Below are 1,153,433 nucleotides of genomic sequence, written 5' to 3' on the forward strand. Positions count from 1 at the left end.
CCCCACCTTGGGCATTTCTAGAATCTCCCAGAATAAAAGTTCATATTCTCACTTCTCCTAATAAATTCTTCACAAAAGGTATATTTGTCCTGTGCTCCCCATCCATTACCAACTGGTGTCAACAGTTTAGCATTGTCAAAACCGCTGAAAGATTGTCATTAAAGAGAATCCATCAGGTCTCCTGACATGTCGGAGTTACTTATTTTCTAGAAAGAATTGAAGAAGTTCCTGATTTGATGCTTCAGAAACTTTATTTTATGGGGAAGATAAATATGTATAAAAACAGATAAGTCAGGAGAACAGATAGATTCTCTTAGGGTCCATTCACACGTCCGTTTTTTCTTTCCTGATCTGTTCCGTTTTTTCAGGAACAGATCAGGACCAGATCTGGACCCATTCATTTTCAATGGGTCCTGGAAAAAATCGGACAGCACAATGTGTGCTGTCCGTTTCCGTTGTTCCGTTCCGCATGTCCGTTTAAATATAAAACATGTCCTATTCTTTTCCTGAAAAATCGGATCCTGGTACAATACAAAGTCAATGGATCCGCAAAAAACGGATGACATACGGATGTCATTCCATAGGTCATCCGTTTTATACGGAATCCGTTCCTGGAAATTACATTTTAATTTTTTATTTTTTTTTAAAGAAATCCAAACAACTTTATTTGCTTATTGAAATTTATACATGTTTCCGTTTTTTGCGGATCCGCAAAAAACGGATGACATACGGATGACATACGGAAACATTTTCAGGAACAACGGATCCGCAAAAAACGGACAGAAAATCGGATTATAGAAAAATACTGACGTGTGAATGTAGCCTTAGAAGGGTTTTCTGAGACTCTTTTTCATATCACCAGGCAGGGTGCTGGGGTTAAAAAGTAATAAAAAGAGAAAGAAAAAAGAAAAAAAGAAATGCACCATCTCTGTTCCCTAGGAAGTGTCATATGCCGTCTAAGTGCCAGATAATGAATGGCTTCAGTGGTGGTGGCAGTTACATGCCTGCACACGTCACCAAATACCAATGGTCGACTGGCAGAGGTGACGTATTTCTATGTCACACTTACAGTCCAGTGGGAAGCAGGACATGAGCTGGAGTGCCAGTGACAGGGGAGTCTTTTTTTTTTTAACCCCAGTACCTTGTCTGGCCATAGGAAAAAGGGGTCTTAGTCTTGGAGAAACCCTTTAAAGGGACACTGACAGGCGAAATCAGCATATATAGTTAGATATATCACATTACAGGTCTTATAGAGTCTTTTAAAAGCATATAACTATCCCCCCTGTCCACCTTATAAAGAGCGAAATATAAAGTTTTATACCCTGCTTCTGCGGTCAGCAATCTGCCCAAGGGGCGGCGTTTCATGTGAAAATGCGCCCAGCCAGCCTTCCCAACTGCCATTCTTAAGCCCCGCCCAGCTCATCATTATTCACTTCGCTGGGCGGGTCTAGAACTCTCCCCAGTCCCGATCCTGCGCCTGCGCAATTCAATCCTCCGGGCATCGTTCATGCCCAATCTTCTGCGCCTGCGCCCCGCCGTGCCGTCGGACGCACTATAATTAACCCCTTATATGATGTGAGTGAGCAGCGCTCTGAAGCGCTGCTCTGAACAGTGCATGGCTGAGGCTGCAGCTGCCTCAGTCATGCACTGTTCAGAGCAGCGCTTCAGAGCGCTGCTCACTCACATCATATAAGGGGTTAATTATAGTGCGTCCGACGGCACGGCGGGGCGCAGGCGCAGAAGATTGGGCATGAGCGATGCTGGGAGGATTGAATTGCGCAGGCGCAGGATCGGGACTGGGGAGAGTTCTAGCCCCGCCCAGCGAAGTGAATAATGATGAGCTGGGCGGGGCTTAAGAACGGCAGTTGGGAAGGCTGGCTGGGCGCATTTTCACATGAAACGCCGCCCCTTGGGCAGATTGCTGAACGGAGAAGCAGGTTATAAAACTTTATATTTCGCTCTTTATAAGGTGGACAGGGGGGATACTTATATGCTTTTAAAAGACTCTATAAGACCTGTAATGTGATATATCTAACTATATATGCTGATTTCGCCTGTCAGTGTCCCTTTAAATCATGTTCATATTAATGCAAAATTAGCATCTATGTCTGCTCTGCTTTATGCATTCCCTCTTAAAGAGCCTCTGCTATTGACAGCGTGTCATGGCAGGAGGGATCAGAAGGTTCTGATACTTTGAATTTTTCATTAGAATTTCTCCATAAATGTGCCGTGTAGATCGCAGGGTATTTTGCAACAGGCTCCTCGTGTCTTGTGCAGAACTAAGCTCAGTACATCAGATCAATTGCTCCAGAACTTGCATCAAGCTCCTTTGATTTTGAGAAAGGAAAATCAAAACCAGCTAATCGAATTAGAAAGATATTTGAAAAATGTACCAGAGTGCAAACCAGGACAATCCAAAATGAAGTCTCAAAGTGTTCCGTCTGAGTCTTAAATAAGAAACCTCCTTCTTTGTAATTAGCTATCTTCTCTGATAAATGATGCATCTTCACTTCAGAGGAGAAGAGGATTAGGACAAGACAGCCGCAGGAACCTGTAATACAAGAGCATATGTGTAGCAGTGCTAGTAGTCACACAGTAAAGGCTCATTCACACGACCGTTGCCGTATTGCGGCCAGAATACAGCGGATCTGCAATACACGGGTCACTGGCCATGTGCATTCCGCATCACGGATGCGGACCCATTCACTTGAATGGGTCCACAAATCCGAAGATGCGGTGCGGAACGGAAAAGAAGCACGAAACGGAACCCTACGGAAGCACTATGGAGTGCTTCCGTGGGTTCCGTTACATGCCTCCGCACCGCAAAAAGATAGAACTTGCTCTATCTTTTTGCAGAACGGATGGATCGCGGACCCCATTCAAGTGAACGGGGTCGTGATCCGCATGCGTCAATCCCACGGCCGGTGCCCGTGGATTGCGGACCACAGTTTGCGGTCCACAGCACAGGCACGGAGGGGCAACGGTCGTGTGAACAAGCCCTAAGTGTTAACATATTGTACCTGAACAATACTGATGTGTGAATGTATATACAGGTGCAATAAAAAGTAAGTGAACCCTTTGGAATTACATACCTGGACTACCTGCATTGATTGCTAATAAATGTGGTCCGACTGTTCTCTAAAGCGCCCTTTACACAGGTTGAGAATCCGCAAGATAATCGCTAACGAGTGCTCATAAAAATGCTCGTTAGCTATTATCTGGCGGTGTAAAGGTGCTGCCGATTACTCGATGTGCAGGCACCTAAATCGAAGATGTTCCCCCTGATGCTTAATTGACTGAGTTGTCCAGCCCTGACAATCTCACACCTGCGTGGCATCTCCAAGTAGTGGCACGAGCCCATAGACTCTGCTTATGCTTCAGAAAGTGTAGCAGAATGGCCAGTCGCTGCTCCAGTAGCAAAAGCAGAACTTTTGTGTTTGCACCACTTCTCAGACAAACGGCACAGGCACAAGGTTGTCCGGGCTGGCAAAGATGTCAATCAATCTACAGCGGGAGCATCGTCAGCTTTGGGCCTGCAACGGTGACTTCAGCATTGCAGCGACACACCTCAATAATTACAGGTACCTCATTCAGAGAAATACTTCTTCAGTTTTATTTATGGGTGACATCATTGATTTCAGTGTATTGTGACCTGCAGTGCCATTCCGTTAGCTTCATTTGCCAAAATGTGCTTACTTGTTCGCTTTAAAGGGAGTCTGTCACCAGGAAACTCACTGATAGACCAGACACAGTGTCTTGTAGGACTAGCTCAGCTGAATGTAATGATAACTTTCATTTAGTGATTTGCTGCCTTATTCTGCAGAATAAAGTACTTTTAATCCATATGCAAATGAGCAGTTAAGTGCACTGAGGGTGGACCCAAGCCTCTCTTTGAACCTGTGCCCCTCCTTCTTCCTCTGTCAGCCCCTCCCTCTCCTTAATTGACAGGTCCAGGTTCCTGCACAGTCATCTTGCCTACCCCTACAAGGCATTGTGCCTGGTCTACCTGTGAATTTCCTGGGGACAGATTTCCTTTAGGATGGGGATTCCCTTTTAAATGACTTCCAATTTGTATAGTAGAATGATAAAGATAAATTCCTAAAGGCATGTCAGGTAGAAGGTAAGGGTGCATTAGTAACAGATTTTCTGTATCTATATTCCATGTACGTATGAATAAGGCTACATTCACATGACCATATGAATGAGTACGCATCCGTTCTGTAATTTTGCGGAGCGGGTGCGGACCCAATTATTTCTATGGGGGCCGCCAAAGATGTGGGCAGCACACAGCGTGCTGTCCGCATCCGTTGCTCCGTGCCACAGCCCGCAAAAAAAATAGAACATGTCCTATTCTTGTCCACAATTACTCATGCATGTGAACATATTTTCTTTCCCTGTCCGTTCCGTTTTTCTAGCGGACCATATGCGGAACCATTTATTTAAATGGGTCCGCAAAAAAATAGGAACTTACTCCGTGTGCATTCCGTTTCTGTATGTCCGTACGTCCGCTCCGTAAAAAAACAGTTTGAGCCATTTTCATCTGAGATCCGTTTTTTTAAACAGAAAAAAAAGTACTGCATGCAGGACTTTTTTCCCGTATAAAAAAACAAAACGATCTCAGACGGAAATGGCTCAAATGGATGACAACTGATGCAACAGGGTCTGTTTTTTTCCCCTCTTCTTCTGACGGATCAGAAGAACGGAAAGCTAAACGGTGATGTGAACTCAGCCTAAGGCCTCATGCACACGACCATATGGCTTTTTCAGTATTTTGCAGTCCGGATGACATCCGTGTGCATTCCGTTTTTTGCGGAATGGAACAGCTGGCCCCTGATAGAACAGTACTATCCTTGTCCGTTATGCGGACAATAATAGGACATATGCTATCTTTGAACGGAATGCAAGGCATATGGAGTACCTTCCGTTTTTTTTGCTGATCTATTGAAATGAATTGTTCCGTATACGGTCCGTATACGGAACGCAAAAAACGGAATGTAAACGGAAAGAGGCCTAACTAAATGAATCTGTCTGTAAATATCTTTTCTCAATACTTGCACCTAAGGCGACTTTCACACTGCCGTTTCTGGGTCCTCCTGTGAGATCCGTTTCAAGGCTCTCACAAGCGACCCAAAATGGATCAGTTTAGCCCCAATGCATTCTGAATGGATAAGGATCCGTTCAGAATGCATCAGTTTGCCTCCGTTCAGCCTCCATTCCGCTCTGGAGGCGGACACCAAAACGCTGCAAGCAGCGTTTTGGTGTCCGCATGGCGATGCGGAGCCAAACGGATCCGTCCTGACTTACAATGAAAAGTCAATGGGGACGGATCCGTTTACATTGACACAATATGGTGCAATTGTAAACGGATCCGTCCCCCATTGACTTTCAATGTAAGTCAGGACGGATCCGTTTGACTTACACTTAGACTTAGATTTTTTTTTGGAGAGAATAATGCAGACGGATCCGTTCTGAACAGATACCAGCGTTTGCATTTATAGGTGCGGATCCGTCTGTGCAGATACCAGACGGATCCGCACCTAAACGCAGGTGTGAAAGTAGCCTAACTTAGGCTGGGTTCACACGAGCGTGTCCGGATTAGGTCCGGATGCGTCCCGGTGTGTTGCTGCAAACCTGCGCGAGTAGGAATGCAATTGCAGTCAGTTTTGACTGCGATTGCGTTCCGATGTTCAGTTTTTATCGCGCGGGTGCAATGTATTCTGCACGCGCGTGATAAAAAAACGACTGTGGTACCCAGACCCGAACTTCTTCACAGAAGTTCAGGTTTGGGTTAGTTGTAGTGTAGATTGTATTATTTTCCCTTATAACATGGTTATAAGGGAAAGTAATAGCATTCTGAATACAGAATGCTTAGTAAAATAGCGCTGGAGGGGTTAAAAAAATAAAAAAATTAACTCACCTTCTCCTCTTGTTCGCGAAGTTCCCGGTATGATGAGTTGTGGGCTAAAGGACCTTTGGTGACGTCAGATCACATGCTCCAATCACATGGTACATCACCACGGCTATTTTACTATGCATTCTGTATTCAGAATGCTATTATTTTCCCTTATAACCATGTTATAAGGGAAAATAATACAGTGAATAGACTGTCACCTAGCAACCATGCGTGAAAATCGCACCGCATCCGCACTTGCTTGCGGATGCTTGCGATTTTCACGCAACCCCATTCACTTCTATGGGGCTTGCGTTGCGTGAAAAACGCAGAATATAGAGCATGCTGCGATTTTCACGCAACGCACAAGTGATGCGTGAAAATCATCGCTCATCTGAACAGCCCCATAGAAATGAATGGGTCCGGATTCAGTGCGGGTGCAATGCGTTCACCTACCGCATTGCACCCGCGCGGAAATCTCGCCCGTGTGAACGCAGCCTTAAGGGAATTGTGAATTAACTCTGTATAAGGCTCCTTTCACATGAGCGAGTTTTCCGCGCGGGTGCAATGCGTGAGCTGAACGCATAGCACCCGCACTGAATCCTAACCCATTCATTTCAATGGGTCTCTGTACATGAGCGTTGTTTTTCACGCATCACTTGTGCGTTGTTCTATATTCTGCGTCTTTTTTTCACGCAGCCCTGGCCCCATAGAAGTGAATGGGGCTGTGTGAAAAACGCATTGCATCCGCAAGCAAGTGCGGGTGCGATGCTTTTTTAACTGTTGGTTGCTAGGAGATGTTGTTTGTAAACCTTCAGTTTTTTATCACGCGCGTGAAAAGCACATCAAAGCGCATTGCACCCGCAAGGAAAAAAGTGAACAACTGAACGCATTCGCAGACAAAACTGACTGAACTTACTTGCAAAATGGTGCGAGTTTCATTGAATGCATCCTGAACGCATTCGGACCTAATCCGTCACGCTCGTGTGAAAGAGGCCTAAGGCCCCTTTCACACGGGCGAGTATTCCGCGCGCGGATGCGATGCGTGAGTTGAACGCATTGCACCCGCACTGAATACCGACCCATTCACTTCTATGGGGCTGTTCACATGAGCGGTGATTTTCACACATCACTTGTGCGTTGCATGAAAATCGCAGCATGCTCTATTTTGTGCGTTTTTCACGCAACGCAGGCCCCATAGAAGTGAATGGGGTTGCGTGAAAATCGCAAGCATCCGCAAGCAGTTGCGGATGCGGTGCGATTTTCACGCACGGTTGCTAGGAGACGATCGGGATGCAGACCCGATCATTATTATTTTCCCTTATAACATGGTTATAAGGGAAAATAATAGCATTCTGAATACAGAATGCGTAGTAAACTAGCGCTGGAGGGGTTAAAAAAAATAAATAAATTTTTTAACTCACCTTATCCACTTGTTCGCGCAGCCAGGCATCTGTTCTGTCTTTAACTGTGAGCAATAGGACCTTTGATGACGTCACTACGCTCATCACATGATCCATCACCATGGTGATGGATCATGTGATGAACGCAGTGACATCATCAAAGGTCCTATTGCTCACAGTTAAAGACAGAACAGATGCCGGGCTGCGCGAACAAGTGGATTAAAGTGAGTTAAATTTTTTTTTATTTTTTTTTAACCCCTCCAGCGCTAGTTTACTATGCATTCTGTATTCAGAATGCTATTATTTTCCCTTATAACCATGTTATAAGGGAAAATAATACAATCTACAGAACACCGATCCCAAGCCCGAACTTCTGTGAAGAATTTCGGGTAAGGGTACCAAACATGCGTGATTTTTCTCACGCGAGTGCAAAACGCATTACAATGTTTTGCACTCTCTCGGAAAAATCGCGGGTGTTCCCGTAACGCACCCGCACCTTTTCCCGCAACGCCCGTCTGAAAGAGGCCTAAAGGTCCATTCAGACATCCGCAAATGTTTTGTGGTCTTCAAATTGCGCATACGCAAAACACGGATACAGGCCGTGTACGTTACGCATTTTGCGGACCGCACATGGCCGGCCCTGTGATAGAAATGCCTATTCTATATAGACTGCGGGCAGGAAAAGGACATGCTATATCTTTTTTGCAGGGCTGCAGAATGGAACTACGGATGCGGACAGCACACGTTGTGCTGTCCGCATCTTTTGCGGCCCCTTTGAAATGAATGGGTCTGCGCCCGTTCTGTAAAATTGCAGATGTCTGAATGGACCCTAAATTGGAATTATCTAACCAATACCGCATATAAACTGTAATATTTATCCGGTAGGACACACCTTAACCATACCCCTGAATTCTGGTATATTGTAGGTCTATAGTCTATGTGCTCTCTTGACAGCTGGAACATACAAGAGCAGATGAATTACTTACATGAAATGAAACACCAGAGGTATAGTCCCACTGGACCATGTAGAGTTTCATATGGTTTTCCGAAGGCGTTGAACATGAAGAAGCCAGTCCCCACCAGAGCAAAGACGATCAGTGCCGTAGTGAATATAACCACGCTGACATGCACGCTGGCAGGAATAACATTCAGCATGTCTGGAAAAACTAAGAAAGAAAAATACATGTGACGTGTTACTTGGAAAGACAAATATGTTATTACTTCTATATGTGGAGATTATGCATATCTGTTCAAGACACATCACAATTATAGATGTCAGAAGGGGCGTAACTATACGGGTGCAGACGCTGCGGATGTACCCGGGCCCATGAGATCTCTTTTCCCTATATGAGGAGACCAGTACTATAGATCAGGCTCATTCACATGTCCATGTCCATTTGACATCAATGAAAAAATCTATCCATGTTTCATCTGTGAATCTGTGTGTCCATTTTTTGCTCTCCATGTTTCATCCGAATTCCACGGACACTGCTCAGCTGAAAATTTATTTCCAGAGCATCTCCTACGAGTGGTCAGTGAAGAACAAATCATACATGGATGCCATCCGTGTTGTGTCAGTGATTTTTCACTGACCCCTAGACTTCAATAGGTGTGTTTGTTCCGCATCACAGTGGTCTCCATAATTTTACCTCTGATCTGCGGTCAGTAATAAAATGCTGCAATGTGAGCAGACACAGTAAAATCAATGAGCATGTGTGCTGTCCATGGAACATTTGGACAGCACGTGTTAGTGAAAATGTGAATGTGAATAAGGCCTAAAACATGCTTGCTGGGGGCCCTGTTATTGAAGCCCTGGAGCTACAGATACACTTCTGGATGTCAGTGAATGGACACCTCCAAGAACAACAAAATCATTATTGGAAATCAGATTGTGGAACCATTTCACCCTAGAAAAATTAGATGAAAAGTATATAGAAACATAGAAACATGGAATGTGTCGGCAGATAAGAACCATTTGGCCCATCTAGTCTGCCCAATATATCTGAATACTATGAATAGCCCCTGGCCCTATCTTATATGAAGGATAGCCTTATGCCTATCCCATGCATGCTTAAACTCCTTCACTGTATTTGCAGCTACCACTTCTGCAGGAAGGCTATTCCATGCATCCACTACTCTCTCAGTAAAGTAATACCTCCGGATATTACTTTTAAACCTTTGCCCCTCTAATTTAAAACCATGTCCTCTTGTAGCAGTTTTTCTTCTTTTAAATATTCTCTCCTCTTTTACCTTGTTGATTCCCTTTATGTATTTAAAAGTTTCTATCATATCTCCTCTGTCTCGTCTTTCTTCCAAGGTATCCATGTTAAGGTCCTTTAATCTTTCCTGGTAAGTTTTATCCTGCAATCCATGTACTAGTTTAGTAGCTCTTCTCTGAACTCTCTCCAAAGTATCAATATCCTTCTGGAGATATGGTCTCCAGTACTGCGCACAATACTCCAAATGAGGTCTCACTAGTGCTGTGTAGAGCGGCATGAGCACCTCCCTCTTTCTACTGGTAATGCCTCTCCCTATACACCCAAGCATTCTGCTAGCATTTCCTGCTGCTCTGTGACATTGTCTGCCTACCTTTAAGTCTTCTGAAATAATGACCCCTAAATCCCTTTCCTCAGATACTGAGGTTAGGACTGTATCACTGATTTTATATTCTGCTCTTGGGTTTTTACGCCCCAGTTGCATTATCTTGCACTTATCAACATTACATTTTAGTTGACAGATTTTTGACCATTCCTCTAGTTTTCCTAAATCCGTTTCCATTTGGTGTATTCCTCCAGGAACATCAACCCTGTTACAAATCTTTGTGTCATCAGCAAAAAGACACACCTTACCATCGTGGCCTTCTACAATTTCGCTGATAAAGATATTAAACAATATGGCTCCCAGAACAGATCCCTGAGGTACCCCACTGGTAACAAGACCATGGTCTGAATATACTCCATGACTACAACCCTCTGTTGTCTCCCCCCCTATCATTGGTGGCAGCGGAGAGTACCGATTGGAGTCACAGCTGGGGCTCGATCGGTAACCATGGCAACCAGGACGCTACTGCAGCAATTTTTAGAAGCATTATACTTACCTGCGAGCTGCGGTCTGTGACCGGCCGGGCGCTCCTCCTACTGATAAGTGAAAGGTCTGTGCGGCGCATTGCTTATAGCACAGACCTGTCACTTACCAGTAGGAGGAGCGCCCAGCCGGTCACAGACATCGCAGCTCACAGGTAAGTATAATGCTTCTAAAAATTGCTAAATAACTATGGCAACCAGGACTGCAGTGGCGTCCTGGTTGCCATGGTTAACGATCGGAGCCCCAGCGATTAAACTGGGACTCCGATCGGTACTCTCCGCTGCCACCAATGATAGGGGGGGAGATTTTAATTAGGAGGGGGAGGGAAGGGGGGGCCCACTGGCCACCAATGAATCTACAGAACTACAGGGGAGGGAGGGGGGGCCGGCCGCACTGGCCACCAATGTGTTAACTACAGGGGAGGGAGGGGGGGGCCGGCCGCACTGGCCACCAATGTGTTAACTACAGGGGAGGGAGGGGGGGCCGGCCGCACTGGCCACCAATAAGTTAAAAACAGGGGGGGAGGGAGGGGGGCCGGCCGCACTGGCCACCAATGAGTTAAAAACAGGGGGGAGGGAGGGGGGGCCGGCCGCACTGGCCACCAATGAGTTAAAAACAGGGGGGGGGCGGCCGCCCTGGCCACCAATGAGTTAAATATAGGGGAGGGAGGGGGGGCCGGCCGCACTGGCCACCAATGAGTTAAATACAGGGGAGGGAGGGGGCCGCACTGGCCACCAATGAGTTAAATACAGGGGGGGCAGTCATGTACACAGTTCTTTTAGTATATTCTAACTTGAAGCGTCCCCATCACCATGGGAACGCCTCTGTGTTAGTGAAAATGGGAATGTGAATAAGGCCTAAAGCATGCTTAGTGGTGGCCCTGTTATTGAAGCCCTTGAGCTACAGTTACACTTCTGGATGTCAGTAAATGGACACCTCCAAGAACAACAAAATCATTGGAAATCAGACTATGGGACCATTTCACCCTAGAAAGATTTGATGAAAGGTTTAGTCCCCATGCAGCATACCCATAAACAATTTACTATTATTTACTGTACCACAGGTTTTTCATGCATTCTTTGTTTTCTAGAAGTAAAACGTGTTTTCAGAGCATTTCACATACAATTACCATGCAGACAAAAGACACACCAAAAAAATGTTAAGGCGCTGTTAACATTCTGTATTTTCCTTCCATTAGGGTTGTTGGGTGTATTCCCTAATGTATACTTCCTATGGACGGCTGAGATATATACCACTGTATAGGCAGCATACTCCATCCATTGACTCCCATTCTAAAAAAAAAATGTATACTATGCAGTATACAGTTATTTCCTGTAAGTGTAGAAATTATTTAAACGGGTTGCCCGGGGGTTGGGATGGGGAAGGGGAGGGGGAATAATTTAAAAACAGCTCAGAGTGGTATAAAAATAAGTGATCTTCACCCTCAAAGATCCCTGCTGCTTCTGCCCTGATGCCTACTGGGTTCCCGCTGGTCTCTGCTTCCTGCTCTGCTCTTGACACACAGGAAATGTCTGTACATACTGCTCAGCCAATCACTGGCTGGGACAGCTCATCCTGGACACAGATCAGTTATTTTTGACTGGAGAAAAAAATACTGCATGCAAAAATAACTGATCTCTAACGGAAGTGACAAAAACTGATGCAAACTGAACATAACTGATGCTCAAAATATCAGACACATTTTTCTTCTATTCTGACAGAAAGCTAAACGGTCATGTGAACCCAACATAAGGGCTCATTCACACGGCCGTAGTCTTAGGCCTCTTGCACACAAACCTTTTTTTTTCCCCGTTTATGTTCCGTTTTTTGCATTCCGTATACGGACCGTATATGGAACCATTCATTTCAATGGATCCGCAAAAAATAAACAGAAGGTACTCCGTGTATATTTTCCATTTCCGTATTTCCGTTTTTACGTTCTAAGATAGAATGCGGAATGGAACCATGGACAACGGACGCGGAAAACAAACTGTTGACTATCCACATTTTTTAACAGCTCCATAGAAATGAATGCCTCCGCATCCTATCCACAAAAAAAATGGAATGGACGCGGAAACAAAATACGTTTGTGTGCATGTAGCCTTAGGGCTCATGCACACGACCGTATGCCCTCCTAGACATACGGTCCGTGAGCGGGCCATATGTCCCAGAGCGGCATACATCGTGCTCACGGGAGCACACAGCAGCATAGGTTACTATGATGCTGTGCGCATCGGGCCGCCCGCGGAGCTATTGTCCTGCACTCATAATATAATATGAGTGCAGGACAATAGCCCCGTGGGTGGCCCGATGCGCACAGCATCATAGTAACCTTTGACACTGTGCGCTCCTGTGCGCACGATGTATGCCGCTCCGGGACATATGTCTAGGAGGGCATACGGTCGTGTGCATGAGCCCTTAGTCTGCAAATCGCGGGTCTGCAAAACACAGATGTTGGGTGAGAGCCTGCTGCCATTTTTTTTCACTCCCTCACAAATGTCCTATCCTTCTCCACAAAACTGACAAGAGTAGGACATGTTCATTTTTTTTTAGGGGCTGTGGAATGGACATGTGGAAGTGGACAGCACACGGTGTGCTGTCCACGTCTTTTACGGCCCTATTTAGATGAATGGGGTCCGCATCTGATCCGCAAAAAATGCAGATCGGACGTGGACCACAACCACGGTTGTGTGCATGAGGCCTAAGGCCTCTTTCACACGAACGATATGGATTGGCTCAGGACGCGTTCGGGGTGCATTCAATGAAACAAGTTCAGTCAGTTTTGTCCGCGATTGGGTTCTTTCAGCACAAGTGCAATCCGTTTTGATGCGTTTTTCAAGCACGTTAAAAAGAACTGAAGGTTTACAAACAACATGTCCTAGCAACCACCATCAGTGAAAAACGCATTGCAGCCGTACTGCATCTAGATGCAATGCGTTTTTCACTTCTACGGGACCAGGGCTACCTGAAAAACGCAGAATATAGAACATGCTGTGATTCTCACGCAATGCAGAACTGATGCGTAAAAAAAAAAAAAGCTCATGTACACAGACCCATTGAAATGAATGGGTCAGGATTCAGTGCGGGTGCTAATGCGTTCACTTCACGTATCACACCCACGCGGGAAAACTCGCTCGTGTGAAAGAGGCCTAAGTGTGAGAAACACTTCTAAATCCACCCTAATACTGTATGTTACTTTTTCATATTACCCTACTAGCAGATATCTCTGCCTGTTAGTGTGCAGTACTCAGCTGCTTGGTGCAGGATTGCAAATTGGAGTCCTTTATTTATGTGGTCCAATGTGACATTTTATTGGCAGGTCAGCAAACACATCATAAAAATTTTACATTCGACTTCAATATTCAACTAGGAAAAAAATATAGGCACCAGAGAAAATAATGAATGATTCTCTTATGTGTGCGGATGTCAATGACCTTTGTGAAAATAAGCCGATGACCCAGAAATTGATGGGAATTGGCAGGAGGAGACGAGGCAGATGGGTTTTCCCACAACAATCAAGCTTACAGGACAAGCAAATTCCTGTATAATTAAAAGAGATAGATTGGTTAGCAGGGGAAATGTCTCTCCGCTCTGGAATTATGCTGTGCAGCCTCAGTGTACTATATGGAAATGTATCTGTACAATGCAGCATAAATAGACAGCATATAGTATACGTCTACAATACAAATCAAGGCATCATTCACAACTGTCGCTCATCTAGTTACAAGATGTCCAACAAATATCTTCCTCCGCATGTGTACCATGAAATATAAAGTGACTCTCCACAGCTTAGCAACAAGGAGGCAAGTCTCTGACATTAACCCCTTAAAGACCGGGCACATTTTTTTTCTGTGCTTTCGTTTTTTTTCCTTTTTGCATTCCAAGAGCATTATGAAGGCTTATATTTTGCAGGGCAAGTTGCATTTTTTTTAAAGCACCCTTTAGTTTATTATTGCTTGTATTGGAAAATAGAAAAAAAAAATCCTTGTGGCATAATAGAAAAAAACAAAAAAACATATTCGCTGTGCTTTTTACATTTGCAACATGACCAGAAAATAGGAGTTCACTGTGCACAATGAATATTTTTATATTTAAAAAGTTTGGACATTTGTATAAGCAGAGACACCAATGATGTTTTAATACATTTGCTTTTACTTTTTTTTTTATTGTACTTTTTAATGGGGTTTGAATATGCAAGCTTGTGAACGCTTGCATCCATACACTGTTGCAGTCAAATTTTTACTGGCTTCACAAAACCCCAGGCTAGCATACCAACCGATCATAGCCGCACAATATCACAGGCCAGCATGTGTCTGCTGTAGTTTATACAGTCGGCACCTGCCATATACGGTGTGGGCTTAACTTGTGAACCCACTCAATATGTCCCCCTAAAGGGATTTTCCAGGATAACTATGTTTTTAACAGATACACTGATGAGCAAAAGGGTAACAGTGTTTTAAGATTTCGATTTTCAGGCTCTCTATCTCACCATCCACTACAGCTTTGAATGTGAGACAATCATCTTGGCTATCTCATACATAAACTGGACTTGCAACTATTTAGCATATGATTAGTTATGCATATCTTGTCATGTAACTGCATTGTTACAGTTTTGCTCCTGGTGTTGGAACAATCTTTTTCTTCTTGTATACTACAAATTACAACCTGTTCTCACATTCCCTAATAGCTCACTCAGCTCCCAATGTCACTGGTTCGAATCCAGGAGCAGTCACAAAGAAGATTTCCCATAAAAAAGAGAAACAGCCTATGGACCACAGCCCTTAATTGGAAATAGGGGCAATAAAGATAAAATAAATACTTTATAAAATTACAGCCATGGCCGCTTCTGTCATGAGGCAAGAAGAGAATCTTACAAGCTATGGAGGAAGGACACAGTAGGTGAAGGTCATGGCGGTATGGCAGCAGCAGGGTCATTGGTTGTAGGCTTGTCAGAAGAGGTGGGTTTTCAGGTTTCTTTTGAATGATTCCACTGCAGGTGAGAGTCTGATATGTTGGGGTAGAGAATTTCAGAGTATGGGGGTTGCACAGAAGAAATCTTGGAGGAGATTGTGGGAAGAGGTGAGGAGAGGACAGGTCATAAGAGGAAAAGAAAGTCTTGTGAGGATCGGAGATTACGTGTGGGCATATCGGGAAAGTAGCTCAGATATTTATGCAGGGGACAGGTTGTGGATGGCCTTACATGTATTTTTTAGTATTTTGAACTGAATTCACTGGGCAATGGGGAGCCAGTGAAGGGACTGGCAGAGGAGTAATGGGGTGAGAGGTGGATTAGACAAACAGCAGAGTTTAGGATAAACTGGAGAGGTGTGAGGGTGCTAGATGGAAGGCCACATAGGAGGATGTTACAGTAGTCTAGGCGGTAAATGATGAGGGCATATACAAGCATTTTGCAGACTCCTGGTTGAGGAATGCGCAGATGTGGGAGATATTTTTGAGTTAGAGGTTGCAGGTGGTAGAGCTTGGATGTGCGGTTTGAAGTACAGGGCAAAATCCAAAGTTACTCCAAGGCAGCAGACTTGGTTGACCGGGGAGAGTGTGTAGCCATTAATTGTGATAGATTTATTGGAGGGGGTTGAGCGAGATGGGGGGGGGGGGGGGGGGGGAAAGATGATAGATTCTGTTTTAACCATGTTAAGTTTTAGAAAGCGAAAGGAGAAGAACGAGGTTATAGAAGATATGCATTGTGGGATTTTGAATACTAAGGTGGTGATGTCTGGACAAGAGAGGTACATTTGTAGATTGTAGGTGTAGATTGAGAAGAGTGGGTCAGAGCCTTGTGGAACACCAACAGAGAGGGAATGAGATGAGGAGGTGGTATGAGAGTGGGAGACACTAAATCTCCAGTCAGTGAGGTATGATGTGATCCAGCAGAGGGCCAGGTCCGTGATGCTAAGAGATGAGAGAGTTTGTAATAGAAGGAAGTGGTCGACGGTGTCAAAGGCAGAGGACAGGTCAAAGAGGGGGAGGACAGAGTAATTTTTTGGGCTTTGGCTGTCAGCAGGTCGTTGGTGACTTTGGTAAGGGCAGTTTCAGTTGAGTGGTGGGGTCGGAAACCAGATTGTAGCCGGTCAAAGAGGGAGCAGGAAGAGAGCTGAGAGGACAATTCAGAGTGCTCAAGTACCTTTGAGGCATATTAGAGAAGTGATATGGGGCGATAACTGGACAAAGAAGATGGGTCAAGGAAAGTTTTTTGAGTGTGTAATGGTAGCATGTTTAAAACCAGAGGGGAAGTCACCTGTGGATATATCGATAGGTTGAAGAGATAGTTTAGGGCTGGGATAAACACTGTGGTGAGGTTGGGGATGAGGTAGAATGGGATTGGGTCAAGTGCACAGGTGGTGAGATGTGATCTGGAGAGTAGGATGGAAAGTTTTTCTTCTGTAATGGTGGAGAAGCAAGTTTTGGGAGAAGAGGACTGAGTAGTGGTGTAGAGGGTAGTAAGGTGAGTTAGAAAGTTTAGATAGGAAGCAGAGGTAGGTAAAGATCAGATCCAGAGTGTGACCATCTCTGTGGGTGGGAGTGGAGGACCACTGCGAGAGGCCAAAGGAGGAAGAGAGTGCTAGAAGCTTAGAGACGGCTGAGTGGCAAGTGTCAATGGGGATGTTGAAGTCACCCATGATGATAGTGGGGATGTCAGTAGAAAGAAAGTGTAGGAGCCAGGTGTTGAAGTGGTCAAGGAAAATGGTGGCTGGGCCAGGGGGGTGGTAAATGACAGATACTTGGAGGTTTGAAGGAGAGTAGATGCGAACAAAGTGTACTTAAAATGAAGGGAGTGTAATGGAGGGTGGCAGTGGAGTGGGGCTATAGCAGCAGTTGTCTGATAGGAAAAGACCAACTCCTCCACCTTGTTTGCTGCCGGGGCGGGTGGTGTGAGTGAAATGAAATCCGCTATAAGAGAGTGCAGAAGGGGAGGCAGTGTCAGAGGGTGTCAGCCATGTTTCTGTTAGACCCAGAAAGGAAAGTTTGTGAGAGATGAAGAGGTCATGAATGTAGGAGAGTTTGTTGCAGACAGAGTGAGCATTCCATAATGCTCCTGCAACAGGGACCAAGGGAGCCGGGGTCAGGGGAATGTTTTTTTTATGTTTAAGGTGTTGCAGAAATTTGTAGAAGGATATAGGTAGTGGAAGGTAGATATGAAAGTGGGGATTTGCTGAGGGGGGCCTGGATTTTGAGAGATATCGCCAGCAATAAGGAGAAGCAGAGAAATTGTTGGTAGGTGGGAGTAGGAGAGGACATGAGGAGTCTGTGAGTGTTTGGGAAGGAAGTGTTTTATGTTGCCAAACAGGTTTGTGCAAGCCGTCAGATGAGAAAGTATCATGGAGGGAGAGATAAATACTTCCTTGCTGGGGTAAGGGATGCAGGGGTATTTCAGTAGGATTTGGGAAAGTGGGAAAAGTACAATGAACAATTGAAACACTGTTTGCATTAACTATTTCTGTAGTTCCCTTTAGTTCCCTTCTGGTTCAGTTATAATTCAATTATAATTCAATATTAAATCTGTCATGTGCTCCCCACCCCCCATGGCTACCCTCAACTGATTCGGAGACTGAATTTCTAATTCCCTTCATGACATGTCCAGCCATCTACAGAAATGGGAAATGTAATGTGTGTACATGTGTCTATTATGTGTGTCACGTGTATGAATGTGTATGTATATACCTGTAATAACTATGTCCTGTGTATATTTGTGGTATAGGCTGAGGTGTACATGACGTGGAGTTGGGAGGGATGCCTACCAGCCCTCCATGATCTAACTGGCAGAACTGTGCCCGGAGCCAGCGCGGGGTAGGCCTGAATATGTGGGCCACCCAGGAGAGTGAAAAGAAAGAAAGAAGGGTCGGGAGGGTGGGGCACGAAGCGACCGTCCTCAGGGTGAGGCCGCTAGGGATTTATATAGAGGGCAGCCCCACCCACAAATCCAGGCTGTAACCAGCCTTACTATTTGTAGTATAGGCTGAGGTGTACATGACGTGGAGTTGGGAGGGATGCCTACCAGCCCTCCATGATCTAAGTGGCTGAACTGTGCCCGGAGCCAGCGCGGGGTAGGCCTGAATATGTGGGCAAAAAGACTACCCACACTGCTAGGTGTGAAATATTTATTTGAAACCGAACAGGACAAGTCACAATGCCAACGAACAAAAAGCCCTGGAAATCTCGACCTGCGGGTTGGGAATAAACCTAGCAAAGCACGAGGACCTCCAGCGCCCCATCTTCCGGATAACATGTGCGGGCACCTGGTGCTTGGAGGCCGAGGAGGCGGCTCCTATGCGGAATGAGTGCCCTGAAATTGTATCTGGATTATACCCCAAACCTGCTGCTAACGTGCGAATGTGAGAAATGAACTGAGCCGCGGTGAGAGGCCTACCCTGGAGGGGAAGGAGCGGGTCCTCTGGAGAAAGAGGAAGGAGAAACTCGGCAAGGTTTCCCAGCACCTTGACAGGACACCAACTGTTTGACGTGGGGAAGAACTTGATCTCGACGGTAGGACCTACTTGACTAGTTTTGGAAGATGGGAGAAATAAAGAAAATCGGCCACCCTGCCGAACGAGATGGCGTTTAAGGAGGGTGGAGCGCGTTATAGCACTACAAGTAAATTCCCCCGGCCTTAGGAACCCATAAAACCCAAGATATATTGCAGCCTTGATGATGAGGCTTGCTGGGTGCCCAAAGGGGGAACCATCTAGAGCTAGGGACAAACCCCGAAATAACTCACCAGAAATGGCTGTCTGCGCGCCACTGGGCTTGCACAGTTTTTTTGTATGCCCCTAAGGGTGGCCCTGACAGCTTGGTTGGACATGATGGATAGGCAGGAAGGATCATCAAGTAATCTGTGATGCTGAATCCCTGCTAAATACCCCTTAATAGTGTTATATGACAGGTGCAAGTGGAAATGTCAGTGGGAGATGAACGCCATGAGAAAGGTAACATCGTCTTGGCCGTTCTGCGGGTGACTGAGCATAAAGCGCCGGAACGCCTCGTATCCCGTAAGATAGTTCCTGGAGGTGTTCTTAACTAAAGATCCTTGTACCAATTTCTTCGCGGATGCCACCAGCTGCCCTAGTCCATGGTCAGGAGGCTGAAAGGGGGAACGGGCTTACCCACCGGGTCTGCGTCTGGCATTGCCTGGAAGAAGATGGTGAAGTTAAAACGGGACAAGGCGTCAGCCGCCACGTTCTCAGCCCCTGCAATGTGGGAAGGGAAGATATGGAAGTTGTGCCGAAGAGAAAGCCAAACCAACCTGCGAAGGAGGGACATAATCCTTGGTGATTTGGCCCTGCCATTGGAGAGCACCTCCACCAAAACTAGACTATCCGTAACAAACACTACGGGTTTATTGGCCCAGAGGGGGCCCCAAACCTGGCCGGCTGCCACCAGAGGATACAGTTCCAGGAGAGGGGAAGATTTGAGGGACTCGTTATCAAGGAAGAATTCCACCGGCCAATCGCCAACCAGCCAGTGCGGATGAAAGATGGCCGCAAGAGCTTGGTTGTCAAGATGGACGGAGGAATCTTGGTCTTGAGCCGAGGGGGGAAGATTGAGGAGCCTAGACATGAAGGATCTACCCTGGGGCATAATCCGGGAGGCAAAATTTAAAGAACCCAGGAGGAACTGCAACTCCAGTTTGGTAAGAACCCTGGATGAAGCAGCGGCGGAGACTGCAGTCCTGATCCTGGATAACTTCGCCTCCGGCAGGCTTGCCTCCATGTGGACGGTATCTAACACGATACCTAGGAAGGTGACCCTTGTGCTAGGGCCCTCAGTCTTGGAGGTAGCGACTGGGACCTGGAGACTGGAAAACAGCTGGAGCAGGATGTCCAGCCCGGAGTAATCACCCCGGGGGCTTTGGATGATTAAGTAGTGGTCAAGATAGTGAATGACCATATCCAAACCCCCGTGATGACCCAAGATCCAGTGCAGGGCTCCCGCGAACTGGTCGAACAACCAAGGGCTGCTCTTGGAGCCAAAGGTGAGTCTATTGGCGAAATAATACCTATGAGCCCACTTGATGCCATAAAATCTCCAGAGTTGAGGTGCAATGGGAAGTAGGGCCCCTCTCCCTGACTTAGGGGTTCACTTACTTCAGCAAATGGCATTTATCATATATAGAAAGTTAATACAAGACACTTACAAATGTATTGTAGCCATATTACCTCTTCTGATAGCTGGATTCATTTCACCATCACATTATACACGGTTTCCATGGTTACCACCACCCTGCGATCAATCAGTGGTGGTCGTAGTTGTATACAACAGTGGAAAAGGTGACAGCCTATGTGTGCTCCCACAGTCCCAGCAACCCAAAAAGTTGGCGCTTTTCGGTATAGTGTGCAAGCATGACCAACACTGCTGGATTGCAGGGTGGTCGTAACCATGGATACAGGCTGTGTAGAATGTGATGGAAGAATTGATGCAGCCATCAAAGAAAGCAATATGAATAATTACAATACATTAGTAAGTGCCATGTAGTAACTTCCTCTACATGATAAATGTTATTTGCTGATGTGAGACAACCCATAGGACAGGGCCTATTTTAATTTTAGCATTTTAGATTTTTCCTCCACACTGTGACAGTGTAGTTCACTGTGACACAGGATTCCATCTAGGCTGCTATGGCCTACGTGTAGTTGTGGCAGCCTGTGTGTAAACTGCTCCTAGTGTGTGCTTGCTCCCCTCCCTGTTGTCTCGGTTCTGGTAGTGTCACAGTGTGGTCACTGTGACACGGGTTGTTTGTGCTCTGGCGTAGTGGCTGCAGTGGATCTCCGTGTATCCTGGTTGCCAGGGGCAACGTCCAGTACTTAAGCCTGTGTGTTCACTTCTGTGATCATGCAGACCCCCTCCCTGTTTGGTTCTGATGGGGCTAATGGTCTGGGTGTGGTCACGAGGTGCTCTATATATACCTGTGTGCCGGGGATTAGGGGCAGTCTGTCTCCAGCCTTGCTGGGTGCAGGAGCCATGCAACTCACCTGGGTGATGCTATCTGCCCTGTTTGTGTCGCCACATAATATGTCATCGAGGTCACCGGGGTCCGGGTCTTCCTGCCTTGCCTGGTTATCTGAGTCGTGTCTGTGTACTAGGTCTCCTAGCCTAGTTCTATGTCTTCTTAGTTTTGTTCTGTTTCTGGTCTGCGGCTTCCATGTGTCTTCCTGCATGGAGTCTAGATATTTGCTTCTGTTCCTGTCTGATTTTTCTGGCCCTTGTGTGCAGCTCTATCTGTTCTCCCATGGGACTGAGTGCTGGTGCTTTTCCAGCATTTTCTGCAGATAAGTGGCCAAGTGCACCAGGACAGTCCTGGGGGTGCAACCAGTGAGCCTCGGGTAAGTTCATCCCTACCATCTGGGGCTCTGTGAAGAACGGTCTCACTGTGTCTCTGCCCTCTGGGTCTTGCCCCAAGTAAAACCTGTGCACTTGGTCCAGTGGTATTCCTTGCCACTAATCCCTTACCTGCTGTTCCAGTTTCTGCTTACTGTCATGTCTCTGCTTGCCTGTGTGTTTGCTTAGTAATGTTCTAGCAGTGGTGGTTCCTCGTTACAACATGACACGCGCATTCTAATAACCATGACCATTTTATTTCTCCGTTCATTTGACTACCACCTAGGTTTTTGGGTGTTTGACATCATGGAGTTCACTGTGCACTAAAAATGACCTGAAGTCCTTATTCTGCAGCTCAATACAAATGCTAAGTAAGTGAATGCATGGACACACATGCTTGGTTGATAGCGAGCGAGGCTGCATTTGATAGATGCCTTCCTGTGTCCTACCAGATCTTGCCATTTGGAGACCAACGTGGTAAACAAAAAGGAGAAGCTCCTTTCCCAGCTTAACTATAACATCACTGCTACCAGGAGAAAGAAGGACTTAACATCATCACAAAGACACAAGGTAAGTGAATGCATGGACACACATGCTTGGTTGATAGCGAGCGAGGCTGCATTTGATAGATGCCTTCCTGTGTCCTACCAGATCTTGCCATTTGGAGGCCAACGTGGTCAACAAAAAGGAGAAGCTCCTTTCCCAGCTTAACTATAACATCACTGCTACCAGGAGAAAGACACAAGGTAAGTGAATGCATGGACACACATGCCACCCTGACCATGATCTTGTCATGTGTATGCAGTGTCCCACTCAAGTAACCGTGGGCCCCGCAAACGTGATTTTATCATGTATTAATGTCATGTGATATGCCTGTATTTTGTATTTTATCTCCTGTCATATTCTCCATGTCACAATGTGATTTTTCATGCAAATATCCTTTAGACAGGCCTAGTCAGGGTGCACTACACTCGATTCTCCACAGGATGGAGCAGTGTCAGTGTGTATAAATAGCTTAGCTCAGACCTAAGTTAGGCTGTGCAGTGCAGTGCAGTCATGTGCCGCGTGTGCTGTTCTGTGCAGTGCTGTGCAGAGCAGTTCAGTTCATGGTTTAGGTGAATCCAGACCAGTGCAGAAGAGCTCAGGTAAATCCAAGTGAGAGTTCAGTTCAATGCAGTTCTCTCATGTGCCTACAAGAAAGCAACAGCCATGTAGCTGAATATCTGGAGGGAGGCATATTCCTAGCCTCTCTAGTCTGTCGGCTCCAAAACCCAGGGATAAGGCCTGCAAGTATTCTACCTAGAGGTGAGCAATCCACTACTATAGATCACTCTTCCAGTGTGACCAATGTCTAAACTGTATGCAGCCAAGTATATAAGGAAATATCACGTTTATGCAAGACAAAGGATTAGCAAGATAGTCATAACCTGAGGACTTATTAGGCACCTTTGTACTAGGTGTAGGAGATAGCTTGAAGCATCCACACTTCCAGTTCAAATCCTGAGGACAGTCAGGCCAACTGTCAGAACAACATTGGAATAGAAGTTTCAGGATTCAGAAAAGCACCTTTAATCAAGGATTAGGATCAGGAGTTGTTACCAGTGTAAGACTTTCATTATTACCAGCCTAGTCTGAGCAGTAGCTTTCTTATGTATTACAAGAGCCTGTACTTCATTAAGGATTTGCATTTCCCTTTCCCCATATGCATGGGAGATTGTGCTTAATGCCGGATTGTATCAAGAGACTGTTTAATGCCTATGGATGTATTGTAATCAAGAGTCATCATCAGTAAAGTGCCATTTGGAGTTGCATCCTGTTTGCCTCAGACTCAGTTCCTCTATTAACACTATAGTAAATGGTTGTACCTCCATATAAAAGGTACTGGCGTCACGATTACAAGGGACATTGCCACTGGCACATTAATACAGACCACCAAGGGCACCTCAAACCAACATCTGGCCAGTGTCCCTTGCACCAGAGTGTGCCCCAGAGAATCCTTGTGCCGTTCTCCTCTTCACTTATGCGAGTCTGCCCAGGGACGACATAACTGTGAGTAACCAGAACTGTATTTACCTCGGCCCACCTATTGCTCACACCGTGACCTCACACATAATTCCCCTGCAAGGTCTGGCATACCGCATGTATACTGTCTCATTGAGTGGCCGTGAATTAAATATTTATGTTAGGTTTTTTTTTATTTATTTTTTTGGCAGAAGACTACACCTCTGCTGTTAGCCATAATGCCAAACAAAAAATAAACAGTTGCACAAGGCAGAAAGAGGAGGAGGATATTGCAGAAGCAGCAAGCTAAACTACCCGGAAGCCTTGATGGGTTTCTTGTGAAACAGCTGAAAGTACATTAGGATCACAATCACCAGTAGCATCACAAGAGCCTCACGTGCCTATTGACATTCCTTTTGTTACTTTAGAAACAGAAGAGACAGCTTTGTGTGAAGATGCTTCTACTTCTGCTCAGCCAAATATTATGCTAGAGAGAATTGACCTCAAAGTCTTCACCGATATTGGCTATTGGCCTGAAATTGTGGATGAAACTTTGAAAACTGAACTTGTCAAGAGAGGAACAGTGGAACTGCAGAATAAGGATGCATAGTTTCCAAAAGATAGTGATGGCAGGTCATTTTCTAAAGACTGGTTCTACATGAATTTGGAGAATGGCGAGACTATGTTAAGGACATGGTTAGTGTTTTCACCCATAAAATGTGCTGCATATTGCTTTCCTTGTATGCTTTTCCAGAAGGCCAAAGGGAAAAGTTATTTTGGAAAGTCAAATGGATTTAATGCATGGAGAAAACTAAACCCCCAGGTTGCTAGAACATGAGCGCAGTTCTTACCACCTTTGTGCATTTACAATGTGGAAAGAATTTGAAATGCGGCTACAAAAACAAGAGACTATTGATGTTGCTGCCCAGCTTGCACAACAGAGGTCATTTGAAAAGTGGAAGGCAATCCTAGCCAGAATAGTTGACTGTGTGCTGTATCTAGCAAGGCAATCCTTACCCTTACGTGGTCACTCATAAAATCTAAGCACTGATGATAATTGTAGAAACGTCCTAGAAACTTTCAAGTTACCAGCAAAATATGACCCAGTTGCCAATCAGCATCTTCACAAAGTTCAGCAGGCACATGGGTACTCGGTACTCAGCTTGCTTGGTGATCATGTTAGAACAGCCATCTTTCAAAGAATTAGGCCAAGTATTTTGCGATCATGTTTGATAGCACTCCAGATATTTCTCACACTGACCAAATGTCGCAAGTGATTCGATATGTTCACATTGAAGATACTGAAGTCAACGTGGTGGAATCTTTCATTGATTTTATTCAGTTATATGGGAAATCAGCTGATATCATTACAAAACAGATTTGTGACAAGTTACAAGCAGATGGCCTTAAACTGGAGCACTGCTATGGCCAAGGATACGACAACGCAGCAACTATGGCTGGACATACTAGTGGTGTACAGAAACGCATTTTGGATCTCAATCCAAAAGCAGTGTTTGTGCCATGTAACAATCACTCACTCAATCTTGCCGGTGTGCATGCAGTTGGTGTTGGAACAAAGTTTACAACTTTCTTTAGCACTGTAGAAAAATTGTATACTTTCTTCTCAAGCTCCACCCATAGATGGGATGTTCTTAAGCAACATGTACCAATTCACTTAAAGCGATCATGAGACACAAGATGGAGTTCAAAGCATGAAGCTGTATGTGTACTTGCTAAACACACTGAGAAAATAATAGATGCTTTAGAAGTGTTGCGAGATGGGCCAGAAGAAACCTCTGAAACCAAAGGGGATGCAGGAAGTCTATTAGTTTGCATCATGACTTATTATTTTTATTTTTTTTTTCATTTTTGGAGCCCAGTACTAAACGAAATGAACGATGCTCAGATCTACCTGCAGCAAAGAGGACTTGCACTTGATCAATGTGTGCAAAAGCTGAAAGCCCTGGTTCTATTTTGCCAGGAAAAAACGAGACTATAATACAAGAAACAAAAAGAGAACAACTAGAAGCAGTTGATCGGCTTGAGGCAGAAATCACAAAACGTACAACACAGATGAATATGCTTCACCAGTGATTTGCATTCCTGCAAATCCAGACTTTCTGGATATTGAAAAAGATGATTTTATCAATGAACAAATTCAGCACACATGTGCTAAGTACACAGAGTTAAATGCTGCAGCTATGTTCAAAGAAATAAATCGCCTTCAGAAATATTGTCTTGTATAAGGAAGTCAACCCCGATGAGCAGCCTGCTAACTGGACCGCTTTAGACTTGCTTCGGTGGGTGTACAAGTGGAAGACGCAGGAGAGTTTGAATAACTTTGTTGTGGCATTAAGAATCTTTTTAACTATCACTGTTTCAACTGCCAGTTATGAAAGAAGTTTCTCAAAACTGAAATTTATCAAAATATATCTAAGATCTACAATGAGCCAGGAAAGACTGACTAACCTAGCAATGCTTTCAATTGAGCGAGATGTCAAAATAGAGTTCAATACCGTTATTGAAAATTTAGCAAAAATCAAAAGCAGGCGATTTTAAATGGAGGTAAGTGGATTTAGAATTGACTGAACATTAACTTTAATGTTGTCTACTAGATATCAAGTAAGATTTTGTTTTTTGTAGGTTCTGGCCTGCTTCTTGTTTTACTACAAACCAATTCGGCGGCAGATCAGAGTTCATCTGTTATCAGTATGTTGCACAGTAGAGCAGTGCCATGGCAGTAACTGGCAGTAAGAATCGAAGCACAGAAGCTTTCTACGCTGCAGTTGGGGATTGTGCAGAGCTGTGTTCTGGGAACAGATTAAGATGAAACTGGATATCAATGTCCATTATTCAGAGCTTAGCAAAAGATGGTATGTAAAGCCATCGAGAACCCTGTATGTTATGAGATCCTGTAATGTGTCCTAGTTACGAAGCAATGTTATAAAAGATTGTCTCACTTCAACAAATGGTATAAGTGTCAGTATCCATTGTAGCTTTGGGCCTTCTAGGTTCATATCATGGTAACGAGCACAGTGTCTAGTTATGTCCTTCTGTTGTCTCCATTATTCTGTCTGCGTTTGACACAGTGTCCTGCTTTTAGCTTATCCAACACAATTTAAGATCAAGAATAGTTCATGCTAATAAGTCCTGCAACTAATTTCTGGTGAGGTAAATATTACATATTCAAGTGACTGTTCTGAAAAGGATTTTTCACTCCTTTTCACATATTGTTATAGTCAACTGAACAGTGCATTTACCTGCATTGTACTGATTGTGTATTCACTTGTGTAGGACCTGTATCTACCACTACATAGTAACTGTATGGTGGTAATATTGGTCTTATATTGTCATTAAGAACTGGTCATACATGTTAATTATATTTGCAGTATTTGTCTCTAGTATAGTAGCATTGGTAATATTGGTCTTGGTATGCTGTGGGGCGCCGTTCTATAAAAAGGCTCATGCGTGCCCAAAAGTTAGGGGGCGCAATAATAGGTTTTCCCCTGGTGCTGGCAACCCACGCTATGCCACTGCAGTGGAGTCTACATGAACTCCTATTATCATTGCTATGTGGCCTAATTTCATTTGTAAATCAGCTAATTATAGTATATTGTAATGGTAGGGTCCCATAGACAATGAGGTAGGCAGAAAGGTCCCCTAGACATTGAAGAAGACAGAAAAGCCTATTTCTGTAAGGTTTACTGTAAATCAGAAATAAAATAAAAACCTGGCATGCTTCATCAGATGCTACATTACAAATAATATCTTTGTATTAATATTTCATACATAAAATGGAGCCACTGGCCAGTGCACATGGAGCGTTTAGTTGATTAGGTACACTAAAACTATGGTAAATATTCAGAAATAAATAAATCTAAGTAAAGTAAAAAATTATTATAACTTATTATCATCAACATATTACAGTGTAAAGGGCTGTATTTCCAGTTAGGCACTAAAGAGCATGCACCTAGGGCAGCAGCCAGCAGGGGCACGACCACAGAGGGCTTTTTGATTTTTTTTTCTTCTATTTTTTTTGTTGTTGTTTTAAATCTCTACAACAGCAGCATATCTTTTTTGCCTGCAGTGAAGCTGCTCACTGCATCTCTATGGCAGAGGACAAGGAGAGAGTGAAGAGTTTCTCCTCCCTCTCCTCTGCACTGCAGTGATAGCTGTTCGCTGATTGGTGGAGCAGCAGAACTCACTATATACACATCATATATGGTAGATCTTCTTCATATAGTGCACATATAGTAGTATATATTACATATACACTTGTACTATATGCAGGGGATCTACTATATATACATTTTATGCAGATGACCTACTATATACAGTCAGGTCCATAAATATTGGGACATCGACACAATTCTAACATTTTTGCCTCTATACTCCACCACAATGGATTTGAAATGAAACGAACAAAATGTGCTTTAACTGCAGACTGTCAGCTTTAATTTGAGGGTATTTACATCCAAATCAGGTAAACGGTGTAGGAATTACAACAGTTTGCATATGTGCCTCCAACTTGTTAACCCCTTAAGGACACAGCCCTATTTCACCTTAAGGACCAGGCCATTTTTTGCAAATCTGACCAGTGTCACTTTAAGTGCTGATAACTTTAAAACGCTTTGACTTACCCAGGCCGTTCTGAGATTGTTTTTTTTGTCACATATTGTACTTCATGACACTGCTAAAATTGGGTCAAAAAGTTAATTTTTTTTGCATAAAAAAATACCATATTTACCAAAAATTTTGAAAAATTTGCAAATTTCAAAGTTTCAGTTTCTCTACTTCTGTAATACATAGTAATACCCCCAAAAATTGTGATGACTTTACATTCCCCATATGTCTACTTCATGTTTGTAGCATTTTGGGAATGATATTTTATTTTTTGGGGATGTTACAAGGCTTAGAAGTTTAGAAGCAAATCTTGAAATTTTTCAGAAATTTACTAAAAAACAATTTTTAGGGACCACTACAGGTCTGAAGTCACTTTGCGAGGCTTACATAATAGAAACCGCCCAAAAATGACCCCATTCTATAAACTACACCCCTCAAGGTATTCAAAACTGATTTTACAAACTTCATTAACCCTTTAAGTGTTGCACAAGAGTTATTGGCAAATGGGGATGAAATTTGAGAATTTCATTTTTTTGCCTAATTTTCCATTTTAACCCATTTTTTCCACTAGCAAAGCAAGGGTTAACAGCCAAACAAGACTGTATTTTTATTGCCCTGACTCTGCCGTTTACAGAAACACCCCAAATGTGGCCGTAAACTTTGCGGTTTGCGGACCGCAAAAAACAGCACGGTCGTGTGCATGTAGCCTAAAGACGATCCAGGCTAGCTCTTACTGGGAACAGCCAAAGTGCTGGGTGGGTGGCTTCTCCCCACGTTCCAGGCCGGGTCTTTACTGGCCTATGTCAAACCTGTCCAGCAGTCTCAGCTGGTTGTGGATTACTCCTCTCTAACAGTGGAGCGCTGTCAGTCTTTGTGTGTTGAACTGAGAACTTGTGCCGTGCTTAAGGGCTGAGAGATGCCTGCTGGGAAACAGGCCCTAAGGCCTGCTGTGGACCGCGGGTGGAAAAACTGCTAAGCAGGTGAAGGCTTTTTTTCCTGTGGACTTTTTATGGTGTGAACAAACACCAAGACTGCAAACCGTTACTTTTTGTTTTCTCTTATGTGTGAATAAAACCCTGAACTGTTTAAGTTAAAGACTTTGTGGTTGCCTCTGTACTGCGTCCGCTAGCCTGTCTACCAGAGAAAATCCCCACAATTGGTTGAGGATGCGGGCAAACGCAGTGAGGCAGGCCTGAAGGCCAAAAAGTTTTTTTTTTCCCAGGCACAAGTGCATGTCGTCCTATATTAAGCCGGCAAGGTTACGACCCGTGTCCCCTAACAAAATGAAGGCGGTCATGAAAGCCCTCGTGGAGGCTAACTTGCAGCAGCAGGAGGCTATCGAGCAGTAGCAGGTAACCAACCAGGTGCTATCACAACATGTGATGGCATTGCAAGCGGCAGGATCGTCCCAGAACGTCCACGATGCCCGAAAAGCTGTCCGTGTGGCGATCCCTAAGATGACGCCCTCTGAAGTCGAGACCTATCTGGCAGTGTTTGAAAAGGTGGCCGTGAGGGAGAAGTTACCCCGAGACCAGTGGGCTGAGGTCGTTGCTCCTTTCCTGGCATCTGGACCCCAGCAAGTGTTTTCCGATCTCCCCGATGATCAAGTGGCCGACTACCTGACCATAAAAGGTGAGATCCTGGCGAGTCTGGGGGTGAATGTATTCATCCGGGCCCAGGGGGTGCATCAGTGGGAATTTAACCCGGTTGAACCCACCAGACCATAATATTATGACCTGCTACACCGGTTGCAAAAAATGGCTGCAGCCTGACATACTGACTCCCACTGCTATGCTGGACCGTCTGTTGGCGGATGTGTTCTAGAGGGCTTAGCCGTACCCTCTCCAGCACTGAATCAGCCAGGTGTCTCCTGGTAATGCTTTAGAGATGGTCGACCTGGTGGAGCGCTACAAGGCCACCAGAAATCTGCAGGTTTTTTTTTTGGGAGGGGGCCAGTCAAACCCTGGAAATCTCCACCCCAAACCCGGCGGCTGGTGCTAGCCAAACCCGCCCGGGCTGTACCCCCTGCAGACCTAGCCCCGGTGGTCTGCTGGCGGTGTCACAAGCCTGGACACATAAGGGCTGACTGTCCCAATCGGGGTGAACCCATGGATACCAACTATGGCTACCGCCACTCATTGTATGCCAGGAAGCTATGTGCCACAGGAACCTCCGAGACTATAGACAATAGCCACCTGTGCCAGGTGGAAGTGGGGGACACTCTGGTGGTGGCACTGCTGGATTCAGGGAGCCTGGTATCTCTGGTAAGAGCTGCCCTGGTGTGGCACGCCGAGTATACTGGCCGAAAGGTGGGCGTTGTGTGCATTCATGGAGACTTAAAGGACTATCCCACCGCCCTGGTCTCTCTATCAATGGTGGCTGGCAGGTGGACTCATGAGGTGGCCGTCGCCACAAACTTACAGTATGAACTAATAATTGGGAGAGACTTCCCCGGTTTCCCGGCACTATAGCCGGATACGAAAGTTACCGATACCCGTTAGACAGATGTAACCCTAGCAGAGTGGCCTGGCTCAGGGGGGAGACCAGAACCCTGGGAACCTGAGTCCGAGGGGTCAGCAGTATGGGTGACCGCTACTTCGGTGGAAGTGTGATGGTGGGAGACATGGAGGACTTGCCGCCGGGTCTTGAGCTGGCAGACCTCAATGTCTCCGGGGATAATTTTGGTACTGCACAACACCGGGTCCCGAGCATGGGAAAATGTATTAATAATAGATGGGGAATCACAACAATTGGGGGAAGAGTCAGTGTTTCCCTGTTTTGTGGTTCATCAAGATATGTTGTATCAGGTAAACCAGCTGCGAGGTGAATCCATTGAACAGTTGGTGGTGCCCCAGGCTTATCGCAAACTCGTGTTAGAGTTAGCCCACCAGCATGTTCTAGGGGGTCATCTGGGAATGCAGAAAACACAGGACCGGATACTTCAACGGTTTTACTGGCCAAGTGTGTTCAGAGAGGTAGATGAATATTGTAAGTCTTGTCCAACCTGCCAGATAACGAGCCCCAGCCACATTTCCATAGTCCCCTGGTACTCCCATTTGAGCGAATCGCTATGGATCTCATAGGCCCGGTACCGAAGTCCGCTAGAGGGCACCAACACATCTTGGTCATCCTCGACTACGCCACTCGGTACCCGGAGGCGGTGCCACTGCGTCATACATTAGCCAAACTCATAGCTAAGGAGTTAATGGAGATTTTTTCTCGAGTGGGTCTGCCTAAGGAGGTTCTGACTGACCAAGGGACCCCATTTATGTCCAAGGTCATGAGGGAACTCTGTAAGTTGCTCCACATAAAACAGCTACGGATGTCCGAGTATCATCCGCAAACGGATGGCCTGGTAGAGAGGTTTAATCAAACATTAAATTTTTTTTTAAAAAGTGGTGTCTAAGGATGGGAGGGACTGGGACCTTCTTCTGCCCTATCTCATGTTCGCAGTGCGAGAGGTGCCCCAGGCCTCTACTGGGTTCTCGCCCTTTGAACTGCTATATGGCAGACACCCTTCCTGTTGGACGTGGCCAAAGAGGCGTGGGAACAACAACCCACACCGCACAAAAGTGTGGTTGAATACATCACCCAGATGCAAGGACGATAGAAACAGTTTTACCTCTGGTTAGGGAGCATATTGAGGCAGCGCAAAGAGCCCAGAGTAGGGTATATAATCGCCAGGTGCTGGTCCGGAACTTTAACCCGGGTGATCTGGTATTGTTTCTGGTACCAACCGTAGACAGTAAGTTCCTAGCTAGGTGGCAGGGGCCCTACGAGGTACTTGGAGAGGTAGATTTAGAGATTACAAGGTACACCAGCCAGAGAGGCAAAAGCTGGATCAGGTGTACCATGTGAATCTGCTCAAACCATGGAAAGATAGGGAAACCTGTACTGAAGACAGCCCATGACCAGGGTTTCTAGGGGAAGCGGTTTCGGCCCCTCTGTCTGAAGCAAGGGAAGCGGCTGCCACAGTGAAAATTGCTGACAGCCTCTCCTCTAAACAGGCTCAGGAAGCCAGGGAGCTCATTAGTCTGAACAGTGACTTTATCACTGAGCCTCAGGCAAAAGCCATCGCGGAGGAAGTACAGCTAATGCGGCAGCTAGACGTTATTGAGGAGTCCAAAAGTGAATGGCCCTGTCCGATAGTCTAAATACCCAAGCCAGATGTGACATTACGGTTCTGTAACGATATTTCGCAAACTAAACGAAATCTCTAAGTATGCTGCATATCCCATGCCAAGCTTAGGCCAAGCTCTGTATTTTTCTGTTTTGGACCTCACCAAAGGGTACTGGCAGGTACCTTTGACGGAGGTTGCCAAAGAGAAAACTGCCTTCATTACACCAGAAGGGCTATACAAATATAAGGTGTTACCCTTTGTTCTGCATGGCGCCCCTGCCACCTTTAAACGGCTCATGGACGTTGTACTTCGTCCACATCGTCGGTACGCTTCGGCTTACCTGGACGATATGGTCGTTCATAGTACTGACTGGGAAAGTCATCTACCAAAAGTGCAGGCTGTAGTGGACTCCCTTAGGAAGGCTGGACTGACCGCTAACCCAAAAAAGTATGCGATTGGGTAAGGGTACTTTCACACTAGCGTTTTTCTTTTCCGGCATACAGTTCCGTCCTAGGGGCTCTATACCGGAAAAGAACGGATCAGTTTTATCCCCATGCATTCTGAATGGAGAGCAATCCATTCAGGATGTCTTCAGTTCAGTCTTTTTGACTGTTCAGGACGGAGATACCGCAGCATTCTACGGTTTTATCTCCGGCCAAAAAAACTGAACGCTTGCCTGAATGCAGGATCCGGCATTTTTTTCCATAGGAATGTATTAGTGCCGCATTTAAAATAGCGCAATGCCGGATCCGTCCATCCGGTCTGCGCATGCGCAGACCTTTAAAAATGTGAAAAAAAAAGAAAAGAAACTGATCAGTTTGTCCGTATGACAAATGGACAGACGGATCATTCTTCCAATGCATTTGTGAGACAGATCCGCATCCGGATCCGTCTACAAATGCTGTCCGGTTGCATGCAGATTGCCTGATCCAGCAGGCAGTTCCGGCAATGGAGCTGCTTGCCGGATCACTCTGCCGCAACAATGAAAGTACCCTTAGAAGAGAACTTATACCTGGGGTATGTAATTGGGCGCGGAATTATCAAACCTCAGCTAAACAATTCGGAATTGGCCCCAACCTGTCACTACTCGGCAAGTAAAGTCGTTCCTGGGAATGGTGGGATACTATATGAGGTTTGTCCCCCACTTTGCTACAGTCGCCGCACCATTGACAGGCCTTTTGAAAGGACGCAAGTCAGTGACGGTCCACTGGAATGAACAGGCGGAAAAGGCTTTCTCCGCTTTGAAGTCGGCCCTGTGTGGGTCCCCGATTTTGGTGACGCCTGACTTCAAAAGGGAGTTTATAGTGCAGACCGATGCCTCCGAGGTAGGTCTCAGTGCTGTACTGTCTCAGGAGGAGCATCCTATTCTCTTCCTCAGCCGTAAGCTCACCCCAGCCGAGACCTGGTACAGTATAGTGGAGAGAGAGTGCCTGGCCATCAAATGGGCACTTGAGTCTCTCCGCTATTATCTGTTGGGGAGAAAGTTCCGTCTAGTGACCGACCACTCCCCTCTCAAGTGGATGTGCCAGGCCAAAGAGGAATGCTCGGGTCACCAGGTGGTTCTTGTCGTTACAAAACTTAAAATTTTCCGTGGAACATAGGGCAGGCAGGCTACAGGGAACCGCAGATGCCCTGTCCCAGGTACACAGGTGGGTGTTCACCCCCTCAGGGTTGAACAAAGGGGGAGGTATGTAAGAAGGCGCAAGGGGCCGTCATTGACGGAAGGTATGTGTCACCGAGGTTCCTGGGCTTGGTGAGGTAAGAGCCAGTAATTTCAAGGGTCAGCGGCAGCTAGTGCTGATTGACACTGTTTGCTGTTAGTGTGGCTGTAAAGCCGTTCCGGGCCAGCTCTCACTGGGAGTAGCCAAAGTGCTGGGTGGGTGGCTTCTCCCCACGTTCCAGGCAGGCCCTTTACTGGCCTATATCAAACCCGTCCATCAGTCTCAGCTGGGTGTGGATTACTCCTCTCTGACAGTGGAGCGCTGTCAGTCTCTGTGTGTCTGCTCCTCCTGGTGTATTGTCTGTATCTGGTCACTATAATACAGGAGGAGCTGACTCTGGTGTATTGTTTGTATCTGGTCACTATAATACAGGAGGAGCAGACTCTGGCGTATTGTCTGTGTCTGGTCACTATAATACAGGAGGAGCAGACTCTGGTGTATTGTCTGGTCGCTATAATACAGGAGGAGCAGACTCTGGTTTATTGTCTGTGTCTGGTCATTATAATACAGGAGGAGCAGACTCTGGTGTATTGTCTGTATCTGGTCACTATAATACAGGAGGAGCAGAGTCTGGTGTATTGTCTGTATCTGGTCACTATAATACAGGAGGAGCAGAGTCTGGTGTATTGTCTGTATCTGGTCGCTATAATACAGGAGGAGCAGACTCTGGTGTATTGTCTGTATCTGGTCACTATAATACAGGCTTTTCCTTCATGTGAGTCTTCAGGTAGGGGAACCTCTGTTATTTGTGTCCTCTTGATACTGTTGATTAACCCCTTCAGGACCCTGCCATTTTTCAGCTTAATGACCAGGCCATTTTTAGCAAATCTGACGTGTCACTTTATGTGGTGATAACTTTAAAATGCTTTTACTTATCCAGGCCATTCTGAGATTGTTTTCTCGTCACATATTGTATTTCATGACAATTTGAGTCAAAATATTTAATTTTGTTTATAAAACAAATAGCAAATTTACAAAAAATTTAGAAAAATTAGCAAATTTTAATTTCTCTACCTTTAAAATAGATAGTAATACCTCCAAAAATAGTTATTACTTTACATTTCCCATGTCTACTTCATGTTTGGATCATTTTGAAAATTGACATTGTTTGGGACGTTAGAAGGCTTAGAAGTCTAGAAGCAAATCTTAAAATTTTTAAGAAAATTTCCAAAACCCAATTTTTTTAAGGACCAGTTCAGTTATGAAGTCACTTTGTGGGGCTTACATATTAGAAACCACCCATAAATCACCCCATTTTACAAACTACACCCCTCAAGCTATTCAAAACTGATTTTACAAACTTTGTTAACCCTTTAGGTGTCCTACGAGAATTAAAGGAAAATGGAAATTAAATTTCAAAATTTCATTTTTATTTTTTTTAGCAGATTTTAAATTTTAATCTAATTTTTTCTGCAACACATCAAGGGTTAACAGCCAAAGAGAACTCAAAATCTATTACCCTGATTCTGGAGTTTACAGAAACACCCCATATGTGCTCAAAAACTGATGTATGGGCGCACAGCAGGCTTCAGAGTGGAAGGAGCACAATATGGCTTTAAGAGAGCAGAATTAGCTGGAATGGTAATTGGGAGCTATGTCGCATATGAAGACACCCTGAGGTGGCCCTACAGTGGAAACCCCCGAATAGTTACCCCATTTTGGAAACTACACCCCTCAATGAATCTTTCAAGGTGTGTAGTGAGCACTTTGACCTCAAAAGTGTTTCCTAGAATTAGGAAACACTTGGCAGTGAAAATGAAAAATTGCATTTTTTTCACAAAAAAAGTTGCTTTACACCCACATTTTGTACTTGCCCAAAGGGTAACAGGACAAAATTCACCACACATTTTGTTCCCCATTTTCCCCCTTGAATAAAGCAACAACCCAAATGTGCTCAAAAATGTATGAGTGCACAGCAGGGCTCTAGAGCTAAACAGCAAAATATGGATTTTGCTGACCTGAATAAACAGACATGTATTTTAGGTGCCATGTCGCATTTAAAAAATTCCTGAGGTCCCCAGAAATTAAAACCCCCAAGAAGTGACCCCATTTTGGAAAGAGAACCCATATACGAACATTTTAAGTGTGGAAAGGGTACTTTTCAGCAAACAGGTGTCTCACAGAAGGCAGAAACACTTGTTAAAGCACACATTTGTGAAAATGAAAAATTACTAGCAGACCCCAATTTTTCACTTTCACAATGGGTTAAAAGAGAAAATGCACCCTAGTATGTGTTCCCCATTTTCTCCCCATTCAGGAAACGCCCCATATGTGCTTGTAGCCTGCTGTACGGGCGCACAGCAGGCAAACAGCAAAATATGGATTTTCCTGGCAAGCTTAAATTGGCACACATGGATTTTAGCTGCCATGTCACATTAAAAAAATTCCTGAGGTCCCCAGAAATTAAAAACCCCAAGAAGTGACCCCATTTTGGAAAGTGTCCGGGAATCTTTCCCTTCATAAATGCTGAACTTGTGGGTGTACCAGGAGCAACTCTTTATGCCATACCTTGCCTATTTGCTAAGCAGGTACTGGTAGAATCTAATCCTCCCTTTGAAAAGTAATAGAGATTAATCTACACTGACATTTTTATCAGGGTTGTACACCTCAGCAAACTCTGTGTTAATGTGGTCAAGGCCTAACCTTGAACAGGCGGTCAAATGTTGGGTCGTTTTGGGGTGGGCACTAGTGATGAGCGAGCATGCTCGGCTGAATACCTGTTCGGCTCGAGCATCGATATGCTCGGTACATGGGGGTACTCGGCCGAGTACCGCATGTGCTCGAGCGCCATGCTTGAGTCTCCTCCCCGCACGTTTTGCGGCTGCTAAGCAGCTAATAAACGTGCAGGTGAGTACTGCCATCACTGTAATGCCAGTAGCCATGTTGGCATTACAGTGATTGGCTGGCCGGAACGCGTCATCGGGTGCTATATAGCACCCAATGACACGTGCTCGGATCAGTCATAGTCAGGGAGAGCAGAGCGTAGGAAGGGTAAGGCAGTGTAGGGAGCGAAATTCTGTTATTATTTGCAGAAAGCTTTTCAAAGACCCAAAAGTCCTTTTTAAGGACTACTGTGTGTGTGTTTTTGAGCAGCAATATATTTTTACCTGCGCTAAATTGATCAGTCTCAGGGACATCCCTACTGAGGAAGGGACAGATAGTGCAGGGAGAGAAATTTGCTGTTTTTACTACCAAAAACTTTTCAAAGACCCCAAAGTCCTTTTAAGGACTACTGTGCGTGTGTTTGACAGCAGCAAGATATTTTTCTTTAATACCTATTAGTGACATATACTGTACATCATCCGCAGACTGTCCTTTTGTGTAAATTCAAATAATCAGCGCCACATTTATTGTCTAAAGTGTGCGTTTAATACACCTCCCTGTCATATACAGTACGCCATCCGAAAACTTTCTTTAGCGTAAATTTAAATAATCAAGGGTCAGTCCTCATCTACTGTCTCTGTAGTGTGTGCATGTAATACACATCCGTGACATATACAGTACTCCATCCAAAAACTGTTTCTTTAGGGCAAATTCCAATAAACTGGGCCTAATCTAGTGTCCATAGTGTGTGGCTTGCTGTGACATATACAGTACGCCATCCGAAAACAGTTTCTTTAGGGCAAATTCCATTAATCTGGGCCTAATCTAGTGTCCATATTCTGTGGGTTTCTGTGACATATACTGTCCTGCATCAGAAAACTGTGTCTTTAGCAGACTGTAAACCAATCTGCGCCACATCTAGTGACAAAACCATTAAAATTAAGAAGGCGAGTACTAAGGGACGGGAAAGTGGGCGTGATGCTGATGGTGCACGCAGAGGCCGTGGGCCTGGGCGCAATGAAACTGTGCCTGCTGCCAGTGCACCAGAAAAAAAATTAATCTACCGTACCCAGCTTCATGTCCAACTTAGCTGGGCAGCGCAGGACAACACTGTCCAAGTCGGACCAGTGCGAACAGTTGGTCGGCTGGATTGCTGAAGATAATGCTTCCAGTCGGTTAAGTACCACCCTCTCTTCCACCAAGTCCAGTCTCTGTAGCCAAGAGTCTGGTCAACCGAATCCTCACTCTGATCATCCTTCCTCTCACCATGGAGAGTCTTGCCAAACGAGTGATCCCACACTCGGATATTCAGAGGAGCTTTTTCCAGCGCCACTATTACATTTGGCCCTCGCGCCCAGCATGCTTGAAGAGGGACCTGAGATATTGTGCCCTGATTCCCAACCTCTTGAACCTTCACAATCTTAAGAAGATGACGGTGGTGAACGGCAAACATTCAATCACGAGGTGGATAATGATGAGACACAGTTGTCAACATGGGAAGCTGACCCAACATGGGAAGCTGAAAAGCCGAGCGAGGACAGCAGTACAGAGGGAGAGGGATCCACAGCACCGCAACAGGCTGGAAGAGGCAGTGGGGTTGCAAAAGGGAGAAGTCGGCCCACACCAAACAGGCCCGCAACCGTTAAACCGAGCACCCCCATGCGTAAATCTACCTTGCCAAGGGGTAGGTGTTCGCTGTATGGCGCTTTTTTGAGGAAAGTGCAGACGACAAAAGAGTGGTAGTTTGCAACCTGTGCCGAACCAAAATGAGCCGGGGCGTGAACACTAGCAACCTCACCACCACCAGCAAGATCCTCACATGGCATCCAAGCCCCCTAAAAAGTGGGCCGAACGTCTGGGTCCACAATCTGGGTCTGCGGGTCACACCACTGCCTCCTCTTCCCCTGTGTTACGCACTGCTGGCCAATCCCCTGTCAAAGGGTCAAGCCCGGAAGCCCCTCGCCCTGCACCTGGACCTTTGCATGAACCATCAGCAACAACATTCACTTCCCTGTCCCAGCGCAGCGTCCAAATGTCCATAACACTGTCATTTGAACGCAAGCGCAAATACCCACCCACAGGCCATAGCACTAAATGCGCAACTTCCGAAATTACTGGCCCTTGAAATATTGCTATTTAGGCTTGTGGACACTGAGGCCTTCCGCAGCCTGATGTCGGCGGCCGTCCCTCGGTACACAGTCCCCAGCCGCCACTATTTTTCACGGTGTGCCGTGCCCGCCTTACACCAGCGTGTGTCCCAGAACATCACCAGTGCCCTGACCAACGCAGTTACTGGGAAGGTCCACTTAACCACGGACACATGTACAAGTGCTACCCACTCCCAGGATTGTGGGCCCTACATCCATCAGGGTCTCCGCCAGCAGCTATGTTACTGGCTCCAACCCCCACTTCTCCTCCTCCTCCACTTCCACCTCCAGAAGCAATCAGCCATCAGTCGCTAGCTGGAAGCAGTGTAGCACTGCTGTGGGTAAACGTTAACAGGCCGTGCTGAAGTTGATCTGTTTAGGGGACAAACAGCACACCACCGCAGAGCTGTGGCAGGGTACAAGGGACCAGACCGAGCTGTGGCTCTCGCCACTCAACCTACAACCAGGCATGGTTGTGTCTGACAATGGCCGTAACTTGGTGGTGGTTTTGGAGCTCGGCAACCTGACACACATCCCATGCCTAGCCCACGTCTTAAACTTAGTGGTTCAGCGGTTTATCAAAACCTACCCCAATTTGCCAGAGCTACTAGTGAAGGCGCGCTGCGTGTGTGCCCATTTCCGCAAGTCGTCCACAGCTTCAGCCGGTCTGTCAACGCTGCAGCAGCGCTTGTGGCTTCTAGCTCGCCAACTGTTGTGCAACGTGAGCATGTGCTGGAACTCTACGTTCTAAATGTTGGCCAGGCTTTGTGAGCAGCAGAGGGAAGTTGTGGATTACCATCTGCAACATGGTCATCGCCCAACTGCCACTATTCACAAGCGAGGAGTGGGCATTGATGTCAGACCTCTGTGAGGTTTTAAAAAACTTTGATGAATCCACACAGAAGGTTAGTGGCGATAACGCTATTATCAGCGTAACCATCCCACTGCTGTCTACTCAAACGATCGCTGCTCACAATTACGGACGACGCTCTGAATGTGGCAGACCAGGAAATGGGGGAGGACATTACACAGAGTGATAGCCAGACCACCCACAGTTTGTCTTCTCAGCGCGAATTGGACCATGAGGAGGAGGAGCTGGAGACAGTTGCCTCTGCTACAGAGGGTAGTACCCATGGAATTTTAATTCCATCTGTTCAGCGTGGATGGGCAGAAGAGGAGGAGGAGGATGGGGAAATAGAGAGTCATCCTGATGTCGACATTGACGTCTTGCCTGTTGGTACTCTGGCACACATGGCTGACTTCATGTTAGGCTGCCTTTCCAGGGACCCTCGCGTTATACGCATTTTAGATAACACGGATTACGAGTGTTCACCCTTCTCAACCCCCGCTACAAAGAGATTTTCTGATCTCTTATTCCTGTGGTGGAGAGGACGAGTAAAACGGTGCAATACCAGAAGGTATTTGAGAGATTGCTCCAAAAGTTTCCATCTCACAACACGGCCGGCAGAGTCCGTACTTCCTTAGGCAACCGAGGAAGGGAGACAAAGGGAACACACAGCAGTTCCAACAAAGGCAGGGCAACACTCTCCAAGGCATAGGACACTTTCACGACACTCCACCAGCAACCACAACCTGAAGCGCGGCGTAGTTGTACAAGGAGGGAAAAGTTTTGGAAGATGGTGAAGGAATAAATAGCAGACCGTGTCAGCGTCCTAAATGATCCCTCAGTGCCTTAGAACTACTGGGTGTCCAAGCTGGAGAGGTGCGCTCTATGCCTTGGAGGTGCTGGCCTGCTCTACCGCCAGCGTTTTGTCTGAGCGTGTATTTAGTGCTGCTGGTGGCATTATAACAGATAAGCGTATCCGCTTGTCCACTGGCAATGCTGACAGGTTGACTCAGATAAAAATGAACAAGGCCTGGATTGCCCCTGACTTCTCAACACCACCAGAGGAGAGCTGAGCTGATGATGAACATAAAGGCAATTTCAATCTATCATTTATAATGTACCCAATCTACTGTAGTGTATTCCCATGCACCTTTTCCACCACAAAAAAAGAGTATATGGTTGAATGTTTTCTCCTCATCCAGATTGTATATATTCCCTCCACTTTAATTTTTTATAGGGTCAGCTGAACAGCATGCACTTGCATATAATGTTTTACAGCATCTGCTCACCTCCAGGCACTAGCATATAATGTTTTAGAGCGTCAGCTCACCAGCAGGCCCTCGCCCCTAATGTTTTAGAGGGTCAGCTCAGCAGCAGGCCCTCGCATATAATGTTTTACAGGGTGAGCTCACCAGCAGGCCCTCGCTCCTAATGTTTTACAGGGTCAGCTCACCTGCAGGCCCTCGCATATAATGTTTTACAGGGCCATCTCAACTGCACGCTCTCGCATATAATGTTTTACAGGGTGAGCTCACCAGCAGGCCCTCGCTCCTAATGTTTTACTGGGCCAGCTCAACTGCAGGCCCTCGCATATAATGTTTTACAGGGCCAGTTCAACTGCAGGCCCTCGCATATAATGTTTTACAGGGTCAGCTCAACTGCAGGCCCTCACATATAATGTTTTACAGGGTCAGCTCCCCTTCTGATGACGACAGCAAAGTCTTGCCTGTTGGTACTCTGGCACACATGGCTGACTTCATGTTAGGCTGCCTTTCCCCCGACCCGCGCGTTATATGCATTTTAGACAACACGGATTACTGGTTGTTCACCCTTCTCGACCCCCGCTACAAAGAGAACTTCTCATCTCTAATTCCTCTGGAGGAGAGGACAAGAAAAACGGTGCTATACCAGAAGGTCCTTGTTGAAAAATTGCTCCAAAGTTGATAGAGCAGACATCCAAATGGATTGTCACCATCACGGGGACGTGTGGTCACCTGGAAGTTATCTAGAGTCAACAAAGCGTCAGCAGGCCCTCACCTACAAGTCCAGTCTCAGAAGCCAAGAGTCTGGTCAACACAATCCTCACCATGATGGCACACTGGGTGAACGTTGTGAAGGCCGGGAGCAAGTTGGCTGCTGGCACCAGACTTTCCCTCCAATAGAACCTTGTTAACGGAAAGTGTACTCATTCCAATAACAGGGCCGCTTAGGAGTGCTGTATTGTTATTTATTATCACTACCTCCCTGAGTCGGGAGTGGGTAATTTCCGCACGCCTGCTGCCTTCCTTGGATGCTTCAGCTTTAATAACTTGTCCCACCCTCTCTGGGTGGTTCACAATTAGGGGAAAAAAGGGGCAAGGCAACAACAGGCAATCCGATTTTAGCCATTGACCTCCCTTGGATTTGGTATCCCTTTCTCAAGCTCCCTCTCCGGCATCGAACCCTGATTCCCCGTTACCCGTTATCACCATGGTAGGCTCAGAAAAGAACATCAAAAGTTGATAGGGCAGACATCCAAATGGATCGTCCCCGTCACGTGCAATCGCCCAGAGGTTATCTAGAGTCACCAATGTGGCAGCAGGCCCTCGCCCCTAAGGTTTTAGATGGTAAGATCAGTAGGCCCTTGCTTCAAATGTTTTTGAGGGTCACCAGCAGGCCATCAATCATAATTTTTCAAGGGTGTGTATGATGCCCTCCTTTATGTGATATACAGGCTGTTTCGTAGTGCCTCTTGCTTGTAATTTTTTGCAGCACTTGCACTTTATATACAAATTAATATACAGAAAAGAATGTTTCCTAACAATTTTTGTGCATATTTTTGTCAGTCTGTAAAAGTGGCGTACAACTCGGACAATATGGTTCCCAGCAGCGACCTGGGAGCCAAAGATGCATCCAGACATCATCCCCATGCTGTTCCCGATCCATTTCGGTGGTGTTTCTATTCACTTTCTGACTTTTTCCAATGGACCAGACACCCTCCCCTCTTCAGAGCAGTGGGTGCCTGGTTGTCTCCCATTGACTTCCATTATACTCGGGTGCTCGGCCGAGAACACGAATATAGCAATATGTTTGGGCCGTACACCCGAATACTTTGGCTCAATCTTCACTAGTGGGCACTGTGCATTGTTGTTGTAGTGTAGGAATTTCCAAATTGACTCAAATCGCTTCCGGGTCATGGTCTTACTGTAAATTGGAGTCTGGTAGAAAATGTCTGAACTCCAATATTGTCTAACGTTTCCCTTCTTTACAACGCCCATATGCAGCACAAGTCCCCAAAACTTCATCTCTGCTGCACTTACTGGGGTCCAACCTAGGGGTCTAGCGTATGCCAATGTAGGATTCTGAGAAATGAATTGTTGGGCGTATAAAATGGTTTGGGCCAAAAAATCTAGTTCAATGAAGCCTGCACCGTTTATCTGTATTCCGGAGCAGCCCTCAAAATCCGGACAGGGATAGAGGGTGGTTTAGGGATCTAGAACAGCTGCAAATGAAAAAATAAATAAATCAGTGTAGCAATTCCAGATGTTCTTCTTCTTTTTCTCTTTCTTCTTTCAGCAGGAAAAGCTTAAATTGAGGTGGTGGTGCACCACAAGTACCAGCATGCTAACAAGCAGCATAGAGAAGCACAGAACCTCTCTGCATGCAGTCAACAGCTAGAATGGGTGCCTGCAGAGAGGTTCTGCCCTTTCCTGTGCTACTATAGCACTGCCATTGGCTGGAGTGTTCCAGCCAATTGCAGCGCTGGCAGGGGACACTAAACACTAGAGTCCCCTGTCTGACCTCGGAGGAGACCGGTGCTGACCCCACCCCCTGCCCCGCAGCTTCCTACTGCTTCTGGCGCTGCGATGTGCCGGTCTTCATTGATCAGCCAATCTTAGCGCTTGGAGCTGCAGGGGGGGCGAAAAGACACCATACTGCCCTTACCCGGCATGGATGCCTGCCCGTAAGAGCAGCCAGAGCTTTTAGTAGTTTCCTGCCGCTGTCTGGTGCTGGAAGGGTTAACTCCATGACTGGGTGTGGTCACTTGGGTTTCATTACCTGTGGCTTCCTGGCTGGAGTCATTGGTACTCCAGCCATCGTTGGTGCTGGAGCTCTGCTCCAGTCCAGGGTGTTCTGTCTGCCTAGTCCTTGAGGGCCACCTTGTAGGACATCGATGTCATCCCGAGTTCTCCAGCTATGTCATCCCTCCCTTACATGTGGTGTATGTTTGGTGTGGGGTTAGGTATGTGGTGTGTTGTTATGTCTAGCTTTGTTCCATGCTTGGTGTGTTTAGTGTTGTCATCCAGCATGTATGCTAGACATTTACTTGTCTACCTCCGTGAGGGGGCTGGTTTCCCGGAGGGGTGAACCATAAGTCTGTATGCAGTGCTGCCTGGGGCTGCCGTGCACCTTGCTGTATGGGGCCCAGGCAGTATCAGGTGTGCTAGATACCTGTGTGGTGTTGTTTGTACAGAGTCTTGTTTGGTGTGTGGGCTCCTGTACGTATGCACGGGTTCCAGTCATGGTGGCAGCGGCAGGTAAGCGTGTTGTCTGGTGTTCTTACCTGCCGACTCTGTTGCTGTATTCAGTCTTCCACTTTTCCCTGCAGCTAGGCCATTTGAGACTCCTGTTCCTCTGTGTCTGGGAAGAACAGGTTGTCTCTCCCCTGCTCCTATGTGAGGGATTCTCAGGGCGACTCAGGGCCAAAGGTGTCCAGGGTATGAGCCGTCCTACTATCAAGGTCCGCTCTTACGGTTAGGAGTTAGGGCGAGGATTAGGGTCGCAATGATCCTGGCGTAGCTGCTTCCCCGTTATACCTGACATTGTACGGTGGGGATTTCCCCCACTCCCCACTGTGACAGCATGGCTCTGGCAGCATGAAGTCTAAATGCAGCTCTGACAGTGTTAGATAATAATCTCACTATCCTATTACAGCACGCCAGGCTCTCAGTATATAGTTACCTAGCGTTGCATAACTTCTGGAATTTGCTGATACTTAATAAGTAATACGTAAAGGCAAATGGCACAAAGCTTATATATCTTCCACAGAAATATATTATATATATATATATATATATATATATATATATGTATACAGTAGAAACTACAGACAATATGAGGAAATAACTGATCTCAGGGGTTAGGACAGATAATTGCTCTCAGCAAATTGTCAATGACCAATTTAGCAGCAGTATTCAATACCTATTTCAATCAATACTGCTCGGCAGGTAATTGCTTTTACTGTTCTACTTCTCTACTTAGAAAACAGTCTATTCTGAGGAGGGGATTTATTGAACTACTTAAGACAGCTTTCTGCCAGCAAAAACTCACACATTTTGTGCCATAAAGACAGAGATAAGGGGGTAATTTTTTTAAGATTGGCGTTTTAGACAGCAGTCTTAATAACCCCTATATCTGGCAGTGGATCCGCTGAAGTTATGAAGAGGTGCAGGCCTCTACATAACTTTGGCGCATCCAGCTCCAGTTCTAAATGGAAGACAGCCTCCTTGTTTTACATTTAGACCATTTTCTATGCCTAAACCAGGTGTAGAAAATTATGAATGAGACGGGCCTACCAGCCTGTCCCCTTCCCCACCCACGCCATGCCCACTCTTTTAGACCTGGCGACAGTGGGAAAAAAAGTTGCATATTTCGGTACAAATAACCTTTGCGCCGCAATCTGCGCCAGAAATACACCTATTATAGGCGTATTTCTGTATAATAAAGAACATATAAAACATTAGCCTTAAATCAGCCTCATATGTGCCTTGATTGGGATTCAGTTATGGTCCGCATCCGAGCCGCAGTTCTTGCGGATCGGATCCGGACCCATTCCCTTCCATGTGCTGTCCGCATCCGTTGCTTCGTTCCGAGGCCCCGCAAAAAAAATATAGCATGTCCTATTCTTGTCCGTTTTGCGGACAAGAATAGGCATTTCTACAATGGGCCGCCCGTTTCGCAAATTGCGGAAAGCACACGGGCGGCCTCAGTTTTTTGGGGGATCCGCGGTTTGCGGACTGCATAAAACGGCACGGTCGTGTGCATGAGGCCTTACACTTAGAGCAGCACGTGGGAGGCAAATAAAAAAAAAAAAAGACTTTCTATTATAGTGTACCTATAGTAAATCAGGCAAGGTATGAAGTGTAAATGTATCTATACGCATTTGCTTGTTCATTTCACTTCACTTTTGAAGTACAGTTTAGGGCTCATGCACACGAACGTATTTTCTTTCCGTGTCTGTTCTGTTTTTTTTTTGGACCTTATGCGGAACCATTCATTCCAGTGGGTCCGCAAAAAAAATGGAAGTTACTCTGTGTGCATTCTGTTTCCGTATGTCCGTATTTCCATTCTGCAAAAAAATAGAACATGTCCTATTATTATCCGCATAACGGACAAGGATAGGACTGTTCTATTAGGGGCCAGCTGTTCCGTTCCGCAAAATACGGAATGCACACGGACGTCATCCGTATTTTTTGCAGACTGCAAAATACATATGGTCGTGTGCATGAGCCCTTAGAAAGTGAAATCTTAGTTTTTTTGTTTTTTTTTACGCAAACCGTGACACTAGTTGACCCTGGAGTTATGTTGTTTGTCTCTCAGAAGCATTTTTTTTTAAACGCATTGTGATCTGTTTGTGGTGTCGTGTTTTTGTTCCATAGACATCCATTGATTTTCTTATCCTGCATGAAAAAACACGTGTGTTGCGGTTTTTAATGGCTTATAGGCAAACATTTTTTTTAAATTTTAGTTTTTTTTTACTAATGCATTTTTTTCTTACTGCTCTACAGAAGTGACAATACAGGAGGAACACCCTTTCCTATACGAAAGTGCAAGACATAAAAAAAGAAGGCCATTAAAAAAATTCAGCTGTGATCAAACACTATTTGGCCAAAAACTGAAAAAAAAACCAAAAAAAAAAAAACACTGCATACGCGAGACTTTTTGAATATATATTTGAGTACCAGAGTTGCCATATCTGGCGTAGCATAAGGATAGGTCTACACGACGACATTTGTCGCACCAATGTCGCGCGACAATTTTTATAATGGTAGTCTATGGTGTCGCACTGCATCATGCGACATCCTGCGACTGCAATGCGAGATGGATTTTTCTGCGACTGTCGTGTCGCAGTAGCAGCATGTTGCATGTTGCAGTGCGACACCATAGACTGCCATTATAAAAATTGGCGCGTGACATTGGTGCAACAAAATGTCGCGCGACAAATGTCGTTGTGTAGTCCTAGCCTAAATGCCGGCTTTCCGATGGTTACAGTAACTCCGTTAGTTTGCTCCTCTGCCAAAAAAAGACTACTCGAGGTACTGTGCTATTTTTCCAGCAGAAAGCCGGCATTTATGCTGGAAAACCACAGGTTCCCCTCCAGGTCCCAATTCACTATAATGGCTGGCTATGCTGGATACGGTAACTCCGGTAGTCTGCGTCTCTGCTGGAACAGACTACCAGAGTTACTGATCGCAGACATGAGCCTACCCCAAGGAATTATTTCATCGTAATGTACTGTGCAATTTATACAGGAAAATCCCATGACACAAACACCCATAGACTTTAATATTCAAATGTATGACAAAAAATCCTTTCTTTTGAAATATTTTTGCCAATTAGACATTGGAATCCCACAGCCTGGACTGGACTGAAAATACAAATGAATACTTTTGAATACCAATGCATTGGGGATTATTGAGAATCCAGTGGAACTGTATAAGCATACTGTGGTGTGTGGGTGTATATTCAGCTTGCCAGCTGTAATTACAGAACACAATATGTACCTAGTTTTAGATTTATATAGAAAATATGCCATTTTTTGCAAAGAGTACCCTGCTTCTTATTGCGTTGCTTTATGTGATATACGTCAAGGATTGTAGCTGGTTTTTGGGAACAATTAGTCAAATATATAGTAAACAAACATATACACATTTGTCACATTTCAGTGAATTTGTCCCATAAATCTTCTCCAGACAACTCAAATATTATATTTGAGAAAGCATTAGAAAAAATAGAATACCGGTAGTACTCAGAAACTGTGTCAGCTATAGAAGCATATTTTACTTTACATATATAACTGTGACAATTTATAATATAATGGACAGAGCCCTAAACTTATTGATTGTTCCTCATGGGATGTGCGAATTGCAGTCAGAAGGCGACTCTCATGATTATGGAGGAAAAGTCTTCAGTGACCTTGTGTCTATCCCAAATATTTCACCTGTCTTCTAAAATTTGCAACATTCACACATTTAGGCTACATTCACACGTCAGTATTTTTCTAAATCCCGATTTTCGGTCCGTTTTTTGCGGATCCGTCGTTCCTGAAAATGTTTCCGTATGTCATCCGTTTTCTGCGGATCCGCAAAAAACGGAAACATGTATAAATTTCAATAAGCAAATAAAGTTGTTTGGATTTCTTTGAAAAAAAATTGAAAAAAAAAAGTGAATAAAAGTTTATAAAATAAAAATTTTATTTCCAGGAGCGGAATCCGCATAAAACGGATGACATACGTAATGACATACGAATGTCTTCCGTTTTTTGCGGATCCATTGACTTTGTATTGTACCAGGATCCGATTTTTGCGGAAAAGAATAGGACAAGTTTTATATTTTTTCGGACATGCGGAACGGAACAACGGAAACGGACAGCACACATTGTGCTGTCCGATTTTTTCCAGGACCCATTGAAAATGAATGGGTACAGAACTGGTCCAGATCTGTTCCGCATAAAACGGAACAGATCAGGAAAGAAAAAACGGACGTGTGAATGGACCCTTACATGATTTTTTCCTTTAAGGAACAAGTGAAGTCACATTGCGACTACATTTTTACCATGATTTATGCGCCACGTTTAGCCATCGTGTAGTCCGAGCCTAAACGAAAGCCCAATACTTAGAATAAAGTATATAGGTTCAAGAAATGACCCAACTGTCCAGGCCTCATCACACCCAGCCACATAAACAGAAACTCACACACAGACACATACGTAGATGTATATTTCCTAGTAGACTTATTGGTGCAATGTTCAGATTTGGGGACATTTATGGAGAGTGATACATATAACCCTATAGCCATAGACAAAAACTAGATTTCCATTTGGGAGATGAATTATAACAGAGTGCCATGCTCATTTTCTCAGCTATATTAAGGTTTTGCATGTAAAACTGCACAGTGCTTATTTCGTCCAATAATATCAAATAAGACACAAAGACACAACACCAAGGGTGCTACTTACATGAAAATGTAGTAGGTCTCCCACCAAGTCCACACTGCTTCACCCGCTGTCCATAGAACAGGCCGTACTCGATCTCCCCAGTAAACATGTGCAGTTCATCTCCTGTAGCATTAACTAAGAGGGCTCCTGTCTTACACAATACTGTTCCTTTTACCCATAGCTGAATGCCTAATGCAGCTGCAATTGCCAGGGCACAGGCGAAGCTTAGTGTGCCAGCCAGACAGAAGAGAACTTTCTTCGGCAGTTTAGGCATGACTGCACCAAAAGTCTGCAGCTATCTTAAATCCAATTATCAGTGGAGTGCATAGAGGAGACTTGAATTTACCCAAGATATAGGCAAGCCATAGGAGCTCCTAATATGAGCCGGCATAAAGAACAAAGTGCTATTCCTTATTTCTTCCCTTTGACTTGATGACTCGGGCAGCAGATGGCACCTTTGTGTAACCTGATAGATGCTTCTTCTCTAAGTAAATGCCTTCTGCCTCACTGGTGGAGATGAAATTCCAGAAACGGGCAACATTCCCATTTTAATTCACTGTCTATTGGAAAATGCACAGCTCATCCTGTAATGTCCCGGGAGACCCATACACACTCATCTCAGGCTTTCAATATCTGCATCCTCGACTGAACCTAGTGTCTGTGCTGATCCTTGTGCTACACTACACAATATATCCAGACTTAATAGAGTTTTCATATGGACATCAATCATCTCTTCAGTCTACAGTTGGCTGCATTCAGGCATTTCTTGTCAGTAGATATAACTTTTAACTTCTTCCTGCTCCTTGACATCAGTAGTGTAGCATGGTTTGCCAGTGCCCAGGGTAAGCCAAGTATTGTGCTCCCCTAAGCTATGGACATGGCCTGTTTTACACAGACAGTGCTAATGATGGTCTGCTAAGACCCTGCAGCTCTGCCCTGCCTTCAATACACCCAACAATAACGTGATGGTAGCCGCTTCCTTTATTCACTACAGAGCAATCATTGAGTGCTATTCACCAAGTAAAGGAGAAGGCAGAGGTGCTAATAAAGAGATTCTGTCTTCTCTTCTCTTTTTGCACCAACTTTCCTCTATGTGTCCTGCGGCTGCTAATCAGTACAGTACATTACTGATTGTATCTGTGGTCAATGTTCGGCGCAGGGATTTTTTATTTTGTGTAAAAAAAAAAAAAAATTGTGGTAGATAGTTTTTGGGGTAGATAGAAGTGTTGGTTCAGATTTTTTACAGTAGTATATTTTTATACTACAGGTTTTTGCATGCACACAAACCATCTGCCTGCGTGTGTCCTGCACCCGTTGAGCACTAATCAGTGACCTCCATCTCTGATCGTATCTATGCTCAGTTTGTGGTGCAGTTTTTTTTTTTTTTACTGTGTAAAATACAACTTTTTTCTGTTAGTAAATTTGCCGATCAATTTATTTTTCATTTTTTTCCTTTCTTCTAAATTGTATTTCAAATTTATTACCAGCCCCTTCACGTGTGTGACACACTACACATGTGAATACTGTGAATAAATAAAATTAATGCACAATTTACACCAGGGCCCTACACAGATCCCATAGGGCCCCATAGCAAAACTTAGCATGGCCCCCCTCTGTGCCACCAATATCCCAGAACACATGTGTCAAACACTCCCAAGCAATGAGGAACACAAAGCCCAGGGCTCCAGATTTCTAATGAATTTATGATTTTTACTATTACGCAAAATAAATGTTAATTTAAAAAAATTTTATTTAAAAAAGTCATCCTCTGCCTAACCCACCGTATCCAACTTCGGAAAAAATGGAACATGTTTAAAAAAATATGAAAGTAGTCCTGAACAGCATCTTTCTTAATGTATTTACACCAGACAACTGGTATAAATACATTGATAACAGCTTCACTTCACATACTACAAAGCTGTCTGCCTTGCAGCTACCACTAGGGGGAGCACAGTGCATAGGAGTTTACAGTGCAATGGAAGCTATAATAATGTCTTTGTCCTGAGCTCCTCATAGTGGCGGAAGATCAGCGCCGAGCCTCGCTCCCCCAGGCCATGTAGCAATGCCTTTATTGAAGGTATGCCACTGATTTACATGTGTTAAATCATACACATTTACAAAACCCTATAGAAATAGATATGTCCCAATCATCCCAAAGACAGTATTCAGCTGAGGACACATATTCCATCGCTGCCTCTGATACAGTCAGCGAGAGAGAAGAGGATCCTACATTCCCCTTGTCCTATTCCTTCTTGTCATCATCCAATGCTGAGGGACCCTCAGGATGGCTCCCCAGGATAACAGCTATGGCAGCTACCCAGAGTGATCCCATATGGACCCCACCCCCTAAGGATTATCAGCCTCAAAGACCTGAGTTTCTGAGCAGCTCAGGTTGACACTGTGGGCTTCACAGAAATAGTTTTTTTCAAAATCTTTTATTTTTTTCTGTGAATTTAGAAAATTTAATGGTGGGCCAAACGAATGTATGTCAATCAAGTCTGAATTTTTTGCATTACAATGAAAATGCACCCACCCATACTCATCCAGAAATGAACTGAGATTTGACCATCTATTTAAAATTAGGTCATTCCTTGTCCACTTAGCTAAGGTGTACACACCGAAAAAAAATTCTGTATAGATGAGTCCCTTATATATTTTAAAGGGAGGGTAAAATTCAATACCTGCACAGCAAGGTATGGCATTAAATGTATAAGCTGTGTGAGAGTACCTCTGGGTAGATCCTCAGGTTCCCAGTTTATTAAGGGAAGCATGGGCTGACTGGCTGTAGACCCTACAGGGAAATTTCCCAGTGAGCCAATACCAAGAGGGCAACCCAGGCCCTCCTCGGCCACCAGCCAGATGTATAAAGATCTGATGCTCTCAGCATTAATTAATGTAGGAGCATCAGGCACTTATGCACCTTGCCACTGGCTGCAGCTGTCCTCCCGAATTCAACTGTATTGTCGTCCTCAGGACGAGATCTAGTTTCATACTGTGGCTTTTTTGCTGCACTGTAGTATTTGGTTCTGCTTGGTCAGTATTTTGGGCTACCTTGTGGTATTTGGTTCTGCTGGGGCAGTATATTGTACTGCACTGTGGTATTTGGTTCTGCTGATGCAGTGTATTGTGCAGCACTGTGGTAATTGGTCCTGCTGAGGCAGTATATTGTGCTGCACTGTGGTATTTGGTGCTGCTGAGGCAGTATATTGTGCTGCACTGTGGTAATTGGTTCTGCTGAGGCAGTATATTGTGCTGCACTGTGGTATTTGGTGCTGCTGAGGCAGTGTATTGTGCTGCACTGTGGTAATTGGTTCTGCTGGGGCAGTATATTGTGCTACACTGTGGTATTTGGTTCTGCTGAGGTAGTGTATTGTGCGGCACTATGATATTTGGTTCTGCTGAGGCAGTATATTGTGCTACACTGTGGTATTTGGTTCTGCTTGGCCAGTATTTTGGGCTACCTTGTGGTATTTGGTTCTGCTGGGCAGTATATTGTACTGCACTGTGGTATTTGGTTCTGCTGGGGCAGTGTATTGTGCAGCACTGTGGTAATTGGTCCTGCTGAGGCAGTATATTGTGCTGCACTGTGGTATTTGGTGCTGCTGAGGCAGTGTATTGTGCTGCACTGTGGTAATTTGTTCTGCTGAGGCGGTATATTGTGCTGCACTGTGGTATTTGGTGCTGCTGAGGCAGTGTATTGTGCTGCACTGTGGTAATTGGTTCTGCTGAGGCAGTATATTGTGCTGCACTGTGGTAATTGGTTCTGCTGAGGCAGTGTATTGTGCTGCACTGTGGTATTTAGTTCTGCTGAGGCAGTATATTGTGCTGCACTGTGGTAATTGGTTCTGCTGAGGCAGTATATTGTGCTGCACTGTGGTAATTGGTTCTGCTGAGGCAGTGTATTGTGCTGCACTGTGGTAATTGGTTCTGCTGGGGCAGTGTATTGTGCTGCACTGTGGTAATTTGTTCTGCTGAGGCAGTATATTGTGCTGCACTGTGGTAATTGGTTCTGCTGAGGCAGTATATTGTGCTGCACTGTGGTAATTTGTTCTGCTGAGGCGGTATATTGTGCTGCACTGTGGTATTTGGTGCTGCTGAGGCAGTGTATTGTGCTGCACTGTGGTAATTGGTTCTGCTGAGGCAGTGTATTGTGCTGCACTGTGGTAATTGGTTCTGCTGAGGCAGTGTATTGTGCTGCACTGTGGTAATTGGTTCTGCTGAGGCAGTATATTGTGCTGCACTGTGGTAATTAGTTCTGCTGGGAGGTATTTTGTTCTGTACTGTTAAAACGACTTATGTACCCCAAAATGCTACCAATAAAAACTACAGCTTGTTCTGCGAAAAAATGAAGCCCCATGCCATTTGGTATCAATGTAATCACAATACCCTAAATAATAATAATAATAATAATAATAATAATAATAATCTTTATTTATATAGCGCCACCATATGCCACTGCAGCGCTTTACAATTCAGAGGGTTCATGTACAAATCAAAAGGCATCACAACATTACAGGATAATAATCAACTAGAACTCTAGGAGTGAGGACCCTGCTCGCAAGAGCTTACAATCTATAAGGAAATGGGGGTGACACAGAAGGTAAAATAATAATATAATAAAGATAATACATTATGTATGCCTCATGGTGAATACAAAAATATTTATAATGCAAAAATCAATAGCAGAATTTTAGTTTTTTCCCCATTCCCCCAGAAAGGTTAATCAATAAGCTATATGTACCTCAAAATAATGCCGTTGAAGAATGCAGCTCATCCTGTAAAAAACATGAAAGTGTTATAGTTCTTGGAATGCAACAATGGCAAAATAGAAAATGCCCAAAATAGGCTTGTCCTGAGGGGTTAATGGCTAACAAGAATAAGGCTACTTTTACACTAGCATTTTTTGCGGATCCGTCATAGATCTGGAAAAACGCTTCCCTTACTATAATACAAACTCATGCATCCGTCATAAACGGATCCAGTTGTATTATGTCTTCTATAGCCATGACGGATCCATCTTGAACACCATTGAAAGTCAATGGAGGACGGATCCGATTTCTATTGTGTCAGAGAAAAAGGATCCGTTCCCATTGACTTACATTGCGTGCCAGGACGGATCCGTTTGGCTCAGTTTCATTAGACAGACACCAAAAAGCAGCGTTTTGGTGTCCGTCTCCAAAGCGGAATGGAGAGTGAACTGATGCAAACTGAGCGGATCTTTTTCCATTCCGAATGCCTTCGAATGCAAACTGATCCGTTTTCGACTGCTTTTGAGAGCCCTGAACGGACCTCACAAACGGAAAGCCAAAACGCCAGAGTGAAAGTAACCTAAAAAAAAAAGATGTTAAATACACAAACACTGATGCAAAATATTAATGAAAATAAACTGTACACTAACCAGTTACAGTAAACACCAAAAATCTTCAAATTGATCATCAGCAGCCAAACTACACTGTTAATGAAGTGGTTAAGTTTTTCTCACTCTTTTCAATAACTCTGAAAGGGAAAATACAACATTGTAGGACTTCACAGAGCCACCTGCTGGCTGCCTTCAGCATTACATCATTTGGAGTATTTTCCTTAGACTGGGACTACACAATGGTTTAAAAGGGTTGTACAGTAGCAGAATATTGGTGACCTATGCGTAGGATAGGTCATTAAAATCAGATCGGCGGGGGTCCAACTCCCAGCATTCCTGTCGATCAGCTGTTTGAAGGGGTTGCAGCGCTGGTGCGTGCTCTGCTTCCTCTTCAAAGCATGTGTTCCTATCTGCAGGTTTACAGGCTGGGGACCAAAAAAAATCGCTGAATGGAGACCAGGAGATGGAACAGAGCGGGGAGCAAGTAAGTGAGGGGACAGGCAAAAAATGCCCTAATGATTGATAAGCACTTTGATGATGTCATTATTCTATCTTTAGCAGCAATATCTACCCTGAAAAATACTCAAGGTCCCTAAGGACCTGTAGACACTCCATAAGTCATTGTATGGTACCTTTGTGAGGTGCTGTATTCTCTCCCCTAGAAGCAATCCTTCTAGGGGGTTCCGTTATACAAAATGCATTGCAGCATGACAATCTGTGTTAAAATGGTTTTCTTAAACTCTACTAATGACCTATCAGTCAGGCACCAGGGGCTCCCAGTGGCACCGTGGCCTTCTCACAGCTCACCAAACACAGCACCGTACATTGTATAGAGGCGGTGTGTGGTATTGCAGATCAGCCCCATTCATCGCAATGGGGCTGAGCTGTGCCTACTGTAGGCCATGTGACCTACAGTAGGCCATGTGACCTACTGCGAGCGCCGGTGCCTTATCAACCAATCAGATACTGATTACCTATCCAGAGGATAGTTCATCAGTAGTAAATTCTTCTAGAACCCCTGCTACCCCTTCTCGACCGCCCCATGTAAATTTAGATTCAGTGTGAAGCAGAAAAATAGTCTGCAGATGCAGTGAAACAGAAGTCTGTAGAAGAAAAACTGTTACATTTTTTTTTTACTGGTCTCTTTAAAGGGCTTCTGTCAGCCCACTAAACCTTTTTTTTTTTTGCTTACTTATAATCCCCACACTGCGATTTATGCCTACATAATCAAATTAATCATTTTGGTCCTGTAGATTTTGTTTAAAACATGCTTTTAAAATATGCAAATGACCTTGCTACCAGCAAGTAGGGCGGCTACTTGCTGGTAGCAGCCGCATCCTCCGATCCTAAAGACTCCCCCTGCGCATTGTGATTGACAGGGCCAGGGAACGGAATCGTTCTCTGCTGGCCCTGCCTGTTAGCATTCAAAATCTGGCGCCTGCGCCACGGCCGTACCGGTCTTCAATCGGCGCAGGCGCACTGAGAGGCGGCCGCTCGCTCGGCCGCTCCATCCTCAATGCGCCTGCGCAGATGACGTCACATCTACACCCGGCGCAGGCGCATTGAGGATGGAGCGGCCGAGCGAGCGGCCGCCTCTCAGTGCGCCTGCGCCGATTGAAGACCGGTACGGCCGCGGCGCAGGCGCCAGATTTTGAATGCTAACAGGCAGGGCCAGCAGAGAACGATTCCGTTCCCTGGCCCTGTCAATCACAATGCGCAGGGGGAGTCTTTAGGATCGGAGGATGCGGCTGCTACCAGCAAGTAGCCGCCCTACTTGCTGGTAGCAAGGTAATTTGCATATTTTAAAAGCATGTTTTAAACAAAATCTACAGGACCAAAATGATTAATTTGATTATGTAGGCATAAATCGCAGTGTGGGGATTATAAGTAAGCAAAAAAAAAAAAAAAAGGTTTAGTGGGCTGACAGAAGCCCTTTAAGAAAATGTGAGTAAAAATGCAATTATAAAAAATTGCCCCCAAAGGTGCCCATTAACTTTAATCTACAGTCTTTATTTTTTAAATGTAATATATACCAGTACATTGGCCTCTGTACTAGAGATGAGCGAACCAGTCGAGAATGATTTTGGGTCCGGTTTGTTGAATTTTGTAAAAAGTTTGGTTCAGAACTGAATAGGTTAGGGCCAAACTGAAGTTGCTCCGTTTGCCCTGAAAGTTGGTATTTAGCCCCCTCTAGTCTCATAGTACTCATAGGGGCACATTTATTAAGACTGGCACATTTATTATGACGCCGGTCTTAATATCCCCTATAGCTGGAGGTGGACCCACCTAAATGTAAGACCGCTTCCTAGTGGTCTTACATTTAGACCATTTTCTATGCCTAAGACAGGCGTAGAAAATGGTAAATGAGATGGGCCTGCTGGCCTGTCTCCTCCCCTGCCCACATCACGTCCCCTTTTTTAGACCTGGAGTGAGTGGGGACAAGTTGCAGATTGCGGCGCAAAGGACCTTTGTGCCACAACCTGCGCGCAAAATACACCTAATTTAGGCGTATTTCTGTTTAATAACTGACCCCAATAATTTTTAGGAAAACTTGTTATCCCTTTTCGGTTATTTATTAATTATTTATAATAGGTGGCATTAGTGGCATGTCGCAGGCCGTAGCAGCAGCTGTACAGAACATGATGGCAGGTAGGCAGACAGACAGCAAGAGTGGCAAGATCGGGCACCGGCAGCAAGGAGAGCTCTATTGATCGCATATAGCCTGCCTGGACTGTGAGAAAATGTCTGTATTAATACAGTAATCACGTATATTTATGCTGCTCCAATTTAAACCCTCCCCAAGAAAATGTTAAAATTTCAACCGTGTGGAAAGTGAGTACATGGAAAGTGATGATTGTGGCATGATGCACCTTAAATGAATACACCCCCACTCCCAAAGAATTTTAAAATTTAAACCCTGTGGAAACTGAGTACACGTAGCATGATGCAGGCTGCAACAGCTGTACAGAATGTGATAATAGGCAGACAGACAGCAACAGAGGCAAGATGGGGCACCGCCAGCAAGACGAGGTGGGCAAGGTCTATACATCGTAATCAGTCGGAGGAATGTGAAAATTCCCCTCAATCCAGGCTTGGTTCATTTTGACAAAAGTGATGTTTGGACACTGGCGAAGGGACAACTTGGTCCATTTGGGTAAACCATGCCCCAAGACCCCAAATGGAGATGAAAATCCTCTCTGAGATGACACGAGAGGCAGGGCAAGAAAGAGGATAAAGAGTGTGCTGTGCCAGTTTGGGCCACTTTTCCAGTTTGCCTGCCCAGAAGTTCATGGGGTCAGGGAACAGAGTATGCAAAAGAGACTGGGTATAGTTTAGGCGGGCCTGAACCTGAGCCCTGAGGCGGGAGCTGTCGGCTTGCTGACTGGCCTCAGCCAGGTGTGGCACGTGAAAAAACTGCTCCACCATGTTTCAGAAACTGAAATGTCTGCTGCTGCGGCTTCTGCTGTTTGTGGAGGGGGGGTTTAACTCTGCGGGGAGTGGCTTCCCTTTCAGATATGCTGGCAGCAGGCGTCTGCTTTCGTTAAGCTATGGTAAGCTGCGTACACAGTGTTTCTTTGGTAGTAGTAGTAATTTGTCCTCCCTTTCTGCCAGAGTAAAACATTCCCCCATTTTGCCTTGGTAGCGAGGGTCTAAAAGCATGGCTATCCAGTAATAATCAGACAGCTTGCAGTGATAGCTCCTCATCTTCATGATCCTCCTCCTCCATGGCAGATTCCCTTTGTTTGCTATACAGCTATAGGGCAGACAGGAAGGTGCGTCAGCTGCTCTTCTTCCACTGTTGTCTCCTGCTGCATGAGCATCAGCGTCTGTTCTAAGATAAATATGAGAGGGATGACATTGTTTATGCCACAGTTGTTCCTGCTGACAAAATTTGTGGCCTCTTCGAAGGGCTTTAGCACCCGATAGGCGTCTCAGATGAGCTACCACTGCCTGTCCTCGAAGCAACACATGCTCCCTACTGCTGAGGCTGTCTGGTGCATGACAAAATAGTTCACGGCTTTCTGTTGCTCGTACAGATGTTTGAGCATGTGCAATGTCAAATTCTAGCCAGTTGGCACGTTGCGGATTAAACAGTTTAGCAGCAGTCCGCTCTGTCGCTGCAGGTGCAGGATAGCGTAAGAGTGGCTGAAATGCTTGGACAGTCTCCTGGACTATGCCAGCACCTTCCACAAGCCAGTGTACTTATTTAGAAAGCGCTGCACCACTTGGTTGATGACATGTGCGATGCAGGAAGCATGTGTTATTTCACTCAGGTTCAGTGCGGCCACAATGTTGCACCCATTGTCGCTGACCACCTTGCCCAGTTGGAGTCGGCGAAGTGACAGCCAGCGCAATGTTTGCTGCTTGGTGTACATGAGCAACTTCTCGCCAGTGGGGCTACTCTCTCAGGCCGATCAGCTCCAACACAGCGTGCCAACACTTGACCTGACACAGCTGCTGTTGGGGACTGGAATGTGTCCATGGAGGAGGAGGAGCCGGATAAGTGCCTGGTGTGGGAGCCAGGTTGACACAAGTGTGGGGATGTTCAAAAGACCTTGCCTCGTTGCTGGAGTGCTGCCTCACCACTGCCAGGAAAAAACATTGACCCAGTGCGCCTTGAAAGACATGTACTGTCCCTGCCCGTAAGAGCTGCTCCAGGTGTCCACTGTGGCGTGAACCTTGCCGCACAGCGAGAATCGCAGGGAGCACCCCATGTTGTCCGCCATATGAGAGTACAGGGCAAAGATGTCTTTGGAGAACTAATGATGGCTAGGAATCTTTCAGCAAGGCTGAGTGCATGCCATTAGCTCCCTAAAGGCAGCAGACTCGACCAAATCGTATGGCAGCAACTTGGTCAGGTGGGAATTAAGCTTGCGCACTGTCAGATTGCTGAGCACGTAGAGTAGTAGGAAAGGGATGATGATGATGTGAAAGACAACGCTAATAACGGCTACAGGGACCACTAATACTACAACCACCAACATGACTATGCCTGGGGTCTGCAGCCTCCTCCACCTCCGCCTCAGGGCAGTACAAATGCTGACTGCTCTCACACAAGTCGTCAACAGGGAGATCCTCTTGACTATCTGCTGTTGGATGTGGTGGGATTTTCTTGCCATTTCTTAGGAAAAAGGAAGGCGCCCCTCAAGGAAGGGGCAGTGAAGACTTAGAGGACTCCATTAAAAGACTTCATTGGGGCAGTAAGGAGGAGGAATGCTGTGACCCCTGTCTCCACAGCATGTTGTCGGACTCTGAAGTCACCTCCACATCATCCTCCTACGAGTGAGAGGAGGAGTGAGCCATCCAATCTACTATCTCATCCTCTTTCTTCTCAACTATAATGTGCTTTTCCAAAGTCAGCAGGGACAACTGCTTACTACTACTACTACTACTACTACCACTACCACTACCACTACCACTACCACTACTACTACTACTACTACTACTACTACTACTACTACTACTACTACCACTACTACTACCACTACACCTACCCCTACCCGTATTCTGGCTCTGGGTCTTTTGTTTGGAACCCTTGGTTAAGTAATTATGTATACATTCTGCTACTTTGAATATTATCAGTCCCCTATAAAAAAATAAAAAAAAGATTGGAAATGTGTTTGTGAACACAGAAATAAAGGGAAACTGATTGAGGCCTAAATTCGTTGTCCTTCACAGATACTTTTGAATGCTGGCCTGTGTATAGGTGTTGATCACCTATACACTGGTTTAATTAAAATGAACAAGTGCCAAAAAACATTTAAATTCCAACTGTGTGGAAACAGAAAATATGTAAACGGACGACTGAGGCTTGAGGCTCAATTTCTCCTTAATACACACAGGTAGATTGCTGCTATACCTTGTCCCTTGTAGTAATCACATATATATTCTGGTTTAATTACATTTAACAATGCCCAAAAATTTTTTATTGCGACCATGTGGAAACAGAAAATACATAAAAGGATGACTGAGGCTTAACACTGATTTTCTCGATAATACATACGGGTAGATTGCTGCTATACCTTGTGTCTTGTAGTAATCACCTATCTATGCTAGTTTAATTACATTTAACATTCCCAAAAAAGATTTAAATTCCAACCATGTGGAAACTGAAAAGATGTAAACAGGCGATTGAGGCATGATGCTCAATTTCAGCTTAACACACAGGTAATTGAAACCACCCCCCAAAAAAAATGTAAATTGCGATGTGTGAAAACTGAAAATACGTAAATGGATGGTTGAGGCTTTATTTCAATTTCAACTTAACACACACCGGTAGATTGTTGTCACACTGAGTATTGCTACAGTAATCACGTATTTATGCTCTTAGTTAAATTGAAAGCACCCTCCAAAAAATATTTAAAAAATAGGGAACGTGTGGAAACTAAAATACATAAATGGATGATTGAGGTGTGATGCTCAAGTTCAACTTAACACACATGTAGATTGGTGCCACACTGTGGGTATTTCTGCAGTAATTTTGTATATCTGCTGCTTAATTAAATTGAAAGCACCCCCAGAAATACAATAAAATTGCGACAGTGTGGAAACTGAAAATATGTAAATAGAGGACTGAGGCATGACACTCAATTTCAACTTAACACACACAGGTAGATAGCTGCCACACCATGGGTATTGCTGCAGTAATCATGCAAATATGCTACTTAATTAAATTGAAAGCACCCCTCAAAAAAAAAAAAATTATTACATTGGAAACTGAAAATACGCAAATGGATGACTGAGACTTGATGCTCAGTTTTAACTTAATACACAGGTATATTGCTGCCACGCTGTGGGTATTGCTGCAGTAATCATGTGTTATATATATATATATATATATATATATATATAGTACAGACCAAAAGTTTGGACACACCTTCTCATTCAAAGAGTTTTCTTTATTTTCATGACTATGAAAATTGTAGATTCACACTGAAGGCATCAAAACTATGAATTAACACATGTGGAATTATATAAATAACAAACAAGTGTGAAACAACTGAAAATATGTAATATTCTAGGTTCTTCAAAGTAGCCACCTTTTGCTTTGATTACTGCTTTGCACACTCTTGGCACTCTCTTGATGAGCTTCAAGAGGTAGTCGCCTGAAATGATTTTCACTTCACAGGTGTGCCCTGTCAGGTTTAATAAGTGGGATTTCTTGCCTTATAAATGGGGTTGGGACAATCAGTTGCGTTGAGGAGAAGTCAGGTGGATACACAGCTGATAGTCCTACTGAATAGACTGTTAGAATTTGTATTATGGCAAGAAAAAAGCAGCTAAGTAAAGAAAAACGAGTGGCCATCATTACTTTAAGAAATGAATGTCAGTCAGCCGAAAAATTGGGAAAACTTTGAAAGTAAGGGCTATTTGACCATGAAGGAGAGTGATGGGGTGCTGCGCCAGATGACCTGGCCTCCACAGTCACCGAACCTGAACCCAATCGAGATGGTTTGGGGTGAGCTGGACCGCAGGGTGAAGGCAAAAGGGCCAACAAGTGCTAAGCATCTCTGGGAACTCCTTTAAGACTGTTGGAAGACCATTTCAGGGGACTACCTCTTGAAGCTCATCAAGAGAATGCCAAGAGTGTGCAAAGCAGTAATCAAAGCAAAAGGTGGCTACTTTGAAGAACCTAGAATATGACATATTTTCAGTTGTTTCACACTTGTTTGTTATGTATATAATTCCACATGTGTTAATTCATAGTTTTGATGCCTTCATAAACATGAAAATAAAGAAAACTCTTTGAATGAGAAGGTGTGTCCAAACTTTTGGTCTGTACTGTATATAAAGGATCTGGCTTCGCACGGGTATAATTCATCTATTTCATTTAAAGTTTGTGTATGTCATTAAAAGATAGACAGTATCCACTATAACAGTGATTTCCACAATAACCCGCCCCCTTAACAGTGACTTCCACAGAGCTCCATTCCCTTAAAATGGGACCTCCACAACACCCTTCCCCCTTAACAATGACCTCTACAGCATCCCGCCCCTTAACAGTGACCTCCATAGCGGACCATGCCCTTAACTGTGACCTCCACCGTTCCATGCCCTCTTAAGAGACCTCCACAGTGCCCACCACTTTAACAGTGGCCTCCACAGCATCCCTCCCCCTTATCAGTGATCTCCACAGCAGCCTGCCCCTTTAACAGTGACCTCCACAGTGGCCGCCCCTTTATTTGTGACCTTCACAGTACCCCATCTCCTTAACAGTGATTTCCACAACAACCCGTCTCCTTAACAGTGGCCTCTACAGCAATCTGCCCCTTAACACTGACCCTCATAGTGGACCGTCCCCTTAGCTGTGAGCTCCACAGCAGCCTGCCCCTAGGGTGGCCAGAGGTCCGGTTTTAGGCCAGAAAGTTTGTCTTTAAGACTCCCTGTCCTTCGTCCGGCTCAGGGTCTGTACAGACACAGGGATGTCCTTTTGAACAGTCCACTCTCAGACAGCAGCAGTGTGCTCTCTGAGCGTGAGCTACAGGGAGAAAGTCACCCTCCCTCTCACCCCTGCAGCTGACAGAGGTTGATTTTTACATTCATTTTTTCAATCCCCGTCGGCTGCGGAGTAAGAGGGGGAATGGCCTAATCGGGTCAGGGGCATGGCTTATAAGAGCCTGGGGGTGAGGTTTTTAAGTCTGTCTTCTGAGGGTGGACTAATGGCCACCCTACCTGCCCCCTGAACTGAGACCTCCACAGCACTCTGCTCCCTTAACAGTGTCATCCACAGCACCCTGCCCCTTTAAAGCTGACCTAAAGCAGTGAAGAAAAATGGCTGGGTTGTTATGGAAACCTGATGTAAAACTGTGTGTATGTGGAGACTAAGGGCCTGCGAGCTTCTATTGGCTGATAACGGTCATGTGACCAGGCTTCTATTGGCTAATGAATTTTTTGGGAATATCTCAGGAACAGTACGTGCTAGAGAGCTGAGACCCGGTCTAAAACCTTAACGGACACCTGATGTACCTGTGTGACACATTTCGTGATTGTAAATGTGACGGTGCAAATTCCTTTAGCGGACATACATACACACATACACTCAGCTTTATATATTACATATATACTACTTAATTATATTTTGAACTCCACCAATAAAAATAATTTCTGTGAAAATGGAGAAACAAAATGAAAGTATTTGCTTGCAGGTAGCTACTTTTGAGGAGCACCTGCACTTCTGATAGCAGGCACAGCCATAGGTCCTGTCTCCTCTTTCCCTGTATGTCAGCTACTCTGCTTCTCTCTATTGTGCACAACAAACACAATTCTTCTTTGGAATCCTAGACTTTCCATTCACTTTCCCTGTCAATAAGGTTGATTGATTGACTTCTGTCTGTCCCTGATTGATTTTTCACTCTCTCTGACTCCCTAAGATAATTTTTCTGGCAGACACGACCACCCTCTTTCACAGCTCAGCACAGAATGGCATTCTGCTCATTCTGCTGGGGCACCTCCCTGCCTGCTGTAGCACTGATTGGCTCATACAGTGTCACGGTCATTTTAGTGTTTGACCGTGACGCGGTTGCCGTGCAGACTCGTTGCTTGTGGCAACGTGTAGTTTGTTGTTTGCACGTGCACTTTCCTTTTTATATGGTGTTTTCCCTGTTTTGGTTGGCACGGGGTTAATTACTAGTGGTGTGGTGGGTGTGACCTCAGGCCTCCTTATATATTGGTGTGTTGGAGCCTGAGGTCATAGTTTGTTGGTTGTCAGTCTGTGTAGGAGCTTTGCTCCCTGGCTGAATGTGGTGTCCGTGTGAGTCACCCTTATTTATTATATTGCTTACCTTGCCCTGGCTGTGTGTCCCCTCCGGTGTGTCTCTGTTATTCCTCCCCCACCTGGTGTATGTTGTTTTGGTGTGGTCTGTGTTTGGAGGTTTATATGTTGGTGTGCCTGCTCCGAAAGGGGCTTGCTTTCCCGGAGGGGTTTAAGCAATAGCAAGACTGTGGGCTTCCCAGCATGGAGCCGTCCTTCCATCTCGGCTGCGGCAGGTAAGTGTGGATAGCATTTGTTTTGTTGCTGTGTTACTTACCTGCCGTATTGCTTATCCCATAGTCTTGCATCCTGCCAGCTACTGGGCCTCTGGGGACACCATTCATCCATGGTGAGGGATGAATGGGTGGTCTCTGCCCTGTCATCAGGCTTAGGGCATAGCAGGGATACCTAGGGTTCTAGGTTGGTGAGCATGAGCCCCCTTACCTTCAGAGGCGGCTCATGCTCTAAAAGTCTAGGAAGATTTCAGGGTTGCATTAGGAGGTGACCTGCTCCCTGCTATCTGGCGTTGCAGCCACTGTCATTGCACGGTGGGGGGTTTTCCCGACTCCCCGCCATGACATCCAGGCTGTCTGTCATCCTGGGATCCAATCATGGCAAGCCCCCCACTTCCTCTAAGGGTCATGTGACATTGAGAACCCTTCTTCTTCCCGTCCTAGTGCTTTTTTCCCACTGACATGTGCAATAAAATGGTGCTACGCGCCGTTTTAGTAGACAGTGATGGCCAGTTCGCAGTGTTCGCCAGTGATCGAAGGTTCCATTCTCTGCAAATGTAGCTCTGCCATGCTTGCTGCCACCTTTTGGTGAACCAGGTGCATTACATGAACATTAACAGTTACATAGGAATAGCAATTCACATTGTATAGGACTTGCAATAAATGCATAAGATGACACTGTGTTAACCCATAGGAGACAGTAGCGGGGTGCAGAGTGGTAATGCCACTCTGGGGTGTTACACCTGTAACTTCTGACTGTCCTCTTAAAGCTCATCCTCGCTGAAAAGCGAAGCAGAGCTGGTGGCTATCATTACTTGGCAGTAAAAGCAATAGGCCGGTTCGGGACAGCTGAGGGCACAGAGGCAGTTCCTGGGCCATGCCAACTAAGCGTGGTGTCAGAGGAACCCACCGTTTCCTGGCTGTGGGTATCTGTTGTCACTTGAGATGATGTTGAAGAGCAAGTCAACCATCGCCAGTACAGCTGGATTGTTGGTCAAAACACAACCGCTGGATGACAGTTGCAGCTCTGGCCTGTTGCTGCAGCTGCTGCTACCACTCCCCTTCTTCTGCTGATACTTGTGCCGGATACAATATTTTTGCAACTGCCTTTTCCTTTGGTGCATCCAGGCAACTGTCTGTTGGCCATAATGTATAGTAACTGTATCAGTAAAGTAACGGATTAACTATCAATGTCGCAGCAGTTGAAACAGATGCACGCAACGATATATTAGACCATCCTTTAATACCGAGTCTGACACACAATAAGTTTATGATCAAAATAACAGATTAACTAAGAATGTGGCAGGAGTGAAACAAGATGCAAATGGCGATATATCAGACCTCCCTTTAATACTGAGTCTGATGCACAGTAAATCTATGTAAAAAAAGAACAGATTAACTATGAATATTACAGTAGTTGAACAAGATGCACACAGAGATATATTAGACTGCCCTGTAATACTGAGCCTGATGCAAAATAAGTCTATGTGTAAAATAACAGATTAACTATGAATGCTGCAGCAGTTGAACAGGATGCAGGCGATATAGTTGACCGCCATTTGATACTGAGTCTGACATACAGTAAGTCTATGTATAAAATATAAGATTAACCATGAATGTTGCAACAGTTGAACAAGATGCACACGACGATTACACTCAACCTTCAGTGTCCCTGCAGTCTCCCTATGCTCTCCCTACAGTCTCAAAAAACTCTCCCTTCGATCTCCCTGCACTGTCCCTGCACTCTCTCTATCCAATATTCTTTTTTAAACTGTTTTCTGCAACACTGTCCCTAGCGCATAAGGGCTTCTCATGTCTCTTCCTAAGCTCACAGTGACCGAGCTAGATGAGGCTTTTATAGGGCTGTGACATCACAAGGGATGCCTATCTGCGGATTGGCTGGCTGCGCATCATTATGGGTGATCTTGTGTTGCCAGACTTCTTACTTTAACTTTGTAACACGTGCAGCTGCCATTTTAGAAAAAAAAAAAAAAACGGTTCGTTACCATGAAGTGCGAGGAAATTTGGATTCGTGACTAATCAAATTTTTTCTAAACTTCAGATCAAATTCCACTTTGGGTGCTTTGATTTGCTCAACACTAATATGAACCACAAGTAGGCTAAAACATGGAGGTTACAGACAATTCAACACAAAGCATGTTAGGTATTTGAATTTTTATGATAATCAGTCATTTTAACCATTTTAAAGGGTTTTACTCCTTTTGTGTGTGTGTGTGTGTGTGTGGGGGGGGGGGGATTGTCAAATGCAGTCCAAAATTTGTCACTGGTCCCATTTTCTGGTATACAACCTTCATACATTGTGCCAGATCTAGTAATATATTGAGGGAAATTTACTAAACCTGTGTAACATTTAGACAGTGCAAACTAGACAAAATTTATCAAAGTAGTTCAGCAGGCACCGCTTATTGTGAGAGGGTGATGATATACCCTTAAGTGGACCTACATGTTACCTAGAATTATTTGCAGGTTGCTCCTATGAAACACACAGGTTGCATCAGTTCATTGTTAGGAACTTATAGACTGTTATTGCCAGAAGTACTAACTCCAGCCACTAGATGCCGCTGTGTCCCTTGTGAGCTGGACTGGATGCTCGAAGTTTACAGGAAGTAAGAAACTCTGTGCAGCAGGGGAGAGAAAAGGGTGTTCGGTGAAGGGAACAGAAAAGACAAGGACCAGTGGCGCAGGAGTCAGAAAGATTATTCAGTGTAAAGGATTGTTTCTCTGAGGAGCTGTGCTGGAGTTCTGGATCTGTACAGCAACCGATACCAGTAGCAGGAGCTTCCCTGTGACGACTTCAGGAAGTAAGCCGCGAGCCCTAGCAGATCTGGATCTGGTGAGTCGTGAACAGCATGCACGCTAAAGGTAGAGGATTAACTTGTTTCTGTTCAGCTGCCTGAAAGATGGTAGTCCCGAAAAAGTGTTCAAGTCCGCGCGCACGCGCAAGTACATAGATATACCACGTGATCGCAATCTGGAGTAGAAGTCCGCACGCATGCGTGAGTATATACAAGATATCGCGGGACCTTGAATTGGGAGGAAAAAGAAAACCTCTACAAGTCTGCGCACATACGCGAGGCTATATGATGCATTGCGAGAAGATGACTTAGCTAGCCCCGATAATTAGAAACCAATTAGAAGAAAGAAGGTGTAGTAATAGTAAGAAGGACATGACCGATCTAGTATCCCATTGGTAGTTGTAATCATGTGACAAAATACGAACCGTTAAGAGATGGTCTCCGCCCCCAACACTCATACCTGCACGATCCCCTGAAGACGCTGGGTGTCCAGCGAAACATGTTGGGATGCAGGGTGTATGAGTGTGAACTTTTTTAACTCGTGGTAGTAAGGGAGCTCCACAATAGGAGTGAATATACAGTTAAAATAGGTATAAATCGAATACAGTTATAAGCAAATATAGGCTATTATAAGTAGCTGTGAAATAACAGTGACAGTTTTGTCCAACAAGACGGAGCAGCACGCACCACTGGTAGTTTTAATGTGTCTATGTATGGTTAGTGACAATGTAGGAAGATTTTAAAGTAAATAAATGAAAGTAAAGTTTTAGCTACTATAAGCAGCACATGATCCAAAGACGTACATAGGTTCAGTGGGGTTTCGTCCCGTACTTCCGTTCCGCAAAAAGATAGAACATGCCCTATCTTTTTGCGTAACGGCGGGATTGCGGACCTATTAAAGTGAATGGGTCCGCGATCCGCTACAGCTGCACCACGGACGGTGTTCGTGCATTGCGGCCTGCAATTTGCGGGCCTTAGCACGACCACGGGGCGCACATGTTCGTGTGCAGGAGGCCTAAGGTAGATAGTGATACATCATAAAAGAGTTATTACTTTACATTTCCGATATGTCCACTTTCATGTTTGCATCATTTTATAAATTAAATTTTATTTTTTAAGGATCTTATAAGGCTTAAAATTTTAGAAGCAAATTTGTAAGAACATTTCAGAAACTCACTTTTTTAGGGATCACTTCAGTTATGAAGTCACTTTGTGGGGCTTGCATAGTGGACACCACCCATAAATGACCCCATTGTAGAAACTACACCCCTCAAGTTATTCAAAACAGATTTTACAAACTTTGTTAACCCTATAGGTGTTCCATAAGAATTAAACGAAAAAGGAGATGACATTTTTAAATTTAACTTTTTTGTCAGATTCTCCATTTTAATAAAATTTTTCCTGTAACACATCAAGGGTTACCAGCCAAATAAAACTCTATTTATTATCCTGATTCTGCAGTTTACATAAACACACCATATTTGGTCGTAAACTACTGTACGGGCACACCGCAGGGTGCAGAAGAAAAGGAGCGCCATATGGATTTTGGAGGGCAGATTTCACTGGGATAATTTTAAGTTGCCATATGACATTTAAAGACCCCCTGATGCACCCCAAGAGTAGAAACTCCAAAAAAGTGACCCTATTTTGGCAATTATAGGATATGGTGACACTTTTATTGGTACTATTTTGTGATATATAGGACTTTTGATTGCCCTATATTATGCTTTTTGTTCTGGCTCAGTTTTTTTATTTTTTGTCTTTTACGGTGTTCACTTGACAGGTTAGATCATGTGCTACTTATATAGTGTATGTTGTTATGGAAGCAACGATATCAATTATGTCTACTTTTATTTTTCTTTTGTTTCAGTTTTACATAACAAAGCATTTTTAATAAAAATCCATGTTTTTATGTCTCCTTTTTCTGAAAGCCATATTATTTATATTTTTCCGGTGATTATCTTATGTAGGGGCTCATTTTTTGTGGCATGAGGTGACGGTTTGATTGGTACTATTTCGGGTTACATACTATTTTTTGTTCGTTTGGTATTACACTTTTTGTGATTATGGGGACAAAAAAATAGATTTTTTGGCACGTTTTTTTTTTTTTTACAGTTTTCACCTGACAAGTCAAATAATGTGATAGTTTTATAGAGCAGGTTGCTACGGATGCGGCGATACCTTATTTGTTTATTTTTTAATACTTATTTTGGTTTTACACAATAAAAGCATTTTGGAAAGAAAAACAATCATGTTTTTATGTCTCCATTTTCTGAAAGCCATATCTTTTTTATTTTTTGGCTGATTGTCTTATGTAGGCTCTCATTTTTTGTGGGATGAGATGATGGTTTGGTTGGTATTATATTTGGGTACATGTGACTTTTTGATCGCTTGATATTACACTTTATGTGATGAAAGGTGACAAAAAATTGCTTTTTTTAGCACAGTTTTTATTTTTTTGCGGTGTTGACCAGATGGGTGGATCATGTTATATTTTTATAGAGCAGGTTGTTACGGATGCGGCGATACCGAATATGTCTGCTTTTATTTTTACATTTTTTTTTATTTTTGTTCTGCCCATATTGTTCATGGTAAATGTGTGCTATGTGCGGTTACAGATTATACTGCAATGTTAGTTTGATGTTGCTGCCATCTAGTGGTCAATATTAGTTATTATCTTGCCAGAACTTTTTTTCTCAGAGTGAGAGGCAGTAACCTTTAACCTGGAACTGTATTTCCTCCATTTCATGACTGCTCCTGGATCTAGCAGACTGCATGCAGAGGAGCTCTTGATCTATTCCTGGACTTATGATGGAATTGTCTGTGAGTACTCTCACTGATGTGTGGTGAGGCTGCTGTATTATGTTTAATATTCTGACACATATGTTTTGTTTTATGCTTATGTTGTAGTTGCCCTAGCACAAGAGAGAGCTAATGAAGCAGCTAGGGAAGCTGCCATAGCACAAGAGAAAGCAGCTAGGCAAGCTGTCATGGCACAAGAAAAAGTGGAATTAGAATCAAAATTGCTCATCCTGCAGAGGCAGAATGCCGCTGCAGTTGCTGAAGCAGAGGCCGCTGCCTACATAGGAACAAGTCAGTCAGGAAGCAAAAAATCAGAGGTTCCAGAAAAAGCTCTATTCTCTGCAGATCGTACAAGTGAGTACATCCAGAACCTTACTGATGCGCATACAAAGGAACAGTCTCTTAAACCTGAAGCAAAGGAATTCAGGCCGAGATCAACATACCCCCTGAGCAGACCCAATACACCACATGAGGTCAGCGGCTGCCAGCAAACCAAGAATGAAGCACCAGAAACCCCTAAGAACAAAAAGCTAGTGTTCCCATCACCTCAACCTATAGATTACATGTGATTTGTCAAATATTAAGTCGCACTACTGTGTGGGGTGGCGCAGGATGGGTGCTCTCAGCCAACAGATTCACCCAATCTATAAGCTAAAAACAATATTAAAAAGAAAGGGCTGGGCACTCTCTATATCTGGAGTCAATGGTACTTTTATTCAATAATAAAATATAATATATATAGTAATCACAGTGTTAAAAGTTAAATTAAATAATATATAAATAATATATAAATAATGCACAAGTCTGGCCAGACTAAAAATAATACCTACAAACACTTGTACAACCACAAAGTTCCTAAACACAATGGTTTTCTTGTAGACCAATCTGCATATAAATTTTCGAATGAGATTTCGGATGAACAAAAGATTCAAATATATAATCACAAGGAAAAAATTCGGATGCATAATCACAAGGAAAAAATTTCAGATATTCGATCCGAATATTCAATCCAATGTCCAACACCTTTTATAGATGAACTTATCCAATTTTTGCTGTAAGCTTGGTTGGTCTCTTTAGTCAATATAGTATGGCATCAAAATATATCTGTCGATTATATGCCGATTATATTTTTCATCACTAAGTGCTTATTCCATTTATAATTGTTTTGTTTAATTACATAACAGGTACACGTAGGCGGCTCCGATCAGTAATCCGCGGCGTCCCGCGTGGTAATCAGAATAAGGTTTTCCGCTATTGCTTGTACGTGTGAGTATCGACTTTGGTATTGAGCAAAATTGTGTGATGTATCCAAAGATTTGGGAAAGTTTTCGACAGATTGTTCTTTGTTATAACAATATAAAGTTTGACTTACTGGCGCCAGCAATTTCCTTCTAGTCCACAGCTTTGCAAATGCATACGGTGCAATCTCAATGGATTTCCTTCAAACAGGTTCAAAGCTGCAAAGGTTAGAAAGGTTGATGCTCCTTATGTTGAATCGGGGGGTCCAGTACCAGACGCGTTTCGGGGCTCTTAGTGGCCCCTTCCTCAGTGGTTGACCTCCCCTCCATAGTGTCTCATTTTATAGTGGGTTCCAGTGATTTACAAAATAGGAAATGGATCAGGTTTTCCTCAAACTCAGTACTGGATTTTAATTGTGGGATCTCTAAGTAAAACAGTATTATTTTCTCCAATGAAAATAGCACATTTCACAGTATTTTTCACTCTGCAGGCTTACTCCATGGTCTACATCATATAGCAACATAAAACACACCAAAAACAAAAAAAACGCATGCGGTATTGATGCGTTTTTGTTGCGTTTTCTTTGAAAATCATGTTTTTGGTTGTATTAATGTATGCATGTCTCAAATAAATATATTCATAAGTATAATAATGGTGTAAACATCAAACATCAAATGCTTAGTATCTTCATATTGATCCTCATTATATAGGCTTATACACATCCGTAAATGCTTATGCAGCAAGAAACGCACAATTTCGAAAAAAAACGCAAATGCAGTATTAATGCATTTCTAATGCGTTTTCATTGGTAAACCATTGTTTGGGTTATGTGGTACATAAATACTTCATAATATGCATGATACATGGGAATATACATATACAAAGAACATCTAAAAATATCTGAATATATAAACAATATATAAATATATAAAAATACTATAAAAAGTTTTATAAACAATATTAAAAAAAAGGCCTTCATGTCAGATATAACGATATGGAGCGATCTGTGTTCTCAAAAGCAATAGCTTATAAAAATGTCTCAAAACTATTTAAAAATATCACAAGTTTTGCAGACCTCTGTGTTAAAAGACCTAGTGTTAAAATACATGTAATATATTGGTCCTCTGCAGCTGGAACTCAAAAGTCATTAGTCATTGTTGTAAGTTGTATGTCAAGGGTGGGTGCCAACGGCAGAGAGGGACCGGCCACCTTAAATATGGTACGGTCCCTAGTCGGCCGATGACATCCACCCCAGGTCCAGTCTACAGAAAGCCAAATAATTCAAACTCGGAGTTCAACCCCATTGGAAGGAGTGTGTCAAATTCGAAAATCTTTTGTGTCTCCGCTCTTGACATCCTGCCTATGTGGTTCCCTCCCCTCCAATCTCTATGTACCTTTTCAAGGTCTACAAACTTGAGACCCGAAGGATCCTGGTTTTGCATATCTTTAAAATGACTAGAGAGGGAGTGGTTCTCGAAGCCCTTTTTAATCTTAGCAATATGCTCCGATATTCTCTTTTTTAATAATCTTTTTGTTCTCCCAATATATTGTAGTCTACAGGGACATTCGATAATGTAAATAACGTCACTTGTATCACAGGATAGGAATTCTTTGATCGTGTGTCTATGTCCATTTGAAGTCGATATTATTTCCATTGTCTTTTTTGGGAAGGACGTGGACTTGCAGTTATTGCACTGTCCACACCTAAAAAAACGTTTATCGGCCCATTTTTGTATAGTTTGTACTTTTTCCATTCTCGGTTTAATAGATGGGGCTACCTTAAGTCCCAGACTTGTGCATTATTTATATATTATTTAATTTAACTTTTAACACTGTGATTACTATATATATTATATTTTATTATTGAATAAAAGTACCATTGACTCCAGATATAGAGAGTGCCCAGCCTTTTCTTTTTAATATTATAGATTACATGTGTGAACAACAATGTGCAGTGGATGTCACCAAATAGCTCATCCGCAAAGAAATGGTTAGCTCAGGCCAGGGGTGGGATTCAAATTTTTAACAACAGGTTCCCTACTCAGCGGTGGATACGCAGCGCGTCACGAGTCACGACACATATTTACATACACCATATATATGCAACACAGTCACGACATATTTACATACACCATATATATGCTACACACAAATACACTATATATACACTACACACATACCACTCAACTTTTAAAAAGCCTTAGGAGCTAAACTCTGGAATTGAAGCGCTCATCTCCTGCTGCCGCTGTAATTTTAACAACCGAATCTGGAGCACTCTCCCCACAGATTCATGGCCCCTCCATGTTCTCACATTGCTTCTCCCCACATGGCCCCCTCCATGTTCTCTCATTGCTTCTCCCCACATGGCCCCCTCCATGTTCTCACATTGCTTCTCCCCACATGGCCCCCTCCATGTTCTCACATTGCTTCTCCCCACAGATTCATGGCCCCCTCCATGTTCTCACATTGCTTCTCCCCACTTGGCCCCCTCCATGTTCTCACATTGCTTCTCCCCACAGATTCATGGCCCCCTCCATGTTCTCACATTGCTTCTCCCCACATGGCCCCCTCCATGTTCTCACATTGCTTCTCCCCACATGGCCCCCTCCATATTCTCACATAGCTTCTCCCCACAGATTCATGGCTCCCTCCATGTTCTCAAACTTCTCATATAGCTTCTCCCCACAGATTCATGGCCCCCTCCATTTTTGTTATGTTGTCACATTTCAATTTCAGCCCCTGGTCGGTGGTCCCCTCCTTAATGCCAACTTGTCAGTGTCACACAAATCACACTCAACCAACCAGGCTGTCCTGAGTCCTGACCTGTCCAGACTCCTTTCTGTTAGGCTAGGGGCCGGCTCTTCAATCTTTCATGGCTGTGTGTGGGGTGTGGACTGTCAGCAACTAGGGCACTCTGCAGACAGTGAGAGGACTCCTCTCTCCTTCTCTGTTCTGGGCTGGCAGCTTCGCGGCGCTGCTCACTCTCAAGACACTCCCCTTTGTTGCCATGACTGCGAGGCTGGGGGCGGGGGGAGGGCGGCAGCACTGTGGAAGACTGGCTGACACACACACAGCCACGCTCACGCTGACTGACTGTAAGTAACGGCCGCAGGCTGAAAAATACAGGGGTGCAGGCGCAGCTGCAGGACCGGGTCGGGATCCCTGCTTCTCACCGGTCCTGCGAACCGCCTGTAATTTTAACAAACGGTTCGGCAGAACCGGAGAGAACCGGCTGGATCCCATGCCTGGCTCAGGCTTTCTCCAATTTGATGACTGTCCTGAAAACTATTGGGCATGGAAATCTTCCTTTCTGAATGCCACTGGTCTGAACTTATCACCATCAGAAATGCTTAATTTAATGATAAAATGGCTTGGTACCGAGTCAGCTGAGAAGGATGAGAAGAGCAAACCTGTTCAACCCTGCAGCAGGACTCAACATGACCTGGAGAAGACTAGAATAAACGTATGGATCCCCAGAGGTAATAGAAGGAGCACTGTTGAAAAAACTTGGAGTATTTCCCAAGGTGGGCTACAGAGACAACGTGTGGCTACAAGAACTAAGTGATCTTCTACTAGAGATAGAATATGCCAAAGAGGATGGCTACTTGCAAGTACTTTCGTATCTAGATACAGCTAGAGGCACTAATCCCATAGTAGAGAAACTACCCTCAAATCTGCAAGACAAGTGGATGTCTGTGGGAGGTAAATTTAAAGAAGATTATGGAGTCGCTTTTCCCCCTTTCTCTGTGTTTTCTAGATTTGTCCGACAGCAAGCGAAAATCCAAAGTGATCCCAGTTTCGCCTTCACCACCAGCGGCAATCAATCACACAGACCTGAGAGACCCCACAGACCTCATGGTAGGACCTCTGTATCCACACACAAAACAGCTGTACCTTCAGAAGTCACAGACTACCAAACCACCCACAAGGTACACACCATAGAAAACCCTGATAGACATTGCCTAATACATAAAAAAACACATCCACTAAAGAAATGCAAAGGCTTTAGAAGCAAACCCATTGCAGAGCGGATGTCCTTCCTTAAACAAAACGGCATCTGTTTCAAGTGCTGCGGATCTACTTATCACATTGCCAAAGACTGCAAAATACCAGTAGAATGTACAGAATGTGGCAGTGAGAGACACATTGCAGCTTTGCGCCCTGGCCCTGCTCCTCCACCACTAGAGACTGTAGAACTCATGAAAGATCAGGGCAGGGAGCAACAAGAGACCCCACTCTCCTCAGTAATGTCAAATTGCACTGAAGTATGTGGACAAGGCAAGAGTGCACGATCATGCTCTAAAATCTGTTTTTGTTGTGTATCCCACTGGAGAGAGAGAAAGGACAGTGAAAATGTATGCAGTGCTAGATGAACAGAGCAAAAGATCCCTTGCAAAGTCAGATTTCTTTGATATCTTTAACCTTAAGGCAAGTGCAGTTCCATACACTCTAAGGACATGTGCGGGGACAATTGAAACCACAGGGAGAATAGCTACTGTCTTTACCATTGAATCCTTCAATAAGAAAGTGCAGTTCCCACTTCCTACCCTAATAGAGTGTGGCATGATACCTGACGACAAAACTGAGATTCCCTCTCCAGAAGTAGCCCATCACCACACTCACCTCCGCTCAATTACTCACCTTATCCCAGCTGTTGAGCCAGATGTTTCTATCCTTCTCATTGTAGGAGAAATTTGCCTGGGGACAGTGCACCAGCCTAACAACATTAGCACTTTGAAGACGTCTGTGTTAACAAATGGACGCACATCCCTTTTCAGTCCCTGTCACAACAGCTTCGTTGTCAAGGAAAGCTTTGGCAGGTCAACACAACACTGTGACTCTTCTACACTATATAGTAAAGAAGAAGTAAATTCCAACATTGAGATAGACAATCTAGGGATAACAGTGTTCCAGAAAACTAAAGATGATGATAAACAGGCCCTCTCTATAGGGGATCAGACCTTCCCTGCAGATTATGCCACTAGACCTACTCAAGCAGCATGCCTTCAGAACTCTATATGGTTCTCAGACCCATCCTTTCTGTACCAACCACACTGTGAGAAGAGAGACACTGCTAATGTTTATCCACTCATAGAGCCCGAAACTGACCCTGAAATCAGATCGGAAATTACAAGTTTCAGTACCAAAGCTTCTGAAGCCACACTTCACTCACATTGCTTTAATAGATTTTCTTGCTGGAAGATATTAGTTAAGACCCTAGCCAGACTCATCCATGTCACTAAAACCTTCCGGAGGGAAACCAGCAGCAATCAGGTCAGAAGGTGGTAAAGTTTCCATGAACAGGTCAATCTAGAAGAACTTGCTCAGGCAAAGTCTGTTATCATTTCTTCTGTTCCAAACAAACATTTCCAGAAGGAAATTGACTGCATCAAAAAACAAAAAGACATTCCCAAAACAAAGCCGTCTTAGGAGGCTTAGCCCCTTTTTAGACATGAATGGGTTGTTGAGAGTAGGTGGACGTTTGTCTCTTGCTGAACTTTCAGAGGAAGAGAAATAGCCTATCATTATACCTTATGATCACCACATTGCGACACTGCTTGGTAGGTACTATCATGAACAAGTAGTTCACCAAGGGCGACACATCACAGAGAGTGCAATTTGATCCGCAGGTTTCTGGATTCTTGGTGGCAAACGCTTGGTATCAGCTGTTATACACAAAGGTGTCATCTGTCGCAAGCCGCGAAGAAGATTACAAAGTCAAAAGATGGCAGAGCTACCAGAGGACAGAGTAATTGCTCAACCACCTTTCACCAATGTGGGCTTAGATGTATTTGGTCCATGGTCTGTTTTAACCCGTCGCCCTAGAGGAGGCAGCGTGGACAGTAAATGATGGGCAGTCCTTTTCACTTGTTTGTCCACCCGAGCTGTACACATAGAGCTACTTGAAGCCATGTCAACATCAAGCTTTATTAATGCCTTGAGGAGATTCTTCTCAATTCGTGGCCCAGCAAAACTGCTCCATTCTGATAGAGGAACAAACTTTGTAGGAGCCTGCAAGGAACTTAACATTTGTGCCAGCGAATCACAATTGCAAGACTTTCTCCAAGACAGAGGATGTACATGGGTCTTTAATCCTCCACACTCCTCACACATGGGTGGTGTCTGGGAGAGACTTATAGGTATTGCCAGGCGAATATTGGACGCTATGTTGCTACAAACCAAACCTGCTCACTTGACCCATGAGACTTTAAGCATCTTTATGGCAGAGGTTACAGCTATTATGAATGCCAGGAGATATTGGAAGTCACTTACAAAGATCAGCTTTTACGCCAGTCTTTGTCTCCTATCTGCACTGCCGTAACTTGCACCTAATTTATGATGAGACATGTGCGTCGTCATAAATCAGGTGCATCTCCGCCATCATTTGCCTGTCCAGTAAAAATAATCCACTCCCTGAGTGGAGTAGTTTTACACCAACATTTACGCCTGTTTTCAGGCATAAATATTAGTAAATTTGCCGGGTCTGCTATTCCGGCCCTCATCATTCTCATTTCACTTTCTTACCACGCCTAAATGTCGAACATGGTGTAAAAACACCAGTGTGACAAAATATAGCCACATGGGCATTAAAAAAAATTGCAATGGGGGGGGGGGGTCCTGTGGCTTTTTCTTCTTTTACACCTGAGTTGTACCGTGCTACGTAAATGACCCCCATTAGGTCTGTACAGGTCTTCACCTCTGGGTATAAACAGTAAGGGCTCTTTCATGCGAAAGTGTGCAGCCTGTGCCGTATTGTGGACGGCAAACAGCAGGTCCACAATATACTGGCATCGGCACTCCATATCACAGATGCGGACCCATTCACTTGAAATGGGTCCGCAACCTGCAAGATATGAAGCGGTGCGGAGCAGAGGCATGGAGCGGAAGCACCACCGAGCGATTCCATGGGATTTCCGTCCGTGTCTCCACACTGCAAAAAACTAAAACATTCTATTCTATTTTTTTTGCGGTGTGGACTGAATGTTGCGGATTGCGGACCCATTCAAGTCAATAGGTCCGCATCCGGAAACGGCGGAAACATGGTGCCCGTGCGTTATACGTTTGTTTACATGAGCCCTAAACCTGACAGCAGAGGTTGAAGATGATGAGGAATTATGTTAGAAAGTTGCAGATCCTTTCATTGTACAATGATGAAGATGTACTGTATTTTCTGAAAACTCCAAAGGTCTGTGTAGGGAATTGGTTTACCTGGCATCTACGGGACTTCACCACAAAGAAACAACATAATAATAATCACAGATTCCCATGAGCACCGCTGATTGAGCTTAGCCGACACAAACGAGCGTCCTTTCCCTTTAATTTCCCTGTGACGTGGCCAGCTGTGAAGTGGGTTGGAAGCCGGCAGCCTGACAGACGTCAGCCTGTGCAGCTGGAAGAACAAGTGCATGGTGGTGCTTTGATTTTGTGAGGAGCCAGGACTCTGCAAGCACTGCAGCACTCACTGGATCCCTCCCAGAGCCTGCAGCACAGAACAGCTCTGTTCATTGACCCGTTCTGAATATCGGCTGCAAGCCTTGTCATCCCTCTCCCAACCCCCTCATGCACTAAATAAGGGATGAAAGCAATAGCAGTCCTGGAGCGCCAGCATCCTCGACATGTACCATATTACTGGTGACACCTACAAGTAACCTGACTAGGAGGTCTTCCCACCACCAAGAGGCCGGATACCGGTTCTACATAGCCTGAGGCCAAGGCAAGTAAAAGTGCACACACCATTCAGTAGCCGGTAGCATAAATAGTTCACTGCTGTTGTGTAGGAGTTAAAATTGTGCTTAGCAACGGCAGTCAAAAACTACTACAATAGTGTCGCTGAATTATAATGGCATGTAGGCGCTTTCTACTATTAACCCTTTCATTGCTTTAGTAGAGCAGAAATAGTTCACCCAGAACGGATTAAATTGTTGTAGCTTGCATAGTCAGTGAGGATCAAAAGCTTCAATCACGCTGTTGTGTGGGACATTGTTTGCCAAGATCCTTTTCTTTCAGGATTAAAAGATTCTTTCATGGTACAAAGCCTACAAGTTTCAATGATGAAGGCGGTGGCATTTTTTGTTAAAATGAATATCTCTTGTGAGTTTATTTAATTTTTTTGGAATTTCATTATTTTTAATATATTGGAAAGTTTATGGACTCATAGCACTGAAGCTGGAGATTAAAGTTCATCTAACCATAGTTTGAGAAATTAGTGTTTCTCAATCGTTTGTTATGGTTGACGACCAGGTTGGAAAAAAACTGACAAGAATAGGACACGTTATATTTTTATTGCGGGGCCACGGAACTCCGTGTGCTGTCCGCATCTTTTTGCGGCCCCATTGAAGTGAATGGGTCCGCACCCGAGTCGCAAAAACCGAGGATCGGATGCGGACCAGAACAACTGTCGTGTGCATAAGGCCTTAGCATGTAAGCCGGCCTGTAAACCAACCACGAGTCAGTGGAAAACCAGTGGAGACATGCACTGATTTGGTCCATGATACGGATCAAACACGCCAATTGATGTCTGTCAGTGGTTTTCACTGACCATTGGTAGGAGATGCACTGGAAATCCTTTTTCAGCCTAGCAGTGTCCGTGGAATGTATATGACACACAGAAGGCAAAAATGAATACATGGACCAACATTTAACTCTTCACAGATATCATCACGGAGAGACACTCAGATTTATTAAACTGGTGTAATGGAAAACTGGCTTAGTTGTTCATAACAACCAATCAGATTCCACCATTCATTTTCCAGAGGAAAGCTGATTGGTTGCTATGGGCAGCTAAGTCAGTTTTCCTTTACACCAGTTTGATAAATCTAGCCCACTGACTGTCTTGTCATGGACATTATCACTGACCCAGACTTGTGAAAGAGGCTTTAGTCTAGCATGTTGCTGGTGGGATTGGTTATATGAATGATCCCAACAAACAACGGATTGGTTGCATTGCATCTTATGTACGGCCAACTTAAACTAGGCCTACATGTACCCCTACCTGCCAAGCTTGCACCATTAGAACATTTGCGCATTTCTAAAATTTTATGTATATCCAGCTTGAGTTTTCTGTCATTAGCTAAATTCACATAATATTATCAAGTTCTAAATCAGATTAGGCCCATACAAATGTTCTAGAGGTCTTTGGTAACATTTCAGTAACACAAATACAATCCTAAATATTAGCATCTCCTGAAATGACAGTGCTAGAGATCTCTCATAAATAGGTGTTGAATGCGAAATTGTATTATGACCACTGAATATATGATACGAAGGAGAAATAGTCAGATGTTTGCACATTATTTGATCCAAGATTTCCATCAGTGATGGTGAGCCAAAACCAGGTGTGATTCAAAAACACAGAACAGGTGCAAATCTGTCCATTATACCTGATCTCTGTGTAGCCTTCACTTCTGGTTTTAGCTCAGAATTGCTGATGGGAATCACTGACCACACTGGGGGTCTGGCTGCGCATGGCCGTTCCCAGCTACGCCAGATCTGCTGGAACAGCCTGCTGGATCAGTGAAACGCATATGTGCATCAGCCCTTAGGGTACAGCATCGTGGTCAGGTTTCCTGATGCAGTTTTTGAAACAAAAACCAGTATGGAATTAAAAAGAGGATAAATTATATCTGTCCTGAGTCCTGATTTTGGCATCCATAACTGCATCAGGAAACCTGACTGTGTGGCTGTACTCAAAGGGTACTTCCACACCATGAAATTCATAAAGCTATGGCAAAATGTCTGAAAAACACCACAGTGTTGTGGTTTGATTTAAAAAAAAAAAAAAACAACATAAAACGAAAATAAAACCTCATGAAACTGTCTTAAAACACCCACGGTATACAAAAACGCTGTGCAGATTTTAAAACTATGCCGATTATTTTTTTTTCTATGAAAAGAGAGTAAGATTTGGAAAAAATATTCCATACAGATAAATGGGTGTATATTTTAGATCCAGAAATTTTACTCACCAAAAATACATTTTTGATTGTGTTATCTTACCCATATGTTAAAGGGAGTCTGTCAGCACATTTACCCCTTTTTAACAGTTCCCATAGCGCTGTAGCCGCAACACAGATGATTAAAACGGTACCTTTATATGCTTTTGTGGACTTGTAAAATTGCCAAAAACGAACTTTGATGCATATGTAAATGAGGGCTCGCAAGTGCCCAGGGGCGGCGTCCACCGCGTTGGTGCCCAGGCATCTCTGCCTCTTCGGCTCTTATCCCCGCCCAGCCTCTTCCTCTGCCCGCCCATCTGTTTTCTCTCCCCCTCAGCGAGATCCCGCGCCTGTGCGCAGACTTCCTTGGCCGGGGCATGCGCACTGCGATGCCCATTGCTGGCACGGCATCGCAGTAGCTTATGCGCATGCGCAGGCTAACGGATCATACAGAGAGGTAAATTTATCTGTATGATCCGTTAGCCGGCGCATGCGCATAAGCTACTGCGATGACGTACCTGCAATGGGCATCGCAGTGAGCATGCCCCGGCCAAGGAAGTCAGCGCGTAGGCGCGGAATCTCGCTGAGGGGGAGAGAAAACAGATGGGCGGGCAGAGGAAGAGGCTGGGCGGGGATAAGAGCCGAAGAGGCAGAGATGCCTGGGCACCAACGCGGTGGACGCCGCCCCTGGGCACTTGCGAGCCCTCATTTACATATGCATCAAAGTTCATTTTTGGCAGTTTTACAAGTCCACAAAAGCATATAAAGGTACAGTTTTAATCATCTGTGTTGCGGCTACAGCGCTATGGGAACTGTTAAAAAAGGGAAAATGTGCTGACAGACTCCCTTTAACTATGCTGAAAAGAAAATGATTCAACTTTAAAAAAAAAGCATTTTATTTTTGCCCAAAGAGCCATTATAATTCAATGCCTTCTAAACTGATGAACACCATTTGGATCAGATATAGAAGTATCTCACAAAAGTGAGTACCCCCCCCCCCTCACATTTTTGTAAATATTTTATTATATCTTTTCCTGGGACAACACTGAAGATATGACACTTTGATACAATGTAAAGTAGTCAGTATACAGCTTGTATAACAGTGTAAATTTGGTGTACCCTGAAAATAACTCAACACAGCTATTAATGTCTAAACCGCTGGCAACAAAAGTGATTACACCCCTAAGTGAAAACGGGCACATTGTGGCCAATTTGACTGTTTCCCTCCCAGGTGTCATGTGACTTGTTAGTGTTACAAGGTTTCAGGTGTGAATGGGGAGCAGGTGTGTTAAATTTGGTGTTATCGCTCTCACACTCTCTCAGACTGGTCACTGGAAGTTCAACATGCACCTCATGGCAAAGAACTTTCTGAGGATCTTAAAAAAAGAATTGTTTCTCTACATAAAGATGGCCTAGGCTATAAGAAGATTGCCCACACCCTGAAACTAAGCTGCAGCATAGTGGCCAAGACCATACAGCGGTTTAACAAGACAGGTTCCAGTCAGAAAGGCCGCGTCATGGTTGACCACAGAAGTTGAGTGCACATGCTCAGTGTCATATCCAGAGGTTGTCTTTTCAAAATAGACAAATGAGTGCTACCAGCATTGTTGCAGAGGTTAAAGGCCTGTCAGTCCTCAGACCATATGTCACACACTGCATCAAATTGGTCTGCATGGCTGTCATTCCAGAAGGAAGCCTCTTCTAAAGATGATGCACAAGAAAGCCTGCAAACAGAAGGTGAAGGAGTGCAAGGTCTCTAACATCCACCAGCTCCGTGATGTAATCATGGAGGAGTGGAAGAGGATTCCAGTGGCAACCTGTGAAGCTCTAGTGAACTCCAAGATAAACTTATTAGGTCAGGTGGTGTCAAGCATGTGTGGCGGCAACCAGATGAGGAGTACAAAGACTAGTGTGTCTTGCCTACAGTCAAGCATGGTGGTGGGAGTGTCATGGTTTGGGGCTGCATGAGTGCTGCCGGCTGAAGGGAACTACAGTTAATTGAGGGAACCGTGAATTTCAACATGTACTGTGACATACTGAAGCACAGCACGATCCCCTCCCTTCGGAAACTGGGCCGCAGAGCAATATTCTCACATGATTGTGACCACAAACATACTGTTCTTCCAAGATGACCACTGCCTTGCTAAAGAAACTGAGGGTAAAGGTGCTGGACAGACCAAGCATGTCTCCAGACCTAAACCCTATTGAGCATCTGTGGGGCATCCTCAAACAGAAGGTGAAGGAGTGCAAGGTCTCTAACATCCACCAGCTCTGTGATGTAATCATGGAGGAGTGGAAGAGGATTCCAGTGGCAACCTGTGAAGCTCTAGTGAACTCCATACCCAAGAGAGTTAAGGCAGTGCTGGAAAATAATGGTGGCCCCACCAAATATTGACACTTTGAGCACAATTTGGCCATTTTCACTAAGGCCCCATTCACACGTCCGCAAAAGGGTCCGCACCTGTTCCGCAATTTTTGCGGAACGGGTGCAGAGCCATTCATTCTCTATGGGCCCGGACGTAAAGTGGAGAGCACACTATGTGCTCTCCGCATTTGCGGAGCGCGGCCCCGAACTTCCGGTCCGCAGCGCTGCAAAAGATAGAACATGTCCTATTCTTGTCCGCAGCTGCGGACAAGAATAGGCATTTTTATAGGGGGTGCCGGTCGGGTGTGTTGCAGATCCGCAATTTGCGGGTCCGCAACACACCACGGACGTGTGAATGGACCCTTAGGGGTGTACTCACTTTTGTTGCCAGCGGTTTAGACATTAATAGCTGTGTTGAGTTATTTTGAGGGTACACCAAATTTACTGTTATACAAGCTGTACACTGACTAGTTTACATTGTATCAAAGGGTCATATCTTCAGTGTGGTCCCAGGAAAAGATATAAAATATATCTCACTTTTGTGAGATACTGTATATACTTGAATATACACTTGGAATCATTTTGTGAAATCCATCATTTTGTGGGTGGATCCAGTATTGTAATTCATTCACTCCAAGTACTGGGTACCTCTTGCGTACACAAAAATCTGTTAGTAGTGCTTCAGTTGCCCCTTAGAAATTAAGAGATCTATAGCCATATGTCAAATATAGGTAGGAAAGGTGCCAAAAACCACATGAAGAACATGTGTGCAGTGTGACCATTATTTTGGACTGCATAACATGAAAACTGAGGTCATAGTGAATATATGGAGCTAGAAAGTATTTTCTCCCTTCCATATGTCCACTGTTACAGTTCATGCACTATAGATGGAACAGTAATATGGCTTCCATAGAGATGAGCCATACTGTACCTCCATGTGCCTCTGGTTTCATATACAAGCATATGGAAGTGACTTATGTCAGACTGCATTCTGCCTTACCAGCTCCAACTACCAAATACATGAGCTCTTAGTTCACTTTTTTTTTTTTATAGTGAACAGTTTCTAGTTCATAAACACAATTTTATGATACGAAACCCAAAAGTTTAACACAGTTTTGATTTGTGTGGAAAAAGTTATTCATGTATCAGCCTGATAAAGGTTACAAAGTTGTTTCTAAGACTCACTGAGACTCCACTGAACCACAATGAAAGCCATTATGTGGTAGAAGTTGTAACCATTACAAATCTTCATGGCCTGCATGCCAAAATTACGGTACTTCAAGGACAAGGTAAAAGCTCATACAAGAAATCAGAAGACGTCACATAAGAACAACCAAAAAATCTGCAGAATACAGCTTATGTCATAATCCATGACCCTACAATAAGAAAGGACTGGTTGAAAACTTCTTCTCTCTACTTTTGGCCGAACACTTTATCATTGCAGGTGGTAACTTGTGTTTGTCTTTTCAGATTTAGTAAAGAACTATCCAGTCGACTGAGTGTCTGTTTGTCTTATTCCACCTCATTATCATGAAAGATCATGGCTGCTTTGGGAATTCTTAGCTATGAACAAAGACCTCTGAAAAGACCTCGCCTTGGACCACCTGATGTCTACCCACAGGACCCTAAGCAGAAAGAGGTACATGTTTTTTGTATACTAATGAGATCCTGGGGATTACAATCTTGAATGTGAAAATGTATCATGAATGGCAATGGGTGTAAAGGAAAAGTGGATAGATACCCATGACCAACAAAGAGCCTCTGCAAAAATTAGAGGTAAATTCTGATTGGATGTCATGGATAACAGATCTGTTTTTTTTGCACTAGTTGTTATAAATCTTCCTCATTGTTCTTAAAAATAATCATGCTGGTGTAAAAGTTATTTATTACAGCTTCAACCAAGTCCCAAACTTCAAGAGGAAATGTCATTCTTGTGAGGATACTTGATACTATAGAACAATATGGAGGAAATGTGCATTTCTTCAGAATACTCTTGTGATACTATCTGGGTAATAGAAAAATGGTCTTGATATCACAGACAGTATAATGGTCTTTTCACACGGTGTCTGGATCGTCCATTTCCCATATGCGCTGAGAAAGCTCTGTTAAATGAACCCATAGAATAATGCCACTGAGTGACATCTGTCCCACATATGCGTCCATTTAAAAAAAAGACGTATACTGCATGGTATACATTTTTTACTGGAACTCTTTGCATGGGGTAGTGCAGTCTCCTGCACTTTTTTAGATGCCACTGAATGGAGGCCAAAAGAAAACATTTTGGCATCCATTGGTGTTATGGGTTTCTATGGGTCCATTTAACCTCTTCACTATGAGCCACTTTTCACCTTAAATCCCAGGCCTATTTTTGCAAATCTTACATGTGTCACTTTAAGCGGTAATAACTTTGAAACACTTTTACTTATCCAGGCCAGTCTGAGATTGTTTTCTCGTCATATATTGTACTTCATGACAGTGGTAAAATTTAGTCAAAAAATGTCATTTTTATTTATTAAAAAAATGCCAAAATTTACCAAAAATTTCTGCAAATTAGCAAATTTTAATTTCTCTACTTTTATAGTAGATAGTAATAACTCCAAATATAGTTATTACTTTACATTCCCCATATGTCTACTTCATGTTTGGATCATTTTAAAAATGACATTTTATTTATTGGGGACGTTAGAAGGCTTAGAAGCAAATCTCGAAATTTTGAAGAACATTTCCAAACCCCAATTTTTTCAGAACCAGTTCAGTTATGAAGTCACTTTCTGAGGCTTACATATTAGAAACCACCCATAAATCACCACATTTTAGAAACTACACCCCTCAAGCTATTCGAAACTGATTTTACAAACTTTGTTAACCCTTTAGGTGCCCCACGAGAAGTAAATAAAAAAGTGGAATGAAATTGAAAAATTTTCATATTTTTTAGCAGATTTAAAATTTGTATCTATTTTTTCTACAATAAGAGTTAACAGCCAAACAAAACCCCAAATCTATTATCCTGAATCTGGAGTTTACAGAAACACCCCATGTGTGCTCAAAAACTGATGTATGGGCGCACAGCATGCTTCAGAGTGGAAGGAGCACCATATGGCTTTTGGAGGACAGATTTTGCAGGAGTGGCTTTTGGGAGCTATGTCGCATATGAAGACACCCTGAGGTACCCCTAGAGTGGAAACCCCCAAACAGTGACCCCATCCTGGAAACTACACCCCTTAAGGAATATTTCAAGAAGTGTAGTGAGAACTTTGTCCTCACATGGGATTCATGGAATTGGCTGTGGAAATGAAAAATTAATTTTTTTTTCCAGAAAAAGTTGCTTTACACCCACATTTTCACTTTCACAACGGGTAACAGGACATAATGCACCCCACATTTTGTTCTTCATTTCCCCCGAATACGCTAACACCTCATATGTGCTCAAAAAATTATGTATGGGCGCACAGCAGGCTTCAGAGTGGAAGAAGCACCATATGGGCGCACAGCAGGGTCAAACAGCTAAATATGGATTTTGCTGAAATTATTGGCAGACATTTATTTTAGGTGCCATGTTGCATTCAATTAATTCCTGAGGTCCTGAGGTCCCCAGAAAAGAAAAACCCCAAGAAGTGACCCCATTTCGGAAAGAGCACCCCCTACGAACATTTTAAGTGGTGGAAGGAGTACTTTTCAGCAAACAAATGACTCACAGAAGGCAGAAATAGTAGAGGAAGCATTTCAAAGCACACATTTGTAAAAATGAAAAAACTACTAGCACACCCCAATTTTTCACTTTCACAAGGGGCTAAAGGAGAAAATGCCCCCCCAGTATATGTTCCCCATTTTCTCCCCTTTTTGAAAACACCCCATATGTGCTTGTAGACTGTTGTATTGGCGCACAGCAGGTCTCTAGAGGCAAAGTGCAAAAAATGGTTTCCTAAATAAACAGACATGTATTTTTGGTGCCATGTCGCATTAAGTACATTTCCTGAGGTCCCCAGAAATGAAAAACCCCAAGAAGTGACCCAATTTTGGAAAGAGCACCCCCGTACGAACATTTTAAGTGGTGAAAAGGGTACTGCAAACAGGTGACTCGCAGAAATACTAGAGAAAGCATTTCAAAACACACATTTGTAAAAATGAAAAATTACTAGCAGACCCCAATTTTTCACTTAAAGGGGTTAAACAAAAAAATGCACCCCAGTATATGTTCCCCATTTTCTCCCCTTTTTGCAAACAACCCATATGTGCTTGTATCCTGTTGTATTGGTGCATAGCAGGTCTCTAGAGGCAAAGGACAAAAAATGTTTTTTGTAGGCCTGAATTGGCAGACATGTATTTTAGGTGCCATGTCGCATTAAATAAATTTCCTGAGGTCCCCAGAAATGATAAACTACAAGAAGTGACCGCATTTCGGAAAGAGCCCCCCTATACGAACATTTGCAATGGTGGAAAGGGTACTTTTCAGAAAACAGTTGACTCACAGAAGGCAGAAATACTAGAGAAAGCATTTCAAAGCACACATTTGTAAGAATGAAAAATTCCTAGCACACCCAAGTTTTTAACTTTCACAAGGGGTCAAAGGAGAAAATGCACCCCAGTATATGTTCCCCATTTTCTCCCTTTTTTGCAAACACCCCATATGTGCTTGTAGCCTTTTGTATGGGCGCATAGCAGGCAAACTGCGAAATATGAATTTTGCTGACAGACCTGAATTGCTGTTCTATTTCCCGACTCCCCCCCCTTACTTTACAAATCACTGGTCAGACCACACATGGAGTACTGTGTACAGTTCTGGGCTCCTGTGAACAAGGCAGACATAGCAGAGCTGGAGAGGGTCCAGAGGAGGGCAACTAAAGTAATAACTGGAATGGGGCAACTACAGTACCCTGAAAGATTATCAAAATTAGGGTTATTCACGTTAGAAAAAAGACGACTGAGGGGAGATCTAATTACTATGTATAAATATATCAGGGGTCAGTACAGAGATCTATCCCATCATCTATTTATCCCCAGGACTGTGACTGTGACGAGGGGACATCCTCTGCGTTTGGAGGAAAGAAGGTTTGTACACAAACATAGAAAAGGATTCTTTACGGTAAGAGCAGTGAGACTATGGAACTCTCTGCCTGAGGAGGTGGTGATGGTGAGTACAATAAAGGAATTCAAGAGGGGCCTGGATGTATTTCTGGAGTGTAATAATATTACAGGCTATAGCTACTAGAGAGGGGTCGTTGATCCAGGGAGATATTCTGATTGCCTGATTGGAGTCGGGAAGGAATTTTTTATTCCCCTAAAGTGAGGAAAATTGGCTTCTACCTCACAGGGTTTTTTTGCCTTCCTCTGGATCAACTTGTAGGATGACAGGCCGAACTGGATGGACAAATGTCTTTTTTCGGCCTTATGTACTATGTTACTATGTTACCTGTATTTTAGGTGCCATGTCGCATTAAACAAACTTCCTGGGGTCCCCAGAAATAAAAAACCCCAACAAGTGACTATTTCAGAAAGAGCACCCTCGTACGAACATTTTAAGTGGTGGCAAGTACAGCGCTGGGTTGCCCAAGGAGATCCTGAGAATGTGGACTAGCTGGTAAACCTTGTGGAGAGGTATACAACAGCGGAGAACCTCCTTGCTGGTGCAGAGAAAGTAAAGGTGGCACCCAGTAACCCCAAAGTCTATGCAGAGCCCAGTAAGAGGTGGTTTAAACTTGGGGGAGAGCGGGAGCAAGTGCCAGTGGGCAAGAACCCCTTGAAACTGGTTCTAAAGCCCAACCCTGCCAGCTGATTTATTGGAGGTGCCAGAACCCGTTGCACATTGCCACGCACTGTCCCGAGACGACTGACCCTATGGAATGTGATATGGCATGACGGTGCTCCTTGTTTGCACATCTCACCTGCAGTGCCATACCCTACCAGGCAACAGGGCCTCAGATGTGCCAGGTGACTGTCAATGGTAGCCCCCTGACTGCACTACTAGACTCCGGAAGCATGGTAACGCTTCACAGAGAGAATCTTTCCCCTGTGTTGCCGAACCCTCGATGGGTCATGGGGGGGTGTGTGTACATGGGGATGTGAAAGACTATGCTATTGCTCAAGTCACCATAACCACGGAATGTGGGACAGTATCACCTAAGGTTGGCGTGGTGAAGGACTTAGTGCATGCAATGATAATAGGGCGTGATCTACCATTGTTTTGGGAACTGTGGGGTAAAGTGTCACTTAAGCAGGGAAATGCTACACCTGCTTATGATGTGTCTCCATACCCTCAAACCAGGGTTTGCCCAGTGAACCCACAAAGGTAGATGGGCAGTTTCCGCTTTCTGTTTTGGTAGGAGATGGAGGGTGAGACAGGAGAGTCTGAGCAGACCATACCCGTTGTGGATATCCCGCAAGGTAATTTTGGGATGGCCCAGTTGCAAGACCCCACTCTAAAAGGTGCTCTGGCAAATGTAATGGTTTTAAATGGTGTTTCCCAAGAGCCAGATGCTGATAAAAGGTATCCGCATTTTGAAATGCAAAACAATCTTTTATATTGGGTTGCCAAAGCTCACAATGAGGTGACAGAACAGTTTATGGTTCCAGGGCCCTATAGGAAAATGGTGCTAGACATGGCTCATTCTCATATATTGGGGGGTCACTTAGGTACAGACAAACCCGGGAGCGGATATTCCAGAGGCTCTATAGGCCGGGGTGTTATAAGGAAATAGATGAGAACTGTAAATCCTTCCCTACATGCCAGTTAAAGGCCCCGGTGTCTCATTTTAAAAGTCCATTGGTGCCCCTTCCCATTATTGAGGAACCATTTGAACAGATCGCCATGGACTTAGTGGGATCGGTAGACTAATCTGCTCGGGGACACCGGTATATTTTAGTAGTACTTGATTATGCTACCTGATACCCAGAGGCAGTGCCTTTAAGAAACTCCTCCGCTAAGTCTATTGCTCGGGACTTGTTTCATATATGCACTAGAGTGGGACTCCCCAAAGAAATCTTGACTGACCAGGGGACCCCATTTATGTCCAGGGTTATGAACAAGCTGTGCAAAATACTGAAGATTAAACAGTTAAAAACTTTAGTATATCATCCACAAACCGATGGCCTTGTAGAAAGGTCTAATAAAACCCTGAAAGCAATGCTGAAAAAGGCCATTGAAAAAGATGGTAAGGATTGGGATTGTTTGTTGCCATATTTGTTGTTCTCAGTCTGGGAAGTTTTTCAAGCTTCTACAGGGTTCTCACCTTTTGAGTTGCTCTATGGTAGACACCACCGGGGGTTGCTTGATATAGCTAAGGAAACATGGGAGATTGAAGCTACTCTGTATAGAAGTGTAATTGATCATGTGGTACAAATGCAGGAGAGAATTGATAAGGTGATGCCCATAGTCAAGGAACATCTCCAGAGGGCCCAAGAAGCTCAGAGAAGTGTTTACAACCGTTCTGCCTAAACTAGAGAGTTCAAGCCAGGGGATCGTGTATTAATTTTGGTGCCTACTGTGGAAAGCAAGTTCTTGGCTAAGTGGCAAGGACCTTTCGAGGTGATGGAAAAGTTTGGGGAAGTAAATTACCGAGTACACCAGCTAGGTAAAAGGAAACCAGTGCAGATATATCATGTAAACCTGATGAAGCCTTGGAAAGAACGGGAGTCATTGTCGGTTACGCTCATCTCTCCCACTGTTAATCCTAAGGTTGAGAAAGTGACAATTGCTAACTCCTTATCTTGTTCCCAAAAACATTAAACTAAAGAGTTGTTGCAACAAGGATATATTCTCCAGCTCACCAGGTTGCATTAATGTTGTGGAACATGATCATTACTGGCCCCAAGTAAGGGTTAAAGTAAAACCATACTGCATACCCGAAGCCTGTAGACAGTCGGTCTCAGAGGAGGTTCAGAGGATGTTAACATTGAGAGTAATTAAAAGGTCAAAAAGTGAATGGTCCAGCCCATTTGTATTGGTCCCAAAACCAAATGTAAGTTGGTTTCAGAAACTTAATGAGGTTTCCAAGATGGACGCCTACTCTATGCCCAGGGTGGATGAACTGGTTGAAAGGTTGGGTGCCAGGTACATAACTACGTTAGACCTTACAAAAGGGTATTGGCAAATACCGTTTTCAAAAGAAGCCTGAGAGAAAACAGCATTTTCTACTTCAGAAGGGTGTTTTCACTATGTTAGAATGCCATTTGGGTTGAAAGGAGCCCCTGCTACATTTCAAAGGGCAATGGATGACATTTTGGTTCCCCACAGAGAATATGCAGCCGCCTACTCATCTAAGTAAAGTCCAGGCTGTCCTAGACTCCCTCAGAAAAGCGGGGTTTACAGCCAACCCAGAGAAGTGTGGCATAGGTTTGGAGCAGGCTAAATACTTGGGTTACATAGTGGGAAGGGGCATGATTAAACCCCAAGCCAATAAGGTAGATGCCATACAGAGTTGGCCACTGCCTCTTAAAAAAAAAAAAAAAAGTGAGGGCTTTCTTAGGTATGGTGGGTAGTGATGAGCGGCATAGGTAATATTAGTTTTTGCGATATTTCGGGAATTTTCGCATAATATTCGTAATAAATTCGCGAATTCTAGAATTCGTGATCTCCAGTCATTATTTTCACGATTGCACAAATTGGCACTAATGATGCGCATATTTTTTGCGCAATACATGCAATTTCACATTTAATCAGGTCTGAGTAGATATTACTGATTAGTGCACTAAGTATTGTTGTGACATCACAGCACTATGTCTGTAGCATGTATGTATGGACAGCAGAGAAACTATCTAATTTAATAACACAGCAAAGCACAGAGCACAGCAATAACACTGCTATCTCTCTCAGAACTGCAAAATACTGCATACAACGGTTGCTGGGGAGGTTCCTATATAGTAAGGGGTAGGCAACTTTCCTATTGGTTGCTAGGCATGTTGCTAAGCTCAGACAAAGATATTGCAGCCTTCTTATTGGCCCACAAGCAAGAAGGGAGGTAACTGAAAAAAAAAAAATCTAGAATATTCGCGATTACTAATATATAGCACTATATTCTACATCTTCGCAAATTCTCGAAGTGCCGATATTCGCGATAAAAATTTGCGATCAGAATATTCGCGATCAACACTAAGGGATATTACCAGTGATTTGTGCCCAACTTTGCTGGTATTGCAGCCCATTTGACTGACCTCACAAAAGGGAAAAAGTCGGTTATGGTTTGGTGGTCCCCTGAGGCAGAAAAGGCATTTGTGGAACAGATCTCCGTCTTGTGTAGACAGCCAGTGCTGATAGTGCCAGATTTTCCTAAAGAATTTGTAGTGCAGACAGATGCATCAGAGGTGGGGCTAGGGGCTGTTTTGTCCCAGGAAGTTAATGGAGAAGAGCATCCAGTCATGTATTTAAGTAGAAAACGGAACTCCTGTGATAGAAATTACTCAATTGTGGAACGAGAGTGTCTGGCAATAAAATGGGCTCTAGAGTCCCTAAGGTATTACCTGCTGGGCAGAAAGTTCAGACTGGTCTCAGACCATGCCCCAGTGAAGTGGATTAGTCAAAATATGGGAAATATACTAGGGTAACAAGGTGGTTCCTGGCATTACAGGATTTTGACTATGTGGTAGGACACAGGTCAGGTAAATTGCATATCCATGCAGATGCCCTTTCAAAGAGTCCACTGTATTGTTGCGTAAGGTGCCAAGCCCCCTGGCTTTAGGCAGGGGGGGGGGGGGGGGATATGTAGACATTCAATGGGTGAAGTCATAGATGGCAGGTATGTATCACTAAGGCTGCTACTCTCAGTGATATAAATCTCGGAGGTAAGTTGTGACCAGTTTGTGGTAGCTGAAGTTTGGGTCCGGGATTTAGGAGTGACTGGAGAGTTTGGGTGGGAAGGTCACTCCCATACTCCATCCCGGGTGTTCCTACCTCATGCAGGTGGAAAATAAACAAATTAAGAGACACGCTGCCAGAGAGTAGTTGGTGTGTGTTGGTCTGAGAGAGAGAGACCCCTGGACAAAACCACTTTGCAGAGTGGAATCCCTAGCTGAAAACCTACAAGCTGGTGAGAAGTCTGTATCACCGTTTCTTTATTAATTCCATGAACTGTTATTTTGATTACGGAAGCAAGCCTCTACCGTTTTCCTGTGTGTGTCCCAATAAAACCTGGGAAAAGAGACTGAATGCTCCCGTTTTCACAAAATGAGCCAACACTTCCTGCACTGGACTGGAACAAGAGGATCGTTTTAGATGGGGAAAATAAATTACAATGGAAATTAAAATGTCATCCATTAGAAACAAAAAAGATTAATCTTCAGTTGTGTGCACATAGCCTACAGTATATTTTCTGGAGTAGACATTTATCAGTGATGGCGCTGTACGACATAAAATCTCATCTGTGCTCTAGAATATCTAATTACAGGGCTTGATGTATAATTGTCATACACTACAAGTGACAAGGGATCTGATTATTTTTTCATCACCTGCTCTCAAATGTCACCACCTATACAACTGAACCTTCTAGGTAGACTTATAGACTTAAAGGGGAAGCCCCCAGGAGGCAACGGGGCCAAGGTAGCTCTCTGTAAACTAACCTATAATTATAAGCTCTTGCGAACCTTCAGATTCCTCAGGTAATATAATGTTTTGTTAATACCATCACCACAGGCAGGTCTCATGAGTGTTTAAGCATCTGTTCTGTAGCTTGTGCGATTTGGTATTCCCTTCTGCTTTGTGAACACTGGCCTGACAAGATTAACATTTCTCTGCGGGTATGCGGGAGATAAACAACCTCGGTCTCTGTGACAAACCCTGCAATTTTTACTCTAAAAAAAATAGCATAGCCATTAACCAGATAGAGGGAGGAAAAAATGAATACTCAGAACTTGTCACCTACAGTAGTAGGACCAGTATGATTAATGACTTCAAAGTAAATATTTTCTTTGACATAATTAAAGAGGTTTTCCAGTTTGCATCAACATCCTTTAAAATAATTATAGGGGGCAGAGTTTGGCAGTGGACCTAAAAGCACATGTCTGAGTGACCTCTGTTTTGGGCCGAGTGGACACCCCAAGACCCCAGAAATTGGGTTCCAGCCAAGGAGAGATGGACAAATTCATTAAAGAAAGCAGGTCCCCCTGCAAAGTTGAGGTAAGGGATCACCTTCTCTGACTCTGACAGAGACCGTGATAGCGATACTGGAGACCAGCACCTACAAGAGAACTTACCCGTATGCAGACCTTTTAAAAGAGGCATCCTGATGGAGGCCCTTGCTTCTTTGAAACGAGATTTGCAAGATATCAAGCGAAATCTCAAGTTGTTTTAGGAATTAGTTGAGGTACTGAGGCAGGTCAGGAAGTCCTAGTGGATTTTAATAGTGCAGTTTCTCACAGCTTGGATCATATGCAAGCCCATTTGAACCTACTGTATAATATGATCAAAGACCAGGATAATCGACGGCAGCGCAACAACCTGGAACTAAATGGCCTTCCAGAAACCATTTTTGCAGACTCTCTCATGGCATCTGTCACTGAGCTTTTCTCTGTGTTGCTGGGTCCTGCAGCGTTTGATGACTTAACCATGCTCACAGGGCTCTGTGTCCACTGCCTAAACATAAGACACCTAGAGATGTGGTTTGCCGTTTGGTCAGCTCATAGACCAAGGAGAAGTTGCTTAAAGCCTCCAGGGACAAGCAACCTATTACCTTTGGTGCAGCAACTGTTTCACTGTTCCATGAGTTTTCGCCTATGACTCTGAAGCCTCTTCTGGATGTTTTGAGAGAAAAATCCCTGTCATATAGCTGGCTGCATCCATACAGATTGTTGTTCAATACTCCTGGACACAAGCATGTGGTCTGGGCCCCAACTAACCTGGGATTAGTATATGATACCCTAGGCACTTTGGCTCTGGATATTGGAACACAAAGATCCTACAGACTTACCTGCTCTCCCGGTCATTATCGCTTGGACACCTACAAATACTGAAGCTGCAACGTCAGAAGGGGATGTTTGAGGAAGCTGCAGATTGACAGACTACCTAGTCTAATATTCTCCTCCTTTATACTAGCTGGTTGTCTTTTCTATTTAATTTGACCGCTATTGGCTATGTTTAGAGATGAGCGAATCAAAGTTGATGAAGTGGAATTCGATCTGAATTTCAGGAGAAATTCGATTCGCAGCGAATCCGAATTTCCTCACGCCTCATGGTAAGGAATCAATTTTTTTCCTAAAATGGCTGCTGCACATGTGAGGACAAGGATCAAGGAACTCTGGGAACGAGGGATCACCCATAATGCCAAGCATGCAGCCAATCAGCAGCCAGCCAGCCCTGTGATGTCACAGTCCTATAAACAGTCTCAGCCATCTCGGATTCAGCCATTTTCCAGTGTACTTAGTGCAGGGAGAGACGTCAGAAGGCACTAGGGACATTAGTAGAAAAGACTTGAAAACTTTTATTTTGCTGAATAGAAGATCAGGGAAAGAGCATTAGAAGTGTATGGAAAGGATAGGGAGGAATTATTCTACAGTATTGAAGCAGAAAAGGGTACAGTAGGGGAGTTTACAGCCTGGGTAATAGGAACAATACTACTACACCTTGCTACACTGACTGCGTATCCAAATTGCCATTATACATCTCTGTAATTCCAGCAAACCGGTCTTGTTATTGGGGTGCAAGTACTGATTGATACAGGTGTTATTACAAGGAAATATTTCTGTGTCTTTTTTGCCCTTGTAGGGTGCAGTTATATGTTCTAAAGCATTGGCTTGTATTAGTGGGAAAAAAAATGGCTTATTAGCTGTTGTGTGGTGAAGTGCGAAAATGACAGCCCTTTTTGTGTATTAGTGGCTAAAAATATATATATTTGCTGTTCAGCGGTGCAGTTATATGTTCTAAAGCCCTTTTTGGCGTGTATTAGTGGCAAAAATATATATATTATTTGCTGTTCACGGCCGCAGTTATATGTTCTAAAGCCTTTTGTGGCGTGTATAAGTGGAAAAAAGTAAGGTCCTATTTGCCATTCAGCGGTAAAGTTATATGTTCTAAAGCCTTCTTTGGCGTGTATGCAGCGTCCAGGTCGCAGGGGCAACACGCGAGGCACAGTGGGCCAATGGGGGTAGTAGTTTTTACTCACGATTAGCAGAGCCTCCCTGGGCCGGTGCGCAGTGATGGGGAAGACAGCACTAAATACTCCGGGGCACTCTCCAGTATAGGAATCACCAGCCAGATGTAGTTGAGGTGCCCTTGATGGTATAGGCGCTTAGGTTGCTTTTGAGGCTGGGACCCCGGTTGATTCGTGATGCCAGCACTGTTAGGTGCAAAGCTTGGTGGTGGAAAAGATGAGGAGTCGGTTGTAGTAAAACAGTTGAACTTTTACTTAAATCACTTGTCTTCAGGTAGTCAGTACAGTTCAATTATATGGCATAAAGATATGACTCAGATATTGGTTTAGCTGTAATCCTTGTAACAGGCTTGGCAATTGTAACTTGAGGAGTTTTCCTTCTCTCTATATCTGTCTATACTTTGTCCACACTCTAGCACTCAGGTACTGCATATAATATGTGCTTACTGGTCAGTAGCAATCCACAGGGCGGTCTCCCTAATGGCAGGCATCAGTCTTCTGCTCCATTCTTTAGTAAGGATGCTCACAGAAGAATTACGGTCCATAGAGGCATGCGATAAAGGATAATTTTGCGCCTTAATCATCTGTTTGTGTCCAGGTACTTTTAGGTTCCTCCTGGTCACTGTTGCTTGTGAAGTCCATTGGCCAATTTAGCTCTAATCTCCACTAGACTTTCTCTATATCCAGGACGTAAACTTGCTAGTCTGTGCTTTGCTGCTGTGATGCTGTTCTTTATACTCCCTTAGCTTGATCAGGGCCAAGAAGCTAAAATAGCAGCTACATTGTAAACTAGGCCTGTTCTGCTCCTCCATTAGCTTATTTCTCACTACCAACTAACAACCACTTAGTGGCGAATAAATGTAACAACACTTCTATTAACCTGTTATAAGGAATTACAGATTACACAGAAATACATTAGATAGGAATATACAAAAGTTTGAAGTGGGACACTGCATATATTAGTGGAAAAAAAGGGCTTATTAGCCCCAAGTTGCTGGTGCTGCAGTCCCTCCCTTTCCAAGTGATGGACTCTGCACCTTTCAGAGAACTGATGGCTTGTGCCAAGCCTAGGTGGAGAGTCCCAAGCGATAATTTCTTTGCTGCCAAAAAGGCAGTACCAGCCCCTGCACACGTATGTAGAACAGAAGGTGGGCCAGTCCTTGACCCTGTCTGTGTCTACCAAAGTGCACGGCAGCACCGATGTGTGGAGCTGTAACTACGGTCAGGGACAATACATGTCCATTACGGTCCACTGGGTGAATGTGGTTCCTGCACAGCCACACCAGCAACTTGGTCAGGTTACTCCGCTTCTGCCTCCACGTTCTCTCGCCGTTGGTCCGGCGACAATGTTTGCCTCTGCCTCCTCATCCTCCACCGTGTCCTCAGCCTCCACTGCAGGGACAATTCACAGTGTCTCTCCAGCATACCACATGTGCAGGGCACGGTGTCACGCTGTTCTGCACCTCGTTTGCCTGGGCGAACTGAGTCACACAGGGGAGGAACTGCTCAGTGTCCATCAAGAAATCGAATCCTGGCTTTCTCTGCGACAACTCAAAATCGGAACCATGGTGACCGACAACTGGAAGAACATGGTGTCAGCGCTGCGTCAAGGAGGGCTGAGCCATATGCCCTGCATGGCACACGTGTTCAATCTGGTTGTCAAGCAGTTCCTGAAGTCTTCCACCCATCTGCAAGACATCTTAAAAATGGGCAGGAAACTTTGCATGCACTTCAGCCACTCGTACACCGCAATGCACTCCCTCTTTGAGCTGCAGCAGCAGAACGGCATCCCCCAACATAGGCTGATATGCGACGTTTTCACCTTTGGATTTGCACCCTCCATATGTTGGACAGACTATACGAACAGAGAAAGGCCATAAACGATTTCTTGATGATCCAAGCTGACAGGAGTACTCCCCTGTGTAACTTCGATGTGAGCCAGTGTCAGCTCATGCGTGACACCTGGCGTTTGCTCAGGCCCTTTGAGGATGCCACGTTATTTGTCATTCGCCAGGACTACGGGATGAACAACGTCATTCCATTGCTTCATGTCCTGGAACAGATGCTGGAAAATCTGGCTGGTCAGGGACTGGAGACATGGCGCCTAGATCTCACGGCCACATGAGCCCTGTGGGGGCTGAACTGGAGGAGGAGGACATTGGAGCACAAGCAATGTCTAGTAAAATGGGTGGTTTTTCTACACAGGTGACAGGAGAGGAGGAGCAGCAAGAGGAGCTACAGGGCGATGAGGAAGACAAGGCAGAGGACCCAGACACAACGTGGCAGTATGCAGTGGAGATAGAGGCAGTGAGTCCCTCCGAGTCACTTGCACAAATGGCCCGATGCATGCTCACTTGCTTGCGTAGTGACAGCCGAATTGTCAGCATTCAGCAGAGGGATGACTTCTGGCTCTTCACCTTGTTGGACCCTCGCTACCGGTTCAAAATGGGGGCCTTTTTTACACCCACTGAGAGGGAGGACAAACTGAACTACTATAGAGACATCCTATGTAGTGAGTTGGCCGCTGCCTATCTGTTCCATCGTCTATCCTCTCGCAGGTCTGACCGGGGAGGCCCTTTGTGCTCACATTCCTCTACCATGGCTGCTGTGGCAGGGTGGGTGTGGGGGGGGGGGGGGTAGGAGCAGTTTCAGCTCCATCAACAGCAACTTGAGTCTAGAGTCGCTGATGAGCAGCTTTCTTACCCTGCCTAGTGAAGAAAATACTCAGCAGCAGTAGCTAGACCTGGAGCAGGACCTGAACCAGCAGCTGGTGGCATACTTGGACAGCACCCTGCCACCCCACATTGAAGATCCGCTGGACTACTGGGCAGCTAAACTGGATTTGTGGCCGCAACTGGCAGAGTTTGCCCTGGAAAAGCTGTCCTGCCCGGCCAGTAGTGTGGCATCAGAGCGAGTGTTTAGTGCGGCCCGGGCCATAGTTACCCAAAGAAGAACTTGCCTGTCCACCCAAAATGTGGAGAGACTGACCTTTGTGAAGATGAATCAGGCGTGGATCAGTCAGGATTTTCAAACACCAGTGCCTGATGCATCAGACTAGTGTCATGGTGGGTAGGATACAAGATACAATAAACACACAGAAAACCTCAAAACAAGCGCCTAGGCCAGAAGCTGGGGATAAAGGTCACCTCCTGACAATTCCCTACCAGCTCTCCCTGGACTTCTGTGCCCACGTTCAGACCCTAAAGGTGGGAATAAACGTGCCTAAGGCTGAAGATTCCCTAAAGTCCCTGAGATGGTGGAAAGGGAGAAAGAGGCAGCCTGCTTCCTCAGGTCCTGGAGGAGGCAGGTGTCTCTCTAACAGGCTAGACAGAACACAAAAAGGAAACCAAAACCAACTTATCTTGTAGCAGAGCAGAAACAGCAAATCCACCTTTCCTCAGAGCAAGATAGAAGCTATAACCCGCACAGGACACTGGGAAGCTGCGTAATTTAAACTCACACAAACGACCCCACCCAGTGCACCTGAAGGGAGGTGGATACAGCTCAACTCCAAACCCAAAACAAACAAAAAACTACACACGTGCTGCTAACCTGGCAGACCTCCGCACATAACCTGAGCAGGGCATGATAGTACCCCCCCTTCTACGGGTCACCTCCGGACACCCCGGCCCAACTTTATCCGGGTGGGCCCTGTGAAAGGCCCTCACCAGTCGGCTGGCACTAACATCCACAGCCGGAACCCACATCCTCTCCTTCGGGGCCGTATCCCCTCCAGTGTACCAGGTACTGAAGGGAACCCTGAAGAAAACGTGAGTCGAGAACCCTAGCGATCTCAAACTCTAATTTGCCATCAACCAGAACAGGGGGAGGAGGCAATGGCGATCTTTCCACCGGTTTCACATATTTCTTCAGTAAACACATCATGGATCCTCCAGATCTTCGGAAGATCCAGATGAAACGCCACTGGATTGACAACTGCAGATATTTTGTAAGGTCCAATAAATCTTGGACCCAGTTTCCAAGATGGTACTCTCAGTTTAATATTTTTAGTAGATAACCACACCAGATCACCCACACACAGGTCCGGACCAGTCATACGTCTCCTGTCAGCCATTCGCTGATACCTCTCACCCATCTTCTCCAAATTAACTTGGATCTTCCGCCAGATAGAAGACAAGGCAGAAGAAAATCTCTCCTCCTCTGGAATCCCAGAGGAACCAGTCCCAGAAAAGGTACCAAACTGAGGATGAAAACCTTATGCGCCAAAACATGGCGACTTACCCGTGGACTCCTGCCTAAGGTTATTCAAAGCAAACTCTGCTAGAGATAAAAATGAGGACCAGTCCTCCTGGTTCTCAGCCACAAAACACCTCAAGTAGGTCTCCAGGTTTTGGTTAGTACTCTCTGTCTGCCCATTCGACTGCGGATGGAAAAGCCAAAGAGAACGAAGTTTGAACACCAAGACGAGAGCAGAACGCCCTCCAAAACCTGAAAACAAACTGCGTGCCCCTACCAGAAACCACATCCGAGGGAATGCCATGTAATTTCACGATGTTATCAACAAAAACTTGAGCAAGAGTCTTAGCATTGGGCAGACTAGCTAACGATACAAAGTGAGCCATTTTACTAAAACGGTCCACAACCACCAAAATCACAGTTTTCCCGGAGGAACTCGGCAGATCAGTAATAAAGTCCATAGACAAGTGCGTCCAAGGACGAGATGGAATAGACAATGGAAGAAGTGAACCAGAAGGTAGAGTGTGAGCAACCTTTGACAGTGCACAGGTCTCGCAAGCTGCTACGTAATCCTCAACACTCTTACGTAACCCCGGCCACCAGAACCTCACGTCATCCATGCGCATGGGGCGCTCTGACGTCATTCTGGAGCGCCCCGGGAGCCGCACGGACTGTAAGTATACTGCTCCCCCGCTCCCCACTACTACTATGGCAACCAGGACTTTAATAGCGTCCTGGCTGCCATAGTAACACTGAAAGCATTTGAAGACGGATCTGTCTTCAAATGCTTTCAGTTCACTTGCGTTGTTACGGATCCGGCGGGCACCTCCGGCAAATGGAGTACACGACGGATCCGGACAACGCAAGTGTGAAAGAGGCCTAAGATATTCAAGCTGAATCTACCATGTCTTTAAGTACCTTTTAAAGACCCTCTTCCTGTTTCAGTTAAAGGGACAACCTACTCTTCCTACTACCCCAATCTAGTGACTTGCAAGAAGTTAAAAGAAATGGAGGGCAAGGCTCTTCCTCATCTTACTGACTTCCCCATCTCCTCTATGATACAGGTTCGAGATGTGCTATGAGATTCCTCTCCTCTTTTCAGATCCACTCTTAGGCCTATTGCACACGACCGTATGGCTTTTCAGTGTTTTGCGGTCCGTTTTTCCTGGGTCCGTTGTTCCGTTTTTTGTTTCCGTTGTGTTTCCGTTTCTGTTCCGTTTTTCCGTATGGCATATACAGTATACAGTAATTACATGGATAAAATTGGGCTGGGCATAACATTTTCAATAGATGGTTCAGCAAAAAACAAAACGGAAGACATACGGATGCATTTCCGTATGTGTTCCGTTTTTTCTGCGGACCCATTGACTTTAATGGAGCCACGGACCGTGATTTGTGGGCAATAATAGGACATGTTCTATGTTAAAATGGAAATACGGAAACGGAATGCATACGGAGTACATTCCGTTTTTTTTGCGGAACCATTGAAATGAATGGTTCCGTATACGGAACGCAAAAAACGGCCCGCAAAACGGTCGTGTGAAAGAGGCCTTATGGAGGTGAGCAAAAACCTATTACTCCATTTAAGCCCTCAGTGACCACCAAGACGCCTTTTTATGGGTGCCACTAAGGGGCCTTTGGCTGGGCCGCCGTGAAAAGGCCGCCAGGTCTTAGCACTGCACTGGTGCTCTGTGCAGCAGGGAGCGGGGGCTCTGCTCTCACATGAAAGCAGTGCTCCTGCTCTAACGGCCCGGACCGGCAGGAGTGCCTGTCCGGGCTGTTTAACCCCTTGAATGCCTTGGGCAATGGCTTACTACCGCATGTAAGCGTGACAAAGGGAGCAAACTCTGTCCCCCATACACACCCCGCAAATACGATAGAGGGGTGCCGATGTGTGTGAGTGTTTTCAAGCAGGCTGCGTCTCTCTGGCACAGCCTGCTGGTCAATGTCAGTATAGCACTGACATTAAAATGCAATGCACTAAAATGCAATCAGAATATTGTCTGTTAAGAGTCCCACAAGGGGACTATAAGTGGTAAAAAAATAATAATATAAAATTAAATTTTAAAAAATCCAATTAAAAAAATGCTTTTTTTCCATTGAAAATACACTATTTAATGAAAAAAAATAGCAAAAATAAAATGAGCCCCCACATTAGACCATAGACAGAAAAATGAAAAAATGTAGCTTTCAGAAAATGGCGACAAACATTTTTTCTTTTCCAAAATGCTTATTGTGAAAAGCTGAAAAAAAAAAATAGACATATTAGGTATCGCTGCATCCATAACATCCTGTACTATAAAAATATCACATGATCTACCACGTTAGATGAACACTGTAAGAAATGAAATAAAAACAGTGCCAGAACAGTACAAATTGTGGTGTGCTTTTTCTCCTGTTACACTCTGTAAAAATGAAAAAAAAAAAAAAAGAAATAAAAAATGGGCCTAAATCTGAATTCTCACGGTCAAGTGTTTCTAAATTTATCAAACACATGCACAAAATACCCCTTTAAAAATACTGGGGGGGGGGGGGGGGGATTGTATTATGAAATGGAGTTACTTTTTGGGAGTTTCCATTTTCAGAAGAAAATAGGTTACAAATTGTGGGGTGCCTTTTTCCTGTTACCCTTTTTTTTTTCATTTTCACAGCCACATTTCCAATTCTATGAAAAGCCTTTTGGGGTCAAATCACTCACTATACCCCTCAAAAAATTACATGAGGGGAGTAGATTCCAAAATGGGATAACTTATTGGGGGTTTCCACTGTAGGGGTATCCCAGTGTCTTTTCAAACGTGATATGGTGCTCAAAAAGCATTCCAGCCAAATGTGTCCTCCAAAAATCATATTCCACTCCTCTTCTAACCTCTGTCATGTGCCCATACAACAGTTTACAACCACATATAGAGTGTTTCTATAAATTGTGGAATCAGGGTGATAAATATTGAGGTTTGTTTGGCTGTTAGCGCTTGTTGTGTCACATGAAAATGGATTAAAATGTAATATCTGCAAAACACCTAAACAGTTAGGCCCCTTTCACACGAGAGAGTATTCCGCACGGATGCGATGCGGGAGGTGAACGCATTGCACCCGCACTGAATACTGACCCATTCATTTCTATGGGGCTGTGCACACGAGCGGTGATTTTCGCGCATCACTTGTGCGTTGCGTGAAAATTGCAGCATGCTCCTCTTTGTGCGTTTTTCACGCAACGCAGGCCCCATAGAAGTGAATGGGGTTGCGTGAAAATCGCAAGCATCCGCAAGCAAGTGCGGATGCGGTGCGATTTTCACGCATGGTTGCTAGGTGACAGTCTATAAACTGTATTATTTTCCCTTATAACATGGTTATAAGGGAAAATAAAAGCATTCTGAATACAGAATGCATAGTAGGTGATCAATTGAGGGTTAAAAAAAAATAAAAAAATTAACTCACCTTCTCCTCTTGTTCGCATAGCTCCCGGTCTCTTCTTTACTTCTCAAAAGATGAACTATCGGCTAAAGGAACTTTGGTGACGTCAGATCACATGCTCCAATCACATGGTCCATCACCGTGGTGATGGACCATGTGATTGGAGCATGTGATCTGACGTCACCACAGGTCCTAGCCGATAGTTCATTATTACCACATAAAGTTATTACCACATAAAGTGACACGTCACATTTCCAAAAAGAAGGCCTGGTCCTTCTGGTGAAAATTGGCCTGGTCCTTCTGGTGAAAAATGTTTTGATCCTGAAGTAGTTCACGGTGCTTCTACTCTATTTTATTCGGCATTTTTTTTTTTTGCCTGTAAAAAAACGCTTTAAAATAAATGAATTTTTTCAGTTGTTTTATTGGCACACAATTTAAACAGACAACAGGGGGCACACCTATAAGTATAATGAAAGAGTGCAGGCCATGGTATAAAAAAACAGACATGAACACAACCAGAGAAAGAAATACCACAGCTAGGCCGCACCTCTGAAGATAAAAAGTAATTTATTGAAACACAATAATTAAAAACAACAATTCATGGAAAAAATCCCACTAGTGGGTAAGATCATATGCATAATGCATCCAGTACCACCACCTAGCAATAAATATGAATGAGTATCAAAAATATGACATACATATGCAAGAATCCATCTAGTAGTATACTTATCAGAAAGACAGTGGTGGCACACGGAGAATAAAAACCCACAGAGGGGAAACCCTCACACGTATCGCTAGAACATGTACTAGCTTCCTCAGAGGTCCATGTGAGTATTCATTTGCGTTACAACATTATATATCCTATCGAATTAATCATCTATCAATTACAGCTGTGGTCAAAGACATAATACAATAGAGAAGGGGAGGGGGTAGGGAAGGCGTGCGTAGGTAATACCTGGTTTCTCCCCGGTGCATGGTCCGTGCGCGAGTGATGGCGCCGGTGAAGACCGGCGTGTTAGAAATGCAAATGCGCATGCGCAAGATGGCCGAAGTTGACACCGCGATGCGCTCCAAAGAGCGGAAACACATCCTGGCCTCACAAACGCTGCAGAGCGCTAGCGCACAAATGCATCCCTGGTTGGATCGCCGCTACCTAGCAAAGCAGTATAGGTTCCGGTATGTAGGCATGATGTAGATACAATGCAAATCAAAAGCCCATAGTTCCGCTATATTAACATAATGTGTGAATAGTATAATTCATAAACTCACAATAATGTAGTGCTGTAGATGTAATTCCAAAACATGATTCAATACTTAAATAATAACAAAAATAAAATAAAAAATCTAAACAGTTGGAACAAGTCCATAGTCCTTTATGGAGTAGAAAAATACATAAGTAAAATAATATACAATTCATGAATAGAGAAAACAATACACGATTGAATACATAAGTAAATAAATAAGTAAACAAAAATGAAGAACTGACAAAAATTCACTATCATGATTTCATCAATAAAACAAGTCAAAAATTTATTTCCTCCATTTTATTTTTATTATTACTCCTTACTGTTATGACTTTTGAAGCTTATTATTTTGTGTCTATTTCTCATTCTTTTCTTCATAAACCGTTCCTATACTTAATTTATTGCCTAATTATTAGTCTTTTTATCATTATTTTTAAATTTTAAAAATAGAAAAGTAGCAGGGCACACCTTCACTCAGCTGCACATGGAGAGTTTGTAAAGGCAATATATTTATTCAGACTAAATTGTATACAAAATTACATAAAATACTCATGTAGAGAAAAATAGACATATACTAAAATATACTAATAATAAAAAGTATTAATAAAATCATAAAAAGTATGGTCCTGGTGGATCCCTGATGTGTTTGAATAGCAATCCCTATAAAGTGGTTCTGTATAAATAGCGTTATTCGTCCGGTAACTTCACTGCCCGAACTGATATCACGATGGGGCGTAAAAACGATAGTCAGATGGAATCCTCAGTATAATCGCTTGTATTTACTTGGTTAGATTGCTTTATATATTTGGTATAGTACCTCAGATATCGCTACCTGCACATACATTCACTGGGCGCTGGTTTACTCACTGTTCTGCTGAGTTTGCCGGTTATGCTGCGTCTATCGTGGCGTCCCACGTGTAGCTCGGTTGTTGCAAGCAGTAATCTGACTTCCAGGAGACTTGTCTGCGGGTTTAGGGATCTTCGGTAGCTGTTTGTGGGTGTGCTGTACTAGTGATTTCCTGATGATATTCTTGTGCAGGTGATTAGTTAAGCGCAAGGTCAGGTTCACTGGAATTGTAGATTTTTCGGCATTTCCTTTACAAATCGCGTTACCGATCCCTCTCCCTGTGTATTACTTGAAGCGCTTCAGTGTTCCGGTCTTGTACTTTATTTCATGAAATTGTTGATCACCAATCTCATGAAATAAAGGATCCACCAGGACCATACCTTTTATGATTTTATTAATACTTTTTATTATTAGTATATTTTAGTATATGTAGTAATAGAGTAATGAGCGAGCACTCATACACTTGGCAACCAAATTGACATGTGCAGAAAATATTTATTATATCCCCATAAAATACAAGTAATAAAATTTATAAGAACAATGTAGCAATAATATACAACATTACAGTCACATATATTGTGGTAGATATGATCAACACTATATTCATATGACTCAATAGTGTCGATAAATTCAATAATATATATCTCACCAAGAAACTTCAAGTATATGCTGTTATTTGGGAAAGAGGGGGTATTATCTTCTAGCGCTCTATCCCAATTTGGGAAACTGAATGTCACTGAAAATGTTGTAGGTGTATTCACTGGGAGCGCAATATGTTCGTAAAGTGTCCACAGGAATCCTGATAATGTGAAAAGTCTCTTATAGCATATCCTTTTAAGCTCGATATGAGCTTTGGATTGGAGAAAACTTTAAATCGATGTTTGGCTTACCGTCTAGCGTCTGCTGTCTCCCTATTGCTTCAATGGAGCTTTAAATATTTGCCGGCTTATTCAGTCGCTCCATACAGCAAGCTGGTTTAAATTTCGCAGGAGTTCCAAAGATCGCAGGAGTTGCCACTCTGTTCCGCAATTTCCTTTGGTGCAGCTTTCGACGATAAGAATAGTTAATCCTTTACTGTAGAGATTTTCTTCTGTATGGCCATACAGTATTATCGGAGGCTTTTCAATGCAGGTACATCACTTGTTTCACCATACGCGTTACGGGTAGATTCACTCTCCCTTCCTCAGTGGAATATATTTTAGTATATGTCTATATTTCTCTACATGTGTATTTTATGTAATTTTGTATACAATTTAGTCTGAATAAATATATTGCCTTTACAAACTTTCCATGTGCAGCTGAGTGAAGGTGTGCCCTGCTACTTTTCTATTTTTACAATTACCTTCTAGAAGATCGGGAGAATTCTTCTTTGTAGGTGCACCCATTCCATATTTTGATCAGTAGGTGAGCCTTCTCTAATATCTATTTGCTACTATTTTTTATTTTTAGTCTACTTGTAACTTTTTTGATTAATAAAAAGGTACAAAATATTCAATCCAGCACCAAACATGAATATAGCAAAAATTGCAACGAGCCAAGGGGATGACGGACCATGCACCAGGGAGAAAGGACAAGGAAGACCAGAGAGCAAGCACAGGGTGGGAGGAAAGCAAATCAGTATGTATATAAGGATCATATGGATAATATACAATATATAGGGGGGACAAACATTACATCATAATAATATATATTAATGCATATTAGTGAAACATCAAATGTACAAACGAAGGTATAGCCTAAAAAATATGTGTATATATATATATATATATATATAAATAAAAAATAAATAAAAAATTCCTGCCATCCTGTGCAAAAAAGTGCAAAAAGTGAGAAGGTCAAATCAGACGTGTAGGTCCTCCAGCCATGTGCCTCCAGGCTTTTAAAAATAAAACAAAAACAAACACAAATAAAATTTAGTAATTAGTGATTCCTAGGCCTAATCTGTTACTTTCCCTTGGGTTAGTCACAGAGTAGGAGTCTACGTATAGAAACCAGTTAAAGTAAGTTCCTCATTGAGGCCCCGTGGTACCTGTGAACCCAAATTAAATATCCACTTCGATTCAGATCGGAGCAGTCGGAGCAGAGACTTGTGTGCCCCTAATGTTGCCGTGGATTAAATCCAGTCCTACAACCCTCAGATCATCATACCTACCTTCAGGGCAGTCCAAAAAGTGAGCCGCCACCGATGTTAGAGGTTTGTCCCCTTTGCTTCTGTCTCGTGCTGCCAACCGAATGTTGGATGTGTGCTGTTGTACTCTCCTCTTCAACTCCTGCATGGTCTGACCCACGTGTATCCTGTTACAGGGGCACAATAAAGCATAAACTATATTCCTGGAGCGACAGTTGACATAATGTTTCAATTCGATTCTGCGATTGTCCCAATGGATAAAGTTGTCCGAATTCAACATAAATTGGCAAATATTACAATGGCCACAAGGATATGTGACTTTCAAGGTGCCACCACTCCCCGTGGTCCCTCCTGGGTGTTGGAAATGACTGCGCACTAATGTATCTTTTAGATTGGGGGCCCTCCGCGCTATAATCCTTGGTTCATTGTCGACATACCAAGCAAGTTTCCCATCTGATGCGAGTAAAAACCAGTGGGTCATTCACCCTCTATATGGACTACAGTATGCCCCATGTGAGCAGAATATATACTATACCATGATATTGTGTCCAGTCCTGATTCAACCCCAGCACCATTAGATCTTATTTTAAGTTGGGTCATATTTTTCAGCCCGTTATCTAGGTTGTTAATCTGGGCTATGTGAATCTATGATGTCTTCTATTTTTTAGTGGTCCCCCTCCCTCCTTCGTCTCGCCTTCTTTCTCTGCTCTCTCTCTATGTGCCTTGACACCTTATGTGGGGTGTTCATAAACATCGTTTGGTATGCATCATTCCCACAACTTTGATATATACCTATCCAGGATGTTGTCCCTTTAATCTGCCATTAAATATCCTAGGTAGCGCCTCCTGTGACTATACGGAGTGACGCACCTCCATTAGGCTATTTTAGCCGTGATACAAGGTTGCTAATGACGAGTGGAACTAGCCCATCCCCACATCGCTAGGAGCATACCTTGGCATCCGCCCCCCCCAACCCTCCCCTATACTGTTTGACCTATCAGATACCCAGGAAATACGGCAACAATAGAAGGGATGGCTTCACCGCCGCACCCGATCATGTGACTTCTGAGAGTGACGCGATGGTACACGTCACGTGATTGATCATGTGCGGCAGGGGCCTATGCGACGCGCGAGGCTTAAAAAGGACGCCAGCGCTAGTTACCCGCTCCCACTGCCATACGCAGGAGAGGTGCGGACCGAGGACGCAGGTTAACTACTCTGGCAAGCTAAGTATATCCGGATGTACTTTATGGATTGTCTTATTAACTGCCACAACCTATGACTTAGGCTACAACAGGCATACACTGTCTTGTTGTTGTTTGCCTGCGTTCCTGGCACTATTTTGGTCCCCTGATGATCTGACATCTGTCAGTGAAAGGCGTAGGGACGTTTTTCCATTTATTTATTTTATTTTCTTCTCTTGTCTGCCTGCCCTAGCGAGTGACTGGTCTTTTTTGCTTCTGACGAAGCTGGGCAGTCAATAGATAGGTCTGAGGGCCATCTAGGGGCAGTCAGAGAGGGTTAAGACTGTAGTTAGGATACAGGGACGTATTGAGGGGAAGAGACCCAGCATCTGTCTCCCTCCCATATTCTATCCCTGTTTTTTCCTAACTCACCCTCTGAGTGAGCCAGTGTACACACCGCCTGGCTTATTTATATATTTTTTCTCCCTACCAGTTCATCTTTGGTTGGCAGATGTTTTGTTACCTCCTAGTGAGGCATTGTACTTATCCTTCACTGTTGGGCCTATTATTTTAAATGGTATTTATTAAAAAATATACATTTTAAGTTACTCCAATACTCAATTAATCTGAATCTTTATTTTGGGCGCCATATATATTCATTTCGTTTGACCAGCTTTCACCTAGGTTGTGTTCATCCATAAAAACCAGTGGGTATTTAAGATTCTATAAAGGTCCGTCCACTGGTAATTGTATTTAGTAATCACTTGTATTTTGTTATCCCGTGATTTGATCCTTGGTTTAAACAAGTCCTCACGGTTAGATTCCTTGGCTCTTTCAAAAGCCTGGGATATAACCTTTTTGGGATACCCCCTCTCCTGTAGGCCTCCCTAAAATCAGCAAAATTAGTACAATTGCGTCGTAGGCGCAGGAACTGGCCCCTAGGTATACCTTTCTTCAAATTAGTCGAGTGGAAGCTTGCAAAGTGAAGTAGGTTATTGGTTGCAGTATTCAACCCAATTCAGAGATCCAAAAAATCAACCTCCAATTCAGAGATTTTATGTGTCAGGAATATAGTGAGCGGGTTCTTGTTAAAGGGGTTGTCCGAGTTATGAAAAGAAAATATATAGCACTGAAAATCTGATGGGCAGCAATATACAACTAATTTAAGCAAATTTTATGCAAAAAATAAAAATATATATTTCCTCATTTCCCTGGTTCTCTTCTGGCCCTTTGTTTACATGCAATAAAAACGATCTCTGCCCCTCCCCCTGCACTGCTAAGGGAGTGGCTACAAGAGCTGCCCTGAGTGACATGTCTGCCTGCTGGGAGACTCTGCAGCATGTTGTATGTGTAGGACTACAAGTCCCAGCTGTATAATGACACTGCTAAGGGAGTGAATACAAGAGCTGCCCTGAGTGACATGTCTGCCTGCTGGGAGACTCTGCAGCATGTTGTATGTGTAGAACAGCAAGTCCCACCTGTATAATGACACTGCTAATACACACAGGATCTTCGCCCCTACCTTCTTGTGCAATGCTCTCTCTAGTCCTTCAGCTCCTGTGCCCAGAATTGTCACTGCTGCAGATACCCAGTGTGTGCAGCTGAAGGGGTTAAGAATACTAGGATAGAGCAGACGGCAGTGAAGGGGGGCGTGGCCAGCACAGTGACGTCTCGTTTACAGGCTTGTAAACGAAGTTTATCAGAGCAGGGAGAGAAGCTGACATCAAGGTCATGTGACCCTCAGTGAAATCTGAGAAACCAGCCACTGGAGATAAAGTGAGTTAATTGGAAAGCTGTTATATTTGCCCAGTTAGGAACATAGAAAGAACAAAAAAATAACTCGGACAACCCCTTTAAGATAGCCGATGAATAGCTCACAATCCTCCCTTGATCCCTGCCAAAAGAAAAGAATGTCGTCAATAAAACGATACCAGCCCACCACATGACATTTGAACTGGTCCAATGGGTATACACGTGTGGCCTCCCACCAGCCTAAAAATAGGTTGGCATAGGAGGGCGCACACCGTGCCCGCATGGCTGTGCCAGAGACTTGTCTGTAGAATGTGCGATCAAAAAAAAAGTAATTGTGAGTCAACACAAATTCCAGTAGACTCACCAGGAAAGTGTGGTGGGCTGGATCGCCAGTGACAGAGTTGGACAAGAAGAACTTAGCGGCAGCTATCCCATCGCTATGGGAAATATTGGAGTAAAGTAATTCAACATCACATGTAACCATCAAGGTGCCAGGCGGCAGAACGATGTCCTTTAATTCCTGTAAAAGATGCATGGAGTCACGGATATATGATTTCAGGCCGAAAACAAAAGACTGTAGAAAAAAAATCAAGATATATACAAGCCTGTTCACATAGGCCCGGGGGATTAGCTACGTTTTTGTGGACCTTTGGTAGCATGTAGAACGTAGGTGTAATAGGGCAACTAACCTCCAAAAAGCCGGAATTAGCCTTACCGGTAATTCATTTTCCACGAATCCACCATGACGGCCCAGAGAGAGAGATTGACCCCTGACCTCTGTAGGGGCAGGAACAGAGATAGGTTAAAAGGACCCCTCCCACCACCATTCACCAGTGAGTTCCAGATTATAGTGCCACAACCACTGGTTAAGAAGTGAAACAACTCAAAGTTTTTTTGTTTTTTTTGTATTAACACATACCAAGTCATTGTAATATTTTTTGGGAGGGATATCATGCAGTCATGGTGGATTTGTAGAAAATGAATTACCGGTAAGTCTAATTCCGGCTTTCCACTTCAGCACCATGACGGCCCAGAGAGACCTAACAGATTATATACGTCTTAGGGTGGGGCAACGGCCTGTAGGACCTTGCGACCAAAGGCCAGGTCGGAAGACCTGGATAAGTCGAGTCTATAATGTTTGATGAAAGTGATTACACACGACCAGGTTGCGGCCCGGCATATCTGATCTAGGGAAGCTCCTGCCTTTTCAGCGAATGAGGCAGATATGGCTCTCGTGGAGTGAGCCCAAATGACGTCTGGACAACTGATGCCTTCGATCTTGTAGCAGTCTGTAATAGCCTGTTTTACCCATCGGGCAATGGTAGATCTGGAAGCTGCCTTCCCCTTATTTTTTACCACAGAAGAGTACTAGTAAATTGTATTTTAGTACTGTTCGTTTGACGTCCAGGGTATGGAATCGTTCCTCCCCAGAATTTTTGGGATTCTCACAAAAAGAGGGAAGAACGATCTCCTGGTTTCTATGGAAGTCTGTTTCTACTTTTGGCAAAAACGTCGGGTCTAGCCTCAAGGTAATTTGATACTCCTGGATTGTGAGGTATGGTTGTCTTATTGACAATGCCTGGATCTCGCACAGTCTTTTTGCTGATGTTATAGCTATAAGAAAAGCCACCTTCTGAGAAAGATGCTTTAGGGAACTCGAGTCCAAGGGTTTGTAAGGCGGAACTGTGAGTCCCCTAAGGACAATGTTTAAGTCCCAGGTAGGCACCCTTGATTTGAGAGATGGTCTTAGTCTGGCTGCAGACCTCAGGAATCTTTGGATCCATCTATGGCTGGCTGATTCAGAATCGAAATAGGTGCTAAGCGCTGAGACCTGGACTCTAATGGTAGAAGGACTTAACCCTGACTCTAGTCCTTTTTGCAGAAAGTCCAGGATCCTCTGTATATTTGGTTTAGTCTGGTCTGGGGCTTCGTCACCTGACCAGGTGCAGAATCTTCTCCAGATTTTTAAATAGATGGAGTTAGTCACCTTCTTTCTGCTGGCCTTCAAGGTAGATATCACACCCTCTGAGAGACCTCTGCGTCATAGAAGGTCGGACTCAGGATCCAAGCCGAGAGGTTGAAGATTTCCGGATGAGGATGGAGAACCGGCCCCTGGATCAGGATATCCTTCCTCCTTGGGAGAATAAATGCTTCCTGTGGGGAGAGGTTAGTTAGAATCAAGAACCAGCTCCTCTTGGGCCAGTACGGGGTGACCAGGATTATTCTGGCCTTGTCCCTGAAGATTTTTTGGAGAACCCTTGGGATTAACGGGAAATGGAGGGAAGGCATATGCAAGATCCTAGTTCCAGTGCAGGGAGAAGGCGTCGATCGCTAGAGGCCTGTCCCTCGGGTTTAGGGAGCAAAAGATTGATACCTTTGTGTTTTTCCTTGTAGCAAATAGATCTACCAGTGGGAGGCCCCATCTCTGGAATATTAGATTGAAGATGTCGATGCTTAGAGACCATTCCCCCTGGTCTATAGTGGTCCTGCTGAGGAAGTCCGCAGCGCTGTTTAGGCTTCCTTTTAAATGAATTGCAGATATTGACTTTACATTTTTTTCCCCCCAAAGGAAGATTCTTCTGGACAGACTTTCTAGTTTTTGAGACCGTGTGCCCCCCTGATGCTTGAGGTAGGACACGGTCGTTACATTGTCTGAATAGATTTTTATATGTTGGTTCTTTAGTTTTGGAGCGGCTGCTCGTATTGTCTCCCAAACTGCCCTGAGCTCCCTGTAGTTTGAGGACTGAGCTGCAATTTTCGGAGATCAGTCTCCCTGGTAGAGGTCGGAGTATATTTTTGCGCCCCATCCTTTTACGCTGGCATCTGTCTGAACATGCACTGCTGGGGTTTTGAGCCAGACCATGCCCTTCTTTAGATTTTTTTTTGAAGCCACCACTGGACTGAAGATTTTATGTGGCCCGGGATCAGGATCTTCCTGTCGAAAGAGGACAGATGTTTGTCCAATCTTCTTAGAAGCCAGGACTGCAGGGCCCTGTAATGGGCCTGGCACCAAGGGACTGCTACCATACAGGCTGTCATTTGACCTAAAAGGCTCATTGTTTCTCTGAAAGAGAAGGAGCGACGTCCTAGGAAGGCCCTGATTGATGACTGAAGGTTCTGAATTCTTTCTGCTGGAAGGAAAGTTGTCTGTTTTACTGAATCCAGCAATACTCCTAGGAATTTTACCCTGGTATCTGGAACTAGGGATGACTTTTTTAGGTTTATCACCCAACCTAGAGCTGTCAGAAGGGAACAGAAGATCTCTCGATCCACTATAGCCTGATCCACCATGTCTGAAATCAACAAAAAGTCGTCTAGGTAAGGAACGACCGTCACCCCCTGAGACCTCAGTGAGGCGACCATCTCTACCACCAGCTTCATGAAAATCTTTGGGGCTGAGGCCAGCCCGAAGGGGAGAGCCACGAACTGGAAATGGTGAACAGACCCTCTGTGATCCCTCAATGCAAAACGCAGGAGCCTCTGAAACTGGATGTGAATAGGAACATGATAATATGCGTCCTTCAGGTCGATTGTACAAAGGAACGCGTATTTTTGAATTAAAGGAATGGTAGAGTTTAGGGATTCCATCTTGAACTTTTTGTAAATTACGAATTTGTTTAGCCTCTTGAGGTTTATAATCATGCGGAAGGAACCCCCGGGCTTCTTTACTAAGAAAAGGTTGGAGTAGAATCCCTGCCCCCGTTGAAGCTCGGGAACAGGAACCACTACTCCTAAGTCCAGGAGATTCTGGACCTCCTTCCAAATTTGGCTCTGCTGAAAAGGGGAAGAGTGGTGAGATATCAGAAATACATTCGGAGGGGGGGAAGATATCTCTATCCTGTAACCGTTCTTGATAAGTTTTTGCGCCCAGGGGTTGGGAGAAGTCTGCTGCCACTGTGCAAAAAATTGGGATAGTCTACCCCCTATCCTGGCATCACTGTTTCTCACCGCCCTTGTTCTGGGGATTAAGGAGGTACCCTCTACCTTTCCCCCCTCTTGGGTAACTCCAATGTCCGGATTTACCTTTTCCACGAAAGGAGCTATTTTGGGAGTATTGACTATGAAAGGAGGGTTTCTTTTTAGGGGTTTTCTCTTCAGGGAACCCTTTCTTTTTATCAGTAGCCTTCTCGAGAATCTTGTCCAATACAGCACCGAACACGTATTCGCCCGAGAAGGCTATAGAACACAACTTCATTTTGGAAGAGATGTCGCCTGACCAAGATTTCATCCAAAGTGCCCTCCGGGCAGCATTGGACAAAGCTGCGTCCTTGGCCGAGAATCTAATTGTCTCGGCGGAGGCGTCCGCTAGGAACCCCGTGGCAGATTTTAACAATGGAATAGAGTCTAGTATCTGTTCCCTGGATGTCTTGTTAATTAGATGATTTTCTAACTCCTTCAGCCACAGATACATAGACCTGGCGACTGAAGTAGCGGCTATGTTGGTCTTAACACTAAACATAGCTGCCTCCCAGGATTTTTTTTATAGACTGTCTGCCTTCCTTTCCATGGTGTCCTTTAACTGACAGGAGTCCTCGAATGGTAGCGATGTTTTTTTATTAACTTTGGCCACCTGGATGTCAATTCTGGGGACTTCGTCAAAGATCTTAGAGTCTGACGGGTCAAATACAAGGCGGTTCCTGAATTCCTTGGAAATCCCTAGTTTATTTTCTGGATGGGCCCATTCATCCATCACCATCTCCTTAATGTTTTCATTTATGGGGAATACACGGAGCGTCTGACCTTCAATCCCCCAAACATCTCTTCGTGAACTGTATTGGGTCGCTGGATGTCCTCCACCCCCATTGTATCCCTGACCGCCTTTAGAAGGTCACTCATCTTGCTAGGAGTGAAGAATCTTTTTTTAGAGTCCTCGACGATCTCGCCCTCTGATAGGGGGTACTCGTCGTCCTCCTTTTTGGAGGATGAGGCCTCGCCCTCCAAATCCTCGGAGTCTAAGGAGGAGATGTCCGCCATTCTGGGCCGTTTGGGTGGGCGAGCCCCCAGGGTATCTTCACGGAGGGAGGCTAGAGAAGATTTAACTTCCTCCAGAATCATAGTTCTAAATTCCTGCATAATTGAGGGTTGTTCTTCTCTTACCAACTTGGCAATACAATCTTTGCAAAGTTTCTTAGCATAATCATCGGGAAGCCTGACGGAGCACTGGATGCATCTGGCGGTCTTCCTGGGCGGTGATGCGGAGAGCGATGCAGAGAGCGCAGCAGGAAAGTGCTTGTGAGCATTTTTGTAAAAGACATCTGTAACGGATCGCCTGGAACCCCGACTGGGTACCTCCATTGAAGAATGCTCCTAGCGCTTCCCGAGCACTCCAAGCACTCTAGCCCAGCGGTCCCCAACCGCCGGGCCGCGGCCCAGGACCGGGCCGTGGAGGATTGTTAGCCGGGCCGCGGCGATCAGGGCAGTCTTTAACTCTGTACTAATGAAGCGCTTCATTAGTACAGAAGGACCAGGGAGCGGTGAAGGATCTGTACTCACCACTTCCTGGTCCTCGGCTCGGCTATCGGCTGTGCAGGGCTGCGCACAGCGTGAGGTCTCTCTGACATCACACTGTGCGCCGCTATACACAGCCAGCCGACAGCAGAATGAAGAATGAAGAGGATCGCGATGGTGACCAGGAGCAGGAGAGGTAAGTGTTTTTTTTTATTTTATTTTTATTTGCGCTAGGGGCTGATGGCTGACCTGGGGGACATGGGGCTGACATGAGGGGCTAATGGGGGGCTTATGGCTGACATAAGGGGCTAATGGGGGGCTTATGGCTGACATGAGGGGCTAATGGGGGCTTATGGCTGATCTGGGGGACATGGGGCTGACCTGGGGGACATGGGGCTGACATGAGGGGCTAATGGCTGACATGAGGGGCTAATGGGGGCTTATGGCTGACATGAGGGGCTAATGGGGGGCTTATGGCTGACATGAGGGGCTAATGGGGGGCTTATGGTTGACATGAGGGGCTAATGGGGGGCTTATGGCTGACATGAGGGGCTAATGGGGGGCTTATGGCTGACATGAGGGGCTAATGGGGGGCTTATGGCTGACATGAGGGGCTAATGGGGGGCTTATGGCTGACATGAGGGGCTAATGGGGGGCTTATGGCTGACATGAGGGGCTAATGGGGGGCTTATGGCTGACATGAGGGGCTAATGGGGGGCTTATGGCTGATATTGGGGGGCTTATGGCTGACATTGGGGGGCTTAAGTAATGGTGGGATCTGATGGAATATGGGTGTGTTGTTCGTCAATTTACGGACCTCTTGTAGGACTGCTTGAAAGAAGAAGTTGATATTGGGGAACATACTCAATGATGGCATAATGGTGGAAGGTTTGGATAGATTAAAAGGTCTCCTACCTGTGCCAGTCTCATTTTCTCTAAGCAAGTCCACGAGGTCCAGGAAGACTCCACGTTCATCCTCCGCAAGTTCCTGTAGTAGTGTAGGTTGAGCGTAAAGTAATTTGGAGCACAATTGCCTACAAAATAAATATACATCTTTTACAAACTCAAATTTGTCCAAAGTGCTCATCGTGGAGAAGGACAATCCTTTCTGCAAAACCAATTTTTCTTTCTCTGATAACACATAGGGGGAAAGATTTATAACCTTAAGCGATAACCTGGCACACAATATTTCGCTTGCGCTCTTTGAGACTTTCTTTCCCTCCATAAAAATGGGAAAATGCCTGTAAAATAACATACCAAGAGTATGCTGTAATTTTGAAAAAAATAAAAATAAAAATAATACAGGAAACTGTCCTGTGCTCACAAAAATATAGTTATATTTCTGGAGAAACAGGAGATTTGGGATAAGGCCGGCACTTAGGATAAAAGCCTCTTTCAATTTATTTCAATCTAAACTAATAAAATCACATTGCGGGCATAAATTTTAATAAATAGTCTGCTATGGCATACTATTCTGCCTATGGTTGCTGCTTAAAAACGGTCAATTTAATTTCTGCATCTCTACAGTTCAGTTTATTGTCAACTAGTTTGAGGGCATTCCTTATTTTAATATGATTATTATACTGTATATATTGGCCCGGGCTAAACCCTCCATTTCCAGCAGGATGTGCTGACAATCTGTTTGAGGAGCTCCACACTCCCACGAAGATAATGTCAGAGGAGAAAATGATCGGGCTCTTTATGATTGAAAGCCTGATCGTTTAGTTCTCCAGGGAAACACCAGAGTGGTCCATCAGTGGCTTACTCCTCTCTCCCCATTGAGAATTCAGCTGACAGCTATTGAAGGAGTAGGGGTACCTTAAAGAGGTTGGGTGAGATCATGAAAATGGAATGGTTTAAAATAAAAACTGATGTAATACTTTCTCTACCACCGTTCTTTGTTTTTTTATTTTATTTTAGACCATTCATGGGCTTGTCCAAAATTTGGTTTTATCTCAGACAACTTCTTTCAGACTGGTGTTTTTATGCCAGAGATCATAAATGATGGCAGCATAGTGCCCCCTAATAAACAGTGGCAGATTTAGGCTACTTTCACACTCACGTTTTGGCTTTCCGTTTGTAAGATCCGTTCAGGGCTCTCTCAAGCGGTCCAAAACGGATCAGTTTGCATTCTAATGCATTCTGAATGGAAAAGGATCCGCTCAGAATGCATCAGTTTACATCCGTTCTGTCTCCATTCCGCTTTGGGGGCGGACACCAAAACGCTGCTTGCAGCTTTTGTGTCTGTCTGATGAAACTGAGCCAAACGGATCCGTCCCCGTTGATTTACAGTACAGACCAAAAGTTTGGACACACCTTCTCATTCAAAGAGTTTTCTTTATTTTCATGACTATGAAAATTGTAGGTTCACACTGAAGGCATCAAAACTATGAATTAACACATGTGGAATTATATACATAACAAACAAGTGTGAAACAACTGAAAATATGTCCTATTCTAGGTTCTTCAAAGTAGCCACCTTTTGCTTTGATTACTGCTTTGCACACTCTTGGCATTCTCTTGATGAGCTTCAAGAGGTAGTGGAGGAGAAGGACCTCCACTAGAAAGGATGACTAATAAATCGTTTGATGCATGTATCTTTACAGAGGAAGATGTTCTAAGTTTGCTGTCTAAGGTGAAGACAAATAAGTCACAGGGGCCTGATGAGATACACCCAAAATTATTAAAAGAGCTTAGTGGTGAGCTGGCAAAACTGTTAACAGATTTATTTAACCAATCATTAGTAACAGGAGTCGTCCCGGAAGATTGGAAATTGGCAAATGTCGTGCCCATTCACAAGAAAGGTAGTAGGGAGGAATCGAGCAACTATAGACCAGTGAGTCTGACATCAATAGTAGGCAAATTAATGGAAACCCTATTAAAGGATAGGATTGTGGAACATCTAAAATCCCATGGATTGCAAGATGAAAAACAACATGGGTTTACTTCAGGGAGATCATGTCAAACAAATCTTATAGATTTTTTTGACTGGGTGACTAAAATAATAGACGGTGGAGGTGCAGTAGACATCGCATATCTAGATTTTAGTAAGGCTTTTGACACTGTCCCACATAGAAGACTTATCAATAAACTGCAGTCATTGAGCATGGACTCATATATTGTTGAGTAGATTAGGCAGTGGCTGAGTGACAGACAACAGAGGGTTGTAGTCAATGGAGAACATTCAAAACAAGGTCATGTTACCAGTGGGGTTCCACAGGGATCTGTACTGGGACCAATTTTGTTTAATATCTTCATAAGTGATATTGCAAAAGGCCTCGATGGTAAGGTTTGTCTTTTTGCTGATGACACAAAGATATGTAACAGGGTTGATGTTCCTGGAGGGAAACGCCAAATGGAAAAGGATTTAGGAAAACTAGAAGAATGGTCAGAACTCTGGCAACTGAAATTTAATGTGGATAAGTGCAAGATAATGCACCTGGGGCGTAAAAACCCAAGGGCAGAATATAGAATATTTGACACAGTCCTGACCTCAGTATCTGAGGAGAGGGATTTAGTAGTAATTATTTCAGAAGACTTAAAGGTGGGAAGACAATGTAATAGAGCAGCACGAAATGCCAGCAGAATGCTTGGATGTATAGGGAGAGGTATAAGCAGTAGAAAGAGTGAAGTGCTTATGCCGCTGTACAGAACACTGGTGAGACCTCACTTGGAGTATTGTGCGCAGTACTGGAGGCCATATCTCCAGAAGGATATAGATACTCTAGAGAGAGTTCAGAGAAGAGCTACTAAACTAGTACATGGATTGCAGGATAAAACTTTGAAGTAGAAAAAAGGGGGGTCAGTCAGCACATACCATAGCACCGCAATATTGCAAATGCTATACCAGCCAGTTAGAGATATTTGGCAAATCATTTTGTACAAAATTATCTGAGCCCGTCTGCCGAACGTCAAGGCAATCTCTAGTTAGACGGGTTCCTAACACTATATACCTGTTATGTGCCATGGCGGCTAACATACAATTCAGAAGGTGTAGGTTCCACTCACATGCTGGGCCCACCTGAATTTCTGTCATTTTCGGTGCCAAAATGGCCTCCATTGAATCCAGGGAAGACATGAACCAGCATGCACGCTGGGCCCACTCCACACCACCCCCGGCGCCACACGGTCACCAAGGACTGCAATGAGAGTCCACACACTATCTCTCTCCTGGTGCCATATGGTTTCAGTGAGTAAGGGGGAGTGGGCCAAGCTATATACTAACACTAATCAAAATCAACCTGTGAGACAAACGAGCTGGTCAGGAGTGCACGACTGGAGAGGCAGCCACGCCTCCAGCAAACTGTGAAGTAGAAAAAAGGGGGGTCAGTCAGCACATCCCATAGCACCGCAATATTGCAAATGCTATACCAGCCAGTTAGAGATATTTGGCAAATCATTTTGTACAAAATTATCTGAGCCCGTCTGCCGAACGTCAAGGCAATCTCTAGTTAGACGGGTTCCTAACACTATATACCTGTTATGTGCCATGGCGGCTAACATACAATTCAGAAGGTGTAGGTTCCACTCACATGCTGGGCCCACCTGAATTTCTGTCATTTTCGGTGCCAAAATGGCCTCCATTGAATCCAGGGAAGACATGAACCAGCATGCACGCTGGGCCCACTCCACACCACCCCCGGCGCCACACGGTCACCAAGGACTGCAATGAGAGTCCACACACTATCTCTCTCCTGGTGCCATATGGTTTCAGTGAGTGAGGGGGAGTGGGCCAAGCTATATACTAACACTAATTAAAATCAACCTGTGAGACAAACGGCCATTTTGGCACCGAAAATGACAGAAATTCAGGTGGGCCCAGCATGTGAGTGGAACCTACACCTTCTGAATTGTATGTTAGCCGCCATGGCACATAACAGGTATATAGTGTTAGGAACCCGTCTAACTAGAGATTGCCTTGACGTTCGGCAGACGGGCTCAGATAATTTTGTACAAAATGATTTGCCAAATATCTCTAACTGGCTGGTATAGCATTTGCAATATTGCGGTGCTATGGGATGTGCTGACTGACCCCCCCTTTATTCTACTTCACAGTTTGCTGGAGGCGTGGCTGCCTCTCCAGTCGTGCACTCCTGACCAGCTCGTTTGTCTCACAGGTTGATTTTAATTAGTGTTAGTATATAGCTTGGCCCACTCCCCCTCACTCACTGAAACCATATGGCACCAGGAGAGAGATAGTGTGTGGACTCTCATTGCAGTCCTTGGTGACCGTGTGGCGCCGGGGGTGGTGTGGAGTGGGCCCAGCGTGCATGCTGGTTCATGTCTTCCCTGGATTCAATGGAGGCCATTTTGGCACCGAAAATGACAGAAATTCAGGTGGGCCCAGCATGTGAGTGGAACCTACACCTTCTGAATTGTATGTTAGCCGCCATGGCACATAACAGGTATATAGTGTTAGGAACCCGTCTAACTAGAGATTGCCTTGACGTTCGGCAGACGGGCTCAGATAATTTTGTACAAAATGATTTGCCAAATATCTCTAACTGGCTGGTATAGCATTTGCAATATTGCGGTGCTATGGGATGTGCTGACTGACCCCCCTTTTTTTCTACTTCAGGATAAAACTTACCAGGAAAGGTTAAAGGACCTTAATATGTATAGCTTGGAAGAAAGAAGAGACAGAGGGGATATGATAGAAACTTTTAAATACATAAAGGGAATCAACTCGGTAAAGGAAGAGAGCATATTTAAAAGAAGAAAAACTACCACAAGAGGACACAGTTTTAAATTAGAGGGGCAAAGGTTTAAAAGTAATATAAGGAAGTATTACTTTACTGAGAGAGTAGTGGATGCATGGAATAGCCTTCCTGCAGAAGTGGTAGCTGCAAATACAGTGAAGGGGTTTAAGCATGCATGGGATAGGCATAAGGCTATCCTTCATATAAGATAGGGCCAGGGACTATTCATAGGATTCAGATATATTGGGCAGACTAGATGGGCCAAATGGTTCTTATCTGCCGACACATTCTATGTTTCTATGTTTCTAGTCCCCTGAAATGGTTTTCACTTCACAGGTCTGCCCTGTCAGGTTTAATAAGTGGGATTTCTTGCCTTATAAATGGGGTTGGGACCATCAGTTGCGTTGAGGAGAAGTCAGGTGGATACACAGCTGATAGTCCTACTGAATAGACTGTTAGAATTTGTATTATGGCAAGAAAAAAGCAGCTAAGTAAAGAAAAACGAGTGGCCATCATTATTTTAAGAAATGAATGTCAGTCAGCTGAAAAATTGGGAAAACTTTGAAAGTAAGGGCTATTTAACCATGAAGGAGAGTGATGGGGTGCTGCGCCAGATGACCTGGCTTCCACAGTCACCGGACCTGAACCCAATCGAGATGGTTTGGGGTGAGCTGGACCGCAGAGTGAAGGCAAAAGGTCCAACAAGTGCTAAGCATCTCTGGGAACTCCTTCAAGACTGTTGGAAGACCATTTCAGGGGACTACCTCTTGAAGCTCATCAAGAGAATGCCAAGAGTGTGCAAAGCAGTAATCAAACAAAAGGTGGCTACTTTGAAGAACCTAGAATATGACATATTTTCAGTTGTTTCACACTTGTTTGTTATGTATATAATTCCACATGTGTTAATTCATAGTTTTGATGCCTTCATAGTCATGAAAATAAAGAAAACTCTTTGAATGAGAAGGTGTGTCCAAACTTTTGGTCTGTACTGTACATTGTGTGCCAGGACGGATCCGTTCGGCTCAGTTTCGTCAGACGGACACAATCTGGCACAATAGAAAACTGATCCGTCCTCCATTGACTTTCAATGGAGTTCATGACGGATCCGTCTTGGCTATGTTAAAGATAATACAAATGGATCCGTTCTGAACGGATGCGGACGGTTGTATTATCTGAAAGGATCCGTCCATGACAGATCTGCCCAAAACGTGAGTGTGAAAGTAGCCTTAAAGGAAACCTGTCACACAGGGAATGAACATGATGCCGACACTGCGCATGCGCTAGCTCACGCATCGAGAGATTTCGGCGCTCCAGCTCTGTGACATCAGCCAGCAAGGAGGAGATTCGGAGGACGCGGGGCGGTGCTGGGCTCCTTTCCGCTTGACTCATCTCCGGACACAGGACTCATATCAGGTCATTTGCATATTGATCAAAAAGGTTTTTTTAACACAATAAAAGAGCAGAGAGCTGTGGGGACTGTGTATTGCAGATGTGCTAGCGGCCATCTAGCAGCCCATGTCCCCAGCTCTATGCACAAAATCCTGGTGACAGGTTCCCTTTAAATGTATAAATTAATTGAATCATTCCCCATAAAACTCTGTATCAATCTGCTCTGCTCCTCCTGCGCCATAACCTTCCACCACCTTTTGTAGTAACAAGTCTTCCTCAACTTATTACAGGATGAACTAACTGCAGTGAATGTGAAACAAGGCTTCAGTAACCAGCCGGCCTTTTCTGGAGACGAGTATGGATCGGCCAGGAACATTGTCATTAACCCATCTAAGGTAATAGCCTTCAATGCTTTTATTCTTTCTGTGCCATACTTAGAAACAATTGTCTAGCTCAAGAATCAGTAACCTCAGGCACTCCCAGAATCCTCCTTTCAATTGTGTGTGAGAACAGCCAAGTAAGTTTGCATGCTGGGAGTTGTAGTTTCACAGCAGCTGGAGTGCCAGAGGTTGTTGATCCCTGCTCTAGCTAGTGCTGGTCTTGTGCAATCTGTGCATTTCCTGCCACAAGAGGGCGCCATCACCTTCCCAAGTGTTCATTTTGCAACAGTGTGGCTACTAATATTCCATGCAATAAATAGCAGATATGAATTTGTCCTGTTAAATATGCATATCTACAATGTTTATTCCTTCAGGGCAAATTTTTTGTGCCATTTGTATGCTACTTTTATATGAGCATTACTTCACTAAGGAAAAAAAAAAGAATAAAATGGACAGGGAAAAAAAAAAAATGTAAATCAGTTATAAGAAATACCTTCCACTGTAAGCTCTGCCCAGCAACCAACCATTGTCATTGACTGACTAAACAACTGATGTAACTGCTGAGGGCACGTGACATTTTTGCAACTCTTCCCTAACATACGAAACACTTTTTTTTTTTAAAGAACATACAGGGGGTGAGTAGATAGGATGATACGGGCCTCTGTGGCTGGGGATATCTATGCCAGCTTTGAGGTATTGAAGATTTCAGAGTCAGGCACAATTTAGGATTGGAGATGCACCAAAAGTATAACAAGGACGAGGCATGCATATCTGTCTAATTTGGGCACATCTTGAACAAGCTAACCTGATTAAAAATACTATTGTATGATATGCCAGTCTTAGTAAAGAAGATGCTTAGTGCCTCACAGCTAGTTATGTAATTCATAATTTAGGAAATAAATAACTGTATTTTTCACCTTTATAAGACACACCTAACCATAAAATGCACCTAGGTTTTAGAGGAGGAAAATAAGAAAAAATATATATTTTTCATCGGACCTCAGCTCCGAGCCCCAATCAGACCCCCAATGTTAATCAGACCTCGATCAGACCCCATTTTAACCTGTTCCGGACACATGACGTACCGGTAGGTCATGTGTAGTTCCGATCACCGCCGCCCAGCGGGCGGTGATCGGAACAAGGTGCCTGCTCAAATCATTGAGCAGGCACCCGGGGACAATGCGCGGGGAAGGGGGGGGTCCTGTGACCCCCCGTGTCGTAGATCGCCGCAAACCACAGGTCAATTCAGACCTACGGTTTGCGGCTTTTACATGTTACGGCGGCGCCATCGGGTCCCAGTGCGGCTGTAGGGGGGACCCGATGACATGGAAGGCAGCGCGATGCCTTCCGGTGACGAGCCTGTGAGATCCAGCCCCCTGGATCTCACAGGCCGGAAGTTGTATGAGTAATACACACAGTATTACTCATACAGCTAATGCATTGCAATACAGAAGTATTGGAATGCATTGTAAAGGGGATTAGACCCCAAAAGTTGAAGTCCCAAAGTGGGACAAAAAATTAAGTGAAAAAAAAAGTTGAAAAAATAAAGTTTCCCCCCCCCAAAAATTTAAGTTTCAAGTAAAAATAAACAAAAACATAATTTCCCCCAAATAAAGTTAAAAAAAGGTAAAAATTAGAAAGAAAAAGTAGACATATTAGGTATCGCCGCATCCGTATCGACCGGCTCTATAAACATATCACATGACCTAACCTCTCAGATGAACATCGAAAAAATGTCTGCAACCAGTCTGCATAAAACTGCAATTTCACTATTCAGTTAAGATGGCCGCCACTGCCCTCACCCTTCGGCTAATCCCGCCTGCCCTCACTAGCCAGTAACAATAGCCCCCCAAAAGTGTCAGTAACCAGAGCCCTCCCCCTAAAGGGTTAATCTCCTGCTGCACAAAGGGGTCCTCTTACCACATGTTGCTTTCATTTATACACTGAGCAGATGGCAGATCTCCCTTCACTGGTCTGCGCTGCTCCAACTCTGCATTCTCCAGCTCTGCTGAGTGAGGGAGCGTCTGCCAAGCGCAGGGACAGGGAGAAGTGCACACAGCCCAGGCACTGTTATCAGCTGCTGGGGAGGACCTGGCTTTAATCATTTATTTACAGTCCCTGGCTGTCAGTAATCTGACCTTGCACGCTGCGTGCTTCTGCGTCCTCCGTCCTTCAACAGATAGATGGACCATGCCTAGCAACCCTATTTTAAGCACAGGTAAAAGTAGGCTGTACAGGGAACAAAACTGTGGAATTAAGGGTTAATTGAATACACAGTGAAAAGTGGAAATACGGCCACCAAGGTGATATTAATCACCACAATCCAATACTCCAAAAAATATATATATATACGACAGTTATCCTTTAAAAGCAGAGAAATGTAAATTTTGAAAATTGCAACTGTTTCCAAATTAAATAAAAATAAATTTAGGATTTAAAAATAAAATAAACGTAAAACATATTGATTACATTTAAATCATGAAGTACGATGTGTCACAAGAAAACAGTCTCAGAATGGCTTGGAGAAGTAAAAGTGTTCCAAAGTTATTGCCACATAAAGTGACACGTCACCTTTCCAAAAAAATGGCCTGGTCCTTCGGGTGAAAAATGTCTTGGTCCTCAAGGAGTTAAGGGTGCGTCTACTCTTTATCTTATTGAGCTTTTTTTTTTGCTTGTAAAAAATGCCTCAAAATGAATGCATTTTTTTACAGTTGTTTTGTTGGTACACAATGTTTTGCTTTCATTCTTTTTGAGACTTTTTTTTCCCCCCATAAAAATGTCTATGGGAAAATGCCTGAAAAATGCCACACCAAGAGCATGCTGTAATTTGGAAAAAAAAACTAACAAAAATACAGAAAACTGTCCTGTGCTCACAAAAAAATTGTTCCATTTCTGGAGAAAGCACTGTGAATGCCTCTTTAAATTTATTTCAATCTAAATAAATAAAATCACATTGCAGCAGCCATAAATTGTAATGAATAGTCAGGCCTACTATGACACTACTATCCTGCCTATGGTTGCTGCTCAAAAACGCTTGTTCCGATTTCTGCATCTCTACAGTTCAGTTTATTGTCAACTAGTTGGAGGGCATTCCTTATTTTTCTATTATTATTAGGGTCCATTCACACGGCCGTATGTGTTTTGCAGATCTGCAAAACACAGACACTGGCAAAGTGCGTTTGACATTTTGCGGACCGCATATCGCTGGCACTCTCATAGAAAATGCCAATTGCGGACAAGAATAGGACATGTTCTATTTTTTTTGTGGAACGGAAGTGCAGATCCGAAAGTGCGGATGCGGACAGCACATTCCGTCCCCATTGAAAATGAATGGGTCTGCACCTGTTTCACAAAATTGCAGAACGGATGCGGACCCATTTTGCAGATGTGTGACTGGATCCTTTATACTGTATATATTGGCCCGGGCTTACTAATACCGGCAATTTTATGCCAGGCATTTACTAAAAGGCCCTCATACACAGCAGGTCAAACCCTCCATTTCCAGTAGGATGTGCTGAAGACACAAATAAACTTTCTGTGTGATACCAGGAACAGTTAAGCAGCAGTCCCAAAAAGTTGGAGTGAGTCCCTTTGCCAATAAAATCCAAAAGAGTACATACATATGGGTCCGCGCTAGACTTGAATGGCGAGTGTTTCACAAACAAGAAGTCTTCATGGAGATTTCTCAGCTTCACAGATGCATCCCCAGTATAAGGTCTCGATACCCACCAGCAAAGCGACCTCCTTCAAGAGGAACAGATCATAGTGCAATACCCGAATTATTTGTTAAAAGGTATAATTTATTGTACTTACAATAAAACAACTTGCATAAAGCGTGTAAATTAGCCCGACCCGGGTTTCGCCTTCGTTTAGTCTGGGGCGTCACCTAGGATGTGCTGACAATCTAATATGTTTGAGGTGCTCCCCACACTCCCACACAGATAATGTCAGAGGAGAAAATGATCGGAGTCAGGTGTTTGAGAAGGTATCGTGCTCGTTCACAGCTTTGCCTAAGCCATGCAACGTCACATTTATCGGTCACATGGCCTAGGGACAGCTCAACCCCATTGAAGTGAATGGGGCTAAGCTGCGGTACCAAGCACAGATGCTATACAATGTATAGAGCTGTGCTTGGTGAGCTGAAAGAAGGCAGCGGCGCTACTGCAAGCTCCGGTGCCTTCTCAAACAGCTGATTGGCTGGGGTCCCGGGTTTTGGACCCCCACTGATCAGATACTGATGACCCATTATTAAGAGGGTAGGTCATCAATTTAAAAGTCTCAGAAACACCTTTAACTAATGTTGTTGTGTCAGTAATCTAGTGTTAGTTGCCCCATACTTTTGGAGCAAATCAATCTTAGGTTAATTTATTATTGATTTGTGCCAAAAAGAACAGATGTCTGCCCCTTGCAGGACACTTTTAAAATTGTTCTAGTAAAGTAGGTGCAACTTTGTGAAGTTTTCACGTGCTAGATTTATTACTTTTGTGCACCAAAATACTGGTCTAAAGTATAGTACCGAAGAGTTGATATAAAGAAGGTGAAAGTCTAATACATACTAAAGACACACAAAATTTATTACGCAACTTGCTCAACTATGATAATAGACAGCATTACTAAATGGGCACCACTAAGTCCACTTTTGGTGATCACACATGCTTAGTAGCCCAGTCCCATTACCTATATCCTCTTATACACAGAGAGCAGCAGAGTAATTCCTTTTATTGTGCAGCTCAGCCATAAGTATTAGAACGTATTCACACATGTGTACAATGGGCTGCACACAGACAGCACACGGACCTATAGAAGTGGTGCTATTTACATCACAACTAGAGCATGTCCTACTTTGGTCTACACTTTACAGTACACTGCTGTATCAAAAATCATCTCAAAGACAATTTTTAATATGCATGTATGAGTAAGTGCTAAAAGCAGCTTTTTCGCTCCACCACTGGACAAATTAGGTTGATGTTCTTAGAGTGAATAAAGAGAACTTTGTGGGAAGCTATAACAAGTAGGCAACTGCAATATCTGGACACAAGCATTATTTACTGCATATCTAAAAAAAAAAATGCTTTGACAGCCGATTCTGTAACCCTTATCTCTGAACACCTGACAGCTCGTAAACACTCATTGTAGCTAAACTCTTAAAATGTAATACAAAGTTATCTTAAATGAGAAGTTAGGAGTTCACAGATAAGGGCTACAGATTAAGGGAAAAGTTTTAATAAAGACGAATTGAAAAAATTTGTTTTAGCTTAAAATTAGTAGAATGCAATAATAAAAAAAATTGCACCCAAACGGTGTAGCCTTTTATCTTGAGACAACCCTTTTAATCTAGTAACCATAGCATGATTACATATTAAAAAGGATTGTGCAACTTTGGAAAGGGTTTTTGAGAAACTCCACTCCTGGACAAAGCTGTGAAGGAAAGAATTGTCAACTGCTTCCCGACTCTTTCACTCCCCAGCGTTGGATGCTCTGCTGGGCTCCATGGATGTAAACTTCCTGTTTGATGCTGCTGAAGCTAATCGTTGGCAACAGAAGTGTCCTGTTTCAATGACAGAAGGGAAGCAGGTAACCGCTGCCACCAGCGATTGGCTGCAGCACTGTCACACAGAAGGTTTACATTCATGGAGCCCAGCAGAGCAGCAGAGGCTGCAGCGCAAAGATGCTGGGAGACAGCACCAGGAAGTATACAGCCTCCACTCTTCTTGGGTATGATGCCACAAGGTTTGCACACCTGGATTTGAGGAGTTTCTGCTACTCTAACCTGCAGATCCTCTCAAGCTCTCATAGGGTGGATGGGGACCTATGAGGCTTGGGGGACAGCAATTTTCAAGTCTCTCCGGAGATGTTCAATTAGGTTCATGTCACAATTGTGGCTGGACCACTCAAGGACATTCACAGAGTTGTCTCTAAACCACTTCTGTGTTCTCTTGGCTATGTGCTTAGGGTCATTGTCTTGTTGGAAAGTAAATCTTCAGCTCAATGTGTGGTCCAGAGCACTCTGGATCAGGTTTTTAATAAAAATTTCTCTGTGCTCCATTCAGCTTTCCTTCAACTCAAAGGAGTCTCCCTGTCCCTGCTGCTGAAAAACACCTCCACAGCATGATGCTGCCACCATGCATCACTGTAGGGATAGTATTGGGCAGTGCTTGGTTTTCTCCAAACATGATGCCTAAAATTCAGTCCAAAAAGTTAAATCATTGTTTCATCAGACCAAAGTATCTTGTTTCTTATAGTCAGAATCATTTAGGTGCTTCTCTTTTACTTAGGAGAGGCTTCTTTCTGGCCACTCAGCCATAAAGCCCAGATTGATGCAGTGCTGCAGACATGGTTGACCTGGAAGTTTCTCTAATCTGCACACAGCATCGTCAGAGCTCAGCCAGAGTGACCATTGGGTTCTTGGTTATCTATCTTACCAAAGCCCTTCTCTTCCGATTACTTAGTTTGGCGGGGTGGCTAGCCTTAGGGAGAGTCCTGGTTGCTCCAAACTTCTTCCATTTAATAATTATGCTCTTGGGGACTTGTATTGCAGCAAAATTGTTTTATACCCTCCTCCACATAAATCTGTCTCTAAGCTCTACAGGCAGTTCTTTCCTCCTTATGGCTTGGTTTTTGCTATGATATGCATTGTCAACTGTGAGACCTCTCATAGATGAACAAGAGAAATGTGTTTCCCCCAGAGCAAAATTTCAAGTCTCATGGCAATGGGTCTGAATACTTATGTCCATGAGAAATTTTCGATTTTCCTTTTTAATACATTTTCTTTGAGTGTAATTTGATAAGGGAATTATTTTTAAATTTTAACACAAGGCCAAGACATAACAAAATGTGAAAAAAGTGAAAGGGTCTAAAGACTTTCCATTTGCATTTTACAGTTTATAGTGAATGTGTCTTCTTTTTTTTTAGATTGGAGCATACTTCAGTAGTATTCTTGCTGAAAAGTTGAAACTAAACACGTTTCAAGATACCGGAAAGAAAAAGCCACAAATTAATGCCAAAGACAACTATTGGTTGGTGACGGCGCGTTCTCAGGGTGCTATCCACAGCTGGTTTACTGAGCTTGCTGGTAACAAACACCTGACTGTTTTAGCTAAGACGGTAAGAATTTTTTTTGTGTTGTCAGTGTAGATACACAAGCTGAGTTCACTGTGCCAATGACTTCAAAATCATGACAAAAATGTATGCCAGTGAGGCTATTGACCACATCATATCCACTCAATTGTTGCTGCATGTGTAGTTATCCTCAGCAAAGATACTGAAAACATGGCAATCACCAATAAAACAGTCAAATATCACCGCTCAACACTAGTGTGCAAATATTAAAAACAACAAATGCAATGAATGGGAGTGGCAGTGGCCCTGATGATGATGTACGATATAGCAGACTTGGTTTATACTGTAATTAAACAGATGTGCGCACCATAGGGTAATTCTGTGAGAACCAATAAATAACAGAATAAAAAATTACAAGGCTCACCTTGTGGGGTTGTGCAAATGTAGGCACAACACTAGTAAAAGCTCATCAGAGGGACCTGAACACCTGGGAATGGCGGTCTGCGGCCACGGGATCAAGAGAAATCTTCTTGTCAGAGATGCCTGGAATCCCCAAGAAGACAAGTAGTATGTAGAGGAATACGTCCCACAAAAAAACCGTCAGCAGGTCACCAGGGTCAGGAGTAAGATCTTTTATTGAAGCGATACAACGCGTTTCAGGGAATCACTCCCCTTCATCAGGTACAAATGTGTCATGGTGTACTCCTTCAGGCCATTGCTACCTTGGGTTCAGTGAAGCATAAGCACACTATATTCCCTCAGGACACTCCTTGTACCTATGGCTCCTGCCTAATGGTAGCTTGGGGTGCCCTTGATGTTAAATATTTGTGTGGGTGCAAGACAGGCCTTGAAATGATGCATTGGCTGCGTATAATTTTAGGAGAGTCAGTAGCCAGGCCAGATTGAACTTCACAAAAGTCTCTCTTTACTGTGCACCAAATAGGAGCTGTAAGACATCCAGCAATTATCTGTACACAGTGCAAATTCCTCCCAGATGTCCAGGCGTGAGCTAGGCAGTTTGTTGCAGCAATGGCCCTCTAGTTACTCTTCCTCTTACTACAGTCTCTAGCACTGAAATCTTTGGATAGCAACTGCCATCTATCACATTGTCCACAATTCACATGGCGGCATGCAGTTCCAGAAATAAGACTGGCCAAATCGTACCTGAAGTGTGAAGGTTGTCTGAATGCATTATCCTTCCGCTGCAGCAGGGTCTGAGAATGGTGTACGCCAATTACCTTGCTGACCAAAATGTTGCAGTTCTTGAATCCATGAATCTGGGGTGCACAGGGTGTTTTAACTTGTTTTCCTGATGCAGCAGCAAAGTCTGTAATGCTTTACGCTGGTTACCTTGATGACTTGTAGGCTGTAGACAAAAATCTTCTCTCTCTCCTTCTCTGATGGTAGTGGAGGACACACAGGAATCTGTTTAGTTACCGGAAGCATTGAATGTGTGAGAAGAGGAGCACATACTGTTTGCTCCCTGCCTCCTCCAGATCCGTCCTCACATTGCCTGCTCCTAGTGCAACTAGAATCTTCATGTGGAACTAGGAGGTGGGGCAGCCCACACATTAAGCTCCAGAGAAGGCTGGTTTCATGCTTAAACACACCGGATGTGTCACATTACATAGCTGGGTATAACATACAACAGTTGTGCTCATAAGTTTACATACTCTTGCAGAACTTATGAATTCTTAAAGGGGTTGTCCGGGATTGGGGACATGGTTTCAATAGTACTATAGTGACATACATATTACATACATACATGTCCTACCCTTGACAGATATTTGTGAAGCCCAGTTTTCATATATGAAATTATTAGCCGGAAGTGATTGTTTTCTTAGACCCGGTGACGTACCGGGTCCCTTGCAGGCGATCGCAGCCTCTTCTTCCGGCTGCTCAGGGAGCCCGGTGACGTCACCGGCAGCCTAAGTAATTATGCAGAGTTGAAGAAGGGGCAGTAACAAGGCTGGCCGACATAGCGCTAAGCCACGCCCCTCCAGTCCGGTGACGTCACCGGCAGCCTAAGTAATTATGCAGAGTTGAAGAAGGGGCGGTAACAAGGCTGGCCGACATAGCGCTAAGCCACGCCCCTCCAGTCCGGTGACGTCACCGGTCATGCAGCTTTCTATAAGGGGGGCGGATAGATGGAGGAGTGGACGATATGAGGGGGGCGGGTGCAGGGACAAGATGTTAGACTGTAGAAAGTGGGAGATGCCGTGCTGCGCTGGGACCCACAGCACAGTGTGGCAGGAAGTCATCAGACAGATAAACAACTATGTCAACAATCTGTTGGGGACCGTAGGAGCCATGCAGCAGTGTAAAAACGACCTAAATACATCTGGGGAACCTTGACTCGGCTAGTAATAGTGAGTAAACTGTTTTTAAAAAATAATTTTGATCTCGGGCAACCCCTTTAACCATTGTTCAGAGAATATAAATGATAACACAAAAACTTTTTTCACTCATGGTTAGTGGTTGTCTGAAGCCAATTATTGTCAAACAACTGTGTTTACTCTTTTTAAATCCTAATTACAACACAAACTACCCAAATGACTCTGATCAAAAGTACCATGTATTGCCCTCTTTAACATCAATGACAGCTTGAAGACTTTTGTGGTAGTTGTGGTTGTGGATGAGGCTCTTTATCTTCTCAGATGGTAAAGCTGCCCATTCTTCCTGGCAAAAAGCCTCCAGTTCCCCTAAATTCTTGGGCTGTTTTGCATGAACTGCACGTTTGAGGTCTCCCCAGAGTGGCTCAATGATATTGAGGTCTGGAGACTGAGATGGCCACTCCAGAACCTTCACGTTATTTTGCTGTAGCCAATGACAGGTCGACTTGGCCTTGTGTTTTGGATCATTGTCATGTTGGAATGTCCAAGTACGTCCCATGCGCAGCTTCTGAGATGATGAGTGCAAATTTTCCTCTAGTATTTGTTAATACGTTATTGCATTCATATTGCCATCAATTCTGACCACATTTCCTGTGCCTTTGTAGCTCACACATCCCCAAAACATCAGCGATCCACCACCATGTTTCTCAGTAGGAATGGTGTACCCTTCATCATAGGCCTTGTTGACACCTCTCCAAATGTAGCTTTTATGGTTCTGTCCAAACAGTTAAATTTTAGTCTCATCACTCCAAATGACTTTGTGCCAGAAGGTTTGAGGCTTGTCTCTGTGCTGTTAGGCATATTGTAGGTGGGATACTTTGTGGCATTTGCGTAGTAATGGCTTTCTTCTGGCAACTCGACCATGCAGCTCATCTTTCTTCAAGTGCCTCCTTATTGTGCATCTTGAAACAGCCACACCACATTCTTTCAGAGAGTCCTGTATTTCACCTGAAGTTCACCTGGGTTTTTCCTTGCATCCCGAACAATTTTTCTGGAAGTTGTGGCTGAAGGTTTAGTTGGTCTACCTGACCGTGGTTTGGTTTCAACAGAACCCCTACTTTTCCACTTCTTAATTAGAGTTTGAACATTGCTGATTGGCATACTTGAGTTCAACTACCTTTTTCCGCCGATCCTTTGACAATTCTTTTACTTTCCCCATGACTTAGAATTCAAACAACATCAGTGCAGCACTGGATGAAAGATGCAAGAGTCTGTCAGGAGTCAAGAAAGTCATTGACCTTTTATACACACCCACTAATTACAAGCAAACAGATCACAGGTGAAGATGGTTACCTTTAATAGCCATTGTAACCCTTTTGTGTCAAGTTGTGTGCATGTTATCAAGCCAAATCACCAAGGTATGTAAACTTTTGATCAGGGTCATTTGGGTAGTTTATGTTGCGATTATGATTTAAAAAGAGTAAACACAGTTGTTTGACAATAAATGGCTTCAGCCAACCACTAACCATGAGTGAAGGAAATGTTTTTGTGTTATCATTCATATTCTCCGAACAATGGTTAAGAATTCATAAATTCTGCAAGGGTACGGTATGTAAACTTAAGGACACAACTGGTAACATTACGGCCCAATATATTACCAAACAGTTGCATATACCTCTTTCCACTGAAGTACTACTCAAACAGTCCAAAAAAATTAATAAAAAGTCATTGGCTCATTTAGACAGCCGTATGTGTTTTGCTGTCCACAAATTGCGCATTCGCAAAACACGGATACCGGCAAATTGCGGAACTCACACGACTGCCGCTCTAATAGAAAATGCCTATTCTTGTCCACAATTGCTCTATATTTTTTGCGGGGCTGTGGAATGGAACGGAACTACGGATGCGGACAGCACACGATGTTCTGTCCGCATCTTTTCCGGCCCCATTGAAATGAATGGGTCCGCACCCGTTTCGCCGTGTGAATGGGCCCTAACTGTTGAGAAAGTCACCTATCTTCCGTTGAGGTAAATGCAAGTAGCACATCTTAGGCCTCTTGCCCACGAACGTAAGGGCTCCGTGCCTGTGCAGCAGACCGCAAATTGCGGTCCACAATGCACGGGCACGACCGTGGGGAAGCCGCATGTGGATTGCAGACCCATTCACTTGAATGGGGTCCGCGATCCGTCCGTTCCGCTAAAAGATAGAACAAGTTCTTTTTGGTAAAGGGACACCACAGAAGCACTCCGTAGTGCTTCCGTGGGGTTCCGTTCCATGCTTCCATTCCGCACCGCATCTCTGGATGGGTCCGCATCAGTGATGTAGAATGCACAAGACTGGTGACTCGTGTATTGCAGTACCGCCGTATGCAGCCTGCAGCACGGGCACAGAGCCCTTACATTCGTGTGAAAGAGGCCTTAATTGCATCCTGGTGTGAAGTACTTACTGGGACCTGTAGCTCCACGGAATCTCCCTCCTGTTTCCAGCTGCTAGAGGTGGGAGCTGGTACCAGGAGGGAGAGTTTGTGGAACTATGGGTCCCAGGGGGATCAGGACTCAGCAGACTCCCCCGATCAAAACTTTTGATATGCCACTATGACTATAACATATCCTTTACGGTTCATTGTGGAAAAGTTCATATTCTCTAAAATGTCTTCTTTTACAAATTACTACAAAAATTATCTCTGTGCAACACAATCATGAGGCATGCAGAACATTCTCAAATTTAATATTGCAGGTACCTATACTTAGTAAAAAAGAAGATATATTCGGCTACCTGGCCAAATATTCAGTGCCACTTTTACGGGCTGCCTGGCTGGTGAAGATGACCTGTGCATACTATGCTGCTATTTCAGAAGCTAAAATAAAGAAACGTCAGTCAACTGATCCAAATATAGGTAACATTCATTTTCTTGTGATTTATGGTGGCTATTCCTTTTTCACCTTTAAATTATCATACTTTTGTTTAACCCCTTAGTGACCATCCTGTTTTGCACCTTTTTTTCATTATCGCATTCCACTTTTTTATTTTTCTGTCAATGTAGCCGTTGTAGTTTTTAATACACTATTTTTTTTGTATAGATAACTTATTGATGAACTTTTCTTAAATCTTTCTGGGGCAGATTAAAAAAATAATAGTAAGGGTACTTTTACACTAGCGTTAGAAGAATCCGGCAGGCAGTTCCGTTCTGTTTATAAAAAAAATACCAAATTTACCAAAAATTTGCAAATTTCCAAGTTTCAATTTCTCTACTTCTATAATAGATAGTAATACCTCCAAAAATAGTTATTACTTTACATTTCCCATATGTCTACTTCATGTTTGGATCATTTTGGGAATTACATTTTACTTTTTGGGGACGTTACAAGGCTTAGAAGTTTAGAAGCAAATCTTGAAATTTTTCCGAAATTTTCAAAAACCCACTTTTTAAGGACCAGTTCAGGTCTGACGTCACTTTGTGAGGCTTACATAATAGAAACCACCCAAAAATGACCCTATTCTATAAACTACACCCCTCAAGGTATTCAAAACTGATTTTACAAATGTTGTTAACCCTTTAGGTGTTCCACAAGAGTTAATGGCAAATGGAGATAAAATTTCATAATTTAGATTTTTTTGAAAATTTTCCATTTTAATCAATTTTTTCCAGTAACAAAGCAAGAGTTAATAGCCAAACAAAACTCAATATTTATTGCCCTGATTCTGTAGTTTGCAGAAACACCCCATATGTGGCCGTAAACTACTGTACGGGCACACGGTAGGGCGCAGAGGGAAAGGTGCACTGTGTGGTTTTTGGAAGGCAGATTTTGCTGGACTGGTTTTTTTGACACATCTCCCATTTGAAGCCCCCCTGATGCACCCCTAGAGTATAAACTCCATAAAAGTGACCCCCTCTAAGAAACTACACCCCTCAAGGTATTCAAAACTGATTTTACAAACTTTGTTAACCCTTTTGCCGTTCCACAAGAGATGAAATTTAAGAATTTAAATTTTTTCAATTTCCCGGTCAGAAAAGATGAGGGCCTTGAGGACTGCCTCATAGAACTGGAGGAATTTCCCTGTGTTTCCAGCGCTCCGGGACAGCACAAAAGAGTTGTACACGGCAACCTGTACCAAAAAAAAAACACAACTTTTTTTTACCATGCCTGGGTTTTGCGCATGGCGTTATATGGCTTGAGGACTTGATCAGAGAGATCAACTCCTCCCATATACCGATTGTAGTCGACAATACAATCGGGCTTGAGGACTGTTGCTGCAGTACCTCGCACAGGGACAGGGGTGATGCCGTTACCATGAATTGTGGACAGTACAAGGACATCCTTCTTGTCCTTATATCTGACCAGCCACAGGTTTCCACTGGTAAGGGTACGGGTCTCACCCCTGGGGATAGGTACCTGGAGGGGGTGGGTAGGGAGGCTGCATTGTTTTTTCCGCACGGTCCCACAAGCAAGTGTGGATCTGGCGGCGAGGAACTGGAACAAGGGGATACTAGTATAAAAGTTATCCACGTACAGGTGGTAACCTTTATATAGCAGTGGGTGCATAAGGTCCCACACAAGTTTCCCGCTAACACCCAGAGTGGGGGGACATTCTGGGGGTTCAATATGGGAATCTCGCCCCTCGTACACACAAAACTTGTAAGTGTACCCTGAGGTACTCTCACAAAGTTTGTACAGCTTCACGCCATAACTCACCCGCTTAGAGGGAACATACTGGCGGAAAATGAGTCTCCCCTTGAAAGCAATGAGAGACTCATCAACCGCTACCTCCCTTCCAGGTACATAGGCCTCCAACATTTTTTTTGGGGGGGGGGACATGCTGCATTATCTGCATAATGCAGGCATTTCCGGATGGCCTCAAACCGGGTACGTGTCATGGCCATACTGTAAAGTGGGGTCTGGTGGAGGACGTCCCCACTCCAGTAATGCCTGATACAATTTTTTCTTTTTACTAGGCCCATGTGCAGCACGAGGCCCCAAAACGTCCTAATCTCAGCTGCACTGACCGGAGTCCAGCCACCAGACCTAGCCAAAAAGGAGCCTGGGTGTTGAGCAATGAACTGTTGGTAGTACAAGTTTGTTTGTTCCACCATCAGATTCACAAAGTGGTCACTGAAAAAAAGACTAAAATAGTCATATTCAGTGAATCCCACTGTGGGAATCTGGATTCCTGCTTGGCCAACAAAGTCAGGAATCACGGGCTCAAAATGCTCTGGGGTACACCAGACAAGTTCACCGGTAGGGGGTTCAGGTGGACTTATCTGGTGGGCCGGAAAACTAGTACGAGCCCCAGAGCTGCTCGTACTAGTGTGGGCCACAGGGTCCCTGGCATGGCTGTCCCCTTGCTCCGCCTGGCGGAATCTCCGCCGCCTTGGGGGATCATCATCATCGCTAGATGATGAGGAGGACGCAGATGACAAGAGGAAAGTGGGGTCATCCTCGTCCTCACTGGGACTCTCGGATTCAGAGGCAAGCAGGGCATATGGGAGTGTGTGTGTGCGTGCGTGTGTGGAAAACTTTATTCAGTGTGCGTGTGTGTGGGGGATGGGTGTTCACGTGCTTTGCCCTACACCTAACAGGAAAAAAAAAAAAGATTCAAACGCTCTGATCAGCGGTACGAAGCTGATCAGCGATGGGGTGGGCAATGCACTAACAGTAGCCGGACGCTAAGAGTGCTGGCCACAGTCAGCGCATGCAAAAAAAAAAAAAAAACACTTGCGCCCCAAAAAATGTGTGTGTGGGCAAGCTGCAGCACCCCTGGTGGGGGGGTCTAGGGTCACACAGCTGAGTGCTGTGGACCCCAGACACCCGATCCGGTGCTATAACACAATAAAAAAAAAATTCCCCTCTAACTCTCCTTCACTATCCCTGCCTAATCTACCTCACCCTACCTCACCCAAATATGCTGATTTGTGCCTGATGGCGCAAAAAAAAACTAAAAACGTACACTGTAGCCGAGCTCCTCTCTCTCCCTGCTCCACGGACGTGTATGAGTGGGAAGAGGAGCTTCGGCAATTCAAATTTACCGCTGCGCCCGCCCACCTGCCCAGCCAGCCAATCAGAAGCGATCAGGATCGCAGGACAGTGATTGGTGGTGTATTATAACACCACCGATCACTGTCCTATTCTGGGTTATTGGGTCACCAGAGACCCGAGAAACCCGGAAACGCAGCAAACTGCAGGTCTGAATTGACCTGCGGTTTGCTGCGATCGCCGACATGGGGGGGGGGGGGGTCATTGTACCAAGGTGCCTGCTCAATGATTTGAGCAGGCACCTTGTTCCAATCGCTGCCCGCCGCATGGCGGTGATCGGAACTACACAGGGCGTATCTGTATGCCCTGTGTCCTTAAGTACCAGGACATCGGGGCATACAGGTACGCCCTGTGTCTGTAAGAGGTTAAATAGGCAGCTGGGCTCAGCAGAGATGTCTGTTTTTGGGATCAAAACTTTGTGCCGTGCTGGAGCTCTGAGAGCCGCATGCTGCGGAAACAGGCTGTGGACTACTGGAGGCAGAACTGCCAGCAAGGTGACTTGTGTTATATGAACTTTCCATTGTGGTGTGAATTAACACCAAGACTGCAAAGTTACGTGCTGTTTTGTGTAATTGCTTTGTGTGAATAAACACTGACGTTTTGAGTGAGGAACTTGTATTTTGGCTCTGTACTGCGCCCGCTTACCCTATCTACCAGAGCGAAACCCCACAAATATATGTCTCTCAAAGTTTTACTACTTTTGCACAATGAAATAAAAAATATTAAATGTTTTTGCATAACTGAGAAGAGAAATACAATGACACCCAATATTATGCTTCAGAGAATAGTGTTTATCTATGTGCATTAATAAAGCTATTCACTAAAGCATAATATTGAGCGTGCCATGGTATTTTCCAAAGTATCGCTCAAGACATCCACTGACACTGGTACTTGCTTCTACAGAGTTCAAGTATCAGTTCCTCTTCAAAGTCCCATAACTGTATTTTTTTTCCAACACTGGGAGATGTCGCGCTCATCCACAGGAAGCCAGGAGCCCGGACCTCGCCCTGAACCTTAGGCGCACAGCAGATTCCAATAAAAAGAAAGACGGTCCAGCTTCACTGAAAAATACTTGAGGCTTTATTTAATCCCGTGCAGATAAAAACCAACATACAGCAATGCAGAAAATAATTTTTTTTAAATAAGTATTTTTTTTCCTTCTACAGAGCTGTATGAGGGCTTTATTTTGTGGGACGACTTGTACTTTTCATTGGTATCATTTTGGGGTACATAAAGTTTTTTTATTGCTTTTTATTCATTATATTTGGTGGTGGATAGGCAAAAACAAAAATTCGGGCAATTTTATTTTTTATGGCATTCACCGTGCAGGATAAATTACATAATAATTGCATAGTGTGGGACGGCATGGATGCCGCGAGGTGGAGGGGTTATTTTTATTTTTTTTAAGCTTTGACATTTTTAAAACAAAGCTTTATTTCATTCTTTATTGTGCGAGACATTAGGCTTAGGGCTCGTTCACATGACCATTGGTGTCCCGTTCCCGTATTGCGGACCGCATTTGCGAATCCGCAGTACACGGGCACTGTTCCGTTGTCATTCCGCATCACGGATGCAGACCCATTCATTTCAATGGGTCCGCAAATCCAGAACGGAAGCACGGAATGGAACACTACGGAAGCGCTACGGAGTGCTTTCTGGGGTTTCCGTTCCGTGCCTCCGCACCGCAAAAAGATAGAACATGCTCTATCTTTTTGTGGAACGGAGGGATCGCGGACCCATTCAAGTGAATGGGTCTGCGATCCCCATGCGCCTGCCCAACGGAAGGTGCCCGTGCATTGCGGACCACAATTTGCGGTCCACAGCATGGGCACAGGCTTCACACGTTCTTGTGAATGAGCCCTTACAGAGATCCTGCTTTGCTCTGGTAGGCTAGTCCTCATAATATGGTAATGTCCGTAATTAGGATACTCAGAATCAGACATCAAAATAATGTTACTTTGACGCTGATCCTGATGCTGACCCTGACTGATGTGGACCGCGATGCTTACATTAATGCTGACACCAACCCTGATGCTGACTCTCCTGCTGATGCTGACTCTGCTATGTGACCATTACATTTTTTGGGTTCCCCAAAGATATGTTTGCTATTATTTTTTTTATTTGGTACGTTACTGTATGTATATTCTAATTCCGATTGGATAACAGATGAGATTAGGTTCAGCCCACTGTACAACTGTATTCACAGAGACTAAAATGTCTTGATTAATGGAGACTCTGCACGTAATAGGAAGATTAATTTATTACATATTTATGTAATTCTAGTTACAATATTGTATTGTATTGCTGTTTAGATAAATGGTTTACTCATATTGTATTGCCATCACAGAATTTTATCTTTGACAGTGTCCTCAAACTCTCTAACCTGAAAAGCTTTACAACTAGCTAGGTTTCAGGTAACAAACTCAAACGATACCTAATCTGACATCACTGGTCAGCCTCAGGGGTCATGCATGCGGCCGTGGCTGTCTTTGCGGTCTGCAAATTACATCCGGACCATAATAGAACAGTCTTATCCTTGTCCGTAATGCGGACAATAATAGGAAATGTTGTATATTTTTGCGGGTGCCACAGAACACAGTGTGCTGTTCGCATCTTTTGTGGCCCCGTTGAAGTGAATTGATCCTCATCCGAAAAAATGCAGACAAAAAATACGTTTGTGTGCATAATCTCTCAGTGTCAGCATCAGACTCTGCTCTGTGAGCAGCAGTTACCCCTCCCTTCTATGACAGTACAACACTACACAAGATACAGTAGGAGGAGCTGGAGATGACCAGTGTAGACAATTGGATGTGAAAATCACACGTAGTTACAATTTGTAATCTGAAACCTAGATATCTATAAAACTTTTCTTGTTAGGGAGTTAAAGGGGTTAACCAATATTATATCAGACCTTACAGAGTGGCCAACCCATGGTACTTACCAGTTTTGAATTAATTCGGTATCGGGTTTGGTACCGAATTAATTCACCAAAGTCTTGCGCGACTTCGAGTGAAACGAAGTTTGGCTCCAATGTGCCAATACATTTTAATGCTGTATGATTCGCTCAAGACTAGTACTTACCTGGTCCCCGCTGGGATCGGTCTCTATCGCTCCCGGGCTGGCTCCTCATCTTCATGGTGATCTTATATCAACATTCTGTTCATGGGGGGTGGGGGGCATGGGACCGCTGCAGCTAATCACTGGCCATAGTGGTGACCTGCTGCCCTTGCGTCAAGTGACCCCCCCCTTCCCGTTAACTACAGGGGTTTTGTGCTCCCACCCGTCAACAGGATGTTAATGTCAGCACACCAGGGAGATGAAGAGCCAGCTTGGAACAATAGAGAACTAACTCAGCAAAGATTCCTGGAGTCTGAGAACACTGTCAAATTTTAAATTCTGTGAAGGGAACATAATATAAGAAAACTATTTCATTATCTATTGAGGGAGCAATAACACAATATTTTATAGCTAGAATTAAGACAAATATGTACTTTACATCTGCTGTAAACAAATGAATTTTCCCCTAAAAGGTTACCCTAAAAACTGAATGGTCACATATCAGATTCAACGTTAGGTTAGAGCAGACCTGGGCAAACTACGGCCCGCGGGCCGTATACGGCCCGGCGGACCTTTTAATCCGGCCCCCGGGCGGAGCCAGAGGCGTGCCAAGCAACGATACCCCTCCTCCGCGAATGAAGAGGACTTCCGACTCGGCGTGCTGCGTGTGGCATGGCGCGGTGGCAGGGAGGCAGCGTCAGCGGCAGTACTGTCTAGGTAAGACACAGCAGGGGGGGGGTGCCTCGTGCGAGCCGTACCCGGGACCCGGCCGGCCGCAATTATTCCCTTCTCTGTAACAGCGCAGCGCCCGCGGCTCTCATAGTATCGGCTGTGACTGTCTGACACTGACAGTCACAGAGCCGACAAGCATGAAGCTGCGGCCGCCTCCCCCTGTGCTGTGTGTAGTCAGTGTGACTAACACATGGCTGATCATCTCTGAGCATTACGTTTCTAAAGGCAAGGGGGGGGGGGCGGGGTGTGTACTATTGTAAGGGGGGGGGGGGTGTTCTGTATATGATGGGGGGGCCGGGGGGGTGTTCTGTACACAAGGGGACAATGGCTGGATTCACAGGGGACAATGGCTGGATTCACAGGGGACAATGGCTGGATTCACAGGGGACAATGGCTGGATTCACATGGGGACAATGGCTGGATTCACAGTGGGACAATTGCTGGATTCACAGGGGGACAATGGCTGGATTCACAGGGGGACAATGGCTGGATTCACAGGGGGACAATGGCTGGATTCACAGGGGGACAATGGCTGGATTCACAGGGGGACAATGGCTGGATTCACAGGGGACAATGGCTGGATTCACAGGGGGACAATGGCTGGATTCACAGGGGGACAATGGCTGGATTCACAGGGGACAATGGCTGGATTCACATGGGGACAATGGCTGGATTCACAGGGGACAATGGCTGGATTCACAGGGGACAATGGCTGGATTCACAGGGGACAATGGCTGGATTCACAGGGGGACAATGGCTGGATTCACAGGGGGACAATGGCTGGATTCACAGGGGGACAATGGCTGGATTCACAGGGGACAATGGCTGGATTCACAGGGGACAATGGCTGGATTCACAGGGGACAATAGCTGGATTCACAGGGGGACAATGGCTTTCACTAATATGAGTCACAAATAGTGAAAAATGTTCATTGTTTTGGGAAATTTTGTTTAATAAATTTAAATTTTTTTCTTGTAAGGCAACCTCACTTTTTCATTGTTTAACTATAACAAGTACTCGTACCAGTTGTCCAACAATGATATTTACTGCTTTTTATAAAGAAATACAATTGATTTTATGCAGTATTGAGTTTAGCCTTTTGGCCCGGCCCTCCAAAATATTTTCAGTTTCTCATGTGGCCCCATCGAAAAAATAATTGCCCACCCCTGGGTTAGAGTCATTCAGAGATGGTGTTACCAGTAGTATCAACAAGTAGTGTACTACTGGGGTTCATTGGGCCTACCACGGGAAATGATTCTGAGGGCTCACCATCTATCTATATAGATCATGAGCATGTCCTCTTGTAACTGCATCATAATCTTAATTGTCATTATTGCACACACAGGACATAACATTAATTAAAGACTAAAAGGTTATCTGAAAATCAAACTAGTAGTAGACCCTAGTAGCAAATGTTTAGCTCCAAAGCAGACACAAATGCCCTGTCAAGTCAGACAGAAAATATCACCCATATGTGAAATGTTCTTACACTGTCCTTTTTATGTTTTTTTGCAGAATGGACTCAGATATTAACTAAATATCTTCGGGATCAATTGGTAAAGATTGCTGATTTTTATCATGCAAGCTCCAGCCAACAGTCTCAATCCAACAATCCCTTAGTGGTAACACAGGATATGGAACAGGCCTTAAAGCAATGGGAATACAATGAGAAATTGGCATTTTACATGTTTCAGGTTGGTGTCATGAAACTGCATTGCTATTTGTTGCTACAAAAAGATATAGTAATATTCTAGTTAGAGGACTTTTACTAGTCAAAATTAGCCAGATGTCTGGTATAATTTGTGTCAAAGAACTGGGGTACATGCTTTTCACCACATTTACTAAGTGTTTCAGACTTCTTTTTTTGACTCGCCTGAGAAGGGGTGAGGCTTAGTGAGAAGGGAGTGGTCTAACAGAAGGGGGTGTGGTTTACACAATTGTAGCAATTTGTGCCAAAAAAATGCACCAATTTTGGCGCATCATTCTGGTCTCCACTAGGCCAGAAAAATAGGTGAAAAACCGTAATTAGATTTACCGGTAATTCTGTTTCCTTGAATCCACCATGACTGCTACGTATGAGATTGACCTCTATAGGGGCAGGAAATACACAGAGAGAGAGTTTAAGAAGCCCCCACCCACTCTCACCCTCAGTGTGTACCAGATACCAAGTGGGTATATTCCTTTATTTTTTTTACAAAACTGTTAAGGGAGGGAATATATGAGCCGTCATGGAAACAGAATTACCGGAATGTTCAAGGAAACAGAATTACCGGTAAGTGTAATTACGTTTTTTCCGTTTCATCCACCATGACGGCTACGGATGAAAACTACCAGATTACTAAGTAGGGGGGGGGGGGCAACTGCTTTTAACACTTTTTGGCCAAACGCCAAATCTGCTGCAGCAGACAAAATTTAGGTGGTAATGTCTAATGAAAGTATTTATACTAGACCAGGTTGCAGCCTTGCCTATTTGGTCAAGAGATACGCCTGCCTTTTTCGCCCAGGAGGCCATAGCTCTAGTTGAGTGTGCTTTAATACCCATAGGGCATGTATGACCTACTAACCTATAGCAGAGAACAATAGTTGTTTTTATCCAACGTGCTATTGATGTTTTTGAGAGTTTTTTTTACCCTTATTTTTTCCAGAAAATTGAATTAATAAATTATAATCCTTCCTAAAAGGCGCTGTCACATCTAGGTATTAGATAATTGTCTACTTTACATCGAGGAGATGCCATTTTTCTTCTGAGGGATTTTTTGGATCCCTACAGAAGGAAGGTAAGATAATCTCCTGGTCCCTATGGAAGTTTGAAACTACTTTCGGGAGAAAACCTGGATCTAGTTTTAGTATGATCTTATTGGGAAAAACTAATTCTAAGTATGGTTTCTTACATGACAAGGCCTGGATTTCTCCTACGTGTCTAGCGGATGTAAATCGCTATTAGGAAGGCTGTTTTGAAGGAGAGATGTTTTAGGGAGATTTCCGATAATGGGGAAAAAGGAGGATTTGTTAACCCATTAATGACTAAATTTAGGTCCCATGGCGGTGTATTTGGCTTTAAGGATGGTCTGAGTCTAGACGCAGCTTTAATAAATCTTCTAACCCATCTAGGATTTGAAAGGTTAGTGTCATAGAAGGCCCCCAAGGCTGAGATTTGTACTTTTAAGGTACTAGGCCTAAGGCCCAAGTCTAGGCCCCTTTGTAAAAATTCTAAGATTTTTTGTATGGAGAGAGATGATATATCAGTACAATCTTTCCCCAGCCATGAGCAATATCTTCTCCATATCTTTAAATAGATTGCATTTGTGACTTTCTTCCTACTGGCTTTTAGGGTACTAATTGCAGAATTTGAGAGGCCCCTGCTCCTTAGGATCTCGCTTTCAGGATCCAAGTCGTCAGCTTGAAGAGTCCCGGATTTTGATGTAAAATTGGACCCTGTGAAAGAATGTCGTTCTGTAACGGAATCAGCCATGGATCTTCCAAGGATAGATTTCTCAGGATGGGAAACCAGGTTCTCTTGGGCCAATAGGGGGTGATTAGAATCACTGTAACTGGATCCATGATTTTCTGAATAACCTTGGGTATTAACTCCCATGGAGGAAATGCGTAGGCTAGGTTCCAGTTCCATTTTATTGAAAATGCGTCCACTGCCCATGGACTTTCCTTGGGATTGAGTAAGCAGAATCTGTTGACCTTTGCATTCCTTTTGGATGCGAATAGGTCTATTTGTGGTTGGCCCCACTTGTTTATACATTTTTGAAATATGGCTGGATTTACCATTCCCCTGGGTCTAGAGTTTGTCTGCTTAGAAAGTCTGCCTCAGCATTTTCTGAACCTTTCAAGTGAATGGCTGTGATGGATAAGATGTTTCTTTCTGTCCAAGAAAAGATTTTCCTTGTTAAGGATTTTAGTTTTTCGGACTTTGTACCTCCTTGATGTTTCAGATAGGCGACTGTTGTTGTATTGTCTGAGGATATTTTTAGGTGTTTGTCGCTTAATAAAACTGGGTCCCAGACCGCTCTTAACTCCCTGTAGTTTGATGATTCGTTTATTTGTTCTGGCCATTTTCCTTGCCAGTTTGAGGAGCCCACTATTGCACCCCATCCTATTGCGCCTGCGTCGGTTACCACCTGTACTCCTGGCTCTTTTTGCCAGAAGACCCCCCTGGTAAGATTGGACTCTATTTTCCACCAATTTAGGTCTATTTTTACTTTCCAGGGGATTTTTATTATCCTGTCCAAGGATGATGGATGTTTGTTCCAGATGCTTAGTATCCAGGATTGGATGGTCCTTGTGTGGGCTTGTCTCCAGGCAACCGCTGGTATACAGGAGGTCATAGGACCCAGGATACTGATGGCGCTTCTGATCCAGGTATTGTTTTGGGTTTGGAATCTTCCAATCTTTTCTATTATGGCCTTTATTTGAATCTAGGATTAACCCCAGAAATTTCCTGTTGCATGACGGAATTAGGGAAGATTTTTTTATATTTATCAGCCAACCTAGGCTGGAAACTTTCTGTAAGAAGGTCTCCATGTTTGTGACTGCCTCTACTACTGAATTTCCCAATAGAAGAAAGTCGTCTAGATATGGGAAAATTACAAGTCCCGCTTCCCTTAGGGAGGGCAGCATTTCTACTACGAGTTTTGTAAAGATCCTTGGTGCAGATGAAATGCCGAACGGAAGAGCGCAGAATTGGAAATGATGAATTTGATGATCTGGGCCAGGCAGGGCAAACCGCAGAAATTTTTGCAAATTTTGATGTATAGGGACATGATAGTATGCTTCTTTGAGGTCTATGGACGTCATACATGCCCCTTTTTTTTTTATTAAAAGGTACGATTGAGGAGAATTTTTTGTACACTATGAATTTGTTTAAATCTTTTAGGTTTATGATGGTTCTGGACGATCCATCCGGTTTCTGAATTAAGAAGAGTCTTGAGTAAAAACCTAGTTCTTCTTCTGGTATTGGGACCTGTTTTATTACCTTCGACTTTTTTAATTCTATTATGCCCTGCCAGATTTTTTAAAGGGTATTTGGATCGTGGGACGTTACCTGAAAACTTTTGGGTGGGTTAGAGGTAAATTCTATTTTGTATCCGTTCTTTACAATGTCTAGTGCCCTAGGGTTTGATGTTGTAATATTCCACTGGGATATAAAAAAATTTATCCTCCCTCCTACTATGGTGTCATTGTTTGTCGCTTGGCTTGTTTTGGGGATTAAGGAGGAAGCCCCGGCCCTTGCCTCCCTTCTGGTAGCTCCAGCGACCAGATTTGCCTTTGCTTCTGTAGGATTTGGATTGTTGACTGAAAGGGCGAAAAAAATTTCCTTTTTTGTTCTTCCGGGAAGCCCTTCTTCTTGTTGGCGGCTTTTTCTAATATTTTATCAAGTACCGGTTCGAAAACGTATTCCCCCGAGAATGCTATGGAACACAGCTTAGATTTAGAAATGTTATCGCCTTCTCCCCAGGATTTCATCCAAAGTGCACGCCTTGCAGAGTTAGAGAAGGCAGCATCTTTTGTGGGAAAACCTAACCGATTCAGCAGAAGCGTCTGCTAAAAACGCTGTGGCAGATTTTAAGAGGGGAATAGACTGAAGGATCTCTTCCCTATGGGTCTTATTTTTTATATGACCTTCTAATTCGTTGAGCCAGAAATACATGGCTCTAGCCACCGAAGTAACCGCGATATTTGTTTTAATTCCAAACATCGAGGCTTCCCAACATTTTCTTAGAAGAGAATCCGCTTTCCGTTCCATGGGGTCACGTAGTTGGGACGCATCTTCAAATGGTAAGAAGTCTTTTTTACTACCTTTGCCACTTGAACATCAATTTTAGGGGTCTCGTCAAAGACTTTTGATTCGGTTGGGTCAAAAAGTAACTTGTTCCTAAATTCTTTAGAGACCCCTAGTCTTTTTTCAGGATCCGACCATTCGTCAACAATCATTTCTTTAATATTTTCATTAATGGGAAAGACCATAGCTTTTTTGGTACGTAATCCCCTGAACATTTGATCCTGAACAGATCTGTTTTTTTGGATGTTTTCAATGCCCATAGTATCCCTGACGGCTTTAATAAGCTCGTCCATATCTTCAGAGGAGAAAATATATTTTTTCCCTTCCTCTTCCTCTATTATCTCCCCCTCCAACAACTGATCCTCATCAAGATCGTGTTTAAAAGCTGACCCTCCTTCTTCCATGTCCTCAGAATCTGAGGAGGATGGAACAGATAACCTCGGTTTTTTCGTAGGAGGCGCATTTTGAGGGGGTTGGAGAGAGGCTAATGATGATCTGATTTCGTCCTGAATCATGGTCTTAATTTCTGTCATGATGGACGGTTGCTCTTCCTTCAAAAATTTTGCAGAGCTTTTTCTTATGTCCTTCCGGTAACCTTTTGGAGCAATTAATGCACTTAAGATACTTAGTTTTTTATTTCATTTCTTTAGCCTAGGCAGAAAGAAGAGCAACCCTGGGTCTGGGTCTGTGCATTCGCCACGGGTCCCAGGTGCTTCCGGAAGGAGTATGTCTCATCATAAATTAAGTGGCTGTCTGTGCTTCTAGAATGAGATCTACAACAGCTCATAGTTGGTATAGATTTCATCATGATAAAGACGCTAGGGACATTGGCCCTTCCAACACCACCCCCCCCCCCCCATTTTGGAAAGTGGTGGTGTAATAAAGTCATTTGTATTCAAAAAGCTGCAAAACCGAGGTTTTCACATTTTTTATGTCAGTTTTCTGGTATTGGGCCTTGGTACATGACCCTCAATGTGTTTAAAGGTAACCTTGTAGCCAAGTGTATATGGTCACAAGAGATGAGCGAATTTCTCAAAAGATTTGATTCGATCCGAATTTATTCGTAGCGAATCGTGTTAAAAAACAGCTATTTCCTGGCTGAAGAGAGCCTGTATAGTGGTATAGAACACTGTGCCTTGCAGTAACATGCATAGTCTGCTGTGGTACTGAAAAAATACTGTGAGTCAGTATGACACGCAGATGACAGGAGTCGCTCTAAGAATCACTGTACACTTCACTTATTTGGGCAGTTATGGGGTCTAAACTGACCAAATAACTCAGGTGTAAACTCAGACTTTACAGGTCAATGTTCGTGTCAAGAAGAAGCGCACTCCTTTTACACCGTTGTCAGCCGATTCCACATTGATGTCTACAGAACCTGTTCTATTACACTAATACACCCCAAAAGAAACTGTAGAACAATTTGAATGCACCGCAGAACGGTTAATATGACTTACGTATATTTCCTATAAATACACCCTGCAACACAGCACTTGCATGCCAATAACAAACAAGGTTTGCTGGAATTACAGAGGTATCATCTAGTGCAAACCTAAAAGCAGCAGTATAATAGCAATTTGGATCCCCAGTCAGTGCAGCAAGGTGTAATAGAATCGTTCCTATTGCACCCTGTTCTCCTTTTATAGTGTAGATAATGCCTCCCTATCCTTTCCCTACAGCTTGAATAATCTTTCCCTGAACTTGTAAAAAAAAAATTCTGCATAATAAAGTCTTTCCTAGCAATGTCCCTAGCGCCTGCTGACGTCTCTCCCTGCACTAAGCACACTGGAAAAAGTCTAAATCAAAGATGGCTGAGGGTATTTATAGGGCTGTGACATCACAGGGGCTGGCTGCTAATTGGCTGCATGCATGGCATTGTGGGTGATCCCTCGTTCCCAGAGTTCCTTGCTCCATGTCCTAACACGTGCAGCAGCCATTTTAGGAAAAAATGTGATTCATTACCACGAAGCATGAGGAAATTCGGATTCGGTGCGAATCAAATTTTTCCTGAAATTCGGATTAAATTCCACTTCGTCAACTTCGATTCGCTCATCTCTAATGGTCACCTACAACTTGCGGTTTAACTGCTGAGAGAATCTATGGCTGCCTGTACATAGGTTTCTATGAGGATTTCAGATACAGTTCTGAAGCAAAAACCAGGAGTGGATCATAAAGAGGAAGAGAGTATATTGGAAAGATTCTACTTCTTTAATCCCTTCCTGGTTTTCTGGGCTTAAAAACTGTATCAGAAAACCTGAGCAAAATGTGATCAAAACCTGTATACGGGCAGTGAAGAGAGCCTGTACATGTTCAGGTGTTGATCAGGTTTTCAGAAGCTGTTTTGAAGCTAAGACCAGGAATGGATTCAAAAAAGGAGACAAGTAGAATCTTTCCTACATGCTTTCTTTCCCTTTACTTGCTTTGGCTCAAAATCACTGATGGAAATCACTGACCGAACTCTGAAGTGTGAATGAGGCATAAAAGAAAGAAGAGAAAATAAGGGAGAGTAAGAATCTATTAAGACTGATCTTTATACCATGTGCCAGTTTAAGGCTACTTTCACACTAGCGGTAATATTTTCCAGTATTGAGATCCGTCATAGGGTCTCAATACCGGAAAAAAACGCTTTCGTTTTGTCCCCATTCATTATAAATGGGGACAAAGCGCAACTGAAGAGAATGGAATACTCCAAAATGCATTCCGTTTCGTTCTCATACCGGAGAGCAAACTGCAGCATGCTGCGGTCTGCTTTCTGTCCTGGGATGCAGAGCAAGACGGATCCGTCCCCTATTGACTTTCAATGGAGTTCATGACGGATCCCTCTTGGCTATGTTAAAGATAATAATACAACCAGATCCGTCCATAACGGATGCAGATGGTTGTATTATCAGTAACGGAAGCGTTTTTGCTGAACCCTGCCGGATCCAGCAAAAATGCTAGTGTGAAAGTAGCCTTAGGCTACTTTCACATCTGCGTTTTTCATTCAGATTTTGAGATCCGGTAGTTGATCTCAAAATCTGAAGTAAACTAATCAGTTTTGTCCCCATTCATACTGATCAGGGTGCATCAGTATGCATCAAATCAATTGCGTTTTGGGGCCGGACACAAAACCATTGCAAGCAGCATTTCTGTGTCCCGTTTGCAAAACTGAACAAACCTGATCAGGCATAAAAATTTATGTAAAGCTACTTTCACACTAGTGTTTTTGGTGGATCCGGCAGCAAAATTGCTTCCATTACTGATAATACAACCATCTGCATCCATTATGAACGGATCCATTTGTATTATCTTTAACATGCTGTGTTTTTTTTTTACTCGGTCACTGTTCACACACACAGGCGTCAGTTTAGTCTTCACCACAGGCAGAGTTTATTCCAGCAAACAATAATAATCATGTCCAAGCTTTAGCTTTAAGCTTTCTTCAGCCCACACATATTTGATAACATAAAGTCCCACACCCTGGGTTCAGTCCAGGCAGGGTAACAAAACAGTAGGATCTCACCATTCTTTGGGATCTTTCAGAGACCAACTCCCCACCCAGCTTGTTCCGCTTTCTGTCCACACTTGATCCTCATAGCTGAGATCTCCCCAGCCTTTTGGAAAACCCTGGATGGAGTACGGGAGTGACCTGTCCCACCCAATCTCTCTGGTCAGACCCAAAATCCACTTTAATAAAAGACCTTCCAGCAACCTAATGTTACTGGCGTACTACTTCCCGGGAATTATATCACTGAGGAATACATTCTCAGTGAGACGTACCAACCATCCACGATTCTCCCCTCTGGGTTACTACAATACCCAAGATGGAACCGTCATGAGCTCCATTGACAGTCAACAGGGGACGATCCATTTTCTATTGTGTCAGAGAAAACGGATCTGTCTCCATTGACTTGCATTGTGGGTCATGTAGGTCTTGCTCCGCATCCCAGGACGAAAAGCAAACTGCAGCATGCTGCGGTTTGCTCTCCGGTATGAGAATGGAATGGAACGCATTTTGGAGCATTCTGTTCAATTATGTTTTGTCCCCATTGACAATGAATGGGGACAAAACGGAAGTGTTTTTTTTCCGGTATTGAGACCATATGACGGATCTCAATACCGTAAAATATTAATGCTAGTGTGAAAGTAGCCTAAGTCAATGGTGCCTGATCCTTTTTTTTTTTTGTTACAGAAAAAAACGGATCAGGTGCCCATTGACTTAGAATGATTTTCATGCCTGATCAGCTTTGTTCAGTCTTGATTTTATTACAACCGGATCTGGACAAAACGGAGCCATCAGGATGTGTTAGGCTACTTTCACACTTGCAGTAGTAGGTTCCTGCAGGCGGTTCCAGCGGGCGGTTCCGTGCCGCTGGAAGCCTGCTCCGGCCCCATTTACTGCAATGGGGGCGGGCCAGAGGTCTGGCTGCAGCACGGCAAACATGCACGCCCATGCTGTGGTTTTTGTCCGGCCACCTCTCGGCTTGTTTAGTAAATGGGACTGGAGCGGACTTCCGGCTGCGTGATGGACTAGTCTTAGCATGGATCCAGCAGGCTATTCCCCCACCGGAACAGCCTGCTGGATCTTGCTACCGCAAGTGTGAAAGCAGCCTTAAATGGAACGGATCCTTTTAATTCAGGTTTTGAGATCCTCTGCCGGATCTCAAAACCTGAATTAAAAACACAGATGTGAAAGTAGCCTTAGAGTGTATTCACACGACCATATGTATTTTGTGGTTCGCAAAGCGCCGATCCGCAAAAAATACTGGTGACGTCTGTGTGACATAGTTTTTTGTTTTTTTTGCCGACCCATTGTAAGAATGCTATTCTTGTCCGCAATATTTTCCCCCAATATTTATATCTGGCTCATGTCTGAGGAATATGCCTCTATTCTACATAATAAATATTTAGCATTTTGGTCAAATATGGCCGTGGCCAGTAATACAAACTTAGTACAGCTGTCATTTTAAGTGTGGGAAAAGTGATTTTTGTGATTTCGTAATACACTGTCTTACGGAGTTATAGAAAATTTCATTAGAAAACTGCATGTAAAGTGTTGCATGACAAAAGTCAAAAGCCGTGCGTAAACCCGTAACATAAACTGACATGCAGTGGACTGAAAACCTGCAGCGCAGTTCAGTTTACACTGCGGGTTTTCGCAGCACTTGTACTGTAAATTCTGCAGATTTTCTGCACAAATTCTGCTGTGTAGACTCCACAGCATTTACACCACACGTGCCTCATACCCTAAACCAGGCTAATCAAAAAATACAGTCTCCTAATTAGCATTTTCCGTCAAGCTATCACAAACATGTACCACAAGGGGGCACTGTACATTAGGAAAGGGACTGAACAATTGCTGTTTTGCTGATTTTTTTTTTTTACAGGAAGGTTTGTTAGAAAGACATCAATACTTAACATGGATGCTGGAAGTTTTGGAAAAAGTCCATCCATTGGATGATGAACTTCTGAAAATCCTATTACCGCTTGTTTTGCAGGTATGTGTAACATTACTGACATGTTGTTATCTACTACTAGATTATACGTGAAAAAGACTTTAAATGTGGAGTAGATTTAGAATTATTTGGAGTAACCTGCGGTACAGAATATACGTTTATCACATATTAACAGGCTATATGTGAACGAGTGGATGGTTTTCTGGATATAATATTCTTTTTCCTGTTCTGGCGCTTTAACTTCCTTTTTTGTGCGGACTCTTAGCACTGCAAACAGATTCACTTGACTTTTTTTGTCAGACCATCAATGCAACCAAGGGGACAAGTGACCCAATTAGAGCATCACACATTACACTGATAAGTCCTATGCTTTTCTGTCTCTTTATCTAGGCCTTTCAGGAGAAGAACAGAGCTGTCATTTTGATATCCCAATTCTATAACTACTATCATCACGAGGATAACCCTTGAGATGATCCTTGATCTCACAGCTGATTACCTATAAGAGGTCTTATCATTTGTGTTGAGATAAAGAAGGACAATATTGTGTATTTCATTTTCAATGGCATAGGGCATAGTACTGTCGAAATGTAAATAGGAAACAGACAACATTTAAAAAAATAAAAAGAATGAATATTGGCCCAGATTTACTAATGTCTCTGTGCATAGAATCTAAACAGGGGCACAACTAGGTGATCTACCCTTCTTTTTTTTTTTACTTGCCTTTCACGGGGATCAGGCTTATTGGGCTAATAGGAAAACAATTCTGTCCTAAAATTCTGTCTCAATGTGAACTAACCAATAGTTGGTATAGAGGTAGATGAAAGTGTATATTCCTGCACCACAGTCATCATCCATCTTGAGCCTCTGTGGTAGATCTGGTGGAGGTCTAGGCAGCCTGTCAAAGCTTACAGCATCTATAGTGAAATCCAAGCACCCCCAACAGACATTGTGACCATAAAAGAAGTAGAAATCCCCGGTCTGACCAATCAGTATGGTGTCAGTTATAGTACCTTGGCTACTCCTAGCTTGTGTTCCTGCACTTGACCTTTTGATTTGTATTCTCAGCCTTCCTTTCTAGTCATCTGCCCCATTCTAGGGAGCTTCATATAACAACAAAGGTCGAGTTCACATCACGGTTTAGTTTTCTGTTCTCCTGATCTCCTGATCTGTCAGACGAACAGAGAAAAAACAGATCCTTTATTTTGAGCATCTGTTGTGATAATTTTGCATCTGTTTTCGTCAGTTCCCTCAGAGCTCCACTATTTTAGAAGGAAAGTACTTTTTCTAAAATAATGGATCTCTGGCAGAAGTGACCAAAATGGGCACAAAATGAGCACAACGGATGCTCAAAATAAAGGATCTGTTTTTCTATTTATTTTTCAGATCAGAAGTGCAGAAAACCAAATGGTGTTGTGAACCCGGCCTAAATTGTTGACCCTTAATTTTGGTATGCTTGCACCTGATGATTTTATACCCGTCTTCACAGCAATCCTACCTGCCGACTCCATACCAGGTACAGATGTTCTATCTTTTTTTGCAGGGCCACGGAATGCACATATGGATGTGCACTGTACACAGAGTGCTGTCCACATCTTTTGCTGCCCCATTAAAAATGAATGGGTCTACATCCGATCTGCAAAAAATACGGATCGGATGGAGACCCAACATATGGTCGGTTGGATTTAGCCTTACAGGAAAGTCTATGTTGCTGATATTGATGTATTAAAAAGGAATAAAAGATACCCAGCAGTTCATTATTACCCCAGTGAGGTTGATGCAAGTATAAAGAAATTGCCACAGTTCTGCTATTTATAACAAATCTAGTTTGGATAAACTGTTTTTAGTGGGGTGTGCATTAAATATATACCAGTAAGTTGATTTAAACAATAGGTAATCCATTACTTTCAACAACTTTAGGACACACGCTGTACATGTACGGCACAGCAAGCATTGCGTTTTTTCACTGTGTCGTACTTGTACATTGCACTGATCAGGCGAGTACAGGAGCTGTGCTCATTTGATCAAGGGAGGGGCCTGGCTGCTACTGTAAATCACCCCACAAAAAAATGAGCCCTCACACGATGCCTTCACCAGAAAAAATAAAATAAAATCTATCTATCTATATATGTATATATATATATATATATATATATATATATATATATATATATATATTTATAAATATGGCTGCCAGAAAGTGACAACACAAAACTTAAAAAAAACTGTATAAAATGAATATCTCTGTAATCATCTCCAATCATCTCAATGAAGCGTCCACAATGCGTAAGTCCCACATCCTCTTACTGTTTACCAAACACAAGCAGTGTATAATGCGATGGAAAAATCATTCAGGCCAGCAAAGAAAGCAATATGGATAATCACAATACATTAGTAAGTGCCTGATATTAACTTTCTCTACAGAAATGTCTTTTTCTGAAGTGAGACAACCCCTTTAAGTATTGTGGTGTACAGTGCATATCTCTGTTTATGCATTTATATGGTCTTCAAAGCTTCCTTTTTGGCTAGTTTTACACTAGCGGCAGGAGACTCCGGCAGGCTGTTCCGGCCGGGTGAACAGCCTGTCGGATCCGTCCTGCCACTAGTTCACGTGTGCCCCTGGACTGCCGCTCCATCCCCATTGACTATAATGGGGGCGGGGGCAGAGTTCCGGTGGTGGCACGCCATGCACGGCAACAGCCAGCCGGACTAAAAGTACTGCAAAAGCCCCCTGCCGCTAATGTGAAAGTACCCTTAAAATTCATTGGCTGGAGTTGATGGATGTCTACAGAGGGTGTTGGGATTTCTCATGTTTTTCTCTTATTTGTTGCTTGGTAGGAATGCCTATCTTTATTACTGGAAGTGATGTTCTTTCTTCAGTTTCCAAGTTCTTTGTAATTACTCAGTTAAGGGGAATGAATCTAATAATAACCATGACCCTCATGACTCATGACTCATGACTGACCATTATGAAAAGTCACTGACTGACAATAATTTTAATATCGTTCTAGTTGTTGTCCTCCAAAGGGCCAGTGCAGGTTCTTAGTAAATCCCTAGAAGGGGCTGAAACTTACATTAAACCTATAGACCAACATTTAATATTGTGACTGCACCTGAATTAGGGCTTGTGATGCACCAACATCTGGCAAATTTTTGGCATGAAACAATAATAATCTAATAGGTCTTGCGTAGTGGGGACATGGCTTAACTGGAAAGAGGCATGGCTTAGCTTGAAAAATGCATGACTTGAGGTGCAGCATTTCTCTTTAAAATTTTGGTCCTAAGTTCTGTTACAAAGTGAGGCAACTAACAGGTGGTATAAAGTTAGAGAAAAATGTCTAACCATGCAAGAAAACATATCTTCCAGACTGAGCCAACATGATAAATATGGTGGATCTTTTGACTGCTCATCTGAGTTTGTCATCTACATTTTAGACAGGATTAGTAAATCCACCCTATAGTGTACGTGATAACTTGATATTGTCAGCCTCCTGGAACACTATAACTTATTAATCTTTTGGATTCTTAGAAAACCTGGCACACATATTGGTATCCTACATTATTTCTTGTCTGCCCATCTATTTTATGAATTTACTATCTTGATCTGTGCCAAGAGTCTACAAACAGTTGTGAAGATTTATTGCTGAACAGATGAGTTTCTCACTTCTTGGCTTCAAAACATGTTCTGTAGATCAAATAAGGGAAGACATGTGTTTCCTATCATATAACTGCATATTTTATTTTCTGTTTAAAAGGAGATTTTACTATTTCATTATTTATTGTATTATTGTAAAATATTGCACATTAGAGACTTTGTTATTTTTTAGGTAGCAAGTTTCTTATATATTATACTCCAGTTATAGTCAGGATTATTGATACAAATGCCAAGATACACAAAAAATGGTAATAATAAAAACCTGTCCCAGAAAAATACAAAACACCCGTGTGTACATGCTGCCATAAAGCTATTGTGAATAGCATTTTGATGCATGAGTGAAAATGAGCAGAAATACGCAGAGGGTGGACAAGCAATAGAGATGTATGCTGACAAAGGGGCATACATACATCTCTATGTATACACCCACTACCTGGACGGGCCCATGCAAAAGGGCCAATATATATATGCATATATGTAAGGGCATATATACATATATATATTTAAATCCAACACTCCCCTCAACACCTGGAACCTAACCTTCAGGCTTCCAATATTGATGACCTATCCTCAAAATAGGTCTTTGATATCTGTGAGAGTCCGACATCCAGCACCCCCATCGATTGACTTTAGTGGGAGCTGAGGCGCAGTAACCCAGCGTGGGCACTACACTTTGAATGGAAACGTGGTTCATTCTCCATTTACGGTCTGTTCCTGAACCAGAGGCTGATTGGTGGAGGTGCGGAGGGTTTGTACTCTCACCGATAGGATATTAAAGGGGTTGTCTTTTTTTTCTACTGATGACCTATCCTCAGGATAGGTCATCTATATAAGGTTGGTGGGGGCCCGACTCCCGACACCCCCGCCAATCAGCTGTTTGAAAAGAAGGCAGTGCTCGTACGAGCGCTGCCTTCTCTTCACTGTTTGACTGCTCGCCGCAGCAATTTCAGCAGTGGGTAGGTGTAATTAGAACTATGGCGTCCCCATTCACTTCTATGGGGCGTTTCCATCCCATTCACTTGAACAGGACAGAGCCGTCCCCTAGAAGTGAATGGGGATGTGATGGGAGTTGTAATTATATCTGGAGGATAGGTCATCAATAGAAAAAAGCAGACAACTCCTTTAATGACCTCTCTGAGGATAGGTCATCAATATTGAGAGCCTGGAAAACCACTTTATTGTCTGCTGATTAAGTGTGCCAGATCATGTTTTCCAGTGCTTTGGGATCCTAGGCCTAACTTCTCCTTGGTTTAGTGTCCTTTTGGTGCCCAGTCATTTGTTACCCATGTCTGCAACATTAAGTAATTCCTTGTAATGTAGTTGGTTAGTGGTACCTGGCCACCTGGCATTCCTGAAGTCTGAAGTAACGGTACATGTGTACTGCACACTGAAGATCTTTGGGAGGGACTACGAGGCTTGAAAACATCTAGCTATGTAACAAAGAGCTTGGCTCCATTCAGGACATCAGGGTAAGATGTGTCTTGCTACCCCTACCTCTCTTTGTATCATCAGCGTCGGCTGGGTGCCATGCTGGGAACTGGTCGATGTTTTTTGTTTTATGGCTTTGGGGACTGTTACTTACTTTACTCTGCATGTTACCTTTTGTATATATCTATTATCATAGTCTAGTAAACTTTTAAGTCGTGTTAAGTCTGTTTTTTCCTGAATCTCAGAATTTATGGTAATGCAGCTGTCGTTCAATAGGGATAGGTGCCTATACGGTACAAAAAGATCTAACTGTTTCTACAAATGCAGCAAATAAATATTTTGTTGTTGAAATGTGGCTTGAGGTTTTGAGTACCTTCTAACGGTGTTAAGAAAAAGTTTACTGGCAGTGCCCTCAGACCCTAAATTCGACTTTTTCAAATATTTCTGCAGCAAACAACTACTGACAATAAAACACATTAACATTAATGTTTTTCTCTATTCTTTCAGCACTCTGAAGAATTTGTACAATCTGCGTACTTGTCACGGCGCCTTGCCTATTTCTGCTCCAGGCGCCTTTCTGCTCTGCTGAGTGATTGTGCAAGTTCTGCCAATGCGCATGCCTCCATTGCAATGATGGGCACAAACAATCCTCCAATATCTGCTCCGAGTCCTAGTACTACGGGACCAGTCGTCAATTCTGCCCATCTGCCCTGTGCTGATTTTCAGACATGTCCCCAACACCGCCCATTAGTATATGGTCTTAGCTGCATGCTACAAGTAGGTGAAACTTTCTTAAATGCTAAGTGTTGTCATGTTGTGTATATCAATGATGAGACTACATGAATCAGTCGATGTGCAGAGGTATTCCATTCACATGCGTCTTGCAGTGGAGTGTCATGCTGTTTGTCATCCACAGATGTTGCTTCTGTAAACGCAAGATCCTAAATTAGCAGAACTGGCTGTTAGAAAGTCCTTGGGGAATACTATACTTTATTTCCAGAAAGAAAGCGGCATAAAGAATAGTAATAGTGTTTATTTTTTGTTTTCAGTAAAAATATGTGAATGCTTACAGACCTACAGCTATGTAAATATGTACAGACGTAACCTGCGCTGTCTTTATTTATCTACCTCATTTTTGGGGAATTAATATGAACATTTCTATATAAAAACCTTACGGGAAGAAACAAGAAGCTTATTTTTTTTAAATGGAAATCTCAAAATGTCATGTTATGTTCATAGGGGCATGTTCACACACCGCCGAGTTGTTGCAAAAATGGAAAATTCATACACATATCGTTGTGGTCGATTCTGCATGGATTTTGCAAACCCTATTAGGATATGAAACAGTCACAAAAGTTTCTGCAACAAATCCGCCACATGTGAACACCCTGGGACTACACTGCAACTTCAGTAGCTCTACACAAAGATAGCATGGCAGCATTGCAAGTAATGTGGATGTGCTACGCAGTGCATCTGCATTATAATCGTCACTAAAAAAATCCAAATCCTGCAACTCATTAGTGACAAGTCAGAATTTCTTTTTTTCAGTCCCAAATTGCACCCTAATGCTATGGCAAGCCACACAAATTGCAAATTATTTTCACTCTTGACTTGTATGTGGCCTCATGATGCTTGAAGTCACCTAGCCTTAGGCCCCTTTCACACGAGCGAGTTTTCTGCGCGGGTGCGATGTGTGAGGTGAACACATTGCACCCGCACTGAATCCGGACCCATTCATTTCTATGGGTCTTTGTACTGTACATGAGCGATGTTTTTCACTATCACTTGTGCGTTGCGTGAAAATCGCAGCATTTTCTATATTCTGCGTTTTTCACGCAACACAGGCCCCATAGAAGTGATGGTTGCTAAGGAGGTGATGTTATTAAATAGGGATGAGGCCCATTCACTTTATTATTTTCCATTATAACATGGTTATAATGGAAAATAATAGCATTCTTTAATACAGAATGCTAAGTAAAATGAAGTTAAAAAAATAATAAAAAAATTACTCACCTCATCCACTTGATTGCACAGCCGTTATCGTCTTCTTTCTTTCTTCTTGCAGGACCTGCGCTAACGTCACCGCACTCACCATGTGGTGAGCGCGATGACGTCAGCGCAGGTCCTTTTGCAGGCCCTGCAAGAAGAAGAAAGAAGACTATAATGGCTGCGCGATCAAGTGGATGAGGTGAGTAATTTTTTATTTATTTTTTAACTTCAAGGGACATTTTACTAATCATTCTGTATTCAGAATGCTATTATTTTCCCTTATAACCATGTTATAATGGAAAATAATAAAATCTACAGAACACCTAACCCGAACTTCAGTGAAGAAATCCAGGTTCGGGTCTGGGTACCACATTCAGTTTTTTATCACACGCGTGCAAACCGCATTAAAGCGCTTTGCACTCGCGCGGAACAATGCAATCGCAGACAAAACTGACTGAAATTGCGTGCGCACTCGCGCGGGTTTCCCGCAATGCGCGCGCAATGCATCCGGACCAAATCCGTGACGCCCGGGTGCAAGGGGCCTTAGTGTTCCTACTTTGTGAATACTCCTACTAAAGAGTGTGGGTAATCACAAAAAGAACAATTTGTACGTACGTTTGTGAAGCTACTGATATCTCACATCAAGGTCAGAACATAAGAATATTTTCCTCTAAAACATTAGTTAGTTTGGCCTCGTTTATGAGTTTAACCTGTGTCTTGAGGCTGTTTTCTCATTGACTTTGCACTTTCATGAACGTGTAAAAGAAATTTGAAAACCAATCCCAGCAATCATATAAGTAATAGATTATCTCTCCAGAACCTCTGAGTAGGTGGGTAAGTGAAGGTTCATTTTGGAATGGAAAAAATCCAATTCTCACAATCCTGGAAAACATCTGTGACTGCTCTGTAAACGACACCAATTCGCATCTAAACACATTTCTGTTTTCTTCTATGTATATTTTTAGAGAGGAGTGGAATGACTGAGGTGGTTATAGAATAAAGTACAACTTCCTAGGAAAGTGTGTAGAACCACAAAAGTCACAGTGTGGCTTGGGAGCTGCCTGTGCTTATGAGCCTCTTGATCATGGCGAATGACTATCAAATCCCATGACTCTTACTTAGGCCTCATGTACATGGCCGTTGTGTGCCCGTGACCGTACTGCGGCCCACAATACACGGGCAGCAGCTCACTTGAATGGTTCCGCAATCATGCATAACGGAAGCATGGTTTGGAACCCCACGGAAGCACTACGGAGTGCTTCCGTGGTGTTTCTGGCCGTGCCTCCACACTTGTTCAGTTTTTTTGCGGTGCGGATGGATCACGGACCCATTCAAGTTGAAAGGGTCTCGATCCGTCCCGGCTGCCGCACGGACGTTGCCCGCGCATTGGGGACCACAAATTGCGGTCCCCAATGCACATAAGAGACGCACAATGGCCGTGTGCATGAGGCCTTAACCCAGATTCACTGCAATTTCCACTTCTATTGTGCTGATGATAGATATATTCAATGATGACTTTAGGCTGCATAGATTGAAATTTTCCTGAAAATCAAGTCCATTCATCTAAAGTCAATAGAGGAATAATAATAATAATAAACATTTATGAAGGTAGTTGCAATTTTATAATGTATTTCTTTTACCTTTATTATTCCTATCTTGCATTCTGGGCTGTGTTAAAGTCCATGCAGCTCTTTCTTATTTCCTGTCATATTATGTCCATGGGGATGTCAAATCAGCAACAGGGGCAGTGATGAGGGAGTGTTTATGTAACTTGATGGGTGGGAGGGGCTATAAACTAGCTGGGTGTTGTTAGGGGCGGTGCTGGAGGCGTGGCAGAGGAAGGAGAAGGATTTGGTTGGATACAGCCACAGGAAGTGGTACATACAGGATGTAATGAATCCAGAGTAATTTGTTATATATAAAAAAAACATGGGGAAAATGTAATGCACATGAGTTAACCGAATACATGAGCATATCTGGTAAAGCTACAGTAATCATGGAAAATCCCTTTAAAGGGGTTCTCTAGGAACAATTTAAAATGGCCACCAGTGGCCTGTCCTGAATCAAGACTGGTTACCTCTACTTGCAGAGCTGCCATGGAGGGGAGGGGGATCTCGCTACACATTACGCATATACCACACATTGGTGAGAGTTCATCTCAGGCTGCTCAGCTATGATGGCATATCATTACCATCTATTATAGATAAATGTAATGAGGCCCCACCTCCTCACCCCCCAAAGGCAAGTGGAGGTAACCAGTCCTATTCACATTCTAGGGCAGGTTTTTTGCGGCAATTTTAAACAATTCTTGGAGAACCCCTTTATAATCTACGTGTTTTAAATATTTTCTGCTTAAGGCCTTTTACATGGACTGATTATTGGCCAGAAGGAAGTTAATTCATGACCACTATGTAAAAGGTCCACCAGCTAACAAACAAATGGATCTTTTATGCCACCATAGAAATTATGTCTTGTCAACCTGTCAACAGATAATGTAAATGAACATCTGCATAAATGAACTGATTGTTCGTGCAGTTGTTCATTTGGGCAATTATCTGCCTTTCTGAAGGTTGACTTGCTATTTAATCAATCTTGTTAAACCCCATGTTCAAGGGCCCCTAACTGTAAATATTTATGTGGGTAAAAGGGACTGTACTTCTTGGATATGATCAATGCTTTCACTGCTTTTTATACAATGTAAACAACAAAACTATAATGTATGGTAAATCATCAGTTACAAGGTATTTAATTGCTACATTACTTTCTGCAGACTATCACTCTCTGCTGTCCAAGTGCCTTGGTGTGGAACTATTCCACAAATGAAAGTAAAAATACAAATCCAGGTTCTCCACTGGATCTTCTTCAGGTTGCCCCATCCAGCCTGCCTATGCCTGGTGGAAACTCACTGTTTAATCAACAGGTATGCCTCACTGTTAGAAATTGAATAATTTCCTAGGGTTGCCTTCTAGACACTTTTTTCACACTACTAAACAGAATGCCTCCTTGCTTTATAAAGTGGTGAGTGGTTCAGCAGTACTAACCGATTTTCCTGTACAGAACAATTCTCTAAGCAGACTGATTTAGAAAAAATAATTATTTTTCTGTATATTGAATTAATGATAATTTGCACTATTGTTTGAGGGATTACGGAGGTTCTCCAAGACTAGAAAAAGATAGATGCTTTCTGCTAAAAACAGCCCCAAACCTGTTCACTTCAAGGAAGTTTAGTGTCAATACCAGGAACAACCCATGGACAGGTTTTGGATTGTCTAGACATGTTTTTCTAATCCTGGACACACCCTTTAAATTTCTCTAAAACTTAGTACCATACCCATAATTAACCGTTTTTGCCACTCAGGATCACATAACAATCTGATTGAGGGATATCCCTTTGCTGGAGCCCATTGGAATATCCAGAATTCTTCCAAATCACATATTAACATCTCATATGTGTGTGTGTGTGTGTGTGTGTGGTGTATATGTATATACAGGGTGGGCCATTTATATGGATACACCTTAATAAAATGGGAATGGTTGGTGATATTAACTTCCTGTTTGTGGCACATTAGTATATGTGGGGGGGGGGGAAACTTTTCAAGATGGGTGGTGACCATGGCGGCCATTTTGAAGTCAGCCATTTTGAATCCAACTTTTGTTTTTTCAATAGGAAGAGGGTCATGTGACACATCAAACTTATTGGGAATTTCACAAGAAAAACAATGGTGTGCTTGGTTTTAATGTAACTTTATTCTTTCATGAGTTATTTACAAGTTTCTGACCACTTATAAAATGTGTTCAATGTGCTGCCCATTGTGTTGGAGTGTCAATGCAACCCTCTTCTCCCACTCTTCACACACTGATAGCAACACTGCAGGAGAAATGCTAGCTAGCCATGGGTCAATAGCTTTTGAAAATTATTTTTTTCACATCACTCCATGTATTCTGCTTCCTGTCCTGGCTCTTTACTTCTTCTTTGTTTGGGATTATATCTATAGGGATTATATTTTATAGGGAATGTTCACACGTAGTCTTTTGCCTTGGAATACATTATTTTCTTGCTGGTTTGTGCTTCCCGTACATTTCAAATGGAGGCAGTGCTGAGGATCGAGGAGCAGTGGCTTTAAACTGCGGCCTCGGGGACCTTGGAAAAAAATGGCCCCTTAGCACAGCAAACTGACTCATTTGACTTTCTCACTCAGACCTTTCACTGTGGCCAGAGAGGATAAGGGATAAGTAACTGAATTATAGCATCACACATTATACTGATAAGCGCAACGCTCTTCTGTGGACATATTTAGCTAGCCTATCAAGAGAACAATAGAACTGTTGTCATACTCTTAATAATTCAATAATCTACTATTATACAAACCGATAACCTCTTCCCATCACAGCACTAGTAAACTTACAGTGGGTTAACTATCTGTATAGGAGTTTTACCTTTGTGCTGACTGCTCCAGAAGGACAATATCTTGTATTTAATTTTCAATGTTTTAACACTGCTGAATGTTTCTATTAATATTTTGTTAAATCTTTCTGATTGAATTGACCCTTTAAATTACCAAGATAGAAGCTGAATACATAATTGTATTACCTTTCCATTGTGAAGAAGTGATCAATTTATATAAGGTCATGAAACAATCCAGTAATTATGAACAGAACATAATTATTTTTCAGGTTCGAGCTAAGGTTTATGAAGTTGAACAGCAGATTAAAGTAAGAGGTCAGGCTGTGGAAGTCCGGTGGTCATTTGATAAGTGCCAAGAATCAGCTGCAGGTAAGATGGGGCCTAAATGACAATATGAATAGCATCTTTCTTTTCTCCATAGATTTGTAGATTTAAGACATTTTAGCAACACCATGTCAGATAGTAGACTCGCCCAAACATAAGCAGATCAAGGGGTTAACGTGTCTGCTGTTTGACAGGATCAGCTTCTATTGCTGTGGGAACCTCTATGTAAGTACTAATTTTCTCTACAGGGAAAATAAAGAATTACATAGCAATAAATGTCCTCCTGCCAAAATGCACATAAAACTGATTAGGGTAACACCCGCTATTAGACAATCCTATAATAACCTCTATTTTCTGCTGGTTTTCCACAATGTTATAGAGGTTTCCAGTGAGCAACATCTGGCATATCGTCTGGAGTGGAAAGAATACCCGTGTGCCTTTAGAGAAGACATTAGTTGCCATAGGTTCAGATTCAAACATAATATCACAAATTGATCATAAAAATGTGCATAATATGCTAAATTCATAGCATTGAAGTTTGAGTCAATCACCCAACCTATATATATTGAATAAGACATTGACCTTCTTCCAGTGCCTTGTATGTTAATGTAGTGGTTATGATGTACAGTTCAGAAACATACTAGTCTGAACTACAGTGTTACTAGTATGCAGGGCAAGCATCCCTAAAAATATATGTTTCAAGTGTGCCTTAAGGACCAGGCCAATTTTTTATAATAATCTTGATTTATTGAAAGTTACTGACTAATATACAACTAAAACACTAGGAGTGAAGACCCTGCCTGCAAGAGCTTACAATCTATAAGGAAGTGGGGGTTGATTGTGATATGAAGTAGTCCAAGCCATCTTTGTACTGAAAGGAGTGGTGTAGGCCAATCTGCATGTGCTAGTGCTTTGGGTGTAGGACTGTCAGAAGAGTGTGTGTGTGTGTGTGGGGGGGGGCGCTACTAAGGGAATAGTCAGTTTATAAAGCATGTTAAGTAGTGTTAAAGCATCCAAAGTGGAATTTGATTAAAAGTTTAGGAAAAATTTGATTCACAATAATTCTGAATTTCCTGACACTTTGTGGTAATGTCTTTTTCCTAAAATGGTGGCTACACGTGTTAAAGTGAAAATAAGAAGCCCCGAAACGCAAGATGACCCATTAAAGCCTGCAGCCATCCAATCCGCAGATAGCCAGCCCCTGTGTTCTCACTGCCCTTTAACCACCTCCGGACCGCCTAACGCAGGATCGCGTTCCGGAGGTGGCAGCCCTGCGCAGAGTCACGCATATATGCGTCATCTCGCGATGGCCGAGATTTCCTGTGAACGCGCGCACACAGGCGCGCGCGCTCACAGGAACGGAAGGTAAGAGAGTTGATCTCCAGCCTGCCAGCGGCGATCGTTCGCTGGCAGGCTGGAGATGTGTTTTATTTAACCCCTAACAGGTATATTAGACGCTGTTTTGATAACAGCGTCTAATATACCTGCTACCTGGTCCTCTGGTGGTCCCCTTTGTTTGGATCGACCACCAGAGGACACAGGTAGCTCAGTAAAGTAGCACCAAGCACCACTACACTACACTACACCCCCCCCCCCGTCACTTATTAACCCCTTATTAGCCCCTGATCACCCCTGATCACCCCATATAGACTCCCTGATCACCCCCCTGTCATTGATTACCCCCCTGTCATTGATCAACCCCCTGTAAAGCTCCATTCAGACGTCCGCATGATTTTTACGGATCCACTGATAGATGGATCGGATCCGCAAAACGCATCCGGACGTCTGAATGAAGCCTTACAGGGGCGTGATCAATGACTGTGGTGATCACCCCATATAGACTCCCTGATCACCCCCCTGTCATTGATTACCCCCCTGTAAAGCTCCATTCAGACGTCCGCATGATTTTTACGGATGCACTGATAGATGGATCGGATCCGCAAAACGCATCCGGACGTCTGAATGAAGCCTTACAGGGGCATGATCAATGACTGTGGTGATCACCCCATATAGACTCCCTGATCACCCCCTGTCATTGATTACCCCCCTGTAAAGCTCCATTCAGATGTCCGCATGATTTTTACGGATGCACTGATAGATGGATCCGATCCGCAAAACGCATCCGGACGTCTGAATGAAGCCTTACAGGGGCATGATCAATGACTGTGGTGATCACCCCATATAGACTCCCTGATCACCCCCCTGTAAAGCTCCATTCAGATGTCCGCATGATTTTTACGGATGCACTGATAGATGGATCCGATCCGCAAAACGCACACGGACGTCTGAATGAAGCCTTACAGGGGCATGATCAATGACTGTGGTGATCACCCCATATAGACTCCCTGATCACCCCCCTGTAAAGCTCCATTCAGATGTCCGCATGATTTTTACGGATGCACTGATAGATGGATCCGATCCGCAAAACGCATCCGGACGTCTGAATGAAGCCTTACAGGGGAGTGATCAATGACTGTGGTGATCACCCCATGTAGACTCCCTGATCACCCCCCTGTCATTGATTACCCCCCTGTAAAGCTCCATTCAGATGTCCGCATGATTTTTACGGATGCACTGATAGATGGATCGGATCCGCAAAACGCATCCGGACGTCTGAATGAAGCCTTACAGGGGCATGATCAATGACTGTGGTGATCACCCCATATAGACTCCCTGATCACCCCCCTGTAAAGCTCCATTCAGATGTACGCATGATTTTTACGGATGCACTGATAGATGGATCCGATCCGCAAAACGCATCCGGACGTCTGAATAAAGCCTTACAGGGGCATGATCAATGACTGTGGTGATCACCCCATATAGACTCCCTGATCACCCCCCTGTAAAGCTCCATTCAGATGTCCGCATGATTTTTACGGATGCACTGATAGATGGATCCGATCCGCAAAACGCATCCGGACGTCTGAATGAAGCCTTACAGGGGCATGATCAATGACTGTGGTGATCACCCCATATAGACTCCCTGATCAACCCCCTGTCATTGATCACCACCCCTGTCATTGATCACCCCCCTGTCATTGATCACCCCTCTGTAAGGCTCCATTCAGACATTTTTTTGGCCCAAGTTAGCGGAATTATTTTTTTTTTTTCTTACAAAGTCTCATATTCCACTAACTTGTGTCAAAAAATAAAATCTCACATGAACTCACCATACCCCTCACGGAATCCAAATGCGTAAAATTTTTTAGACATTTATATTCCAGACTTCTTCTCACGCTTTAGGGCCCCTAGAATGCCAGGGCAGTATAAATACCCCACATGTGACCCCATTTCGGAAAGAAGACACCCCCAGGTATTCCGTGAGGGGCATATTGAGTCCATGAAAGATTGAAATTTTTGTCCCAAGTTAGCGGAACGGGAGACTTTGTGAGAAAAAAATAAAAAATATCAATTTCCGCTAACTTGTGCCAAAAAAAAAAAATTTCTATGAACTCGCCATGCCCCTCATTGAATACCTTGGGGTGTCTTATTTCCAAAATGGGGTCACATGTGGGGTATTTATACTGCCCTGGCATTCTAGGGGCCCCAAAGCGTGAGAAGAAGTCTGGTATCCAAATGTCTAAAAATGCCCTCCTAAAAGGAATTTGGGCACCTTTGCGCATCTAGGCTGCAAAAAAGTGTCACACATCTGGTATCGCCATACTCAGGAGAAGTTGGGGAATGTGTTTTGGGGTGTCATTTTACATATACCCATGCTGGGTGAGAGAAATATCTTGGTCAAATGCCAACTTTGTATAAAAAAATGGGAAAAGTTGTCTTTTGCCAAGATATTTCTCTCACCCAGCAAGGGTATATGTAAAATGACACCCCAAAACACATTCCCCAACTTCTCCCGAGTACGGAGATACCACATGTGTGACACTTTTTTGCAGCCTAGGTGGGCAAAGGGGCCCATATTCCAAAGAGCACCTTTAGGATTTCACAGGTCATTTACCTACTTACCACACATTAGGGCCCCTGGAAAATGCCAGGGCAGTATAACTACCCCACAAGTGACCCCATTTTGGAAAGAAGACACCCCAAGGTATTCCGTGAGGGGCATGGCGAGTTCCTAGAATTTTTTATTTTTTGTCACAAGTTAGTGGAAAATGATGATTTTTTTTTTTTTTTTTTCATACAAAGTCTCATATTCCACTAACTTGTGACAAAAAATAAAAACTTCCATGAACTCACTATGCCCATCAGCGAATACCTTGGGGTCTCTTCTTTCCAAAATGGGGTCACTTGTGGGGTAGTTATACTGCCCTGGCATTCTAGGGGCCCAAATGTGTGGTAAGGAGTTTGAAATCAAATTCTGTAAAAAATGACCTGTGAAATCCGAAAGGTGCTCTTTGGAATATGGGCCCCTTTGCCCACCTAGGCTGCAAAAAAGTGTCACACATCTGGTATCGCCATACTCAGGAGAAGTTGGGGAATGTGTTTTGGGGTGTCATTTTACATATACCCATGCTGGGTGAGAGAAATATCTTGGAAAAAGACAACCTTTCCCATTTTTTTATACAAAGTTGGCATTTGACCAAGATATTTATCTCACCCAGCATGGGTATATGTAAAATGACACCCCAAAACACATTCCCCACCTTCTCCTGAGTACGGCAATACCAGATGTGTGACACTTTTTTGCAGCCTAGGTGGGCAAAGGGGCCCATATTCCAAAGAGCACCTTTCGGATTTCACAGGTCATTTTTTACAGAATTTGATTTCAAACTCCTTACCACACATTTGGGCCCCTAGAATGCCAGGGCAGTATAACTACCCCACAAGTGACCCCATTTTGGAAAGAAGAGACCCCAAGGTATTCGCTGATGGGCATAGTGAGTTCATGGAAGTTTTTATTTTTTGTCACAAGATCCATAGGAGACAGCACAGTTTGCATCAATCCCTGTGTAGGACAAAGAGCTATTGAATTGAACGGTGTCCACCTTGTTCAATAGATAAGCAATTCCATTAGGCCTTGATTCTTAAATTAGTGTGAATAACATGTCTAATTCTAATGTTATTGGGGTTCCACGTTCTTTAATAGATAAAGAATTCCATTAGGCCTTTATCCTCAAATTGGGGTGAATAACCTGTCTCCTTCAACTGGTATTGGGGTGTCCACCTTGTGTAATACATAAGCATTTCTATTACACCTTAATTCTCTAATTTCGGTGAATAACCTTTCTAATTCTACTGTTATTGGGGTATCCACCTTGTTTAATAAATAAACAATTCTATTAGGTCTTGATTCTCAATTTGGGGTGGATAACCTGTCTTGTTCCACTGTTATTGGGGTGTCCACCATGTTTAATAGATAAAATAATTCTATTGGGCCTTGATTCTTAAATAGGGGTGAATAACTTGTTTAGTTCTACTGTTATTGGGGCGTCTAGTAGATAAACAATTATAGTTGAGCGAACCCGAACTGTAAAGGTCGGGTTCGTACCGAACTTTAGGGTTTTTGGTACCCGGACCTGAACCCGAACATTTCTGTAAAAGATCAGGTTTGAGTTCGGTGTTCGGTGATTTTAATGGCGTGTTTTGAAAAGCTGCGGGGAAGCCAATCAACAAGCGTTTAACTATTGTGCCCTTGGAAGCCATCACAGCCATGCCTACTAATGTCATGGCTGTGATTGGCCGGTGCAGCATGTGACCCAGCCTCTATATAAGCTGGAGTCACGTAGCGCTGCAAGTCACTCTGCTGTGCTTAGTGTAGGGAGAGGATGCTGCTGCTGTAAGGGAGAGAATAGAAAATAATCTGATATCAGAACTTGGTGTTAACTCTGCGATCTACAGCGATTTTTTATATTTTTTTGTGGGTGCAATGCAACATTTTTGTACCCTGCCCTGAGCCCAGTGACACAGAAGTTTTAATCCATCTGTTAGTTAGGTGCGCGTCGGCGGCCATTTTGTGCAAGTGCAGTGCACCAGTGCCAGGGACAATAATTTAATCCTGTTCTTGTAGTTCACTGCATATGTGTCTGGGGAAGGGAAAATAATATAGGTAATCCGTCAGTTCAGGGGCCCAGGGGGGGACATATTCAAATTTTTTCCTGTAAAGTACCCCTGTGCTGCATATGTGACAGTGAAAATCTATTCAGTCAATCCATCTGTTTGATTCTAAGGGGACAAATTCCCTTTTTTTGGCGTTTAAGTACCCCTGCGGCCAGCACTGCATACCTGACAGTGAAAATCAATTCAGTAAATCCATCGGTTAGATTCTGGGGGGGACAAATTCACTTTTTTTGCCATTCAAGTACCGCCAGTGCATACCTGACAGTGAAAATAATTCAATTAAATTAGTCTGTCACATATTTGTGTGACCTAAAGCAATTTTTTCTCTTTCTGACTCTGGCACTGCATTTCTTATAAAACCAGTAAATACTGCAGTTACATAGTTTAGTGACAAATTCCCATTTTTGTGATAGAAAGTACATTTGCGGCCTGCGCTGCATTTCTGACAGTCCAATAAAACCGTTAAATACTGCTGTTACATTGTTGGTTGAAAAAAAATCACACTTTTTGTGCTAGATAGTACATTTTCAGCCTGCGCTGCATTTCTTGCAGTCCAATAAAACCGTTAAATACTGCTGTTACATTGTCGGTTGAAAAAAAACTCACTTTTTGTGCTAGATAGTACATCTGCGGCCTGCACTGCATTTCTGACAGTCAAAAAAAACCCAGTAAATACTGGCGTTACATTGTCGGTTGACAAATTCCCATTTTTGTGCTAGATAGTAGTTACATAGTTACAAACGTCCATCAAGTTCAACCAAGGGATAGGTGGGGACGCGAATCCCAGAAGGAATTGAGACTCAGATTTCTACACGTTTTCATAAGCATTTATGTTTTTTACTTTTAAGAATTCATCGAAACCCTATCCACTGTTCCTGCTGTGACCACCTCCTGAGGAAGTCTATTCGACAGATTCACAGTTCTTACAGTGAAAAAGTTTTGACGCTTCTGGAGACTGAACTTTTTCTTCTTCAGTCGGAGGCAGTGCCCCCCTGTCTTTTGAGCATGTTTTACATGGAACAGTTTTTCTCCGTATTTTTTGTATGCCACAATTATATACTTGTACAGGTTAATCATGTCCCCCCTTAGACGTCTCTTCTCAAGACTAAATAAATTCAATTCTTTTAATCTTTCTTCATAACTAAGACCCTCCATGTCCCTTATCAGTTTAGTCGCTCTCCTCTGTACTTTTTCCAGCTGTAGTGCGTCCTTTCTATGTACTGGTGCCCAGAACTGAACTGCGTATTCCAGATGAGGCCGCACCAACGCTTTGTAAAGTGGTAATATTACATCCCTGACCTGCGAGTACATGCCTCGTTTAATGCATGACAATATCCTGGTGGCCTTAGAAGCAGCTGATTGACATTGTATGCTATAATTTAATCTACCATTCACAAGGACACCCAAATCCTTCTCTATAAGTGACTCTCCCAGTGCTACATCCCCTAGGACATATGAAGCACAGATATTATTACTACCAAGATGCATAACTTTATATTTGTCCACATTGAACCTCATTTGCCAAGTCAGCTTGTATTTTATGGACATCTTCCATAGACCGTACAGTTCTACACAGCTTAGTGTCATCTGCAAAAATAGATATGGTGCTATTAATCCCAGCCTGCACTGCATTGCTGACAGTCAAATAAAACCAGTAAATACAGCTGTTAGATTGTAAGGGGGGGCGGGGGACATTTCCACAGTTATCAGGCCAGTCATTCACAAATGGCTTGGAGGGTGTGTTCCAGCACTGCATACCTGACAGTGAAGTAATTTTAAAACATTCGTCTGTTACATTGTTGGGTGAAATAAACCCATTTCTTGCTGTCAAGTACCCCTGCACTGCATAACTGACAGGGAACTTAATTCATTAAAATTGGCGGTTACAAAGCATTTTTTGGCTGTGAAGCCATAGATAGTCGCCAACAACACTGTTTTTTATTTTATTTATTTTTTTACATTTTTTTAAAAAATAAATTAGGGTAGGGCCCAAAACATTGGGAAATATAAAAAAGAAAACAAAGAGTAAGTGCGCTGCAGTATAACAATGGCTGGGTAAGGCCGGTATACATGTCTATTCTGCACAAGGTACGGACAAGTTCTGTGGGATCCATGCCTGGTTCTTTTTAATGAACGTGAGCTTGTCCACATTGGCTGTGGACAGGCGGCTGCGCTTGTCTGTGATTACACCCCCTGCCGTGCTAAACAAACGTTCAGATAATACACTGGCTGCAGGACAGGCCAGCACCTCCAAGGCGTAAAGGGCAAGCTCAGGCCATGTGCCCAATTTGAAGACCCAGAAGTTGAATGGGGCAGACCCAGTGGCGTAGCTAGAAATGACTGGGCCCCACAGCAAATTTTTTTAATGGGGCCCCCCTCCCCCAGTCATTTTTTTGCAAACCCTTCCTTTCATGCCGCCCCCATTCCTGTGGCTACTAAAGATCGCTCTCTCAGACCAGGCCCGGCAGCTGTTCCATCCGTTTTCTACACTGTCTATACTGCCACTGTATATAATTTAATTGTGTAATACTGTTGAGGGAGCCCTGACGAAGTCTTTTAGTCCTCCTCCTCTAGGATGGGCCCCATCTAGGTCAGGGCCCCAAATCAGCCGCTTCCCCTGCTTCCCCTGTAGCTATGCCCCTTGGCAGACCCATCAGTCAGTACGTGTAGGCGTGTGCACACATACTGTTTCACCATGTTGCTGAAATGCTGCCTCCTGCTAAGACGTTCCATATCAGCTGGTGGTGCTGGTTGTTGTGGCTTGCTGACAAAGCTTTTCCACATTTCGGCCATGCTAACCCTGCCTTCTGAGGTGGTGACGGTGCCCCAGCTGCGTTGGCGACTTCTTCCTCCTCCTCCTCTGCCCTCGCCTTGTGCTTCCACTGAGCCCCCGGTGTCAGGTGTGAATGCCATCAGCAGCGCATCTACCATCGTTCGCATCTTACGATCACGCTCCAGTGATGGAATTAAGGATGGCACGTTGTCCTTGTAACGGGGATCCAGCAGGGTGGCCACCCAGTAATCAGCACTGGTTAGAATGTGGGCAACTCAGCGGTCATTGCGCAGGCACTGCAGCATGTAGTCGCTCATGTGTGCCAGGCTGCCCAGAGGCAATGACAAGCTGTCCTCTGTGGGAGGTGTATCGTCTGTGTCCTCTGTATCCCCCCAGCCACGCTCCAGTGATGCCCATGAGCAGCTTTGGGTGCCACCTTGCTGTGAACACGGTTCCTCCTCCTCCTTCTCATCCTCCAGAACTGTGCCCTGGCTGGACAATTGTGTACCTGGCCTATGTTGGTGCAGGAACCCACCGTCCGAGCCACTTGTACAGTATATGACTGGACACAATTCACAGTAATGATTTGAGATACAAATGTTGTAAGAACAATTAACTGTATCACTGATTTGTTATCCTACTAAAACTTAACTTTTATCAGATAATTTATAAAAAATATGTCCCAAATTTGTAGTAATAGATGACTGCATATGAAAAAAGGTCTGACTACGCACATATATCAACAATACAATACACTGGGTGTGGATGAGAATGTAGTTTGACCACTTATTATGATCACCACTCACGGTTTGTTGTGTATGAGATGCGTGATGGCTTGGAATCCAGGCAGCTAGGTGGTCCAGTTGGATCCGCGGTGATCCCTTTATCTGCTGAGAAAGTGGATCCAGTAATGTTTAGTTACTGATAATCTTGGATAATAGGTCAGGCAGGTAGGAATATATCCCTGGTGAACTGTTTTTTCCCTGCCTGAAAGCGGAGAGGTCTCCCGCCTATATGCGGGAGAATCACCCCCTAAGGAGTGACCCCACTTCTCGGTGGCTGGCCCTATTATTCTCACCCTATACGTTGTCTCCAGGTGCCGGCCTAGTCAGATATCTTTTTCAATAGTCGTTCCCGACGCGTTTCCTCTGACAGGCAATGCTGTCAGATTCATCAGGGGTTATACAGAAGATGCAAGTACGGTATAATAACCGTTAGCTCAATCGCTCATTGTGGTGTCCCAGCTGAATAGATGCAGTCCACGATAAGTCCATAATAAGTGGTCAAACTACATTCTCATCCACACCCAGTGTATTGTATTGTTGATATATGTGCGTAGTCAGACCTTTTTTCATATGCAGTCATCTATTACTACAAATTTGGGACATATTTTTTATAAATTATCTGATAAAAGTTAAGTTTTAGTAGGATAACAAATCAGTGATACAGTATATGACTGGCCTTAAAAGTCATATATATAGTTGTGTTTGTTTATTTAGTTTATCTGCCTTTATAGTTATGTAAATATGTTTAAGTAAATTTGTAAATAGTGTGTGAATGGGCATGAATGAGTGGTTTGAGTGAAAGGGGGGAGTTGTAGGGTGGGAGGCTGGTCGGGTTAATTTTCTCTTGTGGAAATGTTCCTTGTATGGTTTTTGTTACGATTTATAATGAAAATTCCTGATAACCGTGGAAATGTTACCCAACAATCTAACCAACAAATTTAAGAAAATTATTTGCTTGTCACATCTGAAGCTCAGGCAGCAGGGGTCCTTGACCGCCAATAAAAGTGAATTTGTCCCCCCAGGATCTAAGAGCTGGATTTACTGAATTGATTTTCACTGTCAGGTGTTCAGGAATTTCTGCACCACCAAATTCAGCACATGCGCCAGGCAAGGGATGTGGATCAAACAGGCTAGGCCCAGAGCTGCTACGAGATTTTGCCCATTATCGCACACCACCAGGCCGGGCTTGAGGCTCAGTGGCACCAACCGCTCAACGGTCTGTTGTTCCATGGCCGTCCACAGCTCCTGCGCTGTGTGGGGTTTTTCCCCCAAACAGATGTGTTTCAAAACAGTTTACTGTCGTTTTCCCCTGGCTGTGCTGAAGTTGGTGGTGAAGGTGTTATGCTGAGCAGATGATGAGGTGGTAGATGAGGAAGCGGAGTAGGAAGAGGAGGCAACAGGAGGCAAAGAGAAATGCCTCGCAATCCTCGGAGGCGGAAAGACATGCGCCAAACTGCTATCCGCCTCAGGCCCAGTCGCCACTACATTTACCCAGTGTGCTGTTAGGGAGATATAACGTCCCTGCCCGTGCTTACTGGTCCACGTATCGGTGGTTATGTGGACTTTGCCACAGATGGCGTTGTGCAGTGCACACCTGATTTTGTCCCCCACTTGGTTGTGCAGGGAAGGGATGGCTTGCCTGGAAAAGTTGTGGCGGCTGGGAACCACTTACTGTGGGACAGCCACCGCCATAAGTTTTTTGTTTTTTATAAGTCTCCATCTCCACCAGACGGAATGACAGCATTTCAAAAGCCAGGAATTTTGAAATCCTGGCATTCAGGGCCAGAGATCGCCGGTGGGTATGGGGGTACTTCCTCTTTCTCTTTCTCTCCAGTGTTTGGGAGATGGAGAGCTGAACACTTCCATGGGACAGTGTGGAGATGCTTGGTGACGGTGAAAGACGTGGTGGCGTTGCTGCCACATCCTCTGTTTGCGGGGTGGCAGGTGCCACTGTCACTCACTTTTGCTCAGGTTTAGAACGTTTATTTTAATTTTTTATGTATTTTATGTTATTTTAAGTCATTTCCCTATCCACATTTGTTTGCAGGGCACTTGTCCTACTCTAACCCCCATTTTGCTTCCTCTTGCAGCCCTCTAGCTCTTTCCAGGACTTTTTTAGAGCCATTTTTGTGCCCAAAAGTTCGGGTTCCCATTGACTTCAATGGGGTTCGGGTTCAGGGTCAAGTTCGGGTCAAGTTCGGGTCCCGAACTCAAACTTCTTTGTGAAGTTTGGCCGAACCCGGCGAACTCGAACATCCAGGTGTCCGCTCAACTCTATAAACAATTTATTTAGGCCTTGATTCTTAAATTTGGGTAAATAACCTCTCTAATTCTACTGTTTTTGGGGTGTCCACATTGTTTGATAGATAATTCAACTAGGCTTTGATTCTCAGATTGGAGTGAATAACCTGCCTCCTTCAACTGTTATTGGGGTGTCCATCTTGTCTAATAGATAAAGAATTCCATAGTGACCATATTAAAATACATGCCACAAAAATAAATGAAATTTCTCATTTAGTTCTATTCAGAATTGCTGAAGAAAAGGTTTGTGTTTCTTAGCTGTACTTATACAGAGTATTATACTGTCATATAAGGCCATCTGTCAGCAGATTTGTACCTATGGACCTGTCTGACCTGTTACATGTGCACTTGGCAGCTGAAGGCATCTGTGTTGGTCCCATGTTCGTATGTGCCTGCATTGCTGAGAAAAATTGCTGAGTTCACTTGTGTTGTTGTCCATTATTAGGGGCACCTAAACTGATCCGAACAGATCAAATTATGTTTTGTTCGAATTACGCATGCAGGGCTAATCTCTCTGCTGTTTTTGATGGAATCTGCGATGGAGGCAGATGTGAACAAGAATAAGCCCTTACCGAAAAAAAGCTGTCAATCCCTGTATGTGGGCGAGAGAATCCAGGACTGGGGCAGGCCTTGCAGAAATTCTATCATACAAAAGCTATATATCACCATGATCAGCATCATATGCCAGCATTATTTTACACATACTGTAAAACAACAGCTTTAACTGACTCTCCTTTATTTTTCAGGTGGTACTATTAACAGAGTTTTGCACACATTGGAAGTTTTAGATCGGCATTGTTTTGACAGACTGGATTCCACTAACTCTTTGGATACCTTGTACTATAAGATATTTTGCATAAATCAAAATAAGGACAGCCAGGAGGTAAAATAATATCTTAAAAGATTGTTTCCATATCTAAAAATAAATGAAATTATGGCAAACTGAAAATCATGAAACTAGTACACTGTGCTCAGGGGCGTAACTACCATAGCGGCACACTATGCGACTGCTATGGGGCCCAGGGCAAGAGGAGGCCCAGTCTTAGTTTGGACTATCCCCTCTTTTACTAGAGGTGAAAACCTGGTCAGGACTCTACCCTCTAAAGGAACAACTTTAAGCAAATGAGGCAGTGGAAAAATGGCCCAAGGCTCAACGGTTTAGGCAGAAACCCTTTTGTCCTGTGTCGGGGGCCCGGTTTGATCCTTGCTATGGGACCCTTACTTCTCTATGTATACCACTGACTGTGCTGAATTGTTCCCATATCTCTGCAGGCCCTTGCTGTTGTAGTGACCATATGACTGGGGGGATTTAACTTAAGCTAGCCTAGCATGCTATACCGTACTGTAACTTTCAGCAATCTGATACTGTTTAGCCAAACATACAGTAACAGCAAAGACATGTTTGCTAAAGATAATTCATACTGCAGGAGAGTGGCCTGTGAAATGCATCCCAGGACGCTTGTGCAAAGGGGTTAGGAAAGGGAATTTGGCAGTGGCTACAATCTGTAATTAGATGACTTGTATAAGCCCTCCCATCTTTATACTGATGCAAAAAGGTTACCATAAGCTTTAAAGGATTAAACCCACCTCAGATATTGATGGCATATAGCTAGGGTATGCTACCAATGTCAAATAGGGGCAGGTCCCACCTCTGGGACCTGCTCCGATTTCCAGAACAGGGCCCCTGAAGTGAAAGAGCACACGCGATGTGCAGTGTGCTCCCTATTCACTGCTATGGGAGTTTTGCCAAGCAAACGCACTTGACTGTTTTCGAATACCCATACCAATGAATAGAGAGAGCACTGCGCATGCGTGGCCACGTCCCCATTCACCTCTATGAAACTGCTGGAAATCTGAGCCTTCACTAGGCTGTTTTCAGAACTCCCATAGTGGGGATTTGGTGCCCGCACTTGCATGGTACATTCGCCTTCACTATGGGAGGCCTATCCTGGAGATAGGAGTGAGTCCCAAAGGTGGTGCCTGCACTTATTTGACATTGGTGGCATATTCTGCTGCAAAGTTCCTATAGATTACAAAAGGAGTTGTAGAGTGAGGCTTGCTGCTGGATTTGGGTGCCAAGAAGACACAGCACATGGCTCTACGGACACTACGCTCAGCTAAACACTTGTCTTAGTTTCAGTGAACATTGGGATTCTCGCTGACTCCTACCAATCCAAACATTTGGCCAGCCATGGTGACACGTCAGACATTTTCTCAAAGTGCACTTCTTTAAATATGAGATTCATATGTTGTAATCTGGGAGTTAGATTTTGCTTCTTTCTCTTAGCGGAGTGTACGATTGTGTCATTTACTGTCTATGGGGAACTACGTATACAGTCATGTCCTTAATGTTAGTAGTATAATAAAATTAACAGCAGCCTTGGATATCGATGCTTGGCTACATTTATTGATGTTAGTTTCACATGCGACAATATTTATAACGTTTCGGCATACAATTGCCTTCGTCAGATACTACAGAAAAAGAAAATTTGAAATCATATTAGACATAAAGAACATAGCACATGACCAGTGATCATACAGAATTATACAAAATCAAGATAATTGTGGCATATGCATCATATATTGCGAAAATATCAAAGAAACAGATAAATAATGTTGGTATAGGTAATCAGGGTATCGAATACTGTACAGTAAGCAAAACCAAGAAATCCAGACAGGCAAGATGGTCATACACTGTAAGAGCGAGCCAATGGAGCGTGCTAAATTTTATCTGTCAACAATGCATTAAGGAATTTGAGGAATATGGAATAGGATCATAGGTGGTAATTTATACATACTACTGAGGTTATGATGTAATTTACCTATGCCGCAGGGAGAAGAGAGGAACAAAGTAGACAGATGCTAGATAGGGTATGCATGTACTCTGCATGCTTTGCTGGAAGTGGCGTCTGAAGAGGTGAGAGGTCTACTGGCTTATAAAGGCATGTGTGTAAAGTTTGTGGCGACATTTTCGCCAGGTTAAGAGGAGGGGATACGGAGAAGTTCAGGCCAGAGCGCACCCGTACCGGAAGTGGATGCGTTCCAGCCTGAGACGCATCTGGAGCATGCGCAACAGCAGCAAGCGCTCACCAACCGGAAGTGACGCGCTCAAGCCTCCGCCGCATCAAAGAGACACGGAACAGTAGGCAGAGCTCCTCACCCGGAAGTCAATGCGCTCCAGCGTGGAACGCACCACATCCAGCACTATAAAAAAGTCATGATGGTGACTAACTGTGCTAACCAATATACTATACCACTATAGAATAGTGTGGATAGAATGAAAAGAATAGTATATATAAGGTTTACAAGAAAGATGGCATAATAGCCAAATAGTCCAAAGAATGAACAGACACTAAAATAGGGATACATTTATAATTAGAGATAAAGTTAAATGTATAGAATAAAAGTCATACCATTATTACATAAAGAAGATGGAGATATACCAGTACAGTGAAAAGGTCAATGTTAAGTGGATAAGAAAAAGGATACCCATCTGCGGCACAGAAGTATTCTAGTGGGCCTAAAAGGAATGAAAGAAATAGAGGCATCATGATGACATGGTTATATAATATTCACATAGATACATATTATACAAATCATACAAAGCACTGGATCTCGTATTCCCGGTTAAGACCATTTGGTGAAAGACTATCCAGTCGATGGATCCAGTATGCTTCCCTCATTTTTAGCAGTCGAATTTGATCGCCGCCTCTTTGTGGTAACGAGACGTGTTCTAATACCTGGAATTTCAGCTGTGCAATGTTATGGCGCATTTGATGGAAGTGCGCCATAACATTGCACAGCTGAAATTCCAGGTATTAGAACACGTCTCGTTACCACGAAGAGGCGGCGATCGAATTCGACTGCTAAAAATGAGGGAAGCATACTGGATCCATCGACTGGATAGTCTTTCACCAAATGGTCTTAACCGTGAATACGAGATCCAGTGCTTTGTATAATATGTATCTATGTGATTTCAAATTTTCTTTTTCTGTAGTATCTGACAAAGGCAATTGTATGCCGAAACGTTATAAATATTGTCACATGTGAAACTAACATCAATAAATGTACCCAAGGATCAATATCCAAGGCTGCTGTTAATTTTATTATATCTATTGGGGTGGAACCCTACAGTCAGTCTCTATACAAAGTGCGCTGAATACAGATTTCATAATGTTAGTAGGACATGTAGATATGAGAAAATGCATTTTGACTTGCTAGGTTATTATCTCAATGAACATCTAATATGAATCCCTCAATGTGTGTGATTCCCTTAAAGGGGGTTTGAGGTTTGGGCAATGTTTCTGAAAAGGTTCTTCTTATCATAAGCTGATAGCTGTGACCTCCAGCTATCTGGTGTAGTTTATAGGGAAACATGGCAGCACAACACAGTTTCCATTGAAATCAGTCAGCTGTGTATATAATGAATATACATAATGCTGGGTCCTCTAAAGCAAGTGATTCTTGTGGTTGCTCTTTTCCCATGTGTGGGAAGTCTTAATGTATCCATGAAGTTCAGGCTTCCTCAGAATTATCTATTTCATCAAAAGGAAGCTGAAACAACCCCCAACTACTACATGAGCTGCTGATGAGTCTTTAATCTTGATTTCATTTACATCAGTGGAAACTATAGATTAATCTTAACGGCAAGGAATATTTCACAGGTCTCCATTTTTTTTCTAGTTAAAGACAACCTTTTTCTTAAGAAATATTCCCCATCATCTCAACTGTTTGGTTAGAAAACTATTCCCACCAGATGATTGCAGCAGACAGGTCATATGTTTGCTTATATTTTTAGGAAAATAAGTGACCCATGCAATTTTTGTAAACTAATCTCTAGAAAAGTGAAATAGAAAGAATATGGATCATCCCATACTCTTGTGAAGGGTTCTTATTTCATGCTTTTATATCTGCTATTTAAATGGGACATGCATTTCTTTATGCTTTTATATACAATGAATATGGTATTTCAAATTAAGAATCGTTGCAATATAAACACATAAACATATTGTTGTGATTTTTACATGTACATTACATTTTCCTCTCTAATTGTGCCCCCTGATATTTCTTTTGTGACCAAAATTCTGGTTCACCTTCTCCAGCATTCAGTGGTGGACTGAAATCTTCAGTAGCTTCCTCTTCCTTGTCTGCATAGTGATCATGTAGAGATGCAGGCGATGCCTTTCATTCATTCGTCCCCACTTCTAAATTCATAGAAATATATAATTAAATTTCTCTCTTGACAGTGAAGAAGGAAGTTTGGGAGAGGGGTGCTATATACCATAGTACTATTTATTAGTGGAACTGTTGGAGCTGTATGTGAGGGACCATTTTCTATGCAGGGGAGGAAGACAGGAGAACAGAGCATCAGTGACTGGGTCAATGCAAGGCACTCCTGGGAAATGCAGGTACTCGATGGTCACATGGCATGAGCTGATGTCCGAACACAGCTTGTTGGTGGGGGGGGGGCAAGATTAACGGCTAAAGTGAAGTGACTCTTAGCGGCTAAAGTGAAGTGACTCTTGAGGCAGGACGAGGGAAACTCCTTTGCTCATGACTTCTCAACAGAGAGAAGTTTTCTATGTGTCGTGCAGTATCAGAACTAGATGACTTCTGGTCTACAAGAACTGGGGTGGCGATATCTTTATGTCCCCATTTTCAGTATTTTTCAGTTGTGGTCGTGGCCACCAGGTACGTACCTGACCCTACCAGGGATACCTAACCCTAAGCGGTCAGAGTTGTGCCGCAACCGCGTCGTGGAGGGACACCTGAAAGAGGGCATCCCCTTTGAGAGTAGCAGGAAAAGGGGGCTGGGTGGGAGGGAGAACTCTGTACGCCGTACACGTGTGGGAGGGCGCCGGCCGCTGATGTAGGCAGCCAAGCCCCTCCCACAAATACAGGCCAATGAATCGGCCTTACACTTGTGGTCGTGGCCACCAGGTACGTACCTGACCCTACCAGGGATACCTAACCCTAAGCGGTCAGAGTTGTGCCGCAACCGCGTCGTGGAGGGACAGCTGAAAGAGGGCAAAAGACATACTGATAGGCAAAAGTAATTTATTGCGAGGTTATTACAAAGCCAGGTTCTGAAAAGCTGTTGACATTTCAGTATCGGGGTGAGGTATGTAACGGGTGAAACATGCCGAGTGCCAACGCCCTAATTTCTGAATGACATGTGCTGGTACTTGATGCTTGGACGCTGCTGATGCAGCGCCTATGCGGAACGAATGCCCTGAAATAGTGGAGGGGTCACAGCCCAGGCTGGCCACCAGTGACCTGACGTGGGATACGAACTGATGGGTGGTGAGTGGAACCACCCCGAAGGGCAATAGTGGACTGTTAGGCCCAGACCCCGACAAGGCGGACCGTAGCTGACGGAGCACCGTGACGGGGCACCATTGGTGTGAAGTGGGAAAGAAGGACACCGGGACAGGGGGGCCCACCTGGGAGGTCTTGGACGTCCTGAGCAGTAACGTGAACCCTTCGGTGTTCTGGACCAGCTGGCTGACCGTGAGGAACTTGCTACTGCCGGAAGAACAAGTGAACTCCCCAGGCCTCAGAAAGCCGTAAAAGGCTAAATAGATGGCAGATTTGAGTACCAGGCTGGGCAAAACCCCGAAAGGATTACTGTCCAGGACGTCGGATAGACTGCGGAAAAGGGGCCCGGTGACCGCCTGCCTACGCCCTTGGCCTTGATGTCCGCATTTGCTTAAGCCCTTGAGTGCGGCTTTGACAGCGTGCATGGCGAACACTGATGGTCGTTCGGGATGACTAACGGAGAGGAAATGTTGTACACCCGCTAGGTACGACCTCACCGTACTGTGGGAGAGCTTGTGCACTGAATGGCAATAGCCAATGAACGCCAGGATGTGATCTGGAAAACTGGATTCCCCCTGAGGACATTCCCCCTGGAACCTGCGGAACATCTTCCACCCGGTGTGGTACGCTCTGGTCGTGTTGGGCGAGAGGGAATTGTGAATCAGAGCGTGGGCCGTCTCAAGGTGGTCGATTACGCTAACATTAAGGACTCGTGAGGAGGAACGGTGGCGCCTGTCGCGTCTGCCTCTGGCATGACCTGAAAGAAACGGGAAAAGTTAGCTCTCGATAAGGCGTCGGCAGCCAAGTTTCGATCACCTGGCATATGCGCGCTATGAACGTGGAAATGGTGGTGTAGGGAGAGCTGTACTAACCGTCTAAGGAAGCACATGACATGACTTGACTTTGATGACCCACTGTCTATGATGTCTACCACGGCTGCGTTGTCGGTCACGAACAGGACGGACTGATTCGCCCAAAGACTGCCCCATATGTGAGCAGCTACCACAATGGGGTACAGCTCGAACAGTGCCGAGGTTTGAAGGAACCCTGGGATTAGTTCCACCTCGGCAGGCCATCCGTCTGCAACCCAGTGAGTGCCAAATATAGCGGCAAACCCTGTGCCGGCCGCCGCGTCTGAAAAGACTAAGGGGGACTGACACGACAGCTCGGGAACGAATAGGGACACCCCATTCCACCGGTCCAGAAAATGGTCCCACATACAGAGATCCGCTAAGGCCTGACTGTCCAGACGCACTGGGCTGTCCTGTTCTGGGGCGGAGCTTAAGAGCGCCAGTAGGCGGGATATGAACGTTCTGCCCTGCGGAATGATGCGCATGGCAAAATTTAACATGCCCAGTAGCGACTGAAGATCAGTCTTAGTGACCACTGACGTGACTGAAAACCTGTGGATCACTTCTCTGACTCTCGTTAGCTTGTCCGCAGGCAACCTGGCTAACATGCGTTGGGAGTCTAACTCGATGCCCAGAAAGGTGATGACGGTGGACGGGCCCTCCACTTTCTTGGAAGAAACTGGTACCCCCAACTGGGAGAAACACCTTAGCAGCTTCCCTAGCCCCAGAGGAGCAGCCCCTGGCCTCTCAATCAGTAGGAAGTCATCTAAGTAATGGATGACGAATTCGCAGCGAACCTTGTGTACCAGAACCCAGTGAAGGGCTTGAGCCAGCTGATCGAAGAGCCAGGGGCTGCTCTTGGAACCGAAGGTGAGTTTTGTGGCGAAGTAATACAGGCCCCTCCACCTGATACCGTGCCATTGCCAGAGTGCTGGCATGATGGGGAGCAATTTAAAGGCGTCCGATATATCTGCTTTGGACAACACGGACCCGGGACCTGTCTTCATGATGATGGCGATGGCCTGGTCTATAGAAGAATACCTCATACCAACTTCTTCCTGAAGGAATGAGGGAGTTGAGGCTGGGGACCTGGGAACCATGTGGGGCAGACAAGTCAATGATGAGTCTCTCCTTCTTACTGAACTTGCCTGTGACGACCCCCACGGGACTGACTCTCCACCGTTGAAATGGGGGCACTTCGAAAGGACCAATTAAGAACCCTTTGTCTAACTCGGACTCTATGAGTGTGTCTACTGAGCCAGGATTCCTTTCGGCTGACTGAAGGTTCCTACACTCGTGTGTGACCTCTGGGGTCGTGATTAACCCCGTGTGGAAACCCTCATGAAACCCTGATACCAGAAACTGCACAAACCCTGGATTATGATGACCTTGCAATTGTAGCTGTAGACGACTAGTATTGACCACGCTCATGTAATTCTTCACCGATTTTAATGAGCAAGCTACTCGGGGGTGGGCCCTGAAGCAGTTGGTACAGATATGCAACAAACGGCATTGCCCGAAATTACAAGACGCGTAATTAAAATTGTTGCATATCTGGGCCCTACCTAACTGGACAATGGGTCGTCCTAGTTTATCTACCGAATTGGGGGGTCTGAAGATGTCGAGTGGTCCTGCTGTAGAGCCGGAGGGGTATGATGTCGTGCTGACAGCCGACTTATGGCACCACTCTACTGAGTGAAAGATAGACTGACAGGCAGAACAGGAGGGAGCTTTCAGGCCTGCAAAGTGTCTGCAGAACAACTCTGTGTCCAGGACGGACCAGTCTGTGACATGTTGAAACTGGGACAGGGCCGCAGCTGCTTTGGCTGAGAACGAACAGTGGTAATCATAGAACGCGTTCCCACCATACCTATGACCCAATTCTGTGACCCGAAAGAGGTACAGGTCTAGTTCCTCCCTCCTGTCCGGCCTGGCAGTACAAATGACGTCCCTGAAAAGGCTGAAAGCCATGACGAACTCTGGAATGTTCAATTTGCGATTGAGCCGGTGGTCGCGGCTTCTCAGGACCACCGACACTTCCCCGCAAGCTATGACCTTGTTGTCAGAAAGGTCCCTGGAGGCTATTAGTAGAGAAGCGAGATTGACGTCCCTACCCTCTAGGATGTCCTTTCTGATGCTGATGGGGACAAAATGAGACGGAGTCACGTTGGGGACTGGCTGGGCAGTGCGAATGTCTGCCGCGGCAGAGGTGGAGGCGACCGGAGGCTCGGGTGAAGAGACCGATACTGCTGAGTTGTGAGCCTCGACTGACTCTAGTCTAGCCTGTATGGACGTGACGGCCGACGTCAAATTGTTCAGCATGAGGTGTAATTGGGCCAGCGATGTTTGTATCGTGGTTGCGGGGGGATCACCGCTGCTGGGCACCAGGGAGTCTTTCCATAGCCGGTATAGCTCCGCTTTTCTGGCAGACGCCGGGAACGGAACGCCCCGCCTCGTCAGCTCCGCCATCAGCTTGGGAATAGTCCATGCACGCAGGGATAGCGTACTGCCCCCTTCGGACGACCCTGCAGCGTTTTCATGCACTGATGCTTCCATAATGTCAGACGCGTGCGACATCGCAGCTGTGGAAACAATAATGCAAGGTGACCGACTACCCTGGGCGACCACCCGTGTCCGTGAAGCTGTTTGACAACGTGGTAGAAAAGGTGCACTGTTCCTGTGAAGCACGCACACTAACCCCAGAACGGCCGTGAAAGAGTGGCCAGGACCGCCACCCGGAAGAACACGCTAGAAGACCTAACTTACTTACCAACTGAGGAACTCTGCGCTCTGAAACCCTGCGGATGTTTTTTTTTTTTTTTTTGAAATGGAACAACCTGAACGTAAAACAGTGCATGAGACCACTCCCTTGCTAACAATCAATACCTCCCGCCACTGGTGTGAACCCCCACTACCTCGTTCCAAAGAAAACTCGAGTGAAATCCTAGGCTGACTTCTCTTGTGTTTTTTTTTTTTTTTCTTTCAGACCTGGGAAACAAACAATACGAAGAAACCAGTCAATGCACGGGGTACAACTGATGGAGCACGAGCTATGGGCTGTGGATTTGATCAATGGATGAGGGTGGCATTTATTGACGTTGTCCACCCCCCGTCTCTGTCTGTCGTTTGTGTCGAACCCCTACCTACCTAAGCAGCACGGCGGCCCGTGCCAGACTTTAGGTGTGCGCGAGGCGCGGGCCATTGCGTCCCCCACCGTGCTCCACCGTGAACCGCGTGGGGAGCGCGGAGCTCCCTGGCACCGAGGACCAAGTAGGGGGGGTACCTTTGAGCAACGGCTCGCGCCTCACGCAACACAATTTTTTGTGCCACGTGGAGAGCTAACGCGAGTCCCTGGCAGGGTGCGCAGTGCGGGGGGGCCCCTTGCGTTCGATGGCTGGCCCGCCCGCCGGCTGAGCACTCCTGCCGCATGGGGAGCCGCGCAGCCCTCAGGCATGAACCGACACAGGGAGGGCCCCCGGTGGTGAGGGCCTATCCCTGCCGATAACGGAATGCCGCGTGGGGGGCCTCACCGGTCCCTGGTGGAGTGCTCAGTGCGAGGGCGCCCTCCTGCCGTCTGAGGGTCGACCCTCCGCCGGCTGAGCGCCTCCACCGCGTGGGGAAACGGCGTTGCCCCCTGGCATGATTTGGAACGGGGGAAGCTTAACCTGACGCAGCCTCCCCCCTTTACCAATTAGCAACGTGCCGCGTGGGAGGCCCACCGCTCCCTGGTGGAGTGCTCAGTGCGGTGGTGCCCCCCTTTTTTAGAGGGGCCGACCCACCGCCGGCTGGGCATCTCCGCCGCGTGGGGACACGGTGGTGCCTCCTGGCTTGGACAGAGACGGGAGGGGGGGGCCTGTGTGGCCTTGCCCCACCCCGATTGTGGCAAGGAAGGGCCACATGGAGCCGCCCCGCTCCCCGACAGAGCGCTCATGGCACGGGCGCCTCCCCCCAACTGGGGGGCCGGCCCGCCGCTGAGGGCACGCCCACCACGTGGGGGAGCGGGCAGAACCGGCTGAACATGGAGCGTGGGAGGTGGCCTGAAGAGGTGGACGGGGGCGGTCTCTCCTGGCCATGGCCCCGCCCCCCGCCGGCGAGCGACCACCATGCCCGACCTAAGCGGCGGAGGGGGGAGCGCCGCGTCGGCTCCACTACCTCCGTCGGACGAACGAGGGCATGTGAAGTGGTCCGGAGCGTGTGACCCGCTTACCAACGGGGCCGACCGCACCACCGGACATCGACTTACCTGACCTGTTCGGCAGGACTGTCAGGTACAACGCACGCTCCGGAAGTCTCGAACTCTGTACGCCGTACACGTGTGGGAGGGCGCCGGCCGCTGATGTAGGCAGCCAAGCCCCTCCCACAAATACAGGCCAATGAATCGGCCTTACACTTGGCAGAGCAACTTCAGGGCTTTTCCTTGCAAGATCAGTGGGTTCTTTTATCTGTGGCACTTTTGGGTGCATATCACTTTTTGATAGATTTTTCTTCAGTTTTCAGATTTTTTGGGAAGCATAACTAACAAGACTGGCAATTATGGCATTTTCTTTTACTGTGTTCACCTTTTGGGTTAAATAACATGACAATTTTATCCAATTTTTTGTATTCTATTAATTTTTTTTTACATGTTATTTCATGCTGACAGGCAGCCAGATATTAGTCCCTGGGCCTAATAAGCTTTCATAGATGGCAGACCTGGAGGTCATTTCTAGGTCCCCGACTGCCATGACAACCCCTCAGTAACAGATGATTACGATCTGAGAGGGTTGAGGGGCCGCTATTGACCGTGACATCTATTGGTTAAACTGCTGGGATTGGAGTAATCGTGGCAGTCTCAGCAATGTCTTATACTCTAAATGTAGACAGGCACACTTTACTTAGAATATGTCAATCGCCGTTATCTGTATTTACATTTATTTGTCAATAAAATAATATTAAAGATAAAACTACAACATGCATGTGCATAAATAGTAAAAACCATAAAATAAATGAACAATGTCCCCTTTTTTCTTTCTGCATATGAGGTGACATTTTGTGGGATCCTCCTCACCTCCCATGGAGCAACAAAAATAAAAAAAATAGATAAAACAGCGGAATTATTCCATGCACACCACCTGTCTAAAGCCTCATGCACACGGCCGCTGTGTGTTTTGCGGTCCGCAAATTGCAGATCCGCAAAACACGGATGGCGTCCGAATGCGTTCCGCAATTTGCGGAATGGCACGGACAGCCATTGATATAACTGCCTATTCTTGTCCACAAAACGGACAAGAATAAGACAGGTTATATTTTTTGGCGGACCACGGAACGGAGCAATGGATGCGGATAGCACACGGAGTGCTGTCCGTATCTTTTGCGGTCCCATTGAAGTGAATGGGTCCGCATCAAAGCCGCAAAAACTGCGGCTCGGATGCGGACCAAAACAACGGTCGTGTGCATGAGGCTTAATACATATAATTATAATGAATTCCTCTTGAGTCTAATATTAGGGTGATATAATGTAGTTCATCCTAATTTCAATCCATTTTTGACCAATATTATACTGATGGTAAAACATTGCCTCTGTAATCCCAGAATTTATAGAGTAGAACTGATGTTATAATATTATAATTATGGTCAGGGCTAGGACAACGTCGGCGTACGCAGAGAAACCTGCCCTGAACATAGTGGCTGAATTGTGCCGGAAGCCACGGGCGCGGGTACACCAGTGAGGGAAAAAGGGGGCATACCTGATGGAACCCTGAAAAAAAAAAGGGTCGGGAGGGAGGGGCGTGAGACTCGGGCGCCCGGCTGAACGGAGGGGAGGTGACTAAATAGCCAGACGCCCCTCCCACAAATGCAGGCTGGTAACAGCCTTACAACTTATGGTCAGGGCTAGGACAACGTCGGCGTACGCAGAGAAACCTGCCCTGAACATAGTGGCTGAATTGTGCCGGAAGCCACGGGCGCGGGTACACCAGTGAGGGAAAAAGGGGGCAAAAAACAACCGGTAGGTACAACACTTTATTTACAAATTACAAAGCCAGAGAACGAAAGGCATGGGATATCTCCGTTTGGGGATTGGGTATGTACCTGGTAAAGCAGTAGGATCGCCACCGCCCCATAGACCGGATGACGTGGGCCGGCACCCGATGACGGGAAGCAGCGGAGGCTGCCCCTATACGGAATGAGTGCCCTGAGATTACCTTGGGGTCATAGCCTAAACCCTGGGCGAGAGCACGGATATAAGCGATGAATTGCGAGGTGCTGAGAGGCTTGCCTGCATGCGCCCAGAGTGGACTGTCGGGCAATGAACCTTGGATGAGTGCTGTCAGTTGATGCAGCACTTGAACTGGGCACCAATTGTTCAAGGTCGGGTAGAACTTGACTTCAGAGGGAGGACCCGTCTGATTGGTTTTGGAGGAGGGTAGAAGCAGAGTGTAATGGTCCTGGCCCCAGGACAGATGTTGCTTCAGAGGATGGTTTTTCCGATTTGGACCAGCCAGAACCTCTCCGGGCCGGAGGAACCCATAAAAAGCGAGATACATAGCCGCTTTCAGAATCAGGCTAGTGGAGGGCCCAAAAGGATTACCATCCAATGACGAGGAAAGATCCCTGAACAACTGGCCGGAGATTGGCTGCCTATGGCTCACGGATCCCTTCCCTTCCTTTTGAATGCCCCGAAGGGTGGCTTTAATAGCTTGGATGGAAAAATAGGACCTGTGAAGAGGATTGGCCAGCATAGCGTGATGTTGAAGTCCGGCCAAATAAAGTCTGATGGTACCATACGACAGGGAGAGATGCGAATGACAATAGGCCAGGAAGGCCATGATGTAGGAGATCTCGGAGTGTTGACCCCTCGGATGATTCCTAGAGAATTTATCAAACGCCCTTAGACCAGCCTGATAGTTCCTCGCCGTATTACGTGACAAGGATTTGGCGACCAGGCCCTTGGCCTCCTCTAAGAGCGAACCTAACCCAGAGTGAGGGTGCTGAATTGAGGCACCGGCGTGCCTGACCGATCCGCGTCGGGCATTTCCTGAAAGAAAATTGCAAAGTTAGCACGGGAAAGCGCGTCCGCAGCCCTATTCTTCTCGCCTGAGATGTGTACGCAGCGCATGTGAAAATTATGGTGGAGGGATAACCACACTAATTTGCGTAATAACGCCATGATCCTGAGGGACTGGGCTCTGCCCTTGTTGACGATGTCCACCAAGGTCTGGCTATCCGTAACGAAAGTCACAGAAGAGTTAGACCAGAGGTGACCCCAGGCCTGAGCAGCCGCCAGTATGGGATATAGTTCCAAAAGGGGGGAAGATTTTAGAGCTGCAGAGTCCGAGGCTAATTCTGGCGGCCATCCGGCAGCCAGCCAATGAGATCTGAAAATGGCAGCGAACCCAGAGGAACCGGCGGCGTCGGAGAAAACCATGGGGGAAGAGGAATCCCACTGCGGAACGAACAAGGAAATGCCGTTCCAGTTAGCGAGAAAACTGCTCCACATGTCGAGATCTGCAATGGCCTGGCTGTCCAAATGGACGACAGAATCTTGTTCCGGGGCCGAGGGCAGGAGACATAGCAACCTGGAAAGGAAGGCCCTACCTTGAGGCATGATTCTGGTGGCGAAATTAAGCATCCCCAGCAAGGATTGGAGCTCCGTCCTGGTCAGCGAGTGAGACTGGACTGCCCGGGAGATGGCTGAGCGAATCCTGAGCAACTTCTCGCTGGGGAGGCTAGCTTCCATTCTAACGGTATCAAGAATGATGCCCAGGAAGGTGACTGTAGTGGCCGGACCCTCAGTCTTGGCCGTGGCCACGGGAACCTGGAGTCGGGAAAAAATGTCCAGAAGTGAATGGGGAATGGAAGGGACCTGACTGGGCCTTTCAATGAGGAAATAATCGTCCAGATAGTGAACGACCATGGATAAGCCACCGTGATGATTGAGAATCCAATGCAAGGCTTTAGCAAGCTGTTCAAAAAGCCAGGGGCTGCTCTTGGAGCCAAAAGTAAGCCGGTTGGCAAAATAAAATTTACCTGCCCACTGGATGCCGTAGTACTTCCAAAGCTGCGGGTGTATTGGAAGCAGCTTAAAGGCATCGGCAATATCTACCTTGGCCAACCAAGCCCCGACACCTGCTTGAAGAATGTACTGGATGGCCTCGTCAACTGAGGAATATTGCATGGAATATTCCTCAGACGGAATGAGTGAATTAAGACTGGGGATGGAGGACATATGAGGCGCGGAGAGATCATAAATGAGACGTTTTTTATTTGAAGATGACTTCGTGACCAGACCGATAGGGTTGATGCGCCACGACCGGAATGGAATCTGAAGGAAAGGACCAATGACGAACCCTTTGTCGACCTCTGCCTGAATGAGAGTGGACACCGCCTCAGGGTCACTGGAGGCGGATAGCAGATTGGGGCCCAACCAGCAGCCCTGAGGGGGCGTGATAATGCCGGTGTGAAACCCGTCTCTGCACCCATCCAATAAGAAGGCGACAAAGGAACGATCAGGGTGGTCCTGCAGAAGTGCAGCCAGTAACTCCAAGTTGAGGTCGGCTAGTCAGGAGTCCCTGGCTGACTTCCTGGGACAGGAGGAACGAGGGTGGGCCCGAAAACAAAGGGAGCAGATGTGCAGTGCCCGGCACGCATTGAAAGCACAGCCCTTAGCATTAAAATTATTGCACACCTGGCTACTGCCAAGGTACACAATGGGCCTACCCAGTTTATCTAAAGGTGAGGAAGACCTGGAGGACCCGGACGGACCTGGAGTGGGCGCCGACTGAGGATCTTGCACCGGATTAGGGCACCATTCCGTGGAATGAAAGATGGACTGGCAGATGGCACACAGGGGAGCCTTCAGACCTGCGAAGTGCCGGCAGAATAACTCCATGTCCAAGTCTGCCCAGTTGGACATGAACTGGAATTGATTCAGGGCTGCGGCGGCTTTGGCAGAAAACGAAAGATGATAATCGTAAAATGCTGAGCCGCCGTACTTGTGCCCCAAATCCGCAATCCGGTACAAGTAAGTGTCTAATTCCTCCCTACGATTGGGATGGGCGGAGCATATTACATCCCTGTAGAGACTGAAGGCCAGGACAAACTCGGAAACCGACAACTTCCTATTTAACCGAGCATCCTTGGCCTTCAAGACCACGGAAACCTCTCCGCAATTAATCACCCGGTTTTCGGAGATATCCTGGGAGGCAATCAAAATGGATGCTAAATTAACGTCCTTGCCTGCCAGGATATCCTTCTTAATATGCTCCGGAACGAAGTGGGAAGGAACAATTTGGGGGGTGGCAGAAGGCCTACCTGCAACGTCCGGAGGAATGGCAGAAATGACTGCCGAACCTGGAGATTGCGGTGAGGCTGCTGGCCTGGATTCTAAAACCGCGACCCTGTTCTGAATGTCCGTGACTGAGCTAACAAGTCCGGTGATGGATGACTGGATCTGGGCTAGAGCCAGCCGGATGGAGTCGCTGTTGGACTGCTCAGCTGACGGACCCGGAGTGGTCATCAGGAGCCGGTATAATTCGGCCTTGCGAGCCGTCGCGGGATGCCGAATCCCCCTGCGATTGAGTTCGGCGATTAACTTCGGCACGGTCCAACTCCTCAGAGATGTGTTGCTAAGATGCCCCGAGACGGATGATCCTGGCATGGAGAGATTGTCCTCCATATCGGACATGTGAGACATGACGACCTGGGAAAAAAGGGGAACTTATGTCTACCGGAAAACGAAAAAAGAAGCACAGACGGAAGAGGTGGTAGCGGCCGAAAGAAGGTGAGAGACTGAATCGTGTGAAAAGTGACCAACGAAAAACCTACCTGACGGGAATGTGAACGGTTTAGAATGATGATTTCCAAAAACCCCAAACGACTAAGTGGAAACTAATAAAAAGAACGGACTTGAGTATCAAACTGAGAGTTAACCCTACCCCAGTGACCGTCTCTGAGCCGACTTACCTGGAATTGCCTCGAGATTCCTAGATGAAACGAAGGAGAGGAAGGAAAAATAACAACTGCCCAATCTAAAGGAAGGAACAATCGACATAGATGTAAAAACCTAAGAAAATGCAGACGAAAACCTGGGCGAACCAGGAACATTGACAACCTGGGCGATCCAGGAACATTGACAACCTGGGCGATCCAGGAACATTGACAACCTGGGCGATCCAGGAACACTGACAACCTGGGCGATCCAGGAACATTGACAACCTGGGTGATCCAGGAACACTGACAACCTGGGCGATCCAGGAACACTGACAACCTGGGCGATCCAGGAACACTGAAAACCTGGGTGATCCAGGAACACTGACAACCTGGGCGATCCAGGAACACTGACAACCTGGGCGATCCAGGAACACTGACAACCTGGGCATTCCAGGAACACTGACAACCTGGGCGATCCAGGAACACTGACAACCTGGGCGATCCAGGAACACTGACAACCTGGGCGATCCAGGAACATTGACAACCTGGGCGATCCAGGAACATTGACAACCTGGGCGATCCAGGAACATTGACAACCTGGGCGATCCAGGAACACTGACAACCTGGGCGATCCAGGAACATTGACAACCTGGGCGATCCAGGAACATTGACAACCTGGGCGAACCAGGAACACTGACGACCTGGGCGATCCAGGAACATTGACAACCTGGGCGATCCAGGAACATTGACAACCTGGGCGATCCAGGAACATTGACAACCTGGGCGATCCAGGAACACTGACAACCTGGGCGATCCAGGAACATTGACAACCTGGGCGATCCAGGAACACTGACAACCTGGGCGATCCAGGAACATTGACAACCTGGGCGATCCAGGAACACTGACAACCTGGGCGATCCAGGAACACTGACGACCTGGGCGATCCAGGAACACTGACAACCTGGGCGATCCAGGAACATTGATAACCTGGGCGATCCAGGAACATTGATAACCTGGGCGATCCAGGAACATTGACAACCTGGGCGATCCAGGAACATTGAACAAACCTGGGCGATCCAGGAACATTGACAACCTGGGTGACCCAGGAATGTGACCACCTGGGCGAACCAGACAATTGACGAACCGGGCGAAACCAGTGACGTGACACCCTGGGAAGACCGCAAGGCACGGGAAGACCCCGGATGATCCACCGGACCCCAAAAGTGGAAGGATCTAGGGACGGAAGCAACGTGACGTAGCAGAACCGTAGAATCGGACAGTAATGTACCACCAACTTCACGGCGCAATTTTCTGGCAATGTGATGCAGAGGCAGCGACGAGGATGGACTGACTGTAGGGAAGCGTTCCCCCCTGATAAATGGCATTTTATGGCAAAAATAAAATAAAATTCCCCCTCTCTTTTTTTTTTTTTTGTGCCCTGCCTAATAGAGGGCATATGGTTGAAAACTGCGTCTCCCCCCCCCCCCCCCCCCCCAAAATGAAAAAGCTGCCTGCATCACATAGCCTGAAAAACCGAATTACTTGTGCTTAGGAGAGTGCATGGGTGGTGAACAGAGGAACAAACTAACAGCCCAAGACAAAACAACTTGGTACCCCCAGAAGCGCGGCACGTGACCGGCAAGATAGTGACCCAGGACGCCGGGTGCCGGCGCGCAGCCGGAATCGGAACTAGGCAGGAGGAGAGCGGCACTTAACCAATACCACCAGGGGGCGCGAGCCCCGACGCGAGGCTCAGCTGGTGCGACGTGAACCGCACCTCGATTACCTGGAGAGGAGGGCGATGGAGAGGATGATTCGGACGCCGGCGGTGCCTGTATGCTGGAACCGGAAGAAGGTCACGAAGCAGAGAGGAAGGAGCGCGATACCACGGGATGCGTGAGACTCGGGCGCCCGGCTGAACGGAGGGGAGGTGACTAAATAGCCAGACGCCCCTCCCACAAATGCAGGCTGGTAACAGCCTTACAACTAGTCTTTCCTTCTTTCAAAGACAATAAGAAACTTAATGTCAATATATAAACAATATCAGTTCCAATGGGTACTTTGTATTACTGTAGAAATATAGGGTTGCTCTGCTCCTCCAGTATGTTGATGACTGGTTCTCCTTTGTATTGATAACAATTAACAGTATGTATTTGGTGGCAATTAAGAATGTGTACTTACTGTTGGAGATTGTGCGCTACTATCCACTGTGACGTTCCACGTGGTAGCTACTGTACAGCGCTCAAACTTGGCTCGGCGTCCCTAATGTGGGGTGTCTACAATACGGGCAGCGGTACCTGTTGTATAGTAGCTAGTTCCCGACGTTCCACGTGGTAATCAGAATGCCGGGACATACAAGTTCCGCAATGTGCCTTGCTATGTCTATTAGCTGTGCTCCTGGCGCAGATCTTGGTACAGTGGCAGTACCCATGATCACAATGATGTATATATCTTTCATGGACCACAATTGGAAAGGTTTTATAGGATTTGAAAACTGTGGCTAGTTTCTTCCAGAAACTGCTCCTCACTTGTCTATGAATTGTCATTGAAGTGAGTGTGGCAATGCCACGTGCAACCAGTGGACAAGTGTGGTGCTGTTTTTGGAATAAAGTAGCAATAATATTCTACTTCTGTACAACCCCTTTAGTAATACTAGAAGGTTCTAGGTCAGTTAGAATGTGTATAAACAATATAAAATAATGTGACGCACAGGATGAGCCTGAGATCAAAAGAGGTGCTCTCAGTAGAGTAGATTCACCCAATCTATTTAATGAAGTGACAGTATGAACAAAAAGTACACCGGGCACTCTCAGATATCGCGACCAATATTGAATTTATTATATATAATAATGAAAATAGGTGCTACCCTATAGTGAAGGGTACTGGGCACAATTAAAAATCACAAGAAAAGCCGAGGACATAAACAATCATCACAATAACAATAAAATCAATAAATATTCGATAAAAAAATCGCTAAATAAAATGCCTATATTAATTTTCGAACTGTATCAGCATTCAATAGCAGCATTCATAGGTGTAAAATATGTAACATTCGAATCGGAAAGATCGATAGTATTCGATCCAAACTTTGGAATATAAAGATAAAAGTCTAAATCCCATATGAATCCCTTTGGAAGAACAAGATTAATCACTTGGAACTCAAATACAGCTTATGATAAGCTATTCGCCCAAAGATTGTCCTAGCGGCGTCCCGCTATACTGGATTCTCAGCGGCGTCCCGCTGAAACACTTAGCTGTGTGTTCCCAACACACATAAGCCGGCATACAAAAATCGAACAGTCTTACCATTCGATGAAACAAATGCCCATACATTGCTCTAGACGTTGGTCTTTCGATGCAGTCGACCGTAGTCTTACGGGTTATACGAATTTCTTCCGTCTAAATCCCAACGCCGGCGGCTTGCTTGCACGTGGACTTCGATAGTTGTGCACGATCTTTACTTCGACAAGCTTTAAATCACCTACTGCGCGGCAGACTGTATTGGACGGGCAAATTCTTATATTAATATTCAATTACACTTGGCAAGTGATCCTTTGGGGGGTTTGAACCAGACGCGTTTCGGGGTATTAAATAACCCCTTCCTCAATGGAAGGGGTTATTTAAGGGAGAAAGGGGTTATTTAATACCCCGAAACGCGTCTGGTTCAAACCCCCCAAAGGATCACTTGCCAAGTGTAATGGAATATTAATATAAGAAATTGCCCGTCTAATACCGTCTGCCGCGCAGTAGGTGATTTAAAGCTTGTCGAAGTAAAGATCGTGCACAACTATCGAAGTCCACGTGCAAACAAGCCGCCGGCGTGGGGATTTAGACGGAAGAAATTCGTATAACCCGTAAGACTACGGTCGACTGTATCGAAGGACCAACGTCTAGAGCAACGTATGGGCATTTGTTTCATCGAATGGTAAGACTGTTCGATTTTTGTATGCCGGCTTATGTGTGTTGGGAACACACAGCTAAGTGTTTCAGCGGGTCGCCGCTGAGAATCCAGTATAGCGGGACGCCGCTAGGACAATCTTTGGGCGAATAGCTTATCATAAGCTGTATTTGAGTTCCAAGTGATTAATCTTGTTCTTCCAAAGGGATTCATATGGGATTTAGACTTTTATCTTCATATTCAAAAGTTTGGATCGAATACTATCGATCTTTCCGATTCGAATGTCACATATTTTACACCTATGAATGCTGCTATTGAATGCTGATACAGCTCGAAAATTAATATAGGCATTTTATTTAGCGATTTTATTTAGCGATTTTTTTATCGAATATTTATCGATTTTATTGTTATTGTGATGATTGTTTATGTCCTCGACTTTTCTTGTGATTTTTAATTGTGCCCAGTACCCTTCACTATAGGGTAGCACCTATTTTCATTATTATTTATAATAAATTCAATATTGGTCGCGATATCTGAGAGTGCCCGGTGTACTTTTTGTTCAGAATGTGTATAAAAGTAGAGTAGTCAGAGCCCCTAGTTGTCTGACCAGAAGAAGACGTTGAAATGGGGATGTTGAGTCACTGACCCTGGGTCGCCAGCTATTTGACCAGAGGACCAGCCAGACTACTGGTCCACAGACTGTGGGCCTCCAGCCTTTTGATTAGTGGAGCTCAGTGCCTTGTCTGTATTATTTTGAGTTTCTCCAGTAAAGAACCACACTGCTTTACTGCAAACTCTAACTCTCTTGACTTATTTCCTATTGGGTTGCACCATGTCTTGCCATTCCTTTCCAGGAAAGCAGCAACACGTGGTGACACCTTGACAGTGTTTGGGGAACCCAGCATAGTTTTGGGGCCACCTCATACCTGGTTACTGTATTGATATAACTGTTACAGGCATTTTGTAGGCAGCAGATAGCAGGATTTGGGTCAAAAAAGGGACTGTCCCTTTAAGGACTCAAACCTGAGAGGGATGATGTAGAAAGTGTTCAGAAGATGAAGCAGACCTGACTTTCTCTTCTGTTTGGCCTACTCGTGTCAGTTAGCTATGAGTCATTGCAGTGACTGAATTTCTGATATACAGAGTAGAGAAATGTCATAGACAGGGAATTTCCTTCACCCAGTTACCTCGTCATTTGCAGAAAATATAGAGAGATCTGAAACTCACAGAAAACATCAAGATTACTTTTTAAAATATATATATTTTTCACTGATTTCACAGAGTTTTGCATCTGAACTTGTTTAAACATTAAAGGGACACTGATAGGCCAAATCAGCATATTTAGTTATATATATGACATTACAGGTCTTATACAGTCTATTAAAAGCATCTAAGTATCCCCCCTGTCCACCTTATAAATACCGAAAAATAAAGTTTTATAACCTGCCTGTCTCGTCACCAATCTGCCCAAGGGGCGGCGTTTCATCTCAAAATGCGCCCAGCCAGCCGCTCCCAACTGCCGTTCTGAAGCTCCGCCCAGCTCATCAATATTCACTTCGCTGGGCGGCGGTTACAACTCTCCCAGACTCAAGTGCCCGGTGCATGCGCATAAAGCAGAGGCTGCAGCGGCCTCGAAGACGCAGGCTGGGTGTGTACGCAGGCCCGATGTAACCACGGCGGGGCGCAGGCGCAGAAGATTAGACATGAACGATGCCAGGAGGATTCAATTGCCCATGCGCAGGATCGTGACTGGGGAGAGTTGTAGCCGCTGCCCAGTGAAGTGAAAATTGATGAGCTGGGCGGGGCTTCAGAACGGCAGTTGGGAGCGGGTGGCTGGGCGCATTTTGAGATGAAACGCCGCCCCTTGGGCAGATTGGTGACGAGACAGGCAGGTTATAAAACTTTATTTTTCGGTATTTATAAGGTGGACAGGGGGGATACTTAGATGCTTTTAATAGACTGTATAAGACCTGTAATGTCATATATATGTAACGGGGTTTTGAGGGCGCCCCCTAGTGTTTTTGGGGTCCCTAAACCTAGTTAACTCACTATGCCTGACAGGCGGATCCTGAGCCTCCGCTATCTGGGAGCTGGGGTACATGTCTGCGGCAGTGCCTCCACCCAGTGGAGCATCCGGGGTAGGGATGTGGGGTCCCACTGGGAACATACTTGGTGCAATGAGACTGACACAGCCTAACTGGAATTAACTTTATATAGTACGTAGCAAATGAACCCACATACATAGGAAAATACAGTAGAGTAACACAGATAACAATGCAATGTGGATTTTTCCTCACCCACCCACCAGCACACCTGCATCCCACCCCCTTATCTTCGCCCTAGTGGCCGTTGGTGCACATAGGAGAGTTGGGGCTCCTATAAGTCCTGCTTCGCAGGGTCACTGAAGCAGCCTGAGCTGTGTAATGTCCGTCACTGGACCTCAGAGTCTTTACTGTGAGTGAGGAGACAGGTGCCCTGTGGTGATACAGGGAGAGGTTTGACTTACCCTCACAACACAATTAACCAGGTCAGTCAGCAGCAATCTCCTCTCACTGGATTCACCAGACGTCTGGACTCAATGCTTGTTTTTGCCAGCGGGTCCCTCTCTCAGCAGGTGTGATCTTGGGTGAAGCAAGTTCTCTCAGCAAGGTTCTATCTCTGTGCTGCAGTCTCTCACAACTAGACACATGTCCTCTCTCTGGCTGAGCATGTCGTAACTTCTAGAAATCTTCCAGGACCTCCCTCCTCAGAGCTGTGCAGGAAGTATCCTAACAGGACCTGCGATGATGCCACAATCCATGTGACTGATTTCAGCAGGTCATGTGATCAATGCTCAATGTTTTATTACCAGCATACTGAGTCCATCTGCCATCTACTGGGAATTTTAAGATAATGCAGCCTGTGTCACTTCGCAGGGTTACATGCTCCCCCTTGAAAATACTTGCCTTCCACTGGCAAGTCCTAGCCAAGGGGCTTAACAAAAATTCAACAGAAAAAGGTTTAGCATACATACAGTACAGTTAGCACAGTAATATCCTAGCTAGCTAGTTATCTAGGGTAAAGAGTCACTAACATTTACCACTTCAGCTAGTGCATGTAGGAAAGTGGCCATTTTAGATGCTGCTTGTGTCAGCGGGGCATAACTGGGCTCTCCTATATTATCATAAACTAGGGCCCTAGGGGGTTGCCGCACTCTGGTGCTGTGTCTCAGTTCTCGCTGTGGGAGAGGATCTTAGGACATCAACTGTGGAACTTCGACTCCTGCCCTCGAAGTAGAGTCTCTAAGGGAAGTTCCAGGCACAAAACATGGACTTTCTGGATTCAACCTTGGAGAACTTTGTGATCCAGGAGAGGTTCCGGGACTTTGTGAAACCACAGGAGTTAAAGGAGGCAATTGCTGTGTTTCTTCTGCGGGTGATGACCACCACTGATCCTCTGCACTGGGAGTTCCCGGGGTCTCCTCTGCCCCATTTCCAGGACTCTCTGCTGGGTTTTCCTCCAGTTCTTCACTACTCTCTTCCTCTTCATCAGCATACACAACTGGAAGCAGATGGTTTCTATGCCAAGCCTTTATTCGACCCTCCGGGCCCCTAATGTTGTACACTGGCAGTCCTTCCAGTTTGGACACAACCTCAAACAGGGCATTTTTCCATCTGTCAGCCAGTTTGTGTTTTCCGGGCACACCTAGATTCCGGAGAAGAACTTTATCCCCTGCTTGAATCTCCCGATATCTCACCTTAGAATCATACCTTCTTTTGTTCCGTTCTTCCATTTTTGCTGCAGCTTGGGTGGCCAACTCATAGGCCCGATGAAGGTTTTGTTTGAGGTTCCTCACATATTGAAAGTGTGAAGTTGAATCTGTTCCATCAGGAGACACTCCCAAACGGACATCTATCGGCAATCAAGCTTCTCTCCCGAACATTAGGAAATAGCGTGAGAACCCTGTAGATTCATGCCTTGTACAGTTGTATGCGTGGACCATGGCTTCCACATGTTTACTCCAAGACCGCTTCTCGACTTGCTTGAGAGTCCCTAGCATATCTAGGAGGGTCCTATTGAACCGTTCTGGCTGTGCATCACCCTCCGGATGATAAGGTGTGGTCCTGGACTTCTGCACCTGCAACATGTCCAACAGCTCCTTGATCAACTTACTCTCAAAGTCTCTACCTTGATCAGAGTGTATCCGATTGGGTAGTCCATAGTGAATAAAATACTTCTGCCAAAGGACTTTGGCTACAGTCACAGCCTTTTGATCTTTAGTGGGGAAGGCTTGAGCATATCTGGTGAAATGGTCCGTTACCACCAGCACATTTCCAATTCCCGCTGTATCGCTCTCAATGCAGAGATAGTCCATGCACACAAGATCCATGGGTCCCGTACTTTTCAGATGACCCATAGGGGCAGCTCTCACAGGCAGGGTCTTCCTCTGGATACACCTCCTGCATGTCTTTACATGTTGCTCGACATGTTCCCTCATGCGAGGCCAATAGAACCGATCTTGTACTAGGCCATAGGTCTTGTCCACCCCGAGATGCCCATGTTGATCGTGGAGAGCTCTCAGGACCATGCCACGGTATCTGTGCGGTAGTACCAATTGTTTTCTGTCAGGGTGATCATGATACTTCACGACCCTATAGAGTACTCCATCTTCGAGATGTAGTCGGCTCCATTCTCTTCGGTATAATTCTCTTTGACTCACAGGTAGAGAAGTCAGCAATTTAGGATTCTTAGTCTTTATTGCTCTGATAACTATCCCAATATACCAGTCCTGCGCTTGAGCCTTCTTCTTGTCTTCTGTGGTTATACTGGACCACTGTTGAAGCATGACTGGAGCATGGAACACCTCAGGCACGGCTTCTGGAGAGTGGCTAATGGAGTCTATCCCTCTTAGCTCGGCAAATTCTTCTTGACTCTCGGCCACCACATACATCTGACAAAAGGCTCCTACCCCCGGTCCAGGGATCTCTTCCCACTCCTCTTCTTCTTGGTGAGGAGGGAGTCTAGGTCTGCGGGACAGGGCATCTGCGCTGACATTCTTGGGCCCAGGCTTGTACATTAGGCTGAAACTGTAGCTTGACAAGGCAGCCAACCACCTATGCCCTGTGGCATCCAGCTTAGCTGTAGTCTGGATGTAGGTAAGTGGATTGTTGTCAGTCCTTACTTCGAATGTCGCTCCATACAAATAGTCATGCAGCTTATCCACGATGGCCCACTTGAGTGCCAGAAATTCCAATTTATGGACTGGATAGTTCTTCTCTTCAACCTGTAAGACTTCTACTTATGTAAGCCACCGGCCTCAATCCTTCTGGATAACTTTGGTGCAGTACACCCCCTAGGCCTTCCATACTGGCATCCACATGGAGGATATATGGTTTCTCAGGGTCTGCATAGGCTAAGACAGGAGCTTCTGTAAGTCTCTTCTTCAATGTCAGAAAGGCATCTTCACATCCTGAAGTCCATTTCTCTCCAAAGGGGTCTTTAGGATATGGTGCTTTAGCACCCTTTATGTCAGAGGTAATCTTCAGTAGGTCATGTAACTCTCGAGCAATCTTTGAGTAGTCTTTCACGAACCTTCGGTAGTAACCACAGAATCCGAGAAAGGACCGCAACTCACTGATGTTATTTGGTCTTGGCCAATTCAACACTGCTTCAATTTTAGCAGGATCTGTGGCTACTCCTTCAGCGGAGACTATGTGCCCCACATAAGTGACAGAGTTCTGGGCAAATCGGCATTTGTCCACTGATAGCTTCAGGCCTTCAGCTTGAAGTCGATCCAACACCTTTAGCAATCTTTGTTTATGCTCCTCTGGTGTCTTCCCGAAAACAATTAGGTCATCTAGATACACTACACACTCTTTGGGATTCATATCCCCCACAGTTTTCTCCATCAGCCTCTGAAAAGTAGCAGGAGCTCCTGTGACTCCCTGTGGCATTCTGGTAAACTGGAAGAACCCCAAAGGGCAGATGAAAGCTGTCTTTTCCTGATCCTCCTTCTTCATGGGTACCTGATAATATCCAGACCTCAAGTCAAGCACTCTGAACCACTGGCTGCCAGATAGGGCGTTCAGAAGATCCTCTATCCGGGGCAAAGTGTACTGATCTGGCACAGTCCTCTTGTTCAGAGTACGGTAGTCCACACATAGCCGAACTGAACCATTCTTTTTCCTCACTACCACAATGGGTGAGGCATAGGGGCTCCGGGACTCTGTGATGATGCCTGCTCCTTCCATCTGCTGGAGTATGTCCCGAACATCTTCCACATCTCGAGGGGGTATTCTTCTTGACCTTTCCCTGAAAGGAGTAGGATCAGCAAGTCTTATAGCATGGGTGGCACTCTTAGAACACCCCACGTCCATCTCTGCTCTGGAGAACACTCTCTCTCGGGTGGCTAGTTTTGAACGAAGGCTGTCTTTCCACTCCTGTGGTAGAGGAGAATCTTCTAGATCAAAATCTAAAGGTGCTTTCACATGATCCTTCTGTTCTGCACTCACAGACATGATGGACGAAACTTGATCTAAAAGGTGTATCACACCAATCTTCTGATGACGATCAATCCGGATTTCTGTGGGGGTTAAATTCTGTACCATCACAGGAAAGCTTCGACACCACCTTTTTCGCCAATCTTTTACCTCAGGTATGAGAGTCCACCCCTTCTTCTGATCCTCTTCAGGCAGAGACTCAATAAGGTATTGTCCAGTTCCCCCCAACATTTCATGGTGCATTGAGGCTATGGCTCGTAAGGTTTTGGTCTCACCAGGCTTCACAAATGCAGGTTCTGTTCCTGAATAGTGGCACGACCCTGGTTTTGTTTCAAGGGCTAGTCGTCTACACTCTTTTCCTAGGACAGGGCTGACCTCCATCAGTCGGTCTAAGGAGACATCTCCCACTTCTGTCAGATAGGCCTTGAATACATCCTGTACCATCTTTGCATTAGTACTCAATATTATTGGGGCACACACTTTCTTGGCTGCAGGGCATATCAAAGCTTCCAGCTCCATAGGACATATCATCCCGGTGTTTAACTGGGGAATAGTTATGGTCACTTTTATGCATCCCTCCACAGGTTGAGCTTGAGACCCAACGCCCCATAGCTGAAACTCTCCTGCAGGTTCCATAGGAATGTGTTTCAAATGACGTTCATAGAAGTCTCTGTAGATAATGGTGACTTGAGAACCTGTATCTAGCAATGCTGAAGCATGAATTCCTTCTACTTGCACGTGTATCAAAGATTTAGGCCCAATCTTGGCCCCTACATATAAACTATATGTAGGCCGGGTCTTCCTTCGCTTGTAAGACCTGGTCATTTGAGTCTCCTCGAGCTCGGTTGCCAGCACCTCCACATCCACCTCCATGGAGTTCGCAGGGCACTCCCGCTGAAAATGCCCTGACTTTCCACATTTAAAGCAGTCCCCTCGGCGGGGTGAATCCTCAGGAAACAGTTTTTTCTGAGTCTTCCTGTGTTGTCCCCCACTTCCAGGGGGAGGATCTGCTCTCTCTGGTGGTGATTTGCATAAGAGCTCCAATTCAGCCACCTTCTTCCTAAGAGCTGACAGTTCTGTATCCTCTTTCTCCTTCTGTAGGGGTGGACACGTCTGGTCTTCCAATCTCCTGGCTGTATTTATTAATGTGGAATAAGGCAGAACTTTATCATCCAACTTGGCTCTCAGCAGAATCATAACTGGATTATTGGTCAAACCACCTCTCTGAATTTGCTTAGATAGCCGAGCATCCAACTCAGAGGCAGTGACTGCTCCTTTATGGAATAACTTTCCAAGCGATAGCTGTAACCGGTTGATATAGTCAGTGGCTTTTTCATGCTCCCTATGCTTAGTGGCTAGGAACTTAACCAACAGATCATCCAAATCTTCTGATTTCCCATAAGTATCCTGTAAAACTTGTAGATAGTCGTGCACAGTAGCTTGCCCATTTACTCCCTTGTACAGTCTTATCATGTCTGTAGCGGGAAAACGAAGACTCTCCACCAACCGCTGTTTCTTTATGGTATCCGTACAAGACCATTCCTCCAACAACTGCATAGCATTATCCTTCCAGACCTCAAAAGGCTCTTCTCCTGAAGGAACAGGCTGATTCCCAGAAAACACCTTTAGTTTGCGGTAACTATGGGTGTGGTTTGCCGTCACTATGGCTTCTGAGAGTTTCTGTAGTATGTCCGATACATCACTACCTCCTGTAGGCAGGGTGCGTACTTCAGGGTTGTCTGGTTTCAGTAATGCTGTAGATGGATGAGATTCTGCTTTAGGAGTAATCATCCCCTGTCCTCTAGGAGGATGGGCAGCTTGTTTAGGAATGGCTCCGGCCTTTCCGGAGATGGGAGTCAGGAGCTTAGAATAATTTTCTGTGACATAATCTCTCTGTTCTAATTTAAAGGGTTGTTGCAGTGAGACCCTTTCTTTCTTATCAAGGAGAGCGTACACTAAGGAGCATCCTTCATCCGGGGCTCCATATAAATGAATGTTGGTAGGCATCTCATGGTCTCCCAAGTCCGTATGACAATATATTAACATGTAAGTTTGGCCTTCAGAATCCTGCAGGATATCCCTGACGGTCGCCATTTCTATTCCCAGTCGAATTTCTATACACAAGATGACGTGATTCATCTCACAGCAGGATGGGACTTTGCATAACATCACAGCTTGCTGTAATGGTACATTTCTTTGCTGGGCCCACTCTTTTGCAAAGGAGGGAGTGGCCTGAGGATTTAACCTATTCTCACTGGTTGTACCCCAATGAATCTCAGCAGTGCCTCCATATGTAACGGGGTTTTGAGGGCGCCCCCTAGTGTCTTTGGGGTCCCTAAACCTAGTTAACTCACTATGCCTGACAGGCGGATCCTGAGCCTCCGCTATCTGGGAGCTGGGGTACATGTCTGCGGCAGTGCCTCCACCCAGTGGAGCATCCGGGGTAGGGATGTGGGGTCCCACTGGGAACATACTTGGTGCAATGAGACTGACACAGCCTAACTGGAATTAACTTTATATAGTACGTAGCAAATGAACCCACATACATAGGAAAATACAGTAGAGTAACACAGATAACAATGCAATGTGGATTTTTCCTCACCCACCCACTAGTACACCTGCGTCCCACCCCCTTATCTTCGCCCTAGTGGCCGTTGGTGCACATAGGAGAGTTGGGGCCCTTATAAGTCCTGCTCCGCAGGGTCACTGAAGCAGCCTGAGCTGTGTAATGTCCGTCACTGGACCTCAGAGTCTTTACTGTGAGTGAGGAGACAGGTGCCCTGTGGTGATACAGGGAGAGGTTTGACTTACCCTCACAACACAATTAACCAGGTCAGTCAGCAGCAATCTCCTCTCACTGGATTCACCAGACGTCTGGACTCAATGCTTGTCTTTGCCAGCGGTCCCTCTCTCAGCAGGTGTGATCTTGGGTGAAGCAAGTTCTCTCCGCCAGGTTCTATCTCTGTGCTGCAGTCTCTCACAACTAGACACATGTCCTCTCTCTGGCTGAGCAAGTCGTAACTTCCAGAAAACTTCCAGGACCTCCCTCCTCAGAGCTGTGCAGGAAGTATCCTAACAGGACCTGAGATGATGCCACAATCCATGTGACTGATTTCAGCAGGTCATGTGATCAATGCTCAATGTTTTATTAACAGCATACTGAGTCCATCTGCCATCTACTGGGCATTTCAGATAATGCAGCCTGTGTCACTTCGCAGGGTTACATATATAACTAAATATGCTGATTTGGCCTGTCAGTGTCCCTTTAAGCCATGACTTAAATCAGTTCTTTTGCCTGAGATTTCCTTACTGAAAGTGAATTGTCAGATAATGTCCAGTGCAACCTGTGGTGATTATCGTATGATGCAGGGGCATAACTAGGAAAGGCTGGGTCCCATAGCAAACTGTCTGGCAAAGTACTTTTGCCACCCAGCCGGTATCTCACCAGCCAAGCCAGTATTTTAGTGCCTCTGCCGGTGGCGGTAATTTATTTCTACTGGCAATAATAATTGCCTGTATTTTCCTATAAGGACTGTCAGTACTAATGAGTGCTTCCATTGTGGAGCGCTCACTAATATAGCCTTTAACTCCCGCCCCCATCCATCCCTTTTGTGTTAAGAAGAAAAAAACAAAAACAACTCACCTCCATTCGCTCGCACTGTGGTGAACACTTACTGCTCAATGGATGGTCAGGAAAAGACCTGAGTTGTTTTTTTCACAGAGAAGAAATTACTTTTACTAATGGGGGCCTTACTATTACCGGAGGGCACTAATGGAGTATTACTATTACTGAGGGGCACTACTGGGGGCACGAATGGGGACACTACGATTACTGGGGGGCACTAATGGGGGCATTACTATTACTGAAAGGCACTGCTGGGGGCACTAATGGGGGCATTACTATTACTGTGGGGCACTAGTGAGGGTATTCCTCTTTCTGGGGGGCACTAATGGGGGCATTACTATTACTTTACTGGGGACACAACTGGGGGAACTAATGGGGGCATTACTATTACTGGGGGGCACTAATGGGGACATTACTATTACTGTGAGGTGCTACTGGGGTCACTAATGAGGACATTACTATTACTGGGGGACACTAATAAGGCATTTTTATTACTGGGGGGCACTAATGGGGGCATTAATATTATTGGGGGGCACAAATGGGGGCATTACTACTACTGGGGGCACTAAAGGGGCACTAAAGGGGTACTATTAATTCTGGGGGGATCTAATGGGGGCATTATTAATTCTGGAGGGCACTAATTGGTAGGAGTAAAAAGAAAATGGGAGGAAGTTACTTCAAACCTAGAGAGATCAACAAATACCACCAAAGGATGAAATAAAACTGGGCGACGACAGGGGTGTGGGCTGGATAGTGAGGAGATGGAAGAAGGTGGATTTCCGGAAGGCGGCTCTAAAGGAAGTGTTCTGAAGTATCTAGAACACTCTCAAATAGCAATGTCAGGAGTGCGGGAATTGGGTGGTGTCAGTGTGAGGGATTTCACAGTAAAACGTCACTCACCGCTAAGTAAACAGGGAAAACTGAACGAAGGAAGGGAGGGGGAGGAAGTGAGTGCCACTCCAACAATAATACGGATATCTGAAATGGGTGACGGTCCAGTTAGGCAGGTATAAAAAACAATCACATTAGTAATAAGGATATCACTGAGGAGTGCGTGGATATCACTGAGTAAGTATTATCACCCAGTGCCGAGGAGTGAATGTAGTGCTGGGCATCGGTGATCGCACTGGTGTAAGACTGTAAAATGGTTAAGTGGAATATAACATCATATATAAAACATTATTGTAGTAAGACTTAAAGGGTTTCTATCACTTCGTATGACATAATTAGCTGTCAGACACTAGCGATCTGCTAGTGTCTGCTCTGGCCAACCATCCTACTATAATCGCTTGTGGGGCAGCGGTTTTGCTAAAAAACGAACTTTTATAAATATGCTAATGAGCCTCTAGGTGCTATGTGGGCGTCATTAGCACCTAGAGGCTCTGTCTACCTTCATAAACAGCCGCCGCCCAGCGCGTCCCTCCAGCCCGCCCATGTCCTCCTCCGTGTGACGCAGCGGCCGAATTCTCGCACATGCGCCGTGCGCGGCTGTATTCGGCGCATGCGCATTGAATGTCTGACGGCTCCCAGCTCAGACATCTCAAATGCGCCGAATACAGCCGCGCACGCGAGAATTCTTGCATGTGCGAGAATTCGTCCGCTGCGACACACGGAGGAGGAGATGGGCGGGCTCGAGAGACGCGCTGGGCGGCGGCTGTTTATGAAGGTAGACGGAGCCTCTAGGTGCTAATGACGCCCACATAGCACCTAGAGGCTCATTAGCATATTTATAAAAGTTCGTTTTTTAGCAAAACCGCTGCCCCACAAGCGATTGTAGTAGGATGGTTGGCCAGAGCAGACACTAGCAGATCGCTAGTGTCTGACAGCTAATTATGTCATACGAAGTGATAGAAACCCTTTAATAAAATATAAAGTCCAAAAAAGTTAATAAAAGTTAATAAAATATTCATGCACTCACTCACTAGGGGGGTGGTCATCAGGATAAACACATAACACCTGTGACCCAACCCCCCCCCCCCCCCCCCGGCCAGGATCGCATGTAGAGTGGTGGTGACAGATGGCAGCACAGCATGAAGGCTTCAGATCAATCACTTTATTCAGCAAAGATATTGGGGCATTCTTAATTCTGGGGGGCATTAATGTAGGCATTACTACTACTGGAGACACTAATACGGACATTATTAATTCTGTGGGGCAATAATGGAGGCGTTAATATTACTGGGGACACCAATTAGGTCATTATTAATTCTTGGGGGCACTAATGGTGGCATTAATAATTCTTAGGGGCACTAATAGAGGCATTAATATTACTAGGGGCACTAACAGGGGCATTATTAATACTGGGAGCCACCTACCGACTTAAGACCCTGTGTTAAGCCATGCCTCCACAACCACACCTCTTTGGGGTGTGGCTTAACTTGGCCTGTACTACTTGTTGGGAAAGGTGGCAACCTTACCCCCAAGCCATGATTAACTTTATGTGAAGTCAGGGTCAGGCGTGATCAAGTTTTTATTGCCTGGCCCTGTCAAAGTGCAGAAGACGTGGCATTGCAGAGAGAGCTGAGCCTCTAGGTGTAACGACAACGCCCCCATTGCTCCTAGAGGCTTATCTGCATATATTAAAACTTAATTTTTCTCAGCAATGCGGGTACATATAAACATGGGACCACAGATGTCTTCAGCTGCCAAGTGCACATGTACAGTACAGACCAAAAGTTTGGACACACCTTCTCATTCAAAGAGTTTTCTTTATTTTCATGACTATGAAGGCATCAAAACTATGAATTAACACATGTGGAATTATATACATAACAAACAAGTGTGAAACAACTGAAAATATGTCATATTCTAGGTTCTTCAAAGTAGCCACCTTTTGCTTTGATTACTGCTTTGCACACTCTTGGCATTCTCTTGATGAGCTTCAAGAGGTTGTCCCCTGAAATGGTCTTCCAACAGTCTTGAAGGAGTTCCCAGAGATGTTTAGCACTTGTTGGCCCTTTTGCCTTCACTCTGCGGTCCAGCTCACACCAAACCATCTCGATTGGGTTCAGGTCCGGTGACTGTGGAGGCCAGGTCATCTGGCGCAGCACCCCATCACTCTCCTTCATGGTCAAATAGCCCTTTCTTAAAGTAATGATGACCACTCGTTTTTCTTTACTTAGCTGCTTTTTTCTTGCCATAATACCAATTCTAACAGTCTATTCAGTAGGACTATCAGCTCTGTATCCACCTGACTTCTCCTCAACGCCACTGATGGTCCCAACCCCATTTATAAGGCAAGAAATCCCACTTATTAAACCTGACAGGGCACACCTGTGAAGTGAAAACCATTTCAGGGGACAACCTCTTGAAGCTCATCAAGAGAATGCCAAGATTGTGCAAAGCAGTAATCAAAGCAAAAGGTGGCTACTTTGAAGAACCTAGAATATGACATATTTTCAGTTGTTTCACACTTGTTTGTTATGTATATAATTCCACATGTGTTAATTCATAGTTTTGATGCCTTCAGTGTGAATCTACAATTTTCAGAGTCATGAAAATAAAGAAAACTCTTTGAATGAGAAGGTGTGTCCAAACTTTTGGTCTGTACTGTAACTGGTCACCCAGTTTCATAGATACAAATCTGTAGACAGATGCCCTGACCTGGGAAATAAATTTGCATTAATAAATGTATTAAACTGCTTTAGAAACTCTCTGGTTCCTACCTGCATATTAGACTTCACCATTTTGACTTTAAAATGTCAGATGATTTTGTGCTAAGATTTAAAAGTGTATTCCAGGGCAAGAAAAAAAGCTGTCATGTACAAAAAAAACACGAAAATAGTACTTATACCTACCTTACCGAACCCCCACTGCTGCCATTCTGGTGGTGCCAGGTTCCAGCTGCACCCCACTTCCTGCTACTGTCATAACATGGCAGTAAATGGCTGTGAATGCTCACCCAATCACTGTCTGCAGCCATGACCTGCCTGAGGCCAAAACTGCCTTCTGTCCTTCTTTGACTGTTACAAAAATTGGGTGGTATGGCTATAGCCGTAGTTATGCCCCTGCTCTGTTGTATGAGAGCTCAGGTAAAAACATCAATCTATTTGGTGTCTGTTCATTCTTTCTTTCATTCATTAATTATATTTCAGTATGCTGTCCATGAAGCCACCTAAACATCTATGTATGTAACCCCTAAATATAAAGGATGAGGAGCTATTAATTTGTATGTATATGAGCAAAACCCTAGGGTCTGGCCACAAAGTCAAAGCCAAAATTAGGAGTGGATCATAAAAGGAGAGAAAGTATAAAGGACAAATACGATTTCTCCTCTATTTCTGAATTCTCTCCTGGTTTTGGCTTCCAAAACTGCATCGTGTAACCAGTTGTACCCTTAGAGTGCCTGCACACGGTGTGGCTTACGTGCGGTTTCTCTGCACAGATTTTGTGCAGCAAAAACACAGAGAGTTACAGTACCAGCAAAGTGGATGAGATTAGACACATCTCATGTACACTTTGCTTTTTGATGCTTGGTGGATTTTGAAATCTGCTGCATGTCCAATGTTGTTGCGTTTTTCTTGTGCAGATTTCACCCTTTTCAATAGAAGGGTGAGATCTGCAGAAAATCAGCATAAAAAAACACAGAAAAACTGCACCAAAAACACAATAAATAGTGCAGATTTATGTGCATTTTTTGTGCAGTTTTGGTTTGGATTTAATGCGGATTTTCTGCACATAAACCTGCACAATGTGCAGCCACCCTTAGGCCTCATGCACATGAACGCATTTTCTTTCCGTGTTCGTTCCGTTTTTGTTGCTGACCGTATCCAAAACCATTCATTTCAATGGGTCCGCAAAAAAAAACGGAAGTCACTCCGTGTGCATTCCGTTTCTGTATGTCCGTATTTCCGTTCCGCAAAAAAATAGAACATGTCCTATTATTGTCCACATTACGGACAAGGATAGTACTGTTCTATTAGGGGCCAGCTGTTCCGTTCCGCAAAATACGCAATGCACACGGATGCCATCCGTATTTTTTGCGGATCCATTTTTTGTGGACCGCAAAATACATACGGTCGTGTGCATGAGGCCTTAGTGTAAGTTAAGCAGATTTTAGACTGTTTTTCACTTTGAATGCCAATTGACAGCTGACACTGAACTACTAGCAGCTTGCATCTGCATCTTTAAAACACTGGCTGCGTGAATGTTCCTTTGAGGAAGGCAGACAACACGCATACCTGTCGCTGGAATTTTGTTTTAGAATATGTGCTGAAGTTCCGGTAAGAACATACCCGTTATGAAGACAAAACCTTTTAAATTAAAGCTGGCCCAGTCAATTACCTGATTGGCATAGACCCAGATACTCTAAATCCTGACAAGCTGTTGTTGCCTGGGATATCACCAGCATCATTTTCGGTCCCCAGTGGACCAAAAATGATGACGTCCCATCGGTGGTCACGTTGGACACTGTAGCCTCATTTTCTTTCAGTAATTAGCATTTTGTATATGGACTGCTGATTGTAAACTGCTGCACAATACTGTATGTTAGAGCTATACATGTATACTGTAGTCTGTTTTTGTCTTTGAAAAAGGTGCCTCCTAGTGATGAAGCAGTGATCACTTTACTTTGCGAGTGGGCTGTGAGCTGCAAGCGGTCTGGAAAACACCGAGCAATGGTGGTGGCTAAGCTTCTTGAAAAGAGGCAGCTGGAAATAGAAACTGAAGTAAGTGGTTTGATGGAACTTCCTAGTTGTATTCATCATGTTTATACTTCTGGTGGCTTCATTTCTGTTTCTTCTCATAAGACATAGAGCTGTTGCAAAACTACAACTTCCCCAACATCAAAAGATTACATAAGTATGATGGGAATTGTAATTACCCTGCAGTTAGAGAACCACAGGCATACAAAGCACACCAAATGTGGAAACACACAAAGCAATGAGAATTTTCCGCTAAGGACTGCATCAGTTAAAGAGGTTCTGCTGGATTTACAGATTGATGACCTATCCACCGGATAGGTGATCAATATGAGATTGGTGAGCACTGCAGCCTCCTCCCAGGTTACCAAGCACAGCACCCAGCTGTGTTTGGTCATGTGACTGAGGAATGTGACGTTACTTGGCCTAGGAAGAGGCCTGAGTACTCATGGAATGCCGCAGCCTCTTCATACAGCTGATCGGCGGGGGTCTGACCCAGTGAATCATTGAAAACCCGGTGATAGACGGTGTAAACGTAGTGTGATGCCAACATTTAAAATATTAATACAAAAATCTATGTATTGCTTGTGTTTATACATTTCTGCCAAAAATCTTCATATATTGTTATAGATACAGTCAGGTCCATAAATATTGGGACGTCTACACAATTCTAACATTTTTGGCTCTATACATCACCACAATGGATTTGAAATGAAACAAACAAGATGTGCTTTAACTGCAGACTGTCAGCTTTAATTTGAGGGTATTTGCATCCAAATCAGGTGCCTCCCACTTGTTAAGGGACCAAGAGTAATGGGACAATTGGCTTCTCAGCTGTTCCATGGCCAGGTGTGTGTTATTCCCTCATTATCCCAATTACAATGAGCAAATAAAAGGTCCAGAGTTCATTTCAAGTGTGATATTTGCATTTGGAATCTGTTGCTGTCAACTCTCAAGATGAGATCCAAAGAGCTGTCACTATCAGTGAAGCAAGTCATCATTAGGCTGAAAAAACAAAGCAAACACATCAGAGAGATAGCAAAAACATTAGGCATGGGCAAAACAACTGTTTGGAACATTCTTAAAAAGAAGGAACGCAGCGGTGAGCTCAGCAACACCAAAAGACCCGGAAGACCACGGAAAACAACTGTGGTGGATGACCGAAGAATTCTTTCCCTGGTGAAGAAAACACCCTTCACAACAGTTGGCCAGATCAAGAACACTCTCCAGGAGGTAAGTGTATGTGTGTCAAAGTCAACAATCAAGAGAAGACTTCACCAGAGTGAATACAGAGGGTTCACCACAAGATGTAAACCATTGGTGAGCCTCAAAAACAGGAAGGCCAGATTAGAGTTTGCCAAACGACATCTAAAAAAGCCTTCACAGTTCTGGAACAACATCCTATAGACAGATGAGACCAAGATCAACTTGTACCAGAGTGATGGGAAGAGAAGAGTATGGAGAAGGAAAGGAACTTATCATGATCCTAAGCATACCACCTCATCAGTGAAGCATGGTGGTGGTAGTGTCATGGCGTGGGCATGTATGGCTGCCAATGGAACTGGTTCTCTTGTGTTTATTGATGATGTGACTGCTGACAAAAGCAGCAGGGTGAATTCTGAAGTGTTTCGGGCAATATTATCTGCTCATATTCAGCCAAATGCTTCAGAACTCATTGGACGGCTCTTCACAGTGCAGATGGACAATGACCCAAAGCATACTGCAAAAGCAACCAAAGAGTTTTTAAGGGAAAGAAGTGGAATGTTATGCAATGGCCAAGTCAATCCGCTGACCGGAATCTGATTGAGCATGCATTTCACTTGCTGAAGACAAAACTGAAGGGAAAATGCCCCAAGAACAAGCAGGAACTGAAGACAGTTGCAGTAGAGACCTGGCAGAGCATCACCAGGGATGAAACCCAGCGTCTGGTGATGTCTATGCATTCCAGACTTCAGGCTGTAATTGACTGCAAAGGATTTGCAACCAAGTATTAAAAAGTGAAAGTTTGATTTATGATTATTATTCTGTTCCATTACTTTTGGCCCCTTAACAAGTGGGAGGCACATATGCAAACTGTTGTAATTCCTACACCGTTCACCTGATTTGGATGTAAATACCCTCAAATTAAAGCTGACAGTCTGCAGTTAAAGCACATCTTGTTTGTTTCATTTTAAATCCATTGTGGGGGTGTATAGAGGCAAAAATTTTAGAATTTTGTCGATGTTCCGATATTTATGGACCTGACTGTATATACTCTATAATTACCTATTGCATATTTGTCACACTAAATGATTTCTGACCTCTTAAGGTAATGTCCACCATTTCATACCATGTTAAGTTCCAAAAAACGGTGCTGATTAATTTCTTGTTTTTTTATTACTGCAATTTGGGCTAAAAATAATTATTTCAATTGCCCTTTATTTAAAAAGTTTTAGCAGTTTTTGAGATACAGGGGTTAAAATCAGTCTGTTTGCAGAGTATCACTTCTTAGTCCTCATTGCTGATGGGTCCTGTGAAGCCTTATCTCTGATCTCCTTGTGTCATAAACACTAATTTTATCAATTTTCTTATCAGTTTTAGAAGAGTTTAGCTACAAGTAGTGTTTATGAGGTTAGGAGGTCAGAGATAAGGCCAGTGCACATACTTCCAAATCCTTTCCCAGCCAATGGCTAGGGGTCCCTGGGTATGCAAAGGGTGCCTGATCTTTAAGATTCCTAGTGACCAGCAAATGTGTTGAAATCTAGTGCTTCTGCGATTCTTCTGCATTTTGCCTGTGCTTATCATGCATTTGTTTCTGCCTGTGCTCTAGCCCTATATCCGCCCTACCTGTGTGCTCCTATAGTTCCAGTTTCAGTTCTGTTCATGTTTAAGTTAACCCTGTCCATCTGCCTTGTTCGTGTGCCTTCCATGCCTGTGTCTTCACTATCACTCAGCCTGTCAGCTTGTCCCGTGTCTTCTTTTATCTAAACTGTGAGTGTGCAGTCCCGATCTAGTAACCTGCACTTAAGCCTTAGTAACTGTTCATACTGCATCTGCAGTTTTCCTGCAGTTTTGATGTGTTTTCTGTATCCTGAGCTCCCAGTGCCTGCACCAGAGTCCTTGACCATAGTGGATCATCTGCCATCTATGCCAGGACTATCCCAGGAGGTAGCGGTCTAGTTCCTTCCCATCAGCGAAGGCCAGATCCCTGTGTAGAGGTTAAAGGAGGAATACCAGCGGAGCACTAGAAAAAAGCCCTTAGGGTTAGCCCTACGCCAAAACGGTTAGTTGGAACAGTAGGTCCACAATCTATCAATTACACAGCATATACAAGCTAGCCATTGTGCCTGGGTTAACAACAATGGGACTTTTATACCCACTGGAGTGCCATGGCCCCTTTATTCTACTAAGGATAAGCCATCAATGCATATTTCCAGAATACATCTTTAACCACTTCCAGACCGGGCCATTTACCCCCTTCCTGACCAGGCCTAATTTTGCAAATCTGACATGTCACTTTATGTGGTAATAACTTTAGAACACTTTTACTTATCCAAGCCATTCAGAGATTGTTTTCTCATGATACATTGTACTTCATGTTAATGGTAGATTTGAGTCAATATGTTTTACCTTTATTTATAAAAAAATTCAAAAGTTAACAAAAATTTGAAAGAATTCACTGTTTTCTAAATTTTTATCTCTCTGCTTTTAAGACAGATAGTGATGCCTCATAAAATATGTATTAATTAACATTCACCATATGTCTACTTTATGTTGGCATCATTTTAGTAATGTAATTTAATTTTTTTAGGACGCTAGAAAATTAAAAATTTTAAAAGCAATTTTTACAATTTTAAAGAAAATTTCCAAATTCTTTTTTAAGGACCAATTCAGTTCTGAAGTCACTTTGTGGGGCTTACATAATAGAACCAACCCAAAAATGACCCCTTTTTAGAAATAAGACCCTTCAAACAATTCAAAACTGGTTTTCAAAATGTTGTTAACCCTTTAGGTATTCCACAGAATTAAAGCAAAATAGAGGTGAAATTTCAAAATGTCACTTTTTTTGCAGATTTTCTATTTTAATCATTTTTTTTCCTGGAACACGTCAAGGGTTAACAACAAAACAAACCTCAATATTTATTACCTTGATTCTGCAGTTTGCAGAAACACCCCATATGTGGTCGTGTACCGCTGTTTGGGCACAGAAGGCAAGGAGTACCATATGGTTTTTGGAGTGCAGATTTAGCTGGAGTGGTCTTTGAGGACCATGTTGCATTTGAAAAGGCCCTGAGGTAACCCCACAGTAAAAAAAAAATAAAATAAAAAAAGTGACCACATTTTGTAAACTACACCACCCAAGGAATTTTTAAGAGGTGTAGCGAGCACTTCACTCAACAGCTGTTTCATAGAATTTTTAATACTTGGTTGTGAAAATGAAAAATATTTTTTTTTTACAGGAAAAACTTTTTTTTACAAAAGATAACAAGAGTATATCCCCCCACAATTTGCAACCCACTTTCTCCTGAATACAGTAACACCCCTATTGTGGTCGTAAAATGTTATTTGGGGATACGCTAGGGCTCAGAAGGGAAGGAGCGGCATCTGGATTTTCTAACATGGAATTTTCTGTCATGGGTTTTAAGAGCAATAACATTTAGCTTTCTGGTTGCTTTTTATCTCATTTTTGGGAGGTGAAGTCACAAAAAAATCTGTTTGGTGTCATTTTTCTATTATATTTTTTTTACACCGTTCACTTGATGGGATAGATCATAGATATTTTTATAGATCCAGTCATTATGGACGCAACGATACCAAATATGTCTAGTTTTTTTTATTTTTACGTTTTACACAATAAAAACATTTTTAGAAAAAAAAAATCATGTTTTTGTGTTGCCATTTTCTTAGAGCCATATTTTTTTTCATTTTTCTGGCTATAGTCTTGTATGAGGACTTGTTTTTTGTGGGACGAGGTTACATTTTTATTGCTACTACATTAGGGTACATATGACTTTTTGATTGATAGATATTATGTTTTTGTGAGGTGAGGTGACTAAAAATAACAGTTTTGGTATAATTTTTATTAGTTTTTTTTTACACCATTCACTTGATGTGGTAGATCATGTGATATTTTTGTAGAGCCAATTGTTACGGATGCAGCGATACCAAATATGTCTATTTTTACATTTTACACAATAAGAGCATTTTTAGAAAACAAAATCATGTTTTTGTGTTGCAATTTTCATAGAGCCAATTTTTCTGTCTAAGGTCTTGTGTGGGGGCTTATTTTTGTGGGATGAGGTGATGTTTTTATTGTTACCATTTTGGGGTACATACGACTTTTTGATTGATTAACATTGTTTTTTGGGAGGTAAGCTCGCTAAAAAATCTGTTTTGGCGCAATGTTTATTTATTTTTTACGGAGTTCACCTGATAGGGTAGATCCTGATATTATTATAGAGCCGGTCGTTGCGGACGCGGTGATACCAAATATGTCTATTTTGTTTTCTTCTATTTTTAAAAAAAATGTAAATGACTGATTTGGTGGGAATTTTTTTTTATGTGAAACTTTTTTTTATTTTTATTTTTTCACTTTATTTTTTCATTTTCAAAATGTTTTATTTTACACTTTATGTCCCTATAAGGTCATACAAGATCTCTGGGGGATATTTTAACCAGAGAGGCTGTACAGCACTATACTGTGTTGTACAGCCTCAGTGCAGGGCTGATCGAGATCTATGGAAGACCCGACAGCTCATGCACTCCCCCGGCCCTGGCGGTCACATGATCACCAGGCCGGGACAGGAAGCAGTAGATCGCTTCCTCAGCTGTATACACAGCATTCGTTGAGTGCTGTGTATACAGCGATCTAGAAGGCAGGGACACCCGGGAATGGTCCCTTTTCTCTGGGGTGCCCTGCTGTCACTGACGATTAGCGTGCAGCTGCCATCTCTGAATAGACGTTCCGGAACATCCATTCAGAGATAAACTGACCGCCCACTTCAGCAAATGGCATTTATTATGTTGAGAAAATTAATACAAGGCACTTACTAATGTATTGGGATTGTCCATATTGCTTCCTTTGCTGGCTGGATCCATTTTTACATCAAATTATATACTGCTTGTTTCCATGGTTACAACCACCCTGCAAACCATCAGTGGTGCTCGTGCTTGCACACTATAGGAAAAAATGCCGGCCTCTCTGGTGACCAGAACCATCAGAGCCCACATAGGCTGGTGCTTTTTCCTATAGTGTGCAAGCATGACCACCACTGCTGAATTGCAGAGTGGTCGTAACCATGGAAACAAGCAGTGTATAATGTGATAGAAAAATTAATCCAGCCAGCAAAAGGACAATACATTAGTAAGTGCCTTGTATTCTCTTTGTCTACATAATAAATGCCATTTGCTGAAGTGACACAACCCCTTTAACTCTACTATACCCATAAAGTTAAAGAGTAACTAAACCTCTGTAACAATTTTAACGTGATGTCCCTAATGCCCAAATAAATCTATTTGTAATGTACTTTATTTATCAATTATGTATTTTTCTTATGTCTTTTATGTCCCTAAAGCACACCATTTACTGGTGCGCTTAAGGGTCCACTCACACGTCCGCAAAAGTTTGTGGAACTGGTGCGGACCCATTCACTTTCAATGGGGCTGCAAAAGATGCGGACAGCACACAGTGTGCTGTCCGCATCCGCACTTCCGTTCAGCGGCCCCGCAAAAAAATAGAACATGTCCTATTCTTGTCCTATTCTTCACAAAACATGGACACCGGCCATGTGCGGTCCACAAAATGCGGAATGCACATGGCCGGTGTCTGTGTTTTGCTGATCCGCCATTAGCGTAATGCAAAACAGTTGCGGATGTGAGAATGGACCTTTAAACTCAGTTTTCAGTACACCGCTAACAGCTAAGTGGTGTACAGAGCACGGAGTGTGAAATTTTACTTTAGTATGGGCTCGTTCACACAAACGTTTTTTGCATTCCGTATACGGGCCGTTCATTTTAATGGTTCCGCAAAAAAAAAGGAATGCACTCTGTATGCATTCCGTTTCCGTATTTCCGTTTTTCCGTTCCGTTTAAAGATAGAACATGTCCTATTATTGCCCGCAAATCACTTTCCGTGGCTCCATTCAAGTCAATGGGTCCGCAAAAAAAACGGAACACATAACAGAATGTACTCCTTATGTCTTCCGTATCTGTTCCGTTTTTTTTGCGGAACCGTCTATTGAAAATGTTATGCCCAGCCCAATTCTTTCTATGTAATTACTGTATACTGTATATGCCATACGGAAAAACGGAATGGAACCGGAAACACTACTGAATCAAAAAACAGAAAAACGGATTAGTTAAAAACGGCCTGCAAAACACTGAAAAAGCCATACGGTCGTGTGAACAAGCCCTAAGGGACAGAGAGACACATGCTAAACGCATTCCTGCATATCCGTAAAACAAGCCGAGGTCAGGGCAGGCAGCAAAAGGTCAATACAGAGGTCTGCGTTTGAGATAGTTAGTAAGCAGTGATAGATTCTGGTGGGAAATACTGGAGTTTGGTGACATCTCTGAAATCAGACGGGGTGAGGTACACAGCAGACGTCAAGGCAGAGAGCAGAGAATCAGAATCGATAAATGGGCAGAGCTCACTTCTTTTCTTTGCATTTTCTGCAGTGGTGAGTGCAAAATCATGGTAAAATGCCTTAGTGTTGCTGCAAAAAACTGTTGCAGGGTGCAGGGACCTTGTTTCAGAACATGTTGGTTCACAGAACAGAATATTGTTTGAAACTGAGACAAATTATTCTTTGAGATTCCGTTTGCACTTCCTAAACTGATCAGATACCAATGTGGGGTTCTGTAGTTGAGCTGTTAGTAGGAGTTTACTTTTTACTGTTTAATGCGAGTGAAGAATACAATTTATCACTGTATTCCCAAACGACTTTGTTGGGGTGACTTTGGGACCTCATAGAAACCACAGCCTAAAATAAGCACACTTTAATCTGCTGCCAGAGCTCTGTAGTCAATACTTATAATGCAAAGCTTTAGGGAGTATTTTGGGCAGAGGAGTTACTGTTTAACCTATTTATCTGATTTTGAGTTTGGTCACTAAAAATACAGAACATTATAATACTATTAATAATGTTTTATTCCAGTGTGTAATGATAAACACGGAGAAACTTATTTTAAATGTGGACATCCCTTCTAACTAAGGCCACTTTCACACTCGCGTTGTGGTTTCCGTTTGTGATCCGTTCAGGGCTCTCACAAGCGGTCCAAAACGGATCAGTTTGGCCCTAATGCATTCTGAATGGAAAAGGATCCGCTCAGAATGCATCAGTTTGGCTCCGATCAGTCACCATTCCGCTCTAGAGGCGGACATCAGAACGCTGCTTGCAGTGTTTGGCTGTCCGCCTGACGAAACTGAGCCAAACGGATCCGTCCTGACACACAATGTAAGTCAATGGGGACAGATCCATCTTGGCTATGTTAAAGATAATACAAACGGATCTGTTCTGAACGGATGCATGCGGATGTATTATCGGTGCGGATCCCTCTGTGCAGATCCATGACAGATCCGCACCAAACGCGAGTGTGAAAGTAGCCTAACATTACTAATAGATGTGTGAAATCAAGCATAGAGCTAGGCAGTCTTTATACAGTAGATAAACATGACATTATTTTCATATGTCTACTGTTGTATATATTACGTGAATCAAATGTGCTATTCCAATATTAGTCTTGCTGTCTGATTTGGTCTTGGATGTTCTGTTTCTGTTGTCACAATATACACTCATTGACAAAAACAATATAACACCCAGACAGAAATGTTAGGTTGCTGCAAAACTCATCATGCAGTTATGTTTCAGACAGATATGTAAATTATTACAGGTGAGCTGTGATTAGAAAGATATTGTAAAAGTGTTTCCTCTGCTACCCAATAAAAAGGGTCTCAGAGGCTACTTTTGGGTAGTGTACGTTGGTGAGAGATTGCTGACTGCAAGACACGCCTCTACGACGCACTTGAAGACATTTTGCCCAGTTGACAGACCTTGAGAGGGGGCGCATAATTGGATTGAGAAAAGCAGGATGGTCATTTTGATGAATTGCCCACAATCGAGGCTGTTCTGACCTAGCTGTTAGAAGACGTTGGGAGCAGGGGTTATGTGAGAGCATGCCTACAGCCTCTGGACGGCCCAGCTAGACCACCAGAAGAGAAGATTGTTGCCAGCCACCATTGCCTTTGTTTGCAGTGATTTTCATGAATGAGAAACCTGGACTGCAATGGACTGGAACCATATCGGTCAGTAGCTTTTTGGCCACCAGAGGCTGCCAAAATCGAGCACATAACAAATTTGTGCTGGAACTACTTAACTTTACCTTGACTTCCAACTTCTTTGTGTTTGGAGGGTCCTACTACCACCAGCTCAGGGGCGTCGCAATGGGGAGTTTATGTGCCCCGTCGTATGCTAACTTGTTCCTGGGCTGGTGGGAGAGGACCCTAGTGTTCTGTGACTCCCCCAAAATACTGACAGAAAGTGTCATTAGTTGAAATAGATTCATTGATGACATTTTCCTGATTTGGGATGGTGAGAAATGCAACTTTGAGAGGTTTGTGCAAGAATTGAATTGTAATAACATTGGCATGCGCTTCACGTTTGAATTTAGGAGGGATGTCCTTCCATTCTTAGACGTTGAAATCACCAGAAATGGTATAGGTCCATTAGAAACTAAGACCATCAGGAAACCAACTTCCACTAATTCACTTCTGAACTGAAATAGCCATCATCCGTTGTCATTGAAAAGGGGCATCCCAACAGGTCAATACTTAAGAATGAGAAGAAATTGCTCCAATGACACAGTATTCCAGGAACAGGCGGATGACCTCCGCAGACGTTTTCTGGAAAAAGGCTATCCAGACTCTACACTTCGTGTAGCGTATCATAGGGCATGCAGTAGTAACCGTTCTGCTCTATTGCACCCGAAACGCAGACAGACTACACCAGGCCTAATTCGACTAGTAGGCACATATGATATAGCGGTGAACGAAGTGAGACAGGTGCTGGGTAAATATTGGGATATCCTTAAAATGAACCCTGACATCAGCAAAGTTGTTGTAGGGACACCCCAAATCACATACAGACGTGGTCGAAATTTGCAGGACCGCCTGATACATAGCCACTTTCGGGAGCCACTCATTGATAATAAGAACTGGCATCCACGAGTGGTGGGGTGTTTCCGCTGTAGTGGATGTGTTGCCAGTAAAAACATTACTCAAGGTCGCAGTTTCACAGATGCTCTTACAAGTAAAACGTATGCCATAAAACACTTCATAAATAGCGTTGAGCGAACTTCTGTTTTAAGTTCGGCGTCTAAAGTTCGGCTTCCGGTTAGCGGAGAATCCCGATATGGATTCCGAATTCCGTTGTGGTCCGTGGTAGCGGAATCAATAATCGGCCATTATTGATTCCGCTACCACGGACCACAGCGGAATTCGGAATCCATATCGGGATTCTTCGCTAACCGGAAGCCGAACTTTAGACGCCGAACTTAAAACAGAAGTTCGCTCAACACTATTCATAAACTGTCGCAGCAAAGGGGTAATTTACAAAGCCACCTGTGAATGTGGCCTAAAATATGTAGGCAAGACCACTCGTGAGCTACGGAGGAGGGAGGGGGAACATCTGGGTGACATTAAGCACCAGAGAGAAAGTCCCCTAGCTACCCATATGAGAGTGATGCACAATGGGGACTCCTCCAAGGTACGGTTTATGGGCATTGAACAAGTACCCCCCCTAGTTAGAGGGGGTGACTGGGAGAGAAAAGTGTTGCAGCATAAAGTGTGGTGGATCTATGAATTGAGAACATTTGTCCCTAATGGCCTGAATAAACAAATGCTATTTGGGTGTTACATCTAGACTTTTTCCTTTATTCTGCTTCCTCTTCCTATTTGCGTTATACTTATATTTACTCCTGCCATTTACCCATCTAATTATGTTCGGGTAGTGATTATACATTTTTTGCCCTGATATTTAAAAAAAAATGTTTTTGATACATAGGGTGGGTGGGTCTTGAGGTCTTTAGGTCCGGACCTCTTTCCCTCCACTTATGTCTGAATACCGCCCACTGATCTTTAATGCGGATCCTGTACTTTGTTCCACTTTGTGCAGGACCTCCGATCAGGGCCGTTTGAAGGAATTTGGGGGCCCCAAGCAAAATAGACAGTGCCATCCACAGATCCCCCTCCCCTAAACAGTGCCATCCACAGATCCCCCTCCCCTAAACAGTGCCATCCACAGATCCCCCCTAAACAGTGCCATCCACAGATCCCCCCTAAACAGTGCCATCCACAGATCCCCCCTAAACAGTGCCATCCACAGATCCCCCCTAAACAGTGCCATCCACAGATCCCCCTCCCCTAAACAGTGCCATGATGGCACTGTTTAGGGGAGGGGGGATCTGTGGATGGCACTGTTTAGGGGGGATCTGTGGATGGCACTGTTTAGGGGGGATCTGTGGATGGCACTGTTTAGGGGGGAGATCTGTGGATGGCACTGTTTAGGGGAGGGGGGATCTGTGGATGGCACTGTAGGGGGATCTGTGGATGGCACTGTTTAGGGGGGAGATCTGTGGATGGCACTGTTTAGGGGAGGGGGGATCTGTGGATGGCACTGTAGGGGGATCTGTGGATGGCACTGCCATCCACAGATCCCCCTACAGTGCCATCCACAGATCCCCCTCCACGCCGCTCACAGCAGTATATTTATAAACTAATCAGTAACTACTTTAACTTTAATCATTGCTCATTGCTGAGCTCTTTACTTGGATTATTTGGATATCTTACTTTGTCTTAGCTCCGGTAATAGCAGGCAGTGCGGGGGGCGGCGCTCACTCACTGACGTCACGCGCCTGCGCCGCCTAGTGGGAGGAGCAGGCGCGTGACGTCAGTGAGTGAGCGCCGCCCCCGCACTGCCTGCTATTACCGGAGGAGCTAAGACAGAGTAAGAATGTAAGATATCCAAAAAATCCAAGTAAAGAGCTCAGCAATGAGCAATGATTAAAGTTAAAGTAGTTACTGATTAGTTTATAAATATACTGCTGTGAGCGGCGTGGCCCTGTATATTCTAACCCCCAGGCAAGCGTCCCTGTCACCATGGGAACGCCTGGGGGTTAGAATATACCATCGGATTTAAGTTTTTACGATCTCACTGAGCTAGTAAAACTCAGATCCGATGGTATATTCTAACCCCCAGGCAAGCGTCCCCGTCACCATGGGAACGCCTGGGGGTTAGAATATACCATCGGATCTTCTGAGTTACTCAGCCTTAAAGGAAGCAAAACAAGCACCGGCTCTACTTGGCCCCGGGCCAGCTCGGGGCCCCAACCAGCTCGGGGCTCCAAGCAATTGCTTGTTTTGCCTGTCTGTTAGCGACGGGCCTGCCTCCGATCATGTGATCCCTCACATCATTGGTGTAATCACATGATTCCTGAGTATCACATGAGGGATCAAATGATCACTCACATCATGGGTGTGATCACATGACTCCTGAGTATCTCATGAGGGATCACATGATTGATCAGGTGATTACATGGGCGGATCTCCCTTCACTGTGTGCTCCTATTTAAACTCAGGTAAGCGCAGTCAGGCATGGGATCCAGCCGGTTCTCTCCGGTTCTGCCGAACCGTTGGTTAAAATTACAGGCGGTTCGCAGGAACGGTGAGAAGCAGGGATCCCGACCCGGTCCTGCAGCTGCACCTGCACCCCTGTATTTTTCAGCCTGCGGCCGTTACTTACAGTCAGTCAGCGTGAGCGTGGCTGTGTGTGTGTCAGCCAGTCTTCCACAGTGCTGCCCCCCGCCCCCAGCCTCGCAGTCATGGCAACAAAGGGGAGTGTCTTGAGAGTGAGCAGCGCCGCGAAGCTGCCAGCCCAGAACAGAGAAGGAGAGAGGAGTCCTCTCACTGTCTGCAGAGTGCCCTAGTTGCTGACAGTCCACACCCCACACACAGCCATGAAAGATTGAAGAGCCGGCCCCTAGCCTAACAGAAAGGAGTCTGGACAGGTCAGGACTCAGGACAGCCTGGTTGGTTGAGTGTGATTTGTGTGACACTGACAAGTTGGCATTAAGGAGGGGACCACCGACCAGGGGCTGAAATTGAAATGTGACAACATAACAAAAATGGAGGGGGCCATGAATCTGTGGGGAGAAGCTATATGAGAAGTTTGAGAACATGGAGGGAGCCATGAATCTGTGGGGAGAAGCTATGTGAGAATATGGAGGGGGCCATGTGGGGAGAAGCAATGTGAGAACATGGAGGGGGCCATGTGGGGAGAAACAATGTGAGAACATGGAGGGGGCCATGTGGGGAGAAGCAATGTGAGAACATGGAGGGGGCCATGAATCTGTGGGGAGAAGCAATGTGAGAACATGGAGGGGGCCATGTGGGGAGAAGCAATGTGAGAACATGGAGGGGGCCATGAATCTGTGGGGAGAAGCAATGTGAGAACATGGAGGGGGCCATGTGGGGAGAAGCTATGTGAGAACATGGAGGGGGCCATGAATCTGTGGGGAGAAGCAATGTGAGAACATGGAGGGGGCCATGTGGGGAGAAGCAATGTGAGAACATGGAGGGGGCCATGTGGGGAGAAGCAATGTGAGAACATGGAGGGGGCCATGTGGGGAGAAACAATGTGAGAACATGGAGGGGGCCATGTGGGGAGAAGCAATGTGAGCACATGGAGGGGGCCATGAATCTGTGGGGAGAAGCAATGTGAGAACATGGAGGGGGCCATGTGGGGAGAAGCAATGTGAGAACATGGAGGGGGCCATGAATCTGTGGGGAGAAGCAATGTGAGAACATGGAGGGGGCCATGTGGGGAGAAGCTATGTGAGAACATGGAGGGGGCCATGAATCTGTGGGGAGAAGCAATGTGAGAACATGGAGGGGGCCATGTGGGGAGAAGCAATGTGAGAACATGGAGGGGGCCATGTGGGGAGAAGCAATGTGAGAACATGGAGGGGGCCATGTGGGGAGAAACAATGTGAGAACATGGAGGGGGCCATGTGGGGAGAAGCAATGTGAGAACATGGAGGGGGCCATGAATCTGTGGGGAGAAGCAATGTGAGAACATGGAGGGGGCCATGGGGGGAGAAGCAATGTGAGAACATGGAGGGGGCCATGTGGGGAGAAGCAATGTGAGAACATGGAGGGGGCCATGTGGGGAGAAGCAATGTGAGAACACGGAGGGGCCATGAATCTGTGGGGAGAGTGCTCCAGATTCGGTTGTTAAAATTACAGCGGCAGCAGGAGATGAGCGCTTCAATTCCAGAGTTTAGCTCCTAAGGCTTTTTAAAAGTTGAGTGGTATGTGTGTAGTGTATATATAGTGTATTTGTGTGTAGCATATATATGGTGTATGTAAATATGTCGTGACTGTGTTGCATATATATGGTGTATGTAAATATGTGTCGTGACTCGTGACGCGCTGCGTATCCACCGCTGAGTAGGGAACCTGTTGTTAAAAATTTGAATCCCACCCCTGAGCGCAGTGACTATTGGTTGCCGTATGCAGCACAACAGGCGTCTCCGGTGTACTACTGTTGAGGCGCCGTGAGCGCATTTCATCTGGACATTGCTTCCCTGTTGCGCACCACATGAGAGCTCGGCCTGGGATTTACTGATAAGTATTTAAGAGAGACTTAACCTCTGACTGTTCTCTACTTATCTTTCCTTTACAGGCGCGCTCTATTTAAGTGTTTACTGTATTGTCTCTATGGTCCCCTGATGAATAGGCTTACAGCTTAAGAAACGCGCTGGGACGTAACTTGTTCATTGTTTAGTGTACATAAGCGTCAAGGCCTTGATGGCTCAGTGTTGTTACCATCTTTCTGTCCCTCTTTTTGCTTTGGGCGAATGATCGGGCAGCCCACCTTGGCGCCGCACGCAGGGACAGTCTGAGGGTGAGATTGAGGGGGTTGTTTATGAGGTAGATGCAGAGCAACTATAGGTCTGAGAGACCTGATCCTGTATCTTTTCCATTTTCACCTCTTATGCCTCCCTTAATCTCTAATTAACAGTGTATACGCACCTTGTATGCTACTGGTATTCATATTCACCATTCACAGTGGTGGGGCTTATTTTATTGATTGATTGAATAAACGTTATGTTTTAAAGGGTTACCACATATATATTTTTTTTGGATCTATCCCAGGTACCTCTCTTTGCAAGGTTAGATCCCCTTACACGGGGTCAATTCTCTTCCTTGCGTGCTATACATATATTTTTTCTAGATCCTGATATAGTGTAGATGTTGCAGTGCAGTGTGTTAGGTAGTGTGATAGGTTCTTCTGTCCATACATACATGCTACAGACATAGTGCTGTGATGTCACAACAATACATAGTGCACCAATCAGTAATATGTAATCAGACCTGCTAAAATGTGGTTTCACGTATTGCGCCAAAATATGCGCATCATTAATTGCCGATTAGCGCAATCGCGAATATATTGAAGCACTCTATCTGCATATAAAGCTATTAGAATGTTCTGCCGGGCCAACCATTTTCTCCAGTCTCAGGAAACTTCTAGCAGCTTGGAAAATGTTGCGAAAGTGACCCACGCCTGTATTGTGCACGCTTTACGCGAATATTACATTGCCGATTTTCACAATCAAGAAAATAATAGCAAATTCTACAAAATATTCGCGAAATATTGCGAATTTGAATATTGCCCCTGCTGCTCATCACTAGGCAGGACTTCAAACTGGACCTTTTTCAGCAGAATAATGGTCACCCACACACAGCAAGGGTTTCCCAGGAGTGTTTCCACCAGATAGCAACACTTCCTTGCCCTTCCCAGTCACCAGATTTATTGCCAACTGAACATTTATGGCACCAGCTGGAAGGTCAGCTTCAGCAAACTATGAGTGTGCAGGATCTACAGGCCCAGCTGCAACATCTCTGGGCAAATCGGTTGCAAGATGCCATATGGAACCTGGTGGGGTCAAAAAGGATACTAGAGCCGCCTTTCAATCGCATAGTTTTTGATATAATATTGTAAACTACACACACACGTGGACAAAATTGTTGGTGGTACCTTTCTGTTAAAGAAAGAAGAACCCACAATGTTCACTGAATTAACATCAAACTGACAAAAAAAAAATACAAAATTACTGCAAATCAGCTAATAAAAATTAGACATTGCTTTTGAATTGTGGTTCAACAGAATAATTAAAAAAACAACAACTAATTTAACAAAAAATGTTACCCCTAAAAAAGATTGAAAATAATTTGACCATATGGACATGTTAAACTAAGGCGTGTACTGTAATTAGCATTAGAGGCGTCTTTAAACTGGTAATCATTCAGTCTGCCTATTTACAGGGTGAAAAGTCACTGTGCTGTTTGGTATAACGGTGTGTACCACACTGAACAGGGACCAAGGAAAGCTAAGGAGAGAGTTTTCTCAAGAGATTAGAAAGCAAATTCTTGATAGACGAACATGTTAAAGGTAAATGCTATAAGACAAGCTCAAAACCCCTTGATGTTCTTGTTACTACAGTTCCACATATTATTCAGAAGTTTAAGGTCTACGGGAATATAGCCAACCTCCCTGGACATGGCCACAAGAGAAAAATTGATGACAAATTGAAGAGACATACAGTATAATACAAATGGTAACCAAAGAGCCCAGAATAACTTCCAAATATATTAGATTTGAACTCCCAGGTCAAGGTACATCAGTGTCAGACTGTACCATTGGTCACTGTCTTAGCCAAAGTGGACTTGATATAAATATTTCAGCCACAGCACTCACATCCAGCTTGGGGCTTTTGTAGGGTGTTCATCCGATTCTGGTCCTACTCCACCTAAGGGCCTAGTAACTTAGATTCAGAAAGACGACTTCAGACAGCACTCCAATTGCAATTAATCATTTCTTTATTACTCCAGACGAAGATAATGCATTACAGTAGCAATATTTCGGGCTATAACGCCAGCACGATTCTAAACAGGGTGCAAACACAAACTGCCTTGATAAAGGGCCGGATCATGTTATGGCCCGAAATGTTGCTACTGTAATGCCCTATGTTTGGCTAGAGTCATAAAGAATTGATTAATTGCAAATTGGACTTAATGGAGGAGGAAACTACTGTTGAAAGCAAATCATAAAAAAATCGAGACTGGAATTTGAACAAATGCATTTTGACAAGCCATAAAGCTTCTGGGAGAATGTGCTTTGGATAGATGAGACAAAACTGGAGCTTTTTGGCAAGTCACGTCAGTTCTATGTTCACAGATGCAGAAATGAAGCATACATTATTTCTGCATCTGGCACAGGGTGTCTTGAATCTGTGCAGGGTACATTGAAATCTCAAAATTATAAAGGCATTCTGGAGCAAAATGTGCTACCGAGTTTCAGAAAGTTTGGTCTTAGTCACAGGTCATGGGTCCTCCAACAGCATAATGACCCAAAACACAAAGCTAAAAGCATTCAAGAATGGCTAAGAGCAAAGCATTGGACTATTCTGAAGGCCCTGATCTAAATCCTATTGAACATCTGTGGAAGGAGCTAAAACATGCAGTCTGAAAAAGACTAAAGCAGTTTGCTCATAAGGAGTGGGCCACAATACTTGCGGACAAGTGCAGGATTCTTAAGTGGTATTGTTATTTAAAGCACATTTACAAGTCAGTAGTATTTTATATTGTCCTTCTTCTGCTATACCTGTAATTGATGTTGTAAATCTGCAAGCCATATACAGTAAGTGCTCAGTACTAGGTCCATGTTTGTTTCCCATGTTTGTTGTAGAAGAACTTCACTGTCCTGACCTCCACTCCACTGATCATCTTTGGTAAATATTGGAATGCTGTTTGCTCCCCAGACCACATTGTCTAATATAATTACCAAACCTCAGTTATACTCAGCATATCTTCAATCCCTATCACTATGTTACAAAATCTAGTGGATGGCCTTCCCTTAATAGTGGTGTCAGTGTTTTGAAATAAAGGGTATGTCTAATTTTGCAACCATTTTTATTTTTAAAATGAAGCAAAGTCTTGACTAAATGTATCCTTCCATTTTATGTACTGTTCGGAGTATATGTCGCAAGTTTATATACTTTGGACCATGTGGTGTTTGTAAATTCACAGCACACAGAGCCTTATGGTGTCTGTAACATGAATGTGCATATGTTTTTATGAGCTGGGGTATGTATGTATCCGTGTCATTGGGGTATATATGTATCCATGTCCAAAAAGACAGGTCAGTAAAGACCAGTTTATAAAGCAATACTGCATTGTGTAATGCTAATTCAATGCAAATGAGCAATTGCAGTTTACCGGCCATCGACCCTACTGGGTAGATTTCTGGTGAATCAGTGCCCCAGGTGCCTAAGAACCTCCTCACATTGCTGGCTGGAGACATAATGATCTGATGCTCCCAGTGTTAACAGTCAACATTTGCTTACTTTATCTATGTCAGTTGGGTCGGAAGAATTTGGATAAATCTGTACAGCAGTTTTCACATGTTTCCTAAGCATTGGGTCATTATATTGCAATTTATTTTTATTTTATTTTGCACAGCGATGCAGTGACTCAGAAGTCTTGGATGAGAAGGAATCTATCTCTTCTACATCTCTTGCTGGATCCAGCTTGCCAATCTTCCAGCATATCTTACTCCGATATTTAGATTCTCAAGCTCCAACTCTCAGTGAGTTCCTTTTGTCCTTCATACTATTATGTTGTGTCAATTGTTCTAGATAAAATAATATAAACTTTATTCATCTCTGAGAGGGAAATTGCAGTGTCACAACAGCAGCTCACTGTACACATAGACATAAGTCACAAGTGGGGGTATTCACAAAAAATACATATACAGCAAGAACACAAATTCCACAATAAAGTTAGTTTTTTAATTTACTTGCCTATTGTAATCATAGTAACATAGTATATAAGGCTGAAAAAAGACATTTGTCCATCCAGTTCGCCCTGTTATCCTGCAAGTTGATCCAGAGGAAGGCAAAAAAAACCCTGTGAGGTATGGTCCACATCCAGTTTCAGTCCATACCTCCCCGTAGTTCCTTCTTACAGAGCGTGATAGCTCCTAAACCTATCTGTACTACTCTTCAGCTGGATAAAGTCTTCGCTGAACCTGCTCTGCTGCTTCAGTACTAGGGAATGTAGTGTATGGGACATTGAAGGATCTTAAAGGGGTTCTCCAGGAATTTAAAAAAAATGAAAATACTTGAATATGACTTTATTCTAAATATATTCCCAAATACCTTTCATTAGTTATAATGGCTCGTTTTGTCGGGGGAGCAATCATTAGGGGAAATAAAATGGCTGCCGTCCTATTAGTGATACAAAGTAGTAAGCAGCACTACAAATCCCATCATGGGATAAAACATACCAGTGGTCCCGGTACCTAAGAATCAGGTCCAGACAGTGGTGCCCGCGGAGAAAAGGTCCAGGCTAGGGATCCCTTCAGATAGCAAATTAATAAGGATATCCACAGCACAAAAAATCGGTTCTTTTTATTCCATCAGCAGCATACAATGCAACGTTTCGACTTCAGCTTGATAAATACTTCTTTAAGCAGAAACATTGCATTGTATGCTGCTGATGGAATAAAAAGAACCGACTTTTTCGCATAAACTGAAGAGTGCTGTGGATATACTTATTAATTTGCCGTCCTATTAGTACACACAAAACCTGTCCAAATCATACAGGAGGACAAGTTACTTCACAACACTGAGCTAAAGAGCTGCCTCATCCTCCTCTCTGCTCTACTTATCAGGGATCCTGAATACAGATGAAAGATCTTCAGCTGAATCTCCGTAGGAATGGAGTTCATGAGGAGACATGAAGTACACTACAGGCCTGGGTATCCAAGATACAGTGTCCCAACTAAACATACTGTGGTCTATATCACAAGAAAAACAAAATAAACATGATTTTAAAGAAAACGGGTACAATAAAAATAATATACTGTTCTGTGTAAGCCATGATGAAAATAATTATAAATTAAAGAGGTTGTTCCTGCTACAGATGTTGATGACCTATAATCAGGATAGGTCATCAATATGAGATTGTGGGGGTTTGACACCTTACACCCCCACGATCAGCTGTGTGGGGCATCCACTGGCCCCAGAAACTATGCAGTGTACGGAGCAGAGCCAGACAGCACTGTACACTGTGTAGTTTCTAACGTCGGCATACTGCAGCTCAGGTCCCATTGCGTTGTATGGTTGCTCATCTGCAATTTCCCCAGCATAGACACTACACAGTGTATAGAGCTCTTTACTTCTGCTCAGTACCCTGCATAGTTTTTGCTACTAGCAGCTGCCTGAGCTGATTGGTGGGGTGCGGGGTCTCCGACCCCTCACCGATATGATGAGCTATCCTGAGGATAGATCATCAATATCTAAGTCATGTAAAACCAGGGCATCTGTCAGCAAATTTGTAGCTGTGAAACTGGCTGACCTGTTACATGTGTGCTTGGCAGCTGAAGGCATCTGTGTTGGTCCCATGTTGATACAGTCAGATCCATAAATATTGGGACATCGACACAATTCTAACATTTTTGGCTCTATACACCACCACAATGGATTTGAAATGAAACGAACAAGATGGGCTTTAACTGCAGACTGTCAGCTTTAATTTGAGTGTATTTACATCCAAATCAGGTGAACGGTGTAGGAATTACAACAGTTTGCATAAATCACACTTTCACTTTTTAATACTAAGTTGCAAATCCTTTGCAGTCAATTACAGCCTGAAGTCTGGAACGCATAGACATCACCAGACGCTGGGTTTCATCCCTGGTGATGCTCTGCCAGGCCTCTACTGCAACTGTCTTCAGTTCCTGCTTGTTCTTGGGGCATTTTCCCTTCAGTTTTGTCTTCAGCAAGTGAAATGCATGCTCAATCGGATTCAGGTCAGGTGATTGACTTGGCCATTGCATAACATTCCACCACTTTCCCTTAAAAACTCTTTGGTTGCTTTTGCAGTATGCTTTGGGTCATTGTCCATCTGCACAGTGAAGCGCCGTCCAATGAGTTCTGAAGCATTTGGCTGAATATAAGCAGATAATATTGCCCGAAACACTTCAGAATTCATCCTGCTGCTTTTGTCAGCAGTCACATCATCAATAAATACAAGAGAACCAGTTCCATTGGCAGCCATACATGCCCACACCATGACACTACCACCACCATGCTTCACTAATGAGGTGGTATGCTTAGGATCATGAGCAGTTCCTTTCCTTCTCCATGCTCTTCTCTTCCCATCACTCTGGTACAAGTTGATCTTGGTCTCATCTGTCCATAGAATGTTGTTCCAGAACTGTGAAGGCATTTTTAGATGTCGTTTGGCAAACTCTAATCTGGGATTTGATTAAAACCAAAATTAGGCCGCACCGCTGCGTGAGGTTCCCCGGATGGGTGCTCTCAGCCAAAAGATTCACCCAATCTATAAGCTAAAACAATATTTCAAAAAAGGGGCTGGGCACTCTCTATATCTGGAGTATGTGGTACTTTATTACATAAAATCCAATGTTAATAGTTAATACCCCTAAAATAACACTACAATCAATAACAGGTCTGGCCAGACTAAAACAATACCTATTAGACAATGCTAATATTATTAAAACAATCCTAGATTAAGAACAAGGTGCTCCTAGAAAACTCATTGGTAAGTCATAGATCCAATGTCCAGATTTCACATAAATAATCGCAGGATTAAAAATTATGTTAAATATTCGAGATTCTCCTATAGAGCTGATTTGTTAATATTCAATCCAATTGTGCACAAATAGTCGTGAAATATTCGAGAAATATTCGAAATTGCTCCGAATTATTTCAATAGTTGATAGTCTGTTAGTGAACAAGTCGAAAAATGTCTTACAGTATATTCGAATAGGACTATGTGTCGATTATATTTTTATCGCAAATACTTATTCCATCTCTAATTGTGTTGTCTACTCACGAAACAGATGTACGTAGGCGGTTCCAATGGACGGTCCGCGGCGTCCCGCGTGGCCTTCCTGTTTTTGAGGCTCACCAATGGTTTATATTTTGTGGTGAACCCTCTGTATTCACTCTGGTGAAGTCTTTTCTTGATTGTTGACTTTGACACACATACACCTACCTCCTAGAGAGTGTTCTTGATCTGGCCAACTGTTGTAAAGGGTGTTTTCTTCACCAGGGAAAGAATTCTTCGGTCATCCACCACAGTTGTTTTCCGTGGTCTTCCGGGTCTTTTGGTGTTGCTGAGCTCACCGGTGTGTTCCTTCTTTTTAAGAATGTTCCAAACAGTTATTTTGGCCACGCCTAATGTTTTTGCTATCTCTCTGATGGGTTTGTTGTGTTTTTTCAGCCTAATGATGGCTTGCTTCACTGATAGTGACAGCTCTTTGGAGCTTATCTTGAGAGTTGACAACAACAGATTCCAAATGCAAATAGCACACTTTGAAATGAACTCTCATTGTAATTGGGATAATGAGGGAATTACACACACCTGGCCATGGAACAGCTGATAAGCCAATTGTCCTATTACTTTTGGTCCCTTAACAAGTGGGAGGCACATATGCAAACTGTTGTAATTCCTACACCGTTCACCTGATTTTCAAATCCATTGTGGTGGTGTATAGAGCCAAAAATGTTAGAATTGTGTTGATGTCCCAATATTTATAGATCTGACTGTATGTGCCTACATTGCTAAGAAAAATGAACTAGGCACTGTAAACATGATCACGCCTGTCCCTGACTTCTCCTAAAGCCAATCAAAGTGGAGGGGGCGCTACAGTTGCAGAGAATGTGAATAGAGATTTGGATACAAAAACATACTCCTATGGTAAGACTGAACTCATGGTGCACCAGGCAGGGAGTGTTGACATGGGTACAGAAGCTCTTATCGTTCTCTCTAATAAATGAACACAGGGAAAAGATATTAATTGTTTTCACATTTTATTTATTTATTTTAAGACTAAAGGATCTATACTATGAAACGTGTGGCTGGTTTCCTCTGACTGTAAGGCAACTGATAATAGAGTGTTACCTATCTTAATATGGCCATTATATGTTTGCATTTCAGTCATAATGATTGGCACACTAATTTATAATAGTCTTCTTTTGTAGGTGACCCAAATGATGAACACGAGAAAACAGAGTTTATAAATTTGGTTTTACTCTTTTGTGAGTTTATCCGCCATGATATATTTTCTCATGATGCATATATGTGTACTCTGATATCACGTGGGGACTTGTCAGTCAGCAACCGATCTCATTCACCAAATCTGGAACATTTAGATGACCATTACACTAAAGATCTCAGTGTCAAGCTGGAGGTAAGTGTTAATGCAAAAATAAGCACTTACTGTATGTGCCTTGTGTAGTGCAAAATAATTTTCTTTCACTTCATGGGCAAATCTATTTGTATATTGTATATGACAATACACATTAAGGCTAAAGTTTATTTTGTAGACACTTGCTGTGAGCATAAATCCAGTCTATTGTCCTATATAAGAAGCCATTCAGACTAGAGAGATGTACTGTATACAGTGTTCTTCCATGGGATTATAAGCAGGAAGGTCAAATGTCTGCCTGAGCGAGGACATAAGGCATCAGTTAAAGGACGCCATAACAATACTGGGAATAGGGACGCACTTGTGATTTTAGAACATGAACGTTTATGATAATTTCTACTCTACCCACTTGTCTCTCCATAATGCATAGGGATTATGCACACCGTTTTGTCACAGCAAAAGATGTTGTCAGAGTAATTTTTTAAACAGCCAGTAGTGTTTGGCGAGCATGCTCAGCCAAACACTAGTTCGACTCGAGCATCGCGATGCTCGGCATATCGCGGTGTTCGGCCGAATACCGCGTGTGCTCAAGCGCGATGCTCGAGTCTCCTCCCCGAACATTTGTTGGCTGCTACACAGTCAATAAACGTGCAGGTAAGTACTGCCATTCACTGCAATGCTGTAGCCATGTTGGCTGCTGGCATTACAGTGATTGGCTGGCTGGAACGCGTCATCGGGTGCTATATAGCACCCGATGACATGTGTTCGGATCACTATTAGTCAGGGAGAGCTGGAGAGCAGAAGGCAGAGATAGTGTAGGGATTGAAATAGCAATATTTTAGTTTTTATACTTGTTATAGACCCAAAAGTCCTTTTAAGGACTATAGTTGTTTCTGGCAGCAATATATATTTTTAGCGCAACCTGCCCTAAATACCTTGCAATTGTTTGGCTGCTGCAGACAGCGACATTATCTGCGCTACATCTCCTGTGTAATGTGTGCGCAGCCTAAAAATATCTGTGACATCCAGTGTACTTTTTCTGTAGACGGTGTCCGCTGTGGACAGCGACATTACCTGCGCTACATCTCCTGTATAACGTTTGCCCATCCTAAATATCAGTGACATTAATTCGGTGTAATTTTTTATTAGCCTCTAGTGACAGCAACATTACCTGTGCTACATCTCCTGTATAACGTTTGTGCATCCTAAATATTAGTGACATTCATTCAGTGTCATTTTTTTATTAGGCAGTGGTGACAGCGACATTACTTGTGCTATACCTCCTGTTTAACGTGTGCGCATCCTAAATATCAGTGACATTAATTCAGTGTCATTTTTTATTAGGCGGTGGTGACAGCGACATTACTTGCGCTATACCTCCTGTTTAACGTGTGCGCATCCTAAAAATATCTGTGACATTCTGTGTACTTTATTTGCGCATACACTTACAAAACCTGCGCTACTGTACGTGTGACATACTTGCTAGCATATATACCATTTAATATGCGCAAGGCGAGCAGTAATGGACGGGGAAGTAGCCGTGATGGTGCACGCAGAGGCCGTGGCCCTGGGCGCGGTGAAACTGTGCCTGCTGCCAGAGCACAAGAAACACCCTCATCCACGATACCTAGCTTCATGTCCCAGTTTGCAGGGCGGTGCAGGACACCACTCTCCAACTCAGACTAGTGCGACTAGGTGGTTGGTTGCATTGCAGCAGATAATGCTTCCAGTCGGTTAAGCACCACCCTGTCTTCCACCAAGTCCAGTCTCAGTAGCCAAGAGTTAGGTCAATTAGTGTCTCAAGAGGTTCATGATGAGGATGAGACACAGTTGTCAATAACTGAGGTTGTTGTTAGGTCAACAAGTCAGGAGGATCACCCAACCTGGGAAGCTGGCAAGCCGAGCGAGGACAGCTCTACAGAGGCGGAGGTATCCGCAGCACCGCAACAAGCTGGAAGAGGCAGTGGGGTGGCAAAAGGGAGAAGGCGGGCCACACCAAACAGGCCCGCAACTGTTCCCCGGAGCACCCCTTTGCGGCAATCTCCCTTGCCAATGGGTAGGTGTTCCGCAGTCTGTCGCTTTTTTGAGGAAAGTGCGGATAATAAAAGAATTGTCATTTGCAACCTGTGCCGTACCAAAATGAGCAGGGACGTGAACACTAGCAACCTCACCACCACCAGCATGATCTGCGACATGGCATCAAAGCACCCTAATAGGTGGGCCAAACGCCTGGGTCCACAACCAATGTCTGCGGGTCACACCTTTGCCTCCTCTTCCCCTGTGTTACGTGCTAGCCAATCCCCTGTCCAAGACGCAGGCCCGGATGCCTCCCGCCATGCACCTGGACCTTCGCAAGCACCATCAGCTAGCACATCCACGCCTTTGAACAAAAGTGCAAATACCCAGCCACCCACCCACAGACAATAGCGCTAAATGCGCACCTTTCCAAATTGCTGGCTCTGGAAATGTTGCCATTTAGGCTTGTGGACACTGAGGCTTTCCACAGCCTGATGGCAGCAGCCGTCCTGCGGTACTCTGTCCCAGCCACCAATATTTTTCACGGTGTGCATTCCCAGCCTTACACCAGCATGTGTCCTGTAACATCACCCGTGCCCTGACCAAGGCAGTTATTGGCAAGGTCCACTTAACGACTGACACATGGACAAGTGCTTTTGGCCAGGGACAATACATTTCCCTGACGGCACACTGGGTGAACTTTGTGGAGGCCGGGAGCGAGTAGTACCCTGGAATGCCACAGGTACTACCGACGCCAAGGATTGCGGGCTCTACTTCCATCAGGGTTTCCGCCAGAACCTATGTTAGTGGCTGCAACCCCCCTTCTCCTCCTCCGCCTCCTCTTCCACTTCAACCTCGGAATTATCATCTTGCAGCACCAGTCAGCCATCAGTCAGTAGCTGGAAGCAGCAACAGGCCGTGCTTAAACTGATCTGCTTAGGTGACAAACAGCACACCGCCGCAGAGCTGTGGCAGGGAATAAGGGACCAGACTGAGCTGTGGCTCTCGCCACTCGACCTACAACCAGGCATGGTTGTGTCTGATAATGGCCGTAACTTGTTGGTGGATTTGGAGCTAGGCAACTCCACATTCCACATGTTGGCCAGGCTTTGTGAGCAGCAGAGGGCAGTTGTGGAATACCAGCTGCAGCATGGTTGTCGCCTTTCCAGTCAGCTACCGCTCTTCACAAGCGACGAGTGGGCATTTTTGTCTGACCTCTGTGAGGTTTTACGCAACTTTGAGGAATTAACACAGATGGTGAGCGGCGATAACGCTATTATCAGCGTAACCATCCTACTGTGTATACTCAAACGCTCGCTGCTCACAATTAAGGCAGACGCTTTGCATGTGGAAGAGGTGGAAATGTGGGAAGACAGTACACAGGATGATAGCCAGACCACCCTCAGTTCGTCTTCTCAGCGCAAATTGGATGATGAGGAGGAGCAGGAGACGGTTGCCTCCGCTACAGAGGGTAGTACCCATGGAAGTTTTATTCCATCTGTTCAGCATGGATAGGTAGAAGAGGAGGAAGAGGATGAGGAGATTGAGAGTCGGCCTCCTGATGAGGACAGCAAAGTCTTGTCTGTTGGGACTCTGGCACACATGGCTGGCTTTATGTTAGGTTGCCTTTCCCGTGACCCTCGCGTTGTACGCATTTTGGCCAACACAAATTACTGGTTGTTCACCCTTCTCAACCCCCGCTACAAAGAGAACTTCTTATCTCTCATTTCTCTGGTGGAGAGGACGAGCAAAATGGTGCAATACCAGAAGGTCCTTGTGGAAAAATTGCTCCAATAATTTCCAGCTGACAATGCTGGCTGCAGAGTAGGTAGTTTCTTGGCCAACCGATAAGTGGAGATGAGGGGAACACACCACAGTTCCAACAGAGGCAGGGCAACACTCTCCAAGGCCTGGCACAGTTTTATGACACCCTGCCAGCACCCTCAACCTGATGCGTGGCCTAGTGTCACAAAGAGGGAAAAACTTTGGAAGATGGAAGAAAGAGTACGTAACAGACCGTGTCAGCGTCCTCAGTGATCCCTGTGTGCCTTTCAACTATCGGGTGTCCAAGCTGTACACGTGGCAAGATCTGGCACTCTATGCCTTGGAGGTGGTGGCATGCCCCGCCGCCAGCGTTTTGTCAGAGCATGTATTTAGTGCTGCTAGGGGGCATAATAACTGATAAGCGCATCCGCCTGTCAACTAAAAATGCTGACTGGTTGACTCTTATAAAAACGAACAAGGCCTGGATTGACCATAACTTCTTTACTCCACCAGAGGAAAGCGGCTGAACATAAAGGCACTTTAAATGTGGCTTTTATGGTGTATTGAATACACTGTATTCCCATGCACCCCTTCCACCACTAAAAAGGGTATATGGTTCAATCTCCATTTTTTTTTCCTACTCCTCCTCCTCCATCATATCAACATGCTTATTAGGCCGCCGTCGCTCCTAATGTTTGAGGGTCAGCTCAGCAGCGGGCCCTCAACCATAATGTTTTTGAGGGTCACCAGCAGGACCTCAACCATGATGTTTTAGAGGGTCAGCTCAGCAGCAGACCCTCACCCCTAAATAAATGGTCGGCTCGGCAGCAGGCCCTCGCCCACAACATTTTTTAGATGGTCAGCTCGGCAGCAGGCCCTCACCCACAAAATGTTTTAGATAGTCAGTTCAGCAGCAGGCCCTCACCCCCAATGTTTTAGATGGTCAGATCAGCAGCAGGCCCTCGCCCCTAATGTTTTATAGGGTCACCAGCAGGCCATCAATCATAATTTTTCAAGGGTGTGCACGATGCCCTCCTTTATAGGTAATAAAGGGTGTATTGGAGTGCCGGTTCCTTGTAATTTTTGGCAGCCCTTTCACTTAGTGCGTAGGCTTTATGAGTGTAGGAGTCCCACTACAGGAACAATTGTATCACAGTGTGAATGAGGCCCTCCTGTATGTGATATACAGGTTGTACCAGAGTGCCTCTTCCTTGTAATTTTTGGCAGCACTTGCACTTTATATACAAGTAAATATACAGGAAAGAATGTTTCCTAACAATTTTTCCCCTAAAATCAATTTTATCTTTGGTGTTCTGCGTATTATTGTCAGTCTGTAAAAGTGGTGTACTACTCGGACAACATTGTTTACAGCAGCGACCTGGGAGTCCAGGATGCATCCAGACATCCTCCCCATGCTGTTCCCGAACCATTTCAGTGGTGTTTCCATCAATTTCTGACCTTATACTATGAACCAGACACCCTCCCCTCTTCAGAGCAGGGGGTGCCTGGTTTAATGCTCGGGTTCTCCCATTGACTTTCATTGTGCTCGGGTGCTCGGTAGAGCACCCGAGCATCCCAAAGTGTTCTACTCGAGCACCCGAGCACTTTGGTGCTCGACCAATACTAACAGCAAGGACACTGTCAGAATAATAAAAAGTTATGTTCACTCCTGAACCCCCTCTATCTCAGCACTGTTGCCCCTATCCTGTCTGCCCTATACATTCTCAATCATATACCACAAATAAAGGCTGCAGTCAGTCGCTGTCCTCAGCAGTATATGGCACAAAACTTCTGAAGCCAAAACTTGCCAAAAACTTGTTTAGCTTATGTACACTATACAGTATATTGCTGACCATCAGATTTAGAGTGATTTTTTTTTTTATATAACTCAGACAACCCCTTTAAATATTATATGAAGACAATTATCAGTTTGTTTGTTTTTTCCCCAGTTTTTTTGTAACATTGTTAGTTTTATATCGACTAATGTTCAGTTAAACAATTTGATGTTATCCCTAGGAACAAGGCTTGGGAGACCAAATGGGGATGGACTCGGGCGCAGCCCACCTCTTTGACGACATTGAGAAAAATAACTTCAAAACAGACTTTGGCTCAGAATTTCCAGTACGTTTATCTGTAAGATCACAAATGTTAATTTAATCTATGTGAACATTATTGTGTGTACAGTGTGTCTGTTTAGGTCCACTTTTTCAGTCTTGGTAATTGCACTTAAATGGTTCTTATAATATATAAATTTAGAGAAGCACTACATAAAGGCCTCCATGCACATTAGGGCTCATGCACACGAACGTTGTTTTCACTTCACGGGGCCGTAAAAGATGCGGACAGCATTCCGTGTGCTGTTTGCCTCCGCTGCTCCGTTTCGTGGGCCCGCAATTTTTTTTTTTAAAATAGAACATATACTGTGCCTATTAGTAAATTTGGTTTATTCTGCACTGAAGTCCGTTTTGCGGACAAGAATAGTTTTTTTAAGGGCGGCTTGTTACGCAAGTTGCGAAACGCCCACAGGCGGCATCCTTGTTTTTCAGATCCGAAATTTGTGTACTGCAAAACATGGCGTGGTCGTGTGCATGAGCCCTTACAGTATTGTCCGCCAAAGTTGCAATTTTCAGTGGGACAATCAGCAGACAATCTAATGTGTGTGAGTAGCTTCTGATTCTTCTATGACAGATGATATTAGGAAACATTGGGCATGTTGAATTTCTATACCAGATCGTTTTGATCTCATGGAAGATAATTTACCTTTTGGAGGTTTCTGCTTGTGGCTTTCTCCTCTTTCCACGCTGAATAGCCGTACAAACATGGCCAAGCTTGTATGTGTATGGGGGAGTCAGGAGTGAGCACTCAGTCAATGGCTATTGAAAGTGTATCGGCACCAATAGCTAGAGCCTTGTGTTTTAACCCCTACCCATCCACCATACAGCTATTTACATCAGCGTTCAAACCCAGATGTGTGCGCTTCTGGGTGTGCTTCGTCCCCCCCCCTTCCTGGCAGGGATCGGGGGAGCTGGGGTGTGTTAGCAGCCCCTGTCCAGTGAGAGAGAGTAATTTGTATGGAGGTACAGTAAAATCCTCATAGACGCCAATGCTCATGCATTGGAGACTATGAGAAAAGCAATCCAATAGGAACTATAAAAAAAGTGTATAAAAAAAGTATTAATAAAAAGTATTAATTAAAAAAAAATATATATATATAAAAATTCGAATCACCCCCCTTTCCTCAAAACGGGATTATTATTTTTTTAAACCCACACATCATAGGTATCTCGTGTGCAAAAATGCCTGTACTATTAAAATATAATTTTTTTTATCACATACGGTAAACGGAAAAACGGAAAAAAGTCAAAACGGCCTAATCATCGTTTTTCGGTTGCTTCTCCTCCCAAAAAAAACATTGAACATTGAAACACCTTATCATATCATCAAAGAGAGCATGTGCACTTGCATAGGTTTATTACAGTATTAAAACAAACCTTACTCTACAGATAAAGTAACAGAACCAAATTTACTACCTAGATATGGTACCAGAACCACGTTTACTGCTCAGACATTGTACCAGAACCAAAGTTACTACACAGATAGGACAACATAACCAAGCTCACGGCATAGATTCGGTAACAAAATTAAATTTTTTTTTGACTTATGACTAGTGATGAGTGGCAGGGGCAATATTTAAATTCGCGATATTTCGTGAATATTTGGGCAAATATTCATCATATATTCGCAAATTCGAGAATTTGCGATTAATTTTTTGAATGCGAAAATCGGCAATGTAATATGCGCGTATTGCGCGTGCAATACAGGCGTGGGTCACTTTTGCTAGATTTTTAAAGTTGCTAGAAGTTTCCTGAGACTGAAAATGGTTGGCATGGCAGAACATTACAATAGCTTTATATGCAGATAGAGTTCTCCAATATATTCGCGATAGCGCTAATTGGCAATTAATGATGCGCATATTTTTGCGCAATACGTGCAACTTCACATTTTAGTAGGTCTGACTACATATTACTGATTGGTGCACTAAGTATTGTTATGACATCACAGCACTATGTATGTAGCATGTATGTATGGACAGCAGAACCTATCAGCTCCACTATATCACGATCTAACCTACACTGACTATCTCCCACTAACTATCTGTATTCTATAGATAAGCTATCTAACAATCTAATGTAATGACACAGCAAAGCACAGAGCACAGCAATAACACTGCTGTCTCTCTCAGATCAGCAAAAAACTGCAGAAAATGGCTGCTAGGGAGGTTCCTATATAGTAAAGGGTAGGCAACTTTCCTATTGTTTGCTAGGGATGTTGCTAAGCTCAGACAAAGACATTGCAGCCTTCTCATTGGTCCACAAGCAAAAGGGAGGTTACTGATGAAATAAAAATCTAGAATATTCGAGAATACGAATATATAGCACTATATTCGAAGTGCCGACATTCGCGACCAACACTACTGAGGACATACGGTATCCTCTGGATAGGTCATCAGTATCTGATCGGTGGGGGTCCGACACTTGGGACCCTGCAGATCAGCTGTTTGAGAAGGCAGCGGCACTCACAGTGGCCTAGGAGCAGCTCAGCCCCATTCAAGTGAGTGCGAAACCAAGCACAGGTGCTATACAAAGAATGGCTCTGTGCTCCCGTGCTCATAGCAGCACCACTGCCTTCTTAAAATAGCTGATCGGCAGGGTTCCAGGTGTTGGAACCCACTGATCAGATACTGATGTCCTATCCAGAGGCCATTCTCATGGCATACTCTGGTTCCTGTTGGGACTGTAGTGAAGTGATGTCAGGTTCATAGTTCAGCCAAACACTGGACTATTGTCTGAATGGCACGTGACTAACAGGGTTGTGGCCCAATTATTATAATCTATTTAGACAAAGTATTAAAACAGATAAAAAATAGCACCAACTTAATTTCAGCACTGGATATAGGAAAACCGAACTCCTATGGCCCTCCTAAAAATGACAATAACAATCAGCAACACGTGAATCAATATTAACATAATCACATGATAATAAAGTTCATCCAGCTGGCCTGTAAAAGTTTGCATGAACAAGAAATAGAAAAAAGTATAACAAACAAGGTAGATGAATAATTATTCTGTTCTCAGACACTGCAAGCCTTTCGACGTACATTTCACCTATGGAGGACAATCTGATGGCCAGTGTCAAACTCTGGTTTTTACTGCAGTCTCATTATAGCATTTATCATGCCTACTAACTAGCTTTTAACTTATATGTGAATTCTAGATATTTTCGCCGGTGTCTGGAGACCGCCATAATTACGACTCTCCATCACTTCAAAGAAGAGTTTCAGCTTCAAGTGAAAAATCAGTAAAACAAGAAATGATTTTCCCTTCTACTTACGAGCTTCTACGCCATTTCCAGTATGCAACTCACTTTCCCATTCCTCTGGTAAGTGCTTTTTTTGTTTTTTCAGTGGGAGGACGTTTCAGTGCAACAGGCAATTTAATGCTTTGTGAATGTATTGTAAAGCAAAGTGGTTTTCATGAAATGTCACAAGTCCTATCTCATCTTCTCAGCTTTCAGATAAGCTCATTGCTTAGTAATACTCCGACTTTATTTTATCTCTGCATCTTTGCCCCTTGTCTTTTTTTTTACTTGTTTTAAACTGTTTTCTGCTTATAAAATACAGAACCAAAGATTTTATTGAATAATGTCCAAAGCTCTGCCTGAGAACACTTCAAAAATACTAGTGCCTAGGGTAGATTCTTAACCGAGGGTTCATTTATGTTACATAAGGTCAGTGGATAGATTTCAGGGCAGTGTCTATACATATAGTAGGTGAAAAGACTACATATTGATTTATTCATTTATTTACATTGCTTATATAGTACCAACATATTATCTTACAGGCTTTGTCTGTCCTAGGAGCCGACAGCTGCAATTCTCCTAACCTGTGCCCATTAAAAAATAAAACAAAACACTGCACTCACCTGCCTGTGGTCCTACCATGCCCGTGCTCCTGCCTCGTTCCCAGCTGCATCCTGTCCCCGCAAGACCAGGAAGAAACTTGGTTCCATGACTGATGCGGCTAATCACTGGCAATGACATGCTGTTCAACCACACGTGACTGCTGAGGCCATTGATTGGCTTCAGTGGTCATGGGACTTGGTCCTATGGGAACAGAAGCCGCTAAGAACAGAGCAGCAGCGAAGGCATGGCAGAACCACAGACAGGTATCCTTTTTTTTTTTATGGGACACAGGTCAGGAACATTGGGGTTGTGGACTTCTAGGTTAGACAGCCTCTTTAAGTTTTACTAAACTCTCACAATATTAGTATTTTGGTTCCACAGGGGTCGTATTGTGTGCTGCACTGTGGTATTTTGTTCTACTGAGGTGGTACTGTGTGCTGCACTGTGGTATTTGGTTCTGCTGAGGTGATATTGTGTGCTGCACTATGGTATTTTTGACCCCAACTGTTTGAGTTGTCCCTGTTTACTTGTGTTAGCCTTGCCTTCTTTCAATTTGGACCAAACTACAACATGGGGCCACTTTTATTTTTTCCAGGACCACTTTAAGTTCCCAGTTTGCCCCGGCTGCACTTTTCAGCTCTATCCACTGCACAATGGACGGAGCTGTGTAGTTCTGGTGCTACAATAAACAGCTGAACGGCAAAGGTGTTGGATGTCAGATATTCAGAAAAGGTCACCAATATCAAAATACTGGAAACCCGTTTAAAGAGTTTGTCTAACTTTGTAATGCGTTTTTGGCCTCCCCTCCATACCAGACCTCTGATGGGAAGAATACTTACCTGCTCCCCTCCTTTTCCAGCTACTTTGATCCACGACTGTGTTGGCTGGGCTAACTGTGCTCTGGTCCCTGCTTGTAAACTTCTGAAAGTTGCACGTCACGTGCCACTTGGGGGACACATCACCATTGCCATCAGTCATTGGCTGCAGCAGCACATGTTGCCCCTGTCCATTCCAAAAGTTTACAAGTGGAGACCAGAGTGCAGTGAATACAGAGGTAGACTGAAAGAGCCGGAACCAAGCAGCAGTGAGTGAGTAAGTATGCTGTCCTCCACAGGTTCGGCAGTGGAAGGGTGACTGTTTTAATTTCGCAGAAAATGTAAATTAATGTATATTAGCTACTTATGTGTCCCATTAACATAGGGCTAAGGATACATTCACATGTGGCAGATTTGCTGCTAGAATTTTTGTAAGATCTTTCAATTGTCTGAATGGAGATTGCAGAAATCCACGCGCACATCACCAAAAGAACTGAATTGTCCAACCACGTGTTGCTGCTGAGAAACATAAAGGTCTCAGAAATAAAACTATACTGAGAAGCACAGTGGTCTCAGCTTTTCAATACAGCGGTATGAAAAATCGGATACTTTGTGCAACACATGTTCTTCGCCTCAACCATTTTAAAGGGTCATGCTAAATGTAACCATTGAACCGGGGAAGGGGGGTGGTGGTTACACAAGGCTCCTAAAACCTTGATGTAGGCCTCCCAGGTAAAATACTGTGACATCACCCTGTCTGTACCGTGCCGCTAATAGAACAGGCTGCAGGCTGGAAGAGCCCAGTAGTTTGAGCTGCTCTGTGCCTTGTGAGAATGGGGAATGAGTAGTTTTTGGGGGGGATAGTGGTGGTGGTTCTTTTACTATGTGGGGGGCACATTATTTGTGTATGGTACAGAAGAGGGGCATTATAACTGTATACGTTTTTTTTTGTGATTGGGGCACTAAGGAGGCATATTTGTGTAGGAGAAACAAGAGGCACTTGAAGGGGCACTCAGAGGCATTTTTAATGTGTGAGGGTCATGAAGAGGTGCGTTAAATGTGGGGGGGGGGGGAACTAGGGAAAGACATGTTATCTGTATATAGTGTATTAAGGGGCACTTTACCTGTGTGGGTGAACTAAGAGGGAACTTTACTTGTTTAAAGGGCACTAAGAGGGCACATTTTCTGTGTTGTGGGCACTAAGGGGAAACATTAAAAGGTCACAACATTTTCACAAAAATTTTGATATGTCATAGAGACATATGTCACTGACACTGTCAGACAAAACTGGTGGTGACTTCTCTTCTTGAGAACAAAGGGACTCACAAAGCGCCCTATCCTGAGTGGGCACACTCCTATTCACATAAGTCAATAGCTGAAATCTGTGGGTTCACATTATTTTAGGGCCCATTTACATGGACCTGTGCACAGGATAATAATCAGAAATAAACTATTCGTGATCATTGCCCAATCGTTCAGCCATAGGAGAGCTTCATTTATATGTAGCAGTCACTTCTCTGCATGGGGATGAATGATTGCTAATGGGATCATTCATCCCCATGCAGATTCATTGTTTGTCGGCAGCACATCTCTGTTTACACAAGGCAATTTGCTGCCAACAAACAGTGACTTCAAATGCCCCGATGAATGATGTTTGCTTGTTTCTTGGGTGATCGGAGGCAGCTTTACAGAGGCCAATTATCAGGAATGAGTGCCTGTATGTAAGTGTGTCTTCAATAATTGTCCATGTTCTCGGTCAGTGTAAAAGTGGCCTTACTCTTATATGTGTAGCACCTTTATTATCAAATCATTGACTTGTCTTTATTCATATACACAATACAATCTTTAATTTACAATTATAGACTATAAATAGAATTCTTCACCTGTTTTTTCGACCGGCAATGTAGTTCTGGCTGTTGGTGGATAACTCCCAGTCTTGTAAAATTGTATTTATGTCATTTTTCTACCCAACTGTCTCAATAGCAGTCTCTCTCTCAATCACAACTCTTTCCTGTCTCTTTAAGGAGAACGTTTTGCTTACTTTAGACCTAAAGTTATTTGAAAAGCAGTAATACACAATAGGGTCAAAGCAAAGATTTGACACTGAGAGCAAAAAGGTTGACTCCTTTGCATGGAACAGCACTTGCTTTATGCTGCAGTCTGTGATCACATCATTTTGACTCAAGGTGTATGGGATTCGAACAATGTGGTATGGAAGGAAACATATGATATATCCTGCTGTTACCAAAAAGATCTTTATCAACGCTGCTTTGATGTTGTTAGCTTCTTCACCATCCTTATTGCTGTAAAGTTTCTTAATAGTAATGCAATTGGAGATCAAAATAATAGCAGAGCAGTTCAGAAATATAGCAATACTGATGAAGTTGCTGAGTACGTGCCAATTTCTTCCGACTTCCGTTTTAAAGTCAATGCACCCAACAGTTTCCCTCTCTGGGATGTCTTTTATAGGTATCAACATGTTTGGTAACATGATGGACAGTACGAGAGCCCAAACTACTGTCGACAACATTTTAGCAAATCCTTGTTTCTGTATTTGGTACAGTTTAGCGCTCTGTATAGTCTGTAGACAGCGGTCCATACTGACAAATCCCAAGAATATAATTGAAAGGTACATATTGATATAAATGATACAAGCTGTTACCTGACAGTGGAAGATCCTCAATTTCCAAGATGCAGATCCCCTGTCTACGACTATCTTAAATGGTAAGGCCAATGTCAGCAGAAAATCGGCTATTAGTAGGTTAATGAGGTAGATACTTAAACATTTCTGGTTGTTGTCTCTCCAAATGAATGCCCACAATGCAAAGCAACTTCCAAAAAATCCAACCATAAATATGAACCAATAAACATAGGTGAAAGGTTCCAAGTCTTTGTTCACTTCACACGTGAAATGAGTACTGTTGGTGGTGTCTGTCATTGTGAAATAATCCTGTTGACAACTGTAAGAAAAGCCTGAAATAGCAACTGAAAAACAGAAGCAAAAAGATATTTTATTGTATTATTCACATTTAATACAATTGTAAAGATAATATTCAAACTAACATAGGCTTTCCCATTAGGATGTTTCTAATGATGGGGTTAACTCTATTTGTATCTATAAGTACTTATATATGACTATGAATTGATATCCTGTTCTAATTTACAGATGTTTTTTCCTTAAAGGGGACCTTTACCTTTCACAATAAGTGGCATGTAATGGTGCTCTCTTTGGCTGAATTTCAGTCATTGAACCTTGGACTTCTATTAAGGGAAGGTTGGAGAAGTGATAATTAATTGACTTACCTCCTCTCAGCAGTCTACTTGGATACTATGCTCATACAGAGTGTGTTCATGTAGGTTGTTGTGTGAACGTACAGTAGTAAGCTGACACATTCATTGGCTGCCTGACATTCATACTGAAAGGCTGAATTTTAACATGCAATACAGTGTATTTGGAAAGTCTGCAGACCCTTTCACTTTTGTCCCTGAGCTGCCACCACCTTGCTTCACTACAGAGATATTAGGCAGCGCCGGTTTTGTTCAAACATGATCCTTAGAATTGAAGCCAAAATGTTCACTCTTGGTTTCATCAGACCAGAGAATCTTGTTTTGCACAGTCTTAGAGCCCTTTAGGTGCAATCTTTTATGTGTCTTTTACTGAGGAGAGACTATTTTCTGGCCACTCATATATCCCAAATTGGTGAAGTGCTGCAGTGATGGTTGACCTTCTGGAATTTTCTTCTATGTGCACACAGGATCTATGGAGCTCAGCCAAAAGTGGCTGTTGTGTTCTTGGTTATATCTCTTACCAAGGCCGTTTCTGCTGACTATTAGTTTAGAGGTGTGGATAGCTTATGGAGGCCAATGTGCTCTTGGTAACTTTTGGTGTAGCAGAAATTTTTTTTGTACTCTTCTCCAGATCTGTGCCTCCACACAATCCTGTCTCTGGGTTCTACAGGTAGTTTTTTCTTCCCCATGTCTTGGATTTTGGTCTGATATGCATTGTCAGCTGTGAGACCTTATATATACAGGGCTGTGCCTTTCCAAATCATGTCGAAATAACTGAATTTACCATAGGTGGATTCTAATCAAGGTTTAGAAACATCTCAAGGATGAGAAATAGGAGGCTCCCAGAGATAAATTTCAAGTATCAGAGCAAAGGGTCCAAAATATAGTCAATGCCAGCTCACCCACTCCAATCATAGCCATGATTAAGGATGTTTTCTATCTAAAACATGTAAGCGAGTTCTAGTTCACTTTATTTTGTACTGAACCTTTGTGAATATGCTGCAATAAAGAAGATTTCCTGAGATCACCCTGCAGTGCTATAGCAAAGGGTCTACAGCAAATACTTATGTCCATGAAAATTTTTAGTTTTTCCTTTTTAATAAATTAGCAAAAATTTCTAAAATTCTGTTTTCATTTATTTTTAATTTTTTTTTACTAAGGGGGATTGATTGCAGATTAATGGTTGAAAACCTGAAATTGCAGCACAAAAGGCTGCAACATAATACATGACAAAAGTGAAAGGGTCTGAAGGCTTTCCGAATACATTGTATATAACACATTATTTTGTCTATTATTTTGTATAAAATCTAAAATTGTCTTCAGTGATATAAAATAAGAATCACATAAATAGGAAAATATATACGGTACATTTGTATCTGTCCCAGCCCTCTGTTATGAGGGCAGAAATAATAAGTGAAAATACCTGGGTGACTGTCCTACTTAGGAGTCAGGTTGGACTCCCCTGTAGTTGTCATCATATTTTCTCCATCTGATGTACACTACTTCCTTCCCCTTTCCTTTGCTGTAAACACGCAGCATTGCGGTCTCGGTGGTTTAACTTTAACATGTCTATTGACGTAGTTGAAACTGATTTTTTTTTATTTCCATTTTTGCTCTGGTGAGTGTGAAAAACAATACCCAGCCGTTAGCTCTGTAAAATTTTTAGGTGTAATGTTCTCTTTAATTTAATATTTGTAGTAAGTTTGTAGTAATGTTCTGCAAAGCATGGTAAAAGTTTCGGGAGACATGTCAGTAATATTTAATATTTAGTATTATTCATAGGATAATATTGTACATATTATACTTATAGACCAAATATAACCCTTGTATTGATATGTTTATTAATGGGCTTGTATATTGATAGGAACAAAACTTTTAAGCTATATTATGTAAATATGTACAGTATATATAGTACTAAAGTTCCTCTACAATATAGAACTATTTATAAATTGAGGTTGGAAATCGAAATGAATGATGGCTCCACTGGCCTTTTTGTTTTAACCCCTTAACCAGTGACCAGTGTCACTTTAAGTGCTGATAACTTTAAAACGCTTTGACTAAACCATGCCATTCTGAGACTGTTTTTTCGTCAAATATTGTACTTCATGACACTGGTAAAATGAAGTAAAAAAAAAGAATTTTTATTTGTAAAAAAATACCAAATTTACCAAAAATTTGTAAAAAATGGCAAATTTCCAAGTTTCAATTTCTCTATTTCTATAATACATAGTAATACCTAAAAAAATAGTTATTACTTTACATTCCCCATATGTCTACTTCATGTTTGGATCATTTTGGGAATGATATTTTATTTTTTGGGGATGTTACAAGGCTTAGAAGTTTATAAGCAAATCTTGAAATTTTTCAGAAATTTTCAAAAACCAAATTTTTAGGGACCAGTTCAGGTCTGAAGTCACTTTGCGAGGCTTACATAATAGAAACCACCCCAAAATGACCCCATTCTATAAACTACACCCATCAAGGTATTCAAAACTGGTTTTACAAACTTTGTTAACCCTTTAGGTGTTCCACAAGAACTAATGGAAAATAGAGATACAATTTCAAAATTTCACATTTTTGGCAGATTTTCCATTTTAATAATTTTTTTTCCAGTTACAAAGCAAGGGTTAACAGCCAAACCAAACTCAATATTTATGGCCCTGATTCTGTAGTTTACAGAAACACCCCATATGTGGTCGTAAACTGCTGTACGGGCACACGGCAGGGCGCAGAAGGAAAGGAATGCCATACGGTTTTTGGAAGGCAGGTTTTGCTGGACTGTTTTTTTTGACACCATGTCCCATTTGAAGCCCCCCTGATGCACCCCTAGAGTAGAAACTCCCAAAAAGTGACCCCATTTTAGAAACTACGGGATAGGGTGGCAGTATTGCTGGTACTAGTTTAGGGTACATATGATTTTAAGGTAACAAGAAATATGCTGTTTTGGCACCGTTTAAATTTTTTATTTACAACATTCATCTGACAGGTTAGATCATGTGATATTTTTATAGACCAGGTTGTCACGGACGTTGCGATACCTAATATGTATACTTTTTATTTATTTATGTAAGTTTTACACAATGATTTCATTTTTGAAGCAAAAAAAATCATGTTTTAGTGTTTCCATAGTCTGAGAGCCATGATTTTTTCAGTTTTTGGGCGATTACCTTGGCTAGGGTATGATTTTTGTGTGATAAGATGACGGTTTTATTGGCACTATTTTGGGGTGCGTGTGCCTTTTTGATCGCTTCACTTTTTGTGATGTAAGGTGACAAAAAATGGTTTATTTAGCACAGTTTTTATTTTTTATTTTTTACGGTGTTCATCTGAGGGGTTAGGTCATGGGATATTTTTATAGAGCCGGTCGATACGGACGCGGCGATACCTAATATGTATACTTTTTTTTTATTTATGTAAGTTTTACACAATAATATCATTTTTGAAACAAAAAAAGAATCATGTTTTAGTGTCTCCATATTCTGAGAGCCATAGTTTTTTCAGTTTTTGGGCGATTATCTTAGGTAGGGTCTCATTTTTTGCGGGATGAGGTTACGGTTAGATTGGTACTATTTTGGTGGGCAAACGCCTTTTTGATCGCTTGCTGTTGTACTTTTTGTGATGTAAGGTGACAATTTTTTTTTTATTTAGCACAGTTTTTATTTTTTATTTTTTACGGTGTTCATCTGAGAGCTTAGGTCATGTGATATGTTTATAGAGCCGGTCGATACGGACACGGCGATACCTAATATGTATACTTTTTTTTTTTCCCTATTTTTTACCAATTTATTTTAACTTTATTTGGGGAAAATGACGTTTTTGTTTATTTTTACTTGAATCTTTTAATTTTTTGGGGGGAAAACTTTATTTTTTCAACTTTTCTTTCACTTTATTTTTTGTCCCACTTTGGGACTTGAACTTTTTGGGGTCTAATCCCCTTTACAATGCATTTCAATACTTCTGTATTGGAATGCATTGGCTGTATGAGTAATACTGTGTGTATTACTCATACAGCTTCCGGCCTGTGAGATCCAGGGGGCTGGATCTCACAGGCACGTCACAGGAAGACAGCAGCGATGCCTCAGGAAGGCATCGCGCTGCCTTCCATGCCATCGGGTCCCCCCTACAGGCACCGCCGCCCGCCGGATAAGGTAAAACCGCAAACCGCAGGTCTGAATTGACCTGCGGTTTGCGGCGATCGCCGATGCGCGGGGGGTCACATGACCCCCCCCCGGCGTTGTGACAGGATGCCCGCTGAATGATTTCAGCGGACATCCTTTTGCGATTAACCCCCGCCACGCCGCAATGCCGTTTTAAAGCTAGGACGTACCGGTACGCCATGGGTCCTTAAGGACTCGGCAAACATGACGTACCGGTACGTCCTAAGTCCCTAAGGGGTTAAAGGCCTCCTGAGATATAATATACAAACAATTCAGCAGATTTACTAACAGTCAAATTTTTTGACTTAAAGGTAACCTGTCACCGGGATTTTGGGTATAGAGCTGAGGACATGGGTTGCTAGATGGCCGCTAGCACATCCGCAATACCCAGTCCCCATAGCTCTGTGTGCTTTTATTGTGTCAAAAAAACGATTTGATACATATGCAAATTAACATAAAGGAGTCATATCTTGTGTGACCAGAGAAGAGTCATATTTTCAAGCTCTGACTCATCTCAGGTTAATTTTCATATGTATCAAATCGGTTTTTATACACAATAAAAGCACACAGAGCTATGGGGACTGGGTATTGCGGATGTGCTAGCGGCCATCTAGAAACCCATGTCCTCAGCTCTATACACAAAATCCAGGTGACAGGTTCCCTTTAAGGTCCTTTTTAGAGCTTAGCTAAGTTTTAAAAAATATGAATTCGGCAGCTTCGCCGAAGTTCGACAAGAAATTTGATTCATTACAAATTAATTCGCTATAAATTAGGTATTCTTAGGCCTATCTACCTAAAAGCAACATTTTCATATGTGACATAAAAACTGATCTCCGACGGAATTGGAGCAAACTCTACAGCTAACCGAACGGATTAGCTATGAATCTTGGTACATTGCACACTAATGTACACTGCAATAAATTAGACTTGCTGGTAACAGTGGCCTGTAATACTGATGCACAGTAACTCTACAGCTAACAGAACAGATTAACTATGAATATTGGTGAACTGCACATTTATGTATATGGCGATAAATTAAATTAGACCTGCCTGTAATACTGACGCACATTAACTCTACAGCTAACAGAACGGATTAGCTATGACTTTTGGTGCACTGCACAGTTATATATACGGCGATAAATTGTAGCAGAGTCTGTAGTTCAGGAGTCTCCTATGCTCACCTTGCATTCTCCCTCTCCAATATTGTCCTACATTCTCTGTTAAAAGTTTGCAGCAACACTGTCCCTAGTGCATGAGCATCTTGTCACGTCTCTCCCTATGCTCAGCTCAAAGGAAAATGGCGATGACCACGATTGATCAGGGTTTTATAGGGCTCTGTCTAGCTGTGACATCACAGGGGAAGCTACCTGCGAATTGGTGGGCTGCACGGAATTATGGGGGATCTTGCGATCCCGAGCTTGTCTCCTCTACACTTGCTTTCACTTTCTAACATGTGCAGCTGCCATTTTAGGAAAACTGATTGGTTACCATGAAGTGCGAGGAAATTTGGATTAGTTTAGAATCAAACTTTTCCTAAACTTTGGACCAAATTCCACTTTGGATGTTTCACTTCACTCAACACTAGTCGTTTTAGGCTACTTTCACACTAGCGTTCGGATCGGATCCGTCTGATGTTTCATCAGACGGATCCGCTCCGATAATGCAGACGTTTGCATCCGTTCAGAACGGATCCGTCTGCATTATAACTTAGAAAATTTTCTAAGTCTGAAAGTAGCCTGAGCGGATCCGTTCAGACTTTACATTGAAAGTCAATGGGGAACGGATCCGCTTGAAGATTGAGCCATATAGTGTCATCTTCAAGCGGATCCGTCCCCATTGACTTCCATTATAAGTCTGGACGGATCAGCTCGCCTCCGCACGGCCAGGCGGACACCCGAACGCTGCAAGCAGCGTTCAGGTGTCCGCTCACTGAGCGGAGCGGAGGCTGAGCGCTGGCAGGCGGATGCATTCTGAGCAGATCCGCCTCCACTGAGAATGCATTAGGGCCAGACGGATGCGTTCGGGGCCGCTCGTGAGCCCCTTCAAACGGAGCTCACGAGCGGACACCCGAACGCTAGTGTGAAAGTAGCCTTAGGCTGCGTTCACACGGGCGAGATTTCCGCGCGGGTGCAATGCGGTAGGTGAACGCATTGCACCCGCACTGAATCTGGACCCATTCATTTCCATGGGGCTGTTCAGATGAGCGATGATTTTCACGCATCACTTATGCGTTGCGTGAAAATCGCAGCATGCTCTATATTCTGCGTTTTTCACGCAACGCAGGCCCCATAGAAGTGAATGGGGTTGCGTGAAAATCGCATGCATCCGCAAGCAAGTGCGGATGCGGTGCGATTTTCACGCACGGTTGCTAGGTGACTGTCTATACACTGTATTATTTTCCCTTATAACATGGTTATAAGGGAAAATAATAGCATTCTGAAAACAGAATGCTTAGTAGGTGATCAGTTGAGGGTTAAAAAAAAAAAAAAAAATTAACTCACCTTCTCCGTTTGTTCGCGTAAGTCCCGGTCTCTTCTTTACTTCTCAAAAGATGAACTATGGGCTAAAGGACCTTTGGTGACGTCAGATCACATGCTCCAATCACATGGTCCATCACCGCGGTTATAAGGGAAAATAATAACATCTACACAACACCGAACCCAAACCTGAACTTCTGTGAAGAATTTCGGGTCTGGGTACCACAGTCGGTTTTTTATCACGCGCGTGCAGAACACATTGCACACGCACGATAAAAACTGAACATCGGAACGCAATCGCAGTCAAAACTGACTGCAATTGCATTCCTACTCGCGCGGGTTTGCCGCAACACACCAGGACGCATCCGGAACTAATCCGGACACGCTCGTGTGAACCCAGCCTTACACAGGCCAATTTTTGGGAGCAAAGGTTCGTAACACTCGTTCCCAATAATTGTCCAGGTTAATGGTGCCACTGATCACCTGCTTTCATCAGGTGAAAGCATCACTGATGCGGCTCTCAAAGTCATAATTTCTGGGCAGAAGATCGTTCTGGGGTAAACAAGCTATTTTCAGGAAAGGTTCATTCCTGATAAATGTCTGGTCCACTGGCCTGTAAAAAATGGCATTAGACTAGACAAGTGACTGATGCTGGATAATAAATCTGGTGCACCTTAAGGCTCAGTTCACACCTGAGCGTTTTACAGCGCGTTCCTACGCGCTGTAAAACGCTCAACAAGGAGAAACCAATGCTTCCCTATGGGAATGGTTCTCACCTGGGCGTTTTACAGCGCGTACGATCGCGCTGTAAAACGCCCGACGCTCAAACAAGTACAGGAGCATTTTTTAGGCGCTTGTCGCGCGTTCCCGTACATAGACTTTCGGGAACGCGCGACACTGTGTGTACGCTTGTCTCTGTATGCGCGCTTGTAAACTCCCGTACAATCGCGCATACAGAGCGCTCCTTTCAGAACGCTCAGGTGTGAACTGAGCCTTAGGCTGGGTTCACACTTGAGCGTTTTACAGCGCGTTCAAACGCGCTGTAAAACGCTCAACACATGAAAACCAATGCTTCCCTATGGCCCTGGTTCTCACTTGAGCGTTTTACAGCGCTGAAAAACGCGCTGTAAAACGCCCTACGCTCAAACAAGTACTTGAGCTTCTTTGGGGCGTTTTACAGCGCGTTTGTGGCCATAGGATATTGCAGTCAATCACACAAACGCGCGTCAAACGCGCGTTTACTATTGCAAAAAACGCTCGTCAAAAACGCGCGTCTTAAACGCGCATATCAAAGACGCTCAGGTCTGAACCCAGCCTTAGGGTTTAGATTCGTATGCAGAAAATCTGGAAGAAATCTGCCCAAAAACCGCACAAAAAATGCGCATAAATCCAATTTATCGTGGTTTTGGTGTGTTTTTTGGAGCAGATTTTCAGTTTATGTTAAAGGGTTATTCTTTACTCAGACAATGGGAGCATATAGCTAGGATATGCCCCCATTGTCTGATAGATGCGGATCCCACCACTGGGAACCGCACCTATATGGAGAACGGAGCCCCGAAAGTGGTGGAGGGAGCACTGTGCATGCACAGCCGCCCTCCATTCATTTCTTTGGGGGGCATCAAAAATAGCCAAGCGCTGGCTTGGCAATTTCCGTTGGGCCCATAGAAATGAATGGAAGCGGCTGCCTGTTATGCGCGGTGCAAGCAGTGTTTTGGTATCCGCCTCCAAAGCGGAATGGAGGCGGAACGGAGCCAAACTAAGCCAAACTAATGCATTCTGAGCGGATCCTTATCCAGTCAGAATGCATTAGGGCAAAACTGTCCTGAGACGGATCTCACAAATGGAAACCAAAACGGCAGTGTGAATGTTGCATATATGATGTGTATGTACCAAATTTAGTTGCAGTTACAATTCGAACAACTTTTGGATCAACTTTTTGTCTACTCCGGTTTTGCACCTTGTTTTGGATAAAAGTTAAAGCTCTATGGCGCATTGTGTTGCAGATAGGGACATATGTGGACCATTGTGTCACATCTTCCTTTCAGACTGCCTTAACCCCTTAGTGACCATAATATGCCTTTTACAATGGTCCCTAATGGACCCTAGGCTGGGCCACCGCCTTTTTTCATCAGCCCAGACAAAATGCTGCACGGGGCTCAGCTTTACATAAAGACTGGTCGCCTGCTCTAACGCCTGGATCGGCACCATTATGGGCATAAAACCCTTAGGCTGGGTTCACACCTGAGCGTATTAGTTAAGCGCTTTTTACAGGCGTTTTTATCGGGTGTTTTTTAAAAGCGGAAACAAGCAAACGCTTATTTAGGCGCGTTCCCGCTGAAGTCTATGGGCGGGAACGTGCGACAATACGCCCCAAAGAAGCTCCTGCACTTCTTGTGGCGTAGGGCATTTTACAGAGAGTAGGAACGCACTGTAAAACGCTCAGGTGTGAACCTAGCCTTAGATGACGCGGTCAATAGTGCCCACAGCATGTAATAGGTTACAGAGGGAGTGGACTTCTTCTGTCTCCCATCAGCACCCCATGAATGAGATTGTAGGGTACAGGTGTCTGTACACACAGGCTGCTGCCTAATTAAGGCCCCAGACCTGACTCCAGCATGTCCTAGCCGGCCAAACCTCACAGCCTACTGGTGGATAGCAGTATAGCACTGACAGTAAAATACATTGCATTGCAGGAACAGTGCAATTTTTTTTCTAAACAATAAAAAGATCGCCTATTATAGTCCCTTTGTGGGACTATTAAATAGATAAAAAAGTGAAAGAAATAGCTTTATTAAAAAAAAAATCCAATTAAAAATACACCCTTTTTCCCTTGGAAAAAAAAAGCTTTTCCATGGAAAGAATTGCACAGACATATTTTGTATCACCACATCTGTAAAGACCCACATTACACTAAGAAAACAAAAAAAACTGACAAAGAACAAATGACAGAATTGCTGCATTTTTCTTATTCACCACCAAAACATGTCTTGTATCCCAAAATGATACAAATAAAAACTACACATCCTCCCGCAAAAATCAAGCCCCCACATAGCTCTATAGAAAGAAAAATAAAAAAGTTATGGGTCTTAGGATGCGGCGAAGCAAAAACATTTTCTTATTTTTTTTAAAAAAAAGAGTGTTTATTGTGCAGCAATAGTCAAGCGTAAAAAAAACTGTATGTATTTTGTATCCTTGTAATCGTAGTGACCCAGAGAGTAAAGCTAACCTGTTATTTATGCCAAAAATCTATGCTGCAAAATTCATATTGTCAAAACTCAGTGGCAGTATTGCTGTTTTTTCCCACCTCCCAGAAAGAGTTAATAAAAGTTAATCAGTAAGTTATGTGTACCCCAAAATGGCACCATTAAAAACTACAACTTGTCCCACAAAAAATAAGTCTTCATAAGGCTACATTGATGGAAAAATAAAAACGTTATAGCTTTTGGGAGACGACAATGAAAAAAAAAAGGTCATTAAGGCCCAAAACAGGCTGGTCAATAAGAGTTTAAGAGTAAATGACAGACGTAGACACTTTTAACAATATTGGTCATACATTTGAACCTTAATAAAAATGGCACAAGCATTGTATTCTCAGAGCAATACATATAAAGTAGCACATAACCAGCAAATAAGTTAGACCTAATATACTGTATCTTTCTCTAAAAAAAGGGAAAGATAATGTAACTTTACAATACCTGTTTCCTTCAGTCTTGTTTAGAGGTAGTGGGGTAAGACAAACTTTATAAGAACTTTACTGAATGCGTAGCACATCCCAGCTTGTACTACAGACAATATATTTGCAGATAGGCTGTTAGGAACTTTACCACTGCAGGAGGAACTGAAAACCTCTGCATTAGTTGGAAACCACATAAAATGTTTTACTGCCGGAAACTAAACAAAGAGCAGACCACTTCGATTTTCTTTCTGTAACAACATCACTCTACGTGCATCATTTGTATATTATCTTATTACAGTTCCCATTGTTTACCCGTGCAGTTATTATCATTCCTTTCTTCTGTGGCCTAAAGTTACAGTTTCCTTAAAGAGGACCTTTCACTAGAATAGAAAATCTAAACTAAGTATACAGACATGGAGAGCGGCACCCAGGGATCTCCCTGCACTTACTGTTATACCTGGGCGCCGCTCCAGTCTCCCGGTATAGGCTCCGGTATCTTCATATGTTCGGCTCCACCCAGTTGAGCCTGCCGGCGTCTCCGGGAGAATGGATCGGCGCCCAGGTATACCAGTAAGTGCAGGGAGATCCCTGGGTGCCGCTCTCCATGTCTGTATACTTAGTTTAGATTTTCTATTCTTGTGAAAGGTCCTCTTTAAAGAAGCACTCCCACAAAATGTTTTAATTCTATTGCCCATTAGAAAGGTACATGGTGTAAATTGTAGTGAAGGTAATCTTCTTAACGGTGGCTGTATTTGTGAGTTATCTGCTCGGTCATGTGACCAACACTCTGACTCTCCAACTGACCCAGCATCTTCTGTGTGGACAGGAAAGTCATTTTCTCCATTCATTTCTATGAGACTGATACTGTATCAAGGCTCCCATAGAAATGGAGAAACTGACTCCCTGTTCACACATAATATGCTGTGTCAATTGGCGAGTGTTGGTCAAATGGCACAGCAGATAAATCATAAATACAGCCACCGGTAAGAAGATTACCTTCACTACAATTTATGTAACTTCTAATGGTCCAGAGAATGAAAAGAAAACTGTGGGAGTGCTTCTTCAACAGCTTAAAGGGACTCTGTCACCACTTTCTAACCCCCCCTTTTAAAAGTATTGTTCTCTCCATGGCGCCCTTGTGATTACAAAGGTGTTGTTATAACATAAATTCGCCGTCTCGTTTTGATAAAAATACCTTTTATCTAACCTGTCAATCTTGTGGATAAGGTGCCCAGGGCGTTTCTGAAGGTCTGAAGCTGCCGCCCGCCGCCGCCGCCGTTGGTGCCCAGCTCCTCCCCTGATCCTTTCAGCGCCGCCTGAATGTAAAGAAATCCGCCTCCGGCTCTCGCTCAGTGCCGCCTCCTCTTTTTCAAAGATCCCGCGCGTGCGCACAGGCCTGTGCCTGATGCGCCCGTGCGGACATTTCGAATCAGCCTCATTGAGCGAAGTGCGCATGCGCGCACTTCGCTCAACCTCCTCATAAGACGAGCACTGCAGCCAGCCACTCAGAGCCTGCGGCTCCATACAGCGCTTGGCAGGCTCTGAGTGGCTGGCTGCAGTGCTCGTCTTATGAGGAGGTTGAGCGAAGTGCGCGCATGCGCACTTCGCTCAATGAGGCTGATTCTAAATGTCCGCACGGGCGCATCAGGCACAGGCCTGTGCGCACGCGCGGGATCTTTGAAAAAGAGGAGGCGGCACTGAGCGAGAGCCGGAGGTGGATTTCTTTACATTCAGGCGGCGCTGAAAGGATCAGGGGAGGAGCTGGGCACCAACGGCGGCGGCGGCGGGCGGCAGCTTCAGACCTTCAGAAACGCCCTGGGCACCTTATCCACAAGATTGACAGGTTAGATAAAAGGTATTTTTATCAAAACGAGACGGCGAATTTATGTTATAACAACACCTTTGTAATCACAAGGGCGCCATGGAGAGAACAATACTTTTAAAAGGGGGGGTTAGAAAGTGGTGACAGAGTCCCTTTAAGGAACAACTGTTAAGTGTAGAGCATATGAAAAGATAGCAAACAAAAAGACCATATAGATCAATGAAATTATTAGATGTTGAGGTCAAATTATCGAACCTCAAGCACTCCGAATGGAGACCGAGGAGCCCAGATCATATCCACCATTTTTAAAACTGCTTACTCTCATCCACGATCATACATTTCACCTTCATACTGTGGATAAGGGGATCATCCTGTTGAGCCCCCATAGGCAGTTTCAGTGACTTCCATAGCTGGGAGATACCCAATCCCAGAGAGGTATGAGACACCGATCAATAATTATGCTGCGTGCAGCAGTTTTCTTCCGGCCAACTCTCTGCATATTTGCCGCTGTATCTCTGCCGGTCCCCGTTATAGTTAATAGGGCCAGACAGAGCCTTACAAACTTCTGGCAATGCCGGAATGCAGAGAGACCCTGCCGGCTGTTCCCTGCCGGAACAGCCGCCCAGATCTCAAGCGCTAATGTGAAACTAGCATTAAGGTAATGAATACTGAATTTATTTCTTTTTTATCACTTGTGTTTCAAAAAGAGGATTACAATTGAAAATCTGCAAAAAATGATAAACTTTTAAAATTTACCTCTGTTTTAAGCAAAACAGCTAAAGGGTTAAGAAACTTCCCAAATTCCATTTCTGAGGGGTGCATTTTTTTAATGGGATGATTTTTGGGGTAGGGGTGTTTCTAATATATATAAAAAAACCTGCTGCTAAACTTTTCCAAAATATAGTTTGTTGGAAAAATGATGCCAATATAATGTGGACACATGGTAAATATTAATAAATAACTATTTTGTGAGTTATAACTATTTGTCTAAGATCTGAGAGTCAAACTTGGAAAGTTGCAAAAGTTTAATAATTTTCTTTCCATTTCTTTCCACTATTTACCACTTTTTGCCACCAAATTTACTACTAACTTAAAGTACTGTACAATGTGTCACCACTAAACAAGCTCATGCTCGTTTGGATAGGTAACTTAACGTGGAGAAAGTGTCATTTATCACCTTCCCCCATCTCACTCAGCTTCCCCCTCCCACAGACCTATCTATCACAGCCAATGCCTGAACACTGTACCCCATCAACCAAAGTCTGCTGTGCTGCCTTGGGGTAACCTTTGAAACTACCATTCTGTCACTCAAAATGCACAGCCAAGCCCTTTCCACCTCCTGCTGAATCCAACTCAAAAATATCTCTCAGATATGCACAGTCCTTAACCCATAGTCTGCAAACATGCTTGTACATGCACTCATCATCTCCCACCTAGACTACTGTAACAATAGCATCCTCCTCTGTGGCCTCCCATCTAGCACTCTTGCACCCCTCCAATCTATCAACTCTGCTGCCCGACTAATCCACCTCTTCCTTCCGTTACTCTTCTGTCTCTTTCCTCCAAGATTTCCCCCATGCAGCCCCCATACTCTGGAACTCTCTACCCCACCATATCACTCTTCTACAGTGGAAACCTTCAAAAGAAACCTGAAAACCCAACTGTTCAGACATGTTTGCAACCTACAGTAACTCTGCTGCTGCTATTCCGCCGTATGACCAGCCTACTTCACCTAGTGTAGCTTTCCCCCATCCCTAATACATTGTAAGCCCTCATGGGCAGGGTCCTCTCTCCTTCTGTACCATCTTTTTTATGCTTATTGTACTTGTTTTATATTATGTATGTGCACCCATTTTTATATGTACAGTGCCATGGAATGAATGGTGCTTTAATAATAAATAATAATAATTAGGTAAAAGCATTTCAAAGTTATAACTAAATGAAGTGATACATCAGAATTTAAAAATGAGCCTTCATCCTTATAGTTTAAAGATGAGCGAACCTTTTGAAATTTGGTTAGTTTCTGATTTGCCAAATTTTTGACAAAGTTCAGTTCGGGCCCGAATCGATTCTACCTTAACCAAAGTGTCTCCGGTTGCCCTGGAAATTAGCATATAACACCCTCTAGTGTCCTATGAAAACATGTAATCTCTTATTGTTAATTTTTTAAGGAATTTTTTCTCCCCCCAGCTCTAGAACAAAATGACAGCAATAATAAATAATGTCAGAGTGACACTGACATGCATAGCTATGGGTAAACACATGTTTGGCGTTAACAAATACATGGTGTTTAAACACAGACAGCGTTAAGGGAAAAAAAGATTGCTGGGGGACCAAGCCTCCAAAAATTATGACTTGACAGGGTCATAATGCCTGCCCATATGACATGCACAAGTGCTACTTGTCAGAAGAAAGAGTGGCTTGTTGGAACCAAGCCAACAAAAATTCTTCCTTAACAGGAGCAGAATGAACGCATAAGTGTTACTTGTCAGAAGAAAATGTTTTGTTCTGAACGAGCCTAGAAAATTGATCCCTTTTAATTAAGAGAAGCTGCAGGACAATGTGGATGTGGAAAGAGTAGGGTAATTGAGGTACATGGCCACAATAGTAGCGGCAGCAGAAGCAGCATAGCATGAAACATACAAGGCAGCAAATCAGCTCTCTATGGGTAGTAGTAGTCGCAGTAGTAGTGGCAGATGCGTTGCATTAATAGGGGTTTAGCAATGAGGAGTAGCAGCGGCGGCATTGGCAGCAACAGCAGCAGCCATGTGGTTCATGTTGACAGGCAGACAGCAGTAGTGACATGATGGCAGCAGTGGCATGATGGTGGCAGCAGCAAAAGCTGTACAGAACATGGTAGGCAGGCAACATGATTTTAGGCAGGCAGACAGAGATGGGGCACTGTCAGCAAGGCAAGATCTATTCATTGGCTTTAGCCGAAGGAGTGTGAAAATCCTCCCCTTCAGGCTTGGTTCATTTTGACAAAAGTGATGTTTTGGACACTGGCGGGGGACAACTTGGTCCATTTAGGTGTCACCACGCCCCTCTGTGGTGATGATAACTTTCTCCGAGATTACACTGGAGGTTGGACAAGAAATAAGACAGAGAATACTGTGCCATTTCAGGCCACTTTTCCAGTCTGCCTGCTCAGAAGTCCTTGGGGTCAGGGAGCAGAGTATGAGCTGCAGACAGGCCAGAGTGTAGGTAGGTCTGAACTCGGGCATTGAGGTGGGATATCTCGGCTTGCTGATTTGCGTCAGCCTGGCCTGGTGTGTAACTTTAAAAAACAGTTGCATCATGTTGGGGACACTGAACTGACTGATGTGGCTTCTGCTGCTTGAAGCTGCAGGAGGTGGGTGACTCTGCAGGGGGAAGAGGGGGCCTCCCTTTCAGACCAGCTGGTGGCAGGCATCTGCTCGCCGAAAGCTGCAGCAAAAGCATGCTTATCCAGTACACTATCTTTAGACTGCTTGATGTAAATGATACTCCTGTCAGTGCATAAGCAAGCAGAGAGCTTGCCATTCTGGCCAGAGTGCCTGAAGAGCCAGTTCTTTCCGGTTCTGCCCCCACTGAGACAATTGGGTGTCATGGCTGGTGGCACTGTTATCATCCTCCACCTCCTCCTCCAGTGGCAGCTCCTCATCCTCCTCCATGGGAATTTCTTCTTGTGGGTCCCCAACAGCTATGGGGCAACAAGATGTGTTAGCTGTTCTTCCACAGGGGTTCAGTGTGGCTGCTATGTTGCGGCCATTGTCGCTAACCACCTTGCCCATTTGGAGTTATGTTGACAGCCAGCAAGATGTTTGCGGCTTGATGTACTATCAACTGCTCGCCTGTTGCCTAGGCCGATCAGCTCCAACACTACATGGCAACGCTTGACATGTGATAGGAAGGAGGAGGAGTGGAAGTGATGCTGTGCCCTGCTGCTGTTGGGGACTGGAACATGTCCATGGAGAAGGAGGTGGAAGAGGCGGATAAGTGCCTATTGTGGGAGTCAGACTGAAACAATCGTGGAGAGGTCTAAAGGACCTGGCCTTGTTGCTGGGGTGCTACCTCTCTGCAAAAAAAATTTTTTTTTACCAAGCAAGCCATGAAAGACATGTACTGTCTCTGCCTGTAACAGCTGCTACAGGTGTCCACTGTGGCTTGCACTTTGACGCACAACGATAATAGCAAGGAGCGGCCCACGTTCTCTGCCACGTGAGAGTACAAAGCAGGGATGGCTTTTTGGCAGAAATAATGCCGGCTATTTATCTTCCAGCAAGGCTGAGTGCATGCCATCAGCTCCCTAAAGTCAGCAGACTCTCCTAAATGGTACAGCAGTGACTGCACCACCGGCAACTTGGCTAGGTAGGATTAAAGAATTAAACTTTTTTACCATTTTATTGATGGGCATGTAAAATTGTTTCCTGGCTACACATTCCGTTATTGATGGCTGACGATGAAGCTAAGGATGAGTCTGAGCGGGCGAAGCAAAAATTGATGACAACAATGTGAAAGACACCATACTGCCCATTGATGCGGTGAGGCTGCTGCAAGGGAGATTGGGAGAAGGACGAAACTCTTGTTGCAGTAGCTGGTGGCCAAAACTGTTTGCCCATGGGATGGGGTGATGTTGCTTCATGTGATTCAATAAAGCTGTGGTGCATATGTGTTTGACTGCCCATGGCTTTTATTATTCTTGAAGAGCTTGCACAGGGCACTGCTTCTGTCTTCCGTCAGTGCTTATAAAAACTGCCAGACTGGAGATACTCGCGCAGAGCTTGGCTTAGCTCTTGCATATTTTGGGCCTAATGCATACACACAGTGTTAGCGGCATCCCAAGTTTCTGAAGCATATTTGGTCCTGGCAGTTCTTTGGGAGGTTCTGTCCTTATGTCGCCTCTGCTGTTTATTGCTGCCGCTGTCACCACCCTCCTCCTCTGATGTTATCTTCTCCTCAGTACCCTGATCTGGCTCCCAGATCCAGTCCAACACACAATCATCATCAGAGTCCTCACCCTTCCTGCCACTTTTATTCGACTGTGATATATCATAGTGGGCTCCTTAGTCTCCCTCCCAATTCCCTGCTCTGTATTTGCCTTAAAGGGACACTGACAGGGCCAAAAAGCATATTAAGGTATATATATGACCGTACAGGTCTTATAAAGTGTATAAGAATCATGTAAGTATCCCCCCTGTCCATCTTATAACTACAGTAATGTGAAGTTTTATAACCTGCTGGAATCGGGTTCAATCTGCCTAAGGGGCGGTGTTTCACCTCAGCTTGCGCCCAGCCAGCCTCGCCACAACTGCCGTTTGAAGCGCCGCCCAGCTCATCAATATTCACTTCGCTGGGCGGCTACTAGTGTCCCCGGCCATCTTCAGCGCATGCGCCCGGCACCCTCACTGGCCGGGATCGCATCGCGCCTGCGCACATGCGTCTCATTCTCAGAGGCTGCCAGATTGAACCCGATTCCAGCAGGTTATAAAACTTCACATTACTGTAGTTATAAGGTGGACAGGGGGGATACTTACATGATTCTTATACACTTTATAAGACCTGTACGGTCATATATATACCTTAATATGCTTTTTGGCCCTGTCAGTGTCCCTTTAAGTTCCACCGTCACTGCCCCAACGCCAATACTGTGGATATGGGTGCAACTACTACCACCATAACTATGCATTGGGTCCCTCGGCTTGTTACAAACTGATTTGCTCATCTCTAATATAGTTACTTACCTCATGTTCATCTTCCTCATGGATTTTTTTTTATTTATTTGGACTGTCCTCTATGTAGAACTTCCTGTTTTGTTTTTTCCAACCAAGCCCATGATGCACTTCTTCCTCTGCCACAGCTCCAGCACTAGTTTATAGCTTCTCCCACCCACCTAGTTATGTAGACATTCCCCTGTCACTGTCCCTGTTGCTATTTTGACATGTCCATTGACATGGTCATGTGACCACAGCCCAGAATGAAAGATAGGAGCAATAAAGGTAAAAGAAATACATTACAAAATAACAGCTAACTTCATAGATGATTATTTTAAAGGATCTTGATGCAAACTGGAAAACCCCTTTAAGGGGTTATAGAGCTAATCGGCAGTATAGTACAATGCCATAATCATGCTATTGGTCCATACGGCTGGTCAGCTCCTTAAAGGAGTTCTGCACTTTGTTTAAACTGATGATCTATCCTCCCACACCCGACACCCCCGTCTTCTCACTGTTTACCACTGGCCGAGTGACGTCACGACTTGTATCAACTGGCCTGGGCGGGGCTAAGCTCCATTCAAGGGAACGGAACTTAGCCGCGTCCAGGCCAGTGATATTAGTCGTGACGTCACTGGGCCTGCGGTAAACAGTGAGAAGGCCGCTGTGCTGCTGGAGCGCCGCTGGACCCCCGCCGATCAGATGCTGATGATCTATCCATAGGATAGATCATCAGTTTAAACAAAGTGCAGAACCCCTTTAATTGTTTCTGAATGATTTTCTGACTTTAAGATGGCATTGCATACATTTTAGAAATTTCCCATAGACTTGTTTATAGAAAAGAATGCTAAAAAAAAATGCTTGACAAAAGTGTGTGACCAAATTATTCCAGATAGTAACTTCCTCACTCATTCTGATTCAAATGCATTGCACAACTAACCTGCTAATAGACTCCGGTCAACCATATTGCAAGCACAATTCAGCAGTTGTGTTCTGGTTACTGTATTTCAATTTCTCTGCAACAATAAATGAATTGATATACTGTATTTCTTAGCATCAGAAAGAGAAGTGCATAAAATAAATGGGGGTTTTAATTCTTAAAGGAGCAATCACTTAGCAGTATTTTCAGCCCATTAGATCAATTCATTTCCAGATCAACATGTGAGTGGATCCATTGAGAGAAAAATAGAAACAATAGCAAGAAATTGAAAGGTAAGAGCCTATCACACAAAAACAGTATTTATACTTTTTTTTCGTATTTTGTTACATGACAGCCTTAAGTTAAATGTTTTGTTAATCTCAATTTTATGTGATGGATCAGAACACAATAGTCTAAGTTGGTGAAGTGAAATGAGAAAAATATCTACATAAAACTATTGTTTAGAAATAGAAAACAGAAAATTGGCATGTGCGTATGTATTCACCCCCTTTGTAAGGAAGCCCATAAAAAGCTCTGGTGCAACCAATTACCTTCAGAAGTCACATAATTACTGAAATGATGTCCACCTGTGTGCAATCTTAGTGTCACATGATCTGTCATTACATATACACACCTTTTTTGAAAGGCCCCAGAGGCTGCAACACCTAAGCAAGAGGCATCACTAACCAAACACTGCCATGAAGACCAAGGAACTCTCCAAACAAGTAAGGGACAATAATGTTGAGAAGTCAGGGTTAGGTTATAAAAAATATCCAAATCTTTGATGATCCCCAGGATCACCATCAAATCTATCATAACCAAATGGAAAGAACATGGCACAACAGCAAACCTGCCAAGAGATGGCCGCCCACCAAAACTCACGGACCGGGCAAGGAGGGCATAAATCAGAGAGGCAGCACAGAGACCTAAGGTAACCATGGAGGAGCTGCAGAGTACAGCAGAGACTGGAGTATCTGTACATAGGACGATAATCAGCCGTACGCTCCATAGAGTTGGACTTTATGGTACAGTGGCCAGAAGAAAGCCATTACTTTCAGCTAAAAATAAAAGGCACGTTGTGAGTTTGTGAAAAGGCAGAGGGAGACTCCCAAAATGTATGGAGGAAGGTGCTCTGCTCTGATGAGACAAAAATTTTACTTTTCAGCCATCAAAGAAAACGCTATTTCTGGCGCAAACCCAACACATCATATCACCCAAAGAACCCCATCCCCACAGTGAAACATGGTGGTGGCAGCATCATGCTGTGGGGATGTTTTTCAGCAGTCGGGACTGGGAAACTGGTCAGAGTTGAGGCAAAGATGGATGGTGCTAAATACAGGGATGTTCTTGAGCAAAACCTGTACCACTCTGTGCGTGATTTGAGGCTAGGACGGAGGTTCACCTTCCAGCAGGACAATGACCCCAAACATACTGCTAAAGCAATACTTGAGTGATTTAAGAGGAAACATGTAAATGAGTTGGAATGGCCTAGTCAAAGCCCAGATCTCAATCCAATAGAAAATCTGAGGTCAGACTTAAAGATTGCTGTTCACAAGCGCAAACCATCCAACTTGAAGGAGCTGGAGCAGTTTTGCAAGGAGAAATGGGCAAAAATCCCACTGGTAAGATGTGGCAAGCTCATAGAGACTTATCCAAAGCGACTTAGAGATGTGATTGCCGCAAAAGGTGGCTCTACAAAGTATTGACTTTAGGGGGGTGAATAGTTGTGCACATTGACTTTTTCTATTATTTTGTCCTATTTTTTGTTTGCTTCACAATAAATAAAAAAAAACATCTTCAAAGTTGTGGGCATGTTCTGTAAGTTAAATGATGCAAATCCCCAAACAATCAATGTTAATTCCAGGTTGTGAGGCACGAAAATACGAAACAATTCAAGGGGGTGAATACTTTTGCAAGGCGCTGTATGTATTTTATTTCAAAATTTTTGGTACTTTTTTTTTTTTTTTAAGACCACTCATTCCTAGAATTGCTGTAAATGTTTCTGTGCGCCATCTAGTGGACATTTTTAGGTATTTATTTATAACGTTATGTGTACAGTACATCTTTACAAGTGTACAGTTTGGCTGTTTTTATAACTGATATAAAGAAGAGAGATGTACATGTCCACTCTCCATTACTTCTTCATAGAAATAACCAGTTTACAAAAATGATTCTGCCATAGACAGGGATGACAGTGCATCATGACGCATCTTTATAGTAGTTTGAAAAGCGTACATTATTTAGATTTCAGGTAGGCACGTAGGATAGAATCGGCTCACCTCCATGAGTGGTGCGGTGCATGAACACAGGGCTGGGTCCCAGGATAAACACGTTGTCTGAAGTCTAGTCTGCTCAGCACTCGCAGGATAAGAATTAAGGGGGGTCATTTATTAACCTGAAATGCGCCTATATTAGTTAGTTGCGCTGCAATCTGTGACTTCTCTCAGCTCACGCCAGGTCTATAAAATTGGGCGTGGATGGGGAAGGGGACAGGTCTGTAGAAAATGGTCTAAATGTAAGCTAGCTAGGAAGCTGGCTTACATTTAGAAGCGGCGCTGGACACATCGAAGTTATGTAGAGGCCAACGCTTTATTGACTGGACTATTTTTTACGTCATGTATAATGGAAACAAACGGAACCGTTATGTGCCCCCCATAGACATGTATTAGGACGGAACAAAACAGAATGCCTCTTAAAGGCTTCCGTTTTGCATTCCTTCCTAGAATTTCGTTATGTTCCGTTAGAACTCTACAGATGTAGCACTCAGGCTCTTAACTCAAATTTCTTAACTCATCGCGTTATCTTGAGACAAAAGCCATTAAAAAGCAATTGAAGGTGTTTGCTTAACGCATTTAATTTAGATAGGACGTCTCATAAAGCATGAGTGTTAACTCTACTCTATCCGTATAACGGAATTTAATAACTCCGGTGTGAACCCGGCCTAATATTGTTAAATTCTAGAGAACCTTTTTAAAGGCTATGGACACCTTTGGAGCTAAATATTTTAATATTTGTTTAGATGTATTCTGGACTAAAATTGTTTTTGTAAGAGTTTGTATTGCCTTCTGTGAAAAATCCATCCACCCTTCTTTCTCCTCTTCTGAATGAACTTCTGGGCTGATTTATGACCAAATCAAAGTTCAATTGGAGACCGAGCCATCAAGCAAGCTCTCTGATAGATTTATCACAGAAGGCATTATGCAGCTTGCAGAGTATAGACGCTGCAGACAACAAACAGAGCAACATTTTTAATAAAAACCTAAATTATTTTTAGCCCAAAATGCAAGTAAATGAATAAAACATGGCTCCGAAGGTGTCCATAGCCTTTAGTTGTGTTGTATTTAATGATCTTGAATAGGCGGGCAAGTATATGTCAGCAGATACTGATGCAACAAGACCATCAATTCAGAATTGTAACTTTATACAGACATTTTTACATGACATTTGAACATTTATATATCTGTATATACACATGTCTATATAACATCTTTGTTATTATAAAAAATAATAAGCTCAGCTTTTAGATGACTTTAATAGCATCTCTACATTGTATTAATAAGTTAGCATCAGTCTCTGTGTACAATATAACATACAATATTTACACTCAACATCAGTGGTACATCAGTTATATCAATGATAAAGATGAAACATATTATAAACCATCATTGCTGTAATGCTGTGAAAGGACAGCGATGTACAAAGATCAGACACAGCATGATGCCATGGTTACTTTGAAGGGAATGTGTCCTCAGAAAATGACCTATTGTTTAAATCATGTTTTATGTTAAATATGTTTTTAGAATGGTGATTTATGTTTCAATTTTCCATGTCTCTACCTGTATTAAAAAAACTATCTAAAGTCATGCAGTTTTCGCACTGGTCGCAGTGGTGGAGGTATAATAATGTTTAAAATTTTTGGTTTTTCTGTTCAGGTAACTTTTAAGTAACCATCGCATTATCATCACAGCCAGGATTACAATGACAGATATCCCCTTTGTATAGATAACACAGGATCTACCATTTTCTGTTGATGAGATCACAGTTTATCTACTCCCTCCTGACCACTGCACAGGTCACAGTACATGCCTAGAAAAATCTCCCATGGAAGTCGATGAGGTCCCCTCCTGTCCTTTGTGTCTACGCCCCATGTGTCTGCTCTCAAAGAACAGGAAGTCTTGACATTTTAGGCCCGCTGGCCTGTGTAAAAATGGCACGATTTTAGGATTATTTTTCGGATATAGTTAAGGACATGGAAAATAAAAAAAAATCTGCCTAAATTGTAAAAAAATACAATAAAAATGTAACTTGATTTAACCAGACTTTAAGACCAGCCTGTTTTGGGCCTTAGGGAGCAAGTCATTTTTTTTCCTTGCTACATTCCAAGAGCTATATCTTGTTTATTTTTCTGTTGATGTAGTCGTATGAGGACTTTTTGCTAGATAACTTATAGTTTTTAATGGCAGCATTTCGGGGTACACATAACTTACTGATGAACTTTCATTAACTCTTTTCTGGTGGGAATGGGAAAAAAATAGCAATACTGCCCCTGAGTTTTTAAGTTATGAATTTAGTAGCATTCATTTTTCGGCATTAATAACATTATAACTTTATTCTCTGGGTCAGTACAATTATAGCGATACCAAATACATATAGTTTTTAATGTTTTACTACTTTTGCAGAATAAACCCCCAATAAGGGCCATTGTAGCAGGAGCCCTGTAAAAAAAGGCATCTGCTTAGCCTAAAGCCCATTAATGATCACCATAAAAAGGTGTATTCGCGGTCACTAATGGGTTAAACCACAGGTCATTTTCTGATAACACATTCCCTTTAAAGTTCACATGAAAAGTTGAGTAATGTTGTAAATAAATTACAGAGTAAAGCCTCATTCACACATCAGTGTTTTGGTCAGTGATTTCCATCAGTGATTGGATGGAAGCCTCCACAGACATAAGGTATAAGGGAAAGATCTGCCCCTGTTCTGTGTTTAGAGCCGCACATGGTTTTGGCTCAAAATCACTGATGTCAAACACTGACCGAACACTGACGTGTGAATGAGGTATTAACTTGTGTTAAAGAGGTTGTATAGGATTAGAAAAACACGGTTGATTTCTTCCAGATAATGCACTACAACTGACCATGGGATGTGACCATTAATGTGAATGTACCTGAGGTGCAATACCACTAGTGTTGATCGCGAATATTCTAATCGCGAATTTTTATCGCGAATATTGGCACATATCTAGAATATAGTGCTATATCTTCGTAAATTGCAAATATTCTAGATTTTTTTTATCAGTACCCATGATATCTCACTGCTTCTTGCTTGTGGGCCAATGAGAAGGCTGCAATGTCTTTGACTTTAGGAGTAGTGTTGATCGCAAATTTTAGTATCGCAAATTTTCGTATCGCCAATTTTCACAATCAAGAAAATAATGACTGAAGATCACGAATTTTCTAATATATGACGAATATTTGCCCAAATATTCGCAAAATGTTGCGAATTCGAATATTGCCCCTGCCGCTTATCACTGAATACCACACTCAACCTATTTTCTACAACTCTACAACCCCTTTAGGGTACTTTCACACTTGCGGCAGAGGAATCCGTCAAAACGTATGCCAACTGATGGCATTTGTAAGACGGATCAGGATCCTGATCAGTCTTACAAATGCATTAAAATGCCGGATCCGTCTTTCCGGTGTCATCATTTTGTGCATAACGTGTTAATACAGACCGAAGGTGAAGCCCGGAGCAGCAGTGCTGGAGACCGCGGTGGATTAAGTGGTCAGTATATAATGTTTTATTATTTTAAACACTTTTATGGGCTTTGGAGAGTTTTTTAAATAAGTTGTGCAGCCCCTATAAGGACAATAATTATGGACAACATTAGGGGGATATTGCTGACATTGTCTATGCTAAACTAAAGAACTGCTCTATAACCATTCACAGTAAAGGCAAAAGAAAAATGCATTGTGTAAATTGACTTTTTAGCAGATTCCAGTAAGAAAAATAACATTGTCAGCTAAGACCAACACATACTGAGACAAGTGAGCCTGAGTAAGGGCCCCCGGAGATTCCCTATAAAGTGGGACTTTGGAGCATATATTAGGGAATGGCTTGGTTACACGTGTTCTGATTACCAAAGGAAAGGTTATGTTGTTTCATCAGATCTGCAGCGGAGCCATGGGGATTTTTACATTCCTTGCAGCCCTGCCTGTTATTATCCTAAAACATCTTCAGTTGAAGAGGTGAATATGTTACTAACGTTAAATTACAGAATTGTTATTTGAGCAATTCCCCATGGTATCCCATGCTGAATACTGAACTGAAATTGGTTACGCTAAAGAAAATAAATATATAGGCTCTTCAGCCGTCTCTCAGGGCGGACAATAGAATTAATATCCAGTTTGTCCATGGATGAACATTTCATGGGCTAGTTACCCATCCCCCTAAATCCCCTTTCTCCCAATCCAAGATACACCCGGCTATTCATCTGGAATTCTACAGTTCAATGTGAGTACATATTTAATATCCCTTCTTGTGTGGTTGGAGGATGACCATCAGCACATCTGGACAGTTGCTGTTGGTGGTCTTCTACTGATTATATTTTCTAGCTGTCAGCTAATAATTATGTGGATCTTACTACTGTTTTAACCCAAATGTTGCTGTAATAGCAGGCAATGGTATAAGAATCAGTGTATCTAGAGAACTCTCTTCTAACAACACCTTTAAGTAGCTGTTTTTTAAGGTTCAGAATGACATAACAAAATGAGAAAAAAAGATGCTCACCGTTTACCAGGTCTGCCGTGGTCCCTATTTCCTGTTGCCTCTTGATATACAGGAAGTGCCCACCAAGGCAATCACTGTGATTGGCGGAGCAAGCATTTCCTGTTTGTTTAGGGGGACCAGGAAGCAGAAACCAGCATCTGAACAATAGTATTAGGCGACTGGTGAGTTACCTTTTTATTTTGTCACTGGACTTTGACTCTTTTTATTTGAAAAATATAAATATACCGTATTTTTCACCCCATAAGACTCATTTTCCCCCCCAAAGTGTGTGTGTGGGGGGGAAATGCTCCTACCTCTAATGGGGCGAATTCTAATGAGCGCTTCCATTATGGATGCGCTCATTAGTACCGGAGGAGCGAGAAGCGGTGAAGGCTCTGTACTCACTGCTTCATACAGCCGACAGCAGGATGAAGAGGATCGCAATGTAGGTGAGGAGTGGCGGCTTCCAGGAGCAGGAGAGGTAAGTGTTTTATTTTTATTTTATAAAACATGAGGCAATATGGAGATGCTGGGCACTGATGCTGGGGGCCATATGGTGATGCTAGGGACTGATCTGGGGGCAATAGGGAGATGCAGGGGGCAATATGGAGATGATGGGGACTGATTTGGTAGCAATATGGAGATACTGTGGGCAATATGGAGATGCTGGGGCAATATGGTGATGTAGGGGGCACTATGGAGATGCTGGGGACTGATGCTGGGGGCAATATGGTGATGCTGGGGGCAATATGGAGATGCTGGGGACTGATCTGGTGGCAATATGGAGATACTGGGGGCAAAATGGAGATGCTGGGGTAATATGGAGATGATGGAGGCTGATGTGGGTCAATATGGGGCTGCTGGGGGATAATCTGAGACAATATGGGGCTACTGGGAGTTGATCTGAGGCAATGGGGCTAACATGAGAGGAAATGGGGGCTACTGGGGCTGATATGAGGCAATGTAGGCTGATATGAGGCAATGGGGGCTGATTAGAGGCATGGGACTCTTATTGGGGGTCTGATCTGAGGTCTTGTTGGGGTCTTATTAACATTGGGGGTCTGATTGCTGGTCTGACCTGAGTTCTAATGAAAAAACATTTTTTTTCTTATTGTCCTCCTCTAAAACCTAGGTGCGTCTTATGGGCTGGTGCGTCTTATAGGGCGATAAATACGGTATATTGTCTAAACAACTGATTTAAGGCTAGGGCTACATGGCGACATGTGTCGTGTGACAAAAAGAGTACAACTACATTGAGACGTGTCGCACCAATGTCGCACAACTTTTATTGTAATGATAGTCTATGGTGTTGCACTGTGACATGTGACTTTCTATGACTGCGACTCGACAGTTGCAAAAAATCCAACTTGGATGGATTTTTGCGACTGTGGTGTCGCAGTTGCAGTATGCCGCATGTTGCATCGTTACAATAAATGTCAAGTGACATTGGTGCAATGTGAATGTCGCGCGACCCATGTTGACATGTAGCCCTAGCCTAAATAGAGCCTGTCACCACAAAAAGCAGCAGGTTATGGAGCAGGAAGAGCTGAGCAGATTGATATACAGAATTTCCCCACAAAATTATATAATTCCGATTCAGATCTCCTCCTGAACTTAAGGCCACCCCTGTGTATAACTATCAGTGATTGACAGCTATCTATGTATATAAACGTACACAGGATATGCTATCAATCACTGATAAATTGGCTCCCACGTAGAAGTGAGCTCAGAAACAGCAGAGAGTTACATAAAGTTTTTCTGAATCTTTTCCAACAAAAATATAAATCAATCTGCTCAGCTCCTCCTGCTCTATTGGTATCTGTACATAGTGCAGATTTATGTTAAAAAATTAACATAAATCCACACTATTTATTGAACTTTTGGTGCATTATTGGAGCAGATTTGATGTGATTTTGTTGCAGATCTGACCCTTCCATTGAAAAGGGTGACATTCGCTCAAGCAAAATGCTTAAACAATTGACATGCTGCAGATTTCAAAATCCGAACAGCACGTCGACTTCCACACCTAAGAAAAAACAAAGTATACATAAGATTTGCTGTTACTGTATTACGCTGCAGTTTATCTTCAGGAAAATCTGCACCGAAAAAACACGTAATGCACATTGTGTGTAGGTAGCCTAAAACCTGCAGATTGCATTACCGTACATTTCCTAGTCCCTTTTTAAGTCATGAGTTTCTTGCCCTCCAGTGTAACTATCTATTGTCATTGTTGTATATGCGTTCCATAGCATTGTCAGCCAGAGATTAACCATTAATGCTTATCTTGCTGCCTTTACTATTTAATCAAAACTTCTTTGTCACCGGAGGTCTCAAAATTCTATCAAAAGTAGAAAACCGTAACTTCTAGCAATCTTCTCCCTACAATGAGCGCGCAGCTAGCTTTGTGTCTTCCACAGCTGTGTTTGTTCTGGACCTGTTTCCTTTTATATGACGGTAAAGACCAAAGAAGCACAAGAGCCTTGCAAAACAAAGCACTCCTAGCTGCTACTAGCAAAGCCTTTCTGTTCAGCGGGTGTTTACCCTTAAATTGCTCTGCTCATTTACACTGTAAACAATGGAAGATTGACTCCGTGATCCCTCCACCTCACTTCATGCTTCATATCTTCATTTTCTAAAGTAGAGAACTAAAATGCTGGATGTGTAGAAAACATGTAGTTCATTTTGGCATTAAGACTCCGCTATCACTTCTCTAATAGCAGTGTCCTCAATGTTTATGTGTAGACAACCTCTGCTGTAAATGCAATTTTCCTTCACATGACTAACGACAGGTTTCTGAAAGCTATAAAACCTATGACCCTTGGATACTCTTCTAACCATTGATTGTCACCAGTTTTTTTTTGCCGTAGCATAAACAGGAGAAAGAGAGCCTGATAAAAACGTTGGGTCACGTACTTAAATCGACCCAGTTGTCTTCTTAAAGGGAACTTGTCACCTTGTTTGGGGCCACCAAACCAACCGCTAAACCATCAGCATCCCTTTATGCAGATGAGGTTTTAGATCCTGGTGCACATGTTCAGTAAAGTGAGGTACACCATCCTCAGTTTCATTGATGCAGTGTCCATGCTGGAGAAGAGTCCTGTGCTATTTGCCCAGTTTGAACTTCATTTACTTTCTTTTGCTGGGCTGGATGGGTTTGCTATGAGCAGGTTTGGGACTTTAAACCCCTAATTCTTGGCTTCACAATGACCACAAACCAGGTGACCGATTCCCTTAAGCATCTCCAGGAAGAACCAAGTGCTGCAGTCCGCTCAATACAGTGCACAAGCTCAGTCTCTATATTTTTGAGCTCCTGGCTGTTTTAATTCATCATCAATATTTTCACCAATTCTCCAATTAAGTATATCATGTCCAGACATTGCGAAGTAAAAGAGCTTAGTCCACCAGTGACCATTTTATAAGTGATTTACTGAAAGGCCCAGCCTATGAAGGAAACATTTGGAAAATAAAGAATCTTATGAAATAGCATACTTTGGTGCAAATATACCTAGATTTGAACTTATCCCCTCCTCACAGGATAGTAGATAAATGTATGAGCCATGAGGGAGTCTTACTGCCGTGACCTCCACCAGTCGGGAGGATGGGGTCCAGTGTCCCCTGGAATGACTCAAGCAGCTGTTGAGCATGCCTGCTGCTAATCCATTCATCTCTGTGGGTCTGCTAGAGATAGCTGAACGCTGTTTCCCATAGGGGGAAATGCTGAACAGCTGCTTGATTCATGCAAGAGGCATAAGACCCCCATCCCCATCACTGGTAGTGCTTGTAGAGGTCAGACCACCATGGATCAGACACTTATCTGCTATCCTGGGATAGTGGATAGATTTACATTTTTGGACGACCCTTTGAAGTAATTAACAATGTCCAAACATCTATCCTTGAAAACTACTTGATGGATAAAGACAACAAAGGACACAATTTAGGGGCATAACATTGTACACACTAGTACATGAGGTTACAGCAAACAGTATGAAGCAGTACTACTATAACACAAATAGCCCTATAAAATGATAACTGTAGCTTTAAACATTTCCGTTACATCACAGACTTGCACCACTTTTGAGGGACACGGCTTAGAAATTGCATCTGGTGTGGCCAGTTTATCCTTAAAAGTGAATTACTTCATGGTTCCCTCCAAGATAATGTTCCCCACATTTTGCAAAACTACAACTTCCATCATGCCCTGGGCTGATGGGAGTTTTAGATTTGCAACATCTGGAGAGCCATAGGTTGGAGATCACTACTCTAAAAACTCATACACATGGCTGAGGATCTGTAATAAGGAACCTTTGGGTGCCTCTGATTTCATACAGATGTGTCTGGCCTTAGCTTTTCCACAAATTCTACTATGGACTCCAATTTCTCACGATAAAAATTCAGTGCATTATCGTAACATGATAGCAAAACCTTCAACAGGCTGCAACGCACAATATACGGTAAATAATAAATATGAAATGATTCAATCCTTGCTACTGAATGTCTTCATCTTCCATTGGGTTGCACCTTATATTAATGCTGGTTGTGAGGATGAAACTTTACATGACGCTTTTTCTGTCTCCTGAAGTCTGTTTATAATACCCATCTTCTTAAATAGCATCTGTCGGAAGGGTTGACACATGAAGAAATAAATGACAGGGTCAAGACAGACATTTGCAGACGACAGAAGCAAAGTCACCTCTTTGACATAATACAAGTTTTTTTTGGCTTGACAAGAATAACTATTTCCTGTCTGGCTTATTGTATATGGAATTCGACATAGGTGATACGGAACAAAGCAGATAAAGAATACGACCAAGATGCTATATATATTGCGTGTGGACTTTCTGCCAGCATTAGAACCTCTTCTAAACTTCTGATGGGATTGGTATATCTTCCTTGAGATTGAAACATAAACTATAAGCAGCAGTGAAAAAACCAGCACGAATATACCAATGCAGATATAATTTGAAGCCTTATGCCATTTTATGCCGAGCTCGCTCTTGAGCTTGGCACAATTGACTTTTTTTGTCATGTCATATTCTTGGTTGGTTAGGATCATATTGGGGACTGTAATAAACGCCATAAATGTCCACACGAGTGCTGATATAAACTTGCTATAGAAAACACTCTGAAGAGATGAAGAGGTGTTGAATGGTCTCACAATTTTGAAATATCTGTCAAATCCCAAAATGCCCAAGAATATGATTCCAATGTACATGTTGAGATAAAAAACAACTGCGGAGTAGCGGCAGACGAACACGCGCAACTGCTCATTCCCAAATCCTGCATCGCTGATTACTTTCATTGGAAATGTGAGGATCATTAGAAGATCGGCAATCACAATGTTTTTCAGGTAGACAATGAAACTTCTGTTGCTGGGAATGTAGCAGAATATCCATAGATTGAGTCCATTAAGCAGTAGTCCCACAATGAAGACAATTGTGTACATGGTGGGCAGAACTTTGGTGACTACCTCTGCATTAGGGACACATTCAGAATGATTTTCCTTCAGCTCTTCAGTGAGATTACTCATTTTTAATGTTTGGGATGAGCGTGTTTTATAATTGACTATTTTATTACAGCAATTACAAGGTATGAGATAAGATTAGGGATGGCAATGTTTCCTGTAAATGGATTGCAACCTAATTTGTGAGCTTTCACTTAAAAAGATGCAGCTATCAGGCAAACGCAAAAGCAAAGCTGCTGCAATTTAACAAATGCCTTGTTTTGGTTCATTTTTTTTCTTCAGGGCAAAACTCCTCAGGAAATTCATTTTCGTTGTTATTGTGGCAGTTATCCATTACTAAATGGATGAGGAAGTTTCTTCCTTGTGTTTAAAATTGCTTAGATAACTTTTTTGTTAACCATTGTAGATAAAGGTATTGTCGTGAAAGGTGTGTCTTCCTCACTCTTATGTAGCTCCTCTATTTTGCCAGAAATGTCAGCTGTAGATAGAAATTCAGATAATCTAGTTATTTTATGCGATATGCACTTTATTATTAAACATTATTCTTTTGTCAACTTTATCATTAGAATATAAGTGTCATTAGTATCATTAGAATAACCGTTAGCCATCATATATGGTATGTTTTGATATTATTATAATGATATTACACCGGTATGTATGTAAGTGAATGTCTAAACCATTTGGTTGCACTTAAAGAGGTTATCCCATGATTATTGTAAAAAATGAAAATCAGACACCATGTAGGACATGATAACCTCTTTCTAACAAAGCTAGGACCAGCCCTGTACCTCACATGGATCCAGAGATCTCCACATTCATTTCTCTGCTAGATTTATATCAGGTTGGCAGCTCAAGGGGAGTGTCTATTCTGCTGTAGCTAAGGGGGCGTGTCCAAGCTCTCCCTATCACAGCTCAGGAGACAGCTGAAGGATGAAACTGAGCATGTGCGCCCTTCTCAGTGAGCAGGACAAAGAAATAAGGAAAACAAACAGCAGGTGGCGCTATACAGATACATTTTATTGAATAACTCAGTGGCTATACAAATTTTTTTATTACATGCAATTACAGAAGTGTTCAGAACCAAGTGCTGGTTTGAAAACTGTAGAATATTTTTCACGGGACAATCCATTTCAGGTAGATTTACACCAAAAAATGTAAGGGCAGATTATTGGGAGCGAACAATACTGTGAATCCTGCTATGTTCCTGCTAATCTGCCCCTGTAGAATGTGCTGCCGATCACCCGATGACCAAGCAAACTGCTTGTTCACCATACTTAAGAAGAGGATTGTGGAACATCTAAAATCCCATGGATTGAAAGATGAAAAACAGCATGGGTTTACTTCAGGGAGATCAAGTCAAACTAATCTTATTGATTTTTTTGATTGGGTGACTAAAATAATAGATGGAGGAGGTGCAGTAGACATCGCTTATCTAGACTTTAGTAAGGCTTTTGATACTGTCTCACATAGAAGGCTTATCAATAAATTGCAGTCTTTGTGCGTGGACTCCCATATTGTTGAATGGAATAGGCAGTGGCTGAGGGACAGACAACAGAGGGTTGTAGTCAATGGAGTATATTCAGACCATGGTCTTGTTACCAGTGGGGTACCTCAGGGATCTGTTCTGGGACCCATATTGTTTAATATCTTTATCAGCGAAATTGCAGAAGGCCTCGATGATAAGGTGTGTCTTTTTGCTGATGACACAAAGATTTGTAACAGGGTTGATGTTCCTGGAGGAATACACCAAATGGAAAAAGATTTAGGAAAACTAGAGGAATGGTCAAAAATCTGGCAACTAAAATTTAATTTTGATAAGTACAAGATAATGCACCTGGGGCGTAAAAACCCAAGAGCAGAATATAAAATCAGTGATACAGTCCTAACCTCAGTATCTGAGGAAAGGGATTTAGGGGTCATTATTTCAGAAGACTTAAAGGTAAGCAGACAATGTCAGAGCAGCAGGAAATGCTAGCAGAATGCTGGGGTGTATAGGGAGAGGCATTACTAGTAGAAAGAGGGAGGTGCTCATGCCGCTGTACAGAGCACTAGTGAGACCTCATTTGGAGTATTGTGCTCAGTACTGGAGACCATATCTCCAGAAGGATATCGATACTTTGGAGAGAGTTCAGAGAAGAGCTACTAAACTAGTACATGGATTGCAGGATAAAACTTACCAGGAAAGATTAAAGGACCTTAACATGTATAGCTTGGAAGAAAGACGAGACAGAGGGGATATGATAGAAACTTTTAAATACATAAAGGGAATCAACAAGGTAAAAGAGGACAGAATATATAAAAGAAGAAAAACTGCTACAAGAGGACATCATTTTAAATTAGAGGGGCAAAGGTTTAAAAGTAACATCAGGAAGTATTACTTTACTGAGAGAGTAGTGGATGCATGGAATAGCCTTCCTGCAGAAGTGGTAGCTGCAAATACAGTGAAGGAGTTTAAGCATGCATGGGATAGGCATAAGGCCATCCTTCATATAAGATAGGGCCAAGGGCTATTCATAGTATTCAGTATATTGGGCAGACTAGATGGGCCAAATGGTTCTTATCTGCCGACACATTCTATGTTTCTATGTTTCTTCGGGTGAAATGATCTTTCATGCAGCATATTAAATCATTGTTTTTGGACCGCAGATTGTGTTGTGTGAACAGTAGTCTGCTGCTTAGAAAAAGTGATTCTACATGAGACTACTGCCATCGCTCCTCCCCATACAGTGGAGGTGATGCTGAATGTAAATGATGCCCTTCACTTTCGCTGATGAGCAGGCAGTTATTGAGAAGGAGCAGTTCCTTCCTGATAATTGCCTGCTCCATCAGCGCATGTAAGTGCACCTTTGGAGATTCCTTTAATGAAAGCTTTCTATAGCCCTCTGTCCTCTCGTAAACAAAACTAGTGGTGGCCGCAGACCATAGATCTCACCAGTGTCATTTCTTGAGCTTTTGATATGTTGTGCTAAAATGTGAATATTGTACAGTACATGATTTCTCTACAGAGAGCTCTTAGTATTATGTGCAGAGTGTCCAGGCAGGCAGAGCAGGAAGTCCATGAAATACATCTTCAGCCAATAGCCACAGAGCAGGAAGTGATGTCATGGAAGGGGCATTATTTTCGTCAATGTTTCCTGAGCAGCCCAGTATCTTGTATCAACAGGCATCTGTCAGCAGATTTGTAGCTATGACACTGTCTGACCTGTTACATGTGCACTTTGCAGCTGAAGGCATCTGTGTTGGTCCCATGTTCATATTTGTCCACATGGCTGAGAAAAATGATGCCTTAATATATGCAAATGAGCCTCTAGGTGTAACAAGGGGGGTTGCCATTACACCTAGAGGCTCCGTTCTCTCTGCAACTGTCAGGCCCTCTGCACTTTGATTGACAGGACCAGGCGTGATGATGTTTTCACTGCCTGGCCCATGAATAAAAGTGCAGAGGGTGCGGCAGTTGCAGAGAAAACAGAGCCTCTAGGTGTAATGGCAATGCCCTCATTGGTCTTAGATGTCCATTTGCATACATTAACCACTTCACATCTGGGCCATTTCCCCCTTCCTGACAGAGCCATTTTTTGAAAATCTGACATGTGTCACTTTATGTGGTGATAACTTTAAAACGCTTTTACTTATCCAGGCCATTCTGAGATTGTTTTCTTGTCACATATTGTACATTGTACTTCATGACAGTGGTAAAATTGAGTAAAAAAATTCCTTTTTAATTATAAAAAAAAAACGAATTTACCAAAAATTTCAGAAAATTTGCAAATTTGCAAATTTCTATTTCTCTACTTTTATAACAAATAGTAATACCTCCAAAAATAGTTATTACTTTACATTCCCCATATGTCTACTTCATGTTTGGATCATTTTGTGAATGCCATTTCATTTTTTGTGGACGTTAGAAGGCTTAGAAGTAAATCTTGAAATATTTCTGAAAATTTCCAAAACCCACTTTTTAAGGACCAGTTCAGGTCTGAAGTCACTTTGTGAGGCTTACATAATAGAAACCACCTAAAAATGGCCCCATTTTAGAAACTATACCCCTCAAAGTATTCAAAACAGATTTTACAAACGTTGTTAACCCTTTAGGTGTTTCACAAGAATTAATGGAAAATGGAGATGAAATTTCAGAATTTCACTTTTCTGGCAGATTTTCCATTTAATAATTTTTTTTCACTAACAAAGCAAGGGTTAACAGCCAAATACACCATGTCACATTTGAAAACCTCTGCTGCACCCTAGAGTAGAAACTCCAAAAAAAGTGACCCGATTTTGGAAACTACCGGATAAGGTGACTATTTTAGGGTACATATGATTTTTGGTTGCTCTATATACACTTTTTGTGAGCAAGGTAACAAAAAATAGTTGTTTTGGCACCGTTTTTATTTTTTGTTATTTACAATGTTCATCTGACAGGTTAGATTATGTGCTATTTTTATAGAGCAGCTTGGTACGGACGCGGCAGTAGGATTTATAATTTTTAAACTACAACCGTTGTAAGATGGCAACCGCCAGTGAAGTGAGCAAGTTGGAACAGTTTGTTTTTAACCGCTCTTCTCTGCCCTTGCTGTAGAGTGAGTTGCCATAGGAACCCAGGTGTGTGAGCAGCCAGCAGAGTGACAAAAGCTAGAGTGTGAGCTGAAAAAACGGTACGTCCTAAGTCCTTAAGGGGTTAAAAGGTGAAACTAACATATGAGATAGACTCATTACATGCAAAGTGAGATATTTCAGGCCTTTATTTGTTATAATTTGGATGATTATGGCTTACAGCTTATAAAACCCCAAAGTCACAATCTCAGGTTCCCTTTGCTGAGGGGGTATGGATTAATTAGCTGACTAGAGTGTGAACCTTTTCACAAAATTCTAATTTTAAGCTGCATTAATGCAATTCCTTTTAATTTGCATTACTGAAATAAATGGACTTTTGCACAATATTCAAATTTTTCGAGTTTCACCTGTATATTAGACTAGTGGATTTTGGTATAAATGTGCTTCTGTTCTCTGTTAGTTTACTATCTTTCTTTTGTACAGAATAAACAGCAGCATTTGTTCTACTCTAATTAGTGGGAAATTATATACTAGTTCTGATTAGCACTGAAGCAAATATGTGAAATACCAGGATGAGACTAAGATTGCAAGAACTGGACTTTGGGAATTACCTGATGTAAACATTGAATTAACTCTATTTTTGCTTCATCCATTCTTCAAATTGTACTAATGCTACAGAATATTTACAGTACAATAGTAACACTGTTATGTACAAAATATATCTCCTACATGCTATTATAGTACACACTGTATGACTTATGTCTAGTATAAAGGGGTTTCCCAGCTTAACAATTTCATACCATCTTAAATGTCACATTGATGAGTATCTGGCAGTGGGGCCTCCGCTTTTCTTGAGTTTAATCACTTGGAGGCTCCATTACATGTTTACCCTCTTATCCATTCCTTGTAGCCAATGCATTTCCTTATCTTTTAATGTGGCAGATTATATTGACAGATATGCACCAAATTTCTGTAGGTTTGTTAGATGTAGAGAATCTTTGAGCAGCGCTAAAAGTAGCCGCGGTAAAATGTTAAAAAATTATAGTTAGCCTAAACTAGTAGCTCGACTTATAAGCACTGACTACTACTTTTTACAGAATCTCGTGAAATTTCTCATCACAATATGTCTCTTTGTTGAAATGGTTACAATGTGTTTCATACGATGTTCTTTACAAATTCTCAGAGGAACATTGTTAATGAAATTTTAACATCCAGTTTCAATGCCATACATTCTTTTAAATATAAAATACCACAAAATATTTCAGCAATAAGGAATCATTTTCTTTGGCTTACACTGCTAGTCTGCTACAATAGATATTGCGTAAAGTCTATTGCTATGTGTTTTTGTTTGTCTTCATTTTTGCCTTCTAATTTTTTTGAATAATTACTATATAAAAAAAAAGGCACCAGAAAGCAAATACTACAAGTCATCAGTCAATGGCTTAACTAGAAATGACTGGGCCGCACAGCAATTTTTGAAGATCACCCCCCCCCCCCCCCCCCCCCCTGTAAATTCTTTTCAACCCCTTCCTTTTGTGTAACCCCTACTCCTGTGGCTAGTCAAGATCACGCTCTCAGACGAGGCCCGGCAACTGCTCTGTCCATTTTCTACAGTGTCACTGTATATAATGTAATTGTATAATACTGTTGAGGGGTCTCTAATAATAAGATCTTTTAGAACTCATCCTAGGTGGGCCCCTTCTGAGTATGGGCCCCAAAGCAGCCTCTTTCCCTATAGCTACGCCTCTGTCATCAGTATAACCTGCATATGTTATTTTCTTTCCATTTAGTAAGTAGTCAAGCATATTTTTACATAAAAATGTAGCATAAGCTGGTGACTTCTCAGCTTACCCGGTGCTCAGTGTGCTGCAGCCCCCCTTACTGTTGGTGCTGTTGATGTCACCATTGTGTCCATCCTGTCTATGTCTTTCTCGGCAGGTCTCATGGCCATGGTAATCATCAGAGTGAAGTGTCTCAAACTACCGTAGCACATGGTTCATAGGGTAGTCTGAGAAGCTGGTGACCATTGTAGATAAATCCAGAGGGGACTGGGAAATGGTGGATCTGCAGCACAATGGTTCAAAAGATGCCCACAGGTGCATTTACTAGACATTCTGGGAAGAAAAGGGATGCAAATACCCCCCAGATCTAGACATTTTACAGCTTATGTTAACTTTTTTTTATGTAAAATCAAGGCTCTCGTATATTCACACAGCCTATATATGCATCAGAGAAATCTAATGTGTATTTGAGATGGAATGGTTGACCCCTGGACTTCCTCCCGGTTTTGGATCAGCAACAAGCAAGTTGCTGATCCACTGGCAGATTTAACACTGAAGAGGACAGTATACTACTACAGAGGGATCTGGATAGATTGGAGGCTTGGGCAGATAAGTGGCAGATGAGGTTTAACACTGACAAATGTAAGGTTATGCACATGGTAAGGAATAATGCAAGTCACCCGTACATACTAAATGGTAAAACACTGGGTAACACTGACATGGAAAAGGATTTAGGAATTTTAATAAGCAGCAAACTAAGCTGCACAAACCAGTGTCAGGCAGACATAGCAGAGCTGGAGAGGGTCCAGATGAGGGCAACTAAAGTAATAACTGGAATGGGGCAACTACAGTACCCTGAAAGATGATCAAAATTAGGGTTATTTACTTTAGAAAAAAGACGACTGAGGGGAGATCTAATAATATGTATAAATATATCAGGGGTCAGTATAGAGATCTATCCCATCATCTATTTATCCCCAGGACTGTAACTGTGATGAGGGGACATCCTCTGCGTCTGGAGGAAAGAAGGTTTGTACACAAACATAGAAGAGGATTCTTTACGGTAAGAGCAGTGAGACTATGGAACTCTCTGCCTGAGGAGGTGGTGATGGTGAGTACAATAAAGGAATTCAAGAGGGGCCTGGATGTATTTCTGGAGTGTAATAATATTACAGGCTATAGCTACTAGAGAGGGGTCGTTGATCCAGGGAGTTATTCTGATTGCATGATTGGGGTCAGGAAGGAATTTTTTATTCCCCTAAAGTGGGGAAAATTGGCTTTTACCTCACAGGGTTTTTCTTTGCCTTCCTCTGGATCAACTTGCAGGATAACAGGCCGAACTGGATGGACAAATGTCTTTTTTCGGCCTTATGTACTATGTTACTATGTTACTATTTAGCCTCCTTCAGTGGGGCTAATCTGCATGTAGACAACTCCTTGGTTTCCTGAATGGAAATTGCACCAAGAATGAGCATGCTAGGAACTACAGTGTGAATTCCCAATTCAATGAATGGGAAGCTTCATTCTTTTCTGTTCTGGCTATGTGATTTGGTGCATCTTATCTTATTCAAGTGCCAGAAATTGAAATCTGTAGGTTTAGATTTGTGCTAAAATGTATGCCAATATCTGGAGAGTAAATTATCTGGATAGAAGTAAAACAACATGAACCAAAATTTTTGACTTTTATATACCAGGAAACTTTTGTAAATTGAGCACTAAATACCCTGCAATGTATAGAACAGCATAGCTATAGGGGAAGCAGCTGCTTTGGGGCCTGAACTCAGAAGAAGCCCACCCAGGATGAGGATTAAAAGATTTTATTGTCAGCGGCCTTTCAACAGTATTATACAGTGACATTATATACAGTGACAGTGTAGGAAATGGACAGAGAGACTGATCTTAACTAGCCACAGGAGTGGGGGTGGCACGGGAGGAGGGGGTTGCAAAGAAGCTTTGGGGGGCCCATTCACAAATTAGCTGTGGAGCCCGGTCATTTCTAGTTATGCCACTGGTCTAGAAGCAGAGTCATTAAAATCATGAAGAACTGATACCAAATGTGGATTAGAAAATGCAATCTGCTGAAACCAAAACTTCAAGGGGTTGTAATACAATGGAAAGTCCCCTATCCATAGCGGTTGGCTGTCTTCAGCAGTCCAATAGAGAATAATAGCAACAACAGGATGCATGCTTGATGTACTGCTCCATCAGGGTACGGGTACTGGACCTCAATTCTTTGATAAGTGCAGGTCAATAATTGGGGATCAAAGCTGTTGGATCCTCGTTGATAATTTTATCTGTAGCTTGTTACTTTCAAACTTGGGGTAATCTGGTTTTTACAAGTTATCCCCTATCCACAGGGCATAAGGCCCACACCGATTGCAAGAATGGGAGCCCGTACCCCCTGCAGCCCCCTTGAAAAGAATGGAGTGGCTGGTCGCACATGTGCACGGCAGGTCCATTCATTTCTAAGGCAGTTCCGGAAATACCGAAGTGCTGTACTCAACTATCTCCAGAACTCCCAAAGAAATGAATGGAGCGGCTGCATGCATGTGTGACCAGCAGTAGGACCCCCACCAAATGCGGATTATAATAGGGGCGTTTGGGTCGGCAGCCCCGGGCCTGACATCAGTGAGGGTCCCATTGCTGCCCCAAACGCCCAGATGCCATTACATATTCATATTTTTGCTTGTCAGTACAGCGATAGTACAACAAGCCAGGCTCCGAGTGGAAGCAGCGAGGGGGAGGCACTCGCTTCACTGCTTCTCCTCCAATCACATTGCAGCTGAGTCCCTGCCATACCCGCTCCTCTCTGAAGTCCTCAGTGGAAGTTCTCATCCCAGCCAGGGTTGCCAGCACCAACTTAGCCAGTATTTTCTCTCAAGATCCATGATGAACGGCCTCCACTCCTGGGCACACTGCCTGGTTCACACACAGCCAGTGAGAGTCCTCCCCTGCAAAACGGAAATGGGACGGATCCGTTATGCAGGCCAAAGACTTCTATTATGACGGAATGAATAACGGAATGCCTCTAAAGGCATTCCGTTATGCATTCTGTCATAGAATTGTGTTATGGTCCGTGGTAACGGAATCCATAACGCAATTCTGCTTTTACCATCAAACGAAGTGTGAACAAATTTCATAATCTGAAATTCGTTCATCTCTAGTTATATACTACTGACTGTAGGTGTTATGTACTGTAGACTATGAGTTGTATAACGTGTACTGTGGAGTGTTGTATACCATGCACTCTTAGGGGATGGGGGTGTTATACTGTAAATGTGGCATAGTTTTCTTTAATATATACAAAAAAAATAAAAATATGGGGCGGAACATGAACAGGGGATGGTGGTGGTGGTGGTGGGGTTAATGGAGGGAGGGGGCCCAGGATGGGTAAACAACCTCAGGCCTATTATACACTTAATCCGCCTCTGACCCCCACCAATCTAATAGTTATCCCCTATCCTGTGGATAGGGGATAACTTCAAACAGCCAGAATACCCCCTTTCATTTGCTATACCTAAAAGGGCTGCATATTATACTGACAAATACGGTTTAATAATTTGACCACCACTTATCCTTAGAAGGAGGGGTTTGTTATAAGGTATATTGGGAAACATTCCACAGTACAGTCCTTTCCTATGGTTCTTTTAAGAATTTGTACAATAACCCAGAGGAGCTTCACAGAAAGATCTCATCCATTTAGACATCTGTGACATTAGTCTTAAAGGAAACCTGTCATCACTTTCTACGCTTATTTATCCACTCACTTTTCTAAAAATACTTTTTAATACATTAATAATGATATTAAAATCAATTCTGAATGAACTATCAGTTCAGAGAAAAACCTAAAATTAATGTTCCTACCATATATGTAAATGAACCTTAGATGAATTCTGTCTCCTCCATGCTTCAGAGATGAGTCCAGCGTTCTCTGACTCTTAGCCCAGCACCGCTCCGCATCCTCTGAATCCCCTCCTTGCTCCCCGTCACAAAGTTAGAGCGCTGTAATCTTGCGATGCACAAGCTAGCGCATGCGCAGTTCGTTCCCTGAGACTGATGCCAGCACAGGGAAGGAACACTATGCCGACACTGCTCATGCGCTAGCTTGCGCATCGCGAGATTACAGCGCTCTAGCTTTGTGACATCGGGAAGCAAGGAGGAGATTCGGAGGATGCGGGGCGGTGCTGGGCTCCTTCACAGTGGGCGTGGCTGGGCTCCGGAAACGTTAGTAACAGCTCCTTGGGCTTCTTACTTGCCTCCTTTACATATGCATCAAATTGGTTTTTATACACAATAAAAGCACACAGAGCTATGGGGACTGGGTATTGCGGATGTGCTAGCGGCCATCTAGCAGCCCATGTCCTCAGCTCTATACACAAAATCCCGGTGACAGGTTCCCTTTAAAGGACTGTATATAGAGCCCCTAGTATAGAATGTGGTCAGGATGTGGTCATTATGTGATAACTAGTTGTGATAACTAACCAAGTGGGCGTGTAAACTCTGCTACATCAGTAGCTTCTCCATCTTACAAAAATAAGTAAAAACCAAAAAAGAAAAAAGGAAGAAAAAGGTGATGAAACACCTTTTTTACATTGACAAATGGTGCAAAACAAATGTACGAATGCATCATGCAAAAGAGCAAACTCCACTGGACCTATCCTACCTGTGAGTGTATTGGGTATGGATGTAACTGGCATTGTGATACCATGACACGGTATCGCTTTACATAGGACTGCATGCCTGTTTATGGCATAATCTTAACTCGTAAAGTTATCACGATGACAAGTTGTCAATCCCATATCACAATCATTGTATGTACATTCTGGATACCAACACACAGCAGCCCTTCACCTTTATGAGCAGTGATGCATGAGCTTGAGTTCTTTGCTTTCTCTGCCTGTTATTTTGGAAATATGAATTTACTGTACACTAAATAGCTGGCATGATTTAGCAATATGATAAAAATAAGTATGGAACAGAGAGGTGGACGGCGCCAGTCACCTCATAACTACTGCAGTAATAAAGTTACTACTTTGCTACTAACCTGAATCCAGAGATCCATGAAGCTGCGTCTTCCGTCTCAGCAGCACGTAGCAGCATTCAGCATCATCTCTTCAAAATACAGTTATTTATCTGAGCAATTAAGAAAAAGAGGGTTTTTGAAATGTCTGCCAACTAGCTGCTGAAATATCAACTACTACAGATGTGCAGAAGGAGTTAGATACAAGGGAGTGGGTCGTGTTTGGGGTTTAAAATAAGGAAATGACCAAGGGTTCAGCCCACAAGCCTCTAAAAAAGCTAAAAGAAGAATATCTTTCCCATGTCTGCTCTTGACCTCTACACTTCTGTGGAATTAACTTCCGAGCTAACCACAGAACACATAGTAGGAGTTCTCCTTCACTTCCCAGCTATTAGAGCATCTGACAACACTGTATGAATGCGGGTTATCCCATGAAAAGTATTACTATGCAATGAGTAGGGCATTTGAAAGTAAAGGGGTTATCGCATGGGGGAGCCGGCGGCGTGCCCTTCATTCGCCAGAGTCATGTGACGCTGGCCACGTCATGTGACTCACCTGTAGGGGTTATTTAAGCAGGCATCCTGCTGGCCACAGGTTGCCTGTGATTGGTCTTGTTACCCTCATCAGCATTTTGTATTGTGCCTTTATGTGTGTGTTTGGACCATGGCTCTGTTTTTGACCTCGACCGTGTGACCTCCCTGGAATTGACGTGACCTCTTGGTTATTGTATTGCTCCCTGTGTACCTGCGTGACCTCCTGACTTTGGCTTTGGCTTGCCTGATTCTGTTATGGTACTTCTCTATCTTCTTAGGCCCCTGCATGTATCTAAGCGAGGGACTGCCGCCAAGTTGTACACCGTCGGTTAGGACGGGCCGTGCAAGTAGGCAGGGACAGAGGTGGGGTGGAGTTTAGGGCTGCACTTATACCTACCCTCTGTCGTGACAGAAGTGGTACAAACAGCTTTCATTCATTCGTTCTTTAGCCTAAGCTAAAAAAAAGTTTCGACATTCATGGGACAACCCCTTTAACATCAGTATGTGATGCATTTCTTGTTCACATAGGGGATAGGAAGTGATAATGTTTCAGTAAAATGAAAGCAGGCTCCACGCTTGGCGGACCTGATTGCTTTGCTTCATTCACTGATGGTTCTGATTTTGTCATGGGAAGTATTTGCTTGTTGCAATGCCAAATTAACCAAATGGATTCCTTATATGGGCAGGTGTTTGTTTGCCCATATTTCATTTACTCTCCAGTTAAAGCTAAGGGTGCATTCACACGACTGTAAGTGTTTTGCGGCCTGCAAATTGCGGATCCGCAAAACACGGATACCGGCCGTGTGTGTTCCGCATTTTACGGACCGCACATGGCCGGCGCTATATAGAGAATGCCTATCCTTGTCCACGATTGTGGACAAGAAAAGGACATGTTCTATATTTTTTGCTGTCCCCATCTTTTGTGGCACCATTGAAATTAATGGGTCCACACCCGTTTCTCAAAATTGCAGAATGGATGCGGATTTATACGGTCGTGTGAATGCACCCTAAACCTAAGTTATGACAATGGATCATATCTTCTTATTGGTGTATGACTTTGTATATGATCACTGGTCACCTGTCACGGCCTATGGTGTACGCTGTGACACTGCTGCCACACTTGCGGTTGCCCGCAGCAACGTGTTGCTGGGAGAGCATACGGTGGCAGTGTCTCGGCCTTCTGGATGATTGCCGTGACATGGGTGCCACGCATGTTGTTGCCCGCGGCAACGTGTAGCTTTCTATGCTTGTGTGTGCACTTCCCCTTTAAGTGGCTTCCTTCCCTTGTCTGGTGTTGGAAGGGTTAACACCCTTCCTAGTGTTTTGTGAACACTGGGTTTATGTGTGTGTGTGGGTGTGGCTGCTTGGGCTATTTAGCATCCGCTAGAGGCCAGGAGTCAGTGGTACTCCAGCCATGGTGTGTGCTGGAGCTATGCTCCTGGTCTTCATATTCCATCTGTCCAGTGAGGGCCACCCTTGTGGTCATCAATGTTATTCCGGTGTCTCCTTCCCTTTCTGTCCCTTTGTGTATGGAGTGGGTTTTGATCAGGGTGTTGGTATGTCTATTTTTGGTGTTACTTGTCTGGTAGTGTTTGGTGTGCAGCATGTTTTTAAGACATTCCCCTGTCTCACATTTATTGCAGCTATGAGTGTCCTGGGTCCCTGTGTGGTTCGTGGTGTGTGCTGTGTCCTTTAATGTTGGTGTGGACACTAGCACTTGTGCACGGGTTCCAGTCAGTGTGTCTGTGGCAGGTAAGTGTGTTACTGGTTTCGCTTATCTGCCATCTCCATACGCTGAATGTGTTCCCCTCTCCTTGCAGCCTCAGATAGAGACTCCTGTTCCTCCATGACTGGGATGAACAGGTCGTCTCTCCCCTGTGAGGGATTTCCAGGGCGACTCAGGATATTAGGTATCCAGGGTATGAGCCGTCCCACCATCGGGGTCCGCTCATACGGTGAGGAGTCAGGGACAGGATTAGGGATGTTGTAGGAGGTGACCTGCTCCCTTATTACTCCTTTTGGCCAGGCTGATCCCCTTTTACACCGCATGGTGGGGGGTTTCCCCCACTCCCCGCCGTGACATCACCATGTCGTGGGGTGTCTTGCTTTATTGTACTGCTGTGTGGGGGCAGCTAATACTGAAGGAGAACAATGCTGTGTGGGATCACTGGGGTAGAATGACTATTAAAAATGCACCAGTTTATTAGTGGCATAGAGCTTTGCCATGCATTTATCAAGTATTTTACAAACTTTTCTAACCTGTTTACGCTGACAAATCTGGCAAAGGGGTGTGGCTTAACAAACGGCAGTGTTGCATGGAGGGAAAAGGGGCATGGCTTAAATACGCCTCTGTGCACCAAAAATGCACCAAAATGTTGATACATTTTTGGAGTAAAATGAAGCTAACTTATAGGTGATGTAAACCTAGACTTGGCAGTCTAAAGATCCATCATTCGTCCCTGTCTGCAGTTTAAGACTGTCTAAGTTTACACTGTCTTACTTTTTGACAGTATTAGTATATCTACATCACTGCGTCTCCCTTGTGCATTAACTGTAGTATCCAATTTTAGTATTGTTGGTGATTTATGTAACAGCTTTTCTGCTAACTGTACAATGGGCCCTTGTCAGTGTATCTCCTCGTTTAGCATCCGAATTACTATAGTTCATTGTTTATCTAAGCATACTAGTTTTTTCCAGTGGTTAAAATATTGTACTGTATCCATTCCCACCATTCTTGCTATTAAAGCTGTCAGCAGGGGTAAGGGCAGTAGATAGGGGCTGTATAAACATATATTTTGTGAAGCTTTTATCATCAGAATAGTATGAACATGATCTTTTATTCTGCTCCTGCAAGTGCACAGGCCGGGGCTTCACTGTGAACAGGGGCGTAGCTAAAGGCTACTTTCACACTCGCGTTTTGGCTTTCCGTTTGTGATCCGTTCAGGGCTCTCACAAGCGGTCCAAAATGGATACGTTTTTCCCTAATGCATTCTGAATAGAAAAGGATCCGCTCAGAATGCATGAGTTTGCCTCAGTTCAGTCACCATTATCCGCCTGACGAAGCGGAGCCGTTTTCTCTGACACAATCTGTCAAAATAGAAAACGGATCCGTCCCCCATTGACTTTCAATGGTGTTCAAGAGGGATCCGTCAGGGCTATAGAAGAGATAATACAACTGGATCCGTGCATGACGGATCCGCAATAAACGCTAGTGTGAATGTAGCCTAAAGGCTCATGGGCCCTGGTGCAAAAGTTCTCATGGGCTCTCAGTGGTTTGTGGCCAGGGGCAGGGAAGCACATAGCCTTTGTGCTGCCTGAGGTAAAAATTGAAACGGTACCCCCCCCCCCCCCCCCCCCCCCCCCCCCCCCCCCCCCCCCCCCCCCCCCCCCCCCCCCCATGCCAAATTCTTGACCTAACTCCTTCCCTTGAGCCAGAGGTGTAACTTGACTAGCATGCACTTTCTATAATACTGGTGTCTTCTTATGCACCACAAGGGTCTTTGGGCCCCCTCAGGCTCCTGGGCCCGATAGTGACTGCTACCTCTGCACCCCCTATAGCTACGCCCCTGATCCTCTGCATGACCAGGAGACCACTACAAGCTGTCACTGTAAATGCAGAGAGCAACCTACTGTGAAGCCCTGCTTCCTGTGCACTTGAGGAGAAGAACCTGGCAAAATAAAAGTTCAGATACCTGTTACTCTGGGGAAACAAAAATACCACAAAATGCATGTGGCTCTCCTCTCAAAGCTCCTTCCTAGTGCTGTCAATAATTTAGCATTGACAACACTGTTGACAAATGTCCTTTAAGAAGGCTGCAGAATTTCTACGTAACATCTGAATAATTGTTGTCACCTCACCATCGGGTGACATTGACAAATATCAGTGATCCTGTAGCACTTTAACATTTTTGGTGGGGTCTGATCACTCTGACCTCTCAAGAGTTGAAGTAGTATGACCCTAGGAAAATGCCATGCTACTTGAGCTAGGACTCTTGCTAGTGGTCATTCAGTTTCTAAGGAATGCTGGCATTTTATTCTGGCAACATGGGCACCGCACTGGGACCCTGGTTGTCTACGATGAGACAACCCCTTTAAAATATTATATACATACATTCCTCATAAATAAAATTGGACTGCTGCTGATTTCTCATTGTTAAAATCCTAGAATCTAGCGGTCCCAAAAGATTACCCTTCTAATAGGATAAATGGCACAAAGTCAGGATATTTTGTTTCCATGACTAATGAAATATATTTTTAGAACTGCAGAACTACTATATAATGAAGGAAAATCAGCGGTGACTGACATTACTCTGCGATCTAGACCCGTCCGTGTGACCATGTGTCAGTTTTTTGCCCTCCGTATATCATTCGTATTCCATTGGCACTGCTAGGCTGAAAATGAATTTCCAGAGAATCTGTTATCACAGACAAAATAGGGCATTATGCTGTGTTTTCACCACAGTCCGTGGAAAACCACTGATGTGTCAATTAAAGTCAACGGGTATGTGTACCGTCCATGGAGACCATAAATAGCACAAGTCCGTGATTCACTGATGTGTCAAAAAGGCCTATGTGTGAGGGCGACAGGTGTAGGATCCTGGGTTTGTTTCAGTAGAAGGAAGTTTTAAAAGATTTTTTTTTTTTTTACCACATTGCACATTCCAGTGAATGCGAAATGTTCTCGTTGCCTTCATGCAATGTTTGTTGTGACATTTTCTTTCTCCATCAAATCTGTACAAATCACTTTATTGTCGAGATTCCAGATGAAACCTTTAACGCCCTATAAACAGATCCATTTGTCAGTAGACTGTGACTGTAGGCTGAGGAAGTGGTAACATTGCTGTGTCTCCACTAAAATAACCCACAGGATTTTTTTCCTTCATGCAACTTCTTCGTTCTGCGTACTCGTGTGTTTCTACCTTGTACTGATGTGGTCACCTCTCTTCATGCCCTGACACTCGCAATACTGCAAGCATGGTCATTCATACAGAAGTTCTGTTTTCCGTAGAAGTTTTATTTTCACTCAGTCTAATTATCCCCTTTCCACCAATTCTAGTATACAAAAAGTCATCAGGGGAGATTTATTATAGGGTTTACGGAAGATAACTGGCCTAATAAAATCACACATTTTGGTGCACATCTAATTTGTGGAAAAAAAATGCCACTTTTGTCAATTTTATGCTGAATTCACCACTTTTCCAAAGTGTGAGAGGCTTATCGAGGGGGGTATGGTCTCCCATGGCCTGGCAAATTTACTAGAGTTTATGCCCATAATTGGTGTACTTTATAGTTCAGCTCCCAGCTGCCGAAAATGTGACTTTCTGGCTTATGGATAGCCAGAGATGCTCCTAATTTATTAAGAACCATGTTGGCGCCTCTTACTCTAGCACAAAGGGAATCAAGACTGCAGGGGTGGACTGGGAACTTAAAGTGGCAGTGGCCCTGGAAAATATACTAAAAGTGTCCCCATTTTGTACTCGGGTCCAAATTGATGGAAGCCAGAGCCAGCAATACCATATTGTAGCACATTATACCACCCCAACAGAGCCAAATACCACAGTCCATCACAAAATACATCTCCAAAAACTTCCCCGGCACCTCTGTGGACCCTGGCGGCCCCCTGGGCATTGTCCCACCGGGAAATTTCCCTGTAAGGTCTATGGCCAATCCGCCCCTGCAAGACTGGCATTGAAATGCGAGTCTTGATAAATCATTATCACTCACTGTTTTGTAAGTAGTAGATGTATAATAGTATGTAACATATATATATATATATATATATATATATATATATATATATATATATCTTAGTAGTTCACAAGAGTAGCTTTATGCTAGTCTTAAAATAAAGCTTAATAAAAAACTGAATATATTCTCATACAGACTGAGTGGTAATATAGCAGCCATATGTAGCTGATGCAGCTCTGTAATACAGAATAAGGGACTCTGTGTGCTGTCATACTGCCTACAGCAAAAAGCCTTGGATCAAATATGGGTGATTGGGACACAGCTGACCCAATTTCATCCAGATAAAAACCATGGGGGATTTATTACGCCCTGCACTCCAGAATTCGGTCTTTAAAAAGATGCATAATAGTGTTTCACAACCTTTTGTCTTAGGCTTTTTTTGTGAAAACATTTGTAAATTTTTGCAATTTTACACCACTGACGGCAGTTTTCAAAAGGGAAAACCTAAAAGTAATCAAAGCCACACATAGATAAATACATAGAAACATAGAATGTGTCGGCAGATAAGAACCATTTGGCCCATCTAGTCTGCCCAATATACTGAATACTATGGATAGCCCCCGGCCCTATCTTATATGAAGGATGGCCTTATGCCTATCCCATGCATGCTTAAACTCCTCCACTGTATTTGCAGCTACCACTTCTGCAGGAAGGCTATTCCATGCATCCACTACTCTCTCAGTAAAGTAATACTTCCTGATATTACTTTTAAACCTTTGCCCCTCTAATTTAAAACTATGTCCTCTTGTAGCAGTTTTTCTTCTTTTAAATATTCTCTCCTCTTTTACCTTGTTGATTCCCTTTATGTATTTAAAAGTTTCTATCATATCCCCTCTGTCTCGTCTTTCTTCCAAGCTATACATGTTAAGGTCCTTTAATATTTCCTGGTAAGTTTTATCCTGCAATCCATGTACCAGTTTAGTAGCTCTTCTCTGAACTCTCTCCAAAGTATCAATATCCTTCTGGAGATATCGTCTCCAGTACTGCGCACAATACTCCAAATGAGGTCTCACTAGTGCTCTGTAGAGCGGCATGAGCACCTCCCTCTTTCTACTGGTAATTCCTCTCCCTATACACCCAAGCATTCTGCTAGCATTTCCTGCTGCTCTATGACATTGTCTGCCTACCTTTAAGTCTTCTGGAATAATGACCCCTAAATCCCTTTCCTCAGATACTGAGGTTAGGACTGTATCACTGATTTTATATTCTGCTCTTGGGTTTTTACGCCCCAGGTGCATTATCTTGCACTTATCAACATTACATTTTTAGTTGCCATATTTTTGACCATTCCTCTAGTTTTCCTAAGTCCTTTTCCATTTGGTGTATCCCTCCAGGAACATCAATCAAATACAAAAATAACATCTTTATTAATCAATACAACAATGAGTAAAAAAAAGCAGGGAGTGTTAAGTGGAAAAAACAGGCAAACCCCAAAGCAGAGGTAATATGTGGTGATAAATATTTCATGGGTAATATCCATAACTTGAGACATATTGGATCACCAGTTGATCCAACAGAAAGTACTGATCAATGAGGTAAAGTACAGTAGCAGTAGCATGGGGATACCAGGTATTGATAGTAGGGTGACAATGAACATGGATCATCAAGCCCGACGTACGTTTTGCAAAGTGCTCTTCTTCCACTTTGCAAAACGTACGTCGGGCTTTTGGCTCTCCCCAAACTGGTTGGTATTTATTATTACAGGTATTTTGACTCTTGTATTTATGCTCAGGGTGTGGTTAGTTGTTGGGTGTCGGCCATGCCACCACATATACCCTGCTATACCCAGTTTTTCACACCGTGAATTTGCTGTTCATATTGAGCTGCAGAGGGAAATTTTTCCTGGAGAAAGGGATGATCCATTTATGGGGTAGATGATTTATGTTCATTGTCACCCCACTACCAATACCTGGTATCCCCCTGCTACTGTACTTTACCTCATTGATCAGTACTTTCTGTGTTGGATCAACTGGTGATACAATTGTAGTGTCCCACTAAGTAATGGTGGGCACTACTCAAGGGTCAATTGGATCACGTTGTTCTCCACCTCTTGGGGAACATGGTCATGGTATTTTATATTGCATTTTAATGTATATTGTTATATTGTCTCCTGTGTACCAGGCCTGTTAGGGGTGTAGTTCCTCCTCCTAGGCAGTAGAGGGAGCTAGGGAACCCCCTAGTATATATAGACAGGTCTAGTCCAGAGAAGGGGAGTGTGTGGTTAGATGCTAAGTGTGTGCACCTTAGCCAGAGAGTAGCTGAAGCGCAGCTTCTAACATGCAGCTAGATAGCCCAGGCTCCTAGCTTGCCACCAGGGGAAGAAGTTACCTCCTCAAGATATATAGCACCTTGAAAAGTACAGTGCAGAGCCACTTTTATCCAGCCAAATAGACAGCTAAAAGGCAGAAGGATATTTACAGCAAGATGATTTATACCAGAGGAAGTTTTCCCTACCCAAGGATAAAGCCATCTATAGGGCATACGGGCCTTGGAGGAAGACAGACAGGATCTGAGGAGAAGCGCAGCCTGATCTGTAAGTGTTATTCCCTCTGAGTATCTTGCAAAGACTTTGCCTGCCAATTGTATGCAGCCTGCCTGTATTCAACATTATACATATGGAACTAACTGAAGACTGTATATAGTTGGACTGTTCAGTAAAAAGAAGTTCTGGTTCACTGCAACTTTGTGTACCTCAATTATTCCTACAACAAATCGGTGTGCCACCGGCACTGGCGTCACAAACTTTAAGGGATCTTGCCACAGGCACACTAAACCCACAACACCCAGGGCACCTCACCTACCACCTGGCCTGGTCCCTATACACAGAGAGTGCCCCAGAGGATCCATGTGCCAGCCTCTCCATCACTGCTGTACGCCTGCCCAGGGTATATAAAAACTGTGTACAAAGAGCAACCCTCGGTTTGTTAACTACCCCTGTGACCTCACATTCGCTCACCCTGCAGGGCTGCGTACTGCATATTATGTCTCAAGTTATAGTTATATACCTATGAAATATTTATCACCACATATTACCTCTGCTTTGGGGTTTGCCTGTTTTTTCCACTTTTCAACACTCCCTGCATTTTTTTTACTCATTGTTGTATTGATTAAAGCCTCGTGCACACAACTGTGGTGTGTTTTGCGGTCCGCAAAACACGGATGGCGTCCGCGCGCGTTCCGCAATTTGTGGAACGGCACGGACAGCCTTCAATAAGAATGCCTATTCTTGTCCGCAAAGCACAGACAAGAATAGGAAATGTTATATTTTTTTAGCGGGGCAACGGAACGGAGCCACGGATTCAGACTGCACACGGAGTGCTGTCCACATCTTTTGCGGCCCCATTGAAGTGAATGGGTCCGCATCCGAGCCGCCAAAACGGCGGCTCGGATGTGGACCCAAACAGCCGTGTGCATGAAGCCTAATAAAGATTTAATTTTTGTATTTATCTATGTGTGGCTTTGATTACTTTTAGGTTTTCTGATATGATCCCACTCATGTTTTGTTATATTGTGTATCTATGGATAATTATGTTTTCAAAAGGGGTTGGGAAAGTGGGTGTGGTTTGCTATGTTAGTTTCACATCAGATTTATCACTGGAACTTTTTTTTAAAGTCAAGAAATAAGACACAAAAGTTAACAAACAACAAGCAAAAGTTGATAAATTTTGTGCAAAGTACACCAACAGAGACCAACAGAGAAAAAGTGACTTCAACTATTAATTTCATGATCTGTTCTCCCAAATGACTTGAAACTTCAAACAAGGATGGGGAGAACCTACAACTTCAGGAGCCCAGCGCTGCAAGGCAATATTTCGAACAATGAGCCACTAGGCTACAAATGCGCCAGAGGTTTCTGCTATTTCTATTATCAAGAGCATAATTTTTTATGACCTTTTATTCTAATGTGTTTAAAATTACGATACATTTCATTAAATTAGTTGTAGTTATATGTTGATGTTACTGGATTTTGTTCTTTTCCATTCAGTCTGAATGCATTGATATGGTTTTTTTTATAGAGGCCAAGAGACTGTGATTTGAGCAAAGCTCATAATCTGTTTAGTGTCATGAGAATCAACTTTACTCATAAACTGTTCTTGTTTTTCCTTATTGGCTAATAAAGAAAAGTTTATCCTTGAAATTCTGAAAAATGTATCCTTAAAAGTCCGGGTTAAAAAAAAATAAAAAGTCCCATGCATATGGATTTTGGTGGAATAGTGGAGTGTTCTTAAAGGGTTTCTGTCACCTGAAAAATGGGTATTGAGCTGGCTGACATTATCGATGTGCTAATGTCAGCTGAACATAACTATATTAGTGCCATCTAACTGCCTGCCGCCGTTATTGAGAAAAACAAAGTTGTATAATATGCTAATTATCCTCTAGGAGCGGGGGAGGCGGGGCATTGCTCCTGCTCCTAGAGCAGTGGTTCTCAACCTTTCTAAAGCCGTGACCCCTTAATACAGTTCCTCATGTTGTGGTGACCCCCAACCATTACATTTTTTTCCTTGCTACGTCATAACTAATTTTGCTACTGTTATGAATTGTAATGTAAATATCTGATATGCAGGATGTATTTTTATTGCTACAAATTGAACATAATTAAAGCAGAGTAATTAATCACAGACATCCACAGATCCCCCCCCCTAAACAGTGCCATCCACAGATCCCCCCTCCCCTAAACAGTGCCATCCACAGATCCCTCCTCCCCTAAACAGTGCCATCCACAGATCCCTCCTCCCCTAAACAGTGCCATCCACAGATCCCTCCTCCCCTAAACAGTGCCATCCACAGATCCCCCTCCCCTAAACAGTGCCATCTACAGATCTCCCCCTAAACAGTGCCATCCACAGATCCCTCCTCCCCTAAACAGTGCCATCCACAGATCCCCCCTCCCCTAAACAGTGCCATCCACAGATCCCCCCTCCCCTAAACAGTGCCATCCACAGATCCCCCCTCCCCTAAACAGTGCCATCCACAGATCCCCCTCCCCTAAACAGTGCCATCCACAGATCCCCCTCCCCTAAACAGTGCCATCCACAGATCCCTCCTCCCCTAAACAGTGCCATCCACAGATCCCTCCTCCCCTAAACAGTGCCATCCACAGATCTCCCCCCTAAACAGTGCCATCCACAGATCCCCCTCCCCTAAACAGTGCCATCCACAGATCCCCCTCCCCTAAACAGTGCCATCCACAGATCTCCCCCCTAAACAGTGCCATCCACAGATCCCCCTCCCCTAAACAGTGCCATCCACAGATCCCTCCTCCCCGAAACAGTGCCATCCACAGATCCCTCCTCCCCTAAACAGTGCCATCCACAGATCCCCCCTAAACAGTGCCATCCACAGATCCCCCCTAAACAGTGCCATCCACAGATCCCCCCTAAACAGTGCCATCCACAGATCCCCCCTAAACAGTGCCATCCACAGATCCCCCCTAAACAGTGCCATCCACAGATCCCCCCTAAACAGTGCCATCCACAGATCCCCCCTAAACAGTGCCATCCACAGATCCCCCCTAAACAGTGCCATCCACAGATCCCCCCTAAACAGTGCCATCCACAGATCCCCCCTAAACAGTGCCATCCACAGATCCCCCTAAACAGTGCCATCCACAGATCCCCCTCCCCTAAACAGTGCCATCCACAGATCCCCCCTAAACAGTGCCATCCACAGATCCCCCCTAAACAGTGCCATGATGGCACTGTTTAGGGGAGGGGGGATCTGTGGATGGCACTGTTTAGGGGGGGATCTGTGGATGGCACTGTTTAGGGGGGGATCTGTGGATGGCACTGTTTTAGGGGAGGGGGGATCTGTGGATGGCACTGTAGGAAGATCTGTGGATGGCACTGCCATCCACAGATCCCCCTACAGTGCCATCCACAGATCTCCCTCCCCGACGCTCACAGCAGTATATTTATAAACTAATCAGTAACTACTTTATGATTAAAGTTAAAGTAGTTACTGATTAGTTTATAAATATACTGCTGTGAGCGTCGTGGCCCTGTATATTCTAACCCCCAGGCAAGCGTCCCTGTCACCATGGGAACGCCTGGGGGTTAGAATATACCATCGGATTTGAGTTTTTACGATCTCACTGAGCTCGTAAAACTCAGATCCGATGGTATATTCTAACCCCCAGGCAAGCGTCCCCGTCACCATGGGAACGCCTGGGGGTTAGAATATACCATCGGATCTTCTGAGTTACTCAGCCGCAAAACAAGCACCTGCTCTGCTTGGCCCCGGGCCAGCTCGGGGCCCCAACCAGCTCGGGGGCCCCAAGCAATTGCTTGTTTTGCCTGTCTGTTAGCGACGGGCCTGGACCCACAATAGGAAGCCTCAGGCGACCCCCCGGAAAGGGCCGATCGACCCCAAAAGGGGTCGCGACCCCTAGGTTGAGAACCACTGTCCTAGAGGCTCCGATCTCCCGCCTCTGGCCACTCCCTGCTACACTAGATTGACAGGCAGCGTTTACCTCCTACTTCCGGCCCTGTGCACTGGGGAGATCTCGCGCCGTTCAGTATTTGGCGCAGGCTCAGTGAGAAAGCTGGCAGCCGGCGAGCACCCTTCACTCACTGCGCCTGTGCTGTATACTGAACCAATGCTGCCTGGCCCTGTCAATCTAGTGTAGCAGGACGTGGCCAGAGGTGGGAGAACGGAGCCTCTAGGAGCAGGAGCAACGCCTCCCCGCATCTAGAGGATAATTAGCATATTATAAAAGTTTGTTTTTCTCAATAACGGCGGCAGGCAGTGAGATGGCACTAATATAGTTATGTTCAGCTGACATTAGCACATCGCTATTTTTCAGGTGACAGAAACCCTTTAAAAAAAGAAAATATATGAAAACTGTTACCTTCCAGAAATGTTTCCATATTTAGCTAATGAAGTCATTGGGAAAAAAGTCATCACAAAAACATCAGGCGAACTTCACCATGAGATTCCAAACTGTACAGTACATGCAGTATGTAGTGAAATCTGGCTGGTGCTGGTGCATTTACTGTCAGATTACAATGGTCTCAAGACAATATTTTCAATTTACAATGTCTTTTCCCGGACTACAACAAAAGCGCAACCAGATTCAAGGTCTAGAAGATCCAACCAAATAGTGTGGTCGTTGACCCTTTCAGGACACAGCCTGTTTTTTAAATGTATTTCTTTTTCTCTTCTCCTTTTTTTGGGCTTGTATTCTGTGGGACAAGTTGTATTTTTAATGGCACTATTTAATTTGCCATCTCTTGTATGGGAAAACAGGTTCTGTGAAGGGTGAAATTAGGTATAAAAAGCAATTCCACCACTGTTTTTGGGTTTCATTTTTACGGCACTCATTGTTTGCTAAAAATGACATGATGGCAGGTGTGAGTACAGGAATATCAAATTTATTAGAAAACAGGAAGAAAAAAAACTTTATTTTTTTCTTTGCATCACCATATTCTGACACCCATTACTTTTTATATTTCCATCTACAGAGCTGTGTGAGGGCTTTTTTGTGGGGCGAGCAATTGTTTTTTTTACGGTACCATGATGGATATTATGTTTTAGCAGTTTTGACATTTTCAGACCCAGCAATGCCAATTATTGTTTTTATATTGCTTAACTATTTTCTAAGTAAAACTGTGAAAGAGAGAGCTTTAAATTCTAATATTTATGTTATTTTTAAACTTTTTTAAAAATTTACTGTAATTTCTAGTTCCTATAGGGAACTTAAATATACAATCCTCTGATATACCATATTATGCAATAATATACTATTGCAGTCTATGGAATTTTGCTGGTTGTAGGCAGTTTGCTATGGCAGGACTGAAAACCATCACAAGGCCCTAGGCTGCCACAGCAGCAGATTGCCCCTGATTTTACTGGAGGATTAGATGACAGAGTGCCCATTCCCTCTGCCTAGCTTCTCACATGCCACAGTCACTAGTGATTGTGGCATCTGAGGGGTTAAACGACCAGGATCAGAGTCATCGCCAGTCACTGTTATTGTGGTCGAGGGTCAACTGTATTACATAGCTGCCAACTGCCACATATGGAACGGGCTTAGCTTGTGAGCCTGCTCCATGCATTCAAAGCACACCAACGACATACAGTTGCTTTGTGGTTGCCCAATTTTAAGCTATGTAGACCTTTAGGGGCAATTTTTTTATTATTGCATTGTCCTCATTGTGAGCTAAAAATAATTTTTTAAATTGACCTTTATTAAAAATTGTGAACCACTGTCTTTGTGCAGCCTTGAATTTATCTAGTAGCAGGATCTGAATTTTCACTCTGTTCATCAGGCAGCTCAGCTGATGGACTCCTTATCTTTGATCTCTTATAAACACTCATTATAGCTCAATTCTTATCTTACTGATAAGAATGTGGCTTAAACAAGTGTTTATGACCTTTTGTAATTTTGAAATAAGTGGGGTCATCTATCAAACTGGTATAAAGTAGAACTGGCTTAGTTGCCCATTGCAACCAATCAGATTTCACCTGTCATTTTCAAAAGAGCAGTCAAAAATCAAAGATGGAATCTGGTTTGTTGCTACGGGCAACTAAGCCAGTTCTACTTTACAGCAGTTTGATAAATACCCCCAAAGGGTTATTAGATGACCGACAAAAAGTAAAAAGTACAAGTCACACAGCTTAAAAACAGTTAACTCTTTGTGACAGAAGGGCTAAATATTTCTAATAAAGACCAATTGAAAAAAAGATTTTTAGCCCAAAATGAGTAAAATGAAATCATAAAAAATTGTCCTCAAAGGTGTACATAGGCTTTTAAGTATTGAACCCTAAGTCAGCTGTAGGCATGTTTTATTAGGAGCAGCCTAATAGATAGCTTGTCAGTGTTGTACTGACAAGCAATAATGCTTAGGATAAGCTAGCAATTGATACTGCTTCTAGTTCCGTAAATAATAAAGTATTTCCGAAAAAAATATATACATTTTTATGGTGCATTTTATGGCCTTTTTACACACTTTTCTTGTGGTGTTTTTTTTTCTCAAGGTTTTTTTGCACAAGTGTTTATTTTATTATGAAGTTACATGAAAAAGCCTATTGAAGTGGAAAAAAACTATATAGTCTTAGAATGCTGCATTTCGAAAATTATGCCACTGATAACAAACCCAGCCTAATAGTACCAAAATTGTTTCATATCTGCTGTAGTACACAACGATTCACCATTTGCACATTGGTTTGTAAAAGTGGAGTGAAAAGTGTGCATGTCTTGCTGCATGGACAGGATTTTTAACTGGTTTATGAATAACGACTTTTAACATTTTACAGAATTTTTACACATTCTCACTCCAGTAGGTAGTGTAAATTTTTTTACAAATATATATCTCTTTTCATATTTGAACAATTTATCCGAATCTAGCGGCATTTTCAGAATGTTTTTATAATTTCATATAGACTGTCAACAAACCTTTTGATGTGGAATGTGCCAAAATGAAGGGAGAAACCAACCTAAAGGCATTGTGCATCATAGGTCATCCATATTTCATCTGCGAGGGACATCCGGCACCCCCATCTGTTTGAAGTGGAGGCGACACTCAATGCGATCACTACTTCCTCTTCATTACACTGCCCGTCATCTCAGAAACAAGTTTAATTACAAGTACTCGCTCTATTACACTACGCCGCAGCTGCAAGGGAGACGACTGGCAGTGAAAGGAAGAGGAAGCAGCGTTTGCATGGCACACTGCCTCCTCTTCAAACAGCTGATCAATGGGCGTTCCGGGTATCAGAACCCCACAGATCACATTTTGATGACCTACGGATGGAGTACAGTTAACACTCCTGTTTTCTGAGATTTCTGAGATGTGTTATCTAATCTAAGCAAACAGCTTCAATTGCTTTTCAATGGCTTTTGTTTCAAGATAATGCGATGAGTTAAGAAATTTGAGTTAAGAGCTGGAGTTCTAACCCTGCTACATCTGTATCCTGAGGATAGGTCATCAATATAAAACCCCTACACAACCCCTTAAGATTAGAACATACAATTTTATTATTCTTGATTTCATAATTACGGAAAATAGAAATATATATGTGCAACAGACTCACATGTGTGCCTAAGACTATGTCATATGCTATTAAACTAGACACCCTGAAAGCAAAAGAGCTTCCTTGCCCTGGTAAGTCATTGTAAGAATACAGATTTACATATACTTCCCTAATTATAAAATTTAGTAATTCTTGAAAATACATGATGAGCCTATGACTATGCTGCATTTCATTTATAAACTCTGAAATAAAATTCTTATAAAGAGATCTCATGTGTTGCCCATACATAGCAAGCCTTCCGTTCATGGATTTACATTGCTAACAAAAGCATTTTTGTACAATTTCCAACTGCTAACCAAAACACAAACAAATAGCACTTAGTACAAAATACAAGACAAGTGTTGGACTTATCTATACTTAAATACATTTAAAATAATCCTTAAGGGGACATCTATAGTTAAAAGTTATCTTCCCAGCGCTAAACAGAGACACACCGGAAAGATAGAGAGTAGCGGAACTGCAGTGATTAATGCTGACAGTAAGGACATATGGAGACAGTATACTTACCATCAGTGCTGATTGCTGCAATGCCTTTCTCCTCTCTCTTTTCTGTGTCTCTTTTTAATACTGGGAAGATGGGGAGAGGATAGGGGCTGCAGCAATCATCGCGGACACTAACTACATATGAATAGTCCAATAAACGATGACGGAGGCAGCATGTCCGGTGAATAGCCCTTTATTGGGAACTGCTTACATGCATTACGTGGTTACAAAAAGTTGCTGCGTTTCGGCTATAGCATAGCCTTTACCATGCTTGATAAAGGCTATGCTATAGCCGAAACATAGCAACTTTTTGTAACCACGTATTGCATGTAAGCACTTCCCAATAAAGGGATATTCACCGGACATGCTGCCTCCGTCATCGTTTATTGGACTGTTCATTCAGGAGTCTCTGTGGATCTAGGGCTCCAGGTGGGCTGCTGCATTCCGGACGACCGTAAGATCTGGCGAGTGCGACTTCCTATTGATGTGTTTTACTAACTACATATGGACACAGTACACTCACTATCAGCACTGATTTCTAAAATGCCATTCACCTTTCTGTCTTTCTATTATCTCTTTTTATCACTGGGAAGATAGGGAGAGAAGTGAGTCTGCAGCAATCAGTACTGGCAGTTAGTGAAATATCTTCCTGTATACCTACTGTGCTGATTGCTGTAGTCCGGTTCTCCTTTCTCTTCCCTGCAACTAAGGAGGACAGGGAAGATAGAAATGAGCATGGCACCCAGTGAGGTCAGATATTGTTATGGTGCATGCAGTGAGGCACAGGCTGGGTAGAGAGATAAGAGACAGGCTGAGAAACCTCTGTATATTACACACAGCTGTCGTCACTGTACAGGATACACTGAAAATGGGTTGCTCTTAGCAGCACCCAGTTAGTGTTACTTTACGTGCGGTTTTCTAATTTAAAAAATGCACACAGTTCCCTAATAAAGTATGTTACAAAAATGAATAAAATCACTACCCTGCAATATTGAAAAACATTAAAAGGACAGTTACACTAAATGACTTACTAAGGCTTGTATTTCACTTTTTGAAGCTAAGGCCAGAAATGAATTATAGACAGAGGACACTCTTTTAGAAACCACTTCTGACTTTGACTTCAAAAACTGCATCAAATAACCAGAATGTGGAAACTATTTAATCACCTAATAGCTGGTAGTATTCAGAAATGCTCATAAAGCTGCATGTATTACTGGTTAACAGTTGTTTTCATGTTGGCATTAGCGTTTTTTTCTGTTTATCAGTGTTAAAAAAGTTAAAGTACAAAATACAACACAGCTGAACAATAAAACGGAAGGGTTCTGGCGGTGAATATTTTTGGGCTTATATGCAAGTATTTTTTAGGGTTGGTGCACATGAAAAGTACAGCATAAAGACAGTGCAGGCACCCTCTAAAGACACGGCATGTATCCACTGGGTTACAAGTTCTGTACCATAGGTTTCAAGCCTAGAATATACTGTATTCAGAACTCCTACAATTGTCATATATTGTTATATTTCAGATCTTTACACGTAGTCCATAGAAATGTGAAAATCCCTTTGTTTACATTACCATACAATATTTCTACTACATTCGAGGAATGGAAACCATCATTCCATGTAATAAACATAATCTCCAGATGCCATAAGGAAATTAATAGCTTTTCACTTGTAATGCAAGCTTTGGAATTTATAGGGCATTAAGTCAAAAGTCTTTCTGAAATCTGTTCATTTTCCGAAAAAGTACAATTTAGGTTTCCCTTTCACTCTAGGCATTCTTGAGAATACATCTGGCAACAGCACAGAGATGGTGTCATCTGCCTTCAGCAGCTGAGTTGTGTTTGTCGGCTTGTATTTGTTTTCAAAGGAAATTGTTTGATTAGGGTCATCATGTTTAATGGTATTTTGAGCCCAGTGTTTGTTGGAAAAGGCTTTTACTTACTAAATTTGGTAATGATGTCTCCCTTTTCATATGAATACAACAATACTTCATAAAGGCCAAGAATCCAATATGAGCCATTTCGGGCACTGTTTAAAATCATTTAACCTAATTCATAGTCTATCCATTATGGTTAGTAATTGAAATGAATTGTCAAAATATGGGTCCCCATGGCTTCTGTGTATGCCCCTGATGGCTGATGTTGGATTATGACAAGCATTAGTTCTACTTCTACAAACTATAGATGTGGGAACTTAATATAACACATTTTTGTAAAAAGTCCTTTTTTTTTTTAAAGATTTTATGCAGAACTTCATTTTTGAATGGGAGCTGAAGCTTTATATTTTTGAGGATGGGGCCTCATGCCAATTCAATTAGTATTACCTGGATTGAAGTTATGGTTCTTTCCATAGTACCATTCTTGTTTATATATTTAACAAGCTCCGCTATAGATAGGGCAGTAGCTCAAAATAACTCCAGTGACATAAGTAAATATCCTTGATTAGTGATTTTTAATTATTATGCGGCTTAGATGTGACGTTTCGGCCAACACGGCCTTTTTCAAAGCAGCCATCCTCCTGTAGTGCAGCAGCACATTTGGTGAGACCAAGCCATCGCCTTCCAAGTTCCTTACAGAGTGGCACTAGTTTGAAAAAGGCTGTGTTGGCCGAAAAGTCACATCTAAGCCGCATAATTAAAAATCACTAATCAAGAATATTTACTTATGTCACTGGAGTTATTTTGAGATACATTTAACGGGGTAGGAACCCTACTTCCAGGGACGAGACTCAGCAACTGCTGACTGCATCCAAGCTACTGTTTACATAGATAGGGCAGTGACACTTTTTGAGTTTTTAAAAGGTTTGTCTCACCTCGGCAAATGGCATTTATCATGTAGATAAAGTTAAAGCAAGGCACTTTTTAATGTATTGTTATTGTCCATATTGCTTTTTTTGCTGGCTGGATTCATTTTTCCATCACATTATACACTGCTCGTTTCCATGGTTATGACCACCCTACAGTCCAGCAGCGGTGGTCGTGCTTACACAGATAGAAAAAACGGTGTATTTGCTGAAATTAATGTATGAAACATAATTCTATCACTGGGAAGATTTGCTATTTCTAAATATAATAAGGCCAAAGGTATATTTCACTCAATCTGTTTTTCTAAAATTTCTCTAAGAAGGGCTTCTATTTCACTCCAATATAAAAGTCACGGACGTACCGAGACATACGGACGTTCCTACGACAGGTGGCAGGAGATCTACGAGACTGGCAACACGAGGTTTGATCTGACATGTTTTCCTTTTGGATCAAATGACGTCTGTGTTGTTTCTGGTGCTTGCCACACCTTCTTTCCCCAGGTGTGGCTATTGTGGTCATTTAACCCCTTCAGGACCTTGCCATTTTTCACCTTAAGGACCAGGCCATTTAATTGCAAATCTGACATATGTCATTTTATGTGGTGATAACTTTAAAACGCTTTTACTTATCCAGGCCATTCTGAGATTGTTTTCTCGTCACATATTGTACAATAAAAAAAATTCACTCAATTTTACCACTGTCATGAAGACAGTGGTAAAATTGAGTGAATTTTTTTTATTGTTATTTATAAAAAAAATTAAAAGTTTACCAAAAATTTGGAAAAATTAGCAAATTTCCAAATTTCAATTTCTCTACTTTTATAATAGATAGTAATACCTCCAAAAATAGTTATTACTTTACATTCCCCATATGTCTACTACATGTTTGGATCATTTTGTGAATGCATTTTTTTTGGGGGGGGGGACGGGACGTTAGAAGGCTTAGAAATTTAGAAGCAAATCTTGAAATTTTTCAGAAAATTTCCAAATCCCACTATTTTTGGACCAGTTCAGGTCTGAAGTCACTTTGTGAGGCTTGCATAATAGAAACCACCCAAAAATGACCCCATTTTAGAAACTACACTCATCAAGGTATTCAAAACTGATTTTACCAACTTAGTTAACCCTTTAGGTGTTCCACAAGAATTAATGGAAAATGGAGATGAAATTTCAGAATTTCACTTTTTTGGCAGATTTTTCATTAACAAAGCAAGGGTTAACAGCCAAACAAAACTCTATATTTATTGCCCTGATTCTGTAGTTTACAGAAACACCCCATATGTGGTCGTAAACTGCTGTATGGGCACACAGCAGGGCGCAGAAGGAAAGGAACGCCATATGTTTTTTGGAAAGCAGATTTCCCTGGGATAATTTTAAGCTGCTATGTCACATTTGAAGACCTCCTGATGCACCCCTAGAGTAGAAACTCCAAAAAAGTGACCCCATTTTAGAAACTACACCCTTCAAGGTATACAAAACTGATTTTACAAACTTTGTTAACCCTTTCGGTGTTCCACAAGAATTGATGGAAAATAGAAATAACATTTCAGAATTTCACTTTTTTGGCAGATTTTTCATTTTAATCCTTTTTTCCACTAGCAAAGCAAGGGTTAACAGCCAAACAAAACTCTATTTATTGCCCTGATGCTGTAGTTTATAGAAACACCCTATATGTGGTCGTAAACTGCTGTACGGGCACACAGTATTGCGCAGAAGGAAAGGAACGCCATATGGTCTTTGAAAAGCAGATTTTACTGGGATAATTATAAGCTGCCATGTCACATTTGAAGACCTCCTAATGCACCCCTAGAGTAGAAACTCCAAAAAAGTGACCCCATTTTAGAAACTACACCCTTCAAGGTATACAAAACTGATTTTACAAACTTTGTTAACCCTTTCGGTGTTCCACAAGAATTGATGGAAAATAGAAATAACATTTCAGAATTTCACTTTTTTGGCAGATTTTTCATTTTAATCCTTTTTTCCACTAGCAAAGCAAGGGTTAACAGCCAAACAAAACTCTATTTATTGCCCTGATGCTGTAGTTTATAGAAACACCCTATATGTGGTCGTAAACTGCTGTACGGGCACACAGTATTGCGCAGAAGGAAAGGAACGCCATATGGTCTTTGAAAAGCAGATTTTACTGGGATAATTATAAGTTGCCATGTCACATTTGAAGACCCCCTGATGCACCCCTAGAGTAGAAACTCCAAAAAAGTGACCCCATTTTAGAAACTACACCCTTCAAGGTATACAAAACTGATTTTACAAACTTTGTTAACCCTTTAGGTGTTCCACAAGAATTAATGGAAAATAGAGATAACATTTCACTTTTTTGGGAGATTTTAAATTTTAATCCATTTTTTCCAGTTACAAAGCAAGGGTTAACAGACAAACAAAACTCAATATTTATTGCCCTGATTCTGTAGTTTACAGAAATACCCCATATGTGGTCGTAAACTGCTGTACGGGCACACCTCATTGCGCAGAAGGAAAGGAATGCCATATGGTTTTTGGGAAGCAGATTTCCCTGGGATAATTTTAAGCTGCTATGTCACATTTGAAGACCTCCTGATGCACCCCTAGAGTAGAAACTCCAAAAAAGTGACCCCATTTTAGAAACTACACCCTTCAAGGTATACAAAACTGATTTTACAAACTTTGTTAACCCTTTCGGTGTTCCACAAGAATTGATGGAAAATAGAAATAACATTTCAGAATTTCACTTTTTTGGCAGATTTTTCATTTTAATCCTTTTTTCCACTAGCAAAGCAAGGGTTAACAGCCAAACAAAACTCTATTTATTGCCCTGATGCTGTAGTTTATAGAAACTAGTGTTGAGCGCGAATATTCGAATATCGAATTTTTTTTGCGAATATCGGCACTTCGCTAATTCGCGAATATTTCGAATATAGTGATATAAATTCGATATTTCGAATATTCGTTATTTTTTTTTTTTTTTTTTTTTTTTTTTTTTTTTTTTTTTTTTTTTTTTCCACTTCCCTAAAGTTGTTCTTACCTGTCCTTTGGATTCCTGGCTGCTCCAGTCAGTGCCCGTTGCCGCTTCTGCCGACTTCCGTGCTCATGGAGCGTCCCCATCACCATGGGAACGTCTCCATATACTAGAATGTACTGTCGGATTTGAGAATTACGTGAAAAATCGCAATTCGATTATTTCAAGTTATAATAATCGAATTTCGATTTTAACTTAGCACTGCTATATTCCATATTAGGCTATAGAATATAGCAGTGCTAAGTTAAAATCGAAATTCGATTATTATAACTTGAATATTATTTTTTTTTTTTTTATTGTTATATTTTTTTCTTTTCCACTTCCCTAAAGTAGTTCTTACCTGTCCTTTGGATTCCTGGCTTCCTGGCTGCTCCAGTCAGTGCCCGTTGCCGCTTCTGCCGACTTCCGTGCTCATGGAGCGTCCCCATCACCATGGGAACGTCTCCATATACTAGAATGTACTGTCGGATTTGAGAATTACGTGAAAAATCGCAATTCGATTATTTCAAGTTATAATAATCGAATTTCGATTTTAACTTAGCACTGCTATATTCCATATTAGGCTATGGAATATAGCAGTGCTAAGTTAAAATCGAAATTCGATTACTATAACTTGAATATTATTATTTTTTTTTTTATTGTTATATTTTTTTCTTTTCCACTTCCCTAAAGTTGTTCTTACCTGTCCTTTGGATTCCTGGCTTCCTGGCTGCTCCAGTCAGTGCCCGTTGCCGCTTCTGCCGACTTCCGTGCTCATGGAGCGTCCCCATCACCATGGGAACGTCTCCATATACTAGAATGTACTGTCGGATTTGAGAATTACGTGAAAAATCGCAATTCGATTATTTCAAGTTATAATAATCGAATTTCGATTTTAACTTAGCACTGCTATATTCCATATTAGGCTATGGAATATAGCAGTGCTAAGTTAGAATCGAAATTCGATTATTATAACTTGAATTAATCGAATTGCGATTTCAACTTGGACCTAGTTTACTATGGTTGGCTTGGTAGAATTAGCGAATATGACGAATATATTCGTTATATTCCACAAAACGAATATAACTAATGTATTCGTCATATTCCACAAAACGAAGATAACGAAGTATTCTGCATCTTCGTTTTAGCTACCTATTCATCAACTTCGCTAATTCTAGCAATCATATAGGAAACTTTACTATAGAGACAGCTAAGTTTAATTCGCTATGCGATTATATTACTTTGCTTTTTTTTATAAATAGAATAATTATAATAATTATCAGGTATTATAATTATTCTATTTTTTTATTTAAAAAAAGCAGTCATATAATCGCATAGCGAATTAAACTTAGCTGTCTCTATAGTAAACTTTCCTATATGATTGCTAGAATTAGCGAAGTTGACGAATAGGTAGCTAAAACGAAGATGCAGAATACTTTGTTATCTTCGTTTTGTGGAATATGACGAATACATTCGTTATATTCGTTTTGTGGAATATGTTGAATACATTCGTCATATTCGCTAATTCTACCAAGCCAACCATAGTAAACCAGGTCCAAGTTCAAATCGCAATTCGATTAATTCAAGTTATAATAATCGAATTTCGATTTTAACTTAGCACTGCTATATTCCATAGCCTAATATGGAATATAGCAGTGCTAAGTTAAAATCGAAATTTGATTATTATAACTTGAAATAATCGAATTGCGATTTTTCACGTAATTCTCAAATCCGACAGTACATTCTAGTATATGGAGACGTTCCCATGGTGATGGGGACGCTCCATGAGCACGGAAGTCGGCAGAAGCGGCAACGGGCACTGACTGGAGCAGCCAGGAAGCCAGGAATCCAAAGGACAGGTAAGAACAACTTTAGGGAAGTGAGAAAGAAAAAAATATAACAATAAAAAAAAAAAAAAAAAAAAAATTATTTTTATAATAATCGAATTTCGATTTTAACTTAGCACTGCTATATTCCATATTAAGCTAGAATTAACGAATATGGAATATAGCAGTGCTAAGTTAAAATCGAAATTCGATTATTATAACTTGAATTAATCGCATTGCTATTTCAATAGGAGAGTAGCCTTTTAAGTTAAAATCGCAATACGCGATTATTTAAATCGCATATTAATCGTGACAACAAGAATAATGACGAATATTCGATTTCGACGAATATTCTATCGAATATTCGCGAATTTCGTCGAAATCGAATATGGCACCTGCCGCTCATCACTGATAGAAACACCCTATATGTGGTCGTAAACTGCTGTACGGGCACACAGTATTGCGCAGAAGGAAAGGAACGCCATATGGTCTTTGAAAAGCAGATTTTACTGGGATAATTATAAGCTGCCATGTCACATTTGAAGACCTCCTAATGCACCCCTAGAGTAGAAACTCCAAAAAAGTGACCCCATTTTAGAAACTACACCCTTCAAGGTATACAAAACTGATTTTACAAACTTTGTTAACCCTTTCGGTGTTCCACAAGAATTGATGGAAAATAGAAATAACATTTCAGAATTTCACTTTTTTGGCAGATTTTTCATTTTAATCCTTTTTTCCACTAGCAAAGCAAGGGTTAACAGCCAAACAAAACTCTATTTATTGCCCTGATGCTGTAGTTTATAGAAACACCCTATATGTGGTCGTAAACTGCTGTACGGGCACACAGTATTGCGCAGAAGGAAAGGAACGCCATATGGTCTTTGAAAAGCAGATTTTACTGGGATAATTATAAGTTGCCATGTCACATTTGAAGACCCCCTGATGCACCCCTAGAGTAGAAACTCCAAAAAAGTGACCCCATTTTAGAAACTACACCCTTCAAGGTATACAAAACTGATTTTACAAACTTTGTTAACCCTTTAGGTGTTCCACAAGAATTAATGGAAAATAGAGATAACATTTCACTTTTTTGGGAGATTTTAAATTTTAATCCATTTTTTCCAGTTACAAAGCAAGGGTTAACAGACAAACAAAACTCAATATTTATTGCCCTGATTCTGTAGTTTACAGAAATACCCCATATGTGGTCGTAAACTGCTGTACGGGCACACCTCATTGCGCAGAAGGAAAGGAATGCCATATGGTTTTTGGGAAGCAGATTTTGCTTGACTTTTTTTGACCCCATGTCCCAATTGAAGCCTCCATGATGCACCCCTAGAGTGGAAACTCCAAAAAAGTGGCCCCAGTTTGGAAACAATGGGATAAGGTGTCATTTTGGGACTTCAACTTTTGAGGGTCTGGTCCCCTTTACAATGCATCACAATACTTCTGTATTGTGATGCATTGGCTGTAAGTGTATTACAGGCTGTAATACACTTACAGCCTGTTTGCCTGTGAGATCCAGGGGGCTGTTCGAGGGGTGGCCCATGATATGACATAAAAAGGAAGGGGCCCATATACTTGGGCCCTCTGCTTTATCTGTCCATCCCTGGAACCTTATGTGGTACTTGTAATACCCCTTCATCCAAAAGTAGATATATTTGCTTTGAGAAGTGGCTGAGAAAAGTGCACTGTGAGACACACTTTGACTTGAGCAAATAGACTGTCCTGCTACACATTGATGGAGTATATAGACTGTCCTGTCACGAGTGACAAATGTCTGTCTGACAAAGAGACTGCTCTGTTACTGTTGTCAGGGGCCCATAGAATTATTTAGCAAACCACATCTAGAAACTGTTCCTTTGTTATTAGCAACCACCAAGCCCCATGCCTCACAATTCTGTGTCTGTAACCACCAAGCCCCATGCCTCACAATTCTGTGTCTGTAACCACCAAGCACCGTGTCTCACAATTCTGGCGCTGCTTCAAGATTACCTACGCATCGTTTTGCTTGTGTGGGCAGTGCAGCATAATTACTACTGCTTGTCCCATTCAATTGATGGGAACAAACAGTTGTAATTACATGGTGCTGCCGCTGGAAATGAGACCGTGCACAGGCTACTTTGAAGCAACACTCTCACGAGTGCTGCTACCTCTCCAAGGAGAGGGTGGAAGGCGGTAGTCAGACCCCTGCCGCTCTGATATTAATGTCCCATACTGTGTATAGGTCACTCAATATTTTTGCAATGTACAACCCCTTTAATACTTTATCTCCTTTTGTGATTCACTCCTGATTTTGGCTTCAAAAACTGCATAAAAAACCTGTGAGTGTGACTGCCCGTGTACCGGGTAGAGGTCATTACTCATTGGCCATACCCATACGTTTCTGACTTTCTTAAACTACAGTGCACTTTTATATTTGAAACTTCCATAATCATTAATTCATCAGGCCATGCCAGTTAGGATTCGCAAAAAACGGATCCGCAAAAAATACGGATGACGTCCGTGTACAATATGTATTTTGCGGAACGGAAAAGCTGAGCGCTAATAGAACAGTACTATCCTTGTCCGTAATGCGGATAATAATAGGACATGTTCTATTTTTTTGTGGAACGGAAATACGGACATACGGAAACGAAATGCACATGGATTAACTTCCGTTTTTTTTTTGCGGACCCATTGAAATGAATGGTTCTACAAAAAATAAAAACGGAACGGACATGGAAAGAAAATACGTTCGTGTGCATGAGCCCTTAGCAGGATTACAGGAAAACTACTTGATGCATCCTAGTTAGTTCTTAGGAGATATACAGTATTTTTTTTACCAACTTCCAGAATATACTGCCCTGCTAATGGCAGTGTTCTCCACACACTGTGAGGGATATTATTGGAGAATTGGAATGATCTCATTTTTAAGTGAATAATTCCAATAGGTGTTTCTTAGCAAATAGCTCTATATATACTAAATCCTGCAAGAAGCTGGTCATATTTTTTAATTTAATTTAAAAAAAAAAATGTTTTGAAAACACTTAAAATCGACTGAAAGAGTACCCCAGTGTTTTCTCTCACATATTATGGCAATCCAGCATTCATTATTGGCTGCATACTGCACAGCAGCCAGAGATGGAACTTGCAGCACTTAGACCCCAATGCAGAGTTTTTAATAGTGTCGGCCCCTTCCCAATTATCACAGCAAATAGAGCAGAGACACCATTTGTGCCCCCTCTGCTTCCAGGACCCAGGTGCCTCTGCTATGTCTGTACCTATGAAAGCTACTAATCAAGGACTCTCTTATGTACTTCAGAGGCACACTATTGGGGACCTTCTGCACCTATGGACTAAAGGACAGATGGACATTTTAAAAGGCTTGGCTGTACTCGGACACTGGTGCCATATTGCTAGAATATGCCATCAATGTCAGATAGGTGTAGGTCCCACCTCTGGGAACCATTCCTATTTCCAGAACGGGACCCTCAAAGTGAACAGAGAGCATCGGCGAATACACAGCCATCCTCTGTTCACTGCTATGGAAGTTCCGAAAATTACCAAGCACCGACATTGCAGTGAATCGAGTGGTGGCCGTGCGTGCACAGTGCCCTCTCCATTTACCAAAAGAAGCCAAGTGGGCTCTCTCAGCTATTTTCAGAACTCCCATAGAGATGAATAGACAGCACACCGTACACTTTGGGGGCCCCGTTCTGGAGATTGGAGCGGGTCCCAGCGGTTAGATCTGCACCTAACTGACACCGATGGCTTATCCTAGGAATATGCAAACAATGTCTGAGAAGAGCCAAACCCTTTAATAAAATTCAGTTAATTGAATTAAAGGGATTTTCCCACAATGAACATTAGAATTTCCCAAACTGATCCCGATTTTAGCTGCTGCTCTCGTTCTGGTGTAGAGTCAGCTGTGCACGGTCACTCTCCATTGAATTCTATGAGATATGGAGACAGACAGACACATTTTCCTTTCAGCCTAAGATGGTTTCTGTGTAATATTGTGGACCCATTAGCCCTTGAGACTGTAACCAGTTGCATGCATACCTACAGTATACCAGTCAAGACAAAATACCGCATGCTAACTTCCGCTTTGGTTTATCACGGTCATTTTCAGGATGTGGGGGCAGACTGCTTCTTATCTTTGTAAAACACTGTCCTGCATGCCTGCCCATGTTCAGGTTTTGATGTTTAAACCTTAAAGGGGTTGTACCACAAATAATATTCTACATTTTTCAAACTAGACCTGGATCTGAATACTTTTGTATTTGCATGTAATTAAACATTTAGTATAACCACTGAGCTATTCAATAAAATGTATCTGCATAGCGCCACCTGCTGTTTGTTCTTTTTCTTGTCCACCTCACTTTGGTGGTCGCACATACCCAGTTTAGATCTTCAGTTGTCACTAGTCATAGAAGTTGTGGCAATTACTGGGAGAGAGCTACAGCAGAAAGGACATGCCCCCCTGAGCTGCCAACTTGAAATAAATGTAGCAGAGCAACTAATGCAATAAATGGGGAGATCGTCCTGACCCATGACAGGTACAGGTCTGGTTCTAGCTTTGTTAGAAAGAGATTGTCCTGTACTGTGTGATCATCATTGTTTTACATCAATCATGGCATGACCCTTGAAGAAGCATTTGGCACACACGATGCATTATTTTGGTAATGCTGCTTGCTATTTTTACTATACTTTTCGCTAAACCCAAATGGGCAGCTGTTAGTGAATCTGATGCGTTAGTCTAGATTGTTCATTTTGGGGACAGTCCAAGCTTCTATATTTGCGGATTCACAGATTAACAGCGCCCTACGTACCTGGCTTTTAAATCAGGAAATGGGCTTTCAGGTCTAACCAGTTTACTGTGCTGTAGGCTTAGCTGGATGGTTCTAATTAGTTATTCTTGTGACATTTAGCTTGCTATTACTAGGAGCAATACATATTATCCGCACATCACCGAAATGAGGATGCCTGCTTTTCCCTCTCATCCAAAACTTGCTATAATTCTTCCTGCACCTCTTGTTTCCTTCTCGTCTTATTTTTAGTGCATTTTGACCCATTTATATTTTCTAGATTACACCACTAGGTGGCACACAGTTAATTGAAATTGTTCACATTTGCATCTTATTCGGAGTCTATGACTTAAATTCACCGGTTAAATAGTGTTTTTTCCTAAGAAACGGAAAACAGATGTATTGTGCTGATGTTTGACATAACGATTTAGAATCTAATTAACTAGTAGAAAAATCCGAGCAGCAAAAATTCCTGAAATGATCATGGATAGCTTTCCTGACATTTCTAACATCAGCTAGCAATTCTATAGAGCGACGATGAGCTGATAGATGAGAGAAAGGTAGAGGAGGTTACCTGTTCTAGCATGATGCTGTAAGGCACTGTGTCATCCTTTATGCTGAGGTTTTTGCCAACCCTTTCATGATCACAAGAAGGAAAGCTCAGCGCAGCAGTCCAGCCACAGGACTCCGACAGACTGAAGCCTGGGTCCTCCCCTTTTGCTGTTGTGACTACATTATACCAATCTACTTCCACAGCCCTGGTGTTTACCTACCAGTCCAATAAAAATCTTTTGTAGAGGATCCAATATCTGAAGTCGTGAGAACTCGGCTTGGCAATGAGCTACGATGGATGAAAATCAAGTTACATTTTTTTTATTTATTGGCCATGTATATACCTAGACTTACAGATGTAGCAGCTGGGTCTGGTTTTAACTCTTTGGGGCTTGTACGTTTGTGCATTTGGATAAGAGTTAAAGGGGTTGTCTCACTTCAGAAAGTGGCATTTATCATGTAGAGAAAGTTATGACTAGGCACTTACTAATGTATTCTGATTGTCCATGTTGCCTCCTTTGCTGGCTGGATTCATTTTTCTATCACATTATACACTGCTCGTATCCAGCAGTTATGACTAGAGATGAGCGAATTTCATAATTTATAATTTGTTCACACTTCGTTTGTTGGTAAAAGGTGAATTGCGTTATGGATTCCGTTACCAAGGGCCATAACGCGATTCCATGACGGAATGCATAACGGAATGCCTTTGGAGGCAAGAGTGGAGTCCTCCCCTGCATAACGGAAACGGGACGGATCCGTTATGCAGGCCATACATAGACTTCTATTATGATGGAATGAATAACGGAATGCCTCTAAAGGCATTCCGTTATGCATTCCGTCATAGAATTGCGTTATGGTCCGTGGTAACGGAATCCATAACGCAATTCACCTTTTGCCAACAAACGAAGCGTGAATGAATTTCATAAGGGGAAATTTGCTCATCTCTAGTTATGACTAGTGTCAAAGAAATTGAATTTGATCCAAATTTCAGGAAAACTTTAATTTGCTGCAAAGCCGAAATCCTCACGCTTCGTGGCAATGAATCAATTTTCTCTGAAACGGCGGTAAAAAGAAAACATACTCACATCATCCATTTGCAAAGAGGTCGTCATGGCCATCCTGATTGCAGAATTCATTGCAGTCATACAAAGAAATGCGCTTGAAGACGAAGAAATTATTTTCTGCCCTCAGTGTGTCATCCGTATTCCACCAACACTGGTTGGCTGAAAATGATTTCCCAGAGCATCTCGTAACAGCGATCCGTGAAAAAAATTGATCAAACACGGGTGGCACTCATGTTGTGTCCATGGTTTTCATGGACCCATAGACTATAATGAGTATGAGAGATCTGTAATCGCGGACCAAAACTGGGCATGATTCTGTGGTGTCTTCACTGACCTACGGTCCGATGTCTGAATACACACATTAATGACAGTACACGTCCATGATTCACAGATGTGTGAAAAAGGCCTTAGCAGGAAAGGAGGTGTGGCTTGATTGGAATGGGCGTGGCTTATAATGTGACAATTTGCACCTAAATTTTGGCCAAAAATCTGCAGCAAATTCAGCCAACTATTAGGTGTTATAAGCTTAGATTAGACAGTGTAACGATTACTAGATGTATCATCTACAAAAGAAAGATGAGCAGCACTCCAAGCCCCTTAGTGGGATAAATCCATATTCGATGTTCAAGTCACCTGATTGCATCCAGGGCAATACGATGCACCCGGAGAGGGGTACTGGCTCGGGATCCCAGTAGAAACAGCAATGTAGAGAAATTCACAGCACTCGTCCAATTCAGTCAGTGGCGTTTTATTTAGTAGTTAGGCAGCATACATAGCGACGTTTCGCCCCCCAGGTCTTTATGAAGCCATGAGACCTGAGGATAGAAACGTCGCTATTAGGGATGAGCGAACCCGAACTGTATAGTTCGGGTTCGTACCGAATTTTGGGGTGTCCGTGACACGGACCCGAACCCGAACATTTTCGTAAAAGTCCGGGTTCGGGTTCGGTGTTCGGCGCTTTCTTGGCGCTTTTTGAAAGGCTGCAAAGCAGCCAATCAACAAGCGTCATACTACTTGGCCCAAGAGGCCATCACAGCCATGCCTACTATTGGCATGGCTGTGATTGGCCAGTGCACCATGTGACCCAGCCTCTATTTAAGCTGGAGTCACGTAGCGCCGCACGTCACTCTGCTATGATCAGTATAGGGAGAGGTTGCAGCTGCGACGTTAGGGCGAGATTAGGCAGATTAACTCCTCCAAAAGACTTCATTCTGTGATCGATCTGCAGCTGTGGATCATTGAAGTGCTATTATTGACTTGCTCACTTTTTTGAGGCTGCCCAGAGCGTTTTTAGATCACTTTTTTTCTGGGGTGATCGGCGGCCATTTTGTGACTTGTGGTGCGCCAGCACGAGCTATCACCAAGTGTATTTAACCATCGATAGTGTGGTTATTTTGTGCTATATCCTACATCAGCTGCAGGCTGAGCCTGTGTCACCGAAGTGCATTTAACCATCAACAGTCTGGTTATTTTTTGGCCATATACTACATCAGCTGCAGGCTGAGCCTGTGTCACCCAAGTGCATTTAACCATCAACTGTCTGATTATTTTTTGGCCATATACTACATCAGCTGCAGGCTGAGCCTGTGTCACCCAAGTGTATTTAACCATCGATAGTGTGGTTATTTTGTGCTATATCCTACATCAGCTGCAGGCTGAGCCTGTGTCACCCAAGTGCATTTAACCATCAACAGTCTGGTTATTTTTTGGCCATATACTACATCAGCTGCAGGCTGAGCCTGTGTCACCCAAGTGCATTTAACCATCAACTGTCTGATTATTTTTTGGCCATATACTACATCAGCTGCAGGCTGAGCCTGTGTCACCCAAGTGTATTTAACCATCGATAGTGTGGTTATTTTGTGCTATATCCTACATCAGCTGCAGGCTGAGCCTGTGTCACCCAAGTGCATTTAACCATCAACAGTCTGATTATTTTTTGGCCATATACTACATCTGGTGCAGGCTGAGCCTGTGTCACCCAAGTGCATTTAACCATCAACAGTGTGGTTATTTTTTGGCCATATATTACATCAGGGGCAAGTTGAGCCTGTCACCCAGCGCCTAAAAAATAGACCTGACATTTCTATTCAACCAAATCTGTACTGTTTTAGCTGGTCAAGTTATTTGTATTGACCGTAAAAGCACACTTTTTTTCTGGGTTGAAAAAGCATTCCCAAATTTGCCATTCTCAAAATAACTAGTTTCTGGTATTTGAGGCCTACTTGAAATCTATCCCAAAAAGAAAATCTTACATTGAAGGTATTGATAGTGTCATTCAGAAAAACCTAAGACACACGCTAGCGTGCTGATAGAAGTGTGATTCTGTGATTAAACCTATACCTGTCACACAGCGCAAAAAAAAACAGGTCTCACATCTCTATTCAACCAAATCTGCACTGTTTTAGCTGGTCAAGTTATTTGTAGTGACCGTAAAAGCAGACTTTTTGTTCTGGGTTGAAAAAGCATTCCCAAATTTGCCATTCTCAAAATAACTAGTTTCTGGTATTTGAGGCCTACTTGAAATCTATCCCAAAAAGAAAATCTTACATTGAAGGTATTGATAGTGTCATTCAGAAAAACCTAAGACACACGCTAGCGTGCTGATAGAAGTGTGATTCTGTGATTAAACCTATACCTGTCACACAGCGCAAAAAAAAACAGGTCTCACATCTCTATTCAACCAAATCTGCACTGTTTTAGCTGGTCAAGTTATTTGTAGTGACCGTAAAAGCAGACTTTTTGTTCTGGGTTGAAAAAGCATTCCCAAATTTACCATTCTCAAAATAACTAGTTTCTGGTATTTGAGGCCTACTTGAAATCTATCCCAAAAAGAAAATCTTACATTGAAGGTATTGATAGTGTCATTCAGAAAAACCTAAGACACACGCTAGCGTGCTGATAGAAGTGTGATTCTGTGATTAAACCTATACCTGTCACACAGCGCAAAAAAAAACAGGTCTCACATCTCTATTCAACCAAATCTGCACTGTTTTAGCTGGTCAAGTTATTTGTAGTGACCGTAAAAGCAGACTTTTTGTTCTGGGTTGAAAAAGCATTCCCAAATTTGCCATTCTCAAAATAACTAGTTTCTGGTATTTGAGGCCTACTTGAAATCTATCCCAAAAAGAAAATCTTACATTGAAGGTATTGATAGTGTCATTCAGAAAAACCTAAGACACACGCTAGCGTGCTGATAGAAGTGTGATTCTGTGATTAAACCTATACCTGTCACACAGCGCAAAAAAAAACAGGTCTCACATCTCTATTCAACCAAATCTGCACTGTTTTAGCTGGTCAAGTTATTTGTAGTGACCGTAAAAGCACACTTTTTGTTCTGGGTTGAAAAAGCATTCCCAAATTTGCCATTCTCAAAATTGTGGTGAACGGGAACAATGAGGAAAACATCTAATAAGGGACGCGGACGTGGACATGGTCGTGGTGGTGTTAGTGGACCCTCTGGTGCTGGGAGAGGACGTGGCCGTTCTGCCACAGCCACACGTCCTAGTGAACCAACTACCTCAGGTCCCAGTAGCCAGCAGAATTTACAGCGATATTTGGTGGGGCCCAATGCCGTTTTAAGGATGGTAAGGCCTGAGCAGGTACAGGCATTAGTCAATTGGGTGGCCGACAGTGAATCCAGCACGTTCACATTATCTCCCACCCAGTCTTCTGCAGAAAGCGCACAGATGGCGCATGAAAACCAAGCCCATCGGTCTGTCACATCACCTCCATGCATATCAGGGAAACTGTCTGAGCCTCAAGTTATGCAGCAGTCTCTTATGCTGTTTGAAGACTCTGCTGCCAGGGTTTCCCAAGGCCATCCACCTAGCCCTTCCCCAGGGGTGGAAGAGATAGAATGCACTAACGCACAACCACTTATTTTTCCTGATGATGAGGACATGGGAATACCACCTCAGCACGTCTCTGATGATGACGAAACACAGGTGCCAACTGCTGCATCTTTCTGCAGTGTGCAGACTGAACAGGAGGTCAGGGATCAAGACTGGGTGGAAGACGATGCAGGGGACGATGAGGTCCTAGACCCCACATGGAATGAAGGTCGTGCCACTGACTTTCACAGTTCGGAGGAAGAGGCAGTGGTGAGACCGAGCCAACAGCGTAGCAAAAGAGGGAGCAGTGGGCAAAATCAGAACACCCGCCGCCAAGAGACTCCGCCTGCTACTGACCGCCGCCATCTGGGACCGAGCACCCCAAAGGCAGCTTCAAGGAGTTCCCTGGCATGGCACTTCTTCAAACAATGTGCTGACGACAAGACCCGAGTGGTTTGCACGCTGTGCCATCAGAGCCTGAAGCGAGGCATTAACGTTCTGAACCTTAGCACAACCTGCATGACCAGGCACCTGCATGCAAAGCATGAACTGCAGTGGAGTAAACACCTTAAAAACAAGGAAGTCACTCAGGCTCCCCCTGCTACCTCTTCTGCTGCTGCCGCCTCGGCCTCTTCTGCTGCTGCCGCCGCCTCGGCCTCTTCTGCTGGTGCAGCCGCCGCCTCGGCCTCTTTTGCTGCTGCAGCCGCCGCCTCGGCCTCTTCCTCCGCCTCTGGAGGAACGTTGGCACCTGCCGCCCAGCAAACATGGGATGTACCACCAACACCACCACCTGCGTCACCAAGCATCTCAACCATGTCACACGGCAGCGTTCAGCTCTCCATCTCACAAACATTTGAGAGAAAGCGTAAATTCCCACCTAGCCACCCTCGTTCCCTGGCCCTGAATGCCAGCATTTCTAAACTACTGGCCTATGAAATGCTGTCATTTAGGCTGGTGGACACACACAGCTTCAAACAGCTCATGTCACTTGCTGTCCCACAGTATGTTGTTCCCAGCCGCCACTACTTCTCCAAGAGAGCCGTGCCTTCCCTGCACAAACAAGTGTCCGATAAAATCAAGTGTGCACTGCGCAACGCCATCTGTGGCAAGGTCCACCTAACCACAGATACGTGGACCAGTAAGCACGGCCAGGGACGCTATATCTCCCTAACTGCACACTGGGTAAATGTAGTGGCGGCTGGGCCCCAGGCGGAAAGCTGTTTGGCGCACGTCCTTCCGCCGCCAAGGATCGCAGGGCAACATTCTTTGCCTCCTGTCTCCTCCTCCTCCTACTCAGCTTCCTCCTCCTCTTCTTCCACCTGCTCATCCAGTCAGCCACACACCTTCACCACCAACTTCAGCACAGCACGGGGTAAACGTCAGCAGGCCATTCTGAAACTCATATGTTTGGGGGACAGGCCCCACACCGCACAGGAGTTGTGGCGGGGTATAGAACAACAGACCGACGAGTGGTTGCTGCCGGTGAGCCTCAAGCCCGGCCTGGTGGTGTGCGATAATGGGCGAAATCTCGTTGCAGCTCTGGGACTAGCCGGTTTGACGCACATCCCTTGCCTGGCGCATGTGCTGAATTTGGTGGTGCAGAAGTTCATTCGCAACTACCCCGACATGTCAGAGCTGCTGCATAAAGTGCGGGCCGTCTGTTCGCGCTTCCGGCGTTCACACCCTGCCGCTGCTCGCCTGTCTGCGCTACAGCGTAACTTCGGCCTTCCCGCTCACCGCCTCATATGCGATGTGCCCACCAGGTGGAACTCCACCTTGCATATGCTGGACAGACTGTGCGAGCAGCAGCAGGCCATAGTGGAGTTTCAGCTGCAGCACGCACGGGTCAGTCGCACTGCGGATCAGACACACTTCACCACCAATGACTGGGCCTCCATGCGAGACCTGTGTGCCCTGTTGCGCTGTTTCGAGTACTCCACCAACATGGCCAGTGGCGATGACGCCGTTATCAGCGTTACAATACCACTTCTATGTCTCCTTGAGAAAACACTTAGGGCGATGATGGAAGAGGAGGTGGCCCAGGAGGAAGAGGAGGAAGAGGGGTCATTTTTAGCACTTTCAGGCCAGTCTCTTCGAAGTGACTCAGAGGGAGGTTTTTTGCAACACCAGAGGCCAGGTACAAATGTGGCCAGACAGGGCCCACTACTGGAGGACGAGGAGGATGAGGATGAAGCATGTTCACAGCGGGGTGGCACCCAAAGCAGCTCGGGCCCATCACTGGTGCGTGGCTGGGGGGAAACACAGGACGATGACGATACGCCTCCCACAGAGGACAGCTTGTCCTTACCTCTGGGCAGCCTGGCACACATGAGCGACTACATGCTGCAGTGCCTGTGCAACGACAGCAGAGTTGCCCACATTTTAACGTGTGCAGACTACTGGGTTGCCACCCTGCTGGATCCCCGGTACAAAGACAATGTGCCCACCTTACTTCCTACACTGGAGCGTGATAGGAAGATGCGCGAGTACAAGCGCACGTTGGTAGACGCGCTACTGAGAGCATTCCCAAATGTCACAGGGGAACCAGTGGAAGCCCAAGGCGAAGGAAGAGGAGGAGCAAGAGGTCGCCAACGCAGCTGTGTCACGCCCAGCTCCTCTGAGGGCAGGGTTAGCATGGCAGAGATGTGGAAAAGTTTTGTCAACACGCCACAGCTAAGTGCACCACCACCTGATACGGAACGTGTTAGCAGGAGGCAACATTTCACTAACATGGTGGAACAGTACCTGTGCACACCCCTCCACGTACTGACTGATGGTTCGGCCCCATTCAACTTCTGGGTCTCCAAATTGTCCACGTGGCCAGAGCTAGCCTTTTATGCCTTGGAGGTGCTGGCCTGCCCGGCGGCCAGTGTTTTGTCTGAACGTGTATTCAGCACGGCAGGGGGCGTCATTACAGACAAACGCAGCCGCCTGTCTACAGCCAATGTGGACAAGCTGACGTTCATAAAAATGAACCAGGCATGGATCCCACAGGACCTGTCCATCCCTTGTGCAGATTAGATATTAACTACCTCCCCTTAACAATATATTATTCTACTCCAGGGCACTTCCTCATTCAATACTATTTTTAATTTCATTTTACCATTATATTGCGGGGCAACCCAAAGTTGAATGAACCTCTCCTCTGTCTGGGTGCCGGGGCCTAAATGTGTGACAGTGGCCTGTTCCAGTGGTGGGTGACGTGAAGCCTGATTCTCTGCTATGACATGAATACAGATTCTGCGCTGACATAAGGCCAGATTCTCTGTTACGGGACCGCACTCCTCTGTCTGGGTGCCGGGGCCTAAATGTGTGACAGTGGCCTGTTCCAGTGGTGGGTGACGTGAAGCCTGATTCTCTGCTATGACATGAAGACAGATTCTGCGCTGACATAAGGCCAGATTCTCTGTTACGGGACCGCTCTCCTCTGTCTGGGTGCCGGGGCCTAAATGTGTGACAGTGGCCTGTTCCAGTGGTGGGTGACGTGAAGCCTGATTCTCTGCTATGACATGAATACAGATTCTGCGCTGACATAAGGCCAGATTCTCTGTTACGGGACCTCTCTCCTCTGCCTGGGTGCCTGGGCCTAAATGTGTGACAGTGGTCTGTTCCAGTGGTGGGTGACGTGAAGCCTGATTCTCTGCTATGACATGAAGACAGATTCTGCGCTGACATAAGGCCAGAGTCTCTGTTACGGGACCGCTCTCCTCTGTCTGGGTGCCGGGGCCTAAATGTGTGACAGTGGCCTGTTCCAGTGGTGGGTGACGTGAAGCCTGATTCTCTGCTATGACATGAATACAGATTCTGCGCTGACATAAGGCCAGATTCTCTGTTACGGGACCTCTCTCCTCTGCCTGGGTGCCTGGGCCTAAATGTGTGACAGTGGCCTGTTCCAGTGGTGGGTGACGTGAAGCCTGATTCTCTGCTATGACATTAAGACAGATTCTGCGCTGACATAAGGCCAGATTCTCTGTTACGGGACCTCTCTCCTCTGCCTGGGTGCCTGGGCCTAAATGTGTGACAGTGGCCTGTTCCAGTGGTGGGTGACGTGAAGCCTGATTCTCTGCTATGACATGAATACAGATTCTGCGCTGACATAAGGCCAGATTCTCTGTTACGGGACCTCTCTCCTCTGCCTGGGTGCCTGGGCCTAAATGTGTGACAGTGGCCTGTTCCAGTGGTGGGTGACGTGAAGCCTGATTCTCTGCTATGACATGAATACAGATTCTGCGCTGACATAAGGCCAGATTCTCTGTTATGGGACCTCTCTCCTCTGCCTGGGTGCCTGGGCCTAAATGTGTGACAGTGGCCTGTTCCAGTGGTGGGTGACGTGAAGCCTGATTCTCTGCTATGACATGAATACAGATTCTGCGCTGACATAAGGCCAGATTCTCTGTTACGGGACCTCTCTCCTCTGCCTGGGTGCCTGGGCCTAAATGTGTGACAGTGGCCTGTTCCAGTGGTGGGTGACGTGAAGCCTGATTCTCTGCTATGACATGAAGACAGATTCTGCGCTGACATAAGGCCAGATTCTCTGTTACGGGACCGCTCTCCTCTGTCTGGGTGCCGGGGCCTAAATGTGTGACAGTGGCCTGTTCCAGTGGTGGGTGACGTGAAGCCTGATTCTCTGCTATGACATGAAGACAGATTCTGCGCTGACATAAGGCCAGATTCTCTGTTACGGGACCTCTCCTCTGCCTGGGTGCCTGGGCCTAAATGTGTGACAGTGGCCTGTTCCAGTGGTGGGTGATGTGAAGCCTGATTCTCTGCTATGACATGAATACAGATTCTGCGCTGACATAAGGCCAGATTCTCTGTTACGGGACCTCTCTCCTCTGCCTGGGTGCCTGGGCCTAAATGTGTGACAGTGGCCTGTTCCAGTGGTGGGTGACGTGAAGCCTGATTCTCTGCTATGACATGAAGACAGATTCTGCGCTGACATAAGGCCAGATTCTCTGTTACGGGACCGCTCTCCTCTGTCTGGGTGCCGGGGCCTAAATGTGTGACAGTGGCCTGTTCCAGTGGTGGGTGATGTGAAGCCTGATTCTCTGCTATGACATGAATACAGATTCTGCGCTGACATAAGGCCAGATTCTCTGTTACGGGACCTCTCTCCTCTGCCTGGGTGCCTGGGCCTAAATGTGCGACAGTGGCCTCTTCCAGTGGTGGGTGACGTAAAGCCTGATTCTCTGCTATGACATGAAGACAGATTCTGCGCTGACATAAGGCCAGATTCTCTGTTACGGGACCGCTCTCCTCTGTCTGGGTGCCGGGGCCTAAATGTGTGACAGTGGCCTGTTCCAGTGGTGGGTGACGTGAAGCCTGATTCTCTGCTATGACATGAATACAGATTCTGCGCTGACATAAGGCCAGATTCTCTGTTACGGGACCTCTCTCCTCTGCCTGGGTGCCTGGGCCTTAATGTGTGACAGTGGCCTGTTCCAGTGGTGGGTGACGTGAAGCCTGATTCTCTGCTATGACATGAAGACAGATTCTGCGCTGACATAAGGCCAGATTCTCTGTTACGGGACCTCTCTCCTCTGCCTGGGTGCCTGGGCCTAAATGTGTGACAGTGGCCTGTTCCAGTGGTGGGTGACGTGAAGCCTGATTCTCTGCTATGACATGAAGACAGATTCTGCGCTGACATAAGGCCAGATTCTCTGTTACGGGACCTCTCCTCTGCCTGGGTGCCTGGGCCTAAATGTGTGACAGTGGCCGGTTCCAGTGGTGGGTGACGTAAAGCCTGATTCTCTGCTATGACATGAAGACTGATTCTGCGCTGACATGAAGCCAGATTCTCTGCTATGGCATGAAGAGACTGATTCTCTGCTGACATGAAGCCAGATTCTTTGCTATGGCATGAAGAGACTGATTCTCTGCTGACGTGAAGCCAGATTCTCTGCTATGGGACCTCTGTCCAATTGATATTGGTTCATTTTTATTTTTTTAATTTTAATTTTAATTCATTTCCCTATCCACATTTGTTTGCAGGGGATTTACCTACATGTTGCTGCCTTTTGCAGCCCTCTAGCTCTTTCCTGGGCTGTTTTACAGCCTTTTTAGTGCCCAAAAGTTCGGGTCCCCATTGACTTCAATGGGGTTCGGGTTCGGGATCCGAACCCGAACATTTCCGGGAAGTTCGGCCGAACTTCTCGAACCCGAACATCCAGGTGTTCGCTCAACTCTAGTCGCTATGTATGCTGCCAAACTACTAAATAAAACACCACTGACTGAATTGGACGAGTGCTGCGGATTTCTCTACATTAGAGATTTATCATCTGGCATCAGACATTGTGATAAATATGATGCATTTTTAGGACCCCCAGACACATTAAACTAGTCTTGGCTGAACCTGTCAATTTTGTTGGGAGCAGACAACAATCTAATGTGTATGGAGGCCTCCTAACTCTCCCCTGCAAGATGATGTCAGAGAAGAGAGAGATCTAGGACCTTCAGGTGTCCAATCCTTTTCTTCTGCTGGAAGATAAGTTGATGCCAGGGGTGTTGGGCAGCGACTTTCTCCTCTCTGCCCATTGAAAACTCATGCATGCTCAGCCAAGCCCAGCAGATATGAGGGAGTTGGGAGAAATTGCAGTCCACCAAATAAGCTTGGCACCTTTTGAAGATGTATAAGCTTCTTTAGACTGTCTAGGGTAGGGATGGGCAAACTGCGGCTCTCCAGCTGTTGAAAAACTACAACTCCCAGTATGCATACAGCTATCAGCCTACAGCAGGGCATGATGGGATTTGTAGTTTTACAACAGCTGTAGAGCCGCCGTTTGCCCATCACTGGTCTAGGGCAATGATTAGGAACTAATTGGGTAATTTATCAAACTAGTGTAAAGTAGAACAGGCTTTGTTGCCCATAGCAACCAATCAGATTCCACCTTTTATTTTCCAAAGGAGCTGTCCAAAATGAAAGGTGCAATCAGATTGGTTGCTATGGGCAACAAAGCCAGTTCTACTTTACGCCAGTTTGATAAATGACCCCATAACTGTTTATTCCTGATCATTGCCTGCTCGTTCAGGTGTTTTTACGTGCAGCAATCATTTAGACCTGTCTGCATTGGGATGGAACGATTGCTGCTGCGATTGTTCATCCAAGTACAGGTTCATTGTTTGTCGGCAGCACATCTCTGTTTACACAGGAAGATGTGCTACCTACAAATGAGGTTTTAGTGCCGCACTAGGTTATCACCTGGCAAATGAAGGAACAAACGTTTGCTCATTATTTGGGTGATTGACTTTACACTGAGCAATTATCGGGATCAAGCATTCATATGAACGTTTGTTCCTGGTAATTTTTCACTGTGTGGGGGGGGCCTTAGGTTAGACAGGATTAGTAAATCTGCCCCATTGTGTGTAAAGGCAGTTTGGACTATATAGCATTCTGCTAGTGCACTGATCACAGTAACAGCTTGGCCATATTACTATAATAGGGAACTGAAATTGATTACTTCAGGATTACTCCAGTTTCATAAATAACACTAAACACGTCTTCATCTAAGCACTGTGCCACTGAATGTCAATGGACTTGTTACCCCAATTGGGGAACTCCACAATATTGTAATAATATAGCTATTTCCCAGTGTCACAGGGGTCGTTTCTTCCCTCTCTATCTCCAATATGTATATTACTGACAATGGTGTCAAGAAGTCTTATGTGTACAGGGCAAAGCGATGGAAGATGTAAAGTACAAGTCAAGGCTGAATAAGAGGATTTGTTGGGGGAAGGGGGGTAAATTTCAATTGCAAGATGAATTGGTTGAGGAAAAATATGTTTTCCTATTTCGGCCATTTTTGTCATCTGCTCAAAAAAATAAAAAAACATATTTGGGTAGTCTAAGAAATTATATTCATCTTTAAAGTACAGTAGTCCAAAACAGGAGATTTTGTCCTGGATACAGATCTATTAGTGGTAACATGAATCCATGCACTAGGACAGGGATGGGCAAACTGCGGCTCTCCAGCTGTTGTAAAACTACAACTCCCAGTATGCCCAGTCTGCCTACAGCTATCAGCCTACAGCAGTCCTTTCAACTGTTAGGGAGCTATTGGTCCGTGAAAATGGAAAAAATACAACGCGGAACATTTTCCTCATCCATTATTTACTATCCATAAAAAAACAGCTGTGGGAATAACCCCATAGACTACCATTGTTCTTAAAATGGACGTGTGATGGCCATTAAAAAAGGGGACTATTTTTAGGGGACTATCTGTTTCTTAGAAAGTCATCATTGGAAAAAACGGCAGTTAAAAATTGACCATTTTGCCATTTTTAACAGATTTTTATTTCACCGTTATGTGACCTTCAAAAATAGGATGGACCCCATTGAAATCAATGGGACTGTTTTTAACAGCCACTTAGACAAGAGTGCACCAGTTTAACGACTGCTAAAAATGGGTATACTAGTGAAAAATGTCCTTTCAAGGGTTAAAATAACAAAATTATAATACTCACATTATCCACTTCCACGGCTTGGGACACTCACACACTCAGGCCTCTTGCACACGGGAATGTGTGCCCCGTGGTCGTGCTGCGGGCCGCAATGCACGAGCACAGTCTGTGGGGCAGCCGCAGCAGATCGCGGACCCATTCACTTGAATGGGTCCGCGATCTGACCGTTCCGCAAAAAGATAGGACATGTTCTATCTTTTTGCGGAACGGAAGTACGGGACGAAACCCCACGGAAGCACTCCGTAGTGCTTCCGTAGGGTTCAGTTCCGTGCTTCCGTTCCGCACCATTCCGCATCTCCGGATTTGAGGCCTTACTCCTTACAGGATGCAGATGGACCTAACGCTCTGTACAAGTGGTTGAGGTGAGTATTATTTTTCCCAACATAAAAAAATGCTAGACATTATTAACCCCTTAAGGACTGGACATATTTTCATTTTTGCATTTTTTATTTTTACTCCCCACATTCTAATAGCCATCATTTTTTAATTTTCCTTTCATTAAGGCCTCATGCACACGACCGTTGTGTGCATCCACGGCCGTTGTTCCGTTTTTTTTCACGGACCCATTGACTTTCAATGGGTCCGTAGAAAAATCGGAAAATGCACCGTTTTGCAGCCGCATCCGTGATCCCTGTTTCCTGTCCGTCAAAAAAATGTCCAAAAAAACACGGATGCACACAAGATTGCCATCCGCGTCCGTCATCCTTGTCCGTAGGCTACTTTCACACAGACTGATCCGCTGATCCGTCTGCATAAAAGCTTTTTAGATCTGATTTTTCACTTCGTGAAAACTCAGATCCGACAGTATATTCTAACACAGAGGCGTTCCCATGGTGATGGGGACACTTCAGGTTAGAATATACTAAAAGAACTGTGTACATGACTGCCCCCTGCTGCCTGGCAGGTGCTGCCAGGCAGCAGTGGGCAGACCCCCCCTCCCTCCCCCCCTGTATTTAACTCATTGGTGGTCAGTGCGGCCGCCCCCCCCTCCCTCCCTCCCTTGTATTTAACACATTGGTGGCCAGTGCGGCCCCCCTCCCCCCCTCCCTTGTATTTAACACATTGGTGGCCAGTGCGGCCGGCCCCCCTCCCTTGTATTTAACACATTGGTGGCCAGTGCGGCTGGCCCCTCCCTCCCTCCCTCCCTTGCATTTAACACATTGGTGGCCAGTGCGGCTGGCCCCCCCTCCCTCCCTTGTATTTAACACATTGGTGGCCAGTGCGGCCGGCCCCCGCTCCCTCCCTTGTATTTAACACATTGGTGGCCAGTGCGGCCGCCCCCCCTCCCTCCCTCCCTTGTATTTAACACATTGGTGGCCAGTGCGGCCGCCCCAATGCAGTAGCGTCTTGGCTGCCATGGTAACCGATCTGAGCCCCAGCGATTAAACTGGGACTCCGATCGGAACTCTCCGCTGCCACCAATGATGGGGGGTCGGTCATTTTAATTAGGGGGGGGAGGGAGGGGGGGCCAGCCGCACTGGCCACCAATGTGTTAAATACAAGGGAGGGAGGGGGGGCCGGCCGCACTGGCCACCAATGTGTTAAATACAAGGGAGGGAGGGGGGCCGGCCGCACTGGCCACCAATGTGTTAAATACAAGGGAGGGAGGGGGGGCCAGCCGCACTGGACACCAATGTGTTAAATACAAGGGAGGCAGGGGGGGCGGTCGCAATGGCCACCAATGTGTTAAATACAAGGGAGGGAGGGAGGGGGGAAGGGCCGGCCGCACTTGCCACCAATGTGTTAAATACAAGGGAGGGAGGGGGGCCGGCCGCACTGGCCACCAATGTGTTAAATACAAGGGAGGGAGGGGGGGCGGCCGCACTTGCGGATGCGATGCGTTTTTCACGCAGCCTCATTCACTTCTATGGGTCCAGGGCTGCGTTAAAATAGAATATAGAACATGCTGCGTTTTCACACAACGCAGAACTGATGCGTGAAAAAAAACGCTCATGTACACAGACCCATTGAAATGAATGGGTCAGGATTCAGCGTGGGTGCTATGCGTTCACGTCACGAATTGCACCCGTACGGAAAACCCTCCAAAGGAACAGGCAGTGACAAAATTTGGTTGTAATTGGCATAAGTAGCAGCAGAAGAAGAGGGGGGTGGTAGTAGCCACAGCAACAGGTAATGTTCTGACCAACAATTCAGCTGTACTGGGATGGTTGACTCACTCTTCAACACCATCTCAAGTGACGACAGATACACACAGCCATAGACTCAGGTTGGTTCCTCTGTGATCTCACCTGTTCTGAACCTGCCTCATGCTTTTTCTGCTCCTTCTGCTCCGTAGCAGTGAATGTGTTCAAAAAAGGAGCCACAGACAGGCATCATGCAATGGTGGAAGGAAAATTTAATACTCTGCATTGTAGGAATTTTTCACAAAGTCACTGGGGGACAGGACGTTAGCGTGACGCTTTGCAAGATGTGTGGGCAGAAGGTGAGGTGAGGCTAGGGTGCTAATATTGGCACGACGGCACGAGCATCACCATAAAGTGTTGTAGGAAAACTGTGCCACTCATTAAGTCTTACAGCCTGATGCAGCAACCTCTGCATCTCCCACCAGCCCGCACCCCCTCTCATGCAGTCAGGGCTCTACAATGTTACCAGAAGGAAGCTGTCGTTCCTTCCCATTGACTTTAATTTTGTCTATTGATCCTGATGCTCCTCCTCCTCCTTGTCACTTGTTTCGACAGCAATCCATCACCGAGGCGATTGCAAAAAGAAAACAGCATGTGTGCACTCATCCAATAGCGCAGAAGCTGAACCTGCACCTGGCCAAGTATCTGGTGCTATAGTCCCTCCCTTTCCATGTAGTTGACTCTGCACATTTCAGAGAACGGATGGCTTGTGCCAACCCAAGGTGGAGAGTCCCAATCTGACATTACTTTTACAAAAAAGCTTTACCAGCCCTGAACACGTACTTTGAGTAGAAGGTGGGCCATTCCTTGAGCCTCTTGGGGTCAGGTAGAGTTCACGCCAGCACTGACGTATGGAATTGCAACTATGGTCAAGGATAATATATGTCGTTCGCAGCCCACTGGGTAAATGTGGTTTTGGGCCAGGCACACCAGCAACTTGGCCAGGTGATGGCAATAGTTAGAGAATCTAAATTGGGCCCCCATGCCCCATTCATAGCCCCTCCCACTACCCGTTACTGGCCAGCAGTGTACTGATATGAGGTATAAATTACAGCTTGTACCTCACATATCAGCACACTGCTGTATATACTATATGTACATGAGGTATTAGTGGTTGTAACTGTCTGCAGTAATATATATATATATATATATATATATATATAAAAAATCTGCAGAACTCCTCTGTAGAAAGGTGAAAAAATGTGCCTTTATTCACACATGTCACAGCAGCGACGATTCGGTCCCCTGTCGGAACCTTTTTTGAGCCAAAAAGGTTCAGAGGGGGGACCGAAACATTGCTGCTGTGACATGTGTGAATAAAGGCACATTTTTTCACATTTCTACAGAGGAGTGCTGTCGATTTTTCTTTGAATATTGTATACCCATGATCAAGGGTTGATGCTGGCACCCGTATTACAAATTGAGAGGAGTGCTGCCCTATTTTGGAATGATTATATATATACTGTATATATATATATATATATATATACACATACACATAGAGTTGGGAAAATAAGTGTCACAGTACACTTCACTGTGACAGTTGTGTATGTGTAGGCGGGCTGCATGCCCTCTCGCGTACTGGCTGCAGGCTGACACCTGTGTATGCTGGTTGCGTGAGACTGCATGCTGGCTGCGGTGTAGTGTGTGAACTGTGTGCTGTTTGTCTCTGTGATACGGGTTGTTTTGCTCTGGTGTACTGGCTGCAGTGGACTTCGTGTATGCTGGTTGCCAGGGGCAACATCCTGTGCTGCAGCCTGTGTGTTTTGTGGTTCTGTGCTCCTGTTCTGATGCGGTTAACTTCCCCTGATCTGTGCCTGGGTGTGGCTTATCTGGTGCTCTCGTTATCCAGCTATATCCATCTGTGAGCTGTGGGACAGGAGGTCAGTCTCTTGTGTATTGCTGGGTGTAGCACCTCGCTGCTCGCCCAGGAGGTCAGTCTATCTTCTGTCTTGTCTTGCTAGGTGTAGCCCCTTGCTGCTGACCCAGGTTTTTTTTACCATCTACCCTTCTGTGTGGTGTCACCTGGTTTTGCATTGGTGTTTGTTGCTGCTTTGTCTGATGTTGTTGGTATCTGTTCTGTGATGGTGTTTGAGGTTATGTCCTTGTCTGATCTGTACCTGTCCTGTATGATGTTATGTTATCCTTGTCTGTTCCTTGTTTCGCCTAGCAGTGCGCAACTGCATCTGATAGCCTGGCAGTGCTAAACTGCTTCTGATTGGATACTGTCCATTGTCCTGCCTGGCAGTGCCTTTGTCTGTTCATGTCTGCCTTTTGTGCCTTTTTGCATTTGTTCCTTTCCCGTGTACGTCCTGCCTTCATGAGAGGGTCCTTGGCTTCCCCGGAAGGGGAATCTCTAGACTGTGTGAATCTCTAGTCTGTGTGCAGCTCTGCCTGAGACTGCCATGCTTCCATTCCACTTGGGGTCCAGGCATCTGCTTCTGTGCTGGTTCCCATTCATCTTGTTGTCTGTTCCATGTCCTGTTTTTGTATGGGTTCCAGTTCTGTTGCTGTCTGTTCCGCTGATGCTTGCACCTGTGTGGTTCTCCGCAGGTAGGGGCCAAGTGTATCGGGACCTTCCTGGAGGTGCGACCAGTGAGCCCTCGGCCCAGTTCATCCCCACCACCAGGGGCTCTATGAAGAATGGGGCTGGCTCTCCGCTCTCTGGGTTTTGCCTCTGGTCTGCTGGTGCACTTGGTTCTGTGGTAGTGTTACCACTATTCCCTACCTGCCTACTGTCATGTGCTTTTATTTCACTTGTAATAAAGTTCTCTGTGGGTCCTTGGTCTGTTTTGCCTGTGTCCTGTTTGCTTGACATCCCGGAGGTCTGCCTTGGGCCTACGGCACGTGACAATAAGTATTTGATAAAGTTTTCCCACCTACAAAAAAATGGAGAGGTCTGTAATTTTTATTGTGGGTACACTTCAACTGTGAGAGACAGAATCTAAAAATGTTTTAAATAATTAATTTGCATTTTATTGCATGAAATAAGTATCTGATTATCTATTAACCAGCAAGAATTCTGGCTCTCGCAGACCTGTTAGTTTTTCTTTAAGAAGCCCTCCTACTCTGCACTCCTTAGGCTACTTTCACACTAGCGTTCGGGTGTCCGCTCGTGCGCTCCGTTTGAAGGGGCTCACGAGCGGCCCCGAACGCATCCGTCTGGCCCCAATGCATTCTCAGTGGAGGCGGATCCACTGAGAATGCATCCGCCTGCCAGCGCTCAGCCTCCGCTCCGCTCAGTGAGCGGACACCTGAACGCTGCTTGCAGCGTTCGGGTGTCCGCCTGGCCGTGCGGAGGCGAACGGATCCGTCCACACTTACAATGGAAGTCAATGGGGACGGATCCGCTTGAAGATGACACTATATGGCTCAATCTTCAAGCGGATCCGTTCCCCATTGACTTTCAATGTAAAGTCTGAACGGATCCGCTCAGGCTACTTTCTGACTTAGAAAATTTTCTAAGTAATAATGCAGACGGATCCGTTCTGAACGGATGCAAACGTCTGCATTATCGGAGCGGATCCGTCTGATGAAACATCAGACGGATCCGCTCCGAACGCTAGTGTGAAAGTAGCCTTACCTGTATTAATTGCACCTGTTTGAACTCGTTACCTGTATAAAAGACACTTGTCCACACACTCAATCAATCACACTCCAACCTCTCCACCATGGCCAAGACCAAAGAGCTATCTGAGGACACCAGGGACAAAATTGTAGACCTGCACAAGGCTGGGATGGGCTACAGGACAAAAAAAAAAAAAAAAAAAAAATATATATATATATATATATATATATATATATATATACAGTACAGACCAAAAGTTTGGACACACCTTCTCATTCAAAGAGTTTTCTTTATTTTCATGACTATGAAGGTATCAAAACTATGAATTAACACATGTGGAATTATATACATAACAAACAAGTGTTTAACAACTGAAAATATGTCATATTCTAGGTTCTTCAAAGTAGCCACCTTTTGCTTTGATTACTGCTTTGCACACTCTTGGCATTCTCTTGATGAGCTTCAAGAGGTAGTCCCCTGAAATGGTTTTCACTTCACAGGTGTGCCCTGTAAGGTTTAATAAGTGGGATTTCTTGCCTTATAAATGGGGTTGGGACCATCAGTTGCGTTGAGGAGAAGTCAGGTGGATACACAGCTGATAGTCCTACTGAATCAAATTTATCAAAACTTTCCTCATCTCTAACAGCGATACCAAACTTGTATAGCTTTTATTTTGTTTTATTACTGACAGCTATAACTTTGATATTTCGATCTAGAGAGATATATGAGGGCTTGTTTTTTTGTGAGACGAACCCGGGCAACCTCTTTAATGTTTGAATGTTCACACATGGCAGATTGGCTGCAAAAACTTCCACGACTGTCCTAGTGATTTGAATCTTGCATAAGTTTCAGAAACCACGCCATTCACATGTATGAGACTGATTTTCAGTCACAGAAATTTCTGCACCAAATATGCTATGTGTGAACACGTGCTTGTAATAAGGACTGTCATATTTCATGCATCCAGTGATTAGATTTTCTTTACCTAAATTTAATGTAAAAAAACTAGAATTGGTATCCCTAGCTTTAGATAACTAATATCAAACCATGGCTGCTGGCACCATAATACCAATCCATTCCAGTCTCAAATGAGACCGACTTATTCCAGGGGATGAACTGCATAATAACCACAGTTTCTTCAATGAGGTGGTCGAGTGGCATGTCCCTGGCAGCCAAGCTCAGATGACTATGGCGTACATGGCCATCTCTTCCTGTAGCCACCATCTATATGTGTCACCGCCCCCTAGGTTTGCGGGTAGGAGTGCATCTTGTGGATGTGCCATTATTATCTGAAGTGGGAGAGCTGGGAAGAGTTTTATCTGTGTGTAGATTTCTAACGCATTGACTCTAACACTTACAAATAATAAAATATTTAATAGCAGGTGCTAGACATTAAGATTACACTGAAAAGGTTATCTGAGAATAATGAATGCAACTTATGTGTCTCGCTTAAGGCTACATGCACACGAACATTGTGTGTTTTGCGGTCCGCAAATTGCGGATCCGCAAAACGTTGATTGGCGTCCGTGTTCGTTGCGGAACGGCACGGACAGCCTTTAATATACTTGCCTATTCTTGTCTGCAAAACGGACAAGAATAGGACAGGTTATATTCTCTTTGCGGACCACGGAACGAAGCAACGGATGCGGACAGCACTCAGAGTGCTGTCCGCATCTTTTGCAGCCCCATTGAAGTGAATGTGTCCGCATCCAAGCCGCATAATCCGCAGCTCGGATGTGGACCAAAACAGCGGTCGTGTGCATGAGGCCTTAGTCTAGTCCACACTATTATTCTTCTCTATTTCTTTTTAGACTGTATAGTTTTGTTCTTATTAAGGCCTCATGCACACGACCGTTGTGTGCACCCGTGGCCGTTGTGCCGTTTTCCGTTTTTTTTCGCGGACCTATAGACTTTCAATGGGTCCGTGTAAAAATCGGAAAATGCACCGTTTTGCAGCCGCATCCGTGATCCGTGTTTCCTGGCCGTGAAAAAAATATGACCTGTCCTATTTTTTTCACGGCCAACGGTTCACGGACCCATTCAAGTCAATGGGTCCGTGAAAGAACACGGATGCACACAAGATTGGCATCCGTGTCCGTGATCCGTGGCCGTAGGTTAGTTTTTATACAGACGGATCCGAAGATCCGTCTGCATAAAGCTTTTTCAAAGCTGAGTTTTCACTTCGTGAAAACTCAGAACCGACAGTATATTCTAACACAGAAGCGTTCCCATGGTGATGGGGACGCTTCTAGTTAGAATACACTACAAACTGTGTACAAGACTGCCCCCTGCTGCCTGGCAGCACCCGATCTCTTACAGGGGGCCGTGATCAGCACAATTAACCCCTTCAGGTGCGGCACCTGAAAGGGTTAATTGTACTATCATATCCCCCTGTAAGAGATCAGGGCTGCCAGGCAGCAGGGGGCAGACCCCCCCCCCTCCCCAGTTTGAATATCATTGGTGGCCAGTGCGGCCCCCCCCCCCTCCCTCTATTGTAATAATTCGTTGGTGGCACAGTGTGCGCCCCCCCCCCTTCCTCCCTCTATTGTAATAAATCGTTGGTGGCACAGTGTGCGCCCCCCATTGCCCCCCCCCCCTCTATAGCATTAACAACGTTGGTGGCCAGTGGGAAGCCTCCCATCTCCCCCCCCCCCTCCCCCCCATCATCATTGGTGGCAGCGGAGTTCTGATCGGAGTCCCAGTTTAATCGCTGGGGCTCCGATCGGTAACCATGGCAACCAGGACGCTACTACAGTCCTCGTTGCCATGGTTACTTAGCAATAGTACAATAGTAGAAGATTAATACTTACCTGCTGCTGCGATGTTCGTGTCCGGCCGGGAGCTCCACCTACTGGTAAGTGACAGCCTCAGGTCTGTGCGGCGCATTGCTAAATGAACCGTCACTTACCAGTAGGAGGAGCTCCCGGCCGGACACGAACATCACAGCTCCCAGGTAAGTATGAATCTTGTACTATTGCTAGTAACCCGCTGCCACCAATGATCGGGGGGGGGGGGGGCGCAAGATGGGAGGCCGCACACTGGCCACCAATGTTGTTAATGCTATAGAGGGAGGGGGGCCAATGATTGCCACCAACAATTTATTACAATAGAGGGAGGAAGGGGGGGGGGGGGGCGCACACTGTGCCACCAACGAATTATTACAATAGAGGGAGGAAGGGGGGGGGGAGGCGGGGGGGGCACACTGTGCCACCAACGAATTATTACAATAGAGGGAGGAAGGGGGGGGCGCACACTGTGCCACCAACGATTTATTACAATGGAGGAAGGGGGGGGGGGGGGGCCGCACTGGCCACCAATGATATTCAAACTGGGGAGGGGGGGGGGTCTGCCCCCTGCTGCCTGGCAGCCCTGATCTCTTACAGGGGGATATGATAGTACAATTAACCCCTTCAGGTGCGGCACCTGAGGGGTTAATTGTGCTGATCACGGCCCCCTGTAAGAGATCGGATGGCAGTCATGTACACAGTTTGTAGTATATTCTAACTAGAAGCGTCCCCATCACCATGGGAACGCCTCTGTGTTAGAATATACTGTCGGAAATGAGGTTTCACGATCTAACTCATATCCGACAGTATATTCTAACATAGAGGCATTCCCATGGTGATGGGGACGCTTCAAGTTAAAATATACCATCGGATTGGAGAAAACTCCGATCTGATGGTATAAAAGGGACTCCGGACTTTACATTGAAAGTCAATGGGGACGGATCCGTTTGAAATGGCACCATATTGTGTCAACGTCAAACGGATCCGTCCCCATTGACTTGCATTGTAATTCAGGACGGATCCGTTTGGCTCCGCACGGCCAGGCGGACACCAAAATGACTTTTTTTTCATGTCCGTGGATCCGCCAAAAATCAAGGAAGACCCACGGACGAAAAAACGGTCACGGATCACGGACCTACGGACCCTGTTTTTGCGGACCGTGAAAAAAAACGTTCGTGTGCATGAGGCCTAAGACCTAGGTCACACTTCAGTGATTTCCATCAGTGACTCTTAGCCCAAACTAGGTGCAGGTCAAAAACACACACCAGGTGCACATCTTTCCATTATATCTTATCTCTGTGTAGTCTCTACTCCTGGCTCACAATCATTGATGGAAATCACTGACCAAACACTGAAGTGTGAGCTAGGACTTAATGAAAACAAAGCTATACAGTGTGAAAGAAATAGAGAAGAAAAGTGTAAGAAAACTTCATAGTGAAACTTACCTGGGATTAAATGAGTTTTCAGAACTTCTTTTAAATACAAAAGAAGTATCTATGTGTATCTGAATGTTCACCAGATGATGTCACCTTAGGGTTGTTTCGATACCAAAATTTTGATTTGGTTTCGATACCATTAAAAGTATTGCGATACTCGATACCATTCGATACCACACGAAAAAAAAAAAACACCAAAAAAAGCTGCATGCCTTCCGCATTTTATGGAACGTCCGGCCCATAATAGAACAGTCCGATCCTATTTTTTGGGGGGACAAGGTGACAAAAAAAATGGCGAATCGCAATTTTTTTTTTTTTTTTTTCTGTTTATGGCGTTCACCCCATAGGACATTGTTTGTTTTATATTTTAATAGTTTGGACTTTTTGGACGTGGCAATATTTAATATGTTTATTTATTGTTTGTATATTTTATACGTAAAATTGGGAAAGGGGTTATTTATGCTTAATATTTTGGTGTTTTTTTTTACTTTTTTTTTTTTCTCACTTTTTATTTAATAACTATTTCTCCCCTTAGGGGCTAGAACCTGGGATCTTTTAATTCCTTGTCCTATTTACCCTGATAGAACTCTATTAGGGTGAATAGGACTTCACACTCTCCCTGCTGCCCAGTGCATACAGCAGCAGGGAGCTTACCATGGCAGCCAGGGCTGCAGTAGCCTCCTGGCTGCCATGGTAACCGATCGGAGCCCCGGTATTACACTGCTGGGGCTCCGATCAGAAGCTGCCACTGCACCACCAATAAGTAGGAGGGGAGGGGACCAATGATTTTAATACTGGGGGGTTGAGGGGAGGGGGCGAACTGCGCCACCAATGATTTTAATACTGGGGAGGAGGGGGGAGGGCGCACTGCGCCACCAATGATAATTAACATTTATTACAGGAGGCGCGTGCGGCACCTGAGGGGTTAACTGCAGCTGATCGCAGCTCCCCGGCAGCACCTGCCTACTGGATTTGTATTAAACGTTTACTTTCATTGGTGGCGCAGTGTGCCCGCCCCTCTCTCCTCATTGGTGGCAGCGGCAGCAGCCGCACAGGGGGGAGGAAGAGAGTGCTTCCTTCTCCCCTGTGCTGCTGAGGGTCACACGGAGTGCGCTGAGAGCAGCGTGCTCTATGTTCTCTGATAATAGACTGTGCAATAGCGAAGCCTAGTATCGAAAAAAGACAAATCCCGGTATCGAGGTCGATACCAGACAAAAGTATCGATTGGGTATCGAAAATTCAATACCTGAAATAACCCTAGTCACCATTGATCCAAAGTGTTTCATTATCTTGCCCAGCCAACTCTGTACTGCACCTTTGTTTTGATTCTGCTAAGGCTTGCTGTGGTTGAAATTGCCTATATGCAGGATTACAGTTCCTATGATTCATATGGCTGAGATGGAAATACACATTCAAAGGGGTTTTCTTCTTTTTTATATTGATGACCTCAGGGGCGGACACAGACAGCAGAAGGCCCCTGTGCAAGGAATGTACCTGCCACCCCCCCAAAACCACACATATAAATATAAACAAAAACATATACGTGCAAATAAAAAACATCTTGTTAATATGGGCCAATATGTTTACAGTATGTATATATATATGTTTTTCATACTATGCCACTACTCTAACCCCAAAGCATAACTATACACACCCAGTCCCCTTAATGCCCCCACATAGTAATTATTCCCCCTTTGTATCTGCACATAGTAGTAATGGCTACACTGTGCCCCATTCACAGTAGCTATGCCCAGATGTGCCCACTTCACAGCAGTTATGCCCAGATATGCGCCCACTTCACAGCACTTATGCCCAGATATGTGACCCCTTCACAGCACTTATGCCCAGATATGTGACCCCTTCACAGCACTTATGCCCAGATATGTGACCCCTTCACAGCACTTATGCCCAGATATGTGCCCCTTCACTGTAGCTATGCCCAGATATGTGCCCCCTTCACAGTAGTTATTAGAGATGGCCTTGCGGTTCGCCTGGCGGTCGTTTCCCGGCGAACTTTGTGTGTTTGCGATTCGCCGAACATGCGAACATATGGAGAAATTTGCGCCCGCCATATTCTTTTACATTGTTAAGAACTTTGACACATCCATCAGGTGGTACAGGACAGCCAATTGAGACATTTCAGCACATGGACATACCCCCTATCTTATAAATAAACCTGATCTGGCCGCCATTTTACATTCAGCGTTTTGCCAGTGTGGGGAGAGGTTGCTGTGTGGAGCAGGGACAGGCTGTTAGGGACACCAAATGCTAGCAAATAGAGCCACAAAAGTCCTTTTAAGGACTGGTATAGGTTTGCTATCGATAGGTGTGATACACAGAGGGGTGCAATATACTAATAATATACTTTTATAATGAGTCAAAAACACATAGATCTATATAGTGATCACCTGGAAGTCAGGGGCCTAGGGGCATTTTTATATAGGGTAAGGTTCCGGACGGGGTCGCTCTTATCATGGCAGGTGGTCTGTGGTTAGGCTATCAGGGCCAGAATAGCAACCCCTGTAGGGCAATATCAGGGACAGTTCTTTACCCACCCTGTCCTTCAATACCACATCATCATCTAGCCCAGGGATAGATGATTTTTGCTTTCCCTCCGGGATTCATGGATGTGCACTGGAACCCCCCGGATTGTGGTAGGACAATTAGATTTGGTGCCGCCGAGTCCCTGATTTAGTGCCGCCGAGCACTTGTTATTGCCTACCACATCTATGCTTTTTGCTTAACTTTAATTTAATTTATTTTCATTTTGAGGGATATCTATTCCATTCACACGTCCACAAAATTGGTCCGCATTGGTGGACCCATTTATTTTCAATCGGGCCGGAATGTGCTGTCTGCATCCGCATTTGCGGATCCACACTTCCGCATCCGTGCTTCCGTTTCCGCAAAAAAATAGAACATGTCCTATTCTTGTCCGCAATTGCAGGCAAGATTAGGCATTTTCTATTATAGTGCGGGCGATGTGCGGTCCGCAAATTGCGGAATGCACATTGCTGGTGTCCGTGTTTTGCGGATCCGCAAAACACTTATGGACGTGTGAATGGGCCCTCATAGTAACATTATTAAAGGTTACGTTTTATCTTCATGTATATTCTAATGGATTGCCTTCCTTATACGATGTTATAATATACTTTCTATGTTAGAAAGTATATTATAGTGCATTTGTATTGTGCGGCAGTTGTGTGCGGTTCTGCTGCGATACCGCAGGTATATAGAGGGACAAGCGTTATTGGAACAAATAATTTCTACTGGTGTGATATATACCAGTCGCCCCTCCAAAAAACTGATTGAAGCGGGGTGTTATATACTAATATACTTTCTTTATAGTGCATTTGGGTACTGTATAGTGCATTTGCGCATGCGCGAAAATTATATTGCCGATATTTTGCATTGAAAAAAATTATGAATGGAGATCGCAAATTCGAATAATACATCTGGTATGTCACTGTCCATGTTGTGGGACTATTTGTGCACTTCTAGTAATTATTTCTTGGCTGCAAAAATGAGCTGAAGGTTTTTCAGGTTCGCCTGCCATTAAACTCAATGGGACCCGCCGTGAACTTGCGGTTTGCGAACATTTGATCGTGTTCGCGCGATCGCTTTCGCAAACCGTCTTGGCAGATGTTCGTCCATCACTAGTAGTTATGTCTAGATATGTGCCCCCTTCACAGTAGCAGTGTGATGTCTGACACTACATTGTGCTGCTGCTGTGGGCCAGGGCCATAGATTTTTTGCTGCCCTAGGCACTTTAGTGCTGGCTTCCTCCCTCCACTAAAGTCCATATTTTTAGATATCTGATGGTAAAATGCTCCCTAGGCCTTCAGCTATCCCTCAGGATTCCCTCATACGCTTGCACAATTGAAGGGCTAACCTGTTGCATGTGCGCTTGGCAGCTGGAGGCATCTGTGGTGGTCCCATGTTCATATGTGCCCGCATTGCTGAGAAAAAAATTATGTTTTATTATATGCAAAGGGGGGCATTATAATTACTCCTACAGGCTCTGCTCTCTCTGTAACTGCTGTGCCCTCTGCACTTTGACATGGTCAGTTGTGATGACATTTTCACAGGGAGTGGTAGTTGCAAAGAAACCAGAGCCTCTAGGTGTAATGGCCCCCGTTGCTCCTAGAGGCTCGTTTGCATAAGTTAAAACAATTTTTCTCAGCAATGCGGGCACATATGAACATGGGACCAACACAGATGCCTTCAGCTGCCAAGTGCACATGTAACAGGTCCGCCAGTGTCATAAGTACAGATCTGCTGACAGATGCTCTTTAAACCTGGAGCTAAACCTGGCCATATCCCCTTCTCCCCCCACTCAACCCCTCTGACATTTCATATTCCGATGCTCTCCCTTAGCCTGCGCTGTAAAGCATAGGGCAAGGGCTGTTTTGTTTACAGCACTAGCAGTGTTCCCGGTGACGTCACCGGCAGTGATGGGTGGCTTTACAGGCTAGGGCAGGGCTAAAGCCCGTCCATTAGTGCCGGTGACGTCACTGGCATCACTGCTAGGTGGAAGCCCCACCCACCCACCATAGTACCCCTACAGTGCCTTCATTACTAATAAGGCACCCCTAATAGAAATATGGCCAATCTATAAGGCACTCCTATGGAGTAGTAATGCCCGCCACCACTGCTCACAGTATTTATAATGTTCCCTGCAGTGCCCCCTGTAATTATACCTCCAGCCGTACCCCCTGGAGTTCTAATCTTCTCTGTAGTGCCCCTATAAATTATAATGCCTGTGCTCTCCCTACAATCTTCTATACCATGCAGTCCCATGTAACTAACATCCCTCTCCTCCTTTCAGCCCCTCTAACATACAGTCCCAGTTAAATAACTTAAATCCCCTCCTTCAGCCCCTCGAACACATAGTCCCATGTAAATAACATTACTCAGGGGCGTAGTTATAGGGGAAGCAGTGGAAGCGGCTGCTTTGGGGCCCTGACCTAGAAGGGGCCCATCCAGGAGGAGGAGGACTAAAAGATTTGGTCAGGGCCCCCTCAATAGTATTACACAATTAAATTATATACAGTGACAGTATAGACAGTGTAGAAAATGGATGGAATAGCTGCCGGGCCTGGTCTGAGAGAGCGATCTTTAGTAGCCACAAGAATGGGGGTGGCATGAAAGGAAGGGGTTGTGAAAAAATTACCGGGGGAGGGGGGGCCCCATTCAAAAATTTGCTGTGGGGCCCAGTCACTTCTAGCTACGCCACTGACATTAATCCTTACCCTCCAGTCCTCTATAATATCCAGTCCCATGTAAATAACACCAGTCATCTCCCCCCAATTTTCTGTAACATACAGTCCCATGTAACTAACACCCATCCCCTCTCTTCAGCCCCTCTAACATATGGTCCCAGTTAAATAACATATTTCCCTCCCACTAAGCAGGGAGAAGGTTTAATAACGGAGAACTACATCTCCTGGCATTTCTCTGGCACTTACAGGTCTCCACTGCTGAGCGCTGCCTTTTTCTGCTGATCACATGATGGTGACCTCATCACAGGTCCTACCACCACTTCCAGTGTTGAAAAGATCACATGACTATGATGTCATCGCAGATCCTTCAGCTGTGGAGTATAGACAGAATGGACAGCAGATACACAGTAAGTCCTAATCAGGACCCCCAAGCACCCATTTCCCTCCTCCACCCCAAGGTGACCAGGTTACCCTGGCAGAGGAAGGGAGGGGAAAAATAATAAAATAAATAAAAAGACACCTCAGCTGGCATTAGGAAGGGCCCCCCTCCCTCTCTGGGCCCCTGTGCAGCTGAACCAGCTGCACAGGTGATATGTCCTTAGGATAGGTCATCATATCAGATCGCCGATCAGCTGTTTTAAGAGAAAGCACCACTTGTACAGACGCTGCCTTCCCTTCACTGTTTACCTGCCCGCCATCGCAACTGCATTGGTGAGTAGGTTAAATTATATCTGAGTCTTCCCATTTACTTTAATCGGAGAGCTCCCTTCTATTCAAATGAATAGGACGGAGCCGCCCCATTGAAGTGAATGGGGACGGCATAGTTGTAACTACACTGCTCACTGCCACAGTTGTGACGAGCGCTGCCTTCTCTTCAAACAGCTGATCGGTGGGGGTGCCGGGAGTCAGACCCCCAGTGATCCTGATGGTAAGTCATCAATATAAAAAAAGCAGACAAACCCTTTAACTTTAATATTTAGTTTAGCTTCTCCTACTGGGTTATAAGTTGCCATATTGCCTTAGGTCACTTGCTGATAAAAGAGCCATAATGTTATTATAGGCAATGAAGTTCATGTTTAATTGATGTTAACTATTAGCTATTTATTGGAGCAAACAGCTCTTCACATTATATTCTGCAGCTGTAAATGTACAGAGTACATAGAGATGGAGGAGCCTTCAGTGCCTGACAGCATATGATGATGGGTGACTGGCAATAAAACGTATTGCTTTGCTGCTTAAAGCGATATATATATACCTCTTATATAGATAAAGTTTCTGTCTGTCTGTCTGGACGTTCTTTATGCGCAACCAAACGACTGGAGCGATCTTCACTAAATTTGGCACACAGCTACATCAGGTGTCCGGGAAGGTTTTAGACTGGGTCTCAGCTCTCTAGGACTTACCTGTCCTGAGATATTCCCAAAAAATGATCTGCATTAGCCAATAGAAGCCAGCAAGTCTTTCACTTAAATCCGAACTGCAATTTACACGGTCACATGTCCCTTATTAGCCAATAGAAGCTCACAGGTCCTACTCCAGGTTGCCATAACAACTGATCACAGGTTTTAGCAGTTTGCAGGTCCTTAAATATTCAGTCATATGACGTATGACGGCACAACTACACTGCTACATGCATGGGGGGAAGGGGCTACTATTAAACGGACAGCCGCAGTGGAGTTCACTGTTAAAGGGGTGGGTACTGTGGAGGTCACTGTTAACCACCTCCGGACCGCTGTACGCACAGACGCGTCCTGGAGGTGGTTGATTCATTCCTCCTGGACGCGCCGGCGCGTCCTCTCGCGATGGCCGAGATTTCCTGTGAACGCGCGCACACAGGCGCGCGCGCTCACAGGAACGGAAGGTAAGAAAGTGGATCTCCAGCCTGCCAGCGGCGATCGTTCGCTGGCAGGCTGGAGATGTGATTTTTTTAACCCCTAACAGGTATATTAGACGCTGTTTTGATAACAGCGTTTAATATACCTGCTACCTGGTCCTCTGGTGGTCCCCTTTGTTTGGATCGACCACCAGAGGACACAGGTAGCTCAGTAATATGTTGCACCAAGCACCACACTACACTACACCCCCCCCGTCACTTATTAACCCCTTATTCACCCTTGATCACTCCTTATCACCCCATATAGACTCCCTGATCACCCCCCTGTCATTGATTACCCCCCTGTCATTGATCACCCCCCTGTAAAGCTCCATTTAGACATCCGCATGATTTTTACGGATCCACTGATAGATGGATCGGATCCGCAAAACGCACACGGACGTCTGAATGGAGCCTTACAGGGGCGTGATCAATGACTGTGGTGATCACCCCATATAGACTCCCTGATCACCCCCCTGTCATTGATTACCCCCCTGTCATTGATCACCGCCCTGTAAAGCTCCATTTAGACGTCCGCATGATTTTTACGGATTCACTGATAGATGGATCAGATCCGCAAAACGCACACGGACGTCTGAATGGAGCCTTACAGGGGCGTGATCAATGACTGTGGTGATCACCCCATATAGACTCCCTGATCACCCCCCTGTCATTGATCACACCCCTGTAAAGCTCCATTCAGACGTCCGCATGATTTTTACGGATCCACTGATAGATGGATCGGATCCGCAAAACGCATACGGACATCTGAATGGAGCCTTACAGGGGCGTGATCAATGACTGTGGTGATCACCCCATATAGACTCCCTGATCACCACCCTGTCATTGATTACCCCCCTGTCATTGATCACACCCCTGTAAAGCTTCATTCAGACGTCCGCATGATTTTTACGGATCCACTGATAGATGGATCGGATCCGCAAAACGCACACGGACGTCTGAATGGAGCCTTACAGGGGCATGATCAATGACTGTGGTGATCACCCCATATAGACTCCCTGATCACACCCCTGTCATTGATTACCCCCCCTGTCATTGATTACCCCCCCTGTCATTGATTACCCCCCCTGTCATTGATTACCCCCCCCTGTCATTGATTACCCCCCCCTGTCATTGATTACCCCCCCCTGTCATTGATCACCCCCCCTGTCATTGATCACCCCTCCTGTCATTGATCACACTCCTGTAAAGCTCCATTCAGATGTCCGCATGATTTTTACGGATCCACTGATAGATGGATCGGATCCGCAAATGCATACGGACGTCTGAATGGAGCCTTACAGGGGCGTGATCAATGACTGTGGTGATCACCCCATATAGACTCCCTGATCACCCCCCTGTCATTGATTACCCCCCCTGTCATTGATCACCCCCCCTGTCATTGATCACCCCCCCTGTCAGGCTGCATTCAGATGTCCGTATGATTTTTACGGATCCACGGATACATGGATCGGATCCGCAAAACACATATGGACATCTGAATGGAGCCTTATAGGGGGGTGATCAATGACAGGGGGGTGATCACCCCATCTAGACTCCCTGATCACCCCCTGTCATTGATCACCCCCCTGTCATTGATCACCCCTCTGTAAGGCTCCATTCAGACATTTTTTTGGCCCAAGTTAGCGGAAATTATATATATTTTTTTTCTTACAAAGTCTCATATTCCACTAACTTGTGTCAAAAAATTAAATCTCACATGAACTCACCATACCCCTCACGGAATCCAAATGCGTAAAAATTTTTAGACATTTATATTCCAGACTTCTTCTCACGCTTTAGGGCCCCTAGAATGCCAGGGCAGTATAAATACCCCACATGTGACCCCATTTCGGAAAGAAGACACCCCAAGGTATTCCGTGAGGGGCATATTGAGTCCATGAAAGATTGAAATTTTTGTCCCAAGTTAGCGGAAAGGGAGACTTTGTGAGAATAAAATAAATAAAATCAATTTCCGCTAACTTGTGCCAAAAATTTTTTTTTAGATGAACTCGCCATGCCCCTCATTAAATACCTTGGGGTGTCTTCTTTCCAAAATGGGGTCACATGTGGGGTATTTATACTGCCCTGGCATTCTAGGGGCCCTAAAGCGTGAGAAGAAGTCTGGGATCCAAATGTCTAAAAATGCCCTCATAAAAGGAATGTGGGCCCCTTTGCGCATCTAGGCTGCAAAAAAGTGTCACACATCTGGTATCTCCGTACTCAGGAGAAGTTGAAGAATGTGTTTTGGGGTGTCATTTTACATATACCCATGCTGGGTGAGAGAAATATCTTGGCAAAAGACAACTTTTCCCATTTTTTTATACAAAGTTGGCATTTGACCAAGATATTTATCTCACCCAGCATGGGTATATGTAAAATGACACCCCAAAACACATTCCCCAACTTCTCCCGAATACGGCAATACCACATGTGTGGCACTTTTTTGCAGCCTAGGTGGGCAAAGGGGCCCACATTCCAAAGAGCACCTTTCGGATTTCACAGGTCATTTACCTACTTACAACACATTAGGGCCCCTGGAAAATGCCAGGGCAGTATAACTACCCCACAAGTGACCCCATTTTGGAAAGAAGACACCCCAAGGTACTCCGTGAGGGGCATGGCAAGTTCCTAGAATTTTTTATTTTTTGTCACAAGTTAGTGGAAAATGATGATTTTTTTTTTTTCTTACAAAGTCTCATATTCCACTAACTTGGGACAAAAATAAAAACTTCCATGAACTCATTATGCCCATCATAGAATACCTTGGGGTGTCTTCTTTCCAAAATGGGGTCACTTGTGGGGTAGTTATACTGCCCTGGCATTCTAGGGGCCCAAATGTGTGGTAAGGAGTTTGAAATCAAATTCTGTAAAAAATGACCAGTGAAATCCGAAAGGTGCTCTTTGGAATATGGGCCCCTTTGCCCACCTAGGCTGCAAAAAAGTGTCACACATCTGGTATCTCCGTATTCAGGAGAAGTTGGGGAATGTGTTTTGGGGTGTCATTTTACATATACCCATGCTGGGTGAGATAAATATCTTGGTCAAATGCCAACTTTGTATAAAAAAATGGGAAAAGTTGTCTTTTGCCAAGATATTTCTCTCACCCAGCATGGGTATATGTAAAATGACACCCCAAAACACATTCCCCAACTTCTCCTGAATACAGAGATACCAGATGTTTGACACTTTTTTGCAGCCTAGGTGGGCAAAGGGGCCCATATTCCAAAGAGCACCTTTCGGATTTCACTGGTCATTTTTTACAGAATTTGATTTCAAACTCCTTACCACACATTTGGGCCCCTAGAATGCCAGGGCAGTATAACTACCCCACAAGTGACCCCATTTTGGAAAGAAGACACCCCAAGGTATTCGCTGATGGGCATAGTGAGTTCATGGAAGTTTTTATTTTTTGTCACAAGTTAGTGGAATATGAGACTTTGTAAGAAAAAAAAAATAAATCATCATTTTCCGCTAACTTGTGACAAAAAATAAAAAGTTCTATGAACTCACTATGCCCATCAGCGAATACCTTAGGGTGTCTACTTTCAGAAATGGGGTCATTTGTGGGGTGTTTGTACTGTCTGGGCATTGTAGAACCTCAGGAAACATTACAGGTGCTCAGAAAGCGGAAATTCACATTTTTGTACTATAGTTTGTAAACGCTATAACTTTTACCCAAACCATTTTTTTTTTTACCCAAACATTTTTTTTTTTATCAAAGACATGTAGAACAATAAATTTAGAGCAAAATTTATATATGGATCTCGTTTTTTTTGCAAAATTTTACAACTGAAAGTGAAAAATGTCATTTTTTTGCAAAAAAATCGTTAAATTTCGATTAATAACAAAAAAAGTAAAAATGTCAGCAGCAATGAAATACCACCAAATGAAAGCTCTATTAGTGAGAAGAAAAGGAGGTAAAATTCATTTGGGTGGTAAGTTGCATGACCGAGCAATAAACGGTGAAAGTAGTGTAGGTCAGAAGTGTAAAAAGTAGCCTGGTCTTTCAGGGTGTTTAAGCACTGGGGGCTGAGGTGGTTAAAGGGACGAGCACTGTGGAGGTCACTGTTAAAGGGGCGGGCATTGTGGAGGTCACTGTCAAAGGGGCGGATACTGTGGAGGTCACTATTAAAGGGGTGGGCACTGTGGAGGTCACTGTTAAAGAGGCAGTCACTGTTAAAGGGGCAGGCACTGTGGAGGTCACTGTTAAAGGGGCGGGAACTGTGGAGGTCGCTGTTAAAGGGCAGACACTGCAGGTCACTGTTAAAGTCACTGTTAAAGGGGCAGGCACTGCGGAGGTCCCTGAAAGGGGCGGTCACTGTTAAAGGGGCGGGCAATGTGGAAGTCACTATTAAAGGGGCGGGCACTGTGTAAGTCACTGTTAAAGGGGTGGGCACTGGAGGTCTCTGTTAAAGGGGGGGCACTGGAGGTCTCTGTTAAAGGGGTGGGCACTGTAAAAGTCACTGTTAAAGGGGCGGCCACTATGAAGGTCACTGTTAAAGGGGCGGGCACTGTGGAAGTCACTGTTAAAAGGGCGGGCACTGTGAAGGTCACTGTTAAAGGGGTGGGCATTGTGGAGGTCACTGTGGAAGTCACTGCTAAAGGGGGGGCACTGTGACGGTCACTGTTAAAGGGGCAGGCATTGTGGAGGTCACTGAGGAGGTCACTATTAAAGGGGCGGGCACAGTGGAGGTCACTGTTAAAGAGGCAGGCACTGTGGAAGTCACTATTAAAGAGGTGGTCACTGTTAAAGGGGCGGGCTCTGTGGAGGTCACTGTTAAAGGGGTGGGCACTGGAGGTCTCTGGTAAAGTGGTGGGCACTGTAGAAGTCACTGTTAAAGGGGCGGCCACTATGAAGGTCACTGTTAAAGGGGTGGTCAATGTTAAAGGGGCGGGCACTGGAGGTCACTATAAAAGGGGCGGGCACTGTGGAAGTCACTGTTAAAGGGGCGGCCACTATGCATGGCTACCCATGTTCGTGTGCACAGCCCCATAGAAATGAATGGGTCAGGATTCAGTGCGGGTGCAATGCGTTCAACTCACGCATCGCATCCACGCGGAATACTCGCCAGTGTGAAAGGGGCTTTAGAGAAACAATCATGGTGAAATTGCATTCAGCAGTATTTGTTGCATAAAATTAATCCAGTTCCATACACATAGTACGGAAACAGTGGCGCACATAGAGAAGTAAAGTCTCCATAGCAAGGATCAAACCAGGCCCCCCACACAGGACAGTAGGGTTTCTGCCTAAACCCCTTTCAATGACCATTGGGCCATTTTTCCACTGCCTCATTTGCTAAAAGTTGTTCCATTAGAGGGTAGAGTCCTGACCAGGTTTTCTAGTAGAAGTGGAGATGATCCCAACTAAAGCCTCATTCACATATCAGTGTTCGGTCAGTGATTTGCATCAGTGATTTTGAGCCAAAACCAGGTGCGGCTCTAAACACAGAACAGGGGCAGATCTTCCCTTATACCTTATGTCTGTGGAGGCTCCAATCCTGGTTTTGGCTCACAGTCACTGATGGAAATCACTGACCAAACACTGACGTGTGAATGAGGCTTAAGTCTAGGCCCCTCTTGCCCTGGGCCCTATAGCAGTCACATGATAGTTACGCCCCTGTACAGAAACCACGTCTTAAAGATGAATGGAGTTGATTTTTAGTCACAATAGATTTGCTGTGTGAACATACACTTACAATAGAGTTTACTTTTGAAGAACGACTGTGGTTATTTTTATTTTGTGGATATTTAATATATTTAATCAATATATAATAATGCTAACCTTTCACATTTTTGATCTGCTGAAGCGGAGTTACTTTATCTAGTCACGTCCGGAGCTCTCGTCAGATTCTTCTTGCTTCCTGTTTCTTAGCTCTCAGGCTGCACCCTCCAATTTTCTCAGTGTATTTTGTCTGTCAACATTCAGCATTTTGAAAGCAGCTTTGGCTGTGAATGGAGAAACTGGTTCAAAATGATGTGCTGATTATTTTTTTTAACTAGTTTATATAGTGGTTTGAGCTCCATTTTTCTGACACTGAGCTCCAAATACCCTGCTCAGATACAGGGTAAGATACGATGCTGACTGCCTGTAGTCCCCACTAGGGGGCACATGTGAACCTACTGAATGTCTTACACATTGAACTGAACAGTAAGGGATTTTTCCATTAGAAAAATCCTTGGCCGCCCTGACTGACCTTTGTATTAATTGTACATGCTGATTCCCATGCGGAGTTAGCCTGATTCAGTGGTGGTAATCTACATGTCACTATCCTTCAGTGGTTTCCATGCCAATAAATAACATAGATTTTTATTATTTTCCCACTACATGAATTTCAAATCCACAAACAGGAAAAAAACATAACATATAAACTATGACGCAGGTTTCTTATTGACGAGGTTGGGAGGGGGATTTTAAGCAGATTTCATGCGGATTTCGGTGTGATGTCTGCGCTGATCTCCACTGAGTGAACCTACACAAGGGGAGGTTCCCCTCCTGAGCAACGTCCTGCAGATCTCCCAAGTGTCCCTCTTTTGGAAAGACAGTCCTTCTCTTTGACCCAAGTCCCTCAGTCCCTCTTTGCTCCTCAAGGGTCCATTTACACATCAGTATTTTTCTTTTCCAGATTTCTGTTTTTTTGCGGATCCGTGTTTCCAATTGTACATCCGTTCCGGTTTTCTGCCAAAAAATGGAAGGAGGAATATATGTTGCTAGGGTACTAAAAGATTTATTTTTTTCAATTTCCTGGAAACGGATCCGCAATTGCGGATGACATATTGATGCATTCCGCATGTCATCCGCATTTTTGCCGACCCATTGACTACAATGGGACCACGGACCACATTTTGCGAACAATAGTAGGACAAGCTCTATTTTTTTTGCGGATCCACATAATGGAACGGAACACACTGAGTGCTGTTTGCATTTTTTGTGGGGCCATTGAAATGAATGGGTTCGCATGCGGATTACAGAATACTGATGTGTTAATGGACCCTAAAAGGTATAGATTAGGCCTCTTTCACACTTGCGTTGTTGGGATCCGGCGTGCACTTCCGTTGCCGGAGGTGCCCGCCGGATCCGGAAAAACGCAAGTGTACTGAAAGCATTTGAAGACTGAGCCGTCTTCAAAATGCTTTCAGTGTTACTATGGCAGCCAAGACCTATTAAAGTCCTGGCTGCCATAGTAGGAGCGGGGAGCGGGGGAGCAGTATACTTACAGTCCGTGCGGCTTCCCGGGCGCTCCAGAATGACGTCAGAGCGCCCCATGCGCATGGATGACATGATCCATGTGATCACGTGATCCATGCGCTTGGGGCGCCCTGACGTCACTCTGGAGCACCCGGGAAGCCGCACGGACGGTAAGTATGCTGCTCCCCCGCTCCCCGCTACACTTTACCATGGCTGCCAGGACTTTAGCGTCCCGGCAGCCATGGTAACCACTCTGAAAAAGCTAAATGTCGGGTCCGGTAATGCGCCGAAACGACGTTTAGCTTAAGGCCGGATCCGGATCAATGCCTTTCAATGGGCATTAATTCCGGATCCGGCCTTGCGGCAAGTCTTCAGGATTTTTGGCCGGAGCAAAAAGCGCAGCATGCTGCAGTATTTTCTCCGGCCAAAAAACGTTCCGTTCCGGAACTGAAGACATCCTGATGCATCCTGAGAGGATTTCTCTCCATTCAGAATGCATTAGGATAAAACTGATCAGGATTCTTCCGGCATAGAGCCCCGACGACGGAACTCTATGCCGGAAGAAAAGAACGCAGGTGTGAAAGAGCCCTTAGCATTATTACATTCATAATATTGACCCAGAAAGTGTTTGCAATAATCCCTTGGTAAGTCCTATAAGGAATGTCCATTGAAGAGGGGATGGATCCAGCACAGCGTCTTGCTTCTACTCAATTCTCTAAACCGAATGCTATTTTAACAACAGGTTTGGGAGAACCGGCCAGATCCCACTCCAGAACATACCCTAAGGCCTCATGCACATGGCCGGGCAATATGCGGGCACCGGCTGTGTGCTCCCCGCATCACGGATGCGGACCCATTTACTTGAATTGGTCCGCAATGCGGAACAGAGGCACTCTGTAGTGCTTCCGTGCCTCCGTTCCGCATCGCAGCTCCGGATTTCGGACCCATTCAAGTGAATGGGTCCGCATCTGTGATGCGGGGAGTTTCTGTCCGTGCCTCTGCATCGCAAAAAAATAGAACATGGTCTTTTTTTTTGCGGTGCCGACGGATTACGGACCCATTCAACCTGTGATATTATTACACTCCAGAAATACATCCAGGCTCCTCTTGAATTCCTTTATTGTACTCACCATCACCACCTCCTCAGGCAGAGAGTTCCATAGTCTCACTGCTCTTACCGTAAAGAATCCTCTTCTATGTTTGTGTACAAACCTTCTTTCCTCCAGACGCAGAGGATGTCCCCTCGTCACAGTCACAGTCCTGGGGATAAATAGATGATGGGAGAGATCTCTGTACTGACCCCTGATATATTTATACATAGCTATTAGATCTCCCCTCAGTCGTCTTTTTTCTAACGTGAATAACCCTAATATTGATCATCTTTCTGGGTACTGTAGTTAGGGTTGCCACCTTTCCCAACAAAAAATACTTGCCAAGTTAAGCCACACCTCTTATCTCTGAAAATGAAAAAATTGCAAAAACCTCTTATACATATTAGAGCTGGAGAGGGTTCGGGGGAGGGCAACTAAAGTACTAACTGGAATAGGTGGGTGGACGACAGTTAGGGTAACTTACCGACCAAGCAGGTAATTTAGTAATAATAATTGTGGGTATTTTCCTATAAGGACTGTTACTAAGGAGCACCCCACAGCCTTTAACTTCTGCCCCCTCTCCCCCCGGGGGCGCTAATGGGGGCATTAATATTACTGGGGGCACTAATGGAGGCATTATTTACTCATTAACCACTTCCCATCCGGGCCATTTGCCCCCTTCCTGACCAGGCCAAATTTTGCAAAACTGACATATCTCACTTTATGTGGTAATAACTTTGGAACGCCTTTATTTATCCAGGTCATTCAGAGATTGTTTTCTCGTGACACATTGTACTTCATGATAATCATAAATTTGAGTCAAAATATTTCACCTTTATTTATGAAAAAATCCCAAATTTACCCAAAAATTTGAAAAATTTGCAATTTTCTAAATGTCAATTTCTCTGCTTTTAAAACAGAAAGTGATACCTCATAAAATATTTATTATTTAACATTCCCCATATGTCTACTTTATGTTGGCATCATTTTGGAAATGTCATTTTATTTTTTTAGGACGTTAGAAGGCTTAGAAGTTTAGAAGCAATTCTTCAAATTTATAAGAAAATTGCCAAAACCCACTTTATAAGGACCAGTTCAGGTCTGAAGTCACTTTGTGGGGCTTACATAGTGGATACCCCCATAAATGACCCCATTGTAGAAACTACACCCCTCAAGGTATTCAAAACCGATTTTACAAACTTTGTTAACCCTTTAGGCGTTCCACAAGAATTAAAGGAAAATGGAGATCAAATTTTTAAATTTCACTTTTTTGGCAGATTTTCCATTTTAATCAATTTTTTTCTTTAACACATTGAGGGTTAACAGCCAAACAAAACTCAATATTTATTACCCAGATTCTGCGGTTTACAGAAACACCCCACATGTGGTCATAAACTGCTGTATGGGCACACGGCAGGGCGCAGAAGAAAAGGAACTCCACATGGTTTTTAGATGCCATGTCCCATTTGAAGCCCCCTGATGCACCCTTACAGTAGAAACTCCCAAGAAGTGACCCCATTTTGGAAACTAGGGGATAAGGTGCCAGTTTTATTAGTACTATTTTTGGGTACATATGATTTTTTGATCATTCATTATAACACTTTATGGGGCAAGGTGCCCAAAAAATTGGTTGTTTTAGCACAGTTTCTATTTATTTATTTTTACAGCGTTCACCTGAGGGGTTCAGTCAAGTGACATTTTTATAGAGCAGATCGTTACGGACGTGGCGATACCTAATATGTATACTTTTTCTCATTTATTAAAGTTTTACACAATAATAGCATTTTTGAAACAAAAAAATTATGTTTTAATGTGTCCATGTTCAGAGAGCTATAGTTTTTTTATTTTTTGAGAGATTTTCTTATGTAGGGGCTCATTTTTTGCGGGATGGGGTGACGGTTTTATTGGTACTATTTTGTGGGACATATGCGTTTTTGATCACTTGGTGTTGCACTTTTTGTGATGCAAGGTGACAAAAATTGCTTGTTTTGACAGTTTTTTTTTTTTTTTTTTTACGGTGTTCATCCGAGGGGTTAGGTCATGTGATATTTTTATAGAGCTGTTTTTTACGGACGCGGCAATACCTAATATGTATACTTTTTTTATTTTTTCTATTTTTAATTTTTTTTTTTCATTCCTTACTTGGGGACTTTTTTTTTTTTACATGTGAAACTTTTTTTTATTTTTTTATTTTCAACCTTTTATTTTTTTTTTTTTTATTTTACACTTTTTGTTCCCCATAAGGTCATACAAGACCTCTGGGGACATTTACTTCACTTTTTTTTTTTTCACAGTTGATTTCTCCTGTAACTGGGGCTGACATAGTAGCCCCAGTTACAGGACAAATGTAGCCCCAGTTACAGGACATAGTAGCCCCAGTTACAGGACAAATGTACAGCCTCACAGCAGGGCTGATCGAGGTCTCTGAGAGACCTCACACAGCCCCTGCACATTCCGGTCACGGCGGTCACATGACCGCCGGGCCGGAACAGGAAGCGCACAGCGCTTCCTTCTCTGCAGACACAGCGCTCGGTGAGCGCTGTGTCTGCAGCGATCTACAAGGCAGGGACACCTGGGCACTGTCCCTGCCTTATCTTAGGGTTGCCCTGCTGTCACTGACAGCAGGCAACCCGATCAGCAGCTGCACGATTAGCGTGCAGCTGCACTTTCTGAAAAGACGTTCTGGAACGTCCGTTCAGAAATAGACTTCCACCCATAGGACGTTTATATCCTATGGGCGGACGTGAAGCGGTTAATTCTGGGGGACACTAATGGAGGCATTACTTTTACTGGGGGCACTAATGGGGGGCATTATCAATTCTGCGGGGGGCACTAATGAAGGCATTAATATTAATGGGGGGAACTAATGGGGGCATTATTAATACTGGGAGCCATATTATGACATAGTGACTTAACTGTGTTAAGCCACACCCCACAACCACACCCCCTGTGAGGTGTGGCTTAACTTGGCCAGTTTTTTTTGTTGGGAAAGGTGGCAACCCTAAGTACAGGACCCTGAAAGATTATCAAAACTAGGGTTATTCACTTTAGAAAAAAGACGACTGAAGGGAGATCTAATTAATATGTATAAATATATCGGGGGTCAGTACAGAGATCTATCCCATCATCTATTTATCCCCAGGACTGTGACTGACGAGGGGACATCCTCTGCGTCTGGAGGAAAGAAGGTTTGTACACAAACATAGAAAAGGATTCTTTACGGTAAGAGCAGTGAGACTATGGAACTCTCTGCCTGAGGAGGTGGTGATGGTGAGTACAATAAAGGAATTCAAGAGGGGCCTGGATGTATTTCTAGAGCGTAATAATATTACAGGCTATAGCTACTAGAGAGGGGTCGTTGATCCAGGGAGTTATTCTGATTAGTGATGAGCGGCAGGGGCAATATTCAAATTTGCTATATTTCGCGAATATTTGGTAGAAAATTCGTCATATATTCGTGAATTCAAGATTATTTTCTTGATCGCAAAAAATCGGAAATGTAATATTCGCAAAATACAGGCGTGGGTCACTATAGCTACATTTTTTAAGCTGCTAGAAGTTTCCTGAGACTGGAGAAAATGGTTGGCACGGCAGAACATTACAATAGCTTTATATGTAGATAGAGTTCTCCAATATATTCACAATTGCGAAATCGGCAATTCATGATGTGAATATAAAACATATAAAACAAGTACCTATAAAACAAATCTATTAATTGCTTCCTGAAATAACTTAGCGACATATTAATACACTTTAAATGGGCTGTCCATCTTTCAAACACTTTAGGGCAGCCTCCCTCCCTGAAGGATCTGTGGAGGGAAGGATATTTAGCTTCTCCCTGATGCTTGGTTCCAGCTCCTTCAGTCCACTACTGCATTAACTGTGCTCTAGTCTAAGCTTGTAGACTTCTGTAATGGACGGGGTTCACGTGTGCTGCTGCAGCCAACGACTGGCCCCAACGGTGACATGACCCCATGTATTAAGGAAGTTTAGAAGCTGGAACTTGAGTACGGTGGACTGAAGGAGCCGAAACCAAGCGTTGGCAGCCCAAAGATGTTTGAAAGCTGAAGAACTCCTTTCAAAGGGTTCTTCAGGAATTAATTAATTATTTATTTAATTATTTATTGGTGAGTTTTTGTCAGGCTGCTCAGCGACGATGGCATATCGTAGGCAGAATCGCATCATTACCATCTATTGTAGAGCAATGTAATGTGCAGTGAGGCCCGTCCCCTCACCCCCTTAGGAAGCTCTGCAAGTGGTGACAACCAGTCCTGCTCATATTCTAAGACAGGATGCTGGCAGCCATTTTGAATCATTCCCAGAGAACCCCTTTAAGAATGGCTGCTACTTTTGCAAGTAACAATGACATTTTAAATAGATAATGGACTTGGTTCTCAAAAGTGGAAATATGAAGAAAGGGATAGTCAGTGTTATTCCACAACCACCCCACTTGTCATTGGTGCACTGTACACAATATATATGTCACCAGCTATCTTTTATGAGAGTGCTTATTTTACTTATTTTAAACAAAGCAGCATTTTACAATCTCTAGACATCGACAATGAAATCCCTGCCTCAGCATGTACCGGCAGACACATTTATGGAACGAAAAGGAAATGAAAGCAAATGTTGACAGATTCTGTGCCCACAAAGTGGCAACTCTGTCAAAGTTCAAGAATCACATGAGTGACCAGAGGACTGCGAAAGAGCAAAACTAAAATTGGTTAGTTTTTCAGAGAAATTGTGTGTATGACATAAATGGTAGGAATCTGTTTACAGGACAGTAGGAAAGATTTTGGTGCCGTGATGAACAGGGGGTTAGAGGGTCTTGAGTTGTGTGTGCCATATTTATCAGTTGCATGATGTTTTACTTACAGAGACCCTTATGAATGAACATTACTGTTTAGTGTTTGGGGCATGGGGTTGGTGTCTACAGATGGAGCTTACAGTATATCCATTAAATACACTTCTAAAGAATCATGGGAGTATACCTAGTAAAAAAGTAATTGTTTGGCCCACCTCAGTTATATATATGGGTCCCCGTAAGTACCCGAAACCCAAAGTCAAGACCAGCACCATCTTACATTCTTTATTGTACCAGTGTGGCAGTATAAATAGCAGGAAAGACATCATATATTATACAGCATATGGAATGGAGAAACTTAGCTATGAGACTATTAGTAAAGACCATTGGTCTGAAACCCATTAGCCAACAAGTGGTTCTCCATTTATTCTGCTTTACCTCCTGGTTGCAATTTCACACTGTTTTTAATGTAGACTACAATAACAGTAGAAGTTATAATCTTGGATGGTGCTGATCTTGAGTTTGAAATCATGGCTTTTTTTGTTTCTGTATGAGGGCAGCATGGAGTAGTGACAGAGGTCCTGATTCCAGCCTTTGGTCACTTAGTTTGAACGTCTTGATGTAGTTTCCATAGCTTCAAACTTTATCACCAGCAGCCAACCCCAGTGCTGAGTCCTCCTGAGCTGAGGCTGTCCAGGCCCTCCCGATGCGGTGCACAGGGAGAAAGTGGAAAATCAGAGGTGGATGGGTTAAGCTCCCAGCTCATGAAATTCAAGCTTCCACATCATTGAAAGGACACCAGCAGTAGGTTCAGCTGCAGCTTACAGAAACTAGGGCAAAACACCCTGTAAGTGATACACCCCTGTGATCTGGGTCTCTTTAACTACTTTGTGCAACCAGCAGATGGGGCAGCATACACTGATATTAGCAGTAGGGTGTTTGAAAAAGTATTTTCTAAACTGAACAGCTTAATTAAAAACATTAGGTGGAATCTATCATTCCACGGACACCAGTTTTCTGGTGTAAAAAAGTTTTAAACCCCATATTTGCAACTTTTTAAACGCCACTGTTTCAAAAAGGGGGTGTGGTGAAGAAGGGGAGGGCAGCGGTCCTGGCTCATTTTATTCACGCCAGTTTTCTGGCATTATTGAAGACAGAAATCCGCGACAGCTATCGTGCATGGTGCACGGCATGCTGGAGGAAGCACCAAATCTATGATACGGCCTATGTCTTGGCATTAATAAGGCTGGCTTCTCAGAGGAAATTGAGACCGGCGAAGAAAAGGTGGTCTTGATAAATTTTCCCCTTTATTTTTTGTTTAATAAACTATATTTTACTTATTCTTTTAGTCCCAGTAGCGGACTTTACATTGATCATGTTCATAATGCTTTAGAATACCTAGTATTCCAAACCATTAATGCCAGCCAGTAATAAATTATTAGACCATGCTCTATGCTGTGCGGACTGGACATATTATTACATCCTAATGTAGTCAGTCCAACGCAATAAGGGCATTATAGTATGTCTAAATGCAGAAAAGTGTCATGTAACGGAACGCCTAGCACCCCGACCGAGTACCTCCGTTGATAGATGCTCCTACTGCTTTCCGAGGACTCCAAGCACTCCACTTGACACCGTACGCACTGCAGACCCCATGAACCGCCAAAGCTTGGTTGAGGTCTCACCGTCTCCTACCCACCCTGGACCTACGACAAGGCTCCAGGCTCCAGTGGGTGAACCTCTCCTAAAACCAGAGAGCAGGAACAGCTCTTAAAAGAGCTAGTAGTTAAAGCCAGGGGAGTATAGCAAATCTCCCAGCGTATAGCAATCCCCCGCGTCGATCAGTTACCCAAACATCAGCCTCAACATGATAAAGGGTAAAACAGGAACACTTTATTGAGGCCTACCCGCCCGTATTTATGCAGGTCCCCATCTGGTGTACACGCCCCTAGGGGACCAGAAGGAAGACTGTGACACAGGACAGATACGTAGCACCCAGGATACACAGACACAACACAACCCCACAATGCATCATGGTTTCCTCTTCTCTGCCCTGGAGACACCCGAGGAGTAATTCAATTATCTCTCAGGACAAAGGGAAATTGCCAATACACATGTGGATACAACAGGACAGAAATCACCACCCAAACACACAATGTCACACCCCCACAGCAAACACAGACATTTAACATATTCCCAGATAGCTCAAGTCTGAGTGCATATCATTAGGTGAATGGCACTCAGAATACACAAATACAATAAAATTAGCTATCTGGGTACCCTCACATAACAAAATACAATTGCAAAGACAGATTTAAGCTGTGCGGCCGGTCTGTCTGCTCCTTTAAAGTTAGTATGGGCCATAATCCTGAGGCAAGAGGCTGGTAGCCAGGCCCCTTTGAAACCCAGTGGCGAGGTTGGTTTCGCCACATATCTCCCCCTCCCAGGGAAGACTAACCAGATACCTGACCTCATGCCGGTCGGTATCTGAGTTAGTCTGGCAGTCCACCCACAACCCAATACTGGACCTGTTGAATTTTGGGGCCTGGCTCTGTTCTGTATGTCCCCAGCTGTTGAGGGGGCATCTGCTACTCCTTGCTTCCTTGTTGCTCTCTAGCTTGGAGCTGTAGGTACTTTGTAAGCAGAGGCCGACTGCGCTCTGCCCCGATGCCAGCTCTTCCGCTGGAGTAGCCTGTGGGAAGTCCGGCTCTGGAAAAGAGGATAGGGGAGGGCAGAGGCCGACTGCGCTCTGCCCAGATGCCAGCGCTTCCGCTGGGGTAGCCTGTGGAAAGTCAGCCTCTGGAGAAGAGTATAGAGGAGGGCAGAGGCCAACTGCGCTCTGCCCAGATGCCAGCTCTTCTGCTGGGGTAGCCTGTGGGGAGTCAGGCTCTGGATAAGAGGATAGAGGAGGGCAGAGGCCAACTGTGCTCTGCCCAGATGCCAGCTCTTCCGCTGGGGTAGCCTGTGGGATGTCCGGCTCTGGAGAAGAGGATAGGGGAGGGCAGAGGCTGACTGCGCTCTGCCCAAATGCCAGCTCTTCTGCTGGGGTAGCCTGTGGGGAGTCAGGCTCTGGATAAGAGGATAGGGGAGGGCAGAGGCCAACTGCACTCTGCCCAGATGCCAGCTCTTCCGCTGGGGTAGCCTGTGGGATGTCCGGCTCTGTAAAGAGGATAGGGGAGGGCAGAGGCTTACTGTGCTCTGCCCAGATGCCAGCTCTTCTACTAGGATGTGGTCAGGGAATCCTATCCCCAGGACCTTGTTGCAGATCGGCTGTGGAGAGGAGGAATCGCTTACCTCCTCCTCCTGGCATTCCTGCAGGGTTGGTGGGGGATCTGAACCGGCCGTCCAGCATCTCTGTAGGGCCGGTGGAGAGACCTCGGTCCCATCTCCACCTGCCATCGGGAGGTCTTCCCAGAACCAGTTGATGAAGTTCCCTACTTTGGGAGTTGGTAGGGAAGCAGGGGGTATCGCCGGCAAGTCTTCCCAGTTGCAGGAGGGCAGATCTGGCTCTGCTTGTCGAGTAGGTTGGGGATGAATGGAGCTGAGCAGGTGTTGGTAGGTCTGCTCCAGCTCCCACTCCCTTGTTACCAGGTGGGTTATGTCTTTGCTCACCTCCCTTCCGTCAGCATAAACATGCATGCCCATCCGGTAGTCGTAGATATCCCAAAACCTAGACTCCTCCGTGCTGCCAAGATCAATGTCCTCCTCCAAGGCATCCCATAGTAACCCCGGTCCATCAAACTCCTCACCCTCAGGTCTGTCGTGCTCAGCCATCCAGGGGGAATGTTGAATGACATGCCACCTTAGGGCCTGGTAAGCGTCCTCTAGCCAAAGCTCCTTACATACCAGGTTCTGGAGCTCTGTTACCCAGTCATCCAGGGGCTGCTCTCCCAAGAGACCCATCCGCATCGCCACACGCTTCTGTAGCCGCTGCTCATAACTGGGGAGACTCTCACCTCACCGCCGCTGGGCATTTTCCAGGGCATCATACCAGACTTCCTTTCTGTCTGCATCCCTGTAGTCTGCGGCTGCCTCTTCCTCCTCGTCATAGAACACTGTCCGAAGACTAGCCGATTCCATCTTGCTGTAGCCAGGGGCGCTGTACGGATACTAGCGTTGCCCTCAATTTAGTAAATCCACGAACGGTGTCTCCGAGCTGCTTTTCCTCACACTAGGACGCCATCCCACTGCTTGCCACCAAATGTAACGGAACGCCTAGCACCCCGACCGAGTACCTCCGTTGATAGATGCTCCTACTGCTTTCCGAGGACTCCAAGCACTCCACTTGACACCGTACGCACTGCAGACCCCATGAACCGCCAAAGCTTGGTTGAGGTCTCACCATCTCCTACCCACCCTGGACCTACGACAAGGCTCCAGGCTCCAGTGGGTGAACCTCTCCTAAAACCAGAGAGCAGGAACAGCTCTTAAAAGAGCTAGTAGTTATAGCCAGGGGAGTATAGCAAATCTCCCAGCGTATAGCAATCCCCCGCGTCGATCAGTTACCCAAACATCAGCCTCAACATGATAAAGGGTAAAACAGGAACACTTTATTGAGGCCTACCCGCCCGTATTTATGCAGGTCCCCATCTGGTGTACACGCCCCTAGGGGACCAGAAGGAAGACTGTGACACAGGACAGATACGTAGCACTCAGGATACACAGACACAACACATCCCCACAATGCATCATGGTTTCCTCCTCTCTGCCCTGGAGACACCCGAGGAGTAATTCAATTATCTCTCAGGACAAAGGGAAATCGCCAATACACATGTGGATACAACAGGACAGAAATCACCACCCAAACACACAATGTCACACCCCCACAGCAAACACAGACATTTAACATATTCCCAGATAGCTCAAGTCTGAGTGCATATCATTAGGTGAATGGCACTCAGAATACACAAATACAATAAAATTAGCTATCTGGGTACCCTCACATAACAAAATACAATTGCAAAGACAGATTTAGGCTGTGCGGCCGGTCTGTCTGCTCCTTTAAAGTTAGTATGGGCCATAATCCTGAGGCAAGAGGCTGGTAGCCAGGCCCCTCCGAAACCCAGTGGCGAGGTTGGTTTCGCCACATGTCATATATTAGATATAAGGCTGTATTCACACTATGCAGATGGTCAAATAGGTAGCATAGATTTATTGGACCATCATGGATTTTTAAAAGTATTTTTCCAGCATTGATTTCATTCAGGTAGTCTGATTTCTATCTTAGGTACATATGTGCCTAAATGATACACTGTGTAAGGACTGACATTGGATGCATGACACACAATGTCGGACTGGGATTCCTTGGGTCCAGCAGAGGAAATTATTCTCAGAGCCTAACCCCCATATCATTGATAAAGAGTAATTGATTCAAAACCTAAGACCTAGTGGCCAGTGATTAACTCCAAAAACAGACCCAAATGCGGCCTATTATTGCTTCATAGACTTGGCCCACCAGAGAATACTCCAGTAGTATGGTGGGCCAGTCCGACCCTCATATTCTTTCCTTGGTGTCCTTGTGTTTAGTCCTCATAGACACAGTATTTCAGATGCCTGATGGTACACAGCACTGCATAGACTCTACGAAAGGTCCACAGCATGGATCAGTAGTGCACTCCATATGCTGCCATGTAGAAGCAGATACTCATCTAGGAGTGATGTTTCTAGTGGAGACTACATCTGTAAAATGGCAAACATTCGAACACTCCACCTTTTTTTTCATGGATTCTCAAACTATGTGTAAGATCAGAAACACATAAAAGTACATTATGGGCAATAAAAAATGGGCACTATATTTGTGAACCACATTATACAAATCTTAGGCCCCTTGCAGACGAGCATGTCTGGATTAGGTCCGGATGTGTTGCAGATGCGTTCAGTGAAAACTGCGCGATTTCGCACGCAAAGTCATTCAGTTGTGCCTGCAATCACGTTCAGTTCTTCAGTTTTTATCGCGTGGGTGCGATGTGATTTAATGTGTTTTGCACGCGCGTGATAAAAAACTGAATGTATACAAACATCATCCCTTAGCAACCATGCGTGAAAAACTCATCGCATCCGCACTTGCTTGCGGATGCGATGCGATTTTCACGCAGCTCCATTCACTTCTATGGGGCCAGCAGAATATAGAACATGCTGCGATTTTCACACAACGCAAGAGTGATGCGTGAAAACCAACGCACATGTACACGGCCCTATTGAAATGAATGGGTCCGGATTACGTGCGGGCGCAATGCGTTCGCATCACGCATCTCACCCGCGGGGAATACTCGCTCATGTGAAAGGGGCCTTAGGGTCCATTCACACGTCCGTTGTTTCTTTCCTGATCTGTTCCGTTTTTTTGCGGAACAGATCTGGACCAGATCTGTACCCATTCATTTTCAATGGGTCCTGAAAAAAATCGGACAGCTCAATGTCTGATTTTTTTTCAGGACCCATTGAAAATGAATGGGTACAGATCTGGTCCAGATCTGTTCCGCAAAAAACGGAACAGATCAGGAAAGAAACAACGGACGTGTGAATGGACCCTTATAGACAGTCATGCACACAAGGTCTAAGCAAACAGTTTGCCTGTAAGAGGGTCGATGAAGAGAAAAGTGAGGCGTGTTCTTCTTAACAAAACTTTATTCCAGTTGGTAATATGTCCATGCCAAGTTGCGGTAACACTATAACCTGTAGAGCTACTTTTTTGGGGACTGGGGATTTCAACCCTGCAAAGTTCTCACTTGAGTTTTCCTGTGCCTGGTCAACTGTTCCTTGAAGGGCGTAGTACTGTACCTCTACAGGTCAAGAATTATACAGCAGTGGGCTGTGATTGCACAAGTTCCCAGGAAGCCTTTGGCATGGGTTTGGCAGTGACTAGCTGCTACCTAGCATTCTGGTGAACTCAGCATCTAGTGGAGACAGCCCCACCACTGGCTTTCCATTCAGAAAGGCGACTTTGACAGTCCCGCATGTCCTTAACGTTGTATCTTGCACTTTGCAGGCTTAGTGGGTGTCACTGCTTCAAGGTCCCTAGGGTGGTGCTCCAATTTGCGAGTGTCACTCATTCCCACTGACTCGCTAGTGCCAGTACAAGAAGCTGGTCCTTCCTATGCCAGCAGATGAGGAGTTCCTTCAGATGTTCTCTCACTGTGCACTGCAGGGTCTGAACTATCGGTTCTCTGAGACACCACCATGTGTAATCACAAGAAAGTCCTCACCAGCCTCGGTGTGACTCCTCAATAGAGACCTGTTCTGCTCTTAATACATAGAGCTGCCACTAAATGTCCAAAGTGAACGTTCAGAGAGTGCAGCATGGTTCCTTCTGTATGGGAAAAGCACACAAAATGGTTTGAACATTGTAAGAAGGCAGAATTAAACTGCAAGGTGAATGCTGCCATGCCTCCTATGCAACTGTAGTAATAAATTATGTATAATGCTGTTAATACATATTTTTCCCTCACCCAATTTCTTCTTCTTTTTTGCTAATTTGTTGCATGTCAATTTTTCATAATTTTAATATACGATAAAGATAACAAGAGTAAACATAAAAAGCAGCTTTTAAAGGATCATACCATTTATTGAAGATAAAGATTTATTCAAAACCTTTATCGCTTTTGTGAAAAAGTATGTGACCCACTGTGCAAGAACCACCCATTTAAAGTGGACCTGTCACCTCTCCTAAAATGTGTGTTTTAGTAACTACTTTTATCCCCCATGTAATTACAGTTCTGGGGAATCTGTTCTTATGACTCTATGTTGTGCCATTCCTTTATTATTTCTGCAAGAAGTTTATGAATGAATTGTCAGCAGCTTGCAATAAAGGTACAGAGGGGTGTCACCATTTGAAGGGGGGCGGTGTCCCTGCACAGTCTGACACTAGCAGCACTGATTAGACAGACACACCCGCTACTGGTACACCCAGCAGTACCTTTACTGCAGACTGCTGGCAATTTATTTGTAAGCTTCTAGCAGGAATAATACAGGAATGGCACACCATAGAGCCATAAGAATAGATGCTCTGGACTCTGGAATTGTTATTACATGGGGAATACGAGTAGTTACTAAAACAGACATGTAGGAGAGGTGCCAGGTCCTCTTTAAGTTCTTCCAACAACATCTCAATGAGATTCAAGTCAGGATACGGCCATTCCAAAAAAATTCATTTTGAGCTGCTCAGATGGGGTGGTGCATAATCCTATTGCACATAACTGTTAGATCATGAATTCACGGTAGGACATTCTCCTTCAGGGTTTTCTGATAGAGGGCATAATTCAAGGTTTTGGCAATTATGAAAAGCCATCCAGATCCTGCAGAAGCAAAGCAGCCTCAGACCCACATCACCGTGTTTGACTTTTGGGATGATGTTCTTATGTAGTGGGGCCCATGTCTTCCAAAAAACTTCTACCTTCCACCCATCAGTCCACTGACAATTATCTCTAAAGTCTTGGTGATCATTTAGATGTTTCTGGCAAATACAAAGCAAGCCTTCATTTTTTGTCAGCAGTGGGCTATGGCCTGCAACTCACCCACGGATGCTGTTTTTGCCAATTCTTCTTATTAATGTGAACTGTTCCACTGCTCTAAGTTCTCTCCATTTATGGATAATGGCTGTCACTGTGGAGCCCCAGAGCCTTAGCATGGCTTTGTAACCCTTTGTGGACTGGTAGATTTTAACAATCTTTGTTTTGCATCTGTATTTGAATCTCTGTAGAATGTGTGCTGCTCTTTGTGTTATTCTAGCGGCTTCGCATGGCCATACAGGTTTTATTTAGGTGGCATACCTGCGTGAAATTAAACTCAATTGTCAATTGGATTTGTGTAAAGGGAATCTGTCACCAGCAACCGCCCTATCAGTAGCTGGGGTTCACCTGACTAAAACACTGCTTTTCTTTTGTTGATCTGAGGCTCCGTTCCTAAATTTTTGGTAATATACAAATTACGCACACTGAAGGTGTCACTGGTTCTCTAGTCTCATTTCTGTGGCCACAGAAAGGAGTGCAGCCTGGGTGTAACAAGAGCAATGGTGATGCCCTCATTGCACCAAAGGCTTAATTTGCACTGTAAGAAAACATACCACAACTGGGGAACAGAACCTCGGATTAACAAAAGAGAAACAGCATTTTAATTAGGTGAACTACAGCTATGTGTTTATGCAAACAGTTTGAAAGGGAGGTGGCTGGTGACGGGTTCCCTTTAGCTGGCTGATCTGTTTTCACATAGGACCAGGCAGGGCTGAGCAGAACTTCTCCTTCAATAAATATAATAATCATTTAAAAGCAGCATTGTGTGTTTACTTGGGTGATCTTTTTCTAAGGCCCCTTTCACACAGGCGAGTTCCTGTCCTGACCTCCCAGCACTGACCGGGTCGCATAGCATTATACTGATTTATGATGCTATGTAACCCTTACAGTTCTGGAATGTATTGGACATAACATGCACAGACATAATCCTGTCAGTGTTATCCAGTACTTTCCAGAACTGTAAGGGTTACATAGCATCATAACTCAATCTAATGCTATGCAACCTGGTCAGGACGGGAGCCGCCGCATACTCACGCTGCGAGTCCGATGCGTGGAACTCGCTCGTCTGAAAGGGGCCTAATACTAAAAGCAGCCTAACAACATTCAAATGTGAAAAATATGCCAAAACAGCAGAAATGGAGAAGGGCCAAATACTTTTGCACACGCTGTATATTAGCAAAGCAATGAAGCGAAGCACATAGTTTTAGTATTTTATTCTTATTTACATATGACACTTCAGTGATCTTGTATATCGGTTTCATACCTCGGTATAATCACAGTATATCCGCACTTCAGACTTCTTCACACTTTGCAGGGATCTTATGCTTTCGCTCCTAGATCTAATACTGGATCTGTTGAACAGTCTGTGAGAAAATGATCTGCACATGAAGAAATAGATAATGGGATCCAAGCAAACATTGCAGGCAGCGAGAATCAGCGTGCCTTCCTTGCAGTAGAGCAGAATGGTATAGATTTGTTGCTCCGGGATTGAGTCCAGTTGGCCGAACAGGAAAGGCAACTCACATAGATGATAGGGCAAAAAACAGGTGAAAAATACGGCCACAACTACACGTATACTCTGGTTATGTCTTCTTGTCCGACTGGAGCAACTGACAAAGGGTTTGCTAGATTTCTGTATATGTCGGGATATTGAAATGTAACATGCGATCAGCATAATCATCACAGTAAAAAATATGAACATATCAATGTAAGAAATAGCTGTATGCCACTGAACTCCAAAAGGGGTCTTGAGTTTCATGCAGTCATTGACATTGTCTCTAGTTGGTTTGCCATTTGTCAAGATGACATTCGGCAAGGCAAGCGCGGACATGACTAGCCAAACGCCCGTAGACACCATCTTTGTGAACTTAATGCTGTACATTTTTGAACTACCAAAAGGCTTCACCACTTTCAGATATCTATCAATGCTAATTAGTCCGAGAAAGGCAATACTAATGTACATGCTGGTGTAGAACAAGACACTGGTGTACCGACAGAGGTAGACGTTGAAATTCCAATGCGCAATCCCAGAAGTCTGGATGATTTTAAATGGGTAGGATGCTGTCATGAGGAGGTCGGCACCCATAATGTTCTTGAGATACACAATGAAACTTGTTTTGCTTCTGATTTGGAAGAAAATCCAGACAGCAAGACCATTGAGCATGACGCTTCCAAGAAAAATGATGAGATATACCACAGGAAAGATGATCCTGAGTAGTTCTGTGAGAGTTGTGGCATTTCCTCCATGGCTTGTGATGTTACTGTGAAAGCCATCCTTTATGAATTCTGCACAGAGGAAAAGAAAAATAATTGAAATCCTGGGAACTTAGCATTTTCTGCACATTACAATTGGAAATAACCAGCTTCCAATGCTATCAACAACTGGAATTAAAACTCAGGATACTTTCACACTAGCGTTTTGGCTGGATCCGGCAGGGTTAAAAAAAAACGCTTCCATTACTGATAATACAGCCGTCTGCATCCGTTATGAACGGATCCGGTTATATTATCTTTAACATAGCCAAGAGGGATCCGTCATGAACTTCATTGAAAGTCAATGGGGGACGGATCTGTTTTCTATTGTGTCAGATTGTAACAGGAAACGGATCGTCCCCATTGACTTGCGTTGTGGGTCATGACGGATCCGCATGCTGCGGTTTGCTCTCCGGTATGAGATCGGAACGGAATGCATTTTTGAGCATTCTGTTCTGTTCAGTTATGTTTTGTCCCCATTGACAATGAATGGGGACAAAACGGAAGCGTTTTTTTTTCCGGTATTGAGACCATGTGACAGATCTCAATACTGGAAAACATTAACGCTAGTGTGAAAGTAGCCTAACATAAGCCCAGTTCACTCACTGATCCACATAGGTGATATACAAGAACACTGATATGTCCACACACCTTAGACTTCATGGTAGCAGCAGTCAGATTCTGATCACATGTCCCGGTCACTGGACTAATTTGGCAGCTACTGTGTACTCTACGATATTAAGCCACCAATTTAACATTACTAGCTCAGTAGTCAAGATCATGGAAACTCCAAGCTGATAAATAGTTGTGGTGCAACCAGGGAATAGGAAAGCACTAGAGATACCTGGCTGAACAGGTTTTTTTTAATGCAAGAATATCATATGCTTCCTGGAAAATGAATGTTATGGGATAATTAATCTCCTAATATAACAGGTGGGAGGAACTTCCTGATATAAATCTTGAAATCCCCTGCATAGATATAGAGCAAAATTCTACAATTCTGCCAGCCTGCAGTCACCACTAGGGGGAGCTTTTAAGCTTATAGGGGGACAGATTTACTAATACTTAGGCTAAAAAGGTGAAGGTCAGACTCCTGGCACTGCCTTGATTAGCTGTTTGAGGAGGTGGCGGTTGATTGTTCGAGTGCTGCTTTCTCTTCAAAATTACCGGTGTGCCATCATCTCCTTTGTAGAGGCAGCACAGTTTAATTACAACTACTCATCCCATTCACTTGCACAAGCGCCGCCACCTCTTCAAACAGCTTATTAACAGGCATACCAGGATCTGATATTCAGATCTGACCTTGATGACCTGTTCTCAGGATCAGTCATCAATATCGTTGCACTGCACAACCCCTTTAATTGCAGTCAGCTGAATTTTTAGGTTTTGGGTGAAATAAAAACCCTATTCCTGATGCATAGTTCTTTAACTCAATTTATTCTTTGAAAGGATCCACTTTCAGAAGGAAATTGACTATACTGGATATCTTATGAATATTTAAATGATTATGCTTAGGGTATTGCATATGACTTGCTAATGCTAAAACTTTTAATCTGATCCCATAAAAGTGCTCTGTGTATATTATGTAGAAGTTCCAAACGCTTCTCTCAAAGCATCAAAAGTACAATATAACATAATAATGATTGTTTTATGATGATTTGCTTCAAACAGCCATGTTTTATATTGTGCATTATGTGATTCAATAATTAAAGGGACTTTGTCAGCTTGGAAACACCCCCAAATGAAAGTAATAAGGGAAGAGTGTAAGAGACGCTCATTTTGATTCTATAATTCTTAATGTTTGCCTACAAACTGACAATGCAGAGAGAGGAATCCTGAGCACGCACACATAATAGAGAGGACTCCTGAGCACGCACACATTATAGAGAGGACTCCTGAGCACGCACACATTATAGAGAGGACTCCTGAGCATGCACACATTATAGAGAGGACTCCTGAGCACGCACACATTATAGAGAGGACTCCTGAGCACGCACACATAATAGAGAGGATTCCTGAGCACGCACACATAATAGAGAGGACTCCTGAGCACGCACACATAATAGAGAGGACTCCTGAGCACGCACACATTATAGAGAGGATTCCTGAGCACGCACACATTATAGAGAGGACTCCTGAGCATGCACACATAATAGAGAGGATTCCTGAGCACGCACACATAATAGAGAGGACTCCTGAGCACGCACACATTATAGAGAGGACTCCTGAGCATGCACACATTATAGAGAGGACTCCTGAGCACGCACACATAATAAAGAGGACTCCTGAGCACGCACACATAATAGAGAGGACTCCTGAGCACGCACACATAATAGAGAGGACTCCTGAGCACGCACATATAATAGAGAGGACTTCAGGACTAGACCTTTTTATGTATTGCACAGCCAGTTTGTGGGCATACATTGATGATATTTCTTGGGGGGAATCTCTCTGTCTTCCATTGGAACTGCAGTGAATGATATTGCAGGGTGCCGATGGTCCAATAAATGCCCCCAGGTCTGCCATATGTGTATGCCTATTAAGCCATGCCAGAGGCGCAGCCTGATATATTGCTTGTCAGTTTCCTACTGACAGCATAATACACTGTACTACATAATTATTACAGTGTATTATGTGAGCCACAAAGTGATTTTTGTAAAATACAATGGTAGTAATGCTGTAATGCTGTCACCTCCAACAAACATACCAAGCTGGCAGCAGTACCTTAGAGTAGCCAGCAGTGTGTTTGTAACGATCACTTTCTTACTGCAGGCAGAGAAGCAGAAGCTGTAAAAACGGTCTTTAATCCCCTGCCGCCGCGCTTCTCTAGTCCGGCTTGAAGTCACGGAGGCAGTGGCCTCCTTGCTTTAAGTCACGGTAACCACGCACCCTTCCCTGCCCCTTCGCCGTGACTGACAGCCAGCAGTTCGGCAAAGCCAGCCGAACTGTCGTGCATAAGCGATGTCAATCACAGCGAAGGGGCAGGGAAGGGGGCGTGGTTACCGTGACTTGAAGCAAGGAGGCCACTGCCTCCGTGACTTCAAGCCGGAATAGAGAAGCGCGGCGGCAGGGGATTAAAGACCGTTTTTACAGCTTCTGCTTCTCTGCCTGCAGGAAGAAAGTGATCGTTACAAACACACTGCTGGCTACTGTCAGGTACTCATGCCACGGAACGGAGTGCTGTCCGCATCTTTTGCGGCCCCATTGAAGTGAACGGCGGCTCGGATGTGGACCCAAACAACGGCCGCGTGCATGAGGCCTTATCCTACAATACAATGACTGCAAGTAGAGACTATAAAAGCCATGATACTAACGTGTATAAGAAACATGATATAACTTTTCCATGAATGAGCTTTATTTGCTGATGTTGGTTTGTAATACAATATCTGATCACCTAAGGTACAACCTCATGGTCAGGTTTTTGCATGCAGTTTTATAAGCCATACTAGGAGTGAATTTACTGTAAAAAATAAAAATAAAAGTGATCTCTCCTTTTATGACCCACTCAAGATTTTGGCTTCCAAAACTGCATGCGGAATCCTGATTGTGTGGTCATACCCTAATACCCTTGTCAGGAACTGTATTTTATATGTCCTGTTTTCAATCTTAAAGGGATTGCACACCTGTAAAGGGGGAGGTTGGCAAACCCCCCTCTCTTGCGCATACCTGTGAAGGGAAGCATACTTACCTGCTTCCCAGCGCTGGCTACTTGTCCATCTCTCCCCGGACTGTGCTGCTTCGCGGAGGTAAACTTCCATTTTGACACCACTCTAGCCATTAACTAGCTTCAACAGTGATATGATCTCCGTGGGTCATGTCACATGGTCAAGTGATGCAAGGGAAACAGGCAACCGCTGAGGTCAGCAGTTGGCTGCAGCAGCATCAAAATGGAAATTTACACCCTGGGAGTGGAGCAGCCAAGACCGGGGAGAGAAGGAGCGGGGAACCAGTGCCGGGAAGCAGGTAAGTATGCTTCTCTTCTCAGGTCTGTGCAAAAGGAAGGATTTGCCCAAAATCCCTCCAAAGGTGCACAACCCAGTTAAGAATACAAAATATGAATGTCGAAAAGTTTCCAACTATATTTCTCAAATCGAGAAATGCGTTGAACGTGATGAAATTTACTTAGAGTTCTACTGATCTTAAGCAACAACAGCAACAACTTTTTGCAATGCACTTTTCTCACACAAGCAATAGAAAGCACAGCTCGGAAACTCCTTTAGTTATGGGGAGAGTTGTGGAGAAGAGAAGAATGTGGCTGTCATCTAACTGCAAAGTGCAAGTGCTGCCAAATATTACAAGGAAGAGGCACTCCGGTACAACCTGTATATCACATAATGGAGGGCCTCACTCACATTGTGGTACAATTGTTCAGGTAGTGGGACTCCTACACTCATAAAGCCTATGCACTAAGTGAAAGGGCTGCCAAAAATTACAAAGAACCGATACTCCAAAACACCCTTTGTTACACTTAAAGGAGGGTATCATACACAGCCTTGAAAAATTACGATTGATTACCTGCTGGTGACATTTGGAGCAAGCGCCTGCTGATCTGACCATCTAAAACATTATGGGTGAGGGCCTGCTGCCGCTTTGGTGACTCTAGATAACCTGGGGACGATCGCACGTCCCCGTGACAGCGACGATCCATTTGAATGTCTGCCCTATCAACTTTCGATGTTATTTTCAGCGCCAACCACGGTGACCACGGGTAACGGGGAATCAGTGTTCAATTCAGGAGAGGGAGCCTGAGAAACGGCTACGGCTACCACATCCAAGCAAGGCAGCATGCGCACAAATTTCCTATTAGGTATACACCCTGTACAGAATTATTAGGCAAATGAGTATTTTGACCACATCATCCTCTTTATGCATGTTGTCTTACTCCAAGCTGTATAGGCTCGAAAGCCTACTACCAATTAAGCATATTAGGTGATGTGCATCTCTGTAATGAGAAGGGGTGTGGTCTAATGACATCAACACCCTATATCAGGTGTGCATAATTATTAGGCAACTTCCTTTCCTTTGGCAAAATGGGTCAAAAGAAGGACTTGACAGGCTCAGAAAAGTCAAAAATAGTGAGATATCTTGCAGAGGGATGCAGCACTCTTAAAATTGCAAAGCTTCTGAAGCGTGATCCTCGAACAATCAAGCGTTTCATTCAAAATAGTCAACAGGGTCGCAAGAAGCGTGTGGAAAAACCAAGGCGCAAAATAACTGCCCATGAACTGAGAAAAGTCAAGCGTGCAGCTGCCAATATGCCACTTGCCACCAGTTTGGCCATATTTCAGAGCTGCAACATCACTGGAGTGCCCAAAAGCACAAGAGACATGGCCAAGGTAAGAAAGGCTGAAAGACGACCACCACTGAACAAGACACACAAGCTGAAACGTCAAGACTGGGCCAAGAAATATCTCAACACTGAGTTTTCTAAGGTTTTATGGACTGATGAAATGAGAGTGAGTCTTGATGGGCCAGATGGATGGGCCCGTGGCTGTATTGGTAAAGGGCAGAGAGCTCCAGTCCGACTCAGACTCCAGCAAGGTGGAGGTGGAGTACTGGTTTGGGCTGGTATCATCAAAGATGAGCTTGTGGGGCCTTTTCGGGTTGAGGATGGAGTCAAGCTCAACTCCCAGTCCTACTGCCAGTTTCTGGAAGACACCTTCTTCAAGCAGTGGTACAGGAAGAAGTCTGCATCCTTCAAGAAAAACATGATTTTCATGCAGGACAATGCTCCATCACATGCATCCAAGTACTCCACAGCGTGGCTGGCAAGAAAGGGTATAAAAGAAGAAAATCTAATGACATGGCCTCCTTGTTCACCTGATCTGAACCCCATTGAGAACCTGTGGTCCATCATCAAATGTGAGATTTACAAGGAGGGAAAACAGTACACCTCTCTGAACAGTGTCTGGGAGGCTGTGGTTGCTGCTGAACGCAATGTTGATGGTGAACAGATCAAAACACTGACAGAATCCATGGATGACAGGCTTTTGAGTGTCCTTGCAAAGAAAGGTGGCTATATTGGTCACTGATTTGTTTTTGTTTTGTTTTTGAATGTCAGAAATGTATATTTGTGAATGTTGAGATGTTATATTGGTTTCACAGGTAAAAATAAATAATTGAAATGGGTATATATTTGTTTTTTTGTTAAGTTGCCTAATAATTATGCACAGTAATAGTCACCTGCACACACAGATATCCCCCTAAAATAGCTAAAACTAAAAACAAACTAAAAACTACTTCCAAAAATATTCAGCTTTGATATTAACCCCTTAAGGACCTAGGACGTACCGGTACGCCCTATTTCCCGAGTCCTTAAGGACCTAGGACGTACCGGTACGCCCTATTTCCCGAGTCCTTAAGGACCGAGGACGTACCGGTACGTCCTGACTTAAAATCGGAACTCCGGCGCCGCAGGGGTTAATCGGAACGGGATTTCGGCTGAAATCATTCAGCCGGCATCCCGTAACAATGCAGGGGGGGGTCATTTGACCCCCCCGTATCGGCGATCGCAGAAAACCGCAGGTCAATTCAGACCTGCGGTTTTCTGCGTTTCCGGTCCATTCGGGTGTCCTGTGACCCGATGAACCGGAAAAAGACTGCGATCGGTGGCGTAATTATACACCACCTATCGCAGTCCGAGGATTTGGAGAGGCGGTGCTGGCCCTGGTGCTGAATGCCGCTGTCCAGGGTGCTGATTGGTGCAGGGGAGAGAGGCGCGAGATTCAAACTTCCTGCGCTCCTCTCTCCCCTCCTCTTCCTGTCCAGCACCCTGACCGTGCAGCACCGTCCAATACGAGCTCCTGTGTCCCCCTAATCGGCATCCATCACCCTCCTGCACCCATCGCCACCCAGGTAGGTTAGGGTCAGTGAGGGAGAGGCACCGTTAGGCAGGGAAAGAAGGGAAAAGTAAGTTAGAAAAAAAAAAAAAAAAAGTACTTTTATTCCAAACTTCCAAACTTCCATCTAACCCTAACCCAGACCCCTCCTGCCACTTGCCCCCCCACCCACCCCCCACCAGCCACTTCCCCCCCCCCCCCACCTGCCTCCCCCCCCCACCTACCCCCCACCAGCACCCCCCACCCCCCACTCACCACCACTTTTTTTTTTCTGCGTGCGCTGACTGGCCGGCACTTTTTAGCGTCCGTCCACTGTTAGCGCATCGCCCGCCCCACCACCCCACCGACCGCTGATCAGCGTTGTACCGCTGATCAGCAAGTTTTAACTTTTTTTTTTTCTAACACTTGCCCATTTTTTTGCCTGGACTTTTTAGTACGCGAACACCCGTTGCCCCCACACACACGCACATATAATAAAGTTTGCCACACACGCACACCTACACGCACACACACCCATGGCCCACCGGATGTTCTCGGCCGAGGAGGCATACGCCCAGATTGCCTCCGACTCTGAGAGCCCCAGTGAGGATGAGGATGACCCCACATTCCTTTTGTCATCCGCATCCTCCTCATCATCATCTGATGACGATGAGCCACCAAGGCGGCGGAGACGCCGCCAGGCGGAGCCAGGGGCCCCACATGCTAGGGATCCTGTGGCCCACCCTAGTACGAGCCGCCCTGGGGTTCGTACTGGTTTCCCGGCCCACCAAATAAGTCCACCGGAGCCCCCTGCCGATGAACTTAGCTGGTGTCCCCCAGTGGACTTTGAGCCTGAGATTCCGGATTTTGCTGGCAATCCTGGAATCCAGATTCCCACAGTGGGGTTTACTGAAATAGACTATTTTAGTTTTTTTTTCAGTAACTCACTGGTGAATTTGATGGTGGAGCAGACGAATCTGTACGCCCAACAGTTCGTCGCTCAAAACCCAGGCTCAGTTTTGGCTAGACCCGGTGGCTGGACGCCGGTCAGTGCAGCCGAAATGAGGACATTTTGGGGCCTCGTGCTGCATATGGGTCTAGTCCAAAAACCCAGTGTCAGGCAATACTGGAGTGGGGACATACTCTACCAGACCCCACTGTACAGTATGGTCATGATACGTCACCGGTTTGAGGCCATCCGGAAATGTCTGCATTATTCCGATAATGCAGCATGTCCCCCCCGAAGTGATCCTGCCTATGACCGGCTGTATAAGATACGGCCGGTCATCGATCACTTTGGGGCCACATTTCAGCAGGCCTACGTACCTGGAAGGGAGGTCGCGGTTGATGAGTCTCTCGTTGCGTTCAAGGGGAGACTCAGTTTCCGCCAATACATTCCCACAAAGCGGGCGAGGTATGGCGTGAAGCTATACAAAATTTGTGAGAGTGCCTCAGGGTACACTTACAAATTTCGTGTGTACGAGGGGCGAGATTCCCGTATTGAACCCCCAGAATGTCCCCCCACTCTGGGTGTTAGCGGGAAACTCGTGTGGGACCTTATGTACCCACTGCTGGATAATGGTTACCACTTGTACGTGGATAACTTTTATACCAGCATTCCCTTGTTCAGGTCCCTTGCCGCCAGATCCACGTTCGCTTGTGGGACCGTGCGGAAAAATCAACGCGGCCTCCCTGCCTACCCCCTCCAGGTACCTATCCCCAGGGGTGAGACCCGTGCCCTTACCAGTGGAAACCTGTTGCTGGTCAGGTATAAGGACAAGAGGGATGTCCTTATGCTGTCCACAATCCACGGTAACGGCACCACCCCTGTCCCTGTGCGAGGTACCGCGGCAACGGTCCTCAAGCCCGATTGTATCGTCGACTACAATCGGTATATGGGAGGAGTTGATCTCTCTGATCAAGTCCTCACGCCATATAACGCCATGCGCAAAACCCGGGCATGGTACAAAAAAGTTGCGGTCTACTTGGTACAGGTTGCCATGTACAACTCTTTTGTACTATCCCGAAGCGCTGGCAGCACAGGGACATTCCTCCAGTTCTATGAGGCAGTCCTCAAAGACCTGATCTTTTCGGACCGGGAAAGAGCAGGCCGGAGTACCTCGGGAATTGGAGGCGCCCGGATCGTCCCTGGCCAACACTTTCCAGGTGTGGTCCCCCATACTGGAAAGAAGGGACGAACCCAAAAAAAGTGCAGAGTGTGTCACAAGAGGGGGATACGGAAGGACACCACTACTCAATGTGACACTTGCCCCGATCATCCGGGCCTCTGCATTATCAATTGCTTCAGGGAGTATCACACTTCCATGGAGTACTAAATTTTTATAATCCTCAACAGTCCACTAGAGAACATAAAACACTATGGCTCTCAGACTTTGGAGACACGGAAACAATTTTTCTTTCCCCAAAAAATATTAGTTTTAGAGCAGGCATCCTCAAACTGCGGCCCTCCAGATGTTGTAAAACTATAACTCCCAGCATGCCCAGACAACCTACAGCCATCAGCAGGGCATGGTGGGAATTGTAGTTTTACAATATCTGGAGGGCCGCAGTTTTAGGATGCCTGCTTAGTGTCTCCAAAGTCTGAGAGCCATACATATTGGGCATCGTCGCGTGCGTAAAAGTCGTCGCTATAAAAATAACTTTTGACCAAACGCCTCGGATGAACGGTGTTAAAAATATAAAATAAAAACTGTGCCAAAACACCAATTTTTGGGCAAAATTTCAATTTGAATCCATTTTGCCGGTAATAAAGCAAGGGTTAACAGCCAAACAAAACTAAATATTTATTGCCCCGATTCTGTAGTTTGCAGAAACACCCCATATGTGGTCGTAAATGGCTATATAGCCGCACGGCAGGGCATAGAACGAAGGGAACTCCATATGGTTTCTGGAAGGCAGATTTTGATGGACAGTTTTTTTTTTGACACCATGTCCCATTAGAAGCCCCCCCTGATGTAGCCTAGACTAGAAACTCCAAAAAAGTGACCCCATCTAAGAAACTACACCCCTCAAGGTATTCAAAAGTTACTTTACAAACTATGTTAACCCTTTAGGTGTTCCACAAAACCAAATAGTGAATGTAGAAACAATTTTAGAATTACATTTTTTTGTTACATTGCCTCAAAAAAGACTAATATAGAGCAACCAAAAATCAAATTTACCCCAAAAATAGTCCCAAAACAACAACCACCTTATCCCGTAGTTTCCTAGATGGGGTCACTTTTATGGAGTTTCTACTCTAGGGGTGCATCAGGGGGCTTGAAAGGGTACATGGTGTCAATAAACCAGTCCAGCAAAATCTGCCTTCCAAAAATGACGTTCCCCTTCTTCTATGTCCTGCCGTTTAGCCAAATAGTAGTTTACGACCACATATGGGGTGTTTTTGCAAACTACAGAATCAGGGCAACCCATTTTGAGTGTTGTTTGGCAGTTAACCCTTGTTTTACTCCTGGAAAAAATTGATTATATTGGAAAATTCTCCAAAAAATAGAAATTTCAAAATTGTTTCTCCATCTGCCATTAACTCTTGTGGAACACCTAAAGGGTTAACAAAGTTTGTAAACCCAGTTTTGAATACCTTGAGGGGTGTACTTTCTTAGATGGAGTCACTTTTTTGAAATTTCTATTCTAGGGGTGCAACAGGGGGCTTCAAATGGGACATGGTATAAACAAAACCAGTCCTACCAAATCTGCCTTCCAAAACCCATATGGTGTTCCCCTCCTTCTATGTGCTACCGTTCGGCCAAACAGTAGTTTACGACCACATATGGGGTGTTTTTGCAAACTACAGAATCAGGGCAACCCATTTTGAGTGTTGTTTGGCAGTTAACCCTTGTTTTACTCCTGGAAAAAATTGATTATATTGGAAAATTTTCCAAAAAATAGAAATTTCAAAATTGTTTCTCCATCTGCCATTAACTCTTGTGGAACACCTAAAGGGTTAACAAAGTTTGTAAACCCAGTTTTGAATACCTTGAGGGGTGTACTTTCTTAGATGGAGTCACTTTTTTGAAATTTCTATTCTAGGGGTGCAACAGGGGGCTTCAAATGGGACATGGTATAAACAAAACCAGTCCTGCCAAATCTGCCTTCCAAAACCCATATGGTGTTCCCCTCCTTCTATGTGCTACCGTTCGGCCAAACAGTAGTTTACGACCACATATGGGGTGTTTTTGCAAACTACAGAATCAGGGCAACCCATTTTGAGTGTTGTTTGGCAGTTAACCCTTGTTTTACTCCTGGAAAAAATTGATTATATTGGAAAATTTTCCAAAAAATAGAAATTTAAAAATTGTTTCTCCATCTGCCATTAACTCTTGTGGAACACCTAAAGGGTTAACAAAGTTTGTAAACCCAGTTTTGAATACCTTGAGGGGTGTACTTTCTTAGATGGAGTCACTTTTTTGAAATTTCTATTCTAGGGGTGCAACAGGGGGCTTCAAATGGGACATGGTATAAACAAAACCAGTCCTGCCAAATCTGCCTTCCAAAACCCATATGGTGTTCCCCTCCTTCTATGTGCTACCGTTCGGCCAAACAGTAGTTTACGACCACATATGGGGTGTTTTTGCAAACTACAGAATCAGGGCAACCCATTTTGAGTGTTGTTTGGCAGTTAACCCTTGTTTTACTCCTGGAAAAAATTGATTATATTGGAAAATTTTCCAAAAAATAGAAATTTCAAAATTGTTTCTCCATCTGCCATTAACTCTTGTGGAACACCTAAAGGGTTAACAAAGTTTGTAAACCCAGTTTTGAATACCTTGAGGGGTGTACTTTCTTAGATGGAGTCACTTTTTTGAAATTTCTATTCTAGGGGTGCAACAGGGGGCTTCAAATGGGACATGGTATAAACAAAACCAGTCCTGCCAAATCTGCCTTCCAAAACCCATATGGTGTTCCCCTCCTTCTATGTGCTACCGTTCGGCCAAACAGTAGTTTACGACCACATATGGGGTGTTTTTGCAAACTACAGAATCAGGGCAACCCATTTTGAGTGTTGTTTGGCAGTTAACCCTTGTTTTACTCCTGGAAAAAATTGATTATATTGGAAAATTTTCCAAAAAATAGAAATTTCAAAATTGTTTCTCCATCTGCCATTAACTCTTGTGGAACACCTAAAGGGTTAACAAAGTTTGTAAACCCAGTTTTGAATACCTTGAGGGGTGTACTTTCTTAGATGGAGTCACTTTTTTGAAATTTCTATTCTAGGGGTGCAACAGGGGGCTTCAAATGGGACATGGTATAAACAAAACCAGTCCTGCCAAATCTGCCTTCCAAAACCCATATGGTGTTCCCCTCCTTCTATGTGCTACCGTTCGGCCAAACAGTAGTTTACGACCACATATGGGGTGTTTTTGCAAACTACAGAATCAGGGCAACCCATTTTGAGTGTTGTTTGGCAGTTAACCCTTGTTTTACTCCTGGAAAAAATTGATTATATTGGAAAATTTTCCAAAAAATAGAAATTTCAAAATTGTTTCTCCATCTGCCATTAACTCTTGTGGAACACCTAAAGGGTTAACAAAGTTTGTAAACCCAGTTTTGAATACCTTGAGGGGTGTACTTTCTTAGATGGAGTCACTTTTTTGAAATTTCTATTCTAGGGGTGCAACAGGGGGCTTCAAATGGGACATGGTATAAACAAAACCAGTCCTGCCAAATCTGCCTTCCAAAACCCATATGGTGTTCCCCTCCTTCTATGTGCTACCGTTCGGCCAAACAGTAGTTTACGACCACATATGGGGTGTTTTTGCAAACTACAGAATCAGGGCAACCCATTTTGAGTGTTGTTTGGCAGTTAACCCTTGTTTTACTCCTGGAAAAAATTGATTATATTGGAAAATTTTCCAAAAAATATAAATTTCAAAATTGTTTCTCCATCTGCCATTAACTCTTGTGGAACACCTAAAGGGTTAACAAAGTTTGAAAAAACAGTTTTGAATACCTTGAGGGGTGTAGTTTCTAGAATGGGGTCATTTTTGGGAGGTTTCTATTATCTAAGCCTCACAATATGACTTCAAACCTGAACTGGTCCATAAAAAGTGGGATTTTGAAGATTTCTGAAAATTTCAAAATTTGCTTCTAAACTTCTAAGCCTTGTAACATCCCCAAAAAATAAAATATCATTCCCAAAACAATTCAAGCATGAAGTAGACATATGGGGAATGTAAAGTCATCACAATTTTTGGGGGTATTACTATGTATTACAGAGGTAGAGAAACTGAAAATTTGAAATTTGCTAATTTTTCAAAATTTACGGTAAAAATTGTATTTTTTTATGCAAAAAAATTAACTTTTTTGACCCAATTTTAGCAGTGTCATGAAGTACAATATGTGACGAAAAAACAATCTCAGAACGGCCTGGGTAAGTCAAAGCGTTTTAAAGTTATGAGCACTTAAAGTGACACTGGTCAGATTTGCAAAAAATGGCCTGGTCCTTAAGGTGAAAATGAGCCTGGTCCTTAAGGTGAAAATGAGCCCGGTCCTTAAGGGGTTAATGAGTTTTTTGGGTTCATTGAGAACATGGTTGTTGTTCAATAATAAAATTAATCCTCAAAAATACAACTTGCCTAATAATTCTGCACTCCCTGTAATTAGGTGAGGGCCTGCAGGTGAGCTGACCCTGTAAAAGATTGTAGGTGAGGGCCTGCTGGTGAGCTGACCCTGTAAAACATTATGGTTGAGTGCCTGCTGCTTAGCTGACCATTGAAAAAATTTACAGTGTTCAAAGCAGGCCAGGTCGTCTGAATTCTTTAGCTAGGAATAATGGAATAGGACTCCGGTTCTATTTTGTTGGTTTTCGGAATTGGGGCCATGATTAAGAGGGACGGCCGGGGGCATCCATATTGCGCCGCTAGAGGTGAAATTCTTGGACCGACACAAGACAAACCAAAGCAAAAGCATTTGCCAAGAATGTTTTCATTAATCAAAAATGAAAGTCGGAGGTTCGAAGACGATCAGATACTGTCGTAGTTCCGACCATAAACGATGACGACCAGCGATCTGGTGGCGTTATTCCCGTGACCCGCCGAGCTGCTTCTGGGAAACCAAAGTCTTTGGGTTCTGGGGGGGGGTATGGTTTGAAAGCTGACAAAGTACACTGTATGTCACAGATAATGGTTTAAAGCGCACACGTTACACTGCAGATGTGGCCGTGGTAAGGTCACTGTCAGAAGCGGACACCATCTACGGAAAAAGTACAATGTATGTCACAGATTAAATTTTGAAGCGCACACGTTATGCTGCAGATGTGGCCCTGGTATAATCACTGTCAGAAGCGGACACCATCTACGGAAAAATTACACTGTACACCACAGATTAAATTTTGAAGCGCACACGTTATGCTGCAGATGTGGCCCTGGTAAGGTCACTGTCAGAAGCGGACACCGTCTATGGAAAAATTACATTGTATGTCACAGATACATTTTTGAAGCGCACACGTTACGCTGCAGATGTGGCCCTGGTATGGTCACTGTCAGAAGCAGACACCATCTACGGAAAAAGTACAATGTATGTCACAGATTAAATTTTGAAGCGCACACGTTACGCTGCAGATGTGGCCCTGGTAAGGTCACTGTCAGAAGCGGACACCGTCTATGGAAAAATTACATTGTATGTCACAGATACATCTTTGAAGCGCACACGTTACGCTGCAGATGTGGCCATGGTATGGTCACTGTCAGAAGCGGACACCATCTACGGAAAAAGTACAATGTATGTCACAGATTAAATTTTGAAGCGCACACGTTATGCTGCAGATGTGGCCCTGGTATAATCACTGTCCGAAGCGGACACCATCTACGGAAAAATTACACTGTACGCCACAGATTAAATTTTGAAGCGCACACGTTACGCTGCAGATGTGGCCCTGGTAAGGTCACTGTCAGAAGCGGACAACGTCTATGGAAAAATTACATTGTATGTCACAGATACATTTTTGAAGCGCACACGTTACGCTGCAGATGTGGCCCTGGTATGGTCACTGTCAGAAGCGGACACCGTCTATGGAAAAATTACATTGTATGTCACAGATACATTTTTGAAGCGCACACGTTACGCTGCAGATGTGGCCCTGGTAAGGTCACTGTCAGAAGCGGACACCGTCTACAGAAAAATTACATTGTACGTCACAGATTAAATTTTGAAGCGCACACGTTACACTGCAGATGTTGCCCTGGTAAGGTCACTGTCAGAAGCGGACAACGTCTATGGAAAAAGTGTACTGGATGTCACTGATATTTTAGGGATGTGCACACGTTACACTGGAGATGTGGCGCAAATAATTTAAATGTCCGCAGCGGCCTATAACACGGTATTTAGCGCAGGATGCGCTAAAAATATATATTACTGCTGTCACACGCAGTAAGAACTTAAAAGGACTTTTGGGTCTCTGAAAAGTTTTTTTGTATAAAAATCTTCCTATTACACTTCCTACACTGTCTGTCCCTTCCTATGCACAGCTCTCCCTAACACTGAGCAATTTAGCGCAGGTTGCGCTACAAACATATATTGCTGCTGTCACACACAATAGTCCAATTACACTCTCCGTCCCTGACTACGAATGAGTCGAACATGTCTCATCTGGTGCTATATAGCACCCGATAACGCGTTCCGGCCAACATGGCTACTGGCATTACAGTGAGGGCAGTTCTTACCAGCATGCTTATTGGCTGCGTAGCAGCCAAGAAACATGCGAGGAGGAGACTCGAGCACATGAGGTACTCTGCCGATCATCACTACTAATGAAATATATGATAAATATTATTTTTTTAGGGCATTTGTAACTGTTTAAAAAAATGTTTAAAGGGAACCTGTCAAAACAAAAATGCAATGTACGCTGCAGGCAGCAGGTTATAGAGCAGGAGGATCTGAGCAGATTATATAGTTTTATGGGAAAAGATTCAGTATAAGGGCTCATTCACATGAACATAAGGGCTTGGTGCCCATAATGTGGACTGCAAATAGCCGGTCAGCAATATAGGGGCACTGGCCATTGACTCGATTGGGTCTGCAATCCGCAAGATACGGCAAAAGATAGGACATGTCCTGTCTTTTGCACTGCGGAGACACGGATCAGGCCAGTGCCCATATATTGGGGGCCGCTATTTGCAGTCTGCAGCATGGGCATGGAGCCCTTACGTTCATGTGAATGAGCCCTTACTTGTATTTTATACATTTAAATTCCTACTCCTTCTGGGCTTTGAAGTTCCTATCAGTGATTGACAGTCTTCCCTCTATGACTGTGTATACAGAGATAGCTGTCAATCACTGATAGGATTGCCTCCGCCGCCCAGAAGGAGCAGGAATCGAAATAAATCTATATGTCAATCTGCTCACCTCCTTCAGCTCAAACACCTTGCTTGACGTGACAGGTTCCCTTTATATGTTTAGGTGTACTTTAATAGGTATGTGCTTTCCCCATGAAACAAAGTGATTTCTTTTTAAACAGCATGGACCAACTGAGTAGGCAATTACAGTAATATCTGGGACAAACCGTTCTTTCCCAATAATTGCCTGCTCAGCATTTGCACACAGCAATCATCTCTGCTGTATGGGGATGAGCAATTGCTACTGTGTCGACTCACCCTCATACAGATTAATTGTTTCTGGACCGCACATTCTGCTGTCCAGAAATAATTCATTAGACTACTTTCACACTAGCATTTTTACTGGATCCGGCAGGGTTCAGCAAAAGCGCTTCCGTTACTGATAATACAACCATCTGCATACGTTATGAACGGATCCGTTTGTATTATCTTTAACATAGCCAAGACGGCTCCGTCATGAACTCAATTGAAAGTCAATGGGGACGGATCCGTTTTCTCTGCCACAAACATGTTGCAGTTTGCTCTCTGGTATGGGAACGGAACGGAATGCATTCTGTTCTGTTCATTTCAGTTTTGTCCCCATTGACAATGAATGGGGACAAACTAAAGTGTTTTTTTTTTAGGTAGTGAGACCCTATGATGGATCTTAATACCGGAAAACTAAAACTCTAGTGTGAAAGTAGCCTTAGATGTCTACATCAATGATGATTCCACTCAGTGTCCAAGCGTTTGCTTGTTTATCAAGTGATGGGTTGATTATGGGGAACAAGTGTTCATACAAATGTTCATTCCCAATAATTGACCCAATAATCAGCCTGTGTAAACAGAACTTTAGACATTCTACAGGAATAAGAAATTTAAAACTCTCTTTGAATGAATAGGTTTACATTGTTTTCTTCAAATTCCAAATAATATTTCACTGATGATGATCTAATCTCAGGATAGGTCCGCAATATCAGATTGGCGGTGGTCTGACTCCTGGATCCCTACTAATCAGCTGTTTGAAAGGGCCACAGCAATTGTTCAAGTTCTGCATCCTCTTCAGCATTTAGTGTCTGCTTAGCATTTATATTGTAGCCCTGGTGGGGTGTAATTATAGCTTCTTCTCCAATTCAATTGAGTGGGATGAGCAGTTGTATATAGCACCGCCACTACAATGTCAACGGCTTGTACCTAAACATTGAAAAGGACAAAGTGCTTGCAGGAAATACTGCAGCCCCTCAAACAGCTGACAGTTGGACCCCCACAGATCTGATATTGATGACCTATTTTGAGGATATATCATTGATATTAGAAAATCAGACAACCCCTTAAAATAACTCAGAATCCCCTTTAGCCATTGCAGTTCATAAAAATACTGCCATAAGTATTTCCATAATGTTCTGCCAATGCCATACACAACTACTTCTACTCAGTAGAGGCTGCTGTGTTGGGTATTGCAGCTTTTTCCCATTTACATGAACCTGCACAATACCTAAGTAGATGGCACGAAGCTTGCCTGAGCTTCGCCACCCCTTCAAACAACTGATATTAATGGCCTATTTTAAGGAAAACCCCTTTAACTAAAAGATAAGCTTTTGTATATATGTCAATTTTAAATAGAGTGAAAGATTTTCATGTCCTGACAAGTTGTGCTTAGTCCATCAGAGTTTCATTAGATGTTTCCTACATATTAAACCACATCCTCATAACTGCTTGAGAAAAATATCTAGACACAAGTAAACTTTATCTGAAAGCTAAACTTCAGGTTTCAACATGACAACCTATTTGTAATATTGAAAAGTCATTACTATACTTCTGCAGTTGGCGGAATATGTTGCCACTGCATAAAGATTATTATTTATTTCTTATTTATACAGCACCAACATATTCTACAGCACCTTACTGACTTTTTCATCACTCACTGTCCCTATCAGGATGTCTTTGGAGTATAGGAAGAAAACAGAGTACCCAGAGGAAACCCACGTAAATGCTGGGAGAATATAAAAACTCCACCCAGGGGTTGCCCTTTGTTGGATTTGACCCTGGAGGAAACCCATGCATACACAAGAACATGGATACTCCATGCAGATGTTGCCCTTGGTTGGATTTGATCCTGGAGGAAACCCATGCATGCACAAGAACATACATACTCCATGCAGATGTTGCCCTTGGTTGGATTTGATCCTGGAGGAGACCCATGCTTGCACAAGAACATACATACTCCATGCAGATGTTGCCCTTGGTTGGATTTGATCCTGGAGGAAACCCATGCATGCACAAGAACATACATACTCCATGCAGATGTTGCCCTTGGTTGGATTTGATCCTGTAGGAGACCCATGCATGCACAAGAACATACATACTCCATGCAGATGTTGCCCTTGGTTGGATTTGATCCTGGAGGAGACCCATGCATGCACAAGAACATACATACTCCATGCAGATGTTGCCCTTGGTTGGATTTGATCCTGGAGGAGACCCATGCATGCAAAAGAACATACATACTCCATGCAGATGTTGCCCTTGGTTGGATTTGATTCTGGAGGAGACCCATGCATGCACAAGAACATACATACTCCATGCAGATGTTGCCCTTGGTTGGATTTGAACCTAGGACCCTACTGCTGCAAAATACCAGTACTAGCCACTGTGCTGCCCGTCTGGCCGTCACTTAATGTTACATAATGAAAAATCTTAGTGTTGCCACACCAACTACCAAATTCTGACTGTGGTAGAAGCCTACAAAAAACCAAGCTGTGAGCATTCATTGCGATTAAAGGGATTGTCCGAGATGTTTTTTTTTTTTTTTTTGAGTAGGTGGGGATAATGTTACAATAATAAAATATATACTTACCCTCCCAAGCCCCCTCTGTTCCAACACCACCACTACTCTCCTCCCTGCTGCTGGCATAATTATGCTATGAATGAATGAATGAATGAATAACTTATATAGCGCTACAATTGCGAACTAAATCGCCTCAAGGCGCTTTTGCAGCCCTTGACCGCCTGAGCTTTCAGAAGAGGTGGGTCTTGAGCTTCTTCCTGAAGGCTAGATGTATGCCCCCGCCCCCCTCCATCCTTTGGTGGAGGCCGCTATGTCTTGGTTAATGTTGGAGGCCCCAGGAAGCCCACCCTGTAATCCAGCTCTGCCTAGTAGGCTCCCTTTTTTGGAGTGCGCTATACTGTTTATAATAACTATCATTTCTTACAGGTTGTGATATAGTATCATAGTATCAGTTCTGAGGCTATTTTACTTTTACTTTGGTGCCTTTACCCCTTTGACTTGTCCAGACATTGAGCTGTAAGGAAGCCATTTATCTTTGCCACAGAAGTTCTTTGTTAATGATGAAATAATATTTTTATAATAATATTTCCCATTCTTGTCGTATGGATATGAGTCTATATTAATATTTGTGTAGGTTTTTATCATTTGCACTAGGTTCAGCTATTTGAAAGGTAGTTAAGCCACAATGCCTTGAAGTAATTTCTTCTGTGAGGGAAATCACTCAGGTCATGTTGCAACCCATCTGGGCGTTCCTCTTTTACATTACTAAAGAGTGTAGGTGGATTTTGCTGAAGTAGGATATTGTTGCAATATTGTCTGCTTAAGGCCTCTTTCACACTTGCGTTGTTGGGATCCGGCATGCACTTCCGTTGCCGGAGGTGCCTGCCGGATCCGGAAAAACGCAAGTGTACTGAAAGCATTTGAAGACGGAACCGTCTTCCAAATGCGTTCAGTGTTACTATGGCACCCAGGACGCTATTAAAGTCCTGGTTGCCATAGTAGGAGCGGGGAGCGGGGGAGCGGTATACTTACAGTCCGTGCGGCTCCCGGGGCGCTCCAGAATGACGTCAGAGCGCCCCATGCGCATGGATGACGTGATCCATGCGATCACGTGATCCATGCGCTTGGGGCGCCCTGACGTCACTCTGGAGCGCCCGGGGAGCCGCACGGACGGTAAGTACACTGCTCCCCCGCTCCCCGCTACACTTACCATGGCTGCCAGGACTTTAGCGTCCCGGCAGCCATGGTAACCACTCTGAAAAAGCTAAATGTCGGCTCCGGCAATGCGCCGAAACGACGTTTAGCTTAAGGCCGGATCCGGATCAATGCCTTTCAATGGGCATTAATTCCGGATCCGGCCTTGCGGCAAGTGTTCCGGATTTTTGGCCGGAGCAAAAAGCGCAGCATGCTGCGGTATTTTCTCCGGCCAACAAACGTTCCGTACCGGAACTGAAGACATCCTGATGCATCCTGAACGGATTACTCTCCATTCAGAATGCATTAGGATAATCCTGATCAGGATTCTTCCGGCATAGAGCCCCGACGACGGAACTCTATGCCGGAAGACAATAACGCAGGTGTGAAAGAGCCCTAAATCCTTTCTAACTGAACACAGGGTGAGTGCCAGGACCACCGTTTTTGAATTTGCCAGTTTATATTCAAAGACAAATAAATCAGCCCAGAGGTCTGTCTAATACATACATGCTAATAGTCTGGATTTTCACAGGACAGTCCCATGAACCAGCCTGCAAAAGGGGCAGGTTTTAAATTAATTTACGTTAAGAGTCATTTCAGGAACATTTGATATGTTCAATAATTTTAAGAGTGATCTCGGTGTCTTTCTGTTATGGGTGTCTTGAGCTGGGTTATTCTGAAAGTCATTACATTTTAGTTTTTTTTCCTAATTGACCACTACCTTCTGGACTCCATTGAAAAATCAGTAACAGCTTCCCCCACCACTCACCGTGTGCTGTTTATAACAATGGTGTCTTCTTATGTGACAGAGGAGTCTTTGGACCTCCTCAAGTGCCAGGCCCTGATATTGACTGCTACCTCTGCCCATATCTACACTGGGTTGGACTGTTTCATTTCTTTTTTTACGGCCACACTGTTATCACCTAACTTTCAACAAAGAGATGGGAGAGAATATGAATAAAGAGAAAGGACCTTGGAAACTAGAATTATAGAATTATTCTATTCTATGAAATTGTCTAAATTGTTTTAAGCCGTTAACAATTCCTGCTGTGACCCCCTCATGAAGTGACAGATTCACAGCTCTTATGGTGAAGAAGCCTTGTCGCCTCTGGAAACTTAACTTTTTCTCCTCCAGGAAAAGGTAGTGAATGCCCCCTTCGTCTTTTGAGGAGATTTTATATAAAACAGTTTTTCACCATATTCTTTTTATGGACCATATATATAATTAATCCCCATAATGACTGTCCATGGCACTTTTAGAAGAATACATACAGTCAGGTCCATAAATATTGGGATATGGACACAATTGTAAAATTTTTGGCTCTATACACCACCACAATGGATTTGAAATGAAACTAACAAGATGTGCTTTAACTGCAGACTGTCAGCTTTAATTTGAGGGTATTTACATCAAAATCTGGTGAACGGTGTAGGAATTACAACAGTTTGCATATGTGCCTCCCACTTGTTAAGGGACCAAAAGTAATGGGACAATTGTCTTCTCAGCTGTTCCATGGCCAGGGGTGTGTTATTCCCTCATTATCCCAATTACAATGAGCAGATAAAAGGTCCAGAGTTCATTTCAAGTGTGCTATTTGCATTTGGAATCTGTTGCTGTCAACTCTCAAGATGAAATCCAAAGACCTGTCACTATCAGTGAAGCAAGCCATCATTAGGCTGAAAAAACAAAACAAACCCATCAGAGATAGCAAAAACATTAGGCCTGGCCAAAACAACAGTTTGGAACATTCTTAAAAAGAAGGAACGTAGCCTTCACAGTTCTGGAACAACATCCTATGGACAGATGAGACCAAGATCAACTTGTACCAGAGTGATGGGAAGAGAAGAGTATGGAGAAGGAAACAGCTGCTCATGATCCTAAGCATACCACCTCATTAGTGAAGCATGGTGGTGGTAGTGTCATGGTGTGGGCATGTATGGCTTCCAATGGAACTGCTTCTCTTGTATTTATTGATAATGTGACTGCTGACAAACAGTAGGATGAATTCTCTAGTGTTTCGGGCAATATTATCTGCTCATATTCAGCCAAATGCTTCAGAACTCATTGGACGGTGCTTCACAGTGCAGATGGACAATGACCCAAAGCATACTGCAAAAGCAACCAAAGAGTTTTTTAAAGGGTTTCTACCACCAGAAATACTGTTATGTAGCTGACTGACTTTAGCGATGCGCTAATGTCAGCACTACATAACAGTATGTTTCTGACATTTGTCCCTGCAGCCGTTTTTGTTAACCCTTTCATGACCAAAGGTCATTGATGCCCCAGTGTCCAGGTCAAAATTTACAAATCTGACATGCGTCACTTTAAGTGGTAATAGCTTTGGAACACTTTTACTTATCCACGCCATTCTGAGATTGTTTTCTCGTGACACATTGTACTTCATGACAGTCATAAATTTGAGTCAATATATATCTCCTTTTTTAAAAAAAAAATCCCAAATTTACCAAAAAAAAGTAAAAATTTGCAATTTTCTAAATTTCAATTTCTCTTCTTCTAAAACAGAAAGTGATACCTCATAAAATATTTATTACATAACATTCCCCATATGTCTACTTTATGTTGGCATCATTTTGGAAATGTTATTTTATTTTTTTAGGACGTTAGAAGGCTTAGAAGTTTAGAAGCAATTCTTAAAATTTTTAAGAAAATTTCCAAAACCCACTTTTTAAGAACTAGTTCAGGTCTGAAGTCACTTTGTGGGGCCTACATAGTGGATAACCCCATAAATGACCCCATTGTAGAAACTACACCCCTCAAGGTATTCAAAACCAATTTTACAAACATTATTAACCCTTTAGGTGTTCCACAAGAATTAAAGGAAAATGGAGATGAAATTTCTAAATTTCACTTTTTTAGCAGATTTTCTATTTTATTACATTTTTTTCTTTAACACATTAAGGGTTAACAGCCAAACAAAACTCAATATTTATTACTCTGATTCTGCGGTTTACAGAAACACCCCACATGTGGTCGTAAACTGATGTAAGGGCGCACGGCAGGGCGCAGAATGGAAGGAGCGCCGCATGGTTTTTGGAAGGCAGATTTTGCTGGATTGGTTTTCTGAACGCCATATGTTTTTTATTTTTCTACCGATCGTCTTGTGCAGGGGCTCATTTTTTGCAGAAAGAGTTGAGGTTTTTATTGGTACCATTTTTGGGTACATAGGATTTTTTGATCATTCATTATTACACTTTATGGGACAAGGTGGCCAAAAAATTGGCTGTTTTGGAACATTTTTTTTTTTTTTTTTTTACAGCGTTCATCTGAGGGGTTAGGTCATGTGACAGTTTTATAGAGCAGATCGTTACGGATGTGGCAATACCTAATATGTATACTTTTTCTTATTTATTTAAGTTTTACACAATAATAGCATTTCTGAAACAAAAAAAATGATGTTTTAGTGTCTCCATAGTCTGAGAGCCATAGCTTATTTATTTTTTGGGCGATTGTCTTAAATATGGGCTCATTTTTTGCGGGATGAGGTAACGGTTTGATTGGTACTATTTTGGGGTATATTCGCCTTTTTTGATCGCTTGGTGTTGCACTTTTGTGATGTAAGGTGACAAAAATGGCTTATTTTTTTACACCGTTTTTATTTTTTATTTTTTATGGTGTTTATTGGACGGGGTTGATGATGTGATATATTTATAGAGATGGTCGTTACGGACGCGGTGACACCTAATATGTGTGGTTTTCTGTTTGTTTGGTTTTTTTTTTATAGGAAAAGGAAATTTATTTTTTACATTTTTATTTATTTATTTTTACTTTTATTATTTTCACATTTTTTTTTATCAGTTCCCTCTTGGATCTTGAAGATCCAGTGGGGCTGATGGTTGTACTATACTTTGCAATGCTCTTGCATTGCAAAGTATAATACAATCAGATGCCTGTAGGTGGCAGCACTGGACGCCTATACCATGGCAACCGGACGCCTTTGCAAAGCGTCCGGTTGCCATGGCAACCATCGGGCGCTGCGATCGCAGCAGCCCTGATGGTTGAGAGAGAGGGGGCCCCCTCCCTCTATTACCCCCATGGATGCCGCTACTGCGGCATCTATGGGGTTACAGCAGTGTCAGCATAGAGCTGACACACGCTGCTGATGGCGGCGGCTCAGGAATGGAGCCGTCGCCATCACACACACACAAGGGGGACCGCATCGGGGGCAGCGCTGGAAACGGGGGAGGGGGGGCAGCATTTTACTTACAGATCGGGGCAGGAGGGGGCGGACCGCTTCGGGGGGGGGCAGGATAAGATGATCGACACGAAGGAGGCACAGATCGGTGCAGGAGGGGGCGGACCGCATCGGGGGCAGGACAAGAACAAGGAGGGGGCACAGATCGGGGCAGGACCGCATCGGGGGCAGGACATGAACAAGGAGGGGGCACAGAGGGGGCTTCAGGACACATTACCGATTTCAGGCTGTGATCTGGAGAGCGCAGATCAGAGCCTGAAACCGGCATTTTAACACTGCCGCGATCCGATTGGTTAGTCTGCACAGACTAACCAATCGGATCGATTGCCGGCAAGGGGCCACTCTGATTGGCCCCTTGCCGGCATTACCGCACTGTATGCTGTCCGTGACAGCAGCAGGACAGGGGCAGAAGCTTAAATCCAAGCGCTTTGCAGCGCTTGGATTAAAGAGCTGCCAGAACGTGTATATACGTGGTAGCTGCACGGGGCATGTGCAGCTATCACGTATATATACAGATTGCAGTCGTGAAAGGGTTAAAAAAGCACTTTTATTATATGCTAATGAGCCTCTAGATGCTATGTGGGCGTAAAATCAGCACCTAGAGGCTCCGTCCACTCACCCATTATGCCGCCCAGGTCCAGTGTTCTGCCCGCCCAGCTCCTCTTGATTGATGGCACGGTCCGCCGCATCGCAGCCTCTAGGTACTGATTTTACGCCCACATAGCACCTAGAGGCTCATTAGCATATAATAAAAGTGCTTTTTTAACAAAAACGGCTGCAGGGACAAATGTCAGAAACATACTGTTATGTAGTGCTGACATTAGCGCATCGCTAATGTCAGTCAGCTACATAACAGTATTTCTGGTGGTAGAAACCCTTTAAGGGAAAGAAGCGGAATGTTATGCAATGGCCAAGTCAATCACCGGACCTGAATCCGATTGAGCATGCATTTCACTTGCTGAAGACAAAACTGAAGGGAAAATGCCCCAAGAACAAGCAGGAACTGAAGACAGTTGCAGTAGAGGCCTGGCAGAGCATCACCAGGGATGAAACCCAGCGTCTGGTGATGTCTATGCGTTCCAGACTTCAGGCTGTAATTGACTGCAAAGGATTTGCAACCAAGTCTTAAAAAGTGAAAGTTTGATTTATGATTATTATGTCCCATTACTTTTGGTCCGTTAACAAGTGGGAGGCACATATGCAAACTGTTGTAATTCCTACACCGTTCACCTGATTTGGATGTAAATACCCTCAAATTAAGGCCTAATGCACACGACAGCATTTTTTCACGGTCCGCAAAACGGGGTTCCGTTGGTCCGTGATTCGTGACCGTTTTTTCGTCCGTGGGTCTTCCTTGATTTTTGGAGGATCCACGGACATAAATTACAAACGAATCCGTCCTGAATTACAATGCAAGTCAATGTGGACGGATCCGTTTGACATTGACACAATATGGTGCAATTGCAAACGGATCCGTCCCCCATTGACTTTCAATGTAAAGTCAGGAGTTAATATACCATAGGATCAGAGTTTTCTCCAATCCGATGGTATATTTTAACTTGAAGCGTCCCCATCACCATGGGAACGCCTCAATGTTAGAATATACCATCGGATTTGAGTTAGATCGTGAAACTCATATCCGACAGTATATTCTAACACAGAGGCGTTCCCATAGTGATGGGGACGCTTCTAGTTAGAATATCCTACGAACTGTGTACATGACTGCCCCCTGCTGCCTGGCAGCACCCAATCTTTTACAGGGGGCTGTGATCCGCACAATTAACCCCTCAGGTGCCGCACCTAAAGGGTTAATTGTGTGTATCATATCCCCCTGTAAGAGATCAGGTTCTGCCAGGCAGGAGGGGGCAGACCCTCTCCCTCCCCAATATTATATATTTATTGGTGGCCAGTGCGGCCTCCCCTCTCCCCCCCCCAGTTAAAATCACATTCCGAATCCCCCATCATTGGTGGCCAGTGCGGCCTCACATCCCCCCCCCTTTCCCTAGTTAAAATCACATTCCCCCATCATTGGTGGCAGTGGAGAGTTCCGATCGGATTCCCAGTTTAATCACTGGGGCTCCGATCGGTAACCATGGCAACCAGGACACTACTGCAGTCCTGCTTGCCATGGTTACTTAGCAATTTTTAGAAGCATTATACTTACCTGCGAGCTGCGATGTCTGTGACCGGCCGGGCGCTCCTCCTACTGGTAAGTGAAAGGTCTGTGCGGCGCATTGCTTATAGCACAGACCTTTAACTTACCAGTAGGAGGGGCGCCCGGCCGGATGCCAATCTTGTGTGCATCCGTGTTTTTTCACGGACCCATTGACTTGAATGGGTCTGTGAACCGTTGTCCATCAAAAAAATAGGACAGGTCTTATTTTTTTGACGGACAGGAAACACGGGTCACGGCCGCGGATGAACAACGGTGCATTTTCCGAGTTTTCAACGGACCCATTGAAAGTCAATGGGTCCGCAGAAAATCATGTAAAACGGAACAACGGCCACGGATGCACACAACGGTCGTGTGCATGAGGCCTAAAGCTGACAGTCTGGAGTTATAGCACATCTTGTTCGTTTCATTTCAAATCCATTGTGGTGGTGTATAGAGTCAAAAATGTTAGAATTGTGTCGATGTCCCAATATATATGGACCTGACTGTATGCCAATTACCTGACCTGGAGAAGGCCTACCCCAGATTTATCACAGCGGTGCAGGCTGGATGATAAATAGACACTTTTCACTGACTTTATACAAACTATTAGTTGGCTTACTTTGAGACAGATTTTTCTGCCAGAACTGTGTCAAAATTTTGTTGCAAAATGGTGCCTGGTCCCTTTCCCATGAAGCTCTGCCCACTTTCTGCTAAGCTCCACCATCTTGTGGAGCATGTCAGAAAAAAAGTTAACAAACCCTAGATGTTTACGCCAAAATACTGGTTGCCTAAATGCTGTCTGTGGACTAATCCAAACACGGGTAGTTGAATTTCAAATTAGTTGCTCTACTTAGTCCCCAAATGTATTCCACCTGTGGGGGATTGATTCAAGTTTTTTGAGCAGTGAGTGCAATTTTAAATATCTAAGCAAAAATTTCCATTGTCCTTCTCTGTTCTGATATAGAAGAAGAATGTTAATAAAAGAAGTTGCCATATCCGACACATAACTGAAACTAATGGCACCAGACGGACCCCCTTTACTATAACGGGGGTCCATCAGGTATCAGTTAAGGAGTCTGCAGGACTTTTTCGGCTGATATTTTTGACAAAGTCTGTGATAGGGACCTCGAAGTGAGCCTTCAACGCAGTTGTGATCTTAGCCAAAGTAGGAAGGATGTTCCTGGTGTCATGCTTGTGCAGTACTTACTCTCTCCTCACAGAGAAAGCAGTCTCACAGACACAGAAAAATGGCAGTCGGATATTGCATCATTAAAAATCATATACTGTAGCTTACTACAGATACATAGTCTTATGGTATGAAGAGACGCATAGTCTCACATGATGAAGAGATGCATAGTCTCACGTGATGAAGAGATGCATAGTCTTATGTATTGAAGAGATGCATAGTCTTATGAATTGAAGAGATGCATAGTCTTATGCAGTGAAAAGATGCATAGTCTTACATAGTGAAGAGATGCATAGTCTCATGTGATGAATAGATGCATAGTCTCATGTGATGAAGAGATGTATAGTCTTATGTAGTAAAGAGATGCATAGTCTTGTGGTATGAAGAGTAGCATAGTCTTATGCAGTGAAGAGATGCATAGTCTTATGTATTGAAGAGATGCATAGTCTTATGTATTGAAGAGATGCATAGTCTTATGCAGTGAAAAGATGCATAGTCTTACATAGTGAAGAGATGCTTAGTCTCATCTGATGAATAGATGCATAGTCTCATGTGATGAAGAGATGCATAGTCTTATGTATTGAAGAGATGCATAGTCTTATGCAGTGAAAAGATGCATAGTCTTACATAGTGAAGAGATGCATAGTCTCATGTGATGAATAGATGCATAGTCTCATGTGATGAAGAGATGTATAGTCTTATGTAGTAAAGAGATGCATAGTCTTGTGGTATGAAGAGTAGCATAGTCTTATGCAGTGAAGAGATGCATAGTCTTATGTATTGAAGAGATGCATAGTCTTATGTATTGAAGAGATGCATAGTCTTATGCAGTGAAAAGATGCATAGTCTTACATAGTGAAGAGATGCTTAGTCTCATCTGATGAATAGATGCATAGTCTCATGTGATGAAGAGATGCATAGTCTTATGTATTGAAGAGATGCATAGTCTTATGCAGTGAAAAGATGCATAGTCTTACATAGTGAAGAGATGCATAGTCTCATGTGATGAATAGATGCATAGTCTCATGTGATGAAGAGATGCATAGTCTTATGTATTGAAGAGATGCATAGTCTTATGCAGTGAAAAGATGCATAGTCTTACATAGTGAAGAGATGCATAGTCTCATGTGATGAATAGATGCATAGTCTCATGTGATGAAGAGATGTATAGTCTTATGTAGTAAAGAGATGCATAGTCTTGTGGTATGAAGAGTAGCATAGTCTTATGCAGTGAAGAGATGCATAGTCTTATGTATTGAAGAGATGCATAGTCTTATGTAGTGAAGAGATGCATATTCTTACATGATGAAGAGGTGCATAGTCTTATGTAGTGAAGAGATGCATATTCTTACATGATGAAGAGGTGCATAGTCTTATGTACTGAAGAGATGCATAGTCTCACGTGATGAAGAGATGTATAGTCTTATATAGTGAAGAGATGCATAGTCTTACCTGGAGAAATAACATGCAGGTCTGCATCCATATTTGTACTTGCAGTATTCCAGGACACACTTGAAACATTTAACACCATTTGCTTTCTGTCAACTCTAGGGTGAGATGTATTAATAACGATTAGTGTAGAACAGCACATTTTATGAAGCTATAATTTTATAAAAGGGCATACTGGTATTTCCTCATTATATATCAATTGTCAGAGGCACCCTTCCCCTCCCCTATTTGCATGTCATAGCAATATTAGCAATTAAGGAGAGAACCAAGTTTCCCTATAAAACTGGTGTCACGCACAGGTTTTTTTGACATCTTTGGCCAGATTCGTAGTTTCTGGTGAATTTTTTGCTTCAGTTTTTTGCCATATTTTTTAGACAATAAACACCACCTCCAGATGTTGCATGGAAGTCTATTGGAAATATTAAATGCAAGACACATGTGTGTTTTCTTGTAGTAGCATTTGTTTTACTCTAGTGTGTTTTGTGTCAGTGCCTTTTCTTTTTTTGTTTTTAAATGATGCATGGTCTCGGTCTGGCAATTTTGTCTTGAGTTTTTCTGCCATAGACCTCTTTTGTTTTTGTTTTTGTTTTTTATTTGCACCTTAAAAAATGCACGTGCAATGTGTGTTGACTTTATTAATGATGTTTTTCCTTCTTTTTTTTATGTTTTTTCTTTACAGCTCTATAGAAAAAGTGACATTACAGGCAACTTGCCATGCAAAAAAATACCATTTACAAATGGCAGGTGCTAAAACACCTCACAACCCCTCATAAAATGTCCATTAGCATTTTTGGGGCTTTTTTTCTCTCCCTCCCGAAAATACACTAAGAATAAGAAACCCTAAAAATCAAGTAAACAAGAATGTTTATTTGGACTTTCACAGATTATCACACACATTTCACACAATAAAGACTTATGGGGGAAATGTGGAAACCTATGTAAAGTAGCCTTATTATGGCTGGATCACAACTTATTTCGACTCATGTCTTTTACATTGATATGTTTGATATGTAGCATGAAAAACTCTTGAAAGTTCATCACTATATCATCTGTTTCCATACAAAAAGTCTGTGGGGGTCATTTACAAAGACTGTCTCTTAACACCTGTCTTTGTTTTTCCCCAGTCCAGTTAGTGTTGAGCGAATCGAGTTTGGATTGTTGCATTCGAACCTGATTCATTTGAAAACTTTGTTAACAATATAGCCTCTGTCCTACCGTTAAATGCATGGGCTCCACGAAAGGTGTTTGCGAACTTGTGGCAAGTATTGCTTCGTCTTGCGTCTATGACGTGACACTTCGTTTATTCGTGTAAATTACAGTGTCAAAATCTGAAGCTGAACTCGGCTGCATTGATAAATAAAGTGTCACGTCATAGACACGAGACGAAGCAAGTCTCGCGATATTCACCACAAGTTCTTAAAAGACCTCCGTGGAGCCCATACATTTTACAGTAAGACGGAGGCCATATTGTTAACAAACTTTACGAACGAATTGGGTTCAGATATAGCAATTCAAACCCGATTCACTTAACACTAACTCCAGTCGCTGATTGCAGTAGTTTTTACTCCTGTTTTCAGGTGTAAAAGAAAGTAAATTTTTGGAGCCAAAGTCCTGGCCCCGGGTCTGTCCCTCTCCCAAGTGGTGAGGATGATGTAAAAATGTCTGTGAGATGAAATATTGTTGGACAAGTGTTTTTAAAAGTTTCAAAACAGGGTCTTGTAACATTTTTGATGCCAAAAATTGGTGTGAAAATGCTAGTCAATGACCTCCAAGTGTATGGTGTTAGCCTTTCTGGAACACATACAGTAGAATACATACAATGAATCCACCCTTATCTGATACACATCTGCATTATAAGTAGAAGATACAAGGCAAGATAGACAGGTTCATACTGTAGATGACTCAGTAGTCGTCATTCAGATGTTCACTTTCATTTTAATGCTGTATATAATTTATACCAGCATAGGAACATCAATAATTGTCTTTCTGCATAAGTGCTGCTTAAACCTTAAGTATAGTGCTGCATAGTGAAATGATATTATTACTGTTTCAGTTCCTATAAATGACTGTCCATTACTGTCATTATAATCTATATTCAATGTGAAGGCATTTCACTGCTATCACCAGCTACTTTATATCGAATAGTATAAGAGTACGGCCACATGGTCAGGTTTCCTGATGTAGTTTTGGAAGCCAAAACCAGGAGTGAATTAAAAAAAAAGAGGAGAAGTCTTATCCGTCCTTTATACTTTCTTTCCATTTATGATCCAATCCTAATTTTGGCTTCCAAAACTACATCTAGAAACCTAATCATGTGGATACAGAAAATCAAAAACGTCAAAAATAATAATCAAAGATCGATGGCATGAGTCATATGCTAAACAAAACCGTAGCACAGAAGGCATGAATCATGTAGCTATACCCTAAGAGATAACACGTGTGCAACTGTGGGACCTGGCGCAAGGTTATAAAATGCAAACATGAACAAGATTCTATATGTAAATCTAAAACGTACGTAACCCTAATTTCCAATATGTCTGTGGAGTGGAGAGTTACAACATTCAGAATGTAGTGTATCAAGAATGAGTATATAGAAGAAGATACGAAGAAACACCTACCTTTACCTTCTACATGGATTCTCTTTGCAGCAGTGCCTGATATGTGAAACATACTGTGTATTTACATGAGGTAGCAGCAATTACATGCATAGAGATGTAGCAGAGCAGAGCGCAGGAATCGCTCCCGATTGTTTGTACATCTTTTGTATTCCCAACAAGTCTAAAGCTACAGGTTTGGGCATGAAGGCGGCAGCAGGATACGTCTGAATTAAATGCTTAACTATTGTCATGTGTAGATAAATAGCAAATTATATGTGCTGCTAAATTAAAGAATGAGGTCATGAAGATATTCTGTTATTACAGTAGACTAGAAGACAACAGACATTCAGTCTACATTGTGGATAAGTTGAAGCTGACAAAACTTGTCTAGAAGCAAAATTGTCTATAACCATCAAATCTAGGAGAAAGGCTAAATGTGAGGCATTTAAAGGGGTATTCTCATCTTAAGCTCACATCTGAATTATGGTATAATGGAACTGACTACCGGAATTACGGGATCTAGCCAGACACCTCAGGGGCCTGCTGGATGCAAGCAGTGGTATTTTTCAGCAGAAAACCAACTTTCATGCCAGAAACCTGCTGGAAACCCAATGGATCCCCTGATAATGAATGGGGATCTCCAGTAGTTTCCAGATCTACCAGATACAGTAATTCTGGTGGTCTGTTTCTCTGCCAGAACACACTACTGGAATACCATAACATCAGATGTTGACGTGGACAGATGTGGCAAATGTGGTTGAGCCATAAATGTTCAAGATTAGATACCCTTTTAATAGGGCCACTTGGTGTTCCTGCTATGGAATGATAAAATATGTAGCCTGGTCATAGCCAGAAGACAGGGTCGGACTGGGATTCTTTGGGCCCAGCAGAGAAAATTTTCATTATTATCAGAGCTTAACCCCATATCATAAATGGAGTCTAGAAGGTTTTGATTCAAAGAAACAGACCCTAGTGGCAATTTATTGTCTCTGAAGGCAGCTCCAAATGTATTTCTCTTTCTCTGGACCTTTGGAGCCCACTATGGTTCCAGAACTTAGGCCCACCGAAGGATCCTCTGATACTGGTGGAAAAGTGCAATGCTGGCAGTAGATGCCTGATTATAGACATTTATAATTCATATAAAATCTCACATACACATACAGAGAAGTTTAGTACAGGTTAGAATAAGCATATTACCGTTTGTAAGTTCTACTGTATCTTCCTTGGCATAACTACTAATCATGGCACTATAGTACAAGTCAAGGGCTCTTGCACATGAGTGTAGGGTTACACCAAATGACTTTTGATTTGTACAGAGCGATAAGTCAACCATACACTTCCATGCGTTCTACTGTGCTCAGTATGCAATCAATTTTATACATGGTCTGAAGGGGTTTTCATACAGAAATAAAATTGTAATGTGCACTATTAGTAAAATTGTGATGTGCACTCATAGTATTGCAGAGCTATTCTCTGATTACAGTTTGGCTTCTAGGGAAGAAACACCTAGTCAATAGTCATACGCAAGTCACGCACATGCAAAGTGCCTCTAGCTTTATAATATGAAGCTGCAGATTCAGCAGCTATGGAACCTTACAGCATCCTGCACATACTAAGTAGTGTGTGTGAGGGTTAGGTTTTTAATATATTGACTTGGCAATAAGGTTTGTATAGTCTGCCATCACCTCAGCCCCTATGGCTGTGGTTCCCTAGCAGTATTGGTGGACAGTACAGAAGCATGGTGATATTAATGCAACAATAATGTAATCATATTAGTAAACTACTAAGATTTATAAATAATATAAGACTCGTTTAACTGTATGACATCATCTATGGCTGCAAGTGACACCATTGGAGGAGTGTCTAGATGTTAGACCCAGGTATAGATTTTTCACTGTGGCCCAGAAACCACTTACGGTAAACTATCTCTAAACACAGATTTGATAATACATGAGAATTCATACTGGAAAGTAAATATAATAAAATCATAATATAAAATGACTATACTAACATGTAGCACACAATGTATCACACAACTACCCCACACAATAGAGCTTTACCTTGCTTTGAGGAACACATGTCTGGTTGTTCCATGTGGGAAGATGCTGGGGTAAATCCAAGACCATAATGTTGGTTGATGGCATATGATTAAAAGAGACAAATCCTTAACATCTGAAGCAGAACCAAGTGCATGAGATTAAACCACCTTGGGCACCTGCTGGGAAAGTCTACAATCTTTTTTATCCGTAAAGAACCTGCTTCTCTCATTAATGACAATGACTCACTGGGAAGTGTCAAGGTGACAAGTCTGAACTTCTCCTCTTAAACTAAACAGCCTCTAGAAAGGTGTGTTTCACATTTAATGGATCATGGGGCGGATGTGTATAGAATAATTGTCTTTGGAAAGGTTTTGTAACTTATTATTACGTTTTCTTCTTTTCAAATCCTTCAAATCCTTCTGAAAACCAACATTAGATCATTATCTTCTGCCAACGTACAGTACATATTAAATACATGAAACTTCAGTATTTACCACATATGGAGCTTGAGAACATTCATTTCTATACTTTAAATCATGATGATATTAATTTCTGGCCTCAAAACATCCTTTGTATGGCATCCATAGAAACATAGAAACATAGAATGTGTCGGCAGATAAGAACCATTTGGCCCATCTAGTCTGCCCAATATACTATCCATGTGGAAAGGGTCATTAATATTGTAAGGGGTAGTGAACTAGGAACATTTTAGGGGCTCCAGTTTAGTGTTGGAAGGGAATCTTGATTTCTTCTGACTCATACTCACTAACCATACCTGCAGCTTCCACTGATGGACTATGATACCATGATTAAAGGTATGTTCACAGGTGGCACATTTGCTGTAGGAATATTTTTTCCAGAAATCTGTGCTGTGAAAATAACCTCAATCATTTGTACAGAGCAGATTTTCAGCTGCAAAACATTTGTGCAACAAATTAGCCATGTGAATACACCCATACTATTGTAAGTGCAGTAGTCATGAGTTTCTAAGCTTGGATCTCAGTGTCACGGTAAAGAGCAGTGAACCCTGAACTTCCCGTCCCACTATCCCTACCTACTTGCACGATTCGCTCTAGCCAGCGGCCCACAACTGGATGACAGTCTCTTCCTAGATAAGTGCGGAGGCCTACAAGAAAGGAAAAACATCTAGTGACAGATTAAAACCACAGAGAAATTGCTGGAACAAACTAGCCGGGTCAAACCAGGAGAGACTAATATAAGCCAAATCAGAACCAGATGCAGAAGCAAAACCAGAATAGCAATTAGGGCAAATCAGAATCAAAACCATTACCAAGTCAGAAGGTCAGAACTAGGAGGATGAGTCAGGATCCAAATTGTCAACCAATAATCAGAGGTCAAGGTCCAAGCAGGGTCAGAATACCAGGAAAGTCAGAATAATATCCAATAGAAACACTAGTGAGGAATCCGAAGACACTTATTACAGGCAATCTGTGGGCAGCAGGTTGCCTGTTTAAATATCCCGCACTTCCTGATCATGGGACATGTCCGGCATCACATGAACAATGACATCAGCTCGCAAGATGTGTTACCGCCACATCTGATTGGCTGGCAATTTCTGCACCAGGAAGCCCAGCATGTCCTATTTTAAAAGGTTTGGCGCATGAACAAGGTATAAAGTGGTTGTCCAAAAAATAAGTTAAAAGTGTATTATCGCAGGAGATTCTAAATGCGGGGACCGACACCAATCAAAAGAACAGAAGACTTGAGCCCACTTTTTGACTGGACCATTGGTCATAAATGTGCACTTCTGCCTCATACACTGTCTATGGAACTGAGTAGGTCGGTCCCATAGAGATTGAGTGGGGCCGTAGTACACATATGTGACCACTGCTTCAAGTCGCTTCAAGTCATACAGGACACTCAAGGCTCGAGTTCTTGTGATTGGAGTGGGTCCCAGGCAGCATTTGGCCTCCCCAGCAACTATACATTGGTTACCCTAATTTGGCTTTATATCTGGAGTGAATCTACTGTAAAGTAGCACATACATACTAGGGATCGACAGGTATTGATTTTTTTTTAGAGCCGACACCGATACCAATAACCTGTGAACTTTCAGGCCGATAGCCGATAACTTATACCAATATTCTGTGCATTTTCATAAAAACAAAACAAAAAAAAAAACATTTTTCTGTTACAGCGTTCACCACATAGGAGATTTTCCTAAATCTTTTAATAGTTTGGACTTTTCGGACATGGCAATATGTGATATGTTTATTTATTTATTGTTTATATATTTTATATATAAAATTGGGAAAGGGGGTGATTTATACTCAATATATTTTTTTTATTTTTTCTTACTTTTTAAAAAAACTTTTTATTTAATAACTATTTCCCCCCTTAGGGGCTAGAACCCTTGTCCTATTCACCCTAATAGAGCTCTATTAGGGTGAATAGGATTTCCCTAGTGATGATCGAGCACCCCGATGCTCGGGTGCTCTGCCCGAGCACACCGGGATGTTCGGGTGCTCTACCGAGCACCCGAGCCCGATAGAAGTCAATGGGAGGGCCCGAGCATTAGACCAGGCACCCGCCGGCTCTGAAGAGGGGAGGGTGCCTGGTTCATAGGAAAAGGTCAGAAATTGATGGAAACACCACCGAAATGGGTCGGGGACAGCATGGGGTGGATGATCAAACTGAACTCATTGGAAGAGGAACAGACGGTGGCATTGTATTGTACCTGTAGAGGTGAAATTCTTGTACCGGCGCAAGCCGAACCACAGCCGAAACCTTTGTTGCCACGAACGTTTTCATTAATCATCAACTTAAGTTGGAGGTTCGAAGACGATCCCCGGCAGCGTTATTCCCATTTCCCGCTGAGCATTTTCTGGGAAACTAAAGTCTTTGGGTTCCGGGGGGAGTATGGTTGCAAAGCTGAAACTTAAACTAATTGATGGAAGGGCACCACCAGGAGTGGAGCCTGCGGCTTAATTTGACTACGCACGGGAAGCCTCACCCGGCCCGGACACAGAAAGGATTGACAGATTGATACCTATTTCACGATTCTGTGGGTGGTGGTGCATGGCCGTTTTGAGCGTGTGGATCGAGTCAATTTGTGTGGTTCATTCCGATAACCAAAGACACTCCTCCGTGCTAATTAGTTACGTGACCCCCGGTGATTACGATGGTGTTGACCAGACTATCATCTGATGATAATGAACTTGGAAGAGGAACAGACGTTGAGCTGACTGTGTAAAAAAATGTAGGTGAGGGCCTGCTGCCGCTTTGTTAACTCTAGATAACTTCTAAGCTGATCGCACATCCCTGTGATGTTGACGACCTATTCGGATGTCTGCTCTATCAACTTTCGATGTTCTTTTTTGCGCCTATCATGGTGACCTCGGGTAATGGGGAATCAGGGTTCGCTTCCGGAGAGGGAGCCTGAGGGATGGCCACGGCTACCACTTCCAAGAAAGGCAGGTGGGAGCGCGCAAATTTCCCAGTACCGACTCAGGGAGGTACTGCCGATAAATAACAATACAGGACTCTTAAGAGAGCCTGTCATTGGAACGAGTACAAAATAATTACAGGGAATGTCATAGGTATTTAGGATGAGGAAACATTATACAGAAGAGGTAAAGTATGATTGATGGCCTGCTGGTGACCCACTAAAACATTAGGGGTGAGGGTCTTCAGCTGAGCTGACCTTCTAAAACATTATGGGTGAGGGCCTGCTGGTGAGCTCACCATCTAAAACATTACGGGTGAGGGCCTGCTGGTGAGCTGACCATCTAAAACATTATGGGTGAGGGCCTGCTGGTGAGCTGACCATCTAAAACATTATGGGCGAGGGCCTGCTGGTGAGCTGACCATCTAAAACATTATGGGCGAGGGCCTGCTGGTGAGCTGACCATCTAAAACATTATGGGCTAGGGCCTGCTGGTGAGATGACCATCTAAAACATTATGGGTGAGGGCCTGCTGGTGAGCTGACCATCCGAAAAATTATATGAGAAGGCATATACGTGATGGATGAGGAGGAGGAGGATGAGAAAAGAAAGATTTAACCATATACCATTTTTGTGGCGGAAGGGGTGCATGGGAATACAGAGTATTCAGTACATTCTAAACAACACATTTAAAGTGCCTTTATGTTCAGTCGTGACTTTCCTCTGGTGGAGTGGAGAAGTCAGGGGCAATCCAGGCCTTGTTCATTTTTATAAGAGTCAACCTGTCAGCATTTTCAGTTGACAGCCGTATACGCTTATCTGTTATAATGCCACCAGCAGCACTAAATACCCGCTCAGACAAAACGCTGGCGGCAGGGCAGGCCAGCACCTCCAAGGCGTAGAGCGCCAGTTCGTGCCACGTGTCCTGCTTGGACACCCAGTAGTTGTAAGGCACAGAGAGATCACTGAGGACGCTGACACGGTCTGCTACGTACTCCTTTACCATCTTCCAAAACTTTTCCCTCCTTGTGACACCAGGACGTGCATCATGTTGAGGGTGCTGGCGGGGTGTCATAAAACTGTCCCAGGCCTTGGAGAGTGTTGCCCTGCCTTTGTTGGAAGTGCTGTGTGTTCCCCTTGTCTCCCACCTCTGTTGCCCAAGGAAGTACGGTCTCTGCTGCCAGTGCTGTCAGATGGAAATTTTTGCAGCAATCTGTCAACAAAGAAATTCTGGTATAGCACCATTTTGCTCGTCCACTCCACCGGAGGAATGAGAGATGAGAAGTTCTCTTTGTAGCGGGCATCCGGAAGGGTGAACACCCAGTAATCCCTGTTATCTAAAATGCGTATAACACGGGGGTCACGGGAAAGGCAGCCTAACATGAAGTCAGCCATGTGTGCCAGAGTACCAGTGGGCAAGACTTCGCTGTCGTCATCAGGAGGATGACTGTCCATCTCCTCATCCTCTTCCTCCTCTTCTGTCCACCCACGCTGAACAGATGGAATTAAAGTTCCATGGCTACTACCCTGTGTAGCGGAGGCAACCGTTCCCTGCTCCTCCTCCTCCTCCTCCTCCAATACGTGCTGAGAAGACAAACTGAGGGTGTTCTGGCTATCAAAGAGAACTTCTCATCTCTCATTCCTCCGGTGGAGTGGACGAGCAAAATTATGCTATACCAGAAGTTCCTTTTTGACGAATTGCTGCAAAAATTTCCAACTGACAGCGCTGGCAGCAGAGTCCGTACATCCTCCTGATGTTGCAGCTGGTATTCCAATACTGCCCTCTGCTGCTCACAAAGCCTGGCCAACATGTGTAACGTGGAGTTCCAGCGTGTGCTCATGTCGCACAACCGCCGGTGAGCTGGCAATTTCAAGCGCTGCTGCAGCGTCAACAGACCGGCTGAAGCTGTTGATGACTTGCGGAAATGTGCACACACGCGGCGCACCTTCGCCAGTAGCTCGGGCAAATTGGGGTAGGTTTTCAGAAACCGCTGAACCACTAAGTTAAAGACTAGGCATGGGATGTGTGTGAGCTTGCCGAGCTCCAAAGCCGTCACCAAGTTACGCCCATTATCACACACAACCATGCCTGGTTGCAGGTTGAGTGGCAAGAGCCACAGCTCAGTCTGGTCTCTTATCCCCTGCCACAGCTCTGCGGCGGTGTGCTGTTTATCCCCTAAGCATATCATCTTCAGCACGGCCTGTTGACGCATCCCCACAGCAGTGCTACACTGCTTCCAGCTACCAGCTGATGGCTGACTGGTGCTGCACGCAGAGAATTTGGAGGTGGAAGTGGAGGAGGAGGCGGAGGAGGAGGAGCCACTTACATATGTGCTGGTGGTAACCCTGATGGAAGTAGGGCCCGCAATCCTGGGCGTCGGTAGCACCTGTGCCATCCCAGGGTACAAGTCGCTCCCAGCCTCCACTACGTTCACCCAATGTGCCGTCAGGGAAATGTAGCGTCCGTGGCCATAAGCACTTGTCCATGTGTCAGTCGTTAGGTGGACCTTAGCAGTAACTGCGTTGGTCAGGGCACGGGTGATGTTAGCAGACACATGCTGGTGTAAGGCGGAGAAGGCACACCGGGAAAAATAGTGGCGGCTGGGGACTGAGTACCGAGGGACGGCCGCCGACATCAGGCCGCGAAAGGCCTAGGTGTCCACAAGCCTAAATGGCAACATTTCAACCGCCAGTAACTTAGAAAGTTGGGCGGTTAGTGCCATGGCCTGTGGGTGGGTGGCTGGGTATTTGCGCTTGCTTTCAAATGCCTGGGGTAAAGACATTTGGACGCTGCGCTGGGACAGGGAAGTGGATGTGGTCGCTGATGGTGCTTGCGACGGTACAGGTGCAGCGCGGGAGGCATCTGGGCCTGCGCCTTCGACAGGCAATTGGTCGTCACCCAACATGGGGGAAGAGGAGGCAGTGGTGTGACCCGCGGACACAGATTGTGGACCCAGGCATTCCTCCTACTTATTGCGGTGCTTGGCTGCCATGTGGCGGATCATGCTGGTGGTGGTGAGGTTGCTACTGTTCACACCTCGGCTCATTTTGGTGTGGCACAGGTTGCAAACTACTATTCTTTTGTTGTCTGCACTTTCCGCAAAAAAGCGCCATACCGTGGAACACCTACCCCTTGGCAAGGGAGATTTCTGCAAGGGGGTGCTCCGTGGAACACTTGCGGGCCTGTTTGGCGTGGCCTGCCTTCTCCCTGTTGCCACCCCACTGCCTCTTCCAGCCTGTTGCTGTGCTGCAGATTGCTCCCCCTCGGGACTGCTGTCCTCGCTCGCGTTTCCGCCTTCCCATGTTGGGTCAGTGACCTCATCGTCCACCAAGTCCTCTTCAACTTCCCCACTCCGATCATCCTCCTCATTTGCTGACCCCAACACAACTTCAGTGATTGACAACTGTATATCATCCTTTTCATCAACCTCTGCAGACAGTAATTGTGGTTGACTTGGTGGCAACTGTGTCTCGTCATCATCCACCTCCTTAAACACATCATCTTGTGAGTGTAAAGGCTTTAGAGGTTGAGAATCAGGGCACAAGATCTCTTGTCCCTCTTCAAGAGTGCTTGGGGAGAGGGCCAAATTAAGTGATGGGGGTGAAAATAGCTCCTCGGAACATCCGAGTACCGGATCGCTTGTTTGGCCAGACTCTACATGGTGGGAGGAAGGATTGTCAGGGTGAGGATTGTGTTGTTGACCAGACTGTTATCTGCTGCAATCCAACCGACCACCTGGTCGCACTGGTCTGACTTCAAGAGTGTTGTCTTGCAACGCCCTGCAAACTGGGACATGAAGCTAGGTATCGTGGATGACTGTTTTCCTTGTGCTCTGGCAGCAGGCACAGTTGCAACGCGCCCTGAGCCACGGCCACTGCGTGAACCATCAGAATCACGTCCACTTCCCCATCCCTTAATACTCGCCTTCTTCATATTGACACTGGATGTCACTGATATTTGGATTAAATATAGGCCTCACACACTGTCTAGAAATAAGTGTATATTTGCTTCTCACTGGTCACCGCAAGCAGAGTTTGAACAATACAGAAACTGACTGTAACTGCTATTTAGATTAAATATAGGCCTCACACACTGTCTCTAAATAAGTGAATATTTGCTTCTCACTGGTCACAGCAAGCAGAGTTTGAACAATACAGAAACTGACTGTAACTTCTATTTGGATTAAATATAGGCGTCACACACGGCCTAGATATCAGTGCTGATTTGCTTCTCACTGGTCACAGCAAGCAGCGTTTGTTTAATACAGAAACTGACTGTAACTGCAATTTGGATTAAATATAGGCGTCACACACGGCCTAGATATCAGTGCTGATTTGCTTCTCACTGGTCACAGCAAGCAGAGTTTTTAGAATGCAGAAAATGAATGTCACTAACGGTCGCCCTGACACAAAAAAATAATTCCCCCATAATAAATTTTGCTGCCACCTCTAACAATAGTCCTTAAAAGGACTTTTGGGTCTCTGAAAGGTTTGAGATCAAATTCGCTCTACACTCACTCTGTCCCTTCCTAACAGCAGCTCTCCCTGACTCGCAATGAGCCGAACCCGCGTGACCGGGTGCTATATAGCACCCGATGACGTGTGCCGGCCAGCCAATCACTGTAATGCCAGTAGAAAACATGTCTAATGGCATTACAGTGATGGCAATACTTACAGCATGTTTATTGGCTGCTTAGAAGGCGCCAAACGTCCGGGGAGGAGACTCGAGCATGGCGCTCGGATCTGGTACTGTGGTACTCGGCAGAGCGCTCGGATCAGAATCACGTCCACTTCCCCATCCCTTAATACTCGCCTTCTTCATATTGACACTGGATGTCACTGATATTTGGATTAAATATAGGCCTCACACACTGTCTAGAAATAAGTGTATATTTGCTTCTCACTGGTCACCGCAAGCAGAGTTTGAACAATACAGAAACTGACTGTAACTTCTATTTGGATTAAATATAGGCGTCACACACGGCCTAGATATCAGTGCTGATTTGCTTCTCACTGGTCACAGCAAGCAGAGTTTGTTTAATACAGAAACTGACTGTAACTGCAATTTGGATTAAATATAGGCGTCACACACGGCCTAGATATCAGTGCTGATTTGCTTCTCACTGGTCACAGCAAGCAGAGTTTGTTTAATACAGAAACTGACTGTAACTGCAATTTGGATTAAATATAGGCGTCACACACGGCCTAGATATCAGTGCTGATTTGCTTCTCACTGGTCACAGCAAGCAGAGTTTGTTTAATACAGAAACTGACTGTAACTGCAATTTGGATTAAATATAGGCGTCACACACGGCCTAGATATCAGTGCTGATTTGCTTCTCACTGGTCACAGCAAGCAGAGTTTGTTTAATACAGAAACTGACTGTTACTGCAATTTGGATTAAATATAGGCGTCACACACGGCCTAGATATCAGTGCTGATTTGCTTCTCACTGGTCACAGCAAGCAGAGTTTTTAGAATGCAGAAAATGAATGTCACTAACGGTCGCCCTGACACAAAAAAATAATTCCCCCATAATAAATTTTGCTGCCACCTCTAACAATAGTCCTTAAAAGGACTTTTGGGTCTCTGAAAGGTTTGAGATCAAATTCGCTCTACACTCGCTCTGTCCCTTCCTAACAGCAGCTCTCCCTGACTCGCAATGAGCCGAACCCGCGTGACCGGGTGCTATATAGCACCCGATGACGTGTGCCGGCCAGCCAATCACTGTAATGCCAGTAGAAAACATGTCTAATGGCATTACAGTGATGGCAATACTTACAGCATGTTTATTGGCTGCTTAGAAGGCGCCAAACGTCCGGGGAGGAGACTCGAGCATGGCGCTCGGATCTGGTACTGTGGTACTCGGCAGAGCGCTCGGATCAGAATCACGTCCACTTCCCCATCCCTTAATACTCGCCTTCTTCATATTGACACTGGATGTCACTGATATTTGGATTAAATATAGGCCTCACACACTGTCTAGAAATAAGTGTATATTTGCTTCTCACTGGTCACCGCAAGCAGAGTTTGAACAATACAGAAACTGACTGTAACTGCTATTTAGATTAAATATAGGCCTCACACACTGTCTCTAAATAAGTGAATATTTGCTTCTCACTGGTCACAGCAAGCAGAGTTTGAACAATACAGAAACTGACTGTAACTGCTATTTAGATTAAATATAGGCCTCACACACTGTCTCTAAATAAGTGAATATTTGCTTCTCACTGGTCACAGCAAGCAGAGTTTGAACAATACAGAAACTGACTGTAACTTCTATTTGGATTAAATATAGGCGTCACACACGGCCTAGATATCAGTGCTGATTTGCTTCTCACTGGTCACAGCAAGCAGCGTTTGTTTAATACAGAAACTGACTGTAACTGCAATTTGGATTAAATATAGGCGTCACACACGGCCTAGATATCAGTGCTGATTTGCTTCTCACTGGTCACAGCAAGCAGAGTTTTTAGAATGCAGAAAATGAATGTCACTAACGGTCGCCCTGACATAAAAAAATAATTCCCCCATAATAAATTTTGCTGCCACCTCTAACAATAGTCCTTAAAAGGACTTTTGGGTCTCTGAAAGGTTTGAGATCAAATTCGCTCTACACTCGCTCTGTCCCTTCCTAACAGCAGCTCTCCCTGACTCGCAATGAGCCGAACCCGCGTGACCGGGTGCTATATAGCACCCGATGACGTGTTCCGGCCAGCCAATCACTGTAATGCCAGTAGAAAACATGTCTAATGGCATTACAGTGATGGCAATACTTACAGCATGTTTATTGGCTGCTTAGAAGGCGCCAAACGTCCGGGGAGGAGACTCGAGCATGGCGCTCGGATCTGGTACTGTGGTACTCGGCAGAGCGCTCGGATCAGAATCACGTCCACTTCCCCATCCCTTAATACTCGCCTTCTTCATATTGACACTGGATGTCACTGATATTTGGATTAAATATAGGCCTCACACACTGTCTAGAAATAAGTGTATATTTGCTTCTCACTGGTCACCGCAAGCAGAGTTTGAACAATACAGAAACTGACTGTAACTGCTATTTAGATTAAATATAGGCCTCACACACTGTCTCTAAATAAGTGAATATTTGCTTCTCACTGGTCACAGCAAGCAGAGTTTGAACAATACAGAAACTGACTGTAACTGCTATTTAGATTAAATATAGGCCTCACACACTGTCTCTAAATAAGTGAATATTTGCTTCTCACTGGTCACAGCAAGCAGAGTTTGAACAATACAGAAACTGACTGTAACTTCTATTTGGATTAAATATAGGCGTCACACACGGCCTAGATATCAGTGCTGATTTGCTTCTCACTGGTCACAGCAAGCAGCGTTTGTTTAATACAGAAACTGACTGTAACTGCAATTTGGATTAAATATAGGCGTCACACACGGCCTAGATATCAGTGCTGATTTGCTTCTCACTGGTCACAGCAAGCAGAGTTTTTAGAATGCAGAAAATGAATGTCACTAACGGTCGCCCTGACATAAAAAAATAATTCCCCCATAATAAATTTTGCTGCCACCTCTAACAATAGTCCTTAAAAGGACTTTTGGGTCTCTGAAAGGTTTGAGATCAAATTCGCTCTACACTCGCTCTGTCCCTTCCTAACAGCAGCTCTCCCTGACTCGCAATGAGCCGAACCCGCGTGACCGGGTGCTATATAGCACCCGATGACGTGTTCCGGCCAGCCAATCACTGTAATGCCAGTAGAAAACATGTCTAATGGCATTACAGTGATGGCAATACTTACAGCATGTTTATTGGCTGCTTAGAAGGCGCCAAACGTCCGGGGAGGAGACTCGAGCATGGCGCTCGGATCTGGTACTGTGGTACTCGGCAGAGCGCTCGGATCTGCCGAGCATAGCGATGCTCGAGCCAAACCGGTATTCGGCCCCCTCCATAGTAGAAATCCTCATTGTGCCCCCTTCACAGTAATAATGCCCATTGTGCCTCCTTCACAGTAATAATGCCCACTGTGCTAGTAATGTCCACTGTGCCTTCTCCATATTAGAAATCCTCATTGTGCCCCCTTCACAGTAATAATGCCCATTGTGCCCCCTTCACAGTAATAATGCTGTCTGTGCCCCCTCCATAGTAGAAATCCCCATTGTGCCCCCTTCACAGTAATAATGCCCACTGTGCCCCCTTCACAGTAATAGTGCCCACTGTGCCCCCTTCATTGTAGTAATGCCCTCTCACTCTGTGCCCCCTCCATAGTAAAAATGCCCATTGTGTCCCCTTCACATTAGTAATGCCCTCTGTGTCCCCTCCATAGTAGTAATGCCCTCTGTGCCCCCAACTGTTTGAAGAGAGGGCAGTGCTCATATGAAAGCTGCTTTCTCTGCTCTGTTCATCTGCTCGTCGTAGCATTGGCAGCGATGAGCAGGTAAACAGAGCAGAGAAGGCAGGGCTCATACAAAAAAAAAAGCGGACAACCCCTTTAAAGACATACTTGGAAAACATTCCATACAGCGTTACAGAACATACAGGGTCACACAGCGCCACATATGTACCTCTTACATCCAGTGACTTCTCTTCTCTGATGTAGATATTCTCTTTCCTCTTCTTCTCCTGTCAGACCAGACCACCCCACCATGGTGACTTCTTTCAGCAGCGCCTCGTCTCTGCAGAGTTTAACAAACAGACATCTTACTATCTTACTTTCCCATCATCCTCCCACCTTCTCAACACCCCATCCTGCCACCGCCAATACTGTGTCCACTGTGCTCCCCAAAACTTTCCTGCAGAAACAGTCCGCCTGAAAATACTGGTACCACACAGATAGTGCGTCAGTACAAAAACAAACACAAATACACCTTTATCATAAGGACTGTGCACAAACTTGGGTATAATGCCAAATAGATACACTAACTCATTATTTTGTGGCACAGCAACATATAGCTTAGTTTGCTTCAATGACATTCATTCAAAAGAATAATTTTTTTGTTAAATTAAACATATAAATAGAGATGAGTGAACTTTTGAAAAATTCGATTCGGCAACTTTTCCGAAGTTTGCCACCAAATTCGATTTGTTACTAATTATTTTGTCACGAATCGCTATAAATCAGGTATACCCAGGCTACTCTGCCTTAGGATACCACCACACGTGGTTGCGGCCACGCAGCAGTGAAGAACTGTGCAACCAATTAACCCACAGTTGCCTTTCATTCAATAATGAATACAGCACTGTATAGTCGGTCTTCATTTTTTATGGCTGCGTGGCACCTTTAATGCACCTCTAAACAGGTGTTGTTGCTTGTATGGGGTTTGGCAAAATATTACTGTTCTGGCCTGCCTGAAAGAAGTAATGCCAGCAAAAGATGAGAATTTGCATCATTAAGACCTGGCCCGCCTAATGTTTGCAGACTGGATGGTAATGGTTGGGATGCTGGGCACTGAAATATTAAAGGCTTCCGTCTTATTAATATTGAATTACATTTACGGCTGATGTATGGATAAGTAAATGTAGGAATAGATACATAAAACTGATGCAGAATAAGTCTCTCTGCACTCTCCCTGCACTCTCCCTACACTCTCCCTGCAGTCTCCCTACACTCTCCCTGCACACTCCCTACACTCTCCCTGCAGTCTCCCTACACTCTCCCTGCACTCTCCCTCTCCAATATTTTTCTACTAATCCTTTTCAGCAACACTGTCCCTAGCACATGAGCACTTGCCACGTCTCTCCCTATGCTGAGCTCAAAGGACTAGTGATCTGTAGTTTGTGATCGAGCATTCCAAAATGAACTGATCTTCTAAGTGAACTAAATGATTTAGTCCACCTTCCTGACAAATATTAGTTCACCAGGAACTAAAGCAAGTTGGAGGAGATAGACACTAGACAGGGGTGATTCAGCAGCTCCAGCAGGATCATTGTCATTGTCACTGTCACTACCACTTGCTTTATAGTCCTACTGCTAGAAAATTAGGAAAACACAATATAGACCAGCAAATGCAAATGAAATAAAACAAAGTATTAAAATCACACTGCTTATGTGTGTGAGTGTACAGTGTGTGTGTACAGTGTGTGTGTAGGCTTATAAAACTCACCTGTTTTGTGATAAAATCCCCATCTCGGTCTAGAGGTCCAGTCTTGATGCTGGCTCTGGTTAGTGAATCTGAACTACTATGGGGCGCTGCTGCGCTCAGTCTTGTACATCTCATTGTACTAGACTGACTGACTGCACCTTGGTGTATAGATAGGACAGGATCCTCCATTCACAATAGGTGATGGTCAAAGCTTATCTACAATGACCTCTGCACAGATCACAGAGCATGCCTAGAAAACGCTCCCATAGAAGTCAATGAGGTCCTCTCCTGACCATTGTGTCTATGAACCATGGGGCTGCTGGAAAGCTAATTTCTTAATGCTTTCTGTTATGAACAGTTCAGGCAAGATGGCCGCCCCCATAATTATGTTCAGGGAAGAGAATAAATAAATCTGCAATCAGAAAACAAAAACAGATTAGAAAAAAGGAAATGTGTCGCTATCTGGTTTGAACTGGTATAAAAGAAAATTTGGAGAGACATTTCCTTTAAACAACTCTTTCAGTATCTGTGAAGGATTCACATCCAAATAGCAGTCTGTATGGATGCTCAAAGTGTGCTGTGTAAAAATAGAAAGTGTATGCATATTAATATGCCATGTGCTAACCATTAGGCCACACGAGTGCTCTAAAGTGTACATATTTTTATTTTTGTAACTGAGGATGTGTTTTTTCCTGAGACCACTTCCTCCATGAATAAACTGGTTACATATGGTTCTATTGCTAGGACTCCTTGCAATTAAAGGCTATGGACATCATTATTAAATTATTTTACATGTGTTAGTGTTTAACTTAAAGGGGTTATCCAAACCTGAAAAACCCACACCCAATGCCCGGGCCCCTCATGCCGAGAATACTTACCTGGTGTCCGGTGCCCGTCTCCTTCCGGATCCCTCACATATGAGGTCACATCTGACGCAAGGAGGCAGGTCACTGTCACGGCCTGATATTGGCAGCACCCCCCATCAACGGATGTTGTGATCTGCATACCAAGGAGATACAGCAATGGCTGTGGAGGGATCCGGGAAGGACATAGCTGAGGTGTGTGTAATGTTATCCTCATCCCCCACCCAGAGTATACCAGGTACTTTCCTCTCTCTCTCTACTCGCCTGTACTACTAAGTGATTGACCACCTTTCCTGCAGACTGCCCTGTGTGCTCTATTTACTATATACACTGACTCCATGAATACTTGGATGCTTCTCCCCTCTCCCCCCTCTGATATACTGTGTAAAACCTTCTTCCTCTCACTGCTGGTATCTTTGATGCTAAAAAGAGGAAGGTGGAGGGCGGAAAGTGTGCTTTTGGATCTATATCAGAAACAGCAGGACAGCCAGTTAAGTACAGGAAATGCATAGACTTACAACAGGTAGGAAATTGGTAATAAACACTCTTTAGAAAATTGCTTAATATTGCATTTAAGAAGCAAATTAAAACAAATGTAAAAAAAAGTATTTGCAACTTTGAATATCAGACACCTGGTGTACAGCTTTAATAATCCCCGCTTCCGTAACCGCTTTTTAATGTGGGAGTTTGTCAGAATTCCATGCTTCACATGGTTAGAACAGTATCAATCTACGGACTGGCTCCCTTCATTTCATGGTGAATCTTCCAATGATTTATCTGGCTGTGAATCGTGTAACCTCTACTATCATTTAAATCTTTGCACTCAGTCACTGCCAACATAACATATCTTATGTATGGGAGTGTCAGCTATAATAATGCCAGAGATCTGTGGGTGGCAATGTTGTTAGAAAAGCAAGCAGTAACAGTGTACGGCCTCCTGCACACGAATGTGTGCTGCCCGTTGCCGTATTGTGGATCCGCAATGCACGGGCATTCAGCATCACGGATGCGGATCTATTAACTTGAAAGGGTCCGCAAATCCGGAGATGCGGAATGGTACGGAAACAGAACGCTACGGAAGCACTACGGAGTGCATCTGGTTAACACATGGATGGCGTTTTCATTTCTAGTGCACAGATTAAATCGAGGGGCTGTTTTATTCTAATCTTCTGCTTCTCTCTAGCTCCACCAATTCCTAAAATGACAGGGAAATCGTTTAGTTTTTGTAAATGTTATATTATTCATTATATGCTCTGGGATATTCCTATAGATTTGCTTTATGTGTAGGGATGACAGATTGCTCTAGTTCATTCTTCAGTACTTTTCTCGGTCCATAGGTTGCTTTCTAAGACTGGGTTCACACCTGAGCGTATTCGATAAGCGCTGTTTACAGGTGTTTTTATCGGGCGTTTTTGAGGCGCATTTTGGGGCGTTTTTGTATTTTGGAAACGCGCGTCGTACGCGCATTCTAGCTATTGACCACAGAGGCGTACAATGAAAAACAGAGGTGTTATGCACGACAATACGCCCCAAAGAAGCTCCTGTACTTCTTGGGGCGTAGGGCGTTTTACAGCGCGTTCGTACGCGCTGTAAAACTCTCAGGTGAGAACCATGCCCATAGGGAAACATTGGTTTTTGCCTGTTGAGCGTTTTACAGCGCGTAGGAACGCGCTGTAAAACGCTCAGGTGTAAACCTAGCCTAAGGGTACGGTTAAAAAAAATCACAAGAAAAAAGCAAAACAGCAATGCTTGACCTTTTAAACAAGTGGTTAGTCATAACTTGCATAAGAGCTAAGCCAGTATCTCATCTGCAACTAGCTTAACTGGATGAGAAGCCTTTGTCAGGATTCGTGGGTACTATGAAGGATATGGTCACTGCCGTATACTCACACATGTGCTAGAAAAAGCACATAAAGTCACAGTCACTTAGTCACAAAGTCACTTAGTGATATTGTGTGCTTATTAGCATAACGCTACACTCTTTTTCACCGCAACTGGCTTTTCCAATTGTACAGCTCTATCCTTATTATGGCCACTGCTGGAGAGGCACATCACCAGACTCGTCTATTAGCAGCCTCCACTTTGGACAGACTACTCATCTGCTAGTTCCCCAGCCTGTCTGTGGTGTTATTTAAAGGGAGGCCTCTGGCTTACTGTAGACTATTAAAGTGCACCTAAAAACTGGTGCACAGCAATTATAAATATTATGCAACTTACAACTCCTTTTAGCCTCATCCACTTTTGATAAGTGAAAAAATGGTGAGCGTGTCGTACAGTGTGCAAAATGCTAATACATAATAAATGTGTCTCGAATGTTCTGCTCGAAAAAATGAGACAACAACACCAGAAAACTGACACACTCAGTTTAGTAAATACGGGCCATAATTCATAGTTTATAACCATGGAGACTGAAATCCATATACAACACAAAATAGTAGGAATTTTTGTAATCTAGTCTGCTGTATCTGCAGAGTTTTATATGCATTGGAGTAATGTAAAAATGAGCAGTGCAAATATTTTTTGAAAAACATTCACAGCTTGAAAAGCAGACACATTACTGTACTATAGCGACATTTCTTCTTCCTATTTTCCTATCTTTGCAATAATAATCAACATATTCATTAATAGTAGAGATGAGCGAATTTTAAAAAAATGTGATTCGGCCGGTTCACCGATTTTTTTATTTGATCCAAATTTATTTGCGGCAAATCGCGTTAAAAAACAGCTATTTCCTGACTGCAGAGTGCCTTTATAGTGGTGTAGAACACTGTGCCTTGCAGTAACACGCATAGGGAGTCTGCTGTGGTAGTGAAACAATACTGTGAGTCAGTATGACATGCAGATGACAGGCATCGCTCTTAGAATCACTGCACACATCACTTATTTGGGCAGTTACGGGGCCAAAACTGACCAAATAACTCAAGTGTGAACTCAGACTTACAGGTCAATGTTAGCATCAAGAAGAAGCGTACTCCCTTTATACCGTCGACAGCTGATTTCACATACTGTAGATGTCTACAGAACCTGTTCTATTAAACGCTTATACAAGTAGAGCCCCCCCAACAGAGTTGAGAGGGTGTCAGCAGTAAGTTTGTGTTGACATCACTGATTATTTTGCCCTTCCTCTGATCCGTCAGAGTAATAACCCCCAAAAAACTGATCCTCTCTGTGGAGCATCCGCCTTCACTCGGTCAGCATTTGGTCAGTAATAGAGATGTCGCGAACATAAAATTTTCCGTTCGCGGACGGCGAACGTGAATTTCCGCAAGTGTTCGCGGACGGGCGAACCGGGCGAACCGCCATAGACTTCAATAGGCAGGCGAATTTTAAGACCCACAGGGACTCTTTCTGGCCACAATAGTGATGGAAAAGTTGTTTCAAGGGGACTAACACCTGGACTGTGGCATGCCGGACAGGGATCCATGGCAAAACTCCCATGGAAAATTACGTAGTTGACGCAGAGTCGGGTTTTAATCCATAAAGGGCATAAATCACCTAACAATCCTAAATTTTTTTGAACAACGTGGTTTAAAACATCCAGTGTGTGTATACGATCAGGTATGATGTTGTATCGATCAGGTAGTCTAAGGGTTACGCCCGCTTCACAGACATTGACAGACCAAACTCCTCTTTTAATGCACCGCAAACAACCGCAAACAGTCCATTTGCCCAACCGCAAACTCCCCATTTGCACAAGGTTGGATACCAAGCTAGCCATGTCCCGTTGATGTCATTGAAGGTTTCTTCCTCCACCCAGCCATGTACAACACCAAGGGTCCCCGAAAGGTGAATTGAATTGATTTTTTGAACGGGGAGATGGTTAAAAAAACGCTGGCTCCCTCCCCTTTGTTTGAATCCACGGTCACTGCTTCTGTGCCGTGCAATTTACTGTCACACCCGATATGAGTGGTATTTTCTGTAGTACTATTCTCATTAGTTTAATCCCTGTTACGTCCCCAATCTGGGGTCCATTTATTAAATGGATTTTTCGAACGGGGAGATGGTTAAAAAAACACTGGCTCCCTCCCCTTTGTTTGAATCCACGCCACGGTCACTGCGTCTGCACCGTGCAATTTACTCTCACACCCGATATGAGTGGTATTTTCTGCAGTACTCTCTTCTCATCAGTTTAAATAGAATTTTTTTTATCTGCGAGGTATTTGTGAGTGAGTGACACCCTTTAACGGTATAAGTGGAGGCCTAGCCACTAGCCAGTGGCCACAATACAGTCTGTGTGGGCCTGACACACACGGGCTTGCAAATGGGATTATATCACAGAAAAAGATTAAATAGAATTTTTTTTTATCTGCGAGGTATTTTCTGTCACACCTGTATGAATGGTGTGCACACAGTACTGTCTGTGACTGAGCCTGCAGCCTCTCACACACGGGTAGGCAACTGCAATATATATATGTATATAAATAAAAAAAAAGGCAGACTGATTTACCAGCCCTGAAAAGGGCTTTTTGGGGTGCTGTCAGGACGCTGTCCTTACAGCAGATGAGTCTGTGGACACAGAGCACTGCCCTAGCTAACGCTTTCCCTATTGAATCAGCAGCAGCAGCACGGTCCCTCCTCTCACTGAGAAGGCAGCTTCCGAATGAATCTAAAATGGATGCTGTTCAGGAGGTGGGAGGGTCTGCTGCTGATTGGCTGGAATGTGTCTGCTGACTGTGAGGTACAGGGTCAAAGTTTACTCAATGATGATGTATAGGGGGCGGACCGAACATCGCATATGTTCGCCTGCCGCGGCGAACGTGAACAAGCTATGTTCGCCGGGAACTATTCGCCGGCGAACTATTTGGGATATCTCTAGTCAGTAATCCATCAGTATTGCTAAAGCCAAAAAAAAACAGGAGTGGATCCAAAACGGAGATGACATGTGAATGGAATATTTGCATGTCTTCTGTGTTTTGTACCCACTCCTGCTTTTGGTTACCAAATCATAAGCCAATTCTGATGCAAAATAGGGACCATGTCATGCAGGCCTTACAGCTGTTACATAGACAGGATCCGTTGTGCCTCTCATTTTTCCTTCCTTCTGACAGATCAGAAGAATGGTCAAATAAATGATGATGCCAGCCAGGCTGAAAGGCAAAATAGGGGCCTACTCATGAAGTGGGGAGGGTGGGAACAGCATGAGAAGTCCACAGAGTGGCCCTATGACATAGTGGTGAGGTGGAAGCAGCATGAAGAGACCACAGAGTGGCCCAATGGCAGAGTGTGGAGTTGGAAGCCGCATCAGGAGGAGGCCACAGAGTGGCACAATGACATTGTGGAGGCGGCGGCAGCACCAGGAGGCTACAGAGTGGCACAATGACAGTGTGGAGGTGACAGCAGCAACAGGAGGAGGCCACAAGGTGGCACAATTACAGAGTGGAGGTGGTAGCAGCATCAGGAGGCCACAGGGTGGCACAATGACAGAGTGTGGAGGTGGCAGCAGCAGCATCAGAAGGCCACAAATTGGCAAGGTGACATAGTGTTGAGGTGGCAGCAGCATCAGGAGACCACAGAGTGGCAAGGTGACATAGTGTTGAGGTGGCAGCAGGATCAGGAGACCACAGAGTGGCAAGGTGACATAGTGTGGAGGTGGCAGCAGCATCAGGAGACCACAGAGTGGCAAGGTGACATAGTGTGGAGGTGGCAGCAGCATCAGGAGACCACAGAGTGACCCGGGGACAGAGTGGGGAGGTGGGTGGCAATACCAGTACCAGCTGAAGATGGTGGGTGAAAGAAGGAGCACTTGGCATCAGATGTGTGGAATCAGGCGGGTGGCAGCATCAGAATAGTAGCTGTGGCAGGTAGCCAGAAGAAACCGGTCTTTTTTGTCAAAGTGTTGGTGTGGCACCATGGATGATCTAGTCTGATGCATCAGGCATTGGTGGGTGGAAATCCTGGCTGATCCACGCCTGATTCATCTTGACAGGCGAGTTCTTCTTAGGGTAACTATGGCCACAGCCACACTAAACACCCGCTCTGATGACACACTACTGGCCGGGCAGGACAGCTTTTCCAGGGCAAACTCTGCCAGTTGAGGCGACAAATCCAGATTGGCTGCCCAGTAGTCCAGCGGATCTTCAATGTGGGGTGGCAGGATGCTTCCCAAGTATGCCTCCACCTGCTGGTTCAGGTCCTGCTCCAGGTCTAGCTGCTGCTGGTGAGTAGATTCTTCACTAGGTGGGTGAGGAAAGTTGCTCATCAGCGACTCTAGACTCAAGTTGCTGTTGATGGAGCTGGAATTGCTCCTACCCCCCCCCACCCTGCCACAGCAGCCATGGCAGAGGAACGTGAGCGCAGAGGGCCCCGCCGTTCAGACCTGCGAGAGGATGAATGATGGCGCAGATAGGCACCGGACAACTGACTACATAGGATGTCTCTATAGTAGTTCAGTTTGTCCTCCCTCTCCGCGGGTGTAAAAAAAGGCCCCCATTTTGGACCGGTAGAAAGGGTCCAACAAGGTGGAGAGCCAGAAGTCATCCCTCTGCCGAATGGTGACAATTTGGCTGTTACTACCAAAGCAAGTGTGCATGTATTGGGTCATTTGTGCAAGTGACTCGGAGGAACTCCCTACCTCCATCTCCACTGCATACTGCCACGGTGTGTCTGTGTCATCTGCCTCGTCTTCCTCATCGCCCCGTAGCTACTCTGGCAGCTCCTGCTCCTCCTCCTGTGTAGAAAAACCATCCATTTCTCGACACATTGCTTGTGCTCGAATGTCCTCTTCCTCTGGTTCAGCCCCCACAGGGCTCATGTGGCCTTGAAATGTAGTCGCCACGTCTCCAGTCCTGTCATATGTGTAGAAAAACCACCCATTTCGCTACACATTGCTTGTGCTCCAGTGTACTCCTCCTCCAGTTCAGCCCCCACAGGGCTCATGTGGCCTAGAGATCTAGGCGCCGCGTCTCTAGTCCACTGACCAGTGGATTTACCAGCATCTGTTCCAGGACATGAAGAAATGAAATTACGTTGTTCATCCCGTAGTCCTGGCGACTGACAAATAACGTGGCCTCCTTAAAGGGCCTGAGAAAACGGCAGGTGTCACGCATGAGCTGCTACTGGCTGACATCAAAGTTACACAGCAGAGTACTCCTGTCCGCTTGGATCATCAAGAAATCGTTTATGGCCTTTCTCTGTTCGTATATTCGGTCAAACATATGGAGGGGGGAATTCCAATGGGTGGAAACGTCACATATCAGCCTATGTTGGAGCGTGCCGTTTTGCCGCTGCTGCTCAAGGAGGTGTGCTTGAGGTGTATGAGTGGCTAAAGTGCATGCAAAGTTTCCTGGCCATTTTTAGGATGTCTTGCAGGTGGGTGGAAGACTCAAGGAACCGCTTGACAACCAGATTGAACACATGTTTCATGCAGGGCACATGGCTCAGCCCTCCTTGATGCAGCGCCGACACCATGTTCTTCCCGTTGTCGGTCACCATGGTTCCGATTTTGAGTTGTCGCAGAGAAAGCCAGGATTTAATTTCTTGATGAGGAAGGACACGGAGCAGTTTCTCCCCTGTGTGACTCCATTCGCCCAGGCAAAAGAGGTGCAGAACAACGTGACACCGCCATGCCCTGCACATTTCGTATGCTGTAGGGGCACTGTGAATTGTCCCTGCCGTAGAGGCTGAAGACACGGTGGTGGATGAGGAGGTAGAGGCGGACATTGTCGCAGGACCAACGGCATGAGAAAGTGGAGGCAGAAGCAGCGTCACCTAGCCAAGTTGCTGGTGTGGCTATGCAGGAACCACATTCACCCAGTGGGCCGTAAAGGACATGTATTGTCCCTGACCGTAGTCAAAGCTCCACACTTCGGCTCTGCCATGCACTTTGGCAGACACCGACAGGCTCAAGGACTGGCCAATCTTCTGTTCTACATACGTGTGCTGGTACTGCCTTTTTGGCAAAGAAATGACGGCTTGGGACTCTCCCCCTCGGCTCGGCACAGGCCATCAGTTCTCTGAAAGGTGCAGAGTCCACCACTTGGAATGGGAGGGACTGCAGCACCAGCAACTTGGCCAGGAGCACATTCAGCTTCTGCGCCATTGGATGAGTGCACGCATACTGTTGTCTCTTGGCAATCACTTCGGTGATCGATTGCTGACGGAATGACTGACGAGGAGTAGGAGGAGGAGCAGGAGCATCAGGACCAGCAGATGATAGGAAGGACAAACAGCTCCCTTCGGCTGAGGTGGTGGAGCCTTGACTGCCTGAAATCGGATGTGTGCCACATGGTGATGCAGCGGTTGCTGCGGCAGGCTGGACCACCACATCAGAGCCACAGTTCTCCCAGGCCACTTTATGGTGATGCTGCATATGTTGACGCAGGGCCGTGGTGCCAAAATTGGCACCCTGGCCACGCTTCACCTTCTGCTCACAGATTCTACAAATGGCCATGTTCACCTCCTCCGGTGGTTTAACAACAAACTGCCACACTGCCGAGTAGGTGATTTTACCCCTAACACTCAGTACTGACTGACTGCTACCGCCACTGCTTCCGTGAACCCCTGCACGACTACTTTCCGGGCAGGTAGGCTCCTGCTGACTCCCGGCCATGCTATCGACTTGCTGGCTCCAACGCTGCCTCACGGGCAAGCTGCCACCCTCTTCTCCCGATGATGATGAAGTCCCTTCATCACCCGGCTCCCAAGTGTGATCAGCTACATCATGATCAGCAAATACTGCATGTCACTGATGTCCTCCTCAACGGTCTCTGGGTCAGGAGCCTGACCGCTTGCAACACCAGCTCCCATGCCACTATCCTCATCACTACTTGCCCGCCTACCGGAGGAAGCAGCGGATGTCTCCTCCACATCTTGGCTGGCCAGTAGCTGCTGACTGTCCTCTAGTAGCTCGTACTCGCTGCATAGTGGAGCTGAGCCAACAGCATTTAATACTTCTCTGGTTGAGGGAACAGAAAAGGACAGAAGCAGGTTGAGGACAGGTGAGGGCACAGCGCCTGCTCCCCGGGCATGGCGAACCCACCAACTCTTGGCTGGGGGTGTCTGATGTCACTCGGGACAAAGTGAGACGAAGTAAATGACCGAGTCAACCATTCAAGGACCGCTGCGACTCCTGCTGCCACGCCCCCTAACTCTGCTGCGACCTGTGCCTGCACCAGAAAAATGTAGGCCTCTGCCACTCCCCTGTGCAGGGCCTGGCACTTCTCTGTCTGACATACTGTTTGATCAAATAAATAAATAAAAAGAAAATTGAAACACCACAAAAAAGTCTTTAGAACATATAACTGCACTGCTGAACGACAAATAGGCCCTTATTTTTTTCCACTTATATACGCCACAAAAGGCTTTAGAACATATAACTGCACCGCTGAACTGCAAATATGCACTCACCTAAAGAATTATTAGGAACACCATACTAATACGGTGTTGGACCCCCTTTTGCCTTCAGAACTGCCTTAATTCTACGTGGCATTGATTCCACAAGGTGCTGATAGCATTCTTTAGAAATGTTGGCCCATATTGATAGGATAGCATCTTGCAGTTGATGGAGATTTGAGGGATGCACATCCAGGGCACGAAGCTCCCGTTCCACCACATCCCAAAGATGCTCTATTGGGTTGAGATCTGGTGACTGTGGGGGCCATTTTAGTACAGTGAACTCATTGTCATGTTCAAGAAACCAATTTGAAATGATTCGAGCTTTGTGACATGGTGCATTATCCTGCTGGAAGTAGCCATCAGAGGATGGATACATGTTCTCATTCTGTTTACGCCAAATTCAGACTCTACCATTTGAATGTCTCAACAGAAATCGAGACTCATCAGACCAGGCAACATTTTTCCAGTCTTCAACAGTCCAATTTTGGTGAGCTCGTGCAAATTGTAGCCTCTTTTTCCTATTTGTAGTGGAGATGAGTGGTACCCGGTGGGGTCTTCTGCTGTTGTAGCCCATCTGCCTCAAAGTTGTGCGTGTTGTGGTTTCACAAATGCTTTGCTGCATACCTCGGTTGTAACGAGTGGTTATTTCAGTCAACGTTGCTCTTCTATCAGCTTGAATCAGTCGGCCCATTCTCCTCTGACCTCTAGCATCCACAAGGCATTTTTGTCCACAGGACTGCCGCATACTGGATGTTTTTCCCTTTTCACACCACTCTTTGTAAACCCTAGAAATGGTTGTGCGTGAAAATCCCAGTAACTGAGCAGATTGTGAAATACTCAGACCGGCCCGTCTGGCACCAACAACCATGCCACGCTCAAAATTGCTTAAATCACCTTTCTTTCCCATTCTGACATTCAGTTTGGAGTTCAGGAGATTGTCTTGACCAGGACCACATCCCTAAATGCATTGAAGCAACTGCCATGTGATTGGTTGACTAGATAATTGCATTAATGAAAAATAGAACAGGTGTTCCTAATAATTCTTTAGGTGAGTGTATTTTTTTTGCCACTAAAACACACCAAAAAGGGCTTTAGAACATATAACTGCACCGCTAAACTGCAAATAATATATACCGTATTTTTCGCCCTATAAGACGCACCGGCCCATAAGATGCACCTAGGTTTTTAAGGCGGAAAAAAAAAAATATATATTTTGAACCAATAGGTGTGCTTTTGGTGGGTTTTGAACTAATTGTGGTCTGTGGATGGTGCACTGTTATGGGGGATCTGTGGATGGCGAACTGTTATGGGGGATCTGTGGGTGACGCACTGTTATGGGGGATCTGTGGGTGACGCACTGTTATGGGGGATCTGTGGGTGACACACTGTTATGGGGGATCTGTGGGTGACGCACTGTTATGGGGGATCTGTGGGTGACACTTATGGGGGATCTGTGGGTGACACTTATGAGGGATCTGTGGGTGACACTTATGGGGGATCTGTGGGTGGCTCTTATTGGGGTCTCTGGATGGCACTGTTATGGGGATCTGTGTATGACAGTTATGGGGGGGATCTGTGGATGACACATATATAGCATCTTATGCTATGTGTCATCCACAGATCCCCTCCATAACAGCGTCCCTGTAGTGAATGACCCTCAATACAGGGGGTGGGGGTCGCATCTGCTTTGATAATGACAGCGGGGCCCGTGCAGTGACTGTATTCTACTACACGGGCCCCGCTCACTGTTTAATCATATCTGTAATAGTTAATTATGTATATACCGGTAATCGCATAATCAGCGCCTGTATTACTTACAACTACAAGCACTTGGTAGGTAGCAGAGAGGAGGGAGGGGGCAGGCCGGGAGGACGGGCGCTGGCAGCGTGAGTCACTACGTCATGCGCCCACGCCGCCTGCTTCATTCATAAAGTGGGCGGCGCAGGCGCGTGAAGTAGTGACTCACGCTGCCAGCGCCCGTCCTCCCGGCCTGCCTCCTCCCTCCTCTCTGCTACCTACCGAGCGCTTGTAGTTGTAAGTAATACAGGCGCTGATTATGCGATTACCGGTATATACATAATTAACTATTACAGATACGATTATACAGTGAGCGGGGCCCGTGTAGTAGAATACAGTCACTGCACGGGCCCCGCTGTCATTATAAAAGCAGATGCCGGCCCCCAGCCCCTCCTCCCTCACAGCTGATACACCTGCCCTGCGGCATCGCGGCAGGTGTATCATTGAAAATTCAGCAAAATCAGCAGCATTTGCCCCATAAGACGCACTGCTATTTTCTCCCCACTTTTGGGGGGGGAAAGTGCGTCTTATAGGACGAAAAATACGGTATTTTTTTTGCCACTAATACACACCAAAAAGGGCTTATATAACTGCACCACTGAACGGCAAATATATATATTTTTTGCCACTAATAAATGCCAAAAGGGCTGTAATTTTCTCACTTCACCACACAACGGCAAATACTTTTTTGTGCCACTAATACACTCTAAAAAGGGCTTTAGAACATATAACTGCACCTCTGAACGGCAAATAATATATATTGTTTTTCCACTAATACACACCAAAAAGGGCTTTAGAACATATAACTGCACCACTGAACGGCAAATATATATTTTTTTGCCACTAATACACTCCAAAAAGGGCTGTAATTTTCTCACTTCACCACACAACGGCTAATAAGCCCTTTTTTCCCACTAATACATGCCAAAAAGGGCTTTAGAACATATAACTGCACCGCTAAATGGCAAATAATATATATTTTTTTGACACTAATACATGCCAAAAAGGGCTTTAGAACATATAACTACATCGCTGAATGGCAAATAGGCCCTTACTTTTTCCACTTATGCACTCCACAAAAGGCTTTAGAAAATATAACTGCACCGCTAAATGGCAAATAATATATATTTTTTTGCCACTAATACACGCCAAAAAGGGCTGTAATTTTCTCACTTCACCACATAACGGCTAATAAGCCCTTTTTTCCCCCACTAATACACGCCAAAAAATACTTTAGGATATATAACTGCACCGCAAAAGGTCAAATGAGACGTAGAAATATTTCCTTGTAATAAACCCTGTTAATGCCTGTATCAAACAGCACTTGCACCCCAATAACAAGAACGGTTAGCTGGAACTACAGAGCTGTATAATGGCAATTTGGATCCGCAGACAGTGCAGCAAGGTGTAGTAGGATTGTTCCTATTACCCAGGCTGTAAACTTCCTTACTGAACCCTGTTCTACATAAATGCTGTGGAATGATTCCTCCCTATCCTTTCCCTACACTTCTATACAGCAAAATAAAAGTTTTCCAATTTTTTTCAAGCTTTTCTACCACTGTCCCTAGCGCCTGCTGACCTCTCTCCCTGTACTAAGTACACTGGAAAATGGCAGAATCCAAATTGGCTTAGGCTATTTATAGGACTGTGACATCACAGGGACTGGCTGCTGATTGGCTGCATGCATGGCATTGTGGGTGATCCCTCGTTCCCAGTTCCTTGCTCCATGTCCTAACACGTGCAGCAGCCATTTTAGGAAAAAATGTGACGAAGCGTAAGGAAATTCGGATTCTGTGCGTATCGAATTTTTCCTGAAATTTGGATCGAGTTCCACTTCGTCAACTTTGATTTGCTCATCTCTAATTATAGTAATAGATCTTCCTTTGCGATGTATAAGATGTTTTTTAATCACAGCAATTTCTATTACTATGTACCTGTTCTATGGAGAATCTTTGCAGTGCATGCTACCATACTACCACACATACTATTGGTAAAAGAAAAAAAAAGTTCTAGAATTGATAACACACCCCACTGACACATAATATAATCTTCATTTCCACGTCCTGTTTACTTCAATTGCTAGTTTTTCCTGATAAACCAGTATACAAAATACTATGAAATCTACATTGCACCACAGGCTTTTTTCTCCCTGGCTGTGACGCTCTGCACTGCGATTGGACAGTGCTACAGCTAGGGGAGAAGGAAATGCCCACAGACAAAGACTGCGTCTCCTTCCCATTGCTCCGATGCTCAGTATTAACATACTGAGCGGGGAAAATACCAGTGGGCACAGCGTGGCGTAGGAGCGCTATTTTAACAAAACAGGCAGGGTACCCCACAAGTACAGGTACTTATCTCAATTAATAAAATACGGTGAAAGGTCCTCTTTAACCCATTGTGCTTCATATGTTATCCCACTGGATAACCCCTTTTAATAAAAAAAAAACAGGGAAAGATGAGAATGGTAGGAGATAACAACTGGAGAGTTATCTTCATAACGGAGGACACCAAAAAAAATATTAAAGGGGTTGTCCCACGAAAATTATTCTACAGTTTTCAAACCTGCAGTTGGATCGGAATACTTTTTTAATTACATGTAATTGAAAATTTTGCATAGTCACTTAGATATTCAATAAAATGTATCTGTATAACACCACCTGCTGTTTGTTTTCTTATTTCTTTGTCCCGCTCACTGAGAAGGCCGTACATGCTCAGTTCCATCCTTCAACTGCCTCCTGAGCTGTGATACGGAGAGCATGGACACGCCTCCTGAGCTGTGATAGGGAGAGCTTGGACACGCCCCCTTAGCTGCAGCAGAAAATACACTCCCCTTGAGCTGCCAGCCTGATATAAATCTAGCAGAGAAATGAGTGGGGAGATCTCTGGATCCATGTGAGGTACAGGGCCGGTTCTAGCTTTATTAGAAAGAGACTGTCATGTACTATATGATGTCTGATTTTCATTTTTTACATTAGTCATGGGATAACCCCTTTAATTGGAAAGTGATCTGTCTTCCATATGTAACTCACCCATGGTTGTAGGGTTGTGGATGTTGGTGGACATACAATAACACATGTAACCATGTTGTAGTGTAGATAAACTCTAATAATAAAATAGGGAACTCTTTTACAGACACAATACTAAATATTCTCATAAGATACCCGACAAGAAGGCTTTAACGGGGTTAATCAAGAATCTGACAGACCTCCCAGAGTAGCTGACCTGCTGGATTCGATGTGTAATGTCTCTTCCTCTCCACATGCGTCGATGGCGGAAGACACATGACAGCTGCAGCCAATCACAGGATGCAGTGGTGATCTGCTCACCTTGTGTCACTTGACCAGTTGTCATGACACAAGGGGAGCAGGTCAATGCTGTGGTCTGGGACCAGACGAAGCACTGAGGTGCGAAACGGCCGTCGCCTAAACTCAGCTGGAGCACGTTTTGTATATTGTCTGCTCTCTACCAGGAATAAAAGAATCTGTTTCAGCTCATCAGCGGTGAGTGCCGTCCTTTTGTCTATTATTTGTGCAATGCTGTGGTCTGTGATTGGCTGCAGTGATCATGTGTTCCACTGTTGAAAGATTTTGATCTCAGCGCAGCAGGAAGACGAAGACCCGGCCTGTGAGCGTTAGACATTGAACCCAGTGGCAGGGACCAGGTAAGTTTTATCTCCACTGAGGGTCAGCCAGTCTGGGAAGTCTCTCTGACTCTTGGTTAATCCCTTGAAGTAGTCTTGGTTTCGGTTATTTTGGAAAACTGTATGTAGAGCCTAAGTACCAAACACCCACAGGCAGAGATACCAAAAGTAGTGCCACGAAGCAGATTTCAGATTTAATTTCCAATGGACTTATAGAATTTGGAGACAAAATCTGATGTGGGCCACAACTCCACATTTTCCTTTGCACTACTTTAGACAAATCTCTTCCATAGCTTTTAGGTCAGGTTTACATAGTGCTCCCCCACCCCCACACACTTTTGGCAACTAACGATGCAGTAGGAAGATCATTCCTGGACGAAAGAAACGGCAGAATAAACACATCTAAAGTTTTAAAGGTGCATTTTTGCTGTCACCCTCCTGGTGAAGGAACCTTTCTATGTTAGAATATAACATTTGCAGTAATTTAAGTTATTTTAGACTTATGAAAAAACAGCTATGGCTGTACAGTCAGATAGTTTTAACCACTTCAGCCCCCATAGCTTAAACCCCCTTAATGACCAGACCACTTTTTACAATTCTGCACTACACTATTTTCACGGTTTATTGCTCGGTCATACAACTTACCACCCAAATGAATTTTACCTCCTTTTCTTCTCACTAATAGAGCTTTCATTTGGTGGTATTTCATTGCTGCTGACATTTTTAGTTTTTCTGATATTAATCAAAATAGATTGCAATTTTCTCAAAAAAGTGTATTTTTAACTATTTCTGGTAAAATTGGTCAAATATAATTACATTTCTATACAAGTTTGTGTCAGAATTTATTGTGCTACATGTCTTTGATTAAAAAAAAATCCAATAAGTGTATATTTATTGGTTTGCGCAAAAGTTATAGCGTTTACAAACTATGGTACAAAAATGTGAATTTCCGCATTTTGAATCAGCTCTGACTTTCTGAGCACCTGTCATGTTTCTTGAGGTGCTAGAATGCCAGGATAGTATAAATACCCCACAAATGACCCCATTTTAGAAAGAAGACACCCCAAAGTATTCGCGGAGGGGCATGGTGAGTTCATGTATGATTTAATTTTTTTTCACAAGTTAGCGGAAAATGACACTTTCTGAGGAAAAAAATAAATAAATAAAGTTTCCATGTCTGCTAACTTCTGGCAAAAAAAATTTAAATCTCCCACGGACTCACTATGCCCCTCAGTGAATACCTTGGGGTGTCTACTTTCCGAAATGGGGTCATTTGTGGGGTGTGTTTACTGTTCTGGCATTTTTGGCGGGGCTAAATTGTGAGCAACCCTGTAAAGCCTAAAGGTACTCGTTGGACTTTCGGCCCCTTTACGCACCTAGGTTGCAAAAAAGTGTCACACATGTGGTATCGCCGTACTCAATCTTAAAGGTACTCATTGGAATTTGGGCCCCTTTTTTTATACAAAGTTGTCAATTTACAGAGATATTTCTCTCACCCAGCATGGGTATATGTAAAAATACACCCCAAACCACATTGCCCTACTTCTCCTGAGTACGGCGATACCACATGTGTGACACTTTTTTGCAGCCTAGGTGCGCAAAGGGGCCCAAATTCCAATGAGTACCTTTTAGGAGGGCATTTTTAGGCATTTGGATTCCAGACTTCTTCTCACGCTTTAGGGCCCCTAAAATACCAGGGCAGTATAAATACCCCCCAAATGACCCCATTTTAGAACAGTGTTTACTGTTCTGGCATTTTGGGCGGGGCTCAATTGTGAGCAACCCTGTAAAGCCTAAAGGTACTCATTGGACTTTCAGCCCCTTTATGCACCTAGGCTGCAAAAAAGTGTCACACATGTGGTATCGCCGTACTCAGAAGAAGTAGGGCAATGTGTTTTGGGGTGTATTTGTACATATACCCATGCTGGGTGAGAGAAATATCTCTGTAAATTGACAACTTTGTATAAAAAAATTGAAAAAGTACGGTGTTACCACATGTGTGACACTTTTTTGCAGCCTAGGTGCGCAAAGGGGCCCTGGTTGGCTTCATTCTTTTATCTATTGGGTGCCACTCTATTTAGGGCAGTGAAGGGGCCAGGTTGAGGTCCTGAGGGATGCACTTTGACACATTAATGACTAGGATAGTTGAGTAACATCTTTCAATGCCAAGTGGTGGAAGGTCATAGTGAATATGGAGTAGAAGGAACAGAGGTTGTTCATGGGGTTGTGAAGGACAAAACTGTGGTAAAAAGAGATGAAAAGTGAAACCTAAGAACAGTTTCATTCATTCCAGAAAGGGAAAGAAACGTAGCTGTTGGTGAAGAATCCCATATTACGATGATGTCACAATCTCACCCTCATCACTATATCCGGTAATCCGGCAGTGCAGAACTTCTCTGCATACAATACTACTAAGCAATAAAAGGGCAATTGTGAGGTTGTTTAAAGCCTTATAAAACCTAGAATTGACTGGAGAACAGAAGTGTAAAGTGAAACCACCATCATCCTTGCCTTGTTTGTATAAACTTCATTTACATTTAGTGATATCTGCCACCATTTAAGGCTGTTATTACACAGCTTGATGCGGCAGACAATTGTCAGGTGGTAAGCGTTCCCTCCCGGCAATCACCTGCTCGCTAGCGGAGGAGACTGTCACTATGTCATCGCTCCTCCCCATGCTGTGTAGTGGTTTGCCGGTGGCAGATCGTGATTAGACACCAAGATCTGCCGCCGGTAAACAATAATTTTTTAACGTGTCAACTCGTTCATCAGGCAATAGGCGGCAGTATTACACTGGCAGATGAGCATGAATGCTCGTTAGCGATTATCTGCCGAAAAAGTGGTCAGTGTAATACAGATTTTACAGTATTTTTATGTATGTTCCTTATATATGTTCCTTATAAATCTAAATGATTAACTATGAAAAGCATTAGTGCAAGATAACCAAAATGGTATTTACAAGTCACATTTGCATAACTGGGTAGACTTGCTTAGTTGAAAATGCTACAACATATCCTCATACTTCTTTGTGGTGGAGGGGCGATGTCTGTTGTCCATGAATATTTGATTTTTAATTATATCACTTTTTATATTTGCTTTTGAGCTGGAATTGTTCGAGCTGTTAAATCCAGGTACCAGCTTTCTAAAAGGCTCGCAAAGCATGACGTAGATAATTGGGTCCATTAACACATTGGTGGCTGTAATCCACAGAGTGGTTTCTTTAGCTACATACAGCAAGTTTTCCATCCTGCAGTCTTATATGATTCCAACTGACTGAATGTATATGGCAACTTCAGGAAGTGGAAGGGGGCAAAACACAGGAAAAATACAGCAACCACAACAAAAACTTTAAATCCTGCCTTCTTTCTTGATGCTTTGCCTTTACTCTTGGATTTAATGTAGGAATCAAAGACCTTCTGCTAATTATTGCATAACAAAGGGTGATGGAAATGAAGACAAACCAAAAAAATGATCATACAGATGTAGTTTACAGCTTCATGCCACTTAATCCCGAGTGGTGTCTTTAGATAGGTACAACTTAGAGTACTTTGTGGGGTTACTTTTTTACTTCTCAGAATTGTATTTGGTAGTGATAGTAAGAAGATGACTATCCAGACTGCAGCTGAAATGTTCTTTGCTTGGGTCACATTGTCCATCCAGTTCTGGCCAAATGGTCTTACAATCTTTAGAAAACGGTCCAGTCCAATGAGCCCAAGTAGTATTATATTTATGTACATAGTTATATAAAATATGACTGCAGAAAAGCGACAAACAAAAACTTTCAGCTGCCATGGTCCTATGCCAGAATCTGTGATAATCTTGAAAGGTAACATCAGGGTCATTATGATGTCCGCCACTACAGTGTTTTTAAGATAAACAATAAAAACACTTTTGCTTGGCACTTGAAAGAAAACCCAGGCAGACAGGGAATTCATTATTAGTCCTAGAAAGAATAGTGTATAGAATAAGGAAGACAATATGTGTGACTGAGACATCGAGAGGACAGTTTACAGACTTTGAGTCATTGTTGGTGTTGAGTGCTTCTGTGTTCATGGCTGTAAAATAAAGAAAATATATTATTGTAGACTTTACTGTGTACATACATCCCAACACCTGAATCCCTATTTGTGGGACAATATTAAATTAGAAGCAATTTTTACCTAGTCACTAGGTTGATTATAATGAGTAGCTTGGTGGGGTCCAACCACTGGGACACTCGTAGATTACCAGAATGAGGCATCTCTGTCCCGACAGCAAGACCATGGGTAGGAGGAGTTTGAATGGAGTGGCAGATGACAATTACCCTGCTGCTCCACTCAAAGTTTATGGTTATGTCAAATATAGCTAAACTCCTTTCTGGGCCCAGGAATGTTCTATCCCATTTGAGGTCCATTTCAATGTAACTATTATATATTTACATGTAGTGTAACTAGTGCTATCGTGTGGCTTTCAATGCCAGTGGACATCATGATGCTGCTGTCTCTTACCAATGTACTGTATTTGACTTGGATCTGACTTTTATTCTATACATTCATACATGTTCTATACTTTCAAGATAGTTATGTAGTTAATACGGTTGAAAGAAGTCATAAGTCCATCAAGTTCAGGCAAGCGATAGGTGGGGACACGAATTTTAGAAAAAGAGGAGTGAGACCCAGATTTCTACACATTTTCATAAGCATTAATGTCATTTACTTTTAAGAATTCATCTAAGCTGTATTTGAAACTGCCCACTGGTCCTGCTGTGACCACATTCTGAGGTAGACTATTCCACAGATTCACAGTTATTACAGTAAAGAAGCCTTGACGCCTTTGTAGACTGAACTTTTTCTTCTCTAAATGGAGGCAGCGCCCCCTTTTTTTTAAGGGATTTTACATGAAACCGCTTTTCACCATATTTTTTGTATGGCCCATTTCTGTATGGCCCATTTCTGTATTTGTATAGGTTAATCATGTCCCACTGAGACTAAAAAATGTAATTGTTTTTAATCTTTCCTCATAAATAATACCCTCCATGCCCCTTATTAGTTTAGTTGCTCTCCTTTGTACTTTTTTCAGCTCCAGGACATCCTTTCTGTGGACTGGTGCCCAGAACTGAACTGCATATTCCAGATTATACCACACCAAAGCTTTATAACAGTATGCTGGTAGCCTTAGAAGCAGTGGATTGACATTGTATGCTGTTATTTAATCTATGATCTACAAGTACACCCAAGTACTTCTCTACAAGTGACTCTCCCAGTATTACATCCCCTTGGACACATAATGCACATAGATTACTACTACCCAGATGCATCACTTTACATTTATCCATATTGAACCTCATTTGCCAAGTTGATGTCAAAACACTCAGAGTGTCCAAGTCAGCTTTGAGTTTTTGGACATCTTCCATTGACGGCACAGTACTACAAAGCTTGGTGTCAACTGCAAAAATAGAAATGGTGCTATTAATCCCATCATCAATATTATTAATAAATAAATTTAATAATAGGCGACCCAGCAATGAACCTTGGGGTACACCACTTATAACCCGGGACCATTCTGAATAGGAATCATTGACCACAACTCCTTGGACAAAGTCCTTCAGCCAGTTTTAAATACAATTACAGATTATACTTTCTAAGCCTATAGACTTTATTTTACCTATTAAACGTCTATGAGGGACAGTATCAAAAGTCTTTGTAAAATCCAAGAACACAACATCCATAGCTGTCCCTCTGTCCAGGCTACTACTCACCTCCTCATAAAAATAAATCAGGTTAGTCAGACAACTTCTGTCCTTGGTAAACCCGTGCTGGTTCTAACTTATGAAATTATTAATAGTCACATACTTCTGTATATAGTAACTTAAGAGTCCTTCAAATATTTTCCCCATAACATAAGTTAAGCTTACTGTGTATATAATTACCTGTGGAGGACCTAGAGATTTTTTTTTAATATGGGCACCACATTTGCCTTGTGCCAGTCACTTATGGCACTGTACCATTCCCTAGAGAATCTCTAAAAATTATGAACAGGGGCACAGCAATAACTGAATTGAGTTCTTTAATAACTCTAAGGTGTAATCAATTTGGACCTGGAGCCTTGTTCACATTTACATTTTTTATCGTAGCTTGGACCATATATACAGTTAGCCAGTTGAGTATATTACTGGATGTAGTAACAGCCCTGGCACCACTGATATCAGCTCCATTCTCTTCTTATTTTTTAGTTGTCTTCCTTTTCCTTATCGTCAGTGACCCCTCTTTACTGTTATTTAGGGGAGCTACCTGCTCTGACCTTTGTTTTTTAGCATTTATATATCGAAGTAATTTTTGGGGATTTGTTTTGCTCTCTTTCAGCACCTGCTAATTATTTTGTATTTTTACAGAGTTTATTTCTTTTTGTACAGATCTCTGTAAATTTCAAAGGCTACAGCTGACCCCTCAGATTCATATTTTTCAAAGCATCGCCCCTAGTGGGAGCTTCTACAAACTGGCCCATAGAGTAGTCCTGCAGCAAGTTGACGAATCTTCTCCCCTTTGCAGTTGAGGCAGAACCAAGACACCAGTCAATATCTGGGAAGTTAAAACCTCTCATGACCACCATACCATCCTGTGCAGCCCGCTCTATTTGGTTTTACAACCTACTGTAACTTCTGTCTCCTCTGTGATGTTAGGGGTCTATAGATTTCACCAAGTATTATTTTTTTTAGAGTTTATTTCCCTTTGTTATTCCAACCATAAGGTTTCATCATCCTCACCCAGATCATGTTGCTCTTCCTGTACGTAATATTATTATATTTTCATATCTTACTGTTAATACCTCTTGATTTCATGCTTTTATCCTTTTCCTGCCTTCACTAGTATATGTTTGTTACAGTAATTGTGTCTTGTCAGATCCATTAGCACACCACAGGGTTTGTTTAATGCATCCTGTAGTCAGTCTATGGACATCAGCAATATTTAGGAGAGAATTATAGAAATAAGGTCTCAAGTAAACCAGACGCAGGGGAGATAGTCAATAATCCCATAAAAAAAATGTTGTTATGGAATAAAATCACGATAGCACAGCAAAGTAAGAGACCCAAGGGACTTTGATGAATTGTATGTGCACGGAGAATGGGCATTGTGCCCAGTTATATGTCTGTTACTTTGCTGTGCCATTTTGGTGTGATATAGGAAGTCATAAACAAGTTCCCTAATTTACCCTAAGGAATGCCTTACTTGCTTATAGCCAAATATAATTGTGTTGTTACATTGTTTTATATGGCAGCACCATTTAAATGTTCAGGTCACATGTTGATACAATCAGTTTAGCAATACAAAAAATATTCAGTCTGTGTGTGTGGCACTACACCAAATTATATACACTCATTGACAAAAAAATAATGCACCAAGAGGGAGTTGCTGGAATTGAATCAAACATTGTATGTATGAATGTAATTATGATATATGTAAATGATTACAATATTAGACCAAAAGGATAGGTTTCTCAGGCTGTTTCTCTCTGGAATTTGGTGCAGTGAAAAGGCAGGCGTAGAACATCAAACATTTTTGTATACTGAGTGCAAAGGATGAGTTACAGTATATCCAGCTGTTGTCTACAAAGGGCAATGTCTCTATCCCCAGATGATGAGGTATTGTGGCAGGCAAGGTGGCAGACAATAGCACTCTAGAGTAGTCCTTCTCTTTCTCCTGATTTCCTTTCACTAAAAGCAATAAGATGACACTTGTGGCCATAGGTGTCCACTTGTGAACTGCATTTTGAGTATGCCTGTCTTGAACTGTGATGATGGGTGTGTTAACTTGTAAACCCCTCACCTGCAGTGGAGTCTCTATATCTGTAGTGCTGATCACTATGCTGTCTGCAAACGCTGTAGCTTACAGAACTTCTGTGACCTGGGACCGTGCAGTCTCCCTGGAGAAGTGGTCCTCACAGACAAGTTGGATCTCTGGTTCTGAAGGCCCTTGGTGCTGGAGCAGATGGATGTTCTCTCTCACTCAAGGCTTTCCAAGCTCTGGAACTCTCTAGAACTCCCCTTCCTGGCAGGAAGCAGGACCAGCCCACTCCCACTAAGAGGGGAGGAATTAAATTCCTAATGCCAACCATACCTTATTATTCCAGAAGCATATGACAGATACATAAAACGTAATATGAATATTAATACATAAACAATTTGCAGATACCTCAGGTCTGGGGTACTGCAGAAGGATAAGGCAGGCCATGGATCACACATCAGACAGAATAAAGGTGGAGATTTATTAAAACTAGTGTAAAGGAAAACTGGCTTAGTTGCCCCTAGCAACCAATTGTTTTCCACCTTTCATTTTCCAAAGGAGCTCTGAACAATGAAAGGTGGAATCTGATTGGTTGCTATGGGCAACTAAGCCAGTTTTCCTTTGCACCAGTTCTCATAAATCTCCCTCAGAGTTCTTCCTACCAGCAGTTTAGCACTTTAGTAAGTTCTTCTTTGTCTTCTCTCTGCGTCTGTGGTGTGTTTTCAGAGAGGCGGAATAACATTATAACATTTCCCATCCTATAGTTGGTATTTCTCAGTTTCCCTTTAAATCTGATGAGGCCAAGTACAGGTCAGGCTATGGATGCTGTTGTCCTGTCTGTGCTCTCTGAATGCTTCTTCACCTTTCCAGGGATCTCAAGTCTCCCGGACGTTCAGGGAGTCTCCCGCTATTAGATAGCGGCTCCCTGACACCCGCATGTGAAACAAAATATCCCGGAAAGGTTTACGGATAGCAGAGCAGAGAGATAAGAGAAGTGACAGGACACACAGCTTAGATTACAGGTTGAATTAACCCTATAGGGTCAAATTGGCTTCTCAAGGAGATATATATGTTAAAGGCATCCCTTCTTCTGTCTCATTCAGTAGCTATATAACTATTGAGAGAGATGTATTTTTTTTAAATACATTTACACATTTAACCCTCCATTTTAATTATATTATTTACCCCAGTGTTAAATTCACACCCCCTGCATGCTTGTTTTTTTCCTACCAGTGGGGTAGATAATTACACACAGGGTTATAAAGAATAAACTTCCTGACTCAGCGAGTCAGCAAGTGAATCGAAGCATCCGCGCATGCGCATTGCGCAACCTAAGCTTCGGTTCACTTGCTTCTTGTCAGCTCAGCGAATGAACCGATTCATGTGAAAGATCCGAACTTCCCATCTCTAGTTTACTCGCAGTAAACCTTTCTGGCAACCTGTAGCAGTGTCCCCTTCTCGGCGCGTGCGCACAGTGCAAGAAGAAGCCGATGCCAGCAGTCCGCAACGGCGCATCAGGCTGAGCCTGTGCGCACGCGCGGGATCTCAAAGTGGGAGGAGGGGGAGGGAGGGAGAGGGGGCACTGAGGAGTAGAAGGCGGCGCTGGGCACGAACGGCGATGCGTGTGGCCGGGCACCATGCATCCACAGACCTCCCCTGCTTGGGCACCTTAATTCAGTGATTGACAGGTTAGTAAAACCTGTTTTTCCGCAGAATAAAGCCACAAATAGCTTTTATAAGGCCACCTTAGAAATCAGAATGCTACCCTGGACATGAGCAGATGTTTAGCTCACAGGGCTTATAGGTGGTGACAGAATCCCTTTAATCATATATATAAATATGATAATTTGGGGCAGGGTAATGAGCCCAGTCCTCCACACCATAGAGCAAAGTGTGCAGATACTGCATATGTCTGGAAAATGTAATAAAAAGTTTGTGAAAGAAAAAAAAAGAAAACCTCCCTGAAATGAGAAGTGTACCTCCCTAAAATGAGTTTTTGCAGGTTGGGATGTCTTCCTTTCACAGCTCTACATGTGTAACAGGGAGGATTTTTCTCATTGAATCCTTTAAAAGCCTCTTAACTGAACCAAAGACACCTTAAAAACATATACTGTACATAATTGCCTGTGTTACAAGATGATCCGGTGCTTGCTTAAAAGCTAATGCTTCTTGCTTAGGGTACTTTCACACTAGCGTTTTTCTTTTCCAGCGCTGAGTTCCGTCCTAGGGGCTCAAATCCGGAAAAGAACTGATCAGTTTTATCCCCATGCATTCTGAATGGAGAGTAATCCGTTCAGGATGCATCAGGTTGTCTTCAGTTCAGTCTTTTTGACTGATCAGGCTTTTCAGAAAACCGTAGCATGTTGTATTTTTACCTCCGGCCAAAAATCCTGAACACTTTGACTGAACGCCGGATCCGGTCTTTTTCCCATTGACTTGCATTAACGCCGTGTGTTCAGTCAAACCGGATCCGGCTTTTGCATGTTAAACCCGAAAAATGTGAAAAAAAAGTTAAAGTACATAAATGGCGGATCCGTTTTTTTGTGATCAAAATCCTGATCAGGATTCAAATGTAATCCGTTTTCACACGTTTTTCCGGATCCGGTGGGCAGTTCCGGTGTCGGAATTGAACGCCGGATTAAAACAACGCTAGTGTGAAAGTAGCCTTAGGGTACTTTCTCACTTGCGTTGTTTGATTCCGGCAGGCAGTTCAGTTGCCTGAACTGCCTGCCTGATCAGGCAAACTGTATGCAAACGCATGTCATTTTTTCTTACTGATCAGGCATTTTTCAGACTAATCAGGATCCTAATCAATCTGAAAAATGCCTGATCAGTCTGAAACATGCATTGCAATACGGGATCCGTTTTTCCGGTGTCATCCGGGAAAACGGATCCGGTATTTATTTTTTTCTCATTTTTAGGACGGATCCGGCATTCCGGTATTTTGAATGCCGGATCCGGCACTAATACATTCCTATGGAAAAAAATGCTGGATCCGGCATTCAGGCAAGTCTTCCGTTTTTTTCGCCGGAGATAAAACCGTAGCATGCTGCGGTTTTCTCTTTTGCCTGATAAGTCAAAATGACTGAACTGAAGACATCCTGATGCACCCTGAACGGATTACTCTCTATTCAGAATGCATGGGGATAAAACTGATCAGTTATTTTCCGGTATAGAGCCCCTAGGACGGAACTCAATACCGGAAAAGAAAAACGCTAATGTGAAAGTAGCCTTACCTGGATATGGTTTGTGGTGTTTTGGGTTTATTTGCATCAACAAAATGGAAGTCATTGATCAGATATGCATACACTTTCCATACAGTAAATATTTCCAGAAAATAACACTTTTCTGCAAGGAAGAAACTAAGACATTTATGAAGATCCATCTTGCGCAATCATTTTTATTTCTTTTTTTAGTTTCCTAGTTGTAGTTTCCTCCAGTCCATATCACTCAATCGGGACAATCATCTTCTGTGTGTCCCCCATGCAGCAGTGGCTCAGCAAAAAGGAAAGTGACAATGGTGGCCGCGTACAGTAAATATAAAAAAAGTTTGGTAAATGTCCGCAATATAGAAGAGTTAAATGTTTGCATGAAAAGCTTGTGTCATACTGAAGATATCCCCCTCACAGTGCTGCTTTATATGATACAGTACAGTATACTCCTGCATATTGGGGCATATGCTGCACAACTCATAGAGACGGTAGGGGGTATGAAGCAGTATGAGGAGTTTGTGCTGCTTTGGAGGGTGGAAAGGAACCAGTGGTGTCTGTAGTAACCTGTGCAAAGACGAGCCATGGCTGGAAGAAGTCTTCATGGAGGTCTGACCAGATGTAATGGAGATAGAAGGACCTCCATTAGAGAAATGCTCAGCTGTGAGTTATCCGATATAATTGCATATTTTGTCTTTATATTGGATGAGTATTGTATTTTTCTTTTAGAGTCTGCACTGTGATGCCAACAGACCACTATATTGTCACTATATGGTGGTATCCTTGCCCTTGTATACTGTTTTTATATTCAACTACAATAAGTGGTAATACATATGTGGTTATCGTGTGATGGTGTTATATCAGTATGTAGAGGTACAGTAATATTGAGTAGTTGTGTGCAGATATTATTTAGTCTTTGCATGGTTGTATTTTAGTGTGTACTACTGGCTTGCCATTCACTATGGATTCAGATTCCAGTACATCATGGTGTCTAGCACATTCTCGTTGTAGGTCAAAATTACACTCCTCAACACTGAAATTGTAGCACCAAGATGGACAAGCCATAAGGTTATGCAAATCGAGGAAGTGTCACTAAGATCTGCAGATGATTGAATTTTCAAGCACCTAGCTCTAATCCGTGGCATGTGGGAGGGGCATAAAAGCCAGATTGAAAACAAAGATTTTTAGCCACATGAAACTTCAAAGATCAGATCAAGTTGTGTAGGATGATTGTTTGATGCCTCCTGTTGATCAACATGCTAGTTATGTCTACTTGTCGAAAAAAAAATGAGAGGGACAGAATCCTTGAACTGAGAGATCTTGGTTTAGCACTCGTGCGTAGGATCAGATGTCAGCACTATTCAGTGTTGCATTTACCAGTGATTAGGAGAACAACAAGGAAATGGAATGACAGCAAGAGGGGCACAGAGGCGAACATCTGCACAGACAGATGGTCTGATTAGAAGAATGGCACATAGTGATCCATTCTGTACTGCAAGTGAAATTGGCATCTAGAAGAATGTGTTTGCACAACACTGGGCAAAACATTGAGCCACAAGCCTGACGTCCAGATACAGGTGTTCCACTGACCTCACTCCACCACTGTCAAAGGCTATCATGCACAGCAAAAAGTCAATGGAAGCTTGAATGGAGATTTTTTATTAATCTTTTACATATCATTAACATGTCTGTCGATCCTGTGATTTCCATAAGTCCACGACTTTTCCTTCTTGCATAGCAAATTCTGTGTTGAGGAGTGTAGAACCAGATTCTGCATTCTATTTTTCCAGTACAGTTTAGGGAGTTACCATGAAAAACAAATTGTCTACTGTGGGGCCATAGGAAATCGACCATACTCATGACATTTTATTTAGTCTTTCTCTGAAAGAAGACATTTATGGCTAATGCTTCGACTACATAGAAACCTTTCTCAAGACCTGTGTATCAAGGCAATACATCCCATAGGTAATGAATGGCATCACACCTAGAAACTGCACATATACAATATACAACCACTATGTCAGATGCTTCGTGCTTTTCTAGTTTGAGAGTTGAGGAACATTATAAATGATAGAGGAAGCCTATTAATACTTGCTTCTATTGGTTTTGCCAGAGCAGTGCTGTTTCTTTCCTAACTGAATATAATTCTTTCCCACTGGTAATTTATAGTTATCTCTCTAAGATATGTGACTGTCAGAGGAATTACTCATCTTTATGGCAGACTTTTATTTATTAGACTTTTACCTGTTCATAATTTCCACGGTAAGCCAAGTGTTACAATAGCATGGCTCCCTTCTTCCCGTGCGTACAGACGCCAGCTTCCATTCTGTGAATTAGAGCCATTGTCACAGTACTGCAAGGGTTAACCTTATCTTGATCTGTAAGCTCTTGGCAGGCCATTTCTAAATGCTCATCAGCCTAGGCAATATAAATGTGCTGAGCAATTGCTATCTCTAGATCTTACTAGATCCTGCTAGAGTCTTTAAAAGAGCTACATCTATTTGCCCTACGTAAGGCTAAGTGTCTAAAATTATGGATTTATATTTAACCTCCAATGTCTAACATGTGACAAATACAGTACACCGATAAGGCTACATTTTAAATATTTATTCATTTGCTTGAACAATTTATCAAAAAAAACATTGGCAATTAGAGACTGGAAGCAACAAACCTCTGGACATGAGGAGAAGAATGGGGCATTGAACAGCCAAGCAATAGAAACTGACTAGGCCACCAAATCACTGAACCCCAGAAAAGGCATCACACTACTAAACCTCGGAATGATTTAGTCACTAAACTGGACGACAGAAGTCAAAGTAATGAGAACCAGGAATGAACTAACACATATAAACTGTACATAATTGAAATGGACTGGTGACAATCCTTTCAGAAATGATTTAACACCAACAACAACAGGCTGCAAGAAGGCGTCAATTTTTTTTTTACGTCTATGCATTATGGGATTTTCTGTTTCCTGTTTGAGGTTTGCAAAATAAATAAATAGATAAATAATTGAGTAAATAAAACAAAACGAGAAGAACAAACTAAGAATAAAGAATCATTAAGCAATGTGGACAGGATGGAGCCAGCGTACTGCTGAACGGTACACAGACGGAAGGAAACCAATCACTGGAAAACAAGGACTGAAAGCAGCAGATATCCTCCCTTGAATACTATATATACTGTATGTTACTATATATATATTGTTACTAAGCCATTGATTGACCATTGAACATGCTTATGATAGTTTGGCATCATTTTCTGAGAGGCTAATTCAAATGGCAGCACTCCACTCCTGCGTTATTTATACTGTATAGTGCTAATGCTGGAAGTGAAATGACTCACTTGCTTATAGTTACTATCCAGGAGGTCATCTGGCTTCTTATTTCACATGGTTGATTTCAGAAGATGTCACTAGAAGAGTGTAGAAAGGGAAGAAAATTAGCTCTTAACAAGCTCTGCCTCTAATGCCACAAGATGTAAGACAGATATCCTATAAGTCAATGTTCAACCCTTAAAACAGACCTTGAGACATGACTTGGATATTAAATAAGCCACCAGATCATTGGCAGACAGCTGTTTCAGGGTGATTGCCCCATATCAGAGAGTACTGGCTTAACTGCGTGAGAGGCCTAAGTCGGGATTTGGGGAGTTCTATCTCATCTTGGTGAGAGAGCCCCTTAATCAGCGTGAGGAGACTTGTAGGCCATACATGCTCCTCTGGAAATCTGGGAAGAAAGGGATCCAAATGAGATCCTAACAAGCTCTGCTTCTAATGCCACCAGATGTAAGGCAGCTATCCTACCCTTTAAATAGGCCTTAAGACATGACTTGGATATTAAAGGGGTTCTCCGGGACAGATAAAAATGAAAATACAGAAAAGACATGTTCTAATAAATAAACTCTTAAATGTCTTTAAATATTTATAGTGACTCCTTTTAGTCTAGAGAAAGATCAGTCAAGTAGCTAAAATGGCGGCTCTTGGATTTATGATCATAAAATCCATCCTTCTCGCGACACTGCAGGACAGCCGTTGTGAGAAAGCAGAGCACAAAAGCACAGAGCCCTATGTAAAGTCTGCCGTTCTCAGCACTGTGAAGCTGTATATTATGTGCAGATGACGGCTCTGATGTGTCTCAGAAAGGAGTTTACCTCATCCCATACTCGGAGACTGAAGGGTAGGAATGAGGAGCAGACATGCTGCTGTTGGAGAGGAGCGACTTTAGAAAACACCTCAGCCTGCCAGTACAGGATGAAGAAACTCCTTTTCTGAAGCACAGTGACACAGCGGAGCAGTTATCTCAGCCGTCATCTGCACATAATATACAGCTTTATCGTGCTGATAACGTCATACTTTACATAGGGCTCTGTGTTTTGCTTTCTCACACCGGCCGGCCGTCCTGTCACGAGAAGGATGGATTTTATGATCATAAATCCAAGAGCCGCCATTTTAGCTACTTGACTGATTGTTCTCTAGACTAATGGAGCCATTATAAATAATTAAAGACATTTAAGAGTCTATTTATAAGAACACATTTTTTCTCAGTATTTTAATTTTTATCTTTCCCCGAGAACCCCTTTAAATAAGCCAGCAGACAGCTGTGTTGGGGTGATTGTCCCTCAGCATTGCAGAGCGGGGAGTACTATTTAAAGGGTCGAACATTGACTTATAAGATAGCTGCCTTACATCTGGTGGCATAAGAGGCAGAGCTTGTTAAAAGTGTTGAGCGCAAATATTCGAATCGCAAATTTTAATTGCGAATATCGCCACTTCGAGAATTTGTGAATATTTCGAATATAGTGCTATTTACTCGTGAATAGTGTTAAATATTCTAAAGCAAATTTATTACATTTCCGATTTTCGCAATCAAGTAAACAATGACTGGAGATCACGAATTCTCGAATTTGCTAATTTATGGCGAATATTCGGCAAAAAAATAGCAAAATATTGCGAATTGAAATATTGCCTATGCCGCTCATCACTACTTGTTAAGAGCTCATTTGCATTCCTTTCTTCTCAAAATTCCAGAGGAGCATGTATGGCCTATAAGTCTCCCGTGTAGAGGGAGAGAGAAGAGGAATAAACCCCCCCAAAAAAGGAGTGTTAGTCGCAGACTCTTTTGGATGGAATCCAAAAAGGTCTTAGAATAACTGCAGGGCGCGGAGATAGGAACATCAAGTGTTAAAGAAAATGGTGGGAGGCTGCCAGTGGTGGGTAAATATGCAGCAGGAACTGCTGCATATAGTAAAGGACAGAAAAAAATTGAAAAAACCAAGCCACAGCGAGGGCACCAATCACCTAGATTTAGTTTTTGAGAGTAAGATAAGGTGCAAGAAAAGGTAAAATACCAAAGGATGGTGTCCGAAGCATAACAATATAAAACCAATCGGTGTATAAAAGAATATATAAAAGTAAATATATATATGAGTGACTCACTTCACTGAGGAGATAGTTTATGGGATAAGCTCAAGACACCCATAGGCTTAACTCCCGTGCCAGGATCGCTTGTAGAATCTCAGGAAGAACCTCAGTCACCACGGAAGGCACTTCTGGAAAATTCCCTTTATTGGTATCAAGGCTCAACGCGTTTTGGGTGTTACTTAGCAAGTACCCCCTTCCTCAGGAGCAGTCAATATACAGTACATATACAATACAATCATAAGTATATAAGGATGTGTCAAATATATGGGTTTTATATACCTCTGTGTAGTGTGTGCCAGCTTGAAACATGCATGTCGGGAGGCGGGATGGGGGGATTACGTCACTTCCGGTTTCGGGGAACATGCTTTTCACAGTGGAACGCATGCTCGTTTTTGTGTGGCTAGCATAATTTATTACTAAGTAACATAGCTATTTATATTCTAATATGACTAATAAAAACCAAGGACGTGCCTGTCGTAGGCTAATGTGGGGATTAAGGGAATTTGGGGAGGTGTCGGGGCTCGGCCGAGATCGGAAGTCCGTGACTTCAGGTCGATGGAACGCATCGGTGGAGTGCAGAGGCCAGCCCACATGTAATATGTCTCCAATTGTATTATATTTATGTATGAAAAATATATCAACCTAATTTGGTAATCCTCTCCAAATCTAGTGTATGCTTATTTGGAGTAAAGAACACCCGGAGGACTCATCACCAGGATTCAACAAGAGTTATATAAAAAATGAATAATGCGATTTATTTTCAGTCTTCATAGGTTAATTACTTACAGAAATAGTTTAGGAAAAGTCTTAATGTCCTTGAAGTATCATTGTTAAAGGTTAGGAATCTTCAGGCTCTATGTGTCTTTATCTCTAGCCAGTAAACACCCCTAACAAAGTGAGTGTAAGAAGACAAACCCCTTGTCTGTCTCTGTCAGTCATTTATACCATAGATACAGGCGTGTCTTAACCATTGTATGTGCTTCTACATGGAGACTTTAAAGGGCTTCTGTCACCCCACTAAAGTGATATTTTTTTTTGGGGCTAGTTAAATTAGTTATATAGCAATATATGAAAATATAATTGTGTTACTTACATTGATCCAGCAGTTTATTCAAAAAACGAAGTTTTATCATAAGCAAATTCGGTCTCTACCAGCAAGTAGGGCGGCTACTTGCTGGTAGCTGCTGCAGAAATCCGCCCCCTCCTCTTGTTGATCCTCCTCATCTCAGGCGCTCTGAGATGAGGAGGCTCGTCTCCTCAGAACTCCCTCAGTGCGCCTGCGCCGATGACATCACCGAAATAGAAGACGTCATCGGCGCAGGCGCACTGAGGGAGTTCTGAGGAGACGAGCCTCCTCATCTCAGAGCGCCTGCGCCGAATCAACACAGGCGCGCGATTTTTGAAATGCCGACAGGGCTGGCCGGAGGAGGAGATCCCGGCTGGCCCTGTCAATCAACAAGAGGAGGGGGCGGATTTCTGCAGCAGCTACCAGCAAGTAGCCGCCCTACTTGCTGGTAGAGACCGAATTTGCATATGATAAAACTTTGTTTTTTGAATAAACTGCTGGATCAATGTAAGTAACACAATTATATTTTCATATATCGCTATATAACTAATTTAACTAGCCCCCAAAAAAAAAATCACTTTAGTGGGGTGACAGAAGCCCTTTAAATATAGATCTTGACGTCCTCATACAGACCTCCCATCGTCCATGAACATTACTATAGATGGTGTCAGTGTGTAGTGTAATACATACCTTATATTAAATACCAATTAATATTATATCAAATATTATTTAACATTTCCCCCTCTTGAGGGTGAGATAATCTTTTCGAACACACAACATCAAATTTTACAATTATCTTGGACTCTTCATTCTTATTTTCTTCTTTATAAATTAATTGTCCATCAATTATTTATTTGACAACACAATAATATTTGCTGAACATATGGTAAACTGTGATTGAATACTAATGAAATAAATGTAAGAACTAATCTAATATCTAGGCATCTTTTTCTCATCATCTTCCTCTGGTCTCGTCATGATCTTGATACTGTAATTTCACTTATTCATCTTAAATTTGACTCACATAAAGTCTATGATAGGATTGATAGAACTCTATGTGGATGATGTGCAGCTCTTCAATTGAATTGTATCATATTTTCCAATGATGTTCATGTACGAGGTTTATCACTTCTTACTACTTGTGGTGACACAGCTTTCCTGAGCACAGATTTTAACTTACATATCAGGAATTCCTTGGTCTTCTTCAGAAGCGTCTGTGAACAGTTGTGACTTCTTTGTCATTCCCCTTCTTTCTCACCAGTTATAATTTGGTAGAACTTTATAAGGAATTTTAAGTAACTGTCCATTCAGCCTCATATGAAGAATTTCACGCTCTCAGCATGATTGTTGACAATCAAGTAAAATGAATGTAGTCCATTAACAAAGCTTTTAACTTTAGTATCACAATTAGCAGATTCCTGAACTTCACAGAGGTGTTTATGGCAATCCAATGGAATAGCTTTTTCAGAAAAAAAAAAACAACCTAGGGTGAACATAGGCACTAAATATCTCACTACTGAAAACCCTAACTATTCTAACTCTAAATCACTTACTGAAGCTCTTCAGCACTCGCTCTCCTTGAGCTCAATTCTCCATTTGGATGCCAGTCCTTTCTGTGTGGGCAGAACTTTTTCTATGAACTTTCCCTCTGGAGTTGTCTATGGACAGGTGTGCTTCAGGTACTTTTCATCCTTGTCTTGGGTCACTCTCCAATGCCCCTTATCTTCACACCTTTCCCAGAATCTAACACAGATTTGTTTACCTCCAAGTCTTTTCCTATGCACAGCAGTCTTTATGTTTATAGACTTCATGAATATCACAGCCTCTAGAAAACATTAAATTTCCTGTTGACTTAATCTGGTCTTGATCGAAGATATCTTCTTCTTTCCTATTACTACACCAAAGTTGGTGATTAGAGCTAACCTATATTATCACAGTGTACCATACCATTCATTTATTACCATATTATATTTCAACATAATATTGATGTTTATATATTATTGAAAATATTATCCACATTAAAGGTGGAAAAAGTTCTGAAATTATTTATCTTTGTCAAATCTTTTTTACATCACAGAAACCTGACATTTTAACAGGGGTGTGTAGACTTTTTATATCCACTGTATATGGTAATAGATTATGTATAAAACCTATATAGTGACAACATATATAATGACATTTATATTTAAAAAATAAATAAAGAAATAATAATAAATATATATATATATATATATATATATATATATATATACACACTCACCTAAAGAATTATTAGGAACACCATACTAATATGGTGTTGGACCCCCTTTTACCTTCAGAACTGCCTTAATTCTACGTGGCATTGATTCAACAAGGTGCTAATAGCATTCTTTAGAAATGTTGGCCCATATTGATAGGATAGCATCTTGCAGTTGATGGAGATTTGAGACATGCACATCCAGGGCACGAAGCTCCCGTTCCACCACATCCCAAAGATGCTCTATTGGGTTGAGATCTGGTGACTGTGGGGGCCATTTTAGTACAGCGAACTCATTGTCATGTTCAAGAAACCAATTTGAAATGATTCAAGCTTTGTAACATGGTGCATTATCCTGCTGGAAGTAGCCATCAGAGGATGGATACATGTTCTCATTCTGTTTACGCCAAATTCGGACTCTACCATTTGAATGTCTCAACAGAAATCGAGACTCATCAGACCAGGCAACATTTTTCCAGTCTTCAACAGTCCAATTTTGGTGAGCTCGTGCAAATTGTAGCCTCTTTTTCCTATTTGTAGTGGAGATGAGTGGTACCCGGTGGGGTCTTCTGCTGTTGTAGCCCATCCGCCTCAAGGTTGTGCGTGTTGTGGCTTCACAAATGCTTTGCTGCATACCTCGGTTGTAACGAGTGGTTATTTCAGTCAACGTTGCTCTTCTATCAGCTTGAATCAGTCGGCCCATTCTCCTCTGACCTCTAGCGTCCACAAGGCATTTTTGCCCACAGGACTGCTGCATACTGGATGTTTTTCCCTTTTCACACCATTCTTTGTAAACCCTAGAAATGGTTGTGCGTGAAAATCCCAGTAACTGAGCAGATTGTGAAATACTCAGACCGGCCCGTCTGGCACCAACAACCATGCCACGCTCAAAATTGCTTAAATCACCTTTCTTTCCCATTCTGACATTCAGTTTGGAGTTCAGGAGATTGTCTTGACCAGGAACACAACCCTAAATGCATTGAAGCAACTGCCATGTGATTGGTTGACTAGATAATTGCATTAATGAGAAATAGAACAGGTGTTCCTAATAGAGTTGAGCGAACACCTGGATGTTCGGGTTCGAGAAGTTCGGCCGAACTTCCCGGAAATGTTCGGGTTCGGGATCCGAACCCGACCCGAACTTCGTCCCGAACCCGAACCCCGTTGAAGTCAATGGGGACCCGAACTTTTGGGCACTAAAAAGGCTGTAAAACAGCCCAGGAAAGAGCTAGAGGGCTGCAAAAGGCAGCAACATGTAGGTAAATCCCCTGCAAACAAATGTGGATAGGGAAATGAATTAAAATTAAAATTAAAAAAATAAAAATGAACCAATATCAATTGGACAGAGGTCCCATAGCAGAGAATCTGGCTTCACGTCAGCAGAGAATCAGTCTCTTCATGCCATAGCAAAGAATCTGGCTTCATGTCAGCAGAGAATCAGTCTCTTCATGCCATAGCAGAGAATCTGGCTTCATGTCAGCGCAGAATCAGTCTTCATGTCATAGCAGAGAATCAGGCTTCACGTCACCCACCACTGGAACAGGCCACTGTCACACATTTAGGCCCCGGCACCCAGACAGAGGAGAGCGGTCCCGTAACAGAGAATCTGGCCTTATGTCAGCGCAGAATCTGTCTTCATGTCATAGCAGAGAATCAAGCTTCACGTCACCCACCACTGGAACAGGCCACTGTCACACATTTAGGCCCCGGCACCCAGACAGAGGAGAGCGGTCCCGTAACAGAGAATCTGGCCTTATGTCAGCGCAGAATCTGTCTTCATGTCATAGCAGAGAATCAAGCTTCACGTCACCCACCACTGGAACAGGCCACTGTCACACATTTAGGCCCCGGCACCCAGACAGAGGACAGAGGTCCTGTAACAGAGAATCTGGCCTTATGTCAGCACAGAATCTGTCTTCATGTCATAGCAGAGAATCAGGCATCACGTCACCCACCACTGGAACAGGCCACTGTCACACATTTAGGCCCAGGCACCCAGGCAGAGGAGAGAGGTCCCGTAACAGAGAATCTGGCCTTATGTCAGCACAGAATCTGTCTTAATGTCATAGCAGAGAATCAGGCTTCACGTCAAACACCACTGGAACAGGCCACTGTCACACATTTAGGCCCAGGCACCCAGGCAGAGGAGAGAGGTCCCGTAACAGAGAATCTGGCCTTATGTCAGCACAGAATCTGTCTTAATGGCATAGCAGAGAATCAGGCTTCACGTCACCCACCACTGGAACAGGCCACTGTCACACATTTAGGCCCCGGCACCCAGACAGAGGAGAGGTTCATTCAACTTTGGGTTGCCCCACAATATAATGGTAAAATGAAATTAAAAATAGTATTGAATGAGGAAGTGCCCTGGAGTAGAATAATATATTGTTAAGGGGAGGTAGTTAATATCTAATCTGCACAAGGGATGGACAGGTCCTGTGGGATCCATGCCTGGTTCATTTTTATGAACGTCAGCTTGTCCACATTTGCTGTAGACAGGCGGCTGCGTTTGTCTGTAATGACGCCCCCTGCCGTGCTGAATACACGTTCAGACAAAACGCTGGCCGCCGGGCAGGCCAGCACCTCCAAGGCATAAAAGGCTAGCTCTGGCCACGTGGACAATTTGGAGACCCAGAAGTTGAATGGGGCCGAACCATCAGTCAGTACGTGGAGGGGTGTGCACAGGTACTGTTCCACCATGTTAGTGAAATGTTGCCTCCTGCTAACACGTTCCGTATCAGGAGGTGGTGCAGTTAGCTGTGGCGTGGTGACAAAACTTTTCCACATCTCTGCCATGCTAACCCTGCCCTCAGAGGAGCTGGCCGTGACACAGCTGCGTTGGCGACCTCTTGCTCCTCCTCTGCCTTCGCCTTGGGCTTCCACTGGTTCCCCTGTGACATTTGGGAATGCTCTCAGTAGCGCGTCTACCAACGTGCACTTGTACTCGCGCATCTTCCTATCACGCTCCAGTGTAGGAAGTAAGGTGGGCACATTGTCTTTGTACCGGGGATCCAGCAGGGTGGCAACCCAGTAGTCTGCACAGGTTAAAATGTGGGCAACACTGCTGTCGTTGCGCAGGCACTGCAGCATGTAGTCGCTCATGTGTGCCAGGCTGCCCAGAGGTAAGGACAAGCTGTCCTCTGTGGGAGGCGTATCGTCATCGTCCTGTGTTTCCCCCCAGCCACGCACCAGTGATGGGCCCGAGCTGCTTTGGGTGCCACCCCGCTGTGAACATGCTTCATCCTCATCCTCCTCCACCTCCTCCTCATCCTCGTCCTCCTCGTCCTCCAGTAGTGGGCCCTGTCTGGCCACATTTGTACCTGGCCTCTGGTGTTGCAAAAAACCTCCCTCTGAGTCACTTTGAAGAGACTGGCCTGAAAGTGCTAAAAATGACCCCTCTTCCTCCTCTTCCTCCTGGGCCACCTCCTCTTCCATCATCGCCCTAAGTGTTTTCTCAAGGAGACATAGAAGTGGTATTGTAACGCTGATAACGGCGTCATCGCCACTGGCCATGTTGGTGGAAAACTCAAAACAGCGCAACAGGGCACACAGGTCTCGCATGGAGGCCCAGTCATTGGTGGTGAAGTGGGTCTGATCCGCAGTGCGACTGACCCGTGCGTGCTGCAGCTGAAACTCCACTATGGCCTGCTGCTGCTCGCACAGTCTGTCCAGCATATGCAAGGTGGAGTTCCACCTGGTGGGCACGTCGCATATGAGGCGGTGAGCGGGAAGGCCGAAGTTACGCTGTAGCGCAGACAGGCGAGCAGCGGCAGGGTGTGAACGCCAGAAGAGCGAACAGACGGCCTGCACTTTATGCAGCAGCTCTGACATGTCGGGGTAGTTGCGAATGAACTTCTCCACCACCAAATTCAGCACATGCGCCAGGCAAGGGATGTGCGTCAAACCGGCTAGTCCCAGAGCTGCAACGAGATATCGCCCATTATCGCACACCACCAGGCCGGGCTTGAGGCTCACCGGCAGCAACCACTCGTCGGTCTGTTGTTCTATACCCCGCCACAACTCCTGTGCGGTGTGGGGCCTGTCCCCCAAACATATGAGTTTCAGAATGGCCTGCTGACGTTTACCCCGTGCTGTGCTGAAGTTGGTGGTGAAGGTGTGTGGCTGACTGGATGAGCAGGTGGAAGAAGAGGAGGAGGAAGCTGAGTAGGAGGAGGAGGAGACAGGAGGCAAAGAATGTTGCCCTGCGATCCTTGGCGGCGGAAGGACGTGCGCCAAATAGCTCTCCGCCTGGGGCCCAGCCGCCACTACATTTACCCAGTGTGCAGTTAGGGAGATATAGCGTCCCTGGCCGTGCTTACTGGTCCACGTATCTGTGGTTAGGTGGACCTTGCCACAGATGGCGTTGCGCAGTGCACACTTGATTTTATCGGACACTTGTTTGTGCAGGGAAGGCACGGCTCTCTTAGAGAAGTAGTGGCGGCTGGGAACAACATACTGTGGGACAGCAAGTGACATGAGCTGTTTGAAGCTGTGTGTGTCCACCAGCCTAAATGACAGCATTTCATAGGCCAGTAGTTTAGAAATGCTGGCATTCAGGGCCAGGGATCGAGGGTGGCTAGGTGAGAATTTACGCTTTCTCTCAAATGTTTGTGAGATGGAGAGCTGAACGCTGCCGTGTGACATGGTTGAGATGCTTGGTGACGCAGGTGGTGGTGTTGGTGGTACATCCCATGTTTGCTGGGCGGCAGGTGCCAACGTTCCTCCAGAGGCGGAGGAAGAGGCCGAGGCGGCGGCAGCAGCAGCAGAAGAGGCCGAGGTGGCAGCAGCAGAAGATGTAGCAGGGGGAGCCTGAGTGACTTCCTTGTTTTTAAGGTGTTTACTCCACTGCAGTTCATGCTTTGCATGCAGGTGCCTGGTCATGCAGGTTGTGCTAAGGTTCAGAACGTTAATGCCTCGCTTCAGGCTCTGATGGCACAGCGTGCAAACCACTCGGGTCTTGTCGTCAGCACATTGTTTGAAGAAGTGCCATGCCAGGGAACTCCTTGAAGCTGCCTTTGGGGTGCTCGGTCCCAGATGGCGGCGGTCAGTAGCAGGCGGAGTCTCTTGGCGGCGGGTGTTCTGATTTTTCCCACTGCTCCCCCTTTTGCTACGCTGTTGGCTCGGTCTCACCACCTCTTCCTCCGAACTGTGAAAGTCAGTGGCACGACCTTCATTCCATGTGGGGTCTAGGACCTCATCGTCCCCTGCATCGTCTTCCACTCAGTCTTGATCCCTGACCTCCTGTTCAGTCTGCACACTGCAGAAAGACGCAGCAGTTGGCACCTGTGTTTCATCATCATCAGAGACGTGCTGAGGTGGTATTCCCATGTCCTCATCATCAGGAAAAATAAGTGGTTGTGCGTTAGTGCATTCTATCTCTTCCACCCCTGGGGAAGGGCTAGGTGGATGCCCTTGGGAAACCCTGGCAGCAGAGTCTTCAAACAGCATAAGAGACTGCTGCATAACTTGAGGCTCAGACAGTTTCCCTGATATGCATGGGGGTGATGTGACAGACCGATGGGCTTGGTTTTCATACGCCTTACTTCCTACACTTGCGCTTTCTGCAGAAGACTGGGTGGGAGATAATGTGAACGTGCTGGATCCACTGTCGGCCACCCAATTGACTAATGCCTGTACCTGCTCAGGCCTTACCATCCTTAGAACGGCATTGGGCCCCACCAAATATTGCTGTAAATTCTGCTGGCTACTGGGACCTGAGGTAGTTGGTTCACTAGGACGTGTGGCTGTGGCAGAACGGCCACGTCCTCTCCCAGCACCAGAGGGTCCACTAACACCACCACGACCATGTCCACGTCCGCGTCCCTTATTAGATGTTTTCCTCATTGTTCCCATTCACCACAATTTTGAGAATGGCAAATTTGGGAATGCTTTTTCAACCCAGAACAAAAAGTCTGCTTTTACGGTCACTACAAATAACTTGACCAGCTAAAACTGTGCAGATTTGGTTAAATAGAGATGTGAGACCTGTTTTTTTTTTGCGCTGTGTGACAGTTATAGGTTTAATCACAGAATGACACTTCTATCAGCACGCTAGCGTGTGTCTTAGGTTTTTCTGAATGATACTATCAATAACTTCAATGTAAGATTTTCTTTTTGGGATAGATTTCAAGTAGGCCTGAAATACCACAAACTAGTTATTTTCAGAATTGCAAATTTGGGAATGCTTTTTCAACCCAGAACAAAAAGTCTGCTTTGACGGTCACTACAAATAACTTGACCAGCTAAAACTGTGCAGATTTGGTTGAATAGAGATGTGAGACCTGTTTTTTTTTGCGCTGTGTGACAGTTATAGGTTTAATCACAGAATGACACTTCTATCAGCACGCTAGCGTGTGTCTTAGGTTTTTCTGAATGATACTATCAATAACTTCAATGTAAGATTTTCTTTTTGGGATAGATTTCAAGTAGGCCTGAAATACCACAAACTAGTTATTTTCAGAATGGCAAATTTGGGAATGCTTTTTCAACCCAGAACAAAAAGTCTGCTTTGACGGTCACTACAAATAACTTGACCAGCTAAAACTGTGCAGATTTGGTTGAATAGAGATGTGAGATCTGTTTTTTTTTTGCGCTGTGTGACAGTTATAGGTTTAATCACAGAATGACACTTCTATCAGCACGCTAGCGTGTGTCTTAGGTTTTTCTGAATGACACTATCAATAACTTCAATGTAAGATTTTCTTTTTGGGATAGATTTCAAGTAGGCCTGAAATACCACAAACTAGTTATTTTCAGAATGGCAAATTTGGGAATGCTTTTTCAACCCAGAACAAAAAGTCTGCTTTGACGGTCACTACAAATAACTTGACCAGCTAAAACTGTGCAGATTTGGTTGAATAGAGATGTGAGACCTGTTTTTTTTTGCGCTGTGTGACAGTTATAGGTTTAATCACAGAATGACACTTCTATCAGCACGCTAGCGTGTGTCTTAGGTTTTTCTGAATGATACTATCAATAACTTCAATGTAAGATTTTCTTTTTGGGATAGATTTCAAGTAGGCCTGAAATACCACAAACTAGTTATTTTCAGAATGGCAAATTTGGGAATGCTTTTTCAACCCAGAACAAAAAGTCTGCTTTGACGGTCACTACAAATAACTTGACCAGCTAAAACTGTGCAGATTTGGTTGAATAGAAATGTCAGGTCTATTTTTTAGGTGCTGGGTGACAGGCTCAACTTGCCCCTGATGTAATATATGGCCAAAAAATAACCAGACTGTTGATGGTTAAATGCACTTCGGTGACACAGGCTCAGCCTGCAGCTGATGTAGTATATGGCCAAAAAATAATCAGACTGTTGATGGTTAAATGCACTTGGGTGAAACAGGCTCAGCCTGCAGCTGATGTAGTATATGGCCAAAAAATAACCAGACTGTTGATGGTTAAATGCACTTCGGTGACACAGGCTCAGCCTGCAGCTGATGTAGGATATAGCACAAAATAACCACACTATCGATGGTTAAATACACTTGGTGATAGCTCGTGCTGGCGCACCACAAGTCACAAAATGGCCGCCGATCACCCCAGAAAAAAAGTGATCTAAAAACGCTCTGGGCAGCCTCAAAAAAGTGAGCAAGTCAATAATAGCACTTCAATGATCCACAGCTGCAGATCGATCACAGAATGAAGTCTTTTGGAGGAGTTAATCTGCCTAATCTCGCCCTAACGTCGCAGCTGCAACCTCTCCCTATACTGATCATAGCAGAGTGACGTGCGGCGCTACGTGACTCCAGCTTAAATAGAGGCTGGGTCACATGGTGCACTGGCCAATCACAGCCATGCCAAGAGTAGGCAAGGCTGTGATGGCCTCTTGGGGCAAGTAGTATGACGCTTGTTGATTGGCTGCTTTGCAGCCTTTCAAAAAGCGCCAAGAAAGCGCCGAACAGCGAACCCGAACCCGGACTTTTACGAAAATGTTCGGGTTCGGGTCCGTGTCATGGACACCCCAAATTTCGGTACGAACCCGAACTATACAGTTCGGGTTCGCTCATCCCTAGTTCCTAATAATTCTTTAGGTGAGTGTGTATATACAGGGTGGGCCATTTAAATGGATACACCTTAATAAAATGGGAATGGTTGGTGATATTAACTGCCTGTTTGTGGCACATTAGTATATGTGAGGAGGGAAACTTTTCAAGATGGGTGGTGACCATGGCGGCCATTTTGAACTCAGCCATTTTGAATCCAACTTTTGTTTTTTCAATAGGAAGAGGGTCATTTGACACATCAAACTTATTGGGATTTTCACAAGAAAAACAATGGTGTGCTTGGTTTTAATGTAACTTTATTCTTTCATGATTTATTTACAAGTTTCTGACCACTTACAAAATGTGTTCAATGTGCTGCCCATTGTGTTGGATTGTCAATGCAACCCTCTTCTCCCACTCTTCACACACTGATGGCAACACCGCAGGAAAAATGCTAGCACAGGCTTCCAGTATCCGTAGTTTCAGGTGCTGCACATCTCGTATCATCTGAAGGCAATCGTCTATGCTGTGAAGATAAGACATGTGCAGCACCTGAAACTACGGATACTGGAAGCCTGTGCTAGCATTTCTTTTGCGGTGTTGCCATCAGTGTGTGAAGAGTGGGAGAAGAGGGTTTCATTGACAATCCAACACAATGGGCAGCACATTGAACACATTTTGTAAGTGGTCAGAAACTTGTAAATAACTCATGAAAGAATAAAGTTACATTAAAACCAAGCACACCATTGTTTTTCTTGTGAAATTACCAATAAGTTTGATGTGTCAAATGACCCTCTTCCTATTGAAAAAACAAAAGTTGGATTCAAAATGGCTGAGTTCAAAATGGCCACCATGGTCACCACCCATCTTGAAAAGTTTCCCCCCTCACATATACTAATGTGCCACAAACAGGAAGTTAATATCACCAACCATTCCCATTTTATTAAGGTGTATCCATATAAATGGCCCACCCTGTATATATATATATATATATATATATATATTTAAAAAATTATATACAGTACAGACCAAAAGTTTGGACACACCTTCTCATTCAAAGAGTTTTCTTTATTTTCATGACTATGAAGGCATCAAAACTATGAATTAAGACATGTGGAATTATATACATAACAAACAAGTGTGAAACAACTGAAAATATGTCATATTCTAGGTTCTTTAAAGTAGCCACCTTTTGCTTTGATTACTGCTTTGCACACTCTTGGCATTCTCTTAATGAGCTTCAAGAGGTAGTCCCCTAAAATGGTCTTCCAACAGTCTTGAAGGAGTTCCCAGAGATGCTTAGCACTTGTTGGCCCTTTTGCCTTCACTATGCGGTCCAGCTCACCACAAACCATCTCGATTGGGTTCAGGTCCGGTGACTGTGGAGGCCAGGTCATCTGGCGCAGCACCCCATCACTCTCCTTCATGGTCAAATAGCCCTTACTTTCAAAGTTTTCCAAATTTTTCGGCTGACTGACTGACCTTCATTTCTTAAAGTAATGATGGCCACTCGTTTTTCTTTACTTAGCTGCTTTATTCTTGCCATAATACAAATTCTAACAGTCTATTCAGTAGGACTATCAGCTGTGTATCCACCTGACTTCTCCTCAACGCCACTGATGGTCCCAACCCTATTTATAAGGCAAGAAATCCCACTTATTAAACCTGACAGGGCACACCTGTGAAGTGAAAACCATTTAAGGGGACTACCTCTTGAAGCTCATCAAGAGAATGCCAAGAGTGTGCAAAGCAGTAATCAAAGCAAAAGGTGGCTACTTTGAAGAACCTAGAATATGACATATTTTCAGTTGTTTCACACTTGTTTGTTATGTATATAATTACACATGTGTTAATTCATAGTTTTGATGCCTTCAGTGTGAATCTACAATTTTCAAAGTCATGAAAATAAAGAAAACTCTGAATGAAAAGATGTGTCCAAACTTTTGGTCTGTACTGTATATATATATATATATATATATATATATATATAATATATATACATATATATATATAGGAAAGGAAGGTAAAACAGCAGCACTCTTTAGGTTGCCAGGTGCAAATCCCACTTAAATTCCTGGACCAGGAACAGTAGAACAAAATCGATGAAATGAGGGCAGCAATCCGGTCTTGTGGTGAAAAAGGTGGACTTTATTACACCCAAAAGCAATGCAGCATTTCAGCTCTCTCAATGGAGCCTTTGTCAAGCTTGACAAAGGCTCCATTGAGAGAGCTGAAATGCTGCATTGCTGTTGGGTGTAATGAAGTCCACCTTTTTCACCACAAGACCGGAGTGCTGCCCTCATTTCACCGATTTTATATATATATATATAAAAAGAAAAAAATGGCGGCACTGGCTCCAGAGGAGAATGCGGGTGCACGCCCCAAAGGGAAAAGACTAGTTTCCCTGATGAATAATACCAGAAAAAAGAGAGCGGCACTCCAAAAAGTAAAAGTTGTGAACCCGGTGTGAATAAAGGGTTCACTGCTTTTACTTTTTGGAGTGCCGCTCTCTTTTTTCTGGTATATATATATATATATATATATATATATAACACATCAAAAATTGTTATATAATCAAGCGGTGCATATAAAAGATATTGACAACTTGAAATAAAATTACTATGATAAACAGGGAGACCAAATCATAAAACCGGTAATTAAAAAAAAAAATAATGGGTTGTACATTATGGGAATTGCACACTCTGGGGAGTATGGATTGCAAACTATGGGGAGTAAGAGCAGTAGATACATATGGTACCCAAAAATGTCTAATAGTTGGTGTATTCCAAGGACTCAGTGAGTCCGAACGGAGATAAGGTGTTGATGTGGTATATCCAATACATTTCTTTTCTACAAAGGGATTGGTAGGAATTTGGGATCCACTCAAGGGGAGTCACTTTTAGGGTAGAAGGGTCGCTGTCGTGACAGATAGAGAAATGTTGGGAGACACTGTGCGTCAGAACTTTCCGTCTGATATTAGAACGGTGTTCATACATTCTCTCGCGCAGAGTCTGGGTGGTTCTGCCGACGTATTATAGGTTGAACATTGACTTATAAGATAACTGTCTTACATCTGGTGACAGTAGAGGCAGAGTTGTTAAGAACTCATTTGCATTCCTTTCTTTCCTAAGGAGCATGTATGGCCTATAAGTCTCCTCAAACTGCTCTCTCCCCAAGGAGAGATAGTACCCCCCCAAAAAAATAGAAGAGTCTAGCAATGTAATTTCTCTCAACCACTTGATCAAGGCGCCATAAAATTGACCAGATCTTTTATTGCCAACCAGGCCTAGGCTGGGATTGTAAAGAAGCCCAGGCACACAAACTCCACCAGTAGGGATGAGTAAAACCGATGTTTTCAGTGGATGGATTCCGTTAGCACGGAATATAACGGAAGCCTTTACAAAGCATTCCGTCATAATAGAATGGCCATGCATAACTGATCAGTCTTGTTTCCGTTATGCATGACAGGACTTTGTTTTCTGGAAACCAGACGGATCCGTTATGTTGCCCATAGACTTCTATTATGATGGAATGCAAAATGCAATGCCTTGTAAAGGCTTCCGTTTTGCCCTCCATCATAGAATTCCGTTATATTCTGTGCTAATGGAATCCATAACAGAATTCATCCGCCGCCTGAACGCTGAACCCTAACCTGAAAACGTTGGGTTCGCTCATCCCTACCCACATATGCTACTGCATGAAATGGTAGTATGTAATGTACGTTTTGGCAAATTGTTCTTTATTTGGTCATGTCCCTATGTACTCTAAACCATCAGTACAAGAAAACAAATCAAAGTGGAACACAGAAATGCTAAATTACATGGTCAAAGACGTATGGTATATTCCCAATAGCAACACCATATAATAAACAATAAAGTTTAAGAATCCTCCCCAGTAGCATTAGATACCACTGTGCAGCACAAACTACAGTGCCAAATAACAGCACCAAATAAATAACACAGTGTAGCAAAAAATACAACAGCAGCACAAAGTAAATACTACAGTGCCGCACAAATACCTCAACAACAGCAGCAAATAAATGCTAACATGCAAAACACCATCAGCACCAAATAAACACCACAGTGCAGCACAAAATATCCTCTCCGGTGGTATTGACTCCTGACTAAGCATTCTCCACTGGCAGCAACATTGACTCTCTAACCACCCTCGCCCACTGGCAACAACATTGTCCTCCTAACTATCCATCCACCACTTGCTGCAACATTGTCCCCTGATTACCCCTCCCAGGACAGGAGAAGTGATGCTAGAGGTGGAAGAAGAACGTATGTCCTGTAGTTCTCCTCTGAACTCCCAGTGGATGAAGGACCTGTGATGAAGTCATCACAGGTTCCTCACCCCTTCTAACCTTGGAACTTCACTGATACAGCAGGGTTTGCATTAATAGTGCAATTCTTGTTTTATCATTTCAGGTGGCCCCCTGAAAGACCAGACCACTGGTAATCTGACCAGTATGGAAAATGATCAGTCTGGGCCTGTTGCTAATACTCTTGTAAGCAAATATAGATCCTTTCATGGCTTCAAAACATGTATCCCTTTAGTTTATTAACAGTTATTTCAGTAGTGCTAGTATCTATACTTTGATTATATTTGGGAATTCTTCTTGCAATGTGTGGATGAAGTTTCTTCAAATCTCATTTACTTGGCTAGTACTATAAAATGCTGCAGATTTGCTGCACACCTATCCGCAGTGGAAAATCTGCACAGTTTCCATCTTTTATGGATGCACCCTCAAAGATATTAGGGGAGTTATCAAGCCCCCTGAGCCAGGATGGCATGGCCTACCACAATTTATACAATTTAGCTCAAATGTCAGCTCATAGCTCACTGTGGGTGCACTGCATCTGTCAGTCTGATCTGGGTTTGGCAAGTGCCAGGAGAACACTGCCTACTGTAATGCATAACATCTACTGTAAATTTGGTCGAGGGAAATTATCAATTGATAATAAGGCTATTTTTCAGGGTTTGGGCTAGGCTTCTGATTTCTGAATGTTTCCAATTTTGTGTCAACGGGCTAGGGAAGGCTGTGTCCTGTTCCAGCATTACTGTACGCCCCGGAATAAAGTGCGCACCATTGAGATGAGTTTTGCATTAAGGTATTCTACAGAGCTCAGACCTCAACCCCATCAAACACCTGTTTGCGAGTAAGGCCTTCACGTCCAATGCCAGTGCCTGACCTCAAAAATGCTCTTTTTGCTCAGTCGGTGCAAATATCTCCCAACATGAGTCAAAGTCAGATAGTCATCTCAGATGGTCAGGTGTTCAGACATTTGGTCATTTAGTGTATCTTACTGCTCCAATATTCTATAATCTTTGAACATTTATATTCTTATGTGGGCAAAATGAATTGGGTACTGTATTATGAATAGTAATTAACCCCTTGACACATACATGTACTGCATTAGCGTGCAGGAGATGTATGGAGCAGCCTTACATGCTGAGCTTGCTCCATACATGGTGGAGGCTGGCTGTATATTACAGCAGAGAACCACTGGCAGTGACTGGATTCAGCAATGACTCTGATCCTGGTCATTTTAACACCTCAGATGCCACTGTAAATAGTGACAGGAGGATCAGAGTGGTAGTGTTTCTGGCTGCAACAGTTCTCCTTAGGACAGGACGGTGACAGGAGGGCGCAGCCTTTCTTCTGTTTGCACACAGCCTGATGTTGTGGATCCTGCCTGATGCTAGTTGGGGTGCCCTGGTGCAAGACAGGAGATGTAGATGCTGTGGCTGGCGAATGGTGCTGAAGTTAGTAACCAGGCCGATTGTAGAAAATAAGTCTCGTAACTAAAGTGCAGAATGGGGGTTGTAGTACATCCAACACTATCGAAACACAGTTCCAAACTTTCACAGTGCGCATCTTCCCTGATAGCAATGTATGAATATAAGCAATGAGGCGGGTTGTAGTACGCCTTCTCTCTATCTTTTCAAAGTCTCTCTCTCTCTGCAGAATCTAAGGCTGGCAAATAAAGTTCTTGAAAAGCTTTTTGTTAATTCCCAAGTGAGGGATTGAGAAGGGGTCAAAGCATGGAAGACTGTATTAGCGATGTCCCTCTCACTGTAATAAAGTCTCTATCATCCTTAAAAAGCAAATACCTTCCGGACTGACTCCAATTCTCGGTCTTGTAGATTCTGGACCTTTTAGTTCTTTTTGCTACTTCTCTGGAGTACTGTAAAATAGAGATGGCTTTCTTGATCCAAATATATCAGAGACAGTTATTCTCTAGGACTCAGGCTTAGTCTTTTGAGGAGTGAGCCGAAGTAGTGTCTCTCTCTTCATCAGCTAACACTAGAATGAATAAGGGGTGGACCTAGGACCATCTCCTATCCTCCTACCAGGGTAAAGTCAGGATTGTTAACCCTGACTGATCCATATAAGACTATACAGGTACTGTATAACACATCAAAACATTACATAGAACCAAGTAACATTAAATATCAATAATCAGTACCCTATAAGAATCCCAAAGAGTGGAATAGTATTCTATTGCAGTCTGTGCTATAAGCAATTAGAAGTTTGCAAATAAGAGTTTGCAAAGGGGACTAAAAATAGCAGTAGAAAAATGTAAAAAGTGTTTTAAAGTTAAAAAATATTGATATATAATTAATATATATAATATAATATAATTAATATATATAATATATTAAAAATTCTAATCACTCTCCTCTCCCAATTTACATATAAAAAATAAACATAAAAAATAAATAAACATGACAGGCATTGTCACATCCTTCCCGAGGCCCTAGTGACTCCCTCGTGCTGACATTGAGGGAGCTTTTTGGTTGCTGTGGTAGCCTCAGGACTTTTGAAGGCTACAAGGCCTGCCACATGGATGTTGCTATGGAGCCCTGTGGCAGGCCTCCATAAGAACATGGCTCATCTACCATAGACTGCAATGGTAATTCATTGTAGTCTATAGGAGAGGCAATCAGACACCCCTCTTCAAATCATCCTCTTTCCCCATATAGAAACTAACAATAAATAAACAATGAAAAAAACTAAGATCATTGGTATAACCATTGTCCAAAATGCCCGTACGATTAAAATAATTATCCTGTATGGTGAATGTTATAACAGAAAAATATAATCAAAATAAAAAGAGATTAAAACTTCATCCACAACCCAAATAGTATTAATAAAAACTAAAGTTCACTCTGCAAAAAATAAGCCCCCACCCAGCTCCATCGACGTAACTATGAAAAAGTTATGGGAGTCAGAAAATGGCAATGCAAAGAAAACATTTTTATTTTCAATTTTTTTACATTAAAACACAGGAAAAATTATATAACTGTAGTATTGCTATAATCGTACTGACCCAGAGAATAAAGGTAATGGGTTAGTTTGACTGCATAGGGAACACCATAAAAACAACACCAATAAAACTATAGCAGAATTGCGTTTTGTTTCCAATTCTACTCCATTTGGAATTTCTTTCCCCAGCTTCACACTACATCATATGCAATATTAAATAATGCCATTAGAAAGTACAATTTGTACCCGCAAAAAACACACGTCTATGTGAACGTTACAAAAAGTTATGGCAGGGAGTAAAAAACTCAAATGCAAAAATTGAAAATCGCCAGGTCCTTAAGGAGTTAAAGGGGTTGTCTTATAGAAACCTGATCCGTGGGAGTCCAGCTCCCCGCAACCCCACAGATCAGTTAGTATCTAAATCTCTACATGTATATCCATCTTCTGTGACAGAATACAATGTAACATGCTGTAGCTTGCTTACTAATAATCCTGTCTTCATTAATATCTTGAGCTTGAAAAAACATAACGTAATTGGAAAACCTAAGCACATAATTATAATTATATCACTTAATCTTCTGAGAATCACTGCGACGAAATGTAAATGTCACCAGAACGTCAAATTTTGCAAGTTAAATTAAAAGCTGCAAACAAATAAATTGCAATTCGCTTATCAGCTGCCGAGAGAAGTGTTAATTTAGATGACGTAAAGAGACTGTACACGGCCACTGTCATTGCTAGAAAACTACTATATAATACTGTGCCATATTTTATAAGGGTGTTTGTTCTCATTTTAATATTGCATATGTTTTTTTAGATGAAAGTTCAGGGACATTAGTACCTTTAGTGATAGAACTAAACTACGTATGTAAGAATGGCATGCTCCTCGATGTCATGAAATCATTTGTTACACTATTTATAAGTATAATAACTTCATATTGGTTTCCAAAGAGCTCCATCTACTGGATAGAAAACAAATGACACATAATTCAATTTTGTTTCCTGTAAGATGCCATATACAGGTGAAACAAAAAAAAATTAGAACATCGTGCAAAAGTTCATTTATTTCAGTAATGCAACTTAAAAGGAATTGCATTAATGCAACTTGAAATTAGAATATTGTGAAAAGGTTCAATATTCTAGGCTCAAAGTGTCACACTCTAGTCAGCTAATTAATCCATACCCCTTAAGCAAAGGATACTTCAAAATTGTTACTTTGGGGTTTCATAAGCTGTAAGCCATAATCATCCAAATTATAACAAATAAAGGCTTGAAATATCTCGCTTTGCATGTAATGAGTCTATCTCATATGTTAGTTTCACCTTTTAAGTTGCATTACTGAAAAAAAAAGAACTTTGTATGATATTCTATTTTTTTGAGTTTCACCTGTAGTTACAACAACTGTCTATTTTAATGAGATTTTTGTCTAATTAATGAATAATTTTAGTAGAACATCCCATTGCGATATTTATTTTAAATATGACTTGAGTTTAGGCTTTTACTAGGTTATGTAATTAGAAGCATGCCTGGCTGTTTTAGGCAGACCTCTCAGCAGATCCATGAGTGATCATTTTTTTGCAGTTATTGCTCCTGGCAGATGTTCTTTGCTGGCCTCCATCTCACAGTGCTCCAGGTCAGCTCTCATGATACGCCAAGCTTCCGTCTGAGAATCTTTAGCCATGTTTCCTAATTTAAACTGATCAATGTTACTTGATCTATATATGTATCTATCTATAACATTTTCTATTTATACTGCTAATTATAAGTATTACACATATCTAGTGTAGATAAGGCCTTTATCTTAGTAAAGGTCCCATGGCTTCTTATACAATTTGCTGGAACATAAGTCTTATACTGGGAAGTCAACTGGTTTTCTTATCCAGAGTACTTGCCATTTCCCTTAATAATGTATAAATATAGCTGGAAACATGGCTGGAAAGATAGCAAGGCCTTGGTGATACTGTGATACCTGAACTTGTTCTAGTAGACCTTACATGAAGTTTATGCAGCAGTTATGAGCCATTTCTACTTTATACAACAGTGTAGAATTAGACAGCAAAATATAGATCAAATAATGTGGGACATGGTTACATCTTCCTCGTTATTCTCCCTCGTTTCAGTATATTGATGCTCTGCTTACATTGTCTACAGCCATCAAATCTCACAGACAGCAAATATGTCGGAATCACATAGCTTCTGGACAAGACTGGGATTCATCCAGGATGAAATGTTGCCAACTTCTTTATTAAATCGGCTACATTCCAATTAAACAGACATGATCTCCCTCTACCGCTCGGTTAACATGTTTCAAACCAACCTGGTTCTTACTCATAACAGGTTATGAGTAAGAACCAGGTTGGTTCAAAACATGTTAACCAAGAGGTGGAGGGAGATCATGTCTGTTGGAATGCAACCGAAGTTTAATAAAGATCAACATTTCATCCTGGATGATGGAACTTTTTCTTCTGTTCATACGCCAAGGACCGGTCCAGTCTGTTCCGTGCAGAGGGATTTCATGGTGAGCTGGAATATTTTTCCTTATTTGATTATGGAATCTATGTTCTTTTACTGTTCTCCTGGCAGGAGACTAATGGACCTGTCGTGCCGCCAGAGGGCCACTGATGGCAACTACATAGGGTTTTATCTGTCTATCTAAGGTTAAAGCACATAGAAAGAGAAGCAGAGGCTCATAATGTGCAGGGCCAGAGGTAGATGTGGTGAATGACAATGAGCTGCTCACCTTTCCAGGCTTAGAACAGTGCGAGTCCGCTAATGCTCACCGTCCTGTCAGGTCTGGGCTTGGCCTGGGTCGGTTCAGTGGAGATGCAGGTAAGTAAAATATGGATTTGGTGCTGCTGTATACCCAACACCAATGATAACTGTAAACAGTTTATTTGTTGCAAACTTTTACCTTAACTTGCCTCTATCGAAGGTTAAAGGGAACCTGTCATTATAAACAGATGCGAGAGCAGCATGTTATAGATCAGGAGAAGCTGTGTAGATGGATATGTAGTTTTGTGGGAAAATATTTTGTATAACCTATGATCCTACTTAACAATGCTAATTTTTTGCTGAGGAGTTCAGTGGACGGTTCTACTCAATGATTGACAACATCAGCCACTGGACTTTTAACCCCTTAGTGACCCATCATATGCTTTTTTTACTGCAGTCACTAAGGGGCCTTAGGCTGGGCCACTGTCTTTTCATGGCGGCTTAATCTAAGCACTGCACGGGTCTCCTGTGCAGCGGAGAGCGGGAGTTCATCTCTCACATGGGATCAGCTCTCCTGCTCTAACAGCCCAGACAAGCAGGAGCGCTGATGTGGACTGTTTAACCCCTGGCTCCCACCACATATAAGTGGTTACAGAAGGAGCGGACTCCCTCTGTATTCCATTAGCACCCCATAAATCAGATAGCGGGGTGCTGAGGCCAGTGAAGGCAGGACAGGGCCTAGTGTAGGCCTCAGCGCTGCCTCCAGCATTTCCCAGGATGTGCCATTCTGACGCAGCCTGCTGGTCAATGTCAATTTAGCCCTGACATTAAAATGCATTGCAATATAGGGAAAGCTCAATGTATTTTAGAAGCAAATAAAAGATTGCCTATTATTGTCCCCTTCTGGGTCTATTACGTGGTTATAAAAATAAAATAAAAACTTTTTCAATGGGAAAAATTGCAAAAATAAATTATTCCCCTGTTTGGCATCTCTGCGTCCATAACGACCTATCATGTAAAACAACCAAAAAAAATGCCTGAATTGCTGCTTTTTGCTTAGTCACAACCAAGAAAAACGGACTAAAAATGCATAAAAAATGCTATGTACCCCAAAATGATACCAAATCAAGCCCTCACACAGCTCCGTAAGAAATAAAATAAAAAAGATATGGGTGATGCATTTTCTTCTTTAAAAAAAAAAAAAAAAAAAAAAAGGGCTTTATTGTGCAACAGTTGTAAAACATAACCCCCAAAACTTTTGGACCACCAGCCTATAGCTGCTGGTGGGCTGATGTGGGGTTGAATATAAACATATACACCAATCAGAACAGAGTACCCCACAAAGAAATACAAATAAGTACTGATTAACAAAACTTTATTAGTTTATTTATAGAATTTCATATAAAAAATAAATAAAAATAAAATAAATCACAACAGCGGCATTACCATAAAAAGAAAAGGAGGACACAGTGGTCATCTAGTAGATAAATATATACCATAGGTGGGCTAGTTATAAAAAGACATACATATCGATCATCTAATTTGCTGGGCACATCAATACAGTGCATATGAGACCTGGATGAGGAACCAAACCATAGTTGTGTGAAGAGTAAGGGCTCATCCACACAAACGTATTTTCTTTCCGTGTCCATTCCGGTTTTTTTGGGTCAATGGGTCCGCAAAAAAACCAGAAGTTATTCCGTGTGAATTCCATTTCCGTATTACGGACAAGGATAGTGCTGTTCTATTAGGGGCCAGCTGTTCCGTTACGCAAAATATGGAATGCACATGGATGTCATACGTATTTTTTGCGGACTGCAAAATACATATGGTCATGTGCATGAGCCCTTAATGAAAGTTAATCAGTAATTTATGTGTACCCCAAAATGGCACAATTAAAAACAACTTGTCCTTTAAAAAACAAGCCCTCATACGGCTACATAGATGGAATAATAAACAAAGTTAAAGCTCTTGGAAGGAGACCATGAATAAATGTAAAAAATTGCGTCAGTAAGGGGTTAAACCCAAAATGAGCAGTGTTTTAGATCAATACATTTCAAGTTATAGAGAATTTTTTTCTGAAATGACTATTTATCAGTCTGCTCCACTCCTCTTCCTCTGTAACATGCAACCTACATTCCAGACAGCATTTTCAATGTGGCAGGTTCCCTTTTAAGGGGTTTTCCTACTTTTGCATACTTTGATGATCTATCTTCAGGATAGGTCATCAGTATCTAATCAGTGTGGGTCCAACATCAGCGACCCCCGCCGATCGGCTATTTCAGGAGGCTGCGGCACTTCACAGCGCCGTACATTGTATAGGGGCTGTGCTCGGTATTGCAGCTCAGCCCCATTCACTTGAATGTGACTGAGCTGCACCTAGGCCACGTGACCGATGAATGTGCCTAGCGTAAGCTGTGAAAAGGCCATGGCATTCACCAGAGTGCGGCAGCCTTGTCAAACAGCTGATCAATGGCGGTCCCATTTGTCGGACCTGTCATCAGTTAAATACAGATGACCTAAACGCAAAATATACAGTAAGAGTAGCTATAATTTATAGAAAATTAAGGATACCCGCGCTGCCGTATGAGAAGGGGATCACACACTACTAGATTGTTATGTGTGAGTCCTGTCGCTGCTGGGTTCGAGAGGTGTTATTTGCCTGACCCCCTAATTGCAAATAAAATGTTAGTCAGCGTGGGTTCAACCACACTTTACTTATATAGTAGTTATAATTTGCCAACCTAATTAATAGTAAGATTCTGTACTTTGCAGTACACATGAGAAGGAGTAAACTCTGTTCTCCTGGAACTCTTTAACTTTGCTTCTACTTTCAGCTGTCACAGTGGGTGCTGACCATGCATTCTTTTATTAAGCTCCCATTAACCTCAATGGGAGGTTTACAAATCTGTGTATATGTAGTGAGCTCCCCCTAGTGGTCACTGCAGACAATCAGAATTTTATCGTTTACAAGGAATCTGATACTATGAAAATGGCCCTGAACTACTATAATGCATAGATAGCTAAAGAGACAGATTCTACAAATGTGATCATTATCTCTGAACTCACTTTTATTCCATCTCAAGAAGCCAGTGCTCTGTATACTAATGCAGCATCTAGGAGTCTGTTGTACTGTTTCTGTGAGCAAAAGAGTCCGGAAGTGAATTACAATATGGAGCACAAACCGTTTGCAGGCCTACTAGCTGTATGACGAGAAAAAAGGGAGCTAGCTGTGACTCCAGTAAAATAATATCACAAGACTAATCAGCACAGGAACTTGTACCTATTTAAATTGTGTAAGAACTGTACTCCTAGTAGGGTTGGCAACAACATATTTTCACAGAGACAGCAGTTTCACAGTCCAAACTGTACTTTATTTGGTGACTTCAGCATAACAGAGTAGCATCCAAGTTATAGCGTCACTCAGAGCAATGGAGTTATAGCATCAGCCTAACATAACATTTCATAAAACAAAATAAATACCTGCCCGTCTGGGCTCTACCTAATAGAGCCTGTCTTATCTATAGAGTTCTGTTCACACCAGGGAAGATCAGGCTTCACTCAGCCTCACAGTCAGCCAGTCACCAAGCTCTAACCACACAGGTCAGCTCCTTAGGCTTCATTCTCCCCCAGAGTGACAGTCTGGGATTTATTTTATTCTCCACTGGTGATCCCAGCAGCCTACACCTGGGATCCGTCAGGCTAGGGGTATAGCTGTAGTGGAAGGATGTGGACTGGGAAGTCCCTATGCCAATCCTCTCTCTCAGTCCAAATAAAATCCAGCCCATTAAATCTAAACAAACCAGCTCCAGCAAACTATGCTCTGCTGAAGCAGGTGCAGCTTCCTGAATTTCATCTGTCTTACCCTGCTGAGGAATCTGGGTGAGATATACACTCCTTCCACCACTTTACACATTACACATTACCACAAGAAAAAAACTAAAATAAAATAAAACACCAGACCTTCTTTACTCCCATAGACCATCACAGACCCTCATGACCCTCTTCTGGCATTGTTCTTCATGTGGACCACTCTGCTGTTACTATTGCATATGACAGCACTCCTCTTGCACTGTTTGAAGGTGGCATTGTTCTGACTCTTTTTAGGGCACTATTTACTATGCTATGATGGTATTATTTGTATACTGTATAGCGGCAGTAATCTTTTTGTACAGTATGACAGTGTTATTTATGTTACTGTATGATGGCATTAGTTGAATGTACACAGCGCACTGCTTGTGTCTTAGTACATCTACAGTATTTGTATGTGTACCACATGTGTATAACCATAGCCATCTCCACTTAAAAAAACCCTACATATTAAAATGTTAGCACAACGAATCACCTGCAATTTTTTTGAATGGTTGCCACATATTGTGTGCCAGGTATATAATTGTTCCCAGGAAAAATGTTGACATAGCTTTGTATTGTAAAAGATTTTATCATCTTAGTCTGGCCAAGTTTATATATTAAGTGCATGTTTAGTCCATGAAAAAAAGTTTTCTTATTTTATTCTGTTAAAGAAATCGGTATTATGAGTTTATTTGCTTAAGGTATCTAGGTTACTATATCCTTTGGTTTGTTCTTGCATTCTTAGGTCAAGGACACACAAGGTGCCAAAAGCAAAAGCCAAATAGTGCTAATGTATGATTAATAGTTCCACGCACATAGTTCCCAGTAAAGCAATAACATACAGTTCCCATAGGATTAGAGCCTCTGAGATAGTTTATATAGGAATAATGCTTCATTGATAGCGGCAGAAGAAATGATGCCATATATAGTGCCTATGGGATAGGGCTACCACATAGTATCCCAATCGGAGTAGCCATTCTTCTTTAGTTGTTTAACCTTCTTTCTATTTATTTATTTTATGCACTTATATAGCACTACTATATTAAGCAGCGCTTTACAGACATTTCCATCAGGATGTCCTCAATGGCGCTCACAATCTAAGTTCCCTATCAGTATGTCTTTGGAGTGTGTGAGGAAACCGGAGCACATACATACTCCATTCAGATGTTGTCCTTGGCCAGATTTACACCTAGGACCCCAGCTCTAAAGACATCAGTGCTAACCACTGAGCCACCGTCTATCTGTGGTCTTGTTTTGGCAGGTGCCATGAGTCACATTGTGCTGGTCTGTGTGTGCAGAGGTGGGTCCAAAAAAGGGCACTTTAGGCTGCTATGAATGATGAGTTGATCCATGCTTGTCTGTTTTTTTTGTATAAGAATTAGATGCTATAAACTTGCTGTAAGCAGTCAAGTTTGCTGGTGTACTATATATGCATTCTCTTTCCTGGCAAATAAACAACGTTTCCTGTAGTTTAGACCTCTAAGATATTGTACACTGCTCAAAAAAATAAAGGGAACACTTAAACAACACAATGTAACTCCAAGTCAATCACACTTCTGTGAAATCAAACTGTCCACTTAGGAAGCAACACTGAGTGACAATCAATTTCACATGCTGTTGTGAAAATGGGATAGACAACAGGTGGAAATTATAGGCAATTAGCAAGACACCCCCAATAAAGAAGTGGTTCTGCAGGTGGTGATCACAGACCACTTCTCAGTTCCTATGCTTCCTGGCTGATGTTTTGGTCACTTTTGAATGCTGGCGGTGCTTTCACTCTAGTGGTAGCATGAGATGGAGTCTACAACCCACACAAGTGGCTCAGGTAGTGCAGCTTATCCAGGATGGCACATCAATGCGAGCTGCGGCAAGAAGGTTTGCTGTGTCTGTCAGCGTAGTGTCCAGAGCATGAAGGCGCTACCAGGAGACAGGCCAGTACATCAGAAGACGTGGAGGAGGCCGTAGGAGGGCAACAACCCAGCAGCAGGACCGCTACCTCCGCCTTTGTGCAAGGAGGAACAGGAGGAGCACTGCCAGAGCCCTGCAAAATTACCTCCAGCAGGCCACAAATGTTCATGTGTCTGCTCAAAGGGTCAGAAACAGACTCCATGAGGGTGATATGAGGGCCCGACGTCCACAGGTGGGGGTTGTGCTTACAGCCCAACACCGTGCAGGACGTTTGGCATTTGACAGAGAACACCAAGATTGGCAAATTCGCTACTGGCACCCTGTGCTCTTCACAGATGAAAGCAGGTTCACACTGAGCACATGTGACAGACGTGACAGAGTCTGGAGACGCCGTGGAGAGCGTTCTGCTGCCTGCAACATCCTCCAGCATGACCGGTTTGGCATTGGGTCAGTAATGGTGTGGGGTGGCATTTCTTTGGAGGGCCGCACAGCCCTCCATGTGCTCGCCAGAGGTAGCCTGACTGCCATTAGGTACCGAGATGAGATCCTCAGACCTCTTGTGAGACCATATGCTGGTGCGGTTGGCCCTGGGTTCCTCCTAATGCAAGACAATGCTAGACCTCATGTGGCTGAAGTGTGTCAGCAGTTCCTGCAAGACGAAGGCATTGATGCTATGGACTGGCCCGCCCGTTCCCCAGACCTGAATCCAATTGAGCACATCTGGGACATCATGTCTCGCTCTATCCACCAACGTCACGTTGCACCACAGACTGTCCAGGAGTTGGCAGATGCTTTAGTCCAGGTATGGGAGGAGATCCCTCAGGAGACCGTCCGCCACCTCATCAGGAGCATGCACAGGCGTTGTAGGGAGTTCATACAGGCACGTGGAGGCCACACACACTACTGAGCCTCATTTTGACTTGTTTTAAGGACATTACATCAAAGTTGGATCGGCCTGTAGTGTGTTTTTCCACTTTAATTTTGAGTGTGACTCCAAATCCAGACATCCATGGGTTAAAAAATTTGATTTCCATTTTTAATTTTTGTGTGATTTTGTTGTCAGCACATTCAACTATGTAAAGAACAAAGTATTTCAGAAGAATATTTAATTAATTCAGATCTAGGATGTGATATTTTTGTGTTCCCTTTATTTTTTTGAGCAGTGTATATATAAATTTTTTTGATATTGCCAGAGTACTGGCGAACCCTTTAAAAGGAACTTGTCACCATAAAACTCCAGTGTAATCTGCAGACAGCATGTTATAGAGCAGGCGGAGCTGAGCAGATTGATATTTAGTTTATGATTTATATATTTATATATAGTTTAGGCCACTTTCAGACTCTCGTTTTGACTTGTGAGATCCATTCAGGGCTCTCTCTAATGCAAATGGCAAAGGATCCGCTCAGAACGCATCAGTTTGCCTCCGTTCAGTCGCCATTCCGCTTTGGAGGTGGACACCAAAACGCTGCTTGCAGCGTTTTGCTGTCCGTCTGACGAAGTGGAGCCAAACGGATCCGTCCTGGCACACAATGTAAGTCAATGGGGACTGATCCATTTTCTCTGACACAATCTGGCACAATAGAAAACTGATCAGTTCCCCATTGACTCTCAATGGTGTTCAAGACGGATCCATAATGGCTATAGAAAACATAATACAACCGGATCCGTTCATGATGGATGCAGGCGGTTGTATTATGGTAACGAAAGCGTTTTTGCAGATCTATGACGGATCCACACCAAACGCGAGTGTGAAAGTAGCCTTAGTTGGTTTAAAATGTAAAACTATAACTATATCAAACTACAGTATATATCAAACACAACAGGGCCTCAAAGAGAAGGGTGAGCAGATGCACAGGCCAAACTCCATTCACCACTATGGGCGTTTCAAAAATTGCCATCCCATAGCCATGAATGGAGAACAAGCCAGAAACAGCCAAGCCTGTGCTTGGCTATTTACAAAACTGTCAAAGAATTGAATGGGGTTCGGGCTGGGGCCGCACATCCGTGGCTGCTCTCTCTTCACGTTGGGGCCCCGTTCTGAGGATAGGAGCAGGTCCCAGAGTTGGGACCTGCTCCTATCTAACATTAATGGAATACCCCTTTAACTAATTTCTATTGTCAGCAATCCAACAAGAACAATTCACCATTGGATGGATTTACAACTCTGCTGGTGATAATTGCTAACAGTGGGATTATGGCCCAATGCTCCAACAAGTGAAATAAGAAAACATCTGCTATTAGAATATTATTAAGAACACATCGCTTCCATTTAACTAATATTTGTTAATTAGAAAAATGTATTTCTGGTTGCGGACAAAATGTTGACATTGCACCGTATCCTGAGCTTTGGTTGTATGTTTTATGTAAAAGATCACTCACAGACTTGGCTCGTTCATACTTGGATTTGGATTCTTGGAGTAAAAAGAAATTTTTGAACAAGCAATAAGAGATACTTAAGAAACAATGAAGTCTTGTGTTTCATTAGGAGGAAGCTGGCAAACTTCTGGAGAAATCTGTTCATCATTACAGTGAAAGTCTAGATAAAGGAATATTGTCTGTGTTACATGTGTATCCTTGAAACTCTAAAATCCATGTATCAGTTCTGAAAATGAAATCACAGGTTTTGCTATAAATAAAACATTCAGCTCATTATTCTACTTTACGGCAGCCCCATGGTCCATAGACACAATGGTCAGGAGGAGACCTCACTGACTTCTATGGGAGAGTTTTCTAGGCATGGTCTGTGTCCTGTGCAGAGGTCATTGTACAAGGAAAGAATAGATACAGTATGTAAGCTTTGACCATTGCCTATTGTGAATGGTGGCTCCTGTCTCATCTGTCCACGGGGAGATATCATTACAGACAGGATTAGAATGACAGATAAGCAGGTAAGGCTGGTTTCACATCACCGCTTCTTTTTCCTTTCTTCTGATCCGTCAGAAGAACAGAAAAAAAAAAAAAAAACAGGATCCTGTGCATACGTTATGCAACATTCGGCATCCATTTGAGCCATTTCTGTTTGAGATCAGTTTTTTTTTCCCATCTCAAAAAAAATGGATCTGTGATGGAAATGGCTCAAACAGATGCCAATATGCATAACTGATGCACAGGATCCTGTTTTTTTTTTTCCAGTTCCTCTGATGGATCAGAAGAATGGAAAAAGAAACATTTGATGTAAAGCAGCCTAGGCTCAATTCACACAACCGCAACATGTTTTGCGGATCTGCAAAACACAGAAAGCGGCAATGTGTGTTCCACATTTTGCGGACCGCACATTGCCGGCACTAATAGAATATGCCTGTTCTTGTCCGCAATTGCGGACAAGAATAGGACATGTTCTATTTTTTTGCGGAACGGAAGTGCGGACCCGAAAGTGCGGATCCGCAATTCAGTGTCTGGGCAGCACATCGTGCTGCCCCATAGGAATGAATGGGTCCGCAATTCCGTTCTGCCAAATGCGGAACGAAATTGCGGACGTGTGAATGGAGCCTAACTATAGTAAAGTGATCTGTACAGACCAGGAATTGGCGCCTATTATTAGGCTTAGTGGCCAGTGCCATAAAGGCTGTGGATCAGACAGAGAAAGTTAACTAGCCAGCCCCATGTCTCAGTTGATATGTGATTGCTGTGTTTGGCATGTCCCCACGCACCTAGCTAGGGGCTGATGTGGAGTGTATAGCTGTATATGACGTGGAGTCTGTAGCTGTATATGACGTGGAGTCTTTAGCTGTATATGACGTGGAGTGTATAGCTGTATATGACGTGGAGTGTATACACTGCGTGCAGAATTATTAGGCAAATTAGTCTTTTGACCACATCATCCTCTTTATGCATGTTGTCTTACTCCAAGCTGTATAGGCTCGAAGGCCTACTACCAATTAAGCATATTAGGTGATGTGCATCTCTGTAATGAGAAGGGGTGTGGTCTAATGACATTAACACCCTATATTAGGTGTGCATAATTATTAGGCAACTTCCTTTCCTTTGGCAAAATGGGTCAAAAGAAGGACTTGACAGGCTCAGAAAAGTCAAAAATAGTGAGATATCTTGCAGAGGGATGCAGCACTCTTAAAATTGCAAAGCTTCTGAAGCGTGATCATCGAACAATCAAGCGTTTCATTCAAAATAGTCAACAGGGTCGCAAGAAGCGTGTGGAAAAACCAAGGCGCAAAATAACTGCCCATGAACTGAGAAAAGTCAAGCGTGCAGCTGCCAAGATGCCACTTGCCACCAGTTTGGCCATATTTCAGAGCTGCAACATCACTGGAGTGTCCAAAAGCACAAGGTGTGCAATACTCAGAGACATGGCCAAGGTAAGAAAGGCTGAAAGACGACCACCACTGAACAAGACACACAAGCTGAAACGTCAAGACTGGGCCAAGAAATATCTCAAGACTGATTTTTCTAAGGTTTAATGGACTGATGAAATGAGAGTGAGTCTTGATGGGCCAGATGGATGGGCCCGTGGCTGGATTGGTAAAGGGCAGAGAGCTCCAGTCCGACTCAGACGCCAGCAAGGTGGAGGTGGAGTACTGGTTTGGGCTGGTATCATCAAAGATGAGCTTGTGGGGCCTCTTCGGGTTGAGGATGGAGTCAAGCTCAACTCCCAGTACTACTGCCAGTTTCTGGAAGACACCTTCTTCAAGCAGTGGTACAGGAAGAAGTCTGCATCCTTCAAGAAAAACATGATTTTCATGCAGGACAATGCTCCATCACACGCGTCCAAGTACTCCACAGCGTGGCTGGCAAGAAAGGGTATAAAAGAAGAAAATCTAATGACATGGCCTCCTTGTTCACCTGATCTGAACCCCATTGAGAACCTGTGGTCCATCATCAAATGTGAGATTTACAAGGAGGGAAAACAGTACACCTCTCTGAACAGTGTCTGGGAGGCTGTGGTTGCTGCTGCACGCAATGTTGATGGTGAACAGATCAAAACACTGACAGAATCCATGGATGGCAGGCTTTTGCGTGTCCTTGCAAAGAAAGGTGGCTATATTGGTCACTGATTTGTTTTTGTTTTGTTTTTGAATGTCAGAAATGTATATTTGTGAATGTTGAGATGTTATATTGGTTTCACTGGTAAAAATAAATAATTGAAATGGGTATATATTTGTTTTTTGTTGTTGCCTAATAATTATGCACAGTAATAGTCACCTGCACACACAGATATCCCCCTAAAATAGCTAAAACTAAAAACAAACTAAAAACTACTTCCAAAAATATTCAGCTTTGATATTAATGAGTTTTTTGAGTTCATTGAGAACATGGTTGTTGTTCAATAATAAAATTAATCCTCAAAAATACAACTTACCTAATAATTCTGCACTCCCTGTAGCTGTATATGATGACGTGGAGTCTATAGCTGTATATGACGTGGAGTTTATAGCTGTATATGACTTGGAGTGTATAGCTGTATATGACGTGGAGTGTATAGCTGTATATGACGTGGAGTCTGTAACTGTATATGACGTGGAGTCTGTAGCTGTATATGACGTGGAGTCTGTAGCTGTATATGACGTGGAGTCTGTAGCTGTATATGACGTGGAGTCTGTAGCTGTATATGACGTGGAGTGTATAGCTGTATATGACGTGGAGTCTATAGCTGTATACGACGTGGAGTCTGTAGCTGTATATGACGTGGAGTCTGTAGCTGTATATGACGTGGAGTCTGTAGCTGTATATGACGGGGAGTGTATAGCTGTATATGACGTGGAGTCTATAGCTGTATACGACGTGGAGTCTGTAGCTGTATACGACGTGGAGTCTGTAGCTGTATACGACGTGGAGTCTGTAGCTGTATATGACGTGGAGTCTGTAGCTGTATATGACGTGGAGTCTGTAGCTGTATATGACGTGGAGTCTGTAGCTGTATATGACGTGGAGTGTATAGCTGTATATGACGTGGAGTGTATAGCTGTATATGACGTGGAGTCTGTAGCTGTATATGACGTGGAGTCTGTAGCTGTATATGACGTGGAGTGTATAGCTGTATATGACTTGGAGTGTATAGCTGTATATGACGTGGAGTCTGTAGCTGTATACGACGTGGAGTCTGTAGCTGTATACGACGTGGAGTCTGTAGCTGTATATGACGTGGAGTCTGTAGCTGTATATGATGTGGAGTGTATAGCTGTATATGACGTGGAGTCTGTAGCTGTATATGACGTGGAGTCTGTAGCTGTATATGACGTGGAGTGTATAGCTGTATATGACGTGGAGTGTATAGCTGTATATGACGTGGAGTCTGTAGCTGTATATGACGTGGAGTGTATAGCTGTATATGACGTGGAGTCTGTAGCTGTATATGACGTGGAGTCTGTAGCTGTATATGACGTGGAGTCTGTAGCTGTATATGACGTGGAGTCTGTAGCTGTATATGACGTGGAGTCTGTAGCTGTATATGACGTGGAGTCTGTAGCTGTGTATGACGTGGAGTCTGTAGCTGTATATGACGTGGAGTCTATAGCTGTATATGACGTGGAGTCTGTAGCTGTATATGACGTGGAGTCTGTAGCTGTATATGACGTGGAGTCTGTAGCTGTATATGACGTGGAGTCTGTAGCTGTATATGACGTGGAGTCTGTAGCTGTATATGACGTGGAGTCTATAGCTGTATATGACGTGGAGTCTGTAGCTGTATATGACGTGGAGTCTATAGCAGTATATGACGTGGAGTCTGTAGCTGTGTATGACGTGGAGTCTGTAGCTGTATATGACGTGGAGTCTATAGCAGTATATGACGTGGAGTCTGTAGCTGTATATGACGTGGAGTCTGTAGCTGTATATGACGTGGAGTGTATAGCTGTATATGACGTGGAGTGTATAGCTGTATATGACGTGGAGTCTGTAGCTGTATATGACGTGGAGTCTGTAGCTGTATATGACGTGGAGTCTGTAGCTGTATATGACGTGGAGTCTGTAGCTGTGTATGACGTGGAGTCTGTAGCTGTATATGACGTGGAGTGTATAGCTGTATATGACGTGGAGTCTGTAGCTGTATATGACGTGGAGTCTGTAGCTGTATATGACGTGGAGTCTGTAGCTGTATATGACGTGGAGTCTGTAGCTGTATATGACGTGGAGTCTGTAGCTGTATATGACGTGGAGTCTGTAGCTGTATATGACGTGGAGTCTATAGCTGTATATGACGTGGAGTCTATAGCAGTATATGACGTGGAGTGTATAGCTGTATATGACGTGGAGTCTATAGCTGTATACGACGTGGAGTCTGTAGCTGTATACGACGTGGAGTCTGTAGCTGTATATGACGTGGAGTCTGTAGCTGTATATGACTTGGAGTGTATAGCTGTATATGACGTGGAGTCTGTAGCTGTATATGACGTGGAGTCTGTAGCTGTATATGACGTGGAGTCTATAGCAGTATATGACGTGGAGTCTGTAGCTGTATATGACGTGGAGTCTGTAGCTGTATATGACGTGGAGTGTATAGCTGTATATGACGTGGAGTCTGTAGCTATATATGACGTGGAGTCTGTAGCTGTATATGACGTGGAGTCTGTAGCTGTATATGACGTGGAGTGTATAGCAGTATATGACGTGGAGTCTGTAGCTGTATATGACGTGGAGTCTGTAGCTGTATATGACGTGGAGTCTGTAGCTGTATATGACGTGGAGTCTGTAGCTGTATATGACGTGGAGTCTGTAGCTGTATATGACGTGGAGTGTATAGCTGTATATGACGTGGAGTCTGTAGCTGTATATGACGTGGAGTCTGTAGCTGTATATGACGTGGAGTCTGTAGCTGTATATGACGTGGAGTGTATAGCTGTATATGACGTGGAGTCTGTAGCTGTATATGACGTGGAGTCTGTAGCTGTATATGACGTGGAGTCTGTAGCTGTATATGACTTGGAGTGTATAGCTGTATATGACGTGGAGTCTGTAGCTGTATATGACGTGGAGTCTGTAGCTGTATATGACGTGGAGTCTGTAGCTGTATATGACGTGGAGTCTGTAGCTGTATATGACGTGGAGTCTATAGCAGTATATGACGTGGAGTCTGTAGCTGTATATGACGTGGAGTCTGTAGCTGTATATGACGTGGAGTCTATAGCAGTATATGACGTGGAGTCTGTAGCTGTATATGACGTGGAGTCTGTAGCTGTATATGACGTGGAGTGTATAGCTGTATATGACGTGGAGTCTGTAGCTGTATATGACGTGGAGTCTGTAGCTGTATATGACGTGGAGTCTGTAGCTGTATATGACGTGGAGTCTGTAGCTGTATATGACGTGGAGTCTGTAGCTGTATATGACGTGGAGTCTGTAGCTGTATATGACGTGGAGTCTGTAGCTGTATATGACGTGGAGTCTGTAGCTGTATATGACGTGGAGTCTGTAGCTGTATATGACGTGGAGTGTATAGCTGTATATGACGTGGAGTCTGTAGCTGTATATGACGTGGAGTCTGTAGCTGTATATGACGTGGAGTCTGTAGCTGTATATGACGTGGAGTCTGTAGCTGTATATGACGTGGAGTCTATAGCTGTATATGACGTGGAGTCTGTAGCTGTATATGACGTGGAGTCTGTAGCTGTATATGACGTGGAGTCTGTAGCTGTATATGACGTGGAGTGTATAGCTGTATATGACGTGGAGTCTGTAGCTGTATATGACGTGGAGTCTGTAGCTGTATATGACGTGGAGTCTGTAGCTGTATATGACGTGGAGTCTGTAGCTGTATATGACGTGGAGTCTATAGCTGTATATGACGTGAAGTCTGTAGCTGTATATGACGTGGAGTGTATAGCTGTATATGACGTGGAGTCTGTAGCTGTATATGACGAGGAGCGTATAGCTGTATATGACGTGGAGTCTGTAGCTGTATATGACGTGGAGTCTGTAGCTGTATATGACGTGGAGTCTGTAGCTGTATATGACGTGGAGTCTATAGCTGTATATGACGTGGAGTCTATAGCTGTATATGACGTGGAGTCTGTAGCTGTATATGACGTGGAGTCTATAGCTGTATATGACGTGGAGTCTATAGCTGTATATGACGTGGAGTCTGTAGCTGTATATGACGTGGAGTCTGTAGCTGTATATGACGTGGAGTCTGTAGCTGTATATGACGTGGAGTCTATAGCAGTATATGACGTGGAGTCTGTAGCTGTATATGACGTGGAGTCTGTAGCTGTATATGACGTGGCTTTTGGTCAGACAAATACTGCTGAATGCAGTGGTTGTTGTCCGGTGGACAGACGCATTTATACGAGAACAGCCTAACGGAACAGGCTGCCAGATTTCTTAATGCTAATATGAAGCTTGCGTCATAGTAGAGCAGCCCCGTCTTCTTACTATGCTGCCTCTAAGACAGTATTTGTCGTTTCCGTCATTACCTAAATCTGCTGATAAAAGTCCTTTTACCCAAAGTAGGTGAAACACTAAATGCACAAAACCCCACTGTGTATGACAGGTGAAGAGATAGATGTAAAAAAAAAAGTAAGCAAACAATATGTTTGAAACAATGTCTTTATTTGAAACATCTCTAAACATTTTAGCAGCCACAAAAAAACTGGTAATTACTCACCATGAATATTTCATCGCCCATGAGAAAAATGCTACTGAGCCATTTTATTTACTAATTGGTAGTTCATGTAGCAATCTTTAAAGGCATTGGCCCATAAACATTTCTTTCAGATCCAGAAGAAAAGGCAATAATAAATATGTGATTGATGGATGTCTGACTTTTGAAGCCCTTAGGCCTCTTTCACACGGGCGTCCCGGATTTGCTCCTGATGCGTTGCGTGTGCATTGCAGGAAACCTGCGCGAGTGCGCACGCAATTTCAGTCAGTTTTGCCTGTGATTGTGTTGTTCAGTTTTTATTGCATGGGTTCAATGCGTTTTGCACGCGTGTGATAAAAAACTTAATGTGGTACCCAAAAAACTTAATGTGGTGTTCTGTAGATTTTATTATTTTCCCTTATAACATGGTTATAAGGGAAAATAATGGCATTCCTAATACAGAATGCTTACTAAAATGTGAATGGAGGTGTTAAAAATAAAAAAAGATTAACTCACCTCATCCACTTGATCGCGCAGCCGGCATTGTCTTCTTTCTTCTTCTTTCAGGACCTGCAAAAGGACCTGAGCTGACGTCATTGCGCTCACCACGTGGTGACATCAGCGCAGGTCCTGCTGAATGAAGAAGCAAGAAGACAATGCCGGCTGTGTGATCCAGTGAATAAGGTGAGTTAATTATTTTTTTATTTTTTAACCCCTCAATCGACATTTTAGTAAGCATTCTGTATTAAGAATGCTATTATTTTCCCTTATAACAATGTTATAAGGGAAAATAATGCAGTGAATTTACTTTAATGGGGTCCCGGGTAACTCATCCCTATCATCCCCTAGCAACCATGCGTGAAAATCGCACCGCATCCGCACTTTTCGGATGCTTGCTATTTTCACGCAGCCCCATTCATTTCTATGGGGCCTGCATTGCGTGAAAAAGGCAGAATATAGAACATGCTGCGATTTTCATGCAACGCACAAGTCATACGTGAAAATCACTGCTTATCTGCACAGCCCCGTTTAAGTGAATGGGTTCGGATTCAGTGCGGGTGCAATGCGTTCACCTCACGCATTGCACCCGCTCAGAATTCTCGCCCATGTGAGAGGGGCCTTAGACTGGTCTCACACGAGTGAGTTCCACGCATCGGAATTCCAGCGTGTGTCTGCGGAAGCTCTCGTCCTGACCTCCCAGCACTGACTAGGTCTCATAGCATTATATTGATTTAAGATGTTATGTAACCCTTACAGTTCTGGAATGTATTGGATAACACTGACATAATGCTGTCAGTGTTATCCAATACATTCCAGAACTGTAAGGCCTCTTTCACACGAACGATACGGGTTGTGTCAGGATGTGTTCAGGATGCATTCAGTGAAAGTTTGGTCAGTCTTGTCTGGAATTGCGTTCAGTGCTTGCGTTTTTTCCACGTGGTTGCAATCAGCTTTTATGTGTTTTTCACCCCTAAAAAAAAATGATTTGCAAACAAAATCTCCCAGCAACCATCAGTGAAAAACACATTGCATCCTGACTGCATCACTTCTATGGGGCCAGGGCTGCATGTAAAATACAGACTATAGAACATGCTGCAATTCTCCAATGCAGAAATGATGTGTGCATTACTCGCTCGTGTGAAAGGGGCCTAAGGGTTACATATAGAGATGTCGCGAACATAAAATTTTCCGTTCGCGAACGCGAATTTCCGCAAATGTTCGCGAACGGGCGAACCGCCGTAGACTTCAATAGGCAGGCGAATTTAAAACCCACAGGGACGCTTTCTGGCCACAATAGTGATGGAAAAGTTGTTTCAAGAGTACTAACACCTGGACTGTGGCATGCCGGAGGGGGATCCATGGCAAAATCATGGAAAATTACGTAGTTGACACAGAGACGGGTTTTAATCTATAAAGGGCAGTAATCACCTAAAATTCCTAAATTGTTTGGAATAACGTGCTTTAAAACATCAGGTATGATGTTGTATCGATCAGGTAGTGTAAGGGTTGCGCCCGCTTCACAGTGACAGACCAAATATGACAGACCAAACTCCCCGTTTAACGCACCGCAAACAACCGCAAACAGTCCATTTGCACAACCGCAAACTCCCCATTTGCACAAGGTTGGATACCAAGCTAGCCATGTCCCGTTCCTTGTCCTCACTGATGTCATTGAAGGTCTCTTCCTCCACCCACCCACGTACAACACCAAGGGTCCACGAAAGGTGACAACAAGCCCCCTGGGATGCCTGCTGTGGTTGGTCTGCCACCTCCTCAAAGCCACCTTCCTCCTCTGACTCCTCTTCTTCAGACTCCTCTCTCTGCGTTGCTGCAGGCCCAGCAATCGACGACGACAAGGCAGCTTCTGGTGATGATGGTGACCACAACTCTTCCTCTTCATGCTCATCTACGGCCTGATCCAGCACTCTTCACAGGGCACGCTCCAGAAAAAACGCATATGGGATGAGGTCGATGTTGCCTTGGGTTTGACTGACCAGGTTTGTCACCTCCGCAGAAGGACGCATGAGCCTACAGCCATTGTGCATGAGCATTCAGTAACGCGGCAAAAAAATACCCAGCTCCACAGAGGCTGTCCTCTTTTTTTTTTTTTTATTAAAAAAATCTGTTCTTACCAGTTTAATCTCTGTTTTGTCCCCTATCAGGGGCCGGTGTGGTGTATGGAATAGATTTTAGGAACCGGGAGATAGAAAAAGATGCTTGGTCAGTCCTCTTACTACCAATTAGGGGCACTGCGCGTGCGCCGTGCAATGTACTGTGCTACCCTATATGAGTGGTATGTTAAGTAGTACTATTCCTATCAGTTTAATCCCTGTTACGTCCCCTATCAGGGGACGTGTATCGAATAGAGTTTAGACAACCGCAAAGAGTTGTCAATAGTTGACACACTCATGACCTAAATGTTATTCTTCTATGCTTCAATCTTGGTGTAGTGATGACTGTGCTCGTGCGCACGTTTGGGAGATTGCAGGCGATGGCGGTTTTTCAAAGCCTATGGTCGTGCTGAGGTAGTTCAGTGACAGTTAAGTGACCCAGAAAACAATGATTCTGCAGTGTGGGCCCATTGTTGACCTAGTAGGCTTTAATGATCACCTTAGATGATCACAAAGAAAATTAATGTTTTTTCTATGCAAAATTATCCAGCCGATCGCTTTTGGTCTGTTCACAATGAAGCAACGACCTTATCATCTGGGGTGTGCCAACATTGCCATTGCCAACACACTCATAGAGGTGATTGCTTCATTGTGATACGCAAGCCTCTTCACAACAAGGTAACGATCACGAAGGGGAATTGACACATGTATGTGCCTTTTTTTTTTGTTTTGTTTTTGCAGCCACAGTGCAGCACCAGAGGCCAGAAAAATTAGGCATGTACACATGTCTGAAAAATCAGGTATTGTTGCAGCCGCTGCTACAGCGGCCGGAAAAATTGATGTTTTCCAGGCAGAAAGTGCACTAAAACATTGCGGCTTGAACCCTAGTTGGTGGCGGAGAAGTCACGCAAGTCATCCGGCATGCAGAGATTAAATACAGCAGCGTGTGGACCATTTTTAGCCCAAGGCATCTCATCAGGCCTTTTTTTGTCAAATGCATCCCCCACTGTCAGTCCCTTCGGGATCCATGCCTCATTCATCTTAATAAAGGTGAGGTAATCTAGACTTATTTGACCTAGGCGACTTCTCTTCTCAGTGACAATACCTCCTGCTGCGCTGAAGGTCTTTTCTGACAGGACACTTGAAGCGGGGCAGGCCAGAAGTTCTATCACAAATTGGGATAGCTCAGGCCACAGGTCAAGCCTGCACACCCAGTAGTCAAGGGGTTCATCGCTCCTCACAGTGTCGATATCTGCAGTTAAGGCGAGGTAGTCTGCTACCTGTCGGTCGAGTCGTTCTCTGAGGGTGGACCCCGAAGGGCTGTGGCGATGCGTAGGACTTAAAAAGCTCTGCATGTCCTCCATCAACAACACGTCTGTAAAGCGTCCTGTCCTTGCCGGCGTGGTTGTGGTAGGAGGAGGATTACTTTCACCTCTTCCCATGTTAGATTCCCATTGTGCTGTGACATCACCCTTATACGCTGTGTAAAGCATACTTTTTAACTTGTTTTGGAACTGCTGCATCCTTTCCGACTTCCGGTAATTCGGTAACATTTCAGCCACTTTCTGCTTATACCGGGGGTCTAGTAGCGTGGCCACCCAGTACAGGTCGTTCTCCTTCAGCCTTTTTATACGAGGGTCCCTCAACAAGCATGACAGCATGAAAGACCCCATTTGAACAAGGTTGGATGCCGAGCTACTCATGTCCCGTTCCTCGTCCTCACTGATCTCATTGAAGGTCTGTTCTTCCCCCCCAGCCACGTACAACACCACGGGTACCAGATAGGTGACAACGAGCACCCTGGGATGCCTGCTGTGGTTGGTCTTCCTCCTCCTCAAAGCCACATTCCTTCTCTGACTCCTCTTCCTCAGACTCTTCTTCCAGCGTTGCCGCAGGTCCAGCAAGCGATGCTGATAAGGCTGTTTCTGGTGGTGATGATGACCACAACTCTTCCTCTTCACGCTCATCTACGGCCTGATCCAGCACTCTTCGCAGGGCACGCTCCAGAAAGTGCACTCTTCGGTGCGACTGACTCGGTTTGTCACCTCCTCAAAAGAAGCATGAGCCTACAGGCATTGCGCATGAGCGTCCAGTAACGTGGCAAACAAATTTCCAGCTCTGCAGAGGCTGTCCTAGCACCCCGGTCATACAAATACTCGTTGACGGCTTTTTCTTGTTGGAGCAGGCGGTCGAACATTAGGAGTGTTGAATTCCAATGTTTCGGGCTGTCGCAAATCAAGCGCCTCACTGGCATGTTGTTTTGCCGCTGACTATCGGAAAAGTGCTCCATGGACGTGTAGGAACGCCTGAAATGGCCACACACCTTCCAGGCCTGCTTCAGGACGTCCTGTAAGCCTGGGTACTTATGCACAAAGCGTTGTACGATCAGATTACACACATGTGCCATGCACGGCACATGTGTCAACTTGCCCAAATTCAATGCCGCCAACAAATTGCTTCCGTTGTCACACACCACTTTGCCGATCTCCAGTTGGTGCGGAGTCAGCCACTGATCCACTTGTGCGTTCAGGGCGGACAGGAGTGCTCGTCTGGTGTGACTCTCTGCTTTCAGGCAAGTCAACCCCAAGACGGCGTGACACTGTCGTATCCGGGATGTGAAATAGCCCCCGGGAGCTGGGGGGTGCAGTTGATGTGGAGCAAGACGCAGCAGCAGAAGAGGACTCAGCCAAGGAGGTTATCGAAGAGGATGGAGTAGGAGGAGTAGAGGAGGTGGCAGCAGGCCTGCCTGCAAGTCGTGGCGTTGTCACCAACTCCTCTGCAGAGCCACGCATTCCATGCTTGGCAGCCGTCAGCAGGTTTACCCAATGCGCAGTGTAGGTGATATACCTGCCCTGACCATGCTTTGCAGACCAGGTATCAGTGGTCAGATGGACCCTTGAGCCAACACTGTGTGCCAGACATGCCATGACTTCCTTTTGCACGATAGAGTACAGGTTGGGATTGCCTTTTGTGAAAAAAAAATTCGGCCGGGTACCTTCCACTGCGGTGTCCCAATAGCTACAAATTTTTTGAAGGCCTCAGACTTAACCAGCTTGTATGGTAAAAGCTGGCGGGCTAAGAGGTCCGACAAGCCAGCTGTCAGACGCCGTGCAAGGGGGTGACTCTGTGACATTGGCTTCTTATGCTCAAACATTTCCTTGACAGACACCTGACTGTGGGCAGATGAGCAGGAACTGCTGAAGGTGAGAGGCGGAGTGGCGGATGGTTGAGAGGGGGCAAGAAGGACAGCAGTGGTTGACGTGGCTGAAGATGCTGGACCAGGAGGAGGATGGTGGCTTTGAGTTTGTGTGCTGCTTGTACTCATCATGTGTTGATCCCGTAGGCATTTGTGATGTGAGATCATGTGCCTTCTCAAAGCAGTTGTACCTAGGTGGGTGTTGGACTTCCCACGACTCACAAAAAAAATGCCACACTGCTGAGCTTTGCAATGACAGCATTCTGGTGGTGGCAACAGCATGCGTTGATTGGCGTGCTGTCTGGCTGACCCCGGGTGCCGATACATGCTGTCTGACTGTGCCACTAGCTCCTTGCGATGACCTCCCCCTGCTTCCAACTCGTCTCCTCCTCCTCTCTGTCTCCCCATCTGAACTTTCCCCCTGTTCTTCTTCTCTTCGAGCGGGCACCCACGTGACATCCACGGACACATCGTCATCATCAACCGCTTCACTTGTTTTTGACAACTCAGCAAAGGAAGCAGCAGCAGGTACAACATCATCATCATCACACCGTACGTCCATGTGTGTAATGCTGCCTGACTGAGACATATCCCTGTTATCTACATCCTCTGGCCATAATAGCTGCGCATCACTCATTTCTTCCAACTGATGTGTAAATAACTCCTCTGACAGATCAAGTGAAGCGGCTGTGGTGCTAGTGTTGGTGGTGGCGGCAGGCGGGCGAGTGGTAACTTGAGAGGTGCCTGAAGCTGAGCTGGAGGAGGATGGTGAGTCAAGGTTCCGAGCGGAAGCTGTAGAAGATTGGGTTTCCTGTGTTAGCCAGTCAACTATGTCCTCAGAACTTTTCGAGTTCAGGGTACGTGGCCTCTGAACACTGGGCATTATTCTAGGGCCAAAGGAAATCACAACACCACGACAACGACGGCCCCTGCGGGGTGGCCTGCCTTTTCCTGTCATTTTTTTTCCGATTAGTGGTACTATGTGTGCAATTTACTGTGATACCAGATATGAGTGGTGGGCACTGGCAGTAGTGGGCACAGTACACGCTGTGGGCCTGACACACACGCTGGCAGGAAACTGCAATTATATTACAGAGGAAAAAAAAAGCAGACTCATGTACTAGCTGTCCTTACAGCAGATCAGATGAGTCTTTGAGGACTGGAGTGGACACTGAACACTGGCCTAGCTAATGATTTCCCTATTAAATCAGCAGCAGCTGCACTGTCCCTGCTCTCACTAACACTGCAGCTTCCAAATGAATCTAAGATGGATGCTGTCCTTTCTTTTTGATAGGAGGTGGGAGGGTCTGGGAGGGAGGGTATGCTTCTGATTGGCTGGAATGTGTCTGCTGACTGTGAGGTACAGGGTCAAAGTCTGCTCAATGATGACGTATAGGGGGTGGACCGAACATCGCATATGTTCGACCGCCGCGGTGAACGCGAACAAGCGATGTTCGCCGGGAACTGTTCACCGGCGAATAGTTCGGGACATCTCTAGTTACATAGCATTATAAATCACTATAATGCTATGTGACCCCGTCAGTGCTGGGAGGCCAGGACAGGAGCTGTCTTATACTCAATGCTGCAAGTCCGGAGTGTGGAACTCGTTCGTCTAAAAGGGACCGTCACCTTATCAATCACAAGAATGAACGAAGCAATGGTCATAACATGCCACTACTGCCCCATTTATACAGGGAACATGTGGATGCTTATTCTTGTGATCCTTGGTGGTCTCTGTAGTTTGACCACTGGAAATTTATATTTTTATTACCTATCCTGTGGAGAGATAAATATTAACAGTTAGAGCCTACAATAACCCAAAAACCGAACCTCACTCCCCAACTTACTGCAACTTGTACAAAAAAAGAGCAAGGATTTAACAAGGTAAAAAAACTCATTTTATTAATTATAAATCACATGAACATTACAGGTGAGACTCAAAAGGGACAGAACATGGAGACTGGGCCACAAAAGGGCTCTGCAATGTGGAGAATCACAATGGGGGATAATGTGACCATATACAGCAGGTAACAGACAATTAACAGAAGCTGTGAACATTGGAGTAGTTGTGGGTGCAATTGCTGTCCCCTAGTGTTGAACAACTACCTAGCTCTTATTCACAGCGTCCAAGCAATGGATGCTGTAGGATATAATTGGACGGTGCAAAACTACGCATAAAGATGGCATATAACAATAACTGTAAATCACTAGTCCCACCCTAATCCAGATACCATGTTACCTACCCATGTTGCTGCTGAAAAATGGTGACACGGTTCCCCCACTGCTTCGACCTCAACACGTGTTTCGCCATGTAGGCTTCGTCAGGAGGTATGAGTAGTATTGCACCGTCCAATTATACCCTACAGCATCCATTGCTTGGACGCTGTGAATAAGAGCTAGGTAGTTGTTCAACACTAGGTGACAGCAATTGCACCCGCAACTACTCCAATGTTCACAGCTTCTGTTAATTGTCTGTTACCTGCTGTATATGGTCACATTATCCCCCATTGTGATTCTCCACATTGCAGAGCCCTTTTGTGGCCCAGTCTCCATGTTCTGTCCCTTTTGAGTCTCACCTGTAATGTTCATGTGATTTATAATTAATAAAATGAGATTTTTTACCTTGTTAAATCCTTGCTCTTTTTTTGTACGAGAGATAAATATTACTTGTGGACTAAATAATTTGAAGTCAATTTGAAGGTCCCTGTTATGATTAGGTAAAACGGGTTTGTGTGTTGTTACTCTACATGAAATACTTTACTTCAATTTTGGATAAAATACCCAGGTTTGAGAAGCACTGCCTCGAGCAGCACACCATAGTACAATGTCAGATCTACTTTAACATAAAGATATATCCATCATTTTAATACAATATTGCAGCATGCTAACAAAACTCTTGACAGGCTGCAATCCACTACACAACCACTGGGGGGCCACATATAGGCACAAGTAGGATAGGTATCTTGTGACAGAGTATCATCTCAGGATATGTTGAGCAGAGAGAAAAGGTAAGAAAGGACACTTCTGTATCTAGAATTCAGAGACACCTCTATAGAAAGTATAAACCCTACAGTGCAGAGCTTAATTCAAACAGTTCAGCTGTTTTTAGAATACGCATTTCTGTGTAGACATAACACAGCAGCACAGTAAAGCATAGTCTCAGGATGTTTACACAATCTTCAATAAAAGAGTCAGGCATTTATAGAATGGGGACAGTTTATCCATAGCTTGGCACAGTCTCTCCCCTACTTCAGAAGCTGTAGTCTCATCTATTAAACTATTGTTCCTAGAATTAGCTTTTGTTTCTTGCGTGCGAGCAGTTACTGTAGCCACTTCTTAAGGAAGACAAATTAAGCATAATCCAATAATAATAATATAGCCTGGATGGATTCCTCTTCTCAGTAATTTGCTGCATTGTGGTATCCAGACAGAAGTCTTTCCAGTCATATGCCATCATATAAAATTTAGCAAAAGTACTTTTGAAAATTTTGGTGGATATATGTTTTTATACAGTAATATTTTTACAATGTTGTTTTCAGTTTTCATCAGCGGCGTAACTAAAGGCTCATGGACCCTGGTGCAAGAGTTCAGCTTGGGCCCCCTTCCATCAGTGCTTTGTGGACAGGGGCAGGGAGCGGCCACCCCCCATGCCAAATTCTTGACCTAACCCCTTCCCTCCAGCCAGAAGTGTAACTTGACCTGCAGGCACTTTCTATAATACCTGTATCTTCTTATGCCGCACAAGGGTCTAGGCCCGGTAGCGACTGCTACCTCTGCACCCCCTATAGCTACGCCCTTGCTTGTCTTCATTGTATCATGTGCTCAATTGCCAGCTGGTTTGAATTTATGCCATTGTGTTCAATGGCAGTTCATATTGTCACTGTTCTATGCGTCCTGGTCTCAGTTACTTTGGGGTGGGAATTGTGTCAATGTGCTTGTATCTCTCCTTATTTCTATTGCAAGGGTTAATCATTCCCTGGCTGTGTGTGTATCTGCTCCTCTATTGAGTTTAAGTCTGCTATATATTTCCTAAGCTCAGTCTGGTAAGTGCTTCTTGAGTTCTGTGATCTGCCCTGGTTCAGCAGGAAGCTTTGCTTGGATCTGCTTAGATGACCTGTGTGTCTGAATTGTGTCTTCAAGCTGTAGTGGGAGCGTCTTAAGTTTTCTTCTGCTTAGACGTTTTTACCACTACCGTCCAGTATTTGCTACAGCGCCTTGCAAAAGGCCTTGACTTTTTTCGTATTTTGGTGCCTCACAACCTGGAATTAACATGGATTGCTTGGGGATTTGCATCATTTAATTTACAGAACATGCCCACAACTTTGAAGATGTTTTATTTTTTTTTATTGTGAAGCAAACAACAAATAGGACAAAATAACAGAAAAAGTCGATGTGCATAACTATTCACCCCCCTAAAGTCAATACTTTGTAGAGACACTTTTTGCGGCAATCACAGCTCCAAGTCGCTTTGGGTAAGTCTCTATGAGCTTGCCACATCTTACCAGTGGGATTTTTGCCCATTCCTCCTTCAAGTTGGATGGTTTGCGCTTGTGGACAGCAATCTTTAAGTCTGACCACAGATTTTCTATTGAATTGAGATCTGCGCTTTGACTAGGCCATTCCAACACATTTACATGTTTCCCCTTAAATCACTCAAGTGTTGCTTTAGCAGTGTGTTTGGGGTCATTGTCCTCCTGGAAGGTGAACCTCCGGCCTAGCCTCAAATCACGCACGGAGTGGTACAGGTTTTGCTCAAGAATATCCCTGTATTTAGTACCATCCATCATTCCCTCAACTCTGACCAGTTTCCCATTCCTGGCTGCTGAAAAACATCCCCACAGCATGATGCTGCCACCACCATGTTTCACTTTGGGGATGGTGTTCTTTGGGTGATGTGATGTGTTGGGTTTACGCCAGAAATAGCGTTTCCTTTGATGGCCGAAAAGTTTAATTTTAGTCTCATCAGAGCAGAGCACCTTTCTCCATACATTTTGGGAGTCTCCCACTGCCTTTTCGCAAACTCACAATGTGCCTTTTTGATTTTAGCTGAAAGTAATGGCTTTCTTCTGGCCACTCTGCCATAAATCCCAACTCTATGGAGCGTACGGCTTATTGTCCTCCTATGTACAGATACTCCAGTCTCTGCTGTGGAACTCTGCAGCTCCTCTAGGGTTACCTTAGATCTATGTGCTGCCTCTCGGATTAATGCCCTCCTTGCCCGGTCCGTGAGTTTTGGTGGACGGCCGTCTCTTGGCAGGTTTGCTGTTCTGCCATGTTCTTTCCATTTTGTTATGATAGATTTGATGGTGCTCCTGGGGATCATCAAAGATTTGGATATTTTTTTATAACCTAAGCCTGACTTGTACTTCTCAACAACATTGTCCCTTACTTGTTTAGAGAGTTCCTTGGTCTTCATGGCAGTGTTTGGTTAGTGATGCCTTTTGCTTAGGTGTTGCAGCCTCTGGGGCCTTTCAAAGGTGTGTATATGTAATGACAGATCATGTGACACTTAGATTGCACACAGGTGGACATCATTTCACTAATTATGTGACTTCTGAAGGTAATTGGTTGCACCAGAGCTTTTTATGGGCTTCCTAACAAAGGGGGTGAATACATATGCACATGCCAATTTTCTGTTTTCTATTTCTAAACAATAGTTTTATTTATATATTTTTCTCATTTCACTTCACCAACTTAGACTATTGTGTTCTGATCCATCACATAAAATTCAGATTAATAAAACATTGAACTTAAGGCTGTAATGTAACAAAACATGAAAAAGTCAAGGGGGTGAATACTTTTGCAAGGCACTGTATGTCTAATGGGTTCCTGTAGTACATCTTGCCAAGCTTTTGCACATCTTCTGCTATGTCTAAATGGGTGTCACGGCGGGGAGTGGGGGAAACCCCCACCGTGCAGTATAGAAGGGATAAAGGGTAGCTGCTAGTCCAGGACACCGGGATCAGGGAGCAGGTCACCTCCTATTGCATCCCTAATCCTCTCCCTAGCTCCTAACCGTATGAGCCAACCCAGATGGTAGCAGGGCTCATACTCCGGAACCTCGGGGCCATACTAACCCTCAGGAAATCCCTGGACTAGGAGCAGGGCAAAGACGACCTGTTCCTCCACAACACTGAGGAATAGGAGTCTCTAAAGGCCTAGCTGCAAGGAGAGGGGAACACATACAGCATATGGAGATGGCAGGTAAGCGAGACTAGTAACACACTTACCTGCCACAGACACACTGACTGGAACCCGTGCACAAGTGCTGGTGTCCACACCAACATTAAAAGGACACAGCACACACCACAAACCACACAGGAACCCAGGACACCATAGCTGTAATAACGTGAGACACCACAAGAACATCTACTATCTTCTATGACCACAAGGGTGGCCCTCACTGGACAGTTGGCATATGAAGACCAGGAGGATAACTCCAGCATACACCATGGCTGGAGTACCCCCCAGCTTCAGGCATCCAGCAGAGGCTAAATAGCCCAAGCAGCCACACACACCCACACACACATAAACCCAGTGTTAAAACACTAGAAAGGGAGTTAACCCTTCCAACACCAGACAAGGGGAGAAAGCCACTTAAAGGGGAAGTGCACACACAAGCATGGAAAGCTACACGTTGCCGCAGGCATCAACATGCGTGGCAACCATGTCACAGCAATCACCCAGAAGGCCGAGACACTGCCACCGCATGCACACACAGCAACACGTTGCCGCGGGCAACGGCAAGTGTAGCAACAGTGTCACAGCGCACACCATAGGCCGTGACAATGGGTTGCTGTAGTTAATTTGAAATATGTATGCCTGGGTTCCTGAAGTATGTCCGTCTGCCAGTATTCCGTGTTTTAGCTTGTGTGTTTATTATGTTTTTTCTACCGGAACAGCCTGCTGGAGAGTTCTGCCACAGATGTGAAAATAGCCTAACCTACCGTGAAGTGCATGTCCCTGTACAGGGGTTAAAGGGTGGATACTGGAAAGAGTTATCCCTATGCCAAACTGGTTAGTTGGCACAGTGGTTTCACAGCCATTGTCTGTAACAAATATATTGTTGACCAGAACGAGACTAGACAATGTATTAACTTGTTACTATTATTTGATATAACTTTTCTGTTTTCTATTCTGTTTTCATACTTTACGTTAATCACAGAAACCTCCATTTGCAGTAATTATGTATATCCACCTCTTTATCAGTTTAGGGTGGCTCCACGTGTCATTTTGCTGTACTGTAGTTTCTTAATGCAATTTTTGATTCCAAAGTAAAGAGTAGGTACTAGGAAAGGGAGGGGAAGTATATAAGAACTTCTCTCTTATTTCTACTCCTAGTTTCTGTTTCAAAAACTGCATGAAAATTGAAAGCATGACACCACTGGCGTCACATACAGCTTTTAGTGGCAGTTTTTGATGCATTTCTTTCAACCAAAGCCACAAGTGGATTGGAAGGGAATCTACTTCATTCTCAAAAAATGCATCAAAAACTGACAGAACAGGTTGCTTGTGTTGTAATGAAGACATTCAAATGACATTTTCAACCTATCACAACTCTTCCCAGAGGTACAACTGTCCTGCTGGACATTTTAGGCTACTTTCACACTAGCGTTCGGGGCTCCGCTTGTGAGTTCCGTTTGAAGGGGCTCACAAGCGGCCCCGAACGGATCCGTCCAGCCCTAATGCATTCTGAATGGATGCAGATCCGCTCAGAATGCATCAGTCTGGCTCCGTTTGTCCTCCGCTCCGCTCAGCAGGCGGACACCTGAACGCAGCTTGCAGCGTTCAGGTGTCCGCCTGGCCGTGCGGAGGCAAACGGATCCGTCCAGACTTACAATGTAAGGCTACTTTCACACTAGCGTTCGGGTGTCCGCTCGTGCGCACCGTTTGAAGGGGCTCACGAGCGGCCCCGAACGCATCCATCTGGCCCCAATGCATTCTCAGTGGAGGCGGATCCACTGAGAATGCACCCGTCTGCCAGCGCTCAGCGGACACCTGAACGCTGCTTGCCTGGCCGTGCGGAGGCGAGCGGATCCGTCCACACTTACAATGTAAGTCAATGGGGACGGATCCGCTTGAAGATGACACTATATGACTCAATCTTCAAGCGGATCCGTTCCCCATTGACTTTCAATGTAAAGTCTGAACGGATCCGCTCAGGCTACTTTCAGACTTAGAAAATTTTCTAAGTTATAATGCAGACGGATCCGTTCTGAACGGATGCAAACGTCTGCATTATCGGAGCGGATCCGTCTGATGAAACATCAGACGGATCCGCTCCGAACGCTAGTGTGAAAGTAGCCTTAGGCCTCCTGCACACGAACGTATTTTTTTGCGGTCCGCAAAAACGGGTCCCGTTTTTCCGTGATCCGTGACCGTTTTTTCATCCGTGGGTCTTCCTTGATTTTTTGAGGATCCACGGACATGAAAAAAAAGTCGTTTTGGTGTCCGCCTGGCCGTGCGGAGCCAAACGGATCCGTCCTGAATTACAATGCAAGTCAATGGGGACGGATCCGTTTGACGTTGACACAATATGGTGCCATTTCAAACGGATCCGTCCCCATTGACTTTCAATGTAAAGTCTGGAGTCCCTTTTATACCATCGGATCGGAGTTTTCTCCAATCCGATGGTATATTTTAACTTGAAGCATCCCCATCACCATGGGAACGCCTCTATGTTAGAATATACTGTCGGATATGAGTTAGATCGTGAAACCTCATTTCCGACAGTATATTCTAACACAGAGGCGTTCCCATGGTGATGGGGACGCTTCTAGTTAGAATATACTACAAACTGTGTACATGACTGCCCCCTGCTGCCTAGCAGCATCTGATCTCTTACAGGGGGCTGTGATCAGCACAATTAACCCTTCAGGTGCCGCACCTGAAGGGGTTAATTGTGCGATCATATCCCCCTGTAAGAGATCAGGGCTGCCAGGCAGCAGGGGGCAGCCCCCCCCCCCTCCCCAGTTTGAATATCATTGGTGGCCAGTGCTGCCTCCCCCCCCCCTTCCTCCCTCTATTGTAATAATTCCTTGGTGGCACAGTGTTCGCCCCCCCGCCCCCCCCCCCTTCCTCCCTCTATTGTAATAAATCGTTGGTGGCACAGTGTGCGCCCCCCCCTTCCTCCCTCTAATGTAATAATTCGTTGGTGGCACAGTGTGCGCCCCCCCCCTTCCTCCCTCTATTGTAATCGTTGGTGGCACAGTGTGCGCCCCCCATTGGCCCCCCTCCCTCTATAGCATTAACAACATTGGTGGCCAGTGTGCGGCCTCCCATCTCCCCCCCCCCCCGCCCCCTGATCATTGGTGGCAGCGGGTTACTAGCAATAGTACAATAGTAAAAGATTCATACTTACCTGGGAGCTGCGATGTCTGCTTCCGGCCGGGAGCTCCTCCTACTGGTAAGTGACAGTTCATTTAGCAATGACACTTACCAGTAGGTGGAGCTCCCGGCCGGACACGAACATCGCAGCAGCCGGTAAGTATGAATCTTCTACTATTGTACTATTGCTAAGTAACCATGGCAACCAGGACTGTAGTAGCATCCTAATTGCCATGGTTACCGATCGGAGCCCCAGCGATTAAACTGGGACTCCGATCGGAACTCCGCTGCCACCAATGATGGGGGGGGGGAGATGGGAGGCCGCACACTGGCCACCAATGTTGTTAATGCTATAGAGGGAGGGGGGGCCGATGGGGGGCGCACACTGTGCCACCAACAAATTATTACAATAGAGGGAGGGGGGGGCCGCACTGGCCACCAACCTATTATTACAATAGAGGGGGGGGGGGGCCGCACTGGCCACCAATGATATTCAAACTGGGGGGGGGGGGGGAGGGTCTGCCTCCTGCTGCCTGGCAGCCCTGATCTCTTACAGGGGGCCGTGATCAGCACAATTAACCCTTCAGGTGCCGCACCTTGGTGGCCGCACACTGGCCACCAATGTTGTTAATGCTATAGAGGGAGGGGGGGCCGATGGGGGGCGCACACTGTGCCACCAACAAATTATTACAATAGAGGGAGGGGGGGGGCCGCACTGGCCACCAACCTATTATTACAATAGAGGGGGGGGGGGGCCGCACTGGCCACCAATGATATTCAAACTGGGGAGGGGGGGGGAGGGTCTGCCTCCTGCTGCCTGGCAGCCCTGATCTCTTACAGGGGGCCGTGATCAGCACAATTAACCCCTTCAGGTGCCGCACCTGAAGGGGTTAATTGTGCTGATCACGGCACCCTGTAAGAGATCGGGTGCTGCCAGGCAGCAGGGGGCAGTCTTGTACACAGTTTGTAGTGTATTTCTAACTAGAAGCGTCCCCATCACCATGGGAACGCTTCTGTGTTAGAATATACTGTCGGTTCTGAGTTTTCACGAAGTGAAAACTCAGCTTTGAAAAAGCTTTTATACAGACGGATCTTCGGATCCGTCTGTATAAAAACTAACCTACGGCCACGGATCACGGACACGGATGCCAATCTTGTGTGCATCCGTGTTCTTTCACGGACCCATTGACTTGAATGGGTCCGTGAACCGTTGGCCGTGAAAAAAATAGGACAGGTCCTATTTTTTTCACGGCCAGGAAACACGGATCACGGATGCGGCTGCAAAACGGTGCATTTTCCGAAAGTCAATGGGTCCGCGAAAAAAAACGGAAAACGGCACAACGGCCACGGGTGCACACAACGGTCGTGTGCAGGAGGCCTTAGTCAATGGGGACGGATCCGTTTGAAGTTGACACAGTATGGCTCAAATTTTTATTTTTTTTTTTTGTTCATGGTAATGCAAACGGATCCGTTCTGAACGGATCTAAGCGTTTGCATTATAGGTGCGGATCCGTCTGGGCACATACCAGACGGATCCGACCTAAACGCAGGTTTAGGGCTCTTTCACACCTGCGTTATTGTCTTCCGGCATAGAGTTCCGTCGTCAGGGCTCTATGCCGGAAGAATCCTGATCAGGATTATCCTAATGCATTCTGAATGGAGAGTAATCCGTTCAGGATGCATCAGAATGTCTTCAGTTCCGGTACGGAACGTTTGTTGGCCGGAGAAAATACCGCAGCATGCTGCGCTTTTTGCTCCGGCCAAAAATCCGGAACACTTGCCGCAAGGCCGGATCCGGAATTAATGCCCATTGGAAGGCATTGATCCGGATCCGGCCTTAAGCTAAACGTCGTTTCGGCGCATTGCCGGAGCCGACATTTAGCTTTTTCAGAGTGGTTACCATGGCTGCCGGGACGCTAAAGTCCTGACAGCCATGGTAAGTGTAGTGGGGAGCGGGGGAGCAGTGTACTTACCGTCCGTGCGGCTCCCCGGGCGCTCCAGAGTGACGTCAGGGCGCCCCAAGCTCATGGATCACGTGATCGCATGGACACGTCATCCATGTGCATGGGGCGCTCTGACGTCATTCTGGAGCGCCCCGGGAGCCGCAGGGACTGTAAGTATACCGCTCCCCCGCTCCCCGCCCCTACTATGGCAACCAGGACTTTAATAGCGTCCTGGGTGCCATAGTAACACTGAAAGCATTTGGAAGACGGTTCCGTCTTCAAATGCTTTCAGTACACTTGCGTTTTTCCGGATCCGGCAGGCACCTCCGGCAACGGAAGTGCATGCCGGATCCCAACAACGCAAGTGTGAAAGAGGCCTAACCCTGATTTTACAGGAAGGTAATCCTAAAAGAATTTACCTGTAATCTGTCCCATTTTCCATTTATCTCTTGACAGCAGTAGTAATTTACGTATGTATGAAATCTGACACAATTTGTAATCTGATTAACACAACAGGCTCCATCTTCAGCCTTTCTTTTTTTTAAAGCAGTATACAGTACATGTGTTCTTCAGAATGAGGTTTGCTTTTAGCAATTTTGAAATGTCAATTCACTGCATGTCTTAACATGTGGAAATTCCAGTGGTATGTCAAAATCTATGATAGATTAGTGATCTACAACATCAATGATATCTAATTTCTTAATCAGTTTAATACATCTTGATGCAAGTCCATTCAAAGGATTTCATGGTACCCTTAGAAAACCATCCAAAGCAGTAGCAACAAGGTAGGTAGTACACAATATGACATCTGATGACCTCAAAAACGACTCGTCTATGTGTTAGTCCCAAGTACACCAAGCTGTCTAAGGTGACTTAGAGCTTATTACATGGAACTTCTTGGCTCTTGCAAAAGTTTAGAGGTTAATTTATAAAAGTCTTAGTAGTTAACAGCTTTAGGGTTATGCTGCTGTAGTTGTGCCATGGTTTATGGCAGACGCTTGGTGTTTATAACAGATGCTTGGTGTTTACATGCAGTGTCAAAACTACTGCCATTGATCATGTCTTAGAGCTATATTTTCTGGAAAGTTTGGAAACTTAAACATTCAAAATTATTTGTTGCCTTTTGTTGACTTGACCGTCACCACAGGCTGGATAAATAGGACAGTGTATCTTTCATCTGAGCTGAACTTGTTTTGGGCATGTGTTATAACTTCATGTTCATACAATGCAGATGATAACTGAATGGTTTTAAAGGCATTTTTCCCCCACTGGAGTGTAAAAACTGCCATCATAGTGCTCTCCTTAAGGAGATATTGTATTCCCCAAGTACTATAACATGGTACTGTACTCACTGTTCCTTTGCAAGGAGCTTTTCATAGAATGGCAAATGTCACTCTAAATATAATTAGCATTTTTCTCTTTCAATTTTTTATCCCAGTTCCAGTTCATATGATTAATATGTTGTTTATCATTAGTGTTAATCGAGCACCAAAGTGCTTGTGTGCTCTGGTAGAACATTTTGCGATGCTCGGGTGCTCTACAGAGCACCCGAGCACAATGGAAGTCAATGGGAGAAACCGAACATTAAACCAGGCACCCCCTGCTCTGAAGAGGGGAGGGTGCCGGGTCCCACTGAGGTCTGTGCAGAAGATCGCTGTACAGTGAGGGAATCCCCCAGTGTAAGTCCACGGCTTAGGAGTCCCTGCTCTGACTTCATATATAGCTATGTCCATATATGGAGTCAGTGCTTCGGGACACCAAGTGTATTTAAATCTAATTTAGCCTCTATTTCTGTAAAGTTTCTGCTAGGATTTGAACTCACAAGCTTCTACATTAGAGACAAGGACTTTAACCACTCAGCTATAAAGCTGAATGATGAACTACGTCAGAAAAACCTCATAGTAGTTTGTCATGTAGTAAGAATTCCTATACAGAAGAAGTATAATTTCATATTTCAGTGCAGATTAACATGTAGCTGTATGGTGTAGTGGTTAAAGTTCTAATGTAGAATGTTGTGAGTTCAAATCCCAGCAAAAAATTTTCAGAAATAGAGGTTAAATTCAATTTATATATTTTATATATTTTTTTGTAATTGTAAAAAATTTATGGCACAAAATAAATGTGTAATTACTAAAAAAGAAAAAAGGAAGAAAATGAAAAATATATATATATAATCATACTTCTGATATATATGAATGCATAATTTGTGGGAAACTACTACTGATGTTTTTAGCCATAATATATTTACATATATTATATTATATATTCTAAATATATAATAATATATGTAAATATATTATGGTTAAAAACGTATATATATATATATATATATATATATATATACAGTACACACCAAAAGTTTGGACACACCTTCTCATTCAAAGAGTTTTCTTTATTTTCATGACTATGAAAATTGTAGATTCACACTGAAGGCATCAAAACTATGAATTAACACATGTGGAATTACATACATAACAAACGAATGTGAAACAACTGAAAATATGTCATATTCTAGGTTCTTCAAAGTAGCCACCTTTTGCTTGGATTACTGCTTTGCACACTCTTGGCATTCTCTTGATGAGCTTCAAGAGGTAGTCCCCTGAAATGGTTTTCACTTCACAGGTGTGCCCTGTCAGGTTTAATAAGTGGGATTTCTTGCCTTATAAATGGGGTTGGGACCATCAGTTGCGTTGAGGAGAAGTCAGGTGGATACACAGATGATAGTCCTACTGAATAGACTGTTAGAATTTGTATTATGGCAAGAAAAAAGCAGCTAAGTAAAGAAAAACGAGTGGCCATCATTACTTTAAGAAATCAAGGTCAGTCAGTCAGCCGAAAAATTGGGAAAACTTTGAAAGTAAGGGCTATTTGACCATTAAGGAGAGTGATGGGGTGCTGCGCCAGATGACCTGGCCTCCACAGTCACCGGACCTGAACCCAATCAAGATGGTTTGGGGTGAGCTGGACCGCAGAGTGAAGGCAAAAGGGCCAACAAGTGCTAAGCATCTCTGGGAACTCCTTCAAGACTGTTGGAAGACCATTTCAGGGGACTACCTCTTGAAGCTCATCAAGAGAATGCCAAGAGTGTGCAAAGCAGTAATCCAAGCAAAAGGTGGCTACTTTGAAGAACCTAGAATATGACATATTGTCAGTTGTTTCACACTTGTTTGTTATGTATATAATTCCACATGTGTTAAATCATAGTTTTGATGCCTTCCTAATCATGAAAATAAAGAAAACTCTTTGAATGAGGTGTGTCCAAACTTTTGGTCTGTACTATATATATATATATATATATATATATATTCAATTTAGCCTCTATTTCTGAAAAGTTTCTGCTGGGATCTGAACTCACAACCTTCTACATTAGAGCCAAGAACCTTAACTACTACGCTTTACAGCTACATGTTAACCTGCAGTGAAATAGGAAATGATACTTCTGCTGTATAGGAATACTTACTACATGACAAACTGCTATGACGTTTTTCTGACACAGTTTATCATTCAGCTTTATAGCTGAGTGGTTAACATCCTTGCCTCCAATGTAGAAGGTTTTGAGTTCAAATCCCGGCAGAAACTTTTCAAAAATAGAGGCTAAATTGGATTTAAATAAACTGACTCGTGCATCGCGCTCGAGCACACTAGGGTTTCGGCCGGACAATGCGATGTGCAGAGCATCGCTCAACACTATTTATCATGCATAATATTTTGGGCAGAAATAATAACTGTTGGTCATCTATATTTGCAGTTTTTAAAGGATAATTATTAGGGACCTATTTTTGAAAGGAGTTTAAAGAAGACCTTTCACTTCTCCTGACGCATCGGTTTTAGTAACTATTCATATTCCCCATGTAGTAACACTTCTGCGGCATATTTTCCTTTACTTCTGTGTTGTGCCATTCCTCCTTAATCCCCACTATAAATTTCTGAATTAATTGTTCGCACTCTGCAATATCCCCAAAAAAAGAGAAAAAGATGGATCACACATCTGCTAGCACTCTGCAATGAAGATTCACCCAGTGGGATCTTTATTGCAGAGATCTGGCAATACATTAATACATTTCTAGAAGGGAAAATATGCAGCAGAATTGTCTTTACATGGCAATGCAAATAGATATTCAACAGACATGTCAGAAAAGGAGACAGGTCCTCTTTAAATGGTCACTGCACTTTCAACATAAAGTACAGTACATGTGAATCTGTAATATCTCTTATCAGAGGAAAAATGCATCTTTCTCCCCTTTGAATCCTAAACAACAAGACTACATGGACTATCAGGGGAAGGATGAGCTTCTAGGGGGAAAAAGAGGCATTTTTCTGATAAGCTTCTTACATATACATGTACTGCTGATTTATACAAAGTTATTTGAAAGTAGAGTAACCATTTAAGCTTTAATTTTTTCACTACCAAATATTGTAATGGATTTTTTTTCCAACCAAATAATATTCCATGGTCAAATAAAACAGAATTCGCAACACATTGCTGGGTTCATCAAACAACAGAAAATGTACCACTGGTGCCCAACTTACAATGGCATCTCTCTGGTTAGTTCATGGTTTCTATACTTTTTACAGAAGAACAGCATTGCATGCAGTGCAGCATTATCCCTCCCATTAAATCTGCTGTTACCGTCAACATAATGGAACTCCGTGTGTACGCAGCCTAATTAAACATTTGGGGTTTAGAAACAATGAAACATTGCTTCTTTTCCATGTCTCTGACAGCACCAAGCCCATAGCTAGCTGTTGTTCTAAAGCTGGGTTTCCCTCTGTTCAAACAAATGTCATTAAAATACCCCCAAGGTTGTGGTCATACACCTCGCTGCCAGTGGCGAACATGGAGAAGTAAGGTCCCCATAGCAAGGATCAAACCAGGCCCCCCCACACAGGACAAAAGGGTTTCCGCCATTTTTCCACTGCCTCATTTACTAAAAGTTGTTCCTTTAGAAGGTAGAATCCTGACCAAGTTTTCACCTCTAGTAGGAGATAATCCCAACTAAGACTGGGCCCCATAGCAGTCTCATGGTCTGCTTCTATGGTAGTTACCCCCTTGCTTGCTGCCTATTAAAAGAACTGCAATAGCATGGTTTGAGTACACCCTAATGTACAAGTCTCCAATTTTTTAAGATTATAATTGAACAGGTGAGGTTGAGCCACACGAGTATTAAAGGGGCTCTGGCAGGATCAATCCTATTGAACCAGACATAGTGGCTGGTAGGGCTCATCGTGCCGATTAAAACAATACCTTTCTTTTGTCTGTATGCCAGAAAGCTGCAGAGAAATATGTTTTATTCATATACAAATGAGAAGTTTGAGCACCTGGAGGCAGGGCTGAATCCTTTGATTCTAAAGTTTCTAAGCACAAAAAAATAAAAATAAAATAAAAACACTACTCTAAATATAATACGGCCTTTTATTGTGACTATATATTATTTATTATAGTATAGCCTTTTATTGGTTAAATGAGAGAGGAAAAAAAATAACAAAAAGTTTATGTAAGTCTCTCCAAGGATTCAAACCTTGAATCTCTAGATGCAAAACCATGTACGTACCACAAAGCTATATCATTACCATGTTTTTTTCTATGGTTATAACTAACGCATATTACAGGTGTCTTTATAATCATATATTGTACTTGTAAATAAAGCAGTAATATGTATTTTAGCTTTCTGAGCAGATCTCAGTGTGGTGAAGCTATAGTATATAGTGATATGATAAGTAGATGCTAGGACACAGCTTAACCCTCAGCATGTCTAGCCCTGTCAATCAAGGGTAGAGGGGCGTGTGCAGAGCACATGCCCGTAACAAAGCAGCCCCACTTCCCGATGCTCAAACTTCTAATTTACATATGAAAGCGCAGATTTTTCTGCAGCTGTTTGGCATACAGACAAGAGAAAGGTATTGTTTTAATCAGCATAATGACCCCTACCAGCCAATATGACTGGTTTAATAGGGTTGATCCTGGTGACAGAACCGCTTTAAAAGGAAATATGTACACTAAAGTTATTGATACTGCTGCCAACTTCTGGGGAGCAACAGGCAAGGGACTCACTGGTAGGGGAGCACTGCCCTAGAAATATCTACAGGTAAAGTATCAAGGTTCTAGAGTGCTATAAAATAATAGAAAAAGGCATATGTAGCTCAATAGAGGCTTCAAAGTAACACTTTATATTATCACCAGATCCTGGAATTGGAGACTTTGCCAAATATTTATATCGAGCACTAAAGGGGTTGTTCAGGATTTTGATCTTGATTGCCTATTGGATCTTGATGGCCTATTGTCAGGATAGGCCAGCAATAGCAGATTGGTAAAGGTCCAATACCCTGCACCTCTATCGATCAGCTATTACCTCGTACAATCGGCTCAGGAAGGCAGCACTGGAACTACACTGTGTCATCCATTGTGTAGTGAACAGAACTGGTAAGTACAATGCTGCTCCCATTGAACTGAATGTAAGCAGTGCTGCAGTCACCATTTTTATCCACTTCACAATGGATGGAGCTGTGTAGTTGCAGCACCGAACTACGAGGTAACAGCTGATTGGCAGGGGTGTGGGGTGTTAGACTTCCGCCAATCTGATATTGATGACCTGTCCTAAGGATAAGCCATCAATATTTTAAAATCCTAGATAACTCCTTTGTGGTGTTTTTTGGGGTTTAAAAATTTATTATTTAGGGGTAAAAACCCCTCTCCAATGTACATTTAAAAAGCTCTCAGAGGCTACTTTTGGGTAGTGTGCCTATTGGTGACAGATCGTTGAATATTAGACATGCCTCTACGATGCACTTGAAGACATTTTGCCCAGATAACAGACTTTGAGTAGGGGGGACACATAACTGGACTGAGAGTAGCAAGAAGGTCATTTAGATGAACTGCCCACCATCTAGGCCATTCTGACCTAGCCGTTAGGAAGTGTTGGGTGTAGTGGTTATGTGAGGGCACACACATGGTAAACAGACTTGGATGGCCCAGACAATTCACCAGCAGAGAGGATCATTTGATCCACCGACAAGCACAAGCAGCTCCGAAAGTTTTTTTGTCCACCATTTAGGCATGGGTTGTACTTTCATTACACACCACTATCTCTGCCTGGACCAGTTCCAGGCTCTTAGCAGGAGGAAATTTGGTGTCACGGCGGTCATTATATGTCATGCCATTGACATCCAGCCACCATCACCTTCTTTTGCAGTGGTATCATGAATGAGAAACCTGGAGGGCTACTAACTGGAACCATTTAATCTTTAGTGACAAATCCATGTTCTGTTTGGTTCAAGTATGGAGGCCTCTTGGTGAGACCATTAATCTTGCTTTTGCTGTGGAGTGACTCGCTTCCCCAACGGTTTGTGTAGTGATCTGGGGAGCCATCGCATATGGCAGTTGGTCACCGCTAGTAGTCATACGAGAGACAATAACAGCTAAGCGATATGTGCAGAACATCCTGCAGCCCCATGTGTTGTCAGGCTGAGGTGACCAGTGTCAGACTGAAGTGCTTTTACTCTGGGGACACAATGCACAGATACATTACATGCAAATATTATCTGATAACACAGTGGCAGGCAGTAGCAAGACTCTACAATATGATTTATTATAGGAGCCACTGTAGCGACTTCGAGAAGGCAGGTCCCTGTGTAAAGAGGATACTAGTTGGACTGCCTCTGTACCTACAAGTCATCTCAGACACCTGGTGCATCTATAATAAACTTGGTAGTTTGCTAAAAAAAATATAACAATTTTTACATGAACATAGGCTGGTTGAGGTACTGTATACTGCCTAGTGCAGAGGTTGCTAGGATATGCCCCCAATGTTTGATAGGTGCACCTCTGGTACCTGCATCCATATTTAGAATGGGGCCGGCACAATCCCGGAGAGTGCACTGCGCATGCATTTCCATCCTCCATTTATTCCTATGGGAGCGCCGAAGATAGCCGAGCAGCACGCTCTGCTATTTTTGGAAGCCCCCTTTAAATGAATGGGAGGCACACCATTCAAGCGCGGCCACCACTCCATTCACTTCTGTGGGGCTGATGGAAATAGCCGAGCCAGCACTCGACTATTTTCGGCGCTCCCATAGGAGTGAATGGAGTGTGGCCTCGCATGCGTGGTGCACCCTCCGGGACCTAACCAGCTCTGTTCTAAGTGATATGCCCCCCAATATCTAAGATGGTACAACCCCTTAAATAGTAATTGAATAGGTGTATAAATATTGCAAAATCACTAATATCACATAAAGTAAAATCAAAAGTACTAAAATGCTCTATACATATGAATATATATATATATATATATATATATATATATATTCATTCGGATAAAAAGAAAGAAAAAAGAATCAGATTATGTCCGGGAGACAATCTATTCCACAGTGCCCTTGTGGATGTAGACAGTATATAAAGTCAAAGTGATCCACTCAGCCATAGCGATGTAGATTAAAGAGGACCTTTCATTGGTTTGTAGTAAGGGAGATAAATATCTGTACGCTGTGCTGCCACCCTGCCTGTTTTTTTAAAATAGCGCTCCTGTGCCCCGTTATGGCCCCCCACAAATTTTGCGCTCAGCATGTTAATACTGAGCATCGGTGCAATGGGGAGGAGACGCAGTCTTTCTCTGTGGACGTTTCCCTCTCCCCTGGCTGTAGCGCTGTCCAATCGCAGTGCAGAGCGTCACAGCCAGGGAGAAAAACCTCAGAAAAATTTGTTTCAATCCGAATTTATTCACGACGAATCAGATGCAGATTTATCATGGAGACATCATAGAGATTTTACTGCATATAATTACAGCGCTGAATGCTGAATAAAATTAGTTTTTCCACCGAAATACATCACAAAAGAGTTTACCGCATATTACTACAGTGCAGAATAAGATGTGTTATTGCACCGAAATACGTCACAAAAGATTTTACAACATATAACTGCAGAGCTGAACGCTGAATACAATTTGTTTTTCCATCTAAATACATAAATAAAGATTTTACCGCATATAAGTACAGCGCTGAACGCTGAATAAAATTAGTTTTTCCACCAAAATACTTCACAAAAGATTTTACCACATACAACTGCAGCGTTCAACGCTGAATAAAATTTAGTTTTTCCACCCAAAAATACGTCCCAAAAGGTTTTAACGCATATAACTGCGACCGAAATACGTCAATTAAGATTTCACCACATATAACAGAGCATGGAGATGGAGAGGGTGTTCGAATTTCCCCCGCACTATATGGACGTCTCAGAAATGAACCGCTGCTCCCGACAGCAGCTCCTGGGAAGGTCAGAGAGCTTTCCGGTCATCCAGCAGCTATTTGCTCCTCTGAAGGATGATTTTGAAAGTGTGTAGAAGTCACATGGGGCCCACACGCTGCAGATTTATCATGAAGACATCATGGAGATTTTACTGCATATAACTGCAGTGCTGACCACTGAATAAATTTTGTTTTTCGACCAAAATACTTCAATAAAGATTTTACCACATATAACCGCCACACTGACTGACTGCTACCACCGCTACTTCCGTGAACCCCTGCACCACTACTTCCCGGGTAGTTAGGCTGCTGCGAAGCAGCTGCTCTACCCTGGGCACATTTGGCTCCCGACCTCCCACAGCTGCCACCCTGCTGACTCCCAGCCATGCTTTCAACACATATAACCGCCGCTGCCATGAACTGAGAATGTATTTTTCTGTTTGTACTGAAATAGGCCACTGTACGCTTTCACCAGAATTAACTGCAGAAATGCACTGAGAATATATATTTTCTTGTTGTACTGGAATACGACCCTATACATTTTGACCAGAGAAAACTTAACAAGTGAAGTGCATATATATTTTTCTTGTAGTACTGATATACGCCCCTATACGCTTTCACCAGAAATAACTGCAACAGTACAGTGCATATATATTTTCCTTTTTTTACAGAAATATGCCCCTATATGCTTTCACCAGAAATAACTAACAGTGCAGTGCGTATATATTTTAATTTCTTTACTGAAGTACACCCCTATACGCTTTCACCAGAAATAACTGCAACAGAGCATTGCATATATATTTTCCTTTTTTACTGTAATATGCCCCTATATGCTTTCACCAGAAATAACTGCAACAGTGCAGTGCGTATATATTTTTCTTGTAGTACTGAAATACGCCCCCATACGCTTTCACCAGAAATACCTGCAACAGTGCAGTGCGTATATATTTTAATTTTTTTACTGAAGTACACCCCTATACGCTTTCACCAGAAATAACTGCAACAGAGCAGTGCATATATATTTTCCTTTTTTACTGTAATATGCCCCTATATGCTTTCACCAGAAATAGCTGCAACAGTGCAGTGCGTATATATTTTTCTTGTAGTACTGAAATACGCCCCCATACGCTTTCACCAGAAATACCTCCAACAGTGCAGTGCGTATATATTTTTTATTTTTTTACTGAAATACGCCCCTATATGCTTTCGCCAGAAATAACTGCAACAGTGCAGTGCGTATATATGTTTCTTGCTGTACTGAAATACGCCCCTTTACGCTTTCAATAGAAATAACTGCTGAAGTGAAATGCATTTTTTTTTTTTGTAGTACTGATTAAGATACTAAGATATAAGCCTCTAAAGACTTTTCAACATAACACTTGCAGCCCAATAACAAAAAGCTGCAATGACAGAGCTGTCTAATGACTATTTGAATCCCCAAATAATCGTTCCCTGTAAATCACTTTCCTATCAATGTCCCTAGCGCCTTCTGACATCTCTCCCTGCACTAAGATGCTGTGAAGTGATTCCTACCCTTTCCCTGCACTTATAAATCGTTTTTTTCTGTCTGTTTTCCACAATCGTTTTTCCACTTGCTGTCCCTAGCGCCTTCACACGTCTGTCCCTGCACTCTGAACGCTGGAAAATGGCAGAATCTAAAATGTAGCCACCATTTTAGGAAAATTGCGATTCGTTACCACAAAGAACGAGGAAATTTGCATTTGTTGCAAATTTAATTTTTCCTGAAATTCTGATCGAGTTCCACTTAATCAGCTTCGATTCGCTCATCTCTAATTTTTAGCTTTTGTCATCCAAGTTGAAGTTAATGATCCAGTAGGTAGAACCTTAAAGGGGTTGTCCACTTTTTGTCCACTATTTATATTGATGGACTTTCCCCAGGATAGGTCATCAATATCAGATCGGTGTGGGTCTGACTCCTTGCATTCCCACCGATCAGCTGTTTGAAGAGAAGGCTGCGCTCCATGAGAGTGCGGCCTTCTCTTCATTGTTTACCTGCTCGCCATCGCAACCGCAGCAATGAGCAGGTATAATTAAAAGCAAGCCGTCTCATTCACTTCTATGGGATGGCTCCTTCCTATACACTTGAATGGAAGGAGACACCCTTGCCTTCTCTTCAAACAGCTGAACGGCAGGGGTATCGGGAGATGGACCCCTGCTGATCTGATATTGATAACCTATCCTGAGGATACGTCATCAATATAAGTAAAGCGGACAACCCGTTTAACCATTTTAAAGATTCAGTTTGCTGCCCTGGCCTTGTACCTACTGCAGTTTCCTTGCCCTCCACCTTCCCCCCCATCGTTACTTAAAGGGGTTGTCTCACTTCAACAAGTGGCATTTATTATGTAGAGAAAGTTAATACCAGGCCCTTGCTAATGTATTGTGATTCTCCATATTGCTTCCTTTGCTGGTTGGATTATTTTTTCCATTGCATTATACACTGCTCGCTTCCATGGTTACGACCACCCTGCAATCCAGTGGTGGTCGCGCTTGCACACTATAGGAAAAAGTGTAGGCCTCTCTGGTGGCTGGGACCGTGAGAGCTCACATAGGTTGGTCCTTTTTTCTATGATGTGCAAGCACGGCCACCGCTGATGGAAAACGAGCAGTGTATAATGTGATGGAAAAATACATTTAGCCAGCGAAGGAAGCAATATGGACAATCACAATACATTAGTAAGTGGCCTGCATTAACTTTTTCTACATGATAAATGCTATTTTCTGAATTGAGACCACCCCTTTAAGCCTCTAGATACATTTTGAGCATGTTACCTCAATTATGTATATTTTTGAAAACAAAAACCATTAGAATATTAATCATTTTATTCATGCTAGAAATTATACTGCACAAATTATTGTTCAACTAGTACATTTTTAACCATTCTTAGAGTTCTACCACGTATAACCGCCAGGTTCATTACTGAACAATTCATATCTTTGTTTCACCTTTACTTATGTTGTATCGTTTAGCTGCCCTCCTGTGTGTATATGCTGACAGGAAGGCACTTTTTTTCCTCCACATGGTAATCAATGAATTTCGGAATGATCTGCAGAGAAAAAAGTAGATAAAGGGGTCCAAGCAGGCATTCAAGGATGACAGGAACAAAGTGCTCTCTTTGACATAGTAAAGAGTATAATGAGCCGAGCACCGGAACACATCCCGGGTTTGACTTAAAGTATACGGAATCCTTGCAAAATGATAAGGGACAAAACAAATGAAGAAAACCCCAATAATAATGAACACCTTCACGTTGACTCTCTTTCTGCTTTGTGTTTGTTCCCTTCTAGTCCTTTTATATGACTGAAACAGCTTTTTGGTTATCAGGATATAACATACTGCTATGATAGCAAATGTCACCCAAAAGATGATCTGACATGTGTAGCTCACAATTTCATGCCAGACTAGACCAAATTCAGACTTCAGGTTTGCACAGCTCCGAACACTTTTAGGCGTCAGTGTCTTGTTGGTCAAAATCATATTGGGTAATGAGAGAAGAAACATGATGATCCATATTGAAGCTGACAAGATCTTGGCTGAAAGCAGATTTTTCGTACAAGACTGGTCAAAAGGTTTCACCGTTTTCTTATATCGATCTATAGTGATAAGGCCAAGGAAAATAATACTTATGTACATAGTGAAATAAAACACTACTGAAGTAAATCGACACGTAAATCCTTTCAGGTGCCAAAATCCAAGTTTTGCATCTCCTAGAATCTTGAATGGAAATGTCATGATCATTAGAGTATCAGATATTACTGAGTTTTTCAGAAAAATGATGAAATTAGATTTACTTGGTAACTGGAAGAACACAATTATTGCTAAGCCATTCATTATGGATCCAGCGATGAAAAGAATGGAGTAGGCCACAGGGAAGACAACTTGGTTTATCCGGCTATCTCTAGAACATGTGACATTGTTGACATGAAGAGAAATATTGGGCTGCTTGAAAGTTGTCCTAAAATCTCCATATCCTGAAAGAAAATGAATAATTCTTCAGACTAAGTATTCATTAGATTTTGAGAAATATTGCAAATACAGATGAATGATATGACTATTGAATAACTTGGACTTTGAATGCCTGTATTACTCAAGAAGGTAGAGCAAGTCCTGTATCCTTTTGGACAGGCATCTCCTGAGAGAGCACCAGATTTGGTCATATGAGCAACAGCAGTGATCGAGTAGAGATGTTGTTGTTGAAGAGCCTCTATCAGCATGTTCAACCCTATTAAACCAGGCATATTGCCTGGTAGGGATGATCATGCTGATGCAAATCATGCCTTTCTTTTCTGTGTAGCTTGCAGGGTTATGGAGATATCATTACTTTCAAATTTTGCAAATGAGGACTTCAACCGCTATGCCCCTCAGTGCTCAGTATACTCTCCCTTCCCTTTTGATTGACAGGGCTAGACAGCCATGTCTAATGGGACCAGTGCTGTGGCTAACTAATAATTATTGGTGGTCCTAGGGGAATGCATGATTTTGCTAATGTGCTGTGGCCAATATGTAGGCATTCATTGAAAATAAGATCTAAAATGTAGGCATTCAAGGGAGGTAGCGGGAGGAGAGAATACTTACCTTACCCTAGGGGAATGCACGATTTTGCTAAAACACACTGACATCAGTAACTGTTTTTACACCATGAATAATGCTAGACCACCAATGAGTCACATTGCAGGCAGTGCCAGGCACCATTAGACAGGGCTATCTAGCTCTGTCAATCAAAGGGGAGGGGCAAATATACTGAGCACCAAGGAGCGTAGCAGTAGCGATGCTCCAAGAGCTACGCCAGCCCCTCGGTGCTCGTACTGTCTAATCTGCATAAAGATAAAAGTAATGATATCTCCACAATGCTGCAAGCTACATAGAAAAGAAACATATTTGGGGTCATTTATCAAACTGGTATAAAGTAGAACTGGCTTAGTTGCCCATAGCAACCCATCAGATTCCACCTTTCATTTACCAAAGGAGCTGTCAAAAATTAAAGGTGGGAATCTGATTGGTTGCTATGGGCAACTTAGCCAGTTCTAATTTAAACCAGTTTGCTAAATGACCCCAATTGTTTTTACCAGCATGATCAACCCTACCAGGCGATATGCCTAGTTTAATTAGGTTGATCATGCTGACAGAGCCTCATGCTGTGGAGCTCCACTCACTCATACTCCCCCTATGCACAGTGTACTTCGCTAGTCTGAGACACTCTCCTCTATTCTCGGAAGGCCCAGCACTGATGCTGGTCCAATCTTCACATTCAGGCCCTTTGCCCCAAGACATAGTGTTGTCGAAGAGTCTGGTGAAGAGGGTACTACTAGTAATGAGAGAAATCACGGCAGCAACATTAGAAAGGAGGGCACCGGATATGCTAACTGCGCATTCTCCCTGTACAGAGACATTTTTACTGTGATCGGCACGGTTGCTTTAAGAGGTAGATTTATCCAGTAACAGAAGGTAGATTTATCCAGTAACTTCTTGGATGTCACTCACAAAGTCCTGCAGGTCACCAACAACAAATGCCATCATTTTCGCTGACACTTTATAATACTGGTAATAAGCCAGCATTATGAAAATGGAAATCTAGAAAGAAAACAATGCTTTTGGGAAATAAGGGAGTTGATTTTGCAGTTGTAGTGGATTTTATATACAGGGGCATTCCAGTAACAGGTTCACCACAGGATATAAATGTGCCATATGCCTCTGTGCATGCATTGCTACACTTCCTGGTGTACCCAGGCATGAGTGTCACAGGCACAGTTGGCATCAGCGCTGCTCAGGCAGCAGAGCCTCCATTACTCAGAGCAACAGGGCAGGTGCGAGATTGGCAGGGCCAGGCATGATGTCCGGCCCTGTCATTCAAGGGGGAGGGGGAGTCTCCTGAGCAGTGCTGCCAGCCCCTCACTGCTCAAGCAGTTTGTGCACCAATTCGGACAAACTGATTTGCTCGTCTCGAATTCCTATAAACAGTGGAAATTCCCTTCTTATTTACACTTCTGCCATTTAACAACTCACCAGATTTGAATGTAATTAAGTCGGGTGAAAATAATGCTTTAACCCTTATAGAGCCAATGACCTCAGAATGTCTTTTGGAGAGACACCTTCTTAGGGTCAATTCACACGTCCGTATGTGTTTTGCGGATCCGCAAAACACGGACACCGGCAATGTGCGTTCCGCATTTTGTGCACCGCACATCGCCGGCACTCTCATAGAAAATGTCTTTTCTTGTCCGCAATTGCGGACAAGAAAAGGACATGTTCTATTTTTTTGCGGAACGGAAGTGCGGATCTGCAAATGCGGATGCGGACAGCACATTCCGGCCTCATTGAAAATTAATAGGTCCGCACCTGTTCCGCAAAATTGCGGAACGGATGCGGACCCATTTTGCGGACGTGTGAATGGACCCTTAGGGTACTTTCACGCGTTCAGCATTTTGCATCAGTATTTATAAGCCAAAAGCAGGGGCGGAAAATACACAGAGAAAAAAGAATAATGGGATATGTTTTGGCTTACAAATACTGTATACAATATTGTGTTTGTTTCCATCACACATAGGCCCACGTTTCCTATTGTGGTTGCATCTGAATTTTGATTTATTGAGCAACATCTGGCACATTTTTAGCTCATGTTTTAGCCAGTTTTGGGAAACCTCTGGTCACAATTTATACATCTTTATAACAGTATATCTATATAACATAAATCACAGCATGCATCACTGTGGATAGAACGGTTTAAAGTCTAGGAAATGCTCTGGGAGCTGAATATAAGAATAGCTGCTGCAGAAATCTCTCTACAATGTGCCAATCAGGAGTCCACACTACAGAGCATTGCCTACACCGGGTACAACTGTAACCACTTCTCAGCTGCAAGCAGGTTGAGCTGTGTACCGGTACGCTGCCGTTTACGTGAATGTTCCCATTCACAGACAGCAAATATATCTAAATGCATGGGGGGTATCAAAACTGGTGTAAAGGACAAAAAGCCTAGTTGCCCATAGCAACCAATCAGATTCCATCTTGCATCTTCCAAAGGAGCTCTGAAAAATGAAAGGTGGAATCTGATTGGTGGCTATGGGCAAGTAAGCCATTTTCCTTTGCACCAGTTTTGATCTCCCCATAGTGTGGTAGAGTGGTGTATAACTTTTCATTCAGGCTTTTATTAACTTAAAATAAGAAAAAAACATAATTAAACTTTGTGTGCAATGGTCCAGTACACTTCTACATCAGTGCATAGCTAAGATCTTTGTACAGTGCTATGTTCAGTATGCATATCCCATGGATTATAAATATGAGTTAAAGGAAATGTGGCACCAAGTTTTTTTTTGCCAATTAAAATCTGATTCTTCTAATCATTTTTTTTTCTGATTACATATTTTTCATCTATTTCCTGAATCTTATTAGGTCTGAGCTGTTCTTAAAGGGGTGATGCAAGACTATAAAAAAATCCCAAATATGCCAGGCCCCCCCACACTTAATATACTTACCTGGCTCCCCGATCCCGAGCCGGTCCTGGTCCCCGCACCGCCGCTGCTGCTTCTCCCTGTGCGAAGATTAAAACATCTGGTGTCAGGGGGGTCAGCCAGTGGCTAGCGGGGATGGGGACGACCCTCCCTAGCATTGTGGGTGATGCTAGGAAGTTTTGTCCCTGTCCCCTCCTGCCATTGGCTGCTCCCCCTGACACCTGATGTTTCCATCCGCGTACGGGGAGAAGCAGCAGTGGCGGCGCAGGGACCAGGAGCGATGCAGGGAGCCAGGTAAGTATATTCAATGTAAGGGGTCCTGCATATGGTTGAGCTTTTTATAGTCTTAGATAACCCATTTAACAGCATTTAGAAAGCGTTAAGAAAATTGCTTTACAGCAGCCCCATGGGCCATATACACTCACCTAAAGAATTATTAGGAACACCTGTTCTATTTCTCATTAATGCAATTATCTAGTCAACCAATCACATGGCAGTTGCTTCAATGCATTTAGGGGTGTGTTCCTGGTCAAGACAATCTCCTGAACTCCAAACTGAATGTCAGAATGGGAAAGAAAGCTGATTTAAGCAATTTTGAGCGTGGCATGGTTGTTGGTGCCAGACGGGCCGGTCTGAGTATTTCACAATCTGCTCAGTTACTGGGATTTTCACGCACAACTATTTCTAGGGTTCACAAAGAATGTTGTGAAAAGGGAAAAACATCCAGTATGCGGCAGTCCCGTGGGCAAAACTGCCTTGTGGATGCTAGAGGTCAGAGGAGAATGGGCCGACTGATTCAAGCTGATAGAAGAGCAACGCTGACTGAAATAACCACTCGTTACAACCGAGGTATGCAGCAAAGCATTTGTTAAGCCACAACACGCAGAACCTTGAGGCGGATGGGCTACAACAGCAGAAGACCCCACCGGGTACCACTCATCTCCACTACAAATAGGAAAAATAGGCTTCAATTTGCACGAGCTCACCAAAATTGGACTGTTGAAGACTGGAAAAATGTTGCCTGGTCTGATGAGTCTCGATTTCTGTTGAGACATTCAAATGGTCCGAATTTAGCGTATACAGAATGAGAACATGTATCCATCCTCTGATGGCTACTTCCAGCAGGATAATGCACCATGTCACAAAGCTCAAATAATTTCAAATTGGTTTCTTGAACATGACAATGAGTTCACTGTATTAAAATGGCCCCCACAGTCACCAAATCTCAACCCAATAGAGCATCTTTGGGATATGATGGAACGGGAGCTTCGTGCCCTGGATGTGCATCCCTCAAATCTCCATCAACTGCAAGATGCTATCCTATCAATATGGGCCAACATTTCTAAAGAATGCTATCAGCACCTTGTTGAATCAATGCCACGTAGAATTAAGGCAGTTCTGAAGGCAAAAGGGGGTCCAACACCGTATTAGTATGGTGTTCCTAATAATTCTTTAGGTGAGTGTACACAATGGTCAGGAGGGGACCTCATTGATTTCTATGGGAGAGTTTTCTAGGCATGCTCTGTGACCTGTGCAGAGGTCATTGTACAAGGAAACAATAGATAAGATGTGACCATCACCATTTGTAAATGGAGGATCCTGTCGTATATTTCATTCTAATCCTGCCTATAATGATCTCACGTCAGTATATATATAAGCAGGTAACTGCAGTAAAGTGATCTGTACAGACTGTTAGAGTAGTTCAATTGTCAGGCAGAGAGTAATTAATTAAATAAATTGGCCGATAACAGACAATGCTTGCTGTATCTAAGGAGATCTGAAAGACTCCTCCCAAATATCTTTATTGATATACCTTCTGATAATAGGAGTAACTGGGAGTTTCCAAGGTGGTTACAATACTTAAAATTACACATGGCAGATTACATGATTACACATGATGGCATATTTAATAATATCTTTGAGATATATGGTAACATTGTGGGTTGAAAGTCTGTAAAAGTTCATTTGTCTGTAACTACCGTAGATAGGGAGGCAGACCATCTGGCCTTTTTTTAATTACTGGAAGATGATAAACACTAGAATCCCTGAGAACATTAGTTGATATTAGTTTACACCCCATCTTTAGCAAGCCTAACCATTGTATCCCTACTTAAGTAAAATACTCCCCTGTTCCTGGCTGCTTACCGACCTCTATTTCTATTTTTCAACACCCTTCCAGATGACCTTCAGAATGTATTCTAGTGCCAAGATATTGCGTAACTGTGGAATAGATGATAAGTTCACAGAATAACCACGACACAAATGAAGTGTCAGCTATACTGATACATATGTTCCAAACCACTCATATATACAGTACAGACCAAAAGTTTAGACACACCTTCTCATTCAAAGAGTTTTCTTTATTTTCATGACTATGAAGGCATCAAAACTATGAATTAACACATGTGGAATTATATACATAACAAACAAGTGTGAAACAACTGAAAATATGTCATAGTCTAGGTTCTTCAAAGTAGCCACCTTTTGCTTTGATTACTGCTTTTCACACTCTTGGCATTCTCTTGATGAGCTTCAAGAGGTAGTCCCCTGAAATGGTCTTCCAGCAGTCTTGAAGGAGTTCCCAGAGATGCTTAGCACTTGTTAGCCCTTTTGCCTTCACTCTGCGGTCCAGCTCACCCCAAACCATCTCGATTGGGTTCAGTTCCGGTGACTGTGGAGGCCAGGTCATCTGGCGCAGCACCCCATCCGTCTCCTTCATGGTCAAATAGAAGTTTTCCCAATTTTTCGGCTGACTGACTAACCTTCATTTCTTAAAGTAATGATGGCCACTAGTTTTTCTTTACTTAGCTGCTTTTTTCTTGCCATAATACCAATTCTAACAGTCTATTCAGTAGGACTATCAGCTGTGTATCCACCTGACTTCTCCTCAACGCAACTGATGGCCCCAACCCCATTTATAAGGCAGGAAATCCCACTTATTAAACCTGACAGGGCACACCTGTGAAGTGAAAACCATTTCAGGGGACTACCTCTTGAAGCTCATCAAGAGAATGCCAAGAGTGTGCAAAGCAGTAATAAAAACAAAAGGTGGCTACTTTGAAGAACCTAGAATATGACATATTTTCAGTTGTTTCACACTTGTTTGTTATCTATATAACTCCACATGTGTTAATTCATAGTTTTGATGCCTTCAGTGTGAATCTACAATTTTCATAGTCATGAAAATAAAGAAAACTCTTTGAATGAGAAGGTGTGTCCAAACTTTTGGTCTGTACTGTATATATATATATATACAGTCATGTGAAAAAATTAGGACACCCTTTGAAAGCATGTGGTTTTTTGTAACATTTTTAATAAATGGTTATTTCATCTCCGTTTCAACAATACAGAGAGATTAAAGTAATCCGACTAAACAAAGAAAACTGAAGAAAAGTCTTTTCAAGATCTTCTGTAAATGTCATTCTACAAAAATGCCTATTCTAACTGAGGAAAAAGATAGGACACCCTCACATGTATTCCCTCTTAAATTGGCTCAGATCTCACACAGGTATATCACACCAGGTGCACATAATTAGTAGATCGTTACTCTGCATGTTGAATGAGGCTTGCCCTATTTAAACCTCAGACATTTAGTTTGGTGTGCTCCTGACTGTTGAAGTGAGAGTGAGCACCATGGTGAGAGCAAAAGAGCTGTCAGAGGACTTCAGAAAAAAGATTGTAGCAGCCTATGAGTCTGGGAAGGGATTTAAAAAGATCTCAAAAGATTTTGAAATCAGCCATTCCACTGTCCGGAAGATAGTCTACAAGTGGAGGGCTTTCAAAACAACTGCCAACATGCCCAGGACTGGTCGCCCCAGCAAGTTCACCCCAAGAGCAGACCGCAAGATGCTAAAAGAGGTCTCCAAAAACCCTAAAGTGTCATCTCGAGAACTACAGCAGGCTCTGGCTACTGTTGATGTAGAAGTACATGCCTCTACAATCAGAAAGAGACTGTACAAGTTTAACTTGCATGGGAGGTGTGCAAGGAGGAAACCTTTGCTTTCCAAGAGAAACATCGAGGCCAGACTGACATTTGCCAGAGATAAAGTTGACAAAGACCAGGACTTCTGGAATAATGTTCTTTGGACAGATGAGTCCAAAATTGAATTATTTGGACACAACAGCAGAGGACATGTTTGGCGTAAACCAAACACAGCATTCCAAGAAAAGAACCTCATACCAACTGTGAAGCATGGAGGTGGAAGTGTCATGGTTTGGGGCTGCTTTGCTGCAGCAGGACCTGGTCAGCTCACCATCATAGAATCCACGATGAATTCTACTGTGTATCAGAAGGTGCTTGAAGAACATGTGAGACCATCAGTTAGAAAATTAAAGCTGAAGCGGAACTGGACCATGCAACATGACAATGACCCAAAACATACTAGTAAATCAACCAAAGATTGGCTGAAAAAGAAGAAATGGAGAGTCCTGGAATGGCCAAGTCAAAGTCCAGATTTGAATCCCATTGAGATGCTGTGGGGTGACTTGAAAAGGGCTGTACGTGCAAGAAACCCCTCAAACATCTCACAGCTGAAAAAGTTCTGCATTGAGGAGTGGGGTAAAATTTCCTCAGACCGATGTCGAAGACTGGTAGATGGCTACAAGAACCGTCTCACTGCAGTTATTTCAGCCAAAGGAGGTAACACTCGCTATTAGGGGCAAGGGTGTCCTATCTTTTTCCTCAGTTAGAATAGGCATTTTTGTAGAATGACATTTACAGAAGATCTTGAAAAGACTTTTCTTCAGTTTTCTTCGTTTAGTCGGATTACTTTAATCTCTCTGTATTGTTGAAACGGAGATGAAATAACCATTTATTAAAAATGTTACAAAAAACCACATGCTTTCAAAGGGTGTCCTAATTTTTTCACATGACTGTATATATATATATATATATATATATACTATAGGCTTATAAGGTTAGCATGCTAGCATTGACCATTACTCTCACACAGACCAAGAAGCGGCGTCTATTATTTGGCTTAGTCGCAAAAATGCAGGATTTTATGGTTTTTGTTTAAATATAGATAATGACATGGAAAATTAAAATTAACATCATCAAAATTCTTTCAAAATATGTTAAATAAAAGAATGTGATTTAAACAATAGGTCATTTTCTGATGACACATTCCCTTTAATGCTTTTATTTTGAATATGTTGGTAAATGCAGGTCTTATAATACAGAGTCTGCATAAAAATGGCTGCTTTCTCCATTGGAGGTGGTTTGTGGGATTGTATTACTTCATAAAAATACTACATTAATATTGCTCTAAATATGGAGCCATACTAGGCACTAGAGATGACTGAATTTCTTAAAATGTAATTGTATTCTGATTTGCCCGAATCCCCCTTGTGATTCGATTTGGGACTCAATAAATTCTATCTGATTAGAACTATTAACGTCTATTTGACTGATTTATGATTGTGATTTCAGTCCTAGTAAATATCACTTGGGTCTGGTGTAATATTACAATAACAAACTTTGTATATCCAATCAGAGGAGAGAGAGATCTATCAGTCAGTTTCCTTCTAAATACTACATGCTATCTTCTATGATGGATATTTTTTTGTGGTTAGAGTTGAGTAACTAGATGTTGGGTTGTGGTAAACTGAGTTAGCAGATTAAAAGAAATTCTAATCACCCACATTTCCTAATATAAACATACACAGCCAGTTGTCCTACTTCACATTACATTCTGGGCCTGTCAGACAAAGGAGAAAGTGGCCCTCAAGCTTATTTTAGACCATTACCCACATCAGACTGAGACCATTATTTCTAGAGATGAGCGAAGTTTTCAAAAGTTTGATTCGACTGATTTGCAGAATTTTACAAAATAATTCGCTTTGTGACAAATTACTTAGTCACGAAGTGCATTTTTTTGTAAGTAGTGGGTGCAATGACAGGGAGCTGCGATAGCACCGCCCCCACCCCCCCCCCCCCATCATTGTACCCCTCAGATGCCGCGTTCATACATGTAAAAGCAAGAGTGTAAAAAACTGTATAAAATGAACATAACTTTTTTTTAAATCAAACTTATCGCGTCCATTTGCTCGCGACGGGCCATCCGCCACCATCTTGCTTGAAGATCTGGCGCAAAATCTCTCGTGGTGCGAGATTACGTCACCACGAACGGGACTTAGACCGAGATCTTCAATCAAGATGGCGGCTGGTGGCCCATTGCGAGCAAATGGATGGGGTAATAATGATTTTTTTAGTTTTTTATACTATTTCAGGTTAAATCGATTCGCTTACACGAAGAACGAGGAGATTCGGCTTCGAGGCAAATCAAATTTATTTTAAAATTCGGATCAAATTCCACTTCGTGGGATTTGATTCGCTCATCTAATTATTTTAGATCCTGATAATATAATATTACCTGAATAATCCATGGTTACACTTCTTGCTATCTTGTTGGAGCAAAGCTGATATGTCATGGAGTTAGGATTGTTCGATTTGTTTTCATCCAGAAATCCATAAAATAAATGAAGACTGATGGTGCTCCGTCCATAGAAATAACCTGGGTTTAGTCCATTAACCACAGAGCTGCTCAGCTTTTAATGCTGTACATGTGAGGTATGTATCAGTAGAGCTGTATAGAACTGTAAATTTTACTTTTTCAGTTTTCTGTTCCAGATGAAGACATACAAACTTCTGCTTTTATTTATTCAGCTGAAACAAAACGCAGACAGTAAGTTCCTTAATACTAGGACATCCCATAAGCATTTGTATCCAATGCAAAAAGAACATTGCAGTAAAATATACTTCATTAGGCTTAAAGATTTTTGTATAAGTCAAGGTGGAAAGTAGCAGTAGTCAGTGCTGGACTAAATCTTCAGCGAGATGGATGAGTTGTTACTGATTAATAATAACAAGGGACCCACCTTAATTACTTGTATCTCACCAGCAGAGGAAAGTTTGTAATATACTTACTGTCTCGAAGTTGTGTAAGTCGGCAGCTCAGAAATCTGCTCAAGTGATGCTCCTGCTGTGAAAATCCTCCATCTGCCGACATCATGTCCTTTACCAGGTTTTCAGTCTGGGCTATAGATGGGACCTCACTTCTGTATAGCCTAGGACAGGACCAGAAGTATATGTCATCCTGAATCCACCTCATCAGAACCAGGAAGACAAATAGTTCCGGCCCTGTCCACAGCACCTCCCCTGTTCTGGGTTGCAGAAGTGACGTCCTGTCCACAGACTGGAAACCTAGTAGAGGTTGTGAAGTCTGTGGACACAGGATTTTCAGAAGTGTAGCATCACATGTCCCAAGAGGGCAATTTCAAAATGATAAGCGAATGCTCGATCATCAAGCAATCCAAATCATTTGTCGAGTTAAAAAATTATAATTGCAGGCGGCAGGTCTTGGTGTCTAATAGCGATCTGCCGCCGGCAAACCACTAGACAGTATAGGGATGAGCAATGGCATAGTGATCGTTCCTCCCCATGCTGTGGAGGAGATCGCTGCATGTAATAGCAACGGCTTCCTCAGCTAGTGAGCAGGTGATTGCCGGGAAGGAACGCTTCCCTCGCGACAATCGTCTGCCACATCGGGCTGTGTCTACTTTCACACCAGCGTTTTTTTGCTGAATCCGTCAGAGCTCAACAAAAACGCTTCCGTTACTGATAATACAACCATCTGCATCCGTTATGAAGGAATCCGGTTGTATTATCTTTAACATAGCCAAGAGGGATCCATCATGAACTCCATTGAAAGTCAATGGGGACGGATCCATTTTCTATTGTGTCAGATAGTGTCAGAGTTAAACAGATCCGTCCCCATTGACTTGCATTGGGGGTCATGACGGATCCGTCTTGCTCCGCATCCCATGACGGGAAAAAAACTGCAGCCAAACGGAACGGAAGGTATTTTGGAGCATTCCGTTCTGTTCAGTTACGTTTTGTCCCCATCGACAATGAATGGGGACAAAACGGAAGCGTTTTTTTCCAGTATTGAGACCCTATAACGGATCTTAATTCCGGAAAATAGAAACGCTAGTGTGAAAGTAGCCTAATACAGGATTTACAATAATGTGCCATGAAAAATCTACTAGATAGAAGGAAAGTTTTTTTTAAGGAAAGGAAGAGGAAACAGATTATGCCAACTTGATAAGATCACCTTAGCTGATCACCTTAAGTCTGGCTTCTTTAACTATCCACGGTCAGCTGTAACACCAGGGTAAACCATAAGCAGTGACATATTTCCCCCTAGTGGTTGTTGCAGGGGAATTGCAGCATTACATGGCAGTTATTCAAATAAATGGTGAATGATTCATGTGATACTTGTATACAAAAGAACCGCCAATGGAAGGCACATATGCCATGGCCCAGTAGGAGCCAGGGCAGTGAAAGGAGGGTGCAATTGTCTGATGGTAGTTGGCATGCCTTTGAGGCAACCCCTTTGACAAACACACAGGCAATATTATGTACTAGTAGATGGAGACCATCTTGCATATCTAGATGCATGAAGTGGGTATGCAGTTATTCCATCAGTACAGAAACCTTATGGTGATGAAGAAAAAGATTCAGTAGACTTCTAATTTTAAGCTAAAATTTTGGTCAATAAAGACATTTTCAGTCATGTCCCTTAGAAGTGGATTTTTCTTTTTGGCTTACTTTATTCATTGCTATGTCTAAATGGAAATGTGCAAATTTTGGAGAAAATTATGCCAGAAATGAGACGCAGCCACGATCATAAATGCGGACTAACGTTTGTAGGTTCAGAACAAGTTCTTTCAGCGCGTCAATTCTCTCGTCAAGTAAAGAGTGGTGCACACTACTTTATTATAAAATGACCCTCTTGGCTATGAAGGAGTTAATAGTAGATGCTATCTTCTGTTGTTTACATACTTAAGCCGCATACGTTTACTTTGAAACAATAATTAAACTGAGCAAATATCCATTTATACAGCAATCCCCTGTGTATACAAATATTGATGCATATGGTCGTCTTCTTGAAACCATTAGGAGGCCTGTTTTCTAATTAGCCTTCTTCCAAAATAAACTGTTACCATTTATTGAACTGCAATTTGTTATAATATCTAAACTGTACTGTGTGTACCATAAGCTTTACAAATTGCTGTTTGAATTTGGCAAGAATTTTGGGTGGATGGTCACGTGGAGTTCTGGTGATAGGTTTAACAGGAATGTTCACAATGAAGTTTTCAGCAGGAAAAAGTCTTGTCAGCCCTACTGACAAGTCTGTTTTTAGTAAATAGATAAATGTATCAAGCAGGAAAAAAATGCTGGTTCATCCAGTCTTAGAACTCTTTAATACTTTAATGTAAAGGATAGAGATAAATTTTTTTTAAATTAGTTTTCAGTCTGAATCTAATGAGTCCCGAATCAAAAGTACTCAGATTGCCCTGAAAAGTCATGTATGACTCCCTGGGGTCTCCTAGGACCATATCCAACCTCTTTCAAACTCTTTACTGTAGTAATGTGAAAGTGACAGTGACCTATATGACTACAGGTAAATGATAGCTGGTGGGAACAAAGAACCCAATAACACACTTTTCTTTTGTGCCATTAAATTACATATATAATATAAAAATATATATTTAAAGGGGTTATCCAATAACTAATCTAAAAAAATGAAAATCAGAGATCATACAGTACATAGCAAATTATTTCTAACAAAGCTAGAACCAGCCCTGCACCTCACATGGATCCAGAGATCTGCCCATTTATTGCTCTGATAGATTTATATCAAGCTGAAAGCTCAAGGGGAGTGTCTTTTCTGCTGTAGCTAAGGGGCGTGTCCATGCTCTACCTATCACAGCTCAGGAGGCAGTTGAAGGATGAAACTGAGCATGTGCAACCATCTCAGTGAGCCTGACAAAAAAATTAAGAAAAAGAACAAACAGCAGGTGGCGGTATACAGATACATTTTATTGAATAACTCAGTGACTATGCTAAATTCTTTATTATATGCAATAATGAAAGTATTCAGCTCCATCTTCTGGTTTGTAAACTGTAGAATATTTTTCGTGGGGCTACCCCCTTAAGAAAAAACGGTGAAAATTCTGGAAAAACATTTATTCTTCTAATCATTTTTTTTTCAATCTAGTAGAAAAGATTTAAAGACAAAACATAAAAATTTTGTAAAAAATTTTAAGAAAGCAAAATGGAAAAGTGTGTATGTTTGTATATTTTACACACACAAAGTCTGCTATACTATTGCTAAAACTAATAAATATAAAAAGGGGAGAAAAATGTGTGCATGTTTGTGTGTATATATTGCTAAAACTAATAACTATAACCCACTTTTTTTTTCACTTTTTTATTTATTTTTAATCATCAATATATGAATTAACCACAGTCAGGTCAGGAAGGGGTTAATTCATAGCCTGCAGGCTCACAGTTAATTTCACAGCCAGCATGGGGCGCTCTCACATCAAAAAGCTAGTATTTTCAATTTACACTGCGATGGATCTTTGTAGCAGGATGCTACAACAATGCCATGCAGGTATTACCAGTGCAAAGAAATGCTTTTTTGTAGCCATATGTAAATGAAGTACTTGATGCACAGAGGGGCTAGCCCAGCCCCTTGGTGCACTGCTTTACCTCCATCTCTCCCTGTTTCCAGTACCCCTCCCAGTGAGATTGTCACCACTCCATTGCCCGGCCCTGAAATCTCACCCAAGTACTGGAGCAGTGAAAATTTGAGAGCAGTCGTCCTCTCTTCTCTGCTTACATCACATCAAGGCTCCTGTAGGAATCAACAGAGAAACTGACTTCCTGTCCACGCTAAAGACGCTGTGTTAGTTGGAGAGTCAGGTTGTCGGTCACATGACACAACTGAGGACCAGAAGGGAGGTTGTAATTCACACATAAAGTCACCGGTAAGAAGACTATCTTCACTACAATTATCATCATGTACCTTTTTAGCTGGCCAGAGAATAACATTTTTGTTGGAGTGTGTCTTTTATTTGCTAGTTTATTACAGCTAGGCATGTATACTTGAGCTAGTCTGTCAATGATTGTCAAAAAAAAATTAATTACCTTATAATAACAGCTTTCATTAATGTCCCCTCTCCCTTTCCACTGCTCCCTTAAAAGACCGTTGCTAGGGCTTGTCTGTCTTCCCTTTAGTGTAAACAGAAGACAGAGGGGCGGTCCTTCACACTGCATGCCTGCATTAGGCTTCAAAATGAGGAGGCGTGTCTCTCAGTAATCTAATCTGATTGGCTGGCAGGGAGCTGCTGGCTACAGCAAGTGTGTATGGGAGGTGAGGGAAAGCAGTTTTGGCCTCAGAGAACTGGCAGAGGAGCCATCTTGAGAAGGTCCTCATATTGTAAATGTTTAAACAACCGTAACTTAGGGAAAAACTCAAGGAAAACAGTGGTATGTGAAGAAACTAAAGCTTGCTTTATGCATAATGCTGCTGCAGCAGTAACATATGCTAAAACTGATATTTTTTATAAAAACGTGACAGTTACCCTTTAAGTCTGTTCCATATAAAATATTTGCAATAACAGCAACAGTTAAAATGACTCTGCATGTGTTGTGAAATATCCTTTAATCAAGTAGAAAAAAATCTAAGATTACTTCATCACAACTAAGTACTTGACTTATAAAATGGTTTTGGGAAGTAACGATTTGCTTCTGCTAACACTTTCACTGATATTTGTTATAAGCAGGCAAGCATTTTTATAAGTTAGACAGCTCAGTGTATAAATTATTGCAGATGATCATTTTAGGGTCAACTCCTTAGGATCAAGAAATTACTGTGTGCAAATGTAATCAAATGCAATTAGAAAGGGTGTTGCTATGCAAAGCCATCCACTAGCGTGTGCAATGATGTTTGTGACAATTTCACCTTCATCTCAAAAACAATTACTATTTCTCAAACAGGAGCTGCAGTAAAAAAATATATTCCAAACAGCTCCCTCCACACACTTACAATTTCTGCATGGCCTAGATGCATATCTTCTTAATAGGGAGAGGGGAACACCTCTGGTCCTCTGGTGGTGGCTAATCTCCCTTAGGGCTCATGCACATGACAGTGTTTTATGTCCACATCCAATCTGCATTTTTGCGGGTTGGATACAGACCTGTTCACTTCAATAGGGTCACAAAAGATGCGGACAGCACACTGTGTACTATCCGCATCCATATGTCTGTTCTGCGGTACCCACAATTTTTTTTAAATGTCCTGTACTTGTCCGTTTAACGGACAAGGATAGGAATATTCTATAGATGGCAGGACATTCTGTTCTGCAAAATGTGGAACGCACACTGGCGGTATCTGTGTTTTGTGGATCTGCAATTTGTGGACCACAAAAACAGCTATGGCTGTGTGCATGAGCCCTTGGGTTACATTCACATGACAGTGAAAAAAATGCCAGTACACAATACACTGAAATACACATTTTTTATGACCATTTTGCATCAGTGTGTGCATACATTTTCTCGCCTTCCATTATTTTTTAACAGCCGTTAAAAAAAGGCATTGAAATTCATCAATTTTAATGGATTTTTTTAAACATTCCAACCCCTACAGTAGCCATAGTGCCCCCCAGTATAAATAATGCCCCCATAGTGACCCCAGTACAAATAATGCCCACCTTAGTGCCCCCAGTATATTTATTTTCTCCCCATTGTGCCCTGTGAATAGACCCATAGACTGTAATTGTTCTAAAAATGGCTGTGCGACTGCAGATAAAGTATTTGCACACTTGTTTTTTGAACATGTTAAAATCCAGCATGCCCTCCTTTGCCATGACATGGAAAAGTCAGATCACCCCATGCATACTAGATGCTTGCTCAGTCCTACCGAAATCATTGAGTTCAGCCACTGCTTGTCTGTCCACCTGTAAGCATTGTCTGGATAATACCTTAGAAAGACTAAACTCAGTTTGATGATCTAAAACAATACAAAAAAATATACAAAATAGCCTGGTAATATCTATTTTATGTTATTTTTTCATTGCTTGGTGTTCTTTTAATCAACACAAGACACCCATCAATAGTGTTTATGACAAATATTAGGCAAGTTGTATTTTTGAGGATTAAGTTTATTAATGAACAACTACAGTGCTGTCAGTCAATCCAAATTGTTAATAAACCTCAAACCTGAATGTTTAAGAAAGTAAAAGTGAGGTCTTGGTTTTTCTTAGGAGAATGTTTATGTGCAGAGTTATTGGGCAACTTGTGCAGAATCATTTTGTATCTAAACGAAAAAGGAAAATTTTCCCATCTCACTTGTTTATTTCCATCTGTTAAAGTGAGAATAATTTTTTTTTAAAACTCATCATTTACAAATAAACATTCCTGAAATTTTTTTAAAAATCTGTGACCAACACATCCCCCCTTCTTCTCATTAACAGTCATAAGCCTGCCATCCATGGAGTCTGTCCGTTTTTAATCTGTTGGCGATCAACTTTTTGTGCAGCAGCAACCACAGCTTCCCAGACACTGTTCAGAGAGGTGTACTAATTTTCTTCACCGTAAATCTCCTGTTTGCGAAGGGCCCACAAGTTCTCAATAAGGTTTAGGTTAGATGAGGAAGGGGGTTTCATTAGTCATTAGTGTTTCATCTTTAAGGCCTTTACTGGCTATCTATGCAGTGAAGTAATTAGATGCATGCCATGGAGCATTGTCTTGAATAAAAATCATGGTTTTTGTGAAAGATGAAGACTTTTTCTTGTACCACTGCTTGAAGAAAGTGTCTTCTAAAAACTGGCAGTAGGTTTAGGAGTTGATTTTGAGTCCATCTTCAACACGAAAAGGTACAACTAGTTCATCTTTAATAATACCAGCCCATTGCAGTACCCCACCTCCACCTTGCTGTCACCTGAGTCGAAGTGGAGCTCTGTGCCCATTTCTAATCCAGCCACGGGCCCATCCATCTGGTCCATAAAGAGTCATTCTCATTTCAGAGAGGTTGCAGTTCTGGAATATGACAGCCCTGGAAGATAGTGGGTTCCTGGTCACTTCAAGTTTGATTCTTCTTGAATCTTTGGCTGTTAATTTGAGTCTTTTTGCACTCAACACATTTCTTGCGACCCTCTTGACTATTTTAAACTAAAGGTTTGATGGTTCTGTCATTGCACCTCAATATCTTAGCAAATTTAAAGAGTTCTTCATCCCTCTGAATTTTTGTACCTTTTAGTCAGTTAAATCTCCTTTTTTGGCCCATTTTGCCAGAGAAAAACAAGCTGTCTGATAATTATGCACACCTTGATATAGGGCCTTGACCTCCGTAGGCCACACTCTTCCTGATTACACTAATACACATCACTTGATATGTGTCAATCCAATAAACATTTAAGTTTATACAGCTTGGAGTTGAAAAATATGCATAAAAATGATGAAAGGTCAAAATACTCACTTGCCTAATAATTGTGCACACAGTGTATTATCCTCCTATTCTAAATACAAATCTTAAATGTTGCATGCTAAATATTACCTTACATAATACATTTACTGACAGATGATCTACACGTAAATGTATTCACAAGCCAGAGCTAAACTTCTTCTCCACATTCTCTGGTGTAACCAGACTCCTCCATTCATTGGCATGAGGATTGTAAAGACCGACTAGATCTTTGGCCTGGTGAAACTCTTAAAATGGGGGTTAAAAATTTTCTCCACTTTTGCAAAATGTTTTCATCTGGCTAAAATATTGACACTCTCTCCAAATGATTACAAACAAAGATTTAAACTGCCCATACCCATGAGATAAGTGTTGATGGATCCCATTAGTAAGAGAACCTCCTAACTGCTACAAGTCAAGTGTGCATATTTATTAGAAGAATATGGTGGCCAACAGAACATTCTTGAGTTTCCAAAGTTGTTTAGGAATAAAATAAAAGTATAAGACTAGGGTTACACTGGAACCTTTAAGAAAATACAATATACAGTATGTCTCTACCTAGTTTCCTTTTCAAGACCTCTGACTGTAGTTAGCATAGGTAAGCAATGGATGTTTTCATGTTGTCCGGTACCATATAGTATGATTTTTACATTAGTTTAGATATGTAAATACACAAATGTACAGTAAATCTACTTTGGAAATAGCTGAGCGGTTTGGTTTCTGGGAAATGCTACTGGACTACTACATCTGCAAGAAATATAATTATACTAGCACCTCCAAGCAATATTTAATAAAATACACTACCATGGCTAACATGCAAAGGCAAAAAACGGTATATGTAGCAGCACTCTCCTCCATGAGGAAAGGTACATGCAAAAACTGGAAACCTGAATTACTCTAAATTGCATTATTGCTGTACTTACTACTTATGCTTTTGGACTGTTACATGTGCGACCATCAAATTTGTGAAAACATTATAATAATAAAAACTATTCACAATGTTATACCTGTAACTATACAAACTTAACTTGTATGTCTGCTCTGTTAACGTATAGTAATTTTGGCCTCTTTTTAACTTGTAGGAGGCATCATCAAGTCATGAATGTAACCAGAGAATGATTTTACTATATGGAGTAGGAAGAGAAAGAGAAAAGGCCAGACATCAACTTCGGAAACTTACTAAAGATCTCTTAAAGATTCTGAATACAAATGGCACAAGTGAATTTGCTGGTAAGACCTTGTATTGCATATATTAACATTACTCTATCAGAAGGGGATATATCAATGAGGAGCAGTGTGTAGCATTTGTACACTCATCATTTTTCTGATTTCCATTTCACAACAGGGTGTTATTACAGAAAGGTTCTACATAAAACTCTTGTACAAGACCCTAACTTCTGAAAAGGCCTTTATCTTGCATTTTAATATATTTTAAAGGACTTTTTACTGGATGGCAATTTCCCCCTCAATTTACCGTAATGTGATATTGTACACATGTTTAATTTGTTAGAAAAATTATTCCTTTATTTCTATCCAAAAACTTACCGTATTTTTTGCACCTAGGTTTTAGAGGGGAATTTTTTTTAAATCAGACCTCAGATCGGTCCCCAATCTTCATCACAACTCAGATCAAACAAAAAATAAAAGAACTCATCTCTCCTGCTCCAGACAGCACTGCCACTCGGGAGGTCTAGTGCGCTGTTCCTGCAGCGCTGCACTGTGACCTGATGTCGCACAGCGTCAGGTCTTAGTGAGCACTTACGGGAACTATGTCCTGATGCTGTACGCAGTCAGGACACAGCAGAGCACGGCGACGGCAAAAGACCAGGGAGCAGTGAGTAAAGCCAGCCCCAGGGGAACTGTATTCACCGCTTCCCATTCCCACTGTACTAATGAGCTCTTCCATAATGGAAGCGCTCAAATTTGCTCTATAATAAAAATATGATGCATAAAAGTATAATAACATAATCAAAACATAAAATATCCCTTCTACGGTAGCTCACCCAAATCCCACCTGGTCGGTGAGGTAAAGCAGATAAAGAAAAAGAAAAGGAAAATTAAGCCATATTCCTTATAAAATATATCTTCTCAAGCTCCCTATACACTCAATATTCCAAGACCATTAATCTAGTAATATACTTCCAGGGTTGGACTGGCCATAGACCCATGGGCTAATGATGCACAGGGGGCCGTCCAAGCACTCCTCATAGACACAAGCCAGGTATGTAATGTAGGAGCATCAGGCACTTATACACCTGGCCAGTGGCCGCAAGTGTCCCCCTGAATTGCTGTCCCCACCTACTTCTGTTGGCCCTATTTAGATGTGTTGGCCCTGCCTACTTATGTTGCCCCTTCTTCTGTCAGTTTGGCCCAACATAGAACATGGGGCCATTTTTAGTTTTTTTTCCAGGGCCACTTTAAGTTCCTAGTCCACCCCTGTATCCTTCTCTCATAATTTAACTGTAGGTATGGAATTGGATAACCATAACATGGCTGTTAGTTTATGTGCAATAAACAACATCTTTGATATTGCTGAGACCATTGGAGTAGCTGCTTCCAAAAGTTTTAGAGACACCAAGAATACGAAGCCTGCTATCAAGACTCACTTTAACATTATAAACTTGCATTATAAACTTCCTACCTGCATTTCTTATATGATACTAGTTATTTTCAAGTTTATTAAGTATGATATACCATAATAAAATCATCCCAACTCTGAATGTTCCTTAAGCTGGCTATACGCATTTGATAAATGTTTGCTGAACTGTGGCAATTTTGGTGGGACTGGTCTACAATCTAATGTGTATGAGGGCTCCTGACCCCTGGTTGGATTTCAGCTGCCCAATCCTTTTGTTGTCAGGAAGATAACCATGGGAGCACCTTTCTTCCCTCTTTCATTTAGGCAGCATTTGGGTCGACTTTTCAGAAGTCAGTATGTTTTTTAAAACGGGTTGCATTACGCATCTTTGAGGACCCATAGACTTCAATGGGGCCACATCCTGATTTTCACTGACAAGTATAGGACATGTTTTATTAGTTTTTCGGGGCCATGGAACGGAAGAAAAGCACACGGTGTGATGTCCGCATCTTTTGGGGCCCCATAGGAGTGAATGGGTCCACATCTAATCCGCAAAATTGCAGATCAGATGCAGAAAGCAAAATACAGCCGTCTGAATGAGCCCTTAGAGAGATATACAGTGGATATAAAAAGTCCTGTTAAAATATCAGGTTTCCGTGATGTAAAAAAATGAGACAAAGATAAATCATTTCAGAACTTTTTCCACCTTTAAAGTGACCTATAAACTGTACAACTCAATTGAAAAACAAACTGAAATCTTTTAGGTATAGGGAAGAAAAAATACAAAAATAAAATAATATGGTTGTATAAGTGTGCACACCCTTAATCTAATACTTTGTTGAAGCACCTTTTGATTTTATTACAGCACTCAGTCTTTTTGGGTATGAGTCTATCAGCATGGCACATTTTCACTTGGCAAGATTTGCCCACTCTTCTTTGCAAAAACACTCGAAATCTGTCAGATTGCGAGGGCATCTCCTGTGCAAAGCCCTCTTCAGATCACCCCAAAGATTTTCAATCGAATTCAGGTCTGGTGTCACGCCTTGCCCTGTGAATGTGCGGAGGTCTGACTGGCTGCACATGTCTGACTTCTCTGTTTGTTTTGATTTGGGTTTGAGCTGGATCCACCTTCCCTCAGGTGTACTAGGTTTCATTGTTAGTGAGGTTATTTATCCCTCCTTCCCCTAGTGGCCTGTGCGGGTTATAGTTCTTTCCTAAGAGCTCTTGATGTTTGGTGGTTTGTCTGCTCTAGCTCTGCTCAAGATAAGTCCTCTCCGTTATTTCCCTTTGTGTGTTTTATCTAGGCCTCTAGGGAGACGCTTGCTTCCTCCTGTTTTGAAGAAGCAGGTTGCCTCTTCCCTTTTCCCTGCTGCTTAGGGTTTGCCCAGGGTGTTTAGGTTTAGGCACGAGGGCATGTGCATATCCACCATAAGGGTATGCACATGGGCACAGCAGTCTAGGGAAAGCTTTTAGGGATCGCTAGGAGATGACCCTTTTCTCCCTAGCTTTTGGGCCTAGTCGTTTGTTCTGTTTGTTTTCCTGTGTTTGGTTATTTCCCCGCTTACCTACCTATCGTGACATCTGGGCTCTGGCTGGGCCATTACAAAACTTTAATCTTCTTCTGGTGAAGCCATTCCTTTGTTGATTTGGATGTATGCTTTGGGTCGTTGTCATGCTGAAATATGAGGTTCCTCTTCATGTTCAGCTTTCTAGCAGAAGCCTGAAGGTTTTGTGCCAATATTGACTGGTATTTGGAACTGTTCATAATTCCCTCTAGCTTAACTAAGGCCCCAGTTCCAACTGAAGAAAAACAGTCCCAAAGCATGATGCTGCCTCGACCATGCTTCACTGTGGGCATGGTGTTCTTTTGATGACGTGCAGTGTTGTTTTTGCACCAAACATATCTTTTGGAATTATGGCCAAAAAGTTCAACCTTGGTTTCACCAGACCATAACACTTTTTCCCACATGCTTTTGGGAGACTTCACATGTGTTTTTGCGAAATGTAGTTTGGCTTGGATGTTTTTCTTCGTAAGAAAAGGCTTTCGTCTTGCCACTCTACCCCATAGCCCAGACATATGAAGAATACGGGAGATTGTTGTCACATGTACCACACAGCCAGTACTTTCCAAATATTCCTGCAGCTCCTTTAATGTTGCTGTAGGCCTCTTGGTAGACTCCCAGACCCGTTTTCTTCTCGTCTTTCATCAATTTTGGAAGGACGTCCAGTTCTTGGTAATGTCACTGTTGTGCCATATTTTCTCCACTTGATGATGACTGTCTTCACTGTGTTCCATGGTATATCTAATGCCTTGGAAATTCTTTTCTACCCTTCTCCTGACTGATACCTTTTAACATCGAGATCCCTCTGATGCTTTGGAAGCTCTTTTGCTGTGGGATGCGACTAAGAAAATTTCAGGAAAGACCAACTAGAGCAGCAGAACTTTATTTGGGGTTAATCAGAGGCACTTTAAATGATGGCAGGTGTATGCTGACTCCTATTTAATATGATTTTGAATATGATTGCTTAATTCTGAACACAGCTACATCCCCAGTTATAAGAGGCTGTGCACACTTATACAACCACATTATTATTATTTTTTTCATACCTCCACCATAAAGATTTCAGTTTGTTTTTCAATTGAGTGGTACAGTTTATAGGTCATATTAAAGGTGGAAAAAGTTCTGAAATGATTTATCTTTGTCTCATTTTTTTACAGCACAGAAACCTGACATTTTTACAGGGGTGTGTAGACATTTTATATCCACTGTACATACAGTATGACAGCCTGAAAAGCTAGGCTGTACACTACTACTGCTACTGTCTGACTCCTCCTGTAAACCTTCTGCTCTCCATTGTCTGCTCTCCACAAACCTTCATATTGATAACCTATATCTGTCTGGTTGCTATTACTTTACAGATACATTAACCTTCACCATCCACTCTTTAGTAACCGAGATACAGCCGCATTTCAGTTAATGTGAATTGATATTTAAGTCATGCATATTTTTCTGTCCTTTAAGTCAGTGATTTCTTGTCATACTTGTCCATACCAGCCATAAAGCCATTAGAAGGCATATTGCACATAAAATATGAAGCACAGTATTGACTTCATTGGCATAAGATTGCAGAAGCCATTGGATAAATCACAATAACACATTAATAATGTTGACAGCAGTACCGTGATTTCCACATTTAAAGCAATAAAAGTTGCATGACACGAAGCAGGAGGTGATAGTAAATATTGTTTTAATGAGGCTGTGATCTTGACTACCGCCTGTGTGTTCTAGAAGGTGAAATGCTATTCACACAACACATATTATGGATTTATGATGTTAGGCCTAGTTCACACGAACTTTTTTTTGCGAGTGTACGGCCGTTTTTTTGTGTTCCGTATACGGAACCATTCATTTCAATGGTTCCACAAAAAAAACGAAAATGTACTCCGTATGCATTCCGTTTCCGTATTTCCATTTTTCCGTTCCGTTGAAAGATAGAACATGTCCTATTATTGCCCGCAAATCACGTTCCGTGGCTCCATTCAAGTCAATGGGTCCGCAAAAAAAAACGGAACACATACGGAAATGCATCCATATGTCTTCCGTATCCGTTCTGTTTTTTCTGAGCCATCTATTGAAAATGTTATGCCCAGCCCAATTTTTTCTATGTAATTACTGTATACTGGACATGGCATACGGAAAAACGGAACGGAAAAACGGAAAGGAAACGGAAACACAACAGAACTCAAAAACGGAACAACGGATCCGTGAAAAACGGACCGCAAAAAACTATAAAAGCCATACGTTCGTGTGAACCAGGCCTTAGTCTGCTTCTGGTGTCTGTCTTGAGATACTCAGTACTCTTGTCCTTTTGGAAGAAGAAGTGTTTTGTAAGTCTCATTTCCGGTGGAGTGTTACATCTCTCTCTCTCTCTCTTTCTTGAAATGGATAACAAGAAATTAGTTTTTTTTGTTAGAAAAATCTAATTCTTTTGGAAAAACCAGCATACGAAATTGGTAATATCTCTAGTTGAATGGAACAGCAGCATTTTGGTTGACAATGGTGACCTGCATTTTTTTTTTTTCATTTTTGCGTTTTCATTTTTCACTCCCTGCCTTTCTGTGGCCATAACTTTCCATACACGTAGCCATATGAGGACTTGTTTTTTGCAGGACAAATTTTAATATTGCATACGATGTAGAAGGGAGCTAGAAAAAAAATCCTGAAGTGGAACTGGAAAAAAACAAAACGCAATTCCGCCATAGTTTTGTGGGTTTTGTTTATCTATGGCATTCCGTATTTAGCATTTTTTGTAGTTTTAGTGTATGGAGCTGTGTGAGGGTTAATTTTTTGTGGTGCGATCTGTACTTTTTATTGATACCATTTGGGGTGTTAAATTTTTTGTGGGATGAAGTGACCAATGGCTGTCGAATCAGCCATTTAGACTTTTTTTTACATTTCACTGTTTGCCTTATGGGAAAAATATTTTTATATTTTAATAGTATGGGCATCTTTTTATTGTTTATATATTTAGATTTTGTAGAAAGGGTGGTGATTTGACTTTTTATATATTTTTTATTTTTTTACACTTTTTTTTTTTCAGTTACCATAGGGAACTTTAACAAGCAATCACCAGAATGCTTCTCTCCTAGACCCCAATGCACTAGCACTGGATTCTATGAGGATTACATTATGTTCCTGTGGAGCCATGCCACAAACTGGGTAGCCTGGAATCATTCAGGAGGACATAGGCTGCCGCAGACACCATCTGCCCCCCCTCCCGATCCGGGTTTTTGCGCTCCCAGATTCTGTGGTCTCATTTGAACATAGCATCTGTATGCGAAAAACATTATCGCCAATCGCATACATAAGCTCTAGGTGTCTGCTGTTTAAAACAGCAAGCACCCAGCAGCTATGGTGCCAGCTCCACTTAGGAGCGGACACCATCTTTAAAGACCCGAACTGTGATGTATTGTTATGTCACATGTCGGGAAGGGGTTAAAGACCAGCAACATCAGTGTGTTGTTTGTATGTTCTCTCTAGCATAGTTTAGCTTTATTTTTGGAGCAATAGGCAAGAAAGGTTAGTTGTTTGATAACACCTTTTTGACTCAAGAACCACTTTTATTGATCCTCTGTCAGATTAGCACTTTGTTCCTCAGATATACTGTACATGCAGCGGCTCGGGTGGAGTGAGGTTAGGATTGAAGTAGTGGTTTTACCTCCCTAGGGCAATAGATACAGTGACTGAAGGGCACACCCTTTCTGCCCACGGGGCATACCCTGGTATTGGGGCTCCTGACTGTTGTTGGTTGGAGTGCCCTTGATGTTGGATGATTTGCTGGGTGCAAGGCAGGGCCGATGAATAGTGGAGGCAAGGAACAGGCCTGTTCGTTGTAATAAATAAAGTCTCTCTTAACTACTGTAAGTTGATGATAGGGGCAGTAGTACAAGTTGTACCAAGGCACAGTATATCAGTGTAATATTTTCACAATAGCTGATTAGCTGAATATAGACACCAAAATACTACTCTGTCTCTGTAAAGTTCTCTGAACTTAGCCATAGCTGGGCAGGAGCTGTAACACACACGTCTTCTCCCTCGTACATCTCAGACAAGACTAACTTCATTCTCCCTGACCCATCCTCTGTCAGCCTAACATAACCCACGTTGTTAACCATATGTTGTCTATATGATGCCATTAAATGCATGCACATAACAAATTACAACATTTAATTCAATAACCATAGCATTAACTGGGTCCATGGTAATTAACACTTTGCAGCAGTCCTTTTAGGGTACTGCATATTGCTGTGATCTTATTAGTAGGTTAGGAAGCATTAGCTTTCAAGCTTTTCAAACAAATTTATTAAAGCAAGTACTGATGTCTGTTAGGCCAGCTGCCTATCTCTGACCACTTCTCCCTTGTGGGCAGGGGCGTAACTACCATAGTGGCAAACCAAGCGACTGCTATGGGGCCCAGGGCAAGAGAGGGCCCAGTTGGGATCATCTCCTCTTCTACTGGGGTTGAAAACCTGGTCAGGACTCTACCCTAAAGGAACAGCTTTTAGCAAATAAGGCAGTGGAAAAAATGACCCACGGATCATTGAAAGGGGTTTAGGAGTAAACCCTTCTGTCCTGTGTGGGGGGTCTGGTTTGATCCTTGCTATGGGGACCTTACTTCTCTATGTACGCCACTGCTTGTTGGCATGAAACCTCTATTACTCACCATGCTGCTGCCTTCATACTTCTGCCTTTTGCTCTAGCCTCTGTCTTCCCAATGGCTGGGGGTCCCTGAGTATTTAAGGCACTCCCCCCAGTCAGAGGGTGTCTGAACTTTAGGTTCCCTAGTGACCAGCTAAGGCTACTTTCACACTCACGTTTTGTGCCGATCTGTCATGGACGGATCCGCTCAGATAATACAACCGTCTGCATCCGTTCAGAACGGATCAGTTTATTTTATCTTTAACATAGCCAAGACGGCTCTGTCTTGAACACCATTGAAAGTCCATGGAGGTCGGATCCGTTTTCTATTGTGCCAGATTGTCAGTGAAACCGTTTGGCTCAGTTTCATCAGACGGACACCAAAACGCTGCAGGCAGTGTTTTGGTGTCCGTCTCCAAAGCGGAATGGAGACTGAACTGATGCAAACTGATGCATTCTGAGCGGATCCTTTTCCATTCAGAATGCATTAAAATGCAAACTGATCCGTTTTGGACCGCTTGTGAGAGCCCTGAACGGATCTCACAAACTGAAAGCCAAAACGCGAGTGTGAAAGTAGACTAATGTGTTGAGAAGTCTTGTGCCTCTGTGATTTATCTGCATTTATCTTGCGTTATCTCCAGCCTGTGTTGCTGGTGTGTTCCTTGCCTGTTCGTGCCCTGTTTGTGTACTCCTGCACTTTCAAGTCAAATTTGAGTTCTGCTTGTGTTTAAGTTAACATAGTCCGTCTGCCTAGTCTGTATTCCTGCCAAACTCCCAGACTCTCCTGCCTGAGTCTGCACTTCTACCCTGCCTGCCAGTCTATCCTGTGTCTGCATTCATCTACACTTCTAGTGTGCGTCCTCCCTCAAAGCCAGCATTCAAGCCTAAGTAAATATGCAGAATACCAGTGGTCATGGTGCATTTTTGGCGCATTTTCTGTGCCTAGAGCCTCTGGTGCTTGCACCAGTCCCTGACCCAAGTGAGTCAGCTACCAACTATACTGGGACTATGTCACATCTTGTTGCTGTTTGTCGTGACACATTTGCATTGCATGAGGTTGCCAGGGGCAACGTGTTGTTTAATCTGCATGTGTGTGCACTTCCCCTTATATCTTAGTTCCTTCCCTGTCTTGTTCTCAAGGGGTTAACTCCCAGGCTGGGTGTGGCCACTAGGTTTATTTAACCTGTGGCTTAAAGGCTGGAGTGAGTTGTCCTCCAGCCTTTGTTGGTGCTGGAGCTTTGCTCATGTCTGTTTTATTTGATCTGCCCAGTGCTTAAGGGCCACCTTGTGGAACATCAAGGTCTCTGCAATGTCTCACCTATGTCTTCCCAGTGCCTCCTTCCCTTCTCTACCCTACTTTTTGTGTGGTGTCGTTTGTAGGGGTAGGTGTTATGTCTGGTTGTTGTTACATGTCTGGTGGTGTTTTTTGTCCAGCATGTTTGTCTATCGGTGATTCCTCCAGAAGGGAGTAACAGGGTTCCCAGGAGGGGGAACTACAAGTCTGTATGCAGCTCTGTCTGGGGCCGCCATGTGTCCTGTTTTCATGGGGGTCCAGGCAGTAACTGGTGTGCTGGATACCTGGGTGTGGTTGTTTGTACTGTGTCCTGTATAGTGTGTGGGCACCAGTACTCATGCTTGGGTTCCAGTCTTTATGGCTGCGGCAAGTAAGTGTGTTGTTCTATGTGCTTACCTGCCGGTCCAGTTGATGTATACAGTCTCTACCTTTTCCTGGCATTTAGGCCGGTTGAGACTCCTGTGCTTCCGTGTAATGGAATAACAGGTTGTCTCAGCCCTTTCCCTATTTTTGAGGGATTATCAGGGTTACTCAGGGTCCTAGGTTCCTGGGTATGAGCTGTCCTACCATTCAGGTCTGCTCATATGGATAGGAGATAGGGCGAAGGTTAGGGAAGCAATAGGAGGTGACCTGCTCCCTTATCCCAGCCTCTGGCCTAGTTTCTTGTTGGTCTGCCCCACATTGTACGGTGGGGGATTTCCCGCACTCCCCTTCGGGACAATATGTAGTAAACAACACGTTGCCTCTGGCAACTGCATGCACAGAAAACGTGTCACGGCAAACAGCAACAAGATCGTGACACCGCTGTGACAGACTATCCCAAGAGTTAGCAGTCTGGTTGCTACCCTTCAATGAAATCCATATCCCTGTATAGGAATTAAGGCGCTGTCCTATTAGTACACACACAACCTGTCATAATCACACAGAAGGACGAGTTACTTCACAACACTGAGCTAAAGAGCTGACTCATCCTCTTTTCTTCCCTGCTTGTCAGGGATTATGATCCTGAATACAGCTGAATCTCTGCGATTGGAGTTCACGAGGAGACATGTACAGAGAGGATGGACAGAACAGACTGTGGTATTGGAGACTGCATACAAGTGCTGCTGCTCATTAGCCACATCCCCACCTCCTTTCTGTACTTCATATCTCCTCATGAACTCCATTCCTACAGAGATTCAGCTGAAGATTTTATCAACTGTATTCAGGATCATTATCCCTGACAAGCAGAGCAGAGAGGAGGATGAGGCAGCTCTTCAGCTCAGTGTTGTGAAGTAACTTGTCCTCCTGTGTGTTTAGGACAGGTTTTGTGTGTACTGATAGGACGGTGGCCATTTTATTTCTCCTAATTATTGCTCCATAGACAAAACAAGCCATTATAACTAATGAAAGGTATTTTTATGGTATAATATATTTAATATAATATAATATATTTATATTATATTATAATATATTTATAGTAAAATAATATTTAAGTATTTTCATTTTCTTAATTCCCATTTTCTTAATTAGATTTGAAACCTGTTGTTAATATATCTATCTATCTAGCTGCATCACATCCTTTTTGATTTAAAATAACCGTGTAGAGCGATTTAACATCTAGTGTGCCGATTATGTACCCCTTTTTCCATTTGGTGCTATTTAGGATCTGCAGTATGTGCTTAGTGTCCTTTAAGTATGTAGGTAATGCTTGTGCATACGGTTGTAGATGTTGGTCAATATATTTGGACAGGGAGCTAGTGAGGCAATCTCTACCTATAGGTTTGCTTTTATGCAAAACCAAAATATACACATCTGGTTAATCGGTAATCAGGGCAAAGAAACTGGAAAATTTGAAAAAACACCAAAAATGAAAAAAATATATATATGCCAGCACTTCAACCCTTCATTTGTTCCTTTCGCTTAACCCTACTATGTCTCATATTACAGTTAAAACTGAAAAATATATAATATACAAAAATCTGTGTGTCCCATGAGATCAACCAGGCCCCCCTCCTAAATTGTTGTAGGAGCCTCCCTGCTGTGTACTGTCTGCAGTAAGACAAAAAAGATTGCTAAGTGATGCCCCCTAGGCTAAGTCTGCCTCCTTTCACCGGAAGATTAAACCTTTTGTTCTTCAAAACGGTTTGTGTCAGGATGATGTATAGTACTCCAGACCTGGGGTACAGTATCTTCGATTGTAAATAGTTTTGTATTGTTATGTTATGTATTTCATGTTTTGGCTGTGCACATCAGCAAGCGAATGAGTGGATGGCAATGGTTGGCAGGAACAGGGTTAACCACCCAATTCCTCCCTTCTTGGTAAGAGTGGGCTGCTCCTGCTTCCTACCATGAGGGGGAGTACCTATCTAGCTAGGGAGAGGAGAGGTAGAACAAGCTAGAGCTTTCGCCCCTAGGAACGATATAAGGTTCCCCAAAGATACCTACAAAATTCAGCTTTAAGAAAGCACCAGAGACCAGACAACAGAGTGATCAGCAAAATACTGATTTATAGACACTGCTGTAAGATGAGAGACTACAGCTCAGACACCCATCACCCATACCACCATTAGGCCAGATTAAGCTCAAATCTGAACCTTAAAGGGACACTGACAGGCCCAATAAGCATATTTAGCTATATATATATGACTGCACAGGTCTTCTAATGTGTATTAACCCCTTAAGGACACAGCCTTTTTACACCTTAGGACCAGGCCATTTTTTGCAAATCTGACCAGAGTCCCTTTAAGTGCTGATAACTTTAAAACGCTTTGACTTATCCAGGCCGTTCTGAGATTGTTTTTTCGTCACATATTGTACTTCATGACACTGGTAAAATGAAGTCAAAAAAATTATTTTTTTTTGCACCAAAAAATACCTATTTTAACAAAAATTTGGAAAAATTTGCAAATTTCAAAGTTTCAGTTTCTCTACTTCTGTAATACATAGTAATACCCCCAAAAATTGTGATGACTTTACATTCCCCATATGTCTACTTCATGTTTGAATTGTTTTGGGAATGATATTTTATTTTTTGGGGATGTTACAAGGCTTAGAAGTTTAGAAGCAAATCTTTACAAAAACTAAATTTTTAGGGACCAGTTCAGGTCTCAAGTCACTTTGCGAGGCTTACATAATAGAAACCACCCAAAAATGACCCCATCTAAGAAACTACACCCCTCAAGGTATTCAAAACTGATTTTGCATACGTTGTTAACCCTTTAGGTGTTGCACAAGAGTTATTGGCAAATGGGGAGGAAATTTGAGAATTTAATTTTTTTGTCTAATTTTTCATTTTAACCCATTTTTTCCACTAACAAATCAAGGGTTAACAGCCAAACAAGACTGTATCTTTATTGCCCTGACTCTGCCGTTTACAGAAACACCCAATATGTGGCCGTAAACTACTGTACGGCCACACAGCGGGGCGTAGAGTGAAAGGTGCGCCGTATGGTTTTTGGAGGGCTGATTTTTATGGACTGGTTTATTTACACCATGTCCCATTTGAAGTCCCCCTGATGCACCCCTAGAGGAGAAACTCCCTAAAAGTGACCCCATCTAAGAAACTACACCCCTCAAGCTATTCAAAACTGATTTTACATACATCGTTAACCCTTTAGGTGTTGCACAGGAGTTATTGGCAAATGGCGATGAAATTTGAGAATTTCATTTTTTTTGCCTAATTTTCCATTTTAACTCATTTTTTCCACTAACAAAGCAAGGGTTAACAGCCAAACAAGACTGTATCTTTATTGCCCTGACTCTGCTGTTTACAGAAACACCCCATATGTGGCCGTAAACTACTGTACGGGCACACAGCGGGGCGTAGAGTGAAAGGTGCGCCGTTTGGTTTTTGGAGGGCTGATTTTGCTGGACTGTTTTTTTGGCACCATGTCCCATTTGAAGCCCCCCTGATGCACCCCTAGATTATAAACTCCATAAAAGTGACCCCATCTAAGAAACTACACCCCTCAAGGTATTCAAAACTGATTTTACAAACTTTGTTAACCCTTTAGGTGTTGCACAAGATTTAATGGAAAATAGAGATACAATTTCAAAATTTCACTTTTTTGGCAGATTTTCCATTTTAATATTTTTTTTCCAGTTACAAAGCAAGGGTTAACAGCCAAACAAAACTCATTATTTATGGCCCTAATTCTGTAGTTTACAGAAACACCCCATATGTGGTCGTAAACTGCTGTACGGGCACACGGCAGGGCGCAGAAGGAAAGGAACGCCATACGGTTTTTGGAAGGCAGATTTTGCTGGACTGTTTTTTTTTACACCATGTCCCATTTGAAGCCCCCCTGATGCACCCCTAGAGTAGAAACTCCAAAAAAGTGACCCCATTTTAGAAACTACGGGATAGGGTGGCAGTTTTGTTGGTACTAGTTTAGGGTACATATGATTTTTGGTTGCTCTATATTACACTTTTTGTGAGGCAAGGTAACAAGAAATAGATTTTTTGGCACGTTTTTATTTTTTGTTATTGACAACATTCATCTGACAGGTTAGATCATGTGGTAATTTTATAGAGCAGGTTGTCACGGACGCGGCGATACCTAATATGTATACAATTTTTTTTATTTATGTAAGTTTTACACAATGATTTCATTTTTAAAACAAAAAAAATGTTTTAGTGTCTCCATAGTCTAAGAGCCATAGTTTTTTCAGTTTTTGGGCGATTATCTTAAGTAGGGTCTCATTTTTTGCGGGATGAAATGACGGTTTAATTGGCATCTATTTTGGGGTGCATATGACTTTTTGATTGCTTGCTATTACACTTTTTGTGACGTAAGATGACAAAAAATGCTTTTTTTTACACCGTTTTTATTTTAATTTTTTTACGGTGGTCATCTGAGGGGTTAGATCATGTGATATTTTTATAGAGCCGGTCGATACGGACGCGGCGATACCTAATATGTATACTTTTTTTTTTATTTATGTAAGTTTTACACAATGATTTCATTTTTGAAACAAAAAAAATCATGTTTTAGTGTTTCCATAGTCTAAGAGCCATAGTTTTTTCAGTTTTTAGGCGATTATCTTGGGTAGGGTATGATTTTTGTGGGATGAGATGACGGTTTGATTGGTACTATTTTGGCGTACATGCGACTTTTTTGATCACTTTTATTACCTTTTTTGGGAAGTAAGGTGGGCAAAATTTCAATTTCATCATAGTTTTTTATTTTTTATTTTTATGGCGTTCACCGTTCGGGTAAAGTAACATAACCGTTTTATAGATCAGGTCGTTACGGACGTGGCGATACCAAACATGTGTAGGAATTTTTTTTTTTTTATTTTTAATCAGTGATAAATGTGTTTTTTGATTTTTACTTTTTTTTCACTTTTTTTAACTTTTTTTTTGACCCAGACCCACTTGGTTCTTGAAGATCCAGTGGGTCTGATGTCTGTATAATACAGTACAGTACAATATATATTGTTCTGTACTGTATTTTACTTACACTGAACAGATCTATGCTTTTAGCACAGATCTGTTCAGCACCATGGACAGCAGGACGCCTGAGAGGCGTCCTGTTGCCATGGGAACCTTCCCCGTCTGCTCAGAACTGCGCAGACGGGGAAGGGTAAGCACAGGGCTGAGGGGGGCTCTCTCCCTCTCCCATCGGGGGGCTGCAAAGGCACAGCAGCCCCCCGATGGGAGAGGGAGGGAGCTCCCTGCGCTGTTAACCTTTTCCATACAGCGGTCCGTACGGACCGCTGTATGGAAAGGGTTAACGGCTGACATCGCATCGCAGATGTCAGCCGTTTATACCAGGGTGCCAGCAATGTGCTGGCACCCTGGTATACCCACTAGAAACCAACGATTATACAAGGGGAGGCGGGCGGGGGATCGCCCGCCTCCCGCACCGCCCGCACTGCCCGCAACCCTCCCCCTGCACCTCCCACCGGGCTAAAATCACTCGGGGGGTGCAGGGGGAGGGATACAGATCTATTTTAGGGAATACTAAAGTTTCTGATCCCCGCGGTCAGGGACCGCAGGGATCAGAAACTGCAGAAATCGCAGCAAACCGCAGGTCTGAATTGACCTGCGGTTTGCCGCGATCGCCGACATGGGGGGGGTCACGGACCCCCCCGAGCATTAGCCTAGGTGCCTGCTCGATGATTTGAGCAGGCACCGGGTTCCGATCACTGCCGGCCGGGCGGCAGTGATCGGAACAACACATGACGTACCGGTACGTCATGTGTCCTTAAGTACCAGGACATCATGACGTACCGGTACGTCATGTGTCCTTAAGAGGTTAAAATCGTATAAGTATACCCCCTGTCCACATTATAAATACAGTAAACTGATGTTTTATAACCTGATAGAATCGTCTTCTTTCTGCCCAAGGGGCGGCGTTTCAGCTTCACTTGCGCCCAGCCAGCCGCCCCCAACCGCCGTTTTGAAGCGCCGCCCAGCTCATCAATATTCACTTCGCTGGGTGGCTTCTGCTGTCCCCGACGTTACGAGATCCGGCGCATGCCCAATACAAAGCTATGGGCATCTGACTCCATTTCATCTTCAGCGCATGCGCCCGGCACCCTCACTGGCCGGGATCACATCGCGCCTGCGTCCCCTCTGCTTCTTAGAGGCCGCTTCAGCCTCTGCATTCTGCGCCTGCGCCGGGCACTCTTCTGAGCAGCGCTTCAGAGCGCTGCTCTCAAAGACATCGGGGACAGCAGAAGCCGCCCAGCGAAGTGAATATTGATGAGCTGGGTAGCGCTTCAAAACGGCGGTTGGGGGCGGCTGGCTGGGCGCAAGTGAAGCTGAAACGCCGCCCCTTGGGCAGAAAGAAGACGATTCTATCAGGTTATAAAACATCAGTTTACTGTATTTATAAGGTGGACAGGGGGTATACTTATATGCTTTTAATGCACATTAGAAGACCTGTGCAGTCATATATATAGCTAAATATGCTTATTGGACCTGTCAGTGTCCCTGTAGACACCTATACCCACAAGTGCTGATATACAGTCATCCAACCTGCCACCATACCTCCTTAGCTGGTGCCTGAAACTGCACTTTGAATTTGCTGTTACTGGCTGTACTGTAAGTTCGATTTTGTACTAAGTAAAAATAAATTTTTTTACCTTCACTTCTGGACTGATTAGTTAAACTACATTTCCACTTCACCAATGCCCAGGGAGCAACGACCTGAGGGAGTACACTGTGACACAAAATTTCATCAGGGCCACAACCACTTCCATCTTCCACGCCGGCTCCTCAAAGGTTCCTTGAGATTCTATATTGCTTGTTTACTTTTAGCATACATTTCTAGTTTCGTATTCTTTTAACTACATACACATAATTGCATTCAATAACCAAGTGATATTCTATGGGTCACTGGATGGAATAACTTCAGAGTAGGTTATCAAAAAAAAAACTGAAATTACTGAGTAGGATGAGCGAAGTTTACAACGCTGTATCGCGGCATCTGAGAGTCACATTCAGCTTATCAGGTCACTGTGCCCGCCCAGCATGATAACGTGGTGACGTCATACATCAGGTTCAGACAAGAATTGAAGCTTTTTCTTCAACTAAGATGGGCCGCGTCGCACTCCTGCGATCAAATGGATAAGTATGTTTTTTTTTGATTTTTTTTTACTGCCATTTCAGGGAAAAATTGATTCGATACCATGAAGCGCCAAGAAATTTGGATTTGTGGCAAATCTAATTTTTCCTGAAATTCGATCAAATTTCCACTTTGTTAACTTTGATTCACTCAACATTACTTATGATCAAAGAAACAGGTGGTTACCAAACAGCAATAACAAACTATTTCTGTCCACATGGTTTGTCAGAAATTCACCATATTCCCATTTATACTTCATATGTTGTATTCTTGCTAATGTTCCTGGTGGTGCAGACCTTTTTCTCTTACAACAGAGCTGCTCTAATTACCATCTCTGGGACTATCACGTCTCACATGTTGCTCCCAACTAGTACATTTACAGAACATTAGAGACATCCATCCAGAACAGATGCCCTTTTTTATGTTAAAATAGTGTTTTAATAGTGCACTGGTTGTCTTAAGAATGCGTGAGTGGGGGAAGCTAATGATATTACTGTACTCAGCAGTGACTCATCATTCCGAAAATGTAGCCAAAGGAAGAGCACACAGTGTTTTCTACCTGATTTACAGAACCAAGTATCCATAGTTATAGCGAGGTCGGGTACTCCATCTGTGAATCACTGTAATCACAATAATGAATCCGTCAACAGCATTGGAGGAGAATATACAACACGGATAAATAAAAAAAATACTAAATCACAGCAAATAAGTTACTGTTGGGTGGAGATCAGTGCATAGTTCATAAGATATTTAATGAGATCAAATCGAGGCCACCTATTTGGGAAAGTGAAATAGTGGAAAATGAAAGACTTCCTATACCCGAACTGAAATGCAATATCTGCTAAAAAAAAAAGTACAAGAAAACATTTTATATGAAAAACATATTATATTCAAGAGCTGCATTCACAATTCTGCAGGTTTGTTATTGGAAATAGCTAAGTTTATCACCTTAATATCTTGGCTCAGCTTGTATTTTTTATCACTTTATGAAGTACCTTATGTTTACCCTTCACTTCCCATAATGCAAATCACTACAGCAATGAGAGTAAAATAAATTTTGGGAGATCTGAACTCAGCAGTCTACATAATTGTGAATGAGACTGTAGAGGACAATGGTGTTGTCCAACCCCATATATATTTTTTTAAATACAGCTCCAATGGTCAAGTTATACCTACCATTCCCCGCGGCTCCTGTGCTAATGCGTCCCTAGTCCTGCACCAGAAAGAATCTGTTTACCAGGCTGCAGTGTTTGGCTGCATCGGTCACTTCATGTCGACACATCACTGCTGGAGTCAGGTGAACAGAGATCTGCAGAGATACAGGAAAGCATCAGAACGGAAGCAGGAGGGCTATAGTAGGCTGAGTATTAGGGTGGATTCACACACAGGTTTTTAGTGGCATTTTTCTGCACTTTTGTGGCATTTCCCACCCCCCCCCCTCCCCCCACCTACGTTTTTGCTGAAAAAAATGCAGCCCCAGATTTTAGCCAAAATTGTATGGTAATTATGAAAGACAGGACATAAGAGTGTATGTTTGCTAGTTTTTTTTTAATTTGCCTGAATTTTTATATCTGTCAGACTCCAGGTAAGTGGATGTCAGTTTAGTTAGATTTTTTTTTCTATATTTAAAGCAGATGGAAAAACACCTGAAAAAAAAAATCATCCGTATATTTGTTATGAAAAGAAAACACTAAAAATGCCATAAAAACACATTTAGTACAGAAAAAATTCAAGACACTTCTATGGTAAAAAAATGTCAGGCAAATTTGTGTGTGAAAGATGTCATACACCTTTTGTTATATTAGATCATTGGAAGCTGTCTGTAACGAAAAAAATATATAGAATAAGGACCTGTTTTACACGGACTGTATTTTTGCTCCGCATCTGATCCACATTTTGGTGGGTTGGATGCGGACCCATTCATTTCAATGGGGGTTGCAAAAAATTTGTTTGTCCATTTCGCAGTCCTGTAAAAAAGAAAATGTCCTATTTTTGCGTACAAGAATAGGTATTGTTATAATGGGTCCACAAAAAAAGTATGCAACACGGACATCACACTAACGTCATCTGTATTTTTTGCGGACTGCAAAACACATGCAGTCCTGAATGCACCCTAAAAATATGGAGTTGGACAACCCCTTTAAATTTACAGTCAGTAAGTAAAAAATACATTAATGAAGGCAATGCATTCAATTTCAAGTCAACTTTTTTTTGTATCAATCATATCTAAAAGCTGTCACAATTTGTGAAATACATTACTGTTACATTAAAGGGGTTCTGCACTTTGTTTAAACTGTTGATAGATCATCAGCATCTGATCGGTGGGGTCCGACACCGGGGGACCCCCGCCGATCAGCTGTTTACCGCAGGCCTAGTGAACAGAGCTTAGCCCCGCCCACGCTAGTTGATACCTTTTCAAACAGCTGACCGGAAGGGGGTCCCGGGTGTCGGACCCACGCCGATCAGATTCTGATGATCTATCCAGAGGATAGATCATCAGTTAAAACAAAGTGCAGAACCCCTTTAAAGCAATAGTATCTTCTATTTAGGAAATTGCAATTCGTACAGTGAATAAAAAGTGTCTCTTTTTCTATTTTATTGGAGATGATGGACAACGGATGAGAAAGAGCAAGCAGGAGTCACTTCCAAGTCTAGAGAGTACATTTTCTAGGCTGCAGCACTTGTCCTACTTTGATCAACATCATGTAACATCCCAGGTATTTCCTGTACTGTTTTACATGCCATGAAACTGTGTCAAATATACATGCAAAGGGACCAAAATTAACTTTCTTCAATAACTTTGGGTTTTATCTTGAGGAACATCCTATATGGGACAGTACAACTTGAGAGTTGGTAAAATATATTGGATAGTTTTATTGTGTCCAGGCTTGATCATTCAAACACTTCGTACAGCATGTCTCCGTACAGCATTAAAATGTATGGCCTCCATGGAGGCAAACTTCGTTTCAGCCGAGGTCATGTGAGACTTCAGTGAATGAATCCGATATTCATTTCTGCAACTTTAAAAACATTTAAAGTTAGGAATCCGAAGTCTGATTTGGTACCAGCTGGTATCTCAGTACCAAACCCGACTTTGGATTCCTAATTTTAAAGGGTTTCTATCACTTTGTTTCACCTATTTAGCTTTCAGACACTAGCGATCCGCTAGTGTCTTCTTTATCTAACCATCCTAATATAAGAGCTTATTGTCCTGCCGTTTAGCTAAAAAAATAACTTATATAGATATGCAAATGAGCCTCTAGGTGCTATGGGGGCGTGATTAGCACCTAGAGGCTCCGCCTACCTTAACAAACTGCCGCCGCCCAGCGCGTCCCTCCAGCCCGCCCATCTCCAGCTGAAGCGATTCCCGCATCCCGAGCGCGTCCGCTTCCCCTTGCTCAGACAACTCCACTGCGCCTGTTCCTCGGGAGCACTATGACGTCAATCGGCGCAGGCGCAGTGAGATGTCTGAGCAGGGGGAAGCGATCAGACATTCACTGCGCATGAGGCGCCGAATTACGAGGAGCATCGCATTCCGGAGGAGATGGGCGGGCTGGAGGGACGTGCTGGGCGGGGGCAGTTTGTTAGGTAGACGGGAGCCACTAGGTGCTAATGACGCCCCCATAGCACCTAGAGGGCTCATTTGCATAATCTATATAAGTTATTTTTTTAGCTAAACGGCAGGACAATAAGCTCTTATATTAGGATGGTTAGATAAAGCAGACACTAGCGGATCGCTAGTGTCTGAAAGCTAAATAGGTGAAACGAAGTGATAGAAACCCTTTAAATGTTTTTAAAGAAGCAGAAATAAATACTGACTTCATTCACCGAAGTCTCACGCGACATCGGCTAAAACGAAGTTTGCCTCCACAGGCCATACATTTTAATGCTGTAAGGAGACAGCATTAAAATCAAAGTGTTTGACCGAATCGACTTTGGAACTATGATCCGAAGCTTGATTCGCTCAACACTAATTGTGTCCTCTGACCAATCCACTTATGGATCATAATCCAATATGGTAATCCATTGACAACCGGTGACAAGTTGCTCATCAGAGTGAAAATAGCGGTTCTTCCAAAAGCATTAGGGGTGATTTATTTAAATTAGTGTCAAGGAAAACTGGTTTAGTTGCCCATAGCAACCAGATTCCACCCTTTATTTTCCAAAGGAGATCTGAAAAATGAAAGGTTGAATCTGGTTGCGATGAGCAACCAACTCATGTTCCCTTTAGACCAGTTTTGATAAATCTCCCTCATTGTATAAAAACAGAACTGGTCACCTACAGTAACCCCTTAATGACTGTCGATGCACCTTTTAGGGCCATGATTAATCAGCTCTATAATGGTCTCCTTGGCAGTGGAAAGCAGGGGCTCACCTCTCACATGAAAGCCGGTTCTCTGTTTAACCCCTTAGATGCTGTGGTCAAGTGACTGTGGCATCTAAGTTGTTTAGATGGGAGGAGCTCTCTCTGCCTCCCATCATACGTGGGGTCTTTACATAGCAGGCCTGGAACTAGTAAAGGCCCAGGCTGGTGGCTTTCAGTATAGCGCTGACAGAATAAAGCATAACATTTGCAATACAAATGTATTATAGAAGCGATCAAAAGATTACCTATTAAAATCCCCTTGTGGGACAAATAAATGGTTTAAAAATAAAATGAAATAAAAGTTTTATGAATAAATTTCCATGTAAAAAAATACACTTTTTGCCATTGCAAAAAAAATTAGCAAAAATAAAATCCTGACAAATATGTGGTATTATGTAATTTAAGCCAAACGATGAACGCCCCCCCCCCCCCAAAAAAAAAACTATGCCAGAATTGCTGTTTCTTATTTGCCACCAAATAACAAAATAAAATGCAATCAAAAAGTGTAACATACCCCTAAGTGATACCAATGAAAAGTACAAGTCATCCCGCAAAAATAAAGTTTTCACGCAGCTCTGTAGAAAGAAAAATAAAAAACATATGGGTCTTAGGAGATGGCGATGCAAAAACATTTCCTTTTTTTAAGTAAACCATAAAAAATATATGTATTTTGCGTTGCTGTAATCGTACTGACCCAGAGCCAAAAAACGAACTTTGCAAAATTCACAACATAAAAGCTGAGTGGCAGTATTGCTGTTTTTTTCCTATCCCTCAGAACAGAAATGTACCCTAAATTGGTGCCATTAAAAAACTACAACTTGTCCTGGAAAAAACAAGCTGGGTATATCGACGGGGGAAAAAAAAGTTATAAGCTCTTAAACTTTTTTAAGTTAAAGTTAATGCGACAATGACAAATTGAAAAAAATTGCTTGGTCACTAAGGCCCAAAATGCATATGAGAGGAAGGAGTTAAAGAGCTTATCTGGGATTATACGTTTTTAGTTATCTCTACGGATGTAGAGTAGAGTTAACACTCCTGTTTTCTGAGATTTCTGAGATGTGTTATCTAATCTAAGCAAACACCTTCAATTGCTTTTCAATGGCTTTTGTCTCAAGATAACGCGATAAGAAATCTGAGTTAAGAGCTGGAGTGCTAACCCTGCTACATCTGTATCTCTTTAAAATGTAAAGGAACCAAACCCCTTCAGCATCTCTAGAACTGAACACCGCTTTATGGAAGGATTGCAGTGGTCCTCCTCCTCCCTGCCTCTGCCATGTTCATTTTTGGTCATTTTCTTTTAAGATGAGGCAGAATGTGAGTATGTGGGGTAAAGATGTGTTCACAATGCCAATCCCCAAATATTCTGCTTTCATCCTTGCTCATTTCTGGTTAGGAACCTTTACCTCTTTATTGGCACATGAACTCTAAAGTGTAACTGCTGAGGATGTTGTCACCATGCAGCCATGTATAAAGTCATAAAGACTAGTCTTCCTTACTGTATTGTGAATATTACCTGGCAACAATAAGTGATGTGAGGCTTTCAATGTAGGACACTATGATATATGTATTCTAGATTAATTAGGGTACGGCCACACGCTCAGGAGTGGATCATAAAAGGAGTGAAAATATAAAGGACAGATACTGTACAACTCCTTTTTTGAATTCACTTCTGGTTTTCATTTCCAAACCTGCATCAGGAACCTGACAACGTGGCCCTACCCTTACTGCTAAACCCTGTTAACGTGAATGCATCTATCACTAATCTACAGATGTAGCTGTATATATCCAGTCATAGATGTATCACATGAATGATGGTATGTTCACATGTTGCAGATGTGTTGCAGACATTTTACTGAAAAATTCTTTACGTGCTTCTCAGTAGAATTTTTTGCTGCAGCGTTTAGCCTGGATTTTTGCAAATCCCATTCAGATGAATGGAACAATCACAAAAATTACTACAACAAACTGACTGCCTCAAATGAATCCCTCTTAAATGATAATAGTTCTCCCTTTCCATAAATACGTGTGCAAGATGGAGTGACATTTGTTACAATTGTATTACATGCACAAAACATCTTGTGAAAAAATGATGCTGCAATGAAGCTAAAACATGTAGATCGTATAAAATAATACAAATATAAAATAATTAAGTCAAATTTATAATAAAACGTCTTCTGCATGTAATACTTATTGTCTAGGTCAAGTCTCAGCCATACAACATATAGAGAAAAACGTCTCAAAAAGTGAAGAATACTATGTGCTGCACATGAAGTGACAGCTGTTTAAGATTTTACATTTCCAGCATTTTGGCACCCATCACACATTGACTGACACAATTCAGGAGGACATATGAAAACAAGTACACCCATATTACTAAGGCCTATGTTACAAAATGGTCCACCAACACCAGGAGCGCCATTCCTTTCCACTTAACCTCATCCTCATCATATGCTAGGTAATCTTGAAATGTATCCCAAAATAGGCAGAACTTGTATTTTCTAACATTTAAAAATCAGTTTTCAAAATGTCCTATTTTGCTGAATTTGTCTAGCCTCAGCCAGAAACCACACATCACCAGAAGAAGTACTTACATAAAGACCACATGTGCTCCTGTGGTGTACAGTAAGTAGCTCTTGAGAAATGACTCTTCTGAGCTTTGCTCACTTGTGTTCACAGGTATCTTGTAACATGCTGGAACAAATCACAAGCTTCGCTTCTGGGACTTCTTACCACCTTCCTCTGGCTCACGATGTCCAACTTATATTTGATATAATGGAACCTGCCCTCAACATCAATGGTCTCATTGATTTTGCTGTACAGGTAACAACAGAGACTTCTCTCAGGCTAATGTTGTTCTTGGGTGAATGCAGATACTGGAAAACTGTGTTATTTCAAGGCAGTAAATAATCGCAGCCTAGCACTGGAAATTGCCTTATTAAACAGAGTGTGCCTGGAGCCAGACATTAATCTCATTGTGTTACCATGTAAATAGAGGCGTTCTATAGAAATCTTGTGTTCATTTAGATGTCCTGCACAGGCGTGGAAACTTTCAGATATCTGCCTTTTTATAATTGGCCTGCTAATTATATTTATTAGACCTGGAGTAAAACCATTACTGATGTTGAGAGCACTTACGGTTTAAATTTCCCTTTGAGGCCATACATGATACATACTCCATGCATTATTAAAGACCATGTCAAAAATATAAAGGCAAGATACTCTTGTTTCTATGAGAACAAACAGCATTGTGTTTAATAATGTGTTTAGCTTGGAGGTGGCCACAGCTATAAAAGACAGAAATTTAGGTGAATTAGGCATCATTCACACATACGTAGATTTTTACGGACTACGGCCCGTGAAAACCCAGCATGCCATCCTTCTGAGTGCACGGCGTCATTGGTTGCTATGACACCGTGCGCTTCTCGCCGCTGTACAGTAATAGACTCATATGATCTATACACTCGTAATACACTCCTATGATCTGAGTGCGCTCGTGCACTCAGCAGGACAGCAGGCCGGGTATGTGTGAATGAGGCCTTACAGTGATGGCAAAAAGGGAACAAGTCAACTTGTCCGAAAGACATTAAATTGGCTTGCTATGATTGGCTGAGCATGTATGATCATGAGGGATTTGAGAGAGATATCTGTCATCTGAAGTCTTACAGTGGTTATCCTGCGACAACCGGGCCACAGGGTACAGTGAGTGAGTGCATGGTGGGGGTGTTGCCTAGTGATGGTAGTAGTACTCACAGTTCAGTTGTCGCCTGGGCCGGCGTGCAGTGGAAGGGAAGACAGCACTAAATCCTCCATGGCACTCTCTATTGCAGGGAACACCAGCCAGATGTTGGTTGAGGTGCCCTTGATGGTAATGGGTACGCTTAGGATGCTTTGGTGGCTGGGCCTCTGTGTTCATGACGCCAGCACCGTGAGGTGCAAATTAGGAGATAGAGTGGAATGATGAGAAAAGCAGTAGTTGAACCAAACAGGAACTTTACTTGTAAATTGTAGTCTTGCAATAAGTATCATCCAATAGCAGTTCTTTCTATAAAGGGTAATCAGAGCAGCTCTCACCTGTCTGGAAACTTCGTTCATGGAGGCACGGACCGCTTCCTCACCCGGACTGGGAGCAGAATTTGTATAAATGAAAAAGAGAGGTTGTCCAGCCTTTCATTGAGAAGTTCCAGTGGCACTTTATTTCATATCAAGTTTAAAAACATCCAGGTACAGGGAATATTGGTCTACGCGTTTCAGGCAACAAAACAGTTACAGCGCTTACTCATGACCCAATAGCAGTTCTTTGTCATAAATAAAAATGGTAAAGCTGTAAATCCCAGTAACAGGCTCACTGAGGTGGTGTATGTAGGTTCCAGCTAGTCAAAATGCTCTCTCAGATGAGGCCAGGCAGCCAATCTGTCCATTTAATACAGTGTCTTCATATATAATGTAATTTTATAATATTGTTCAGGGGACCTGCCAATAAAATCTTTTAGTCCTCCTCCTGAGGGGGGCCCTTCTGAGTTTGGGTCCCAAGCAGCCGCCTACCCTATAGCCCCTGAGTTTATTATGAAATTTTGTGTAATTTTATAAAAAAAAAACTGCATCTAAAGGGGTCCCGTAACAACACTTTAACATACGGTACTATGAATCTATCTTCAGAAATCTACTGAACAGTGTAGACAGATAGTTGTAAAATACAGTGGTAGGCTTCTCAGCCTGCCTCTGCTCTCCCAGTCCAAGCAGCTGCCTTTCTATATATATATATAGAACATATTATAATCAGTGTTTTGCTATCTTTTTACCAAAGTCCCTCCCTATTTTAAGTGTACCTGTCTATTTGATCCTCTGCTAGTGCTGACCACTGACAGACCCTCACTCCTCCATTGTCCCAGTGCATCCCTAGTTGGTTATTAAGAGCAGAAAAGATAAAAAGCTGCCACCAATCTGCTCTGACAGTAAATTTACTGTGTCCATTTGTTTAACACTCACTATCATTACTGGGGGAATTAGGAAAAGAAACGTGTTAAAAGGGTTCAGCAGTGCTTATATATTGATGACCTATTCTGAGGACAGGTCATCAATATCATATCAGCTAGGGTTCAACACCTGATTCCCCTACCCAGGGACGGACTGGGAATTTAAAGTGGCCCTGGGAAAAATACTAAAAGTGGCCTTGTTTTGTAGTCGGATCCAAATTGATGGAAGGCAATACCATATTGCCGCACATTATACCACAGTCCATTACAAAATACTGACCACAACAGCACAAAATGCATCCCCAAAAACTCCCACTGTGAGAAGGACTTAAGTGGCTCCATGAGCATCGGCCCACCAGGAAGTTCCCTGTAAGGTCAATCGCTCCTGCCCCCACCAGTCAGCTGTTTGAAGAGACTACCGTGCTCGATAAGTGCAGCAGCTCCTCACAACTTACCAAGCACTGTGTTGTACATTGTATAGTGGCTGTGCATGGCACTGCAGCTCAAGCCCATTCACTTGGGTGGGAATGAGATGTGCCTAGGTCTATTCAAGTGCTGGACAGCAAACAGGTTAACAGTGAAGAAGAGTGCTGCACGGGCGCTGCAGCCTCTACAAACAGTTGATCAGTGGAGGTGGTGGGTGTCATATCAATGACCTATCCTGATAGATAAATACTGTACAACCCCTTTAAACATTTAGTATACATGTACCCAGGTAAGGCTCTGTTCACATTTAATTCGATCCTTCCATTAGACCTATAAGTATTTTCCAATGCATACTATACCCCATGACGAAATGATCCAGTATATTAAACTATAAAACTACACAGTGGCATATGTCACCTATTTGCCCCAATGATAAAAAAAAAAGCGTATATTGTGTATAATCTTCTTTTGTGGTGGCCCCCAGTAAAGGAAAGTATAGTCTAATGAGGTTTCCTATACAGTTACAAAAGGTGTGATAACTAGAGATGAGTGAATTATTCAAAAATTGGTTCACTGAATTTTCCAAAAAGATTTGATTGGATACAAATTTATTTGTGGTGAATCGCTTTAATAAACAGCTATTTCCTGGCTTCAGAGTGCCTTTATAGTGGTGTAGAACACTGTGCCTTGCAGTAACACGCATAGAGAGTCTGCTGTGATAGTGAAATAATACTGTGAGTCCGTATGACACGCAGATGACAGGCGTCACTCTTAGAAGCACTGCACACTTCACTTATTTGGGCAGTTATGGGGCCAAAACTGACCAAGTAAATCAAGTGTAAACTCAGCCTTACAGGTTAATGTTAGCACCAGCTATAAAGAACAGTGCAGAGGCCCAAGATCCTACTATAGCGTGAAAGAGCGCACTCCTTTTACACCGTTGTCAGCTGATTTCACATAGATTTCTAAACGCTTATACAAGTAGAGCCCCCCTGACAGAGTGGAGAGGATGTCAGCAGTTAGTTTGTGTTGACGTCGCTAATTATTTTGCCCTTCCTCTGATCCATCAGAACACTAACCCCCAAAACGGATCCTGTCTGTTGAGCATCAGTATTGCTAAAGCAAAAAAAAAAACAGGGGTGGATCCAAAACAGAGATGACAGGTGAATGGAATATTTGCATGTCTTCTGTATTTTGTACCCACTACTGTTTTTGGCTACCAAATCATAAGCCAATTCAGATGCAAAATAGGTACCATGTCATACAGGCCTTACAGCTGCTACATAGACAGGATCTGTTGTGCGTCTCATTTTCCTTCCTTATGACAGATCAGAAGAAGGGTCAAATAAATGGCTTTTTCAACCAGGCCAAAAAGGCAAAATAGTGGCCCAGTCATGGAGTGGGGAGGGTGGAAGAACAGCTTGAGAAGTCCACAGGGTAGCCCAATGATACAGTGTTGAGGTGGCAGCAGCATGAGGAGACCACAGAGTGGCCTAGTGACAGGGTGGTGAAGTGGCAGAAGCATGAGGAGACCACAGAGTGGCCCAGTGACAGAGTGTTAAGGTAGCAGCAGCATGAGGAGACCACAGAGTGGTGATGTGGCAGCAGCATGAGGAGACCACAGAGTGGCCAGTGACAGAGTGGGGAGGTGGGGCAAATACCAGTACTAGCTGAGATGGTGGGTGGCAGTAGGAGCTAGTGTTGAGCGTGAATATTCTAATCGCGAATATCGGCTATCTTCATATCTACTATCTTCATAATAGCGAATATTCTAGATTTCTTTTTATCCTTAATATGCTATCTATCTTACATATCTTTTTTTTATGGTTATTATTTTACCTATCATTAATGCATTTTTATTAAGTGTTTTTCAACCAATCACTAATAATTTCTTTTTATTCATGTTATATTATTAAATCATTACATATAATATACAATACACAAAATATAACAGACAATCACACAAAGGCTGTATGCCAAAAGCCAGGTATGTGCAAGCCAACAACCTATCCATGAGACAGGTACAGTCGGCATACCTTACAATGGCAGCCTTGAGCACTATGAGACAACTAGCAATCACACCTCAGATAAACTTAATTGGCTATGATATTGCCAGGATCAGCTCTCATCTAACTTAGAGCCAGTAAGCCTCAAAGATGCTTGATTTAAGTTGGATGGCTTGGGGGGACCTGCGCACCTAGATCATTATCATTAGGGTGACAAAAATTGTAAAAAAATTTTTGGATGCCAGCTAACTCTTCACCCACTGCTTAGGAGAGCTGCATAAAAATTTGCATAAACTTGAATATGGGAAAGACATGCAAATAGTGTTTCAGCTGAAAAAGAAGGCAGATTCTGCTAATTTGCATGTCTTTCCCATGTTCAAATTTATGCAAATGGACACTGCCCGTTCCCCTTGAAGGGCCTGTCACCTGTCTGTCTGACATACTGTATAATAAAATAATTAAATTACAAATAAAATAATACACCCCAAAAAATGAAGGTACAATGTAACTTCACCGCAGAACGGCAATAAAGACCCCCCAAAAAAATTATAACAATCACAATTCACTGCAGAACGGCTAATAGGACGTACAATTTTCTTTTAATACACCCCATAAATGTCTGTAGTACAATGTAACTTCACCGCAGAACGGCAATTAAGACATATATTTTTTCCTATTAATAAACCCCCCCCCAAATTTTTATATTTTTTTTCAATAAATAACCATCACAATTCATGGCAGAATGGCTAATAGGACAGTTAGGTCCATATATATTTGGACACTGATGCATATTTTTTTTATTCCCTGTTTATTAAAACAAATTCAAGTTATAGTTATATAATGGACATGGACATAAAGTTCAGACTTTTTGCTTTAATTTGAGGGTATTCACATTAACATTGGATGAAGGGTTTAGGAGTTTCAGCTCCTTTACATGTGGCACCCTGTTTTTAAATGGACCAAAAGTAATTGGACAATTGACTCAAAGGGCAGGTGTGGGCAATTCCTTCTTTATTTCATTCTCAATTAAGCACATAAAAAGCCTGTCGTTGATTTGAGGTGTGGTGCTTGCATTTTGAAGATTTTGCTGAGAAGTAAACATGCTGTCAGAGGAGCTCTCCATGCAGGTGAAACAAGCCATCCTTCATCTGCGAAAACAGAAAAAAACCATCCGAGAAATTGCTACACTATTAGGAGTGGCAAAATCTACAGTTTGGTACATCCTGAGAAAGAAAGAAAGCACTGGTGACCTCAACAATGCAAAAACACCTGGACGCCCACGGAAGACAACAGTGGTGGATGATCGCAGAATAATTACCATGGTGAAGAGAAACCCCTTCACTACAGCCAACCAAGTGAATAACACTCTCCAGGATATAGGCGTATCAATATCCAAATCTACCATAAAGAGAAGACTGCATGAAAGTAAATACAGAGGGTTCACTGCATGGTGCAGGCCACTCATAAGCCTCAAGAAAAAGGAGGCTAGATTGGACTTTGCTAAAAAAAATCTTAAAAAACCAGCATACTTCTCGAAGAACATTCTTTGGACAGATGAAACCAAGATCAACCTCTACCAGAATGATAGAAAGAAAATAGTATGGCAAAGGCATAGTACAGCTCATGATCCAGAGCATACCACATCATCTGTAAAACACGGAGGAGGCAGTGTAATGGCTTGGGCATGCATGGCTACCAGTGGCCACTGGGTCCCTAGTGTATTATTGATGATGTAACACAGGACAGAAGCAGCCGGATGAATTCTGGGGTTTTCAGAGACTTACTGTGTGCTCAAATCCAGCCAAATGCAACCAAACTGATTGGTCGGCGTTTCATAATACAGATGGACAATGACCCAAAACATAAAGCCAAAGCAACCCAGGAGTTTATTAAAACAAAGAAGTGGAATATTCTTAAATGGCCAAGTCAGTCACCTGATCGGCACCCAATATAGCATTTCACTTGTTAAAGACTAAACTTCAGACAGAAAGGCCCACAAACAAACAGTAACTAAAAACCGCTGCAGTAAAGGACTGGCAGAGCATTAAAAAGGAGGAAACACAGCGTCTGGTGATGTCCATGAGGTCAAGACTTCAGGCAGTCATTGCCAACAACAGGTTTTCAACCATGTAGTAGAAATTAAAACTTTGCGAAGCAATAACTTAGGCTCATCGGAGCCAATACATTCTAATACTGTACGGAGCTCCTGCTCCGTACAGTATCAGAACACGGTTTTATGCGAATCGACTTCGGATGTTTCATCCGAAGTCGATTCGCTCATTCCTAACCATAACCTTTTATATCTACTTTTATACATTTTATACAGTTGAAGTTTTGTCAGGAATGTAATATATTGTATATTAGTTTAGCTATTACATTGAGCTTTTATTCCCTTCTGTGCCCTCTCATTTATTCAGATACAAGGAAATAAGTGCATTGACAGAATAAAAGTGTAGGATGATTTAAAATGTCATAGATATATTTTGCTTTTTTAGATGTTTTACTTTATTTTTTATTTTATGCACTTATATAGCGCTACTATATTCCGCAGCACTTTCCAAACATTAGCATCACACCTTCCCCAGTGGGGCTCACAATCTAAATTCCCTATCAGTATGTCTTTGTAGTGTGGCAAAAAACCAACGTATCCGGAGGAAACCCGCGCAAACATGGGGAGAACATACAAACTCCATGCAAATGTTGTCCTTGCTCAGATTCAAACCCAGGATCCCAGTGTTGCAAGGCACGAGTGCTTACCACTGAGACACCATGCTGCTACTTTGGAGATATTCTAATATTTCTTCATTGGTATAACATTTTAGCAATCAATTTGGCTACTATATGTGTAAATATGTACACAAATTTAGGTCAGCTAAATTAATTAGCACTCCCTTCTCAAGCCAGCCTATAGAACACTGTATCCTGTCCAAGACTAGCATTCTTGGGTAAATCATCGAGATTGATATAGGATACAAAAAGCTACAGGATAGGGGATAAATGTCTAATTGGCAGGGATCAGACTGCTGGGATACCCTCCGAACAAGAGAACGAAGACCCATGCTCCCCGTTTGAATGGAGTAGCAGTCACACTGCCACTCCATTTAACTCTATGGGGCTGCCAGAGTTAGCCGAGCTCTTTGGCTATTTATGGGAGTCACATGGACTTGAATGAAGCAGCAGACAAGCATATATTTCTGCCGTTCGATTCAAATGAGGAACATGGGTCTCCATTCTTGTGATTGGCGGGGGCCCTAGCAGTTTTACCCCTCTGAAACCGGTCACTGTGTCTAATTTCACATTGACCAGGCTAAGGTGGTGGCTGTCAGCCGTCTTAGCTATGGGATTATGGAGGTTGTACACATCCCCTGCAGCCCCGCTTGCTGCGATTGGCTGGTCAATGCAAACCAGCCAATTGCAGCTTCCTCATTGTAAAAACACTTTTTAGCTAGTATTCAGATATTTTTTTTACTATAGAACATTTTCCATTACGCCCCATGACAGCACCTGTGAGAGATCCTCCCCCTTCCGGACAGGAAACAGGAACTTCCCAGATCTTTAAATTGGTCCACTGCCTTCCACCACTCAGTTCTTTCCTGTTTCCTGTCCAGAGACAGGAGGATTTCTTCTCAGGTCTGTTTTTGGGGCTGCAGGAGCTCTAGGGTTAAAAGGACTGAAACCTAGTGGAGGTACCTGTCGGCGTAAGTCTCCACTAGGAGCCGCTGAGAAGCCCGGCATTTTTCTCCCTTTTTCAGTGCCATGGGGGGATGCCTGTGGCTGCCTCGTTGTCCCTTGCCAAGCCGGCGAAGTTTGGCGTGAGGGGGGAGGTGGATCTTCTCCTCTCATTTTTGGCAGGCCGAGTCTGGACTCGAGCGTCGCACCGGAAGTGACGCGCGCGTTCCACCGGCCAGAAGGGGAGGAGCCTAAACATTGCGGGCGTTGCGCGGCCCATTTGAAAAAGGGAACGCCGGCCAGCCAGCATGGAGGGAGCAGCGGCAAGCAGATACCTGACCGGACGGCCAGATCTTCCCTCCATTGCCCCCCTTGAAGCAGCATCATGCAGGAAGAAGGGGAAGTTCAACTGCGCACAGACAGGCAGGAGCAGCTTTCCGAATCCAGCATGGTACTCCTGGGGGTAAGAGGGGTTAACCCCCACCATCTCCCTTTGGGGAGTTATTATTGTGGTCAGAATTAGACTGATTGGGGCTATTTTATTAAATGCAGGTTAAAGAAGCCCCAAGAAAAGCTACCCACAAAACAAGAGCTAAGGAGTGTGGAATTTGCAAGCGTAAATTGGGCCCGTCCTACCCCAAAACATGTTGCCAACCATGTCTGGATAAGTTAGTAGCAGACAAGTCACCATCTTTATTGCAAAGCATCCAGGAGTTGGTTAAAAAGGAAGTTCGTTCTTCTGTGGAACATCTTAAAAAATCCCTGCCTAGCTCATCCAGACATAAGAAGGCTAAGTCGATAGTGGAGGATACTACTTCTAAGTCTGAGGAGGGCGCCATTGCAAGCTCAGACTCCTCCTCTGAGGATTTGACAGGGAAGCCATTATTCAGAGTGGAGGATACGGATCTACTATTAAAAACAGTTAGATCCACGATGGAGCTGGAGGAGGAAAAGGAGTCCAGGTCTAGGCCAGAACTCATCTTTGAAAGCCTAAAGCCCAAAAAGTCTAGGGTGTTCCCCATTCAGGGTTGTATCAAAGACCTGATTAAACGTGAATGGGAGAAGCCCGACAAAAAATTCTTTATCCCTAGAGCGGTTAAGAGAAAGTACCCCTTTGATGATCAAGAAGTATCAGCTTGGCAGGAGGTACCGAGGGTAGACGCCCCTGTAGCAAAAATAAATAAAAAATCAGCTCTTCCGTTTGAGGATTTAGGGTCCCTTAAAGATCCCATGGACAAAAGGGCAGACGCCTACTTAAGAAAGAATTGGGAGGCATCCACTTCTGCCTTTAAACCGAATATAGCGACTACTTTAGTGGCAAGGTCATTAAAAGTCTGGTTGGAGGAACTAGAGTCTCATATAGAGAACAAGACTTCTAGGGATCAGCTTCTGGAAGCTATACCAACCATGTCCAGAGCAGTAGACTTTATTTATGATGCCTCCGCTGATGGATTGAGATTTTCTGCTAGAGCGGCCGCACTGTCCAATTCAACCAGAAGGTCACCTATGGTTGAAGGGGTGGAAGGGCGATGTAGCATCAAAGTCTAAGCTATGTGCCCTTCCTTGTCAAGGACATTTTTTGTTTGGGTCAGCCTTAGACAATATTTTAGATAAGGCATCTGATAGGAAAAAAGGATTTCCAACGCCGTCCTTTCCTAGACAGGGGAAGCCATTTCGGAATAGTGAGAGAAGGAAGGGTTTTGGGGATCAGAAGAAAAGAAGGGAATGGAGAGCGGATAAATCAAAAAGCGTGCTGTTTAAATCCAGACCTCAGACTTCGAAATCCTCTCAGCAATGACACCAGGCCCCAGGTAGGCGGTCGTCTTTCTTCGTTTTCTCCTGCCTGGCAAAATATTACCGCAAGCGCCTGGGTAAGGAGTATTATAGAGGAAGGCTACCGCCTAGACTTCAAAAGGCTACCACCCAGGACATTAAAAATTACTTCCATAAACCAGCATTCTCCAAAACAGGCGGCGCTTATGGAGAAAATAAACAACCTCCTGGGAAAGGCAGTCCTTGTACCAGTCCCAGAAATCGAACAAGGAGAGGGCTTCTATTCGACCCTAATTTTGGTTCCCAAACCCAACGGGACGTTCCAACTGATAATAAATTTGAAGAGTCTCAACCAATATCTGACTTACCAAAAATTCAGAACGGAATCAATCTCCTCCACGGTCCTCCATCTGTCCCCCAACTGCGTGATGGCCTCAATAGATATAAAAGATGCCTACTATCACGTGCCCATTCATCCATCATCTCAGAAATACCTCAGGGTAGCGGTAAAGATGGGGGAATCGATTGTCCATCTGCAGTTCCGAGCACTTCCCTTTGGGATATCGCAGGCGCCGAGGCTCTTCACGAAGGTAATGGCAGAGATAAGAAGATCAGACATCATTATAATCTCATACCTGGACGACCTTCTCTTGGTAGGGCAGTCCCCAGAGGTGTTGATATCTCAAATACAGGAGGTCCTGGGGACCCTGATAAGCCTTGGCTGGTTAATAAATTGGGACAAATCGTCCCTGATTTCAACCTCCAAATGTGTTTTCCTAGGCATCTTACTAGATTCCCAGACACAGAAATCTCATCTTCCGGTAGACAAGAGGAAAGTTATTCAGCAGAAAATCAGGGCTTTCAGCAGAACCAAGGAAGTGTCCCTAATAAAAGCAATGTCTATTCTGGGTCTGATGACGGCTTGCATGCCTGCTGTGAGATGGGCCCAATTCAGGTCCAGAATACTTCTATGGTACATTTTGTCCAATTGGGACGGGGGGTTGCTATCCCTGGATCGCAAGATTGTGATCTCGGGGTCAGTGACCAGTTCCCTAGCTTGGTGGCTAAAAACTCAGAACCTGAGTCAGGGAGTAGAGTGGTTGAAACAGTACCCCCTAATAATAACCACTGACGCAAGTCCTTGGGGGTGGGGCGGCCATTCAGTTTTGGGTTTTGGGCCCTTGGTCAAAAACCCAGAGTGCTCAATCCCAAAATGCCAGGGAGTTAAGAGCAGTCCTGTGAGCATTAAAGGAAAGTCTCCCATCATTGCCTCAAAAACATGTCAGGATCCTAACCGACAACGCTTCGGTAGTAGCTTATATCAACAAACAAGGGGGGGACAAGATCTCCTCAGCTAATGCAGCTAGCATCCAGGATCTTCTTGCTAATAGAGGGGAAAGCTCTTTATCTCTCAGCGGTCCATCTGAAAGGCTCAGAGAATCACCAGGCGGACTGTCTCAGCAGGCACAGATTCAGCCAGGCGAATTGGTGTCTGAATCAGGAGGTATTTCACCAAATAGAAGCCCTATGGGGATCTCCCACAATAGATCTATTTGCCTCGGTAGAGAACAAAAAGTGCGAAAGATTATTTTCTTTGAGCAGGGAGGATCAGTCAATAGGCACAGATGCGCTCTCACAACCATGGGGGAAGGACCTAGTCCATGCGTTTCCTCCCATCAGCCTACTGCTCAGAGTGATCTAGAAGATCAGGAGGGAGCAGGCAACAGTGATCCTGATAGCACCGTTCTGGCCGAGAAGAGTCTGGTTTGCCTGGTTGAAGACACTATCAATAGCCGATCCCTGGTTACTTCCAGAAAGACAGGACCTATTATATCAGGGCCCTCTACATCATCCGGAAGTGAAGAACCTGCACCTGACAGCCTGGATTTTGAGAGGCGATTCTTCAGGTCCAGAGGTCTATCAGAACAAGTGATTGGGACTCTTTTAGCCAGTAGGAAAAAGGTCACCTCCAAAATCTATCTGAGGGTATGGAAGACCTTCCTTCGGTTTGCAGGGCCAGGCCTAGACTTGAGCTCACCCAACATTCCTTTAATTCTGAGTTTTTTTGCAGGAGGGCCTTAACTAAAACCTTAAACCTAGCACTCTTAAGGTCCAGGTCTCGGCACTGAGTGCTCTTTGACTTTAGATTAGCTACTCATCCCTGGGTCAAAAGGTTTATTAAGGGTTCCTCTAGACTATGTCCTACAGTTAAATCTAAATCAGCCCCGTGGGACCTTAACCTGGTGCTATCCATCCTAACCAAGGCCCCGTTTGAGCCCCTTGGAGACATCCCCTTAAAGATGCTATCCTATAAAACTGTATTTTTAGTGGCCATTACATCTGCCAGACGAGTAGGAGAACTATCCGCTTTGTCATCTTCCCCGCCATATACTCAGATTCTGGAGGATAGAATTGTATTCAAACCGGATCCTGCATTCCTGCCCAAAGTAGTTTCGGTATTCCATAAATCTCCGGAAATAGTTCTCCCCTCTTTTTGTCAGAACCCAAAGAATGAGGGGGAAGAGTCCTTTCATACTTTAGACGTGAGAAGGTGTGTCTGTGCATATTTACAGTCTATGAAGGGCTTTAGGAAAACCCCACAACTCTTTGTTCAGTTTCGGGTTCAGAACAGAGGCTCGAAAGTCACAAACCGTACCTTAGCCAGGTGTATCAAGAGAGCGATAGGTCTGGCATATTCACAGTCAGGTTGTCAGGTACCTTTGGATTTTTCAGCTCATTCCACTAGGGCAGTAGCCTCTTCCTGGGCAGAAAAAGGGTGCGCTACCATTGAGCAAATTTGTAGGGCAGCAACGTGGAGTTCCCCCGCTACGTTTTACAAGCACTACAGATTGGACCTTTCATCTGTGCAGGATATGTCTTTTGTGAGAAAGGTGCTGCAGGCTGTAGTCCCTCCCTAATAGTCATCTAGTCTAATCTCTCACAGGTGCTGTCATGGGGCGTAATTGAAATACTTAATTTACTCTTACCAGTAATATGTTTTCCATGAGCCCATGACAGCACCTACATAATTCCCTCCCTTAAAAAAAAAAAAGTATGTAATATACAGTATATTGCAAAAAAAAAAAGAGAAATCTATATATAAGTGTTGTGCCAAAGAGGAGATATGCCTGGGCATATATTTGGCGCAGTTTTCATTGTGTTGTTTTTTGCTTGTGTTCTTAGTTTCCCTGTATATAGGTGTATTGCTGGTCCCAGAAATCTTGTAAAATACTGAGTGGTGGAAGGAAGTGGACCAATTTAAAGATCTGGGAAGTTCCTGTTTCCTGTCCGGAAGGGGAGGATCTCTCACAGGTGCTGTCATGGGCTCATGGAAAACATATTACCAGTAAGAGTAATTGAAGTATTTTAAGCAAAATTTTTTGCGCACACACACAACATCTGCTTGTGTGCATCCTGCAACCACTGAGCGCTAACCAGTACCATACATTTTACTGATCATATCTTCTCAATTTTAATTCCTTTTTTTTTTTTGGTGTAGGAAAAAGCATCACCTACACACATCTGTGAATAAATAAAATGAATACACACTTTACACACTCCAATAAAAAATGTCTCATTCATCGCAAAAATAGTATTTAGCTGAGGAGGCATACGCCATAATTTCCTCTGATACTGTTATGGCCAGTGCGGGAGAAGAGGATGCCACATTCCTCTATTCCTCCCAATCATCTAGTGATGAGGGACCCTCAAGAGACTGCCCAGTACAACAGGCGAGGCCTCTCCCATAGTGATTAAATATGGGACGGTATGGAAGGGTATGATGTCAGCTTGTACAAATGTATTTATTTATTTTTATCACTTAACTCAGTACAGTAGTTTCTCTATGCCAAACTCAATAACGGCCTTAATATATACTGCAGATTTATTAACATCGATATTAATATAAGTGTAGTACAAAAACAGGACATGACCCCTATTGTTCTTTATCATAGTGGTTTGTGCACTGTATTACAGTGAAGCACTTGGCACTTGTGAAACTGCTTACATGGACTTTTCTTTCATTCATATGAGATATTTTTGGTTTGGGTAAGCAGATTCTTGGTTCAAACATGAATGTTTTGTGTGATTTGAGGAAGTGCAAACTGGCAAAAATACCTAAAAATGTAAGGAACCAAGGAATAAAGTTAAACATCTGGCTGTTTGCTCTGATATGCAATTAACCAGCTCATCTCCTTTCTTGCAGCTCCTAAATGAACTGAGCATGGTGGAAGCAGAGTTACTGTTGAAATCATCGAGCCTGGCAGGAAGTTACACAACTCGCCTCTGTCTGTACATTGTGGCCGTGCTCAGGCGGTATCATCCATGTCTAATTTTAAATCCTGAGCAAACAGCACAAGTTTTTGAAGGGTTTGTAATTTGTTCATTAAGATTATTACTAAAGTAATTCATTTTAGGATTCATACACACAAGTCAAGACGAGCGAAGATTTGAAAAATAATATTCGTCAGTTTAGCGAACTTCGTCAAGAAATTTGATTTGTTACTAATTACTTCATCACGAATCACTTTTCATTGTATGGAGTGGGCTCAATGACGGGGAGCGTCGATCGCACCGGGCCCCATTATTTAACCCCTCAGATGCCATGTTCAATATTGATAGCCGCATCTGGGACCCACATTCAGTTGCTTAGGGGGTAAATCCAGGGTTAAAAAAATATATTATAGTCACCTCATCCACTTGATCTCAGAGAGGCTTGATTGGAGAAAACCTGCCAAAGGACCTGCGGCGACCGTGAAGATGTCACCATGTGATTATGCTGGCTGCGGGCGGTGACGTCATCAGCAGCCAGCGTGATGACGTGGTGATCAAGTGGATGAGGTGAGTATAAATTTTTTTTCATATTCAGCCACCATTTTTGGAAATATTGATTTGTTACGATGAAGCGCGGGGAAATTCAGATTTGTGGTGAATTAAATTTTTGCTAAACTTCAAATCAATTTCCACTTTGGATGCTTCAATTTGCTCAACACTAGTGTTGGGCGAGCATGCTCAGCCAAATACTATTTCGGCTCGAGCATCGCGATGATCGGCACATCGCGGTGTTCGGCCGAATACTGCGTGTGCTCGAGCGCGATGCTCGAGTCTCCTCCCCGCACATTTGTTGACTGCTAATTAGCCAATAAACGTGCAGATAAGTACTGCCATTCACTGTAATGCTGTAGCCATGTTGGCTGCTGGCATTACAATGATTGGCTGGCCGCAACACGTCACCGGGTGCTGTATTAGTCAGGGAGAGCTGGAGAGCAGAAGGGAGAGATATTGTAGGGATTGAAATAGCAATATTTTAGCTTTTATACTTGTTATAGACCCAAAGGTCCTTTTAAGGACTATTGCGTGTGTCAGCAACATATATTTTTGCGCAACCTGCGCTAAATTGCTAAAACTTGTTAGAGACCCAAAAGTCCTTTTAAGGACTATAGTTGTATCTGGCAGCAATATATATTTTTAGGGCAACCTGTGCTAAATATCTTGCAATTGTTTGGCCACTGCAGACAGCGACATTATCTGTGCTACATCTCCTGTCTAACGTGTGCGCAGCTCAAAAATATCTGTGATATCCAGTGTACTTTTTACGTAGACGTGTCCGCTGAGGACAGTTACATTAAATGCGCTACATCTCCTGTATAACATTTGTATATCCGAAATATCAGTGATATTTAGTCAAATTTTTTTGCTGCTGGTGGCAGCGACATTACCTGCGCTACATCTCCATTATAATGTTAGCGCATCTGAAATATCAGTGACATTCAGTGTTATTTTTTTTGCCGCTGGTGACAGAGACATTATTTGTGCTATATCTCCTGTGTAACGTGTGCGCAGCCTAAAAATATCTGTGACATCCAGTGTATTTTTTCTGTAGACGGTGTCCGCTGCAGACAGTTACATTACCTGCGCTACATCTCCTGTATAACGTTCACCCATCCGAAATATCAGTGACATTAATTCAGTGTAATTTTTATTAGCCGCTGGTGACAGCGACATTACTTGCACTATAACTCCTTCTTAATGTGTGCGCATCCTAAATATCAGTGACATTAATTCAGTGTAATTTTTTATTATTAAGCGGTGGTGACAGCGACAAAGTATGTGAACCCTTTGGAATGATATGTATTTCTGCACAAATTGGTCATAAAATGTGATCTGATCTTCATCTAAGTCACAACAATAGACAATCACAGTCTGCTTAGACTAATAACACACAAAGAATTAAATGTTACCATGTTTTTATTGAACACACCATGTAAATATTCACAGTGCAGGTGGAAAAAGTATGTGAACCCTTGGATTTAATAACTGGTTGAACCTCCTTTGGCAGCAATAACTTCAACCAAACGTTTCCTGTAGTTGCAGATCAGACGTGCACAACGATCAGGAGTAATTCTTGACCATTTCTCTTTACAGAACTGTTTCTGTTCAGCAATATTCTTGGGATGTCTGGTGTGAATCGCTTTTTTGAGGTCATGCCACAGCATCTCAATCGGGTTGAGGTCAGGACTCTCCAGAAGGTGTATTTTTTTCAGTTTAAGCCATTCTGTTGTTGATTTACTTCAATGCTTTAGGTCGTTGTCCTGTTGCAACACCCATCTTCTGTTGAGCTTCAGCTGGTGGACAGATGGCCTTATGTTCTCCTGCAAAATGTCTTGATAAACTTGGGAATTAATTTTTCCTTCGATGATAGCAATCTGTCCAGGCCCTGACGCAGCAAACAGCCCCAAACTATGAAGCCCCCACCACCATACTTCACAGTTGGGATGAGGTTTTAATGTTGGTGTGCTGTGCCTCTTTTTCTCCACACATAGTGTTGCGTGTTTCTTCCAAACAACTCAACTTTGGTTTCATCTGTCCACAGAATATTTTGCCAGTACTGCTGTGGAACATCCAGGTGCTCTTGTGCAAACTGTAAATGTGCAGCAATGTTTTTTTTGGACAGCAGTGGCTTCCACTGTGGTATCCTCCCATGAAATCCATTCTTGTTTATTGTTTTACGTATCGTAGATTCGCTAACAAGGATGTTAGCATATGCCAAAGACTTTTGTAAGTTTTTAGCTGACACTCTAGGATTCTTCTTCACCTCATTGAGCAGTCTGCGCTGTGCTCTTGCAGTCATCTTTACAGGATGGCCACTCCTAGGGAGAGTAGTATCAGTGCTGAACTTTCTCCATTTATAGACAATTTGTCTTACCGTGGACTGATGAACAGCAAGGCTTTTGGAGATACTTTTATAACCCTTTCCAGCTTTATGCAAGTCAACAATTCTTAATTGTAGGTCTTCTGAGAGATCCTTTGTGCGAGGCATCATTCACATCAGGCAATGCGTCTTGTGAAAAGCAAACCCAGAACTGATGTGGTTTTTTTTATAGGGCAGGGCAGCTGTAACCAACACCTCCAATGTCATCTCATTGATTGGACTCCAGTTGGGTGACACCTCACTCCAATTAGCTCTTGGAGATGTCATTAGTCTAGGGGTTCACATACTTTTTCCACCTGCACTGTGAATGTTTACATGGTGTGTTCAATAAAAATATGGTACCATTTAATTCTTTGTGTGTTATTAGTTTAAGCAGACTGTGATTGTCTATTGTTGTGATTTAGATGAAGATCAGATCACATTTTATGACCAATTTGTGCAGAAATCCATATCATTCAAATGGGTTCACATACTTTTTCTTGCAACTGTATATACTATTTAATATGCGCAAGGCGAGCAGTAAGAAACGGGAAAGTGTCCGTGCTGCTGATGGTGCACGCAAAAGGCCGTGGCCCTGGGCGTGGTTAAACTGTTCCTGCTGCCAGAGCAGAAGAAGCACACTCATCCACGATACCTAGCTTCATGTCCCAGTTTGCAGGGCGGCGCAGGACACCACTCTCGAAGTCAGACCAGTGCGACCAGGTGGTCGGTTGGATTACAGCAGATAATGCTTCCAGTCGGTTAAGCACCACCCTGTTTTCCACAAAGTCCAGTCTCAGTAGCCAAGAGTCTGGTCAACAGAATCCTCACCCGATACTCCTTCCACCCACCATGGAGAGTCTTGGCAAACAAGTGATCCCACACTCGGATATTCCGAGGAGCTGTTTTCATCGCCATTCCTTAATTTGGGCCTCTCGCCAAGCCCGCTGGAAGAGGGACATGAGGAGGTCTTGTGCCCTGATTCCCAAACTCTGGATCATCCACAGTTAGAAGAAGATGATGGTGGGGAACGGCAATTAGTGTTTCACAAGGTGGATGATGATGAGACACAGTTGCCAATAAGTCAACCACAATTAGTGTCTCAAGAGGTTCATGATGAGGATGAGACACAGTTGTCAATAAATTAAGTTGTTGTTAGGTCAACATGTCAGAAGGATAACCAGAGTGAGGAAGTGGAAGAGGAGGTGCTGGACGTTAAAGTCACTGACCAAACCTGGGAAGGTGGCAAGCCGAGTGAGGCCTGCAGTACAGAGGGGGAGGGATCCGCAGCACCGCAACAGGCTGGAAGAGACAGTGGGGTGGCAAAAGGTAGAAGGCGGGCCACACAAAACAGGCCTGCAACTGTTCCCCGGAGCACCCCCTTGTGGCAATCTCCCTTGCCAAGGGGTATGTGTTTCGCAGTCTGGCGCTTTTTTGAGTAAAGTGCGGACAATAAAAGAATTGTCATTTGCAACCTGTGCCGTACCAAAATGAGCAGGGGTGTGAACACTAGCAACCTTACCACCACCAGCATGATCTGCCACATGGCATCAAAGCACCCTAATAGGTGTCTGTGGATCACACCACTGCCTCCTCTTCCCCTCTGTTATGTGCTGGCCAATCTCCTGTCCAAGACTGAGGCCCGGATGCCTCCCGCCATGCACCTGGAACTTTGTAAGCACCATCAGCTAGCACATCCACTTCTGTGTCCCAGTGCAGTGTACAGATGTCTATACCCCAGGCCTTGAACGAAAGCGCAAATACCCAGCCATCCACCCACAGACCATAGCGCTAAATGCACACCTTTCCAAATTGCTGGCCCTGGAAATGTTGCCATTTAGGCTTGTGGGCACTGAGGCTTTCCACAGCCTGATGGTGGCAGCTGTCCCCAGCCGCCAATATTTTTCACGGTGTGCAGTCCCAGCCTTACACCAGCATGTGTCCGGTACCCTCACCCGTGCCCTGACCAACGCAGTTATTGGGAAGGTCCACTTAACGACTGACACATGGACAAGTGCTTTTGGCCAGGGAGGCTACATTTCTCTGACGGCACACTGGGTGAATGTTGTGGAGGCCGGGAGCGAGTCGTACCCTGGGATGGCACAGGTGCTACCGACGCCAAGGATTGCGGGCCCTACTTCCATCAGGGTTTCCGCCACACCTGCATTAGTGGCTGCATCCCCCCTTCCCCCCCTCCGCCTCCTCCTGCACTTCCATCTCTGAATTATCCTCTTGCAGCACCATTCAGACATCAGTCAGTAGCTGGAACCAGTGGGGAAGCGGCAACAGGCCGTGCTTAAACTGATCTGCTTAGGTGACAAACAGCACACAACCGCAGAGCTGTGGTAGGGGATAAGGTATCAGACTGAGCTGTGGCTCTCGACACTCAACCTAAAACCAGGCATGGTTGTGTCTGATAATAGCCGTAACTTGGTGGCAGCTTTGAAGCTCGGCAAGCTCACACACATACCATGCCTAGCCCACGTGTTCAACCTAGTGGTTTAGCGGTTTCTCAAAACCTACCCCAATTTGCCTGAGCTACTAGTCAAGGTGCGCCACATGTGTGCCCATTTTTACGCAAGTCATCTTCAGTTTGCGCCGGTCTGGCAACGCTGCAGCAGCGCTTGCAATTGCCATCTCACCGACTGTTGAGCGGCGTGAGCACTCCACATTGCACATGTTGGCCAGGCTTTGTGAGCAGCAGAGGGCAGTAGTGGAATACCAGCTGCAACATGATCGTCGCCTTTCCAGTCAGCTTCCGTTCTTCACAAGCGACAAGTGGGCATTGATGTCTGACCTCTGTGAGGTTTTACACAACTTTGAGGAATCAACACAGATGGTGAGAGGTGATAATGCTATTATAGGCATAGCCATCCCACTTCTGTGTCTACTCAAACGCTCGCTGCTCACAATTAAGGCAGGCGCTTTGCATGTGGAAGAGGTGGAAGTGGGGGCAGAAAGTACACAGGGTGATAGCTAGACCCCCTCAGTTCATCTTCTCAGCACAAATTGGATGATGATGAGGAGGAGGAGCAGGAGACGGTTGCCTCTGCTACAGAGGATAGTACGCATGGAAGTTTTATTCCATCTGTTCAGCGTGGATGGGTAGAAGAGGAGGAAGAGGATGAGGAGATTGAGAGTCATCCTCTTGATGAGGACACCGAAGTCTTGTCTGTTAGGACTCTAGCACACATGGCTGACTTTATGTGAGGCTGCCTCTCCCGTGATCCTTGCGTTGTGGGAATTTTGGCCAACACTGATTACTGGTTGTTCACCCTTCTCGACCCCCGCTACAAAGAGAATTTCTCATCTCTCATTCCTGTAGTGGAGAGGACGAGCAAAATCGTGCAATACCAGAAGGTTTTTTGTGGAAACATTGCTCCAAAAATTTCCAGCTGACACTGCTGGCTGCAGAGTACGTATTTCCTTGGCCAACCGAGGAAGGGAGATGAGGGGAACACACAGCAGTTCCAACAGAGGCAGGGCAACACTCTCCAAGGCCTGAGACAGGTTTATGACACCCCGCCAGCACCCTCAACCTGATGCGCGGCCTAGTGTCACAAGGAGGGAAAAATTTTGGAAGATGGTGAAGGAGTACGTAGCAGACCTTGTCAGCATCCTCAGTGATCCATGTGTGCCTTACAACTATTGGGTGTCCAAGCGGGACGCGTGGCAAGAACTGGCGCTCTACGCCTTGGAGGTGCTGGCCTGCCCTGCGACCAGCATTTGTCAGAGCCGGTATTTAGTGCTGCATCCGCCTGTCAATTGAAAATGACCGGCTGACTCTTATAAAAATGATCAAGGCCTGGATTGCCCCTGACTTTTCTACTCCACCAGAGATAAAGGCACTAAATGTGGCTTTTATGGTGTATTGAATACACTGTATTCCCATGCACCCCTTCCACCACTAAAAAGGGTATATGGTTCAATCTCCCTTTTCTCCTCCTCCTCCATCATATCAACATGCTTATTAGGCTGCCCTCGCTCCTAATGTTTTAGAGGGTCAGCTCAGCAGCGGGCCCTCACCCATAATATTTTAGAGGGTCACCACCAGGCACTCAACTATAATGTTTTTGAGGGTCGCCAGCAGGCCCTCAACCATAATGTTTTAGATGGTCAGCTCGGCAGCAGGCCCTCACCAACAAAATTTTTTAGATGGTCAGCTCGGCAGCAGTCCCTCGGCCACAAATTTTTTTAGATGGTCAGCTCGGCAGCAGGCCCTCGCCTATAATGTTTTAGATGGTCAGCTTGGCAGCAGGCCCTCGCCCACAATTTTTTTTTTTATGGTCGGCTCGGCAGCAGGCCCTCACCCCTAATGTTTTATATGGTCAGATCAGCAGCAGGCCCTCGCCCCTAATGTATTAGAGGGTCATCAGCAGGTCTTTGCTCAGTCCTAATGTTTTTGAGGGTCACCAGCAGGCCAGCAATCATAATTTTTCAAGGGTGTGTATGATGCCCACCTTTTTGTGTAATAAACGGTGTATTGGAGTGCTGGTTCCTTGTAATTTTTGGAAGCCCTTTCCCTTAGTGCATAGGCTCTATGTGTGTAGGAGTCCCACTACCTGAACAATTGTAACACAATGTGAATGAGGCCCTCCTTTATCTGATATACAGGTTGTATCGGAGTGCTTCTTCCTTGTAATTTTTGGCAGCACTTGACTTTATACACAAGCAAATATACAGGAAAGAATGTTTTCTAACAATTTTTCCTCCGTCTTAAATCGATGCCTCCAGACATCCTCCCCATGCTGTTCCCGAACCATTTCAGTGGTGTTTCCATCAATTTCTGATCTTTTCTGATGTGAACCAGACACCCTCCCCTCTTCAGAGCACCCCCTTGTTGCTCCAATGTACACATTTCCATATGAATAAAAAGACAGATATCTCTGCAGCTGTTTAACATACAGACAAAAGAAAGGTATTGTTTAATCAGCATGATCAATCCTACCAGGTAGTATGCCTGGTTTAATAGGGTTGATCCTGCTGCCATAAACATGATCAACTTGAAAAATGGAATGTGCTCTATCATTGGGGCAACAACAACAACTCTTCTGTGGAGGTGGAGTGTAGTAGCATCAATGTGACACTGTTTAATCATAGTGGTCACCTTCAGAACAATGCAGAAGCCCAGTGTGATTTCTCAAGCTGTATTTTATCTTGCATAACTTTAACAACTTTTCTAAAATCAGTTTTGTGTAGTTTCTAAAATGGGGTATTTTATGAGTGGTTTCTATTATGTAAGCTCCTCAAAGTGACTTCAGAACTGAATTGGATCCTTAAACAAGTTGATTTTGGAAATTTTCTTGAAAATTTTAAAAATTGCTTCTAAAACTCTAAACCTTCTAACGTCCTAAAAAAATAATAACAACATTACCAAAGTGTTGCCAACATAAAGTAGAGATATGGTGAATGTTAATTAATAAGTATTTTTATGATGCATCTTAATAGCAGAGATATAAAAATTGACAAAATAGTGAATTTTTCCTTTTTTTTTTTTAACATTTGGGGTTTTCTTTATGAATATTAGCAAAACATATTGACTCAAATTTACCATTAGGCCCCTTGCAGACGAGCCTGTCCGGATTAGGTCCGGATGCGTTGCGTCTGCGATCAGGGAAAATCATGCGAGTGCATACGCAATATCAGTGAGTTTTGATTGCAATTGCGTTGCGTTGCTCAGTTTTTTCCGCGCAAGAAAAAAATGATTGTGGTACCCCGACCCGAACCCGAACTTCTTCATTGAAGTTCGGGTTCGGGTTAGGTGTTCTGTAGATTTTATTATTTTCCCTTATAACATGGCTATAAGGGAAAATAATTCCATTCTTAATACAGAATGCATACTAAAATGTGGCATGAGGGGTTAAAAAATTAAAAAAATTAACTCACCTCATCCACTTGTTCGCGCAGCCGGCATATTTTTCTTTCTTTTTCTTTCAGGACCTGCGAAAGGACCTTTAATGACGTAATCGCGCTCACCACGTGGTGAGCGCGGTGACGTCAGTGCAGGTCCTGCTGAATGAAGATAAATTGACTCCTAGCAACCATGCGTGAAAATCGCTCCGCATCCGCACTTGCTTGCGGATGCTTGCGATTTTAAAGCATCACTTGTGCGCCCCATAGAAAATAATGCGATGCGTGAAAATCGCAAGCATCCGCAAGCAAGTGCGCAAGCAAGTGCGCAAGCAAGTGCGCAAGCAACGCTCATCTGAACAGCCCCATTGAAGTGAATAGGTCCGGATTCAGTGCGGGTGCAATGCGTTCATCTCACGCATTGCACCCCCACGGAGTTCTCACCTGTGTGAAAGGGGCCATAACATGACATACAATGTGCCACGAAAAAACATTCTCAATTATGTCTTGGATAAGTAAAATCATACCAAACTTATTACCACATAAAATGACACATATCAGATTCGCACCATTAGGCTTGGTCAGGAAGGGAGTAAATGACTTGGTCTAGAAGTGGTTAAATAAAGTATGTCAACTGATTTCACATAAAAAGTTAGACTGGTGTACTGGGGGAGCTTATGAGTTTGGAGTTCAAGAGCTAAACTCAATCTCTGCCCACATAGACTAGTTAACCAGCTCCTTTCAGTGCATCTCCTCCCCTGCTGCGTCCCGCTCTGCTTAGTATAAACTACACTTTCCCTGGTTCTGTGGTAAAATAATCAAAAACCTGCAAAAGGAGTTGACACTGTAATTCCGCACAGAAACTGCTACTGAAAGATGGAATCACTTTTCCTGCAGAATCCCGAAAAGCCCAGCTTTTGTTGAGCGGTGTGAGATTTCAGCAGCAGCAGGGGAAGAGATACACTAAAAGGAATTTGCCAAGTAGGCTCTAGGTAGGCAGAGATTGAGTTCAGCTTGTGAATACACTGGACTCAAGAGCTCTCTCAGTCTCTAGCTGGATGGAAACATTTTAGCGTCAAGCAGAAAAAAATTCTGTAACGATTATTCGGCAATTCTGTACACTAACTTCATCAGATGTAAGAGACTGATTTAATAATTTATGCAGTTTGTAATTTTAAATCTGGTGACAGATCCACTTAAAAATAGCAACACAGAGTAAGGCCTCATTCACATGTCGGTGTTCCACGTACATATGCTGTATGTGTTCTCCACGAACAGCACACGTACCCATTCATTTTAATGTGTGCATTCACACATCCGTTTTTTAGCATGGTGAGTGGGTCTGTGTTTTTAGCACAGAAGTATGCTCTATTTTGTTCATGTTCATGGATCCATCAAGCCCATTACAGTCTATGGGTCCGTGAAAAAACACGGATGCAACACGAATGCCATCCATGTTTCACAGATCATTAGGAAGAGATGCTTTGAAAATAATTTTTCAGCTGCTGCACAGTGTCCGTGAAACACGGATGACACACGGAAAGCAAAAAACTGACAAACGGACCGCACATGGATCCTTCACGGATGTGTGAATGAGGCTTAAGGTTGAATTTACACCCATTTTTCAAATAGATTGCAGTATACAAAAAAACATACAGTATCCATAGATTACTATGAGACACTTGTGCCAAAAGACCTTTTGCCATATGCCTACCAGCTTTCCGCATTTATACAGTTTTTTTTTTTACTGTACTAAAAATATTAGGCTGCAGAACTTTCCAAAGCAAGAGGAGTCAACAAAAAAGTAGCATTTTTATGATGAAATTCAGAGTTATCCAAAAACCTGTTTGGATCCATCTGAGGATAAAATAACCAAAAAATGTTGAGCTCTCATTGAAAAGAAATAAAAAAAAAATACAGTTGTAAACCGTTTTCACAGCACACAGTTTAACCCCTTCAGGACCCTGCCATTTTTTTAACTTAAGGACCAGGCCATGTTTTGCAAATCTGACCTGTGTTACTTTATGTGGTGATAACATTAAAACGCTTTTACTTATCCAGGCCATTCTGAGACTGTTTTCTCGTCACATATTGTACTTCATGACAGTGGTAAAATTGAGTCCAAAAAATGTATTTTTATTTATAAAAAAAATTACAAATTTACCCAAAATTTTGAAAAATTTCTCTACTTTTATAATAGATAGTAATACCTCCAAAAATTGTTATTACTTTACATTCCCCATATGTCTACTTCATGTTTGGATCATTTTGTGAATGCCATTTTATTTTTTGGGGATGTTAGAAGGCTTAGAAGTTTAGAAGCAAATCTTGAAATCTTTCAGAAAATTTCCAAAACCCACTTTTTAAAGACCAGTTCAGGTCTGAAGTCACTTTGTGAGGCTTACATAATAGAAACCACCCAAAAATGACCGCATTTTAGAAACCACACCCCTCAAGGTATTCAAAACTGACTTTGAAAACTTTGTTAACCCTTTAGGTGTTCCACAAGAATTAATGGAAAATGGAGATGACATTTCAGAATTTCACTTTTTTGGCAATTTTCCATTTTAATAATTTTTTACACTAACAAAGCAAGGGTTAACAGCCAAACAAAACTCAATATTTATTGCCCTGATTCTGTAGTTTACATAAACACCCCATATGTGGTCATAAACTGCTGTATGGGCACACAGCATTGTGCAGAAGGAAAGGAATGCCATATGGTTTTTGGGAGGCAGATTTTGCTGAACTGGTTTTTTGACCCCATGTCCCATTTGAAGCCCCCCTGATGCACCCCTAAAGTAGAAACTCCATAAAAGTGACCACATTTTGGAAACTACGGGATAAGGTGGCAGGATTGTTGGTACTATTTTAGGGTACATATGGTTTTTGGTTGCTCTATATTACACTTTTTGTGAGGCAAGGTAGCAAAAAATATCTGTTTTGGCACTGTTTTTATTTTTTGTTATTTACAATGTTCATCTGACAGGTTAGATCATGTGCTATTTTTATAGAGCAGGTTGTTACGGACACCACAATATCAAATATGACTATATGACTTTTTTGGTTGTTTGTTTCATTTTTACATAATAACGAATTTTTGATTTTTTTTTTAGTGTCTCCACATTCTGAAAGCCGTAGACTGTCCTGTTTAGGGGCTAATATTTTTCGGGGTGACATAACGGTTTGATCGGTACTATTTTAGGCCGTATATTGCTTTTTAATCACTTGCTATTACACTTTTTGTGATGTAAGTTGACAAAAAATTGCTTTTTTGACACCGTTTTTATTTCTTTTTTTACGTTGTTTACCTGAGGGGTTAGGCCATGTGATATTTTTATAGAGCAGGTACTTATGGACGTGGCGATACCTAATATATCAGTTTTTTAAAATTTATGTAAGTTTTACACAATGATATAATTTTTTAAACAAAAAAAAATCATGTTTTAGTGTCTACATAGCCTGAGAGCCATAGTTTTTTCAATTTTTGGGCGATTGTCTTAGGTAGGGTATCATTTTTGCGGGATGAGATGCTGGTTTGATTGGCACTATTTAGGGGTGCATATGACTTTTTGATCGCTTGCTATTACACTTTTTGTAATGTAAGGAGACAAAAAATGGATTTTTTGACACTGTTTTTATTTTTTTACAGTCTTCACCTGAGGGGTTAGGTCATGTGGTATTTTTATAGAGCAGGTTCTTACAGATGTGGAGATACCTAATGTGTAAACTTTTTATTTATTTATGTAAGTTTTACACAATAATATAATTTGTGAAACAAACAAAAAAATCATGTTTTAGTGTCTCCATATTCTTGGAGCCATAGTTTTTTCAGTTTTTGAGCGACTGTCTTGTGTAGAAGCTCATTTTTTTGGGATGAGATGACAGTTAGATTGGTACTATTTTAGGGTGTGTATGACTTTTTGATCGCTTGCTATTACACTTTTTGTTATGTAAGGTGTCAAAAAATTGCTTTTTTGACTTTTTTTTTTTTTTACGCTGTTTACCTGAGGGGTTAGGTCATGTGGTATTTTTATAGACCAGGTTTTTACGGATGCGGCGATATATAATATGTCTACTTTTTTATATACTTAAGTTTTACACAATCACCCCATTTTTTAAACCCAAAAAATCTAAATCATGTTTTAGTGTCTCCATAGTCTGAGAGCCATAGTTTTTTTTTTTTTGGGGCGATTGTCTTAGTTAGGGTATAATTTTTTGCGGGATGAGGTGATGGTTATATTGGTACTATTTTGGGTGGCATACGCCTTGTTAATCGCTTGGTGTTGCACTTTTAGTGATGTAAGGTTTTAGCAGTTTTTATTTAATTTTTTTGACGGTATTCATTTGAGGGGTTAGATCATGTGATATTTTTATAGAGATGGTCGATACGGACGCAGCGATACCTAATTTGTTTACTTTTCTTTTTTCCCCTATTTAAAAAAAAATTTGTCCTTTATTTTGGGAAAAGCACACTTTTTTTTTACTTCAAACTTTAAATTTTTTATGTAAAACTTTTTTTTTATACTTTTTTTTACACTATATTTTTTGTCCTACTCTGGGACTTCAACTTTTGGGGGTCTGATTCCCTTTACAATGCCTCACAATACTTTTGTATTGTTATGCATTTGCTATAAGCGTATTACAGACTGTAATACACTTACAGCCTGTTTGCCTGTAAGATCCAAGGGGTTAGGATCTCACAGGTTCTCCCGGAAGGCAGCCACTATGCCTAAGGAAGGCATCGGGGTGCCTTCCCTGCCATCGGGTCCCCATCACAGCAGCACGGGACCCGATGGAAGCTCCGATACCCGCAAGGACATCGCAGGTGCCGTGGTCAACGTGGCACATCAAGAGTTAATGCGCCGTCATCGGTGATTTCACCGATGCCGGCGCATGCAGCAGGGGTCCGGGTATCAGTGACTGCCGAACCCCTGCCGCAGATCGGGCGGGCACATCTCCTGCACCCGCCCGATCACAGCGCCATACATGTACGGCGCTGGTCCTTAAGTCGCGGACATCTGCACTGTACATATACGGAGCGGGTCCTCTACGGGTTAGACCCATTCCATCTTTATTAATTATGCTAACAATTACATTGGCTTAAGCCGCATTATTTCCAACACATTTCGATCATGGCATCGGTGCCATATGCTGTAATGCAACATAAGCCACTGAAATTTTTTACATCCAAGATGGGATAGTTTTAATCTGTGTGCTGGAAGACTTTTTGTTGGAACATGCAGTAGTACTCATAGAATGTAGAGTGCCAGCCAGAGCTGCGCACACACAATATAAATTGCCATTCACATCAATACCCAAACATTTTTTAGCAGCGCTCATACCAGTACAGGTAGGCTCCATGCAGTATCTGTAAACCAAAATCCCCCCAATCACAGTCAGTGTTTTGGTGGTTCACAATACAGAACAGAGCACCGAGATCCATGGCTCCTCAGCACAATCACAATTCAATCTGTATTCAGTCCATAATGCAGTGTATATATACAGGGAGTGCAGAATTATTAGGCAAGTTGTATTTTTGAGGATTAATTTTATTATTGAACAACAACCATGTTCTCAATGAACCCAAAAAAACTCACTAATATCAAAGCTGAATATTTTTGGAAGTAGTTTTTAGTTTGTTTTTAGTTTTAGCTATTTTAGGGGGATATCTGTGTGTGCAGGTGACTATTACTGTGCATAATTATTAGGCAACTTAACAAAAAACAAATATATACCCATTTCAATTATTTATTTTTACCAGTGAAACCAATATAACATCTCAACATTCACAAATATACATTTCTGACATTCAAAAACAAAACAAAAACAAATCAGTGACCAATATAGCCACCTTTCTTTGCAAGGACACTCAAAAGCCTGCCATCCATGGATTCTGTCAGTCTTTTGATCTGTTCACCATCAACATTGTGTGCAGCAGCAGCAACCACAGCCTCCCAGACACTGTTCAGAGAGGTGTACTGTTTTCCCTCCTTGTAAATCTCACATTTGATGATGGACCACAGGTTCTCAATGGGGTTCAGATCAGGTGAACAAGGAGGCCATGTCATTAGATTTTCTTCTTTTATACCCTTTCTTGCCAGCCACGCTGTGGAGTACTTGGACGCGTGTGATGGAGCATTGTCCTGCATGAAAATCATGTTTTTTCTTGAAGGATGCAGACTTCTTCCTGTACCACTGCTTGAAGAAGGTGTCTTCCAGAAACTGGCAGCAGGACTGGGAGTTGAGCTTGACTCCATCCTCAACCCGAAAAGGCCCCACAAGCTCATCTTTGATGATACCAGCCCAAACCAGTACTCCACCTCCACCTTGCTGGCGTCTGAGTCGGACTGGAGCTCTCTGCCCTTTACCAATCCACCCACGGGCCCATCCATCTGGCCCATCAAGACTCACTCTCATTTCATCAGTCCATAAAACCTTAGAAAAATCTTGAGATATTTCTTGGCCCAGTCTTGACGTTTCAGCTTGTGTGTCTTGTTCAGTGGTAGTCGTCTTTCAGCCTTTCTTACCTTGGCCATGTCTCTGAGTATTGCACACCTTGTGCTTTTGGGCACTCCAGTGATGTTGCAGCTCTGAAATATGGCCAAACTGGTGGCAAGTGGCATCTTGGCAGCTGCACGCTTGACTTTTCTCAGTTCATGGGCAGTTATTTTGCGCCTTGGTTTTTCCACACGCTTCTTGCGACCCTGTTGACTATTTTGAATGAAACGCTTGATTGTTCGATGATCATGCTTCAGAAGCTTTGCTGCATCCCTCTGCAAGATATCTCACTATTTTTGACTTTTCTGAGCCTGTCAAGTCCTTCTTTTGACCCATTTTGCCAAAGGAAAGGAAGTTGCCTAATAATTATGCACACCTAATATAGGGTGTTGATGTCATTAGACCACACCCCTTCTCATTACAGAGATGCACATCACCTAATATGCTTAATTGGTAGTAGGCTTTCGAGCCTATACAGCTTGGAGTAAGACAACATGCATAAAGAGGATGATGTGGTCAAAATACTCATTTGCCTAATAATTCTGCATGCAGTGTATATATTACCTCCACTTTATTTATGAGGTTCCATTGTGTTCCTTCTGCACCTTGCTACAGTCCTTAATGGTCTAACATAAAGTCATCTATGCATTTTTTCAAGGTCCTCCACACTGTCATTTTTAATGTTATGTAACAGTTCATGTAATGTGCCTGGTTCACCAGCAAGTGGCAGCAAACACCACTTAGGCTACTTTCACACCTGCGTTTAGGTGTGGATCCATCTGGTATCTGCACAGACAGATCCGCACCGATAATGCAAATGCTGGTATCTGTTCAGAACGGATCCGTTTGCATTACCATGAACAATGTAAGTCAATGGGGACGGATCCGTTTTGACTTACACTGAAAGTCAATGGGAGGCGGATCCGTTTTCAATTGCACCATATTGTGTCAGTGAAAACGGATCCGTCCCCATTGACTTACAATGTAAGTCAGGACTGATCCGTTTGGTTCCGCATCGTCAGGCGGACATCAAAACGCTGCAAGCAGCGTTTGGATGTCCGCCTCCAGAGCGGAATGGAGACTGAACGGAGGCAAACTGATGCATTCTGAACGGATCCTTATCCATTCAGAATGCATTGGGGCTAAACTGATCCGTTTTGGGCTGCTTGTGAGAGCCCTGAACGGATCTCACAAATGGAAAGCCAAAACGCCAGTGTGAAAGTAGCCAGAGCTGTACTTAAATAGAATGGAACCTTCCATTCCATTGTACCCCCACCCCCCCTCTAGAGAGGTGGGCAAGTCATACTTCCTGCAGGAAGGGTGGGACAGAAGTTCTAGTAAGTCTAGCTTACCCCCTGCTAGGGGAAGGGTGTGCAGGGGCAAGCAACTGCAACTTCTGTGCCCTTAACCTGCTCTTTCCCACAACAACTAAAAGAGAGACCTGTCTGTTCTGCCAGAAGCCTTGTTAAATTCCAGTATGTTTTTAATATATGCAAGTGTACTTCATGTCCTTACAGTAGATGCCAACATCCCCTCTTCTTGCACCTATATCCAGGTGAAACTTGAAAAATTTGAATATTGTGCAAAAGTCCATTTATTTCAGTAATGCAAATGAAAAGGAATTGCATTAATGCAGCTTAAAATTAGAATATTGTGAAAAGGTTCAATATTCTAGGCTCAAAGTGTCACACTCTAGTCAGCTAATTAATCCATACCCCCTGAGCAAAGGGCACTTGAGATTGTGACTTTGGGGATTCATAAGCTGTAAGCCATAGTCATCCAAATTATAACAAATAAAGGCTTGAAATATCTCGCTTTGCATGTAATGAGTCTATCTCATATATTAGTTTCACCTTTTAAGTTGCATTACTGAAATAAATGAACTTTGCACAATATTCAAATTTTTTTGAGTTTCACCTGTACAGCAGTTATAGCAGTATAAATGGTATGCACTTTCTTATTTTTCTAAACAAACATGTACTCAACAAGGGAAAAGCCATGTTCGATATGTTTTTGCCACTGAAATATTGCAAGTACAGCAATAGAAAATGAAATGTACTTTGTGGAGATGCTATAGAAATATAGGATTTACATGTGATCAGTTATCTACAAAATAAACAAAAAATAAGGGAATAGAAATATGCAAAGTCTAGCTACAAAGTTATTGGATTGTGTGTACTGTAACTGTGTGAATAACACTGGATTTTACTAAAATATTGCAACTGTTAACTGTTTTCTCTTTGCAGATTGTGTGGTGTGGTCAAGCATGTTGTCAATCCATCAGAATGCTCCTCTCCAGAACGCTGTATTCTGGCATATTTGTATGACCTCTATGTATCATGTAGTCATTTAAGGATTAAATTTGGAGATCTATTCAGGTAAATGGAGGCACTGACATTTACATATAATATCATCAACACCTCAGTCAACAAAATCAAACTTAAGAAAACATTACACAAGGTTCCTCTTGTTTCGCACAACAAATAGAGATGAAAATAAGATGAAACGTTACCCTTGTGTAGCCTTCCTTTGTAGATCTATGTTGTGCATCTCTGGTCAGGAATACGCATTTCATTCCAGTTCAGGGGACTGACAATTTCACATTTTTTCTGTACTTGGCAAGCTGTAGTTTGAATGCATAGCCAGTAACCACCATGATGAGGCCTCCACCCTCTTCTCCTCAAACACTTCTGCATTTGCGGAGCTTTGCTAATTAACGTAAATAACCTAGTCAATATGTTTTGCTTGGATACAGCGGTCCTGAAAGCTACATCCAATTAAGTATTTATACAAGTAGATGGTTATTTATAATTGTTCAGAGCAATGTGTAATCAACTGCAAATCCCAACTAAAAGTAATGGACAAATGCCAAGAAACCTGGAAATGCATGGACAGTGTGCCAAATAAAACAGGTTACATAGTACAGTTCAAAAAAGGCATATGTCCACCATGCTCAACCAAGAGATGGAGGGGATGTGCATGAAGAGAATGGAAGCGGGAAATGAGAATTCTCCACATTTACATCAGTCTTAATATGGTGGTCTAAGAAAGCTTCTAAGCCTCTTTTTACATCTGTCAACTGTTCCTGCAGTGACCACATCCTGAGCTAGATGATTTCACAGATTCACTGCACTTATGGTAAAGAAGCCTTGTGGCCTCTGGAGACTGAATTTCCTTTTTCCAGACGGAGGTAGTTCCATCTTGTCTTTAGAGGAGGTTTAACATTGTACAGCTTTTTAGCATATTTTAGTATGGACCATTTATATAGTTATTTAGGTTAATTATGTCCCCCTATAGACACCTCTCCTCAAAGCTAAATTAATTTAATTATTTTAACCTTTCCTCTTAACTAAGACCATCCCCTAAACTGTATATTTCAGATGAGGCTGCTTCTTTGCTTTATAAAATGGCAATATTACATCCTTATCTGGCCTCTTATAATACATGACCATATTCTGCTGTTCCTAGAAGCAGGACATTGTATGCTGTTATTTAATCTACCATCTACAAGGACACCAAAATCCTTCTCTATAAGTGACTCTCCCAGTGTTCATAGGAGACATAGGACATATGATGCACATAGATTAATACTACCCACATACATAACTTTACATTTATCCACACTGGACCTCATTTGCCAAGTTGATGCCCAAACACTGAGTGTCCAAGTCAGCTTGTAGTTTGTGGACCATTTTATGGTATATGTGGTGTGCCACCCCCCCTCCCCCAGGGCGATCATGTCCCAGTGTTAGGATGTTGAGTGGTGTCGTGGCTGTGCTGTCTGTGTCAAGGTGGTCCTACCTGGACACTGTCGCTCTCCAGGGTTAGGCTCTTCAGCAATAAAGACGTTAGAGTTGGTAGAAGTAGGAAGTAGAGTCCAGACATAGTAAAGGTTAACATTGCTTACTTGAATAAACTTATAGCATTTCAAACTGAAATTATTTTGTTCTTGGCTCCAGCGGATCACAGGCACACTGGCAGGGTGATATGTATGCTTCACTATTGCTGCTGTGCTAGACTCTCTGGATTCAGTCTGGTTCCTATCAGAATGAGATATGATTGCTCAGTGGGATATCCTTGAGCATCTAGTCTTGTGCACTGAGGGTGTCTTTGGCACCATTTTCCTCTGCTATATTCCAAAGTCAGTTTAATCCCTAGGAGTGGGCTGCTCTTAGAGTTGCTTTCCCTACTTCTGACACGGTTAGGGTGAGCTGTTCCCTCCCTCACCTGGTTTGCTCCTCCACACACTTCACTCTACAACTCTCTACTCTCACAACTTCCTGAAACACATCCCTTGGTTGGAAACAGGACTAGCCCACTTCTGCCCAAAAGGGAGCGGGAAAAATGAAATGGTCAGTTCCATTTTATCTAAAGGTACTCTGCCAGATGCACTGCCATCTGCTGAGACACCAGGCACATTACATAAAATACAATACATTAACTGTTGCACAATGACACTAAATGAGAAGACCCAGAAAGGAATGCGCAATGATGGTATGCATTGTTAACTAGTAGAGACAGTAGATGGGTATAAGGATGGTAGAGCCCACTCTGGGGTACCACAAATAGTGATGGACGAACATTGGCCAGGACGGTTCACGAAAGCGATCAAATGTTCGTGAACCGTAAGTTCGCGCTGGGCCCCATTCACTTTAATGGCAGGTGAACCTGAAAAAAGTTCAGCTCATATTTGCAGCCACCAAATACTTAGTAGAAGTGCACAAATAGTCCCACAACATGGACCGTGACATACTAGAGGGGGATCAATGACAAAAATTCCAACAAAAAATATGTGTCTTAATCAGGGGACATTTTTATGCGTCTTAAAGGGAAATTCTCTTAAATGTGCCCTGTTGCGCTGCTTAAATGCACTATATAGAAAGTATATTATTGGTATATACCACCCCGGCTTCAATCACTTTTTTTGGGGGGCAACTGGTATATCACACCAGTAGAAATTATTTGTTCCAATAACCTTGTCCCTCTGTATACCTGCAGTATCGCAGCAGAACCGCACACAACTGCCGCACAATACAAATGCACTATAATATACTTTCTAACATAGAAAGTATATTATAACATTGTACAAGGAAGGCAATCCATTAGAATATACATGAAGATAAAACATAACCTTTAATAATGTTACTATTAAAAGATATCCCTCAAAATGAAAATAAATCAAATTATTAAAGTTAAGCAAAAAGCATAGATGTGATAGGCAATAACAAGTGCTCGGCGGCACTAAATCAGAAACCATATGTCCTACCACAATCCGGGGGGTTCCAGTGCACATTGATGAATCCCGGAGGGAAAGCAAAAAACATCTATCCCTGGGCTAGATGATGATGTGGTATTGAAGGACAGGGTGGGCAAAGAACTGTCCCTGATATTGCCCTACAGGGGGGTGCTATTCTGGCCCTGATAGCCTAACCACAGACCACCCGCCATGATAAGAGCGACCCCATCCGGAACCTTACCCTATATAAAAATGGCCCTAGCCCCTCAGCCCCTGACTTCCAGGTGATCACTATATAGATCTATGTGTTTTTGACTCATTATAAAAGTATATTATAAGTATATCACACCCCTCTGTTTATCACATCTACCGATAGCACACCTATACTAGTCCTTAAAATGACTTTTGTGGCCCTATTAGCTAGCGTTTGGTGTCCCTAACAGCCTGTCCCTGCTCCACACAGCAACCTCTCCCTACACTGGCAAAAGACAGAATGTAAAATGGCGGCCAGATCAGGTTTATTTATAAGGTAGGGGGTATGTCCATGTGCTGAAATGTCTCAATTGGCTGTCCTGTACCACCTGATGGATGTGTCATGGGTCAAAGTTCTTCACAATGTAAAAGAATATGGCGGGCGCGAATATCGCCATATGTTCGCATGTTCGGCGAACCGCGAAACGACTGCCGGGTGAACCGTAAGGCCATCTCTAACTACAAATACAACTTTTTGATCTCTTGATATTGTGATTTTTGGGAGTGAGGTGACCAAGAAATAGCTGTTCCCGTAATTTTTTTTATGGTGTTAACTTGACAGGATAGGCCAGGAGGCCTTTAGAAGGCTTCTGGGTGCCATGGAAACCATCAGCACCCTATGATTGCATCACAGGGAGCCAATGGAGATACAAAGGAAGCCCTCTCCCTCTGTAAAGCCCTTGGATGCCGTGGTCAACATCAATTGCAGAATCTTAGAAATGAATCTGCCAGAATCTCTGTTTTCAGAAATTCCATGGGATACAGCAGGGGCCTGGCTGTCAGTCACAGCCAGGTCCCTTTACTGATTGAGCTGGCAAAGCTCCTGTGTCCACTCGATCAGAACACAATATATATGTAAATGCTTTGTTCGCTAGGCAGTACATGTGCTCGTCCTTAAAGGGGTTGTCTCACTTCAGCAAATGGCATTTATCATGTAGAGGGAGTTAATAAATGGAAGGAGGGCAGGGAATGAATGTTTATTTAACAGGGCTATGTCAAGAGCACGGACGCCAGTACCCTTATCTCCCCTGGCGAAACACTTCGGGAGGGGTGGTGTAGTGCATTTAGTTTTAGGCAGAGGACAGTGGAGGGTTTAAATCAATCAATACAGGGAGAGTGAGAGGGCATATGTGCAATGGTAGGTGTATGTGTGTGATATATTACAAGAAAATTTAGACTGGCATATTCTTATTCATAGTCATAGGTGCATATCTATAAAGCAAACACTGGGGCTTCTGAGCAAAGTACAAATGTAGCTGGTTCCTTCACTGCCCTGATAATGTGGACTTGGATAAGTCCAAGAGAGGCGGTATATTAGTGATAGGGACCCGTCCGCGGAAGCCACCTTGACGCCTGGTAGATGGGCCCGACACAAGTTTGATCAAAATGTGCGCTAAGAGCTTCCATTGATCCATTTATAGTAGGTATAATACCACTTGAATTTAGAATGATCCCCATTTCTCAGCTTTACTGCTTATATGTGTGTGCAGCCATTATTTTTTTATTTTTTATTATTATATGTGTGTGATCTTTACACCCAGTGCCTGAATTGTGGAATTGTGTGTGTATAGAAGATACTCTGTATCAGTGTGGTAGCCACATTGTATCGGACTGAGCAATGTAGGCTTGTGTGAATATGTATCCAGCAGTGTGCATTTATAATATGCAAGGCGTTTGACAACAGAATGCAGCTTACAAGAATAATGAAGCGGCATGATAACAGACCGTCAGATAATGTGGTCTATCTGAGCAGCACTGACATCTAATAGAATTATCATGGTTATAGAATAGCATTGGTAGCACACATCTAAGACCAAATACAGCTGGTGTATTTGCACCCCCACCCAATATAATATCTGCCGAGTAGTAGCAGAGAGTGTCTGAAGAAGGCACTATATAGTGTAAATAGACAGTGAATACATACTCATAATAACAACACCACACAAAGGAAATAAAAATAGTGTTTATTTAAACACAAAAAGGAGAGTTCATGCACAAATATCTCCCTCCCTCCAGTTTATAATAACTATTGGTGACCCTGTTCCACTGTCCTCTGATAGTTTTATTTACACATGATTTTCCTTTTTTTTCTCACATTTATAAGGTTTTAAGGATGACAAAATAAAGATGTAGTTTTAATTTGTACATATATTGGGTTGGGACCCCTAAAGGGATTTCTTTTTGGTCAGTTGACCGTTTGGGATTTTGTTGAAATTATCCCGAGGGTCCCATCGAGGGCCTTCAATTTGATTAGAAGTTAATAAAAGGCACTTACTAATGTATTGTGATTTTGCATATAGCTTCTTTTGCTTGCTTGATTCATTTTTCCATCACATTATACATTTCTCATTTCCATGGTTACGACGACCCTGCAAATCCAGCAGCTGCGGTCATTGTTGCACACTATAGAAAAAAACAGTGTGTTATGCGCACTCCCACGGTCCCGGCCACCAGAGAGGCCATCACCCTTTTCCTATAGGTGATTCGATTACGGGGCGCTGGCTGCCGTGTGAAAATAAAACTAAACCTACACTTCAGCCCTCTGTCCCGGCTTGAGTACCCAAAGCTTGTTGCTGTTTCTGGTTCACAGAAATCTGTACCATTAATTTAAATCAATTAATGAGATTTCAGCCATCCATTATCTTCATTACATATTTGTATCTCCACTGAGAGCTGCCAGTAATGGTCACTGCCTAATGCCAGGTTCAGGGATCACCTTGACACAATGGTATTGCTTCTGTAAACAGCTCAAGTTCCTCTCTAAATTTTAACTGATTAGAAATAACCTTCTGTCTCCATTGTTTCCTCCTCTCCAGTAGTGCTTGTTCTAAGGTAAAGCAGACAATATACAGCAGCGTGCAGCCTTCCAACTCTAATGTGTTGTGGGATCCAGACTTCATGGCAGACTTTATAGAGGACCCTTCTGTTCACAATATTAACCACATGATGCTGGGAAAGATTCTCAGTGAAAATGCAGCAAATCGCTACAGTTTTGTATGTAATGTCCTCATGAATGTTTGTATGGGGCACCAAGATACAGAAAGGTAAGCTCTGTGTACAGTTGCATTTATACAAGGGAATTTATCACTACTGTGTAACCATTAATGAGAATATGACGTTCCTGGATACCCGAGCCTCTCCAGACACCGGATTGGTGGAGATGCTGTGATCCAGACCCCAACCAATCTCATAATGGTGGCCTATTCTAGGGACAGGTCATCAATGTTGTTATCTTGGACAACCCATATAATGCAACTATGTAAAGGTAAATTGATGCATCTATTTACTGGCCTATTAATACTGCCACACACCGTATAATTAATTCATCCATGCAGAGTAGAATTTATGGCATCACCAACATACCACATAAGGCTACTTTCACAGTAGCGTTTTAGTTTTCCAGTATTGAGATCCGTCATAGGTAGTGTTGGACGAGCATTGTTATGCTCGGCCGAATATCGCTTGTGCTCGAGTCAGTGTATTTAAATCTTGTTTAGTCTCTATTTCTGAAAAGTTTCTGGCAGGATTAGAACTCGCAACCTTCTACATTACAGCCCAGAATGTTAACCAAAAAAAAAAAAAAAAGAGACTTCTGCTGTATAGGAATACTTACTACTAGTAAGTATTCCTATACAGCAGAAGTCTCTTCTTTTTTTAAAAGTAACTGGCCATGCAGTTCTATAGTGTACTGGTTAAGATTCTTGGCTGTAATGTAGAAGGTTATGAGTTCGAATCCCACCAGAAACATTTTAGAAATAGAGGCTAAATTAGATTTAAATACAGTGGGGTGTCCCCAAACACTGACTCCATATATGGACATAGCTATATATGGAGTCAGAGCAGGGACTCCTAAGCAGAACTAGAGTCCCAACACCCTCCCCTCTTCAGAGCAGGGGGTGCCTGGTTTAATGCTCGGGTTCTCCCATTGACTTCCATTGTGCTCCGGTGCTCTGTAGAGCACCCGAGCATCAGGAAGTGTTCTATTCGAGCACCAGAGCACACAAGCACTTTGGTGCTCGACCAACACTAGTCATAGGGGCTCAATACCGGAAAAAAACGCTTCGGTTTTTTCCACATTCATTGTCAATGGGGACAAAACTGAACAGAACAGAATTCCATACCAGAGAGCAAACCGTAACATGTTGTAGTTTGCTTTCCGTCCTGGGATGCGGAGCAAGACCCCCAATGCAAGTCAATGGGGACGGATCCGTTTTCTCTGCCACAATCTGCCACAATAGAAAACGGATCCGTCCTCCGTTGACTTTCAATGGAGTTCATGATGGATCTGTCTTGGCAATGTTAAAGATAATACAACTGGATCTGTTCATAACAGATGCAGACAGTTGTATTATCAGTAACGGAAGCGTTTTTGCTGAACTCTGCTGGATCCAGTAAAAACGCTAGTGTGAAAGTAGCCTAAATAATGCTACCACCTTCCCTAAGTACAATGAATACTACCAACTACATACAGTACACTAACTGCTACCACCTTCATAAACACTCCAGCACAACATATGCAGCCACCCACAATTCATGCCGCCAAGTCAAAGTCCACTTTATTGTCAATACAGCAATATATGCAAGACATACAGAGAATTGAAATGTCATTACTTTCAAACCCATGGAGTAGCCATAAACATTAAACATTTAATAAACACTAGGCATGCAATCTATGACTGATACACACTAGTCGAAATATAAAAAAATATAAATATGTAGTGCGAATTGGATGAGCTTATAGACTGCTAAAATATTTTTATACATAACCAGCTCTTGATGATAGCAAAGTCAGGTATTAATAGGGGGGGGGGGGGGCAAGGCAGAAGGAGAGTTTCACATGAGCAAGTCCATTGCAGGAATCCCACTCAGAGTGTGAGTTCCTTTGTTCTGGACTTACAGGAGCACGTAGCATTATAATGATTATAAAGCTGTGTGCCTCTACATGACTTTACTTCCACAGGATCTTAGTGACATAAAGCTATCAGTATGATTCTGTAGAAGTAAGGTCATGTAGATGCACATGCCATTATAAATCATGATAATGGCAGGCGCTCCTGCAACGGTCCAGAACAGTGGTCAGGGTTGCCAACCAGAATTTTTCTTTTTTCTGGACAACTTTGCCCAAAATCACGGACAGCCAACATTTTTACGGACAAATTGAATGATAAAGATTATAAAAACTATATATCTATAGCTCGGTATACTGATAAGTACTCAATACCAGCATTTACTGTCAGCTGTAAAATGATGGTAATTACCACCAAAATAATCTAGTCAAGTACCACCAGCATAAAAAATCACGGACACAACTTTTTTTTTTCACGGACACAGGAAACGGACTGTCCAGAAATTTCTGAATGGTTGGCAACCCTGACAGTGGTTCATGCTCACGCACAGAATATTATTCCCGCAATGGACTCACTCGTATGAAACAGCCCTTAAGCATCCTGACAGCCTGGTGGATGGAACTGTCCCTTAATTTGGTTCTGGCCCGAAGACTCCAAAGTCTCCTCCCTGATGGCAGCAGGCTGAAGAAGCTATTTAGTGGAATAAGATCACTTGCCATGCCCAGGTCTTTCCAAGTGAGGTGGGTGCTATGTATGTCTTGGAGAGAAGGGAGAGAGGTGCAGACCATCTTCTCAGCTGCTTTCACAATACTCTGGAGGGTCTTGCGGCAGGATGTAGTGCAGGCACCATACCACACAGTGATAACGCTGGTTAGGATGTGTAAGCCGTGTACCGGGGTGGGCTCCTCAGGATACAGAGAAGTCACGAACGAGGAAAGCAACTCCAACACCAGCTTTTGCCAAAACAGAATTTTACTAAAACGTGATAATGAACGCAACCACAAATGTTGGGAACATAAAATAAATTTACATACACCCAGCCCGAAGGCTGAGACCCTTTTGCTGCACAGCACGGCGCCCTCCTATGGATGTAGAAGGAAAATGCTGTAATTTACCTACTGGCGGGCACAACTAAACTGCCAGATTATTATTACCTGTTATTACCCTAAAAAACACGAACAATTGTTTGTGTGCGTGGTACGGACTCGCCTGCGGTGCAGCACAACAGCTTACAATCTTACAGTGCTCTACAGTAAAATGTTGCAAAATAGTGTATTGTATCCTATTGGGCTTATTTGAACAACATTTGCACCTTTTTCATTTTTTCACTTACTCCATGTGTGAAAAGTGGGTGATAAAAAGTGGAAGTGGTTAGATATGTTAATTCGTTTTGCTGCAGATTTATCACTGAGATTAGAAAAAACAAACTTACTCCAATAGGACATCGAGTGCAAAAACTGGGGTAGCATTTGGAGACTAAGGGAGACTATCCCCTTCCCTGCCCACTTTTTTAGACCTGGCGTGAGTTGGGAAAAGTCGCAGATTGCAGCATAAATAACCTTTGCACCACAGTGCCAGAAATACGCCTAATATAGGTGTATTTCTGGATAGTAATTAACCCCCTAAGTGTTAGGTATCAAGGTGCACTGAATGTAACAAACACCATGAAACATATCATGTATACCAAAACAGACTCAAGCAAAGCTGATTTGAAATATCACCCTCATGATGATTTCCCCCCAATTAAATTTTCCAGCAGGGAACCATTTTCTTAACCTAGTCCTGTGCTCATTGGTGCAGCTTTGCTGCATAATCTGAGTGTATGTCTATGACGGACTGAACCGTCACTGGGGCTGCTGGAGAAGCCTGAGGGCCAGCCTCCTTCCTACAGACTACGGACCCAGAACTATGGGGACTGAGACTCCCACTGATTGTGTTAGTGATGGGATTAAGATAGCTGACTCTAGGAGCAGCCGACTCCTAGATGAGTAGATCAACCTATTATACACTCAGGAGATAATCCCATCACATGTGTCTCCTCTCTCCCTATTCATTCATTATGGAGGGGGTGAAGATGTCTGGTTGTTCATGGTTGATTGCATTATGTTGTTAGACTTCTTGAACTGTATATATACTGAGTTGATCTTCAATAAAGTGAGCTCCTGTTTTACATTCAACATAGAGCCTCATCTCATGTGTGTGGGGACTGCTATACGCTGTATACTCCCCTGGCTATAACCCCTAGCTCTTGTAAGAGCTGTTCCTGTTCCTTGTTCCTGTGGTGGTTACGGTGTCGAGCAGAGTCCTTGGAGTCCTCGGGAAGCAGTAGGAGCATTCATCAACGGAGGTACTCAGTCGAGGGGCCAGGAGATCCGTTACATTGGTGGCAGCAGTGGGATGGCGTCCTAGTGCGAGGAGAAGCAGCTCGGAGACATCATTCCTGGAGTATATTGAGGGCAATGCTAGTACAGCGCCCCTGGATACAGCAGGATGGAATCAACTAGTCTTTGGACAGCGCTCCATGACGAGGAGGGGTAGGCGGCCGTGGACTACAGGGATGCAGACAGAAAGGAAGTCTGGTATGATGCCCTGGAAAATGCCCAGCGGCGGCGAGGTGAGAGTCTCCCCAGTTATGAGCAGCGGCTACAGAAGCGTGTAGCGATGCGGATGGGTCTCTTGGGAGAGCAGCCCTTGGACGAGTGGGTAACAGAGCTCCAGAGCCTGTATGTAAGGAGCTTTGGCTAGAGGATGCTTACCGGGCCCTAAGGTGGCATGTCATTCAACATTCCCCCTGGACGGCCGAGCACGACTTACCTAAAGGGAAGGATTATGATGGACCTGGGTTACTATGGGAGGCCTTAGAGGAGGACATTGATATCGGCAACACAGAGGAGTCTAGGTTTTGGGACATCTACGACTACCGGATGGGCATGCATGTTTATGCTGACGGATGGGAGGTGAGCAAAGACATGACCCACCTGGTAACAAGGGAGTGGGAGCTGCAGCAGACCTACCAACACCTGCTTAGCTCCATTCATCCCCAACCTACCCGACAAGCAGAGCCAGATCTGACCTGCTACAACTGGGAAGACTTGGCGGCGATACCCCCTGCTTCCCTACCAACTCCCAAAGTAGGGAACTTCATCGACTGGTTCTGGAAAGACCTCCCGACAGCAGGTAGAGATGGGACCGAAGTCTCTCCACCGGCCCGACAGGGATGCTGGGCAGCCGGCCCAGATCCCCAACTACAGCCAGCGTTACCCGGAATCCAGACAGTCGGTCTGACTCCCCGTCGGCAGCTTACTTTACAGGGATAGATGACAACCGGTCTCTCTCCCCAGCGGCAGACAGGTTCACAGGGAGAGGAGATTGTCGGTCCCTCGTCCCTGCAGCAACCAGCATCACTTGGAGGGGAGATGGTTGCACCCACTACCCAGCACCAGGCCGCATTACCAAGAGTCGAGACAATCGGTCCTGCTCCCCAGCGGCAGTATGTTTTTTAGGGAGAGGAGAGCATCGTCTCCATTCTCCAGCGGCAGTGTACCTTTAAGGGAGAGGAGATAACCGGTCTCTCTCCCCAACCACAGGGGGACAGCACCCCTAACTCCGATGGTGCAGATGGGACCGCGGTCTCTGCACCAGACCTACAGGGATGCTGGACAGCCGGTACAGATCCCCCACCAACCCTGCAAGAATGCCAGGAGGAGGATTTAAGCAATCCCTCCTCTCCACAGCCGATCCGCAACAAGGTCCTGGGGGTAGAATTGCCTGACCCCATCCCAGACGAAGAGCTGGCATCTGGGCAGAGCGCAGTCGGCCTCTGCCCTCCCCTATCCTCTTGTCCAGATGCTGACTCCCCACAGGCTACCCCAGCGGAAGAGCTGGCATCTGGGAAGAGCGCAGTTGCCCTCTGCCTACCAAGTACCCACAGCTCCAAGCTAGAGAACAACAATGAAGCAAGGAGTAGCAGACACCCACTCAACAGCTGGGGACATACAGAACAGAGCCAGGCCCCAGAGTTCAACAGGACCAGTGTTTGTTTATGAGTGTGCTACTCGACTAACTCAGGCACCAACCGACAGGAGGTCAGGTGCCTGGTTAGTCTACTGTTTGGAGGGGAAAAAATGTGATGGACTGAACAGTCACTGGGGCTGCTGGAGAAGCCTGAGGGCCAGCCTCCTTCCTACAGACCCAGAACTATTGAGACCCCCCTCAGACCTTTTGGGGTTGCAAGGAACTATGAACCCTGATTTACGTGTGGAATTTATATGCCACATATTTCCTATTGCCCAATAAAGGTGGAGGGTGTGAATTCAGCAACACAAAAAGGGTTAACTCTGCACTGAGACTCCCACTGATTGTGTTAGTGATGGGATTAAGATAGCTGACTCTAGGAGCAGCCAACTCCTAGATGAGTAGATCACCCTATGATACACTCAGGAGATAATCCCATCACATGTGTCTCCTCTATCCCTATTCATTCATTATGGAGGGGGTGAAGATGTCTGGTTGCATGTTGTTCATGGTTGATTGCGTTATGTTGTTAGACTTCTTGAACTGTATATATACTGAGTTGATCTTCAATAAAGTGAGTTCCTGCTTTACATTCAACATAGAGCCTCGTCTCATGTATGTGGGGATTGCTATACGCTGTATACTCCCCTGGCTATAACCCGTAGCTCTTGTAAGAGCTGTTCCTGTTCCTTGTTCCTGTGGTGGTTACGGTGTCGAGCAGAGTCCTTGGAGTCCTCGGGAAGCACTAGGAGCATCTATCAACGGAGGTAGCCAGTCGGGGTGCCAGGAGATCCGTTACAACGTCTCATGGTACTATTGTAGGACTTGCAGAAAATTGTTGCAAAACCGCAGGGTTTTCTGAAAATTATGTTAAAGTGTTGCTGCTTTGATGTGATTTCCTGAGGATAGGCCATCAATATAAAAATCCCAGAAAACCTCTTTAACTATTCATCTTGCTCGAACAATAGACTGTTTTACCAAAATTCTGAATGCCTTAATTGTGTACATCATGTACTGTACATTATGAATATATGTTCCAGGAAAAGCTTCTATTCTAGGTATAGCATATACGGAATATAAATATTGTATATAACAAGTACTTGGCAGCCAGCAATCCTGAAAAGAACTGAAGATAAAGAACCTACTGTATATGCTCTGTTAGGTACAATACAGGCTTTTATAGTTCTATAAGGTTGAAAGGGTTCAAATTTTTTTTTTTTTTGCAGTATGGTTTTGCTGTGCTTATAAATAACCTGGGACATCAGTCTTCTCATTTTTGGCACCCATTGTGATTAATTATTTTTTCATCCTTATCTTATGATTTATCATCGCTCATTAATGCAATGTCTTATTTCTGTAGGATCAATGATATATCTAACCTGTGTGCTGAGCTGACGGCCTGCTGTACCATATTGAGCTCAGAATGGTTGGGAGTCCTGAAGGCTCTCTGTTGCTCCTCCAATCATGTGTGGGGCTTCAACGATTTACTCTGCAGCGTGGACGTAAGTGATGTTATACCAATATGCTTGCTTTTCTCTGTGTCTACAGGTAACATCCCAATGAAATAAATATCAAGAGCTTATTTCTACTTACCGTATATAAAGCTACTACAAAGTGTTCATTATTTTCTACGTAGACTCTAATGATTGTTCACTAGGAGCATGCATGGCACAAGTTGGCAAGTCATCATGGGCCTCATGAAATCCCAACAGATTATAGACAGCTATGTTTTAGTCTGAAACGCTGCAGCATTTCAGACAAAAATATACACTGATCCCACAAGATACAATGTCCTCAGGATACAACAGTGGCGTTGCTAGGGCTGGTGTCACCCGGTGCGGTAGAAAATGGTGTCACCCCAACCTGCCCCCCCCGAGCAATAATCTTTTAGTCATATAACCAAAAATATGTTGAAAGAATGAAAGAAGTCAAAGTTAATGCTTTTAAAAAATAACGTTTATTTTAAATCCAACCCCTTTACTGAACAAATAACATTTTACAACACAAAATTTAACAGGATAAAATTATAAATAATTAAATAACACAAAATTCAACATGACTAATAAATAAATAAATAATTAAATAACAGAAAATTGAACAGGAACAAATACAAGTGCACTTAACCACCTCAGCCCCCAGTGCTTAAACACCCTTAATGACCAGGCCACTTTTTACACTTCTGACCTACACTACTTTCACCATTTATTGCTCGGTCATGCAACTTACCACCCAAATGAATTTTACCTCCTTTTCTTCTCACTAATAGAGCTTTCATTTGGTGGTATTTCATTGCTGCTGACATTTTTACTTTTTTTGTTATTAATCGAAATTTAACGATTTTTTTGCAAAAAAATGACATTTTTTACTTTCAGTTGTAAAATTTTGCAAAAAAAACGACATCCATATATAAATTTTGCTCTAAATTTATTGTTCTACATGTCTTTGATAAAAAAAAAATGTTTGGGTAAAAAAAAAATGGTTTGGGTAAAAGTTATAGCGTTTACAAACTATGGTACAAAAATGTGAATTTCCGCTTTTTGAAGCAGCTCTGACTTTCTGAGCACCTGTCATGTTTCCTGAGGTTCTACAATGCCCAGACAGTACAAACACCCCACAAATGACCCCATTTCGGAAAGTACACACCCTAAGGTATTCGCTGATGGGCATAGTGAGTTCATAGAACTTTTTATTTTTTGTCACAAGTTAGCGGAAAATGATGATTTTTTTTTTTTTTTTTTTTTTTCTTACAAAGTCTCATATTCCACTAACTTGTGACAAAAAATAAAAACTTCCATGAACTCACTATGCCCATCACGAAATACCTTGGGGTCTCTTCTTTCCAAAATGGGGTCACTTGTGGGGTAGTTATACTGCCCTGGCATTCTAGGGGCCCAAATGTGTGGTAAGGAGTTTGAAATCAAATTCTGTAAAAAATGACGAGTGAAATCCGAAAGGTGCTCTTTGGAATGTGGGCCCCTTTGCCCACCTAGGCTGCAAAAAAGTGTCACACATCTGGTATCTCCGTATTCAGTAGAAGTTGGGGAATGTGTTTTGGGGTGTCATTTTACATATACCCATGCTGGGTGAGATAAATATCTTGGTCAAATGCCAACTTTGTATAAAAAAATGGGAAAAGTTGTCTTTTGCCAAGATATTTCTCTCACCCAGCATGGGTATATGTAAAAAGACACCCCAAAACACATTCCCCAACTTCTCCTGAATACGGAGATACCAGATGTGTGACACTTTTTTGCAGCCTAGGTGGGCAAAGGGGCCCATATTCCAAAGAGCACCTTTCGGATTTCACTCGTCATTTTTTACAGAATTTGATTTCAAACTCCTTACCACACATTTGGGCCCCTAGAATGCTAGGGCAGTATAACTACCCCACAAGTGACCCCATTTTGGAAAGAAGAGACCCCAAGGTATTCGCTGATGGGCATAGTGAGTTCATGGAAGTTTTTATTTTTTGTCACAAGTTAGTGGAATATGAGACTTTGTATGAAAAAAAAAAAATAAAAAAAAAATCATCATTTTCCACTAACTTGTGACAAAAAATAAAAAATTCTAGGAACTCGCCATGCCCCTTACGGAATACCTTGGGGTGTCTTCTTTCCAAAATGGGGTCACTTGTGGGGTAGTTATACTGCCCTGGCATTTTCCAGGGGCCCTAATGTGTGGTAAGTAGGTAAATGACCAGTGAAATCCAAAAGGTGCTCTTTGGAATATGGGCCCCTTTGCCCACCTAGGCTGCAAAAAAGTGCCACACATGTGGTATCTCCGTACTCAGGAGAAGTTGGGGAATGTGTTTTGGGGTGTCTTTTTACATATACCCATGCTGGGTGAGAGAAATATCTTGGCAAAAGACAACTTTTCCCATTTTTTTATACAAAGTTGGCATTTGACCAAGATATTTATCTCACCCAGCATGGGTATATGTAAAATGACACCCCAAAACACATTCTCCACCTTCTCCTGAGTACGGAGATACCAGATGTGTGACACTTTTTTGCAGCCTAGGTGGGCAAAGGGGCCCATATTCCAAAGAGCACCTTTCGGATTTCACTCGTCATTTTTTACAGAATTTGATTTCAAACTCCTTACCACACATTTGGGCCCCTAAAATACCAGGGCATTATACCTACCCCACAAGTGACCCCATTTTGGAAAGAATAGACCCCAAGGTATTCGCTGATGGGCATAGTGAGTTCATGGAAGTTTTTATTTTTTGTCACAAGTTAGTGGAATATGAGACTTTGTATGAAAAAAAAAAAAAAAAAAAAATCATCATTTTCCACTAACTTGTGACAAAAAATAAAAAATTCTAGGAACTCGCCATGCCCCTCACGGAATACCTTGGGGTGTCTTCTTTCCAAAATGGGGTCACTTGTGGGGTAGTTATACTGCCCTGGCATTTTCCAGGGGCCCTAATGTGTGGTAAGTAGGTAAATGACCAGTGAAATCCGAAAGGTGCTCTTTGGAATATGGGCCCCTTTGCCCACCTAGGCTGCAAAAAAGTGTCACACATCTGGTATCTCCGTACTCGGGAGAAGTTGGGGAATGTGTTTTGGGGTGTCTTTTTACATATACCCATGCTGGGTGAGAGAAATATCTTGGCAAAAGACAACTTTTCCCATTTTTTTATACAAAGTTGGCATTTGACCAAGATATTTATCTCACCCAGCATGGGTATATGTAAAATGACACCCCAAAACACATTTCCCAACTTCTCCTGAGTACGGCGATACCAGATGTGTGACACTTTTTTGCAGCCTAGATGCGCAAAGGGGCCCAAATTCCTTTTAGGAGGGAATTTTTAGACATTTGGATACCAGACTTCTTCTCACGCTTTGGGGCCCCTAGAATGCCAGGGCAGTATAAATACCCCACATGTGACCCCATTTTGGAAAGAAGACACCCCAAGGTATTCAATGAGGGGCATGGCGAGTTCATAGAAATTTTTTTTTTTTGGCACAAGTTAGCGGAAATTGATATTTTTTATTTTTTTCTCACAAAGTCTCCCGTTCCGCTAACTTGGGACAAAAATTTCAATCTTTCATGGACTCAATATGCCCCTCACGAAATACCTGGGGGTGTCTTCTTTCCGAAATGGGGTCACATGTGGGGTATTTATACTGCCCTGGCATTCTAGGGGCCCTAAAGCGTGAGAAGCAGTCTGGAATATAAATGTCTAAAAAATTTTACGCATTTGGATTCCGTGAGGGGTATGGGGAGTTCATGTGAGATTTAATTTTTTGTCACAAGTTAGTGGAATATGAGACTTTGTAAGAAAAAAAAAAAATAATTCCGCTAACTTGGGCCAAAAAAATGTCTGAATGGAGCCTTACAGGGGGGTGATCAATGACAGGGGGGTGATCAATGACAGGGGGGTGATCAATGACAGGGGGGGTGATCAATGACAGGGGGGGTGATCAATGACAGGGGGGGTGATCAATGACAGGGGGGGTGATCAATGACAGGGGGGGTGATCAATGACAGGGGGGGTGATCAATGACAGGGGGGGTGATCAATGACAGGGGGGGTGATCAATGACAGGGGTGGTGATCAATGACAGGGGGGTGATCAATGACAGGGGGGTGATCAATGACAGGGGGGTGATCAGGGAGTCTATATGGGGTGATAACCACAGTCATTGATCACGCCCGTGTAAGGCTTCATTCAGACGTCCGTATGCGTTTTGCGGATCCGATCCATCTATCAGTGGATCCGTAAAAATCATGCGGACGTCTGAATGGAGCTTTACAGGGGGGTAATCAATGACAGGGGGGTGATCAGGGAGTCTATATGGGGTGATCACCACAGTCATTGATCATGCCCCTGTAAGGCTTCATTCAGACGTCCGGATGCGTTTTGCGGATCCGATCCATCTATCAGTGGATCCGTAAAAATCATGCGGACATCTGAATGGAGCTTTACAGGGGGGTGATCAGGGAGTCTATATGGGGTGATCACCACAGTCATTGATCATGCCCCTGTAAGGCTTCATTCAGACGTCCGGATGCGTTTTGCGGATCCGATCCATCTATCAGTGGATCCGTAAAAATCATGCGGACGTCTGAATGGAGCTTTACAGGGGGGTAATCAATGACAGGGGGGTGATCAATGACAGGGGGGTGATCAGGGAGTCTATATGGGGTGATAACCACAGTCATTGATCATGCCCCTGTAAGGCTTCATTCAGACGTCCGGATGCGTTTTGCGGATCCGATCCATCTATCAGTGGATCCGTAAAAATCATGCGGACATCTGAATGGAGCTTTACAGGGGGGTGATCAGGGAGTCTATATGGGGTGATCACCACAGTCATTGATCATGCCCCTGTAAGGCTTCATTCAGACGTCCGGATGCGTTTTGCGGATCCGATCCATCTATCAGTGGATCCGTAAAAATCATGCGGACGTCTGAATGGAGCTTTACAGGGGGGTAATCAATGACAGGGGGGTGATCAATGACAGGGGGGTGATCAGGGAGTCTATATGGGGTGATAACCACAGTCATTGATCATGCCCCTGTAAGGCTTCATTCAGACGTCCGGATGCGTTTTGCGGATCCGATCCATCTATCAGTGGATCCGTAAAAATCATGCGGACATCTGAATGGAGCTTTACAGGGGGTTGATCAATGACAGGGGGGTAATCAATGACAGGGGGGTGATCAGGGAGTCTATATGGGGTGATCAGGGAGTCTATATGGGGTGATCAGGGGCTAATAAGGGGTTAATAAGTGACGGGGGGGGTGTAGTGTAGTGTAGTGGTGCTTGGTGCTACTTTAGTGAGCTACCTGTGTCCTCTGGTGATCGATCCAAACAAAGGGGACCACCAGAGGACCGGGTAGCAGGTATATTAGACGCTGTTATCAAAACAGCGTCTAATATACCTGTTAGGGGTTAAAAAAAACACATCTCCAGCCTGCCAGCGAACGATCGCCGCTGGCAGGCTGGAGATCAACTCTCTTACCTTCCGTTCCTGTGAGCGCGCGCGCCTGTGTGCGCGCGTTCACAGGAAATCTCGCGTCTCGCGAGATGACGCGTATATGCGTCCACTCGGAATGAATCAACCACCTCCAGGACGCGTCTGTGCGTACAGCGGTCCGGAGGTGGTTAAAGAACATCTCAATCAATTCAGAACTTTGCTTTCCTGGCCTTCAAAGCTGCAAAACTATTAATTGCTTCATCGAAATCAATGGTTTGCACTAATTCGCTTTCAACTGACAACAGTGCAAGATTGGAAAGCCTAGACTCTCCCATTGTAGATCGCAGATAATTTTTGATAAGTTTAAGTTTTGAAAAGCTCCTCTCGCACGAAGCCACAGATACGCAGATTGTGAGGAATAATTTCAGACATAGTGAAAGGTGTGGGAGAGACTCAATAAAATCCCATTCAGCTATGAAGGTCAAAACTTGTAAAGCTGCCCAATCTTTGACTTCTTCTAGGTCCAACTTTGCTGCTTTTAGGTGTCTTCTGAACCTTGGTATCTCCAGTAACAGCTCACTCTCAGATACCTCATCATAGAAATTGGTCAGTTTTGGAATGGACACCTTTAATTCTCCTTCAGTGGCAGATATGAGACTCTTTGCTTGAACAGCCTCAAACATGCCTGCTACTTCCATGATGGCTCTTAATCTGGTCTGGAGTTCCAAATGAAAGCGATCAATGCACTCAAACATCGCCCTCTTATTTTCTTCTTGCAGACTTGGGCTTCCAGCATCTCTTGCCAGTTCCCCTGCCATCCTCTTCTTGAACCTGGTTCTTCTCTCTACTGCAATTCCATATTCATCAGCTTTTAAAAGTGCCTGCTGAATTGCATTTTCAACTAGGTGACTGCGCTCCTCACACAGAAAAAGTCTTAGTGTCTCAAGCTTTGTCACCACTTTATGGTCATGTCTTTCATAGTATACGGACTATGGCTTGAGTCACTTTCAGCACTCTCTTCTGCTTCAGATTCTGTCATTTCCATTCCTTGCTCTTCTGCTTCAAATTCTTCTATTTTCCCTCCTCGCTCTTCTTCAGATTCTGCCATTTCCACTTCTTGTTCCTCTGCAGAAAGCTTTCTAGCAAAAGCATCAAAAGAATCAGCTTGATCAATTGGCGGAGTGTCTTTTGATGAACCCTGGCCATCATCTGGTCTTTTGACATACTTGAGCATGGATCCAGCAAGGGTTTTGATTGCTTGAATTTTTGCCTCTTTTGTTCTCCTTTGCTGGAATCCACTTGGCCTCTTTGACTTATGCACTCCATGTGGCATGGTGGAATATTCGCTTAGGAATTCAGACTTTGCTTTCTGAAATCCATTTGAAAAAAGGACAGCATGAAAACATATAATTTGTCTCTTGTGCTTCTCATATTTTGCTAATGGTATGGATAAACCATATCATACACCGTCGTTTGGTTTAACTTTGTGGGGGGGGGGGGGGGGGGGGTTGCAGAGCACCCACCCGCAGTGGCGGATCCAGAGCTCGGTCTCAGGAGGAGCACTTCCAGATTGTTTTGTGTCGGCAGACAGAAAATAATAGCAGGCTCAGGCTGGGAAGGCAACTTGAATTATGCTAAAATCATTGGGCTAGGGCCATTTTAAAGGGTTTCTACCACCAGAAATACTGTTATGTAGCTGACTGATATAGCGATGCGCTAATGTCAGCACTACAGAACAGTATGTTTCTAACATTAGTCCCTGCAGCCGTTTTTGTTAAAAAAGCACTTTTATAATATGTTAATAAGCCTCTAGGTGCTATGTGGGCGTATAATCAGCACCTAGAGGCTCCGTCCACTCACGCTTTATCCCGCCCAGGTCCAGTGTTCTGACCGCCCAGCTCCTCTTGATTGATGCCACTGTTCCCTGCATCGTTGGCGAAATCCCGCTCCTGCGCCGTTCACTTCGGTCTTCGGCGCAGTGCGAGTGAATGATGCGATCCTCACTGTGACGTAGTCGGCGCAGGCGCAGTGAGGAAGCCGGCACCAGGATCGCATCATTCACTCACTGCGCCTGCGCCGAAGACCGAAGTAAACGGCGCAGGCGCGGGATTTCGCCAACGACGCAGGGAACAGTGGCATCAATCAAGAGGAGCTGGGCGGGCACAACACAGGACCTGGGCAGAATACAGGGTGAGTGGACGGAGCCTCTAGGTGCTGATTTTACGCCCACATAGCACCTAGAGGCTCATTAGCATATAATAAAAGTGCTTTTTTAACAAAAACGGCTGCAGGGACTAATGTTAGAAACATACTGTTATGTAGTGCTGACATTAGCGCATCGCTATATCAGTCAGCTACATAACAGTATTTCTGGTGGTAGAAACCCTTTAATGAACTCTTTTAGTATGGCAGTCGATTTGCATGTGGTCATCACAGGACTGTCATGCCGGCCATTAGGCCATAGTAGTGTCACTATGACACTATGGCCGGTGTGATGGTCCCGTGATGACCACATGCAAATTGACTGTCACACTAAAAGATTAACTGTAGGCTATATTACAGAAGGCTGGTCCTGGTGGTCAGTGGTGTGGCCTGTGTTCTACAAGGCTAATTTACATTACTGAGAAATACAGGGCACACTACAGCATAATATACTGGAATCTACAGTATACACTGTAAATATATCAGTCCTCAAACCAAATAATAACACCGCCATACAATGACCAGATAACACCTACATACAGTGACTGGATAACGCCGGCATAAAGTGACTGGATATAGGATATAAGGGGGCCCAGTATAGAACAGTAATGGCGAACCTTTTAGAGACTGAGTGCCCAAACTGCAACCCAAAACCCACTTATTTATAAAAAAGTGCCAACATGGCAATTTAACCTGAATACCAATATGGTCTGTCTTCCATGTACTTTATCATTTACATAGCTATAATATCCTGCCTACAGTTAATGCGCTGCCTGTGTTGTTTATAGCGCGCCCTGCACTGATGAATGGCAGAAAAAGTGTAAGGCAAATTGGTACACCCATAGACTTTTTCCCAGGGTGTGGGATGGGTGCCCACAGAGAGGGCTCTGAGTGCCTGACATCTCTCCAGGTCCAACCTGGAGTCCAGGTTAAAATTTGGAAATGCCCCCCGCCCCCAAATATAATTAAGTAGGCGCAAAGCGGCAGCATGACAGAGTGTGGATTTGGCATCAGCATGAGGAGACCACAGAGTGGCCCAATGACAGAGTCTATAGTTGACGTCAGCAGCAGCAGTGTCAGGAGAAAGCCAACAAGTGGCACATTGACCGAGTCTGGAGTTGGCAGCATCAGGAGAAGGCCACCGAGTGGCACAAGCACAGAGTCTGGAGTTCAGGGCAGCAGCATCAGGAGAAGGCCACCGAGAGGCAAAATGACAGAGTGAGGAGTTGGCGGCAGTATGAGAAGGCCAAAGAGTGGCACAATGATAGAGCCTGGAGGTGGCCACCCTGCTTACCTCCTGACTTTGGCAATAGCAATATTTTTACAGCACAGTACATGTCCCCTATATTTTTATATAATAAATAAAGAGTCCCACAGTACATAATGTGGGCAAAATATACCTAATTACATAACATTCTCAATACATAAACTTATTTTTATGTGGAAAATGGTGCCAGGTGGTGTACCATAATAAAAATGCCAGGGTACACCCCCTGGCACCTTAGAGTATAACTAATAAAAATGTAAAATAGCCTTTTTTTCACAAAAAAATAAATGTATTTATTGGGAATGTTATGTAAGTAGGTATATTTTGCCCACATTATGTACTGTGGGACTCTTTGCACCGGCCCTGTAACGTGGACGTGACCAGAGCCTGTGCAAGGATATTTTGGCAACACAAGCGAAGCTACATCTCGGTGACCCCCCCCCCCCCCCCCCCTCCCTGCCCGCAGCTCACCTGGTCCTGGTTCTGTCTGCAGCAGCTGGCTTCTCTCTGCTTCAATCTGGTTTGAGGACTGTACTTTTCGCCCTATAAGATGCACATAGGTTTTAGAGGAGTATAATAAGAAACAATATTTTCCATTATACCTCAGGTCAGACCCCCATATCAGCCGTCAGCACCCCATCCATCATGCCCATGTCAGCCCCCATCCATCATGCCCCCATGTCAGCCGTCATGCCCCTATGTCAGCCATTATGCCTTCATGTCAGCCGTCAGCACCCCATGTCAGCCGTCAGCCATCAGCCCCCCATGTCAGCACCCCATCCATCATGCCCATGTCAGCCATCAGCACCCCATCCATCATGCCCTCATGTCCGCCGTCAGCACCCCATGTCAGCCATCAGCCCCCCATGTCAGCACTCCATCCATCATGCCCATGTCAGCCGTCAGCCCCCATCCATCATGCCCCTTATGTCAGCCGTCAGCACCCCATGTCAGCAGTCAGCCATCAGCCCCCCATCCATCATGCCCATGTTAGCCGTCAGCACCCATCCATCATTACTCCCATGTCAGCCATCAGCCCCCCCATGTCAGCCATCATGCCCCCCATGACAGCCGTCAGCCCCCATCCATTATGTTCCCTAATGGGGGACAATGTTGGAGTCTGCGCCATCAGGGGGGGTGACATGATGAGGGACAATGTTGGAGTCGGTGGCACAGACATTTCTTCTCTTCCCCTCCAGGCTCCATGGCACAGACATGTTTGTACATTTTGTCCCCCATCTCCCCCTCTCTGTTACAATTACAATACATTTACAGTGTCAGTACCTGATATATCACTGGGGTCTGGCTGGAGTGGGGTCGGTCTGGTCCTGGCTCCAATCTCAGCTGGCCTGGCTCTGCCTTAAGGTGTCTTCTCCTGGGTCCAGACTAGAGTCCAGCAGGGTCGGCCAAGTTCCAACAGCATGCCACTGTGTTCTTCTGCTGCCAGCCTGGAGGGGCAGCTTTTACAGGCCACAGCAGCTCCGCCTCCTCTCCTCCCTCCGCCGCGGCCCCACTGACAGTCAGTGACGCCTCCTTTGGCCTGAGCCGGCACACATGTAGGCAGGAGTAGGACAGCCGCAGGCCCGCTGCCCGCACTGTAAGTAAATAGTATGTAAGGCCCCCGGCCGGACTTACTGCCGAAGTGCAATTTCAATGTGTTACATCATTTAATTAATCACCTTGGTAGGTCTGGCTGGCGGCTGCTGCTACAATGGGGTGTCACCTGCCCCCGGCGGGGGGCGGGTGACACCCCATTGTAGCAGCAGCCGCCAGCCAGACCTACCAAGGTGATTAATTAGTAACACAATGAAATTGCACTTCGGCAGTAAGTCGGTCCGGGCCTCCGGCGGGGGCGGGTGACACCCCATTGTAGCAGCAGCCGCCAGCCAGACCTACCAAGGTGATTAATTAGTATACACAATGATATAATTGCACTTCGGCAGTAAGTCAGTCCGGGCCTCCGGCGGCCGGGTGACACCCCATCAGACTGGTGTCACCCGGTGCGGCCCGCACCCCCCTTGCAACGCCACTGGGATACAATATTTTCAACATACAATAGTCTTTACTGACCCATCACAAGTTGAAACTAGACTCAACATACAATGCCTCAGCCTCAGATCTAACCAATCCAAGCGACTTCTCTTGTAAAATATTAGTTGCTAGTTAGCAGCTATTCCTGACTGTCATATGTAAGGATTTGCTTTTTCTGTCTTAGTTATCTGCTTATTTTTCTTAAATCTTCATTTTCTCTTATCTTGATTGACATTTTGGGGCTTTGGAACCGATTACTCAAGTTACAATGGTTTCAACATACAATGGTCGTCCTGGAACCAATTAATATTGTATCTTGAGGGACCACTGTCGTTCAAACATGAGTCAGGGATGGGGCATTTTCTGTGTGGTATCCTCTCCCAAGCCCCTGCCCAGTATATCCAGTCTCTCCTTGGCAACACCTCCTCCCCTAGGTTACAAAGGCATAGGGAAACAAGTGGTGCTAGGAATTGTAGTCCAGTGCACGGAACAAGTGCTATTTTGTATCCCTGTTTGGCATTAGCAGCAGTATCCACTGCACACTTCCTCAACAGGGGTTACACCTAAAATAGATTGTGTTGGGAAAACTGAAAAGTCTTATTGGGTGATTACCATATTAGTGTATGTTATAACAATTACTAGTGAGCAATTCATTTGAATAAGGTTGCTGTGCCTGCCTTTCCAAAGATCGGCACGGGTCCTGGGACTACAAACCCCGCCGATCAAACATTGGTGACCCATCCCGTCCAACCTACTAATTACAGCAGGACAGATTATTTCATGTGTTTGGGGACATCCTACAGTAATATGCTGATTGTTCTCAAGAAACTTACCGTAAGCTGTTGTCAGAAGTGACAACAGCACCTTAGTCCTCTTTTCCTATTGAGAATGCATACTGACTCCAGCATAAGTGTATTTGAAGAAGGGGACAGCTGTCTAAGATACACTGCCTGTCCAAAAAAAAAGTCACCAGCAAAAAAAAAGCCTTTAGCTTTGATTACGGCACGCATTCGCTGTGAGATTGTTTCGATAAGCTTCTGCAATGTCACAAGATTTATTTCCATCCAGTGTTGCATACATTTTTCACCAAGATCTTGCATTGATGATGGTAGAGTCTGACTGCTGCGCAAAGCCTTCTCCAGCACATCCCAAAGATTCTCAATGGGGTTAAGGTCTGGACTCTGTGGTGGCCAATCCATGTGTGAAAATGATGTCTCATGCTCCCTGAACCACTCTTTCACAATTTGAGCCCGATGAATCCTGGCATTGTCATCTTGGAATATGTCCGTGCTATCAGGGAAGAAAAAATCCATTGATGGAATAACCTGGTCATTCAGCATGTTCAGGTAGTCAGCTGACCTCATTCTTGGAGCACATACTGTTGCTGAACCTAGACCTGACCAACTGCAGCAACCCCAGATCATAGCACTGCCCCCACATGCTTGTACAGTAGGCACTAGGCATGATGGGTGTATCCCTTCATCTGCCTCTCTTCTTACCCTGATGCACCCATCACTCTGGAACAGGGTAAATCTGGACTCATCAGACCACATGACCTTCTTCCATTGCTCCAGAGTGTAATCTTTATGCTCCCTAGCAAATTGAAGCCTTTTTTTCTGGTTTGCCTAACTGATTAGTGGTTTTCTTACGGCTACACTTCTGTTCAGTCCCAATCCCTTGATTTCCTTTGCATTGTGCGTGTGGAAATGCTTTTACTTTCATTATTAAACATAGCCCTGAGTTCTACTGTTGTTTTTCTTCGATTTTATTTCATCAAACGTTTAAGTGATCGCCGATCAAGATCATTCAGGATTTTTTTCACACCACATTTCTTCCTCGAATACGATGGGTCCCCACTATCCTTCCAGTTTTTAATAATTTGTTGGACAGTTCTTAACCCAATTTTAGTAGTTTCTGCAATCTCCTTAGATGTTTTCTCTGCTTTATGAATGCCAATGATTTGACCCTTCTCAAACAGACTAACATCTTTTCCACGACCACGAGATGTGTCTTTCGACATGGTTAAGAAATGAGAAGCAACTCATTGCACCAGTTGGGGATAAGTAACTTTTTGCCAGCTGAAAGATAATCGCCCCATGCAGTAATTATCCAATAGGAGGCTATTTGCTTAGTTAAATCCAGGTGGCGGCTTTTTTTTTTTGGACAGGCAGTGTATATGGCCACTGTTGTGCATTTTCATACGTATACAATTTTATCTAATGACATTGTAACCAAAATGAATGCTCATTGCCTTTAAGAATAAAATCAGCCTGAACCAAAGTTCTATTATGTAGCTGAGGAAGCCAAGATGAGTTCATGGCAAGTTCAGTTTTATAAAAATTGTGAACATGAACGGACATTGTATTTAAAAGTTATTGCTAAAGATATGGGTTTATCTATGGGGAGTACACCAGCTTCCTCAGACATGTCTGTCTGAAGGGAACAAGCTTGTTTCATGGATAAGCCATGACGAGATAAGAATTAATATCCTTGATGGAGTTGAGCGGACACCTGGATGCTCAGGTTCGGCCGAACTTGAAAAAAAAAAATCGTGTTCGGGACCCGAACTTGACCCCGAACCCCATTAACCACCTCAGCCCCCAGTGCTTAAACACCCTGAAAGACCAGGCCACTTTTTACACTTCTGACCTACACTACTTTCACCGTTTATTGCTCGGTCATGCAACTTACCACCCAAATGAATTTTACCTCCTTTTCTTCTCACTAATAGAGCTTTCATTTGGTGGTATTTCATTGCTGCGGACATTTTTACTTTTTTTGTTATTAATCGAAATTTAACGATTTTTTTGCAAAAAAATGACATTTTTCACTTTCAGTTGTAAAATTTTGCAAAAAAAACGAGATCCATATAGAAATTTTGCTCTAAATTTATAGTTCTACATGTCTTTGATAAAAAAAAAATGTTTGGGTAAAAAAAAAATGGTTTGGGTAAAAGTTATAGCGTTTACAAACTATGGTACAAAAATGTGAATTTCCGCTTTTTGAAGCAGCTCTGACTTTCTGAGCACCTGTCATGTTTCCTGAGGTTCTACAATGGCCAGACAGTACAAACACCCCACAAATGACCCCATTTCGGAAAGTACACACCCTAAGGTATTCGCTGATGGGCATAGTGAGTTCATAGAACTTTTTATTTTTTGTCACAAGTTAGCGGAAAATGATGATTTTTTTTTTTTTTTCTTACAAAGTCTCATATTCCACTAACTTGTGACAAAAAATAAAAACTTCTATGAACTCACTATGCCCATCACGAAATACCTTGGGGTCTCTTCTTTCCAAAATGGGGTCACTTGTGGGGTAGTTATACTGCCCTGGCATTTTAGGGGCCCAAATGTGTGGTAAGGAGTTTGAAATCAAATTCTGTAAAAAATGACCTGTGAAATCCGAAAGGTGCTCTTTGGAATATGGGCCCCTTTGCCCACCTAGGCTGCAAAAAAGTGTCACACATCTGGTATCTCCGTACTCAGGAGAAGGTGGGGAATGTGTTTGGGGGTGTCTTTTTACATATACCCATGCTGGGTGAGATAAATATCTTAGTCAAATGCCAACTTTGTATAAAAAAATGGGAAAAGTTGTCTTTTGCCAAGATATTTCTCTCACCCAGCATGGGTATATGTAAAATGACACCCCAAAACACATTCCCCACCTTCTCCTGAGTACGGCAATACCAGATGTGTGACACTTTTTTGCAGCCTAGGTGGGCAAAGGGGCCCATATTCCAAAGAGCACCTTTCGGATTTCACAGGTCATTTTTTACAGAATTTGATTTCAAACTCCTTACCACACATTTGGGCCCCTAGAATGCCAGGGCAGTATAACTACCCCACAAGTGACCCCATTTTGGAAAGAAGACACCCCAAGGTATTCCGTGAGGGGCATGGCAAGTTCCTAGAATTTTTTATTTTTTGTCACAAGTTAGTGGAAAATGATGATTTTTTTTTTTTTTTTTTTCATACAAAGTCTCATATTCCACTAACTTGTGACAAAAAATAAAAACTTCCATGAACTCACTATGCCCATCAGCGAATACCTTGGGGTGTCTTCTTTCCAAAATGCTGTCACTTGTGGGGTAGTTATACTGCCCTGGCATTCTAGGGGCCCAAATGTGTGGTAAGGAGTTTGAAATCAAATTCTGTAAAAAATGACCTGTGAAATCCGAAAGGTGCTCTTTGGAATATGGGCCCCTTTGCCCACCTAGGCTGCAAAAAAGTGTCACACATCTGGTATCTCCGTACTCAGGAGAAGGTGGGGAATGTGTTTTGGGGTGTCATTTTACATATACCCATGCTGGGTGAGATAAATATCTTGGTCAATTGCCAACTTTGTATAAAAAAATGGGAAAAGTTGTCTTTTGCCAAGATATTTCTCTCACCCAGCATGGGTATATGTAAAATGACACCCCAAAACACATTCCCCACCTTCTCCTGAGTACGGAGATACCAGATGTGTGACACTTTTTTGCAGCCTAGGTGAGCAAAGGGGCCCATATTCCAAAGAGCACCTTTCGGATTTCACAGGTCATTTTTTACAGAATTTGATTTCAAACTCCTTACCACACATTTGGGCCCCTAGAATGCCAGGGCAGTATAACTACCCCACAAGTGACCCTATTTCGGAAAGAAGAGACCCCAAGGTATTCGCTGATGGGCATAGTGAGTTCATGGAAGTTTTTATTTTTTGTCACAAGTTAGTGGAATATGAGACTTTGTATGAAAAAAAAAAAAAAAATAAAATCAGCATTTTCCACTAACTTGTGACAAAAAATAAAAAATTCTAGGAACTCGCCATGCCCCTCACGGAATACCTTGGGGTGTCTTCTTTCCAAAATGGGGTCACTTGTGGGGTAGTTATACTGCCCTGGCATTTTCCAGGGGCCCTAATGTGTGGTAAGTAGGTAAATGACCTGTGAAATCCTAAAGGTGCTCTTTGGAATGTGGGCCCCTTTGCCCACCTAGGCTGCAAAAAAGTGTCACACATGTGGTATCGCCGTATTTAGGAGAAGTTGGGGAATGTGTTTTGGGGTGTCATTTTACATATACCCTTGCTGGGTGAGAGAAATATCTTGGCAAAAGACAACTTTTCCCATTTTTTTATACAAAGTTGGCATTTGACCAAGATATTTCTCTCACCCAGCATGGGTATATGTAAAATGACATCCCAAAACACATTCCCCACCTTCTCCTGAGTACGGCCATACCAGATGTGTGACACTTTTTTGCAGCCTAGATGCGCAAAGGGGCCCAAATTCCTTTTAGGAGGGCATTTTTAGACATTTGGATACCAGACTTCTTCTTACGCTTTGGGGCCCCTAGAATGCCAGGGCAGTATAAATACCCCACATGTGACCCCATTTTGGAAAGAAGACACCCCAAGGTATTCAATGAGGGGCATGGCGAGTTCATAGAAATTTTATTTTTTTGGCACAAGTTAGCGGAAATTGATATTTTTAATTTTTTTCTCACAAAGTCTCTCGTTCCGCTAACTTGGGACAAAAATTTCAATCTTTCATGGACTCAATATGCCCCTCACGGAATGCCTGGGGGTGTCTTCTTTCCGAAATGGGGTCACATGTGGGGTATTTATACTGCCCTGGCATTCTAGGGGCCCTAAAGCGTGAGAAGAAGTCTGGAATATAAATGTCTAAAAAATTTTACGCATTTGGTTTCCGTGAGGGGTATGGGGAGTTCATGTGAGATTTTATTTTTTGACACAAGTTAGTGGAATATGAGACTTTGTAAGAAAAAAAAAAAAAAAATCCGCTAACTTGGGCCAAAAAAATGTCTGAATGGAGCCTTACAGAGGGGTGATCAATGACAGGGGGGTGATCAATGACAGGGGGGTGATCAATGACAGGGGGGGTGATCAGGGAGTCTATATGGGGTGATAACCACAGTCATTGATCACGCCCGTGTAAGGCTTCATTCAGACGTCCGTATGCGTTTTGCGGATCCGATCCATCTATCAGTGGATCCGTAAAAATCATGCGGACGTCTGAATGGAGCTTTACAGGGGGGTAATCCATGACAGGGGGGTAATCAATGACAGGGGGGTGATCAGGGAGTCTATATGGGGTGATCACCACAGTCATTGATCACGCCCCTGTATGGCTTCATTCAGACGTCCGGATGCGTTTTGCGGATCCGATCCATCTATCAGTGCATCCGTAAAAATCATGCGGACATCTGAATGGAGCTTTACAGGGGGGTAATCAATGACAGGGGGGTGATCAGGGAGTCTATATGGGGTGATCACCACAGTCATTGATCACGCCCCTGTAAGGCTTCATTCAGACGTCCGGATGCGTTTTGCGGATCCGATCCATCTATCAGTGGATCCGTAAAAATCATGCGGACATCTGAATGGAGCTTTACAGGGGGGTAATCAATGACAGGGGGGTGATCACCACAGTCATTGATCATGCCCCTGTAAGGCTTCATTCAGACGTCCGGATGCGTTTTGCGGATCGAATCCATCTATCAGTGCATCCGTAAAAATCATGCGGACATCTGAATGGAGCTTTACAGGGGGGTGATCAGGGAGTCTATATGGGGTGATCACCACAGTCATTGATCACGCCCCTGTAAGGCTTCATTCAGACGTCCGGATGCGTTTTGCGGATCCGATCCATCTATCAGTGGATCCGTAAAAATCATGCGGACATCTGAATGGAGCTTTACAGGGGGGTGATCAATGACAGGGGGGTAATCAATGACAGGGGGGTGATCAGGGAGTCTATATGGGGTGATCAGGGGTGATCAGGGGCTAATAAGGGGTTAATAAGTGACGGGGGGGGGGGTGTAGTGTAGTGTAGTGGTGCTTGGTGCTACTTTACTGAGCTACCTGTGTCCTCTGGTGGTCGATCCAAACAAAGGGGACCACCAGAGGACCAGGTAGCAGGTATATTAGACGCTGTTATCAAAACAGCGACTAATATACCTGTTAGGGGTTAAAAAAAACACATCTCCAGCCTGCCAGCGAACGATCGCCGCTGGCAGGCTGGAGATCAACTCTCTTACCGTCCGTTCCTGTGAGCGCGCGCATTTTACGCATTTGGTTTCCGTGAGGGGTATGGGGAGTTCATGTGAGATTTTATTTTTTGACAGTCATTGATCACGCCCCTGTAAGGCTTCATTCAGACGTCCGGATGCGTTTTGCGGATCGGATCCATCTATCAGTGCATCCGTAAAAATCATGCGGACATCTGAATGGAGCTTTACAGGGGGGTGATCAGGGAGTCTATATGGGGTGATCACCACAGTCATTGATCATGCCCCTGTAAGGCTTCATTCAGACGTCCGGATGCGTTTTGCGGATCCGATCCATCTATCAGTGCATCCGTAAAAATCATGCGGACATCTGAATGGAGCTTTACAGGGGGGTAATCAATGACAGGGGGGTAATCAATGACAAGGGGGTGATCAGGGAGTCTATATGGGGTGATCACCACAGTCATTGATCACGCCCCTGTAAGGCTTCATTCAGACGTCCGGATGCGTTTTGCGGATCCGATCCATCTATCAGTGCATCCGTAAAAATCATGCGGACATCTGAATGGAGCTTTACAGGGGGGTGATCAATGACAGGGGGGTAATCAATGACAGGGGGGTGATCAGGGAGTCTATATGGGGTGATCAGGGGTGATCAGGGGCTAATAAGGGGTTAATAAGTGACGGGGGGGGGGGGGGGTAGTGTAGTGTAGTGGTGCTTGGTGCTACTTTACTGAGCTACCTGTGTCCTCTGGTGGTCGATCCAAACATAGGGGACCACCAGAGGACCAGGTAGCAGGTATATTAGACGCTGTTATCAAAACAGCGACTAATATACCTGTTAGGGGTTAAAAAAAACACATCTCCAGCCTGCCAGCGAACGATCGCCGCTGGCAGGCTGGAGATCAACTCTCTTACCGTCCGTTCCTGTGAGCGCGCGCGCCTGTGTGCGCGCGTTCACAGGAAATCTCGGCGGTCCGGAGGTGGTTAAAGTCAATGGGACCCGAACGTTTGAGCACTAAAATGGCTATAAAAATGTCATGGAAAATGCTAGAGGGCTGCAAAAGACAGCAAAATGTGCTTGAAAGCATGGCAAATGCTCTGCAAACAAATGTGGATAGGGAAATGAATAAAAAAAACATAAAAGAACATAAAAATTAGGAATGATGTAGGAGGAAGAGGTTGAGGAGGCAGTGAATGGGTGGATGTGGCCGTGTAGGCTCACGTGGCGGTCTAGGTGGAAGCGGCGAACGAGGAACAGGTAGCCAACACAGATGTGTGTTATTTTGCATTTTTACATAGGGGTATCCCCCAAAATATTGGGACATATAAAAAAAAAATTGAATAAGTGCACTTGAGTACAAGGATGGATGGTTGAGGCTGTTAGAACTGTCTATTCTGCACAAGGTACAGATAAGTCTTGTGGGATCCAGGCCTGGTTCATTTTAATGAACGTGAGCTTGTCCACTTTGGCTGTGGACAGGCGGCTACGTCTGTCTGTAATGACGCCTCCTCCTGTGCTAAATACACGTTCAGAGAGTACACTGGCTGCAGGGCAGGCCAGCACCTCCAAGGCATACAGGGCAAGCTCTGGCCATGTGGACAATTTGGAGACCCAGAAGTTGAATGGGGCAGAACCATCAGTCAGTATGTGTTCAAATGCTGCCTGCTGCTAACACGCTGCATATCAGCAGTTGGGGCCGGTTGTTGCGGCGAGGTGACAAAGCTTTTCCACATGTCGGCCATGCTAACCCTGCCTTCTAAGGTGCTGGCGCTGACACAGCTGCGTTGGCGACCTCTTCCTCCTCCCCTGCCTTCGCCTTGTGCTTCCACTTGTTCCCCGGCGTCAGTCGGGAATGCTCTCAGGAGCGCATCTACCAGCGTGCGCCTGTAGTCGCGCATCTTCCGATCACGCTCCAGTGAGGGAATTAACCCCTTAAGGACATAGGATGTACCGGTACGCCCTATTTCCCGAGTCCTTAAGGACACAGGACGTATCGGTACGTCCTGACTTAAAATCTGTATTCCGGCGCTCGAGGGGTTAAACGGAACGGGATTTCGGCTGAAATCCTTCAGCCGGCATCCTGTGACAACGCCAGGGGGGGGTCATGTGACCCCCCCGTGTCGGCGATCGCAGCAAACCGCAGGTCAATTCAGACCTGCGGTTTGCTGCGCTTTTTGCAGTTTCTGATCCCCGCGGTCCCTGACCGCGGCGATCAGAAACTTTAGAGTGGCTAAAATCTATATTTTTCACCCCCCCTGCACCCGTGCATGATTTGATGCCAGCGGGTGGTGCGGGGGGGTGTCGCATGCGGTGGGGGCGTTGCGGGAGGCGGGCGGTGCGGCAGGCGGGATCGCGATCCCCCGCCCGCCTCCCCATGAACGATCGTTGGCTTCTAGTGGGTATACCAGGGTGCCAGCACATTGCTGGCACCCTGGTATAAACGGCTGACATCTGTGCAGATGTCAGCCGTTTAACCCTTTCCATACCGCGGTCCGTACGGACCGCTGTATGGAAAAAGTTAACTGTCATCGGTCAGGGAGCTCCCTCCCTCTCCATCGGGGGGCTGCTGTGCCTTTGCAGCCCCCCGATGGAGAGGGAGAGAGCCCCCAGAGAGCCCCCCTCAGCCCCGTGCTTACCCTTCCCCGTCTGCGAAGTTCTGAGCAGACGGGGAGGGTTCCCATGGCAACAGGCGTCCTGCTGTCCATGGTGCTAAACAGATCTATGCTGAAAGCATAGATCTGTTCAGTGTAAGTAAAATACAGTACAGAACAATATATATTGTACTGTACTGTATTATACAGACATCAGACCCACTGGATCTTCAAGAACCAAGCGGGTCTGGGTCAAAAAAATGTAAAAAAAAGTGAAAAAAGTTAAGATAAAAAAAAAAAAAACATTTATCACTGAATAAAAATTAAAAAAATAAAATAAACTACACATATTAGGTATCGCCGCGTCCGTAACGACCTGATCTATAAAATGGTCATGTTACTTTCCCCGCACGGTGAACGCCATAAAAATAAAAAAATAAAAACTAAGAGAAAATTGAAATTTTGCCCACCTTACTTCCCAAAAAAGTCGCATGTACGCCAAAATAGTACCAATCAAACCGTCATCTCATCCCGCAAAAAATGAGACCCTACTCAAGATAATCGCCCAAAAGCTGAAAAAACTATGGCTCTTAGACTATGGAAACACTAAAACATGATTTTTTTTTGTTTCAAAAATGAAATCATTGTGTAAAACTTACATAAATAAAAAAAAAGTATACATATTAGGTATCGCCGCGTCCGTATCGACCGGCTCTATAAAAATATCACATGACCTAACCCCTCAGATGACCACCGTAAAAAAATTAAAATAAAAACAGTGTAAAAAAAGCCATTTTTTGCCATCTTACATCACAAAAAGTGTAATAGCAAGCGATCAAAAAGTCATATGCACCCCAAAATAGTGCCAATCAAACCGTCATCTCATCCCGCAAAAAATGAGACCCTACTCAAGATAATCGCCCAAAAACTGAAAAAACTATGGCTCTTAGACTATGGAGACACTAAAACATTTTTTTGGTTTTAAAAATGAAGTTATTGTATAAAACTTACATAAATAAAAAAAATGTATACATATTAGGTATCGCCGCGTCCGTGACAACCTGCTCTATAAAATTACCACATGATCTAACCTGTCAGATGAATGTTGTAAATAACAAAAAAAAAAACGTGCCAAAAAAGCTATTTCTTGTTACCTTGCTGCACAAAAAGTGTAATATAGAGCAACCAAAAATCATATGTACCCTAAACTAGTACCAACAAAACTGCCACCCTATCCCGTAGTTTCTAAAAGGGAGTCACTTTTTCGGAGTTTCCACTCTAGGGGTGCATCAGGGGGGCTTCAAATGGGACATGGTGTCAAAAAAACCAGTCCAGCAAAATCTGCCTTCCAAAAACCGTATGGCATTCCTTTCCTTCTGCGCCCTGCCGTGTGCCCGTACAGCTGTTTACGACCACATATGGGGTGTTTCTGTAAATTACAGAATCAGGGCCATAAATAATGAGTTTTGTTTGGCTGTTAACCCTTGCTTTGTAACTGGAAAAAAAATATTAAAATGGAAAATCTGCCAAAAATTTGAAATTTTGAAATTGTGTCTCTATTTTCCATTAAATCTTGTGCAACACCTAAAGGGTTAACAACGTTTGTAAAATCAGTTTTGAATACCTTGAAGGGTGTAGTTTCTTAGATGGGGTCACTTTTATGTAGTTTCTACTCTAGGGGTGCATCAGGGGGGCTTCAAATGGGACATGGTGTCAAAAAAACAGTCCAGCAAAATCAGCCTTCCAAAAACCAAACGGCGCACCTTTCACTCTGCGCCCCGCTGTGTGCCAGTACAGTAGTTTACGGCCACATATGGGGTGTTTCTGTAAACATCAGAGTCAGGGCAATAAAGATACAGTCTTGTTTGGCTGTTAACCCTTGCTTTGTTAGTGGAAAAAATGGGTTAAAATTGAAAATTAGGCAAAAAAATGAAATTCTCAAATTTCATCCCCATTTGCCAATAACTCTTGTGCAACACCTAAAGGGTAAACGACGTATGTAAAATCAGTTTTGAATACCTTGAGGGGTGTAGTTTCTTAGATGGGGTCACTTTTAGGGAGTTTCTCCTCTAGGGGTGCATCAGGGGGCTTCAAATGGGACATGGTGTCAAAAAACCAGTCCATAAAAATCAGCCTTCCAAAAACCATACGGCGCACCTTTCACTCTACGCCCCGCTGTGTGGCCGTACAGTAGTTTACGGCCACATATTGGGTGTTTCTGTAAACGGCAGAGTCAGGGCAATAAAGATACAATCTTGTTTGGCTGTTAACCCTTGCTTTGTTAGTGGAAAAAATGGGTTAAAATGAAAAATTTGACAAAAAAATTAAATTCTCAAATTTCCTCCCCATTTGCCAATAACTCTTGTGCAACACCTAAAGGGTTAATAATGTATGCAAAATCAGTTTTGAATACCTTGAGGGGTGTAGTTTCTTAGATTGGGTCATTTTTGGGTGGTTTCTATTATGTAAGCCTCGCAAATCGACTTCAGACCTGAACTGGTCCCTAAAAATTGAGTTTTTGTAAATTTCTGAAAAATTTCAAGATTTGCTTCTAAACTTCTAAGCCTTATAACATCCCCAAAAAATAAAATATCATTCCCAAAATAATTCAAACATGAAGTAGACATATGGGGAATGTAAAGTCATCACAATTTTTTGGGGTATTACTATGTATTACAGAAGTAGAGAAACTGAAACTTTGAAATTTGCTAATTTTTCCAAATTTTTGGTAAATTAGGTATTTTTTTGTGCAAAAAAAAAATAATTTTTTTGACTTCATTTTACCAGTGTCATGAAGTACAATATGTGACGAAAAAACAATCTCAGAATGGCCTGGATAAGTCAAAGCGTTTTAAAGTTATTAGCACTTAAAGTGACACTGGTCAGATTTCCAAAAAATGGCCTGGTCCTTAAGGTGAAAATGAGCCCGGTCCTTAAGGGGTTAAGGACGGCACATTGTCTTTGTAACGGGGATCCAACAGGGTGGCCACCCAGTAGTCAGCACACAATAAAATGTGGGCAACTCTGCAGTCGTTACGCAGGCACTGCAGCATGTAGTTGCTCATGTGTGCCAGGCTGCCCAGAGGTAAGGACAAGCTGTCCTCTGTGGGAGGCGTATCGTCTGCGTCCTCCGTATCCCCCCAGCGATGCACCAGTGATGGGCCCGAGCTGCGTTGGATGCCACCCCACTGTGAACATGCTTCATCCCCATCCTCCTCCTCCTCGTCCTCCAGTAGTGGGCCCTGGCTGGTCAAATTTGTACCTGGCCTCTGCTGTTGCAAAAATCCTCTTTCTGAGCTACTTCTAAAAGACTGGCCTGAAAGTGTTAGAGATGAACCCTCTTCCTCCTCCTCGTCCTGGGCCACATCCTCTTCCATCATCGCCCTAAGTGTTTTCTCAAGGAGACATAGAAGTGGTATTGTAACGCTGATAACGGCGTCATTGCCATTGGCCATGTTGGTGGAGTACTCGAAACAGCGCAACAGGGCACACAGGTCTCACATAGAGGCCCAGTCATTGGTGGTAAAGTGGTGCTGTTCCGCAGTGCGACTGACCCGTGCGTGCTGCAGCTGAAACTCCACTATGGCCTGCTGTTGCTCGCACAGTCTATCCAGCATGTGCAAGGTGGAGTTCCACCTGGTGGGCACGTCGCATATGAGGTGGTGAGCGGGAAGGCCGAAGTTACGCTGTAGAGCAGATAGCCGAGCAGCGGCAGGTTGAGAACGCCAGAAGCGCGCACAGATGGCCCGCACTTTATGCAGCAGCTCAGACATGTCGGGGTAGTTGTGAATGGATTTCTGCACTACCAAATTCAGCACATGCACCAGGCAAGGGATGTACGTCATACCGGCTAGTCCCAGAGCTGCAACGAGATTTCGCCCATTATCGCACACCACCAGGCCGGGCTTGAGGCTTACTGGCAGCAACCACTCGTCAGTCTGTTGTTCTCTACCCCGCCACAACTCCTGCGCGGTGTGGGGCCTGTCCCCCAAACACATCAGTTTCAGAATGGCCTGCTGACGTTTACCCCTGGCTGTGCTGAAGTTGGTGGTGAAGGTCTGTTGCTGACCGGATGAGGAGGTGGTAGAAGAGGAGGAGGAAGCCAAGTAGGAAGAGGAGGCAACAGGAGACAAAGAATGATGCCCTGCGATCCTTGGCGGCAGAAGGACGTGCGCCAAACAGCTCTCCGCCTGGGGCCCAGCCGCCACTACATTTACCCAGTGTGCAGTTAGGGAGATATAGCGTCCCTGGCCGTGCTTACTGGTCCATGTATCTGTGGTTAGGTGGACCTTGCCACAGATGGCGTTGCGCATTGCACACTTGATTTTATCCGATACTTGGTTGTGCAGGGAGAGCACGGCTCTCCTGGAGAAGTAGTGGCGGCTGGGAACGACGTACTGTGGGACAGCAATCGAGCTGTTTGAAGCTGTCCGTCTCAACCAGCCTGAATGACAGCATTTCAAAGGCCAGTAGTTTAGAAATGCTGACATTCAGGGCCAGGGATCGAGGGTGGCTAGGTGGGAATTTACACTTTCTATCAAAGGTTTGTGAGATGGAGAGCTGAACGCTTCCGTGTGACATGGTGGAGATGCTTGGTGACTGAGGTGGTATTGTTGGTGGCACATCCTCTGTTTGCTGGGCGGCAGGTGCCAACGTTCCTCCAGAGGTGGAGGAAGAGGCCGAGGCAGCAGCAGAAGAGGGAGCAGGAGGGGCCTGAGCCCTTTCTTGGTTTTGAAGGTGCTTACTCCACTGCAGCCCGTGTCTCGCATGTAGATGCCTGGTCATGCAGGTTGCGCTAAGGTTCAGAACGTTAATGCCTCGCTTCAGGCTTTGATGGCACAGCGTGCAAACCACTCGGGTCTTGTCGTCAGCACATTGTATGAAGAAGTGCCATGCCAGGGAACTCCTTGAAGCTGCCTTTGGTGTGCTCGGTCCCTGGTGACGGTGGCCAGTAGCAGGCAAACTGTTTTGGCGACTGCTGCTCTGCTTTTGCACCCTGCTTCCACTTTTACTCTGAAAGTCTGTGGCATGACCTTCATTCCATGTGGGGTCTAGGACCTCATCGTCCCCTGCATCGTCTTCCACCCAGTCTTCCTCCCTGACCTCCTTTTCGGTCTGCACACTGCAGAAAGACGCAGCAGTTGGTACCTGTATTTCGTCATCATCAGAGACGTGCTGAGGTGGTATTCCCATGTCCTCATCAGGAAACATAAGTGGTTGTGCGTCAGTGCATTCTATGTCTTCCACCCCTGGGGAAGGGCTAGGTGGATACCCTTGGGAAACCCTGCCAGCAGAATCTTCAAACAGCATAAGAGACTGCTGCATGACTTGAGACTCAGACAGGTTCCCCGATATGCACGGGGGTGATGTGACAGACTGATGGGCATGGGTTTCAGGCGCCACCTGTGCGCTTTCTGCAGAAGACTGGGTGTGAGATAATGTGAACGTGCTGGATCCACTGTCGGCCAACCAATTGACTAGTGCCTGTACTTGCTCAGGCCTTACCATCTTTAGAACGGCATTAGGCCCGACCAAATATTGCTGTAGATTCTGGCGGCTACTGGGACCTGAGGTAGTAGTTTCAGTTGGACGTGTAGCTGTGGCAGAACGGCCACGTCCTCTCTCTGCACCAGAGGCTCCACCAACACCACCACCACGACGGCGTCCCAAATTAGATGTTTGCCTCATAGTTAGCGTTCACAAAGCAAAGTAAAAAGTGGTTAAGTCTGTTAAAAATAATTAATTGCCAATAAAAACCCTGATGTAGAGTATTGCACTCAATTATTTTTTTTTACTCGATAGGACAGCGGTATTTGTGGCCTAAATTTTCCAGTAACTTATGTACCTCTAATCCCAGATGTGCAGTATATTAGAGGGTTTTTTCACCCCAGTAAGCACAAAGCCGTATTTCTGGCCTAAATGTGACAGTCACTTATGCACGTCTAATCCCAGATGTGCAGTATATATCAGAGGCTTTTTTCACCCCAGTAACCAAAAAGCCGTATTTCTGGCCTAAATGTGACACTCACTTATGCACGTCTTATCCCAGATGTGCAGTATATTAGAGGATTTTTTCACCCCAGTAACCAAAAAGCCGTATTTCTGGCCTATATGTGACACTCACTTATGCACGTCTTATCCCAGATGTGCAGTATATTAAAGGGTTTTTTCACCCCAGTAACCAAAAAGTCGTATTTCTGGCCTAAATGTGACAATCACTTATGCACGTGTAATCCCAGATATGCAATATATTAGAGGCTTTTTTCACCCCAGTATGCCAAAGCCGTATTTCTGGCCTAAATGTGACAATCACTTATGCACGTGTAATCCCAGATGTGCCTTATATTTAACAGATGTATTTTTTTAACCCCAGTAAGCAAAAAGCTGTATTTCTGGACTTGCAGACATGCAGATAGCCTGTGCTTGTGCACTATCGTTGCATAAAATGGCTGCCGATTATGTATTGATATTGACTAACTGAAGAAAAAAAGTTTGTTTTCAGTAGTAGTTGGCTCAGGGCAGGCTTAAAAAAATTGTGCACTGCACCCACAAAACACATTTGCTGTAGATCGCTGAGTACAAAAAACAGTTCTTGATAAGATTTCTCCCTGATCTCTCCTTCACAGCAGCTGCAGCCTCTCCCTACACTAATCCGAGCAGAGTGACGGGCGGCGCTACGTGACTCTAGCTTAAATAGAGGCTGAGTCACATGCTGCAGTTGGCCAATCACAGCCATGCCAATAGTAGGCATGGCTGTGATGGCCTTTTGGGGCAAGTAGTATGACGCTTGTTGATTGGCTGCTTTGCAGCCTTTCAAAAAGCGCCATAAAAATCGCCGAACACCAAACCCAAACTTTTACGTAAACTCTAATCCTTGAGGCACACCTGCTGTATGAGGTTCAATATATATATTCATAATTATATTATATATATCTCTGTATGGTATATTTAGTTTACAACATATTTTAACCAATAATTCATATAATGTGTTATCCATGTGTAACAATGTATCGATTTATTTAGATATTATACCATGTATTTATCATTTAGAATGTATTGTAGAAGGTGCAGAAACATTGAAGTAAGTTTATGTTAATTGGATTTCTGAGAAGAGTAAATGTTATTTCAAAACAATAGTTATTCATGGATGTAGAAAAGTGAAATGTACAAGTTCCGATGCCAAGCATCAAACCGTTATATAACATTTTTATCAAGTCAACATATATTTTAAAAAAAATAGGAGAAGACAATGACTCCAACAAGTCCAGGATATAGGTAATTAAAAATGTCAGGAAAAGACCTTCCTCAATAATGTATATTAAAAAGGTTAAGAAGGTCATGTGAACGTATTATTAGATATTTAGTTTTAATGCTTAAAAGTTATGATGTTTATCTGCAGTACCACAGTGCCATCTGGAGGCAGATGGACAATATTATATTATTTGATTATTTGTTTTATGCAATATTAGGAGTTAATATGACATCATGGTGTTATTAGCATGCAAATACACCCACCTTACCTGATTGGAAATCCCTAATCTAAAGGGGATGATTCTTAGATAAGGGGGGGGGGGGATAAATACTTGTGCGCGGAGCAGCAAGGGAGATCCATTGATCCATCCATCCATTCAATCAAGACCAAAAGAAACTCAAAAAGAAAAACTTTACCAGAAGAAACTTGGATTATTTTTGGATTACTAGGAAAGTTCTTGAGAACTGGTCCCATCTGAACTGTGTCTACCCTTGACCCGGTAACATATATTTTGTTTACTACTCATGATATTAATAAGATATTTCTCTCGGTATATAGCCAAAAGTCCCCATACTGTGGGAATATATAGTGTTAGATGCCTCCATAATGATGATTATTCTCTTAGCAAAGATGCATATTGTTAATGGAAGATCTGACATTATTTGAAAAAAGGACTAAGCCCTTGGAAAGTTATTTTCCATAGTTTGATTGCCGAACTGAATATTTTATCATATTAATATCATATATTTTTGATTGGTAATAGGAAAACAGAGTCAAGGGATAACAGTTATTTTCCTGTATAATCCGTGTTTTATTGTTATAGCCTGTTTGATAAACAGAAGATCCTAAGTTTCTCTTGGTATATGAGTCTTTTTTTTTAAATAATGACACTGGTTGTCATAAATCACTAAGTCACACTGTGTTGATCAGATAGGGGTTTGTTAGCACCACCATGTGGTACATTTTGGGTATTATTTTGTAACTTCATAATTTGTTTTGCAATTGTATTGATTTTATAGTCTTTGTTTTTATAATAAAGGATTATATATTTTTGCATATACAATTGTCCCTTTGTTTCACTGCTTGCATAAATCAAATTAAGATGCTCAATAAAAAGAACTTAGAGGCGATTATGTCCGCCTAAGGGTACATGCACACGTTTAGGATTCATGTGCGGAGCATCCGCACTGAAATCCGCAGGTGTTCGCAGGCAAATCTGTGCGGTCAATCCGCATCAATTGGTGCAGATTTGCATGCGGATTTGAGTGCGGATTTGGTGCGGTTTCGGTGCGGATTTTTCACATGCGGATTTTACTAAGTGAATGAAGAAAATCCGGTCAGGAAAAAAAAAAAAAATTGACATGTCGCGGATTTTAAAATCCGCACCGCAGGTCAAAATCCGCGCGGAAAAAATCCGCATCGTGTGCATTGAGAATTTCAAATTCTCATAGAATACAATGGACATGACCTACGGTGCGGATTTTCCGCACGCAAATCCTGATCGTGTGCAGGGGGCCTTAAGGATAATATAATTTTTATTTTTTTATTTTTTTTCCCCTCTCTTTCATATGAAGATTCTTTTTATATAGAAGATATATGACACCACCTTATCTTACTCCCAGAAACAGACTAAAGGCACATTTACAAGCCGCAGATGAACAGCAGACTGTTGGGAAGGAAGCGTTCCTTCCCGACAGTCAGCTGCTCTTTAAGTGAAGGTAAAGCACTGTATTTACATGCAGTGATCTCCTCCACAGTATCAGGATGAGGGATCGCTATTGTGATCACTTGTCCTCATACATCGGTTTTGTTTCTGGGCAGACTGCACGATCTGCTGGCCAGAAACGATAACTTACGTGCCTGCACAAATGATAGGCTCACCCAATAAACGAGCATTTTGCTTGTTCATTGGGTGATCGACGGAACCTTTACACGGGCAGATTTACTGTTTATATTGCACACAATCAGTATGAATCTGTATTCCCAGTCTGTTGTACCCAACCTTTATGTGGTTTCCCAGTCTGTTGTACCTAACCTTTATGTGGTTTCCCAGTCTGTTGTACCTAACCTTTATGTGGTAAAAATGTGGTTCATGATAATATGTTAAATGTGTCTCTTCTATATGGAATACCTGTTTATTTTGTTCTCCCTTTTGTTTTCTAGGTTAGTGATCTCTCATTTCATGACTCTCTGGCCACTTTTGTTGCTGTTCTAATTGCACGGTATTGCTTTTCATTGGAAGATGTGGTTCAGCACGTTGCTCTTCCATCTCTACTGGCTGCAGGTAGCATTCTTGAGTAACATGGCGTAGGATGGATGACTCCACAAATATAATTTATTAGTGGAATAGCCTGTAGGCATTTTTACCTCTATATGTTCTCTGTTTTGTACACTTGCCCCTGATATCAGGAAAGAGATATTCAAAGAAAGCCTTCACAATCAAATATCTTGTAGTCATGAGCAATATGTCCTAGAATGTGTTAAAATAATTTGTGGAGTTTTCTCTCAGTGGAAATTCCCAGGAACGGGACAAGCTCTCTTGGTGCTCAGTGCAGGTACTGAGAATGCAGCCACAATCTTAATTCATAAAGATAAGGGTGAATGTGATGCTGGTGGTCTGTGGCCTCTCTGCTACCAGCAGACAGGGCCTCCAGAACACTTATATCACTCCAGTGCTCTAGCAGTCAATGCTTGTCGGTGTCTTCTTGTTTCTTCTCAGAGGACATGGCTGCCAAAGTGGTGCTGTTCCCTTCACTCCACCCTGGCTGCAACCTGCTCCTCTTGCCTGCAGTGCCTAAGTTTGCCCTAGGGTGTGATAGCTACCTAAGGCTTTTAAAGGACCAATCTGCTCACAACCTAATCTGTCCAGCCTATGACTAACCTTCCTAAGGTATTTTAGGCAGCTTCCCCTGTAGGAGAGTGCATGAGCAATTGGTATTCTAGCTTACTAGTCCCTGCAAATGTGCACTTTATTTCGTTCTGACCTCTCGTACTTGACCTTTGCCATTTTTCCAGATTTGACTCTCAGCTGCCTGACCTGACCTCTGCTTGACGCTCGTGTTGACTTTGTGCTTCCTGCCCTGACTTTTGGACTGATCATTGGATTGGATGAATTATGCTGTCTCTGACCTCGGCCTGTCCTTGGACTATGACTTTGCCTGTCCCCTCGGTGCTAGTTATTTAAATACTTCTAGGGCAGATCTAGAAAGCCTATAAGCCATGCTGCTCCACCCAAACTGAGTAATTGACAGCTTAGCATTAGATAGGCTATGGTGGAGGAATTCAATGTAATTCTTTAGTGTATATGGATGTGTACAGATAGGGCAGCATAGAAGACCTAACTAATCTGCTTTATTGGGTCATCTATTTAAGATTCTAATCTAAATGTACATTTTAAGCATGTAAAGCAAAATTGTCATATTGAAATCTGAAGGCTGCATGTTATAGAGCAAGAGGAGCTGAGAAGACTGATAAATAATTTTGTAGGAAAAGATGCACCTTTCATTTAAATCCCTGCTCATTTGGGCTTTTATTCAACAAAGTTGATAGTGAAATATACTGTTGATACAAGAAAGCTTTGATTACACTTGATAAAATGATGCACTGTGCTGATAGTGTACTCACCCTCCATGAATACTACCGGTACATGCTTAATAATGGAGCTTTTTATTATAGCTTGTGGGGATCCAGATGCTGAACCAGGTGCCAGAATGACATGTCGCCTCCTTTTACATCTGCTGAGAACACCAAAGATCAGCACATATGGAATGACAAATGGTGAGTTTGTTCTTTAAATTAAGGCAAATTTTAAAAACAGATTGCCTAAAAGATAAATTGTGCGGACTATGGCCGTATGTGTAATAGTGAAATATAGTTCTGCCATAAAAAAACCTCCAATATAACACACACAGCTAAAAATAGTCATATTTTATACCCATTTGCATTGAGCCATTTGAAATCTCCTGCCACACAACAAGACCAGACGAGAAACATGTTCAGCAAATCTGTAGGTGCAGCCTTTCCATTTCATAGTCCCAAAACTGGAAGGTAGGCTGCTGAGATTGGGCAACCTGTGACACTTGGAGAGAGTTAGAGAGGAGGAGAGGGGTCTACCTCCTGCTGAAGCACCCTTAAAGAGGACATGGCTGCAGATCACATAGCTGCAGGAATGTCCAGTGGCGAACAGGCTGATGCAGAGTGTGGAATGAAACAAAGTCACCCTCCTCTCCAAAGTGCCAGGTAATGGAACTGGATCCATGGGAAGAAGAGGCACTCGGGAAGACAAGGGTTAGTGCTGCCATGCTCACATGTGGCCCATGCAGCCCATTGGAACAATTTACTTTGAGGAGAGGTCATATTATGGCAATTTACTACTGGAGCCAGGAGATGCAGTAGAGTGGAGCTGCAAGAGAAAGAAAACCCGACCTAAGGCACTTGAGGCCTGGAGAGGCCTATAACATCACCTTTGGATCAGGGAGGTTTCCCATGGGACTTTTTGACTGTATATATATATATAGCTATAAGAGACTTTAAGAGACTTTAGCTGTCACAAATATTTTGCCCTAATATTGAGAGAGTGCAATTGCCAAGCCTGTGTACATGTGAATATGTTATATAACATTTTAAGTTTACAATGCCCTCCTACAGAGAGATAAACAAGTTTGAGATTTCTGCAAATTTTATATGCGCTTCTGCCTGCCGTTATTTCTGCAATAGCCAAGGCTACTGTGGATGGGACGGTCCTAGACCTTACCCATGCCTACACCTCATACCAAGACTTCTCAACCTCTTTCTACTGGGGTCTTACCAGGTAGACACCTGGGCCTTATGACTGGTCAGAGTCCATGTGAGTCAGCTATGTTGCTAAACTAGTGATTTGTGCAGCTGGAGAAATGCGTGTGCAGATTAGGATCAAAACGTACTTCCCTAGTTGACTCATCAACTAGAAGGTGCTTCATCAACTAGGGGGCACTGAATTTAGTCATAAGGGTCCAGATTCTCAAATGTCATCAGAAGTGGAACACCTTGCAAGCTTGCTGATACTTCCTAAAACTTACTTAAGAGAAGATTTATTGGATCATATGCAATTTGTTTATCATGGAGACTTTCATATGTGTGTAGTTAGACAAAAGTGACAAGTTCAATTTTTTATATTGCTTCATAAAAGTGCAATTATCTCTACATGAGGTTTCTGTTTTATGACATCCCTAGTAAAAAATGGAATGCACTTTTGTCAAGTACACGTTAATGTACCATGGTCCTGACAGGTTTTGTATGACCACTTTCAAATGTTTTAATATATTGATGGAGGCAAACCTAAGATAAATGGACAGGTGATTTATCAGGAGCCAAAATGTATTTTTCCCACTTATAATAGTACTGTATATTTAACATGTGAACAATAATCATATAGAGTTAGATTTTTTTTTTACAGTACTATGTATTTTGTAGCTGTAGAACCCACCTTCTCTTAATATGCTGACACTTCCCAATGTTAAAATGTTGGTTGGGTATGTGAACCCCTAAGTATAGTTGAAGGCATTCTAAAGGAGGCTGCTTTGGAAATGGGATCTATAGCTTTTGTCTTAATACTCACCCCCTTCACCCACTGCATGCTCACAAACCATCAGTATAATGCATTGTGAGGACTTCTGGAGTCCTCTCCTTTGTGTGCACATGCTCAGTAGTCCTCTCAATCCATTTGCGGATGCACAGCGGGGGGATAGAGGTGAGTACCCCAAGATCTTTTAATTCATTACAAAGACTATGATATAAGTATAATGGGCATTCTTATTCTGTAAATCAATCCTTTGGTGTTACAATAGATAGAAAATTTATGTATCCAGCAGAGAACGTGCTCTGGAACGCATCTTTCTTCCTCAGGAATACAACTAAATAAATGCATTAGGGGTTATTTAGTTTGTGGACTATTATTATTATTTATTATTAAAGCGACATTCATTCCATAGCGCTGTACATATGAGAAGAGGTATACATACATAATACAGACAATTGCACTAATCATAAACAAGACGGGTTACAAACTGGTACAGAAGGAGAGAGGGCCTACAATCTACATGGTATGGGAGAAGGACACAGTAGGTGCGGGTGAAGTTGGTCACGGCGGTATAGAGGCAGCAGGGTCACTGGTTGTAGGCTTGTCTGAAGAGGTGGGTTTTCAGGTTTCTTTTGAAGGATTCCACTGTAGGTGAGAGTCTGATATGTTGGGGTAGCGAGTACCAGAGTATGGGGGATGCACGGGAGAAATCTTGGAGTCGATTGTGGGAAGAGGCGATAAGAGGAGAGAAGGAGGTCTTGTGAGGATCGGAGAGTGCATGTGGGGGTGTATCGGGAAAGTAGCTCAGAGATGTAGGCAGGGGACAGGTTTGGATGGCCTTGTATGTTTGTTAGTACTTTGAAGTGAATTCGCTGGGCAATGGGGAGCCAGTGAAGGGATTGGCACAGGGGAGAGGCAGAGGAGTAATAGGGTGAGAGGTGGATTAGTCGGGCAGCAGAGTTGAGGATAGATTGGAGGGGTGCGAGAGTGCTAGATGGAAGGTCACAGAGAAGAGTGTTGCAGTAGTCTAGGCGGGAGATAATGAAGGCATGTACAAGCATTTTTGCAGATTCAAAGTTAAGGAAAGCACGGATGCAGGAGATGTTTTTGAGTTGGAGGTGGCAGGTGATGGAAATGGCTTGGATGTGCGGTCTGAAGGAGAGGGCAGAATCCAAGGTCACTCCAAGGCAGCGGACTTGGTTGACCGGGGAGAGTGTGAAGCCATTGGTCGTGATAGATAGGTCTGTTGGGGGGGTTGAGCATGATGGGGGAAAGATTATGAATTCTGTTTTATCCATGCGAAAGGCGAAGAAGGATGATATAGAAGATAGACATTGTGGGATTCTTAATAGTATGGTGGTGATGTCTGGACCAGAGAGGTGGATTTGTGTGTCGTCAGCGTAGGAGTGATACTGAAAGCCATGGGACTCTATGAGCTGTCCCAGGCCAAAAGTGTAGATAGAGAAGAGCAGGACAGAGCCTTGCGGGACACCAACAGAGAGGGAATGAGACGAGGAGGTGGTGCCGAAGTGGGAGACGCTAAACGTCTGGTCTGTGAGGTATGATGTGATCCAGGAGAGGGCCAGGTCAGTGATGCCAAGAGATGAGAGAGTTTTCAACAGAAGGGAGTGGTCAACAGTGTCGAAGGCAGAGGACAGGTCAAGGAGAAGGAGGACAGAGTATTGTTTCTTGGTTTTGGCTGTCAGTAGGTCATTGGTGACTTTGGTAAGGGCAGTCTCAGTCGAGTGGTGGGGTCGGAAGCCAGATTGTAAGTGGTCAAAGAGGGAGCAGGAGGAGAGGTGAGAGGACAGTTCAGAATGGACGTGTTGTTCAAGTGGCTTTGAGGCATACGGAAGAAGTGATATGGGGCGATAACTGGACAAAGAAGATGGGTCAAGTGAAGGCTATTTTTGAAATATTTGGCAAAGTCCTCAGCTGAGAAGAGAGGAGAGCGTGGGGGCGCTGGGGGACGGAAAAGGGAGTTAAAAGTGCTAAAAAGTTGTTTAGGGCAGTGGGCCAGGGAAGATATGAGAGATGAGAAGTAGGCCTGTTTTGCATCAGTAAGTGAGGATTTGAATATGAGGAGGGATTGCTTGCATGCGGTGAAATTATCTTTAGAATGGGATTTCTTCCATCGCCGCTCAGCAGCCCTAGAAGCTTGTCTGAGTTTTTTGGTCAGGTTGGTGTGCCAGGGTTGTCTATTAATTTTTCGGGTTTTGTTGTGTGTGAGGGAGGTAGCAGTGTCCAGAGCTGTACTTATTGTGGTGTTATATAGGGTGGTGGCAGGATCTGGGTCTTGGAGGGAACAGATGGTAGAGAGTGGGAGAAGAGAGTCAGAAAGCAAGCGAAAGTCGAGATGTTTAAGGTTTCTGCGGGTGTGTGCTAGTGTGTGGACCAGGGGAGCAGCAGAGGAGACCAATGAAGAGAGGGTGAGTAGGTTGTGGTCGGATAGGGGGAGAGGCAAATTAGAAAGGTTAGATAGGGAGCAGAGGCGGGTAAAGATAAGATCCAGAGTGTTACCATCTATGTGGGTGGGAGCTGAAGACCACTGTGATAGGCCGAAGGAGGAAGAGAGCGACAGGAGTTTAGAGGCGGCCGAGTGGCAGGTGTCAATAGGGATGTTAAAGTCACCCATGATGATAGTGGGGATGTTGGCAGAAAGAAAGTGTAGTAGCCAGGTGTTAAAGTGGTCAAGAAAGATGGTGGCTGGGCCTGGGGGGTGGTAAATAATGGCTACTTGAAGGTAGAGTAGATGCGAACAGAGTGTACTTCAAATGAGGTGAGCGTAATGGAGGGTGGCAGTGGAGTTGGGCTGTAGGAGCAGGTGTCTGATAGGAGAAGACCAACTCCTCCACCATGTTTGCAGCTGGGGCGGGGGGTTTGAGTGAATTGAAATCCACCATAAGAGAGTGCAGCAGGAGAGGAGGTGTCAGAGGGTGTCAGCCATGTTTTTGTGAGACCCAGAATATATGCCAGATAAAGCCATTGTGTGTGTCAGGGAGTAATACTAATATTCCTGACAACAATGTCACCTTTATCATATTTTTCTTGGCCGTTTCCCTCTGCAGGCTTTATCTATGATTGTAATTGCTTGTCCCGAGCTCCTCTCCAGAAGGGGGGGGGGGGGGGGCACTAGCTGCTATTATTTTTTTCACACACTCAACACCAGTGTGTCCTGTTCCCCTGTGCAAATACCCTTACCAGCCCTCTTAAAGGGAACCTGTCACCAGTTTTATGGTGTCCTAACTAAGGGCAACATAAATAAGTGACTGATTCTCTTAGCAAAATGCTGGGTCACTTTCTTTAATTGACCCAGTCAATCTGCCAACATCTTGTATTGAAAAGCTCCAGCTCATAATGATGAGTCCTGAATATTCATGAGCTCCTGACTCTTCCCGCCTACCTGCTGCTGATTGACAGTTATTTTCCATATGAATCAGCAGCAGGTGGGCAGGGGAGTGGCTATAGCTGTTAATAAATAAACGCTGGACTCACTGACATCACGCTGGACTCAAATCAGCTCATTAGCATACGGCATGTGGCATCTTTGTGTGTATATTATGAGGTAACCATCTGTCACACCAGTAAGTGAATACATCTAAGGCACTTTTTAGTAGTTAATGATTGTATATAATTAGTTAGATTATAATCAAATATCCACATGACAGGTTCCCTTTAAATCTGTAAAGTACACCATCAACACAAGAATGAAAATAGGAGTGGAACATACAAACACCTAATCACTCAGTTAAGGCCAGGCACAAGTATAAGCTACCACTAAGCAAAGTCAATACAGCAAACACAGAGTTCTTAGTAAAGATGCACAATAATTATGTTATTGATAACACAAAGATTTACAGACATTTCAGGAAAGGTGTCAGATCCAATTTTATTTTACTCCCTTCTGCCGGGACAACAGTGACAATTGCTGCTTTAAGAGGATTGATTCCTAAGGGTTGATAACATTTGAAAAAATAAACTAACATAATAATAATACTAAAGTGCCCTAATGGAGGAACAGGCTATTACATGTAAAAGGCAAAAATAAATTAAATTACAAAAAATAGACATAAAATAACTCTTCTCATAAGATTGCTCTCACTGATTGCTCTCACTGATACATGCGTTTATACCATGAGATCTTTTTTTCTTTACAGGTGAAACATATTTATTCACTGTGGTAATTGCCTTTGCCGTTTTTGTGGGGAAACACATTCATTTAACATGTTTCACCTATAAAAAAAATAATGCAACAGCTTTAAAAATGCATGCATTTTTATTTAGATAGATTTCAATGCAGTTTTAAAAAGCAACACTAAAGCAATGTGTAACCCCCTATCATGTTCCCCTACGTCTAACTGAGCCTGCCTCTGGTCACACTAATGTAAGATTTTATCTGAGAGATGTCCATGCATCATATCCATGTATCCGTATCAACAAAGACACCCAAGAGCTACATGGATAAAAATATAGAATTTTATGTAAGTGTCTTGGATGTCTCTAGCTTTGATCTATCTTCGCAGTGATCTCCCAACAAAGGACTGTTTCAGCCTCATCTCCATTTTCAGATAATATTAGCTTCTGGACATGTTTTGTTAAAAAGCATATTTACCAAACATTTATATAATTTCTTTTTTTTAGGGAAACTTGCCCCTGGATTGTGCTTTTCATGTGACAGACATCTTTTGGCAGCTGCTCACAACAACATTGAGGTGGGAGCTATATTTGCAGTCCTAAAGGCTATCCTGATGCTGGGTATGTTCCACTAAGCCATAGTTAATACAATTGCAATGTACAACTCTGTCATATCATACTTTTGGTTAGTATAATATTTGTAATATTAGCAGTAATTACAATCAGAAACTACATTTTCCATTATAGATGGAAACACCAATGCAGTGCCAGATTCATCACATGACCAACACCAGTGGTACCAACAGACCCAGCTGACTTACATGTATATTGGGGTCTGGCAGGTTCCACCTAGGTGTCTGCCATTTTCCTGTCTAAAATGACAGACTATGCAATGGCAGCTCTACAATTGAGCCTCTCACTCAAATGTGACCATAGCCTCAGGCATTTAGTAACCCACTATTTGTCTTCTCAGTTAAAGGGGTTGTCCGGGATTGGGCACATTGGTGTAATAGTACTAGAGTGACATACATATTACATACATGCATGTCCTACCTTTGCCACATATTTCTGAAGCCCCGTTTTCATATGGGAAATTCTTAGCTGGAAGTGACTGTTTTCTTATACTCAGTGACGTACCGGGTCTCTTGTTGGCGAGCTGAAGCCTCTTCTTCCGGCTGCTCAGGGAGCCCGGTGATGTCACTAAAACGGCTAGGGCAGCGCTAAAGCCCACCCATCAGAGCCGGTGACGTCACCGAACACACTGCTGGGCGGAAGCCTCCGCCCGGCAGTGTGTTATTGTAAACAAAAGAGCCTTTGCCCTGCACGATTTAGCACAGGGCAAAAGAGAGCATTGGAGCATGAACTGCTCCGATGCTCAAGTCAGGGGGGCTGCCTGGGTGAAAATGGAGGTTTGTCCGGGTTCAGCTCTGAACCCGGACAACCCCTTTAAGTAAACACAGTATGGGGAATATCTTACAGTCAGTAGTAATGTTTCACATTTTAAAGGGATTATCTGGGACTTGTCCTCAGTATAGGCCATCAATATCAGAAAGTGGGGGTACAACAGTCAGCTGTTCAGAGCAGCTGCCAGTAACAGAACTATACAGTTGATGGAGTTGAAAGCAGAAGACTCCATCCACTGTGTAGTGGCTGTTCTGGGTTCCTGCAGCTCATCTTTCATCTAGTCCCATTGTTTCTGGCTTTGTCCACTGTATAATTTTCTGCATTGGCAGCTGCCACGAACTACTGATTGGTGGAGTTCCAGGTGGCAGACCACCACCAATCCGATATTGATGACCTATCCTGAGGGTAAGTGATCAATATCTAAGCCACAGAATACCCCTTTAAGAGGCTGTTCTGTTTACAGAAATGTTGGTGACTGAAAAAATGCAGTGATTAAAATACAGATTACAATTTTAGTACTGTGTATAAAATAGCAAGTATACAGTAAGAGAAGTTCTAATTGTCGCCAATAGCTTTTAAGCATTACTCATATCTTGCCTAAAAAAAAAGAAAAGAAAGATTCTAATATACTTACCGTCGTGAAGTTGTGTATTTTGACCACTCGAGAAACTGGTCACTTGATGCTCCTCTGCTGAAAATCCTGTATCTGCCAACGTCACTTCATTTACCAGGTTAACGGTTTGGTTGATGGATGGGGACCTAATTTTCACTGTAGATAGGGCCAGAACTGTTTGTTTCAATAACACAAGCCTAGATGAGGTGGATTCAGGAGTTAGAGATTAGCTAGAGATAGGAGTAACTCTGGCTCTGTCCACAGCACCTCTCCAATCCTGGGCTGTTGAAGTGACATCCACATCCATAGCTCAGACAAGAAAACCTGTTAAAGGACATGATGTTAGTAGATGTGATTGGTCTCCCGAGCAGCTGATCCAAGTAACTGTTAGATGATAAATATTGAAAATTATAAACTTTCATCCACAGGCAAAATATCATTAATTTAGGTGGGTTTGTGGGGCCTTCTGGGTCCTCTTTAAGCAAGTGTAGATCTGTCCTTTTGCAAGGATTGTTTTTTAATCACCAAAAGATTTAGAAGACTGCCATTTTAATCTTTTCTTAGGTTAAACAAAAAAAAACAAGGCATCCAGTTCTCAAGTTTTACAACAAAATAGAATGCATACACTCTCACATCTCATGCATGTGGCCATATTATATTTTGTACAGAATTAGTGACAGACTGGGGCAGGGGTGGGCTGGGAACTTAAAGTGGCTCTGGAAAAAGTACTAAAAGTGGCCCAGTTTTGTAGTCGGGTCCAAATTGATTTAAGGCAGGGCTAACACAAGTAGTCAGGGCCAGCAATACCATATTACAGCACATTATATCACCATAACAGAGCCAAATACCACAGTCCATCACAAAATACTGCCGCCAGCAGCACAAAACACATCCCCAAAAACTTCCACTGGCCGGCCATGAGGAGGACTCAGACGGCCCCCTGGGCATCAGCCCAACGGGAAATTTCCCTGTAAGGTCTATGGCCAATGCGCCCCTGGACTGGGGTACGTAGGGCCACCGGTAAAATTCATTCTGAAGCCCCATTATACAAATACATGCAAATTAACTAACCACCATTGGCAAATTTCCAACGTTCTCTAAACACTTCAGTTGAAAGTGGCTGCGTTTGTATGCAGACATGTTTGGAGTTAAAGGGAACCTGTCACCAGTTTTATGGTGTCCTAACTAAGGGCAACATAAATAAGTGACTGATTTTCTTAGCAAAATGCTGGGTCACTTTCTTTAATTGACCCAGTCAATCTGCCAACATCTTGTATTGAAAAGCTCCAGCTCATAATGATGAGACCTGAATATTCATGAGTTCCTGACTCTTCCCGCCTACCTGCTGCTGATTGACAGTTTTTTTCCATATGAATCAGCAGCAGGTGGGCAGGGGAGTGGCTATATCTCTGAATTAAATAAACGCTGGACTCAATGACATCACGCTGGACTCAAATCAGCTCATTAGCATGTGGCATGTGGCATCTTTGTGTGTATATTATGAGGTAACCATCTGTCACACCAGTAAGTGAATACATCTAAGGTACTTTTTAGTAGTTAATGATTGTATATAATTAGTTAGATTATAATCAAATATCCACATGACAGGTTCCCTTTAAGTATTATATATGGAGAATTCATTGGGTGGGAATTAGTGGACCCCTGTTCACTTGATTAGTGAGGACCCCAGAAGGGGCATTTATTGCATATGACTAGAGATGAGCAAATTGATTCGTACATTTGGGTAAGTCTAATTTTGCATGCCGAATTATGCCTATGGAGCAGGTATTATGCCAGTGGTTGGCAGTGGCTACTGCTGGTGTTTCAGTTCTCAATAATCTTGTATCTTTCTAGTTAGGTGTAGGAGGAAATGGACATTTGGACCTTATTTTTGGATTCATCTAATTGTCATTAGCTTTGGATAGCTTTCATGGTCACTAATATGGACTTGGAGCTGTATACCAATTCTTCTGGGCTTGAGGTTATGGGGCCGTTTTTTTAGGAGCACTGCTTGGCCACATTCATGGCAGTAAGCTGGTTTGGTATCCAGTTTTGCGCTTTTGGAATTGTTCTCCATTCTGGTGGCAATAGAAATTTGGGGGAGAATTTGCGTAAGAGGAAGGTTTGTTTTTATTGTGATGCCATAGGAGTTGTGCAGACCATTAACATTCAGTCCGCCTACATTCCCTTGGTTACACGGATGCTCAGGCATCTGGTGTTAAAGGCGCTGTTTCTTAATTCTTTGTAGCTGTGCATATTCATAGAGTAGTCAATACTGTTGCTGATTCTCTTTCTCGCTTGCAGAGGGAAAGGTTTCACACATTGGCATAGAGGGATTCCTTGCCAGGAGTATTTTTGGAGTGTAGTCTAGGAACAGCAGCAACGTTGAACCAGTGGTCGTTGGTCAGCTTATTCTAAGGTTTGGTGTTCCTGGACTGCTCGGTTGCAATGGCCTCTGTGTGTCCCTGTATGATTGGTTAGCAGTATTGTTGTATTTTATAGGCCTTATACATAAACAGAGTGTTTCTGTGTCCATGGTGAATAGTTATGTGGCTGCATTGGCTTTTTGGTTTCGGGTGTCTTTATTCCTGAATTTAACTAGGAATTTTTTGATGTGCCAGGCTTTGAGGTTAGGTTAGTAAGGATTTGCGTCGGCCAGTATTGTTTAAGCTATTAGTCTATTTGGATCATAGCGTGGAAGTGTAATATTTGTCCTGGTAAGAAATCCTTCTGTTTCACTTGTTTTTTTCATTGGCCTTTTTTGGGGCTTTTACGGTTTCGAGTTGGTGGCCAAGTCTAGGCTATCGGTGGGGGTTTAGCTCAGCACGATGTCCAGTTGGGGCTGCAGTTCGTTCGATGTTGTTTAAAGAAGTCCAAAGCTGATCTGATGGTAATGGGCATGGATTGAATTAATTGCTGGAGTCTCTGATCTGTCCGGTTTGGTGTTTGAGAAAAATGTTGTTGACACGGCCAGTTGGCTCCCGCCCCTTATTGCTGATGGTTACAATTCATCTCTTTCACAGTTTCAATTTCTGTCTGTTTTTCATAAATGTTTGTTGGCAGACACAGAGGAGTTGGAGTATAAAGACAAACCAAATAAAGAGGATAGGTTGCTGGGAATCTGAAAATGTTTCTCTGTACATTAAAAATCTGTTGTTGTGATGCCTTGTACATTTTGTTGATGGAGACTCTGTGGTGCTGACGCTTCATTGACTCGTGTGTGCCTGTGTTTAGCTGATGGATAATTTGTGTTGCTGTTACAGGTCATGGCCATTGCCTGGTTTGGATCATCTGGCATACCTATGTCTGCTGGGGGCGATTAGAGTGGATGTGAACTGAGACAGTTGCCAGTTACATTTTGCTAGAGATGGGTATGGGCCATTATGTGCAACTAGGGTGGAGCGAACCTGAACTGTAAAGTTGGGGTTCGTACCGAACTTTAGGGTTTTTTGTACCCGGACCCGAACCCGAACATTTTCGTAAAAGTTCGGGTTCGAGTTCGGTGTTCGGTGATTTAATGGCACTTTTTGAAAGGCTGCAGGGCAGCCAATCAACAAGCGTTTAACTCCTGTGCCCTTAGAAGCCATCACAGCCATGCCTACTAATGGCATGGCTGTGATTGGCCAAGTGCAGCATGTGACCCAGCTTCTATATAAGCTGGAGTCATGTAGCGCCGCACGTCACTCTGCTCTTACTAGTTGTAGGGATAGGATGCTGCTGCTGTGAGGGAGAGATTAGGAAAGACTCTGATATCTGCACTTGGTGTGAAGTCAGCGATATACAGCGTTTTTTGTTTCGGGGGTGCAATGCAACATTTTTGTACCCTGCCCTGAGCCCAGTGAGATTGAAAACAAAGTTTTAATCCGTCTGTTAGTTAGGTGGGCGTCGGCGGCCATTTTGTGCAACAGCAGTGCACCAGCACTGCATATGTGCCAGGGACAATCATTTAATCCTGTTCTTGTAGTTCAGTGGCCGACACATACCCATTTTTAAAGTGCACCTGCACTGCATATGTGCCAGGGGAAGGGAAAATAATATCGTCTGTGAGTTCAGGGACCCAGGAGGTGACACATACCAATTTATTTTTGTAAAGTACCCCTGTGCTGCATTTCTGAGAGTGAAATATAATGAGTTAAATCCATCTGTTCCATTGTGGGGTGACATATTTACATTTTTTGTTGTAAAGTACCTCTGAGGCCTGCACTGCATATGTGACAGTCAGGCACATAAATTCAGCAAATCCATCTGTTCCATTGTAGGGGTGACATATCCACCATTTTTTATGTTAAAAACCCCAGTGCTTCATTTGTGAGAGTGAAATATAATCACAGTTAAATCCATCTGTTTCATTTAGTTTTTTTGGGGGGCAATAAAGTACCTTTTTGCCCTGTGCTGCATTTCTGACAGTCCATTAAAACCGCCAAATACTGAAGTTACATTTCTTGCTAAATTTTTTTTAATTTTTGTTGCTATAAAGTACATTTGCACCCTACGCTGCGTTCCTGTCAGTCAAATAAAACCATTAAATACTGCTGTTACATTTGTGGGCTTCAAATTCCCATTTTTGGGTGTAAAGTACCTCTGAGGCCTGCACATGTGACAGGCAGGCACATAAATTCAGCAAATCCATCTGTTCCATTGTAGGGGTGACATATCCACCATTTTTTATGTTAAAAAACAGTTAAATACATCTGTTTCATTTAGGGTTTAAAAAAAACTTTTTTTTTGCAATAAAATACCTTTTTGCCCTGTGCTGCATTTCTGGTAGTTAAAGAAATACAGTTAAATCCATCTGTTTCATTGTGTGTGAGAAAAATACTTTTTTTTGGCAATAAAGTACCTTTGCTGCCTGCACTGCATAGCAGACCGGGCAATAAAATTTAAAAATTAGTCTGTTCCATTGTTGGGTGACATTAACCCATTTTGGCCGTCAAAAAACCCCTGCTCTGCCTAGGTGACAGGGACCTAAATAAAAAAAATTGTCTGTTCCATTGTTGGGTGACATTAACCCATTTTGGCCGTCAAAAAAACCCTGCTCTGCATTGTTCACAAGGAACTTAATTTAGTAAAAATGTCTGTTACTTCGGTGGGAAACCACAAAAAATGAGGAGAGCGTCAAACAAGGGATGTGGCCCTGGTCGTGGTGCTGCTAGTGTTGGTGGAACTACTGTTGAAGGGAGAGGACATGGTCGATCTGTGCCAGCTACACTCCCAAGTGAAACACTTTTCTCAGGTGCGAGTAGGCGACAGAACCTTCAGCATTATTTTTCTACGAATGGTGAGGAGAGAACAAATACAGGCGATAGTAGATTGGGTTGCTGACAGTGACTCCAGTTCCTTCACATTGTCTCCCACCCAGTCCCTTGCTGAAAGCTCAGAGTTGGCACCTACAGCCCATGGCCATCTGTCTTTCAACTCACCCCCTTGCAAATCAGGCAAGCAGTTTGAGTCCCAAGTCATGCAGCAGTCTCTTATGCTTTTTGATGACTCTGCTAGCAGGGTTTTCGTGGGCCATCCACATAGCCCTGCCCCAGAAGTGGAAGAGATTGAGAGCACTGATGCCCAACCACTTATGTTTCAGGATGTGGACATGGGAGGACCATCGCAGCATGTCTCAGATGATGACGAAACACAGGTGCCAACTGCTGCGGCTTTCTGCAGTCTGCAGACCGACAAAGAGGGCAGGGGTAAAGAATGGGTGGAAGATGATGTGGAGGATGATGAGGTACTAGACCCCACATGGAATCAAGGTCATTCGAGTGACATGTGCAGTTAGGAGGAACAGACGGTGGTCGCACAGAGGTACCAGCACAGCCAAAGAGGGAGCAGGGTGCAAAAGCGTCTGTTACATTCTTGGGTGACATTTTACAATTTTTGCCATGAATAAACCCCTGATCTGCATAGGTAACAGGGACCTAAATTTCTAAAAATTGTCTGTTACATTCTTGGGTGACATTTTAAAATTTTTGCCGTATACAAACCCCTGCTCTGCATAGGTGACAGGGACCTAATTTTTGTAAAATCGTCTGTTCCATTGGTGGGTGACATGAACCCAGTTTTGTCGTGAATAAACCCCTGCTCTGCATGGGTGACAGGGACCTAAATTTTGTTAAATCGTTATCAGCTTGTGGGCCTTTTCGGGTTGAGGATGGAGTCAAGCTCAACTCCCAGTCCTACTGTCAGTTTCTGGAAGACACCTTCTTCAAGCAGTGGTACAGGAAGAAGTCTGCATCCTTCAAGAAAAACATGATTTTCATGCAGGACAATGCTCCATCACACGCGTCCAAGTACTCCACAGCGTGGCTGGCAAGAAAGGGTATAAAAGAAGAAAATCTAATGACATGGCCTCCTTGTTCACCTGATCTGAACCCCATTGAGAACCTGTGGTCCATCATCAAATGTGAGATTTACAAGGAGGGAAAACAGTACACCTCTCTGAACAGTGTCTGGGAGGCTGTGGTTGCTGCTGCACGCAATGTTGATGGTGAACAGATCAAAACACTGACAGAATCCATGGATGGCAGGCTTTTGAGTGTCCTTGCAAAGAAAGGTGGCTATATTGGTCACTGATTTGTTTTTGTTTTGTTTTTGAATGTCAGAAATGTATATTTGTGAATGTTGAAATGTTATATTGGTTTCACTAGTAAAAATAAATAATTGAAATGGGTATATATTTGTTTTTTGTTAAGTTGCCTAATAATTATGCACAGTAATAGTCACCTGCACACACAGATATCCCCCTAAAATAGCTAAAACTAAAAACAAACTAAAAACTACTTCCAAAAATATTCAGCTTTGATATTAATGAGTTTTTTGGGTTCATTGAGAACATGGTTGTTGTTCAATAATAAAATTAATCCTCAAAAATACAACTTGCCTAATAATTCTGCACTCCCTGTATACCGGCTGCACCCAGCCATTGTTGTACTGCAGCGCACTTTCTCTTTGTTTTATTTTTTATATTTCCCAATATTTTGGGGTCTACCCAAATTTAAAAAAAATTAAAATAATTGAAATAAAATAAAAAACAAAACAATAAAACTTTGTTGGCTACCTCCTCCTCCTCCACCGCCGCTTCCACATACACCGCCTCCTCAACCTCCTACTCCATATGGACCTCCTCCTCCTGGATCAAGATTATTATTTTTTATTTTTACGTATTTTATGTTATTTTAAGTCATTTCCCTATCCACATTTGTTTGCAGAGCACTTGCCATGCTCTTAACCACATTTTGCTGCCTTTTGCAGCCCTTTAACCCTTTCCATGACTATTTTAGAGCCATTTTAGTGCTCCAAAGTTCGGGTCCCCATTGACTTCAATGGGGTTTGGGTTCGGGGTCAAGTTCGGGTACTGAACTCAAACTTTTTTGCGAACCCATCTAACCCGAACTTCCATGTGTCCGCTCAACTCTATGTGCAACCACTTGTTGCCAGAGGTTCAATTTCATGTTTCTTTGGATAGGCCTCCTGGGGTCAACTATTTGGGAGTGAGGGCCTCCAGGGATCTTATCAAGTTGGATTTTTTGTGCTTATGGGCTATGTTTCCAGGTATTTTAGTTGGGTGGCTGGTGTGGAGGAATGCCCAGTCCATGGTGAAGTTGGACAAGGCTCATATAAAAATTGACATGGAGGATGGTTATTTTGTTTGGGGGGATAGAGGCATTGTGGTGCAGCACAGAGATTTGGAGGACAGGTCTGGAAAGTTTTTGAGTAGTGACTGTGTCCATTTGAATGTTGTTGGCATAGAATTGTGGTGTCCTTTTTTACACAATGGTATCAACACTGCCATTTGGGTGTGTAGGGATAATCATGGGCGAGGCTTCACTCGTGTTCATATGTGGCGAGCGAAGGTTCCCTAGAAGCAACAGATTTGGAAGTAATACACAACACATTCTTTGGAGTGAGGACTGTTAAATACTAGAAGTTTAGGGTACAGCTGGAGTTGGGCTTTCTGGTGGTGTTTTATGCAGTGCATCAGGTTCATTTAGGTGCCCTTGGGTCAGGTGCAAGTGGCTGTTAGTTGCACTGCAGGTTATGGGCGAGTAGTGATTGGGATATGGTGTTGTGGAGCCTCCAGGGACTCTCCCTTAATGTGAAACCAGTATGACAACACATTAAAGGGGTTGTCCAGCTTTTTAAAAGTCAGTAGCAGTCTGTCATACAAATTATATTCACCTGTTTATTTAAACAGTATGTTACACATTATTAAATTGTCTTTTGGTGTTTTGAAGTTTTTTTGTGAGAATAAATGGCTGCTGCAGCCTTTTCAACCATGAGATAGTGAATACGTGGTTATGGATGTGCGAGGGGGGAGGGGGGGACATGATTGAGGATGGTAAGGTAGAACTATATTTTCAGGGGATAACAAAGTCTTAAATCTCCATATAACAAGCACAACATGGTCATAAACTATGCTGACATGCAATTTTGCAGCAAAAGGATACAGTTTTCAAACTGATTGTTGGTGGTTATGAGATTTTTTATGTAAATGGCACACTCTTCCATCTCAGGCAGTCTACATTATGTGTCTAGAATAAGAAACTGGGTAATTTCTTAAAAAAACACATGGATACATAGGCTTGCTGAGATGTTGTACGCTGCCCATCTGTATGTAGTGCAGCAAATGTACTTTGCCCTGTGCCTCTTATGCGGTTGGGTGTTTGAGAACCTATTCCTAACTCAGGGGCCTCTTTGGGCAATTCACATGCTCCTCTGTAGGGATGGCTGAGCTTATATAGAGCCATAATAGGGCATACATAGAGGATGACAAAAAGTGAAGTAAAAGTTTCTTGCAACTCTGTCAAGATAACTATTGGGTATGTATGGAAGCATTAACCCCTTGAAGCAATGCTTCCATGGGAGAATAGTTCTGTTCATACAGCACCTCAAGAAACCAGTATGGCAACACATTATAGGGGTTGTCCAGCTTTTTTAAAGTCAGTAGCAGTCTGTCATACAAATCATATTCACCTGCTCCCGTCCAACTCCCTGAGTTCTTTCATTGGTCTTCCATTCTCTGCTGTGTAAACTTTCAGATGAATGGAGTCACATACGCTGCTGCAGCCAATGACTGGCCTCAGTGGTTACGTGTCCTTAAGTAGTATGTGAATCAGCAGTGACATGCCGCTTGAGGACATGTCACTACTGAGGTCAGTCATTGGCTGCAGAGGCACCTGTGACCCCATCTGTCTAGATGTCCACAGAACGGGGACCTGAAGACCACAGAAGAGTTCCAGGTTGCTGGAACGGAGCAGCAGCAGCAAGAAGCGGATAAGTATAATTTTTTTTCAACGGGTACAACAGGCTGCTACTGACATTAAAACATTTCACTAAAGCTGGACAATCCCTTTATGGCTGTGAGCCTCCATACCAAGGAGTTGTAAAATCTTTGTGCACTGCTACATGGGATTCGTGAACAAAATTCTGCATGAGTAAAAGACCACATATGACAAGACTGACTATATTCCTGCGATGTAAGAAATACCGGTAGTCTTTCTACATGTAGAAGCTGCCATCTAGTGGTCATATACTAACTTGTATCTCTGAAATACATTTTTTCTAGGAGATGCTGACATTGGTAATAGTAATATCAGCTCTTCTAGGCACATCAAGACTGATATGATGGATCATCCATTAGATGAAAGGGTTCCAGAGTCTCAATCAAGTCTACAATCATCTGGAAAGCCATTTGCTATTGAGACGGCTAGCTTAAGCGAGTACGCCAAGTATGTTTTGAGAACGATTTGTCAACAGGTAACTAAAATTTGAGACTCCAGATGTCTTAAGATCTTTTGACTGAGAATGATTTACCCAGATTATGACAGTTTTACCTTTCTTTGGGGTATAGGAGTGGGTTGGAGACCACTGTTTGAAAGAACCAGAGAGGCTATGTACCGATAAAGACCTCATCTTGGATCCTGTCCTCTCAAATAAACAAGCACGGAAACTGCTACAGTTGATTTGCTACCCTCATGGAGTAAATGATTCAGTTGAGGGAGACAACATCCAACGGCTTCATATTAAGCGTATCCTACAGGTAGTATATTGGGGGGTGGGCGTCTGTCAGTGGGCAGATTTTATATTCTCTGTCCTGTTTGAAGAGACCAGTGGTATAAATGATATTTAAGGGATTTTTCTGTTGGCTGAGAAATATGGGGTTGAGTTCAAGAGAAAGTCTCAGAAATCTGGACGTTTACTAGCGGTGTGCCAATGCATTTTTTAATTTTGCACTGCAAAAGCAACCAAATTTGTAATACACGCCAAATAGCACATCAGTAGCATTGGAGAGTATTTTAGGCACATCCAGTGATCAATGCGAAAATGGCGGCATGTACAACACTTGAAGTGACATGGCACAGCTTGTTAAAAACGGTGGCATAAAAATATTCATCATATGAACAATGGCACATATTTCCTATTGAAAACAATAGAAAGCTGTTTTCATCCACTTCTAAAGTATTTTAGTGTGCCCTGCAATACATGTTTCAAATTTGCCCATATGAACATACCCTAATAGCTCTCAGTTATCCCCCTCAATTCAGATGTACCACAGGCTTTGTTCTCATTCTCGTTTAACAGGATGGCAAAACCTATCCATATTATGGCAAGAATGAACCTTACAATCTGTTTTGTCAAAGCCGGATTGATGACTTGCATCTCGGGCATGACTGGGGGAAGAGGCAGTTGGGTCATGAGCGGCAAGGGACACTAACTAACCACTATGCCTTGGACAGGGTATTTTGATACAGGGCTATGAACTCGTGTATTACGAGTGGCCAGGCATAGCTAAAGGCTCATGGGCCCTGGTGCAAGAGTTCAGCTTGGGCCCCCCTTCCCTCAGTGCTTTGTGGCCAAGGGCAGGGAAGCACATAGCCCTCCTGCTGCCTGAGGCAAAAATTGAAATGACACCCCTCATGCCAAATTCTTGACCTAAGCCCTTCCCTCCAGCCAGAGGTGTAACTTGACCTGCATTGACTTTCTATAACAGCACAAGGGTCTTTGGGCCCCCTCAGGCTCCTTGGCCCGGTAGCGACTGCTACCTTTGCAACCCCTATAGCTACACCCCTGCGAGTGGCCATATATGAACAGACTTTATGGTCATATCACAAGTCTCAGATTTTTCCTCTTGCGTATAGTGTTTTTTTTTAATACTATACACCAATTACTATGTTCTGGTAATGACAACCAGTACAGCATTACTATTTCTGCACGACTGTGTCTGCCTAGTTATGCAGCAATAAAAGAGGGAACTGCGTACATTTCGGAGCAGGCATGGAAGCACCGCTCAGATATTTATTCAGAGCACCACACTTTAGAATGGAGCTAAATTAAGACATAGTAAGGGTTTAGATAATGTAAAAGTGATAAAAGGAAAACCACATAGGGAATCATAACACACATTTATTACCATTTACGGCCTTTACTCAGGATAGGTCATTAATATCAGATCAGCAGGGGTCCGACTCCTGGGACCCCTGCCGATTAGCTGTATGAAGACACCACAGAGCTCTGTGAGCTCAAATGCCTCTTCCTAGGCCATGTGACATCACATTTATTGGTCAGATGACGTAGGTGAAGCAATACCAAGCACAGCAGCTATCAAATGGACGATGGTGTGCTTGGTATGTAAGCTGTGAGGAGGTCATAATGCTCACCGAAGGTCCGGTGAGCACCTCAGCTTCCTCAAACGGCTGACTGGTGGGGGTGCTGGGAGTCAGACCCCTGCCAATCTTAAATTGGTAACCTATCCTGAGGATAGGTCATCAATATGTAAATCCTGTGACCAATGTAAATGCCAGGTTAATAGTATAATATAGGAGAAACACAGAACCAATAATAGTAAGACGTGATTAAAAAAGAAGGGGGGTCAGCGATAGTTGAGTGTCTAGACCTTTACTACTACAATGTATACAGTGAGTGGTTTAATTGTCTATTTATTGATTTTTATAGCAGATTACTCACTGTGTGCTCTGCTAAAAACTAGCTGTAAACTGTTCTGTATGTAATGGTCCATGTTTTCTCCATTTACTAGAACCTTGACCAGTGGACACTGAGGCAGTCGTGGCTGGAGATTCAGCTGATGATCAAGCAATGCATGAAGGAACCTGTTAGTACTTTATCTCTAGACTCCACATAACATTGTATGTAATAGAGATCATGACTTTTTATTACTTAGATGTTTATAAAAGCGGCACTGTTAAACTATTATTGCAATGTGCTTTTTCAGGGCCCCAGCTCAGTGAATGAGATGAATGCACTTCTGGATAATATTGCAAAGGCCACCATAGAAGTATTCCAGCAGTCCGCTGAACTAAACAGCAGCCCCAGTAATCCGGCCAGTGGTCTTTTCAATGCGAGCTGTGCTGCACATGTGGACAATACAAGGCATAATGTGAAGTCAGCCTTCCTCAGGTATTTTTTTATTCCTATAGGTTAAACATTATACAAACTACAGATTGGCATGGTATTTAAAAGCAGGAAGTGCTCAACCCCATATGCAGTGGTGCATCTATACCGGGGGGGCAGATCCTGCACTTGTGGTCCGCTGCCAATGGCAATCCCCAGCAAAAATGCATACAATGGAGGATGCCTGCAGCGGACCACAAGTACCACAATGGACATCCTACACAGGATAGCAAATGTGTGGATGTGATAAACAGTAAATATAATATAACAAAAACAAAGACCGGTGCACACTGCGGTCTCACTAACCTCGTATTGGTGTAAAATTGAGAGATCAGCCAACATATCCTGCTTGGAGGACATGTCTGAGCCCGAACACCGCGCCGTGCTCGGGCTCAGACATGTCCTCCAAGCAGGATATGTTGGCTAATTCTCAATTTTACACCAGTACAAGGTTTAGTAAGACCACAGTGTGCACCGGTCTTTGTTTTTGTCATATTAGGTTAAACATTACCAGAAAAAAAATGATAAAGTAGGGTACTGGAACATAATAAATCAAAGGCTGGCACCTGATTGTAGTTTACATTTAAAAAGGACCTTTCACTACAAAAAAAAAATCTAAACTAAGTATACAGACATGGAGAGCGGCGCCCAGGGATCTCCCTGCACTTACTATTATCCCTGGGCGCCGCTCCGTTCTCCAGGTATAGGCTCCGGTATCTTCAGATTTTCGCCTCAACTGGGAGGAGCCTGCCGGCGTCTCCTTTTCCCAGGCTGTAGCGCTGGCCAATCACAGCGCTCAGCTCATGGCCTGAGAGTTTTTCTTTTCTCTCAGGCTATGAGCTGAGCGCTGCGATTGGCCAGCACTCCAGCCTGGGAGAAGTAGACGCCGTCAGGCTCCTCCCAGTTGAGCTGAAAATCTGAAGATACCTGAGCCTATACCGGGAGAACGGAGCGGCGCCCAGGGAAAATAGTAAGTGCAGGGAGATCCCTGGGCGCCGCTCTCCATGTCTGTATACTTAGTTTAGATTTTTTATTGTAGTGAAAGGTCTTCTTTAAAGCATTTAAAGCAGGCTATTAATTTTGGGTATGTTGATATTATAGTAATATTTAGGCTAGCCCCACTTCTTAAAATTGCAGATGTAGCGATAGCTCACATAGGAGTGATTACACCATGCTATTAATGTAGAGCGCTGATTTAATAGTGTATTACAATTGTGCGCTACATTAATAGCGGGGTGTGCTGTAGATATGAACCAGTCTGTTTATTCTAGGTTCACATCTGTGCCATATTTCCATTTTTCTATTACAGGAACAAAAAAACTAAAATAATGTTAGTGCAGGATCCTTCACATGAGAAACACCAACAAGTGACTGCAAAAGCAATAACTGGCTCTAATGAGGTCCATGGGGTTTCTATCATGGTATCTGTTATTTTGCTGGAAATGCTGCAAAGCTGCACTATTTTTCCTTTTTTTTTATGAATTCTGTCTTGGAGAACTCAACTGAGCCTCCAACTCAGTTGTGAGCCTAGCCTAACCAGTCTGTGAGCTAAGCAAGGCTTACCGTAAAAAAGGCCTGCCAAAAGATGTGTAATTTCTGTGTATTACTACAAGAAATGTTACTGTCAAAATAGCCATTGCAGTTTTATATTGCGATGTGATGATAGGCTGCAGGTCACAACAGTCACAACAATGCTTGTTTTTATTTCTAGGCTGTATTCTATTGTGCTGATGTCAAAATTGTAATTGTCTTTATATATAGGATGTACTGTCTCTGTTTTGATGATACCATAATGGACCATGTCTTCATGTATAAGCAGTGTTCTAGTGTGATGATGCCTTGTGTCTTTTTATGTGTTTCATTTTGATAAAAATAAATGTGGGCTTACTTATGAGCTCCACTGTATAAGTAACTAATAGCCAGTGTCTTCATGTACATGTTACATTCTGTAGTGTTTATGTCAAAATGACCCCTACGATTTTATAAAATGTGTTCCTTTTTAACAATAATCTACAGCGGTGCTTAGAACCCTTTGTGAACCCTTTAGAACTCTCTATATTTCTGCACACAAATAAATGTTTTAAAATAAAAAAAAAATATTAAAATTCGTATATTTCCCTAAAATTAAAATAAAGAATAAAAAATATACATCATGGGCATTGCCATGTCCAAAAATTCCCATAAAATATTAAAATATTTATCCCATACAGTGAATAGCGTAATGGAAAAAAAAACATCAAAATGGTCTATTCACTATTTTTCACATCGCTACATCTCCCCCCGAAAAATTGAATAAAAAGTGATCAAAAAGTTGTAAACATGCCAAAATAGTATCAATAAAGACTACAGATCACCTTGCAAAAATTAGCCCTTATACCACTCCATAGACATAACTATAAAAAAGTTATAGGGATGAGAATATGGCGATGAAAATATATATTTTTTTAAAGGTATTATATTTTTTCAGTATTAAAACTATATAAATTAGTATCATTGTAATTGTACTGACCCAGAGAATAAAAGTAGGGACTGAAAAATCTGTAGAGCTGTGTAAAAACAAAACCTGTAGAACTGTGGTGAAAATTCTAGTCCATTTAGAGACCTTCCCACTTTATTGTATGCAGTACTAAATGGTGCCATTAGAAAGTACAACATGTCCCACGAAAAACAAGCACTCATATGGCTATATGAAAATTAAAAAAGTCATGGCTCTGAAAAGGCAGGAAGTGAAAAACGAATGCAAAAAAACAAAAACAAAGAATCCTCCAGGACTCAAGTGGTTAAAGAACAGAGATTTACAGTATCAAAGTCTGATCTTCACAACACGTCACACACTTACAGTACATTTCTGTGCTCCAGCGGTGAGTCCGGCCGCAGTATGGCGCCGCTCTGTGACTACTGCAACCAGCCCCACTAAAAGTAAGCGGCCTGGGACGCCAGACCAATCAGGCTCTTTGCCAGCATCACATGCTTCCTGAGGTGGGCTATTTAAACATGCAGCTGCTGGCCACAGGTGCCTGTGATTGGTATTCTTGCTTCACTAGCTATTTGTGTGTTTGTTCTTCTGGATTTCTGACCTATTGCCTGTTTTTCTGACATTGTTTCTGATTACTGATTTTGCCTCTGATGTAACCTCTTGGTATGTGACTCTGCTTGTTACGAACTCACCTTTGCTTGCTGACTTAGTATTTGACATTTACTCCTGGTTTCACTTTGCTGTGTATTTGTTTCAGTATTTGGCTTCTTGAATTGATCCTGATTTTGGCTATCTGGTTTTCACCTCTTTCTGTCTGTCTCCTCCTCCCATTTTGGTTTAGGCCCCTGCACTTAGCTAAGAAGGGACCACCTTACAGTTGTAGGCGTCACCTAGGACGGATTGTGCAAGTAGGTATAGACAGTGGTGTGGGTGGAGTACAGGGTTGCACTGTTCCGTACCCTTTCATGACATAATCACTGGTACACATCCACATCCTTTGCTGGTATGTATTCTATGCAGGTCTTGGTAGACCAAATGCACAGTCTCACCAAGCTGATCCAAGATCTTGTGGAAGGGGCCCAACACCAAGAGAGTACTCAGTGTCCACCCCTTGTGTCTGTTCCCTCACAGTTCCTAGAACCCCAAGTTAAGTTGCCTGATTGATTTGAGGAGATAGGAAGCAGTTTGTGCCTTTCAGAGAGGGTCTCAGACCTCACTCCTCGTGGTCAGAGCAACAGAGTAGGTATCATTATTTCTCTCCTGCAAGGGGATCCCAAGAATGGGCATTCTCTCTTCCCTCTGACTCTCCTGAGCTGTCATCTGTGGATATCTGTTTTTTCTGCTCTTGTTTTGCTCTAAAATCAAACTGACAGGACTGCAGTTGCACTCCGTCAGTGACACAGACTGGTCGTGGACTGTTGTACAGATTTTCATAAGTGGTGTGTTGCCTCCCAATGGAATGACCCAGTTCTGAGATATCAATTCCACCACTTTCTGAAACACTTAATGACTTTCCTGTGAGTTATCCTTCACCTGCTTCTCTTGATATGACCATGACGTTAACTGTGTGTTTACACAGACTGCAAAGAGAACGTAGAAGAGAACGTGCGTCCATTTCAGTTTCTAGTCCAGATTTACCATCCACCATCTCCAAGGTAGCTTCTTCCTTTGATAAACCCATGGAACTGGGTGTAACTTGGCTGGTCAAGACAGAAGGAGAAATTTATTATTTCCATTGTGGTTACACTGACCATCTACTCCAGTTCTCTAGTAAATTGCTGCCGCCAGAAAGACGTCAGCACCTAGTTGGCTCTCTGAAAGGTCACCTAGGCATGCAAGTATGTGTATTTCCTAGGATCCTTAAAAAGGTCCTACTTTCAGTCTGTACAGTATGTCCTATAATTCCTGTAGACAGTCTGGATTTGCTTTTGTTGATTCTGGATCCACTGCTAATTTTATTAATTAGAATTTTTCTTTTTCTTTGGGTATTCTGTTACTTACTCTCCTGGACCCTGGACCTGTACGATATCGATACCAAACCCTTTGCCAAGGGTTTACTTAAATATTGTCCCCCTAATATCTCTATGCTTATTGGTGATATGCATTTTGAAGTTTGTTCTCCATTTGTAATATTAAAGATTTGCTAGCTGATGTTATCCTCTGTATGTCATGGCTCCAGCTACATGACCTTTTTATTAACTGTACTTCTGGTGAACTGGAAAAATGGGGAACCAAATTTTGCAGTACCTGTACATTTAGACCTAGTTCAAAGACTATTAAGGCAAATGCTTTATCTAGAAATCACTGTGTCAGACATTGCTCTGATGCCAAACCAGAAGTTAACTTGTCTTCTGGTATTGTCATTTCCGCTATTTTTCCCACTTTTGCATCTGAGATCAAAGCTACGGTAAACAGGATCATGGTCCTGGTAATCTGAAAAAGTCCCAGTGTATACAAAAAAAGAGGGTTCTTAAAGAACCCTCTCGGTGTTCTAGTCAGAAGCCTCCTGTTGAGGTCTCCAGAATATTGTATTCTAGGAGAGTATGCAGTGCAGTGCCTTGAGGGTCCAGTTGCCCATTGTTGAAGGGGGAGGGGGTACTGTCACAAGTCCTGTGGCAGTATGGTAGTGTTGCTCTGTTACTACGGCCACCAGCCCCACTAACAATGGGGCTGCTCGACTTATCAGGGAACCAGGACCAGTCAGGCTCTGTGCCGGTGTCACCTGCTTTCTGAGGTGGGCTATTTAAACAGGCAGCTGCTCTCCACAGGTCTGTGTGATTGGTATTCTTGCCTCACTAGCTAGTTGTGTGTTTGCTACTCTAGGTCACTGACTTTTTGAAAGTTTCTTTGACATTGCATCTGGAGTGGCCTCCTGGTATTTGACTCTGCCTTTACTTGCTGACTTGATATTTGATGTTTATTCCTGGTTTCACTTTGCTGTTTATTTGTTTCCGTATTTGGATTTGGATAGTGTTGAGCAAAGCCACTATTTTCTTCATGCTTTGTGGTAAGGAATACATTTTCCCTGAAATGGTGGTAAAAAAGATAAAAAAAAAAAATCATACTTACCTCATCTATTTGAGTGCAAATAGGGCCCCGCGGCCATCTAGCTTGAAGATACTGAGCGAAATCTTGTGCACGGTGACGTATCATGTCACTACGCCGGCCAACCTGATGACGTCATCACACACCGTGTGAGATTTCGCGCTGCATCTTCAAGCAAGATGGCCACGGCGGCCTATTAATACTCAAATGGATGAGGTAAATGCAAGCAACCACTAAAATTATTTAATATTGATCTCAGATGCCATTATCAGTGATGAATGCGGCATCTGAGAGGTTCAAAATTGGTTCAATTTGAAAGCTGTGATGAAGTAAATTGTCACAAAGCAAATTTTTTTTTAAATTCGGCGAAGGAGCGAACAGAATTTTTAAGAACCTTGCTCATTTCTAGATTTCGATCCAGTCCTGGTTTTGCCTGTCTGTTTTTCACTTCTTTCTGTCTGCCTTCTCTTTTCCCATTTTGGTTTATGCACCTGCATTTAGCTAACAAGGGACTGCTGTCCAGTTGTGACCTGTCACTTAGAATGGTTAGTGCAAGTAGGTAGGGACAGTGGTGCGGGTGGAGTACAGGCCTATGCTGTTCCCTACCCTTTCATGAAAACAGTTAGTGGAAGTGTATCATGGCACAAACAAAGACAATTTTTGAGGACTTCTGAAGAAAAGCTGATGCTTATAAGGCTAGAAAAATTTAAAAAGTCTTCTCTAGGGATTTTCGACCAATCATCAGTCAGATTCTATAAAAAAGGAGGAAATTCAAGACCATCAAGAGAATATAGGTCATGCACCTAGACAATGACCCTAAGCACACAAGTTGTTCTACTAAAGAATGGTTAAAGAAGAAGAAAGAAAGTTATGGAATGGCCAAATCAAAGTCCTGGCTTTAATCGAAAAGAAATGTTGTGGGAGGATCTGAAGTTAGTAGTTCATAGGCTGTGTTGTACAGAGGAATGGACTAAAATTCCTCAAAGTCGATGCGCAGGACTAATCAACAATGGCTGGACCCAATGTTTAGTTGTAGTTATTGCAGCACAGGGAGGTCACACCAGATACTGAAAGCAAAGGTTCACATAGTTTTTCCACTCACAGACACATGATATTGGATCATTTCCACTTTTGGATCATTTGCACTTTTGGCCTGGGACAGCTCATAGAGTCCCATGGCTTTCAGTATCACTCCTACGCTGACGACACACAAATCTACCTCTCTGGTCCAGACATCACCACCTTACTATCAAGAATTCCACAATGTCTATCTTCTATATCATCCTTCTTCGCCTCTCGCTTTCTAAAACTTAACATGGATAAGACAGAATTTATAATCTTTCCCCAATCTTGTTCAACCCCCTCAACAGACCTATCTATCATCATCAATGGCTGCACACTCTCCCCGGTCAACAAAGTCCGCTGCCTTGGAGTGACCTTGGATTCTACACTTTCCTTCCGACCGCAAATCCAAGCTCTTTCCACCACCTGCCGCCTCCAACTCAAAAACATCTCCTGCATCCGTGCTTTCCTTAACTTTGAATCTGCGAAAATTCTTGTACATGCCCTCATTATCTCCCGCCTAGACTACTGCAACATTCTCCTCTGTGGCCTTCCATCTAGCACTCTCGCACCCCTCCAATCTATCCTCAACTCTGCTGCCCGACTAATCCACCTCTCACCCTATTACTCCTCTGCCTCTCCCCTCTGCCAATCCCTTCACTGGCTCCCCATTGCCCAGCGAATTCACTTCAAAGTACTAACAAATACATACAAGGCCGTCCATAACCTGTCCCCTCCCTGCATCTCTGAGCTACTTTCCCGATACATCCCCACACGCACTCTCCGATCCTCACAAGACCTCCTTCTCTCCTCTCCTCTTATCGCCTCTTCCCATCGACTCCAAGATTTCTCCCGTGCATCCCCCATACTCTGGAACTCGCTACCCCAACATATCAGACTCTCACCTACATTGGAATCCTTCAAAAGAAACCTGAAAACCCACCTCTTCAGACAAGCCTACAACCAGTGACCCTGCTGCCTCTATACCGCCATGACCAACTTAACTCGCACCTACTGTGTCCTTCTCCCATACCATGTAGATTGTAAGCCCTCACGGGCAGGGCCCTCTCTCCTTCTGTACCAGTTTGTAACTTGTCTTGTTTATGATTAGTGCAATTGTCTGTATTATGTATGTGCACCGCTTATCATATGTACAGCGCTATGGAATGAATGGAGCTTTAATAATAAATAATAATAATAAATAATAATTTCCCTCAAGAAATAAATGACCAAGTCTCACATTTTTGACTCATTTGATTGATTTGGTTATTTGCATCTGCTTTTATGGGTTGTGTGAAAATCTGATGTTGTTTTAGATCAAATGTGTGGAGAAATATAGAAAATTCTGAAGGGTTCACAAACTTTCATGCACCACTGTATGTCACAATTGATTCCATTTTCAATGACTGTATACCTTGCATTCCACTGTGATGATGTCACTATACTGACCATTTTAAAACCTGTGCTCGATTTTCATGATATCACAAGATACTGTTCATTAATTAACTGTGTTCTATAATGATGATGTCACAAATTCCTGTGCCTGGTTTATAAGCCATGTGCTACTGTATTTTGATTAAAAGTATGTTACAGTATTTTACTATGAAGATGTTATAATAACGTTGTGTTTCTTATAAGCTGTGTTCTGTTTTAATGATATCATAAAATAACCTGTGCCCTTTTTTTGCTAATTGTTTGTACTATGACGGTTAGTGTTGAAAGAATCGAAGTTAACAAAGTGGAATTCGATCCAAATTTCAGGAAAAATTCGATTTGCCACAAATCTGAATTTCTTGGCGCTTCGTGGTAACTAATACATTTTTCCTGAAATGATGGTTAAAAAAAAACACCTACCCACCTCATTCATTTGATTGTGGAGATGCTGTTGCAACCATCTTGATTGAAGATGTGTGATGTCATTGTACATGGTTCATAGCTGATCGCAGCATCTGACATTGATATTACAGTGTAACATCATATTTTTTTTATAAAATCATACTTACCTCATCCATTGGATCGTGAAGAGCCAGCCACCGCCATCTTGATTGAAGATCTAGCGCAAAATCTTGGCTACCACAGATTTTGACATCACCACGCACAGGATTTCAAGCGGGATCTCTAATCATGATGGCAGCAGCTGGCTCTTCGTGCTCAAATGGATGTGGTAATTATGATTTTTTTATATTAGTACCACGATTAGTTACCACGAAGCAAGAGGAAATCTGGCCTTGCGGGAATCAAATTTTCCCTGAATTTCGTATCGAAGTCCAGTTTGTGGACTTCGATTTGCTCAAAACTAATAATGATGATGTTACCATAGGCTATATCTTCATTTCTAACCTGTGATTTGTGTTTTATATATTGTGGGGATTCGCTCTGGTAGTTAGGATAAGCGGGTGCAGTACAGAGGCAAAGTACAAGTTAGTAATTCAAATGTCCGTGTTTATTCACACATAAGGTCAAACAAAAACACTCTTTGCAAGGTTGGTGTTTGTTTACACCGAGTAGAAAGTTCATGCATAAAAAGTCACCTTGTCGGCGGTTCTGCCTCCAGCAATCCAAATGCAGGCTTTAGGTGGCCTGCACTCCCAACACACAGGTGGCCTGCACTCAGCTTTCCAGCCCAGCACAGGGCTCAGTTCACACACCAGCGATTGCCTGAGCTCCTCTGTCAGAGAGAGGTAATCACTTCCAGCTGACACCCACCCAGCACTTTGACTACTCCCAGTAAGAGTTGTCCCGGATCAGCTATACAGCCATACTGAAATAGTAAAGTGTCAATCAGCATTAGCTGCCACTGACAGCTGAAAATACCGGCTCTTACCTCCCCGAGGCCAGGAACCTCGGTGACACATACCTTCCGTCAACGACGGACCCTTGCGCCTTCCTACAATATGCATTGTAAGAGATTTATTATGCTTCTTCTAGGTCTTTGCAACTTTTTTAGCATCTTTCCGACACTCTTGTCACTTTTCCAAAAAGTGACTGGGGCTTGGGAGGGAGGAGGCAGACTGTGGACGGGACCTTCTCTTTTAACAACCTGTGCTCCAGAAAACTGGTGCACATTACCATTAGAAATTTACCCCAGCTCCAGGCTGGAGTAGATTTCAGATCTGACACATAGGCAGCACCGACATGCGTCACATTTATTAAGAGGTTTCTGCCTCTTAATAATTGTGGAGCATCTCAAGCCAGTGCAGGAAAAATGAACAGGCTGACATCATAATTGTTTGTTTTTATTCTCAGACTGTATCCTATTGTCACAGTAGACTGTGGGGGTCATTTACGAACAGATATATGCCACTTTTCCCCCTTTTTCATTGCTAATGTCAGATCTAAAAAAGGGGGGCAAAAGGGCGGGCCTGCAGGCCGGTCTCATCTATAATTTTCTTTAGCTAAGTTATGTAGAGGCCAGCGTCATCCAGTCCAATATAGTGTACCTTTCCTGTACTTTATCACTTAGCTATAATAGCCTGCCTGCATTCACTATCAACTGCACTACAGACATCACACGCTGTGCTACAGACATCACACGCTGTGCTACAGACATCACACGCTGTGCTACAGACATCACACGCTGCGCTACAGACATCACACACTGCACTAAAGACATCACACACTGTGCTGCAGACATCACACACTGCACTAAAGACATCACACACATCCAGACATCACACACTGTACTACAGACATCACACGCTGTGCTACAGACATCACACGCTGCACTAAAGACATCACACGCTGCACTACAGACATCACACGCTGCGCTACAGACATCACACGCTGCGCTGCAGACATCACACGCTGTGCTACAGACATCACACGCTGTGCTACAGACATCACACGCTGTGCTACAGACATCACACGCTGCGCTACAGACATCACACACTGCACTAAAGACATCACACACTGCACTAAAGACATCACACACATCCAGACATCACACACTGTACTACAGACATCACACGCTGTGCTACAGACATCACACGCTGCACTAAAGACATCACACGCTGCACTACAGACATCACACGCTGCGCTACAGACATCACACGCTGCGCTACAGACATCACACGCTGCACTACAGACATCACACGCTGCGCTACAGACATCACACGCTGCGCTACAGACATCACACGCTGTGCTACAGACATCACACACATCCAGACATCACACACTGTACTACAGACATCACACACGGTACTACAGACATCACACACTGCACTACATAAATTACACAAATCCAGACATCACACACTGCGCTACAGAAATAACACACACCTATACATCACACCTTGCATGCTGCATTACACTCTGCACTACATACTTTACACACTGTGCTACATACATCACACACATCCATACATCACACGTTGCTCTACAAACATCACACACTGCACTACAGACATCACACACTGCACTATATACATAACACACATCTATACATCCCATACATCTCACACATCCATACATCACACATTGTGCTACAGACATCACACACTACACTAGATACATTAAACACTGCACTGCATACATCACTCGCATCCATTAATCTCACACATCTATACATCACACACTGCACTATTTACATTACACACTGCACTATTTACATCACACACTGCACTATTTACATTACACACTGCACTATATACTTCATTTACATAAATACATCTCACACATCTATACAGCTCACACTGCACTACATACATTACACACTGTACTGCATACATTACTCACATCCATACATCACACTCAGGAGAGTAGGTGAATATCGGCAAACATGTTGTCAGTGTTTGTGTCGTTCATTGTTTGTGAGTGTGCTTGAAATATATTCATAGTGCCCCCATAGCAGTGTCATCCACAGTGCCCCATTACAATGTAATCCACAATGCCCCATAACAGTGACATTCACAAAGCCACTATAACAGTCACATGCACAGTGCCCCATAACAGAGACATCCATAAATCACCATTAACAGTGTCATCCACAAAGCCCCCATAACAGTATCATCCACAGAGCCCCCATAACAGTGTCATCAACAGAGCCCCTATAACAGTGTCATCCACGGTGCCTTATAACTGTAAAATCTACAGTATCCCCCATAACAGTGGCATACAGTGATCCATAACAGTGACATCCACAGCGCCCTCATAAAAGTGTTATCCACTTGTACGTCCTCATGGTCAGGGCCCTCTCTCCTTCTGTACCAGTCTGTAACTCGTCTTCTGTATTATGTATGTGCACCCCTTATTATATGTACAGTGCCATGGAATGAATGGCGCTTTAGTAAATAATAATAATCCACAATGCCCCCATAACAGTGACATGCACATTACCCCATAACAGTGACATCCACACCATAACAGTGATATGCCCCATAACATGCACAGTGGTTCAGGGCGACCAGACATCCTCTTTTGGCTGCATATATCCTCTTTTTGGGCATTAATAATAGTGAGGGGCACACATGCATATTAATCATACTGGTGGTACTACGGGGGGATTCTATGTCCAAGGGCCGCTATGGGGGACATTTTATACACAGAGGTCACCGCAAGGATTGCGATAAAGAAAAGAAAAATACCAGTTCATTCATCTGTTTTTAATGGCCATTTTTTATGGCCATCAGAAACAAACAGACAGAAAATGGCTGCAAAAATGATTGAAAAATGTCCATGAAAAACTGACAATGTGACAGTGTGCTGTTTTTCTTTTCATGGGCATTTTTTTTCACCGTCATGTTAATGTGGTCTTAGAGGACAGGAGTCCAGGCCCCAGGGAGTGGTGAATATGCCCTTTACCTTCAATGCTCCCTGGACCTCTTCTGCAGATGTCAGCACCGCCTGTGTCCTCACCGCTTACAGCGTCAGGATGTGGTGTGAGCAGGGGCGGACTGACCGGTCGGGCACTTCGGACATGGTCCGAGGGCCCGGCCAGGATGGGGGCCCGCCGTAATATCACAATGTGGTAATGGCAGCGGGGCCCGGTGCAGTCACTGTATTCTATCACACCGGGCCCCGCTCACTGTAATACTAAGTTTCATATGTGAACAAGAAGAGAAATCCTCTGCGATCCTCTCCCTCTCTGTACTCACAAACTCAGTAACAGCCTGGCAGACCGGGCGGCAGCGTAACTCACTGACTTCACGCGCCTGCTCCGCCTGCTTCATTCATAAAGTGGGAGGAGCATGTGCGTGATGTCAGTGAGTTGCGCTGCCGCCCGGCCTGCCAGGCTGTTACTGAGTTTGTGAGTACAGAGAGGGAGAGGATCGCAGAGGATTTCTCTTCTTGTTCACATATGAAACTTAGTATTACAGTGAGCGGGGCCCGGTGCGATAGAATACAGTGACTGCACCGGGCCCCGCTGCCATTTCAACACCAGATGCCGGCCCCCAGACCCTGTATTGGGGGTCATTCACTCACAGGGACACTGTTATGGGGGGGATCTGTGGATGACACATATATAGCATAAGGTGCTATATATGTGTCACCCACAGTGCCATCCACAGAGCCCCCACAACAGTGCCATCCACAGAGCCCCCAGGACAGTGCCATCCACAGAGCCCCCACGACAGTGCCATCCATAGAGCCCCTACGACAGTGCCATTCACAGAGCCCACACAACAGTGCCATCCACAGAGCCCCCACGACAGTGCCATCCACAGAGCCCCCACGACAGTGCCATCCACAGAGCCCCCACAACAGTGCCATCCACAGAGCCCCCACGACAGTGCCATCCACAGACCACCATTAGTTCAAAACCCACCAAAAGCACAACTTTTGGTTAAAAATATTTTTTAATTTGGCTATTCCCCACCCCTCTTGTAATTGTTCCGCTACTTTTGGGCTGTGCGGGCATGAGTTCAGTCAGTTCGGTGCGCAATCCCGTCCTGCAGCGTGTGATCCCGCGATACCCGCCACTGTAGGTCACGCGCCAAAGTGACTGAACTCATGGCCACGTAGCCCGCAAGTAGCAGATCAGTGGAACAAGTACAAGGTGGAGGGGACTGCTTCTAATAGAGGCTCACTAATGGACGCTGAGATTAGATCACCCCATATGAAAGCATTGAATCAATGCTTTCCTATGGGGAAAAATCTGACCCTGGAGGTCATCATGCAGAGTGTGAGGACGTCCAGCGTCAGATACCAGACCAAAGGTCTGTTTTAATCCAGGAAGCCCTCAGGTGGCTGCCAGCCACTAGAGGCTGACTTATTGCTGGAACGTAAACAATGCAGTTTCTCTAGAACATTGCAGCTCGATTTGCAAAAGGGACACTGTACCCAGACCACATCAATCAGCTGAAGAGGTCTGGGTGCCTTTTGTGTCACTTTAACTTTGAAATCTTATTAACCACCTCCGGACCGCCTAACGCAGGATCGCGTTCCGGAGGTGGCAGCCCTGCGCAGAGTCACGCATATATGCGTCATCTCGCGATGGGCAAGATTTCCTGTGAACGCGCGCACACAGGCGCGCGCGCTCACAGGAACGGAAGGTAAGAGAGTTGATCTCCAGCCTGCCAGCGGCGATCGTTCGCTGGCAGGCTGGAGATGTGTTTTTTTTAACCCCTAACAGGTATATTAGACGCTGTTTTGATAACAGCGTCTAATATACCTGCTACCTGGTCCTCTGGTGGTCCCCTTTGTTTGGATCGACCACCAGAGGACACAGGTAGCTCAGTAAAGTAGCACCAAGCACCACTACACTACACTACACCCCCCCCCGTCACTTATTAACCCCTTATTAGCCCCTGATCACCCCTAATCACCCCTGATCACCCCATATAGACTCCCTGATCACCCCCCTGTCATTGATTACCCCCCTGTCATTGATCAACCCCCTGTAAAGCTCCATTCAGACGTCCGCATGATTTTTACGGATCCACTGATAGATGGATCGGATCCGCAAAACGCATCCGGACGTCTGAATGAAGCCTTACAGGGGCGTGATCAATGACTGTGGTGATCACCCCATATAGACTCCCTGATCACCCCCCTGTCATTGATTACCCCCCTGTCATTGATTACCCCCCTGTAAAGCTCCATTCAGACGTCCGCATGATTTTTACGGATCCACTGATAGATGGATCGGATCCGCAAAACGCATCCGGACGTCTGAATGAAGCCTTACAGGGGCATGATCAATGACTGTGGTGATCACCCCATATAGACTCCCTGATCACCCCCCTGTAAAGCTCCATTCAGATGTCCGCATGATTTTTACGGATGCACTGATACATGGATCGGATCCGCAAAACGCATCCGGTCGTCTGAATGAAGCCTTACAGGGGCATGATCAATGACTGTGGTGATCACCCCCCCTGTCATTGATTACCCCCCTGTAAAGCTCCATTCAGATGTCCGCATGATTTTTACGGATGCACTGATAGATGGATCGGATCCGCAAAACGCATCCGGACGTCTGAATGAAGCCTTACAGGGGCATGATCAATGACTGTGGTGATCACCCCATATAGACTCCCTGATCACCCCCCTGTCATTGATTACCCCCCTGTCATTGATTACCCCCCTGTAAAGCTCCATTCAGACGTCCGCATGATTTTTACGGATGCACTGATAGATGGATCGGATCCGCAAAACGCATCCGGACGTCTGAATGAAGCCTTACAGGGGCGTGATCAATGACTGTGGTGATCACCCCATATAGACTCCCTGATCACCCCCCTGTCATTGATTACCCCCCTGTAAAGCTCCATTCAGACGTCCGCATGATTTTTACGGATGCACTGATAGATGGATCGGATCCGCAAAACGCATCCGGACGTCTGAATGAAGCCTTACAGGGGCGTGATCAATGACTGTGGTTATCACCCCATATAGACTCCCTGATCACCCCCCCTGTCATTGATCACCCCCCTGTCATTGATCACCCCCCTGTCATTGATCAACCCCCCTGTCATTGATCAACCCCCCTGTCATTGATCACCCCTCTGTAAGGCTCCATTCAGATATTTTTTTGGCCCAAGTTAGCGGAATTTTTTTTTTTTTTCTTACAAAGTCTCATATTCCACTAACTTGTGTCAAAAAATAAAATCTCACATGAACTCACCATACCCCTCACGGAATCCAAATGCGTAAAATTTTTTAGACATTTATATTCCAGACTTCTTCTCACGCTTTAGGGCCCCTAGAATGCCAGGGCAGTATAAATACCCCACATGTGACCCCATTTCGGAAAGAAGACACCCCCAGGTATTCCGTGAGGGGCATATTGAGTCCATGAAAGATTGAAATTTTTGTCCCAAGTTAGCGGAACGGGAGACTTTGTGAGAAAAAAATAAAAAATATCAATTTCCGCTAACTTGTGCCAAAAAAAAAAAATTTCTATGAACTCGCCATGCCCCTCATTGAATACCTTGGGGTGTCTTCTTTCCAAAATGGGGTCACATGTGGGGTATTTATAATGCCCTGGCATTCTAGGGGCCCCAAAGCGTGAGAAGAAGTCTGGTATCCAAATGTCTAAAAATGCCCTCCTAAAAGGAATTTGGGCACCTTTGCGCATCTAGGCTGCAAAAAAGTGTCACACATCTGGTATCGCCGTACTCAGGAGAAGTTGGGGAATGTGTTTTGGGGTGTCATTTTACATATACCCATGCTGGGTGAGAGAAATATCTTGGTCAAATGCCAACTTTGTATAAAAAAATGGGAAAAGTTGTCTTTTGCCAAGATATTTCTCTCACCCAGCATGGGTATATGTAAAATGACACCCCAAAACACATTCCCCAACGTCTCCTGAATACGGAGATACCACATGTGTGACACTTTTTTGCAGCCTAGGTGGGCAAAGGGGCCCATATTCCAAAGAGCACCTTTAGGATTTCACAGGTCATTTACCTACTTACCACACATTAGGGCCCCTGGAAAATGCCAGGGCAGTATAACTACCCCACAAGTGACCCCATTTTGGAAAGAAGACACCCCAAGGTATTCCGTGAGGGGCATGGCGAGTTCCTAGAATTTTTTATTTTTTGTCACAAGTTAGTGGAAAATGCTTATTTTTTTTTTTTTTTTTTTTTTCATACAAAGTCTCATATTCCACTAACTTGTGACAAAAAATAAAAAGTTCCATGAACTCACTATGCCCATCAGCGAATACCTTGGGGTCTCTTCTTTCCAAAATGGGGTCACTTGTGGGGTAGTTATACTGCCCTGGCATTCTAGGGGCCCAAATGTGTGGTAAGGAGTTTGAAATCAAATTCTGTAAAAAATGACCTTTGAAATCCGAAAGGTGCTCTTTTGAATATGGGCCCCTTTGCCCACCTAGGCTGCAAAAAAGTGTCACACATCTGGTATCTCCGTAATCGGGAGAAGTTGGGGAATGTGTTTTGGGGTGTCATTTTACATATACCCATGCTGGGTGAGAGAAATATCTTGGCAAAAGACAACTTTTCCCATTTTTTTATACAAAGTTGGCATTTGACCAAGATATTTATCTCACCCAGCATGGGTATATGTAAAAAGACACCCCAAAACACATTCCTCAACTTCTCCTGAGTACGGAGATACCAGATGTGTGACACTTTTTTGCAGCCTAGGGGGGCAAAGGGGCCCACATTCCAAAGAGCACCTTTCGGATTTCACAGGTCATTTACCTACTTACCACACATTTGGGCCCCTAGAATGCCAGGGCAGTATAACTACCCCACAAGTGACCCCATTTTGGAAAGAAGAGACCCCAAGGTATTCGCTGATGGGCATAGTGAGTTCATGGAAGTTTTTATTTTTTGTCACAAGTTTGTGGAATATGAGACTTTGTATGAAAAAAAAAAAAAAAAAAAAAAATCATCATTTTCCACTAACTTGTGACAAAAAATAAAAAATTCTAGGAACTCGCCATGCCCCTCACGGAATACCTTGGGGTGTCTTCTTTCCAAAATGGGGTCACTTGTGGGGTAGTTATACTGCCCTGGTATTCTAGGGGCCCAAATGTGTGGTAAGGAGTTTGAAATCAAATTCAGGAAAAAATGAGGAGTGAAATCCGAAAGGTGCTCTTTGGAATATGGGCCCCTTTGCCCACCTAGGCTGCAAAAAAGCGTCACACATCTGGTATCCCCGTACTCAGGAGAAGTTGAGGAATGTGTTTTGGGGTGTCTTTTTACATATACCCATACTGGGTGAGATAAATATCTTGGTCAAATGACAACTTTGTATAAAAAAATGGGAAAAGTTGTCTTTTGCCAAGATATTTCTCTCACCCAGCATGGGTATATATAAAATGACACCCCAAAACACATTCCCCACCTTCTCCTGAGTACGGAGATACCAGATGTGTGACACTTTTTTGCAGCCTAGGTGGGCAAAGGGGCCCATATTCCAAAGAGCACCTTTCGGATTTCACAGGTCATTTTTTACTGAATTTGATTTCAAACTCCTTACCACACATTTGGGCCCCTAGAATGCCAGGGCAGTATAACTACCCCACAAGTGACCCCATTTTGGAAAGAAGAGACCCCAAGGTATTCGCTGATGGGCATAGTGAGTTCATAGAACTTTTTATTTTTTGTCACAAGTTAGTGGAATATGAGACTTTGTAAGAAAAAAAAAAAAAAAAAAAAAAAATCATCATTTTCCGCTAACTTGTGACAAAAAATAAAAAGTTCTATGAACTCACTATGCCCATCAGCGAATACCTTAGGGTGTGTACTTTCAGAAATGGGGTCATTTGTGGGGTGTTTGTACTGTCTGGGCATTGTAGAACCTCAGGAAACATGACAGGTGCTCAGAAAGTCAGAGCGGCTTCAAAAAGCGGAAATTCACATTTTTGTACCATAGTTTGTAAACGCTATAACTTTTACCCAAACCATTTTTTTTTTTACCCAAACATTTTTTTTTTATCAAAGACATGTAGAACTATAAATTTAGAGCAAAATTTCTATATGGATCTCGTTTTTTTTGCAAAATTTTACAACTGAAAGTGAAAAATGTCATTTTTTTGCAAAAAAATCGTTAAATTTCGATTAATAACAAAAAAAGTAAAAATGTCAGCAGCAATGAAATACCACCAAATGAAAGCTCTATTAGTGAGAAGAAAAGGAGGTAAAATTCATTTGGGTGGTAAGTTGCATGACCGAGCAATAAACGGTGAAAGTAGTGTAGGTCAGAAGTGTAAAAAGTGGCCTGGTCTTTCAGGGTGTTTAAGCACTGGGGGCTGAGGTGGTTAAAGGGTTTCTACCACCTACTTTTGAGAAATTTAGCTGTCAGACACTAGCGATCCGCTAGTGTCTGCTCTACCAAACAATGCTATTATACTAGCTTTTTGTACAGCCGTTTCCATAAAAAACTAACTTTTATCGATATGCTAATGAGCCTCTAGGTGCTATGCGGGCGTCTTTTCAGCACCTAGAGGCTCGGTCTACTCACACAAAATGCCGCCCAGCGCGTCCCTCCAGCCCGCCCATCTCCTCTGGAATGCAATCCTCCCTCTGAGTCAGCGGACGAATTCTCGCGCATGCGCCGTGCGCGTCTGTCTTCGGCGCAGTTAATGTCTGACCGCTTTCTGCACAGACATCTCCACTGCGCCTGCGCCGATTATGTCATAGTGCTCCGAGGAACAGACGCAGTGGAGATGATTGGCCGATGAAAAACGCTCGTTCCTGATCATTCCCCTAAATCTTCCAATCACACAACAAAGGAGCAGAAGCGCCGACTTCGTCATTAATTAGGTGCATACCTCGTCTGTCCGCTCGGCAGACTGACAACAGTGGCAGCTTGAAGCTTTCTTTTGATTTCTGTCTTCCTTTGCACAAATGAAGATCAATGTGGCGGACCTGCTGGCACTGACCGCTATGCTCCCTGCAGAGCAGAAATGCCACTTGCAACAAAGTTTGTCGCAGGTGACATTTAAAAAGTCACAATCATGAGGTTTGTGACCTTTTTACGCCAAAAAAGAGGTGTAGGAAGATGATAAATCTCCCCCATTGTTTCTTGGCAACACATCGCCCTGTGCAGACTGTGGATGGTTAGCGGACAATATACAAAGTGAATTGTAGTAACAATCATCCGTACTGTGTATATCATCGAAAGTCACTTATTTGGGGTTGACATTGCCCCATGTATGGACCATAATAAGAAGATCATTTGATATCTGTAAATTCATGTATTTGTATGATAAATTATATTCAGGTTTAAAGTTATTTAACAGTATTTAACTATTTTTTAATGTAGCTCTTCTGAACGTAGGGGTGTCTGGCTTGTGGCACCTCTGATTGCTAAATTACCTACCTCAGTCCAAGGCAGAGTGCTAAAGGCAGCAGGGGAAGAACTGGAGAAGGGACAGCACCTGGGGTCATCCTCAAAGAAAGAAAGAGATAGACAAAAGCAAAAAAGGTAAGTTATGGGACACTAAACCGCAGGACTATCTCTTCTATTCTGTCGCACTAAGATGCAATAATGATGATATAACATACTGTACGGTTACACAAGAAGAAAAAAAGGTCCATTTTCAAGTATGCATGGCAACTGTATGTGCACATTTGGTAATCTATTATTGCAATGGAAACTGTGAAGAAGGTCTTTATAAAGGCTACCATGTACTTACAATATTTTCCAGAACTTCATGCCAAGTAGTCCACACCTGTTTAGAGCATGGAGCTTGTATGTATGAAATAAAGAGTGAATAACTGATCAGAATATTGGTAAACCATGAGACTAATGCTGATATATTTCCCATAAAGCATGTCTTTGCTAAGTCAGCACCCATTCCTTTCCTTGGTGCTAACCTGTTTGAAAGGACAAGATGAGCAGAGAGAAGGACTCCTGACATCTCTACAAAACCAAGTAAATCAGGTAAGCTACAGGTGAAGTAAATAATGTCATTGGTTACCTCATCACAATGGCTCCTTTGAAGGTGAGGAACCTACAATATTAGGCAGCAAGTGAACTGTCAGTTCATAAGGTTGATGCATTGGAAGCAGAAAAATGGGCAAGAGCAATGAGCGATTTTGACAAGGGCCAAATTGTGATAGCTAGACGATTTGGCTGGATCATGGCAGTTCTTGTCGTACGTTCCCAATATGCATTGGTTTTTTTCCTACCAAAAGTGGTCGGGCAGGACAACCAGAGAATTTGGCTATGGGCAGCTTAGGCTCACTGATGCACATGGACAGTGACCTCTTTCAGCATGATAATGCCCCTGCCACACTGCAAAAAATAGTGTAGGGATTATTTGAGGAACATGATGAAAAGTTCAGGTTGGCGACTTGATCTCCAAATTCCCCGGTTCTCTGTCTGATCCCTGGGGGCTTCTCCTTGCAACTTACAGCATATGCTGCTAACATTTTAGAGCCGGATATCAAAAGGTAATAGGGGGATCAACAGAATATGGATGATCAGTGATGTGTATAATTATCTAGAGAGATTGTTGGCTACTCTTCCTTACAAAAGACCTCTACCACCATTATATCCTCTATGACATAAAGATAAGGGAGTGTACAGGTTCTTGTAGACAATATTAGAGGTTTCCTCTTCTTAATATCAATTATATCTGAAGGTGTCTCAGACACAGAATTGGTCTTACTACTCACCAGAATTAGACATCTCTACCTATCAGAAGCAGGTGAGAAATCTATCAAATGATTGTTGAAAGGTCTCATGCCTGAGTTTACTTAAAGAATCATTTCTGATGGCAGCAAATATATAGTTGGGGCTCTGATCTCATGTATGCAGTAACCTGTAAAGAGTTTTTAAAGGAGGGGGAAAAAAAGAAGTGCAGTTGATGAGATGCCCAGTAGGTGGTACTATGTTAATATAACACTACAATACTCATGCATTTCCAATACTCATAACAGGTGCTAACTACTTAGTAAAAAAGTATAAAAGCTACTAAAATAATGTATTAAAGCAAATATATCTTTACTGGTTATATAAATACCAATATGGACAGTGAAAATTGATGCCATACGTTATAAGCACAGAGGAGGATGCTTTTTGTCTATTTTGCCTTGTCTATTTTGTCTATTTTCAGCCAGGCTAATAAAAAGCTATATTATATTAGGTATTTATGCACAATCTATTATATGTGTTTCTTTATAGTTTATATGCATGCATAGTACAGGAAAAAAACTGAATTTGATTATCAAAACCATGGCCCACTGCGAAGTTATCTCTGCTGTCTGTAACTCATAGTCATGAAGCCTTCTCCAAAGCGTAAACAAGCTTGAAAAGTATAAGACAAGATTATACTTAAAGACTATAGACAGCTTCGGGGCATTTTTTTCTTTTTTATGATTTTACTAATTTTTGGCAAAAAACAAACCACTTTTTTAATTGGTCTTTATTAAAATTTTTAACAGTTTTTGTGATACATGCAGTTAAAAATCAGTCTATCAGCTGACAGCATATGCGAAGCCTTATCTCTGATCTCCTGACCCCAACTTGATAAGAAATAAATTAAATGAGTGTTTATGAGGTCAGAAGAATAGAGCTAAGGCTTCACAGCAGCTGACAGAAATTAGGAGGGATAGTCTGCAAATAGACTGAATCATTTTTAAATAAAGACCAATTGAAAAAATGATTTTAGCCCAATTTTAGTAAAATACAACCATTCAAATTGTCCTGAAGTTGTTTCATAGCCTTTAAACCATATGTGCCTGCAGCAGTTCTTTGTCATGTTAGTGTCTGAAAGCTCTGACTCAATTTATTTGGTATTCCTGATAAATGCAAATTCTATCCATATGGCATGGGACACGATTCAGGACCGCACAGAGGATTTTGGTGTTTTTCTGGTGTGTATTTCATTGTTGGCTGTGTTTTCTAGGAATTTACTTTAAGAAACGTGACTACCAGTATATGTTTACAGCATGCCCAAATTCAAATACAAAAACTGCACATAAAAGAACGTATTTACAGTTTTCATAGTTTATGACACACATGTGATTTTCCAGAATAATTGCACCAGGCTCCGGTCAGTGGATAAATGATCTAATAGGGAATAGGTAGAATGGCCAGGACTGACATAGATTGTGGAAATATATCTGGATATGTGACAGCTTCATGCCATTGTTTTTCCACTATGTGTCAACTTCTGATTTAACAATTTGGACCTTCATTCAGATTCTAAGTAATTGGAGGGAAGAGAAATACCACGATGATGTGAGAGCCCGGCAGATGATGCACGAAGCCCTTCAGCTACGGCTCAATTTGGTAACATTAGCTCTATTCCCATTATGTACACTAGTCGTCATCACTCACACCATTATCTCAATGCATTCTTAAATGCCCCTTACTAATGTATTGTGATTGTCCATATTGCTTTCTTTGCTGGCTGGATTCATTTTTCCATCACATTATACACTGTTCATTTCCATGGTTACGACCACCCTGCAATCCAGTAGCGGTGGTCGTACTTGGACACTATAGAAAAAAGTGCTGGACTACGCACACTCCTGTGATCCCAGCCACCAGAGGGGCCAGCACTTTTTCCTATAGTGTGCAAGCATGATTGTGGCGAAACCAACCTCGCCACTGGGTTTTGGAGAGGCCTGTTTAAAAGCCTCTTGCCTCAGGATTATGGCCCATACTAACTTTTAAACCCCTGAACCTATTCAAGTGAATTTTGGATAGGTTTGTCCCCAAGTTATACTGTTTAAATTGATGTAAGTTATATGTATGGACAATGTAAACTCACAAAGTTGTAACAATTTATAATAAGGGTAACTTGTCAGCTTGGGAGGAATATGCTGGGTGTGTTTCTATTGTGCCATTGTCCCATTGTGTGTTTAAATGGTGATGTCTGTCCTGTTGTATCCACATGTGTATTGGCGATTTCCCTTTGTCCTGAGAGATAATTGGATTGCTCCTCGGTTGTCTCCGGGACAGAGAGGAGGAAACCATGATGCATTGTGGGGATATGTTGTATCTGTCCTGTGTCACAGTCTCCCTTCTGGTCCTCTGGGGGCGTGAACGATTGGTTGCTGTACTTACATTGTATGTGTTGTAAATTACTGATTGGTTGTATTTCAAACCCCTGTGGGCAGTACTATGTTTGTGGTTTATGAATAAAAGAGGCTGTACTTGAAGTACAGTCAGACCACTGCTTGACCCTCAACACGGAGCCTTGTCTCGTTATTGGGGGGATCCTATCACGGTCGGCGTGACTATCACATACATGACGCAGAGGGAGGGAACAAGGAAGGCCCTGCCCAAGTGAGAGGGAAGGTGGTGACCCCTGACTCACCTAGCGGCTGGCACCTGGCTGCCCTGACGTCCCTAGACGGGTTCCTCACCCGTACGCCGATCACGTGCCTAAAGCCCTGGCTTTCCCTAAGCTGAGCCCTAGATAGTGAACAGGGCAGTGGGAACACTAGTCCGCACCACTAGCTCTAAAGGAAAACACCAAGGGAAGGACAGACAATACAAACTCAACATATAATCCCAGGTGGGCGACAACAGGAGACAACAAGAAGCCCAACAGGGATCCGGAGGGTAGCACTCTGGAACGACAACCAGGATTCACAACTCCAGTGGGTCAGTATAGATGTCCAGGCAGAAAGCTCTATAACTGGCAACTAGAGAAGTGTGAGGGGAGAATATAAGGAGGTTGGGAGTGGCAGACAAGAAACAGCTGAGGAGGAGAAGCTACGGATCCCTGATTGAGACAAAAAGGATAGCAAGGCAAACACAGAAAACAATCACTAAGAAACAACGTGATCTTTAGATATAGAGCGCGCAGCCACCCGCTGCGACCTCCTGACCCCGGGTATAACGGAGTCAGACGTGGCTCTTGATACCCTCGTGACAGATCCACTGTATGCGGTTAGAGACTGATTGCCAAGAGTGTAAGCTGATTCCTGTTCGTCTGCTAGCAGCTATTCGTGAGGTTCCAGTTTGGAGTGCTATTTTGTATCCAGTTCGGGAGTTTGGTGTTCTGCAGTAGCTGTGCCTGTCTCTCAGAAAGGGGCATATCGCCTAAACGGATTTTAACCCCTTGTCTGCTGAAACGGTCCGTTACATTGGTGGCAAGCAGCGGGATCGTTCCTACAGCCAGAAGGACAGCTACAGGAGACACCATTTCTTTGGATTTTACAACTTAAGGGCAACGCATGTCTCAGTACAGCGACCCTAAAAGCACCAGGATGGAACCAGCAGTGGAGTACAGATACTCTGTTGAGGAATTTGACCGTATGATGTGGTTGCGGCTGAACTTCTTCGGACCCAATCCAGCTGAGAAATCCGTGAAGTTCGTGAGGAGTCTAGTGTTCAAGACCCTACTATACCGGGCAGAAGGGGACGGTCAGCTGCCACGTTGGGTGGACCTCCATCGGAAGTTACAGTTGCGGGACAGAGGGAGCTCAGTCTCCTCTCCCCAGTGGCAGAGTGTCCAGCAGGGAATTGGGAGCCCAGTCTCCATTCCCCAGCGGCAGTGTGAATTGCAGGGAATTCGGAGCCCAGTCTCCATTCCCCCGCGGCAGTGTGAATTGCAGGGAATTGGGAGCCCAGTCTCCATTCCCCAGCGGCAGTGTGAAGTGCAGGGAGAGGAGAGCAGCGTCCTCCCTTCCCAGCAGCAGGCTGAGTTACAGGGGGCAGAGGTAGTTGTTCCTGCCCCCCAGCAGCAGAGTGATATGACGGGAAGGCAGTGTGAAATGCAGGGAGAGGAAAGCAGCGTCCTCCCTCCCCAGCGGCAGGCTGAGTTACAGGGGGCAGAGGTAGTTGTTCCTGCCCCCCAGCAGCAGCATGATTTTTTGGGAATTGGGAGCCCAGTCTCCATTCCCCAGCGGCCGTGTGATTTATTGGGAATTGGGAGCCCAGTCTCCATTCCCCAGTGGCTGGGTGAGTTATTGGGAATTGGGAGCACAGTCTCCATTCCCCAGCGGCCGTGTGATTTATTGGGAATTGGGAGCCCAGTCTCCATTCCCCAGCGGCAGGCGGAGTTACAGGGGGCAGAGACAGTCGGTCCTGTCCCCCAGCGGCAGAGTGTCTAGCAGGGAAAAGAGCCCAGTCTCCTTTCCCCAGCAGCAGGACACTGTATTGGGAGCGGAGACGGTCGGTCGCCCTCCCCAGCGGCTGGAAGTATGTATGGGAGAGGAGCTCGTTACCCCCTCTCCCCAGCGGCAGCTTAACGCACCAGGGGGAGACAGTAAACCCCACAACAGTGCAGATGGGACCGTGGTCTCTGCACTTACAGCACAGGGGGTAGGGACCGTCGGTCTCCCCCTCCAGCAGCAGAGCTGGGTATCCAAAGGGGAGACAGTCGGTCTCCCCCTCCAACAACCAGGCTCCAACCAGGCTTCTTCCGTGGTAGCGCTGGCACCAGGGCAGAGTACTGCTGATTTCTGCCCACAAAGCAACCTCCACTCCAAGCCAGGGAGCAACACAGAGACCGGGAGTACCAGCTTCCAACATAACCTTGGTGGACTCACTGGACAGAGACAGGCTACCAAATTCAACAGGTCCAGTATTGGGTTGTGGGTGGACTGCCAGACTAACTCAGGTACTGACCGTGAGGTCAGGTATCTCGTTAGTCTTCTCTGGGGGGGGGAGATGTGTGGCGAAATCAACCTCGCCACTGGGTTTTGGAAAGGCCTGTTTAAAAGCCTCTTGCCTCAGGATTATGGCCCATACTAACTTTTAAACCCCTAAACCTATTCAAGTGAATTTTGGATAGGTTTGTCCCCAAGTTATACTGTTTAAATTGATGTAAGTTATATGTATGGACAATGTAAACTCACAAAGTTGTAACAATTTATAATAAGGGTAACTTGTCAGCTTGGGAGGAATATGCTGGGTGTGTTTCTATTGTGCCATTGTCCCATTGTGTGTTTAAATGGTGATGTCTGTCCTGTTGTATCCACATGTGTATTGGCGATTTCCCTTTGTCCTGAGAGATAATTGGATTGCTCCTCGGTTGTCTCCGGGACAGAGAGGACGAAACCATGATGCATTGTGGGGATATGTTGTATCTGTCCTGTGTCACAGTCTCCTTTCTGGTCCTCTGGGGGCGTGAACGATTGGTTGCTGTACTTACATTGTATGTGTTGTAAATTACTGATTGGTTGTATTTCAAACCCCTGTGGGCAGTACTATGTTTGTGGTTTATGAATAAAAGAGGCTGTACTTGAAGTACAGTCAGACCACTGCTTGACCCTCAACACGGAGCCTTGTCTCGTTATTGGGGGGATCCACTGTATGCTGTTAGAGACTGATTGCCAGGAGTGTAAGCTGATTCCTGTTCGTCTGCTAGCAGCTATTCGTAAAGTTCCGGTTTGGAGTGCTATTTTGTATCCAGTTCGGGAGTTTGGTGTTCTGCAGTAGCTGTGCCTGTCTCTCAGAAAGGGGCATATCGCCTAAACTGATTTTTACCCCTTGTCTGCTGAAACGGTCCGTTACAATGATCACCGGTGCTGGATTGCAGGGTGGTCAAAACCATGGAAACGAGCAGTGTATAATGTGAAAAATGAATCAAGCCAGCAAAGGAGGCAATATGGACAATCACAATACATTAGTTAATGCCTTTTATTAACTTTCTCTACATGATAATTGCCATTTGCTAAAATGAGACAACCCCTTTAAGCCTTCAGCCAGTCTCCATTTTAAAAACAGAATATTTTATTAATATTATACTTTTAGAATATTATGTGAGGTCGTACATAATATCCTAAGGAAGCTGCCACATGTTCAGGTTCTTTTATGCAGTTTTTGAAGCCAGTAGTGATGAGCGGCATAGGCAATATTCGAATTTGCGATATTTTGCGAATTTTTGGCGAAATATTTGCCATAAATTTGCAAATTTGAGAATTTGTGATCTCCAGTCATTGTTTACTTGATTGCAAAAATCGGCAACGTAATATATTCGCGATAAATTCGCGATTAAAATATTCAACACTATTTGCGAATACGAATATATAGCACTATATTTTAAATATTCACAAATTCTCGAAGTGGCGATATTTGCGATTAAAATTTGCGATTTGAATATTCGCGCTCAACACTAGAAGCCAGTAGTATCTGTTCTTCAAGCCTCTGATACCAAAAACTATATAGTGGATGGAAGGATTCCGTCACCTTCATACTGCGGCTCAACCCCATTCACTTGAATGAGAGCTAAGCTGGAGTATCCTGTTACGGCCACTACACAGTGGACAGAGCTCTCTGCTTCTGGCTCCATCCACTGTATAGTTGGCAGTGCTGGTGGCTGCCTGAAAAAGCTGATTGGTGAGGGTGCCAGGTTTTGGACCCCTAGCAATCTGATATTGATGACCTATCCTGAGGATAGGGGACCAATATTTAACAACCAGAAAGCCACTTTATTATATTTTCTCCTTTTATGATCCACTCCTGACTTTGCCTTCAAAATCTACATAAGAAACCTGTACATGTACTGCATGTCCTCCCCACTATTTGTGATCAGCTGTGCAGTAGGGGGATCAGGACAAACATTAGAAATACTGGTGATGTACACCTCTCAACATTGAAAATGCAACATCAAGAAGGACAAGCCGATTATGAAAATCGAGGAAGTAGCAGGTGTCACTAAGATTTGCAGATGATCACATTTTCAAGCACCTAGCTCCAATCTACTCCCAGGATTATAGGGTGGGGTGGTATAATGTATGGTAGCTATACCCCTCTAGTCTTCATTTTGGGTACAGCTCAGCGTTACATTGATTTGGTCGTGGAACCAGTGGTACAGACATTTCTCTAAATTGTTTCAAGAGACGTTTTTTTTAACAGGATAATGCCAGCCCGCATGTTGCCTGTGCTACTGTGAGTAGCCTGTGTGGCCTAAATGTGCTATCATGGCCGCAGCGTCTACAGAATTGTCTCCCATAGAGCTCATCTGAGATGTCATTTGTCGGTAATTGCAAAGGGAGCTGCCAGCAGCAGGTCTTGATGATTTCTGTGCCCAAGTGCATTCAGAGTGTCAGAACATTTCCAAGACAACCATTAATAACCACATTGATAGCATGCCCATGCCAAAGGCCTGTATGAGTGCGTATTTCTGTGCGTGGCACTCATACTCAATACTGAATAATTTTAGATGTTTTTAATATTTCCATCTCTTATCATTTGCATATGATTAACATGTATCCTGCGGATTGTATAATTCCACAACTTTACCTTCTTGATGTTGTACTGTAATATCAGTGTTGAGGAGTATAGTAACAATGGCTTAAACAGGTTGTCCTATAAAAAATATTCTACAGTTTTCAAACCAGCACCTGGATCTGAATTCTTTCGTAATTGTATATAATTAAAAATTTAGCAAAGCCAATAAATTATTCAATAAAATATATCTGTATAGCGCCACCTGGTCTTTGTTAGCGTTCTTATTTCTTTGTCCTGCTCATCGAGATGGCCGCACATGCTCAGTTTTATCCTTCAACTGCCTCCTGAGCTGTGATAGGGAGAGCATGGACACGCCCCCTTATCTGCAGCAGAAAAGACACTCCCCTTGAGCCGTCAGCTTGATATAAATCTAGCAGAACAATGAATGTGGAGATCTCTGGATCCATGTGAGGTACAGGGCTGGTTCTAGCTCTGTTAGAAAGAGATTGTCATGTCCTTTATTATCTCTGGTCTTCATTTTTTACATTAGTCATGAGATAACCCTTTTAAGCCATTTCCTTAACCTCCTCACAAGAACTGACTGTATAGTCCAAAACTTTATGTAGGGTAATTAAATAATCTCCATTCTTTATCACTGAGGGGCTCATTATGTGCAGTTATTTTGGGAAGGCAAGTAGCAGTTTTGTAAGACCCCTCTCACCCACTGTCTGCTGTCCAGCAGCTCCTGCTCCGCCTTGCTCTTTCTATTCTCTCCACCTCCTTGATGTTAGTGACGAACTGTTGATTTGCCAAGGAATAGTGGAATAAGCTTTCTGGCGGATCATAGGCAGGCGTTATGCGCAGCGCATACTGTATAGATAACAGCCTATTTACATTAACTTTATGTGTAAGGTACACCATCACTGATGACTGACATCATAAAGGGGCCTTTTGTTTCATTGGCACTCTATTCATATAACTAAAATTGCTTGGGCCTCATTTAGTTTAGTGGTAGAAGACAGTGATCCAAGGAACCCTTTTGTCCAGGCTTCTGAAGGCAGTACCTCTGATGGTGGCCTGGAATAATAATCATAATTCGATAAAGAAGCAGGCAGTGAGTCCATATTCAGCAAATCAGCCTCTATATGGAAACCTATGTAACATAAGCCGCTGTAATTAATAGAAACGAGATTATAGGAATGATTAGAATCAAATCCTGAGAAATAAAGAAAATAATGAGATACATTTTCCTGTACAGTAAAAGTCTCTTCTCAAAGTATGAAGCTTGAGGAACTCTTTAAATATTAAGGATGCATTACTCCTCTTGTCTTCATTTACTATATGTTCTGCTTTACTTGATCTAAGGTTGGGGGGATGTTTGACACAGTGCAGAGAAGCACACAATGGACTGCAGACTGGGCTGTTCTGCTCCTTCAGATTATTACATCCGGGACAGTTGACATGCAAACAAACAAGTAAGTTCTTTGTAGGCATCTTTATTTCCAGATTCTGCATTCTTGGATCTTTTATATGTTAAATTAAAAATGCCAATATACAGGATTCTTTACTTGGAAATACCAACTGTTGGCTTATAGGTAGTATAAACAGCACAAAAAATGTAGAAATCACTTGATAAGTGGGATCATCAGATTTTCTTGGGTTTGTACAGCACAAATGTCCACATATAGAACTTAGGGTTTCTATAAACTGGTATATGATATTAAAATCTATGTATTTGTCTATCCCATTGAAAAAAAATGAACTGTATATGCAATATATAAATTTGCTTCTTCTCTTTATAGTCACATCTCGCTACCTTTTATCCAGATAGATCAAGTTATCCAGGAAATAAGGGAAAAACTATTAGATTGATGGGGAGTCCCCCACTGATCACGAGAAACGGGACAACATGCTCTATTCATTCTCTGTGGGACTGCTAGAAATAGCTGTGTGCTTATACTACCTTTGTTCCATTGAGATGAATAGAGCGGAAGTGGGCATAACCGCCCAGCTTCTTCATTCAATTTGGGGGCTGCCGTTCTTGTGATCAGTGGGGGTGACAGCAATTTAATAGTTACCCCCTATCTTGTGGATTTCGTCCTTTATATTTTCCATTCCTTATGAATCCATTCCTGGTTTTGGTTAAAAAAGAATACTAAAACGGCTTCCATGATTCCAGCCAAAGGGTGGTTTTGCACATTTATATATTGCTTTATGGCAATTTTATGGCTTAAAAGGGCATACCGTTATTGCAGAATCCACATTTTTGTGCTTAGCACTTCTCTCATTGCTTTTTAAAAGAGATCTGGACCCTGTATTTATGGGGTTTAGTTTCGGGGTTCTAGTGTGGGGTCTGTAATAATTCTGCTGTCTGTATCAGACTAAGATGTCTGTTCTGGGGTCTGTTTTTGTTTAGAGGGTTTGGTCTGGGTCTGTATTACTGTAGTTTAGAACTCGGATCAGCAACCTCTGTCACTCCACCTGTTCCGAAATTGCAACTCCTGCGGGAGTTACAAGAACAGCTGATTAAGTGTGCTTGCTGGGAGTAGTAGTTTCACAGCAGCTGGAGTTCTGATCTCTGGTAAATGGGTCTGGTCTGGGGTCTGACTCTGTTTTCATTATGTAATGGAGGAAACTCAATTACCCAAGGCAGGATATAAGATACACCTGATGTATCCCTGTGTCCCTTCTCAAAAGGTGGCAAGTATCAATCTTGATGATTTCTCTTCTCCGGCTGTACCGGAGTAATATAAAGTACACTTGTTACTATTTTTTCCGTTTCAATTATTTTTATTAGCTTTTTGAACATATTAAAATACATTGCATATATGCATTCAGAATGCAATATCAATCAGTCAGTTTGTGCAGACAAACAATTGCAATTTCAAATTGTGAACACCGTAAAACCACAGTATCAACAAAATAGACAGTGTACCGTCCTTGAGCCACAGCTTATCCAGTCACATATTTACTGTTTACTTGAAGGGTGTGTTGTCCACAGTTGCCATATTTTATCCATCTTGGTGTTGTGTAATACCCTATAGGAAAGTAGTTTTTCATAAGTATATGTAGTGTTAAGAGTTATCACCACCTCTTTCAAGTCTGGGGTTTTCGGCTCCTTCCAGTGTCGCACCACCACCAATTTTGCAATCACTAAAAAATAACCTATTATAGTTCAGGCTGATATAGGAAAGGAGTCTATTTCCAAAAAAAGGAGAGCTAGGCCTGGAGAAGGTTCCACTTTGTTACGCAATACCTCCGATAATAAGGAGAATACATCGTTCCCGTAGGGAAGAAGGACGGGACATGGCCACGAGGTGTGGTATAGCATTCCTCTCTGGCCGCAGAGTCACCAACAGTAGGGCCAGGAGTTTGGAAAGATAGTGTGTAACCTATTGGGTGTGTAATTCCAGCGCAGAAGAGTTTTCATAGCTGTCTCATAGTGAGTTGTACATCTAAATGTTCTGGAGGAAAGTAGAATGGGCCTGCTCCAGGATTCAGCTGCATATTCCCGGCCCATCTCCTTTTCCCATGTCATGATAGGAGCTGTTTTCACAACTGTTGTGGCTTGCGATAGAATATCATATATTGGTCTCATTATTTTAGCCCTAGGAGAAGTAAGTTTATAAAGAGCTATGATATCAGTATTAAAGGAAGGAGGAGTCTTATGTAGAGATGTAATCAAATGTCTCATCCGCAAGTATTTGTCTCTATGTGGAATTCCATAAGTCTCGTGTAGATCCATAAAGGACCGCAATGTCTCTTGAAAGTACAATTGTTGGATTGTGTCTATCCTTCTGCGTGCCCAATCGGTTACAGATATGTTCACTTGTTACTATTTTGTCTCAGAGTAATGAAAAAAAGCTTATGTCTTTTCTTTTTTTCACAGTGAATTATTCACGACTGTTCTTGATATGCTGGGTGTCCTTATAAATGGAACCCTCGCCTCTGATCTCTCCAGCGTCTGTCAAGGAAGTTCAGAGGAGAATAAAAGGGCTTATATGAACCTGGTGAAAAAGCTTAAGGTAGTATTGCATGCCGAATCCTACCATACCAATGACAAAATTCAGAAGGAGAATAACGTATGCTCTTTAATAATTAAAAATTGTCTTTTTTTCCAATAAATAAGGTCAATAATGCATTTAGATACTACGTTGGCATATCACAGTATTTCCATTTTGGTTTCTGAATCACAAGATAAATTTTGGCAGATCCCATTACAAAGCAAGTTGCATATTAGGTCCATCATGATTTGTTTTGAAATGTTTTTGGACTTAGAGGAGACTGATGAGACAGACATGTCTGTTATAGTAAATGATTGTGTTCTGGAGCACCTGTTCTTTGTTATTGCTTTTCGACACAGTATGTATGAATAGACATCTGGGTGTTAACAGACCAGCTTGAGGTTCACAGAAACTGTGGTGACTTTTATAAGGTGCATAGTTTAAAATGTACGTCCAAGTTTTCAATAATGAACAGTACAAGTGATTATAAGAAACTCCTGGGCTTCTCAGGATACTTTTTTCCTCTTTCCCTTCACTTAGCCTCTAATCTCTATTAGCCCTCCGTCCCCATCTCCAGTCTCACATACAAACGTCTATAGAGAGAGGAGGATGGATAAGTAGGCTGCAGCCAGGTAGTCAGTGTTTTATGAACTCATCCTGAACAGTGGTAGAGCCTTATCCTACTAGATAGTAGAGTCTAAAGTGCTACAGCAAGTGTAGAAAACTGCAGTTTGTGTCTCTCTCATCCAGCACCCCCCACCCCCTCTTCGCTCCATAAATGACAATGTTAATAGCAGGAAAGAACAAAGCGGTCTGATCAACGCAGTTAGAAGCGTTTTTAGTTAATAAGATATATTACAAAGTTTCTTATACTCACCTGCACTATTCAATAATGGAAAGCTGTTTTAAAATTGGAAGTACATTTAAGGCTGAATTCAAACCAAGTCAGTGGTATGCTGTTAGTATACAGTATAGGTGAGGAAAATCTTCCAGCATATATTGTATGTCAGCATGACGATAGAGCAGAGATGTGGCTGGGCATTTAGTCACCTGGGACAAATATATGTCAGTATATTTTCAGCTTTCAGAGGTGGTAGTACAAAGTTACAATATTAAAATGTGTTCCTATGTATGCGCTAGTCACACATTCGGGATTTCATGAGGATTTTGGAGCCGTTTCTGTGCCAAAATCCTCATCAAATCAACTATAAACCACATACATTGCATGCGACTGGGGCTTTGTAATCTGTATAGATTTGTTCCATGCAAGCAAGGTATTTGTTGTAGATTCTGCACAGAAAAGCCAACAGATTGGCCCCACACAGATCAATCCCATCAAATGGAGCAAATCCTTGTGCACATCTGCTGCATATCTGTGGTATAAATCTGAGTGTCAGTCTCAGATTTCTGTCATGGATCCTATGGTAAATATACATATCAAATTTGCCATATGCAAATTATACACATGTTAATATAGTCATAGATTACAGGGAGAGAACTTCAGTTACAATTCAAATTGACAATAATACATACAGAATGGTGCTATATACAGTACCCTAAACATAAATAGTACCACTATACTGCACACAAGGCTCTACTTCAGCTTCAGAACAGCGTCTGTATTTATATATTTTTTTTAAATAAAACAATATACTCAAAACTATTAATTTTCAAGAGATTATGAAATGAGGACATGGTCTGAGTTAAAGGAGTTGTCCAGATTAAAACAACATGGCAGCTGTATTTCTGATAACATAGTAAAAAAAGCCCTTCTCACCTTTTTTAATTCTCTGCAGTTCCATTGGTTCACCACCAATGTACTATTGGGGTCATTTATCAAACTGGTGTAAAGTAGAACTGGCTTAGTTGCCCATATCAACCACTCAGATTCTACCTTTCATTTTTGAAAGCTTCTTTGGTAAACGAAAGCGGTAATTTTAGCATGTATAGCCATAAACCAGTGGTGAACCATAGACCAGAGCGTAGATCGGCAGGGTTTTGTGATAATGTACCTGTGTTGGCAATGCATTGATTGCCATATCGCATGGAGGAATGCCTTACAGTTGCATAGCAGAAGCTGCTAGTTAAAGGTGATGTCAAATTGATGTCCAACAATGTCCTGTCTTATATTTTCTATGGTGGATGCTGGACATGCATGTTGTGATCAACTGTCCTTTCTATCTCATAACAGAAAGAAATTGGTGATAAACGATCGGAGAGCATCGATAAAGTCCGCCAACTTTTACCATTGCCAAAACAGACCTGTGATGTCATTACCTGTGAGCCCATGGGATCCCTCATTGACACAAAGGGCAACAAAATCGCTGGATTTGACTCTATTGACAAGAAACAAGTGAGACCATGCACTTTATGTAGATGACTGTCTCTTATAATTTTTGCATGTTATCTGCAAAGAGTAAATAGAAAAATATAAGGAGCATGCTTCTGACTTTTTAGAAGGACCTATAATGTAGCCTCTCCATCCATTCTTCATATATTTTGATTTGGTATATTGACTTGCTTATTTTCACAATCTGGGCACAGTCTGTATCTACAGTATAGAAAATGTCCACATACATTGCCCAGCTACATTAAAGAAAGTGCATACAGTGTAGGAAATGCAGTAATCATAATGTTGCTCTTTTTCATAGGGCCTTCAGGTTTCAAATAAACAGAAGGTATCTCCTTGGGACCTTTTTGATGGTCACAAAAACCCAGCTCCTCTCTCCTGGGCTTGGTTTGGAACCGTTCGTGTGGATAGAAAATCAATAAAATATGAAGAGCAGCATCACCTTCTTCTCTATCACACTCATCCAAAGCCCAAACCTCCAAGTTACTACCTGGAACCATTGCTACTTCCTCCAGAAGAAGAAGATGAGGAAGATGAACCTTCGACCCCAGTGTCTGCAGGCCTAGAGGGGAAGACAACAGACTTTTCTGATCCTGGGAAATCAATAAATGATGAAGAAAAGAAATCCAAAAGCAGAAAGCGCAAGAGCAAGGCCAACCCTCGAACAGATGTATGTTACTATTTAATTCCTTGTGTGCTCCTAATTTGTAGCAGAGCTCTTACACGTCCCAGCTTTAGACCACAGATTTCTGAATTATTTTGTAGTTCGTTTACTCAATCAAAAGCTGTTTTTTTTCTCATGTTCTTTGATGAGCAGCTCATCAAGATGAGAAAACTAGACTACAAAGTAGGAAGCATAGCATTTGATGGATTTATTGCCAAAATAATTATATACTAAAAACAGATGAAACACTGCAGTAAACACATAGAGGCCATATCCACAGCTTAGATGTGTCCACATAAAAATAGATCAAATTATTCTCAATCAGTTCTCTGAAACCCAACTTAATGTTCTCCAATTTCTTTTCTGAAATTAACTCTCACAATAAAATGTAGCTCTGCATAAACTTAACAGGACACATTGTTTTGTTTTTTTTCCAATGAAAGCATTAAAAAGAAATCATATATCAATATTAAAGGTTTTCTACAGGACTTATTTATTGATGACTGGGTCATCAATATCAGTTCAGTTCCCCACACCCCAGGCGATCAGCTGTTTTTACTTTGACCAGGCACCAGATTTACACAGCTCCATATAATGTGCAGCGTCCATGCCTGGATATTGGTAGCGCCCCTCCTATTCACTGCGTATTACAGCTCACTGTGCAGTTTGGGTATCTCTGCCTACACCTGACCCCCATTTACGAGAGTTATTCTGATCTCACCCATGAAAGGCTAAGATGAGAATAATCTTTCAATGAGGAAAACGGACAGCGGAGATGGATGGAGAAACTGTGTGCGCTGGGGAAAGAGAGAAGAGGCAGAGGGAAAACTGAGGTCAGATTAGACACTCTGCAGTTGGACAGAAGTCCTGCAGGTAATGGGAACACTTTCAACTGAAAGGGGCATTCCCACCGGGGCCATTTATGGCATAAATGTCCAATAGGAGTGGGAACCACTCCTATCTTTAGAGCAGGGCCCTGAAATGAACAGTGAGCAAGATACGTATGTGCAGCCACCCCTCCACATTCACAGCCATGGGACTACAAAACATAGCTCCGCTATTTTCAGAAGTCCTACAGCAGTGAATAGAGAGGATGCTGCACATGCGCAATGTTTGTCCTGCTCCTAGAAAGGCCCTAGTATAGGAGCAGGTCCCAGAGATTCAACCAGCAGCTGCTTGACATTTATGACATATACTATGCCATAAATGTCCTACACGGGACAACCCCTTTAATAGCAGCTTCTTACTGTTTGTATAAAAGGGACTGCGCTGATTTTATAGCTCACAAGACCTGATGTCAGATGGATAAAGAGGTATGGTAGGGTTCTGTATACTGAGTTATTTGAGAGGAAGGGGCCATGTCATTTTCTTGCACAGGTCTTCTGCTGTCTGTGTCCTCCCCTTGAAATGCACAAGAAAACCATGGTTATCATAGATTTCTTTATCCTGGACTGACTTGCTGCATCTAGGTGCTCATGGTAGATTTGGGCCCCTTTGCAGGTTTTGCTTATAGGGCCCCATGTTTGCGTGCTGTGCCTCTGTCAGCTATACTTAGAACAGTGAACTGTTCCTGTGAAGCTTATGCGGCTGCAGAACGTTAAAATGAGTAACAGTTGTGAAATATCCGAGTACATTTTCTGCAATGTTCATACATGTGCATTTAGTAAGAAGCAAGACGATGCCAAACATGCTGCACAATCTCAGACTGACATTTGGATCATGTTACATCCCCTCCACTGTCTCTCTGTACTCACTGGAACCGCACAGACATTTCTGAGGCTAGAGGTAAAAGTGGAGACCAGAAAGGAATGAAAAACCCACAAGTCTTTTCCACAGACTAATAGGAAACAGATATGGAGGTTAAATTCTAAGAAGCAATCCATATACCTTAGACCAGGGATGCTCAACCTGCGGCTCTCCAGCTGTTCTAAAACTACAACTCCCACCATGCCATGCTGTAGGCTGTCTAGGCATGCAGGGAATTGTAGTTTTGTAACAGCTGGAGAGCCGCAGGTTGGGCATCCCTACCTTAGACTGTAGGTAACAACCCTGGCATTGTGACCATTAGATTGCCAGCTTGTTCCCTATCCGGGACTTGTTAACTGTTCATGTAAAACTGTGAAACATAGGAAGAAGAAAGTGCACCCGATCTTATGAAAGTTATGGCGGTGCAACCTATGGTAATTATTCCAGCCATTGCTGTTTTGCCACTTTTTTGCTGCTTACTTGCTGCAGCGCTTTTCCTCCCTATCTGATGTGCATTTTACTCTGCGGAGAATCTGCAGCACACTTACCACATGTGAACCCACACGCAAAGAGGTTATTACAGTTAATAAAGAGCATTCATTTCACATGACATTTTTACATTGAGCTCTATGTGCAGCGTGCCCTCTGAGGAGCAGGTGCAGAAGACATTAGTGGTTAGTGGCCCGTGTTGTGTGTCACGTGTTGTGTGGCTATATGTGTCCATTGTGTGATGCAGGCTTCTAGCTATGCCTGCCCTGAACTTTGGTGATGGTGTCTGAATGTATTTCCCACCACCTTGCAGTGGAGTCTTGATAGCTTGATCACTTGACACAAATATGCTGTAGTTTACAAATCTTCCATGGCCCAGGCTCTCTCTGGGTCAATTCTATCCTCTTAGATGGGCCAACTCTGTGATCCACCTGGACTGGGGGAGCAGAGGATGGATCGCATGCTCCCTCACTGATCAATTTTCCTCTCTAAAAGTGACTCTCAACTCGCTCTGCCCCACCCTTGGCAGGAAGTTGGACCAGCCCTGTCCTACCATGTTTCTATATGGATATGCATGCAAACATTGCACAGCTGTGGAAGACAAAGGGGGACATTTATCAAACTGGTGTTAAGAAGAACTGGTGTAGGTGCCCATAGCAACCAATCAGATTCCTCCTTTCATTTTCCAAAGGAGCAGTCAAAAATGAAAAGTGGAATCTGATTGGTTGATATGAGAAATTAAGCCAGTTCTACTTTACACTGGTTTGATAAATCACCCCCAAATTTTTGAAATAATGTGCATTACAGACTAAAGCCTCCTGCACACGAACGTGTGCCCCCCGTGGTTGTGCTGCGGCCCGCAATTTGCGGGCTGCAATGCACGAACACCATCCATGGGGAAGCTGCAGCGGATCGCGGACCCATTCACTTTAATGGGTCCGCGATCCGCCCGTTCCGCAAAAAGATAAGACATGTTCTATCTTTTTGCGGAATGGAATTACGGGACGAAACCCCACGGAAAAACAATGAGGCCGTCTGTGCCCCTCTACCTGATATCTTTGCCAGTTGCAGACTGCTGTAAATTTCAGCTATAATTCATGCCAGTTTTATGGCATGGATTATGACAAATGTGTTTTCCAAAGACACCTTTTCCCTTGTACTGAGGCCACCCACCTTTTTGAAAAGTGCAGTGTAAAATTCCACTAAATTACACATATTTGTGCAAATTGACGCTTTTCTACCCAGAAAACTGGCATGAAGATTTAATAAATTCCTTCTGTCCTATATCAGCAAATATAGTCATTTATGTAGTTATTCTTCCTTATTACAGGTGAAACTCGAAAAATTAGAATATCGTGCAAAAGTCAATTTATTTCAGTAATGCAAATTAAAAGGAATTGCATTAATGCAGCTTAACATTAGAATTTTGTGAAAATGTTCAATATTCTAGGCTCGAAGTGTCACACTCTAGTCAGCTAATTAATCCATACCCCTGAGCAAAGGGTACCTCAAAATTGTGTCTTTGGGGTTTCATAAGCTGTAAGCCATAGTCATCCAAATTATAACAAATAAAGGCTTGAAATATCTCACTTTGCATGTAATGAGTCTATCTCATATGTTAGTTTCAACTTTTAAAGGGGTTGTCCGGGTTCAGAGCTGAACCCGGATATCCCTCCATTTTCCCCCCGGCAGCCCCCCTGACAGGAACATCGGAGCAGTTTATGCTCCGATGCTCTCCTTTGCCCTGCGCTAAATCGCGCAGGGCAAAGGCATTTTTTGGAGATCCGGTGACGTACCGAGGCTCTCCATGGGGCTGACAGGAACCCCGGTGACGTCACAGGCACTGATGGGCGGGATTTAGCGCTGCTCTATCCAGTAAAACGGCTAGGGCAGCGCTAAAGCCCGCCCATCAGAGCCGGTGACGTCACCGAACACACTGCCGGGCGGAAGTTTCCGCCCGGCTGTGTGTTATTGAAAACAAAAGAGCCCGTGCCCTGAGCGATCTAGCGCAGGGCAAGGGAGTGCATCGGAGCATGAGATGCTCCGATGCTAGCCTTAGGGGGGCTGCCTGGGTGAAAATAAGGGTTCAACCCCTTTAAGTTGCATTACTGAAATAAATGAACTTTGCACGATATTCTAATTTCTCGAGTTTCACCTGTATATAGCACCACCATATTCTGCAGCACTGTATAGAGAATGCCATCCCTCCCTCCATACCAGTCCCTGCCTCCATGGGGATCACAATCTAATTTCTCTATTTCAAACACAAGCACACATATGTATTCCAGATGAAGTAAAAATGCTGAAGCATCTTTTCTTAAAACCCTGCCTTGTGAAAGTTCCTCATCTCTTTCTCCTGTCAATACAGTGTGCCGCTAAATACTCTGACTCAGCATGGATTGGACCATGTGGAAGGGCGGAAAAGCCCTCCTTAACCCATTTCTGACTCTTTGATTTTCCCTTTTTATTCCCGGCCTTCCCAGAGCCATAATTTAACTTTTTTATATTTCCCTTCACATAGCTGTATGGTGACTCATTTTTTGCAGGACAAGTTTTACTTTCTAATGGAACCATTAAATATTGTATATCATGTAGTGGGAAGCTAATAAAAAATCCAAATGTTGTGGAATTGGAGGAAAAAAAACAAGCAATTCTGCCACAGTTTTATGTGTTTCGTTTTTATGGAAGACAAAACCTTCATTCTCTGTTTCAGTACAATTAGGCCTCATGCACACGACCGTTGTTTTGGTCCGCATCCGAGCCGCAGTTTTTGCGGCTTGGATGCGGACCCATTCACTTCAATGGGGTCGCAAAAGATGCGGACAGCACCCCGGACAAGAATAGGCAGTTATATTAATGGCTGTCCGTGCCGTTCTGCAAATTGCGGAACGCACACGGACGCCATCTGTGTTTTGCGGATCCGCAATTAGCGGACTGCAAAACACACAACGGTCATGTGCATGAGGCCTTACAGTGATGTTTTAAAACTTAAAAAAAAAACTTTGGAAAAAATTCTTTGCATTGTCATATTCTGACCGCTATTATGTTTTTTTTATGTTTATCTCTATAGAGCTGCGTGAGGCCTATTTACGTAGCGATCTGTAGTTTTTATTAATACCATTTCCGGGTGTGAATGACTTTTTCATCACTTTTTATAACATTTTTATTTTTGACGTGATAAAACAATGTCAAATTGGCCGTTTTAATTTTGCTTTTCTGTTACACCATTCACCGTACAGGATAAATATTTTTATAGTACAAATGTTTTGGATTATGGCAATGCTAATGATGTTTATTTTTTTTTATTGCCTTTACTTATTTTTATTTTTAATATGGAGAAAGGGGTGTGATTTGAATTTTAATATTTTTAATATATTTTTGACATTTCAAAAAACTTTTTTTTTTTACATTTATTTCAAGTCCACCTAGGGAACTTAAACATGCAATTGTCAGATCTCTTCTTCTGCAGATTGCAATGATCTTTTAGCATTGCAGCCTATGGGAAATCCACTCTAGCAAGCGTCAGAGCCTTTAGAAGGCCAGAGGCTGCCCTAGTAACTGAATGACTTCCTCGATCTCAGCACAGGGAAGCCATACGGGCTAAGCGCTCCTGGAATTTCACTGCCCAGATGTAGTGGTCACACCTTATCATGGCATCTGAGGGGTTCAATGTCCGAGTACACGTTAGTGTTATCATATCATTATTGTCATCCTTCTGCTGTGTAAAACAGTAGAAACCTAGCAGCTATGGTGTCCGCTCATGCATGTATAGCGGAGGTTGGGAAGGGGTTAAAGTGTGACTTTTGATATGTCATAGTGACCTATGAAAGGTTTTCATCTGTGGGGTCCAAGTGCTGAGACCCCAGCTGATCACTAAAGTGAGGAGAAAGAAGCACTCAGATGACTAGAGACGGGCTCTGTCTAAGTGCTTCTAACTCAGGACCTGGACCCCCAACGATCAAAACTAGAGATGAGCGAATTCGATTCTGCTGCTTCTCCAAATAAAAAATAATAATCAGCTTCGTGACAAATTACTTAGTCACGAAGCGCATTTCTTTGTAAGTAGTGGGTGCAATGATCACGGCATCTGACATTAAAGTGTAAAATAAAAAAATAAATAAAATCATACTTACCTCATCTATTTGATCGCGAAGAGCCAGCCGCCATCTTGATTGAATATCCTGCGCGGCCCATGATGACATCGACATGTCGTCCAGCGCCATACGTCACCGTGCACGGGGTTTTGCATGGGATAGTTAATCAAGATGGCGGTGGCCGGCTCTTTACTCTCAAACGGATGAGGGTTTTTTACCACCTGTAAGGGATCGTCTCTTTTCAGGGGGTCACACTCACAGATATCTCGCCAGACAACGGATTTTCATGTACAAACTGTGCATTTATTTTGGCACTCTTCTCATACAGGATAGTCCAGTTATACATTGGGTGGTCGGGTGAGGTTCCCACACTGTCAACACTTAAAACACAAATAAACTCCTGCCCGTCTAGGCACTACCTAAACAAAATATGTCCCTACCTCGCTCGTAGAACACAGTTCACACATGAACATCATATGTGGCTTTCCTCAGCCAACATCAATCCAGCAGCCTCCAGGCTGTAGCAATTACAGTACCTTTTGGGGGATTGTGGTCCAGTAGTCCTCCCGACTCTGGCCTAGTGACCCTTTTTTTCCACAGGCGTCACTGCGTCCCCCAAACTTCAGGCTATACCCTAGTCTTGTGGCCCCTTAGCCTTGCTAGCTGAGACCACACACCCAGAGTCTCAGCAGGACTCTGCTTCACAAACACTCTTTCTCTCTCTCCCCAGACTGACACATTGGGAGGTGCTTTATGTCGGCCTGATTACAGCAGGCCTCACCTGTGATCACTTCAGGTGAAAGAAAAACATGCCCCGGAATGAGGGGGTGGATTGGAAGGTCCCACTGCCAAACCTACCATTCCAATCCAATAAAATCCAGCCCTGAACAAATAAATAAAATAGCTTCAGCAACTAGGTTTGCTGAAGCCAGCAGCATCTTCCTGGACTTCACTTATCTAACCTAGATGAGATATACACCCCTTCCAGGGCTTCACCGTACACATCACTGTTCACATTACCACACACCATTTAGGGAAAATTGATTCGTTACCACAAAGCATAAGGAAATTCGGCTTTTGGGCGAATCATATTTTTCCTGAACGCTTAACACTAATCCAAACCTTTGATATGTCACTACGACATATCTATAGTTTTATGAAAGTACAGGTGCACTTTAAGAGTATACAAAGATGTAATATGTTTGCTTGTAATATTATAAATTCAAAGGACATGACTGAAATATTTACCATACTGTACAGAAGAATGCCCAGTCCCCTGTCTGAAAGGAACAGCAAGGCGAGTGTCAGTCCACTGCTCTGTTCGCTCCTATGGCACTCTATCAGCCCCGGTAGATAAGTGATAAATACTTTTTATGGGATATCTGCTTTAAACGAGTTGTTTGAGTAAGATCTATCTTGTTTCTAATCAGAGAGTATATAATATTGGATTGTATTAATTAACAAGCCTAAAAACATAAGTGCAAGTCTCTGCAAACAAAAAAAATGACCCATTTTATTTTTATGTCTTATAGGAATATCCTCAAAATACTGTATGTCGAGCCCCACCAAATTTTTCACCCCTGTCATCTCAAATGTTACATCAGACTCCAGTTAGTACATGGAGTTACAATGTTGCAGGGCAGCAACAGGCGAACTTCTACTTGCAGAATCCATCCTTCATATCCGGTATGTATCGTAACTATACTTGGAGTCTTTTATTACTTCATTATGGTGACAGTTGTGGCACTCCAGGACTGCATTTGAAGGGAATCTGTCACCTGGATAATCAATATTGAAGCAACTGTTTGTCCTTACAGCACTTCAGACCTTCTTTCCATAGGTTTTCCTTTTCCTTGGAGCTCGCTTTATATCTTCATAAAAATCCACTTTTATCCTTATGCTAATGAGACAGTAAGGTGGCCAGAGGGGTGTTATTTTCATTCAAAATGTGCCCAGGAACACCCTCCATCAAGTGTCCAGGCCCATCACCCTACAAAGCCCAAGAACGCCTCTATCTCTGCTCATACACTACACCCCTAGCATTGCCATTGCCGTCACGCTTCCCCCCCCCAGGCTATGTCGCTAGTAGTCGATAACCCTACCTACCCTTTTCTCTTTAGCATCACCAACAGGCACAGTGTCGAACAGTGCCGGCTCCTGAGCTCTTCCAGTTTAACTGAGGGCATCAGCCTTAACTGTTTCACCTGGCAAGCGCCGAGGCCAGTGACATTTTTGGGGAATACCCAGTGAAACAGTTGACGCTGATGCTCTACGTTAAACTGGAAGAGGGAAAGGGTGCGCAGGGTCATCGGCTACTAGCAACGTAGCCAGGTAGGGGAAAGAGAAGGCGTGACGGCAATGGCAATGAAGGGGGTGTAGTGTATGGGCAGAGAGAGAGGCGTGCTTGGTATCTGTAGGGGGGGTAGGCCTGGGCATTCAATCTTATTGGGATAAGATTAAAAGTGGATTTTTATGAAGATATAAAGCGAGCTCCAAGGAAAAAGAAAAACCTATGGAAAGAAGGTCTGAAGTGCTGTAAGGACATACAGTTGCAAGAAAAAGTATGTGAACCCTTTGGAATGATATGGATTTCTGCACAAATTGGTCATGAAATGTGATCTGATCTTCATCTAAGTCACAACAATAGACAATCACAGTCTGCTTAAACTAATACCACACAAAGAATTAAATGCTACCATGTTTTTATTGAACACACCATGTAAACATTCACAGTGCAGGTGGAAAAAGTATGTGAACCCTTGGATTTAATAACTGGTTGAACCTCCTTTGGCAGCAATAACTTCAACCAAACATTTCCTGTAGTTGCAGATCAGACGTGCACAACGGTCAGGAGTAATTCTTGACCATTCCTCTTTACAGAACTGTTTCAGTTCAGCAATATTCTTGGGATGTCTGGTGTGAATCGCTTTCTTGAGGTCATGCCACAGCATCTCAATCGGGTTGAGGTCTGGACTCTGACTGGGCCACTCCAGAAGGCGTATTTTCTTCTGTTTAAGCCATTCTGTTGTTGATTTACTTCTATGCTTTGGGTCGTTGTCCTGTTTCAACACCCATCTTCTTTTGAGCTTCAGCTGGTGGACAGATGGCCTTAAGTTCTCCTGCAAAATGTCTTAAATAAACTTGGGAATTCATTTTTCCTTCGATGATAGCAATCCGTCCAGGCCCTGACGCAGCAAAGCAGCCCCAAACCATGATGCACCCACCACCATACTTCACAGTTGGGATGAGGTTTTGATGTTGGTGTGCTGTGCCCCTTTTTCTCCACACATAGTGTAGTGTGTTTCTTCCAACACAACTCTGGAACATCCAGGTGCTCTTGTGCAAACTGTAAACATGCAGCAATGTTTTTTTGGACAGCAGTGGCTTCCTCTGTGGTATCCTCCCATGAAATCCATTCTTGTTTAGTGTTTTACGTATCATAGATTCGCTAACAGGAATGTTGGCATATGCCAGAGACTTTTGTAAGTCTTTAGCTGGCACTCTAGGATTCTTCTTCACCTCATTGAGCAGTCTGCGCTGTGCTCTTGCAGTCATCTTTACAGGACGGCCACTCCTAGGGAGAGTAGCAGCAGTTTACTGAACTTTCTCCATTTATAGACAATTTGTCTTACCGTGGACTGATGAACAGCAAGGCTTTTGGAGATACTTTTATAACCCTTTCCAGCTTTATGCAAGTCAACAATTCTTAATCGTAGGTCTTCTGAGAGATCTTTTGTGCGAGGCATCATTCACATCAGGCAATGCTTCTTGTGAAAAGCAAACCCAGAACTGGTGTGTGTTTTTTCATAGGGCAGGGCAGCTGTAACCAACACCTCCAATCTCATCTCATTGATTGGACTCCAGTTGGCTGACACCTCACTCCAATTAGCTCTTGGAGATGTCATTAGTCTAGGGGTTCACATACTTTTTCCACCTGCACTGTGAATGTTTACATGGTGTGTTCAATAAAAACATGGTAACATTTAATTCTTTGTGTGTTATTAGTTTAAGCAGACTGTGATGGTCTATTGTTGTGACTTAGATGAAGATCAGATCACATTTTATGACCAATTTGTGCAGAAATCCATATCATTCCAAAGGGTTCACATACTTTTTCTTGCAACTGTACATTTGCTTTAAAATAGATTATCCAGGTGACAGGTTCCCTTTAAATGTAGCTCTAGATAATCTCTTAAGTGGGCCATACATTTTAGATGATAAAGGTTTTCCAACAGATTCTGAAATCCAGTAGAAATTGTCAGGTATTGCTCTCTCAAGCAGGGTGGTGGTGACAGATTTGTGTGCAGACAACAGGATGAAGTTCAAATAATGTTCCGCTTTATTGTGGTGCAAACCGCAAAATAAAGAGCCTTTACACTTTCGGCAAAAACAGAAAACAAATCCTGCTCGTCTGAGTATTAACTAATATAGGTCAGTATCTGGCTCACCTATTAATCCCAGGTCACACAGGGCATCAGGCTTTACTTTAGTCAGGGCGGCAGCCAGCCTCCTGGACTTATCTCCAGACATCACTTCCCCAGACTGACAGCCTGGGACAGGTTTTTATTTCCCCTTAACGATCCCAGATGACACACCTGGAGATCCATCAGGCTTATGGGAAAACAGGCCCTGGAATGGGGTGGACTGAGGAGGTCCCACTATCAAGACTACCTTCCCCAGTTCAATAAAATCCAGCCCATGAACTACTAAAGAAAATGGCTTCAGCATCTATGTTTGCTGAAGCCAGCACCATCCTGCATCTTACTTACCTCCCCCAGTTGAGGAACCTGGGTGAGATATACACCCCTTCCAGGACTTTACCATATATTCTTCTGTTCACATTACAACAAAATATATTTATTTATTTGGTTTTCGCGTGCATGTGTTCTGAATTGAGAGAGGGGAGTAAGCCAATACCAGTCAACTTTGATGAGAGCTCGAAAAAATACAAGGATTGGGCATGTTAAAATCCAATTCATGTCTTCCATTACATGCACCATTGGGAGAGACAATCAAGGCCCCCGTAAAGACAATATAGTCAAGCAGTCCTACCAAAATCAGCAGGTTACATACAAAATGTCAAGGGCATCTAGTGGTAGGCTAGTTTCACACTAGCTCTAAATCGTCCGGCAGGCTGTTCTGACAGAGGTACAGCTTGCCGGAGTTCATTATATCCGGCATAGCCATATGCTAGCTTTCCCGAGCAGAGATTGACTGTATTGGGATTGCCTGTTTTCGACATTAGTGCCAGACAAAAAACCACCAGGTCTCATTATAGTCAATGCAGTTTCCAGCTATGCTGGATATGATGAACCCTGGCTGGCTGTACCCCTGCTATAAAAGCCTTCCCGACGATTTTACTGCTGGTGTCAAATTAGCCTTAGACATCCTTTTTTTATCTGAATTAAAGGGATTATCCAACCCCTATAATGTCCCCCAAAGTGCCCGGGCACCTCATACAGGTTATACTTACCCCGCTCTCCAGCACCCGCAATGCTAGGGAGGCTCGTCCTCGTTGCAGCTTGCTATTGGCTGACAGACCAAACCCCCCCACCACATTCCCAGATGTTTTGATCTGTGCAATGGGGAGATGCAGCAGCTGTGCAGGCATCAGGAGCAACACGGGTGAGGGGAAGTGGGGTAAGTATAAATAGTATGAGGTGCCCGGGTATTTTGGGTGGCATTTAAGTAATAGTGATTAGTTAATGTATCTAATGTATGAACAAATGTTTCAGTGCGCCTAATGATAAAAAATTTTTTTTAACTTTTTGGAAACCCCTTAAAAAAGCTCAATAAGGCTTCATGCATACCAGAGTGTCCAATTTTCAGACCACGAAAAATGGATCCTTAATAAATGGACAGCTTTCATGTGCATTCTGTTTTATTCTCAGTACCATTAATAGAAAGGGCTATTTTCATCTAAAAAAATGGAAAGGAATAGGACTTGAGGTGAGATTATTGGATTAGATACATGAATCAGTGAAATAAACTGATGTGTGCTGTCTGTTTTAAAGGGAATGTGTCATTAGAAAATTTGGTGATGTTATTTTTAATTTTCCATGTCAATATCTATATTAAAGAAAAAACATAAAATCCTAGTGGAGCCCACAATAGGCTCCACTTCTTGCTCTGTACAGATCACTTTACTACAGTTATCATTACAGGAAGGATTAAAATGACAGATATCACCTATATATTGTGACACAGTGAGGAGTTGTATCTGTAAAGAATAAATCAAGGCAACTGGACTTACTGTAGATTTCTTGAAAACGTTTCACTCGTTCTTCCAACGAGCTTTCTCAATTCTGAGTGACTGTACAAGAATTCTCTGGGAATAAATATATAACTGAATCAACATCTGGTAATTATACCCAGCATGGGGTCAGGGGACATTATACCAAGCAAGGGGTCAAAGGTGTTGATCCCATTATCCTAATTGGAGTCAGTAGGTGATGACCTCCCAGAAAAAGGTGTCAAGAGAGCATTGTATGTGGCAGACAATAGAGTGAAACGTTTTCAAGAAATCTACAGTAAGTCCAGTTGCCTTGATTTATTCTTTACAGATATACCTTGACCTGGATAAATGAGAACCTTCACAGACAGTGAGGAGTTGTGTCTGGCAAGGCAGGTATTTTCCTCCCAGCATGTGCAGCTGGGCTGGTTTCCAGCCAGGGTGAGGTCAAATACCGGACCAGAGTTTAAGTGCCGGTCCGGGTTTTGGCAGCACCTGGCTGTCCTTAAATAGGCAGCTGGGCTCAGCAGATATGTGTCTGTTCTTGGGATCTGAGGCTTTGTGCCGTGCTGGAGGGCTGAGAGTCGCATGCTGGGGAAACAAGCCCCCTAAAGCCTACTGTGGACTACTGGAGGCAGAACTGCCAGCAAGGTGACTTGTATTATATGAACTTTCCATTGTGTGTAAATTAACACCAAGACTGCAAAGTTACAGTATGCGCTGTTTTGTGCAATAAACACTGCCGTTTTGAGTTAATAACTTGTATTTTGCCTCTGTACTGCACCCGCTTACCCTATCTACCAGAGCGAAACCCCACAATATACAGATAACACATAATCCAAATGACTAGTATCACTGGCCTGGGCGTGGCTAAGCCCATGTCACTTCAATGGGGCTTATCTGTACCAAGGGCAGTGATACTATTCGTGAAGTCACTGGACCTGAGAAGGCTGAGGTGCTACTGCCAGCTCTGCTTACTTCTCAAACAGCTGTTCGGCGGGGGTCCCGGATGTCGAACCCCAGCCAATCAGATGCCAATGATCTATCCCCTGGATAGATCATCAGTAAAAAAAAAAAAGCTGCAGAACCTCTTTAAGTAACACTCAAGTAAGACTGAGCTACTTAAACCTACAGTACTGTGCAAACGTTTTAGGCAGGTGTGGTAAAAGTTCTGCAAAGTAAGAATGCTTTTCAAACATAGAAGTGTTTGTTTATTTTTATTAATTATCACAATGCAAAGGGAATGAACAAAAGAGAAATGTAAATCAGATCAATATTTGGTGTGACCACCCTTTGCCTTTAAAACAGCATAATTTCTTCACACACTCACACACCTTTTGAAGGAACTTGGCAGGGAGGATGTTCCAAACAACTTGGAGAACTAACTACAGATCTTCTGTGGATGTAGGCATTCTCCAATCCTTCTGTCTCTTCATGTAATCCCAGAAAGACTTGATGATGGGGAACATCCTTGTTGTTCTTTACCCTGAGCATAGGTCATCAATATCAGTATGAGCGGAGCCTTCTCTTCACTGTTTATCTGCTTGCCGTCGCAACTGCAGAGGAGAGCAGTGTAATTACAACATGCCATCCCATTCACTTCAATGGAACAGCTCCTTCCTATTCAAGTGAATAGAAAGGAGCCATCCCATTAAAGTAAATCAAATTCTGAAATTCGGATCGAATTCCACTACGTTTTATTTTGTGGAGCTTTATTTTCCAGATATTATTTAGTTATGTTTTCTTTATGTATATAATGTCATGTTTTCATTACCTCTTTACCTGTTGACTGGGTTCATGCTGTGCACATATTAGATACACAAGTAATGGCACTCTACTCTGCTCCATGCTATATACTGTATATTTGCAGCTGACATGTTATTCATATTCCTACTGTAGCTGGCTGCAGATTGGATCCTGCGGGTCCGTTTCTTCCTACAAACACAAAGCAAGCCCTGTCAAACATGTTACAAAGACGGTCGGGCACAGTCATGCAGCCTCCCTCCATGCATGTGATCGGCTCTCAACAGCAGCTATTACAGATAAAACTATTACAACAGCAGCAGCAGCAACAACGACTCCTTCGGCAGCATGTACAAGCAAGAACACTTCAGCAGGTACCCCTGTAATATGTTCCTATCACATTGTACCAGTCAGCGCGTTCGCTTTTTTACTTTTGTAGTGATGCATAGAAACTGGAATGACCTCACCATGGAGGATGTAGGCCAGATGTTGCCACATCATGACTTGAGACAGGATAAATTGTTACCTAATCCCCTCTCCGCATGTGTTGTGTTCTCTCTTGACACGAAGGACAAATTGGATGTTTAGAGAAACAATAACTCCAATCATGTTTGTACACATGTCGCCATGATAATGGCAATATAACGCACACTTATGGTTTCTATGATGCTAAAATCACAGACCTAATTGAATTCATCTGCACAGTGTATTATAGTCATAATTCCATCTTCCCGTGACAAACGTTATATTTAGCTTAATAAATCTCTACAGTCCTGCGACTGGTATATCTGGGCCATAAAAGGTAATAGTAGAATTATGGAATATAGAAGTATACAATCCTGTTAGGATTGAGACAGAGGCATAGCTATAGGGGGTGCAGAGGTAGCAGTCGCTACCAGGCCCAGGAGCCTGAGGGGGCCCGAAGACCCTTGTGCCACATAAGAAGACGATGGTATTATAGAAAGTGCATGCAGGTCAAGTTACACTTCTAGCTGGAGGGAAGGGGTAGGTCAAGAATTTGGCATGGGGGGGGGTGTCATTTTTAAATTTTTGCCTCAGGCAGCACGAAGGTAATGTCCTTCCCTGCCACTGGCCACAAAGTACTAAGGGCAGGGGGGCCCAAGCTGACTTCTTGCACCAGGGTCCATGAGCCTTTAGCTACGCCCCTGGATTGAGATACAAGTGATCTTTTTATTTTTTAGTAAGAACTAGTATGAGCTAAGAGTCATAGTAATGATATTAGGACTAGGTCATTAGAGTCAATATATAAGCAAATAATGAAATTAGTGCTGAGCGAAGTATTAAAAAATTTGATTTGGCTGCTTTGCCAAATTTTACCCAAAAATTTGCTTTGCAACAAAAGAAAATTTTGTTTGGTGCCACCCCCTGTCATTGTCCCCATCAGATGCCACGTTTATGGCTAATGATGGCATCTGATAGCACTATTACAGTGTGAAATGTAAAAAAAATGGAAATAAATGACATCATACTTATCTCATCCATTTGCTCACAACGGATGCCGGCCGCCAGCATCTTGATTGAAGATCTGGCACGAAATCTTGCGCGGCCCATGATGACGTCATCATGTCAGGCGGCGTGGTGACATCATACGTCACCGCACACAGGATTTTGTGTGAGATCTTCAATCAAGAAGATCGTTACGACCTAATAGATGAGGTAAGTATGATTTTTTTTACACCATTTTAGGGAAAATCCATTCGCTACCACGAAGCATGAGGAAAGGCTTTGCAGCAATTTTCCCTGAAATTCAGATTGAAGTCCACTTAGTGGACTTCGATTCGCTCAACAGTGAATGAAACCTTGAAAATGGAACCGGTCGTTCATATAGTCTAATCATTATGACATGCATGCCTATCTATTGATGAATAAAGCCATGATAGCATTTATAGTAATAAGGTGCAGCTTGAAAAGCAGCTCATCCCTGCCACCCTCTAGAAAGACCTGTCATTTCAGAAAACATTCCTACCCTTCCAAATAAATCAGGATTGTTTTGGGGAATATTAGAATTTATTTTAAGAAGAATAGAAACTTTCTATAAAATCCCTGTTTTTATTACCAGAAAAGCGTCACCTTGTTACATGACTCTTTGAACATCTCACGGGACTAATGCCAACCGTTGAACCCCTGTCAACTCCATCCTAGCTGTAATTTACACCCATTGAATGTTATACACAAAAATATACTCGAGAAGGGGGCAAGCTACATAAACACATAGACATATGTGACACGAGCTGACCCCTTTGCATTTTTACTGCTTGATAAACAGTAATAATCACAATGTTTGTGTTGCTCCAAAACCTACATCAAAACTGAAGCATTTGCAAGGACATATATTCCAGATGTCACGTCCAGCAAGACAAACTGGGAAAACATTTCATGTAAGACAAAAAGTTCTCTGTTTTCATAACACTCGTCATACAAAATAATTCATTCCCCCTTTTCCTCAGATAATATAAAATATTATTATAGTCTGACTTATGGCCTTGAGCAGGAAATACGGATTCCACTTACTTACTGTCTCCACTCGGACTAGCTTTATTTTTATAGTAATAGTCTATACGTTTTCTTAGATCGACTGCTCCCATTATTTTCTTTAGGACTCAGTAGGTGTTATCATGAACATAAGAGTGTCAGGCGTATCCTTGGTCTTTAGGAAAGGGTCACTTAAGGAATTCTCTGTAAGATTGTGCGGCCAAGCATATGTTACGGGGGTGAGTAAAGGGTAGCAGCCACCAACATAGCTGACAAACAGACTAGTCATTTGTCCAACAGGTCCTACCTATTATCTCAGTTGCAGTCTACATTCCCAAATTCCGTCTGCTGCTAAAAACAACCTCACATAACATGGAACCTTCTCTGAGGAGAAGAAGCTTTCTTTCCCACGAAGTTGACAATACGCTGACACAAGAATGTCTCTTGTGTGTTATTGTGGTGGAATATATAGGGAACAATTCCACAGTTCACTTCACAGCAATTCCCAAAGTCTTTATACTGCCTTTACTATGCGAGACAAAAATATGATATTTACTGTGTAGTAAAAATGATTGTTATTAGAGGCCCGATAAGCAGGTGGCAGATGAAAGAGAGGAGCAAATACATGCTGGGTAGGGGAAGAGCGCTCATCAGTGAGCTGTTAAACTGCATGTTTTGTATAATAGCTACTATACACTCACCTAAAGAATTATTAGGAACACCTGTTCTATTTCTCATTTATGCAATTATCTAGTCAACCAATCACATGGCAGTTGCTTCAATGCATTTAGGGATGTGGTCCTGGTCAAGACAATCTCCTGAACTCCAAACTGAATGTCAGAATGGCAAAGAAAGGTGATTTAAGCAATTTTGAGCGTGGCATGGTTGTTGGTGCCAGACGGGCCGCTCTGAGTATTTCACAATCTGCTCAGTTATTGGGATTTTCACGCACAACCATTTCTAGGGTTTACAAAGAATGGTGTAAAAAGGGAAAAACATCCAGTATGCGGCAGTCCTGTGGGCAAAAATGCCTTGTGGATGCTAGAGGTAAGAGGAGAATGGGCCGACTGATTCAAGCTGATAGAAGAGCAACGTTGACTGAAATAACCACTCGTTACAACCGAGGTATGCAGCAAAGCATTTGTGAAGCCACAACACGCACAACAGCAGAAGACCCCACCGGGTACCACTCATCTCCACTACAAATAGGAAAAAGAGGCTACAATTTGCACGAGCTCACCAAAATTGGACTGTTGAAGACTGGAAAAATGTTGCCTGGTCTGATGAGTCTCGATCTCTGTTGAGACATTCAAATGGTAGAGTCCGAATTTGGCGTAAACAGAATGAGAACATGTATCCATCCTCTGATGGCTACTTCCAGCAGGATAATGCACCATGTCACAAAGCTCGAATCATTTCAAATTGGTTTCTTGAACATGACAATGAGTTCACTGTACTAAAATGGCCCCCACAGTCACCAGATCTCAACCCAATAGAGCATCTTTGGGATGTGGTGGAACGGGAGCTTCGTGCCCTGGATGTGCATCCCTCAAATCCCCATCTACTGCAAGATGATATCCTATCAATATGGGCTAACATTTCTAAATAATGCTATCAGCACCTTGTTGAATCAATGCCACGTAGAATTAAGGCAGTTCTGAAGGCAAAGGGGGTCCAACACCGTATTAGTATGGTGTTCCTAATAATTCTTTAGGTGAGTGTATATATACAGTACAGACCAAAAGTTTGGACACACCTTCTCATTCAAAGAGTTTTCTTTATTTTCATGACTATGAAGGCATCAAAACTATGAATTAACACATGTAGAATTATATACATAACAAACAAGTGTGAAACAACTGAAAACATGTCATATTCTAGGTTCTTCAAAGTAGCCACCTTTTGCTTTGATTACTGCTTTGCACACTCTTGGCATTCTCTTGATGAGCTTCAAGAGGTAGTCCCCTGAAATGGTCTTCCAACAGTCTTGAAGGAGTTCCCAGAGATGCTTAGCACTTGTTGGCCCTTTTGCCTTCACTCTGCGGTCCAGCTCACCCCAAACCATCTCGATTGGGTTCAGGTCCGGTGACTGTGGAGGCCAGGTCATCTGGCGCAGCGCCCCATCACTCTCCTTCATGGTCAAATAGCCCTTACTTTCAAAGTTTTCCCAATTTTTCGGCTGACTGACTGATCTTCATTTCTTAAAGTAATGATGGCCACTCGTTTTTCTTTACTTAGCTGCCATAATACAAATTCTAACAGTCTGTGTATCCACCTGACTTCTCCTCAACGCAACTGATGGTCCCAACCCCATTTATAAGGCAAGAAATCCCACTTATTAAACCTGACAGGGCACACCTGTGAAGTGAAAACCATTTCAGGGGACTACCTCTTGAAGCTCATCAAGAGAATGCCAAGAGTGTGCAAAGCAGTAATCAAAGCAAAAGGTGGCTACTTTGAAAAACCTAGAATATGACATATTTTCAGTTGTTTCACACTTGTTTGTTATGTATATAATTAATTTATAGTTTTGATGCCTTCAGTGTGAATCTACAATTTTCATAGTCATGAAAATAAAGAAAACTCTTTGAATGAGAAGGTGTGTCCTTTTGGTCTGTACTGTATATATATATTATATATATATATATATATATATATATATATATATATATATATATATATATCTGCATGTTTGTAAGCACCTTTGTGGACATTTGGGATAAATCAGGCCAGGGGCTTATCTAAAGGCTCATGGGCCCAAGTGCAAGAGTTCAGCTTGGGCCCCCCTTCCCTTAGTGCTTTGTGGCCAGGGGCAGGAAGCAGATAGCCTTGTGCTGCCTGAGGCGAAAATTGAAATGGCAACACCTACCCCCCATGTTAAATTCTTGACCTAACTCCTTCCCTCCAGCCAGAGGTGTAACTTGACCAGCAAGCACTTTCTATAATACTAGTGTCTTCTTATGTGGCACAAGAGTCTTTGGGCCCCCTCAGGCTCCTGGGCCCAGTAGCGACTGCTACCACTGCATCCCTATAGCTATGCCCCTGATCCATGCCCTTCAGTAAACTGATGTTGCATCCAAAGCTCCTTGCTTTGGAGTAACATTGAAATCCTAAGCATTCAAAATCTAAAAAATGCCTACAATATGCCAGTTTTCTCAGTTCCTACTCATGGGAGTGCAGGAAGCAAGAAATTACTATTTTCTTAGTTATATAGAGGAAATCACAATCAGACACAGGGGCGTAACGATCGTGGTCGCAGGGGGTGCGACTGCGACCGGGCCCGGCAGGGGGAGGGGGGGCCACTGTACTAACATGTAATGAAGCGCTGTGACGGGGCCCGGCATGAAGTACAGTGACAATGTCTCCAATACATGTTTAATATGAGGCAATGTGGGGGAGGTTTGCGCAGAGGGGGGGGGGGGAAGAGGGGGGACGCGCGCACTCACTCACATACACTCGGCCCGGCAGTTCTTGTCACTGCCGGGCGGTCTCCAGATCATCAGTGAAGCAGGAGCTCTAGCGCTCCCTCTGCAGGCCGCACATCGCACTGCTGGCTGTGGGAGGAGCGCTGAAGGCCCGGGAAACTACCTTCAGTACAGCCAGCAGCGCGATGTGAGTGTGGCAGCGCAACATCAGGGAAGAGGGTAAGTATGTTTTTTTTTTTTTTCTTTTCCTAACACTGCAGACTGGGGGGAAAGGGGAAGGAGGGGGGTTGATGGGCACAACTAGAGTGAGGGGGCACAAAAGTGGGCATCTCTACTGAGGGGGCACCTAATCTGCCATAACTACTGTGAGGGGGGCACATATAAAGGCATAACTATGAGGCGGCACATATATCAACTACTGTGAGGAGGGGCACATAATCTGGCATAACCACTGTGAGGAGCACATATGTGGACATATCTAATGTGAGGGGCACATAATCTGGCATAACTACTGTGAGGGGGCACATATCTGGCATAAATACAGTGAGGGGGCACATATTTGGCATAACTACTGTTAGGGGGCACATATTTGGCATAACTACTGTGAGGGGCACATATCTGGGCATAACTACTGTGATAGGAACAAAGGTGGGCATAACTGCTGTGAGGGGCCACAAGAAGGACATACCTTTTGTGAAGGGACCACAAGGTGGGCTTAATTACTGTGAAAGGCCACAAGGTGGGCATTAGTACTGTGAGGGGCCACAATATGGACATTAGTACTGTGTGGTAGCACTTAGGGGAAATGTGCTAAATTACCCTGCTATACATTGGCATAGCTCAGTCTACCAGACCAGCACAGCGCCCCCTGCTGGTAGTTTCATAGGGGCAGTCACCATCCCTTCCTTATGTGATTATTCTTTTTTTCCCTATCACCACAGGGACCTTGTTCTGGATCCAGCGGACATCACGCCGACGCCAGCGACACCCTGGATGAGGTAGGACCAGATTTTATTAGGACTGGGTGAGTGTAGCCATGCATTGGGCTTAGGGCTCTTTAACACGAGCGGATCCTGTGCTGGTAATCCGCTGCGTGAAAGACAGCCAAGCCCCGCTCCGGACAGCAGAGACACGTAGCAGTAACATAATTGAAAATGCTCTTTGCCTCTCTGTGATCGTTTTGCTACAAAATCACGGTGACAACTTTATCTCACTGTGATTTTGTAGTAAAAAGGTCACAGAGAGGCAAAGAGCATTATCAATCATGTTACTGCTCCGTGTCTCTGCTGTCCGGAACGGGGCTTGGCCCTCATTTACGCAGCGGACTAGCCGCATGGGAAAGAGCCCTTAGTAAGAAAATCTGCCGCTTCTTTGTAAAAATGGGGGGGGGGGGGGGCCCCGATCCAAAGTTTGCACTGGGGCCCATAACACAACACTCTAGTTACGCCACTGATCAGACACTAGGCCTGCAGTATAAGGATCCTGCCAAACAGATCCCAGTAACTCAGCTTTCTGGATCCTGTCGAGTTGACCCTTCCTGTGAGTGTGACAAAGGGGGAGTGAGATATTGGAGTAATCGGCAGTCACATCGAAAGTTTTGTAAGCATCAGGCTCTCAAGATCATCTTAATCTGAAAAAAAAAAGCTTGCTATTCAGGGTACCAAACATAAACTGCCCTAGTTTGCATTGATCAAATATAACCCCTAGGACACATGGCCTTAAAAGAGTGAGTCACTCTGCAGATTTAAAACTTTCCTTAAAGGAGTCTTCCGGTTTGCATCAACATCCTTTAAAATAATCATGTATAATGGTAGCTGTAATTTGGTAATGCATTTTCGTCTTCTGTTCTGGGCTGTGGTTACATGACTATGTCCATTCATGATGTTATGTTCATGGACGTGTCAAAGCAGCAACAGGGGACAGTGATAGGGGAGTGTCTATGTAACTGACTGGGTGGGAGGAGCTATAAACTAGCTGGGTGTTGTTAGAGGCAGTGATAGGGGAGTGTCTATGTAACTGACTGGGTGGGAGGAGCTATAAACCAGCTGGGTGTTAGAGGATGTGCTGGAGGCGTGGCAGAAAAAGTGGAACAGTATCATGGGTTTGGTTGGACATAACAGGAACAGGAAGTGCTACATACAGGATGTAACAAACCAGAGTGATTTGTGTACATGGCATGGTGGAAATGGGTCAGGAGAGTCCAAATTGAAAAAGAAAAAGCATTGAAGATGTACATGAGGTAGGCAGCTACATGAGCACATCTGTTAAATACCACTGTAATACCCGAAAAGCCTTTTTAACTTTCAGCCATGCTGTGCATACTAATTTATATAATGGAACTGATTATTGTCACTCTGTATAGCCCTACAAGCATCACTTACTGTATATCTCTTCCAAAGCTGCCTCGCCAATCAAAAAAACTTCTGGGCTATGTGGTTCCATAATACCTTCCAAAGCACCGTGCCGAAGGCATACTGATCACAGAACTTGGAGCGCAGATAATTAGTGTTTTAATATTTTCGGTGTCTAATTATGTTAATATACTCTACATAAATAAATGTGAGTTCCATTCGAATCCGAATTGTTGGTGATTTGATTTGGAAGAATTTAGAGAGAGAAGCCAAGCTTAAAAGTGTAAAACTTCCTGGATGTAAACTTTTGTAAATATGGTTCTTGGACATCCACAAAGGTTTGTTGAGTTAAAAAGAAAAACAAAATTTTATGTGCCCTACTAGATAATTCTGAGTGAATAAACGCAGGATCCTCATCTCTTTGCCACTTGAAAAGTCATTGAGAAGAGTGTATCCAGCGTTGAAGAAGCCTCTGAGTGGGTTCTGTGCAATGTCTCATTTTCCCTGTGGTTGTGCTGCAGGGAAATTGAACCCTTGCTGCCAGACTTTGTAACAGCTTACATCTAAATGCTGAAGGATCAACAGTTTATTGCCAGGGGACCCTTCTAATAAGTAGATATTGTCTGTAGTGGCGATCTCCTTTAATCTCTCCTCCCAATCAGCGTGAGTGACACTAGGGAGCGGGCTGCTATTAGCTGCTCCCCCTATCGCTGAATGTTTTTTATCCGCGTGACGGGAAGATGCAGCAGTGGCCGTGCAGGGATCCGGAGCGAAGCGGGTGTGTTGAGCGGGGTAAGTATAACCTATATGAGGGACCCGGGCATTGAGGGGGGGTCATTACAGGGGTTGGACAACCCCTTTAAGAAGTAATGGGTTACATTAGAAATATGCATTTGTATACCAGAAAGTATACAAAATGCTTGTATCATGGCAAAGCATGATGGACCATGTAGTTAAGATACATCTACTCTCTGTATAGGGTTTTATAAAACCTAGGCTGTCAGTTTCCTGTTAAATTATGTATGTAGGCAAAAATTAAATTGCATTCTATGATCTAACCATGGCTTCCAATAGACCAAATATATGCCAAAACAGCCAGCATGCAGTTTTCTGCATCTACAAAAATGTCACATGTCTCATTGCAATGATAACTTTATCTCGAAGCAGATGAAAAGGTACAGTATATCCTGTATAAAGGCATGTACAGTATATCCTGTATAAAGGCATACTGTATATGCGGCAATCCCTTTTACTATTAAAGATACTGAATAATACTGTAGTTGATGTGGCACGCACAGCTCTAGATGTAAAGGCTATGTATACCTTTGAGGGCAATTTTTTATGATTGCATTTTACTCATTTTGGGCTTAAAATCATTTTTTCAATTGATCTTTATAAAAAAATATTGAGCACAAAGGGTTAACTGTTTGTCTAGCTATGCGAATCCTACTTTCACTTTTACTTTATGCTGGACACTCTAATTTACTAAGAGGTCACAAACACTTATTTAGGTCACATTCTTATCAGTAAGTTATTGAGCTTTAATAAGTGTTAATAATGTCAGAGAGCAGAGATAAAGAGCCCGTCAGCTACCTGTCTGATGGAAGAGAGAGAAAATGAAGATCCTGCTAATAACGCATCCCAGCTATGTACATAGAAAAGGACTCCATACTTTAAATAAAGACCAATAATAATAATGAAAATGCCCCCAAAGGTTTACATAGTCTTTAAAGTTGTATCTCATTAAAAAGAAGTGAAAACAGACAGATGCAGCCTTTCATATTGATACCATATTCCTAAATCCAAGTGTCTTATCAAGAACCACTTTATTTCAAATGATGAAATGTGAATCAACTTGCAATGGTCTCTTCTGGGCCATCGTAAACTGAAACTAGACACTACATACAATGCCTCACACTCAGACACGACCAAGCAACATGGCCATTTCTCTGGTAAAAACACCTGTCTTGCTGTCTAGTAGATCCTCTTTATAGTACAGTGCGGTACTACGTGCCCTGTACTGCCCCCTGTCTGTGCCAGGATGAGCTGCTCATTCGGATGTCAGGTGAGGGCGGATCCATTTGATTTTTCTGGTGCACTGTGTGCTATACACGACCCTGAAGAAGCCCCTGTCCTCCTCATAGGAAGTGATTTACAGTTCCATCATCTATTCTTGACTGTTGTATGTCTTAGTTATCTGCTTATTTTTCTACAATCTTCATTGTCTCTTAATCAGGAATTAAATTTTGGGGCTTTAAAACCAATTACTAGTTTTCCGTACAGTAATGGAAGCAAATTACCATGGTCTCAATATTGGTTGTTCCGGATCCAATTAATATTACACCTTGAGAGACCACTGTATAATGTACTAATGTATTAATGATAACTACACTCACCTAAAGAATTATTAGAAACACCTGTTCTATTTCTCATTTGCCTTCAGAACTGCCTTAATTCTACGTGGCATTGATTCAACAAGGTGCTGATAGCATTCTTTAGAAATGTTGGCCCATATTGATAGGATAGCATCTTGCAGTTGATGGAGATTTGAGGGATGCACATCCAGGGCACGAAGCTCCCGTTCCACCACATCCCAAAGATGCTCTATTGGGTTGAGATCTGGTGACTGTGGGGGCCATTTTAGTACAGTGAACTCATTGTCATGTTCAAGAAACCAATTTGAAATGATTTGAGCTTTGTGACATGGTGCATTATCCTGCTGGAAGTAGCCATCAGAGGATAAGTACATGGTGGTCATGAAGGGATAGACATGGTCAGAATCAATGCTCAGGTAGCCTGTGGCATTTAAATGATGCCTAATTGGCACTAAGGGGCCTAAAGTGTGCCCAGAAAACATCCCCCACACCATTACACCACCACCACCAGCCTGCACAGTGGTAACAAGGCATGATGGATACATGTTCTCATTCGGTTTACGCCAAATTCGGACTCTACCATTTGAATGTCTCAACAGAAATCGAGACTCATCAGACCAGGCAACATTTTTCCAGTTTTCAACAGTCCAATTTTGGTGAGCTCGTGCAAATTGTAGCCTCTTTTTCCTATTTGTAGTGGAGATGAGTGGTACCCGGTAGGGTCTTCTGCTGTTGTAGCCCATCCGCCTCAAGGTTGTGCGTGTTGTGGCTTCACAAATGCTTTGCTGCATACCTCGGTTGTAACGAGTGGTTATTTCAGTCAACGTTGCTCTTCTATCAGCTTGAATCAGTCGGCCCATTCTCCTCTGACCTCTAGCATCCACAAGGCATTTTCGCCCACAGGACTGCCGCATACTGGATGTTTTTCCCTTTTCACACCATTCTTTGTAAACCCTAGAAATGGTTGTGCGTCAAAATCCCAGTAACTGAGCAGATTGTGAAATACTCAGACCGGCCCGTCTGGCACCAACAACCATACCATGCTCAAAATTGCTTAAATCACCTTTCTTTCCCATTCTGACATTCAGTTTGGAGTTCAGGAGATTGTCTTGACCAGGACCACACCCCTAAATGCATTGAAGCAACTGCCATGTGATTGGTTGACTAGATAATTGCATTAATGAGAAATAGAACAGGTGTTCCTAATAATTCTTTAGGTGAGTGTAGAGTTGAGCGGACACCTGGATGTTCGGGTTCGGCAGGTTCGGCCAAACTTGAAAAAAAAGTTCGGATTCGGGACCCGAACTTGACCCCGATTGAAGTCAATAGGGACCCAAACTTTTGGCCCCTAAAATGGCTCTAAAATAGTCCTGGAAAGGGCTAGAGGGCTGCAAAAGGCATCAAAATGTGCTTAACAGCATGGCAATTGTTCTGCAAACAAATGTGGAAATGACTTAAAATAACATAAAATACAGAAAAAATAATAATAATCTTGATCAAGGAGTAGGAGGTTGAGGAGGCGGTGGATGGGTGGATGTGGCGGTGTAGGTTGACGTGGCGGTGTAGGTGGAAGCGGCGGTGAAGGAGGAATAGGTAGCCAACACTGATTTGTGTTATTTTTTATTTTTAAATTGGGGTATCCCCCAAAATATTGGGACATATAACAAAATAAAACAAAGAATAAGTGCACTTGAGTACAAGAATAGATGGTTGAGGCTGGTATAAATGTCTATTCTGCACAAGGTACGGACAAGTCCTGTGGGATCCATGCCTGGTTCATTTTAATAAACGTAAGCTTGTCCACATTGGCTGCGGCCTGTGATAATGCTCTCTGCCGTGCTAAACACACGTTCACACTATACACTGGATGCAGGGCAGGTCAGCACCTCCAAGGCTGACAAAGCTTTTCCACATTTTGGCCATGCTAACCCAACCTTCTCAGGTGCTGGCGGTGCCGCAGCTGCGTTGGCGACCTCTTCCTCCTCCTCTGCCTTCGCCTTGTGCTTCCACTGTGCCCCCGCTGTCAGGTGGGAATGCTATCATCAGCGTGCGCTTGTAGTCGCGCATCTTCCGATCAGTAACAGATGCTTTCACTAAATTTTGTTCCCTGTCAGCAATGCAGCGCAGGGGTTCATTCACGGCAAAAGGGGGTTCATGTCACCCAGAAATAGAACAGAGGATTTTGAGAGATTTAGGCCCATGTCAGCAATGCAGAGCAGGGGTTCATTCACGGCAAAAGGGGGTTCATGTCACCCAGCAATACAACAGAGGATTTTGAGAGATTTAGGCCCCTGTCACCCAGGCACAGCAGGGGTTCATTCTCGGCAAAAGGGGGTTCATGTCACCCAGCAATAGAACAGAGGATTTTGAGAGATTTAGGGCCCTGTCACCCAGGCACATCAGGGGTTCATTCATGGCAAAAGGGGGTTCATGTCACCCAGCAATACAACAGAGGATTTTGAGAGATTTAGGCCCCTGTCACCCAGGCACAGAAGGGGTTCATTCACGGCAAAAGGGGGTTCATGTCACCCAGCAATAGAACAGAGGATTTTGAGAGATTTAGGTCCCTGTCACCGAGGCACAGCAGGGGTTCATTTACGGCAAAAGGGGGTTCTTGTCACCCAGCAATACAACAGAGGATTTTTAGAGATTGCACCTGCACCTGTAGTCGCGCATCTTCCGATCGCGCTCCAGTGAGGGAATTAAGGACGGCACATTGTCTTTATAACGGGGATTCAGCAGGGTGGCCACCCTCTAGTCAGCACACATTAAAATGTGGGCAACTCTGCTGTCGTTGCGCAGGCACTGCGGCATGTAGTCGCTCATGTGTGCCAGGCTGCCCAGAGTTAAGGACAAGCTGTCCTCTGTGGGAGGCGTATCGTCTGCGTCCTCCGTATCCTTCCAGCCACGCACCAGTGATGGGCCCGAGCTGCGTTGGGTGCCACCCCGCTGTGAACATGCTTCATCCCCATCCTCCTTCTCCTCCTCCTCGTCCTCCAGTAGTGGGCCCTGGCTGGCCAAATTTGCACCTGGCCTCTAATGTTGCAAAAAACCTCCCTCTGAGCCACTTCTAAAAGACTGGCCTGAAAGTGTTAGAGATGACACAGACGCAGCAACAGACGGCCGGCACTTTACGCAGCAGCTCTGACATGTCGGGGTAGTTGTGAATGAATTTCTGCACCACCAAATTCAGCACATGCGCCAGGCAAGAGATGTGCATCAAACCAGCTAGTCCCAGAGCTGCAACGAGATTTCGCCCATTATCGCACACCACCAGGCCGGGCTTGAGGCTCACTAGCAGCAACCACTCGTCGGTCTGTTGTTCTATACTCCGCCACAACTCCTGCACGGTGTGGGGCCTGTCCTCCAAACACATCAGTTTCAGAACGGCCTGCTGACGTTTACCCCTGGCTGTGCTGAAGTTGGTGGTGAAGGTCTGTCGCTGACCGGATGAGGAGGTGGTAGAAGAGGAGGAGGAAGCCGAGTAGGAAGAGGAGGCAAAGAATGATGCCGTGCGATCCTTGAGGGCGGAAGGACGTGCGCCAAACAGCTCTCCGCCTGGGGCCCAGCCGCTACTACATTTACCCAGTGTGCAGTTAGGGAGATATAGCGTCCCTGGCCGTGCTTACTGGTCCACGTATCTGTGGTTAGGTGGACCTTGCCACAGATGGCGTTGCGCAGTGCACACTTGATTTTATCCGATACTTGGTTGTGCAGGGAGGGCACGGCTCTCCTGGAGAAGTAGTGGCGGCTGGGAACGACGTACTGTGGGACAGCAAGCGACATGAGCTGTCTGAAGCTGTCCGTCTCCACCAGACTGAATGACAGCATTTCAAAGGCCAGTAGTTTAGAAATGCTGGCATTCAGGGCCAGGGATCGAGGGTGGCTAGGTGGGAATTTACGCTTTCTCTCAAAGGTTTGTGAGATGGAGAGCTTAACGCTTCCGTGTGACATGGTGGAGATGCTTGGTGACGGAGGTGGTGTTGTTGGTGGCACATCCTCTGTTTGCTGGGCGTCAGGTGCCAACGTTCCTCCAGAGGAGGAGGAAGAGGCTGAGGCAGCAGCAGAAGAAGGAGCAGGAGGGTCCTGAGCCCTTTCTTGGTTTTGAAGGTGCTTACTCCACTGCAGCCCGTGTCTCGCATGTAGATGCCTGGTCATGCAGGTTGTGCTAAGGTTCAGAACATTAATGCCTCGCTTCAGGCTCTGATGGCACAGCGTGCAAACCACTCGGGTCTTGTCGTCAGCACATTGTGTGAATAAGTGCCATGCCAGGGAACTCCTTGAAGCTGCCTTTGGTGTGCTCAGTCCCTGGTGACGGTGGCCAGTAGCAGGCGAACTGTTTTGGCGACGGCTGCTCTGCTTTTGCACCCTGCTCCCGCTTTTTCTACGCTGTTGGCTCGGTCTCACCACTGCCTCTTCCTCCGAACTGTGAAAGTCAGTGGCACGACCTTCATTCCATGTGGGGTCTAGGACCTCATCGTCCCCTGCATCGTCTTCCACCCAGTCTTCCTCCCTGACCTCCTTTTCGGTCTGCACACTGCAGAAAGACGCAGCAGTTGGCACCTGTGTTTCGTCATCATCAGAGACGTGCTGAGGTGGTATTCCCATGTCCTCATCAGGAAACATAAGTGGTTGTGCGTCAGTGCATTCTATGTCTTCCACCCCTGGGGAAGGGCTACAGTAGGTGGATGCCCTAGGGAAACCCTGCCAGCAGAGTCTTCAAACAGCATAAGAGACTGCTGCATAACTTGAGGCTCAGACAGGTTCCCCGATATGCACGGGGGTGATATGACAGACTGATGGGCATGGGTTTCACGCGCCACCTGTGCTCTTTCTGCAGAAGACTGGGTGGGAGATAATGTGAACGTGCTGGATCATCTGTCGGCCACACAATTGACTAGCACCTGTACTTGCTCAGGCCTTACCATCCTTAGAACAGCATTAGGCTCGACCAAATATCGCTGTAGATTCTGGCGGCTACTGGGACCTGAGGTAGTAGGTTCAGTAGGACGTGTAGCTGTGGCAGAACGGCCACGTGCTCTCCCTGCACCAGAGGCTCCACCAACACCACGACCATGACCGCGTCCCTTATTAGATGTTTGCCTCATAGTTAGCGTTTACAAAGTAAAAAGTGGTTAAGTATGTTAAAAATAATTAACCGCCAATATAAACCCTTATGTAGGGTATTGCACTAAATAATTTTTTATCTGTATTTGTGGCCTAAATGTGACAGTCACCTATGCACGTGTAATCACAGATGTGCAGTATATGAAAAAAAGGCTTTTTTTCACCACGGTATCCTAAAAGCCTTATTTGTGGCCTAAATGTGACAGTCACCTATGCAAGTGTAATCACAGATGTGCAGTATATGAAAAAAAGGTTTCTTTTAACAACAGTAACCTAATAGCCGTATTTGTGGCCTAAATGTGACAGTCACCTATGCGCGTGTAATCCCAGATGTGCAGTATATCAGAGGGATTTTTCACCACAGTATCCTAATAGCCGTATTTGTGGCCAAAATGTGACAATCACCTATGCAATGTAATCACAGATGTGCAGTATATGAAAAAAAGTTTTTTTTTAACAACAGTAACATAATAGCCGTATTTGTGGCCTAAATGTGACAGTCACCTATGCAAGTGAAATCACAGATGTGCAGTATATGAAAAAATTGTTTTTTTAACAACAGTAACCTAATAGCAATATTTGTGGCCTAAATGTGACAGTCCCTTATGCACTTGTAATCCCAGATGTGCAGTATATTAGAGGGATTTTTCACCACAGTATCCTAAAAGCCTTATTTGTGGCCTAAATGTGACAGTCACCTATGCAAGTGTAATCACAGATGTGCAATATATGAAAAAAAGTTTTTTTAAGCACAGTAAGCAAAACGCTGTATTTCTGGACTAGCAGACATGCAGATAGCCTATGCTGGTGCACTATCGTTGCATATAATGGCTGCCGATTATGTATTGATATTGACTAACTGAAGTAAAAAAAAGTTTGTTTTCAGCAGTAGTTGGCTCAGTGCAGGCTTAAAAAAATTGTGCACTGCACCCACAAAACACATTTGCTGTAGATTGCTGAGTAAAAAGGCAGTTCTTGATAATATTTCTCCCTGATCTCTCCCTCACAGCAGCTGCAGCCTCTCCCTACACTAATCCGAGCAGAGTGACGGGCGGCGTTACGTGACTCCAGCTGGTTCACATGCTGCAGTTGGCCGATCACAGCCATGCCAATAGTAGGCATGGCTGTGATGGCCTTTTGGGGCAAGTAGTATGACGCTTGTTGATTGGCTGCTGTGCAGCCTTTCAAAAAGCGCCAAGAAAGCGCCGAACACCGAACCAGAACTTTTACGGAAATGTTCGGGTTCGGGTGCCGAAAAAACTAAAGTTCGGTACGAACCCGAACTTTACAGTTCGGGTTCTCTCAACTCTAATGATAACTTAAAATGTCCTTCTTTTTTCTATATAGGGTCAAACAATGGAACAGGCTGCTCTATTTTCTCAACAAATACGACCTTCCCAAGCATACCCAGGCATTCAGCAAGCGCAGGTACTGTCGCTACTACTACTGGCACCAAGTATTGCTAATGCATTAGATAGAATTTGGATTCTGTAATCTAGTGGATTCCAGTAGATGCATTTGTAATCTCTTGGGTATATTATTTCTATATACTAAATTCAAGAACATGCTACTACCAGTAACATAAAATACTGCAATTGTCTGTCGACTATAAATGCTTATACAGTGGCCATGTGACAAAGAATGATGGATCTCCTAGCTGAAGAACATATTGTATAGGGTTATTATATAGAATCTATAGCCAGTTGTTGTTTAGACTGGTTGGGACCTCAAACTTTTCTGGGGTCCCATCTCATACATCTCAGAGGTTCTTCATAGCATGACATATACAACATCTGCAAGGTCGTCTGTCTGTAGTGTTGTGGCCAGCGGTATAAACAATGCCCCCATATGTGTATGTGTGGCACAGGTGAGTCATAGATAGAAATGGCACAGACACAGAATTTTACAGTAGGGTAGATCATAGCAATATGTACACAACAGCCTCAAACATTTCCAATACGGAAGCAACTGTAGCAGTAGAGCAGAAAAAGGCGCTCATAGGGTTAGTATGTCTGGAGCATGTACGGTACACATGGGTCAAGGAGACTTGCCTTACTGTGCTGCGGTATTAGGCACAACACTAATCAACGTTGGAAAATGTTGGAGTGGCAGGAATACAGATGCAGATCAGCTACTTGCATAAGGCTTGTGCACTTTGAGGGCAATATTTTCACACGTGTGGAGCTGTAAAGGGGGAATATTAATCACCAATATTTATGCAAATATTGATACTTAATATTCATAAATAGGAGGAGCCGTCTATTGATAACTCCGCCTATTTATACCTTTATATAATAATAACAATACCTTCACTATGCCTTACACTGATCGCTACACTAGCTGCATGCGCCTTACTAACTAACTATCGCCAATAACTACACGTTACCGACGGATACAAATATAACAGTATTTATTAACAATACACTACGCAATACATTTACAATACAGCACTAATTATACAGTACTCAACTACACTACACATTCCCAATTCCACCCACAAACTAACTATATGATACACACATTCAATATTAACAGCCCACCCACCTAGTACTATAAACTATCCCTATGGGGTAGACGAAGGTTGACGGTGGTCTTACTAGAGTGTAAGCCAACCATAAAGCATAAATATACCGCGGGAGGTGATTAGGGTAAATCAGGGAAGGGATTACTAGGGGTGTTGGATTATCAGGGGTAATAAGGGGTAGGGTACCAGGGGTATATAGGTTAGGGTTACCAGGGGTATATAGGGTAAGGTTACCAGGGGTATATAGGATAGGGTTACCAGGGGTATATAGGGTAGGGTACCAGGGGTATATAGGGTAGGGTTACCAGGGGTATATAGGGTAGGGTTAGGGTTACCAGGGGTATATAGGGTAAGGTTACCAGGGGTATATAGAAGGTTACCAGGGGTATATAGGGTAGGGTTTATAGTGAGTGAGAGTAGTGGGGTATATAGTAGTGGGGTATATAGGGAGTGAGAGTAGTGGGGTATATAGTGGGGTATATAGGGAGTGAGAGTAATGGGGTATATAGTGGGGTATATAGGGAGTGAGAGTAGTGGGGTATATAGTAGGGGGGTATATATTGAGAGTAGTGGGGTATATAGGGAGTGAGAGTAATGGGGTATATAGTGGGGTATATAGGGAGTGAGAGTAGTGGGGTATATAGTAGGGGGGTATATATTGAGAGTAGTGGGGTATATAGGGAGTGAGAGTAGTGGGGTATATAGTGGGGTATATAGGGAGTGAGAGTAATGGGGTATACAGTGAGGGTGAGAGTAGTGGGGTATATAGGGAGTGAGAGTAATGGGGTATATAGTAATAGGGGGGTATCAGAGGGGTACTTAGGTATAATGCTCGTTGTCCAGGGGTTGCTCGTTCGTCCAGGGATGATCCTCTCCGGCTGGGGCTCTGTACAGAAGTGCCTCAGCGTAGCGCCGCCTGACTATTTAAGTTTGGCGGCGCTCGCTCCCGAGGCCGCACGTCCGGACGTGCACGTGCGCGCCGCCGGCCAGAACACGTGGGCCGGCGCGGTGATATGACGTCACCGCGCCGGCCCGCGCATCCCGGAGCGCGCTTCCAGGCGGAGGGTTCCTTTGATCCTCCGCCTGTAACACGTCTGCATACCATGCGGCGCGATAATTATCGCGCCGGAGGTGTGCAGATAACAGAGGGAGGGACGTTTGTTCCTCTCTCTGTTATGTTAACTATCCCCAATGGTTGGGGATAGTTAAATACCAAAAGGCATCGGATCTCTATTGATCCCATGCCTTTTGAAGTCACCAGAGGCTGGACATAATTGTCCAGCCATCTGGAGATCTTCTCATCCCCTGCAGGGATGCATGAGGAGGGGGGGGGCGGCACGTCTTGTTCCTATACTATATGTGTATGGATGCTTGGGGCACATCCATACACATATATATATACACAATTATATTTATAAGTATATGCATATTCATGGATGTTTGGGGCACATCCACAAATATGCATACACACACACACGGGATAATAAGCCCATCCATACATATATATATATACATAGAGATGTATGCCTGTCAAGGAGGCCTACATACATCTTCATGTATATCCCCTGGTCCCACCTGGACGGGCCCACAGTCAAGGGCCAATATACATGTATATATGTCAGGGCATATATACATATATATTTAAATATCACACTTCCTTCAACAGGAGCACGCTATTAAAAACAACGAATATAGACAAACTACCCTTACTTTAGGCTGTGTGGATGGCATAGCGGTTTTGTTGGACAGGATCCCTTTAAAGGGGTATTCTCATCTTGCTAATTCGTCCTCACCTGCAGTCACTCTGCTGTTCACGTGCCGGCCACGCCTCCTTATGACATCACACTGAGAACTCAGTCCTTGCCTGCTAGTTCATGTGAAGACTATGAGTCATCAGTCTGGCAGCCTGCAGTGTGTGTGAGGCCCCTCCCCCTGCTGGGGAATCAGAGAGCTGTGATAAGTGAGCTCAGTGTACAGGAACATGTGGCTGTTCTGCAGTTTTACACACAAAATCTCTGTCTGATCTCTTACAAACCCATTTTGTTTATCAAAAAATATAATTCCATATTATACATTAGCTCAAAATATTGTCAGCCAGTAGACTTCTAATCTGTGCTTTTGTCTCCCATAAAACACGACCATCCCCCACCCACCAGCACTGATGCAGATTTGTTTCCATTACAGCTGTACTCCAGTTGTGTATAAACCTTACACTATGTATCTGTATAGATGCATATACAGCTCAGCTACATGTGGCTACTCCAGTCCCCTAACATCACTTTGGCTGAATGGCTTCCTATACAGCTCTGCTACATCTTTATTCTACTCCCCCACTAGCACTGTGTCTGAAAAGCTTCATATACAGCTCTGCTACATCTGTCTGTTTATCTCTTCAACCAGCACTGTGGCTCAACAGTCTCATATACAGCTCTGCTACATCTGTTTCTCTCTTCCATCAGCATTGATGCTGACCCACCACATATACATCTCTGTTACATCTGTCTATTTCCTTCACCATTAGTACTGTAGCGGAACAGAAGCTTATTCAGCTCTGCTACATCTGATTCTATCTTTCACCTGCATTGATTCTAAACCGCCACATATACATCTCTGCTAAATCCGTCTATTTCCTTCACGATTAGTACTGTGGCTGAACAGCAGCTTATTCAGCTCTGCTACATCTGATTCTATCTTTCACATGCATTGATTCTAAACCGCCACATACACATCTCTGCTAAATCCGTCTATTTCCTTCACCATTAGTACTGTGGCTGAAAAGCAGCTTATTCAGCTCTGCTACATCTGATTCTATCTTTCACATGCATTGATTCTAAACCGCCACGTACACATCTCTGCTAAATCCATCTATTTCCTTCACCATTAGTACTGTGGCTGAAAAGCAGCTTATTCAGCTTTGCTACATCTGATTCTATCTTTCACATGCATTGATTCTAAACCGCCACATACACATCTCTGCTAAATCCGTCTATTTCCTTCACCATTAGTACTGTGGCTGAACAGCAGCTTATTCAGCTCTGCTACATCTGCCCCCTGTGTCCCTACATTCCATACAGTTGCCCCCTTTGTCCATCCATTTCATACAGTTGCCCCCTTTGTCCATCCATTTCATACAGTTGCCCCCTTTGTCCATCCATTTCATATAGTTGCCCCCTGTGTCCATCCATTTCATAAAGTTGCCCCCTGTGTTCCTACATTCCATATATTTGCCCCCTGTGTCCCTACATTCCATACAGTTGCCCCCTTTGTCCTTCCATTTCATACACTTGCCCCCGTGCCCCTACATTCCATATAGTTGCCCCCTGTGTCCCTACATTCCATATAGTTGCCCCCGTGTCCCTACATTCCATATAGTTGCCGCCTGTGTCCCTACATTTCATATAGTTGCCGCCTGTGTCCCTAAATTCCATATAGTTGCCTCCTGTGTCCCTACATTCCATATAGTTGTCCCCTGTGTCCCTACATTCCATATATTTGCCCCCTGTGTCCCTACATTCCATACAGTTGCCCCCTTTGTCCTTCCATTTCATACACTTGCCCCCTTTGTCCTTCCATTTCATACACTTGCCCCCGTGCCCCTACATTCCATATAGTTGCCCCCTGTGTCCCTACATTCCATATAGTTGCCCCCTGTGTCCCTACATTCCATATAGTTGCCGCCTGTGTCCCTACATTTCATATAGTTGCCGCCTGTGTCCCTAAATTCCATATAGTTGCCCCCTGTGTCCCTACATTCCATATAGTTGCCCCCTGTGTCCCTACATTCCATATAGTTGTCCCCTGTGTCCCTACATTCCATATAGTTGTCCCCTGTGTCCCTACATTCCATATAGTTGCCCCCTGTGTCCATACATTCCATATAGTTGTCCCCTGTGCCACTCCTATTCAATTTGTCTTCCCCTCTGTGTCATTGCATTACATAAATGTGTCCCCTTTGTTCAAAATAATAGTGTTTTCTGTCCCCTTTGAACTCAGAATGAACACCTTTATTGGCACATATTCAATAATCGTTGGTGGATTTAGTGGGGCGAGTAGAAATTATACTTGCCTATTAGGAAATAGTATGCCGGTCCTCCGACGTCCGTCCGCACACTCCGCTGCCTTGCCCGAACTGCTCGGACGGCCGCGCATGTGCGGCCGCCCGAAAGAGATAAAGACGTGCGCGCTCTCAAGTAAATTAACAGGCCGGCCACAGGATCGCAGACGATGAAGTGCGCAGGCGCGGCCCATGGATGCGGCAGGCGAGATGTGGCCGTATCCATGGGCAGCGCCAATAAACAACACTGATACAAAAAATTTTTTTAAAATAGAAAGGTTGGTTATTTTTAATGACATGTATAGGAAAAAGTTTTCAGGTGGGGCAAAAGATTCAAATTAAGACTGATCAATAAGATGATAATACCCCTTTAAGACCTTATTACCATCTATACTTTTATCATTCTTGTTGTATTAGGTATTTGTGTGTGTTCTTTCCATACAGTGCATTCAGAAAATCTTCAGACCCTTTCACATTTTGATATGTTGTGGCCTTGTGCTAAAATAAAATAAAAATATCAAGTTTTCCCCATCAATCTGCACACAATACTCCGTTATGACAAAGTGAAAGCAGAATTTTAGAAACATTTGCAAATGTATAAAAATGGAAAAACAAAATGGCAGAAACTCCCCAAATCTAGATGTGCAAACCTTGTGCTATTATACCCAAGAAGACAGGAGACTATTATTCCTGCCAAAGCTGCTTCAACTAAGGGTACTTTCACACTAGCGCTAAAGTTTTCCGGTATTGAGGTCCATCACAGGGGCTCAATACTGGAAAAAAAACGTTTCAGTTTTATCCTAATGCATTCTGAATGGGAAGCATTCCGTTCAGGATGCATCAGGATGTCTTCAGTTCAGTCCCTCTTACGGTATTTGGTCTGAGAAAATACCGAAGCATGATTCGGTATTTTCTCCGGCCAAAATTCCAGAACACTTGCCGGAATGTATTGAAATATATTAATGCCGGATCCGGTACCAAGTGTTCTGGAAAACCGTATCTGGTCTCCCAGTCTGCGCATGCGCAGACCTTTAAAAATGCAAAAAAATAAAAATACTGGATCCATTTTTCTGGATGACAACGGAGAGACAGATCCGGTATTTCAATGCATTTGTCAGACGGATCCAGAAACTAATGCTATCTGTTTGCATAAGGATTTCGAGATCCTAGAGAATCCTCTAACGCAAGTGTGAAAGTTCCCTAAGATTTTAGTTTTTCCTTTTCAATAAATTTGCAAAGATTTTGAACATTCTGGGGGTCATTTATTATACAGAAATACACCTTAATCGGGCGTGATTTACGCTGTAATCTGCGACTTCTCCCTGCTCACACCAGGTCTAAAAAAGTGGGCGCGTCAGGGAAGGGGACGGACCAGCAGTTTCGTCTCATTTACTATTTTTTACGGCTGTTTTCGGTATAGAAAATGGTCTAAATGTAAGAAAGCTAGGAAGCTGGCTTACATTTAAGGCTCATTCAGACAGCCATATGTTTCGTTCCGCACCCGTTCCGCATTTTTGAGGAACGGGTGCGGACACATTAATTTCAATGGGACCGCAAAAGATGCGGTGTGCTGTCTGTATCCATTGTTCCGTTCTGCGGAACAAAATATAGAGCATCTCCTATTCTTGTCTGCAAAAATAGGCATTTTCTATGAGAGTGGTGGCCATGTGAAGTCCGCAAATTGCGGAACGCACACGGACCAGTATCTGTGTTTTGCAGATCCACAATTTTCGGACCGCAAAACACATACGGCCGTCTGAAGGAACCCTTAGAAGCAGCGGTGGATCTGCCAAAATGATGTAGAGGCCGGCACCTCTTCATAACTCCAGCAGATTCCCCACCAGGTATAGGGCGTATTAGGACTGGCGTCTAAAATGCCGGTCTTAATAAATGTGTCCCTCTGTTTTCTCTTTCTCATTATGGGGTTCAGAATGATGGAGAAAAATTAGATTTTTTTAAATTTATTTTAGGACAAGGTCACAACTAGAGATGAGCGAATTTCTAAAAAGTTTGATTCGACTGCTTCGCCAAATTTCACCCAAAAATTAACTTCGTGACGAATGACTTCGTCACGAAGCGCATTTTTTTGTAAGTAGCAGATGCAATGACAGGGAGCTTCGATAGTGCCGCCCCCCGTCATTCATACATGATCACGGCATCTGAGTGTAAAATTAACAATAAAAAAAAAATGTAATCAAACTTTATTATGAGAAAACTACAGTGCATTCAGAAAGTCTTCAGACCCTCTCACTTTTTTCACATTTTGCTATGTTGTGACTAGAGATGAGCGAATCGAATCCCACAAAGTGGAATTCGATCCGAATTTCAGGATAAATTTGATTCGCCTAGAAGCCGAATTCCCTCGTGCTTTGTGTCAGCGAATCAATTTAACCTGAAATAGTATAAAGAACAAAAAAATTAAAACTCGCCTCCTCCATTTGCTCGCGACGGGGCCGCCAGCCGCCATCTTGCTTGAAGACCTCGGCCGAAATCCTGTGCGGCGCGAGATTACGTCATCACGCCGGCTGGGGTCTGAAGACTTTCTGAATGCACTGTAGTTTTCCTATGTCAGAAGTCACATCAGCTCATAGAGAACTAACTGTGCTTGAACTGTGGATTAATACATTGAATCAGCCTCCATACTGTAATGTATTTCATGTTCCGATTCAGAATGTATCTGCACAAGACAGAAACCTTTCAAGTAGGCTGCCTGTAATGATTAGAATGTGGCTGCTTCCATTGATATTATACGGGATGCCAATGCTACCCTTCATAGTATAAATGTACCATTTTTCTTATCAGTGCCTTCATTTTGCTTTGTTGCAGCCAGTTCCACAGGGGTACACAATGTACAGTACTCAGGAGCCAGTTCAGCAGCACCATGGTGGAGGTGAACTACTTACTCCCAGTTATAACTCGCGGGCAACCACCGCAGCTTCTCCTAGTTCCGCTCTGATGGAAAGGCTGCGACAGATTCATCAACAGCCCTCTGGATATGTGCAGCAAGGAGCTTCCTTCATACAACCAATGGCAAGTAATCAAAGGTAAGTTTTGTGAAGAAGGCATTATCAGGACCGACTGCAAGCAGAGATCTTGAAAGCTGAGAGGAATTGATATGAGAAGTAATACTATATAGATAGTGTAATACTATTATCTACTCCCTCCTGACCACTGCACAGGTCACAGAGCATAGTAGTCTAGAAAACTCTCCCATAGGAGTCACTGAGGTCGTCTTCTGTCCTTTGTGTTCATGGCCCATGGTGGTTGCTCTCAAAGAACAGGAAGTCTTAACATATTTTAGGCCTAGTGGCCACTGTGTAAGAAATTGTATAATTTTAGGATTTAAAAAAATATATATACCGTAGATAATGACATAGAAATAAAAAACAAAACAAAAAAACATCAAAAGTTCTAAAAATAGTGCACTTTCTGGTTACACATTCCTTTATGGATTATCGCAGTATACAGCCCAGAAATGTACTGGTTTACAGGATGATTCATTTCACAAAGTATTAGGAATGACATCTGTGATAATGTCTATAATGCTGTTACCTAGATTAAATTAAAACAGTAGAGGTATAATTTGTGTTATGTAAATTGATTGTCAGACTTGTCAATTAAAAAAAAAAACTAAATATGACTCACCACATAACGCTCCTCTTTTTCCAGCACATCATCCTTATTCCTCACCTCCAGTCTGTGTTTACATGGCTGCAGCGGTGATGCAGTGGGCGGGGTTAAGCATGCACAATCTCACTATTGTCTGAAGTCCCCTGATGACGCTGCTGGCGCAGCGAAACATGTGGGGCAGGCAGTAGCTAATCAATTGCTATTTTAATAGCACCACGTCCTACTGTTGCACAAACAACTAGGGCTCCGGAGCCCAGTTGTTAGATAAACTGAATATGTACTGATAGGTAGTGAGGGGAACAAGTAGGACCCTCTAACCTACTGAATGAGGCTATCAAATAGCCCCTGATTTAGATAGTATTAGGACACAGGTGCAATGAGGTTTTAATATATTTAGCTTGTTCTGTTTTCATTTCATTTCTTTATTATGATCCAATAAAGGTTACTTTTAAAGGGATTAATAGAGGGAGGCTGGCGAACTATCAGGCAGTGTCCTGTATTTTGCTCTACTATATACAGCGGTGATGTATCTTCATACTGCACATTAATGCTGAAGCCAGTCAATGCAGCAGCCAGTTATACACAAACTAGAGGACAGACACAGAGCAGCCATGCTGAAAACAGCAGGGGATTAAAGGGGTTATAGAAGATTAATACAAACCTCTCAGAGTGGCCAACCCACGGTGGTGATCATAATTACCTGGCTGGCCCCTACCTCTGGGTGCGGTGTCTGTCTCTCCCGGGCTGGCTCTTCCTCTCCCTGTATCACTGACAACAACATTCGTTGACAGGGGGACCAGTGACCGCTGCAGCTATTCCCAGGCCGCAGCAGTGACCTGCTTCTCTTGCATCATGTGACCACTGTGGCCTGTGATTGGCTGCATCGGTCACTTGTTCCCTGTAGACAGGTGCTGTTTTCAGTGCTGCAGGGAGAGAAAGAGGCGGCCCCGGAGCGACATATACCAAACCCAACGGCGGGGACCAGGTAAGTATGATCACCACCGTAGGTCAGACACTCTGGGAGGTCTGTATTAGTCTTGGATAAGCCACAGTGGTGTCGTTAGGTCAAAACATTCGGGGCTGGAGCCCCGGATGTTTTGTCCAGTGCCCCCAATGTTTATGCTGGTTTGATTTTTATGAGGCTATTCCTAGCCGTCTGGGCAATCCCACAGATCATCCCCCAACCCCTCTTGTACTTGTTCCGCTACTTGCAGGCTGCGCGGGCATGAGTTCAGAACTTCAGTCACTTCGGTCCGCAATTCTTTTCTGCGGCGTGTGATCCCACGAGACCAGCCGTGGGAGGTCACGGGTCTCGCGGGATCACGCGCCGCAGAACAGAATTGTGGACCGAAGTGACTGAAGTTCTGAACTTGTGCCCGCGCAGCCTGCAAGTAGTGGAACAACTACAAGGGGGGTTGATAGGTTCCAACTTCCTACACTTGTTGATGGGTTCCTTCACAGATTACAACTCATTCTGGCATCCCAGCAGCACAATCTGTGATTAGTTTATAGTTGGGGGGTTTGCTTAATTTGAAATTAGGCTGATTATAGGTTAGGATGATCTGTGGGGCTAGGCCCTTCACTGTAGTTATTAACCCCTTTCAGCAGTCCCCCATTCACTGAAGGGGGGACTCCTAAAAGGGGTTTATAACTACTGTGAAGGCCCCCCCCCCCCGATGGTGATGAGGGCGTGGCTTCACTGGGGCTCATGCCCTGGATGTCTTCAGACCCTAGCAACGCCCCTGCACCGTCAGATAATCGCTAGCAAGCATTCCTTTTAACTTTCGTTAGCGATTATCTGGTGCATTCTCGGCCTGTGTAAAGGGCCCTTTTGAAAACATCCCTATTTTTCCAAATGCACGCAAAGAAAGATTAAATGACAGCTTTCTTGGAAACTGCTTGCAGTATCCTCTCAAGACCTGTTCTACACCAAACAACAAAAATTCTGCTAAAATCTATGGCGTACAAATCTCATCATAACATTTACGAGGCATGTTTTTCTCATTCAGGTTTCCTCATCAGCCGTTGCAGCAGAGCCCTTTGATCGGCGGAGGCCTGGAACCAGTAGCGGCACAAGTTTTACATTCAAATCTTAGTTCTGTGCAGCAGAACCAGGAGCAGTTGAGACAGAGACAGCAGCAAATTTGCCAACAGAGACTTGTACAGGTAGAAATTATACATTGACAGATTGTGGCACTGAAATGTTTTTCTGGCAGTTAAAACCAGATAGTGTTGCATATCCTTTTATTCTAATCTATTGTTATGTTATTATTGCAGATTTGTAAAAAATCATACCTGAGGTGTTGTTAACAGCATTTAGAGATATTCTTTACAGTGGTCATCACAGGCCATAGACACAATGATGAGGGAAACTCATTGACTTCTATGGGAGAGTTTCTAGGCATTCTCTGTGACCCATGCTGAGATCTGGAGGGAGTAGATAAGCTGTGATATCACCTATTGTGAATGGTGACTATTAGGAATGAGCGAATCGACTTCGGATGAAATATCCAAAGTCGATTTGCATAAAACTTTGTTTGAATACTGTAAGGAGCGAGCGCTCCGTACAGTATTAGAATGTATTTGCTCCTATGAGCCGAAGTTATTACTACATAATAACTTCATAGATCAATTACTACTGTAAAAAAACATTTCCCGAACTTTGGTTCACTTCCAAAGTACCACTTGGAACTGAATCCAAGTTCAGGAAATGGGTTTTTACAGTAGAAATTGATTTATGAAGTTATTATTAGAGATGAGCGAATCGAAGTTGACGAAGTGGAAAAAATTGATTCGCACCGAATCCGAATTTCCACACACTTCGTGGTAACGATTCACATTTTTTCCTAAAATGGCTGCTGCACATGTAAGGACATGGAGGAAAGAACTCTGGGACATGGAGGAAAGAACTCTGTGATGTCACAGCCCTATAAATAGCCTCAGCCATTATGGATTTAGCCATTTTCCAGTGTACTTAGTGCAGGGAGAGATGTCAGCAGGCACTAGGGAAAGTACTAGGAAAGACTTGAAAACTTTTATTTTGAAAAAAAAAAAGTTCAGGGAAAGATCATTAGAAGTGTAGGAAAAAGGATAGGGTGAAAGAATTCCACAGTATTGAAGCAGAACAGGATCCAATAAGAGAGTGTACAGCCTGGGTAATAGAAACAATCCTATTACACCTTGCTGCACTGACTGCGGATCCAAATTATACTGCTGCTTTCAGGTTTGCAATAGATGATACCTCTGTAATACCAGCAAACTGTTCTTTTTATTGAGGTGCAAGTGCTGTGTGATACAGCCATTAACAGGGTGTATTACTAGGAAATATTTATAGGTCTTATTAACCCTCTGAGGTGCAGTTATATGTTCTATAGCCTTTTTTGGCATGTATTAGTGGGGGAAAAAAGGGCTTATTAGCTGTTCAGTGGTGGAGTTATAAGTTCTAAAGAATGTTTTGGCGTGTATTAGTGGCAAAAAAAGTATTATTTGCCGTTCAGCTGTGCAATTATATGTTCTAAAGCCTTTTTTGACGTGTATTAGTGAGAAAATAACAGCCCTTTTTGTAGTGTATTAGTGGCTTAAAAAAAATGTATTATTTGCCGCTCCGCTGTGCTGTTACAGTATATGTTCTAAAGCCTATTTTGTCGTGTATTAGTGGCAAAAAAAAAGTATTATTTGCCGTTCAGCGGTGCAGTTATATGTTCTAAAGCCTTTTTGGCGTGTATAAGTGGGGAAAAAAGTATTATTTGCCGTTGTGTGGTGAAGTGATAAAATTTCTGCCTTTTTTGTGGTGTATTAATTTCCTTTTTATTTTCTTATTTGATCTAACAGTATGTCAGACAAAGAAGTGACAGGCCCTGCACAGGGGAGGGGCAGAGGCCTAAATATTTCTGGCGCAGGCACAGATCGCAGCAGAGTAAGGGGCTGTGGCAGCAGGTGTCACTTCGAGAGGCCTGAGCTCCCGATGTCATCTAGCGGTCGCGTCTTGACCAGCAACCCAGCGGTTCTTGAATGGTTGATTCGGTCATCCTCTTCATCCCAAGCTACATCAGACACCGCCAGCCAAGAGTCGATGGGTTCATCTAACACAACCCTTAGTTGGCATGGCCCGGGAGCAGGCCCTGTGCCCTCACGTGTCCTCAACCTCCCTCTGTCCTTTTCTGTTCCCTCAGCCAGAGAAGTATTATATGCTGTGGGCTCAGCTCCACTATACAGCGAGGACGAGCTACTAGAGGAGAGTCAGTAGCTACTGCCCAGCCAAGATCTGGAGGAGACATCCGCCGCTTCCTCCAGTAGGCGGGCAAGTAGTGATGAGGAGAGTGGTGTGGGAGCAGGTGTTTTGCGAGCGGTCAGGCTCCTGGCTCAGATACCGTTGAGGAGGACATCAGTGACGTGCAGACAGTACTTGATGAAGATGTAGCCGATCGCAATTGGGAGGCGGGTGACGAAGGGGTTTCATCATCGGGAGAAGAGGGTGGCAGCTTGCACGTGAGGCAGCGGCAGAGCCAGCAAGTCGGTAGCGTGGCCGGGAGTCAGCAGGGTGGCAGCAGTGGGAGGTCGGGAGCCAAACATGCCCAGGATAGACCACCCGCTTCGCAGGAGCCTACCTGCCCGGAATGTAGTGGTGCAGGGGTTCACAGCGGCAGCAGTGGTAGCAGTCAGTCAGTGCAGAGTGTTGGGGTAAAATCACCTACTCGGCGATGTGGCAGTTTTTTGTTAAGCCGCCGGAGGAGGTGAACATGGCCATTTGCCGAATCTGTGGGCAGAAGGTGAAGCATGGCCAGGGTACCAATGTTGGCACCATGGCCCTGCATCAACATATGCAGCGTCACCATAAAGTGGCCTGGGAGAACCGTGGCTCCAATGTGGTGGAAATCAATAAACATACATTTCAATTTGGGTGGGAAAAACTCAGTGCCGTTGTGGAGGTTATTGGAAAATCCAATTACCGGTAAGAGTAATTTATACTTTTCCCCGGCACTGACAGGAGGATTAGCAGAGTAATCTACTAGGGCGGGACAACAACGGCAAGAACTCTACGCTCAAAGGATAAGTCCAGATTCTTTTGGACATCTAGTTTATAGTGGTTGTAGAAAGTCATGGGACTTGCCCAGGTGGCCGATTTACAAATCTGGTCTAAAGAGACCGAGGCTGATTCTGCCCAGGAGGATGAAACTGCCCTAGTGGAGTGGGCTCTTATTCCTACAGGAGGTAAAAGGTCTTTCTTGATGTAAGCAGTGGAGATGACATTCTGAATCCACCTGGCTATGGTAGACTTGCTGGCGGCTTTTCTTTTATTGGCCCCCTGGTGTTGAGGGAAAAGTTGGTCCGATCGTCTAAACTCCTCTGTAGCTTTTAGATAGGCCAAGACAGATCTTCTTACATCCAGGATATTAAATTTCTTCTCTTTTTCAGAGGAAGGATGTGGGCAAAAGGATGGCAGCGAGATTTGTTAACCACAATGGAAGGAGGAGATAACTTTAGGAAGAAATGAGGGACAGTGCCTTAGAATTATACGATCGTCTAGAATAGATAAATAGGGCGTCTTACAGGAGAAGGCCTGTATCTCCCCAATTCTTCTAGTGGTGGTTATTGCCACTAAGGATAGTGTCTTGTAAGTTAATAGTTTTAGAGAGATTTAATCCACCGGTTCAAATAGAGCAGGGGTACTCAACTGGCGGACCGCGGTCCAAATACGGACCGCGGCCGCCAGTTGTCCGGATCCCGGCCATCGTTCAGAGCGCTCCTCCTCTCCTGCACACTGTACCGTGCAGGAGGAGGAGCTTACCGGCGCACTTCCACCTGTCCCACAGCGCAGTGAGACAGGGCTTCCTCCACATGTAGCGCTCCTCCTCCTGCACACTCTGGCAGCTCTGCTCAATACAGCGGCGGGCACAGGAGGAGTCTCTCCCTGCCCCCTGTGCTGCGGCTGTCCCCGCCGCTGCCAATAAGAAGAGGCAGGAGGAGGAGGGGAGGGGCTGTGGCCACTGCGCCACCAATGATGAAAACCGACCTGTAATACAAATACAGGAGGCGGGTGCCGGAATCAAATAGCCGGCACCCGACCTCTGTGACAGGGAGCTGCGATCAGCTGCAGTTGAGTTAACCCTTCAGGTGCGGTACCTGAGGGGTTAATTGTAGCTGATCGCAGCCCCCTGTCACAAAGGTCGGGTGCCGGCTATTTGATTCCGGCACCCGCCTCCTGTATTTGATTCCGGCGCCCCCCCCCCAACACCCCAGTATAAGAAACATTGGTGGCGCAGTGCGCCCCCCCCCCCCTAGTATAAGAAACATTGGTGGCTCAGTGGGAAGTGCCAATGAGGGTTAAAAATAATAAAAGAAAATTAACTCACCTCCTCCAGTTGATCGCTTAACTGCCGGTCTCCTGTTCTTACTTCTTTCTTCAGGACCTGTGGTGACGTCACTGAGCTCATCACATGGCCCATTACCATGGTGATGGATCATGTGATGAGCTCAGTGATGTCACCACAGGTCCTGAAGAAAGAAGTAAGAACTGGAGACCGGCAGCTAATCGATCAACTGGAGGAGGTGAGTAAATTATTTTTTAACCCTCATTGGCACTGCCCACTGCGCCACCAATGTTTATTATATTGGGGGGCGCACTGCGCCACCAATGTTTATTATTTTGAGGGGGGGAGCACTGCGCCACCAATGTTTATTATATTGGAGGGCACACTGCGCCACCAATGTTTATTATGTTGGGGGGCACACTGCGCCACCAATGTTTATTATGTTGGGGGGCGCACTGCGCCACCAATGTTTATTATATTGGGGGGCACACTGCGCCACCAATGTTTATTATATTGGGGGGCACACTGCGCCACCAATGTTTATTATGTTGGGGGGCACACTGCGCCACCAATGTTTATTATGTTGGGGGGCACACTGCGCCACCAATGTTTATTATGTTGGGGGGCGCACTGCGCCACCAATGTTTATTATGTTGGGGGGCACACTGCGCCACCAATGTTTATTATGTTGGGGGGCGCACTGCGCCACCAATGTTTATTATATTGGAGGGCACACTGCGCCACCAATGTTTATTATATTGGGGGGCACACTGCACCACCAATGTTTATTATATTGGGGGGCACACTGCGCCACCAATGTTTATTATGTTGGGGGGCACACTGCGCCACCAATGTTTATTATGTTGGGGGGCACACTGCGCCACCAATGTTTATTATGTTGGGGGGCGCACTGCGCCACCAATGTTTATTATATTGGGGGGCACACTGCGCCACCAATGTTTATTATATTGGGGGGCACACTGCGCCACCAATGTTTATTATGTTGGGGGGCACACTGCGCCACCAATGTTTATTATATTGAGGGGGGCGCACTGCGCCACCAATGTTTATTATATTGGGGGGGCACACTGCGCCACCAATGTTTATTATATTGGGGGGCACACTGCGCCACCAATGTTTATTATATTGGGGGGCACACTGCGCCACCAATGTTTATTATATTGAGGGGGGGCGCACTGCGCCACCAATGTTTATTATACTGGGGTGATGGGGGGGCGCACTGCGCCACCAATGTTTATTATTTTGAGGGGGGGCGCACTGCGCCACCAATGTTCATTATTTTGAGGGGGGGCGCACTGCGCCACCAATGTTTATTATTTTGAGGGGGGGCGCACTGCGCCACCAATGTTTATTATTTTGAGGGGGGCGCACTGCGCCACCAATGTTTATTATTTTGGGGGGGGGGGGGGGCGCACTGCGCCACCAATGTTTATTATATTGAGGGGGCCGCCAGACGAAAAAGTCGGACATGTAGTACTTTTAGTCTGGCGGCCTCTCACCGTGCTGCGCCGTAACTCTGCCCCCATCCCCATTATAGTCGATGGGCACAGAGCAGCGGCACGGCGAAGTAGTGGCAAGATGGATCTGACAGGTTGAGCAGCCTGTCGGATCCGTCCTGCTGCAAGTGTGAAAGTACCCTTACTAATGAGCGCTTCCATCATGGAACGCCCATTAGTACAGCCTTTACCTCCACCGCTACTTGTGCTAGTAAAAAAAAATATATATTACGGCAGTGTTTCCCAACCAGTGTGCCTCCAGCTGTTGCAAAACTACAACTCCCAGAATGCCTGGACAGCCTTTGGCTGTGCGGGCATGCTGGGAGTTGTAGTTTTGCAACAGCTGGAGGCACACTGGTTGGGAAACACTGTATTACGGTACCTCCACCTCCATTTGCTCACGCTGTGGAGAACACTCCCTGCTGACTAGAAGCTCAGGACAGGACCTACAAGAAGCCATCACGTTGGAGCACCACTCCTGAGATTGCAGTCAGCAGCGAATGTTCACCGCAGCCAGGTGAATGCTAATATTTTTATTTTTTTTGCAAAAGCAGAGAAGGGGGGCACTAATGGGGGCAATACTCTTACTGGGGGCACTAATGGGGACATTATTCTTACTGGGGCACTAATGTGGCCATTACTAATTCTGGGACTTACCCGGGGCGCTCCACTATAACGTCAGAGCGCCCCACGTGCATGGATCACATGATCGCATGGCATCTTTACTGTTGGCGTTCAGCTCGGACCTTCACCTGACTGCAGACCCTGGTATGTGGACCTTTAATAAAACTAGTTGAGTACCCCTGAAATAGAGGCTCCATTAATACTGAGAGGACTAGACTCAGATCCCAAAGTGGAACCATAGAACGAACAGTCGGAATCTTTCTGGTAGCCCCCTTGATAAAGTGTTTAATAAGAGGGGAATCGGCCAGTCAAATCCAGAAAGGCGCTGAGGGCAGATATAAGAAAACTTAGTCCAGCTCACCTTCCTGGTGGAATATGTAATCCCGGCTCCAGAGGCCCTAGGGGAGTGTTCCCGTAGCAGGCTGCAAGTAACTTTGGAGAAGAAAGGTCCCGGAGGCAATAGAGATCCTCTAAAAGCTCTTCTTTATTGTTCACATATGAAAAACGGACATAGCCACATCGTACACAGTATAAACGTTGACGCGTTTCGGGTTAGTACCCTTAGTCGTAACACTTTGCTATGTGTGACCCCACAATGCTCCTCCCCCCAAAATCCAAGAGGGGAGGGAAGGAGCCTCCAACCCCATGGGCTATCACACAGTGCAACACACCTTTCGTTTAATACACCAATCACTAGTGCTACTAATTATACTAGTGATTGGTGTATTAAACGAAAGGTGTGTTGCACTGTGTGATAGCCCATGGGGTTGGAGGCTCCTTCCCTCCCCTCTTGGATTTTGGGGGGAGGAGCATTCCAACTCCTTTAAATTGTGGGGTCACACATAGCAAAGTGTTACGACTAAGGGTACTAACCCGAAACGCGTCAACGTTTATGCTGTGTACGATGTGGCTATGTCCGTTTTTCATATGTGAACAATAAAGAAGAGCTTTTAGAGGATCTCTATTGCCTCCGGGACCTTTCTTCTCCAAAGTTACTTGCAATGCTGAGGGCAGATATCTGAACCTTTAGAGTGGTAGGACGAAGACCTTTGTTTAGACCTGCTTGCAGGAACTCTAGAATTTGAGGGATGTCAGGATAAAGAGAACTTTTTGAAAAGGTCTGAAAGGCTTTCCAGGTCCTTAGGTATATTTTCGAGGTGATTGGTTTGCGGCTCAGCATGAGAGTAGCAACCACCTCATCTGACAGACCTTTCTCTTTTAGCGCTGACCGTTCAATTTCCAGGCCGTCAGGTTCAGTTGTTTTAAGTTTGGATGCCACATGGGACACAAGCTCTTTCTTCCTCAATTTTCATCAGCGTTCTTGGTATTAGGCTGAAGGGGGGGAAGGCATACAATAGAGTGCTTGGCCAAGGTTGGGCTAGGGCATCTAACCAAAGCGGCTGGCCCTGCCCGGAGAGGGAGCAGAACTTTATGGTTTGTTTGTTTTACCTTGTGGCGAATAAGTCTATTTCCGGACAGCCCCATTTTTCGCAGATCTTTTTGTATATTTGGGGATCTAAGGACCATTCTCCTTCTTTGACTGTTGTCCGGCTCAAAAAAAATCAGCCACGAGATTTTGATCTCCTTTTACATGAACTGCCGAAAGGGACAATAGGTTTCTTTCTGCCCAGAAAAAAGTCGCGAGCTACGGCTGCTGAAGAGCGACTCTTTGTCCCCCCTTGCCTGTTGAGGTAGGCAACCGTAGTATTGTCAAACAATACTTTTACGTGCTTTGAGCAAGAAGGCGTGTGAAGAGACGTGATGACCTTGAAGATGGCCATGAGCTCTTACATTTGACGAGGCATCTATCATGTCTGGGCCCTATTCGCCCTGTATGTACCTTCCGTTCGCATGGCCTCCCCATCCTGAACCACTGGCATCTGTGGTAATTAGCATCACGTCCTTCTGTCTCCAATAGACCCCCGTGTCTAGGTGTTTCTGTACTTGCCACCACCTTAAAGATGTTTTTACCGCACTCAGGAGGTAAACCTTCTTCTCCAGGGCAGATATCGTTCCGTTCCATGAGGAAAGGAGAAAAGACTGGGATTACCCAAGTGGCTCTGAGCCCATCTGACAGATGGAATCGTGGAGGTGAGAAGGTCCAGGATCATCATTATATTCCTGAATGTGGCTGTCCTTTGGGAGAAGAATCTGGAGACTTCCAGCATTATTTTCGCCTTCTTGTCTGCCGGTAAAAAGGACATCAGAAGATGAGAGTCCAGAAGAACCCTGAGAAAGATTTTTCTTCTTTCCGGGGACAGATCCGACTTCTTGAAGTTTATGATCCACCCTAGAGTGGTAAAGCAGTCTTGGACCTGGGAGAGATGGAGTTCAAGCATCTCTTTGGAGCTTGCCGCTACCAAAAAATCGTCCATCTTTTGGAGATGTAGGTATTTTATAACGTCGGACATGACTTTGGAAAATACTCTTGGAGCTGAGGCAAGCCCGAACAGAAGCGCCTTTAATTGGAAATGGCGCAATTCATCTCCTATAAAGACTGCAATTCTTAGATATTTTTGATGGGGTGGATATATTGGGACCTGATAGTAAGCATCTTGTAAATCTAATGTAGCCATCAGACAGTCTTGAGGAAGGAGGTTTATTGTTGATTTTATGGTTTCCATTTTGAATCTTTTGTAAACGATTGATCTGTTTACGGATTTTACGTTTATTATTAGTCGGAAGGACACATTTGGCTTCGGCATTAGGAAGTCCGGAGAATAGAACCCCTTCCCGTATTGATCTTTTGGAACAGGAAGGAGTACTCCCTTTTCTATTAGGGAGGATACCTCTGACTCTAGACAAAGTTGTTTTCCCTTTGGGGAGAGTCTATTGTTTATTGTAAATCGATCTGGCGGAAGGGAGGTAAATTCGAGTTTTAGACCCTTCTTTAGAAGGGGAGGTATAGATGTTTTCCCAGGCTGGAAAAAAAAGCCCTCAATCTCCCTCTACAGGACATCTGGCGTCATTGGGTGGAGCGAGAAGTACTCTTGGGGTTAAGTAGGAAACCCCTACCCCCCTACCTTTGGAAGGTTGCCGTTTCCTGGAACCCTCTTTCTTTTTAGGGTCCGCTCTCTTGGTCTTTCTTTGATTCTGAAATGATCCAGAGGGAACCCCTTCTTTTTATCAGATGCCTTTTCAAGGATATCGTCTAACCCTGAACCAAACAGTCTGTCTCCCTCACAGGGGATAAAACACAGTCGACTCTTAGAGCCTGCGTCTCCCGACCAGGAGCGAAGCCAAACTGTCCTCCTAGCCGCATTGGAGAGTGCGGCAGACCTGGCTGAGAGTCTGACGAGGTCAGCCGAGGCATCTGCTAAAAAGTTGGATGCTTTCTTAAGCATGGGAAGGGACGCCAGAATTTCTTTTCATGGGGTACCTGCTGCAATGTGTTCCTCCAACTGATCTAGCCAGACCGAGAGGGTTCTGGCTGTACAGGTAGAGGCAATGCTAGGATGTAACATTTCTGTATTTGTTTCCCAGGATTTTTTTAAACATGCTCTCTGATTTCTTATCCATGGGATCCCTCAAAAGTCCCATGTCCTCAAACGGGAGGGAAGATTTTTTCGAAATACGGGCAACTGGAGCGTCCCCCTTAGGTGTTTTGTCCCATAAATTTGTTTCTGATTCTTCAAAGGGATATTTCCTTTTGAAGGAATTGGGGACCGTGGTTCTTTTTTCAGGGTCTTTCCATTCTCTCGATATTAAAGCTTTAATATTATTATGGATCGGGAAGACCCTTCTAGGTTTTTCTCCCAGCCCCTGAAACATGTGATCCTGTATGGAGTGGACCTCTTTAACATCCTCAATATGCATGGTCACACGGATAGATTTTAATAGACCGTCAGTCTCTTCTGGAAGAAATAGGGGTCTGCCAGAGCCATCATCCGAAGAGGCTGATTCAGAGTCATAAGCTAATTCTCCCTTATCAAATTCAAGGGGAACATCAGAGGTGTGGGATCCCTGTGAGGTAGATGGCTGTGGTGACTGAGAAGCCATTTTTAAATCAACAGCGGAATTAACTTCCTCCTTTATAATTGCTCTCATAGACTCCAGGAGAGATGGCAATTCCTCAGACACTATCTTCTCTGTGCACTTTTGACATAAAGCTTTCTTGCTCTTTGAAGCGAAGGACTTTTTACAAATGGCACATTTTCTGCGACCTACTTCGCTGGCTGGCTTGTGAGTCATGGTCTCAGTGCCCTAAAAGGGAGACATAGGGTAATAATACCATGAGACACCATAATAAAACCAGGGCCACCACCTCACCAGATGTGAACATAAGTGCCCAATATAAAGGTGATTGTTCTAAAAACATCTGTGCACAAATAATAATAAAAAAAAATTCTCCCTTGGGGGAGGAGGCTTACCGGGCAATGGGCAGAGGTAGGATCACCAGGCTTCTTGGAGGTATCTTCTTCTGAGGCAGGCATGCTTAATGCCAGATGAGAGCTGGATGGCCAGCTGCGGTCACAAAACACCGGCATCTCAGCTCCTCACCTTTAACCCGGAAGTGACGCGCCCGAAATCTCGCGAGATTCTCTTGCCGAAGGAGAATCTCGCCTGGTGATCTGAAATCCTGTGCGATTTTTACATGCGCACGGGACTTGTGAAGCCCGGGGATGCCTGCCAGCAGGGCTTACTCCAGAGACGGGAAAGGGCGGCGAACGTGACCTCAGGGGACCCGTCTCCTGCACCAGCCCTCCTAACACGTGGGGAATAGATCCAGACTGGGCGCAATAGATCTTCCTGGCACTGCAGGAGCACTCCTACGACCCGAGGACAGGAAACAACAACTGGTGAGGTAAGGTGGAGGAGGCCTTTCTGAATTGTTGCTCCTACGTTGTTTCCTGTCCTAGGAGCGGGGACACCCTCCTGTCAGTGCAGTTGTGGAGGTGCCGGTGAAAAATAAGGTGTTCTGTGTAATCTATGTACACTCACTCCAGTGAGCCTTAGCTTTACACTGTATTTTATTTAACAGTGCGCCTATTAGTTTATTGTATATACTGTACTTGAGACTAACCACTACTTTTTGTAAAAAAAAATCTTTCCAAACATACTGCAGAACCCTCGTTTTTATAGATTTTCCTAACATTCTTAAAAATCCACCTCAGTTTAATTTACAAGAAATAATTACTGCTATTTAACCCAAATCTATTTTGCAGACTCTCAAATGCCTTGAAGGTGTCCCAGCATGCTCTAATGATTTCTATGAGAGTTCTGAAAAGAGCAGAGCAAGTATGCATGCTGGGAGTTGTAGTTTCACTGCAGCTAGCGTGTCGGCTGCATATCCCTGATGTAGAAGATTTTTTTAAAAGCCTCCATCATAGATTATTTCAAAAATGCAGAACAGAACAGTGCAGCATGCATCTCTAATTTGTCTGGTAAAATGACATCATGGATGAAATCCAACTGGACCCCTTTATAGTCAGACAGGTCTGTTGGGCACCACTGGTGGCTGTCACATGACAGATGTTTTTTTTTCCTCTCTCCTTGCAATCTGTTTTTCTGTTCCTCTGATGGAACAGAATAATGGAACGTCCGATGGAACAAAGCCTTGACAATACTTCAATGTTTTCATATAAAATAAATATGGCTGAATGAGTGTAGTAAATAGACTAAAGTACTGTATATGGTTCATATAGGGTACATCATAGGCTTTTATAGAGGAATACACAGAAATTTTATGTATTATGTATTTCAGCTACAACAACAGCAAAGTCAGCAAGCCATGGGCCTTCAAGCAGTGCAACCGCAGCAGCCACTGGTATGTCTAAAAGTTTAACAAATAAATAAGTATGCACGTAAATAAATAAATAAATATAAGTATTCACAACACAGATACATAAAAAAGTAGAGCCCATTAGGCATAGTAAAATACCAGCAAAACCTGCACTTGTTTCTGTGTGTAGACACCATACTAGATGGTGAATTAATATTTTCCACAATTTTTACACTTTCCCATTGTTGAACTCAGTTCTTGGCAAAAGCAACGCTCATATTTATTTTGAGCAAAAATAAAGCAATAGAAAAACAAGGCAAAATAACAGCGAAATAAATGATCCTCATGGGTCTTTGCAACTACCTTGGTAGCAAGTAGCTCCCCCAGTGTCCATCTAAGGCCGAATGCACACGGCCGTGTTTCACACTCGTATAGATTATACGAGTGTATTACTGTAGTGCAGCGGCGGCATGAAGCGCACGGCGTCATAGCAACCAATGACGCCGTGCGCTCCTGCTCTCAACCGGAATCCAGGCCGTGTTACCACGGACCGCTCACCGTGTGCATTCGGCCTAACACTCTGAACTGAAGATGGATCCCCAGCACATTAGCACAGGTGCTTTTAAATACACAAAACTCAGGTTCACAATCTTAAAGGGATACACACACATTTTACATTTCCAAAAACAAATGTTACAAATGAAACATACCTCAACACAGAGGAGCTTACCATCTATTTAAGATACATAACACAAAATAGTTATACTAAAGAAACTAAAAACACTCTGTTAACTGCAGCTCTGCCTCACCTGGACTAATCAGCTGCATGCATCTCACACTGCAAGGGGATAATGCTGTGTGTCAGGGTGAACAATGCCTTAGGCCTCCTGCACACGAACGTTGTGTGCACCCGTGGCCGTTGTGCCGTTTTCCGCTTTTTTTCACGGACCCATTGACTTTCAATGGGTCCGTGGAAAAATCGGAAAATGCACCGTTTTGCAGCCGCATCCGTGATCCGTGTTTCCTGGCCGTGAAAAAAATATGACCTGTCCTATTTTTTTCACGGCCAACGGTTCACGGACCCATTCAAGTCAATGGGTCCGTGAAAGAACACTGATGCACACAAGATTGGCATCCGTGTCCGTGATCCGTGGCCGTAGGTTAGTTTTTATACAGACGGATCCGAAGATCCGTCTGTATAAAAGCTTTTTCAAAGCTGAGTTTTCACTTCGTGAAAACTCAGAACCGACAGTATATTCTAACACAGAAGCGTTCCCATGGTGATGGGGACGCTTCTAGTTAGAATACACTACAAACTGTGTACAAGACTGCCCCCTGCTGCCTGGCAGCACCCGATCTCTTACAGGGGGCCGTGATCAGCACAATTAACCCCTTCAGGTGCGGCACCTGAAGGGGTTAATTGTGCTGATCACGGCCCCCTGTAAGAGATCAGGGCTGCCAGGCAGCAGGGGGCAGACCCTCCCCCCCCTCCCCAGTTTAAATATCATTGGTGGCCAGTGCGGCCCCCCCCCCTCCCTCTATTGTAATTATTCGTTGGTGGCACAGTGTGCGCCCCCCCCTCCCTTCCTCTATTGTAATAATTTGTTGGTGGCACAGTGTGCGCCCCCCCCTCCCTCCCTCTATTGTAATAATTCGTTGGTGGCACAGTGTGCGCCCCCCATCGCCCCCCCCCTCCCTCTATAGCATTAACAACATTGGTGGCCAGTGTGCGGCCTCCCATCTCCCCCCCCCCCCCCCCCATCATTGGTGGCAGCGGAGTTCCGATCGGAGTCCCAGTTTAATCGCTGGGGCTCCGATCGGTAACCATGGCAACCAGGACTCTGGTTGCCATGGTTACTTAGCAATAGTACAATAGTAGAAGATTCATACTTACCGACTGCTGCGATGTTCGTGTCCGGCCGGGAGCGCCACCTACTGGTAAGTGTCATTGCTAAATGAACTGTCACTTACCAGTAGGAGGAGCTCCCGGCCGGAAGCAGACATCGCAGCTCCCAGGTAAGTATGAATCACTACTGCTAGTAACCCGCTGCCACCAATGATGGGGGGGGGGCTAGATGGGAGGCCGTACACTGGCCACCAATGTTGTTAATGCTATAGAGGGAGGGGGGCCAATGGGGGGCGCACACTGTGCCACCAACGATTACAATAGAGGGAGGAAGGGGGGGGGGCGCACACTGTGCCACCAACGAATTATTACAATAGAGGGAGGAAGGGGGGGGGCTGCACTGGCCACCAATGATATTCAAACTGGGGAGGGGGGAGGGGGGGGGGTCTGCCCCCTGCTGCCTGGCAGCCCTGATCTCTTACAGGGGGAGATGATAGCACAATTAACCCCTTCAGGTGCGGCACCTGAAGGGTTAATTGTGCTGATCACAGCCCCCTGTAAGAGATCGGATGCTGCTAGGCAGCAGGGGGCAGTCATGTACACAGTTTGTAGTATATTCTAACTAGAAGCGTCCCCATCACCATGGGAACGCCTCTGTGTTAGAATATACTGTCGGAAATGAGGTTTCACGATCTAACTCATATCCGACAGTATATTCTAACATAGAGGCGTTCCCATGGTGATGGGGACGCTTCAAGTTAAAATATACCATCGGATTGGAGAAAACTCAGATCCGATGGTATAAAAGGGACTCCAGACTTTACATTGAAAGTCAATGGGGACGGATCCGTTTGAAATGGCACCATATTGTGTCAACGTCAAACGGATCCGTCCTCATTGACTTGCATTGTAATTCAGGACGGATCCGTTTGGCTCCGCACGGCCAGGCGGACACCAAAACGACTTTTTTTTCATGTCCGTGGATCCTCCAAAAATCAAGGAAGACCCACGGACGAAAAAACGGTCACGGATCACGGAAAAACGGGACCCGTTTTTGCGGACCGCAAAAAAATACGTTCGTGTGCAGGAGGCCTTAGTCTGTCTGCAGAAATAATAGCGGATAGAGAGAGAGGTTTGCTGGCCAGCAAGAAAGTGAAAGCAGACAAGAAAGACATACAGATATACACAGACAAACTAATGACATATTCACCCCCTAACACCCATGTAATATAAGCAGAATGAAAATGTATCTGCACCTCACAATACCATCTTAAAAAAACACATTTTCCTGTAAAAACAACCATACAATCACCTAAAACTGTCAAATTATGAGGAATGAAAAATTTAAATGGTATAAACGGAATTAACCACAAATCACTCAATAACACAGTGTGTACTGTGCTGACAGATTTCCTCACTTTCTTGCTGTTGTGATGGTTTAATTTATGATTTATGGTTTAATTTATGAAGGCGTAATTTATCATTTCAATCCACCTTGACCAGATCCGCGCTGCAGTAGTCCTTCATAGGTGTACATTGTTACTTTGTACTTTCTGTCTGGGACATACAGACTTCTCGTACGGCTTTCTCACGGAAGTTTTCCCGGAGGGCCCATTTAGCTGTAGACAAGTGCCTAATGTATAGAAGGTAAAAATGTTTGTTTTTTTCCCCCTCAAGGTAAGACATTTTACTGACAAAAATGGATGAAAGGAAACATTCCTTGCAGATAGAGAGATTTACAGTTTGGTAGCAGATAGGCTGCATACCAATGTTACGTTTGTACAAGGCAAATGAATCTTCCCCTTGTGTGTAATTAGATAGACATGTGATATCTAATAACTTGATGTGAAATTTCAAGGGAACAGAAGATTAGTGAGAAGTTACAGTTTCCAGAGCTCGTCTCCCTCTTGAGACCCTTTCCTCACCTTCATGAAATGTGTAATGTGGTCCATATTTCTGAAATGTTGTATACTGCAATTAGGTAAAAGAAAGTCAAATATTTGTATTGCATCGTTTTATGTTGGTTTGGTATGACATAAATAATGATCAGGCGTCACATTGACCTTTATGTTCGGAGTGTGATTTAAAGAAATACACTGCCAGCATAGCAGGAGTCATGATGACTAAATGAGGTCCCTGACAGGGTAACATTTTTTTTTCAGTTTCATGCCCTGGTGCCTTTCCTGAAAATGGCTTCATTCCAAAGCTGTCAGAGCCAATCTTTCAGCTCTTTATGCGAGAAACATGTTAGCTTCTAATTTTATTGGGCAGCAGAAGATTTTGTTCAGGTTGCTCCAGATACAAATGTTAAGCACATTAGTTCTATATATTTCCTTAATGTGGTTTGTAAACATCCATGGACATGATGCAGAAACAACCCTTTTCCGATGTATGATGATGAAAGGTATGTTGATCGGGTCGGTCCTTACACAGTTTGACATTAGCAGCACTGGCTGGACAGTATCAGAGTCTGTAGTGGGGCATTTGTCAGTTTATTCACAGATTTTCAGGAGGAATATAACATTATACAGTCCTAGAAGACGCTCTAGATGTGTTATTGTATGAAGAATATACATTCATATTTACTAAGAATTGTCAGGAAAGATCTCTAAGGCTACTTTCACACTTGCGGCAGAGAGATCCAGCAAGCAGTTCCGCCGCCGGAACTGCCTGCCAGATCATGCAAAACGTATGCCAACTGATGGCATTAGTAAGGGCTCTTTCACACCTGCGTTATTGTCTTCCGGCATAGAGTTCCGTCGTCGGGGCTCTATGCCGGAAGAATCCTGATCAGGATTATCCTAATGCATTCTGAATGGAGAGAAATCCGTTCAGGATGCATCAGGATGCCTTCAGTTCCGGTACGGAACGTTTGTTGGCCGGAGAAAATACCGCAGCATGCTGCGCTTTTTGCTCCGGCCAAAAATCCGGAACACTTGCCGCAAGGCCAGATCTGGAATTAATGCCCATTGGAAGGCATTGATCCGGATCCGGCCTTAAGCTAAACGTCGTTTCGGCGCATTGCCGGAGCCGACATTTAGCTTTTCTGAATGGTTACCATGGCTGCCGGGACGCTAAAGTCCTGACAGCCATGGTAAGTGTAGCGGGGAGCGGGGGAGCAGTGTACTTACCGTCCGTGCGGCTCCCCGGGCGCTCCAGAGTGACGTCAGGGCGCCCCAAGCGCATGGATCACGTGATCGCATGGATCACGTCATCCATGCGCATGGGGCGCTCTGACGTCATTCTGGAGCGCCCCGGGAGCCGCACGGACTGTAAGTATACCGCTCCTCCGCTCCCCGCTACTACTATGGCAACCAGGACTTTAATAGCGTCCTGGGTGCCATAGTAACACTGAAAGCATTTGGAAGACGGTTCCGTCTTCAAATGCTTTCAGTACACTTGCGTTTTTCCGGATCCGGCAGGCACCTCCGGCAACGGAAGTGCATGCCGGATCCCAACAACGCAAGTGTGAAAGAGGCCTAAGACTGATCAGGATCCTGATCAGTCTTAGGCTACATTCACACGTCAGTATTTTTCTATATCCCGATTTTTAGTCCGTTTTTTGCGGATCCGTTGTTCCTGAAAATGTTTCTGTATGTCATCCGTTTTTTGCGGATCCGCAAAAAACGGTAACATGTATAAATTTCAATAAGCAAATAAAGTTGTTTGGATTTCTTTGAAAAAAAAAAAATTTAAAATGTAATTTCCAGGAACGGAATCCGCATAAAACGGATGACATACGTAATGACATCCGTATGTCATCCGTTTTTTGCGGATCCATTGACTTTGTATTGTACCAGGATCCAAATTTTGCGGAAAAGAATAGGACATGTTTTAGATTTAAACGGACATACGGAACGGAACAACGGAAACGGACAGCACACATTGTGCTGTCCGATTTTTTTCCAGGACCCATTGAAAATGAATGGGTCCAGATCTGGTCCAGATCTGTTCCGCAAAAAACGGAACAGATCAGGAAAGAAAAAACGGACGTGTGAATGGACCCTTAAAAATGCCTGATCAGTCGAAAAAATGCATTGAAATGCCGGATCCGTCTTTCCGGTGTCATCCGGCAAAACGGATCCGGCATTTATTTTTTTCACCTTTTTTTCAGTCTGCGCATGCGCAGACCGGAAGGACGGATCCGGCATTCCGGCACTAATACATTCCTATGGAAAAAAATGCCGGATCCGGCATTCAGGCAAGTCTTCAGTTTTTTTCGCCGGAGATAAAACCGTAGCATGCTACGGTTTTCTCTTTTGCCTGATCAGTCAAAACGACTGAACTGAAGACATCCTGATGCATCCTGAACGGATTACTCTCCATTCAGAATGCATGGGGATATACCTGATCAGTTCTTTTCCGGTATAGAGCCCCTGTGACGGAACTCTATGCTGGAAAAGAAAAACACTAATGTGAAAGTAGCCTTAATTTCAGCCATCATAATGCATCACAGCATTGTAATATTCAGAATTTACCTTCTTGACATTTGCCTGCAAGGCGATAACATCGATCACAGACTTTTAACCCCTTAGGCTGGGTTCAGACCTGAGCGTCTTTGATATGCGCGTTTAACGCGCGTTTTTGACGCGCGTTTTTGACGAGCGTTTTTTGCAATAGTAAACGCGCGTTTGACGCGCGTTTGTGTGATTGACTGCAATGTCCTATGGCCACAAACGCGCGTCAAAACGCCCCAAAGAAGCTCAAGTACTTGTTTGAGCGTAGGGCGTTTTACAGCGCGTTTTTCAGCGCTGTAAAACGCTCAAGTGAGAACCAGGGCCATAGGGAAGCATTGGTTTTCATGTGTTGAGCGTTTTACAGCGCGTTTGAACGCGCTGTAAAACGCTCAAGTGTGAACCCAGCCTTAGATGCCAGAGGTCGATTGTGGCCACAACATTTGAGCAGTAAAATAATGGGAGCGCAGTTCTTCCTGTGCCTAAATGGCTCCCCTGCGACTAGATCACAAGAGCCATTTGTTTACTATGGCAGTCTCGGGCCTTTCGAAGACTCCAATGCCTGCCATGGAAAAGTATTCATGAGATCCTGCCTGTGGCAGGGCTTGATAGGAAAGTAGAGATTCTTTCATAGACTGCAATAGCAAATCATTGCAGTCTATGGGAAAAGCAATCAGAGGATCGTATATTATAATCCCCTCAGAAGTGTAAAAAAAAGTTTTTTAAAGTATAAAAAAATAAATTATATAAAAATTCAAATCACCTCCCCTTTCCTCATTTTGTAAATAAAAATAAATTACTATAATAGTAAGCATAATTAGTATCACTGCATCCCAAAATCCTCTACGGTGAACAGCATAAAAGAAAAAAATCTAAATGGACAACTTGCAGATTGTGGTCGTTTCACCTTCCCAAAACAATTTGAATAAAAAGTGATCAAAAAGCCATACACACTCCATTTTTAATTTATTTTTCTAATTCCACCCCATTTAGAATTTTGTTGCAGCTTTCCGCTACATTGTATGCAATAGTAAATGGTGCCAGTATGGACAGACTACTCAGTCCTTGAGAACACTGTTCATGGCCTATTGAACATTTTGTTTATACACATCTTACTACCATGATATGCTCCAAAAGGTATTTCATAGCTACTTAGGACTCTTTCACACTACCGTATGGCTATTTCAGTGTTTTGCGGTCCATTTTCACGGATCCTTTGTTTCGTTTTTTTTGTTTTCGTTGTGTTTCCGTTTCCGTTCCGTTTTTCCGTATGGTATACAGTAATTACATAGAAAAAATTGGGCTGGGCATAACATTTTCAATAGATGGTTCCGCAAAAACGGAACGGATACGGAAGACATATGGATGCATTTCCGTATGTGTTCCGTTTTTTTTGCGGACCCATTGACTTGAATGGAGCCACGGAACGTGATTTACGGGCAATAATAGGACATGTTCTATCTTTCAACGGAACGAAAAAATGGAAATACGGAAACGGAATGCATACGGAGTACATTCCGTTTTTTTTGCGTAACCATTGAAATTAATGGTTCCGTATACGGAACACAAAAAAAACGGCCCGCAAAACGAAAAAAATAAAACGGTAGTGTGAAGAGGCCTTACTCTGTGATTGTTATATATATAGAAACATAGAAACATAGAAACATAGAAACATAGAATGTGTCGGCAGATAAGAACCATTTGGCCCATCTAGTCTGCCCAATATACTGAATACTATGGATAGCCCCCGGCCCTATCTTATATGAAGGATGGCCTTATGCCTATCCCATGCATGCTTAAACTCCTTCACTGTATTTGCAGCTACCACTTCTATATATATATATAGCCTAATAGAAAAATGTTAATAAAAACATTTCAAACGTTGGAAAGTGCAACTGGTGCTGCAAAAAACAAGCCCTCATATGTGTACACAAACTGAAAAAAAAAATATATATATATATGAGTTTCTGAAGGCAGAGAGTGAAAAATGTAAATTAAGAAAAAAAACTAAACAAAATGATAAATGACTGTGCCAGGAAGGGGTTAAATCAATAATATAATTTGTTCCATGAGAAGTCATGGAGCCATAAAATGAAGATAACATTGACCACAATTTCTTTTCATAATTTATTAATCCTCCTTTCTGTCTCCATTCCGCTTTGGAGGCGAACACCAAAACGCTGCTAGCAGCGTTTTGGTGTTCGTCTGACGAAACTGAGCCAAACGGATCCGTCCTGGCACACAATGTAAGTCAATGGGGACGGATCCGTTTTCACTGACACAATCTGGCACAATAGAAAACGAATCCGTCCTCCATTGACTTTCAATGGTGTTCAAGACGCATCCGTCTTGGCTATGTTAAAGATAATACAAACGGATCCGTTCTGAGTGGATGCAGATGTTTGTATTATCTGAACGGATCCGTCTGTGTAGATCCATGATGGTCCGCACCAAACGCGAGTGTGAAAGTAGCCTAAATCAATCCGTAGATTTACTTGAATATTATCTTTACGGCAGCCAGCATTTGCTATAAATCTTTGCTTCCATGGTTTATTGTACATGCTGAATGTTTCATGTTACTTCTAATCTGCTTTACCTGCATTATTTTCCCCTTCAGCTAAAGGATATTCCAGACTTGTTTTCTGTCCGTGTTTCTGTTGTCAAAATGTAATGTCTTTAGCAGTTTGTGTCCATTAGACTAAATTCAAACATAAAATATAATCTGCACCAAAATCCTCAACAAGATCCACATGCTACACATAGATTTAGGGCTCATGCACACGACCGTATGTATTTTGCGGTCCGCAAAAAAAACGGATCCGCAAAAAATACGGATGACGTCCGTGTGCATTCTGTATTTTGTGGAACGGAACAGCTGGCCCCTGATAGAACAGCACTATCCTTGTCCGTAATGCGGACAATAATAGGACATGTTAAATTTTTTGCGGAACGGAAATACAGACATACGGAAACGGAATGCACACGGAGAAACTTCTGTTTTTTTTACGGACCCATTGAAATGAATGGTTCCGCATACGGTCCACAAAAAAAAAGGAACGAAAATACGTTTGTGTGCATGAGCCCTTAACGTGATTGTGGTGATGACAGGGCATTTGTTAAATCTCAATGGCACTGGTAGTTCCAGATTAAATACGTAATGTGTGAACTCAGCTTAAAGTGTGTCTGTCATTTCAGTAAATTTTTCAGAATAAGTTGCCATGAAACAACACTATATCTGCCATTTTTTTTAAAAAAATAAAAAAAAAAACGACATCCATATATAATTTTTTCTCTAAATTTATTGTTCTACATGTCTTTGATAATAAAAAAAAATGTTTGGGTAAAAAAAAATGGTTTGGGTAAAAGTTATAGCGTTTACAAACTATGGTACAAAAATGTGAATTTCCTCTTTTTGAAGCAGCTCTGACTTTCTGAGCACCTGTCATGTTTCCTGAGGTTCTACAATGCCCAGACAGTACAAACACCCCACAAATTACCCCATTTCGGAAAGTAGACACCCTAAGGTATTCGCTGATGGGCATAGTGAGTTCTTAGAATTTTTTATTTTTTGTCACAAGTTAGCGGAAAATGATGATTTTTATTTTTTTTCTTACAAAGTCTCATATTCCGCTAACTTGTGACAAAAAATAAAAAATTCTAGGAACTCGCCATGCCCCTCACGGAATACCTTGGGGTGTCTTCTTTCCAAAATGGGGTCACTTTTGGGGTAGTTATACTGCCCTGGCAATTTAGGGGCCCTAATGTGTGGGAAGTATTTTGAAATCAAAATGTGTAAAAAATGGCCGGTGAAATCCTAAAGGTGCTCTTTGGAATGTGGGCCCCTTTGCCCACCTAGGCTGCAAAAAAGTGTCACACATCTGGTATCGCCGTACTCAGGAGAAGTTGGGCAATGTGTTTTGGGGTGTCATTTTACATATACCCATGCTGGGTGAGAGAAATATCTCGGCAAAAGACAACTTTCCCATTTTTTTATACAAAGTTGGCATTTGACCAAGATATTTATGTCACCCAGCATGGGTATATGTAAAATGACACCCCAAAACACATTGCCCAACTTCTCCTGAGTACGGCGATACCACATGTGTGACACTTTTTTGCAGCCTAGATGCGCAAAGGGGCCCAAATTCCTTTTATGAGGGCATTTTTAGACATTTGGATCCCAGACTTCTTCTCACGCTTTAGGGCCCCTAAAATGCCAGGGCAGTATAAATACCCCACATGTGACCCCATTTTGGAAAGAAGACACCCCAAGGTATTCAATGAGGGGCATGGCGAGTTCATAGAATTTTTTTTTTTTTGCCACAAGTTAGCGGAAATTGTTTTTTTTTTTTTTTTTCTCACAAAGTCTCCCTTTCCGCTAACTTGGGACAAAAATTTCAATCTTTCATGGACTCAATATGCCCCTCACGGAATACATGTGGGGTATTTATACTGCCCTGGCATTTTAGGGGCCCTAAAGTGTGAGAAGAAGTCTGGAATATAAATGTCTAAAAAATTTTACGCATTTGGATTCCGTGAGGGGTATGGTGAGTTCATGGGAGAATTTATTTTTTGACACAAGTTAGTGGAATATGAGAGTTTGTAAGAAAAAAAATTAAATAAAAAAAAATCTCCGCTAACTTGGGCCAAAAAAATGTCTGAATGGAGCCTTACAGGGGGGTGATCAATGACAGGGGGGTGATCAATGACAGGGGGGTGATCAGGGAGTCTATATGGGGTGATCACCCCCCTGTCATTGATCACCCCCCTGTAAGGCTCCATTCAGATGTCTGTATGTGTTTTGCGGATCCGATCCATGTATCCGTGGATCCGTAAAAAACATACGGACGTCTGAATGGAGCCTTACAGGGGGGTGATCAATGACAGGGGGGTGATCAATGACAGGGGGGTGATCAGGGAGTCTATATGGGGTGATCACCCCCCTGTCATTGATCACCCCCCTGTAAGGCTCCATTCAGATGTCCGTATGTGTGTGTTTTGCGGATTCGATCCATGTATCCGTGGATCCGTAAAAAACATACGGACGTCTGAATGGAGCCTTACAGGGGGGTGATCAATGACAGGGGGGTGATCAGGGAGTCTATATGGGGTGATTACCCCTCTGTAAGGCTCCATTCAGACGTCTGTATGTGTGTTGCGGATCAGATCCATGTATCCGTGGATCAGTAAGAAACATATGGACGTCTGAATAGAGCCTTACAGGGGGGTGATCAATGACAGGGGGGTAATCAATGACAGGGGGGTGATCAGGGAGTCTATATGGGGTGATCACCCCCCTGTCATTGATCACCCCCCTGTAAGGCTCCATTCAGATGTCTGTATGTGTTTTGCGGATCCGATCCATGTATCCGTGGATCCGTAAAAAACATACAGACGTCTGAATGGAGCCTTACAGGGGGGTGATCAATGACAGGGGGGTGATCAATGACAGGGGGGTGATTAGGGAGTCTATATGGGGTGATCACCCCCTGTCATTGATCACCCCCCTGTAAGGCTCCATTCAGATGTCCGTATGTGTTTTGCTGATTCGATCCATGTATCCGTGGATCCGTAAAATACATACAGACGTCTGAATGGAGCCTTACAGGGGGGTGATCAATGACAGGGGGTGATCAGGGAGTCTATATGGGGTGATCACCCCCCTGTAAGGCTCCATTCAGACGTCTGTATGTGTGTTGCGGATCAGATCCATGTATCCGTGGATCCGTAAAAAACATACAGACGTCTGAATGTAGCCTTACAGGGGGGTGATCAATGACAGGGGGGTGATCAATGACAGGGGGGTGATCAGGGAGTCTATATGGGGTGATCACCCCCCTGTCATTGATCACCCCCCTGTAAGGCTCCATTCAGACGTCCGTATGTGTTTTGCGGATCCGATCCATGTATCCGTGGATCCGTAAAAAACATACGGACGTCTGAATGAGGCCTTACAAGGGGGGTGATCAATGACAGGGGGGTGATCAATGACAGGGGGGTGATCAGGGAGTCTATATGGGGTGATCAGGGGTGATCAGGGGTTAATAAGGGGTTAATAAGTGACAGGGGGGGTGTAGTGTAGTGGTGTTTGGTGCTACTTATTACTGAGCTGCCTGTGTCCTCTGGTGGTCGATCCAAGCAAAAGGGACCACCAGAGGACCAGGTAGCAGGTATATTAGACGCTGTTATCAAAACAGCGTCTAATATACCTGTTAGGGGTTAAAAAAATCGCATCTCCAGCCTGCCAGCGAACGATCGCCGCTGGCAGGCTGGAGATCCACTCGCTTACCTTCCGATCCTGTGAACGCGCGCGCCTGTGTGCGCTCGTTCACAGGAAATCTCGCGTCTCGCGAGATGACGCATATATGCGTGACTGTGCCTGGAGCTGCCGCCTCCGGAACGCGATCCTGCCTTAGGCGGTCCAGAGGCGGTTAAAGGGGTTATCCCATGACTAATGTAAAAAATGAAAATCAGACATAATATAGTACAGGGAGTGCAGAATTATTAGGCAAGTTGTATTTTTGAGGATTAATTTTATTATTGAACAACAACCATGTTCTCAATGAACCCAAAAAACTTATTAATATCAAAGCTGAATATTTTTGGAAGTAGTTTTTAGTTTATTTTTAGTTTTAGCTATTTTAGGGGGATATCTGTGTGTGCAGGTGACTATTACTGTGCATAATTATTAGGCAACTTAACAAAAAACAAATATATACCCATTTCAATTATTTATTTTTACCAGTGAAACCAATATAACATCTCAACATTCACAAATATACATTTCTGACATTTAAAAACAAAACAAAAACAAATCAGTGACCAATATAGCCACCTTTCTTTGCAAGGACACTCAAAAGCCTGCCATCCATGGATTCTGTCAGTGTTTTGATCTGTTCACCATCAACATTGCGTGCAGCAGCAACCACAGCCTCCCAGACACTGTTCAGAGAGGTGTACTGTTTTCCCTCCTTGTAAATCTCACATTTGATGATGGACCACAGGTTCTCAATGGGGTTCAGATCAGGTGAACAAGGAGGCCATGTCATTAGATTTTCTTCTTTTATACCCTTTCTTGCCAGCCACGCTGTGGAGTACTTGGACGCGTGTGATAGAGCATTGTCCTGCATGAAAATCATGTTTTTCTTGAAGGATGCAGACTTCTTCCTGTACCACTGCTTGAAGAAGGTGTCTTCCAGAAACTGGCAGTAGGACTGGGAGTTGAGCTTGACTCCATCCTCAACCCGAAAAGGCCCCACAAGCTCATCTTTGATGATACCAGCCCAAACCAGTACTCCACCTCCACCTTGCTGGCGTCTGAGTCGGACTGGAGCTCTCTGCCCTTTACCAATCCAGCCACGGGCCCATCCATCTGGCCCATCAAGACTCACTCTAATTTCATCAGTCCATAAAACCTTAGAAAAATCAGTCTTGAGATATTTCTTGGCCCAGTCTTGACGTTTCAGCTTGTGTGTCTTGTTCAGTGGTGGTCGTCTTTCAGCCTTTCTTACCTTGGCCATGTCTCTGAGTATTGCACACCTTGTGCTTTTGGGCACTCCAGTGATGTTGCAGCTCTGAAATATGGCCAAACTGGTGGCAAGTGGTATCTTGGCAGCTGCACGCTTGACTTTTCTCAGTTCATGGGCAGTTATTTTGCGCCTTGGTTTTTCCACACGCTTCTTGCGACCCTGTTGACTATTTTGAATGAAACGCTTGATTGTTCGATGATCACGCTTCAGAAGCTTTGCAATTTTAAGAGTGCTGCATCCCTCTGCAAGATATCTCACTATTTTTGACTTTTCTGAGCCTGTCAAGTCCTTCTTTTGACCCATTTTGCCAAAGGAAAGGAAGTTGCCTAATAATTATGCACACCTGATATAGGGTGTTGATGTCATTAGACCACAACCCTTCTCATTACAGAGATGCACATCACCTAATATGCTTAATTGGTAGTAGGCTTTCAAGCCTATACAGCTTGGAGTAAGACAACATGCATAAAGAGGATGATGTGGTCAAAATACTCATTTGCCTAATAATTCTGCACTCCCTGTATGTGACAACCCCTTTCTAACAAAGCTAGAACCAGCCCTGTACCTCACATGGATCCAGAGATCTCCCCATTCATTGTTCTGCTAGATTTATATCAAGCTGACAGCTCAAGGGGAGTGTCTTTTCTGCTGCAGCTAGTGGGGCGTGTCCATGTTCTTCCTATCACAACTCAGGAGGCAGTTGAAGAATGAAACTGAGCATGTGCGGCCTTCTCAGTGAGCAAATTAAAAAAATGAGTAAAAAAAATCAAAGAGCAGGTGGCGCTGTACAGATAAATTTTATTGAATAACTCAGTGGCTATGCTACATTTTTAATTATTTGCAATTACAAAAATATTTAGATCCAGGTGCTGGTTTGAAAACTGTTGAATATTTTTTGTGGGACAACCCCTTTAAAAGTGCATTGGTTCTGCAAGATAATAGGCATTCTATAGAAACAACATAAACCATTTATTGCATATGACATTTACCTCAACATATTCATGAAACTCCCAATACATCATATATACAGCCGATAAATAGGCAAGGGAACTAATACCTCTAAGACAACCAGATTCAAGAACTCAAAAATAATCACAAGGTAATAAAGAATGCCCGACTTGTTATATAGGATCAATCCTGCCTGTCACCTCTTTATTGGAGATACAGTCCTGATCAAAAGTTTAGACCACTTAAAAAATGGCAAAAAATCATATTTTAACAAGGTTCCAAGTAGAGCTTCAACATGCAACAAGAAGAAATGAGAGTGAGACAAAACATTTTTTGAGCATTCAATTAATTGAAAATAACGATTAAACTGAAACGGGCTGTTTTTCAGCTGATCCAAAGTTTAGGACCACATGCCTTTTAAAAGGCCAAATCTGTGCAAAGATGTGGATTCATTGTCATTTTCTGTCAGGTAGTCACACGTTATGATGGCAAAGGCAATAAAACTCCCTTTTTGAACGTGGTCGGGTTGTTGAACTGCATGAGCAGGGTCTCTCACAGCGCGCCATCGCTGCTGAGGTGGGACGCAGTAAGACAGTCATTTGGAATTTCTTAAATGATCCTGAGGGTTATGGAACAAAAAAGTCAAGTGGAAGACCCAAGAACTCAGCACTGAGCCGGAGGATCCAACTGGCTGTCCGTCAAGACACTGGATGATCCTCGACCCAAATTAAGGCCCTTACTGGTGCTGACTGCAGCCCCATAACCATCAGACGACATCTGAGACTGAAGGGCTTCAAAAACAAAAAACGTCTTCAAAGACCTCGTCTCCTTGAACGCCACAAAACTGCTCGTTTGGACTTTGCAAGAGAGCACCAAACATGGGACATTCAAAGGTGGAAAAAAGTTTTATTCTCTGATGAGAAAAAATGTAACCTTGATGGTCCAGATGGTTTCCAACGTTACTGGCATGACAAGCAGATGTTTTCTACGCGCCACAGTGGAGGGGGCACCATAATGGTCTGGGGTGCTTTTTCCTTCAGTGGAACAATGGAGCTTCAGGACGTGCAGGGGCGTCAAACGGCTGCTGGCTATGTCCAGATGTTGCAGAGAGCATTCCTCATGACTGAGGGCCCTCGTCTGTGTGGTAACGACTGGGTTTTTCAACAGGACAACGCTACAGTACACAATGCCCGCAGGACAAGGGACTTCTTCCAGGAGAATAACATCACTCTTTTGGCCCATCTTGCGTGTTCCCCTGATCTAAATCCAATTGAGAACCTTTGGGGATGGATGGCAAGGGAAGTTTACAAAAATGGACAACAGTTCCAGACAGTAGATGGCCTTCTTGCGGCCGTCTTCACCACTTGGAGAAATGTTCCCACTCACCTCATGGAAACGCTTGCATCAAGCATGCCTAAACAAATTTTTGAAGTGATAAACAAAAAACGGCTGAGCTACTCATTATTGAGTTCATGTTTGGAAGTTGGATTTCTGTTTTGGGGGGGGTTTAGTTTTTTTTTTTGGAGGTGTGGTCCTAAACTTTTGATCAGCTGAAAAACAGCCTGTTTCAGTTTATTCGTTGTTTTCATTAAATTAATTGCTCAAAAAATGTTTTGTCTCACTCCCATTTCTTCTTGTTGCATGTTGAAGTTCTACTTGGAACCTTGTTAAGATCCAGCCATGCTAAATATGATTTTTTTGCCATTTTTCAAGTGGTCTTAAACTTTTGATCAGGACTGTATCTCTCATATTTGGGTACACTGCACATTTCTTAGACCCCTCTGGGAAGAAAATAGAAACATAATATCTGAGTAAATAAGTTACTCAGACAGCAAAAATCACATTGTACCTTATAAATTCTATTAAACTTTGAATTCCTAGATGCTGACAAAACAAGCAAAGAGCGAGGAATTATTAGAAACATAGGTTTCCAGATTCTCTCTTATCTTGTATAAGCTTTATTCTTATAGTTCAGGATTGGATTACCGTAAAGTGCCTTTATGTTGATCTTTGGTATTATACCCACTGTTTCTACTTTTAAGGGCTCATGCACACGAACGTGTGCCGGCCAGGGCACACGGCATTACTGATGGGTCCGCAATCCGGAAGGTGTGGTGTGGAACGGAGGCACGGAACACTACGGAAGAACTATGGAGTGCTTCCGTGGGGTTTCGCTCTGTGCCTCCTCACCCCCCAAAAAAATAGAACTTGTTCTATTTTTTTTGTGGTGCGGACGAAACAAGAACCCATTAAAGTTCAAAGGGTCTGGATCCACCTGCGGCAGCTGCACGGATGTTGCCTGTGCAAATTGTGGTCCCCAATGCATGGAATGGCCGAACAACAGCCGTGTGCATGAGGCCTAAATCAGACTTAATTACAGCATACAAAAGATATCTCCCTTCACATCTAGTCATCAAAGCCCTCCTTGGCAAACTCCTTCAAAGTATCTCTACCTCTCGCTCTTTTATGACTGACCGAGATAAGATCGTTTATAACATTAACATGAGTTCCTCCTCTCTTCTTTTTCTACTTTATCCCATTCAGTCTAATCGTATTTTGCTGGTTTATTTTTGGTACATTTGTTAATATCAATTATGCCATAAGATCCTTCCAATTTCGATTTGTATTGTGTAAAATCCTGAAAAATAATATATATTTTATACAGCTTTTTTCTTATACATGTGAATGGAATTTGGAATTCCATCCACATGTATTCTACTGTATGTGTTCCAGAGAATGTGTTCCAAGAGAATATAGTCGGCACTACTCTGAACCATATATCGAATACTTTAATCTTCTCTTAAAGAATAACTGTCATATTTGCTAGTTTATTACAGCTAGGCATTTATACTTGAGCACGTCTGTTAATGATTGTCAAAAGATCTGTTATTAGCTTATAATAACAGCTTTCATTAATGTCCCCTGTCCCTTTCCACTGCTCCCTTCAAAGACCGTTGCTAGGGCTTGTCTGTCTTCCTTTTAGTATAAACAGAAGACAGAGGGGCGGTCTTCCACACTGCATGCCTGCATTAGGCTTCAGAGTGAGGAGGCGTGTCTCTCAGTAATCCAATCTGATTGGCTGTCAGGGAGCTGCTGGCGGCTACAGCACGTGTGTATGGGAAGTGAGGGAAAGCAGTTTTGGCCTCAGAGAACTGGCAGAGAAGGTCCTCATATTGTAAATGTTTAACCGCCTCACGTCCGCCCATAGGATATAAACGTCCTATGGGTGGACGTCTATTTCTGACAGCACGTTTTAAAACGTCCTGTCAGAAATAGCAGCTGCACGCTAATCGTGCAGCTGCTGATCGGGTTGCCCGCTGTCAGTGACAGCAGGGCAACCCTAAGACAAGGCAGGGACAGTTCCCAGGTGTCCCTGCCTTCACGATCGCTGCAGACACAGCGCTCACCGAGCGCTGTGTCTGCAGAGAAGGAAGCGCTGTGCGCTTCCTGTTCCGGCCCGGCGGTCATGTGACCGCCGTGACCGGAGAGTGCAGGGGCTGTGTGAGGTCTCTCAGAGACCTCGATCAGCCCTGCTGTGAGGCTGTACAGCGCAGGATTGCTGCTGTACAGCCTCTATAGGGGTGCATTTGTCCTGTAACTGGGGCTACTATCTCAGCCCCAGTTACAGGAGAAATCAACTGTGAAAAAAAAAAGAAAAAGTGAAGCAAATGTCCCCCAGAGGTCTTGTATGACCTTATGGGGGACGAAAAGTGTAAAAAAAAATAAAAAAAATAAAGGGTTGAAAAAATAAAATAAAATAAAGTTTCACATGTAAAAAAAAAAAAAGTTCCCAAGTTAGGAATAAAAAAAAAAAAATTAAAATAGAAAAAATAAAGTAAAATAGACATATTTAGTATTGCCGCGTCCGTAAAAACCAGCTCTATAAAAATATCACATGACCTAACCCCTCGGGTGAACACCGTAAAAAAAAAAAAAAAAAAACGGTGTCAAAACAAGCAATTTTTGTCACCTTGCATCACAAAAGGTGCAACACCAAGTGATCAAAAACGCGTATGTCCCACAAAATGGTACCAATAAAACCGTCACCTCATCCCGCAAAAAATGAGCGCCTACATAAGAAAATCTCTCAAAAAATAAAAAAACTATAGCTCTTAGAACATGGAGACACTAAAACATAATTTTTTTGGTTTCAAAAATGCTATTATTGTGTTGAAGTGAAACAAATAAAAAAAAGTATACATATTAGGTATTGCCGCGTCCGTAAAAACCAGCTCTATAAAAATATCACATGACCTAACCCCTCGGGTGAACACCGTAAAAAAAAAAAAAAAAAAACTGTGTCAAAACAAGCAATTTTTGTCACGTTGCATCACAAAAGGTGCAACACCAAGTGATCAAAAACGCGTATGTCCCACAAAATGGTACCAATAAAACCGTCACCTCATCCCGCAAAAAATGAGCCCCTACATAAGAAAATCTCTCAAAAAATAAAAAAAACTATAGCTCTCAGAACATGGACACATTAAAACATAATTTTTTGGTTTCAAAAATGCTATTATTGTGTAAAACTTTAATAAATGAGAAAAAGTATACATATTAGGTATCGCCACGTCCGTAACAATCTGCTCTATAAAAATGTCACTTGACTGAACCCCTAAGGTGAACGCTGTAAAAATAAATAAATAGAAACTGTGCTAAAACAACCAATTTTTTGGTCACCTTGCCCCATAAAGTGTTATATTGAATGATCAAAAAATCATATGTACCCAAAAATAGTACTAATAAAACTGGCACCTTATCCCCTAGTTTCCAAAATGGGGTCACTTCTTGGGAGTTTCTACTGTAAGGGTGCATCAGGGGGCTTCAAATGGGACATGGCATCTAAAAACCATGTGGAGTTCCTTTCCTTCTGCGCCCTGCCGTGTGCCCATACAGCAGTTTACGACCACATGTGGGGTGTTTCTGTAAACCGCAGAATCTGGGTAATAAATATTGAGTTTTGTTTGGCTGTTAACCATCGATGTGTTAGAGAAAAAAATTGATTAAAATGGAAAATCTGCCAAAAAAGTGAAATTTAAAAATTTGATCTCCATTTTCCTTTAATTCTTGTGGAACGCCTAAAGGGTTAACAAAGTTTGTAAAATCGGTTTTGAATACCTTGAGGGGTGTAGTTTCTACAATGGGGTCATTTATGGGGGTATCCACTATGTAGGCCCCACAAAGTGACTTCAGACCTGAACTGGTCCTTATAAAGTGGGTTTTGGCAATTTTCTTAAAAATTTGAAGAATTGCTTCTAAACTTCTAAGCCTTCTAACGTCCTAAAAAAATAAAATGACATTTCCAAAATGATTCCAACATAAAGTAGACATATGGGGAATGTTAAATAATAAATATTTTATGAGGTATCACTTTCTGTTTTAAAAGCAGAGAAATTGAAATTTAGAAAATTGCGATTTTTTTTAAATTTTTGGGTAAATTTGGGATTTTTTCATAAATAAAGGTGAAATATTTTGACTCAAATTTATGACTATCATGAAGTACAATGTGTCACGAGAAAACAATCTCTGAATGACTTGGATAAATAAAGGCGTTCCAAAGTTATTACCACATAAAGTGAGATATGTCCGTTTTGCAAAATTTGGCCTGGTCAGGAAGGGGGCAAAGGGCCCAGATGGGAAGTGGTTAAACAGCCATAACTAAGGGAAAACTCAAGGAAAACAGTGGTAAGTGAAGAAACTAAAGATTCCTCTATGCATAATGCTGCTGCAGCAGTAACATATGCTAAGATAGATTTTTTGATGAAAACCCTTCGGAGAAAACCCACAGGATGGTAGGCCCCCAGCTAAAATAATGTCCCTCATAGTGTAGGATTTTTTTTTGTTGCTGCCCCCAGCTTTAATAATGTCCCCATGTAGGCCCCCAGCTAAAATAATTTCCCCCGTAGTGTAAGATTTTTTTTTTTTACTGCCCCCAGCTTTAATAATGCCCCCATGTAGAGCCCCATCTTAAATAATGTCCCCCATAGTGTGTTTTTTTTTTTTTTTTTTTTTTTTTTAGGTCCACCAGCTTTATAATGTCCCCCATGGTTTATATAATGCCCCCATAGAGTCCCACAGCCCAAAAAAAAAAAAAAAAAACTTCACTTGCTCGCGCTGCACCAGTCTCTTCTCTCTTCACAGAACGGGACCTTTCGAAGGTGCGCGATGACGTCACTGCGTGCTCCCACGTGGTTACGTCACCACGCAGATCGCAGGTCCTTCTCTTCGGCAGGTCCTGCTCAATGAAGAGAGAAGAGACTGCCGCACCGCGAGCAAGTGGATGAGGTGAGGTTTTTTTTTAACCCCTAAATGGCCTGTGTACCCGTTTTTAATGGCCATTAGCTGGGTGCACTCCTGTCAATCGGGCGTTAAAAACAGTCCTATTGATTTCAATGGGGTCCGTCCGGCCGTGAAAATGGCCAAAGATAGGACATGTCGTATTTTTGGACGGACGCTATTCACTAGTCGTTAAAAGAACGGCCATGTGAATAGCCCCATAGACTTTCACTGGTGCTGAAAATGGCCGTGTAACGGCCGTTACTTAGTCGTGTGCATGTAGCCTTACCCTTTAAGCTGACACACAACAAACAGTCATTTGGTGGTGCTCTACAAGCCAGATTCCATACTTGCCAGATACATAAGAAAATTTGTGGCACTCCTCATGAAAACTATTAGTGCTGAGCGGCAGGGGTCATATTTGAATTCGTGATATTTCGCGAATATTTTGTAGAATATTCGTCAAATTTTTTTTACTCGAAAATCGGCAAGGTAATGATCGCTTAATATGCGAATATTACGCAATCAATACAGGCGTGTGTTAAAAACTAATATATAGCACTATAGAATATAGTGCTATATATTCGTTTTTAGAATATTCATAATTTTTTTTCCATCTGAAATCATGATTCGTGACTTCAGATGGAAAAAAAAATGATGACTATTCTAAAAAACAAATATATAGCACTATATTCAATATAGTGCTATATATTCGTATTTTAGAATATTCGTTATTTTTTTACATCTGAAGTTAACACTGTGAACTGCTTAAGTTGCTTGTGGGCCAATGAGTCATAAAATTTGAGATAAAAATTTGCTTTTCAAATATTTGTGCTCAACACTAAAAACTATGTCCTTTATTTGTGGACCCATGAAAGGACAGTGTTTTAATGATGAGTGCCACATATTTTCTTTGTATTTATCTGGAATTTCAAAAATACTCCCTTGTGGTCTACTCCCTACTCATGTTTTAATGTAGAGCAGAAGGAACTATGTAGTATTCGTGTTTATGTATCTGCACTAAACATGTATCTTTGTTAACTAAACTGTAGACTACAAAACAAAAAAGTTATTTTTTTCTTTTTGTGTAATTTTAGATGCATCCTTCCTCCATTTCTCTTTTAAAGGGTTTTCTGGTACCTAGTATTGGTGGCCTAGCCTCAGGATAGGTAATCAACATCTGGATTGGCCCACTACCTGCAATCTCCACTATACTGCAGGCAGACATAGAATTACAAGGTTCCATCCACTGTGTAGCGGCTGTGACAGGGTACTGAAGATCTGCTGCTATGAGGTGCAGTATTTCGGTACTTGAAATTACACAATGGATAGAGCCTTCCAGTCACTGTATAGTTTCTCACACTGGATGCTGCCTGAAGTAGCTGATTGACAAAGGTGCCAGGTATTGGGCCCCCGCTGATTGGATATTGATGGACTATTCTGAGGATAGGTTATCAATACCTAAACCCCATTCAATTACTACTTGTTGTTTTATCATCTTCTAAAACTAAAGTACATAAAAAGTAATACAAATACTACAACCTATATATCAAATAATAAAAACTTTTTGGAAAATTTATTTTTCAGTTCCCAAGGCAAGGTTTACAGCAGACTCAACAACAGCAGCAAACTGCAGCCTTAGTCAGGCAACTACAGAAGCAGCTTTCAAGTGAGTATATGAAATTATTTATATATTCCAGACCCTTATACAGATGGTATATGTAACATTCAATAATTTTTTGTCCTTTCTACATAATATAAATAATGCTGTAATGCATCTTTGTCATTAAATCATTTGTTCCAGTAATTTCAACGATTGGAAAGTTAGAGGAAAAGTGATGGCAACAATTTTCCTTCAGTTTGTTTCATTTTTTTTTTTTTTATGAAAAATACCACATTTCTCATGGCCTTTCTTTATACCATAATGTCCTCTGCCACATACTCTACATTTTCATGTCATTGTTTAGTGTCAAAAAATGCTCTGGTACTGTTTTTTCTATGGCACATTTTCCTACAGTCTTCTCTATAGGACTTGAAAATGCAAGAAAAAAAAAAAAAAAGAAAAACTTGTGCAAAATGACTGTAAGGGATCGCTCTCTCTCAGTGAGTCACAGTCACAGACTTCTTCGCAGACAACCAAACTGGTGCTTTATTGTGGCACTTCAGCACCCACACAAACATAAGCATCAAAATGAAATAAACACCTGCCCGTCTGGGCTCTAACTAATACACAGTAGTTTTCCCTGACTCCCCTCTAATTACAGGTTCTACACAGTATCTCAGGCTCCAAGCCTTAGCAGATCCGGTCATCAAACACAAGTCCATATGGGGAATAGGTCCGGCCACACATAGCCTCATGGCCCCTCAGCCCTCCTGACTGAGACCACCCAGAGCCTCACTAGGCCTCTACTTACAAGTCCTCTCTTCTTAGACTGACACACAGAGGGTTGGTTTTATGCCTCCTTGATTACAGCAGGCCTCACCTACGATGACCTCAAGCTAGGGGAAAACCTGCCGTGGAATGGAGGGTGGATTGGGAAGGTCCCACTACCAAACCTACCTTCCCAGTCCAAATAAAATCCAGCCCTTGTACTCCAACAAAACAAATAGCTCGAGCAACTATGTTTGCTGAAGCCAGCACCATCCTCCTGGATTTTACTTATCTCACCCAGTTGAGGAACCTGGGTGAGATATACACCCCTTCCAGGACTTTTAATGTACACAGTTTGCCACATGACATTAAATAAAAAAACACCAATTAAAACACTATGACCACAATTTGGCATCAGTATTTAGAACACAATACTACTGAACCAAATTTTGCTCATTATAGGAGTGTACAGTATTGCAATTTTAACACATATGAAGGTGTGCGAGGGCGGACCGACACGCTACAGTGGAGCAGATCACCGCCAAAGTGAACAAGAATGCTATCAGACATGTGCCTAAAACAACATTTCAGTGAACCCTACTGCATATGTGGCTCCAAAGCAGACAGTTGGTCATGGCACCTGTGCTAATGAATCAGCAGAAAAGGCTTAAAATTTTGCTGCAGTATCGGGATTGGACCTTTGCTGATTGGCAAAGGCTTGCCTTGTCCAATAAGTCACGTTTATTGCTTCATCCAATGGATGGGCATTGGCATGTCAGGCGAGAAACATTAAATAACAAACATCCTGCAACCATTGCTGGAAGAACACAAGCTGGTGATGGCAGCGTTATGATCTGGGGAATGTTTTCATGGCCTTCATTGGGCCCACGCATCCATGTGGAAGGCACTGTTAATTGATTTGGGTATGAAGACATCCTTGCAGATCACGTACACCCATACATGCTGATTGTCTTCCCCGGGGCAGATGGGATCTTCTAGCAAGACAATGCGATATGTCACACAGCTAGAAATGTCCAACATTGGTTGGAAGAGCATTAAATTTACCTTAGGTCATGTATCATACTAGTAGAAAAAGCGGAAACTGACTGTTATACAGAACTTCAGCCCACAAGCTTTGTGGAAATGTTTATTTTCATATAAATAGTATACTTAATTTAGGTGTTTTAGAGTTCAACAAAAAATCACAACTCAACTTTCTTTCACATTTTTGCTATTGAAGAGAATAAGTGTCTTTTCTTAAAAAACAAAAAACTAAACTACAACGAGTTTTATCTTGAGATTCCTTATTGTGTGTATTTTGGCAAAAGCACAGATAGTTCACAGAAACTTTCCACTGGGCGAAGGTTTTCTGTTACAGTACATACAGAAAAATGTGAATGAACTGAGGTCTGTGAAATTGCTGTAAAATAACAAGTGAAAATATGTCTATTACAGCATATATAGAGATTCCTGGCTACTTACAGCACTACTTTATCACATTTACGCCTATGCTTTGGCAAAAGGCTGATCAAATAACTTTTACCTAGGTCATTCCTCCTCCTGTCTCCTAAGTTCATGCATTTCAGATTGCTCGGGTGAATAAACAGCTGGCAATATTTGAACACCTTACAGAAGTCTGCAAGTTTTAAGCAATATAATGTGTTAAATTACAATTGTCAATGATGATATTAGTAAAGTAAAACTATAGATGTGCTTCTCAAAGGTTTTAACATTTGGACTAAGGCTACTTTCACACTAGCATTTTTCCTGGATCCGGCAGGGTTCAGAAAAAACGTTTCCGTTACTACAGGGAGTGCAGAATTATTAGGCAAGTTGTATTTTTGAGGATTAATTTTATATTGAACAACAACCATGTTCTCAATGAACTCAAAAAACTCATTAATATCAAAGCTGAATATTTTTGGAAGTAGTTTTTAGTTTGTTTTTAGTTTTAGCTATTTTAGGGGGATATCTGTGTGTGCAGGTGACTATTACTGTGCATAATTATTAGGCAACTTAACAAAAAAACAAATATATACCCATTTCAATTATTTATTTTTACCAGTGAAACCAATATAACATCTCAACATTCACAAATATACATTTCTGACATTCAAAAACAAAACAAAAACAAATCAGTGACCAATATAGCCACCTTTCTTTGCAAGGACACTCAAAAGCCTGCCATCCATGGATTCTGTCAGTGTTTTGATCTGTTCACCATCAACATTGCGTGCAGCAGCAACCACAGCCTCCCAGACACTGTTCAGAGAGGTGTACTGTTTTCCCTCCTTGTAAATCTCACATTTGATGATGGACCACAGGTTCTCAATGGGGTTCAGATCAGGTGAACAAGGAGGCCATGTCATTAGATTTTCTTCTTTTATACCCTTTCTTGCCAGCCACGCTGTGGAGTACTTAGACGCGTGTGATGGAGCATTGTCCTGTATGAAAATCATGTTTTTCTTGAAGGATGCAGACTTCTTCCTGTACCACTGCTTGAAGAAGGTGTCTTCCAGAAACTGGCAGTAGGACTGGGAGTTGAGCTTGACTCCATCCTCAAACCGAAAAGGCCCCACAAGCTCATCTTTGATGATACCAGCCCAAACCAGTACTCCACCTCCACCTTGCTGGCGTCTGAGTCGGACTGGAGCTCTCTGCCCTTTACCAATCCAGCCACGGGCCCATCCATCTGGCCCATCAAGACTCACTCTCATTTCATCAGTCCATAAAACCTTAGAAAAATCAGTCTTGAGATATTTCTTGGCCCAGTCTTGACGTTTCAGCTTGTGTGTCTTGTTCAGTGGTGGTCGTCTTTCAGCCTTTCTTACCTTGGCCATGTCTCTGAGTATTGCACACCTTGTGCTTTTGGGCACTCCAGTGATGTTGCAGCTCTGAAATATGGCCAAACTGGTGGCAAGTGGCATCTTGGCAGCTGCACGCTTGACTTTTCTCAGTTCATGGGCAGTTATTTTGCGCCTTGGTTTTTCCACACGCTTCTTGAGACCCTGTTGACTATTTTGAATGAAACGCTTGATTGTTCGATGATCACGCTTCAGAAGCTTTGCAATTTTAAGAGTGCTGCATCCCTCTGCAAGATATCTCACTATTTTTGACTTTTCTGAGCCTGTCAAGTCCTTCTTTTGACCCATTTTGCCAAAGGAAAGGAAGTTGCCTAATAATTATGCACACCTGATATAGGGTGTTGATGTCATTAGACCACACCCCTTCTCATTACAGAGATGCACATCACCTAATATGCTTAATTGGTAGTAGGCTTTCGAGCCTATACAGCTTGGAGTAAGACAACATGCATAAAGAGGATGATGTGGTCAAAATACTCATTTGCCTAATAATTCTGTACAGGGTGTAATAATACAACCATCTGCATCAGCAGATCTGGTTGTATTATCTTTAACATGGCCAAGACGGATCCGTCATGAACTCCATTGAAAGTCAATGGGGATGGATCAGTTTTCTACTGTGTCAGATTGTGTCAGACAAAACGGATCCATCCCCATTGACTTGCATTGTGGGTCATGACGGATCCGTCTTGCTCCGCATCCCAGGACGTAAAGCAAACCACAGCATGCTGCGGTTTGTTCTCCGGTATGAGAACGGAACGCATTTTGGAGTATTCCATTCTGTTCAGATAAGTTTTGTCCCCATTGACAATGAATGGGGACAAAACGGAAGGGTTTTTTCCGGTATTGAGACCCTATGATGGATCTCAATACCCAAAAATATTAACGTTAGTGTGAAAGTAGCCTTACATTTGCAAGAATCCAAATTATCACTATACGAAAACCTACGAAAAAGCTAGAACTTCTTGAGTATTGCTCTTTTCTAGTCGTTGGTGGGATGATAAGTTAGAGTTGAATAAGTACGCATTTCTTTATCCTACAAGATGGAAAAGCCTTTAAACTTGTAGGTCCAAGAAGGATTAGCAGTCAGGCACTACAGATTCTTTACCTAAGTCAATGAATATAGATGACTGTGTTTGTGTTTCTCGCTATTTGGGTTCAGTTATATGACAAGCCTGTGTGAGTTTGTAAAAAGTGTGTCATTTTACTCACATAGCCTTTTACAGACACAGTTCATTTTCCTTGTAAATGTGTTTATTAGCTTCTGCAAAGTGTGTGTAGGTCAATCCATCAGCACACTGTCCCTGTGTCTGATGGCCCTTTCTGCTCTCTCCTTCCTTCTCTCAGCATTAGAGATATCATAGGGCAGTTGTACAAAGCAGATCTGGGTAGATGGGGGGTGATCCATGGAGGGCAGCTTACATAGATCATCAATAGGGTGGAAAGTACACACAGGACAGTGTCCAGGGGGAAGAGATCAGCATCCTGGACACACAGACCCAGCATGTATTACTGGGAGGGACATGTTCACATGATAAAAGCTTGATACTGGGAGCAGGTAGAAAATTGAATGTCATAGAGTCTGAAAATGAATAAAGGAGTGAAGGTTGCAACTTTTATATTCAAGGTAGCCACTAACATATGTAAGAATATTTTTTTTTATATGCCAGGTGTCCTTAGACTTTGAAGGCTATGGGCACCTTGAGGGGCCATTTTTTTTATTAGAGCATAGTCCTTATTTTGGCTTAAAACATTTTTCTATTAGTCTTTATAAAAATGTTCAACTATTTCTCTTCTTCTGGCTTCAGGTTTCACTCACTTAGCATACTGTTCTTTCTATTTCGCAATAAAATCTGTTATAGAGTTGCTCTGATGGCTCGACCTGTATTCCTTATCTCTACATTCCTGAGGGCTACACTCATTTAAAGCCCTTTTTCATTTACTTATGCATAGGGCAACGATCGAGAACAAACTGGTCTGCAATGCAGCAATCATCCACTCTATATGGGGATGAATGATCACTACTATGATTGTTCATCCTCATACATATTCAGTGTTTGTTCACAGCACATCCTCCTTTACACAGGGAAATTTGCTACTGACAAATGATTATTTTAGGCACCACATGGCAGCTTTATACCGGCACTTATTGGGTATGAACATTCTTCCCAGATAATTGTCATGATTAGAGTTGAGCAGACACCTGGATGTTCGAGTTCGACGTGTTCGGCCGAACTTCAAAAAAAGTTCGAGTTCGGGACCCGAACTTGACCTGAACTGGACCCTGAACCCGAACCCCATTGAAGTCAATGGGGACCCGAACTTTTGAGCACTAAAATGGCTGTAAAAATGTCATGGAAAGGGCTAGAGGGCTTCAAAATGTGGTTAAGAGCATGGCAAGTGCTCTGCAAACAAATGTGGATAGGGAAATGACTTAAAATAACATAAAATACGTAATAATATAAAATAATAATCTTGATCTAGGAGGACCAGGTCCATATGGAGTAGGAGGTTGAGGAGGCGGTGGATGTGACGGTGTAGGTGGAAGTGGCGGTGGAAGAGAAGGATGTAGCCTACACTGCTTTTTGTTTTAAAATGTATTTTTATTTTTTTAAATTAGGGTACAACCCAGAACATTGTGAAATATAACCCTCCAGTCGTGCTAAACACACATTCAGACAATACACCGGCTGCAGGGCAGGCCAGCACCTTCAAGGCGTAGAGGGCAAGCTCAGGCCATGTGCCTAATTTGGAGACCCAGAAGTTGCAGGGGCTGACCCCTGTCAGTTAGTTTGTGTAGGCGTGTGCATACTTACTGCCCCACCAAGTCGCACGTCCCCGTGATGTTCACGATACAATTTGATATCTGCTCTATCAAATTTCAATGTTTTTTTATGCGCCTACCATGGTCATTACGGGTGGTGGGGAATCAGGGTTCCCGGCTGGAGAGGGAGCATGAGGAAAAGAGACCAAATTTAAGGGAGATAAATTTATAAAAAAAATTGGGGATTGAGAAGAAATGTGGGAAAAGCTATTGAGGCGCAAATGTGGGACAAATTACAGAAGCCCAAATGTTGGCCAAAAGAGTATAGTGGAAAAGTGGGACAAAGTATTGAAGCTAAGATGTGGTGCAACTTGCTTAGTGCCGGTATACATGTCTATTCTGCACAAGGTACAGACAAGTCCTGAGGGATCCAAGCCTGGATCATTTTAATGAACGTGAGCTTGTCCACATTGGCTGTGGACAGGCGGCTGCGCTTGTCTGTAATGACGCCCCCTGCCGTGCTAAACACACGTTCAAATAATACACTGGCTGCAGGGCAGGCCAGCACCTCCAAGGCGTAAAGGGCAAGCTCAGGCCATGGGCCCAATTTGGAGACCCAGAAGTTGAAGGGGGCAGACCCGTCATTCAGTACGTTTAGGCGTGTGCACACATACTGCTCCACCATGTTGGTGAAATGCTGCCTCCTGCTAAGACGTTCCATATCAGCTGTTGGTGCTGGTTGTTGTGGCGTGCTGACCAAGCTTTTCCACATTAAGGCCATGCTAACCCTGCCTTCTGAGATGCTGGCGGTGCCCCAGCTGCTTTGGCGACCTCTTCCTCGTCCTCTGCCTTCGCCTTGTGCTTCCACTGTGCAGGTGGGAATGCCACCAGCAGCGCGTCTACCAGCGTGCGCTTGTACTCGCGCATCTTACGATCACGCTCCAGTGACGGAATTAAGGACGGTACGTTGTCCTTGTAACAGGGATCCAGCGTGGCCACCCTGTAATCAGCACAAGTTAGAATGTAGGCAACTCGGCGGTCGTTGCGGAGACACTGCAGAATGTAATCGCTCATGTGTGCCAGGCTGCCCAGAGGCAACGAAAAGCTGTCCTCTGTGGGAGGTGTATCGTCTGTGTCCTCTGTATCCCCCCATCCACGCACCAGTGATGGCCATTAGCTGGTCTGGGTGCCACCCTGCTGTGAACATGGTTCCTCCTCCTCCATCTCCTCCTCCTCCATCTCCTCCTCCTCATCCTCCAGAACTGTGCCCTGGCTGGACAATTGCGTACCTTGGGTTTGTGGGTGCAAGAACACACCCTCGGAGCCACTTGGGAATGACTGGCCGGAAACCCTACGAAATGATCCCTCTTCCTCCTCCTCCTCCTCCTCCTGTGCCACATCCTCTTCCATCATCGCCAGGAGCAATTTTTCAAGGAGGCATAGAAGTGGGATAGTAACGCTGAGAACGGCGTTATCGGCACTGTCCATGTTGGTGGAGTACTCGAAACAGCGCAACAAGGAACACAGATCTCGCATGGAGGCCCAGTCATTGGTGGTGAAGTGGTGCTGTTCCGCCGAGCGACTCACCCGTGCGTGCTGCAGCTTAAACTCCACTATCGCCTGCTGCTGCTCGCACAGTCTGGCCAGCATGTGCAAGGTGGAGTTCCACCTTGTGGTCACGTCGCATATGAGGCGATGAGAGGGAAGGCCAAAGTTACGCTGCAGCGCTGACAGGCGAGCAGAAGCAGGGTGAGAACGCCGAAAGCGCGCACAGACGGCGCATACTTTATGCAGCAGCTCTGACATATCCAGGTAAGTTTTAAGGATTCTCTGCACCACCAAATTCAGCACATGCGCCAGGCAAGGGATGTGCGTCAAACCGGCTAGTCCCAGAGCTGCTACGAGATTTCGCCCATTATCGCACACCACCAGGCCGGGCTTGAGGCTGACTGGCACAAACCACTCATCTGTCTGTTGTTCAAGGCCCGTCCACAGCTCCTGCGCGGTGTGGGGTTTGTCCCCCAAACAGATAAGTTTTAAAACTGCCTGCTGTCGTTTACCCCTGGCTGTGCTGAAGTTGGTGGTGAAGGTGTTACGCTGACCGGATGAGGAGCTGGTAGAGGATGAGGAAGCAGAGTAGGAGGAGGAAGCAACAGGAGGCAAACTGAAGCGCTCTGCAATCCTCGGTGGTGGAAGGACATGCGCCAAACTGCTATCTGCCTCAGGCCCAGCCGCCACTGCATTTACCCAGTGTGCTGTTATGGAGATATAAGGGCCCTGACCGTGCTTACTGGTCCAGGTATCCGTAGTCAGGTGCACCTTGCCACAGATGGCGTTGCGCAGTGCACACCTGATTTTGTCCCCTACTTGGTTGTGAAGGGAAGGGATGGCTCGTCTTGAAAAGTAGTGGCGGCTCGGCACTACGTACTGTGGGACAGCCACCGCCATAAGGCCTTTAAAACTATCTGTCTCCACCAGACGGAATGACAGCATTTCAAAGGCCAGTAATTTAGAAATGCTGCCATTCAGGGCTATGGATCGTGGGTGGGTAGGGGGGTACTTCCTCTTCCTCTCCAGCGTTTGGGATATGGAGAGCTGAACGCTTCGGTGGGACATTGTGGAGATGCTTGGTGACCCAGGTGTTGGTGTTGCTGGCAGATCCTCTGTTTGCGGGGTGGCAGGTGGCACTGTCACTCCAGTGGTGGATGAAGAGGCCGCGACTGCAGCAGAAGAGGAAGAAGGAGGAGCCAGAGACCTTTCTTGGTTTTTGAGGTGTCTACTCCACTGCAGCTCGTGCTTTGCACTTAAATGCCTGGTCATGCAGGTTGTGCTCAGGTTGAGAACGTTTATGCCTCGCTTCAGGCTCTGATTGCACAGCGTGCAAACCACTCGTGTCTTGTCGTCAGCACATTGTCTGAAGAACTGCCACGCCAGGGAACTCCTTGGAGCTGGTTTTGGTGTGCTAGGTCCCTTGCTGCGGTGGGCAGTAGGAGGCGTACTGTATAGAGGACGGCCACTCCGCTTTTGCACCCTGCTCCCTCTTCTGCTGTGCTGATGGCTCTGTGCGACCACCGCCTCTTCCTCCGAACTACATAGGTCACTCGCATGACCTTGATTCCATGTGGGGTAGAGGACCTCATCGTCCTCCACATCATCTTCCACCCAGTCTTCACCCCTGCCTTCCTTGTCGGTCTACACACTTTTGAAAGCCCTAGCAGTTGGCACCTGTGTTTCGTTATCATCTGAGACGTGCTGCGATGGTCCTCCCATGTACTCATCTTGAAAGATAAGTGGTTGGGCATCGGTGCACTCAATCTCTTCCACTTCTGGGGCAGGGCTAGGTGGATGGCCCTGGGAAACCCTGCTAACAGAGTCATCAAAAAGCAGAAGAGACTGCTGCATGACTTGGGGCTCAGACTGCTTGGCTGATTTGCAAGGGGGTGAGGTGAAAGACTGATGGACATCGGCTGCAGGTGCCAACTGTGGTCTTTCAGCAGGAGACTGGGTGGGAGACAATGTGAAGGAACTGGATCCACTGTCAGCAACCCAATCTACTATCGCCTGTACTTGTTCAGGCCTCACCATTCGTAGAGCAGCATTAGACCCGACCAAATACTGCTGCAGGTTTTGTTGCCTACTCGCACCTGAGGATAGGGTTTCACTTGTGCGTGTAGCTGGCATAGATCGACCCCGTCCTCTCCCTGCAACAGGACCTTCACCAGCAGCACCACGAACTGGGCCATGTCCCTTATTTAACGCTCTCCTCATATTTTTTTAATTTAGGATCTTGCCCTAAATGGGTGTTTAATAGTAGAATAGAACGACAATCTAACAGGGCCTGAACCAGTGTAGGCCTGAAGTACATATTTCTTTGCACAAAATGGCTGTATTTCAAATGGCTGTATTTCAAATCCCTGAATCAAACCCCTGTATGTAGAGGGAGTATCTCACAGGGCCTGAACCAGTGTAGGCCTGTAGTAAATATTTCTTTGCACAAAATGGCTGTATTTCAAATGGCTGTATTTCAAATCCCTGACTCAAACCCCTGTATGTAGAGGGGGTATCTCACAGGGCCTGAACCAGTGTAGGCCTGAAGTAAATATTTCTTTGCCCAAAATGGCTGTATTTCAAATGCCTGATTTAAACTCTTGTATGTAGAGGGGGTATCTCACACGGTCTGAACCAGTGTAGGCCTGAAGTAAATATTTCTTTGCCCAAAATGGCTGTATTTCAAATGGCTGTATTTCAAATCCCTGAATCAAACCCCTGTATGTAGAGGGAGTATCTAACAGGGCCTCAACCAGTGTAGGCCTGAAGTAAATATATCTTTGCCCAAAATGGCTGTATTTCAAATGGCTGTATTTCAATTGCCTGCATCAAACCCCTGTATGTAGAGGGAGTATCTCACAGGGCCTGAACCAGTGTAGGCCTGAAGTAAATATTTCTTTGCCCAAAATGGCTGTATTTCAAATGGCTGTATTTCAAATCCCTGAATCAAACCCCTGTATGTAGAGGGAGTATCTAACAGGGCCTGAACCAGTGTAGGCCTGAATTCAATATTGGTGCACCAAATGGCGGTTTTTAAAATCTCTGAATGTAACCCTAATGTATTAAAGGTGTATCTCACAATGACATCTGCATCAAAGGCTGCCAACTAAATTTTTTGTGCCCAAACGAGTGTTTGTTTAACAACTGAATTTGACAGCAGTATATAAGCCTGTAATTTCACACGTGCTGATGTTTTTAAAACCCCAGAAAATGATGGGTGTATTTCTAGCTTAAATTGCACACTGACTAATTAAGATGTTGTAGATTGCCCAAAAAGTTTTTTTTTGTTAACAGAATATGAAAGCTGTATATATTAAACTTAAATTTAACACTTGCAGATCTGGAAAATACAGTTTTTTGACAAAAAAAATGTGTTTTTTCAAACCCCAGAAAATGATGGGTGTATTTCTACCTTAAATTGCACACTGACTAATTATGATGTTGTAGATTGCCCAAAAAGGTTTTTTTTGTTAACAGAATATGAAAGCTGTATATATTAAACTTAAATTTAACACTTGCAGATCTGGAAAATACTGTTTTTTGACAAAAAAAATGTTTTTTTCAAACCCCAGAAAATGATGGGTGTATTTCTACCTTAAATTGCACACTGACTAATCCAGATGTTGGAGTTTTCCCAAAAAATGGTGATTTGCAATGACCCAAAAGCTCAGATGCAGTGCTGCTGCACTGAGCTTGCATAAAATGGCCGCCACCCACGTAACTAACAGAATTATAAAAGTTTTTTTTTTTTTGGTCAATGGCCTCAGAGCAGGGTATTGTGCCCTGCACCCACACAACTATTTCTCTGTAGATCGCTGAGTTAGATTCTCTCCTATTCTCTCCCATAAATCACAAGTACAGCAGCATCCTCTCCCTACACTTGTAACAGCAGAGTGACATGCAGCGCTACGTGACTCAAGCTTATATAGAGCCTGGGTCACATGCTGCTCTGGCCAATCACAGCCATGCCATTAGTAGGCATGGCTGTGATGGCTTCTAAGGTCAGACAGTTAACCGCTTGTTGATTGGCTGCTCTGCAGCCTTTAAAAAAGCACCAAGAAAGCGCCGAACACCGAACCCGAACTTTTACGCAAATGTTCGGGTTCGGGTCCGGGGTCCAAAAATCCTAAAGTTCGGTACGAACTCGATCTTTTCTGTTCGGGTTCGCTCAACCCTAGTCATGATCCTTGGTCCATGTTAAAGGACCCTTACAGTGGTTTTCCAGGAGTTGGCGCCATTTTACTTAAGATCCTTAGTGTATGGTACCTAAGTTAAGAATGGAACCTTCTTCCTGCAGCTCGGGTCTGTCACCTCCGTGCAGCAGGTTTCCAGACCCTGACTTGTTTACTTTGGACCGGAGTGCTTACAGGGTCACATGTGCCACTGCAGCCAATGACTGGCCTTAGCGGTGAAATGTCGCCAAGTAGCAGGTGATCAAGCAGTGATGTCCCACTTGAGGACATATCACCATTGAGACTAGTTATTGGCTATAGTGGTACACGTGGTCCCGTTCCTCCTCAGCCGAGGACCAAAAGATCAGTAAATTGAGCCAAGGGGCCAGAACAGAGAGGGAGTAGGTCAGTTTTTTTTTTTTTTCTTAGGCACCACCCGTTAGGGAACGTAAGTAGAAAGTGGTCAAATCTTAGAAAATCCCTTTAAAGAGAACCTGTCACAATGAAATACAGTCCAGTTTGCAGGCAGCATGCTATAGAGCAGGAGGGGATGAGCAGATTGATATATCGTTTTGTGGGTAAAGATTCACAAAAAATTGTAATTTGTACATTTGACTCTCTGCTCTTTCTGTTGTACATGAGGCCAAATTATCGGTGACAGAAAGCTATCTCTGCACACACTTATACAGGGAAGCTGCCAATCACTGACAAGACCACTTATTTGGCAACTGAGCAGAGATTTGAATGTATAAATCAGTCTTTTCCCAAAAAACTATAAAACAATCTGAACAGTTTTCTTATTCTACAGCATGAACAAATGGTTAAAAATGTTTAATAAACGCAAACAGTAAAAAAAAATTCTTTTCCCCAAAATGCGTACAATGTGACCAAAAAAAAAAAACAATGACCCCAAAGCTGTCTATTTCAAATGTAATTGCTTCACCACGGTTTCTCTTTAACCCTATTAAACCACTACTGTAGGCGGTGTCAGCTTTTTCCTTTTTGCTTTCCAAGCATGTGTCCTTCCAACATAGCCCAGGGCAGGCAGCCATCTTGCACTACTGCCTCTGTCTTCTTGGATGGAGTCACCCTGCTTTTGTCTCTTCTAGATATCTACATGGAATGTTAAGATATATAAAATGGGGCTCCCCTATTTCATTGAGAACCGAACCAATGAGCTCAATTCGAATTTGAATGTATTTTCGTTTGGTGTGCGGATTACCATAGGGAGGCCTCCTTTTTGTATATGTTATTGCACATTACTTGGTGTATGGGGGAAGCATGATATTCCATATTATGCATACTTCAGAATGGAGGACAGGGGTGTCATATCATACACATTACCCGCTGACATCTCTAAAATGGGGTGCTCAGGTGTGGTAATACGTATTGGGTGGGGAGAGAACACATTATATGGAATCTTCTTTGATAATTGCTTCTCAGTCTATGACTCATGTTCTCTTTCTGTTTTTTATCAGGTAACCAGCCACAACAAACGGTGAATTTATATGGAGAGCCTTCTAGTTTCTAAACTTGGAGACATTCGATATATGCTTTTTGTGTTCTCTTTACAATGTGTTTTTGAAACTCCATGTTATAAACCTTTTTCTGATTCTGCTGACTGTGTGGGTTCCTCACAAGAGGAAGTTTTTGGTATTTGCTCATGTTTTACTTGGAGACCTAAAAAACAGTAGCCTGTGTTTTCTATTATTCATTTTCTGCTATTAAAATAAGAGCGTTGTGAATGTGAATGTACGATGTTTGAATAAGACCAAACTACTGGGCTTCTATATGACAATGCTGTACTTAGTGGTAGACTGTACTGTACCTTCCTATGAAATCCCATGGATGTTTCCATACATATAGAGATGTAGACACACTGTTCATATTTCCTGCATTCTGCTGTTCAGATTCATTGGTGTAGTATGGTGTGTATACCTACAATGCAGTGCTGAAGCCAATACTTAACACCAGTAAATGTGCGCTTACTGGAAAGGGTAATGCAATATATTGCTTTACTGCTTAAATTGTCTTTGTCTCAGGGACCATTTCAGACTTTTTTTTAGCTTTGTACATATATTTATTGCAACACATAATAACACATTTATTTAGTTGGGAGTACTGTTTAAAAGGTTGTACAAGATTAGTAGCAGTCAGCAAGTTTCTAATATACTTATAGTAGCTAATGTTTCCTTAACTGCCTGGAACGACTAAGTGCTTTCCCATGCCTCGCTGACTACAGGCTTCTGAGAGTGGTTTGCAGCTGAATCATGGAACCCACAATAGAGATTGCTATATATCGGCAAAGTCCATACCCATAGCGGGTAGGTAGCCATAAGAATTTTGAACTTGTGCAGCTAAACATAGAGGTTATTGAAACATTTACTATAATATAAATACAAGGAAACTGCCCCATTTTAATATAAGGAGGGGGGGCTACTACTTAAAGGCCATGTGTCCTTTTTGCGACCATTTTTTATTGATCCAATAAATCTAAAATAATAGCAGCACTGTAAATGGTCTTGATTGAAAAAAAATGTTAGACCCTAACATTGTTTTCTACCGCCTTCCATCTACGTTTGCTTCATGTTAACCTTCAAATATCCACATATGCTTTAAAGGGAACCTGTCACCAGTTTTATGGTGTCCTAACTAAGGGCAGCATAAATAAGTGACTGATTCTCTTAGCACAATGCAGGGTCACTTTCTTTAATTGACCCAGTCAATCTGCCAACATGTTGTATTGAAAAGCTCCAGCTGATAATGATGAGTCATGAATATTCATGAGCTCCTGACTCTCCCCGCCTACCTGCTGCTGAATGACAGTTATTTTCCATATGAATCAGCAGCAGGTGGGCAGGGGAGTGGCTATAGCTCTGAATTAAATAAACGCTGGACTCAATGACATCACGCTGGACTCCAATCAGCTCATTAGCATGCGGCATCTGGCATCTTTGTGTGTATATTATGAGGTAACCATCAGTCACACCAGTAAGTGAATACATCTAAGGTACTTTTTAGTAGTTAATGATTGTATATAATTAGTTAGATTATAATCAAATATCCACATGACAGGTTCCCTTTAAGTATCAAGCTTACATTGACAGTACAGCCAGTAGTTTTATCCTTGTAATGTCTATGTATTCCTTGCTGTGGTCCCCCGTACTCTCCTATGGGGAAAACAAGAGCAGGAACGGCAGTATATATTTTTTTTCCGGCCAATTTTTTTTAAGGAGTAGCAGAACACCCAGTACAATTCAGAACACAACCACTGTGTGGCGGACATAGACATCTTATGTCATAATATTGTAGAATCAGCTACCGGTATTTTAAGCTGGTAATATCACACATCTCAGGATATGTTGGGCCAAAAAGAAAGGTAATGAAGTACACACCTGTAGCAAGCTTGTTAGGCTGAGTTGAATGAACAAGCTTTTCAGAAACGAAAACGGTCACTTTCTGATGTCCTAAAACCTTAACCATGCCAAGATAAATGCCTTTTCATGAGCCTAATCATCACATGGAGGGAAGAAATCTGAGCCAGCTTAATAAACTAGATGATAATCTGCTACAACAGCTTCATTTTAACATGTTGGCCATTGTAAGTCAGCATCAATCAACACATCTTCATCTCTAAGGATTCACGATAAATGCTCTGAATTATTGCAAAATTCTTCACTTGCTGCTGTAAAGTCTCCATTGTAGTGTTAACTGGAAAATACAATGTTAGTATACATGGCTGTTCTTGCTAATACATTTACAGGCTGTCACTCTGTTGGTTAAGACATTTCACATTTATTTGTGAAGAGGTTGTGTCCTTATGTTCATTATCAGCAGGCGACATACTGTATGCACAATGTAATATCCTATTCATATCCTATTGATATGCCATAAATGCCCTGAAGGAACAACCCATATAAGTCTCAGTTCTGTGAATTGTGACTCAATTATCTTAGAATTCTGACTTTTTGTACCAGAGTTGTTACTATTTTTCACATGGCCTCAGTGTTTTTCTATACAATTACAATGTGCAAACTGGATCCACCACATTTATGCATTATCAAGTACATTCATACATACAGTACAAGGTACATTTCCTTCTTGTCCTTCTCTTCTGCTGCTATATGGCAATGCCACCTACAGTAAGTGTACACAGTTAAAGTTGTAGCATTCCCTTTTATGCTCATAATGAAAACGTAGTAAGTCTTGACAAGGTTGTGAAATACTGCAGTGCTTAGGGTACTTTCACACTTGCGGCAGAGGAATCCGGCAGGCAGCTCCGTCGCTGGAACTGCCTGCCGGATCCGGCAATCCGGACGCAAACTGATGGCATTTGTCAGACGGATCCGGATGCAGATCCATCTGACAAATGCATTGCAATACCGGATCTGTCTCTCCGGTGTCATCCGGAAAAACGGATCCAGTATTATTTTTATTTTTTCATTTTTAAAGGTCTGCACATGGAAATTAATGCCGGCATTCAGGCAAGTGTCCAGTATTTTTGTCCGGAGATAAAACTGCAGCATGCTGCGGTATTTTCTCTGTCCAAAAAACTTTAAAGGGACTGAACTAAAGACATCCTGAACGGATGGCTCTCCATTCAGAATGCATTAGGATAAAACTGATCAGTTTTTTTCCCGGTATTGAGCTCCTGTGACGGAACTCAATACCGGAAAACAAAAACGCTAGTGTGAATGTCCCCTTAGATTTGTAGATAGCCATAAAGCAAACATGACTATCATTGGTACGCAATGTAACTCCTTTTACAGTACCTTCAATCCTATGCCCAGATAGTAGTACAATGCTGGTCCTCACAGAGACATTAGTGACTCGGATGAACTTTCAAATATCCACCTTTTTTCCAACTGAAGGTAGATTGGGCCTCAAAGGTAACAGATTGACCCACAAACAGGGTGGCTTTCAAGGCTGTATAAGAGGTTAGCTTCTCTTTTAGTACTGCAATACCTGCACCTCCGTTTTTAGTGCAGTAGAAATGTGAAGAGATGTTGCAGAGCTCAAATAGACATGCTAAAATGAAGGTGAATTACAGTCTAAAACCCCTTGAAGATGGTAACCATGAACTTAAGTTTGGCCTCGTCCCTTGTCATAGATTTTTTTTAACTATGACATATTACTGGCTGTGAAAACTGCTGCTATTACGTTTTAATATGCGTTTTTTTCCCCAAGAACACAAAAACCACATGTGTTTAACATCAGGAGATATATATCCATAATGTCATAGGAAAAATTTGGCCCAGATTGCTAGGAATGTTAGACACATTTCCGCTCCTTACTAGTGATGAGCAGCTTAGGCAATATTCGTTTTCGCGATATTTCACACATTTTTGCCTTAATATTCGCCATAAATTCGCCAATTCAAGAATTCATGATCTCCAGTCATTATTTTCTTGATTGCGAAAATCGGCAATGTAATATGCGTGTATTGCGCATGCACTACAGACGTGGCTCACTTTGCTACATTTTTCAAGCTGCTAGAAGTTTCCTGAGACTGGAGAAAATGCACAGTACAGTAATTCCTATCACACTACCTAACACCCTGCACTGGAACCTATCAGCTACACTATATCACTATCTAACCTACACTGACTATCTCCCACTAATTATCTGTATTATATATATGAGCTAACTATCTAATGTAATTGAATAAGGATCCAGGTAAAAGCACAGAGCACAGTAATGACACTGCTCTCTCTCTCAGAACTCCATAAAACTGCATACAAGGCCTGCTGGGGAGGTTCTTATATAGCAAGGGGTAGGCAACTTTCCTATTGGTTGCTAGGGATGTTGCTAAGCTGTGACAAAGATATTGCAGCCTTCTCATTGGCCCACAAGCAAGAAGCAGGGAGGGTACTGATAAAAAAAAATCTAGAATATTTGCGATTACGAAGCTATAGCACTATATTCTACATCTTCGCGAATTCTCGAAGTGCCGATATTCGCGATACAAATTTGCGATTAGAATATTCGCGATCAACACTAATGCCACTTCATGGCTACCATACAAATATACCACCAAATTGCGCCAAAAAATACCATGCTTATTTCGTAAATTTGGCACATTTTTACTAATCCTCTCAGCCTAGAAGTTAAACATAACTAAAATACATAATACATTTTTGCATGCCATATATTCAACTTTTTTGTGCAATTTGCTATATAATTTTTGTCTTCTGTCTGTCTTCTTCATTGTGTGAAGTGACCTATGTGAACAGTACCCTATCTCCTCATTTCACTGGGTACATATAACATATGTGTTATCTTAACAATGTCTAAATATTGTATAGGATATAAACGGTGGTCCTTCAAGTTAGCAGATTATTTGGTCCAGAACAACCATTGAAAGTTGAAAATATGGTATCTTGAGACCATAACTCTATGGGAAACCAATCACTGCTTGAGAGGACCTAAAGTTTCACCAAAAAAAAAAGAACGTTTAAAGAATTATAAGAAGATAATGGATACAGTAAAGCTAATCCTTACATATAAAAGTCAGTAATAGCTGCTGAGAGTTATGCATCACTTTATATGAAGAAGACAGGGTCGTGTACAGCTGTCATATGGTCTCCAAAGCAGCAGCTCATCCCGGCAGCAGAGAGGTGCGATTAGGCAGCCATGTACTTCAATAATACAGTATGTGTTTTACCAGTGAAATGTTGATTGGTTGGATCTTGCAGACAATCACATGTGCCCCAGATCGGCAGAGTCTGTGGCACTGTATGTTGAATGTGGTCTCAAATTATAATTGCCCAAAAAGGGTATTTTACTGTATGTTTGCAATATTGTAACCTGGGCCATTGTAACTTGATGGACTACCGTATTCCATACAATACCTCAAAGATAATTAAAGCTTGCTTTGTAAATTAGATATTGTGAGATTTTGCCCATAATAGTTTATAGATTGGGACGTTAAAGGGAAGTTGTCAACACGATCTTAGACTATTGTCTGCAGGTAATACATGAGTAGTACTGCGCATAAGAAGTCCAGGTCGCTATTTTTTATTTATTCATCCCCTGTCAGCGTTTAAAGCTGCACTGAAATACATTGCCAGGACTGCCGTCCATGTACACAGAAATCCACTCTATTATGTTAGCAATGCACAGTAGTCTGGACTGTGCATTTTAGAACAACTTTGAGTGCTGAGAGCAAGGAAATGAGGGGTAGTAGGAAAATAAAATGGCAATATGGACTCTTCGTTTCGCAATACTACTCACATATTACTGCAGTTAATAGTCCAAGATCATGTGACAGTTATCCTTTAAATATAATTAGTTGTTACGGGCCGCTCCTCCGCTGTTCCTTAAGATTGCTACTTAACAGTATGTTGCAGTATTCACTAATGATTAACACTATACAATGGATTTCACATAAGGTATACGGTACATCTTCCAGCTCAAACTGTATCTATAATGTTTTTCTTCCTATAAATGTTTGAGCTTAGCAGACTGCATTATTCTGACAAATTGATAGATAGAAATGCTGTGCTAGAGAAGTCTTGTCCTTTTAGACAATTGGCTAATAACCCTTGTACTGCCATGTTGCTGCCATTGTAGCAGTATGTAAATAAAGCAGTAAATTATTTGCAAACTGTCTCATGTGACTTTGTCTTATTTACCAAACAAAACAAAAACCTATTGCGTCATACAAAATAGCATATCGGAAAAATAATAAAAAACAAAAAACAATAGTTTTTATTTTATTGCTGTGATCTTAAAAAAAAATGACAGCACATCTAATCTTGATAGGTAAAGAAATGTAACAGAAAAATAACTGTCCATCATATAATTCGGAATAAAAATATATATTTTTTATATATATAATGCAATTTCAGTTCACAGTTTAATTACTGTAGGAGCTTGCAGAAAGGTGCTTTTGAAGAAGAGATTTCTTAATTACATAATTGCTGATTTCAACATATGGTACGATTGGAAAACTGATCAGAGGTCTTTTAACCGTTTTAGGTAAAGTATACTGTATCATTTATTTCTCAGCCACTTTGTTTAGATGACTTTTAAATATGTAGTGCTGCTATCCGTACCCAGTGGGTTCTTAGCAATGCACCTGTACATCCCAGAGTCTGAAGTTCTTGGATTTTGCACAACTAATGTTCCTTGTGGCTGAAGAAGCCCACTTCCCATGTGTCTTCCTTTGCTACCTGTTGTTAATATTGATAAGTCTGGTAACTCCCAAGATATCTCTGGTTTTGGTATTCCAATGGCCATGCAGTTGAGATGTACTGGGGATCCTACTCTTGTGTGAATGTTATGTGGAGGTTTATTTGTAATCCTTGGAGGATAGGCTACAATCATGACAGGGACACTAATAGCCACCTCTCCAGCATTATTTTTAGCTTTGCACAAATAGTTTCCACGATCATGTATGGTTGTTTCTTGAATGACCAATGTACCGTTCTCCAGTAATGAGTATTTCCCATTGACTTGAGGTCTGTCTATAATATATCCACTTGGAAGGGTCCATATAATACTGGGTCTTGGTATTCCATCAGAAAGACAATGTAAAGATAAAGACTCACCAATTATGCTCTTTATTGTCCCCCTTGGATGTGTCAGAATATTAGGTTTCTGACCTACTTCCAAAATAATTAGTTTTTCAATGTAACCCACTTTATTCCTGGCTGCACACCGATATTTTCCCACATCATCTTTGGTTGGACTGTAAAGTATGAAGGTTCCATTAGTTCCTACATGATATTTTGAAGACTTCTGCCCATTTAGAAATCTGGTACCATTTGGTAAAAGCCATGTAATTTCTGGAAGGGGATTCCCAGCAGCAAAGCAATTAAGAATTGTCATTTTGCCTGGTTTAGCAATGATCTTCTCATTGAATGGATTTTTAAACATAGGTCTTCGAAGGACATCATGAACTTCCAGCTGAACTACCAGTAAACTTTCACCTCCATCATTACGAGCAACACAGGTAAATTCAGCTGTATCAGAGGGTCTGACGTTGCGAATTTCCAAAGTTCCATTCTTATGTACTGTAATCCTGCTTCCATGGTATGGTGCAGTTAGATATATGTTGTCAGGCATGATCCACATTATTTGAAGAGGAGGTGTCCCTTCTGCACTACAGTGGATCAACTTTCTAGAGTGTTTTAAGGCAGAATCTTTAATTATAGTCTTATTTGTGTATAATCCATTAATAACAGGTGGAGTTGAAAGAACATCTAACTTGAGAAGTCTTGTATCATCTCCTGCTGGATTGCGTGCCACACACATGTATTCCCCAGCATCTAATAACTTGATTTGGTTGATGGACAAAGATCCATTTTCATGCAATGTATATCTGTCATGGGAAGTTGCAATCACATCACTAGATGGAAGCAACCAGAATATCTTTGGTTTTGGTTCTCCAATGGCTTGGCAATCAAGAACTGTACTAGACCCCGCTCTTGCTTCAAACTTTGTGTTTGGATTGACTTGAATACGTGGGGCAGCTGCTACAACACTAATATGTATTTTCATCTCATCTCTTCCCAATGTATTTTCAGCATAGCATGTATAGTCTCCTTCTTCAGACATCCCAACTTTGTTGAGGTACAATGTACCATTGTCAAAAAGGACATATCTTCGTTTTCTCCTACCACTGTCATCAGCTTGAAGAACGTTGTTTATCAATGTACCATCTGGTAAACTCCATGATATTTCTGGTACTGGAGATCCTAAGGCCTTGCAATCAACTTTAAAATCTTTGCCAAATGGAACTTGTTTTGTGAGGTATTGCTTTTGAACTATTTTTGCTGGTTTCATGCTTATGCTGACTTTCATCAGGATTACATCATCTCCCAATTTATTTCTTGCTACACACAAGTAGTCTCCAGCGTCTTTTTCATTTACAGAAAGAACAGCCAATGAACCATTTGGATAAACTTGTATTCGGCTTCCCATTCTGAAAAAAGAAGACAATTTTATAACATTGATACTAGTTTTGCTTTAATAAATTTGAACATAAAATATGTTGCATGTAACAGAGCTAGATTTATCATTTGATTTGTTATTTTGTGCACAGTAAAAACTCACTATGTAGAACTAGCAGTCAAGTGGAGCACTGTTCTCAATGCATCAATGAGTTGTACCAATCTACAAATTCAGCTCTGCTCAATCTTTGTTACAAAATTAATTATGCAACTGTATGGGACCAATAAAAACAAACTATATACAGTACATGATCAGAAAATGATGCCACAAATGCTTGTCTTATTATATTCCTATTTATAAGCTTGACTCATTTCATGCCGCAAGCAGCAGCAAATAGCCAGGAGTCAAAACCTTTTGCATCAGTTTTCTTTTGTAAAGGAAGTGATAAAATCCCACCTCCCCCAGATGTGTAGCTTAGTCATATCCTGGACACTAGAGTGCCCAGAGTGAAGAACCAGAGTCATGAGAGGAGAAGTTATGAACTTGTCCTAGTGCAGGGTATCGACCATCCAGATAGTGGAGCAACTAGCACAAGCACAGTTTAAAGGGTTCCAGAAGAATTCAAGCGACACAGGCAAGTCTCATCCTTGAGACATGTACAAAAAAGAGCAGCTCAACGTGAGCAAGCACAATATTGTTCTGAATCTGCCATCAGCTCTATCAAAATTGATTTCTGAGTTACAGAGACTTTATGCATTATATTATCCTGATGTCTGCTGTGGTCCATGCACAGTAAAGACTGTTCTTAATGTACTTATATAACAGTTACATCTAGCCTGTTACAGCTAGAAATCACACCCATAAATCACCCCATTTTAGAAACTACACCCCTCAAGGTATTAAAAACTGATTTTACAAACTTTATTAACCCTTTAGGTGTTCCACAAGAATTAAAGGAAAATGTAGATGAAGTTTCAGAATTTCACTTTTTTGGACAGATTTTCCATTTTAATCCATTTTTCCAGTAACAAAGCAAAGGTTAACAGCCAAACAAAACTCAATAGTTATTGCCCTGATTCTATAGTAACACCCCATATGTGGTCGTAAACTGCTGTACGGACAGACGGCAGGGCGCAGAAGGAAGGGAACGCCATATATCGTTTTTGGAAGGCAGATTTCACTGGGATAATTTTAGGTTGCCATGTGACATTTGAAGCCCCCCCTGATGCACCCCCAGAGTAGAAAACCCCAAAAAAGAACCCATTTTGGAAACTACGGGATAAGGTGGCAGTTTTTTTGGTACTATTTTAGGGTACATATGACTTTTGCTTGCTCTATATTACACTTTTTGTGAGGCAAGGTAACAAAAAACAGCTGTTTTGGCACCGTTTTTTTTTATTTACAATGTTCATCAGACAGGTTAGATCATGTGGTATTTTTATAGATCAGGTTGTTACGGATGCGACAATACCAATAATGACTACTTTTTCTGGAGGTTTGTTTCAGTTTTACATAATAAAGCATTTAAATTTTTTTTTTTTGTGTGTCTCCATATTCTGAAAGCCATACTTTTATAAATTTTTTTGGGCGACTGTGTAGGGGCTCATTTTTTTCGGTATGAGATGATGGTTTGATTTGCACTATTTTAGGGTGTATATGACTTTTTGATCGCTTGGTATTACACTTTTTGTGATGTTAAGTGACAAAAAATGGCTTTTTTGACACACTTTTTATTTTATATTTTTGACGGTGTCCACCTGGGGGTTAGGTCATATGATATTTTTATAGAACAGGTCTTTACGGACGTGGAAATACTTAATATGTATACTTTTTTTTATTTATTTAAGTTTTCCACAATAATATCATTTTTGAAACCAAAAAATCATGTTTTAGTGTCTCCATATTCTGGGAGTCATATTTATTTTTTATTTTTTGGGCGATTGTCCTAGGAAGGGGCTCATTTTTTGCGGGACAAGATGACTGTGTGATTGGTATGATTTTGGGGTGTGTATCACATTTTGATCACTTGGTATTACACTTTTTGTGATGTAAGGTGACAAAAAATGGCTTTTTTACACCATTTTTATTTTATCTTTTATACGGTGTTCACTTGAGGGGTTAGGTCATGTGGTATTTTTATAGAGCAGGTTGTTATGGACGCGGCGATACCTAATATGTAAACTTTTTTTTTTTTTCTCTTACATTTAACATAAAGCATTCTTGAAACAAAAAAAATCATGTTTTAGTGTCTCCATTGTCTGAGAGCCATAGTGTTTTTATTTTTTGGGTGATTGTCTTATGTAGAGGCTCATTTTTTGCGGGATGAGGTGACGGTTAGATTGGTACTATTCTGCTATTCTGGGGGGCATACGCCTTTTTGATCGCTTGGTTTTGCACTTTTAGTGATATAAGGTGACAAAAAAATGTTTTTTAGCACAGTTTTTATTTTTTGGACGGTGTTCACCTGAGAGGTTAGGTCATGTGATATATTTATAGAGCCGGTCGAATCGGATGCGGCAATACCTAATATGTCTACTTTTCTTATTTTCCCTCTTTTTAAAAAAATTTTTACTTTATTTTGGGAAAAGGACACTTTTTTTTTACTTGAAACTGAATTTTTTTATTATAAAAAAAACTTTTTTTCACTTTTTTTTCACTTTTTTATTTGTCCCACTGTGGGACTTCACGTTTTCAGGGTTTGATCCCTGTTTCAATTCAGTACAATACATTCTGTATTGTACTGAATTGAACTGTAAGACGTTGACAGTTGCCTAGGAGACCCTGCCCTCAGGCTGGATCTTCTGGGCATCCGTAGGTTGCAGACTGCGATGCCTGTGTAAGGCATCGGGGCTGCCATGGCAACCATCGGCCCCCTGCCACCGCAGCGCGGGGGGCCTATGGAGTCAGAGGGAGCCCCCTCCCTCTGTAAAGCCCGCACATGTCGTGGTCAGCGCTGATGCGATGATGCCAGCGGATGCAGCAGGGGTCCGGCTATCAATAACAGCCGGGCACGTCCTGCAGATCGGGCGGGTGCAGCTCCTGCACCCGCCCGATCCCATCTTATACATGCACGTGGGAATGCGGTAAGGCACCACATTCCCCCACTTACATGTACGTGAAAATGCGTGAAGGGGTTAATGTAACATTCACCTATTTCCAAATTCGAGGTACAATAAAAAAAAAACTTCCCACGCAGACTGCTGTTCATCCAAATATTTGAAGCCCTGATGACATGGAAACTTCTAATCATATATTCCCTAAACTACAAAGACCTCTTTCATACAGGAAAGAGCCACGTGTTAAGCTTATTTTCCTACATTTGAATCCAGGAGAAGGAAATGAAGAGAATTACAAGACAAGCAAATAATTTTGTCATCCAAGGAGAGATCAAGAGGGACTGGAGTAAATGTCATTCAGGAAGGCAAAGAAAGCAACAAAAAAGGAATAGGTCAGCAACATTTTTCCAGGTTAAATTTTTTTCACCCAAAAAGTTTTATGTCTACAGGCTATGGTTTACAATGCCCTTCTGAATGTGTAATAATAACTTTTGCTTCACAATCTGTTTCGTCATTTGGGCAAAGAAAGTACTTTTATATGCAGCTGAGCAGTTAAGTGCACTGCGAGTGGGAGAAGTATCTCTTTGCTGTTTGCACCCTTGCTGTATTTCCTTCTTCTGCCAACCCCTCCTTCTCCTTTTTGATTCAGAGGCCTAGTGAGATGACTATGTAGGAACCAAACTATCCAGGAACCCAGTGAAGGCCATATCAGAAACATACATACACATGTCCACTTGATTTTGTAAGGAGTTTAATTTCTCACAATACAATATTGTGACATGCTAGGAAAACCCTTGACAGGCTGTGAACCACATCACGACCACTGGGTGGCCACATGTAGAAACAGATAGCATAAACAGCTCCCAAGAAGAGGGGAGGAGAAAAAGGGTAAAAAAAAAGGTATATCAGCAATTTACCATAAATGTTTTTTCTTACCTGTGCCATTGATCTACCACAGCTTTTGATGGTAGTCTCCACATTATTCTTGGCGTTGGTTCTCCAGCTGCACTACAGTTTAGCATCAATTTTTCACCAAAGTTTATTTCAGTGGTCTTTGGAGATGCATAGATTATCTTTGGTCCAATATCATTTTGCTCCACCCTGAGAGTAACAACCCTTCTTTCTGAGCCAGTAGAGCTGGTTGCTATACACTCATAATTTCCATTGTCGGAAGACGCTGCATTCCTTAAGTAGAGTGTTCCATTGGAGAATAGAAATAACTTTTCATTTACATAATGTAATGGTTTCACCTTTGTACCATCAAACGCTACCCAGTGAACACTTGGTTGAGGTTCTCCTTTTGCAGTGCAGTGAAGTTTAACATTCTCTCCTGAATGTGCCAGCACAGTTTGTCTTTTGTCTTCCAAAATAGTAGGGGGGGCAGCAATCACTTGAACTTTTACCGTAAATGTATCTGCTCCAGCTATATTCGTAGCAAAACACTTATAAATTCCTCGATCGTAAATAGTTACTTCTGTAATAGTAAAAGTCCCATCAGATAGGACAAAAGCCTTGTAATTATTGTCAGATTTTTCAGATGCAATGGTCTCATTGGCTAGTATCCAAGTGATGGTAGGGAAAGGTCGGCCTTCTGCTTGACACTTTATGGTTACAGTACTCCCAGAGTGCACTGTAATCTCTTTTGATCTGCCCTGTATAATCCTTGGCGGATATGTAATTACAGAAAGTGTAACAAGCAACCGGTCTGAGCCATACTGGTTATTAGCAACGCAAAGATACTGCCCACGGTCCTCGACACTCACGCTTGAAATAGAGAGTGTTCCATTTGGAAAGACTTCCATCCTGTTTCCTCTTCTTGTCTTTGACACGAAAGTCCCTGGTAAGAGAAATATAAAAAGCATTCAAACATGAGTCCAGTTCTAAAATGTAAATGTAACGACATTAGATTTATTTTTGTTCTTCCTCATCCTGATGTATGTTGTACTGTACCAAGTGGCCATTTAAACGCATTTGCAGTATGACATACTGTAAATTATTATTGAAATAGGGGTGTGAAATGTGAATAAGGAAAATGGCCAAAAGGAAATGAAAGTTGGAGTTTTCAGATTCTGTTGTTAAATATAAGCTGTAAGCAAGGAAACCAGCCACTGTTTTTAACCGCAGGAGCGGTTTTAAGAACAGGAGCTTCTGCCCACAGCTACCGGAGGTAGCTAAGGGCTAGGGGCAGTGATCAGAGACCGTGACAAGCGGTCTCCTATCATACGTGGCCCCAATACGTTTAATAAAGGGCAGGAGCCCCCTCCCAACTGTAACAAAAAAAAAAAAAACTGCTCAGTAACCATCAGGGACCATTCCTATTGCTCCCTGATCATGTGATCTCCATGACAACCCATTATATTTACTAAACACAGCCAGAATATGGGCTGTGCTTCTCTCGCCCCTCAGTGCAGATATTCTGTGAGGAGAGAGAGAAATCAGACTTCTGTCCTGACTGAAATTTACTGTGCAAAAAAGAAAAATGCATTCATAAACTGTCCGTCCATAACAGGCGGGTAGTGGGCGTCCGTCATTAGGCATCCGTCATTAGACATCTATTAGGGACTGTGAGTTACTTTCATTAGGGACTGTGTGTTCATCTGTTACTGGCGGTCAGAGGCCATCTGTTACTGTCTGTCACTGGCGGTCAGAGGCCATCTGTTACTGTCTGTCACTGGCGGTCAGAGGCCATCTGTCACTGTCCGTCTGTTACTGGCGGTCAGAGGCTATCTGTTACTGTCCGTCTGTCACTGACGGTCAGAGGCCATCTGTCACTGTCCGTCTGTCACTGGGAGTCAGAGGCCAACTGTCACTGTCTATCTGTTAGTCCGTCACTGGGCATCTGTTAGGGTCCGTCCACAATTGTAGGTCAGTGGACGTACTGCTACTGACACTAGCGAACACTTACTTTTATTTTTTAGGGTGGGATATATATTTTTTTTTCTGAGCTTTTTAGTAAATAAAATGGCTCAAATATTATTCAGTGCAGAGCAGGCATATGCATTTCTATGCTCTGAAAACTCTGAATCCAACACCGCTTCAGAGGCGGAAATATTTTCCGATAGTGGGGACTCTAGCTCCGCTTCCATCCCCAGACTCCATAGCCCTATGGTGGTAGAAGTCGCCATCTCATCGCATTCACCACCCAGCGATCCTGTCCCTTTTACTACGTGGGTTCCTGCTTCATCATTTTCCCCCCAAGTACCCCATTTTTTTATGTGGACATCACCAATTTTACCCATTATGATTTTTTTAAATTTATTTGTGGATGATAAAGTTCTGCAGCAGACTAATCTGTACGCCACACAGTTTGCTGTGCAAAAGCCTACGTCTATTTATATGAGAAGGTGGACCCCCACAAGTGTCCCTGAAATTAAAAAACTTCTGGGGCTTACCCTGGACATGGGTATTGTAAAAAAAGACATCTGTCCGATCCTATTGGGCTGCAAGTACTGTTCACTCAACCCCTGTGTTTGCAGCAGTTATGTCCCGAAACCGCTATGAAGCACTAATGCGGTTTATGCATTTTTCAGATAATTCCCAAGTCCCCCCAGAACTGACCCAGCCCACGACTGCCTAAATAAATTGAGACCCCTTATTTCCCTCCTTAGGGATTTATTCTTAAAGTTATATACCCCTGATAAAAATCTGTCCGTTGATGAATCCCTTTTTTATTTTAAAGGCTGCCTTTCCTTCCATCAGTTTATTCCCTCCAAGCGTGCCAGATATAGGGTAAAATGATATAAGGTGTGCGAGAGCACAACCGGCTACACCTGCAGTCTATCTGTATATGAGGGCAGAGACTCCCAACTTAACCCCCCAGGCTGCCCCGAAAATATTGGGACATTGGGAAAAATTGTGTAGGATCTATTGGCGCCATTCCTACACAAAGGGTACCACGTGTACACTGATAATTTTTATACCAGCATACCCCATTTTAAATCCCTCCATGCTGCAAACACAGGGGCTTGTGGGACAGTCCATAAAAATAGAGTGGGATACCCACAACTGCTGGTGTCCAAGCGTTTGGAGAGAGAAACATCCTTCGCCCTTGCAAATGACCAGCTGCTTGCAGTGAAGTGGAAGTACAGGAAGGATGTCTACATGCTCACCACCATGCACTCAGACACCCCAGTGGCAGTTAGGGAGAGGGGGGCTACTGCTGGCAAACAAAAACCGGTCTGTTGAACAGATTATAATAAATATATGGGAAGTGTAGAAGTCTCGGACCAGGCACTACAACCTTACCTGGTGAAGCGAAAAAACAGGGCCTGGTATAAAAAAGTAGCAATCTACCTCATTCAGATTGCTACCTAAAATAGTTTTGTTTTATTTAAAAAGGCCCAAATAACCCTCAGCTTCCTCAAGTTCCAGGAGAAGGTGGTTGAGAGCCTACTGTTTGAGTCCCCCGCACCTGGGCAAGCCTTTGGATCTGAGGATGTTCGAAGGCTTTCAGAACGCCACTTCCCTGACCCCATCCCTGCTACTGCCAGAAAGACATGTCCTCAGAAACGATGCCGGGTGTGTAGCAAACATGGAAGGAGGAGGAACACCCGATTTTACTGCCCCTGTTGCCCATCACAACCAGGCCTCTGCAATTACTTTGGTATTAATTAATAGCAAAAAGGGTGGGTGGGAGGGATCCTTTTGGGATGGGTTGTGGAGCTATTTTTTTTTTTCAGACATTGGAACACATTTTACCTTTTCAGATTTATTTTCTTAATTTTCATTATTTCATTTTTTTATGACTGCCACACAAACCTGTTAATTCTATTCACATTACTGTATCATGATATTGGCATGATATTTTTTTATTTGGAGGATCTCTAATGATTGAGTTGTTTCTCACCAGTACCCTTAATAAAGGGCTTTAAGAATTTTTTTTTTGTGTGGACCTTTTACACCCCACAACACGTCTAGAAATCCTGACATCATTTTGAGAATAAGTGATCCATTACTGTTCCTACAGACAGTTCTGGACATTGTCCTTTTATATATTCTGTAGGTGACTGGTTGATTGTGTGCATAGCGGTTTCTACCTTGCCGGGCAGGGGCCTGTTATGGTGCACCTCGACATTTAGCACGTTAGTCTCTCATATAGGGATTGATGGGGCTAAAGAGACGTTGTACAACCAGTCACTGTCCTTGAATGCCAGCTTGTCAATGTCATTACAGCCCTATCTGTGTTCTTGTATCTTGTGAACAAACTGGAATTTGCAACATAGTTGGAGACATTTTACTCTGTTTTCTTGGACAAGTTGCCCTTCACTACAGTTCAGTTTTTTTCTGCAATAAGTAATTATATGTCAGACCAGAACGCTGCTCACAACAGCATCAGAATGACAGAAATGCGGGACAACTGCTTTCTTGGCGAGACATAGTTATATGTACAGGCAAATACCTTTTTAGAAATCTGCCTCCCTTATAAGTGCACAGCTTCACTTTTCATCTGTATGCACCACAAAGATTAGACTGTGGCATATTTCTAAGACAGTAACAGGGTTACCCATCTAAAAATATTTTTTCTCCAATTTCCTATGAAAATGTAATTAACAATTTGAATAAAACCATACATACTCATTATTTCATCCTATAATAATTTTGCACTCAGCATGCTCACTACACCACTAGATGCATGCTTTAATGGATCTAGTTTTTAAAATGGGGTAATTTCTAAGGGTTTTCTATCATTTTGCAGTTCAACGCCTCCACATATGTGCAATGGGGTCTGAGCCATTTTCAGTTTATTATCTGAAAGGCCCCAGGTGCTCCTTTTTGTTTGGGCCCTGCCGTGTGTCAAGAGATAAGATTAGGACCACAATGGGGATATTTTTGAAGACAGGAGAAATGGGGTGATACATTTTGGGGTGTACTTCTTCATTTTCATGTGCTTTGTACCAAAAAACTGTCTATAATTTTTTTTACTCATACAGCCAATGCATTCCAATACAGAAGTATTGGAATGCATTGTAAAGGATTAGACCCCCAAAAGTTGAAGTCTCAAAGTGGGACAAAAAAAAAAGTGGAAAAAAAATTAAAAAAAAAAAGTTTTCCCCCAAAAAAATTTAAAGTTTCAAGTAAAAATAAACAAAAACGTCATTTTCCCCAAATAAAGTAAAAAAAAATTGGTAACATATAGGGGAAAAAAAAAAGTATACATATTGGGTATCGCCGCGTCCGTATCGACCAACTCTATAAACATATCACATGACCTAACCCCTCAGATGAACACCATAAAAAATTAAAACTGTGCTAAATAAACCATTTTTTTGTCACCTTACATCACAAAAAGTACAACAGCAAGCGATCAAAAAGGCGTTTGCCCGCCAAAATAGTACCAATCTAACCGTCACCTCATCCCACAAAAAAATTAGCCCCTACATGAGACAATCACCCAAAAAATAAAAAAAACTATGGCTCAGAATATGGACACTAAAACATCATTTTTTTTGTTTTAAAAAAGCTGTTATTGTGTAAAACTTACATAAATAAAAGAAAAGTATACATATTTGGTATCGCCGCATTCGTATCGACTGGCTCTATAAAAATATCACATGACCTAACCCCTCAGATGAACACCGTAAAAAATAAAAACTGTGCTAAATAAACCATTTTTTGTCACCTTACATCACAAAAAGTGTAATAGCAAGCATTTAAAAAGTCACATGCACCCCAAAATAGTGCCAATAAAATCGTCGTCTTATCCCGCAAAAATAATACCTACCCAAGGTAATCGCCCAAAAACTGAAAAATTTATGGCAGTCAGACTATGGAAACACTAAAACATGATTTTTTTTGCTTAAAAAAAAGAAATCATTGTGTAAAACTTACATAAATAAAAAAAAGTATACATATTAGGTATTGCCGCATCCGTGACAACCTGGTCTATAAAAATATCACATGATCTAACCTGTCAGATGAATGTTGTAAATAACAAAAATAAAAACTGTGCCAAAACAGCTATTTCTTGTTATCTTGCCTCACAAAAAGTGTAATATAGAGCAACCAAAAATCATATGTACCCTAAACTAGTACCAACAATACTGCCACCCTATCCCGTAGTTTCTAAAACGGGGCCACTTTTTTGGAGTTTTGACTCTAGGGGTGCATCAGGGGGGCTTCAAATGGGACATGGTGTCAAAAAATCCAGTCCAGCAAAATCTGCCTTCCAAAAAACTTATGGCATTCCTTTCCTTCTGCGCCCTGCCGTGTGCCGGTACAGCTGTTTACAACCACATATGGGGTGTTTCTGTAAACTACAGAATCAGGGCCATAAATATTGAGTTTTGTTTGGCTGTTAACCCTTGCTTTGTTAACAGCCAATAACTCTTGTTGAACACCTAAAGGGTTAACAAAGTTTGTAAAATCTGTTTTGAATACCTTGAGGGGTGTAGTTTCTTAGATGGGGTCACTTTTATGGAGTTTCTACTCTAGGGTTGCATCAGGGGGGCTTCAAATGGGACATGGTGTAAAAAAAAACAGTCCAGCAAAATCTTTCCTTCTGCGCCCTGCCGTGTGCCCGTACAGTAGTTTACGACCACATATGGGGTGTTTCTGTAAACTACAGAATCAGGGCCATAAATCTTGAGTTTGGTTTGGCTGTTAACCCTTGCTTTGTAACTGGAAAAAAATTATTAAAATGGAAAATCTGCCCAAAAAGTGAAATTTTTAAATTGTATCTCTATTTTCCATTAATTCTTGTGGAACACCTAAAGAGTTAACGATGTTTGTAAAAATCAGTTTTGAATACCTTGATAGGTGTAGTTTCTTAGATGGGGTCACTTTTATGGAGTTTCTACTCTAGGGGTGCATCAGGGGGGCTTCAAATGGGACATGGTGTTAAAAAAAACAGTCCAGCAAAATCTGCCTTCCAAAAACCGTATGGCATTCCTTTCCTTCTGCGCCCTGCCGTGTGCCCGTACAGTAGTTTACGACCACATATGGGGTGTTTCTGTAAACTACAGAATCAGGGCCATAAATCTTGAGTTTGGTTTGGCTGTTAACCCTTGCTTTGTAACTGGAAAAAAAAATTATTAAAATGGAAAATCTGCCAAAAAAGTGAAATTTTGAAATTGTATCTCTATTTTCCATTAATTATTGTGGAACACCTAAAGGGTTAACAAAGTTTGTAAAATCAGTTTTGAATACCTTGAGGGGGGTAGTTTATAGAATGGGGTCATTTTTGGGTGGTTTCTATTATGTAAGACTCGCAAAGTGACTTCAGACCTGAACTGGTCCCTAAAAATTGGGTTTTGGAAAATTTCTGAAAAATTTCAAGATTTGCTTCTAAACTTCTAAGCCTTGTAACATCCCCAAAAAATAAAATATCATTCCCAAAATGATCCAACCATGAAGTAGACATATGGGGAATGTAAAGTAATAACTATTTTTGGAGGTATTACTATGTATTATAGAAGTAGAGAAATTGAAACTTGGAAATTTGCAATTGTTTACTAGTGTTGATCACGAATATTCGAATTTCGAATTTTTATTGCGAATATAGGTACTTCAAAAATTCGCGAATATTTCGAATATAGCTATATATATTCGTAATTTCGAATATTCAAATTTATTTTATCGTTTTTTTTATTTTTTTTTATCAATACACATGATCCCTCACTGCTTCTAGCTTGTGGGCCAATAAGAAGGCTGCAATATACTTGACTTTAGGAGTAGTAGTAATTGCGAATTTTGCTCTATATTCTTTTTTTTTTAATATTCGCTATATTGCTAAATATTCTTGTTTTAGAATATTACGAATATTCGAAAAAACTAAGTTATAGCAATATAGGGAATATTCGAAAAAAATCTAATATAGAGCAATTTAGCTAATATAGTGCTATAATCTTCTTTGTCTAATAGTTGTAAGTTGAAAAATTCGCAATAAAAAATTCAAATCCGAAAATTCAAATTCCAAAAATTCGCATATTACACAATCATTACCTTTCCGATTTTTCGAGTTAAAAAAAAATCTTGAATTTTCGAATTTGCGAATTTTCAACGAATATTCTACAAAATATTCGCGAAATATCGCGAATTCGAATATGACCCCTGCTGCTCTTCACTATTGTTTACAAATTTTTGGTAAATTTTTTATTTTTTTATAAATAAAAATGAAGTACAATATGTGACGAAAAAACAATCTCAGAATGGCCTGGATAAGTCAAAGCGTTTTAAAGTTATCAGCACTTAAAGTGACACTGGTCAGATTTGCAAAAAATGGCCAAGTCCGTAAGGTAAAATAGGGCCGAGTCCTTAAGGGGTTAAAAAAACTAGGGGGTCAAAAAACTCATTACACCCATAAATGAATATTTTAAGGGGTCTAGTTTTCAAAATGGGGTCAGTTTTAGGGGGGTTATATTATTCTGACACTTATAAGCCTCTACAAACTATGTACTTCAAAAAAATTTCAATTAATGTAAAATGGTAAGTCTCCTAAATTTAAAAAAAATGTAAAAGTTTTTTGTAAGTGCAGTCAAAATAAAGTAAAGATGTGGAAATATATTTCTGATACAAAATATTGAATAGTATTTATGTATGTATGGGAGATATTGCAATTGAAAATATTTTTTAAATTCTTTATAGATTTTTACGTTTTTTAATAAAGATACGCATATTGTATCGGTAAAATTTTACCACCTAAGTAAAGTACAATTTGTGACTAGAAAACAATGTTGGAATAACTTTTATGTGCAAAACCTTTACGAAGTTATTCTCTGCTAAAGTGACACATGCCATATTTCCAAAATCTGGCTTGGTCATTAAGGCCCAAACAAGCTTGGTCACTAAGGGGTTAAAGGATCAACTATAGTTTTAGATGTATGTGTCATGAATGAAAAATTAAAACTATTCACAAACTGACTGCAGCTATAAGCAGTTTCATTGTGTACGATTGTGCGTTCATTAACAATTAAACTGGATTTATCTGCAGACAGCTTGAAAACCAGCTGATGCATGTGATGGCATGGTTGCATTGCAAGTGCACTTTGGCTGAAGTGCATTCAATCTGGGTTTAAATGCCGCTATTGCCACATGCAGCTAAAGACCCACCCACGTGTAGTGACTAATGTCCACACAATTTTGAAGGTTTTACCTACAAACTCATTCAGCCATTAGCCACTGCAGGTGTGTAGGGTTCTGGTTCCATGCACCAGCCATGGCATGTAAACTCAGCCTGAATGACAAGTATTAAAAAATTTGCCTCACCTGAAGCCACTTTTGTCCACAATATCGTAGGCATTGGGTTCCCAGTTGCTTCACATGGAATGAAGGCATCGGAGTTAGCAAGGACTGTGAAACTTGCAGCTTTACCTCCCAAAATGTGAGGTTTTTTGTATATGATTTCTTCGGTTTTATGGGGTGTTTCTTTAGTTACAGTTTGTTGTGTTATTGTGGAAGAAAAGTTATATCGTACTGGTGTCCTCAATACATTTGGAACATGTACTATTGTATGTACATTTCTCTGAGATGTTTTTGTTGTCCTGACATTTTCCTTTCCAGATCCAGCTGTTGGTTGGGAAGTGCTTGGAATCATTATAGGTGCTGGGATAGTCAACCGGTTGATAACATTAGGTGCTACTGATAGTGGGGAGGGAGTACTAGTTGTAGGATTTGTCTTATGTGTTGAAAAGCCTTTAGTTTTATATGTTGTGACATAACGTTCATGTGGAGTATTCTTTTTGAATACTCGGTCAGATGTGGTTATATAATTTGTGTCTGAAGGTTCTAGGTATGTTGTAGTTAAGGCATCAATACCATTTATTAGAAGTGATGGTTGAATGGTTAACTTATCATTCGTGGTCAGATTACTCCAGAAGGATTTGGTCACCATGTTTAGAGGAATATCATTTTCTAAACTTGATAATGTCGTTGGTGCTTTTGTAATAGTAGTAGTGAAGTATTTTGGTGTTAAAGTCATTCTATGAAATGTTGTATCTTCAGAACTAGTTGTCAAGTTCATGTTTGTTGACGACTTTTGAGTGTTTCCTGAGTTACTTAAGATATTCTTCTTTCGCTGTCGTTTTCTTTTCAGAAATCGATGTCTGTTGTAGGCAGCAACAAATGATTTGGGGGTTAAAGAAGTGGACACATAGCTTGTGGTAGGGATTAGAGTAATTTCTTTGGAAGCTTTTACCACAGTTGTACTGACTGAATGCGTTTCAGTCTTTGCAACGTTAAAAGTTGTTGGCTGAACTTTAGTTGCTGCAAAATTTATACTGGATGGAACCTGTACAGTTGCTGGTACTGCAGCACTGTTTAGGAAATTTAGCCCTTGTTTATAACTAGTGATTGTTGGGTAAACCACAGTTGTTTTTTTGGAGGCATAATTTGTTTCTTTTGTAATGGTGGTTGGATAAACAGTTGTTGCTTCTCTTGTACCAGTTGTGGGATGCATTATTGTTTTTAATGCTTTCACACTAATTTGATAATCTTTACTTGATGTAGCTTCAGCGCTCATAGGGTAATTTACTGTTGTTATAATAGAGCTGCTTGGGCTTCCTCTTACTGTTATCCCTGCCTTTGTATAAGGTACATTAGTCTCTGCCTTTAAACTATGCAATGTAGACTGAGCTGCTGGGATTGAGGTTCCAAGATTAGTAGTAGTATTAGTTGGTGCTGGATGATAGTGTTTTCTTAGTTTCTTGAGTATCTCTCTTTGCATGTGCTGATTGTTTCCAAACAGTCTATGCCAGGGAATTTTTCTTCTAATTATTTTTGAGGCTACTATAGGTTTGGTGGTAGACTGGGGAGATGTGGATACCAGTACTTCTGTTCTTTCAACTACAGGCATGGTTGTTGGAATGGTTGTTGTTGCACCTTGGGTATAACTTAATCCAACCTTAAACTTTTCCAAAAGAGACATGTCACTTGCTTTCAGAATATTATCAGGTATAGTTGTCAATGGTGTAACATTGATATTAGCAGATTTTTCAGTGTTAACAGTGTTTTTGAATTGTGTAGTCACCAGAGTGGTTGTCTTTTTGCCCTTGACTGTTTCCGGTGCAATTATGGAAGACTGTTCAATCGCCAATGGAGCATTTGTGATTGAAGGTGCTGTACTATATAAAATCTGTTTATATTTACCTGTTTCAAAAGCCATAGGGTATGCTGTTGTGGTTTCAATAATGTCATTTATGTTTTCTACTTTTCCAAATTTAAATTGATGAGCTCTAACATTTGGTATACGATCTGGCCTTATAATGCGCCTTCTTCCTGGGATTCTTCTGCGACCATATCGTCTTATGGTTGGCACAAATGTTGTAACTTCTTTACCTATTTGGATCTGTTGATGAGTAATGATGGTGGAACCAGCTGGAAGCCCTGGAGTAATAATTTTCTGAGTGCTACGAAAGTAGATGGGACCGATGTCAGTTTGCGAGAAAAACAATTTTGCACTTGACTTGGTGGAGGAATCAAAACTAACAGTTTGATCTTCCAAATCATCTCTTTCTGAAGAATAATGTGAAATCCTTGTGGTGTGAATCTTTGATGTAGAAACATCTAAATTACCAGGTGTTGTCTGTAGCCCACTTGAAGGATAAACCTTTGTAATGTTTTTGGTATTCGAAACAACAGGTGCCAGAGTAGTAATGGTTGGAAAATACAATGGTGTTTTTGAATGTGAATTAACAGTGAATAGTGATTTTTTATGAGAAACTGGAGTATTTGTAATGTGGTTTGTGACTGATGGTTCTGTAACTTCCTCCGGGGCTGTAGAAATGGCAGAACTTTCTGTACTTGAAATGGTTGGTGGAACAGTTATTTGTTCATAAGGTGGTGGTGCGCTAATAGAATTTTGAATTACATGGCGGTAGCTAGATGTAGTTGTTTGATCCATAAATATATTTTGTGTAGGGGACTCGTATGTTGTTGTTGTTGGATTCATTATTATATTTGGAGGTGAGCTATGGATATAAATTGCTTCTTGTTCAGGCATAGTGACCACATTCTCAGATAGACTATCCAAATAACTAGATGTTGTGACAGTGTTGATGTCATCATACCAAGATGTTGATTGTAGTCCATTTTCCAAAAGGACAGGGTTTGAAATATCAGTTGTAGCAGTATAATGGGAATTGGTTTGTGTAGTTACCGAGGGTGTTATACTTTCTTGTGAATCAGTATAAACGTAACTGCTAGAGATTGTTGGACTTATTACACCAGACTGTGGAGTTGCAGTTAATGATTTTATAGTAGTGATAAAAGTATTACTGTCAGATTCAAGTCCACCATATTTAGTTAATGGAAAATGCTGTGAGACTAAATTGGTTGTGGCATCGGTCGGTAACATGTCTGAAACACTTGTAGTAGGTGGTGATTCTGATATTGCCAATGCTGGTGGGTTTAAAATGCTTAGTGTTGTTGGCTGTTCACTATCATAATTGTTGGTAGTAGGGTTTACTCCTGAAGTTAAAGAATGTGATATGGTTGGTTCCTGACTGCTCACTGTGATGTAATTACTCACCCCTGTAATTTTTGTGGGGTTCTCATCAGTATTCATTTTGGTTGGTGTTGTAGGTAGTTTATCTGTTCTCCATTTAAAATCATCAGAAACAGGCACTGAAGACATTGTTGGTTTTGTATCTAGCATGCCTGCACTTGAGTATTTTTCTGTTACTATTAAAAACTTTTCATTCACTGGAAGTAATTCTTCACCTGATGGTTGTTCTGCATCCCCAGATGCACTTTCTATATCATTTTCTTCCTTGACTGTTTGCATGACTTCTGTTGTTGATTTGCTATTAATTGAGTTTTGTTTTGTTTTTTGCAATATTTCTGACCAGCGTTGGGGATCAATTCTTCTTGTGTTTTGAGTAAATTGTCTCCTATGTCCTCTATGTCTATGGTTAATTCTGTTCCTTCTCTGTGCTATATTTGAGTTCTGTCGCCCATCAGATTTGTCAGGAATGTGTCTATTAGGGTATCTTTTATTCTCAGTGGCTTTCCCTCTTCCAGATTGAATGTTTTCTTTAATGTCTTCATTGCCTGACCCTTCATTATTTTCATCCTTATTTTGGTCCATATGTATTTTCCTAGTGATTGTGTTGATTCTTCTATCTTCCACTAAAACTTTGTGGGTTAGAATGTCTAAGCCATATTGATTAGCCGCTAAACATCTAAAATGACCTCTGTCTTTTTTAGTTACAGCTTGGATTTTTAGTGTGCCATTGGAGAAAATGATTTTGTTCTTTGAGGTCTCATGCAAAATCGTGTGATCTGGTAATATCCAGTTCACAAATGCATCAGGAACTCCAACTGAACTACAAGGAAGATAGAGAACATCTCCATGACTGACTAAAAGCTCAATCCCATTTACAGCTTCTTCTTCCACATCACCGCTTACCACAGTAATTCTAAATGAAAGTACATCGGCATCTAAATAATTGGTAGCAATGCAGTGGTAAACCCCATTGTCAAAACTATCAGCTGCCCTTAATATAAAGTTTCCATTTTTTGTAATTGTTATCCTTCCTTCTTCACTTATATATGGTGCTGTAATTTTACTTCCATCAGGTAGAACCCATTCAATATTTGGTACTGGTTCACCCACAACTTGGCAGTCCATCTCTACTGTTCCTCCTATTAATGCAGTATATTCTGTCTGTGTCTGGTTGCTCTTGATAATCATAGCCCAATGGTTTCTTGAAGGGTATTCAACAGAATTAGGAATTGTGACATGCATATCTGTCAAGAAGCGAATATGCAATGTGCTGAGAGTTGTAGCTATCCTATCAAGTTGTAAAGTTACCAAGTCCTGCATCAGCCAGTTTGGTTCTGCTCGAATTTCTGCATCAATGTCAGTGAAGACATCATCAACAGAACTCACTTGCTTGTATTTGTAGCTGATAAAAGGTGTCTTTGTAAGCAAGAGTTCTCGTTTAAGTTTCATTGGGGAATCACTATACATTGCTAATATTCCCCATAACTTCTGGATATAATCATAGTCAATATTGCATATCAGGAAAGAAGAAAATGTTGTTGTCATAACTGTGTATTCTTCCTTTCTGTCCAACATTATCTGAGACATTTTGGTTGGTCTTTGAACATTACATGCCAGGTTTGCTTCATTCCCCGACTTGTCTGTCATGTTTAGGATCAGAGACCCCATTGGAGCTACAAAGTCTTTGGCTGATATAACTGTGAAGCTTCCTTCTTCAAGGGTAGAGACATTTTTTAACTTCTCAATAGTAGGCTTAACACAGGTAAGATCTCGAGATGATATTTCATTTAAAGATTTTCCTTGATTTGTTTTTGGACTGGAGCAAAGAGGGCATTGAGTTCCTGAGCGATCTCTCTTGCACTTGATTAAGTCTGTGAAAACAGAAGTAAATAAGGACTGTGAAGTCATGTTGTTTAATTGCTATAATTATAACCTAATTCCATTTCCAAAACTTTTAATTCTATTTGTAACACACATCAATTGTTTATCAGAACCACATATTCAGGAACTAAATGAGAAACATTCACTGTATGGACTTTTTAAGCTATTCATTGAAATTTCCCATGTGATTTAAAGGGGTTGGCCCATCTCACACATTGGTGGGATATCACTTGCACACATCTAATGAAAGAGGTTGTCCTAACTAGACAAACCTTTTAAGTATAAATGTTATCTTAGATTTAAAGGGGTTGTCCGCTTTTTTTATATTGATCACCTATCCTCTCGGCAACCCCGCCGACTAAGTCATCCCATTCACTCCAATGGGATGGATTTTTCCCTTTCTCTTAAAACAGCTGCGCCACCCTGCTGATCTGATATTGATGACCTAAAAAAAGTGGACAACCTTGACTAAAGAGAAACCTAAATAAAAGGCTTTTACTAAAACCAACTTCCTTTTGGAGTGCTAATATTATACAGTACCTACTTCACATTGGGATCATGTGTATGTTGACATGACTATAAACATAGCTTAAAATACCTCTAGATTGCTCTCCCAGTTCTGTGAGCCACTGAAGATCACAGTCACAGGACCAAGGATTTCCATGAAGATAAAGTCCTTCCAGTTCATCCAAGTACAAGAACATCTCTTTTGGCAGTGATGATAACTGGTTATCTGACAGATAGATGTGTTTTATAGTTGATGTTCTAAATATCTGTATGAAACGTAAAGTGACAAAAGTGTCCGTATGTAACTGCCTCAGTTCATTTCCCTCTAAGTGCACCAGTTTCAGAGATGTGAGCCCGTAGAATGATTCTGGGGGCAGGATTTCTAGTTTATTGTGATCCATGTGTAGTCTGACCATACTCTTCAGACTGCGGAATGTATTCTTGTGGAGGGTTTTCACTTTATTGTAACTCATTTTCAATACCTAGAGAATGTGAAAAAGACTATAAGTTGCACATTTTCGTTGCAAGAAGAAAGTATAAAAGTATTATTAGAACCAAAAAACTAAAAATATTATTTTTGCCCCAAAAATAATGGTGTGCAAAAAGTAGCATGGTGAATAATATGCAAATTGGATGCTGCCAATTGATTATTTGACTTGGACCTTTGTTATATCTATATTTGCAGATTTGGAAAAGGTCTATAAAATGGGGCCTGGCTAAGAGTAGTCATAAATAGAGTCATATTTATATGTACACTGAACAAAAATATAAACGCAATACTTTCGGTTTTGCTCACATGTGTGGCATATCAAGGTGCTGATTAGACAGCATGAATATTGCACAGGTGTGCCTTAGACTTCCCATAATAAAAAAACACACTGAAATGTGCACAGTCAGTATCTTGTGTGGCCACCATTTGCCTCACGCAGTGCAACACATCTCCATCGCATAGAGTTGATCAGGTTGTTGATTGTGGCCTGTGGAAAGTTGGTCCACTCCTCTTCAATAGCTGTGCGAAGTTGCAGAATATTGACAGGAACTGGAACACGCTGTTGTATACGCCGATCCAGAGCATCCCACACATGCTCAATGGGTGACATGTCCGGTGAGTATGTTGGCCATGCAAGACCTGGGATGTTTTCAGCTTCCAAGAATTGTGCACAGATCCTTGCAATATGGGGCCGTGCATTATCGTGCAGCAATATGAGGTGATGGTCATGGATGAATGGCACAACAATGGGCCTCAGGAAGGATCTCGTCACGGTATCTCTGTGCATTCAAAATGCCATCAATAAAATGCACCTGTGTTCATTGTCCATAACATACACCTGCCCATACCATAACCCCACCGCCACCATGGACCACTCGATCCACAACGTTGACGTCAGCAAACCGCTCACCCACCTGATGCCACACACACTGTCTGCCATCTGCCCTGAACAGTGAAAACCGGGACTCATCCATGAACAGAACGCCTCTCCAACGTGCCAGATGACATTGAATGTGAGCATTTGCCCACTCAAGTCGGGTATGACGACGAACTGCAGTCAGGTCCAGACCCAAATGAGGACGACGAGCATGCAGATGAGCTTCCCTGAGACCGTTTCTGCCAGTTTGTGCAGAAATTCTTTGGTTATGCAAAGCAATTGTTGCTGCAGCTGTCTGGGTGGCTGGTCTCAGATGATCATGGAGGTGAACATGCTGGCTGTGGAGGTCCTGGGCTGGTGTGGTTACATGTGGTCTGCGGTTGTTAGGCCGGTTGAATGTACTGCCAAATTCTCTGAAACGCCTTTGGAGATGGCTTATGGTAGAGAAATGAACATTTATTGCATGGGCAACAGCTCTGGTAGACATCCCTGCAGTCAGCATGCCAATTGTACGCTCTCTCAAATGATGCGACATCTGTGGCATTGTGCTGTGTGATCAAAATGCACATTTCAGAGTGGCCTTTTATTGTGGGCAGTCTAAGGCATACCTGTGCAATATTCATTCTCTCTAATCAGCACCTTGATATGCCACACCTGTGAGGTGGGATGGATTATCTCGGCAAAGGAGAAGTGCTCACTAACACAGATTTAGACAGATTTGTGAAGAATATTTGAGAGTAATGGGTCTTTTGTGTATGTAGAAAATGTTTCAGATCTTTGAGTTCAGCTCATGCAAAATGGGAGCAAAACCAAAAGTGTTGCGTTTATATTTTTGGTCAGTGTATGTGTATATATTCCACAACCATGAGGCGGTTTATTGGGAGAAAAATGGTGTAAAATACCTAACAAGATACAGCAAATATATCAAGGCATGTGGGCCATTTCTAAAAATTTGGTGCCATTTTTCCCTATCCTACAAACACTTTTGAGAAATCTTCTCCATAGATTAGTTGCTATGGGTAATAGGGCCATTTTCTGGCATACTATTATGGACAATGGGTGTGGACCCACTGTACCAACCAACTGGCTTAGGGCTAACTCTAAGACCGTTACTTCTTGAGATAGTCCTGGTGTGGTTGGCAGATGACCCACAGGGGTCAGAGACACTAGTGCGAAGCACCGAAGGATCAGGCAATAAGTGTAGTCTGGAGGCGGGCCAAGGTCAAGGCAGGCAGCGTACAAATGTATCAGAAAGACAAGTCCAAGGTCATGGCAGGTGGCATTAGGACAATCCGAGAAACAGGCTAAGGTCAGGGCAGGCGGCAAGAAGTCATAGTTGGTAGTCAGGTTGGAGTACAGTACACAGTTGATCAGACAGAATATACACCTTTACTGGTTACTATAGACTAGAAAACCTAAAGCTTAGGCACCCTCCCCCTGGGAAATGGTGTCACGGTCACTCCCAGGCTCGGTGTTAGAAGGTCGAAGAGGCTGTCTGCATGTGATGTCATCTGACAGCCTCTTTTAATTTCACTTTGTTGTTGATGGTAATGACCACACCTCTAGTCAGGTGCAGCATAGTGGTCGTTTAAGTCTGGTTACTCCCTTTACTCCTTGCGGTGTATAGCTTCATTTGCAAGTGGAAGAGCTGGTATATTTTCCCCTCTGGTGTTCCTGCTCTTTCTTCTACTTCAGGAAGTTAAGTGTCTCATTCCTTTGTATTTGTATTGTGCCGTTTCCCCTGCATTCTGGTATCTGGTCTGAGTCAAGACCTCTGTTCCTTAAGCTTAAGGAACGGGTCGTCTTTGGGCCCTATCACTACCTTAGGGCATTACAGGGTTATCAGGCTTTAGGTTCCAGTGAACGAACGGTCCTACCACTGAGCTCCGTTCATTCGGTTAGCAGTCAGAGTTAGGATTCATGAGGTGGAGACCTTTTCCTCTCCCTAGCTTCTAGGCCATATACCTCCCCCCCTCTTGTGTTTGGTGTGGTGTTCCCTCCCACACCTCGCCATGACAAAGGGTCACTTATATACCCAAGGCAAACCAGCCATAGGCTGCAGAAGAAATTGAACGGGTTCATGCAGGCCCTTAAAGAGGCCAAAAGAGAGCATGCACACACTCTATGGAACAAGCCTAGGGGCTTCACATTGGAGCGCCGGTCGCAGCCTGCAGAATGCACATGAGAAACTGGGAACTGGCACCACCACTGGATAGAGAAGGATGGACAGATGGACCTAGACAGTAGCTGAGTGACTGCCCCACTTCTCCTGTAAGGAGAAGTGGGGCAGCAGTGAGCATGGGACACCAGCAGCTGTCATACAAGAGATTATGTATGAGATCATATATTTGGTTGACCAACAGTTTATAATGATAAGAAACTGAAACACTTGAAGAATGTCAGTGCAAACTCATCCCTGAGTCCCTAACCTAACCATAATTTGTATTTTTCCCTCTCTTTGATACCCCACTTTCTCCTGAGGCCGTCCTCTTCATGTACAGGTGAAACTCGAAAAATTAGAATATTCTGCAGAGTTCATTTATTTCAGTAATGCAACTTAAAAGGTGAGACTAATATATGAGATAGACTCTTTACATGCAAAGCGAGATATTTCAAGCCTTTATTTGTTATAATTTGGATGATTATGGCTTACAGCTTATGAAACCCCTAAATCACAATTTCAGGTACCCTTTGCTCAGGGGGTATGGATTAATTAGCTGACTAGAGTGTGACACTTTGAGCTTAGAATATTGAACCTTTTCACAAAATTCTAATTATTAAGTTGCATTACTGAAATAAATGAACTTTTGCACGATATTCTAATTTTTCGAGTTTCACCTGTATACCTGTTATTCACATGTTTTGAACTGAATATGGCAACTCATACCTGCAATGAGGTTAAATCCTGGAAAGCATTTTCGTGAATTGTTTGTATTTCGTTACTATGTAACATCAGAAGCTCTAATTTCTTCAAGCCAGTGAAGTCGCTCTCTGTCAGTTTGTTCAGGCTGTTGTACCTGTTAACATTTAGGGGAGTATAAAGAACAGCAGTCAGCATGTTATCTATACAGAAGTCTAGGGTTGCCAATTGCTTGTACATTCTTGGGCAGTCCCCCAAAAATATTTTTTTCCTGGAAAACAAACTGAAGCATCTGTGATCTTTTTTTAAGCTGGACAAGCATTTGCCGGTTATTGAAATTGTAATTCTTATCATTTCATAAATTACCACAAATGCAACATACAGTATCTCACAAAAGTGAGTACACCCCTCACATTTTTGGAAATATTTTAGTATATCTTTTCATGGGGCAACATTGAAGATATGCTACTGTACAGTACTTTGATACAATGTAAAGTAGTCAGTGTACAGCATATATAACAGTGTAAATTTGGTGTGCCCCCAAAATAACTCAGCATACTGCCATTAATGTGTAAACTGTTGGCTACAAAAGTGAGTACATCCTTAAGTGAAAATGGCCAAATAGTGCGCAAAGTGTCCATATTTTGTGTAGCCACCATTATTTTCCAGCACTACCTTAACTCTCTTGGGCATGGAGTTCAACTAGAGCTTCACAGGTTGCCACTGGAATCCTCTTCCACTCCTCCATGACAACATCACAGAGCTGGTGGATATTAGAGATCTTGCGCTCCTCCACTTTGCATTTGAGGATGCCCCACAGATGCTCTATAGGGTTTAGGTCTGGAGACATGCTTGGACAGTCCACCACCTTTACCCTCAGTTTCTTTAGCAAGGCAGTGGTCATCTTGGAGGTGTGTTTAGGGTCATTATCATGTTGGAATACTGCTCTGAGGCCCAGTTTCCAAAGGGAGGGGACGATGCTCTGCTTCAGTATGTCACAGTAAATGTTGGCATACATGGTTCCCGCAATGAACTGTAGTTCCCCACAGCCAGTAGCACTCATGCAGCCCCAAAAATGGGAAAATGGCTAATTGAGCACAATTTGGCCATTTTCACTTAGGGATGTACTCACTTTTGCTGCCAGAGGTTTAAACATTAATGGCTGTGTATAGAGTTATTTTGAGGGCACACCAAATTTACAAGCTGTATACTGACTACTTTACACTGTATCAAAGTGTCATATCTTCAGTTTTTTCCCATAAAAAGATATAATAAAATATGAACATATATAAATTATATTCGTTATGATTTGTCCATAAGAAATAATGGTTACGCACAATTTTGGGAATAGGTTGGCAACCCTGTAGAATACACTGGAAATTACATTTTAATATTCAGTACATGTCTGTCTCCAGGAGTATGAAGTAATCTATAAAGCATACCTTAGAGAGATTTCTTGCCTAGAAATAACTTCATAATTTTTTTTAGAAATCACATATGCTACAATTTCTTTTACAAGATTTTCTTTTATTCACTGGATTCTTGCCACCAGTTTTATGGCTTTACAAGGCCAGGGTGCTGTGATGTTTCTACATACTTAACAGCTGTAACTAGGAAAGAATACATGTACAGTTCACATATGAGGCTTATTTAACCCCTTACAGACCATCCACTCTCCTTTTTCATTGCTGATCTTTGCTAATTGATTGAAAAGGGAAAATTAAAATTGCATTGACGTAAGTATTCAGACCCTTTACTCGGTACTTAGTTGAGGCACCTTTGGCATCTATTACAGCCTCCAGTCTTCTTGGATATGATGCCACAGGGTTTGCACACCTGGATTTGGGGATTTTATGCCATTCTTATCTGAAGATCCTCTCAAGCTCTATCAGGTTGGATAGGGTCCGTTGGTGGACAGCCATTTTCAGGTCTCTCCAGAGATGTTTGATTAGGTTTAAGTCAAGGGTCCAGCTGGGCCACTTAAGGACATTCACAGATTTGTCCCTAATCCATCCCTGTGTTGACTTAGCTGTGTGCTTAGGGTCATTGTCTTGTTGGATGGTAAAGCCCAGAGTACTTTGGATCAGGTTTTCATAGGAATATATCTGTGCGCTTTGTTCCATTCAGCTTTCCCTCATCCCTGACCAGTCTCCCTGTCGTAGACACTGAAAAACTGCTGCCACCACCTTGCTTCAGTGTAATGATGGCATTGGGTAGGTGATGAGTAGTACCAGGTTTCTCCAGACATGACACTTAGAATTGAGGCAAAAAATTTCAATCTTGGTTTGATCAAACCAGAGAATCTTGTTTCTTACAGTTTGAAAGTTCTTTAAGTGCTTTTTTTCAAACTCAAGGCAGGCTTTCAAGTGTATTTTACTGAGGAGAGGCTTCTTTCTGGTCACTCAACCATAAAGCCTAGATTGGTGGATTGCTACACTGATGGTTGATCTTATGGAAGTTTCTCCCATCTGCATACAGGATCTGTATGGCTCAACCAGAGAGACTATTGGGTTCTTGGTCACCTCTATAACCAAGACATTTCTCACCTGAATGCATAGTTTGATGGGGTGGCCAGCTCTAGTTTTTTTTTTTATTTCTTCCATTTAAGAATTCTTTCAGTGGAGCAGAATTTTTTTATGCCCTTCTTCAGATCTGTGCCTCCAATCCTGTCTATGAGCTCTACAGGCATTTATTTCCTCCTCGTGGCTTGGTTTTTGCTCCAATATGCATAGTCAACTGAGTTTACAGGAGGTGGACTCCAATCAAATTTTAGAAACATCTCTAAGATGATTAAGGGAAATGGGAGGTCCCTAGAACTGAAGTATCATAGCAAAGGGTCTGAATATTAATATTCATGCAAAATTTTTGTTTTCCCTTGGGTGTATGGGTTAGGGTTAGTACTGGAACACTGTATGCTGTCTCTAGGTGTCACTTTTGTAATGAATATTTACATAGAAGTATTTTCCAGTAAGAGGAAAGACTATGGCTAAACAGTGAGCACTAGTTGCCTGTGCAGAGCTGAGAGACAAAAAGTAGGCTTGAGAAATTCCCTAGAAAAGGGCCTAAAGAAGGGAGATACCATGTTTCTTGTTGATCTCTAGTGGCTGGTGGAATAGATAAAGATAAATTCACTCACCAGTTTCCCTATGGGGAAAAAATGCCTGTTTACTAGCCACTACTGGTTTATGTTAAGAAATAACATTCATTATATTAACAAAATTGTATCCCTAATCCAATAATGCCTCACCAGTCACCAACAAAGAAAAGATAAAATTATCAGATAACCGAGGATGCACGTTGATGTATTACATGGGATAACAAAATAAAGTCTATAGCACTTCACTGCTTCAACACTTATCGTATAGAATCTCTACCAATAGGCATATATTATCAGTAGAGATAAGCAAAATTTGTGCCCAGATTGTTGTAAAAATGTGTGTGAGAGGTCTCCTAGTATTCTGTATCCAATCCCTTTCAAGATCTTTCATGCCAAGATAGCATTAATAATGTCAAAGTGACAGCAATATATTTGCCTATGGGTAAATGGATAGTAGCCAGTGGTAGCAAGGCTGTAACTAACAACATACAGTGGATAAAAAAAAGTCTACACACCCCTGTTAAAATGTCAGGTTTCTGTGCTGTAAAAAAATGAGACAAAGATAAATCATTTCAGAACTTTTTCCACCTTTAATGTGACCTATAAACTGTACCACTCAATTGAAAAACAAACTGAAATCTTTTAGGTGAAGGGAAGAAAAAAAAATGTGGTTGCATAAGTGTGCACACCCTCTTATAACTGGGGATGTAGCTGTGTTCAGAATTAAGCAATCACATTCAAAATCATGTTAATAAGGAGTCAGCATACACCTGCCATCATTTAAAGTGCCTCTGATTAACCCCAAATAAAGTTCAGCTGCTTTAGTTGGTCTTTCCTGAAATTTTCTTAGTCGCATCCCACAGCAAAAGCCATGGTCCACAGAGAGCTTCCAAAGCATCAGATGGATCTCATTGTTAAAAGGTATCAGTCAGGAGAAGGGTACAAAAGAATTTCCAAGGCATTAGATATACCATGGAACACAGTGAAAGTCATCGTCAAGTGGAGAAAATATGGCACAACAGTGACATTACCAAGAATTGGATGTCCCTCCAAAATTGATGACAAGACTAGAATAAAACTGGTCTGGGAGGCTACCAAGAGACCTACAGCAACATTAAAGGAGCTGCAGGAATATCCGGAAAGTACTGGCTGTGTGGTACATGTGACAACAATCTCCCGTATTCTTCATATGTCTGGGCTATGGGGTAGAGTGGCAAGACGAAAGCCTTTTCTTACGAAGAAAAACATTCAAACCAGGCTACATTTTTCAAAAACACATCTGAAGTCTCCCAAAAGCATGTGGGAAAAGGTGTTATGGTCTGATGAAACCAAGGTTGAACTTTTTGGCCATAATTCCAAAATATATGTTTGGTGCAAAAACAACACTGCACATCACCAAAAGAACACCATACCCACAGTGAAGCATGGTGGTTGCAGCATCATGCTTTGGGGCTGTTTTTCTTCAGCTGGAACTGGGGCCTTAGTTAAGCTAGAGGTAATTATGAACAGTTCCAAATACCAGTCAATATTGGCACAAAACCTTCAGGCTTCTGGTAGAATGCTGAACATGAAGAGGAACCTCATCTTTCAGCATGACAACGACCCAAAGCATACATCCAAATCAACAAAGGAATGGCTTCACCAGAAGAAGATTAAAGTTTTGGAATGGCCCAGCCAGAGCCCAGACCTGAATCCGATTGAAAATCTGTGGGGTGATCTGAAGAGGGCTGTGCACAGGAGATGCCCTCGCAATCTGACACATTTGGATTGTTTCTGCAAAGAAGAGTGGGCAAATCTTGCCAAGTCAAAATGTGCCATGCTGATAGACTCATACCCAAAAAGACTGAGTGCTCTAATAAAATACAGTCCTGATCAAAACTTTAAGACCACTTGAAAAATGGCCAAAAATCATATTTAGCATGGCTGGATCTTAACAAGGTTCCAAGTAGAGCTTCAACATGCAACAAGAAGAAATGGGAGTGAGACAAAACATTTTTTGAGCATTCAATTTAATGAAAACAACGAATATACTGAAACAGGCTGTTTTTCAGCTGATCAAAAGTTTAGGACCACATGCCTTTAAAAGGCCAAATCTGTGCAAAGATGTGGATTCATTATCATTTTCTGTCAGGTAGTCACACGTTGTGATGGCAAAGGCAAAAAAACTCTCTCTTTTTGAACGTGGTCGGGTTGTTGAACTGCATAAGCAGGGTCTCTCACAACGCGCCATCGCTGCTGAGGTGGGACGCAGTAAGACAGTCATTTGGAATTTCTTAAATGATCCTGAGGGTTATGGAACAAAAAAGTAAAGTGGAAGACCCAAAAAAATGTCATCAGCACTGAGCCTGAGGATCCAATTGGCTTTCCGTCAAGACACTGGACGATCCTCGACCTAAATTAAGGCCCCTACTGGTACTGACTGCAACCCCATAACCATTAGACGGCATCTGAGACTGAAGGGCTTCAAAAACAAAAAACGTCTTCAAAGACCTCGTCTCCTTGAACGCCACAGAACTGCTCGTTTGAACTTTGCAAGAGAGCACCAAACATAATGAGAAAAAAATGTAACCTTGATGGTCCTGATGGTTTCCAACATTACTGGCATGACAAGCAGATCCCACCTGAGATGTTTTCTACGCGCCACAGTGGAGGGGGCGCCATAATGGTCTGGGGTGCTTTTTCCTTCAGTGGAACAATGGAGCTTCAGGACGTGCAGGGGCGTCAAACGGCCGCTGGCTATGTCCAGATGTTGCAGAGAGCATTCCTCATGACTGAGGGCCCTCGTCTGTGTGGTAACGACTGGGTTTTTCAACAGGACAACGCTACAGTACACAATGCCCGCAGGACAAGGGACTTGTTCCAGGAGAATAACATAACTCTTTTGGCCCATCCTGCGTGTTCCCCTGATCTAAATCCAATTGAGAACCTTTGGGGATGGATGGCAAGGGAAGTTTACAAAAATGGACAACAGTTCCAGACAGTAGATGGCCTTCATGCGGCCGTCTTCATCACTTGGAGAAGTGTTCCCACTCACCTCATGGAAACGCTTGCATCAAGCATGCCGAAACAAATTTTTGAAGTGATAAACAATAACGGCGGAGCTACTCATTACTGAGTTCATGTTTGGAAGTTGGATTTCTGTTTTGGGGGTGTTTAGTTTTTTTTTTGGAGGTGTGGTCCTAAACTTTTGATCAGCTGAAAAACAGCCTGTTTCAGTTTATTCGTTGTTTTCATTTAATTGAATGCTCAAAAAATGTTTTGTCTCACTCCCATTTTTTCTTGTTGCATGTTGAAGCTCTACTTGGAACCTTGTTAAGATCCAGCCATGCTAAATATGATTTTTTTGCCATTTTTCAAGTGGTCTTAAACTTTTGATCAGGACTGTATATATATATATACAGTCCTGCCTGGAGGGGTGAGCTCATTATACACTTTCTGATTTTTATTTTGTAGTGGTAACAAATGGCCCGTTTAAAAACATACTGCACTGTCAGATTTTTTGTGCTTATTAAAATGAAAAAATGGTTAAAAAATTATCTTTTTTGTCTTCTTGTGGAGTAGTTAAAGTATATATATAAATATATATATATTGTGGGGATTTGCTCTGGTAGACAGGCGTGCAGACGCAGTATAGAGGCAACGACAACGTCTTTAACTTAAACAGTTCGGTGTTGATTCACACATAAGATAAGCAAAACAAAAAGTCAGTTTCAAGGAAAACAGTCACCTTGAGTCTGGTGTTTGTTAACACCATGCAGCAATGCAGAAGTCCTTGGACATAGAAGAAACCACCTGCTCTCACGCCAACAAGGTAGCAGGCCTTTACCCAGGCCCAAACTCCCAGGTCCCAACACAGAAACATTGGAGTATTTTAGCAAAAGCGTACCCAGGTGTAGAGGAATTTAAAAGACCACCATTGATTTGCAACAAAAAGAACCCTAGTCTGAGAGATAAATTAGTCCATGCAGACCTAGGGAGTAGAAAGAAAATATTGAGACAGAGCACATTGAGGACAATAAAGAAAGGCACATTTCCATGCCTGCATTGTCTTCAATGTTCTCATATTTATTAAGGTTCTGAGATATATCATCCTCACACAGGAAAGGCCATCAAGATTGAAGGTTTTTTTCACTTGTGAGTCAAAAAATGTGATCTATTTGATCAAATGCCCATGTGGGCTTGCGTATGTGTGCGAAACTTTGCAAACAGTGAGGGATAGGATATGCAAGCATAAGTCCACCATTAGGACCAAAAATTTATTATTACCGTTGCCTTACCACTTCGATAAATGTAAACATTCTATATCTCAGTTAAGGTTTCAGGTTTTGGAACAAATTGTGAGACCTAGGAGAGGAGGCGATATAAAAAAACTTTTACTTCGTAGAGAAGCTTTCAGGATACATACGCTTTATACATTGTATCCCAGGGGTCTCAATCGCGATTATGAGGTTGTGAGATTATGAGATTATATGTATGTTTTTTTCGTACTGCTTGATTCGAATAATTTTTCTTTTCCTTTATTGTAGACATTATCGACTCGCTGATTTGCTATTTTCGATAGTGATTGTGAAAAATCTATGTTATATGTGTTCTCATGCTATAGTGAAACCAAGAAATCGGTTGGTTTATTTTTTGTTCCCGCCCATAAGGGGGTGGATGATGTCACTTTGCTTAATTGATGTGTATATATAAGAGTCACTGTGAATTTGAGATATATCTGTTGATGAAGGCTACATGCCGAAACGCGTTATTTTGAAATAATCTACTTTACTGAGCAATAAAGAAGAAGTTTGCAACATATTGGCGGCTTGCTGGATTTTCTATTGACCAACACAGAGACTGACAGAGCTTCACTGTCAGAGAGGAGTAAATTCCTACCACCTGACAGTGCTGCCTGTGTTTTATAGCCCAAACCAAGACCCAGCCTGGAACGTGGGGAGCAGCCACCCACCCTGCACTTTGGCTGCTCCAGTAAGAGCCGGCCCGGATCGGCTTTACAGCCATACTAAAAAGCAAAACCATGTCAGCCAGCCCTAGCTGCCGCTGACACATAAAATCACTGTCTCTTACCTCACCGAGGCAAGGGATCTCGGTGACACATACCTTCCGTACTGACCCTTGCGCCTTCCTACAATATATATATATATATATACTGATGAGCAAAAGGGTAACACTGATTGAACTTTGACTTTCAGGCTCCATATCTCACCATCCACTACAGCTTAGAACACGAGACTACCATCATTTTATAGACAATCATCTTGGCTATCTCATACATAAACTGGACTTGGAACTATTTAGCATATGATTTGTTATGCAGATTTTTGTCATGTAACTGCATTGTTACTGTTTTGCTCCTTGTGGTGGAACAATTTTTTTCTTCTTTCTTCTTGTTCTCACATTCCCTAATAGCTTAGAGTGTTATTAGGTTGATTCCCAAGTGAAAGGTCACTGGTTCGATCCAGGAGCAGCCATGAATAACATTTCCCAAGAAAAGAAAAACAGCATCATCCAGCTAATTGATAGCGGTATCTCGGCCAAGAAGATTGCCAAACTGCATCACGTGAGTGCCATGACAGTTAGAATAATACAAAATGAAGTCCATCCATCCATTCCAAAGCCAAGAGGTGGACGTCCAGGCAAAATATCAGAGTCAACAAGTCGGGTCATCACAAGGGCTGTCAGTTCTGGCGCAACAAACACAGCAGTGTAGGTGACTTGTATGCTTTGTAATAGTGAGATGCAAGACGTCCATCCAAGCACCGTGCGACACGCATTACACAAGTCTGGAATGGTGGCCCGAAAAAAGGTGAAGAAGCCTTAATTTCAATATTGTCATAAGAAGCGTTGGCTTGAGTTTGCAAAAAAGGACAAACAGTGGACAGTAGAAGATTGGAAAAGTGTGAATTGGAGCAATGATGTGAAAGTCAATAGACTGGGCTTTGATGGGTGCATATGGGTCTGAAAGAAACAAGGGAAAAGGGGACTAATGGATTGAGAAATTGAAGGAACTGTCAAGTTCAGTGGAGAAAGCCTGATAATATGGGTTTGTTTCACAGCCAAAGGCATTGGATACTTGACCAGGACCGATGGTGGTCTCAATGCTGAGCTATATGTGAGTATCCTACAAGATGACGTACTTTGCACACTCAAGTACTATGGGTATGAAAAGGACGACATAGTGTTCCAGCAGGACAACAAACCCAAAGCATATGTCGAGACTGGCGAAAAAATGGTTCAATGACAATGAAGTAGAGGTGCTGGATTGGCCTCCCCAGACGACAACCCAATTGAACACTTGTGGCTAGAGTTGAAAAAAAAGCTGTATTTGTACCCAAGTAAATCTACCAGTATGCACCAACATTGGGAACATGTAAAAGAGAACTGGGAATAGATTTCGGTCGAGACATGCCCAGAAGGATTCAGGCAGTGTTGAAAGCAAAAGGTGGATTTAGAAAATACTTATAAAATAATAAAAACTTTGAATTTTAGGAGCAAAACAGTAATAATGCAGTGTCCTTTCACTTGGGAATCAACCTAATAACACTCTAAGCAATTAGGGAATGTGAGAACACATTATAATTTGTAGCATACAAGAAAAATAAGATTGTTCCACCACCAGGAGCAAAACAGTAACAATGCAGTTACTTGACATGAATCTAATCATATGCTAAATATTTGCAAGTCCAATTTATGTATAGAGATAGCCAAGATGATTGTCTATAAAATGATGGTAGTCTTATGTCCATCCAGTCCTGCCTACAAACACACAAACACATTCTCTACCAATGCACGGTAGCTGTGATGCAGAAAAATGCATCAGGTGGTATAATATCAGCACCAGAATACCAGGATAGATATTGTAAAAGCCTGTATTCTAGTTCATGTAGGTTTTGCTCCATAGTAGGTAGCCATAAAGCCTCTGTGCACTGTTGTGCATTCTCCATGATCCCTAACTTGTCATTAGTGTTGAGCGAATCGAAACATCCGAAATGGAATTTGATCTGAAGTTTAGGAAAAATTAAATTTGCCACAAATCCTCGCACTTCGTGGTAACAAATCGATTTTTTATAAAATAGCTGCTGCATGTGTTACAATGTGAAAGTAAGAAGGCCTTTAAGAAGCCTGATCCTGCATGGTCTCCACCATTTCAGTGTGAGCTCAGCTTAGGGAAAGACGTCACAAACGCTTATGCGCTAGGGACAGTGTTTCAGAAAGCTATTGTAAAATTTTGGATACGGAGAGTGCACCGACAGTGCAGGGACAGTGTAGGGAGATTGTAGGGAGAGGTTTTAAACACTGTAGGGAGAGCATAGGAAGACTGCAGGGACATTGCAGGTTGAGTGTAATCACCGTGTGCATCTTGTTCAACTGCTGTCACAATCCCCATTAATCTGTTAGTTTATACATAGAATTACCGTTCCTCAGTATTCAAGAGTGGTCTCGTATATCCCCGCCTTTATCTTGTACAACTGCTGCCACAATCCCTGTTAATCTATTAGCTTATACATAGAATTACTGTGCCTCAGTATTAAAGAAAGGTCTAATATATTGTCACGTTTACCTTGTCCAACTGCTGCTACAATCCCCGTTAATCTGTTAGTTTATACATAAAATTTGTGTGCCTCAGTATTAAAGGCCAGTCTAATATATTGCCACATTTATCTTGTTCAACGGCTGCCACAATCTCTATTAATCTGTGAGTATGCCTCAGTAGTAAAGGGCTGTTTAATATATCGCCGTGTGCATCTTGTTGAACTGCTGCCACATTCTTAGTTAATCAGTTACATTACTGATTCAGTTACTGTACACTATATCCAATAGACAGTTGCCTGGACCATCCAAAGGAATGGGCAGTGGCAAAAATATTGCTGTAGCGGGCGCAAGTAGAAGCAGAAGAAGGAGTGGTGGTGTCAGCAGCATCGAGTGGTCGTGTTTTGACCAACAATGCAGCTGTACTGGAATGGTTGACTGCCTCTGTGCCCTCATCTGTCCTGAACTGGTCTCTTGCTTTTCCTGCTCCTTCTGCTAATCAAATAATAGTAGCCGCCAACTCTGCTCCAATTTTTTGTGAGGAAGAGCTTTGTGAGGACAGTCAGCAGTAACAGTCCAGTCTAGACTGTACAGTATAGTCTAGGTGTGCAACTACTGATGATGACAGTTGGGTGGCAGCACATGTTGTGAGAAGTCAGGGACGTGCGCAAGAGACATGTGAGGGTGACACAAGTGATGACCAAACAGATTTAGGTTATCATCAGGGTGTGAGGTCAGCAGGGTGCCTGTGAGACAGCAGGGTGGAAGCTTGCCCATGAGAAAGCAGGGAGGATGCAGTGAGAAATATGAAGCCAAACGCGAGAGAGGTACACTGTATGCTACTCTGGACACTACTTGTGAGCAACACACTAGCCAGTGAACAGATTCATATAAGTAGCCGCAGGCAGGTATCACGCAGTGATGGAGGGAAAATGCCATACTTATCCAACGGAGCACAAGCAGAACATGCTCCCGGCCAAGTTGCTGGTGCTACAGTTCCTCCCTTACCATGTAGTGGACTGCACATTTCAGAGAACTGATGGCTTGTGTCCACACAAAGTGGAGAGTCCCAACTGTACAAGCTCCGCACACGTACATTGAACAGAAGGTGGGCCAGTCTTGGGCCTATTTGTTTTTATTTTTTTATTTTTGTTGGTTGCGTCCCTCAGTTTAATTGGTATAGAAAAAGTAAAATTATACAAGCGAGGGGGCAGTTTCAAAAAATTATTATTGGAGAGAGAAGCTTTCTGGATTTTTACCTTAAACACAGCTCACTCTTATGGAATGAATTATCATACAGATATTTTATTACATTATTAATATATGATTGTTTCTCATTCCTGCATTATTGTACATTGTGTCATTATATTATTTACTCATATATATATATTTTTAGTGCAAGTCAGTCTTCAGCCACAGGCATGTACATCAAGAGTTAATATTATCTACATTTTACCCTACATCTGCACTGCGGGCGTTCCTTAATATTTTCAATTGATTTCATTCCCCCCTTTTTGCTTAAAAAGCAGTTACATGCCTGTATCTGAATACTTTATACTATGAATCTATGGAGAAGACCTGTCTTATGGTTGAAACGCATTGATGTTATGCAGAAGGATTACTTGTTTATACATTTTTTTTATTATTATTAAGAAATAAAGAATCATTGATTTTACTCATTGGATCCATTTGGACTTTTTTGCTGCATCTATGTTGGGTGAGAACACAGCCAGGATCCGTGCAGAGCAGGTCAGAGCAACTTTACCACTTGAGAGCTGGACTTTCTTCTATTTACAAGGCACTGTGTGTTAGCCTGTGCACCAGTGGTTACTATTTTCCTCCTGCAGTAGTATAATGACTGACTCTATACAACATGACATGGTTACAAGACATGATAAACTATTGTCTATATTTGGTGAACAGAATACTAAAGATCTAGCAACAAGCACAATGCATATGTCTTTTATAAAACTGGAACATCAAATGCTAGAAGAGACACGTGTATGGTGGGATGTGACAACTTTGGAAACATATACTGTATATCCAAAGAAATGATTCCCAGAGGACTGCATTTGAAATAAAATACCTAGGACAATTTACTCTGAGGAATTTGTCACATCATGGAATAACATTCTGAGTAGATGCTCCATAAAACTAATGGAATTAATCGTTGATTATGAGAAAACAAAATTCAACTTCTTGCAAACTGAAATTAAGACAACTAAGATGAACCTCGATCAGTTCAAGCAAACACATGATTATAATGAAAAAATGACTGAAATTAAACAAGTGTCAGAACTGGAGGATTATATGGCACAAGTCAAGAAAAACAAAAATGCAAGAGATCTATATGATTATTAACAAACCCAAGTTTATGAATGGTGCAGAAGGTCTCAAGCTCCTCATGTACCAAGATCCATTCTTAAAAATAAATCCAAGCGATACCACAAACACAGACCGAACAACCATGTTACTTTTAGCTCATCAGAAATGGACACATCAGACAAACAAACAGATGAGTCGGATTTGGAATCACCTTCAGTTTCAACAAATGCACTTCTTTCCTATTATAGGAATCTAAAGCCATTAAGAAAACAAAAATCTGACAACACTCCAAAAAACGGAGGAGAGCAGTATACAAACATAGAAAACGCAACAGGTTGTGATTACACGCCAGCAGCACAGGAAGAAATAAACCAGACACCAGCATTACAAGTCATGAACTTGTCTTCCTATGAACTCAACAAACATCAAATTAAAGTCCTCAGCTTGGGTTTAAATTTTGCACCTACTAATACTCCTAATATTTTGGTATCATAAAAGACATCAACAAATGTATTAGGGATCTAACAATCAGGAGCCATTTTTTTAAATGGAATTTTTAAAGCAATTATCGCTAATTAATTTAGAAAATTTGGATGATGGTGTTCGGCACACTAACCCTAATGTGAACATATCCATGGATTTCAAGACAACCAATAAGGGTTTTTACCCAATACATTCTAGGGTGGAATCCATAGACCGTTTCCAAACAGTATTGATTAGGGAGATCAAAAATTTGCATTCTAAATATGATGCTGCATTTGTCCATCACAACTTGTCACCAGCTAAAAAACTTGCATTATCACAATTACAGAATGAGTCTATAAAAATGGCAGATAAAGAAGGTGCTTTGGTTGTGATGGGCACTGTGCAATATAAGCAGCAAATCATGAGTATGTTGAACAAGCCACTTATTTATAAAAAAAATCCTGACAAGTGACCCCACTAAAAATCCATTGTCACGGATGTAGTAGGGGAGAGCACCAAAAGACAACAAGAAGGAAGGGGAAAGACACTAAGCCTCACTGCTAGGGAAGGAAAAGGGTCACCACCTATAAAACCCTGCTCCTGGCCCTAACTCCTATCCGTATGGGCACCTCTCGATGGTAGAGCTGCCCATATACAGTACAGATCAAAAGTTTGGAAACACCTTTTCATTCAAAGAGTTTTCTTTATTTTCATGACTATGAATTATATACATAACAAACAAGTGTGAAACAACAGAAAATATGTCATATTCTAGGTTCTTCAAAGTAGCCACCTTTTGCTTTGATTATTATATATAATAATAATACAGAGAGGCCATTATATATTATAATAATACAGAGGGGGCTGTTATATATATATACTAATAATACAGAGGGGGCTATTATATAAACTAATAATACAGAGGCGGCCATTATATATTATAATAATACAGAGGGGCCATTATATATTATAATAATACAGAGGGGCCATTATATATTATAATAATACAGAGGGGCCATTATATATTATAATAATACAGAGGAGGCTATTATAAACAGTACAGACCAAAAGTTTGGACACACCTTCTCATTCAAAGAGTTTTCTTTATTTTCATGACTATGAAAATTGTAGATTCACACTGAAGGCATCAAAACTATGAATTAACACATGTGGAATTATATACATAACAAACAAGTGTGAAACAACTGAAAATATGTCATATTCTAGGTTCTTCAAAGTAGCCACCTTTTGCTTTGATTACTGCTTTGCACACTCTTGGCATTCTCTTGATGAGCTTCAAGAGGTAGTCCCCTGAAATGGTTTTCACTTCACAGGTGTGCCCTGTCAGGTTTAATAAGTGTGCCCTGTCAGGCCTTATAAATGGGGTTGGGACTATCAGTTGCGTTGAGGAGAAGTCAGGTGGATACACAGCTGATAGTCCTACTGAATAGACTGTTAGAATTTGTATTATGGCAAGAAAAAAGCAGCTAAGTAAAGAAAAATGAGTGGCCATCATTACTTTAAGAAATGAAGGTCAGTCAGTCAGCCGAAAAATTGGGAAAACTTTGAAAGTAAGGGCTATTTGACCATGAAGGAGAGTGATGGGGTGCTGCGCCAGATGACCTGGCCTCCACAGTCACCGGACCTGAACCCAATCGAGATGGTTTGGGGTGAGCTGGACTGCAGAGTGAAGGCAAAAGGGCCAACAAGTGCTAAGCATCTTTGGGAACTCCTTCAAGACTGTTGGAAGACCATTTCAGGGGACTAACTCTTGAAGCTCATCAAGAGAATGCCAAGAGTGTGCAAAGCAGTAATCAAAACAAAAGGTGACTACTTTGAAGAACCTAGAATATGACATATTTTCAGTTGTTTCACACTTATTTGTTATGTATATAATTCCACATGTGTTTATTCATAGTTTTGATGCCTTCATAGTCATGAAAATAAAGAAAACTCTTTGAATGAGAAGGTGTGTCCAAACTTTTGGTCTGTACTGTACAGGTAATGACAGGGCAGAGACATCCCGTTACTTCCCTGGTGAAGAAACCAGCATCTCGCTGAGGCCTAGTAAACAACTGGGGGGGGGAATACAAAACACAACAAGCGGGACACTTAACTTCTGAGGATGATGGATGAACAGGACTTCAACAAGAACCACACTTCAGCTCTTCCAAAACTAAATGAAGCTCTCCAGAGCAAGAAGTGATGGGTAAAGTCAGACAAAATAGAAAGAGGAAAAGGTCACATGATCCACACCTGAACAGGAGGTGTGGAAATACCAGCGAAACACAAAGTGAAACCAAAAGAGGCTGTCAGATCACTCATGTGCAGTCAGTCTTTCAGACCTTCTAACACCTGTCACAGGTGTGACAGTACCCCCCCTTCTACGGGTGACCTCTGGGCACCCAGGACCGACCTTATCATGATGAGCTCTGTGGAATGCTCTCACCAGACAACTAGCATTTACATTGGTCGCTGGAACCCACATCCTCTCCTCTGGTCTTTAACCTCTCCAATGAACGAGATACTGGAGGGATCTCCGGAGAACTCGGGAGTCCACAATCCTGCTGATCTGAAATTCTAAATTGCCGTCCACCATGACTGGAGCGGGAGGTAAGGAGGACGGCTCAACAGGTTTGACACATTTCTTTAACAATGATTTATGAAATACATTATGGATTTTCAAAGCCTGAGGAAGTTCAATACGGAAGGCTACAGGGTTAACAATTGCAGTGATCTTATATGGACCAATAAATCTTGGGCCCAACTTCCAAGAAGGTACCTTAAGTTTAATGTTTCTTGTTGACAGCCACACAGAATCACCCACTCTCAGGTCCGGACCACTCATACATCTTTTTCAGGTAATTTTTGATTTTCCTCCAAATAGAAGACAAAGAAGAGGAAAATCATTCCTCCTCAAGAATGCCGGAATTTTGAGCACCAGAAAATGTACCAAACTGTGGATGGAACCCGTATGTCCCAAAAAATGGCGACTTATCAGTGGATTCCTGTCTACCGTTTTTATAGCAAACTCAGCTAATAACAAAAATGAAGACCACTCTTCCTGAATCTCTGTAACAAAACATCTCAAGTAAGTCTCCAGATTCTGATTAGTGTGCTCCGTCTGTCCATTCGACTGAGGATTAAAAGCCGAAGAGAAGGACAATTGTACACCCAGACGAGTACAGAACACTTTCCAGAATCTGGAAACAAACTGAGTCCCTGTATCGGACACCACATCAGAGGGAATGTCATGTAGTTTCACGATGTTGTCGACAAACACCTGTGCAAGAGTTTTAGCATTGGATAAACTAGGTAATGTAATAAAGTGTGCCATTTTACTAAAACGATCGACAACCACCAGAATCACATTTTTTCCCAAAGAATTCGGTAAATCTGTGATAAAATCCATGGACAAATGGGTCCAAGGTCTGGACGGGACGGGCAATGGAAGCAGAGATCCGGAAGGCCGAGTATGTGTCACCTTAGCTCGTGCACAGGTACCACAGGCTGACACATAGTCCTCAACACACTTACGCAACCCCGGCCACCAGAATCTGCAAGAGATGAGATTGACAGTCGATCTGCTCCCAGGGTGCCCAGCAAGCACCGTACAGTGATGTCCCTCGAACACCTTGTGACGTAATTTGGAGGGAACAAACAATTTCCCCAGAGGACAAGAATCCGGAGCATCCTCCTGTGCCTCCAACACCCTGGCCCCGAGATCAGGATAAAGAGCGGATATGACTACCCCTTCAGATAAAATGGGACTAGGGTCATTATACTCACCCCCCCAGGAAATCTACGCAACAAAGCATCCGCCTTGACGTTCTTAACCCCAGGGCAGTAAGTGACGATGAAGTTAAAACTGGTGAAAAACGATGACCATCTAGCCTGCCTTGGGTTCAGTCGCTTAGTCGACTCCAGGTAGGCCAGATTCTTGTGATCCGTAATTACCGTAATAGGATGAATTGCTCCTTCCAACCAATGCCGCCATTCCTCGAACTCCAACTTAATGGCCAGCAATTCCCTATTCCACACATCATAATTCCTTTCAGCAGTCGAGAGTTTTTTTGAGAAAAATGCACATGGGTGCCATTTACTGGGTGAAGGACAATGCGACAAGATTGCTCCTACCCCTACCTCGGACGCGTCAACCTCAACAATAAATGGCTGAGACATGTCCGGTTGCACCAGAATAGGGGCTGAAGCGAAACATTCTTTCACAGCAGAAAAGGCCTGTAATGCGGCATGAGACTAGATAGAAATATCAGCACCCTTCCTAGTCATGTCTGTTAAAGGTTTAACCACCGAATAATAGTTCAAGACAAATCTACAGTAGTAGTTGGGAAACCCCAAAAACCGCATAAGCGCTTTCACCAGAAATAACTGCAACAGTGCAGTGCGTATATATATATATATTTTTTTACGCCCCTATATGCTTTCAACAGAAATAACTGCAGAAGTGAACAGAGAATATATTTTTCTTGTTGGACTGAAATAGGCCACTATACACTTTCACAAAAAAAAATGTAAAGGGGGCGGGGCTTGCTCATGGCGGAGTAGGACGCACGTTAGTGAAGCTCTCCCGCCATCTCCGCTAGTTAAGCTATTTTTACCTGCATTTCTGCTCGTTCACGATCCCCGATGGGCCGTAAGACTGCCAAGGGGGTACAGGAGCCTGCTCAGCAGCCGGAGGGGTCTGGGATCGAGAAGTTTTTTGCATCCCAGCCGAGTGGCACAGGGCCGGCAGAGACGCCCAAGATGGCGACAGGGAAAAAGGCGCCTGCGACCGCTGTTAATTTGAGCCCGCCACATGAAGAAAAAGAGCCAGAAAGCCCGGCGGCCGGCACTACAGAGGGTGAATGGGATATCCGCACGTTTCTGCAGGCTCTCCCTACCAAAGACGACCTAGCCCAATCGGTGCAGAGGCTGGAGCAGACATACCGCTCAGAGATGGAAACCCTGAAAGGGGAAATCAAGCACCTGGGCACCTGGGCACCAGGGTCGAGGCTGCTGAAAAGACACAGGAGACCTTTCAAGACCAACTAGATGATCAGCACAAGGTACTGTCGGCGCACTCGCAACAGATCAGCCACCTGTTATCACATGTGGATGACTTGGAGAACCGCCATCGCAGGAATAACCTGCGGATCCGAGGGGTGGCGGAATCAATAACCACGTCTGAACTTGAGGCAACGATCCAGACCTTTTTCAGCACACTGCTGGGTGAAACAGCACAATTGCCGGTGGAGTTAGACCGTCTGCATAGGGCCTTAGGGCCTAAACCTACGGACGTCTCCAGACCAAGGGACATTGTGTGCCGAGTGCACTTTTTTAAAGTGAAAGAAGAAATACTAAGAGCGGCTAGGCAAGCGGACACTCTGGAATTAGGAGGTTCTGTGGTACAGATTCTGCCGGACCTCTTTAGACGTACCCTCCAACTTAGAAGGGCGGTAAAGCCTCTACTCACCTTGCTTAAAGAGAGAGAGATACCATATAGATGGGGCTTCCCCTTCCAGCTGCATGTCAGGAAAGATGGCAGATCGGCGGTTTTCAGAGATCCGGAGGACCTCCCCAAGTTTCTGGAGACTTTGTCGCTTCCACGTGTCTCACTACCGGAGTGGCCATTGGTTATGGAGCCTGCACCTGGGCCACAGAGAGAAAGGTGGTCTGAGGTCTCCCCAAGGGCTTCTAGGCAAAGGAAGTCGCCATGAAGCTGGTCTTTCTAAACGTGGGACTAATTGCCTTTTTGTAGTGGTCGTATAATAGGCCACTTATATAAATCATAGCCTACCTCATGCTAATGTGGTAATGGTCGACAGGCCTTCCTGTTATGTTCACACATATAATGTGTACTATGCTCAGGACAGCATGGGAGTTGAAGGTTATTATATCATGGGTCATGTTCTTTTCAATAAGTTTCAGCCAGTAAATGGGTGGGCCATAAGGGCCTACACAGTTTGCTTAATGCAGAATTTATGTTAGCACTATTTCTGTGTGTAGCTTTTCTTCTAGATGACAAGTGTGTAGCTTGTCATCTAGGGCTTCCTCTTCTCCCTTAAATGGGTGGGTGGTGGAGGGTTGATTTATTCCACTGCCTATTGATAATTGGAAGTATTGTTATTTTCGTTGCCCCATATTATGGGGATTTATCTGTTATATACGTTGTTTGTATGTCTTCCCTTTTGTGTCTTGTCTTCCCTAGGGCAGTGGTTCTGTCCTTATATGTTTGGTATCTAATAACTTACATAAACACATCTCCTATCCGATATGGGGTCCATTAAAGTATGCTCATATAATGTTAATGGTTTGAATGAGCCGGCCAAGAGGAATCAAGTACTATATAGCCTTCACAAACAGAAAGTCGATATAGCCCTCCTGCAAGAGACCCATTTTAAGGAAGGTCACGTCCCTTCATGCAAAAACAGGTACTTCACCACATGGGCTCATAGTAATTATGCTGAATCTAAATCAAGGGGGGTTGCCATAGCTATTCATAAAAATGTACCCTGTAGTGTGCTGGATACCCGCCGAGATGACCAAGGTCGTTACTTATTTCTGAAAGTTAATATTGCCTCCAGATTATTGATTCTTGCTAATATATATTGTCCCAACACAGGTCAGAGTGGCTTTGCGAATTTGGCCTTCGCCGCATTGGAGGACTTTGCAGACGACGCAAGGATTATCCTAGGTGGTGACATCAACCTCCCCCTAGAAGCTAAACTAGACACGTCCTCAGGTGAGTCCTCCACTTCTCCTGGGGTGGCCCGTGGTTTTCAGAGACACCTACATGCATTGCGGTTGGTTGATGTGTGGAGAATACTACACCCGACAGAAAAGGATTTTACATTCTTTTCTATGACACATAAATCATACCACCGCCTGGACTATGTGTTCGTCTCACATGACTTATTAGACCTACACCCGACTGCAGCAATAGAACCTATCCTCTTTTCTGATCACTCAATGACTTGGGTAGCTTTAGACTTGGGAGATCCCACTCATTCAAGGAGCTCTTGGAAATTGAATGATAATGTACTGAAAGACAGTGTGTGTGTGGCTGACATTAAGAAGGTAATTGAGGAATTTGTGGAGGTTCATACGGGGGACTCCTCCAGATCCACTATTAAGTGGGAGGCGCTTAAGTGTGTGATCAGAGGTCGTCTGATTTCTCACGCGTCCCGACTCAAGAAAATGAGGGCCGCTAAGATTGTTGAACTTTTGAGGAAGGTAGCGGATCTGGAGAAATCTCATAAGAACAATCTGGATCCTGCGGTGTTTCAGGAGCTCTGCGACACCAGAAGTGCGTTGCGGAAGCTCATTGACCAGAAATATTTGGGAGCCAGAGACAAATTGAAAAGTTTGTTCTATGGACTAGGCGATAAGAGCGGCAGACTCCTGGCGAGGGCATTAAGACCACGCGCGGCATCCGGTTATATCTCCTCACTAAATTGTAGAGTAGGGGGGAAGGTCCATGCTACAGAAGACATTTTGAGGGAGTTTCGGGCCTACTATGAGGAGCTATACAGCTTGAAGGGTAAATATGCAGATTTGGCTCCTGATATTAAAGCCCATAAAATAAAACAGTATCTAGCTGAGCTGAAGGGACCTAAACTTTCGTCTACAGACAGTTTGGATTTGGAGAGAGAGGTGACCGATCAAGAGATCAGAGGGGTGGTGAAGTCGTTGGAGGTTGGTAAATGCCCTGGCCCCGACGGGTTCACACCTCGTTTTTATAAAAAGTTTTTGGCAGAGATACTGGGTCCTCTGAAGGCTATGTGTAATTCCCTAGATCATGGGGATGTGTTCCCGGCGCAGGCAGTTACGGCACATATTTGTGTCATTCCTAAGCCGGGAAAAGATCCTATGGCCTGTTGTAATTACCGGCCAATTTCTTTAATTAACGTGGATGTGAAAATTTACGCGAAAATATTGGCAAATAGGCTAAGGGGGCATATTCCTTTCCTGGTGTCAGCAGACCAAGTGGGGTTTGTCCCCGGTAGGGAAGCTAGGGATAACACCATCAGATCTTCGGCTCATATTGCAAAGGCTAGAGCTAGTGGGTCGCCTCTGTGTCTTCTCTCAGTCGACGCGGAAAAAGCGTTTGACCGCGTCGACTGGGATTTTCTTAGGGAAACCTTGCTGGCGTTTGGGTTGGGACCTAATATGCTACTCAGAATAATGGCGCTCTACAATAAGCCGCGAGCTCAGGTGAGAGTAAATGGCGCTATGTCTTCCTCTTTTGAGATCCACAATGGGACTCGCCAGGGGTGTCCGTTGTCGCCATTGCTATATATTCTGGTTATGGAGTTTCTAGCAAGGGCACTGAGAGCCAATGCATCAATTAAAGGTCTTTATTTTGGTACATTGGAATCCAAAATTGCAATATATGCAGACGATTTACTGGTGTACTGTACGGATCCAGTTGTTAGCTTACCAAATATTACGAAAGAGTTCTCTGTATTTGGGGACCTGAGCAATTTTAAGGTGAACTTTCACAAATCTGAGATACTGAATGTCACGGTTCCACACACCACAGTGCAAGCCTTGAAGCTAGCTTTTCCGTTCCAATGGAAGACGGATTACATCTCATACCTGGGGGTGGCCATCCCTGCCCATTTAGAGGATCTTTATCGGCTGAACTTCTCTATGATAATAGAAGAAATTAAGAGGGATCTGGCGGTTTGGAAGCACTTGCCCCTGTCGTGGTTTGGTAGAATACACGCGTTAAAAATGAATGTGCTTCCTAGGATTCTTTATGTTCTAAGGACCATTCCCATCCCATTGCCGGGCGTGTTCTTTAAAACCATAAGATCCTTGTTTATAAATTTTATATGGGCCGGGTCTACCCCTAGGCTGGGGATCAAATTCCTCTTCAGAACTAAGGATAGGGGAGGAGTAGGAGTCCCTGATATTAAACTGTATCATAGAGCGGCAATTCTTGCATACATATTAGACTGGTTTCACAATAGCTCTAGTAAAAGATGGGTTCGGTTTGAGAGAAGTGAGATAGAAGTTCCCCCCCAAAACCTTCTATGGATCCCAAAAAATTTGCGTGGTAATACACTCCCGAGTATTACAGCTGGAGTACTGCAGGTGTGGGACAGGTGTGCGGCTGCGCTTGGTTGTTCATCCTTCCCAAGCCCTATGACACCAATTTTTGATAATCCAGCTTTCCCGCTGGGTAAGGGTAAGAGAGAAATATTGGGTTTTCAGAAGAAGGAGGGACTAAGGGTAAGACAACTGATCTCGGGAACCTCTATCCGTACTTTAGATGACCTGCCGGGATGTAAGAATAGAGGGGCGTGGATCCTATATAGAGGTTTGAGGAATTATGTGTTATCCCTAGGCCCGTTAGAGGCCCTTGCTAGGGATTTGACCCCCTTTGAAGCAGTCTGTTCACAATCATCTCCTCCTACGCATCTGGTGTCTCTGGTATATGGGCTGCTGCAGGAGAGTGCTGGACCTACCTCTGCCTTGCCTTATGTGAGGGCTTGGGAGAGTGAACTGGGAAAAGTGTTCTCTAAGGATCAATGGGAAAAATCATTTGTGCTGTCTCACAGGTCCTCCATATGCTGTGGGATACAAGAAAAGAATTTTAAAATACTTTCTAGGTGGTACAGGACCCCTGCTGTTCTACATTCCTTTTTCCCAGAGTGCTCTGACCTGTGTTGGAGATGTTTAGAGGAGGTGGGTACAATGTCCCATATCTGGTGGCGGTGTAAGAAAATTGCTCCCTTCTGGTCGGCCCTGAATGAGCTATACAATAGTATGTTAGGTGTGACATCTGATTGGACGCTGGAGGAAGCTTTGTTATCAATGTTTGATGGATCTGTTCTGGTAGCCAAGAAGGGCCTCCTGAGATTTTTTATGCAGGCGGCTCGTCTGGTGTTGCCTAGACATTGGAAATCACAGGACACTCCAAGAATGACAGAATGGTTGGAGACGTTTGAGAACTTACGTAGAATGGAGGAATTAATTGCAGAGGATGCGGGACTGGATCAGAAATACCTGAAAGTGTGGAGGCCATGGATTCTGTTTAAAGGGTCCCAGAGGTTTATGGATTGGCTAGATCGGTACAGATAGATTGTAGATGCTTGTTTGCATTGAAGATACTTGCAGTATGTCTTTACCCCTTTGTGTTTGTTTGTGTTGTCTGTGTTTGTCTCCCCCCGTTTGTCCTGTGTCATGTTCGTCCATAGGCTTTAAGAAACACTCTTTGTCATGGGTTCTATGTAAGTGAGAGCTTCTTGCTTAAATTAACGTAACCCTATTGTTGTCGCTTTTAATTATGATGTGTTTCTCACATTGTACTGGTACATGTACATTTTTTATGCCTGAATAAAATAATTGAACAACCCAAAAAAATGTAAAGAGTGAAGTGCGTATATATTTTTCTTGTAGTACTGAAATACGCCCCTATACGCTTTCACCAGAAATAACTGCAACAGTGCAGTGCGTATATTTTTTTGTTTTTTTACTGAAATGCGCCCCTATACGCTTTCACCAGAAATAACTGCAGAAGTGAAATGCGTATATATTTTTCTCGTAGTACTGATATAAGATACTAAAGATACTAAGATATAAGCCACTAAAGGCTTTTCAACATAGCACTTGCAGCCCAATAACAAATAGCTGGGAGTACAGAGCTGTCTAATGACTATTTGGATCCCCAAATATTCTTTCCCTGCACTTGTAAATTGCTTTCCTATCAATGTCCCTAGCGCCTTCTGATGTCTCTCCCTGCACTAAGATGCTGTGAAATGATTTCTCCCTATCCTTTCCCTGCACTTTTAAATCGTTTTTTCAGTCTTTTTTTTCCACAATGAGGTTTTTCCAATTGCTGTCCCTAGCGCCTTCACACGTCTGTCCCTGCACTCTGAACGCTGGAAAAAGGCAGAATCTAAAATGGCTGCCGTATTTATAGGGCTGTGACCAGTGGCGTAGCTAGAAATGACTGGGCCCCACAGAAATTTTTTGAATGGGCCCCCCTCCCCCAGTAATTTTTTTGAAACCCCTTTCTTTCATGCCGCCCCCATTCCTGTGCTAGTAAAAAGATCACTCTGTCAGACCAGGCCCGGCAGCTGTTCCATCCGTTTTCTACACTGTCTATACTGCCACTGTATATAATTTCATTGTGTAATACTGTTGAGGGGGCCCTGACAAAATCTTTTAGTCCTCCTCCTCCTGGATGGGCCCCTTCCGGGTCAGGGCCCCAAAGCAGCCGCCTCCCCTGCTTCCCCAATAGCTACGCCCCTGGCTGTGACATTACAGTGCTGGCTGCTGATTGGCTGCATGCAGGCATGTCAATCTGGGTGATCCCGCCTTCCCAGAGTTCCTTGCCCCATGTGCTCAGTCCTTACACATGTAGCCGCCATTTTAGGAAAATTGCGATTCGTTACCACGAAGCACAAGGAAATTCGCATTCGTTGCGAATCAAATTTTTCCTGAAATTCGTATCGATTTCCACTTCGTCAGTTTTGATTTGCTCATCTCTAGCTGACACCTTCTCCACTCTGTCGGGGGGGGGGGGGGCTGTACTTGTTTAAGCGTTTAGTGGCACAGGATCTGTAGACATCTATGTTGAATCAGCTAGTGACGGTGTAAAAGGAGTGCACATCTTCTTGGTGCTAACATCGACCTGTAAGGCTGAATTCATACTTGAGTTATTTGGTCAGTTTTGGCCCCGTGACTGCCCAAATAAGTGAAGTGTGCAGTGATTCTAAGAGCGACGCCTGTCATTTGCATGTCATATTGTTTCACTACCACAGCAGACTCCCTATGCGTGTTACTACAAGGCAAGGTGTTCTACGCCACTATAAAGGCTCTCTGCAGCCAGGAAATAGCAGTTTTTAACGTAATTCGGCGTGAATAAATTCAGATCAAACTGAATTTTTCCCAAAAATTCAGCGAACCGGCTAATCGATTTTTTTTTTAATTCGCTCATCTCTAGTCACAGGTAATTAACTTACGTGTCACAGGCATGTTAGCCACATGTCACAGGCACTTAAGTCATGAGTCGCTCCATGCCCATGAACAAAAACACAAGTCAGAGGCAGACAGTGCAGGCGCCCAGTAGACAGCTCCAAACTAATTACATATCCAAGAATAACGTGCTACAGATATCCAATAGCTGAGTAGACACTGGTAAAAAAGGGTAGAAAGGTCTGATCAATGTTCAGAACACGGTCTCATTCTCCTTGTTGAACACAGGAGATACACCCTTAATGACATGCAGCCATGGGTGTGGTCCCATATTTAGGTCTAATTCAACTCATATGGGAATCCCCCAGATACTTACACAGAATAAAAATACTAATCTCAAACAACTCACAATGGGCCTGGATTAAAAACATATTCCTGTTTTTGATGCTGATTAGTTTCCTAATAATTGTTCTTATCACTCACAAATACGCAGAGAGAAAGAAATAAACATATAGTAAATGAAAGTCCAATGAACATTTACTGAACAGTGACTCAGTTTCACAGGCCATAGCGGTTTGCATAAATTGACCCTCTTTATTAGAGTTGAGCGAACACCTGGATGTTCGGGTTCGACGAGTTCGGCCGAACTTTCGGAAATGTTCGGGTTCGGGATCCGAACTCGACCCGAACTTCATCCCGAACCCGAACCCCATAGAAGTCAATGGGGACCCGAACTTTTGGGCACTAAAAAGGCTGTAAAACACACCCGGAAAGGGCTAGAGGGCTGCAAAAGGCAGCAAAATGTAGTTAAATCCCCTGCAAACAAATGTAGATAGGGAAATGATGAGTTAACATAAAATAAATAAAAATTAAACAATATTAATTGGAGTGAGGTCCCATAGCACAGAATCAGGCTTCAAGTCACCCACCAATGGAGAAGGTCACTTACTATTATTTTGACCACAGCACCCAGACAAAGGAGAGAGGTCCCACAGCAGAGAACCAGGCATCATATCACCCACCACAGGAGTAGGCCACCATTTAGTTACTTTGACCCCTACACCCAGACGGAGGAGGGAGGTTACACAGCAGAGAATCAGGCATTTAGATCACCCACCACAGGAGTAGGCCCCAATTTAATGGGACCCCGGCAACCATGTCAGATGGCACAACCATCAGCTTCATATCAATCAGCACAGGAGAAGGCGACTTTGAAAGACTTTGACCCCTACACCCAGATGGAGGAGAGAGGTTTCACAGCAGAGAATCAGGCATTTAGATCACCCACCACAGGAGTAGGCCCCCATTGAATCAGACCCTGGCAACCATGTTAGATGGCACAACCATCAGCTTTATATCAATCAGCACAGGAGAAGGCGACTTTGAAAGACTTTGACCCCTACACCCAGATGGAGGAGAGAGGTTTCACAGCAGAGAATCAGGCATCATATCAACCACCACAGGAGAAGCCACCATTTAGTTACTTTGACCCCTTCACCCAAACAGAGGAGAGAGGTTCCACATCAGAGAATCAGGCATCATATCAACCACCACAGGAGTAGGCCACAATTTAATGGGACCCCGGCAACCATGTCAGATGGCACAACCATCAGCTTCATATCAATCAGCACAGGAGAAGGCGACTTTGAAAGACTTTGACCCCTACACCCAGACGGAGGAGAGAGGTTTCACAGCAGAGAATCAGGCATTTAGATCACCCACCACAGGAGTAGGCCCCCATTGAATCAGACCCTGGCAACCATGTCAGATGGCACAACCATCAGCTTTATATCAATCAGCACAGGAGAAGGCGACTTTGAAAGACTTTGACCCCTACACCCAGATGGAGGAGAGAGGTTTCACAGCAGAGAATCAGGCATCATATCAACCACCACAGGAGAAGCCACCATTTAGTTACTTTGACCCCTGCACCCAGGAAGAGGAGAGAGGCACCACAGCACATATTCTGGCATCATATCAGCCACCACAGGAGAAGCCACCATTGAGTTACTTTGACCCCCGCACCCAGGAAGAGGAGAGAGGCACCACAGCACATATTCTGGCATCATATCAGCCACCACAGGAGAAGCCACCATTGAGTTACTTTGACCCCCGCACCCAGGAAGAGGAGAGAGGCACCACAGCACATATTCTGGCATCATATCAGCCACCACAGGAGAAGCCACCATTGAGTTACTTTGACCCCTGCACCCAGGAAGAGGAGAGAGGCCCCACAGCACATATTCTGGCATCATATCAGCCACCACAGGAGAAGCCACCATTTAGTTACTTTGACCCCTTCACCCAAACAGAGGAGAGAGGTTCCACATCAGAGAATCAGGCATCATATCAACCACCACAGGAGTAGGCCACAATTTAATGGGACCCCGGCAACCATGTCAGATGGCACAACCATCAGCTTCATATCAATCAGCACAGGAGAAGGCGACTTTGAAAGACTTTGACCCCTACACCCAGACGGAGGAGAGAGGTTTCACAGCAGAGAATCAGGCATTTAGATCACCCACCACAGGAGTAGGCCCCCATTGAATCAGACCCTGGCAACCATGTCAGATGGCACAACCATCAGCTTTATATCAATCAGCACAGGAGAAGGCGACTTTGAAAGACTTTGACCCCTACACCCAGATGGAGGAGAGAGGTTTCACAGCAGAGAATCAGGCATCATATCAACCACCACAGGAGAAGCCACCATTTAGTTACTTTGACCCCTGCACCCAGGAAGAGGAGAGAGGCACCACAGCACATATTCTGGCATCATATCAGCCACCACAGGAGAAGCCACCATTGAGTTACTTTGACCCCTGCACCCAGGAAGAGGAGAGAGGCCCCACAGCACATATTCTGGCATCATATCAGCCACCACAGGAGAAGCCACCATTGAGTTACTTTGACCCCCGCACCCAGGAAGAGGAGAGAGGCACCACAGCACATATTCAGGCATCATATCACACACCACAGGAGAAGGCCTCTTTCAGTGATTTAGGCCTTTGGACCCAGACAGAGGAGAGAGGCACCACAGCACATATTCTGGCATCATATCAGCCACCACAGGAGAAGCCACCATTGAGTTACTTTGACCCCCGCACCCAGGAAGAGGAGAGAGGCACCACAGCACATATTCTGGCATCATATCAGCCACCACAGGAGAAGCCACCATTGAGTTACTTTGACCCCTGCACCCAGGAAGAGGAGAGAGGCCCCACAGCACATATTCTGGCATCATATCAGCCACCACAGGAGAAGCCACCATTTAGTTACTTTGACCCCTTCACCCAAACAGAGGAGAGAGGTTCCACATCAGAGAATCAGGCATCATATCAACCACCACAGGAGTAGGCCACAATTTAATGGGACCCCGGCAACCATGTCAGATGGCACAACCATCAGCTTCATATCAATCAGCACAGGAGAAGGCGACTTTGAAAGACTTTGACCCCTACACCCAGACGGAGGAGAGAGGTTTCACAGCAGAGAATCAGGCATTTAGATCACCCACCACAGGAGTAGGCCCCCATTGAATCAGACCCTGGCAACCATGTCAGATGGCACAACCATCAGCTTTATATCAATCAGCACAGGAGAAGGCGACTTTGAAAGACTTTGACCCCTACACCCAGATGGAGGAGAGAGGTTTCACAGCAGAGAATCAGGCATCATATCAACCACCACAGGAGAAGCCACCATTTAGTTACTTTGACCCTGCACCCAGGAAGAGGAGAGAGGCACCACAGCACATATTCTGGCATCATATCAGCCACCACAGGAGAAGCCACCATTGAGTTACTTTGACCCCTGCACCCAGGAAGAGGAGAGAGGCCCCACAGCACATATTCTGGCATCATATCAGCCACCACAGGAGAAGCCACCATTGAGTTACTTTGACCCCCGCACCCAGGAAGAGGAGAGAGGCACCACAGCACATATTCAGGCATCATATCACACACCACAGGAGAAGGCCTCTTTCAGTGATTTAGGCCTTTGGACCCAGACAGAGGAGAGAGGCACCACAGCACATATTCTGGCATCATATCAGCCACCACAGGAGAAGCCACCATTGAGTTACTTTGACCCCTGCACCCAGGAAGAGGAGAGAGGCCCCACAGCACATATTCTGGCATCATATCAGCCACCACAGGAGAAGCCACCATTGAGTTACTTTGACCCCTGCACCCAGGAAGAGGAGAGAGGCCCCACAGCACATATTCTGGCATCATATCAGCCACCACAGGAGAAGCCACCATTTAGTTACTTTGACCCCTGCACCCAGGAAGAGGAGAGAGGCACCACAGCACATTTTCTGGCATCATATCAGCCACCACAGGAGAAGCCACCATTTAGTTACTTTGACCCCTGCACCCAGGAAGAGGAGAGAGGCACCACAGCACATATTCTGGCATCATATCAGCCACCACAGGAGAAGCCACCATTGAGTTACTTTGACCCCTGCACCCAGGAAGAGGAGAGAGGCCCCACAGCACATATTCTGGCATCATATCAGCCACCACAGGAGAAGCCACCATTGAGTTACTTTGACCCCCGCACCCAGGAAGAGGAGAGAGGCACCACAGCACATATTCAGGCATCATATCACACACCACAGGAGAAGGCCTCTTTCAGTGATTTAGGCCTTTGGACCCAGACAGAGGAGAGAGGCACCACAGCACATATTCTGGCATCATATCAGCCACCACAGGAGAAGACACCATTGAGTTACTTTGACCCCTGCACCCAGGAAGAGGAGAGAGGCCCCACAGCACATATTCTGGCATCATATCAGCCACCACAGGAGAAGCCACCATTGAGTTACTTTGACCCCTGCACCCAGGAAGAGGAGAGAGGCCCCACAGCACATATTCTGGCATCATATCACACACCACAGGAGAAGGCCTCTTTCGGTGATTTAGGCCTTTGGACCCAGACAGAGGAGAGAGGTCAGAGATTAGCTTCATATCCCCCAGCACAGCAGAAGACCGCTTTATTTGACTTAGGCCTCAGCACCCAGACAGAAGACAGAGGTAGCATGGCAGAGGTTATGGCTTCATGTCACCCGTTAGTTTAACCGGCCACTTTCATCTGGTTAGGCCCCGGCGCCCAGACAGAGAAGAGTTTCATTCAACTGTGGGTTTCATAAAATTTGTATCAAATAAAGAAGTGGCCCGTAGCACAACAAGACATGTTTTAGGCAGTTAATAAGGACTACTCTGCACAAGGGAGGGACAGGTCCTGTGGGATCCATGCCTGGTTCATCTTTATGAAGGTCAGCTTGTCCACGTTGGCTGTGGACAGGCGGCTGCGCTTGTCAGTAATGACGCCCCCTGCCGTGCTGAATACGCGTTCAGATAAAACGCTGGCCGCCGGGCAGGAAAGCACCTCCAAGGCATAACATGCTAACTCTGGCCACGTGGACAATTTCGAAACCCAGTAGTTGAATGGGGCCGAACCATCCGTCAGGATGTGGAGGGGTGTGCAGACATACTGTTCAACCATGTTAGTGAAATGCTGCCTCCTGCTAACACGTTCCGTATCAGGTGTCGGTGCAGATAGCTGTGGCGTGGAGACAAAACTTTTCCACATTTCTGCCATGCTAACCCTGCCCTCAGATGAGCTGACCGTGACACAGCTGCGTTGGCGACCTCTTGCCACTCCTCTGCCTTCACCTTCCACCTGTTCCCCTGTGACATGTGGGAATGCTCTCAAGAGCGCCTCTATCAGCGTGCGCTTGTACTCGCGCATCTTACGGTCGCGCTCCAGTTCAGGAATTAAAGTGGGCACATTGTCTTTATACCGGGGATCCAGCAGGATGGCCACCCAGTAGTCTGCACACGTTAAAACGTGGGCAACTCTGCTGTCGTTGCGCAGGCATTGGAGCATATATTCGCTCATGTGGGCCAGGCTACCCATGGGTAAGGACAAGCTGTCCTCTGTGGGAGGCGTATCGTCATCGTCCACCGTATCCCCCCAGCCACGCACCAGTGATGGGCCTGGGCTGCCACCCCGCTGTGAACTTGCGTCATCCTCGTCCCCCTCCACCTCCTCCTCCTCATCCTCCAGTACAGTGCCTTGGCTGGCGACTTGTGAACCTGTCCTCTGCTGCTTAAACAAACCTCCCTCTGAGCCACTTCGAACAGACTGGCCCGAAAGTATTAGAAACGAGCCCTCATCCTCCTCCACCTGGGCCACCTCCTCTAACATCATTGCCCTAAGTGTTTTCTCAAGGAGACATAGAAGTGGTATTGTAACGCTGATAACAGTGTCATCGCCACTGGCCATGTTGGTGGAGTACTCGAAACAGCGCAGCAGGGCACACAGGTCTCGCATGGAGGCCCAATCATTGGTGGTGAAGTGGTGCTGTTCGGCAGTACGACTGACGCGAGCGTGCTGCAGCTGAAACTCCACTATGGCCTGCTGCTGCTCGCACAGTCTCTCCAGCATGTGCAAGGTGGAGTTCCACCGGGTGGGCACGTCGCATATGAGGCGGTGAGCGGGAAGGCCGAAGTTCCGCTGTAGCGCAGACAGGCGAGCAGCGGCAGGATGTGAACGGCGGAAGCGCGCACAGACGGCCCGCACTTTATGCAGCAGCTCTGACATGTTGGGGTAGTGGTGAATGAACCTCTGCACCACCAAGTTCAGCACATGCGCCAGGCAAGGGATGTGCGTCAAACCGGCTAGTCCCAGAGCTGCCACGAGATTTCGCCCATTATCGCATACCACCAGGCCTGGCTTGAGGCCCACCGGCAGAAACCACTCGTCGGTCTGTTGTTCAATACCCCGCCACAACTCCTGTGCGGTGTGGGGCCTGTCCCCCAAACATATGAGTTTCAGAATGGCCTGCTGACGTTTACCCCGGGCTGTGCTGAAGTTGGTGGTGAAGGTGTGTGGCTGACCGGATGAGCTGGTGGAAGCAGTGGAGGAGGAAGCCGAGTAGGAGGCTACAGGAGGCAGAGAATGATGCCCTGCGATCCTAGGGGGCGGAAGGACGTGCGCCAAGGAACTGTCCGCCGGGGGCCCAGCCGCCACTACATTCATCCAGTGTGCAGTTAGTGAGATATAGCGTCCCTGGCCGTGCTTACTGGTCCACGTATCTGTGGTTAGGTGGACCTTGCCACAAATGGCGTTGCGCAGTGCACACTTGATTTTATCGGACACTTGCATGTGCAGGGAAGGCACGGCTGTCTTGGAGAAGTAGTGGCGGCTGGGAACCACATACTGCGGGACAGCCATGGCCATCAGCTTTTTGAAGCTGTCTGTGTCCACCAGCCGGAATGACAGCATTTCAAAGGCCAGCAGTTTAGAAATGCTGGCGTTCAGGCCAAGGGCTCGAGGGTGACTCGGGGGGAATTTGCGCTTTCTCTCTAAGGTTTGAGATATTGAGAGCTGAACGCTGCTGTGTGATATAGTGGAGACGCTAGTTGACGGTGGCGGTGGTGGTGGTGTCGGTGGCACATCCTCTGTTTGCTGCTCGGCAGGTGGCAACATTCCTCTCGAGGCGGAAGCCGAGGCAGCAGCGGTAGAGGGAGCAGGGGGAGCCTCAGCGAGTGCCTGGTTTTTAAGGTGTGTACCCCACTGCAGTTCATGCTTTGCATGTAGATGCCTGGTCATGCAGGTTGTGCTGAGGTTCAGAACGTTAATGCCTCGCCTCAGGCTCTGATGGCAGAGCGTGCAAGTCACTCGGGTCTTGTCGGTAGGACATTGTTTAAAGAAGTGCCATGCCAGGGAACTCTTTGAAGCTGCCTTTGTGGGGCTGGGTCCCTGTTGGCGATGTCCAGTAGCAGGCGAACTCTGGGGGCGGCGGCTCGTCTGCTTTGGCCCCCTGCTCCCTCTTTGGCTTCGCTGTTGTCTCGGTCTCACCACTACCTCTTCCTCTGAACTGTGAAAGTCATCGCCACGACCTTCAGTCCATGTGGGGTCTAAGACCTCATCGTCCTCTGCATCGTCTTCCACCCAGTCTCCCTCCCTGACCTCTTCCTGTTCAGTCTGCACACTGCAAAAAGACGCGGCAGTGGGCACCTGTGTTTCGTCATCATCAGAGAGTCGGTGACTCTGCTGTGGTGGTATTCCCATGTCCTCTTCATCTGGAGACATAAGTGGTTGTGCGTCAGTGCATGGTATGTCTTCCTCCACTGGGGAAGGGCTAGGTGGACGCCCCTGGGAAACCCTGGAAGCAGAGTCTTCAAACAGAAGAAGAGACTGCTGCATAACTTGTGGCTCAGACCGTTTCCCTGATATGCTTGGAGGTGATGTGACAGACTGATGGGCTTGGTTTTCAGGTGCCACCTGTGCGCTTTCCGCAGAAGACTGGGTGAAAGACCATGTGGTGAACGTGCTGGAAGCACTGTCGGCCACCCAATCGATTAATGCCTGTACCTGCTCAGGCCTTACCATCCTAAGAGCGGCATTGTGCCCCACGAGATATTGCGGTACATTCTGCCGGCTAGTTGAGGGAGTTCGTTCCCTATTGTGTGCGCCTGGGGCCGAACGGCCACGTCCTCTACCAGCAACAGAGGCTCCACGGACACCACCACGACCGCGTCCTCGTCCCTTAATAGTATTTTTCTTCATTGTTGCGATTCAACTCGCACCACAATGAAATATATTATTTTTTATAAGCAAAATCCCCTCACTGGAATACTTTCAGTCTTTTGACTGTATGGATTACAGATGGAATGACTGTTATATGTGAGTACCGCTTTCTTTGACAGATTCTAGTATGGGTACATATATGTTTTCCCAACCCCAGCAAATTAGTTTGCTAATTCCAGATGTATGAAACGCAGGCCTAACTGTATCTAGTATATTGAACGCCAGATAAACTAACTTGGCCTTTTTTAAATAAAAAAAATTCCCTCACTGGAATACTTTCAGTCTTTTGACTGTATGGATTACAGATGGAATGACTGTTATATGTGAGTACCGCTTTCTTTGACAGATTCTAGTATGGGTACATATATGTTTTCCCAACCCCAGCACATTAGTTTGCTAATTCCAGATGTATGAAACGCAGGCCTAACTGTATCTAGTATATTGAACGCCAGATAAACTAACTTGGCCTTTTTTAAATAAAAAAAATTCCCTCACTGGAATACTTTCAGTCTTTTGACTGTATGGATTACAGATGGAATGACTGTTATATGTGAGTACCGCTTTCTTTGACAGATTCTAGTATGGGTACATATATGTTTTCCCAACCCCAGCAAATTAGTTTGCTAATTCCAGATGTATGAAACGCAGGCCTAACTGTATCTAGTATATTGAACGCCAGATAAACTAACTTGGCCTTTTTTAAATAAAAAAAATTCCCTCACTGGAATACTTTCAGTCTTTTGACTGTATGGATTACAGATGGAATGACTGTTATATGTGAGTACCGCTTTCTTTGACAGATTCTAGTATGGGTACATATATGTTTTCCCAACCCCAGCACATTAGTTTGCTAATTCCAGATGTATGAAACGCAGGCCTAACTGTATCTAGTATATTGAACGCCAGATAAACTAACTTGGCCTTTTTTAAATAAAAAAAATTCCCTCACTGGAATACTTTCAGTCTTTTGACTGTATGGATTACAGATGGAATGACTGTTATATGTGAGTACCGCTTTCTTTGACAGATTCTAGTATGGGTACATATATGTTTTCCCAACCCCAGCAAATTAGTTTGCTAATTCCAGATGTATGAAACGCAGGCCTAACTGTATCTAGTATATTGAACGCCAGATAAACTAACTTGGCCTTTTTTAAATAAAAAAAATTCCCTCACTGGAATACTTTCAGTCTTTTGACTGTATGGATTACAGATGGAATGACTGTTATATGTGAGTACCGCTTTCTTTGACAGATTCTAGTATGGGTACATATATGTTTTCCCAACCCCAGCACATTAGTTTGCTAATTCCAGATGTATGAAACGCAGGCCTAACTGTATCTAGTATATTGAACGCCAGATAAACTAACTTGGCCTTTTTTAAATAAAAAAAATTCCCTCACTGGAATACTTTCAGTCTTTTGACTGTATGGATTACAGATGGAATGACTGTTATATGTGAGTACCGCTTTCTTTGACAGATTCTAGTATGGGTACATATATGTTTTCCCAACCCCAGCAAATTAGTTTGCTAATTCCAGATGTATGAAACGCAGGCCTAACTGTATCTAGTATATTGAACGCCAGATAAACTAACTTGGCCTTTTTTAAATAAAAAAAATTCCCTCACTGGAATACTTTCAGTCTTTTGACTGTATGGATTACAGATGGAATGACTGTTATATGTGAGTACCGCTTTCTTTGACAGATTCTAGTATGGGTACATATATGTTTTCCCAACCCCAGCACATTAGTTTGCTAATTCCAGATGTATGAAACGCAGGCCTAACTGTATCTAGTATATTGAACGCCAGATAAACTAACTTGGCCTTTTTTAAATAAAAAAAATTCCCTCACTGGAATACTTTCAGTCTTTTGACTGTATGGATTACAGATGGAATGACTGTTATATGTGAGTACCGCTTTCTTTGACAGATTCTAGTATGGGTACATATATGTTTTCCCAACCCCAGCACATTAGTTTGCTAATTCCAGATGTATGAAACGCAGGCCTAACTGTATCTAGTATATTGAACGCCAGATAAACTAACTTGGCCTTTTTTAAATAAAAAAAATTCCCTCACTGGAATACTTTCAGTCTTTTGACTGTATGGATTACAGATGGAATGACTGTTATATGTGAGTACCGCTTTCTTTGACAGATTCTAGTATGGGTACATATATGTTTTCCCAACCCCAGCACATTAGTTTGCTAATTCCAGATGTATGAAACGCAGGCCTAACTGTATCTAGTATATTGAACGCCAGATAAACTAACTTGGCCTTTTTTAAATAAAAAAAATTCCCTCACTGGAATACTTTCAGTCTTTTGACTGTATGGATTACAGATGGAATGACTGTTATATGTGAGTACCGCTTTCTTTGACAGATTCTAGTATGGGTACATATATGTTTTCCCAACCCCAGCAAATTAGTTTGCTAATTCCAGATGTATGAAACGCAGGCCTAACTGTATCTAGTATATTGAACGCCAGATAAACTAACTTGGCCTTTTTTAAATAAAAAAAATTCCCTCACTGGAATACTTTCAGTCTTTTGACTGTATGGATTACAGATGGAATGACTGTTATATGTGAGTACCGCTTTCTTTGACAGATTCTAGTATGGGTACATATATGTTTTCCCAACCCCAGCAAATTAGTTTGCTAATTCCAGATGTATGAAACGCAGGCCTAACTGTATCTAGTATATTGAACGCCAGATAAACTAACTTGGCCTTTTTTAAATAAAAAAATTCCCTCACTGGAATACTTTCAGTCTTTTGACTGTATGGATTACAGATGGAATGACTGTTATATGTGAGTACCGCTTTCTTTGACAGATTCTAGTATGGGTACATATATGTTTTCCCAACCCCAGCACATTAGTTTGCTAATTCCAGATGTATGAAACGCAGGCCTAACTGTATCTAGCATATTGAACGCCAGATAAACTAACTTGGCCTTTTTTAAATAAAAAAAATTCCCTCACTGGAATACTTTCAGTCTTTTGACTGTATGGATTACAGATGGAATGACTGTTATATGTGAGTACCGCTTTCTTTGACAGATTCTAGTATGGGTACATATATGTTTTCCCAACCCCAGCAAATTAGTTTGCTAATTCCAGATGTATGAAACGCAGGCCTAACTGTATCTAGTATATTGAACGCCAGATAAACTAACTTGGCCTTTTTTAAATAAATAAAAAATTCCCTCACTGGAATACTTTCAGTCTTTTGACTGTATGGATTACAGATGGAATGACTGTTATATGTGAGTACCGCTTTCTTTGACAGATTCTAGTATGGGTACATATATGTTTTCCCAACCCCAGCACATTAGTTTGCTAATTCCAGATGTATGAAACGCAGGCCTAACTGTATCTAGTATATTGAACGCCAGATAAACTAACTTGGCCTTTTTTAAATAAAAAAAATTCCCTCACTGGAATACTTTCAGTCTTTTGACTGTATGGATTACAGATGGAATGACTGTTATATGTGAGTACCGCTTTCTTTGACAGATTCTAGTATGGGTACATATATGTTTTCCCAACCCCAGCACATTAGTTTGCTAATTCCAGATGTATGAAACGCAGGCCTAACTGTATCTAGTATATTGAACGCCAGATAAACTAACTTGGCCTTTTTTAAATAAAAAAAAAATTCCCTCACTGGAATACTTTCAGTCTTTTGACTGTATGGATTACAGATGGAATGACTGTTATATGTGAGTACCGCTTTCTTTGACAGATTCTAGTATGGGTACATATATGTTTTCCCAACCCCAGCACATTAGTTTGCTAATTCCAGATGTATGAAACGCAGGCCTAACTGTATCTAGTATATTGAACGCCAGATAAACTAACTTGGCCTTTTTTAAATAAAAAAAATTCCCTCACTGGAATACTTTCAGTCTTTTGACTGTATGGATTACAGATGGAATGACTGTTATATGTGAGTACCGCTTTCTTTGACAGATTCTAGTATGGGTACATATATGTTTTCCCAACCCCAGCACATTAGTTTGCTAATTCCAGATGTATGAAACGCAGGCCTAACTGTATCTAGTATATTGAACGCCAGATAAACTAACTTGGCCTTTTTTAAATAAAAAAAAAATTCCCTCACTGGAATACTTTATGGCTTTTCACTGTATGGATTACAGGTGGACTGGTATTAGTAGGGGTGACACAAGCACACCCAAGTCCCTGATGTAGGATTTCTATGGCACAGACCACTATTACAAGTGATTAATGGACGTTGGGAGAGATTGTGCTGCAGCACTAGTCCCAAGATAGCCGCCGCCTATCAGCCCAGTAACATGTGCCACAAAATGGTCTGCACAACCTTTAAAAAAAATAGCCTTGGACTGTGCTGCTAAATCGCTATTGGTCTGAATCCCAGGTGTAGATGTCTGACTTGTTTGAAGCTTTGGAATGCACACTGTGGCAGCTTCTGCTGCAGCACTACAAGTCGCAAAATGGCGGCCGGCGGTCAGCCCGGGTACATGTGGATGGAAAAATCACTCTGGCCACTCTAAAAATAGCCAATCCCTATCAAAAAAGCAGCTCAGCTGCAGTTGTTCAGATGAATCACAGGTGGAGGAGAGAAATTTGCTTCCAGTTATTCAATTATCCCTGCCTATTCTCGCCCTAGCATCAGCTGCGTCTAACCCTGTTCTATTCACATCGGGAGTGAGCACGTCCCGACGTGCGCACAAGCTTATAAGAGGCTGAGTCACATGCTGCACTTGGCCAATCACAGCCTTGCCAATAGTAGGCATGGCTGCGATGGCATCTTAGGGCAAGTAGTATGATGCATGTTGATTGGCTGCTTTGCAGCCTTTCAAAATGCGCCAAAATACATGCCGAACGACGAACCCGAACCCGAACTTTTACGAAAAAGTTCGGGTTCGGGTCCGTGTCACGAACACCCCAAAATTCGGTACGGACCCGAACTATGCTCGAACTGTTCGCTCAACACTACTCTTTATATGTTTCTTACCTCCAGACCTCAGATCAGAGCGCGACTTTCATCTTGGTTCTTAGTGCCAGATCTGAAAGCCAAAGCCAGGCATGCAGCACTACGACAAAAAGGATCTCGTGCCTGAGTCAGGTACCCACACAGCTACCTCGCTCAGGACCCCACTGACACTATCTGTTGGAGACTGGGCTGAAGAGGAGCCTCCAGAACACCAGCATTTGGTCCTGGGCATCCTGAAGTCACTGCCACAAGTAACCTCTAGGAAGATGCACCACATGCTTGCCCCATCATCCTCACACATGGTAGGCATACACAAACACTGATCCTGTCTGCCTCTACAGTGATAAAGTTAAAGGCGTTGGCCATTTTCTGGTTACTGTTGACCAACGTAAGATTACTATATAGCACTTACTAATGTAGCCTTTGTTAATATTCTGTGCTATTTTCTAAATTACATAAGGTATGCCCCCTTGTTGACCAAGTATAGTGGTGAGCGATGTTATGAAAATTTCGATTCGGCTGCTCCGTCGAATTTCACAAATTAATTTTCCTTTTGACGAATTTCTTTGTAAGTAGCAGGTGTGATTGCGCGGCCTTCCCCCTTCCCAGTCATTTAACCCCACAGATGCAGCTTTTATCGCTGCTCTTGGCATCTGAAGTAAAAATGGAGACCTTTCAGGGTTTAAAAAAAAAAAAAAACCCTCATCCATTTGAGCGCGAAGCAGCCACCGCGACCATCTTAATTAAAGATCCCACATGATCTTGAATCAAGATGGCCGTGGGGGCCTCTTTGCGCTCAAACGGATAAGGTGAGTATTTTTTTTTAAATGCCATTTCAGGGAAAATTGATTTGTTACCACGGAGCACAAGGAAATTCAGCTTTGCGGCAAATCGAATTTTCCCTGAAGATCGGATCGAAGTCCACTTTGGATACTTTGATTCACTCAACACTAGCCATACAGTCATTTTACAAACACATTGGTCAGCATTAACCAGAAAGTGGACAACTCCTTTAAAGGGGTTGTCCACTTTTTACTATTGTTGACCTATCCTCATTCACTTCTATGGGACGGCTTAGTAGTATTCACTTGAACAGACAGAGCCATCCTATAGAAGTGAATGGGGAGGCCTTACTTGTAATTACATCTGCTCACCACTTCAAATGGTGTGGCAAGCAGGTAAGCACTCATATGAACTGCCTTCCCTTCAAACAACTGATCGGCGGGGGTGCCGGGGGTCAGACCCTGTCAATCTGATATTAAGTATACAGTGCTGCCCATAATTATTCATACCCCTGGCAAATTTTGAATTAAAGTTACTTTTTTTCAACCAGCAAGTAATTTTTTGACAGGAAATGACATAGGTGTCTCCCAAAAGATAATAAGACGATGTACAAGAGGCATTATTGTGGAAAAAAAACCTTTTATCAGCTTTTATTTACATTTGAGCAAAAAGTGTCCAGTCCAAAATTATTCATACCTTTCTCAATAATCAATAGAAAAGCCTTTATTGGCTATTACAGCAATCAAACGCTTCCTATAATTGCAGACCAGCTTTTTGCATGTCTCCACAGGTATTTTTGCCCATTCATCTTTAGCAATGAGCTCCAAATCTTTCAGGTCGGAGGGTCTTCTTGCCATCACCCTGATCTTTAGCTCCCTCCACAGATTCTCAATTGGATTAAAGTCTGGACTTTGGCTGGGCCACTCCAAAACGTTAATGTTGTTGTCTGCTAACCATTTCTTCACCACTTTTGCTGTGTGTTTTGGGTCATTGTCATGCTGAAATGTCCACTGGTGCCCAAGGCCAAGTTTCTCTGCAGACTGCCTGATGTTGTCGTTGAGAATTGTCATGTATTGCTCTTTTTTCATGGTGCCGTTTACTGTGATTTGGTTCCCTGGTCCATTGGCTGAAAAACACCCCCAAAGCATTAGGTTCCCACCACCATCTTTGACAGTGGGGATGGTGTTCTTTGGGTTAAAGGCTTCTCCTTTTTTACGCCATATGAAGGAAACATCATTGTGACCAAACAATTAAATTTTTGTTTCATCTGACCATAACACAGAAGACCAGAAGTCTTCTTCTTTGTCCAGATGATCTTTTGCAAAGGCCAAGCGAGCTTTTGTGTGCCTTATCTGGAGAAGTGGTGTCCTCCTTGGTCTGCATCCGTGGAACCCAGCAGTGTGCAGTGTCCGTTGGATTATCTGCCTTGAGACATTGCCACCAGCAGAGCCCAGATTCACCAGGATGGCCTTGGTGGTGATCCTTGGATTCTTTTTCACCTCTCTAACTATCCCCCTGGCCAGCACAGGTGTCACTTTTGGCTTCTGACCACGTCCTCTGAGATTTTCCACAGTGCGGAACATCTTGTATTTTTTATTAATACTTTGCACTGTAACCACACAGCCACAATGGGCAGCCGCAGGTCCTCACTGAGCTCCTTTGTCTTAGCCATGACTGTCCACAAATCAACTGCAGAGAGCTGCTGTTTTTCACCTGTTGAGTTGATTAAAACAGCTGTTCCCAATTAATCAGGGTAATTAGGATGCTTTAGAACAGCTTGGACTATTTGGAATGGTATAGAATTGCTATACAGCTGACTGCAGTTACTGGCCTTGGAGTCATGAAGATAGCAGCCACTTAATGCTGCAATGTGAAAAATATGTAGTAACAGGATATAAAAGGGAGCAGAAAGCTGTAAAAGTAAAATACATATAAATATCAAGTGAGAATGTAAAAGTTGAGAAGCCATATAATCATACTTCCCATGTTTTGAAAAGCAGAAAAAAGGACAATTTGTGCGGAGCAAATTTCTTCATGCTAGGCCACGCCTCTAACTCCACCCAACACATAATTATACACACCCAATCTCACCCAGTATCCTTAATGTCCCCACATAGTAATTATTTCCCCATTGTGTTACCACACAGTAGTTATGCCCACATGCCCTAGTAGTTATGCCCTATCACAGTGATAATGCCCACACTGTGCCCTTCACAGTAGCAGTACCCACATTGTGCCCTTCACAGTAGTTGTGCCTACATTATGCCCCCTTCACAGTAGTAATGCCCACATGTGCCCCTTTACAGTAGTTATGCCACCTTCACAGTACTTACGTCCAGATATGCCCCATCACAGTAATTATGCCTAGATGTGCTCCTTCACAGTAGCTATGCCCAGATATGTGCCCCCTTCACAGTCGTTATCACAAGATATGTGCCCCTTTCACAGTAATTATGCCCAGATGTGTCCCCTTCACAGTAGTTATCACAAGATATGTGCCCATTTCATAGTAGTTATGCCCAGATATGTGCCCCCTCACCGTACTCATGGCCAGATCTGCCCCCCCCCCTTCACAGGAAAAAAGTAAATAATCACCTAGTTCCTCCAATGATCACAGCTCACCCTGCGCTCCCCATCAGCAGCAGCAGGTAGGATACTGCTACACATCGCACTGCTGGTCTGTGTAGGAGGAGCAGAGGTTGATTCCTGGACCTGGACCGCTCCTCCTACACAGGACAGCTTGATTTTCCCATCACATTATACACTACTGATTTACAGGAGTTACGACCACCCTGCAGTTCAGCAGTGGTGGCCATGCTTGCACACTATAGGACCCAGCCACTAAAGGTGCCAGCTTCTTTGGTGGAGGGGACCTTGCATACCACCATCCGCAACCCCTGGAAAAGGCCAATGTGTAGTGTGATGTAAAAATGTGATGTACACTGCGTGCAGAATTATTAGGCAAATGAGTATTTTGACCACATCATCCTCTTTATGCATGTTGTCTTACTCCAAGCTGTATAGGCTCGAAAGCCTACTACCAATTAAGCATATTAGGTGATGTGCATCTCTGTAATGAGAAGGGGTGTGGTCTAATGACATCAACACCCTATATTAGGTGTGCATAATTATTAGGCAACTTCCTTTCCTTTGGCAAAATGGGTCAAAAGAAGGACTTGACAGACTCAGAAAAGTCAAAAATAGTGAGATATCTTGCAGAGGGATGCAGCACTCTTAAAATTGCAAAGCTTCTGAAGCGTGATCATCGAACAATCAAGCGTTTCATTCAAAATAGTCAACAGGGTCGCAAGAAGCGTGTGGAAAAACCAAGGCGCAAAATAACTGCCCATGAACTGAGAAAAGTCAAGCGTGCAGCTGCCAAGATGCCACTTCCCACCAGTTTGGCCATATTTCAGAGCTGCAACATCACTGGAGTGCCCAAAAGCACAAGGTGTGCAATACTCAGAGACATGGCCAAGGTAAGAAAGGCTGAAAGATGACCACCACTGAACAAGACACACAAGCTGAAACGTCAAGACTGGGCCAAGAAATATCTCAAGACTGATTTTTCTAAGGTTTTATGGACTGATGAAATGAGAGTGAGTCTTGATGGGCCAGATGGATGGGCCCGTGGCTGGATTGGTAAAGGGCAGAGAGCTCCAGTCCGACTCAGACGCCAGCAAGGTGGAGGTGGAGTACTGGTTTGGGCTGGTATCATCAAAGATGAGCTTGTGGGGCCTTTTCGGGTTGAGGATGGAGTCAAGCTCAACTCCCAGTCCTACTGCCAGTTTCTGGAAGACACCTTCTTCAAGCAGTGGTACAGGAAGAAGTCTGCATCCTTCAAGAAAAACATGATTTTCATGCAGGACAATGCTCCATCACACGCGTCCAAGTACTCCACAGCGTGGCTGGCAAGAAAGGGTATAAAAGAAGAAAATCTAATGACATGGCCTCCTTGTTCACCTGATCTGAACCCCATTGAGAACCTGTGGTCCATCATCAAATGTGAGATTTACAAGGAGGGAAAACAGTACACCTCTCTGAACAGTGTCTGGGAGGCTGTGGTTGCTGCTGCACGCAATGTTGATGGTGAACAGATCAAAACACTGACAGAATCCATGGATGGCAGGCTTTTGAGTGTCCTTGCAAAGAAAGGTGGCTATATTGGTCACTGATTTTTTTATTTTATTTTTTTGAATGTCAGAAATGTATATTTGTGAATGTTGAGATGTTATATTGGTTTCACTGGTAAAAATAAATAATTGAAATGGTAATATATTTGTTTTTTGTTAAGTTGCCTAATAATTATGCTCAGTAATAGTCACCTGCACACACAGATATCCCCCTAAAATAGCAAAAACTAAAAACAAACTAAAAACTACTTCCAAAAATATTCAGCTTTGATATTAATGAGTTTTTTGGGTTAGAAACATAGAAACATAGAAACATAGAATGTGTCGGCAGATAAGAACCATTTGGCCCATCCAGTCTGCCCAATATACTAAATACTATGGATAGCCCCTGGCCCTATCTTATATGAAGGATGGCCTTATGCCTATCCCATGCATGCTTAAACTCCTCCACTGTATTTGCAGCTACCACTTCTGCAGGAAGGCTATTCCATGCATCCACTACTCTCTCAGTAAAGTAATACTTCCTGATATTACTTTTAAACCTTTGCCCCTCTAATTTAAAACTATGTCCTCTTGTAGCAGTTTTTCTTCTTTTAAATATTCTCTCCTCTTTTACCTTGTTGATTCCCTTTATGTATTTAAAAGTTTCTATCATATCCCCTCTGTCTCGTCTTTCTTCCAAGCTATACACTGCGTGCAGAATTATTAGGCAAATGAGTATTTTGACCACATCATCCTCTTTATGCATGTTGTCTTACTCCAAGCTGTATAGGCTCGAAAGCCTACTACCAATTAAGCATATTAGGTGATGTGCATCTCTGTAATGAGAAGGGGTGTGGTCTAATGACATCAACACCCTATATTAGGTGTGCATAATTATTAGGCAACTTCCTTTCCTTTGGCAAAATGGGTCAAAAGAAGGACTTGACAGGCTCAGAAAAGTCAAAAATAGAGAGATATCTTGCAGAGGGATGCAGCACTCTTAAAATTGCAAAGCTTCTGAAGCGTGATCATCGAACAATCAAGCGTTTCATTCAAAATAGTCAACAGGGTCGCAAGAAGCGTGTGGAAAAACCAAGGCGCAAATTAACTGCCCATGAACTGAGAAAAGTCAAGCGTGCAGCTGCCAAGATGCCACTTGCCACCAGTTTAGCCATATTTCAGAGCTGCAACATCACTGGAGTGCCCAAAAGCACAAAGTGTGCAATACTCAGAGACATGGCCAAGGTAAGAAAGGCTGAAAGACGACCACCACTGAACAAGACACACAAGCTGAAACGTCAAGACTGGGCCAAGAAATATCTCAAGACTGATTTTTCTAAGGTTTTATGGACTGATGAAATAAGAGTGAGTCTTGATGGGCCAGATGGATGGGCCCGTGGCTGGATTGGTAAAGGGCAGAGAGCTCCAGTCCGACTCAGACGCCAGCAAGGTGGAGGTGGAGTACTGGTTTGGGCTGGTATCATCAAAGATGAGCTTGTGGGGCCTTTTCGGGTTGAGGATGGAGTCAAGCTCAACTCCCAGTCCTACTGCCAGTTTCTGGAAGACACCTTCTTCAAGCAGTGGTACAGGAAGAAGTCTGCATCCTTCAAGAAAAACATGATTTTCATGCAGGACAATGCTCCATCACACGCGTCCAAGTACTCCACAGCGTGGCTGGCAAGAAAGGGTATAAAAGAAGAAAATCTAATGACATGGCCTCCTTGTTCACCTGATCTGAACCCCATTGAGAACCTGTGGTCCATCATCAAATGTGAGATTTACAAGGAGGGAAAACAGTACACCTCTCTGAACAGTGTCTGGGAGGCTGTGGTTGCTGCTGCATGCAATGTTGATGGTGAACAGATCAAAACACTGACAGAATCCATGGATGGCAGGCTTTTGAGTGTCCTTGCAAAGAAAGGTGGCTATATTAGTCACTGATTTGTTTTTGTTTTGTTTTTGAATGTCATAAATGTTTATTTGTGAATGTTGAGATGTTATATTGGTTTCACTGGTAAAAATAAATAATTGAAATGGGTATATATTTGTTTTTTGTTAAGTTTCCTAATAATTATGCACAGTAATAGTCACCTGCACACACAGATATCCCTCTAAAATAGCTAAAACTAAAAACAAACTAAAAACTACTTCCAAAAATATTCAGCTTTGATATTAATGAGTTTTTTGGGTTCATTGAGAACATTGTTGTTGTTCAATAATAAAATTAATCCTCAAAAATACAACTTGCCTAATAATTCTGCACTCCCTGTACATGTTAAGGTCCTTTAATCTTTCCTGGTAAGTTTTATCCTGCAATCCATGTACCAGTTTAGTAGCTCTTCTCTGAACTCTCTCCAAAGTATCAATATCCTTCTGGAGATATGGTCTTCAGTACTGAGCACAATACTCCAAATGAGGTCTCACTAGTGCTCTGTAGAGCGGCATGAGCACCTCCCTCTTTCTACTGGTAATTCCTCTCCCTATACACCCAAGCATTCTGCTAGCATTTCCTGCTGCTCTATGACATTGTCTGCCTGCCTTTAAGTCTTCTGAAATAATGACCCCTAAATCCCTTTCCTCATATACTGAGGTTAGGACTGTATCACTGATTTTATATTCTGCTCTTGGGTTTTTACGTCCCAGGTGCATTATCTTGCACTTATCCACATTCAATTTTAGTTGCCATATTTTTGACCATTCCTCTAGTTTTCCTAAGTCCTTTTCCATTTGGCGTATCCCTCCAGGAACATCAACCCTGTTACAAATCTTTGTGTCATCAGCAAAAAGACACACCTTACCATCGAGGCCTTCTGCAATTTCGCTGATAAAGATATTAAACAATATGGGTCCCAGAACAGATGCCTGAGGTACCCCACTGGTAACAAGACCTTGGTCTGAATATACTCCATTGACTACAACCCTCTGTTGCCTGTCCCTCAGCCACTGCCTAATCCATTCAACAATATGGGAGTCCAAGCCCAAAGACTGCACTTTATTGATAAGCTTTCTATGTGGGACAGTATCAAAAGCCTTACTAAAGTCTAGATAAGCGATGTCTACTGCACCTCCTCCATCTATTATTTTAGTCACCCAATCGAAAAAATCAATAAGATTAGTTTGACATGATCTCCCTGAAGTAAACCCATGCTGTTTTTCATCTTTCAATCCATGGGATTTTAGATGTTCCACAATCCTCTCCTTAAGTATGGTTTCCATTAATTTCCCCACTATTGATGTCAGGCTTACTGGCCTATAGTTGCCCGATTCCTCCCTACTACCTTTCTTGTGAATGGGCACAACATTTGCTAATTTCCAATCTTCTGGGACGACTCCTGTTGCCAGCGATTGGTTAAATAAATCTGTTAATGGTTTTGCTAGTTCAACGCTGAGCTCTTTTAATAGCTTTGGGTGTATCCCATCAGGCCCCTGTGACTTATTTGTATTAATTTTAGACAGCTGACTTAGAACCTCTTCCTCTGTAAAGACACATGCATCAAAAGATTCATTAGTCTTCTTTCCTAACTGAGGTTCTTCTCCTTCATTTTCCTTTGTAAAAACATTCATTGTAAAAATGTTCATTGAGAACATGGTTGTTGTTCAAAAATAAAATTAATCTTCAAAAATACAACTTGCCTAATAATTCTGCACTCCCTGTAAAAGTGTCTGGCACTAACTTGCCTACATGACATAAATGCCATTTGGTGATGAGACAACCCCTTTAAGAGGCCTTACATACGCAAATTTGCACTGATGTTTTTTTTTTTGGACTGTAGAAACACAAGATTAACCTCATGTGTTTGCTTTTTTATTGCAACATTTTTTTGTGGAGTTTTTTGCAAACAATGGGGAAGATTTAGCAAGGCTGTTATTCTCATATTCCAGTCTTGATCCCCTGTGCGCTGGAGTCAGATTCAGGTAGATGCCTTTTAATAAATTTGGCGCACCTCTGGTAGTCTGTTTTCCAGAAACTCAAATCTACGCCAGCTAGGGGTTGGACTTGAGCTATAACTTCGGGCTGTAGGCTATCGCCCACCTGCTAAGCCCCACCCCTTTTTCATTTAGCTCAAAAAGTTTCAAATTCTAGCACAAATATGATGTGTGCCATAGTTTACTTCTTTTAATCGTCACAATAGTAGCAAAAATTGCTTGGTAAATGTCCCTTAGCCCAAGAGCTACAGTATTCTGTGCTTGTGTAAGCAAGAAAGACAAAAAAGCCACCTGATTAACAAAAATGCCAAGAGCAAAAAAACGCTTGTGTGTCTCGTGTGTCATATTTTCTATAGACCTTTAGCTAACGCTGTATGTCCTAAATCAGGTGCAGCCTCCGACCGCCAGTCTATGATAAATCTGTCCCTATGTGTAATAGCATCTAATGAAGTTTGCAGCCCACGGAATCCTTCATACAGCCAATAATTGTAGTTTAAAGGAGTAATCCAATCTGGGACATTGATGGCATATCACTAGGATATGCCATTAATGTCAGATAGGTGCAGGTTCCACATCTGGGACACGCTCCTATCTCCAAAACGGGGCCCCAAAATGAAGGGAAAGCAGCCGCACACATGCGCACCAGCCCTCTGTTCACCAGTCACCAGTGAAGGGCTGGCTCTTCTATTTCTGTCAGTCCCGTAACACTGAATGGAATGGTAGCCGCGCGTGCACAGCTTGCTCTCTATTCACCGCTTTGGGAAATAGCCAAGTGTGCTCCCTCAGATGTTTTCAGAAGTCCCATAGGAAGGAATAGAGAGCAAGCCACACATTAGTGGTGTGCTGTCCCTTCACTTTAGGGTCCTGTTCTGGAGATAGGAATGGGTCCCAGAGGACCTTCACATATCTTACATTGATGGCATATCCCAGCGATATGTCATCAATGTTCCAAATAGGAATGGCCCTTTATGCGGCAGTGCATACGGGAACAGGATCTTATTATAAACACTGGTTCTGGAAAGAAGCTCCAAGTGACTACCACATTTCACGAACCAACCACTTCTTGTCTGACACGAACTAACTGCATCATAATGATTCATGTGTTGTACTGTTCTCATGTGATGTGGCCATCTCTCAAAGGTGAAAACTATAGGGAGGAGGGCAATATTTTGGCAGATAAACATGCATTTCTGCACTTTACCTTCCTCACTTTGGGAAGGGATATGCTATTTCAGTAATCTGTCCGGGTCCTGTTTGTAGATATGCTGTTTTGGCAAAAAGAAAGATGTATCAAAAACATCATCATGTGATTATAGCTTTAAGTTGGCAATGGGTGTGAAATCATTTGGTCTACAGAGATTCCCTACATCGATGCCATCATAAATGTGTCCATTTGGATTTGTAGTGACCCGCTGGTTCACTGATAAAGTTATTTCCTTGTCAAATCTCAAGGCCTGCTGGAAAGTCGGATTATGACTCATAGGGAGCCACTTCCAATTGATTCTCTTTCTTGGGAGATACTCCTGTGCATGTTCTGCTAAAGTTATCAAATGGTTCATTGCTAAGCTGTTAAATGTTTCCTCAGATGTTAACACTTCCAGTGATACAAATGGTTAATGTGACTTTATTATGCACTACATATGTATTACAAAAGGTTGTGCATGTGAAGGATATAGTTAACTGGCAGTTAGTAATAGTTGCTGGGTGATGGGCTGGCAAAAAGGCTAGGAGATAGGACATGTAAGGATAGTTTCACACTAGTGTTCATCCGGCAGGCTGTTCCAGCCCTCTGGATCAGACATTTCCGGAAGCTGCCTGAATGCCCACCGTCCCCAGTATTGATAATGGGTACCGGGGGGGGGGGGGGAGCTGCAGGGGAAGCGGCTGTTTAGGGGCCCAAACTCAGAAGGGGGAATTTGCTGTGGGGCTCAGTCACTTCTAGTTATGCCACTTATAGGGACCGTTGGATTACAATGAATTGCCTCTGAGGCTGGTCATCCAAACTAGGACTACACCCTGCAGTTGGGACACTGCAGAGAAATATTGAGAGAAATTGCACACCTTTGGTCCGTTAAGAAGATTGCTAGTATCTATAGAAAGAGACTCAGGGGGATCACATTTATAATAGCCACCTCCTGTCCCCAGTCTTTGAGAAAAGTCTAATCTGTGAAATACTTGAGAACTCTGTAAAAGTGAAAATTAATTTTACTATGACCATTCTTACGACTATTTCACACTGGCGTCTTTGTTTCCGTTTGTGAGATCCGTTTTGGTGTCCGTTTGACGAAACTGAGCCAAACTGATCCGTTCTGACACACAATCTAAGTCAAACAGTATGGATCCGTCTTCTATGACACAATCTGACACAATAGAAAACAGATCCGTCCTCCATTGACTTTCAATGGTGTTCAAGACAGAGCCGTCTTGGCTATGTTAAAGATAATACAAACAAATCCGTTCTGATCGGATGCAGGCGGTTGTATTATTTGAACGGATCCGTCTGTGCAGATCCATGATGGATCTGCACCAAACGCGAGTGTGAAAGTAGCCTTACCTAGTAATTTGCTTCCCAGCCTCTGTTCCTCTACCTTGCAGTCCCCTGCTCACCTAACATAAAGGGCACCTCAGGCACCACCAGGCAGGAGACCCCAAAAGTCCAGGATGTTCCCCAAGGAGAAGAAGGGTTGTGCCCCTCCAACCTCTGCGGGCTGGCGTGCTGTGGGTTGGCTGAAGGCAGTTTATTTTCCATGGTGGGTGAAGAAATAGCTAGCAGCCAAGAAATATAGAGTATCTTATCAAAGGGTGAAAATCAGATGGGCTGATCCTCCATTCACAATAGGTGATGGTCAAATCTTATCTATTCTGCCCTTGTACAATGACCTCTGCACAGATCACAGAGCATGCCTCCCGTAGAAGTCAATGAGGTATCCTCCTGACCATTGTGTCTATGGACCATTTGGCTGTTATAAAGCAATTTCCTTAACGCTTTCTAAATGATGTTAAGAACAGCTCAGGCAAGATGGCCGCCCCCATAATCGTGTTTAGGAAATAGAAGAAATAAATCTGCAATCAGAAATAAAATCAGATTAGGAAAAAGGCATGTGCGCTACTATCTGGTTTTAAAAACAAAGTTTCGAAAACAAATAGCCGAGCGCTGGCTTGTCTATTTCCAGAACTCCCATAGCGGTTCATAGAGAGGTGGCTGTGCATGCACGGAGCACTTCACTTTTATGAGCGTTCTGGAAATGGTAGAGCACACTCAGTTGGCTATTTTAGAAGTGAATGGAGGGCACATGTGCCTTCACTCTCCTTCACTTTGAGGAACTTCTTCTAGACATAGGAGCAGGTACCAGAGGTGGGATCTGCAGCTATTTGACATTGGTGGCATATCCTTGTCTTGTTTTTCTCTTTTTAATTTTAATAGAGATGCTAACTTGTGATAGCTACATATGTTGTATTTGACAGTATGGTATGGTATAATATAATATAGTACAGGACAGTACATACCCTAAATTGATGCGTTCCACATGAGGCGTGATCTGTTTAGGGATGGCTTTGAGATATCTGAAAGTGCAGTGGACTTCTGTATTAACATAACAGGCACAAGGTTTCGGGCATGCCATGCCCCGTACAGGAAGGACAACAAGCCAGAGGAGAATAAAACATCCAGGTAGACTTCTAGCATGTCTGCCTATTGGTTGCATCCTTAATGGTTATTTTAAAGCAGCATCACACTGGAGAGAAGAAAAGAAAGGAAGATGTCATTATCATGTCATCTGTAACACAAAACCAAAAATAGGACTACATTTGCATGAAACTCCCGTACCCTAAATGTGTTTCATGACCTGGAACTTGCAAAAAAGCTACACCACTAGCTAAGCTTAAAGGTAACCTGTACCCTTATACTCCATTGTCACCACCTTGTCTGACCTGAAAAGATCCTTCTAAAGTTATAGAGATTGCTCGCAGTGCTACGTACTTTCCAAAATTATTTTTTTTAAACTCGTGTGCCGTATACAGATGCCTGGATCTGCATGAGTGAAGTGTCTTTAGTCCTTTCGTTGTGGATGATACCTGAATGTCATCCAAGACTTAACAACCATGACCAACTTAACTCGCACCTACTGTGTCCTTCACCCATACCATATAGATTGTAAGCCCTCACAGGCAGGGCCCTCTCTCCTTCTGTACCAGTTTGTAACTTGTCTTGTTTATGATTAGTGCAATTGTCTGTATTATGTATGTGCACCGCTCATCATATGTACAGCGCTATGGAATGAATGGCGCTTTAATAATAATTAATAATAATAATAATAACAACCCGGTGGAGGGTGAGGTTGGTAGTGATGTCTGAGGTGGAGCCTGTCTTTCTGTCTCTCGCTCCCAGGGCTGTGCAGTGATGAAGGGGAGCACCTGCTAGTAGTTTTTCTCCCTGGGCACACACCATGGTTGGAGTCTCCTGCCTGAAGGTAGGGTGCCCTTGCTGTTGCAGTGGTGTGATGCAAAGACATGAGAAAATGAGGCTAGAGATTGCAGTTTAAAAATAAACACAAAGGGGGAGATTTATCATCTCCCTACACGCAGTGTAAAAAAGTTGCAAAAGCAGTTTTTGCTACTTTTTAAATACCATTTCGACTAGATTTAGTTGCAACTGGTTTCAGAAAAGGTGTGGGAAGGGGGGTGCATGGGCCGGGCCATTAGTCCTGGAACATTTATGATCATTTACACCAAACACTGACTGAAATTTTCACCAGTTACTACAAGCTGGAGTAGATTTCAGTCCAGCACACTGCCAGAGGAGGCATTTATTTTATTACAAGGCCTGCACCTCATCATAAATTAAATGCCTCCTCTGGTGTCGCAGGTCTTTATAAATCAGGGCCAAAGTCTTAACTGGGCAAATGATTAGACAATCTTCCACAAGATGGAAATACACATCCTAAATAGTTACAGAGATGCACTTTCATATGTAACAATGCTTCACATATCAATCCAGCCGAGGGGTGAAATTCCTCATACAATTTCTACAAGTCTGACTGTGGGGTACAGACCCAAAAGCAGCATTTGCAAACTGCCACAATACAATGAATGGAGGCCAAAAGCCTTTAGACCCAATCAACAGCTGTGAAGTCAAGTAACCTTACACAAACATGATCTTCACAGACTTTGGTTACACACACACACACTTTTTTGTCTGCTCAACTTCCTTAGGCTGGTTTCACACGGGAAAAGGTGCGGGTGCGTTGCGGGAACATGCGCGATTTTTCCGCACGAGTGCAAAACATTGTAATGCGTTTTGCACTCGCGTGAGAAAAATCGTGCATGTTTGGTACCCAAACCCAAACTTCTTCACAGAAGTTCGGGCTTGGGATCGGTGTTCTGTAGATTGTATTATTTTCCCTTATAGCGCTGGAGGGGTTAAAAATATATATATTTTTATTTAATTCACCTTAATCCACTTGCTCGCGCAGCCCGGCATCTCTTCTGTCTTCATCTTAGCTGTGTGCAGGAAAAGGACCTGTGGTGACGTCACTCTGGTCATCACATGGTCCGTCACATGATCTTTTATCATGGTGATGGATCATGTGATGACCGGAGTGACGTCACCACAGGTTCTTTTCCTGCACACAGCTAAGATGAAGACAGAAGAGATGCCGGCTGCGCGAGCAAGTGGATTAAGGTGAGTTAAATAATTTTATTAATTTTTTTAACCCCTCCAGCGCTATTTTACTATGCATTCTGTATTCAGAATGCTATTATTTTTCCTTATAACCATGTTATAAGGGAAAATAATAATGATCGGGTCTCTATCCCGATCGTCACCTAGCAACCCTGCATGAAAATCGCACCGCATCCGCACTTGCTTGCGGATGCTTGCGATTTTCACGCAGCCCCATTCACTTCTATGGGGCCTGCGTTGCGTGAAAAATGCAGAATATAGAACATGCTGCGATTTTCACGCAACGCACAAGTGATGCGTGAAAATCACCGCTCGTGTGCACAGCCCCATAGAAGTGAATGGGTCAGGATTCAGTGCGGGTGCAATGCGTTCAACTCACGCATTGCATCCGCGCGGAATACTCACCCGTGTGAAAGGGGCCTTAAGGATTCTTACCTGAAATCCATCCCTGGCATAATCCTTGAGTTTTACCTGGGTCCCAAGCTTAGCTGAGGCTGCTTGCAGGACTGGAGATGTTGCTCATGCTCCTGCCTCCCAACTAACTTAGCACCAACTTACTAACATCACAAGAAAGAGCCCAAGCCCAGGGGATAGACTCTGTCCTTACCTGGAGACAATAGCCAAGGGAAAGGATTTTACCCTTTGTTTTAGCCTGAAGTACAAGCAAATAACATAACACAGTACAACACATTAAAACATTAAGAACATGTGATATCATATAGCCAATTATTGGCAGAGCCTTAGTGGCATTGAAGATGGCGTTGAAGGGTTATCCTAATCAATCAAAGGGCTGAGAGAAGTTTCAACAAGACCCATTGTTTACCCAGATACACATCCAAGAGATACTTGAGGTATCACTTGTTTATAGAGCAGGAGTTCTTTCAAATTCATTTTAGGCCTCATGCACACGACCGTTATTTTAATCCGTGTCCGTTGTTCCGTTTTTCGTGATTTTCTGCGGACCCATTGACTTTCAATGGGTCTGTTGAAAACTCGGCTAATGCACCGTTTGTCATCCGCGTCCGTGATCCGTGGTTCCAGTCCGTCAAAAAAATATAACCTGTCCTATTTTTTTCACGGAAAACGGTTCGCGGACCCATTCAAGTCAATGGGACCGTGAAAAAACACGAGGCACACAAGATTGTCATCCGCGTCCGCTTCCTTTTTTTTACCTATCATTTGCATGGCAAACTTGACTTAGACTTTTTTTTTTACTTTCCTTAATGTCTGGTGATCCTCCAAAAATAAAAGAAGACACACGGAAACAAAAACGGAAACTGATCACGGAACAACGGAACCCCATTTTGTGGAACGGAACACAACAACGGTCGTGTGCATGAGGCCTTAGAGATATTCTCTATTACTTTAGAAATATTATTCAAGGAGGTTGCAGTGATTTATGTGGGAAATTATTGTCAACAAGTTCTATTAAAGTTAAATAGGTTTTCAGGGTTTTATGTAAATAAAGCTATATCACTCTATAATGAAAAGGTATCTAATGTCTTAATATACAGGGAGTGCAGAATTATTAGGCAAGTTGTATTTTTGAGGATTAATTTTATTATTGAACAACAACCATGTTTTCTATGAACCCAAAAAACTCATTAATATCAGAGCTGAATATTTTTGGAAGTAGTTTTTAGTTTGTTTTTAGTTTTAGCTATTTTAGGGGGATATCTGTGTGTGCAGGTGACTATTACTGTGCATAATTATTAGGCAACTTAGCAAAAAACAAATATATACCCATTTCAATTATTTATTTTTACCAGTGAAACCAATATAACATCTCAACATTCACAAATATACATTTCTGACATTCAAAAACAAAACAAAAACAAATCAGTGACCAATATAGCCACCTTTCTTTGCAAGGACACTCAAAAGCCTGCCATCCATGGATTCTGTCAGTGTTTTGATCTGTTCACCATCAACATTGCGTGCAGCAGCAACCACAGCCTCCCAGACACTGTTCAGAGAGGTGTACTGTTTTCCCTCCTTGTAAATCTCACATTTGATGATGGACCACAGGTTCTCAATGGGGTTCAGATCAGGTGAACAAGGAGACCATGTCATTAGATTTTCTTCTTTTATACCCTTTCTTGCCAGCCACGCTGTGGAGTACTTGGACGCGTGTGATGGAGCATTGTCCTGCATGAAAATCATGTTTTTCTTGAAGGATGCAGACTTCTTCCTGTACCACTGCTTGAAGAAGGTGTCTTCCAGAAACTGGCAGTAGGACTGGGAGTTGAGCTTGACTCCATCCTCAACCCGAAAAGGCCCCACAAGCTCATCTTTGATGATACCAGCCCAAACCAGTACTCCACCTCCACCTTGCTGGCGTCTGAGTCGGACTGGAGCTCTCTGCCCTTTACCAATCCAGCCACGGGCCCATCCATCTGGCCCATCAAGACTCACTCTCATTTCATCAGTCCATAAAACCTTAGAAAAATCAGTCTTGAGATATTTCTTGGCCCAGTCTTGACGTTTCAGCTTGTGTGTCTTGTTCAGTGGTGGTCGTCTTTCAGCCTTTCTTACCTTGGCCATGTCTCTGAGTATTGCACACCTTGTGATTTTGGGCACTCCAGTGATGTTGCAGCTCTGAAATATGGCCAAACTGTTGGCAAGTGGCATCTTGGCAGCTGCACGCTTGACTTTTCTCAGTTCATGGGCAGTTATTTTGCGCCTTGGTTTTTCCACACGCTTCTTGCGACCCTGTTGACTATTTTGAATGAAACGCTTGATTGTTCGATGATGACGCTTCAAAAGCTTTGCAATTTTAAGAGTGCTGCATCCCTCTGCAAGATATCTCACTATTTTTGACTTTTCTGAGCCTGTCAAGTCCTTCTTTTGACCCATTTTGCCAAAGGAAAGGAAGTTGCCTAATAATTATGCACACCTAATATAGAGTGTTGATGTCATTAGACCACACCCCTTCTCATTACAGAGATGCACATCACCTAATATGCTTAATTGGTAGTAGGCTTTCGAGCCTATACAGCTTGGAGTAAGACAACATGCATAAAGAGGATGTTGTGGTCAAAATACTCATTTGCCTAATAATTCTGCACTCCCTGTACAGTTGCAAGAAAAAGTATGTGAACCCTTTGGAATGATATGGATTTCTGCACAAATTGTCATAAAATATGAAATGATCTTCATCTAAGTCACAACAATAGACAATCACAGTCTGCTTAAACTAATAACACACAAAGAATTAAATGTTACCATGTTTTTATTGAACACACCATGTAAACATTCACAGTGCAGGTGGAAAAAGTATGTGAACCCTTGGATTTAATAACTGGTTGAACCTCCTTTGGCCGCTATAACTTCAACAAAACGTTTCCTGTAGTTGCAGATCAGACGTGCACAACGGACAGGAGTAATTCTTGACCATTTCTCTTTAATGAACTGTTTCATTTCAGCAATATTCTTGGGATGTATGGTGTGAATCGCTTTCTTGAGGTCATGCTACAGCATCTCAATCGGGTTGAGGTCAGGACTCTGACTGGGCCACTCAAGAAGGCGTATTTTCTTCTGTTTGAGCCATTCTGTTATTGATTTACTATGCTTTGGGTCGTTGTCCTGTTGCAACACCCATCTTCTGTTGAGCTTCAGCTGGTGGACAGATGGCCTTAAGTTCTCCTGCAAAATGTCTTGATAAACTTGGGAATTCATTTTTCCTTCGATGATAGCAATCCATCCAGGCCCTGATGCAGCCCCAAACCATGATGCCCCCACCACCATACTTTACAGTTGGGATGAGGTTTTGATGTTGGTGTGCTGGGCCTCTTTTTCTCCACACATAGTGTTGTGTGTTTCTTCCAAAGAACTCAACTTTGGTTTCATGTGTCCACAGAATATTTTGCCAGTACTGCTGTGGAACATCCAGGTGCTCTTGTGCAAACTGTAAACGTGCAGCAATGTTTTTTTTGGACAGCATTGGCTTCTTCTGTGGTATCCTTCCATGAAATCCATTCTTGTTTAGTGTTTTACGTATCGTAGATTTGTTAACAGGGATGTTAGCATATGACAGAGACTTTTGTAAGTCTTTAGCTGAAACTCTAGTATTCTTCTTCACCTCATTGAGCAGTCTGCGCTGTGCTCTTGCAGTCATCTTTACAGGACGGCCACTCCTAGGGAGAGTAGCAGCAGTGCTTAGCTTTCTCCATTTATAGACAATTTGTCTTACCGTGGACTGATGAACAGCAAGGCTTTTGTATACTTTTATAACCCTTTCCAGCTTTATGCAAGTCAACAATTCTTAATCGCAGGTCTTCTGAGAGCTCTTTTGTGTGAGGCATCATTCACATCAGGCAAAGCTTCTTGTATAAAGCAAATCCAGAACTGGTGTCTGTTTTTTTCTATAAGGCAGGGCAGCTGTAACCAACACCTCCAATCTCATCTTATTGATTGGACTCCAGTTGGCTGACACCTCACTCCAATTAGCTCTTGGAGATGTAATTAGTCTAGGGGTTCACATCCTTTTTCCACCTGCACTGTGAGTGTTTACATGGTGTGTTCAATAAAAACATGGTAACATTTAATTCTTTGTGTGTTATTAGTTTAAGCAGACTGTGATTGTCTATTGTTGTGACTTAGATGAAGATCAGATCACATTTTATGACCAATATGTGCAGAAATCCATATCATTCGAAGGGGTTCACATACTTTTTCTTGCAACTGTACCTACAAAATCTGATGATATCATCCTATTTAACCAATACCAATGAGAACATTTTACCTTTAGTTACCAAAATATTAATTCAAAACGTAACATGGCTGCACTTCTTGCATAAATGGCCGTCCAAACATAAAAGCAAAATATCTATCTCTGTAAATAAATAAATTGTTCACCATACTTTGGCTACTACTCTGTGTTTCTGTGTTACTGATATGTAGCCAATTACTTTATATATTTTGGTTGTAAATTCTTTTTAACAAAAACATTTCTACTCACAGAAAGGAAACAGAGATCTTGATAAGGCTCCATTCACACATCCGCAAATCCATTCCGCATTTTGCGGAAAAGAATTGCGGACCTATTAATTTCTATGGGGCCGCACGATGTGTGGCCCGGATCTAGAGTTGCTGACCCGCACTTCCGGGTCCGCAATTCTGATCCCGAAAAAATTAGAACATGTCCTATTCTTGTCCGCAATAACGGACAAGAATAGGCATATTCTATTAGTGCCGGCGATGTGCGGTCCACAAAATGCGGAACGCACATTGTCGGTTTCTGTGTTTTGCGGATCCGCAAAACACACACAGATGTGTGAATGGACCCTAATGGTGAGGAATTACAAAAAGTGCCAGGGAATTTTCTTCCATAGCAAAATAATGGCTGTGCAACGTGGCAAAAATCCATATCTGACCATTAGTTATGGTCAGATGTGTCCCATTGCTTATATAGGAAACCAATAATCTGGAGTGTGGGAAACACAGGGAGAACATACAAATTATATGCAGATGTTGCTCTTCGCATCTATTTTTCTGAGATTGATTAGTGACTACCTTGTTCTTTTCAAGTTAGTTCTTTAGGAATAGGGACAACTAGACCTTCTTTTCAGTGTACCAGATTCTGGCTCTCCAGTTAAACCCAAATGTTAAAGCTTGGTTGTTGTTGTTTTATTTCTCCCATAAATGGAATTCTTTGAAAATGGAGTATGAACTGACTTCTCATGATCAGCCAAGAAAGTGGTATGTATCTAGATTGTTAAGATGTTTAAGGGTAGAGAGTAGTGTTGGTTGAGCACCAAAGTTCTCGTGTGCTCGAGTTAAACACTTTAGGATGCTCGGGTGCCCTACAGAGCACAATAGAAGTCAATAGGAGAACCAGAGCATTAAACCAGGCACCCCCTTCTATGAAGAGGGGAGGGTGTCTGGTTCATAGGAAAAGGTCAGAAATTGATGCAAACACCACTGAAATGGTTCGGGAACAGCATGGGGAGGATGTCTGGATGCATTTTGGACTCCCAGGTCGCTGCTAGGAACGATGTTGTCTGAGTAGTACGCCACTTTTACAGACTGACAATAATACGCACAAAGCTGAAGATAAAATCGATTTTAGAGGAAAAATTGTTAGGAAACATTCTTTCCTGTATATTTACTTGTATATAAAGTGCAAGTGCTGCCAAAAATTACAAGGAAGAGGCACTCCAATACAACCTGTATATCACATAAAGGAGGGCCTCTTTCACATTGTGGTACAATTGTTCAGGTAGTGGGACTCCTACACACATAAAGCCTATGCACTAAGTTAAAGGGCTACCAAAAATTACAAGGAACTGACACTACAATACACCCTTTATTACACATAAAGGAGGGCATCATAGACACCCTTGAAAAAATATGATTGATGGCCTGCTGGTGGCCCTCAAAAACTATTGGAGCAAGAGCCTGCTGATCTGACTATCTAAAACATTAGGGCTGAGGGTCTGCTGCTGAGCAGACCATCTAAAACATTAGGGGTGAGGGTCTGCTGCTGAGTTGACCATCTAAAACATTAGGGGTGAGGGTCGGCTGCTGAGATGACCCTCTAAAATATTAGGGGCAAGTGCCTGCTGCTGATCTGACCATCTGAAACATTAGGGGCGAGGGCCTGCTGGTGACCCTCAAAAATATTATGAAAAAGGGCCTGCTGGTGACTCTCTAAAACATTATGGGCGAGGGCCTGCTTGTGACCCTCAAAAACAATAGAAGCAAGAGCCTGCTGGTGACCCTCTAAAACACTAAGAACAAGGGCCTGCTGGTGACCCTCTAAAACATTATGGGCGAGGGCCTGCTTGTGACCCTCAAAAACAATAGGAGCAAGGGCCTGCTGGTGACCCTCTAAAACATTAAGAACAAGGGCCTGTTGGTGACCGTCTAAAACAATATGGGCGAGGGTGTGCTGGTGACCCTCAAAAACATTATGGGCGAGGGACTGCTGGTGACCCTCAAAACATTATGGGTGAGGGCCTGCTGGTGACCCTCTAAAACATTATGAGTGAGGACCTGCTGCTGAGCTGACCCTCTAAAACATTAGAAGCGAGGGCAGCCTAATAAGCATGTTGATATGATGGAGGAGGACGAGAAAAGGGAGATTGAACCATATACCCTTTTTAGTGGTGGAAGGAGTGAATGGTAATACAGTGTATTCAGTACACCATAAAAGCTATATTTAGAGTGCCTTTATGTTCAGCAGCTTTCCTCTGGTGGAGTAGAGAAGTCAGGGGCAATCTAGGCCTTGTTGATTTATTCATGTACGAGTCAACCGGTCAGCATTTTCAGTTGACAGGCAGATGTGCTTATCAGTTATTATGCCCCCCACAGCACTAAATACACCCTCTGACAAAACGCTGGCGACGGGGCAGGCCAGCACCTCCAAGGCCAGTTTGTGCCACATGTCCAGCTTGGACACCCAATAGTTGTAAGGCACACAGGGATCACTGAGGATGCTGACATGGTCTGCTACGTACTCCTTCATCTTCCCAAATGTTTCCCTCCTTGTGACACTAGGCCGCGCATCAGGTTGAGGGTGCTGGCGGGGTGTCATAAAACTGTCCCAGGCCTTGGAGAGTGCTGCTTGCCTCTGTTGGAACTGCTGTGTGTTCCCCTCGTCTCCCCTCCTCGGTTGGCCAAGGAACTATGTACTCTGTAGCCAGCGTTGTCAGCTGGAAATATTTGGAGGAATTTTTCCACAAGGACCTTCTGGTATTGCACCATTTTGCTCATCCTCTCCACCACAGAAATGAGAGATGAGAAGTTCTCTTTGTAGTGGGGGTTGAGAAGGGTGAACAACCAGTAATTGGTGTTGGCCAAAATGCTTACAACGCGAGGGTCACGGGAAAGGCAGCCTAACATAAAGTCAGCCATGTGTGCCAGAGTCCCAACAGACATGACTTCGCTGTCCTCATCAGGAGGATGACTCTCAATCTCCTCATCCTCTTCCTCCTCTTCTACCTATCCATGCTGAACAGATGGAATAAAACTTCCATGGGTACTATCTTCTGTAGCGGAGGAAACTGTCTCCTGCTCCTCCTCCCCATCATCCAATTAGCGCTGAGAAGACGAACTGAGGGCGGTCTGGCTATCACCCTGTGTACTGTCTTCCCCCATTTCCACCTGTTCCACATGCAAAGTGTCCGCCTTAATTGTGAGCAGAAAGCGTTTCAGTAGACACAGAAGTGGGATGGTTACGCTGATAATAGCGGCATCGCCGCTCACAATCTGTGTTGATTGCTCAAAGTTGCGAAAAACCTCACAAAGGTCAGACATCAATGCCCACTCGTCACTTGTGAAGAGCGGAAGCTGACTGGAAAGGCGACGACCATGTTGCAGCTGGTATTCCACTACTGCCCTCTGCTTCTCACAAAGCCTGGCCAACATGTGGAATGTTGAGTTCCAGCACGTGCTCACATCGCACAACAGTTGGTGAGCTGGCAATTGCAAGCGCTGCTGCAGCGTTGCCAGACCGGCGGCAGCTGTCGATGACTTGCGGAAATGGGCACACACGCAGCGAAGCACGAAGCACTTGTCCATGTGTCAGTCATTAAGTGGACCTTCCCAATAACTGCGTTGGTCAGGGCACGGGTGATGTTACGGGACACATGCTGGTGTAAGGCTGGGACTGCACATTTCCAGGGCCAACAATTTGGAAAGGTGCACATTTAGTGCTATGGCCTGACCTGTGGGTGGGTGGCTGGGCATTTGTGCTTTCATTCAAAGGCCTGGGGTATAGACATCTGTACGCTGCGCTGGGACACAGAGGCTGATGTGCTAGCTGATGGTGCTTGCGAATGTCCAGGTGCATGGCGGGAGGCATCAGGGCCTGCGTCAAGGACAGGGGATTGGCCAGCATGTAGCACAGGGGAAGAGGAGGCAGTGGTGTGATGCACAGACACTGATTGTGGACCCAGGCATTTGGCTCACCTATGAGGGTGCTTTCATGCCATGTGGCGGATCATGTTGGTGGTGGTGAGGTTGCTAGTGTTCACGCCCCTGCTCATTTTGGTACGGCACAGGTTGCAAATGACAATTGTTTTATCGTCCGCACTTTCCTCAAAAAAGTGCCAGACTGTGGAACACCTACCCCTTGGCAAGGGAGATTGCCGCAAGGTGGGTGCTCCGGGGAACAGTTGCAGGCATGTTAGGTGTGGCCCGCCTTCTATCTTTGGCCACCCCACTGCCTCTTCCAGCCTGTTGCAGTGCTGCGGATCCCTCCCCCTCTGTACTGCTGTCCTCGCTCAACTTGCCACCTTCCCAGGTTGGGTCAGTAACTTCATTGTCCACCACCTCCTCTTCCACTTCCTCACTCTGGTTTTCATCCTTACTTGTTGACCTAACAACAACCTCAGTTATTGACAACTGTGTCTCATCCTCATCATGAACCTCTTGAGACACTAATTGCGGTTGACTTATTGGCAACTGTGTCTCATCATCATCATCAACCTTATGAAACACTAATTGCCGTTCCCCACCATCATCTTCTTGTGACTGTGGATGCTCAAGAGTTTGGGATTCAGGGCACAATATCTTCTCATGTCCCTCTTCAAGCTGGCTTGTCAAGAGGCCCAAATCAAGGAATGGCGATGAAAAGAGCTCTTTGGAATATCCGAGTGTCGGATCACTTGTTTGCCAAGACTCTCCATGGTGGGAGGAAGGAGTATCAGGGTGAGAATTCTGTTGACCAGACTCTTGGGTACTGAGACTGTAATTTGTTTAAGACAGGGTGGTGCTTAACCGACTGGAAGCATTATCTGCTGCAATCCAACCGACCACCTGGTTGCACTGGTATGACTTCGAGAGTGGTGTCCTGCGCAACCTAGGACATGAAGCTAGGTATTGTGGATGAGTGTGTTTCTTGTGCTCTGGCAGCAGGCACAGTTTTACCGTGCCCAGGGCCACAGTCTCTGCGTGCACCATCAGCAGCACGGCCACTTCCCCGTCCCTTACTGCTCGCTTTGCGCATATTAAATGGTATATATGCTTGCAAGTATGTCACACGTACAGTAGCTCAGGTTTTGTAAGTGTATGTGCAAATAAAGTACACAGAATGTCACATATATTTTTAGGATGCGCACACGTTTAACAGGAGAGGTAGCACAGATAATGTTGCTGTTCGCAGCGTCTATGAAAAAAGTACACTGAATGTCACAGATAATTTTAGGATGCACAAACGTTATACAGGAGGTATAGCGCAAGTAATGTCGCTGTCACCAGTGGCTAATAAAAAATTACACTGAATTAATGTCACTGATATTTAGGACGCGCAAACATTATACAGGAAGTATAGCGCAAGTAATGTCGCTGTCACCAGCGGCTAATAAAAAATTACACTGAATTAATATCAATGATATTTAGGATGTGCAAATGTTATTCAAGAATTGTAGCGCAGGTAATGTAACTGTCGGCAGCAGACACCGTCTATGGAAAAAGTACACTGGATGTCACAGATATTTTTAGGCTGCGCACACGTTACACAGGAGATGTAGCAAGATAATGTCGCTGTTACCAGCGGCGAAAAAAAAATACACTGAATGTCACTGATATTTCAGATGCGCTAACGTTATACTGGAGATGTAGCTCAGGTAATGTCGCTGCCACCAGAAGCAAAAAAATTCGACTGAATGTCACTGATATTTCGGATACGCAAACGTTATACAGGAGATGTAGCGCAGGTAATGTAACTGTCCGCAGTGGACACCGTCTACTGAAAAAGTACACTGGATGTCACAGATATTTTTAGGCTATACACACGTTACACAGGAGATATAGCACAGATAATGTCGCTGTCTGCAGCGGCCAAACAATTGCAAGCTATTTAGCGCAGGTTGCGCTAAAAATATATATTGCTGCCAGATACAACTATAGTCCTTAAAAGGACTTTTGGATCTCTCTAACAATTCCACGCAATTTAGCGCAGGTTGCGCTAATATTTATATTGCTGCCAGATACAACAATTGTCCTTAAAAGGACTTTTGTGACTATCTGTCCCTTCTTCAGCACAGCTCTCCCTTACTAAGACTGAGCCGAACATGTGTCATAGGGTTCTATATAGCACCAGATGACGTGTTTCGGCCAGCCAATCACTGTAATGCCAGTAGCCAACATGGCTACGGCATTACAGTGAATGGCAGTACTTACCTGCACGTTTATTGGCTGTTATTTGGCCGAGCATGCTTGCCCAACACTAGTAGAGACAAACATTCAGGTTTATTATACATATTTTGAAGCCAAAACCAGGAGTAGATACAAAAAAAAAATAAGACATGATATCTCTCCTTAATTCTTCCTCCCTTTTATGATCCACAGCTGGTTTGACTTCAAAAACTACATAAAAACAACTGAACATGTGGAGCATCCAAATACTGATGACCACCATACATGATCCATTTAGAGGCCCTATAATGGGCAGATATTGGATGTTCCATGGTGTTCAATATAGCATAAATATTCGATACTAATAGTATTCATTGGGCAGGTGAGACTAGGTGCAGAACAGATCTTTGGTCAGGCCTGGAGAAGATCAATAATTTATTATTACCCAGGTAAGTATATTTATTGTTACCCAGGTAATTGTCATTTAAGCATATTCAATGTTAAAAGTCAAACAATAATTCCAAGATTTGTAGCTTACAAAAATATATTCATCCATTATCAACACTGAAATGGTCTGCACACAAACCAGTGCCAGAGAACACGTCAGCTTTCTGGTTGCCAAGCAGGCATTCCAAGGAAAACTAACTGTTATGGGAGATGGATAGCCCTGGCGAGGTAGGATTCCAAGAAGAAAATATGCTGATATCATTTCATTCACTTTCCCCTCCTCTGCAGAACATGGGCTTTGATAGACCATTCTGTCTTGCAGATGAAACATGAAGCCTTTGTGTATGTAGACATTTTCCTGCTGGGAGTGAAGGGCATGGACTGAATGAGTGGTAAATAACTATATACCGCAGTTATGTAAAAGCAATGGTAGCCTCCAGTGCACAGTATACCTGGGGTGTTAACACTTTATGTCTAATTTCAATCCCTTTAGTGTTTTGTTCGACAGTTGTACGAGTACAAAAATTGCAAAATATCAGGAAATTCTAATTATTATTCCATTCAGTTACTGTAATATACTGGATCACTTCCCATAAATGTGCAGACTGTTTTGGTGTCTTGTGATCAGGACAGGTAGCGGTCTCTAAACCTATTATTGACCCCATTATTTCTACCAAAATTTAAGACCAGGTTCCCAAAGTGCAGATTTGCTCAACATTTTGTATTTGTATTTGTGTTTTTTTCATTTTATATACATGCAATAAACTGTCCAACGAGGAATTGAACGAGGAATTGTAGCACATACTGTATGCCAGGTGAATAAACCTGATACAAAAGGTAGGTTTCAGAAAACTTGTCATTCTGCAAACATACAGTATACTGGAACCTACATTAATGCAACCAACAATAATGCCTATCAGAGAATTGCTTGATAGCAACTCCCTAATAACTTAAGATGTAAACCACTCACAGAGGGTTCTTAGTGACAATACAGCTGGGTGGCTAACACAGCACACATTCCATGTGGATTCTCCATCAGTTCATCAACAGATCACAGATTATGTTATGTCAACCTTTAATCCCATTCAACGACTGTAAATCTGCCAAAAATTGACGCCTATAATCTTAGTTCTGGCAGATTTGCTAGGAAATAGCTAAAAAAAACGATGATAGCAAATTCATCCATGTTCTGGATGGTGAACACGGATGAGTTTTTAAATGGACCTCCAGCAGGTGGCGTGTTGTATGTCTTTCTTGCAGACCCATTCACTTGGGTGAATACATTTTGCAGGAAAATCAAGATGCACGGTGCATGCTACGATGTATATGACGTGGTCATGGATAGTCCGTGTGAAAAATTGTGAATTGACCCATTGACTTTAATGGGTCTGTGTTCAATCCGGGTGCTGTTTGTCCTAAACTCAGTCAGTACCCGGATGGGAATGTCTTTCTGAATAAGCCTTAAGGGCTCATGCACACGACTGTGCATTTTTTTGCTGTCCGCAAATTGCGGATCCGCAAAAAACGGATGCCGCCAGTGTGTCTTCCGCAATTTGCGGAACAGAACAGGAGGCCCATTATAAAAATGCCTATTCTTGTCCGCAAAACGGACAAGAATAGGACATGCCTCGTAATTTTTGCGTGGCCACGGAACGGAGCAATGGCTGTGGACAGCACACAGAGTGCTGTCCGCATCTTTTGCGGACCCATTGAAATGAAAGGCTCCGTATACGGACCGTATACGGAATCAAAATACGGCCCGTATACGGAACGCAAAAAACATAGGTGTGCATGAGCCCTAAGGCTGAAGCTACGCACAGACATTTTCTAGCAAGACTTCCCCATTTTAATTTTTGCGCTACAGCTGCTGTCCAAAGGAGCACATTGATTTGCATGCAACCTAGTGCACTTCTATGGACTACAGTCAAAATAGGAAAATCCCAACACATATGTCTTATTAGTCATCAATGCAATGAGTTATGCTCATGATTTCCAGATCAAGGTAGAAACATACACATGGATTCAATGGGAACAGTACCTGGTACTTGGATGTTGCAGGATCCCCTTATGTGATGAGCAGACTTTGGCGCAGCTCTCAGACGTCCACCCTAATAACACAGGTTAATGATATTGTTATCCCCTCCAGATGTCACTTTTTTTTATGGCTTTAAACATCTCCATAATGAGCCTGAGCCATGTGCAGTGAGCGCTCCTCCAGGCATTGTATTACATGCTGCACACAGTTCACTTATGGCTCCTATTTGTTTCCCTGTGATCAGTCTGCATCCAGCCTGTGGAATTGCTGTGTCCTCTCTAGAGCTTGCAGCAGTCACTTCTGTTCCTTGCAAGTTTCTCTCCATCTGTTCCCAGTAAAAGCTGAAGTTTTCTTTCTATGTCTTCATATAGTTTTGGAATTCCTTTCTTGAATCATCTGTCTGTGCCTCCTTTCTGCCCCCTGCAGTCTCCCTCTGTGCTGGAATATAAGTGCACAAGTCAAGAGGAGCTGCTGCACAGCATCCATCCTAGGAGCTCAGAGGAGCAGCACATCTGATGGCACTGACACCCAATATGCTCCCTGGATTTTTGGCAACACAATGTATGCTTCCTTCTAAATGTCAGTGCAAACAGTTAAATTCTGTGTAACAGTCAATGCAGAATAAAAAAAAGTTTGCATATCAGTGAAATGATAAGTCACCGACAATTCTCAAAAGGAACAGCGAGTGTCCTACATGTGCGAGGCAAGACTTCACCTCCCGACAATTCAGTGACCTTACATTGTCCCACTGTTCATGTAATCTTTCCTATTTATCATGATAAACTACTAAAGCCATTTGTGCTGTACATTTTCAATTAAAGCTCAACTGGGCATCACCGGTACAAATGAAAATAAATTTGCAAAGAAGAGAGCCGATCAACGCTAGAGCGTGTCGTTGATGGTCAAAGGACAGACATTCAGATCACTCGTCTTTCCTTTCGTCTTGTCTGCTAATGACAAGCAGATACCTGTTTACATGGGGGAGGGGATGTATCGTCCGGTACATTTTTTTAAGCCATCATAAATGATTCAATCAAGACAAGCAAATTCTGGCTGACCATGTTTACACTGTACAATCATTGGAAGAATGTCTACCAGATGATTGTTAGTGAGTAGTATTGAGCGAATCCGGATTTAAGGATAAATTTTTATTTGCCGCAAAGCCAAATTTTCTCGTGCTTCATGGTAGCAAATGGATTTAACCTGAAATAGTGTAAAAAAAACTGTAAAAAAAAACTACTGATCCATTTGCTCGTGACGGGCTGGCTGCCCCATCTTGCTTGGAGATCTTGCAGGAAATCCCATGCGCGGTGATGTATGACATCACCATGCTGGCTGGCGGGATAATGTCATTTCGGACCATGCAAGATTTTTCTCCAGATCTTCAAGCAAGATGGTGGCAGCTGGCCAATCGCAAGCAAATGGATCAGGTAAGTGATTTCTGTTTTTGTTTTTAATTTTACTCTCTGTTACTTATTTCAGATTGTCACACACACAGGGGGTAGGGAAGTGACCACTGAGCTCAACCCGCACCCCTGTCCCTGCCTACTTGCCTCGCAAGTCCCAGTGACAAGGGACAACTGGTCGACAAACCCTCAACTAGGATAAGTGCAGGGAAGATGGACAAACACACAACAGAGCAGTCAAACGAGCTGAGTCATTAACCAGGAGAGCAGCAAAGTACCAGAGGAGCAAGCAGAGGATCGTCAGGAGGAAGCCAAAGTCAGGGAACGCCAAGACCAAGGGATGAGATGGACGAAAGTCTAACACGAGCAGAACAGCAAATCAGGTAAGTAATCGCAGGAAGGATCTCAATAACAGGCAAACTGCGGCCAGCAGATTGCCTGTTTAAATAGGGTGCTGGTGGAGTCATGTGAGGTGGACAGCATCACATGACTCCTGAGTTCTAATACAGCCGAGAGAGCAGTTCGGTGCTCAGCCCTATTGAGGTTACCATGGGAACGGGCGACGCTGGGCGCGCTGATGATGAAAGTGCACCCCGGCCACCCTGCCTGCGCACAGAGCGCACCGTGACACAGTTACCACGATCATGTATGAACGCAGCATCTGAGGTGTACAATGATGGGGAGCGGCGCAATTGCAGCTCCCTGACATTGTACCTACTACTTACAAAGAAATGCCCGTGCCGAAGTAGTTTGTTATGAAGCAAATTTTTTTGTAAGATTCGGAGAAGCAGTTGACTCGAATTTTCTAATAATTCACTCATCTCTACTAATGAACATTCGTAGTAATGCTTGTTAGCGATCATCTGGCAGATCATTTGGCTCGTTTATCGGGAAATCCAAATCTTTCAACAGGTTTAAAAATTATTGTTTGCCAGCGGCAGATGGTGCTGTCAAATCACTATCTGCTGCCAGCAAACAGTGATTCAGTATAGGAAAGAGCGATAATGGCATAATGATCGCGCCTCCCTATACTGAGGAAGAGATCACTGCATTCAATAGCAGCGATCTCCTTCGCTGACAAGCAAGGAACGCTTCCCTCCAGACAATTGCCTGACTGATTTGCTGTCTAATACAGCCTTTACTCCTAACATTAATATCTTACACAATAATCATCCCTTGTGAAATACCCAACACAAATGAAACCGTAGACTTATAAAGTGTATAATGGAAGTAAGAGTACACCATTAAACAATACGTAGATTGCTTTATTGCTAAATTGCTCTTGGACTGATCAGAGCTCTATGATCTATAGATGTGGACATTATGTTGTATGGGTCAGTGAGCTGTGTTGTGTAGACACATTCCCTGTAAAAGTGGTTAAGCAGAAGAAATAGGAGTCACTATCCACCTGGTGGTCTAAACCATCCTCAGATCATAAATCACCAAGAAGCTGTGTAATAATCTTGAGAGTGATAATGGCTGCAAACTTTTGTACTGTCTGGTGTAAAGAGTGTGCTAAAGCAGCTGAATCCACGCACCACTGGCAAACATTCAAGAACACTCTATAAGGCTTCTTTCACACCGCCGGCATGAGTTCCGACAGGCTGTTCCGGCAGAGATACAAACAAATGCAATGAGAATAAATAATATGTAAATAAATAATCATGAAATAAGTATAATACAAGTATTGTGAAAACAAACCATGAGAAAAAAGAGTTTCCTGCACATAAGGGCTTACAATCTGTAATGGCAGGAGTGACTCAATGTGTACATTGAACTAATTTTGTTCATCAATTATTTATCACATATTACCAGGCTATATATGAATATATTCTATTTTTTCTTTACAAAAAAACAGGTGGATTTTTTTGGATACTATTTTTTGAAGTCATTCCATGTATTCTACTTCCTGTCTTTGCTCTTTCACTTCCTCCTTTGTTTGGACTTTTAGTATGGCAAACAGCCTTACTGGACTTCTCAGTCATACCATTCACTGCGGCCAGAGAGGGAAGGGGGTGCGTGACTCAGAGCATCACACATTACACTGATAGGGTACAATGCTATTTTGTGAGCATCTTTATCTAGGCCTATCAAGAAAACAATAGAGCTGTCATAGTGTTATCCAAATTCAATAATCTGTTGTTTTATTAACACATATAGTCTTTCCCTCACAGCAACTGGAAACAAAATAATGGATTACCTACCTGTACAGGGGTTTTATCTGTCTGATATGACTACTACAGAAGGACAATATTTTGTATTTACCTTTCAATAGCACAGTGCAGCCAAAAATTCTTAAAAAAATGTTTCCTATGAATACTAAGTTAAAAAAAACAACTTTCTTACGGAAGTGCCCCTTTAAGTTGCCAATCTATATATATAAAGAAGGATGTATGTATGTTCCGCGATCACTCAAAAACGCAACCATTGATTTCAACGAAACACATTCCTTGCTACCTGGAAAGAAATCTTGTGGGGGTCACAGCTCTCAAGCACGTACTGTTCCTGAGATATTCCCAAAAAAAGGAAATATGGCACATCACATGACCTACATTAACCAATAGAAGCCTGCAAGTCTTACTCTTCATATCCCAACTGTCATACACATGGTCACATGTCCCTTATCAGCCAATAGAAGCTCGCATGCCCTTAGTTTCCACATACACACCGTTTTACACCAGGTTTCCATAACAACCCAGCCATTTTTCTTCACTGCTGTAGGTCAGCTTTAAAGGGGCAGGGTGCTGTGGATGACACCGTTAAGGGAGCGGAGTGCTGTGGAGGTGACAGTTCAGGGGCAGGTAGGGTGGCCATTCAGGCCACCCTCAAAAGACGGACTTAAAAACCCCGCCCTCAGGTCCTGCTAAGCCACGCCCCCTTCCACTCCACAGCCGACGGGGATTAAAAAATGAAGGTAAAAATCAACTTCTGTCAGCTGCAGGGGATCAAGGGAGGGTGACTTTCTCCCTGCAGCTCATGCTCAGACAGCACGGTGCTGCTGTCTGAGAGTGAGCTGTCCGGCCTAAAACTGGACCTCTGGCCACCCTAGGGGCAGGCTGCTGTGGAGGTCACAGATAAGGGCCTGTCCGCTATGGAGGTCAGTGTTAAGGGGCAGATTGCTGTTAAGGGGACGGGGTGTTGTGGAAATCACTGTTATGGAGATGGGGTACTGTGGAGGTCACTAATGAAGGGGCGGCCGCTGTGGAGGTCACTGTTAAAGGGGAAGGCTGATGTGGAGGTCACTGTTAGGGGGTGGGGTAATGTAGATGTCATTTATAGTGGATACTGTCAATATCTTTTAATGACATACACAAACATTAAATGAAATAGATAAAATGTACTTGTGCAAAGCCGGGTCCTTCTGCTAATGAGAATATAAATAAAGCTGCATAAACCTGTCACCCTACCAGTATGTGACACAATAAAAACAAAGTGCAGAGTGATGTGACAAAGGGAACTAGTTGAGAACCTCAGGTGGGTTATGTATGTGGACAATGGTTATACAATATTGGCCTTCAGAGCCATAAATTCCACAAAATGTACAATATGATAGAAATCTGCAGCACTCCACAGGGACTTTACTCACACATGTCAATGCAACGTTTCTGTCCTTTCCAGTTGTTTCAGGACTGAAATGCCAATTTTACATGGGTGAAAAAAAGTATTTTTTGTACATTTCCCGTAATATTATATGGATCCTAGATCAAGATCCTATATGCGGGCACCCAACCTTATTTTTTGTAGGAAGTGCTGCCTTGTGCCATCTATCTATTGTACAGATACTGTAGATAAATGGATTTCTTTTAGAAATGAGAACATTTCTTGAAATTCATTTTGGTACGATTCCCCACATTTCAAAAATGTCTATTTAGACCAGAATCAAATATGCTCCAATTGCCGTGAAATTTGGCATATAACACTCTTTGATCTCCTAGAATTGAGATTTTTTGAGAGAGCACATGAGAGAAAGAAAGCCAAGTCTAGTTGTCACAAGCTTACCTGTCCAGGCTCCAGTGGAAAGATCTACATCGTCTGGAGAGATGCCCTACTAAGCCACACCCCCTGGTGACACAACAGCATTGTTAGCAACAGGATACAATGCTTTTTCTTTCCACAGCGGACATGTGACGGAGGAAACTAGTAGTGGGTTGATTGCTTAGCTGCTCTATTCCTGTGTGCTGTGTTCTGACTAATGGAGCTCTGAGTCATGACCTATTAGATTCTGATCCTGGGACTCAGTGCTCTATTTAAACCCCTTCCTGGCCATATACCAGTGCCAGTGGTAGTCTTGTTTGGACTCACTACATAGGTTCCTGGTTCTCGGATTCATTTGGATTTGTTCGTGCTTCTGACCTCGGCTTGTCTTTTGACCACTCTCTGTCTCATGTGATTTATATTGTGCATCTTGTCTGGTATTTAATCTCAGCTTGTCTTTTAACTACTCTCTGTCTCTCGTTTTTGTACTACGTTGTCTGCCTGGTTCTGACCCACTTTCATACGACTATGTGTTTGTGTCGTTTTTGTCTCTTGGTGCTTGTCTGTCTCTGCACCTTAGTAGCATAGGGACTGTCGACCAGTTGCAGTCTTGCTACGTAGGGCTTGAACTGCAAGTAGGTAGGGAAAGTGGACTGGGTTCAAGGTCAGGGCTAACTGTCCATGTCTGTCACTATCTACAAGCATTACACTGCCATCTGGGTTTCTGGACAATATACACTCACCTAAAGAATTATTAGGAACACCTGTTCTATTTCTCATTAATGCAATTATCTAGTCAACCAATCACATGGCAGTTGCTTCAATGCATTTAGGGGTGTGGTCCTGGTCAAGACAATCTCCTGAACTCCAAACTGAATGTCATAATGGGAAAGAAAGGTGATTTAAGCAATTTGGAGCGTGGCATGGTTGTTGGTGCCAGACGGGGCGGTCTGAGTATTTCACAATCTGCTCAGTTACTGGGATTTTCACGCACAACCATTTCTAGGGTTTACAAAGAATGGTGTGAAAAGTGAAAAACATCCAGTATGCGGCAGTCCTGTGGGCAAAAATGCCTTGTGGATGCTAGAGGTCAGAGGAGAATGGGCCGACTGATTCAAGCTGATAGAAGAGCAACATTGACTGAAATAACCACTCGTTACAACTGAGGTATGCAGCAAAGCATTTGTGAAGCCACAACACGCACAACCTTGAGGCGGATGGGCTACAACAGCAGAAGACCCCACTCATCTCCTCTACAAATAGGAAAAAGAGGCTACAATTTGCACGAGCTCACCAAAATTGGACTGTTGAAGACTGGAAAAATGTTGCCTGGTCTGATGAGTCTCGATTTCTGTTGAGACATTGAAATGGTAGAGTCCGAATTTGGCGTAAACAGAATGAGAACATGTATCCATCCTCTGATGGCTACTTCCAGCAGGATAATGCACCATGTCATAAAGCTCGAATCATTTCAAATTGGTTTCTTGAACATAACAATGAGTTCACTGTACTAAAATGGCCCCCACAGTCACCAGATCTCAACCCAATAGAGCATCTTTGGGATGTGGTGGAACAGGAGCTTCGTGCCCTGGATGTGCATCCCTCAAATCTCCTCCATCAACTGCAAGATGCTATCCTATCAATATGGGCCAACATTTCTAAAGAATGCTATCAGCACCTTGTTGAATCAATGCCATGTAGAATTAAGGCAGTTCTGAAGGCAAAAGGGGGTCCAACACTGTATTAGTATGGTGTTCCTAATAATTCTTTAGGTGAGTGTATATGCATTGGCAGATGTAAGATGGGCTGATTTTCATATATTTTTTCCCACAAACCCAGAGGAGTATTAACTGGCTTACAATAATCCCCTGGAGAAATATTACCCCAACCAAGGCCTTTCGGGCAGCCAAGCAAATTTTCTTTGCTCAGGGTACTTACCCAGAAAGAATGAGGTTCTTGGTATGAGACACAAATTTTTCCTTCCTTTTTGGAAAGAAGACTGGGAAAATTGATCTATGAAACACAAGGCGGTTGTATAAATATACAGTATATACTAGAGACGAGCAAATCAATTCTATCAATTTGGAATTCTCTAACTTTTTGAAATTTGTTTTGGGTGAATCAAGAGAGAGATATGAGTATGAAAAGCATTTTCCTTTCCAAAAGGATTAAAAAATACTAGTCTCACTATTTTTCTCTCTCCTCACAGCTGCTGGCCAGCTACAGCCACAGGTGTTGTGGAACAGAACCGAGGTGAGTAATACATAATTAAAAAATTAATAAATAAATACATTTTTCTGTGGTACATGTGGGGCATGTCTGTTACTGGGAGCACTACTAAGAGCATATCTACGATTAGGGGCATTACTTGGGGTTCTATATGGGGCATTACTGGGGGTTACAGGGAGCAGTATGGGGATATGTTTAATACTGAGGCATTTTAAGGTATTACCAGGGCCACTATTATCAGTAGGGGCACAATATGAGACATTTTTATTGTTGGAGGCACTATAGAGTCATTATTATTGCTGGGGCACAATATGGAGTCATCAATATTAGAGGAGGCACTACAAAGGGCATTATTATTGCTGGTGGTACAATAAAGGGCATTATTATTGCTGGATATACTATAGAGGCACTATTAATAATGGAGGCATTTTAATATTGGGAGCTCTATGGGGCATTATTATTATCAGTGGCCCATTATTATTGATGGCAGTATAAAGGGAATTATTAACACTGGAAACACACTGGGGGGCAATTTTATTACTGAGGGCACTATAAGTGTCATTATTAATACTGAGGAATTATTATTATAATTATTATTATTATTATTATTATTATTATTATTACTGAGAGTGGGGAACATTAGTGGGCATTAGTATTGCTGAAGTCATTATAGGGGCATTATTAATACTTGGACCACTATAGGGGCAGTATAATTACTGAGGTCATTATAGGGGGCATTATTACTAGGGGCATAATAGAGGGCATTATTATTACAAGGGCACTATAATGGCAAAATTATTAATGAGGACATTTTAGGGGGTATTATTATACTGGGGTTACTATTTTTCAGCAGTACAGTATTAGAGGGCATTGAAGAGCACAGCGGCCACAGTGTTGGGGCACTAAGATGGGGAGTTTGTGTTGCAAAGATGGGGAGGATGATGGAAAAGTGAGGAATCTAAAATGTCAGAGCAACAAATTCTGCAGAGATTGAACATGGTTAAAAGAAATGATCATGATGGTCTTGTGAGTGGAGAAGGTGAGTAGAGAGAATGCATACTTTAGAGGAGATGTCACTAGATATAATAGGTATGTAGTGCTGTATTCTTTTGTATGATCAGCCAGCATGTTGAACGTAGGGCTGGCTCAGTGCTATAGCCCTTGTCTCATTTCCTCAGCCCCACTTCCATATTGTAGAGACAACTGGAGGAAGAGGAGGACAGAACCTTGGCACTGGCCACCGCAGACAGGCAGCTTCTCTGCAGGTATTTGGTGCTGCATTGAGTTTTTTGGTTCTTCTAGGGTAGACTTTTGTGCGGCACTGTGGTATTTGATTCTGCTGTGGCGTGTTTTGATCTGCACTATGATACTTAGTATGTGGTATTTCTAGCCTCACCTATGGTAATTACGGTATGTTGGCTACACCTAATTGTTTTTGCCTTACCGTTTGTCAATTTTTACCTGCCTAAAACATAGGACCACTTTTAGTTTTTAAGTTCCCAGCCTTCATTACCTATTTCAAACTGGCTCCATGGTCAAAAATGGATTGTGGGTTGAAAAATATATTTACTACATTTTTAGACAATGAAAAACGAAAGGTTTTAGATGGGCGGATTACATGTTATGATCCACAAATCACAGTTTCTATATACAATTTATTGCTGGGAGTGACAACTGAATAGAAACTTTGTATACTTCAAGTACATTATAGGGGTTGTCCCCCACTCAGAACTCCCTCTATGAGCCAAAGCAGAAACCTGGAGGAGCTTTTGGTCGGTATACCCAGCCCTTCCAAATATTACATGGTTAGCATTTCATCTCAATGGTCGCCGTGCAGTGGCCTATACACAGAAATGTATGGCCAGATGATCATTACCCTGGCAATGACAGCTGATCCCTGGGAGCAACTGTTTGAATAGTGAGGTGTGACTAGCTTTAAGAAAGAGAAACATAATTATGCTATAATTGCCTATATGCCACCATCCAGTAACTGTGATGTAAATTGCAGTCTCAAAGGTTTTGCTAACGTGTTGCGATATTGAGTTGAATTAGTTTACTGAGAAATTAGAGTCCATAAGCAAATTCAAGCAAAGGTAAGAGTGGACACATAAGTAAGGGCACGTTCACATCATTTGAGACAGCAGATCCGCCTGCCAGATTCTCCAGTTCCCCGCTGTAGTCTCATTGACTATAATGGGGTTTGGGGGTGATATGTCTGCTTTACAGCATAAATGCTGGCCTTTGGCTGGACAGTTTTTGTCCGGCCGACAACCGGGCATGTATGCTGGAGACTGGACATATCACCGCCAAACCCCATTATAGTCAATAGGAATCCGGCGGTGAACTGTTTCTGTCTGGCTGACAGCTGGCATTTTTGCCGGATCAGGCTGCCGGCTTAGGCATGTCACAGATATAAACGTACCTTAAGCAGGAGTTCACATCACCATTATTTTTCTGTTCTTCTGATCCATCAGAAGAACAGAGAAATGAAGAATACGAAAAAAAAAAGAAGAAATTAAGAAAAAAAAAATATATAATAATAAGAAGAAAAAAAAACATCCTGTGCATCAGTTCGTCACAGAATCGTTATTACAGAACGCAAAAAAAGTCCTGCATTCTATCTCTGACGGAAGTGATACAAACTGATCACAACTGATGCTCAAAATCATGGATCCATTTTTCTGTTCTTCTGACTGATCAGCAGAATGGAAGCGGTGATGTGAACTCTAAGCAGAGGACAGAGAATTCTTTAGTATACAGCCCAATAGTTCATATGAAAGTCAAGAAACTGTATAGTGCAGCTGCTATATAGCGTATGCCTATACTAGGATATACACGAGGTGGGCATTTGTCCATTTTACTACATGCTACATTGCAAATACAATATTTAGTCCAGTGCGGTAATGGCTATCCTCCGGCACTCCAGCTGTGGTGAAACTACGACTCCCAGCATGTTCTATTCATTTCTATGGAGTTCTAAGAACAGCCAAGCAAGTGTACATTTTGGGATTCGTAGTTTTACCACAGCTGGAGTGCCGGAGGTTAGCCGTCACAGAGCTAGCGTATCACTTGTCAGTATATAGTGCAGTGAATGCACCTTATTGCTATTGATCTAAATGTAAAAAAAAAAAAACACAGCTGAATGGGATAGTTATATGGAAGTGTGGTTGCCTGTACTAAGCATATGGTTCATAAATTCTATTAGGTTTACCGCTCACAATATGCCATTGATCGTGTATATGTGTGCTGACAGTGACTGCTGTTCTTCTTGTCACTGTTATCTGAGGACGTAGCGTCCTTCTTCCTGTGCTAGAAATAGCACCATTGTTTGCTGTCCAGCTTTTTCTGACCGCTGACCCACTCCAGATGCCCTCCACATGCACAGGAACCATCATCGTCTTTCAGATCTCCAGGGACAGAGATGAACCCATCCAATTATTTGTTTTACTGAGCCACCACGGACTGTATATGAATTGGGTCCATTAATATTTAGTTGATATTTCATACTTTGGATTTTCACCTGACCTTTCTGTCTTTTCATGTCTATTCCAGGTACGGATCAGTTCCATTACAGCTAGACATTTATGTGTACAGGAAACATATAAAGGGGAAAAATGCATTTTTATTGCTTCCTACATTCCGTACAAAGCCTCTTTATAGGAAACACACCCTGCACATCAGGGCTTAAGTGGTGAAGGGCAACCTTTCATGGGGTGTTTCCAGTTTTATGCGCAGCAAAGCTTAATCCCTGTTTAAGTAAAAAAAAAAAAAGTTATACAACTTTCTAAAGGTTCCATTCCCCATCATTTTCAAGATCTGTGCTTGCTGTGAGCAAATGGGAACATTCTTGTTTACATCAAATGGCTGAGAACGTGTGCAGACCTAGCATTGCTCAAGCCAAGATGTGGACACAGCTGTATCTAGTGTAGGAAATGCTCGGTGAGCTAAATACTGTACATCTGCATGAGCACAAATCTTACATTGCTACAATGTAGCTCACAGAGCATTGCCTAGGCTAGAGACAACTGTATCCACTTCCATGTGAGAGCAGGTCTAAGGCTAGGGAGCTCCCACAGACACACACACACACTGTGAGTTTCTCGCATTGAACTCCCTCGTATGTGTCTGGTATAAGGCCTTTAGTATTCGGTTCGTGATTTCCATCAGTGATTGTGAACCAAAATCAGGTGCGGGTCAAAAACGCAGAACAGAAGCAAATCTTTTCATCTCTGTAAAGGCTCAACCAGGGGCGGATTAAGTGCATGATAGGCCCTGGGCTGTCTACCCAACTCTGGCTCCCCCCCCCTCCATTTTAGTTTTAGTTTTAGTTTTTTTTCTGTGCTTCGTAAGCGCCAAAGTCTCTTCCTAGGCCATATGACATCGTTCACATGTTCTAGGTGCAGCTGTGCCTCATCTGAGTGATTGGGTCTGAGCTGTAATACCAAGCACAGTGATATCAAATAGACAGCGCTGTGCTTGGTAAGGAGCAAAGAGGCTGCGGCGCTCACTTTAACATCGCGGTCTCCTCAAACAGCTGATTGGTGAGGGTGCCAGGAGTCAGACCCCCACCGTCTCATAATTCTGAGCACAGATTTCATAGATGTTACCTGCAGTCCTATGTAACACCCCACATAACACAGTGAACTATTGTCACGGCTGAGGATGGGGGAAACCCTCAGCAGTGCGATGCCAGAAGATGTTAGTGGCTGCTCGGCCAGGACGACAGAATTAGGGAGCAGGTCACCTCCTATCGCGTCCCTAATCTGACCCTGACTCCTAACCATATGAGCCAACCCTGATGGTGGGAGGGCTCATACACCGGAACCTAATATTCCTACTCGCCCTCAGGATTGTCCTGGAACAAGGAGCAGGGTAAGACGACCTGTTCCTTCTGGACACGGAGGAACAGGAGTCTCACTGGCCAAGCTGCAAGGAGATGGGGTACATAAACAGACGTATGGATATGGCAGGAGAACAACTCTAGTTCAAACCTACCTGCCACAGCCTTGCTGACTGGATCCCATGCTCACAAGCTGATGTCCAGACCAAACATAAATGGACACAGCAAACACACATACACACACAGGAACCCAGATTCATAGCTGCATTAAACATGAAAGGAAAACAACATCAACTTAACATCACATATAAACATTTGCTATGACCACAAGGGTGGCCCTCACTGGCAGATGGTATAAAAGTAGGAGGATGACGCCAGCAGACCATGGCTGAAGTACCCCTCTGACTACCGCTCTCAGCAGAGGCTATATAGGCCCAAGTAGCCACACCCACACAGACACACCCAGTGCTCACAGTCTAGGAAGGGAATTAACCCTTCCTAGACCAAGCAAGGGAAAACAGCCACATACAGGGGAAGTGTACAAACCCTTATCACACTGCAGCTGTTACCACAGGCAACGACATGCGTGGCAACTGTGTCCTGGGAGTCAGCCAGAAGGCCGAGACACTGCCACCACATGTACAGAATACAACACATTGCCTCGGGCAGCCACAAGTGAAGGGAAACTATCACAGTGCACACATCCAAACTTGTGCACACCAAACATATAAAAAGGCACACCTACAAAGACAGGTTGCCAGGTGCAACCGCATGCAGATTGCAGCAAGCTGCCAAGCACAAACATGTTGCCAGCGGCAACCACATGTGAGGCAACAATCCAGCCGCCCTCACCATGTGATTGACAAAAACCAAACCGCAGGCAACTGCATGTGGATCAGGAGTCACGACCATAACCATGGTCGTGACAACTATTGTGTTATGTGGGGTGTTACATAGGACTGCATGGAACATCTACTACATTATCTGCACACAGTAAGTTTTCACTGTTATCTGGGCTGTTACATAGAACTGCAGGTGACAAATTAAAATTTTAGTTGCAAAATTTAAAATACATACAATTATGATAAAATATAAAAAAAACTTGGAGGAGAAGATGAGACACAGGTCACAGTAGTGAGCCAGCTCTACATATAGGGGAATACAACATCACATACCTGTTACTTCCAGTGACATCTCCTGTCATGTAGATCTTCTCTTTCCTCTTCTCCTCCGTTTGACCCAGACCGCCATGACAAATTCTTTCAGCCGCATCTCGTCTCTACAGGGTTTGTTACACAGACACGTTAGATTTCTTATAATTGAGGTCATTTATCAAACTGGTGTAAAGTACAACTGGCTTAGGTGCTGTGAAAAATTAAAGGTGAAATCTGTTGCTATGGGTAACTAAGCAAGTTCTACTTTACACCAGTTTGATAAATTACCCCAAAGGTCCCTATAGTGTCTACAGCAGTTATAATGTCCCCTAGAGCGCCCCGAGTAATAATAACACCCTATATTGTGCTCCAGGTAATAATGCCTGTATAGTGTCCCCAAAAATAATGTCCCCTAATAGAAACGCCCCTCCCACTACCCCCATATAGTAATTTCCCCCACACTGCCGTCATATAGTAATTTCCCCCTCACTGCCCCATATAGTAATTTTCCCCACACTGCCGCCATATAGTAATTTCCCCCTCACTGCCCCATATAGTAATTTCCCCCACACTGCCCCATATAGTAGTTTCCCCCACACTACCCCAAATAGTAATTTCCCCCACACTACTCCCATATAGTAATTTCCCCCTCATTGCCCCCATATAGTAATTTCCCCCACACTGCCCCATGAAGTAATTTGCCCTCACACTGCACTCCCATGAAATAATTTGCCCCCACACTCGCGCCCATGAAGTAATTTGCCCCCACACTGCACCCCATGAAGTAATTTGCCCCCATGCTGCACCCCCTAAAGTAATTTGCCCCCACACTACCCTATGAAGGAATTTGCCCCACACTGCACCCCCTGAAGTTTTTTGCCCCCACACTGCACCCCCTGAAGTAATTTGGCCCCACACTGCCCACCATGAAGAATTTGCCCCCACACTGCACCCCCTGAAGTGATTTGTCCCCACACTGCCCCCATGAAGTAATTTGCCCCCAAGTAATAATCTGCCCCACATAAAGTGATTTTCCCCCATTTAATAATCTGCCCCCCCGAACTGATTTGCTACCACACTGCCCCATGTCCACCTCTGCCCTCCCAAAGTTGGCACACACAGAAACAAAACAAAAAAATGAAAAGCTAATACTTACCTGTGTCCTAGATGGTGAGGCAGGCTTGCATTCTTCATTATCCTGCATCCCTCCCGGCACAGGCGCATGATGACGTCATCATGCACGCCTGCGCTGGGATTTCACTATCGCATAGGCCTGAAGCCTATGTCGGTGATCGGCGGCGGGGCAGCGAACTATTCCCTCTCTTGCCCCGCCGCAGTATGTGGGCATTCGACCCGATTATAATCAGCCACTGGGCTCCACTCATGGTTTTGGCTTACAATCACTGATGAGCACCAACTCTCAGAAAAGTCGCTCACCTGAAAACATCTGTACGACAAGTTGCTGTTATTAACTATTTTACAGTAGCAAAAAAGTTACAGACAAGTTGCACCTGCATTGTGGTCTCTGACTGCAGGTTTGATTTGTGACCTGAGACCAAAAATCCAACAATGTTGGATTTTTTTCAGCTATCGAGTCACAGTCGTTGGATGTCGCAGTGCATCCCCATTGACCCATAAAATGCGATGCACAGTGCGTCATGATCTTCATGTCACAAGACATGTTGCCGTCTGGCCCCAGCCTAATGGGTGGGTGCCCTGCCCTTGACATCATGGGTGGGTGCCTTTTGACACTAAAGCCAAATTGGGCAATGAGTAGTCAATCCCAACAAGGGTAAGATCCACACAGATATTGGATGCTCTCTTTTTAATGTGAATTTCAGTATTTAAAGGTCATAAAATCAGATAGAACTAAACAGATTTCCCATCCAAATACAGTATTTAGTTTGAGATGAAGTCATGTTTTTTCAGATAATTTAGGATACGTTATGTAATGTTCCATCAATAGAAGATTATCAAATCTTATTTGTAAATAACCGGACATCAATTATTCTGCAAGGATGATTTGTAGATGCTTTCCAGAGAGCAAATATTTAATGGAAAATTCTATTTGATCAGTTGATATTTGTAATTCAGCAACAAATATAAACTTTTCTAAAAGGGGGGAACTTTCCAAAGGGATTAACAAATAATAGTGTATGGAACACACGTCCACTATTACAGAGAGGAAGACAATAGCCATGGCAGGAGAGAGGCTTGTTAATGAATTGCATGTGCCCTATGAAGGAAAGTCAATGGTTTTCATTATCTGGCTTAATAAACAAATCAAATATGCTACACTTTATCTGAAGAAACAATCATTTTCCTATTAAGCGCTGAACTCTTTTCCTGTTACCGTCTTAGGCAATAAGGATTTTTACAAAAGAATTCTAAATACTACACCATGCTGCTAAAATGCAGTCCTGGTATGACACGTATGTTAAATATTGTCCTGTGTCATGTGAATAAATGGGATTTTTTCCATGTTATGAACAGTTATATAGTTTACAAGCATCTCTCAGGTACTGTCACTGTAGATACGGTATGTAATATACAGTACTATATATTGAAACACTTGCCAAATAATTAAAGAAATGGCCACTGCTCCCATTCATTTCCATGGGGCCAACGGAAATAGCCGAGCCAGTGCCTAAGAAATTAATGGAGGGCGGCTGCGCATGTGCAGTGCGCCCTCCACCACCTTCACTGCTCTGTTCTCGGTGTAGGTCCCAGCGATATGCCATCATTGTCTGTGATGGGAATACCCCTTTCCCCTTTAGGCTAGGTCTACACGTCAACATTTGTTAGGGCGCAACATTTGTCGCGCGACATTTTGTTGTACCAATGTCGCGCGACAATTTTTATAATGGCAGTCTATGGTGTCGCACTGCAACATGCTGCGACTGCGACGCAACAGTCGCAGAAAAATCCATCTCGAATGGATTTTCTGCGACTGTTGCGTCGCAGTCGCAGCATGTTGCATGTTGCAGTGCGACACCATAGACTGCCATTATTGCCATTATAAAAATTGTCGCGTGACATTGGTGCAACAAAATGTTGCGCGACAAATGTCGTCGTGTAGAACTAGCCTTAAGGAAAGTCTCCTTCCTGATGTAGACTTTTTTTATTATTATTATTTTTATATTTTTATTTTTTGTAAATTCTTTATTTAGCATTTTCAATTTTCAGTTATCAAAGCCATGGCAAGCCATGGAGCAAATATTAACAAAAGTTCACACAGAAAAAGTGAACATGTAGCAGAGAACAAATGGTCAGGAAAAAATTCACCGAACCCAGAATAAGAAAATCTGAACCACAGACAGATGAATCAAGGTAAAAGGGAAGAGGGGACAGGGATGAGAAACGCAAAGGAAAAGGGGAAGGGAAGGGGGAGTAGGAGAATTAGCAACAGACCACGCACTCACACATGAGATAAGAGCGCCTTACATTCAGCGGAGTTGTAAAAATTCCAACCAGTGGCTCCAGGTCTTGGTAAACCTCTTCTCAGAATGTCTCAATGTCGAGGTGAGGTCCTCCATTCTCATGGTCTCCTGGAATTTGTTAATCCACATGGCTACTGAGGGAGCCGATGGGTGCCTCCAGAGACCCGGGATACAGGCCCTTGCGGCGTTGACCAGATGCCTTACCACAGAACGTTTATAAGAAGAGAGAGGAATCTCGCACTGATGGAGCAGGAAGAAAGCAGGTGTCTTAGGGAGGGTGTATGAGGTGAATTTAGACGTTATCAACCACACTGAGTCCCAGTAACTCGAGAGATGAGGGCAGCTCCAAAACGTGTGTAGAATAGTGCCTCGCACGGAGCCACAACGCCAACATAAAGGCGAGACCGTCGGGAAAATTGAGTTAAGTCTAGTAGGAACCCTATACCATCGGGACATAAGTTTGAAACCAGCTTCTTGGACATTGCTGGCAATTGACGTTTTGTGGATACATGTATATAACCTCTGACTTTGATCCGAGGATAACCCTATATCTAAATCTGCTTCCCATTGAGTGATATAGTTGGGAGGAGATTGGTCAGGTGGAGAGAGCAGCGAAGTGTACACTCGAGATAGGAATGCCTAGTCACTCCAGATTGGTCACACAAGGACTCGAAGTCTGTCTTGTCACGGATGTATGTTTATTATTATTATTTTTTTTTATTTATTTTTTTACTACTGCCGGCCTACCTAATTTTCTGTTATATCAGGGCTTGTTTTTTTTGCAGGACAAGTTGTACTTATGGTACCACCAAATTATGTAGATAGTTAAATCAGAATAAATGTTATGAGTTACACAATGTGTTAATTAGTTCATTAAGTACACTGCGTGCAGAATTATTAGGCAAATGAGTATTTTGACCACATCATCCTCTTTATGCATGTTGTCTTACTCCAAGCTGTATAGGCTCGAAAGTCTACTACCAATTAAGCATATTAGGTGACGTGCATCTCTGTAATGAGAAGCGGTGTGGTCTAATGACATCAACACCCTATATTAGGTGTGCATAATTATTAGGCAATTTCCTTTCCTTTGGCAAAATGGGTCAAAAGAAGGACTTGACAGGCTCAGAAAAGTCAAAAATAGTGAGATATCTTGCAGAGGGATGCAGCACTCTTAAAATTGCAAAGCTTCTGAAGCGTGATCATCGAACAATCAAGCGTTTCATGCAAAATAGTCAACAGGGTCGCAAGAAGCGCGTGGAAAAACCAAGGCGCAAAATAACTGCCCATGAACTGAGAAAAGTCGAGCGTGCAGCTGCCAAGATGCCACTTGCCACCAGTTTGGCCATATTTCAGAGCTGCAACATCACTGGAGTGCCCAAAAGCACAAGGTGTGCAATACTCAGAGACATGGCCAAGGTAAGAAAGGCTGAAAGACGACCACCACTGAACAAGACACACAAGCTGAAACGTCAAGACTGGGCCAAGAAATATCTCAAGACTGATTTTTCTAAGGTTTTATGGACTGATGAAATGAGAGTGAGTCTTGATGGGCCAGATGGATGGGCCCGTGGCTGGATTGGTAAAGGGCAGAGAGCTCCAGTCCGACTCAGACGCCAGCAAGGTGGAGGTGGAGTACTGGTTTGGGCTGGTATCATCAAAGATGAGCTTGTGGGGCCTTTTTCGGGTTGAGGATGGAGTCAAGCTCAACTCCCAGTCCTACTGCCAGTTTCTGGAAGACACCTTCTTCAAGCAGTGGTACAGGAAGAAGTCTGCATCCTTCAAGAAAAACATGATTTTCATGCAGGACAATGCTCCATCACACGCGTCCAAGTACTCCACAGCGTGGCTGGCAAGAAAGGGTATAAAAGAAGAAAATCTAATGACATGGCCTCCTTGTTCACCTGATCTGAACCCCATTGAGAACCTGTGGTCCATCATCAAATGTGAGATTTACAAGGAGGGAAAACAGTACACCTCTCTGAACAGTGTCTGGGAGGCTGTGGTTGCTGCTGCACGCAATGTTGATGGTGAACAGATCAAAACACTGACAGAATCCATGGATGGCAGGCTTTTGAGTGTCCTTGCAAAGAAAGGTGGCTATATTGGTCACTGATTTGTTTTTGTTTTGTTTTTGAATGTCAGAAATGTATATTTGTGAATGTTGAGATGTTATATTGGTTTCACTGGTAAAAATAAATAATTGAAATGGGTATATATTTGTTTTTTGTTAAGTTGCCTAATAATTATGCACAGTAATAGTCACCTGCACACACAGATATCCCCCTAAAATAGCTAAAACTAAAAACAAACTAAAAACTACTTCCAAAAATATTCAGCTTTGATATTAATGAGTTTTTTGGGTTCATTGAGAACATGGTTGTTGTTCAATAATAAAATTAATCCTCAAAAATACAACTTGCCTAATAATTCTGCACTCCCTGTATAAGGTATAGTAGGTGGCATTGAGTAACATAGTCAATGGTAGTAAAAAGCCCTAGTTAGCGTTAATCCCAGCTCATGTGCAGTGATAATAAAAGTAAGCCGTGGTTCTAAGTCCCTGAACATGCGCAGTAAAAGCGCTGAAAGGAGAAGAAACCAAAGGTTATTGACATGCACAGGAATTTGTGCAGGTCACGCGAGTATAGAGCACAGAGGGGCGGTACTGGAGAGACTAATAATTTAGCTATGGGAGGAGGAACGGGTAACTCAGCCCCAATAATGAAAGGAATTAGAAGATTATAATTTGAAGAGGCCGTGTCGCAGGATATGATAGGCGGTCTACGAGTGATGTCAGAGTAGGAGGCTATAAATTGTCCGTACCATCAAACACTCGTTGCCCGATCCCCTGAAGACACCAGAGCAGCTGATGAAACATGTCAGGGGGCAGTGTTTGAGGGACTTTTAGCACAGCAGTGATGCTTCGATTAGGACAAGCAGTAAATTGAAAATATGTGGTAGGCAGAGACAGCGTCCCATGAGAAGAGTCTGGAGCCTGCGCGTGGCAACCAGCCTCTCACCACTGATATGCTATCATTATTGTGCCAATAACAGTGCTGCTAACCTACTTTGACAATTATAGAAGCAACAGAACTGATAATTTTATTACAGTTTATTCAGTGGTCAGATAGGGACTTTATAACAATTGATATTAAAAGTTAAGTTTTAGAAGTATCATCAAAGACAAATATTAAAACAAGGCAAATAGTCTATATGACTAATTGTAAATACTTACCATAAAGTGCTTTAACATATGCCTGGGTCTATGTCATGTAGTGTAAGGTAAGTTGTATTTATGGCACCCTTTTAATATTCCTTATGATGTGGGAAGCTGGAAAAAAAAATCTAAATGGGGTGGAATTGGGAAAAAAACTGCAATTCCGCCATTTGGTTATGGTTTGCGCTTTTACGACTTTCCTTTTGCAGTAAAATGGAGATGTTAAAGGATAACTGTCACATTTAGACCCTAATTTCAATTTTCATATATGTAGTTACTAATAACATGATATTCCAGAATCAGTTACTATTAGACTGACTTACCCCATATTTAATAAGATTCAGCCCTTAGCAACCAGTCTGCATAAAACTGCAGTTTTACTATTCCGTTAAGATGGCCGCCACTGCCCTCACCCTGAGGCTAATCCCGCCTGCCCTCACTAGCCAGTAACAATAGCCCCCCAAAAGTGTCAGTAACCAGAGCCCTCCCCCCTAAAGGGTTAATCTCCTGCAGCACAAAGGGGTCCTCTGACCACATGTTGCTTTCATTTATACACTGAGCAGATGGCAGATCTCCCTTCCCTGTTGTGCGCTGCTTCCACTCTGCCTTCTCGAGCTCTGCTGAGTGAGGGAGCGTCTGCCAAGCGCAGGGACAGGGAGAAGTGCACACAGCCCAGACTGTTATCAGCTGCTGGGGAGGACCTGGCTTTAATCATTTACTTACAGTCCCTGGCTGTCAGTAATGTGACCTTGCACGCTGCGTGCTTCTGTGTCCTCCGTCCTTCAACAGATAGATGGACCATGCCTAGCAACCCTATTTTAAGCATAGGTAAAAGTAGGCAGTACAGGGAACAAAACTGTGGAATTAAGGGGTAATTGAATACACAGTGAAAAGTGGAAATAGGGCCACCAAGGTGATATTAATCACCACAATCCAATACTCCAAAAAAATATATATACGACTAGTTATCCTTTAACTTCATTCGGCAGATGAGCCCTGCTAGCTTGGGTTTTCATTAGCTATGGGCCATAATCATCAATATTAAAGGAGCTTGAGCTTGCTTAAGCTCAGCCAGAGAGAAGAAAGTATGCTGCTGAAAGAAGTCTTAACTTCTCATCAAGGGTCACAGGTAGCTATCAAGTAATGAGGTGAATGTGTATGTGTCTACTAGTAGAAGGAGGCTGCACAAATTTTGATCTGCATGGGTTAGCCAGAAATTTCTACTCTTCAGAAAGATTATCTGGGCGAGACTAAGGCTTGACCATGAACACCTAGACAAACACTAGGAATGGAACAGTAGCCTAGTTTTACTAGTTAGAGCTAATGCACACCACCGTATGTATTTTGCAAAACACGGCTCTGCAAAAAAATAAAATAAAATGATGACATCCATGTGACGTCTGTGTTACATCCATTTTTTTGCGGATCAATTGTAACAATGCCTTTGCTCGTTCACAAAATGGACAAGAATGTTCTATTTTTTTTGTGGAACGGACTTGCGGCCATACAGAATGCACTTGGAGTAATTCCCTTTTTTTTGCGGCCCCATTGAAATGAATGGTTCCACATACAGGCCACAAAAAAGATGGAACGGACACGGACAAAAAATACATTTGTGTGCGTGAGCCCTTAGAAAGAGTAAGAATCCAGATAGGGAACATTTAAATGCCCCAGAATTATCACAATGGCTCACGTTGCATGATAAATCTGGCACATCTATGGATGGCCTGTGGAAAAGTTTAGTTTTTCTGATTTTTAAAACACAAATGTGGGCACATTTTGGTGAAAAAAGTCATATTTAAGCAGACATGCCCTTGCTAGTTAAGCCATTCTCCCTGTCTACAACAACAAATGCAACATTTTGTACCAAATGCAGCAAAATGCCTCAAAATTGTAGAAAAAATTGGGATGCATAAATGTAGGCCAACATGCTTTGTATAGAGAAGGTCCACACTTCACCATGGGTACTTGATACCAACTGTAAATTATGGTTGGAGAAATGTTATTGTTTGGGGCTGTTGTGCTACATCACTGCCGGGGCAGGTAGCCATCATCAAAACAAATTCTATAGTTTCCTAGGGAAAACAGTGGCATGCCCAGGAAAAACAGTTGTCACACTGGAAAAATGCAGGACTGGTCAGTTGTGTCCGTCATAGATATACAACAACTAGCTGGAGACAACTGATATACATTATGTTAACCCAGCCGTAGAATTTACTATGAATTATTCACTGTACCAAAGGACCCTTAAAGGAGTATTCCAGGATGCTAATATTGATGACCTGTCCTCAAGATATGCCATCAATATCTGATCAGTTGATCTTAACCCTACTGATCAGCATTTTCAGAATAGCTTTGATGCCAGAAGTCAGTTCTGGAACTATAGAGCTTTATCCATTGTGTGGTGGATGTTGCTGGTGACAACTGAAGTGAATGGGAACAGAGCTAGAGTAACCAGTTCCATCCACTGCACAATGGACAGAGCTGTGTTGTTCGGGTGCTGACTTCTGGTGTGGGAACTATTTTGCAAATGCTTAACTATTCTGCAACCCCAGTCACATGTTGATGGTCGATTCTGAGGATAAACCATCAATATTAAAATCCTGCAATACCCCTTTAAGAATAATGTGAGTGATATGTCAGAAGACTGAACCTCAGCAAAACGTGGACCATGCAACATGACAATGATACTGGCCACACACAAACTCTCTTTATGTCAGAGGCTGCTAGACAGTTGTAATCTTGCACACACTCTTTATTAGTCATGCTATATTTATGAGGGCAACAGGCACACCAGATATAGAAATACAGCATTCCCATAGACAAACACAAGTTTATGAGCTTTTTTTAGTCGAGTGTGAAATTTTTTATGGAGGAAAATTTGCCTTCTTTGGACAAGTCTTGCACTTTCATCCTGAGATGGACAAAGCCACCAGCTTTCAGATTTTTTACACAAGTGACAGTTACAATGCTATAAAAATTATTCGTGTATTTGATGTGGGTTTAAAAAGCTTTTTTATGGTTCCACATATGTCTTTTTCGTTTTGCATACCAAACTATTTCCCCACAGTGTAAGTTATGCAGGTTTTCCTCAGAAATAGAGATGAGCAAATCGATTGTAAACAAATTGGACTTTTTACAAATTTCACAGAAAAAGTTTCCAAGTAAATTGAACTTTTGGACGAATCAGATAAAAACAATGCCCAACACATTTTACTATACTATATATATACTAATATAGGAGGGGAAAACTCCTCCTATCATATGTATAAAGTGAAGCGTTGCCATGCCAACTCCAACTGGGCAAGGTGGTCAGCAACAATGACTGAAACAATGTGACTGTTCTGCATTTGAGGTGAATAACGCTGGCTCCCTCTATGGCACATGTGATACATTTTATTGTGCAGCAATTTTTGGAAAAGTACAGTGGCTTGCAGAGGGTTCTGGCCATATCTAGGAGACTATCCTCGCATTTCAACCATTCTTATGTGGCAAGGAATGCCCTCCTGGACTTGCTTGCTGGAATTCCATCTTGCATATTCGGAAAGCAGTGAATTTGTTTGACATTCAGAAGACCACCTCAGCAGGCAGCATTTGTTGTTTCGTGGTCAGGCAGCGGCAGCTCATCAGAGACACCCTAATATTTATCTTAGAGCAGGCGTTCACATTGATCTAACAAATGATGAAGGAAGAAGCAGCTTACACATCTTGCTGGCCACCCTGTAGCTGGGGACCCACATGGAGAAAGTCCTATGAAGGAGGAAGTGGAGGATGAGGAGTTTCCACTGGAGGAGAAGCAGGAGGAGCAGACACATGTGCAGGAGGACGAGGTTGATGATGATTATGGTGATGACAACATTGACTATGATGACCATTCTTCTCAGTAGGGTCAGAGCCAGAAAAAATTACTTGCTTGCTTACATAATGAAAGGAATATCTTTACCATCTAGCAATCTTATGGTTACTGGATAGCAATGCTTTTATACTAGTAACATAGTAACATAGTAACATAGTACATAAGGTCGAAAAAAGACTTTTGTCCATCCAGTTCGGCCTGTTATCCTGCAAGTTGATCCAGAGGAAGGCAAAAAAAAACTTGTGAGGTAGAAGCCAATTTTCCCCACTTTAGGGGAATAAAAAATTCCTTCCCGACTCCAATCAGGCAATCAGACTAACTCCCTGGATCAACGACTCCTCTCTAGTAGCTATAGTCTGTAATATTATTACGCTCCAGAAATACATCCAGGCCCCTCTTGAATTCCTTTATTGTACTCACCATCACCACCTCCTCAGGCAGAGAGTTCCATAGTCTCACTGCTCTTACCGTAAAGAATCCTCTTCTATGTTTGTGTACAAACCTTCTTTCCACCAGACGCAGAGGATGTCCCCTCGTCACAGTCACAGTCCTGGGGATAAATAGATGATGGGATAGATCTACCTGATATATTTATACATAGTAATTAGATCTCCCCTCTGTCATCTTTTTTCTAAAGTGAATAACCCTAATTTTGATAATCTTTCAGGGTACTGTAGTTGCCCCATTCCAGTTATTACTTTAGTTGCCCTCCTCTGGACCCTCTCCAGCTCTGCTATGTCTGCCTTGTTTACAAGAGCCCAGAACTGTACACAGTACTCCATGTGTGGTTTGACTAGCGATTTGTAAAGTGGTAGGACTATGTTCTTATCACGGGCATCTATGCCCCTTATGATGCAACCCATTATCTTATTGGCCTTGGCAGCAGCTGCCTGACACTGGTTTTTGCAGCTTAGTTTGCTGTTTATTAAAATTCCTAGCTCCTTTTCCATGTCAGTGTTACCGAGTGTTTTACCATTTAGTATGTACGGTTGACTTGCATTATTCCTTCCCATGTGCATAACTTTACATTTGTCAGTGTTAAACCTCATCTGCCACTTATCTGTCCAAGCCTCCAATCTATCCAGATCCCTCTGTAGTTGTATACTGTCCTCTTCATTGTTAATTACTTTACACAGTTTAGTGTCATCTGCGAAAATTGATATTTTACTATGCAAGCCTTGCAAGATCATTAATAAATATATTGAAGAGAATAGGGCCCAATACTGACCCCTGAGGTACCCCACTAGTGACAGTGACCCAATCTGAGTGTGTACCATTAATAACCACCCTCTGTTTTGTATCATTGAGTCAGTTACTTACCCACATACAGACGTTTTCTCCCAGTCCGAGCATTCTCATTTTATATACTAACCTTTTATGTGGTACAGTGTCAAATGCTTTGGAGAAGTCCAGATACATGACATCCATTGATTCGCCGCTGTCAAGTCTAGAACTTACCTCCTCATAGAAACTGATTAAATTAGTTTGGCATGACCGATCCCTCATGAAGCCATACGGTGCTGATGCTGTGTTATTTGCTTATTAACGTTGAGAAGCTCTAATATAGCATCTCTCAGAAAACATCAAACAGTTTACTCACAACAGATGTTAAACTTACCGGCCTATAGTTTCCAGGCTCTGTTTTTGGACCCTTTTTGAATATTGGCACCACATTTGCCATGCGCCAATCATGTGGGACATTCCCTGTCAGTATAGAGTCCGCAAATATCAGATATGATAGAAACTTTTAAATACATAAAGGGAATCAACTCGGTAAAGGAGGAGAGCATATTTAAAAGAAGAAAAACTACCACAAGAGGACACAGTTTTAAATTAGAGGGGCAAAGGTTTAAAAGTAATATAAGGAAGTATTACTTTACTGAGAGAGTAGTGGATGCATGGAATAGCCTTCCTGCAGAAGTGGTAGCTGCAAATACAGTGAAGGGGTTTAAGCATGCATGGGATAGGCATAAGGCCATCCTTCATATAAGATAGGGCCGGGGGCTATCCATAGTATTCAGTATATTGGGCAGACTAGATGGGCCAAATGGTTCTTATCTGCCGACACATTCTATGTTTCTATGTTTCTATGTTAAATAAGGGTCTGGCTATGACATTACTTAATTCCCTTATGATACGGGGGTGTGTGCCATCCGGTCCTGACGATTTGTCTATTTTAATCTTTTTAAGTCGCTGATGTACTTCTTCCTGGGTCAGACAGGACACTTACTCTCGCTATCAAAGCAAAATGGGCGAATGTTTTCCTGTTGCCGAAGGGGAGTCCAAATTGCTTTATTACCAGGATACACTATATAATCAGCTTGATGCCGTTTTCGGTGATCAGACGCCTGATAACATTGTGTGTCTGACCAAGTAGTTCCTCTCTTACCCTGCCAAGTCTTACACCTTCGGCCATCTCTGCTATCAGAAGCCGCAGCAGTAGCCATTTTAGTATTATGAACATGATGGAGCAATTTTCTCATGTGCATCGCCAAGGTAACATAAATCAACAAATGGAGAAGTACTAACTGAACACTCAGGTTCCGTTCTACCTGGACTATGGCCTTTCTCTGGGACATACTATGTTTTGTGACCCCATGGACTTCTGGTCAGTCATATTGGTACAGTAGCTGGAACTCGCCCGGTATGCTTCCTTGTCAAGCATTCAGGATCATCTTAGAGAGGGTTTTCAGTGCCATACAGTGGCGTACATACAGGGGTCACAGGGGTCGCAGTTGCGACCGGGCCCGGCACTCCAGGGGGCCCGGCCGCCTGTGGACCCCTGGCCACTGCAGTAGTGCCACTCAGACTAAGGTGTGGGCCCGCGGCGGCAGCAGGTGACAGGGAGATAAACGCTTCCATTGTGGAAGCGCTCATCTCCATAGTGATCTGTATCGCCGTCCTCAGGACAGCGATACAGATTGCTATGCTGCAGCCGGGCAGGGGAGGGAGGCGTCTCCCTTCCCTGTTCCTCTGATAGGCTGTGGGCCTTGTGCCGGCAGCCTATCAGAGCGGTGCAGGCGGCGCAATGACGTCATCATGCCGCCTGAGCCGTACAGCGCGGGATACAGGCCGGAAGAGGCCTGCATCGCATCGCTGCTAAGGAGGTAAGTATAAGGGTTTATTATTTTTTTTTAATACCGGACTTTACTGGGACATGAGGAGGCACTTGATACTGGAAAATGAGGGGGGGGGAAGGTTGGCACTTGATACTGGAAAATGAGGGGGGGGGGGGGGAGGTTGGCACTTGATACTGGAAAATGGGGGGAAGGTTGGCACTTGATACTGGAAAATGAGGGGGGGTTGGCACTTGATACTGGAAAATGAGGGGGGGGAGGTTGGCACTTGATACTGGAAAATGAGGGGGGGGGAAGGTTGGCACTTGATACTGGAAAATGGAGGGGGGGGAAGGTTGGCATTTTATACTGGAAAATGAGGGGGGGAGTTGGCACTTGATACTGGAAAATGAGGGGGGGCGGTTGGCACTTGATACTGGCACACGGGGCGGTTGGCACTTGATACTGGCACAATATTGGGGGCACTATTGGGACCACAGGGCACAGTATTGGGGTAGTAGGATGTTTTGTCCAGAAGATGGTAGGATGATATAAAAGTAGTAAACTAAGATTTTTTTTTTTTTGTCAAACTGCAGAGATTAAAAACGGCGTAAAAATGGTGGTCTGGTCTGAAAGGAGAAGACGAGGACAGAGAACATCTACATCGAAGGAGACGTCACTGGATGTAAGAGGTACGGGCGCGATTTATGGGTGGGGCTGTGTGTGGGTGTGGTTTGAGGGCGGGTGGGGACACAGGGGCCCCATAATCTCCTATTGCCCTGGGAATGCCCCTCCCGAGACCGGGGGGGGAGGGGCATGGATCAGTTTGGACAACCATGGATTGTGTGTACGCCACTGGTGCCATAGGACAACTTTCTTCATACAAAGAAAGTTGTCCTCCTCCAGTGTACAAAACTTCACTTTTGTCAAAATGAACAAGGCATGGATCTGTGAGAATTTTCACACACCTCCAGCTAAGGCCTCCTGCACACGACCGTTTTTTTCCCCCATTTACTGGCCGTTTTTTGCGTTCCGTATACGGTCAGTATACAGAACCATTCATTTCAATAGTTCCGCAAAAAAACGGAATGTACTCTGTATGCATTTCGTTTCCGTATTTCCGTTCCGTTTAAAGATAGAACATGTCCTATTATTGCCCGAAAATCACGTTCCGTGGCTCCATTCAAGTCATGGGGGCTGCAAAAATACGAAACACATACGGAAATGCATCCGTATGTCTTCCGTTTCCGTTCCGTTTTTTGTGGAACCATCTATTGAAAATGTTATGCCCAGCCCAATTTTATCTATGTAATTACTGTATACTGTATATGCCATACGGAAAAACAGAACGGAAAAACGGAACAGAAACGGAAACACAACGGAAACAAAAAACGAAACAACGGATCCGTGAAAAACGGACCGCAAAACACTGAAAAAGCCATACGGTCGTGTGCAGGAGGCCTTAGGGTCCATTCACACGTCCGCAATTTCGTTCCTCATTTTGGGGAACGGAATTGCGGACCCATTCATTTCTATGGGGCAGCACGATGTGCTGCCCGGATACGGAATCGCGGATCCGCACTTCCGGGTCCGCAATTCTGATCCCAAAAAATATAGAACATGTCCTATTCTTGTCCGCAATTGCGGACAAGATTAGGCATTTTCTATTAAGTGCCGGCGATGTGCGGTCTGCAAAATGCAGAACGTACATCGCCGATGTCCGTGTTTTGCGTATCCGCGGATCCGCAAAACACACACGAACGTGTGAATGGACCCTAAGGCTGATGAGTACAGTAGATATTCTGTTGCTGAGGGTGCCCCATCATGCCACTGTCTGCCTGCCTATCATCATGTTCTGTACCAAATGGATGCTGTTGTGTTTTTAAACAAGCTGTTTGCTAACACCATCAACCATGCGTTTATCTGTAGCTATATATACTAGTGTCACTCTGACATTTTGGCTATCGCTGTCATTGTGTTAGAGCTTAAAATGGGGGGAGGAGAGAAAGAGAAAAAAATATTTAAAAATAAAAAAAGATGACCATGAGGCTAAGTTCACACGAACGTGTGTGATCCGTGGCTGTATTGCGGCCCGCAAATCGCGGGCCGCAATACACGGCCACAGTTCCGTGTGAATTCCGCATCACGGATGCGGACCCATTCACTTCAATGGGTCCGCAAAATCCGGAATCACGGAACGGCCGCACGAGACGGGACCCCTCGGAAGCACTACGGAGTGCCTCCGTGGGGTTACGTCCCGTACTTCCGTTCCGCAAAAAGATAGAACAAGTCCTATCTTTTAGCGGAACGGGCGGATCGCGGACCCATTAAAGTGAATGGGTCCACGATCCGATGCGGCTGACCTACGGCCGGCGATCGTGCATTGCGGCCCGCTATTTGCGGGCCGCAGCACAGTCACGGGTCACACACGTTCGTGTGAACTCGGCCTGATTCAATGACAAAAACAATGCCAATTGGTCTCCTTACTTGTCAGACGTTTACAGACTGTTGTTAAAAGAAGAGGGGATGCTACACAATGATAGACATGGCACCATCCCAACATTTTTGAGATGTTTTGCTGCCATTAAGTTCTTAATGAATTAATCTTTTTGTTCATGAAATGGTATATAAAATATGGGTCTATGAGATTTACAAATCATAGCATTCTGTTCTTGTTTACATTTATTCACATTTTACATAGCATCCCAACTTTTTGGGAATTGGGGTTGTATTTTATTAGAAAAAGCCTGGTGACAGGTTCTCTATAAGTTAAGTAAAAAAAAAAAGTTTTGTTATTTTACGGAATACTTAAACAATTTATTACAACATGCAAACAGCAAGTTTCTTATGGGTCAAACAGATTTAACTTCATTTTAGTTAAATGCTAATATATCCCCTATGTATATAAAAAAAACACATATATAACACCTCCGATCAAGCTACAGTCCTGTCTACTTTAGCACAGATTTATTAGTGCTACATCTACATCTGGTTGTCATTAGTAAGGAGCGTTTTAAATGACAATTTACATACAGTAAATGGCTGCCTAGACATACCTAATGACTTGTACATGTGTGCCTGTTAAACAGCACAGAGTATTGCTGTTCCTAGTAGTGGAGTCTAGACTGGTGCTGACATTGCAAGGTTCAGCAGAAACAGAATACCCCAGAGCAAAGCTAGCAAGATGTCTGACATGATGCCAATTGTGTGTAAATATATGTATATTTTATTCCTCATAATGGGTTTAACTTGGCATTCTTTGATTCACTACTGTGGTTATGCCAAGAGTTGCTATTTATTATAATGTACTGTGAAGCAGACTATCATTTTGAAAGGAAAAATACTCAATACCAGCAGGGACCAGCTTGTGCATTCATGTACTTCGTTAGGGCTCCATACAACCGCAAACCATACAACTAAGATGAAAGAAAGAGTTGAGTTTTGTATTGTAGAGTGTAGTGACTAGAGATGAGTGAATTTTTCAAAACTTTGATTCGGCCATTTCGCTGAATTTTCCGAAAAGATTTGATCCGAAATCGTGTTAAGAAACAGCTAAATCCTGGCTGCAGAGAGCCTTTATAGTGGCGTAGAACACCTAGCCTTGTAGTAACACGCATAGGGAGTCTGCTGTGGTAGTGAAATAATACTGTGAGTCAGTATGACATGCAGATGACAGGTGTCACTCTTAGAATCACTGCACACTTCACTTATTTGGGCAGTCACGGGGCCAAAACTGACCAAATAACTCAAGTATGAACTCAGCCTTACAGGTCAATGTAAGCAACAAAAGGAAGTGCACACCTTTTACACCATCTTCAGCTGATTCCACATAGATGTCTACAGAACCTGTGCTATTACATGCTTATACAAGTAGAGCCCCCCCGACAGAGTGGAGAGGGTGTCAGCAGTAAGTTTGTGTTGACGTCACTGATTAGTTTGCCCTTCCTCTGATCCATCAGAACAATAACCCCCAAGGTCAATGTTAGCGCCAGGTATAAAGAACCGTGCAGAGGCCCAAGACCCTACTATACAGTCATGGCAAAAAGTTTTGAGAATGACAAAAATATTAGTTTTCACAAAGTTTGCTGCTAAACTGCTTTTAGATCTTTGTTTCAGTAGTTTCTGTGATGTAGTGAAATATAATTACACGCACTTCATACGTTTCAAAGGCTTTTATCGACAATTACATGACATTTATGCAAAGAGTCAGTATTTGCAGTGTTGGCCCTTTTTTTTCAGGACCTCTGCAATTCGACTGGGCATGCTCTCAATCAACTTCTGGGCCAATTCCTGACTGATAGCAACCCATTCTTTCATAATCACTTCTTGGAGTTTGTCAGAATTAGTGGGTTTTTGTTTGTCCACCCGCCTCTTGAGGATTAACCACAAGTTCTCAATGGGATTAAGATCTGGGGAGTTTCCAGGCCATGGACCCAAAATGTCAACGTTTTGGTCCCCGAGCCACTTAGTTATCACTTTTGCCTTATGGCATGGTGCTCCATCGTGCTGGAAAATGCATTGTTCTTCACCAAACTGTTGTTGGACTGTTGGAAGAAGTTGCTGTTGGAGGGTGTTTTGGTACCATTCTTTATTCATTGCTGTGTTTTTGGGCAAAATTGTGAGTGAGCCCACTCCCTTGGATGAGAAGCAACCCCACACATGAATGGTCTCAGGATGCTTTACTGTTGGCATGACACAGGACTGATGGTAGCGCTCACCTTTTTATTCTCCGGACAAGCATTTTTCCAGATGCCCCAAACAATCGGAAAGAGGCTTCATCGGAGAATATGACTTTGCCCCAGTCCTCAGCAGTCCATTCACCATACTTTCTGCAGAAGATCAATCTGTCGCTGATGTTTTTTTTGGAGAGAAGTGGCTTCTTTGCTGGCCTTCTGGACACCAGGCCATCTTCCAAAAGTCTTTGCCTCCCTGTGTGTGCAGATGTGCTCACACCTGCCTGCTCCCATTCCTGAGCAAGCTCTGCACTGGTGGCACTCCGATCCCGCAGCTGAATCCTCTTTAGGAGACGATCCTGGCGCTTGCTGGACTTTCTTGGACGCCCTGAAGCCTTCTTAACAAGAATTGAACCTCTTTCCTTGAAGTTCTTGATGATCCTATAAATTGTTGATTGAGGTGCAATCTTAGTAGCCACAATATCCTTGCCTGTGAAGCCATTTTTATGCAACGCAATGATGGCTGCACGCGTTTCTTTGCAGGTCACCATGGTTAACAATGGAAGAACAATCATTTCAAGCATCACCCTCCTTTTAACATGTCAAGTCTGCCATTTTAACCCAATCAGCCTGACATAATGATCTCCAGCCTTGTGCTCGTCAACATTCTCACCTGAGTTAACAAGACGATTACTGAAATGATCTCAGCAGGTCCTTTAATGACAGCAATAAAATGCAGTGGAAAGGTTATTTTGGGATTAAGTTAATTTTCATGGCAAAGAAGGACTATGCAATTCATCTGATCACTCTTCATAACATTCTAGAGAATATGCAAATTGCTATTATAAAAACTTAAGCAGCAACTTTTCCAATTTCCAATATTTATGTAATTCTCAAAACTTTTGGCCACGACTGTAGTGTGAAAGAGCGCACTGCCTTTACACCGCCATCAGCTGATTCCACACCATAGATGTCTACAGAACCTGTTCTATTAAACACCTATACAAGTAGAGCCCCCCTGACAGAGTGGAGAGGGTGTCAGCAGTAAGTTTGTGTAGACGTCACTGATTATTCTGTTGAGTCTGTTGAGCATCCGCCTTCACTCGGTCAGCATCTGGTCAGTAATCCATCAGTATTTCTAAAGCCAAAAAAACTGAGATCACACATGAATGGAATATTTGCATGTCTTCTGTGTTTTGTACCCACTCCTGCTTTTGGCTACCAAATCATAAGCCAATTTTGATGGGACCATACAGGCCTTACAGCTGCTACACAGACAGGATCCGTTGTGCGTCTCATTTTTCCTTCCTTCTGACAGATCAGAAGAAGGGTCAAATAAATGGCCAAAAAGGCAAAATAGTGGCCCAGTCATGGAGTGTGGAGGGTGGGAGAACAGCTTGAAAAGTCCACAGAGTGGCCCAATGACATATTGTTGAAGTAGCAGCAGCATGAGGAGACCACAGAGTGTCCCAGTGACATATTGGGGAGGTGGCAGCAGCACCATGAAGAGACCACAAAGTGGCCCATTTATATAGTGTTGATGTGGCAGCAGCATGAGGAAGCCACAAAGTGCCTCAGTGACATAGAGTTGAGTTAGCAGCAGCATGAAGAGGCCACAGACTGGCATGGTGACATAGTGTGGAGGTGGCAGCAGCAGCAGCATTAGGGGGCCACAGAGTGGCCCAGTAACATAGTATTGAGTTAGCAGCAGAATGAGGAGGCCACAGAGTGGCCCAGAGACAGAGTTGTGAGTTGGCAGCAGCATGAGGAGACCACAGAGTGGCACAATGACATAGTGTGGAGGTGGCAACAGCAGCATGAGGAGACCACAGAGTGGCCCATTTATATAGTGTTGATGTGGCAGCAGCATGAGGAAGCCACAAAGTGCCTCAGTGACATAGAGTTGAGTTAGCAGCAGCATGAAGAAGCCACAGACTGGCAAGGTGACATAGTGTGGAGGTGGCAGCAGCAGCATTAGGGGGCCACAGAGTGGCCCAGTAACATAGTATTGAGTTAGCAGCAGCATGAGGAGGCCACAGAGTGGCCCAGAGACAGAGTTGTGAGTTGGCAGCAGCATGATGAGACCACAGAGTGGCCCAGAGACAGAGTTGTGAGTTGGGAGCAGCATGAGGAGACCACAGAGTGGCACAATGACATAGTGTGGAGGTGGCAACAGCAGCATGAGGAGACCACAGAGTGGCCCATTTATATAGTGTTGATGTGGCAGCAGCATGAGGAAGCCACAAAGTGCCTCAGTGACATAGTGTTGAGTCAGCATCAGCATGAAGAGGCCACAGACTGGCAAGGTGACATAGTGTGGAGGTGGCAGCAGCAGCATTAGGAGGCCACAGAGTGGCCCAGTAACATAGTATTGAGTTAGCAGCAGCATGAGGAGGCCACAGAGTGGCCCAGGGACAGAGTTGTGAGTTGGCAGCAGCATGATGAGACCACAGAGTGGCCCAGATACAGAGTTGTGAGGTGGGAGCAGCATCAGGAGACCACAGAGTTGGGCAGGTAGGTGGCAATAACAGCACCCGCTGACGATGGTGGGTGTGAAAAGGAGCACATGGCATCAGATGTGTGGCATCAGGTGGGTGACAGCATCAGAAAAGTAGCTGAGGCAGGTAGCCAGAAGTAACTGGTCTCTTTTTTTCAAGGTTTGGGTAAGGCAGCATGGATGATCTAATCTGATGCATTAGGCATTGGTGGGTGGAAATCCTGGCTGATCCACGCCTGATTCTTCTTGACTAAGGTCAGTCTCTCCACATTAGGGTGGACAGGCGAGTTGTCCTTGGGGTAATTATGGCCCCCACAGCACTAAACATCAGCTCTAATGCCACACTACTGGCCGGGCAGGACAACTTTTCCAGGGCAAACTCGGCCAGTTGCGGCCAAAAATCCAGTTTGGCTGCCCAGTACTTCAGCGGATTTTCAATGTGGGGTGGCAGGGTGCTGTCCAAGTATGCCACCACCTGCTGTGCTCCAGGTCTAGCTGCTGCTGCTGGTGAGTAGTTTTTTTACTAGGCGGGTTAAGAAAGCTGCTCATCATTGACTGTAGACTCAAGCTGCTGCTGATGGAGCTGGTACTGCTCCTACCCCCCCCCCCCTGCCACAGCAGCCATGGCAGTGGAAAAAGAGTGCAGAGGGCCCCTCTGGTCAGACCGGTGAGAGGATGGACAATGGTGCAGATAGGCAGCGCCAACTGACTACATAGGGTGTCTCTATAATAGTTAAGTTTGTCCTCCCTCTCAGCGGGTATAAAAAAGGCCCCCATTTTGGACCGGTAGTGGGTCTAACAAGGTGGAGAGCCAGAAGTCATCCCTCTGCCGAAAGGTGACAAGTTAGCATGCAGTGGGCCATTTGTAAAAGTGACTCTCAGGGACTCCCTGCCTCCATCTCCGCTGAATACTGCCACGGTGTGCCTTTGTCATCTGCCTCATCTTCCTCATCTCTTTCTTGCACCTCCTGCTCATCCTCTCCTGTCACCTGTGTAGAAAAACCACCCATTTCGCTACACATTGCTTGTGCTCCAATGTCCTCCTCCAGATCAGCCCCCACAGGGCTCATGTGGCCGTGAGATGTAGGCACCACATCTCCAGTCCCCTGACCAGCCAGAATTACCAGAATCTGTTCCAGGATATGAAGCAGTGGAATGATGTTGTTCATCTCGTGGTCCTGGCGACTGACAAATAACGTGGCTTCCTCAAAGGGCCTGAGCAAACGGCAGGTGTCACGCATGAGCTGCCATTGGCAGGGGAGTACTCCTGTCCGCTTGGATCATCAAGAAATCGTTTATGGCCTTTCCCTGTTCGTATAGTCAGTCCAACATATGTGTCACGTAACCATGAACCAGACGTACAACAAGGGATAAGTGAAAATAAGAAGGCTTTATTGAAAATAAAGCTGTAAAGCAAAAGTCCAAACGGGTGGCGAAACCGAAGCAGAGTCTTTGCGAAGCCAGAGGTCAGGAACCAGAAGGGTAGTCAGACGAAGCCAGGATCAGGAACCAGCAGGGTAGTCAGACGAAGCCAGGATCAGGAACCAGCAGGGTAGTCGGACGAAACCAGGATCAGGAACCAGCAGGGTAGTCGGACGAAACCAGGATCAGGAACCAGAAGCAGCAGCAGTCTAGAAGCATGTGAACACAGGAGGACCAAGCAAGGAACTGAAGCCACAGACCTCCTATATATATGAGCTAGGCATCCAGCTCCTCCCAGTGGGAAGGAGGAGCCGCAGGGTGGGAGGCTACAAGAAACCCAGAAACCAAGATGGCCGCCAGCACATGTCAAACGAAGGAGAACAGCAAGAAGGTAAGACCATGACAGTACCTCCCCCTCAAGGGCCCCTCCTCCGCGGAGTAAAGAACGGTTTCTGAGGGAAGCGTGCGTGGAAGGCTCGGAGCAAGGCAGGAGCATGGACATCTGCGGAGGGAACCCAGGAACGCTCCTCTGGACCATAACCACGCCAATGGACCAAAAACTGCACCCGACCGCGGACCAGGCGTGAGTCCAGGATATTGCTCACCTCATACTCCTCACGATTACCCACTTGGACCGGACGAGGCCGAGGAACCGAGGAAGTGAAACGATTACACACCAGTGGCTTCAACAGGGAGACATGAAACACGTTGGAGATCCGCATGCCAGGAGGAAGCGCAAGGGCATAGGCTACCGGGTTTACCCTGCGAAGCACTCGGAAGGGACCAACAAAGCGAGGCGCCAGCTTGGGAGTGGGCACTCGAAGGTTGAGGTTGCGGGTGGACAACCATACACGGTCTCCGACCTGGTAGGAAGGAGCAGGCTCTCGTCTGCGATCAGCCTGGAGTCTCTGGCGCTGCGCAGAGACCTCAAGGGACTTCTGGATCAGTACCCAAGAAGCACGTAGGACGGAAAGGTGATCCTCCACAGCCGGAATATCCTGGGGAGAGAATACCTCCGGTAACACGGCAGGTTGGAACCCATAATTGGCCATGAAGGGAGACGTCCCAGAGGAAGAGTTCACCGCCGTGTTCCTGGCAAACTCAGCCCAAGGCAGGAGGTCAACCCAATTGTCTTGGTGATCGGAGACATAGCAACGAAGGAATTGCTCCAAGGCCTGATTGAATCGTTCTGCGGCCCCATTGGACTGAGGGTGGTAGGCCGAGGAGAAGGAGAGATGAATCCCCAACTGGGAGCAAAAGGCGCGCCAGAACCTGGACACAAACTGACTCCCCCGATCCGACACAATCTCCTTGGGCAAACCGTGCAACCGGAAGACCTCCCTGGCAAAAATCGTGGCCAACTCTTGTGCAGAGGGTAACTTCTTGAGAGGAACACAGTAGCACATTTTGGAAAACCGATCCACAATCATGAGAATGACCGTATGGCCTCGGGATGCAGGGAGGTCCACAATGAAATCCATCCCCAGGTGTGACCATGGGCGCTCCCCGGTGGCTATGGGTTGCAGAAGGCCCAACGGAAGGTGCCGAGGGGACTTACTCTGGGCACAAACGGAGCATGCCGCTACATATGCGGCGATGTCGGAACGTAGGGAAGGCCACCAGAACAGACGTGAAACAGCCCAGGACAGCTGATTCTTTCCAGGATGCCCCGCGGTCTTGGAGTTATGGTAGGTTCGCAACAACCGAGTGCGCAACTCCTCAGGCACAAAACATCTGCCGTTGGGTCTCCCAGAGGGAGCACCAGATTGAGCCGCCAAAATCTGCTCACCCAGGGGAGAGGTCAGGCTGGTGCGAATGGCGGCCAAGATCTGATTCGGAGGTATGACCGAAGTCGGAATCGACTCCTCCCTGGACAGCTCGGAGTACTGCCGTGATAAGGCATCCGCCCTGATGTTCTTGGAACCGGGTAGGTAGGAGACCACGTAATTAAAACGTGACAAGAACAGAGCCCATCTGGCCTGACGTGGTGTCAATCTCTTGGCCTCAGAAAGGTAGGTCAGATTCTTGTGGTCCGTCAGGATAAGGACCGGAACCACCGAACCCTCGAGCAAGTGCCTCCATTCTTTAAGGGCCTGCACGATGGCCAATAACTCCCTGTCACCAATCTGATAGTTGCACTCCGCGGAAGACAGTTTCCGGGAGTAAAACCCACAAGGAAGCAGAGGACCCTCTGGTGTTCTACGCTGAGACAGAAGGGCGCCTACTCCCGTCTCAGACGCGTCCACCTCGAGGACAAAGGGCAACCCAGGGTTGGGATGCGACAGAATCGGAGCCGACACAAAGGCGGACTTTAGAGCCTCAAAAGCTCGGATGGCCTCGAGCGGCCAGACCTGGGAATTACTGCCCTTCCTGGTCAGATCCGTGAGAGGCTTGGCTAGCATGGAAAAGTCCCTGATGAACTTCCGATAATAATTGGCGAAGCCCAAAAAGCGCTGCAGGGAACGAAGACCACTGGGCTGGGGCCACTGTAAGACAGCCGAAACCTTCTCAGGATCCATGGAGAACCCCTCAGCGGAAATGATGTAACCTAAGAAGGTTACCTGGGATCGGTGAAATTCGCATTTCTCAAGCTTACCGAACAGCTTGTTCTCTCGTAACCGTTGCAACACTCGTCTGACATCCAGAATGTGGGCCTCCATGGATTCAGAATATACCAAGATGTCATCCAAATAGACCACCACACACTGCTGCAACAGGTCACGGAAAACATTGTTGATGAATTCCTGAAAGACTGCGGACGCATTGCACAACCCAAAGGGCATAACCAAGGATTCATAATGACCGGTCCTGGTGTTAAACGCGGTCTTCCACTCATCGCCCGCCTTGATCCTTACCAGGTTATATGCCGCCCTCAGGTCGAGTTTGGTAAAGACCGTGGCCCCTTTAAGGCGATCGAACAGCTCGGAAATCAAGGGTATCGGGTAAGCGTTCTTGATCGTGATGCGATTGAGACCCCTGTAATCGATGCAAGGCCTCAACTCACCGCCCTTCTTTTTCACAAAGAAAAATCCAGCCCCTGCCGGGGACGAGGATTTGCGAATGTGTCCGCGTGAAAGCGCCTCCCTCACGTACTCCTCCATGGCCTCATTCTCCGCTACCGACAGTGGATAGACTTTGCCACGAGGAGGAACGGCACCAGATTGTAACTCTATGGCACAATCGTATAGGCGGTGCGGAGGTAGGGCAACCGCGCGCACCTTATCGAATACATCCCGGTACTCCTCGTATTCAGGAGGCAACAGAGAGTCCGAGGAAGTACACAGCAACTTGACAGACCCATGGATGCAACTAGCCCCACACTGCGGTGACCACGAGAGGATCTCGGCCGATCTCCAATCGAAAGTCGGATTATGCTTCCGGAGCCAGGGGTACCCCAAGACCACCGAGTAGTGTGGAGATGAAATAACCTGGAGGCAGACCGACTCTCTGTGAACGGCACCAATGGCTATCCCCACTGGAAGGGTCTCATGAGTCACGTGTGGCGGCAGAAGGGGTCTGCCGTCTATCGCCTCAAGAGCCAATGGGGAACCTCGAGCCTGCAGAGGAATGGAATTGGCGGCAGCGAACACATTATCAATGAACAAACCACCAGCACCAGAGTCCACCAACGCCTGGGTCGTCACCGAGCCCCCGACCCAGGAGAGGACAACAGTGATCAGTGGTTTGTCAACACGGGAAACCGGGGACGAGGAGACTCCACCCAAGATCTGCCCCCGACAGGATCTCAGGTGCGAGCGTTTCCCGGACGGTTCGGACATGCCAACCGAAAATGCCCACCGAGACCACAGTACATGCATCGGCCCTCGCGTCTCCGGAGTACCCTCTCCCCCTCGGACAGGCGAGCAAACCCCAGCTGCATGGGTTCACCCCCAGACAAGTCATCCCCAGGAGGCGTGGGAGGAGAGGGAGGCACGGGTGGGACAGCAAACGTAGGCGCCAATCTGTCTCTCCTTAAAGGAAGGTCTCTCCCTGAGTCTGGTGTCAATCAAAATCAGGAAAGAAATAAGAGACTCGAGCTCCACTGGTAGGTCCTTAGCTGCAACCTCATCCTTCAAGGCATCCGAGAGACCATGAGAGAAAAAAGCGACCAGAGCCTCCTTATTCCAGCCCACCTCTGCTGCCAGGGTACGAAACTCAATGGCGTATTCAGCTACGGATCGTGAACCCTGTCTGATGGACATAAGGAGCTTCGCAGCAGAGGCAGCACGAGCCGGCACATCGAATACCTTCCGAAGAGAAGCAACAAAACCGGAAAACTCGGCAACCACCGGATTGTTGTTCTCCCATAAAGGGCTGGCCCAGGCCAAGGCCTTGTCCGAGAGCAGCGAGATCAAGAAGCCCACCTTTGATCTCTCAGTAGGAAAGGCATGTGGCAGCAACTCGAAATAAATGCCCACCTGGTTAAGGAAACCTCGGCACTGAGTTGGCTCTCCCCCAAAGCGCTGTGGAAGAGGGGCAGAACCGGTCATACCCCGAAACACCGCAGGTGCAACAACAGGTGTCGGGGTAGACTCTGGCGCAACAACCGAAGCGGCAGTAGGAGCGGGCCCAGGAGCGACAACCGACCCATCGGCAACGGGAGCGAAATGAGCCGTGCGTTCAAGCAGGGTTTGCAACGCCACAGCGAACCGACCCAACAGGTGATCCTGCTGATCAAGTCTGGCAACCAGCGTGGGTAGCGAGGATGGCCCTGTACCGTCAGAATTCATGGCTTGGTCCTAATGTCACGGAACCATGAACCAGACGTACAACAAGGGATAAGTGAAAATAAGAAGGCTTTATTGAAAATAAAGCTGTAAAGCAAAAGTCCAAACGGGTGGCGAAACCGAAGCAGAGTCTTTGCGAAGCCAGAGGTCAGGAACCAGAAGGGTAGTCAGACGAAGCCAGGATCAGGAACCAGCAGGGTAGTCAGACGAAGCCAGGATCAGGAACCAGCAGGGTAGTCGGACGAAACCAGGATCAGGAACCAGCAGGGTAGTCGGACGAAACCAGGATCAGGAACCAGAAGCAGCAGCAGTCTAGAAGCATGTGAACACAGGAGGACCAAGCAAGGAACTGAAGCCACAGACCTCCTATATATATGAGCTAGGCATCCAGCTCCTCCCAGTGGGAAGGAGGAGCCGCAGGGTGGGAGGCTACAAGAAACCCAGAAACCAAGATGGCCGCCAGCACATGTCAAACGAAGGAGAACAGCAAGAAGGTAAGACCATGACAATATGGAGGGTGGAAATGTTGCATATCAGCCTATGTTGGGGGACTCCATTCTGCCGCTGCAGCTCAAGGAGTGTGTGCTTTGCGGTGTACGAGTGGCTGAAGTACCTGCAAAGTTTCCTGGCCATTTTTAGGATGTCTTGCAGATGGGTGGAAGACTTCAGAAAACGCTTTACAATAAGATTGAACACGTGCGCCATGCAGGGCGCATGGCTCATCCCTCCTTGACGTAGAGCCGACACCATGTTCTTCCCATTGTAAGTGATCGTGGTTACAATTTTGAATTGTCACTGAGAAAGCCAGGATTCGATTTCTTGATGAAGGCTGCGGAGCAGTTCCTCCTCTGTGTGACTCCATTCTCCCAGGCAAACTATGTGCCCTGCACATGTGTTATGCTGGAGGAGCACTGTGAATTGTCACTGCAGTAGAGGTAGAGGACACGGAGGAGAATGAGGAGGCAGAGGCAGAAATTTTCGCAGGACCAACGGCGTGAGAACGTGGAGGCAGAAGCAGCATCACCTGGCGAAGTTGCTGGTTTTGCTGGGCAGGAACCACATTTACCCAGTGGGCCATAAAGGACATATATTGTCTTTGACCATAGTTACAGCTCCACACCTCGGCGCTGCCGTGCACTTTGGCAGACACCGATAGGTTCAAGGACTGGCCCACCTTCTGTTCTACATGTGTGTGCAGGGCTGGTACTGCCTTTTTAGCAAAGAAATGACAGCTTGGGACTTTCCACCTCGGCACAAGCTATCAGTTCTCTGAAAGGTGCAGAGTCCACCACTTGGAAAGGGAGGGACTGCAGCACCAGCAACTTGGCCAGGAGCACATTCAGCTTCTGCGCCGTTGGATGAGTGCATGCATACTGTTGTCTCTTGGAAATTGCTTCGGTGATCGATTGCTGACGAAATGACTGACAAGAAGTAGGAGGGCGAGGAGCAGGAGCATCAGGACCAGTAGATGATGGGAAGGACAGACAGCTCCCTTCGGCTGAGGTGGTGGAGCATTGACTGCCTGAAATAGGGTGCAAGCCACTGGGTGATGCAGCGGATGCTGCGACAGGCTAAACCACCACATTGGAGCCACGATTCTCCCAGGCCACTTTATGGTGACGCTACATATGTTGACACAGGGCCGTGGTGCCAACATTGGCACCCTGGCCACACTTCCCCTTCTGCCCACAGATTCGGCAAATGGCCATGTTCACCTCCGCCGTTGGCTTAACAAAAAACTGCCACACTTCCGAGTAGGTCATTTTACCCCCAACACTCTGCACTGACCGACTGCTACGGCCGCTGCCTCCGTGAACCCCTGCAACACTACTTTCCAGGCAGGTAGGCTCCTGCAAAGTGGGTGGTATACCCCGGGCAAGTTTGGCTCCCGACCTCCCAATGCTTTCACCCTGCTGACTCCCGAACATGCCACCGACTTGCTAGCTCCGCCGCTGCCTCACGTGCCACCCTCTTCCCCCGATGATGATGAAGCCCCTTCGTCACCCGGCTCCCAATTGCGATCGGCTACATCATCATCGAGTACTGTCTGCACGTCACTGATGTCCTCCTCAACGGTCTCTGAGCCAGGAGCCTGACTGCTCGCAACACCTGCTCCCACACCACTTTCCTCATCACTACCTGCCCACCTACCGGAGGAAGCAGCGGATTTCTCCTCCAGATCTTGACTGGGCAGTAGCTGCTGACTGTCCTCTAGTAGCTCGTCCTCGATGTATAGTGGAGCTGAGCCCACAGCATATAATACTTCTCTGGCTGAGGGAACAGAAAATGACAGAGGCAGGTTGAGAACAGGTGAGGGCACAGGGCCTGCTCCCAGGCCATGCTAACTAAGGGTTGTGTCAGATGAACCCACCGGCTGGGGGTGTCTGATGTCACAGGACAAAGTGATTGACCGAGTCAACCATTCAAGAACCGCTGGGTTGCTGGTCAAGACACGACCGCTAGCTGACACCGGGAGCTCAGGCCTCTCGAAGTGACCCCTACTGCCACGCCCCCTTACTCTGCTGCGACCTGTGCCTGCGCCATAAACATTTAGGCCTCTTTCCCTCCCCTGTGCAGGGCCTGTCACTTCTCTGTCTGACATACTGTTAGATCAAATAAATAAATAAAAAGGAAATTAATACACCCCAAAAAAGGCTGTAATTTTCTCACTTCACAACACAACGGCTAATAAGCCCTTTTTTTGCACTAATGCACCCCAAAAAAGCTTTAGAACATATCACTGTACCGATGAATGGCTAATAAGCCCCTTTTCCCACTAATACACTCCAAAAATGGCTTTAAAACATATAACTGCACCGCACAGGGACTAATAAGACATAGAAATATTTCCTAGTAATACACCCTGTTAATGGCTGTTCACACAGCATTTGCACCCAAATAACAAGAAAGGTTTGCTGGAATTACTGAGGTATTATCTATTGCAAGCCTGAAAGCAGCAGTATAATGGCAATTTGGATCCCCAGTCAGTGCAGCAAGGTGTAATAGAATTGTTCCTATTATCCAGGCTGTACACTCCCCTATTGGACCCTGTTCTGCTTTAATACTGTGGAATAATTCTTCCCTATCCTTTCCCTACACTTCTAATGTTCTTTACCTAAACTTCTATTCAGCAAAATAAAAGTTTTCAAGTCTTTCCTATAACTTTCTTCAGCGCCTTCTGACATCTCTCCCTGGGCTAAGTACACTGAAAAAAGGCTGAATCCAAGATGGCTGAGGCCATTTATAGGGCTGTGACATCAAAGGGCTGGCTGGCTGCTGATTGGCTGCATGCATGGCATTGTGGGTGATCCCTCGTTCCCAGAGTTCTTTGCTCCATGTCCAAACATGTGCAGCAGCCATTTAAAGGGAACCTGTCATGTGGATATTTGATTATAATCTAACTAATTATATACAATCATTAACTACTAAAAAGTACCTTAGATGTATTCACTTACTGGTGTGACGGATGGTTATCTCATAATATACACACAAAGATGCCGCATGCTAATGAGCTGATTTGAGTCCAGCGTGATGTCATTGAGTCCAGCGTTTATTTAATTAACAGCTATAGCCACTCCCCTGCCCACCTGCTGCTGATTCATATGGAAAATAACTGTCAATCAGCAGCAGGTAGGCGGGGAGAGTCAGGAGCTCATGAATATTCATGACTCATCATTATCAGCTGGAGCTTTTTTAATACAAGATGTTGGCAGATTGACTGGGTCAATTAAAGAAAGTGACCCAGCATTTTGCTAAGAGAATCAGTCACTTATTTATGTTGCCCTTAGTTAGGACACCATAAAACTGGTGACAGGTTCCCTTTAAGGAAAAGATGTGATTCGTTACCACAAAATTTTTTCTCTAGTAGTGACCCATCTAAATAAGTTTGCCTTGTTGTGGCAGGTACGCTCATGCAGTTCGATCAAAATGATCAAAGCATTGTGCTGCAATATCTGTGTTTTTCTTACATATGCAATTATAGCAGATATGAACCGGTCAATTTATATCACTTTGTTAGAAGGTGCTGACTAATGCATAATGTACACTGCCTAACTGTTGGGCAGGTTATCAGGAACGAACCTTCCTAATAACAGTCGTTCACGATAACCTGGTCATGTAAAGGTGTCACAGATGACCCAATGAACAAGCAAATGCTTGTTCATCGATGAAATGACCTTTGATGTGGACTACTCAATTATTGTTTCTAAGCAGCAGATTGTGTTGTGTTAACAGCACTCTACTTCCCAGAAACAATGAATTTGTATGAGGACAAGCGATGGCAGTAGCCATTACTCATCCTCATACTGTGGAGCTGATATCTGCATGAAAATGCAGCTCTTCACCTCCACTGATGAGCAGGCAGATAACAGGAAGGAATGCACAGTGTAAATGTGTCTCAAAGAGGTTGTGCAAGAATGGCGGGGGAAAGTATGTAAACCCCCCTCCCACTTGGCTGGACCTGTAAAGGAAAGTTGACTTGACTGCTTCTCGGTGCCAGCTCCCCGCTCCTTGTGTTATGTGGCAATTTGTCATGAGGTAACGGGATTTAGTCACTGCCATGGCCAGTTATGTCAAACCGGATGCTAACATCAATGGGGCACAGCGGAGCATCGTAAGCCTCAAAGAGAAGGAGAAGAAGCTGGGAGCCGGGCCGGCACAGAGAAGCAGATAGGTAATCTTTCCTTTACAGGTCTGGCCAAGTGTGTGTGTGTGTGGGGGGGGGAGAGGGGTTTCTCGGGTCAGAGAGGCAGTGGTGTTCCTAGGAGGGGAGGGGGGGGGCGGTCCGCCCCGGGTGCCGGCTCTTAGGGGGTGCAATGAGCGCGTCCATCAATACAGATGGAAGCGATCATTGCTGGAGGGCTGACGCGCCCACATACTGCGGCGGGGCAAGGGAGCGCATAGTTCCCTGCCCCGCCGCCGATCACCGCTATAGGCTTCAGGCCTAGTAGTCTTGAGGCCTATGCAGTAGTGAAATCCCGGCGCAGGCGTGCGTGATGACGTCATCGCGCGTGCCTGTGCCGGGACGCAGCAGCACAGTGAAGTGTACGCACCTTCCTCTGCAAACAAGCGCAGGTGAGTATTTAGCTTTTATTTTTAAATTTTTTTTATGTGCCAACTTTGGGGGACATGGGGGGACACACAGGAGGACATGTGGGGGAAAAATATCATGGTGGGATACTCTGTGCGGCAAATTATTATGGGAGGGATTACTATGTGAGGGCAAATTAAGAGGGATTACTATCTGGGGCAAATTATTATAGGAGGGATTATTTGGGGGGGAAATTACTATATGGTGCAATGTAGGGGGAAACTCCTGTGTGGGGCAAATTACTATATGGTGCAATGTGGGGGAAACTACTGTGTGGGGCAAATTACTATATGGGGCAGTGTGGGGGAAATTACTATGTGGGGGCAGTGTGGGAAATTAATGTGGGGGAGCAGTGTGCAGGAAACTACTGTGTGGGGGGAAGTGTAGGGGAAACTACTGTGTGTGGACAATTACTGTGTGGGGGCAGTGTGGGGGAAACTACTGTGTGGGGGAATCTGCGGTTTGGGGGCATTGTGGGGGAAATTACTGTGTGGGGTCAGTGTGGGGGAAACTACTGTATGGGGGCAGTATGGAGGAAATTACTGTGTGGGGAAAACTACTGTGTGGGGGCAGTGTGGGGGAATTTACTGTATGGGGGCAGGGTAGGGGAAACTACTGTGTGGGGGCAGTGTGGGGGAAATTACTGTGTGGGGACAGTGTGAGGGAAACTACTGTATAGGAGCAGTGTGGGGGGAAATTACTGTGTGTGGGCAGTGTGAGGGAAACTACTGTGTGGGGGCAGTGTGGGGGAAACTACTGTGTGTGGGAAATTACTGTGTGGGAACAGTGTGGGGTAATTACTGTATGGGGCAGTGTGGGGGAAACTACTGTGTGGGGGGCAGTGTGGTGGAAATTACTGTGGGGGGACAGTGTGGGGTAAAATACTGTATGGGGGCAATGTGGGGGAAACTACTATGTGGGGGAAACTATGGTGTGGGGGCAGTGTGGGAGAAATTACTCTGTGCGGGCAGTGTGGAGGAAACTACTGTATGGGGGCAGTATGGCGGAAATTACTGTGTGGGGAAAACTACTGTGTGGGGCAGTGTGGGGGACACTACTGTATGGGGCAGTGTGGGGGAATATATTGTATGGGGCAGTGTGGGGAAAACTACTGTGTGGGGGCAGTGTGGGAGAAATTACTGTGGGGGGAAAACTACTGTATGGGGCAGTGTGGGGGAAAACTACTGTATGGGGCAGTGTGGGGGACACTACTGTATGGGGCAGTGTGGGGGAATATATTGTATGGGGCAGTGTGGGGAAAACTACTGTGTGGGGGCAGTGTGGGGGAAATTTCTGTATGGGGGCAGGGTAGGGGAAACTACTGTGTGGGGGCAGGGTAGGGGAAACTACTGTGTGGGGGCAGTGTGGGGGAAATTACTGTGTGGGGACAGTGTGGGGGAAACTACTGTATTGGGGCAGTGTGGGGGAAATTACTGTGTGTGGGCAGTGTGGGGGAAACTACTGTGTGGGGGCAGTGTGGGGGAAACTACTGTGTGGGGGAAATTACTGTGTGGGGGTAATTACTGTATGGGGCAGTGTGGGGGAAACTACTGTGTGGGGGCAGTGTGGGGGAAACTACTGTGTGGGGGCAGTGTGGGGGAAACTACTGTGTGGGGGCAGTGTGGGGAAAATTACTGTGTGGGGGCAGTGTGGGGTAAATTACTGTGTGGGGCAGTGTGGGGGAAACTACTGTGTGTGGGCAGTGTGGGAGAAATTACTGTGGGGGGAAGTGTTGGGGAAACTACTGTATGGGGGCAGTGTGGTGGAAATTACTGTGTGGGGCAAATTACTATATGGGGCAGTGTGGGGGAAACTACTGTGTGGGGGAAATTACTGTATGGGGCGGTGTGGGGAAAATTACTGTATGGGGCGGTGTGGGGGAAATTACTGTATGGGGCAGTGTGGGGGAAATTACTGTGGGGGCAGTGTGGGGGAAATTACTGTGTGGGGGCATTGTGGGGAAATTACTATATGGGGGAAGCGTGGGGGGCGTTGCTATTGGGGAGGCACTGTAGGGGCAATTCTATTATTTCTGGGGACACTATACAGGGATTATTACCTGGAGCACAATATAGGGTGTTATTATTACTTGGGGCATTCTAAGGGAAATTATAGTTGCTGTAGACACTATAGGAACATTTGGGGTAATTTACCAAACTGGTGTAAAGTAGAACTGGCTTAGTTGCCCATAGCAGCTAATCAGATTCCACCTTTCATATTTGACAGCTCTTTTGGAAATCCAGTTCTACTTTACACCAGTTTGATAAATGACCCCAATTATGTCTACTGGGGTCACTATTTTTTCAGCAGTATAGTACCTGGGGCATTGGGGAGCACAACGGGTACAGTATTGGGGGTGGCAGCAGGATAACACTGTGGGGATACCAGGATGGGGAGGTTGATGGAAAAACTGAGAAATCTAACGTGTCTGTGGAGACAAGATGCGGTTGAAAGAATTTCTCATGGCGGTCTAGCGGAGGAGAAGAGGAAAGAGAAGGTCTACATGACAGGAGATGTCACTGGATGTAAGAGGTCAAGTATTGGGGAGGGGGGGTGCCAGAGAAAGGACCCGCCCCGGGTGCCAAACACCCTAGGCACGCCACTGCAGAGAGGTTGCCAAAAAAACTAACAAACCATTGTTGCACAACCCCATCAAGGGAATATTATGCAGATGTAGCACCTTTGTGGTAAATATTTCTATTACTAAAAATCTGTTCTATTCATGTGAATAGGGTTGTCTTGCAAGAAAGCACATGGATTTCTTCAAGCCGCATTCAGACAGTCACATCAATTTTGCAATAAATCTAGCATGTGTGCATATACTCTAATGACTTTTTTTTAAATGCATACTAGATTTTTTTTACTTCTGTTCCATTGTTTCTTTTAACTCTGCACAACAGCTGTCTATCTGGCATCTGTTTACAAGAATATTCAAGATGCCGCAGAAGAAGTTTACTGCTACTTCTTGGTATTTTTCATAAGAGACTGCTGTGCATATTGCTCAGAAATCTTTAGTGTAAGATACGGTACTTAAAGGGAACCTGTCACCTGGAAAAGACAATTTACACTAATCACAGTACCTTAAAGTATCTCTCATAGTGCGTCCAAAAATGTATTCATATCTTCTTTCTGCGTTGTGCTGTCTCATAAAATCGACTTATAAAACTGTGTTTGGCACCTTTTTGAAGTCGTGCTGAAGTCACGGGGGCAGCGGCCTCCTTGACTCAACCGTCGGATAAGCCCGCCCCTATGCCGCTCCTCCGCATATTGATGGACATTTTTCCCTGTAGCCGTGACCGCGCTCTTCTTGCGCATGCGCCATGCGCGTCCTGCCGCAGCGCGATCGGCTACGGCTCCCTTCCTCCCTGGCATCTGCATGTTCACTGCGCCTGCGCTGCAGTGCAAGCAGACAGTGATTGCGCTCACGCCGCAGGGGAGAAGCGATGGGCGTTAGCGCGCTCTATAGGAACGGCACAGGCGGGAACAAGAAGATGCCAGGGAGGGAGGGAGCCGTAGCCGGGATCATGCTGTGGCAGGATACGCATGACGCATGCGCGAGAAGAGCGCGGTCACGGCTACAGGGAAAAATGTCCATCAATATGCACTGCCCCCGTGACTTCAGCACGACTTCAAAAAGGTGCCAAACACAGATTTTATGAGACAGCAAAACGCAGAAAGAAGATATGAATACATCTTTGGGCACACTATGAAAGATACTTTAAGGTACTGTGATTTGTGTAAATTGTCTTTTGCAGGTGACAGGTTCCATTTAAAAGGTGACTGTTCATCATCTCATATAAAAATATCAGAAGGTGTTCAATAAAGCTCTTCTGTCTTCTGATCTTAGATGTTAAATATCTACTACTCCAAAAAATGTATCCATACTAGGTAATAGACAATAATTCTAAGATATACCAGGGGTACTGTAAAAACTGGAAATGACTTTACTAGAGGATATAATTAGAGATGAGTGAATTTTTCAAAAATTCGATTCGGCCAGTTCGACAATTTTTGAATTTTTAATTTACTTTGATCCGAATTTATTCGTGGCGAATCGCATTAAAAACAGCTATTTCTTGGCTGCAGAGAGCCTTTATAGTGGTGTAGAACACTGTGCCTTGCAGTAACACGCATAGGGAGTCTGCTGTGGTAGTGAAATAATACTGTGAGTCAGTATGACATACAGATGACAGGCGTCGCTCTTAGAATTACTGTACACTTCACTTATTTGGGCAGTCACGAGGCCCAAACTGACCAAGTAACTCAAGTATGAATTCAGCCTTACAGGTCGATGTTAGCGCCAAGAAGAAGCGCTGATTCCACATAGATGTTTATAGAACCTGTTCTATTAAATGCTTATACAAGTCCGTCAGAACAATAACCCCCCAAAAACGGATCCTGTCTGTTGAGCATCCGCCTTCACTCGGTCAGCATTTGGTCAGTAATCCATCAGTATTGCTAATGCCCAAAAAAACAGGAGTGGATCCAAAACAGAGAAGACAGAGTCAACCATTCAAGAACCGCTGGGTTGCTGGTCAAGACATGACCGCTAGATGACACTGGGAGCTCAGGCCTCTCGCGGCAACTCCTGCTACCACGCCCCCTTACCCTGCTGTGACCTGTGCCTGCACCAGAAAAATTTAGGCCTCTTCCCCTCCCTTGTGAAGGGCCTGGAATTTCTCTATCTGACATACTGTTCGATCAAATAAATAAATAAAAAGGAAATTAAAACACCGCAAAAAAGTCTGTAATTTTCTCACTTCACCACACAACGGCTAATAAGCCCTTTTTTTCCCACTAATACAGGCCAAAAGGGCTGTAATTTTCTCACTTTACCACTGAATGGCAAATACTTTTTTTGTGCCACTAATACACGCAAAAAAGGGATTTAGAACATATAACTGCACCGGTGAACGGCAAATATATTTTTCTTTTGCCACTAATACACGGCAAAAAAATCTTTAGAACATATAACTGCACTGCTGAATGGCAAATATATTTTTATTTTGCCACAAATTCACGACAAAAAGGGCTTTAGAACATATAACTGCACCGCTAAACAGTAAAATAGGCCCTTATTTTTTTCCACTTATACACGCCAAAGAAGGCTTTAGAACATTAGGGCATTAGGACATATAACTGCACCGCTGAACAAAAAATATATTTTTCTTTTGTCACTAATACACGACAAAGAGGGTTTTAGAACATATAACTGCACCGCTGAACGGCAAATATATTTTTCTTTTGCCACTATTACTCGACAAAGAGGGTTTTAGAACATATAACTGCACCGCTGAACGGCAAATATATTTTTCTTTTGCCACTATTACACGACAAAGAGGGTTTTAGAACATATAACTGCACCGCTGAACGGCAAATATATTTTTCTTTTGTCACTAATGCCTGACAAAAAGGGCTTTAGAACATATAACTGCACCGCTGAAGGCAAATAGGCCCTAATTTTTTCCCACTTATACACATATAACTTCAACACTGAACGGCAAATACTTTTTTTGTGCCACTAATACACGCAAAAAAGGGCTTTAGAACATATAACTGTACCGCTGAACAACAAATAGTTTTTTCTTTTGCCACTAATTCACGACGAAATGAGCACTAAAACATATAACTGCACAGCTGAACAGCAAATATATTTTACTTTTGCCACTAATGCATGACAAAAATGTCTTTAGAACATATAACTGCACTGCTGAACGGCAAATATATTTATCTTTTGCCACTAATAGATGACAAAAAGGGCTTTAAAACATATAACTGCACTGCTCAACGGCAAATATATTTTTCTTTTGCCACTAATACACAACAAAAAGGTCTCTAGAACATATAACTGCACCGCTGAACGGCAAATATATTTGAACGGCTGTAATTTTCACACTTCACTACACAACAGCTAATAAGCCCCTTTTCCCCACTAATACAAGCCAAAAAATGCTTTAGAACATATAACTGCACAGCACAAGGGCAAATAAGACATAGAAATATTTCCTTGTAATAAACCCTGTTAATGGCTGTATCAAACACCACTTGCACCCCAATAACAAGAACGGTTTGCTGGAACTACAGAGCTGTATAATGGCAATTTGGATCCCCAGTCAGTGCAGCAAGGATTAATAGGATTGTTGATATTACCCAGGTTGTAACCTCCCCTACTGAACCCTGTTCAACATAAAAGCTGTGGAATGATTCCTCCCTATCCTTTCCCTACACCTTGAATAATCTTTCCCTGCACTTGTAAAATGTTTTTTCTTAGCAAATTACGTTTTTTCTATCACTGTCCCTAGCTCCTGCAGACACGTCTCTCCCTGCACAAAGTACACTAGTAAATGGCAGAATCTAAGATGGCTGCGCTATTTATAGGGCTGTGACATCACAGGGCTGTCTGGCTGCTGATTTGCTGCATGCATGGTATTATGGGTGATCACACCTTCCCAGAGTTCATTGCTCCATGTCCTCACACGTGCAGCAGCCATTTTAGGAAAAATGCGATTCGTTACCACGAAGAGTGAGGAAATTCGCATTCGGTGCAAATCAAATTTTTCCTGAAATTCGTAACAAATCCCACTTCGTCAGCTTCGATTTGCTCATCTCTAATTATAGTGTACAATTACTGTGGTGCATATATATCATTTTAATAAAATATAAGTAAAAGATGCTTTTCCCAAAACTAGGTGTTACAGGCAATGTGTTAAATTCAATTTAGATACAAGATCAGCTAAAGTTATAAATACAAGGTCAGATCTCATGTATTTTAATAAATTTATCTTTAGTATCAACATTTGGCATGTGGTATCATATATGTCTTTTAAATGTTGTTTTTTTAGTTAATGATCATGATTGAACTGATTTACCTTTGTGGGGAAGGAGGAGGTCTATATAAACTGTACTTTGTTAGGAAGACTTGGCTATTATTAAAGACATGTATTTAAGTGTTCAAAATGTGTAAGCGTCTTTTTACTATCCATATGAGGATTTTAATGATGTGACAATAAAGGATCAAGATTTTAGAAAAGAAACTTTAGACAGCGCTCCAATTGCAATTAATCATTTTTTTACTACTCCAGCCAAACATAGTGCATTAACCCTACAAAAGCCCCAATTCGGAGTGCTGTGGCTGATATATTTTTAGAATTGTATTGACCCCAAGATTTTAGATGCGCGGGAGAACTTTTTTAGGGGTCTTATAGAATGTCTAGTTTTTTTTGGGCAAAGTAAAAAATATACTTTAGTAATAAGAGGGTTAGAGTTAGTTTAGGTAAAAACACAGAAATATAGTGGCAATTCTGGAGGAACTGCTCAACCCCTAACACTGTAGCGTGTTTTTCATTGGGGGAGCAGCCCCACCGCATGTGGACCGCAGCAAACGACTATCCCCAGCAAAAAATGCATACGGTGGAGGATGTCGGCGCGGTCCACATGCACCACAAAGGCATCCTACACAAAACGGAGCATTGTGCGGATGAAAATATAATCATATAAATCACAGAAAGAATGCACCAAACGGATATGCCACTGACTATACTGGCTAGTCATAAATGCAGATATTAAAAGCTGAGACTTTCGCCAATATATTCCTGTCAGGAAAATATCGGAGCCCATCATGCACCACGTCACGGTCACTCAGCATGGCAAAGGGTCCTACCACTACGCTAACTATGGTGTGAACAAGGTCTGAAGGTGATGTAATCCATCTCACAGCCAAGCATCCACACAACCGCCTAGCAGGACAACTAGTGCAATGTGAACAAAGCCAGACTGTAAGCCACACCCATATCAGACCATGTGATGGAGGTTTCCAGGTGCAAAAGAGAGTGTTTGAATGCCAGGTAAGGGCACATACACTACATATAAAACAAGACAAAAACACAGAAATATAGTGGCAATTCTGGGGGAGCTGCTCAACCCCTAACACTGTAGCGTGTTTTTCATTGGGGGAGCAGCCCCACTGCATGTGGACCGCAGCAAACGACTATCCCCAGCAAAAAATGCATACGGTGGAGGATGTCGGCGCGGTCCACATGCACCACATGCATGATGGGCTCCGATATTTTCCTGACAGGAATATATTGGCGAAAGTCTCAGCTTTTAATATCTGCATTTATGATTGTTGTTGTATATGTAGTGTATGTGCCCTTACCTGTCATTCAAACACTCTCTTTTGCACCTGGAAACCTCCATCACATGGTCTGATATGGGTGTGGCTTACAGTCTGGCTTTGTTCACATTGCACTAGTTGTCCTGCTAGGCGGTTGTGTGGAAGCTTGGCTGTGAGATGGATTACATCACCTTCAGACCTTGTTCACACCGTAGTTAGCGTAGAGGTAGGACCCTTTGCCATACTGAGTGACCGTGACGTGGTGCATGATGGGCTCCGATATGTTCCTGACAGGAATATATTGGCGAAAGTCTCAGCTTTTAATATCTGCATTTATGACTAGCCAGTATAGTCAGTGGCATATCCGTTTGGTGCATTTTTTCAGTGATTTATATGATAATATTTTCATCCGCACAATGCTCCGTTTTGTGTAGGATGCCTTTGTGGTGCATGTGGACCGCGCCGACATCCTCCACCGTATGCATTTTTTGCTGGGGATAGTCGTTTGCTGCGGTCCACATGCGGTGGGGCTGCTCCCCCAATGAAAAACACGCTACAGTGTTAGGGGTTGAGCAGTTCCTCCAGAATTGCCACTATATTTCTGTGTTTGTGTCTTGTTTTATATGTAGTGTATGTGCCTTTACCTGGCATTCAAACACTCTCTTTTGCACCTGGTAACCTCCATCACATGGTCTGATATGGGTGTGGCTTACAGTCTGGCTTTGTTCACATTGCACTAGTTGTCCTGCTAGGCGGTTGTGTGGAAGCTTGGCTGTGAGATGGATTTCATCACCTTCAGACCTTGTTCACACCATAGTTAGCGTAGTGGTAGGACCCTTTGCCATGCTGAGTGACCGTGACGTGGTGCATGATGGGCTCCGATATTTTCCTGACAGGAATATATTGGCGAAAGTCTCAGCTTTTAATATCTGCATTTATGACTAGCCAGTATAGTCAGTGGCATATCCGTTTGGTGCATTTTTTCCTGTGATTTATATGATTAGTTTAGGTAAAGTATTAAAATACTAGGGTTAGGCCTCATGCACACGACCTTATATATTTTGCGGTCCACAAAAAATGGATCCGCAAAAAATACGGATGATGTTCGTGTGCATTCCATATTTTGTGGAACAGAACAGCTGGCCCCTAATAGAACAGTCCTATCCTTGTCCGTAATGCGGACAATAATAGGACATGTTCTGTTTTTTTTTGCGGAATGGAAATACGGACATACGGAAATGAAATGCACACGGAGTAACGTCTGTTTTTTTTGTGGACCCATTGAAATTAATGGTTCCATATATGGTCCGCAAAAAAACGGAACAGACACAGAAAAAAAATACGTTCGTGTGCATGAGCTCTTATGTTTAGGATTAAGTTAATAGGATTAGGGTGGAATGATAGAGTTATGGTTAGGGTTAATCCTAATAATAATACGGTTAAGGTTAGAGTTAAGTCTAATAATTATAATACGGTTAGGGTTAAGGTTTACCCTAATAAGTGTTTGACAATTCATTCTGACAACATGATTGAGACCTTTAAATACAGTATGTTAAAGGTTTAAATAAGGTTCAGGAGGAATGTGTTTTTAATATGAAACTGAAAGCAAGAGCAAGAGGGGCACATTCTGACATTAGATCAAAAATAATGTCAGAAAGTAATATTTTACAGAAAAATTTGCAGATGCTTGGAACAAACGTCCAGCAGATGTGGTTGGAAAATCAACAGTAACAGTAAGTGAATTTTAAGATGCCTGGGATAAACATGTGGCATATCTATCCTAAGAGAAAATAAAAAGGAAGTACTATAAGGGCTGACCAGATGGACAATGTGAGGTCTTTTTCTGCAAAACATCTTCTGTTTCTTAATTCTACACAAAAGGATCTATGTGAGGCTGGCAGCTGCAATTTGGTCATTTCACACTTAGCTTAAAGCAAACGCAGTAATCTATAGAACACCTAAGAAATGGTAATATTTCATTTATTTCATACATTGCCTTCAAATGTTAGACACTCTGTAGAATAGGTTCATCTACATTCCCTATAAAATAGGGATATGATACTGTAGCAATGCAAGTCTTTAGTTATTACTGTTGGGTAGTACATCCTCAACGTGTTAACCCACGACTTGTCAGTGTATGACAGATAGTTATATTTCAATGTTAGCTTTATACAAACAGATGGTTGCTGCATTTCTGGCAAAAAATGATGGAAATAAATGCAGTATTTTCACTAAAAACTGTATGTGTGAAACCACCCGAAGAGAAAAGAGATAGTTCATCATTGCTTTAGAATTCACAGTCCATTGTCATAATGAGATGGGGATATAGGGGGGAGGACTTTCCCAGACTAAAGTATTGTTTAGCAGTAATAACTCTAACTCCATAAACACATCACTCACTGAAACACCATTTATTGCCGCATTAATAGCGGATTAGTACTGTCAGAGCATGATGAAGCCTGTTTGGCCCTTCATGACTCCATCTTAACCCACTATTGATGTGAGTAAACTACAATGAAGGCAATTTTTGGGTTGGCAATGCAAGTCCCTCTAGTTATGTTTTGATAAACTGAAAGGTATTCCAGTTTCACTCCAAATATAATCTTTTTGGCAAACAATTTACAGGGCTACAAGATACATAGATAGATAAATAGATAGATAGATAGATAGATAGATAGATAGATAGATAGATAGATAGACTTTTGGGCCCCTCAGGTATCAGGGCCCAGGTGAAACTGCTACCTCTGCACCCCTTATAGGTATACCCCTGGATTGTGTGTGTATATATATATATATATATATATATACACTGCTCAAAAAAATAAAGGGAACACTTAAACAACACAATGTAACTCCAAGTCAATCACACTTCTGTGAAATCAAACTGTCCACTTAGGAAGCAACACCGAGTAACAATCAATTTCACATGCTGTTGTGCAAATGGAATAGACAACAGGTGGAAATTATAGGCAATTAGCAAGACACCCCCAATAAAGGAGTGGTTCTGCAGGTGGTGACCACAGACCACTTCTCAGTTCCTATGCTTCCTGGCTGATGTTTTGGTCACTTTTGAATGCTGGTGGTGCTTTCAATCTAGTGGTAGCATGAGACGGAGTCTACAACCCACACAAGTGGCTCAGGTAGTGCAGCTTATCCAGGATGGCACATCGATGCGAGCTGTGGCAAGAAGGTTTGCTGTGTCTGTCAGCGTAGTGTCCAGAGCATAGAGGCGCTACCAGGAGACAGGCCAGTACATCAGGAGATGTGGAGGAGGTCGTAGGAGGGCAACAACCCAGCAGCAGGACCGCTACCTCCGCCTTTGTGCAAGGAGGAACAGGAGGAGCACTGCCAGAGCCCTGCAAAATGACCTCCAGCAGGCCACAAATGTGCATGTGTCTGCTCAAATGGTCAGAAACAGGTAGCTTTGCACCACAGACTGTCCAGGAGTTGGCAGATGCTTTAGTCCAGGTCTGGGAGGAGATCCCTCAGGAGACCGTCCGCCACCTCATTAGGAGCATGCACAGGCGTTGTAGGGAGGTCATACAGGCACGTGGAGGCCACACACACTACTGAGCCTCATTTTGACTTGTTTTAAGGACATTACATCAAAGTTGGATCAGCCTGTAGTGTGTTTTTCCACTTTAATTTTGAGTGTGACTCCAAATCCAGACCTCCATGGGTTGAAAAATTTGATTTCCATTTTTTTATTTTTGTGTGATTTTTTTGTCAGCACATTCAACTATGTAAAGAACAAAGTATTTCAGAAGAATATTTAATTAACTCAGATCTAGGATGTGTTATTTTTGTGTTCCCTTTATTTTTTTGAGCAGTGTATATAGTAGTATAAAATTTGTACTTATGTGATATTAGGCAGAAAGCTTTCAGAAAAAAGGCTTATAACAAAAAAAAAAAAGAAAAAAGAGATGTTATGAAATTGTATGCAGCACATCCTGTATGAGATGTGAGGAATGATGAGGCAGAGGGCATCCAGTCTGGTGTGTTGTAAATATTCCTAGGTTGCGGTAAAACAGCCCGCTCTGATTATCTGCACACCCCGAATACATGGGAAAATGTTTATTTAGAGATGATATACCTAGGCTAGGTTTGGATAACACTCTCCTGGCAGAATATGCTTTTAAAAATCTACAGTAAGCCATGTCTCAAATTCTGCAAAAATTCTGCTAATATGGTTTTGCTTTTATCACTTCCAGCTGATTTTAACATCATCATGACCACAGAAGTATAACACAACGTCTGGGTAAAGCTTTTAGTACCGCAGTCACCAGAAAACAGACTGACTTTTACACCATGTTGCTACATTCTGGGGCTTTACTTAAAAGCTGTGAGGTAATAAACAGAAATGTCCGGTTACATTGTTAGGACAGTGTCAGTATTCCAGGAGGGTTTCTAAAATGGTGTTTCTAAAATCTGAACTTCTTTACGGTTTACATACAAGAAAAAAAATCTAATAATGATGGGGATATGCTCTTGTTATCTGTTAGCATGTGAAATAGCATGTAATAGTGGACTATAGTTGTCAGAGACAGAAGTTCACATTTATGGATGCTGTCGGCCAGTATGGGCTGCATTCTAAGTAGGGAGGAGCTCAGAGCACCTCATGGTCAGTTACCTAGAAAGCAGTGAGGTGGATCCCTGGTTGGAAATAAGCCTCCTGAAAGAGTCAGTGATCCCAGGATCTGGCTTTCACCCTCGACCTACTCTGGACTGCTGATTCTGATTTTGCCTGCAAATGTGTAACTAACGGAAAATGCAAATGTGATCGCACTCTACATCCAGCACTCTGCCCTGCCTCCATGCTGGATGAGACATTGGTGTACATTTTGGCCAAAGCGTAATAAGCCACTCACCACGTCAAGGTTGCCTCATTTGAGTGGTCCCTAACACTAGTTCCTACCTGTTTATGGGCCATGACAGCCACACAAAGTCTAGGGAATGCAGGTCAGCATGCAAGCCAAGTACAATCTGCTTTTAACCCCGTCCGGTGCCATTACAGCTTTCATCGGATCCAGGGATGCAAGTACCAACATGCATGCTGAGCCCACCATATACTTCTCCTGGAGCCAAATGGCCACTGGTAGGTTCTATATAAGCAGACTCAGTTTTATACTGACTTTAAAACCAGCCTCCAGGACAGATTGACTGGTCAGGTGTGCATGACTCCAAGGAGATCGCCACGCCTCCAATATATACTACAAAGAAAAAATGTGGGGGGGTTGAGTCAGCACAACCCGTATGTAGGTGCACATCACTATGGCGAAATATATATACAAACGGAAAATATAGAACCTACCAGTAGCCATTTGGCTCCAGGAGAAGTATATGGTGGGCTCAGCATGCATGTTGGTACTTGCATCCCTGGATCCGATGAAAGCTGTAATGGCACCGGACGGGGTTAAAAGCAGAGTGTACTTGGCTTGCATGCTGACCTGCATTCCCTGGACTTTGTGTGGCTGTCATGGCCCATAAACAGGTAGGAACTAGTGTTAGGGACCACTCAAATGAGGCAACCTTGACGTGGTGAGTGGCTTATTACGCTTTGGCCAAAATGTACACCAATGTCTCATCCAGCATGGAGGCAAGGCAGAGTGCTGGATGTAGAGTGCGATCACATTTGCATTTTCCGTTTGTATATGTATTTCGCCATAGTGATGTGCACCTACATACGGGTTGTGCTGACTCAACCTCCCACATTAAATGTGTAACTACCCAACTTTGTGCCACAATACTATATGCAACCATAAAGTTTATGCCCTCTGTGAGAAACTGTAACCATATGTTCAATGCCTCAATCTGAGTAAACTGCTGTTCAAGTTAAACCCTGCCAGATCCATGTGAGTCACTCTGCCATCCTCAAGTTGGGTACCATGGGGAGGTCTTGGGCCACAACCATAAGTTTCTGATTCTCTTACATTCGGATATACTTTATACAGAAATTCTGTTCCTCCTAATCCTCCCTTTGAATGTATGCTAAACTGTCAACCATTTACAGAGTGAATTTTATGTGTTTGCACCATTTCTGTTCTAAGCTTGAAAAACCAACTTGGAAAATATTTAACAACAGGAAGGTTATATAAGTATGTATCAGTATATACTAAACAGAAAATGTTGGTATGTCACTGCAGGCGCCATAGTTTATAATATATCACAGCTTTTGGCCGGGAGCAGTTGCTGGTTGTTCTCTGGTGTTGGATTTTATTTTTTGCTACATTCAGAGGTGTAACTGCAGCAATCCTGTCTGTGAAGTTGTGGCACAGTTAGAAATGGCAGTGGTTCTCAGTGGCTGTCCTCACTCTAATGCTCCCTGGGCCATGCAGTGATTGGACCACGCACCCTTGTTTCCCTCGAGCACACCCTGGTATTGGTACTCCTGCCTGATATTAGGTCAGGTGCCCTTGATGTTTGTTAGATGGGGCAGGAGGGCAGATGTGGGGGCGTTGGATGGATGATGATGATGATGAAGTCAATAACAAGGCCTGTTGGTTTTAATAAATAACGCTCTTTTTACTGCATTAATGATAGGAGTAGTAGTAGAAATCATAACAACAGGTACAGTATGTCACAGTGTAGTCTTTTCCCAAAAGCTAATCTCTCCAAATAACCACAGGCATGGAAATCTGTTTTCATTAACTCTTTCTGCAGTTACCAGTTACATGGTTTAGATCTTCAATCCTGACGTCCAGCCAGTCTCAAAGTTTGGGCACAGAAGCAATATACCCTTATTGCCATAAATCTGTGGTACCTTACTGTCTGAATCCTGCATGGGCTTGATGCTTCTAGACCTTCTCTGATTGTCTGTTCTATTTCCCCCGGGATAGTCTTTCAGTTAAGCTTAAGGCAACTTTTCAGTCTCTGGAATGGTGTTTCCTGGATAAGGCTTTTCTTTAGGCCGACTTGGCAGCAGCTCACATATGCAGGTTTTGACTTTAGCTCTATTCACCCTGGAAACTAGGCTAACATTGCCAGTGTTAACTATTTGTGGCATAAAGAGACAAGTCTTTTTAGCATTAAATCGTAACATATAACTCTTGAAAAGCAATTAACTTTTAGCAGTGATCTGCTCGGTCACTGCATGTAAATGGGGATTATAGAGGTTGTAGTTGCATCAAATTCTATTTGCCTGAGGTGGACTAAAGGCCCCTCATAAGAAGACACCAGTATTATGAATGGCACATGGTAGGTCGGGGCCCTGTTACAAATTTTGCATTGGAACCTGGGAGTCCAACATGGTACCAAAACAATTACAGTTGAAGACATTGAGAGTCATTTATCAAAGACCAGCATTTTAAGCAGTTCTTTGATAGCCCGTTCATTGCTGTTGGATGCGCCTAATTGAGCACATTTTCCAGCAGTCCATGTGCCTAGATTGAAAACTACTCCAGTCCCTGACTGGAGTAGTCTTCAGCCGTCATTTATGCCTGTTTCCAGACATAAGTGTTAGTGAATTTTCTGAGGCCAAAGGACCGGCCTCTGCAACTCCTCCATCACTCCCCAAAGGCGAGGATGGCAAGTGTGAGTGCCAAAATTGCAAAATTGGGTCTTTTCACTTTTTTCCGCCAAAAACTGTTTACCTCCATTGTTTAGAAGTTATTAAAATGTATAAAACTTTCAATCACACATTAGAGCTTTCAACTATTTGCACAGCTTTTATGAATAGCAGCTATTTCTCAATCGGCTGCAAGTCTATTTGTGACATTTTTGTTTTTGGGCATGGTGGGGTAAAACATGACAGGGAATATGTGTAAATAATATTAATACACCCTGGGGGAGATTTATAAACTGGTGTAAAGAAGAACTAGCTTAGTTGCCCATAGCAACCAATCATATTCCACCGTTCATTTTCCAAAGGAGCTGTCCAAAATGAAAGGTGGAATCTGATTGGTTGCTATGGGCAACTAAGCCAGCTCTACTTAACACCAGTTTGATAATTCCCCCCCCCCCTTAATATGGAACTTTGCCTGTGGTTTTTCAGACGAGGAATATATGAATATAAAGTTCTTATGTGATTTACCAATATTAATGTGGTAAAAAGAGTACATATTATGGGCTGGTAAAAAACATTATACTTTATGAAATCAGGATGGATGGAATGCCTTGTCTTTATTCTGTAACACCGCAGAATACGATGGAAAATGTTAGTGTGGATCCAAAGCATTTTGACTACACAAACCACAAATACACTACTGGAGAGTGAAAAAAGAAGACCTGGAAAACGTAATGAGACTGAGCTGAGATTGAGTATAAACTGCTAGTTATACTTGGTCAATCATAACACAACCAAGGTTCAGCCATGTTGGTTGTTGGCTGCCATCCAGCCCCAGACATTCACAATGGGAGAGAGAGCTGGTCATCGAGCTGGTCAGGGGAGCTGCTGATACAGTGAGCCAGGAGCCGCGAGTGCTGGATGAGAGTTGTAGTGGCTCTGCCAACGATAATTGTACACCCGGATCACAGTGGTAATAGTACCCCCTAGGCCCGTGCAGTGACAGGAGGGTGCATCCTTTTCTTCTCTCAGGGCATAACCCGATGTTGGGGCTCCTGCATGGTGGTAACTAGAGTGCCCTTGGGGTTAAGTGTTAGTCCTGGTGCAGGTATAAATGCAGTGGTTGGCGTATGGTAGAGAAACCAGGCAAGTTCTAGTAAATAAATAAGTCTCTCTTTACTAAAGTGCACCATAGGAGTAGTAGTACATTCAACAGTAACAAGGTGCAGTTCCAAGTAGTTCACAGTGCAATTCCTCCCAATAGCAATGTATGAATAGCAGCAATGATAGTGGTTGTTGTACTCCTTCTTTCTGTCTTTGTAGAGTATCTCTGCAGAGCCTTCAGCAGTCAATTGAGGTTCTTACAAATGTTTCCGTAATTTCAGGGTTGAAGGTTACAGAATTAAGATATGGCTGACCAAATTGTTTCAAAATGTGGAAGGGTGTTTTAACATTAGCAATGTTGCCTCTCACATTAGCACGCAAATCTCTCTCTGCCATAAACATGCGTAATACCTTGCTGTTTGACTCCAATGCATGGTCTTGTAGATTCTGGACCTTCTAGTTCCTTTTCTCTCTCTGAAATATTTTAGTGTAGCGATGGCTGGGGATGCTTCTGAGATGAAGGTTATTTGACATCAGGCCTAGTTCTGAGGAGTAAGCACATGTAGCTCTACTCTCTTACTCAGCTAAGCACAGACTTTCAACCAGGAGGTAAACCCAGGTTCTTCTCCTAGTAACCTAAAAGGATTGAGTCAAGGTGTTAACCCTGACTTTTCCATACAATGCTGTTTGGTATACAATTACAGTAAATTAAAACATTTTATTTGCTCCCTGTTCTGAGGTACTGCACTGGCAGGGCCAGACTAGCAATCTGGCAGTTCTGGCAAATGCCAGATGGGACAGTGAAGAGTGGGCTGACTTCTGGACACCCATGCAATCAGTGTAAGTTACTGACCCCAAATCTTTCAGGGAGATGCCTTGCTGTGTACTTTGTAATGATCACAAAAAAAAAATGAAAAGAGAGTGCATCATAGGGTAAGTAGAGAATAGCATGACAACCTTTGATAAAGTACAGTGTTTACCAGTAAACATCATGTCCAGGCCTTGGTTGCCCAATAGTGAACTCCAATATTTCTCCTCTTCTTTTACTTCGTAATGATGGGAAGGAGCAGTGCAAATATATGGGCCTTTCTGGCGTAAAAAAGGTCACAAACAATGTGTTTTTGATTTTTTAAACACCACTTGCACAAAGATTTTGACACAAGTGGTGTTTCTCTGCCTTCGCCAGTTTCCTGAATAGGTGGCGTGGTGAGGGTGTGGAGGCACAGCCAGTAGCCTCATCACATCCATCTTCTTTTACACTAGCTGACCATCTAAAACATTATATGCGAGGGCCTACTGCCGAGCTGACCATCTAAAACATTATGGGCGAGGGCCTACTGCTGAGCTGACCATCTAAAACATTAGGGGTAAGGGCCTACTGCTGAGCTGACCATCTAAAACATTAGGGGTAAGGGCCTACTGCTGAGCTGACAATCTAAAACATTAGGGGTGAGGGTCTGCTGCTGAGCTGACTCTCTAAAACATTAACGGCCAGTGTCTGCTGCTGATCTGACCAGCAGGGTCACTAGTAAGGTGACAGGAGGAGGGGGAAGCAGGGTCACTAGTGGGGTAATAGGAGGAGGGGGAAGCAGGGTCACTAGTGAGGTGACAGGAGGAGGGGGGAGCAGGGTCACTAGTGGGGTGACAGGAGGAGGAGGGAGCAGGGTCACTAGTGGGGTAATAGGATGAGGGGGAAGCAGGGTCACTAGTGAGGTGACAGGAGGAGGGGGAAGCAGGGTCACTAGTGAGGTGACAGGAGGAGGGGGCAGCAGGGTCACTAGTGGGGTGACAGGAGGAGGGGGAAGCAGGGTCTCTAGTGAGGTGACAGGAGGAGGGCGAAGCAGGGTCACTAGTGAGGTGACAGGAGGAGGAGGGAGCAGGGTCACTAGTGGGGTGACAGGGGGAGGGGGGAGCAGGGTCACTAGTGGGGTGACAGGGGGAGGGGGGAGCAGGGTCACTAGTGGGATGACAGAAGGAGGGGGAAGCAGGGTCAGTAGTGGGGTGACAGGAGGAGGGGGAAGCAGGGTCACTAGTGAGGTGACAGGAGGAGGGGGAAGCAGGGTCACTAGTGAAGTGACAGGAGGAGGGGGCAGCAGGGTCACTAGTGGGGTGACAGGAGGAGGGGGAAGCAGGGTCTCTAGTGGGATGACAGGAGGAGGGGGAAGCAGGGTCACTAGTGGGATGACAGGAGGAGGGGGAAGCAGGGTCACTAGTGGGATGACAGGAGGAGGGGGAAGCAGGGTCACTAGTGGGGTGACAGGAGGAGGGGGAAGCAGGGTCACTAGTGAGGTGACAGGAGGAGGGGGAAGCAGGGTCTCTAGTGAGGTGACAGGAGGAGGAGGGAGCAGGGTCACTAGTGAAGTGACAGGAGGAGGGAGCAGGGTCACTAGTGGGGTGACAGGAGGAGGGGGAAGCAGGGTCACTAGTGGGGTGACAGGAGGAGGGGGAAGCAGGGTCACTAGTGAGGTGACAGGAGGAGGGGGGAGCAGGGTCACTAGTGGGGTGACAGGGGGAGGGGGGAGCAGGATCAGTAGTGGGGTGACAGGAGGAGGAGGGAGCAGGGTCAGTAGTGGGGTGACAGGAGGAGGGGGAAGCAGGGTCACTAGTGGAGTGACAGGAGGAGGGGGAAGCAGGGTCAGTAGTGAGGTGACAGGAGGAGGGGGAAGCAGGGTCACTAGTGGGGTGACAGGAGGAGGGGGAAGCAGGGTCACTAGTGAGGTGACAGGAGGAGGGGGGAGCAGGGTCACTAGTGGGGTGACAGGGGGAGGGGGGAGCAGGATCAGTAGTGGGGTGACAGGAGGAGGAGGGAGCAGGGTCAGTAGTGGGGTGACAGGAGGAGGGGGAAGCAGGGTCACTAGTGGAGTGACAGGAGGAGGGGGAAGCAGGGTCAGTAGTGAGGTGACAGGAGGAGGGGGAAGCAGGGTCACTAGTGGGGTGACAGGAGGAGGGGGAAGCAGGGTCACTAGTGGGGTGACAGGAGGAGGAGGGAGCAGGGTCAGTAGTGGGGTGACAGGAGGAGGGGGAAGCAGGGTCACTAGTGGGGTGACAGGAGGAGGGGGAAGCAGGGTCACTAGTGGGATGACAGAAGGAGGGGGAAGCAGGGTCAGTAGTGGGGTGACAGGAGGAGGGGGAAGCAGGGTCACTAGTGAGGTGACAGGAGGAGGGGGAAGCAGGGTCACTAGTGAAGTGACAGGAGGAGGGGGCAGCAGGGTCACTAGTGGGATGACAGGAGGAGGGGGAAGCAGGGTCTCTAGTGGGATGACAGGAGGAGGGGGAAGCAGGGTCACTAGTGGGATGACAGGAGGAGGGGGAAGCAGGGTCACTAGTGGGGTGACAGGAGGAGGGGGAAGCAGGGTCACTAGTGAGGTGACAGGAGGAGGGGGAAGCAGGGTCACTAGTGGGGTGACAGGAGGAGGAGGGAGCAGGGTCACTAGTGAGGTGACAGGAGGAGGAGGGAGCAGGGTCACTAGTGGGGTGACAGGAGGAGGGGGAAGCAGGGTCACTAGTGGGGTGACAGGAGGAGGGGGAAGCAGGGTCACTAGTGAGGTGACAGGAGGAGGGGGGAGCAGGGTCACTAGTGGGGTGACAGGGGGAGGGGGGAGCAGGATCAGTAGTGGGGTGACAGGAGGAGGAGGGAGCAGGGTCAGTAGTGGGGTGACAGGAGGAGGGGGAAGCAGGGTCACTAGTGGGGTGACAGGAGGAGGGGGAAGCAGGGTCAGTAGTGAGGTGACAGGAGGAGGGGGAAGCAGGGTCACTAGTGGGGTGACAGGAGGAGGAGGGAGCAGGGTCAGTAGTGGGGTGACAGGAGGAGGGGGAAGCAGGGTCACTAGTGAGGTGACAGGAGGAGGAGGGAGCAGGGTCACTAGTGGGGTAATAGGATGAGGGGGAAGCAGGGTCACTAGTGAGGTGACAGGAGGAGGGGGGAGCAGGGTCAATAGTGGGGTGACAGGAGGAGGGGGAAGCAGGGTCACTAGTGGGGTGACAGGAGGAGGGGGAAGCAGGGTCACTAGTGGGGTGACAGGAGGAGGGGGAAGCAGGGTCACTAGTGGGGTGACAGGAGGAGGGGGTAGCAGGGTCACTAGTGGGGTGACAGGAGGAGGGGGAAGCAGGGTCACTAGTGGGGTGACAGAAGGAGGGGGAAGCAGGGTCACTAGTGGGGTGACAGGAGGAGGGGGAAGCAGGGTCACTAGTGGGGGGACAGGGGGAGGGGGAAGCAGGGTCACTAGTGAGGTGACAGGAGGAGGGGGGAGCAGGGTCACTAGTGGGGTGACAGGAGGAAGGGGGAGCAGGGTCACTAGTGGGGTGACAGGAGGAGGGGGAAGCAGGGTCACTAGTGGGGTGACAGGAGGAGGAGGGAGCAGGGTCAGTAGTGGGGTGACAGGAGGAGGGGGAAGCAGGGTCACTAGTGGGGTGACAGGAGGAGGGGGAAGCAGGGTCAGTAGTGGGGTGACAGGAGGAGGGGGAAGCAGGGTCACTAGTGGGGTGATAGGAGGAGGGTAGTAACGTTTTACAAGCGGTGAAGACACTTACAAGTAATGCTTCAATCTCAGCAACATCAAATTGAGATTTTTCACTGGGGATCATCACATGCTTTATTACAGAAGCGTCTGAATAATTACGGAGTATGGGAGCTCGGGGACGCCATGTGCCTCTATGTAGGCTTTGCCATGTTCGTGAGGATTCATTGTAATTATATATTTTGTGGTAGAATGGGAATAATTGTCTTAGATAAGATACTACCGGGCATGGTGTAGCTGCAGAGATGACTATAATGAGCTACCATTGCACACGTTAACCATACAAATCAATCCCTGCCATAGAATGCAGCAACATAGGAGGAGAGGGGAGCAGGGTCACCATGGAGCAGTCACATGAGTCCACGGCTCCTTACCTCTTCAGCGGCCCTGTCATGTTTCCCAAGGTCCTCCAGCAGCGCGCCCCGCTCTCCTTACAACAGCCACCCTGGTAACTGGCCCCTCCTTCTTCCAGCTTCCGCCGACTTCCCCTGCTGCAGGACCTGTATAGCTCCGGAGCGCGCCTATACCAACCAATAACAAGGCTCCTTGCTGTAAGGAGCTTTGCTATTGGTCATTTCAGGTACAGGCAGCATCGCTGCGCTGCCTGTGCCATTCACAGCACTCACTGCGCTGATAAATGTGGGGAATGTGGGTCACTGCACGGGCCACATAACACAGCTTCGCAGGCCGGATTTGGTAGGTTGGGCATCACTGCTCTAAAACATTAGGAGCGAGGGCAAATAAGCATGTTGATATGAAGGAGGAGGAGGAGGAGGACGAGAAAAGGAAGATTAAACCATATATCCTTTTTGTGGTTGAAGGGGTGCATGGGAATACAGTGTATTCAATACACCATAAAAGCCACATTTAAAGTGCCTTTATGTTGAGCCGCTGGTGGAGTAGGGAAGTAAGGGGCAATCCAGGCCTTGTTCATTTTGATAAGAGTCAACCTGTCAGCATTTTCAGTTGACAGGCGGATGTGCTTATCAGTTATTATACCCCCAGCAGCACTAAATACCCGCTCTGACAAAACACTGGCGGCAGGCCAGTACCTCCAAGGCGTAGAGAGTCGCGTGCCACGTGTCTAGCTTGGACACCCAGTAGTTGTAAGGCACAGAGGGATCATTGAGGACACTGACACGGTCTGCTACGTACTCCTTCACCATCTTCCAAAACCTTTCTCTCCTTTTCTCTCCATCTAAAATCCCATGGATTGAAAGATGAAAAACAGCATGGGTTTACTTCAGGGAGATCATGTCAAACTAATCTTATTGATTTCTTTGATTGGGTGAGTAAAATAATAGATGGCGGAGGTGCAGTAGATATCGCTTATCTAGACTTTAGTAAGGCTTTTGATACTGTCCCATATAGAAGGCTTATCAATAAATTGCAATCTTTGTGCGTGGACTCCCATATTGTTGAATGTATTAGGCAGTGGCTGAGGGACAGACAACAGAGGGTTGTAGTCAATAGAGTATATTCAGACCATGGTCTTGTTACCAGGGGGGTACCTCAGGGATCTGTTCTGGGACCCATATTGTTTAATATCTTTATCAGCGAAATTGCAGAAGGCCTCGATGGTAAGGTGTGTCTTTTTGCTGATGACACAAAGATTTGTAACAGGGTTGATGTTCCTGGAGGGATAGACCAAATGGAAACTGATTTAGGAAAACTAGAGGAATGGTAAAAATTCTGGCAACTAAAATGTAATGTTGATAAGTGCAAGATAATGCACCTGGGGCGTAAAAACTCAAGAGCAGAATATAAAATCAGTGATACAGTCCTAACCTGAGTATCTGAGGAAAGGGATTTAGGCAGGGCCGTCTTTGCCGCAGGGCAAAAGGGGCAGCTGCCCCAGGCCCAGTTGCTCCTGGGGGCCCCGGGCAGCTCCGTTTCCCGACTACCACATTCACTTGTGAGCGAGTGGCGTGTGGCTCGCTGCTCGCATGGAGGACATAGGACACATAATGACCCAACCATAACTATAACCAGTAAATAAGACACAAAACACTTGGTTGGATAAAATAGGCCGTGTTGCTTTATTATGGGGTTACTGAAATGTAATAAACCAGTGAATCTTTAATAAAACCATGAACCAAGGTCAAGTATTAGACCAATAAAACCAATGACAACCAAGCCCACCCAGCATTAGCTGGGTGACTTTTACCCACAAGGCCGAGGCTTAACAGGCCGAGGCCCCCCCCCCCCCCCCCAAAAGCAACACAGACCTTCCTCCAATGCATTATGTAATCCCAGATTAAAAATGTCAAGGCGTACATCAGAAAGATGTACATCATCAGACCTAAACAAACCAGGCACAAAACCTTCAAGGTCGGCGTGCCTATAACTAAGCCCTCCTATGGTGGGCAAAAATTTTGACATTGCCCTATTTATTCTTTTTCTTATTTTTTCAAAAGGTCGACCCTCAACAGACGACCAAAGGAATCTTTGTACAATTTCAGAGAAAATTAAAACCGAATCTGGTAGCAAGCTTTTTATAAAAGCTAGATCCTGCTTAATTCTCCACCATTCTCAACTCCAATGTACGAATTTTACCTACATAGAACCACCTAAATGAATGATTACTAAATGAGGCAAAGGCCATTTAACTACACTGCTCAAAAAAATAAAGGGAACACTTAAACAACACAATGTAACTCCAAGTCAATCACACTTCTGTGAAATCAAACTGTCCACTTAGGAAGCAACACTGAGTGACAATCAATTTCACATGCTGTTGTGCAAATGGGATAGACAACAGGTGGAAATTATAGGCAATTAGCAAGACACCCCCAATAAAGAAGTGGTTCTGCAGGTGGTGACCACAGACACTTCTCAGTTCCTATGCTTCCTGGCTGATGTTTTGGTCACTTTTGAATGCTGGCGGTGCTTTCACTCTAGTGGTAGCATGAGACGGAGTCTACGACCCACACAAGTGGCTCAGGTAGTGCAGCTTATCCAGGATGGCACATCAATGCGAGCTGTGGCAAGAAGGTTTGCTGTGTCTGTCAGCGTAGTGTCCAGAGCATGGAGGCGCTACCAGGAGACAGGCCAGTATATCAGGAGATGTGGAGGAGGCCGTAGGAGGGCAACAACCCAGCAGCAGGACTGCTACCTCCGCTTTTGTGCAAGGAGGAACAGGAGGAGCACTGCCAGAGCCCTGCAAAATGACCTCCAGCAGGCCACAAATGTGCATGTGTCTGCTCAAACGATCAGAAACGGACTCCATGAGGGTGATATGAGGGCCCGACGTCCACAGGTGGGGGTTGTGCTTACAGCCCAACACCGTGCAGGACGTTTGGCATTTGCCAGAGAACACCAATTCGCCACTGGCGCCCTGTGCTCTTCACAGATGAAAGCAGGTTCACACTGAGCACATGTGACAGACGTGACAGAGTCTGGAGACGCCGTGGAGAACGTTCTGCTGCCTGCAACATCCTCCAGCATGACCGATTTGGCATTGGGTCAGTAATGGTGTGGGGTGGCATTTCTTTGGAGGGCCGCACAGCCCTCCATGTGCTCGCCAGAGGTAGCCTGACTGCCATTAGGTACCGAGATGAGATCCTCAGACCCCTTGTGATACCATATGCTGGTGCGGTTGGCCCTGGGTTCCTCCTAATGCAATCCAGACCTCCATGGGTTGAAAAATTTTATTTCCATTTTTTAATTTTTGTGTGATTTTGTTGTCAGCACATTCAACTATGTAAAGAACAAAGTATTTCAGAAGAATATTTAATTAACTCAGATCTAGGATGTGTTATTTTTGTGTTCCCTTTATTTTTTTGAGCAGTGTAGCAATTTGTAAAGTAAAGGCAGCACATCATTCCAATGTAGGCCTCTTACTCCCCACCAAAATATTTTAAACTGATTAGAGTCAAAGGATAAGTTTTCCGTATAATTCCTCTTACTGGCTCTCTTCTGGGCCCAATACACAAAGGAGTGCCCAACCACCCAAACTACATACTGGGCACCTGAAAAATATAAGGAAAATTAATCTATAATAAGTCCGGCCTTATTTAAATTTGTAAACGATTAGAGCTCCAGCGACCTATTCTTTTTATAGCGGACTCCTCTAACCCCAAAACTGCTGCCTCTGTAGCAACCCCAATGCGAAAAGAGTGAGCAGATATTTTCAAATGCCCTAATCCTAGCAAAGCATGACTCCTCTTGAGCAACGCATTAAATTTAAACCTTGTCAAGGGACTCAGATCCTTATGTAACAAAAAGGAACCTTGAACTGCTGGTCTAATGTTCAGCCAAGCTTTAACAGCTCTGACCGGACAAAGACCAGACTGATCCCAACTATTTAAAGATATCATTTGACCTCTTCCTAGCTGATCCGTTTTGGAACGTCTAATTTTAATTAACTCCTTATCCTCATGAACCACTACATCCGACAGCAATAATCCTGCATCTTCTGATTTCTTAAGAGCAACTAATTCCCCAATTCTAAAGGCACCAAAAAATGCTAAAATAAATGCCGTTCTAAATAACACTAACTCAAATTGATCCTTAGCTACAGATGATAATACCTCTATTAAACGATGCAATAGCTCACAAGAAATAGGACGACGGACATCACTACTGAATTTACACTTATGATAACCCTTTAAAACCTGTTTAATGGAAAATAAAGACGACAAGGGGGGTTGACCACATAGCTTCTGAAAAAAGGAAATTCCCGCTACCAACTTAGAGATATGAGATGGACATACATTTTTTATTAAGATAGATGACACAAATCCCAGCCCAACACTTTCAAAATCCACGCTATCCTCCTGATCCACTGAATTGACAAAATTTGACCAGCTATCCCAGGCTGACACATAGGCAGCCCACGTCCTAGGTGCTAAAGAATTACGGATACTGTTAACGATTACTCCAGCACCAGGTCCCATAAATGCGGAGGGCAAGGAACACCCACTTCCTTTGCAGTTGGAGCCAATTCCCAAAATCTGGACCACTGAAACCGAGATAAAGAGTCCACAATGACATTAGACTTACCCTCTATATATTTAGCTTTCAACCAAATGTTAAATGATAGACAACATAACACTAAATGCCTTAACAATCGGACAACCCTCTCACATTTTAACGACAAAGTGTTAATAGCGAACACAACACCTTTATTATCTGAGAAAAGGAGAATTCTCTTATTCCTAAAAAAGCTACCCCATATAACCATTGCCACTAATACTGGAAACAACTCCAATAACACTATATTTTTCGTAAAACCATTCTCTATCCAAAAAACGCCATTCTTCTGCACTCCAACGGTTATCCCAGAATGCCCCCAAACCACCGCTACCTGCCGCATCTGTATATAACTTCAAAGCATCAGAATCCTGAAATTCCTCTTGCCAGCAGCTCCTACCATTAAACTTTGATAAAAACTCCAACCACATAGCTAGGTCATCCTTTAAAGGCCTGGTCAACCTAATGTGAGCCCGTGGAGATTTTAACCCTCTAGTTGCAAAATATAATCTCTTAGAAAAAACTCGTCCCATTGGAATTATTCTACATGCAAAGTTTAAGGACCCTAACACAGATTGCAATTCCTTTAATGTACATTTTACTTTTGCTAACAAGGATACCAAGCTAAAACGTAATGATTCTAGCTTACTCTCAGATAACTTAAATTCCATTTTAACACTATCAACAACAATACCAAGAAATTCTAACACACAAGGGGAAACTGCTTTCTCAACCGCTATAGGAATACCGAAAAAGGAAGCCATATCAATAAAACAATTTAGCAAATCCAAACAAAGACTAGAACCATTATAACCTACAAACAAGAAATCATCTAAATAATGCAACACCCCTCCCTCAGGAACTGAACTTTGAACAACCCAATGCAGAAAAGAAGCAAATGATTCAAAATAAGAACATAACTTAGAAAAACCCATGGGCAAACATTTGTCAAAATAAAACTCATTATCAAAACAAAATCCCAAAGAATTAAAGCCCACTGGACTAACTGGTAATAATCTAAAGGCCGCTTTAATATCAGCTTTTGGTAACATAGCACCCTGACCAAATTTCATCAATAAGTCTACTGCCTGGTCAAAAGAGGCATATTCAACAGAAGCTTCTTCTCTGGAAATCTCGTCATTAAGTGACTTATCCCTAGGAAAAGACAAGTGATGGATCAACCTAAATTCGCCAACTTCCTTCTTTGGAACTACGCCCAAAGGTGATATCCTAAAATTTACAAAAGGTGCGCATTTGAATGGACCCGCAATTCTCCCACTAGCTAATTCTTTTGCAATTTTTCCACACACCACATCAGGAAACAACTCAACAGACTTTAAATTCTTAACCATTAAACAGCCTTCCCCTTTAAATTCAGGAACCGGAAAACCTTCAGAAAAACCAACAAAAATTAATCTAGCTATCCCCTTGTCTGAGTAACCAAGGGAGCATTCTTTCCAGCCTCACTGGCGTCGAGGCTTTTAGAAAGTTGTTCCCTGGTTGAAGAAAAGTTACTGCTCCTTTTAAAACATTTGCACATTGGGTGTGAGCCACCGCAAAAGGAACACTCGTGTTTGTACCTACAATTTGTCAACCACTTGCAAGTGCTCTCGTTAAAGGCGAAACAGACCCCTTCCTTCCACGCCTGAGAAGGAGCCTGTTTTACCACACTTGTCCTCTGAGGCAACATTAAATTGATCCATAGCCCTATGTCTTTTATGCCCCACTTCAATGTAGGATGGATGGCCAATTTTTGTCTAAAATTCTCATCATAGAAAAACCATGCCATCCCTCCAAAGTTTCTATATGCTTCCAAGATAATGTCCAAGTGCTGGAAAAGTCCACAACACTTGCTTGGAAATTTCTCACCCAGGACAGATGCATAGATACTGAAGGCCTGCAGCCAGTTATTAAATGACCGCGGCACACTACGCTTCCTAGCCTCATCTGATTTGTCCTCTTTCCTATCATTAACAACCTGCTCTTTAACTGATGACAATACTGACATAAGATCAATAAATTCCATGCACCAAATCCTTTCTTTTACATTTAGAGGTAAATGATAGCCTAAAGGAGACACCTCGCAAGGTAATGCCTCCTTAACGCAGGCTTCAGATACCCCTAAACCTTTATCTAAATTTGGAACATTAGCATTTGACTGAAGAACACTTGCACAGGACGCCACTGGCTTGTTAAGCCAAACACCAGATGGCGTGCTGATATTCTCTTTCTGCAGATAATCCGCAAAAAGAGAAAAAAGACCTGAAACAAACTTTTGGTTATCAAAAAGATCAGGCATTGACTGTAGTTTCTGTATCTCACCCCTAGGTGGAGCCTCCTGTCCAGGAGCTGCGGACTGAGATATCTTTATCTTGCCTGGGAAGGTTCCTGAGACCTGTGGATGGACGGCTTGATGTGTGGATGGGCGTTCTTCATAACTGCCAGGTAAGCTGCTGACCCATAGGACATCTTGATCCTGATGAAGTCCGGTCGGCGCTGGTCTGCTGCCAGGATCCAAAGAAATGTCCCCTTGAGCTGCTGCATTGGAATCGCTGCAAAAGGCCTTGAAACGAGATGGCCGCTTCTGATGACGATGCTGGGCAGCAGGCGATGACGCGCGGCTCCTGACCCGACTGTCACTACTACAGGCCCGCCTACTAACAGACCTGGGAGGCGGAGAAACCCTGCGCTTTGCTCGTTTAGCTCTTTTGTGAGGTAGCGCTGGGGACTCCGCCTCTACCAGTCCATCAACGTCGGGTGCCGCCTCCGGAACAGCGTCGGTCTCTCTGCGCCTCTCTTCCTCAATCGCCGACGGCGCCATAAGTTCAGGCTGGTCTAAGCAGTGCCGCAGCCACTCTTCTCCGCCGGCCGCTTCAGCTCTTCTAATCAGCTGCTGTAGAATGTCTTCCATCCTGTGCTCAGGTCCGGATCTTCTTAACACTGCAGCAGCTGATAGCGATGTCCCGTCTTTTATTTCCACAGTGATCCAAGCTACAGGACTGCTTCTCCAATCAGCTGATGAGGATTTCCCGCCGCTTGTGCAACTGGCCAATCATCTTCCAGACATCTGACAGCTGTCAATATCCAACATCTGACAGGACCAGCTGGATCCGGATAAAACCAGGTAAGACCCGTCAACATAAGAGAGGGGGGGGGGGAGGAAAAAGCAACCACACAGCAATACTGAAACTGCCAGAACATTAAAACCACCTGACAGGAAAAGTGCCCATGTCCCCATGTGCCCCCAAGCTATCCGCTCTGAGGGGCCCCTGCATTAGTGAAGTACTTGTCTGTCAATTACAATTACTTACTGCCGAGTCTGCCGGCCAGTGCCATGCTAGCTCCTCCTCCCGACCTCTGACCCGGGCCTGCCCTTGTGTCCCTACGGTATGTACGCTCAGGCATAGTTATTTGTATTGCCGTCCTCAGGAGAGGGAGAGATGTGTCTGGGATTCAAACCCACAACCTTCTGTATCAGAGGCAAATCACTTACCCTCACAGCCATAAGAGGTGCATTGACACTGACTGAAAAAATATGAGACTTCTACTGTTATAGCTGGCTAAGTGTACATCTATACACATGACAGCTGCCCCAACACACCCAGCACTGCTATATCTCTATATGACAGCTGTCCCAGCACACTCAGCTCTGCTATATCTCTATATATGATAGCTGCCCCAGCACACCCAGCTCTGCTACATCTATACACATGACAGCTGCCCTAACACACCAGCACTGCTATATCTCTATATGACAACTGTCCCAGCAAACCCAGCTCTGTTACATCTATACACATGACAGCTGCCAAAACACACCCAGCTCTGCTACATCTATACACATGACAGTTGCCGAAACACACCCAGCCTGCTACATCTATACACATGACAGCTTCCCTAACACACTCAGCCCTGCTATATCTCTATATATGATAGCTGCACCAGCAAACCCAGCTCTGCTACATCTATACACATGACAGCTACCCAAACACACCCAGCTCTGCTACATCTATACACATGACAGCTGCTCTAACACACTCAGCTCTGCTATATCTCTATATATCTATCTACTGTATAGCAATACTTAGAGATATATAGATGTAGCAGAGCTGGAATGTGCTGGGGCAGCTGTCATATATAGAGATATAGTAGAGCTGATTGTGCTGGTGCAGCTGTCATGTGTATTAGATGTAGCAGAGCTGGGTGTGTTTGGGCAGCTGTCATGTGTATAGATGTAGCAGTGCTGGGTGTGTTAGGGCAGCTGTCATGTGTATAGCTGTACACTTAGCCAGCTATAACAGTAGAAGTCTCATATTTTTTCAATCAGTGGCAAGGCATCTCTTATGGCAGTGTGGTTAGGTGCTTTGCCTCTGATACAGAAGGTCATGGATTTGAATCCCGGCAGAAAATTTTCTGAAATACAGGCTAAATTAGAATACACAAGCACTGATTCCATATATGGACATACAGGAAGAGGCTGCATCGCATTGCTGACATGGAGGTAAGTATAAGTTTTTTTTATTTTTATTAATACCTGCCATGGGGGGAGCGGGAGGCACTTGATACTGGCACATGGGGGGAGGGGGGTTGGCACTATGATACACATGGCACTGGCACATGGGGAGGCACATGGGGAGGCACCTGATACTGTCACATGTGGGGGGAGGGGGGTTGGCACCTGATACTGGCACATGGGGGGTGGGGGGGTTGGCACTATGATACTGGCACTTGGGGGGAAGGAGAGAGGCACTTGATACTGACACATGGGGGGGTTGGAGAGAGGCACTTGATACTGGCACTTTTGGGGTGGGAGATGGCACTATGATACTGGGACATGGGGGGGGAGAGGCACTTGATACTGGCACTTTTGGGGGGGGGGAGATGGCACTATGATACTGGGACATGGGGGGGAGAGAGGCTCTTGATACTGGCACTTTTTTTTGGGGGGGGGGGAGAGATGGCACTATGATACTGGGACTGCCATACATACGTGTAATTTTAGTAGAAAACTGTGGCTGAAATGGCCCTTAGCAGCGCTCTCTGAAATGAGCGTTGCTAAGGGCCACCCGTCTTCTATTTGAAAAGGGGAGACGGGCTGTGCAGGAGCTGTGCTTCTGCCTCCTGTGCCCCCGCGGTGGCCACAGGCGTCTTAAAATCTAATGCTCGGGTACACTAACTAACCTGCCTTCCCTGCGATAATCACTCATGAAGATAGATGGACCTTAGCATTTCATGGGGCCCAAGGAAATTCTTGCCCAGGGTCCAATCAATATTAAAGACGGCCCTGGATTTAGGGGTCATTATAAGACTTAAAGGTAGGCAGACAATGTCATAGAGCAGCAGGAAATGCTAGCAGAATGCTTGGGTGTATAGGGAGAGGCATTACTAGTAGAAAGAGGGGGGTGCTCATGCCGCTCTACAGAGCACTAGTGAGACCTCATTTGGAGTATTGTGCTCAGTACTGGAGACCATATCTCCAGAAGGATATCGATACTTTGGAGAGAGTTCAGTGAAGAGCTACTAAACTAGTACATGGATTGCAGGATAAAACTTACCAGGAAAAATTAAAGGACCTTAACATGTATAGCTTGGAAGAAAGATGAGACCGAGGGGATATGATAGAAACTTTTAAATACATAAAGAGAATCAACAAGGTAAAAGGAGAGAGAATATTTAAAAGATGAAAAACTGCTACACGAGGACATAGTTTTAAATTAGAGGGGCAAAGGTTTACAAGTAACATAAGGAAGTATTACTTTACTGAGAGAGTAGTGGATGCATGGAATAGCCTTCCTGCAGAAGTAGTAGCTGCAAATACAGTGGAGTATAAGTATGCATGGGATAGGCATAAGGCCATCCTTCATATAAGATAGGGCCAGGGGCTATTCATAGTATTCAGTATATTTGGCAGATTAGATGGGCCAAATGGTTCTTATCTCCCGACACATTTTATGTTTCTATGTTGTGACACTAGGCTGCACATCAGGGTAAGGTTGCTGGCGGGGTGTCATGAAACTGTCCCAGGCCTTGGAGAGTGTTGCCTTGCCTCTGTTAGAACTGCTGTGTGTTCCCCTTGTCTCCCCTCCTTGGTTGGCAAAGGAACTACAAATTCTGCTGCCAGCGTTGTCAACTGGAAATGTTTGGAGTAATTTTTCCACAAGGACCTTCTGGTATTGCACCATTTTGCTAGTCCTCTCCACCATAGGAATGAGAGATGAGAAGTTCTCTTTGTAGCGGGGGTCGAGAAGGGTGAACAACCAGTAATCGGTGTTGGCCAAAATGCGTATAACGGGAGGGGTCACGGGAAAGGCAGCATAACATAAAGTCAGCCATGTGTGCCAGAGTCCCAACAGACAAGACTTCGCTGTCCTCAACAGGAGGATGATTCCCAATCTCCTCATCCTCGTCCTCCTCTTCGGCCCATCCACGCTGAACAGATGGAATAAACCTGCTGTGGGTACTACCCTCTGTAGTGAAGGCAACTGTGTTCTTCTCCTTCTCCTCCTCATCATCATCATCCAGTTCAAGCTGAGAAGACGAACGAAGGGTGGTCTGGTTATCAACCTGTGTACTGTATTCCCCCATTTCCACCTCTTCCACATGCAAAGCGTCCTCCTTCATTGTGAGCACCGAGCGTTTCAGTAGACACAGAAGTTGGATGGTTATGCATTATCGCCGCTCACCATCTGTGTTGATTCCTCAAAGTTGCGTAAAATCTCACAGAGGTCAGACATCCATGCCCACTCCTCGCTTTTGAAGAGCGGAAGCTAACTGGAAAGGTGACGACCATGTTGAAGCTGGTATTCCACTACTGCCCTCTGCTGCTCACAAAGCCTGGCCAACATGTGGAACATGGAGTTCCAGCGCGTTGACAGACTGGCAGCAGCTGTAGATGACTTTTGGAAATGGACACACACGCGGCGCACCTTCACCAGTAGTTCAGGCAAATTGGGGTAGGTTTTGAGAAACCGCTGAACCATTAAGGCTACTTTCACACCTGCGTTAGGTGCGGATCCGTCTGGTATCTGCACAGACGGATCCGCACCTATAAATGCAAACGCTGGTATCCATTCAGTACGGATCCGTCTGCATAACTAAGTAAAAAAAAAGTCTAAGTCTAAGTCAAATGGATCCATCCTGACTTACATTGAAAGTCAATGGGGGACGGATCCATTTACAATTGCACCAATATTGTGTCAATGTAAACGGATCCGTCCCCATTGACTTACATTGTAAGTCAGGATGGATCCGTTTGGCTCCGCACCACCAGGCGGACACCAAAACGCTGCAAGCAGCGTTTTGGTGTCCACTTCCAGAGCGGAATGGAGGCGGAACGGAGCCAAATTGATGCATTCTGAACGGATCCTTATCCATTCAGAATGCATTGGGACTAAACTGATCCGTTTGGGGCCGCTTGTGAGAGCCTTGAAACGGATCTCACAGGCGGACCCAGAAACGGCAGTGTGAAAGTAGCCTAATTTGAACACGAAGGCTAGGCATGGTATGTGTGTGAGCTGGCCGAGCTCCAAATCCGCCACCAAGTTACGGCCATTATCAGACACAACCATGCCTGATTCTAGGTTGAGTGGCGACAGCCACAGCTCAGTCTGGTCCCTTATACCCTGCCACAGCTCTATGGCGGTTTGCTGTTTGTCACCGAAACATATTACTTTTAGCACAGCCTGTTGCCGCTTCAGCTACTGACTGATGGCTGACTGGTGCTACAAGATGAAAATTTAGAGGTGGAAGTGGAGGAGGAGGAGAAGGGGGGGTTGCAGCCACTAATGTAGGTGGTGGCGGAAATCCTGATAGAAGTAGGGCCCGCCATCCTTGGCGACGGTAGCACCAGTGCCATCCCAGGGTACGACTCGCTCCCGGCCTCCACAACATTTACCCAGTGTGCCATCAGGGAAATGTAGCAAGGCCAAAAGCACTTGTCCATGTGTCAGTCGTTAAGTGGACCTTCCCAATAACTGCGTTGGTCAGGGCACGGGTGATGTTACGGGACAGATGCTGGTGTAAGGCTGGGACGGCACACTGTGAAAGAAATTGGCAGCTGGGGACAGAGTACCGCTGGACAGCCGCCGCCATCAGGCTGCGGAAAGCCTCAGTGTCCACAAGCCTAAATGGCAACATTTCCAGGGCCATCAATTTGGAAAGGGGCGCATTTAGTGCTATTGTCTGTGGGTGGGTGGCTGGATATTTGTTCTTTCGTTCAAAATCCTGGGGTATGGACATCTGTACGCTGCGCTGGGACACAGAAGTGGATGTGCTAGCTGATGGTGCTTGCAAAGGTCCAGGTACAGGGCGGGAGGCATCTGGGCCTGCGTCTTGGACAGGGGATTGGCTAGCACGTAACACAGGGTAAGAGGAGGCAGCGATGTTCGGCCCACCTATTAGGGTGCTTTGATGCCATGTGGAGGATCATGCTGGTGGTGGTGAGGTTGCTATTGCTGGTGGTTGTGAAGTTGCTCATTTTGGTACGGCACAGGTTGCAAATGACAATTCCTCAAAAATGCGCCAGACTGCGGAACACCTAGCCCTTGGCAAGGGAGATTGCCGCAAGGGGGTGCTCCGGGCCCTCCTTCTCCCTTTTGCCACCCCTCTGCCTCTTCCAGCGCACACGTTAAACAGCGTCTATGGAAAAAGTACACTGGATGTCACAGATATTTTTAGGCTGCGCACACGTTACACAGGAGATGTAGCGCAGATAATGTCGCTGTCTGCAGCGGCCAAACAATTGCAAGCTATTTAGCGCACATTGCGCTAAAAATATATATTGCTGCCAGATACAACAATAGTCCTTAAAAGGACTTTTGGGTCTCTAACAATTACACGCAATTTAGTGCAGGTTGCGCTAATAATATACACTCACCTAAAGAATTATTAGGAACACCTGTTCTATTTCTCATTAATGCAATTATCTAGTCAACCAATCACATGGCAGTTGCTTCAATGCATTTAGGGGGGTGGTCCTGGTCAAGACAATCTCCTGAACTCCAAACTGAATGTCAGAATGGGAAAGAAAGGAGATTTAAGCAATTTTGAGCGTGGCATGGTTGTTGGTGCCAGACGGGCCGGTCTGAGTATTTCACAATCTGCTCAGTTACTGGGATTTTTACGCACAACCATTTCTAGGGTTTACAAAGAATGGTGTGAAAAGGGAAAAACATCCAGTATGCGGCAGTCCTGTGGGCAAAAATGCCTTGTGGATGCTAGAGGTCAGAGGAGAATGGGCTAACTGATTCAAGCTGTTAGAAGAGCAACGTTGACTGAAATAACCACTCGTTACAACCGAGGTATGCAGCAAAGCATTTGTGAAGCCACAACACGCACAACCTTGAGGCGGATGGGCTACAACAGCAGAAGACCCCACCGGGTACCACTCATCTCCACTACAAATAGGAAAAAGAGGCTACAATTTGCACGAGCTCACCAAAATTGGACTGTTGAAGACTGGAAAAATGTTGCCTGGTCTGATGAGTCTCGATTTCTGTTGAGAGATTCAAATGGTAGAGTCCGAATTTGGCGTAAACAGAATGAGAACATGTATCCATCCTCTGATGGCTACTTCCAGCAGGATAATGCATCATGTCACAAAGCTCGAATCATTTCAAATTGGTTTCTTGAACATGACAATGAGTTCACTGTACTAAAATGGCCCCCACAGTCACCAGATCTCAACCCAATAGAGCATCTTTGGGATGTGGTGGAACGGGAGCTTCATACCCTGGATGTGCATCCCTCAAATCTCCATCAACTGCAAGATGCTATCCTATCAATATGGGCCAACATTTCTAAAGAATGCTATCAGCACCTTGTTGAATCAATGCCACGTAGAATTAAGGCAGTTCTGAAGACAAAAGGGCGTCCAACACCGTATTAGTATGGTGTTCCTAATAATTCTTTAGGTGAGTGTATATTGCTGCCTGATACAACAATAGTCATTAAAAGGACTTTTGGGTCTCTAATCGCACGCAATTAGCGCAGGTTGCGCTAAAAATATATATTGCTGACAGACACAACAATAGTCCTTAAAAGGACATTTGGGTCTCTAACACCAACCCTGCCTAACTAAAAAATTTAATTCAATTCCCTACACTATCTGTCCCTTCTACAGCACAGCTCTCCCTGACTAAGACTGGCCGAACCACGTGTCATCAGTAGTGTTGATCACGAATATTCGAATTTCGAATTTTTATCGCGAATATAGGTACTTCGAAAATCAGCGAATATTTCGAATATAGTTAGATATATTCGTAATTTCGAATATTCAAATTTTTTTCCCCTTTTTTTTTTTTGGGGAAATCAGTACACATGATCCCTCCCTGCTTCTAGCTTGTGGGCCAATAAGAAGGCTGCAATATACTTGACTTTAGGAGTAGTAGTGTTTGCGAATTTTGCTCTATATAAAAAACTAGCAATATAGAAAATATTTGAAAAAAATCGAATATAGAGCAATTTAGCTAATATAGTGCCATAATCTTCTTTGTCTAATAGTTGTAAGTTGAAAAATTTGCAATAAAAAATTCGAATCCGAAAATTCAAATTACGAAAATTTGCATATTACACAATCATTACCTTGCCGATTTTTGGGAGTAAACCACATTTGCGAATTTTCGAATTTGTGAAATATCGCGAATTCGAATGTGACCCCTGCCGCTCATCACTAGTCATCAGGTGCTTTATAGCATCCGATGACGATTTCCAGACAGCCAATCACTGTAATGCCAGTAACCAACATGGCTACGGCATTACAGTGAGTGGTAGTACTTACCTGCACATTTATTTGCTGCGTAGCAGCCAACAAACGTGCGGGGAGGAGACTCGAGCATGGTGCTCGGGAACACTCGGTATTCAGCCGAACACCGCGATGTGCCAAGCATCGCAATGCTCAAGCTGAACTGGTGTTTGGCCGAGTATGCTCGATCATCACTAGTGAGGTGGCAGCAGCATGAGGAGACCACAGAGAGGCCCAGTGACATAGTGGGGAGGTGGGGGGGGCAATACCAGTACCAGCTGAAGATGAAGGTGGCTGTAGGAGCACCTGGCAGCACGTGTGGCATCAGGCGGGTGGCAGCATCAGAATAGTAGAAGAAACAGGTATCTTTTGTCAAAGTGTAGGTGTGGCACCATGGATGATCTAGTCTGATGCATCAGGCACTGGTGTTTGAAAATCCTGGTTCATCTACGCCTGATTCATCTTCACGACGGTCAGTTTCTCCCTTTTTTGGGTGGACAGGTGAGTTCTCCTTGGGGTAACTATGGCCCCCGCCGCACTAAACACCCACCCTGATGCCACACCGCTGGCCGGGTAGAAAAGTTTGTCCAGGGCAAACTCGGCCAGTTGCGGCCACAAATCGAGTTTGGCTGCCCAGTAGTCCAGGGGATTTTCGATGTGGGGTGGCAGAGTGCACTCCAAGTATGCCACAACCTGCTGGTTCAGGTTCTGCTCCATGTCTAGCTGTTGCTGCTGGTGAGTAATTTCTTCAGTAGGCGGGTGAAGAAAACTGCTCATCAGTGACTCTAGACTTAAGTTGCTGCTGATGGAGCTGGTACTGCTCCGGCCCCCCAAACCCCCCCCCCCCCCATCATCCATGGCAGTGGAACGTGAGCAAAGAGGGCCCCCCCGTTCAGACCTGCGTGAAGATGGGCGATGGCGCACATAGGCAGCGGCCAACTGACTCAGCGGGTGTAAAAAAGGCCCCCATTTTGGACCGGTGGAGAGGGTCTAAAATGGTGGAGAGCCAGTAGTCATCCCTCTGGCGAATGGTGACAATTCGGCTGTCACTCCTTAAGCAAGTGAACATGCATTGGGCCATTTGCACAAGTGACTCGGAGTAACTCCCTGCCTCCATCTCCACTGCATACTGCCACGGTGTGTCTGGGTCATCGGCCTCATCTTCCTAATCGCCTCCTCCGGCTGCTCCTGCTCCCCCTCTCTTGTCACTTGTGTAGAAAAACCATCCATTTCTCTATGCATTGCTTGTGCTCGAATGTCCTCCCCATCCTCCTCCTCCTCTAATTCAGCCCCCACAGGGCTCATGTGGCTGTGAGATTTAGTCGCCACGTCTCCTGTCCCCTGGCCAGCGAGATTTTGCAGCATCTATTCCAAGGCATGAATCAGTGGAATGACGTTGTTCATCCCGTAGTCGTGGAGACTGACAAATAAAGTGGCCTCCTCAAAGGGCCTGAGCAAATGGCAGGTGTCACGCATGAGCTGCCACTGGCTAACTTCGAAGTTACACAGGGGAGTACTTCTGTCCGCCTGTATCATCATATAATCGGTCCAACATATGGAGGGTGGAATTCTAATGGGTGGAATCATCGCATATCAGCCTATGTTTGGGGAAGCCGTTCTGCTGCTGCAGCTCAAGGAGGGTGTGCTTTGCGATGTACAAGTGGCTGAAGTGCATGCAAAGTTTCCCGGCCATTTTTAGGATGTCTTGCAATAGGGCAAAGACTTCAACGACCGCTTTGCAAAAAAGATTTAACACATGCGCCATGCATGCAGGGCGCATGGCTCATCCCTCCTTGAAGCAGCGCCGACACCATGTTCTTCCCATTGTCAGTCACCATGGTTCCGATTTTGAGTTTATGAGGAGAAAGCCAGGATTCGATTTCTTGATGAAGAACGCAGAGCAGTTCCTTCCCTGTGTGACTCCGTTCGCCCAGGCAAATGAGGTGCAGAACAGCATGACACCGCTGTGCCCTGCACATGTGGTATGCTGGAGGAGCACTGTGAATTGTCCCTGCAGTGGAGAATGAGGACACGGAGGAGGATGAGGTGGCAGAGGCGGACATTGTCGCAGGACCAATGGCATGAGAACGTGGAGGAGGAAGTGGTGTCACCTGGTGAAGTTATTGGTAGCGTCGTGCAGGAACCACATTTACTCAGTGGGCCATAAAGGACATATATTGTCCATAACCGTAGTTATAGCTCCACACATCGGCGCTGCCGTGCACTTTGGCAGACACCAACAGGCTCAAGGACTGGCCCACCTTCTGTGCTACATAAGTGTGCAGGGCTGGTACTGCCTTTTTGGCAAAGAAATGATGGCTTGGGACTCTCCACCTCGGCTTGGCACAAGCCATCAGTTCTGTGAAAGGTGCAGAGTCCACCACTTGGAAAGGGAGGGACTGCAGCACCAGCAACTTGGCCAGGAGCACGTTCAGCTTATGCGCCGTTGGATAAGTGTACGCATACTGTTGTCTTTTGGCAATCGCTTTGGTGATTGATTGCTGACAGAATGACTGATGAGGAGCAGGAGCATCAGGACCAGCAGATGTTGCGAAGGACAGACAGCTCCCTTCGGCTGAGGTGGTGGAGCCTTGACTGTATGAAATTGGGTGCGTGCCACTGGGAGATGCAGCGGTTGCTGCTGTAGGCTGGACCACCACATCAGAGCCATGGTTCTCCCAGGCCACTATGGTGACGATGCATGTGTTGACACAGGGCCGTGGTGACAACATTGGCACCCTGGCCACGCTTCACATTCTGCCCACAAATTCTGCAAATGGCCATGTTCACCTCCTCTGGAGGCCTAAAAAAAAAATTGACACACCGCCAAGTATGGCATTTTCCCCCCAACACTCTGCGCTTACTGCCTGCTACCGCTGCCTCCATAAACCCCTGCACCGCTACTTTCCGGGCCGGTAGGCTCCTGCGAAGCAGGTGGTCTATCCCGGGCACATGTTAATAAATGTGGTTTAAGCAATACTTCTAATTGTCCACAGTGTGATTTATCTGGGGCGGATTACTTGCATATGTTTTGGTCATGTATAGAGTTGAAACAATATTGGGGGGCAATTTATAATTTTATTATCCGGGAATTGAAAGTTGAGATTCCGTTTACGGTGGAATGTTTGGTACTGAGTGACCTCACCAAGGTAGAATGTCCGAAATATAAAAGGATTCTTTTGATTTAAAATAATGTTCTTGGCGAGACTTTGGATTGCTAGGGTTTGGTTTTCTCTAAATACTCCAAGTATTACTTCATGGGTTAACCTGGTTACTAAGATTAAGAGATATGAAAACATTCTATATAAGCAGAGAAATACTGAGGAAAAATTGACAAAAATTTCGGGAGAATGGAAATTTTAAGGTTTTCCTACCTACACTCCCTCATTATCCCACCTTTTTTCGCTTATTGAAGGGGGAAGGATGGGAGACGCATCACAATGGAGAGGGTTGGTTGGGTATAAACAGGGGGGGTAGGGTTTATTAGGGTAAAAAGAATACAATAATGTTTTGTTTTTGGTGAATTGTATTGTTTGAATTTGTAATAAAATTTTAAATAAAATTTTAAAAAAATGAGTAGAATATCACACACTGAGAGTAAAAGAAGCAAGATTCCTCAGCAGTGCATAGTATTTCAGGAGAGGAGTGTGCTGAACTTGTTGAAGATTGTGGACTAAGAGTTACAAGGTGGAAAGAGCAGGGTCCCCAGCAGCACAGAGTATTTCAGAAGTGTGTCGGTTGTGTTGGAAAGGACAGACAGGATTACTGGTTCTCAAAAAGCTTAGTATCAATGTTGAAAAAAATATGGCATCAGAGGTGTGTGAGGACGCCATCACGATAGGATGGGTATGCCATCCAGGGTAGATTGTATATGTGGGTGACATACAGAATATAACCAGGAAACAGATTGAAGAATGGGGACAATTTGATCTGATAATTGGTGGCAATCCTTGTAATGACCTATCTTTGGTTAACCCACACCGGAAAGGCCTTTATGGGGGCAGTGGACAACTGCTTTTTGACTTTCCACGATTACTTAATAAAGTGTTGCCTAAGACAGGAGAGAATCGGCCAGTCTTCTGGTTATTCAAAAACGTAGTTGCGATGGAGAAAGCAATCCAAAAAACTATTTCTCTCCACCTGGAGACAAATCCTGTCAAGATTGATGCAAGTGCGGTATCAGCTGCTCATCGAGTCAGATACTTCTGGGGGAACCTGCCTGGTATTAACAGGCCTCTAGTAGCTACAAACAATGAGAAGACAAAGCTTCAAGATTGCTTGGAGCCCGGAAGAATTGCAAAGTTTATCAAGATTCAAACCATACATAACTAGCCCCTGGTCTCTTAGTCAGGGAAAACATCACGAGTTCCCAGTCATCATGGGTGGGAAGGAGGACATCCTGTGGTGCACAGAGATGGTGAGGGACTTCAAATTCCCCCCGAACTATACGGACATCTCAGAAATGAACCGCTGCTCCCGACAGAAGCTCCTGGGAAGGTCATGGAGCGTCCCGGTCATCCGGCATCTATTCGCCCCGCTGAAGGATTATTTCGAAAGTGTATAGAAGCCACATGGGGCCCGCACGCTGCAGATTTATCATGGAGACACCGGATTGTATAATATTACATTATTATATAAAGAAAAAAGCTACATCATCATCATCGAGTACTGTCTGCACGTTACTGATGTCCTCCTCAACCGTCTCTGAGTCAGGAGCCTGACCGCTCACAACACCAGCTCCCTCGCCACTCTCCTCATCACTATATGCCCGCCTAGTGAAGGAAGCGGCGGATGTCTCCTCCACATCTTGGCTTGCCGGTAGCTGCTGACTGTCTTCTAGTAGCTCGTCCTCACTGTATAGTGGAGCTGAGCCCACAGCATACAATACTTCTCTGGCTAAGGGGTGAGAAAAGGACAGAGGCAGGTTGAGGACAGGTGAGGGCACAGGGCCTGCTCCCGGGCCATTCCAACTAAGGGTTGTGTCTGAAGAACCCACCGACTCTTGGCTGGGGGTGTCTGATATCACTTGCGACGAAGTCAAAGATCGAGTCAACCATTCAGCAACCGCTGGGTTGCTGGTCAAGACATGACCACTAGCTGACACTAGGAGCTCAGGCCTCTCAAAGTGACACCTGCTGCCTCAGCCCCTTACTCTGCTGTGACCTGTGCCTGCGCCAGAAACATTTAGGCCTCTGCCACTACCCTGTGCAGGGCCTGGCACTTCTTTGTCTGACATACTGTTAGATCAAATAAATAAATAAAAAGAAAATTAAAACACCCCAAAAAAGTCAGCAATTTTCTCACTTCACCACACAACGGCTAATAAGCCCTTTTCCCCCCACTAATACACACAAAAAAGGTCTTTAAAACATATTACTGCACCGCTGAACGGCAAATATATTTTTATTTTGCCACTATTACACAACAAAAAGGTCTTTAGAACATATAGCTGAACGGCAAATATATTTTACTTTTGCCACTAATACACAACAAAAAGGGCTTTAGAATATATAACTGCACCGCTGAATGGCAAATATATTTTTATTTTGCCACTAATACAGTCACAGAAAATAATGCACTGTACTAATAGATGCAAGCATAACATATGAACTAAGCACTCACTCTATTGATAAAATCTGAGACACTTGGTCAATATATGTGCAGCAGCAACCGGTGGGAGGAGGAGCACACACAACTATTTGTACCACCTTAATCAAGGTCGCCTATTAGATAGGTGGGGCAAAATTGCACATGAATACTACTCGTAAGATAGGAGCATATTCACAAATGAAGGTGCCACTCCTTCAAGACAAGTTAAACAAATCACGGGGAAAAAAAATATACAAAACATCCTGCAAGATATGATAATGAATGTTGCGGATGTACATGGCTATATTTATACAGTCACAGAAAATAAGGCACTATAATAATAGATGCAAGCATAACATATGGACTAAGCACTCACTCTATTGATAAAATCTGAGACACTTGGCCAATACATTTTGATCAAAACACATCTAAGCCCACCTACCAAGCGACAAGGTGGTCTCAGTTCAGGCGGTTCCTACACTAAACCTGCCTATGCCGTTAAGCATTTATGTTCAGGAGCGCAGACCCCACACATATAGTGTGTTGCTCCTAGATGTTTTATATATTTTTTTTTCTGTGATTTGTTTGCCACTAATACACAACAAAAAGGGCTTTAGAACATATAACTGCACTGCTGAACTGCAAATATATTTTTATTTTGCCACTAATACACGACAAAAAGGGCTTTGGAACATATAACTGCACTGCTGAACGGCAAATAGGCCCTTATTTTTTTCCACTTATGCACGCCACGGGAGGCTTTAGAACAGATAACTGCACCGCTAAACAGCAAAGATGTTTTACTTTTTCCACTAATACATGACAAAAAGGACTTTAGAACCTATAATTGCACCGCTGAACGGCAAATATTTTTTTCTTTTGCCACTAACACACCGCAAAAATGGCTGTAATTTTCGTACTTTACCTCACAACGGCTAGTAAGCCATTTTTTCCCCACTAATACAAGCCACAAAATGCTTTAGAACATATAACTGCACCGCACAAGGGCAAATAAGACATATAAATATTTCCTTGTAATAAACCCTGTTAATGGCTGTATCAAACAACACTTGCACCCCAATAACAAGAATGGTTTGCTGGAATTACAGAGCTGTATAATGGCAATTTGGGTCCCCAGTCAGTGCAGCAAGGTGTAATAGGATTTTTCCTATTACTCAGGCTGTAACCTCCCCTACTGAACCCTGTTCAACATAAATGCCATGGAATGATTCCTCCCTATCCTTTCCCTACATCTTGAATAATCTTTCCCTGCACTTGTAAATCATTTTTTTAGCACAATTAAGTTTTTTCTAGCACTGTCACTAGCGCCTGCTGACGTCTCTTGCTGCACTAAGTAAACTGAAAAATGGCAGAATCCAAGATGGGTGAGGCTGTGACATCACAGGGCTGTCTGGCTGCTGATTGGCTGCATGCATGGCATTATGGGTGATCCCGCCTTCCCAGAGTTCCTTGCTCCATGTCCTCACACGTACAGCAGCTATTTTAAGAAAACATGTGATTCGTTACCACTAGTGTTGGGCGAGCATGCTCGTCCGAACACTAATTTTTCTCGAGCATCGCGATGCTCGGCCGAATACCGCGTGTGCTCGAGCGCGATGCTCGAGTCTCCTCCCCTCACGTTTCTTGCCTGCTTCGCAGCCAATAAACGTGCAGGTAAGTAACATAGTAACATAGTATATAAGGCCAAAAAAAGACATTTGTCCATCCAGTTTGCCCTGTTATTCTGCAAGTTGGCTACTGGCATTACAGTGATGGCTGGCCGGAACGAGTCATCGGGTGCTATGATGACACGTGTTCGGCTCAGTCTTAGTCAGGGAGAGCTGGAGAGCAGAAGGGAGAGATAGTATAGGTAATGAAATAGGAATATTTTAGTTTTTATACTTGTTATAGACCAAAAGTCCTTTTAAGGACTATTGTGTGTGTGGCAGCAATATATATTTTTAGTGCAACCTGCACTAAATTGCTAAAACTTGTTAGAGACCCAAAAGTCCTTTCAAGGACTATAGTTGTATCTGGCAGCAATATATATTTATAGCGCAACCTGCACTAAATAGCTTGCAATTGTTTGGCCGCTGCAGACAGTGACATTATCTGTGCTACTGTCTACTGTCTAATGTGTGCGCAGCCTAAAAATATCTGTGGCATCCAGTGTAATTATTCCGTAGACGGTGTCCGCTGCGGACAGTTACATTACCTGCACTACATCTCCTGTATAACGTTTGCGCATCCTAAAAATATCTGTGACATCCAGTGTACTTTTTCCGTAGATGCTGCACACAGTGACATTGCCTGCGCTACATCTCCTGTATAACGTTTGCGTATCCGAAATGTCAGTGACATTCAGTCTAATTTTTTTGCTGCTGGTGGCAGCGACATTACCTGCGCTACATCTCCAGTATTATGTTAGCGCATCCGAATTATCAGTGACATTAATTCAGTGTAATTTTTTATTAGCCGTTGGTGACAGCGACATTACTTGCGCTATACGTCCTGTATAACATTTGTGCAACCTAATATCAGTGACATTAATTCAGTGTAATTTTTTATTAGGCGGTGGTGACAGCGACATTACTTGCACTATACCTCGTGTATAACGTTTGTGCATCCTAAATATCAATGACATTCATTCAGTGTAATTTTTTTTTAGGCGGTGGTGACAGCGACATTACTTGCGCTATACCTCCTGTTTAACGTGTGCGCATCCTAAAAATATCTGTGACATTCTGTGTACTTTATTTGCGCATACACTTACAAAACCTGCGCTACTGTACGTGTGACATACTTGCAAGCATATATACAATTTAATATGCGCAAGGCGAGCAGAAAGGGATGGGGAAGTGGCCCTGCTGCTGATGGTGCACGCAAAGGCCATGGCCTTTGGTGCGGTGAAACTGTGCCTGCTGCCAGAGCACAAGAAACACACTCATCCACGATACCTAGCTTCATGTCCTAGTTTGCAGGGTGGCGCAGGACACCACTGTCGAAGTCAGACCAGTGCGACCAGGTAGTCGGTTGGATTGGAGCAGATAATGCTTCCAGTCGGTTAAGCACCACCCTGTCTTCCACAAATTACAGTCTCAGTAGCCAAGAGTCTGGTCAACAGAATCCTCACCCTGATACTCCTTTCTTCCACCATGGAGAGTCTTGGCAAACAAGTGATCCCACACTCGGATATTCCGTGGAGCTGTTTTCATCGCCATTCCTTAATTTGGGCCTCTCGCCAAGCCTGCTTGAAGAGGGACATGAGGAGATCTTGTGCCCTGATTCCCAAATTGTTGAGCATCCACAGTCAGAAGGAGATGACAGTGTGGAATGGCAATTAGTGTTTCACAAGGTGGATGATGATGACGAGACACAGTTGCCAATAAGTCAACCGCAATTAGTGTCTCAAGAGTTTCATGATGAGGATTAGACATAGTTGTCAATAACTGAGGTTGTTGTTAGGTCAACAAGTCAGCAAGATGACCAGAGTGAGGAAGTGGGAGAGGAGGTGCTGGACGATTAATTCACTGACCCAACCTGGGAAGGTGGCAAGTTGAGCGAGGACAGCAGTACAGAGGGGGAGGGATCTGCAGCACCGCAACAGGCTGGAAGAGGCAGTGGGGTGGCAAAAGAGAGAAGGCGGGACACACCAAACAGGCCCGCAACTGTTCCCCGGAGCACTCCCTTCCAGCAATCGCCCTTGCCAAGGAGTAGGTGTTCCGCAGTCTGGCGCTTTTTTGAGGAAAGTGCGGACGATACAAGAATTGTCATTTGCAACCTGTGCCGTACCAAAATGAGCAGGGGCGTGAACACTAGCAACCTCACTACCACCAGCATGATCCGCCACATGGCATCAAAACACCCTAATTGGTGGGCTAAACGCCTGGGTCCTCAACCAGTGTGTGCGGGTCACACCACTGCCTCCTCTTCCCCTGTGTTACGTGCTGGCCAATCCCCTGTCCAAGACACAGGCTCAGATGTCTCCCACCATGCACCTGGACCTTCGCAGGCACCATCAGCTAGCACATCCACTTCTGTGTCCCAGCACAGCGTACAGATGTCTATACCCCAGGCCACCCACAGACCATAGCACTAAATGCGCAGCTTTTCAAATTGCTGGCCCTGGAAATGTTGCGATTTAGGCTTGTGGATTAAACAGTGGAGCAGGCAGTGTTCAGCTAAGGAAACACAAAACGGCGCACCATAGGGTAATAATGTATGTGCAGATTAAAAATGTCTCAAATGAGGAGGCTTACCTTGTGTGGTTGTGCTATACGTAGGCACAACTCTAGTTAATGCTCATCAAAGGTTATTTGAATCCCCCTCTCTTAGACGGATGGTGTGCTGCCAGGGATGCAGGTACTTCAAATAAGGGATGCCTGGGGTCCCTCAGAAGATTTGATCAGCAGAGAAAAATATATATACCAAGGTATGCAAGCATTTTGTACCTGAAGAAGGGGACCACAGCCCCCGAAACGCATTGTACCACTTGCTGTATAAAACCTCTGAATTTGATTCAAACTATGGGATGGTTACTTTTCTGCTGATTTAGGCTTGTGGACACTGAAGCTTCCCGCAGCCTGATGGCGGCTGCTGTCCCGTGGTACTCTGTCCCCAGCCGCCAATATTTTTCACGGTGTGCAGTCCCAGCCTTACACCAGCATGTGTCCCGTAACATCACCCGTGCCCTCACCAACACAGTTATTGGGAAGGTCCATTTAACGACTGACACATGGACAAATGCTTTTGGCCAGGAACGCTACATTTCCCTGATGGCACACTGGGTGAACGTTGTGGAGGCCGGGAGTGAGTCGTACCCTGAAATGGCACAAGTGCTACCGACGCCAAGGATTGCGGGCCATACTACATCAGGTTTTCCGCCACCACCTACGTTAGTGGCTGCAACCCCCCCTCCTCCTCCTCCTCCGCCTCCTCCTCCAGTTCCACCTCTGAATTAACATCTTGCAGCACCAGTCAGCCATCAGACAGTAGCTGGAAGCAGTGTAGCACTGCAGTGGGGAAGCAGCAACAGGCTGTGCTTAAACTGATCTGCTTAGATAACAAACAGCACTCTTCCGCAGAGTTGTGGCAGGGGATAAGGGACCAGTCTGAGCTGTGTCTCTCGTCACTCAACCTACAACCAGGCATGGTTGTGTCTGATAATGGCCGTAATTTGGTGGCGGCTTGGAGCTTGGCAAGCTCACACACATACCATGCCTAGCCCACGTGTTCAACCTAGTGATTCAGCGTTTTATCAAAACCTACCCCAATTTGCCTGAGCTACTGGTGAAGGTGCGCCGCGTGTGTGTCCATTTCCGCAAGTCATCGACAGCTTCCGCCGGTCTGGCAACGCTGCAGCAGCACTTGCAATTGCCAGCTCACCTACTGTTGTGCGACGTGAGCACGGGCTGGAACTCGACGTTTCACATGTTGGCCAGGCTTTGCGAGCAGTAGAGGGCAGTAATGGAATACCAGCTGCAACATGGTCGTCGCCTTTCCAGTCAACTTCCGCTCTCACAGTTGACGAGTGGGCATTGATGTCTGACCTCTGTGAGGTTTTATGCAACTTTGAGGAATCAACACAGATGTGAGCGGCGATAACGCTATTATCAGCCACTTCTGTGTCTACTCATAAGCTCGCAGCTCACAATTAAGGCAGACACTTTGCATGTGGAAGAGGTGGAAATGGGGCAAGAAAGTACACAGGGTGATAGCCAGACCACCCTCAGTTCTTCCTCTCAGCGCAAATTGGATTATGCTGAGGAGGATCAGGAGACAGTTGCCTCCGCTACAGAGGGTAGTACCCATGGAAGTTTTATTACATCTGTTTAGTGTGGATGGGGAGAAGAGGAGGAAGAGGATGAGGAGATTGAGAGTCATCCTCCTGATGAGGACAGCAAAGTCTTGCACACATGGCTGACTTTATGTTAGGCTGCCTTTGCCATGAACCTCACGTTTTACGCATTTTGGCCAACACCGATTACTGGTTGTTCACCCTTCTCAACCCCCGCTACAAAGAGAACTTCTCATCTCTCATTCCTGTTGTGGAGAGGGCAAGCAAATTGGTGCAATACCAGAAGGTCCTTGTGGAAAAATTGCTCCAAAGGTTTCCAGCTGACAACGCTGGCTGCAGAGTACGTAGTTCACGAAAAGACCTACAACAAAACACTGAGGCTAAATAGCTGTAGTTAAAAAGCATTTTTATTGGAAATATATAAAAAAACATACAAAACGAGATGACAGACGTAAAAATACTGAGTGCAGTACACCACTGGGAGATGTATATCATGAGTATGACCAAAAGAGAAGTAAAAGGAGGGAATGCTAAAAATAACCACTGAATGGGCGTCTTTACATGTAAAGTGCCATGTGCTGTGCTGATAATGTGCAAAAAAAGCCCTATTACATATCAGAGGCAGTATCCCCACCCAACCTACAAACACAAAGTAACATGCAATGTATCCAATTTATGACATACCCTTGTAAAGATGATATCTCCTCAGAAAGACCGCACACCCCGACACGCGTTTTGATCGAACACCTTCATCTGGGGGCACCTAGAGTACGTAGTTCCTTGGCCAACCGAGGAGGGGAGACGACAGCAGTTACAACAGAGGCAGGGCAACACTCTCCAAGGTCTGGGACACTTTCATGACACCCCGCCAGCACCCTCAACCTGATGCGCAGCCTAGTGTCACAAGGAGGGAAACATTTTGGAAGATGGTGAAGGAGTACGTAGCAGACCGTGTCAGTGTCCTCAGTGATCCCTGTGTGTCTTACAACTATTGGGTGTCCAAGCTGGACACGTGGCATGAACTGGCGACGCGTTTTATCAGTTTTATGAGTGTGTATTTAGTGCTGCTGGGGGCATAATAACTGATAAGTGCATCCGCCTGTCAACTGAAAATGCTGACAGGTTGACTTTTATATAAATGAACAAGGCCTGGATTGCCCCTGACTTCTCTACTCCACCAGAGGAAAGTGGCTGAACCTAAAGCCACTCTAAATGTGGCTTTTATTGTGTATTGAATACATTACACTGTATTCCCATGCACCCCTTCCACCACTAAAAAGGGTATATGGTTTTATCTCCCTTTTCTCGTCCTCCTCCTCCATCATATCATCATGCTTATTATGCTGCCCTCGCTCCTATTGTTTTAGAGTGTCAGCTCAGCAGCGGGCCCTCACCCATAATGTTTTAGAGGGTCACCAGCAGGCCCTCAACCATAATGTTTTAGAGGGTCAGCTCAGCAGCAGACCTTCCTCCCTAAATTTTTAAATGGTCAGCTCGGCAGCAGGTCCTCGGCCACAAATTTTTTTTAGATTGTCTGCTCAGCAGCAGGCCCTCCCCCCCAAATTTCTTTAGATGGTGACCTCGGCAGCAGGCCGTCGCCCACAAAATTTTTTAGATTGTCAGCTCGGCAGCAGGCCCTCGCCCATAATGTTTTAGAGGGTCACCAGCAGGCCATCAATCATAATTTTTCAAGGGTGTGTATGATGCGCTCCTTTATGTGTAATAAAGGGTGTTTTGGAGTGCCGGTTCCTTGTAATTTTTGGCAGACCTTTCCCTTAGTGCATAAGCTTTATGAGTGTAGGAGTCCCACTACATGAACAATTGTACCACAATGTGAATGAGGCCCTCCTTTATGTGATATACAGGTTGTATCGGATTGTCTCTTGCTTGTAATTTTGGCAGAACTTGCACTTAATATACAAGTAAATATACAGGAAAGAATGTTTCCTAACAATTTTTCCTATAAAATCGCATTTATCTTCGGTTTTGTGCGTATTATTGTCAGTCTGTAAAATTGCAGTATTTCTCGGACAACATCGTTCCCAGCAGCGACCTGGGAGTCCAAGATGCATCCAGACTTCCTCCCCATGCTGTTCCAAAACCATTTTGGTGGTGTTTCCATCAATTTCTGACCTTTTCCTATGAACCAGGCACCCTCCCTTCAGAGCAGGGGGGTGCCTGGTTTAATGCTCGGGTTCGCCCATTGACTTCCATTATACTCAGAGCACCCGATTATCCAGATGTTTTCGGCCAGAGCACCCGAGCACTTTGGTGTTCTATCAACACTAGCAAATATATTTTACTTTTGCCACTAATACACAGCAAAAAATTGCTTTAGAACATATAACTGCACCACTGAACGGCAAATATATACTTTACTTTTGGCACTAATACACGACAAAAAGGGCTTTAGAACATATAACTGCACCGCTGAACGGCAAATGTATTTTTCTTTTGCCACTAATACACAACAAAAAGAGCTGTAATTTTTGCACTTCACCACACAACGGCTAATAAGCCCTTTTTTCCCCCACTAATACACGCCAAAAAATGCTTTAGAACATATAACTGCACCGCACAAGGGCAAGTAAGACATAGAAATATTTCCCGGTAATAAACCCTGTTAATGCCTGTATCAAATAGCACTTGCACCCCAATAACAAGAACGGTTTCCTGGAATTACTAAGCTGTATAATGGCAATTTGGGTCCCCAGTCAGTGCAGCAAGGTATAATAGGATTGTTCCTATTACCCAGGCTGTAACCTCCCCTACTGAACCCTGTTCTACATAAATGCTGTGGAATGATTCCTCCCTATCCTTTCCCTATACCTTGAATAATCTTTCCCTGCAGTTGTAAATTGTTTTTTTAGCACAATGAAGTTTTTCCTAGCACTGTCACTAGCGCCTGCTGATGTCTCTCCCTGCACTAATTACACTGGAAAATGGCATAATCCAAGATGGCTGAGGCTATTTATAGGGCTGTGACATCACAGGGCTGGCTGCTGATTGGCTGCATGCATGGCATTATGGCTGATCCCACCTGCCCAGAGTTCCTTGCTCCATGTCTCACACGTGCAGCAGATATTTTAGGAAATAACTTGATTCGTTACCACGAAGCGTGAGGAAATTCAGATTCGGTGCAAATCAAATTTTTCCTGAAATTCGGATCGAATTCCAGTTCGTTAACTTCGATTCGCTCATCTCAAATAGTTAGTTTCAGTATAGAGATTATGACACCATGATCTGCTTTACATCAGTTGTCTCATCTGCCTCACTATTCTTATGTGTAGATATGTTAATCTTCATAAACTGTGTTATAAAATCCTCGAGATTGATGAATAGTGTTGATCACGAATATTAGAATTTTGAATTTTTATCGCGAATTTAGGTACTTTGAAAATTCGCGAATATTTCAAATATAGTTATATATATTCGTAATTTCGAATATTCTAATTTATTTTCATTTTTTTTTTTTCGATTTTTTTTTTTTTTTATCAGTACACATGATCCCTCACTGCTTCTAGCTTGTGGGCCAATAAGAAGGCTGCAATATACTTGACTTTAGGAGTAGTAGTGTTTGCGAATTTTGCTCTATATTTGTTTTTTTGGAATATTCGCTATATTGCTATATATTCTTGTTTTAGAATATTACGAATATTCGAAAAAACTAAGTTATAGCAATATAGAGAATATTCGAAAAAAAATCGAATATAGAGCAATTTAGCTAATATAGTGCTATAATCTTCTTTGTCTAATAGTTGTAAGTTAAAAAAATCGCAATAAAAAATTTGAATCCAAAAATTCAAATTCCGAAAATTCGCATATTACACAATCATTACCTTTCCGATTTTTCAAGTAAAAAAAAAATCGTGAATTTTCGAATTTGCAAATATTCGACGAATATTCTACAAAATATTCGCGAAATATCGCGAATTCGAATATGACCCCTGCTGCTCATCAGAGTCATCACTATTGATGAAGAGATCTGAGTAGTTTTGAAAGCTTGCAATCTTGTCGTATTTTCAATTAGCCATTTAAAGGTGTCAACCTCTAAGGAATCTCATTTTGATATTTTTTTGTTTCAACCAAATGTTGAAAGCAGTCCTTTTGGTTCTAAAGTAAAATTGAACATCAAAATATTTTAGGGAGATAATCAGTCAAAAAACATATATGGGGTCATTTATCAAACTGTTGTAAAGTAGAATTGGCTTAGTTGTCCATAGCAACCAATCAGATTTCACCTTTCATTTTCGAAAGGCGCTGTCAAAAATTAAAGGAGGACTCTGGTTGCTATAAGCCAGTTCTACTTTTTACCAGTTTGATAAATGACCCTAAAAATCCTCCTATAACATGGGTGATCATAGTGATGTCTGTAAATAAATACAGTATTAAAAACTGCATTGCATTTAAAGGGTTTCTGTAATCAGGAACATGGTTATTAAATTGTCTGACTTTACACCTGTGCTAATGTCAGCTGAAGCTAACAGTCTTTGTCTCTTCTTTCTATGTGTCTCCAGTTTTGTGAAAAATGAACTTTTATTTTATGCAAATGAGCCTCTAGGAGCAAAGGGGGTTTTGCCACTACTCCTAGAGGCTCTGTTCTCTGTCCTCTGGCCAAGATCTCATCATCCATGGCCATGGACATGTGATGCTGCATCCAATCACTGGTCACAGAAGTGACCTGATACAGCCAGTGATTGGATGCATGTCTATGTCTAGAACAACTAGGAAGTACACAGACTTCTTGGGGGAACCTTGAAAGTGGCAGAACAGGTGCAGCAGGGGATCATTAAGATGAATATTACTGCTTTTATTAGTTATTTCATTCTGACCATGGTTTTAAAACAAATCATGCGGATGGACAACTCCTTTAAGCATAAATAATAATGTAAACTTTTTTAATGACTGGTTGACATTTTTAAAATTGTAGATTATTTAGAGGGCCCAAGAATCTGCTATATATTGTGACATTCAATAGAGCATAACTCTCAGTTAGACTAACCTGTCCTTTAACTTTTTTGTATTACAATTTCATTTATAGATCTTGCATTGGCTATGAACCAAGTTTACTTAGGGCACTGAATTATTTCAAAACCAGAGATGAATGTATAGTACAAACCATGAGCCTCGTGGGATCTTCATTGGTGAGTATGGTCATAAAAATCCCATAGACAACAATACGAGGTCAAATGTCTGGGAGCAAAGATGCAATTTTAGGACCTCTCCTGACCTTATTGTCAATAAATTTATGCAGTCCCCTTTCCTGCTGGGTCTAGGTCAAACCTCATAGGGTCAAACTATTAATTTAGAAATGCTTTTCATGAAGCTGATTTCACACAATCACAGCAGGGCCCTATTCTAACATCTGCAAAACCTGCATGCAACTTGCTGAACCAAATATATATCACTACAAAACCTATGGTTCAGGATCTTCAATAGAACCAGGTCTTCTATCAATAACATAACCACCAAAAAAATTAAGATAAGAACATTATATTTGTATGATACATAAGGCACCTTTGTCTGTGAAATTATAGTTTCTAATATTTTGGATATTAGTTTATGATAAGAAGTGTTATGACAGCAATGGGAAAATGTTATTTAGCTCTCCGGATAGAGAAAATCGTAAATGAGGTTTATTGCTTGGGCTGCTAGAGCTATAGTTATGGCATTATTCATGCAGTATTTCCTGTTTTGTGGTAATATCCTATAAGCCATAGGAATAAGTTGAACACCTGGCTGCAATTACCAGCCATTTCTAATCAGATTAGTTACAAACATCATTTAGGATTTATGGCCTAACTGCTAGCAATTTGCTAGTGCAAAATTTCAAGTATATGGTATATTAGTGACATATAGAAAAATGTATAAGCTTTATGACTTTAATGTAAAACAGAACTACTAGAATGTAAAACACTCACATTTTAAACTCATTTAACTAGCATTCAAATAATCCCATGATTAAATGATTAAAGCAAACCCATTCTTTATGTTCATAATATGTAACTATATTCCTATATTTACAAAGATGACCGTGAAAATGACTGATGATTGATATTAGAAATGAGCGAATTGATTCTAAACAAATCTGATTTATCTCAAATTTTGCAAAAATTCTTCTGCCAAATGAACCTAAAGTTTTGGTGATTCAATTGGGATGAATCGGGTAAAGTGGCACCCAACATCAGGAGTCACGATATTGGCTAGTCAATTAGGCTGTGTGCTATATGTGAAGCACAGATGTCATTGTGAGCTCAGCCAGAGATGTGAGAGGGCACGTGCCATTTCTCTGGCAATTACAAACACAAGCCAGCCATCTTAGGGTATTGTAGGGACAGTGTAGGGATATATTTAGTTAAGTAAATTGAATTACTATGTAGAAGTCAGGTTTGATCAGTAGCGAATAGGGGAAGTTAGTGTTCTGGGACTGGAAGCAGCTGCCGGGGCTTGTATAACTTCATGTTTTTCACTCTCTGCACAAATATAGATCCTCCAGCACAAAAATCATTTAAAGAAACAGTACTCTTTTTCTGTGAAGCCTTTTTTCTCGCTAAAACTTGTTAGAAAGCTTCTACAATTCATAAGAGTGTTTATAGGCATATTTCCTGCACCACCAGCAGCAGATATTTCTCATAAACTGTGCAATTGAGATTTTTTATTTCTAAAAGTCAGTTGCATTTTGCAACCATTTATAAGTGTGCACTTTAGCACATTTTTGTGTGTCAATATACCAGTGTAAATTCAGTGCATTTTAGTGTGTCAATGTACCAGTGTAAATTAAGCACTTTTTACTGAGTTAATACCATTGTAAATTCATTGCATTTTGAGGCATCCATATACCAGTGTAAATTCACCACATTTTAGTTTGTCGACATAAGTGTAAATTCAGCACTCTTTAGTGCATTAATATACAGGTGCCACCTCCCTAAAAAACAGAATTTAGATTTTGCTACTATTTTAACATTTTCTGAACTCAAGTTCGGTTAAAAAGGTACCACTTGGAACCGAACCCGAGTTCGGGAAATGTTTGTTTACAGTACAAATTAATTTATGAAGTTATTGTGCGAAGTCTCGCGAGACTTCACGAAGCAATAACTTCGGCTCATCGGAGCCAATACATTCTAATACTGTACAGAGCTCCTGCTCCGTACAGTATTAGAACAAAGTTTTATGCGAATCGACTTCGGATTATTATTGGCTTTAGTCAAAGTGCCAATTTCGTAGCACTTGGACCAAGAAAAAAAAAAGAAAATAGTTTTACAAAAACTGCATGTATCAGAGTTTGCCTGATGTAACATACATTGGCCCAGATTTATTAATATACCTGTGGCCCAGCAAAATCTGTCCAAATGGTATCCTAGTACATTAGTACCTCTGGCCAGACGTTAATTTAAAAATAAAAATGTAAAAAAATTGCTCGAAAAAGTTTTCACAATTGTCTGACAGTTACATGCCTTCACTAATTCTGGCATTCAAACTCATTGTTGTCCATTCAAACTCATTCTCTAAATATCATGCAGTTCCACGTCTTGACCAAAATGTAATTCTGGTCAATGGCATTAGTACTTCTGTACAGCCATCTCATCTTCCATTATTTTTCAAAATCACCATCCATGCTTTGTACTGACATGCCGTCAGGGCCGTCTTTACCAAGGGGCAAAAGGGGCAGCTGCCCCGGGCAAAAGGGGCAGCTGCCTCTTGAGCCCTGCTAGCCACTGCCCCGGGTGTCAGGCTGTCAGCTACACAGGCGGTGCTGCCATGCCTGCCGGCACTCCAGGCAGTGTACTGTGAGCTGTGATTCTCTAGGACCTTAGATGACATCATCACCATGTGACCAGTAACCTAGCAATATTACTGGTCACATGGCTATGAGGTCATCAAGGTCCTACCAGGAGTGTTGTGACAGAAGTTTGCCTTAACTGTGGAGCTTTTTTTGTGAAGATTACATCAGAAAAAGGTGACAGGGGCTGTTATGCTAATATACTGTAAACTACTGTATAGTGGGGTGCTGTATAGTGTGGGGGACTGTATACTTTGGGGGCCTGTATACTGTGGGGGGCTGTATACTGTGGGGGCCTGTATACTGTGGGGGGCTGTATAGTGTGGGGGCCTGTATAGTGTGGGGGCCTGTATAGTGTGGGGGCCTGTATACTGTGGAGGGCTGTATACTGTGGGGGGCTGTATACTGTGGGGGCCTGTATACTGTGGGGGGCTGTATAGTGTGGGGGGCTGTATAGTGTGGAGGGGCTGTATACTGTATATTGTGGAATGCTATACTGCTGTACTGTATACTGTGGGGGCTGTATACTGTGGGGGGCCTGTATGCTGTATATTGTGGAGTGCTATACTGCTGTGCTGTATACTGTGGGTGCTGTATATTGTGGAGTTCTATACTGCTGTACTGTATAGTGTGGGGGGCTGTATAGTGGGGGGTGCTGTATCGTGTATAGTTTGGGGTGCTGTATACGGTGAGGTGCTATACTGCTCTACTGTATACTGTGAGGTGTTGTATACTGTGGGTTGCTGTATACTGTGGGCTGCTCTACTGCTCTACTATATACTGTGGGGTACCGTATAGTGTGGGGTGCTATACTGCATACTGTGTGGTGCTGTATACTATAGGGTGCTATACTGCATACTGTGGGTTGCTGTATACTATAGGGTGCTATACTGCATACTGTGGGGTGCTGGGGTGCACTGTAACACTAGGGTGAGCCGAGCCCCGGTCTCCTTCCTGCAGAGCGGTGCCCACTTCCAGCCTGAGCCCAGCTGCCCAGAGCACTGATCCTGAGCCGCTGGAGTCTTCAGAACTGGAAGTATTTACAGTCATTCACTGTACTCTACCAGATGTGTGGATTTTTTGTGTGTGTGTTGTGATGGAGGGCGTGATTGCCTGCAAGGTGTGGGAAGGCGTGATCCAGGGGGCCCAAGTAAATTTTTGCCCAGGGTCCAATCAAAATTAAAGACGGCCCTGACTGTAGTGTTGCCATGTCATCCTAACCCCTTCTTGACCACCCAAGAATGACACAGCAGACACCTGGGGCTAATTTCTGCAATCAGTAATAACGCTGATCATGGACATTTAACCCCTCAGATGCCATGTTCAATTGTGATGCTTTCGGGGTCCGAACAGCTTTGCCGCACTGAGATTAGGGAAGCTGTTCCTTGGTAGTCATAGGCTGAGGTGGCAGCACTGCATTGGAACATGTTGAATTCCCCGTTCACTGATGTATAAAATCTCATTTGTGTACAGGAAAATCGAATAATTGCACGTTCAGGTCCCCTGGTGTTTGTGTGTATGTGGGCGTGTGTGTGTGTGTGGGGGGGAATGTTGGCTAAAAAAAAAAAGTAAACAAAAAATAAGTATCAAAAGTTTTTAAAATTATGATTTATTTTCAGTATTAAAACACAATAATACGTGTTATAAATTAAAAATAAAAATGTGTTAAAAGGTATATAAATGTGGTTTTGCTGCAATTGTACTGACCTGACAATAAAAGTAACAGGTTGCTTTTACCACATAGGTAAACTTTTTTTTCCGGTTTCCCACTACATTGTATGCAATAATAAATGGCATTAGAAAGTGCAACTTGTCCCAAAAAAAAAACAAGCCCTTATACAGTTGCAAGAAAAAGTAAGTGAACCCTTTGGAATGATATGGATTTCTGCACAATATGGTCATAAAATGTGATCTGATCTTCATCTAAGTCACAGCAATAGACAATCAAAGTCTGCTGAAACTAATAACACACAAATAATAAAATGTTACCATGTTTTTATTCAACACACCATGTAAACATTCACAGTGTAGGTGGAAAAAGTATGTGAACCCCTAGACTATTGACATCTCCAAGAGCTAATTGGAGTGAGGTGTCAGCCAACTGGAGTCCAATCAATGAGATGAGATTGGAGGTGTTGGTTACAGCTGCCCTTCCCTATAAAAAACACACACCAGTTCTGGGTTTGCTTTTCACAAAAAGCATTGCCTGATGTGAATGATGCCTCGCACAAAAGAGCTCTCAGAAGACCTACGATTAAGAATTGTTGACTTGCATAAAGCTGGAAAGGGTTATAAAAGTATCTCCAAAAGCCTTGCTGTTCATCGGTCCATGGTAAGACAAATGGTCTATAAATGGTGAAAGTTCAGCACTGCTGCTACTCTCCCTAGGAGTGGCTGTCCTGTAAAGATGACTGCAAGAGTACAGCGCAGACTGCTCAATGAGGTGAAGAAGAATCCTAGAGTGTCAGCTAAAGACTTACAAAAGTCTCTGGCATATGCTAACATCCCTGTTAGCGAATCTACGATACGTAAAGCACTAAACAAGAATGGATTTCATGGGAGGATACCACAGAGGAAGCCACTGCTGTCCAAATAAAACATTGCTGCACGTTTACAGTTTGCACAAGAGCACCTGGATGTTCCACAGCAGTACTGGCAAAATATTCTGTGGACAGATGAAACCAAAGTTGAGTTGTTTGGAAGAAACACACAACACTATGTGTGGAGAAAAAGAGGCACAGCACACCAACATCAAAACCTCATCCCAACTGTGAAGTATGGTGGTGGGGGCATCATGGTTTGGGGCTGCTTTGCTGCGTCAGGGCCTGGACGGATTGCTATCATCGAAAGAAAAATGAATTCCCAAGTTTATCAAGACATTTTGCAGGAGAACTTAAGGCCATCTGTCCACCAGCTGAAGCTCAACAGAAGATGGGTGTTGCAACAGGACAACGACCCAAAGCATAGAAGTAAATCAACAACAGAATGGCTTAAACATAAGAAAATACGCCTTCTGGAGTGGCTCAGTCAGAGTCCTGACCTCAACCCGATTGAAATGCTGTGGCATGACCTCAAGAAAGCGATTCACACCAGACATCCCAAGAATATTGCTGAACTGAAACAGTTCTGTAAAGAGGAATGGTCAAGAATTACTCCTGACCGTTGTGCACGTCTGATCTGCAACTACAGGAAACATTTGGTTGAAGTTATTGCTGCCAAAGGAGGTTCAACCAGTTATTAAATCCAAGGGTTCACATACTTTATCCACCTGCACTGTGAATGTTTACATGGTGTGTTCAATAAAAACATGGTAACATTTAATTCTTTGTGTGTTATTAGTTTAAGCAGACTGTGATTGTCTATTGTTGTGACTTAGATGAAGATTAGATCACATTTTATGACCAATTTGTGCAGAAATCCATATCATTCCAAAGGGTTCACATACTTTTTCTTGCAACTGTAGGTCTATGTGAACTGAAAAAAAAAAAAGTTATGGCTCAGGGAAGGCAGGGAGTAAAAAACAAAAATACAACAATGGTAAATCGCCCAGGACTGATGACGCTGGACGAGAGAAGCCACACATAGTATTAGTTACCAAAACGCATCAAGGAGCTAATATCCTTTGTGTAGTCAAGTCCTTCAAAGAGGCCATTAGATTTTTCAGTAGGGACAACTGCAGCATCAACAATGCTATCCCTCTGATATATGTATTAGAGCAAACACTCACATCCTGCCGGCCACCCTGTAGCTGTTGGGGACCCACATGGAAAAGTGGAGTATGAGGAGCCCTCACTGGAGACGAAGGTGGAGGAAGAGGATGAGGAGCTACTACTGGAGAAGGAGGTGGAAGAGTAGGGATTGGTGGTGCAGGAGGACAATGCTGATGATGATGATGACACTGGCTATAATAACCAATCATCGCAGTGGGGGTAGAGTTTGAAAGAAACGGATCCTCGGGCACGCTGGCGAGCTCTGCAAGCTGTATGCTTGCTTGCATACTGACAGGTGAATTGTTAGCATCAAGCAATCTGATGATTACAGGATAGCGATGCTTTTAGACCCTCACTAGTGATGATCCGCAGGGGCTATATTCGAATTTGCGATATTTCACAAATATTTTGTAGAATATTCGTCATATATTCGCGAATTCGAGATTATTTTATTGAATGCAAAAAATCGGCAATGTGAAAATCGCGTAATTCGGAACGCAAGATACAGAGGAGGGTCACTTTGACTACATTTTTCAAGCTGCTAGAAGTTTCCTGAGTTTCTCCTGAGACTGGAGAAAATGGTTGGCACAGCAGAACAATCCCATTGCTTTTATGCAGATAGAATCAAGTGCTCCAATATATTCGCGATTGCGCTAATCGGCAGTGATTAGAATATTTTTTCGCACTACGTGCAACTTCACATTTTAGCAGGTTTGACTACAGATTACTGATTGGTGCACTAAGTTTTGTTGTGAACTTGACATTGCTTCCTTCTCATTGGCCCACAAGCAAAAAACAGGGAGGAATCATGTGTTCAGATGGAAAAAACAAATGACTAATATTCGATATAAGGAATATATATCACTATATACTAAATATTAGCAAATTCTCAAAGTGGCGATATTCGCAATAAAAATTCGCTATTCGAATATTCGCGCTCAACATTAACCCTCACTATCAAAGCAAAATGGGGAAATGTTTTCCTGTTGTTGAAAAAGGGAGGACAAATTGCTGTATTACCAGGATATAGTATTCACAGCTTGCCATAGCTTTTTGTGAGCAAACGTCTGCCGCCTCGTTGTCTGATCAGGAGGCATCTCTCCACCCCAGCTTAGTCATCCATCTCCCGATGTCTCTGCAACCACAGGTAGCAGAAGCCACAGCAGCACCAGCCATATCAGTATCATGAATTTCATAGATCATTTTTTCATGTGCCACACCAGCTTGACACAGTCAGCAAAAGGAGACACACCTCCTGAACAACCAGGTTCACTCCCATCTGGATTGTGGCCTTTATGCCTCTTGCACACAAACGTGTTTTCTTTGCGTTTCCGTTCCGTTTTTTTGCGTTCCATTCATTTCAATGGACACGTGAAAAAAAATGGAAGGTACTCCGTATGCCTTCCGTATTTCTGTTTTTCCGTTCCGTTGAAAGATAGAACATGTCCTATTATTGTCCACATAACGGACAAGGATAGTACTGTTCTATCAGGGGCCAGCTGTTCTGTTCCACAAAAAACGGAATGCACACGGACGTCATCCGTATTTTTTGCAGATCCGTTTTTTGCGGACTGCAAAATACCAAAAAAGCCATACTGTCGTGTGCAAGAGGCCTTATTCTGTACACACTCCTTATTTTGTTGCTCACTCTGTACTGTCTTGCCCAGGCTCAAGTGTCGTCTCAGAGAGGGTTTTCAGTGTGGCAGATGACATTGTCACAACCAAGTGGACAAACTTATCCTCCAAACAATAATGGACTCCATGAAGTTGCTTTTTAATTCTGTTTAAGTAAAAGTTATGTTTTATTTAGGAGATTTTATCAAGTTATTGAGTTACTCGCCACTGTTTCTAATTCTATCATATACTATACCGTGTGCTGAGTTGATTTTCTAAGCCTATTATGTTTGATAGTAGCTGCTGTATAATCCTTTCATATGTGATACAGTATAGTACAGTAATATTGTATTTAACTATTCATAAATGTCATTGACTAGGGTCATCAGAAGTAACTTTGCTTGGGGCCCCAGAGATGGCAAGTCTGACCCTGCTTGTATGAGTCCTTATTTTATGGGTAACACTAGTGTGCCTTAACAGCAGGTTTAATGAACAGATAGCCTTGGGGTAATGTTTGGTCACAAGGGCTGTGTTGATCGCGCCCCCTTCCCCCCAGTCTCCCTAGGAAACCTTGTGAATTGATTGCCATGGACCGTATCAATCCAAGGGTTAAGATCCAAGATCAAAGCTTTCTCTGTACATCAGGGGTCTGCTCAAAGAACTACCAGTAACAGCTGGTTCTTAGAGCAGCAGTGCACCAGGAAGCCCCCCTTGTACTGCTAAAGATACTGCAGACTGAAGACCTGCACCCCTTGCCAACAAAAGACAGTGAGTGCTCAATGAGGGTATAATAAAGTATTATTTTTGAAATTTCTTAGCTATATTGACTCTCTAGTTTACTATAGGATATGTCTACTATGTGTATGTGTGTATACAGTATGTGTGAGTCATGTCAGTGTGAAGTGTGTCCTATGCCTAAGGTATGTATGTATGTGAAACGTACTGTAAGTACTATGTGTGAATTGTGTGGCATGTGTTCTACTGTATGTATGAGTGGCATGTTTCCATTAAATGCACAGGGACCCAGACACAGGAATCCTTTGCTGTCAACGTCTGACAATGCTTAGACCCTTATGAATCCGCAGAATCACAGACATTTCTGCAACAAATCTGCCATGTTTATTATACCCTAATTAAGACATTCACAAGGGAAGGTATGGATCGGTTTGGAACAATGCAATATTGGTGCAGCCATACTGTACCATTACCAACCCATGCGATTGTACCCTCAGTATCTTCTCTCATCTACTCTAAAACCCTAAACCAAGAGTTTGATTAAATGAATGTCCTTTTTACCTATGGAATGGTGGCTCAAGGAAATTATCGGCATGGAGTTTGTATGTGCTCCTTGGGTTTGCTCTGGGTTTCCTCTGGGTACTTTGGGTTCTTCACACACTCCAAAGACATACTGATAAGGGAACTTAGATTGTGAGCTCCACTAGGGACGGTGTGATGTTCGTAAAGCGATGTGGAATATGTCAGCAGCTCTATATAAGTCAGTAAAATAAATAAATGTACACATGCGCAGGGACCCAGTAGGCAATGGGACCCACTGTCACCTTAAAGACAGTTGCTTTCTATCTATTATCCTGAATTACATCTGTAAGACAAGGCTAAATAATCTTCTATGTTGAACTATTGGAGTCTATTAACACGCCCCCCAAGTGTCCCTGTTTTGGACCTAAGTCCCTCTGCCCCTTTTTGTTCCTTAAATGTCCCTCTTTTTGAACAGGGTGTTGTGCCTTTTCATAGGTAAATGCATTCATATCCAATTCATTATTGTCAAAGTGGATGTTCATTGCCTTTAAGAGCCATGCTCGACTATAGTTGCAATTTTGTATGTCTTGAGTAGGCCAAATTAAGGTCACACAAAGGTTTATACTCTTCAGTGTTATCCTTCCCATGAATGTACCAGTCTGAGAAAATGCCTCCTTGTTTACTTTTAAATTTATGACGGGCGATAAAGATAAGCTCTGTGCAGCTGGTGATAATTACCTATACAATTAGGCATTTATTAATGAAGCAAAATATATGATATGTATGTATTCATTTAATTAGCCTTAGTTAGTCCTTAGCATAAGACAATCAGTAGGACATATATATATTTGTTTATATTATATTGTTATATGTACGAAGGCAACATGTATCCAGTATATTGTATATATTTCTCATAAGAAGAGTGTCTGTGAAGATGTGTGTTTTGTAACAATTAATCACATCTTTGGTATGACAGAGAAAGTACTGATATCTCTGTGAGAAAACAAGCCATTTACGATCCATAAATTAAATGTGAGAAACCTTCAGAGAGACGCCTAGAGGTCTGTCTCTAATTTCTACAAGTGTCAGAATTAATCCCTATGGCTTTGAATTAAAGCTTCTAAGGTCAAAATGTATATTCAGACTTAAATAAATTAACCCTTTATACTATGATGCAGATAGCTTATACAGCAGTGCCACCTATGTATCAGTAGGTGACATTACAACAGTAGCAAAAGTGCATTCTGGGTAGGGTTATGATGTCACATTTTTATCAATGATCACGCCCATCCGACAATGATTGGAAAGATCCAAACTAGGAAGGTGTGTCTAACTGATAAGTTTGGGATCATAAGCCATACACAGTAAGAAAAGAGGAGAAGGTAAGGGAAAGAGAAAGAAAGGAGGAAGGAGAGGAGAAGTTGAGGTCTATCAAGATGAAAGCCATGGTGAGATGTGCTATGATGGACCACCCAGCTTTCCTAGGAGCAGAAGTGAGATTCCTACTAGGACTTGGTAAGAGACACAGAAAATGATATTTCATTTTATTAAGACTAATTTGATAGTGTGGGTGAAATTATACCATCTAGATTGGCGAATAGATAAATAATTAAATTAATTGATCATCTCCATATTGAGATGTAGTTTTAGGATATTGTGAGGCTTCATTCTACCTGCAGAAGAATCTGGACTCATAATCTAGCAAAGCATTAAATAATTGCTTATATATATATATATATTAATAGAACATTCTTCGACAAGCTAAGTGATGGATTCCCACAGGAAGGACTTATATCAAATCCTTCCCATTTAAGATATGGACTAGCAAAATCCTAGATCCCTGTTATTTGTCTTAATAGTCTTACCAAAGTCATGTATGTGAAAATAGTCCAGGATGGGGCGGAAGGATATGGTTATCTCTTTTAAGTTATATCCTTGGATGGATTTGCCCATGCCTGAAGTCATGTGATGTGTAGTTGGTTAGAGGGGGGCAGAATGTATTTATCATTCTATATTGATGTCTAGGATTAGACATGCCCATCCTGATATCATGAGGTTTTCTCTGAACAGAAGTAATGTATATAACTTATGTTTATATTTTGATATCCTAACCTAATAATAGCTTTGTTATAATGTGACGAGTTATTTCCACTCACATGTATTGTTAAGCTTGTAATGCTTTATATTAACACTATATATATTCATTTGCATGTATCATTGTGTTTATTTACTTATATATGTTTATAATCTTGTAACCAATAAATCTGCATATTTTTATAATGCCTGTGTATTATTGTATAATGCTGAACTACATTTTATCATTAACGTCATCTCACGTCAAAAAGAACTTATTTATCTGAGGAAATAGTCGGACTCAGATGTGAATTGTATCAATTAGGTTGTCTACAATTCACCAGGTCATGATTTTAAGAATTTATAACAAATTTCATACATTTTATTTTTTTATGATTAATAATATTTATGACCATAATTAATAATTCTTAATTGAATTATTACCCACCGACAAGGGATATAAATATGCCTTAATAAATTTACAAAATTATCCTTACTAAACCATCTGTGTGGTTTCTACCTGTATATGGGAACTCTACTTTATATTATTTGGACCTTAAAGTATCTATAATCAGATGATTTATATTCTAATATTTAAAGGGATATTAAAGTAGAAGGAAAAAAAGAATGGATAGTCATCGCACCGATCACCAGTTGCTGCAGTTCTGACGGTGCCAGGTCCCCGCTGCACTTCATTTCCTACTACTATGTTAAAACGGCTGTGAATGCTGCACAGTCAATCACTGGCTCCAGCAATGACCCACCTAAGCTAGTGATTGGATCTTTTACAAAATGAGCTTTAAGTGTCTTTCTTTGACATCCAAAAATTTGGGTGGTATGTATTATATTGTACATATTCTTTTTTTTGCACAGGGACTTTACAGTAAGTTATCTGCGTCCACCCCTGAATTTAATATTTATTGAACGTTTCTGTGCATCAGCAAGCATATAATCACTTTTTCTCATTTCTTTGTCAGGATAGGGAAGATTTCCTCTAAAATAAATTATAATATTCAAAATACCTAAATATTAATCAGAAAATATGTCTTCTCTTCTGTGATATATTTAACAATGGTCCATGAGTATTGGATTATTCTACAGATGTGGCCAACCCTACCATAAACCTTGTGAAGGACTGCAATACTAGAAAAACTAGTAAGAAAGAGTTTTTTATTTGCATGTTTGCTATATTTGTCACATTTTGTGGCCTAAGTTTTATGCCAGCTTGCTGTTGGCATGCCGGTGTAACTTTTTTCGTGACTCTACATTTCATAAAATTGGCTAAAAAGTGATGTGCGAGCAGGCACAGATATCCCTATTTGCCATTCAGAAGTCTGGGTAAGTTGAGTGTCAAGATGTAAAGGGCAGCTTTACCAAAATGGTCAACACAAGGATTTATATGTACCGTCTTTGTTATTTTAAGGAAAAATTGCTCTTACTTTAATTTCTTATTTTTTTTTTTATATATTTTGTATACAGAGACATTTTGGGGATCAGCCAGCTGGGCTAATTTATACAGTACACTCCTTTCAGCCTTTGCCAATCCAGAATTCTCCAAATGGCTATGACAAAAGAGGCTTTAGTGATATATAGACAGGAGGTCTGCAAAATTTAGAATTCTGTCCAAAATCTCATACACAAGGATGTTGGCTGTTTTACAGTATAAGCTTAAGGGTTGTTATATCTCCAAAGCCAAGAAGCACACAGTGTGACTTGGCCCTTAGTTACACCCAATAAAAATAGTATTTCATGTTTTATCCGGCTACTCATGTAGAATATGCTGCATGTTTTAATGATGTTAGGTATTTCTGGTTTTTTTAGCACTTACAGATGTAACTTTTCTACTGTTATTTGAACTTGTTTAATGGGGCATACCTCAATTCAGCAGAATTGACATTGACTAAACCTGCATTGCGGTCACAGACATAGAATTAATTCCACTTTATTATGCTTTCAGTCTAAAAAGAAGTTAAGCAGAATGCTATTATAGAAATATCAACCTTTACTATAGCAGCTTGTGTTACCTGATGTTATGTTTAGAGATGAGCGAATCGAAGCTGATGAAGTGGAATTCGATCCGAATTTGAGGAAAAATTTGATTCACACCGAAGCCGAATTTCCTCACGATTCGTGGTAACGAATCACATTTTTTTCTAAAATGGCTGCTACACGTATGAGGACATGGAGCAAGGAACTCTGGGAAGAAGGGATCAACCATAATGCCATGCATGCAGCCAATTAGCAGCCAGCCAGCCCTGTGATGTCACAGCCCTATAAATAGCCTCAGCCAACTTGGATTCTGCCATTCACCAGCGTACTTAGTGCAGGGAGAGACGTCAGCAGGCGCTAGGGACAGTGATAGGAAAGACATGTTGTGGTGAAAAAACGATTTATAAGTGCAGGGAAAGGATAGGGAGGAATCGTTCCACAGCATTTGTGTAGAACAGGGTTCAGTAGGGGAGGTTACAGACTAGGTAATAGGAACAATCCTACTACACCTTGCTGCACTGACTGGGCACTCAAATTGCCATTTTACAGCTCTGTAATTTCAGCAAACCTTTCTCGTTATTAGGGTGCAAGTGCTGTTTGATACAGCCATTAACAGGGTTTGTTACAAGGAAGTATTTCTACAGTACATCTTATTTGTCCTTGTGCGGTGAAGTTATATGTTGTAAAGCCCTTTTTGCCGTGTATTAGTGGCAAAAGAAAAATATATTTGCCCTTGTGCGATGCAGTTATATATTCTAAAGCCCTGTTTGCCATGTATTAGTGGCAAAATAAAAATATATTCACCGTTCAGCATTTCACTTATATGTTGAAAAGCCTTTTGTGTAGTGTAAAATTAGAAAAAAATTATGGCCTAATTGCCGTTCAGTGGTGCAGTTAGATATTCTAAAGCCCTGTTTGCCGTGTATTAGTGGCAAAAGAAAAATATATTCGCCGTTCAGCGTTGCACTTATATGTTGAAAAGCCTTTTGTGTAGTGTAAAAATGGGAAAAATTTTTGAATCTAATTGCCGTTCAGCGGTGCAGTTATATATTCTAAAGCCCTTTTTTGCTCAAAAAAATAAAGGGAACACAAAAATAACACATCCTAGATCTGAGTTAATAAAATATTTTTCTGAAATACTTTGTTCTTTACATAGTTGAATGTGCTGACAACAAAATCACACAAAAATAAAAAAATGGAAATCAAATTTTTTAACCCATGGAGGTCTGATCCAACTTTGATGTAATGTCCTTAAAACAAGTCAAAATGAGGCTCAGTAGTGTGTGTGGCCTCCATGTGCCTGTATGACCTCCCTACAACGCCTGTGCATGCTCCTGATGAGGTGGCGGATGGTCTCCTGAGGGATCTCCTCCCTGACCTGGACTAAAGCATCTGCCAACTCCTGGACAGTCTGTGGTGCAACGTGACGTTGGTAGATAGAGCGAGACATGATGTCACCCTAACAAGACTAGACTAGGGAAAGGCAGATGGGAGCACTAGTCACCATCACTAATGTCTAGGAGAACAACAGGGGAAGACAGCAACAAACAAACAGTCTACAGCAGAGATAGACTTATCCAGTCACGAGCAGAGAAGGTGATCCCAATGACGACAGTCCACGCCAGACAAGAGCTCCACAGCAACACCATCAAACGATCTCCTTCAAAGGTCAGAATAGCACTGGAAGTAAGGACTATATCTGGCAATGACTGCAAGTGAAACTGAAACTAATATAGTAGCTGGGAGTGGCAGACAGGACTCACCTGAGAAGGATGCCTACAAACTCCCAGTCAGGACAAAAAGGTTCACAAGGCAAAACCCCGATGACATACCCTGAACCACGGAGCAAACTCACAAGTCGCTGCGACCTTCTCCTCCCAGACCTGTCTGGATCAGTCATAGTCGTGACAGCAGGAGTGGTTAAAAACACTGAAGACATGCAAATATTCCGTTCACGTGTCATCTCTGTTTTGGATCTTCTCCTGTTCTTTTGCCATTAGCAATACTGATGGATTACTGACCAAATGCTGACTGAGTGAAGGTGGATGCTCAACAGACAGGATCCATTTTCTGTGGGTTATTGTTCTGATGGATCAAAGGAAGGGCAAAATAATCTGTGACGTCAACACAAACTTACTGCTGACACCCTCTCCATTCTGTCTGGGGGGGCTCTACTTGTATAAGCGTTTAATAGAACAGGTTCTTTAGACAGCTATGTAGAATCAGCTGATGACGGTGGCGCTAACATCGACCTGTAAGACTGAGTTCATACTTGAGTTATTTGGTCAGTTTTGGCCCCGTGACTGCCCAAATAAGTGAAGTGTACAGTGATTCTAAGAGCGATGCCTGTCATCTGCATGTCATACGGACTCATAGTATTATTTCACTACCAAAGCAAACTCCCTATGCGTGTTACTGCAAGGCACAGTGTTCTACACCACTATAAAGGCTCTCTGCAGCCAGGAAATAGCCGTTTTTTAAAGAAGTTCGCCGCAAATCTATTTGGCTCGAACCAAATTTTTTCAAAAGAATTCGGTGAACCGGCGAACCAAATTTTGGAATCATCACTAGTTATGTGCTCTCTGAATTATATCCAATTTCACAAAAACCATGGTGGAGCCATTCCAGGCTACAGGATACAATGTGTAAAATGATGCCATGCTACTGCAGCCTGACTCCAATCTTCATATTTTTTCTCCACCAATGAGTAATCCTCTATTTTATAATGCTCTCCAAACCTAAAACATACAAAAGGAGAAATCGAAAAGCCCCAAGCATACTGTTATCAGGGACTTGGGTGGAATGAGGAAACATCCTACTGTTAACTTCCCACCCCAGCATTCATTATTCACAGCATAATACTTAAATGAGCTCTGTTTCATAGATTTAAACAGGACCTGAGTTTAAAAAAAAAAGAAGTTTGCATAATGGCTGTGCTTCATTGTACAACCATAACTGTGAAATAATGTGTATTTTTTGGGCTTCCATAACGTCTTTCTCAGCTGTATTATTAGATGCATTTCACTCAGAAGCAAATAGCATATCCCGTTTGTGAACTCTGCCAGCACTGTACACTGCTGTTATGTCCTTTCCCTTACTTTCCACAATGTGTTTTTTTTTTTTTTTCTCTGGAGCTCACAGAACAGATATGGAGGGGGAAATCACAGTTACAGAAAGGCAGGAGGCTCCTGTGAATTCAGAAGCAGTGTAGAAGCAGTTCTTTTATCAGGCTCAGGATCTCAGCTAACTCTGGAATGCCTCCACTTCGGGAATGCCTCCTCTTCCTCTCTGCTGTCTCTGTTACTAAGGACAAATCTTGCCTGACAACAGGCAGTGGACTGCAGATTAGATGGAAGTGAGACCCTTAGTGGCCAAGACTTTACAGCTTTTTCTACAGGTGGATGCAGGCATATTTTTTTTAAATCAAGTGATTTAGGCTACTTTCACACCTGCGTTCAGGTGTCCGCTCGTGAGCTCCGTTTGAAGGGTCTCACAAGCGGCCCCGAACGCATTCGTACTGCCCTAATGCATTCTGAGTGGATGCGGATCCGCTCAGAATGCATCAGTCTGGCAGCGTTCAGCCTCCGCTCCGCTCAGCAAGCGGACACCTGAACGCTGCTTGCAGCGTTCGGGTGTCCGCCTGGCCGTGCGGAGGCAAACGGATCCGTCCAGACTTACAATGTAAGTCAATGGGGACGGATCCGTTTGAAGTTGACACAATATGGCTCAATTTTCAAACGGATCCGTCCCCCATTGACTTTCAATGTAAAGTCTGGACGGATCCGTCTGAACAACTTTCAGACTTAGAATTTTTTCTAAACTATAATGCAGACGGATCCGTTCTGAACGGATCCAAATGTCTGCATTATAGGAGCGGATCCGTCTGTGCAGACACCAGACGGACCCGCTCTGAACGCAAGTGTGAAAGTAGCCTTTGAAATTTTCTATTTACACCATTCTCTATTGAAATGAAATTTTGTGAAAGTACAATGACTCTTAAAAAAAAAAAAATAGTATAAGAAGGTACATTTAGTATTTCCATCTATTCACAAGGACCCACATATTTCAACCCCCACCATCCTACCCCAGTTACTACTAATATACCGCTATTGAAATTTATATAATACTATTGCATCTCATATATTTTTTCCCCGGTTTAGACACTGAAATTGATGACCAAGAAGTAGGATTTTGTACGCTGCATTATAAGGTACAGCAAACCAATGGCCCTGAAGTTTGTATCTCCATTCTCTGATGCAGGAATATGTTTGAGAAAGGCTTGTACTACACTGAGCCTTTTCATATTGCTACTGCTAGGTTTTTAACAATCATACTAAAGTTACAGTCTGAAGGGTTGTATGTAATCAAGTGTACTGCCTCTGACACTAGAAGATCAGTCAATAGCCTACAAAAAGTCTTGTGGTGGCCATACACATTAGACAAACATAAAAGCCAATATTAGTGGGGGAAGGGGTTAAGACCATTTAATGTGTATAGGATTGTTCAGACTTTTTCCTGATGGCAGAAATCCAATATGCATTATAATATGTTCTTACAAGAGATAAGCTGCCACCACCATAGAAGTCTGTGTTATGAGTGCAGTACCCCAGAACACGGTAACTGTCAAAGAGTTTGTTGTCATGTTATTAATTGGTTTAATGTAATGTTCTGATTTACTGTATTGTCCACTCAATAGTGGCAGCAGCATATTCCCCTCTCTCTGCAGACATCTCATGCACACTTGGATCAAGTCAAACTTGCATATGAATGGGGAGGGAGGTATAGGAAAAAGCTTGTTCGGCTGATTGCTATATATGCTTTATGACACCAGTTTCCAGCAGGAGGCAGACAAGCCACAATACTATTTGTGGGAGGTCACACAGAAGCACAATACGGATGAGCCCATCATCATTCATGAGGGGAGTTGATTCTTAATTTTCTAATTGCACACAGATAAGGTTCTAACCAGAAGGATCTGATTTATTTTCATTTTGTACCAATAATATAAAGGAAAAGCAGATCTGAGCTGCCCTGATCCTCTCGCTGGGACCATAGCATGGCCACCCAGGTTCTGAAATAACTGTGACTGTATCATAAGACAGAAGAGGGCAATTTACCAAAATAACTTGAGAGTGAGGTTATATGTACTTTATGATCAATAATTTCTTAGTACTGGAGAGCCCCGGACCACTGCATGTATAATAAACACTGCATTCCTTATCAGTTAAAAGACTGCATTTGGATGACAAATACTAACAAACATTTCTAAAAGATAACAAATCGCCTGAGAAATCACATTAAACTGTGTCACATGAGTAAACACACTGAAGAACAAAAAATAATGGAGAGGTTGATTGGATTGCATGCTTAAACTAAAGCATATGCGTACATTAATATACTGGTAGTGAAATAATAGTGTTAAACTTTGCAGCACTCATCTAACACTCAGAGTCAGCGCTACTCAGAGATACATTACATGCTATAGTGCACATGATGTCATCATCCACTACTGTAAGGTAACTGCATATGAGAAACATTACATTCATCTTTGCAATGGCACTGATTTAGTGTTTGCTTGTAGAACAAATACCTGATGCTAATTGGGGGAATTTATGAAATAAAATAGGTTCTCCTTCTTTCAGTAAGCATGAAGTGTAAAGATATATGTGGAATGTAAACATGAAGTTTTCTTATGAAACCAGCGTAACATAAAACATCCAAAAAACCTGTGAGTGAGGAAAGATTGTACCGTATACCAGTGTTCCCTAACCAGCAGCTCAAAAGCCATGTGTGATACTTGGGGCCCCCCAGCCAGGAAAAACAGAAATGTCATAGCACCATTGAACTTGTAATTGTACTCAAATCAATATAATTGGTCATTGACATTAGAGATGAGATGTGGATGGGGATGTGTTTTGTACTGCTGGCAGTATTTTGTGATGGACTGTGGTATTTGCCTCTATTGGGGTGGAATAATGTGCCACAATATGGTATTGCTGGCCCTGCCTTCTATCAGTTTGGATCCGACTACAAAACGGGGACCACTTTTAGTATTTTTTCCAGGGCCATTTTAAGTTCCCAGTCCGCCCCTGGATGAGAGAATCAGTTAGTTAGAATTGAAATTTCACCTGAATATTTGAAAAATTCTGATTCTGCATAATCATAATTTCTTCAGTTTCGTTAGAATTTTTCCCAAGAGAGAGGCAGAGGGAGAGATTTTTCTGGCATTTAAACTTATACCTATCCTAAATACAATTTCTTGGCACATTCTAATAAATTAGACCAAAACTAATATTAGGAAATTTGTTCATTTCCAGTATAAATAAGTCAACTTGGCTGCCCTCCATCAAAACAGTTCCAGCTCATCCCTATTCACATTTAGGTCCTAAGCCAGTGGTCATTACTCATGTTATCTCCAAGTGTTTTGAAAATTTAAAAATATCACAAATACATACCAGCATTAGCCAAAATCAATCTGCCTACAAACCAAAGTACCTCACTGATGATGTTGTCTCATAGTGTTCCCTATCTGCAGTTTAGGTTTTAACACGTTTATACCATCTAACCTGGTGAGTTGACCTATTGTTGAGATCAGGGTTTACTCACCAATTTAGGCAATTTGGTATTTGATTTTTTTTTTTACTGGTCGCCATCATTATGTTAAAGCATGTAAAATGACTGCAACAGTCCTTAAAGTATTAGAGTGCTGTTTCAATCCTCTAATTTTTCCCTTTGCAGATGACATGATTGTTAAAGGACTAACTATGAGTATGTACTAGCCCTCTCATGGGGCAGAAGTTTGCTCCCAGGAATTTTGGTGTAAGAGCCCTGAATGTAGGAAAAATGAAAGAGCTCCTGGAAAATTTCATGAAGGCTCAGAGGACATATAGTTGGGAATTACATAGAGATTAGTGATAAGTGATCTGGAAATTAGATTTGGGTCTGATTAGTCCAAACTCGAAAAGATTCTACCCACATTGAAAGCACTTCAATATCCCTGTAAAGATGTGACTGAAATTTTGGTTCTCACACTCTCTCTTTTAAAAAATGCTCCAGAATTAAATCACCTTAAAGGGGTTGGACACTTTTAAAACATTTTACATTTCCTTACTGTATGCTCTTTAATCTTTTAATCATATATATTATCTGTCTTCCTGACCCCTGGTTTGCCACTAGTTTGTGGTAGTCTGCTGTAAACAGTGACTGTGCTGTTCATGGCATGGTCATAGGACGTCATCCAGTATAGAGCTTGCTTCACCCATCCATTAATCCATCCATCCATCCAATAGTGCATGCTCCCTTTTATTTAACTGCACAGACTCTGGACTCATCCTGCGCTGACTCAGTAACATCCACCTCCGCTTGCCTTTGTTCTATCAAGCATTATTACTTGTACCGAGCAGATGCAGGAGGAAGCATTCTGCGCATGCCTAATCTTCTTCTGCTCTGTATTGTGATACATGCATATTTGAGCGTAGTTTTGGAAAACTCGATTCAACTGCTTTGCAGAATTTTATAAAAAATTCTCTTTTACTCTGTTAGTATGTTAAAATCAGATTATAAATGCTACTTGTTAGAAGTATGACCACCTGAATTAACTTTTACTTGTCAGCTGTATGTTGTACGGCATACATATTAGGACATCCTCAGACATCATCCAAAACTCCCTCCTCCGTCAGGCAAAACTCTATCCATCGTCAGCCCAAACTCCCTCGTACCTCATACGTCAGCCAAATCTCCCTCCTCCCTCATCCAAAACTCCCTCCTCCTGTCACGGTCAAATTACTGTTTGACCGTGACGCTGTTGCGTGCAGACTGGTTTCCGGGGGCAACGAGTAGTTTGCTGTTTGCACGTACACTTTCCTTTAGTTGGTGTTTTCCCCGTTTTGGTTGTCACAGGGTTAATTTAGGTGTGTCTGCTAGGTGTGGTGGGTGTGACCTCAGTCCTCTTTATATGTTGGTGTGTTGGAGCCTGTGGTCAGTCTTATTTTGTTGTCTGCCTGAGTAGGAGCTCTGCTCCCTGGCGGTATGGCTTTGTGTCTGTGTGAGTCACCCTTATTTATTATATTGATTCCTTGCCCTGGCTGTGTGTCCCCTCCGGTGGGTCTCTGTTTTCCTCCCCCACCTGGTGTATGTTGTATTGGTGTGGTTGGTGTATAGAGGTTTTCTGGTGGCGTCTGGGCTCCGCAAGGGGGGTGCTTTCCCGGAGGGGTTTAAGCGAAGACAAGACTGTGGGTTTCCCAGCCTGGAGGCTCATTCCATCTTGGCTACGGCAGGTAAGTGTGGATTGCATAGTTATGTTGCTGTGTAGCTTACCTGCCATACTGTTTATCCCATGGTCTTGCTTCCTGCCTGCCACTGGGTCTCTGGAGACACCTTTTCATCCGTGGTGTAGGATGAATGGGTGGTCTATGCCCTGTCGTTTGGCCTAGGGCATTACAGGGATAGTAGGGTCCTAGGTTCGTGAGCATGAGCCCCCTTACCATCTGAGGCGGCTCATGCGCTAGGAGTCCAGGGAGAGCTCAGGGTTACTTTAGGTGGTGACCAGTTCCTTGTGCCCTGCTATCTTGCGTTGCAGCCACTTCCATTGCACGGTGGGGGGTTTTCCCCGCTCCCCACCGTGACATTATAATAAATAATGGCTCCGTAGCCGCGGTGCCTTCAGAAGAGGGTGCATCATGTATGGCCTGCAGTTTTGGGCATACATGCGCGTTCTCCGGAGGGAGAGCGTTATGGGGTTCACCGTTAACGGCGCGGTTGGTGGCTTATTCCCCGCCACCTTGCTAACCGCGTCCGTGTTGGTGATCCCTCGTCCCTCTCTTTGTTCCTATCTCTGGTCGTCTGCTGGCAGCATTCCTTTGGTGTTCCGGCTGTGTGCTGGTTGGGGAGTGGCTGCTGGCAGCGACCTGGAGTGGGAGCGTTGTCTGAGTTGGACGCGGTGTCCAATATGTCCTTCAGACTGCTTTGCTGGCTGGCGGCCAGGGACTTGGTGATGGTCCTGGCTTGCTGGCGGCAGTCTAGGAGGGACATGCTGACACTGACCTTTTATTCCCCACCCCCCTCCCATTGTTTGTTGTGCCCCACCAACTTCCCCTTTTTCGGTTGGGGGGGCTTTGAGGGGTGGGAGTGTCACGGTCAATTTACTGTTTGACCGTGACGCTGTTGCGTGCAGACTGGTTGCCGGGGGCAACGAGTAGTTTGCTGTTTGCACGTACACTTTCCTTTAGTTGGTGTTTTCCCCATTTTGGTTGTCACCGGGTTAATTTAGGTGTGTCTGCTAGGTGTGGTGGGTGTGACCTCAGGCCTCTTTATATGTTGGTGTGCTGGAGCCTGTGGTCAGTCTTATTTTGTTGTCTGCCTGAGTAGGAGCTCTGCTCCCTGGCGGTATGGCTTTGTGTCTGTGTGAGTCACCCTTATTTAGTATATTGATTTCTTGCCCTGGCTGTGTGTCTTCTCCGGTGGGTCTCTGTTTTCCTCCCCCACCTGGTGTATGTTGTATTGGTGTGGTTGGTGTATGGAGGTTTTCTGGTGGCGTCTGGGCTCCGCAAGGGGGGTGCTTTCCCGGAGGGGTTTAAGCAAAGACAAGACTGTGGGTTTCCCAGCCTGGAGCCTCATTCCATCTTGGCTACGGCAGGTAAGTGTGGATTGCATAGTTATGTTGCTGTGTAACTTACCTGCCATACTGTTTATCCCATGGTCTTGCTTCCTGTCTGCCACTGGGTCTCTGGAGACACCTTTTCATCCGTGGTGTAAGATGAATGGGTGGTCTCTGTCCTGTTGTTTGGCCTAGGGCATTACAGGGATAGTAGGGTCCTAGGTTCTTGAGCATGAGCCCCCTTACCATCTGAGGCGGCTCATGCGCTAGGAGTCCAGGGAGAGCTCAGGGTTACTTTAGGTGGTGCAACCAACCTATAAGAAAAAACCTCAAATTGGGTATATAGATACACTGGGGTCTAGTATGATATACTGAGCCAACCAACAAAAAAACAAAACAATAACCCCATATAGAATAAGAGAGCACACATATAAAATATATGTAGTTTATTAAAGACACATTAAATGACAATAAATATAACAAAGGCACAAAGTAAAGGGGGTGGTGGTGCGCCCCATGTGGTGGGACCAAAATCAACCTCCCTCACATATACCGGACTAACAGGGAAAAGGGGGTCACAGACATTGGGTATAAAGCAGCATACTAATGGGAGAGCTGTAAGTTCACCCAAAGTAACCTATAACCATGTGTATGCTACATACAATAATACAAAAAAGTCAATGTGGTCACACACAGCACACCTACCCCCCAATGGTACTATAGATGGCAATCTGATAAATGCGGATTACCAAATAGTAACACAATCAAGGGCAGAGCAGGAATGCTGTGTGTAAGCAATGAATCATACTGAATTAACAAAGTAACAATGCATGAAACAAAAACACAAATTACCCATGGTATGCCGGAACCCAAGGTCTGTGACCAGAGCTGCACCTCGACACGCGTTTCGCCGAGAAAGGCTTCGTCAGGCGCCGGTATATGTGAGGGAGGTTGATTTTGGTCCCACCACATGGGGCGCACCACCACTCCCTTTACTTTGTGCCTTTGTTATATTTATTGTCATTTAATGTGTCTTTAATAAACTACATATATTTTATATGTGTGCTCTCTTATCCTATATGGGGTTATTGTTTTGTTTTTTTGTTGGTTGGCTCAGTTACTTTAGGTGGTGACCAGCTTCTTGTGCCCTGCTATCTTGCGTTGCAGCCACTTCCATTGCACGGTGGGGGGTTTTCCACGCTCCCCGCTGTGACACCTTCATCAGGCAAAACTCCATCAGTCCTCCTCCCTCAGACCAAACTCCCTCCTCCGTCAGGCTAAACTCCCTCCACCGCCAGCCTGAACTCCCTCCTACCTCACACGTCAGCCAAAACTCCCTCCTCCCTCATCCAAAACTCCCTCGTTCCTCAGACGTCAGTCAAAAAATACCTCCTCCATCAGCCCTCAGCCCAAACTCCATCAGCCATCAGGTGTCAGCTTTCAGCCATCAGAGGTCAGACATCAGTTGTCATCCCTCAGCCTAAACTCCATCAGCCGTCAGACATCAGACATCAGGTGTCACCCCTCAGCCTAAACTCCATCAGCCGTCAAGGGTCAGACATCAGGTGTCAGCCCTCAGCCTAAACTCCATCAGCCGTAGTAATAGAATATAAAATATGTTTACAGCAAGCGCTGGCACCACAGACCATTGTCTTCACACATTATATATATATTATGGACACTAATACAGGCACCAGTACTGGATACAAGTTTCCTTGGTGTATAATGGAGGCACGCCGTGTTCAGCCGCTGACATATACCAGGGCTTCTCTCTAGCACACGTTACATCAGCAGCCTCTAGAGACTGGTTCACCTACAAGTGAATGAGATTCCTTTCTTATCAGCAGATGGATCCGTAGTTCAGGGGTTAGAGCGCTGTTCTTGTAAACCAGGGGTCATGAGTTCAAATCTTGCTGTCACCTTTGCAATTATTATTTTTTTGTCTGTTAATATTTGTACTATTACTTATTCCGTTTAGTAAGCAAAGAACATTTTAGCGCAATTTATCATATGAAATATGCTTTCCGTTATCATATAAGTATGACAGGTCTGCTTACACATAATTCAGGATAGATAGAGAGATGAATGATAAATGAGATGATGGGGGTAGATTTATGATGGGTGGATGATGGCATATACAGTTGCAAGAAAAAGTATGTGAACCCTTTGAAATGAAATGGATTTCTGCACGAATTGGTCCTTAAATGTGATCTGATCTTCATCTAAGTCACAACAATAGACAATCACAGTCTGCTAAAACTAATAACACACAAATAATTAAATGTTACCATGTTTTTATTGAACACACTATGTAAACATTCACAGTGCAGGTGGAAAAAGTATGTGAACCCCTAGACTAATGACATCTTCAAGAGCTAATTTGAGTGAGGTGTCAGCCAACTGGAGTCCAATTAATGAGATGAGATTGGAGGTGTTGGTTACAGCTGCCCTGCCCTATAAAAAACACATACCAGTTCTGGGTTTGCTTTTCACAAGAAGCATTGCCTGATGTGAATGATGCCTCGCACAAAAGAGCTCTCAGAAGACCTACGATTAAGAATTGTTGACTTGCATGAAGCTGGAAAGGGTTATAAAGTATCTCCAAAAGCCTTGCTGTTCATCAGTCCACGATAAGACAAATTGTCTATAAATGGAGAAAGTTCAGCATTGCTGCAACTCTTCCTAGGAGTGGCTGTCCTGTAAAGATGACTGAAAGAGCACAACGCAGCCTGCTCAATGAGGTGAAGAAGAATCCTAGCGTGTCAGCTAAAGACTTACAAAAGTCTCTGGCATATGCTAACATCCCTGTTAGAGAATTTACGATACGTAAAACACTAAACAAGAATGGATTTCATGGGAGGATACCACAGAGGAAGCCACTGCTGTCCAAAAGAACTATTGCTGAACGTTTACAGTTTGCACAAGAGCACCTGGATGTTCCACAGCAGTACTGGCAAAATATTCTGTGGACAAATGAAACCAAAGTTGAGTTGTTTGGAAGAAACACACAACACTATGTGTGGAGAAAAAGAGGCACAGCACACCAACATCAAAACCTCATCCCAACTGTGAAGTATGGTGGTGGGGGCATCATGGTTTGGGGCTGCTTTGCTGCGTCAGGGCCTGGATGGATTGCTATCATCGAAGGAAAAATGAATTCCCAAGTTTATCAAGACATTTTGAAGGAGAACTTAAGGCCATCTGTCCAACAGCTAAAGCTCAACAGAAGATGGGTGTTGCAAAAGGACAACGACCCAAAGCATAGAAGTAAATCAACAACAGAATGGCTTAAACAGAAGAAAATACTCCTTCTGGAGTGGCCCAGTCAGAGTCCTGACTTCAACCCGATTGAGATGTTGTGGCATGACCTCAAGAAAGTGATTCACACCAGACATCCCAAGAATATTGCTGAACTGAAACAGTTCTGTAAAGAGGAATGGTCAAGAATTACTCCTGACCGTTGTGCACGTCTGATCTGCAACTACAGGAAACGTTTGGTTGAAGTTATTGCTGCCAAAGGAGGTTCAACAAGTAATTAAATCCAAGGGTTCACATACTTTTTCCACCTGCACTGTGAATGTTTACATGGTGTGTTCAATAAAAACATGGTAACATTTAATTCTTTGTGTGTTATTAGTTTAAGCAGACTGTGATTGTCTATTGTTGTGACTTAGATGAAGATCAGATCACATTAAAAGGCCCAATTTGTGCAGAAATCCAAATCATTCCAAAGGGTTCACATACTTTTTCTTGCAACTGTATATGTCATGATTTGGTTCTTTTACTGTTCTGGGGGCAAAAATCAATGCAACTGGGGTTTCACGTTCAAGCAAGCAATAGTACAAATATTAACAGACCAAAAAAAAAAAATCATATTTGTATGATAACGGAAAGCATATTTCATGTGATAAATTGCGTTAAAATGTTCTTTGCTTACTAAACGGAATAAGTAATAGTACAAATATTAACAGACCAAAAAAAAAAATTGCAAAGGTGACAGCAAGATTTGAACTCATGACGCCTGGTTTACAAGAACTGCTGATGTAACGTGTGCTAGAGAGAAGCCCTTGTATATGTCAGCGGCTGAACACGGCGTGCCTCCATTATACACCAATTATACACCAAGGAAACTTGTATCCAGTACTTGTGCCATAGTGTCCATAATATATATATAATGTGTGAAGACAATGGTCTGTGGTGCCAGCACTTGCTGTAAACATATTTTACATTCTATTACTACGGCTGATGGAGTTTAGGGTGAGGGCTGACACCTGATGTCTGACCCCTGACGGCTGATGGAGTTTAGGCTGAAGGCTGACACCTGATGTCTGACTCCTGACGGCTGATGGAGTTTAGGCTGAGGGATGACAACTGATGTCTGACCCCTGATGGCTGAGAGCTGCCACCTGACGGCTGATGGAGTTTGGGCTGAGGGCTGATGGAGGAGGTATTTTTTGACTGACGTCTGATGAACGAGGGAGTTTTGGATAACGTCTGAGGTAGGAGGGAGTTTGGGCTGACGATGGAGGGAGTTTGGGCTGACGATGGAGGGAGTTTAGCCTGACGGAGGAGGGAGTTTGGTCTGAGGGAGGAGGACTGATGGAGTTTTGCCTGAAGGAGGAGGGAGTTTTGGATGAGGGAGAATTGGCTGACGTCTGAGGTAGGAGGGAGTTTATCACGGTCGGCGTGGCTATCACATACGTGACACAGAGGGAGGGAACGAGGAAGGCCCTGCCCAAGTGAGAGGGAAGATGGTGACCCCTGACTCACCTGGCGGCTGGCACCTGGCTGCCCTGACGTCCCTAGACGGGTTCCTCACCCGTACGCCGATCACGTGCCTAAAGCCCTGGCTTTCCCTGAGCTGAGCCCTAGGTAGTGAACAGGGCGATAGGAACACTAGTCCGCACCACTAACTCTAAGGGAAAACACCAAGGGGAGGACAGACAACACAGACTCAACATATATTCCCAGGTGGGCGACAACAGGAGACAACAATAAGCCAAACAGGGATCCGGAGGGTAGCACACAGGAACAACAACCAGGATGAACCACTCCAGTGGGTCAGTATAGATGTCCAGGCAGGAAGCTCTATAACTGGCAACTAGAGAAGTGTGAGAGGAGAATATAAGGAGGTAGGGAGTGGCAGACACGAAACAGCTGAGGAGGAGAAGCTACGGATCCCTGAGAGAGACAAAAAGGATAGCAAGGCAAACACAGAAAACAATAACTAAGAAACACCATGATCTTTAGATATAGAGCGCGCAGTCACCCGCTGCGACTTCCTGACCCCGGGTATAACGGAGTCAGACGTGGCTCTTGATACCCTCGTGACAGTACCCCCCCTTTCACGAGGGGCCTCCGGACACTCAGGACCAGGTCTCTCCGGATGAGAGGCATGGAAAGTCTGAATTAACCTGTTGGCGTTTACCTCTGACGCTGGAACCCACATTCTTTCCTCGGGACCGTAACCCCTCCAATGCACAAGATACTGAAGAGAGCGGCGGACCCGACGAGAATCAACAATTCTGGCTATTTGAAACTCCAGATTACCATCCACAATAACAGGAGGAGGTGGCAGCGGCGATGGTTCTAGAGGTGGAACATACTTCTTGAGTAACGATTTATGGAAGACGTTATGGATCTTAAAAGTCTGAGGTAGCTCCAGGCGAAAAGCCACAGGGTTAATGACGGCTACTATTTTATAGGGACCAATGAACCTAGGACCCAGTTTCCAAGAAGGAACCTTCAACTTAATATTCCTAGTAGACAACCACACATAGTCATTCACTCCTAGGTCCGGACCTGGCGACCGTTTCTTATCGGCCATGCATTTATATTTACCACTCATCTTTTTCAAGTTAACTTGCACCTTCTGCCATACCGATGAAAGAGATGAAGAAAACCTTTCCTCTTCGGGAACCCCAGAAGACCCCCCCTCTTTGAAAGTACAAAATTGGGGATGAAAACCGTATGCACCAAGGAATGGTGACTTGCCAGTGGACTCCTGATAATGATTATTTATGGCAAACTCATCTAACGGTAAGTATGATGACCACAACTCTTGGTTTTCAGACACAAAACACCTTAAATATGTTTCTAGGTTTTGGTTGGTACGCTCAGTCTGTCCATTCGACTGAGGATGGAAAGCTGAGGAAAAGGACAAGTGAACCCCCAAACGGGAACAAAAAGCTTTCCAAAACTTAGAAATAAACTGGGTTCCCCGATCCGAAACCACATCGGAAGGGACCCCGTGAAGATTCACGATTTCACTGATAAACACCTGAGCAAGAGTTTTAGCATTAGGAAGTGCGGGTAGCGCAATAAAGTGTACCATTTTGCTAAACCTGTCTACTACTACCAAGATAACTGTTTTACCCGCCGACAACGGTAAGTCAGTGATGAAATCCATAGACAGATGTGTCCATGGCCTATTGGGAATGAAAAGTGGCAATAAAGACCCTGCTGGACGTGTATGAGAGACTTTCGCGCATGCACAAGTAGAACAAGTAGACACGAAATCCATTACATCCTGACGCAACCTTGGCCACCAAAAACGACGAGATAAAAGCTCCAAGGTTGCTTTACTACCCGGGTGTCCAGCAAGTGCCGAATTATGATGTTCTTTTAATAATTCAAGACGCAGGTTTAACGGTACAAACAATTTCTCTGAGGGGCAAGAGGCCGGGGCGTCCCCCTGAGCCTCTAACACCTTTCCCTCTAGAACAGAGTGTACAGCAGAGACAACCACTCCTCTTTGTAAAATAGGTACCGGATCACAAACATTACCCCCTCCAGGGAAACTACGAGATAATGCGTCTGCCTTGGTATTTTTTGCCCCAGGACGATAGGTGATTACAAAGTTAAATCTGGTAAAGAATAGCGACCCCCTAGCTTGTCTAGGGGTGAGACGTTTAGCCGATTCTAGGTACAGAAGGTTCTTGTGATCCGTAATCACCGTGACGGGGTGGATTGCTCCCTCTAAGAAGTGACGCCACTCTTCAAGCGCCAGTTTAATCGCCAACAGTTCCCTATTTCCAATATCATAATTCTTCTCTGCAGAAGATAATTTTTTGGAAAAGAAAGCACAAGGACGCCATTTGCCAGGAGACGGACCCTGAGACAATACAGCTCCCACTCCCACCTCTGACGCATCTACCTCGACAATAAAAGGCTGGGAGACATCAGGTTGAATTAGAACAGGTGCCGAGGTAAACCTCTCCTTTAGAGAGGAAAATGCATCTTTAGCGGCGTCAGACCATTTGGAAAAATCCGTCCCCTTCCTAGTCATGTCGGTAAGGGGTTTAACGATCACTGAATAATTTTTAATGAACTTTCTATAGAAATTAGCGAAACCCAAAAACCGTTGTAGGGCTTTAAGGTTCTCAGGAAGATCCCAATCTAAAATTGCCTGGACCTTCCCAGGATCCATGCGGAAACCTGAAGCAGATAATAGATATCCCAGGAACTGTAATTCCTGAACAGCGAAGACACATTTTTCAATTTTCGCATATAATTTATTCGTCCGTAGGACCTGCAGTACTTGCCTGACATGCACCTCATGTGTTTTCAGATCAGCCGAATAAATTAAGATATCATCTAGGTATATGACTACAAACCTGCCGATGAGATGACTAAAAATATCATTAACGAAATGTTGGAAGACAGCAGGGGCATTGGTCAGACCGAAAGGCATAACTAGATTTTCATAATGCCCCTCAGGGGTGTTAAAAGCTGTCTTCCACTCATCCCCTTCCCTGATACGAATCAGATTGTAGGCCCCCCTAAGATCAAGTTTGGAGAACCACTTAGCACCCGCAATCTGATTAAAAAGGTCAGGAATGAGAGGAAGAGGGTATGGGTCACGGATGGTTATCTGGTTTAACTCACGGAAATCTAAGCAAGGACGCAGGCCCCCATCTTTCTTTTTAACAAAGAAAAACCCTGCAGCCACGGGTGAAGAAGAGGGTCTGATGTGTCCCTTACCCAGACTCTCGGAGATATAATCTTTCATGGCTTGTCTCTCGGGACCCGAAAGATTATACAACCTGGACTTGGGTAATTTTGCCCCGGGAATCAGGTTAACCGGGCAATCATAAGGACGATGAGGTGGTAGTTTCTGACAACCCTTTTCAGAAAAAACGTCCTCAAAGTCCGAAATAAATAGAGGTAGGGAAGCTATGGAGGCGATTAAGCAATTGTTATTTAAGCAATTCTCTCTGCAATGCTCACTCCACTCCAATATCTCCCTGGCCTGCCAATCCACCACTGGATTGTGCGCTACCAACCAGGGAAGACCCAATACCACCGGAGAGGGAAGGCCCTCCAGAACGTAACATGAAAGACACTCATTATGGTGGTCCCCTACCCGAAGGTGTAAATTACGAACAATGTGGGTGAGGTTTCTCTGAGACAGAGGAGCAGAATCTATAGCGAATACAGGAATAGGTCTCTGCAGCGTACAGAGAGACAAACCCATAGTGCGGGCAAAATGGGCATCAATCAAGTTTACCCCTGCTCCACTGTCTAGAAAAACAGAAATAGACTCCGTCTTAACACCAAAAACAATGACCGCTGGTAACACAAATTGAGATGTTCGTATGGAGGAAACGTATACCCCCCGGCTGACATCCTCCGCACAGCCCGGGGTTAGTAGTTTTCCGACGGTCTTTTGTTTTTGAGAAAGGAGGGACAGACATTAATGAAATGACCCCTCCCCCCACAGAAAAAACAAGCCCCCCCCCTACGGCGAATCTCGGGAGGACGGACCTGACGAGAAGTTCCGCCTAGCTGCATAGGCTCATCTAAGTCAGTACAGGCTGACTGTTGCTTGGGAGAGGTAACCAATTGCTCCGGAATTTTCGATCTCTCCCTAAGACGTCTATCTATTCTGATAGAGAGGGACATAACAGCATCAAGGGAAAGGGGGGTCTCATACAGCGCCAGTGCATCCTTAACCCTTTCAGATAACCCAGAGCAGAACTGACTCCTGAGAGCCGGGTCGTTCCACTGAGTATCCGTAGCCCACCTACGGAACTCTGAGCAATATTCCTCTGCTGACCGATCTCCCTGTAGGAGTCTCCGTAACTTCGACTCAGCCAGGGGGACTCGGTCAGGGTCATCATATATGAGACCCAAAGCCCCAAAAAATCCCTCCACTGACCGAAGAGCCTGAGAACCAGGGGGTAACGAGAACGCCCAGGATTGCGGATCCCCCGAAGCAGGGAAATGACAATCCCAACCCGCTGTTCTTCATGACCTGAGGAGTAAGGGCGCAACTTAAAATATAATTTGCAGGCCTCACGGAACGTTGAAAATTTGTCCCTTCCCCCAGAAAATCTGTCGGGAAGAGCAACCTTGGGTTCAGTGACAACCTGGTTACCCATAGCAACCGCTGGGGGTGCGGTCTGCTGCATTTGCTGCTGTTGTTGGAGAACAGACGCCTTCAATCCTGCCACCTCCAAAGACAGGCTTTGAAGCTGTTCTGCCAAGGCATCAATAGGATCCATATTGGATTCTAAGTAGAGAGAGAAAAAAAAAAACAACAAACAAAAAATAAAAAAATATATATATTTTTTTTTTCTCAAAAAGTAAGGGCCAGTTATAATATCACAGTCGGCGTGGCTATCACATACGTGACACAGAGGGAGGGAACGAGGAAGGCCCTGCCCAAGTGAGAGGGAAGATGGTGACCCCTGACTCACCTGGCGGCTGGCACCTGGCTGCCCTGACGTCCCTAGACGGGTTCCTCACCCGTACGCCGATCACGTGCCTAAAGCCCTGGCTTTCCCTGAGCTGAGCCCTAGGTAGTGAACAGGGCGATGGGAACACTAGTCCGCACCACTAACTCTAAGGGAAAACACCAAGGGGAGGACAGACAACACAGACTCAACATATATTCCCAGGTGGGCGACAACAGGAGACAACAATAAGCCAAACAGGGATCCGGAGGGTAGCACACAGGAACAACAACCAGGATGAACCACTCCAGTGGGTCAGTATAGATGTCCAGGCAGGAAGCTCTATAACTGGCAACTAGAGAAGTGTGAGGGGAGAATATAAGGAGGTAGGGAGTGGCAGACAAGAAACAGCTGAGGAGGAGAAGCTACGGATCCCTGAGAGAGACAAAAAGGATAGCAAGGCAAACACAGAAAACAATAACTAAGAAACACCATGATCTTTAGATATAGAGCGCGCAGCCACCCGCTGCGACTTCCTGACCCCGGGTATAACCGAGTCAGACGTGGCTCTTGATACCCTCGTGACAGAGTTTGAGCTGACGGAGGATGGAGTTTTGCCTGACGGAGGAGGGAGTTGTGGATGATGTCTGAGGATGTCCTAATATGTATGCCGCAATGTTGAATCATTTTATGTATGCTGTCTGTTTTATGTGATGCTGCTTTAAAGACGTGTCATTTTTACTTTCCATTATAATGATTGCATTTTTGTAATTTTTGCCAAATGTAATCTTCGATTTTTTTTTTTTGTTCTATTCTCAGGGATTGGGGTTTAAGTCTTGTGTTAGGTTGATTTGTAAATGCAGAACTACATACTGTAACAGACAGTGTACTAAAAAGTGAGGATCATAGGATAAAAAATACCAGTACTGGACACTCAAAACGTGACTGAACGATGACACTAGTGGGTCAACTCAATTTTGAGCTTTGTAGACACATAAGCAGAGGCAGGTGGGGGGATGGGCGGGGGAGAGGATGGCTGCGGTTGTGTAAATCCTCAAGGGACTGGTTTGTTTTGTGTTACTATGTTTTATAGGCTTTATAACGAGGACCACTTATAATGAGTGCATTTCTATCGAAGAAATTGAATTAAAACACAAAATACTGTACATGAATGGAAGCAGAGTAATCCCAATTGTTGTAAAAATGTTTATTAGAGATGGTGGGCTACCTTCACTCCTGGGCCCCATGACAGCTACTCTGAGTACATAGCAGTAGTTATTTCATATAAATAGGTTTACTATTCGCTATTGTGTCCAGTTTATTGTATTTGAATTGCTTTACACATTTTAATGGTGTAAGTTATTATACCTCACTGATCTCTAATATAACTGACATATACTGCTCCAGGCATGAGACCTATCTTTAATCAGGTCCCCTATGTTTTAGTTTAGACTGGAAATTTCTATCTGTCACTTTACATAATGTTCATCAGTTATTGCTAGTTCTGAAAGCTGTGACCTAGTGTGGAATTTCACTACTGTGGAAACCACTGATGCATTTCACCATAAAGCATTGATTTCACAGGGAAGACATTGTGTGCAATTGATCTTATGGGAACATAAATATCAGACTATTAAAGTGTCCTGTCTACGCTATACACTTTCAATAGTTTTTTAAACATTAGTCTGACCTCTTGACACTTGCAGAAATCCATGACGACTTTCAATAACTGCAGTTCTGCACTGCAGACTTCTCATTCAGGAGCCTGGAGATCCCAATTTCAGGTTGTGCCCTTTTTAAACATAATTTATGTCTTTAAATTTTTCTCTATCCATTCTGCCTATCGTTTAATAAACAAAAATATTTCAGCAGTAATGTTGGTGAATGAGTCTAGCTAAATATATTTATGTGTAGTAATTTACACTGAGTTTGTAGTCATTTGGGCCTTTTAATAGAAGCACAATATTTCACACACGTAAACTCTTTAGAGTCTTTTTTTGGATTGCTGTGCAGACATGCAGGATCCCCAGATACTACTGGAGATACAACCTCTCAGTTATAGACCAGTCTGGGTAGAATCAGCTGCTGCAAACTGTGATTTAAACAAATCCAGTATAAACTGCTTAAGAAGTTTAATGCTGTCTATGGAATGTGTTATACTTGTCCTTATGCTGAAGCATCTGGTGCTGGAGACTATTGACTTTTTATAATCAAAGTTCAAGGAGTTCAAAGCTGATCTTTATAATATTCCTGCTGTTAGAGATGAGCAAAGTTTTGAGAGATTTCATTTGGACGATTTGCTGAACTTCATCAAGAAATTTAATTAGTTCCAAATTAATTTGTCACAAATCGCAATAAATTAGGTATACTCAGGCCTCTCTGCCTAATCATATTTATCCCACTTGGTGGCCCAATCTCAGTGTGAAGGCTTGGAAATTGAATTGCAGGGAGAGTGCAGGAAAGATGCAGGGATATTGCAGGGGGAGTGTTTTGCCATGTGCATTATGTCCTAGAGTGCCCACGGTCATGCTTAATCCATTCTGTAGGTACTGTGGCATCGGCATTACAGGCAGTTGTAATTTATCATTGTCTACATTACTGTGCAGGGCACCAAGATTCATACCTAATCACTTCTGTTAGCTGTCGAATTACTGTGAGTCAGTATTACAGGTCAATAAAAGTCTAATTTATCACCATGAATTTAACTGTGCAGTGCACTAAGATTCAAGTCATCAGCAGCAGTGGCAGTGGGCATCAAGATTCGTAGCTAATCCCTTCTGCTAAAAAAAAAAAAAGCACAAGTAAAGCACAAAAAATGTGTGAACCCCCTGCAATAGCTGTATCAAAATGGCTCCTTAATGGAACAAAATAAAGAAATGGAGGCAGCGCCAATAAAGTAGTGGAGAGAAAAAAAATATTTTAATGCATGTTGTGCAGTCCAAACTAATGCTTTTTAATCCCTTCTGTTAGCTGTAGATTTGCTGTACATCAGTATTACAGGACAATGCTAGAGTCAGGTCTAATTTATCACCATGAACTTAACTGTGCACTGCCCTAAAATTCAAGTAGTGGCCCTATGACAGAGTGGGGAGGGTGGCAGCAGCAGTAACCGTGACAAAAGTGGCCCCATGACAGAGTGGGAACGGTGGCAGCAGTGGCAATAATGGCTCCAAGACAGAATGGAGAAAGTGGCAGTGACAGTAGTGGCCCCATGACATAGTGGGGATACTGGCAGCAGTAGTAGTGGCCCCAAGACAGAGTTGGTAAGGTAGCAGTGACAGTAGTGGCCCCATGACAGAGTGGGGATGATGGCAGCAGTGGCAGTAATGTCTCCATGGCAGAGTGGGGATGGTTGTGGCAGCAGTGGCAGTACTGGCCCCAAGACAGAGTGGGGTAGGTGGCAGTCACAGTGGTGGCCCCATTACAGAGTGGGGAGGGGGGCAGAAGCTGTGGCAGTAGTGGCCCCAAGACAGAGTGGGGAAGGTAGCAGTGACAGTAGTGCCCCATGACAGAATGGGGACAGTGCTGGCAGCAGCAGTAGTGGCCCCATGACAGAGTGGGGACGGTGGCAGCAGTGGAAATAATGGCTCCAAGACAGAATGGGGAAAGTGGCAGTGACATTAGTGGCCCCATGACATAGTGGGGATAATGGCAGCAGCAGTAGTGGCCGCAAGACAGAGTTGGGAAAGTAGCAGTGACAGTAGTGGTCCCATGACGGAGTGGGGACAGTGGTGGCAGCAGCAGTAGTGGCCCTGTGACAGAGTGGGGATGGTGGCAGCAGTAGCAGTATTGGCCCCATGACAGAGTGTGGGTGGTTGTGGCAGTAGTGGCCCCAAGACAGAGTGGGTGGGGTAGGTGGCAGTGACAGTGGCGGCCCCAAGACAGAGTGGGGAAGGTAGAAGTGACAGAGTGACAGTAGTGGACACATGACAGAATGGGAGTAGCGGTAATGTCCCATGTTTGACTGGGAATGGTTGTGGCAGCAGCAGTGACAGTAGTGGCCCAATGAGAGAGTGGGGACAGTGGTGGCAGCAGCAGTAGTGGCTGCATGACAGAGTGGAGATGATGGCAGCAACAGAAGTAATGGCCCCATGAAAGAGTGGGGACAGTTGTGGCAGCAGCAGCAGTGGCAGTAGTGGCCCCAAGACAGATTTGGGAAGGTGGCAGTGACAGTGGTAGCCCCATGATAGAGTGGGACAGTGGCAGCAGTAGTGGCTTCATGATAGAGTGGGAACAGTGGTGGCAGCAGCAGCAGTGGCAGTAACCATGACAAAAGTGGCCCCATGTCAGAGTGAGGAGTTGCAGCAGGCTGCCCCCCAGAGGTGATCGGGTCCCAGTGTTTAGGAATACCGAGTGGTATGTTATGGCCCTAATAGTTTTTGTCATGGTGCTCCTACATGGATACTGTCACTCTCCGGGGTTAGGCTCCGCAGTAACAAAAGAGTTGTAGGTGGTGGAGTAAGCAGAGTCCAGACTTGGTGAAGCTTAACGTTTTTTACTTGAAAAAACTTGCAATAAACTTGTGTCAGCAAACAATACTTGACCTTTCTCTTGGCTCCAGCAGGCTAAGAGTAAACTGGCAGGTAATCTAAAATACTTTTCTTTCCCTCTCTGCTTTGCTAATCTCTATCTTTAGTCTGGTTTCTGGACTTTCTAGCAGTTCTGGTACCGTTGAGTGGGTTGCCTTTGGCTGTTGACCCCCTCATAATACTCCAAGCTGCTTCCCCTTTAAGACTCCTGAAGCAGTGAGGGGGGAACTCTTCCCTCACTGTGCCATGTCTGGTCCCTTTGCACTCTAAATCTCAACTCACTATATAGCTTCCTGCAACTCTTCCCTTGGTAGGAAGCAGGACTAGCCAACTTCTGCCCAAAGGGGGGTAGAATTAAATAAGTTCCATTCTATCTAAAGGAACTCTCTGCCAGATACATTACCACCTTTTTGACAACCAGGCACATTACATGTTCATAGAATACATAACAGTTACATTGCTCGTTCTGAACAGTCCTGGAAACATAAGGCATAGTGGTGTCATACATTGTTTAGGCATTAGAGGCAGTAGCAGGCTGTAGGAATAGTAGTGCCTGCTCTAGGGTACTACAGTGGCAGCAGCAGCAGTGGCAGTAGTGACCCTGTGACAGAGTAGGGATGGTTGCAGCAGCAGTAGTGTCACCATGACAGATTGGGGATGGTGGCAGCAGCAGTAGTGGCCCCATATAAGAGTAGGGATGGTGGCAGCAGCGGTGGTTGCCCCATGACAGAGTGGGGATTGTGGCAGCAGCAGCAGCAGTAGCTGTACTGGCCCTATGACAGAATGGGGACAGTGGTGGCAGCAGCAGTAGTGGCCTCATGACAGAATGGGGACAGTGGTGGCAGCAGCAGTGGAAGTACTTGCCCCATGACAGAGGGGGGAAGGTGGCAGTTACAGTGACAGTAGTGGCCCCATGAGAGAGAGGGGAGGGGGGCAGCAAAAATGGCAGTAATGTTTTGTTAATATCACTGTTTATTTTTCAGTTATTCTGATCCATCAGAAGAACATAAAACTAAAAAATAAATTCTGTATTTTGAGCATCCATAAAGCCTCTTTCAAACGATCAGTATTTGGTCAGTATTTTGCATCAGTATTTGATCAGTATGCCTAAAACAGGAGTTGGTCCAAAACAGAGATAAAACGTGACGATATATTAGATCTCCTGTTGAAGACTTAGGGAGCCATTTATTATATACTATACTATATTAGGCGTATTTCAGGCACAGATTGCGGCACAATGGTTAGTTGCGCTGCAATCTGTGACTTTTCCACACTCATGCCAGATCTATGTATATCAGAACAGATTAAGTATGAATGGTGCAGCACGTGAACAAGCTGCACAGGGCGATTACACTTCCTCTCCAATATTCTCTTATTAATTATTTGTAGAAATACTGTCCCTAGTGCATTTGCATTTGTCACGTCTCTCCTTAAGCTCAGTTCACAGTGAAGTGGCGGAGACCACATGGTGCCATCACAGGGGATAGCTATCTGCAGGCTGGCTGCACAGCATTATGGGTAATCTCCCATTCTCAGGCTTCTTACTTTCACTTTGTAACTCGTGTAGTCACCATTTTAGGGAGAAAAAAAAAAAAGATTTGTTACCATGAAACGCAAGGAAATTCGGATTTGTTGAAAATCACATTTTTCCTAAACTTCAGCTTGAATTCCACTTCGGATGCTTTGATTCACTCAACACTACCTTCTATATACTGCAATGCACAGTGCTGTACAAAGAACCATTGCCAGATTTGGGAAAAATAGTGCTGCTTAAAAAAATGAAAAATCAAAACCATAAGGGTATGGCTATATGTCCAGGTATTTTGATGAAGTGTTTGAAGACAAATCAGGTGTGGATCATAAGACAGGGGGAAAACATTACAGAATTTTGATTACACTTTTGAATCCACTCCTGGTTTTCGTTTAAAAAACTGCATCAAAAATCTGAACATGTGGCTGTACCCTAAGGCCCCTTTCACACGAGCGAGTATTCCACACGGATGCGATGCGGGAGGTGAACGCATTGCACCCGCACTGAATACTGACCCATTCATTTCTATGGGGCTGTGCACACGAGCGGTGATTTTCACGCATCACTTGTGCGTTGCGTGAAAATCGCAGCATGCTCCTCTTTGTGCGTTTTTCACGCAACGCAGGCCCCATAGAAGTGAATGGGGTTGCGTGAAAATCGCAAGCATCCGCAAGCAAGTGCGGATGCGGTGCGATTTTTTTTTACGCATGGTTGCTAGGTGACAGTCTATAAACTGTATTATTTTCCCTTATAACATGGTTATAAGTGAAAATAATAGCATTCTGAATACAGAATGCATAGTAGGTGATCAATTGAGGGTTAAAATTGATTGGAGCATGTGATTGGAGCATGTGATCTGACGTCACCACAGGTCCTTTAGCCGATAGTTCATCTTTTGAGAAGTAAAGAAGAGACCGGGAGCTACGCGAACAAGAGGAGAAGGTGAGTTAATTTTTTTATTTTTTTTTAACCCTCAATTGATCACCTACTATGCATTCTGTATTCAGAATGCTATTATTTTCCCTTATAACCATGTAATAAGGGAAAATAATACAATCTACAGAACACCGATACCAAGCCCGAACTTCTGTGAAGAAGTTCGGGTTTGGGTACCAAACATGCGTGATTTTTCTCACGCGAGTGCAAAACGCATTACAATGTTTTGCACTCGCGCGGAAAAATCGCGGGTGTTCCCGCAACGCACCCGCACATTTTCCCGCAACGCCCATGTGAAAGAGGCCTAAGGATTCCCCCCAAAAAACAAAAAACTAAATAAAAAAATGATCTTTTGCTCACTGGCCCATATTTTTTAGGGGTATTTAGATTATAACTAACCAGACTAGATGAGAGAATCAATTTTAAATTAATCTGATGCATTACTAATTTTACACAAATTCTTCTGCCAAATTAATCCAAAGTTTTAGGTGATTCGCTTTGGATGAATCGTGCAAATCAGCACCCACCATTTTACATTTGAAATGTGAGGGGAATAGGGTAGGGAGGATGAAGACTAAGGATCACATGGGATTGGGGGAAGGCTGTCTTTCAGCCAATCATGGGCAGGATATTGCCATTCTGAAGCTCAGCCTGTCATGTGAGAGGACATGTGTGCCATGTGTCCTGGCAAATTATAATTTACAGACACAAGCCATCCATATTAGGGTGTTGCAGTGATATTTAGTTAGGTTTTGTAATGTCATTAGGTATAGAAAGATATGGACAATGAACCCTAGGTAGAACCGCAACCACTTTCTCTGACTACTTTCAGTGAAAGCTCTAAGTAGCAAGTCTGCAACTGGTCGACATTTCCTACTCTGCTAAGGTGCGAGACAAACAAACCAAGGGACAAAAACAAGACACAGAAATCGAGTTGTACTGAAATGGGTCAGAACCAGGAGGACAACAATGTACCAAATCAGTATCAGACATAGAGTAGTCAAATAGCCAAGCCAAGATCAGACCCAGACAGCAAACTTAGTACCAATACATTAAAAAGAAAGTGGTCAAAAGGAAAAGCTGAGGTCAAAACACTAGTAATCCTAAATACGCAAACAGAAACCACAAACACAGTTAGTGAGTCAGAGAATATCACTGGCACTGGTATAAGACCAGGAAGGCGTTTAAATAGAGCACCGATCAGAACCTCATAGGTCATGACTCGGCACTCGTTTAGTCAGAACTAGAGATGAGCGAATTTCTTAAAAGTTCAAGTTGGCTGATTCGCTGAATTTCACAAAAAAATTCACCTTACGAAGTGCATTTTTTTGTAAGTAGCGGGTGCAATGACAAGGAGCTGCGATAGCACACCCCCGTCATTGTACCCTTCAGATGACACGTTCATACATGATCATGGCATCTGAGTGTAAAATCAACAATAAAAAGAAAAAAATTAAATCAATCTTACCGCCTCCATTTGCTCACGACGGGCCGGTCACCACCATCTTGCTTGAAGATCTCGGCCGAAATCCTGTGCGGCGCAAGATCACGTCATCACGCCGGCTAGCGTGGTGACGAATGATGTCATCACGCCGGCCAGCGTGATGATGTAATCTCGCGCCACACAGGATTTCGGCCGAGATCTTCAAGCAAGATGGAGGCTGGCGGCCCGTCGCCCTCAATCAATATTTTCCGGAAACAGGTATACAGCACCCCTCAATCAGTATTTGACGGAAACAGGTACATAGCACCCCTTAATCAGTATTTGACGGAAACCGGTATATGGCACCCCTCAATAAGTATTTTGTGAAAGCAGGTGTATCACAGCCCTTAATCAGTATTTGGTGTAAGAAGATATATAGCAATAGCACCCCTCAATCAGTATTTTGTGGAAGAAGGTATATGGCACCCCTCAATCAGTATTTGGCGGAAACAGGTATATAGAACCTCTCAATCAGGATTTTGTGGAAGCAGTTTTTTGGGGGGCAACAGATATATCACACCAACCGTACACAACTGCTGCACAATACAAATACACTTAAAAAGTATATTATAAGTATATCACACCCCTCTATATCACACCTATCGATAGCACACCTATAACAGTCCTTAAAAGGACTTTTGTGGCCCTATTAGCTAGTGTTTAGTGTCCCTAACTGTCCCTGCTCCAAAATGCAACCTTTCCCTACACTGGCAAAACACATAATGTAAAATGGCTGTCAGATCGGATTCTGTTATAGGGTTGGGGGTGTGTCCATGTGCTGAAACGCCTCAACTGGCTGTCCTGTACCACCTGATGGATGTGTCATGGGTCAAAGTTCGGCACTATGCAAACAAATATGGCGCGTGCGAATATCGCTATATGTTCGCATGTTCGGCGAATCGCGAACGAGCAAAGTTCGCTGTGAAACAGCCGCTGGGCGAACCTCAAAGCCATCTCTACATTTAAGCTAATCAACCTGAAATCACACTTCTAATGTCTCTGCCTATGAGGCTTAGGCTACTTTCACACTAGCATTAATATTTTCCGGTGTTGAGATCCGTCATAGGGTCTCAATACTGGAAAAAACGCTTCCGTTTTGTCCCCATTTATTGTCAATGGGGACAAAACGTAACTGAACAGAACGGAATGCTCCAAAATGCATTCCATTCCGTTTGTTTGCGTTCTCATATCGGGGAGGATACCGCAGCATGCTGCAGTTTGCTTTCTGTCCTGGGATGCGGAACAAGATGGAACCGTCATGACCCACAATGCAAGTCAACGGGCACAGATCTGTTTAACTCTGACACAATCTGACACAATAGAAAACAGATCCGTCCCCCATTGACTTTCAATGGAGTTCATGACGGATCCCTCTTGGCTATGTTAAAGAAAATACAACCGGATCTGTTCATAACGGATGCAGATGGTTGTATTATCAGTAACGGAAGCGTTTTTGCTGCACCCTGCCGTATCCAGAAAAAACGCTAGTGTGAAAGTAGCCTTACCTGGCTGAAACACACTGGTAGTATCATAGTAGTATATCTGATAAAACTCACTTGTGATGTCATAGCGGCTTACTTGACAGAATGACATATGCAATGTCACAGCGACCTGTCAAATTAAAATATTCTTGTAATATCATAATAGCTTTTCCAGGGGAAGCTACCAACAACAAAGTGCCCATGTGCAAGAACAGAATATGAATTCCTTGATTTCCAACTTTTAATGTAATGAAAGTGTGGTTCTAGCCACAGACCTCATTCATAACTCTACAGAAAATACCTATGTAGCAGTTGTATCGAATCCTCCCCCTTCTGAAACATGAATAGGAAGGAGCGTAGTCTATAAGATCTGACACTAGTCATGATTGTTTTTTAAGATAGCCATGGGCCCCATGGACCCTAATTACACATATGATATGCCCACCTCTGACTACATGGTCTCAGTCCTGATGATATTTGGCTGCTACAAAATATGCTGATGCTAGTCTAGACTGTGCAATTAAAATAAACTGGCGTTGAAATGCTAAAATCTATTCAAATAGTTATTACGGTAGGTTTCAAAATGTATCAATCACAAGGAACAGGGAACTTAAAATGTTAACACATTTAATATTACAATTTTAATACAAATTTTTACATAAAAGAAAGTGAATAACTCTGTAGATACATAAAATTACTTATGTTATAATTAGGGTTGTCCCGATACCACTTTTTTAGGACCGAGTACAAGTACCGATACTTTTTTTCAAGTAGTCACCGATACCGAATACCGATACTTTTTTTAAATGTCATGTGACCGTTTTGGGGGATCTGTGGATGACGCACTGTCATGTGGGGGATCTGTGGATGGCACTGTTATGGGGGATCTGTGGATGGCACTGTTATGGGGGATCTGTGGATGGCACTGTTATGGGGATCTGTGGATGGCACTGTTATGGGGGATCTGTGGATGGCACTGTTATGGGGGATCTGTGGATGGCACTGTTATGGGGGATCTGTGGATGGCACTGTTATGGGGGATCTGTGGATGGCACTGTTATGGGGGATCTGTGGATGGCACTGTTATGGGGGATCTGTGGATGGCACTGTTATGGGGGATCTGTGGATGGCACTGTTATGGAGGATCTGTGGTTGGCACTGTTATGGGGGATCTGTGGATGGCACTGTTATGGGGGATCTGTGGATGGCGCTGTTATGGGGATCTGTGGATGGTGCTGTTATGGGGGATCTGTGGATGGCACTGTTATGGGGATCTGTGGATGGCACTGTTATGGGGATCTGTGGATGGCACTGTTATGGGGATCTGTGGATGGCACTGTTATGGGGGATCTGTGGATGGCACTGTTATGGGGGATCTGTGGATGGCACTGTTATGGGGGATCTGTGGATGGCACTGTTATGGGGATCTGTGGATGGTGCTGTTATGGGGGATCTGTGGATGGCACTGTTATGGGGATCTGTGGATGGCACTGTTATGGGGGATCTGTGGATGGCACTGTTATGGGGGATCTGTGGATGGCACTGTTATGGGGATCTGTGGATGGTACTGCTATGGGGTGGGATATCTGTGGATGGCATTGTTATGGGGTGGGGGGATCTGAGGATGGCATTGTTATTTGGTGGGGGATCTGTGGATGGAACTGTTATGGGGAGGATCTGTGGATGACACTGCTATATGTCATCCACAGATCCCCCTCATAACAGTGTCCCCCAATACACCGGGCCCCGCCGCTCACCGAAGTATTTATAAACGTGAATACTTATCCTGTTGTTAAGTTGAACTAACGCTGCCCTCTCCCATGTTCCCCTGTATCCCCACAGCACTTACTTAAGCTTCCATAGCAGGCAGAGCAGACGGCACCAGTAACGTCACTCACTGACGTCGCGCGCCTGCTCCGCCTGCTTCACTCATAAAGTGGGCGGAGCAGGCGCTCTACGTCAGTGAGTGACGTTACTGCTGCCGTCTGCTCTGCCTGCTATGGAAGCTTAAGTAAGTGCTGTGGGGATACAGGGGAACATGGGAGAGGGCAGCGTTAGTTCAATTTAACAACAGGATAAGGATTCACGTTTATAAATACTTCGGTGAGCGGCGGGGCCCGGTGTAAGAGTACAGTGACTGCACCGGGCCCCGCCCATAGTTACGCCCATAGTATTCTATTTATGTATCGGGGCGGGGTATCGGCGGCTGAGTACCGCCGAGAAAACTCGGAATCGGTCCCGATACCGATACTAGTATCGGTATCGGGACAACCCTAGTTATAATGGAGCTACATTCAGAGTTCTGCTACGTACATGGCCTAACTGAAACAGGCATCCGTCTCTTCAAATGATACAATCTCTGAAATTCACTAAGCCTCAGTACTACATGACATACATGTGCTGGCCGTCAGCAGACAGGACACATGTGTGTGATACCAAGTAAATAGGACTATAGACACAGTAAGGCCCGTTTAAATATTTCTATAGGTTAATCATGTCCCCCCTTAGACGTCTCTTCTCAAGACTAAATACATTTTATTCTTTTAATCTTTCTTCATAAATAAGACCCCCCCTTATCAGTTTAGTCACTCTCCTCTGTACTTTTTCTAGCTGCAGAGCGTCCTTTCTATGGACTGGTGCCCAGAACTGAACTGCATATTCCAGATGAGGCGGCACCAACGCTTTGTGAAGTGGTAATATTACATCCCCGCCCTGCGAGTACATGCCTCGTTTAATGCATGACAATATCCTGGTGGCCTTAGAAGCAGTTGATTGACATTGTATGCTGTTATTTAATCTACCATCTACATGGACACCCAAATACTTCTCTATAAGTGACTCTCCCAGTGTTACATCCCCTAGGATATATGATGCACAGAGATTATTACTACCAAGATGCATAACTTTATATTTATCCACATTAAACCTCATTTGCCAGGTTGATGCCCAATCACTCAGTGTCCAAGTCAGCTTGTATTTTATGGACATCTTTCATATACTGCACAGTACTACATAGCTTAGTGTCATCTGCAAAAATATAAATGGTGCTATTAATCCCATCCTTGATATCATTAATAAATAAATTAAATAATAAATGGCCCAGCACTGAACCTTGGGGTACACCAATTATAACCCGGGACCATTCTGAATAGGAATCTGTAAGGAAACCAATTATCTTTAAACCACATTCGGTAGTTTCCTCCCGAACCGCCCGAGTCTGGTGAATATAGAGCTCCGTTCGGCAGTTGAAGTAGACGAATTCCATACGAAATGCCAATAACTTTTTAAGATGATTCCCTTAATAAAGCATGCAAATCCCCAAACATCAGCCAAAGTCAAGAAGAAGGGTACAAATAGAACACGCTTTAATTATCGCACACAGGCTTTTATGCAAGTCCCCATGCAAGGGGATATCCCACAGGTAGGGACACAGTATAGCCAATCAAGTACAATGGAAACATAAAACCCTTCCAGCATAAACATACAATGCCTTCCCCTAGTCCTGGAGATAATCAAGTCTGATAAAGTAACATCTTGATTATCTCTAGGCAGAAAAGTCAGTTTTCCCCAATATCTGGAACACCCCTTTATACATGAGGTATCCCCACAAATCATATGTCCCCTGATAGCCCCGATCTGGGTGATCAACATATTCAAATTTCACCCAGATCGGTTTAGGGGTTCTCAAAGAGACATGGAAGTCTTCTGTGACCGGTTCACCCTGGGTGGGCTGCCAAAATAGTTCCATAAGTTTGGGTGTTTTTGCCGGTCACTTTAGAAAAAGGGGGATTTCTTCACACTGCTCCCCTATAAGTCCATAGGTCGGCATACCCGCCTAGACTCTGTCGGGTTGGCTTGGGGATGTCCGAGAAAGTTATTTCACGAGTCCAGTTCGGTCTGTCGGGACAGACCGTCCGCATTGCCGTTTTGTTTGCCCGGACGGTATTGCATTGTAAAGTTGTAGGGCTGAAGGGCTAGGCTCCACCGTAATAGCCTGGGGTTGTCACTCGCTACCCGGTTTAACCACACAAGGGGGTTGTGGTCGGTCATAAGGGTAAACGGCCGTCCATACAGATAGGGCTGAAGTTTCTTGAGTGCCCAAACTAGGGCTAGGCACTCTTTCTCCACGGTGGCATAGCTGACCTCTCTGGGCAAAAGTTTACGGCTGAGGTATACCACCGGGTGTTCCATGCCGTCGTCCCCCACTTGGCTCAACACGGCTCCCAACCCAAACATGGAGGCATCTGCGTGGACAAGAAATTGTTTAGTGTGGTTGGGTGCTGCCAACACAGGAGCCTCGATTAATGCTGCTTTAAGTCTCTGGAAAGCGTCCGCACACTCTGGGGTCCAGGTTACCTGTTTTGGTAGGGCCTTTTTGGAAAGGTCGGTGAGAGGTTTGGCCAGGGCGCTATACTCTGGGACAAATTTTCGGTAGTAACCGGCCGTCTCTAAAAAGGCTAATACCTGGGTTTTGATACGGGGTTGGGGCCAATTAGCTATGGCCTCTACTTTAGCCGGCTCTGGACGCTGCCTACCAGAACCTACCCTGTGGCCGAGATATTGCACCTCGGCCATGCCTACATGGCATTTGTCCGGTTTTAAGGTGAGACCTGCGAGATGAATTTGTTTGAGTACCCTGGACACGTGACCCAGGTGGTCCTCCCATGTGCGGCTATAGATGGCAATATCATCTAGATACGCACATGCAAAGTCCTGGAACCCCTCCAAGAGCCTATCGGCCATCCTCTGAAAAGTAGCCGGGGCATTCTTCATCCCAAAGGGAATAACCTTGAACTGGTATAGCCCAAATGGAGTGACGAATGCCGACTTTAGGATGGCCGCAGGCTCCAAGGGGATTTGCCAATACCCCTTGCACAAGTCCAGGGTGGTCAAGTAATTCCTCCCAGCCATACGGTCTAATAGCTCATCTATTCTGGGCATGGGGTAGGCGTCAGTTATAGTGCGATCGTTGAGTCTCCGATGGTCTACACAGAAGCGCGTGATGCCGTCGCGCTTCGGAACTAGTACTACCGGTGAAGCCCAAGGACTTTGTGAGGGTTCTAGAACCCCTAACTTGAGCATCTCTCTTATTTTGGTGAGCATATTTTCACGTACTGCCTCAGGGATACAATATGGTTGCTGCCGTAACGGCGTTTCTCCCTGGGTTTCTACACGGTGTACCGCAGCGGAGGTATAGCCTGGTATGGCCGAAAACATTCCTTGGTATCCCTGAAGCAGATGAAATGCCTCACCTTTCTCTAAGGGGTTTAGGTTCTGACCCCAGCTTACTTGGTCAATAGTACACAGGGAGGTGTCTAATAAATCAGGGAGGGGTAGTTCCTCACTATCTTTAGAAGAGGGGGCACATATGGCACCTACATCTTCCGTTCTCTCAAAATAGGGCTTGAGCATGTTTACATGAAAAGCTTTGGTCAGCCTTTCATCTGAACATTTGCCCACAATATAGGTGGTATCGCTTATGCGCTCTACCACCTTAAAGGGTCCCTGCCAGGCCGCTTGCAGCTTGTCCTTTTTAGCGGGTCTCAGGGCCAACACTTTCTGCCCTATGTCTAGTACCCTATCTCTGGCTCCCCTATCGTACCACTTCCTCTGGCATTCCTGGGCCGCCCGCAGGCTCTCCCGAACGGATTCGGTGAGAGCCCGCAATCGGTCCCGGAACTCCAGAACATACTGGACGACAGGTACTCCCCCCTCATCCGTGTTGCCCTCCCAGTGCTCCCGTACGAGATCCAGGGGGCCCCGGACTTTTCTCCCGAACAGGAGTTCGAAGGGGGAAAACCCTGTGGATGCCTGGGGCACTTCGCGGTAGGCAAACAGAAGGTGGGGAAGATACTTTTCCCAATTCCTGTGTGACTCTGCGAAGGTCTTTAGCATCTGTTTGAGGGTGCCATTGAACCGTCCACAGAGTCCATTGGTCTGGGGGTGATAGGGGGAGCTAAATAGGGGTTTCACTCCACAGCTCTGCCACAATTGCTGTGTCAGGAGTGCCGTGAACTGAGTCCCCCGATCGGACAAGATCTCCTGGGGAAAACCTACCTGGGAAAATATTTTAACTAGGGCCTCCGCCACAGTCTCGGCCTCTATGTTTGCGAGGGCTGCTGCTTCTGGGTATCTAGTGGCGTAGTCCACTACTGTGAGAATGAACTTTTTGCCGGACTGGCTGGGTCGGCTGAGGGGTCCTATTAAGTCCACCGCTACTCGGTGAAACGGTTCTTCTATAATGGGTAAAGGGTGGAGTTTGGCTTTCTGGTGGTCACCCCTTTTCCCTATCTTTTGACATATGTCACACGTCCTACAATAATACTTAAGATCTTGCGTGACCCTAGGCCAGAAGAACGTTTGGGTCAACCGGTCCCTTGTCTTTTTAACCCCTAGATGTCCTGCTAGGGGGATGTCATGACTGAATTTAATAACTCCGTCCGAAACTTACGGGGTACTATTAGCTGCCTTTTAGTGACCTGAGCGGCCCCGTGTCCCACCCCTCCTGTCACTCGGTACAATAACCCCTTATGCCATTCTAATCTTTCGTGGGTGCTTTCCCCCTGGGTAACGTCTACTGCCTTTCTATACCCTTCTAGTGTGGGATCGGTTCTCTGTTCCTGTTTAAAACCCTGTGGCGTATCCCAGAAAGGGGACGGGTGGTCGGGTAAAGGGGATATTTCAACTCCTACCTGGCTTTCCTCAGAGTGCAGCGGTGCTTCCAGTCTGGCTTGAGCCCAGGTGGTAACCGGGTATGCTTCTGAAGTGGTGTCCCGTGATAGTTGGGAGGTTAAACAGCCTACATCATTGCCCAGTAGGACTTCTGCCGGCAGTTCCTGCATAATGCCAACCTCCAACTGTTTGGATCCAGAACCCCAGTCCACAAGGACACTGGCTGTAGGTAACTTGTGTATGGCGCCCCCAGCTACCCTTACAGCTACTGTGCGACCGGTGCGAGCTTGGGCCTTGACCGTGTGTGGTTGTACCACGGTTAGAGTGGCCCCAGAGTCTCTCATAGCTCGTGTCCCCATGCCCTCCACTGTAATCCATTGCTGGTGGTGGTCTCGGTTGTCACCTCCCGCTTGCACTGGATTAACCTCGTGTAGTACACTCCACTGCTCTTCTTGATTAGGGACGTAGGTTGTACTTTCTTGCTGGACACAATGAGCGGCTGCCCTGGGTTGTTGTGGTGGTTGCCTTTCCCAGCCTCCCCAGTTCAAACGAGGGCACTGTTTTTTGTAATGTCCCAGCTGCTTACAATAATGGCACACTGCAGGGGGTCGAGGGGTTGCTGCGGAGCCCGGCGGCGGGTGGTTTATGGAGGCCCTAGAGGCTGCAGATGTTGTTGGAGCCGGGTAGTTGAGCTTAAAAGTTGGTCTGCTCACCCCCTGTTCCCTCCTCCTGTTGTCCTAGTATTCATCTGCTAGTCTGGCGGCTTCTTCCACCGTTTTAGGCTTTCTGTCCTTTACCCAATCTTTTATATCTTCTGCAGTGTGATTGAAAAATTGCTCCAATAGCAGGAGCTGTAAGGCATCCTCCAGGGTAGTTGCTTGGCAGCCCTGCATCCAATTACGGGCTGCCCTGTGTAGCCGAAAAGCCCATTCAGTGTGTGAATCTCTCCCAGTCTTCCGAAGTTCCCCGAAACTTTTTCCGGTATGCCTCAGGGGTTACAGCATATCTGGCTAACAAAATGTCTTTTATCTGGACATAATTATGTATGTACCTATCAGGTACTGCTCGCAACGCCTCTGCTGCTCTTCCTGACAACTTGCTGCTAAGTACTGCCGCCCATTTTGTGGAGTCTAATCCCTCTAGCGCACATTGACGTTCAAAGTCTTGCAAATAACTGTCAATTTCCATTTCATTGTCATTAAAAGTTTTAAACGCTGCATAATTTACCTTCTTTGGTAGGTCATTGGTACTTCCCGGGGAGTGTAGAAAATCTCCCTGTGTCGGTCTGTCTCGGTCCTCTCGCTCTTTTTGCGATTGCCTGGCTTGTGCCATGACCTGCAGAACCGCCTCTGTTGATGGATTGGGTCCCAATACACTGAGCATCCATCTGATGTCCTTCTGCATCGTGGTTTCTTCCTCGTGCTCCATTTCTGTATTGCTGCTTCCGTCGCTCTGTATTAATTCTGCAATTAACGTGGCTTTTGTCTTGTTACTTGCCACTACGCCTCGAGCTTCCAGTAAATCTTTTAGCGTAGTCCTCTTAAGTAGCTGGTATTGCTTGGTTCAGGACATCCATTCGGGATTCAAATCCCTCTGCTTGCCATCAGTTGTAAGGAAACCAAGTATCTTTAAACCACATTCGGTAGTTTCCTCCCGAACCGCCCGAGCCTGGTGAATATAGAGCTCCCTTCGGCAGTTGAAGTAGACGAATTCCATACGAAATGCCAATAACTTTTTAAGATGATTCCCTTAATAAAGCATGTGAATCCCCAAACATCAGCCGAAGTCAAGAAGAAGGGTACAAATAGAACACGCTTTAATTATCGCACACAAGCTTTTATGCAAGTCCCCATGCAAGGGGATATCCCACAGGGAGGGACACAGTATAGCCAATCAAGTACAATGGAAACATAAAGCCCTTCCAGCATAAACATACAATGCCTTCCCCTAGTCCTGGAGATAATCAAGTCTGATAAAGTAACAACTTGATTATCTCTAGGCAGAAAAGTCACAGTTTTCCCCAATATCTGGAACACCCCTTTATACATGAGGTATCCCCACAAATCATATGTCCCTTGATAGCCCCGATCTGGGTGATCAACATATTCAAATTTCACCCAGATCGGTTTAGGGGTTCTCAAAGAGACATGGAAGTCTTCTGTGACCGGTTCACCCTGGGTGGGCTGCCCAAAATAGTTCCATAAGTTTGAGTGTTTTTGCCGGTAACTTTAGAAAAAGGGGGATTTCTTCACAGAATCATTGATCACAACTCTCTGGACACGGTCCTTCAGCCAGTTTTCAATCTATTTACAAACTATACTTTCCAAGCCTAAAGACCTTACTTTACCTATTAAACGTCTATGAGGGACAGTATCAAAAGCCTTTTCAAAATCCAGAAACACTACATCCACAGCTGCCCCCCTGTACAGGCTACTACTCACCTCCTCATAAAGACAAATCAGGTTAGTCTGACAACTTCTGTCCTTGGTAAACCCATGTTGGTTATCACTTATAATATTATTTACAGTCACATACACCTGTATATAGTCCCTTAAGAGTCCTTCAAGCATTTTTCCCACCACAGAAGTTAAACTCACTGGTCTATAATTAACTGTGGAGGACCTAGATCCTTTTTTAATTATGAGCACCAAATTTGACTTGCGACAATCACTTGGCACTGTATCAGTTCCTAGAGAATCTTTAAAAATTATAAACAGGGCACCTCAATGATTGAACTGAGCTCTTTAAGAACTCTTGGGTGTAATCCATCTGGACCCGGAGCCTTGTTCATATTTACCTTATTTAACTTATCTTGGACCATATCTACAGTTAGCCAATTGAGTATATTACTGGATGTACTAACAGCCCCACAAATATCATCTCCTTTCTCTTCTATTGTATATACAGAGCTAAAAAAAACATTTAGTAACTCTGCCTTTTCCTTATCTTCAGCGACTAACATCCCCTTTACTATTATTTAGGGGAACTACCTGCTCAGACCTTGTTTTTTTTGCATTTATATAATTAAATAATTTTGGGGAATTTGTTTTGCTTTCTTTTGCTTTTGCTCTTTCAAAGGCTACATCTGACCCCACAGATTTGTATTTTTTAAATACCTTTCTTTGTCTTTTATTGCCCTTTTTACAGTAGCTATAAGCCATGGAAGAGGGGGGGGGGGGGGATTTTAGCCGTTTATACTTGTTACCTGAAGGAATACATTTTTTTGTGCAAATACTCAATGTGGATTTAATGCTCTCCCATTTATCCTCAGAATTATTATGTGACAGTAGCTGCTCCCAGTCTATGCCCTAAAATGCTGCCCTCAACCCAGGGAAATTAGCCTTTTTAAAATTCAGTGTTTTTGCTCTGACTGACAGTTTGCTTCTTATTATGTAGGGGGAATATAATTATATTGTGGTCACTATTACCTAGTGTTTCTCTAACAGTAACATTTCCAACAAGCCCTGCATCATTAGAAATTACCAGATCCAACAGAGTACTGCCCCTAGTCGGATCTTCTATAAACTGGCCCATAAAGTGGTCCTGCAGCAAGTTGAGGAATCTTCTCCCCTTTGAGGTTGAGGCAGAACCATGACCCCAGTCAATGTTTGGGAAGTTAAAATCTCCCATTATGACCACTGTACCAGCCTGTGCAGCCCACTCTATTTGGTAATACAGTTGAGCTTCTATCTCCTCTGTGATATTAGGGTGTCTATAGATTACACCAAGTATTATTTTTTTCAGTGTTTATAAAATTATATCCCTTTGAACTTCCACCCATAAGGTTTCCACATCCTCACCATCCGCACCCACAATTGCCTCTTTCACACTTGTCTTCAGATCACTCCTCACATACAGGCACACTCCACCGGATTTTCTATTGACCCTGTCTTTTCTAAATAGTGTAAAACTCTCAATATTAATGGCCCAGTCATGCGAAGAGTCCAACCATGTCTCAGCCACACCAACTATCATCTATGTGTTCTTCTAGTACCATAGCTTCCAGTTTCCTTATTTTGCTTGCTAGACTTCTGGCATTTGTGAAAGTACATTTAAAATGACTATTACCTGTAAAGTGAATATCCAAGATTTTTTGGTTAACTTGGTTGATGTTTGTATGTTAAAGGATCTTGTTACCAGCAGCTCTATTTTTCATCGGTATATAGTTCTGCCCAGTCTTCTCCCTACTTTCCTCACTAACCCCAGCCCCCACTAAATCCCCACTGTCCCCTCCTATATCCCACTCTCTATCTACACTATCCCCTTATTAGTATGACCCCTCCCCAGATCCTAGTAAAATGGGCTGTGAATTCCCCAGACTAGACCCCTAAATTACAGAGGTTTCCAGTGCTTTAATATTAATAGGCTTCCTTGTGGCCATTATATGGATGCACTAATATGCTTGCTCACATAGGTCTATGTCTTATAGCTAAATGTCTTGGGATATTAAGATTCCAGCAACACTCCAGGTCATATAACATTTTGATAAACATTCTGCTGAATCACTGGAAGACGTCCATGATGTCACAATAGAAGAATAATAAAGCATTGCTATAACGATACTGAGACAATGAACACAGTGATGTCACAGTAGTGAGACAGTGAGGATGGTGATGTTACAATACAGGGATAATACAGTAAGCATAATGATGTCATGGTAGAAGGATAGGCTAGAATTAACGAATATGGAATATAGCAGTGCTAAGTTGAAATCGCAATTTGATTATTATAACTTGAATTAATCGCATTGCGATTTCAACTTGGACCTGGGTTACTATGGTTGGCTTGGTAGAATTAGCGAATATGACGAATGTATTCGTCATATTCCTCAAAACGAAGATAACGAAATATTCTCCATCTTAATTTTAGCTACCTATTCGTCAACTTCGCTAATTCTAGCAATCAAATAGGAAGGTTGACTATAGTGACAGCTGTGTTTAATTTGCTGTGCGATTATATTACTTTTCTTTTTTTTATTTTTTATAAATAGAATCATTATAATAATCAAGTATTTAACTATTCAATTTTTTTAAAAAAAAGCAAAGTAATATAATCGCATAGCGAATTAAACTTAGCTGTCTCTCTAGTCAACTTTCCTATTTGATTGCTAGAATTAGCGAAGTTGACGAATATGGAGCTAAAACGAAGATGGAGAATACTTCGTTATCTTCGTTTTGAGGAATATGACGAATACATTCGTCATATTCGCTAATTCTACCAAGCCAACCATAGTAAACCAGGTCCAAGTTGAAATCGCAATGCGATTAATTCAAGTTACAGTATAATAATCGAATTACGATTTCAACTTAGCACTGCTATATTCCATATTCGTTAATTCTAGCCTAATATGGAATATAGCAGTGCTAAGTTGAAATCGCAATTCGATTATTATAACTTGAATTAATCGAATTGCGATTTCAACGTAATTCTCAAATCCGACAGTACAGTATGGAGACGTTCCCATGGTGATGGGGACGCTACATGAGCACGGAAGTCGTCAGAAGCGGCAATGGGCACTGACTGGAGCAGCCAGGAAGCCAGGAATCCTAAGGACAGGTAAGAACTACTTTTGGGAAGTGGGAAAGAAAAAAAAATAACAATAAAAAAAAAAAAAAAAAATATTCGCGAATTAGCGAAGTGCCAATATTCGCAAAAAAATAATTGATATTCGAATATTCGCGCTCAACACTAGTGATGATAATGTGCTAGTGTTACCTGCAGTCCTATGTAAAACCACAGATGAGACTAGGGCTGATAATGTGTTAGTGGTACCTACAGTCCTATGTAAAACCACAGATGAGACTAGTGCTAATAATCTGGTAGTGTTACCTGCAGTCCTATGTAAAACCACAGATGACACTAGTGCTAATAATGTGGTAGTGTTACCTGCAGTCCTATGTAAAACCACAGACAACACTAGTGCTGATAATGTGGTAGTGTTACCTGCAGTCCTATGTAAAACCACAGATAACACTAGTGCTAATAACATGGTAGTGTTACCTGCAGTCCTATGTAAAACCACAGATAACAAATAACACTAGTGCTGATAATGTGGTAGTGTTACCTGCAGTCCTATGTAAAACCACAGATAACACTAGTGTAGATCATGTGGTAGTGTTACCTAGGTACTTAGTGTGCCTCCCTAAGCCTCTCCCACGGACTCCATGCTGGCGGCGCTGCCTCCTCTTCCATCTTCTTCTTCTTGCCCCGCACAGAACGTCCTTATGCAGCTGCGTCAAGACATAGGAACACTGTGTGCATGGTGATGATGACCCACAGTGAGACTCACACACACACACAGGGAGAGACACACACAGGGAGATATATACACACACACACACACACACACACAAGGGCACACACACAGGGACATATACACACACAGGGACATACACACACATAGGGACAGACAGAAAAACACACACACAAGGACAGACACACACACAGCGACAGACACACACAGACACACACACACAGGGACAAACACATACACAGGGACAGACACCCACACACACAGGGACAGACACCCACACACACAGGGACAGACACCCACACACACAGGGACAGACACCCACACACACAGGGACAGACACCCACACACACAGGGACAGACACACACACACACAGGGACAGACACCCACACACACAGGGACAGACACCCACACACACAGGGACAGACACCCACACACACAGGGACAGACACCCACACACACAGGGACAGACACCCACACACACAGGGACAGACACCCACACACACAGGGACAGACACACACACACAGGGACAAACACACACAGCGAAAGATACACACAGGGGCAGACACATACATATGGACAGACACCTGTGCGATGGTGAGATCGTCAACCAACTTCTATCTAATGTGTATGGCTACCTTTAAGGGACATTAAAAGGGAATTCCACCTTTAGTTATGTTCCAACCTTTTGTTGCCTTCTAATATGACTCCCACTGATTCCCAGTACTGAGGGGACATGGACTGGGGTTTAAAAGGGAATTATCAACATGTACCGGAAGGTGGTCCAAACTGTAACCCATTAGGCACTGGATAGACTGTGGTATGGAGTCTAAGCAATGCCTTAGACACACACATGGACAGACACACATATGGACAGACACACACATAGACACACACATGGACAGACACACACATGGACAGACACACACATGGACAGACACACACATGGACAGACACACACAGGGACACACACACAGGGACACACACACAGGGACACACACACAGGGACAGACACATACACAGGGACAGACACACACACACACACACACATGGACACACACACAGGGACACACACACACAGGGACACACATACACAGGGACAGACACACACATACACACAGGGACAGGCACACACACAGTGACAGACACACACAGAGTCCATACATATGGACAGACACCTGTGCGATGGTGAGATCTAATGTGTGTGGCTACCTTTAGGGGACATTAAAAGGGAATTCCCCCTTTAGTTATGCTCCAACCTTTTGTTACCTTCTAATATGACTCCCACTGATTCCCAGTACTGAGGGGACATGGACTGGGGTTTAAAAGGGAATTATCAACATGTACCGGAAGGTGGTCCAAACTGTAACCCATTAGGCACTGGCTCGACTGTGGTATGGAGTCAAAGCAATACCTTAGATACACACACACACAGGGGGGCACACACACACACACACACACACACAGGGACAGACACACAGCTAGGCCTCACATATTCCAGCCTTGCTCTTCTCTGTACAGGAACACAGCTCTCTGCTCCTCCGGCTCCTCCCCCACTGGTCACATGGGCAGATGACACCAGGAAGGTCCTTTAGCCCGGTAGGAAACTCTATCTACCCTGTTCTGAGTCCTGGGGCCGTCCAACCAAGCAGTGCACATGGCAAAAATTGTCTGCATTGCTGGGGTAAGGTGCCCTAGAATTCAGAACAGGCAGCTTAATGAAGACCAGGACACAGCTGCAGGAGTGAGCGGGCACAGTGGGCCCCCCCAGGAGCAGTGGGCCCCGGCACTTGCCCGGGGGTGCCGGGTTCTGACGCCGGCCCTGGTCACAGTAGAAGGATAATGAAGCATTGATATCACAGTACTGAGACAATGAACAAAGTGATTTCACAGTAGTGAGACAGTGAACATAGTGATGTCACAGTACAGGGATGATAAATACAGTGACGTCACTATACAGAAATGGTCTAATCAGTGCTGTTACAACACAGGAATTCATTAACCACTGAGGAAGGGACAAGAATTCGTCCCGAAAAGCGTTTGGTACAGAGAAACAGTGAGGAACATCAATACCAGGACAACTATTGAAGATCGAAATCACTCATTGAAAGGAACGACACAAAGCGAAAAAAAAGTTAAATCGCAGTGTCTTGCAAATCTTCGTAACGAAGAAAACAACCTATCAGGAATCCCGGACTAAGTGACGCACCGCCCCGCCAAGATCACGTGGGACGCCACAAGATAAAGCAAGAGACCATGTGGGACGCCGCGTAAGGTCCTTGCAGGACAAAGCAACCAAAACCGGCGAGGAGTGGTAACGTACCCAAACAGCTCATAGCAGCTGAACTTAGACTATCAAGTTTTAAATTCTACTTAACATCAAGTCACTATTTAGTTGACGTCAACACTAAACGTTCCATCTAAGTGACATTCCTGATTCACTATGTCCTAATGACATTTCTTCCTTTTTTTGTCCTGAACAACATTTCAGTGCACTGAATTTGTATACATAGTTTACCTAGTGGTTTTCCTGATTTTAACCACTTTATGCATACGGATCAATCTATAATTGTCTATTTTTAGATATTATTGTTTACTTTTATATCCAGCTTTACTGTATTACATATATTCAGCGTACACTGAACACCTTATATATCTTATTTGCCCACAGCACTGAATATATTCAGCATATTTATAGCCATGTACCCAGCCTGCATTTAGCACTTATCACTTTTACTTATTTGCAACACCCAAGTGTATTTAGCTTGCATATAGCATTCTAATACATACAATTTTTATATATAGCACGTTAGTGTATCCAGCCTACAACTACAGTAGCACTTTAGTGTATACAGCTCGCACTAGCACTTCAGTGTATTCAGCTCGCACTAGCACTTTAGTGTATCCAGCTTGCACACAGCACTTTTACATTATAGCTGACACATAGCATTCATTGTACCCAGCCCACATCTAGCACTTTTGTACATCTAGTTCGTACAGCACCTTAGTGTATTCAGCCTGCATACAGCACTTTAGTTCTTGAAATCTCTACCAAGACAGTTCTCCAAACCGGATATACACACTGTATCTGCAAGTTGGCCTAGTGACTTTCGTGTATACAGCTCGCACTAGCACTTTAGTGTATCCAGCTCGCACTAGCACTTTAGTGTATCCAGCTTGCACTAGCACTTAAGTGTATCCAGCTTGCACTAGCACTTAAGTGTATCCAGCTTGCACTAGCACTTAAGTGTATCCAGCTCGCACTAGCACTTTAGTGTATCCAGCTTGCACACAGCACTTTTACATTATAGATGACACACAGCAATTATTGTACCCAGCCCACATCTAGCACTTTTGTACATCTAGTTCATACAGCACTTTAGTGTATCCAGCCTGCATACAGCACTTTAGTTCTTGGAATCTATACCAAGACAGTTCTCCAACCGGATATACCGTACTGTACACGACTGCATTCTTTATATTCTTGTGTACTCAGCTATTTACCCAGCTACAGTAATATATATATATATATATATCCAACCTGCTCACAACACCTGGATATCAACTATAAAATCATTTAACCAGTCTATCAAATTGTTTTTATACCAAAAGTATAAATAATTACGTTTTTAAACACAACTTATTTCAGTTTATACCAGATGAGAGTGTGCCATCACAACTACTTTTTTCCATTATACAAACAGTGATGCAGGTGAAATACACACAGAGATGTCAGAGGGCAACCATGGGAATCAATGTAAAATTTTGTATGGGGACACATTTGCTATGTCACCTTGCATACCTTTTGAGTGGAGATGGATGCCCTTAGGTGTTGGGTCACAATAGCACCTGGTATATCATCTACCTCGGTAGTTACGCCTAAGCTCATTTCTTAAGACCTCTACATGGGCCAGTGATCAGGACAATTATCAGGATGGAGCACTCCTAGGAACACTCTTTCCTAATAGGAATGCATTCTCAGCATAACAAGTTCCCTTTAAAGGGACACTGACAGGCCAAATCAGCATATATAGTTAGATATATCACATTACAGGTCTTATAGAGTCTTTTAAAAGCATATAACTATCCCCCCTGTCCACCTTATAAAGACCGAAATATAAAGTTTTATAACCTGCTTCTGCGGTCAGCAATCTGCCCAAGGGGCGGCGTTTCATGTGAAAATGCGCCCAGCCAGCCTTCCCAACTGCCGTTCTTAAGCCCCGCCCAGCTCATCATTATTCACTTCGCTGGGCGGCGGCTAGAACTCTCCCCAGTCCCGACCCTGCGCCTGCGCAATTCAATCCTCCGGGCATCGTTCATGCCCAATCTTCTGCGCCTGCGCCCCGCCGTGCCGTCGGACGCACTATAATTAACCCCTTATATGATGTGAGTGAGCAGCGCTCTGAAGCGCTGCTCTGAACAGTGCATGGCTGCAGCCTCAGCCATGCACTGTTCAGAGCAGCGCTTCAGAGCGCCGCTCACTCACATCATATAAGGGGTTAATTATAGTGCGTCCGACGGCACGGCGGGGCGCAGAAGATTGGGCATGAACGATGCCCGGAGGATTGAATTGCGCAGGCGCAGGGTCGGGACTGGGGAGAGTTCTAGCCGCCGCCCAGCGAAGTGAATAATGATGAGCTGGGCGGGGCTTAAGAACGGCAGTTGGGAAGGCTGGCTGGGCGCATTTTCACATGAAACGCCGCCCCTTGGGCAGATTGCTGACCGCAGAAGCAGGTTATAAAACTTTATATTTCGGTCTTTATAAGGTGGACAGGGGGGATAGTTATATGCTTTTAAAAGACTCTATAAGACCTGTAATGTGATATATCTAACTATATATGCTGATTTGGCCTGTCAGTGTCCCTTTAAGCCTTTCAAATGCACTGTCCTACTGTTCAATTCCTAGTAATTCATTATTCCCCTTCTATTGCAGTATAGCACAAGGGACCACAGAACTGTACAGAGTTGGATACATGTGTATATCCATAAATCACAAAAAGGCAAAGGGATTTACAATAGAAAAGTTCATCACTTTCAGTGTTTAAACAAACGGTAATACTTTAGAGGTCCCAGAAAACCCATTTGTTGCAGTATAATGACCACATGATTATATTTTACTTTACAGTTTTATAAATCTGGAGTCGTGCATTTATATGATATGTGTGTGTTACATAATCCTCTACTGGAAATGCAATTCCTATGCTGAACTCAGAAATAATAAGCATCCAAGAAATAACTGCCTGAAAGTTTTGAAATAGTATTTTACTTAAGTCAGTGGACCCCTCCCCGATTCTACTTGTCTGTTAATTTTATGTCTCAAGACATGACTATGATGGGTCCCAAACACCTCCAAAATGCCTACCTATTAGTGTTGAGCGAGCATGCACGGCCAAATACCAGTTCGGCTCGAGCATCGCTATGCTAGGCATATGGCGCTACTCGGCCGAGTACCGCATGTGCTCCAGCGCAATGCTCAAGTATCCTCCCGCACGTTTTGCAGCTGCTAAGCAGCCAATAAACGTGCAGATAAGTACTGCCCTCACTGTAATGCCAGTAGCTATGTTGGGTACTGGCATTACAGTGATTGACTGGCCGGAACGCGTCATCGAGTGCTATATAGCACCCGATGACGCATGTTCGGCTCATTCAAAGTCAGGGAGAGCTGAGCATAGGAAGGGACAGACAGTGTAGGGAGTGTAATTGAATATTATTTCTGTACAAAAACATTTCAGAGACCCAAAAGTCCTTGTAAGGACTATTGTGTGTGACAGCAGCAATCTATGTTTGTAGCGCAACCTGCGCTAAATTGCTCAGTGTTAGGCCTCATGCACACGACCGTTGTGTGCATCCGTGTCCGTTGTTCCGTTTTCCGTGATTTTCTGCGGACCTATTGACTTTCAATGGGTCAGTTGAAAACTCGGAAAATGCACCGTTGTTCATCCGCGTCCGTGATCCGTGTTTCCTGTCCGTCAAAAAAATATGACCTGTCCTATTTTTTTGACGGACAACGGTTCACGGACCCATTCAAGTCAATGGGTCCGTGAAAAAACACGGATGCACACAAGATTGTCATCCGCGTCCGTGATCCGTGTCCGTGGCTACTTTCACACAGACGGATCCGCAGATCCGTCTGCATAAAAGCTTTTTTAGATCTGAGTTTTCACTTCGTGAAAACTCAGATCCGACAGTATATTCTAACACAGAGGCATTCCCATAGTGATGGGGACGCTTCAAGTTAGAATATACTATGAACTGTGTACATGACTGCCCCCTGCTGCCTGGCTGCACCTGATCTCTTACAGGGGGCTGTGATCAGCACAATAAACCCCTCAGGTGCCGCACCTGAGGGGTTAATTGTGCGTATCATAGCCCCCTGTAAGAGATCAGGTGCTGCCAGGCAGGAGGGGGCAGACCCCCCTCCCTCACCAGTTTTAAATTCATTGGTCGCCAGTGCGGCCCCCCCTCCCATATGTATTTAATTAATTGGTGGCCATTGCGGCCCCCCATCCCTCCGTCCCCTGTATTTAATTCATTGGTGGCCAGTGCGGCCCCCCTCCCTCCCTCCCCTGTATTTAATTCATTTGTGGCCAGTGCGGCCTCCCCTCTCCCCCCTCCTAATTAAAATCCCCCCCCATCATTGGTGGCAGCGGAGAGTTCCGATCGGAGTCCCAGTTTAATCGCTGGGACTCCGATCGGTAACCATGGCAACCAGGACGCTATTGCAGTCCTGGCTGCCATGGTTACTTAGCAATTTTAGAAGCATTATACTTACCTGCGATGTCTGTGACCGGCCGGGCGCTCCTCCTACTGGTAAGTGACAGGTCTGTGCTATAAGCAATGCGCCGCACAGACCTTTCACTTACCAGTAGGAGGAGCGCCTGGCCGGTCACAGACAGTGCAGGTAAGTATAATGCTTCTAAAATTGCTAAGTAACCATGGCAGCCAGGACTGCAGTAGCGTCCTGGCTGCCATGGTTACCGATCGGAGTCCCAGCGATTAAACTGGGACTCCGATCGGAACTCTCCGCTGCCACCAATGATGGGGGGGATTTTAATTAGGAGGGGGAGAGAGGGGAGGCCGCACTGGCCACCAATGAATTTAATACTGGGGAGGGGGGGAAGGGGGGCCGCACTGGCCACCAATGAATTAAATAAAGGGGAGGGAGGGAGGGGGGGCCACACTGGCCACCAATGAATTAAATACAGGGGAGGGAGGGGGGGCCGCACTAGCCACCAATGAATTTAAAACTGGGGAGGGAGGGGGGTCTGCCCCCTCCTGCCTGGCAGCACCTGATCTCTTACAGGGGGCTATGATACGCACAATTAACCCCTCAAGTGCGGCACCTAAGGGGTTAATTGTGCGGATCACAGCCCCCTGTAAGAGATCGGGTGCTGCCAGGCAGCAGGGGGCAGTCATGTACACAGTTCTTAGTATATTCTAACTTGAAGCATCCCCATCACTATGGGAACGCCTCTGTTAGAATATACTGTCGGATCTGAGTTTTCACGATATAACTCAAATCCGATGGTATATCATAGAGGCGTTCCCATGGTGATGGGGACGCTTCAAGTTAAAATATACCATCGGATTGGAGAAAACTCAGATCCGATGGTATAATAGGGACTCCTGACTTTACATTAAAAGTCAATGGGGGATGGATCCGTTTGCAATTGCACCATATTGTGTCAATTTCAAACGGATCCGTCCCCATTGACTTGCATTGTAAGTCAGGACGGATCCGTTTGGCTCTGCACGGCCAGGCGACTTTTTTTTTTACTTTCCTTCATGTCCGTGGATCCTCCAAAAATCAAGGAAGACCCACGGAAGAAAAAACGGACACGGATCACGGAACTACGGAACCCGTTTTTGCGGACCGCAAAAAAAAAACGTCGTGTGCATGAGGCCTTAGGGAGAGCTGTGCATAGGAAGGGACAGACAGTGTAGGGAGTGTAATAGGAAGATTTTTCTACAAAAAACTGTTCAGAGACCCAAAAGTCCTATTAACCCCTTAAGGACTCAGCCCTATTTCACCTTAAGGACTTGGCCATTTTTTGCAAATCTGACCAGTGTCACTTTAAGTGCTGATAACTTTAAAACGCTTTGACTTATGCAGGCCTTTCTGAGATTGTTTTTTCGTACTTCATGACACTGCTAAAATTGGGTCAAAAAAGTTAATTTTTTTGCATAAAAAAATACCATATTTACCAAAAATTTTGAAAAATTTGCAAATTTCAAAGTTTCAGTTTCTCTACTTCTGTAATACATAGTAATACCCCAAAAAATTGTGATGACTTTACATTCCCCATATCTCTACTTCATGTTTGTAGCATTTTGGGAATGATATTTTATTTTTTGGGGATGTTACAAGGCTTAGAAGTTTAGAAGCAAATCTTGAAATTTTTCAGAAATTTACAAAAAAACAATTTTTAGGGACCACTACATACCCATTCTATAAACTACACCCCTCAAGGTATTCAAAACTGATTTTACAAACTTCGTTAACCCTTTAGGTCTTGCACAAGAGTTATTGGCAAATGGGGATGAAATTTGAGAATTTCATTTTTTTGCCAAATTTTCTATTTTAACCCATTTTTTCCACTAGTAAAGCAAGGGTTAACAGCCAAACAAGACTGTATCTTTATTGCTCTGACTCTGCCGTTTACAGAAACACCCCATATGTGGCCATAAACTACTGTACGGCCACACAGCAGGGCGTAGAGTGAAAGGTGCGCCGTTTGGTTTTTGGAAGCCAGATTTTGCTGGACTGTTTTTTTTACATCATGTCCCATTTGAAGCCGCCCTGATGCACCCTTAGAGTAGAAACTCCATAAAAGTGACCCCATCTAAAAAACTATACCCCTCAAGGTATTCAAAACAGATTTTACAAACTTTGTTAACCCTTTAGGTGTTGCACAAGATTTAATGGAAAATAGAGATACAATTTCAAAATTTCACTTTTTTGGCAGATTTTCCATTTTAATATTTTTTTTCCAGTTACAAAGCAAGGGTTAACAGCCAAACAAAACTCAATATTTATGGCCCTGATTCTGTAGTTTACAGAAACACCCCATATGTGGTCGTAAACCGCTGTACGGGCACACGGCAGGGCGCAGAAGGAAAGGAATGCCATACGGTTTTTGGAAGGCAGATTTTGCTGGACTGTTTTTTTTTTGACACCATGTCCCATTTGAAGCCCCCTGATGCACCCCTAGAGTAGAAACTCCAAAAAAGTGACCCCATTTTAGAAACTATGGGATAGGGTGGAGGTTTTGTTGGTACTAGTTTAGGGTACATATGATTTTTGGTTGCTCTATATTACACTTTTTTGTGCGGCAAGGTAACAAGAAATAGATTTTTTATTTTTTTTTGTTATTTACAACATTCATCTGACAGGTTAGATCATGTGGTCATTTTATAGAGCAGGTTGTCACTGACGCGGCGATACCTAATATGTATACAATTTTTTTTATTTATGTAAGTTTTACACAATGATTTCATTTTTAAAACAAAAAAAATGTTTTAGTGTCTCCATAGTCTAAGAGCCATAGTTTTTTCAGTTTTTGGGAGATTATCTTAGGTAGGGTCTCATTTTTTGTGGGATGAGATGACGGTTTGATTGGCACTATTTTGGGGTGCATATGAATTTTTGATCGCTTGCTATTGCACTTTTTGTGACGTAAGATGACAAAAAACAGCTTTTTTTACACCATTTTTATTTTTTTACGGTGGTCACCTGAGGGGTTAGGTCATGTGATATTTTTATAGAGCCAGTCGATACGGACGCGGCAATACCTAATATGTATACTTTTTTTTATTTATTTAAGTTTTACACAATGATTTCATTTTTGAAACAAAAAAAATCATGTTTTAGTGTTTCCATAGTCTAAGAGCCATAGTTTTTTCTGTTTTTGGGCGATTATCTTGGGTAGGGTATGATTTTTGCGGGATGAGATGACGGTTTGATTGGTACTATTTTGGCATACATGCGACTTTTTTGATCACTTTTATTACATTTTTTGGGAAGTAAGGTGGGCAAAATTTCAATTTTCTAATAGTTTTTATTTTTTTATTTTTATGGCATTCACCGTGCGGGGAAAGTAACATGACCTTTTTATAGATCAGGTCGTTATGGACGCAGCGATACCAAACATGTGTAGGGAACTTTATTTTTTTCATTTTTAATCAGTGATAAATGTATTTTTTGAACTTTTTTTTTTACCCAGACCCACTTGGTTTTAAAAGATCCAACGGGTCTGATGTCTGTACACCATATAGTGTTTTGTACTGTATTTTACTTACACTTTGTCTGAACAGATCTCTGCCTTTAGCACAGATCTGTTCAGCACCATGGACAGCAGGATGCCTGAGACGGCATCCTGTTGCCATGGGAACCTTCCCCGTCTGCTCAGTACTGGTCAGAACTTCGCAGACGGGGAAGGGTAAGGACGGGGCTGTCTGGGGGCTCTCTCCCTCTCCATCGGGGGGCTGCAAAGGCACAGCAGCTCCCCGATGGGAGAGGGAGGGAGCTCTCTCTTACTGTTAACTTTTTCCATACAGCGGTCCGTACGGACCGCGGTACTGAAAGGGTTAAACGGCTGACATCGCATCACCGATGTCAGCCGTTTATACCAGGGTGTCAGCAATGTGCTGGCACCCTGGTATACCCACTAACCAGCAACGATTATTCAAGGGGAGGCGGGCGGGGGAACGCGATCCCGCCTGCCGCACCGCACGCCTCCCGCACCGCCCCCACCGCCCACAACTCCCCCCCCCCCCCTGCACCACCCGCCGGCAAAGAATCATTCAGGGGTGCAGGGGGGGTGGAAAATCTTTATTTTAGGGACACTAAAGTTTTCAGGGACACTAAAGTTTCAGGGACCGCGGGGATCAGAAACTGCAGAAAGCGCAGCAAACCGCAGGTCTGAATTGACCTGCGGTTTGCGCCGATCGGTCACATGACCCCCCCTGGCGTTGTGACAGGATGCCGGCTGAATGATTTCAGCCGGCATCCTGTTCCGATTAACCCCTGTGGCGCCGGCATAACGATTTAAAGTTAGGACGTACCGGTACGCCCTGAGTCCTTAAGGACTCGGGAAATAGGGCGTACCGGTACGCCCTGCGTCCTTAAGGGGTTAAGGACTATTGTGTGTGACAGCAGCAATATACAGTTGCAAGAAAAAGTATGTGAACCCTTTGGAATGATATGGATTTCTGCACAAATTGGTCATAAAATGTGATCTGATCTTCATCTAAGTCACAACAATAGACAATCACAGTCTGCCTAAACTAATAACACACAAAGAATTAAATGTTACCATGTTTTTATTGAACATACCATGTAAACATTCACAGTGCAGGTGGAAAAAGTATGTGAACCCTTGGATTTAATAACTGGTTGAACCTCCTTTGGCAGTAATAACTTCAACCAATCGTTTCCTGTAGTTGCAGATCAGATGTGCACAACGGTCAGGAGTAATTCTTGACCATTCCTCTTTACAGAACTGTTTCAGTTCAGCAATATTCTTGGGATGTCTGGTGTGAATCGCTTTCTTGAGGTTATGACACAGCATCTCAATCGGGTTGAGGTCAGGACTCTGACTGGGCCACTCCAGAAGGCGTATTTTCTTCTGTTTAAGCCATTCTGTTGTTGATTTACTTCTATGTTTTGGGTCGTTGTTTTGGGTGTTGCAACACCCATCTTCTGTTGAGCTTCAGCTGGTGGACAGATGGCCTTAAGTTCTCCTGCAAAATGTCTTGATAAACTTGGGAATTAATTTTTCCTTCGATGATAGCAAACTGTCCAGGCCCTGACGCCCACCATACTTCACAGTTGGGATGAGGTTTTGATGTTGGTGTGCTATGCCTCTTTTTCTCCACACATAGGCTGGGTTCACACAGGCGTTGCGGGAAAATGTGCGGGTGCGTTGCGGGAACACCCACGATTTTTCCGCGCGAGTGCAAAACATTGTAATGCGTTTTGCACTCGCGTGAGAAAAATCGTGCATGTTTGGTACCCAAACCCGAACTTCTTCACAGAAGTTCGGGCTTGGGATCGGTGTTCTGTAGATTGTATTATTTCCCCTTATAACATAGTTATAAGGGAAAATAATAGCATTCTGAATACAGACTGCATAGTAAACTAGCGCTGTAGGGGTTAAAAATAAATAAAACATAATTTAACTCACCTTAGTCCACTTGATTGCGTAGCCCGGCATCTCCTTCTGTCTCCTTTGCTGAACAGGACCTGTGGTGAGCATTAATTACAGGTAAAGGACCTTTGGTGACGTCACTCCGGTCATCACATGATCCATCACCATGGTAAAAGATCATGTGATGGATCATGTGATGACCAGAGTGACGTCACCAAAGGTCCTTTACCTGTAATTAATGCTCACCACAGGTCCTGTTCAGCAAAGGAGACAGAAGGAGATGCCGGGCCGCGATCAAGTGTACTAAGGTGAGTTAAATTATTTTTTTATTTTTTTTTAACCCCTCCAGCGCTGTTTTACTTTGCATTCTGTATTCAGAATGCTATTATTTTCCCTTATAACCATGTTATAAGGGAAAATAATAATGATCGGGTCTCCATCCCGATCGTCTCCTAGCAACCGTGCGTGAAAATCGCACCGCATCCGCACTTGCTTGCGGATGCTTGCGATTTTCACGCAGCCCCATTCACTTCTATGGGGCCTGCGTTGCGTGAAAAACGCAGAATATAGAGCATGCTGCGATTTTCACGCAAACGCACAAGTGATGCGTGAAAATCACCGCTCATGTGCACAGACCCATAGAAATGAATGGGTCGGTATTCAGTGCGGGTGCAATGCGTTCACCTCACGCATCGCATCCGTGCGGAATACTCGCCCGTGTGAAAGGGGCCATAGTGTTATGTGTTTCTTCCAAACAACTCAACTTTGGTTTCTTCTGTCCACAGAATATTTTGCTGTGGAACATCCAGATGCTCTTGTGCAAACTGTAAACGTGCAGCAATGTTTTTTTAGGACAGCAGTGGTGTCCTCTGTGGTATCCTCCCATGAAATCCATTCTTGTTTAGTGTTTTACGTATCGTAGATTCGCTAACAGGGATGTTATGCCAGAGACTTTTTTAAGTCTTTAGCTGACACTCTAGGATTCTTCTTCACCTCATTGAGCAGTCTGCGCTGTGCTCTTGCAGTCATCTTTACAGGACGGCCACTCCTAGGGAGAGTAGCAGCAGTGGTGAACTTTCTCCATTTATAGACAATTTGTCTTACCGGGGACTAATGAAGAGCAAGGCTTTTAGAGATACTTTTATAACCCTTTCCAGCTTTATGCAAGTCAACAATTCTTAATCATAGGTCTTCTGGGAGCACTTTTGTGCGAGGCATCATTCACATCAGGCAATGCTTCTTGGGAAAAGCAAACCCAGAACTAGTGTGTGTTTTTATAGGGCAGCTGTAACCAACACCTGCAATCTCATCAGATTGATTGGACTACAGTTGGCTGACACCTCACTCCAATTAGCTCTTGGAGATGTTATTAGTCTAGGGGTTCACATACTTTTTCCACCTGCACTGTGAATGTTTACATGGTGTGTTCAATAAAAACATGGTAACATTTAATTCTTTGTGTGTTATTAGTTTAAGCAGACTATGATTGTCTATTGTTGTGACTTAGATGAAGATCGGATAACATTTTATGACCAATTTGTGCAGAAATCCATATCATTCCAAAGGGTTCACATACTTTTTCTTGCAACTGTATATTTTTAGCACATCCTGCGCAAAATACCGTGTAATAGGTCGCTGTGGACAGTTAAATTATTCGCGCCACATCTCCTGTGTAAATTGTGCGCATCCCTAAAATATCAGTGACATCCAGCGCACTTTTTCCGTAGATGGTGTCCGCTGCAGACAATTAAATTATCCGCGCCACATCTCCAGTTTAAAGTGTGTGCATCCCTAAAATATCAGTGACATCCAGTGCACTTTTTCCGCTTCTGACAGTGACCTTACCAGGGCCACATCTTCTGTGTAACTTGTGCGCTTCAAAAAATTTTCTGTGACATAAAATTTTATTTTTCTATAGACTGTGTCCTCTTCTGACAGTGACCTGACCAGGGCCACATCTGCTGTGTAACGTGTGCGCTTCTAAAATCTTTCTATGACATAAAATGTCATTTTTCAATAGACTGTGTCCGCTTCTGACAGTGACCTTACCAGGCCCTCATCTGCTGTGTAACATGTGAAATGCAAAAAAATTTCTGTGACATAAAATTTTATTTTTCAATAGACGGTGTCCTCTTCTGACAGTCGGAAGTAGTTAATTTGCACGCCCCACACTTGCCTTCCTTGGATGTGGTAGCCGTTTCTCAGGCTCCCTCTCCGAAATCGAACATCGTTTCCCCGTTTCCCGTGGTTACCTTGTTAGGCGCATAAAAGAACATCGAAAGTTGATAGGGCAGACATCCAAATGAATCATCGACGTCACAGGGACGTGTGATCAGGCAGAAGTTATCTAGAATCAAGAAAGCGGCAGCAGGCCCTCGCCCATAATGTTTGCGATGGTCAGCTCACCTGCAGGCCCTCAACCATAATTTTTTCGATGGTCAGCTAAGCAGCAGGCACTCGCCCATAAGAGTCTGGTCAACACAATACTCACCGCCTGGGGTCACGTAACCAATTAGCACGGAGGAGTCTCGTTGGTTATCGGAATTAACCAGACAAATCGCTCCACCAACGGCCATGCACCACCACCCACAGAATCGAGAAAGAGCTATTAATCAGTCAATCCTTTCCGAGTCTGGGCCGGGTGAGGTTTCCCGTGTTGAGTCAAATTAAGCCACAGGCTCGACTCCTGGTGGTGCCCTTCCGTCAATTAGTTTAGGTTTCAGCTTTGCAACCATACTCCTCCCGGAACCCAAAGACTTTGGTTTCCCAGAAGCTGCTCGGCGGGTCATGGGATTAACGCTGTCGGATCGCCTGTCGGATGGTCTTAGAACCTTCGACTTTCGTTGTTGAGTAATGAAAACATTCTAGGCAAATGCTTTTGTAGTGTACGGGGACTGTAATGCCCGTCACTACAAAAGGGTCACTTGGTGTGCTGTCGTCCCCCCGTTATCTATGGGGAAGTTGGTATAAGTCATCTTCATAAAATGTAATGTAATGTAATGCTATGTACTTCCCTGTTACTGTAAAATGTGCATGTACAGGCCTGCTAGGGGTGTCATTCTAGCTCTTAGTCACTAGAGGGAGCTAGGGAGTCCTAGGTTATATAAGGCCCAGTCAGGGAAGGAAAAGTCAGTCTGGAGTTGGAGTCTAGAGTTAGAGTCTAGCCCAACCAGAGTGAGAACCAAGTTGGAGACTAGACAATGTCAGAGTCAAGTCCAGGCCTGAAGCCTGCGGACCAGGAGAGGGTATTGCAGTCCCTGTAACCAGGTTCCAGATCCAAGGAGAAGGTTCCCCTCCTGAATTTATATATGCAGAAGCAGGAAGACCACTGTTAAACAGCCTGGGAGTTCAGAAGTTTCTAGAGTCAGAACTGAGAGAGCCAGAGGCAAGCCCAGAAAAGCAAGAGGTACTAAAGACAACAGAGGAGGTACTTGATCATTATAAAACCAAGGATATACGCCAGAGCTAGGGCATCGGGCCTTGGAGAAGAGTTTATATGTTCCAGGTTCAGTCAGGAATAGAGTGCAAGCCGCCTGTACTGCAAGTCCTGTGTTTAACACTCTGAAGTCACCTTGCTATTTATATTGCCTGCATCAAATGTACTGCAACCAACTGTCTGCAAAGGAAGTGCGCTTCCATCTATGTCCATGTATGATGACTACTAAAGTTTGAGTTCTGTTTTAACATCACGTGGTTCCTCAGTTATTCCTGCTATCAGCAAACGGCGTGCCACCGTTTAATTGGCACTGGCGTCACGAACATTACTTATCATCACCTGCCCTTGCAGAGAGTCAGCTGTCTCAGGTTAGTGTCACGATTGCACTACAACACCCAGGAACATTTCTACACCTAACTTGAGTACGCTGCACCTCTCTTTTGGCGTCACGAACAGGATACGCACGCTTTCTAGTGCAAGAAGCGTGAACTTTGTGCCTTATACAGTTGCCCTGTGACCAAAGTGACAAATTGCCTGTTTATTTAAAGTGGACTTTGTGGACTGAAAATCATACCCAAAGTGTGCCTAAAACCTCCAAAAAGCGCTGTGCAGTGTTGCGCTATCAAGAGGAAGAAAATCGCCACATTGGAGTGTGGTTTTATGGACTTTTCATCATCCTGCTTGCTGTCAGTGAATAGACAGCGTTTATACCCAAAGATGGCCGCTGAGGCTACTGAAATAGCTGCTGCGTCATCTTCATCCCGAAAAGGCGGGAAAAATTGGCGCCTTTCTGAGGAAATAGCGGGAAGGAGTTCAAGGTCAGGCGCCACTGCTTATCTGGATATTTGCATGTCGGCCAGCATGGACTCCGCCTTCCATATACTGGAATACCTGGGGGGCGGCCTCCCAGTGCAATGGGAGGAGCTGGCTGATCTAATTGACGCGACCCTATCGCTCTCCAGAGAAGGATCGAGCATGTTGGGGAAGTGAGCACCCGCTTTGCTGCAACGTCCGGGCCTGAAATACCAAAAATGAATGATCTTGGTGTAGAGCCAGAGGAGGCTCCACCGGCCTACTCTCCGGGACCGGAGAAACCCGCCTGCCCGCCACGGGAGAAAGAACCAGAGCCCTGCTATGGCTCTTGGAGAGACTTCTTTCAGCCCTCTTTCAAGTGGTCCTCACTAATGGCAGAGATCCGGGAGGCCGCTATAAAGCGGAATACAAAGACTAAAATCTATTATGAGGAACTGACCAAGACTATCCATGAACGACACACCAACACCCAACCCCGCCTGGAAAGGAGAAAGGGGTTGGTGGTGTCCTTTGACAAAGCCCGTGGCTACGGGTTCATACAAGATTACCTGACTGGCAGAGACCTATATGTTAACAGAAGATCTGTCAAGAGAGACTACCTCCCTTCCTATCAGCACAGCCTCCGCGAGGGAGAGGAAGTGGAGTTCACCCCTGCCGAGAGCCTGAGAGGCCCTTATGGAACTGCTGTGACCCGTCCCAAGCGAGAACCTGAGGACTGGGAGGCAGAAGAAGAAGACTACTCTGGCTGCGAGCGGGAACCGGAACGCTCTCCAGAGCCGGCCCATCACGCCTTCCAGGAGCGGAGCTCCTTCTTTGGGCCTAACGTCTTCTGGCAGCCAACCGTGTTGGAAAAATGGGTGAGCCCCTATCCTTCCCCCGAGCTGCCTCGTCGGGAGAAGACCATACAAGATATGGAAAACTTAAAAGGACTTCGCAATACCTTTGAGAACATCCGGAGGGGTCGGAGACCCGATGCATCACCAGAACCTGCAGAGGCCGAGTCCGCGCCATCGTTGACTGTACCTGCGCCGGCGGCGCCAGCAGATGACAGCGACTCTGACACGGAGAGCATCGGTGAACAGATTGTCCGGCTGGAGGAGAAGTTGCGGGAGCTGTGCAAGATCGCGACCGCCAGGATCCAGACGCCGCCAAAGAAGGACGAGGTAAGGGTGCCTGTCACCACCCGTAAACCACCGTCTGCTAATGTTGCTCCGTCAAGGCCCCAAGGAAGACCCGTTATTCCTGTGAGTTGCTACACCGAGCCCACCGGACCGATTGCAGCGGCGGTACCAACTGTCTTACATCCCACAATTATCATGCCGGGACCAGTACGGTCCACCCAAGGGTTTACCCCTAGGCCCATGGGGCCAATACCTATTAGGGGCCCCTTTACCTTGCAGCTGCCCCCTAACACCGTTATGTGGGCCCATCCTCCTGTAGAGGACTACTACCGGCCGTATTTGCCAGCAGAGCCGGGTAATGATGACATACCCCTGTGAATCAGCCTGCTAGGCCTTTGATTTATTTCACCAAAGAATGATGTTATTAACCCTTCCAGGAGTCCTATGTTTCCTGGTCGTTTGTTGCTGCTGCCAGTTTATCCACGGCTCAGTGGTAGGTGTTAACCACTGAAATCACAAGGTCAACAAAGCCAAGTTTGTTTCCAGGATCTCCTGCCTGCTTTTGCTATCCCACGCCAAGTTGTGCCTGTTCCTGAGTTGCACCTTTTACCCTTAACCCCCTTTTCAGGTTGATCAGGGGTATTACAGCACTTGTTTTATATTGTGCAACTTGATACTAAGGAACCGTGCCCGGAGACAGACTCAAAAGAACCTGAGCCTCTGAGATTCTTACTCTTTTTAAAGGAAATGTGCCCAGAGATGGACTCCACCGCACGAGAGCCTCTGTGATTTAATAGGAAAATAAGCTGGGTACGGACTCATGTTTGTTCTTTGAGCCTCCAAGAACTTTTATACTGTTTTATCTATTTTGCTGTTCTATTATGGACTTATTCATTGTCATGGACTATCCTGGTTATAATGTTACGCTGTGCCAGATCAGCGCCCCAGTTCCATTCACTATCCTGAGGAGAAGAGAACGACGCCCCTTGTCACCACACTTCACTTTTGCCAATTGGACCTGATATGAATGTAAATGCAGATGAATGACATATATGTATGCCTGCATGTCTCTTTTTTCTGTTTCAGGTAGAGATTCCAGTTGGGCGAGCCCTGATGGAGTACGAGGTCGTACTCAGATTAAAGCAGTGGGGTATGTAGTGTACGGGGACTGTAATGCCCGTCACTACAAAAGGGTCACTTGGTGTGCTGTCGTCCCCCCCTTATCTATGGGGAAGTTGGTATAAGTCATCTTCATAAAATGTAATGTAATGTAATGCTATGTACTTCCCTGTTACTGTAAAATGTGCATGTACAGGCCTGCTAGGGGTGTCATTCTAGCTCTTAGTCACTAGAGGGAGCTAGGGAGTCCTAGGTTATATAAGGCCCAGTCAGGGAAGGAAAAGTCAGTCTGGAGTTGGAGTCTAGAGTTAGAGTCTAGCCCAACCAGAGTGAGAACCAAGTTGGAGACTAGACAATGTCAGAGTCAAGTCCAGGCCTGAAGCCTGCGGACCAGGAGAGGGTATTGCAGTCCCTGTAACCAGGTTCCAGATCCAAGGAGAAGGTTCCCCTCCTGAATTTATATATGCAGAAGCAGGAAGACCACTGTTAAACAGCCTGGGAGTTCAGAAGTTTCTAGAGTCAGAACTGAGAGAGCCAGAGGCAAGCCCAGAAAAGCAAGAGGTACTAAAGACAACAGAGGAGGTACTTGATCATTATAAAACCAAGGATATACGCCAGAGCTAGGGCATCGGGCCTTGGAGAAGAGTTTATATGTTCCAGGATCAGTCAGGAATAGAGTGCAAGCCGCCTGTACTGCAAGTCCTGTGTTTAACACTCTGAAGTCACCTTGCTATTTATATTGCCTGCATCAAATGTACTGCAACCAACTGTCTGCAAAGGAACTGCGCTTCCATCTATGTCCATGTATGATGACTACTAAAGTTTGAGTTCTGTTTTAACATCACGTGGTTCCTCAGTTATTCCTGCTATCAGCAAACGGCGTGCCACCGTTTAATTGGCACTGGCGTCACGAACATTACTTATCATCACCTGCCCTTGCAGAGAGTCAGCTGTCTCAGGTTAGTGTCACGATTGCACTACAACACCCAGGAACATTTCTACACCTAACTTGAGTACGCTGCACCTCCACTGTGGTTGGTCTTGCGCCGGTCCACGAATTTCAACTTTAGCGGCGCAATACGGATGCCACCGGCCGTCCCTCTTAATAATGGCCCCAGTTCCGAAAATCAACAACATTTTTGGCTGAACTAGCACTTTATATGCAAGTAAATGTACAGGAAAGAATGCTTCCTAACAATTTTTCCTCTAAAATTGATTTAATCTTTTGTGCGTATTATTGTCAGTCTGTAAAAGTGGCGTACTAATCGGATAACATCGTTTCCAGCAGTGACCTGGGAGTCCGAGATGCATCCAGATATCCTCCCTATGCTGTTCTCGAACCATTTCGGTGGTGTTTACATCAATTTCTGACATTTTCCTATGAACCAGACACCCTCCCCTCTTCAGTGCAGGGGGTACCTGGTTTAATGCTCGGGTTCTCCCATTGACTTCCATTATACTCGGGTGCTCGGTCGAGCACCTGAACATCCCGATGTGTTTGGCCCGAGCCCCCGAGCACTACGGTATATAAGAATTTGTGCTGTTACAGTTTCTTGCATACTGTATATCCCACAGGGGTGTATGCTTATATCATAATATGCCATACAAAAATTCATGGTAGGTCCCATTTCCCAATGAGATCTCTGCCAAACATTCTAGGCCTTTGCAAAATGTAATGATTTAAGATCTATAAATCTTAATTTGTAATGTATTGGGAACTAATGTTTTTTTCTGACTTAAAAGATATAGGGGGTCATTTATTATACTGAAGTACGCCTATAATAGAGACTTTTCCCCGCTCATGCCAGTTCTAAAATTGTGGGCATGGTGTGGGCGGGCCCGTCTTATTAACCATTTTCTACGCCTGTTTTAGGCTTAGAAAATGGTCTAAAAATAAGACAGCTAGGAAGCTGTCTTGCATTTAGAACTGGCGGAGGATGCATTGAAGTTATGAAGAGGTCAGTGCCTCTTCATAACTTCGGCAGATCCTCCACCAGTTATGGGGCTTTAGTAAGACCGGCGTCTAAAATGCAGATCTTAATAAATATGTCCCATAATTGTGGCTGCATAAATAGGGTGAGTTATATACATACTGTATGGATTTATACAGCTAGTTGAGGACTCAATAGGAGCTGCATACAGGGCCGGATTAAGAGCATCATGGGCCTGGTGCAGAAGATTTTAATGGGCCTTTTTATAGAAAATGAAAACGCAACGCAGAGAAACTTTTTATAGCACAAATAAAGTGTGAATTTACGCAAAATTACACATGTGAAAATACACATGCATAAAGTTTGAAGTGTGAATGGGTCTGCGTAATCCCATTCAAGTCTATTGGACTAAAGTTCATGCGTAATTTTGAAGCAGATTTACGCACGGGTTTGCGTGTGAAAAATCTGCTGTGTGAACTTAGCCTAAGTGTACATCTCTGGCCACAGTTTAAATATACAGCCATCTATATAGATGGCTGTATTATGTATAGCCACCCCCCAAGGAGTTAACTAGTGCTGCTGGATATGTCATTCAGGAGCATGAAAAAGCTATTCACGTCTAGCTTTTCCATGCCCCTGAATGGCATATGTGTTTATAAAAGCTAATCTATTATAAGCAGATATGCCATTGAGGAGCTTGGAAAAGATAGGTAGGCAATAAATAGTCACCTAGCTTTTCCATGCTCCTGAATGGCATATCTGCTTATATGCATACATGTTTATAATAGCAAGCTATTATATGCAGATCTGCCATTCAGGAGCATGGAAAAGCTAGGTGAGAAAACAGTCACCTAGCTTTTCCATGCTCCTGAATGGCAGATCTGTTAGTTCAGCTATTACAATTATAAGCAGATATATCATTCAGGAGCATTGAAGAGCTAGGTGACTGTTTCTCACCTAACTTTTCCATGCTATGCTCCTGAATGGCAAATCTGCCTTTAGGCATATCTGTTTATAATAGCTGATCTATTATAAGCAGATATACCACTCAGGAGCATTGAAGAGCTAGGTGACTATTTCTCACCTAGGTTTTCCATGCTGTTTATAATAGATCAGGCTCAGCTATTATAAAGATATATATGCCTATAAGCAGATATGAAATTCAGGAGCATGGAAAAGCTAGGTGAAAAAAATCATCACCCAGCTTTTCCATGCTCCTGAATGACATGTATAAATTATACAGTATACAGTATAATAGGTGAGGTGCGCCAATGCTGATTTACTTACCGCCTATGAGTTGTTTTCTGGGCAGTACACTGAAGGTTGCTGAACGCGACTCACCGCTGGCTGCACCCCTGACTCCACGCAGGAAGAATTTTGAACTTCCCGCGCGCAGCAGCCGTCACGGTCTTTCACTTTACGGCATGGCCTAGGCCCCAGGGGAGGAGTCTGACGTGACGACGTAGCGCGGCGTGCACAGCTGACCTGTCACCTGACCTGATCTGTCAGCTGTCACTGTCCTGGTGAGTTCTGTAAAGGGCCGGCCTGGGAGATTTCTCCTTGGGCGGCACAGTCGGCACGGTTCGGTCTTACTAAAGGGCCGCGGGGCGGCCGCCAGGCAACCTCAGCGAGGCGGCCTATGCGGGCCTAGCTCCGGTTGGCCTATGCGGGCAGGGCCGGACTGGGGATAAAAAACAGCCCTGGAAAAAGTTGCACACCAGCCCCACAGCATTGTGTCCTTATTTACTTGTTTATAAAAGGCGAAAGCATTCATTTTAAAACACGAATATGAACTTTGCCCCACGATAGCTCTTTTGTAGAACCCCCATTGTTTATATTATCACAGTAGACCAGCTTTTACCAAACAGAATGCGATAACGATATGCGATGCGATATTTTAAGGGAATTGTGCTAGAGGTCTATTTGCACTGTTATGGGGGATCTGTGGATGACACTTATCGAGGGGATCTGTGGATGACACTGTTATCGAGGATATCTGTGGATGGCACTGTTATGGGGGATCTATGGATGGCACTGTTATGGGGGATCTGTGGATGGCACTGTTACGGAGGATCTGTGGATGGCACTGTTATGGGGGATCTGTGGATGGCTCTGTTATGGGGGATCTGTGGATTGCACTGTTATGGGGGATCTGTGGATGGCACTGTTACGGAGGATCTGTGGATGGCACTGTTATGGGGGATCTGTGGATGGCTCTGTTATGGGGGATCTGTGGATGGCACTGTTATGGGGGATCTGTGGATGACGCTGTTATGGAGGATCTGTGGATGGCACTGTTATGGGGGATCTGTGGATGACGCTGTTATGGAGATCTGTGGTTGGCACTGTTATAGGGGATCTGTGGTTGGCACTGTTATAGGGGATCTGTGGTTGGCACTGTTATGAAGGATCTGTGGTTGGCACTGTTATGAAGGATCTGTGGTTGGCACTGTTATGGGGGATCTATGGATGGCACTGTTATGGGGGATCTGTGGATGACACTGTTATGCAGATCTGTAGATGGCACTGTTATGGGGATCTGTGGATGACACTGTTATGGGGATCTGTGGATGGCACTGTTATGGGGATCTGTGGATGGCACTGTTATGGGGATCTGTGGATGACACTGTTATGGAGATCTGTGGATGACACTGTTATGGAGATCTGTGGATGACACTGTTATGGAGATCTGTGGATGGCACTGTTATGGGGGACCTATGGATGATGCACTGTTATAGGGGATGTGTGCTATGACAAATAGGGCCATGAAGGGGGCCTGCATAAGATGCTATATGTGTGAATGACACACATATAGCATATTATGCTGGCCCCTCTCATGGCCCTATGTGTCACAGCATTACTTTATTAATGTCCCCTCATGTGTCCTAAACCACGCACATAACTGTCTTTGTATGCAAAGTCTTTCTTTACTGCTGAAACAATCGCTCTCCTATTGAAACTCCTTTTGATATTGAAAATCACCAGCCTCTGTACTCAGCCTCCTACCTGATACACAGCCCTGAACAGCCGGATGACAGCTCTCCACAAGCAGCAGCTAGCAGGCTAAAGGACCTTCCGTAATGTCATGATCATGTGATCAGTCACATGTGTGGGAGGAGTCAGGCTCCGGGCAATGTCCGTGCTGGAGCCTGCTGTTGGGGGCGGGGCCGGGGGATGGGCTCCTCTCTCTGTCAGTCACTCTGTGTGTAATATACTGCACCAGCCAAGGAGCCTCCTCACTGTCGGCACGGCCGGCTGTGCAGCAGTCAAGGCTACCTGCCTAATGCGGGCTGCTGGGCCTATTTTCATGCAGGGGCCTGGAGCTGCAGCTCCATCCGCCCCTACGTTAATCCGGCCCTGGCTGCATAAATCGGTATACATTGAGCTCTTCCTAGTGATAACTACAAGTAACGTAGCTACTAAGACATTGTCCCTGTGAACAGGGAAGCGGTTCAGGTACAGGCTCCCTTCCATTATGAGCCTCATAGTAGGGTTTCTGACTGACTCCATGGTAGATCCATATATATGTCAATCATTCCATAACATGCTGTTTGCAGATAGGGCAGCGTACTTGCAGTGGCGTCTCTAGCTTTCAAATTTTTTTGGGGGGGGGGCACACTGGGGGCCAGGACAAAAGTAGGGGGGGCAGCTATAACAACGATACATTTACACAAGTATGCTTAGAAATGCTGCGATACTTTACCCAATACCTAAAACCGCAATAGGGAAGAAAAACCCCAATCACTCAGATTTCAACATGTCCTAGCTGCCTGGGCATGCTGGAATTACTCCAATTCCAGCATCTACCGGCTGAGTCAGAGGTAAGTCCCCTTCTCTTTGTCACATGGCATGACCTGATAGTATCGCTATCGGCGAGCACCTGAAGTACTTGTACTCAGTATTAAAAAAAGATATTTAGTGCATTCCTATAAAAAATAACATAAAAAATAATGAATAAAACAATAACCTCCTACTGCAATTTTTAAAGAAAACAAAGAAACACAAGATACAAATTTTAGCTTTTGTTTTTACTGCAACTCATAGTAAACCAAATGAACAACAATTGTAGTAAATACTTAGAGTGTATCTGTCACTTAATCTATAGTGGTATACTGGCAACACTGTGTAGTAGGGTTAACAAGGCATAGGCCAGGCATACCTTTGTTTGTAGGTTTGGATACTTCGCAATTTGATACTTTCCAATAAAACAAAACATGTTTTATAGCATCTCCATGACCAGTGCCAGAAGTGACCAGGGGTCTGCAGTGGCTCTGTCCGCTGACATCAAGCCACATCTGCCTGGTGATGACACACAGGGCTGCCATGGGCAGGGGGCACTGTGTGTCAATCACCAGGTGGAGCAGGCATGGCGTCAACAGAGGCGTTGTGGCCTGATGTGTAACAGACCCTGGGCCACGCCTGACACTTGGGCATGCTATAAAGCACTTTTTTTATTAAAAAAAAGCATCCAAAAACTATAAAAACAAAGGTATGCCTGGCAATGTCATAAACTTGTTAACCCCTACTATATAGTGTCGTCGGTTTTAACCTTCAAGTATTACTGGATTAACAGACATTATAGAATAACAATTAAAAAGGGTAAACAGGTACACACTACAAAATAAAGTTGCAACATCACAACAAACAAAAATGCAAGGTTATCCTTTTACTGTAAACTACAACAAAATGTGTCACTTAAATCCAGTCATTCACACTAATAAAGGCTTAAGTGTGAGTTTTTATGGATTGATGCAAACCTGTTAACTACAAGATCCATATCTACTTTGGATGCAAGGCTGCACTCTATTGCCAATGTGGCTAGATCTGAAAGCCTTTCTTCAGTCATTGTTGTGCGTAGGAATGATTTTATTTATTAATTTTAGTGCAGAAAAGCTCCTTTCACATGATGCACTGCTGACTGGCAAAACACAAGCTATTTTACACAATCTGTAAAGCTCAAGGAAAGGAAACAGAGGTAAGGCTCCAGAAAGTTGGTGAACTCTGATGACTTTTTTCTTTGTAGGGTTAGCGATGCCTGCTTCAGCTCAATCTCCAAGTTTTTTATGTTGCATGCATAGAATTTGGCCATTGGTAGCAATTTCTCAAAAAGAAGAAAGGAATCCGAATCGGGGATTCAAAGATGTAGCACCTTCCATGATCTCCATAGAATCTTTGGAGAATCGAGATTTAGCTCTGAAATTATTCTGTCAAGAACAACATACATTGAACATTTTAATGAAATCTTCTTTTTGAGCAGTTGTTGTCTATGACCTACAGTTTCCAAAATGACGCTATTTCTTAAATGGAAAGGGGGCTGGCGATCTCGCTTCTTGGAAGGCGGCTCTAAAGAATCTCAGTGGGTGATGATATTCCACACTTCATGCTCAGCTTGATAGTTTCTGCCCACACACTTTCTATTGTTGCAGAATAAGCAGAAGCTTCAGGTTCACTCTCTGGATGGCGAACTTCTTCAAGCTCTTGTGTGACTGTTCGCACAAGGAGGACAGCTGATGCCAAGTCAAGATCATTGGCTTGTAACATGCTAGAGAGGAGTCTGGGTCCTTTTCAATATATTTTCAAAAAACACTAGCGCCAGAAATAAAACCAAAGTCAATGAACTGGCAAATGGATTTTGCCTCAACTGCTCTCTCAGTATGGGTTCCTTCAGCTAAAATATTAAGCGTTTCCAGCAGAAGGTCCAGCGTTTAAGTACAGCATTGCAGGCCGCAATGTTTGGCATGTCCACCTTGTGTCACTTAGTTGCTTAAGCTGGATAGTTGGCTTGCTTGACATTTCTTGTTGCACTTTACAAAATATTGAGTGAACTACTGAAGTACTGCTAAAACACATACAGCTTTTCTAGTTTTACAAAAAACTCAGATGCTGACTGTACACTCTTTACAGTGTCCACAATGACCAGGTCAAACAATGAATTATAAAGTGCACAAGGCACCTCCTTTTTAATGCGTGCTTGCACGCCAAGCAGTCTGCCACTCATTACAGACGCTCCATCATAGCCTTGTCCAACACAGTCATTTTTGTCTATGCCTAAAGATGTGTAGGGACATGGAATATATATCTGTTAGAGATTCGGCATTAAGGCTATCTGCGGCATAACATTTTTAAAACGTTCATGGACTGTCTGTTCATGAGAAAATCGTATTACGACAGACAGTTTTTCTGTTTTACTTAGATCTTTTGTTTCATCCGCAATGATGGAAAAGGGACTTCCTTTAATGCTCTGTGTACCTTTTCTAACAAGAGCAGCATGATTGACAGCAGTTCATTCTGAATAGATGGGTGTAGATATCTTGCATTTCTTGGTCCACAATTTTTTTTTCTTACAATGCTATTTTTTTCAGCAATTAAATATAAAATTCCCCGAACATTCCCATGATTGATATTATCTGCATTATACCGATGCTCTCGCTGGACAATTTGGTCTTGGCTGTTTAGCAGCAAAACTTGTGCTATTGTTTTTATATAATGCCTATTTTCGTTAACTTCTCTTGTATGAGCTTTAGTCAGATCCTTCATGATCGATGTATCTTGGATTACACTTTTTTTGAAATCCTCCCATCTGACATATGAATCTTTGTGTGATGCAGACTTCTCATGCTTTAAAATTCCCTTTCCACTTTCAAGTGCATTTTCCAGTTCGTGTACCCTATGTGACAAATGGTACTTTTTTCACATACCCATGGACATACTTTGAGGTCGAAAAAAAACGGCATGGGAACAGTACGCTGCATCCTGGGAATAGAATACTCCAGCCATTCAAATGATTTAAACCACATGTGGTCGGAATGACCTGAAAGCGCTCTCCCTTTTTTTTAGAGGGATATTTTTTTAATACAGGCTGTCTTGGCCCTTCTGTGGTGCACCGGCTGATATCATCTGGTCCTTGCACCTTTTTTTTTTCACATGGTGGTAGCAGATGTTCTTCTCTTTGTGGCAGTATGGCTTCACTGAAAACCTCTTCATAAGCACTGTTCTGGATATTGCTTTGTGAGGAGGTGCTTCCTTTTTCAAACTGGAATGAAGGTTCTTCATCATCATCATCATCTATTTTTCCGCAGTGTCGCACTAATATTCAAACTTCATCCTCAAGGCTTTTCACATTCCTCAAACAAAGAAGAAGGACCAGGCTGACTTTTTTCTTGTTGTTGCTGCTCTTCAGCCTTCTTGGCCTTAACATTAAATACTGAATAAAATTAACGGATGTCCATTTTCAACTAATGTGTTAAATCTAAGAATAATAAAAAAAAAAAAAAAGCATGTTCTTATGGGACCCTTAACCAGAGTGAGCTCACACGAGTATATAGAAATTTTGAGCCTACTTATTTACCTCTTTTTATTCTAAACAAATGTTTTGAACAATGGACAAATCTTGTATATACATACCGCTAAATACTATAGACATCTACCATGCCTATAGGAGACTCAGTCAGGTGTTTTGTTTTACACTATTCACCTTTCAGGATGAGTAATGTTATATTTGGATAGTTCCAACAATTCTGCACGCGGTCATACCATCTTTTTTTTTTGTTGGGAAAATGTGGAGTTAGTAAATTTTTTATTTTGGTAGGGGTTTAATTATATATTTAAAACAAATAAATTTGTCCCCATAGGGAACTTGCATGAGGAATCATTTGATTGCTCATAAAAATCAATGCAGTACATATGTTTTGCACTGATCAAGGAGATCTGCGCTCTATTAATAGCAGAGTCCCAGCAGCTATATAGGCCTAACAAAGGCCTCTGACTGACATATCAACAGATCTGCTGCCTGCAATCGCATCGTAGGCAGTAGATCGCAACCATTGCACCACCAACAACATGAAAAAATAGGCATTTTAAATGCCTCTGTCAGTATCGACAGCAGCATCTAAATGGTTAATAGCCAACAGTGGAGATTGCTCTGCTCCGGGTATTTAAACAACAGCCCTCTGCTGTTGAAAACAGTCAGATGTCGCTAGGTATAGAGCGGACTCAAGTCCCAAGCCCTCTCCATACTCTCTTAAGGGCCCCATGATGTGTATTTACATCATTGGTCATTAAGGGGTTAAGACAATATATTTAACAAAAATAGAGGCACAAAGGAAATGGTTGAAAATTGTGTGCAAATATTACTCCTAAATAACTACTGTGTAAGGAATGCCTTCAGTTTTATACATACCTTTGCAGTCTTCCCTTCTTTTCTGCAGGGGGGCATCAAGCTCTTATGGGCTCACCACACTGAAGCTGAGCCTCACCCACTGCCCTTTCATGATAGAAGAGTTTGTGTCACAGGGTTTTATCTTGTGTTCTTAGGACCTTCAGCAATGATAAAAAAAAAAAAAAGTAAATAAAAAAAAAAAATATATATATATACACATTTGAATAGTGTATCCCTGTTTACAGTATAAGAGCAGGGGTTCCTGTCAAAATGATAGAATAACATTAAAGTGCAGAAACTCCTAAGTGCAAAAGGTGTGCCAACTCTAGCTGGGCCTGTGGCCATCTGCACTGTCAGTATATTATGACAGTTCGCCTGTGAGATCACTGGCTTCCCTGTTGCCATGGCAACCAGCCAGGTTCTGCCACCGATCTCGAGGTGCAGTGAGAATGCAGGACATATGCATACGTCCAGTTGTGTGAACATTGCAGCTGCAAGGACATAGGCATACATCCTGAAGCGGGAACGGGTTAAAGGGTTTTTCCCATTTCATTAAGTTATATATAGCCACAGTATAGGGGATAACAAGCACAGATAGGTGGGAGTCTGACTGCTGTAACCCCTGTCAATCCTGAGACTGTAGACATGCATAGGGAATGGATGGATTGGTGGACACGCAGGGGAGTCCCCACTATTCACTCCAGGCACAATATGTTCCATTCTCAGGATTGGTGGGGGTCACAGTGGTTAGACCTCCATCTGCTGCTTTAGCTCATAGAGCAGTGGTCTCCAACTGTGGAGCTCCAGATATTGCAAAACTACAACTCCCAGCATGCCTGGACAGCCAACAGGAGTTGTAGTTTACTGAGGGCAGTGATACGGCTGAATTCAGGAAGCGCCCGCAGCTGCTGGCCAAGTGCATGTGCATAAGTACCCGAAGCTCCTAGCATTAAGTAATGCCTGAGAGCATCAGATCATTATTAGTGTTGAGCGCGAATATTCGAATAGCAAATTTTTTTAGAGAATATCGGCACTTCGCTAATGTGCGAATATTTCGAATATAGTGCCATAAATTCGCTATTTTGAAATTCGCTTATTCTTTTTTTTTTTTTATTGTTATATTTTTTTCTTTCCCACTTCCCAAAAGTAGTTCTACCTGTCCTGAGGATTCCTGGGTTCCTGGCTGCTCCAGTCAGTGCCCGTTGCCGCTTCTGCCGACTTCCGTGCTCATGGAGCGTCCCCATCACCATGGGAACGCCTCCATACTAGAATGTACTGTCGGATTTGAGAATTACGCTGAAATTGCAATGCGATTAATATAACTTGAAGTTGTGGCCGCGGCCACGGTCAAGTAAGGTGACAGGAGGGGGCCCTAACAGTGGCTGGGTGTGTGCGTGGAGCCACGGGACGTGGGCCTGCCTAAAAGAGGGCCAACCCTAGGGAGAGTAGAAAGAAAGGGTGGGAATAGGGGGGGGGAGTACGAGTAGGCGGGGCGCGGTGAGGTGAGCTGGACGAGGGGGTTTTAAGAAGGGGGACCTGGCCCCTCCCACAATTACAGGCTGCACGCAGCCTTAACTATTTGTGGCCGCGGCCACGGTCAGTAAGGTGACAGGAGGGGGCCCTAACAGTGGCTGGTGTGTGCCTGGAGCCACAGGACCAAGGAATGGAATACCTGGCGGGTTTCAGTCAGCGGATCCGGGATGTACCGGGAAAAACAGGCAGATCTCCACCTACCCATGTGACGAATGACGTGCGGAGGCGTCCCGTGCTTGGAAGCTGCTGAGGCAGCTCCGATGCGGAAGGAATGTCCTGATATAGTTTTGGGGTCCACCCCCAACCCTGCGACCAGGGATCTGATGTGTGAGACGAACTGTGGCGTGGATAGGGGTTTCCCTTGGAATGGAAGCAAAGGAGACTCTGGATCTGGAGATGGCGTGGAATCAAGGAGACGTCGGAGTACCACCACCGGACACCAGGCGTTTTCGGACTTGAAGAAGCGGATCTGTATGGGAGGACCGGTTTGGGACGTCTTGGTGGAAGGAAGGCTTAACACCAGATGATCCTGGCTCCAGGACAGCTGCTTCTTCTTCAGAAAGATCGTCTTCTGGGAAGAAACTGAGAATTCTCCTGGACGTAGGAAGCCGTAGAAGCTTAGATACATTGCGGCCTTGATGACCAGAATAACGGAAGGGCCAAAAGGGTTGCCATCTAGGGATGCAGACAGCTGCCTGAATAGTTCGCCGGAGACCGGCCGACGGGAAGGATTTGAGTCCTTACTGCTTTTCTCAATGCCCCTGAGTGTGGCCTTGACGGCTTGGGATGTGAACGCCGAGCGAACCTCTGGATTCTGTAGGACTAAGAAATGTTGTGCCCCGGCTAGGTACAAACGGATGGTGTTGGGTGCCAGCTTGAGGTTGACATGGCAATGGGCCATGAAAGCATGATGTAAGAAATGAAGGCTGTATCCTGTTGAGGATGGTCCCTGGGAAAATTTTCGAAAGAGGTTCCAACCTGTGCTGTAATTGCGGGCCGTGTTGACAGAGAGGGATCGGTGCATGAGGTCCTTGGCGGTTGCCAGCAGAGACCTCAATCCAACATCAGGTTGCTCAAGCCGGGAGGAATCCGGGCCCCGGTCCGGTCTGCTTCGGGACATCCCTGAAAGAAGGTTTGAAAATTGAATCTGGATAAGGCATCGGCCAGCCGTGTTGCTGGCACCTGGAATATGGGAACATGAGAAATGAAAGTTATTGATCATGGCCAGCCAGACCAGTTTGCGCAAAAGGGACATGACCCTGGCAGACTTGGCTCGGCCTTTGAGATGATGTCCACCAGGTCCTGACTGTCAGAGATGAACATGACACTGGAATTAGCCCAGAGGTGACCCCAGATGGATGCGGCCGCCACGATGGGATAACATTCAGAAACGGAGACGAACTGAGGGACTGAGGGTCAGAACTGACCTGAGGAGGCCATGGACCAGCTACCACTGGGACCCGAAGATGGCAGCGAAACCCCGGATGCCGCGGCATCGGAAAACACCCTGGCAGATGACTGGGTCCATGAGGGGACGAACAGGCTGACCCGTTCCAGGTTGAAAGAAAGCTGTCCCACATGCGCAAGTCTGCCATGGCAGCCCTGTCCAAGTGGACAATACTGCTGGGTCGGAGGCTGCAGGAAGGAGCGAGAGCAGGCGGGAAATGAAGGCCCTGCCCTGGGGCATCACCCTCAAGGCAAAGTTCAGCCGACCCAGGATGGACTGTAAAGCTCGACCTGGTCACCTGGGAAGAGGTGATGGCCCCTGCCACGACTTCCGGATTTGGGACAGCTTTGCCTCTGGAAGCCTGGCCTCCATCCTGTCGGAGTCCAGGACAATACCCAGAAAGGTGATGGAAGTGACCGGCCCCGAGGTCTTCCCCTGCGATATTTGGATGCAAAGGGCGGCAAAGAGATCCAGGAGGAGTGCAGCCCGGATGATTGACATAGCGGAGTTCTATGAGGAGAAAGTCGTCCAGGTAGTGGACGACCGCTGGGGCGCTGCCGTGGTGGATCAGGATCCAGTGTAGAGCCTGCGGCCTGTTGTTCGAATAACCACGGGCTGCTTTTAGAGCCGAACGTCAACCGGTTGGCAAAATAGACCTGCCCTCCACTGATACCATAGAACTGCCATAGGTGTGGGGCGATAGGCAGCAGTTTGAAGGCGTCCGCTATGTCAGTTTAGACAACCAGGCGCCTTTCCCGACGCTAAGGATGAGGGCAATGGCTTCGTCGATGGATGCATATGACATGGCAAATTCTTCGGAAGTAATGAGTGACTTGATGCTGGGGATGATGGAATCATGGGGGTCGGAGAGATCGTAAGATTAAACGTTTTTTATTTGAATCTTTTTTGGACACTATTCCTATGGGGCTGATCCGCCAGCGAGGAGAAAGGAACCTGGTTGAAAGGGCCCAGGAGGAACCCTTTCTCAACCTCCCGAGTTCAGGAGTTCCTGCACAGTGGCAGGATCTGACCTGGCCTGACTGCAGATTGTCGCACTCCCAGTTGGAATGGGGGAGTGCCACCAACCCTGTGTCAAAGCCGAAGCAGAGGCCAGTGATCAGGAAGTCCATGAATCCCGGAACCGGATGTTCCCGTAACAGGAGGGCCAGGAGGTCAATGTTGCAATCGGCCAGTCATAGGCACTTGGACGCCTTTTTGGGACATGTGGACCTGGGGTGAGCCCTGAAGCAGATGGAGCAGATGTGCAGGGCCCTGCAACCGCTGAAGAGACAGGAACCGAAGTTGAAGTTGTTGCATACTTGGCTGTTGCCAAGGTAAACAATGGGTCTGCCTAACTTATCAGTGGAGGAGGGGCTGCGGAGACCCCGGAGGGGCCTGGGATGACCTTGTCAGGTTGGGCCGTGGCAGTTAGAGGACACCACTCTGTGGAATGAAAAATCGACTGACAAGTCGAACAGGCGGGGGCCCGGAGAGACCGGCGAAATGCCGGCAGAACAATTCCATGTCCAGAGTAGCCCAGTTGACGGAGAACTGAAACTGGGTCAGCGCGGCGGCGGCCTTGGCTGAAAAGGAGCGGTGGTAATCATAAAAGGCCGTGCCGCCGTACTTGTAGCCCAAGATCAGGAACCCTGTGTAGATACGTGTCCAGCTCCTCCCGGCGAGCTGGATAGGCGGAGCAGATCACGTCTCTATACAGGCCAAAGGCCAAAACGAACTCACGGTACGAGAGCTTGCGATTGAGACGGGCATCCTTGGCCCGAAGGACCACCGAGATTTCCCCGCAGTCAAAGGTCTTATTGTCGGCGGCATCGTGGGACGCAATCAGGCATGGACGCGAGATTCACGTCCTTGCCGCCAAGATGACCTTCCTGATGCTTGTCCGGCACGAAGTGTGCAGGAGCCACCACGGAGCAGCCGGGGTCGTACCTGAGCCGGTAGCTGATACAGAGGGGGATCGGTGAGAGGGACCACCGCCTGGGATGACGCGGTGTTCTGGACTCCAAGTCCACCACCCTGGTTCTGATGTCGGCAACGGATGAGATGAGCGAATCCATGGAGGCCTGTAACTGCCACCAAGGACTGCTGGATGGCTGGGGGTGGATCTTCTCTTTCAGGAGGACCGGGTTCGGTCATCAATAGCCTGTATAGCTCGGCCTTTCTGGCTGACGCTGGGTGCCTGTACCCCTCCTGCCCAACTCCGCAACGAGCCTTGGTACGGTCCATCTTCGGAGGGCTACTGGGCCGCCTTGGCCAGAGACCGAAGTACCCGGGAGGGACAATGCCGTCATCGACATCTGACACCTGAGACATGGCCTCCGAAGACAGCAGAGACCTTATGCGAGACCTGGAATTAGAGACAACAATATGGCAGCTGGAGAGGTCATGGGGACCGTGTACCATGACTACTGAGGCCGTGGTGCGAACGTATTTGAGGACGTACCTGAGAGCGGTGGATTCAACACCCTTGCTTACGTCTGAGGATCGACGGGAACGACCCGGCTGGCCCTGAGGACTGGAAAAGTTAGGAGCGACGTGAGAAAATTGCGGAGCGGGACCTGAAAACCAATGCTGATGCGGACGGACACACCGCTGTGCGGGCTAATAACGGAAACAGAGACGTGGATGAAACATGAAACCAAGAACAGAGGGGTATCTGGAGAGCCCAGGAGGCGGAGTTGAAGACTGCAGTAAGAAGGAGGCCTGGATGTTTCAGGATGAGCGGCGAGGAGTGACCTGAACGTTTCAGGTTGGGGACGTGAGCAGGGTTGCCTGGGTGCGCAAGATACGTAGGCAACTGGGAGACACCTGACGCACCGGCTAACTACAGTAACTGGTGGCTGCACACAGTGGGCTGAAGAAACCAGGAACGAGACCCTGATGCTACAGGCAACAGTGGACGGGGGAGACACCTGAACGCTTCAGGGTACCTGGGCAGAGAAGACACCTGGACGTCTCAGGCTAAGATGGACAGAGGAGACACCTGAACGCTTCAGGGTACTGGACAGAGAAGACACCTGAACGTCTCAGGCTAAGATCGACAGAGGAGACACCTGAACGCTTCAGGGTGACCTGGACGCGAAGACCCCTGAATGCCTCAGGCTAAGATGGACAGAGAAGACACCTGAACGCTTCAGGGTACCTGGACCAGAGAAGACACCTGAACGTCTCAGGCTAAGATGGACAAAAGGAGACACCTGAACGCCTCAGGGTACCTGGACAGAGAAGACACCTGAATGCTCTCAGGCCGAGATGGACAGAGAAGACACCTGAACGCTTCAGGGTACCTGGACAGAGAAGACACCAGAACGCCTCAGGCTAAGATGGACAGAGAAGACACCTGACGCTTCAGGGTACCTGGACAGGGAGGACACCTGAACGTCTCAGGTAAGTAAGAGAGAAACATCCCTTGAATGCCTCCGGGGAGGCAACCCGGGATGCAGGTAAGAGGAACTGCGGGGTGCAGCCCAGATAACTACCCTACCTGAAAACCCTCAAGCTTGAGATTCCCGCGAGTGGCCGGCAGCGACCTTCTGCAGGACCTGTCAGAATTTATTTTATTTTTTTTGGGTGAGAACGTAAGACCCCCGCCCAATACCTAAACCTGACGTCAGGAAGTCGAGACAAGACACGTCGGGGACCACGAACGCTACTGGCACCTGGGAAAGGAACACAAATGTGAAAATTGGGAGCAGCAAGGGCCGGAGCCCCCGCGAGGCCAGGCTGGAAGGCCGTGGGACCGCAGGATGGTGCGTGGCTGGCAGGGGCGTGAGCGGGCCTGGAGGGCCATGGGTCCAAACCTGGGTGGGCGTGGAGGAGCCTGTGTCACGTACCGACCTGGCAGGTGCGGGTGGCATGGTGGTTGGACACAGGAGCCAAGAACGGGCGAACTGGATGGAGCTGGGTGAGACGTGAAGGAATGCGGACCTGCATCCCACGGGTGTGGGGGGACCTGTTCTCTGGGGGCACGGACAGCACTGCGGGCAGGACGCTGGCACAAAGCAGGGGTTATGCAAGGTGAGCACGGATAGTGTGGCGAGCTGGGGACGGTGGGTGGGAGCCATATGTGACCCTGTTACCCCAACTGGGGGAAAAACATAGCAGGGACAGGCTCCTGCCGCCAGCGGCACTGACAGGAGCGTGGGAGGCGGGGGCGGCCGTGGTGTGCGGCCCGGCCGTGGAAGAGGGACGGAGGCAGTGAGCGGAACTCCCCCTCTGTTCCCCCCCCCCTCCCAGCGGCCAGCGCACAGTGCGGCAGACGGCAGCTGAGAACGGGAGCCGGCTGCGCATGCGCCCGACCTCTCGCGAGAGGACGGACGCGTCTGACAGGACGGCGGTGGAGGGAGCTCGCGGTGCAGGGAAGCCGGATGCGGTGAGGGGGAGTGGACCAGCGGGCGGACGGACCGGAGACACGAGGTGCGCGGCGTGAGGCGTGAGGCGTGCCGCGATGCTTACCTGGGAGGCGTGCTTACCGGAAGTGACGGGAGTCACAGGAAGTACGAGTAGGCGGGCTCGGTGAGGTGAGCTGGACGAGCGGGTTTAAGAAGGGGGACCTGGCCCCTCCCACAATTACAGGCTGCACGCAGCCTTAACTATTAATTGCATTGCGATTTCAACTTAGCACTGCTATATTCCATATTTGTTAATTCTAGCCTAGAATTAACGAAGTTATCAAACGAATATGGAATATAGCAGTGCTAAGTTGAAATCGCAATGCGATTATTATAACTTGAAGTAATCGCATTACGATTTCAACTTAGACCTGGTTTACTATGGTTGGCTTGGTAGAATTAGCGAAGATGACGAATATGACGAATGTATTCGTCATATTCCTCAAAACGAAGTATAACAGTGTAATGACTCATGACATCCACAGACCACAGATCACCCCCCCACCGCTCACATTTGAACATGATTTCTCTAAATGGTAAAGTAAACACTGTAATCATCCAGGCTCCACTGACAGTAACTTTAAAGGGGTTCTGCACTTTCATTTAACTGATGATCTATACCATGGATAGATCATCAGCTTCTGATCGGCGGGGGTCCGACACCCGGCACCCCCGCCGATCAGCTGTTTGAGAAGGCAGCGGCGCTCCAGCAGCACCGCGGCCTTCTCACTGTTTGCCGCCGGCCCACTGACGTCACGACTAGTATCAACTAGCCTGGGCGCGGCTAAGCTCTGTTCACTTGAATGGAGCTTAGGCGCACCCACGCTAGTTGATACTAGTTGTAACTCGTGACGTCAGTGGGCCGGCAGGAAACAGTGAGAAGGCCACGGCGGTGCTACTGGAGCGCCGCTGGCTTCTCAAACAGCTGATCGGCGGGGGTCCCGGGTGTCTGACCCTCACCGATCAGAAGCTGATGATCTATCCAGAGTATAGATCATCAGTTAAATGAAAGTGCAGAACCCCTTTAACTTTTAAATCAGGAAGATTCAGGGGCAGCCAGCTCTCCTCTCAGACTCAGAGTTAGATCTCATCTCTCTAGTTAGAAAGAGACTTAGTCAGACAGTCACTACTTGTACCTTATTATTAAGTTATTAACCTGCTACACCACTAGGTCAGGCTCAGTCTCAGACCAGTCAGGACTCAGGCTGACTCTCAGCTTCAGCAGCTAGCTGCAGTGCTTCTGCTTCGCTTCGGTATCGGTACTCGGACGGTAGGGTAGGGCCACGCCACGCCACAATTTCTGTCTCTCTAGTCTCTGGGCTGGGCCTGGCTGGCTTAGACAACTACTTCAACTACAGGCAGTGGGCGGGCTGCGCTGAGCGCTCACGGTGACGTCATGCGCCTGGCCCAGGCTGCGCCGCCTAGGAGGAGGAGCTGCCAGTAGTTGAATGTTAGCTAGTCTCGACTAGCGGCGTGCTGATTTATGCACAGCAGCGTGAGCGGTCAGCGCACACCACTGCCACTGACTGAGTCTGACTGGTCAGGTGTCCTGGGGACGCGGTGGGGACTGGGGAGACTCAGATGTGATGTCCGGTAGGATAGTCCGGCCCTCAGGGCCCTGCCGGCTGCCTGCGCAGCACAGACCAAGTGTCACACACAATGACACACTGTAGTGCACACTGCACACCAAAATGAATGGGGGACATTTTAGTTGGGGGGTCACATGGGGGGGCACAGCTTGATATAGGGGGGGCCGTGGCCAAAACTGCTTTCCCTTACTTCCCATACACACTTGCTGTAGCCAGCAGCTCCCTGCCAGCCAATCAGATTGGATTACTGAGAGACACGCCTCCTCACTCTGAAGTCTAATGCAGGCATGCAGTGTGAAGGACCGCCCCTCTGTCTTCTGTTTATACTAAAAGGAAGACAAACAAGCCCTAGCAACGGTCTTTTAAGGGAGCAGTGGAAAGGGACAGAGGACAGTAATGAAAGCTGTTATTATAAGGTAATTACAGATCTTTTGACAATCATTGACAGATTACTTCAGGTATACATGCCTAGCTCTAATAAACTAGCAAATAAAATAAAAATATGACAGTTACCCTTTAACCACCTCCTGCCCTTTGTTCCTTGTGTAAACTGGCCCTTGACATATGAGAAGCTCTTAGCAGCAAAAACCATAAACATTTGCCACCCACAACAGGGGGCATACTACTACACTGGTGCATGAACTAACTAATTAATTAAACATTCAATATGAACGGATATGTACACTTACATGCACTGTACAGTAATAGTATTGTTCCCCTAAACTATTTCATCACTGTAACCTCAAGCTGCTGCTTGAGGAAACAGGAAAGCACACAGTGCTACTGTTTTTATGTCATCAATGGAAAACTCCACAGAACTTCATGATAAGTAATAGCGTTTACAATGGAAAACCAGATCCAAGCAAAACATTAAAAAAGAGTTTTTAAGACCTCACAGTAGTCATATGACTCTTCCAGCAAGTACTTTGCTGGTAACCTATCACATATCTGCTGTGCCTCCAAATCGTTGGTCTCCATGGAAAATACTGCAGTTATGGGCCAAACCACTGACTTTATTTTGTCTGAAAGACCCACTGCAGAATGGGAAAGCTACAATGCAGCAGATTTTACGTCTTAAAAGTAATCTCATTAATCCCATGCCTCTGGTCTCATTACTATCATATGTGTTGGCTCATACTAATCCCTTTTATTCAGGACTGTGTAATATATTCTTTTGGTTAATTTTTGAGTTTGAGTCCTTGTTATTTTCAAACTGTTTAAAATAATAGCTTAAAAATTCCCTCCCGTAGGTTATGTGCCCCCTGTAATGCGATAAAATGAAATATATTTTTCCTACAAACAGTTGTTTAAAGAGATGATTAAAGTATATTTTTTTTCACCAAAAGGTAATTTTCATTATGCCCCAGAATGTGGTCTACATAAAGTAAAGAAGAAAAAAATACATTCACCTATCGTTCCATTCCAGCTCTGTTCCATGGTCCTTCGAGTCCCCTGCAGGTATACTTCTGGCCAGGGTCACATATGGTGCAACAGCAATTCACTGGCCTCAGCGGTGATGTGTCCCCCAAGCGGCATGTTACTGTCATGTGCTGCTATGGAGGATCCAGTCCATCCACATACTGTATTATAAGAACAGCAATTAATTTACACAAAGCCTAGCTGGCTGGCCACCACTTCTAAAGGCAGAGCTGAAGCAGATCACCATAATTTGCAAAACTACAAAATTATTATAACTATGATTTGGTATTATAATGTGCCTCAGTCTGAGGAATACTGAAGACGTTCTCACTGCCTAATAGAAAAGTGGATTAACTAGTCATCCTCCCTCCAATAGTCCAACTGCAGCAACGTTGCATGGAACATAGGCTCTTGAACAGATACATCTACAATGATGTACTATTCTTAAAACATACACATCTAAAAAAAAAAAAAAACCCTGTACAAATTTAGCAAATGTGAACTTGAAACTTAAATGATTGCAGACATTTATGACTTTGATCGAATACCCATCTTATTTTCTGGCCAGGATGGCTAGAGTTACCGAAACAGCCAATTGGGCTGTGCTACACTGTTTCCATAACTCCCATAGAAGCTGCTACAGAAACAGAATAGCGCACCCTGCTAGGCTGCTTCGGTAACTCCATCTACCATGACCACTGAATAAGTACAGTGTCTGATCTCAGCCATTATTGACTGATAAGGGAATACTCATTAAACTTGACAGATGCTGCAACTATGTATTTACATGTTAAGTGTCAAGTTAACACTGGCTATACCTGTATGACCTGGCTTTACAAGTAGTATTTAGAAGGACAAAACTGATGTAAATTGGTTCATAGGCTTCATAGCAGAACATTAAAAGTGTTTTCCGAGATTTTAATACTGTTGACCTATCCACAAGTATCTGATTGGTGAGGGTTCGACACCCGGGACCCCCGCCAATCAGCTGTTTGAGAAGGCACTGGCGGTCTTGTGAGTGCAGAGGCCTTCTCGCAGCAAACCAAGCACACATCTATACATTATATTGTGGCTGTGCTTGGTATCGCAGATCAGTTCCATTCGCTTCTATGGGGCTGAGCTGCGCCTAGGCCACATGACTGTTATCACTGGTCTAGAAAAAACTGACAAAAGGCCATGGCACTACTGCGAGCGCTAATGCCTTCTCCAAGATCTGATCACCGGGGGTCCCAGTTGTCAGACCCCAACCAATCAGATACTGATGGCTTATCCTAAAGATAGGTCATCAGTATTAACATCTCGGAAAACACCTTTAACTGTATGTCTGGTTTAGGCAGAGTAGTAGCTCCCCTTAAAGAGACCAACCCTGTGTGGAGACCTACTGGAAGTGGTCCATGATATGGAGACTTATTGGCAATGCTTCATGGGAAAACAATATGAAAAGAGAGAAAAGAAAACCATTTCACTAGCATCACGTTGTAGAAGTGGCTCCTTATGAGTCAAAATCCGACTTTAACAAGCCTTGGGACATGACAAGGGAAAATTGCCAAGCCAGATATCCATCTGTAGACAGCTGCTTGAGGTGCTTGCCCATTGTCAGTACAGAGTACGCTATTTGTCTGGTAAAACATTGATTCCTTTTAGATACATAGATGTTTTTAGTTGGAAACCTGACCTTTGCTCTCCTATACGTGAGATTTTCCACCACACACTTTGAAGCCTCAAGAATTATATGCTCTGTTAGTGAACAGTAAATCCTGCTAGTGACATTAATGGTTTTACCTGTGTGGCCGACAAGCTACAGTGATAAACTAGTCTCCAGTGGGATACATGGTTCATATCTGCAGGCTCATACAGGACATGATTTCAGAATTTCAGTGTAAGCATTATCTAGGTGCATAAAGCTTTTAATATTACTTTATATGTGCTTTTCTTTTGAGACAAGCAAAATACCAACTGGCTGTTGATTTACCATTGGCCGCAGCACTTTTATTAGCTTTACTATTTTACTAACTGATAAGATTATCTAACATATCTTCTGGCCCATTGATTATGGGTGAACATTCCTCTGGTGCAGCCGATTCAGCAGCACAGGGGCCCAGAAAAAGGGGAGCTCTCGAGCTGGCAGTGAGAAGTAGTAATAGTTATCGCTCTTTAGTTTTAATAAAGACGTATGTGTCCAGTAGATGCAAGCATAAGACAGTGATATTGCCTATGCTGGTATTAAGGGGTTAAAAATGTACTTTTATATGGTAAATTAATTTCCTTTATTTTATGCACGTGATGCTTGTAGCCCGTTCATTGCCATTACTAGATGGGGCTGTAACCAGCCTCTCTATATGGAGAGAAGGGGTTCATTGCCATCACTAGATGAGGTTATAACCAGTCTCTCTATATGGACAGGAGGGGTTCATTGCTATCACTAGTTGGGGCTGTAACCAGCCTCTCTATATGGAGAGGAGGGGTTCATTGCCATCACTAAATACATTGCAAAAATAAAATCTCCCCCACATGCTTGGTATTGCTGCATCCATAACGACCCACACTACACAAATATCATGTAAATTATCCCCTATGATAAACCTTGTGAAATAATGACAGAATTGCTCATTTATTTTTAGTCACTCACCACCTAAAATAAATAACAAGTGATCAAAAAGCATAATTTACCCCACAATAATGCCAATAAAAACTACAACTCATCCAGCAAAAATCAAGCACCACACAACTCCATAGAAACAAAAATAAAAAAGTTATGGGTCTTGGGAAGCGGTGATGCAATAAGATCATCTTTCTTTTAAAAAAAGGGGTTTTATTGAACAAAAGTAGTAAAATGTAAAGAAAAAAACTATATGTATTTGGTATTGCTGTAATCAAACTGACCCAGAGAATGAAGATATTATGTTATTTATACCGAAAAATGAATGTCGTAAAATGTATAACAAAAAAACTCAATGGCAGTATTCCTGTTTTTTTCCCATCTCCCTCCCAGAAAGAGTTAATAAAGGTTATGTGTGAGGAATATGGATTATTATTTCATGTCAGCCATGTTCCCACACCAGCCATCAGCTGTCAGCTAGCAGAGGTAGTGAACTCCACAGGAGGGCCATGCTTCAAAGCCCCGGCCATATGGCAGGGAACTTCTTGCAGGCCACCTTCATTTACAATTTCACACCCTATTTAGACAGCATGGATCCTGCAGGAAAACCTCCCTGCAGGGGGTCTAAGCCATTCCCCAGTTCAATCAAATCAAGCAGACATCATGGAATCGGCGATTTATAAGGAATTATGAATCGCCCCGCCATCACAGGCGCAATTCGGATACATATTTGTGTTTCGGTGGCCACAATGAACATGCCCATGGTCTTAGTTTGGTGGTGGAATGCCAGGGAAGGGAGATATATATATCTCCCCACAGAAACCAAATAACGGAACCCAGGCAGATCTGTTGGTCCCATAACCATCCCCCTGTGACGTTACGGTCTGGAGCTATGGGCCCTAAAGGGTTTTGTGGGTCATTTGCTGCCAGCCCAGCAGAGGGAGTGGATGGACCCCTCCCAAAGGCCGGGAGGGGAAGGAACGGCTACAGGTTAAAAGGCTTGTGCCAGAAAGCGGGCGTGTCTTTTCTCTGAAGGAGGGTCACATCGTACCATGTGTTTAGAGGGACCTGCAACCAGCTGACATCACTGCCCTCCATGTGAATACAGCAAAGGACTAACCATAACCCGAGGGAACATTCATCTACCTGGTAACTGACTTGAACTCTCTGTAATCCTGTTTGTACCATATTACCTGTATTTGTAACCTCAGACCACTGTATATATTCCTTGTGTATAGTGTGTTATCTAGTGTGCCCTTATGGTGATTAAATATATAATTTAATCTCGTACTGTCTTGTATCTCGATCATGAATCCCCACGTCCGTGTTTCAGCCTAGTTATAAGCTACCGCGGGTTGGTCTCTCACCCTATATAATCCCGTTAGCGGACTGGGCTTATATCAAATGAGAAGCTGGTGGCAGATTACCTGGGATGAGAAGGTGCTGTTTCACTGCGGCAGTAAAAAGGCTCTCTCAGCATATTGCCTCTCTGTGCCCGCGTGGACATCAGGTGTCTGTGTAAACTGTACCAAGCTGACCTTACATGCTCCTCCAGGAGGGCGTAACATCACGTCTTGGTAACCAGGGACCATACCGTCTCTCATGAGCTCGAAGTAGTTGACGTCAAGCGGGCACGAGGAGTGTTATCCCTCACATATTATGTGTACCCAAAAATGACACCATTAAAAACTACAACTCCCTGCATGCCACATGCTCAGGTGTTCTTCTAACCCCCATAGAAGTGAATAGGGCATTATGGGAGTTGTAGTTTCAGAACAGCTGGAGTGCCGAATGTTGCCTATCTCTGTCCTAAAGTCTCACACTGCACCATGGGCTTCAGTATCCTGTACAGGCAACGTGCAAGTTAGAGACTTGCCAGCAGTTCTCTTCTGTGCCTCTATCCTATAGTGCGCTTGTGCGGATACTGAAGCTATAAATCTGCTAACAGATGCCCTTTAAGTCTCTCCAGGCAGACACCAAATTAAATCATGGAGACTATAGTCTGGCAAGACACTGTGGACTATACTGCTGTTTATCAGGCTCATGCTGGTCACTGAGAATGTGATGAATTTTCCAAGCATTTGACAAGTTCCAATTTCCCATTGTGGTTTAAAAAGTCAGAGCCATGTTCCTTGTGCTGGCAGACTGTGCGAACACTCTATTACTATGGAATTTCTTTAGATAAATGTCAAATTAAATGCGGTCAGGATGTTTTCAGTTCATTTATTAAATGTTTTCCAATGGTTATAGTTAAAGGGGTATTCCCATCACATGCAATAGGGGCATATCTGGGACCCGCACCTACAAGGAGAAAGGAGCAGGGACAGCTGGGTTCCCCGGGGTCCATCCACCACCAATAGCTGCTCCCCGCTGCTCCCATACAAGTGAATGGGAGCACACCACGCACACGTGTCCCCTGCTCTCATTCATTTCTATGGGGCAGACGGAAATAGCCGAGACAGTGCTCGGCTATTTTCTGCGGCCCCATAGAAATGAATGGAGGACGGCTGTGCATGCGCAGTGCGCCCTCCATTAATTTCCCCACTCCGTTCTCATTGTAGGTGCGGGTCCCAGAGGTGGGACCCGCACCTATCAGACAATGGGGGCATATCCTAGTGATATGCCCACATTGTATGTGATGGCAAAACCTCTTTAACTTCTTCAGGACACAGGGCGTACAGGTACGCCCTTATGTCCTGGTACTTAAGGACACAGGGCGTACCGGTACGCCCTGTGTATTTCTGATCACCGCCGCTCAGCGGGCGGTGATCGGAAGCCGGTGCCTGCTCAAATCATTGAGCAGGCACCTCGGCTAAATGCCCGAGGGGGTCCCGTGACCCCCCCATGTCGGCGATCGCCGCAAACCGCAGGTCAATTCAGACCTGCGGTTTGCGGCTTTTACCTATTGCAGCGGGCGGTTCCATCGGGTCCCCATGCGGCTGTAGGGGGGACCCGATGGCATGGAAGGCAGCGTGATGTCTAAGGACGGCATCGCGCTGCCTTCCTGTGAAGAGCCTGTGAGATCCAGCCCCCTGGATCTCACAGGCCCCGGAAACTGTATGAGTAATACACACAGTATTACTCATACAGCCAATGCATTCCAATACAGAAGTATTGGAAAGCATTGTAAAGGAATATACCCCCCAAAGTTCAAGTCCCAAAGTGGGACAAGAAATAAAGTGAAAAAAAAAGTTTAAAAAATAAAGTAAAAAAAGTATACATATTAGATATCGCCGCGTCCGCATCGACCGGCTCTATAAACATATCACATGACCTAACCCCTCAGATGAACACCGTAAAAAATAAAAAATAAAAACTGTGCTAAATAAACAATTTTTTTGTCACCTTACATCACAAAAAGTACAACAGCAAGCGATCAAAAAGGCGTTTGCCCACCCAAATAGTACCAATCAAACCGTCGCCTCATCCCGCCAAAAATTAGCCTATACCTGAGACAATCGCCCAAAAAATAAATAAAAAATATGGCTCAGAATATGGAGACACTAAAACATCATATTTTTTTTTTAAAAAGCTGTTATTGTGTAAAACTTACATAAATAAAAAAAAAGTATACATATTTGGTATAGCCGCATTCGTATCAACCGGCTCTATAAAAATATCACATGACCTAACCTCTCAGATGAACACCGTAAAAAAATAAAAATAAAAACTGTGCTAAATAAACCATTTTTTGTCACCTTACATCACAAAAAGTGTAATAGCAAGCGATCAAAAGGTCACACGCACCCCAAAATAGTGTCAATAAAACCGTCATCTCATCCCGCAAAAATCATACGCTACCCAAGGTAATCGCCCAAAAACTGAAAAAATTATGGCTCTCAGACTATGGCAACACTAAAACATGATTTTTTTTGCTTCAAAAATGAAATCATTGTGTAAAACTTATATAAATAAAAAAAAAGTATACATATTAGATATCGCCGCGTCCGTGACAACCTGGTCTATAAAAATACTACATGATCTAACCTGTCAGATGAATGTTGTAAGTAACAAAAAATAAAAACTTTGCCAAAACAGCTATTGTTATCTTGCTTCACAAAAAGTATAATATAGAGCAACCAAAAATCATATGTACCCTAAACTAGTACCAACATATCCCGTAGTTTCTAAAATGGGGTCACTTTTTTGGAGTTTCTACTCTAGGGGTGCATCAGGGGGGCTTCAAATGGGACATGGTGTCAAAAAAACAGTCCAGCAAAATCTGCCTTCCAAAAACCGTATGGCATTCCTTTCCTTCTGCGCCCTGCCGTGTGCCCGTACAGCAGTTTACAACCACATATGGGGTGTTTCTGTAAACTACAGAATCAGGGCCATAAATATTGAGTTTTGTTTGGCTGTTAATCCTTGCTTTGTTACTGGAAAAAATGGATTAAAATGGAAAATTTGTCAAAAATTGAAATTCCGAAATTTCATCTCCATTTGCCAATAACTCTTGTGGAACACCTAAAGGGTTAACAACGTTTGTAAAATCTGTTTTGAATACCTTGATGGGTGTAGTTTCTTAGATGGGGTCACTTTTATGGAGTTTCTACTCTAGGGGTGCATCAGGGGGGCTTCAAATGGGACATGTGTCAAAAAAAACAGTCCATCAAAATCTGCCTTCCAAAAACCATATGGCATTTCTTTCCTTCTGCGCCCTACCGTGTGCCCGTACAGTAGTTTACGACCACATATGAGGTGTTTCTGTAAACTACAGAATCCGGGCAATAAATATTGAGTTTTGTTTGGCTGTTAATCCTTGCTTTGTTACTGGAAAAAATTGATTAAAATGGAAAATTTGCCAAAAAATAGAAATTCTGAAATTTCATCTCCATTTGCCAATTACTCTTGTAGAACACCTAAAGGGTTAACGACTTTTGTAAAATCAGTTTTGAATACCTTGAGGGGTGTAGTTTCTTAGATAGGGTCAAGTTTATGGAGTTTCTACTCTAGGGGTGCATCAGGGGGGCTTTAAATGGGACATGGTGTCAAAAAATACAGTCCAGCAAAACCTGCCTTCCAAAAACCGTATGGCATTCCTTTCCTTCTGCGCCCTGCCGCGTGCCCGTACAGTGGTTTACGACCACATATGGGGTGTTTCTGTAAACTACAGAATCAGGGCCATAAATATTGAGTTTGGTTTGGCTGTTAACCCTTGCTTTGTAACTGAAAAAAAATTATTAAAATGGAAAATCTGCCAAAAAAGTGAAATTTTTTAATTGTATCTCTATTTTCCATAAATTCTTGTGGAACACCTAAAGGATTAACAAAGTTAGTAAAATCAGTTTTGAATACCTTGAGGAGTGTAGTTTCTAGAATGGGGTCATTTTTGGGTGGTTTCTATTATGTAAGCCTCGCAAAGTGACTTCAGACCTGAACTGGTCCCTAAAAATTGGGTTTTTGAAAATTTCTGAAAAATTTCAAGATTTGCTTCTAAGCCTTGTAACATCCCCAAAAAATAAAATATCATTCCCAAAATGATCCAAACTTCAAGTAGACATATGGGGAATGTAAAGTAATAACTATTTTTGGAGATATTACTATGTATTATAGAAGTAGAGAAATTGAAACTTGGAAATTTGCTATTTTTTACATATTTTTGCTAAATTTGGTATTTACTTCATTTTACCAGTGTCATGAAGTAGAATATGTGACAAAAAAATCTATCTCAGAATGCCCTGGATAAGTCAAAGCGTTTTAAAGTTATCACCACTTAAAGTGACACTGGTCAGATTTGCAAAAAATGGCCTGGTCCTTAAGGTGAAATAAGGCTGTGTCCTTAAGGAGTTAAGTTACTGGCAATGCTTATTTTAATGGCAGGACCTGAATATTAATAATGCATACTGCGCTGTGCAAGTGGTAACAACCTAATAAACAGAATTTATAGATATTTCTATATATAAAAAATGTATCCTTTGCAAAAAAAAATTTTTTCAAAAAATGTTTCACCCATGTGAGATTCATACACGGTACATAAAGGCATTGCAGTTGATTTTTGGATCAATGTTTGTCCTTCTCCAAGTGCCAAGTGAGATCCTTCCTCCACTCGCTCTGTTCTGCAAAAGCCTCGCCTGTATCAATGTGGTATGTAAGGTTTTAGCAGAGCATAGCCAGGTCAGGCTGGAGCTCACATAGCACATCGCTGCTCCTGCCTGTGCCTGCTCCGCCAAAGCCTGGCATAACACGTCAATGATGTGCTATGCAGGGCTTTTAGTGAGCGGAGCCGACACAGGCAGGAGCAGGGATGTGTGCTCCTGACTGTATTCAGCTTACTGATGCCCCAGTGTAATCCTTACACCAGTACACCGCTGACATGTCCGCGGAGTATGAGTCTGCGGATTCAAAGGCAGGATAGGTCTATTTCACTAGGAAAACAAAACAAAAAAATTAAAGTTTTTTACAAATATTCTTTTTATCAAATTTACAATAGGTTTTTGATAAAGTTTAGGTGAAAGTGCAGGCTTGATCTGTGGCCAGAGATGACACAATTTGCCTTGGAACTCTTGGCTTGCCCTTCGTCGAGTGTCCTGTCCGAAAAGACATTCAGCACAGCAGGGGGGATCGTGACCGATAAGCGCACTCGCCTAGTTCACGACAATGTGTACTACCTCACATTTCTAAGAATGAATGAGGCATGGATCTCAGAGGAATTCAACACCTTTGACGACCACATGTAATTGAATTTCCTCATGCCAGCCCACACATATCCGCCACACAAGGAGCAAAGAATGGCCCTTGTGTTATGTATTTACAGCGGCATAAAAGGCCTTTTCTGTCAGGTGAATGCCTAATTTTTGGGGCCTGTACTGGCCTACAGTAACATTCTCAGAGCGTCTATATCGGCCGGTAACCCGATGTAGTCGGACACCTGTCGGTCTAGGCGTTCCCTGAGGCTGGATCCGGAGGGCAGTTGTCGATGGGTTGGCTGCAAGAATGATCTCCTATCCGAAGTGACCAACACATCTTCAAACTGCCCTCTTCTTGCTGGCGCGGTTGTCACGGCGGACGTGCACAGTTAACAGATAACACACCAACCAGGCTCTGGACGAGAGACAGGGAAAGGGTCACCTCCTAATTTATCCCTGACCTCTTTCCCTACAATGCTCAGCCCACAGACAAATCTTGATGGTAGATTTGCTGTGTCCACCAGCCTATACTAACAGAACCCTGAACTCCCTGAGATGGTGAAGTGGGGAGAAAGGAGCTGCCAGCTCGCACAGAACCTGGACGGGTAAGATGACATAAACAACCAAACAAGAAAAGAAACTTATCTGCTGAGAGCAGGAACAAACAGCCAACCTTCCTTCCTAGCTTCCAAGACCACAATGAGTATAATCTGCTCAGAGCACTTTAGCTGGAGACTATTTAAACTAATGACTCCACCCAGTGCACCTGATGCGAGGCAGATCCAGCACAGCATCAAAACAAATACTAGACTCGTGCTGCAATCCTGGCTGACCTCCGCACATCGTCAGAGTGGGGCATGACAGTACCCCTCCTTCTACGGGTGACCTCCGGACACCCTGGAACAACCTTATCCGGATGGGACCTATGAAAGGCCCTCACCAGACGGCTGGCGTTGACATCTGACGCCAGAACCCACATCCTCTCCTCAGGACCGTACCCCCTCCAGTGAACCAGGTACTGAGGGAACCCCGCAGAACTCTTGAGTCGAGAATCCTGGAGATCTCGAACTCCAAGTTTCCCTCGACCAGAACAGGAGGAGGAGGCAATGGCGATGGTACCACCGGTTTAACATATTTTTTTAGTAAAGACTTGTGGAAGACATCGTGGATCCTCCAAGTCTGCGGCAGATCAAGTCGAAATGCCACAGGATTGATCACAGCAGAAATCTTATATGGACCAACAAATCTTGGACCCAGTTTCCAAGATGGCATTCTCAACTTGATATTCCTAGTGGACAACCACACCAAATCACCCACACACAGGTCCGGACCAGTCACACGTCTCCTGTCAGCCATTCGTTTATACCTCTCACCCATCTTCTCTAAATTCCCTTGAATCCCCCGCCAGATAGAGGATAAGGCAGAAGAGAATCTCTCCTCCTCTGGCATCCCAGAGGAACCAGACCCAAAGGTACCAAACTGAGGATGGAAACCGTATGCGCCAAAAAATGGTGACTTACCCGTGGACTACTGCCTACGGTTATTCAATGCAAATTCTGCTAAGGGCAAGAATGAGGACCAGTCCTCCTGATTCTCAGCCACAAAGCACCTCAAGTAGGTCTCCAGGTTTTGATTGGTACGCTCCGTCTGACTATTCGACTGTGGATGAAAAGCCGACGAGAAAGAAAGTGGAATGCCAAGTCGAGAGCAGAACGCCCTCCAAAACCTGGAGACAAACTGCGTGCCCCTATCAGAGACAATATCCGAAGGAATACCGTGCAATTTAACAATATTATCCACAAAAATCTGCGCAAGAGTCTTAACGTTAGGCAGACTTGTTAGTGGTATAAAGTGAGCCATTTTACTGAAACGATCGACTACCACCAAAATCACTGTTCTCCCGGAGGAACTCGGTAGGTCCGTAATAAAGTCCATGGACAAATGTGTCCAAGGACGAGATGGAATAGACAATGGAAGAAGTGAACCAGGCAGTCGAGTATGAGCAACCTTAGACCGAGCGCAGGTTTCACAAGCTGCCACGTAATTCTCAATACACTTACGCAAACCTGGCCACCAGAACCTCCGGGACACCAGATCACAGGTGGACTTACCACCAGGATGTCCAGAGAGAACAGTATCGTGATGTTCCTTGAACACCTTGTATCGTAGGCCCTCAGGAACAAACAACCTCCCTGGGGGACACGAACCAGGAGCCCCCTCCTGAGCTCCCAACACCTCCATCTCCAATTCAGGGTACAGAGCGGAGACCACCACTCCATCCGCCAAAATCGGCGCTGGATCTTCTGAATCACCTCCCCCAGGGAAGCTGCGAGACAAGGCATCTGCCTTGACGTTCTTGACCCCTGGGCGAAAGGTAACCACGAAATTGAACCTGGTAAAAAACAATGACCATCTGGCCTGTCTAGGGTTCAGACGCTTGGCAGATTGCAGGTAAGCCAAATTCTTATGGTCTGTATACACAGTAACGGGGTGGGAAGTCCCCTCTAACCAGTGACGCCATTCTTCAAAGGCCAACTTGATCGCCAACAACTCCCTATCTCCAACATCATAATTCCTCTCAGCGACCGAGAGCTTCCTGGAGAAGAAGGCACACGGGACCCACTTGCCAGGAGAAGGACCCTGCGAAAGCACCGCCCCAACCCCCACCTCTGATGCATCGACCTCGACCACGAATGGCTGAGATACATCCGGCTGCACCAGAATGGGAGCAGACGCAAAACGCTCCTTAATAGCCGAAAAGGCCTGCAATGCCTCATCCGACCAGACAGAGACATCAGCGCCCTTCTTGGTCATATCAGTAAGAGGTTTGACTAGCGTGGAATAATTCAAAATAAATTTTCTATAATAATTCGTAAACCCCAAAAATCGCATCAAAGCTTTCTGATTCTCCGGTCGGTCCCACTCCAGAACCGCACGGACCTTTTCGGGGTCCATACGAAAACCAGAATCAGAAAGCATGTATCCCAAAAATGGAAGCTCTTGCACCGCAAATAAACATACGTCTATCCAAACGTATCGCCAAATGCATTTTCCAAAGTGTCAGGGTATTCATGAAAAGCCAGAGCATCCTTTACCCTTTCAGATAACCCCTGACAAAACTGGCTACGTAACACGGGGTCGTTCCACCCCGACTCAGTAGCCCACCTCCTAAACTCTGTGCAGTAAACCTCAGCAGTATGTTTACCCTGTAGTAAGTTACGTAATTTTGACTCTGCCATTGAAACTCGTACTGGGTCATCGTAAATCAATCCCAGGGCTTTAAAAAATTCCTCCACCGACCGGAGAGCCAGAGAACCGGGCGGCAGGGAAAAAGCCCAGGATTGCGCATCCCCTTTCAGCAAAGACATGATGATACCCACCCTCTGATCCTCATTACCTGATGAAAATGGGCACAAACAAAAGTACAACTTACATGATTCCTTGAAACGGAAAAAATCATCAGTACCCCCTGCAAATTTCTCCGGAAGAGCAACTTTAGGCTCCCCAACAATTTGACTTGTACCTGAAGCCAACACCCTCTGACACTGTGTGACCGTACTACGTAGATCCGCAACCTCCAGGGACAAACCCTGCATGCGGTCAACTAGTGCATCAATTGACGCCATCACAGAAACGCTGAGCAATGGCAGTCACAGTATGGCGGATTATAATGTCACGGCGGACGTGCACAGTTAACAGATAACACACCAACCAGGCTCTGGACGAGAGACAGGGAAAGGGTCACCTCCTAATTTATCCCTGACCTCTTTCCCTACAATGCTCAGCCCACAGACAAATCTTGATGGTAGATTTGCTGTGTCCACCAGCCTATACTAACAGAACCCTGAACTCCCTGAGATGGTGAAGTGGGGAGAAAGGAGCTGCCAGCTCGCACAGAACCTGGACAGGTAAGATGACATAAACAACCAAACAAGAAAAGAAACTTATCTGCTGAGAGCAGGAACAAACAGCCAACCTTCCTTCCTAGCTTCCAAGACCACAATGATGAGTATAATCCGCTCAGAGCACTTTAGCTGGAGACTATTTAAACTAATGACTCCACCCAGTGCACCTGATGCGAGGCGGATCCAGCACAGCATCAAAACAAATACTAGACTCGTGCTGCAATCCTGGCTGACCTCCGCACATCGTCAGAGTGGGGCATGACAGCGGTAGAATTGGTACCCACACCTGTTTCGCTGTGGGTGGAAATTCCTCTGCCAGCGCCCTCACCAGGGATCCCCGAAAAGTTTAAAGTCCCCCTCACAGCCTGCTCTTCTTGCTCCTCCTCCTCCACCCAGTCACCATCCTCCTCTTCAGACTCCTGCTGACTTGTCTCAGATGGAGTAGCAACCCCTGGGAATTCATTCAGCATTGCGACTTCCTCATCTTCCTGCTCCTGCTTCTAAAACGGCTTGATCAATGACACAACGCAATACACACTCCAGAAAGAAGGCGTAAGGTACAATGATGGCGCCCAGGCTTTGATGATTACTGATGGCGCCCAGGCTGCGACTGACCAGTTTGATGATCTCATCAAATGGCCGCAGAAGTCTGCATCTGTCGCCCAGAACCTGTCCTGCCGCAGAGTTCGTACAGGTAGTCGTTAACGGCACGTTGCTGCTGGAGCAGCCTATCAAGCATATACAAGGTGGAGTTCCAGCGCATCAGGCTTTCACAAATCAGACGTCTGACGGGCAAGTGGTGTCACCGCTAAATGTCAGCAAGGCGAGCCATGGTCGTGTAAGATCTTCTAAAATGGCCAGAGCCTGGACCCCGGGGTATTTGGCAACGAATCGCTGCTCGACTAAGTTCAGGATGTGTGCCATGCACGGCACATGTGTCATTTTGCCCTGTTTCGGCGCGCTCAGTAGATTGGCACCGTTGTCACACACCACTTTACCAACTGTCAAATTGAGCGGGGTTAGCCACTGATTGGCCTGTGACCGCAGAGCTGAAAGCAGTGCAGGACCGGTATGGCTCTTGGCTTCCAGGCACAACAGCCGCAGCACAGCATGGCAACGTCTCACCTGGGATGTCGAAATGGAGCTTGGGGGGCGCAGCGGAAGAGGTGGTAGCAGTGGAAAAGAAGGAGTCAGCCGAGGAGGAGACGGAGTATGGAGTAGGAGGAGGAGAAGAAGAGGCAGGCATGCATGCAATCCTTGGCGGTAACACCAAATCCATACAGGAGCCACGAGTTACATGCTTGATGGCCGTCAGAAGGTTCACCCAGTGGGCAGTAAAAGTTATGTTCCTTCCTTGCCCGTGTTTGCTAGACCACGTGTCTATGGTCAGATGTATCTTGGTACCGACACTGTGTGCCAGAGATATATTCACTTGCCGCTGAACTTGGCCATATAGCTCTGGGATGCCCTTCTGGAAGAAATATTTCCTTCCAGGGACCTTCCATTGTGGTGTTTGGAAACAAATTTTCTAAAGGCCTCCGAGTCCACCAGTTTATATGGCAGTAGTTATCGGGATAGCAGTTCCGACAAGCCAGCGGTCAGCCCTTGGGAAAGAGGGTTATCCGGCGTCATCAACTTTTTATGCTCGAACATTTGGGCCATGGAAGCCTGCCAGATGAACTTGATGACGGCACAGTGGAAGTTGGAGTTAAGGACAAATGAGAGGAGAAGGAGAAGAGTCAGGACGTGAATCGCGGGGAGTGTGGCTTTGTGGGTTCTGACGGCGTTGCTCCCACTGGGCTCGGTGATGGGAGGCCAGGTGCCTTCTTAAGGCGGTCATGCCTAGGGGAGTGTTGGGATTACCGTGACTTATGCGTTGACAGCACAGGCTGCAGATGGCAACTCTATTGTCAGCAGCTGACACGTTAAAAAAAGCCCACACTGCGGAGCCATGTGCCGGCGTCCTGGGAGCGCCAGAAGTGACTGTGCATGGTGGATGGCTCGCTCCAGATACATTTGCAGTCTGCTTTTTGCCTCCTGTGCCCTGTGAGCTCTGCTTGCTTCTCCTCTTTCTCCTCCCTCTATGCTGCTCCATCTCTCACTCTGAGTTCCCCTCCTCTTCCTCTCTTGTGGGCATCCACGTGATGTCCATCAACATGTTATCATCGTCACCTTCACCACCACTGACATTTGAGATCTTGGAGTAGGCAGCAACAGCGGGGACCTCCCTCCTAGGGCTGATCTGGATACTGTTGTCAGACCGCTGGGTGGCGGCCGTTGCTACCACCTCTTCCTCATCCGATGTCAAGAATGGCTGCGCATCGGTAAGGTCTGGGAATGGATGGGAAGATAATTCATCTGACTCGAGTGGAGGGACTATGGTTATGGTGGTGGTGGTGTATTTGGGGGTGCACACAGCAGAGATTAACGAGGGTGCAGATACAGAGGATGAGGAGGGTGCAGAAGCGGAAGGGTGAGTGAGCCACTCAACCAACTCTGGTGTGTCCTTTGACGTAATCGCACGCACTTTCTCCAACTTCCCACTTAGGCTCTAGCCTGGTGCACCTGCCCGACCCCTACCACTCCTGCGGAATGGCCTGCCTCTTCCTCTGTCTGTCATTTTCAATTTGACCCTGTGCCTAAGTTCCTATAGAAGAGCAGTATTTGTGGAAGCAGGTATATTGCAGGCTTCAATCAATATTTGGTGGAAACAGGTATATCGAACCCCTTAATCTGTATTTTTTGGAAGCAGGTATATCGCAGCCCTCAATAAGTATTTTGTAGAAGCAGGTATATCAAACCCCTTAATCTGTATTTTGTGGAAGCAGGTGTATCGCAGGCCTCAATCAATATTTGGTGGAAACACGTATATAAAACCCCTTAATCAGTATTTTGTGGAAGCAGGTATATCAAACCCCTTAATCAGTATTTTGGGGAAGCAGGTATATCGCATCCCTCAATCAGTATTTTGTGGAAGCAGGTATATCAAACCCCTTAATCAGTATTTTGTGGAAGCAGGTATATCACAGCCCTCAATCTATATTTGGTTGAAGCAGGTATATCGCACCCCTCAATCAGTATTTTGTGGGAGCAGGCATATCACACCCCTCAATTATTTTTTTTGCCACAACAGTTATATCGTAGCCCTCAATCAGTATGTTGTGGAAGAAGGTATATCACACCCCTCAATCAGTTTTTTGGGGGGCAACAGGTAGATCACACCCGTTGCAAATAGTTGTTCAAATTGCGCTTGTCCTTCTATATAGCTGCAGTATCACAGCAGAACCGCACACAACTGCTGCACAATACAAATGCACTATATACTTTCTATGTTAGAAAGTATATTATAGGTATATCACACCCCTCAATCAGTTTTTTTGGGGGCCACAGGTATATCATATCCATTGCAATTAGTTGTTCCAATAGCGTTTGTCCCTCTATATAGCTATGGTATCGCAGCAGAACCGCACACAACTGCTGCACAATACAAATGCGCTATAATATACTTTCTATGTTAGAAAGTACACTGCTCAAAAAAATAAAGGGAACACAAAAATAACACATCCTAGATCTGAGTTAATTAAATATTATTCTGAAATACTTTGTTCTTTACATAGTTGAATGTGTTGACAACAAAATCACACAGAAATTAAAAAATGGAAATCAAATTTTTCAACCCATGGAGGTCTGGATTTGGAGTCACACTCAAAATTAAAGTGGAAAAACACACTACAGGCTGATCCAACTTTGATGTAATGTCCTTAAAACAAGTCAAAATGAGGCTCAGTAGTGTGTGTGGCCTCCACGTGCCTGTATGACCTCCCTACAACGCCTGTGCATGCTCCTGATGAGGTGGCGGACGGTCTCCTGAGGGATCTCCTCCCAGACCTGGACTAAAGCATCTGCCAACTCCTGGACAGTCTGTGGTGCAACTTGGCGTTGGTGGATAGAGCGAGACATGATGTCCCAGATGTGCTCAATTGGATTCAGGTCTGGGGAACGGGCAGGCCAGTCCATAGCATCAATGCCTTCGTCTTGCAGGAACTGCTGACACACTCCAGCCACATGAGGTCTAGCATTGTCTTGCATTAGGAGGAACCCAGGGCCAACCGCACCAGCATATGGTCTCACAAGGGGTCTGAGGATCTCATCTCAATACCTAATGGCAGTCAGGCTACCTCTGGCGAGCACATGGAGGGCTGTGCGGCCCTCCAAAGAAATGCCACCCCACACCATTACTGACCCAATGCCAAACCGGTCATGCTGGAGGATGTTGCAGGCAGCAGAACGTTCTCCACGCCGTCTCCAGACTCTGTCACGTCTGTCACATGTGCTCAGTGTGAACCTGCTTTCATCTGTGAAGAGCACAGGGCGCCAGTGGCGAATGTGCCAATCTTGGTGTTCTCTGGCAAATGCCAAACGTCCTGCACGGTGTTGGGCTGTAAGCACAACCCCCACCTGTGGACGTCGGGCCCTCATATCACCCTCATGGAGTCTGTTTCTGACTGTTTGAGCAGACACATGCACATTTGTGGCCTGCTGGAGGTCATTTTGCAGGGCTCTGGCAGTGCTCCTCCTGTTCCTCCTTGCACAAAGGCGGAGGTAGCGGTCCTGCTGCTGGGTTGTTGCCCTCCTACGGCCTCCTCCACGACTCCTGATGTACTGGCCTGTCTCCTGGTAGCGCCTCCATGCTCTGGACACTACGCTGACAGACACAGCAAACCTTCTTGCCACAGCTCGCATTGATGTGCCATCCTGGATAAGCTGCACTACCTGAGCCACTTGTGTGGGTTGTAGATTCCGTCTCATGCTACCACTAGAGTGAAAGCACTGCCAGCATTCAAAAGTGACCAAAACATCAGCCAGGAAGCATAGGAACTGAGAAGTGGTCTGTCGTCCCCACTGCAGAAGCACTCCTTTATTGGGGGTCTCTTGCTAATTGCCTATAATTTCCACCTGTTGTCTATCCCATTTGCACAACAGCATGTGAAATTGATTGTCACTCAGTGTTGCTTCCTAAGTGGACAGTTTGATTTCACAGAAGTGTGATTGACTTGGAGTTACATTGTGTTGTTTAAGTGTTCCCTTTATTTTTTTGAGCAGTGTATATTATAAGTATATCACACCCCTCAGTATATCACACCTATTGATAGCACACCTATACCAGTCCTTTAAAGGACTTTTGTGGCCCTATTAGCTAGTGTTTGGTGTCCCTAACAGCCTGTCCCTGCTTTACAAAGCAACCTCTCCCCACACTGGCAAAACACAAAATGTAAAATGGCTGCCAGATCAGGTTCTTTGATAGGGTGGGGGTTTGTCCATGTGCATAAACTTCTCAATTGGCTGTCCTGTCCCACCTGATGGATGTGTCATGAGTCAAAGTTCAGCGCAATGCAAAAGAATATGGTGCTGGCGGACATTGCCATATGTTTGCATGTTCTGTGAATAGCGAACGCTCAAAGTTCGCCGCGAAATGACCGCTGGGCTAACCACAAGGCCATCTCTACTGGCCATGTTGGGATTTGATTTTAAGGTAAGGACTAGTATACAGGAATGTGATTTTTCAGTCTTGCACACTATTTTAGTTTTTTAAGTAGCTCTATGCTGATTAACTGTAAAATATATTTAGGGTATGTCCATACAAAATGGAAAAATCAACCACTAATTATTCTGAAGATTTCCCTGCAAATCCGTTGTTAAATCTGTGGTTAAATCTGTGGTCAAATCTGCAGCAAAAACCATATGTGTAACCTCCTCTTCATATCTTTACTTCTCATCCATTTTGCTGCTACTGTACTCTACTGCAAATTCTCCATCTGCAAATACAAATGGAAAATCCACAGCATTTCCGCCCTGTGTCGACGTTCCTTTATAGTAATCAGAGCTCCAAATCTTCTGAATAGACATAAAGTGGATTTGTCATTTCCAGGAAATGCTCTTTATTGAGAACCTGTCACTACTTCTGTAATTTCTATTTAAATAAACATTTATATTTCCCATGAAATAAATCTAGAGCATTATTTCTAATACCTGTGTTGAGACATCCTCTGTAATTTCCCCTGAATATCCGTGAATAAAGAGACAACTGGGTCCGTCACTGTCAACAATGACTGGACAGTGTCAGTCAGTCTGCAGGGACACACACCCAACTCGTAGCAGTCAGTTGTCAATTTATTCAGAAATTTCTAGGAGAAATAACAGCACAACAAGGGAATGGAAATATAAAAATACAGACATAGCTGGGAAATCCAGACTCTGTTTAACTAAGAATAGATTTACATGCATTTTCTAGTATGATTTGACTGTTTTTTATCTTACAGTATTTTACAATCATCATAGCAATAGTTTTCATTTGTCCATAGTCCAAAGTACTATAGCCAATGAGAGTGAACTCATCTGAAAATAATTGTACACGTTTTTTTTTGCTCATAAGTTTTTTTCTGAACATTGCAGCTAGAGATGAGCGATTTTCATATTTTGAAATTCATTCACACTTCGTTTGATGGTAAAAGGTGAATTGCCTTATGGATAGTAATTAGAGAACCCGTGGAAGTTCGGGTTCGGGTTCGCCAGGTCCGGCCGAACTTCAGGTCAAAGTTCGGGTTCTGGACCCGAACTTGACCCGAACCCGGACCCCATTAAACTCAATAGAGACCTGAATTTAACTATATTGTTTTCCTTATAACATGGTTATAATGGAAAATAATAGCATCCTTAAGATAGAATGCTAAATAAAATGGCTATTGAGGGGTTAAAAATTATTAAAAAAAAACTCACCTGATCCACTTGATTGGGCAGCCAGTATCCCCTTCTGTCTGAATAAAGATAGAAGGACCTGCGATGATGTCACCGTGCTCACCACATGGAGTCCTCCCCTGCATAACGGAAACGGGACAGATCCGTTATGCAGACTTTTATTATGACGGAATAGATAACGGAATGCCTCTAAAGGCATTCCGTTATGCATTCGGTCATAGAATTGGGTTATGGTCTGTGGTAACGGAATCCATAATGCAATTCTTCTTTTACCACCAAACGAAGTGTGAACCAATTTCATACGCGGAAATTTGCTCATCTCTAACTGCAGCCTCAGGCCATGTTTCCATATAGTGGTCGTGGGCTGAGAATTTCTGCCATCGCTCCTTCCCATACATAATCATTGCTTGCCAGTAGCAAAGGCTGTTTAGATCTGCTGCCAGCAAACAATGATTTAGGTGTCTGCATAAAAGATCCTATTACCCGATAAACGAGTGTTTTGCTCGTCCATTGGGTAACCTGCGGTACCTTTTATATTGGCAAATTATTGCTAAACAGAGTTAGTACAAACGCTCATTAGTGATAATCTGCCTGAATATCGGGCAGTGTAAGGGCCCCTCTACACGATTTTCTAGTAGCTACAGTAGGAACAGCCCGAGTCCAGTAAGAGCTATCTGATCTGGTATTTAAACAAATAAAATTATCTAGCAAAAAAAAGCCTTTAAGCCTAATAGAAAAAACAAAAGGTGTATTATAATAAAGCAGTGATGGTTTGATTATAGTGGAGTCTATAATTATCAAATGTGAAACCTAGTACATTGTTTATATTTTTTGTAAAAAAAAATTGTGTTGTACTAAAGGTCTCCTATGGAAACCATTAAAAGCTGCATTTGCCAGATCCGTTTTTTTCTATTGTGTGTCTTTATTAATTACAGTGAAGGCATCATGGTGTACTGTTGTGAATGGGCTGTAGGTCTCACATTAACACCTTTAATACCTCTGCTGTCCAGCTCATTAATACAAGAATAACCAAGCATTAGGTGTTCATATAGGCCGACTATTTGGCACTCAGTAGAATCTATTAAGATACAAACCGTAGGAGTTAGAATAAAGTCTCAATAAAATCCTCCAGCAGGAGCTAGTATGAATATGGATGATTTCCAGGTAGACACTTGAGTTTTTTCCTATATTTCACAGAGCTAAAACAAACTGAGAAGTAAGTGGAAACAGAAAAAAGAAACATATTACACCAATGCTAGATTTGACACTGACTGACTATAGAGCCAAGGTTAATCAAATAGGAGACTTTATTTACAAGGTAAAATCCTGTGGCAGAGTATTAAAACATATTTCCAGATGCAAGTAGAATAAAAAAGCAACTTATTTTTTTTACCTTTTTCACGCACCCATGTCTAGATATGAGTGAATTGTATCAAAAATTTTCTAAAAAGTTCTAGTTCACAGGAATTCTATTTTTTTGTGAGAGAGGAAGAAAACAACCTATTCAGCCAAATGAGACCCAAATTGATTTTTAAAAAATTAACCTATTACTTATCTCTAGCCATATCTCAGGTTGTCAGCTATTTTGATTTTAAATAAGACCAATGTAAGACGAGTAGTTAAAGGGGTATTCCGGTTGTATGAAGTTATCTCCTATCCACAGGTTCTCTGGGAGTTCCAAAGATAGCTCAGCACTCAGCTATCTCCAGATTTCCCATAGAAATGAATGGAGCTGCTGCATGCATGCGCAAACAGCAGCTCTGTTCGTTTTGGGGGGCTCCACGGGGTACAGGGTCCCCATTCTTGTGATCGGTGGGGGTCCAAGTGGTTGTCCCCCCACCGATCTAATAGTCATCCCCTATCCTGTGCATAGGAGATAACTTCATATGACCATCTCCATCTCTGGTATAACCATTGATCAGATCTTGCCAGATTGTTTTTTAGTTCATCTGCTCCATCTAACATTCCTGTTTAATAAAATAGACAACTGGTGATAGATACCAGAACATTTGGCCACAGTGACACTGTATGTTGTCATCATTGGGAGTTGTTACCCATTGATGATGTAACTGTTTATATAATAGTGAAATCACGTATGCTTGATAAAGACTAGGTTCAGCTGAAATGTTTCATCACTGGAAAAAAATTACCACTTGATTTTGCATAGGGTTGGAGTTCTGTCTCTATTACTTTATTTTTAAAGAGTATCTGTCAACAGATTTGTACCTATGGACCTGGCTGACCTGTTGTACGTGTACTTGGATGTTGAAGGCATCTGTGTTGGTCTCATGTTCATATGTGCCTGCATTGCTGAGAAAAATTAGGTTTTAATATATGCAAATGAGCCTCTAGGAGCAACGGGGACATTGCCATTACACCTAGAGGCTTAGCTCTCTCTGCAACTGCCGCTCCCTCTGTACTTTCATTGACAAGGCCAGGCAGTGAGAACATCATCAGACCTGGTCCTGTCAATCAAAGTGCAGAGGGTGCAGCAGTAGCAGTGAGAGTAGACCCTTTAGGTGCAATGGCAGTGCCCCCATTGCTCGTAGAGGCTCATTTAAATATATCAAAACTTCAGTATATGCAGGCACATATGAACATGGGACCAACACAGATGCCTTCAGCTGCCAAGTGCACATGTAACAGGTCAGCCAGTGTCATAGGCACAAACCTGCTGACAGATGGCCTTTACAAGTCTAATAGTCTCTGACATTAGGTAAGATCCTTTTTTCTGCCCCATGGAGAATGTTTGTTTGGTTATATGTTTATGGCACCTTCTGTAAACTTTATATATAGGGTCGACTTATCATTGCTACTTTTTGCAAAAAAGTCACAAGTGTACGCTAGGTCCCTGTTGGTATACAAATTGACAGAGTGTCATGGTCTTACCTTCTTGCTGTTCTCCTTCGTTTGACATGTGCTGGCGGCCATCTTGGTTTCTGGGTTTCTTGTAGCCTTCCACCCTGCGGCTCCTCCTTCCCACTGGGAGGAGCTGGATGCCTAGCTCATATATATAGGAGGTCTGTGGCTTCAGTTCCTTGCTTGGTCCTCCTGTGTTCACATGCTTCTAAGACTGCTGCTGCTTCTGGTTCCTGATCCTGGCTTCGTCTGACTACCCTGCTGGTTCCTGATCCTGGCTTCGTCTGACTACCCTGCTGGTTCCTGATCCTGGCTTCGTCTGACTACCCTTCTGGTTCCTGATCTCTGGCCTCTCAAAGACTCTGCTTCGGTTTCACCATTCGTTTGGACTTTTGCTTTACAGCTTTATTTTCAATAAAGCCTTCTTATTTTCACTTATCTCTTGTTGTACGTCTGGTTCATGGTTCCGTGACACAGAGCCTTTGTAATAAATATGATTTGACTTTAGACTGAAAAATCCATAGATATTTCACACAATATTTCACACAATAATTCTGAAAATTTGTTGGAATTTTTTTTTTCAAACCAAGCACACACTCCAAAAAAACAAACAAAAAGTTGCATATTGATACGTCTCAATGTTAGACGGAATTAGTAAATCTGCACAGATATGTCTATACAATGGAATTCCATACTTTTTCACAATTGTACATACACGGCACAAATGTTCTATGGAGACATACTTTTATATGACTGTAAATCTGTTGACATCATCGGCTTCTCATTTCTGTCAACACTCCCTCCATCACCAGGTTACAGATGTATGTATTAGGAGGCACTGGGCTTGGCCCACTGGGAGCGAGTACAGTAGATCTACAGGTTGAATTACTGAGGGATATTTACGTAGACAATTTGTATATTTTTGAAAGATTTCACATAATCCACTTTCCCAGTAGAGGTTTATTTATAATAGAATAAACTAAAGCCCCTGCAGGGCCAATTTGGGAAGAATACAATGAACCATTTATATTAAATGCTGCAGAAGGGTTGAAATTTAATTACCCTTTATGACTGGCTTTAAAATCTGATTTGCTTGTTTTAAGGATGTTCATAGAAATATGAGTACAGTTTAGAAACTGTAAAAAAAAATAAAAAATCCAATGTGTTGTTGCTGAAGAAAGTCTTGATCTTAAGAAATCTTCTATTAGGAATGTCTGAGGGTTTTTATAGATCTGTGTGTGTGTGTGTGTGTATATATATATATATATATATATATATATATATACAGTATATAGCATAAAAGCAATTAGAAAATGAATGCATTCAAGTGTGCTAGATTTTACTGTATGTTATAATTTAGGATCAACCATTTTTTTATTTTTACGTTTTTTGTCCCATAGACGAACTGCAGTTTTATTTACTTACATTGCATTGGTTCACTTAAAGGGGTTATCCCACGATTAATTTAAGAAATTAAATTCAGACATCATATAGTACATAGCAATCTCTAACAAAGCCAGAACCAGACCTATGCCTCACATGGATCCAGAGATCTCCACATTAATTGCTCCAATTGCTCTGCTACATTTTCTTCAGACTGACAGCTCAGGGTGTGTCCATTCTCAGGGGATTTGTCTTTCTGCTGCAGATCTCTTTCTGTAACTGTTCTGCCACAGCTTCTAAAAAAAGATCTGGCTGATGGTTGTTGAAGGATGGAATTGAGCATGTGTGTCCATCCTGGTGAGGTGGACAGAGATATAAGGAAAAGAACAAACAGCAAGTGGCGCTATAAGGTAGATTTTATTGAATAACTCCTTTCCCATATAAAATTTTGAATTGCATGCAATTACAAAATTATTCAGAGCCAGGTGCTACTTTGAAAAATGGAAAATATGTTCCATGGGACAAGCCCATTTTGTACAGTACTTGTGACATATACACAGGGACCTGCGGCAGCATACCACTAGTAATTACAAAAGACAGCCCTAAGGAGCAGACATAGTGATACCAGCCCAGGCAATCATGTTGCCAGTGTTGCAATTCACAAGTTTAATCACAGAACTTAAAAAGAGGGAACTATTTACTTTTTACAAGAAGTGTGACATCCTTTCTGTCATCTCAGCGGTCACATGCCACTTGAGGACACGTTCCTGCAGAAGCCAGTGAATGGCACAAGCAGTGTATATGACGACTCCTACAGAGCAACAGGAGCAGTGGGGACAGGACAAGTGGCAATGGAACGAAGTACCTCGTAAATTGCTTTTCTTTTTCTTTAAGCTAATCCCTTTCGGAGCCATAGGTAAAATTGCTTTGGGGATCAGACAATCCTTTTAAGTAAACAGAAGAGATTACCGGGACTTGGAGCATCAAATGCATCCATGCATTAGGTTGGGTTCACATGTGGTCACTAGAGATGAATGAGGTTTTGAAAATTTTTATTCAGCAGCTCTGCCGAAGTTCGACAAGAAATGTGATTTGTTATGAATTAATTTGTCACAAATTGCTATAAATCAGGTATACCCAAGCAAATATGCCTAAAAGTAACAGTGGACTGTAATACTGATGCACAGTAACTCTACAGCTAACAGAATGGATTAGCTATGACTCTTGGTACACTGTACAGTTATGTACACAATGATAAATTGTAGCAGAGTCTGTAGTTCAGCAGTCTCCTATGCTCTCCCTGCAGTCTCCCTGCACTCTCTCTCGCCAATATTGTCCTACACTTTCTGTTAACAGTTTGCATGAGCATATAGTCACGTCTCTCTCTATGCTCATCTCACAGAAAAATAGGTGACAACCAAGCGGGATCAGACACTATTCAAATCACATTAAAATCACAGAATTGCTGTAAAAAACCTGTTCATCAAAAGATATATACCAGACGACAGAGAAAAAAAAAAAACTGCTGGTGCTTCTGTATGTACACTGTAGCTCCTGGTCTGGGTGCTACCCTCAATATAAATGTAAATCCTGCATATCTGATTAAATGCTCAATTGGCAAAAAAAGACTTACAATTTGTGTGTCCCCTCAACTTTTTTTTTTTTTTCAGTGCTCAAGAATAAAGTGAATTGATGTCACGGCTGAGGATGGGGGAAATCCTCAGCCGTGCGCTGCCATGTGCTGTAGCCTTAAAAAAGCCTCATTCTGTCCGGTCTCTGCCATTCTACTGTGAGCTAAGCATAGGGACAGACTTGCCAAGCGCTAGGATCAGTGGTTAACAAAGCTTTTAATTTCATCTGCTCCTACTGTGATATGTGACCATCTTGTGCTGCCACTGCTGTTGCCCCTCCCTACCACTTTGTTATGGGGCCACTTTTGTGACTCTTCATGCTGTAGCCACCCTCACTACTCTGTTACAGGGCCACTATTGTGGACTCTTTATGCTGTTGCCACCCTCACCACTATATTCAGGGGCCACTATTGTGTCTCTTCATGCTGTTGCCACCCTCACCAGTCTGCTACACGGCCACTAGTGTCCATGTTTGGCCGTTTTGACATCATCATTTATTTTTCCACTCTTGTGATACATCAGAAGAACAGAAAAATAACTAAAAAATGTTTGCGTCCATAAAGCCTCTATCACACAGTCAATATTTTCAGGATTGACAGAACTTTTTTTTCCGTCCAGCATAACGGAAACTAGACGAATCCGTTATGCTTGCCCATATACTTCTATTATGACAGATCAAACGGGAATGCTTCTAAAGGTTTCTGTTTTAATTTCCGTCTTATGGATTCCATTATTTTCCGTTATAACCATGTTATATCGGAAAGCCATAACGGATTACATAACGGTGATTTGAACAAGCCCTAACCAGAAAGCTTGTCTTCAGACTTACAGCAACTAGAACTTCAAACAAGAGGAAGTAATTAATTTTCCTAAGACTTTTCAGCTTTTTTGAACAGATAATGATAGATTATTCAACCATGAATTTACTGATGGATATGCCTTGTGTTCTGCAAAAAATCATTAAGATCAAGTAAAGGGAACATGTGTGGTGGTAAGTATTGGTGTGGCTCCACCATGCCTGATTCATTTACTGTGCCTTAAGTTGATGGTCTGTTTAAGAATACACGTAAATATAACGTTATTAGCAGAACGGCAGTGTTAACACACACTGAAATTTGATATATCACTCCTGTGGTGACAACAGATTACATGAAAGTCTTAAATGTGGTCGACGTCTGCTGAGAGGATACACAAGCCATATGCAGGATTACTTTCTATGAAGTTTTGATATCCAACTGGTGGTCCACAGTGAAAAGCGAATATGAAGGATGAAGTAGTGCTTCTGTAAATGTAGTGTTCTGCAAAAACATAAAGAACAGCAGAGCTTCCTTTTCTGTAATGGTGGCCTCTGTAGTATCTTGATTTATGCTATATTTGAGGCCAAAAATATTTCAGTTTGACCACCACTGAGAGCATTAACCAAAGTTAGTTAAAGAGGTTATCAAGACATTAAAAATTGATGGCTTATCTTTACAATAGGCTATCAATATTAGGCAGGGAACCGACTCTCAGCAAGCATAATGATCAAGGGTCTGTCCTCAGAATGTTGCACTTTTGCAGATCTGTCCCATTCGAGTGTATTAAACCAGCACAGATCCATTATTGATGACTTATTCTAAATTATTGAATTGCAGTAACTTCCTAGACACTGGCTGCAAAATGATTACTTTGGCATTGTTTGCTGAAAAAGTGAATTAGAATGTCACTCACAACCATTATGGCTGCACTTGTCACATTAATAAAATCCATTGGCTACTGCTCTAGCTTCTAGCTGAATAATACATAGACATTCTAAAACTTTGGGTATACATTTTATAAAAATAAATAAAAAATCCTTGAGAAGAAGGGCAAAAGTTTTACAGTTCCTAAATGTCAGGTTTCCTTACTATTTGGAGACATCTGACATTATATACCAAGTATATTGTACATGCGTGTCAACTCTGTCTTCTATGTATCTGGAAAGCCAAGATATAGCATCAAGTCCTATTTTAAGGTTAATAAATGAAAACTGCCTTTTTAGTACATTCTCACAGCAAGATTTTATTGATGTAAGTAATTGAGTGTTAAAATTATGCCTAAAATTGCAGGAAATATAAATACTGAAAGAACTACGGAGGGGCCAGAGATAACATTTCTAGTATAGCTACAGGATACATAATAATATAAAATACAGGATATTAAAAGTATATATAGAGTGGAAAGAAATACTAAAAAAATCAAATTCTAAAACAGATAATGTAGCAACTCAAACTTACTTAAAGAGGAGGTAGTTTACACATTTTTTTTACACTAAGCCACTCCTCTAACTCTGCCCAATGCATAACTATACTCACCAGTCCTACCTAATAAAATCTATCATAGGGTACATGGCAGTACCAATACTCCTTCCAACTGGTCCTCCCTCATCCAGGGTCGCTGGTGTGTCGGCGTGATGTCCGCTGGACCCGGAACAAGGTCCCTGTGGTGATATAGTAAAAAGAATAATCACATAAGGAAGGGATAGTACCCCTATGAAAGCCCCAACAGGGGGCGCTATGCTGGCCCTGTAAGACCGAGCCATCTCAATGTATAATAGGGTAATTTAGGGCATTTCCCCTAAGTACGACTACACAGTACTAATGACCACATGGTGCCCCCTCACAGTAATTATACCCACCTTGTGGCCCCTTCAAAATAGTTATGTCTTCCTGGTGGCCCTTCACAGTAGTTATGCCTACCTTCGTGCCTGTCACAGTAGTTATGTCCTCTTTGTGGCCCTTCACTGTAATTATGCCCACCTTTGTACCCATCAGAGTAGTTATGCTCACCTTTGTGCCCCTTCATATAAGTTATGCCCATCTTTGTGCCCCTTCACAGTAGTTATGTTCTCCTTGTGGCCCTTCACTGTAGTTATGCCCACCTTTGTACCCGTCACAGTAGTTATGCCCACCTTTGTGCATAATAGTAGTTATGCCCATCTTTATGCCCCTCACAGTAGCACCAATTCATTAAATCCTTTCTGATACAGCTAATGAGGAATTACATGAAGTCAGAAGAGGTAGGATATCTGTATATTTATCATTTCATTGTATATTTTTACTATATATATATATATATATATATATAAAATAAAGAAAGACACCGCAGCACATCCGTTTGGTGAAAAAAGTGGGACCCTTTATTCACCTGTGCGACGTTTCGGTCCGCTTACTGGGACCATTGCTTGAGAATGGTCCCAGTAAGCGGACCGAAACGTCGCACAGGTGAATAAAGGGTCCCACTTTTTTCACCAAACGGATGTGCTGCGGTGTCTTTCTTTATTTTATATTGTACACCTTGGTAAGGTGTTTATCGCCGCTGGCACCCACACCCGACCACCAGGAGTGCTGCCCTGATTTCTTTTCCTATATATATATATATATATATATATATATATATATATATATATATATAAACATGTCAAATTATGAATGAAAACAGTGCTTTCAAATATGAAAATAATAGGAAATGTTCACTTTGTAGTTCACTAAGTGGATTGACACAATCTTTCTCACTGAGAATTATTTTCCCTTTCAATCTTTTTATGATAGATGATTATCTGGAGAAGACTGTTGGTGCTATATAAGCAACATCAAATAAATAGTGCAGTTATTTTATGGTATTACTAGCTGATGACCCGGCATTGCCCGGGTATTTATTTATTTCATTTTTATATTAAAGAGGACCTTTTACCAGAATAAAACCTCTAAACTGACTATACAGACGTGTAGAGCGGCGCCCAGGGATTCCCCTGCACTTACTGTTATCCCCGGGCGCCGCTCCGTTCGCCCGGTATAGGCTCCGGTATCTTCATAGTTAGGCTCCACCCAGGGGAACCTGCCGGCGTCTCTTTCTCCTATGCTGTAGCGCTGACCAATCGCAGCGCTCAGCTCATAGCCTGAGAGAAAAAAAAAACTACAGCATAGGAGAAAGAGACGCTGTCAGGTTCCCCTGGGTGGAGCCTAACTATGAAGATACCGGAGGCTATACCGGGCGAACGGAGCGGCGCCCAGGGATAACAGTAAGTGCAGGGGGATCCCTGGGTTCTGCCCTACACGTCTGTATAGTCAGTTTAGAGGTTTTATTCTGGTGAAAGGTCCTCTTTAAATAACAGTGACTTTCACAGAGGCAGCCCCTTTAACAGTGACCGTCCCTTTAACAGTGATTTTCATAGTGGCCACTCCTTTAATGGTGACTGCCCCTTTAACCCCTTAAGGACTCAGCCCTATTTCACCTTCAGGACTTGGCCATTTTATGCAAATCTGACCAGTGTCACTTTAAGTGCTGATAACTTTAAAACGCTTTGACTTATCCAGGCCATTCTGAGAATGTTTTTTCGTCACATATTGTACTTCATGACACTTGTATAATGAAGTAAAAAAAAACTTTTTTTTATTTATAAAAAAAAAAAAATTACCAAAATTTTTTAAAAAAATTGCAAATTTCCAAGTTTCAATTTCTCTACTTTTATAATACACCTCCAAAGATAGTTATTACTTTACATTCCCCATATGTCTACTTCATGTTTGGATCATTTTGGGAATGATATTTTATTTTTGGGGGATGTTACAAGGCTTATAAGTTTAGAAGCAAATCTTGAAATTTTTCTGAAATTTTCAAAAACCTAATTTTTAGGGACCAGTTCAGGTCTGAAGTCACTTTGCGAGGCTTACATAATAGAAACCACCCAAAAATGACCCCATTCTAGAAACTACACCCCTCAAGGTATTTAAAACTGATTTTACAAACATCGTTAACCCACTGTTTTGCCAGATTTTCCATTTTAATATATTTTTTCCAGTTACAAAGCAAGGGTTAACAGCCAAACCAAACTCAATATTTATGGCCCTGATTCTGTAGTTTACAGAAACACCCCATATATGGTCGTGAACCGCTGTACGGGCACACGGCAGGGTGCAGAAGGAAAGGAATGCCATACGGTTTTTGGAAGGCAGGTTTTGCTGGACTGTTTTTTTTTAAACCATGTCCCGTTTGAAGACCCCCTGATGTACCCCTAGAGTAGAAACTCAATAAAAGTGACTATATCTAAGAAACTACACCCCTCAAGGTATTCAAAACTGGTTTTACAAACGTTGTTAACCCTTTAGGTGTTCCACATGAATTAATGGAAAATAGAGATACAATTTCAAAATTTCCCTTTTTTGCCAGATTTTCCATTTTTATAATTTTTTTCCAGTTACAAAGCAAGGGTTAACAGCCAAACCAAACTCAATATTTATGGCCCTGATTCTGTAGTTTACAGAAACACCCCATATGTGGTCGTAAACCGCTGTACGGGCACACGGCAGGGCGCAGAAGGAAAGGAATGCCATACGGTTTTTGGAAGGCAGATTTTGCTGGACTGTTTTTTTTGACACCATGTCCCATTTAAAGCCCCCCTGATGCACTTCTAGAGTAGAAACTCCAAAAAAGTGACCCCATTTTAGAAACTACGGGATAGGGTGGCAGTTTTGTTAATACTAGTTTAGGGTACATATGATTTTTGGTTGCTCTATATTACACTTTTTGTGAGGCAAGGTAACAAGAAATAGCTGTTTTGGCACCGTTTTTATTTTTTGTTATTTACAACATTCATCTTACAGGTTAGATCATGTGATATTTTTATAGACCAGGTTGTCACGGATGCGGCGATACCTAATATGTATACTTTTTTTTATTTATGTAAGTTTTACACAATGATTTCTTTTTTTTTTTTTTTTTATCATGTTTTAGTGTTTCCATAGTCTGAGAGCTATAATTTTTTCAGTTTTTGGGCGATTACCTTAGGTAGGGTATGATTTTTGCGGGATGAGATGACGTTTTTATTGGCACTATTTTGGGGTGCGTGTGACTTTTTGATCGCTTGCTATTACACTGTTTGTGATGTAAGGTGACAAAAAATGGCTTTTTTTACACCGTTTTTATTTTTATTTTTTTACGGTATTCACCTGAAGGGTTAGGTCATGTGATATTTTTATATAGCAAGTTATTACGGATGCTTCGATACCTAATATGTATACATTTTTTTATTTATGTAAGTTTTACACAATGATTTCATTTTTGAAGCAAAAAAAATCATGTTTTAGTGTTTCCATAGTCTGAGAGCCATAGTTTTTTCAGTTTTTGGGCGATTACTTTGGGTAGGGTATGATTTTTGCGGGATGAGATGACGGTTTTATTGGCACTATTTTGGGGTGCGTGTGACTTTTTGATCGCTTGCTATTACACTGTTTGTGATGTAAGGTGACAAAAAATGGCTTTTTTTACACCGTTTTTATTTTTATTTTTTTACGGTATTCACCTGAAGGGTTAGGTCATGTGATATTTTTATATAGCAAGTTATTACGGACACTTCGATACCTAATATGTATACATTTTTTTTATTTATGTAAGTTTTACACAATGATTTCATTTTTGAAGCAAAAAAAATCATGTTTTAGTGTTTCCATAGTCTGAGAGCCATAATTTTTTCAGTTTTTGGGCGATTACTTTGGGTAGGGTATGATTTTTGCGGGATGAGATGACGGTTTTATTGGCACTATTTTGGGGTGCATATGACTTTTTGATCGCTTGCTATTACACTTTTTGTGATGTAAGGTGACAAAAAATTGTTTATTTAGCACAATGTTTATTTAAAATTTTTTACGGTGTTCATCTGAGGGGTTATCATGTGATATTTTTATAAAGCCGGACTATACAGACGCGGAGATACCTAATATGTATACTTTTTTTTTTATTTATGTAAGTTTTACACAATAATATCATTTTTGAAAAAAAGAAATCGTTAATTTCTAACGATAATTTGTTTTCCCTTAGTCCTAACAGCAGCACAGATGGGGTTAACTGCCCCTGTGGACTGGTAGGACCGGCAGAATTTTTAATGAGCCCAAAGAATAACCAATGAAAGAACTCCAGCTCCCCTAAAGGGAGGGGTTCGCCCCCCAGCCCACCGTGTCTATAGCAAGAAAGTACTTAGGGCGGGAAAATTTGTGTGCTGCTGTTAGGACTAATGGAAAACAAATTATCGTTAGAAATTAACGATTCCCTTACGTCCTACCAACAGCACAGATGAGGAGATAGCAAGAAGAATCCCCTAGGGAGGGTCCTCATGCCTGGCAGAAGTAAGAACTGTCTGCCCAAAGGCCGAAAACTCTGCGGTTTCAGTATTGTAGGCTTCAATCTTTCTGCTCCCTTAAGGAAGCGTTTGATGAGCGGGTCCCGAGAATATGGTCTGTTAAGACACGCCGAGATGGCAAAAACTTGAACCTTCAGGGTAGATGGGGAGAGACCTCTGTCTAACCCATCCTGGAGGAACTGTAAGATCGCAGAGAGGGGCGGATCTGCAGACGCCACCTGGTTGGAACTACACCATGATGTGAAGATCCTCATGATCCGGGAGTAGGCCTTCTTGGTAGACTCTGCACTGGAATGTGACAGGGTTCTCAGGACCGACTCAGAGAGCCCATCCACTCTGGGAAAGGACTGATCAACATCCAGGCTGTCAGGTTGAATCTGTGCAGATCTGGGCAGAGATGAGTGTCCCACGACACCAGGGTCTGCTCCGGGGGGAGTCTCCAATATTGTCCCCGACTCATCTGAATGAGCTGGGTAAACCAGGATCTCCTAGACCAAAATGGTATGATGGCTATTACCGAGGCCTGATCCTGACGGATTTTCATCAATACCCTCGGAATCATGGAAAAGGGAGGGAAGATGTAGGCCAGCCTGAACCTCCACGGTATCGTCAGAGCGTCTATCGCCAGGGGGTTGTCCTCCCTGTATAGGGAACAGAACTTCTGCACCTTGGTGTTGAACCTGGTTGCCATGAGATCCACCTCTGGCATACCCCATCTGAGGACTAGCTGCCTGGAGATTTCCGGATGCAGTGACCACTCCATGGTCGGTAATCCGCAACTTAGGCGATCCGCAATGATGTTGAGGGAGCCTCGGATAGGAGTGGCAGATAGATGGGATAGGTTCAGCTCTGCCCACCGCAAGATAACCCCGATCTCTGAAAGAAGGGGCAAGTATCTTGTGCCTCCCTGCTTGTTTATGTAAAGCACTGCAGTCATGTTGTCTGACTGGACTTTCACTGCTTTGCCCCGGATTTGAGAAGCGAAGTGGAGGAGGGCTAGCCGGATAGCACGCATCTCGCGGAGATTCGAAGAAAGATGCCGCTCCTGAGGAGACCAAGATCCCCGGATCGGTGATTCCTCTAAATGGGCGCCCCAGCCTACAAGGGACGCATCTGTTGTCAATATGAGCCAAACAGGTTAGGTCATAGACTACCCTGCTGGTAGATGGAACCACCATCTGAGGGAATTTCGGGTTTGGTTGGATAGGGAGCAGAGGGAATCTAGCCCCGCAGGGCTGCCGTTCCATTAGTCTAGAACAGGGGTGCACAACCTGCGGTCCGGGGGCCACATGCGGCCCTCAATACCATTCTATGCGGCCCCCAAACATCTGGTAGCAGACATGTTCGTCTATGTCTTGTGGCTGCTCACATGAATCTTTCATGTATTGTCCCATTAGATGGGAGTACTAGAAGTGTAACTAGAGATTCATGATATATACTGTAAGTTCAATATGCCATAAATATAGTATTTAACTTGGTAATACCCCTTTAAAGTTTATTTTCGGCACTTGGAATTGGTTCAGGTTGACAATGTGGCCCCCAACCAGAAAAGGTTGTGCACCCCTGGTCTAGAACCTCCGATTGAAGAGGACAGAGGTGCCATAAAGCCCAAGGGACTGCATCCGCAGCCGCTGACATGAGGCCCAACATCTTCATGAGAGTCCGGACGGAGACTCGTCGTGGGACGGAGAGGAACCTTGCCAGGTCCCGAATCCGTGCTCCTCTTTCTGGTGTCAACTGGAGGGACATCTCCAGAGAGTTCACCAAGAATCCTAAATAATGGATTGAAGTCGAAGGGCTCACGTTCGACTTCTGCCAGTTGATGATCCAGCCGAGGTGGAGCAGAAAGGAAATAGCGACATGAAGATGATGAGTAAGTCTAGGGACCGAAGAGGCTAGAAGAAGCCAATCGTCCAGGTAGGGAACAATGGTCAGTCCCTGGAGTCTCAGAGCTGCCACCACCGACACTACCACCTTGGTGAAGATAAGAGGGGCAGAAGAGATTCCGAAAGGGAGAGCGGAGGTAAGCACCCTTGAGGTCCAGAGTAGCCATCACGTCCCCAGGACTGAGGATGTGGCTGACTGACCGTATAGTTTCCATCCGGAACCTGGTTCTCCTTACAAATCGATTGAGGAATCTCAAATCTATGATCATCCGGAGATCTCCTGTTTTCTTGGGTACCAGGAATACTGGAGAATAAATTCCTAGACCCTTCTCCCCTGCCGGTACCTCCTCCAGGGCTACCTTGGAAATGTAGTCCTGAATATAAGACTCTAGGATCTTCTGTCTAGCCAGCAGGAAACTTTGAGTGGCAATGAATCTTTCTGGGGGGAGAGAAACGAGGTCTATTAGATAGCCAGTAGCCACTATGCTTTGCACCCAGGGATCTGAGATTTCCTGGGCCCATACGTGCTGAAAATGGGAAAGACGACCCCCTACAGGGAGCTGAGGGAGGGGTACGGGAAAATCCAGAGGCGTAACGACAGGGGTAGCAGGGTTTAACCAAGAGCCTCTGAGAGGCCCATAGTCAGGAGGGTTTTGCCTCCTTGGTGGGTTTACGGGAGCGTCTGGAAAATCTTCTAGACTGCCCCCCCCAATCTCTACATCTGGCCTGCTGTCCGGATCTGCCTCCGCGATCTTGCCTGCCCCGGGCCCGAAAGGGTTGTTGGAGGAGACTCTTTCCCTTTTTATCAGAGAGTCCCTCCATGATGGTGTCCAGTTCCAAACCGAATAAACGGTCCTGTTCGAAGGGGAGCCCACAGAGATTATATTTGGATGCGTTATCCGCATTCCAGGGCTTTAGCCATAGAGGTCTCCTAGCAGCTGACACCAGAGCCATTGTCTTGGCTGCCAACTTCAGCTGTAGCTGGGATGTGTCACATACGAAATCCATGGCCAGATTTACGGATTTAAATGCGGCCAGGATGTCGTCCCGGGAGACACTCTGGTCGACGTCAGTCTGGATCTGGTTCAGCTTAGAACGTAGGAAGGAAGAGACCTCCGTGGCTGCAATAGAAGTTGAGGCCGAGGCTGCGGCCGCTGAGTAGCCCCTTCTCAGGGTGCACTCTACCCTCCTATCTAGAGGGTCCTGCAGGCTAGACCCATCGTCCGCAGGAACCAGAGTGCACCTGGACAATTTGGCTATAGCCATGTTCACCTTAGGGATGGAACCCCATGATTCCACTAAGGGTTTAGCCATCGGAAACATCAGTTTAAACCTTCGGGTGAGGACTGGACCTTTTTCCGTTTTTTTCCATTCTGTGCGCATCACAGAAAGAAGGGTCTCATCTGCCTTAAAGACCCGCTGAGTCCGACAGGCGGGATTGGAAGACTCCCCTATGTCAACATCATGGTCCCCCGACCTGATGGACTTCAATAACTTCTGTGTTTTTTCAGGTGGGAAAAAACACGAAGTCGATTCCTCCTCATCAGAGGAAGATGACAGAGAGGGGCATGGGTCTGTCAGTAGGGGCGGCAACTTCCATCGGAGTCTGGGAGGGGCCTGGTAGCCTCTCATTCAGTAGCCGTACGACACCCTTGATGGAGTCGTCCACATACGTCTTCGCCCACTGGTACATGTCTTGCATCGTAGGTTCTGTAGCAGTGCCAGAACGGCAACTGTCACACCTGGAATAGGGGCAACTATCATCAAGAGGCGTGTTGCAATCATAACAGGCCAGGTGTTTCCTCTTGGCCGCAGACTTCCGCTGCTGGTCTGACTCTCTAGGAGAAGCCATAGCTGAAACGAAAGAAAAGATTAAAACATCCCTAAAAAACTAAGGGAGTTTAAACACATTAGTTTGCCGAATTCGTGCCGAATTAGCTGAATTTGTGGTTCGTGCCGAACCAGAGGAGAAAAGTCAGGCACTTGAAAATATTAGAAGCTGAAGAAATTTCAGAGAATAGCAAAAAAACTCTCAACTGAGCACAGGAGACTCTGGAGCTAGCTTGTTAAAGCAGCGCAACCAGAGACAGACTGAAGATATCAGGGAGCTTAAGAAGGGAAAAGCTCCACCCAGGGGAGGGAACCCTGTAACAGGCCCTCCCCCAGAACGTCACTGTCACAGATATCTTGTTTTAAACCTTACTGGGGTAAAAGGAATACCCTTCCCTTTTATCTAGATCCCCCTCCCCCTTGTGGGAAAATAACCCCGGCCGGCATAACCTCAGTTTGCTTTAGAAACAGAAAAACGCAGTCGGACCGAGAGACCGGAAGTGACGCCGCAGCCGGCTGCGCGTCACTTCCGGTCATGGCGGCGCCCATGCCACGCCGGAATCGGAGCGCAGCCGACACATCCCAGGAGGGGAGAGCAACTCAGTGAGGCAATGCATTACCCCCAGGTATCGCTAACCTAAGCCAGCTAAATGGGGGGAATATAATAATAAAAATAAAGCGCATTCAATGAGCGCCTGCAATCCTAAAAAAAGGAGACAAGGATGAACTCATAGAGTAACACAGTCTCCAATTCCCAGAGAAGGAGAGAAAACTCGCCAGTCCACTTGTCCAAAGGACAGAAAAAAACACGGTGGGCTGGGGGGCGAACCCCTCCCTTTAGGGGAGCTGGAGTTCTTTCATTGGTTATTCTTTGGGCTCATTAAAAATTCTGCCGGTCCTACCAGTCCACGGGGGGGCAGTTAACCCCATCTGTGCTGCTGGTAGGACGTAAGGGAATCATGTTTTAGTGTCTCCATATTCTGAGAGCCATAGTTTTTTCAGCCAAGGTCTGAATTGACCTGTGGTTTGCGTCGATCGCCGATACGGGGGGGTCACATGACCCCCCAGGCGTTGTGACAGGAAGCCCGCTGAATGATTTCAGCGGGCATCCTGTTCCGATTAACCCCCGCCGTGCCGCAAGCGCGGTTTAAACCCATGACTTACCGGTACGTCATGGGTCCTTAAGGACTCAGGAAACATGCCGTACCGGTACGTCATGCGTCCCTAAGGGTTTAAAGTGCCTTTATGTTCAGCCGCTTTCCTCTCGTAGAATAGAGAAGTCAGAGGCAATCCAGGCCTTGTTCATTTTGATAAAGAATTTTCAGTTGACAGGCAGATGCTCTTATCAGTTATTATGCCCCCAGCAGCACTAAATACCCGCTCTGACAAAACGCTGGCAGCAGGGCAGGCCAGCACCTCCAAGGAGTAGAGCGCCTGTTTGTGCCACATGTCCAGCTTGGACACCCAATAGTTGTAAGGCACAGAGGGATCACTGAGGACGCTGACACGGTATGCTATGTACTACCATCTTCCAAAACTTTTTCCTGCTTGTGGCACTAGGCCGTGCATCAGGGTGAGGGTGCTGGCGGGGTGTCATGAAACTGTCCCAGGCCTTGGAGAGTGTTGCCCTGCCTCTGTTGGAACTGCAGTGTGTTCCCCTCGTCTCTCCTCCTCAGTTGCCCAAGGAACAATGTGTTGTGGAAATTTTAGTATATGGAATTATGCGGACATTTTATCTTAGGATGTGTGTGTGTGTGTTTTCTAGATTTTCATCTGTCTCCCTGTGTTGGATTTAACCGAGGAACACTCTAGCAGAGGGTACTTGGGTTAAATCGGGACCAGCGGTAAAACCGTCAGTATGAAAACCTTCTCATGGGCTTGGAGACGTGTTCTCAGTGTGTAGGGGGACGTTTGCCGGTTTGTGAGCACTAAGTGCAATGCACTGGGCTTCTTCCCTTCAAATGTCTATACACATTAGAGAAGTGAAGTCTGCATAACGAGAGATACATATTATACCTCTGCTGCGGCTTCGCTATCCCTTTCTGGATACATATCTGCTTTTAAGACATGCATATCTGCCTTGTCGGTATACTCGTACCGTATACTGACAATAGCCGTAGCAATGTTCCGCTGATAGTCCCAAATCTATAATGACCAGTAGAATGATCTTCATTAGATACTGGTCACTTTGAGCAGTATTGAATGGGATCCATGCTGAGAGTGATGGGGGATGGGCGGCCACCTGGCTGATCAGACAATGGACATGACTTATCCTTCCTTATACAGAGATGGGGTGTGTGCATTGCACTGTCTGGCCATGGTGATGACCTCCCCTGTCCTTTGTACCTGTACTTTCTCGGCTGACTGGCTGAAATTGTAAAGCCGTCTCCTACTGGGCGTCGTTCTATTGCCTTAATAAAGAAGGAGTCTGGAGCCAATTGGGGACCTTTTGACATGGACTCCAGCTTGAACCAGCATTGTGTTTGCCTCTTCCTGGGCTAAAGAAGTACTTCATCCCTTATACAGAAAGAACTGAATAATAGCTACGGAATTGTTTGTACTGGGCGCACTTTAATACTGAAGTGCACCTTATAGTGCATCAGAGATTTGTGCGCAAAGTTCAACCAAATTATCCATATCAAATGTATTCTGCCGCCAACATTGTCAGCTGGAAATTTTTGTAGCTATTTTTCCACAAGGATCTTCTGGTATTGTACCATTTTGCTAGTCCTCTCCACCACAGGAATGAGAGATGAGAAGTGCTCTTTGTAGCGGGGGTCGAGAAGGGTGAACAACCAGTAATCGGTGTTGGCCAAAATGCGTATAACGCGAGGATCACGGGAAAGGCAGCATAACATAAAGTCAGCCATGTGTGCCAGAGTTCCAACAGACAAAACGTTGCTGTCCTCATCAGGAGGGTGACTCTCAACCTTCTCATCCTCTTCCTCCTCTTCGGCCCATCCACACTGAACAGATGGAATAAAACTGCTATGGGTACTACCCTCTGTAGTGGAGGCAACTGTTTCCTGTTCCTCCTCCTCCTCCTCATCATCATCATCCAATTCGTGCTGAGAAGACGAACTGAAGGTGGTCTGGCTATCACCATATGTACTGTCTTACCCATTTCCACCTCTTCCACATGCAGAGCGTCCGCATTCATTGTGAGCAGCGAGCGTTTCAGTAGATACAGAAGTGGGATGGTTACGCTGATAATAGCGTTATCGCCGCTCACCATCTGTGTTGATTCCTCAAAGTTGCGTAAAACCTCACAGAGGTCAGACATCCATGTCCACTCGTCGCTTGTAAAGAGTGGAAGCTGACTGGAAAGGCGCCGACCATGTTGCAGCTAGTATTCCACTACTGCCCTCTGCTGCTCACAAAGCCTGGCCAACATGTGGAACGTGAAGTTCCAGTGCGTGCTCACATCGCACAAACTGTCGGTGAGTTGGCAATTTCAAGCGCTGCTGCAGCGTTGCCAGACCGGTGGCAGCTGTAGATGACTGTAACGGTCAAATTCCTCAACAGAGTATCTGTACTCCACTGCTGGTTCCATCCTGGTGCTTTTAGGGTCGCTGTACTGAGACATGCGTTGCCCTTAAGTTGTAAAATCCAAAGAAATGGTGTCTCCTGTAGCTGTCCTTCTGGCTGTAGGAACGATCCCGCTGCTTGCCACCAATGTAACGGACCATTTCAGCAGACAAGGGGTTAAAATCCGTTTAGGCGATATGCCCCTTTCTGAGAGACAGGCACAGCTACTGCAGAACACCAAACCCCCGAACTGGATACAAAATAGCACTCCAAACTGGGACCTAACGAATAGCTGCTAGCAGACGAACAGGAATCAGCTTACACTCCTGGCAATCAGTCTCTAACAGCATACAGGGGATCCCCCCAATAACGAGACAAGGCTCCGTGTTGAGGGTCAAGCAGTTGTCTCACTGTACTTCAAGTACAGCCTCTTTTATTCATAAACCACAAACATAGTACTGCCCACAGGGTTTTGAAATACAACCAATCAGTAATTTACAACACATACAATGTAAGTACAGCAACCAATCGTTCACGCCCCCAGGGGACCAGAAGGGAGATTGCGACACAGGACAGATACAACACATCCCCACAATGCATCATGGTTTCCTCCTCTCTGTCCCGGAGACAACCGAGGAGCAATCCAATTTTCTCTCAGGACAAAGGGAAATCGCCAATACACATGTGCAGACAACAGGACAGACATCACCATTTAAACACACAATGGGACAATGGCACAATAGAAACACACCCAGCATTTTCCTCCCAAGCTGACAAGTTACACTTATTATAAATTGTTACAACTTTGTGAGTTTACATTGTCCATACATATAACTTACATCAATATAAACAGTATAACTTGGGGACAAACCTATCCAAAATTCACTTGAATAGGTTCAGGGGTTTAAAAGTTAGTATGGGCCATAATTCTGAGGCAAGAGGCTTTTAAACAGGCCTCTCCAAAACCCAGTGGCAAGGTTGGTTTCGCCACAATGACTTTCGCAAATGGGCACACATGCGGCGCACCTTCACCAGTGGCAAATTGGGGTAGGTTTTGAGACGTGGGCTAGGCATGGTATGTGTGTGAGCTTGCCGAGCTCCAAAGCTGCCACCAAGTTACGGACATTATCAGACACAACCATGCCTGGTTGTAGGTTGGGTGGCGAGAGACACAGCTCAGTCTGGTCTCTTATACCCTGCCACAGCTCTGCGGCGGTGTGCTGTTTGTCACCTAAGCAAATTAGTTTCAGCACGGCCTGTTGTCGTTTCCCCACTGCAGTGCTACACTGCTTCCAGCTACTGACTGATGGCTGACTGGTGCTGCAAGATGATAATTCAGAGGTGGAAGTGGAGGAGGAGAAGCGGAGGTTGCAGCCACTAATGTAGGTGGTGGCGGAAATCCTGATGGAAGTAGGGCCCGCAATCCTTGGTGTCGGTAGCACCTGTGCCTTCCCAGGGTACGACTCGCTCCCGGCCTCCACAACGTTCACCCAGTGTGCCATCAGGGAATTGTGTCAGTCGTTAAGTGGACCTTCCCAATAACTATGTTGGTCAGGGCACGGGTGATGTGACGGGACACATGCTGGTGTAAGGCGGGGATGGCACACCGTGAAAAATAGTGGTGGCTGGGGACTGAGTAACGAGGGCCAGCCGTCAGGCTGCGGAAACCCTTAGTGTCCACAAGTTTAAATGGTAACATTTCCAGGGACAGCAATTTGGAAAGGTGCTCATTTAGTGCTATGGCCTGTGGGTGGGTGGCTGGGTATTTGTGCTTTGGTTCAAAGGCCTGGGGATTGACATCTGTACGCTGCGCTGGGACACAAAAGTGGATAAGTGGATGTGATAGCTGATGGTGCTTGCGAATGTCCAGGTGCAGGGCTTTAGGCATCCGGGCCTGCGTCTTGGATAGGATATTTGCCAGCACGCAACACAGGGGAAGAGGAGGCAGTGGTGTGACCCGCAGACACTGATTGTGGACCAAGGCGTTCAGCCCACCTATTAGGGTGCTTTGATGCCATGGGGCGGATCATGCTGGTTGTGGTGAGGTTGCTAGTGTTCACGCCCTGGCTCATTTTGGTACTGCACAGGTTGCAAATGACAATTCTTTTATCGTCCGCACTTTTCTCAAAAAAGCGCCAGACTGCGGAACACCTACCCCTTAGCAAGGGAGATTGCCGCAAGGGGGTGCTCCGGGCAACTGTTGCGGGCCTGTTTGGTGTGGCCCGCCTTCTCCATTTTGCCACACCACTACCTCTTCCAGCCTGTTACGGTGCTGCAGATCCCTCCCCCTCTGTACTGCTGTCCTCTTTCTCACTCTGGTCATCCTCCTGACTTGTTGACCTAACAACAACCTCACTTATTGACAACTGTGTCTCATCATCCTCATCAACCTCTTGAGACACTAATTGCCATTGACTTATTGGCAACAGTATCTCATCATCATCATCCACCTCGTGAAACATGAATTGCCGTTCCCTACCGTCATCTTCTTCTGACTGTGGATGCTCAAGTGTTTGGGAATCAGTGCACAAGATCTCCTTATGTCCCTCTTCAAACGGGATTGGCAAGAGGCCCAAATCAAGGAATGGCGCAGAAAAGAGCTCCTTGGAATATCCGAGTATGGGATAACTTATTTGCCAAGACTCTCCCAAACGGCCAAACAATTGCGCTTAACGTCACAGATATTTAGGATGCGCAAATGTAACACAACAGATGTAGCAGAGGTTTTGTCACTGTCAGCAGCGGCCAAACAATTGCACGCAATTTAGCGCAGGTTGCCTTGGGTCTCTAACACCTTTTGGGTCTCTAACACCTTTCAACAGTAAACCCTGCCTGAAAAAATAAATAAAATTACTGTCCCTTCTGCTGCAGCTCTCCCTGACTAAGACTGAGCCGAACCACGTGTCATCAGGTGCTATATAGCACCCAATGGCTGTGTTCTGGTCAGCCAATCACTATAATGCCAGCAACCAACATGGCTACGGCATTACAGTGAGTGCCAGCAGCCAAAAAACGTGCGGGGAGGAGACTCAAGCATACACATCGCAATGCTCGAGTCAAAATGGTGTTCGGCCGAGCATGCTCACCCAACACTAGTTACCACCCCTCTGTACCCTTACTGAAGGCTAATAAGGCAATTCATTCATAACTTCTGCCTAGTGTAGGCTTGATTTGCTTATGAATGAAAGTCAGTTTCTCTGTTAATTCCTATGGCACCCTCAATGTACAAATGCACAGAGGATCTGACTTATTTTATTTATTTAATGCACTTATATAGCGCTACTATATCCCACAGCACTTTACAGACATTAGCATCACACTGTCCCCAATGGAGTTCACAATCAGTATGTCTTTGGAGTGTGGCAGGAAACTGGCATACCCAGAGGAAACCCATGCAAACACGGGGAGAACATACAAACTGCATGCAGAAGTTGTCCTTGGTCAGATTCAAACTCAGGACTAGAGTTGAGCGGACACCTGGATGTTCGGGTTCGGCAGGTTCGGCCGAACTTGAAAAAAAAGTTTGGGTTCGGGATCCGAACTTGACCCCGAACCCGAACCCCATTGAAGTCAATGGGGACCCGAACTTTTGGGCACTAAAATGGCTCTAAAATAGTCCTGGAAAGGGCTAGAGGGCTGCAAAAGGCATCAACATGTGCTTAAGAGCATGACAACTGTTCTGCAAACAAATGTGGATAGGGAAATGACTTAAAATAACATAAAATACAGAAAAATGTAAAATAACAATTTGGATCTAGGAGTAGGAGGTTGAGGGTGGATGTGGCGGTGTAGGTTGAAGTGGTGGTGTAGGTGGAAGCGACGGTGAAGGAGGAATACGTAGCCAACACTAATTTGTGTTATTTTTTTTATTGGGGTATCCCCCAAAATATTGGGACATATAACAAAATAAAATAAAGAATAATTGCACTTGAGTACAAGAATGGATGGTTGAGGCTGGTATAAATGTACCTTGTGCAGAATAGACAAGTCCTGTGGAATCCATGCCTGGTTTATCTTAATAAACGTAAGCCTGTCCACATTGGCTGCGGCCTGTGATAATGCTCTCTGCCATGCTAAACACACGTTCACACTATACACTGGCTGCAGGGCAGGTCAGCACCTCCAAGGCTGACAAAGCTTTTCCACATTTTGGCCATGCTAACCCTGCCTTCTCAGGTGCTGGTGGTGCCCCAGCTGCGTTGGCGACCACTTCATTCTCCTCTGCCTTTGCCTTGTGCTTCCACTGTGCCCCCGCTGTCAGGTGGGAATGCTATCATCAGCGTGCGCTTGTAGTTGCGCATCTTCCGATCAGTAACAGATGTTTTCACTAAATTTAGTTCCCTGCCAGCAATGAAAAGCAGGTGTTCATTCACGGCAAAAGGGGATTCTTGTCACCCAACAATAGAACAGAGGATTTTGGGAGATTTAGGCCCCTGTCACCCAGGCACAGCAGGGGTTCATTCACGGCAAAAAGGGGTTCATGTTACCCAGCAATAGAACAGAGGATTTTGAGAGATTTAGGCCCCTGTCACCCAGGCACAACAGGGGTTCATTCACGGCAAAAAGGGGTTCATGTCACCCAGCAATAGAACAGACGATTTTTAGAGATTTAGGCCCCAGTCACCCAGGCACAGCAGGGGTTCATTCACGGCAAAAGGGGGTTCTTGTCACTCAGCAATACAACAGAGGATTTTGAGAGATTTATGCCCCTGTCACCCAGACACAGCAGGGGTTCATTTACGACAAAAGGGGATTCTTGTCACCCAACAATAGAACAGAGGATTTTGGGAGATTTAGGCCCCTGTCACCCAGGCACAGCAGGGGTTCATTCACGTCAAAAGGGGGTTCTTGTCACCCAGCAATAGAACAGAGAATTTTGAGAGATTTAGGCCCCTGTCACTCAGGCACAGCAGAGGTTCATTCACGGCAAAAGGGGGTTTATGTCACCCAGCAATAGAACAGAGGATTTTGAGAGATTTAGGCCCCTGTCACCCAGACACAGCAGGGGTTCATTCACGGCAAAAGGGGGTTCTTGTCACCCAGCAATACAACAGAGGATTTTGAGAGATTTAGGCCCCTGTCACCCAGGCACAGCAGGGGTTCATTCACGGCAAATAGGGGTTCTTGTCACCGAGCAATAGAACAGAGGATTTTGAGAGATTTAGGCCCCTGTCACCCAGGCACAGCAGGGGTTCATTCACGGCAAAAGGGGGTTCATGTCACCCAGCAATACAACAGAGGATTTTGAGAGATTTAGGCCCCTGTCACCCAGGCACAGCAGGGGTTTGTATACGCCAAAAATGGTAAAATGTCACCCGACGATTGAAAATATTAATTTTTTTAATTTAGGGCACTAAAATTGGCACTTTTTTTAAATTTAAATGGCTTTAAAATAGTCCTTGAAAAGGCTAGAGGGGTGTAAAAGGCAGTAAAATGTGCTTAAGAGCATGGCAACTGCTCTGCAAACAAATGTGGATAGGGAAATAGCCTGGATTTGTGGGAGGGGCCGGTACCTGTCTTAAGCAGTCTGGCTCTCCCAGGCAGCACGTCGGCATTCGGACGTCTGCTACTTCCGGGTGTGACGTCATCAGCAAGCGTCCTGCACGGGTCGTATCTCAGAGAAGCCAGGTGTACCTTTCCCTTCAGTCTGCAAGCTGTTCAGGTCGTTTTCCAAGATAACTGGTTTGTTTGGGGAGCGTGGCAACGTGGAGGAGGGTAGGAGGGTGTGTAGAGAGGGGGACGTGTGCCGGAGGATCGCTTCTCCTCACTGCGTTCAGGCACATGCAATTCAAGTTTTGGCACCAATGGGCAGCATTGTCACATAGTTGGAGCTCATTGCCTGTCTCAGCATAACCTGTATCTAAGTTCATACAGGGGCTGCGAGTCATCTGGGCTCAGCAGGTTAAACTCTGGCAGCTGGGTCCTGGTGCCATTACTGAGTTGATTACTTACAAGGTTGCTGCTTGTGCACATGTTTGACACTCATCACATACACTACATACAAACCTTAGACACATAGTTCGCACATCAGGCAGTTTGACGAGAAAAAAAAAAAAAAAGGGTACAAGTGGATTGTTAAATAAAGTATAAAAAAAGAAAAAAAAAAGAGTGGGTTGTTCAAATAAAGAAAAAATAAATAAAAGGGGTACAAGTGGATTGTTAAATAAAGTAAAAAAAAAAAAAAAAAAAAAGAGTGGGTTGTTCAAATAAAGAAAAAAAAAAAAAAAAAGAGAATTTTTTGGGATTAAAAAAACTAAGAAAAAACCTTTATCCACCAAGCTTCATCCATACACCTCTAGCATAGGTACATCCGCCAATACAGCTACACGCTCGCACGACATACACACCCCGTTTCATCTCGTAGACTAGTGTCATACGTCATACGGTCGGTTTTCCACAAATCCTATACTTACATACATCACCTACCATGTCTGTAGGTTCGTTAGCCCGCAGTATTCGTTTTTAATTAATCTGCCACGTCACAGATTCACACAAACTCGGGCTCGCTTCATACGTCAGTGGAAACGACTATCATACTCCCTGTCAGCCTCGAAGGCTTTTCGTTCAATCGTTTCACGCTGCTGGGGGGGGGAGGGGAGGGGCTTAGATTTCGTCATTTTAGTTGTCAGCTTACGGGCAGCAGGTCGTAGGGTTAACAGGTTGTTTTTTTTTTCTCTTCTCTTTTTCTTTCTTGTTTTTTTTTGTTGTTGTTGTTTTGTGGTGTTTGTTGTGTTGTTTGCAGTGGTCTACGCCATCTGCAACTTCAGCCAGTGCAGGCTCCTGCATGTCTGTGCCACATGTTTTAGGGAACATCCGGTCACGGTCTGCACATGTGTAGTGTACGGGAGCTGTAATGCCCGTCACTACAGAAGGGTCACTTGTGTGCTGTCGTTTCCCCTTATTTATGGGGAGGTTGGTATAAGTCATCTTCATAAAATATAATGTAATGTAATGCTATGTACTTCCCTGTTACTGTGAAATTTGCATGTGCAGGCCTGCTAGGGATGTCATTCCAGCTCTAAGTCACTAGAGGGAGCTAGGGAGCCCTAGGTTATATAAGGCCCAGTCAGGGAAGGGAAAGTTAGTTTAGACCGTGTCTGAGAAAAGGCCAGGCCATGGGCCTGTGAGAGCAGAGCAGGCCTAGAGCCTGCAGACTAGGAGAGGGTATTGCAGTCCCTGTAGCCGGGTTCCAGATCCAAGGAGAAGGTTCCCCTCCTGAGTCCATATTTGCAGAAGCAGGAACATCACAGATAACCAGCCTGAAGGAACTGAGGGAGGCAGAGACAAGTCTAGTAAAGCAAGAGGTACTAAAGACAGCAGAGGAGGTACTTGATGAATACAGTCCCAAGGATATACGCCAGAGCTAGGGCATTTGACCTTGGAGAATAGTTTCCATGTTCCAGGATCAGTCAGGAATAGAGTGCAAGCCGCCTGTACTGCAAGTCCTGTTTTTAACCCTCTGAGATCACCTTGCTATATATTGCCTGCATTAAATGTACCGAAACCAACTGTCTTCAAAGGAACTGCGCTTCCATCTATGTCCCTGTATGATGACTATAGGAAAGATCCAGTAAAGCTCAAGTTCTGTTTTATCATTGCGTGGCTCCTCAGTTATTCCTGCTATCAGCAAACGGTGTGCCACCGTTACTTGGCACTGGCGTCACGAACATTACCTTTCACTAATTACTCTTGCAGAGAGTCAGCTGTCTCAGGTTAGTGGTCGCAATTGCACTACAATACCCAGGAACACTATTAACCCTAACTTAAGTACGCTGCACATGGAAGCCGGCGTGACTGAGCCGGGTGAATGTGGAGGCACTAGAAGAGGCTGCTGCGGCTTCATCCGGTTCAGCCGTTCCGTACATTCCTGGTGGAAGGGTTTTCACGGGGGTTTCACACTGGGCTCATCACCATGCCCCAGCAGACTCATGAATGCCCCAACTTGCAGTCGGCTTCTAAACATGCTGGTCTGGTGGATTCACTCTTGGCAGTTGAGCTGGACAAGGGTTTCATCGTTGTCCTTTCCAGTCCCCTCCTTTCTGCACTTGGAGGGTGAGCCCGGTGGGGGTGGTGCAGGGAAAATATTCCAATAAATTTTGTTTGATTTATGATTTGTCTGCTCCACATTCTTCCCACGTTCCTAGTCTCAACTCGTTGATTCCGTCCGAGGAATTTTCCTTGAAGTATACTTCCGTAGACCAGGCTATCCAGGTCATTCTTCAGACAGGCATGGGGGCTTGGCTGTCCAAAGCAGATGTCTCTGATGCGTTCAAACTGCTGCCCATTAGCCCATCTCTCTGGCAGTGGCATGGCATCAAATGGAGAGATGCGTACTATTTCGCCACCAAGTTGACGTTTGGTTCCTAGAGCAGCCCCAGTCTGTTTGACAGGTTAGCGCAGGCACTGGAATGGATTTTGTTAGAACAGGGTTGCCAGAATGTCATTCACTACCTGGATGTTTTTCTGTTGATCGAAGAACCCTCACAGGCACCTGTTGACTTGCAGGTTCTCTTGCAGGTCTTCAAGGAGTTAAACATTCCAGTGGCCGAACACAAAACAGAAGGGCCTGCGCAGGTTGTCACGTTCTTGGGGATCTCTCTGGATTCACGTGCCATGTCAGCCAGTCTGCCACAAGACAAACTCGACAGAATCAAATCAGGTTTCCGTTCCTTGCTCATGTCTCAGGTTTGCACCAAGAGAGAATTGCAGTCTCTGTTGGGCATGTTATACTTTGCCATGAGGATCATTCCTCAGGGTAGATCATTCATTTCAAGATTGCTAGTCTTATTACAACAGACCAGTGATTTGGACGCATCAGTGCATCTTAATGCGAACGCCCGAGCAGATCTGTTCATGTGGGACAGATTTCTCAGTGGGTGGAACGGCATTTCCATGTTTTTTCCGAGGGCCACTTCTGATTCTCCACACGTATTTTCAGACGCGGCTGCCTCGGTAGGTTTCGCGGCCATATTTGGCTCACATTGGTTCGCCAGCTCATGGCCCACACACGTGCTACAGTTGCCGGGGTTTTCTCAGATGTCGGCATTGTTCGAGATCTATCCTATCGTAGCAGCTGCTATAGTCTGGGGGCATAGGTGGTCGGGTCACACGGTGGTTTTCCACACTGACAACATGGCGACCGCAGAGATCATTAACAAGGGCAGATCTAAATCGTTACTCATTATGTCTTTCATGCGTAGATTGACCTGGATAGCTCTGGAACAGGGGTTTCATTTTCATGCCCTGTTTTTGGACGGGGTCAGCAACGTTGCAGCTGATGCTTTATCTCGTTTTGATTTTTCTCGCTTTTTCTTACAGAACCCAGAAGCAGACTCAGTGGGCACCCCGGTACCGGACTGGCGGCTGCTGGTCTTGGATTAGACTCTCTGATGGTGGTCGCCAGTTCACTCATTACCAAGTCTTTGTCGGCCAGTACGTTGCGGTCGTACCGCCGAGCGTGGGTGGTTTTTTCGAACTTTAAGTTGGCATATCCTAGAGGTGACACAGGTCAGGTCAAGTATATGGTGGCTTTCGTGTCTTATTGTCATTCGGTATTGGCTTTATCCTACAACACCATTAGGCTATATTTGGCTGGGGTGCAGCATTTTTTGGCACTTCAAGAGCCAGACAGACCCTCTATATTTTCAGCTCACCCGGTCAAGGCCATCCTCAGAGGCATTCAAAAAAGCCAGGTCACGGTCAAGTCGGTCCGTCGACCTATTAAGGGGGACACGTTTCGTAGCCTGTCGGAAGTTCTCACATTGTCACCATTCGGAGTCCTTCCCAGCCTGGTGATCAAGGCGGCGATGTACTTGGCGTTTTACGGGTTTTTAAGACCAGGTGAAGTGACACAGGCCAGACAAGGGGCGGTGGCTCTCCGCAAGGGAGATTTAGTCAGGATGGGCAGTAACTCATTTGCAGTTGCCTCACAACAAAACAAGGCAGGTAGGTCCCGGCCATGTAGTTAAGTTCTTCCAGACCACAAACGCATGGTGTCCAGTGACAGTCTTGGACAACCTCTTGCTGGCCCTTAGTCTTCACAGCCCCACCGACCCATTACTTCCATTGCCTGTTGGTCCACTGACGTCCAGCCAGTTCATCAAACATATTCGCATCCTGTTGACCAGTGTAGGATTGAATCCGGCTCAATTCTCGGGGCATTCTTTCCGCATCGGTGCGGCATCCGCATTGTCCAAGCATGGAGTCCCTGTGCATATCATTAAACACTTGGGGCGCTGGCGCTCGGGGTGCTTTGTACGGTATATCCCGGAGCCACAAGCGGAGCTGGTCCAAGCATTCAGTACATTGGCAGAGTAGCACCTCAGGCCAATCCTTCCCTCACTGGTGGGTTTTGCCCCCTTTTTCAGGCATACCGACCTAGTGAGGCCAAGGCACACCTCAGGCCAATTAGGTAGGGGGGTGGTGGTTGGGCATCTTCCACTCGTTTAGGTCCTGACCACAAGTGTTAAGGCTGGCCGCAGGCTAGCCTGGATTTGTGGGAGGGGCCGGTACCTGTCTTAAGCAGTCTGGCTCTCCCAGGCAGCACGTCGGCATTCGGACGTCCCCTGCCCACCCATTCCCATTCTTCATTCAGTCATTCAACCATCACATTCAGGGTATGCCCCCTTTTTCAGGCATACCGACCTAGTGAGGCCAAGGCACACCTCAGGCCAATTAGGTAGGGGGTGGTGGTTGGGCATCTTCCACTCGTTTAGGTCCTGACCACAAATAAAGAAAAAGAAAACAAAGAATCATTGCACTTGACTTGAGTACAAGAATGTATGTTTGATGGTGGTATAAATGTCTATTCTGCACAAAGTACAGACAAGTCTTGTGGGATCCAAGCCTGGTTCATTTTAATGAACGTGAGCTTGTCGGCGTTGGCTGTGGACAGGCGGCTGCGTCTGTCTGTAATGACGCCTCCTGCCGTGCTAAATACACGTTCAGAGAGTACACTGGCTGCAGGGCAGGCCAGCACCTCCAAGGCATACAGGGCAAGCTCTGGCCATGTGGACCCAGAAGTTGAATGGGGCAGAACCATCAGTCCGTATGTGTAGGCGTGTGCACAGGTACTGTTCCACCATGTTGTTCAAATGCTGCCTCCTGCTAACACGCTCCATATCAGCAGTTGGGGCTGGTTGTTGCGGCGAGGTGACAAAGCTTTTCCACATGTTGGCCATGCTAACCCTGCCTTCTGAGGTGCTGGCGCTGACACAGCTGCGTTGGCGACCTCTTCCTCCTCCCATGCCTTCGCCTTGTGCTTCCACTTGTCCCCTGGCATCAGTCGGGAATGCTCTCAGGAGCGCGTCTACCAGTGTGCGCCTGTAGTCGCGCATCTTCCGATCACGCTCCAGTGAGGGAATTAAGGACGGCACATTGTCTTTGTAACGGGGATCCAACAGGGTGGCCACCCAGTAGTCAGCACACGTTAAAATGTGAGCAACTCTGCAGTCGTTGCACAGGCACTGCAGCATGTATTCGCTCATGTGTGCCAGGCTGCCCAGAGGTAAGGACAAGCTGTCCACTGTGTTAGGCGTATCGTCTGCGTCCTCCGTATCCCCCCAGCCACGTACCAGTACCAGGATGGGCCCGAGCTGCGTTGGCTGCCACCCCGCTGTGAACATGCTTCATCCCCATCCTTTTCCTTCTCCTCATCCTCCTCCTCCTCGTCCTCCAGTAGTGGGCCCTGGCTGACCAAATTTGTACCTGGACTCTGCTGTTGCAAAAATCCTCTTTCTGAGCCACTTCTAAAAGACTGGCCTGAAAGTGTTAGAGATTACCCCTCTTCCTCCTCCTCATCCTGGGCCACATCCTCTTCCATCATCGCCCTAAGTGTTTTCTCAAGGAGACATAGAAGTGGTATTGTAACGCTGATAACGGCATCATCGCCACTGGCCATGTTGGTGGAGTACTCGAAACAGCGCAACAGGGCACACAGGTCTCGCATGGAGGCCCAGTCATTGGTGGTGAAGTGGTGCTGTTCCGCAGTGCGACTCACCCGTGCGTGCTGCAGCTGAAACTCTACTATGGCCTGCTGCTGCTCGCACAGTCTCACCAGCATGTGCAAGGTGGAGTTCCACCTGGTGGGCACGTTGCATATGAGGCGGTGAGCGGGAAGGCCGAAGTTACGCTCTAGAGCAGACAGCTGAGCGGCGGCAGGATGAGAACACCGGAAGCGCGCACAGACGGCCCGCACTTTATGCAGCAGCTCAGACATGTCAGGGTAGTTGTGAATGAATTTCTGCACCAACAAATTCAGCACATGCGCCAGGCAAGGGATGTGCGTCAAACCGGCTAGTCCCAGAGCTGCAACGAGATTTCACCCATTATCGCCCACCACCAGGCCGGGCTTGAGGCTCACTGGCAGCAACCACTCGTCGGTCTGTTGTTCTATACACCACCACAACTCCTGCGCGGTGTGGGGCCTGTCCCCCAAACACATTAGTTTCAGAACGGCCTGCTGACGTTTACTCCTGGCTGTGCTGAAGTTGGTGGTGAAGGTCTGTCGCTGACCGGATGAGGAGGTGGTATAAGAGGAGGAGGAAGCCGAGTAGGAAGAGGAGGCAACAGGAGGCAAAGAATGATTCCCTGCGATCCTTGGCGACGGAAGGACATGCGCCAAACAGCTCTCCGCCCAGCCGCCACTACATTTACCCAGTGTGCAGTTAGGGAGATATAGCGTCCCTGGCCGTGCTTACTGGTCCACATATCTGTGGTTAGGTGGACCTTGCCACAGATGGCGTTGCGCAGTGCACACTTGATTTTATCCGATACTTGGTTGTGCAGGGAGGGCACGGCTCTCCTGGAGAAGTAGTGGCGGCTGGGAACGACGTACTGTGGGACAGCAAGCGACATGAGCTGTTTGAAGCTGTCCGTCTCCACCAGCCTGAATGACAGCATTTCAAAAGCCAGCAGTTTAGAAATGCTGGCATTCAGGGCCAGGGATCGAGGGTTGCTAGGTGGGAATTTACGCTTTCTCTCAAAGGTTTGTGAGATGAGAGCTGAACGCTTCCGTGTGACATGGTGGAGATGCTTGGTGACAGAGGTGGTGTTGTTGGTGGCACATCATCTGTTTGCTGGGCGGCAGGTGCCAACGTTCCTCCAGAGGCGGAGGAAGAGGCCGAGGCAGCAGTAGAAAAGGGAGGAGGAGGGGCCTGAGCCCTTTCTTGGTTTTGAAGGTCCTTACTCCACTGCAGCCCGTGTCTCACATGTAGATGCCTGGTCATGCAGGTTGTGCTAAGGATCACAACGTTAATGCCTCGCTTCAGGCTCTGATGGCACAGCGTGCAAACCACTCGGGTCTTGACGTCAGCACATTGTGTGAAGAAGTGCCATGCCAGGGAACTCCTTGAAGCGGCCTTTGGTGTGCACAGTCCCTGTTGACGGTGGCCAGTAGCAGGCGAACTGTCTTGGCGACGGCTGCTCTGCTTTTGCACCCTGCTCCCGCTTTTGCTACGCTTCGGTCTCACCACTGCCTCTTCCTCCGAACTCTGAAAGTCAGTCGCACGACCTTCATTCCATGTGGGGTCTAGGACCTCATCGTCCCCTGCATCGCATTCCACCCAGTCTTCCTCCCTGACCTCCTTTTCGGTCTGCACACTGCAGAAAGACACAGCAGTTGGCACCTGTGTTTCGTCATCATCAGAGACGTGCTGAGGTGGTATTCCCATGCCCTCATCAGGAAACATAAGTGGCTGTGCGTCAGTGCATTCTATGTCTTCCACCCCTGGGGAAGGGCTAGGTGGATGCCCTTGGGAAACCCTGCCAGCAGAGCCTTCAAACAGCATAAGAGACTGCTGCTTGATGACTTGAGGCTCAGACAGGTTCCCTAATATGCACGGGGGTGATGTGACAGACTGATGGGCATGGGTTTCAGGCGCCACCTGTGCACTTTCTGCAGAAGACTGGGTGGGAGATAATGTGAACGTGCTGGATCCACTGTCGGCCACCCAATTGACTAGCGCCTGTACTTGCTCAGTCCTTACCATCCTTAGAACGGCATTAGGCCCGACCAAATATCGCTGTAGATTCTGGCGGCTACTGGGACCTGAGGTAGTAGGTTCAGTAGGACGTGTAGCTGTGGCAGAATGGCCACGTCCTCTCCCTGCAACAGAGGCTCCACCAACACCACCACCACGACCATGACCACGTCCCTTATTAGATGTTTTCCTCATAGTTAGCGCTTACAAAGCAAAGTAAAAAGTGGTTAAGTCTGTTAAAAATAATTAACCGCCAATAAAAGCCCTGAAGTAGGGTATTTTACTCAAATATATTTTTTTTAACTCTATATGACAGCGGTATTTGTGGCCTAAATGTGACACTCACTTATGCACGTCTAATCCCAGATGTGCAATATATTAGAGGGTTTTTTCACCCTAACCAAAAAGCTGTATTTCTGTCCTAAATGTGACAGTCACTTATGCTTGTCTAATCCCAGATGTGAAGTATATTAGAGGGTTTTTTCACCCTAACCAAAAAGCCGTATTTATGGCCTAAATGTGACAGTCACTTATGCTTGTCTAATCCCAGATGTGCAATATATTAGAGGGTTTTTTCACCCTAACCAAAAAGCTGTATTTCTGTCCTAAATGTGACAGTCACTTATGCTTGTCTAATCCCAGATGTGAAGTATATTAGAGGGTTTTTTCACCCTAACCAAAAAGCCGTATTTATGGCCTAAATGTGACAGTCACTTATGCTTGTCAAATCCCAGATGTGCAGTATATCAGAGGCTTTTTTCACCCCAGTATGCCAAAGCCGTATTTATGGCCTAAATGTGACAGTCACTTATGCACGTGTAATCCCAGATGTGCAGTATATTAGAGGGTTTTTTCACCCCAGTAACCAAAAAGCCGTATTTCTGGCCTAAATGTGACAGTCACTTATGCTTGTCTAATCCCAGATGTGCAGTATATTAGAGGGTTTTTTCACCCTAACCAAAAAGCCGTATTTATGGCCTAAATGTGACAGTCACTTATGCTTGTCTAATCCCAGATGTGCAGTATATTAGAGGCTTTTTTCACCCTAACCAAAAAGCTGTATTTCTGTCCTAAATGTGACAGTCACTTATGCTTGTCTAATCCCAGATGTGCAGTATATCAGAGGCTTTTTTCACCCCAGTATGCGAAAGCTGTATTTCTGGACTTGCTGACATCCAGATATCCTGTGCTGGTGCACTATCGTTGCATAAAATGGCTGCCGATCATGTATTGATATTGACTAACTAAAGAAAAAAAAGTTCGTTTTCAGCAGTAGTTGGCTCAGGGCAGGCTTAAAAAAATTGTGCACTGCACCCACAAACACATTTGCTGTAGATAGCTGAGTACAAAAAACAGTTCTTGATAAGATTTCTCCCTCACAGCAGCTGCAGCCTCTCCCTACACTAATCAAAGCAGAGTGACGGGCGGCGCTACGTGACTCCAGCTTAAATAGAGGCTGGGTCACATGCTGCAGTTGGCCAATCGCAGCCATGCCAATAGTAGGCATGGCTGTGATGGCCTTTTGGGGCAAGTAGTATGACGCTTGCTGATTGGCTGCTGTGCAGCCTTTCAAAAAGCGCCATAAAAAATTGCCGAACACCGAACCCGAACTTTTACGCAAATGCATTTCAATGCATTTGTCAGGCGGATGTGCATCCGGATCCGTCTGACAAATGCCATCAGTTTGCATACGTTTTGCAGGATCTGGCAGACAGTTCTGGTGACGGAACTGCCTGCCGAAATCCTCTGCCGCAAGTGTGAAAATACCCTTAGTTGCACTCAGTCAAACATATACTCCAGTCATAGACTTGGTATACGTACAAGTCTTGGCCATAATTGAGATACAGTATCACAAAGACAGTTTGGAATGACATACTTCTTCATTTCAATGTTATGTTGATGGGTTACATAATGTATAATGATAATTACACACCATAACTTAAATTATTTTCAGGCATCAGCTCTATTCTGCAGCTTTTTTCAACCACCATAATGTGAATGTGTTATTCATACTCTAAGAACATTTGTTTTCACTTATATATAGTGTAATTTAATATTAGGCAGCAGATGGGGTGGAAAATTCCAGCTTTCTTAAAATATGTTCATATTGAGGTATGGTGACATGCAATTTACCATATATTGCATACCTGGAATATAATGTAATGTGCATTATACCATAAACAAATCCAGTCCAAGTTCATAAGAAATGTATTAAAAAGAAAATAGGCTTATAGTCAACAATCGATTCCTACAGCCCTCAACTGTGCCGAATGGCAGGAACTTAAAGCATTACTCTGAGACTTTTTTTTCCGTGTAACATTCTCTCAATCTTTCAAATAGATAATCATTTAAAAATCTACTACTGGGCCAGTGAGCTGGTTTCTGGTCGTGTTGTGCGCTCCTACTGCTTCTTGATAGCTCCAGGATCATATGCCATTCATTGTGCTTGTGATCCTGGATGCCTCATTCCAACCCACAATGAAGGTGTCAATCATGACTGATCATTGCCTGCCCCCTGGGCTCCTGCACCACAGGAGATTTTGGAGCAGAGGTAACTAACCCACCCCTTCTCAAGCCCAGTGCTGTACATACAGGGGTCGCAGGGGTCGCAGTTGCAACCGGGCCCGGCACTCCAGGGGGCCCGGCCGACTGTGGACCCCCCTGGCCCCTGCAGTCAGTGTTTCCTCTAACTAAGATGCGCGGGTGGCCGGCCGCGCAGCAATTATTTGTGGCCCCGCTCAAGCTGCTGGCAAAATGCCAGGGCCCAGCATTCAGTGTCAGAAAAATCTCTGTCATGCGCCTCCTGCCCCGTCTGCCTACTCCTCCCACTTTATGAATGAAGCAGGCAGGGGGGGCAGGAGGCGCATGACAGAAGGAACTCAGGGAGAGATGCTGGCTCGTGGACCCCCCGCAGTGCAGCATGGCCCATGTGCCCGCCCCGCTGCCCTGACAGCCGCTGCCTCGTGCTCTGGATCTCAGCAGCAGCAGAAGTAGCGCGGGGAGGAGCTGGGCCATGACCGTCCGTGGAGCAAAATGTTCTGCAGGCTGCAGCAGAACTCCCAGAACTTCCAGAAGGTAGGAGCTGCCCCCGGTGTGTGCACAGCTCCGGGCACTGCACCGTCCCCGCCGCCAGTGTCCCCCACCTCCTCCCTCCCCACTGTTAAATTACTAGATGCCAGGCACTTATGGGGGATCTGTGGAGGGCAATTATGGGGGATCTGTGGAGGGCACTTATGGGGGATCTGTGGAGGGCACTTATGGGGGATCTGTGGAGGGCACTTATGGGGGATCTGTGGAGGGCACATATGGGGGATCTGTCGAGGGCACTTATGGGGGCTCTGTGGAGGGTACTTATGGGGATATCTGTGGATGACACAGATATATAGCACAGGTCCCCCATAAGTGCCCTCCACAGATCCCCCATAAGTGCCCTCCACAGATCCCCCATAAGTGCCCTCCACAGATCCCCCATAACAGTGTTCTCCACAGACGGCAGTACAGCAGGATTGCAATCCAAAATCAGCCTGTCATGCACAAAGCAGTACTGTTGGGAGGCACGTTGGGTGAATGGTAGGGGAGGTAGTGGGGGAAGGGGGGCGGCGGCGGGTTGGGGGTGGGAACGAGGAGGGGGCCCCATGGATCAGTTTTGCACCGGGGCCCCATGGATTGTGTGTACGCCACTGCTCAAGCCAATGGTGCCTGCACAGTCAGGAATCCTCAAGTGCTAAATGCTGATATCAGACAGGTCAGCAAGTTGCATAGGAAGTTGCTTGACAGCTCAGTTGCCTCTGGCTTGATAAGGGGGTGGGCTAGTAATCTGTCCTCTGAGAGTCCTTTCACTAGCCCTGTGGTGAAACTTAAATTGAGGAAGATGTACTGTAGAATACTTTATCTTCGTTGATGTAGAATACTTCGCTATCTTCGTTGATGTAGAATACATCGCTATCTTCGTTGATGTAGAATACATCGCTATCTTCGTTGATGTAGAATACATCGCTATCTTCGTTGATGTAGAATAAAGAATACTTCGGTATCTTGATTCTTTTATTAACAAAGACATAGAATATAGCGCTATATTCGTGTTAAATCCAGATCTCCAAGATTAAAGAATAGGAAAGTTGCTTTATTATTAAGTTATAAGGCAATTAGAAGTTATAATTTATAACTTTTAATTCTAAGCTTAAAAATCGCAATATGCGAATGATTAAATCGCATATTAATCGCGATAAATAAAATAATGCCGAATATTTGATTTCAATGAATATAAGACGAATATTCAAGCGAATATTCGCGAAATATCGCGAAATCAAATATGGCTAAACACTATAGCCTAAGTGGGAAGTTGGAGAAGGTGCGTACGATTACGTCAAAGGACGCACCAGAGTTGGTTGAGTGGCTCACTCAGCCTTCTGCTTCTGCACCCTCCTCACTCTCTGCTGTGTGCAACCACAAAGACACCACCACCACCATAGACCCTCCACTCGAGTCAGAGGAATTATTTTCCCATCCATTTCTAGACCTTACCGATGCGCAGCCATTCTTGGAATTGGATCAGGAAGAGGAGGTAGCAACGGCCGCCACCCAGCAGTCTGACGACAGTACCCAGATCAGCCCAAGGACGGAGGTCCCTGCTGTTGCTGCCTACTCCAAGATCTCTAATGTCAGTGGTGGTGAAGTTGACGATGTTGATGTGTTGATGGATGTCACGTGGGTGCCCACAAGAGAGGAAGAGGAGGGGCATTCAGAGGGAGAGACAGAGCAGCAGATAGGGGGTAGAACTAGGAGAAGCAGGGAGAACTTGCAGTGCACAGGAGGCAAAAAGCAGACTGCAAATGTATCTGGAGAGAGCCATCCACCATGCATGGTCACATCTGGCGCTCCCAGGACGCCAGCACATGGCTCCGCAGTGTGGGCTTTTTTTAACGTGTCCGCTGCTGACAACAGTGTTGCCATCTGCAGCCTGTGCTGTCAGTGCATAAGTCTCGGTAAGCCCAACGCTCACCTATGGACGACAGCCTTAAGAAGGCACCTGGCCTCCCATCACCGAGCCCAGGGGGAGCAACACTGTCAGAACCGACAAAGCCACACTCCCGTTGCTTCACGTCCAGCCTCTTCTCCTTCTCCTCTCTCCTCCCATTTGTCCTCCACTCCACCTTCCACCGTGCTGTTGTCGCGTTCATCTGGCAAAAGGCAGGCTTCCGTGGCCCAAATGTTCGAGCGTAAAAAGTTTATGACGCCGGATAACCCTCTTGCCCAATGGCTGACCGCTGGCTTGTCGGAAATGCTAGCCCGCCAACTACTGCCATATAAACTGGTGGACTCGGAGGCCTTTAGAAAATTTGTGGCCATTGGCACACCGCAATGGAAGGCCCCCAAAGGAAATATTTCTCCCAGAAGGGCATCCCAGAGCTATATGGCCATGTTCAGCGGCAAGTGAATATATCTCTGGCACACAGTATCGGTGCCAAGATACATCTGACCACAGAGACGTGGTCTAGCAAACACGGGCAGGGAAGGTACATAACTTTTACTGCCCACTAAGTGAACCTTCTGATGGCTGTCAAGCATGCAATCCGTGGCAACCGTGTGGATTTGGTGTTACCACCACGGAATGCATGCAGGTCTGCCTCTTCTTCTCCTCCTCCTACCAATTCCTCCGTCTCCTCCTCAGCTGACTCCTCCTTTTCCACTGCTACCGCTTCATCCGCTGCACCCCCCAGCTGCCCAGAACCTATCCGACGTGCCAGGTGAGACGTTGCCATGCTGTGCTGCGGCTGATGTGCCTGGAAGCCAAGAGCCACACCGGTCCTGCACTCCTTTCAGCTCTGCGGTCACAGGCCGATCAGTGGCTAACCCCGCTCAATTTGACAGTTAGTAATGTGGTGTGCGACAACGGTGCCAATCTGCTGAGCGCACTGAAACAGGGAAAAATGACACACATGCCGTGCATGGCACACGTCCTGAACTAAGTCGTGCAGCGATTCGTTTCCAAATACTTCGGGGTCCAGGATGTCTTGTGGCAGGCCAGGAAAATCTCTGGCCATTTTACAAGATCTTACACGGCCATGGCTTGCTTTGCTGACGTTCAGCGGTGACACCACTTGCCCGTCAGATATCTGATTTGTGACTGCCCGACGCGCTGGAACTCCATCTTGTATATGCTTGATAGGCTGCTCCAGCAGCAACGTGCCGTTAACGACTACCTGTACGAACTCTGCGGCAAGAAAGGTTCTGGGGAGCTTGTTTTTTTTTCACTGCGCCAGTGGCTGCTCATGCGCGATGCATGAAGACTTCTGCGGTCAGTTGATGAGATCACCAAACTGGTCAGTCTTAGCCTGGGCGCCATCAGTGACTACGTACCTTACGCCTTCTTTCTGGAGCGTGCATTGGGTTGTGTCATTGATCAAGCCGTCGAGGAGCAGGAGCAGGAAGATGAAGAAGTCGCAATGCTGAATAGATTCCCAGGGGGGCTACTCCATCTGAGACAAGTCAGCAGGAGTCTGAAGAGGAGTCAGAGGAAGATGGTGTCGGGGGGAGGAGGAGAAGGAGGAGCAAGAAAAGCAGGCTTTAAACTTTTCTGGGATCCCTGGTGTTGTCCGTGGCTGGGGGATGAGACCGAGGACGACATTCTCCTGGACGATGAGCAAGAGCCCGGGCGCTCCACCGCTTCCAATTTAGTGCAAATGGGGGCCTTCATGCTCCAGTGTTTGAAAAGGGACCCCCATATAAAAAGCATAAAGGGCAAGGACCAGTAATGGGTGGCAACGTACTTAGACCCCCGGTACCAACACAAAATGGCGGACATGTTACAAGCATCACAGAGGGCTGTCAGAATGCAGCACTTCCAGGCCTTGCCTCGAGAGATGCTGCATTCTGCTGTTGCGGGTGCTGGCAGAGGAATTTCTACCCACAGAGAAACAGTTGTGGGTAACAATCCTACAGCGCATGCAAGAAGAGGGCGGTTTGAAGATGTGTTGGTCACTTCGGATATGAGATCATTCTTGCAGCCAACCCATCGACAGCTGCCCTCCGGATCCAGCCTCAGGGAACGCTTAGACCGACAGGTGTCCGAATACATCGGTTTAACGGCCGATGTAGACGCTCTGAGAAGCGAGGAACCCCTGGACTACTGGGTGTGCAGGCTTGACCTGTGGCCAGAGCTGGCACAATTTGCCATGGAACTCTTGGCTTGCCCCTCGTCGAGTGTCCTGTCCGAAAGGATATTCAGCTCAACAGGGGGGATTGTGGCCGATAAGCGCACTCGCCTAGCTCACGACAGTGTGGACTACCTCACATTTCTAAAAATTAATGAGGCATGGATTGATGAAGAATTCAACACCTGTGATGACCACGTTTAATTGAATTTCCTCATGCCAGCCCACACATAACCTACGCCACTTAAATACAGCGGCATAAAAGGCTTTTTCTGTCTGGTGAATGCCTAATGTTTGGGGCCTCTGAGGAATTCAACACTTGTGACGACCACGTGTTATCGAAGTGAAGTCCACTAGCCTGCAGTAAAATTGATATCCAATGACTGTGTAATATACCTCCAGCCACATAATAACTTGTTCTTTTCTGTCCGGTGAATGCCTAATGTTTTAGGCCTGAAGTCCACTGGCCTTCTGTAAAATTGATATCCAATGACCGTGTAATCCACCTCCAGCCACATAATTACTTGTTCTTTTCTGTCCGGCGAATGCCTAATGTTTGGGGCCTGAAGTCCACTGGCCTGCAGTAAAATTGATATTCAATGACCGTGTAATCCACCTCCAGCCACATAATTACTTGTTCTTTTCTGTCCGGTGAATGTTTAATGTTTAGTGCCTGAAGTCCACTGGCCTGCAGTAAAATTGATATCCAATGAACGTGTAATCTACCTCCAGCCACATAATTACTTGATCTTTTCTGTACGGTGAATGTGTAATTTTTGGGGCCTGTACTCCAGTGGCCTACAGTAAAAATTTTATCCATTGACCGCATAATGTACCTTGAACCACATAATCACAATTTCTTTTATGTCAGGTGAATGCCTAATTTTTATGGCCCATATTTCCGTGGCCTAAAATAAAAATTTTCTAGGCTACAGCAGGGCACATTTTTTGAGAATTTCCCTTTAAGACACATAAAAATGGCCCCTGATTAAAATGCATATTTTTTGTGGGAATTTTTGTCATTGATCCCCCTCTAGTTTGTCACTGTCCATGTTGTGGAACTATTTGTGCACTTCTAGTAAGTATTTGGTGGCTGCAAATATGACCTGAAGGTTTTTCAGGTTCGCCTGCCATTAAAGTGAATGGGACCCGCCGCAAACTTGCGGACATTTGATCGCGTTCGCGAATCATCCCGGCCGATATTTGTCCATCACTATCTGGGAGCCTTCACAAGGTCCCAGGCTGTCATAGCAACTTCTAAACTGTAGACCTGCAGAGATCAGAGTATCTATGTCTCACTAGAGAGAGAGAGAGAAAGAGATAGCTAGGTAGATCTGGAGCCTCTTCAGTCTGCTTACGCGTCCATGAACAAAGTTCTTTACAATCACTGATACGGTGTATTTCCTGTGGATGTCAGGTGTGTTACACAGCAGTCACACCCACATCTCCCAAGCTGAAAGCAGAAAATAAAAGGTTAACGGTTAGTGCTTTCTTCGCCAAAGATTTTCCTCAGCAAACTATTCAGAGACTGCACTCCTTAAAGACACAAAAAATATTCTACAGTTTTCAAGCCAGCACCTGGATCTGAATACTTTTGTAATTGCATGTAATGAAGAATTTAGCATAGTCACTTAGTTATTCAATAAAATGTATCTGGATAGCGCCACTTTTTTTTTCTTATTTCTTTGACCTGCTCACTGAGAAGGCCGCACATGCTCAGTTTCATCTTTCACCTGCCTCCTGAGCTGTGATAGGATGAGCATGGACACGCCCCCTTAGCTGCAGCAGAAAAGACACTCCCCTTGAGCTGTCAGCTTGATATAAATCTAGCAGAGCAATGAATGGGGAGATCTCTGGATCCATGTGAGGTACAGGGCTGGTTCTAGCTTTGTTAGAAAGAGGTTATGGAATAACCCCCTTAAATCAATGTCATTCAATGATGATGGCTAATATTATAGACATCTCTTTTAAGTGATGCTCCCTAATTGTCTTTTTGGCCTCAGTCAGCTGTGATGCAAATCTGACTAATCAATGTGATTACAATAACTACATGATGTGATACTATGCATAGTGGGGATGGGTAGTCTGCAGTCATTAGCTTGCCACAAGAACATGCCAAAGCAGTACACAAAGCTGAACAAAAACTACAGAAATCACTGCAGTAACTGTGTTAGCTCAACATGTGAATTTAGAGATCAACATGCTGTAGAAAAGCTTAATACTTACCTTTAAGCCTCATTCACACGTCAGTGTTTTGGTCAGTGATTTCCATCAGTGATTGTGAGCCAAAACCAGGATCGGAGTCTCCACAGACATAAGGTATAATGGAGAGATCTGTACCTGTTCTGTGTTTAGAACTATACCTGGTTTTGGCTCACAATCACTGATGGAAATCCCTGACCAAAATACTGACATGTGAATGAGGCATTAGACTGGAAGTACAATGGCTAATGTACAACACAGGTTAAAGAGACGCACAGGACTGGAGAAAAATTAGGACGAGGTGCTGCCAGTAAAAGAGGATCCGCCCTTCCTCTAAAGTGAATAAATAATGGTAAAAGATTTACTGGGCACACTCACTTATGTAGAATCATATATTTATTTATGGACATATAAGGTAAAATACAGTCAATAATTCTAAAAACACATAAAATATACTATACAGTAAAGCAATAAAAGAACACATTAGTACACTAAATAATAAAACACATAGATATAGAATAAATAGTTGGATGGAATAATACCAGCCGTGGATAGGCTGGGGATGATAAGGATCAGTCCATATAATGAAAAAAGTGAAGAAGAAGAATTCTGGATAAAAAATAAACCAACTGATGGTTTGAGCTAGTAAGGTGACTAGCCTCTCAGAGTCCTATATGATTCACAGTCCTGATTCACTAGAAGAGGATAATAAAACTGAGATCAAAAGCACTTCACCTGAGTGAGTACACCTGCGGCGTCCCGCTGAATACTCACTGTGCTGTGCAGTTCTATGCGTTGATACACTTGGAGACAAATGTTGTTTTCAGCTACTCCTGTAGCAACTAGAGGATACTTTGTCTTTTCTCCGTGCCCTTGCGATCCTCTGACTACCGCTCAGTAGTGGCAGGAGGCCGGTCAGCGATGGGACTCACAAGTACTTTTCCCCTCGTCGGTTTGATATGCGACACACTCCTCGTGTGTTTGCGCTTGTAAATCCCGGCGTATCAGGGGTTGATAAGAACGGAGTTCTCAAAGGCTTTTCATTACCGCACGGCTCTGGCTAATTCAAGCACGTACTTCTTAGGGTTGCTCCGGGGGGCTCCTCACCAAACGCGTTTCGGGGTACTTGCCCCTTCTTCAGTGGTACAGACTCCCCCACAACTGCCTGCTTTTATAGTGTCTTACAAAATCTGAGACACTTGGTCAATACATTTTGATCAAAACACATCTAAGCCCACCTACCAAGCGACAGGGTGGTCTCAGTTCAGGCGGGTCCTACGCTAAACCTGCCTATGCCGTTATGCATTTATGTTCAGGAGAGCAGACCCCGCACATGTAGTGTGTTGCTCCTAGATGTTTTATTTTATTTTTTCCCGTGATTTGTTTAACTTGTCTTGAAGGTGTGCCACCTTCATTTGTGAATATGCTCCTATCTTGGGAGTAGCATTCATGTGCACTTTTGCCCCATCTATCTAATAGGCGACCTTGATTAAGTTGGTACATATAGTTGTGTGTGCTCCTCCTCCCAGTGGTTGCTGCTGCACATGGAGGTAACTAGGAGCAACACACTACATGTGCGGGGTCTGCGCTCCTGAACATAAATGCATAACGGCATAGGCAGGTTTAGCGTAGGACCCGCCTGAACTGAGACCACCCTGTCGCTTGGTAGGTGGGCTTAGATGTGTTTTGATCAAAATGTATTGACCAAGTGTCTCAGATTTTATCAATAGAGTGAGTGCTTAGTCCATATGTTATGCTTGCATCTATTATTATAGTGCATTATTTTCTGTGACTGTATAAATGTAGCCATGTACATCCGCAACTTTCATTATCATATCGTGCAGGATGTTTTGTATATTTTTTTCTGTGAACGTTTAATTATAACTTCCATCCATATCAGTGTAGATAACAATAGCTGGTGTTTTGCTGCCTCCATGTGGCCGTGTTTAAAAATGCAAGATTATAATGTGAAAGACTGAAAAGATATATAATAGTATGTGTAGGTCAGCATTTAGCCAGTTTTTCTTGGGCACGTCCTTCGCATGGCATATATTAACTTGCTGTGCCTAAAAAGTGTTACGAAGTGTGACATGCAAGACATGTATTTATTTTGGGTCATTCTTTCTGATTATTATTATTAATTATTAAAGCACCATTCATTCCATAGCGCTGTACATATGAGAATACATACATAATACAGACAATTGCACTAAGCATGAACAAGATGAGTTACAAACTCATACAGAAGGAGAGAGGGCCCTGCCCGCAAGGGCTTACAATCTACATGGTATGGGAGTAGGACACAGTAGGAGAGGGTAAAGTTGGTCATGGCGGTATAGAGGCAGCAGGGTCACTGGTTGTAGGCAGTGGCATTGCTAGGGCTGGTGTCACCCGGTGCAATACAAAATGGTGTGCACCCCCCCCCCCCCCCCCCCCTCCCCGAAGCAATCATTTTTTACCCATATATGGGGGCTATGGGGGTGCTACTGCCATAGGGGGGCATCCGTTAGCTCAGCAGACCCCCCCAGATCGCTGATGGGGGCGCTAGCAGTCAGATCGCTTACCGGACAGTGGCGGATCCAGAGCCTGGTCTCGGGAGGGGCACTTCCAGATTATTTTCTGTCCGCCGCCACAAAACAATGGTGCTTATAGAACAGACTACACAGTGTAGAGGTATACTGTATATTGTGGGGCACAGTGTAGAGGTATACTGTATATTGTGGGGCACTTTGTAGAGGTATACTGTATATTGTGTGGCACAGTGTATGCTATATGTGTATAACATAAACATATTTCACATGAAAACTTACAATTACTTGGCTGGGCACTTGGGGATCTCGGACACCACTTCAACACTTTGGCTGGGGGGCTCGGCGGAGCTGATGTTGTGTTTTATCCTAATGAGAAAGATTTCATAATCAGGATTTGGAGAAGGGGCAGGGGGATATCAGAGCAGGGAGAGGCTGGTGCTGCTACTAGGGGGCTCATACCAAGGGGGAGTAATAAAGCCCACCATAATCCCCCCCCCCCCCCCAGTAGAAATAATTCTCCTTATAATGTGACAGTATAAAAAATACCCCCTTTTAATGCCCCCAGTTGAGCTAATGTCCCCATAGTGCCCCCATAATGTGCCAGTATAAAATCCCCCTATATAGTGCCACCAGTAAATGCCCCATAGTGCTCCTCTCCCCCTTCCTCCTAGTGCCCTCCATAATGTACCAGTATAAAATGCCCCATATATAGTGCCCCAGTAAATGCCCTCAGTGTCCCCCATAATTTGAAAGTATAAAATACCCCTTCTTAGTGACCCCCGTAGATGACCCCATAGTACTCCTCTCCCCCTTCCCCATAATACCCACCATATGGTGTCCCAGTATAAAATGCTACTGTACAGAGCCCCCCATATAAAATACCCCTTCTTTGTGGCCTCAGTAGATGCCCCTATAGTGCCCACCAATAATGTGCCATTAATAAGTGCCCCCAATAATGTGCCAGCAATAAGTTCCCCCAATAATGTGCCAGCAATAAGTGCCCCCAATAATGTGCCAGCAATAAGTGCCCCCAATAATGTGCCAGTAATAAGTGCCCCAATAATGTGCCAGTAATAAGTGCCCTCAATAATGTGCCAGTAATAAGTCTCCCCAATAATGTGCCAGTAATAAGTGCCCCCATAGATACTCCCCAATAATGTGCCAGTAAAATGTGCCCCCATAGATGCCTCCCAATCATGTTCCAGTAACAAGAGCCAGCCCCAAACATGTGCCAGTAACAAGAGCACCCCCCAAACATGTTCCAGTAACAAGAGCACCCCCATCATGTTCCAGTAACAAGAGCACCCCCCATCATGTGCCAGTAATAAGAGCCCCCCATCATGTGCCAGTAACAAGAGCCCCCCATCATGTGCCAGTAACAAGAGCCCCCCCCCACCATCATGTGCCAGTAACAAGAACCCCCCCATCATGTGCCAGTAACAAGAGCCCTCCTCATGTGCCAGTAAAACTTTAAAGTATCGTATTATATATATATATATATATATATATATATATATATATATATATATATAAAAACACTTGTCAGCGATGCGATGCAGGCCTCTTCCGGACTGTGTCCCTCGCTGTACGGCTCAGGCGGCGTGATGATGTCATCGTGCCGCCTGCATCGGCCTCTGAGGAACAGGGAAGGGACACGCATCTCCCTCCCCTGCCCCGCCGCAGCACAGCCATCTGTATTGCTGTCCTGAGGACAGTGATAGAGATGACTATGGAGATGATCACTTCCACAATGGAAGCGCTCCTCTCCCTGTGCCCTGCCGCCACTGCCATCAGAGTCACTGGTGTCACCCCATCACTGGTGTCACCCGGTGCGGCCCGCACCCGCCGCACCCCCCTCGCAACGCCACTGGTTATAGGCTTGTCTGAAGAGGTGGGTTTTTAGGTTTCTTTTGAAGGATTCCACTGTAGGTGAGAGTCTGATATGTTGGTTCCAAAATGTGGGGGATGCACGGGAGAAATCTTGTAGGCGATTTGGGAAGAGGTGATAAGAGGAGAGGAGAGAAGGAGGTCTTGGAAGGATCGGAGATTGTGTGTGGGAATGTATCGGAAAAGTAGCTCAGAGATACAGGGAGGGGACAGGTTGTGGACAGCCTTGTATGTATTTGTTAGTATTTCGAACTGAATTCGCTGGGCAATGGGGAGCCAGTAAAGGGATTGGCAGAGGGGAGAGGCAGAGGAGTAACAGGGTGAGAGGTGGATTGGTTGGGCAGCAGAGTTGAGGATAGATTGTAGGGGTGCAAGATGGAAGGCCACAGAGGAGGATGTTGCAGTAGTCTAGGCGAGAGATAATGAGGGCGTGTACAAGCATTTTCGCAGACTCAAAGTTGAGAAAAGCGCAGATGCGGGAGATGTTTTTCAGTTGGAGGTGGCAAGTGGTGGAGAGGGCTTGGATGTGCGGTTGGAAGGAGAGGGCAGAATCCAAGGTCACTCCAAGGCAGCGGACTTGGTTGACCGGGGAAAGTGTGCAGCCATTGATCTCGATAGATAGGTCTGTTGTGGGGGTTGAGCAAGATAGGGGAAAGATGATGAATTCTGCTTTATTCATGTTAAGTTTTAGAAAGTGAGAGGAGAAGAAGGAGGAAATTGAAGATAGGGATTGTGGGATTGTGGATAGTAAGGTGGTGATGTCTGAACCATAGAGGTAGATTTGTGTGTCGTCAGCATAAAAATTATACTGAAAGCCATGGGACTCTATGAGCTGTCCCAGGCCGAAAGTGTAGATGGAGAAGAGCAGAGGTCCTAGGACAGAGCCTTGCGGGACACCAACAGAGAGGGAATGAGATGAGGAGGTGGTTTGAGAGTGGGAGACGCTAAATGTCCACTCTGTGAGGTTTGATGTGATCTAGGAGAAGGCGAGGTCAGTGATGTCAAGAGATGAGAGAGTTTGTAACAGAAGGGAGTGGTCGACAGTGTCAAAGGTAGAGGAAAGGTCAAGGAGAAGGAGAACAGAGTCATGTTTTTTGGTTTTGGCTGTTACGTAGTAGGTCATTGGTGACTTTGGTGAGGGCAGTCTCAGTTGAGTGGTGGGGTCGGAATCCAGATTGTAGCCAGTCAAAGAGGGAGCACGAGGAGAGATGAGAGGACAGTTCAGAATGGACATGTTGCTCAAGTAGCTTTGAGGCATATGGAAGAAGTGACATGGGGCAATAACTGGACAAAGAAGATGTTTCAAGTGAAGGCTTTTTGAGGATGGGTGTAATGGTAGCATGTTTAAAACCAGAGGGGAAGACATCAGAGGTTAGTGATAGGTTTAAAAGATGAGTTATGGCTGGGATAAACACTGTGGTGAGGTTAGGGATGAGGTGGGATGGAATTGGGTCAAGTGCACAGGTGATAAGATGTGATCTGGAGAGTAGAGTGGAGAGTTTTTCTTCTGTAATGGTGGAGAAGCGGGTTTTGGGAGAAGAGGACTGAGCGGTTATGTAGAGGGTCTGTGGGTACTGTGCATTGAAGCTTTCTCTGATGTTGACTATCTTTTGTTTGAAGTATGTGGCAAAGTCCTCAGCTGAGATGAGACGAGAGGGTGGTCGCGCTGGGGGACAGGGAAGGGAGTTAAAAGTGTTAAAAAGTTGTTTAGGGCTGTTGGATAGGGAAGATATGGGAGATGAGAAGTAGGCCTGTTTTGCATCAGCGAGTGAGGATTTGAAAATGAGGAGGGATTGCTTGTATGTGGTGAAGTGATCGTTAGAGTAGGATTTCTTACATCGCCACTCAGCAGCCCTGGAAGCTTGTCTGAGTTGTTTTGTCAGGTTGGTGTGCCAGGGTTGTCTGTTGATTTTTCGGGTTTTGTTGTGTGTGGGGGGGGGGCAACAATGTCCAGAGCTATACTTATTGTGGTGTTATATAGGGTGGTGGCAGTATCTGGGTCTTGGAGGGAACAAATGGTAGAGAGGGGCAGAAAAGAGTCTACTAGACATGTCTTTATTTTGGGTCATTCTTTCTCATATATAAAGAAGGCTGAAAACTCAGCCTGCAATTGTGGGAGGGGCGGAAGGTCTTTATATTCTCCTCCCACCTATTCACCTGTGCACGTGCAGTTCCGGTGCTGTGAGCTGAACCTCCAAGAGTTTTCTTGGGTAAGTTCCCTACCTCTTCGCAACACGGTCTGGCCTGCATACAGCACACCGGTAAGTATGGCTTCAACACGCCGCCAGCTCCTTACACATGGTGCA

At 43.9% G+C, this 1,153,433-nt stretch overlaps 8 protein-coding genes and 1 pseudogene across 14 annotated transcripts; 2 read left to right on the forward strand and 7 right to left on the reverse strand.

The window, feature by feature from the left end:
- Positions 1-2,107: 2,107 nt before the first annotated feature.
- On the reverse strand, positions 2,108-49,461 carry CLRN1 (clarin 1). The gene is made up of 3 exons (XM_040431048.1): positions 49,209-49,461; positions 8,280-8,459; positions 2,108-2,551 (listed from the first exon to the last, which is right to left on the reverse strand). The coding sequence occupies exons 1-3, from the start codon at positions 49,459-49,461 to the stop codon at positions 2,286-2,288; spliced, it is 699 nt and encodes a 232-aa protein (XP_040286982.1). The 3' UTR covers positions 2,108-2,285.
- A 35,766-nt stretch (positions 49,462-85,227) lies between these two features.
- On the forward strand, positions 85,228-777,707 carry MED12L (mediator complex subunit 12L). Its single transcript, XM_040429951.1, has 44 exons — positions 85,228-85,326; positions 124,350-124,454; positions 131,352-131,543; positions 136,568-136,727; positions 145,168-145,346; positions 154,810-154,920; positions 160,466-160,735; positions 164,718-164,867; positions 166,622-166,721; positions 179,297-179,433; positions 215,165-215,296; positions 233,826-233,952; positions 238,379-238,587; positions 244,342-244,446; positions 247,600-247,764; positions 543,715-543,862; positions 562,859-562,977; positions 567,303-567,446; positions 581,678-581,841; positions 599,260-599,391; positions 605,318-605,545; positions 612,723-612,864; positions 642,812-642,932; positions 644,324-644,425; positions 650,847-650,960; positions 661,919-662,109; positions 662,204-662,392; positions 664,388-664,462; positions 664,583-664,767; positions 684,524-684,685; positions 685,033-685,144; positions 687,410-687,499; positions 694,706-694,815; positions 697,230-697,365; positions 699,536-699,697; positions 699,996-700,364; positions 708,220-708,373; positions 714,819-715,036; positions 731,781-731,861; positions 739,838-740,055; positions 742,651-742,807; positions 754,798-754,860; positions 777,456-777,537; positions 777,673-777,707. The coding sequence occupies exons 1-44, from the start codon at positions 85,228-85,230 to the stop codon at positions 777,705-777,707; spliced, it is 6,444 nt and encodes a 2,147-aa protein (XP_040285885.1).
- GPR171 (G protein-coupled receptor 171) lies at positions 248,134-263,566 on the reverse strand. 3 transcript variants are annotated; one of them, XM_040428094.1, is made up of 2 exons: positions 263,441-263,566; positions 248,134-252,086 (listed from the first exon to the last, which is right to left on the reverse strand). In XM_040428094.1, the coding sequence occupies exons 1-2, from the start codon at positions 263,541-263,543 to the stop codon at positions 251,065-251,067; spliced, it is 1,125 nt and encodes a 374-aa protein (XP_040284028.1). In that variant the 5' UTR covers positions 263,544-263,566; the 3' UTR covers positions 248,134-251,064. The 3 variants fall into 3 exon arrangements, with proteins under 3 accessions (XP_040284028.1, XP_040284029.1, XP_040284030.1); XM_040428095.1 differs by lacking the exon at positions 263,441-263,566 and adding an exon at positions 262,719-262,867 and having other exon boundaries at positions 248,134-252,085; XM_040428096.1 differs by lacking the exon at positions 263,441-263,566 and adding an exon at positions 253,813-253,945 and having other exon boundaries at positions 248,134-252,085.
- Positions 279,754-324,628, reverse strand: P2RY14 (purinergic receptor P2Y14). Of its 2 annotated transcripts, XM_040428099.1 has the most exons (3): positions 324,504-324,628; positions 294,742-294,830; positions 279,754-283,843 (listed from the first exon to the last, which is right to left on the reverse strand). In XM_040428099.1, exon 3 carries the CDS (start codon positions 283,429-283,431, stop codon positions 282,424-282,426), a length of 1,008 nt encoding a protein of 335 aa, XP_040284033.1. In that variant the 5' UTR covers positions 283,432-283,843; positions 294,742-294,830; positions 324,504-324,628; the 3' UTR covers positions 279,754-282,423. The 2 variants fall into 2 exon arrangements, with proteins under 2 accessions (XP_040284033.1, XP_040284034.1); XM_040428100.1 differs by lacking the exon at positions 294,742-294,830 and having other exon boundaries at positions 324,504-324,621.
- GPR87 (G protein-coupled receptor 87) lies at positions 374,568-412,705 on the reverse strand. 4 transcript variants are annotated; one of them, XM_040428091.1, is made up of 5 exons: positions 412,499-412,705; positions 410,460-410,495; positions 407,845-407,939; positions 377,720-378,741; positions 374,568-375,257 (listed from the first exon to the last, which is right to left on the reverse strand). In XM_040428091.1, the coding sequence occupies exons 3-5, from the start codon at positions 407,921-407,923 to the stop codon at positions 375,234-375,236; spliced, it is 1,125 nt and encodes a 374-aa protein (XP_040284025.1). In that variant the 5' UTR covers positions 407,924-407,939; positions 410,460-410,495; positions 412,499-412,705; the 3' UTR covers positions 374,568-375,233. The 4 variants fall into 4 exon arrangements, with proteins under 4 accessions (XP_040284025.1, XP_040284024.1, XP_040284026.1 ...); XM_040428090.1 differs by lacking the exon at positions 410,460-410,495; XM_040428092.1 differs by lacking the exon at positions 412,499-412,705 and having other exon boundaries at positions 410,460-411,249.
- On the reverse strand, positions 444,353-445,610 carry LOC120997810 (P2Y purinoceptor 13-like). The gene is given in 2 exon segments (XM_040428101.1): positions 444,353-444,833; positions 444,836-445,610. Coding segments are annotated over 2 exon segments (990 nt in total). The 5' UTR covers positions 445,572-445,610; the 3' UTR covers positions 444,353-444,579.
- On the reverse strand, positions 523,623-535,458 carry P2RY12 (purinergic receptor P2Y12). Its single transcript, XM_040428097.1, has 3 exons — positions 535,246-535,458; positions 534,692-534,984; positions 523,623-524,840 (listed from the first exon to the last, which is right to left on the reverse strand). The coding sequence occupies exons 2-3, from the start codon at positions 534,747-534,749 to the stop codon at positions 523,798-523,800; spliced, it is 1,101 nt and encodes a 366-aa protein (XP_040284031.1). The 5' UTR covers positions 534,750-534,984; positions 535,246-535,458; the 3' UTR covers positions 523,623-523,797.
- A 19,574-nt stretch (positions 777,708-797,281) lies between the features above and the next one.
- On the reverse strand, positions 797,282-889,973 carry IGSF10 (immunoglobulin superfamily member 10). The gene is made up of 7 exons (XM_040428102.1): positions 889,605-889,973; positions 873,865-874,091; positions 822,621-822,750; positions 818,458-818,848; positions 812,744-817,849; positions 803,477-804,377; positions 797,282-799,515 (listed from the first exon to the last, which is right to left on the reverse strand). The coding sequence occupies exons 2-7, from the start codon at positions 874,059-874,061 to the stop codon at positions 797,607-797,609; spliced, it is 8,634 nt and encodes a 2,877-aa protein (XP_040284036.1). The 5' UTR covers positions 874,062-874,091; positions 889,605-889,973; the 3' UTR covers positions 797,282-797,606.
- Positions 889,974-964,409: 74,436 nt separating this feature from the next.
- LOC120999077 lies at positions 964,410-976,693 on the forward strand (annotated as a pseudogene).
- The last annotated feature ends 176,740 nt before the right edge of the window (positions 976,694-1,153,433 follow it).

Source organism: Bufo bufo, chromosome 4, assembly GCF_905171765.1.
Source record: "Bufo bufo chromosome 4, aBufBuf1.1, whole genome shotgun sequence".
NCBI classification, from domain to species: Eukaryota; Metazoa; Chordata; class Amphibia; order Anura; family Bufonidae; genus Bufo; species Bufo bufo.

What these genes read in the sequence shown, in the direction of transcription:
- CLRN1 (XM_040431048.1), bottom strand. Translation starts at nt 49,461, where the DNA reads ATGCCTAAACTGCCGAAGAAAGTTCTCTTCTGTCTGGCTGGCACACTA. An exon ending in GAGACCTACTACATTTTCAT is followed by an intron (nt 8,460 to 49,208) that starts GTAAGTAGCACC and finishes TTTCTTTCTTAG; the next exon opens with TTTTTCCAGACATGCTGAAT. An exon ending in CCTCTGGTGTTTCATTTCAT is followed by an intron (nt 2,552 to 8,279) that starts GTAAGTAATTCA and finishes CTTGTATTACAG; the next exon opens with GTTCCTGCGGCTGTCTTGTC.
- MED12L (XM_040429951.1), top strand. Translation starts at nt 85,228, where the DNA reads ATGGCTGCTTTGGGAATTCTTAGCTATGAACAAAGACCTCTGAAAAGA. An exon ending in TGGCATTTTACATGTTTCAG is followed by an intron (nt 145,347 to 154,809) that starts GTTGGTGTCATG and finishes TTTTTTTTACAG; the next exon opens with GAAGGTTTGTTAGAAAGACA. An exon ending in ATCTCAGTGTCAAGCTGGAG is followed by an intron (nt 238,588 to 244,341) that starts GTAAGTGTTAAT and finishes TGTTATCCCTAG; the next exon opens with GAACAAGGCTTGGGAGACCA.
- GPR171 (XM_040428094.1), bottom strand. Translation starts at nt 263,543, where the DNA reads ATGGAGAAAATGACTTTCCTGTCCACACAGAAGATGCTGGGTCAGTTG. An exon ending in AACTCACAAATACAGCCACC is followed by an intron (nt 252,087 to 263,440) that starts GTTAAGAAGATT and finishes TCTGTTTTTCAG; the next exon opens with TTGCTATTTCAGGCTTTTCT.
- P2RY14 (XM_040428099.1), bottom strand. Translation starts at nt 283,431, where the DNA reads ATGAGTAATCTCACTGAAGAGCTGAAGGAAAATCATTCTGAATGTGTC.
- GPR87 (XM_040428090.1), bottom strand. Translation starts at nt 407,923, where the DNA reads ATGGTGTTAAATGTTTCAAGTGTGTCCTGGAATACTGCAAGTACAAAT. An exon ending in CCTGCATGTTATTTCTCCAG is followed by an intron (nt 378,742 to 407,844) that starts GTAAGACTATGC and finishes TCCTCTGTGCAG; the next exon opens with AATTCATAAAGGATGGCTTT. An exon ending in TATACTGTGATTATACCGAG is followed by an intron (nt 375,258 to 377,719) that starts GTATGAAACCGA and finishes TTTCCCATACAG; the next exon opens with AAGGAACCATGCTGCACTCT.
- P2RY12 (XM_040428097.1), bottom strand. Translation starts at nt 534,749, where the DNA reads ATGACATATCAGCTTTGCTCCAACAAGATAGCAAGAAGTGTAACCATG. An exon ending in TGTAACCATGGATTATTCAG is followed by an intron (nt 524,841 to 534,691) that starts GTAATATTATAT and finishes ATTTTCTTTCAG; the next exon opens with GATATGGAGATTTTAGGACA.
- IGSF10 (XM_040428102.1), bottom strand. Translation starts at nt 874,061, where the DNA reads ATGCAACCAATAGGCAGACATGCTAGAAGTCTACCTGGATGTTTTATT. An exon ending in AGGATTTAACCTCATTGCAG is followed by an intron (nt 818,849 to 822,620) that starts GTATGAGTTGCC and finishes CACATTCTCTAG; the next exon opens with GTATTGAAAATGAGTTACAA. An exon ending in GTGGTAGATCAATGGCACAG is followed by an intron (nt 799,516 to 803,476) that starts GTAAGAAAAAAC and finishes TTCTTTTTTCAG; the next exon opens with AATGGGAAGCCGAATACAAG.